General features: G+C 46.2%; 1 protein-coding gene and 1 pseudogene across 1 annotated transcript; one reads left to right on the top strand and one right to left on the bottom strand.

Annotated features, from left to right (window-relative positions):
• Positions 1-63,490: 63,490 nt before the first annotated feature.
• Positions 63,491-63,907, top strand: LOC138581943 (trypsin I-P1 pseudogene; annotated as a pseudogene).
• Positions 63,908-427,158: 363,251 nt separating this feature from the next.
• On the bottom strand, positions 427,159-1,100,896 carry FAAP100 (FA core complex associated protein 100). The gene is made up of 10 exons (XM_069655145.1): positions 1,100,798-1,100,896; positions 1,009,224-1,009,430; positions 919,002-919,120; positions 899,059-899,990; positions 704,372-704,531; positions 626,723-627,522; positions 495,128-495,264; positions 493,244-493,360; positions 454,395-454,481; positions 427,159-429,369 (listed from the first exon to the last, which is right to left on the bottom strand). Exons 2-10 carry the CDS (start codon positions 1,009,386-1,009,388, stop codon positions 429,238-429,240), a joined length of 2,649 nt encoding a protein of 882 aa, XP_069511246.1. The 5' UTR covers positions 1,009,389-1,009,430; positions 1,100,798-1,100,896; the 3' UTR covers positions 427,159-429,237.
• Between the last annotated feature and the right edge of the window lie 52,537 nt (positions 1,100,897-1,153,433).

Below are 1,153,433 nucleotides of genomic sequence, written 5' to 3'. Positions count from 1 at the left end.
CATTTCCGCAAGTGCCCCAGATCTACAGGCACCAGAAACAAACTCCTAGGTCTGCGCTCCCGCCTTGACTCAGAAAACAAAATTCTGAAATCTAGCTTTCATTGCTCGCACCCTCTCGTGACACCTACTCAGGCTCCTCCCAGGGCCACAAAGGTCTCTACGACCACCCAGCCAACTAACACATGCTACAGAAATCCATAACTTGATTACCAACTTGGACCTTGATGCTATAGCCATTACCGAAACATGGCTTCATGAAGCTTCAGGACCTGCCATCTCACTGGCCCTTCCACCAGGATACACCATCTTCCAACAAGATAGACCAGCTGGCAAAGGTGGGGGAGTAGCCCTCATAGTCAAAGAAATTCTAGCAGCTAGACAAACCACGTCACATCTAGGTGAGAATGTGGACTCCCTCTCACTCAAATATATATCTCTCCCAGAACCACCATTGATATTCAGACAGCCTACCGCCCTCCAGGCCCACTAGCTGACTTTCATGATAACTTAATTCATCTCCTTGGTGACAATCTAAAAACCTCCTCTAAAGCCATTCTTCTAGGGGATTTCAATCTGGGTTTCAACGACCCGAAAGATAAACAAGCCAAAGCCCTAGCCAAAGTTTTACTGGAACTTGGCTTCCAGCAATAAATTAACAATCCCACCCATTGCAAAGGGCGCACACGAGGCTGGGTAGTAGACCACAACTGTGGTGTGGAGATCAGCTCTAACACGCTGTCTCCATGGACCGACCACCAACTATCCACTTTCTCATCCCTCTCAACAGTAATGCTCTAAAACAGCTATGCCTGTCCCACCTGCCTTAGCCAGATGCTCACGCAACCTGACCAAAGACAGGATTCTCCCTTACCTAGACATTCCAGCCCTACAGCCCCATCTCTCCTCAGACCCCTCTGTACTGGCTGAGCTCTATAACACCGCGCTCAATACAGCAGTGGACGGCATTGCCCCACTATGGGTCAAGAAAGCAAAAAAAAATAAACATGCCAATTCCTGGTTCTCCTCCGGACTCATGGAGGTACGTGCCCTTAAGTGCTTAGCCCGGAGCAAATGGCAAAGGACACCACAGGATTCCACACTAACCACTCACAAAACTCTGGTGACTTAAAACATGAAAGCTATCGTCCTAGCTAAGTCTTCATCCTATAACGATAGGATCACCAACGCAACTTTTGAATCAAAAGAGCTGTTTTCCACTTTTAAAGAATTGGCCACCCCGGTCACCAACACACAAGAAGTCCTTAAAGACGAATCATGGTGCACCATTGTACAAGCAGCCATGAATAAGAAAATTGAACTCTTACAGAAGAAGATCAGGGCACACCTCAAAGACCTCTCCAATGTACAATTGCCCACACACTGTACAACGAGCACAGTCACTAAAGAGAAAACACTCTTCTCCTTCAGGGAAGTAACCGAGACAGAGGTACTGGACATCACCCGGAAAACCAGACCATCCAATTGTAAAGGGAATGTCTGCACAGCCAGCTTAATCAAAGATTGCGCAGAATCCTTAGCACCGTTCCTGACTTCCTTCATTAATGCTTCCTTCAACACCAACACAGTTCCTGACTGCCTTAAAGAGGTGTGGGTTCGCCCACTACTTAAAAAACCTAGGCTGGACCCTGAATCACCCAACAACTACAGACCTATCACCACGGTCCCTTTTCTGCTGAAAATTCTGGACAAAGTTGCCTACACTCAAATTCAGCAGTTCTTGGAAGCAAATAACATCCTGGACAAGAGGCAATCTGGCTTCCGGCCAGGCCATGGGACTGAGTCTGCACTTTTGTATCTCAAGATCCAAATAAATGACATAATGGGCAGAGGCAAGCCGGCACTTCTCCTCCTACTAGATTTGTCCGCGGCTTTTGATATTGTGGACTATGATAGCCTGTGTAAACATCTGACAAATGCTGCTCATTTCTCCCCAGACGCCACAGCATGGATCTCTTTGTTCATTAATGGGAGACTTATGAGGGTCTTCTCGGACCAGACATGCGCAGCACCCAACACCATACACTGTGGTGTCCCGCAAGGATCCTGCACAGCACCTAATCTATACACTATCTTTACCCTACCTCTCTTCAATGACTTGGATGATAAAGACATAGCATACACTAGCTATGGTGACGACACCCAAGTCCTACTCCCTCTCACTGGCTCTTATGACCAGGATCCAGCAGCATTAGAAAACATCAACACAGACATCCAGACATGGATGGCAGCTAATGAATTATGTCTCAACAGAGATAAAACAGAGATCCTCCTGGTAGGCTCCAAAGACACGCTCAACAAACTCGATCCCCAATACAGGACCATCAATATTGACAGCACATCTATTACTGTGTCACCAGCAGTCAAAACGCTAGGGGTCTATATTGACTCCTCTTTGTCCATGACGCAACAAGTGAGCGCCATTGCATGCTCGGCAGCACTCGCCACAAAAATCATCAACACAGTCAAACCTTACTCATCACCCACAAACCGCCTCGCAATATCCAGAGTTACAGTTGGGGTAAACCTTTACTATTATAATTCCCTACTCCTAGGTACTTCCTCCAAATACCTCCATAGGTTACAGGTTACCCAAAACAATGCCCTCAGAGCTGCACTGAGAATCCCTAAAAGAGAACATCTTTCACAGGCAAGAAGAGATGTACACTACCTTCCAGTTAAAAGATTTTCAAAACCCTGGCCATCACACACTTGAGCATCTCCCGCACTGCCATCCCTTATCGGAAAAGATTATTCCCGTCACATCTGCCAGACCCATTCGATCACACCACATGTTATATATCCCCACCTTCAAAAGAACTAAAGCTGGGGGCTCCAGCTAACAACATCTAGCGCACAAATACTGGAATGCCCTGCCCACAGAACTTAGGAAAGAAGCATACTCAGTCTTCCGTAAAGCTCTGAAAACTACAATGTTTAATTAATCTGTAACTTTCTAAAAGTCTATTTACACTGTAACTTTGTTCCACTGTAACCAAGGAACATATTGCAAACCCACTCCTTTAACTGTTAATTCTACAGTGTGTTTGTAACCATTCATGTTCATTACTGTCTGCAATAAATTTGTACTACTCTCGCAACCAGGTAAGCCTACAGCAACAGCGCCACGATGCCTAAGGGCCGTTTGTGCGCTTTATAAATGTGAATAAATAAATAAATAAAATAAATGATTATTGAAAGGTCCGACTAACCAACTCTTCACTTCACTAGCAGGAGCATGCTACCTCACCCCTGTCAGGTGTCCAATTTTTAAACTCTCTCCACCTCTACCTGTACCATGGGGCGGACCCAAAATCAGTGTTTTTGGAGGATGGGAGGCTGGATAGCAGTTTTGAAAGCTGGCAGTGAGTGGTGCCATCAAACCCTTCGTGCTGTCGACTTTCTGCCTCCCACTGAGCTCAGGAGGCTGAATTGCCACTACACCTGTCTTTGGCCCATTAGATGCATCTTCCATCCCAATTCAGAGGCTCTGTGGTTTCACAAAGATGTGAATCATTGGAGTAGTTTAGCCTTTGGCTTCCTTAGCGGTGGCCTAGTGATATGGCGTGGGCAGGCTTTCGCCTTCTGCCACTACATGTTTGCCGCGGCTGTCATCACGTTAATGGCTCTTGCTGTTGGCGCCATGGCCTGGCTGTCACGTCAGAGTGATACCTTCTGCCTCAAAGTTAGAGGGCTTGAGCCCTCCCTAGCCAGGGGCTGGCGCTGCCATTGCTTGTACCCCTGTTTGTCTTCACCCTTCAGCTAACTGACTCTCCTCTAAAATCCCCTACCACTTTACGCTACACATTGTCCACACCCCCCCCCCACCTCCCACAGACTCAGGCCCAGTCGATACCACCGGAACTATGTGGAGCCAGGACTAAACTCCCCTCTTTAATTCTATTTCAAGCCCCCACATCCAGGGGCACCGACCTCAGGTTTTGCCAATGAACGTTGAACTTTGCGGACACTTGACTCGCACCTCGGGATAGCAGATCACCAGACCCATAGAAGCATAAAAGGCACACAGGACGGCCTACTTCCAACCTGCACAAATCAACACCACAGGCTTTCTGCACCTGTCTCTCCCCCTATTCCACCTACAACCCCTTCCCCAGAGGCACAAGCAGCGAGGTCAACAACAAATGGCCGAAGGGCGCTATACAAGATATTAGAGATTGTTAGGACATAGGATGCCTGCGTGTCAGAGGTCCAGATGTCTCCCCAATCTGCCCGCACGCCTGCTGTTCTTTACCCAATGTGTAATCACAAACCTATCTGATTTACTGTGTCCAAAGGGCACCCACTTGTTTATACGCTATGTACTCCTAAACTATCCAAGGCTAAATGGCCACATGTAATTGGTACCCTGTAACCGCGCGAGATGCCTCCGGGTTTTGTTATAAATGAACAAATAAATAAATAAATACTACGTCAGGACACGCCTCACGTCAGTAAGTCGGCCACCATAACAGAGACTAGGACCACAAGTCTATGCAGCTTGCCCATCACCAGTTCCCACATAAGGACCACCTACCCATCCAGATTGCCCACTGTGTTGCGGAGAAGACGCACAGGACCACCTAACCTACTCATTTTCCTGTTTGCTGTCAAAGACTCTGCTTGGTTCTCAGCCTCTTCCTTATAAGCAACATGCGTGAGCTTTTGACTGTTTCCAAAGGAGCTCCCCTTCTAAGCTTCGCATCTCCCCTCCTGTCTCCTGGCCACTCCCACATGGGCAGTCTGGTGGCATGTCAAGAAGGAAGCCATATTGTTCTATACCCACCCTGAAGCCCACTTCCTCTTCAGGCCAAGGCTCCCTTAAGTGGACACATTTCTCCTGTTTTTCTTCATAATTAGCAGCTCGCAAAGACATGTGAGCAGCCCAGGACCCCGTTGCATTTAACTAGCAGGAGCAGTGCCTGCTGCCTTTTAAACATTAATAGGCCGAGAAGAGACAAGCGGGACTGGTAATTGGAACAGACAGCAGACCGGGAGCCCTGTCTAATTACAGCTGTTACTCTCATTTCCACCCCCACCGTCGCCCATTAACCCTTCCATGCCACGAAGCCTTCAATCGCTAATGACATGGAAAGACATAGCAGTGGTTATGACTGCAGTGGGGCTGGGGTAAAATGAAGGCTGGCCGGTTTAAATGGCATTAAAATACCACAGATAAAATCACTTAGAATCAAAGAAGAGCTCATTCCACGTGCAATATTGTGATATGATATAGCCTGGTTATCGCATTATCGTCTGTTTGGGAGTTCAGCCCAGGTACCGCATTATCGTCTGTTTGGGAGCAGTAGCAGAGTGATACAGTCAGCCCAGGTACCGCATTATCGACTGCTTGGGAGCAGTAGCAGAGGGACACATTCAGCCCAGGTACCGCATTATCGGCTGCTTGGGAGCAGTAGCAGAGTGACACATTCAGCCCAGGTACCGCATTACCGACTGCTTGGGAGCAGTAGCAGAGTGACACAGTCAGCCCAGGTACCGCATTACCGACTGCTTGGGAGCAGTAGCAGAGGGACACATTCAGCCCAGGTACCGCATTATCGGCTGCTTGGGAGCAGTAGCAGAGTGACACATTCAGCCCAGGTACCGCATTACCGACTGCTTGGGAGCAGTAGCAGAGTGATACATTCAGCCCAGGTACCGCATTATCGACTGCTTGGGAGCAGTAGCAGAGTGACACATTCAGCCCAGGTACCGCATTATCGACTGCTTGGGAGCAGTAGCAGAGTGACACATTCATCCCAGGTACCGCATTATCGACTGCTTGGGAGCAGTAGCAGAGTGACACATTCAGCCCAGGTACCGCATTATCGACTGTTTGGAGGAGTAGCAGAGTGACACATTCAGCCCAGGTACCGCATTATCGACTGCTTGGGAGCAGTAGCAGAGTGACACATTCAGCCCAGGTACCGCATTATCGACTGCTTGGGAGCAGTAGCAGAGTGACACATTCAGCCCAGGTACCGCATTATCGACTGCTTGGGAGCAGTAGCAGAGTGATACATTCAGCCCAGGAACCGCATTATCGACTGCTTGGGAGCAGTAGCAGAGTGATACATTCAGCCCAGGAACTGCATTATCGTCAATAGCAGAATGATACATTCAGCCCAGGAACCGCATTAGTGACTGCTTGGGAGCAGAGTGATACATTCAGCCCAGGAACCGCATTATTGACTGTTTGGGAGCAGTAGCATAGTGATACATTCATCCCAGGAACCCCATTATCGACTGCTTGGGAGCAGAGTGATACATTCAGCCAAGGAACCGCATTATCGACTGCTTCGGAGCAGTAGCAGAGTGATACATTCAGCCCAGGTACCGCATTATTGACTGCTTGGGAGCAGTAGCAGAGTGATACATTCAGCTCAGGAACCGCATTATCGACTGCTTGGGACAGAGTGATACGATGAAGTCTATAGGCGTAGTTTTAGGGGGGACAAGGGTGTTTGCGTCCCCCTACTCTTGTGGCACACCATGCTGTCCCACTAACTTGGCAGGGGTCCCTTTCATTTTGATGTCATGTCTCCCCCATCATTTTTAGCAAAGTTACTCCACTGCCAGGTATCGCATTATTGTCTGCTTGGGTGTAGCAGAGTGACACAATTCATCCCAGGTATTGCAATATTGACTACTTGTGAGGAGTAGCAGAGTGATACAATGTAGCCCAGGTATCACATTTTTGATGCTTGGAAGGAGTAGCAGAGTGATATGCTACTGCTCAGGCATCGAATTATTTACTGCTTAGATGGAGTAGCAGAGTGATATGCTACAGCCCAGGCATCGCATTATTTACTGCTTGGAGGAGTAGCAGAGTAGCAGAGGGATACGATGCAGCCCATGCATCTCATTATTGACTGCTTGGAGGAGTAGCAGAGGGACACGATGCAGCCCAGGCATGGCATTAGTGACTGCTTGGCGGAGTAGCAGAGTAGCAGAGGGACACGATGCAGCCCAGGCATGGCATTATTGACTGCTTGGAGGAGTAGCAGAGGGACACGATGCAGCCCATGCATGGCATTATTGACTGCTTGGAGGAGTAGCAGAGGGACACGATGCAGCCCATGCATGGCATTAGTGACTGCTTGGAGGAGTAGCAGAGGGACACGATGCAGCCCATGCATGGCATTATTGACTGCTTGGAGGAGCTTAGAGGAGTAGCAGAGGGACACGATGCAGCCCAGGCATGGCATTAGTGACTGCTTGGAGGAGTAGCAGAGGGACACGATGCAGCCCAGGCATGGCATTATTGACTGCTTGGAGGAGTAGCAGAGGGACACGATGCAGCCCATGCATCGCATTATTGACTGCTTGGAGGAGTAGCAGAGGGACACGATTCAGCCCATGCATGGCATTAGTGACTGCTTGGAGGAGTTGGAGGAGTAGCAGAGTAGCAGAGGGATACGATGCAGCCCATGCATCTCATTATTGACTGCTTGGAGGAGTAGCAGAGGGACACGATGCAGCCCATGCATGGCATTAGTGACTGCTTGGAGGAGTAGCAGAGGGACACGATGCAGCCCATGCATCTCATTATTGACTGCTTGGAGCAGTAGCAGAGGGACACGATGCAGCCCAGGCATGGCATTATTGACTGCTTGGAGGAGTAGCAGAGTAGCAGAGGGACACGATGCAGCACAGGCATGGCATTATTGACTGCTTGGAGGAGTAGCAGAGGGACACGATGCAGCCCATGCATGGCATTATTGACTGCTTGGAGGAGTAGCAGAGGGATACGATGCAGCCCATGCATGGCATTAGTGACTGCTTGGAGGAGTAGCAGGGGGACACGATGCAGCCCATGCATGGAATTAGTGACTGCTTGGAGGAGTAGCAGAGGGACACGATGCAGCCCATGCATCGCATTATTGACTGCTTGGAGGAGTAGCAGAGTAGCAGAGGGATACGATGCAGCCCATGCATCTCATTATTGACTGCTTGGAGCAGTAGCAGAGGGACACGATGCAGCCCATGCATGGCATTATTGACTGCTTGGAGCAGTAGCAGAGGGACACGATGCAGCCCAGGCATGGCATTATTGACTGCTCGGAGGAGTAGCAGAGGGATAGGATGCAGCCCATGCATGGCATTATTGACTGCTTGGAGGAGTAGCAGAGGGACACGATGCAGCCCAGGCATGGCATTATTGACTGCTTGGAGGAGTAGCAGAGGGATACGATGCAGCCCATGCATCGCATTATTGACTGCTTGGAGGAGTAGCAGAGTAGCAGAGGGACATGATGCAGCCCATGCATCTCATTATTGACTGCTTGGAGCAGTAGCAGAGGGACACGATGCAGCCCAGGCATGTCATTATTGACTGCTTGGAGGAGTAGCAGAGTAGCAGAGGGATAGGATGCAGCCCATGCTTGGCATTATTGACTGCTTGGAGGAGTAGCAGAGGGACACGATGCAGCCCAGGCATGGCATTGGTGACTGCTTGGAGGAGTAGCAGAGGGACACGATGCAGCCCATGCATCGCATTATTGACTGCTTGGAGGAGTAGCAGAGTAGCAGAGGGACATGATGCAGCCCATGCATCTCATTATTGACTGCTTGGAGGAGTAGCAGAGGGACACGATGCAGCCCAGGCATGTCATTATTGACTGCTTGGAGGAGTAGCAGAGTAGCAGAGGGATAGGATGCAGCCCATGCTTGGCATTATTGACTGCTTGGAGGAGTAGCAGAGGGACACGATGCAGCCCAGGCATGGCATTGGTGACTGCTTGGAGGAGTAGCAGAGGGACACGATGCAGCCCATGCATCGCATTATTGACTGCTTGGAGGAGTAGCAGAGTAGCAGAGGGACATGATGCAGCCCATGCATCTCATTATTGACTGCTTGGAGGAGTAGCAGAGGGACACGATGCAGCCCAGGCATGGCATTATTGACTGCTTGGAGGAGTAGCAGAGTAGCAGAGGGATAGGATGCAGCCCATGCTTGGCATTATTGACTGCTTGGAGCAGTAGCAGAGGGACACGATGCAGCCCAGGCATGGCATTGGTGACTGCTTGGAGGAGTAGCAGGGGGACACGATGCAGCCCAGGCATGGCATTAGTGACTGCTTGGAGGAGTAGCAGAGGGACACAATGCAGCCCAGGCATGGCATTAGTGACTGCTTGGAGGAGTAGCAGAGTGATTTGCTACAATTCAGATACCGTATGATATCGTATTGTTGTATCGCACGTTTGGCTCAGGAGGTGTTGGTGTGTGATATGATGCATCATCGACCAGTAGAAAGGGGAAGTGGTGTAAAATTATATAGCTAAGGTGTTGTGTCATCGATTGCTCAGAAAGATGTACAGGTGTGTGCGTCTCTGTTTCATGTTATTGATCATTCGACAGGTGTAGGGCCATGATAGGCTATCGCCCAGGTTTCAAGGTTTTCAATTACTCAGGAGCTGCAGAATTATGATACGATGCATCAAATGTGTTTTTTTTGTTTTTTTTTTTACAACAGATGACTTTGGAATGGTGGTGTGATATGCAAGCGAGGTGTAAGAAAGTGATAGGAAGAAGCCGCAATATAATGTTATCGCATTCCAGCTGCGTATTAGAAAGGACGGTTGGTCTGGGCTGTGTAGCGGTCTGGCCACGGTGTCTGTTTAATAAAGTTTGAGCTCTACCTACCCGGAATCTTCCCTTTTATCATCTTGTTTTTAACAGGAATTCAGTGCATGGAACAGGTGCAGAAAACACACATATTCCTTAGAAATCAAGTGGCTGAGGCACACATGTGTATGGCACCAGGATCTCATTTCCAATAGCAATAAGGCCATAAACTCGCAGAAGGCAGCTTAGAAATAACGCTGGCAGGCCCTATACAGCACAAAGGTACTGCATGATAGAGCCAGATAAAAGGAATCTCAGAAGGATGTATTTTGGGCTCGAAGGGATAGTTAGTATGTGGGGATGGCCATGGGGATTAACATATCCATTGGTGGATAAAGAACCAAACAACGCCCATAGACTTTGTATCCATCCAGAAATCCCTTCTGACTCCTACATGTACTGCATTTAATTTGTTTAAGCTTACAGGTGGTGCTAAAGCACCCTTGAATATCGAAAACTACACAAATGCAACAAATTAAATAATACAAACTGAAACATCCATGTAAATTGGTGTGCATCACTTTTTAGCAAAATGACAAACCATAGTATGTTTGGCCCCGTCTGCTGTATTTGATATGCAAATTCCTGCAAGACTCAACATAAATTAAAGATCGCAAGCAAGACACATGTATTAAAATACCAGCACAACAGCAGAGAGGATCACAAAATACACTTGGGGAAATGTTAGGCTGTTCCTAAAATGCATTTGGAAGGTGCATGGAAGATCACAGTGTACATATTTGTATGAAGTATAGGAACAGCAAAGCCTTATAATGTGGAAGGGATTTAATGATATGTCCATATGCTTGCTTCGTGTTTAATTAATAAAGAGTAGATTCTATGTATTGCAAAATATGTCTATTGTGATGGTGCATGAAAAGGGTGTCTTTTTAATGTCTGCCACGTGTATAGGTTTCCGGAGTGTCAAATAAAGCATGCATCAGCAACCGGATCCCTTCTGAGGAAACCAGGTGCCATATCCGAACCTGGCTGTAAATAGTGCTGTTTCAGCCTCTTCACTTGAAAGCAGAGTGCCCTGACATGAGGTCCAGATAACTGGCTCCAAATGGTTTCCAATAGATCCAGTTGCTCACAGATGGGTCTCTGCACATGGTTCGGATTGCTATCAAGAAAGCTCCAGGTGTGATTTTATTTCAACAGGGAATTCCATTATTACAACCTATATGTTTCTAGCGGACCCAGGAGAAGCCATTTCCTGGATGCCAGTTGGAAGTTGACTGGCGTGAGCTGCTTGAAGCCGTCTTTTGGTATTAAACCCCTGAAATAACCAGCCTCTTCGGTATTACACCCCTGCAATAACCAGCCTCACCCCTGCAACAACCAGCCTCTCCGGTATTACACCCCTGCAATAACCAGCCTTGTCGGTATTACACCCCTGCAATAACCAGCCTTTCCGGTATTACACCCCTGCAATAACCAGCCTCTTTGGTATTACACCACTGCAATAACCAGCCTCGTCGGTATTACACCCCTGCAATAACCAGCCTCACCCCTGAAACAACCAGCCTCTCCGGTATTACATCCTTGCAACAACCGACCTCTCCAGCATTACACCCCTGCAACAACCAGCCTCCCCAGTATTACACCACTGCAATAACCAGCCTCACCCCTGCAACAACCAGCCTCTCCTGTATTACACCCCTGCAGTAACCGCCTCTCTGGTATTACACCCCTGCAATAACCAGTCTCTCCTGTATTACATCCCTGCAATAACCAGCCTCACCCCTGCAATAACCAGTCTCTCCTGTATTACATCCCTGCAATAACCAGCCTCACCCCTGCAACAACCAGCCTTGTCGGTATTACACCCCTGCAATAACCAGCCTTTCCGGTATTACACCCCTGCAATAACCAGCCTCTTTGGTATTACACCACTGCAATAACCAGCCTCGTCGCTATTACACCCCTGCAATAACCAGCCTCACCCCTGAAACAACCAGCCTCTCCGGTATTACATCCTTGCAACAACCGATCTCTCCAGCATTACACCCCTGCAACAACCAGCCTCTCCAGTATTACACCACTGCAATAACCAGCCTCACCCCTGCAACAACCAGCCTCTCCTGTATTACACCCCTGCAATAACCAGTCTCTCCTGTATTACATCCCTGCAATAACCAGCCTCACCCCTGCAATAACCAGTCTCTCCTGTATTACATCCCTGCAATAACCAGCCTCACCCCTGCAACAACCAGCCTCTCCGGTATTACACCCCTGCAATAACCAGCCTTGTCGGTATTACACCCCTGCAATAACCAGCCTTTCCGGTCTTACACCCCTGCAATAACCAGCCTCTTTGGTATTACACCACTGCAATAACCAGCCTCGTCGCTATTACACCCCTGCAATAACCAGCCTCACCCCTGAAACAACCAGCCTCTCCGGTATTACATCCTTGCAACAACCGATCTCTCCAGCATTACACCCCTGCAACAACCAGCCTCTCCAGTATTACACCACTGCAATAACCAGCCTCACCCCTGCAACAACCAGCCTCTCTGGTATTACACCCCTGCAATAACCAGTCTCTCCTGTATTACATCCCTGCAATAACCAGCCTCACCGCTGCAATAACCAGTCTCTCCTGTATTACATCCCTGCAATAACCAGCCTCACCCCTGCAACAACCAGCCTCTCCGGTATTACACCCCTGCAATAACCAGCCTTGTCGGTATTACACCCCTGCAATAACCAGCCTTTCCGGTATTACACCCCTGCAATAAGCAGCCCCGTTGGTATTACACCCCTGCAAGAACAAGCCTCTCCGGTATTAAACCACTGCAATAACCAGCCTCACCCCTGCAACAACCAGCCTCTCCGGTATTACACCCCTGCAATAACCAGCTTCTCTGGTATTACACCCCATGCAATAACCAGCTTCCCCGGTATTACACCGCTGCAATAAGCAGCCCCGTTGGTATTACACCCCTGCAATAACCAGCCTCTCCGGTATTACACCCCTGCAATAACCAGCCTCTTCGGTATTACACCCCTGCAACAACCAGCCTCATCCATATTACACCCCTGCAATAAGCAGCGTCTCCGGTAATACACCCCTGCAATAACCATCCTTTTCAGTATTACAAAAATGCAATAAATAGCCTTGTCGGCATTACACCCCTGCAACAGCTAGCCTCTCTGGTATTACACTTGTGCAATAACCAGCCTCTCCGGTATTACACCCCTGCAATTTCCTGCCTCTCTGGTATTACACCCCTGCAATAACCAGCCTCATCAGTATTACACCCCTGCAATAACCAGCCTCTCCAGTAATACACCCCTGCAATAACCAGCCTCTCCGGTATTACACCCCTGCAATAACCAGCCTCTTCGGTATTACACCCCTGCAACAACCAGCCTCATCCGTATTACACCCCTGCAATAAGCAGCCTCTCCGGTAATACACCCCTGCAATAACCATCCTTTTCAGTATTACATCCCTGCAATAACCAGCCTCACCCCTGCAATAACCAGTCTCTCCTGTATTACATCCCTGCAATAACCAGCCTCACCCCTGCAACAACCAGCCTCTCCGGTATTACACCCCTGCAAAAACCAGCCTCGTCGGTATTACACCCCTGCAACAACCAGCCTCTCCGGTATTACACCACTGCAATAACCAGCCTCACCCCTGCAACAACCAGCCTCTCCGGTATTACACCACTGCAACAACCAGCCTCTCCGTTATTACACCCCTGCAATAACCAGCCTCTCCGGTATTACACCCCTGAAATAACCAGCCTCTCCGGTATTACACCCCTGCAATAACCAGCCTCTTCGGTATTACACCACTGCAATAACCAGCCTCTCCAGTATTACACCCCTGCAATAACCAGCCTCTTCGTAATTACACCCCTGCAATAACCAGCCTCTCCGGTATTACACCACTGCAATAACCAGCCTCTCCGGTATTACACCCCTGCAATAATCAGCCTCTCCGGTATTACACCCCTGGAATAACAAGCCTCTCCGGTATTACACCACTGCAATAACCAGCCTCACCCCTGCAACAACCAGCCTCTCCGGTATTACACCCCTGCAACAACCAGCCTCTTCGGTATTACACCGCTGCAATAACCAGCCTCTCCGGTATTACACCCCTGCAATAACCAGCCTCATCGGTATTACACCCCTGCAATAACCAGCCTCTCTGGTATTACACGCCTGAAACGACCAGCCTCACCCCTGCAACAACCAGCCTCTCCGGTATTACACCCCTGAAACAACCAGCCTCACCCCTGCAACAACCGGCCTCTCTGGTATTACACCCCTGCAATAACCAGCCTCACCCTGCAACAACCAGCCTCTCCGGTATTACACCCTGAAACAACCAGCCTCTTCGGTATTACACCCCTGCAACAACCAGCCTCGTCGGTATTACACCCCTGCAATAACCAGCCTCTTCGGTAGTACACCCCTGCAATAACCAGCATCTCCAGTATTACACCCCTGCAATAACAAGCCTCTCCGGTATTACACCCCTGGAATAACAAGCCTCTCCGGTATTACACCCCTGCAATAAGCAGCCTCGCCGGTATTACACCCCTGCAATAACCAGCCTCTCCAGTATTACACCCCTGCAATAACCAGCCTCTCCGGTATTACGCCCCTGCAACAACCAGCCTCTCCGGTATTACGCCCCTGCAACAACCAGCCTCTCCGGTATTACACCCCTGCAACAACCAGCCTCTTCGGTATTACACCCCTGCAACAATCAGCCTCGTCTGTATTACCCCCCTGCAACAACCAGCCTCTCCGGTATTACACCCCTGCAATAACCAGCCTCTCCGGTATTACACCCGTGCAACAACCAGCCTCTCCTGTATTACACCCCTGCAATAACCAGCCTCTCTGGTATTACACCCCTGCAATTACCAGTCTCCCGTGTATTACACCCCTGCAATAACCAGCCTCTCCAGTATTACACCCCTGCAGCAACCAGCCTCTCTGGTATTACACCCCTGCAATAACCAGCCTCTCCAGTATTACACCCCTGCAATAACCAGCTTCCCCGGTATTACACTCCTGCAATAACCAGCCTCGTCAGTATTACACCCCTCCAACAGCCAGCCTCTCCAGTATTACACCCCTGCAACAACCAGCCTCTTCAGTATTACACCCCTGCAATAACCAGCCTCGTCAGTATTACACCCCTGCAACAGCCAGCCTCTCCAGTATTACACCCCTGCAACAACCAGCCTCTCCGGTATTACACCCCTGCAATAACCAGCCTCTTCGGTATTACACCACTGCAACAACCAGCCTCATCCGTATTACACCCCTGCAATAAGCAGCCTCTCTGGTATTACACCCCTGCAATAACCATCCTCTTCAGTATTACACAACTGCAATAATCGGCCTTGTCGGTATTACACCCCTGCAACAGTTAGCCTCTCTGGTATTACACACATGCAATAACCAGCCTCTCCGGTATTACACCCCTCCGTAACCAGCCTCTCCGGTATTACACCCCTGCAATAACCAGCCTCTTCGGTATTACACCACTGCAATAACCAGACTCTCCATTATTACACACCTGCAATAACCAGCCCTCCGGTATTACACCACTGCAATAACCAGCCTCTTCAGTATTACACCACTGCAATAACCAGCCTCGTCGGTATTACACCCCTGCAATAAAAAGCCTCTCCGGTATTATACCACTGCAATAACCAGCCTCACCCCTGCAACAACCAGCCTCTCCGGTATTCCACCCCTGCAACAACCAGCCTCTCCGGCATTACACCCCTGCAATAACCAGCCTCTCCGGTATTACACCCCTGCAACAACCAGCCTCTCTGGTATTGCACCCCTGCAACAACCAGCCTCTCCAGTATTACACCCCTGCAGTAACCAGCCTCGTCGGTATTACACCCCTGCAATAACCAGCCTCTCCGGTATTACACCCCTGGAATAACAAGCCTCTCCGGTATTACACCACTGCAATAACCAACCTCACCCCTGCAACAACCAGCCTCTCCGGTATTACACCCCTGCAACAACCAGCCTCTCCGGTATTACACCCCTGCAATAACCAGCCTCTCCGGTATTACACCCCTGCAACAACCATCCTCTCCGGTATTACACCCCTGCAAGAACCAGCCTCTCCGGTATTACACTCCTGCAATAACCAGCCTCGTCAGTATTACACCCCTGCAACAGCCAGCCTCTCCAGTATTACACCCCTGCAACAACCAGCCTCTCCGGTATTACACCCCTGCAATAACCGGCCTCATCAGTATTACACCCCTGCAATAACCGGCCTCATCAGTATTACACCCCTGCAAAACCAGCCTCTCTGGTATTTCACCCCTGCAATAACCAGCCTCTCCGGTATTACACCCCTGAAACAACCAGCCTCTTCGGTATTACACCCCTGCAACAACCAGCCTCTCTGGTATTACACCCCTGCAAAATCCAGCCTCTCCGGTATTACACCCCTGCAATTTCCAGCCTCTCTGGTATTACACCCCTGCAATAACCAGCCTCGTCGGTATTACACCCCTGCAATAACCAGCCTCTTCGGTATTACACCCCTGCAATAACCAGCCTCTCCGGTATTACACCCCTGCAATAACCAGCCTCTCCGTTATTACACCCCTGGAATAACAAGCCTCTCCGGTATTACACCACTGCAATAACCAGCCTCACCCCTGCAACAACCAGCCTCTCCGGTATTACACCCCTGCAACAACCAGCCTCTTCGGTATTACAGCCCTGCAAAAACCAGCCTCTCTGGTATTACACCCATGCAACAACCAACCTCTCCGGTATTACACCCCTGCAATAACCAGCCTCGTCGGTATTACACCCCTGCAATAACCAGCCTCTCCGGTATTACACCCCTGCAATAACCAGCCTCTCCGGTATTACACCCCTGCAGTAACCAGCCTCTCCGGTATTACACCCCTGCAACAACCAGCCTCTCCGGTATTACACCCCTGCAACAACCAGCCTCTCCAGTATTACACCCCTGCAATAACCAGCCTCTCCGGTATTACACACCTGGAATAACAAGCCTCTCCAGTATTACACCCCTGCAATAACCAGCCTCTTCGGTATTACACCACTGCAATAACCAGACTCTCCATTATTACACACCTGCAATAACCAGCCCTCCGGTATTACACCACTGCAATAACCAGCCTCTTCAGTATTACACCACTGCAATAACCAGCCTCGTCGGTATTACACCCCTGCAACAAAAAGCCTCTCCGGTATTATACCACTGCAATAACCAGCCTCACCCCTGCAACAACCAGCCTCTCCGGTATTCCACCCCTGCAACAACCAGCCTCTCCGGCATTACACCCCTGCAATAACCAGCCTCTCCGGTATTACACCCCTACAACAACCAGCCTCTCTGGTATTGCACCCCTGCAACAACCAGCCTCTCCAGTATTACACCCCTGCAGTAACCAGCCTCGTCGGTATTACACCCCTGCAATAACCAGCCTCTCCGGTATTACACCCCTGGAATAACAAGCCTCTCCGGTATTACACCACTGCAATAACCAACCTCACCCCTGCAACAACCAGCCTCTCCGGTATTACACCCCTGCAACAACCAGCCTCTCTGGTATTACACCCCTGCAATAACCAGCCTCTCCGGTATTACACCCCTGCAACAACCATCCTCTCCGGTATTACACCCCTGCAAGAACCAGCCTCTCCGGTATTACACTCCTGCAATAACCAGCCTCGTCAGTATTACACCCCTGCAAGAGCCAGCCTCTCCAGTATTACACCCCTGCAACAACCAGCCTCTCCGGTATTACACCCCTGCAATAACCGGCCTCATCAGTATTACACCCCTGCAATAACCGGCCTTATCAGTATTACACCCCTGCAAAACCAGCCTCTCTGGTATTTCACCCCTGCAATAACCAGCCTCTCCGGTATTACACCCCTGAAACAACCAGCCTCTTCGGTATTACACCCCTGCAACAACCAGCCTCTCTGGTATTACACCCCTGCAAAATCCAGCCTCTCCGGTATTACACCCCTGCAATTTCCAGCCTCTCTGGTATTACACCCCTGCAATAACCAGCCTCGTCGGTATTACACCCCTGCAATAACCAGCCTCTTCGGTATTACACCCCTGCAATAACCAGCCTCTCCGGTATTACACCCCTGCAATAACCAGCCTCTCCGTTATTACACCCCTGGAATAACAAGCCTCTCCGGTATTACACCACTGCAATAACCAGCCTCACCCCTGCAACAACCAGCCTCTTCGGTATTACAGCCCTGCAAAAACGAGCCTCTCTGGTATTACACCCATGCAACAACCAGCCTCTCCGGTATTACACCCCTGCAATAACCAGCCTCGTCGGTATTACACCCCTGCAATAACCAGCCTCTCCGGTATTACACCCCTGCAATAACCAGCCTCTCCGGTATTACACCCCTGCAGTAACCAGCCTCTCCGGCATTACACCCCTGCAACAACCAGCCTCTCCGGTATTACACCCCTGCAACAACCAGCCTCTCCAGTATTACACCCCTGCAATAACCAGCCTCTCCGGTATTACACCCCTGCAATAACCAGCCTCTCCGGTATTACACACCTGGAATAACAAGCCTCTCCAGTATTACACCCCTGGAATAACCAGCCTTTCCGGTATTACACCCCTGCAACAGCCAGCCTCTCCGGCATTACACCCCTGCAACAACCAGCCCCTCCGGTATTACACCCCTGCAATAACCAGCCTTTCCGGTATTACACGCCTGCAATAACCAGCCTTTCCGGTATTACACCGCTGCAATAACCAGCCTCATCCATATTACACCCCTGCAATAAGCAGCCTCTCCGGTATTACACCCCTGCAATAAACATCCTCTTCAGTATTACACAACTGCAATGACCAGCGTCGTCGGTATTACACCCCTGCAATAACCAGCCTCTCTGGTATTACACCCCTGCAATAACCAGCCTCTCCGGTATTACACCCCTGCAATAACCAGCCTCTTCAGTATTACATCACAGCAATAACCAGCCTGGTCGGTATTACACCCCTGCAATAAAAAGCCTCTCCGGTATTACACCACTGCAACAGCCAGCCTCTCTGGTATTGTACCCCTGCAATAACCAGCCTTGTCAGTATTACACTCCTGCAATAACCAGCCACTCCAGTATTACACCCCTGCAATAACCAGCCTCTCCGGTATTACACCCTGCAACAACCAGCCTCTCCAGTATTACACCCCTGCAATAACCAGCCTCGTCGGTATTACACCCCTGCAATAACCAGCCTCTTCGGTATTACACCACTGCAACAGCCAGCCTCTCTGGTATTGTACCCCTGCAATAACCAGCCTCGTCAGTATTACACTCCTGCAATAACCAGCCTCTCTGGTATTACACCCCTGGAATAACAAGCCTCTCCGGTATTACACCACTGCACTAACCAACCTCACCCCTGCAACAACCAGCCTCTCTGGTATTACACCCCTGCAACAGCCAGCCTCTTCGGTATTACACCCCTGCCACAGCCAGCCTCTCAGTATTACACCCCTGCAATAACCAGCTTCTCCGGTATTACACCCCTGGAATAAGCAGCCTTGTCGGTATTACACCCCTGCAATTACTTGACTCTCCGGTATTACACCCCTGCAATAACCAGACTCGTCGGTATTACACCCCTACAACAACCAGCCTCTCCGGTATTACACCCCTGCAATAACCAGCCTCTTCGGTATTACACCACTGCAACAGCCAGCCTCTCTGGTATTGTACCCCTGCAATAACCAGCCTCGTCAGTATTACACTCCTGCAATAACCAGCCTCTCCGGTATTACACCCCTGGAATAACAAGCCTCTCCGGTATTACACCACTGCAATAACCAACCTCACCCCTGCAACAACCAGCCTCTCTGGTATTACACCCCTGCAACAGCCAGCCTCTTCGGTATTACACCCCTGCAACAGCCAGCCTCTCAGTATTACACCCCTGCAATAACCAGCTTCTCCGGTATTACACCCCTGGAATAAGCAGCCTTGTCGGTATTACACCCCTGCAATTACTAGACTCTCCGGTATTACACCCCTGCAATAACCAGACTCGTCGGTATTACACCCCTACAACAACCAGCCTCTCCGGTATTACACACGTGCAATAACCAGCCTCGTCGGTATTACACCCCTGCAAAACCAGCCTCTCCGGTATTTCACCCCTGCAATAACCAGCCTCTCCAGTATTTCACCCCTGCAATAACCAGCCTCTCCGGTATTACACCCCTGCAACAACCAGCCTCTCCAGTATTACACCCCTGCAATAACCAGCCTCTCTGGTATTACACACCTGGAATAACAAGCCTCTCCGATATTACACCCCTGGAATAACCACCCTTTCCGGTATTACACCCCTGCAACAGCCAGCCTACAGGTATTAGACCCCTGCAATAACCAGCCCCGTTGGCATTACACCCCTGCAATAACCAGCCTCTCTGGTATTACACCCCTGCAACAGCCAGCCTCTCCGATATTACACCCCTGCAATAACCAGCTTCTCCAGTATTACACCCCTGCAACAACCTGCCTCGTCGGTATCACACCCCTGCAACAACCAGCCTCTCCGGTATTACACCCTGGAACAACCAGCCTCTCCGGTATTACACCCCTGCAACAACCATCCTCTCCGGTATTACACCCCTGCAATAACCAGCCTCTTTGGTATTACACCCCTGCAACAGCCAGCCTCTCCGGTATTACACCCCTGCAATAACCAGCCTCTCCGTTATTACACCCCTGCAATAACCAGCCTCTCTGGTATTACACCCCTGCAACAACCAGTCTCTCCGATATTACACCCCTGCAATAACCAGCCTCTCTGGTATTACACCCCTGCAACAACCAGTCTCTCCGATATTACACCCCTGCAATAACCAGTCTTGTCGGTATTACACCCCTGCAACCTCTTTGGTCGAAGGTTTTTTACCTTCTCCCCTTCCCTCTCTCCGCACCGCCCTGAATTGCCTTACTCCTTGGAGACCCTCTTCCAATGTCAATGCCAAGGCCACAGCTAGTGCCTTTTCCAATGCGTCTTAGTTTCTATAGAGAACTTCTTTAAGTGGTCACTGTTTTCTGTAACCCCAGTTTGGAAACCTGAGTGGGCTGAGGCACAGAGAGAAGGTTACTTGCCCAGCAACACACACTTTTGGTAATGGGGGTAATCCATTGCAGCTGTTTCCAAATGGTAGACATGCACCTACAACAGTGTGATCCAAATATGCTTTGTCATATCAAGCAAACTTACCACCCAAATATATATTCTGTATTGGGTCAAAACGATTGGCATAAATATGATTGTTTACCATGAGGAGATAATTCCACATATCTTTCATAGAAGCACCCCCCAGGGAGTCCCCCTAACACAAAATGCTGTAGCTTTGACTTTTCTGCGAAATAACCTGGGCCCTGACAATATATAAGAGATATGATAGGTTATTTATAACGCACTTTATACCCAGAAGTTTCTAAGCGCGGACCCGGGGATCGAACCTGTGTTGCTCCGGCGAGCACGTCGCCCTTGAGCTATCCTCCCGAAACGAAGGAGAGAGACACATGTTATACAAAACAGTAACGATTCATTTTTGGAGGAGAAATTAGCAAAACAAAGAACATATGTTTTCCAAAGGCATTGCAGTAAAACAGGTGGATTTATTTTGTATTCTACAAAGTGGATTATCAAATACAAGGAAGGAAACACACAGAGAATTGAAATGTGATAAGGTGACTTGGTAAAACGAAATGTACTTCCAATAAAGGAGATTAAAAGCCACATTTAAAATGAAAAGTAGACCATGCATGCACAAGCTGGGCCCCATGTCATATGGCTGCCAACAAATGTTGACAAATGCAGTTTCACGCCATTGAATTGTGCCTCCCAGTCTGATGGGCATGTGCTGAGAATGGCCCTAGGAGGGCTCTTTGTAAGGGCTGACAGGTGTTAAAATGGACAAATGAATGCGAGCCAGAATGGAGAAAGTACATGCAGCTCCATGGTCCGTCTTGGCACGTGGGTTGTAGGTAAGGCCGGCCATGCGAACTGGTCCCCAAACAAAAGGAAACAAGTATTGACAATGCCAACATCTTGGCTTTTGTGAAGACATAGGATAGGCATTTACTAAGAACTTCGGTGATGGCACTAACTAGCCATTAATGGTAATAACTGCAAACTAGTGTGAGTACCTGGGCCTATAATAGCAGTGCTTGTTTTTAACAAGACTTCAGTGAAGGACACGCACGCTGCTTATAAATGAAGTGGCTGAAGGCCCACTTGGTAAAGATTATGATTGGTTATTTATAACGCGCTTAATTACCAGAGGTTTCTAAGCGCGGACTTGGGGATCGAACTTGTGTTGCTCCATTTCATCTTGCTTCCAATGCGAGTGCATTACCCCTGAGCTATCCTCCCAATACAAAGACATTTGTATTACACTTGTAGCACATTTACAGCTCCAATTAAGCCATTAACTTTCAGAAAACATCTTCGAAATAACACCAGCAGACACTTGAGTGCAGTGTTTGATGTTACTGCTTGATAAAACTAGCTCAAAGAGATCACAGGAGGATGTGTTTTTGACCGGAAAGGGTGGGAATGGTCATTGGTATTAGCATGGCCATGGGCAAACAATGGGTGGGCACATAACCAAACAACCCCTACAAGCTTTGGGCCCCTCCTCATGTCCCATCTCCCTCCTAACTGTACTTCAATGCAATAGCTTTGACTTATAGTTGGCGCAATAGCCAAAACTAAAAATGCTCCCTTTCCGCCGCGCTGAAGGCAGTGTGTGCCACCACCCATATTTATACTGCGAGGCCTGGTGCAAATTGCCTCCTCGCCTTGCTCGAGATGGACCTGAACCCAGCACAGAATGCAATAATCAATCATGGACCTACGAGCAGCGAGGAGCAGTGCACTCCTTATAGACATCTGAAGCAAAGGGGGGATATCATACAGAAGCTTTAATTAACTTCACATTATTTACTTTCTCACAAAACCGGAGCGCGGAGTACTTTATTTCAACTTCAAATGTGTGCTGCTATAGCCGAGGTCCACAGATCGTCAGTGCTAGTTTGTGAGTCGAAACAAAGCAGTCTTAAAAGGTACACACCTTCGACTGTAGTGGGACAGAACATGGGAGGCAAAGAGAGATAGCGCGGTGCGAGCCGGAAGAGGACCAATCAGCAGAACTCGAACTCAGCTATAGCAGGTAGGACTGTCACCTGTCAGTAAGGAAGGGCCCCATGGCCAGTACTGGGCTTTCCCTTCTCTGCGAGTGCCTGTTGAGAGTTGTAGTGACAAGGGCTGGACTGCCCCACCGGGACATCCCCCCCGGTAGGCTTCGGGTCAAAGGCCCTCTTTTCACAGAACTGTGAAGGATACATAAAAAGAATGAAAAACAACGGTCCGACTGGGTAGTTTGCATGGAACTGGCTGCCGGTGCAGCGCATGTCTTTTCTTCAGCCCCCTCCAGGGCTGACGAGCCGGACTGTGTTTGTGCATGAGGCCAGGAACTGCGTGTTCCCTGCCCTGCAGCCTATCTCTGCACAGTGCACACATGCGCAGCAGCCAGGCAAGTGCCAGGCGCAGGGTGCGTGCAGCGAGTGACCAGGCTGGCCGCTCTGTGCCGACGAGCGAGCTAGGCAGGCCACGCTGGGGAGGATTGCTGAACTGCGAGGGAGGTATGCTGGTGACTGCGAAAATGGCGCGTGCGCAGGGAGGTCAGTGGCTGCTCTGAGCAGGGCTTTGCCAGCAAGGGGCACTGAATTCACCCTTTTCTCTCCTCTCTCCCTGGTGCTAATAACATCGCCCTCTCACCCCCTCCCTGATGAGCACCACCCCGAAAATATTTATGGGGGAGAACTTGCTGTTGTCTTCGGTGTGCAGGAGTTGCTGAGCCAGGATTGGCTGCCACATTGCAGGGATCTGAGTCTATTGTTGGGAGCATCTAGAACACCCGAGTATTCGGGGTGACGTTCCTTCCTTCCTTCCGTCTTTGCTTCCTTCCCTGTTCCCTTCCTTGTTTCCTTCCTTGCTTCCTCCCTTCCTTGCTTCCTTCCTGCCTTCCCTGCTTCGTTCCTTCCTTGCTTCTTTGTTTCCTTCCTTCCTTCCCTGCTTCCGTCCTCCCTTCCTTCCTTCCCTAATTCCTAGCGTCCTCCTTTCCTTGTTTCCTCCTTCCTTGCTTCCTTCCTTCCCTGCTTCCACACATCCTCCTTTCCTTGGTTCCTCCTTCCTTGCTTCCTTCCTTGCTTCCTCCTTCCTTGCTTCCTTGTGTCCTTCTTTCCTTGCTTCCTCCCGTCTTTGCTTCCTTCCCCCTTCCTTGCTTCCTTGCTCCCTTACGTATTTCCTTGCTCCTTTCCTTGCTTGCTTCCTTCCTTCCCTGCTTCCTTGCATCCTCCTTTCCTTGCTTCCTTCTTCCTTCCTTGCTTCCTTCTTCCTTCCTTGCTTCCTTCCTTCCTTGCTTCCATGCGTCTTCCTTTCCTTGCTTCCTTGTATCCTCCTTTCCTTGCTTCCTTCCTTCCCTGCTTCCTTGTGTCCTTCTTTCCTTGCTTCTTCCTTCCTCCCTTCCTTCCTTCTTTTTCCTTCTTTATTTCCTTCTCTCATTCCTGAAGTGTATTTCTCCCCTCCTTTTATTCCTTCTATAGTCCTTAGTTTGCTTGGTTTTTTTCTTTCTTAGTTGACATCTTCTTTTTATTTCTCACACTTACTCTTTCTGCCTTTACTTCTTCTCTCTTCCTTTCTTGTTTATCTCTTTTGTCTCTTTTTTCTTCCTTCCCTTCTTTCTAAATATTGGTAGTGTTAGGCAGAAACCTGTGCAGTTCCTTTAGGGACCACTGCAAAAGATTTAGGACTACAGGTGGTTGGCAGTAAACCCAATTGGTAGCAATCTGCACCACCCATGTTTACCTGGTAGCTGTGGCTGAGCAGTCAGACTTCTCTCAAGATGAGTTAGGCAGTATATAGAGTATACACAATAGGTACAGAGATACAGTAGCACAAGCAAACACTGACCAGAGCTTTGCTGTAAAAGTATATAATAATTTATTTAAAGACACACTTGTAAATTACACTAGCACAAAGAGGTAAGTAAATTCAACTCACAGTCACTATTATATATATACAACCCTAATTACTTACTAGACAAGTCTTAATGAGAAACACCACTTATTTTCTGACAGAGGTGAGCGCTTAACATAAGATGGCATTCTAATAAGTTATTAAAAAGGGAGGGAAAAAGGCAGAGTTATGAAAGCACACAAATTTCAATACTTTTCAAAGAACCACAGTGAGGCAGGTTAGGCAAAGTCTACTGGAGAGCAAGGAAGTTCAAATGCCAGACCCAGAGGAAGAGGAGGTCTCGACGTGGAGGAAAGCTGAAGGTCGTTGCACTGCCAGGGAAGAAACCAGCCGCAGAGTTTCCCGGTTACAAGGTACCACCCTTTTCTTCGCGGTAGTGGTAAACCGTGCTATTCCGGTTGCCGGGGTGCTTGGCACAGGCAAGGCGGCCACGAGATGGTCCAGGAGGCGAAAAGACGGGCAAACTGGTTATCCCCACCAGTCAAAGGAAGAAGACTCTCCGGACTGGAGATCTCCTCTGTCGTCAGGAAAAGTGGTGAGACGGTTCCGCAGGGCTCCACCGGTGGTGTTGTCGTTGCAGGTCGGCTCGGCTTCTCCCTCCTCGGATTCTTTAGGTCCTGTGGCGACTTCTGAAGTTCCAGTCCCCAAAGCCTTGCTTTTATGCAGAAAACCCCCATTCATTCACCCTAGCTGTCACTCAAACATGCTAAGTGGTGAGCCGGGCGGCTCACCACTTGGGCCAAACACAAAAGAGTGCGACTTGAGTTGCCGAAGCAACTCAGTCCAGGGTGCCTAAACCCCCTCCCACACCACCTGTGGTACCCAGACAGAGTGGCAAATCTTTTGGAGGCTTCTGTGAAGAAGCCCGCCAAAAAGTGGAACAAAGGGCTCGACTTGGGTTGGAGTCACAGAAGCGAACACAAACGCCATTTTGGAACCAAGTTTCGGCAAAAAATACCAACCAGTGAATTTATATTAATTTAATAAACCGGCGGTATGTTAGAGGCTATTTTAAAAAGTGGTAGCCTCGAACAATGGGAAAATCCCATAGGAATATATTCGTAGTCGAATATAAAAAGTAGTATCCACTGCCACCAGCCAAAACTCGGTCGGGGGGGACTGGACAGTGCCCCCTCGAACAACAGACCCTGGGGCAATCGAATTGCCCCGACCAGTACGTCCACAATATGATGGTTTGTACTGGTTCTGTTCACAATTTGAGACTAGTAAAGCCAATGGTGACTTTACATGCCCTGGGAGACAGTAGTCAGTCTATGGAGTATGGAGTCTATGTTTGGGGGTCGCTACGACACCCCTGGGTTACTGCACGGAGGGTGCTGTGTAACCCACATACCAAAAACACATGAAACCCTATGGGGTAAAGGACCCTATAGCCCATAAACACATACAAAGTCAAAGGAACACCTCAAATCATGTCTAAGAGTGGGAGAAAAAGAGTCTCACTCTTAGCAGGAGAAAAAAATAAACCCCAAAAATCCATCAAAGCTGCTGGGGGACTCACTAGGTTTGGGAAATTAGCCTTTACAGAGATTCTCCCTAACAATGCTTCCTTGCGTCCTCCTTTCCTTGCTTCTTCCTTCCTCCCTTCCTTTCTTCCTTCTTTTTCCTTCTTTATTTCCTTCTCTCATTCCTGAAGTGTATTTCTCCCCTCCTTTTATTCCTTCTATAATCCATGTATCTGTGGCCCACATGGCCAGAGCAAGGAGTGGCTCTGCGCCGATGGCCACTGGCGTAAGCAGGCGCATCAGTGAAACTGGTGTATGTTTGCACATCCACAGATTGCGCTGCTTGCAGAATACGGAGCAAGTTCAGTGTGCGCAGGTGCCACACACGCGAGCAACCTTAGCACAGACAGGCAGAAAATGCGGGTACGTGGTTGCCCATATAACACATAAGCATTGCAAGTGCAACATGCGTTTAACATATGCACATACTGAGAGCGCATAAAATACACATGACTGTAAGGAACAAGTTACTTACCTGTAACTGTTGTTCTCCAGCATGGGTCTGGCATTGATTCACATGCTCATGAATATTCCCCGTCGTCAGGCTGGGAATCCTCGGTAAAGAGATAATCAGTATCAGTTTTGTTTCTGATCTGTCTTTCTTAGTAGTAACCAATCACTGGTCTCTGGGTCATACTGCCCCCAGCCAATGACTGCCCTCTCCCTAAGCCCCGCCCCTGGCATCCATCCTCAGATTTGGTAGCATGTAAAGTGGCAGTATGACCAAGTGAAGAGCCGCAATGGGTCATCGCATGTGAATCCATGCCAGACCCATGCTGGAGAATAACAGTTATAGGTAAGTCTCTTGTTCCTTCTCCAGCATGGGGTCTGGCATGGATTCACATGCTCATGAATATAAGAATACATATCAGTACACACATGCACAACCACGGGATGTGGCAAGGCTCAACATTAAGCATTACATAAAAGTCAACATTAAGCATCTCTTACCTCCTCACCAGACTCACCTTAAGCGAACAGGTTGCGCAGCACTGCCTGGCCAACTCTGGAGTCCTCCCTGGAATCCCGGTCGACGCAGTAGAATCTCGTGAAGGTGTGCGTCGACCTCCACGTAGCAGCCCTGCAGATGTCCAGCAGGGTCACACCAGACAAGAACGCCGTGGTAGCAGCGTCGCTCTGATCGAATGGGCTCTCGGACGGCCGGGCAACGGTCGGTTTGCCAACCGATGACAGTGCATGATGCAGCCGGAGAGCCATCTGGAAATGGAGGCCTTCGAGAGAGCCTTCCCTTGGTTCACAGGTCCAAAGTTCACAAACAGCTGTGATGTCTTCCGAAAACTCTTTGTTCGGTCCACGTAGAACTTCAGCGCTCTAGCTACATCCAGCGAGTGCGAAGTCCTCTTGGCCGGCGACAAAGGCGACGGGAAAAAGACTGGTAACACCAAGGGCTCATTGAGATGGAAGTCCGACGGCACCTTGGGGATGAAGGAGGGGTGCGTCCTCAGCACCACCCTCGTCTCATGGAAAGTCAAGTACGGAGGCTTGCAGGAAAGGGCCTGAATCTCTCCTATGCGTCGTGCATAGGTGATGGCCACAAGGAACGCTGTCTTCCACGACAGGAACTTCAACAGAGCCGAATGCATAGGCTCGAATGGCGGGCCCATGAGTCTGGTCAGCACCACGTTGAGCTCCCACGCCAGGAACGACCGTCCTTCAGTTCTGGTGTATCGGGAAATCCCTGCCAGATGTATCTTGATGGAAGCGTGAGCTAGTCCAGCTTTGGCCAGTGACAGTAAGTACGGTAGCACTTGAGGGGCTGTAATCTGTAGATGGTTAATCTTCTGTGCACAGCACCAGACAGAGAACCTCTTCCACTTGTGTCCGTAGGACTTGAGAGTTGAGGATGCCCTGGCCTTTGCAAGAACCTCTCTGCAGTCAGCCAGGATATCGTACCCTGCAAACTCTAGTGCTGCAGGAGCCAGGCCTGCAAGTTCAGAGACTCCGGGTCGTGATGAAGAATGGCGCCTCCTTCTCTGGAGAGAAGATCTGCGTCCATCAACAGTTTGACTGGTGGGGACGCTGACAAGTCCAGAAGGTCCGGGAACCAGATCTGTCTAGGCCACCTTGGTGCGAAGAGGATCATCCTGCACTGGGACCTCTTGAGTTGGTTGATGAGCCTGAGCAGCAACAGCAACGGCAGGAACGCATACAGGAACAGGCAGTCCCAGGGGAACGAGAAAACATCCCTCATACTCCTCGGCTGGGGGAACCTGCTGGTGAATCTCTGGCACTTGGAGTTCATCGCCGTCGCGAACAGGTCGACTTGGGGCTTGCCCCATTGCCGGAAGAGTTGATCCACTTGATCCTGGCGTAGTTCCCACTCATGGCATGAGCGCAGCTCCCTGCTGAGTGAGTCAGCGATGGTGTTCTTTATCCCTCCCAGATGAAAGGGTACCAGAAACATCCCCTGGGCAACGGCCCAATGCCACAGGTCCTGTGCTTCCTTGGATAGGGCTGGGGATCTGGTTCCTCCCTGCTTCCGGATGTAGAACATCGTGGTGATGTTGTCGGTGAAGATCCTCACCACCTTGCCCTTGAGGGATAGGAGAAAACACATGGGGGCCCAGAAGACCGCTCAGAGCTCCAGGATGTTGATGTGGAGCGACTTCTCCAACGAGAGCCAAAGGCCACTCGCATGTAGATCTCCCGTGTGCGCTCCCCACCCCACCAGGGAGGCATCCGTGGTCACCGTCACCTGGTGAGCTGGGGTCTGAAAGTCTGTGTCCACCGCAAGATGCTCGCGGGCGCCCCACCACCGGATCGCCTGGCGGAATGTCTCGTTGAGAGAGATCCTGTCTTCGAAGCTGCCCGTCGCTTGCATCCAAGGGGTGTCGAGGAACTCCTGTAGAGGACGCATCCGAAGCCTGCACAGGTGCACTAGATATATGCATGAGGACATCATCCCGAGCAGGGACTTGATGGACCTCACCCTGGCCACGTCCGTGGCCAGCAGACGCTGCACCGTGCCCAGGATGGCCTTTGTCCTTTCCTCCGACGGCGAAGCTAGTCGCGCAACTGTATCGAGCGTCGCTCCCAGAAACAGTGCGACCTGTGACGGGACCAGGTGGGATTTGGGGAAGTTGATGGAGAACCCAGGTCCGTAAGCAGCTGGACGGTCTTTGTTGTGTGTTTGACGGCGAGATCCCTTGTTCTTGCCCGGATGAGCCAATCGTCCAGGTAGGGGTAGACGTGGATCCCCTGTAGGCGCAGCCACGCCGCCACTGGTGCCAGCCACTTGGTGAACACCCTGGGTGCTGACTTCATTCCAAATGGGAGGGCTTTGAACTGGTAGTGCCGTCCTTGGACCACGAACCTGAGGAACTTGCGGTGCCCTTTTAGAATGGGGATGTGAAAGTACGCATCCTCCAAATCAATCCGACGATAGGAAGTCGCCTTCCTCCAGCTGTCCCAGCACGTGCTGGAGGGTGACCATCCGGAACTTCTGTGCCTTGATGTACTTGTTTAATCGACGCAGGTCCAGGATGGGACGCCATCCGCCTGTCTTCTTTCTGACGAGGAAGTATCTTGAGTATACTCTGGAGCCCCGGAGCCTCTTTGGGACGAGCTCGATAGCACCCTTTTTGACCATCGCCTTTACCTCCAACAGCAGTTGAGGGACGTGGGTCTCCTTCCTGGCCACGGGAGGAATGCAGGGGCACTTCTTTAGAAATTCGAGTGTGTGCCCCTGGGCCAGGGCATCTAGCACCCAACGGTCGGTGGAGATGGACTCCCACACGCTAACAAACCTCGTCAGCTGGCCTCCCACCAGGGTGCTTCGGTGGGGGCCCGACGCAACGGCCGGTTCAGTCTTGCTTGGCAGCCGCCTTGCCACTTTGGCCTTCTTGGCGACGACGGCGAGATCCACCTGACTTGCCTCGTCCCCTGTAGGCTTCTTGCGACGAGGAACGGGCCACTTGACGGTACGTCAAGGAGCCACTGCCGAATCCCTTGGAGGCACCTTGCTTGCCTCCGGAGTTCCGAAAGGGCGGCCGTCGTTGCTGCAGAACTCCCAAGGCCCGAGCCGTCTACGTGTCGGTCTTGATGGCCTGAAGGGACTCATCCACCGTCTTCCCAAACAGGTTGTTCCCGTCGAAGGGCATGTCCAAAACTTCGGCTTGTACGTCTTGGCGGAAATCCGTCGCCTTGAGCCACCCCCGCCAATGAAGGCAAACGCTGTTGCCCAATTGGCGGAAACCGGTGTCAGCAATGTCCGTGGCCACCGTTATCGCGTGGTCTGACACCACCTCACCTCCTGCAGGATCGCCAGGGCATCTGTCCTCTTGTCGTCTGGGAGAAAGTCCAACAGGGGGGCGATCTTGACCACAACTCCCTGTCGTAGCGGGCCACAATCGCTAGGGCATTGGCCGCCTTAATCGTCGTCGCCGCAGAAGAGATGACTCGTCGTCCCATGGTATCTAGTTTCTTTCCCTCGCCGTCCGGCGGGGAAGTAGAAGTCGAAGCCGATGCCCCCCCGCTTTCTTCTTGGCCGCTGCCGAGACGACCGAATCCGGGGTCGGTTGCGCTCTAAGGCACAAAGGGGCGGCGTCGGGGACCTGGTACTTCTTCTCGTGCTGGTCCCTCTTGGCAGGCGTCATGGGCGGGTTCTTCAGGAGAGCAAGTCCCTCGTCCCATATGTCATCCAGCAACGGCACCACGAGGACCGCCTTCCTCTTGGCCTCGCGCCGTTGGTAGAGGAAGCCTTCCTCCTCCTCCTCTTCAGGCAGAGCTGGAAAAGCTCGGACGCCCTGGCAATCATGGTGTGAAACAAGCCGATTTCGTCAGGCGGGGATGCCCAAGCAATTGGCGACAGGTGGTCAGTCCCGTCGCCACCGCCGTCGGCATCCGTCCCCGTCATAGCCGTATCTGTTCCTGTGCCGTCCCTCGGGATCGGGGAAGGAGACAAAGGCTGAGAGGGCCGTGAGGGCTGAAAAGGTGGGTTTGGATGAATCCTCCTCCTCTTGCTTGGAGAGCTTCCCGACGGACCCGGCTCAGTCGGGTTGTCCGTTGGGGGTATAAGCAATCTCATCCTTATCTCCGTGCATATGGCTTGGATTGCCGTCAAAATGGCCACGAGTTGTCCTGTGGCTCGGGCTGCAAAGGGCGCGGTGGTTGCTCCTCCTCCATGGGGGCCTCGTCGTCGCCACCCTCGCTCTCGTCGTCCCCCTCATTGGGATCCCTCCCGTGGGAACGGGCCTCTTCCAAATTCTTGTCGAGTCCCTCTTCAACTTCGACCAGCTATTCCTCGGAGGCTATGTCCGTGTCTGTAATGGCCACCGCCCCCCCTCTTTTTCCACCGGGGTCTTCACGGGGGTCTTCTCGATGGGCCTAAAAGAGGATTCCCTCCACGGAGGCAGGGAAACTCTGGGCCCCGAGGTCGCCTCCACAGGCTTCGCCAGGGCCGCAGCGACTCCCTCAATAGAGGCCTTGGCCGGGTGAATCAAGGCCTTCACCACCTTCGGCGCGCTTGAGGCCTTCACCTTAGGGGGAAGGTCACCGCCTTGCTCCCCTTTGGCCGGTTCCTTCGAGATCGACTGGGGCCTCTCCAGAAGCTTAGCCGGGTTCTCGGATTTTCTCTTCCCTGAGCCAGTGCGTTGGTTCGTGATTGATGGCATCGGTGAAAGTGCGCCCTGCCTGGCAGCCGAGGAGCCCGACCGTTCGGCGCTCCCGGTGCCCGCGGACTCACAGAGCTTTGCCTTCTGTTGGGCCCCATCGCCGGGGCGCCTTCACAGGACTTAGAAGACCGCTCGGACTTCTTCTTCTTCTTCTCACCTGCTGGGCTCTTGCCTTCCAGCCAGTTGGCGAAACGGGTCCGACGATCCCTCATGGTCCGTTCCGACATGTTCACGCAAAACGCACAGTCCTTCTCCATGTGCGTTTTGTCCTTGTGAAGGCAGTAGAGGCACCTCGAGTGCTCGTCCTCCTTGAACAAGTTCTGTAGCTTGCATCCAGGGCAGTTCCTGAAGAGCTTGCCGGGTGTCGAGCTTCCTTTCTCCTGGGCCATGTCCACGAGGTAGGCCTCAGAAACGTCTGGAATCCTCGAAGAAGCATAGCTCGACGAAAACTTCACCCTTGAGGGGCGTAGAAAATTCCAAAACGGGTCCCCGTTGATCGGAAGAAGAAACGGTGGAGCTTGAGGCTTGATTTAACCGAAAAATTTGATAAATCTCTTTGAAAAAGTGCGAAAAAGCAAAAAAGCTCGAGAGCTTTAGCACAAGGACTCCCAACACTTGAACGTGCAGTAAAAATCTGAGGATGGCTGACACGGGCGGGGCTTAGGGAGAGGGCCGTCATTGGCTGGGGGCAGTATGACCCAGAGACCAGTGATTGGTTACTACTAAGAAAGACAGATCAGAAACGAAACTGATACTGATTTTTTCTTTACCAAGGATTCCCAGCCTGACGGGGAATATTCATGAGCATGTGAATCAATGCCAGACCCCATGCTGGAGAAATACGCATGCTAGGTAGGAAACAAGACGCACATTCGCAGAGCCAACAGTTTGGGCTTTTTTAGGCTGAACCTGTTCCTTGTGCCCAGGGCTGGACTGGCCTATAAGTAACTCTGGAGATTTTCTGGTAGGCCTCTGCACCCTGTGCCTCTTTTGTGTGGTATTTCCAAATGTTCCCATAGGAAAAGGGTTGGGCTTGCTGAAAATGTGTAATGTGGGGCCACTTTGAAAATAATTTCCAGGGCCTCTTTTGATTATCAGTCCACCCACTTCAAGTGAATAAAAAAGGCCGAGACTAAAACTAAGTCAAAGCCCAGGAGTGGGTTAGGTTGTCCTTCCTGACATGGAGTCAAGTGGCAACCCTGATAGTGGGGTCTGCAACCTTTGGCTCTCCTGATATTTTGCACTCTAACATCCATCAGTCCTAGCCAGCACTGACAATGGCGAGGGATCATGGGAGTCATAGTCCAACACATCTGGCGAACCGAAGACTGCAGTGCTATATGTTGCATGGCGGCTGGAGATCGGGATTTACTTCATGTGTGTAGTTTAAACAGTGTTGAAGCACCTCATTCTTAAAGTGCTTGATCTGAGAAAATGTGTTTGAGATTCATAACTAAAGACATGTTTGTGAAGCACTTAGCTTAGTGGCTTGATGTGCTTGCTGTACATGTCAGAGTGTACAGAGCTTAGGCTCTCTGCCCAGAAAGGGGCTCTTTTTTGCCAAATGTTATCCAGTCACGTAATACAGAATGGAGCTAAAGCTTAGGTTTTGTGCACAGTTGCTGGGAACCAATTGGCACAGGAGAAACCCCAGGGAAGCCACTCCCCAATTTCATCCTGCTGGCCCGAATTACCATCTGAGATCGCTGCTAATGACACTACCTCCTTCAGATGGGCTGGATGAGAGATAGAGTAAGTGCCTATACTGCATGTTAGGGGTCATACTGAGTTTTAACTACTTTTAAAGTATAGCTGTGCATTTTTTAGTTGTGATTTCAATTCTCTGCTTATTACGATTTAATATTGTTTTAACTGACTGCTGCTATTTTGATTTCACGTTGAGCAAGTTGGAGTATGCTAATGCTATATTATTTACACACTAGCTGTGTGATTTGAATCCGAGCTTCCTCTCGGCACACACGAGCTAGGTGAAACACTGAACTACAAATCCCAGCAGGATTGTAATTCCGTGTTCCCCATTTAGTCCATCCTTCGGCGCGAACGCACCTGCGTGAACTGAACTGCGAGGCTGTGCGGGTCCGTGCAGGGACGTGCAGACATCCCCAACCACTCTGCTACATTGGTAACTGTATGCTCATGGCATCCCCAGATAAGGACTTGAGTCCTCTACAAGAACACACCACTGATAATTACCCTACTAATGCTCCCTCCAGGCAGGAGATTGGTCCTCAGCTCATGGTAGCATTACTTAACACTCATTCTGTGGTCAAACACACATTAGACATATATGATTATATTCAGGAACAGAAGCTAGATATCATGTGTCTCACTGAGACGCGGCTCACTGACTCCCATGGACCTATCATTGAGCAGGTGACCCCCCCAGACTATGTCTTCTTTGGGAAACACCAAGAAGGGACTGTGGGGGGAGGAGTGGCCATTATTTGTAAAAAATTCATTAGGATTTTATGAGGCTAAGATTGAATGTATAGGGACTGACATGATTCATGCTAAAATGACATCCAATCCTAATTTTACCCTGAATCTAGTCCTTCTTTATAGACCACCTGAGGATTCTGATAGTTTTAATGAAGACCTTGTTAACCTCATTACACCTGTGATGACCACCAACACTGGTTTGGTCATTCTGGGTGATTTTAACCGCTGGAAAGGCGATAAAACGGATAAGAAAGCTCTGACACTGGAAAGAATGCTAGGGAATCACCAGATCACAATCCATAATGTGGATCCCACAGATAATAAGGGCCACATACTGGATTGGGTCGGTAGGGGTAACATACAAGGTGAAGATATCATGAGCACACCATGTATTTGGTCCGATCACTTCTTTGTTAACTGTGTTTTGAGGCTTCCTGCCCTAGCACGTAGAGTGCATGTTCCTATGCACTCAGAGCTCAAAACCTAAAGAACATTACTACCCCTATTTTAGTTGACTATATGCATACATTGACGACCATAACCAGCGACATCGATGACCCTGAGATACTTATAGATAACTACAATAGAGAGACTGCTGAAATGCTCGACAAATTTGCTCCAATAAAAGACAAATTGGTTAGGGATCTACCTAACTGCCATAGATGGTTCTCTCCCTCCCTGGCAGAACTTTGAGCCAGCAAAAGGCAGGCAGAACACACTTGGCGCAAAGACAGCTCTATGACTAATCTGTCAGATTGGAAATGCAAAGAGAAGCAGTATAAAACCAAAATGATTGAGGCCAAGAAAACCTTCTATAACAACCAAATTAGCTCAGCTGGAGATCAGACTACGGAATTATTTCGCCTTTTTAGATCTTGGGAAAAACCCACTGTTTGCAGTCCCCCCATAAAGCCCACAGCTGAAGACTGTGATCAGGCACAGAAAGCCTTTGCTGACAAATTATCAAAAGCACAAGACAATATTAAACAAGAAGCATCGGTATCCTCACTGCCCATAGTAAAATCCATCCCGGTGTTTCCCAGAGACATCTCATATAGGCACAAAACCGACTAATACTCAGCAGGATCTTACATCTAAAATTGCTACCACATCTGGATTAGCAACAGGTTTTATATTTAAGGAAACCACTGTAGTTGAAATGATAAATATCCCTAAATTGATGCATCCTGCTAGCCGTACTGCTCCCATTCAAACTTATTTTGGAACATAAAGAATTGTTTGCGCCCTTCCTTTGTAGATTTGCAAATGTCTCTTTTCGGTTGGGTGTAATTCCCCAGTCGATAAAACATGTTGCAGTCTCACCCCTACTAAAAAAAGTAGGACTAGACCGTACTGATGCTGCTAATCTAAGACCAATTACCAATACCCTGTTCCTACTCAAACTCATAGATAAGGTAGCAACCATCCAACTACAGGCTCATGAACAGATGGCTGGCATACTACACGCCAAACAGTGGGGTTCAGAAGTCACCATGGAACTGAGAGTGCTCTTCTGGACCTACAGACCATCATGCTCTCCAAGTTGGAAGAAAGTAAGTCAGGGCTGCTGATGTTGTTGGATTTATCAGCAGCCTTCGACTTGCTTGATCACAAAATCCTACTTGATAGAATGCAGACTGTTGGGGGCCTCTTCGTCAATGCCATAGCTTGGCTGAGATCATTCTTGGAGGGTCGACGGTCACAGGTATACTGGGGGATAGTGTCTCCAAATCACAACTTATAACCTGCGGAGTTCCTCAGGGAGCATGTCTTTCACCACTATTGTTTAATATCTACATCCTCCCCCTCTGCAGAGAACTAGAACTCTCTCAGACATTTTTTTGCAACTACGCTGATGATTTTCAACTGGTTCTTGATATCACTGGCGATCACGATGCCGACCAACACATAGTGGATATGGTGTACCAATTGATAAAGCAGTGGATGTCTACAAATTGGCTTTGCCTCAAAGACTGAATTTATGTTATTTGGCCCCCGCCATGCACAAACTAAGCTGGGCCAGGAGTATTCAGGCTTCAGGATAGATGGCAGCTATATCAAAGTTGTGCAGAAAGTTAATACTTTTAGTACATTTATGGAGAATAGCCTAGAATGTGAAGCCCATTTCACAGCTATCTCTAAGAGAACTAATTATCATCTCAAAGTGCTTAGGCAGGTCGCTCCACTTGTTCCAGTCGAAAATCATAACAAACTTGTGAGAGCCGTCATCCTACCATGTGTGGACTACTGTAATGTGCTCCTAGGTGGGGCAAGCAAAGTTGATATTCACGAACTACAAAAAATACAGAATAAAGCCATCCGCATCATCTTTCAGATGAAACGTTCAGAGCCTACTACTGCTGCTAGAAAAAAACTACACTGGCTTCCTGTGGACGCCAGAATTCAGTTTAAACTACTATCTGCCATAAATGCATCTTTGGGAACGCACCAGCTTATCTGAAGGATGTTGTTAGTATCTATCAGCCCAAAAGAAATCTCAGGTCAGCTGAAGATTTCTTACTAGTCCAACACCGAGTGAACCTCTGCATAAGACCAAGGACCGTCTTACGTTCCGAAAACATTTGAAAATGTACCTATTCAATTAGTACGAACTCCTGCAGGTAGCTTCTGTCACCGTATCTGTCTCTCGGCGCCTGGATGCCTACGGGCTTTAGTACGGAATAAGTAAAATAACAATAACAATTATACTCAACCCATGCAGGTCAGTGCTTTAAGAAGACCAGTAGGGCATGCTACTGACTGCCGCATCACTAGGGGCCTTCGGATACTGCCCCAGACCTAGCTGATTCAAATTCAAAATTGTCCATGAAGGCCAGCCGCCTCTCACGATAATGAGGATGCTGGGTCATGGGGCCAACTTCTGTGGCCTGTTAGAACAGTTGTTATCTGTGTGGGTCAGGTTTGTGATCAGGGGGCCCAACTTCCATTGGGTTTGGGTGTAGGAGTACACTAAAAAAGGTGCTGCTACTAAGCCAGATTTCTCAGATCCATGATGCAGCAAATAAATGTCTGCCCGGATCTTGAAAAATCCATTTGCACCATTTAATTGGTTTTCACTGTTAGACTGCTTTAAAAGGTGCATACGCCTGAATTCAAACCCAGGTTGTTAGGACCAAGGGTGCACATTGTGCTGCAAGACCACTTGAATGTCTGATGAAGATGCTTGTTAGGATTGTACCCCGTGGCAGAATTAAGGCAAAGGGATTATTGGGCAAGGCTGACAGATGGCCCTGGGTAGGTGGGACATGGGTGTGGAGCATACAGCGGAGGTAATGGCTGTCTCAAGTGCAACTAATGTTACATGTCTTTAAGTTGTCTTTTTGTACTATAGGAGCTGTGTGTTTAGGAGCTGTTCACCTCAACAGGTTTCGTTGATATAAAGTGATTAGCCCAGGTTCACTCAATTTGTTCAAGTAGGAAATCTGCTCTCGCCCTCCACCTGCTCATCCCTTCCAAAATCACAGGCTCTCCATTACCCCTTCCAACGTCTTCTGCTCTCTTCTTCCATCTGCTCCTTTGTTTCCTTCCATAAGCTCTCTAACTACTTTGGCCTTCCATTCGCTACTCACTTCATCTTCCGTCCGCTCCCCCCGCTCAATAAGGAAAACCATTGCCAAAGCATGACATGTTAAACCTGTATAATGCAGAACCCTTAATAACAGTCTGAGAGAATAATCACAATGAATCATACCCTAAGAACAAAAGATGTGTACCTTTGTAGACATAATGCTATAATTGAGCTATAAAAAAAACATTACATAGCAATAGAGTAGAACAAATAGTGTGGCAATGTCAGTTTACCTATTGTGATGAATCTGATGTGTCATCACTTTTCTCCTGGTGGTGGCCTCTCCCCACATGGCCAGGGGACGACAGCCACCATCTGATCCTGTCCATGGGAGTGGCTATATGAGAGAGGATAACATGGGGGAAGGCGACCCTCGGGGGGTGTTATGGCATCATCAGACAAGACATGGGGCCTCATTACGACCCGGCCGGTAAGTACCGGTCATTACCGGCATGGCGCAATTACCCTGTCCGTGCTGGCAATAGACCGCTAAAAGCGTCCCATTACGAGTTCGCGGGCACGAGCTTTGCGCAATGCCGGTAAGGAACTCACCGCCATGCCGTAAAAGGCCGAAAAATCCCCCATTCCGGCACCGTCTGTAGTGGAAATAGCTCCTCCGGCATCCAAGCCATCGGCATTAGCGGTGACCAATAATAGCGGTCACCTCTAATAGCGGTAAGCGCTATTAGAGGTGACCATAAATAAGCGGAACCAGAAGTAGCGTCATCGCACAGAAACGGGAAAGAGCACGGCGGCCATCTTTAAAAACACAATCCATTGCCATCCACCACAACCACGAGCCATCTGACCCCCAAAACTCCAACACACCTCCACCACTACCTGTTGCATTTTACTATGCCAAAAGCAGTGAGAAAAACGGGAGATTGCCTGCGCAAGGAGCACTTCTCCAGAGAGGAGCTTGCCAGGTTAGCGGAGACACTGCAGGAACATGCAGATGTGGTGTTCTCAAACGACATGTCCCGTCCAGCACTGCAGCGCAAAAAGAAGATTTGGGCAGAGGTCGCCCAGAGAGTCAGTGCGGTTGGCACCACACCGCACACACCCAAACAATGCCGTAAGCGCTGGGATGACCTGGGTCTACGCGTGCAGAGCATACTCTCCGCCAACTGCAACCTTGGGATGGCGACAGGCGGAGGTGCGGAGTCCCCCATCAAACTGCAACCATGGGAGGAGATATACGCCACCACCATAGGCACCGAGGCAATAGAGGGAGTCGGGGACATGGAGCGAGGAGCCCCGTCATCAGCCGATGCAGATAGGTGTCTCAAATGAAACAATGCTAATACCACCACGATGATGTCCACCTGAACTGAAAGTGCAATGATGTAGAGCAGGGTCCACCAGACACATAAGTACAAGACTGCATACAGGCAGTGCAGACCATCACCTTGTCCACATGCATAATGCACCCCATATGTGTTGCAACCCAGACGCCTCCATGCATCACCCACCCAAGAGTGAAGCAACCCGTATGTCACTGCCCCCAATGTTAATCATCTACCATTCCATATCAATACGCCCGATGCCCGTAGACCCATCACCAACCCTCTCCCTCCTTTGTCCCCCACAGGCACACATTCTGACAGCAGTGATGAGGGCACCAGGGAGAAAGATGCCACACCACAGAAGAAGACCAGGGCCGAGGAGGGAGAACATCGCCCCTCAATCTCAAGGGGCAGAGGCCAACCTGCACTACCGAGGAAGGCCATAAAAACCACAGAGGCCACAGCACCAATGTGCACCACGGCCCCCACAACAACACCCACACCAGCCACCATCACCCAGGAGGCATTGGTAGAGGTAACACCATCAGCTGCTAGCAGCACAGTCGGTGAGACAGCTGCCACAGCAGCCATATCGGACGACGAGGGAGACATACAGCTGCATGGCGCAACACCCGCCACAGGCACCCTGCACTCACCACAACTATCCCCATGCAGTGTGCTCGACTGCAGCATGCACGGGCTGTCACCTGGAGATTCATGGCCGGCAAGTTTCAGCCCCACGCCAACTGTGCCTGATGACCACAGCATGGTGGAAATGCCTCACACTTCCACCCCAGTGACAACCAGCCAAGAAGGGATCATGGCTATACAGAGGCGCCAGGAGGAACTCACAGGGCTGTTGACGCAGCATAGTACCAAATGCACCCGTGCAGGGGATGACAACAGGGATTGTGCTGCATCCCTAAAAACAGCCATCGAGTCCACCTCAAAGGACATTTGCGTGGAACTGGCAGCAGTGCGGCATGTCCTCTCGGAAATGGTGGCAGCAATGCGGGACAAGCATCCACCAAAGTTGCCAGGACAATCTGGACCATCATCTAATGCCAGCTCTACTAGGACCAGCCCTGTGCGTAGGTCTGGCAGGAACCTGCGCAGATTGGACAGGGGGGCACCTGGTGCTGGAAGAGGGGGGAGGGCAGTAGGCACAGCCATGCATACTGGTGCCATGTAGACTACTGGTGCGTGCTACTGCACACCATGTGTTGGGAAGTCAAGGGGGAGTGGGAAGAGATTGTTTGGGGGAGTTGAGGGGGGTGGGGGGGAGAGGGTGTGTGGGGGAGTTGAGGGGGGAGATGTGGGGGAGTAGCGGGGCGAGAGGGGAGAGGGTGAGTGGGGGAGTTGAGGGGGAGGGGTGAGAGGGTGTGTGGGGGAGTTGAAGGGGGAGGGGGGAGAGGATGTGTGCGTGGGAGTTGAGGGGGAAGGGGAGAGGGTGTGTAGGGTGGAGGGCTTGTTCACTTTATGATTCTTTAATACACATTTTGGTAACTCATGATTCACATGTGTGGACATTGCTTATTGCGTACGTGTGCTTTATTGGTGAACAGTCTACAGTGTCCATGTCCCTGACACACCCAGTGCCCCGAGTGCTACATCCATGTCACACTCCCCATCCATGTGTGCTAGAAACATTGGTTGATCAGAGTCTGACACATGGCACGTCCCTCCTGTGCATCGCTGCCTCCCTGAGGTGCTGCCCCATCCCCACCCTCCTCATCCTCAGGTGGTGGCAGTTCAGCATCAGGGGGCAGGGGCACATTCCGTCTGATGCACATATTGTGTAGCATGACACATGCCATATGCCATGACGATCTTGGCCACCTTCTCATGGCGGTACAGGAGTGCCCCACCAGACCTGCTGAGGCAGCGAAACCGTGCCTTCAAGAGGCCAAATGTCTGCTCAATCACCACACGGGTACGTGTATGTGCACGATTGTAGTCCTCCTCGTGCCTGTTCTGTGGGTTCCGGACTGGGATAAGGCGCCACCTCTTCAAGGGATAGCCTGCATCACCTGCATGTGGGCAACAATGTATAAGTGTAAGGCATCACATCATATGTGACCTCGATCAATGACACCATAGCATGCATTGATTTCCTGCCATTGACTAGTGGGCGGAGGGGGGTCCAGTTCCTTGTGAGTGCTCATGCACTGTGTTAGTCCACGCCGGTTGTTTCCATGATCTGGCTGATGTCCAGTAATTTGTATGCTTTCATCCTGGCACTGTCGGTGTCAGCCTCATGATGATGTCACTATGCAAAACAAATGGTGAATTGCACTTTTGTTGGACCTTTGTGTCAGTGTAGTGGTGCATTAATGTATTTGGCCCTCATGTGACTCCTTTGTACGCAGTAATGGGGGACTGTCCTTTCAGTTGATGGTATTTGGTGCTGTGTATTGGCCATAGTAATTGCTTGTAGCTGCATTGTGTTGAGGAGGATACGGTCTGATTAGGTACAGTGCACATGTAGATGGCTATGGAATGGTTGTGACACTGCATCATTTACATGTTAGGGCAACTTTCATCTTGCATTATGTGGTCAGGTGTCAGGTCCAGGCTGGGCTGCTTTGGGGTATGAGCATGGTCCATTCTCTCAGGCACTCACAGCCAGGTGAAGTATACATCTCTTCCCCCCATCTCAGCCAGGTGAAGTATGCACCCCCCCCCCATCTCAGCCAGGTGAAGTATGCATCTCTCCCCCCATCTCAGCCAGGTGAAGTATGCATCTCTCCCCCCCATCTCAGCCAGGTGAAGTATGCATCTCTCCCCCCCCATCTCAGCCAGGTGAAGTATGCATCTCTCCCCCCCATCTAAGCCAGGTGAAGTATGCATCCCCCCCCATCTCAGCCAGGTGAAGTATGCATCTCTCCCCCCATCTTAGCCAGGTGAAGTATGCATCTCCCCCCCCATCTCAGCCAGGTGAAGTATGCATCTCTCCCCCCCATCTCATCCAGGTGAAGTATGCATCTCTCCCCCCCATCTCAGCCAGGTGAAGTATGTATCTCTCCCCCCCCATCTCAGCCAGGTGAAGATGCATCTCTCTCCCCTCCCCATCTCAGCCAGGTGAAGTATGCATCTCTCCCCCCCCCATCTCAGCCAGGTGAAGTATGCATCTCCCCCCCCATCTCAGCCAGGTGAAGTATGCATCTCTCCCCCCATCTCAGCCAGGTGAAGTATGCATCTCTCCACCCCCATCTCAGCCAGGTGAAGTATGCATCTCTCCCCCCCCCATCTCAGCCAGGTGAAGTATCCATCTCCCCCCCACCCATCTCAGCCAGGTGAAGTATGTATCTCTACCCTAATCACCTACCCACATCACATTTCCATGGGCCTAACATGCGACTCACCGAGAAGCCAGGATCTCTGCCCCGCATGTCGCTCCATGTAGCGTGGTATCGTGGAAATCCGCAGGACCATTGAATCATGGGTTGATCTGGGGTATCGGGCACAGCAATGTGTGAAGATCTTGTTTGAGTCACATACCATTTGCACGTTGATTGAGTGGTATAGTTTACGGTTGCGGTACGCTACCTCCATGGCATGTGGCACCACCAATTCCACATGGGTGCAGTCGATGGCGCCACTGCAACCAGGGATGCCGGCCAGTGAATGGAAACCAACTTTGGTGTTTGAGATCTCCTGGGCAGACCGTGGTAAGTAAAAGTGGTCACCTGTGTGCTTCAGGAGGGCATCAAGCACTTGGTTCAGCGTACGCGAGAATAATGGTTGTGATATGCCATGCATGTGCCCCACTGTGTGCTGGTAGGTGCCTGTGGCCAGGAAGTGGAGCACATACACTACCTTCAGTAGGGGTGGGATGGCGGTGCGTGATTCAATCAGGCTAACAATGTCGTCATGTATCATATCCACAATGGTGGTGATGGTGTCCCGGTCCAGACGGTACAGGGTGTGGATCTGCATGGGGGTTAGGTCGAATGGACTAGCTCTGATGCGAGGGATTGGGGGCTGCCTGCGTGGTGGCACTGGCTGCACTGGTGGGGCATGCTGGCCCTGCCTCGCCCTCCTTCTCCTCCTGCGTCTCCTCTGTGCTGCCAGTTGTTGTTGTTGTTGTTGTTGTTGCAGCAGTTCCACAGCAATCATGTCCTCCAGCCCCAGCAGTGCTAGTAGTATTGGAATCATTGTGGAGTGTAACTGGGTGTGGGAAGGGGTGGGGTGTGCTCCTTTTGTGCTGGCCCAGTCTGTATTGCCTCCACCTGTGCTGATTGTGTGCACCTGTGGCAGTTGGGAACACTGAACATGGCCGTTTACGGGTGGTCCGCGATGCCGGAATCAGCTCCATGCGGGTAAGGTACTTTTCACGCTTCAGTAGGGCGTTGTTTGCATGTCCGCCCGACTGTTCCCCTGTTTGCGCCATGCCGGTATTGGTGGCATGGATGGTCGCGTGCCCGTGCTCCTGGCGCTATTAACGGCACTGTTAATTACGGTGCCACTAATAGCGGCTAATCGTGTCCTAATCGGCCGGAGCGGTAAGCTATGCCGGTAATCCTTTACCGGCATCATTGTTCACTTACCGCCCAGGTCGTAATGAGGGCCATGGTATCCTCCTTTCTCGTTTGAGGATACTCTTGTCTTTCCCTATGCCCTAATGGCACACTGTTATGCCTCCCCTCACCGACCCAAGAAAGACACTGAAAATATCTGCCTAGGTTTTGCACATAAGACATCAAGGACTGACTTGCCCTTCAAGATCACCGAGAACCAAATCCTCATCCAAATTATCAGTAGCAGACTTTTATTTTCCTAAGTGTGAAAGTACTGTAACGAGGAAGAGGAACTGAGTAATGTGGATCAGTGGAGGCCCGGAGCACAAGCCGCACTCTAGTTGTCACAAACTTACCCGAAGCAGCGAAATTTAAACTGGCAGAACAGCTAAAGAAAGGACGTCGGGCCTCATTATAAGTTTGCCGGTCCAGAAACAACGGTACTGGTAAGCATGCCGGTACCGTTGTTTCCAAACCGGCAAACTGCGAGTTCTGCGAGCGGGTGCCTTATAGCCCGCCAGGTCTGACCTGGCAGGCGGAACATCACCCGCACGCAGACCTCGAAAGGTGCCGGTGCATACGGCCTCCCCATTCCCATTGAGTCCAATGGAACTCAAATGGGAATGGGGGCTAATATTTGCCGGCGCCTGGGAATGGGCAATTATCGGGTCCGCTGGGGTTGTAATGCCCCGGTAATTGCCCATTCCTGGGGGCCGGAAAAAGCAGGACTCTTGCAGCAGCCGTGCTGGTATTTACTGGCACGACTACTGCCAGAGTCATAAGGAGGCCCACTGACTGGAGAACGCTCTGTCCCTCAGTGCTGACTGAGGAACCACAATGCTGTGTGGTGGCCATGGAGCGAAGCAACTTTTTCGAAAAAAGGAAGGAAAAGCAGATAGAAGGCAAAAGTGCACAGTGAGAATACCAGAAGGCTTCAGAGAGCTTCTGGGCGTTTGCCGGTACTACGAGGCTGATTCCACCGGACCGAGGCCCGGATAGGGGAAGAGAAGAAAAACAGGATCCCCAAGAGGCTATGGAGCTAGAAAGCAGACGCAGCGAGAAAAGGCAGAACACCAGAAGGCTGCTACCGGTTTGCAGCAGGAAACCCAGTGTACGCCAGCCAAAGCCAGTGAGTACCCCCAAGGGGAAGCGGGCACACCAGGGCGTATCGGCAAGCCTGCCAAGGCAAATGCAAGTAAAGCACATAAGAAAGAACAAGCGAGGGAAATTCCTTTAAAGAGGCAAAGTGAAATATATAGAAAAGACTATCAAGTTTGCGAGTGTATGCAATACGCATATGAGAGAAACCCTGGCAGGATAGTGTTTCCTGTGGGAGTTCAAGATGGGACAGTGCAGATACAAGAAATTGGGCCTCATTCCGAGTACGGCGCTAACCAATGGCGCTATTAACGCCTTGGTTGACGCCGTACCCGGACCGGCAGCGCCTTGGTGGATGGCGGAATTACCGCCCCATTCCAAGGTTGGCGGGGCGGTAATTCCCCAATCCCCATTTACCCTTCCCCATTCACATTCTTGCCCCATAAGGCATAATGGGAGTGGGGAAGGCGTTAATTACGCCACCGTAAATTACGGTGGCGTAATTAACATCAAGGTCCCTTAGCGCCATGGTTTTTAACACCTGCTAAAAGCAGGTGTTAAAACCTCCATGGCGCAAAGGGAACTCGGAGTATGGCGGTAAGGGATTACCGCCACCGCTCTCGTTAGCGGTGGCCGCTATCCCTTACCGCCATACTCGGAATGAGGCCCATTGTCAAGTCTACGAAAGTGCACAATAATTGTCTAAGGAAAGCCCTGGTAGAAAAATATACCAGGCGGATGTGAGAGGGAACCACAGAGGTCAAATTTGTGAGTGTGTACCAGACAGATATAAGCTACAAGAATATACACCGAAGAAAAGTCCTGACAGAAAAGATACAGGCAACTTAAAAGCTGCAAGAACATAAAGAGAGGAGAAAATCCGTGGTAAGAAAGTATACCAGGCAGGTTTAAACTGGAAGAGGAAAACGCCCTGGCAAGAAAGAATACCCGGCATGCTAAAGGTGCTAAAACATACATATTACGAAAGCCATGGCAGGAAAGGAAAATATACCAGGCAGAGTAAAGGTTCATGAATACACGTATATGTGAAAGCCCTGGCAGGAGAGTGTACCAGGCAATCCATGTCATAAGAATACTTGCAGACTAGAGAAGACCTGGAAAGATAGCATACCAGGTGAATACAAAGTTGAAAGTAACTTTAAGTGGAAAGGCCCTGGCGGGAGACATATACCAGGTATAGTCAAGTTGAACAGTGTGTACTATAAAGTAACTAAGACAGTCATGATCAGGATTTAATAGGACTGCTGAGAAGGCTGTGAAAGCATGTTAAAAGGAAGTGGAAACCTGGCAGGAGAGTACACCAGGGAACCAAGTAAAATACGGATTAGCAGCCAAGTTGTTTTGTGAGGTTGATCAAAGAGCCTTAAAGAATTGACATTCTTGAAACACAAGGAAGAGTGAAGAGAAATCCAGGGGAAGGGAATCACTCTCTGGAAAAAGAAATTCTATCTTTCTGGATAATTTTTGTGTTTGAGTTACGCATTTTCTTTTTGAACATGTGTGCACTACTAAAGGCCAAAGACATTTTTCCTTTTCACCTTAGAGTTATTTTTCATAGATGTGAGGGCCAGAATAATACTGTGGACACAGGGTAATTTGCTTTAGACATCCTGACCTTGGACAGATCCTTAGATTTGGTTTTAGGTAGGGAAACACCTCTTAGAGTAGGGTCAGAGAGGCATTTCCCACCACATTTTATTTTAATAAAAATCTTTAACCAAAATCATGAATCCACTGTGTCCGTGTTTCATTCCTGGCACTTACACACTATCTTCTCTTCCCAGTTGCTATCCCCTATTTATTCTATTTAATCTTCCTTCACTTTTCAACCCCCAGTCACTTATCATCAACTACCCTATCCACCATTCCTGCCTCCCCTTGACCCCCACACCCACACTAGCGCCATGTCTTCTTAGCCTGGCTTGGGAGAATCGAGGATGATGCCACCTGCTCCTCTTCATGGGCTGAGCAATGGGGCCTCCAGTCCTGATTTCTTCTCAAATGGTGCATGTTCAACAATAGCTCCCTGAATACAGTGGCTAATCCCAGCAGGCCACGGAGGAGGGGATTGTGGTCCAGCCATCTTGTTATGAAAGACAGACCCCTTCTCCTCCTCGATAAATAATGAAGCAAGGAATAGGACATTGGGCCTCATTACGAGTGTGACGGTAACCCAACCGGTACTACCAGCGGATTGCTGCCAGACTCGTAAAATGTTACCAGGCGCTTGACTTCCCGGTGCCACCGGGAGATTACAAGTCAGGCGGCCTGGTAAGTCAGGTGCCAGTAAAATGTAAGTCCCCATTCCGATAGAGTCCCACAGGACTCTATGGGAGTGGGAACTCGTAAGCGTCAGCACCATTGTTAACGGTGCCAGCACTTCCGTGATTGGTCTGCCTACCGTAGCCATTGCGCCCGGCAGGGTCAAACCTGTCAGGCATAGCAGGCCCGGGGGGCAGACACCTAATTTGCCAGTCTGGAAACAAGGGTTTGGTGAGCTTATTGGCACCCTTGTTTCCGGACCGGCAAACTTGTAATGAGGCCCATTTTGTTTATTACAAAATTTCATTTATAGCACACCATTGTTTTTTGTTGTTGCAATTTTCCAGTACATTTTAATTGAGTTGAGGGTGTGTGGGAGTACTAGCATGCATGAGAGAGTGGAATCAGGAGGTAGACAGTGCAGGTTGAGGTGTTACCAACCTCCTGGTATTGCTCCCTTTTGGGTGTGGCATTGAGGAGAGACCGCAGCTCCCCTGCCACCCCCTACACATCATTGTCTGGTACATACTGTTTACAATATGCAATAGTCCATGAGGACTTCTTGTTGGACATTTTTTATGTTGATTTGCTATTGATTGTCACAATTTCGTTCAATAAATGTGGGCTTATATTTTCCAAAGTAAGGTGTGGGTGCCCCTTTGTCAAGCCCAGACCCCTATGTTGCCCATCTATTAAACCATGAGTGGGCCTTTTTTGGAATATCTCATACTGTAAACTAAATGCATACGTGACGAGCGAGTAAGTACTCCAGATACCGCAAGCCGGTACCAATGATTCATTTTTTTAAATCAAGGGGCAGAATGCGGTGGCACAATGTAGGCCCTTCAGCCCGCCCCCCAGCCTCTAAACAGATATATGTTGTCCATCGACCGCAGGCATAAACATTGGAATAAAAAGCACTACTCGCCGGCTTGGGACCTCTCACACTCTCCTTTGTTCCCATTACTTTGAGAAAATGGGGGGAAGGAGGTACTTCTGTTAGATTGCCAGACGAGTGACCATCCTTTGTCTCCCTCTATACCCACAGTAAATCATTCGGAATACCATCCCCGATATGGACGAATGAGCAACCCTATGAGTCTCTGCCAACTATTACCTAAACCACGGAACACAACCACTGCAGCCGGAAGGTTAGTATACGGCTTGCAGTATCTAAGTCCATGCGTGTGGTGGTTTGTTCGTTTTTCTGGCTGTGTTCCTTGGCTGTTTGTCTGTTGGGTGGAGATTTGTCACCTATTTGAAAACCAGTGTATAATCATCTGGCAATACATATAGAACTGAAGACATTACTAATAATCAATAGCTCTGCACCATACTGGATGTTTGATGCAGTACTTTTTGCTGCTTGTACTTCAATGTATCTTTAGTGTGAAATATGGATTGGTCTGAGTTCCCTCGACCTGTAAGGGAGACACAGATACTTGGTTTGGTGTCTCTAAGCATTTGAGCGTGTGGCAGTGTCTGGGGAGGGACTATGGATTATTCTTTTGTTTTTCCATAGGTTCTCCTCCTGAACTTCCCTGCATTGGCGCTAAGAAGCAGGATAAAGTATGAGCCCTGTAGCAGAAAAAACGGTGACTGATTATAGAGAATCACCAAGTATTCGTGTTTTAGAAGACTGTCCTGACGAAAGTGGTTACACCAAAACATACACCACTGAAACCGGTAGACAGCGGTTGTTATATGGTGGAGAATATATATCTACTCTACCTTTACCATGAACAAAATAATATATGCCTTTTAATATGGCCTCACGTCCCGCCCTACCATCTAATATCCTCCTAGGATGGGTTATGTGGGCTGTGTGTTTGTCTTCATTGGAAATTTGACTCATCCCTATCAGGGAGTACGTGTTGTAGAATATTAGTTAAAACACTACAACATCGGCATGAGCCCTTTCCCCGTTGTTAACTTTTGAGCTACCCTGGGTTGTTTCGACCTGTCTACGGGATAGTAAAGCATTATGTACCCATAGTAGACAGTTCGGACCTTTTTGTTTTCAGTCCGAGGTGTAAACTCTATCTTAACAGCCTTCTTTTTTTGCCCACCTTCCACTGTAAGGATTTCAGTGACCTGGGACATACAGGAGTCTAACAACCTAAAAGTTGTTATGTTTTTTCAAAAATGGCTTCTCTTTGCGTTCTTTTACTGTCCCCTTTTTTGTAAGCGTTACATCAGCACTCCCTAAGGAAAGTTCCCCCATGGTTGGGATTTAGCAGGGTCAGGAAGTTGTTTTCCATCTATCCTTCTGTCTTCTATACTCACCCTGTATCTCCTTGGTCACTGCACTTTTGGCACTACTCTTTGTGTCTAAGGGATTTCCTCACTGCCATAAGGGTACCACCAGGCCATAAGATGGGAACATGTGGAAAATGGTGGAAGTGCCTAAGCACATGATGTCAGTGGGCCTCATTAGACGTTTGGAGGTAGCCATGCAGTTTTTAGCGGCATGGCTACCCCCAAACTGGGTATCGGGTCCAGGTCCCAAAAAAAGGGAATTACCAGGCCATGCCGACTTTAGCAGGCCCAGTAATTCCCATTCTCGGTACCCAGACCCGGCACATCCTCATTCCCATTTGAGCCCTCAGAGGGCTCAATGGGAATGGGGAGGATGCTTACAACGGGCCCGTTAATGACGTGCCCGTTGTTAGCACCCAAGACTGCTAGTGGGTCCCACTTTGCAAGTCTGGTCTGGCCAGGCGTCCAGAGCGGGACCCGCTGCAGACATTGTAATGTGGCAGCCTGGAATGAACGGTGCCGGTCCCTTACCGGCACTGTTCATTCCGCGGCCGCCCTCGTTGTAATGAGGCCCATTATCTGCCAAATGTCCTTCTAATACCAATACATAAGTCAACACTGTTGGCTTTGCCATTGTTTTAGGCAGGAATCCGGTGCAAGGAGCAGATGTGAGGGCACACATACCGCTTTTAAAACGACTGGCTGAAAACACACATTGTTAAGAGAATTTGTATTGCAACATGAGCTCAGTTAACAGGCAATTAAGCCATTAAGCACTCAAAAGAATGTTTAGATAGAACACAAGCATTCCCAATACAGAACAAAGTTTGATGTTATTTTGTGACAGAGCTAGCTCAAAGAGTACCCCAGAGGGTATTTTTCAGCAGGAACGGGACAGGTAGCTGGTGGAAATACCATACGGATTAACATGGCAATGGATGCGTAAACGACCAACCGCGTCCATGAAATGTGTGCCCCACCTTACATCCTTTCTCCATCCTATCTCTGGCTTACACCTAATAGCTAATGCTAATCGCTAAATCCCCCCTGCCTGCAACACCCCTAGGATCCCTGGGTCCCATTGGTGGTTGGCACCACTGGCAAAGCCCGCTTTTTTTGGGGGGTGCAAGGGGGCAGAGGCGTAGCCAGGATTGTCTAACAAGTGGGGCTTGAAGCTAACGCAGTTGTGCCGACCGCAGTAACATTAACATATGTTAATGCCCCCACAGCGCTGCTGAGTGGGAATTTACAGATTTTGGGTGGGCCTTGCCCCTCAGGCCCTACCCTGTCTATGCCTCTGCAAGGGGGCGGCATTGGGGGAGGCCCTGGTCCCCCCTGCTAGAGCCGTGACTGTTAGAACCTTGTAAAAGCCTGTAGAATGAGGGCTTGGGAGATGCACGTTGTAGGTTTCGTCAGCTTCTGCTGATAAGCCATGAGAGCACAGGCAGGCAGCACCCGACATGTTGCTGGGAGGGGCAGCAGCCGATGAGTAACACTTGGCCTCCATCGGAAATAAACACGTCCCGGCTGAACATGCGAGAGAGGAAGTGAGAGAGCTGTGTGGCCTCGCCTATTGCCTTTTTTGGCAATCGTCTTGGTTAGAGGATGGTTCAACGGGATATGTTCAGATATAGAAGTGAAACCATCGCTACCTTTGCTGTATCAGTCTCATGTACCGGTGACGTACCTGGACCTGTCAGAGGTCAAACAACAGCACACACCCAGGAAAGGCCAACAGTTTAGTAAACACGATTAAAGACCTCACCAGGTACGTGGTGCATTAGTAATATGCAATGCAATACAGTGAATGTGAATCATTTATGTAAAGAACTCCCATGTTGCCATCTAACAAGCTTTCAAACATGGCTGACTTACTCACTAATAATCCTCGTTACTCCTTGTCCTATTCATCCTCGCTGCAGTACTTACCTATAAAGATCCAACATCCGTCACAGTACCTTATTCCAAATGCAGTTATTCCTGTCCCTTCCCCTGGGGATGCATAATAACCCCAAAATGCCACAATCCAAGCGTTAACTCCTTTTTCTCAGCACAATCATGTACCATTACATAAATGATTAGGGTAACGTGGAAAGTTCAAGTCAGTACTATGATGAGGAAGAGTAGTCCCAGGCGTAATGAAGATTGTTGTGTCCTGCTCGGGGGGGAGGAGGGAGCACCTGGGCAGGACACGCAACTGCTCTCAAACGCCCAGCAGGGTCAAACACGTGGCATCCACGGCTCCACGCAGCACGGAATATGCATGCGCTTGCACCAAGGCACTACGATCACACAGGCCGTGGGCATACGGCTGGCACACCACACAATAAGGCACAGACACAGGATTGCCACTCTCTGGGTCTACTGCTGCACTGCCTGCACGTGCGCACAGAGCCCCTTTTAAATCATTAGCCACTGCTGTTAAAGGGGCCATACCACAAAGATTACGAGTAAGTAAAACCGTTATTAACTCCAAATCCCATTTTCCTAGTCCCAGTATTTACCATAAGCTATACCAGTGCTAACAACCGGCAGTGCCCATGACAACGCACACAAGCAATGAAGTATGCCACCATGCTGCCAATCAACATTTTATTGCAAGATTCTCTGCCCTCTCAAAAAGTGCATCCCTGAGCACAGAACGCCTATGCCAAAAGAGCCAGCAGGCATGACAATGAGCCTCATTACACGGAGGCGGTAAACCAACCCGCTAAGGGACCTCGGAGCTAATTACGGCACCGCAAAATTGCGGTGCTGTAATTAGCGCCTTCCCCATTCCCATAGAGCCCTATGGGGCAGAAATGGTAATGGGGAAGGGCAATGGCGGAAGGGGGATTTACCGCCCCACCGACCTTGGAATGGGGCGGTAAATCCCCTTACCGCCAAGGCGGTGCCGGTAATTTACCGGCATGGTCCAGGGTGCTAATAGCACCCTGGATCACCGCCTTCCGTGTAATGAGGCCCAATGGCCTCATTACACGGTATGTGGTAAGGGTTTACCGGTACCGGTAAATCCTTACCGCCTTACTATGAGGTCCCTTTGCCGGACCCGACCTCAACAGCTGGTTTTACCAGCTGTTAAGGAACGGGCCCGCAAAGGGACCTTGGTGCTAATTACGGTACCGCAATTTACGGTACCGTAATTACCTCCTACCTCATTCCCATTGAGCCCTATGGGGGCAAAAATGGGAATGGGGAAGTGCCTTGGTGAATGGGGAATTACCGGCCCCGCTCACCTTGGAGTAGGCCGGTAATTCTGCCATCCACCAAGGCGGACACGTTAAAATACCAGCGGCAACCATGGCGCTAATAGCGCCATGGTTACCACATACTATATAATGAGGCCCAATAGCATGTAATCTACGGTGCCTAGCGAACGTCATCCATCCATGCAGCTGCCCGCATTCTTTCCTGCAGGGAAACTTTCTGAGCGTTTGTCCAGTAGATCGCCATGCCCCAGTAGGTCTCTCCTGCAGCTGCCCAGAAAGTGGGAGGTAAATTAAAGAACTCTTTCAAAGGTGTTCCTTTGCCCAGCCTCATTCGCGCATTTGCAGGTCCCATTTGCTCAACCTGTGTGCCCCGCCTGTGATTCTTGTTCTTGCCTGAAAGAGACACCTGACGAATCAATGGGCGATGAATATCACGGTTAAAAGCAGGCTTCCCACATATTGGGCACACTACACTGTTGTTTTCCAAATGGGCATCTTACACTTTCACAGAAAAAAAACTAAAAGACATTTCCAAATTGAAACATGCTTCTTTCATCCATTCGTTTTCTTCAAACTCCGTTTCGTTTTTTAATTTGACTATAGCACACATACCCTGTGATTTTTGTGCCTCTTCCTTTGTGTTTTATCACAGGATATATTGCTAAAGATATTGTATGCTTATGAAACTGCTTAATTTAAAAAAAATGTATGTTTTATTTGTTAATCACATTTTCAACCTTTAACATGTAGAAAAGGAAAGGGAAATTATGTCCTTATTTCCCTAACTAAAGTCCTTTAGCCTGTTCAGTCCTCCAACTTTTATGTCTTTCAGCAGGGACTCTACAAATTTCAAGGCATCAATTGTACGACCAACTTCATCAACCGTTAGTAGCCTTTCCAAGTATTCTTGTTCCCTGGTGGAGTCACATTGCTGGACATAGTCGCCCATGACCTTTTCTCTTTGTTCCCTTAGAGAGGGATAGTACAACATCAAGTGTCTAATTGTTTCCAGGGATTCCTGGTTTTTGCAGAAGCGACATGTCTTCTTAATAAGAAATACACGCTTTTGTTGCGTTCAGAGCTCCTATTAGGAAAATAAACTGTGGGTTCAAGGGTGCCAACTTTTGATTTTCACTAAGAGTACAGAATTTCCCTGCCCCCACCCTGAAAATAAATTAGCAAGCGGTCAGCCTAACTCATCCCCTGGCCGAACACATTTTATAGCAAAACGTCATAAGATTAACAGATAGTTTTAAATATATAACATCTCAGCACCAGTCACTCAACTTGCTGAGCTACCCCAGTAGCATTCTACTGTAGGGCATGTCTATGGATCCCGTAATGTGCTAACAATCACTGCATTAGCAACAGTGCAGTTCATGTACATTACTTCAAAGTCGACACTATTTAATATCCAGCCACACTGACCATGTACATAGATTCATAGAGAATGTATCGATGGCAGCTCATCCATAATGGGTGATGGAGCACCGACCCTCCGGCACCCTCGCCCATTATCGGGGAGCCGAGGAGCCAGCCCAGTGTAAAGTGAGGGAGTGCTTCTGAGCTGGCGTGAACTGTCAAAGGGAAACATGGTTTCCGTTTGACACTTCTGTTCCTCAGCCGAATATTGTCAAATGGGCAAGGCAACACCTGGGGTATTTTGCTCCAGCCTTGCATGGCCCATTCGGGATGCTGTCTGTGGAACTGCATGTTTGTATGTGCAAGGAGGTGCCCCTGCGCCACCCCACACATACAAACGGAGCGGGTCCCTTCATCATCAGCACTCTGGCTCTTGCACAAATGTACAGGAACCAGGAAGCACTCTTTGCTTCCTGGTTCATATTCATGCTATGCAGGACCTGAAGCACTTGGAGGAAACCTCAGGACTGGAGCAGAAGGTACGTTAATTGAAATGTGTACCGAGAGGATAGCTCAGGGGCAACATGCTCACCTTGGAAGCAAGACAACACGGCGCAACACAGGTTCGATCCCCGGGTTTGCGCTTAGAAACCTCTGATTATTAAGCGCATATAAATAACCAATCATATCAAATGTATGCCCGCATGCTTGTGTTGTGTTTAATGACTGATTGTATGATAATGGGTGCGCGTGTGAATGAGCGAGTGCATGATGCATGTGTTTATGCTGGGCCGGGAGCTGATTTTGGCAGGAGGTGTTTAAGGGGGTTGTACAACAACGAAATTTGGTGACTTGCATTTATTGGATTTATTCATGAGTTACCCCACAAAACCAATTGCAAACAGCTTGGCTTTTTACCCAATTTTTCAAAGAAAGTGTTCTGTAAAATGCACCATTTTAAGTCATTATTTAAAAAATACTTCTCGGGTGTGGGGATCCACTCCAACCCCCAAGGAGCCGACCATGACCAGCAAGGTGTCTGTTGTTCTGAAGCCCTCACTCCTTCTCAGCTATTCTAGTATCACCCTCTTGACGCCAGGCAATGCCAGTCAATTCTTCCTGAGGAGAGGTGGTATTCTGGGGAAAGGCTGGTAAAGTTATATCCAGAGACCTATGAAACATTGATACCAGTTGTGGTGAGAATATATCTGGCACCTCACTACGAACACATCTGACTGAACCATCAGAAAGAGAAGTTTACATGGTAGGGCCCCAATTTCCCCAGCCTGTGGGCCCAAGTTATTGCCTCTATAAATGTAGCCTTAACCATGAGGTGCTCGATGTCTATGGGCTCCGAAGGTTTAAACGGGAGATACTGCAAAGACAATGGAAGATCCCATAGAGAGTTTCCTGCAAGAGCAAAATGTATTGCCTGAGAATAATTCCTCAACAGCCTGCTGACCATGTTCTCTCTTTCAGTATCATCCAACCTCAGCTCTCTAAAGACCCTGATAAAAGATGTTAGGTCCTTCTGAAATCCATCTTGGAGATACTGCAGGGGCCCCATACTCCAAGGTTGGGTTGTCATCCTCCCAAACCTAGCCACAAAATTGTCCCGATGCCTATCATAATTCTTTAGCCTGGCTGGTCATCTGCTCTATGGAGGAAGCTGCCTGCTCCCATAACCCTAGACTCTGCAACCCTCGCCTTCCAAACTTTTCACTGACCTTTCAGTGATCCACCACTAGCAGATCTCTGGTGTGCCCTTCGGGGATGAGGTTGCTTCAGAATGACCCAGAGCTGTGCTGATGTGCTCTAATAGACTCTGCCAGTAAGGGACCACTAAGATTACACCCAACATGCTGGCCGTGATCTTCCCTAGAGCCCTGGGAATCAAGGTTATATGAAAAAGGCTTACATGAACATTCGTGGCCACTCAGATTTCAAAACTGACCACCTTATGAACCACTTCAGATGGGAACCTCAAGCAGAACTGGTTCAGCTGGGCCGTTGTTGGTGGAAGCAGACATATCTATCACTGGTGTCCCAAACTTTGAACATCTTGATTGGAAAGTACTCATGAGATAACAGACTTCCTGGGAGCATTGTAGGACCCGGATCAACTGATGTGTCACCACTTTCTATAAACCCTAGTGTCAACTGCTTGCACTGATAGTAGATGCCCAATCACTAAAATCTCCTGCCAAAATCTCTAATGAATCGATCCTTGTACCGCCACCCCTCCCATCCCCCAGCTGTTTACATATGCCAGTGCAGAGGAGTTGACAGTTCTGATTATTGCAGCCTCATTTTCTACCAGCCCTAAGATACAAATTCTACTCATCCTGCTGGACTTAATAAGATATATATGGCGTCTACACAATGTTGCTTGTGCGAACAACAGATCTTCGTGGATAACTACAAAATGCGAACAGTTTTCAACATAAAATGTTCTAACCAGATATCTAATTTATTAAACTTTCACCTCCAGAATTTCTGCTTTTTCATATTTTCTGGGGAGTTACTACTACATTTTAGGATAACTTTTGTTCCCATGGTCGACTCTTTATAAGAGTTGAATCAATACAAAGATCTGTCCTTTAGCTTTCCCGTGATATCTGGGTTATCTTTCTGTGACTCATCGTTACTGAGGAAATCAACTAAACCTGCTCTTCAATGTGAACTAATGGCAAAATAATTACATATATGTATATTCTGTTTTAATGGCACATTACGTTTTGCTTCTCCCACTCAACCTGAGACATGGGCATCTGCTTTCTTTGTTGACTCAGGCTGGTGTAAATCACTTATCATTCTTGTATAGTCAAAGGCTGGGATAATGGATGCTAAAGTGATGGTATCTCGCTGTCCAGATGGGGTTCTGGCCTCATGCAACAATCTTGATAGCAGGCTATCCCCCCGGTCAGCCCAGGGAGGGACCACATAAGTTCTTGAATTTTGGGGTTTTCACCTCATTAATGGCAGCCTTTCAGTTGACCCAGCCACAACAATACATTCCTCTGTCATGCATAAATACAGCTTAATCTCTGATCCGGACACTTCAAAGCGAGGGTCTTTCAGATGGAGAGCCTGGCGTATGATGTGGGAAGGTCACTGTTTTTAACTTTGAGGGACATTTTTATACTCACACAAGCCATCTGTGCTCTGAATAATATAAACACTTGCTTTCAAATCTGTCGCATTTACTATTCATGTGAGGCATTTTTAATATCATGCCATCGCTGTTCATATTATATCCTCATATGTAAATCCAATGGACTCTGGCCATGGAGATTTGTTTTCCATGTGTATAATGTTCTTAGCTGCAAAAGTGCCAATGTTTCACTTCACTTTATAATATACCTTTAAAAGGTTTAGGCCAGGCAGTTTCACTGGTACTCAATTCCTTTCCTTCTAAGTCGCAAATATCTTTATTTTTCCATGCTGTTCTTTTTTGTGAAAAGTGCCTTTCATTTTCTTCATACCATAGTGAAAAGATAGGATTCTGATTTTAGCTCTTTGTCATTCTCTTTACTTTCAAATGTAAAACAGCATTTTATTATGGTTTTCAATCTACAAAAAGCCCACATTTCCATGACCTCTCTCCTTTATAAAAGGAAACAGGGTTTTCATGTTTTGCAATTTGAAAATGAACTGCTGGGCTTTTTGTTGTCAGTCCCATCTTGTCATGTGTTTTGCTGCACAGTTTGGGCCTAACTTGCCCTTTCAGTTCATTTTATCCTGCTGCTATTAAAACCCCACACTTTGTGCCACTCTTTGTGCCACTCACTCTGTGCCACTCTCTCTTTGTGCCACTGGCTCCCTCTGTGCCAATCTTTCTCTCGGTGCCACCCTCTCTGTGTGCCGCTGGCTCTCTGTGCTACTCAAACCCGCGCTATCACTATCTAACTCGCTTTCATTCTCTCTCCCACTCGCTCTATCTCTGGGTGCACCTAGGCAGTATGCCTGCCATCAATGCCCCGTCTTGTGCCTGCAGCCCAGTTCAGACAATCATCCATGACCAGTGTATCTAACTTGAACTGTTGGCAATTAGCCTACTTCTCTGACTGTAATAAATCTGTCCCTGATTTCTGCAAAGACTTTGGTGCCTACTTTTGCATTCCCACTTTTCTTTGTAGCCTGCCTGTTATTGCCAGAGGGGGGACCCAGTCGTCATACACAATGCATCCTCACCAGGGTCTGTTAACTCCCTGGTCCAAAACTGTGTCTCTGCCTGATGTATCTCTCATGGCCTCCCCCATTCTGTCCGGCCTCCCACTTCCACAAGAGCAATCGCATTCTGGAATATGTCTGTGTGCCTGTCTCTTAGGACCATAGTCTTCTGCCAGAGATTGGGGTACCCATTACCATTGCTGGTCCTTTGACCTCACCAAAGGGCAGCTCAGATATCTTCACCTGCTTTTGAATGTCATTCAGGATAGGCACAAAGTCTGTCCCTTCCTCAATCGCTTTATTTTTTTTTAAAACAAACAAGGTCCATCTCAGCTGCAAATGACCAGTATGCATTGACCTTTGTGTACAGAAAGGCCCTGGCATATGATCTCTTGCATGCCAAGTCCACATCCCTGTTCTCTTCATCCCATAGTGCTGCTTCCTCAGCCTCCAAACATGCCCGCCAGGCTGGACGGGATCACGTCCACGTCATTAGATTTTGGACACCTTTCAGTGGATAGAGCTTAACATACACCTAAGCATCACAGTGTGCGCTGGCATGTTCTACTCCTTCAATATCTTGTCCCTGATATCAGGGATCAGAGCCTGGCCAGACTTAGGAGAGAGTTTGCAAGGGCTGATTTTACGAAAGACTGAAAGGCCCAGATCTACAGTATCTGTAAATTCCATAAAGTCAGAGATCTGTTTCAGGACCATTTCCACCTCATCTCTGTCCAAATACTTTCCTCTTTTGTTCCTTTCGTCCCCATAGCTAGAGTATGATTTAGAGGAGGAAAATAGTGATGAAAACGATGAGGATGGCTAGGTTGACAAAGATGAAGGAAATGTCTCCTTTTTTTCCTACTCTCCTGCTGTTCCTAAAATGTCACACTTCTTTTCTTGCAAATTAGCAAGGGGGGTCCTGAGAGTCCCTCTGCCGGACATTAGTCCTGGTTACGAGATCCTTACCCAGTTTCTTTAGCTCACTACCTTCACAGATGAGAAGTATCCAAAACATATCAATCTTTGTACTGCCCTGGGGCAGTCCAGCACCGAAATGCTAGGCAATTATCCTCTGAACCAACAGCAACCCCAGACACGTGTTCGGTCTGGTTGGACCTCATCAGTAGGGTGGAGCTGTGCATCTCTAAGAATAGTGAGCAAGGGGCCCACGTTTGGATTCCCCTAGGAACTTAGGGTGAGACCCAAAGTTACTTAAATTTATGCAAATTAACTAGGGGGGTTCTGGGAGTCCCTCTGCCAGACATTAGTCCTAGCCCTGGTTATGAGATCCTTACCCAGAGTCTTTAGCTTACTATCTTTCACAAAGGAGAAATATCAAAAGCATATCAGTCTTTTTCCTGCCCTGGGGCAGTCCAACACGGAAATGCTAGGCAATTCTACTCCGAACAAGAGTACCAACAGCAACCCCAGACACGTGTTTCGGTCTGGTTGGACCTCATCAGTAGGGTGGAGCTGTGCCCCTCTAAGAATAGTGATCAAGGGGTCCACATCTGAATTCCCCTAGTAACTTAGGGTGAGACCCAAAGTTATTTAAATTATGCAAATTAACAAGGGGGGTCCTGGGAGTCCCTCTGCCAGACATTAGTCCTGGCTACGAGATCCTTACTCAGTTTCTTTAGCTCACTATCTTTCAGAGAGGAGAAATATTCAAAACATATCAGTCTTTGTCCTGCCCTACAGTAGTCCAGCACCGAAATGTTAGGCAATTCTCGTCTGAACAAGAGTCCCAACAGCAACCCCAGACATGGGTTTCGGTCTGGTTGGACCTCATCAGTAGGGTGGAGCTGTGCCCCTCTAAGAATAGTGAGCAAGGGGTCCACGTCTGGATTCCCCTAGTTACTTAGGGTGGTTGAGACCCAAAGTTACTTAAATTATGCAAATGAACCAGGGGGGTCCTGGTAGCCCCTCTACCAGACAAAGGCCGGGTTATAGTGATTGTTTCGAAAGAAAGGTTTCAAATCACTAAAGTCTCGAAACAAAAGTTTCGACATGCTATTTTTAACATGCAAAAGTGCATTTTTGTCGAAACCAATCCGTCGACAATAGACATGGACTGGTTTCAATAGAAATGCACTTTTACATGTTAAAAGTAGCATTTCAATGCTTTTTTGATAACTTTAAAACATTATATGGAGCTGTCCAGTGCTGAAATTTCAGCACTGGCCAGCCCCTTGTTACGTTTTAATGTTTTTGTGTATATTGGGGCGGGTGGGGTAGCAGTAATGGTACGGTTACGCAAGGACCTCCACGAGGGAAGCAAGATCACTCTCCTAAACATCTCCCAGGGAACAGAGGGAGATACACAATCCAGATGACTCTCAAGTAGCTCCAGAACTGGTACCCATTCAGCACACAGTATGCCCTGCTAGACGCTGCAGTAAACTTTCTAGTTGTGAAGTTCCATAGAGTTTCTGAACCCTAAACCAAGGACAAGGCAGCTGCCTGCAACACACTCCTCAGCTTTGGGCTGTCCGCCTTAAAGGACAACGCGAGTCCAGTGAAGAAGCTAGGAGACATGCTTTGATGAGCACCTATCAACGTCCGCCTTAAAGGACATTTTCGTGCCAGTCGAGTCCCTCGAGCTGAACCTGACTGCAATGCCGACTGTTGATATGCTGCAGTCGCTTAAAGACTTCCGAGACACCTCAACTGGTGCTTCAGAACCACCAACCAACTCTGAGACAACTATTCCTGACCCCGAGCCGCTGTGTAGGCCAGCCTGCAGCCGTCCGGCCAGCTTCCCCTGCTGAACTGCCTGCCGCCCGATACCTGCAGCTGTCTCCCATCTTGAACTCTGTCGCATAAGCTGCAAAGCGCCCTGAAACCAACTCGAGCCTGTTGAGCGCCAGGAACACCTACAAGCACAAGGTACATTGTGGTTTTGGCCCCCTGGTGTTTGTCTGAAGGCCCCTAGAGACATATTAAGACCCATTGCTGCCTTTGTGCTAAAACCAGGTAACCTTGAACTATTGAGATTAATTGATTTACCAACTACCCTCATGTCAGTATCCAGAGCACATCTCTTTTCCCTCTTGAAACTGTCTGTCCTCTGCGTCCCTTGGGTAGGTTGTATTTTGTAGTGTGCTAGAACGAATAATAATAAAGTAGATATTTGTATACAACCTTGACTGGACAGTCACTTTTATCATGGGGTAATAATTGTATTTCTGCTGTGTTACAAATCACGAACGATCCACAACCTTTTGGAGATAAGCTTGCTGTTCCGTCCACGTTAACAAAATTGGAGAAGGAGGTTAATAATTTTCTTGGGTTTCCAATCTGTTCGGATCCCTTCTGGTGTGCTAGGCTAATTGATGGTTTAAAAACCGATATTCATCGCTGGACAACTGATGCCCAGGAAGTTGATTCATCATAACTACTCTTCTGAGTTTTAGGAAAACTGGCATTACATTTATGTTTGTAGGAGGAATTAGGAGTCAGCTTTGTGGAACAGCAAGAAAACTTTGCTAACCCCTCCGCTTGGCCTAATAAATTCACATGCTCTACCACAAACAAAAAAGCAGAAAATATGGTGGCCTAACTTGCAACAATCAGCCAGTCACACAGGGGAGTTTATGAGTTACTTCAAGCTCAGTTTTTTCTGTAGTATTGGTTGAAGCTGGTCCGATTCCAAACCGACAGTACACAGCTCACTCATCTACTTCAACTTTATATTGTTAGATCCTATAAAGTGGCCTCTACCAATTGCATAGCATCTTGCCACTTTGAATGCTGCAAGTGAAGGAGGTGGGGTGGTTTGTGGACAGCAGGGGAAAGCAGGGATACTTTTGCTATGATGGTGTTGTGGTATGAAACTATTTGTGGTGATGAGTGCGTTTCAGGAGAGAGCACTGGGAGGGCAAGTTGTTTCATGTCAGATGGCATCAAAATGTCCTTCTTGGCTGTAAGTTTAGAGAGGCCGTTTGCAAGCAGGTAAGTGTGTGGGGTAAAGATCAAGGAAAGGATGTTGGGTGTGAGTGGTTTCTGGCTAAACGTCAAACATGAGGTGATAGTTGGGTGCTAGTTATGGTTAGCCTGCTTATCAGCAATCTTCATTACTTCTAGTCGTATTCTTCCTCTCCACAGTGCTTACTTTGGAGCTGAACACAACTCCATGACAGGAACCCATTAAATAATCTATTATATATTTTGTTTCTAAACTTGTGCTCTAGGGCTAGGAGGGTAAAATATGTTGGGGTGGTCAGGACAGGTACCCACAATTAAGAGGGTTTTTTGTTGTGCGCGCCATATTTGTGACTAGCAGTGCGGCAAACTGGGGGCAATGTTACAATTTCATATGTATCCAGTATATTTAAATGTGAATAGGATATGTTAACTAGTGTTACTTTTTGATTTAACTGATATATATTAGCATCTACATGCACATAGAAAGACAGGTGCTAAACCCGTGAAATATAAACACGATCCAGACATAATGTGCCTATGGAGTGCCCAGAAGCAGGCAATTAGGAGTTTTTATAATGCGTGTGCGAGAAAGGGGCCTGTCCTGAAGAATTCACTATAATCAGAAGATAGTATTTAATAAACATGCATGCACACTGAGAAACATATAAACCGGATTTATGAAGATACATGTAGTGGGCTTTTTAAAAACAAATTAAAACATGACAGTCAGAGGTTGACTTTTGAGAAACTGGTTCTTCAGAGTTTCAAAGGCCAGAGGATGGGTAAATAAGTAACTTCAACCTTTGCGATGGTCAGCTCAGCTAAAGGAGCTGGCCATGGATTTTATGGTTTGATAAGTATCACAGAAGGCAGATGTAATCTCTTGAATGCATGGGAGCTTCACGGAGGGTTTTGGCTAGTGATTGAAACCCAGAAGTTTCAATTGTATTTTCAGGTGGGTTGTGCGCGATGAAATGGCAGTTATTTAGATTAGAATGTTCCAATGGAGGACAGTGACCCGGTTGATGAGATAATTATTGTTAATTCAAAGAAATCCTGTTTACCTATTCTTCTTCATATCTCTTGAAGTATTTATGCGATCCATGTGCAATTAAGAATTAAGGTTAAAAGGGATTAGGCCAGTTATTACTAGTAATGAATTATATTTGCATACAAATGCTTAACTCGTTGATTATGTCATTTCCTACCACTGACAAATCCCAAAAGTAGATGTGTGTGTGTGCTCTACACATGAGCTGAAGATGGCAGATAAGATAACACCTACCAATGTTCGGGTGGGGCTCGGTGAGCACAGTGTTGACTTGGGTGGGGTCACTGAGTGGTTCGTTGACTCTGTCGGGGTCGTCAGACGCGGCGGCTGCAGCTCCCAGAACTTGGATAATGACATCATGCTCATCAAACTGTCCCGCGCAGCAACGCTCAACAGCTACATGAAGGCTGTCGCCCTGCCAACTGGCTGTGCTGCCACCGGAACACATTGTCTAATAACCGGTTGGGGAAATACCTCCTGCAGTGGCTCAAACTACCGCAGCCAGCTGCAGTGCCTGAACGCCCCCATCTTATCATCGAGCCAGTGCACCAACGCCTACCCGGGGCAGATCACCAGCAACATGTTCCGTGTTGGATTCCTCAACGGTGGAAAGGACTCTTGCCATGGTGACTCCAGTGGCCCTGTGGTCTGCAATGGCCAACTCCAGGGCATCGTCCCCTGGGGATACCGGTGTGCTCAGAGAAAAAACCCTGGAGTCTACACCAAGGTCTGCAATTACGGCACCTGGATCAAGAACACTGTGGCTGCTAATTAGTCATTAGCTTTTCATATAATGACCATACATTCACATTAGTGTTTCCTACTCTGTACTGCTGCAGACAAAAATAAATTACATAATTAAAAAGAAATAAGACAATGTAGGAATTGGTGAAAGGTGGAATTTCTTTGAAGAGGTTTTGTCCAATCACATGTGGGGAGGTAAATTGTAATAAAGTATCTGGAAGTATTTTAACTGTTGCAAAAATGTATACAAGGTGTCATCTAACTGCTCCCTGAACTCTTGTACAATAAACTTGCTTTACATACAAAACGTGCACTCATTCCTCGGGTGGAGGGCCCGCTTGGGTTGAGGTATTTGGGGGTCTGCCCCCACAAAATTGGGGACCATGATGGGACTCCAAGATTTCCGAGATGTTGGGGGGGTCTTCACCACTCCGCTGCAGCAGCTCACTGTGTGGACCACTCTGCCATGCACTGTGAAAGAGAGGTATGCGGATGCAATCTTGGTTAAAGTCTGTCAGCTCCCCGGAGCCGTGGTGCCATAGCCCAGCTGTGCAGGACGACTTGATGGAGCACCACATGTGAATTCTTTAGGGTTCCCGTGAGGGCACCTTTGGGGGTAAAGCAAGAGAGGATATAGGCTAAAAGAGAGTTGTTTCTTTGATTTAAGGGGTTTATTAAGGGTAGACTTGGAGTACATGTCTGAAGTTGGCCGTGGTTACGAGAATTGAAAGAGTGAGTGCTTTGAGGGAGTGAGTGAACTGTCTTGCGTTGTAAGTCCCTTGTATATATTCTTTACCTAGTTTGCTATTTTAGAAGTATAAGGTGGTATCCCACTCAGCACAGCACAGACATTGTGAGGTTTGTCCCAATACCCTTCAGTTGCGTGTCTGGATGGCGGGGGCCCCCACGTAGAGGTGAAGTGGCATCTTATGGTATGTCCACCTGTAGATACCTTCCTGAAGTATACCCTTGGCATCTTTTAAACTGTATTTCCTGTTCGAGTGGAGTCCTTGCCTCGATTTTCTTGGTTAGTCAAAGTAGTGAAGGGGAAACTTCCTGTAGTCCGGAAAAGACGCTTTTGTATTAGAGAAGGCCGACTAGTAATGAACAGAATGCGAGCAGCAGTAATGTAGTGAAAACCATTATGCTCATCCTATTCTCGAGCAGAGGAGATGTCTCAGAGATACTGGACGGCGAGAGTTTTTGATAAGATGCTGCACAGTAATTGCAATATAAACAAGTATGGTGAGCGATTGTGGGGAACTACTAAGAAGCTGGATAGGGGCAAAAAGGGGGGTTCTTTGGGTGGACATTTGTTGTTACACGGGTTTGGCTTAGTATTGTTTTTGTGAAATTATCTTGGATAAACTCGGGTGGATTACTGAGACTCCATTGAATCAATTGTGCCAAGTGCTGCCTGGCTATTAGGTGACCATTCTAAAATACCATAGGGAATTCTTGCAGGAAAGTAAAGGTGAAATTATTAATGATTGGCCTATCGAGCGAACCTATGATACAGGGACCTTCGGAGAATCTGCATTCCTTTTTAAATTCGTGGATGTAGGGTCGAAATAGGAAGCTGAAGGAATTCTTTCTGCAATGCCCCCATATGTTTGCTATTCTCACGTCTCTCACCTGATGATTCTGTTGAAATGTAACTTTCTGCAGCAATTGCGGTCTTGCCTTTTTGCTTGTCGCCAAGTTTCTGAGAGTGGAGAAAAGGACCACCACCCTCCTCTGCCACGGTGTATCCTGAAACTCAGGCAGGAAGTATACAGAGGCAAAACCGAAGGGCAATGCCCCCTAAAACAGGTAAAAAGCCAATTTGGCGTAAAGGAAACCCTGTTATACATCCACAGCAGTTGTTTGTAAGAAGTCAGCAAGTATGCAAGTAATGGATAACCAGTAGAAGGTAAGCAGAAAGCAGCAGAAAGAGGAAGGAGGAGAATCAGTACTGAGCAAGGAGGAGGCAGAGTACAGGTTTCAATAACACTGGATAGTAAAGGAAAGCACTAGCGTCTCACCCGATAAGAGAACTCCGGAAGGTTGAAACGCGGCGAGCGAGTCCCATTGCAGGAAGAAAAGCTGGCACGCGGGTGCCATGTTGGAAATGACTAGACCGCCACTCCAAACTGCAGAAGGGATGTCATGGCAAACGAGACATCCTCCATCAGTGCCACAGCGACCATCACAACACTGACAGCTATCCCTTATCGCCCACAGAGGGGCACACAGACCCCGAGTTTGAACCTCCATTTTCCCCAGCGGCTACTCCAGTGGTTGTGAGACAGACACAGGTGATGCCTCCATCAGCTGCAATGCCCATCAATGCCTATGAAGTGAGATCTTGAGGGCAGTGGAAGGGTAACTCCTTCAATGGTTAGGGCTGCAGAGAGGTTGCAAATGGAGAGTGGAAAAGGAATAACTCCCCCGACTGCTAGATTAGCAGACAGATTAAGGGTGGAGGAATGAGAGAAAATGAGGCCGGCAGCTAGAAGAATGGATGAAGTGTTGAGAACAAGGGATATCTGGCCTTTTCATGTTAGAAAAGAGGATAGGTTACGAAGAGTGGTAGAGACGCAAGAGCAGGAAAACATGACAGAAGCGCTGAGGCTAGTAGAGGAAGACATAGTGTGGCTATGGCGGCAAAGAGATTAAGAGCATGAAGAAGGGAGAAGACAGGTAAGGGGTGTAGAAGAATGAAGGTGGGGCATGGGCAGGTTCTTGGATTAGGTTGGATAAATCTGTTATTAAAGCAGTAGAGGTAGATCTGGTGAACAAGGATGCTGCCACAGGTACAGGGTTTGAGCAGGGAGGATGGGAGTTGGAACCCTATGATAATGCTCATTATGCTTCCGTGCCTGTAGAAGGGTCAGGGGATTTGGTAACCGGAATAGGTGATGAAGAGGGATGGGAATCAGATGTTGAGCAAGGAGAGCAAGGTCTAGTCGCCCTACCTCCCACTCCAGTAGCAGTGCTAGAGAGCACGCTATGGAGCCATAGGACGCACAAGGGTACTCCCATGGCTGTAGGGGACATAAGGGGGAAGCCAAATTAAATAGGGATGTAATAGGGGTTTCAGTGGCCCCAGAAGAGTCTGGGAAAGGCATATTATGTCCTGTGGTCACACATGGACCGGAATAATGTAATGAAGACACTCCCTCCGCTCACTGCAGGGGCGGGGAAGTAGATTAATGCATTAGAGAAACACACTGCCCATGTCATGGTGGCCAGTGGGGACATGAAGAGCTTATTCACGGTCCTAATGGGGAGTGGTCAGATGAGCTTTGGAGGAGATATGGGGTATCCAGGAGTTTAGTTGGCTATAAATGCTCACGATGGAGCAGCTTTCAATAATTGCACGACACAAGTATGGGGGACCATGAGGATTATGTGTCTGGATGGGCCTGATATAAATTAAATTCTAGCCAAAATGATGAAATTTGATGATGATCCTGTCGCACACATCCAGTTAATTCAGAAGATGTGGAGGGCAGAAGCAGGGACTTCCCACGATCTAGATAAAGTGGTAGGGATGGAGGCCAAGAGTTGGCCAGAAATTCAAACACATATTGTGTATTTTTGTAAAATGAAGCATGGCAATGAAAAGGAGAGTGTACAACAGACACAAAAGGCAGAGGCCACGTTTGTTCAGAAGAAATTGGTGAAGATTTGTTTGGAAGGGGCAGTAAATTACTAACTCCATGGAGGGACATCAGGGGCAATTGGGACAACCGGGAGAGGGTAAATTGGGCATGTCACAGGGGTGGATGAACGGGTATAATCCCGGTCCAAGGAAAATGTGAGGGTTTCCATGAGGCTGGGGAGGATTTCCGCGAGGGAGTGGGTCCTTTGGCAGGTTCAGAGGAATGGGTCCTCGGTTTAATGGGCCAATGGGAAATAATTATGGAGGATTCTATGGGATTCAGTGTTGGTCCTGTGGAAGGTTGGGACACGTGTCACAAGATTGTTGTGACAGGCCACAGTATTTTAACATGGGAGCTTAGCTGATGCAATCCCTGACCCTGCCATATGCCCCAGACTCTCTGCACTCTCAGCAGGCATGGGTTGAACAGAACCCAGCGTATGGGGCTGCACAGACCTATGGGATCCCACGGACCATGCCAGCACAAGCATCGGTGCAGACATGGGACAAGAATCCTTTACCCCAAGGAATGGTTACCCACTATACTGGAGCAAGTGTTTTTGGAGAGAGTCCTTTTTTACTCCCTAGGGCTAATATGTACCTGGAGTAGGACAGCCCACATGGGTCTCTGATGTGTCCAGTCCCATCCAGTCCCGTCTGTTAGCACCAATCCAGAAGAGGAACCCCAGATAAGTGTGCTGGTAGGTGACCGAAAGTTCTCACTCATGGACGACACAGGGCCTACGAAATCTTGCATTAAGGAAGGTGCTCAGAGGGCCTCAGAGTGCAGTAGAGGGAAAGAGGGCAAGATGAAAAGTAGGGGAGACGAAAAGTTTGAATATGTAAAGATAATGATATGTTTTGAATTTTAATTAATATGATTACATAGTGCCTAAGATTATGAATGTTAAAGTGAAGTCTGTGAGGATTACTTTTGGTGATGGATGCCTGTGCTATATAGATGTCAACCATAGATTTCACGCCGGCTGGGGATGGGAGGGAAGGGCAGACATATCATTGAGGATTTAATATTTGAATTTACTTAAAGTGTTCAAGTTGGCGAGAGGTCTGTGTTTGGAATGTTTCCTTGTGGGAAAGCGAGACTGCAGCTTCTGACAAGCATGTCCCTGAGAGGGTGGGTTCTGTTGGGGATTTTGTTTTATTTTTTTATTTTTCCATGTCAATGTTATATTAAAAGAGAAGATGGTGACAAAAGCTGGAGTTGAGATGTGTATAGTAACATGGAATGTAAATGGCATCAACAATCAATTAAAAAAGAAAAAAGTTCTTAATTACCTGAATGCTCTGCAGACGGGTATCTGCTTTTTACAAGAAACTCATTTACTGGGAGAGGCACTTACGAACATTAAAAAAGGATGGGTTGGAAATGTGTTTGGTTCGTCATTCAGTTCAAGATCAAGAGGGGTTACAATATTGATACGTAGAAATACAGCTATTCAAATTTTAAAAGAATACTCAGATAAAGAGGGTAGGATGATCTCTCTGCTAGTGAACATTCAAGGAGAAATATTGGCATTATGCAACAGTTATGCTCCAATAGTGGATGATGGCTCATTTTATCGACAAGTTGCACAAACGCTGCAAGACATGAATACTCATATTATCCTACTAGACAAAGATTTCAATGAAGTCGTCAACCCACTACTAGATAAAAGCAATCAATTGGTAAGGAAAATACAGAATAATCATTTCAGGTTGCTCCATGCTTTGATGGAGGAACATAACCTGATTGATGCATGGAGGTTAGAACACCCATCAAAAAGGGATTATAGCTTTTATTCTAATGCTAGGACAGGGATGATCCGGAATATACTTCTATCTGATCATGCACCGGTAGAAATGTGCTTGAACCTAAGCTTTGAAACAAAAAGTAAAAATACATGGAAAATGAACACTTCAATACTAAATGAGGAAGAGTTGGTTGAGAAGATTGTTTTTCGGAAGCTGATCATTTTGTAGAGGAGAACCATACCAGGGAACTGAATGCTAAAATAGTTTGGGAGGCTTTGAAATTTACAGTGAGAGGCCTACTGATAAGTCTTTCAAGCAGTAAGAAAAAGAAACATATAACAGACACAGTGGATCTAGATATACATATAAGAATTTTAACAAAGGAAGTGACAGTGCATCAGAACCTTGAGAAGACTAAGGAGCTAGAGGGCCTAAAAACCTAAAATGAGAAGTTAACAAGAAAATGACGGAACGAGCGGAACAGAGTTTATATAAGTTGAAATGTGCATAGTATGAAAAAGACCAGAAATGTGAAAGATGGCTAGCCCACCGTTCTTAGAAAAAATAGAGGTGGACAGGGCAATACCATCAATAGCAAAACCAGAAGCAACAGTTACTTTTTATCCAACCAAGATCAATGAAGTCTTCAAAAATGATTATGAACGGCATTACAGCAATGAAGATTCGATATCTGGGAGACCTAGAAAGTTCTGTGTCAAATTTAGTGGTGCCTAGACTGTCACTTGTTGAGAGAAAAAATCTGGAGGGTGAATTAACAATTGAAGAATTGAGAGATTCTATTACATGCCTGAATACTGGCAAATCACCGGGGCCCTGATTGGCTGCCGGCGGAATTTTATAAGATCGTGCCTAACTCTGTTCTGAAGCTATTGAAGGACATTTTTATGTCATCGTTAAAAGAGGCTATTTTATCCCAAACACGACATGCCACCATCACACTGATAAAAAAAAAGGAAAGGCTCATACACTACCATCAAACTATCGAACAATCAGCCTGCTAAATACGAACAACTAAATATTGTCCAAAACATTGGCTAGAAGAGGAACTAATGCCAAAGATAATTTTTTTTTTTTTTTTTTTTTTTTTATTGTAAAACTTCAACTTGATATGATATATCAAGTTTTTGTTACATTTCGGTAAGTCGTGGAGAAGGACGAAATGCTCAACTCAATCGCACACTTCATCTTTTCATTAGATGTTACCAAAGTTCTGGTAAATAATTCCACATTGTAGTCATACAGTTATCCGATTGCCTAAGCCATCTGATGTGTGGGCACTGAGATTAGGATTTCATCGAAGAAATTAATTAAGTTGCAGGACAACTTGATGTTGTGTCCTGCCACAGCATAGTCCCACCAATCGTCTTCCTCGTTAGTTAGTGATTTAAAGTCCTTTAGATGTGTTTCGCGTAAGTTGGTTAGCGAAGGACATACTACTGCTAGATGTTTTAAGGACTCGATTGCTGATGTACTACAAAAGCGGCATTTGTTGTCGGTTGCGTCTTTGTTCCTACGCAACCAGAGCATCTCATTGGTGTTTAGAGCGTTTAGGCGTAACTTCAAAAATTGTGCCCTATGATGCCGCGAAGGACAGTGTGTAAGAAATTTTGGTTGGCAATGAAGCTTGACTATGCTTCTCGAAGGAGGTAGCGTGGATTTAAGTGCTGAGCGGTTGTTATAAGTTGTAATCCAATCCCAAAAAGCTAATTTTTTTTTAGCATGTTGGGGACGTTGGATTAGCTCTTCCTCGGATATGCCTGCTTCAATTATGATCCTATTTAGCTTACTCCTCCATACATTGATCAACACATTTGTCGTCGCATCTTTGCTTGATTGAAGAATGTTATAAGCAGAAGTAGAAGAGCCAAGTTGTATCTTATGCCAAAGATAATACATGAAAACCAAACTGGTTTCATAAAGGGAAGACATGCTTCAAATAATATGGGAAGGCTTCTACAAACAGTATCACAGGCAGAGGGTAACTTAAATGACAGCCATAATATCTTTAGACACTGAAAAAGCGTTTGATCGAGTGAATTGGACATATTTATATGCTGTGTTGGAAAGAATGGGCTTAGGTGGAAACTTGATATCATGGGTTAAGTTACTATATTCTGGACCAACTGCAGATATAGGTACAAATGGTTTAAAATCTGGAAGGTTTCAGCTAGGGCGTGGCACTAGACAGTGGTGTCCCTTGTCTCCCCTCCTATTTGTCATTACGATGGAGCCTCTAGTGATTGCTATTAGACAAGAAAGAAAAATAAAAGAATTAGGCTATGGAGGGGTCGTACAGAAATTGTGGCTTTATGCTGACGATTTATTGCTAGTTGTAAAAATGAGAAATGTGGAGGGTTCATTTTTCTGGCTTTGATGAAGATCATTTCAGAATTCAGTAAATGTTCAGGATACAAAACTAACTGGGCGAAATCAGAGGTGCTACCATTGACTATGACCTGTGATCAAAATTGGGATACATCGCAAATGGGATAAGATATTTAGGAGTCTGGAGAACCCTTAACATAGAAGAATGGTTCGGAAAAATATGAAAGAATTAAGCATGGGTTTAAAACAGGACTTAGAAAGATGGAAAATGATAAATCTCTCTGTCATGGCCACTGGAAAAGGGGCCAGTCCTTCCTCATCCACAGGGTCCAATTAAACCCAGTCCTGGCGCCTCGGATGGAAAAGTGTGCCTTGCACACTCTGTGCCAATGACAGGTGCAACTAGGCTGAGCGTGGCCATAGAACAGCATTGGAAGGCACTTGCTAGAGTTCCTGGGATGGGCAAGGTGGAGTCAGTAGGTGGGGCTAAAGGGAGGGGCCTGAGCAAGGCCAACCCATCCACGTGCCTTCGCTTTGCGTTATTCTGCTTTCAGCAGCGTAACGCTCTCCGCTGTGCTTACCTGTGCATCACTGGATTCCTGCAGCTCCATTCCTGAAGACATCTCTGTGGACGCTCCTTACCTGCTGCCAGCCACTACATTGCTTTGTGCACCTCTTACTTGATCTGGCTGCTCCATCGCTGAGGGTGCTCCTTACCTGCTGCCAGCCGCTACATCGCTGTGCGTGCATCTTACCTGCATTCCATCACTGCCAGAGCCAGAGTCTTCATCTTACCTAATCCGGGCGCCCAGTTACCAAGAGCGCCTCTTCTCTCCATTTTCTCTACGATATCTTCATCCTGCAACCACGAATCTTCATCGAGCATCCGGATGCCATTCTTCGCCGTCGGCCTGCACCCGCGAGGAAAGAAAGAACACAACAGGTTAGAACTCATACAAATAACGAATGCTTGGCCGCACCATACAAGAGACTAGAGTTTCCTTATAGAGACCAACTCACCTGTCACTGTTGAAACTTCATCAGTCTAGGGACTTCCCGGACGCTCCTCGGCTCCGATTAACTTCTTCGTACCTATGGGGATGGAATGAGACATTGCAAGAATTATTATACACAAAATACAGAGAGCCTAATCGAACAATAGTCATAACTAAAAGACTTACCTTCTAAGTGGATTGGTCGCAGCTGTTCTTGATCAACACTTCCACGGACCAGTGAAGCAACTCAGTCCATTCTACCAGCCCCTGATAGGATAAGCAGGACGGATAGCTCAACATTACAAAACAACAGGTGAGCTTGTATGGGAAGGCGCTTGCACACTGTATTTTGACACGAATGGGTTGGGTGAAGTCACGACATCCCCACTCCATTTTCATTGCCTCTCATCTTCACTTAGGGGCTACACCAGTATCTCGAGCAGCAGGCCCAGCAGCAACCTGGAGGCGAGACGATTCCGAGGAGTCAAGTGAAGAGAGGGCTCCAACCGTGCCCCAACGCCCCTGCGGAGACCAGGTGAACATAACACTCTCAATAAGGGGGAACATTAATGCACTAAAAATGAACTCTACTCCAAAAATTACATATGTCCTGAGTATGTTACCTCTGAAAGTTGGTAAAAATTACTGGAAGGAATTTGATGGACTTCTGCAAAACTTTATCTGCGAAAATAATCCACCTAGGTTGAAACTGTGGAAGTTGCAGTTGCCACTAGAGAAAGGTGGTTTGGGAGTACCTAATTTTTACTCCTATCACTTGGCATTCATGCCGCAATTTCATATTTCATATTCCTTTTCTGGAGAAGAAACAGAATGATTGGGCAATGCAGAGGCTTCATTTTTAGGACCATTGATGCCTAGGGCAATTTTGATGACTAGATTAAGACCAGGAGAAAAAGAAAACCCAACAACTGTATTTTTAAGGGATTCATGAAAGGAACTATTACATTTGCTGGGAGAAAACACCTTCAAGAATCTAGATCCCTATAAATGGAATAACCCCCAAATTGTATTATTATTGTGATATTTTTAGGTATAGCTTTCGATCTGTAAAAACTTGGTTGATGTTTTGTGTTAAAGTTCTTTTTAAATGTCGTTTATTTCAATATTATTAGAATGAATTGTTGATGTTATTATTAATTTTCTTGCTATCAAATGAAAATAAAGAATAAAAAAAAAGAAGACAAAACTGAGATCAGCAATTAGACAGCAAGGTTAAACAGCAAGGTTAAACAGCAAGGTTTTTACATTTCTCTTAAACATTGTCAGTGATTTGGTCGTTTTTATCGCAAGAGACTGGGCATTCCATTCATGTGGAGCATTGAATTCAAAACTGCAATCACCAAATGTTTTTTAACAGGATTGCGGTTGGTTAAGCTGAAGATTGTCAGAAGAGCGCAATTTCTACCGAAATGTTTCCGTGATAGCCTCTTAGTGAGATAGTGCAGAGCACTCTGATTCTGACGTTTATAAGTGAGCAAGAGGATTTTGTGTCTCATCCTCTGCTTCACTGGAAGCCAGTGCAATTCCTTCCTGAAAGTAATAACATGATCTCGTCTGGATAGACCAAACACAGCCCTAACAGCCCCACTTTGAGTAGTCTGAAGAAGTTGAAGATTACATTGTGATGTACCAATAAGCAGACTATTGCAATAAACTCACGTCTAGACTATTGCAATAGTCTAGACCTGAGTATACAAGAGATGATGCCATAAGAGACCTATTTTTTATAGAAAGATATGGCCTGATTTGGTAGAGCAGTTTAATTACATGTCCGCAAGATTGGCGGGTCTGAGATACCAGTTTCTTCATTGATAAGTCGCATCTAAGATGACTCCTAATGTTTTAACTGATTTGCTCACAGTAATTGTGTTGCCCGCAACCACAAGATGAGCATAATCAGGATTACGTTTCTTCAATCGAGGACCAGAGGCCATAATGAGCAGCTCTGTTTTTGTTTCGAGTGCTAGCGAGTTGTGTGCCATCCAAGCTTGGACTTCGTGATAAAAGCCATTCAAAGCTATAGCATCCTTATTGTAGTCGCCAGACAACTAAAAAAGGATCTGGGTGTCATCCGCATACTTTGCAAACTGGACACCCAGGCTGTCTAAAAGATCATGAAAGGGTCTAATATAAAGGTTAAAAAGTATGACCCCTGTGGTACGCCACATGTAAGAGAGGTGGGGTTAGCTTGAGAACTCTCAACAGCCACTCTAGAGGTTCTGGGACCTTGGAGGCACTTTCTGAGCAGTTGGAAATAGTTAAAAGTTTATCAAGCCACCGAGAGCTCTAACAGCAGAAGTAATGCTGGGTGACTTCTTTCAATAATTCCCACAATATTTGACTTGAGATCTAAAAGGGCAGTTTCTGTTCCATGCTGGGAACGAAAGCCGAACTGATAAGGATTAAGAAGTTGATTTTACTCAATGTATTTCTGAAACTGTAAATATGCCACTCTGTCCAAAATCTTCAACAAGTATGGGACGTTGGTAATTGGCCTATAGTTTTTAGGAACTGATGGATCCAGACTGTCCTTTTTTAGAAGACTAGTAACACAAAAATCCTTCAAAGCGAACGGTACTACACTTGTCGAGAAGGAGGATTTGATCATTTTGGTAATCCATGGTATCAGGACATCCAAGGAGCCCTTTAGAATATCAGGCAGGCATGAATCACCTAAGCAGGATGTAGATTTCATATTGTTGACAATCTCATAAACCTCCTTTTCAGAGCAGCTACGAAATTCAAATTTTGGCAGGGCTACTAGGTTAGTCACATGCGCATTATCAGAATTGATGTAATCATTGTTAGAATGAAGGCCGGCCAATTGGTTGGGTATGGCTGAACGATGTCCCGCAATTTTATTCATGAATTCATCCTGGATTGATTGACCCCATGCAGAATCTTTAGAGATAGAAGGAAAAGTAGATGTATGACCTTCAAAGTCTTTAAGAATTTTAAATAATTCTGTTGAGTCTGATTTTGCTTTATCAATGTGGACCTTAAATGTTTTCTTTTTTGATTCAATTATTATAATAATTAAATATATTTATAATTTAAAACATATTTTTGATATTTTTCCTAGGTAATCGAGCAAGGATCCTTTCTCCATTCTCGTTCATGTGCTCTTTTTATTTTCCTTGCCGTCAAAATCTCATTAAACCAGGTTTTACTAATGGTCTCAGCTTTCACAATCTTCATTTTTTCTCTAATCCAGATATTGATGGAGTCATTAATAGCGGAGGACAAATGCCAAACTAGATCAGGGGTATCCACAAATGCATCAATCTGACCTAGCTTAGAAGATACAAAAGAGGAGAAAGCAGTGGGTGTGACCTGTTTGATGTTTCTACAAGTGATCTTAGACCTGGGGCGGGGGGGTAGGAAGTGGAATGGTAGTATTAACAAAGTAATGATGGGACCAAGGGCAGCATTGAGTGATAATGGCAGAGCTGTGCAGATTATGGTATAATATCCAGCCCAAGGTGTGTCCCGCTTGATGAGTTGGGACTTTAACCAATTGGGTATAGCATATCACTTCCAAAGGGGCTAGAGAGAAGGTGGCAGAGGTGTCTAATGGGTCATCAACCCAAACATTAAAATCACCCATTACAAGAACTGGTGAATGTGCTTTTGTAATTCAATTCAGCAATGCTATGAGCTGTTCTTCAAGAGAAGGAACAGCCTGAGGAGGTTTATAGAGAATCTGTAAGATAGGAGAGGTGTTTGGATTCATGTGTATTTTTATCATAAGATATTCGCAACCATCCAGGTGGTAGACAGTGGAGTAATGGCAGGCAAAAGAATCTTTAACAGCAAGCGCCACACCCCCACCACGTTGATCTTAATGATCTGCCCTAAATATGTTATAACCTGGGGGGAAAGAATTGTCAACAGCAATCTGAGTTGTGTCAGATAGCCAAGATTTAATAACGCTCCTCACCCTGCTCGCGCAGATGGCTTACAAAGTGGACAAAGAAAAATTGCAGTACTGCCAGACAGAGGTAGTGTATTTGGAGCAACTAATATCACCTGCAGGAAGGAAGGTAATGCCAGAGAGAGCCACCACAGGTCAAAATATGCCTCAGCCAGTCACAGTGAAACAGATGCAGTGGTTTTTAGGGCTCCGTAGCTATTGTAGATCATGGATCTTTAATTACTCTAGTTACCTGAAGGACGTACTGCAGGGACTCAAATAAGCAGAGAAGGGGAAAGCTCTAATAGAGTGGTTTGAGGAAATGGGGACTTGCTTTTGGGATCTCAAGGCTGTGATCAGTAATGCTCCGGTCTTGGAATTCCCGAATTACAAGAAGCCATTTTATTTGTTTTCACATTCAAAGGGGCAGGTGATGACAGCGATCCTGGCCCAGCAGACATCTTTATGTCACAAACCTTAAGCGTATTACAGTGGACACCTAGATGCAGTGATGCAGGGGCAGTTCACCTATGAGCAAGCTTTAGCAGCAGCTGCTTTTGCAATTCAAAAGTCTTCAACCATTACTCTGGGTTGCCCTGTGACATTGTACGTGGAAAACGCAGTCTTTGCGATTTTAGTAAAATATAAATCAACAATGAGGACTCAGAAAGTTTCAGGATATGAGGTTATTCTATTGAATCCATCAATACATCCCGTGTTGTGTCACCAAGTCAACCCTGCAACATTTGTAGCTGAGCCAGAGCAGCCTGAGGACATTGATCATGATTGTGCCACTTATAAGTGGGAAGATGAAGAGAGGATGAATGTCAAAGAGGATGCCTTGGAGGAAGGTGAGGTATGTTTTGTTGATGGGTCGTCAACCATCAACCAGGACACAGGTGAGAGGCATATGGGCACAGCCATTGGGCTTTGTGGATGGGGAATACCGGGTTAGATTGAAGAAACTGTTGCTTTTGCATTGCTCCACACAAGCAGTGAAACTAGTGCCATTTATAGAGGCGCTAGAACATATTAAGGGGAAGGCAGTCACTATCAATTCTAACTCTGTATACATCACCTTCACTGTTCATTCAGGGTTATCAAAGTGGCAGAGAAGAGGGTTTAGGAGGTCTGACGGGTCCCCTGTCCAGAATGCTGTGCTGCTATCCCGACTAATTGAAGCATTAACCTTTTCCACAGAGATAGGTTCAGTTAAATGCTCTGCACGCATTAACCATACTAATCCAATAGTTCTCGGGAATGGTGCCGCAGACAAGGCAGCAAAGGAATCGGCGTACTTACCATTTACATAGTCCCAGAAAGTAGAAATCGGGTCCCAGCAGGTACAGTTGCCAACCCCATACACTGCAGTCCCAGTGTTTCAGATCATAGAGATGCAAGGGAGAGCGCCTAGAGAGGAACAGGAGCTCTGGGGGAAGGCAGGATGTGTCCTCTCACCCATAGATTCGCGGTGGAGACAGGAGGTGACAGGGAAGGTAGTAATGCCCGCAGAGCTGCTTCTTTTAGCTCTAGAGCAACTACAGCAGCAGAGCGTCAGGAGGAATGTTTTTTCACAAACCTACAGGAACTGGTAAGTAGATTCATAGGGAACTGTGTAATGTGCAACGAATGTAATCCTGGAAACACCATGAGGTCAATAAGGGTAGTCTTGCCTAGGCCTTCGGGCCATTCAGGGAGCTCCATATAGACTTCATGGTCATGATCAAAAGGTGCAATAACTATTGCTACTTAATTGTATTTGCTTGTCCATTCGGCCGGTGGCTTGAGGTTGGTTCCTGTGTATATCCTGATGCTAAATTAGCAGCAAGATTTCAGATGGAAGAGGTATTTCCATGGTGGTGAATTTGTGAGATCTTAAAATCTGACAATGGAACCCACTTTTTTAATGCCTTGTTTGCAGAAATGACTTCACTTTTGGGAATCAAGCACAGGTTGCACTTGGTTTACCACCCACAGGACAACAGAATCATGGAGAGGCTCAATGAGGTCCTTATGTTTTGTTTAGCAAAATTGTGTAATGAGTTGAGAAAGTCTGGTTACCACTGTCTTCCACTTGCACTATTCTATTTGAGAAATCAGCCCAGAAAAGACCATCATTTGAACCCCCAAGAAATCATGACGGGGCGTTGCCTACACACACCTCTCTCAGCTGCACGCACGGCATCAGATGCAGACAAGACTGAAGAGGCCCTAGGAGAGTAGTTTAGGGAGTACCTTAGAGCTTTAACAAAAAGTGTTAAGATTATATCTTCACAGGTTGTGTCTTCACATCAACAGAGAACAGGGGAAAACGACAAGGAAGTCAATGATCAATGCAAGACACAGCTGCTCCCAGGAGACCACATCTTCATCCAGACATTTTTCCACCGTTGGAATGAGTGGCATTTCCATGGGCCTCATCGCATGGTTTAAGCAACTCCAACTGCTGTAAAGCTGGAGGGCAACAAGAATTGGATTCACCTCAGTGATACCCAAAGGGATACCGGCACCCCTTCACTGGCACAGAAGCAGGAGCAGGCACAAACTTAATACACCCTAGGGATCCGCCGCTCATTCTAGTGGAAAAAGGAGGTACGAATGAAGATCAGGAATTGTAATCTTTTATTATGTTTAGGAAACAAAGTGTCTAAATTTGTAGATTGTGTTAAAATTAGTGTTTTTCTGCTTTTTATTGTCCTCTTATGTCTGGAGATGGCAACAAGTGTAAATACAGAAGGGTGAAATGTATCTAGTTTTGTGGAATTCATTCATAGAAGTATTATCAAGATACAAAATGAATGTCGATATTGATTTTTGAATAATGGGGATGATGAACTAGATCCCACCACAAATGCACAAGGTTTTGTGTTGGATGCTATATAGTATATCCATATAAAGAAGGTTGGGAGAGAGAAAGGTTGGGAGAGAGAGATCAGTAGGATATTGCTACATCTGCTCCCTTGTCCCCCATGCTTCTGGTATCCCTAGGGTGTTTGTTTATCCTGAATGAAGTAGAGATAGCAGATACACTATGCAGAGTGCGCCTAGCATTGTGCAGGGTCCAAGGGCAGTTTAAAAGGCAATCAGTTATGGCATCAATTTACCTATCGATGAAGACTGTTCAGTTACTGATCGGAAAGAGCAGAAAAACATAGTGTGTCCAAAAAGCCCATTTGAGTCTAGAAGGGGCCTTTCTTTTCAAAAATCGATGGGAGCAAGGGGTGTAGAGCTGGTTGAATGAGGGGATTCTCAGAACAAGGGGCGCACGAATAAACCAAGAATGTGGGACTGTGTGGCAACATTACTTGCAGCATCTGATGTGGCTCAAGAAGTCAGAAAAACCTGTTAAGATAGAGACACTGAATGGAATGGTGTCTATTGACACAAATGGGAACTGCAGTCGCACACTTCGAATCACTGATATGGCTGGAGGTAGAGCTGCCCGTCAGACAATTGATGGACCTGTGGAGTGAATGCCTGTAGGCCGTTGCCCCCAGCTTTTCTGGGTATGTGCAATTTCTATATACTCCACATGCCAGTCCTCATCATCCCTAAGGAGCACCTGGTCCTAGCCTATCCAATGGCCAAAGCTGCATATTTGCCCCTTGTGTCTCCTTCATTTTACATGGACAAATCAATGACTGTGCTCAACAATGTGAATCAGGAACTATTGAAACGCACCCGATGCTCGAATTGGTTGTATACTAATTGACCTTTTCACAATTGACCTCGGGAGAATTGACCTAATTTAGAAGGTCAATTAGGACATATATGCAGGGGGAATCCCCCCGCAACCCTCTAACCCAATCTAAAACCCCCTGCAACCCACCCCACTCAATTCCCTTATATTATTGATAATCCAAAACCAACCCAATACATATATAAAATAACTAAAATAATATAAAGGTCAATTGTGTCGAAGGTCAATTAGGACCACTATAATTAAGTCAATTGTGCAAAAGGTCAATTGTAAAAGGTCAATGTGGGTATTACCCTTGAATTACTTGTCAAAGGCCTCATCAAAAGCTTTAATGGACATTCCTGATCTTTTCCCGACTGTTCAGCCATACTGCAACCTTCTTCACTTCTCTTCTGGCGCCTGGCATCCAAACCGGGGCAAATGTCAAGTAGCTCCAGGTGACCAGATATTAACTTTTAATATTTGTCAACACGGCCGAGTCAGCGTTTAGTGCCATCAAGGAAGAGTTACGGGCACTCGGGCTGTGCAGATGGGCCTTCAATCACCTTAACCCAAAAAGGACCACCACTTAAGAAGTGAGAACACGGTTGTACATAATGCAAGTTCATTGTACGAAGCTCCAGATAGCGGTTGGCTGGTGTTGCTGGACCAAACTAACCGAAGTCTCAACAATACCACATCAGTTCATATCTTTAATATAATTTTGCAACAGTTCAAACACTCCCAAAATACTTTATTGCAATCCACCCCCCCCCCCAAACCTGATTGGACACAACCCTCTTCAAAGAAATCCCAGCTTTTCCCAATACCTACGTTTTCATTGCCCAGGGTTATCTCAATAATTATCTTCAGATTATATTAATAACACACCTCTTCTTATGATTCGTCCGTAGTAGGTCATGACGACAACACATGGTTAAACATTCATATTGAAACCATAATTCAGTACTAGTGATAACTGGCCTAGGCTGCTTAAACCCTAACTCTTGATTTGCACGTAGCTATGAAGTGCCGAAAAGCAAGCCATGAGGAGTTTTTATAATGTGCATGCGAGAAAGGGGGCCTGTCCTGAAGAAACCACTGTAAAGGGAAGATAGCATTTATCAAACATGCATGCACACTGAGAAAAAATATAAAGGTGATTTATGAATCTACATGTAGTGGGCTTTTTATAAACAGATTAAAACCCAGTAGTCAGGGGTTGACATTTGAGAAACTGGTTCTGCAGAGTTTCAGAGGCCAGATGATGAGTAACTTCAACCAACGAAAAGGGCACCTCAGTTAAAGGAGCCGGCCATGGGTTTATGGTCCGATACGTATAGCAGAAGGCAGATGTAATCTCTTGAATGCATTGGAGCTTGACAGAGGGTTTTCACTATTTGTTCTGACCAGCAATAAACCATGGGGTGAATCAATGCTGGAGGCTAAAGTGACTGAAACAACCTCGAAACGTACCAAGTAGATTGAACTCATGGACATTCTCCTTTGCATTGAATATCAATATACTTACAACTGAAAAAATCTTTTTGTTTGGTTGAATGTTTCTAATTTCTTAAACTGAGATCATTATTGAATACAATTGAACATATTTTGCATGTTGAATTTTGTTTGAACCATTGAATGTCTTTTGACAGAATAACATAGTGTGCAGGGGACGGGAGGGCTCCCAATTTGGATCCTCTGACTCTTCTCATTTCATGTAATACTGGTCTTCTGCCAAGACCATTTTTTCTCACCTGCACCTTAAAATTCAAGAATGTTGATATCCATATATGAAAAATTTACTTTAAACCATTAGTGTGAACCGATAACCCCAAGTTTCTTTGGCTAAAGTGACTGAAACCCAGGAGTTTCAATTGTATTTTCAGATGGGCTCTGTGTGATGAAATGATAGTTATGTAGATTAGAATGTTACAATGGAGGCCAGTGCACCACTAATTCAAAGAGAACCTGTTTACTCAGTCGTCTTCATATCGCTTGATGTATTTATGCGAACCATGTGCATTTACAAATTAAGGTAAAAATGGCATAGGCCAGTTATTGCTAGTAATGAATTATGTTTGCACAAATGTTTACTTTGTTGATGATGTCATGACCTACCACAGACAAATCCTAAAAGGAGGTGTGTTCTACACATGAGCTGAAGATGGTAGTTAAGATAACAGCTACCAATAAGAAAGTAGGAAGTGGAGACAGGTGGGATTTCTTTGAAGAGGTGTTGGCCAATTACATGTGGGGGGTGGATTATAGTAAAGTATCTGGGAGTGTTTTAACTATTGCAGAAATGTATATAAGGTGTCAACTGATGTGGTGTATTGAGACTTGGGTTAGTTTGGTTCCACTGCACCATCTAACTGCACCCCGGATGATTGTACAATAAGCCTGCTTTACGTACAAAACATGCACTTGTTCCTTTGGTGGTGGGCCTGCTTGGGTTCAGGTAATTAGGGTTCTGCCCCCACTAATACCTCCCCTTTTACCCATATGCCTTCATTTTTATTACCAAAGGATTTCAGGGACAAATCGTTCCCCCAAAGTCAGGGAGGAGGTGGGCATAAGTACTGTGATAAGTGAGCATCTGAACCACTTGCTTGATGGTTCAGATGCCTGGTGCAGAACATGGCAGGGACGTCATTTAGCCAAAATGCTAGGGGTAGCGGAAGTGACATCACACGACCCTTGACATCCTGATGACATCACAGGAAGTGATGTCATTTGACCCCACCCCAAAGTGATATCACGAGAAGCGATGGAACACGACCTTTCACCCGTTGACAAAACAGGAAGTGGCATCACATAGCATTGTACACTACGGAAAATATGGTTACGATATCACTATAATGTGATGTACATTTCATACTTTAATGGATCGCCATATGTATTGTTAAGATCAGTGTGTATAGGCCCATATTACCAAATTACTGTGATTACATAGAAGAAATACACACCCAATATCACCCAACCTGTGTTGGTACCCATTTATCGACCTCAGAATGATGAAAGGCTGAGTTGAGGCGTTTGGGAACAGACTAAATCAGTGACCCCCCCCTGAAGTGTGCCTGAAATAAACCTTTAATGAGTCTAGCAATTATTGTATAGAATTCCAGAAAGACATTTTTTGGCATTCCTTTTCTTTCTTATTTGGGTTCAGTTCTGAAAGTGTTAGACTTGGGGCCCTCATGTTCTTATTTTTCTTCTTTTTTTAAGGGGCCTGAACAAGAAAGCTAGCCACTCCAGAATTAAAGAGCCACATGGTGCTGGCCACAGCCTAGGAGCATGCAATGCAAAAAAAAAAAATATATATATATATACACACACACACACACATACACATATATATATATATATTTTATTTTTATTTTTTTTAGAGGTCGCAACACACAGAGACCCATAGCATAAGACAGTTCTTCTAGTGACTAATCTGACCTCTCCTTGTGCTACTTCCTTGTGGTTGTATTGCCTGTTTGGACCTTGATCAGTTTCCATTGAACCGTTAATAAAAAGATTGACGTGCTAGAAACACAGCCACAAATTCACTCCAGTTCGACGACTTCTTGGGTTATTCTAACAGCCCTTTGTTTTGCAATAATTTCTCCAGATAAGTCATCCCTATTCCAATACTGCTTGCATCTTCTGGTTGAATCCTGGGAGATGGGAAATTGAGGGGAAATTCTCAGAAATCAACCGCCATTAAAGATTGGAGCTTCACTCAAGTTACAATTAAGATAATGTGGCATGAAATCTGAAGAAATCCGGGAGCAGTTGCAAAGTCCTGATGAAGCAGTGCAATCAGATTGCTCCTTAGTCTTGAAGCTCTCTCCTCTGGAAGAAGAATCATACGCCTTCTTGGGATGGAACTTGAATAGGCCAATCACCCACAGAGGGGAAAGCTGCTATTCCCTCACTGGGAAATGCAGCCATGACTCGCATTTGTACATTAGCAAATTTCTCTGGAGCGGTTTTGAGAGAATGGTATAGCAGTGAATGTGTAGAGTCAACCACTCCATGTGAAGATATCAGGTATTGTTGATGTAACAGTTGTATAGGAATATGGGAGGATATATCCATCAGATCTAGTGAAGCCATGGAGTCCCCTTTTGGGATCATCTAAATGATTTACTGCAGGTCTCCATTTACAAGTGAAATGTTGAGACACATCCGTTTACTCTCTTTATCTCCAACACCAGTGGGACATTTACTGAGGGCTTGGTGATAATTGTGTAATATGCCTTCAGACCATTGCATCCCACAGGAACTGCAATAAGGGTTTAACTCCATGACAACCTGCCCCAAAGCCTCACTTCTCACCTGGTCTCAAGGCCAGGTATTTCAATAAGACTTGATTATGTTTGAGTGCTGGAAAACTCAACCCTTAAGATCCATTGAGCCAATGAGGTGCAAATTTGCCGTAATCTGAGATATTCTAAAAACACACTCCAACTGGTTGCACCACAGCTCCTCTTCATAGTGTGCACCTCTTCTCTTTCTTCTGCTGATAATACTACTTCATCAGCAACTGTGGAACCCAATCCATTAGTATTTATCTGGATTTATTTCTCCTCAAAACGTTGACCCAAAGTGACACACAAAAACTAAATGCCCTTGGTCTAAATACAGATATCTTCAATTTCTTTGAGTGATTAGCATGTTTGTCGTCTTTGAACACTGTGGACCTTTTCTTCCAGCTGTTTCCCAAACAATGTATCCCCTTCAAAAGGTAGCTTCAAGGGTGCATTGCTCCGGGCCTCAGCAATTGTGTCCACCATGTCTTAGTGGACAATTGGTTATAGGCAAACCTTGTTTTGATGGCATAGTGGTGTCCACAGTACTTCGAATGTGGACTACGGGTCTCAGATGAATATTATGAATATTGTGATCTAATAATACTGTATGTACCTCTTGTGAATTTGTCCACACCCACTTGAGAGTTTTACTTTTGAACAGAACTATATATGTTCATGCTCGTACTTTTATTATTAATGCAATGTTCATTTTTATGCTGAGCGATGTATGTCTTTTTTTCCTTCATTTTTATAGTTGTATAATTAACAAGGTTACTCACCGTAGTGACCACCTTACTCCTAGTCCATAGTCACCCTTCCTCCATACTTATGGGACGGGACCGGAGCACTTTGTAAAAAGCATCCAAAAATGTTTCCAAAAATGTGTCCTTCCTCTCTTTCTTGTATGGGGCCCGGCACGCGGCCGTAACCCCGCCCACCTTGGCTCTGCCCCGCGCTTCACCCATCGGTCCTTTTCTATCACCAGGTCAGAGACCCATTAGCAATAACAGAGGAACCTTATTAGAGGGGATGGCGGGCGGGCGTGGTCACTACAGTGAGTAACCTGGTTATACTCCTACGTCCCGTCCCCTTTCCTCCATACTTATGGAAGATTCCCAAGCACTCCTAACAGGAACTACAGCTGGATGGAAATACCCCTTACTAAAAAAGGTTCTTCAGCACAGCCTGACCAAACTGAGCATCAGCTCTTGAGCTCATGTCAAGACAAGAATGCTTACAAAAAGCAGATGGGGAGGCCCAAGTAGCTGCCCTAGTGATGGACTCCCAGGCGACATATTTCTGAAAAGCAACCGCGGCTGCCTTGCCCCGCACCAGGTGTGCATGAATACCCTTAGGAGGTTTCAGCCCTTGGACGGTGAAAGACTCTGTGATGCAGGCGGCGATCCACCGAGAAATAGTCGCCTAAAACGCCTGCTTACCCTGAGGGTTACCGAAAGTCACAAAAAGTTGAGAACTCCTAAGCTCGGAAATCCTGTCAAGGTAGAGCTTAAGAGCCCTTCTGACATCAAGACAGTGCAGAACCCCTTCAGCCTCTGAGGCAGGGTTCGGAAAAAAGACCGGTAGGGATAATCGACTGATTCAGATGGAATTCAGTTACCACCTTCAGTAGGAAGGCCGGGTTTGTACGTAGGACTACCTTGTCCTTGTGAAAGACCAAGAATGGATGCTCCACTGACAAGGCCTGGAGCTCACTCACTCTCCTCGCTGATGTACCGGCGACCAGAAAGGACACTTTCCATGATAGGTACTTGAGGTCCACCGTGGCCATTGGTTCAAAAGGTTTATGGCACAGCGCCGTCAGGACTACATTTAGGTCCCACGGCGGGTGCGGACTACGAACCGGAGGGTAGAGGCGTGTCAAGCCTGCATAATGCCTCTTAACCACTGGGTTACTCAGAGAATAAGAGAATTGTTCCATAGAAAGATAAGCGGAAACCGCTGAAAGGTAAGTTCTGCATGACAGAACGTGAACACCCGACTCTGCTAGGGCGGACACGAAGGACAGCACTGTGTCAATCGTAGCCACCCTTGGATCCAACTGCTTCTCTAAACACCAATGACAGAACCTGAGCCATTTACTCCTGTATTGGGATCTGGTCAAGGGTTTCCTGGCTGCCTGGATAATACGCATGTTATCCAAAGAAAAGTTAAGATGCTCTAAAGACTTGAACTCAGGCGCCATCCCGCCAAGCTGAGCGATTATGGGGAAGGGTGCCACATCTGCTATTCCCCTTGGTGGAGAAGATCGGGGGTCACTGGTAACCTGATCGGCAGCTACACCGACAGGTGTTGAAGTTCTGAGAACCAAAACCTTGCCGGCCACCACGGAGCTATGAGTAGAAGGGAACAGTTTACAGAGTTCTTCAGCTTCCAAATTGCCCGATGAACTAAAGGCAGAGGCGGGAAGGCGTAAGCTCTCATGTTGTGCCATGGAATCTCGAGAGCGTCCCCCTCTGGAGGCATACTGAGGAAGCTTCTTGTTTACCGCCGTAGCGAAGAGGTCAACCTCCGGTGTGCCCCAACGCAGGAAAATCCATGAGAGGACCTCTGCCTTAAACTCCCACTCGTAGCTGACCACTGTCCGCCGGCTGAGGGCATCCGCTGTGACATTCAGCTGGCCCGGGATGTGTACTGCAAGCAGCCAGACACCATGAAGCATGGCCCACTCCCATATCTGGATGGACAGGTCCACGAGGGGGGGGGGAAACTTTGTTCCCCCTTGCTTGTTGATGTAATACATTGACACCACATTGTCCGTGGGTATGCGTACCACCTTGTTGGCAATGAGCGGTCTGAATGCTCAGAGCGCTAGGAAGATCGCAAGAAGCTCCAAATGATTTATGTGCAGGAGCTTGTCCTGAGGCGACCAAAGGTCCGAGACCTGAAGAAGATCTAACGTCGCACCCCATCCCAGAAGGGAGGAGTCCGTCGTGATAGTCACCGTGGGGGCTGGGTCCTGAAACTCCACACCCACCAACAGGTTGCTGAGAGATTACCACCAATCCAGGTCCACTCTCATGGAATCCAGAATCATTATAAGCTTGGAATCCAGGTCCACAGCCTGACGCCAGGAACTCCGAAGAGCCATCTGGGTTTGTCTCATCTTGAGACGAGCAAGAGGAAGAGCCAGCACGCTCGAGGCCATGAGGCCCAGAAGCCTCTGGAACCACCAGGCCGACATGCTCTCCAACTGCGCAAACATCTGACACGTGGCTAACAGATCTGCCATTCTGTCCCCGGTCAGGTACACTCTGCAGTTGATCGTGTTCCAGCGAAAACCCAGGAAAATCAGGTCCTGGGAGACCATCATGGAAGATTTCCGCCAGTTCACCGACAGCCCAAGATGGAACAGGAGCTGAAGGAGAGACTAGAGATTGCCCGCTGCTGTCAGCGGACAAGGGCTGCGTAAGAGCCCTTGGATACCCTGGAGACGAAGATAGGCCGCAATCACCAACATCATCTACGTGAAGACACGCGGCGCCGAGCTGAGGCCAAAAGGAAGCACTCGAAACTGGAAGTGCTCCTCACCCAAAGAGAACCGGAGATATCTCCTGTGTGGGTTCCAAATCAGGATATGCATGTACCCATCCTGAAGATCCACGACGCTGAGCCAATCGCCCATCTGCAAGGAGGACCGTATCTGGCCGGGCGTGATCATCTTGAGAGCTCCTTCCCATCGAACGGAAGGTCCAGCACCTTGTCCTGAACTTCTTTTGAAAATGTAGTTGCATGCAGCTCTTGGGGTAGGAAAACATTGAACTGGGAAAGGTCTAGAATGGTGTGCAGGCCAGCCTGGTTGGGTTTGGGCACCGTAAACAGCCGGGAGTAAAAGCCCTCCCCTCGCTCCCGAGGGGGAACAGGTTCCACAGCTCTGAGGTCCAGAAGTTTCTGAACCTCGGCTTTGAGGGAGGGCGAGCCTGACAGCTGAAAAGGAGGGTTGAGGGGTGGGGTAGGGGTTAGAGGTAAGCGGAAGCCCTCTCGAGCGGCTGAGGAGACCCATCTGTCTTCTGTGATGGCCTGCCACGCCTCCCAATGAGACGCAATGCATCCTCCCACCGGGGTCTCGTGCGAGCGCGGAAAACCCTCATTTAGCAGGTTTATCGGTGGCGGTGCCACCTGAGGAGGAGGCTGAGGAACGGAAGAAAAACCGCCTCCGATGTTGCCTACGGCGGTTATTCCCCACAGGGGTATCCACTCTGCGAGATTTGCGGTCGATGAAGCCCCTAAAGCCAGAGGAAGGTCGACTTTGCGACAACGGTCTCTGGGTTTTGAAAGGAGCCTTAACCAGGATAGACAAGGATTTAGCTGTCTGAGTGCTATCCTTCGTCTTGGTGATCTCTACATCTGTTGTAGCATGAAAGAGCTCCTTCCCATCGAACGGAAGGTCCAGCACATTGTCCTGCACTTCTTTTGAAAATTTAGTTGCATGCAGCTACGCCTGCCGTGAGGCATCAACCCCCAGCATAAGGCCCCAAGCCAAGGTGTCTACGTGATGAGCCGCAGCCTCCAGGAGATCCTGGGCCAAGACCCTGGCGTCAGAAAGGCCTCCTTTAAAGTCTTCCAGCTTCTCAACCGGGATAAACTCCTCAAACTCCGACAGACCTTTCCACATCTGCATGTTAGCTCCTGCTAATATCAATTCAGCGTTGGCCTGCCTGAGCTGCAAGGCCGAGTTGGCGAAGATTTTCCTCCCGAGGGAGTCGAGGAGCTTGTCCTCCTTTCCCAGAACCCGAGTAGCCGTCGTGGAAGAGGATGCTGCAGGCCTGGACTGCAAAGTGGCCGCAGCCACCACTGTGGAGGAGGGGGGCGGACAAGATGACGGGGCCACTTCTTCCGAAGAATGCAGCCTGTATCTAGCATCAATTTTCTTATTGACAAAAAGTCCAGAGTGTGGCTTATCCCAGACTCTGCGGACCTCGGCCAGCACGTCCTTCTGCAACAACAGGCCGGTACGCTTCAAGGGAGACAGGGTGAACGCCCCAGAAAGCACGCCCTCCTGCGGAGCGGGTGCCTCGGGCAATGGAACATCTAAGAAGTTCATCATGTCCAGTACCCGGTCATGAAAAGCTCTGATAGAGCGGGGGAGGTCCTCGCTGTCCTGATCGCCTTGTGCGTAATCTGACAGATCAGGGTCCTGCTGAACCGTGTCGGGCGCTCCCTTGTCCACAGGGGACAATGGGGGCAAAGGTGGAAGAGTAGGGGGAGGCACCGTAGGCAAGGGAGGCACCGGAGGAACAGGTGGAGCCGGAGGCGTGGGAGGACATATCTCCCTAAATAGCCCTTTGAAATACTCCCTCATGGGGTTGGTACGCATAAGCGTTTGAAATTTACCGAAAAAGGCTTCCTCCGGGGACTGCTTCGGAACCTGAGGAGGCCTCTCATGAGGTGGACAAATCCAGGGACGTAATGGGGACGGGTGCCACACAGGCCCCTCCACCGACGTATCTACATAAATCAACGGTGCCGATCCTGCAGGCAGCGAAACATTGTGCGGAAGAGGCATCCAAGCGTTCCAGTCATAAACTGGCTGATAAGGATGCGCACAAGGGACTCTATGTTCACCCAAGGGGCCAAGCCCTACACCTGAGGCCGATGGCGTAGTTGTAGGGGTATAACCCAAAATGGCCACCACGGTTGTGGCGGGAACGGGCGCCATTTTGTCATCATCTGAGGGGAACTGCAGCACGTGAGGAAGTGAGGCAGGGGTCCCCGACGATGGATCAGGGGTCTTAACTTTAGCCTTAACATAAGGGACCTGGGCAGAGCTGGTACTGTGAGGCCTGGAATGTTTTTGTGACATACCAACCGCCAAATTAGCCTTCAAAGGAAGGACCTCGGCACTGCTGGTAAAAGAAGAACTTGCTTCTTTGCCCCCACAACAGGTCTGGTGTCACTGCAAGAGCGGGAACAGTGAGAAACAGCTTTCACCGACAAGGCCTTGTCAGGCCTCTCAGAACTGCTGATAGCTTTAGCCTCTGAACGAGGGACCTCAGACCCAGGTCCGGTAACAGCCTTATCTGCACGTGCCTCGAACATCCGTTCAGTAACAGCAAGCCAACCCAAGGCCTCGGGGCGCACCCCGGTCTTATTTTTGAGGGAAGCCGACAGAACGGTCTCAGAGCAAGCTCCGGTACCCCACGACTCAGTACAACTGGGTCTACAAACAGCCCCCTCAGGAGGGGCCTCGGAGTGCACTCCGGTATCTACAGGCCCCTTACGGAGACCCTCAGAGAAAACTCTGGTACAATTATTAGGCCCAACGGGCATCTCAGGGCGAACCTCGGTAGTAGAGCGATCAACGCCCCTCCCGGCCAGAGAGGAACCCGGAAAGGTATCCCCCGGCCGGGGTGCTCTGAAAAATAAAGAACTTACCGGGCGTTTCTTCTTCTCGTCGATGAACGCCTGAAAATGCAAAGGAGGAGTTTGTCGGAACACCTCCTCCCACCACTCCAACCGACGTTGATGTGCCCTGATCGAAAGGGAGTCGCAGTAAAAACAGGAGTCCCAACGGTGATCTGGACCCAAGCACTCTAAACAAAGAGGATGGGGATCCGCCCTCGCGAAATGACGGTGACACGATGAACAATCTGGAAAATCTAATTTGAACGACATAGAAAGACCAGCACAAGATCGCTAGCGAGAGCCAGAGAGGAAAAAAGGGAAGAAACTCTTCCGAGGATGAAAGTGCGTCCAGTCCCGAACGAACAGAGAAAAGGACTGATGGGCGATGCGTGGGGCGGAGCCAAGGTGGGCAGGGTTAAGGCCGCGTGCCGGTCCCCGCGCAAGAAAGAGAGGAAGGACACATTTTTGGAAAAATGTTTGGATGCTTTTTACAAAGTGCTCGAGTCCCGTCCCACAGGACGGAGAGATGTCCCACAAGAATGGAGGAAAGGGGACGGGATGTAGGTGTAAAATCGTTAAGTATTAGGGTTTTGTTACATCACAGGTTGTTGTTCATTTTGGTGGGTCTTTGGGTGTAGCCCCTGCTTTACGTACTTAGGACAATGTTTTGCTGATAGACAGAAAGTGACAGGTGAATTTAGAAGTGTTATATAGTAAACATAATGATGATGCTGAGACAGTTGAGTTGTAGGAGAAAAGTATATTTATTCTTATAAGTAATATCCTTAAGACCCCAGCACATCCCTTCCCATCTCCTTGGCATCCAACTGATTTCTAACCAAGGCCAACATTCCATTGCTGTCCAACATTCTGCATGACATGCTGTGGATTAACATTCCATTCTACAGAGCCTACCAACACAAAATATCTCCTTCCATTGGCAACACTACTCAAATGACTATACGCAAATACTTGACATTAAGATCCCATCCATAACTATGTACAATTTTCATCTGTTTACACATCGGTCAAGCCGGTCAAGTGGCACAGCGAGTAGAGCGCTCGCTTTGACATCAGTGCAGAGCCTGCGAACGCAGGTTCGAATCCCGGCAGCGCCAAACTCAGCGTTTCATCCTTCCGAGGTCGATAAATGAGCACCACACACCGTGGGTAATAATAAGCAGCGCTCAGATACCTGAGGGTTCGTAGCGCTATATAAATGCCAAATTATTATTATTATTATTATTATTATCCCACAAAAATGAGAAACATTGTTCTATGAATCAACATATACACAAATCATTTTAAGCCCTTGACTGATGTGATATTTTGATACACAAGGTTTATGTGACATAAAACATAGGTTAAGTGGTTCACATTTTCACACTGATGATCTAATCTGCGCAGCAATCATTTTGTCTTCACATAGAATTTTTTCTTGCTACAGCCACTCTTCTCAGATTCCATAACTGGCCCCCTTCCACTCTCACAGCTCCTGTGAAAACCTGTCTCACTTGAATAGGGCCACTATACAAAGATTCCCTTTTTTCTTTCCACAACTCCTTTCTTTATCTTAATCCAGTCTCCTATTTTCACATTCACCTCTCTTCTCCCAAACCTTTCATTCACCGTTTTTACATATTCTCTTTTCTGATATGCATTCTGGTTCTCACATCCGTCACAACATAGTCAGTTTCACGAGCCCTCCACAGCCATGCAGGTACTACTTTGGTATTAGGTTTCCTCCCCCTCATGATTTCAAACGGGCTTACCCCAGTACTAGCATGGTGGGCTAAACGCAATGCATATAATCTGTCCCTAACCTCATGTTTTCCGTCTCTTCCACATGCCTTTGGCATCTGTACTGCATCCATTATGTATCTATTTACTCTCTCAAGCATTCAATTCGGCTGTGGTGATACAAAGCAGTCTTCTGTGCTTCACCCAGTTAATCTCAAATATTCCTGAAAATTGGTACTCACAAATTGTTTCCCATTATACGTCAATATTGAATCCGGAAGACCTTCTCTCTCAAATACTCCCTGCAGAAAATGTATCACACTGAGACGAAATATCCATAACAATCTTAAATTCTGTCCATCTAGAAAAAAATACACCAACAAGAAAATTCCACGTCCTCGTCCCAAGTCCACCAGGCCCAATATATCCAATCCCAACTCACTGCACACCCGGTCAGGATCCTTTACTTTTACCATGGGTTGTTCTTTCGCCACCGCATTCTTACCAGACATGTCACATACAATACACCCTCCAATCATCCTCTCGACATCGCTATCGAATCCTGGCCACCAATAGTCATTTTGCAACACTCCCTTGGCCTTCGATATACCAATATGGCCTTTATGAGCTGCCTCCACCAATTTCCTCCTCATGGTTCTTGGCAACACTGCCCTATCACATTTATACAAGAGATCATTTTCAACTTTCAGTTCCATTCTCACCTCCCACAAAGCCCTCTCCTCTCCATTTAATAACCTCTTCTCAGGCCATTCGTTACACACAAATTGTATTGTTCTCATGAAGGTCTCATCTTCCCTCAAAGCTCTCATCCACTGCTCCTTGGTATACCTTCTTGATTGACAAATATGGTATCAGTAATGACATCATCAACTTCCTTACCGTCTTTCTCTTGCTCATTCACGACCAATCTGGAAACATGGTCGGCAAAAACATTTTCTCTCCCAGATACAACTTTCATACAAAATGTGTGTCCCTGCATCCTCGCAACCCAGCACACTACTTTCCTTTACACTTTTTCCAGGCCTTTTCTCTCAAATATATCCCTCAAAGGCTTGTGTTCACTTCTAATCACAAATTCAGATCCCCATACAAAATGTTTGAACTTCTCCACCGCCCAATGGCAGCCGCGAGCCTGCTTCTCCAAAACTGAAAAATTCTTTTCAGACCCTTTCAACATTCTAGACGCATGCGTGACCAATAACTCACTGTCGTCTTCTCTCACTTGTGACAATACCACACCAATACCATAATCACTTGCATCCACAGATATCATACTCTTCTTCTTGGTGTCAAACATCGCAAGGGGCTTGGCCATATCTATCTCTTTCTTTATCATCTGGAATTCTTCCTTGCACTCCGCATCCCACATGAACGCTACTCCTTTCCTCAACTAACGTCTCATCCTCACCACCTTATCAGCAAAACCACCAACACATGTTTGATAAAATTCCACCATATTTTCCTCTTGGAGATTTAACTCTTAAACCCATCCACCATATCTCTCTTGGGTCTTAATCCTTCACCTGAAATTTCATGCCCCAAATACACTATAACTTCCTTCCTGAACACACACATTTCCACCCTCAGTGTCACTCCCCTCTCACCTAATACTTTTACTGCTCTCTTGAGGTTTATATCATGACTCTCTTTGTCGTTACCACATATAAGAAGGTCATCGTGAAAACAATATACTCCTGGTAAATCCTTCAATATCTTGTCCATGAGTTTTTGAAAAACGGATCACACTTATATTAGCCTAAATGGCATTCTACAATATTGAACTACCCCTTCATGAGTCACAAATGCAGTGAGTTTCTTAGAATCCTTATCTAACCGAATTTGATGGTACACAGATGGCATATCTAACTTGGAGAAAATCTTTGCTTTCCCCACAGGAGCCAACATCTCAGACACATTAGGCCAGGGATGCCTTTCTGCAATAACACATTTGTTCAATGCCCTTCGACACATAGTCTTAATTCTCCACTAGCCTTTTTAACTACCACAATTGGCGATACCCATTCAGTGCTTCTTGCCTGTTCAATCACTCCTGCTTCAATTTCCAGAGTTCCTCTTAATACCATGGGCACTGGACGCAACTTTGCAACAACGGGTTTACTTCCTTCCTTCAAAACTATCTTATGAAGCATACCCCTCACACATCCAATTCTTTTGGAAAACACCTTGGGATTTTCTTGAACAATCTGTAAATCTTCGCTCACATGTGGTACATGTAACACCTGTTCCACTGTGTTGGAATCCCGACTTATGTGTAATCCTTTCTGCTCCCTCCATCTGAGTAACATTTCCACACTCTTTGTAACTTACGTAGACCTTGCCCTGGGTCATCCTTTCCTTAAACCTAAGTGTAGCCATAAAATAATCTATAACATCTATTTTCCCAAATTATATCCAGCTGGCCTCTTGTCCGATGGTAATAAATCTTTGACATCTCCACCAACAACCTCCTCATAAATTTCTCGAGAAATTAAAGATAACTTGGCACCCGAAGCTGCCATCATCTTCAAGTTCTTTCCATTTACCCATATGTCCGCATAGGGCCTATCACACGCATTCTCTTTCCACACATCACCATATTTACAGTTACAACTTCAACTCGTTCTTCCTCCTCCGATGACTGTTGTATCTCATCTGACACATATAAAACTTTCCTTTTCCTGGTCATAGGGTAATTCTTGCAACAACTGGTGAAATGCCCCCAGCATTTACATTTGTTATAATTCACCTTCCTCCCCGGGCATACTCGTGAACCAGCAAAATGTGCAGCACTTCCACATCTAAAACACAATCTCTCCTCACTCTTGAATGTTTTTAGTCTTTCATCCTTCCCCACCACGTTATCAAATCCGCTCTGATTGTCTACCTTCCCATTTTTCTTATTCACATTCCTGAAGTCTCCATTTCCATCATTCACCCTCAATATCTCTGTAGGCATCACCTTACTCTCTTTCCTGCCAAGTTTGGCAATGCATGCCATTGTATGTTCCACTCTCTTGTCTATCAATATGACCTCATTAAGCTCATGGTCATCCATTCATCATACCTCCTCCTTAATCTTATCATTGCATCCATAGATCATTAACTGATCTCTTATATGTTCGTCCAATTTCTCCCCGAATCTACAATTTATGGCCAACTGGCATAATGCAATCACATAGTCTTCAACTGATTCCCCTTCCCTTTGCTGCCTTGTTCCAAAATTGTACCGTTCCAATACAGTACTGGTCCTTACTTCAAAATGGCAATCCAGTTTTAAAAACGCCACTTCAAACTCATTAGCTCCACTCTCCAAATCTATTTCAGGCAAAGTCTCATATATCCGCTGCCCCACAAATCCCAAGAAGTGCATGAACAGTGAAACTTTCCTCTCAGCCGAAATAGAATTGCCACAAGCAGCTTGTACATAATGAAGAAATCCTTTCTTCCAAGCTGCCCTCTTGATCTTTGCAGGTCCTGGGCTTGCCAAAAATACAGGAGGCCCTGGTACTCCTGCTACAGTCATCAGTCAATCTCACTTACCAGAACCGTGTTCCTCTAGGTTAGATCAGTTATCAAATATTGTTTATATTCACTGCTGCAGCATGTGTGCCCCTTCCGTGGGCCCTAGGCACCAATGCTGTTTCCCTTTGAATTGGAATGGATCAGAATATTTAGGAATGCTGTGATTGTCTCCCCACACACGTTGTTTATCGCCGCTTCTTCACGGTTTCAGTTCAGGCTGTTAGGTTCCACTTGACAGGTTTTCCTCCCCGTGTAATTTTCACTGCCCTGCGTTATCTATGCAGCTCCTCCTCAGCCTCCAATGAGGCTGCCAATCACTTATCCGGACCCACCTCTGTACCCTTCACATAATGCAACAACGTGTTTTGCTCAGGCTCACACCCCTCGTTGCCGTATGCTGGTTGCCTAGCAGCGTGTCGACGCTTCTCATGGACTGACTTTCCCGCTACGTTGCTATTGCTTCGCCCAGACGCCAGGATCAGCTTTCCCCTTCTTCATCGACTTCGCGCTCCTAGGAAGAGACTTCTTTGGTTTGCTTAACAGTGCGAACCACTAACCGCTACCAAGCACTAGGGGTGTACCGAACTTCGGCTTCGAGTAAGTATTCGGCCGAATTCCGGCTGAAAAAAAGCTATTCGGCTCTTGCCGAATACTTTGACATTCTCATTTGAATACAATGCAACATGAACTCAGAAAGGCAAATATAGACTTCAGTTTCCAAAACTGAATAGAATTAGAGCAGACAAATTGCTATCACACAGCTGAAAAATATCTTATATTGTAATCTGCTCTTTAGGACATGTTTTGTTACAGATATTTAGACATAAAAGGTGCTCATCCTTTATACTTAGCCTGCAACAATACAGGAAAATCTTTTCTTATGGCAAATGTTAATATGTAATGTGCACTTATTTCAGTTGGAAAAGACAAACTGAAAGAAATGTGCATAGATACTTTCAGTTCCTGTCATGTCACTTCCCATAGCATACGTCATAGTCCCCCCTTTTCTTTTTTTATGGACTTGAGTCCTGAGTTTAACATTATCTGATATTTATCAGGAATGATAAGTTGCATATGTTTGTGTATTGCCGAGAAGGAGTGGCTAGGATAAGTGAAAAGTGAGCAGCATTTGTTTGGGTGGGGAGAATAGTTGTGAGATGGAGTTGACGCATTTAAGATTTCCTCTTGACTTGTGCCCTGCATGAGCCGACATGGACCATTTTATACATTTCTATGTGAGCTGCAAAGAAGTTTCGAAACTAGACCACATCGACTATGCAACTGTATAGAGAATGCAATGCATCTGATTCACAAAGGCAGTCCTTTTTGCATTTGTGAAGCCTCCTACTTTAACTGGCACTGAATATGCAACAATCTTCTGTACATGTGGTCCCTTCATTTTGCTTAAATTTGCTTTTTTCTGGCTTTTATACTTTAAATAAAGATGCTACATTAATTACAATGAAGAGAAATAAATGTATAGAATGCATTTAAAATGGTGCTTTATTTGTTTTTTTAATAAGTGTGTTTTTTGAAGTTTAGAACAGGGTTTACTAAATAAAGCAACTATTCGGCTTCATATTCGGCTTCGGCCGAAAAGTTGACAATTCGGTATTCGGCCGAATACTAAATATGCTATTCGGTACAGCCCTACCAAGCACCGAATTCAAAAGCGCAAACGCTCTCGGCCAGAGTACTGCTTCCATTCCAGCAGGCAGCTTCACTCGTCACTAGGCAACGTACGGACAAATGAAAACAAGGTACGCTCTGTATGCCTATGATGTATGGAATTCCCCCGCTGCTGATGTGACAGGATTAGTGTGCACGCACCCCCGTCCTCCGATACCGAGATACACACGTCAGGTTTCCGGACTGGCAGCAGCTCAATCTCACTGCTGGGCCAGCTGCAAACTATCAGATGCACTCCTGCTGCTTTGTCTCTCTCAGCCACCGCTCCCCCAGTAATTCCTCGTGTAAAATGGAGCGGACTGGACTTTCGACCCCTGTAGCTCAGGCAAAGTAGGTCCAGTTGCTGAATGCTCCTCCTCATGGATGGTGGGGGGGTCAATCCTCGACGCCACTGTAAAGATGCTGCTCAAACAGTTGAGTTGTAGGAGCAGCGCTGGTCATTGGGCCGGCTCTCCCCGGATCTGAGATCCGGCACCAGATGTGTAGCCGGATCTCGGGATCCGGCCAGAGTCAGCCCACAAACCCATGCTCTGCGCTGGGTTACTTAAAAAAAAGAAAAATAAAAAATAAAAAAAAGAGGGCACCCGCGACGGCGGGGGGCAGAGCAGCTCCTTGCCGAGCACCCGATCTAATCTGCACTGTACTGTGTGCACAGCGCTCGCACAGGGCAGATTAGATCTGAGCCCCCACTTTGGTGGGCTCGGAGTCTAATCTGCCCCACGGTGCAAGCGGACTGTGCACATTGCACGTAGCATTTTTGTTATTTTGGACTCTCCCCACGGGTGCTTTAATTTTCATTGTGCGCCCGTTTCCATTGTCTCGCTGGTGTTTATTCTTAGTTGGTTATACTTATTGGTACAAGAACAAACACCAGAGAGACACACGGAGCCAGCACGCATTCAAATCGGACCTCTCTAAAATGCAGCACAACAGATACGTTATATATTATGTGATGTGCTGCATTTTTTAATGTGGACAGGTTTTAATGTGTGCTGACTCCGGTGACCCTGTCTGCATACTGGCTGCCAGGGTTAGAGTGGGGCATAAAATTGTCTCGGCTCCAATGCAAAAGTGGCCCACAGTTGCACATGGCCATTCATTCCTTTTGTGCCAGAATGTTTGATATTGCTGTTTAAACTATTATTTTGGACATTTCCTTTGATCGGAGGTCAACTGCCAACTCCGCCCCCTCTAAGCCCCGCCTCCTCAGACATCGACCCCCCCCCTACAGCCCCCCCAAACTCCACCTCGATGCTGGCCCTTGTGGGATCCGCCACCAACTTTTTTCCTTTTCCATCACTGTGTAGGAGAAAAGTATATTTATTCTTATAAGTAATATCTTTAAGACCTCCCCAGCACATCCCTTCCCATCTCCTTGGCATCCAACTGATTTCTAACGAAGGGAAAACATTCCATTGTTGTCTAACTTTCTGCATGACATGCTGTGGATTAACATTCCACTCTACCATTCTACTGAGTCTACCTATAAAACACATATACAGTGGTTTGGTCCAGGAGAATGTTTGTGTTCTATTGATTGCTGTCCCTGCTCTCCTGGTGAAATAGGGTACCCTGGTGTTCTTTGCGATCTTTGCTCCGGGAGGCAGCCGTATTTCAATGTGGATGTGTCTCCATGTTACCACGGACACCCCATGACCGATGCTGAAGCTGCGGCTATTCGATCCATGGTCAGATAAGTGCTCTCCCTGCTACGTGCAGCGGTTCCATTAGGGATGCACTGCTCAACCACTCAACCAGCTTCAATTGCGATGTTCGCTGACATCAGACTTCAAAATCTGCATACACGAGGCACAGGTAGAATCCCTTGCGAGATAGATGAGCCGAAGCATCCTTCTTCTTTAGGTCCTGGCATTGACGCCTCGTAACCTTCATGCCTTCATGGGGTAACATGTGGGCATAGCACATGGCAGGGAAATGTCCACCCCTCTCAATTCCCCCAAATCATCTTTTTATTGAGGAGAGGAGTGCATCCCAAGCGAGTGGGCTTGTTAAGCAGGCTGGTTTGAGGCGCAGATGATGGCACTGTTGCCACTTGGGGTGGAAATCCCATGCTTGGATATATAGGTCTACTAATGCTCTCATCATCTAATCCCTATCCGGGCATTTTCCTTTTGGTTCTTGCACATTCTCTTCATCTTGCAAATAATCAGACTGCTGAGTAAAGGATGGATGACAAGGAGGAGGAAGAGGGTGTTCTGACTTACTACTTTTCCTGATCACCCCCTTTCTTTTAGAGCAGCCTTCATAATGGCTTGTGCTCTACCCCTCTGAGAGAAGTCAAGAGCTTTCTTCTGCCTGCGTGCTCTCTGGTATAACGTTCATTCATCGACGGGTGCAATTGCAATGGGATTTTTTATGAGCACTTTTTTTTTTACATCTCATTGAAATATATAGGGGGTTGAAAAAGTATATATAAGGGGTGGGGGTGTGAGGAATAGGTAAAAAAACACAATAGGTGATGGGGGTGACCCCCCAAAAATAAAAAATCTATCAATTTCGATGAGTTTTTCGGTAAAACATACTTGTAAAAAACAAACATTGAAATTGCACCCGTAGATGAGATGACATAGAACCATGCGCTTTGTGGAGTTGTTGAGGAATAAGAGGAGTAAGGCTCTGAAGGTACAGAAGAAACATCCCTTGCATGTTTCCACGTTGCAGGGAATTGTCTGCAGCTCACTGTGAAATTACCAAGCTTGTTTCAGCCTTGCAACCCTGGCCCAAACGATCCACCGAATTCCACCCAAAGCTAACTATTGGCACCAGGAAATATATGTCTGAACTGGGAAACATGGGCAAGCCCTACAGTCTGAGTTTCCCTACATGCATGTTTCCCAAACGTCAGTCTGGAATAAGCAGACAGGCGGTGCCACTCACCTGCCTCATGGATATGCGCCGAGCTTTGTACCTGTCTGTTACTAGGCCCTAATCTCAAATGCTAATCACGATCATGATGTTGAAAGCCACTGGGTCTTTGAGCATTGTGAATGATGATAGTGCTGCATAACCAGTTACCAGTAATAATGTTTCTTCCTTTCGTGGAGAAAGGATTTGTTTACTGTGCACTATTAGTTAGGACTAAGGGTTACCTACATTTAAGTAGGTCCCTTAGAGTATGTGTTCCAACGTGTTTTGCACTATATTTTTGATACATATCTTCTTAGATACACTTTGCACTTTAGGTATGAACTCACCCACAGTAGGCGATAGTCTGCTGGGATGTGACAATTGAAATTAGATAATTTTACATTGTGTTTTCTTGGTTTATAATGTATGAATTTTTTTATGACTGCTTATATTGATGAAAGAGACTATACATGTTTTTAGAATATGTGATTGTACACTGTTTTTTATGATAATTATGTGTGGTTGAATTATTGTGCATTGATTTAATAAAAATTGCATTTTGTTAAACATCTTTTCATGTTACAGTCGTTTTGAGTACTCAGTACCTATTTGGTACATGGGCTGAGTAGTCCTAGGCAGAGAGGGGAAGGATTACAAGAGACACACTGGTTCCTAGGTTTTCTGATTGTCTCTTGTGTGCTCTGGGCAGAACCTTTGTGTTGTTAAAGTCGCCCCTGGTTTCATTTTTGTTTAGTTTGGTTGAAATCCACTGTGACATGCCACTTACGTACCTGGTGCGCCTTCATTTCCCTTCCTTCGGGACAGAAGCAAACCCGGTACCCTCATTTTGCCCTGAACTCACATGCCTGCCCAATTGTAACTGGCACGGTGCGTGTCGAGTCTCTCCCCTGCTGACTGCTGCTATGCCTCTGTTGCCCACAGCAGCATTGCAGGATCTTTTCTGTTCAACCTCAACCTGAAGAGTAACGTCCTGTGCTGAAAATAACTAAGGTAAGAACAAAGAAAGCAACAAAATAATATTGAATAAAAAAATATCATAAAATAGATACAAACAAAAAGGAAAAGACTCCTGACTGGGACAAGTGCGGAGTTGAGGGTTTGGGGTTGTCCCTCATTTGTAAACTATTCATTCAAAGCTTGAAATAAGAAAGTGAAAATCAGAGTGATGCGCCAAACAGAATGTGCAGTGATGATGCGCCAAACAGTAGAATGTGCATCGAGCATTGCAGTGTTCCTTTTTTTAGGAGCATGGCTTTAGTCTATTCGACATGTCTGCACACTGCTGGCCACGCAAAGGAACGCCTAGCCCTCTCCTGTGAAACAGGAGCCATTAAGTATGCACTCCTAGGGAGGAAAGACGGTAAATCATAAAAGCTCGTACTGCATCTGAGTTCCGGGGCCAGACTGGGGACAGAGCGCCTTCAGTCCTGGCCTGGCCGGAGGGCAGGCGCGCAGTCCAAATAATTTCCTGCAAGTGTCAGTCATCCAATTATCCGGCAGATTTCTGCCTAAGTGCCTCAATTGAGCAGTTCCGGTGTTGGAGGCTGCCAGCTGGCAAGCCCCAGCCTGCATCAGCTCTGTTCCAAAAATTGAATCAACGCCTTATCTGCTTCATTTTATTTCCAATTTCTTCGAAAGCACACGACCTCTCTTCCCATGCACTTTGGGTTTCGGAGCATCGAGGGTCACCATACCAGTATATATGAAGAGAGCACCTTTCCGGTTCCGTTCGAAAGGCGGTTGGGGGAGGGGAACACGTTGGGGAAACTGCGCGGAAAAACGTCTGGTTAGAACGATGCGAGTTCCCTACCTATTCCTTAGCAGACACAGATGCTCCACTGCCCTCTAGGGGTCATGTTACAGATTGCAGACTCCGGAATTAAAATAAATCACACCATTTCGAGTTTTTATATCTTTTGCAGGACTAACTGAAAGTTGAACTTTTGTGATTAAAAAAAACTGGGCTGACACAGTTTCACTTGTTTTGCACCAGCACCAGTATTAAAACTCAAATTATCTCTCTATCTGCTCTCTAAGGACCATTAAAAAAAAATGCAAGAAAAAATTCCTTCTACGAGTAATGTGAGGGTGGATTAGGACATGGCAGCTAAAATGCCACACCTGCTGTCGCTGGGGATTTATCTGTTGTGGCCGAACAAACTGGTCGAATTTTTTTTACCACATTTTCAACCCATTTTATTTACCGAAAATAGGTAGATGGTGGGTTGGGTTTAGGCCTTTCGAAAGCACGGGAATGGGGTAGGTATGAGATGCGTGGAGTCTAACCCCGTTTTTGGCGCAAAAATGATATGTAAACAACGCAGTGAAAAATAATTTGACCAGTTTAAATTTGCCCAAATCTCATAGATCCGTCGCAGAGTCACCATTGTCTGTCCGCCCCAGGCTTCAGCCAATGAAATGCTCGGATTCTGAATGTCACCCTGTGCCTAGCCCTGGAAATAATTTTCACTGTGGCCCCATATTACACTTTTTCAGCAAGCCCAAATATTTTCCTATGGGAACATTTGGAAATACCATACAAAAGAGGCCCATGGTGCAGAGGCCTACCGGGAAATCTCCAGAGTTAACTTTAGGCCAGTCCACCCAAGCCTACTCCCTCCAATATCGCATACAGTGGCATAATCCAGCTGGACATTGGCATCACTTCACAAGTGCCTGCACTCTTCCAGCCCTCACGCACCTCCATACGCTGACTGGTCATTAAGGCCTGATTTATGGACTATTTTGCACGGTGCAAAGTGACTTTTCACTGGTGCAAAGTGACTTTGCACTGCCAACAACACCCTGATTCATGGAATAGTGCAAAGTGTCTTTTTGCCATGCAAAGTCACCATGCCCGGCAAAAAATACACTTTGCACTGTTCCATGAATCAGGGTGGAGCAGTGCAAAGTGTATTTTTGCAGTGCAAAGCTACTTTGTATGGCAAAAAGACACGTTGCACTGCTCCATGAATCAGGGTGTTGTTGGCAGTGCAAAGTCACTTTCCATGAAGCAGGCAGGCCATTAGTCTCAATTTTGCAGCATTGCGCGTGCATTCAATGTCATGCGATGGTTGGCCACTGTTCCACTGTTGCTATGTTTCGTAGCCACCCCGACAGCCATTGCCCTTCTCTGATTGGCCTGCTCCCTCATAATCCATCCACTGCCTAACTGTCTACCTAACTGATTTGATGTGATTTACTGTGTTCAAAGCGCAATCATGAACTTTATGTTTTCTACGCCCATCTGACCCTAGGCCTAATGGGCAAATGTAACTGGTACCGTGTAACCCCGCCGAGATGACGCTGGGTTTTGTGTGCGTTATAAATGCAAATAAATACATTAAAAAAAACTGCTGCTCCTGTCTGCCTGCTCTTTCAGTGAATGCAATGGTGCTCGCTGTTGGTCACTTGTGGTCCCTGTTATAGAAGTGTGTGCTCCCCGCCGAGCCCTGGCCGCATTATCCTCTGACTGTATACTGGGCACTGCTTCACCAGGGCCAGTTCCCTTTAGGGCCGAACCCAGTGCACGTTTCTTCTGATCACTAGTTTCCATGTCTGTCCTTCCAGAAGTTCACCCACTACCATATCTTGACATGAAACCGGATGTCACTTTTTTTAGCAGCATCGGTACCCTCCACCAAGACCCCAATCTATTCTGTATGGTGGCTGGATGCTTCTGCTGCACCAGTGTCTGGCTGCACCCTATAGGAGCTCAGAAAATGCCACTCTTACTGGTCATTGGGAGTCACTGCTACCCCGGTGTCTGGCTGCAGCCTACAGGAGCTCCGAAAATGCCACCCTCTAACTGGTCATTGGGAGTCACTGCTGCACCGGTATCTGGCTGCGCCCTACAGGAGCTCAGAAAATGACACCCTCTAACTGGTCATTGGGAGTCACTGCTGCCCCGGTGTCTGGCTGCGCATACAGGAGCTCAGAAAATGCCACACTCTTACTGGTCATTGGGAGTCACTGCTGCACCGGTGTCTGGCTGCGCTCTACAGGAGCTCAGAAAATGACACCCTCTAACTCAGTGGTCTTCAAACTTTTTTGGCCAGGGCCCCCCTGAGCAAAATTTGGGCAGGTCGGGACCCCCCCAGAAATGCCAAATGGACAGTATATATTGCGCGCCGTCACCTGCTCCCATCAAAGTCGCTGGGCTCCCTCATCCCACTCCTACCCAGTCGCTGGTCTCTCCCCACCCCATCACACACCCAGGGCTCTCCCCACTCTGCTCCCATCACTATCCCATGGTTCCCGCCCATTGTGCTCCCACCATAGTCCCTCGGTTCCCCCATCCCGTTCCCAACACAGTCTGAGGGCCAGTGGCGGCTGGTGAATCTTTTTTAAGTGGAGGGGCATTAAGGGGAGGTTCGGGGGGGTTTCCCCCTGTGAATTTTTTTTTAAATAATAGGTTAAAATGTTGCATTGTAGAGCATACTTTTAACAAAAAATGGGTAAATAGCCAAACAGTTTGCAATTGTTGCTGGGAGTCCAGGGGGCAGGCATTGATATTTTATTTCTATCGCGCTCGTACACAAGTGTTTCAGAGCGTGACAAGGCAAGGGAGGGGAACAGAGGAGAATAAAACAGCGATCTTACTAGGCCCAGTGACATTGAGAACGCGCAAGTGTGAGGGGAAAAGTGCATGGAAGGGGGGAGAAGTGGAAAGTGCGAAGCAGAGGAGAAACAGATAAATAACAATAAATAAATAATAAAGGCAACAAACAGTGGTAGTGCAGCCAGCAATTTGCAAGTGCTACGTTTAAGGCAGCAGACAGGGTAGGTCTGATAAGTGCAGGAAGAAAGATGGTTCTCTCCTCAAGTTTTAGAGTGGCAGGGCGCTGTTCCAGAGGGAGGCCCCAGCCGAAGACGGAGATCTACCCCCAGCTCGTTTCTTTGATAAACGACTGACCCTGAGGGAGTTGGAGGTAGAGGAGTGAAGAGCTCGAGAGGGGAGGTATTTGCGGAGGAATAGCTGAAGGTATTTTGGACCGAGGCCCCAGAAAGCCTTGTGGACAAGGCAGAGGGTTTTGAATGATAGTTGTCCGGTAAAAAGATACCATCCCTGTCCCCTGGGCCCCACTGGTCCTAACACAATGAACATGATTATGTGTATATGCAAGGCGCTGCACATTCATACAGCAATCACTCTATCATTCACATGAGCATCCATCACCATACACTCACTCATAACGCATCCATACACATGTTTAAATAAAAACAATGAACATAAACGTACCTTCTGCATTGGCCTGTGTGTGGGTGCTGCTCCAGCTGCTCTGTCCGTATGTGCGAGGAGGCGCAGGAGCTCCCCCTCGGACATACAGACATGCAGTGCCCCAGCCAGCATTTCCAATGAGCTATGCAATGCTGGCGAAGCAAAACGCCCCAGCACTTGCATGGCTCAGTGAGCATGTGCGGCTGGGGAACTAAACTGAACTGTCAAAGGGAAACAGTGTTTCCCTTTGACAGTTCAGCCAGCCCAGGAGCACTCCATTAGCTGGATAAAGCAGCTGAGGGAGTGCTCACTGTTTCACTGGGCTGGCTCCTTAGCTCCTCCATAATGGGTGAGGGGCCACTATGCAGTTAGTAATGTTGACCATTGTTGCTGAATATATCACAATTTACTTACATTTTAACACAAAGCACCCCTTTGGGTACTATTGAAACAGTGGGCTTCATAACTACTCTGGCGGTAGCTGTGCCGGTAAAACCGGCACGGCTGCCACTGGAGTTGCATCCGGGTCTGGCACCCGCGAATGGGCAATTACTAGGTCATGCCGAGTTAGGCGGACATGATAATTGCCCTTTCGAAGGTGCCGGTAGATCCCCATTCCCATTTGAGCCCCATATGGCTCAAATGGGAAGGGGGAGCTCGGATGCACCGGCACCGTTAATAACGGTGCCGGTGCATCCGACGAGCTGAGGTCCGACCTGGCGCGGGCTGTCAAGCACCCACGGGCACAACTCTTACTATGGCGGAACGGTAGCAACGGTGCCGGTAGCTTACCAGCACCGTTGTTACTGGTCCGCCATAGTAGTAATGAGGCCCAGTCTGTGACTAAAGGAATGAATATCCATTTACAACTGTGGGCCACTTTTTCATTGTTGCCTGAGACAGTTTCATGCTTCAGCCCGCCCATGTGGGCCACCCCTGCCCATTTCTTCCAATCTAAAAAAAAAAAAAAAAAAAAAAAAAAAAATCTTTTTTCATGCTGACCTCTCAGGGCCCCCCTGGGATGCACCCGCGGACCCCTAGGGGGTCGCGACCCACAGTTTGAATACCACTGCTCTAACTGGTCATTGGGAGTCACTGCTGCACCAGTGTCTATCTGCGCCGGGTCTCAACCAATGCTATACTATACGAATAGCCGCCGTGAGTCACTGTTGAATCAGTGACTGCCTGCACTCAGGCGAAGGTACACTGTCAAGGTCGAATTGGGGCATAACATTGGCTCAGGTACCAAAGCAAAAGTGTCCACAGTCGCAAATAGCAATTCATCACTTTTGTGAAAGACTGTTTAAGTAATACCCATGGGGGCAGATTTTTGGGTAACGTAGAAAATTGTGCGTTTTAAAGAATATGTTTTTAGTAACACTGGGCAAGACTACTAGTTGCACAGTGAAGTAACTCATTAAACTAGCCCACTTTAACCAAAAAAACTGGGCTTGTCTAGCATGTTGGGCCTGTATTTCGGGCAATGATTGCCCTTTAGCCTTATAGGCTAATCCGAGGCTGTATACTTTGAATCATTATGGTAGGTTGAGGGTGTTAGTGATGCACCACTGTCTGCTCCCTCCACGACCTCAGCCAAGGTTTCACTCTGATTGACCACCGGGTGTCACTGTTACATCAGGGCCTGCCTAACCTCTTTGACAATGACATGCTGTCACTGGTTATTACCGTGAGTCTACTCTACACCCTCCAGAACCTAAGCCAGTGCCATACAACGACTGGCCAATGGGTGTCACTATAAAATTATTTACGGTCTTCTCCCTGAAGAGCTTCAGAGCCTGCTGTACTCGGGATGGCCGCTTGGTGTCACTGTCACGTTTGCTCCCTCACCAAGGCACCTTTGGCAGTTTCGAACAAAGAACGGAGGACATGAAACACTCGGCGTTTCCATGGACACAGAAAACCACAAGAAATTAGACATTCGGAATCGTCACTCACTCAGCATCGCCAGGACTGGGATGCGATGTGAGATAATAAACCGCACTGTTTGCAAATCCCAGTTTATGGGACGGCTGCTGTGTTGTTCACATCTCCCAGAGCCAGCGAGGGAGGAGCCTTCGCCCTTTATTTGCTCCGAAAGGCATGCCATGAAATTCTGTAAGTGCTTGTTTACAAGCAATAAATGTCAGACAGAGGAGCCAGGCTAGTAAATGCGAAGGCAGGGTTGAGCCAAGAATGAGAAACACAGACAGGGCCCGGGAGGAGCGGGAACAATGTTCTGGAGTAGAGGCTGCCGAAAGGCTAGATTAAAAGGAGGGAGGGTAAAGGTGACTTTTTTTCCCACTAGTCTACGTCAGAGGTTGTAGTGGGTGGTATGGAAGCAGACGCTATCGGAGGGTCTGTAAAGTCATACCACCTCAGGCTAAGTGCCACTTTGGCACCCGCTCCATTTCTGTAAGGGGGTCAGACGGACAGTTTGTATGTTTATCTGGGACAATATGCTCTCTATACCTGTGGCGGCTTGTACATTTTTTAATTGGAGAAGTCTAAATGCTTCCCACAAATATGTGGGGACGACCCAACGGAGCGAGGGAGCCTAAACCAACCTAGGGACTTTCAGGGAGGGAGGGTAATCGCCCCACGAGAACAGTTTTAAAATAATGGGTTAAAATGGTGCATTTGCAGCACACTGTTACAGACACAGCTTTCGTGTGATATTGCAACTGCCGAGCGGGAGACCGCTTGCCACCTTTATTAGTGTGGGCACGAGCCTCGGCGCACGTGCTCACGTTACAACATCCCATGGCGAGGCTAAAGACAAACAAATGATGAACGTTGAAGATGGCATGTGTTACAACGACTGCTAGTGCTCACACTGACCTCGTGTGACAACTTGGAACACAGACATCTACATTCTCAGTTAGGCATGCTACTGTACACACTAGCTGCAAGGGTGCACTACCAGGACCTGAGCGGTTAAAGGCATACTCTAGTAAAAAAATGTATTGTCCCTATGGGTCGGCCATGTTTTTTTAAGGCTAAGTGGCTCGATTTTAGAAAACTTTCCTATGGACCTTACCCGAGTTTTCGTCCATTAAACGCACGCGAAAACAAGCACCTGGGAGCCGCCATTTTCTGAAAATCCTATCTTTTCCCCGATCGCCCTGGCTCACCTGCTTTTGCGGCACTAAATCAATTCCCCCGCCCCTGAGCCTGACATTATCAAAACATTCATATTCCCCGCCTCTCCCCGTGACGTTACTGTGCTGCGTAGGCAAACGCGCCCAGTCGTCTTCTGCGCGACTCCACACAGAACCCGGAAATCAACACAGATCAACTCACAACACAGCGCGTCACAATTCGGAATATGAAAGTGTACTTTACAATGAAACAGCAAAACGGTACATTTGGTAAAGTACATTTATTTGGCATCAAATGTTTAGAGAATATTCATATGAACTCCGGAAGACATTTATTTTCTTTTATCTGTATCCGCAATAACTGTTCCGTTTCATCTTGGGTCACGCGCTGTTCCATTATGGCACACAGGGTGTTCATTTTCGTAAAAAGAATCACTTTGGAAGCACGGTGAACCGCAAGGCTGTTCCATCAACTAGGCACTAGTCCAGCCTAAAGTTTGTTATGTTACTTCTAGCCACTAGTACAGCGTAAGAGCATGTGGGCCCTTGGCGATCGTCCCATAATAAGGTGATCGTGCTCCAGTTGTTGACACGAAGCTGCAGGTGTCTGCTGAAGAATCCGTCCGCCGGTGTCTCAAACAGGTGGCAGTTGCAGAACGGGATCAAATACCTGTTAAGAAAACAAATAAATGATAATTAGTCTCACTAGCCGAACTTCATTAATATTACTCATTTCATTCATTACGGCCGATCAGAAACTATTTGCTTGCAAGGGTAGTTCAATGGAGTATGTTCTTCTCTAACATAAATGCGAAAAGTAACAAGATAAATCTAGGGCAACACACAATGATAAACGACACTCTACATGCATGAGGAATGATATGATATATGATATGGCATTTGTAACGCGCGTATACTCAAGTGTTTCTAGGCGTGACGAGGCAGGTGGGGAACAAGGGCAGACAGACAACGATCCTACTAGGCCAGGTGTTTTTTTCTGATCGCGCATGGGGATGGGCTGTACAAGGATAGTTGAATACAAATAAAATAATAGGGCCAGCTGGTGGCAAGTGCAAGGTTAATGCCGGGACAAGGGGCTGAAGGATACAGAGACAGTCCCGTAGTGCAGGGAATAGTGGCTGGGCCAAGGAGCCAGATCGGTGACACCAGTGAACCTGCATGCCCATGTGCCCACTACGAACAGTTTTAACATCTTTTACAGTCATCATTCATTCATTCATTTATTCATGCATCCATTCACTAAATCTTAATTCCGGTATAAAAGCGTGTAAAGATTTACTTACATTATATTTGAAATTTCCATTGTGTCTCTTCGTAATGCAGTCTGTAAAACGGACCATGCTCTTGACAATGATTTTTCGTATACTGACCTAAAACTGAAACTCTGTCTAGTTTCTTAATTTTCTGCCTTATCGTCTCTTACGTTATTGCGCACTCCCTTCAAATGTAGTTCTTTCTGCATGGTCCCTGTCTCAAGGTCAAAAAACAATAGACCCTTATACTTCCAGTGCGACTTGTGGGCCTCATCTGTGCACTGCCCTTCGCATTCTTTATTTGCAACATCACGTAGTATAGGCATCTGTGAGAACTTGAAGTTTAGAATCCGTCTATGTAGTGCGCCTCAATGTGCAAATGCGAACTGGCTTCTCTCCCAAATGCCACGGCCTGCTTGGCTGGCGCGTTCTAAGTGCCCCAATTTTGTCCCCGTTGTCTGCGAGCTTTGCAGCCTAAATTGAAACATTTAATTTTTTGCGGAAGGTCAGGGAAAGTATAAAGTACCACATGAGTTGAGTTAAAAGTGAGATTTATTGTTTGTTTGTTTTATTTTTTGCAATACGCAAGCCTCCCCTCCGTTAACAGTGCGCAGCATTTACATGAGATGAGACATGAGAAAAATATATACATACACGTATGTGAGGTGAATAGAGAGAATTCAAAGATGACACCCAGCTTCTTCGCCACCCATGATGGTGAAGTTGGGGGTTAGGTTTACTGGTACACTGTACAATAACATTTATTTACAAAAATACAATCCTATTGCAATTATTTAAACCGCGATTTGTACTTTACAATCAGCTGTGCATCGGGTGGGCATGGCACAGTCGCAATGTTTGGTGGCAATGGATCACTGCTCTGTACAGAAACGTCCAAAATTCCATATCTGTGCTTCTCTAACACAGCAACAATAAGGCCTTTCACAAAGTCGAACTGCATTTCATCATAGACTGGTTTGATCACCCATTGCTTCCTTCGTTTTGAAAACACCTTGGTGTAGCGAGGCATCCTTACTTTGCCCCTAGTCCTAGATTGTTCACGTCCGACATTGCTGTTATGGGCCAAGACGGCTAGTAGAGTGCGATGTTTCATGCCCCGAAAGCTAAAATGCAAGCGTTTTGGCCTGTACTTTAGGCACATATTGTGGAACACCTCCAAATCTCCTGTGTGACAGAATTCTGTCAGTCCTCTCAAATCTCTTGATAGAGTTTTGTCGAAAACAATCTTCTCAATGGCTTTGTGTGTCGGTGATGATGGAATCAACCACTTCTTCTTCCGTGCCTCCTCTGGGGACAAAGGGCCATGTTCACATTGGTGGAAATGTTCATTTGCTGTCCAGCGGTGAACGTTGGTACAGTGGTGCATCAGTGACCGCCATTTTTCAAGTAGTATTTCCACTGACCCCTCGCAAGTTTTTGAGCTCCACCAAAGATGGTTGGTGATAGAATGTGACCACTGCAAAATACTTTCAAAACCTTTTTTTTTCCTGCAGCCGAGATTTTCTTATTGATTGATTTAGCAAGATGCCATACGTCAAATTGATGTTTAATATGTGGGAACTGCTCTCTCATTGTCTTGGCAATTGAAACGTGTCTATCCGTGGCTATGAGCTCGATGTCCATCCCCCTTGATTGTAGATGTTCCACTGATTTTATAAATCCTAGTTTCTCCATGGCCACTGAGGATGTACATTGTGTTACCTGCACGACCTCCGAACTCACAATTTTCTTACTATCCATGTCCTGAAAGTGGTAGGTGCAGTACTTGGCAGAAAACCCAGGGCTATCGCACTGTCCATCGCCGGCTAGCCTGAATCGTTTGCCTTCGAATGTACTTGCTAGAGTCAATTGTTCAATTCTCCAAGCATCACTAATGGCCGGAAACAGATAATCACGTTGGTATGTGTAGTACAGCGCACTAGAAATGAAATGGAGTCCCACAAACTGAAAAAAAGCCTCTAACTTTCTAAAACTGGAGCCACTAAAAAGTGATGCAGCTGCACACAGTAGATTGCCTGCTGGCAGTTTCCCCAGCATCGGTTGTGCAGACCATGAGAACCTATGATTTAATCTACAAGCGGCTTTTATTTTGATGTTAGTGCCTTTCATTTTACGAGTCACATTAATCAATGGCTTCCCACATACTTTCCCTCTAACGGAATGCACACATTTCAGCATACTTATAATTTCCATCAAGCAACTGTCGAATACAATGTATTTGCTCTCTTTCATTAGACTGTCATCCTGCGTCAACGTTGTTTCAGCTTTTGACGCTGTGGAGATGTCAACACATTGGAAAGTAATATCGCTGCTATCAAGTATTGTTGCGTCTATGGATGCTGCGGCTGGTTCATTCTCTCTCATTTCAACATCTGCTAATTCAACATTGATGGGAGAACACAACAATGTCGACATATTTTTTGGTGGCAATTTTTTGGCTGGTGTAGATTGTGTAAATTGATCTGCAACTACTTCAGAGCTATCTCCAATACATTCAATAACATCTTCTTGTAGTGGTCCGGTCGCACAGTAGCTATGGTCCAATGCAACTTTGCTGTAGTCTCCAAACAGAGCTAATTCATGTTCTGGCCATTGGACATGAGCATCTCGAGCCTGAACACGCCTCGCCTCAATTAATAGTTCCTCCATAGTGTACATGGTCTGCCAAGCCACATCTCTCATTCGCTTCAATGTCTGTGTGTGTATAGTTCTGATGCCCACGGGTAACTGGAGGAGAGATTGGAAAAGGGATGTTCAGTTTAAACACAAGATGGAGTGTAGTAGAATTGACTAGAAAAAAACATAAAATAGTCCCCACTACAAAAAATTTTTGAAAGTTATTAACTGTTTGTAACTAACCTTTTTTTGTTTTTTTTTCTTTGCAACTTTTTTGACTCGACCTTCAACATCTGCACGCTGTAGCTCCGATTCGTTTCCGCATGTCCTCCCTTCCTCTTGCGCTGCAACGGGTATATTTTCTGTATCCGCATAAACAGCAAGGAATGAGGCTCCATCGTCTCCCTGAAACATAGTACTTTCATTACTATGTATCAAAATATTGTTAGCATAAAACACGTGAGGACGAACACACAGGTACATCTCAATAGCCAAATACGATTTAAACATTGTGTGCAACAATCAAACGACAAGTATTCGACCAGTGATGATCTATTTCGATGGACCTGTCAGTATCCATACATACCTCCGGCTCTGCATGGACAGCCATGAATGGTTGTATTGGAGAGGAGGCATCCGCATCTCTCTGAAACACAATACTTGCATTAGTATGCTTTTCAATATTGGAAACATAACACACACTTGGGGTCGAACGCACAGGTACATATAAAGAGATAACCGCGAAAGATGCATTGTCCAAAAGAATCAAGGAAAATCCAAATATGATCACATTTCATCGACTTATTTCAACGATTCCTTTACATCTGCATCATCTCAATGAGATGTTGTGATTGAGGTGGAAGCTCCGTCGTCTCCCTGAAACACAGTACTTGGATTAGTATGGTTTTCAATATTGGAAACATAACACACACTTGGGGTCGAACGCACAGGTACATATAAAGAGATAACCGCGAAAGATGCATTGTCCAAAAGAATCAAGGAAAATCCAAATATGATATTTCATCGACTTATTTCAACGATTCCTTTACATCTGCATCATCTAAATGAGATGTTGTGATTGGGGTGGAAGCTCCGTCGTCTCCCTGAAACACAGCACTTGCGTTTATAGGGAAGAAAGTATAGCAAATGGAATCACGTTATATGATCACGCATGATGGAGCTGTCAGTATCCATACCTCGTGCTGCTGAAGAATATCTATGGATGTTGCAAATGTAGTGCGCACTTCCGAAAGCTGTTGCGCCGATTCGTATACTTGAATGTCAGGCTCTGCATCAAGTGTAGGGGTTGACGCTCCATCGACTGCCTGAAACATAGTACTTGCATTAGTGAGGATTACAATTGTGAAAACATAACATACACCTGGGGTCGACAGCACAGGTACATATCAACGGCTAACCACGAATGAAACATTGTGTAGAACAATCAAACGACAAGAATTCCAGCTCTGATGATGATGCTCGATGGAGCTGTCAGTATCCATACCTCCTGATGTTGAAAAACATCTAGAAATGTTGTAGATGTGGCGGACGCTTCAGCATCTCCCTGAAAGACAGTACTTGCATTAGTATGGTTAACACTAATTATAACTGAAAACAAACACCAGTGGACGATAACTAAGGTGTATATCAATTGGAAAGCACTAACCAAACATTCAGTAAAATAATTACACGATAGAATAAAACTATTACTTGACATGCATAAAACAAGTATGTAGCGGATTAGCCTAATAAAATTACCTGATACGCGCTAGAAGTGGTTGATAACTGCGACCACGTCAAGGATGTAGAATGTTCTTGCTTCAGATTCAAGGGATAGTCAAGAAGTTGTAAAGGTCAATTAATGATTGATAATGAAATGCCAATATTGAAAATAGCCATGTAAGCCAACAGAATACTTGAAAAATGCTCAATACAGCACAGTTCCCTGTCCCCATATATATATACATTGCGTTTGTGGGTTATGAAATCGAAAAATAATATATTGATAAATGTCATTATTCAAAAAACTATACACTCATATCAATATCGAAATTTTTACAAGGGATAGAACACTTACAATATCAATTAATCCATTCGGCTACACACTACTGCAAGGCCGAAAGCTAAATCCGGACACTTGACTCACCGGTGGCAGAATGTGGACGAATAGAGTGGGAATAGCGTTTGAGCAATTTCCGTGTAGTTCGCCGTTTATTCTTCTTTGTTACCCAAGAAGTTGTGTACATGTCCAAGGAAAAGTGCCGGCTGCAGATGCGGTATCGATCGCCCCTCTTGTCCTCTAAGACTTGTTGGACTCTACTTTCCAGCTCATCCAGTGGATATCCGCAATGTCTGACCCATTCTCTTATTCAATCGACAGTTTTCGGGAATACATGCATTGTAGTTCCTTCAGATTTCGCATGGGTCTTCGAAGGGCAAACGCTAATCGAACAGGCAGGCATTGTTGATAAATCTGAAAAGTAAATATCGACATTATTATACCATCTTCAAGAATAAAGATTTGATACAAAAGTAAATGAATCATACAATGATCAATGCAAGGTTTGTTTTGGTCGCAGGAACTGTACCAGTTCATTATGTGCAGCTTAGTATTTGCATAAATTGCAGAAATGTATAAATGATGTGACTAAAATCTGAACATGTGACTCATCCCTTGGATGTTCTGTATTGCACGAGAAGGAAACATGCTTACATCATAGACTGGATCCCCGAAGGATGCAATTCGATGACAATAGACACAGATGAAAATAAATAGATCTATTGATAGCATAGCAATGGAAACTCTAGTCAATAGCAATGAGACCAATGAACATAGCACTATTGTGTACTCTACTCGCAAATAGATAGAAATTTAAAAATCTGCGAAATATGACTAGGATACATGGCCTTACCTTGACCAACAAACAGTCGGATTCAGCAAGCAGAGCAGTATGTTGCAGGAGAATAGGTGGGTGGCCACAGGTAGCACACTGATGGGTTTGCTCTAAGCGGTCACAGAAGTTCACGGATAGCACGACGACGACCAGATTAGCGTAGATCTCGGTGGTTGCCAGGTAACACGTTCAGGAGTTGACTTGCAAAGCACAAAGATGTTCTCATGAGACATATCAAGTGGTTTATAAAGTATTTGGAACAGGGGTGTGTTTGTGAATGAATGACGTATGTATGTCGTGGTCTTAGGGGGGCGGCCTGCTTCAAGGGGAGGCCTGGCTGGAGACACGGGGTCTGGGGAGGCCATGTGACCGATGGCCCCTTGGCGTGGGACACCTTTTGAAGTGAACATGTTGTTTGGCACCATGGCCTTTCGCGCCCCGGACAGCCCCCCCATGCCAGCGAGCATCCACCAGCGCGAATCCGCCTTTGATACAGGGGGGTGGGATGGATGGGCCTGGAGCGTGCAGATAAGGCACAGGAAGACTGCTGAATGGAGACACACTTATGTGGATTGCAGGGGGGCGGCCTGCTTCAAGGGGAGGCCTGGCTGGAGACACGGGGTCTGGGGAGGCCATGTGACCGATGGCCCCTTGGCGTGGGACACCTTTTGAAGTGAACATGTTGTTTGGCACCTTGGCCTTTCGCGCCCCGGACAGCCCCCCCCCATGCCAGCAAGCATCCACCAGCGCGAACCGCCTTTGATACAGGGGGGTGGGATGGATGGGCCTGGGGCGTGCAGATAAGGCACAGGAAGACTGCTGAATGGAGACACACTTATGTGGATTGCAGGGGGGCGGCCTGCTTCAAGGGGAGGCCTGGCTGGAGACACGGGGTCTGGGGAGGCCATGTGACCGATGGCCCCTTGGCCTTTCGCGCCCCGGACAGCCTCCCCCCATGCCAGCGAGCATCCACCGGCGCGAACCGCCTTTATATCAATATACAGTATATCGCCTTTATATGAATGATAGTATATCGTTGCTTATCAATAACAAATGCCACATACCGCAGATTCTTGTGAGCACAGACCCACACTTCAACCAGTGTATTATAGTGGCCCAAGACCCGAAGGTCTGTATAATCCAATGGTAATTGATAGTATAGATATATGTGATTCATTTAAAAAATCGAGACAAACGTTGTTAAAATAAATGTGGTGTTTTATTTTGTATCTTATTTTCATGACACAAAAATACAAGACTTTAAAGATTATACAGGTCAGGTTGCAGCACAGCGAGAGAAAATCCCCTGTACTGACCGCTGTCACTCGGGAACGTTTCTCTAATGGCACGAACGGCACAGGCGGGTATCACTCTTCGAACGCGGTGTCCAAGCCTCCCGTGAAGCCACCATGTATAGGAACGATAGGCCACCAGCCTGTACCACCTGTGAAAAGGAATGAAACAAACTGTTTTTAAATGACCCAGATAAGTTTAATAAACGTTTGTTGTCAATGACAATTCTTGTAACTAATGGCATTTTACACGGACAAATGCTATTTAGACAATGCACACTATTCAACGCCTTACATGCGTTACAATGATATGTAGATGTAATTTTGGATATAGTAGAAGAACATGAAATAGGAGTGGCATGACGAGCAGAGTATACTTAATCATTACTCGGATTACGAGGACGAACAGTTGCTCGAAGTTCGTGCATAAGCACCATCAAGATTCTCAACACGGCCCGTGTGAGGCAGGCTGCCCTGAAGTCTGGCAGCTCGGTGATGCATTGCGGTCGTGGCTCACCTTCCGAAATGTAGGCCAGGCATCCTGAGTTTTCTCGGCAGCAGCAGTTCTCGTCCTCGGTTGGCATTAGCTCGCACCGATTGCATGTGCACCAGGTGGAGACGCCGTCCATGCGACTAGGCCCAGGCTCTTCATCTGTTGAATCGTCCTCCCAACTGCCGTCCGAATCCCCATCGTTTTCACGTGCTTCCCTTTCCAGTAGTTCCTCCTCGGTATACTCAGGCTCGTACATGCAGGGCATTATTGTAGCCATTGTGTGGTAAACAGAGTAAAATAATTTACCGAGATGGTACAGGTGTTCACACGGGCTACAAGCGGCGAAGGTAGCTGACCAGAGCACTGAAACGAGTCACAGAATACTCAAAGTAACACAGAGAGAGGAATGGAATCGAAAACCTGCTGCTGTGTGTTGTGAAACGGTCTGTTTATACTTATTGAGGAAAGAGGCGTCCTGCCATTTCCATGGCGACACGTCATTAGCTGAAGCGAAGCGAATGTTGACACGAGACGTGCTTTGGTGTTGGGAAATGGGCGGTACGAGTCTGCTGATGACAGGCTCAGGGGCGGGGGAATTGATTTAGTGCCGCAAAAGCAGGTGAGCCAGGGCGATCGGGGAAAAGATAGGATTTTCAGAAAATGGCGGCTCCCAGGTGCTTGTTTTCGCGTGCGTTTAATGGACGAAAACTCGGGTAAGGTCCATAGGAAAGTTTTCTAAAATCGAGCCACTTAGCCTTAAAAAAACATGGCCGACCCATAGGGCCAGTAAAAATTTTTACTAGAGTATGCCTTTAAGTTCATTGTCTCGTGAAGGGTGATGCTAACTCCCTTTTACGCTTGCCGTTCTGGCCAGCATTGATGTCAAGCTGTTCTACAGGGCCTACTTTACACACGTGCCCCTTTTGCGGTGTTACTGCATTACCAACATACCTCTTTGATCTGGTAGACACTTAGACACATATATACATTGGAGTGTAACATATCTAGGTGCTTGGTTACTACAAACTTTATTAGTCCACTGTGGAAGTGGGGATGGCGCCACTAGCCAGCAAAGTCGCACCCAGGGGTGGCGGGGGTCACATAGGCTGTTGTCTTGCCAGCAGGTCTCTGGCCTATCTGCGGTAGGGTGGTCCTCCAGCGGGCCTAAGTGGTGTTTGTCCTTTTGTGGCAGACCGTAGTCTGAAGTCTTTTCGGGCCACCGTTCCCCCATGCCGATAGGGGCCATGGAGGACACTCTCCTTCCATCCCTCACCCACCAGGTGAGGAATCACTGGGTGGCAGCGGGCAGACCTGTGCCCAGATTGCCCCTTCAGGCGGGAGTTCTTACTTGTTACCGCTGAAGTTGCAGTCCCACTCTGTTGAGGCTCCCCGCTGCAGGAGTCGGCACTTGCAGCGATCAGGGCCATGCAGTGGCCGGGTCTTGCCTCTGCTTCACAGATGGTTCTTGCGTTGGAACTGCGGCGGTGATGGCTATGTCATGGCCAGGCTCCCCCAGTCAGGAGCTCTTCCTGGCCTGTCTTCTGCCTGGCTGCATGAACACTCTCTTCCGGGAGAGCCGCGGCCTGGCTGGTTGTTGTTCTTTTGTGGCCTCCCCCAGGCCCTGAATTCCAACTTGCTCTCCTCTGGTGTATGGCCACTGCGGCTGTGGAGCTAGTCGCACTGCTCTTGGGTGTTGGTGGTGGTGGGAACATACCCTGTTGCGTGATATGCTCCTGGCCCATTGGCCGCAAGAATAGACAGTCACTGTGGTGGCTTGCGCGAAGCCGTGGTGGCCAGTTGTTGCCGCCCTCCTCTTCTCTCCCAGGCAGGTGCTGATGGCAGGCTGTTTGGCCCAGGCTCGCTTTCGTGCTCATCTTCTGCCCAACCGCACAAGCACTCTCCTGGGGTCGTGGCAGGGACTTGTGATGCTTGGGTGCAGGATGGGCAGCAGTCCGTGTCATGCCATCTGCGGGCTCCCTTCCAAACGGGAGTAGCTGGAGGTGCAGAACGGGCAGTGGTCCATGTCGTGCTCTCTGCAGGCTCCCTTACAGGTGGGAGTGACTCGAGGTGCTTGGGTGCAAGATAGGCAGCGGTCCATGTTGTGCCATCTGCGGGCTCCCTTCCAGGTGGGAGTGTTCACTTACTGTCCTGGGCTCCGGGGTATAGCCACTGCACGACCGGTTCTTGCCGTGGCGCTCTACTCCCATTGAGTTTTGGGGACGTGCCCCAGTGCATGACCTGCTCCTAGCTCGTTGGCCACAAGGATAGGCAGCGTCACGTTGGTGGTTTCCTGCAAGAGCCACTGCAGCGTCGGGTCTTGCCGAGCCGCCCTTTTCCTCCCCGGCCTCTCCCTGAGGCAGGAGCTGCTTTAGGCAGCACAGCGCTCCCCCCCCGACGGCAGTGCACCTCTCCTTCTGACAGGAGCACCTGCTTCCAGTGTCCAGTGTGCCAGGGTGTTCCTCTGGCTATTGCCTGCGATACTGCAACTGCGTAGCGGGAGACCGCTCAGCACCTTTATTAGTGCAAGCTACCTGTCTGCACATGTGGCCACAGCATGTGACTTGGCACGAGCCTCAGCGCTCATGCTCAAGTTACAACATACACCTTTTCCAATAAATTGGGTAAAATTACACATAGTTTGCAATTAGTTTTGTAGTGTAACTCATGAAAAAAATCCAATAGATACAAGTCATCAACAGTGTAGAGAAGCATTTTCCAAATAATTTTCATGATGCCTTTTCCAAAAAAATAATCCAGTTAAAAAAATTGTTCATACTGTCTGTGCCCATACATTTCCATGCTGCCTGCACCAATATCAGGCAAAATTCCATATCATAACATACTCACGTTTGCTTTGTGCATAATGCAGGTAATGATACTATAAAAAATCATGTACATGCTGGCTCTGCTAATATATGACAGTACCTCGCATGTAAAAACATACTCCTGCTGGCTTTGCTAGTAAAGATGGCATGCCACGATAAGAAAACATGTCAAAACTACCTGCACCAATATAGGCCAGTCGAGCCATGTAAGAACATTCATCATACTGCGCTGGCTTTACCCTTATTGCCAGTTAAAAAAAATGCAATGCCATGTTAGAAATATATTAAGACTGGTTGCACCAAAGTAGTCCAGTCTAACCATGTAATAACACTTAGGCCGACTGGCACAGTAACAACACTTATCCAGACTTGCCGCCCAGCATAGGCCACTTATCATGTTTGCTTTACTCTTGATGCCTAATAAAACATGGCACTCCATAGTAAGAAAAAATATCCATACCGGCTCTCCAATGAAGGTTACCTTGCCACATAAAAACACTTATCATGTTTGCTTTACACTATATGCTCATTAAAACATACCAAGTCCTGGCTGATTCCCCCTGTCCTCATGCACTCCCTTCCTCCACTTCCCACAATCGGGGGCAGGCCCGCTCCCCACCATACCCATACATTGTTAAACATTAATGTATTTATTAATTTCTCTCATTCACACACTCCTTTATACATCCATTTATTGCTCGTGCAAACATATAGATACAAACACTGACGTGCACCCATACATACATTCATACAGGCATTCATGCATACATAACATTAAAATAAAACATTCTACCCTTACCTGTAGCCTGGGTACCAACGCTGCCTGCTACAATGACCCTAAGGTTCACATGATGCAGCACAAACAGGAAGCAGAGAGAGCTTCCTCGAACTGAAGGCATGCTCCGGGCAGGGGCGCTAGAGCACCTCCTGAACACCACCCAGAGAGGCCTAGATGTGTGGGATGCAGTGGGAGCGCCAATAGACGCATACAGGCCTGGAGGTTCCCCATCCCAATGGGCAATGCCAGGTTGGGAAAACAAAAACGCCCACGTTCTTGCATGGCCAGTGGGCCTGACAGCTGACAAAATTAAACTAAAGCCACCCATGTGTGCATGAGAGCACTGTGGCTGGGTAAGCTTTGCCTGGTCCATAAAGGGTGACAGCGGCGGGCCAGCGCCCCCTCACACATTATGGACAAGCCACCCTTGCCCTCTTCCCCCCTTTGTTTGTGGTGCCCTCTTAGAATGCTTCCAAGGATGACCTTGCTGTACCGCTGGGTCAGGGTAGGATGGAGTAGGTGCAGCGCACCAGATTTCTTAGAGGTGGCCTGGACATTGTGTACGTAGTGGTGACTCTACATTGAAAAGGTCCTATGCATCATTGCTCTACCTGACATTGCTCTACCTGACAGACAAGTCAACCTTTTACCCAATTGTAAAGGTGCCATGTTGCAGCTGGCTAAATGTAAATGAGAAACACATTTTTCTTGTACTATTATTAATTTCATCATGCCTATTTTATTGCTTTACTCTACTCTTAGGTCTACCTGCCGCTCATCTTGCTCCTTTAAAGTCTGTCTTTAATGCTTTTGTTTGTTATACCTCCTTTCTCCTTGTGACTCTATTGTTTCATCACTATCATTTCTCGGATGGTTATCTTTTCGTTCATGCCTTAAATTCAATTTTCTTTGTATTGTATTCAAATCTCTTTATGGTCTTGTGCGTATCTTTCATCTCTTGTTTCCTTTTATATTCCATCTCATGTTTTACGTTCTCAGACTCAATTCTTACTATCAGTTCCTCAACACCTGTGTGCCCAGTCACGATTTCATTCTTTCTCATTGCTCACTCTGTTTAATTGGAACTCTCTTCCCCTCTCTTTTCATTCTATTACATCTTATTCTTTATTTCATATCTCTCTTCACTCTTAAGAACATTTTGCATAGTTTGTAATTTTACATTTCGATTGTACTGCAAGTGGATTTTGTTCAGCATTTTGGTATAAAGCACTATATAAATTACAAATAAAATACAAAATGTAGCCGAGATAGGCTCTGGCAGATGCTGCAACATGGGGTCAAGATACAGTCTATCAACCATTGAAATGTACCGGCGGCACCATGGAGACTAAACAGGAAGACTGTGAATTGAAAGAGACTTTTCGGTGTAGAGAAAGTTATTTTTCATTTGGTATCCTCAAGGGGCATCTGCCAGTACCCCTTGCTAAGGTCAAGCTTTTAAATGAACTTTGTCCCCTCCAAGGAGTTCCACCAATTTGTCTATCCTAGGCATGGTATATGCATACCACTTTTATACTTTAATCTTTGAAAGATGATACAAAACCTCTAGGTATTGTCAAGCTTAGGCAACAAGACAATTAGGGAGGACCACTCTCTATAGGTTCTTTCAATTACACCAAGGACCAACCTTTTCTTCAGGTCTTTGACGATTCTTTTCTTGGCCTCCAGTAGCTGGTATGCTTTTAGTCCATTAACTCTTTTGGGTGTTGTTTGGATCTTGTGTACCACTTTCTGGACTCTTCCTGGCTTCAGGAAGAACACATTGGGTAGCTCCTTAGCAGTTATGATGGAGCATTACCAAAAACCAACTCCGACACTTAAAGATGATTCAAGGTTGAACCCTCTCTAAGAGCTCTGAGATAGGAATGCATGAAGGTGTGGGATCGATTGGGCAATTGCAGTCATGCTGTGTACTCTGAAAAGTTGCATGGACAAGGTGATAAACCTGTGAAGCTGCTGGCCTGGTTATTGAAACAAAAGATTCATAGGAAAAATATAGTAGAGATCGTGGAGATTTGTGCAAAAAAAGGAACACTTCCCTTAATCTATGGCAATTGCAACCCTAGATGTGATCAAAGTGTTCGACTAGAGGGATGGGACAGGGTGTTTGAAGTGCGGTGGAAATTCGGGAAAGACCGTTTACTACAAAATAAATTATTTGGGTGAATTATAAGGAGACTGCTCAGCTCTGCATGGTGTTAGATTTGGGCTTGGTGATATGGAAGCGAGTGCTGAAAAAAAGCCTTATTTGCTCAATATTCCATTAACGCATTACATGCAAGGGATGGCTGCTAGTATGGCCCCCTGCCCCCAAACTGAAAAGATGGGAGGCAAACAGAGTAGCGGTGTGGGGGTATGATTTTGAAAATGGGGCTTTGCTACTTTGAGTGACCTGTGGGAGGGATATGATTTGCTGATGGGGCAGATCTTGACATATGCACGGGTGACTAGTTATGCTAGGAAGCAGCGGCCGTCATTGCCTTCTGAACCGGAGAATGATGAACTGCTGGCCATGCTTTATAATGTAACAGACGAATCTGGGGCAATATCGCACTTGTATGGTGTAATGATCACACTATCCAGTAAAGGGGATCTCCTGATCAGAGATAGCTGGGAGGCACTTTAAACGTCTCAGTTGATGAGGAGACATGTAAGAGAGTACATGTATACTCGAAACTGGTCTAGAAGGCTGCAAGGTTGAAAATGGCACAGTATAATTTGCTGCACAGGGTGTATTTGACCACTGCATGAATGGCTACAATATTTGCAAAACAGTCCTTTAATTGCTGCAGGTACGAGCCGGAGAATGCTTGGCTGGCAATTCCCAGGGGCACAGGCGTTCTGGATGGCCATATATAGGAAGTTAAATGAGCTGAACATAAACTATTTGTGTCAACCTCAAGTATGCCTTTTGGGAATGTATCCTAGACAAAAGCCCGAAAGTCTTGAGACAAATTGAAATTCAAAGATTTGGCATTTGTGTTTTGGCGAAAGATAGGATTGCTATGGCATGGAAAGTTAAGGAGGGCCCTAAGCTAGAGAAGTGGCTGGCAGACTCATGAAGTGGTTGCTGGCTGAGATGACAGTTTGGATGAGAGCTAGGTCAAATGGGGACGATGTCAGAGACGATACGATACGATAATGGCTCGGAACTGGACGATTCAGCTGCTGTTTCACCCCTCAGACGACAAACCACTGTGAGTGGAATGGAGGTGCTGTAGTGAATGAGATTGTTCTCTGGAAAGGTCCTTTTTAGAACAGACTGGAGAGGTTATTTATTGCCTGAGCTGCCCCCTGGGATGTTTGGGTATGGAAGGGTGCTACTGGTGTGGCAGCAGACGCTGTGGGTGGTAGTGCAGGAAAGACGAGAGAGAGGCGGGAACGTTGGGGTGGATGGGGAGGGCTAGGACGATTTTTAAAAAAAATATGTAGATCCTATGAAGATATGGAAAAATTGATTATACGTCAATGACCGCTGCTATGTTGTAAATTGGAAAAATAATAAAGACATTTAAAAAAATGTCTCTCTCTCTCTCTTTCTCTCTCTCTCTCTCTCTCCTACTGCCTTATGCTAAAAATTAATGCTGTGAGGCGAACTAATGGCGTTTCCCTGATCCATCAGCTAGCTGATCCCTCAGGGTCTTTCTATCTGTCCCTCTCCTAGCCCTGCTTAGTGTTCTATGGGGATCCTTGCACTCGCACTGTTGGAATTACCCACCAGTCATGCACAGTCTCACCATGCCCTCCTACTATTCCTCCTTCTCTATTTCAACCTTCTGTCCCCCCAATCTTTCACTTCGCCTTCCTATCTGCACCCTTGGATGTGTTCTCCTTCACTCACTATTACCAGTACTCCCTCTGAACAATCCAGGTGAATCCTAACCATGGCCCCACAATAGACTATTACAAAAAGAGGTTCCTTCCCAGCACCCAGGTCTCACTTGGTCATTTTCTTTGCATGCTCCTGTACACCCTGCCTTAATTTTCCATCCTTCCCATCTTTCTCCTGCCTTCTCTTCCTCCCACTCTCCTTTGTCTCTCACTCTCTCGCTCTTCCCCTCTGATGTTCTTTCTCTTACACCCGCTCTCTAAAATGACTCCCCTACTCTACTACTCTTATGTGTTCTCCACTCTACTACTCTGCCGTCTCCACACAACTCTCTGCTTGCCACATTATTACTCTCTCCCTCCACACTACTATTCTCTCCATGCACACTACTCCCCCTCTCCGCAATAATACTCTCCTCATTACCACAGTACTACTATTCCACTCTTCACACTACTACCTCATTACAATCCACCCACACCTTCTCCCAAAGTCACCTTCCCTTTCACTCTTCCAGTCACTTTCTCATTCAGCCTGTAGTCTCCCCCTGATAGTGCTGCTCAGTCTCCGTGCATGCGCTCTTACACCCTAAAACCACTTTCCCCCACCAATCAATACCTCACAATGAACATGCTTTCAGTAATCCTCCTCCATGCTTCTCTGCACCTCCCTTCCTCCATTTGGTCTTGTGGTCCTCCTCCATCTCACATGACTTCACGCAAACATTCAACACTGCCTTGTCTGCCAGGTCTTCCCCATCCACTGGTTCTTTCACTCAGCTGGTTCCCTAGGCCAACCACGGTCTTCCTTCTACCCACGGGTTGGGCTACAGGTAAGCAGACACACAATGGGCTTTAAGCCATGCTCCCTTTTTGTATGTGGGTCCTCCAGCATTTTGTAATGGTGTCCCCCTTAGATTGCAATCAATGTTTGCATTTATTTCAGGACCGAACGGAGCGTCTCAAATGTCAGTTTGATTTGGGGACTGCTCCGTGGCCCTGCTGAGGTAGGAACAATGTCACAGATCATGATGTGCAGAGCTTCTAAAGTCCGGGCTTCTTACGCAGACCACTCAGCAGTCCAGCTGAAGGTAGGTTCAATGTCATAGTCCATGTTGCGTAGAGTGGGTCGCTGAGCTGATGCATGGAATGCTCTGTAGTCCTGCAGTTCCTCGCTGCCTCTCTCCCTTTTTAGTTGCTCACTCTTTTTTTCCACTGCTAGGCCTTCTGGGGGATGTAGTCCCATGGGACGAACAGAAAGAAACTGGGCACAAATGTGCAAAACAGGTATGGAGCAAGGTAAGGTGGTCCTCCATTTGCTCATCCAGGCACAGGTGCACGGGACAGAGACCAGAGCTCTCCCAACTCCCACACCCCTCTTCTGGGACAGGACTGGCTACTGTAAAAACCTGGCAGGCTTCTTGCCACGGGTTAAGAGGGGTCTGCATCCCCTCTTTGCAGGATCAGGTCCCTGGCCCGGTCACTGCGCCATGTGGCCACCGGATGCAAAGTAGCGAGTGATTGATGACTTTAGGCAATTTATTGCATATCTAAATTATGTTTAATAATATGTATTGCTCTCATGTATTATCCTACACACCTCAATCTGCTCAGGCAGATAAGCTATACTGCATAACTAGTTAGACATGTTGTAGACTAATGTACCTGAATTTCTTGACCCAATTGTTGGTGTGCAAATGAGGAACACTCAAAACAAGTTAACAGTTCTTTTTTCAGAGTTCCTTTTTTCAGAGTTTGTAGGTATTGTTGAGTGACTTGAGTCGTACGAAAATCAGAAGTTACCAACGTATCTGGCAAGTTTCTGATCTTTTTGTAGACAAACCTTGACTTCTGTTTTGTCATGGTTGACATTTCCTCATCGTGTTATATATTCCAATATTTGAGAATTATTCTCTTGAAACTTGAACTTATCAGGCCATGGATCTGAACAGGTTTGACAAACGCCAAACTTTGCTCTTTTTCCTTAGTTGGTTCTGGGCTTTTTCTTTGTGTTAAACAGCAGGCATTTGTGTTTTGTTATAAAGCAGGGCATATTATATGACAATAGCATCCTCTATTAAATGCCTGCCAAATCTGCTGCAGGGGCATCTGTGAATGGCAAGCCATAAGGGACACAATACATTCCCATGACTGTGTGTGTAATGTAATGTGAAGTGGACTTGTATAGTGCACGGCTGCCATTCTGGCAGTCTAATGGCACACAGATCAACCAAAAAGAGGGTTCTGTAGAAGGAGAGGCAGGTATTGATGAGTGCTACCCGGAAGTACCCGAGTGTGTTGGTTTGATTCTAACTGGTTTGTAGTGCTGACATCCCGAGTAAGTGTTTTATCTGTAGGTGACATCCCAACCTCTATTAGCTTCCAGATCTGGGCGAGCCACTTGTGAGGGCAGGGCTATGTAATAGGATTAATGAAGTTCCAACCGTGCACTGGGCTCTGAGAGGCTGTGTCCATGTTATTGTGGAGGGGCAGTGCTAGCGGGCATAAAAACCGACATGAGTGTGGGGCGGGTCTGTGTATCTGCTGTAATGGTGATGGTAGATTAAACAGTGAGTTGGGGAAAAGAGTTTGTTTGGGTGGGTCTTGAGGAGTACTGTTGTTGGAATTTAGGGTTAAGCTGAAGCGGTGGAGTTTCAGTCTGCCTTAAGACTGCAGCGGTCGTCCTGTCGTGTTATCTGTCGGGATGAAATGTTTTTGCTTCTCTGGGTAGCGTTAAATGAGAGGTGTTGTCAGTATCCAATGCCGCAGTGGAGAAAAATTGAGGAGAAGAACCTGACTGTGCTGACTGTGTTCAATATCCAGGGTATCCTCGACTCCGACGTGAATAGGGACCCAACCCTAATGTCAAACCTTTCCACTTCCATCCTAACTAACAGGATAGAAACACTGAATCAGCCACATGGGTTGGGGATGGTGAGGGGATCTTTGCACTTTTGCCACTGGACTGGAGCCTACAGGGTTGTCCAACTCCAGGCCTCAAGGGCTGCATCTGTGTCAGGTTTTCAGGATATGCCTCATCAATATTCATGAGATGAATTTGCATACAATAATTCTAAATGTATGTATATTTTCCTCATGAATATTAATGAGGGATATCCTGAAGATCTGTCAGGATTCCGGCCCTCGAAGCCTGGAGTTGGACAACTCTGCCCCTGTGAGGTACACTGCTAGATGACCTGTAAGATGGTGGTTTCCCGGAATGATGCAAGTGTTCAAAGTAAAGTATGACAGCAGCAAACATTTTCAAACAAACACATAATTTCTTAGGCAAATGTTATTATAGACATCTTTATTATGTCTAAATAATTATTGACCATAATATACATCGAGCGTTTATACAATCTAAGAAAAAACCCTTCTAAATAAAATGTGAAAAGCTATTCGTGCTAACAAGCTCACATGCCACAGCACCACCAGGTATCCAGCCCTGGAAGCTCGCCTCAGGCTCAGGGACACTGAGAAATGCATTATGGATATGCAAATCAACTCAAAAGCATACATCTTCGCTGTGTTTTTCTTACAGGACAGCTCTATTTCATGCTTAGCTTTATAATTCCAAGGTTTACAGATCTCAAGGATGCAGGCTACCACATACAAGTTTACCGCACATTGTGAATCATCTACGTGGTGCAGTCTGACATCCTTAACAGGTTAAATAGGGCAACCCCTAAGAGTCACAGCTGTACCAGTATGCTGTGTTTTGGTGCAGCGTGTTTGGCCCCTGCCATTTTGGGGTAGCGTTTTGGGTGGAGGTCCCTTTTAGGTGCACCTTGTTGGCCGCAGCCAGCAGGACACAGGGACCCGTTTGCTCATATATTTATGTTTGTTTAAATATATTGTCAATCGAAGCATGGAAAAATGCACTGCTTTGGTTGACAGTACATTTAAGCAAAACAAAAAAGAGGTGATGGCTGGAAGATTTAGAATTAATCTCAAACTCTGGCATTGCTCTGAGCAACTCTCCAGAACATGTTCTTTGCCTGCCAAGCCATTACAAAAGGGGAAAGAACATGTGCAAATCAGGCTTAGTCCCAACACCAAACGGGGCAGTCCAGCCTGAACTGCTTGGTCACATCCCTTCTGCACAAGATCACAAGCATGCCCAAACATGTTTTGGCCGTGCTGGGCATCATCAGTGAGTAGCTTGGGTCTCTAGGCCCAGCAGGCATGCAACCCACCTCTGGTCATACCAGTCCCACATTTAAACAACCACTAGTCGCCCAGTGCATGGAGCTGCCCTATGAGTGCTCATTCCATGCACAAATAGGTCGCATCCACACCACATATTTTGTTACTGCCTACCACTCTATCCCAGTAACACCCCAAGCCCTACAAAGATGGTAGGGGTACACTATACAAAATCCCTTTACATTGCATTACATTGTATTAGGAGCTGGGGCGTTTCAGACACTGATACCATGTTCACTGACTCACTGGCATAAATCCCAAACAAGGGTTTTAGCTGGCATAAAGTTGGATGTGGAACTGCAATTGGGCAGGCAGAGAAAGGCACACAGAGAGGACGCTTCTGATTAATTTGCCAGTGCATCAAGGTCAGGAATGTGGCAGCCATGCACTATGCAACTATATCACATACCATACCATGTCACTGCTAATTGGACCATGGCCATGTTTACCATCCTCAAAAGTTTATGATCAGTGAACATGTTTTTCTCATGTCAGTCAACTGGTGTAGATGCACACGAAGGATAAAGAACATTTCAGATGATAACCTTTCTTTCTAAAGTGTGGGCAGATAGATGGACACTAACACAACTACATAAAGCCAAGCTAGCCAAAGTCCTTCTTCTCAATTTATACATAATTTCTCACGTCACCTGAATAACTACTGCCTTTACAGGACCATGACTGTCATCTCAATAGCACTATCAAAACTGTACTATGCCAACAGCCTCTACCTTGGACCTCCGGAATATCTACTCAACAGACTTTGAAGAGTCTAAATCATGCCAGGCAAACTACTCCTAGGACTGAAAAGATATAAACATGTCATGCCAGCATTTTGCACACTTCACTGGGTCCTTAGAAAGAGAATTGACTTCAAAACTCTATGCATTGTCGGGGCAGGCCCCCCAATTACCTCAGCCAAACCTGGGTCCACCACTTGAGGAACAAGTGCACGTTTTGTACGGAAAGCAAGGTTTATTGTATAAAACAATCTGCGCAGCGATTGCATAATACTGTAGGACCAAACCAACCCAAGCCTCAATGAACTACATCAATTGATAAATGTGTATATATTTTAGCATCAGTTAAAACACTCCAAGCTCTATCATTACCGCCCACCCCTCAAACATGTTTGGACAAAACATTTACAAGTAAGTTCCATCTTTTCCAAATTCATCCTTTCTCATTGGTCATCGACAATCTTTACGACCATCTTCAGCTTGTGTTCGAAGTCCACCTTTGCTGGGGATTGGTCCGTGGTAGGTCGTGACATCAGGACACAGTAAAACATTTGCATACAACATAATTCATTACTTAGTAACAACTGGCATAGAGCATTTTAATCTTAAGTGTGATTGCACATGGTACGCTCGGATATTTTAGCAATACTAGGAAGGCATGAACAAACAGGTTCTCTTTGAACTACCGATTGCAACCTCATCTGTCCCAGTGTCCCAGACTCCTGGCTCCTCTTAAGACATTATAATTTATGCGACCACTACTCAACACGTACAGCCTTTAGTTTCACCCTGTGAAAACAATTGAACACAGGACACCCTGGCCTCAGGACCCACCCTTATTGCCGGGGCAAACAAAGGGTCAACCTCTCAACGCGACTTCCATGCAATGAGCAAGATGACATCTATTCCTTGCCGAACTGTTAAACCATAAACCTTCGTCCTGTTCGCAAGGTGACCTTCTACTAGATGACTCATTCTTCCTCTGTCAACCCCCAAGCCTGAACAAAACAAATCCCAGGTACCTAAAATGCATCATGAACGGTTAACTGCAAAGTCTGCATAAACTCACAAAATACCACTACATGCAGATTTATATAAACTCCTTATTAACCTCTTTTATATATTTCTCTGCATGTCTTATAAATGTTATTCCTTCTTTACCGCAGGATTTCTGGACAGCCCCTTCCCCCACCCCGCATGTGCATTGAAACTGTCTACGTCTCCCAGTTTCTATGCTCCTGAGAGCACTCTGTGTATAAACAGTGATCATGTTACATTTGCTGTTTTAACATTGTATCTTTCTACGTGTGTGCAAATCTGATATACATCAATTCTAAACAACGGTAACAATAAAAATTAGCATATCCCATCCATAATTAACTACACTCAATACATATGAAATAGCAACCTTGCGCCCAGTTCTAGCCACAACCCCTGTTATCAATAAAGTGCATGCAATATGAAACCCTCGTAAACATGTGCACCCTTTCTGGCCACCCCAAAATTCCTGCCTTTAGTTGATACTTTAACTAACAACTCAATCATTTAATTATTGGTGAAGTACCCTACAACCATCCCTCATGTCAGTCCCAGTGTGGGTATACAGCTCTGTCAAACAACAACTCCTCGTTCCCCCACCATTTCCGCAATCGAACCGCTGCTCCACATAAGCATGCCAATTTGGTTGAGGACACAACACAACCTCAGTTTGAATATCGGTTTGAGATGAAGCAGTGGTGGCCCTAGCCTTGGACAAGGTTACAGTCATCGTCATCATATCAGCAGCTGTTGGCACCTGGGCAGAGCAACATCGCAAGAGCATTTGGCAGGAACAGAAAAGAATAAGAAAAAAACTAAAATAGGCAACAGAATCTTCACAGCGAGGCACAACCAAGAAGGTACCCAAGAGAACAGGGAGTCGATCCACGAATTGTTGGTGACCATAGCCTCAGTCTCCATGATCCCTTGGAGCTTATGCAAGGCAGCAATGGTTCTCGTAGGGGTTCTGTTCTCTGCATCAGTGGGAGACCCTGCCCTCCATTGCTGTCAGGAGGTCAAGTATAAACCGGTTTTGCAAAGTCATGAGCCTGAGTGCACGCAACTCTTCCCTAATGGCATAAGTGTTCACTCAAAAGTGTTCATGAAAACCAAGAAAACATTTTCACACGACTTGCAATCATAGCCATTTTGTTTCCTAAACAAAAGGATTTAAATTCCAGATCGCTGTTCGCACCCACTTTTGCACTGAACGGTGAATCCTTAGGGCATAATTAACGTTTATGCCTGCTCCTGCACGGGGGAGAACTGCCAGTATCTTTGTGGGTATCACTAAGGTGTATCCAATTCTTGTTGCCCTCCAGCTTCAAAGCAGCCGGAGTTGTATAGATTACTCATGAGGCCCATGGAAACGCTGCTTGTTCCAACGATGCACAAAGGTACATATATAGATCTGGTCCCCAGGGAGAAGCTGTGTCTTGCATTGATTATTGGTAGTCTCGCCGTTTTCTTCTGTTGTGTGGTGGTGAGAAGACACAACCTGTGAAGATATACTTTTTACACTTTTCGTTCAAGCCCTAAGGTACTCCCAGAGCTCCTCTCATAGGACTGCTGCGGTCTTGTATGCATCTGATGCCATGCATGCAGCTGAGAGAGGTGTGTGTAGCCTATGCCCCATCACAATACGGTGAGGGCTCAAGTGGTGGTCCTTCCCTGGCTGATTTTGCAAATAAAATAGTGCCAGTGGAAGACAAACATACCAAGATGTATTCAATTCTGCACACAATTTGGCTAAACGGGCCTTAAGGACCCCAATGAGACTCTCTGCGATCCTGTTGGCCTGCTGGTGGGTCACTGAGCACAACCTATGCTTTATTCCTAATAGCGACGTGATTTCTGCGAACAGGGCATTAAAGAAGTGGGTCTGTTATCAGATTTTAGGACCTCACAAATTCCCCACTGAGGAAACACTGTTAGGCAAAGTTTGTATGCAGTACCCTTTGGAACTACTACACACAACTATGACTACAGTTGTAAGCAAAACCAATCTTTGGTATAAGTCTGTACTACACAGTTTTTGGTAGCGGAGCTGAACACCCAGGCTTATCTCAAGAGGGAATGTGAGCTGTAATCAGACCCTCCAGCTTATAGCGATTTTGCAATCATGCAAAATGCTGCGAAAACGGCCCTTTTGTGCAAAAACAGCACCTTTAAAAAATAACAAAAATAACATTTAGAAAAAATTATCAGCAAAAATGACTGTTTAAAAAAAAAATTACTCAGGGTGCCAGGTTCTCAACTTTTTTTTTTCCCGCAAGAAATGAAATGCGCCAACACATCTCATCACTTGCGCCCAAAAAAAGAGCAGCCCAATCCACAAGGGACACATGAATGGGCCATTTTATATGCGCGCCCATTAAGATGACCTTTTTCACTTCCTTGATCAAATAAAGTGGCGTTTCTGCCAATTTAAAATCGCATCACTCACTTCCAATGAGCACTTTTAAATGTGCAGAAATTGTAGGCAACCCTACGCACACGGGATGTGGGGGTGCCACTGCATGACAGGGTCTTTCCTGACCCTATCATGCATTTCTTTTAAGGTATGAACCGCTGCTGTGTCGCTTGCATTTCTGTTCCTCAAACAGGATAAAAATGCATTTTTTAGGTCACATTTTACAGTGGCAGGCCCCTCAAGGGCCTGTCCCTGTGAAAGGTGCTGGGAGCTTGCAGAACACTGTCGGGAGAGCGATTCTATTCAAGGTACTACCCATTTTGATGACATTTTTATAAATACCGAATATGTGTTGCGGGGGTGTCACCTGCTCCACAGGTTCAGTATTATTTGGGTTAGGGGGTTGCAGGAGGTAAGGACAGAAAAAAATTCCACCGCAAATAATTACACTTCGGTCAACCAACCCAGACACCATTCAAGGGTGCTGGCCAGCGCACAATTTGCACTACAGCTCAAGCCTGTGGAAATGCGCCGGTAACCTTGGAGAATAAGGTGACCTGCTCATTTCCAAAAATGGGTTGTCTAAAAATAGCATATCCTCGGCTCAATTTTTAAATGCCCCATTTTTTGAGGATCTGGGTCAAAATCTACATTTAAAATTTTTTTTTTAAAATGGTTACACTATGAGAGGGAGAGTGATGGGTGAAATGTGAAGTGATAGGTAAAAAAGCAGAGGGAGAGCAGTGGGTCAGAGGAGGAAGCGGTGCACAAGAGATCAGAGGAAGCAGTGAGGCGGTGGGCCCGAAATCTTAGAGTGAGCGAGGTACAGAAAGTAGAGGGAGCGTGTGGTCAGTGAGCCAGAAAGCAGAGAGGAAGCGGTTGACCGGAAAGAGGCAGTGAGCTGCAGATTGGGAACAAGGATGAGGATAGAATGGGAGAAAGGATGCAAAATGCAGAAGCAGCAAAAAAGAATGAAGGGCTGTACATTGCGGGAGGAATTGAGTGTAAGGTGTGAGTTGGGAGTATGATTTGGAGCATGGCAGGGGATGGGCAGTGCAAATTGTGACTTGACAGTGTGACATAGCACGTGAGTATTTGTATGACAGAGTGAGAGGTTCAGGAATGCAAGTTGTGATGGGGAGTTGGTGAGATGTGTGTTGGTGAGAGAGGTGTGTGGGTGTTTGGGGGATTGGAGAACATAGAAGGGGAATATTTTCAGAATTACAACTGATAAGGATCAATTTAGTTAATACTATATTAAATAGGCATGCACATTAAACCAAAAATGTAGCCAAAAGATACAAAATAATGATACCCTGGCTCTCTTGTAGCCTTGCACGCTGCCTATTTCCTGCAATGTGGCAATCTTACACCCTCCAGTTAATACAAAATGTCCCGCAAAAATGCGGCAATAAAGGTTTGTGCCGCAAAATTTGCCATTTCATGCCGCAAAATCGTGGAAAGTCTGTGTAATGAAGTTACACAGAGGTCTACAATCACAGATGTTCAAACAAACTCTTACACTCAAGGTTTCTTTGTTAAATACTTATTAATTTATTTAACTGTCAGTTATAAAACATTCATAAGAAGGAGGCAATATAATCACACACAAATATACTTCAGTACTGTACACTCGAAGTTTCTGAGGCATTCAGAATACTTTGAAGGAGAGGCAAAAAGGCATAGGTTATCAGAAGATAGAAAGAATAAAGTTATTTCTTTGGCAGTGCAGATATTTTTAGTTCACGAGTCAATTCAATTCAATAGGCTAGGCCAAAGTCAATGGGATAAAGTCTTGGATAGGACAACGCAGTTCTGGTAGATAAACGGAAAAGTCTCTACAAAAGTTCTTAAGAATAGTTTGTAGCAAGAAGAATCATATGTTGGGTCACAAGCCGATTAGGCCTTTGAGTTGGGAAAGTTTCAAGCACTTTCACCGCGAGAGGCAAGTACTCTCAGTCTAGTTTTACAGTACCTTTACAAATGAAGAAAAAGATGCAGCTGGTGACCCGAGGTCACCCTCTGTTCCTGGCGGTTCCTGCAGATCTCGCTGTTCCTGGGCCTCAGTCGTGGGGACAAGATGGAGGACGTCGGGGGACTCCTGCACTGCACTGGGACTGGACAAAAAGCTGGCAACTGGCAAATCTTCAATTCCGGTAGCTGTAGTCAAGCACACAAGCTGGTGTCCCTCTCCCTGGTTATTTGGTTTCCTGCAGCACTCTGAGGAAAATACAACCAGCTATGAGAATGGTATCCAAGTTGCTTAATGTCGAGTTGATTGGTCCCACCAACTCAAAGGTAGAAGTCGTCCTTGCAGGGCTTCTCTGTCGAGATGAACTTAGCGATTTGGACCCTGCAGCAGGGCTTCACCGGGCAAACCAACGGTCCAGGAGTTGCAGCAGCTGTCCTCTTCAAGCTCGTCTTCGGTTTTTTTGTTTCAGTGGTCAACTCTGCCTTCCAAGCCAAGAGACTCTCCTTTTATTCAGTTCTCGCCCATTCATTCCAGCCTAGCTAGCACTCACCCAGCAGGGTGGCTGTCCTTGCTGGACAGTCAGCCAGCCAATCACCACAGAGTACATTTGGGTCTCCTAGGAGACTAAGCACAGGGAGCTTCGGGCACCTCCCTTACTTCCTGCCCACCCCAGACACTGGGGCGCCAGAGGTGGTCTTCCCTCCTGAAGCCTGCCAAAGGCGAATTAACAAAGGAACCAAACCTGGTTTGGCATGCAGAGCAAAACTCTAGAAGGACCTTTCCACAAGGAAATGGAGAAAAAAGAAGACTGGGACCTGTTTTTACAGAGGGGGCTCAGACGCCATCTTGAAAAACATGGCTCACACGATTCAACCCTACCGGTGTTCGCGGTCGGGAAATATCATGGTAGATTGTTGTAAAACCACTGCCACCAGCCATTTCGAGAGGAAAGGGTAGCATTTGACTGTTACATGAGTATCTAGACACAGGGGATACTAAGTAACCACTCCAGCACTCTATTGTAAGATAGGGTGTGCTGGGTCTAGGAATTTAAAAAGACTAGTAAAGTCAATTTCACTTCACTTACTCTGGGAAACAGTAGTTTATCCCAGATAAGGTATTAAACCTTGAGAAAGCCTGAAAAGGTTTCCCTATGCCACATTACTGAGGGTGCTGTGTGACACAAATGAAAAGATGATTCCTATTGAGTTGTTTAGACTCCATAATTCAAAAAGAAACAAACACAGAAAACACATTAAATGGAAAAGGTAAAAGTCCCAAAGTTTAGCAAAAGAGCTGGAGGGCTCTAAAGTGGGAGGAATTGGCACATTTTGAGAACTCTCCCTAACAAACACGTCTCTCACCAGAAATCTCACTGCCGATTTAACATCAGGATGTACACAGGGACCAGCCTCAAGCCACTAGGAGAACGGACAAGCTACTACGATTAGATATCTGAAATTACTGCACCTTGTGATCATGTCCACGAATTCGATGTGGAGCTCCTTGAATGGAATAGAGGGCCCGGGCAAGACCCCCCTCACCGACCACATGGTAATTCCAGGATTTACTTACCTGTTCTTGTAGGTTGGGAATAAACCAATCCTCCTGGAGCTCTGCTGCAGTTTTGCACCCATATGCCTCTCACCAATATCCTTGCGGATGATTGAAGACCCATCAACAAAAATCACTTCACCCCCCCCTCTTGGTCATCCTCTTTCACATTCACCCTCTCTTCCTCTTCTCCTACATAAATGGCACAATCGTGAACTATGTCCAGAAGCTGCACTGGCTCGGCTACAAATGTCACAGGATTAACTAAGTGAAATTGCGCATGATGAACTGATGCATTTGACAAAATGACCTCATACCCATAAATTCTGAGTCACTAACGTGGACTGTTTCTAAAATCGCAAAAATGACATGCTTCAGGCAAAATGTTACTGGGCAATCCATAGTAATGGTCAATGGTCATAGTAATGGTCAAAGACCTTTGACTTGCAAAATCTGCTGCTGCTAAAGCTTGCTCACAGGGGAGCTGTCCCTGCATCACTGGGTCTGGGTGTCTGCTGTAATAGGCTAAAGGTTTGTGGCCTAGCGATGGGTCAGGACCGCTGTCATCACCTGCCCATTTGAATGTGAAAAAATATAAAATAGCTTCTTGTAATTCGGGGTCGCCAAGACAGGAGCATTGCTGATCACAGCCTTGATTTCCCAAAAGCAAGTCCCCATTTCCTCGGACCACTCTATCGGACCTTTCACCTTCTAAGCTTCCTTGAGTCCTTGCAGTAAGGTCCTCACATTACTAGAGTAATCAACGATCCATGATCTACAATAGTTACAGACCCCAAACACTGCTACGTCGGTTTCACTGTGACTGGCTCAGGCGTATTACAACTTGCAGTGGCTCTCTGTCATCACCTTCCTTCCTGCAGGTGATACTACTTGCCCCAAATATACTACCTCTGTCAGAATTGCAATTTTTCTTTGTCCACTTTGTATCACTTCTCTGTGAGCAGGGTGAGGAGTGTTATTGAGTCTCCTCGACACTGCTCCTCTGAAGTGGTACAAACTAATAGATCGTCCACATACTGAATTACAGTACTGGTCACATGTAAATTACCCAGACCCATGTCAACCACCCTGTTAAAAGACACTCAAATTCACAGTACCCCTGGGGCAACCTTGTGTGCTCGAATCTCTGACCACGTTACGTAAACGCCATGAGGTACAGAGAATTGGGGTGCAACGGAACAGAGAAAAATTCATCTATTAAATCAATCGCCTTGAAATGGGTTGACCCAGTAGGGATGTTACAGAGAATGGCGGCAGGATTTGGTAACACCGGAAATTCCACCTCAACAATATTATTGAGGTGGTGCAAATCCTGGACCATTCTCCAACTTGACCCCTTTGCTTTCTTCGCAGGGTTTATAGCCATATTGCATGGGGACACAGAAGGTTGTATTATGCCTTGCTTTAATAGCGCTATAATGGTCTTGTAAATAATTGTTGGACACATCCCTCAGTGACAAGGTCAGAATGATGCACAGTACTGTGTGCCACTATCCGCCTTCCTCATCTGTGCCAGAGAGAACCACCCTGTTCTTCTTGAGCACTACAGTCTTTAAGAGAATCGTAACCATGGTGACTGGTCGGTACTTCCTGCGGCATATCAGGCTGAAATAAAATCTCAAATGGTATCCGCCAATTATGATTTCTGATCCCCGAGACTCAACTCAATAAAACCATCACCCCATAAGGAAACATGCTCTGTGTACGGGAACCCCCCTAATAATGCTGCTGCTACAAGAGGCCTGAAAATGCGCTGCTTCCCTTACCGGATACAATCCTGGGGACAATCATACAATACCCTCCTCTGTTAAAGCTATCAACATGTGGAGTCCACTAAGGAGATCTCTGGCCAAGAGATTTGCTGGGGTATCCATACAATACAACAAAGGGGCTGATACATTTTGAGTACATATCTTTATATGAAGATCTTCAGTATAAGAAACTGACATAAGAGCCCCAGAGAATCCCTGTGTGCCCATCATTTTGCCTGACAAAGGGAACTCACCTTCCCTAAAGCAAGATTTTGTAGCTCGTGACAACCGTGAATGAGAACGTTCGGTCACCTACCTGCACACCTATCCAGGGTTCCTCTTCCAGATCAGTGGTAATGGACAGGACTGGACACATCAGAAACCCCTGTGGGCTGTCAAACTTTTGGTACATATTAGCACCAGGGAGAGAAAAAGGATTCCCTCCAAAAACCCTTACTCCAGTGTAGTGTGTAACTGTTCCTTGGAGTAAAGGATGATTCTTGTCCCATGTCTGCAACAATGCTTGTGCTGGCATGCTCTGTGGGATCCCGAAGGTCTGTGCAGCCCCAGTCACTGGGTTATGTTCAACCCCTGCCTGCTGTGATTGCACAAAACCCGGGGCATAGGAAAGGGCCGTGGCTTGCATCTGTTGAGCTCCCATGTTAAAGTATGGTGGTCACTCACGACAATCTCATGGCACGTATCCCAACCTTCCACATGACCAACACTGAATCCCATAACTGTTCACCATCGGTCCATTAAACTAAGGACCCGTTCCTCTGAACCTGCCAAATGACCTGCTTCCCGTGGAAATCCTCCCCTGTCCCTCGGAAAAACATTCATTGACCTTGGACCTGGAACATGCCTGTCCGTCCACCGCTGTGTCATACCCGGTTCAATGTATCCCTGTTGTCCCGATTGCCCCTGCTGTCCCGCCATAGAATTTGTGATTACTGCCTCAACTAGACAAATCTTCGTTAATTTCTTTTGCACAAGCTTTGCCTATGCTTTTTGTGCCTGTTCAGCACTGTCCCTCTCTTTGTCTTGTCTTCTCCTACAAAAACGCACAATATTTGCTTGAATCTCCAGCCAACTCTGGCCTCCATTCCTACCACCTTATTTAAATCAATCTGGACTTCATTAGAGAGCCCTTTCATTTGCATGTGATAAAAGATTACCATGCTTTGAATACACCCTTCTCCCGTCTCTGCTATCCACATCTCCTGAATTAACTGGATGTGTGTGGCAGGATCATCCTCCAATTTAATTGTCTTTGTTAATATCGAATTTATATCCGGCGTATCCTGATGCATAATTCGCATGGCCCCCAAAACCTGTGACCTATAATTATTAAATGCTGCTGCGTCATGGTTATTCGTGTCTAGCTGAATTCCCGGATATTCCACTTTTTTCCACAGCTCATCTGACCGCTCCACCACCAGAGCCCTGAACAGGCTGTTCATTTCCCCTATGACCAACGTGATGCTGACAGTGTGTTTCTCCAATGCATAAATCCACTTCCCTGCTCCTGAAGTGAGCGAAGGGAGTGTCCTCATCAGGCTATTCTGGTCCTCCAATTATGACCACAGGACATAATACGCCCTTCCTTGACCATTTTGGAGTATCGGGAACTGAGTTACACCCGATTTAGCTGGGGCTTTTCCCAGCTCTCCCCTACTACTTGCTACGGCCATGCAAATACCCTTGCGCATCCTAGGATTCCATGGTGTATTACCTATTGCTGCTTCTGGAGCATAGGCAGGGTGACTACACACTGCTCTCCCTGCTCGACATCCCAATCCTCTTCATCGTCTACATCAGCTACCACATCACCTGACCCTTCTATTGACAAGGAAGGATACTCAACACCACCATAGGATGCCGTCTCCCATCCTCCCTGTTCAACCCCTTTGCCTGTGACAGTATCCTCATTCTCCATATCCACCTCAACCTTTTTAATAAGTGATTTATCGAGCCTCACAAGAACCTGGCCATGCCTCCACCTTCCTTCTTCTACATCCCTTGTCCGTCTTTCCTCCTTTTCCCGCTCTTCATCTCTTTGCTGTCGTAGCAGCACTGTTTTTTCCTCTGCTTGCCTTAGTGCTTCCTTCATTTTTTTCCTGCTCATGTGCCTCTACCACTCCCCACAGCCTTTCCTCTATCCTAGAAGAAAAAGGCCTGACCACCTTCTTCTTCCTTGTTCTTAATCCTCTATCCGCGCTTCTAGCTTCCAGTCCAACTCTTTCTCATACCTGCACCCTTAATCTATCTGCTAATCTAGCAGTAGGGGAGTTGATCCCTCCCCACTCTCCGTTCGTAACCTCTCAGCAGCCCTAACCATTGAAGGAGTTACATTTACACTCCCTTCGAGATCCCAATTCTTAGAAAGCATAACTGATGAAGACGTTACCTGTACCTGTCTCATAGCCACTGGAGTAACCACTGGGGAAAATGGAGGCATGACATTAGGGTCTGTATGCCCCTCTGCTATAAAGGATAGTGCCCACATGGAGGCGGTGGAAATGAAATTTGAGACGAGGGCTCTGGCCGCACAGCAGATACACTAAAAGGACTGCACAGGGTATACTTCAGCAAGGTATCTACGGTTATCCTTACCATACAATGCCACCCCACCTCTAGGTGAGGGCTCCAGCCACCCAGACAAGTAAACTAATGGGTATCAAAACCTTCCCTAGAGTAGGCATGCCAGGTAGGATACCAACTCATACCTCAAAAATATAGGTAGAAAAAAAATATATAAAAGCGACTTACAACATAGAACAATTCAAACACTCTGTCAAAACATCCACTTTTCCAATACCTGCAACCTCAACAAAAAAAAAGAAAATGTACATAAAAAACCTCTTTGCCTCCTTGCTTTTCCTCCAAAAGTACACTAATGTGACCCGGAGTGCTCCGGAGTGGTGCTACGTGTCAAGTTGCCCTACACAGCTGGACCACGGCACCGCGCCTCCGGAGGGCAGATGGACCTTTAATCAGGAATTCAGCTAGACACGAATAACCATGGCGCCCTCCGACCTTTATTTTTTCACCAGGCACAGAAAACTGGTCCCTATGGTGAGGTGCCGCTTCCGAGTGGTGCGGACAGAAGACCCCCAATGTCTCGGATAGCCTGGGGTCCCTTCGTGGTCACCAATTTTGTTGGGGGCAGACCACTAATTACCTCAGCCCACCCCGGAGGCATCACCTAAGGAACGAGTGCACATGTGGTACGTAATACAAGGTTTATTGTACAAAAAATCTGTGGAGCAGTTGGATAGTACCGTAGGACCAAACCAACCCATGTCTCAATGAACTACATCAATTGATACATTTGTATACATTTTAGCAACAGTTAAACTCCCAGATATTTTACTATCACTCACCCCTCAAACAAGATTGGACAAAACATTTACAAAGAAGTTCCATCTTTTCCAAATGTATCCTTTCTCATTGGTCATCGAGAATCTTTACGACCATCTTCAGCTCGTGTTCGAAGTCCACCTTTGCTGGGCATTGGTCTGTGGTAGGTCACGACATCATGACACAGTAAAACATTCACATCCAACATAATTCATTACTTAGTGACAACTGGCCTAAAGCCTTTTAATCTTACGTGTGATTGCACATGGTCCACTTGGATGTTTTTGCAATATGGGGAAGGTCTGAAAAAAACCACATTCTCTATGAACTACCTATTGCGATCTCATCCGTCCCAGACTCCGGGATCCTCTTAAGACATTCTAATTTATGCGACCACTACTGCAAAACCTACACCCTGTTGTTTCACCCTGTGAAAACAATTAAACACTTGACACGCTCACCTCGGGCCCCATCTTTATTGACGGGCCAAACAAATGGTCAACCCCCTCTACGCGACTTCAATCCAATGAGCAAGATTACATCTGTTCCTTTGTACTGTTCGCAAACTGACCTACTAGAGGACTCATTCTTCCTCCATCAACGCTAAAGCCTGAAAAATCAGAATGTTCCAGCTACCTAAAATGCATTGTGAACTGTTAACTGTAAAGCCCGAATAAACTTACAAAACCTCACTACATACAGATTCATATACATCCCTTATTAAACTCCTTTTAATATATTTCTCAGTGTGTATTTCTTATAAATGTTATTCCTTCTTTACCGCTGGATTTCAGGACAGGCACTCATCCACATGCGCATTGAATCCCTCTTTGCCACCCAGTTTCCATCCATCTCAGAGCAGTCTGTGTGTAAATCGTGTTCATGTTACATTTGTGGTTTTAACATTGTATCTTTCTACATACTGTGAAGGCATAACAAAGCAGACACACACAAGAGAATCAAGCTTGGTCTACAAACTTTTATTAACTCAAAAATCAGGATGGAGTAAGGCCTAACTTGCCCTAGGCTAAGTTGGGATTACCCTACCTAAACAAAACTAAGGCTAATATGTGTCAAGAAGTCCAAAGCAAATGTCTGTCCGTGTCCAAAACATATACTTGCCCTCACGTCTCACTGTATACAGTGTGTAAAGATGTCAGCATCAAAATAAGTAGTGTTCAAAATAAAGTTCAGAGTTTCTTCCAGCTCTTGGCTTGTAATCAGCTTTCCCTTCCCCAAGATCAAAATAGTTGATAAGGATTAGGGGTTCCCTTCAGCAAGAGTTCAAATCTTCTAGCTTTTCAAAAGAACAACTCCTTGGGACACTTCCCAGCTCTGCTGATGTTGTTACTTTGACCAGTTCACATAAGTAGTTCAGTTTCTTGACTTCAAAATCACATATGAGTTTGTTGCAGTTCAAACACAAGCTTCTTTGTGGGTGCTTTCAGTGGCGTTTCCATACATGAGTGCACTCAGTCTAGGCGCAGTTGTTGGACTGGACAATCCACCCATTACAGGTCACACAACTGATACCTCCTCCTTGCTGCTTCTAGATCAACACTTGGCCACTTCTTCATTTTGACAGTGATGCTTGATTTATTCACCTGTGTCACACTCTCCTGGAACTGTATCGTAGCTTGGTTGGCCACCATGCACTTGTTACACTTCCTTGAATTCTCTTGGCCCTTATCAATGCATGTTTTCTCATATAATACAGTTCTTTGTATCTGGCAAACATGTAAACTTTCTTTTACTTCGATCAGCATTCAAAAGTGTTCAAACTTGCTTTCATTCCATTGGGTTTTCAAAAGTGCTTATATTTGCTTTCATTAAATTTGGTACTTGCTTTCATTCTGTTCAGTATTGAAAAGTGCTCATATTTGCTTCATTGCTCGCTTTGCAAATTTGCCTGCCAGCCCAGTGTTCCCCCTTCTTGGTACATTCACTGGTCAGAGCTTACGGCTATTCTGCAAAGTCCTCTGCTACCACAAGTTCTCTTCTTCCCGTACAGTAACTCGCTTGTTCTCCCAGCAGCTATCCGTGGCTTTGCCCACCCAGCGATGCTCTACCTGCAGCTTGGGACTCACACAACCGCATTTGCTTGGTCCCGCTGTTCTCCCTCTCTGTTTGCTACCGGCCTCCAGCGTCCTTCAGCTTCGCTTCCTGCTGCATAAACTCTGCATCTTCCAGGGGGTCTCGAGCGCTCCGCTTGCCTCACCGCGGTTCCATAGAGGACTGCCTGCACTCCACAGCTGCTGTCCCCATTTCCACAATGGTTCCGGCTTTTAAAGTTCCTGCCTCCACGATTGGTACAAAAAGGACTAGACCGCTCACTGTTGAAAAGGTAATCCTGCCTTACTCTTGTTGTCCTCCTACCCGTCCCAGTACACAATGGAGGTCTGTATGTGTATGCATTAGAAAAATGAGGATGTGTTTCTCTAGTTGGGTTCTTCCTCATTCTAGTGCAGACCTGGTGCTTCTTGGGGAAGGTTCTAAGGGAAGAACAGGGAGAGGGCTGACAATAGCCTGCAAAAGGCTTGGGGAAGAGAGGGTTTGTCATGGAAAGCAAATGGGGGATACCCTGTCACCTAAAGACAAACTCTCCCCAGTCCCCATGTCTCTTCCACCGAGGTGAACCTCCCTCGCATATCCACCCCTCAGGGTCAGGAACCAAGAGTGATGGCCTTTCCCTGGCTACCCAAGAAGAGGATACAGGCGGAAAAGAAGTGAGGATTCCCTTGGGTTCCTCACAGCGCATGCAAATCTAATATGTATCAATTCTAAACAACAGTAACACTAAAAAGTAACATATCCCATCCATATTTAACTACACTTGTTACATATGAAATAGCAACCTCTCACTTAGTTTTCTGCCACCCCAGACATCAATACGGCACACGCAACATGAACCCCTCACAATCATGGGGACCCTTCTTGACCACCCCAACAGCATTGTCTAGCGTGTCTACCATGGCAGGAGTTTGGATTACATAAAAATAAAGGAACTCACTACAAAGCATCAGAACACTCGGACCTAGCAATGACACACTTCAACCTGAAGCTCTGCCATGGAGGGTGTTCTTTCTCCCTCTGAGCAACCAAACTATCGAAGTCCCTGTCCAAACAGATGACAACCACCTAACCTTCAGAAAACAGCTCCAAACCTGGCTTTTTAATGACCACATCAAGATGAACCAACCTACCATCAGATCTACTCTGCTCAACCTTGCCCAGAAAAGGAGCATGCCCAACATTTGAACAAATCCACACCACTTATACCCTGGTTCGGTTACCCCCTCATATAGCCAACCACCATTTGAAGTCTCATTCCACCTTCCGCAACACACACACACACACACACACACACATTCACCACAGGCAGCCTACATAAGTCTAACTGATACCACTTGAACTCTATGGACGTCTGACTAAGCTCTGCACTTCAGTCCTGTCTCAAGACCCCACATCAATGGGCAACATTACCCAAATCAAGCTTTAACTCTCAGATCTTTGGCTTTCCCCTCTGGATAAAATATCTCCAAGGGTCTCCACCAAGTCAATAGATAGCATGCAGGCACACAGTACTTCAGTACTTCTGATCTACACACATCAACACCACAGGTTTTGCATCTGCTTCTTCCACAATCCCACTTGCAACCTCTTGCTCCCTCTTTTTTGCCATATTTACGCACAGCAAATTCAACAACAAATGACAGAGTGGCGCTATCCAAGTTTACTTTACTTGCATGCAGCTAATGCATCAAGGAGAGAAGCAGCCCACCAGCCATTTCATTTAGTGAACCCCAGGCCAGGAGTTCCCTTTCAGAGGAAAACTGTCCCTCTGCTGACATCAGCAAATTTGATTAAAAAAAATTGTTCATCAGTCATATTCCTGCCCACTGCAATCAGTGCCACTTTGTCTACGTGTGAACTTCCACACCTGTATGAACCAGGTGAAAACTAAACTACATACAGAAGTGATCAAGGCACAGGGAAGCATGTTACTTCAACAAAAGAGGGTCCTCTCTTAATATGCCAGCCCTAGAGGGACCGCCTTTACTATCTCATTGCTGGAGGGACCACTTCTAGTGCCCTAACCCTGAAAGTAGTTTATCGAGTGGTAACGCAGATGTCATATTTTCTGCCCTTTGTCTCTCTGCTGAAACTTTCTATGGGTCCCAGCTATGATGGAGTTTCACGATGCCTATTCTTTAAGAATCTAATTGAGTTTGTGTGCCTCTCTTGCTGCTTGTGTCTATAATGCTCAGAATGCCATCAGCCGGCCAGGTCTTGTGGTCCATTTCTTAAAAGGAAATGTTCATGCTACTCATCGGTCGTTGATGCATAGTATGTTATGCTATGCTAGGTTACTGGGTTGTATACCACGTCCCAGTGCTATTTGTATGGTGTCCAGGCACCCTGGCGAATCTAAAAGAGCAGCGGAGGGCCCGGTTGGTGGAGAGAAAGTGAAAGAAAGCTACGATTTTTAGTTTGGGCTATTTTATCTTTTATTTATTGTGTTTTAGTTTTCATAAAACCTTTCACAACAATTTGACAAACAATAATTCATCTAAGAACAATAGAAAGACAAAAATGAAGTACAAATAGAACACTGTATATAAAAGAATATATAAAGTTAAAAGTTGGATTAATGTCTATAATGATAAAAGTCTCAGTATTTCAAACATTTAAAGTTTGAGAATTACACTTCGTAATTATTAAATATAAAATCTGTTCACATCAAAAAACATAGCTAATCACTGAGGCATACTCTAAGTGAAACCACAGGTTTTCAGGGAACATAGCAGATTTTGGTGTAAAAAAAAAAAGAGATGATTAAAATAGTATGTTCTTCTGCCCTGTAATATATTACAATATAAAATTAGATGAGGCATGGTTTGATCTTCTCCTGTTTTACAAAGTCTGCCGGTACAATCCCCAAGACTAATACAAGGACCATAGTAACAATTCAGCCCAAAACTAAGCAATCTCTCTCTATATGATCTAGAAGGTGACTTAAGTATATATGTTTGCAGATAAACATGTAATGGCTGGCTCTAGATATGATGAACATACTCTTTAAATAAGGTCACAGTCTTTAAATGGACTAATGCTTCATTTCTATCCTCTGCACATAATCTTTCTTTCACATTTGGGGACTTGATATCCAACGAGGCTTTAATCCGATTAAGACGCCCTTCACATGTCCTTAAGAACACTGATACTGGCTTATGCACTCTCTACGTGGTGGATTCTCTCAACTTTGGCATCAGTAAGTTGTTCCCTTCCTGATGCAGCTTATAGAAAGGAGTTAATCTTGTCCATTTATACAGGCATCACCATGAAGTTAAGCCAGGTTCTAAACAAATGTCTTCTATAGGGATGTGAGGGGGTGAATTCAAATTATTCTGCCAGAGGTTCATTTCCCAGATAACCAACTCATGTTTAATTGAGCTAAGCAGCAATTTGCATCCATACAATACCACCGTTGTCACGTTTGCCTTATAAAATTGGATCACAGGTGACGGAGTAAAAACAGAGCTTCCAGTGAATTACCTTCTTCTGGGCAACTAAGGCTTCCACTTTGGTCCAAGTCCTTCTCCAATAAGGTCAGATGTTTTTTAGGGGCAAATAAATAGCCCAAGTAGATAACTCCATCCATCTGAGAAATATTTGTGGCCTTTATAGTCCATACAAAGTTCTCTTTATTTTTTTAAAGATGCATTATAACAAAGAATAGTCAGGGTTAATCAACAGCCAATTTTCCTCTAAATAGTCGCCCATCAGAAAAAGTGTTCTGTGAATGCCCACTGGAGTGACGTCCATTAAGATGAGGTCGTCTGCAGAAGACAACCATCCCATCTACAGACCCCACCTTCGGTGGAAACAAAGCAGCCCGAGAGAAAGCAAGAGGGAGGTCTGATATGTAAAGATCAAATAAAATCGGGGCAAATACACAGTCCTGTCTAAGTCCTGTGTCCACCGGCACTTTCCTTGACAATAGCCCCGCCGCATTAAGTCTGACTCTTATCCTGTAGCCAGAATACATTCTGATCAGTAGCGTTAACAATCCTTGGGGAATGCCCAAACTATTCGCTTATGTCAAAGCCGGGCTCTGTCAACCTTATTGATTGTAAGAGAGGGTGGGTGGTCATAATTTCGAGAAAAAAAATGTCGACAGACAAAAATGTCGACAAAAAAAAATTTCGAAAAAAAAATGTCGACTTTCGTTTTTTTTAATTATATATTCATTTTAGGGGTTCGGGAGTTAAAAAAAAAAGGGAAAAATTTAAAAAAAAAAAAAAAAAAAAAATCGACATTTTTTTTTCGATATTTTGACTTTCGACATTTTTGTTGTCGAAATTATCACTGTAAACCGTAAAAGGGAGATGATAATTCATTAGTATCAGTGCCTACTCCCTGCCCAAATCCCTTTTGGTATATACTTAGTCTCTGTGTTTCCACTACCCACCAATTCAAATCCTTCAAGACAAAAACTGCCCAATCCTTTTGATGAGGGGCTCTCCTTTTTAAAAATTGGAACGACAATTGCCTCGGCCCAGGACATGGGAAGTATATAATTTTCTTAATACTTTGGTAAAATAGGCACCAGAGGATTACAGCCATAACTTTGGGTCACCTTTCATGATCTAGTTCAAAAGGCCATCTGTGCCACAGGCCTTCGATGGCTTTAGTTTAGATATGGAGATTTCTAAATCCTCCTCGCCAAAGTTCAATTGCCAAGCAGTTGATTGATCCCATGCCTCATTTACCTCACTATTTCTTCAACTGTGTTGGAGTAAAACTAACCAGTCCGCCTCTGAAATGCACTTTTCCTGCACTACTGTCTGATGGCTCTCCATGCCATTGAGTAGCCTCCAGATAACTTTAGAGTTGTGCTTAATCAATGTACATATTACTGACTGATTCTGCTTATGATATTTTTAAGTTTTTGAGGGCTTGTTTCTCCCACCTTCAAGCAATGCTTTTAAACTCCTTCTCGCTACCAGGAGAGGCCATTATGGCCCGAATAGTTTGTCCGGTCTGCCTCTTTTTCATTGAAATCTGTATATCCGGTTAAGCCTTTGCCTCTTCCACAAATGGTTTCTACTTCCAGGTCACCACTGAGGATGCTTCTACCATCCACCCATGCATGGTAGCAGTAAAGTTACTAGGGGCACAATTGACCAGTCAAAGATCACCCACCTCTAAAAGTATAACGGAAGTTTACCTTCAATTTTCAGCACCATTCCTGCTTTGTTTGTAACTAGGTTAACCTTAAAGGATGGGAGACTACACTAATGTAGCTCGGTATTTCAAATGAAAGTACCAACCCTGTATGATCACTGGGGTAATCCAAGCGTGTTTCTAGAGAGAGCGCCTTATGTGAGCGCAGGTTTGAGACCTAAATAAAAATCGATTGTGGAAGATGAAGAGACGCCGGCCTGGGTACATTGGAGGGGAATATCCCCTTTAATGTTTCCATTCATTTGGGACAGACCCAATTTCAGCATAAACTGAGACCAACCGATTCCTCTAGCTTGCTGCGCCCTAGACCTTAACCTGCTGCCTGTCGTCCCCTCTGTCAACAGAGGCTGCCCTCTCCCTGTCTCCCAATGCTTCTTCCTCACAAAAACAATTAAAATCTCCAGCACATATAATTCCTGGATAAGGATTGGAAGTAATCCATGTAAAAAGAATATTATCGAAATCGTCCCAAATGAATTCATCTTCTGCTAACACCGGACTACAGTACAAATTGCTCAATAACAAATTCCTAGGTTCAAAATTCATCTGAACAGGTCTCTTCAAGAGCTACGGCAGCATGAGCTGTAGAAGGGCTCACTTCACATGTTACGCACACATTTTTAATGGCTGTAAGTAAGCCCTCTGCAGTACGACCCTTACCACCCTTTCGAGCCTTCTTAATAAAACCCTTAAAGCCGTCCATGCAAGTGGGACCAGACAGCCAGGTCTCTTGAAAAAAAGAAAATCCCCTTAAAGTTTCTGCCATTTAGGAAGCTGTTAAAGCCACAAGTATTCCAGTTTAGCAAAGTAAAGGGTTTTGAATTTAGAAGCTGGGTCTTAACCTGCTAAAGTTTGAGGGGGTTGAAGGGAGTCACGCCCAGTTAGCTTTTGACCCTGGGGAGGGAGAAGGGAAGAACACCTCCCTCTGTCCCTGATGGGTCAGTGTACACCTAATATTGGTTTGATCCATTCCCTCCACTGATCGCAGAGGCCCTCCTCTTTATGGGTGTTTAAATCTATTAGCGAAATGTCAACTTCCTCTTATAAAATCTTTCTTTGCTCTAATGGGCATACCCATGGCTCGCTCTGAATAGAAATTAACAAAACATGCGTTATACAAATCATCATCAACTAATTCCACCCATCTCATAGCCCATTCGACGAGGAAATACAGCTGAAGGTGGTCAAAATACGTGCCCTATTCACAGGCAGCCTCACTTCACCTCTAAAGATTGTGGAGAATTTGATGGCACTTGCGCCACCTATAAACCAACACTATTGCATTAGTTTACAGATAAGGAGAAATGGCAAATGAGAAGGGACACAAAGCTTGTAGGTGTTTGATTATTTGCCCACCAATTGACTGCCCATGGCCATGCTAATCCCTATGGCCATTCCCATCCAGTTTCTACCCCTCCCTGTCAAAAACACTCCTCATGGAACTCTTTTAGCTTACTTTAATCGAGCCTTACCAACCAACTTTGCACTCGAAGTTCCTGCCAGTGTTTTTTCAAAGTAGTCTTCTGAGAGTTAATTACTTAATTTGAGCTGTTAATGTGATACTGTTGTAATAAAAATGTATTTACCAGGTCTGCCTTCAGCAACTCGATTTATAAGCACTACGCTGGTCCTTCACTATAGTCCTTTTTATAAACGAGCATTGCCAAAGCCAATAGTTTTGGCTTGTGTATAAGTATTAGGCATTTGCAAAGGACTGCTATCAGATGCCCAGGTAATCGCAACGTTTTGCACCTGCTACCATCAATGGGCAGTTAATACCACTACAGCCGTGCCTGGCAAGTGCCTTTCCCAAGGTTACACAAAAGCCCAAACCGTTGGCGTCGTCAATGTTTTTTTTTAAAAAAGATGTGTTTTTGGAGATCCCCAGGCACTGCGTGCTTGTCTGTTTCGGGGTGTTTGGTGTGGAGGGCATTAAAGTGTTTGTGTCCAGATATGCTCCTCGTGTGCCCCTCATGCTAGGAGGCATTTACCAGAGCTGTGATATGTAAGCTGGTTGGAGAGGTGTAGAGTTCTGGATGGGGTATGTGACTATTGTGGGTGAGGGGCTCAGGCAGGTTGCATACAGGCAGCAGCACTCTTGTCTTGGTTGTCACAGTGTTGCTGTTTCTGTCTGTACTGGTTATCACAGTCACACTGATTTCATACATTATGGTGGTACTGGTTCGATCTACAATAATTATCTAAAGGATACTGTGCCTCATTACAAGTCCAGCAGTAATCCTGCAGGTGCTACCCTGCAGGTTGTCGCCGGACTTGTACATTTTACCGGCGCCTGGCTTGCCAGTAACCCCAGGGGATTAGAACCCTGGCGGTCCGGAAAGTCAGGCACCGGTAAATTGTAATTCCTCATGGGGAACACGGAAGCACCGGCACCGTGACGGTCTGCTTACCGTGGCCGCTATGTCCGTCAGGGTCCGACATGTCGGGCGCAGCGGTTCCGGCAGGCAGACTCATAGTTTGCCGTTCCAGAAACAAGCTTACCGGCACCATTGTTTAGGTACCGGCAAACGTATTGAGGCCCCTTATTTCAGTCCTTGCTGGTTAGAGGTGTCAAATTGATACTGATTCTGACTGCAATAGATATCATAGATGCCAAATTGATAATGTTGTTGTCTGAGATGGCTTCGTGTCCCATCCACTAACAAATACATTACCAACATTCTACTATGTTACTTGGTCTTGTTGCTGAAATATCTCCCAACCCTTTCCCCCCCCCCCCCCCCCCCGTCCCCACGTCCCCACCTTCACGTGAGATCACATCGCCTGCCCTCCTGGCGGTGTAACACCGAGGTCTGTTAGGCAGCGCGTGTTAAATAATTGCCAGCGTTTACTTTGACACGGCGGGAATTTGTCAGAATAAAAGGTGCTTTATTTGTCCTCTGGGTCGCATGAGAATACAAGGAAATCCACTTAGTGACAGAGCTCCAGGAGCCGGAGTGAGGCAGCGCAGAGCATTCCTGCTTGGAGCCCCAGTGCAGCGCACGCCGTCAGCTCGGGAGCTCCTGGGGTGGGCGGAGCCGGCGTGAAGCAGACCCCGCCAGGGTTGCAGCCGGGCCAGGGACAGACAGCGCAGCTATCCCGGCGGCCACGCCTCTTCCGGCACCGGAGGGGGGGTGGGGGCGATTAGGCGGGCCTTTCTATGTGCGCGCGGCAGGAGTGAGCGAGGGACAGAAGAGATTGGCAGTTCACTACCCCAATTACGATAGACAATTCGGTGTCCGTTGCCGTTTATTGGTCAAGGAATCCCTTTTCCACCATTATTCAAATGACTCCGAAATTACCTCAAGTGACTCCGCAAATCTCCCCTCAGCCCCATAAAAGTATGAATCGCCCGTTAGAAGACTATCGTGTATTGCTTAAGAGTATATCCTATACTGTGGGAAATCGGGGCCACACACACTGATCCAATCCATGAAGGTAATCCGTGTCACACAGGTCTCACTGTTTGTGATGGTCATCCGTGTCACACTGGTCCCATCTGTGATTTATCAATATGACACTGGCCAAGCCTTTGATCCCCATCATTGTCAGACTGGTCCTGCCTGTGATGTTATCATTGCCACACTGGTCCAGCCTAACATGGCCATCAGTGTCACACTGGTCCTGTCTGTGATGTATCCTTGTCACATGGGTCTCTGTGATGTTCCAGTGTCACGCTGGCTGTGATGGTTATCAGAACCACACTCTGTGATGGCCGTCAGTGTCACCCTGGTCCTGGTTGTGATGGTGTTCAGAGTTACACTGGTCCAGCCTGATATGCTCATCAGTGTCACACTGGATCTGTCTGTGATGTTTGTCAGTCTCCCACTTTTCTTGTCTTTGATATATCACTTCACACTAGTCCTCAGGCGTGCTGAGTACGGGGGGATGCGGGGCCTGCCCCCCCCTCCCCCCAGCAGATTGAAGTCGGGGCTGAGCCCCCCTCACCATCGGGCTGGAGAGAAGAGGCGCAGTATGGATGGCCCTTTCTTCCATCCATACTGTGTCTCGGTCTGGCGGACCGGGTAAAAGCCGGGGAAAAACGATGTTTAGAAATTGTGGGACAGATGCAAAGCAAGAGGCTCTTGCTTTGCATCTGTCCCTCAATTTCTAAAAATCGTTATGGGTTGGGTATACTAGATGTAGGGGTACACTCAACCCAAAACGATTTTTAGAAATGGAGGCACAGGTGCAAAACAAGTCTGTCCCTCAATTTCTAAAAATCGTTTTGGGTTGGGTGTATTTGTACATCTGTGCACCCCTCTTGGCAAGAGGGGTGAACAGATGTAGAGGTACAGCCAACCCAGAAGAATTTTTAGAAATGGAGGCACAGATGCAAAGCAAGTCTGTCCCTCAATTTCTAACAGGTTTGCTCCCTCAGTCTGCGCTTAGAAACCTCTGGGTAGTACACCATAAATAACCAATTAAAATAAAAAGAAATACATCCGTTGAGAAGTGCTGGGGCCTTGTCAATAAGAGTGTAGCAGCTCAACTGATAAGTACTGATGTTGTCCCATCAAAAGTATAGCAGCCCCACTAAGAAGAACTAGCATTGCCTCAACAAAAGCATAGTATTATCGCTGAGAAGATTCAACAATTATTGAAGCCCCGTTACAGCAGTACTATCCCCTCACGAGTATAGCGAGCTAACTGAGGAGTACCAGCATTGCCCCATTTCAAATATGGCAGCTCTACTAGAAAGTGCTGGCTCATACGCCTCCGCTCCCCGCCCATAGCATTCACCCTCACCACGTGCACACTCAGAGACACGCAGTCTCATTTGCCCTCTCCCTGCCCCTGCCCCCTCCCTTGCTTTGCATCTGTACCTCCCTTACTAAAAATCCTTCTGGGTTAGGTGTACATCTACATCTGTTCACCCCTCTTTCAGTTGTGAGATTACCAAGAACGGTTGATACTATGCTCCAAGGAGTGAGGTGCCCACTCAATATATCACACTGTTTATAGGTGTGAGACCCATCCTGAATGCTTGCACAAAGAGCCTTGGCCAGAGTTTCACACTGAAGAAGTGAGCATGTGATCCGGGGTCTGCAGCCCACACACCCGCAGGGGATTCCCTTGCTCCCACTTGCGTGATTTGCACCAAATTAGTGAGATTGTGCTCCAAGGTAGGAGGCACATGCACAGTCTTTGCTCTAACGTTTGACACACTCACAGGATGGGACGGCATTTCGTTCTCCCGCCCTAGTTGTGTTGCTCTGCCTTTTGAGGGCTACTACAACCTGGATGATTATAGAGGGGTGGAGTAGGGGCAGTGATGGCCTACTGGAATGCAACTCGAAGGCTTAAATCTCCTTCTTACTTGACTTTAGTATATGCAGTACATGCTAGCCAATGTTTCCACTGTTCTGCGCTCCGCGCGCCTCCACTCCCCCACGCGCCGTTGCACCAAGTTGGTGACTACATGCAAATATGCGGTCCTATAACTGCCAGTGATGTCACTTCCTGTATTTGGGCTCCCCCACACCCGGGAAATTCATAAGTCGGCTCCCCTGCTAGTCCCCCGTGAGATGGTTCTCAGAATCACACTAGTGCAGCCTGTGATGGCAATCAGTGTCGCACTGGCCCATCTTGTAATGGTTATCAGAGTCATACTGGTCCTGCCTGTCTTGGATCTCAGAGCCAAACTGGTCCTGCCTGTGATGGTGATAATGGTCCCAATAGTCCTGCCCTGATATCTTTATCAATGTTCTTGATATCTTGTGGTAATGTGGGTTGTGGGTAATATCCATCAACAACTCGACAATAGATACAGTATCATTACTGCACCATTTGACCCACTACCCTCGTTTCCAGGCTAGAATAGACGGGGATGTAAGACTCTGCTCTTCATTGTCACATAGCCTTTCTTGCCCAGAAAACTCAATCGGATGCCATCCCTTTCTTTGCATCCAAGCCTCAGTTGTGGGTTTCCAAAGGGGTCTGCACTTTCTCCTCTCTTATTGAATCTGTATGTCCTCCCTCTGATCCATATTAGCTATTCACAGGGCCACAGCTTTTCTTTTTTACTACGCATAAGACATATATACTTTTTAAAGTTAAGGGGAACCAAACACAACAGAACCCAAATCAATGCATCATAGGTATATGTGAATTATTTGAAACTAAACGCTAAGAAAGCTGAAGCTATAATCTTCGGCCTGAAGGAATACGCTCTTAGTTGTTGCCTCTGCCTAGGAGTTGCCATTGCAGCGAGGGAGACGGTTAGGAACAAAGGGATTGCAATGGACAGTGAACATATTCCTTCACACAGATCAAGTGGTGCAAACTTGCTCGTTCTACCAGAAATCCAATTGATAATATCTGGATAAAATGCAACAGGTCATAGCCACCCTGGCTCTCGTTGTTTCCAGCCTGGACTATGCAATTTAAATCAATCTAGGCCTACCAAAGAACTGCTGGATTAAACCCAGTGGAGGCTCCTAGGCAGTCCAAAATTAACCCCCCACACCTCTGGAATATTGGATGCAGATGGGACTCTGGGAGATTGCTAGGTTTGAATTTGCCTGCTCAACGGATCGCGTCTCAGGGCACTCAGGATTGGCAGGTGTCCCGGGCCACCGGACAGTAGGACACAACTTTAATAATTTATGAGGAAGAAGAAGGGCTTTGGGCAGAGCGAGTCTTCTGTGGGAGGGTGAGAGATGCGGGGGGGGCGGGAGAATTGGGACTCAGCAACCCTGTGTTGGTGGTGAGCGGCACACAGTGGGCTAAGTAGAGGCAGCGCCTCTCCGATTCTGCCCTTCACTTTTATGTTTTATCTCTTTGTATTCTGTCTCTCTTTCATCTTCACTTCTTCCTGCTCGTATGTTCTTGCCTTCTTACTCCTCACAGTTCCTCTTTCTCCCGCCTAACCTGTTCCATCTAATCATTCCACTCTCTTACCCTCTCCTCTAAGGTTGCTGCGGTGTCTCGTCTGCAGCCTTTCCACCCAGTCGGTCCTCCCTTTTTTGCCTCACTTTTGCTCGTCCTCTGTGGGCCTCTGATGACTTCACTTACTGCTAATCCTCCTGCTGGTGGCGGTGCTCCTGCCTGCCCGTGCGCACCAGTCAGGGTGTGTATTAGATTCACTGAGTCTGCGTTTGGGCCCTAGCTGGCAAGCACGGGCACGCAAGTAGAAACTGAAAAAACAGAAAATGCTGCAAGTCGGACTCCGCAGTTAGGGCCTAAACACGGACGCGGGCAGAGACATAGACCAATATGGTTTTCAAAAACAAAAAATGCTAACACGGCGCAGGCTTGAAATGAAATACAAAATCCAATTTAAATCCAAATTAAATCCAATTAAGCACTGGCGGGCACGGCACCCTAAAAGGAGTGGGGCCCATAGGCCAGTGCCTACTTTGCCTAATGGGTAATCCGGCACTGTACCAAAGTATGCCACCAATCGACTCCAGAGTGCTCATTCCTCAGCTCCTAAAATGCTACTAAATCTTCCTCGCCAGGCCTTATCTGAGCCCCCGGAGCTGCATTCATTACACAACACTGGCTCCTGCTAGCCGGCAACGTCTGCTCAAGATCTTATGTATTATGCACAGACCGGCTCCTTTCTATTTCTAGTTGGTTGAATATATAAGGAACACGCACCCCGCGGAGTGGTTCCTTGGTGCTGTGGTGGGAAGCATGCAAGCGGACAGTTCTGAGAAGCGCACAGAAAATGAACAAATAAACACACTAAGGCCTGGAAATACAGCCAGGATTTATGTGTATAACTGAAAGCCTTTAGAGAAAAGCAGGTGAGCAGTGCCTTAAGTGGCACTACAAATCGAGCCGGGGCTCATCGAGGGGGCGTGGCCTAACAACGGGGGTCTTCATGGCCCGTTAGGCCACGCCCCCTTGACGAGCCCTGGCTCAGTCGGCTACTGGCACCCCTGCCAGGCAGCCTTTTGTAGAGATTAGCACCCTCTCCCCAATGGGGGAGAGGGTGCTGATCCCTGCATTTATTTTGTATAGGCTTGCCTGGCAGGGGACAGCGCCTCGCCTATTCATCCTTAATGGTGATGCTGCCCCTCGCCAGCTGGGGAGGGGCAGCGTCACCATTAAGGCTGAAAGGGTGAGGCCACTGGAAGCAGAGGCCTTTTTCCTAAAGACTGAAACTCCCGCGAATCTGCGGGAGCTTCAGTATTTAGAAAGCAAGGCCTCTGCTTCCAGCGGCCTCACGTTTTCTCCATAATGGTGGCGCCTGCCCACGTGCATCACTTGATTAAAGGGATGCCTCGCAGGTGCGGCGCCACCATTATAGCTAAAAGGCATTTTTTTCTGAAGCCTGAAGCTCTCGCTCATGAGCGAGAGCTTCAGGCTGTAGAAAAAAAAGCCTGGTCGTGTTGTGGCCGGGGTGCCAGGGGAGATTAGTGGGCCCCGGCAGGGCCCCCGCCTCAAAACGAAATTTCGGAGCCTGCCGGGGCCCAGACCCGGCAGGCCCCGGCCCACTTAAAGCCCTGCAGGTGAGAGACTCAAGCGACAAGGAAGTCCATCATATAGCAGCCCTAGCAGAAAAAGAACAGGCTTCCCTGCGGGTAAACTTATACCTAGAAAATGTCCACAGCCTCAAGGTAGCAGCGTGCATCGCGCTTCCTACCTGGTGATTATGGGAGAATCCCTTACCAATGAACGAAGGAGCAGAGCCAGCAAGGCTGGCAAAGACAGTGCAGAGGATCCTAAACTGCACTCGCTGCTCGAGGTGCAGCCAGTGTAAAAGTTGAAGAGAGCCAGTCATGTTGGAAGAGTGCCTTACACCAAAACCCAGGTGGGCGACGGAGTTCTGCAAGATCTGGAGATGCTGAAGGCCCGGAAGCATTCTTCTTGAACATTCCGTCTTCATATTTTATTCTCAAGCCTGGGCAAACGCACAGGTGGTCTTTCCCTCCCATACTGGAGGCACACCACTGGAATCTTCTGCCTCCTAAAATTAGACCTTTGAGATTTTAGACTGAGAACAAGGCAGAGTTTTTGCTATTTTATCCAGAAGCAGGTATAATTACTAATTACTCAATGTATGATACAGATCTTTAATCTAAATGCCTGAATTAGGTGAACGTAGCCGTGGGTGCCTACCTTTGATTTTTACTACTGGGCACCATTCCCCAAATCCCCCTTGCACCACTCACCCCCTCTAATAAGAGGGGCTCAACCCCTTTCAAGGTGGAAACAGTGTATTTTAGAGCTCATTTTAAGGTGCATAGAACCACACTGAATTGGCCGGAGTCATTTCTCATGAACCACAGCCCACACACCTGAATGACAATTCAACCCTGCCCAATCAAGGTAGCTGTTGAGGCCTCGTACCTTGCCTGTTGCACAAGGTCGCGCCCTTTGGCCAAACCCACCATCCTACACAGCTCAAGACGTGCAGAGATGAAACACAGATTCACTGCAGGCTGGAGGGCTGATCCAGACTCATCTAGATAACACAAAATGCCAGGAGCAAACATACTTCTGGGTTCACTCATTCTTCCCGTGTCTCAATAGTGGAAAAACAGAAGGGTTAATGTGCCCTTAATCACAAGTATTGTCGCAGGTAGACCTGCAAACCTTGGATAACACTTCGCTGCTAAGTGCTCTAACCCTCCAGCAAAGACTACTGCTTCATTTGATTTAGTGCTGAGCCCAATGGAATCCAGTAGCTGGCGCGGTCTGATGAAGACAGCTGCCTGTTCATGGCCAACCATACAGCCATCCTGGCTCAGCGCATGTGTGCCCACTAGGTGGGGAGCACGTCAACTCTCACTGGCTAGCATAAGACTCCAATAGGACAGAGAGCAGGGACCCGGGGGCATCCTCTGATGTTTTGGGCCATGCAAGACTCGCCCAGTGCCCTGAATTGTAGAAAAGGCTGAGCTTAATGCCATGGTGATGTGGCATCAACCCAGTAAAATGTGTGCATCCACTAATAATTTAACCCTCCGGACGCAGACCCACACAAACCCATCTCTTAGAGCGAACACGCGTCCCAAGAACAAGTCACATGTGACGGTGAGATGAGATTGGACAGGGGAGCTGAAGTCTTCTTGAAATGTTCCAGGAGGACCAGAATAAGAAACCATTCAGTGGAACCCTGAGGCCAGACTTGTCACTAACTGAGTGATGAACTGAGATCAAGGCACGCGTCTCTGTGGAGCTATGTCAACAACCCCGTCCATGCAAGTACTGAATGTACTGGGAATACGGTCTGCTTTGGAGCAGGTCCTCTTAGGGACCATGACTGAACTCCAGTGCTGGGTGGTGGTTCCCCTCTGGTATTGGGAGGTGGTTGGTCTTCAGAGTGAGGCGCAAGATCACGATTTGGCAACTAAAGCAGGTGGACATGTTATGTCCGTCCCACGCCACAACTCCTCCTGCCGGATGACAGAAAATCCAGCAGAACACAAAGTGGGAGGAAAGGTCTACAGCCACTTTCACTGCCACTTTTTCCTATCTGCCACACTTGGAAAATGACCCTCTTAGATAGGTTCTTTAGCACCTATTCCTTTGTAAAGGACTTACCTTTATGCCTGGAGACTTTGAAGACATTACTTTATTTTCGGAGTTTCTAAAAGCATCCATGTTTTTACGGTGACAGAGACTATTCCTTTGTACTTGTTATGACCACTTCCACTGTGAAAAGAGTAAGATATGCTGCATAGAACAACACCCTAGGGTTCAGGCATCTTTCAAATTGGTCCATTGCAGTGGGTCTGTTATATAGGCAGAGTGTAGTGGTGGTGGCAGTGGTCTGTAAGACATGTGGGGCCAATGCAGTGGGTCTGTAACATAGGTAGCGTGTGGTGGCAGTGGTCTGTAAGGCGTGTGGGGCCAATGCAGTGGGTCTGTAACATAGGTCGAGTGTAGGGCTGGGATTGGTCTGTAAGGCGTGTGGGGCCAATGCAGTGGGTCTGTTACATAGGTCGAGTGTAGGGGTGGGATTGGTCTGTAAGACATGTGGGGCCAATGCAGTGGGTCTGTTACATAGGTCGAGTGTAGGGGTGGGATTGGTCTGTAAGACATGTGGGGCCAATGCAGTGGGTCTGTTACATAGGTCGAGTGTAGTGGTGGGATTGCCTGCATGACGTGTGGGGTCAATGCAGTGGGTCCATTACATAGGTCGAGTGTAGTGTGGTGGGATTGGTCTGTAAGGCGTGTGGGGCCAATGCCGTGGGTCTGTAACATAGGTCGAGTGTAGTGGTGGGATTGTCTGCATGACGTGTGGGGCCAATGCAGTGGGTCTGTTACATAGGTCGAGTGTAGGGGTGGGATTGGTCTGTAAGGCGTGTGGGGCCAATGCAGTGGGTCTGTAACATAGGTAGCGTGTAGTGGTGGTGGCAGTGGTCTGTAAGACATGTGGGGCCAATGCAGTGGGTCTGTAACATAGGTCGAGTGTAGTGGTGGGATTGCCTGCATGACGTGTGGGGCCAATGCAGTGGGTCTGTTACATAGGTCGAGTGTAGTGGTGGGATTGCCTGCATGACGTGTGGGGTCAATGCAGTGGGTCCATTACATAGGTCGAGTGTAGTGTGGTGGGATTGGTCTGTAAGGCGTGTGGGGCCAATGCCGTGGGTCTGTAACATAGGTCGAGTGTAGTGGTGGGATTGTCTGCATGACGTGTGGGGCCAATGCAGTGGGTCTGTTACATAGGTCGAGTGTAGGGGTGGGATTGGTCTGTAAGGCGTGTGGGGCCAATGCAGTGGGTCTGTAACATAGGTAGCGTGTAGTGGTGGTGGCAGTGGTCTGTAAGACATGTGGGGCCAATGCAGTGGGTCTGTAACATAGGTAGCGTGTGGTGGCAGTGGTCTGTAAGACATGTGGGGCCAATGCAGTGGGTCTGTAACATAGGTAGCGTGTGGTGGCAGTGGTCTGTAAGGCGTGTGGGGCCAATGCAGTGGGTCTGTAACATAGGTCGAGTGTAGGGCTGGGATTGGTCTGTAAGGCGTGTGGGGCCAATGCAGTGGGTCTGTTACATAGGTCGAGTGTAGGGGTGGGATTGGTCTGTAAGACATGTGGGGCCAATGCAGTGGGTCTGTTACATAGGTCGAGTGTAGGGGTGGGATTGGTCTGTAAGACATGTGGGGCCAATGCAGTGGGTCTGTTACATAGGTCGAGTGTAGTGGTGGGATTGCCTGCATGACGTGTGGGGTCAATGCAGTGGGTCCATTACATAGGTCGAGTGTAGTGTGGTGGGATTGGTCTGTAAGGCGTGTGGGGCCAATGCCGTGGGTCTGTAACATAGGTCGAGTGTAGTGGTGGGATTGTCTGCATGACGTGTGGGGCCAATGCAGTGGGTCTGTTACATAGGTTGAGTGTAGGGGTGGGATTGGTCTGTAAGGCGTGTGGGGCCAATGCAGTGGGTCTGTTACATAGGTCGAGTGTTGGGGTGGGTTTGGTCTGTAAGGCGTGTGGGGCCAATGCGGTGGGTCTGTAACATAGGTCGAGTGTAGTGGTGGGATTGTCTGCATGACGTGTGGGGCCAATGCAGTGGGTCTGTTACATAGGTCGAGTGTAGGGGTGGGATTGGTCTGTAAGGCGTCTGGGGCCAATGCAGTGGGTCTGTTACATAGGTCGAGTGTAGGGGTGGGTTTGGTCTGTAAGGCATGTGGGGCCAATGCAGTGGGTCTGCTACATAGGTCGAGTGTAGGGGTGGGATTGGTCTGTAAGACGTGTGGGGCCAATGCAGTGGGTCTGTTACATAGGTCGAGTGTAGGGGTGGGATTGGTCTGTAAGGCGTGTGGGGCCAATGCAGTGGGTCTGTTACATAGGTCGAGTGTAGTGGTGGGATTGGTCTGCGAGACGTGTGCACCAGTAGGGATATCAGTGCAGGTGGCATGTAAGGCGCCCAAACCAGTGGGGTGACCAGCGGACTGGGCCTCCAAGGTGCGTGAGCAAGGAGAGTGGGCATGACATGCGTGAGCCAGAAGACTGAGCCCAGAAGATCCGTGAACCAGAATGTTTGAGCCTCTGGAGCATTCCTGCAAGATGTGTCCTGTGTACCACGCAGATGTGTGTGTGAGTGAGTGGAGTGACAATTCGCGCTGCATACATATGTGGAGTGGGCTGAGCGAGGTGTGAACCTGTGGTTTGGAGAGGGGAGTTCTAGCAACACACGACTCGATTGTTTATCCCTTTAAAGAGAGGAACACGGAACCATGTGTTTCTGGTTAAAATATGCAATAATGCTCTTGTTTATAGCGCAATTGAGACTTGCAGGATCAAGTGTTGCACTAATCATCTATATAATAACAGAAACGAATGCAAAATAAAATAACTTAATTATATAGAGCCTACTACAAACTGAATTGCCTCTGAGCACCCACATAATTGTTTTCAAAACTACGCAATTGACTGGCGCCCAAAAGGAATTCATACCTCCAGACTGCAAACACATCTTTTCAGTGCAGTGCTGGAAATGGGAAGACAGCAGAGCAGATACTCACTATTCAAGAGTACCTGCTTACTGTTGGGAAGTGCCACTGCTCCTCCATGAAAGCAAATGCTTTCTGCTGAGACGTGCCCTTGTGGGTACTCAGGACCGGCAAGCCCATGTCCAGTTAGAGCCCTTTTTCAGTGGGTGACGAACCCACCGAACCATGCGATCCGTTCATATGTATGCAGCTTCTGATCGTGAGCAGTCCGTGGTCATTCAGCTGCCCAAAACACTTGAGATTGGCCTGTGGTCCATCGTGTTCCACCTCTGCTTCCTGGCACGGAAAGCCAGGAATTGCTGTCGGGTGTACTTTTGGTGATGGCCAATGCTTCAGAAAGAGCAACTAGTGGCCCTGACAGCGGCTAGGGCAACAGACATTCCAAAGCGAGCTATTGATCAGTTCATGGCCAGGGCATCAACAAGCCGTGCAAATGCCATTATAAAGACTGGTAAGGAATCCACCCACAGCAAGGTGCATTGTTTCTTTATCCGCCATTTCAATGCATTTACGCCCCATGCAGTTTTTTCATGCGGATCAAATAATCTGCATGAAAAAATATAAGTTGCTTGGAAAATGCACACGGTCATTACCTGTGTCTAATCCACATGTAATGACCGTGTTGCTCAGTTATCTTTTCCTGGCACAGATACATTGGAAATAAAGCCCAGGAGTACGAGGACATTCAGGGAATGGGCCTGGAAGGCCTGGAAGCCTCACGACTGCATTCAAGCCATACACTACCTCTAGACCGCCCAAATCCACCGACAAACACCCACTAGCATCAGACACATCTAGAATTCACCTCGATTTGTTTTCAGCCCCTGCAAGTCCACCAACGTGTGTGTCTACCTGCCCTCGTGCCCACTTTCCTGACAGCTGTGCCCTGCTCTCCGACTCCCGCTCTGACTGCTGCGCACACATCCCTGGGCACTGTGACCCCTGCCTGACTGCTGTGCACTCCTCCCTGCCTATTCACCCTCCCTGAATGCTGCGCCCCCTCCCTGACTGCTGTGCATCCCTCCCTTGGTCCCCGTTGTTACCCTCTCTCCTGCTCCCCACTCCCACCACTTCCTGCAACCTCCCCGGCTTGCCCCCAAGTTACCTCCTCCCCCTGCACAGTCACTACTCAGAAATCCCAGTCCAGTCCAGATCCTGCTCCTGTGGTTAGATTCTGTGGCCCACACCCCGTGTGACCATGATAAAGGAGAGACACCAACCATTCACAGAAGATGAGTTCAGAGTCCTGATGGATGACATCGTGGATGAGGCGCCACACCTTATTGGTCCAGTGTGTAGAAGCCGATTTCCAACCACCACTAGGCAGGGGTGGTCATATCACAAAAGTGGCCCAATTAAACCCATGTAGATGCGGCACTGGGAGGAGCAGGCGATGATGGTCATTGACCTCGGCCTGCCAGAGGGTGTTGGAGGACTGGAGATGTTGGTGGATGGTGAGGTCACTGCATGTATATATGATAAAAAGCAATGAGTCGAGTTGAGTTGGCAAGACCTTTTGTTTGTGCTACAAACGGGCACATGTACTGAAATTATTATCCACGCAAAGACATGCCAATACCAATGGAAATATTTGATCACTAATATCCGCCCCTCTAAGCCTTTCCCCTCATCACTCCACACATGGCAGCAGCTATATGAGACAACTGGCCCTGTGCATGTGGCTCTATGAAGACTCCTATGTAAACAGGTCACTGGGCATTCTACCACACAACACTCCTATGTCTGAGTGTATTGGGCTGGTGTATCATGGTATTTGTAGTGCTGGCCATTCAAATGACAGCAAGGGCAGATGTACAGAAAGGAGTTGCGACCACTGCCCCTGATAACTGTACGGTTTCACCAGTGAAATGGATGCATCACATAACCTTACCTGACTAGGGAACTTGACTGCATTGCTGCTTCCATCAATTTAGTGTAGAGGCTGTGATTACCATGCACCAGGACACCTGGCAGTGGCATGCTAGCATGCAAGGAGCATTTGCTCTCCCCAGGTGTGTCACATAATAGGTCTTCGTGGCGAAAGCCACTCATTATGTGTGCATGCACTATTGGGTTTGAACAGGGCTGCCTCTGTAGTAAAACATAACAGTACTTACATTCCCTATACATACCATCTTTGCATTCTGTTTCTCTGTTGTGTTCAAACCATGAATTGCCTCACTAGTGCCATCCACTCCACAAGAAGATTGACTGCTGCGCACACTAGGGTGACCAGATGTCCCAGTTTTGCCGGGATGGTCCCAGTATTTTCCCATTGGCCCAGGCGTTCAGGGAGTTTTTTACATTTCAAAACCCTGTCCCGGGATTTGAGGGACAGGTGGCTTCCGTCTAGATCAGATAAACAAATCCCAAAATCGTGCCCTGCACCGAACTCGTTCTCACTTTTACGCCCCCATGTCCTCCCTGGCCTCTCCTCCAATGTGAGTGCTGTGCCTGCAACACTCCCCGGTACTTTGCATCAGAACAGGCCACCGACATAGAAGTAAGACTACAGTTTCATCAGAGTCCTAGTTGTGTTTTAGTCCATCTTTTGTGTTTATGTCCGCTGAAACAGTACCCCTACTTCTATATCTATCGTCTGTCCCAGTTTTTTATTTAGGAATTCTGGTCACCCTAACACAGACCCCTCTGAACACTATGGCCTCAACCAACTGTACAGTCCAGCAATGCCTCAGACCTACAGAGAGGATGGCATAACACAGGAAAAAGGTTCCACGTTTCCCAATACATAACATTCCCATTGCTTTTATCACTGTAACCAAGCTTAAGTAACCCTGAATTGTACGCACATGTAACTGGCATCACGGCACCACCCCACTATATTTTACCTATACAAACCTTTGTAACCAAGACTATAGTATTTCTGTAAGTAACCCATTGCTATTTTTATTTTTCTACCGTCATTTACTAACCATGCCTAAGTATTCTTGTAACATTTTCTCTGCAAGGCGCCCAGTTAACCCCCTGCCCCCAGGGTCGTGTGCGCCATACAAATAAATAAACAAACAAACATTAGCCATCTGCCACAATACCTGCTGAGACACTTGGGAGCAGAGAAAAGGGAAAATCAATGTATTATTGTCACACGCATTCATGCTGCGAGCTGCGATCAAAATATCTAATCCATGAGAGGGCAAGCAAGAGACAGCGGCTGCCATGTAACATACCCCATGCCACCCGATACTACCTGTGGTTTGTGATATACAGTTCGTTGATCGTATTCCCGAATCGTAAGCTATTCTAAAAGGCAAAGACCGTAACACAGACTAAAACAAGGGCGTACTAAGGGTCAGTGTGCTGTCATGCCAAGCCAACCACGGAATGACATCACACCACCCAACTAGATAGAAAGGACAATGTTGGCAACAGAACAGTGTGGGGACATGGCAATGGAATCCCAAAGGGGGACAGTGAAATGAAGCAGGACATGAAACAATGATTGCTGTGCAATATTATGCACAGATCTGGTCACAGAAAGGTCACAACACATTTTCTCTGAAGTTGTGACGTTAATTGTCAGACATCTTCTCTACCGTCTGCCACACACTCCTTTCATGTACACTGCCACCAGGGTTGGACTGGGGCATAACATTGTCTCGGGCACCAATAAAAAAGTGCCCCACAGTTGCAAATAGCAATTCATTCTTCTGTGACAGAATGTTTGAGTAGTACCCAAGGGGGAGGTTTTTGATAAAATGTGATGTAAATTGTGCATTTTAAAGGATCTTTATTCAGTAACACTGGTCGAAACTACTAGCTGCACAGTGAAGTAACTTTTCAAACTGGCCCACATGGACCAAGAAAGTGGCCCACTTTGACCCAAAAAAGCTGGTCTACGCTAGCATTTTGTGTTTTTGGTTCGGGCATTGCTCTATAGGCCAGTCCCAGCCTGACTACCACTGTTTTCATTAGAGAAGGCGCGTGACACCACATTACTGTCCATATTCACTACGGCCATTTATTCCAACTAGGCACACCACTAACCCAGCATCCAAGAAGATCACACTAACTCAATAAGGATGAGGAAGAGCCTATGGAACAGGCAAGTTAGCCAGAGGCACACATCAGGGAGGCTAGATCTGCTCCATTCCACACCAGCACAGCCATACCATTTCAGGGCAATAGTAAAGACCACAATCGCCATCTTGGCTCAGGGCATTGCAACTTCAGCCACACCCATCTTGCAGCAGCTGAGGGCAGGGGGCATCCAGCATGCGATAGTGGGACACTATAACTCACACAGAGCCATCTCTTCCTCTGCAAGGAAAGAAGATCTGCTGAACCCTTGGCATCGGTGTCCATTGCCCCTCTCCCACCTCATTTATCCCACACTCCTACAGTCAGCCAGGTTTCACAGTGTCATTACAGGCATTTCAGAGACTGTCAGTCGTGGAATCAGCCCAGTGTCAGAAACTTTGCAGCAAAGAATAATGACCAAAAATCAAAGGGAACCGAGAAAGACCTTTTTCTGAAAAAGCGAGCAATGCACATTCACATTTTGTGTTATTTGTTGAAAAGTTCTGCCTCTTGCTCGCTGTCAAGATGAAAAGATGCCTCTGAAAAAGACGAAATGCAAAAGCGGGCTTAATAACATTTTAACAAAGTAACACATCCTCATAGATTGTGAACATATCTAAATTCCTTTGCAATACAGTTTATTTTTTATGTTAAAGACAAAGCCGTGAACCAAACAAGAACTGTGAACGTACACAAATACACCGTTTTTGGAGTACATTTATCCCCAAGACAATTCTGTAGGTCTAAGGACATATATTCAAAGTTTTAAAACCTCAAGGAAAATCCACGTGTCTGTTACAAACATGGCATATGTAGAGAAAATGTATCTGTAGTTTAAATGTGTCCCTTTTCTTTTAAAGGTGAACTCCTGTGAAGGTGCCAGTCCGGAATCTATTAAAACATTGCGTGATCAATATACCAGGACAGGACATGGAGAAAATGAACGGGAAAGGCCTCAAGAACATTGATTCAAACCTATAAACAAGAGGAAAAGTAGGAGGCATTTGTATGTGATAATCTGATTTGTATTCAAATACTATCTTTGCTATGAATTTTAGGTACACAATGGTATACAATGTAAGGTCTTGTTCAACCATATTTCTGTTGTTTAGGGGTCACTTGAAACGGACCCAATTCCACTTTTTGACAGGACCTGTCGCCAGGCCTTGTGAAGGTGGGGAGGGATCCCGCACCCAGATGTCCTCGCAAGGTGCCTGGGTGAGGGCAGGCCCCCTGCCACCCCTTCCTTACCCGAGTCCCTGGAGGCAGCTCCACAACCCAACATTGAAGATGAAGCATGGGGGGCAGCGACGGAGCCAGGCCAAATCCGGAACCGCGATCCAGATAGGCTTGGCCACACCAGCAGGCCCGGCCCACCATCGTGATGCGCCAGAGGATGCCGGCAGCCATAGGGAGAAGGAAAATGGAGTCGAACCAGGAGGACGCCACAGATCAGAGCAGCAGGTCAGAGAAGTGTGCAGCTCCAGCTGGTAACATAAACTGGAGCGAACACATAGGGAAACAAGCTTGTGGGATGCCAAAAGCACCATAACAGCAGCTCAGCATCCTGAAGTTGACCGCGGCTCCAGCAGGTAGTTTCTGCTGGAGTCTGCAGGGAGAAAACACCCAATAAACCACTATGGAATACATTTTATAAATAAAGGCCTCCTGAAAGGCCTTACTAAGGACTAAACTAACCAACCGGGGATCATGTATATTGAGAAAGGGCCATTTATTTATTTTATTTTATTTTGGATTTGTAGAGCGCACTGCAGCTCACGGGCATTGAGGCGCTATAAGGATATTTACGAGTGCTTGCTTGAGGGTTACAGGAAGCAGCCCAAGGATAGATGCTTAATACAATGTGCTTGGTTACAGTCGATTTGGTTACATGCTCAGAGGTTACATTGCATAGGACAGTGGATAGGCAAAATTGATGGTAACATATATATTGCATAGCTTAGTAGGACAGGCCAATTCAAAATACAGTAGCAGGGCGCATGGATGGTTACATATATAGTACATAGCGTGGTGGGACGGGCCCTTTCAGACAAACAACCTAGTTTTTATGACCTTGCGGAAGGCTGCATGAGAGTCAATCGTTCTGATCTGGGCTGGGAGGGTGTTCCAGAAGGTCGCGGCCATGGTTGGGAAACTGGACCCTCCCGCACGCACTCTGCGTGTGTGAGGAACAGTAATCCGATTAGCATTTGCAGACCTAGAAGGTCTGGATGCAGTCTGTTTGGTGATCCTTTGTGCTAGGTACAAGGGTGCCAAGCCGTGAAGACATTTGTGCATAAGGGCAAGTTTTTTAAAGACAATCCTTTCCTTAACGGCTAGCCAGTGTACCTGTCTCCTGATTACAGAAATGTGGTTGCGGCCTTTAAGGCATTATTCTGAGCTATCTGGAGTTTAGCCAGATTCTTTTGTGAGGTTCCAACGAAGAGGGCATTGCAGTAGTCCAACCTAGAGCCAATGATGGGCCTAGCGATGGTGATGCAGTTCTGTTGGGAGAGAAATGGCCTAACTGCATTGATCATTTTAGAATGATAGGCTGCAGAGGATGGGACGGCATTGACTTGCCTATCCATGGTAAGGCTGGGTTCGAAATACACGCCCAGTGTCTTGATTACTGGTGACACTGTGATGGGAATGTTGTCAATGGTGAATGAACAATACTCCTTGTCCAATTTACCCAATGTGGAGGGGGATCCAACCAGCAGAAGTTCTGTTTTTTCGCCGTTGAGCCATAACTTGTTTTCAGCCATCCAGGATTGAATTGTGGAGTAGATGAAGTTGAGGGTGTTCATATCAATTGAGTAGTCACCCGTGAGTGGGATGAGCACCTGTGTGTCATCTGCATAGTTGGTATATGAGATGCCCAGGGTGTCAAGGATTCTGAACATGGGCCTAGCGAATAGGTTATAGAGAGTAGGGGCTATGCAGGATCCCTGTGGGACCCTGTTGTAATCTATATTATGTCTTGGTGTGGAATTCTACTGCTGTAGAATTCCACACCCTGTTGTTCCACAACTTGTTTACTTACGTGTGGGGATTCGGATGGGAGGCAGTTGGAGGAGAGTGTAGGAAGGTGGAGTCCGCTCAAATAAAGGAACTTGCTTCAAACCTTACTTGTATGCCTCGTTACAAAACTGGCGACGAGGTGATCAACCTGCAAACCCACGCGCCTTAACGAAGCGCCCAGCGGCTCTCTTTCGTGTCCTTCCCAGCATCAGGGTGGGTCCGCCGTCCTGTGGAGACCACCGGTACTCGCCAAACAGCGTCTCCGAGATCCAGGAAGTGCCTCCCGGAGCAGACCTCTGTTGGCCCGACGCGGAGACTGTTTGATCAAACAAAGGAACTTGCTTCAAACCTTACTTGTATGCCTCGTTACAACAGACCCCACATTTGATTGGACTGGGGATAGCACTAGAAGAGTAAGAGAAAACCTTCATCACTCTTTCCAGATGGAAGGAGGTTATCCACTCACAAGCTTTCGGGAAGAAGTTGGCCGCGCAGGAGAGAAGATGACAAAGGGTTTTATGATCAACCAGATCAAAGGCCGCAGAGAGGTCTAGCAGGAGGAGGAGTGCAGGTTTGCCTGCGTCTCTCAGGTCATCAATTTGATTTCTTAGGTTCAGTAGTGCCGTTTCAGTTCCATGTCGTGGCCGGAAGCCAGACTGGCGTAGTCCAAGGAGGTGGTTGTCCTCAAGGAATTTTTTAACTTGCAGGTAGGCTGCTTTGTCCAAAATCATTAGCAGGAAAGAGACAGTGGTGATGGGTCTGTAGTTCCCTGGGACCGTTGGGTCAAGGGAGGTTTATTTTAGGAGCGGTCGAACCCAGGCTTCCTTGAGGGCAGTTGGTACATGGGACGACTAGAAGGACAAGTTGATGAAGGCAATCGGACGATGGCCGGGGCACAATACTTAATGATGTGTGCCGGACATGTGTCACCTTTACAGTTGTAAGGCTTGATCAACTTTATGAGGGCAATGACTTCAGATTCGCTCATGTCTGAAAATTCGAACGTTGGTACCTGCCTGGAGGCAGTAGCAACTGGGGGTACCATAGGACAAGAGGCTAGTAGAGAGAATAGAGCTTTTTGGTGAGCTAAGATTTTGGTGTGCAAGGTGTCCAATTTGTCAAGCATGGCAGCTTGAATTTGGTTGCACCATGCCTCGTCCTTAATGAGGGTGGATGTTGGGGCTGAGGGAGACTCCAGTTCCCTGAAAATTGCGAAAATGTCCTTTGTCCCAGAGTTAGCATTGTTAATCCTTGTGTTGAATGATACTGCTTTGGCCTGGGTGATGGCTGTTTTGTATTCTCTAGACATGGCCTTGAAGGCTTCTTTGGAGGCTTCATTGGGGGTTCTTTTGCAGATGGCAAGCGATGCCCTCTTTTAAGCGCGAAGGTCTGTGAGTTCTTGTGAGAACCAGGCATTGGAGCGCTTAGTTTTCTTCGCCTTTTTAAAGGTGAGAGGAGCGATGTTGTCTACTGCGAGGGTTATGGTCTGATTAAAGGCACTGGCTAGAAGAACAGGCACCAGTCCCTTATGGGCTTCCTTATTATTCCTGTCAGCAACACAGCCAGTAGCATGGTGAGAAAGAGGCAGGGCTTGCAAGCCCGTATGAGCCCCCTACAAGCCCCTCACTCTGTCACTCCCCGCAAGGAAGGTATGTTATTGGATGAGGTAAGTGGCCAATTCTAGGAGGGGGTGGGGTATTAAAGGTCAGCATGGCGAGTTTGCAGTGTGGTTTTGTTGAGTGAGGAAAGGAGGTGGAGAAGGACATCTGAAAACCAGAGGAGGCGAGTGTAAAAGGATTGCAGAGGCTATTGGAGAGAGGGGGTCTGTGGAGTGTTTGTGAGTGAGAGTACGGAGTGAATGGAATCGCGTAAGAGTAAGAGGTAGTGGTAGTAGTTGGTAGTAGAGGTAGGGGCATCAAGCGTAGTACAATAGCAGTTACTGTGAGAGATAGTAAGTAGTAGGAGCGGTAACAGCTGTAAAGAATATTACTGGAAGTAGAAGAGGTTAGTATTAGTAGAGAAGTGGTATTAGCAGTAGAGCGGGAGCAGCAGTAGTAAAATAGCCATAGTGGTAGCAGAGAAGCGATAATATTGAGAGGGGATTGTGGGATAAGAAGTAGTGTTGCCAATGGAGGGGAGATAGTAGTAGCACAGGAATTGTAGAGGCAAGGAGGTGGAGCAGGAGGAAGCAGGGGGGAGAGAAGAACACCTTACAAGAAGGGTCAGGTATGGGCAGGCGTGAGAGAAGTGAGAGTGACACCAGGTGAAAGCAGGCACCATCCCTTACTCCTTATAGTACTAATTGGGATAGGTCAGTGAAAGTATAGAATATCTCCACGGAGTTAGTCAGCCATCGCCTGAGGGAAACCACCACCAGTATAAGTCAGCAAACAGACAGACAGTTGTTACCATTGGCCAGTACCAACTTCTCATTACAGACGCCTGGGCTAGGGAGGGGGGAAAGGCTGGCAAAGTCCAGAGAAACAGGGGCAGCCCTAGCACCAATTCCCCTAGAACTCGCTTAGCCCTGAGAACTACCTGAGAATCCCTGCCCTAAAACAATTGCAAAGAACCAATAAACAACCTAGGAACATTACTAGAGCATCAAGAGTGGTTATCTGTGGTGAATATCCAGTCACACCTTTTTAAAACATCTGCTCAGAAATACAATCATAAGACAAGAGGTCACACAGGTCCAGATCAATTGTGTCCCAGCCAGTCCTGAAGGCCAGCCTGGTAACAGTAGAAGGTGGCCGGGCTTGGTCAGGCCATTCCCTAGTTTCTCCGCTCCTTAACTCTTTTCTTCCCGATATGATTGTAAAGCGCTCAGTTACTTCCAGAAGCTAGGTCTGCACTCAGTAAATACCCTAATTTTAATAATAATAATAATTGGTAATCGGAAAATTCAAAGAAGCCTACTACTTTGATCATTCGAGGCCTCTCATAAAAGAAATCCTTTATCGCAGGTTATAAGGGAGATTATTGACTTCTGCACAAAGCAAAGGAAACCGTGCAGTGACATGTTATTCATATTGAGAAGGAGAAGGTGCTGAGTCTGTTTTAAAAGTGACCTCTATGACCAAAGTCAGCAACTTTACATTTGCCAAATGAACAGAAAGAAACAGTGTGCAATTTTAAATCCCAAATATAATCTGAAAAATCAGATCTCTTTGATGGAAGCTGTTAGAAACATGATACCAATTGCAAATGATAGGTAGAAAATACTTTTGTTCAATAATTTGAAAGCCGCCTGTGGTGTGAAGTAAAAATATTGAGATAAATGGGAACATAGAATAGTTTGCTTATATGCATCATACGGAGATAGGGGGCATATGAAACTGTATGAAATGATCTACAGGCTTCAGTGATATTGATTTGATTAACCTCATATATTTGATTCAGAAGTGAAGGCATACAAGCAAAATTGCCTTTTCACATTAAGAGTCAGCTTCTTTGTTATCATACTGGTGGGGACACACTGAGGGGAGAAGACAAAGATATGAAATAAGCATGTACAGATAATATAGATTAAATGGAGATTAATATGGGCAGATGAACATTACCAATTCTGGGGATACAACTGGAGGTGGCCAGAGAGAGATCGAAAGCTGAATCCACCTGGATGACTGATCCCCATGCAAACGGAAAAGAAAAGCTATTGAGAGAGGGATGACCAACCCTGCTTGGAAATTGTTATCCACAGCCAGCAGAAATGAGAGCTTGCTGATGAAGTGATTCCAGACTGACTGATTCCCTGCTGATTCTCCACAAATTAGAAGCCACTTCCAAAAAGGTAAAATGTTCCCTATCGACTGACCAGGCTAACTCTGGCAGAATAATATGAGGGAGTTCAGGGGAATTCAATTTGACAAAAGGAACACAGATGCAGTGATAAATATAATGCCCTGTGTTCTTCCTTTAATATTGAATATGAAGTAACATGTAATTTCCTTAAAGTCCGATGCATTTTGTATTGAGAGGCAAGATTTAAATACTAATGCAATTTTGGTGCAACTTAATTCAATATTGATTTTGTAAAACTAAACCTCACTTAAAAGAGAATCCGTGGCTTAAGGCATTTGTTGAATCATCTGGATCATATTGTATTCCGTGACACTCTATTATCCATGAGATAACATGCTTTAAAGTTGGTGGAGGAGGACTAGCCATAAAGTAGATGTTTGCACAGCAGAAATGAATATAGGAAATTAGGTTCCATACACTGAACCTGGGAAAAACATTAAAAACTCTACAGTACCTTATTGTTGAATGTACAGGCAGAGTCATATGTAATGTGAAAGGGCAGGCCGGTTTTGAACAAAGTTCCTCTCACTGGAGAATAGTACATCTCCAGTTCAAAAACACACATATGGGGTCATTGCAAGTTTTCCAGTCCGGGAACTACGGTACTGGTAGGTTTTTTTGGTACCGTAGTTGCCGGACCGGCAAACTACGAGTTCTGCTTGTGGGTGCCATTACGCCCGCCAGGTCTGTCCTAGCAGCCGTACCGGCACCCCCGAGTAGAGCATGTCGGATGCAGTGGCAGCATTCTCAATGCTGCTGGTGCATCTGACCTCCCCATTCCCCTTGAGCCCTACGGGCCTCGAATGGGGAGTAATGCATTCCGGTGCCCGTGAATGGGCAATTAACGGGGTCCAGTAATTGCCCATTCACTGCAGGCAGCCGATGCGAGGTGAGGAAGCCCATCCGGGCACGCCGCATATTTTTTGGGAGCCAACTGGGCCCCCAGGCCCTCCGAACGTCCCTCTCCCACCCCGCACCCTCTTCCTGATTCCCGGTCCCCTCCCGCCTCCCAACCCGCCCACCCCCGCTCTGATTGGGCCGTGAGCCCAGGTCGAAAGGGTCTAGCGACCCTCCTCGCACCGGCCCCTGCATTCACTGCAGGCAGCCGACGCGAGGTGATGAAGCCCATCCGGGCACGCCGCATATTTTTTGGGAGCCAACTGGGCCCCCAGGCCCTCCGAGCGTCCCTCTCCCACCCCGCACCCTCTTCCTGATTCCCGCTCCCCTCCCCCCTCCCAACCCACCCACCCCCCGCTCTGATTGGGCCGTGAGCCCAGGTCGAAAGGGTCTAGCGACCCTCCTCGCACCGGCCCCTGCATTCACTGCAGGCAGCCGACGCGAGGTGAGGAAGCCCATCCGGGCACGCCGCATATTTTTTGGGAGCCAACTGGGCCCCCAGGCCCTCCGAGCGTCCCTCTCCCACCCCGCACCCTCTTCCTGATTCCCGCTCCCCTCCCGCCTCCCAACCCGCCCACCCCCGCTCTGATTGGGCCGTGAGCCCAGGTCGAAAGGGTCTAGCGACCCTCCTCGCACCGGCCCCTGCATTCACTGCAGGCAGCCGACGCGAGGTGAGGAAGCCCATCCGGGCACGCCGCATATTTTTTGGGAGCCAACTGGGCCCCCAGGCCCTCCGAGCGTCCCTCTCCCACCCCGCACCCTCTTCCTGATTCCCGCTCCCCTCCCGCCTCCCAACCCGCCCACCCCCGCTCTGATTGGGCCGTGAGCCCAGGTCGAAAGGGTCTAGCGACCCTCCTCGCACCGGCCCCTGCATTCACTGCAGGCAGCCGACGCGAGGTGAGGAAGCCCATCCGGGCACGCCGCATATTTTTTGGGAGCCAAATGGGCCCCCAGGCCCTCCGAGCGTCCCTCTCCCACCCCGCACCCTCTTCCTGATTCCCTCTCCCCTCCCGCCTCCCAACCCGCCCACCCCCGCTCTGATTGGGCCATGAGCCCAGGTCGAAAGGGTCTAGCGACCCTCCTCGCACCGGCCCCTGCATTCACTGCAGGCAGCCGACGCGAGGTGAGGAAGCCCATCCGGGCACGCCACGTATTTTTTGGGAGCCAACTGGGCCCCCAGGTCCTCCGAGCGTCCCTCTCCCACCCCGCACCCTCTTCCTGATTCCCGCTCCCCTCCCGCCTCCCAACCCGCCCACCCCCGCTCTGATTGGGCCGTGAGCCCAGGTCGAAAGGGTCTAGCGACCCTCCTCGCACCGGCCCCTGCATTCACTGCAGGCAGCCGACGCGAGGTGAGGAAGCCCATCCGGGCACGCCGCATATTTTTGGGAGCCAACTGGGCCCCCAGGCCCTCCGAGCGTCCCTCTCCCACCCCGCACCCTCTTCCTGATTCCCGCTCCCCTCCCGCCTCCCAACCCGCCCACCCCCGCTCTGATTGGGCCGTGAGCCCAGGTCGAAAGGGTCTAGCGACCCTCCTCGCACCGGCCCCTGCATTCACTGCAGGCAGCCGACGCGAGGTGAGGAAGCCCATCCGGGCACGCCGCATATTTTTTGGGAGCCAACTGGGTCCCCAGGCCCTCCGAGCGTCCCTCTCCCACCCCGCACCCTCTTCCTGATTCCCGCTCCCCTCCCGCCTCCCAACCCGCCCACCCCCGCTCTGATTGGGCCGTGAGCCCAGGTCGAAAGGGTCTAGCGACCCTCCTCGCACCGGCCCCTGCATTCACTGCATGCAGCCGACGCGAGGTGAGGAAGCCCATCCGGGCACGCCGCATATTTTTGGGGAGCCAACTGGGCCCCCAGGCCCTCCGAGCGTCCCTCTCCCACCCTGCACCCTCTTCCTGATTCCCGCTCCCCTCCCGCCTCCCAACCCGCCCACCCCCGCTCTGATTGGGCCGTGAGCCCAGGTCGAAAGGGTCTAGCGACCCTCCTCGCACCGGCCCCTGCATTCACTGCAGGCAGCCGACGTGAGGTGAGGAAGCCCATCCGGGCACGCCGCATATTTTTTGGGAGCCAACTGGGCCCCCAGGCCCTCCGAGCGTCCCTCTCCCACCCCGCACCCTCTTCCTGATTCCCGCTCCCCTCCCGCCTCCCAACCCGCCCACCCCCGCTCTGATTGGGCCGTGAGCCCTTCATCACTGGTCCTCCCAGGGCAGCCCTCTGCCCGGCAGCCCCAGCGGCTAAGGGCCCCAAGGCCAAGGGCGGCTCCAGGAAGTGTCAGCAGGTGTCCGCAGGGGAAGCCAAGGAAGCCACCAGACACCGACAAAACTGTAAGTGCTGGCTTGGGTGGGGGGTAGAGCAATTACTCTACTCCAGAAAGCTCCTGCCACTCTCACTTACCTTTCAATGGCCTGCAGTCTAATGTTAACCAGCACCATAGCCCGAGAGAACCACACAGATTAGCCTGCGCCACATCTAGGCAGAAATGTGATTGTTAGCATATGCCACACTTAGATGGAATCTCTAATAGCCTCTCTGTGGAAAGTTGAATTTAGAAGTGTGCCAATAGCCTCTCTTGAAAAGTTGAATTCAGAAGTGTACCCAATAGCCCCTCTGTGAAAAGTTGAATTTAGAATATAGCCTCTCTGTGAAAAGTTGAATTTAGAAGTACATCCAGAAAGTTGCATTTAGAAGTGTACCCAATAGCCTCTCTGTGAAAAGTTGAATTTAGAAGTACATCCAGAAAGTTGCATTTAGAAGTGTAGCCAATAGCCTCTCTGTGAAAGGTTGAATTTAGAAGTGTGCCCAATAGCCTCTCTGTGAAAAGTTGAATTTAGAATACAGCCTCTCTGTGAAAAGTTGAATTTAGAAGTGTGCCCAATAGCCTCTCTGTGAAAAGTAGAATTTAGAAGTACATTTAGAAAGTTGAATTCAGAAGTGTACCCAGTAGCCTCTCTGTGAAAAGTTACATTTAGAAGTGTGCTCAATAGCCTCTCTGTGAAAAGTTGAATTTAGAAATGTGCCCAATAGCCTCTCTGTGAAAAGTAGAATTTAGAAGTACATTTAGAAAGTTGAATTCAGAAGTGTACCCAGTAGCCTCTCTGTGAAAAGTTACATTTAGAAGTGTGCTCAATAGCCTCTCTGTGAAAAGTTGAATTTAGAAGTACATTTAGAAAGTTGCATTTAGAAGTGTACCCAATAGCCTCTCTGTGAAAAGTTGAATTTAGAAATGTGCCCAATAGCCTCTCTGTGAAAAGTAGAATTTAGAAGTACATTTAGAAAGTTGAATTCAGAAGTGTACCCAGTAGCCTCTCTGTGAAAAGTTACATTTAGAAGTGTGCTCAATAGCCTCTCTGTGAAAAGTTGAATTTAGAAGTACATTTAGAAAGTTGCATTTAGAAGTGTACCCAATAGCCTCTCTGTGAAAAGTTGAATTTAGAAATGTGCCCAATAGCCTCTCTGTGAAAATTGAATTTAGAAATGTGCCCAATAGCCTCTCTGTGAAAAGTTGAATTTAGAAGTACATTTAAAAAGTTGAATTTAGAAGTGTGCCCAATAGCCTCTCTGTGAAAAGTTGAATTTAGAAGTGCGCCCAATAGCCTCTCTGTGAAAAGTTGAATTTAGAAGTGTGCCCTATAACCTCTCTGTAAAAAGTTGAATTTAGAAATGTGCCCAATAGCCTCTCCGGGAATTAGAAGTCTCTGAAAGGGCATGTAACCCATCATATCTCACCAACACGCTTACCCTCTCCTTACATCACCACTCAACTAGAACACAGAGATACTATGACACCATTCGGTATAACTGTTCTCATATCAACATTCGCCGCTCACTCCACATCATTCTAAATAATCACTGCTGGTTACACACCCCCCAGCGAGGCGTTCTCCTCAGGCCTAACGCAGCCATATCCGATCTGGATAAATCCTGCCAGAACGAACACATACTCCTGACCTCTCAACCACCACACCTACCGCTAGAAAGCAGCTATTACACTGATACCGCATGAGCTGTACACATACCCGGTGCTCACACGCACCTTTTGACTCCCTCTACTCTCTCTACTGATATGAACTTCGGTTCCCAAGGGCGTTCAACCTACCAGCGCCTTCAGACCATACCAATGGTATATAAGGCGCTATATAAATGCAAAATAACAATAACAATAACAATAACATTTGCGGGTGCCGGAAAAATTTACCGACAAGGCTACCGCCAAATTAGTAATGAAGCCCATAGACTGAAAACTACACACAGGTATATGAAAAGCTGTGCATGCATACATAGATTGACAGTTGCACACATATATAGATTAAAAGTAGCACACTCATTTTTAAAGAAATTCACACACACACATGTTCATAGAAAGCTGTACAAACATATTCTGAGAACACAACACACGTGTGTGTTCAGAGCAAATTCAATAAATCACTGGCAATATTATTTTTCTAATTGAAACCTGCAGGAGCCAGATGCAAGCTGACCATTGTCTACATTTAAATGACTTACACATAACAAACACATTCACTACCTCCCAGTCATACAGGGGAGCAGGGTAGATTGTATATATTTTGATAAATGTCATTAATTTAAGTAACTTTTCTCTCGTACCATACTTTTCTTGGTACTGGAAATAAGTACGTTTCTGGAAATTGTTATCGACAAATACATGCACTCACAAAAAAGTGGCAATGTTCTTATTAAAATATAGTGTGCCCTTAGATAGACGAAATTAAATGGTTTAGGATGCCTAGTATCATTTAGAAAATATATGTTTATGCTTGAATGGTTGTCAGGTAAAATTGTAAAATTAATTTGAATGACACATTTTATTTCAATTTATAAGACTGTGGTGATCTCCATGGGATAAAGCTGGAGGCCACCTGGATTAAAATTGGATTTTATTCTTTTAAATATATTTAGTATTTTGAGAAATACTCTCTCTGTTTTTCTTGCTAAAAATTGTGGGGTGGTGACTGTATAGCAGGGGCATATAATTAGTCATGCCACACTAAAAGAAGTATGGAATTTAAATTTGTCAAAATAAATATATCGGCCTCTCAATGCCCCGGGTCCCACACACCAAATCATTGCAATACTTATTCCTGAACACAAGGGTATTTGCTCAGAATCGCTGGTATCCCGAGTGGAAGTCTGTCCACACAAACATCCTGCATTAACTGCTAAGAAGCAAAGGAAGCTTGCCCACAATGTCTGCCCCTGTGAGAATGAAGCCAAAGCCCATGATCTGCTCACTAGGCCCACAGGCTTCAACCTCCCTCCACTGTCACAATTTGACATGGTCCATGATGTTTCCTCCTAATGGCCCTAATAGGAAATGGTTTTAAGCCACCTGTATAAGTATTTCAAGGCCAAAAGAGAGATTGGCTTGGGGCCAAACAGTCCACCCTACTTCGCCCTGTAGGCAACGATGTACACAAGTTATTGAACTCACTCCTGAATGCTGATAGTGATGATAACTGCGCATCTCCAACGGCTGTGCTCTCTCCACATTTTTAAACTCAGGTCAATTCGGACTATGAGGGATTCAATCACTTTCAAGCAAAGAAGAAGCATTGCAAATCACTCAGTGCATTTCACACCAGAGTGCACCACCTTGCAAATCATGCAAAATGGCAGATGCCAACAGCAAGATTAATGCACAGCTAATCCATAGATTAAACCCGGGAGAAACCCCTTAGAAATGGGTGAACGTGTTAAAAGCACTGTGGCTCTGTGGATTAATGGTAAATTCTTAGAAGCACTGATGGAAATGATCACTCTGGAAAAATGCACTAATCCCTTCCACCTTTTTTTCAGAAAGCTGTTCTACAGTTAAATCGACCTACCCTACCCACAGCCATTGAGACTGCACAAAACCACTCAGATGCAGCTAAGCAATTCCATTCAGCCCATCGTTGGGAGGAACGGAAGGATCATGAGCTTATCCACTGACCTCAACCTCAGGGAATAGAGAACCAAGGGGGATCGTATAAAATCAAAGGGGGGATGCCATGAGAAAAAGTAGAAATCAGAAGAACTGATCGTAAGACCAAAGAGGAAAGACCAAATGAGGAAATAAAAGGAAACAGACCACCTCCTCCTGTCTGTTTCTCCTATAGAGAAACAGAACACGTAGCTAGACACTGTCCAAAGAATCTAAGGGATGAATCTATGGAAATAGGATGTTGGAAAGGTGAATAATGGGAAAAACCCGAAGAAGAGCCAGAGACCTTTATTATGTGTTTACATCAATCTTCTATCGACTTTACATACAAAAAGGCTTTGGTGAATGGGAGGCAAGTAAGGGCCTAGATTGACTCAGGTAGTAAATATGCTGCTATTCGGGCTGATTTAGTTACAACAAGGACCCGGAAAATACGACCCTAGTTAGAGTAACCTTTGTGCATGGGGACAATGAAGTGTACCCCAAAATACATGTATGCATCAATATCCGGGGCGAGTCCTGTGAAAGATTGTCATCCATATTTCCTGGGCTCCCCGATGAAGTTATTCTAGGGCGGGATTTCCCTACCTTCTCTACTCTCTTACAGGAAACTGCACCTCCCTTTGGAGATTTTCAATCCCAGAGTTGCTGGCAAGCAGACTATTACTCCCAAAACTCTCCAACAGGGAAGACTGGGAAAACTCTGAACCCAGGAAACAAAAACAGCCTTTAAAACCCACCTCGTAGGTTAGTGTAGCGAGACCGGTAAAACCTCTACAGACACCGACCACCACAAATCAATGGTATATGCGAGAGTTCTTGACATCTCTCATCCCTGTTCTCTCCCAAGTCCTGACAACATGGAACCTGGGAAAAGAACAGGCATATACCCCTCACAGAGGGGAAGGGTATGTGAGAAACCTGAAGTTGTCTCACTTGCTAGTTCCCGGGGATCTGTCATCCAGATGGCCAGGTCATGCCCAGCGCTATTGGATCCAGTTCCTGGGGTTGAACCAATGCAGGAGGATCACCTGGATGGGGGGCTTTGAGGCGTGGAAGTGGGACACTGAAGGGTGAGATGCAGTACCCCCTTCCTTATTACACCTTTTCCCCATTGTACACTGTAGGATATTTAGAAACTCTACTTTCCCCCACTTTCCTACATGAGCACTTTCTTGCGCTGCGAAAAACAATGGACTAAAACCAGAGCCATTTACCTGACATGTCCCAACACAAGGGTCAGGCAGAGTCAGGCAACTGCCGATAACTACACACACCTGACGGCCCTTTCCCTTCCCCACAGGGACAAAAGGCAGAGCACGAGAGCACACTTTGAGAAAGGCAGAACGCACAAGGAAGAAGCTATTCCGGGACGGCAGTTCAAACGGAGGAGAAAGACGGTGTAAACCGAAAGGACGACAAGGAAGGAATTGCCCTTGCCCTTTTCAACTCAGACCCACAAAGTCTTCGATAAAAGAACCGTAAGACTGGGAATCGCAGCTGGCGATTGGTGTGACAGATGTCAACGGTACATTGGGCCCTCCCGCACTGAAAGCCAGGGCCGGGAAAAGAGCTTGCCGCTGTGGTACCGTCCCTGACTCCAGCAGAAGAAAAGCCAATGAGTTCAGCATAGCCGGTGAGTCGGAAGAAACTGATAGTGTACCAGACTGTGTTAAACTCAAGCATGCAGTGGCAACATTTTGCGTAAAGAAAAGAAGAGAATAGACAAAGGTCATTTGTGGACAAACGAGGTATAAAAGTTAGTGGTCTGGCCCCACGTGGGCAATCATTCGAAAGACTCTGACAAATGCCCTGCTCCTGAACAAGGAGGATATGGTGAATTGAAAAAACTACAAAAACCAAGAGGCCCCAGGGGAGGCCGTGTGAGATGTCAAAGTGGTCATACAAGGGTAAAGCCAAAACCCCTTGTACAGTCGAAAGTCTTTGACATGTTTTGAAGTGAACTGTGTTACTGAGGGGAACGCTGTGTAAATTATGATAATGTAAAACCTACACTTGCCATAGAATCACAGAGTGACCCAGTGAGACATAACAGCCCTTTGGAAATTGGCAAGTGTTTTGGGAGGTAGGTGAAGGAGTGTCTGAGCCTGGACAAGGGGTGACATAAGTAAATGGGAGAAAGTAACCCAGAGAATTGGTTAATAAAACATTAGATTTCAGAATATTGCAAGGCGATGATGAATTGAAAAGCTAAGGAAACTACATTGTGATGACAAAAGTGAACACGACTGAGGGATGTTCACAGTGAGTTGTTGGTCTGAGCCCGATTGAGGGAGGATAAAATTGTAAAAACGGATCAGAGCCCAACTGAGGGGAAGTCCTTGGGTGAAGAGTAATCGACCAACGTGAAGATTTATAGAAGGAACTTTTTGTTATTTATGATACATCAGGCCCTCTGAAGCAAGAGAATTTGCAGAAACGAGACTTGCGCACAGCAGGCCCTGATATTGGAAAAGGAACTGTGAGCTTGGGCCGGAGAAGCCCAGAAGTGTGCTTTGCTCGAGAATCCCGCCTTGTCCAGTATTTCAAATGTGGGGAAGGGGGACCCCAACCATACCATCCTGACTTATCATTTTGTGAAACTTCTTTCTTTTCTTGTGAACATTATCCCACACTCTTTTGTAGCGTAGCGGTTAGGATTGGCAATAGTTTTCTTTTAATATAGGCCCTTTTTATTTGACTAAACTCCACTAGGACTGTATTATTATTATTATTAGATGGTTGTAGCTTGCTCCCATCTTAGACTTATGTTTATATTAGGTGTATCTCACCCATTTTTACATTTTAATAAACACCCTTCAACTGTGATCACTTATGTTGGTCTTACTTTGATACCATGCCTTCCTTAGAAACAGGTATGAATGTGGCTGTGGGAATGTGGTGGGTGAGTTTCCATGTTGAGAATGCAGTGTCAGTGAACGTGAGAGAAGGTGTATGGGTGAGTGGCAGGTGGGTGAATGGGTATTATGTGTGTGTGTTTGTGAGAGAGAGACAGAGAATGTTTTTTGTGGATGTCCTTTTGGAGAATGCAGTCTGAGTGAATGTGAATGGGTGAGTGACGGCTGGGGGGGAGGGAATGGGGTTCGGGTGTGTGTGTGTGTGTGTGTGTGTGTGTGTGTGTGTGTGTGTGTGCGCGCGCCCATGTGGAGAATTCAGTGTGAGTGAATTTGGCAGGTGTATGGGGGTGAATGCGATTTTGTGAATGTTCTGGGTGGGTGCACGTGTTGAGAACGCAGGTGGGTGAATGGGTATGAATGTGACGGTGAATGTTCTGGATGAGTGGGTGGGCTCCCATGTGGAGAATATAGTGAGTTAATGTGTGAGAAGGTGTATGGGTGAATGACAGATGGGTGAATGGGTGTGAATGTCATTATGTTTACGAGCAAGCACTTGGGTACCCGGGGAAGACTGGAGCATTGTTCACATTTCCTGAAGTGACACAGCATTTTTCGGGCAAAACCAACTTGGTGTGTGTTATTAAATGGCTAGACTGTCATTTTGGTGCAGCCAGACTAGCCATTGCTTGCTGTGGCAAGACCTTTTTTCTGGGCATCTATGATAAAGCAAGCATGATCAAAAAAATGTATGTGGGTAGACTCACCCATTTCTTTCTGTGGCGTGACATTTTGTACCAGGCCTCTATAATAAAGCAAGCAAGCATGATAGCTATTATTACGTGACTAGACTGGCATTTTGGTGTAGCCAATCTAACTATTGCTTACTGTGGCATGACATTTGTTTCTAGTAGAGTGTCAAATTAGGTTAACAAACTAGTGTAAATCTTTTACACATGGTTTTTGTTCTTCATTTGCCTATCTGTGAGATTGGAAAATGACACCTAAATCTGGCCCATTGATAGATAGGATTTTCTTCTCAGAACTCCCAGTTTTTACAGATAAGGTACAGTGACATTACATGGTTTGCCCAGGATCAAACAATTTGCATAAGTGGTGAACCTTGGCCACATATCTTCCAATCTATAGATAACAAGTATTTCTTAAGGGTTGGGCGATTACATTATTTTTTTTAAATGTTAATTAGTGCAAAAGTTAAAATGAAAACATACCCATGTATAGTACAAAACAGTTAACACACACAATAAAATTCCATATACGTACAATTCATCATATTAACATTTACCAAAGGAAAGATTTACAAGATTTCAACACTTCATTAAGACATCTCAGAGTCACCAGAAAAATTGTTTCATAGCAATGCAGTTAAAAGTACACACATAAGACATTATATAAATTGTTTTAGAAACATGTCAATTGCAAATAGGATTATATCTTTATTTTACCCATCCTGTCTAGAAGATCACAGTAAAAGCCTACAAATGTGAAAGCTTTTAAAACGTTCAGGGTGAAAGAAAATGTAACAATAACATGTCATCTGCTAGAGTCTTTCTTTCTCACAGCTAACGTTATGCACTCCTCCCATTTATTATCATCACACATTCACACCTCTTAATGGACAATAGTCCTTTCCAGGCACCCTGCCCTGTGTCTGGGCTATTCCCATGCATTCATCCTGCACTCCAACGCCTTGGGATCCTAAAGAGATATTCTATTTCACAGGCAAGCTAGCAACCACATAAGCGCTGTCCAGCGTGCTTATGAACCATAGATGACGAGAGAACCATACCTGTGTCAGTGGGGGATGTTGAATTCACACCTTCCTAAATTTGTAGAAGAAAAACCGTGAAAATGACATGCTCTCCAAGACTCCACCCACCCCGCCCACATTTTGTTTGCAAAAAATAACCCAAACCTGCAGTCAATATGAGCGGGATTTGAGATCAATTCTTTGGCTTATCCGCACCACCATGTGATTAGCCACTAGCTCACTGTAGCCAATCACATGGCGGCGTGGGCGGAGCCTCGAGCAGGCCTGGAAATCTGGGAGAGGGGAGGGAGGTGGAGGGGGCAAAATAAAAACCCGGACTCGGGAGTATCTTGGATGAACCCGAGGACGGGCAGGTCAAAGAAGCACTACTGTAGTGATGGACATTATTACCACAAAACAGAGTGGCGTGTTTTCTGTTTTTCTTTTACCAATAAGTTTGAATGTTCGAAGGGTGCTTACTAGATTTTAATATAATTTGTATCTACTTTCCCATAGCGTATTTGGTAGCGTCTTGGCGGTCACTACCGTAAAGGTAACCCCCAGGGTGGCGGATGCTGGGATTTCCCTACAAATGGCACCGTAACCCTGAAGATTGATTTCTTGCGTGAATCACACAGGAGTCGAACGTCCTCTAGCGGTTGCTACTCAGTGCTACAAGTCCACAGAGGCTTTTACGAATTCAGCATAAATAAAGGGGAGACGAGGATCCCGTTCCAGATGCTTTCTAATCCGATGCTTCTTTTTTCTTTTTCTAAAGTTAAAGTAAAGGATGCCTGTTGTGTTTATGTCCCGATTAAAATAGGGCAATGACAATGGAAAAGTGTACGTGCGACATAGAACAATATTTTGAACAGGAATGAATTTTCTATCTTATGTTTTATTCGTTGTCTAAATGAAGGGCGCTCGCCTAGATGAGGCTTCCTCAAAAGCATCTGCTGCTGCTGCTGCAATCTATTTTTCCAACTATAAAGGGAAAGAGGCGGCGGTGAAGAATAAGGCCGTTCCTAGCTATATTAAATAAGGTTAGATTTAAAAGAATGCCTTGAAACAAAAGAATGCCTCACAGCGCTGTAAAGGAAGACCAACGAAGCAGAACGGCTATGACGTGAACAAGTCCTGTCGCCATGTGATTTGCATATCTAGACAAAATATAACAATACTTGGTAATTGTTGTGAGTGCATTAGCATTTAATGGGAAATCCTGGTATATGGAGACAGTCCCAGAGTATAAGGTGGTCATGTCTAGAAAGTGGCATGAGTACTTAGGCATGTGATGGCAATAGGTGCCTAATTACTTAGGCATGTGATGGCAATAGTTGCCTAATGGGGCGGGTTCCTTGGCATATAATGTTAACTTCTGGCAAATAGTCGCATGCCGGACGGATAGCTCGTGTGCAACATGTTGCTTTTGGGACTGGCACAATGCCATACGATAAGTGTGAAACCCTGGCGGCACCGACAAGGCCCTTCTACATTCTGAGAGCAATGAATCGAGTACCATCAGTGGGTAATAGTACCACTGATAAATGCAGGGCTTACAAGTGGCCCATCTACATGAAGCCCTGTACAAATCTGTCAGTTATAATTATATGATGCAAGTACAATGCCAACATGCCTAGTAAATTGTGCTAGTTACTGTTGTCCGCTGGAAAAAGCTGGCCATTTGTGTGAATACCTGGCAGTGAGGTGAGTTTGTCGTATTGTTGCAACATTGTTTTCTACCCTGGCACATACATCTTTTCACAGTAAATAAAGCTCACACATCACCAAAGTAAGTAATCGTCATACGTGCAATCCCCTCAGCCTTCAACCCTTCCATTTGTCCAAATCCTGACCCCTTTGCTAACACGTAAAGGGCAGCAACAATGTTTGTAACTCCCAGGAAAGAGCATAGTTTGGCAAGGTGACTATGTTACCTGAGCACATGTTTCTAGTCCTGGCCTTTTGTTTAACAGATCAATGCATTCTGTGAGTTCTAATATTTAGTTTCAGCTAGATTGACATATCAGAAAACAATGATTTTCGAAAGAAACCCCAGGGGTGTTCAGATGACATGAAATTACTCATTTAATTGCCCTAAAACATCCCACAAACAACAAAATTACACTATAGTCACCTGCTAAAATACCATAAATGAATCCCAATTCCTGACCTGCTCATATTACGGCTTCCATTACTCATTTACTTTTGTCCCCCACTCATTCCCTCACAACAGACTATTCCTGCAGGCCATCTCTGGCCCTTTTGATGATTTATTTAATTAAAATGAGAGCAAAAACAATGGGCCTCATTATGAGTTTGGTGGTTCGGAAACAAGGGTACCGGTAAGCTTACCAGCACCCTTGTTTCCGGACCGCCACACTCCGAGTCTGCCTGCCGAGGCCGCTGTGCCTGACAAGTCTGACCCTACCGGGTGCAGCAGCATCGGTAGGCAGACTCATCATGGAAACATGGGCACCATTAGTAACGGTGCCAGTGCTTCCGTGAACCCATTCCCGTGGAGTCCGCCGGGACTTGTAATGTCCCGGTGGCACCAGGAAGCTAGGTGCCGGTAAAATGTTACAGATGCACCAGCAGGGTTACTGTCGTAATGAAGCCCAATGCATTTTTGGTACAAAAATCTTACAAAACTTTTTAACATTGATTTAAAGAGCGGAGGACCAGTGTCCTTAACAGTAGGTGAGAGGATGACGATATAAGATCAGATGATGCAGGGGAGGTAGAAACATGAACCAGGACCGAGGGCAGTAGTAGATCTACAAATGGGATAGTGGAGGAAGTGCTATGTTTTAAGATGAATGGTTGAGGGATACGTGTCATGCAGTTGTCATAGAGAGGTAGGAGGAGAGGAGAACAGGGAGATGTGGTGGTATAGAATGCTATGCAAGTGGTTCTACAGAAAGGCGTAGAGCCAGGAGTTTGGATTCAAATACAGATAGAGTGGGAGTTGTGAGGAGAGGGAGCGCATTCCAGACTAAGGGAGCAATGAGAGGAAGAGAGCAGAAAAGAGAGGGAGCACAAGGGGGCACAAGAGGTGTCAGGGAGGTGAGCCAAGGATGATCATAGGGAGCGAGTGGGAGAGTAGCAGGTGAGATGGCCGACAGGTAGTGTGGGGCAAGTCCATGTATAGGTTTGAAGGTGATGAGAATGAGTTTATACTTTGCCCCCTGTCTCATAGATCACCATTCTACCTGACAACGGGCTGGGGAGGTTGAGGTGTAGTGGGGAAGGTTGAAGAGTATACGGACAGCAAAGTTGAGGACTTTATCAAGAGGTGAAAAAGCATAGTTGGGGAGGCCATAGAGTAGATTGGCACAGTAGTCAGATTGAGTGAGTACTTAGGAGGGGATTAGGGGCTTAGCAGCGATAAAGGGAAGATGTCTTATTTCTCTGGTGTTGAGGATATTAAGTATGGCCACAGTGGCAGATTTGTAGATGAAGAGCGAGAAGTTGTGAAATGAGTCGACACCAATGTTGCGAACAGAAGCATAGTAGTGAAGGTAGTTAAGAGAGAAGAACAGAAGAGGGCTGTTTGGATGGGAAGTAGAGAACTTCACTCTTAGTGGAGTTGAGCTTCAGTGAGCTTCAGCGAGTAAGAAACCATCCAGTATTTGATGGCGGAGAGACAGTTAGAACATTTTGACCATAGCTCATCAGATAAGGAGGTAAAGAAGAAGATCGGAGTGTCACCATGTAAGAGTTGATAGGAGAAGCCATAGGAGCAGATCAGGGTGCAAAGAGCAGAGGTATAGAGAGTGGAGATAAGTGGACACAGGAATGACCCTTGCGGAGCACTAACAATAAGGGGGGTGAGTGGGGAGGTAAGGCTGTTCCAGGACACCTGAAAGTGTCTGCGGCCGAGATTTGAAGCAAACTAAGCAAGGCCTTGTCCCTGATGCCTAGGAGAGATAGTGTTTAGAGAAGGTCAGAATGGTTGACGGTATCAAAGGCAGCAGAGAGGTTGAGAAGAATAAGAATAGATGAACGGTTAGCATGACGAGCGGAAGAGGTGCATTGGCTGACATTGAGTAGAGTTGCCTCATTAGAGTGCAGGGGTGGGAAGACAGATTGAAGAAGATCCTGGAGGTTATGTGTGCCAAGGAACTCAGGGTGTCAGCTAAAAACCACATGCTTCAGGATTTTGGAATAGTGAGGTAGACGAGAGACAGGATGAAACTTGACAGGACAATTAGGATCCAGGCCAGGTTTCTTAAGGATAGGGATGACAGTAGTGGACTTGTAGTATGATGGAAAAGTGGCATTGCCAAGAGAGGAGTTGAAGAGGGAAGTAAGATATAGAGAAACATTGGGAGCTATCAGTTTCACTATGTGTACGGATAGAGGGTCGCAAGGGATAGCTCTGAGCAGAAGGTCAAGAATGTTATTAGGGTTAGTGGGGCAAAGGCGGACATTGTCGCAGAAGAGGAGGGTAGAGGTGGTGAAGAAAAGTGAGCAGATGGGGCATAGAAGGTAATTTGCAAGTATATTTTGAAGGTTCAGAATTTATTAAGCAAAGTAGAGAGCTAGATTATTAGCAGAAAGAGTAGAGGAGATGGAGGATGGTTTAGGACGTGTGAGAATTGATGGAGAAATTTTGGAGGCACCTAGGTTGAGGATTGGGACAAAATAAGAATGAGATAGAAGTCACATTTGGCAGAGTCAAGAGCAGAGGAGTAGTTTTGAATAGCAGTCAGGTAGAGTTGGAGATCCGAGGAGTGTCTAGATCATTGCCAAGTGTAAATGTTTGTCCTCATTTTTGTTTTCAGGGTGCAGATGGTAGGTATCATCCAAGGCCGTGGCGAAGACGGGTTTAGCAGTGAAGAAATGGGAATGCACTATTAACACACCAAATGTAGCAAGAAGTATAAGCTCTGAGAACTTTACCCATATGAGGAGCTCTGACAAGCTGACCACGGTTAGGCCATTTTACTTAACCAGGCACTTCTCGCATTTTACTAGCATCTAAACACAACTAAGTATAGCATTCTGTCACATTAAGCATGTCTAACATTAAGATGGCAGGGTCTGCTGCCTGCTACTTTAGAGGTAGTTACTAACATTAAGGAGGATATGTTTTCTCATTCACAACACTAGGCCCATTTCTGAATGTTCTGTCATTTACTAAAATCAAACTACAGTCCTGCTTCCCTTCAGAGAATCATGATGCCAGAGCCCGTGGTGGAAGGGCAGGACATACACGCTAGCTATTGTTTTGAGAATTTGGCCATGACTGTCCCTTCTCATGCAGCTGTTCCTAGGACATTTCAGTATTCCACAAAGTAATAGTTTCTGTCCTTGGCGCAGAGCAGACAAACACAAAAGTTGCTAAAAGGGCATGTTTTCATTATGAACGAAGACCTTGAGTAGAGATTATGCCAGAACACTAAATCAGACAAATGGTTCTACTGACCTCTACCAAGTCTTAAGACTGCTGGGTACATGGAAGGGTGGCTTAGAAACACATATACATTTGTGAATTTATGAATTATGAGTTAGGCTGTTTTAGTGTGAAGAAATGTGTGAGTGAATGTTAAGGAAGTTGCCTTGGTTTTAATTTTCTTTGGCGCTTGGCTAAGTGTGATGACCTCTTTTTTTAAACAAAAGTTTGTGCCTTGTGTATAAACTGTAGTTTATTTCAAATAAAAAAATAAAAATAAAAAAAAGTAGGGTGGCTTAGAAACACATATACATTTGAAGAATTAATTCTCCAATAGTGTGGCTTCAGCTACCCTTCCTACAAGGCCACCTGCTTCCCAAGAGATAAAGGGTCTTGGCTAAAAGACTGTGTGTCAGAGACAGCAACATGTTATACTAAGGTAGTTGCAAAAAGTGTGTTAGAACTTGAGCATCAAGGCCTGAGAAAGGGGGGTAGCCAAGATGACAGGTTCCATGGGAGAGAAGAACGCTGTTTCAAGTTTTTTGCCACAGGGGGTTGGTTTCACTTTTTCTGCTTATTATGCAATAAGGGCATCTGCAGCGGGATGCACTCACTACGTCATTAGGATTGCACTAACCAATAAACTGTGCAAATGTATGTTGTGTTTAGGTATTCATATATGTGGGAGCCAATGGAGATGAAGGAAATATAATACACCTGATATTTTGTATTGTATGTTAATCTTGTGATTTCTGTCTTTAAATTCTGTAACCTAATGTGGGCTGGCCGAGTTTTCAGTTTTTCCTTTCCACAGAGCTAACTAACCGTTCTGATTGATTGCATGCATTAAAGCTGTTTTTCTTGCACATGCCTCTCATTGTTTCCTTGGATTGATTTTTTGGAGTCTAAACTACATTTCTGGTTACCCCTGACATGATATCCAGCCCTCCCGAGGGAAGGCAAGGGTCCTGCTGCCGCACTTCATTGATTGGGGTGCCCCACCTCCTGAGAGCGGTTTCCATGCACAGCCAACGGTTAGCAGACACAGTGTGTAAATGTCTTTCAGGAATTAATGAGCATGATGGGAATGCTCCTCTTAGAGAGGAAAGACAACAGAGTCTAACTAATGACAGGGTTAGCCCTCAGTTCTAGAGAGAGAACTTGAGGAGGTGTTGAGTACCCACGGGTCCCGGGGCAAGGGGACAGAGGAAGAATCTATGTTATTGTGTACATACATGTGTCCTTTTTGGTGCAAAAGCACAAGGGTGAACATTGCGTAAAAATACGTGTTTCATTGCAGCATTTGAGACAGTCAATTGAATAAATTCAAGTATTTCTTTACCTTCTCTCTTCAATCTTATTCCCTGTCTGTGAAGAATCTAGAGAGATCATCTCTAAGACCCCGGTATTGGCTTCCTCTCACATGGCCAGGGAAAGGAAGCCGCTACCTGATCCTAATCCTGGGGGTAGTATTATGTGGGAGGATCACGTGGGAGGGGACACATATCAGGGGGAGTTGAGGACCTCTCTAACTTATGATTCTCCTAATTTTCCTAAAGCCTTAATGACTTACTGTAAACAAACTGACATTTGTTCCATAAAAACAACTATGGAATTCAAGTCCCATAATGTTGGTAAAACATCATGAGCAGTCAAGTTGTTGTAATAGATTTCCCCTGGGCAGGACATTTAAAAATGTGAATGAGTTTCAGGTGTGGGAAGAAGGAGAAGCTGATGGTGTAGCAGAGGCGGCAGCAGGACTGTATGCGGGAGACGCTGTGGAGACAGAGGAAGTCCCAGCTGAGACCATTGCGGGAGAAGAAGCGCGGCCCTGCAGAGAATGCACAGCTGCAAGCGGCTCTGAAGACGGCTGCGCCATGTGGGAGACGAGTTCCTGACATGCTTTGAACTGCTAAAGAAGGTGAACCGCAGAACACACAGAGCTGCCAGAGCTCCCCAGAAGGACTGTGCATACTGTAGCAGTCAGACTGGAGCTGGCAGAAGCGTAAAGGGACATGAGGCAATCCGCTGCAGCACCCGTGAGTCAGAAGGAGACGCAAAGAAAGACCAGTGAGTGGGCCTGAAGCAGGTGACCCCGGGGCGCTCCGAAAAAGACTACTAAGCAGAAATTATGATTTTGAATACCAAACCAATGAAATAAGTCAGACTGGGCGAAACTCTTCTGATAAGGGATATCACTTGAGGAATCATTGTAACCCACATTGCCAAATATACAAAAGAGTGATACCAAGGCAGACTGGGCGCAACTTTCCTAATAAGCGATACCAATTGAGGGATAATTGTAACCTGTATTGCCAACATCCAAGAGGTTGCATGAGAATAAAGAAAAAGCTGCAGGAGCACGATCTTCTTTATATGAGATACAAATGGGGAGAAAACTGTAACTTGCAATTCCTACAGCCTTAAGGCAATATAAGAATAACACCAACGTCAAGCGACAATAAAGAGAAGCAGTTGTTCAAACCTCCTCACTTAGGATCCTAGTGTGGAGAGTTTTGGAACAAGCATTATCATTTAATACAATTGTAGTACTAGGAGTATTTATCCGGGCAGGCGTGTAAACTAGGAAAGGGAGCAATAGTCCTGGCAGGTGAGTATACCAGGAAAGAAGGAAAGAAGATGATGATTTAATGTACTTTAGTTGTGGTAAAAGGTGTCTTGAAAAGGAGTTTGTTAATTTCATCACCTTGTCTTGATGAACAGTTGCATTACATAAAGTGAATTCAAAGCTATCCTGACTAAAATGTTTCTTTGAAGAAGTATGATGTGCTAACAATTGCTTGGCCTTTGGGAAGAGAACAATTGTCTTGGTTTATGAATTTATGTTTTGAGGGGAAGACTTTGTTTGTGCAAACTTGATTTGGGTAACAGGCGGACAGGTTGCATTGACGTTCATTCTTTCACATTAGCACAGTTATCGATTTTCTTGCAGGTGTATTTTACATTTATAATTCCAATTATACAATTGCATTCTATCACATTTTATGGCTTGTCTCTCTCAAGTAATCCCGGAATGGTCCAGAGATATCCTTGGGTCTACTCATTGCCAGTACCATCCCAATATATCCCTCCTCTCTTTCATGTGCATAAGTCAACTTTCTGAGCCAATCGCATATTGTTGGCACTGATTTTGATTTCCATTGTAGCAATATGCACTTCTTCGCTATAACACATCCCATGTTAAACAGTCTGCAGATTTTGAGATTGACCTTTCTGATATCTCCCAGCAGGTATTTAAGGGGAAGTAGGGTAGGAGGGATCTCTTTCATTGTATGGAGCACCCCGCTACTTGTTCCCAGAATAGTATCAATCTGGGGCAATTCCAAAACATGTGGATTGTATCTGCTTCCTCTGCCCCACATTTCATGCATTTGTCTGATGCGTCCCAGGAAAATTGTGCTACCTTCGCTGGAGTATAATGCAGCCTATTCAATACTTTGAATTGTATGAGTTGCAGGCGGGCATTGAGGGAGATGTCCTTGGTTAGGCAGCAGAATCTCTGCCACTTAGCTTTGTCTATGCTTGCTGCAATGTCCCTCTCCCATTTTCCTTTTACTGTGTTGCGTTGTACCATATTGTCCTGAATCAGCCCATTTAGCCTTGAAATCAGCCCCCTTCGCCTGACAAACGATGGCCCCCTCTTTCGCACCGCTGCCCGCATTCTGAAATATTGCAACATTTTGACAGGATTATCTCCCAATTTTGCCTTGTATATTCCTCTTCGGTTATGAATTTGCCCACTGGGTATAAATCTCCCAGCTTCATTTTCTTCCCTGGGTCCCATGAAATTTGAACATCTATATAAAATGTTGGGGGAAAGCCTGGACAGCTCCATAAGGGAATTTTGCTACTGTATCGGGAATGTGTATCCAAGCGCTAACATATTCGGTGCCACGCATTTACTGTTGTACTTACTGGATCAAATGTGCATGCATCAATGCAGCGGTAGTCTAGAATGATCGATTTGAGGTTTGTCGGGCCACTCTGTAATGCTCTAGGGCTTGGTGTCATGGTTTGGTGCCAGGCTGGTACCAGCATCCTGCATAATGAGCCTGTGCCACCAGGTAGTACAGTTTCAAAATCCCCGGTCAGCTAGTCCCCCCCGGTCATATGGTTTTGTCAATGTTTCCCAGCTCATACTGCCAGCCCACCCTCCCAGATAAATTGTGTTGACAATGATCAGAGTTTCGTGAAGAATTCATGCCCCAGCCATATTGGGATGGTGTTGATGTAGTATAGAAGTTTGGGCACCACGACAATCTTAAGCAGCGAGACCCTACGATACAGGGACATTGGGCATTTAGACCATATGTCTAATTTCACGCCAAGTGTGTTTAGGTATGCACAATGATTGTTTTCATACAATAGTTTATGTTTACGTGTTATCGTAATCGCCAGATATTTTAGGCTAGTTTGAGCCTATTTAAATCCGCATAGGTCTTCCAGCTTAATGGTGCCGTCTGTTAATGGGAATAACTCTGACTTTGTGATATTGATTTTGCACCCTGAGTGGTGTGTAAATTCGGCTACCTCTTACATAACTCCTTTAATATTTGACCCCGGGTTCCATAAATATAATAATGCATCGTCGGCATACAGGGAAATAATCTGTGTGTACCCTGCAATGTGTATCACTCTGTGCCCATGCCTGTCCCTCACCAGTCATGTGAGCGGTTCAATTGTTAGTGTGAACAGGAGGGGCGAGAAAGGGCAGTCCGGTTGGGTTACCCTGCCCAAAGGAATCGGTCCTGGTGTAAGCCCGTTGGTATGGATTTTCGCCGTCGGGTTAGTGTAAAGTAATCTCACATACCCGCTGAAATGGCTCCCCAATCCAAACCGCTTCAGCACCCCATGTAAAAAGTTCCAGGACACAGAGTCAAAGGCTTTTTCAGCATCAAGCGAGGCCACCACTGCGGATGCGTTGCGCTTCTATCTGTGAAATAATCCCAAATAATCGCCGCAAATTAAAGGCTGTGGAACTGCCAGGGATGAAACCCGATTGGTCGGGGTGCACGGGAAGGAACACGTATGGGAGTAGCCTACTTGCCAAGATTTTTGCCAGTATTTTCGCAGCACAATTGATCAACGACAATGGGCGATATGAGGCCACTTCCCTCAGCGGTATGCCCGGTTTTAACAGTACTATTATGATCGCCTCAGTCATTGTCGGTGGGAGGTTGCCGTTTGTGTAAGATTCTTCCCATACCTTAAGTAGTCGTGGTGCAAGGATGTCTTTATATGTCTTATATAATTCCATTGTAAGCCCATCTGGGCCTGGTGTTTTGACAAGGCTGTGAAGAGATGGGTTCTTCTATTTCTATTAGTGTAACCGGTACATCGAGTGCCTACCAGGGTTCTTCGGCAAAATTAGTGAGCGCTACCTCCCCTAGATGCTGCATGGCCTATTAAGTGCTGTGTGTTAAATTACCTCCTGTAATGTCGCTGTTGTCAAGGCCGCCGCTCTCGCAGTGTGTTGTGAGGCTGGAAGGTGTTCTGGGCTCCCGCAGTTTGGCCGTCTCGGCCTGTGTTTATTAATGACAAGGGGAGGCTGGATCTGGAGACAGGTCAGGAGACCACTGCACCATTGATGGTTGCCGCCGCCGCTGTCCCACCACGCCAGTATCTGTGAGGCTGCTGTTTGGTTGGATCGGTGGGCCCACTACGCCGGTATCTGTGGAGCTGCTATTTGGCTGGATCTCGGGGCAACAGGCTGCACGGGGCCCGGGTCCAGCACTGCAGTGTTACCTGAGGGCACCAGTCCGGCACGTATCTTATTCTTCCTGCTTGATATCTCTTCTCCAATGTCAGGCCGAGAGATTTCTCTGCCCTTCCCCCTTTCAAGCCACCACAGCACCGGTCCCCAGCAGGAGCTCCTCCTTTTACTCAGGGAGTTCCAGGTCGATGTCAGCCTGCGATTCGCCCCTTTGGAGTTTTCGTCTGCCTTTCCTCTGGCCCTGAGTCGTCCGGGACACCAGCTTTCACCTTCAACCACAGCGGGTCATCAGCTTTCATCCACAGTGTAGAAAAGAAAGTTAGCAGGCACTTTCGAGTATATTTTAGTGTTTAGGATGTTGCCTGTTACGGAGCTCCTCGTTTAGGCAGCCATTTTCCTCACTGTGCAACAGCGCCCCTGAGGGGAAGACTTTTGCTTTGTTTAGCAGGAGACTGTGGAAAATAGTGGTTGCTTCCATTTATTTGTTTATTTATTTGTTTATTTACAATGTGCCTATACAGCACACGGTGTTTCAAGGCACCACAAGACAAATGAGGGTGGGAGAACAGGGATTAAGAATAACAAAAAATTGTCCCACTATGACTTGTGCAGGGTTAGGATTTGACTTAGGATTGTGCAGTAATAAGAAGTGCAGGGCAAGGAGGGAGTTGCACTCAGAGCGGCTAGGAGGGAAGAGTGGAGAACATGCAAGTGCTGGGGGGCAGGGAGGAGGGGGAAGAGTGCCCTTGGGCTAGGCGAGTGCTATGGGGAGGCCAGGTGGACAAGTACCAGAGGAAAGCAGGGAGTGCAGGGAATGGTCATCCACGTGCTAAGTGCGAAGATGGGGCTGGATCGGGATCAGTGGGGTTGTAGCCCCCACCAGGCTAGTACATGGGGGGGTTGTAGGGCAAGTGCAGCTTTGGAGGATCATGGGGAGAACGAAATGCTGGTGTAGACTTGGCAAGGACGGCCTGGTCCTCTGCATGACTCAGAAAGAACCAGACAGCCAGTCAAAATGCGGCAGAGGGGGACATTAGCCGGGGAGAGGGAAGGAAGAAGAGAAAAGGAGGGTCTTCAGAAGCTTCTGGGATTTACGGATATCCGGCTCAAGCCTGAGAGGGACAGGGAGACTATTCTAAAGGGAGGCTCCTGTGGAAGAGAGTGCTCTACCCCCCACTCTCTGCTTGGAAAAGCACCTGACCTGCAGAGAATTGGAGCTAGAAGACTGAAGGGCCCTAGCAGGGATGTATTGTGCATGTAGGTGATGCTAGCAGTGGTGTAAGCGCAAGAGTTCGGTCATAAGGCACTGTTGGTGATGAGGTAAAGGCCAGAATGTGGATGATGTTGTGAGTTGTTGATAGGTGTGAATAGAACAATCCCTCGGTGGAGGGGGAGCTTTGAAGGTAACTGTGATTTGACTTTTTTTGGTTTGAGAACGGCCAACAAGTCGGAGCTAATGAGACTTCATTTTGGAAGTTGATTTTAATAAACGTAATGCGATCATTTGGACACGTCATTAGAGCATATGTGTAAAGCATTACACCAGTATAAGGAAAAGATTGTATAATATCATCGGGAGTGGGTTCAACTGTGGGGAAAATGTTTTCACCTTGGCCGGAAGAGGGTACGTGTGAGTATATTGGAACATTTGCATACCTATTTGTTGTCATCTTATAAGGAAAAGCAATTGGAAAATCGTCATAGTATTATAGACTTATGGAAAATCTTTGTAGAAGAAGAGAGTGTACCCAAGAGTGGGAGGGAGATGCCTGTCATCACAAGTACACAAGTAATTGCCTCTCCACCCCTGTGTGGGTGCTTCCCTTTGCAGCCTACTGTAGCATACACAAACCCCAAGTTTTCTTCCACCGTACAACCAGGGAGTCAGCGATCTTAGCCAATGAGTGCAGGGCACCCAGCCAGGTATAGAAATCATTACAGCAAGTAGAACAAGAATTAAGGGAAACATTGCAGAACTAAATCAAAAATCAAGAACACAATACACTCATAGTGACAGATGAGTGGATAGTGGTGCAGATATTCTTTAAGATAGACAGGCAGGCAGTCCAAGTGCCTCTGATAGGGACAGGGGAGAGTGAGGATGAGGAATATACAAACGAGGACAAACGAGGACAGAGGGGACAGACCGGTGACGAAGGAAAGCATTACAATCGAGAAATTGAGGAACACAATTTCTGGTGCCCTTGCCCCAGATGGATCAGGAAAATCTAATGAATACCTTGCTCTTCTTCACAGTAGGAGCAGGCAAGTGGATCTATGCCCTACCAAAACACACTGGATCACATTCAGGGAGGCATTTAGACTTCAAAATTTTTCCCGAAGTGTTATTCAAAACAATGTTTTTAGCACACAAAAACACTTATTGGGGTCCACCTTTTCAGTGTGGAGGCTGATCCTTATGTTGGTACCATTTAATGGGTGACCTCAGAGGATGGATTTCACAGAAGATTCCTCATAATGTATGGGGGCTCCTGTCCTTAGGCATGGGGTGCCTGGGGCTGTTGTCCATTTCAGAGACGATTGTGTGATTTCATAAAAACTTGGGGCCACATTTCAGTGAGGAACTATTTTTACTTTTTATTCGACCTTCATAAGAAGTGTGTGGTCCCTGAGTTATACGTCACTCGGTAGTATTTCAAGAGTGAGGTTTTTGTAGGAGAAATTTAAACTTTAAAAGCAACGAACTTCGTCCATGGTGCAGAGTTATATGGTGTTGTTCACAGGGTATCCCGAGTTGGTTTTTGGAATATCCTTAGTTAAAAAATGGTCGACCGGTTTCGATGAATTTAATTGATCATCTTCTTCAGGACCTTGATTTTGGCTTGTCTCTAGGAGATCAGGGGTATGGAAGGGGCACCGTCATCCCTTTTACCTAAGAGAAATCAAACCGAAATGGGTTTTAAATCTTGAGGTCACAGTGGTTCTTGAAGTTTTATTCTGTGGTATTTTCTATTAACTTAATACAATTAAATTGATATGCTAGCATTTTTTGACAGTCATTTGGCTATTTAGGCTAAAATGGACATAGAAGGCAGCTGGTGATTACCTCATATATAGTAACTGACAGCCGGGTCTTTTTTGTCATGCGTGACTCCAGTCCTGTAAGACATTAACAAGGTGTTTTTTATAAGACAAAAGCCTACGTGAGGCTGTATCATAAATGAGTCTTAATACAATTATAGGAGTGTCTAGTACCGTCTGATTTGGGGTTGACAGACGAAGCGCTGGTGTGCATTCATATCTCTGTGTTTACTTCCAAATGCGGTTCGCGGTATAGTGCGGGGAAACCCTTTGTTCTAAGAAGCGCCACTTTCTTGTAAAGAGGTGCTGTCCCAGTACCAGGCGCTTATGCCGTGTGGGAATACATCTGCCCACATTCATGCATCTGCCCACATAAAGACTCTACATGAAAAACATGTACATGCGCGGTGAATAGGTCTACATCCCAGTCCAAGATACTGGTCGCGGGCGCGGCTGGTATCCCAATAATAGTTTGCGGTCATGCGCGAGTGATCTTAATTCTGAAAGGGCCACGAGTGTTGACGCGTAAATCGCGTTCGACTTGGAATTCACTCACCGTGTGGCACAAATGCTTGCTGGTGTCTGTGAGACGCCGAAGGAGTTGTTCAGTTTTAGCAACCGTTGCCCAGCAACGGCGGCATTTATACGTTGGCCGTTTTTGCTGTTGATGATCCTCATTTTTGGGGGCCATCTTAGAGTGACTAGAGTTACATTTAAGGGGTATGCATTTTTGCACGGGCGGTTTAAGTGCGGGCTGCAAAGTAGCTGATGCAGTAGCCTTACTTTCTTTTGACTCCTGTATTCATTATGACAATCCTTTTTTTTAAAAAAATATATATATACAGTGGTCTCATTCCCTTATTAGTTTTTAGAAGGGGGGAAAAAAGCAAAGACAGTTTGTTATTCTAAGCAATATCCAAATTGTATTTTTGCCACCTACATATGTATTCGCCTTCTGTCTTCATCAAGGATGCTGGGCGGGGGACTAGGCGTAATTGCGATTCCTTATTTTGCGTGGCTTGGTGATTGAGTTATGTATAGGGGCGGGCGCAGGGCGGGGCCTCAGCACTACTTGACTGCGGAGAGGAGGTTCCACATATGTAGGGGGTGTACATTATCGTTTCTCAGGTGTATCCCCAATAAGCGGAATCCCATATTGAGTTTCTTGTCATGCTTCTTCGTCTCTTTTTTGAACAATATCTTCATTTCATTAGGGCCAGGCTGTTCCACTGGATTTCTTCATTGAGTCCATTTTTCTCTGTATTGAGTCTAAAAATCCAGAGTTGTTCTCGTTTCAGGAGCATTTTTCCGAAATCCCCTCCCCTTCTGGGTGGGGTTAGTTTTTCCAAGATGGTCCATGTGAAGTCTTCTTGTTTGTGACCTTTTTTCACGAAATGGTTCACAAGGGGGGCTGTCAGTTTTTTTGTACGAATACATGATTTGTGTTCAATAAGTCTAGTTTTTACTTCTCTCGTTGTCATGCCTACATATCGTAGGGTGCATGGGCACGTGATGAGGTAGATTACCCCTTTGGATTTGCAATTGGTGAAACTCCTCTGTTGCCATGGTGTGTGCCATCCGATCTCGATCGATTTGCTGCGTGTGGTTTGGGCGCACATTGAGCACCCTCCACATGGTGTGTGTCCCATTGGCTTGTTGGCTCCCCAGATAGTATTCTCCGACTCATTGTTGCTTGGTTCTCTCATAGTGTGGACCAGACTGTCCCTTAGATTTCTACGTCTTTTGATGGCAAAGGACGGTAGAGGCAAGGAGCTGGCGCCTGTATTTAGGATGGGCCAAAGTTTTTTTATTTCTCTTTTAATGCGGTTGAACATGGGGGAATAACTCATTACTGCTGTTATTTCTTCTCTTTTTTCATCTTTTTTGTGTTGTTGGAGAGTAATTTCTCTCGGTATATTTCTTGCCCTTTTGTATGTGTCATTAATGATTCTTTTCGGATAGCCTCTTTTTTTCAGTTGTTTCTTGAGAGCTGCAGATTGTTCTTTGAAATCTTCCAATCTTGTACATGTCCTGCGGTACCGGAGGAATTGTCCAAATGGGAGATTATCCCTCAGGGCTTTCGGGTGATAGCTGTTGTATTGTAGTAGTGAATTCCTATCAGTGTCTTTTTTGTAGACCCGTGCCAGCAGTTCATTTCCTTGGTTTTTGATATGAAGGTCCAGGAAGTGTGTCTCTGTCCTGTTGGCCTCAATGGTGAATCTCAAGTGTGCATTACAGTTGTTCAGCCACTGGTGGAAGGCTGTGAGTTCTTGTTCAGACCCTTCAAATATCATGAGGACATCGTCGATGTACCTTTTCCAGACCTTTATTTTGTCCCGATAGGGATTTGTGTCTTCATATACGAATTCCTTTTCAAAATGTTCAACATAGAGATTAGCCAAACTAGGCGCAAAAGTTGCGCCCATTGCTGTCCCGGAAATCTGCTGAAAGAATACGTTTTCCAGAATGAAAAAGTTTCTAGTTAGGGCTATTCTAGCAAGTTCTGTGATGAAGCCCACATGTCCTGGGGTTAGACTCTGGTCATTAGTCAGAACTCACAGCCTTCCACCAGTGGCTGAACAACTGTAATGCACACTTGAGATTCACCATTGAGGCCAACAGGACAGAGACACACTTCCTGGACCTTCATATCAAAAACCAAGGAAATGAACTGCTGGCACGGGTCTACAAAAAAGACACTGATAGGAATTCACTACTACAATACAACAGCTATCACCCGAAAGCCCTGAGGGATAATCTCCCATTTGGACAATTCCTCCGGTACCGCAGGACATGTACAAGATTGGAAGATTTCAAAGAACAATCTGCAGCTCTCAAGAAACAACTGAAAAAAAGAGGCTATCCGAAAAGAATCATTAATGACACATACAAAAGGGCAAGAAATATACCGAGAGAAATTACTCTCCAACAACACAAAAAAGATGAAAAAAGAGAAGAAATAACAGCAGTAATGAGTTATTCCCCCATGTTCAACCGCATTAAAAGAGAAATAAAAAAACTTTGGCCCATCCTAAATACAGGCGCCAGCTCCTTGCCTCTACCGTCCTTTGCCATCAAAAGACGTAGAAATCTAAGGGACAGTCTGGTCCACACTATGAGAGAACCAAGCAACAATGAGTCGGAGAATACTATCTGGGGAGCCAACAAGCCAATGGGACACACACCATGTGGAGGGTGCTCAATGTGCGCCCAAACCACACGCAGCAAATCGATCGAGATCGGATGGCACACACCATGGCAACAGAGGAGTTTCACCAATTGCAAATCCAAAGGGGTAAGCTACCTCATCACGTGCCCATGCACCCTACGATATGTAGGCATGACAACGAGAGAAGTAAAAACTAGACTTATTGAACACAAATCATGTATTCGTACAAAAAAACTGACAGCCCCCCTTGTGAACCATTTCGTGAAAAAAGGTCACAAACAAGAAGACTTCACATGGACCATCTTGGAAAAACTAACCCCACCCAGAAGGGGAGGGGATTTCGGAAAAATGCTCCTGAAACGAGAACAACTCTGGATTTTTAGACTCAATACAGAGAAAAATGGACTCAATGAAGAAATCCAGTGGAACAGCCTGGCCCTAATGAAATGAAGATATTGTTCAAAAAAGAGACGAAGAAGCATGACAAGAAACTCAATATGGGATTCCGCTTATTGGGGATACACCTGAGAAACGATAATGTACACCCCCTACATATGTGGAACCTCCTCTCCGCAGTCAAGTAGTGCTGAGGCCCCGCCCTGCGCCCGCCCCTATACATAACTCCATCACCAAGCCACGCAAAATAAGGAATCGCAATTACGCCTAGTCCCCCGCCCAGCATCCTTGATGAAGACAGAAGGCGAATACATATGTAGGTGGCAAAAATACAATTTGGATATTGCTTAGAATAACAAACTGTCTTTGCTTTTTTCTCCCCTTCTAAAAACTAATAAGGGAATGAGACCACTGTATATATATATTTTTTTTAAAAAAAGGATTGTCATAATGAATACAGGAGTCAAAAGAAAGTAAGGCTACTGCATCAGCTACTTTGCAGCCCGCACTTAAACCGCCCGTGCAAAAATGCATACCCCTTAAATGTAACTCTAGTCACTCTAAGATGGCCCCCAAAAATGAGGATCATCAACAGCAAAAACGGCCAACGTATAAATGCCGCCGTTGCTGGGCAACGGTTGCTAAAACTGAACAACTCCTTCGGCGTCTCACAGACACCAGCAAGCATTTGTGCCACACGGTGAGTGAATTCCAAGTCGAACGCGATTTACGCGTCAACACTCGTGGCCCTTTCAGAATTAAGATCACTCGCGCATGACCGCGAACTATTATTGGGATACCAGCCGCGCCCGCGACCGGTATCTTGGACTGGGATGTAGACCTATTCACCGCGCATGTACATGTTTTTCATGTAGAGTCTTTATGTGGGCAGATGCATGAATGTGGGCAGATGTATTCCCACACGGCATAAGCGCCTGGTACTGGGACAGCACCTCTTTACAAGAAAGTGGCGCTTCTTAGAACAAAGGGTTTCCCCGCACTATACCGCGAACCGCATTTGGAAGTAAACACAGAGATATGAATGCACACCAGCGCTTCGTCTGTCAACCCCAAATCAGACGGTACTAGACACTCCTATAATTGTATTACGACTCATTTATGATACAGCCTCACGTAGGCTTTTGTCTTATAAAAAACACCTTGTTAATGTCTTACAGGACTGGAGTCACGCATGACAAAAAAGACCCGGCTGTCAGTTACTATATATGAGGTAATCACCAGCTGCCTTCTATGTCCATTTTAGCCTAAATAGCCAAATGACTGTCAAAAAATGCTAGCATATCAATTTAATTGTATTAAGTTAATAGAAAATACCACAGAATAAAACTTCAAGAACCACTGTGACCTCAAGATTTAAAACCCATTTCGGTTTGATTTCTCTTAGGTAAAAGGGATGACGGTGCCCCTTCCATACCCCTGATCTCCTAGAGACAAGCCAAAATCAAGGTCCTGAAGAAGATGATCAATTAAATTCATCGAAACCGGTCGACCACTTTTTAACTAAGGATATTCCAAAAACCAACTCGGGATACCCTGTGAACAACACCATATAACTCTGCACCATGGACGAAGTTCGTTGCTTTTAAAGTTTAAATTTCTCCTACAAAAACCTCACTCTTGAAATACTACCGAGTGACGTATAACTCAGGGACCACACACTTCTTATGAAGGTCGAATAAAAAGTAAAAATAGTTCCTCACTGAAATGTGGCCCCAAGTTTTTATGAAATCACACAATCGTCTCTGAAATGGACAACAGCCCCAGGCACCCCATGCCTAAGGACAGGAGCCCCCATACATTATGAGGAATCTTCTGTGAAATCCATCCTCTGAGGTCACCCATTAAATGGTACCAACATAAGGATCAGCCTCCACACTGAAAAGGTGGACCCCAATAAGTGTTTTTGTGTGCTAAAAACATTGTTTTGAATAACACTTCGGGAAAAATTTTGAAGTCTAAATGCCTCCCTGAATGTGATCCAGTATATCTTAGTGCGGCGACTAGACTGCTGGGAAGTATTAAAATAACAACGGATCTGGAGTACTCCTCCGGTCAAAAAATAACCTACAACAAGAAGGAACAGTCTGGAAATTTTGGCTAAAAAAAGACATATTTTTTTAAACCACCAAATAATAAAAAAATGGCAGAAAATAATTACCTGGCATTTTCAGAAGATCTTGTGGAAGGCATTCTAGCGAACCCCTCCCTACTTGGAACAAATGCAACAATACAAGCCCTGACAAACAACGACGAATGGAATGAAATTGAAGCCCTAAGGAAAAAACTAATACGAACAGAGCTGCATGGTGCACTAATGGTAGAATATCTAAGAGCCCATGCAGCACCCAGTGGGCTCATCATACACATAGAACCGAGAATCTTCCTAGACGACCTGCAATTTAGAAAAGACTGGTCCTTTATAGCTAACAAATGCACAAGAGATTGGCTAATTCTCATCATTAATACAGCCAAGACAGTTTCAGAAAAACTAATGAAGGACATCCAAACCAAATTAGATACCAACAAAGCCAATATCGCATTAGAGATTTACAATACTAAATTAGCAGCACTCGAGACATCATTGAAGGAATTCCATGAACTAAATCTTACAAGGAAGATCAACAAACTCAAAAAGGATCTGTCAGCCTTCTCACACGAGAAAATCTACCCATACACAACGGAAAACTACTTCTCTGAAGAGGCGAAACTAGCGAGGAAAAATGCTTTCCTACAAAGCCAACAAGTGGGTGGAAGACAGGTCAGAGGCAACAGATCGGGTTCCTCTAACAACTCTAGTATGAGCTCAGATGACGACCTCAGGGCACAACAACATCAATCAACCACAACAGGCCAACCTCGGAACACCTGGGGACAAGGGCGAGGCACCAACAATGTCCGTTTTTTAGGCCAACAAGGGAACCAACGAGGGAGGCCACGGTGGCAACCCTTTTCCCCAATGACAACCCGCAGTCGCGGCAAAGGATTCCAACAACCGAACCTTCTCTAGTCATGAACCTGTCATCACATATACTCACAGAAGCAGAAAGAAAAATTCTAGAAAAAGGACTCTCTTTTGTACCAACTGCTCGATATGACCCATTCCAAACAAGAATCGAAATAAAACAACTGGTCAGAAAAATAAGATTGAAACAATTCTTTCAAGAAACCACGGAAAAAGAAACTGGGAAATTTACGGACCTCCATCCGGCCTCACAATTCTTTCCTCCCACTGAAAGCAATACCTCAGAGTGCAACACTTTTGAACAAGCACTCATCAAAAAAGTGGAAATAATGGAAAAAGAACACAAATTCGTACACAACAACTACAGTAAAGCAGAAGCAGAGGCCTTAAAAACATTGGCCAATGATGATACAATAATAATCAAGCCAGCAGATAAGGGAGGAGCCACGGTCCTAATGGACACACAAAACTACCAACAGATGGTCAACACTCTGGTACAAGATCAGACCAGTTACAGAGCTCTTCCCTGTGATCCTACTCCATCTCTACGAAGATTGATTGCACCTATCGTGGAGGAGGCACTCAATGAGGAACACATTAACGAAAAAGAAGCCGCTTTCCTCACACCAACACATCCTAGACTGCCAGCGTTTTACGCACTACCAAAGGTACATAAAGGGACAATTCCCATACCTGGAAGACCCATAGTATCAGGAATCAACTCGATCCTGGAACCCCTGTCCCAATATGTAGACAGATTCCTACGTGACAGGATCCCCAAGATGACATCCTATGTAAAGGATTCAACGGCCATACTAAATCTGCTCACTGCTCTCCCTTTTGATGGAACTAACCAATGGCTAGTAACAATGGACATCGAAGCACTCTATACCAGTATTCCTCAGCAGGAGACAGTGGAAATGGTAAGAAGAACCCTGACTAATGACCAGAGTCTAACCCCAGGACATGTGGGCTTCATCACAGAACTTGCTAGAATAGCCCTAACTAGAAACTTTTTCATTCTGGAAAACGTATTCTTTCAGCAGATTTCCGGGACAGCAATGGACGCAACTTTTGCGCCTAGTTTGGCTAATCTCTATGTTGAACATTTTGAAAAGGAATTCGTATATGAAGACACAAATCCCTATCGGGACAAAATAAAGGTCTGGAAAAGGTACATCGACGATGTCCTCATGATATTTGAAGGGTCTGAACAAGAACTCACAGCCTTCCACCAGTGGCTGAACAACTGTAATGCACACTTGAGATTCACCATTGAGGCCAACAGGACAGAGACACACTTCCTGGACCTTCATATCAAAAACCAAGGAAATGAACTGCTGGCACGGGTCTACAAAAAAGACACTGATAGGAATTCACTACTACAATACAACAGCTATCACCCGAAAGCCCTGAGGGATAATCTCCCATTTGGACAATTCCTCCGGTACCGCAGGACATGTACAAGATTGGAAGATTTCAAAGAACAATCTGCAGCTCTCAAGAAACAACTGAAAAAAAGAGGCTATCCGAAAAGAATCATTAATGACACATACAAAAGGGCAAGAAATATACCGAGAGAAATTACTCTCCAACAACACAAAAAAGATGAAAAAAGAGAAGAAATAACAGCAGTAATGAGTTATTCCCCCATGTTCAACCGCATTAAAAGAGAAATACAAAAACTTTGGCCCATCCTAAATACAGGCGCCAGCTCCTTGCCTCTACCGTCCTTTGCCATCAAAAGACGTAGAAATCTAAGGGACAGTCTGGTCCACACTATGAGAGAACCAAGCAACAATGAGTCGGAGAATACTATCTGGGGAGCCAACAAGCCAATGGGACACACACCATGTGGAGGGTGCTCAATGTGCGCCCAAACCACACGCAGCAAATCGATCGAGATCGGATGGCACACACCATGGCAACAGAGGAGTTTCACCAATTGCAAATCCAAAGGGGTAATCTACCTCATCACGTGCCCATGCACCCTACGATATGTAGGCATGACAACGAGAGAAGTAAAAACTAGACTTATTGAACACAAATCATGTATTCGTACAAAAAAACTGACAGCCCCCCTTGTGAACCATTTCGTGAAAAAAGGTCACAAACAAGAAGACTTCACATGGACCATCTTGGAAAAACTAACCCCACCCAGAAGGGGAGGGGATTTCGGAAAAATGCTCCTGAAACGAGAACAACTCTGGATTTTTAGACTCAATACAGAGAAAAATGGACTCAATGAAGAAATCCAGTGGAACAGCCTGGCCCTAATGAAATGAAGATATTGTTCAAAAAAGAGACGAAGAAGCATGACAAGAAACTCAATATGGGATTCCGCTTATTGGGGATACACCTGAGAAACGATAATGTACACCCCCTACATATGTGGAACCTCCTCTCCGCAGTCAAGTAGTGCTGAGGCCCCGCCCTGCGCCCGCCCCTATACATAACTCAATCACCAAGCCACGCAAAATAAGGAATCGCAATTACGCCTAGTCCCCCGCCCAGCATCCTTGATGAAGACAGAAGGCGAATACATATGTAGGTGGCAAAAATACAATTTGGATATTGCTTAGAATAACAAACTGTCTTTGCTTTTTTCCCCCCTTCTAAAAACTAATAAGGGAATGAGACCACTGTATATATATATTTTTTTAAAAAAAAGGATTGTCATAATGAATACAGGCGTCAAAAGAAAGTAAGGCTACTGCATCAGCTACTTTGCAGCCCGCACTTAAACCGCCCGTGCAAAAATGCATACCCCTTAAATGTAACTCTAGTCACTCTAAGATGGCCCCCAAAAATGAGGATCATCAACAGCAAAAACGGCCAACGTATAAATGCCGCCGTTGCTGGGCAACGGTTGCTAAAACTGAACAACTCCTTCGGCGTCTCACAGACACCAGCAAGCATTTGTGCCACACGGTGAGTGAATTCCAAGTCGAATGCGATTTACGCGTCAACACTCGTGGCCCTTTCAGAATTAAGATCACTCGCGCATGACCGCGAACTATTATTGGGATACCAGCCGCGCCCGCGACCGGTATCTTGGACTGGGATGTAGACCTATTCACCGCGCATGTACATGTTTTTCATGTAGAGTCTTTATGTGGGCAGATGCATGAATGTGGGCAGATGTATTCCCACACGGCATAAGCGCCTGGTACTGGGACAGCACCTCTTTACAAGAAAGTGGCGCTTCTTAGAACAAAGGGTTTCCCCGCACTATACCGCGAACCGCATTTGGAAGTAAACACAGAGATATGAATGCACACCAGCGCTTCGTCTGTCAACCCCAAATCAGACGGTACTAGACATTCCTATAATTGTATTACGACTCATTTATGATACAGCCTCACGTAGGCTTTTGTCTTATAAAAAACACCTTGTTAATGTCTTACAGGACTGGAGTCACGCATGACAAAAAAGACCCGGCTGTCAGTTACTATATATGAGGTAATCACCAGCTGCCTTCTATGTCCATTTTAGCCTAAATAGCCAAATGACTGTCAAAAAATGCTAGCATATCAATTTAATTGTATTAAGTTAATAGAAAATACCACAGAATAAAACTTCAAGAACCACTGTGACCTCAAGATTTAAAACCCATTTCGGTTTGATTTCTCTTAGGTAAAAGGGATGACGGTGCCCCTTCCATACCCCTGATCTCCTAGAGACAAGCCAAAATCAAGGTCCTGAAGAAGATGATCAATTAAATTAATCGAAACCGGTCGACCACTTTTTAACTAAGGATATTCCAAAAACCAACTCGGGATACCCTGTGAACAACACCATATAACTCTGCACCATGGACGAAGTTCGTTGCTTTTAAAGTTTAAATTTCTCCTACAAAAACCTCACTCTTGAAATACTACCGAGTGACGTATAACTCAGGGACCACACACTTCTTATGAAGGTCGAATAAAAAGTAAAAATAGTTCCTCACTGAAATGTGGCCCCAAGTTTTTATGAAATCACACAATCGTCTCTGAAATGGACAACAGCCCCAGGCACCCCATGCCTAAGGACAGGAGCCCCCATACATTATGAGGAATCTTCTGTGAAATCCATCCTCTGAGGTCACCCATTAAATGGTACCAACATAAGGATCAGCCTCCACACTGAAAAGGTGGACTACCAAAACACACACCAGGAGTAATTTTAGCAATGGGCATATGAAGAGCTCACCTGCCTCCCTGCTCGGCAAGCAGGCCGATGTGATTTGGGTAATGGCAGTATTCAAGGGAGTAATGCTGCGTAACATCATACATTATGGCACTCACTTTAACAACTGTCGAGCACAGGTGCAGAAGGTTTTGAGGGTTATATACCCTGATAGGCCAGATATGAACTCTATTATTGCCCGCATGATGAAGGCAGGTGAGGACCCCACAGTTTACATATATCAGATACAAGATATGTGGTGATTAGAGACCGGAGAAGCATGGGACAAAAGCATGCCCATTTTCTATCACTTGTTAAATAAGAGCCTCCACACATAGAGGTACAAGCAGATCTCAGTAAGGTGGTTGGGATAGAAGCAAAACCATAGCCCGAGATACAGGTGCAAATACACACAGTACACAATTGCCAACAGAAGCAAGTTAAGGATCGGGCAGAACTAACGCAGAGGGCGGAAGCAAAGTTAGTGCAGAAGAAATGAGAAAAGATGAACATGGAGGGTGCAGTAATAACCAGCACCATGGACGGACAACCCGAGCCCATTCATACAGGCAGGGCACCAGTGCTCGGATTGGACATGGGAGGATTCCAGAGATGACTAGGATGTTTTCAGAGGGATAGAGGGGGATAGTTCGCAGGGACTAGATCAAGAGTGGGGCAGCAATGTTGGTGATGTGGGAAGATGGGTAATTTTGCAAAAGAATGCAGGAGACAGCCAACCACACACTTTCAACCTAACATACTGGCATATTACCCTGCCTACCATCCCCAGCAGCATCAATATGCCCCGCCCCTTATGCTCCAGACCATGCACTGCTACTGCAGGCACACCCCCAACAAGCGCAGCCCCAGCTCATGCAACCCTACTAAATGCGACACCAGGCACAGACTTTCACCCAGGCATTCGCTCGAGTGTTGGACAAGAACACTGTGCCACAGGGCACAGAGACCCATTACACAGGGATGAGTGTGTGGGGGGGGGCAACATTTCCCACTCCCAGGGTCCACCACCACTTCTAAATAGGACAGCCCACAAACAGCTTAAGCCCGCTCAGTGCTATCAGTAACTGCCAACCCCGGGTGGAAGTAAAGATAGTAATTGAATATTTTCTTTTCTGGTCGACACAGGATTGGGGGGGGGGGCACCAAATCCTGCATTAGGGAATTAGGGAGGGGCCATTCCCGCGGTCAGACAAATAATGGACACGCAGGGGTTCTCTGGGGATGTTACGGTGGTTCCTTTCACAGAAGATTTACCGACCACCATAGCACACATGATTTGTCAGCCCCACTGATGTAAATTTGCCGGGTCAGGATATGATGAGCAAGTTAAACATTACCATTTTGTTTGTTGAAGAGGATATAGTGTGCTCCACCCCAGGCACATACTATACCAGGGCAATTGCGGTCATCCAGGCGTTGTCTGCCCACAGCACTTTGAGAAGGATGCCGCTTCAATCAGAGTTATTCCTGAACTGGATAAAAGTACTGTTAGGGCAGGTGCCAGGGATAAGAGGAAGAATTCTGTGCATACCCCCTGAATTCATATTTAGACCAGCAATTCAACTAGAAATAGAGGACAGTTATATTGTTATGCTGCATTTAGCTACAGTTATCACCACGGCTGACCATGTCATTGTGTGTTGGACCCACAGGGATTACCTTGAGTGGCACACCACCATTTGCATCCATCCCACACGAAGGTTGAGGGATGTGTCTGATGAACACCTGTTTGAAGACACCCAAAGGGAAGGGGAGATAATATTCAAGACAAGTATCCCATGCCACATAAGGGTGGAGGACAGAGAAGTTGCCCATACCCAGCTCCTAGCAAAACATCTACCGTTGCATTTGCAGAAAGATTTGGAGAGAGTACCTAGCTATTTGAGGTCCAGTTGGCCACATGATTTGGGACTATTGAAGAGCATAGAAGCAGTGTGCATCAGGTTAAAGCCAGGCTCAGTACTACCCCAAGTAAAACAGTACCCCAAGTCAAAGGAAGCAGAGGAAGGCATTATCCCAACCACTGCAGCATTGTGACCGCAAAGGGGTCATTCAGTTATCAGAATCCCCATGTAACACAGCTGTGTACACAGTCAAAAAAGCAAAAAGGCATCTTGGAGGATGTATCAGATTTGCACCCATTGAACAACATTGTAGAAGCAGAAATCTCAGTGGTCGCTAATCCTGCAACCATCCTTTGCAATATTCCCACAGGAGTAACTCACTTCACTGTGTTAGACCTTAAGAATGCATTTTTCTGTATCCCACTACACGCAGACTCCGAGCCCCTTACTGCAATTACCTACAGAGGCCAAATATTCCAACACATTTGTTTGCCTCAAGTGTACTACTAATCCCCAAACATCTTTAACAGGGTACTACAGATGGACCTAGGAAACATACAAACACAGAGTACAGTAATACAATATGTAGATGACCTTCTAGTGTGCAGTACCACAGAGGAGCAGTGTCATGAGGCATAGATTCCGGTGGTCATTGTGGCACAGGTGGAGACAGGTGGGCTGTACCTTAAGGCACTCTCCCAAGATGGCGCTGATGCGCTGCAGTAGCCTTTCAGTTGTTCAAGACTCTCACTATGGCTTGGCTCTGCCCACGTCTCTGGGAACTGCTCATAGGAATTCTCTGCAAAGAGCCTGCTGCGTTGCTACATTTCATAGCGAACACTTGATTCCCTCCTCTAGCGGATCGCTGTCGTATTCATTACGCTCCATTCCAGCTTCTTGCAAACGTCCGGACACCCGATGTACTTCGCCTATTCTCAGAAGTACCAAAGCTGGCTGATCCTCATTTCCTTACCCACAACACAAGGATCTATCCTTGGAAATCTCTCGGCGAGTCAGCCGCCATTGTCAGCATAGCTTCCCATTGGTTCTATGTAATAATATTGCCACAAAAATCTTGCCATGCAAAAATATCGCCGAAAAATGGCCGTTTTTTTGTGGCGACATTATTGAATGGAACATGCAGGGGACACCCCCGCAACCCCCAAACTTTTTTTTTTTTGCCCCTGTCCCCATATATATGGTCACCCAAATAATATCGCCACAACATTTTCCCGGCGATATTATTTACGACGACCATATATATGGGGATATAATTACCTGATACCTTCCCATTGCCAAGCAACAGACACATGTCGTTTTTCCCTTATTACCGACTACAGCATCAAAGCCCTTTTTGAACAATCACCCATGTCAGAAGGGTTGACCAAATCCAGACTACAAGGAAATTGAGATTCCATCCCATTCAAGACCCATCTGCAACATTAGGCTGCTAACGAGCTCCGAAACCAACCTGAGGAGACGCAGGGTTTTCTACCCCAGAGGGTTTCCCTGGAAGCCCTGTGTTCCTGGAACCTTTCTCTGGAACAGGGAAATAGGGTGACAGGAGAATTCTCAAAGCCTCAGTACTGCTGCTTCAGATTCAGGTCAGTGGGAAGCCTATTTGGATATTGAAAACAAAAGTTTCACGGGCACACTGCGCCAAGGAAGAGCAAGCTTTAAGTGCGGTCTGATGTTTATTCAAGAAGGTCGGGACAGCCTGACACGTGTTTCGAGCTCAAACATAGCTCTTCATCTGAGGCTGATGGGTTACAAATATATATCCAAATAGTATTTAAATAATGCATTTATACAGGATGCAAATACATGAAAGAATAGCATAAATTCCAAACACACCCAATTAGGTGGCAGTAAGGGGCAACAGTTGAAATAAAATAAGGGAACAGATATGAAAGAAAAATATTCAATCCGCACATAACATATAAAGGTTGAATGTTAATTTCACGTGGTAAAACAAATAGCAAATTAGAACCAATATTGAATGGGTAGAGGAGGAGATAGTGAGGGAGAAATTGGGACGGAACAATTGGAAAGGGGAGGGAGAAAAACAAAAAACAGACATCCATCAGTCTTTAAAATAATGATGCAGCAATGTCAGAGACAATTCGTGTCAAATGACAAAAACGTAAAAGTTGAAAAAGTACCTTATAGCTGAATGGGATAATTCAGAGGCCTGTTGAGGCATACATTGCCAAATTTGGTAACAACTGACTTGGAGGAATAAGTTAAAAAATCCAGATTAGAGAGCCCAAGAAGAGGACATCCACTGATGCAAAATTTAAAACGTAAGTAAAGTATTACCTCTAATGTTTTGCGGATGCGGAGAGAATCTAAATGTAAAGAATTGCATAGAGGAAAAAAATTAGGATTTAATGTCACTGATTTGTTAAAAAAACTTAGTTGTCTGAATAGAGAAGGGCATTAAGCGCATAGTACATTGCTTAATAGTGTTGACTTAGTTCATTATAATTGCAAATCTAATGACAAACAATTACGGCTAAACTTCATTAGTGCACCAAAAAAAGGAAATGGAAATTACCCGAATTACAATCATTAGCCTGGAGATACAAAGTACCAGAGTACAGCTGTGAAAGGGAATAATTGAGACCAAGACGACTGCAGAAGCGGCAATTGCCAGGGATCATGTTTAAAGGGGTCTTCCCTAGAGGACGTAATAATATGCTGATGGATATCCATAATATGGATAGATGATATGCTAATTGGTGAGAAGCTGGTACTAAAATGAGCTCACCCGCACCTGGTTGTTCAGTCTGCATGCTGCTAGACGTAGGTGGAAAAGTACTGACAGGGGTTAGGAGCTAACCATTTGTAGGGGACCGCGTAATTGAGGGTCCTATAGTTTGTGTAGCCAATGGAACGTCGTACATTTAGTGACGTTCATAGTGGCCATTTTGAGGGGAGGCCTTAGTTTCCCCACCTGATGTTAAGTATCCTATCATCTTCCTCCACTGCTCTACACAGATATACATCCTATACCTACAAATGCACTTAGATCCAATCACACCCTCTGCTAGGTTTTTGTAGTTTGCCATGTAGGATGATGTTGGTAATGATGCAGGTCAAAACGTCAAACCCAGTTTTTTATGAAGTAAAGTAGAGTCAGAGCATCGAGCGATCGCTGATGTTCATTGTGCTCCATGTTTTAGATGCTTGACATTAAAACAAACAAACTTTGCCAAACTATTTGTGTCGTCTTGATTATTGATGTATGAATAAAGTCTGCATCCCCATCCATCTCCAGGGTATCGCTACTTATCTTAAAGGGCTGTCTGAGAGAACACCCAGGTCACTTTGCTATTGATATCCAACCTCTTTACTGTAACAGCACAACCCATTGTTATATTCCATGTATGCACTTCATGAAACCCATACGTATGTCCATTCTGTGTCACTATCACCAAGCCATGTGCCAATACTATACCAGACAGTTGTGTAAAGTAGTCACCCATTGAGTGCATGTCTGCCAGTGTCACCATATGTGACAGGATACCTCAACAATTCTAATACATTGTTGCCAACAACAGCACAGTAACGTGGATATACAGAAGATGTACCTGCTTGCAATAATAGGATCAAGAAGGTCATAAACCATGTTCCTCTGCATTCAACCTCTGATCAAAAAGCATAATCAGCATAACTCAAACACTTCAACACAGTTATATTAGACAAAATAGTACTTTCTTCAATCGATGGGTCAATGCACCTAGCAAGTTGACTGATCGGTGTATGCAAAAGTTTTTAGCACATGTGTATGGGGTTATAAATATGTCAGTATAAAACGTTTCTTGTGTTTAGATTAGCAGATATAAAACAATAGTGAAAATGAAGGTGATCATCAGATTTTTAAATCAAGAGATTAACGCCAATCAGGAACACACAAATAAATAAAGAAGAGATTCTTAAAGTGTCATGAATAAAATGAGACAGAAGAATGGATAGAAACTGTAAACAAAGGAAGAAAAAGAACACCATTACATAGATTTTTTTAAAAATTGATGACAAAACCTTTTTTTGTAGTGGGCGGCGATTGATGGTGCTTGCTCAAATCAATCAGTGTGGTATATTTGATAAAGTAAATAAAATAATAAAAGATCTGGTAAGTATTGACAGTCAAAACTGACTTGTCACCATGAGGGACATTTCCCTTTTACATCTTTGCAGGACACTTTCAAGATATACACCCAAAATACAGCAGTAACACACGGAATGGGTGAAGGGCATGACTAATAAAACACTTCTGCCATGGCCTCAAGAAGGTTCATTGTCAAAAAAAGTATTGACACATACTTGCATGCTACATATAAGAGGAAGAAGTTGCAGAAAAGGTTGGCCTTTTTAGAGTTGTGGAAGATGTAGCAGAGTGAGAAAGAAGATCCGACTAAGAAGGAGTGGATGCTTATTCAGCATAAAGGGGAAGCTGTAGCGCCTTTGGTTCCGCTTTCCCCTTCTGAGAACAAGAGCGAAGATACCGAGAAGCAGGGATTTTATCCTTTAAAGGAATTGAAAGCGGCGGGGTATGTTAATCCGACATACAACCCCCCAGTTTATAACAGTGAGGACAGTGTCGAAGAGAGCAACAGCAGAGAATGAAAATATATGTCAAAACATGATGAACATAAACAGTCTGAGAAAGGACATGCAGGACGACCAGATAGAGATAGAGGAAGAAGCAAAGAGGCAAAGTGAAGTGAAAGACAAGGCTAATGGAATAACGATAGTACAGAATGAGTAATGGGAGGACAGATATTACTCAAACTAGACAACAAGGGCATTGATGGGTTCGGAGAAAGAGAAGAGCGGGGAAAAAAAGAAGAACAAGGAAGAGAAGACAAAAGAGGAAGGGAAAGGAAGAAGTTACGAGGCAAGGAAAGAAAGACTAGAAGAGAAAAAACGAGAAGAGACAGAAACACAGATTGGAAGTATTTAGGTTGCAAAGAAGGCAAGAGGACAAAGTAGTGTGGGAAATGAGGAGAAGGGAAGAAGCGATGAACAGAAGTAGGGGACCAGGAGATGACGAAACAGATTCTTTATTTAACAAAGACATGATGCCGATTGCGGCATGCAAATGATCGGAAAGAACAGAGAGGGTCACAACAGCCCCGCTGGGAGCTGCAAGGGATACAGAGAATACAAACATGGGCTGACGAGCATGAAACATAGGGAAAATGATTGGGGATTTATATAGGTAAATGAGGGATAAAGACAGGTATAAAACCCAAGAGAATGTCGAAGGATCTCTATAAGTGAAACAGGAGATAAGTCAGAAGAGGTAATAACAGACGAACACAGAACGCGGTCTTTAAGTAGACTAGATCTTGATGATGTGGAAAGGGACGAAAGCCATACAAGTTAGGGCATAATGATTTCAGAAGAAGAAAAGGAAGAAAACGAGAAAGCACAAAGAGAGGGCACATGTGTTTTTTTGAAAGATTCAAGTGTAGAAAAAAAGAGTAAAATGGTCAGACTTAGAGGACCCTAAAGAAAAAACACAACAACCAACACATACACTGAGTGACTACAAGTACGATCGTGCAGTGCATGGGATATATCCCACCTTATCTAAGCAAATTGATGTCACTGCCAGATGAAGACAAACAGGCGAGACTAGCAATACCTGGAAAACAAGAAGTGTAGGTGGGTATGATTATGGACCAAGATTTGCAGAAGTCCCATTATTAGAGAAAGGGGAGGACAACCACAATATATACCGTGGCCACAGAGGAATAAGGATAATTTAAAATGTAAATTACCTAGTTTGACTTCAGGTGCAGGAAAATGGATATATGAGTTAGAAAAAAATGACATCAGGAATGATGTTAGCAAAAGATGACATAAAAGGTCTGCTGGCAGCCATTCTAGTGGAAAGGACTGATGACATTTGGAAATGAGCAGAGTATGCGTGTGTGACTGCAGAGCAGATGTATGGAGGCGCTAAGAGCACTGTGCAGTAGGACCCCAGCTGGTCCATAGGACTGGGGATTTCCCAACAGCACTTCAAGATGAGCAGCAGCACCCTTGAGATGGATAGGGATGCAGATTAATACTCTTGCATCAAATCAATAATGGCAACTCGATAGCTTGGCAAAGGGAGTCCGTTTAATGGCAAGTACAAAATAACGGGGAGTTCATGAATATCAGCAATCGCTCGATATTCCTTCTCACTTCAACTCCAATTAATTTCAGAAAAAACATAGTATTTATAACAAAAACTCGTCATCACTGACGCATAACTCTTAAAACTTTAGCATGCAACTCTATTGGTTCTAGGAAGGTAACTTTAATATAGGCACTATATCTGTATATGGTAACGGTTAGTGGTATTGGATAAACACTATCAGGTGGGGCATCTAAGCCCTTCCTTCAAAATGGATACTGTAGACACCATTAAAAGTACAACATCTCATTGGTTCTACTAACTATAGGATCCTAGATTACTTGGTCCACTATGATTGGGTTGGCATCCACCCCATTCATACTTTTCCACTTGCTTAGCAGCGTGCAGAATAGCCGGCCAGGTGCAGGGAGTTCATCTGCACCCCCAGCTTCCCTCCAATTATTGCTACAATCAATCAACACCTCAGTGGTCATGTGTCAATTATTTCTTTGTGGTTGGCCTCGAGACTGCTTATTGGTCTGGAAAAGGTAAGGCTTCTGTGCATGGCACAGGTCCATGCGTAGGTGTGAAAGTTTCATTCCGTCTTGCTCGTCTGGTCAATAGATTTCGACACTGTGAAATCATCTTATTCTTCATGCAATTTTCGTGTATTTGATTTAATTCTGCCAGCCATCTGCCATCTGTGGCTTATCTTGACCTTTCTGAACAGGATACTCTGTTCTTCTTCTCATTAATTGTATCCACTGTTGGTCTATTTCAGCCGATACGACCTTGGCTTCTTGGCACGATTTACCTTTGTCTGAGTTTCTCTCTGTCTTTAATTCTCGATTTGTTTGCTGCAAAGCCCTCCTCTTGAGAGACCTTTAGTAACCTTTGGTTGATTCTGCTCTTGTGCATAGCGGAAGTATACTTATATAAAGTGCTGCTTTTGAGGTAGATATGTATAGGTGGTGCTTGCCGCAATCTATTTTGCTACTAAGCATAAGCAAGCCTCACGATTTCTTGCTTCTTGCGGTCCCTTTCATACGTACACGTTTAAACTAACTGAATATCTTCATCGCGCATATGGCATAATTTCTGACTTCTTGACATGAATTATTTCACTTTAGGCTCAGGATGTCACTTATCCATAGTGTTTCGTCTCTTTTCATCATTCATAGGTCATCATAGCTTCTTTATGTGAGTCAGTCCGGGTTCTTGTTACGTCACCATTCATCTTCCTTCAGTATCTTTTTAGCTTCTTCAGGGATTGCATTCTGACAATCGTCATTCTGTCTCATATGTCGATATGGTTTCCTCAATGGGTACCTTACTGACCAGGTTTTCTTAGGTGTCGGTACTTGAACAGGTGCTGTTCTTCTGATAGGTACTGGACTGAGCCCAACTGCAGCTCTCTGCTGGTTTATTTGCTCATCATACTTCACATATTTCGGCGTGAACGTTCCTGGTACTTCAAAATGGGCGGTTGGAGTGTGAATCGAGCTTGGCACCTCCTCTACACTCCCCCCTCTGGACGATTCATCGACCACTTTCACTTCTTCCTTGGTTTCCACCTTTACTTCATCCTCTGGATCCACTTTTACTTCATCCTCTGGATCCACACATAGAGGTTTGAAGAAATATATTTTTGGGGTCCATATCTTTAGGACTCCCTCCAAGCTTCCTGCTGTTCTCATGTGCTCATCTTTGTTCCAAGTCATTATTTGACATTGGCCACTTGGACTACCATAGATCCATTTTCCCACATAATTTCTATGTTTCCTTGGATATCGAAACTTTGTTCCTTCTGGTGCATAAATGCTGGCTTTCACAAATTCTCTTACCTATTCATCACTCAGGTCCTTGGGCTTCCAGTCTGACTCGACATCAATCACAATCTTCATCCCTATGGCCTTTTTTGCAGTTTTCTGGCACTAAGAGATTATTATCTTGATAACACAGAATCCAAGCAATATCATCACTAGCACGGCTCCTAGGAATTTGAATGCATCTGCCATCCACTGTGGAACTCATGAAAATAGTGTTCCAAACCAACTGTCGCCGTCCACTTCGTCAGTTTCATCAATCATTTGATTCTGTCATTTCGTCAGCATACCTATGGCCTCTATTAAGGTTCCATTTTCGTCATCATGAGATGGTATAAAGGTGCAACATGATTCTCTGATTTTTGCACAAACAACTCCATCCATAGCTGTGATCATGTCAAGGACATATCTGTTCTGCAGAGTCATTAGTCGAATCACCCTTAACTCTTCCTTGATTGCATGGAATCCTTTTATTGTCATGTTGATGGTCTACAGTAACTCCCATCTGGTTATCTGCAACCATTTAGTATTTGCTTCAACCTGAACTCTTGGCATCAGAATTGTCGTGAACACTGATGAGGTGAGGCTGAACAGCCAGCCTGTGTTCATACGGGATTGCATGAAAAGCTTCTTCTGATTTGGCAGAAAAGTAATTCTCTCTCTTCATTCGGCTCATCAGTTCCACAGATCTCTTTTTCCTCAGGTGAGCATCTGCTTTTGGAAAACTGTCAATATTCTGATCACTTGCTGGAACATGGACATTCACCAGTGTGCATACACCTCCCCAGTTCTTCGGCAGTCTGATGTATGCTTTGGATCCACATGCCCAATAATGATCCATGATCACTACAGAACCATGTACCATTCCCGGAGTGTCAAAAACTCGTCCACAGTCTGATTCTCTCCCATTTTCCTTGTGCCATTATACCTGAAGCAGAATTTTGGACTCTCCAATGGCACTATCTGCAAGGTTCCTCCTCTGTCCTCGACCCATGTCAAAAGTTTGGCAGGTCTTAGCCATTATGGCTTACATCCATTTTGTACTATGTTAATGGTACATTGGTAACGCCCTATGACCATCCATGCTCTGCAAATCCCTACTCCTTTTTCCCATCCGTCTGGTGAAAGCACTGTTTTCCTGATTTGCATTTGGCATCTGTTCTTCCAACTCCAAGCTTCTTCTGGAATTTTTTACTGAAACGTTCAGTTTTTGGTATGTCTCTCTTCTGATCTCTGCTCCTTTAACTCCAGGCTTCTCATATCTGATCACAATGTTCTTTGTTTTTCGATTGTGTTTTGTCTTTATGTCCTGGACATTATCGTCTTCATTTGGATCCGTTGCTTCAGTTGCCCATTTCATTGAAGCATCACTTCCCATGAACTGGCCTCTGGTCTTGCACATTGCTACATGTGATAGACAGTGTGCCGTCTGCACATCTATTTCAACAGCTACAAAGATCTTTGACTTCCCCATGCTGTAAGGTAGGCGTGCACAAACAAAGCATTCTTCCTCGGAATTTCGTCTTCCAACTTCTTACATATGTTGGTACCAGATGTTATTTCCCAAGTGTGCGGTGCTGTCCAGGTAGTCGTTTAGTTGGTTATTGTCTTCTTGTGTGCTTCTTCTGATCCTCAAGGTTTTCATGTAGTTTGCTATCATCACATCCTTAATAGCATCCATATAACTTCTTCTCGCCAGAGGATTCTCAGGTATCTCCATCCGTGGTCCAGGCATCTTCATCTGTATCATTTGAGTAGGAGAATGTCTGGTAATTCTTTCCTTGTCCTCTTGTCTTTTCCTGGCTCTGGCTATAAATGGCCATATTGTCTCTGCACGTGATAGTTTTGCTGGCCTTGTACTTGCCCCTCTCAGTGCTGGATCAGGGGTGCTTATCAATGCGGTCTCTGTTGGTTTATTCTCCAACTCCTTTTGTCTCTTTAAAAGTTCAGCTTTTTCCATTTGTCCTTTGATTTCAATTATAGGAGAACTTCTCATCGCTGGTTGTCCAACCGTCTCCAATTCCTTGGATTGTGGTTCTGGAGTTATTGACACAAGACCTGGTGTATGTGCACTCATTGTTTGCGTGTGTGTGTCTTTCATACATTTATTCTCATGCTTACTCTGCCAACCCTGTCTCTGGCTTTTCAACTTGCTTGTTACCAAATGTGTGTGTGTGTCATTGCTAATCACATCCATTTCAAGTTCACTCACTCCTCTGTCAGACCTTCTAGGGACTGGAATGACTATGTAAGGTCTGGGTGCCTTTGTGGGTTTCATGCGTACATCATTAGGTGGGGGCACTGGAATTGGAACACTTTGTGCACCAATAGAAAATGCAGTTCGAAATGTCAGTGACAGTAAAACAATGATGAATACAATGCATAGATACATGTTTCCTCTATAGGTTAACCTACAACACTTAGTTCCGGGACAATGCGTGTGTCTCTCCTCCTGAGGGATGACAACATTAATACTTTGGTTGCCCATCTCGATCATTTAAGGAAAGAAAACTAACTCTTTAATACATTCTAGGTAATATTATCTCTGGATTCTGCTTTCTCTGCTCGTAGTTTGCAGGTACTGGAACGATTGTCCTTCTTTGCCTGAATAATAGATTGTCTCTTGTCTTTGGAAACAGTTCTCTTTTCTGTATACGAAAATGTCAAAATAAAGTAATGAGTTCAGCAAGTCTTTACTGTGCGTGTTCAAAATAAACAAGCTCCCAGTCAATGCCTCTTATCTGTTTCACTCCAGAAGACATGTTGTGTCCTTGTCAGCATAAACAGGAGTGAAGTTTGGTAACGCTTTCTCGATCTGTCCCTCGGCGGAAAGTCTTACAATCTTCTCTGGAAATTCTGATGATGATTAGAAAATTCAACCTGCATTGCAATACCATGCAGGAGCATACTCATCTGTGTAGAGTTCGCTGGGTCTCTGATGAAAGTGAGGACGTCAACACCGGCAGGCCTCCCCACAAGCTCTGGAAAGTCCTCAATTAGGTGAAAGAAGATGTTGCTTGCCAGTCTGCTATCTTCTGGTGACAGGGGCATTTGTCTTGTCTTCCCTGTATTTCAGAAGCAGAAGGAACTGCTTGGCAATCACAATGAGCAGACGCCTTATTGTCTTTTTCGTTTTCAGGGTCTTGAAGAAATTCAGTGATGTTAGTGAGCCTTCACACTAACGACGGGTACGATCTTAATACTAACTCGAAATATATTAAAACGTCCTTAGTGATGTCACTGCTGTGGGACACCATAAGTGAGTCCAAATAAGGCTCCTGTATGAAAAGAGTCTGGCTACTGTATTTTCTTCCAATTAATGTGTCCTCAATCAAAATTTGGCATATCCTTTTCTCATCAAGGCTTCTGTGTGCCTCAGTCCAAAGTTCAAAGTCAATAAACTATGTTGTGGCTTATACGTGCAATTTTTTCTTCACCCTGCAACTAGGATAAACAGAGTGTCTGTGTTTATATCCTTATCCCCTTATTTTGCTCAGAGGAAATGTCCAAAATGAAGCCACAACTTTGCACAAAAGTTCTTTGCCTTTGCTTTGCTGGTCATGCGTTCTTCTTCCTCGTAATGGATCTCGTCTGCACGTGCTGTGGTTCTTTCCTGTCATCTGTAGTCTCTACACGTTGGGGAGTGGGCAAAGGGCCTTCTCCGTTGTATGGCTTGATGTCACCCAGGAATATCCAAACCCTTCTTCCCTGTAGCTTGACTGCAGAGGGAGTGACATCCTCCACTCTCAATGGTCCGTTGAACCTTGGCTCGTCCCACTTTTTTCTTGTGTGGTTCCTCACCAAGACTGTGTCCCCAGGGACAGATGTGGAACACGTACACCTTGAATTTGGTCTGTTAAAGTATCTCCTTCTGTGTTCTGTGCTGCCCTGCACCCTTTTTGTCATCACTGCAGCTGTCCTGAAATTACATTAAGACAAGATGTCATGCAATTCAAGTAATTTTGCATTTCTGATCCTAAAACTTCCCCTGTTGGCTGAGCATCACATCTAGCTTTATCTTGGGGTGTCAATGGTGTGGGCATCCTTCTGCCTGTCGCGATTTCATGTGGCGTAAGATGGTGGTCAGAACCAGACTAGTTTCTGAGCGCATACAGTGCCAGTGGAAGGCAGTGCAGCCATCCCTTCTTTAGAGTAAGCTTCGACTTGGCTATCCTTTCCTTTAAGAAGCCGATGAGCTTCTCGCATATCCCATTACCTTGGGGATGATACGTCGAAGAGATCTTGTGCTTTATACCAAGCAGCAAGCTAATCTGTTCAAATACTGCATTAACAAAATGAGGGCCATTATCTGACCTCATGACCTTACATACTCCCCATCCTCTGGTGCCTCCCCTTGGAGTTGCATTAACTGGGTTTTCCCCATGTTACTATAACCTTCAGGTTCACTTCGTGCAACAATCATTCTCTCATGCACATCAGTTATTTCCACATTCATTATTATTTTGTCCTTGGTCACCACACGCTTGGCTTCTGTGTCTGCTGCTTGGTTTCCATGTGAGATCAAATCTGTCCCTTTTGTGTGGGTGGCGCATTTCACGACTGATATGCCCACTGTGAGTTGTAGTGCCTTAATGAGCCTATCCAATAAGACTGTGTGCTGCACTGGCGTGTCATCCGCTTGGAGGTAGCCCCTCCTTTTCCAGCGCGCTAGGCCTGCGTGCACTGTTGATGTCACATAGGCGGAGTCACTGTACATCGTCACTTCCTGGTCTGCGTGATTCTCGATAGCGAGGATCAAAGCCAACAATTCTGCAGCTTGCACTGAATAATGAGATGGTAAGCATGCACTAATGAGTACTCGAAATTCTCAATTTGCCGTGTGCTTCATCACAGCGGTGTCTGTATATCTTTGCCCGTCATTTTGATCGATTCTCGAAAAACAATCAACGAAGACAATTTCTCCTTCTGCCAATGCATTTTCTTTCACTCTGGGAATCTCATCATAGAATTCTTCATAGTTCGTGCACTCATGGATTGGCTCTCCGTCAGTGACTGGCTCTGCTATAAACATAGCTGGGTTCACTATCTTACATCGAATTATCTAAATCAATGGATTTGATATGATCACTTCATAAGCAGAAGCTCTCTGAGATGTCAATGTGCCTTTCGGTTTCTCTAGAATGGCAAATAATGCGTGCTCGACGAACAACGTCATTGAGCATCCCATCACAAAGGTTATGGCCTTCTCCATGGCGAATGCAGCGGCAGCTAAACTTTGTTCGCACGGGAAGTGACCCCTCATTACTGGGTCTAGATTCCCACTGTAGAATGCCAGCGGCTTGTACCCCAACATGGTACTTTGTGTGAGTACTGCTGTCATAGCACTGCCATCCGTGTGTGAAAACAGGTAGGATTCCTCTGCATAATTGGGATTCCTAGAACTGGTGCCGTGCAAATGGCCTTTTTGAGTTCAACAAACCCTTCTTCCATGGTATCAGTCCATTCAATTTTTTCTTTCGTCACCTGTGCTTTCTTTAGGGCTTGTAACAAGGGCTTGGTATGAGAGCTGTAGTCAAAGACCCACACCCTGACATAATTGCATAATCCTAGAGAACTCTGCATCTGTTTTATCGTGTGTGGCTTGGCTGTGTTTAATATGGCCTCAGCCCTTTCAGGGGTAACCCTTTTCCCCTCATGTGATATTAGCTGGCCTATGTACAGCACTTCTTGCTGACAATATTGTAACTTCTCTTTGTCAACTTTGTATCCTTTCTCAGCCAATATAGTCAATAGCTGAATAGAATCGTGTCTGCACGTTTCCTCTATCGTGCTGCAAATTAAGATGTTGTCCACATATTACAAGACAACACTTTCTAATGCAATATTGCTTAAGTCCAAATGTAAGACTCTGTTGAAATTCTAAGGAGACTCACAGTACCCCTGAGGTAACCTTGTGCTTTTCAGATGCATTTGCCTGAACCTGAATGACGTCAGATCTTGTGAGTCTTTGTGCAATGGGATTGAGAAAAAAGCATTTTTCAAGCTCAAATCACTGTGAAATATTTTGCCCCAACGGGTATATTACATAGGATTGTGGACGGGTTATGGACTAGGGGGAACTCAGCCTCTGCAATATCATTTATTGGCCTTAGATCTTGGATTAAACGCCAAGACCCTCCCTTTGATTTTTCGATAGGGTACACTGTGGTGTTGCATGACGACTCTGACGTCACTAAAATGCCCTTATCGATCATAGCAGAAATTGTCTTGAAAATCCCTTCATCTGCTTCCCTAGACATGGGATACTGTTGTGCTTTTGGTAAAATTGCTCCTGGCTTTAATTTAATCTTTTCTTCTCCGACTCCTTTCAACAAACCTACGTCACAAGGTCCTGTAGTCCACACGAGACAGGCACCTCTGCAATGTCATCATCAAAATATTCTGGACGTTTTTGTGCCAGCATCATTCTCTGGGGCACCTCTCTTTTGATCATTTTCACCCAATAAATGAGATTAACCTCAACTGTTGTTTCATCTATACCTGTTTTCTCTTCAAACAGATCATCATCAGTGACGTCAGTCAATCTGTATCCTTCCTCAATGGCGATCACTGCGCACCATTGTCTGCCTTCGTCATCACAACCATCGATCAAAGCCACTTTTCCACATACTATAGCTGTGTATATTGCCAAGGGAAACACTCGTCCCTTTTCCTCATGCATAGGTATTATTGGCCTGAATAGAAACTCATTGGGGGTTCTCATGGTTTTGTCTGCAAGGCCTGGTAGCCCAGCCATTAGTATACGCACTCCATACACAAATGTTTCTGGTTCCAATGGAACAGCTCTCGTAGCCATTTGTCCTGCATATGCTCTAATCATTTCGCATACGTTCAAATAATGCATTCCTGGAGTTGAACATACTATGGCCTTCTCTGTGAATGAGATTGTCATGTTTAACTTCGTCATTAGGTCTCGTCACAATATATTTACTGGGGTCTGCCATGAATACAGTAGTGGCACGTTCATGTCACATTCTCCTATACAAACTGGAAGTTAGTTTGTAAAAGGAACATGACTTGTTGCTCCTGTGAAGCCCTGAGTATTTATGGCATCGCCGGAAAAGGAAAACGTGCCTTCACGTATACACAAGCGTGTTGCCCCTGTGTCAACTAAGAAGGGATATTCTTTATCTCCTATAACGACATCTATCCTTGGTTCCTTGTGAGGGTTGGTGTCACTGATAGGATAGAACACATCAGGTTTCCCAGTGAGCTGTCCTAATCCATATATAACTTTGTCCCATGCAGAGTGAATGGACTGCCTCCATCACCAGTGTTATTTCTTATTCCAGAATTCAGTGCCTGTTCTGTACTTGTTATCTGTGACAGTGGCTTCTGCGACTGTTGGGACTGTCCTTGCAGAAAACTTGTCATATTTTGAGGTTGCAAGTTTTGCTGTGCTCCTGGCACTTGCTGCTGCACTGTGTGATTTTGTGCAACTCCATTTCCACCCTGCTGTAAAAATACAGGAGGATTCTCCATTCCTACTCTTGTTCCTTGGTTGTTTTGCACCATGCCTTAACTCTGCATGTGAGTGCTAGATGCCCTGTCATCCCACACGTCCAAAATATTGGCGGTTGTCTGATTATTTGCCCATTGATTGCCGTTTTGCATGTTTTGAAAACCTCCCTGATTACTCTGGAACCCTCCCTGATTACTTTGCCATCATCTTCCTCAAACCTCTCTCCCCCTTGGGTAAAACCTGTTATTGCCTTGATCTTCCTGCTCCATCATGTGCAGTATTAACTGTAGTCACGCCAGGGTAACCTGCACGTGTCCACACAACCTCAGCTCTATCACCAGGTATGGTGATTAAAAGACCCTTAATATCCCCTATAGCTAACATGTTCCCCCCCCATAATTTTTTTAAACTCATGCATCCATTTTCCGGCTCCCGATGTTAACATTGGAAGCTTATTTTTCTGATTTTCTCGATCCATGTGTGGCCAGGGTACATACTGTGGCCTCGTTCATCCTTTTTCGAGCAACGGGAATTGTAACACACGGCACTCCTTTTCTTCTCTCAACATTTTCCTATCCACTGCAGGGGTAATATTCCTGCATCGCCATCCACTAGAATCTGACCATCTTATTCCCTTTCCTCCAGAGAAGCGTTTTTCATGTTTTCTCTCATCTTCTCTTTCCTCACATTCTTCCCTTTCTGCGTCTGATAATGTCTGTGCCCAACTCGTGCAACTCCTCTCACCCTACTCATTCCTATTTAGTGTCAACCTATCTAGGGACAGCTCTCTATTTCTGCTACTTCAGGAGGCGTCCTCAGTGTCGTACAATTGAGTGCTCTCCAGACGCTCGTCATCTCTTTTCCCTTGGGGTACTTATTCTAGCCCCATTTCATCATATATTCTATCGATCGTCTCTCCGATGCTTCTGGTGTGGAAGTCATCTTCCATATTTGCCCTAGATTTGCCTGGTACTGAATCGTACTCAGGAAATAATTCTTCTATGTCTTCCCAGTCTACTACTGGATCGGGTTTTTTAACCTCTCTCTCCAGATATTTAAGATCGTGGCTCTCTGTCTTTGCTTGTGTTCTATGTCATCATCAAACTCTCTACACTTCCTCGCTTCCTCTCTGACCCTATCTTCTTGCTGTTTCTTCGCATCTCTACGTTCATTTGCCCTTCGTATTTACTCATACCTTTGTCTCTTTATTCTCTTTTCCCGTAATTTTTGTTCTTCTTCTTCTATTCTCCTTTGTTCTTGAATGTCCTTATCAGTAGCTGCTCTCTGCTTATGATTGTGTTTCCTTTCTTGCACTTCGCGATACAACTGCTCTCGTCTCTGTCTATCTTTTTTCTCGATTCTTTCGTCTCGCAATCCTTTTTCCTTTTCCTTCTCTTTCCTTTTTGAAACATCTGGCTCTCCCTTTTGCCTCATGTCCTCAATGTCTTTACCATTGAGTTTCAATAGAATCTGACCTCCCATCCATTCGTTCTGTTTGAATGCCATCTCATCAGTTCTGTCCTCATCTCCTTTGCATCTCTTTCCCTATCTGTATCTAGAGATGTGCCTCCTTGTGCCTGGTCTCTTTTTTCTTTCTCGTGTCTCTCCTTGTGCCTAGGGACGTTGGAGGTGATATCTCAGTCTCTATCCTTCTCTGGGTTTTTGTCACTACTTTGCGTAGGTGACTCATATGCTGGATTACTATATCCCGTGGCTGCTTTAAGCTCTCTCAATGGGTATAATCCTCGTTTTTACTAGCTTTGCTTTTTGTTTCAGACGGGGTGGGTGGCTCGGAAGACGTTTCATCCCCCTCTGTGCATATGCTAAGTATCCAATCTAATGGTGGCTCCTCCTCGTTTTCCACTTGGTACATATTCCAAAGCTCTAAACTAGCTAGGCGTTTATCTAACTTTTTGCCAGTGTACGTGGCGTGCAAATATGTCGTCATGTGTTGCAGGACCGTTTTAGATACCGATCCGCCCTGGGGCCATGGCATAAACATTTTGTGGGCGGTTCCTTTAACCCATTGTGCACTGTACTTTTTCAGCTTAGGTGCATATTTTGGCAACTGTTTGCACAAGTGTGCTAACGGTGTAATGTCTTCCATGCTTAAATTTGGTTATCTTCTCCTCAAATAACACTTTGTTATGTTTTACGTTTCTCAAACAAAACCAACAATATGAGCGAGCACCAATCGTCGCAAGCTCCAATCCCGTTTTCTCACCCAAAAAATTATTTTTACCTTTTCAAACCACCATCAATTCATGTGATACAACATCCTGGCTATACAATTGCATAATTTTCATGCTATTGCCCCCAAAAATGTTCTTACCTCGTGCCGTCAGAGAAAAAAGAAAAACACAAGACAGACGCGACAGACTAGACAGACTCAGGCTGGATACATGAATCTCATGCCCCTATCATTATTCCGACATGGAATGTAAGCCCATTTCTTTCAAAAATGTCTTTTTAATTGTTTTCGTCCTATTTCTTTAGGACTTTAAATGCAGGCTACTTCTAGCAATATATTAAAGCGTAGGTATCTGGGCATATCCTCTAGCTCGGGTATCCTCCCAGTATCTTCTCCCTGCCTCGGGTATCTTCCTGGTATCTCTCTCTAGCTCGGGTATCCTCCCAGTATCTTTTTCTATTGCTCGGTCACCATCGAGTCAATATTTCTTTCCCCTTATATATACATTTTACTCTTACTCTGACGTTATTTTTGTCCCACCTCCCTCCCTTACCTTCCCTTACCTGTTCTAAGGCATGTAACTTTTTGCCAAAGTATTTAGTCTTTTTCACTGACCGTTCGCATTTTTTTCCTCTCTGGATGCTCGGGATCAGCGCCTTCGTTACCGCCTCTCCTTGCTGTTCCTCCGATAAGCTGCTCATAGGGTTTGTGGGGAAAAGCACAGGTTCCTTCAGACCTCAACCTGCAGGGTTTTCACTTTAGACTATCCACTATATACAGGGAGCCTCTCGGTCTACTTAGGGGGATGGCAAAGGACTTGTGATATTGCAAAGGACCTAGAGTTACTTATGTCGACAGCCAATGGGTGCCTTATCTAATCGATAATGGATAACCATCAATCTCTGCTACCAAGTGTGCAGCAAGACCCCAGTCGGCCTATCAGACTGGGGGTTTCCCAACAGCACTTTAAGATGAACAGCAGCACCCTTTAGATGGATGGGGATCCAGATTAATACTCTCGCATCAAATCAATAATTACAACCCGATAGTTTGGCAAAGGGAGTCTGTTTAATGACAAGTAAGAAAATGGGGAGTTCATGAATATCAGCAAGCGCTCGATCGTCCTTCTCGCTTCAACTCCAAACACTCGCCATCACTGATGCGTAACTCTTAAAACTTTAGCATGCAACTCTATTGGTTCTAGGAAGCTAACTTTAATATAGGCACTATTTCTGTATATGGTAACGGGGAGTGGGGATTGAATAAACACGGTCAAGTGGGGCCTCTAAGCCCTTCCTTCAAAATGGCTACTGTAGATGTCATTAAAAGTACGACGTCTCATTGGTTCTACTAACTATAGGATCCTAGATTACTTGGTTCACTAAGATTGGGTTGGGATCAACCCCACTCATACTTTTCCACTTGCTTAGCAGCGTGCAGACTCACCGGCCAGGTGCAGGGAGTTCGTCTGCACCCCCAGCTTCCCTCCAATTATTGCTACAATCAATCAACACCTCAGTGGTCATGTGTCAATGATTTCTTTGTGGTTGGCCTCAAGACTGCTTCTTGGTCTGGAAAAGTTAAGGCGTCTGTGCATGGCACAGGTCCATGCGTAGGTGTGAAAGTTTCATCCCTTCTTGCTTGTCTGGTCACGTGATTTCGACACTGTGAAATCATCTTATTCTACATACAATTTCATGTATTTGATTTAATTCTGCCAGCCATCTGCCATCTTTGTTTTATCGTGACCTTTCTAAACAGGATACTCTGTACTTCTTCTCATTAATTGTATCCACTGTTGGTCTATTTCAGCCGATAATACCTTTGCTTCTTGGCACGATTTACCTTCGTCTGAGTTTCTCTCTGTCTTTAATTCTCAATTTGTTTGCTGCAAAGCTCTCCTGTTGAGACCCTTAGTAACCTTTGGTTGATTCTGCTCTTGTGCATAGTGGAAGTATACTTATATAAAGTGCTCCTTTTCAGGTAGATATGTATAGGTGGCGCTTGCCGCAATCTATTTTACTACTAAGCATAAGCAAGCCTCACGATTTCTTGCTTCTTGCGGTTCCTTGCTTATGTACACGTTTAAACTAACTGAATATCTTCATCGTGCATATGGCATAATTTCTACATCTTGACATCAATTATTTCACTTTAGGCTCAGGATGTCACTTATCCATGATGTTTCGTCTCTTTTCATCATTCCAGGTCATCATACCTTCTATATGTGAGTCAGTCCGGGTTTTTGTGACGTCACCATTCGTCTTCCTTTAGTATCTTTTTAGCTTCTTCAGGGATTGCATTCTGACAATCGTCATTCTGTCTCATGTGTTGATATGGTTTACTCAATGGGTACCTTACTGTCCAGGTTTTATTAGATGTCGGTACTTCAACAGGTGCTGTTCTTCTAATAGGTACTGGACAGAGCCCAACTGCAGCTCTGCTGGTTTATTTGCTCATCATACGTCACATATTTCAGCGTGAACGTTCCTGGTATTTCAAAATGGGCGGTTGGAGTGTGAATCGAGCTTGGCACCTCCTCTACAGCACAATATCCTAATATATCAGACATGGGTGTGATTATGACTAGGAAAATGGGTGAGGATGAAGATCCTTATTCAAGATATTCAAGTGCAATGGTGCCTTGAGACGAGAGAACCGTGGGATAAAAAGGTGGCATTATTGTACCATATTTTGTGTTAGGGACTGTCCAAGCCAGTGCAACGGTAGATAAAGAAACAGGTAAGGATGACAGGAAAGCCATGGCAAGAGATACAGTTGACTCTTGTACATCATTGTCAATTGTAACAGAAGAAGAATAGGAAGAAAGCTGATAGTAGAAAGCAGGAGGAAGCAAAGTTAGTTCAGAATAAATTGTCAAAATAAGCCATAGAGGGAGCAGTATTGATGAGTGATGAAGTTGCGACAGAAGAAATGGGAAGCAATATACTGTACCCTATGGATCACAGTGGGTATCATTTTTGGCCACGGAGGAGAGGGAATGGATTTAGGGAAGGATGAGGTGGATTTTGAAACCCTCAAGGAGGAGAATAATTTAACGGCAGACACCCGCAACAATGTTGGAATTGTGGAAGAATAGGACATATAGCCAGAACATGTAGAATTGGAGATTGCCTGCAGCAATACTGGCAAGTTTCTAGAGGAGGGATGGGCTATGTTTCACAATATAATACAGAACCACAGGAGTATTATGCCTAAGATCACACGCAGAATCAGACACGTGTGCCACAAACACAGCAAGCTCATTACAAATGCAACAGACACAAGGGCAACCACAGCAAGTACCTATGCAAACACAGCAGATACAAACTCAGCAAGCGCAGACACAACAGGCCATGGTACCACAATGGAATACGAATGCAGGAGTCCCGCAAACATCTGCACCTGGGATACAGAGTGTGACCGTGGTAGGAGGAAATCCTTTCATTGGAACAGGGATGAATTTATATCCACAATAGGACAGGCCACAGAGCGACCTGATGTGTTCAGTACTATCAGTGGCACCGGACCCGCAAGAGGAACCTAGGGTCAAGGTAACGATAGGAGGCAAGATATTTTTCTTTCTTGTAGACACTGGAGCAACTCGTCACTGTGTCCGTGAGGGAAAATACCCAATGTCAGGCATTGCAATGAATGTGCAGGGATTCTCTGGAGCGATGAGCTTAGTTCCTTTTACAAATGAATTAAAAATCTCTATAGGAGACCATGACATGTCTATGCCATTAATATATTCTCGGCAGATGCCAGTTAACATACTAAGGTGCGATTTGATGGAAAACTTAACATGACATTGGGCCTCATTACAAGTCAGCCGGCCCGGAAACAACGGTGGTGGTAAATCCGCCGCCACCATTGTTGTCTGACCTGGAGGGAGTATCACCACCTGCCTGCAGGTGGACATGGAAACACTGGCACTGTCATAGACGGAACTGGTGTTTCCATGGTCCCCATCCCCATGGAGTCCTATGGGACTCAATGAGGATTTACAGAATTCCGCCTCCAGAATTACCGGGTCACCGGGGGTGTAATGCCCCAGTGATTCCGGCAATCACGGAGGCGGAATGGTATTACGGGACCGGCGGCAGCCTGATGTTTTTTCCAGCACAGCTACCACCGGACTTGTAATGAGGCCCAATATCTTTTACTGACGAAGGAATAGTGTGCTCCACTCCAGGGATACATTATTTGAATGTGAAAGAGTTTATATACGCCTTTACAGTGGCCAGAAGGCATTATGAGTCCCTTTAGAACTAGAAGTATTCTTGTATGGAGTGACTGCTTTGTTAATGTGGTTACCCAGGTTGGTAGGTAAAATATTGAGAATACCTGAAGAATGTTTGTTAAGACCAGATATGGATGATGAAGGAGGACAGGTCATCCCCTTAGAGTTAGAAGCAGCAGTGCTCAGAGAATAAAGGGTGGTTGTCCAGGCACAGATAATGAGGGAATAGGATGGCGAGCAGTGATAGCCCTTAGTGGAGGATACAGGTTTACAGACCTAACAGACAAAGAGCTTTACAGGGATGATTATTCAGATGATGAGTTAGTATTTCTTATAAATCTCACTTATTGGATTAAAGTTGAGAATAGAGAAGTACCACAGGGAATTGAAAAAAAGAAACTGTCATTTTTCCAGGAAGATTTAGAAAAAGTGCCAAATATTTTATGGACGACTAGTCCATATGATGTAGGTCTATTGAAAGGAATAGAAGCAGTTAAAATCAAGCTTAAACCAGGAGCAATCTTGCCATGAGCAAAGCAATATCTCATGTCCAGAGAAGTGGATGAAGGTATATTCGAGAGCATTTCTGCTTTAATGAAACAGGGAATATTGGTGCCATCTGAGTCTCCATATAACTTAGCTGTGTACCCAGTGAAGAAATCAACTGTGGGGATCATGGAGATTTATTCAGGATCTCCGCCCCTAAACAACATTGTTGAAACAGAGTTTCTATTATTTCCAAATACCACTTCAATATTATGTAACATCCCATCTAAGGGTAAATATTTTACAGTCATAGATTTAAATAAACACATTTTTCACAATACCCCTTCATGAGGACTCCCAGGATTTGACCTCATTTTTTTATAGAAATACCCACCTGAAACATACTCGTTTGCCCAGGGGAACTGTGAGTACCCCTCAATTTTTAACAGGGTTCTTCTGATGGATCTGGCCAATGTACAACTTGAGAGTGCAATCATTCAGTACGTAGATGATATTTTAGTATGCAGTGAGACAGAAGAAAGATGCTGAGAAGACTCAGTCCGACTCATGACCATACTTTCAGAGAAAGAGTATAAGGTGGACAATGAAAAATTACAATATTTCCAGGAAGAAGTCCTGTATAGAGGACAGTTGTTCTCTCAAGAAGGGAGAAATGTGACACCTGAAAGAGCAGAAGCAACTATGAAGACTTCAGAACCTAAAACATTGAGGGAAATGAAACAATCTTTAGGCCTATGTATGTACTGCAGAGCCCATGTTTTCGATTACAGTACATATATTAGACCACTTTTAAAAGGCCTTAAAGAAGCACAAGTACATAAAAGTAAGATAACATGGACAGATGAAATGACTGAAGGATTTGAGGAGTTAAAAATGGCGATCAGCACAGCCCCTATGTTAGGGATTCCAGACTAGCATGAAGAATTTTACCTATTTTACCATTCAAATGGAGAAGTTATGACAGCAGTTCTAACACAGAAAATGACATTAGGACATGGACACAAACCATTGGCTTACTATAGTGGGATTTTAAATCCAGTAAGGAAAGGGCATTACCCCTGCAAACAAGTGTTAGCTGCTGCTGCACTGGCTATTGAACAAGCTTCAAGTATTACAATGGAGTGTTCAGTGACATTATTTGTTGAGCATGCATTATTTGCTATTTTAGAGAAACCCAATAGTATATTGATGACACAAAGAGCATCAGGGTATGAGGTAATTATTTCGAACCCTGCGATCAAAATTGTTAGATGCAGAATAGTGATCCCAGCAACATTCATAGCAGAACCAGTAGGAAAGGATGACTATGTACATGACTGCACAGCGTATACTGAGTTTTATGATGACATTCCCCATAGAGAAAATGCTCTCGCATGGGGGCAAATAGTCTTTTATTGATGGTTCACCATAAATTGACCAAATGACTGGGCAAAGACATCCTGGATCAGCAGTAGTAAGACTGAACCGTGAGGGTGAATTTGAAGTAGTAACAAGTGCAAGATTGCCTTCACATTGTTCAGCACAGGCTGCAGAATTAGTGGCGCTTATCGACGCACTTCAGAGATACGAGGATGAGGAAGTGAAGATGTACTCCGTCTATGTGATGCCAACAGTACACACAGGTTTGTCACGCTGGAAAAGGAGGTGTTTTGTCAGTGAAGACGGCACTCCAGTGCAACATGCGTCCCTATTGGATAAGCTAATTGAGGCATTAAGACTCCCATTGGCTATAGCAGTCGTGAAATGCGCAGCCCACACTAAAAGAAAAGACATCATTTCTCACAGAAACAAAGCCACAGATTTAGAAGACAAAAAAAGCATCATATTTCGCAAACATTTCTGATTTTGAAATAAAAAGTGTTAAACAAATGTCAGGATGTTGCATGATGGTAAAGGAGGGTTTTAATGTGTTGTCTATTATTTAGTTAATTGAGTTACAAGGTTGGGCAGCACAAGAGGAGAAAGATATGTGGAGAAAGCGGGGGTGTTCTTAAACCCCCACCAAGGCTTTATGGAGGCAGGATAGCACTGGAGAGCCAGTTATGCCTCTAGCATTAGTGAGGGTTGCGCTGGAGCAGCTTCACTACCCCACGCATACGCCTCGAGAGAGTTTTGCTGCTACAATAGCAGAAGATTGTTTTTCACCAAGTTTATTAGAACATGTGGCACAGTTTAGATAAACTGCATTGTGTGCCAGAAATTCACAGCAGGGCACACTTTGCAAACAGTGAGAGGAGAAATCCCTAGACCCAATGGCCCATTTCAGCATCTACCATATAGATTATGTGGATATGTTGCAGACCTGCAATGGATATAGGTACATGCAGGTAGTAGTATGTCCCTTTTCTAGATGGCAGGTCCATGTATGCACCACGATGCCACATGCACTGCCAAATTCCTCATGTGTGTGCATAACAACTCTTCTGCCTATCACCCACAGTCAAATGGGATTTGTGAACGTTATAAACTAAAAGATCACTTTAAAGAAGGTGTGGTTACATTGCCTCCCCCTTGCATTATATGCACTACAAAATCAGCCTGGCTCAGATCCCCACCTAACTCCTCATGAGTTGGTGACTGGACGCCGTATGAGAATACCTCTTGCTCCTCCTCCTAGGTTAGAAACTGATGCCTACAGTATAGCGAAGAGTTTAGGTGATGAGATGCATGATTATTTAGCAACTATGACCACTGGTGTTTCTCTTATTTCTCAACAGATCAAGAACCGGGGGAGGAGTCAAAGAGAATTGAAGAAGACAGCCAACCAATTGATCCTGACAGTCTATTGAAGCAACCTAGTTTATATCAGACCAGGTGCTGGTACGCAAATATTTCTGCACTTGGAATAAACCCTGTTTCGAGGGACCATTCAAAGTGGAAGACGTTACTTCCACAACTGTCAAGCTACAAGGTAGATGAGCCTGGCTGCATCTGCACAACATCAACCCATATAAAGGAGAGACCTTGACCCTTTCCTAGATCTGCTGACAGTGAAGCAAGAGAAGAGGTTCCACGCATGCATACTAGATCGGTTACCAAGAGCAAAGATAAATAATGCATGGAGTCTAAAAACACTTAACATTCCTTGAATCGAATAAGGAATGAACGGACTTGCAGCTATCCTGGAACTATTTTAGATAGGTACAAGAGACAATGGGCCTCATTACGAGCTTGCCGGTCCGGATACACCGGTACCGGTAAGTTTTCTGGTATCGTTGTATCCAGAACGGCAAACTCTGAGTTGTGCTCCGGGTGCCTTTCATTCCGCCATGTCTGACCTGGCGAATGAAAGGCACCCGCGAGCACAGCATGCCTGTAGCATCGGCACTGTTCTGAATGGTGCCGGTGCTACAGGCATCCCCATTCTCATTGAACCCTATGGGGCTCAAATGAGAATGGGGATCACCCGATTCCGGCACCCGCAAAAGGGCAATTACAAGGTCCGGCAGGGCCACAATATACCGGTAATTGCCCATTCGCGGGTGCAGGAATCGGGTGATCCTCATTCCCCAGACTTTTTTGCAAGTTTGGAGGTAGCCTGCCAGTTTTACCGGTAAGGCTACCTCCAACCTTGTAATGAGGCCCAATAAATTGAAGTGCTAGACCCAAAAGAAAATGAGCACAGTGCATATTCTATGCTGCCAATCACAATACCATTGCACAGATTCTTGTATGTTATGTTATGATATGTTATTTTGCATTTATATAGCTCCTTATGTATCATTGGTATGATCTCAAAGCGCTGGTAGGTTGAACGCCCTCGGGAACCATAGTTCAAGTCAGTAGAGAGAGAGAGAGAGTCATAAGGTGCGTGGGAGCCCCCTATATGTGTGCAGCTGGTGTGGCACTTGCATGATAGCTGCTTCTTAGCGGTAGGTGTGGTGGTTGGGAGGTCAGGAATATGTGTTCATTCTGGTGGGTTGATACCCCGACTGATTTCTGTCTGCTTTAGGCCTGAGGAGACACTTAGGCTAGCGGTGGGTGCTCAGCTAGCTGTGTTTACTTAGGATGATGAGGAACATGAGGTGGGTGTTAGTATGCGAACAGCTATACCGAATGTGTCATAGTATCACTGCGTTCTAGTTGAGTGGTGGTGTATAGGAGAGAGTGAACATGGTGGTGTGGTATGGCGGTTTTCAGTAAGGTGCTCGAGATCGAGCGCACATCTGTACCATCTATTCTATTTGTTTTATTCACTCTGTCTGTTCATTCAGTTCCGTCTGTTCGTACATTTCGTCTGGTTCATCATTTAGTTTACTGGTCTTTCCATTCATTCCATCTATTCGATCCTTCATCTGCATAAACTACTCCATCAATCTGTTGGTCCATTTCATCCTTCCCATCTGTTTAGTGTGTTGCGTTTGTTCCATCCTTTTTATTCATTCCATTTTTTCCATGTGTTTCACTCACTTCATCAGTTCCACCCGCCTCATCTGTTCCATCCACTCCATCCGTTCCAACTGATTCAGTCCACTCCATCCGTTACATCAACTTCATCCGTTTCATGCACTCCATCTGTTCCATGCACTATACCCATTCCTTGCACTATATCCATTCCATGCACTCCATCCATTCCGTGCACTCCATCCATACCGTGCACTCCAGCCATTGACTCCATTTGTTCCAAGTGCTTCATCTGTTCCATCCACTCCAACCGTTCTATCCATTCCATCCGTTCTATCCATTCCATCCATTCCATCTACTCTATCTGATCCATCCACTCAATCTGTTCCATCCACTCTATTTGTTCCATTCATTCTATCCGTTCTAATCACTCTTTCCTTTCCATCTACTCTATCCGTTTCATCCACTCCATGAGTTCCATACGCTCCATCCACTCCATCCACTCCATCCAATCCATCAACTCCATCCATTATATCCGTTCCATCTACTCCATCTGTTCCATCTACTCCATCCTTTCCATCTACTCCATCCGTTCCATTTATTCCATCCGTTCCATCTACTCCATCAGTTTCCACCATACCGTTCCATCCACTCCATCTGTTCCATCCACTCCATCTGTTCCATCCACCACTCCATCTGTTCCATCCACTCCATCAGTTCCATCCACTTCATCCCTTGGTTTGTTCCATCTGCTCTATTAGTTCTATCTGGTCCTTCTGTTCTATCCACTCCATTTGTTCTATAAACTTCACCAGTTCCATCTATTCTATCTACTCCATCTGTTCCATCCACTCCAGTCCGCCTGTTCGTTCCATCTACTCTATCTGTTCTGTCCATTCCAACTTTTCCTTCAACTCCATCAGTTCCATTTATTCCATTTGTTTCATCCACTCCTTCTGTTGCATCCACTCTTTCAATTCCATCCACTCCATCTGTTACATACACTCCATCTGTTCCATCCATTCCATCTGTTCCATCTACTTCATCAGTTCCATCCATTCTACCGGTCTCACCTACTGTACCTGTTCCATTCACTTCATCTATTCTATCTACTCCATCAGACCGATCCACTCCATTTGTTCCTTCCGCACCATTTGTTTCATCTTCTGCGTCTGTATTGTCTACTGTATCCGTTTTCATCATTGCATCTGTTCAGTCCAATTGATCAGTTCCATTTGTTAAAATTACTAATTTTTCCATTTGTTCAGTCTGCTCGGTAGCCTCATCCGTTCAGTCCACTCATCCCTTTTATCTGTTCGATTCCTACCATCCGTTCAGTCTGTTCCATCCATTCATTTGTTCGTTCCATCCGTTCCACACACCCCATCCGTTCCATCCCCTTCATCTGTTCTATCCACTTCATCCGATCCATCTACTTTGTCCGCTGCATCTACTTTGTCAGTTCGTTCTATTCCATCCATTCTATCTATTTCATTCGCTCACTTTACTTCATCGTTCCATCTACTTCATCCGTTCCATCCACTTCATCCATTCTGTCCACTTCATCCATTCCATCCACTTCATCCGTTACGTCCACTTCATCCGTTCCATCCACTTCATCCGTTCCATCCACTTCATCCATTCCATCCACTTCATCCGTTCCATCAGCTTCATCCTTTACAGCTACTACATCTGATTCATCTGCTTCATCTGTTTCATCCGCTGCATCCATTTCATCCGGTTTCATCCACTCCATTCGTTTCACCCGCTGCATCTACTTCATTCCTTTCATCCACTTCATTCCTTCTATCCACTTTATTAATTCTATTCAGTTCATCAATTTTTAGTTTACAATAGTAGTTTTAGTTTTCATTTTTCTCGATTGGGTCTTGATGCTGAATTGTTACTTTTAATGCAGCAACCTTGGGCTGCTGGCTGTTGTTGCTGTTATACTGTTTGCGTTAAGAGTCTACTTTTAGGGGAAGAGCCACATGTTCAGGTATTTGCGGAAAGACATGAGGTCCTCGGTGTGTCGGATGTGGGGTGGAAGTGAGTTCCACAGAGCGGGGCCGGGGCTGAGAATGATGATCAACCTAACCTGACTGAGTTGGTTTTTGGTATCACTAGGAGGTGGGCAGAGCTTGATCTTAGAGTGCGTGGTGGATGGTAGGGTTTTAGTTTGTCTTGAAGATATTGAAGTCCGGTTTTATGCATTGCTCGGTGAGAGATGCATAAGGCTTTGAAGGTCACCCTTCGGGCAACCGGAAGCCAGTGGAGAGTTTTGAGAGCTGGGTGTCAGGTACTGTTAGGATACAGTGACATATTCTGAATTACATTAGGTCTGGGGAAAATTAGTATAGAAAGGTTTTTGGAAGTTATTATGAGTTTAATTTTAAAACAGCCAATTTTGCCCTTAACATTCATTGCAGTCTATGGAGAATGCCCCAAGCCAAGATGGAGGTCCTCAGTCTAAGTTCTGATTGGCTGGTGATTGTTTATAGGGAAGACAGTGAACATTCTAAACTGCCTTTCATCGTCTTTGCCCAGCTGAGAGGTTGTGTATTAAGCTGCTCCTGCTTAACTTGTTCAGGGGTTTCAAGTTTCAAGCGGTCGAGCGGCTTATTTGGAAAAGCAAACAGGAATCTTGCGGAGATTCATTTTTGGCACTGAACAGGAGTAAGAATATTTCGAGTTATCCAAAAAGAAAAAAGTTTCAAAGACTCTTCACAAGATAAGTCCTTTTAAAACTCAAGACTCTTTCTATAATGTCATTGTAGAAGATTTAATCTGATTTTCAAGTTCATATGAAAAATATTTACTAAGAACTATATTGCTGTCGTATGTTTGGCTTTGCTACGCTACGTTTTCTATGAAGCGCGTGGTTTTTCCGTTAACAGAAGCCTGCGCGTGAGAGTCTTCGCTTGAGTATCTAGCGCGAGCTCTTTGGTGTCGCGTGATACTATTTTGCGTGTGTTTTTTCTACCCGCGGTTGGATTTCCGCGCGTGTGCATCTTGTATTAAGCGCGTGTGGATTTTTCCCGCAGTTTCGACTTTAGCGCGTGTGCGTGTGATCGCATCTTGGACTAAGCGCGTGTGGATTTTTTACCCGCGGTTTGTCGTCAGCGCGTGTGATCGCATCTTGGACTAAGCGCGTGTGGATTTTTACCCGCGGTTTGTCGTCAGCGCGTGTGCGTGTGCTCGCATCTTGGACTAAGCGCGTGTGGATATTTCCCGCGGTTGAACTTCAGCGCGTGTGCGTGTTTTCGTTTAATCGCGTGTGGATTTTTTCCCGCGGTTTCGACTTAGCGCGTGAGTGTTTTCGCATTTTGGACAAAGCGCGTGTGGTTTTTTTCTCTCGCGGTTCGATTTCAGCGCGTGTGAGTTTACTCGCTCCTTGGATAAGCGCGTGTGGTTTTTCCTGCGGTTTAATCTACAGCGCTTCAACGATCTTCACTCAGTTTGGATCCCTATGCGAGTTCAAGAGATTTCCACGTGAGATTTTTGACGCAAGTTTCAAGAACTGTTTATTTAAGCAAAAACACTCTAAAAAAAATTAATAAGAAGAAATATAAATACTTTCCAGAAACACTAGAACTTCCATTTACTTTTAATGAACGTAAGACTTTGTTCAAGCTTCTTGAGTTTAAAGAAGATTACCTGCAAAGTTAATTTCACATTCATGGACCTACTAAGAAGGCTGAATTATCGTTGAGATTCAAGTCAACTAGTAAGGAAGACTAGTCATCTTATCACTTCTCTGGGCATTTGTAGAGAAGTTCCAGGTATGGTTTTTACTTTATTTGGTAAAGGATATTGATACTTAAGGTTAGTATAGTGCCCCATGAATAACAAGGTGTATTATATGTTTATGTTTTACTACAGGTGAAGAACCAGCTAGTCTTAGCTTCCAGCCTGGTGTTTGTTAATTTGTCCCTTCCCCCTTTCCCCTGGAAGTGAGGTAAACTGAGCAGTTTATAGTATCAGCTCAGAGTGCCACATTTTGGGTGGATTGTCGGGGGCTCAGCAGCTTCTGCAGACACCAGGATCTCAGCCTGACAGAATAAAAGGCCAATAAAAAAGAAAAGGTCTGCCCAAGCTGTATGAACCCCAACGAGACAGCCATGGAGGCGTTGGGAGAAATGGTTAGGGAAATTAGAGAAGAGTTACGGGTGGCTCATCTAGAATACTCAAATCTTAATAAAAGAATAGATGAGTTAAATTTAAAGGTAACACAAATACAAGAAAAAGAAGTGGAAGTTTCGGAAGGTGCAGGAAACCCACCTGAGTTGGTGAGAGTAGGGGAAGAACAAGAACATAGACTTTCAAGGGAAGTGGTGGGTGGTTTAGGAACTTTAGTTATGCCAGTTCCTTTGGCTGCTCCTGAGCGTTTTTTGGGAGATCCGAGAAAGTTTCAAATTTTTCAGACTCAGTGTGAATTACATTTCTTAAGTCGTCCCGAGTTATTTTCAACGGATGCTTCCAAGGTCACATTTACATTATCTTATTTATCAGGAGAAGCATCTGCGTGGGGAAGTCTCTTGGTGAGTCAAAAGAGTTTGGCTTTGAATAATTATTCCCTGTTCCAGGCCGAATTTAAAAAGATGTTTGATAAGAGACAGGTATCTCTAGAGGTAGATGGAGAACTACTGGAGCTGCGTCAGGGAGGAAAGGAGTTGATTTCTTATATCACTCAATTTAGAACTTTAATTTTAGAGAGTAGATGGCCAGAGGAGAAGAGGGCTTCCTTATTTTATCGGGGCTTAAAAGATGAATTGAAAGATGCTTTGGCTGGTGTTTTGGAACGACCAACTACTTTAGATGCTCTAATTGATTTGGTAGTTCGGTTAGATTTTCGTTTAACCGAAAGACGTTTAGAGCGTAGACGTTCTCAGGGGGAGGTTAGGTTTCCAGGAAGAGTAGAGAGATCTAAGGTTGAGGTGGTGAACAGGGAAGTTAAGTCAAAGGGAAATGAGTTGCAGAGTCGGGTGAGAGGTCCGTTGTCAAAGGAAGAGAAGACAAGAAGAAGGGAGAATAATTTGTGCCTATACTGCGGTAGGAGTGGTCATTTCCTTGAAAACTGTCCTTTTACCTCCAAGAAGATCTTCAATTCTTCAGGCAGAGTACAACAAGTTGCTAACACGATACAGACAGCTGTTCCTCATATAACTGTGAACGTATCCTTAATGTTTGAAAAGAAAATCTTAGGTTCTGGGCCAATTATTATTGATTCAGGGGCTACAGGAAATTTTATGGACAGAGGATTGGCAAAGAGTTTAGGTGTTCCTTTAGTGGCTAAGAAAGAAGTTGAGCAGGTAAGGGCAGTTGATGGTACATCTCTTTCTTCAGGTCCAATCACTCATAATACAGAGGTACTTGAGATGGAGTTAACTGGAGGTCATAAGGAAACTATCTCTTTTGAATTAATTGATGCTCCAATCTTGAAAATAATCTTGGGTATGCCCTGGCTTACTCTGCATAATCCTAGAATTGATTGGAGTGCAAGAATTGTATCCCTAGAATCAACTTTTTGTAAGGAACATTGTTTCTTAGGGAAAAGTCATGGAGAGGAAGAAAGATTTGTGAGTTCTGTTTCGTTTTCACTTGCAGAAAGAGGGGCAATAGGTTTTGATGTTGGAGCAGTAGTGGGTGAACTTCCTACTTGTTATCAAGATTTTTGGGATGTATTTGATGAAAAGGAAGCTGGAGAGTTGCCTCCTCATAGACCGTTTGATTGCAGGATAGATTTGGAGCCTGGAGCTATTTTACCTAGCAGTAGGGTTTATGCCCTGACAGAAAAAGAGAATGACTATTTGAAAGAATACTTAAAGGAAAATTTGGCTAAGGGTTTTATTCGGCACTCTCAATCGCCGGCTGCCTCACCATTGTTCTTTGTGCCAAAATCTGACAGTTCCCTCAGAACTTGTATAGATTATAGGGCGGTAAATAGAATGACAGTAAAAAATAGGTATCCGCTCCCTCTCATCTCTGAGATGTTAAATCAAATTCAAGGTGCCACCATTTTTTCTAAATTGGATTTAAGGGGGGCTTATCATCTTGTACGTGTTCAAGAGGGGGATGAGTGGAAGACGGCATTTAAGACCAGATTTGGTCTGTACGAGTACCAAGTGATGCCATTCGGTCTTTGCAATGCCCCAGCGGCTTTTCAATTTTTTATCGATGAGGTTCTTCGGGAATTTCTTGATATTTTTGTTATTGTTTATATTGACGATATTTTGATTTTTTCCCAAAGTTTGGAGAAACACAAAATTCACGTTCGACAGGTCTTGAGAAAATTGAGAGAGAATAATCTTTACGCTAAATTGGAGAAGAGTCAGTTCCATACGAATTCAGTGGAATTTTTAGGTTTTGTGATCACTCCTAGTGGTCTGGAAATGAATCCGAAAAAGGTGGAAGCGGTTCGTGATTGGCCTACTCCAACGAAGGTGAAGGAGATCCAGAGTTTCTTGGGATTTGCCAACTTTTACCGAAGATTCATTGAAGGCTTCTCCAGTTTGGTGACTCCAATTACTCGACTTTTGAAGAAAGGAGTTCCTTTTGTTTGGGACGTTAAGGCTAATGAGGCTTTTAAAGTATTGAAGGAGAAATTCATAACTACTCCTATCTTGATTCATCCTGATACTTCCAAGCCATTTTTTGTAGAGGCTGATGCTTCCAATGTGGCAATGGGAGCAGTGTTGTCGCAGAGGCATAATGTTACTGGACAATTGCATCCAGTGGCCTACTTTTCTAAGAGGTTCTCACCAGCGGAAGAAAATTATACCATTTCAGATTGCGAGCTTCTTGCTATCAAAGCAGCATTTGAAGAATGGCGACATTTTTTAAAAGGAGCACGTCACACTGTGACAGTATTAACTGATCACCGAAACTTACTTTTTTTGAAGACAGCAAGAACTCTGACACCTCGACAACTAAGGTGGTCTTTATTTTTTTGCAGATTATGATTTTATAGTTACTTTTAAGCCAGGAAATCAAAATAAAAAAGCAGATGCTCTGTCACAGCAATTTCCAGAAAGTGAAGTTAAGTCGGTTTGTGAGTCACTTCCTCTGATCGCTCCAGAACGTTTTGTTCTTGCTGGAATTGAGAAAGAAAACGAAATCTTTAAAGAAGTACGAGAATCCATATCTGAGAGACAACTTGAACATTGGGTTCGTTTGGATCCAGCTCGCAAGATTAAAGATGGTTTACCTTATCTAGACGACAGACTCTATTTACCATCTATTGAACTTAGAGAAAAGATTTTGAAGGAATGTCACGATTCAGTTCTGGCAGGACATCCAGGATATCGAAAAACACTTGAGTTGGTCAGAAGACATTTTTGGTGGGAGAAAATTCGACAAGATACTCTTAATTTTGTTAAGACCTGTGAAGTTTGTGCTAGATCTAAGAACCTCATCGGAAAGCCTTCTGGGTTATTGGAACCGTTGCCAGTTCCACCGCGGCCTTGGTATTCAGTGTCTTTAGATTTCATCACGGATCTACCACTAGATAAGGGGTGTACATCAGTGTTGGTTGTAGTTGATTTACTCACTAAAGAAGCACATTTCATTCCAATGAAGGGAGAGGTTACCGCCGATAGTTTAGCTCACAGTTTCTTGCAAGAAGTAGTTAAACTGCATGGAATTCCCAGTCAGGTCATCTCAGACAGAGGGTCTCAATTTATTTCTAAATTTTGGAGAGCTTTCTGTAAGAGATTGGGAGTTGAGGTATGTCTATCATCCGGTTACCATCCCGAAACCAATGGGCAAGTGGAAAGGATAAATCAGGAGTTGGAGAAATATTTGTGATGTTATCTACAGACAGGGGAAGAGTGGGTAGATATGTTGTGGGTGGCAGAATTTGCATATAACAACTGTAGTAAGGATGCCACCTCAATGTCTCCATTTTATTTGGGACGAGGTTTTCATCCTTGTTTTCTTAGTATAGAGATCGATTATGATGCTGAAAACCCGGAAGTGGAAAAGAGACTACAGATCATGAAAAGAAATTTGGAGAAGGCAAAAGGGGTGTTGGTGGAGAGTAAACAAAAATATAAAAGATTTGCGGACCTTAAAAGAAAGACTAGTCCCCAGTATAGGGAGGGAGATTTGGTATGGTTATCAACCAAATTTTTGAGAATTAAGGGAAGAAATAAGTTTTGCCCTCGTTTTGTAGGGCCGTTTGTTGTTGAAAGGGTGATAAATCCAGTGGCTGTTCGCCTTAGATTACCAAGACATATGAAAACTCATCCAACTTTTCATGTTAGTTTGTTGAAACCTGTGGTTAAAGGAACTAGATTGACACTTACTCCTTCACCAGTTGTATTTGAGGAAGTTGATTCAGAAGAATTTGTAGTTAAGAAAATTCTGGACTCTAGAATAGTGAGAGGAAAGCTACAGTATCTCATTGATTGGGAGGGTTTTGGTCCTGAAGAACGCACTTGGGAGAAAGCAAGTGATGTACATGCTCCTCATTTGGTTGAAAAATTCCATAAGAAATTTCCATTGAAAAAAGGCCCAGGGACTGGGCGTTAGAAGGGGGGTACTGTCAGGTACTGTTAGGATACAGTGACATATTCTGAATTACATTAGGTCTGGGGAAAATTAGTATAGAAAGGTTTTTGGAAGTTATTATGAGTTTAATTTTAAAACAGCCAATTTTGCCCTTAACATTCATTGCAGTCTATGGAGAATGCCCCAAGCCAAGATGGAGGTCCTCAGTCTAAGTTCTGATTGGCTGGTGATTGTTTATAGGGAAGACAGTGAACATTCTAAACTGCCTTTCATCGTCTTTGCCCAGCTGAGAGGTCGTGTATTAAGCTGCTCCTGCTTAACTTGTTCAGGGGTTTCAAGTTTCAAGCGGTCGAGCGGCTTATTTGGAAAAGCAAACAGGAATCTTGCGGAGATTCATTTTTGGCACTGAACAGGAGTAAGAAGATTTCGAGTTATCCAAAAAGAAAAAAGTTTCAAAGACTCTTCACAAGATAAATCCTTTTAAAACTCAAGACTCTTTCTATAATGTCATTGTAGAAGATTTAATCTGATTTTCAAGTTCATATGAAAAATATTTACTAAGAACTATATTGCTGTCGTATGTTTGGCTTTGCTACGCTACGTTTTCTATGAAGCGCGTGGTTTTTCTGTTAACAGAAGCCTGCGCGTGAGAGTCTTCGCTTGAGTATCTAGCGCGAGCTCTTTGGTGTCGCGTGATACTATTTTGCGTGTGTTTTTTCTACCCGCGGTTGGATTTCCGCGCGTGTGCATCTTGTATTAAGCGCGTGTGGATTTTTCCCGCAGTTTCGACTTTAGCGCGTGTGCGTGTGATCGCATCTTGGACTAAGCGCGTGTGGATTTTTTACCCGCGGTTTGTCGTCAGCGCGTGTGCGTGTGATCGCATCTTGGACTAAGCGCGTGTGGATTTTTACCCGCGGTTTGTCGTCAGCGCGTGTGCTCGCATCTTGGACTAAGCGCGTGTGGATATTTCCCGCGGTTGAACTTCAGCGCGTGTGCGTGTTTTCGTTTAATCGCGTGTGGATTTTTTCCCACGGTTTCGACTTAGCGCGTGTGAGTGTTTTCGCATTTTGGACAAAGCGCGTGTGGTTTTTTTCTCTCGCGGTTCGATTTCAGCGCGTGTGAGTTTACTCGCTCCTTGGATAAGCGCGTGTGGTTTTTCCTGCGGTTTAATCTACAGCGCTTCAACGATCTTCACTCAGTTTGGATCCCTATGCGAGTTCAAGAGATTTCCACGTGAGATTTTTGACGCAAGTTTCAAGAACTGTTTATTTAAGCAAAAACACTCTAAAAAAAATTAATAAGAAGAAATATAAATACTTTCCAGAAACACTAGAACTTCCATTTACTTTTAATGAACTTAAGACTTTGTTCAAGCTTCTTGAGTTTAAAGAAGATTACCTGCAAAGTTAATTTCACATTCATGGACCTACTAAGAAGGCTGAATGATCGTTGAGATTCAAGTCAACTAGTAAGGAAGTCTAGTCAGCTTATCACTTCTCTGGGCATTTGTAGAGAAGTTCCAGGTATGGTTTTTACTTTATTTGGTAAAGGATATTGATACTTAAGGTTAGTATAGTGCCCCATGAATAACAAGGTGTATTATATGTTTATGTTTTACTACAGGTGAAGAACCAGCTAGTCTTAGCTTCCAGCCTGGTGTTTGTTAATTTGTCCCTTCCCCCTTTCCCCTGGAAGTGAGGTAAACTGAGCAGTTTATAGTATCAGCTCAGAGTGCCACATTTTGGGTGGATTGTCGGGGGCTCAGCAGCTTCTGCAGACACCAGGATCTCAGCCTGACACTGGGGAGATGTGATCTCTTGGGCCAAGTGCAAGTAGCAGTTTGGCCGCGGTATTTTGTGCTCTTTGTAGTTTAGTCATGTGATACGCATGGACTCCGAGGTAGAAGGGGTTAGCATAGTCCAGTCTTGACATAACAATTGATTGTACCGCGGAGAGTCTGTTGGGAAAGGAGAGGTATGGAAAAATGCGCCTAAGAATTTTGAGGTGGTAGTGGCAGGACTTAGAGATGTTTCTGACTTGGAGTGAGAGGGTTAGGTCAGAGTCGAGAGTGCATCCAAGGTTTTTTACTGAGTTTGAGGTTTTCTGAGAATTGCCAATGGCAGATGGCCAGAGAAGGGGGTGCGGAAGAAGTTTGGTGTTGCCACACACCATGATTTCGGTTTTGGAGGGGTTTAACAGGAGGTGGTTTGTGGTCATCCAGTGATCTATGTCAAGGAGGCAGGCAGCGAGGTTGGGTTGGTAGTTGGGTTGTGAATTTAGGAATTTTAGGATTAGTTGGGTGTCATCGGCGTAGTTGTAGCACAGGATATTGTGCAAGCAGATTATTCCGGAGGTTAGGTGTTCATTAGGTGGGTGGGTAGGGGGAGGAGACTGAAGGAGCGCATCAGCTAGGTCCGGAAGGATTATTAGTTTCTTCCAGGGTTTGTGTAGATTTTGAGGTTCTGGTTGGGGTATAGGGAGGAGGGTGGGCGAGTGAATGGTGAAGGAGACAATGAAGTGATCGGACCAGATGATAGGGGTAGAGGGGGTTTAGATGTATCTGGTCGTGGGAACTGAAGATGGCATCCAGGGTGTGTCCTTTATAGGGAGTTGGCCCGTTTATGTGGGTATGGAGGTTAATCACATCTAGGCAGTCAACCAGAGAGTGGGTCATATGGTTGGTGGGGATGTCAAGCCAGATATTGAAATCTCCTAGAAGGGTGAGGGTGGGATGGTTTAATTGGAGGGTGGCTATCGAGTCACAGAGGTTGTTAGAGAATTGTCTGTCGTAGCCAGGAGGTCGGTAGATGATTAGGAAGCTGTGGGAGAATGAGGGGGGGCAGATAGTTTTACGAGAAGCGATTTGCAGGAAGGATGGTTGGCTGGTTGTCGATGATTGAGGCTGAAAAGTGTGATGTGAAGGCGATCACTATTCCTCCTCCTCTCGAGGGTCGGTTTAGTGGGATGAAGGAGAAGTCTGGGGGGGAGGCTTCATTGGCGATAGGGGTAAAGTCATCAGAGAGCCAGGTTTCCGTGATAAAGACCAGGCCTGGTTTGTTTGTCGGTACAGCAGGATGATGTGGGAGTAGCAGATGGGAGGATGGGAGGGCAGGGGCAGTGGGTCGGAGGGGTGGTGGGCAGGGTTGGCGGGCATGGGGGAGAGAGTGGAAGCTTAAGCGAGAGATAGGGGGGTGGTCAGCAGACGATGGGAAGAGTAGGCGGGCGGTCGAGGTGGTGAGTGGGGGGGGAGGTGTTGGACGGGTGTGTCGGGTTGGTTGGATTTGGGTCAGGGGATTTGAAGGTGTGGTATGGGGAAAGGGGTAGCAGTTATGGTTGGTGAGAATTCTAGTGAGATGGGTTTCAGGCACGGTGAGGCAGGGGGAGGGTGGTGATGATCGAGATTGGGAGATTGAGGTGGTGGGTCGAGACAGGAGTGGCGAGGAATAGTGAGAGATTGAGGGAGATCAGGTACGTTTTCTTTTCAGGGTTTTTGTTGTGGTTGGTGTGTGAGAGAGGGTAGGTGGGTCGGAGGGTGAAAGGGAAGCGGTTACTGTTCTTGCCAGGGCGAGGCGAGCAGTTTTTAGGGAGGGGAAGGAGTGGAGTCGGAGGAGGATGTTGGTGGGAGTTGCTGAGGGGACGGACGGGGGTGGTTGCGGGGCGGGGTGTGTTTGGGATGCTAGGCGGGTCGTCAGTTGGGGGGGCCGGGGGTGCGGGTATGAAGATAGTGGGTGGGTGGGTGTCGGGGATGGGAGGAACAGGGGTTTTAGGGTGGATGACTCGCCATCGGGCTCCTCTGGTTTGGTGTTTGGATAGGGGATGTGGTGGGGGCGGGGTGGAGGGTGCACTGGATTGGGAAGGGGTGGCTCACTTACATATTTCAGTCTTACCCAGCTCTGATAAAACAACATGTGGACATAGTGACTTTTCTTGGCAATCCTAAAAACAATCATATTATTTTCAAAATCATTGTGGCTATTATTCTACTGTTTTTTTATATCAACGTGTGATTTACAAAACATAACAAAATTACATATTGTATTAAAACAGCATAGAATTTTCCAGTATCCAAAACGTACACTAACAAGGAGACCAGCTACTCAACAAGAGATTGTGTGGCATTAAAATACGGTTTAGGTCGATTTTACCGCAAACAAATGGTCGTAATGACCAACAGTTCTAAAAATGCTACCACCAAAGGTTCGAACACCAAATGTTCGTACCTTTGGTGGTAGCAATGCAGGTAAGTATCATTTTAAAAAAAGACTGCGGGGTGTCCCCCGCAACACCCCGCTCACTATACTGTGTGGTATAGTGAACAGGGTGTTGCGAGGGACACCCCCGCAGCACACCCGTAAAAAAAAAAAAAAAGAAAAAAAACAGGGGCTGCAGGGGTGTCTCCCGCAACACCCCGCTCACTATACTTCACAGGATAGTGAGCGGGAGTTGCAGGGGACACACCCTACAGCCCCCATAGTACGTGTGTTCGCATGAGAAAGGTGCAAACTTTTGGTAGTTCGCACCTTTCTCATGCGATTGTTCCGACCCCGGCCAAATCAGCTGCGGTCGGATCACTCAGATTCTTAAAATACTATGACAATACTTCTTGCAAATACATTTTGCTCTATGTGTTTGTATTTTTTTATGCTTTTTACATTTTGTGAGATATTATTTTATAACTCAAGTGAATTATCTTAGAACAAGACATCTCTTTTCATCCCTTTCAAAAATGTGATTGACATTATTTCTGATATTTCTGAACAAATTGCTCGAGCAAAAAGAGATGCTGGTGAAGATAATTTAAATACAGATACATACATTGATAATTTGGCACATTTAAAGGATAACCTGGATACAAAGATCCTGGATAAAAGGATACATTGATTATTTGGCACATTTAAAGGATAACCTGTGGTATCAGCACATGAAGGAGGTGGGAGGGAGGACGTCAGATGAAAGCTGCTACGTATGTTCTCTTATCCCCTATGCCATGAATACAGCAGAATATTCATTGCAAGAGAAATGCCTGCACATGATGTGAAATTCCTCAGCCATCTAGCAGCATGCACAACCAGAGGACAATTTGAAAGAAGATGGGCAACCCTACGATGGCGATCAAGTGGAGCATTTCCATATCAAGATGCTAATGTGAAAACACAACAGATGTAAAAAGAGATAGGCTGGACGAGCAAGATGCTTGTATATTCATCCCTACCTGGAAAAAAGATACAGGTTGTTGAAATGAAGAGATTGGGATGTTCAGACATAAAGGAAAAATCAGGAGTACCAGGATGCCGGGAGAGACCTCGGGTATTGGTGTATGGACGAGTTGTGTCACACTCACCTGGCAGGAGTGATGGACGAGCCTCCTTTGACCCCGAGTCTTCACTTCCCCTGTTTCACCCAGAGGAATACCTGTCAAATACAAGGTGTACACTCAGACCTGAATTCACCCAATTCCCCTGGGCCCTTCCCTTCTCTTTACTGTGTGCTGTGATGTCCCCCTATGAGCTTGCCTTGATCTTTAGTAGGGTGTGCACTCCATCCTGAATTCGCAGGGGCGTGATTCACTCATGTGATTGGTGCCAATGTCTGTAAGGTGAGTTCAGATGCCAAACACTGTTTTATGCCTTCACAGCGAGGCCAAGAGTTCAAGGTGCCAGTTTCTTCAATAGCTAGAAAGTCCTTCCCACAAGTGAGCGTTGCGCGGAGAATGTTGAGTGTCCAAAATTGTCCGTATTGTCTTTGTTTGCTGATATTTTTGGTGGGTGAGTAGCGCTGCATGTAGAAGCTAGCTGCTGGTAGGTTTGCATAGCGCCTTCAATTCAAGCATGTCTGGTAATGTCTCTCCCTTTCCCTTGCAGGAGAAATTATGTGGTATTAGCGCCTCGAGTCTGGGTTCAGCGCTACTGGAGACTTGATGGTTAGGTAAGTTTGCACAGAGGCTTTTGGTGTATGCACCACGTAGAGAGAGAGAGTATGTGAAATAAGTGTCTGCATTATTGCGGCGAACGCTATGAATAATGTCTCTTCTTTCTTTTACAGGGGTTGTGCGCTCGTCCAACTAACCTAGATTCCAGCGTCGCGAGAAGATTCGGTGAGTATGCGCAGCGTTACTGATGTGCGCGTGTTAACGCAGTTATTCTTTGTTCTTACAGGAGCTGGTGCAGAAGTCCCCTCTTGACTGGAGATAGCTGCGGCGTGGAGTAAGAACCAGGTAAGCTGAAGCAGAATGACCCGGAGTGGGTAAGCAGAAGCAGGATGATCCGGAGCAGGTAAGCAGAAGCAGGATGATCCAGAGCAGGTAAGCAGATGCTGGCTGATGCAGAGCACGGCAAGTGTGTTGCTGATACAGCTCACAGTAAGCAACACGAAGCACTGGAAGAATCTTGGGTGTGGCTTATATAGCCAGCCACACCCAAACACTAGAGAGCTCATGAATTATTATGCACTTCCTGTTTGGCAACAGGAAGTGGTAACCAGGAAGTTACTACAAACACTAGGAGGAAATGAAAGGCAGGATTTGTTATGGGTTCTTTGTGAAGCCTATGCCAGGCCTGCCAAGCCTCCACCCAGCTTGCCCCAACTTCCTGCCTGATACCCATGACAAGTTGCCACCAGTAAAGTATGGAAGACGGAATGTTATCTTGCACCGCATATTTATTGAAGAAGGAACCAGTAAGCATAGTACACATAGTTAATGACATATGCTTAAAGTCATGGGCAAAGTATACTAATTTACTGACCTGGGTTGACAATGAAGCAGGACCAGTTTCCATTATACCAATAAATACTGCAACAACATGCTTCTGGAACAAAGGCCTGGTTCTGGTTGGAGAAAATAAAGGATGCAAGGAGATAATCGAAGTACCAGGAATTGATGTAGGAACTTCCGTGCTGATGATTGATATTGGGCTTGCGGATTTAGAGTTTATATGAAACTGCCCGAGAATTGGGAAGGAATGTGTTCAATTGTGATCATACAAGTTCCTGCATTAGTGATTCATAAAAGTGACCTTCATATTGACGAGTTCCCAAAAATAAATGAACATCAGAGAAAGAAGAGGTCGCTCAACCTCCATCGGCTGAAGAGGGAGAACTATTTTGCATCAAAGTGAATGGAAATCTGCAGAACTCTAGCCCAAATGAGCAGGACAAATAATCATCAAGGTATCTGGTCTGTAATTAATGGAACTAAGAATAAAGCCCTTCCTATTATTAGCGTGTGTGAATAGAATTGGATTGCTCATATCAAAAAGACCTTAGGAGTGTATGAAGTAAATGTTCAGATAGCTGAGGAGGAAGAATCTGAGAGGAAAAGCAATCAGTCGGGATCAGATCTTGCAACCATGATTCAAGCGTTACCGTCTTCACAAGCAACAGATCCAGATGAGACTTGTAATGCTCTACTAAAACGATCACAGGTGAAATGAGCAGAATCACTACATAAATTGTTTAAATGGATAGGTAAACAGCAGAAGGTACCAAAAACATGGCAAGAAAGTTCTATATTACCGATATACAAAAAAGGCTGCTGGAAAGACCCAGCTAATTACAGCTTGTTAGCTATGCTGGATATCCCAGTGAAAGTATTTGCGATAGTCCTTCTTAAAGAGCCGAATCGGTGGATATTAGATAATAATATACTACCACCCAATTAATCAGGATTTTGGGCCAAATCCTCGACAATTCACAATGTTACCATCTTAGTTTCGACAACTGAGTATGCGTGGTATGGGCGAGAGTTGTCAGTCTACGGTGCTTTTATTGATTTTCCCACTGCTTTTGACACCATACTAAGAAATAAACTATGGAGAAAATTAAAGCAATGGTGAATACCAGCAGGACTACTCACTATGATCAGATTATTTTACTCAAACACCTCACTGAGAATAACATTAGATGGTGAAGGGAAACATGGATGTAACCTAGCGGCGCCTCTTTTTAATCTCTATTTGGCAGATTTGCCATTGGCAATACACGAGTGTCGAATGATGTGAAAATTGGGTCATTTAAACTGAGCAGGTTAGGCTATGCGGATGACCTCCTATTTTGGATTATACACCAGGAAGGGTCCAGCAGAAGCTAACTGCGTTAGACAAGTTTGCACTTGACAATCGATTAAAAATGCATCTACTAAAGACTATGGTGATTACCTTCTTAGAGAAAACTAGACAAACAAAACAAAAGAAAATGAGATTGAAAATAGCAGAGCAGGACATAGAAGTGGTAGACTCATACAGATATCTGGGGGTCATCAATGATCATAAATTATATTGGAAACAACTATGGACAGAAATTAAAAACAAATGTATGAATGTCACAATGGCCTTGAGTCATTTTTTAGGAAAACAAGGTGGATATTCATTAAAACCAATACTGATACTATATTCAGCGAAATTGATGCCATGTTTGTTATATGGAGTGGCGATCTGGGGGAAAAAGCTTAAAGTCGAATTAACTAGATTTTAAGGAAAAATGCTAAAGATATTACTCAGACTACCGAACTCTCTCCTTACAGAATATATTTACTTAGAAGGTAATTTGATGTGCGTCTCCGATATTCTGGAACATAAAATTGCCATGTTGTATGCAAAGTTGTTTAGATTAAATAATGCAACAGATATTGCGGAGCTAATGAGAATATTTGAGATAATTGGGAAAGGGCTGGTGTTGAATTCCCTTATGTACATGAGAAACATTTTCCTAAAATGGGCAAAAGAGAATGCAAATGTATGGCTAACATACTCTGCCAGTAGAACTAAGTGTCTCCTGAAATATGCAATACACTAGATAGGACAAGAGAGAGATATGATCTGACTAGCAACCAAAGTAAATAGTGGCATGTTCATTTCATATTGGATCACCCGCACTAAAATATCCAAGTACCAATCTGCATTTCCAGATAGTAAAACCATACGAAATTACTTTTATTTAAAAGTAATGCAGCTGACACTGTGGCAATCCTGGGAGCTAAATGTGCTATCGTGCGTAATAACAGATGGTAAAAGATTATGTGGAGTTTTAACGATTGAAACATCTGAACATTTAATATGCCAAGGCAAGAGTATTTTTACCTTAAGATTGAAATTTGTAAAGGCTTACAATAACACATATGACTTGAATATTTGAAAGAAATGTGGGAACATCTTTTAAAGGGTAATGATGATAACTTAATATTTCATATGATGTCTTTTTATGCAGTATGTTTAAATATTATTAAAAATGTGTCTGATGGGATTTTAAACTGAATATTTTAATTGTAAAATGTGAGAAGTTAAGGAATCGATTTTAATTGAGTTTTTATTTAAAAATGTATGTGATGACCGATGTACTATTTTTAATTTGGAAAAACTTTTTGTTGTACTCGAATATATGTAAAGTATTGGTTGACTATATGCATATTAATAAATCAAATGAAATAGAAGCTTATAACGATATTCCAGATGAGAAAAAATTATTCAGCAAAATGGCAATGATAATGACATCTATATTTATGCCAGGACACCAGAATGCAGTGAATGCCAAGTGGTTACAGATCACAAGATGGGAGTTGTTAAAAAGATCAATGCAACCCTAAAATGATTTAATGCAGTCAAAGTAGAACTGAGGGTCATCAAGACTTATGACCCTCCAGAACAGGTATGTCCTGGACTTAATTACAGCAATAGAAGGAGGCATCTACACCAATGTCAGGCTTTCTTGCTGTACCTTCCTACCTTCTCATGAGGGAGAAAATTGAACCCTGACAGATGCAATAACTATGCTGAAAATCCTGCATACGAAGATGTAATAGGACGTCGATGAGACAGAAGGAGATGACTGGTTTTCATCTCTGTTTTTTCGTGGATTCCAACTTGACTGGCAAATGCCTTCCAGCTACTTGGAGCAATACTAGTTTTGGTATTGCTACGATTCTGTCTTGCAACGATCATTATAGACAATGCACGAAGGCAGCAAAGAAGGCTATTGGGATGAAGATAACAATCGATATGGATGCTGGCACTGGTGAACACATGCATAATGACAGCAGCCCTCGTCAGAATATAAAAAGAAGTCGCCTGGCACCTCCAGGAACGAGGTTTAATTACCCTTATGATCACAAGAAATATGTAGGACATTGGATATTTGATCCACCATCTCAGGAGTGCTGCCATATGACTTGGAGTTTATAACGAATGAAGTCACCTGAGGGGGGTGATGCAGATATGCATCCCAAAGAAGCCACAGTGTGAAGGAAAGGTGTAGAATATTGAGGAGGTGCTCAAGGACTCGACCAGAGGGCGGAATGTATAGGAACAGGTGGATACATCATCACTAGCTCCTGCCTCCCCACCTCTATCATATTGGAACAGCAGAAGAAGAGCGCTATGTGGGACACCAGGTATCATCCCAATACTGCATTGAGTGTATGAGAGACGATATGCACTCAGACAACCGTATCAAATGTGCCCGCGCATTGAAAGGATGGAAGGATGTCTTTACACGGTAAAGCGTACGCGGTAGGGAGAAGGCACTCACGGACCGAAGTTGGCCTTCATAGCACGAAATACGACCACACAGTGGATCCATGATGAGACCAAGCGTTCGCTACCAGTGATTACACCTGAGGCAAGGCAAGAGACCATACCTAGGTCACCTGTTTGGTCCAGTCGTGACGTAGCCAGGAGGTGGTAAAGTAGTGATTATCCACTTTCCCTCCCAGAAATTACACATGGAGCATAGCACTTATTTCTATTCTCCGGTGTTGTCAACCACATAAAAAAAGACTGTCCTGAAGAAAGCGACCTTAATGAACATGAGTCGCTGAAACCGGTAGACAGCTATTGCTACATGAGATAGATATCACATTCACTTTCTATTGATGAGCAATTTTATACCATCCTCCCCTCGCTAGATTAACAGGAAGGCGGAGTGGAGAATGTTGTAATGTGTGTCTTTTGTGTTGTTGGTCTAAACACAAGCACAGAGTGCTCATAACCTGACCTTGTGATATATCTTGACATTGTTTTTTTTAAAGATTACAGTGGATGAGTTGTGATTAGCAATCCCTGGGCAAATAAATTGCATATAACCCACAGGATGTTGTCGCGCCCCATCATTTTAAACACTGTCTTTTAGATCTGGTATTTGTCTCTCCCCATACAAACACATAGGGGGAGAGAGTGGTTGTAGGGCATTTTGTCACAAGGCTGAATGGTGTACCTCATCTAGAAGAAGTTAGTTTCTCTTCTTATTCTATCCCCTGTTTGTAGGCGGCCCAGCAGCGCTACACAGGGACAGAATAGTTGTTGAGGTAGGGATACGCAGAATATCACTCTATCCCTTTCTGTCTTCCCACACAGCCTTGCGTCTGTGGGTGTTAAAACCCACAGTAGCCTCCTTCTTTAGTAATAACCAAGTGTGCCCTCAACCACAGTGGTTTTACTCCGACAAACAGGTTGTTCACCACACATCGGAAAACAGACTAGGCTTTGGTTTTTTCACCTAAATTGAAATACATTTGGTAATTGTCCATGCTTTTTGTGTTAAAAATTGTTTCAAGAAGGGCATTCCCTGTTAATCGTATCCTCTGCCCCCATATATTCTGTAATGTCTTTACACACCACCGGACATCGAAGAGCTATAAGTGAAATTGGACGAAGGCAGAGTGACGTCATGAAGGAATGACACAAAGACACACTCGAAACGATATGCAAATATGTAAATAATAAAGGTGTAACTGGGGTAACATGAGAAACATGTAATCAAATCCAAAGAAATCATATGCACCAAAGAAATAAGTGAGCGAGAAGAAGTAAATGTATGTACACAGGAACGCAAGGTAGTTGAGACATATAGAAGCTTGCTGCTGAAAAAAAACATAACTTGGCTAAGGCAGCCATGAAGGAAAGATGGACGTTGGACTCGTGTTTAAACCAATCAAGCTACCTCAAAGACAGACCAGGGCTGCAGAGTCAGGAGATGCTGGAAAAACAGTTTCATGTGAGAAACAAAGAGGAGTCTATTGGTGAGGAATCAGGGATGCTACATCAAGGAATAATTGCAAAGCAAAAAGAGAGTCAAGAGGATAAGACATGTACGTAATAAATATTTCTCTTAGATTAAGCAAAGACGAAAACATCTCCAAGCGCCAAGCATTGGACAATAAAAGATGCGAAAAGCATCTGCAAGGCAGAAAGAGCAAGTCTCCAGAGGCCGAGAGGAGTAATGACACCCAGCTTCATTTAATCAAATAATAGTAAATAAAAGGTCAAAATGAACAAAATCATTGTCTCCTCACATGTGATTCAGAAGGCGAAACCAAGGGCTATTCATTAAGCTTCAGACAAAGATAATGGTGTGTATACACTCCCTTAAAAGTCCCAAAACAAAGAACAGGCTGCAAGGTCAACTATAAAGGAGAAGCCTTGTCTTGGGGCATGACAGATGAGAGAGAATGGACTAATTGGGCAAGTGGATAGTAGTCCGACATTGCTCTCTGCACCGAGTTTAATTTTGATTATGTGCTGCTAACGAGTGGAAAGTCCAAGGTCGGGAGAGAATGCCAACTAATGAGAGGGCCGATGTAGCAACATGCTAAACAGTGTTGCACAGGCCAACAATCTACTGTTATTCTGTTATAATCTGTATTATACGTATTTAAAAGTGGTCCAAGACGTGTCTACCAGATAGGGGCATCCAATAGTATTATTAATACTTATATGATATATAGGTACATATGCTCCCTTAACCGATCCCTTGCTTCAATAGCTTTTACAGTTTGCCATGTACGATGATGTCATACGTGATGTATAACTAGGTATAAAGCCTTTATGTAATCAAATCTGATGTGCGAGTCTGTGGACTGCAGTTTGCTGTTTCCCAGATTGCCCTACTTTATTCTAAACTGATAATAAAGTAGTACTTTGCAATATTCTTTGAGTCTGTCCAGTTATTTGGGTCTGAGATCATTATTGGTAATTCCATCTAGCACATGAGATGCTTCAAGGTGCAGGAGCACAACTTGAGGAATGAGGGACGAGTTTCACCCTGGGCGAGTTTGGGCTTGGCACACAGTCAGTGATCCGTTCCCGTTGGGGAGAAGAGTGCCCCATCCCCCCCCACCCGGTATCTGCTGTTTAAGAAGAGGGCGGTGAAGATTTGAGAACACTCTGCAATTGGACTGTCTCGTGTAGCCCGCACACATCCCTTGGTTTTATGTCTTGGCGTTTTGGCTTATCTCGGGGGATAACAAAGGGCGAAATTAATGGGGGTACCTGGTGGTTTTGTTGTGACAGGTCTATGAATCAGGGATTCTTTATATATTGTAATGGTAAGTGTTGCTGGTGTTTGAGGCTTTTAGGGTAACAGTAGGCAATGGGTACAGTGCATATGGGGTAAGGTACTGGTGATGGAGGTGCAGGAAGTAGCCTGGATTCTCTGCCATGTAACTGACTAGTTGGGTTAAGCTTTGGGACGTTATTGTATTAAGGAGGGTGGTTAGTTCTGTTTGGATGGACAGGATAGCCCAGAGGTTTGGTGGGAGGAGCTATTGGAAGGAGGATGGTTTGGTAGCTCAGGGGATGGTATCAGCAACTTTATAAACTGGCTAGGGAATTAAAAGGGGAAGGGAATGCTGAGGGAGTGAGTACGGGAGCGGGGAGGAAGTGTGAATGACTATCTGTGTCTAAAGTTGTTTAGTATGTAAGGCTGAGGGGTAGGGGCGTTGCTAGGGGGGGGCTAAGGGGGCTATAGCCCCTGATCTTTTGGTTGTAGCCCTGGATAGAATCTCAGGAGCTACAGCTAAAAGACTAGCTAGCCCCCAGTCCCAACAGTTCCTTCCGACATCAGCCTAGCCCCGGGTCTTTTCCAGACCTAGCAACTCCCCTGCTGAGGGGCCTCGTTAGCGAATGTTTGTAAAGAGCGCCTCGACGCCCAGTAAAGGGCTGTAGTGCACTTTACAAACCCAAATAAATAAAAAAATTAAAAACTTGGGCCTGTCACATGAATAAACGTTTCCACTTTACGTGAGACTTTGGCGCTTTTGTGACATATAGACCAAAGGGCGGGGTTGAATGGACTGGGTTGGTTCAATTTTCCAACTTCAACAATGTGTCTGTGTCGTTCTTGTTCAAACATGTGATGTATGACAGATGCCGGGGGGCAGGTGGGGGGACATAGGGGGGGGCGGGGGTCAAGTCAAATGGAGGGGGGAGGACAAGGCACTGGGATACCCACGCTATGGCGCTTTTGTGACATATAGACCAAAGGGCGGGGTTGAATGGACTGGGTTGTTTTAGGAACGGAAACAGTGGAGAGAAGCTGTGAACTAGCAATATTTTCGGATCGAATTCAAGCTTCCGTGGCAAGGGGTGAAAGACAGGAGACAAAACAGTCTTGTGCGTGGCGACTTCGGTTCACAGGACGTGGGGTCGACGCTGCAATATACGGACAGGGCTTCGGTGGTCGGCGACCACCATTCCTTTGCTGCGCCGGGCTGCAAGCAGCTGGTCCTGGCAAGCCCCGTGTGTTGCGTGCAACCCTTGATCCGCGCAAGTCAGTGTCCAGAGCTGCATTAGTCGCCGCTGCGGAGTGTGTACGTCTCTCTCTTTGCACCTCTGCGGTCTTGGGGCTGCCCGGCAGTTGGCTGTAATCCAATGAGGTTAGCCCTGCAGGGTGATGGAGGGGACCCAGAGACCTAGATCTGTCGGCTCGCGCATTCAGAGCTGACTGAGCAGACCAGTGGACTAGCATTACTGTGGGGCAGGGGGAGTCGCAGGCACCGAAGTGGCTAATTCTTACAGACAGGAGCCACCGAGCCTTTCAAATGCGTTATCTTTCCGAGCACAGGAGTGCGGGAGTAGCAGCGCCCGTACCCACCGCCTACCCACTGCTCCTTCGCCCCCTCTATTGGTCCCGTCGTCTTCCTGCTTGTGCAGCGAACCCCAACGCCTTCCACGGCACAACCCCAATGCCGTCTGTCAGATGTCAGCGTTAACTGGGAACACTTGCATTTACCCGAAGCCTATCATGGAAGCAGAGTGCTAATTGGCCTCGTGGTCAGTTCAGAATAGAGGTGAACACGTCACAGGGGTTATAGGCTAAACAGCTGAACATAGAAGCATGAACATGCATACATGATGTGAACATGGAAACTCGAAATGGCAGCCAAGCATAGAACATACATGCCAACCTTTTCCAGCTGGGGCACACGAGACCAGTCCCGGTTTTAACTTTGCATTCTGGAACTTATAGTCCTCTGCTTATAAAAGGGGAAATCCAGAACTAAACGCCCCAAGATATGCAGCGGTAAGGCTATTACCGCCGCATTTAAGGGTCCGCCCAATCATGAATCATGAAGCTTTGAGCTGGGGGTAAATGTGCCAATGAAGCGTACATTTTTGGGGGCAATTAGCATGTCGCTGTTAGCGCGCGCTAATAGGGACGAAAAAACGCCCAATTGGGGCCAATCGACCCTATGGGGGAATGTGGAATACCCATAGATCTGACCGGGTGGCGGTAAAGCTATTAGCCCGGCTGGTATCGATACCACCCAACTTCTTGTGACGAGGCCCAAAGTTAAAACCAGAACTGGACTAGTGTCTCCCGACTGGAATGGATACTGTTGGCATGTATGTGTTGTACATAACAGTGTGCACAAGTTCAAAAACATTGTGTTTAGGAAGGTTTAAAAACGGTTAAGATATGAAATATAAAACCGGGTGACAACCCATTCCACCTGTGGCCCTCACTGCCACATCCTTGACTCTTAGTTGTTCCAGACTCAGAAACCAAGAGCCAAATTCCCCAAACATATTTTGTGCAAATGAGGTGATGAGATAAGCTAGAGGCTCCCCATCCTGGACAGGAGTTGGAGTGTGCGCGGCAGCAGCGAGAGGCTCGGGGTGCTGGCAGCCTGTAATGCAGGCTGGAAAGCACATCTTCTGTGTTGCTGCCCAGCCCCACTGAAGCACGCAGGCTGCATATGAGAAGAAGGTCACCTGAACACTGCTAACAATAAAGCCATTCAAAAAAAGCATATCCTTTCATCTTTTCCCTTTGCGGTAGTTTCAGAAAATCTCCCCCCACGTTGTCTAACATAGAACAGAATATTCTGCCATTAGGACTATTCACTCTAACCCTTTCACAGAACCATTTGCAAAAACTCCAGTGCACAGCACATTTCATTAGGATCACCTGGGCTGCACTATGCACGTGTAGAATGTTCTCTTTTCTGGTGTGTTGGAGTGAATCGTTGTGTTCTTTGCTGCTTGTGATTTCAGAACTCTTTGAGTAGAGAAGATTGTGTGAAATCTACATCTCTGTGTCTTTTATTAACATTTCAAGTTTCATACAGTGCTAGCCAGCAAAATCAGTATTTTGGCATACACAGGACATAAGAAAGAGCTGCATATGGACGGGTGTAACTTTTCGTTTTGTTTTATTTTTTAACAAAAAACAATACAAAAAAAGAAAAACAAGCGCAAATCATGTGGCAAACTTTTTGTTTGGACACTTGCAAATCTACAAAAACGTGTGCAAAGGCGAAACTGACTTTGCATTTCTGTGTCTGCTTTTCCATTAAGCGCCCATGCATGTCCATCTGCCCTTCTGGCTCGTGTTTGTCACATCTGATTAAAGTCTGATATGTAAAAACAATGTCATGCGATTTCATCGAAAGCGGGATACTTGCAAAGAATTACAAAAAAAACGAACATTTCTAAGATATTAAAAGACAAGGCGTATGTACTTTTGGCCTAAAACACATTCCCACTTGTTTTTTTGCTGTGCGTTTCCAAGAGCTGAATGCACCCGTTTCCATTGCACAAAAAGGGGCCACGACGGAGCATCAAACCACCCACTAATGCCTTGAATTCGCCCAGTACCTCTGAAACAAGCCACGGTGTGACTTCATCCATGGTATAGGCCAGGCTAGGTTTGCCGACCACCGGATACTAAAACCCAGCCTGGTCTTCCAGATCTCCAGAATGGCTAGTCCTAGTCACGGCGCGCTTACATATACATAAGTTGAACTGACGTGACTACTTGTTGCATATTCGTCGTTATCCTTAAAACTAGACTGGATTTTCCTTTTCTTTTCTGGTGCGTATTTTAAGTTAGGTGCATATTCTGTGGCGAGGACAGAGCCAATGGCTTTCTCTGTGTGATGGTCTTACTTTTGTGGTCGTGGAGTTAAAAGGAACAGAAATCTGGGTGCTCCCGTATTCACGCACTTATACACCCAAACATAAATACTAGTCGCCACATACCTGCTCACGGATGCCGCCTGTTTTTCACAGGTATAAAAAAAAGCAAGTGAATCTTTCCGACCACAATAAAACAACATGGAGGCAGAGATGCTGGCAGCTTTCCTCTAACAGGCGGACTGAAGATGTGGGGTGGCACGTGATGATCTTTGCAGGCGCCCTTGACTAAAGCTCACGGGTGTCATTTTAGGGGGGGGTCAAGGGTGTTTGTCCCTCCCCCCAACTTTCGTGGCACACCATTTTGTCCACCTCATTTGGCAGGTGCCCCTTTCCTTTAGATGTCATGCCCCCCCTTGTGTGAGTTTTTGAGTGAGATAGTATGCAGAGTTTGAGCTTATATTGGTTAGTGGGTTACCTGACCTTTGGCATGTTGGCATTTGCAGTTCTGTCCCAGTGTGGCACCAGCTGACCCCCACAACTCTTTCCGGATGCGGCGCGGGCCAATGTTCAGAACTCTTTCTGGGCGTGGGCAAGCCAACATTCACAGTCCCATCCAGATGCGGCGCAAGCTAGCGTCTAGAAATCTGTGTGGGCATGCTAACATTCACAACCCTATCTGGATGCTACACAGGCTGGTGTTCACAACTCCAAGTGTGGCACACGCCAACATTCAAGTTTCATCTAGGCGCGGGCTTGCCATCCTTCAATCAATCTAGATGCGACGCAGGCCAATGGCCACAATTCTAGGTGTGGTTTGTGCTAGTCTTCAGGTTTCGCATAGGTGCGGGCATGCCAACGTTCGAAGTCCTATCTAGATGTGGCTCAGGCTAACGTTCTCAATTCTATCTTAAATGTAGACATGCTAATATTCATATGTTTTATTCAACTGTGTGTTGCATAGATTATAATGGCGACCTTCCCTAATGCAACTGCAATGCTTATAATAATATGAGACTCACCTACAACTCCAGCAATCTCCACTCCGAGCATATTCAGTGCCCGGCAGCAAAGAGCTGAAAGCAGGGGACAACAGGGCTGTGATAAGGCAACACATTTTTAAGGGGTTGTCAAATACACATTTAAAGTGACAGAGATTTTAGGTTATGAAGACTACTGCTTCCTTAGGGAATATGTTTATAACATCCCCACCTTGTGAATTAATGCATGGCTACATTCTAGATAAAGCAACTGGTGTAGGGGAAGAATAGCTGTGAATTATCACAAGACATGTTTTAAGCACTGCACGGCAGAACAAAGAAATACAGCCAGTGCAGAGCTGAAACCCAAAATGGCTACTTAAAATGCTATTACCTCCCCTTCCTCCTTCCTCATCCCAGTATTTACTTAACTGAGGCTTCTGCCTTTACTACCAGGACCCCTCTTATTTTTATTGTACTTCTCCTGGTCCCTCCCCTACACCAAGCATAACCTCGGGCCTTGGCCCACACCCTTTAGTTCCATATCAACTGCAGGATTGCAAGTACCGCGACGAGGAAAACAAGACAAGGAGTAATGATGATTACCGGTAAGTAATTCCCACATTACCTACCTGTCTTTCTTCCTTGTCCCAGTACTGAGGAACATCCAAGCATTCGATGGCCGTGACAATGAACACACTACTTGTGGCTACACCAATTATTTAATTTCCTTCTCTATCATGGCTTGCACCCAAAGCACCTGTACCAAAAGCCGTGGAAACGTGTGCATGAATATTAAGGTGGTAATGTCAAATAATGTGTTTAGGTCCTCCCATGTGGCTGCTCGACAAATGTGCACCATGGAAACGCCCTAGTTTCTGCCCATGAAGCTCCATCCCTCTCATGGACCTCCCTTGTACCCTAACAGGCACCCCCAGTCACCTTATATGCTTCCACAATGGCATCTCTAAGCCATCTGCTAAGGGTGGCAACAAGTGGCAACGCACTCGTCTTGGAAGCAAGATGAGCAGAACAACTGGTTCGAATCCCAGGGTCCACGCTTAGACAACAATTATAACACAACCCCCACTAAAAGTCACAAAGAGACACCCTGGCATATACATCTGCCTTATTCTCTCTAAGTATAGCACCTCTGCCCGTTTGACATCTAGCAAAGGACAGATTTAAAAGAATGTCAGCAGCACCACCAGTTCGTGAGATTGAGAAAACCACAAAAGCACTTTTGGACGAATTTCAGGTCATATCTCAACAGCAGGGCTTCAGGAAGGATTGTCAAGAACTGAGGCAAAGCCACAAATTCCCCGAATTCTAGCCGATGTAATAGCCACTAAAAAGACAGCTGTTAATGTCAGAAATTTCAAATCCAGCTGCTCGAATGGCGCACTCTGCAATGCCGGACGTACCAATGGTGAGTCGCAAGGTGGCACTCCTTTCCGTTCCTGAGGCTTCTCCCTTTTGAACCATGACCCCAAGGTGACAAGGGGTCCTGAGGAGGGAGCCTCAGTAAAGTAAGTACTGGGACGAGGATGACACGACAAGGAGTAATGAAGATTACCATTACCAGTAAGTAATCCGCAGATTAAGCTTTTTTAGCAAGGAACGAATGTAGTCCTGGTGTAACTTGCGCGCTGCATAGTTCACATATACATTCTTGAGATAAGGAGGCATTTGTTTTATAATTCGTCCAACTCATTGGGAGAGGCCTGAGGCCCCTTTAAATTGGAAAATTCAAAAGCCCTGGCACCGTCCCTGTCCTCCACAAATTGAGAAACATGACCCCACTTTGTCCAACAAAAAACATACGCAAAATGGCACAAATGTTCAACACACACAGAAAGTGTGTGTCCTCCCTATTTTTACAACCTATGTCATATCCCCCTCTGTGACAAGGCCTGCTTACAGGCCGTGTCATGGGGTTGGGGGGCCCACCCCAAATATTCCCTGGTGCTTGCACGAGTGTGTACAGATGCCCCCCATCCCCACCTTACCTATGATGATGGCGAACACTGCCTGAGGAAAACAACAGTGGGAGGCAACAGAGGGAAGCCACCACACAGCTACAGTTCACACTTTTTCACAGCACACAGCCTGCAGCCTAACACCAGCCATGCGAGAAAGCGGTGTAGCAAAAACTACAGAAAGCTACACACAATTCGGAAAAGAGACGAATTAATGAGGCTCTCACCAGAGATATTAAGATTGAAAAGGCCCATTAGATGGCCTTATGGAACAGGGACACCAGTTCCTCAGAAACTCTTCAATTTTCCTTGCCAGAGATGCTTCCAGAAAAAGGGACGGTGCTTACAAGCCCTTTTTGAAATCTCCCTTCCCCCTGCCACTCCTCGTTGATCCAGGTAAGTGATTGGACAGGGTGAGTGGCCAATTCTGGGAGGACATGGGGGTATTTAATGAGGTGTGTGTGGGTGTGTGTAGGTTTGGGTTAGTTGGGTGAGGACAGGAGACATTGGGTGAGGACAAGAGACAGAGAACGTCCCAGAGACCAGACGAAGCGAGAACGAGTGCAGAGGCTGTTGTGAAGGAGGAGGTCTGTGGAGTGTTTGTGTGAGAGAGAGGAGAGTGTGAGTATTAGAGGTAGAATAGGAGTAGTGGCAGAGTGGGAGCAGAGGTAGCAGTAGTAGTTGTTGGGAGTAAAGGTAGGTGGCGGGAGTAGCGAGAGGAAGAATACAAGTGGTAGTTGGTAATACAGGGGTGAGCAGGGCCCCATATCCCTGGATTCTGTAGCACTGAGATAAGTGTACAGGGCACAATATCCCAGAAAGTCCCTGAGGGTCTAACAGGGGCTAGTAGAGGGGCGCAAGACCCCATATGCCCAGGTTCTGTAACTTTGAGAGCGGTGTACAAGGCTCCATATTCCCGAGTGTCTTGGAGCAGTAGAGGTAGTAGAGCAGTAGTGGTAGTAGGGAAATAGGAACAGCAGTAGAGCGGGAAAAGCGACAGTGAGTGGGAGAGTAGGATGGGATATTGGCATTAAGGGAGATAGAAATTATAGCGAGGGGAATAGCAGGGGGTGGGGAAGTAGGAGTGAGAGGAAGGAGGGAAAAGGAACTAGAGTAGACAGATAGTTGGAAGTACAAGCAACAGTAATGAATAGGAGTTGTGTCACGATCCATGCCCCTGACTCCCTCAGGTATAACAGCCCCCTGGCAGCAATGGGGCTGAAGCGCTTCACAAAGGCCCCAAGGGCCTTAACACCAATAAACAGCGCAGCGCTGAGCGCATCAATAACTCACCGTGGTCTTCGCCATCGGCGCAGCAACTCAGACATTGCAACCATCCCAGTGAAAACAAAAAGGGACATTGTTAGGGAACAGCATAGTGGGGCAAGACGCAGAGAAGACCGAGAAAACAGAGGGAAAGAAAGAGACAAAATACATTATAACTCATCTGGAAGACAGCAAGCAGAGTCACAGCCGGTCTGGACCTGACATAAGGGCACACGGACCAATGAAGCAACTAGGTCCACGGAACGCCTGCACCAACCATGCGCCCCTGTACAGAGACGCAGGACGGAGAGTTCAACGCACAAAAACCTAAGGCGCTACCCAACGTCTGGCACATAACCAAGCAGAGAGGGGACCGGGATATCGCTTAGACCTCCATCCAGTATCGTGTGGTGCCCCCGTGGATACCAGGTGAGTGTAACAGTTGGAAAGGAAGTAAGATCGAAGGGTAAAGGTTGAAAGGAGGAGTGATAGATTGGAGGGACAGTAACGTGGTGAGAGGAGAATTAAGGGATCAGTACAGGAAAGGGTGAAGTGTGAGAGGTTGTTGAAGGAGTGTGCGTGACGCTGGGTGAATGAAAGCGATCTCAATTCTCAACCATTCAGATATTGTAGACATCACACAACAACCAGATGATTGGGATGAGCATGTTCAATTAAAGAAGAGCATTCATACACACAGAACTCCACGGAGCAATAATGTTGGAATATCTAAAAAGTAAATCACTACCACAGGTACTTACTGTATTGAACGAACCACGTCTGTTTTTAGACAATGACAAATTTCGAGTACAGTGGAGCTATATTGCTAATCGATGCGGACGCAATTGGTTGATTCTAATAATAGATACGGCAAAAGAAACCTCTGCAAAAATTGAAATAGATCTGAAAAAAATAGAACATGAAACAGCTCCTCTCATTGGATAACTTTAAGAAAAGAATAGAGGAAATAGAGAAGGAAATCAAAGATTTCAAAATTATCAATACCCAAGAGCCAATTCAGAGGATGAAAAAAGATCTAGCCCGGTTTACACATGAACGGGCCTTTCCGTATGTTGATGCTAAATATCAAAATAGGTCCTTACAGCAACAAGGTCCCACTAAGAACACCAGGCGAGTTCGCTTCCGTAATACATCGTATAGCACGAGCAATGACAGTAGTGACCCAGACGATGGGGAGCAAGGAACATCAGCTGCAGCACCACAAACACCAACAAGTGGTCGAGGGCAATATAACAAACGAAGAGGCAATAGGGGAAGGAGAGCAAATTCTAGGCCTTTTTTATACCAAGGCCAGAATCGGAGCAACTGGAACGACGAAACCAAACACCTCAGGAGCGGGAATCGCTTCTAGTTAATCTTTCGGATTACCAAGTTACTGAACTAGAAGAACAAGTGCTGAATAAAGGTCTTGGTTTTGTAATATCTAAACAACACGACCCTTTTGAATTCCGCATAGAGTTCAATCAATTCCTCAGAAAGATCCATCTGAGGGAGTTTTTTGAGACAGTTGAGTGTGGAGACTCAGACAAAATCCCGAATGCTACGGGCTTCATAACCCATCCACGCTTTACCCTCCTAGCAGTAGCTATTCTCCAGAATCAAAAGTGTTTGAAAGAAAAGTGCTAGCAGAGATTGGCCGGCTGGAGAAACAGCATACTCAATGTTTTTAGAACCTGAGCAAATTGGAATGTGACGCAATTCAGTCATTGGCTTCTAACCCACAAATTGTAGTGCAGAAGGCAGACAAAGGGGTAGCAATTGTGATGCTTAACATGAGCGATTATGTTAATGAATGTGAGAAACAGCTGGCAAATACCAGATATTATGTGCCGTTGGAAGAAGATCCTACTAAACAACTATTACGACTCATTTCAAACAAAGTATCCAAAGCAGAAGAATGGGGATGGTTATCTAAACAAGAGGCTGATTTTTGATCAATACCAAACCTTCCATGCCCCCCTTCTACTGCCTCTCAAAAATCCATAAGACACTGGTAAACCCCCCGGGGCGCCCTATTGTGGCCGGTATCAACTCTATACTTGAACCATTGTCGAAATTTGCTGACCACTACCTTCAGGGTTTCGTGAAGAATATGCAGTCCTACTTAAAAGACTCCAGAGATGCCATTAATCACTTTGAAAACACTGTGTTCAATCCAAATACATCTTTACTACTGGGTCTGGACATTGTCTCTTTATACACTAATATCCCACAGCAGGCCACTTTGGAAACAATTGAGGAGATCTTACTGAACCGGGAGGACACCGATCCAGTTCCGACGTCATTCCTCATGTGGTGTATTGAACTAGCCCTGACTAAAAACTATTTCAAGTTCAATGGAAAGTTTTTCCAGCAAATAGAGGGGACTGCGATGGGGGCAACTATGGTGCCCAGCGTGGGAAACCTATATGTTGAAGCATTTGAAAAATCCTTTATTTACAATGCTACGAATCCATATTTACAACACATTACAAAATGGTCACGTTATATAGATGATATATTGGTTGTCTGGACGGGGGGTCTAGAAACAGCACAAGCTTTTTTCAGTTGGCTGAATAGCCTGAATAGGCATTTACAATTTACCATGACAGTTGACCAATACACTACCAATTTTTTGGATCTCACCATTTTCCATCACCAAGGAGTACTGAAGGTGAGGCCCTTTCATAAAGCAACAGATCGAAACTCCCTCTTACAATACTCCAGTCATCACGTTAAACACTTGAGGGACAATCTCCCCTTTGGGCAGTTTTTACGCCTTAAGAAGAATAGCTCCAGTACGGAAACATACCGAGCAGAGGCAGAAGTTCTAACTAAAAAACTGAGAGACCGAGGGTACCCGAAAAGACTGGTGAGAAAAGCAGCTAAGTGGGTTTATAACAACAACCGCGAAGCACTATTGGAAGAAAAACCTATAAAAGCACACGAGGACAGAATGGTCTGTGTAAATACCTTTTCCAATCTCAGCATGAAAATAAAAACCATCATACAGAAAAATTGGAGAGTCTTTGAAACCAAAGATACACCTATGCCACAACCGTTGTTTGCTTATAAAAAAAAGTACATCTATTGGGAATAGAGTGGGCAACAGTAGATTGAAACCGGTGAGGAATGAGCAGCCCAGTATTACGGCCTTATGGGGGCTGAATCCCATTGTGGGTAACTATCCTTGTGGCTCATGTGGAGTTTGTAAAGTTACCAAGAAGACAACGGAGGTGGACATAGGAACTGGTAAATCCTGGCAACAGAAAACCATGACAAATTGTAATACGGACCATGCAATATATCTGATTAGATGTAAATGTGGGTTGTCTTATGTAGGGAAAACAATAAGAAAGGTCAAAACGAGAATAATGGAGCACAGACGTTTTTTAAAAAATAACACAGAAAATGCACCGATGGTTCAACATTTCCTCCAGATGAAACATGGGCATGAAGATTTTATATGGACAATTTTAAAAACGGTCAAAGGAGGTTCAGTTAGCAGTGACTCCAGATTGTTCAAACTTGAACAAGAGATGATTTTCAGAATGAGGAGTGATCAATATGGACTGAATGAATCGATTGAGTGGAATAAAATAAGAAACTGATTTGTGGATAATGACTATTTACTATCCTTGTAAAGTTAAAATTCATTTTGGTCCCCATCTGAGTTTAGAGATTGAGGGTTTTTTGCTCATTGGTGGTTTATTGTTGGTTTATTTAGGTGCCAACTACACATGCTTTTCTCCTTGTGTCTCTTACCTTTTCCCCTTCCCCCCTTACCCTCCCCAATGGATAGGAGGCATATAGGGCTATGTTAACATGTTAGATGGGAATCAAGCCAAGAGGGATCAATGCAGCCTTTATATGTGGGTGACCACTGCCAACTAAATGTATATTTTCACAATTCTTTTCATTATGATCCTAGTTTCGTGTATCAGCAACTGTTGCACCGTTTTGTGGACCTCCGTATCTTTTGTCTGTACTTCCAGATTTGAGTCAGATTTTGTTTATTCATGAGTTTTTCGTGATGGAGAGGTCCACTAGTTCCTAGTGTGCGCTCCATTGAGTGAGGTCAGCCACATTGCATTGGTATAAGATGGGCTGCTGTTGTTGCCTTAAATAAGTGTGTCCTGAACTTTGGTATATTTACTCTTACCCTAGCGGTGCTCCGATTGATCGGTTCTCCTTCATTGTCGTTTTTAGACTGGATAGCTTTATTTCAGTTTCACTTTGAAGTTACTCTATTGCAGTTCCATTCTTCTGCTTAGAAAGACCCCGTTGTGAGTAGCGGGTAATTAGAGACAGGTGGGTCAAGCCTATGAGCCTGCGAGGTATAGGCCCCAGGCTTTTTTCCAACATGGCGCTCAGGCTTTTGGATCCTACACGATACCAGGTGATTACAGGAGGCGTAGACGCTTGCCTGCCGGTTACGATGGTAACCGTGAAGTTCATTTTCCGGCGTTTATTTTCCGGCATCCTTTTTAAAGGGTAGTCCGTCTTCTTAAACCAGACGCAAGTGATTTTTTGACTCGACTCGGTGCGGATGCGAAGTGGTGGACTCATATAATCGGGACCAGAGAAGCTATTCAGGTAGTGGCTTACTATTTCCCAGTGACTAGTTATTTTAGACCCCCGTGGCACAACGTAGATGGGGCGTGTTGAGGTAACTGGGTAGTCTCTGCTCTGTAGTTTGTTTATATGCCTAGGCGCGAGCGGGAACAGACGTGTAGTGGTTACTTTACCCTGTTGTAATTACGGATTTATGTAACCCGAGAGTCATTAGGCTTGAGCGTTTTTGATGGATGTATTTACTTGCACACACTGAGGGATGTTTTCTCTTTGGTTGTATAGGAGGAGTGACACTCCTGTTGCGATATAGTGATTATCAGCTGCCTACTTACAACGGGCTGTTTGTGGAATTTCTACTTCAGGTAACTGCCATCGATTATCTCTGCTTTTGCTAGTTTCCAAACAAGTCAGTACTCTCACACAGGGGCAGGGCTTGGGTCGATTTGGAGCTAGTGATTAAGTTACATGCCTCTACTTAATACACGTAATTTTGAACTGTTTTCTATACTGTGGACGACGGCAGGATGTGTGGGAAATGCTACACGCCTGTAGATACCAGTGTTAACTAAGACTGCGACTACACGCCGGCGACAGAGCAGGATTTTTTGCTGACTCTTCTATACTGTTCTATCGATTTTCTCCTGACACAGGTGGGTGTCTTGACACTTTTGACCTGGCTTTTCTTTATGTGTCTGGAGCTTACCCCCATTTTTTCATTTTGCGAATGGCTAATATAGACTTTGTGCTTACTTTTGTAGCTGCCACTTAGTGGGGAGAGTATTGTACCCTACTACTATCCATTGTAAGGATTGTTCGCCCCTGCAAGAACCCCCTGAAGTAATTTGGTGATCCTAGGTGGTGGGTTCTAAGTTCATTGATGAATGCTTTTGACACTTACTATAGCAATCATAGCTTACAAGTGCTCTTTTTCTTTTACATCTGGACAGGTTGTGTATTGTTTGTGGTTTTAACTTTACTCAAACTGGACGCACAATAGGAACTGGATGCACACTATTTTCTCCTGATGAAAGTTCTGTATTCAAGACATAATAGAACTGAAACATGTTGAGATTAATTATCTCTGTGGAAGAACAGAGTGAGAATAGAGACATCAATTGTAACTGTGACTAATGATTAAGAAATGTATGTATAATTTTTTGCATTTTCTATGCTCCAATTTGAGGTTTAGCCTAAAAATAGACTTGATATTAGAAATTTGTATTCTGAATATATTCGATTTAATATTGATTTTATATATGTGAATGCATTATTAAAATATTTAAATCGTTTTTTCACTGACCTGCCCTTTTAGTCCTATTTCTTTATATTTAACACTTGTTTCAACCCAGAATCGATATAACAGACACAAAAAGCAGGTGCTAGAAAAGTGTCTACTGGGTTTCCTTCTCTATCTGCATGCTGGGTGAAAGACAACACCATTCCCTATTCACAGAGATTAACCAATGATAGGAAAGGGAAAGATAGAAGTTCCCTAAGGAGTCCGGTACACATCGTTTTAGGGAAAACACCTAAAGTGTAGAGAGGAAGAAAGGCAGATGGGTGTTACCTATCGGTAGTGACAAACAGCTCTGTTGGGACGTCTGGGTTGGGAGGTGGGTCCCAGGCCTGGGTAAATTGAGAGAGGAAAGGGTTGGCCCTAGCCCCAATCATCCACCGTCCCATAGACCTCAAAGAATGAAGAAAAGAGGCAGCCATTCTGACCATTACGTTTTCAAATAAACACCCTTGGACTTTTCATAAGAAACAGCATGGTTACTTGTGATGGGACACCCCGTCACACACTCCAACACCAAGCTATTTAATGCTTTCTGTGAGACACTCAGGTGCTAGAGGAGAGCGACATTGCACCCTTTCAGTCAGAATCTGCATGATAACAATTACTAATTTTTAAGTGGTTATTTTCTTCTGTCTTATATTTTTGTATTTAGTGAAAGTACATCCCTATTTATGCAATAAAGCATTAATCTAGGAAATAAAAAAGAATAAGATGTACGCCACACAACAAGGATCACTCATTCAAACAAAATATACTAGCAAGGGTTACGATCAGAAAGATTGCACACCTTTGGCATAACTTTCTCGCACAAACGGATTCTGTTTTCCGAACCCTGCAGAAGACACGCAGCTATTCAGCGACTGGGCCATCAGTGCAATGAGCCTACAAGCTGGTGATCTGTGATCCAGGATTGGATGTCTAATAACCACCTCGTACTAAACAAAAGAAAATGGGGAAATAGCAGGAGGGTATAGAAGAGAAATCAGGAAGAGACAATCATTAGGAATGCCAACCGTTTGGGCTTTGTGTAGGCATGGGAAAGGTACTTGCCAGGCACTGCCGTAGTGGTATTAACAGGCCATTGATGGTGGCAGGTGCACAATTGTGTGAGTACCGTACCTGGGCATCTAATTGCAGTCGCTGGCAAATGCTTAATGTCTATACACAAGCCAAAACTGTTGGCTTTGTCAGTGCTTGTTTTTAACAGGACTTTAGTGAAGGACACTGAGAGGATGAAGGCAGACCTGGTTAAGACATTTTTCTTACACCAGTTGCATGTTTACAGCTCCAATTAAGAGAGAGTCATTAACTCTCAGATGACTGCTTTGAAAACACACTCGCCAGCGCTTCGAATGCAAAGTTTGATGGTAAGGCTCGGCTAAAAGAAGCTCAAAGAGTTTCCATGAGGAGGTGTTATGGGTGGGGAGGGGCAGGAACTGGGTGGGAATAGCCATATGACTTAGTATGGCCATGGGAAGTCAATGGGTGGTGTAGAGGAGGAGCCAAATGCCTCTACCGGAAGTTCCACCCCTATTTTGCCTATATGTGGAAAGCCGGAAATTTCGACATGCACAACGCTGATAATGATACCGATCCCACGAAGAATCCTCTAAACCAGGTATCCGTTCAGAAAGCCCTACATGATGTACCCGCGGGGAAATGACAGTTTCTTAAAAAAGGTTCCTGAAGAAGTGTGAATTGACAAAGACAGGAGACTGGTGACATCACATGAAGCAGGGATGGCGCACCAAGAAGAGAGGTCAAATGAAGAAAGTATATGGACCTTACAGAATCTGATGACGACGTGAAGAGTCGAGCAGCCTTTCACGTGCATGAATGAAGATTGCATGTGCGAAGAGCACTGAAGAAAATGCTAATTGCTTTACAACTATCCAGATGCTGTAATGCAAGTAGTCTAAGTGATCATGAAGGCTGGCTATACGTAGTGAATAGACTGCAGGCGTGCCGCCAATAGATATATATGTGTTTAGAATCTGGATGATCCATGTCGTATTTTAGCAAACTAAGACCCCATGAGCAGAAAGGGCTGAAAGTGTGGCGCAGCAAAGAAAGACGGCTGACGAAGGAAGAATCGAGAAGGCTTGTCTGGTCCAGTGTCAAGGGTTGAGGCAGCCAAGAAACTGGTTATCTATTCGAGAAGATGCAATGAATCTAATAAACATCTCAACGCAATACAAAAAGGATATCATCCTGGCCAAACAAGAAACGTATAATAACAGGATCACCCAAGCCAATTCCAGCATGAAGGAGCTCTTTTCCATCCTAAAAGAACTGGAAACTCCTATCGCAGTACAGGATGACTCCATTAAAGATAAAACCTGGTGCACAGACATACAGCTGGCACTAACCAACAAAGTGTCCAACCTCCAAACTAAAATTGCTCTAAAGAAAGCTTCACTATCAGCCCAAACCCAAACTCCCCTGATCAAAACTCCAATACCTAAACCTAAAGAATCTACCCAATTCAGTTTCTCCAAGGTCTCAGTGATCGAGGTAGAGAAAATTATTCTGACTCTTATCTAATTGAAAAGGTGACCAATGCCCAGCACAACTGATCAAGGACGCTGCTAGAGACCTAGCTCCCTTTATCACCAAACTTATCAATGCCTCCTTTACTACGGGCACCATTAAGCGCAATTTAAAGGAATCCTGGGTACTCCCCCTTCTGAAAAAACAAACACTGAACCCCAACATTCCCACTAATTACAGGCCCATCACTACGGTACCTTTCTAACTAAAAATTCTAGACAAGGTAGCTTACACCCAAATTCAGAACTTCCTTGAGGTGAACCAGCTCCTCGGCGTCCGCCAATCCGGTTTCCGACCTCAACATGGCACAGAGACTGCCCTTATCGACTTAAAGACCCAAATAGACTCACTCAGAGACGAGGGTAAATTGGCTCTCCTCCTCCTAGACCTCTCAGCCGCGTTTGACCTGATGGACCATAGAGTCCTGTGCAATCACCTGGACTTTGCGGCCCACTTCTCAGGGGAGGGCATAGTCTGGATTCAGTCATTCCTTAGTAACAGAGCCATGAGGGTGTTCTCCCCCTCAGCGGCAGCAGACCCAATACCCATCACCTGCGGAGTGCCCCAGGGATCCTGTGTCTCGCCAACACTCTACAATATCTTCACCAAGCCACTCTTTGACGATCTTGACAGTCTGGGTATCACCTACACTAACTACGCAGACGATACCCAGATTCTCTTACCACTTACCGGGGATTACGGAGAAGATCTGGCTTTGGTGAACAGAGTCTAAAGCATCGTTCAGGCATGGATGGCCAACCACGGCCTATGCTTAAATGATGACAAAACAGAGCTCATCATCATGGGCACCACAGCTCGCATCTCTAAACTCAACCGAAACTACTCAGCATTTATCATCGATGGGAACACTATTATGGTCACCAAAGAAGTAAAAACCCTAGGTTTTTACCTTGACTCGACCTTATCCCTTACCAAACAGGTGAACTCATTGGCCTCATCCTCGGCCTATACATGTAAATTAATACGAGCGGGGAAACCTTTCTTATCAGATGACAGTTGTCTTATCCTAGCCAGAGCCCTGATCTTATCAAAATTAGATTATTGTAACTCCCTCTACATAGGGACAACCAAACAAATAATCAACAGAATACAAGTGCTCCAAAATAATGCACTTAGAGCGGCCCTAAGTTGTCCCAGAAGAGCAAGTATCTCTGATATAAGACGGGAATACAAATGGTTATCTACCCAAGAAAAAATCAATCTTAAAGCTGCATCCCTCATCCACAAATGCTTAAATAATAAAGCCCCCCGCTACCTAACAGAACGATTTAATAAAAAAAACCCTACTAGACTCACAAGAACAGTCAGCCCTAACTGCCTCTTAGTGCTCAGATTTAAACTAACCACCATTGGAGGATCCAGCTTCCCTGTCAAGACAGCTCAATTGTGGAACTCCCTACCTCATGCACTTAGATCTGACCAAACTTTCAACAAATTCAGAAAGAACACAATAAAATGGCTCACTGAGAATGCTATGTAACCTGCACTCTCCCCACGTACCTACCTCTGCTTCTGATATAGACTGACTTGATATTATGTTAACGCTAGCTATATGATGACCGTTTGGCTGTGCATCTTCTGTACTTGTTCTTGCCTCACACTGTGGTGCTAAGAAATGTTTTTTTCCATGTTCTGTATACTTGTAACTTCTGTAACCAAGCTGTAAACCTACTTGCGCACAATAAATAAACAAACAACGTGAGAAGCGAGGCGAGCGCCTGTTGAGGTGCAATAGAAAAACACTAGGAGTGCCAAGTTTTATTCATTTGATAGTATTAAATCCAAAGAAGGAGCTAAAACACGGTCTCCTGTCACATGGTGTAGATAGAAACCGACTTTGGGAAAGCCACGTCGAGACTAAAGGGGACTGTGCTCACGCTCTCTTTTATTCTCAGGCGCAGTGATACTTTGCAAGGCTGAGTTCAAAGACAATTTCGAATGGCAGACAGCAGGAGTGATGATGGATGATGGGCTAATTAGGTGGGAAGACATAGTCAAGTCCATCCACAAACACCTGGGGTACCAGCTTGCGAGCTGCTAGCGAGTGGAATAATCCAGAAGGGTACAAGAGGGCCAACCAATTATAGAGGGCCACGCAACAAACAGCCCTATTGTTTGAAAGCCAATGAAAGATTGTGTATTTGATGACAGCGAAGATGACCTACACTAGGGGTGGGCATAAGTTGTCAACCTGACTATAGAGACCAAATCACAAACCTCTCCCCCATAGAAAGTATACTTAGATGTTCCCCTTAAGCCAACCACAACCCCAAGTAGGTTTTCTTATTCTGCCACGTAGTATGACGTCAATGATGACGGGTTTTTGCTATAAATGTGTATTTTGTTTCAGGTGAAAGGTTGAGAGACTCGAGCGAACGTCCATTGATGTCCGTTGTACTCCCTGTTTTAGATAATAAAACAGCTAAGTTGCCAACTTCCTGAGTCGGTCTTATTATTGGTGTAAGAGTAAATTCTGCATCCCCATCCATCAAATACATTGTTACCTCGCTTAAAGGGCCTACGGGTAGAGTCCGAAAATAGCCAAACAACACCTACAAGCTTTTGATCACATCTCATATGCTATTTCTCCCTATCTGCTCTAATGCAATAGTTTCAGCTTCTAGGTAACGCAATCGCCACGTAACAGCCCAAACTAAAAAGCGGTTGGCAGGATGGGCACAGAGGACAATACAGTCTTAGCATTCTAGTTCTATTCATGACAAACAAACATTACAACCAAACACACACAAATGCAATGGCTTGTTTTGTCAGCAAAGCAAAATGTTCATTAAAAGTATTTTTCGAGGAACAACCACAACATGTAAATTCTGCATAAGATGAAGCGCCTGGTCAATCCTGTGAGAAAATGCCCTGGCTACAGCAGGGGATGTCTAGTGGGTTGGCTAAGAGGATCACTATGATAACCTTTATTTAATTCGGGTTATCGGGCTAGAGACGGTCACATGCGATCCTGAGCCCCCTACATGTTAGACTACCATGGACCTTCTACCTTGGGTGCTGCGAGTTGTTAACTATTTATTTGCCACTTACAGAAGCCGCACCAAATGTGGTGTGATTTGGGAGCTCACCATGGCCCACATTGGGGCCACAGCAGACACAGCTCCACTCCCAGCACCCAGGCCTTGCCCAGGCGTGCACCTCATTCCCTTCCAAGATGACAGACCAGGTCCGCACTTCAGGAATACACCACACACAATCAGTAGGAATACCTGAATCAGGTAAACCCATTACACTTAGCCAAACTCCAACCACCACTAATGAGTTCCTACAACTGCAGGTATTTATACCCAGATCGGCCAAAAGCGAGGATGAGCAGGATATAGAAGGCGAGCCCAGAGAGGAGATTAAGGGCCTAATTCACAGAAGAGTTTTATAATGGCAAAACCCGATAGGAAATCGCTCTGTGTATTAGGATCATATAAAGGAGGAGGCTGAAATTAAAAGGGAAAATAGGTACCACCATAGGTAACACCGGGAGGAGGTTAGAGTTGAGGAGGAGTTCAGGGAAAACGAGGAAGTAAAGAGTGGAGTAAAGGAGGGTGATAAAGATCACAAGGAGGAGGAGGTTGGAAGTGGGGCACCAGAAGTAGGTGGGAGTGAAATAGCAAGAGAAGGGACGAGAAGTGGGGCAGGTCAGTGGTAGTAAGACCAGGAAGGTTCCAAAGAGCATGCCTGGCCCCAGGAAGAGGCTAGTGAAGAAGCCTGAATCAGAAAGGGCGGAACCCATGGAGCAAGGAAGAACAGGCATGTGGCGTGGGGTTGAGGAAGTGCAGGAAGATAGGACGACAGAAAAGGTCAGGACCTTAGAACAGGGATGCGATAAGGTCCACTTCACAATACCTGCAGTGACCGAGGGAGCCAAGCCCAGTTGGCTTCACCTTCACAAGGGTGAGAAGCTTCAGATCTACCGACAACCTGTGTCAGAGACACATCGATGACTGCAGAAGGAAACCAAGGTGGAGGTATTCCACCATCAGGAGCGACCAGCAGGAGGAAAGCATAAGTCATTGCCCAGAGACGGTGAATCGCAGGGTTGTATCACAAAGCCCTGTAACTTCGAAGAGAGCCCCACCAATTGCTGGACAATTGGAAAGATACTGTCCTGACACATCACCTGCTTTGCTTTGTTTTGTCAGTGAGTCAAGTTTGACTTAAAGTTGTGTTCGGCCTCTTTGTTGTACCCACATGGTTATATGACAGTCCTTACCCAGTACCCTGACTCCATGACTCTCACTAAAACATACTACCTAGAGACAAAACGGTTTAACTGACAAACCAAGGGTACGGGGCAACATTTACTCAAATGTAACCAATTTTGTAAATGGCTCTCATTAAAAATACCCCTGTACTCTCAGACCAGTACCCTCAGAGAAAAAATACTATGCAGAAGTACAAAGAGGATATCTTTATCATATGGTCACGTCATACACAGCCATTAATTTCTTTAGAAAACTGGCTTGAGTAATGCAATGCTAATCACAAATTATTCTATCAAATGCATTTCAAATTAATTTTTAATTGATCTGGAAATTAAATGCAAGCACTTGAAAACCTGCGGATTGTAACTTTGTCTTACACTCCTCGGTCTTCCATCCACAGAATCTGCATCTTAATCTTCATATTGTACAATTCTTCGTATGGCATAGCATTGATATTATCAGGGAAGACTATAAAATTCTCACCCCGGAAGTGACATATATACTTAAACAATGGGGTATCTCGAGAACGACATACAAAAATGAGCATAGGCATGGCATGGTGTTAGGCGATCCTCTGCACACCAGTCCACTACACACCAGAACACTGCTCACATTTCCCCAACATCTCCTTCCACGGTTCGAGGCTCACGTGATTCGGTGAACCCAAAGGACCGAAAACTCCGTACCAGCTATGGTGTACGGGCTCGATTGCAACCCTTTCTGCATTGGCAATTGCCTTGGAGAACATATAGCAGAAGGGGCGGTGTTACGTCTCCACGTCGATCACGTGATCCAGAGTGGCGTTCCTCACGTGACCTTGGTGGACGTCACATGACCCAGAGACGCACAGTATAAAGGTCTGACACTCATTGCTTCTCAGCTGTCTTCAGACCCTGTTTGGCGTTACGTCTTGCTCCTCTGTTACCTTTGATCACGGAACTCTACCTCGGACTCCTTCGGATACCCCTTTGTACCTTTGCTTGGAACTGTTTACCTGTTGCCGGATTTTGGACTTTACTCTGACTTCTTTGGATCATCCCTTGGTACCTCGCTGAACTCCTACGCCATTTCCCTTCTTGGGATTCAAGTCACGCCTTCATTTCTACAGGTGGCTGATCCTACTTCCACACTAACCTACGGTTCTACTATTCCAGGGACCGCCGCATCATCTGAGTCTCGAACCTCTCTACTAGGTTTCCTGGGTTTTCCTAACACCAGATAGGTAAGGCCTTTTAGATCCTTTGGTTTACTTGATATGTATTGTGATTGCCTGGTACTTAACCTCGTTCCTTTTTGACAGCAGCATCGGTGTTCCAGAGGTTCCGTGGATCTGGGAAGTCATCTCCCACCTGTGGCCTCAAAGGTCGCACAGCGGGTTTCTTTTTAGTTCCCCTGTGCGTCACTTGGGGACGGAGGTCTCATCGGTCTACACGACACTCAAGTCAGAACAGACTGAGAAGCCGTATAGTCGTGTTAGACAATGCAGGGATCCACGGAAGAACCCATAGCTGCTTTAGTCCAGGCGATTACAGTATTAAGGGCAGATATGGCTGCCGCCAATACGGTGATCCACCAAAGGTTAGATTCCATACAGAGTGTTCAGCATTCCCTTCCTGCAGACCCTGAATTCGGAGATGCTAGCTCTTCAACCACACCTCCTCCCTTGGCAAATACTACAGTCCCGATTCCGGTGGTCCTCCCAACCCCTTCCCCCCTGGCCGCTCCTGAACGTTATGAAGGTGACCCCATGAAATTCAGAACCTTCATTAATCAGTGCAAGTTACATTTCTTGTGTAGACCTTTGGCCTTTTCAACTTCCACTGCTAAAGCCGCCTTTGCCCTTTCCCATTTACCCGGGACAGCTGCCGCTTGGGCTAATCCCCTATTGGAGAATAATAGCCCAGTCCTTTATGACTTTGATTTGATGGTTCTAGAAATGTCTCGAGTATTTGATACCCGACACAAGGCACAGTCTAGGGATTTGGAGTTGTTAGAACTAACTCAGGGTAGAAGGACTTTGATAGAATACATCACCCGGTTCGATCAATTGGTGGCCAAAACATCATGGCCAGAAAGCAAGCGGGCAGTTGTCTTTTATAGGGGGTTGAGTAACATAATGAAAGATGCTTTAGCAGTGATCCCTTCTATGCCCACTCAGTATCAGGAACTAGTTGATCTTGCCTTACAGGTAGATGCACGACGATCGGAGCGTAGAGCTGAGTTGGGGGTTTCTTCCCATCCTACACTTGTCAGTACTCCTGCTTCCAGTACGGAAGAACCTATGCAAGTGGGAGGTTTACGTAGCCCTATTACAACATCTGAGAGGGAACGCAGAAGGGTGGATAATGCATGCTTTTATTGTGGTACCACGGGACATTACGTGAAAGAGTGCCCTCGACGTCCCAAGAAGAGCCAGGTTTTTCGGACAGCTCGACCTTAGATCCGGAGAGCAGGTTGAGTGTTCAGTCTTCATCTCCGGGTACCCCTCTTGCCTTTGCTCATGTTCAACCCGTCTCTGTAAAGGCTACTCTGTGTCCCTCTACAGGCCTTCTTCATGCAGTCACAATCATCATTGATTCAGGTGCTACTGGAAATTACATAGACATTGCTTTAGCCCATTCCCTCAATCTACCTTTAGTGGTAAAAACCCGACCTGAACCTGTTCAAGCCGTAGATGGCTCTGCGTTAGTTTCTGGTCCTGTTAGACACCAAACTGCACCTCTCTTGTTGACCATACAAGACATTCACACAGAGACCTTAAGTTTTGACTTGATTACCACACCACAATTCGGTATCATATTAGGGATACCATGGTTACGTGAACACAATCCGCTGATTAATTGGCAATCAGGCACTATGCTCTTCGATTCCGAGATCTGTCAGAATTATTGTCTCCCGACCCATCAAACAACTGATACCCCTTCTCGGGCCTTGGGAGCCTTAGCTCAACTCACGCTGAGTGTTGATGGATCAGAGGTTGTGAATTCTCATACCGTTGGGGGGTTGGTGTCTGGGATTACATCTGAGTACAAAGCATTCGAATCAGTTTTCAATCGTGGCTCTTCCGAGGTACTTCCTCCACATAAACCATATGACTGCCCAATCGAATTACTCCCTGATTCCACTATTCCTTCGGGCAGGATTTATTCCTGGTCTCCTTCGGAGGAACAAGCATTGAAACAGTATGTACAGAACGCCCTTCGTTTAGGACATATCTGCCCCTCTACTTCACCGGCTGCAAGCCCTTTATTTTTTGTACCTAAGAAAGAGGGGGATTTACGTCCTTGTGTGGATTATCGGCGTCTTAATGCGATCGCAAAAAAGGATAGATATTCAATTCCGTTAATAACACCCCTTCTGGACCACTTATCACATGCTTCTGTTTTCACCAAGCTTGATATGCGCGGCGCATACAATCTAGTGCGCGTTCGCGAGGGTGATGAGTGGAAAACTGCTTTCTGTACTCGTTACGGCTTGTATGAATACCTAGTCATGCCCTTCGGTCTATGTAATGCCCCGGCCACATTCCAACGCTTTATGAATGACATATTCAGGGATATTCTGGATGTATACATGGTTGTGTACTTGGACGACATCTTGATCTTTTCTCGTAATCTTGATGACCATGTAAAGCATGTCCGAGAAGTACTATCCCGTCTGAGAGAACATTCCTTATTTGCCAAACCTGAGTAATGTCAGTTCCATAAAACGTCTGTTGAGTTTCTGGGATTCCACATTACCCCAGGAGCGTTATCCATGAACGAATCCAAGGTCAAAGCAGTCTTATATTGGCCAGTACCTCAAACACTCAAGTCCTTGCAGGCCTTTTTGGGCTTCGCCAACTTTTATAGGCGTTTCATTTCCTCCTTTTCCACAATCGTTGCCCCGCTCACGGTCCTGACCAGTCCTCAGGTACCCTATCGTTGGCAGAGAGAACATCAGGAGGCTTTTGAGGCTTTGAAAACCGCTTTCACTACCGCACCGGTACTCCAGCACCCCAATCCTGATCCTCCGTTCATAGTTGAGGCGGATGCCTCTTCTTTTGCTCTCAGCGCGGTATTGTCTCAAACATGTCCTACTACAGGCAAATTACACCCAGTGGCATACCATTCCCGTAAGTTCTCCAGTACTGAGACTCATTACACCGTTACGGAGAAGGAACTCCTGGCTGTCATGGACGCCTTTTGTGTTTGGCGCCATCATCTTCTGGGGGCTAAACATCCAATCACTGTATACTCAGATCATCGGAATTTACAGGATCTGGCTTCATTGAAGTGCATTAATAGCAGACAGGTCCGGTGGCATCTTTTCTTTTCTTCTTTTGATTTTCATATTATGCATCGTCCTGGAACTTCACATGGTAAAGCAGACGCCTTGTCACGTTCCCCGGGGGGGTCGAGTTGCCAACCTTCCCTGACACTGTTCTCGGAAAGAGTCATGTGATTTGTCTCTGTACACCCTCATTGTCATTATTAGACTCGGTTCGATCCTGGACTAGCAATCATTCCGACCAGTTGCGAGAATGGGACCCCGTGTATTCTGATGGTTTGCCTTTCGTGCATGAACGTCTGTTTCTTCCCACACCTGACACTCGTAATCTGGCCCTTGAGTGGTCTCATGATGCTCCTTTTAATGCCCATCCCGGTCAAGAGCGTACTCTAGATCTTCGCAAGCGCTGGTGTTGGTGGCCCTCTATGAAGCGCGATGTGGAATGTTATGTCAATTCGTGCGCAGTGTGTGCTCAGGCTAAACATCGGAGAGGCCGACTGGTTGGGTTGCTACTTCCGCTTCCGGTACCTCCCAGACCTTGGCATACACTGTCTATGGATTTCGTTACCGATCTCCCCAAGTCACAAGGTTTTGACTCCATCTGGGTATTGGTGGACACGTTCACTAAAATGGCTCGTTTTGTTCCTTGTAAAGGTATTCCTTCGGCCCCGGTCTTGGCGGACTTGTTTTTTGAACATGTGTTCATGTTATTTGGACTCGCTTCGGTCATTATATCCGATCGAGGATCACAGTTCACCTCTCGTTTTTGGAGGTCGTTGACTAAATTGTTGGGCATTGATACCAGGTATTCTTCGGCCTATCATCCTGAGACCGATAGGCAGACCAAAAGGACAAATCAATCCATGGAGCAGTATCTTCGCTGCCTTATATTGCAACACCAGACCTCCTGGTTGGGCGTTTTACGGCTTGCTGAGTTCGCATACAATAACGCGGCTCATTCAGCTACATGTTTTTCTCCTTTCTACGCCCTCTACGGCCAACATCCCATGGTCTTGCCTGTCCCTGATGCTTCTATTTCTTCTAATCCTGCGGCCACGACATGTCTTAGGGATCTGTCTGCTGAACATGCTAGTACTGTGGTCCATCTCACTGAAGCAAAGGCTTCTATGAAGGCCCGTGTGGATGGCAAATGTCTAGCTGCTCCTCCTCTGGTGGTGGGTTCTAGGGTCTGGTTGTCTTCACGTCATCTTCGCCTAGTGGGTTGCCGTAAATTGCTGCCTCGCTTTGTCGGCCCGTATGTGATCTCTCAGGTTGTGAATCCGGTGGCTTTTCGTCTAGTGCTTCCTAGTTCTTGGCGTATCCATCCTGTATTCCATGTCTCCCTCCTCAAGCCTTGTCCCGATTCTGTCCGTCTCCGAGCCCCTGTTGCACCAGTGTCCCTGGCCTCTCCTGATGTCTTTGAAGTGTCGGCCATTTTGGGGTCCCGATGGTTTAGGGGTAGGCTCCAGTATCTGGTGGATTGGAAGGGTTACGGCCCGGAGGAGCGTTCTTGGGTTTCCGCCTTGGATTTAGACGCCCATCGGTTGGTCGCCCGCTTCCATAGGGATCATCCGTCCTGCCCACGGGGTCGTGGGCCGTTGGGGGGGGGGGCTATGTTAGGCTATCCTCTGCACACCAGTCCACTACACACCAGAACACTGCTCACATTTCCCCAACATCTCCTTCCACGGTTCGAGGCTCACGTGATTCGGTGAACCCAAAGGACCGAAAACTCCGTACCAGCTATGGTGTACGGGCTCGATTGCAACCCTTTCTGCATTGGCAATTGCCTTGGAGAACATCTAGCAGAAGGGGCGGTGTTACGTCTCCACGTCGATCACGTGATCCAGAGTGGCGTTCCTCACGTGACCTTGGTGGACGTCACATGACCCAGAGACGCACAGTATAAAGGTCTGAGAGACAGAACACTCATTGCTTCTCAGCTGTCTTCAGACCCTGTTTGGCGTTACGTCTTGCTCCTCTGTTACCTTTGATCACGGAACTCTACCTCGGACTCCTTCGGATACCCCTTTGTACCTTTGCTTGGAACGGTTTACCTGTTGCCGGATTTTGGACTTTACTCTGACTTCTTTGGATCATCCCTTGGTACCTCGCTGAACTCCTACGCCATTTCCCTTCTTGGGATTCAAGTCACGCCTTCATTCCTACAGGTGGCTGATCCTACTTCCACGCTAACCTACGGTTCTACTATTCCAGGGACCGCCGCATCATCTGAGTCTCGAACCTCTCTACTAGGTTTCCTGGGTTTTCCTAACACCAGATAGGTAAGGCCTTTTAGATCCTTTGGTTTACTTGATATGTATTGTGATTGCCTTGTACTTAACCTTGTTCCTTTTTTACAGCAGCATCGGTGTTCCAGAGGTTCCGTGGATCTGGGAAGTCATCTCCCACCTGTGGCCTCAAAGGTCACACAGCAGGTTTCTTTTTAGTTCCCCTGTGCGTCACTTGGGGACGGAGGTCTCATCGGTCTACACGACACTCAAGTCAGAACACATGGCAAGCGTGAGCACCTCCTTGCACACAAAAGAGAGAAGGACAATTATCTTTATATATAAAGTGGAATGTATGTGTGTGTATGTTTGTCCGGCTATACAAATCCACACCATTGAACCCACTTCTACCAAATTTTGCATGGATTATTCTGTTATCTGGCGCCAGATCGTAGTCTTTATTTGAATGTAAAAATCTTATCTGCAAAACATGTTTTGGATGTGTGTGTGTTTATGTTTGTGCGGCTATACAAATCCACACCTTTGAACCCACTGCTACAAAATTTTGCATGGATTCCTCTATTGTCTGGGGCAAGATTGTAGTCTGTTTGGATGCAAAAAATACACTCCGTAGACACCCTTATTTACTTATGCTCACGCCGATTCACTACAGTAAGTACTAGACGGAGACAAAATTTGGAAAAGTGTTTGAAGCGAAATATTCAATGTGTTGGTTATTCCTTTGAAGTGTTTATTAAAGGGAATAAAAAAAATGTCAAATTATTTTTATCATGCCACTCCGAAACATGGGAAATGGCAAAGTTACCATTTACTTAAGTTCATTCACAAGAAGAGAGCACAATCAATCAATCTTTCTTGGACACTTTCTCAAATGTGCTGAAGCCATTGAGTGACTGAAACATGGCGCACAAAAAACAAACATAATTTGGAAAAGCTCCATCTGATGCAAAGCGAAAATCAATATCAAGAGCTTTGGAAACACAACAACAAACAGCAGCAAGACTTGCCGACCGGAGGACAAGAGCAACTTTCTCCAGGGCAAATGAGATGCCAGAGCAAACGGAAGCAAGACTTGCTGACATGTGGATAAGAGAAACATCATCCTGGGCACATGAGACACCAGAGCAAACTGAAGCAAGACTTGCCAACCAGAGGACAAGAGCAACTTTCTCCAGGGCACATGAGACACCAGAGCAAACGGAAGCAAGACTTGCTGACATGAGGACAAGAGCAACATCCTCCAGGGCACAAGAGACACCACTCGATCAGGACACGGGCAGGGCCGGGTACCCCAGCTAATAGGATAATACAAGTTGCCATTCCCAAATGGGTACTTAGGAGGTGGTCAGCTCACACAGGAACATATGTTCACCATCAAAAGAATTAGACCTATTCACCAACTTCCCCAAAACATTCCCCAATATCAATAACCCTAATATCATGTGGGCTTTCATCATTGGTAGGGCCCTACGAACATTTGAACGTTGCTTGTAAAAAGTCTGCAAAACCCACTAACCTAAGAGACAAAAAACCTGGGTCGTGCCACCTCACGCATACTGTAACACTACTCATGTGATTTATAGTATCTTCTCTCCATGTAAACAACTTTATATTCACAAGGCCAGAACATGTCTCAGGGAACAACGGTCCAAAATCTGCCATGAAAAATTAAATCAACCAACATTTTCTTGAGAAGAAAACACTCTTATAATGAGATTTGTTAATTCATCCTAGCCCATGTTACCCTGCAGATGTGCGGCAGCAATGCAGAACATTGGATTTTGTTCCTGATCACAGTAACCTATGGACTGGATGATTAAATAGATTTGCACAGTGCCACTGCCAATTAGATCTTGGTGTTCTTTAGCAGGATCTAAGGCCACCAATGAGTCTTGCATTACGTAACATCTTATATGGTCTTCAGTCAGTCCTCTGACCAGCTCCCTTGGAATCATTTGCTTTCCAACATGGCAGGCAGGGGCTTTTTATGACTTCTTTTATGCCCTGTTGAGTATTAATATCTTTCCCAACCTCTGGCCTGGCTTTCTAGCCAGAAGTGCATTTCCCCCATTGTATATACATCACCCTCTTTTTATAGCTCTTTAAAATGTTTTTTTACATTTTTTTACAAACTAATGGTGCAAAACAATTGCCCATATCATTCTTGACAGACTCAAGACCATCTCAAGATTGGTGTCCATACCATCCTGGACAGGCAGTCACTCAGAACAGTTTCCAAAGGTGCACGACCATTCAAAGAGGAGATCTGAGGCATCCCTGAATGGCAGTCTTTCACTTGCATCTAAAATCTCAATTACAATAAGCATAGTGCACTGCTTGGCAAACTTCCATAGAAAGCAAAACACGGTTTCCCCCTTATGGACAAGCAGGGTGGCAGGCAAGAAATAAAGAGCGGAACACCCCCACCTGGTGTTTATTTGATTTAATTTCTTTTGCATTTATTTACAGCGCACATGACCCTTAGGTATCTAGGCGCTAGTTTCATTGCAGATTATTTATAACACACTTGTTTTTCTTTTCGTTTTTCCCCCCCCAAGCGCAGGTTCGGAATTCGAACCTTCGTTTGCTTTGCGTGGTCTTGCTTCCAAGACCCACGCGTTGCCACAGAGCTATCCTCATGTCCAATCCGTTGCCACAGAGCTATGCTCCCGGTCACCACCTTGGAGGAGGACTTGTTGCCTGCTGATGCCTATGGAGCATACTAATCAAATGGCAACATTGCGTAACATTATTTAAAGTTTTACCGCCTTTCTTTCTCTTTGTAAATAGCATTCACCCGGTTGCAATGACTCACTGAGCCCTGACAAATGGAGAGCCCATCCAATTTGCTGAGGTAAAAGTGACGTTTCCTAATGCATGCATCTCATTATCTGCTCTAGGAATCCACGAGCACCTTACTGTTCCCAATGGCGGCCGAAATAACACTATTTAAATTTAGAACGCCATGGCCGCTCTTATTATGGGGAAACTCTCCTCTGTCGCCAGAGAAAGAATGGCTGCAGTGCACTAGAAGGAACACAGCCTGCCATGCCGGAGGACAATAACCCCGGAAAGATGAAGTCACTGGCATGTGCTACATAACTATGAACTTGGAACTTATGCTCTCGGCCCAAGAACAGGATGCCGGGTCCAACCAGTCCTGGGAAGGATCTTTTCCCACAAGATGACAAACTACTTGGATATTTGCACAAGAATTGGTTCTATGAAATATATATCGACAGATCTGTGCTGGGGACTAGTGGAACATATTTCTGGCCAGACCTAAAAAAGTGGGAGTTGCAACCTCCCCCCACCCCCCTTCCCCCACTCAAGCTGAAACAGGCCCAGTCCAGTGAGGGGTACCCATTTCTGAAAAAATGCACAGTTTTACTGCTCCCATTCCTAATACAAATCAGAAGAAACTCTTGAGAGTGGAGAGGAATTTCTGGCGTGTCTTCAGGTCTCCAAACGGAATGCCCCCTTCTTGAAGTAAGCCATATGCGATGTAAAACACACCCTAAATGTATTGCTGCAGGTAATTCACCTGGGGATGACGTGTTCCCTCTTGAATTGTATGCGTATATGAGAACCAATCAGCCCCTTCATTTAAAGTCTTTTAGGGGGAAGGCACCAATGGCTGAAGTGAAGCAAGAATTGAACCGGCCATTAAGTAAGTCATAATGGTCAGATTGGCGGCCTCCACCGAGTGGTAACAGTCTGCCAGCCAAGTGCATAGGCCTCCGTGCCGCTTGAAGCTAGCGGGGGAGGCGGGTAGGAGGAGCTTGTAGCCAGGAGGCTCCCATTTGTAGCAACTGGTTCCTATCGGGAGCTGATTCATGCGGGCCTTTAGCATGAAGGTTCTTAGGGTTGGGGTGAGCCAATTCCCCAGATAGTGATGCAGCCCCCCTCTCGGGTTTAACTGCATGTGCATTTGAAGACCTCCATAAGCTCTCTTTTCTTCCCTTAACCTCTCCTGGGGATGCGAGAGGTGGCTCTCTTTTTAGACTGCTGAGGAATAGTTTTAATGGTGGGTCTCCTGGGTTAAACAGCAAGTTGTTGAATCCTAAGGAGTTCCGTTTGGTGGGGATGTGCTTCAGCCAGGGGGTGCTTGGGTACATCTGGGTTTGACTGGGTCTCTAATTTCTCGCCCAGCTAGGGAGTTCCTCAGATCCTAAGGTTCTCTTAAACAGTACAAAAGATGCCGTCTTCTCTTACTTATTGTTACTCTTGCCAGTTCCCATTAACCTGCTGGGCACGGGGCAAATCTTGGCAGTCCTGGCAAACTTCCCAAGACCTTTGCCTTTTGGCATCAGGATTCCCAGAAGTCACATATCCTACTGCCATAAAGCATTGCTGTGCTTATCTGTACTTCATAGACCTGTCAAGAGTCAGCTGCCGACTTATCTCCACACTTAGCCATGAAGAGCAATCTGACGCCCAGTAACGCTTCCGTTCTGTGTGTGAGTTTTTGTGCAGACGGCCCAGCTATTGCTTGCCTGAAATGGGACACCCAGGTACTTGTTGGTACGTTTTTGGTCAATCTCTACATCCCATACGGCATGTTCGATTGCGGTCTCTAGACCTTGCTCCCTAAATTCCTAGGTATGGAAGTCCAAGGTCGCCTCCTGTATGTAAGACTTTAGTGGGCACAGCCTGGAGGGAAGCCGGAAGAGTGTGCCAGAGCTCCTGAAGTAAGTGGGTGGGTCCGAGGGGATATAGCGGCGGGGCCGGACAGTGGGAGCGGATTCTGGTGGCAGATTCTCCCGAAACTGACAGTGGAAGGAGGTAGAAGGCAAAAGACCGGCCTTGTGGGGGCGCCTTCACAGCTGCCTTCCATAAACTCGCTTTTTTGATTGCAGGGCCTAGACCCAAAACCGACAGGTTCTTCCCACAGCTATAGGCCTGCCAAATATTAAAATCTTTCTTTTTGCTGTGCATCAGGACAGGTCATTTCCTGGCAAATAATTTACCTTCACTCGTATTCATCACCACAGTCGATCTATACCCTGACAGTGGCATATCCATTTAGCAAGGCAGTAATTTGCTAATCTGCTGACTTTGAGAGTGGGGTGGTTTCTTCTGCATTTCTTTTAAGTTTGCTAAATACAAGAGACAAAGCTTTCGCACTCCAGATCTTCTAATCTAACAGACCTATTGGTGCGCGGCTTAGTTTTGGTGTGTTTTCTACAGCATGTATAATAATCAGATCTTTCCAGGAGTCAAGACAGAGCACCCATTGGCAGATAAAGCCAATTTCACCAGTGCCGACCAAAGTGCTTTATCTTTGATAAGGTTATTAGTCAGAGCACGTGGGCTCGATGCTTTCCTGCATTCAGGGAACCGAGGATGCTCTCCACCCCCACCTCTTACCTAATCTGATCAATCAGACATAAGGTTCATTTCTCCCAAGCAGCTCCTGCAGGGACAATATGCAAGAGTACTTTCACGTTCTATGACAGGATTCGATGTTGCCATGTTAGATGATGGGTGGAAAAGCCTTTGCAAGGGTGAAATTGGACTATCTGTTCTGGATATTGACTAGCGGACTAGTTTGGCTGCTATGTAATAGTCTGTTTGCTGCAACAGACACATATCAGGGCCCTCACTGATCCAAGTTGGAAAGGGTGTTGCAGGGCTAACCACAATTCTGGAGGTGAAGAGGCCGTGCCTCATTTTGTATCGAGATCCGCTCCTATAAACCAGACTTTTGGATCGCTGGAGTTGACGTTCCAATGTTTACTGAATGTCAAACCTCAGAAAGAATGTGTGATGTGTTGTGAAGATGTAGACTGGGTTGTTCGGATGAAACTCCTATGGGTCATTCATCCAGATCGGGGTACACATGTGCCCCCTTTAATTTCTCAAGTAGGCAAATGCATCCACCATCACCTTGGTTTAAATTTGTGGTGCTGAGTTGAGTGCAAAATGTGAGAGTTTGGTACTGGCAATGTATTTCACAAACTATCTTCAAAGGGATTGGATGGATGAGAATGCAAAAAAGGGCGGAATTACCTCTAGTATACATACCCCTACTGACCAGAATTGAAGCATTTGAATATTTGTCTCATGAAATGTATTTTTTCACCAATTAAGTGTATTCAACACTTCTAGACCATGCACAGTCTTTCTTTACTTTCAATTGCAGCTGCATGTGGCCAGGCAAGCTGGCAGCTGGGATCATCAAGCACCAGCACGGATAGTCATGATGAGCGGAGAGAGGATCTTACTCTCTGGCTGCCTCGGGTTCTTCTCGCTCTTTTGCTAGTATCAGACCTCAAACCACCACCAGCCACTTTGCGGAAGCATCAATGCGCAACCCTCTGCAGAAGCACTTTTAGGAGGGAGTGGGACCGGCCACTACAAAAATCATAAGTGAGTGGAGAGATCCAGGCAGGCGAGTCCTACGCCCAGGGCACATTTCAGCCCACGTTGCAGTAGGGTCCAGAGACAACAAGGGGGTGAGCTGAGTAGGTGGGGAAGTGGTAGGCATGGCTGACGCCCTATTTTAAATGGCAGCAAGTTGTGTAAGGATTTTTATGTGTCTACATCGATTTGTAGAAAACGGATTGCACACATTTTTTTTATTTAATTAAGTAAGACTTTCTTTTATTTAGTAAGACTTTCAGTTTGTAGAACTCAAAGATCATTATCATAGTTGATTATCGGTTAAAACAACTCTGCACAAAATAAAATAGGGCTTATGTAAGACTATTGCAGAGACTAAGTTCCTCTTGGAGAAACCTCAAGGTGTTTGTTGATGTGCAAATAGTCTAGGGTAATATTCGTTTCTAATCTCTTTATGTTAACTGCCCCTAAATCGGGTAGTTTGTGAAGTTTTCTGATTAGTACTTTGATTGGGAGCACTGAGGAAGATTCTTGGAACAGTGTATACCTCACTCACTATTGGTGGACCTAAAGGATCTTGAGATATGTGTCTGTTGCATATGGCAGGAGTCACTGGTGTCAAATGCCGCTCAGTGAGCAGAGGAGATTGACTCGACCTCTTTGGTAAGTCACCTATGAGACTCGGAGGTGGTGCCATGATAGCACCCGAATTCATTACAGAAAAGTCACGGTCCGTGATGGCAAACCCGTTGAAATAATCTCAGGGGGATTCTTTCAACAGTTAAATTCAGTTTGTTGAAGAAGTTTCTCAAATGAATGGAAATATTGACAAATCGTTCATCCTCCTTCTTCAGGCTTTAGTTTGATGGACCATAGTGCAAGAATTACATCAGAGCCTGGCACATTATTATTCCCACACTGCCTTTTCTCACAACAGTGGAAATGGGCTGGGGGAACTGAACCTCCCCTGACTCATTTCCACTGTCTTGCCCGTATCTCAAGTCTTTATAATACTTCCTCTGTTTTACCAAACTACTTATACCTGGGTGAAAACTTCACAAATGTATTGGTGTGGAACAGAGAGTGATGTGAACTACACAACATGGTTGGTGTGGACAAAGGAACACTGCACAACTGTTAACCCGGTTGACCATACCGGGTGTGATGTCATGGGATCGTTGACCAAGATGACTTCACAGGAAGTGACATCACTTCTACTTACATGAGCACACACAATAAAGAGTTCAATTAACTAAATACTGGCAGACAGAGACTGGATAGAGCCCCGGATAAGATGCAGGAACATGGTCTGGACATGTGTTACCAGCTCCAAATTAACAGATGGAGTAGTTTAAAATGGAAAGAAATTATGGGATGTAATGGACTTTTAGAAGACTGAAACCCTATCACCTTGGCACTAAAGAATGGCAGGATCAGCTATATGCCCGGGACAAGGTTAAGAAAATACAAACATGTAAAAAACACGCCAGCGCTCTCAAGTTTCTCCAAGTTCTGGGCCTGGTGAGTTGCAGGGGTTGGACCTCCGCAGGGCTGGTGCTCAGTGAATCAGCTTCGGAACAGGGATGGGCTTCGGGGACTTTTTGGGCACTGCCTCAAAGTGGTGATGGGAAATGCGGGCACAGCTTGTCATTAGACTACATGTGCTGGGAGAACCTACGTGTTAATGGATCACGTTCCCTTCTCCCTCACTCACTCACTCACTCACTCACTCACTCACTCACTCACTGTGTACTCTTTTACAGGTCGGTTTCTAGACAATGTAGTGCCTACGCTAGGGATTAAGATTTCAGGGTGCAAGCTACTAGTCAGCCATAAAAAAGGTCAACCGCCACTTCAATTCTATACAAACCCACATCACACCAATCCCTACTCTCCACTTACTTGTTAAAAGCAATGTGTAGATGCAGAGATGTGAACAGCCATATTGTGAAAAAATAACTCACTGTCCTTATATCATGCATATGTTCACCGTCAGAAGCACACCGTCCTAGATTTTACAGCCGCAAAAGTGCTTCTTGCTGCTTCATAATCTAATTTTCAATTATCCTGCTCTCAGTTGAAAATTTAACTAGAGCAAACAGTCTCTCTTCAGCGTATAAGGACTAAACACAGCCTATGAGGACTAAACATATCCAATTATGCATTTAAATTCACTGAACTCTTTTCACCTATGCAGTGAAGTGACTGCACCCAAGATCCTCAATAGGACATCTGCAAACAAATATTGCACGGTGAACATGTTGGAACAAAAAAAAATGTCCCTATCCAGATCATCAGTTTGGAATTTATACCAAGGCCCAGTGAGATTAAAGGATTCGCCCATTATCATATACTTTGCTTAAACGATAAAGTAGGGATTTTAGCACATCATGTAATGTAGGCCCTTGACCAAATATCTCCCCAGTTCTAGGTGTAAATACTTGTTGTTTGGATTCCATGAATACTATATTTTATAGAAATTACTTGAGATAAAACAGATATGTGTTAATGTTTGGATTCCTAGGACTAACATATTATTCAGCTTAATTGCTATAATTACAAAAGTACATAAGTCAAACAATAAACCAACTTGACAAAATGTAGATCATTATAAAATATGTTGAGAAAAAAAGCATGATTGTAGTTATATTATCCTTCATCCTGGATGGAAGTATAGAGGTATCAGCACGCACAGTTGCTTTTATTAAGGGTTTAAGTTTGCCTTGAAATGTGGAGTGAACACTAGACAGCAGGGCAAAGGGGAGGCAGCAAGACAAAAGTCAAGCACAAACAAAGCAATTTGTACTTTGGTCTCATGCATAGAGTCAATTCTTTGCTTTCTGGAACTTGTAGTCCTGAGTTTAAAGTATAGAACGCAAACCCGCAGGCCTATAATACAAAGAATAGGACTTTCTGAACATCGACCCCAAATTCCCACTATGTAATTCAGGTACAGCAGTGGTTAAAACGAAAACGTCGCCTTGATTCGATCATGTCCACCACTTAATCTTTTTGTCGAGGACTGAAGCAACTTGTTCCACGAGACGGGCAGAAATCGTCAGGTCCTCTTATCGAATACAGTCAACATAAAGAAAAGGCTGAGATCCTTGCGATGTTCCAAGGACCAGGATTTAATAAACTGTAGACAGAATTTGCAAAAATAAACTGCCATTGCTCTATTCTCCCCAATTACTTGGTATGTTTTCCAAACAATAGGTTCCAGCATATTTTTATGTGCTTTCATATTTCTTCTTCTTGCTGATATATTTTATCCATCAGCTGTGATTATTGGATACCAAGGCATGAGCCTCATGGCAGGACCCTTTTTGCAATGGCACAGACGGGCTAAAGAACGGTGGTGTGGAAGTTTGCCCAGAGCAGTGCCAGTGGTTCAGATTAATTCAAAACCTTCCACCCATCACGTTTTTGGTTATAGTTTAGCCTCATTACTCCATCTTCTTGAGTTGAGTATGAAGTCATGGGTTAGGATTCTTCATGCTCTGTGTGGACTTGTCACAACAGGGCTGGTTTCACAGGATTGGAGGAAACTTTAACCGTGTGAACGTTTTAAACAGACTTATCTTGTCGCGCCATAGTGACCTCTAGTGGCATTTGCCAGTCTTCATTCAGAATCATGGTAGTCACAGTTTCCTTATACAGTAAAATTCAAAAGCCTGTTTTTTGACAGAGGTTCGCACATTTATGTGGCGGGACATGCAGATGGAGGGTCCATGCTGTTGTGGGGCCCGGCGAGGTCACTGAGGTGTAATGCGTGGCAGGAACTACATTACCCTGTTTGGATACTACTAGGTGGGCCGCCTTGTCGTACACATGCAGGGGTTCTACCATAATCAACCATTTCCCTTAACTCAGTAGCATGTCGCTTCTTTCCTTTCATCTCTGGCACAAAAGCACAGCGCCATCAGCCTCTCTTTTCAGGCAAGAGCGCTGTCAACAGCCTTCATTGGACCCGGCCACACGAGCACCCTCTGCCTGAGCGACGCGGATGGGATGACATTGCGTTGCGAGCAACTGTGCGGAAAAACAAAACTGAAGCAATGGGTGCAGTGCTTCCCATATATAATAGCGTCTATGTCATCCTCGAGGAGGACGGAGGCTCTCGAGGGGCCCAAGGTCGACGACGCACAGTGCCCTTACTGAGAAAGTTTTGCAAGCTGCAAGCAGGATATCGGAGCATATCAAAGATGAGGAACACATGGGAGGACACAATTCCTTTGAAATTGAGGTTCTGTTCTTTCCTGCCTTTACTATTTCACCTACACCATCCCTTCTTCTCTTTTCACCATCTGCGCGCAACCTGGGTGTTATCTTTGATCCTTCTCTCTTCATATTTCTTCCATTGCCCACTCTTGTTGCTATGCTCTTTTTAACAGTCATGCTGACCCCTATCTTTCTTTTAATGGGACGAAACGTCTTCTCTTCTCTCTTGTCTTTCCCACACTGACTATTGTTCATCTTTGTTGCTTGATCTCCCTGCCTCCCACCTTCTTCCACTTTGTTCCATTTATAATTCCTCTCCTTTTCCCTTTACCCCCTCGGTCCTCCATCAAGCCCTCCCTACTATAATTTCATTACTTCCTTTCCACCTTCCTTTCATTCTGTGTACCCTTGCTCCCCTTACGATCACATAATCTGTTTATTTTAACTGTTCCTACACCTCCCTGTGCTTCGTCACTTTTCCGCTCTTTTAATCTTCTGGCTCCCAAACACTGGAATGCTCTCCCCCTCTTACTTCTTTCTGCCTCATCTCTTCGTATCTTTCAAACAAATCACAAAACCTATCTTTTACCTTCTCTTGTCTCTTCAATTCTCTGCCTTCTCTCCCTTCTGATTTAACTTGTACCTATGCAAATTTTTTATCATGGTGAATTGTACTGTTTTTTGGATATTTTTTATTGTTCAGTGCCTTTGGCGAAAAGGCACTCTAACTTCAATGAAATGAAATGTGGGTGAATGTGTTTGCGCATGAATGTTCTAGGTGGGTGCCAGTGTGAGTATGTGAGAGAAGGTATGTGGGTGAGTGACTGGTGGATGAATGGGTATGAATGTGATTGTGTGTGTGAATGTTCCGGGTGGGTGGGTGCATGCTTGTGTGGTGAATGCAGTGTGAATGAATGTGAGAGGAGATGTATGGGTGAGTGACCGGTAGGTGAAAGTGGGTGTATGCTTGTCTGTGTGTGTGTACAGCTGGGCATCACTAGAACATTTTTGACACATCCTTTATTGACTTTGCATGTTTTACTAGTATTTTCGAGCAAAGCCAAATTCATGTGTGTCAATATCTGGCTAGACTGGCATTTAGGTGCAGCCAGTCCAGCCATTGCGTACTGTGGCATGACCTTTACTACTCGGCATCTTTGATAAAAGCAAGCACGATAAGTAGTATTACCTCACTGAACTGACATTTTGTAGTATGACTTTTTATCAACTGAGAATCGATGATGAAGCAAGCATGATAAATATTCTTATGGGTCCAGACTGGCTTACATTGGAACCAGTTTAGACATGTTTTCTTATTGTCACATGTCACATTTAATGGCCAAACCAATGGGAGTATGTTTTTATTTATTTATTGGATATTTCTAAGGCACTTATACAGCAAGACAGTGTTTCAAAGCACCACAAGGCTTGAGAAAGTACTTGAGAAAGTATAAATAGAAACAGAAAAGCTGTCTTATTAGGCCTTGTAATATTCAGAGCGTGAAAATGCAGTGAAAAGAAAAAAAGAGGGTTGGGGTGGGGTAGGTGCTAGTAGGGTCTACCAGGTGCAAGGGGAGGAAGAGTCATGGATGTCTTTTGGGGAGGAAACTGGTAAGTGCATGTGTAGAGATGTTCCAAACGAAGGGGACGAGTTTACCACCCAATGGGTAAGTGCAGGGTGGAGGCAAACCACCCGACAGGCGGGTGTGGGCCCAGAGGGCAGTGCATGGGGGCATGCTGATGGCAATTGGGGAAGGTTGCATCCTGTTTGGACTCTTGAGGGACCAGGTCATCAATCTCAGTGACAGAGGGGATGATTAGCATGGGAGGGGCAGAGGGAAGGTGGAGGAGAAGAGAAAGGTCTTGAGTTGTTTGCAGAACTTGAGGTGGTCTGGTTCAAGAGAGCAAGAGAGGGAAGCTGTTCAATAGGAGGGAGCAAGCTGAGGAGAGTGATCTGCCCCAGCTCTCTGCGTGAAGAAGCGTTTGTCCAGCAGAGAGTTGGAGTGAGAGGATCGAAGGGATCTAGAAGGAGAGTATTTAGTAAGAGAGAGCTGCAGGTAGTGTGGCCCCAGACCCCACACAGCGTTGTAGATGATGCAAAGGGTCTTGAATTGGATCTTTGCAGCAACCAGGAGCCAGTAGAGGGGTTTTAGAGCTGGAGACAAATGGCCCCTGGGCCTAAGGCCAAGGATAAGTCTTGCAGCCCTATTCTGGATTAGTTGAAGAGGACGGAATAAAGAAAGAGACAGGTTGAGGAAGAGGCTGTTCCAGTAATCCAGCCTGGAGAGGACCAGAGCTCTAGAGACATTGAACTTTTGCGGGAAGGTGAGGAAAGGGAGAATGCCTTTAAGGAGGTAAAGTTGAAAGTGGGCCTTCTTGGCAAGGTCCAAGATGTGAGGAGTAAAGGAGAGAGAGAAGTAGAAGATGACCCCAAGGTTCCTGGCTTCAGTGGAAGGAGAGGGAGGTGAGCCCATAGACAATGGCCAGAATGCAGGAGGTAATTGGGGAGCATGTGTCCCTATGGGAAGAATCTCTGTCTTACTGGCATTAAGACAGAGATAATTGGAGGTTCACAACGAGTGAATAGCAGACAGGCAGTTAGGGATGATAGAGAAGAATGAAGAGGAGGAAGAGGGGAGCTTGAGGAAGAGTTGTGTGTCATCTGTGTAAAACTAGAAGTGAGGAGAGAAGGCAGAGATGAGATGTGCAAGAGGTACAAGGTATATGTTGAAAAGCCAGGGCAAGAGGATGGAGCCCTGGGGAACACCACATGTAGAGAGTGGTGGTGGAGGAGAAGGAACCCAGCAGCACCTGGGAAGAGTGATCGGTGAGGAAGGCGGTCAGCCAATCCAAGGCCTGGTCTGAGATACCGAGGGTATCATGGAGCCGCTTTATGAGAATACAATGGTTGACCGTGTCAAATGCGGAAGAGAGGTCAAGGAGAATGAGAACAGCAGGAGAGTTAGAGTCCAGGTTTACGAGCAGTTCTTCACAGGTGTTCAGGGGAGCAGTTTCCATGCCTCTGGATGCTCAGAACCCAGATTGATTTTTATGTAAACAACCAGCAAGCTCAGTGTGTTGGGTCATTTGGGGGAAGACCAACTTCTCCAGGAGTTTCCCAAAGAAGGTTTTAGTAGAGATAGGGCGGTAGTTGTCCAGACAAGAGGGGTCAGCTGAAGGCAAGAGCTGAGCGAGGGAGGAGATGTTATCCTTAATGGTTCAGGTGAAACAGGGCGATACCTGTTTGGATGAGTCCTTCATAGAATGGACAACTCTAGAGCTCTCAGCCGTTGTGATAGGCGAGAAGGAGGAGAAGGTAGGTGCGGTGGAAGAGAGGCCAATGGAGGCAAGGGTATGGGGGTGGAGGAAGGGGAAGAAGAGAGGCGTCAGACTGTCCTGGGTTTTAGAGGTGAAATGGATGATCAGTACAGAGGGCCTGAGAAGATAGAGTCGAAGTGGAGACTGCAGATGGATTGGCTAGTTCCTTGCAGATTTTGAAGAGTTCAGCCGTGTTGTTAGAGGCACCGGACATACGGGTCTGGATGTGGGCCCTCTTTTTGTAGCGGACAGAGAGAGGATATTGCATTTGGAGTAGGTGATAAGCCCATTTCTCAGAAGATGAGCCCGAGGTCTGCCACTTCCGTTCAGCAGCTGTGCACTTGTGTTTCAGAGCGGCTATATTGGAGTCATGCCAGCTGTTACGCTTGGAGGTAGGTTTCAGGTGGAGTATTAGTGATGGCAAGATGAAGATTGGCAATGAGAGAGTCTGTGGGAGAGTCAAGAGAAGGGCAAGGAGGAGGGATGAAGGTGGAGGCAAACGCAGCAGCGGACACTTGTTTCATCGTTCAGATGACTGTGAAGTAGACTGGCAGTGCTCGATCAGGGGCTGAGAGGTCCCGGATGAGAGTAGGGAGTGGTCAGACCAGGGAAGAGAGGTAGTGAGAGGGTTGGATAAGTGGGAATCAGCATGGATGAAGGCATCAAGAGAGTGTCCGGCAGAATGGGTTGGGCCAGAAGGGAAAATAGTGAGGAAGAGAGAGGTACAGAGATCATGGAACAGTGTAGAAGCAGGAACAGTGGAGTCGAGGTGGATGTTGAAGTCCCCAAGAAGGACGAGTTTGGAGGTAGAAGTCAGAAGAGAGGAGGTAAAGTCAGCCAATTCAGAAAGGGAGACAGACACAGGGAAGGGGGTCTGTAGATAGTGGCAAGGGTGAGAGAGAGAGTCAGAGAGACACCAAGCTTGCAGACAAGACTTTCAAAGGAGGAATAGGGCTGGGTGGGTATGAGAGAGGAAGGGACCAACTCAGGGAAGATCAGGGTTACTCCACCACCAGATCGGTTGGGCCGAGGCTTGCAGAGGATCTTGTAGCCATCAGGGAGGTGGGAGTCAAAAGCAGTGACAGAACTGCCATTGAACCACGCCTCGGTGAGAGTGAGGGCATTGAGATCAAAGTCTTTAAGAAGGAGGCAGATGTCAGAAGAATGTTTGACAGTAGATCGAGCATTCAGAGTGGCTATATCACCATCTTTGAAAGATTTCTGAGGAAGGGTACGGGGGGGTGGTGAAGGATGTGCAGAGAGAGAGGGAGAGGAAGGAGGAGTAGCAGGAGAAGGTAGGTAGTTGATGAGGGCCGGCAGGCGTAAGTCGAAAGGAAAAAGATTGTGTTGAGGACCCTGGGTCATGACAGTGCCATTGCACTTTAACTACGATTGATTTTTTTCTGTGCAGTACTTTATTGCACGCATCTGAGAGCCGCAGCCTTACTCCTCGTGAACTTTGGATCACGCGGAGGGAGTTCTGTTCCTCTCTTTTTCAACATCGGCCTAGGCCGCACAGTGTGCTTGCACCGTTACACTTTGGGAATTGTTTTTCTATGATGCCTTGTGCTTTTTACTAATATCTGATGTTCAGCATTTATTATAGTAAGAACTTTCAGCTTTATAGCTTTTTATGTCTATTATGTGAATAGATAATGCACAGCCAGCAGGAACATGTTTTTTTGCACTGGCATATATTGCAGGGACGGGCATGACAATGCATTCAGAAATGGACATGTGCACTTTTGGTGACTTGCATCTATTGTATTTTTTTTTCATGAGTTAACCTACACCTTACAAAAAACAAATGCAACCTTTCTGGCCTTTTACCCAATTTTTCACAGAATGTGTGCTGTGTAATGCATCATTCTAATCCATTATTCAAAACCTTTACTCAGCGGAGGGGGAAGAATCCTAAACCAATTTCCATTAGTTCAGGCTCCCTCACTACGCTCGGTCTCTAAGGCATCCTTGTGGCAAATTTTTACACCCTCCAATAAAACAACTCACCAGTGGCTGGTATATTTGGGGACCATGCTACGCCCCCTTCTTTCTACACTAGGGGAAACATTTCAGCTTTGAGTAATATTTTTTTTTACTTCTTTCACCTGGAGTAGTGCATGCCCCTGCAGTGGCATAATAATCATGCACATTGCACATAGGTGGTGGTTTGGGCCGGCCCAGGGTGTGGTGTACCCTGTGCTTTGTTAAGGGGCTGCGGGGGGGGGGGCTCTTATTGGCTCACATCCCCCTCAAATGTTGTGCTATGTCACTGCTTCCAGTCACTCCCCTGACTTGCAAGCACCAACACCCCATCACGATTTCAATTACCTAAAAATGCATGGCTATGAAGGCAGGTGCTAACAATGAAATGCTTTGCATTAATAATTGCTGGGTCTTTGTTAACTGTGCAGCTGCAGCCACCATTGATTGTGTCCTGTCCTGCCACGGCTCTGTAGGTCAGCTGGATCAAGTCAATATAACCCAACATTTCGGGTAGGTGAGGTCTAATGCCCAATCTGCCCAATGGTGGTTGCGCCACTGTCTGCTGGTAATGCTGTAGTGTTACATCTTTCTGAGCTATCCCACGTGCTGGACTTCTTCTGTTTAATTGAATAGACTGCTTCGGACATAACATGAATTCCTGAGCGGCTACGAAGGCTCGATGAACAGTGATCTGCTTTGTCCTCTGCAATTAAGGAGGAATTGCTGCAGGCACAACTGTCTGTGCCGGTATTGGGAGGGGTGTGTGTGGCTGAAGTCCTGGGCATGTCCCTTAAGAGGAGTGAACGGTGGGTCATTGGAAAGTGGCGGGTGCATAAAGCTGCATGCTGTAGGGGACAATGACTGAAAGGAAAGGTGGACGTTTACATTTTCTTTCACTGTGTTTTCATCAGTTTTGATAGCACGGTTGTAAAACACAGCATTGTGGGGTGGAGTGGAGGAAAGGAGGACCCGGGTATGGGGATTGAATTGGGGGTGGTGGAAGTGAGTATGGAGTTGGTGACAAGCTGGAAGGATGTGGGCAGGACAGGAGGAACTTAGCTGGACTATATTTTTGACACTTCGACCCCTGCATTTGTGCATACCATCAGTCCCACCTTGTGGCTACATTCTGTGCAGAATCCTAGCTAAAGCTAGGCGGAGTGTTTGGGAGTGTTCTATGTGGCTGACCCTCTGCTGGATTGCTGTGCAGTAACTCTACTACCTCTACCTTTTAGAGGAGGAGCTTCGTGATAAAACCATCACCTCCACGCGGAGCGTAGCGGAGTGTTTGGGAGTGTTCTATGTGGCTGACCCTCTGCTGGATTGCTGTGCAGTAACTCTACTACCTCTACCTTTTAGAGGAGGAGCTTCGTGATAAAACCATCACCTCCACGCGGAGCGTAGCGGAGTGTTTGGGAGTGTTCGGGAGAGTTCGGTGAGAGGCCGGTGTACTCCGTACTCCTGAACTTCTGCAGTAATGGACCCGAATTACACACCCGGGTTTAACCTCCGGACCCCCGTTTCCAGAGCACGGTTACGGAGACTTCACTCCGCCCCCGCGCATTCAGACCGCCACATACTCAGTCATGAAACATCATCTGCAGGGACAGATCAGCGCAACGATGCGAGAGATTCCGGAGACTCCATCGATCAAACGGTATGTGAATATGTAGAAGGAGGGGATGGAGCCGCCCCCTTTTTTGAGGTCTTGATTAACACTAACATTCAAAATGTGCACGAATGTGTTAGCGATCCTACTTCACTACGGAAAGTTGGCTCCTCGAAGGGGGATGACGACATTCAGTCTGGATCTTGCAGAGGATGTCTTTTGTCCGTTCTGCATTCCACTGAAGCGACTAACAAGATACCCCTAACTCCCCCCCCCTTCCTCACTGTACCCTCGTCCGTACCCCCTGTAAGGGCTGTTGCCTGCGAGCCGGCTGGCTCTACGCTTGCTCCTCCTACCGCTGCGGATCCAGTGCTATCGCTAGGGTCTGCTAGCTGTCGCACGCAGTCCGGGGGAGGACGAGGTGATCCCGACAAGTGCCATTGTGCGTGTGTATTAGAAGAGCCACGAGCCAGCAAGACGATGTCGTCTGTCGAGAAAGTGGAGGGTGCGGATGCGGATAGCCTAACGCAACATCCTGGTGAGGCTATGAATTCCTCGAACGATAAGCTAGATGATACCCATCATGAGCATTTATGGCACGTAAATACCGCAGTCATTGCGCAAACAACCTCGCACATGCATCTCCCCCCATCTGTCATCCTCGACCGGGCGATCGCCAGTAACGACATTAATGACCTCTACAAGCTGCTGTCTAAGCCACTCACAGCTCCCCCTCCTTCACTCAGAGTGCTAGCCTGGAGAGTCATCCAGAAAGTTAACGAAGAAAAGAAAACAATTAATCTAGAGATAAGCAAAAAGGCTCACCAATCTCTGCGAGATAATAGCCCAAGTCAAGCGATCCCGAGTCAAGCTAGTGTTATCTCTGTGCCTTGCTCCGAAAATGATGGACTAACGAGTTTATCGATGATCCTGCGAACTGAAAACCCCACACACAATAGCTGGAATCCTGAGCGCGATCTTCATATAAGGGAACCTGATCATCTGTCTAAGGAGTCTCTGCTTATAGAGTATAACCCCCAAGGCGAAAACCGGCAAGAAAGGTGAAATTCGCTATTCCTGGCTGACAAGCTAAAGCTATGGCGGTAGGGGGTGAGTGGCTACATATTATTACAGGACAGGTGTATTGGTTTTTGCACACCATAACAAAGAAAGGCAGCCAGTGGGAAGCTCACACTTTAAATGACCATCGCAAAAAGCTATTAAGCTTTCTTTGTCAGTCACATGTCACCAAGGTGTGGTGGCCCATTTCAATTCAAAAGTTTCAAAGGCCCTGACACCGGGACTGGGGGTAAGGGGAGTGTCATTTTGTACATGCATGGAAATGCGCCTCTGCTGGAAGTCCTCGTGTTTCAATTTAACATCAATTTGTGAGATTTGCCTTATCCCCGTTTATCGCGCCTGACACCACAGTCAAAAATCTCGTTTTAGTTTTGACTATTAAGTGCCACTTGTCAGCTGAAACTATTGCATTGGGGTACAGATAGGAGAGATCGAGATGTGAGGAGGGACAGACATCTTGTCAGTGTTGTTGGGTTATTTACCTACTGACTGCCCATGGCTATTTTAATCCTATGGTCTTTTCCACCTACACCATGCCCGAAACTCAGCATCTTGAGATTTCTATGAGCTATCTTTTTCAAGCAGTATCATCAAACTGAACTGTATTTGGCCTGCCAATGTTATTTCTAAGCAATTTTATTAGAGGTATTAGCTTAATTTCAGTTTATTGTAACTATGCTACTGGTGTGATAGAAATGTCACCTAAGTATACCCCCAGCCACTGGATTTATAAACTATATGTGTATCCTTGCATCTGTTCCTTGTACTGAAATCCTGTTAAACACCAGGCACCACTATAACATGCTGAGGTACTCCCACCATTTCCCAGCTGTTGCCATTTTATGGTCAGGTAGTACCATAATGTTAGTGTCTGGCAAATACTTATCCCATGCCTAGACAAAAGCTAAAACAGTTGGCTTTGAGAATACTTATTTCCATTTCCATAGAGATCCCTTTGAAGGCACAGGTGGCATTGAGAGTTTGGTAGTTTGTGTGGTCTGCCAGAAGGCTCGCCTGAATTGTGGCATAAAAAGCATGCCCAAAAAATGAATTATTTGCATCTCTCTTTCCTCTACCCACCCAACAAAACACAGCTGACAGCATCTCTTTTTTTATTTCTATGCGTGGTGCTTTCTGAGGTAGTGATGGAGGGCTGGGATTGACTTGCAAAGCACTTGACCTGCAGGTATGCTAGAACTATGTCCAAAGTGCTAGTACTATGCCCTCAGAGGTAACTCACAGAGGTAATGAAGACTATGCTAGATAGCACATAACAGGCTGCGACCACCCACATAGCCATACACATTGCTATCTTCCCCATAACCACCAGGTCCTTGTGGCAACACACTGAATCTCCTTCATAGCAATGTGAAGCCCCCTGAACTTTCGACTGCTGGATTTGTTTGCCCCGTAACCTCAATAGTCTGCGAAACGTATGGGGTTAAGAAATGCCACAACATGTTTGCCATTGTCCCCCAATGGCCCGTGTGCAAAGGGGGGGTCAGACTGTTAACAAAGAAACATTTTCTGACAGACGTTGCCTACTACGCTATGTTTCTCTGAGGCTCACAGTTGTCTCGTCAAATGACCTTAACATCCAAGGTGAATGAATGGCCACTCTAGCCCTGAGAGGGCCGTGCCCTGCAAAGCCTTACCTCGCTGAGGTGCTGTATTGCTCAAGGAGGAGGCACAGCATTTGCATGGTGGAATTCCACTGAGTGACTACCTCCAGCCTTATTTGTTAGTGGGGCAGATTGTGTATGCTGTATGCAATGACCCAATGTTATGACTCAGACAGCAATGGGTCATGGTGCATATGGGTTTATTCAATTAAAAGGAAAAATGCCTAACTGGCATTATCTCTTTCAGGGACATTCCCTGCCCCCTAAAAATAAAAGTGAGCTTGTCGGAGTCCAAAATAAAGAGTCCACAGTCCAAATTCCTAGTTACTAGCTGGCCCTACCACTTTAGAAAAACTAACTAAAAAGAAAAGGAGACATACACAACAGCCTCATAAAGAGCGTGTGCCTGGCCAGGCTATTACAGGACTTCTTATCAGTCTCAACGTTCCGTTAGAATGTCTCTATGCAGTGTCCAGTGCTCTAGTGTAGTTGGTCGATTAAAATTAGAACTCCTCTCTGGGAAAATACACATTCTTCTTCCTTTATGTTTTTCTGCTGTTTACCGCTGGTTATATCCCACCTTTGTGGCACTGGGACTCCCCAACGTCCTGTGGCTCTTTGGTAGGATTATCGGTTTGCAGTCCAATAACTCTCATACAGTTGTTGGTTCTCCCAACCTTAACATGCACACGTACTCCTTTCACTCCCTGGTTGACAGGGCGTGTTCACAGAGGGTCGCCTCTGTGTATCATGGATTCTCCTCCCTCTGCGGGAGTTGCTCACGCGTCTGAGGTCTCTCTCCATTAACAGTTTTTATTGTGTGTACGTACGCCATGTCATTAAAAAAAGGTGTGTCCTCCTTCTTTTATGGCAGACTTCAGATGAAAGTCAGCATTAGGTGAAGCTACAGGGTGGAAGGAGGGTTGCTGGTATTAGTAGTTAAAATCTGAGAACAACCAGCTCTGTCAAGTCCCATGTAGGCGGACAATGTAGCCCGTTCAGGGAAGTGCTCTTTGGACTGGGAATCCTTGTCCCCAAGAGGAAAATCACTGCTAGTGAGGTCCCACTTGCCCAGATCCCTAGGAATGGCCTTGCAGAGCAGGCTACCCTCACATGGAACGGCTCCCCGTTAGGCAGAAGGGACGAACTGTCCAGATTCATCACAATGCCCTGAAAGTGGGTTAATGCCTTGCACGCAGCGTAGCAATGGCTGTAGCATGCTCATACCTTGCAAGCATAATGTAGCATGTCCGTAATGCTGAGGCCTTTCAAGAAGAGTACCACTGAAAAGCTTAGCAGATGCACGCAACATGGGATGTAGCTGTTATCAGCCTGGTTTAGCGCTGCCAGAGTGTGGCTCCCATTAATCACCATGACAAACCCAAATTCAAGGAACCAAGAATCAAGCTACTCATTGATTACCAGTTCCAGGTTCAAGTGAATATCTGACTTGTAGTGGGTCATCAGGTCCAAATTCTGCAAGCATAACTTTCCTTGTCATTCTGGGCTTCGTCGGTCGGTTGTATGTTAACCAGAGCTTGTAGTTTGTGCAATGCCGGCTGCATCAAAGGAGACACAGTGCAATAACAGTCACAGCGCAGGTGCAGCTAGAGAAGTCAGTGGGGTAGAGCGGGGATGGTGGATAGGGATCAAAGGAAAAAGGTAGCAGTGGTAGTGTAGTAGAATATGAACCACAGAACCGCCATTTTGGGACATAGCCCACAGGTAAGTAAACCACTTGTCTTTTTGTACTTGCGGGCCCTGTGTTTTGGGCAGGCATGAATTTCTCGAGCGCTGAGCCACAGCAGTGTGCTGGAGAAATGTTGCAAGCTGACCGCTCCCAGGAGACCGTCGTTGCTGGGAGATGGATACAGCCGATAGTTTTGAGGTCAGCGAGCTAGGCACCCGGGTGCTCGCTGGGAAATGAAGGGATTCAAATAATAAAATACAGGCAAATAGGAGTAAAATCACAGTGGGTTAAGCAGTTTCAAATTTGCCCCCTGGCAGAGGTGCCTGGGAAGAGGGCTGTGGGGCGAGGGGGTGAGCCGGGAGGGGACTAATCGTTGAGAGAGTGTGTGTCCCTAGGGTGCAACAGTGTTTTGTGTCCTTGCTGATGTTAGCAGGGCACCTAATTGGTTGTATGCTGTGCAAATGTCTCCTTATTGCCAAGTTCAGGTTGTCTTGTGTCTCAAGAGAACTGGCCGCTGGCAGATTAATATGGTGATCAGCCCAATCACCTAATGTATGAATGTCATTTTGGGGGTGGTGTAGGAAGGTTTGTGACATCACACATGGGGTTAATGGTCAGCGTGGGTAATGATGGCCTGCTCCAATCATGAGTAGGTATGATATGTTTAGCTAGAGGGGACTGACGTGGTCCCACCAATAAGCTTTGTAGGATGGTTTTACTAACTGCTACAGTTTTTGCTATGCTAATTATGTGAGAATGGATACAAAGTTTGCCTGTAGTAGGCAGCCTTCATTGAGTCCTGTTCCATTGTACTGTTTGAATTGTGCTCTTCCAGCTGTGTCTGGGCCTGTCATAAATTGTGTTACTTCCATTTGGTGTTCGCTCCTTTTTGGATTACTTAGGTGTTCCAGTTGACTTTTGCCTCTGGAGGACACCTGATACTCTTTGGAGGCGCCAGCGAGATCCTCAGTTCCCTCTGCCAGCTGAGGGTGTTTCCTCGGCCAGCTGAGGGTATTTCAGCCACCCTCCCTGGGGGCGTGGGTCAGGCGATCGCCGCCCAGTCTCATGTGCACAAACGAGGAGGCCAGCAGATGCTGAGTTCACAAAGGTCTGCCTGGTCGCGAGCACCACCCGTGCACAAGTGAAGGGGCGACCCATTGGAAAGGCTCGGTGCCGGTAGGACTCAAGGATTTCTAGGAGACTTGAGTGTACCCTTGCATGAATGCGCAACACTGTGTTTGCATGCCCACAAAGGCAGGAGGGATTTTCTTTTATGGTGTTTAGGATGCATCCTAGAGGCAGGATGATCGGCCATAGTAGTCGTAGAGTTTAGTTCCACCCCTCCAATATAGAGTGGGTGTTTGGCAGGCACATCTGCGTTAGAGCAGAAGGGTGCATAGACGGTGGCAGACCCCATTAGGTGCGAGTTGTGTGTGGTGTAGGTGATTGTATAGTTGCATCATTTTTGGGGACGGATGTTTATGATTTGTTGAGGTGTGGAAGATAGGGTAGTATATGTTGGGTAAGTCCATTGGTCTGACTTTTGGTGCATCGTGCCTTTCGTAGTGGTTGGAATATTTGTTGGTTTATGTGGAGTTGCCCGAGGTGGAAGGGTCGACACCAGAGATAACTTGTATATCTTTGCGCTTGGCTTAGTAGTGCCAGATGCAGTGCCGGAGGAGGGGCGCGGCCAGTCGTTTGCAAATTAACATACAGAAGTTAGGAAACAGGTGGGCCTTTGGAGACGGCCAGTAATGTACCAATCCAGAGCTAGCGTGACAGGCATGCGTGGGCGGGCCTGTGAAGAGGGCTGGTGAATGTGGATAGGGTGTGAGCTGAAAGAATGGTAAGTATGGATGCGTGGAGAGAAGAGGGGTGTGTGAAAGGGGACAGTGAGAAGCAGGGAGATTGGGAAGGAGGTGTGAAGTGTTTTAAAGGTAAGTGGGGCTGTGGGGAAAATTCAAAATAAATAGGGGGAGGGAATTTTAGAGGATCATATAAGTGGAGTAAGTAGGGGGTGGGAATGGATTTCTGGATGGAAATGCCCCTGGATGTGATAGGTTGCCCCAATATCATGATAAAATATTAAAGTTCCACTTTCAGTGGGTTCGGGACACTGCAGGACAGTGCTTCCACGAACGGCCAGGAAAGGGAACGTTCCATAGTTTAAGTACTTAGAGAGTACTTACTCTCTGCCTCTTTTTTAGTATAAACCCCATGTGCTTTCTTTTTTACATTAACATCACTATGTTCTTTAGGTACTAGGATGTTTATTCACAGCACTTAGGCACCTGTGCAGGACATTAGTGTGTAAAAACTGTTTGTGGCTTTAGTCCATTTACTGAATATGTGCACCATAATTCCTTCTACCCCTAGTTTCACATCCCTTTTGATTTTTTGGATTGTAATTTTCTTTACCCTAATTCATTTTTATAACTGCTGAATTTGGTAATTATTGTATTGATATATTTTAAACTACTGCGAAGGGTGCCGCTTGTTGCATGGTCATGCATTTAAGAAATACAAATTAATAAAAATATATAGTTTGGGAGGAGCACAGCGGTGGGTGGTAAAGTGGGGGCTGGTGTAAAAAAAAGCTATTCTAGCCACAAAAAAGGCTGCAATATTTAGTACATTGAAAACGTGGCCTGTTGGCATGCGATTGCCTCACGATACAGTTTGGAAACTGCGGTTTAGGAGAAAATGACGCGACTCATGATCTTTCCCTTGTGTGACGTATGCCAGGTGGCTGAGTCCACCTGGGGTTCACCGTCAGCGGGTGCCACCCTTAGCAGTGATGCCCACCGAGGCCTGACTAAGGAGAGGGGGTAGACGTGGGATTAGAGGGGCTGGGACCAATGGGGGCAAGGGGAAGTGGCTCACAGCGCCAGAAGAGGAACGGCAGTACAGAGGAACTGTATTTAAGGCTTTGCTGGGAACTGTCCGTGGCAAGGCAAGATAACACAGATCAAGAAGCAATCCAAACAGTTACTACACTTTTAACCAGAGTAATTGGAGTAATGAGGCTCAGCCTCAGTATCCAACAAGCCCACTGACAGTTCCAAACTATCAGCAAGATTAAAGAATGAGGTAGGGGTGCCCTCTTTGGACTTGGCTCCGCTTGTCCTGAAGACTCATTCCTTTCCAGCCATCTCAAAGTATACTTACCACAGCACATCAATATTACTCGCCAAGGGTCAATTATAACCAGCCGGATCCAAATTGTATGCCCTGTCCAGGTTCGGTAAACTTTGTTATTGGCATTAAGAGAATAAGGACACTTGTGGCATTTTAGAATGCAAGGGTAGGTATTACACAAATAAAACACAATGGCAATTAGCAAATATAAAATCCCATATTGGTTCAAAAAGCTGTACAGGGTGCCCAACTGTTGTCCTTATCACCACCATAAAAACATCTTGGGCTAACAAGATTTCAATTTTTGCAGATTCCATTGTGGGTATTGTTGTGATGTATTTCTCAGTGCAATGTATTTCATAGTATGAGTGGAGTTCTGCGCTGTGAACCATCTATATGGAATGTATTTAATGTTCTAGGTTCTAAGTTCCTGGCACAGCTGTTGGAGGTGACCTATGAGGGATGAAGCTGTGCTGGGGGTCTGCTACATGACTTCTTAATGAATCGGAGTGATAAACCGTTTGGTGTGTATGACCAGCCTTCTTATCAGGTACTTTAGCTGTGCAATTACGGACTAAAATAGGGAGGCGCAATATGCCGATTAAAAATATCTATTGAAACTAGTCCCTAATGGTACTAGAGAAATTTACTGAGCAAATTGATAAATGGAGCAAGTTTAATTCCTTAGGCGATGTACTCCTTATGGGAGACTTTGATGCCAACTGCCTATGGGAGGCGCCATTGCCCTTGAACTCCTGTTGCATACTGTCAAAATATCAGCATCATCAAAATGTGAGAGGCAGACAGTGGTCTAATGTTTTGACGGATTGGAACCCGTTTTGTTTAAATGAAAATTTATTGGGGGACCTTGAGGGTAAATCAACATGGGGTAGGGGCAATTCGTCCTCTCATTTGATTTGACCTTCGCAACTGAAAAATTGTATACTAATTGTACTTTTCGTGACATAGTGGACACAAATCTTAGTGATCATAAACATCTATATGCTACTTTGTTAGATTAGAACCAGAGCCCTAATAATGTGTGTCTCACAAGTATGTTAATTTCCAAGCATAAGAATAGGTTGTCCTGGTTCCCAAAAAATGTAGACAAATGTAACCATCAGATTAAGTCCCAAATGGATTCAGTGTCGAGTGAAGATAGAGCGGAATAGCTGTCTCCATTGTATTTCCCAGTATTTTTAAGTCAATATATGGCTAATGTGTCCTGTTTTTCTAGTCGATATTCCTCTGGATATAATCATGATATACAGCAATGCAAAAGGGAGACGAGAATATCATGCAGGCATTAAGAGGACGTTTCTAATGTTGCAGGCCTAAAAATGTTAGATGGCAACGTTGGTCACTATGGCGATGCCAGTGTTTGCCCCGTGTCGTTCCATCACGCTGTTTGTTCAGCCGTCCAGTTTATTTTCAAAATGGCTCCTGCAATCGCTCGCCCCTCCTACAATATGGACAGAGGAACGCCAAGATTTTGCGCCTCAACTCTAGTGAGTACTGATGCTAGATTTTCTCCTTCTTGCTCCCTGTTACTTCCTCCCTTCCTTCCTCGGCTAGATTCCCTATGTCCTGGTTGCCTTGCCCTTTCCACTATTTTAGCTATTCTCTCCCGACTTCTGTGTATTTCAAGTTCCGATTACTGGTGCTCTCTCCCGCAAGGTTGCCCCCCCCTTGAGTCGTCCCATCCTTGCCGGAGTTTTCACGCATTGGCTGTGCCTCCTAGATCTGGCTGCTGATAGCCATTTCCAACTATATCTGTTAACTCTCGAATCTGCACACTCCAACTTCTGAGGGTTTTTTCCGGCACAGCCTTTTTCCCTCTGGTTGCAGCGCTGATCCTTCTGAGTTCTGAAGAGCTGCACTCCCGCTGCACTTCAGGCATGAGGCGCTGAATTCCAAATTCCACACATCAACTACCCAGGACCTGAAACAGGCGGTAAGATCTCACAATAAAGAAAATAAAACAATGATATAAAAACAAAGTAAAACTATTCAAATCAATAGTTTGGCAGCTAAATGGTGAAAAAATGGTTCACTGTATAATTAAAGAAAAAAACGGATGTTAATTACTGGAGGTTAATTAACAGCCTGGATGACTTTCAACTAGATGCCCAAGAAAATACCATACAGGAGTCGGATTGGGTAATGCTTTTTGACACGCTATTTGCACTTCCACTTCATGTTCAAAATGTGAATTTGTGTTCCGGTCCCTGGTCTTTGACATTTGATAGAGAGGACATTGTGTATATGATTTTAAAAAAAAATCTAATGATTCTAGAGCTGCCGGTCCGGGAGTTCCAAGTAGCTTTGTTTTAAATGCAGATCCAGAGTTATGTGCACTTTCTGGCATGTTTTATTTAATAAGGTTTTAAAAGACCAGCCTTTGCCGATAACCTGGTATGACTCACATGTAATGCTGATTTATAAAAAGGGGAACAAATTAGACGCGCTGAACTACCGCCCAATTGCGTTACTAGACGCAAATGCAAAAATCTTGGTGCTTCCCTGGCCTTGAGGGAATTGACAGTTTGGGCGGAATCTGAAGGGGTACTGAAGTCACACCAAATAGGATTTAGAAGGGGAGTGGGGACTGCCCCTCCCAAGATCACTATCGATTCACTTCAGGGCATGACGGGGAAGAAGGGTAGCAGCAAGCTTAGATGTATCACTTGCAGGTGATACCCTCTGGCTGAAATTCAAATCATGGCACACACCCACTCCCTCACTAATTATCTTGATCGGTTCATATGCCCACACTACTTTACGTATCAGGGTAAATCTCGATGGCGGGTTGACAAAGGCAGTCCAAACTTTTCAGGGACTAAGGCAAGGCTGCATTTTAGCCCCTAACACTAATTTGTACCACTTATTATCGGCAAGGTGGGTTTTGTAGCCATGGGTCATTACCTTGCCTTACGACTGTCATGTGTTCCCAGTACACAAGTTTAGTTATTTTCATCCTTCATAATGTGCAATTTACATTAGCGCTTAAAGGAAAATGCAGAGGAACAATTGACAGAGGGGGGACGCGGGTGTGATAAGGGGACGGTTTAGTGCAACTTAACATTCATACAGTCAAACAGCGAGAGACAGGAGGTGGTACAGTCTTACTCAACATTTCATAGGTGACGCATGATAGCAAAGTGATATAGTTGCGGTTTCCTCACATGCTCGTGTGAGTTCTCATGATTGCAGGATTTCAAACTTAGCAACGCATCCTGAAGCAGACAGTGAGCACTGCTTGGGTCCTTTACATTTTCCCTCTCTTGGAACACGAAACTAAGGGTAATGATGCATTGTAAGGACACTCAAGCAGGGTAGCAGTGAAGGATAGGAAACGGGTGAGGCCAGGGGAGAATTTGGAGTACTGGTTGGAAGCATTTAAAATCATGGTGCAGATTATTGAGCAGAAACAACCCGACTACTGCCCTGCCCTGCCTTGCATAGTTAGAGGAAATGTGTTACCGAGGAGCAGAGGAGATTGGGGATGTCAGCCTGGCTTCTGAGAGATCAGCGTTTCCACAGGAGATTAGAAAGTGACCCACTCAAGAAATGGGACAAAAAAAAAACAGATGGAGGAATAGCTCCACCCCAGGATGTTCGCCTCTGAAAACCTATTTAACAAAGGGACCTACAACATGGGGATGCAGTTGGAGAACGTTCAGCAGTGGGTCACTGCATCCCTCCTGCTTCTAGATGAACAAGTTACTTTCTTACCTGGTAACGTTATTTCGATGGGATGTTCCTCTGACGTATTCCACATCTCTGACAGTAATGTCCATAGCTGTGCTGCTTCGGAAAAGAATTTTGGCGTTGGTGTCCTACGTCGATGACATCGATACTGTCCCTCCAGGGCCTCCGTCGAGAGCCGACGACACCAGATGTTATATGTAGGACTCACGACGCCCATAGCCTCAGTTTTAGTTTTTTCCCCAGAACGTGTGGCACCAATCTTCTGCCAGTAGGACTACAGAAAGCCTTGCGGAAACGTAAACTGCAATCGCATAAGAAATTCTATAGAGGGGCAGGCTGGGAGGGTTCGATGTGGAATACGTCAGAGGAACATCCCATCAAAAGAACGTTACCAGGTAAGAAAGTAACTTGTTCTTCAAGGGATTGTGTCCTCCGACGTATTCCACATCTCTGACAGACTCCCAAAGCAGTACCAACATATGGAGATGGGAAAAGAATTTAGAATATTTTAGAGTGCACAATCAAATTGCAGAATAGAGGACCGCCTTACCAAAGGCCAAATCTTGCCCATAGATAGAGTCCAGGGAATAGTGTTTTACAAACGTATGGACAGAGGCCCATGTGGCTGCTCTACAAATATTATGAATGGGAACACCCCTCTGCAGAGCAGTAGAGGCAGTCACACCCCTAGTAGAATGGGCCCGTAACCCTACCGGAGGGTCCTTACCCACCAAACGGTAACATTCAGAGATAGTCAAAATGATCCATCTGGACAAGGTCTGCTTGGTAACAGCTTGACCTAAACGCCTTCCAGCTTATCCTACAAATAGCTAACCGTCCACTCTGACCCGGGACATCCGTGAGAGATAGAAGCCCAAATCTCTCCTCAGATCCAACCTATGGAGCCTCTCCTCTTCCTTACCAGGATGCGGGGGAGGATAGAACGCGGGAAGAATCACCTTCTGGCTTAAATGAAATTCCGACACAACCTTCGGAAGAAAAGAAAGACGAACTCTAAGGACAACCCTGTCCTTATGGAACACCGTGAAAGGTGGCTTGGCGGACAGTGCCTGCAATTCACTCACTCTGCGAGCGGAAGTATCCGCAACTAAAAATACAGTCTTAAAGGTCAACAGTCTCAAAGGACAAGAATGCAAGGGCTCAAATGGAGCTCCCATTAGGAATTTTAGAACCAAGTTCAAATCCCATCCCGGCACCTGGAAAGGTGACGGTGGAAACACATTAGTTAGCCCTTTTAGAAACTGAGAAATCAAAGGAATCTTAAAATAAGAAGACTCCTCAGACAAGCGCTTAAATATGGACAGCGCCGCAAGGTAACCCTTAATGGTACCCACTTGCAGGCCCTTGTGGGCCAATGAAAGCAAAAAAGGCAGAACACAGGAATTGAACATTGAAAAGGATCCACATTCTGTACCCTGCACCAGTCACAGAACTTTCTCCAACGGCAATGGTACAGGGATTTTGTTTCGGGCCTTCTAGCCGAAAGCAACACCTTCATCATGTCTTCGGGGAGGTCCCAATCCTTATACCACAACCTTTCACATACCAAGCATGAAGGCTGAGGGACTTGACCTACGGATGGAGAACCCGACCCCCCTCCCGTGAGAGCAGATCGTCTGGGTAGGGAAGACGGTGTGGAGGGAAGATGGACATGTCTAGAAGGTCCGGGTACCACGGTCTCCTGGCCCATCCTGGAGCAATGAGGATCATTCGGGAACCAAACCTCCGTAACCTCTGCAACACATGCAGAATGACGGGGACTGGAGGAAACGCTTACAGTAGCGGGAAGGACCACTCCACTATGAACACATCCCCTAAGGCTCCTCTTGGAGGAAATTCCTGCGAGCAGAATCTTTTGCACTTCCGTTTGACACTGGTGGCGGAGAGATCCACTTGTGGGGTCCCCCAAAGGGCGAAGATCTCCAAAAGAACTTCCTAAGCCAGCTCCCACTCGTGAGAGACCGTGCTCTGCCTGCTCAGAGCATCTGCCACTGCGTTTTCGTCTCCGGACAGATGAACTGCCGAGAATGAAATTTCCTGCTGGATGGCCCAGAACCAGAGCTGCATCGCCTCTCTGCACAGTGGGAGTGACCCTGCCCCCCCCTTTTTTTTGAGGTAGTGCATTGCCACTGTACTGTCCGTCATGATCAGGACACTTTTCCCCCGCACAGCCGGCAGAAAAGCCTTCAGGGGTAGCCTGACAGCCCTCAGCTCTAACAGATTGATGTGGAGTCTGGACTCCGACGGAGACCAACGACCGCTGACTGTCAACTCGCTGGCATGAGCTCCCCATCCCGTGAGGGATGCGTCCGTCACTTCCGGCCAGGGTAGCCTAAATGGCGCTCCCTTCATCAGATTGCCTTTGTCGGCCCACCACAGAAGATCCTGTGCAACCGATGGCGGCACCTGAACGGGATCCGACATCCTGCCGGAGGACTGCGATCACTGCATCTTGAGAGCCCACTGCAGAGATCTCATCTGCAGCCTGACCTCTGGCACCAGTAGAATCCAGGATGCCATGAGGCCAAGCAACCTCAAGAACTCGAACGCCGGGAGACTCTGGGCACGTTGAAACTTGTCCACCATCTGCAGAATGTGATGAGCCCTCAACTGGGGAGACAAACACTGCCCCTGGGATGTGTCGAACACTGCTCTGATGTACTGGAGCCCCTGGGTAGGTGTCAAATGAGACTTCTTTAAGTTGAGGGAGAAGCCCAGCTTGTGAAAGGAGTGGAAGGTGATGGACAGATGATCCAGGGCTTGCTCGGGAGAGCGCACCCTGATCAATCAATCGTCCAGGTAGGGGTCGACGTGAATCCCCCCTTTCCTGAGATACACTGCTACCACCACCATGAGCTTGGTGAAGACCCTCAGGGCGGAGGTCAATCCAAACGGCAGGACCTGAAACTGAAAATGCGAGTCGCCAACCGTGAACCTCAGGTACTTCCTCTGCTTGGGATGAATCGGCACATGAAAGTAAGCATCCTTGAAGTCGAGAGACACCAACCAATCCTGAAGTTGAATGGCCTGGAGGACTTGAGAAAGAGTAACCATCTTGAACTTGTCCTTCCTGAGGAGCTTGTTCAAACTACGCAAGTTCATGATGGGTCTCAATCCCCCGTCTTTTTTCGGGATAAAAAAATATGGGGAATAGCATCCCTTGTTGCTCTCTGCTACAGGCACCAGTTCTATGGTGCCTTTCTCCAGCAGGGATAGGATTTCCTGCGCAAGGAGCGGATCCGGACTCTTCAAAGAGAGCTTCCCCAGTGGATTATCGCGAGGCCTCTGCCGGAAAGGAAGACAGTAGCCGTGGGCTATGATCTCCAGAACCCACACATCTGAAGTAATGGCACGCCATTCTACAAGATGCTGCACCAGCCTTCCCCCAACCGGCGAACCATGGGACATGGCCTCATGACTGAGCTGAAGCGGCTGCGGCATTGCCTGAGGGCAAAGAGGGAACAGTCCGAGCGGCCTTGGCACCTCGAGTACCTTGTGTTCTACCTCTGGCACTCCTACGGTGGCCCCTTTGACTGGCAGCTCCTCTCGCTTTACCAAAGGATGAGTAATAACGAAAGGGACCTCTCCTCCATTCCTGTCCCCTAGGACGAAAAGGCGGAGGTTGACGTACTGCAGCGCTCAACAACTTTGCTGCAGCTTTTGAGGTCTGCAACCTTTCAAGGCTCTCGTCAGCCTTGCTGCCAAAAAGATGTTCCCCGTCAAAGGGCATGTTGAGGAGCCGGGCCTGCACATCAGGAGCAAACCCCGACTTCTGCAACCATGCAAACCTACGTATCACGGTGCTCGCCGCCATTGACCGGCTGACGCAATCTGCCATGTCCAAACCCGACTGAACGGCCTCACACATAGCATCCTTGCCATCCTGAACCATGGCAAGGAAACCATCCCGTTCATCCCCTTCGGGAATATGTTCAGCCGCCAAGGTGCGTGAAATGAGACAAGGCACAAATGGAGTTGGCCGCCTGAAGCGCCATACCCCCTGCAGAAAACACTTTCTTCGCCCAGCCGTCAAAACGCTTGTCGTCCCTATCAGGAGGGATGGTAGGGTACGACGCCCGCTTTGCCGGGGCCGTAGCCGCCTGCACCACCAAACTCTCCGGAGTAGGGTGCTTGGACAAGTAGCAGGGGTCACTACTGGCTGGGCGGTATTTTCACGGCAAAGACTTGCTCACTGCCGGGAGACTCTCCGGAGCAGTCCAAGCCGCCGCCACCCTCCTCTGTAGAGCCATATGAAACGGCAGTACCGGGTCAGTTGGTGGACCAATGTCGAGAATATCCGTAAGGTCATCCTGAACAAACTCCCCTGGGGGAGCAAACCATCCTAAGTACTCTGTGACCCGTGACATAAGGCGTCGGTACGAAGAATCGGCATGAGTGCCAGGCTCAGGCCTACAAAACTCCATCTCCGGAGAGGTGTCCGGCCCACTAGCATCAAGCAGTGACTGCCTCAGGTCCTCAAACTGGCTATGGCCCGAGAGAATCTCATCAGGCACCGTGTCAGGCACCATGCCATCATCAGAGACTTCATCCAGCTCTGAAATGAATTCCAGATGACGGTAAGAAGGCACAGAACTGGAACCAAAGCAATGCTTTACCTTGCCCAGAGCCTTTCTAGGTGGTTCCCCGAGCCACGGGGTACCCCCGTCGACACATCCCCGAAAGGTGTCGAGGGTGTTGAGTGAATCTGCGCCGGCGTCGAGAGATTCGGCGTCGACGACAGATGCGGCGCCGACAGCATCAACGGCGTCGACACAGGCCTCGAGGGTGGACCCCCGAGGGAGTCCCTCGACATCCTGGGTGCCAACGTGTCGACGACTTCCTCAGAGGCGGAGCCTCGAGAGAGTCCGTCGACGACCTCGGCGCCACAGGCGTCGATTTCTTCCTCAAAGACTTCACAGGTTCACGCAGTCTCGAGCGTATCGAGGACTGGCACCTGGACCGGGCATGCCGAGAACGATTCCCCTTGTCCGAGCGGGACCTTTCCCGTGAATCATGACGACCACCGGAGGCCGAAGGCGTGCGAGCGGCGTCTCTCAGCTGAACCCCACTCGGAGGCGCGGACAGACCAGTGCCCTGCGATTCGAGAATCGCCAACATTTTCTTCCCGAAAGAAGCCCATTCCTCTGGTGTCGCATGCTTGGTGGGGTAAGCGACCCGCTGACGGGCGGAGTTCTCAGATGAGGACGGGGAAGGCGACCGATGACGGCACTTCCGGTAGTGCCTTGAAGAGGCAGAGGAGTGGCGAGACCGACTTCGGGACCGAGACACACTGGACTTCCGACGACGACGCGGAGAGTCGCCCCTCAAGTCGTCCGTCGAAAGCCCCGCAGACCTCGACTTTCGGGGCTTTGACACCTTACCTACCAATAACTTCTTCTTGCGCCCCCGCAAGGCTTTCGACGTGAGCGACTGGCAGTCGACAGTCATCCGTGTCATGGGCCTCCCCGAGGCACCAGAGGCAGGCGTTGTGCGAGTCTGTGACCGACATCTTGGACCCACAGTCCCCGCACTTCTTAAAGCCCGGACACAGTGTGGAAGACGAGGTAATCATCTTCACGAAGAAATAATTCACAACAGGTTCGAAGAACCGAGAAAGCAACAGAAACTCCAAAGAGTCAAGGCACGCCGAGATTCCCAAAGTGAACACGTTCGCGAAAAAACGGAACTGAGGCTACGGGTGTCGTGCATCCTACTTATAACATTCAGTGACATCGGCCGTCAGAGGAGGTTCTCGAGGGTGGCGCATCGACGTCATCGACGCAGGACGCAGACGCCGAAGATTTCCCGAAGCAGCACAGCTGTGGTGATTACTGTCATAGATATGGAGTACGTCGGAGGACCCGATCCCTTCAAAATCTCGCTTCACATGAGGACGTCTCACCGCTCACAGAATTTCAGTTCCAAAGGGTAATGGCTGCAACGCTAGAAAGATCTGCATTCATAGCTACTATACTCTGCACTCCTTCTGCATAGGTGCAGCCACCACAGCACACAGGGGAGGCTTAGGTGAGGAGGTGATGAAAGGCATAGGGAGATCAGAGTCCGAAAGTTTCAAGTTGTACATCGGACAGAGGTGGCAGGAGAGTTCAGAGGCCAGCCAATGAAGGGGAGGCGGGACCCATATTCTCAGAGGCATGGCCCTCTCCGTGTTAACACATGTTCATTTGCTTCTCAGATTATGCTTTGGTTTGTGTCATCGGCCCTTCCTTTGTTGCGAGAGCAGCGTAGGGAACCACAAAAGAAAGACAGGACAGCAATTTGGGATTGTCCAGGACACAGATATTATGGATGGCAAGGGGGGGGAGGGGCGATGGGAGCACTTGTCAGGAGTTCTGAACAAGAACATGCAGCACTACGCGTGCATGCATGTGTTGGCAGTACATAAATTATCTGGTATCCTTGGGGAGGAGGGAGCTTTTCATCACAGCTTTTCATCACATGCGGGGGTCTATGTTGCAGGTGGGCAATTCCTTCCAGGGGCATGGAGATATTATGGTCTGAGATAATATCAAGACAATCTTGGCACGGGGCATATTCCCACAGGAGGATAGAAGCATCGCTGTGGAAACAAACTGGGGACATTCTTTAAGAGTATGGGCATGGGTGGATTCTGCACCCCTTGATCACATTAAATACAAGAGGCTACTTCGGGGCGGATAGGGTGCATTTGTATGACATTGGGGTAGCAATAATGATTATGGAATTCAGGGATACTCTGGAGAACGTGGGTTGTAAATAAGGGATTATCAGAATAAAGAAAGGTGCGTGGGATGTCAGTAACTAAGGGCAGTTTTAGCCATGGGCAATTAATCTGACATACAGCAACAAATGGAGATATGAGAGCAAGAAAGAGAATGGAAGGGGCCCGTAATCATAGGTCAAGAGGGAAATGGGGGTAGAAACAAAAGTCAACAGGGATGCACGCCAAATCGGGAGGGGTTCGGGGGGGAGGTGGGGGAAGGTTACGAGTGGGAAGAGGGCAAAGGGAGCGAGTTAGCAGGGGAATACACATGGGGTGGATTGGTAGGTTGGGTAGTGGAGGAGGGGTAGGGTGAGGGGGATAACGGGAAGTAGTTCCGCAGATTTAGGGGTGTTGAGGACGGAGAGAGGGGGAATGGAGAGAACGCTGAGAGGTTGAGTGATTAGAAGAGGGGAAGGGCAATGGGTAAAAGGGTACTTATTGGGGTTAAGTCTGAGTTGATGGCCAATGGCAGAGGAGGGGTGTTAAAAGGGAAACAGAGTGGAGGAATATGGTTGCTGCAGAATCAAAAGGGGGCAGCAAGGGAGCCAAGTGGTTGGACTGGGTGCAATACCCAGGCTAGAGGGGATCACCCGAGGGCAGGAATGCAAGCAGGGGAAGAACTGGGATATCAACCATGGGAACCCTTAGGGGGTGAGGCAATGATCCCTGATAGAAGGCTAGAGTGAATCGGCAAACAACAAAATGGGTAGCATGAAGGGAAAACAACCAAAATAATGTGGGCATGGGTAGGTAGAGGGCTGGATAGGTAGAGGGGGGGGGTTGACTCGATTGGAACCTAAGGATCCAGTCGGGGAGGGAAGGGGAGGGGAGAGGGGACGAAGCCACGCCCAGTGCAGAATCCTGAGGGTCTGGTGGAGAAACGGTACACCTGTGAGATAGGTCTGGCTCTATATAGCATTCTACAGCAATTTTACTTTCCCTCCTTCTCAACTGGTCTTGGCTCTTTATTTGCGGGGAGATTTATGGAATGCAAGGAGAAGGACATTAAACGTGTTGGGGGTGGGTGAATGGGTTGCAGGAGGACGCAAGTGTGGGCTTTCAGTGCCATGCCAGTGATAGTGACAACCTGGGGGATCGCAGTCAGCAGCGGGCGCCAACCTTAGCTGTGACGCCCACTAAGGAGAGGGGGACGAGGCGGGATTAGTGGGGCTGGGACCAATAATGGCTTAATGCAAATGTTACATACTGCCAAGATACTTTATGCACAGTTAAGTGGCTGATTATGTGGGAACAAAGGGCTGGAATTCATATTAGGAACAGAGGATGGCACCAGTGTCATACCGGCTTCCTGCATTAATTTCACAAATATGTCTTGAACAGTCCCAGCAATATTAAAGGCTGCTAGCCGAATGTCGGTCGGTGGTGGTGGTACTGTGCGGCAAGTAGCACACATTTCCACATGCCCCATTCCATTCATGAGGAGCTAGACCAGTCCTGATTTTGCATTCTCTGACTTGATTTCCCCGTTATAATCCCAGGACTACAAGGCCCATAATTCAAAGTTAAAATCAGGACTAGAATCCCCCGAACGGAATGGGACATGTATGAAATGGTACTGTCCTTGTCACCTTATCTGTTTCCTCTGAGCCAAGATAGTCCAGTAAGTCCAATCGCTGAAATCACGGCCTGGCAGTGAAGGGCGAACATTTCTCTGATCCTGCAGTGAGCACCATGTGCGTTTATCGAGCAAGCCCTCTTGGCAGGCATCGCATTCCTGGGGGAGTGCTTTGCGTTTAACACGAACCCCATTCCTCTCGCATGGTTCAGCGCTGACTCTGCGCCATCTGTGTTGCTATTGTCAAGCAAGGCGGCAGGCATATGTGCCCGGCTGGCATATTACTCGCTGACACTCTGTGCAAAAGGAAAACACAACGAATATTATGTGAACGCAAAAATCGCGTCAGATGACAGAAATGGAGTAGGGACTGGGGAAAAGGGGGAGTAGGGACTGGGAAGAAGGGGGAGTAGGGACTGGACAGAACGGGGAGTAGGCTTGGGGCAGGGCTAGAGGTGGAAAGTAATTTCAAAAAGGTTCACACACAAAAGTAGTATAAGGTCGAAGGAAAACATAATTCAAACTCCCACTCACTGCATAATAAACCAGCATTGCCAACGACAACAGTTTGGGCTTTTGTGTAGGCATGGCAAAGACACTTGTTATCCACTTCCGTAGTGGTCATTGCTGGTAGCAACTGCAAAATGGTGCGATTACCTGGGTTATATAATAGCCTGGAAAATGCCTGCTTGTTTTTAACAGATCTTCAGTGAAGGACACTCGTAGTGCCTATAAATGAAGTGGCTGAGTGCAGACCTGCTTGGCATTTTTATGACACCAGTAGCGGGTCTAGAACTCCAATTAAATCATTGCCATCAGAAGTGAAGGGAGAATAGCTCTGTGGCAACACGTGGGTCTTGGAAGCAAGAACTGCACTTGCACAGTCTGAATGTACAAGGCATAGTAGGATAGTTCTACCCCCCACGCCTTGTTGGGCCTTGAGACACACGTGTATAGGCGCGTAATAAATGACCTAACGACAAAATAAATAAAATAAAAAATAAAACAAAAGACTGCTTTGCACAAAGTTTGATGGCAAGACTTTAGAAAGCGTGCACAAAGATCACAGGAGAATGTGTTTTGGGTGGGATGGGCAGGAAGTGGGTGGGAATGGCCATAGGGATTAGCATGACAATGCTCAGTCACTGTGTGGGTAAATAACCAAACAACACCTACAAGCTTTATGCTCTCTCCTTATATGCCATTTCTTCCTAGCTCAGCCCGAATGCAATCGTTTCAGGTTATAGGTGCTGCAAAAGCACCATGTATAATAGCCAGAACAAAAAAGAAAGTTCCATCTGTGCCGCCTCAACTGGGTACTGTTTGGCCGGAAACAATTTGCAGGCCTGGCAGAAGTCTTTCTACTTGTTAACATGGAGTTCTAAACTCTGATGGACGGAAGTTTAGGAGGCCACCCTCGGTTTAGTAAAACGGGGGAACCTTCTGGACAAGCCAGAGCAATCTAGGTAGATTGGCAGGCGGTCAAGACTAAGACTCAGGAGAGGTATGAGTGATCGGAAGCCCACAATGAGCACACACAGCAACAAACCACAGATTACTCTTAGACAAGTTTATATGAAAAATATCTATACATTTATTGTCGGCCGGACCAAATAGACATAAGTAACTTTAACAATGAGTAAAAAAATGATCACACAATTCCTTAACCTATAGGGTATATATACACAACACATTTCCTAATGCAATTCACTTACGAGATATAACCACAACCTGGGAAGAGAGGGTTAAGTTAACACACAAATAGCAATAGGTTATCCTTCAAAGGTCGTTCCCCAACTTTTGAGTCCAAACCTAAGAAGAGTGGAGCCTTGTGCTCAACAGTACAGTTGTGCATAAAAACGCACAATCGCGCAGATGAACAAAAGAGCAGGTCTTCTTTGCAGGGTTGTAGCAAGTCAGGAAGGCGCTTGGGGCAATTGTTGGAGAGGCGCTAGCTCCTTCCAACATCCCCCAAGCGCTTTACAATTAGGCAAGACTTCTCTAAGCACAAGAGCACTGAGAAAGCTTTTTTCATGCAAAAATAATCAGACACAGGCGTGACCAGGCACTAAATGAAGATAGTTAGTATTTAAATATAAAGTGCAAATAACCATTACCTGAATAACCTTGTAAATGTTATTCTATGTAGTTTTAAAATCTCAAAGCACCGTAAAGAGCATAATGCAGCCTGTGCTAAAAATAGACTACAGGCATTGCCTGGTGTTCGCTAAGGCTGGCAGAGAGCATGAGGTAACTCGGAAGCTGTCTCCTGTCCATCAAAAGCCCATGCAGACTAAGAATAGAGGAGTGTACATGCTCATGCACACAATGCAACATTACGTGAAAATAAGGTTTTAAGGGGAATTACTGACCAGATAAAATAGGAGTATATTGAGTGAAGTGTGGAGAGTATGGCGGGAAAATGTGTTTGTATATAAATGTTTATAATATAGCAAAATGATGATAAGCAGGAGCTACAATGTATTCTTGCATAGCTAGCAATATGCTAAGTAGTTTGTCCTAAATGGAATACCGGCCATGCAAGAAGGAAGACTGCAGCATCCCTTGTAAGGGAAGAAGGACAGCTTTGGATGAGCCATGCAAGTATCCAGTAACCAAGTTGAACCGTATATAAGGCTCCTGCTTGGCATCAGTCTGCAAGAGCTGGGAACGGTGAGGGACAGAATGCCTTTCAGGAGCAGAGCTCTTTGCCCCTTCCTCATTTTCTGTAAAGATTACATTTGTTATCCTTGCAAGATAAAGACTCTTGGCCGTAATTCCCTAGAGGAGTGAACTGTAATCTGGTGTGAGCGTGTTTAGGGATACCCGTATACTTATACTTGGGCTACCTTTCACAATGAAGAATAAGTTACCACTATTCAAGTAGGCCCTGCCCTTGACTGCAAAGCAGTAATCAAGTGGTGAGAATAGCTAGGGAGCGCAGGCTAACCCAGCCAAGTTTGAATACCTTTAAGGGATACTCGTGCGTAAAAATGATTGATGACTGTGCCAAGTGGCCACCAGTAAGTTATGCAAGTACTCACTGACCCTCGGCACAGTCCGGACCAAACTTCCCCAGTTTAGTCGAGGTTGCCGTTAGGTTTGAGTCCTGCAGTTTCGCGGCGCTTGGGCTCTCAGTGGCTGCGGTGGAGAATGATCATCCGTGATGGGACTGTTGCCTTTTCTCAGCTTCCAAAGGGCACAGGAGAGCAGAACAGCAGGGGAACTATAGCAACGGTCACCACCAGGTAGTGATGCAAGAATCGTTGATGCGGGCAGCATTAAGCATTCATCTAATTCGGGACCAAGAGGAACTAGGCCTGCGAAGTCTCAAGTCTCATTCGAGACTGCGGCGGAACTGCAGTTTATCCTGAGGTAGAGCTGGACAGTGCACTGGATCGCCCAGGAACACTTCCGAAGGGGCTCGTTCGGTGGGTAAGCAGGGGGCGCTGAGAGTAGTTGTTCCCACTAATCCAAAGGGACTAAGTGCCTGGCCAGGCCTTCTTGATTGAAGAAGAAAGCAATGGTCCGATGGGACTGCAGAGGACAAAGGGAGCCAAAACCTTCCAAACGGTCTCCGGCTATTTCACAGGTCCTGTTTCTTCGTGCAGGAGACTTGGCTCCTTCTGTAGTTCGGTGAGAACACGGTGATCAACCTGGTATGGCTGCAGAACACCTTCTCTCATCCAAGATTAGCTTTGCACCAAAATCGAGGACTTCCAATAGAAGATCTGTTCTCTTGCAGTCATCCCAGACGTGGACCAATAACGGCCCACAGTGGTCTGAGTCATTCAGGCACTCCAGACATGCTGGCACCAGCTGTGTGGATTCAGACTATACAGTCCCAGACCTCTTCCAGTTCATATATACGTGACAGGCAGAAGCCCACGAACGAGATCAGTTTTCGCGGGAGGCTGCATGCCCAAATAAGGACAACCCGGGTTACTCAACTTGTGTGAAGGCAAGGGACAAAATGGCAAAGACTTTGTGGCTCGGCCATATTCGAACCTTGCAACAGTCATGAGCCAATGGCAGGAAACGCGCTTTAACTCGATAAAAAGAAGTAAAACATTATAAAAAGTAAATGCTGCCATCAGCTTGTCCCAGGCACACTCGTACAATCACCAAAAAATCCTTCGAGAGTGTATAGGGCCAGAATACAAAAAGGGACCCGAGTGCACGGTACTTGAAGGTACATTGTGCACTGTTAAAAAGTTACCAAGAAATGTCAACATAGTCAAAGACTAAGGGAAACAGTTTCCCAGTACTGTCAGTCTGAAGGACGTGTCCGTTTCCCCATAACAAGTGAGCAAAGGCCTCGAGGGTTCAGCTAAAGGCTGGGCTGCACTGGAAAAAGACAGGTTAGGATAGCCAAACAAAAGCAAAAAGTTGGGGTGTCCATAAATGGAGGGAAAATTGCACATAAATGGAATCTTTCTTGACACTACTCTAAACGGGGAACTGGGAAAAAGGAACAAACAAATAATATCAGGCGAACTAACTGGACAGTCTGCAGAGGGTGAGAAGGAGTTCAGCTTGCTACAGAGCTCGTGCTCAAAAGTAACTACAAAACACAGCACGCAGCAACACCTCTTTTTTTTACATGTTAAAAACATATAGCACAAGTCCTTGCGTGCTTAACTGTCGCTAGCCAAGTCCTCCACAAGACCTACCAGCTCCCAATATAATTGCGGGTCAGCACAACCGATCCTTGGCCACAGCCTTGGGATGCCCTGTAAAATGAAAGGGGCAGACTGAGTCCACCATGAAGGCACGAAAGAGCAAGTCTATCCCAACACCCTGAACAACAGGAAAACTTCATCTACACCAGTGGTATTCAAACTGTGGGTCGCGACCCCCTAGGGGTCCGCGGGTGCATCCCAGGGGGGCCCTGAGAGCTCAGCATGAAAAAAGATTTTTTTTTTTTTTTTTTTTTTTTAGATTGGAAGAAATGGGCAGGGGTGGCCCACATGGGCGGGCTGAAGCATGAAACTGTCTCAGGCAACAATGAAAAAGTGGCCCACAGTTGTAAATGGATATTCATTCCTTTAGTCACAGACTGGGCCTCATTACTACTATGGCGGACCAGTAACAACGGTGCTGGTAAGCTACCGGCACCGTTGCTACCGTTCCGCCATAGTAAGAGTTGTGCTCGTGGGTGCTTGACAGCCCCCGCCAGGTCTGACCTCAGCTCGTCGGATGCACCGGCACCGTTATTAACGGTGCCGGTGCATCCGAGCTCCCCCTTCCCATTTGAGCCATAGGGGGCTCAAATGGGAATGGGGATCTACCGGCACCTTCAAAAGGGCAATTATCATGTCCGCCTAACTCGGCATGACCTAGTAATTGCCCATTCGCGGGTGCCAGACCCGGATGCAACTCCAGTGGCAGCCGTGCCGGTTTTACCGGCACAGCTACCGCCAGAGTAGTTATGAAGCCCACTGTTTCAATAGTACCCAAAGGGGTGCTTTGTGTTAAAATGTAAGTAAATTGTGATATATTCAGCAACAATGGTCAACATTACTAACTGCATAGTGGCCCCTCACCCATTATGGAGGAGCTAAGGAGCCAGCCCAGTGAAACAGTGAGCACTCCCTCAGCTGCTTTATCCAGCTAATGGAGTGCTCCTGGGCTGGCTGAACTGTCAAAGGGAAACACTGTTTCCCTTTGACAGTTCAGTTTAGTTCCCCAGCCGCACATGCTCACTGAGCCATGCAAGTGCTGGGGCGTTTTGCTTTGCCAGCATTGCATAGCTCATTGGAAATGCTGGCTGGGGCACTGCATGTCTGTATGTCCGAGGGGGAGCTCCTGCGCCTCCTCGCACATACGGACAGAGCAGCTGGAGCAGCACCCACACACAGGCCAATGCAGAAGGTACGTTTATGTTCATTGTTTTTATTTAAACATGTGTATGGATGCGTTATGAGTGAGTGTATGGTGATGGATGCTCATGTGAATGATAGAGTGATTGCTGTATGAATGTGCAGCGCCTTGCATATACACATAATCATGTTCATTGTGTTAGGACCAGTGGGGCCCAGGGGACAGGGATGGTATCTTTTTACCGGACATCTATCATTCAAAACCCTCTGCCTTGTCCACAAGGCTTTCTGGGGCCTCGGTCCAAAATACCTTCAGCTATTCCTCCGCAAATACCTCCCCTCTCGAGCTCTTCACTCCTCTACCTCCAACTCCCTCAGGGTCAGTCGTTTATCAAAGAAACGAGCTGGGGGTAGATCTCCGTCTTCGGCTGGGGCCTCCCTCTGGAACAGCGCCCTGCCACTCTAAAACTTGAGGAGAACCATCTTTCTTCCTGCACTTATCAGACCTACCCTGTCTGCTGCCTTAAACGTAGCACTTGCAAATTGCTGGCTGCACTACCACTGTTTGTTGCCTTTATTATTTATTTATTGTTATTTATCTGTTTCTCCTCTGCTTCGCACTTTCCACTTCTCCCCCCTTCCATGCACTTTTCCCCTCACACTTGCGCGTTCTCAATGTCACTGGGCCTAGTAAGATCGCTGTTTTATTCTCCTCTGTTCCCCTCCCTTGCCTTGTCACGCTCTGAAACACTTGTGTACGAGCGCGATAGAAATAAAATATCAATGCCTGCCCCCTGGACTCCCAGCAACAATTGCAAACTGTTTGGCTATTTACCCATTTTTTGTTAAAAGTATGCTCTACAATGCAACATTTTAACTTATTATTTAAAAAAAAATTCACAGGGGGAAACCTCCCCGAACCTCCCCTTAATGCCCCTCCACTTAAAAAAGATTCACCAGCCGCCACTGGCCCTCAGACTGTGTTGGGAACGGGATGGGGGAACCGAGGGACTATGGTGGGAGCACAATGGGCGGGAACCATGGGATAGTGATGGGAGCAGAGTGGGGAGAGCCCTGGGTGTGTGATGGGGTGGGGAGAGACCAGCGACTGGGTAGGAGTGGGATGAGGGAGCCCAGCGACTTTGATGGGAGCAGGTGACGGCGCGCAATATATACTGTCCATTTGGCATTTCTGGGGGGTCCCGACCTGCCCAAATTTTGCTCAGGGGGGCCCTGGCCAAAAAAGTTTGAAGACCACTGATCTACACCAATCTGGGGGAAACGCAAACACATTACTCAACGTAAACACCCTGCAAATATGGGACTTAACACCACAGGGATGATATCATTTTTACAATCCTACGGGCACACCTCCACAAATACAGCTGGAATCAAAGTGCCCCTTCTCCATACACAATATATAAGCAATGGTGAAACCACATGACGACGACTTTCGCTAGCCAAAGTACTAGAAGACAAATCGAACCACAGTACTAAATAACGAATGTGCAATTCCAAATCTTGAACTACACTTCCTTGAGCGCTGCAGGACATGAACTGCGGCTTCAAGGTCCCAGGTGCAGATGGATACATTATGCAATGGAATGGCCAAACAGAAGGTATTCCAGAGATGCCATGTGAGCACAAACATTGGCCCATTCACAATGCCAGCTGCAGATGACACCCTCGGTTATTGTCAACAGAATACCATGAGTATATACAGAAAGCACAAAATGTCGCCAACCCCCCCCCCCCACCCTTGGGCTACTCCCAGAGACTGGACAGAGCCGAACGTGCCCATCCACACAAGCAGCGCGTGCAGTAATTATAAAACACTGCAAGACCTGCAAGGCAGAATGCCATGGTACCAGCAGCTAAGAGGAACCCGAGCAGTCGAGGCCTAATTTGGAGATGGCACACACATAGCCATCCATTCAGATCCCTCCAGCAGCACTGAAGACACCCAGCCAACTAGATTCTCACCTGTTCAGAGAGGACTTTCAGCAGCCACAGGACTCACTACATCCACGACTGACACAGATGTCACGAAACATACAAAAATGTTGCCTGAATGCTGCGACATATTAATTACTGCGCCTTTGTGTGGTACTAAAATGCCGGCCCCCACTACACTGACTAATGGGAGCAGCGGTTGCAGGGAGGGGTGTCCCGCGCTCTCCTTTGTCGGTGTAGTGGGGGTCAGGAGTTGCAGGGTGGTCCCCTGCTTCCATTAGATGGTACCGGGACAATAAAGAAAAATACATTTATAAAAGAACAGAAAAAAGGACACTGCAGCGTCAGTTCAGACCCACGTTTGTGGGAGTGAACTGATGCTGCAGGGGCAGAGGGGGGAGGTGGGGGAGGGGATGCAGGGCATAGTGCACTTGCACGATCTGAATGGAAACAAAGAACAGGGTCATTCACAATACACATCTCTTCTAGAGGGTTGAATGTGAATCAAATTCAAGTGTTGGACCATGTATGACTGCGCCGCGCCATAATGGGAGTCAGCAATTTGAAAGTGGATATTATGGGCAGCGCAGTGATCACAGATCCGATGTCACTACTGACACCAACCCCAGGAAAAGATTGCTGAGTTGCAAAACGGGTATCGCAACACCTCAGAGAGGGGCTGGAAAATGCGAGACTTCGGCAAAGCTGAAATGCTGGTGCAGCCTCATATCAGATAGCTGTACCACAGAGGAAAATGACCCATGATCTACAGAACTATACCTGAGAGAACATCCACAAGCACTTATGCTCACAGACGCAGGTCTCCAGAACTTCTCACCAACTCAAGATAAAATACAGTAAGCTGGACCTAAACAACAAGCGCCGGGTGTTGAGGAGAAGCAGACACGGGTCTTCGATCTGCGATGCTACACACATTTCGATCAAATACAACAAATGGGAAGAGATCGTAGCCCGTGACCGGACACGAGAACAGGTGTCCTGATGGCACATGGAAATTGAGAACAGGGTCAGTCACAATACACGTCTCTTATAGAGGGTTGAATGTGAATCAAATTCAAGTGTTGGACCTGTATGATATTGCAACAGTACTGAGTCATGTTGGGCAATGTGTACCACCACACTTGGTCATGGGCTAAACCAATCCCATCCATTACCCTTGCACTTGCCACCTGCTGGCCATACCTTTGCCTATTGTTATTTATTCTTATCCCATGTACTGCACTGTCCTCTCCTCCTCCCCCCGCACTTCTCCCCTTCCCCCTTCCCTTGCACGATCTGAAAGACACCTGGCCTACTAGGATTGTTGTCTGTCTTCCCTCTGTTCCCCCTCCCTTGCCTTGTGGCGCCTTGAAACACTTGTGTATAGGCGCGTTATAAATGCCATATCATTCATGTTTATACATTTACATGCCATTTCACAGCGAGCTATGATCAATGGGGAAGATGCACTCACACTTTGGCCTAGCACATCGACATGTCCTGGTACTGCGACACATGTCCTTAGTAGCACCCATAACGCTGCCTGCTATCACCTGTAGAATGTTTTATTCGGGGTACATCTAATTCAGGGAAACTTTCCACCCACCAAACCAGGCACACACAATGTACTTTATTTAATAAAGTTATTTTTATTAACCTGAGATTCTCAATTTAATAACATTGATTCCTTACAGACTCCCTACTCTTTAGGGACAAGACACACACACAGTGGCAAAGACGGTATATTTAATACCCAAATAGACTTAATTAAATCAATTTAAAGATAAGTATGTTATACGTCCATAAAATGCTAAGAATTCAAAATAATAAACACAATATTCTCCTCAGCTTTCAATGCTACAGTCAAAGAAACAGAAACCTTTGTAACACACACATCGCCACTTTTATGTTTTGTTTCACCTGGGCGCCTGCATCATTGATTAAAAATGCATCAGAGGCCAGGATAAGACTCATTTGTTAAAAGAAACAAATTAGTTTGAAACATTTCTGCCTATCTAATTCTCTCTACGTCCCCTTTAATTCAAATTAATAGCACCCCCTTAATCAACAGGCGTCTCAGAATTTCAACAGCATTCTAAAATACTTAAATGTGACAAACTACTGAACCTTCCTGTATGTAATGGCAAGTAGAAAGGAAAATGTATGTTCAACATGTATGTAGGCTAGATTCCCTTCAGTGATATTTCTATTTAATTACAGTATAAAAGTGCACCTTTCTCACTTTCAATGGGCAACTTAAAAACGTGATAATGAGTAGCGATGAATCAACTTTTCCCTCTTGTCTGGAATAATTTAGCATTAACAACAATAATCTGGTTGTTGGTATAACCAGGAAGTGGCTTTAATTATTTTATTTCTCTAGGTATGCATACAGTGAAGATGTCCTTCGTTCGTCTGTGCTTGTACATTGCACTGAACAGGAGTCAAAGGGATCTCCCCATATAGACACCAGAGATCTATTTAATCAAAACTGTAATTCCAGAAGCACATATGCTTATGAAATCATTACTTATTTTTTTCTCAGGATGTACAGTCAATTTGCATACCCTGCCCTTCAGTACTCACCAATAACAGGGCCAGGATTTAATCTAATTCCCTTCAGGGTTATTTCCCCTTTAGATCATACTCGCATATGAATTTATTTTGGCTGTATCACAGAAAAGTGTCCCCTTTTTAAATGACTGGTTCAGCTCTCCCTTTCAGGCTTTTGCTTTTCTTTTGTAGCAGTCTTTCTATCGTGTAAGTAAGGTCTCTCCTCACCCGATGCCAGGATTGTCTCATTTGACACAAACACAGCCTCCACAGAGAAGGAAACCCCCCCCCCCAAAGGAGTAAAAACCTTGTCGTGGCTACCAGAGTGGCAGAAGCAGAAGTGTAGTCCAGGTTGAAGGTACACGTGGGTAAACAGGATGTTTGTTCCCAGGACCGGTGCAGTGAAGCACAATCCAGGAGACCAGGAAGCAAGGAAATTGGATGAAGCCCAATGCAGGTCGTGACCCACGAATTACGGAGTACAGGAGGGACGAGGACGAGGGGGAGGCAGAAGAAAGAGGATGCGCGAGGCGCGAAGGCAGAAGATCAAGGTAAGCAAGAGAACTCAAAAGGCAGATACGAAGAAGCGGTACCGCAAATGAGTACGGTTGCAAGGCAATGCGCTGTTTACAGGTCGACTTTTTAGTAGGTCTGCAGCTGGAAGCTTCTCCTCCTCCTCTGAAAGCTTCAGCCCACACTGGCGTTCCGTCGCCATGTTTTGGTTGGCGGAATCGATCCCTGTTGCTGGTTGGCATCTGATGCAAGGCTCCATGTTGTGGTTGACAAATCCGTTTCCTTTCAATGGATGGCAAAATACATGAAACGCCATGTTTTGTTTGGCGGAACACTCGCCACCTATCGAGTAGAGACCAGGGCCGAAGTTGGGTCCTAACATCATGCCCCCCTGCAAGCCTAGTCCTAACCGGTTTCCAGGGTTGTCGTAGATGAAACTGGTGCAACAGTGTATGGGTATGAGCATGACCTGATGGTTCCCAGGTCCTTTGTGAGGGTGGATTAGGTTTACACTGGATAAGGTATTGCAGTTTTCCTCGATGAAACCGGGAATCACATATCTGTTCGTCTTCGTATTCCTGTTGATCACGGAATACAGGAGGAGGTGGCCAGGTCCGATGGTATGAAGACAGGTCTGGATAGAAGGGTTTGAGGAAGGATGAATGAAATGCTGGATGTATGCGATGCCAGGAGGGAGGTAGTAGCAGTTTGAATGCCACATGATGTATTTAATTTTTTATTTTGAAGGGTCCAAAGAATCTGAGAGCCAATTTACCTTTATGGAGGTGAGATAGTAAATGCCTGCTGGGCAGCCAGACTTGATCACCTGGTTTATAGGAGGGGTCAGGGTTGCAACGCTGATGAGTATGTCTTTTTGCTGGTTCTCGTGCTGTGTTCAAGAATGACAAAGCTTTTAACGGGGTTTTCGGGGGTTCTGTGTTTGGTTTTTTTTTTCTTTTTTTCTTCCTGGTATTGCTCTTTGTTGTATGAATTACAAATGGTTAATAAAAACTTATTGGAAAAAAAAAAGAATGACATAGCTTTTTTCTGGGTGTCATGCAGCATTACAATGGATTCTTCAATGGTTTCTTCAACAGCCAGTACCGGTGAACTACTGGTTGGAAGAGACGGAATCCATGAAGGATGAAACCCATTGTTACAATACAAAGGTGTTATTCCTATGTAACCGTGCAGGGAATTATTGTAAGAAAATTCTGTGGTTGGTACAAAGTCAACCCAATCGTCTTGTATGGCTGAAATGAAAAATCTAAGATATTGCTCCAATGTTTGATTGGTATGTTCTGTGATCCTGTTGGTTTGGGGATGGAAACCTGAAGACATAGAAAGACGGATTCCTAAGTTTTTACACAGTGCTTTCCAGAAGGCTGAAGTATACTGAACTCCTCTGTCTGAAATGATAGATTTGGGCAATCCATGGAGTTTGAAGATCTCTGTTGCGAAAATCCTACTCATTTCCATTACAGTAGGTATCTTCGGACAGGGTGTGAAATGAGCCATCTTGGAATATGTGTTCACCATTACCATAATGGTGGTATAGTCTTTGGAAGGAGGTGCTATGATTTCCCAGTCTTGAAGGTGACGATGGGTGCAAAAGTTTACCATTAGGTCTCTTTCAGTGTGTCTTGACTTGAGCACAGACCAAGCATGATTAACAATATTGTTCTGCCTGAAGACGTAGTTTCGGCCACCAAAAATGTTGTGATATCAAATGTAAGGTTGATTTGAAGACTTTATGACCCGCTAGTCTAGAACTGGAAGTTATCTCAAGTATCTTGCGCTGTAGCACATTCATGAAACCAGAGTTCTTGGTCTGATGTTAATCGGGTGAGAGTAGTGTCAGAAGGAGAATATGCTTGTTTGATTTCTTGTAGAAACATCTGAATGATTTCCACAAATGTGGTGTGTGGAAACATCTTCTCACAGAATTCTGATTTTTTAAGGGACATGGAACTTCTTCTTGATAAAGCATCTGCTATTGTGTTTTCCGAGCCTGGGATGAAAGTGAGATGAAACTGAAACTGCAAGAAAATGTATGCCAACCAAGCTTGACGACTGTTTCTACATTCAAATGATGTAACAGGGCAAGGTTCCTGTGATCTGTCCTTAGTTCTGTTTCTTGATTGGCTCCCAATAAATTATGCCTCCATTCTTTGCAAGCCAGCATTAGAGCCATGAGCTCTTTTTCGAAGACATAATAATTCCTTTCTGATGGTGAAAAAGTCCTGGAGTAATAAGCTAAAGGATGCTCTTCCTGATCAGGAAGTTTTTCTTAAGAACTGCTCCTATGGCACCGTCTGAAGCATCAGCCTCGACAATGAACTTCCTTTCCAGATCGGGGGGACCAGGATGGGTGCTCCGGTGAATTTCTTCTTTAAAGAAACAAAGGCCTCCTCTGCCTTCGGATGCCTGACAAAAGGGGTGTTCTTTTTTTAAGAGTGATGTGATGGGTAGAACCTCCTGGGAAAATGATGGAATGAATTTCCTATAAAAATTTGACAGACCTAGAAATCTTTGGATTTCTTTGACATTCCTCGGGCTGTTCCACTGAAGAATTGCAGAGACCCTGTGTGGATCCATCAATACTCATTCTGAAGACAAAATGTACCCAAAGTATGGCAGAGTAGAGGAGCCAAAATGGCATTTTTTCCAGTTTCACCTGTAGATGGTTCTGTTGCAGTCGTTGAAGGACAGCCTTTATATGAGACATGTTATACAGAAAGTGTTCGGTGTACCCGTGGTGAGGAGTAGCAGACTAGGGTACAAAATACACTGATGCACAGGAAATGGTACTGCTACTTGGAAGGCTTCATCATGATTCTGTGTCATTGAATAAAGCTTGACTTAATTTGTAAAATCAAGGAGCCTTCCTGGTTTTTACTAATGGAATATATCATGAGTGAGATATTTGACCCAGAAAGAAGTTAAGTCCAGAAGGAAAAACACCATATACTCACTAGGGGTTTGTGTGATTAAATAGCTTGTATTCGAAACACATATTTACAGTTTTTTATGAACATAGAACAATGATAGTAAACCAAACTTAACCATAATGTTTTCAAAATAAAGAAAAAGAGTATGTGCACCTTAAACATAGTGTGATAAACTGAAAAAGTTTATCTATATTGTTAAAACAAGGAACAGAGAAAATTGTTAGTGCTTAATCAACAATTAAATGCTTGATCCGCATTGGACCAAATTCATACGTTGATCCAGTGGTCTTTATCCATCTGGGTAAATTGAATCTAATTCATGATAATTGAATGTCTTATACAAGAAAAATTAATATTGGGCGTAATTGTCCCAACTGGTTGAATACCAGCCAATTCCAACTGGATATATGCCAACGTCGCAGGGGGTAGTGTGAGCGGAACTCCCGCTCATAGAGGTGTTACAATCTGAGTGCAGTATTGTCTCACTTAACAAAGTCCCCCTTGCTTGCAAAATGACGTTTCGGCGGCCTTGACGTCCATCGTGTATCAAAAATTGGAAGGACGTGGAAGCTGCCTTCTTCAGGGCGGTTAAATAACCCCTGTGAAAAAGAGATCAAGAGAGAAAAAAACTTTGCTCAATTCCTCTCATGGTACAGTGGTGTTTCCCTGCTGGACTTACAAGGGTGAATTAGTAAAGGAGTTGACTAAATCAGAACTCATAGGGAAATGAATACCCAAAATAGCATTAGTTAAAACTTATGGAGAAATGGGAACCTATGATGGGAGATAGAGTAAACATAGTGTAGACTCTTATCTTTGTGGGTCTGCGGTGGAAAGAATAAATAAAAGTCTCACCACAGACACCTTGTAGACACTCTCTTGGTAAGGCAGACTCTCCGGACTGGGTATAGCCAGATGAAGGGATGTTTGTAGTAGTTATGCGTGGGGAGGCGGGAGGAAAAATGTATTCCTTTGATTGACTCACTGGGTTGCTCTGTGCAGGTCGCACCCTCGAGGTAGTGCTCTGTAAACATGGTTATGAAGGGAGAGGAAAAAAGAGAGGGGGGATTAAAAGCAGTAAATGGGAGCAGGGATCTCTTAAGGTGGAGGTCTGTGTGTCCCTTGTGGGGAAGAAACAGTGTAAATGAAGCCAGTACCTGGATGTAAAAATGCATAGGCGGTGTCCCGGTCTCCTGTGTGTGCAGATGGTCTTCCTTAGTTGGAAGACGGTCGAGGAGAGTGTGATCCTCCGTTTTCTTTGATTCTGTGGGCAAAGAAGAGCAAGGAAAACGACTATTGTTTGGGCATAACCAATTGTGTTGAATTTGGCCGGATTGCATGTGTATGCAGGTTAACTAAAAAGTGTCCCCTAAATTGGCAGGTTTATCATGAGGGAAAGCTCACCTGTGTCTGGATGTGACTGGACGCCAGGTCAGGGCTTGAAGAATGCAGCCTGTTGCCAAAAGACGTGCGTTCGACAGGCGTCGAGCTACTGTAATGAAGGCGAGCAAGGGCTGGGGGTGTGTCTGGGTGTGTGGGTCTCTTGGCCAATCAGGTGACCGAAAAAATCCACAGTCCCGATTGGCCGGAGTGGAAGCAATGCGGAACTGGATAGAACCGGGATGTCTATCGTTTGGGTGTTTTTCTCGGTTAGTAGTGGTGTTGCAGAGTCAGCTACGGAGTTTCAGAGCGTAGCGAGCTCGGTGTCTGCAAATCAAAATGTGCCTGCTGGGGGTGAGTCACTTTAAAAGAAATATTACGCGCGAGCTGGAAACGCATAATAAAAATGAGTTGGGGGCTCGGCTATTGGATGTTCGGGTGTGCCTGCCTAAAGTGAGGAGAAGGGGTGGGTGTCACTCTCTCTGGGGGGATGGTGACATGGAGGTTAAAGGCATAGAAGTCTTATGCAAGTAGATTCGGCACATGCGGGTCGTATTGTGTGTGTTGAGAGTGAGATAACTGAAATAACTGAAGAAAGTTAGGGGCTCGACTCCCGGATATTGGGGTGTGCCTGATTGGAGTTGGCAAAAGGAAGTGGGTGTGACTGTGTCTAATGGGACGGAGACATGGAGGGAGTATAATGCCCTGTAGATCTCCTGGTGGCACAGAAAAGTTTTTTTCCGTCCTAATTGGCCAAAGTAAAAGCTATGTAGAGCTTGACCTAAATTGGATGTTTTCAGCGTGATGCTGAGTGTGGTGGATAACACTGGAAAACGTTGTGTGTAACTTGTGGTGCAAGAAGGCCACCGTAGTCAAGGGCAAACAACTACTTTCCCTGGAGTCGCGAGCTATCTTTGTGGGAAGAGTTGTTGTTCATTCAGGCCATGTGTAACAGAATCCATTCTGTGTATCCAACGACATTCAAGATCTAACAGGCGGCCCTGGATGTTTGGTCCATTGCGGACCCGTTCGATGACCCACCATTTTATATCCTGGGTATTGTGCTTCTTGTCCATGTAGTGCTGTACTAATGGAGATGTCATATTTTTGCAGCGGATTCTCGAGCGGTGTTCAGATATACGTGTGCCGACATTTCTCATGGTCTGTCCAATGTAACGTAGATGGCATGGGCATTCTATGCAGTATACCACCTGATTTGTTTTGCAATTCGAAACGTCATTGAGGGTCCACGTTTTAGTCCCGATCTGAAATTGTTGCATTTTGGTGGTGAATTGACATACCGAGCAACTCCCACACGGGTAGTGCCCTTTTAGCGGTCGGAGATTCCAGATGTGGTTTTGGGGGGGTTTTTTGTTGTGCATGGAATGTACCAAATATTCTTTTAAATTGCGTCCCCTTTTGAGTGCAAATCTAGGTTTGTCTTGGTCTGGAAGGCAGAGTCTGACTATGGGCCAGTACTTATGAATGATTTTTTTAATTTGAAATGCATGTTGTCCATGGGTAATGGCACATGTGATTTTATCATTCTCTGCATCTCGGGTTTTGGGTGTAAGAAGTGAGTCGCGACATGTGAAGCGGGCTCTTTTAAGAGATCTTGACACCAGTTTTTTTGGGTAGCCGCGTTGTTTGAGTCTATCACTTAAAAGGTTGGCATCCTGGTAGAAATTATCTAATGAGGTGCAGTTCCTGCGGAGTCTTAGGAATTGTCCGTACGGAAGATTTTCTTTGATGTGTTGAGGGTGGTCGCTTCGGAAATGTAACAAAGTATTCCGATCGGTGGGTTTGCGGAAAGTGGTACATGTAAGTTTACCTTGGTCATGTTGGATAGTCAAATCGAGGAAATGAATAGACGATTTACTGCATTCAAATGTAAATTGGATGTTTTGGCTGCATGTGTTGAGCCAGGAGCAAAATTCTAATAAGGCCTCTTCTGTGCCTTCCCATAGGCATATAATGTCGTCTATATATCGACGCCATTGTTTGATATTCTCTCTCCATCTGTTGTTATGGCTGAGGACAAATTTCGACTCAAAGTTTGCCATGAACAAGATGGCCAAGCTTGGGGCAAATGCTGCCCCCATGGCAGTACCTTTTGTTTGCAGATAGAATTGTTGATTAAATTCAAAAAAGTTTTTGCAAAGAGCCAATGTCATGATCTCAATTATAAATTCTGGGAGAGTTTTCGTATCAATGTTGGTAACAGTCAAATATTCGTACACACAGTCAATAGCAGCTTGTTGGGGTATGTTGGTGTATAATGCTTTAATATCTAGAGTGACTAGTAGCTGGTTGTGTTGGTTGAAGTCTAAGTTTTCAAATAACTGGATAGTGTGCATGGTGTCTCTAATGTATGTTTCCGTTTTGGTGCTTATAGGTTTTAGGAAGTGGTCAACAAATTTGCATAGGGGCTCAAGTATGGACCCGCAGCCTGACACAATAGGTCTCCCTGGGGGGTTGTTGGGATTTTTGTGTATTTTAGGAAGGGCATATAGACAGGGTGTTCTGCCTTGGGATGTTTGGAGGAATTCCGATTCTTTTTCCGATATCCAGTCTCTTTCTAGTGCAAATGCCACCATAGCTGAAATTTCTGTTTTTAAGTCTTTAGTGGGATCTTTCTTTAATACTTTATAGCTCTCCGAATCATTCAAGAGTTCCATAATCATGTGATGATATTGATCTGATTTCATGATTACGATCCCACCTCCTTTATCTGCAGGTTTAATAGTAAGTTCCGGTTGTTTGGATAGTGTGGAGAGGGCTTCTCTTTCTTGTCTGGTTATATTTTGTTGTTTGGTGGTGCTGTTTCTCTTACTTAGTACTCTAAGGTCCCGTAGGACACATCTTTCGAACGTAAGGAGATCATCTGGGACCTGATTGTCGGAGGGTGTAAATGAAGATTTAGGATATAAGCCTGTATCAGAGACTGTTTCCGTGTCTTCATGTTCATGAAAAAAAGCGCGTAGTCTCACGGTACAGAGAAACCTTCGAATTTCCATTTCACTGTTGTACCAATCAGTGTTGCTGGTAGGTACAAATGATAGGCCTTTAGAGAGTATCGAGATCTGTGAAGCTGTGAGTGGAGCCTTTGCTAGGTTAAAAATGGGTAGTTCTTGATCTGATTCTAAGTTTGTCTTCTCCTGCGTCTCGATCGTCTGCGTTGGCCTTGGAAGGCGGGGTTCCATGGTGGTGGGCCCCAACCTACACCTGTACCTCCCCGGCCTAAAAAAGGAAACGGAGGAGGTGGTGTGAAATTCTTTGGTTGTTGGTAACCAAATTGGTTAGGTTGAAATTGGTTGTAACCCCAATTGGAGTTGTCACTTGATGAACTGCTGCTAGACCCTGAAAAGTTAACCCCTCTCCTCCTTGGTCTTTGCTGTCCAGACTGGGGATTTCCTGTCTGTTTGATATTTTTAGAATATTCCTCAGTTGTGTAGGGGTATACTAATTCGGTGTTAAACTCTTTAATGTCTTTCTGTAGTTTGTTAGTTTTCCGAGTCAAAGTGTTGGTTTTGAAAGTGGCAAATTGTTTATTTATCGCCTCTATTTGACTTTTGGCGTCAGAGATAAGTGTATTGTTTATAAATCTCCTTTCTTCATCTTCCAAGGATTTTTGAAGTTCCGAACTAATTCTTTGTGCAGTTGTTACTGTAAGGACCATAAGGTCCCTACTGCATTTGGTGGCAATGTAACTGAAGTTGGTGGTGTATTCTTTGTCCTCTAAAAAGAGGCAAGGTTCATTTCTGACTATTAGACCTGTGGGAATGATGCTTGCTCTTAGGTATTCTTTCAAAAAGTGACCATGTAATTCTGTTCTAAACACTTTTTTCTTAAGTTTTAGAATATCCTCTCCTGTGTTGGCAGAGGAAACTGGAGTATTGGGACCAAGGGGGTCAAAAAATGAGGGTCCTGAAAGTAAGTCGGATGTCTGTTCTTCCGTGTAACTTAGGGTGGCATTTTCGGCCATAGTTTATGTAGAACCAGGTTTCAATCTCGCGGACCGAGAGGGGGAGTCTGCCTTCTCTAGAGAAAATGTGTCAAATTGTATACTAAGATTAATAAAGGTTCCTTTGTTTGGACACTAGACAGGGTTACTACTACTCTAGTGTATTGGAGGATGGGCTAATTAAGCGAAACATAGAAGAATAGAGCCCTAATCTCTCCACTCACCTAACCGAAGGGACAACCAATGGTTGTCTAAAATACAAAAGTTATACAGAAAGTGTTCGGTGTACCCGTGGTGAGGAGTAGCAGACTAGGGTACAAAATACACTGATGCACAGGAAATGGTACTGCTACTTGGAAGGCTTCATCATGATTCTGTGTCATTGAATAAAGCTTGACTTAATTTGTAAAATCAAGGAGCCTTCCTGGTTTTTACTAATGGAATATATCATGAGTGAGATATTTGACCCAGAAAGAAGTTAAGTCCAGAAGGAAAAACACCATATACTCACTAGGGGTTTGTGTGATTAAATAGCTTGTATTCGAAACACATATTTACAGTTTTTTATGAACATAGAACAATGATAGTAAACCAAACTTAACCATAATGTTTTCAAAATAAAGAAAAAGAGTATGTGCACCTTAAACATAGTGTGATAAACTGAAAAAGTTTATCTATATTGTTAAAACAAGGAACAGAGAAAATTGTTAGTGCTTAATCAACAATTAAATGCTTGATCCGCATTGGACCAAATTCATACGTTGATCCAGTGGTCTTTATCCATCTGGGTGAATTGAATCTAATTCATGATAATTGAATGTCTTATACAAGAAAAATTAATATTGGGCGTAATTGTCCCAACTGGTTGAATACCAGCCAATTCCAACTGGATATATGCCAACGTCGCAGGGGGTAGTGTGAGCGGAACTCCCGCTCATAGAGGTGTTACAATCTGAGTGCAGTATTGTCTCACTTAACAAAGTCCCCCTTGCTTGCAAAATGACGTTTCGGCGGCCTTGACGTCCATCGTGTATCAAAAATTGGAAGGACGTGGAAGCTGCCTTCTTCAGGGCGGTTAAATAACCCCTGTGAAAAAGAGATCAAGAGAGAAAAAAACTTTGCTCAATTCCTCTCATGGTACAGTGGTGTTTCCCTGCTGGACTTACAAGGGTGAATTAGTAAAGGAGTTGACTAAATCAGAACTCATAGGGAAATGAATACCCAAAATAGCATTAGTTAAAACTTATGGAGAAATGGGAACCTATGATGGGAGATAGAGTAAACATAGTGTAGACTCTTATCTTTGTGGGTCTGCGGTGGAAAGAATACATGTTCTGTAAATGAGTTGGAGAAAACAATATGTCATCTAAGTACACTATGACACTGTGAGACAAGAGGTACGAGAAGAGGTGATTCATGTATCTTTGAAAGACTTCAGGGGTACTCGCGAGATCAAATGGCATTACTGCATACTCGTAGTGGCCAAAGGGTGTCCGGAAAGCTGTCTTCCAGTTGTCACCACTTGTCACCAGGTTTAATGCGGATCAAATGGTAGGCCCCCCCCCTTAGAGCTAGCTGGGTAAAAATCTTAGCCTTTTGTACTGTATCTATGATGTCGGGGATACTTGCAAGAGGATATTTGTCTTTTACAGTGACTGAATTCAAGCCTCGATAATCCAGGCAGGGTCTCAATTCAGAGGTATTTCTCTTAGGGATGAAAGGAGAGGCACCTGCTGGAGACACTGTCTCCCCGGATTAAGCCATTTTCCAAATTCTGATGAAGTTAAGTCTTCAGAGCCTCCTTCTCCATTGATGTAAGACAGAACATCCGATTAAATGGCACAGAAGTGTCTGGCATGAGATTTATGACACAATCTTCTGGCCTGTTAGGTGGTAACGACCAATGTTCCTTCTAATTATTTTTCTCTATGTGCAGAACTGGTTTGTTGTTGTGCACACCTTATTTTCCATGTGCGCATCTGACTAATGAGGGAAGCCACTTTGTGAGCATGCATAGTTATTGAACTACCATCGCAGAAGAGAGTTTGGAAAGGTATTTCCTTTTCCCAGCCACTGCAATTCTTGACAAATCTTACAACACGTTTTCCAAACACATAGGCAAAAATAGAATATTTCATATATGATTAAATAGAAAACTCATCAACCAGTCCAAGACTGCAACATCTGCCACAGTACCTTGCAAACTTTTTATGCCACTGGAAAATCACTCATGTTTACTACAAAACACAAATATCAAATATCTCTTGTCATAAACTGATGTGGCTTTCCGATGGATTAATGGCAATTAAAAGCAGTGTAAAAAAAAAACATGCTGATGGGAGTTAAAGTGCCACTTTAATTTTAATAAATCAAGGGCCAGGAGAACATGCTAATTTGTGTAAGGATGATAATTGCATCAGAATAAATGCACCTCAGAATATGATGATCAAATATTACTGTGCCTCTGCTTAATATCCACATCACATTGTCCTTTGGGTAGTGATAACACCAGCCTTACAGCTAAGAGACATATACACCATCCATTTTTACTCCCTAAAAATGAAAATGTGCCCAACAAAAATGAGAAACAATGAACATTTTGTTGCTTCAACCCACAATATTTTCCACTGATAGTTTTCAAATTAGTGACCAGTAGAGCTGTGGCATAAAAATGAACTCTAATAATATTAATGCCCGATCACAAGAAGAATTTTAAGGGGAAGAACATCTTTTAATAAGCAGATAGTATCCCTATTGGCAAAGCTAATTACTTTTTTACTCCCTTAAAAATCGTTATTATGGATCCCTGTGCAAGAAAATCAGATACACGCCTTAAATTAATGGCATCAAATCAAGAGATACATCAGAGGGATCCATAGTTACAGAATAAGGGACTCAATCTGTTGTAATTCTTTGTTATGAGTTAGATAAGATGCAGGGAGATGCTAGAGATGATACAGAGCACATGGTTAAATTGAAAAACCCTCAGCAGCAGAGCATAGAAAGAAAAAGTAGGTACTGTTGTCTAGACAGGTACTAGAATGTCTTATCCTTTAGCAAACAAGCAACACATGTCATTCAGTGTACTGCCGAAATGACTGACTTGGTTTTTGAAATGTGTGGCTTTGTTCATCACCGACAAGGAGTGATGATATGGGCTCTTCCACCCATACCCTTCCCCGGCCCTTGTGCTAGCCTACAATACTAATTGATAGGGCACTGTAAACAGTGAGGGATTTAGCAGTAAACATTCACTGGGATATTTACAGATCCACAATACTTTGCAAGCAAGGCACATTTAATGTCTCAACATATAATGTGCATTTTAAGAATGCCATGACTCTTTATGTAGGCAATTCTTTTTCAGTGCATACAAGATTGTTCACAACATGCCCCACCCTTATATCATTGTGTATGATTACACAGTGCTCAGTGATACTGTTTTTGCATAGCAGCGAGCTACCATATAATGTGTGACGGTCTATGCCCAAAGGAACTCTCAACACTTGGAAATGAGGCAGATTGTGTGAAAAGCATTTTTCTGTCTGAATATCCGGTGCTCTGATACTATAGATGAGTAATCCCATGCCTAGTTCATACACATTATCCCTGCAGGGAAAGTAAATGATATTGCAATGTTGCTCTCCACTTATAGGGTAATGTTAGTAATGCTAAAGTAGGAGATACTGAGCATCACATTTGTGTTCTCAAAATCCTTACAGGACAAATTAATATTTGAGTTTTATAATGCGTTAACTTGCAAGGGGGCCGCTTCAAAGCACTTGCGTGACATGTGTACAAATCAGAGGAAGTAGGCGATAAGCTTACACATCCAGGTAGCCTGCTGGTTACAGTCAGTATCCGATATTTTCTCTGGTAGTTCGACTGCATCGTGTGGGTGATGCTTTTGGTAAGGCACAATGAGTAAAAGAAAATCCTGGCACATGAACGTTATTCATATTATTCACATTAAAACAAAGATAAAACAAGTTGATGTGGGTACATGTCTGCTAACCTTTCGCAGAGCCAAGAGAGGAGGAGTCAAGGTTGTCTGGTACTATCTTAATGTGTTCTGGGGCAGAAGTTAGAGTCATAAGGTCAAAGTGTGGTAGAATCAATATTAGGAGTCATGGGTGGGGAGGGAAAGTTATTTGGTTAATGTGTGCAGGCATATATTTGTTTGATTCTTCTGTTCATGGAGCCCGTTTTTATACCTTGTATGTGTGTATTTTTCTGTTGGGGATTTTAGGTTTTTACGGTCACCCTTGCATAGTAGTGTAATGCAAATTAGTAGAATATCAAGACTAGTTGCTTATTTTAAGAGAAAGCAAATTTCAATTAATTGTTTTGGCTTGTGCTTTATTAAATATTTTTGAATAGGTGAGAATTCTGTGTGCACTGCTAAAAATCTTCTGAGCGGCACCCAGAAGGAAGCTGGGCAAGCACACGGTTTTTTGGAAGACCTGATGAAATTCCTGATAATGAAGCGGCATGGTAGTACACAAAACCGGTAACTTATCACTAGACTTTGCAGTTTTAACTGCCACCACAGATACTGGACATGCATTCTGAACACAATGTTGCATAAAGTGTTCTGACCCCAGAAAGACAGTGTGAGCCTTCCAGTCAATGTAGGGATTGTGGAGCATTTGTCAAGGAATACCCAAAATAAATGGGAAATGAGTGGTCTGTATAATGTCAAAGATTATGATCTCGGAATGGTGATTGATCCACATGTGAAGGGGAGCAGTGTTGTGGATGATAGGACCACTAATCAATTCTCTTCCATCCATTCCTTCCATGGGTACTGGAACAGGTTTGGTGGAGTATGTTGTATTTCGAGGCCCAATTGAGATCCATAAACAGACCTGCCGCACCCTAATCTACTAGTGCACAAACTACTTTATTGGTGAGGTCTGTTGTTAATTGGAGCGACACCATGAGGACTAATTTATTGGTGAGGTCTGTTGTTAATTGGAGTGACACCATGAGGACTAATGACTGTTAGGGAGAATTCTCTCTTTAGGCTGAATTTCCTAACCTAGTGAGTCCCCCAGCAGCTTTGCTGGATTTCTGGAGTTTGTTTATTTCCTCCTGCCAAGAATGAGACTCTTTTTCTCCCACTCTTGGACATGATTTATGGTGTTCCTTTGACTGTTGATGTGTTTTATGGGGTATGGGGTCCTTTACTCCATAGGGTCTCATGTGTTTTTAGTATGTGTGTTACACAGCACCCTCCACCATAGACTCCATACCCTGGGACTGACAACTGTCTCCCAGGGCATGTAAAGTCACCATTGGCTTTACTAGTCCCAAATTAGTAACAGAAACCAGTACAAACCATCATATTGTGGACGTACTGGTCGGGGCAATTCGATTGCCCCTGGGTCTGTTAGTCGAGGGGGCACGTCTCCGTCCCCCCTGATCGAGTTTTGGCTGGTGGCAGTGGAAACTACTTTTTATATTCGACCGCAAATATTTTCCTATGGGATTTTCCCATTGTTCGAGGCTACCGACTTTAATTATTTAATTCTCATAGCCTCGAACATACCGCCGGTTTATTTATTTAATATTAATTCGCCGGTTGGTATTTTTTGCCAGGACTCGATTCTAAAATGGCATTTGTGTTCTCTTCTGTGACTCCAACCCAAGTCGAGCCCTTTCTTCCACTTTTTGGCGGGCTTCTCCACAGAAGCCTCCAAAAGTGATGCCACTCTGTCTGGGTACCACAGTGGGTGTGGGAGGGGGTTTAGGCACCCTGGTCTGAGTTACCTTGGTAACTCAAGTCGCACTCTTGTGTGATTGGCCCAAGTGGTGAGCCGGCCGGCTCACCACTTAGAATGTTTGATTGACAGCTAGGCTGAGTGAATGGGGGTATGCTGCATAAAAGCAGGGCTTTGGGGACTGGAACTTCAGAAGTCGCCACAGGACCTGACAATACGACGAGGGAGAAACTGAGCCGACCTACCGCGACGACACCACCGGTGGAGCCCTGCAGAACCGACTCACCACTTGCCGACGACAGAGACGATCTCCCGGGTGGAGAGGCTTCTTCCCCTGACTGGTGGGCACAACCAGTTTTACCTTCTTTTCTTCGCACCCCTGACCGGTTTGTGGTCAAACTGCCCGTGCCAAGCACCCCGGCAGCGGATAGCCACTCACCACTGAACCGCGAATCAACGGACCGCTCCTTGTACCCGAGAAACTCTGCGGCTGCTTTCTTCCCTGGCAGTGCAACAGACTCCTGTCTTCCTCCACAACGAGATCCTCTCTTCCCCTGGACGACGCACTGACTTGCATCCGCTTCCAGGAACAACTGCCCCTGCTGGAGTGTTCTCACCACTTTAAGGTACCGTGTCTGCCAGGCCTCCCTTTCTAAAGATTGCTACAAGGTAATAATAACTCCTTAACCTCCTGGACTGGGCTGGCCGCATTGACCCTCTAACTGGTCCCTTTCTTTGGTCCAACTCCTTTTTGAACCTTTACAAGACTTTTGTGCACTGCCACCGTGTGACCTTGGACACATTTCGTTTCGATCCTCTTAAAGCGGATCCGGCCTACTGACTCTGAATTCACGGTTTTACTTTGCCTTCCTCTCTTGTTATGTTCTTGTAAAAAGAGTTGGGATCTGTTTCAATTTGTGTTCTGCTTTTCTCTCCCTTTTATAAAACAACTATTAGAGTGCCATCTACGTTAAGCGCTCACCGCTGTCTGAAAATAAGTGGGGCTTTACTTAAGACTTGTCTAATATTCTTTTAAGGGAGTGTATATCTTTTAGTGACCGTGTTTTTGAATTGCTTACTATTAGTGCCTGTGTGTTTTTCTAGATGTGGTTTTTAAATAAATAATTATATCCCTTTTACACCAAGCCCTGGTCAGTGTTTACTTGTTCTATTGTGTTCTCTTGACCTATTGTGAATACTCTGTATACTGCCTAACTCTTCTTGAGGGAAGTCTGACTGCTCAGCTACCAAGTGAATCTGTGTGGTACAGACTTCTACCAAGTGGGTTTACTGCCTAACACCTGTAGTCCTAAATCTTTTGCAGTGGTCCCAGAGGGAACTGCACAGGTTTCTCCCTAACAATGACTGCTTAGGTTCCATTTTGGTAGTATGAACTGTCACAAATGTGTATACCTGGGGACTGTTTGATTGCTCCCGGATCAGGGTCCTTCTAGGTCTGTGAGTTGAAGTTTTCTTTTCTTCGAGGAGGAGCTAAGGGGCAATTGCGAAGAAGATGTTGTGAAAAGGCACAGTACATACAGAGTCCTTGTAGAGGACATCTGTTCCTTTCTTCAGAGGATAACGGACCCTGAGCAGCACCGATTTGCATAGGTTCTGGTGCTTCTTGGGTGGTATCAGAGGAAGTCTGCTGAGGGAGAAAATTTCAAGGTGTCAACCTATTTTTTCACCTCTCCGCTTTACGTTCTTGTAGGCGGAAGTCTACTTGTATGACGAGATTAATCAGAGCTTCGAGATCAGGAGGCCTAGGAACTCGGGGAAACTTCATCCTTCCACTCGTCAGACAATTCTCCACGGTATAAAGTCATACAAGCTTCAATCGACCAAGCAGCCTGAGTAGCCAGTTATTTTAATTTAGTGGTATAGGACATATCATCATATTGCCCTGTTATGATGACATGATGTGGCAGATCTTGAAAGTCAAGGAGATCTTCCTGTACCATATAAATCAGATCCGGGCGATTAAGCATTACTTTGAAAGCTTGTATAAATGCATCCCATACATTTAGAACAGGATCCTCATTCACTATAAATGCAGTAGCCCAAGCTAGTGCACTTCCCGACAGGTGGGTTACAATGAATCCCACTTTAGCCCGATCAGTCTGGAATGAAGCCTGATGGAATGCAAAATAAATGGTGCAGTTATCCAAAAATGTCTTTAGATGTTTTGGGTCACCATAGTATTTATCCACTGATGGTGTGGATGGTGGGTGAGAGTGAACTGCATCCCGGAATTGAAGAGCTTCTTTTAAGACCAGGTTTTCATTGTTCATGTTTGAACTCCCAGAGATAAATTCTGGACTGCAGCCACCAGCTTTTGGAGCTGTGACATTCAGGTGTCTAAAGATGGGCATTGTAAGCTTTTAGGCTTTTGCTTACCCAAGTCTTTTGTAGCAGTCTTTCTATCGTGTAAGTAAGGTCTCTCCTCACCCGATGTCAGGATGGTCTGATATGACAGACGGCACAGAGAAGGAAAAACCCCCCAAAGGAGTTAAAACCTTGTCGTGGCTAGCAGAGTGGCAGAAGCAGAAGTGTAGTCCAGGTTGAAGGTACACATGGTAAACAGGATGTTCCCAAAAACGCTGGAGCGAAGCACAATCCAGAAGACCAGGAAGCAAGGAAATTGGACACAGCCCAACACATGCCGTAACACACGAATTATGGAGAACAGGAGGGAAGAGGAAGAGGGGTTGACAGAAGCAAGAGGTTGTGCGAGGACCGTAGGTGGGAGAGCAAGGTAAGCAAGAGAACTCAAAAGGCAGATACCAAGAAGCGTTACCGCAATGGAGTAAAGTTGCAACATGATACACTGTTTACAGGCAGCTGTTTAATATGTCTGCGGCTGGAAGTTCCTCCTCCTCTGAAAGCTCCGGACCAGACTGGTGTTTCGTCGCAATGTTTTGGTTTGCGGAATCGATCCCTGTTGCCGGTTGCCATCTGCTGCAAGGCACCATGTTGTGGTTGGCAAATCCGTATCAATGGATGGCAAAATATATGAAACACCATGTCTCGGTTGGCAGAAAACTTGCCACCTATCCAGTAGAGACCAGGGCCAAACTGTGGTTCTAAAACTCCCCCTCTAGGAATGGGTGGGCATCAGTCAGACAGATGGGATCAGCTTTCCTCCACAGCCTGTCTGCTGTCTCTTGCACTGAAGAAGGCCTGGGACTTTAACTTCTATTAGGCCTCACTCACAGGGCAATGGAAGTAATCCAAAATGGGTCCAAAAGGAGAACAATCTATTCCTTCTTTTTCTGTAGATGTCAATTCTCCTTCTTCCTCTCCATCAGACAGTGAGTGAGCGAGTCAGTCTGACAATCTCCTAGTGAGTGTGTGTTGAATCTTTTACAGGCCCCAAATCCCACCTTTGTTAGGTGTGTATCATTTCCCCAATCTAATTGGTCAATATATGTGAGTGGACAGTATTCCAAAAGGTGACATCACAGTAGAAATACCCCTACACAGTCACTGGGCATATTAATGAAGGGGGAGGTCTGATGGGAGTAACGTCTACACACAGTTTCCCTCACATTTAATGTGTTATCATCTCAGAGATTTGTTTACATTAAACATTGTAGTAACATTCTGGAATAGCAAATTCCACACATATGCCCACTTTACTAATGATCTCTCTCTCTGGCATGAATCAAACAATGCACTTTTCACCATATCACAAAAGGTTACTGAGTTGCAGACTTTTCCATTTAACTCAGACCTACCTTTATATACAAATTGGGTAATGGGCTCGTCACTGGAGACACAGGGACATATGAATCACTGACGTGCACCATATCTGCACATCAAAATACACATTTGTTTAATTTGCATAATTAATATCACATTAGAAAAATCACTTCCATCCAATAGACACTTTCAAGCTGAAGGTTTAAAAAAAAAAAGAATTAGCCTGCAGCGACATGAGAGAGATCATCAGAAACATGATTCCAATGCCGTTTCCCCAATGTCATTGTGTTTTCTTTTTACCAAATATGACTGTGCATCTGCAGTTGGGTCTGTCAATAACAGAGCATCTGGTGTTTTTACTGTTAGTTCATGGTTAAATGTATTTATGAATTAGGCCTGGCATTAATACAGTCTTTTAAAGTTCTTGGGGATTTCCATGGTCTGGCGTTCTTAGATAAAACTACCTTTTTTTTCTTCAAAGGTCCTTCCTTCCTCCAGCAGAGGCCTGGGAGAATGAAATAGGAGATTAGGCAAAACAGATCCGCTGTTCAAGCTGAACGCCCATTATTTTTTCATTATCTTAAGCCCAACATACACAGATACAGCCCATACAAACACCCCTTTACAATTAATTGCAATCCCGGCCTCCCCATGAGTCCCAGAGACTTTCATTGTCATTTTGGCTCAACCTACAGGAATTCCAAATCCTTGAGAAAGCATGGACTCTGTCGTCACACCTCATTGCTGGGGCAGGTGAATTGAGCAGAATATCATAGGTCAGAGTTCAAACCTATAGCTGATGCTTGATTCAGGTTGATGCCTCCCAATTGGCACTTTTAAAGTTACATTTTTCTGTGCCCTAGATTTTACAATTTCACCAAAAACACAGCAGTTACTCCACTGCACTAACCTATTAAACCCCCATTGAAGATCCACATTTTCAACATCTGTAGGTTTCCTAAACACGACACCCCGATTTCTGCAAGGGAAAATAAACACACACAACAGGAGAAAATACAAGCCCAAATCTGTTTTCACTGTCACTTTACGTTGCTGTGACCTTTTCCTCAGATTAAGCAGTTCTCAATTTTAATACATTTTTATCTCTGACTTTGTCACTGTATTTTGATGTGAGGGGACTTGAAAATATTGCACACTTTGCTTGCACATGTGTTTTTCAAATGCTGTGCGCAGGCCGCAGCTGACAAGTTTAAAAAGAAAATAGTACATTGCTTTAAATCTTTTCTTTGAATTAGATTACACACCTTTCATGCTGCCTGTCATACATCATACACAAACATTAAATACCTGTAATAGTGTTTCTGAAGCTTGCATCTTCTTAGATTCACATATGCCATCGCTTCCTCCCCTCGTTGGTAGAAGGTACTTAACATACACATCTTCACACTTTTATCCTTTTGCTACACACTTCATGCAACCTCAGGTTATAAATAAAATAATCTGAGGACCTTGACGCGTGACAGACAATGGCAACTGCTCTGACTAATCCCCACAGAGTAATTCGGAACATAATAGGTTCAAACAACCCTCTGCCTTTAGTAAAAGCATGGTGCAAGTTAGCCTCCATGCTCGGAGACGAGGTGGGGTTGGCTGATGGACCGCAACCAAGAGCATTGGAATGTAACATTTGACGGCAACCGAAGACACAATTCAGAGGCACTGTCAAAACTAACCAATATACTAACCAATCCCCTCTTTCCTGCTACTGCAACCTAACCAAAGCTACAATACACAACTAGGGGCTATCCACACTACATATAAGCACACATAGCATGAACCCAATTCTCACACACAATTAACTCTCCAACACTCTAGGAAAAAACCTAGACGAAACACACCAATGCACATAATTCATAAATCCATCAACACCACACAAAAGCACACCAACACAATTCAATCAAACACTTAACAGACATCCGCAACACTGTACCCCTTATGGATATAACTAACAAGCAGGGCCTCTCAACCAACTCCAGCACGCAAGACAACACACGCAGAGACCAGTTTCTACTGGTTCATAACCTATACTATCATCCTAACCTCACTAACACACCCACCCTCTTCTCCTGCACAGCCATGCGAGTGCCTGGAGACTGCCCTTAGGTAGTAGCGGTGCGCGGTATCAATCAACATGACATACAGGGAGTATGAATGATATTAGGGAGCTGCTATAATGCCACTGGCTTTTAGACGATGCGCTCCTTGTTTGTGCAATGTGACAGACCTCTACCTGTAATGTTAGGCCTTTGCATCTGCCGCCTTCTCTTCTGCCAACAGAGGCCAAATGTGCCTGGTCCCCTGAATGACCACCTGTGTTGCCCCAGGAAGAAGGTCTGCGAAGCAACACTGGAGATATGAGTTGTACTGAATTATCAGCAATATTTGTGCAGGTCACTAGGGGTTAATTGGGCATGCTGTTCTGATGGGGGACTTTGCGAGTAGGGACAGGCACAGGAGAGTGTCACTGTGTTGGTTCTCCACCTTGGACAAAAGACACAGGCACAGGTCTTGGTAATGATGCCAACATTGCTGAACCCACCTCCATCGATAGGCCACTTAGACATGTGGGGCTCTGAACTTCTGACTTTCAAAATCATAGAGTGAGGGGCACATGCAAACTGGTTGTTCCATGCAATTGATAATGCATCTCCCTCTCCCTTTCCATGAGGAGTAATGAAAGCACTTACTGTTAAGTTCTGCCATTAGTATATACACTGTGGGAAGACACCTGCTGGTAAAGATTTCCCAGAGGACCTGCTGGCTTAACTCCCAATTCGTGGTTGGCAAAGGATTAACTGCTTAACTTGTCAGCTTGAACATTCACTGTTCCGGCTAGATGATTCACCTGTATCACCATGTTGAAACTCAGTGCCCACTCCCACAAGCGCATATTTAGAGCACAGGTTTCATCGGCCGCGAGCCTCCCTGCTTGTTGATGTAGAACATCGCCACTACATTGTCCCTCAGTACAAGGACATTGTCATTCCCTAGAAGCGGCAAATATGCCTGCAAAGATAGAAAAGCTGGCTTCAATTCCAGGAAACAAATGTGCTCCTGAGAGTCCTCCTCATTTCACATATCGTGGACTTGGAATCCTACGAGGTTTCTCCAAACCCATCAGGCAAGAGTCTGTTGGGAGGGTATACTAGTGATAAGGGCCCTGGAAGGGGGTGCCTTTCCAGAGTTTCCTCTGATCTGTCCACCATAGAAGATCCTGCTGGGGCCAGGGTGGAATGGGAACCACCTTGGTTAGGGTATCAGAGATCTGAATCCAACTCGCTGCCAAGTGTAACTGGGTGTAGTGCATCTGCAATCTGGTAATGGGCTCTGGCGGAATAATGAAGATTATTTAAATCAAAAGAAAAACACCTACCTAGCGCTATCACCATGAGGGATATTTCCTACCTAGGAAAACTAAACCTAAGGGGGCATGTCAAGTCCAAAATAAAAGTCTTCTGTCCCAATCCTAAACAAATAACTGGGCCTATCACTTTAGAAAATACCTAATTAAAAATGAAACAGCGGAGGCTTGCACAGTGGCCTCGATATGGGCTTCTACCTGACCCGACTTGAAATGGACATCTTCACAGTCGCAAACATACTTTACAGTACAATGATATAGTCTTTACCATCTTCTCATAGGCTATCTAGGTAAGAAATTAAAAATATCTTTGGTAGGGGTTTTACTCTCCCCTTGGCAAAGAAAACTGTTGCTTATGTTTTCCTCTTACTGCTTTAGCATTCCCTGTTTCAAGCATAACTAACAAAGGAAAAGACTAACTAACATAACTAACAAAGGAAAAGATGTTTTCCTCTTACTGCTTTATTTTAAATATCCAAATCCCTTCAGAATTACTCAACAAGACACTTCTCTGTCTCCCAGCGTCATAACACTGGGATTCCCCAAAGTCTGGTGGTTCTCCCTCTTAGGTGTCTTGTTTCATCACAGTAATAATTAACTTGGGACATCTGCTTGTACAGGTATTTTAGGTTCCTGTGGTCTTGTGCCCTTGCTGCAGAACATTCCCTCTTCTTTCACTCTGGTTCTCACTGGTTGGCTTCTCCAGTATTTGTATACAATGTTCATGTCTCTTTCACACTGTGTTAGTGAAGCTGTGTGGCCCCTAATCCCTCTTAATTTGCCATCCTTTTGGTGGCTATCCCAATTGTAGCATACAGTGCTCATATCTCTTTTGCTCAGTTTCAGTGGGTCAGTGAGCCCATTGCCTTCTTTTAGGCTCTCATCATTTAGGTGGCTATACCAGCCGTCACATATAGTGTTTGTATCTCTTTCCCTCTGTTTCAGGGTGCCCTTGAGCATGTCAGCTTCTCTTAAGCTCTTGTGCTTTAGGTGGATATACCAGCTATAACATACAGGTTTGGTATTCCTTTCCCTCGGCTTTTCATACCAGTGTCAGTTTTGATTCTCGGTGAAACCAACCGTTATGGGCCTTACTGGCATCCACACCTAAATAGCGTTTGTGTTCCCGCCGGTTCATCTATCGTTGGAACAAATAACCACAATTTTCTTCGGTCTCTGGTCTTGGTGTCAGTTGCTGGGCACCCGGCCCACCACTGCTCTTCAGTGGCCATAACACCAGCGAAGATGGGCGTTTTCCCATCTCGATTTTTCTCCTGACCGGAGCATCCAGCTCGGTCCACGTATCTATTGTCCAGCCTCCAGCTAGTGGGTTTCACTCCATTCACGCCAATGCTGGCTCCACGGCTTGACGTGGCTCCGTCCCTACAAGACATCTTTGCTACAGAGGCTCACCTCTGCAAAGTGGTTATTTTCTTCCTCTGTAGGAATCTCTCCTGCCTTCACAGTCTGTTCTTTTCTTATAGCCTTCATTGTAATGAATGGAATTATGTCTGTCTCATGTGATCATGGTACTCAGGCACCATTCAGAATTAGCACCATTCAGAATTACCTGAAGCCAATAGAGTCAAAGAAGGATCTTTGTTAGTTATGCTTGAAACAGGGAATGCCAAAGTCTTTTCCACATCCATGTATGCGCAAATGGTGGTTTGGAATGGGAGTTCCTTATTGGAATGGGAGCAGGCTCAGACGGGTTTATATGGCAATGTTATTTTTGGTCAACGTGGGTCACTTAATTGGCCCTTGTGGGTCAGTTAGGTAAGTTACTTCACCATGCAGGTAGTAGTTTTGACCAGTGTTACTGAATAAATGTATTTTAAAATGCACAATTTGGATCACATTTTATAAAACCCTCTCCCCAACCTCTTGGTTGGGTACTACTCAACCCGTCCATCGCAAAAGGAATTTACAACTTTGGGCCACCTTTCATTGGTGTCCAAGACAATTTTATGTCCCAGTCCAACCCTGAATGAGTGTTCTAGCCCCCAAGAGGGGAGTCATTCCCAGTGAGGTCACACTTGGCCAGACCCCCTGCAAGGGTCTTGCCTAGCAGGCTCCTAGCCTCAAGGGGGTGGCTCCCCTCTGGGACGAAGAGGCAAATTGTCCAGATTCTTCACAGCAGACAGAGTTGATGATCATGTGGTGTCTTTACAGGAATGATTATTGGATGGTTCATCAAGGCATGGGGGTAGCTCTACTACTGCTAGTCAAAAGACAAGAACGGGCTCCCATTATTCCCTGCAGCCACCAGGGGAATAAGCTGCAGATGAATGACGCCACAGAACAGTGTGCATTGGATGTGAAAGTTGTGCTGTCAAACATTCCACAGACTATGGCTGTTCTCAGTTCCGCCGCATACCTGGATGCTGCTGTTGTACGGTTGCCTATTTATGGCTCTGCGTAGTTGACCCAATGGTATTTCCAGCATTGGTTGTCCATGTTGGTTGAGTAATGGGTAGGTGGGCATCGGTGGTCATGTTTTGTAGTATTTGGCACACTTGCATCAACTTGGATACAACATATGCCTTGCTGCAGACACACAAAGCACTGTTTAAGAATGCCAATGGCTTTCTCAATTGTGCATCTAGAATGCATGTCATCCTACTTGTACTACTGTGTGTCTTTAGAAGTGAGACTATTGTATGGTGTCATGAGACATGCCTTTAGTGGGTATCCGCTGTGATGGTAAGAGGAAGGTTTAAGTTACTTACCTGTAACTATTGTTCTCCAGCATGGGTCTGGCATGGATTCACATGCTCATGAATATTTCCTGTCGTCAGGCTGGGAATAAGAAAAACTGTTTCACTTTTAAAACTGTATTTCTCCTCTAAACGAATCACTGTCGTCTGGCTCATACCGCTCCCATCCAATGACAGTCATCTCTCTAAGCCCCGCCTCTGGCAGCCATCTTCAGATTTGGTAAGCACCTAAAGTGGCAGTATGAGCAAGAGGAGTGGGAGAGGGGCCGTAGGGAGGGTTGGCATGTGTATCCATGCCAGACGCATGATGGAGAACAATAGTTAAAGTTACTTAAACCTTCTCCAGTATGGGGTGTGGCATGGTTTCGCATGCTCATGAATAGCGATTACACAGCAGTACACATTACACTACCACGGGAGGTGGCAAGGCTCAACAGAAGCAACGAAGACTTACCCCTGGAAAAGACTCGCCTCTAGTGACCAGGTTGCGTAGCACTGCCTGGCCGACTCTGGACTTCCTGTCGACACCTTGTGAAGGTATGAGTGGACCCCAACATCGTATCCCTGCAGATGTCGAGCAGGGGCACACCAGAAAGAAACGCCGTTGTCGCTATCGCTCTGGTGCAGTGGGCTCTCGGCCAGCCAGAGAGCCATCTTGAGATGGAAGCCTTGGACAAGGCCTTCCCATGATTCACAGGTCCAGAGTTCACAAACTGAGAAGTCTTCTGAAAACTCTTAGTGAGTGCCACATAGAATTTCAAGGCACAAGCAACATCCAGTGAATGCAAGGTCCTCTCTGCCGGCGACGAACGATCCGGGAAGAAAACAGGCAACACCAAAGGCTCGTTGAGCTGGAATTCCGACAGGACCTTCGGCATGAATGTGGAGTGAGTACGCAGCACCACCCTCGATTCGTGGAAAGTCAAATACGGCTGCTTACAAGACAGGGCCTGGATCTCAACCACTCGTCTGGCTGAGGTGATGGCCAAAAGGAATGCCGTCTTCCATGAGAGAAACTTGAGTGGGGCTTGATGCATAGGTTCGAAAGGTGCCCCCATGAGTCTTGTCAGGCTACATTGAGTAGCGGGAAAGATTGAAAAAGCCCCTTGAGAAACTCCTTGACAAGTCTTTTGGACCACAACAAAGTTCTTCCTGGGGATCTGGTGTAGCGTGAGAGAGCCGCCAGGTGTGCCTTGATGGATGCGTGAACCAGACCAGCTTTGGCCAATTTCAGCAAGTATGGAAGAAGCTGTGGGGCTGTGATCCTCAGAGGGTAATCTTCTGCGACTGGCACGACTTAGAAAAACACTTCCGTAGCACTTTAGTGTTGACGATGCCCTGGCTTTAGCCAGGACCTCCTTGCAGTCCACTGGCAGCGCATAACCTCCAAGCCTTTTCAGGTTCAGAGATCCTTGGTTGTGATGAATTGTGCCTTTCTCCCTGGTGAGCAGGCCCGGAAATACCGGCAACTTGACTGGAGGAGTCACTGACAAGCTGAGTAGGTCTGGATAGCAAATCTGCCTCGGCCACGGTGTGGCGATGATTATCATCTTGCACCAACTGTCTTAGTGTGTTGATCACACGTAGCAGATGAGGAAACGGGGGAAAAACATACAAAAACAGACCTTCCCACGGGAAGGAGAACACGTCCCCCATGCTCCTCGGGAGGTGGAATCTGCTGGCAAACCTCTGTCATTTTGAGTTCACCACCATGACAAAAAGGTCGATCAGAGGTGTGCCCCATTTGATGAACAGACGGTCCACCTGATCCTGACAAAGTTCCCACTCGTGGCAGGAGTGCAGTTCACTGTTGAGGTAGTCGGCGATGGTGTTCTTGATGCCTGCCAGGTGGAACGGGATGAGGGACAGCCCTTGTCCGATGGCCCAGTGCCACGAGCTTCCTTGGAGAGTGCTGAGGATCGGGTACCCCCTTGCTTCCAGATGTAAAACATCTTCACGTCCGTGAAGATCCTCACCACCTTGCCTCTCAGACGGTAGGAAAGACTTGAGGGTCCAGAACACTGCCCTGTAAGAGGATTCAATTCAACACTACAGCTAAGTCAATGCCTAGTCTGGGATACTGAATGGAAACCCTTATTGATATATCTTTATGTCCAGTTCATGCGTTCTGGATGACTACCCCTATATAACACCCCTCTCTTGGAATCCCCCTGACCCCACTGAGCCACGAAGTAGTTCTGTTTTGCAAGTTTAAAAGGTTTATTTGATAATTTAAACAATAGATATATATATCACACTTTATAATAAATTAATAATTGAATATCACACTTAATCTGAGCAGTAATCAATAATGGATAGTCTGGCACTAGCACACTGGTGAAGAGGAACAGAAGAATAAGGTGGTAGAGAATACTTTATATAAGTTCAGATGGATGTAATGTTGAATGAAAATGCAATACAGAAAATACTCAATATGATTTCAACAAAACAATGTAATCACTTTTCTCTGGCAATCCCCTCCCCCCTTTATGCAATGCAAGGAAATGGAAGGAAAGCACACAGTTCTCAGAAATGCAATCAACTGTAATTCAGTTCACCCCAGCAAGCTTAGACTACAGAAGTTTGAAACACAGGCCCAAGATGCTTTTATATGTGCTGGCAATGAAGTGAAAAATATGCTAAAATGCTTTTAATTCCCTCTAGAGGTTCAGGGTGAGTGGTATCAAGTTAATATTAGTCCAGCCTCACTCTAGCAATGATTCAGGGATGGTTCTTAAGAGGCAAACGAAATTTAGTAGTTCAGGCAACAGCAGCTGTCTTTTTACAAGTAAAGAAATCGGGCCAAATCGCAAATCGCGGCAAAATTCGCCAGTGCGTTTTTCACGGTTGCGGCAAAAGTGTATGGTATAGGAATGCGGTTCTATGTTCGTTGAAAAGCCAAGATTCCCAGCTTTCAGAGGAAAGTTACTGCAAGTCTCTAAGACAAACGGTCACGGAGATATGAGCCATATGGTGAAGGTCGTTTTTTAGATTTGAAATTTTAAAGTTCAAAGTGACAAGTGACAGCTAGCAACTAGAAATGACAGGTGACAGCTTTGCAAATGACAGGTGACAGTTAGGAGGCAGTTCTACTTAGATTAAAATAGCTTGAATTATATTATTTTAACTAAGAGATTGGTTCTGCCCAGTTCTGCTAGGTACTCACACTATATTTAGAAATAGAATGGGCCTCGCCACGGATCTGGTCAGGTTTTCTTCACTCGCCACGGACGGTCTCTGCGCACAGCGGTCTGGGTCAGCTCTACTCTGCTGGTCTGGTCTGGGTCTCTGGTTCTGATCAGGTCTGTGGGTCCGGATACAGCGGTCTCCGGTTCAGCTGGTCTCTCTCTGGATACAACACTGCTCTCTGGAAAATGGCAAGAGTTCTTGCAAAGAATTCAAACAGCTCGCCTGGCTGTGATAATGGCAATGATTTGAGGCCTGCTAAAGAGGGATTTAGCTTGTAGTTGACCTCTCTGCTACAAATTCTGAAGTAAAGTCTTGGTCTCTGAAGGTGGATAGATTGAAGTCTCTATGTTGGCTCTCTGGAGGTTGATGGAGGTAAAGTATGGATTTTCCCGGCAGAGCGTCAAGCTTTCCTTTCTCTCTTGATTGGGGAAAAGAAGTGGAGTGTCAGAGCGATGTCATTTAATGGCTTGCAGATAGGACACTCCCCTGTCAAATTACACACAATCTATATTTGATCAAAAAGACATATTTCATAGCTACACAGTAGTTTGAAATTACATGCACCCATCATGCATATCACATGAGATATACCCTGTTCAAATCTGCTCTTCCTGAGAGCTTGCATTGAGAAATGGCAACATATTTCACTTTTTGGTCAAGTTACCAATATCAGATTCTTACTCAAATTTACCCAAATGTGTGCAAGGCATGCAGGCATTAATTGATGAAGTATCAGACTTTTCACATGCAGACATTTTAAGTAATACCCTCTTAACTGCTAGCTTGCCCCCAGATCATGCCACCGGTTCTAAAAACCTCTTAAAATGTGGGCAGAAAAATCACAAGAATTATGGTATCATTTAAATAATTATGACAAGTCCGTACTATGAGTTATTCATCTTTTTCTAAAACCATATTCTGGCTACAGGGGTGTGGTTTCCCCCCAGCACAAGGTTGAATTTCTGGTTTTTCCAGTTCTGCCAAGCCAGCTTGCTCTCACAGGCAGTGCTCCTCCCCTTTCCTTCCAGGAGGAAGCCACATTTACGACCCCCACCAATAAAACATTTGCCTGAGTCAGGACAGGGCTTTGTTCAATTTCCTACAGAGCCCAGGTAATTCAATTAGAGAAGTGTCATATCCCTTTTGGTGGGAGCATCAAAAAGCAGCTAGCCTGGGAAAACAGCTGTTGTGCAAGTCTCATCTCCTGTCGGGGGTAGCTGGTGGGCAGAATTCAGTTCCTTAAGCCAGGCCCCAGCTAATGTCACTTTTAGTTACCCAGTTTTCTGCATTCAAATAAAATTAACCATTTTTACATATGCAGCTAGAATGCTGATTCTAAGTTTAAAACTATGACATTTAAACAATTACAACCTATGTGACACTCAAAAGTAGGTCACTCATTTCTTTTAAACATTTAGATTTTTAGTGTCTTTCTGTCCAAATTTACTTTAACTGCTGAAATCCACAGCTCAGCCAGTCTTGTTATAAACCTTCAAGTCACTTCAGAATATAACTTTAGATTGTATCCACCTCTCAGTAAGTCTTTCTTTGGCATGCTTTGGGTTCATTTATTCAGTTTTACACAAAAAAAGAAAAAAAGTCTGGTGTTGTTTTAAAACGCCGGCTTCCTGATAGTGGTGAGTACTGGTAATGCACCCATTTTTGGGATTTAAGAAAATGAATTCCCCACAATTCTAGGTTGCTTTTGGCAATCAGCATTGCCATTCCCAATGGTGTCAGACTACTGTGTGGGTAGTCCAATGGTGGTTTTAGGCAGTGCCCTTCTATGCCCATAACATCGGCAAAATGGGTGGCAGCCTATTCTTCATGCACTTCCCTGGGCATTTTCTGGGAAGCTCTGGCCATCATGATGTTTTCAATGCCAGTACTGCACAGTTTTTTAGGTAGGGCTTGGATGCATGGGTAAAAACATCCCACAAGCCCCCCTCTTGCGATGGCCATTCTGTTTCACTGATGGGACTCGCAAGACCTGGGATTCCTCATCTTCTTCCAATAGATGGCACAGTTCAGCATCTTTTCCTCCATCCGGTACTGATCGATCGGTTCTCCTCGCCGGTCCTGATGGGAATATTGGGCGGTACACCGGGCCCATTGCGTCTCTGCTCCCGGTCTCCGGATCGTCCTCCTTGGCCCGTCTCCAGGTTTTCTTTCTCCTAAGACAACAAAGGAAGAGCGGCAATACCTATTCATAGACATTTTTCCCCCACCATTGATATAGTGGGGTGGCATATAAATTTATAGTCAAAACATATGAACATGCACATTTCTTTTTGCATTCAAAAACGAAAACACCCACATTGAGAAACTCAGAATTTGATAGGCAATATGTAGGATATTTTAAGTTAGAACTGAATTAATCTGAGACAGTACCCTCTAGGATTCCAGAGGATTCCTCCAGTTGTTGCAGAGTGTGCCTGGGATGGCAACACTTCAACTGGTTTATGTGGACCCACTTGTCTTCCCCCTCTGCCAAACCGCCTTTGGGGATGCGGATCTTGTAGGCCACAGGGGAGATTCTGTCTATAATCTCAAAGGGTCCCTTCCATGTAGGCAAACATTTTCGCTGCTTGGCCTGGTTCCTTTGGAAATTGTATAGATAGACCCAGTCCCCCACCTGATATTCCTTCCTGGAAGTTTTCAGGTCATAGTGGGTCTTCATGCTATCAGCTGATCTTTCTAGATTCCGCTGAGCATAAGCAAAAGCATGTTGAAGGTGTTTCCTTAAATTCTCCACATACTCATGAGTTGTGGAGGCATTTATCAGTGTCTGCTCTTGGGTCCTGTAGAGCAAATGCTGAGGAAGCACCATCTTGCGCCCAGTCATCAACTCAAATGGTGACATTTTGGTTGCAGATGAAGGGGTAGATCTGATGGCCATTAGGACCAGAGGTAATCGGATATCCCAACTTGGCCCAGAATCTGCCACAAACTTAATATGCTCACAATGGTTCGGTTATATCTCTCTACTGCCCCTGAAGAAGCTGGCCGGTAAGCAATATGCAACTTCCTTTTGACCCCCAGTATCTCCCACATCTTTGTCATTACTTCACTGGTGAAGTGGCTACCCCTGTCTGACTCAATCCTTTGAGGTAGACCGAAACGGGAAAAGATGTGGTTAATCATCAGGGCAGCTGCAGTTTCTGCCTTGCAGTTTGGGGCTGGGAGACATTCCACCCACTTGGTAAACAAGCATGTCACAGTCAACATGTACTTATTCCCCCTAGCAGAGCGAATCACAGGGCCTACAAAGTCGATTTGTAAATCTGACCATGGCAGTGTCATCCCCCTCTTTTGGAGAGGCGCACGGTGCGTGAGGGATGATGGCTGAAATTGTGCACACACAAGACACCCCTTCAAGTATTGGTCGAGGTCCTGCCCCATGTGTGGCCAGTATGCAACCTCTCTTAAGATTTCCAATGTTGTGTGAAACCCCCTATGACCGGCGGTGGCCGCATCATGGGCGTGACTTAACATCAGGCTTCGGAATGAGGTAGGAACCACCCACTGATCGTGGCCAGCTTTGGATTTCCTTACCAGCAAACCGTCTTGGATTCGGAACATTTTTGGACATTTCATCAACACTCTTAGGTCCTCTTTCCCAATGTAATCGGTATCCGTCAGGGGAAAGTTCTCAGGGTCCTCAAGGTGTTGGTAAAACTTACCAATAATTGGATCCCCCTTCTGAGCTGTAATCAAATCAGCATCAGGGGTCTCCTTACTCCATTGTGCAATTGAAAGGTCGTGGTGAGCATTTGTCTGGGACCTAGTGATAGCAGTGACCTGGATCTCCCCCAACAGGGACTCAATCTCAATTAGATCCCCTTGGATGGCCCCGGTTTTGGCCAACTGATCAGCTAAGTCGTTTCCAGTTTTGTCTGGTCCCTCTACTTTGGAATGACCCTTGATCTTTTTCCAGTGGATGGTCATCTCATTCGAGGTGACCAGATCGTCAATGTTTTGGATCAACTTCCCATGTTTCAAGGGTTTGTTAGCACATAACATGCCTCTGGTTTTCCTATTAACCAGGTGCTCCACGAACCCGTTCCGTACATAATCCGAGTCTGTGATTATGACCAGTTCGCGGAGTTGATGCTGGACAGCAGTGAGGATGGCCTGATGCACAGCCATCAATTCTGCCACCTGACTACTTCGGGGACCAATTTTGTATCCAGCGGAGGGTTCTGGGAACTCATTTACCCATGCATTCCCTACGCCGGCCACCAGTTCTTTCACCCCGTCGTTGTCAACATGGTAAGAGCATTCATCCACATATACAGTGGGCATTCCCTCACACTTGTCTTCTTCAAAGACTTTGTGTGGGGAATTAAGGTATGCCTCCGTGTTGTCCTTGATTTTTAGACTTTCGTCCTCGAGACAGTTTTCTCTGGCACAATCATGCAAGTCAGCCAGACCTTGCGCGAGGGGACTCTTCTTGTTTTGGCCATATCTGACCTTCACAGGAAAGCCTTGCATTGACAGAATCCAGGAAGTAATTCGGGAATTACTCACATTTCCGGGCCGGATTCCGTCACTTTGGAGATATTGCAGAGGCTGGTGTGGAGTCTCCACTATGATGTGTTCCCCCTGGATAAACGGGCGGTAATTCTTCAATGCCCACACCGTTGCCAGGAGTGCCTTCTCACAATCGTTGAATTTTTCCTCCACAGAGGATAAAGTTTTGCTCGCATAAGAGATTACTTTATTGACCTTGTCATGCTTTTGGTATAATGCTGCCGTCAAGCACGTATTAGAGAACCCCGTCTCCAGGAAGAACTCCTTGTTTCTGACAGGGTAAGCTAGGCAGGGCGCTTGTGAGAGGCTTCTTTTGAGTTGTCTTACTGCCTCGGCTTGTTCTGGACCCCATTCCCACTTGACCCCCCCCCTTCAGGAGATGAATCAGGGGTCTGGTGATCTCTGCGTAGCCCTCAATGAACTTTCTGCTGTAATTAGTCAGTCCAAGGAGGCTCCTTAGTTCCCGCAGAGTTGTGGGGTCTTTCAGTTTTTGAAGTGCTTCCACTTTCTTTTCCTGGGGACAGAGACCCTGAGGAGTAATCTCATGCCCCAAGAAATTAACACGGGTTCTACACCACTGTGCTTTCTGAAAGGAAAGTTTTGCCCCGGCGGCCTTCAACTGCGTCACAACATAACAGATCTCCACTATGTGTTCCTCCACAGATGAACTTTTGATGAGGACATCATCTACATAAGCCAGGTTACCCCTCGCACCCAGGTCGGGCATGGCCTTTTGTAGGAAAATGTTGAATTCATTCCCGGAGTTAAGGTATCCGAAGGGAGTCCGGGTCCATGTATACTGCTTGCCCCCAAAGGTAAAAGCCAGCTTGTATTGGCCCTCCCTACTGACCGGCACGGTCCAGTTTCCATTGGTCAGGTCTATTGCAGTGAATACCTGTGACCCCTGGATCTGGGCCAGCCCTTGGTCAATGTAGGGCAGAGGCCATCGGGAAGTATGGACCCGTTTGTTGAGCTCCCTGAGGTCAGCGCAGAGTCTCCACTGGCCGTTTGGCTTTAATATTCCCAGCACCGGATTATTGAAGGTGCTGTGGACGGGACGGATTATTCCCCTGGACTCAAGGTTATTAATTATTTCAGTAAGGGACTCCATGGATGCGAGAGGCAAATGATATTGCTTCACAAACACTGGAGTCATGCCCGGGTCCGTGGGGATTGTTGTTGTGTGGATGTTGGTGCGACCACAGTCATATGAGTCTACCGCAAAGAGATCTTGGAAATCCAAGAAAACTTGTTTCAACTTTTGCTTCTGTTCCAGAGTCACACAGGCATCAGCTAGGTTGACTCTTTCTTCCACCATCTGCCTGAAGCCTGGAAAGACTTCTGGTTTGGCTATCTCCGCGGCCTCCTCCAGCTGGGTGGAGAAGTCCCTGGTCAGAGTGCTGATTTGGACCGGAGGCTTCAGGTGGGAAAGGCAGCCCTCATGGACCTGGAAAATCACCTCATCCCTCCTGAAGTCACAAGTCACATCTTCCTTGCCATAGGGGCAGGAAGTGTACACCAGGAAGTTCCCCCCATGCCGGGTAAAAATCCTGTCTGGTGTTGTATTGTCATCACTGTCACTGTCAAAGCAGTCCTTGGGGATTGGCCCTAACAGTTCATTACCTAAATCAATGGAAAAATGTCGGTCATCAACCGCCATTCCAATAATGGTGCCTGCGGCTAGAGTAATACTCTTTAAGTCGCTGTTATCCACCTCTATTGGAACGGTGTCATGTTCTATGTTGACTAATGGAGTTGGGTTTACCCCCAACCCTTGCTGTTGGAGAGAAGCGTTTAGATGTATGTAAGCATCAGGGTTTTGCAAATATTGTCCTCTTTTAACTTTCACTTCCAGGGAGAATTGTCGGGTCCTTTCTGGGATGGTGACTTCCTCTTTGATCTGAATTTCAACTGCATAAGGTAGCAATTGAGCTGACCTAAATGCTTTTTCCGGATCATCAAAGCCCATGGGATTATCCGCTAATCGGGACCAAGCTTTGAAGTTTATTAGGTCCAAACTAATGGCAAAGCGATTGAGAATGTCACTGCCTAAGTAAAAGGCGGCAGTGACGTCTCGCACGACCCAACAATTATGGACTATGCTCTTGTTGCCAATGGAGATTTTGAGCATACACCTGCTTGGCAGGAGCTGTTTGGAATTAGGTGCTTCCAGGTCCATTTCCCATTTGTCTATCAGTTTGAATGTGGGAATGGCTGGATCTTTTGGGAGTTGGCGGAACATGGCTTCGCTGATGAAGCTCTTACCGTTGTTAACACACACTCGAGCGAGAACAGAGTCCTTCCCATCATTTAATTGGACAGGGATGAACAACTGCTCTCCAATTTGCTGAATATCAGCCAGGCTCTGAGCTGATTTCACATCTTTCTGGACTATAGGAGTGGGAGTTTCTGATTGTGGATTGGTAAAGAATTTCAGGGTGTTTCCTTCCAGTGTGGAATACCACCTTAAACTGGAAGGAAGGTTGATTTTCAGAAATAGAGAGGACCCCCCATCACCAGTCTGTTGTCCTACTGCTATTACTGTCACGTCCGGAATTTGGTTGTTCTGGAAGTGAAATTCTACTTGATCAGATTTTTGTTCAACCATGTGGCAGGTGCCGTTTAAACTAACATGGTTGACACTCTGTTTTAATTTTATTGGTCGTTCCCTAGTAAACAAGGGGTGCCCTCTGGAGTCACTACTATGACTGGGTGTTTCAACTTGTGTCGCCCAATTTTAATGTCCAAATCTGCCGTCCCCTCGACGGGAATTTCCTTCCCGTCAAAGTTCTGGAGTTGTCCAGGAAGTGAGGTGAGAGGAATTTGATAATTCCCTCCCCTTCCTGCATTCAGTTCATCAAAGGCTTTTCTGGGCAGAAGGGTAGCTTGAGATCCAGTGTCCACCAGTGCCAAAATTGTACCCTGCCCCTGTACTTGTACCGGGGCATAGTATCTTCCCTCCTTCTCCTCAAGGGGGCACAGATAAAGCACATTTTTGGACAACTGGTGGGCTAACTTTCTGGTTTTGGACATCGCTAGCGAAGAGATTTGGGCAGAATTCTGTGGAGAGCCTTGGGAATCTGAAAGAAAAAGTTGGCAACTGGAGATCAGAGCCATTGTGGGTTCCCCTGGCTCCGGTTCCGGGCCGCCCCCCCCTTTTTGGAGGCAGTCACCAGGATGGGTTTGAACCAGGGGATTTTCTTGCTGGGATCTGGGATGAGATGGTGGGCGGCGGTAGCTCAGTCTCCACATCTCCCCAGTCTGGATTTGCATCCCTTGGGCCCATTTTTCTTTGGGAGGAGTTCCCCCCTCTCTGAAGGAGAAGATCCTTTTCCCAGGATCTTCTGAGGATCCCTCTCCCTCACATTGGAAGATCTGTACCTCCTCCTCAAACAGAGTCTGTTTGGGTCTTTTGTTTCTCCTACCCCCCTCTGCTCCTTTGGAGGCAGACTTTCAGGGGCAATAGATTTTGTTTCCGGTTCCTGGGTTTCCAGGGGCTGTTTACAAGTGAGGAAGGAAGCTTCCTCCAAGGCTTTACACCCCCCTTCCCTTTGTGCCTCCTCCCTGGGAACCGGTGAGTTATCGGGGTGCTGCCCCCGTCATTGTTCTGGAGCACCAGGTCCAGAGTTGGGTGCGTTCTGCGCCGGCATGCCGATCTGAGGGTTCTGCTGAGCCCTCAGTATGTGACCCAGATCCCGCGCCATGTTTTGAACCTGGCGCTCTAACTGGGAAACCCGCTCAGGCTGATACGGGGCCCTGTTTTCTCCCCTGGGCTGATCCCGGGAAGGGTAGCTATCCCTTCTCTGGTAATACCCCTGGTTGGGAAGATTTTGATACCCCTCCACCCTTGGCCTCCCCTCTCCCGGATTCGGTTGTCTGGGCTCAGGGAATTGGGGAAAGAAGGGTGGAGGATTTTGGGGCTGGAAGTTGGGTGGATACCTGGGGAAAAAGTTCTGCCCAGGATTTGGAGAATTTCTGCCCTCCGGTGGGAAGTTAGGAGGGAAGTTCCCTGGGTTAGGTGCTTGGCTGGATCCCCCCCCCTTGGGCTGGAGGAGTCCACACATAACCCAGGATGGGTCGACTTCCCTTGTAACGGGGACTTACATAGTCAGGAGAGCGAGGGACCCCATTTGTGGGACTACCTCCTTGACTCCCTGTTTGTGACTGGCCCGAGGACCTTCTGGGCCTAGCATTATTAGGTGCAGGTAGGTTTTTAGGCCCCCCCATCTCCAACTCTAAAACGGGGGTGACCTTTACCTCTGCCACCTTGGCATCAGCAGGGGTGTTGTTGGCTTTGGGGTTTTTGGGCGCATTATTTTTATTTTCTATTGGCTTCAGCACCTCATAGATCCGGGTCGCCTGTTCAATGACCCAGTCTAAAGATCTTTTCTCGTGAAAATCCCTCACAAGCTGGGTCATTATGTATTTGGGCAAGGCATGGAAAAACGTATTAATACATTCTCTGCTATCCGTGCGCACCCTTCTTGTGGTCTGTGCAAAAGCACGCTTTAACTCCTGCACAAACTCTTGTGGGGCCTGATCCTCCCCACATTGTAAATTGTAGGCTGCCTTGCGAGCCTCTTGAGGATTTCTATGAGTAGAAAAATGTTTCAAGATGGCCGCCTTATAGGTGGACCATCTTAAATGATTTTGGTCCTCCAGCCCCGCAAAGAAACTGGAGTATTCAAGGGAGAAGGTCCACTTTACATATTGAATACAGCTTTGGCTGTCCTTCAAATGGAAAGTCTCCATCATTTGCTCAAACAACTCTAAGTGCTCCCAAACAGAATACTTGGCGTTCTTATGATAAGGCGTGATGACGCTCCTGATTGCCTTAATCTGCTTTAAGGGGTCCTTAAGCAAGGCCCTTTTTGTCTTATTGGCCCTTTTGGTCCGGGTAACCCTGGTCCATTCATCTTCTGACTCAGAGGCACTGCTCCCAGAGGTTCCCGTCTGTTCTTCCAGGTTTTCCCGGATTCTGCGAGCCTGGGAATGGCTGGCAGAATGTGGGGACCAGGTCTCCTGTGTCCTGTACCGCTCAGAGGAGTCTTCAGATCCCTCCTTGCTGCCAGGATTTGATGGGTACCCCCCCCCCACTGACCTAACTGGGCAGAGGTTTTCAGGATGCCTTTAATGGGCCTACTCTCCTGGGGTTCCCCATCAAATTGCACTGTGCTTGGGTGCCCATACCCGGATGCCCACCCCTCCATACCTGGGTGGTACTGGCCGATGAGCCCCATGCTTCTGGCTGGATAGTAATCTGCCATCCCTGTGGCCCTGTGCTCATGTGCGCCAGGGGACATGGGGGTGGCAGAGTCCAGGGACTGAGAGATATAAAGGCCTCTGGTACTAGGGCTCCTGGGGTTATGCTCACAAGTTTCTCTTTCCCAGCGAACCTCATCTCGATCCGCCCCTGCTCCCTGTTGCAATGCAAGAGCCTGCGCCTTCAGTTCCTCAGTTAAGGCCTTACTAGACTATCAGTCTCTCCTGCATCGCTACCTGTTGTTGGAGTCTATCATTGTGCTGGCAGAGAGCCTCATTCTCTCTCTGTGCCTCCTGATTGGTCCTGGAGCACTGGGCCAGTCTTTGCTGCAGGAGGGTTACCTCCTGAGCTGTGTCCCTATTGGCCTGCTCCTTTCTTGCCAGAGCATCCTCCACCCTCCTGGTGTGTTCTAACAAGTTCTGGTGTTCTTTTTGGAGGTCACCCAGCCCCTGGAGGGCCAAGTGATTTTCTTCTGTTTTTCTTTTTAAATGGCAGACTTCCTGGCCTAAGGCGTCTCTTTCCTGACTAAGAGCCTGCATTTGTGCCGCCAGGTCGTCCCTCTGCCTTTGAAAGGCACCAGCTTTCTGGCGTTCTTCATCAAACTCTGCCTGGGTATCCAGGTCTTTCAAAATCAGCTTGTTGCTCTCTGCCTTCACTCTATCTAGATGACTTTGCAGGGTGGCTACCTGCTCCGTGCATGCCCTGTTAAAGTCTAATTGTTGCTCCAGCTTTTTCTGGCTCTGCAGTAGGGAGTCCAAACCTTCTTGGTACTCCTTCTGCAAGGCCAGAAATCTGGTATCCTGGTCAGCCTTTTCCTGTTGCAGGATGTCCATATCCCTCTTTATTTTAATCATGTGCTGTCTACTCTCATTTTCTGACTCCTGGCTCCCCTGCAGCCTCTGCTCAGAAGAGACCAGGTCAGATTGGACCTTCTCTAACGCCATCTGTCGCTTATTCGCCAGATCTTGGCTTTCAGTACATTTATCCTGCATGTCTCCCATATATAGGTACAGGTATGCGGCTATCCTAACCATCTTGTCTTGTTCATCCTTAGCTTTAGGAGCCATGTATAGTTCACTCAGGGCCACATGTCGGGGACCCTGATCTCCTCATATATCTGACCCTGTTTCAGTGACCTGTTGCGTGATGGCCTGCAACCAGACCATGCGGTCCTGGTGAGTCCACTCACCTCTCACAAATAACTTATGTAAGAAGTGCTCTCTGGCTATTTTCATGTCTACTAAGGTCGTCATTCTAGAGATTGGTCTCTGTCCTGACTTACAGAAGTTTGTATTTTATTTTTGCAAAACAGACCTTTTCCTTAGAGCGTTCCTTTGAGGAGTGCTTTACAGCGTAACACAGCGTGTGATCCGACCGGATATGTGTATCTGGTCAGCTGGCACGCTGTATTAATCTGCACAAGTGATAGATCTAATCCAAACGTCCGGCACGAGCCCCCAATTTGTAAGAGGATTCAATTCAACACTACAGCTAAGTCAATGCCTAGTCTGGGATACTGAATGGAAACCCTTATTGATATATCTTTATGTCCAGTTCATGCATTCTGGATGACTACCCCTATATAACACCCCTCTCTTGGAATCCTCCTGACCCCACTGAGCCAAGAAGTAGTTCTGTTTTGCTAGTTTAAAAGGTTTATTTGATAATTTAAACAATAGATATATATATCACACTTTATAATAGATTAATAATTGAATATCACACTTAATCTGAGCAGTAATCAATAATGGATAGTCTGGCACTAGCACACTGGTGAATAGGAACAGAAGAATAAGGTGGTAGAGAATACTTTATATAAGTTCAGAGGGATGTAATGTTGAATGAAAATGCAATACAGAAAATACTCAATATGATTTCAACAAAACAATGTAATCACTTTTCTCTGGCAATTCCCTCCCCCCTTTATGCAATGCAAGGAAATGGAAGGAAAGCACACAGTTCTCAGAAATGCAATCAACTGTAATTCAGTTCACCCCAGCAAGCTTAGACTACAGAAGTTTGAAACACAGGCCCAAGATGCTTTTATATGTGCTGGCAATGAAGTGAAAAATATGCTAAAATGCTTTTAATTCCCTCTAGAGGTTCAGGGTGAGTGGTATCAAGTTAATATTAGTCCAGGCTCACTCTAGCAATGATTCAGGGATGGTTCTTAAGAGGCAAACGAAATTTAGTAGTTCAGGCAACAGCAGCTGTCTTTTTACAAGTAAAGAAATCGGGCCAAATCGGAAATTGTGGCAAAATTCGCGAGTGCGATTTTCGCGATTGCGGCAAAAGTGTATGGAATAGGAATGCGGTTCTAGGTTTGGTGAAAAGCCAAGAATCCCAGCTTTCAGAGGAAAGTTACTGCAAGTCTCTAGGACAAATGGTCACGGAGATATGAGCGATATGGTGAAGGTCGTTTTTTAGATTTGAAATTTTAAAGTTCAAAGTGACAAGTGACAGCTAGCAACTAGAAATGACAGGTGACAGCTTTGCAAATGACAGGTGACAGTTAGGAGGCAGTTCTACTTAGATTAAAATAGCTTGAATTATATTATTTTAACTAAGAGATTGGTTCTGCCCAGTTCTGCTAGGTACTCACACTATATTTAGAAATAGAATGGGCCTCGCCACGGATCTGGTCAGGTTTTCTTCACTCGCCACGGACGGTCTCTGCGCACATCGGTCTGGGTCAGCTCTACTCTGCTGGTCTGGTCTGGGTCTCTGGTTCTGATCAGGTCTGTGGGTCCGGATACAGCGGTCTCCGGTTCAGCTGGTCTCTCTCTGGATACAACACTGCTCTCTGGCAAATGGCAAGAGTTCTTGCAAAGAATTCAAACAGCTCGCCTGGCTGTGATAATGGCAATGATTTGAGGCCTGCTAAAGAGGGATTTAGCTTGTAGTTGACCTCTCTGCTACAAATTCTGAAGTAAAGTCTTGGTCTCTGAAGGTGGATAGATTGAAGTCTCTATGTTGGCTCTCTGGAGGTTGATGGAGGTAAAGTATGGATTTTCCCGGCAGAGCGTCCCGCAGCAGATGGAATTGAATGTCCCTATCTGTCCTGACTGTCTGCTTTTATGTGTTTTGAAAGTGGGTGTGTGTGCAGCATCACTAGCCAGCCCCTCTCTCAACTGCAGATTGGTCAAGCTTTCCTTTCTCTCTTGATTGGGGAAAAGAAGTGGAGTGTCAGAGCGATGTCATTTAATGGCTTGCAGATAGGACACTCCCCTGTCAAATTACACACAATCTATATTTGATCAAAAAGACATATTTCATAGCTACACAGTGGTTTGAAATTACATGCACCCATCATGCATATCACATGAGATATACCCTGTTCAAATCTGCTCTTCCTGAGAGCTTGCATTGAGAAATGGCAACATATTTCACTTTTTGGTCAAGTTACCAATATCAGATTCTTACTCAAATTTACCCAAATGTGTGCAAGGCATGTAGGCATTAATTGATGAAGTATCAGACTTTTCACATGCAGACATTTTAAGTAATACCCTCTTAACTGCTAGCTTGCCCCCAGATCATGCCACCGGTTCTAAAAACCTCTTAAAATGTGGGCAGAAAAATCACAAGAATTATGGTATCATTTAAATAATTATGACAAGTCCGTACTATGAGTTATTCATCTTTTTCTAAAACCATATTCTGGCTACAGGGGTGTGGTTTCCCCCCAGCACAAGGTTGAATTTCTGGTTTTTCCAGTTCTGCCAAGCCAGCTTGCTCTCACAGGCAGTGCTCCTCCCCTTTCCTTCCAGGAGGAAGCCACATTTACGACCCCCACCAATAAAACATTTGCCTGAGTCAGGACAGGGCTTTGTTCAATTTCCTGCAGAGCCCAGGTAATTCAATCAGAGAAGTGTCATATCCCTTTTGGTGGGAGCATCAAAAAGCAGCTAGGCCTGGGAACACAGCTGTTGTGCAAGTCTCATCTCCTGTCGGGGGTAGCTGGTGGGCAGAATTCAGTTCCTTAAGCCAGGCCCCAGCTAATGTCACTTTTAGTTACCCAGTTTTCTGCATTCAAATACAATTAACCATTTTTACATATGCAGCTAGAATGCTGATTCTAAGTTTAAAACTATGACATTTAAACAATTGCAACCTATGTGACACTCAAAAGTAGGTCACTCATTTCTTTTAAACATTTAGATTTTTAGTGTCTTTCAGTCCAAATTTACTTAAACTGCTGAAATCCACAGCTCAGCCAGTCTTGTTATAAACCTTCAAGTCACTTCAGAATATAACTTTAGATTGTATCCACCTCTCAGTAAGTCTTTCTTTGGCATGCTTTGGGTTCATTTATTCAGTTTTACACAAAAAAAGAAAAAAAGTCTGGTGTTGTTTTAAAACGCCGGCTTTCTGATAGTGGTGAGTACTGGTAATGCACCCATTTTTGGGATTTAAGAAAATGAATTCCCCACAATTCTAGGTTGCTTTTGGCAATTAGCATTGCCATTCCCAATGGTTTCAGACTACTGTGTGGGTAGTCCAATGGTGGTTTTAGGCAGTGCCCTTCTATGCCCATAACATCGGCAAAATGGGTGGCAGCCGATTCTTCATGCACTTCCCTGGGCATTTTCTGGGAAGCTCTGGCCATCATGATGTTTTCAATGCCAGTACTGCATAGTTTTTTAGGTAGGGCTTGGATGCATGGGTAAAAACATCCCACAGCCCGTAGCTCCAGAATGTTGATGTGCAGATCCTTCTCCTCTGGAAGCCACAGACCACAGGCATGTAGTCTGGTGGTAGCTCCCCAACTTTCCACAGAGGCGTTGTGGTGACCGTCTCTTGGTTTGAAGGGGTTTGAAACCCCACCCCTGGGCGAGGTGGGCACGTACGCCCCACCACTCTATCGCCCGCCAAACCTACTTGTTAAGGGGGTGATCTTGTCCGCAAAACTCCCAGACACTTGTATCCAACGTGCATCCAAGAATTACTGTAGGGGTCACATTTGCAACCTGAAGAGACGGACGTGGTTGTTGCAGGATGACATGCCCTACAATGACTTGATGGCCCGAACTGTGGCCATCTTTGCAGACAACAGTCACTGTATTTTTCCTTGAATGGCTGGTAGCCTTTCCTCCAAGGGGGATGCCAGGCAAGCCACCGTGCTGAGTATGGCACTGAAGAACAGCACGTTCTGCGATGGCGTTAAGCAGGACTTTGGATATTTTACGGAAAACTCCAGCTCCACCAGCAGTCGGACTGTCTCCTGTGTGTGCTCGTCGGCCAGCACCTGGTAGCAGGCGTGTACCAGCCAATCGTCCAGGTACGGGTACACGTGTATGCCCTGAAGATGCAGGTGGGCCGCCACCAGGGTCAGGCATTTTGTCAACACCCTTGGGGCCGAATTTAAGCCGAACAGTAGGGCCTAGAACTGGCAGTGTTGGCCTTGTACCAGGAACCGTAGGAACTTCCGATGCCTCCTGTGGATGGGGACATAGAAGTATGCATCCTCTAGGTCCAATGACGTCAAGAAATCCCCTTCCTCTAGCTGGCCAAGCGCATGTTGCAATGTGACCACCTAAATTGTTTAGAACTTTAGGTATTTTTCAGACGGCGTAGGTCCAGGATGGATCTCCAACCCCCTGTCTTCTTTCCAACCAGAACATATTTGGAATAGACTACAGAGCCCCAGAACCATTGGGCAACAAGCTCTTTCACCCCTTTCCGAAACATGACTCGTACTTCTCTCAAGAAGTAGAGGGATGTTCTGCTTCTGAAGAGGAACCAGTGTAATACGAGGGCACCTGCATTGGAACTCCAAGTTGTGTTCCTGAGTGCGAGCATCCAGCACCCATCTCTCGGTGGTGATCCTCTTCCAAACGATGACAAACCTCATCAGCCAGCCTCCCACTGGGATGCATGAGTGGGGGCCCGACGTCTTGGCCGGTTCAGGCTTGCTTGGGCACCAGAGCCCTGCCACATGGGCAATGGCAACACTGACCTCTGCTACCGTAGGCCTGGGAGCAACCCCTGTAGGCTTCCTGCATGGAGGATTGGGGAGGTTGCCTGTATGATATGGAGTATCCCTTAGATGGTCTGCTCGACATTGCGCTAGAGGAGCAAAAAGACGAGGAGCGATGCTGCTGCAGAGTGCCAAGGGAACGTGCCGTCTCCATGTCCGCCTTTATGGCTTGAAGGGATTTGTTGACTGCCTTTCTGAACATGCTTTTGCCGTCGAAAAGCATGACCAGCACCTTTGCATGAACAACCCGTGAAAGTTAGTTGCCTTCAACCATCCCTGCTGACGAAGGCAAACACTGTTTCCCATCTGTTGGAAGCCTGTGTCGGTGATGTCCACTGCCACCGTAATGGCATGGTCCGACGCCACCTCCCCTTCGTGGAAGAGTGCAGGAGCCTCGGTTTTATTGTCGTCGGGAAGGAATTCCAGGTTTTGGCCCAGATTGTACCAGAGTTCCGGGTTTTAGCGGGACAAGATGGCCAGAGCATTAGCCGTTTTGATAGTGCATGCTGCCGTGTAGAAGATTCTTTTCCCCATGGCGTCCAACTTCTTCCCCTCGTTGTCCGTGGAGGGACCAATGGTGTGGAGACCGGGTTGGCTGAACGTTTTCTTGCGGCGGCCAATACCACTGAGTCCAGTAATGATTGTAACCTTAAGCACTTGGGTGCGGATTCAGGCGCCCTGTATTTCTTCTCCAACATGCCTCGTTTGGGCAGAGCTGTGCATGGGATTTTCATGAGGGCCAGGCCTCCTTCCCAAATGTCGTCCAAAAAGGGTACTGACATGATAGTCTTCCTTTTGGACTCTCATCGCTGAGATAGGAAGCCCCCCTTTTTGGTTTCCTCAGGCACCAGTTGGAACAGTTCGGAGGCCCTGGAGATCATTGAGTGGAATGATCATACCTCGTCTGGTGGAGAGCCTCTATGAGGAGTATCAAGATTCATTGTCCGCTGGGACGAAATCCTCATCTTTGTCAGTTCTGATGGCCGTTGTGGCCGTGTCCATACCAGCGTCCGTGTGTGTATACGGATCCACTGGTGGAGTCTGGTCCCGACGTGGTGGAGGAGGCTGATGTGGATATACGTCGGGTGACGCTTCCTCTTCTTACATGGAGGCTGGTCAGAGGCCTGTGGTACAACAGGTGCCAGTGTTGGAGACAACCTTTGCTGGATCTTTGTCACTAGGGTGTGGAGAGTTGACAGGATGTCCATGGACATGTTCCTCAGATAGGGAGTGAATGATAGAGCGCTAGGCCCTGCACTGCCTTCTTCCTCTTCGACTGTATGGACAAACACTTGGTTATCGTGGTCCGTGGAGTAGATGGATGACTGCTTTGGGGCATCCTCTACCCTCCTCTTGTTTTCCTCCTGAGGGCTGTGTGTATCGGGATATTAACCTGTACTTTCCCCCCAGGGGTGCCCTCAGCCTTCGCTCCTGCTTCGGAGGCCATGTCGTGGGTGGGAGGCAGGGACACTCTCTGCGCTGTAGGGACCACCCTCGCTAGGTCAGTACCTCCCACCATAGTGGTTGTTGCAGAGGATGTCAACGAAGTGGCCGACAGGGTCTTTGGCTGCGCCGGGTGAGCCTGCTGTGAGGCCTTCCTCTCTTCCTCTGGCCTTTGTTTCTCTGACTTGTCCCATAACTTGCCCGGGGTGGAGGACTTAGTCTTTGAGGAGGAACCCGTTGGGAGGCTGGCTGAGGTGGTGGACTGCGATAGCAGTCTATCCAACCTGGGACTCGCAACAGTGGCGAACCCGGCCTTGCGGTTCTTGGCCTTGTCTTTGACCCCTACAGCATCCTCAAAGGACTTCAACATCCTCTTGGAGAGAGACCGCTCCTCGGAGCGGCTGGTCCTGGGTGGGGCATGACCTTGCCAGGAGGAGGGGTCAGGGGCCTTGCTCAACTTGAGCCACGCGGCCAGCCTGCTTTACCTGTCATTCTTTGTTTTCTTTGATAAACTCAGGCATATCTCGCACCCATCCTCGTTGTGGTCCGGGTGCAGGCAGTACAGACACCTTTGATGCTTGTCCTCCACCAAGACGTTCCTTAGCCCGCATTGGATGCAGGTTCTGAAGAGGGTGCTTCCATCTTTTTTACCCTCCATCATGGTTGGAGGGTGCGAAGTAGGCCTTCCGGAAACTTTGACGAACAATGGCCTTGGAGGGGCGCACAATTTCATCGACAAAGGATCCCCGTTGCCAGTTGATGTAGATAGGACTTAAAGGGATCAGATGGAACAAAAATAGAACTTTTCCGTGAAAAACATGGACAAAAAGTACAAAATAGCTCAGAGAGCAACTCAAGAACTCCCAACCTTGAAGCGTGCAGTAAAATTCTGAAGATGGCTGCCAGAGGCAGGGCTAAGGGAGGGGACTGTCATTCGATGGGGGTAGTATGACACAGAGGACAGTGATTGGTTTAGAGGAGAAATACAGTTTTAAAAGTGAAAGTGAAAATGTATTTCTTTTTACCCAGGATACCCAGCCTGACGACGGGGAATCTTCATGAACATGTGAATCCATGCCACACCACATGCTGGAGAAGGCAGGGTTAATTGACAGCATATTGTATGTATGCAAGAAGGCTGTTGGGCGATAAGATGGTTGCAGTGGCATACACACATTTTTTAAAAATCGAAAGTCCCTGTATCAATCAATCTTCAACATGCCTTAACACCCGACGAGCCACCAAGAATCCTGTGCCATGGCATGATCCTAGGAATCCTTTACAGAAGGCAGTGAAACATGGGCATGCATAACACACCAGCTGTATGTTGAGGCTGGTGTGGCCTTTCTGGTTGCAGTAGGCCTAGGGGAACTACTGAGAGGCCACTAGACAACAACAGGAGCATACCTTAACACAGTAGTGCAAATGTATATGTGGAATACGAAAAGAAATAGTGCAAGTTGTTGAAGTACCTAATCTAAATAGAACCTAATACCCACAGTACTAGTTTCCATGATACAGAAAAGTCCAAATGCTGGGCTGTTTGAACCTGGAGGTTTCCAACACAGTGAGTCACACAATTGTTTTTAAGTACCCCTAGATCACCACTTCAAGACTGTTGGTGCTGTTTAGCCATCCTGAGCTTATTCGCAGAATTTAGGTGCCTTGGCTTGAGTACAATGACACGGTTTTCTTTCCCACTTTCCTGAGTCAATTTTCAGGATGAAACCCATTTTCTCTGCTATTTTCCAAAGGAGATGAAGCATCACAGGAGCCTGCTACAGGCTAACAACCTCTCCATCAGGGTCTAGGATCTGTTGGGACAGTTTTTCTGAAGTCCAACTAAGGGCTTAGTAATACCATTCAACTGAGGCAGTACAAGACTCTACTGTACAACCTGAGTTCATGGTAGCGTAGACAGGGCAGCCAGGCCTATTTTAGGAGGGAGAGAGGGCTGTAGACACATAGAATCTATAACACACAAATGAATCAATAGAAACCCTGACAACGAGAAGTATTATAAAAAATAAAGTTTAATTTTAAATACAAGTAGGCCAAGTTAAGCCTTGGGGAAAGTACTGTTGAAGGGTCCTAAACACATGTATGTAACACAACACAATGCTTCAAGGTACACAGATCAAATCATATAACCTTATTTGGAACACCTAACAGATGTTCTAGGGAAGTCAAGCCAATAGTTATACCAGTAATATAAGGGTAGTAGACCCTAGCAGTTGTACCATGACGCTCAGCAAGCAATCACTTTGTAAACCAACAAGACTATATACTTTTTGTGAATAGTGGAATACTTATTCTAGTTACAGTAAAAAACTATAACTACTTTTGTGATAACCCACAGTTATACTAGGTGAGTAAAACCTAAAGATATCATATTCTATTGCAGGTGCTTTTGAAATCCATGAAACACAGATTGAGATAAGCAATAATTCTTGCAACTTATTTTAGAATGGCACACAGCTAACACAAGGTAAGTAAAACCTATACACTTTTTAAAAGGAGCCATCAGCCACTTAAAGGCAGGTGTAAACCTAAGACTCTTTTGGTGTCTGTTTAAAACAGACCAGGGAAAGCAAAACCCAATGTTACTCTTTATGAATGACTCAAGATTATTCTAGGTAGGTAAAACCTAAGGTATACTTATTCTGGACAGGCTAACAGCAAGCCATGGGATGCAAGACACAGTTGGGGATACTCATACATTTATCCTAAAAGGAGTAGTGAAGTGGAACCAACAGCATTACTTTTGGGAAGAGGCACAACCAAATCACAGGTGAGTAATAACAGTTTCTAAGGCAAGAAAGATGTTACATATACTGGTCAAAACGGCAACACATTTCTAAGGTAAGTAAAACAACCTTATATATACTTTTCCGAAAGGTAAGTAGTAACCTTTGTAACTGTTCACTCTCAGAGTTACAGTTACCAACCAACTTTTTTTTACAAGTAAGTACCTTTTGAACACTTGTTATTCTTTTCGAGGCTGAACCATTTTCTTATCCAGTCATTCCCATATTCTATAGCATGACTTTAATCAGAGGCAGTAGAGGGACCCTAGTGGTCTAGGTGCCAGCTGTAGGCAGAATGAGATAGGGTTCAGTTGCAGGCAAAGTCAGAGGTCCGGAGGAAGACTGTTCAAACAAGTACGTTTTTCACTTTAAAGTTAGTTGAGGGTCCAAGAACTTTGAGAAGACACCCTAGGATGATTCCGCAGTAGACCTGGGTGAACTGGATGAGTGGCCTCCCAATCACAGAAAACACCCCAAAGCTATACAGAAATCACAAAGACTTAAGGTAGGTAAAATACCCCAGCCAACACAGTACCTCAGCACAGAAGAGTTGCAGCAGGAAGACTTCAGGATCTGCAGCCGGAAACCCGGTCGATGGATTCCGTTGTCAAGAAGGCAGAAGACAGGACTTTGGAAGGACTTTTGCATCAGGGTTCACAGAAGAAGGTTCTAGGCAAGCGTTTCTCGTGGCTGGATGCGGCTCTGGGGATTTGGCAACTTTTCAGGAGCACAGAAGAAGACGGTTGCCGGTCGGATTCTCGTCATTTGCAAGGTCCAGCACTCTGATAAAGAGACTTCTTGAACTCGAGTCATGTCTCTAGAGGTTCAGCAGGATGCCCACAAAGTTTCTGCAAGATTCGGTATACGGAAGACCGTGCACCGCCAGATGGCTCGAGGTCCCAGAAATCTGGGGTACTGCAGCCCTGCAAGGTCGCAGCATGAAGTGGGATGGCTCAAAATGCAAGTCTTCTTGAGCCTAGTGGGTCTCACCAGGCTCTGGATTTGGTGTTGTCATTTTCAGAGTCCCCAGGGTGATTAAAAGGAAGGGCTATACAGCAGGGTCCGGTTACACAGCATGCTCTGCGGTCGCTGGAAATTGTCCGAGCTGCGGTTTTTTCCTCTTCGGTTTGTGTTCCAGTGATCGACTACCTCTTTGCTTCCAGGATCGGACATTTATGCAGCAAGCCAGCCAATCAAACAGCTGTGCAACATTCAAACTTGGGAAGTTGGCAGTCCTATCAGGACAGCCAGCCTTCCAGTTTGAACTGGATTCTCGCAGTCAGGCTGGAAGACAAAGAGCTGCAGAGTTTTGGCCTCTGCCCTCGTTTCCTGCCTTCAAAGACACTCTGGAGCCTGGGCGGGGAGACCACAGGACTCCCGCCGAAGATAGAAAAAAAAAATCACACAATGGAATGTTCCGCAATGGAGGTCAGGGGAAGAAACAAAGGACAAGGAATGCTGAAATGGCAAAGTAATAAGACAGGGACCTTTTGGTAAAATGAGCACCCATGGGTGCCTTTACCCAGACTATCGAAACAGCCCGTGGTAAAAGTGCACCGAATTTATAAAAAGGTTCACTGTCACCAGCCATTAAAGGTTAGTTTAGGTTAGTTTATCCTCGTAACATAAATGTTACATTTAAAATGGTAAACGGGATACTCAGTATCTCCCCAGCACTCCACATAAGGTGGATGGTGCTGGTCTCACTTAAAATGTAAAAGGGATTCAAAGATCCTTTCTACCCTTGGGAACTGTAATTCTCACAAGGTTAGCTAGAGAAAGTTCAAAAGGGGAGCCTGTGAGGTATAGGGAAAAATAATCTACCAGCCCAGTAAATAGTTCTGGGGTTGACACAGGTCAGGAAGATTTATCATTTATATTAAAATCTTACCCAACAGGATCCAGTAGGCTTGCTTCTTTCACCTTCACCTTGGCTCTGGCTTATACCAAGATTTGTGCTATGTCCCACGCAAAGTCCTTAGATTGGAGGACCTAAGAGTGTAAGCGGATTCAATTCAACACTACAGCTAAGTCAATGCCTGGTCTGGGATGCTGAGGGAAACCCTTATTGATATATTTTTATGTCCAGTTCGTTTACTCTGGATGACAACCCTTATATAACACCCCTCTCTTAGAATCCCCCTGACCCCACTGAGCCAAGAAGTAGGTTTGTTTTGCAAATTAAAAGGTTTGTTTGAAAATTAAACAATATATATATATCACACTTTTATAATAAATTAATATTTGATATCACACTTGAGAATATGATGTTGATCAACAATGGATAATGTTATAGTGGTACACCATTTTTAATGGCTTAGAAGTTGATATAGAGAGGTTAAAGTAGCTGAGAATGCTCATATGGCTTCAAAGACAATGCAATGATGAATGAAATGCAGTACAGAAAATAAACTTGATATGATTTAAAAAAAAACAATGTAATCACTTTTCCCCCTGGTAGCAATTCACCCCCCCCTTTATGCAATGTAAAGAGATTGAAGGAAAGCACACAGTTCTCAGGAATGCAATCAAATATAATTCAGTTCCCCCCCTAGCATGCTTAGAGGAAAACAGGTAGAAGTTTTAAACACAGGCCCAAAATGCTTTGAATATGATGACAATGAAGTGAGAAATGTGCTAAAATTGCTTTTAATTCCCTATAGGAGGTTCAGGGTAGGTGATAGATACTTGGAATGAGTTCAGGTCCGCGCTACAATGATTAATGAGGGATTATTAGGTTGGAAACGGATTTCAGGGATGCAAGAAAAGACCAATATTTTTACACGTGGCTAAAATGAAACAAAATGTCAAATCGCGGCAAATTTTCAGAGTGTGTCGGGCGCGATTACGGAGGCATTATAAGGAGGCTTGTTGGAAAGCTTAGAACCTTAGCTTTAAGATGACAGTTACAACTTGCTCCTAGCACAAACGGGTCCGGAGATACGGACGATTTTGTGAAGGTAGTTTTTCAGAAATGAAATCACAGTTTCAGAATGAACGCTGACAGTTTTCATCTTTAAAGATGACAGAATGACAATTCTAGGAGGCAGTTCTCATAGGTTAAAATATTTTGGATTAGATTATTTTAAACTAACAGATTGGTTTTGGCACAGTGCTAACTGGGTACTCACACTAGATTTTGGACAGGAATGCGACTTCGTCACGGATCGGGTCAACCGGTTGGACTGGACTCCTGGTGGTTCTGCTCACAGCGTCTGGTCTATGATTCTGGTAAAAGTTCTTGGCAAAGAATTCAAACAGCTCGCCCGGCTGTTGAATAGTTTGGTTTGGGTTGCTAGGTTCTGAAGGCCTGCTGATAGGATTTAGCTGGTGGGTTGGCCCCTCTGCTACAAGTTCTGGAGTTAAGTTCTATGTTCTGGATGTGAAGTCGTCTGTCAGCGTGCTCCGCAAGGAAATGGAAAATGGATCTCTCTACATGGGTTTCAATGTTCCTTTTATGTGTTTTGCAAATGGGTGTCTGCCTGGGCATAGCTAAGCCTGCCCTTCACGACTTATCATTGGCCAAGTTCCCCTCTCCTCCTTGATTGGGGGAAGGAAATGGAGTGTCAGAGTGATGTCAGCCATTTATGATCTATTGAATAACGCCCCTTTACTTTTGCTTAGAAAATCATTTTTCATAACTACACATACTTCCCAGATACACAGTTGTTTGACATTACATGTACATATTACGGCTGACTTAAGGTACATTCTGGCCCAACTCTGATCTTCCTGAGGGCTTGCATTCACAAATGGCAACTTATTTTCGTTTTTAGTTGGTTTTCCAATATTGGATTTCTATCAAAAAATACACACATGTACACCGCCTGTCTACACATATTCCAGTAATTTACTGTGTCTCTAGCATAAACACAGTGTCTGTAATATCAATAAATAGCGGGGTTTTGCCTCAGAACATGGTACAAAGTTGAATCAAGTCTTGAATTGTGGGTACATTTCTTAGATTAAGGATCTCCAAATTGCACATTTTTGTAAGCTTAATACAATATTTTAGAAGCATTTAACTTAAACATATATGTGCTGCAATATGATTCCACAAAAGTGTCTGAGCCCACCCCCAGAAACTGGGTAAGTCAGGAAACACATGTCTCTCCTTTCAGGCAGGGCTCTGTTTACAGTCCACACTGAAAATCAACATACCCCATTCAATGGCAAGGGTCTTTTGTGTTGGGTCCAGCAGGCTGAGGTCAACAGACCAGGGGGGCCACTCTGCATTTGATTAACAGAGACCTGCGATTTCCTGGGCTGTTGCTGCTCAGGGCTGGTGTGAATGCCTCCCATGAACAGAGACTCTTTGAACTTTTAATAAACTAAGACTCCTTCCGATCAATGCACAGTTCTGCAAGACAGTTCTCCTGTAAGAGTTTAGACCGCTAGCGCCGGTTTGTGTCCAAAGCGGGTACTGCACCCATTTTTGGGATCTCTCTTGAGTTAATGCATTTCAAAAGGGGATTTTGCTTGATGGTATATGATCCTTGCTTAACATTGTTTTGATGGCATCCTTACAGTAGAGTGGTGATGTGGAACCCCCCACAAGAAGGTTGTATCTTTAGAGTGGTCTTGTGCTCATGATTTTGCAACTTTTTGACATCAATAAAAACGGATTTTGAACAGAACTATCTTTCTTTGCACTGGTGGGTGGCAGATTAGGCGACCATTTTGGTGTGCGCAAACTGCACGGTTCTCCTAGATTCTGATGTGAATGAATGTGGGTGGCGACAGCTCATCCCCACATCTACCCAGTCTATTGATTTAGTTTGTTCTGGGATAGAACAATGGGCGGTGACAGCTCATCCCCACATCTAACCAGTCTATTGATTCAACATGGGTCAAAACCCTTGACAAGCCCCCCCGCCCGACTGCGCTTTGATTTTGAGTCGAGGGGGAGTGCAAAGGATGTTTTTGATCCACGTGCTGGTATGTCCGCATCATCTTCTTCCAATTCCGTAGATGGCACAGTTCAGCATCTTTTCCTCCATCCAGTTGGATCGATCGTTTCTCCTCGCTGGTCCTGATGGGAATATTGGGCGGTACCCCGGGCCGCTCGGATCTTTGCTCCCAGTCCCCGGTCGTCCTCCTTAGTCAGTCTCCATGGTTTCATCTCTCCTAGGATGATAAAGCAAAAGCGGCAATACCTATTCGTAGACATTTTTCCACCACTATTAATGGTGTGGCGAACATATACATTTAAAAAAAAAAGTTTTTATTAAGTGTATTTGGTTTATTACAAACCTTTCACAATCAGTAAAGCATTTCATTTCGCAAAGAGATCTGTCATAACAAAATCAACATCGAACAAGTACAAAGCAGCGGTCAAAAGTAGAAAAAAACTAGAAAGTCCAGAATAGGCTAAACTAAATCTAAAAAACCATTCACATTCAAGCGGGATACTTAAAATACGTTTTGTTTTTCAAAAAAGTAATAAAGATAAAATTGGATTAATGATTCACAGTAAAAAAATGAACATTAAACACTAACACAACGCGTCCTTTTGACCATTCAATTCACTATTTACGATGCGTTTCCTTCATCGGTATGGTCTAGCCTTTTAAGGGTGTTTTCTAGAAATGTGACCGTTACAAAATGTATTTTTGGAGATTGGCAAGCATATATTATACTCCACCATTTCTCCGCATCTAGGCCACATAAGTCAGTGATATTACTAGTTAGGTACAAATTTCGCAGGTCTCTCAGTTTAGAGCAGAATAACACTAAGTGATTTAATGATTCTTCACTTCTTTTGCACAATCTGCACTTTGTGCATATTTTTTCTTTAGTGTATCTTGCCTTTGTTGTTTTGTTTTGCAAGGTATTCAATCTGAAGAGTAATAACAGATCTCTTTGTTTGGAATTTGGGAACTTTCTCAAATAGTCTGGTATGATAGCCATCACCCCACAATTGGATTTCAGGAGTGTATGGGTTTTTGACAGAGCTCTTTCCATTTCAGTGTTCGACCAGTCCTCAGCCCAAAGCGCTCTTTTTACAGCTGTTGGATTTTCTGCTAATGTTTGGGTTTTGAGGGCAAATTCTGTCAGAGTTTGTTCATTTTCTCTTTTCCAGTCTTCTACTACTTTTTCTTCGTAGTTATTGAATTTACCAAATATTTCAAATTGGGGAGGCATCAGATTACTCATTGTTTTTCTATACAACATCAGTTTATTGTAGCGGATGTGTATATATAGCGATATTAAGCCCAGTTCGTGTCGAATTACCGTCATTGGAGTTGCTTTCGGTATCGGTAAGATGTTTTTCCAAAAGAGACCTTCTAAAGTGGTCCAAAACTTCTCTAGGATATTCATACAAATTTCTGCTCCGTATATCAACGTTGGAATTACTTTAAGCCTCTAGAATGTTATCACTGGTTGAAGGGAACATTTACCATATCTTTTATTGATGATGTTAGCTTGGGCTGTTAGCTGTTTTGTTTTTACCTTTAGCATCATTTTCAAGGGCTCTTCATTTTTTATTCCACCTACTTGTATTCCCAGATATCTCATTTCATCACATGATTTTATCCAGGTTTCGTTAACTTTCCAATCTTCATTTTTAGTCTTTTTCCATCTTTTATCACCGAATATTAATATTTCGGTTTTGTCTGCATTTATTTCTAGATCATTGTTTTCTATATATTTTTCAACCTGATTTAGAGCTCTTTGTAGACCAATTTGTGTGTGATCTAAAATTATCAGGTCGTCAGCATAAAGCAGATGGTTGACCGGTCTGCAGTTTAGTCTAGGTGGAAAAGTCCTGCTGTTTTCGAGGCAGTATTGCAAGTCTTCAATGTAAAAGCAGAACAAAGTAGCTGCTAACGGGCATCCTTGTTTAAGGCTTTTTGTTGTTTTTATATCCTTGGATAGATTGCCGCCTTGATCTAATTTAACTCTTATTGAGGTTTTGGCGTACAGTTCTTTGATGGCTTTCAAGAGATCTGTAGGGCAACCTTTAGAGGCCAGTTTTTCCCAAAGACGGCTTCTTTTCACGCTATCAAATGCTTGCCGTAAATCAATGCTGGCTATATACAGTTTTTGTTTGTTTGTATAGGCTCTTCTTTTCATCAATCCAAGAATCAGGAGATTTAAATTACACCCCACATTTTCAACAAAGCCTGATTGTCTTTTGTCATATGTATTTGAATCCTTGATCCATGTTTTCAATTGTTTTAGCAAGAGAGTGGCAAAGATTTTCCCAACACAATCTAGTAGGGCAATTGGCCGATAGGTTTTGGGGTCCATCCTGTTACCTTTTTTGAAAATTGGGACGATGATGGCCGACTTCCATGATTTTGGTATTTGACCCTGCTTCACAATTCTCTTAAAGTCTTTCGCAGAAAATTGCCAATTTTTCTGGGTCTTCTTTTAACACTGCGTTCGATAAGCCATCTGGCCTTGGGGCTCTTGAAGAGCTTGCTCTCAGAATTAGGGACTTTATCTCCTACTTATCGAACTGAATTTCCCAGGGACATGTTTTTTCTTCTTTAGTGTTATTTTCCATATCCGATGTTTCTATCTCATTGAACAATTTTGCAAAGTGCTCTATCCAAACATTTTCGGATATTGGGTTTGTGAGCGCTGCTGATGATTGTTTGTCATTTAGCAGGTCCCATAATGTCCTACTATTTGCGTTGGACATTGCTTTCTGCATGACTTATGCATCTTGTTGTAACAATTGTGATTTATGGGCTTTCTGCCAGTTTTTGTATTTTTGTTTTCTTTTTTGAAACATTTCTTTCATACCTTTGTTCTTTCCATTTTTTAATGCACGTAGATCCTTTCTTAGTAGTCTCTTTTGTATCACTACTACTGGATCATATACATGTAATTTTTTGACTCTTGATTTTGTGTATTTTCCAGAGCTTTGTCTAAATATCTGTAATGATGTGTCGTATTCTACAGACATTTTTTCTTTAGATTGCCACTTTTCTAGCTTTTCTAGTACAGTATCAAAGTCACTTTTTTTCAACCTTAAGCGGTTTAGGCCATGTTCTAGCTCTATTTTTACATCCCATATTTGCTTTATTCGAGTTTCCCAATGTGAAAATTCAGCGATAATTGGTTCATGATCGGTGCAATTTGAAGGTGATATCCTGAAGCTTTGAGTTTTCGCTAATAATCGTTCGCACACAAACATGTAGTCAAGTGTATTGCTCACATTGCCATTTGACCAGGTCTTTGCTGGCGGTATATCTCCCTTCATATTACCATTTAATCTGTGCAATCTCCTTGCTTTCATTTCTTCATTTCATACTTTCCCACGTTTACGTTTTTGATCGTTTTTTGGATTTGTGTCACTTTGAGTTACTTTATTTTCTTCGAAGCAATTTGCGTTGAGGTCGCCACAGATGATGATATTTAGTTCTTTGTATGCTTCTATTTTTTCATCCAAACATTCCATTATTTGGTCTATGAAGCATTCACCTTCGATGTTTAAGGGATTCCAGTAGACATTCAGTATTAACATTGTTCGATTGACTTTTGGAGCTTCCAGCTGAAATTGTATAACTGTTGCCTGTATGTACGGGTTAATGTTCATAGATTCAATCACCTTTATTCCTGACCCGTTTTTGATTAGTGTTAAAAGACCTGCAGATGGTCTTCCAAGCGAGCTTCCTTTAGCAGGATTGCATAGCACGGTGAATCCTTCCTTAAATGGGGCTATTTTTAGCCAGGATTCTTGTATGCATATTATGTCTAGCTCGTTTAAGGATGGATTGAAATCATTAAAAAGGTGGCAGAAACCTCTGGTGTTCCAGCTTCCTATTTTCCATTGGTCAGTGTGGACTCTTTTGGGTGGCTACAGTTTTGGTTTAGTAGCAAGAGAGCCAGCTAGCCAATTCCAATATTTCGGGTCCTCTTTTGTTATTTGTTGTGGGTTCATTGGTTCACCCATTTTTGGTTTCTTCTTATGGTTTTTTTTATTTTGTCTAAATGCTCTTTTTCGTGCCTTTGAGTTTGTTCTTCATTTCCATTTCCCTTCGATATTCTGTTTGGTGGTTCTGTAGTCAATCTTGTTGTGTTTTTACTTCCACCCAAATCACTCTGATCATACTGATAGTTCTCTCTCTGATTTGGCTTTCTATTTTCAATTTTCGATTTAATAAGGTGCATTCCTTCGTCTTCGGAGAATTTTCTCTCGAAAAGCACAGTTTTGTTTTTTTCACTGGTTCCTGGTTTTTCATTGGTGTTTTGGCAATCTACTGGTTCTGAGATCTTAAAGCCCAGTGCTCTAAAGTTCTCATAGGCCTCTAGCATAATGGAGGCAAGTATCACTGAGTTCATCACAATTTCCACCAGATCGACACGCGCTTCATCGGGGAAGCTTACTGTCAATATTTCTTCTGATTTTATTGTTTTCAGTTGTGGAATGTATTGTAGAAGTTTCATGACTGCTGATCTATTTAGTATCAGTCCATCCGAATTTCTTGCCATTTTTTCGAGTATTACAACCGTGTTTTTTGGTGGTTTTGGTTTTTGCTTCATCCATTTATGATTTGGGCCAGTAGTTCTGGAGTTTTCTTGTTTTTCACTCAGAGGCCATATCTCCTTTCTTGTTTCGTTTTGTTGTGGGAAATTGCGCTTCTTTCTGTGAAGAGCATTCCTTCAGTTCTTTTAATTCGGAATATTTGGCTGTGCATATTTTTAGTTTATCACTTAGGGTTAAAAAATCTTCTTTATCTGACACCCTAGGATCAATGTATACTTCTTTAGCTTCTTATATATTGAAATCCATGATCACTCTTTCCTGTGTTTCATTTGTTTGTACATTTCCATCGTCGTATACCGAGCAATCCAGAAGTTCTTGTATACTTCCATCCTGTGAACTGTCGTCTTCTGAAGACACAGAGACCGTTTGGATCTTTTCTGAGATCAGCTGGGAATGGGTCTCTACAAGTTTGCTGCAGGATACGGTGCTGAGCGACTCTTCTTCGACTGTGTCTTTTACGTTTCGCAAGAAACTCCTTGACCCGCATATCTTCTTCTTTTCTTTGCTGATCACATTTTTTGTTTTACATGTACTTTTTTGGCCTTTCTTTTGTGTGTTGTTTGTCTTTACTACTTCTGACTTCTTATTTGCATTAGGATCAAATATTGGAAAAGCACTTGTTGCTACTTTATCTGCATTTTCCTACAATTTTTCGGCAGTCTCAGATGTAGTATTTTGGCCCATTTCATTTTCGGTTTGTGTTGGTTTAGGGGTTAATCTTGCGCTCAGGGGCACAGTGTCGGGTACTCCTTGGTCTCCGTGTGCATCGGGCTGTGTTGGTTCAGGTCCAATCGCAGATGGGACACGATGGACCTCTCTTTGCTCTTCGCATGTACATGGTCGCATGGAGCCCAGTCTTAAGTCAGTCCTTTTTGGTTGGGGGGCTAAAGTTGTAATAATTTCTCGAATTCCTTCTAAAAAATAATGTTTGTCAGTTTTAGCATCTTGCAATAAATCAATCAATGTTTTTAGGACCACTCCATCCATTTCTTTCTCTCGGCTTAGCTTTTCTTTAATATGGTCCATGACTGATTCCACATAGATCAGTTTACTGTTCATTAGGGCAATCATTGTCGATTGATCTCGTTGATTTTCGTTTAGAGGTTCATACAGTTTTAAAAAAGGAGCCATAGTTATCGGAACAGATGCTATGACTGCTTCCTGTGCCTCTTTTAGCCACCTAATCTCATTTGTTGTTCCATAAGTGGTACCATTTTTGAGTCTCTGTAGGTTTATTCCTTTCTTTCTGTTACTCTCATTTGGGCTGTACTCTGATGAGGATGAAGAGTTTTCCTCTGATGACAGTTTCTTTTGGGCCTTTTTTTGTGTGTGGTAAAAAGTTTTTAATTTGATCTTGTAGTGCTTTTATTTCTGAAGCACGTTGTTTATTTATCTCTCTCTCTTCAAAATACTTTTGTCTATGATTTTCTGGTTCAGACGTGACTTTGGTTGCAATATCGCTAGTCAAAGGTGCTTTACTAGCTGTATTTGAGTGATCGCCCAGTATATTTTTGGGAGAATTTTTCTCTGGTGAGTGAATTCGGGGGCGTTTGGGAGCCCAAGACTCATTTTGTACTTTCTCTCCACTTTGTTTTGATGTACTTTCTTTCCGACTGTTTCATATAGATTTTCCTCTGCGTTAGCGATCATAGCATTAGATTTCCCTGGGGTTGAATTTGCTTTCTGTATGTCTATGATCTCCACTGTGTTGGTTAATAAGTCATCATCTGTTATTTCAGAAGTCACATTTCCTTTTCCACATTATGAGTGGAGTGTTTCTTTCCTTTAGCACAGTTTTTGAGATGGAGCCTTCATGCGTATTTTTAATCATTTGGGTTTTGCCGCTATTTGAGGCTTTGCTCGTTTCCAGGAGGGCGGGTTTCCCATTAAAATGCCATCTTAGAGTACCGATCTCAGATGTAGAGTAACACCTTTTTTTTGTCTGTTTCTTCAGGTTTTGTAAACCATAGGATTCCAAACCTTTCTCTTGACCATCATCTACGCCAGTATTCATCTTTTTTATACTGCTGTTTTTTTTTTAAACTTCGATGTGTGCATTTTCATTTAGTGTTATGAGCACTTTGTTTTTGATCGTTTCGTTTGAGAGTGGTGGGGAGAGGATAGCGACCTGATTTATCTCAAAGTTCAATTGTTGAGCCATGTCATGCTTTCCACAGAGGCCCGACTGCCTCGGCCTTTCCGTGGATGCATGCTCTTCGACTTGGCTTATCGCGTCTCCAGGCAACAGGGGGTTAACTCTGCTCTCTGTGCCTGTGCCTGCTGCACGCGGAGCCAGCCCAGACTCCCGGCAGTCTCCGCCCACATCAGGAAGCGAATCTCGCAGCCCCTCACCTCCATCGAGCCCGGCGCTCGCCTCCTCCGGGCCGCTCACCGCCGCCCGCCAAGAGGTCGCGGTGGAACACAGAGGCTCGACACCTGCACCCGTTCCATAATTCGCTTCCTCTCGCCCGCGGCACGGTGCATGGAGGCTGCTTTCGCCAGCGCTGGCCATTAACTCAGCGTCCGCAGGCGGCTCCTGCACCCCCCTCATCCCGCCTCTCTCACACCACCCCTCTCGCTGGTCGCGCCGATCACCAGCCACAGCCACGACGACTGCACGCACCTCGTCGTGGAGGGCGCTGGAGTCACGGCGGCAACCACACACCTCCCCAAGACCCACCGGCGACCCGCCAGACGCCACACAAACACCCGACAACGGTGAGGAGCAGTCACTTGGCGAGATGGGTGAGAACATTTCGTTTGTAATCGTCTTACAGATTTTGTTAGAACATAAGTTTGTTGGCAGTTTTTTGCATTGTTTTCCAATGCTTTTTATAGCAGTCTTTGTAGTAGCTGGAATAGATGTAGTGACTAATGATGAAATAAGAGGCTGCTTTTCAGCCAGGTCATCTAATGCACGTACCTTACTCCGTGTTCTTGGATGCAATTCTCCTGATGCTTCGAGGTCCATTTGTTCACACATCGGCGAACACTCGACAAACACCCCGCTACGCTCCGCGTCTGTGGGTGGTTCTTATGGGTTCCAATTATATAAACAGAGAACAGACTCCAACAGAGAGTATGGGTAACAGAGCTTCTCCTTCTCCTTCTTCACTGCCAAACACTCGGCAAACACTCCGCCTACTAATTACTCTGGAGCAGCCCCCTCTGGGATTCTAGAGGATTCCTCCAGTTGTTGCAGTGTGTGCCTGGGATGGCAACACTTTAGCTGATTAATATGGACCCACTTGTCTTCCTCTTCCGCCGAACTACCTTTGGGGATGCGGATCTTGTAGGCTACAGGGGAGATTTTGTCTATAATTTCAAATTGTCCCTTCCATGTGTCGAAATTTTTCGCTGTTTGGACTGGTTCCTTTGGAAATTGTATAGATAGACCCGGTCTCCCACAGTATATTCCTTCCTGGTGGTCTTCATGTCGTAGTGGGTTTTCATGCTATCAGCTGATCTTTCTAGATTCCGCTGAGCATAGGCAAAAGCATGCTGAAGGTGTTTCCTTAAATTCTCCACATACTCATGAGTTGTGGAGGCATTTATCAGTGTCTGCTCTTGGGTCCTGTAGAGCACATGCTGGGGAAGCACCATCTTGCGTCCGGTCATCAACTCAAATGGTGACATTTTAGTTGCAGATGAAGGGGTAGATCTGATGGCCATTAGGACCAGAGGTAATCGGATATCCCAACTTGGCCCAGAATCTGCCACAAACTTTTTTAAGATGCTCACAATGGTTTGGTTCTATCTCTCCACTGCTCTAGAAGAAGCTGGCCTGTAAGCAATGTGTAGCTTCCTTTTAACCCCCAGTATCTCCCACATCTTTGACATTACTTCACTGGTGAAGTGGCTACCTCTGTCTGACTCAATCCTTTGAGGTAGACCAAAACGGGAAAAGATGTGGTTAATCATCAGGGCAGCTGCTGTTTCTGCCTTGCAATTAGGGGCTGGGAGACATTCCACCCACTTGGTAAACAAGCATGTCACCGTCAACATGTACTTATTCCCCCTTGCGGAGCGAATCACGGGGCCTACAAAGTCGATTTGTAAATCTGACCATGGCAGTGTCATTCCCCTCTTTTGGAGAGGCGCCTGGTGTGTGAGGGATGTTGGCTGAAATTGTGCACACACAAGACACCCCTTCAAGTATTGGTTGAGGTCCTGACCCATATGTGGCCAGTATAAAATCTCTCTTAAGATTTCAAGTGTTGTATGAAACCCCCTATGACCGGCGGTGGCCGCATCATGGGCGTGACTTAACATCAGGCTTCGGAATGAGGTAGGAACCACCCACTGATCATGGCCAGCTTGGGAGTTCCTTACCAACAAACCATCCTGGATTCTGAACCTTTTTGGACATTTCATCAACACTCTTAGGTCCTCTTTCCCAATGTAATCGGTATCCGTCAGGGGAAAGTTCTCAGGGTCCTCAATGTGTTGGTAAAATTTACCAATTATTGGATCCCCCTTCTGAGCTGTAATCAAATCAGCATCAGGGGTCTCCTTACTCCATTGTGCAGTTGAAAGATCATTGTGAGCGTTTGTCTGGGAGCTAGTGATAGCAGTGACCTGGATTTCCCCCAACAGGGACTCAATCTCTATTAGATCCCCTTGGATGGCCCCGGTTTTGGCCAGCTGATCAGCTAAGTAATTTCCAGTTTAGTCTGGTCCCTCTACTTTGGAATGACCCTTGATCTTCTTCCAGTAGATGGTCATCCCATTTGAGGTGACCAGATCATCAATGTTTTGAATTAACTTCCCATGTTTCAAAGGTTTGTTATTAGCACTTAGCATGCCTCTGGTTTTCCAGTTAACCAGGTGCTCCACGAACCCGTTCCGTACAAAATCCAAATCTGTGATTATGACCAGTTCGTGGAGTTGATGTTGGACAGCACTGAGGATGGCTTGATGCACAGCCATCAATTCTGCCACCTGAACACTTCGGGGACCAATTTTGTATCCAGCGGAGGGTTCTGGGGACTCATTCACCCATGCGTTCCCTACGCCGGCCACAAGTTCTTTTTCCCCGTTGTTGTCAACATGGTAAGAGCATCCATCCACATAGACAGTGGGCATTCCCTCACACTTGTCTTCTTCAAAGACTTTGTGTGGGGAATTAAGGTATGCCTCCATGTTGTCCTTGATTTTTAGACTTTCGTCCTCGAGACAGTTTTCTCTGGCACAATCATGCAAGTCAGCCAGACCTTGCGCGAGGGGACTCTTCTTGTTTTGGCCATATCTGACCTCCACAGGAAAGCCTTGCATTGACAGAGTCCATAAATGAAATTCGGGAATTACTCACATTTCCTGCCCGGATTCTGTCACTTTGGAGATATTGTAGAGGCTGGTGTGGAGTCTCCACTATGATGTGTTCCCCCTGGATAAACGGGCGGTAATTCTTCAATGCCCACACCGTTGCCAGGAGTGCCTTCTCACAATCATTGAATTTTTCCTCCACAGAGGATAAAGTTTTGCTCGCATAGGAGATTACTTTATTGACCTTGTCATGCTTTTGGTATAAAACTGCCGTCAAGCACGTATTAGGGAACCCTGTCTCCAGGAAGAACTCCTTGTTTCTGACAGGGTAAGCTAGGCAAGGTGCTTGTGAGAGGCTTCTCTTGAGTTGTCTTACTGCCTCGGATTGTTCTGGACCCCATTCCCACTTGACCCCCCCCCCTTCAAGAGATGAATCAGGGGTCTAGTGATCTCTGCGTAGCCTTCAATGAACTTTCTGCTGTCATTAGTCAGTCCAAGGAGGCTCCTTAGCTCCCGCAGAGTTGTGGGGTCTTTCAGTTTCTGAAGTGCTTCCACTTTCTTTTCCTGGGGACAGAGACCCTGAGGAGTAATCTCATGCCCCAAGAAATTAACACGGGTTCTACACCATTGTGCTTTCTGAAAGGAAAATTTTGCTCCGGCGGCCCTCAACTGCGTCAGAACATAACGGATCTCCGCTATGTGTTCCAGCTCCCTAAGGTCAGCGCAGAGTCTCCACTGGCTGTTTGGCTTCAATATTCCCAGCACCGGATTATTGAAAGTGCTGTCGACTGGATGGATTATTCCCCGGGACTCAAGGTTTTAATTATTTCAGTAAGGGACTCCATGGATGCGAGAGGCAAGCGATATTGCTTCACAAACACTGGAGTCATGCCAGGGTCCGTGGGAATTGTTGTTGTGTGGATATCGATGCGACCACAGTCATATGAGTCTACCGCAAAGAGATCTTGGAAATCCAAGAAAACTTGTTTCAACTTTTGCTTCTGTTCCAGAGTCACACAGGCATCAGCTAGGTTAACTCTCTCTTCCACCATCTGCCTGAAGCCTGGAAAGACGTCTGGTTTGGCTATCTCAGCGGCCTCCTCCAGCTGGGTGGAGAAGTCCCTGGTCAGAGTGCTGATTTGGACTGGAGGCTTCAGGTGGGAAAGGCAGCCCTCATGGACCTGGAAAATCACCTCATCCCTCCTGAAGTCACAAGTCACATCTTCCTTACCATAAGGGCAAGAAGTGTACACCAGGAAGTTCCCCCCATGCCGGATGAAAATCCTGTCTGGTGTTGTATTGTCCTCACTGTCAAAACAGTCCTTGGGGATTGGTCCTAACAGTTCATTTCCTAAATCAATGGAGAAATGTCGGTCATCAACCGCCATTCCAATAATGGTGCCTGCGGCTAGAGTAATACTCTTTAAGTCGCTGTTATCCACCTCTATTGGAATGGTGTCATGTTCTATGTTGACTAATGGTGTTGGGTTTACACCCAACCCTTGCTGTTGGAGAGAAGCATTTAGATGAATATAAGCATCAGGGTTTTTCAATTTTTGTCCTCTTAACTTTCACTTCCAGGGAGAATTGTCGGGTCCTTTCTGGGATGGTGACTTCCTCTTTAAGCTGAATTTCAACTGCATAAGGTAGCAATTGAGCTGACCTAAATGCTTTTTCTGGATCATCAAAGCCCATGGGATTATCCGCTAATCGGGACCAAGCTTTCAAGTTTATTAGGTCAAAACGAATGGCAAAGCGATTGAGAATGTCACTGCCTAAGTAAAAGGCGGCAGTGACGTCTCGCACGACCCAACAATTATGGACTATGCTCTTGTTGCCAATGGAGATTTTGAGCATACACCTGCTTGGCAGGAGATGTTTGGAATTAGACAAATGGGAAATGGACCTGGAAGCACCTATCAGTTTGAATGTGGGAATGGCTGGATCTTTTGGGAGTTGTCGGAACATGGCTTCGCTAATGAAGCTCTTACCATTGTTCACACACACTCGGGCGAGAACAGAGTCCTTCCCATCATTTAACTGAACAGGGATGAACAACTGATCTCCAATTTGCTGAATATCAGCCAGGCTCTGAGCTGATTTCACATCTTTCTGGACTATCGGAGTGGGAGTTTCTGATTGTGGATTAGTAAAGAATTTCAGAGTGTTTCCTTCCAATGTGGAATACCACCTTAAACTGGAAGGAAGGTTGATTTTCAGAAATAGAGAGGACCCCCCCATCACCAGTCTGTTGTCCTACTGCTATTACTGTCACGTCTGGAATTTGATTGTTCTGGAAGTGAAATTCTACTTGGTCAGATTTTTGTTCAACCATGTGGCAGGTGCCGTTTAAACTAACATGGTTGACACTCTGTTTTAATTTTATTGGTCGGCTAGTCTGGGTCCAGAGGACCTTGTTTATGCAATCTATTAGGGGTGACAACCTTCTCAGGAGGTCATTCTCTAGTAAACAAGGGGTGCCCTCTGGAGTCACTACTATGACCGGGTGTTTCACCTTGTGTCGCCCAATTTTGATGTCCAAATCTGCAGTCCCCTCGACGGGAATTTCCTTCCTGTCAAAGTTCTGGAGTTGTCCAGGAAGAGAGGTGAGGGGAATTTGGTACTTCTCCCCCCTACCTGAATTCAGTTCATCAAAGCCCTTTGGACAGAAGGGTAGCTTGGGATCCAGTGTCCACCAGTGCCAAAATTGTACCCTGCCCCTGTACTTGTACCGGGGCATAGTATCTTCCCTCCTTCTCCTCAAGGGGGCACAGATAATGTACATTTTTGGACAACTGGTGGGCCAATTTTTTTGTTTTGGACATTGAGAGAGAAGAGATTTGGGCAGAATTCTGTGGAGAGTCTCGGGAATCTGAAAGAAAAAGTTGGCAATTTGATATGGTTTTGGGTTCCCCTGGTTCCAGTTCTGGGCCGTCCCCCCTTTTTGGAGGCAGTCATCAGGATGGGTTTGACCCATGGGATTTTGGTATTGTCGGTTCTGGGATAGAATGATGGGCAGCGACAGCTTAATCCCCACATCTACCCAGTCTATTGATGCGGTTTTGGGTTCCCCTGGTTCCAGTTCTGGGCCGCCCCCCCCTTTTTGGAGGGAGTCACCAGGATGGGTTTGAACCAGGGGTTTTCGGTCTTGTTGGTTCTGGGCTCAGGGAATTGGGGAAAGAAGGATGGATGAGTTTGGGGCTGGAAACCTTGTAGATAACTGGGGAAAAAGTTCGGCCCAGGGTTTGATGAATTTCTGCCCTCCTGTGGGAAGTTTGGAGGGAAGTTCTCTGGGTTAGGTGCTTGACTGGATCCCCCTGCTTGGGCTGGAGGAGTCCACACATAACCCATGATGGATTGGTTTCCCTTGTAGCGGGGACTTACATAACTAGGGGAGCGAGGGACCCCATTTGTGGGACTACCTCCTTGACTCCCTGTCTGTGACTGGCCCGAGGGCCTTCTGGTGTTAGAGTTATTCTGCACAGGCAGGTTTTTAGGCCCCCCATCTCCAAATCTAAAACGGGGGCAATCTTTACCTCCGCCACCTTGGCAGCAGCAGGGGTGCTGTTGGTTTTGGGGTTTTTCTGCGCATTACTTTTATTTTCTATGGGCTTCTGCACCTCATAGATCTGGGTGGCTTGCTCAATGACCCAGTCTAAAGATCTTTTCTCGTGAAAATCTCTCACGAGCTGGGTCATTATGTACTTGGGAAGAGCATGGAAAAATGTGTTGATGAATTCTCTGCTGTCCGTGCGCACCCTTCTGGTGGTCTGCGCAAAGACACGCTTCAATTCTTGCACAAATTCTTGTGGGGCCTGATCCTCCCCACATTGTAAATTGTAGGCTGCCTTGCAAGCCTCTTGGGGATTTCTATGTACAGAAAAATGTTTCAAGATGGCCGCCCTATATGTGGACCATCTTGAATGGTTTTGGTCCTCCAGCCCCGCAAAGAAACTGGAGTATTCAGGGAAGAATGTCCATTTGACGTACTGGATGCAGCTACTGCTGTCCTTCAAATGGAAAGTCTCCATCATTTTCTCATAGAGCTCCAAGTGTTCCCAAACAGAATACTTGGCGTTCTTATGATAAGGCGTGATGACACTCCTGATTGCCTTAATCTGTTTTAAGGGGTCCTTAAGCAAGGCCCTTTTCACCTTATTCGCCTTTTTGGTTTGGGTAACCCTGGTCCATTCATCCTCTGATTCAGAAGCACTGCCTCCAGGGGTGCCCGTCTGATCTTCCAGGTTTTCCCGGATTCTGTGAGCCTGGGAATAGCTGGCAGAATGTGGGGACCTGGTCTCCTGTGACGCTCAGAGGAGTCTTCAGATCCCTCCTTGCTACCAGGATCTGATGGGTACACCCCCCCCCACTGACCTAACTGGGCAGAGGTTTTCAGGATGCCCTTAGTGGGCCTACTCTCCTGGGGTTCCCCACTAAATTGCACTGTACTTAGGTGCCCATACCCGGATGCCCGCCCATCCATTCCTGGGTGGTACTGGCCTATGAGCCCCATACGTTTGGCTGGATAGTAATCTGCCATCCCTGTGGCCCTGTGCTCATGTGCGCCTGGGGACATGGGGGTGGCAGAGTCCAGGGACTGGGAGAGATGAAGGCCTCTGGTACTAGGGCTTCTGAGGTTATGCTTAGGTGTTTCCCTTTCCCAGCGAACTTCATCTCTGTCAGCCCCTGCTCCCTGTTGCAATGCAAGAGCCTGCGCTTTCAGTTCCTCAGTTAAGGCCTTACTAGACTCTATCAGTATCTCCTGCATGGTTACCTGTTGCTGGAGCCTATCATTGTGCTGGCAGAGAGCCTCATTCTCTCTCTGTGCCTCCTGATTGGTCCTGGAGTACTGGGCCAGTCTTTGCTGCAGGAGGGTTACCTCCTGAGTCCCATCCCTACTGGCCTGCTCCTTTCTTGCCAGAGCCTCTTCCTCCTTCCTGGTGTGCTCTAACAAGTTCTGATGCTCTTTTTGGAGGTCACCCAGCCCCTGGAGGGCCAAGTGATTTTCTTCAGTTTTTCTTTTTAAATGGCAGACTTCCTGGCCTAAGGTGTCCCTTTCCTGACTAAGAGTCTGCATCTGTGCCGCCAGGTCGTCCCTTTGCCTTTGAAAGGCACCAGCTTTCTGGCGCTCCTGATCAAACTCTGCCTGGGTATCCAGGTCTTTCAGGATCAGTTTATTGCTCTCTGCCTTTTCCCTATCTAGGTGGCTTTGCAGGGTAACTACTTGCTCAGCACATGCCCTAATGAAATCTAATTGTTGCTCCAGCTTTTTCTGGCTCTGCAGTAGGGAGTCCAAACCTTCTTGGTACTCCTTCTGCAACGCCAGAAATCTGGTATCCTGGTCAGACTTTTCCTGTTGCAGGATACAAACGGATTTTGAACAGAACCATCTTTCTTTGCACTGGTGGGTGGCAGATTAGGTGACCATTTTGGTGTGCGCAAACTGCGCGGTTCTCCTGGATTCTGGCGTGAATGTGGGCGGCGACAGCTCATCCCCACATCTACCCAGTCTATTGATTTAGTTTGTTCTGGGATAGAATAATGGGAGGCGACAGCTCATCCCCACATCTACCCAGTCTATTGATTCAACATGGGTCAAAACCCTTGACAGAGTGAACAACCTGCATTAGCTTGTTGAGTTTCCTCTCCCTCCTTCACTCCACTGTCTTCTCCCCACCTCATCCTGTTTTCCTCCTCATTCTCTACATTCTCCTCCACCAATCTGTCACTGTCATTTACCCTGCTCTCCTCCTTCCCCCTGCCCTGCCTCTCACTTCCTCTTAATTTATCGTACCTACATCTTCCTCTGACCCTTCTCCAATCTTTTCATTGCACTTGTCCCTCACTTTTTGGCCTCTATAGGCAATGAGCTTAAAGGTCACCACCAACTTAGAATCAAGCAGTTTCAAGATGGTGGCTGTTTGACCCCAGTAATGATTCCCAAACGGCTCCCTTCATCTGTGTCCTTTACTCTTTCAGCTCCTTCTGTGGTTCGTGGCTCACAGGCAACCTAACCTGTGAGCCACGGAGGGGAATATGACTCTGGGATTTCCCTCATATACAATTTCCAGGGTCTGCATCACACAGCAGTCAGAATCCACCGGCCACCAGCCTCATGGGACAGAAATCTTTAATCATTCTGGAGGTACCCAGTGCACGATTTTGGTATGTCTTTTGCAGAGGACTGAATTCTGCTTCAATCTCCATCCCTTTTTCGGTGGCCATTATTAGTCGACCAGATTTGTCTCCACTTGAGACTGCTTGGAAACTGAATGGCTTGGTTAGCAATGGTTAGGTGCTGTTAAACAGTCTAGGTTAGCATTGACCCTAAAGCCATATGATCACCACTGATTTATCTTATGTGCTTGCTATACTGATAATAATCTCTGTCCATTTGAGTTAAGTGCCTTACAGGACCTAGATTTGGTTTGGAGGATTGCAGGGAACCGGTGTCTGATATTGGGGCTAATTAAACCTGCCATTTCCACTTGCTGAAAGGTTTTGAAATTGTAAACTCTGGGATCCAGCAGTTCCTTTCTGTGACCATCCGTTAGTGCTAAAGGCATTAGAGGGGATCCATTTGAGCTTTAAGAAACTGTTTGCAAATTTTTTGTTTTGGTTGAAGTTAAATCATCTCCAAGTTTGGGAGAGTTGGGCTCCCTGTAATGGATGGATTCTGATTTGCAGTTTCTCGCAGAAGGCTGCGTCTGCATCCAGCCCCTTATTTTCAATCAAAGGCGCTGTACGATTTTCCTGTTTCTTATGGCCTGTGACTAAGCCTTCTGCATATCTCTATGGACATCTAGTGGGGGTGACCGAAGAGGTCAAGTGCCTCCCCGAGCTAGTGGATGTTGGGCACTGGGGTCTTATTTGGAGGATCCCGTTGTCACCTGCAATCAGTCCCCGCCCTAAGGCAAAGGACTGTCATATGAGGTCATCAGAGGCCACTATCCCTTTAGGAGAGGCAGATCCGGCACTTGGGAACTTGAATGAGAATAGACTAGAGGAAACATTGTCTCCCTAGTCCCAGAATATGCTACACAATCACAGAGTAGATCGTTTTTGAGGATTGAGTATTTCAGAGATCAGAGCTCGAAGGAAAACATGTAGCGAAGGATATAAACTCCCTCAACATCCATAGCTGATATCCAATCAGAGATCCCCCCTATTTTTCTGTGGCACTCGTACAACGAACACGTGGCGACATCAGAGGCACGCAAGATTTGCTTACAGCGCTTGCTCAGATATTGGAGGTGCACAATTTCTCGTCTAACCCATTTTCACTGACTGCATTTTCACAGATTTATTTTGCACTTTTTTCTGCAGCAAAATGGAGATGGTACGTGGGGTTAGGTGATATATGGGGGTGGGGTTGGTGTTAGTAATGGGGAGGAGGGTATGGAGGCCCCCCCCCACATTTTGCAACAAAAAGAAAAAGCAAAATTCGGCGAAAAATGCATTCAGCTAAAAAATGCGTCAAAGGTTCATAGAACTTGTTCTTCCTATTGAACTAATGCAGAGGGCACAATTAATACATTGACAAGGCATTTGTTTCCGGGCATCACAAAGCCACAAGTGCAAGTGGAGAAACAGTAAAATCTTCCAAAATAATTGACCACAAGTACCCACTCTCAAGTCTTTTTGCACAGAAGGTTTGGTCCACACCCCAAAAACTCAAATCAAGCAATTAAAAGTAGTCAATCATAGCTCCTCACTCATTCACGTCTGCTAATGCATAGAGTGAAAGGAAGCCCATACTCAGGCTAGGGGGTCCTAGGGCTACATAAACACAGAGTCCCAGTCAGGCAGTGTGGATGTTTAGAGTACGAATTGGCGGTGGGAGTTTGGAATGAGTTGGGAAGCAAGGTAGTTTGAAAGAAGAGAAAAGAAAAGGCGGAGATTGGAGACGAGAGGCAGACATAAAATACCAGACAGAACTTGGTATACGTCATCAGGGGATGTGGGTTTGAAAAATAAGGAGGAGGCTGGGTTGCATCCTCAGGAGGATGTGGATTGGAGACAACAGAAGGAAGGTGGTTTATGACATCAGGAGAAGGTTGGTCTAAGTCCTCAAGAGGAGGAGGTTGATTTGAGACATAAGTAAGAGGTTGGTTTGAGATAGGAGAAAGTTGGTTGTAGACACCAGGAAGAGATGGCGTCACGTAATAATATCCCCTCAATAAAAATCATTTGACATAATATCACCACGAAAAATGCGTCGCACACAATCTTATTTGTCATACGAACGTTTATTTATTTATTTTACTCATGCTTGCGTTCATTCATTTAATGAAGTTTGTTCATTTCCGGGCATTTTTCAAAGATAATCAACGTGTGGCAACATGGCGAGAAACTTCACTGAACTGCTTACTTATTAAGAGGAGATTAGTCGACTACATCAGGAGGAGCCTTCCTGGCAACATCAGGAGGTCATTGCTCTGCCTCTGTGAAAACAAAGGGAAGCAACGCCATTTCTCTCAGTACGGAAATTGAGGGGCAAAAGAGAGGGAGAGAGAGGTCAAGAAGACCAGAGAAGAAGGGTGTGGAAGGCTTAAACCCTAGAATGAGAACCAAGGGGTAGCGACCTCAAGAAAACCATAGAAGAAAGATGTGGTATTGTTATATGGTCTTCATGTTAGCATTTGTTTATGTAAGTAGTGTTAGGAAAGATTTCGTAATTGTAGGTAATTTTCCTTCCATGTGGCAACCCCTAAACTTTTTGCTGTTGTTTTTCACCTTGTTCTTGACTTTGCCAGAGAAGTGCAGCCTTCTGCCGCACTCCTCTGGGCTTTTGCTCCTTTCTTACGGGGAAACTGACATGCCCTTAAGACAGTCAGTACCGGGGAACGCTGTTTCCCGTAGTTTCTTTTACCATGTTGCGGCTTTCGTGCAACATGACACAAGAGGGCACTGTAAGCTAAGTTACAGCTCTCTTGGGTCTCTAGCCTTCTACAGGCCCTAGATACTCGTTTAGGATGGTATTTGATCGGTGCAAGTCATTCAGGGATTGGAATGGTGGCAGCAATCGTTTTGTGTATTTTGAGCTCCTTTTGGCGTTCTGAGCGCATTTTTCGCGCTGAACCCAAAATGGTGGCCTGGCTCCCAAAATGGCCAGACCACGAGGTTCCTTTGTCCTGTTCACTGACCGTCTTGCTCCCTTCACCTTCCCCAGGTCGAGCGACCCGGGGCCTTCCTTATTTGGGCATGGACTTTCCCGCGAAAGACGGATGCTTTCGTGGGCTTCTACATGTCTTTTGTGTGCCTCCAGGGTGTGGGCTGGGATGTCTGGTCCCAATACACATCCTGGGTGCCAGAGAGTCTAGGGTAGTGTGAATGCCTGGGACCACCGTGGTCCGTGATTGGTCCACGAATGGTGTGTGTGTTGATGAGCGGATCTCCCATTGGCTCCCCTCCGTTTTGGCGCGAAGGGAACCGTGGATAAGAGGGGGCTGGAAACACCACTACCATGTCGATCTCCTGAGTTCTCACGAACGAAGGAATACAGGAGCCAAGTATCCTGCAACCAAGAGGCTGGACCGAGGAATCGCTGGTGACCCGCTGAAGGACTCCTCTTTTGCACTGCTGTCGTCCTGTGAAACCCTTTCCTCCTTTGATCGAACCAGAAGGCCTGTACTGGTGCTTCGACCTTTGGAATAGCAGGAACAGCTATTCTCGGCGGCTTCATCATCTCCTGCCAGTAAGCCTTCGGAAGCGTCTCTGGGCCATCCAGTTGACAGACCAGCTTACACGGGAGTCCTGCTCTGTAACCGCCGCCAGGTTGTGTTGTATTTCGAGTCCTTGTCACTCTCACACGCTTAGTACACTTGGCGTTCCCAAGTCTGAAGTGAGTAATGTACATTTGGCTCAGATACACACGGCCGCTCCGTTGCCCTGCTGTGGTGACAAAACTGTGCAGGTTTCTTCGATTGGGACGTCTTTTTTCTCTACACGACGACGAGGCATTCCCGGCTCTTCTGAACCTGCCAGCTGCTGAAACTAACGTGGAGAAGCCTGGGTCTGCTTGCATCGGGGACCGGTGAGTAGTATAGCTAGGATCTGGTCGCCCTCCTGCAGTAGCCCATTGCTTTTCCCCGCTGTGTAAAAACAGCACCCTTTTGTCCGTACTCGCGCTCTGCTTCTGCTCACTGTGGAGGATGCGCTTGAGTCACGGAACCTGGTCTTCTTCTGTTGTGCACTAACCCGAACTGCCTGACTTCCTCCGAAGAGCTTCTCCTTTTGCCCGTTGGCACCAGCGTGTGCAGGTACTTTGAGCACAAGGCTCCACTCTTCGCAGGGCTCGGACTTCCATCTAGTTAGGTGCCTCTGAAGGCGAACTGAGTCTAAAGCATTATCGCACTGCCTGTTTTCCTTCCCTTGCAGGTGGACTACACATTTCGTGCATATAACGCTTGCGACTGTCGTATTTGTATATATATTGTGTTGATATGGTATGTGTTGGCTTAATATTGTGATATTGTGATTTTCTCGCTACGGTCATTATTTTAAAGGCCTTAAAATAAATGTGTATATATTTTTGATATAACAACTGTTTGGAGTAGTTTGTAAGCGCTCTTGCTTTGTGTGCTCATTGCGGGCTTTCAGTCACCCTCACCCCTCTTGAGACCTAGTCTTGACCGCCGCGATCGCTCCCTTGATTGGTCTGGCTCGTCCAGAGGTTACCCTGTTCCAAGTAATTAGGTTGGCCTTCTGAACTTCTGCGCCACCAGGACAGAGTTAAGAAATCCGTCTTAACAAATTTGTGTACAGCGGTGGGATACGACTGAAGGTATCCAGTGTTGCGCACAAACTAAGGCATTTCAGGTTATTCCAACCAGGACACGTAGTGAATTGTTGTAGTATAACTTTAAAAAGGCCATAGTCCTATCCAACAGTATGGAAACAAATACCTTGTTAACTTTAAATGCTTCCAAATCAGAAACATTGAAGAAGATGTGTGCGGAGAGAGGTGTTTCCTCTCAAGGCACGAAATTGGAAATGATCCAAAGAATCGTGGCGTGGCAAGAAGCGCAGCTTGACGCTATAACTTCTGAGGACAGTGCAGAAGGTGGTGGGGCTGCTCTCACTGGTAGAACCGACGGTTCTGCCGCTGCACTGATCCATCACGACCACGAGGACAGGGAGGATGTGATGTCTAATGTTTCCTCTGCCAGTGCTGATGGGGAGGCTATGCTTGAATTCAAGAAGCAAGAGCTGCGGTTTAGGCAGCAGGAGCTTGAATTCAGCATAGCCAAACTAAAAATCGAACAGGCAGAAAAACAAAAAGACAGGGATCACCAGTTGGAACTGGCCAAGCTTCAGTTTGCAAATCGGTCCAAGGGTCCTGGACATGGGTCTGGGGCTTCCTCTCATCCACGGTTTCCGAAAGATCTGCTCAGTGTGTATGAGGAAAGGAATGACATTATGGACTGGCTGAATGCGTTTGAGTATGCATGCGAAGTTCAACAAGTTGACAATGCTGATAAGATTGCCTGGTTACTCAGCAGACTGCCCCATTCTGGCTGTAGTGCCATTATGGAAATGTCGAAGGCTGAGCGAGCTGATTTCGCAATGTTAAAGCAAACTCTCATTTTAAAGTTTGGGAAGACTCCGGCCCAATATTTGAAACGTTTCAGAGAGTATAAGAAAAAGGAAGGTGGTACTTGGGTATCTTATGTCACTGAATCCTTGAAAAACTTAACTGGCTGGGTCGAAGGTTATAAGGTTTCTACCTTCGAAGGCATGATAAATCTTGTCATGCTGGAACACATTTTTGCTTCTTCTTCCCCAGAGCTTAAGCAGCATTTGGCCGATTCGAAGGAGATAGATCCTAAGAAGCTGGCCATTGCAGCCGACTTATGGGTGTCACATCGAGTGTCCCATAAGGACAAAACTCATCCTGGTAAGCAGGAGGAAGGGAAAAAGTCCAAAGATATGGAGGGTGGAGAATCTGCTAAATCTTCTTCCCATAAGGGCCACAAAAAGAAAAATAAGGGTAAGACACAAGAGAACTCGCAGGGTAGTGGAGGTCCGCCTCCGAAACAGAACTCTGGTTACAATAAGCCTCCCTATGTAAACAGACCCAATGGATCGTGTTTTGCTTGTGGAGCAACTGACCATGTGAAGGGGGATCCCCGTTGTAAGGTTAGACCTTTGGGGGTCCACTCTGCTAATCTGGCCTTCTCCTCCTGCGAGGAAGAAGAGATTACAGGAGCATCCTTCTCCTCAGACTCATTTCCCAGCGGGATAGAGGCTGAGGTAGTTTTAGTGTCCCTGGGTTCCTGGGAGCCTAAAGTCGCAGAGGCTTATGCTAGGATTCCGGATAGTACCAAGCACTACTTTAAAGACAGTGTGCTGATCAATGGAGTAGATACTCCAGCTCTTAGGGATAGTGGGTGCAGCCGCACTGTAGTGGATTCTACCTTGGTAGACTCAGAGGAAGTTGCCAGAGCTACTCTGATGCCCACTAAGTTGGCTGACGGCCCACTCCGTATGTTCCCAGTAATACCTGTAAATCTTACTTTAAATGGTACAGCAGTCAGGATTCCAGTGAGCATTCAGAGAAACGTCCCGGTAAAGGTCTTGTTAGGTAATGATCTCCGAGCTTTAGGGCTCGTAGGAGACACTGCCGAAAGACCCTACACACGGTCTCAAGCACGGGCAGCATTGGCCAAGTCCAATACGCTGCCCCAGCCAAAGGGGAAACCCAAGGCGAAAGGAGTCGACAAGTCACGACGAGGGAAAGAGAATATTCCCCCGAGCTCGCCTACCACTGCGGTGGAGGAAGTTGGTCAATCGCCCGGGCCTGACGAGGAGGTGGCGATGCCTGAAGTATTCGACCCCAACGATCATCCTGAACTAAAAGACTTGTTAGTTGAAGGAGGTCCTGATAGGGACGAATTCAGTAAAGGCCAACGTGAGTGCCCATCTCTGGAAGGCCTAAGGAGACAGGCCTGCTCCCAGCTTGAGGGTGAACCTCCTGGGACGCATAGGATTTATTGGGAAGGTGGACTCCTGTATAGTGAGCCCACAGAGTCTACAGAAGGAGACCATAGGAGGTTGGTGGTTCCCCTTGCTGTTAGGCCCTTCCTCCTGCAGTTGGCGCATGAAGTTCCCCTTGCTGGTCACCTTGGTATGAAGAGGACCAAGCAAAGGCTATCCATGCACTTCTACTGGCCCAAGATGGGGGTGCAAGTAGAAAGTCACTGCAGGAGTTGTATCTCCTGCCAGTTGTCTGGTAAGGTTGGCGCGACAATCCAAGCTCCGTTGGTACCGCTCCCAGTTGTGGGGGTACCATTTGAAAGGGTAGGGATCGACATCGTTGGTCCCCTTGACCCGCAAACATCCTCAGGCAATAGGTTTATCCTGGTGCTGGTCGACCATGCAACCAGGTATCCTGAGGCCATCCCATTGAAAACTGTAACTGCCAAGTCAGTTGCAAAAGCTTTACTCGGCATATTTACTAGGGTTGGCTTCCCTAAAGAAGTTGTGTCAGATCGTGGCAGCAACTTTATGTCGAAGTATATGCAGGCTATGTGGAAAGAATGTGGGGTCACCTACAAGTTCTCTTCTGCATACCACCCCCAGACCAATGGTCTGGTGGAATGTTTCAACAGAACGTTAAAGAGCATGATTGGGGCTCTGGAGGAACTCAGAGAAGAAAGTGGGATCTTCTTTTACCATGCTTACTGTTTGCCTACCGAGAGGTACCACAGGAGGGTGTTGGCTTCAGCCCCTTCGAACTTCTGTTCGGTCATCCCGTACGGGGACCCTTAGCCATCGTCAAAGAGGGATGGGAGATGCCCACTCCCCCTGTTACTACCAACGTAGTTGATTATGTGCTAGGGCTCAGAAAACGGATGGTACTTCTGATGGGCTTGGCTAGTGATAAATTGAAGGCAGGACAAGCGCTGGTGAAACATTGGTATGACCAGAAAGCTTCCCTCATCAACTTTACACCTGGTCAGCAAGTCCTGATCATGAATCCCATAAGGCCTCGAGCTTTACAGGACAAATTGTCGGGCCCTTACACAGTGGTGGAGCCCCTGGGTGAGGTTAACTATTTAGTGGACCTTGGAAGGCCTGGACAGGCTCCAAAAGTGTTTCACGTGAATAGGCTGAAGGCTTTCGTCCCAAGAGTCGAAATCGCAGCACTGCTACTGGCTTCAGATGTTGAGGAAGAGGAGTCGGAACCTCTCCCCGACCTGTTCCAAAGCGGTCCTTCAGATAGCTCCTTTGAGGGTGTCCGAGTGGCCCCTCACCTGACTTCTGATCAGCAGGCTGAGGTGAAAAGTTTGCTTAGGCAGTTTTCCCCCCTGTTTTCACAGTCGCCTGGTTTGACACCTTGGTGCAAACATAACATTGACACAGGAGACAGTGTACCTACCAAAAGTAGGGGATACAGGATGTCAGACAAAGTACGGTCTTATATTAAGACCGAGGTCAACAAGATGTTAGACCTTGGGGTGATTGAACCCTCTAGTAGTCCTTGGTCCAGCCCTGTGGTTTTGGTTCCAAAGGCAGGCACTTCTGAATTGAGGTTCTGCGTGGATTACAGGGCTCTGAATGCTGTCACCAAGACAGATGCACACCCCTTGCCTCGAACAGATGAGCTGGTGGATACTTTGGGTGCCTCCAAGTACCTCAGCACGTTTGACCTCACTGCTGGCTATTGGCAAATAGCTTTAGCAGAGCATGCCAAGGAGAAGACAGCCTTTTCTACTCCAGACGGCCTTTACCAATTCCGGGTAATGCCGTTCGGGTTGAAGAATGCACCTGCCACTTTCCAGAGGCTTGTGAATCATGTGTTGAATGGGTTGGACGAATTCTGTCTTGCATATCTGGACGATATAGCAGTTTTCAGTGCCACCTGGGAAGACCATGTGAAACACCTCGGGATTGTGCTCCAGGCTCTTCAGAAAGCACACTTGACCATAAAGGCTAGTAAATGCCAGATTGGACAAGGCTCAGTGGTTTACCTTGGACATGAAGTAGGTGGAGGGAGGATACAGCCTCTACCCAGTAAAGTACAAGCAGTACAAGGCTGGCCTACCCCCACTACGCAAACCCAAGTGAGAGCCTTCTTAGGACTCACGGGCTATTACCGCAATTTTGTGGCAGACTATGGCACCATAGCTGCTCCTCTGACCGCCCTCACAACTCCGAAGAAACCCAAGAAGGTAACTTGGACCGACGAGTGTGAGAAGGCCTTCAATGGCTTAAAAGACTCCTTGTGCCAGGCCCCTGTCCTCAGGGCCCCTGATTATGAAAGACCTTTTATCGTGCAGACGGACGCCTCTGACACTGGGATAGGAGCTGTACTATCACAAGTAGATGAGAAGGGTAAGGAACACCCTATCGGTTTTATTAGTCGCCAGTTTAAGGACAGAGAGCTCAGATGGTCCACGGTAGAGAAAGAATGTTTCTCTGTTGTGTGGGCCCTAAGGAAGCTGAGGCCCTACCTCTATGGGACCCACTTCACTGTGCAAACTGACCATAAGCCGTTAAAGTGGCTAATGAACATGAAGGGGGAGAATCCAAAGTTGCTTAGGTGGTCCATAAGTCTACAAGGCTTCGACTTCACTATTGAGCATAGGCCAGGTGTCCAACATAGCAATGCTAATGGGTTGTCCAGAATGTTTAACCGACCTGAACAAGAGACTCATCCAGGGGTGGATTAGTTCCCCCTGTCCATAGTCTGGGAGGGGCGAGTGTTAGGAAAGATTTCGTAATTGTAGGTAATTTTCCTTCCATGTGGCAACCCCTAAACTTTTTGCTGTTGTTTTTCACCTTGTTCTTGACTTTGCCAGAGAAGTGCAGCCTTCTGCCGCACTCCTCTGGGCTTTTGCTCCTTTCTTACGGGGAAACTGACATGCCCTTAAGACAGTCAGTACCGGGGAACGCTGTTTCCCGTAGTTTCTTTTACCATGTTGCGGCTTTCGTGCAACATGACACAAGAGGGCACTGTAAGCTAAGTTACAGCACTCTTGGGTCTCTAGCCTTCTACAGGCCCTAGATACTCGTTTAGGATGGTATTTGATCGGTGCAAGTCATTCAGGGATTGGAATGGTGGCAGCGATCGTTTTGTGTATTTTGAGCTCCTTTTGGCGTTCTGAGCGCATTTTTCGCGCTGAACCCAAAATGGTGGCCTGGCTCCCAAAATGGCCAGACCACGAGGCTCCTTTGTCCTGTCCACTGACCGTCTTGCTCCCTTCACCTTCCCCAGGTCGAGCGACCCAGGGCCTTCCTAATTGGGGCATGTACTTTTCCGCGAAACACGGATGCTTTCGCGGGCTTCTACATGTCTTTTGTGTGCCTCCAGGGTGTGGGCTGGGATGTCTGGTCCCAATACACATCCTGGGTGCCAGAGAGTCTAGGGTAGTGTGAATGCCTGGGACCACCGTGGTCCGTGATTGGTCCACGAATGGTGTGTGTGTTGATGAGCGGATCTCCCATTGGCTCCCCTCCGTTTTGGCGCGAAGGGAACCGTGGATAAGAGGGGGCTGGAAACACCACTACCATGTCGATCTCCTGAGTTCTCACGAACGAAGGAATACAGGAGCCAAGTATCCTGCAACCAAGAGGCTGGACCGAGGAATCGCTGGTGACCCGCTGAAGGACTCCTCCTTTGCACTGCTGTCGTCCTGTGAAACCCTTTCCTCCTTTGATCGAACCAGAAGGCCTGTACTGGTTCTTCGACCTTTGGAATAGCAGGAACAGCTATTCTCGGCGACTTCATCATCTCCTGCCAGTAAGCCTTCGGAAGCGTCTCTGGGCCATCCAGTTGACTGACCAGCTTACACGGGAGTCCTGCTCTGTAACCGCCGCCAGGTTGTGTTGTATTTCGAGTCCTTGTCACTCTCACACGCTTAGTACACTTGGCGTTCCCAAGTCTGAAGTGAGTAGTGTACATTTGGCTCAGATACACACGGCCGCTCCGTTGCCCTGCTGTGGTGACAAAACTGTGCAGGTTTCTTCGATTGGGACGTCTTTTTTCTCTACACGACGACGAGGCATTCCCGGCTCTTCTGAACCTGCCAGCTGCTGAAACTAATGTGGAGAAGCCTGGGTCTGCTTGCATCGGAGACCGGTGAGTAGTATAGCTAGGATCTGGTCGCCCTCCTGCAGTAGCCCATTGCTTTTCCCCGCTGTGTAAAAACAGCACCCTTTTGTCCGTACTCGCGCTCTGCTTCTGCTCACTGTGGAGGCTGCGCTTGAGTCGCGGAACCTGTTCTTCTTCTGTTGTGCACTAACCCGAACTACCTGACTTCCTCCGAAGAGCTTCTCCTTTTGCCCGTTGGCACCAGCGTGTGCAAGTACTTTGAGCACAAGGCTCCACTCTTCGCAGGGCTCGGACTTCCATCTAGTTAGGTGCCTCTGAAGGCGAACTGAGTCTAAAGCATTATCGCATTGCCTGTTTTCCTTCCCTTGCAGGTGGACTACACATTTCGTGCATATAACGCTTGCGACTGTCGTATTTGTATATATATTGTGTTGATATGGTATGTGTTGGCTTAATATTGTGATATTGTGATTTTCTCGCTACGGTCATTATTTTAAAGGCCTTAAAATAAATGTGTATATATTTTTGATATAACAACTGTTTGGAGTAGTTTGTAAGCGCTCTTGCTTTGTGTGCTCGTTGCGGGCTTTCAGTCACCCTCAACCCTCCTGAGACCTAGTCTTGACCGCCGCGATCGCTACCTTGATTGGTCTGGCTCGTCCAGAGGTTACCCTGTTCCAAGTAATTAGGTTGGCCTTCTGAACTTCTGCGCCACCAGGACAGAGTTCAGAAATCCGTCTTAACAAGTAGCAACCCCATCTCCAAGGTGATTGACCAAACATGTATATAGATGAAAGATCGAGTAACCGATTGTGGGTCCACCACCTCCACTACCACAGTTATAGAAACAAACATGTATATTGTTGAAAGAATTTCAGTTTCCAGAGAAAGCAGTGATCAACCATGGATGAGAACGTTGGGGACAGTTGCTGGTGAGATTCATGTGGGAGTGGCTGGCAAAGATGGGGGCTTGTTGATACCCACTGTCTGTTGCAGCTTTACCAGATAAATCCTTCTGACATATCATAAGCAAGGTGCCAACCTTATAATAGGTACCCTTTAAACCCAAGACCTAGAACCAAAGGAAAGAGTTCCCAGGAAGACTAGAGAAGAAGGGTGCAGGAATGCCTAACAATGGAGATTGAGAATCAAGGGGAAAAAACCGTGGGAAGCCCAGGGGACAAATGGGTCCGGGTGTCACTCAAGATGGTGCTAAAACATGTGTAAAATGGGTACATTATATAGGTTCTGCGTCGAGTTACTGAGAATGACGCCTTTTTTCAAGTGCCGGCAGCGTACCTCTCTACCAGACCACACAGGTGCTCTACAAAACAAATCATTGGGATTGGGCTGATTCTCCACACACAGTACAAAGCTAACAACATTTATTGATATGTGGTTAGGGATAATCCAATAAGGAATTATGGTGTCATGCCAACAATGTTGTTTTATTAGAGCTAACAACATTTTGACCTCCTGAGTGCCCAGGGTTGTCAGAATTGTGTAAATTAAATGATTTCACCAATAAAGGTAAAAACCAAATCATGTTCTTTAATAATCACATGGAGATTAACAGTAATAAAATGTTGGCACATAAAAAAAATCTAAAACATGAACTAGTGAAGACTTTTCAATAGTTGGGTGTAACCTATGATGAAAACCATATTATCAGATGATGAAAGCGGCTCGAAGGCAGTAATGGGACAATTACAGAAATGGGTTTTGTCATTAGTTTCCTAAAATATGAAAGCAGTTTTGACAGTCGTCCACCAAAAAAATACAAATAAACAAAAGCATTGCATTTCAATGATCCCCAGATATTATACAGATATGAACTTTCATCTAACAAAGTGGCTATCGAAAACATTATTGGCTTTCAATATTAAGTCCGATGCAGACCATCCACATTGAAGCCACCACTTTCTCCATTGTCTCCTATATTGAGCGTTAGGATGCCCATAGGTTGACGCCTGCTGCGTCTCCAGATGTAGGAGGTGTCAGGCCACTGGCATCCCAGAGACTGAGCCGTCGACGGTGAGGCCAAAGCTGTACCTGCCTAGGCTCTTGAAACAATGCCTAACACCTGTTAGTTAATTTCTTCTCATTTCTCTCTAGTTGCCTGCTTAGAGGGACACGAGATGTGCGTTTGTCTGAATCTGCCTGCACCTATGCTTTCTCCTGTTCTGATGGAGGATGCCACGAATGATGCAACTCGCAGAGAGAGAGAGAGTGTAGTCACTTCTTTGCCTTCTTGCGTCTCCTCCTCTCCCATTCTTCCTGCCTCTTTTCAGGACCTTCAGGCCATTTTGGGAGAGACGGGGGTGAAGACTTTGAAGGGGTAAGACCTAACACCAGCCGTTACCTGAGGACCCTGGGGTTCATTGACTGGCAAGAACCACAATGCCCCACCTTGTGGGTCCACCCTGAGACACCACACACAAATGTTGATTGGTTTGGTGATGTACATCTTGCTGTCGCAGTACCACAACTGTTTAAACCCAGAATACTTGGGACCAGGAATAACGGTGTGGCAACAATTTAAAGCTGTTCTGGATATCACAGCATGCTGAGTGTGCAGAAAAAGAAACTGAGGTAATGGGACATAGTGGGTGCTGTTTATAGAAGTTGCTTCTATGATTTCTCCTCAATCAGATTACTCATCACCCTCCCTGCCCTTATACTAGAAAGCAAAAGTGGACATCTTGGATAAAAGAAAGTATTACATTTTGTTGTTAGCAATTTGCTGTTTCAAATCCCCTTGGATGGTGCTTTCCTCAGCTGTAAAGCACAGTGGTGGTAGGGGTGAACGGAAGTGTTGGAACATAGTGGGGGCTATTTATATGAAGACAAGTTCATGTCCAGAGTCGAAAAGTCCAGCGGTTGGCAATAAAGGTCTTCAAGTTACACTATGCTCGCTGGACACAATTTACAAGGACAACTGGTGTGCTAGAGGATATCTATATGGATGAGGAATCTGCAAAAAGATGCAATTCATTAGAATTACCTTTTGTTGTATCTGAGGGATCCTTAGCTTTTCTCTTAAATGGTTGTGCAGGAGCTGTAGGAGCCTTTGAAGAGTTACTGTTCTTCTCCTGTCTCTATAGCCGTCTCTTCACAGAATCTGGCTCTTTTGCCCAGAGTGATCTTACTCATTGACAGTCCAGGGGGAGCTTAAGCCCAATGTTCAGAACCAAAACCAGAAGTAAAAAACCTAGGGATCCCAGTAGACAGTAAAATAACCCTACAAAAAAAGTTGCATCTGTATCAAAATCATGTTTCCTCATGATTAGGAAGCTAAAGCACATTATCCTCTTTGTCTTCTTCCCTCACCAGGTTACTGTAATGAACCTTCTAGCCTCATCCAGAATAGATTACAATAACAGTATATACATAAGAGTCCTGGATAATCTGATTGTACATCGACAGAGTTCAAAACCTTGCAGCCAGAATTTTAACCAAAAACATAAAATATTAACCCATCACCTCAGACTTGTGTTCTTTGCACCGACTTCCCATCCAAAAACAGATTATATTTAAATACATGTACTTAAGTGTTTAAAAGCCTTCAATATCCCACATTTTACCGTCTTGCTTCTTAAATCAGCCTACACAATCCTATCCGCTGTCTGAGATCCAATATGGACAGGAAATTGACCATTCCCAGATATCAAAAGAAAGACAGTGCGGCCGAACCTTTGCGGTCTAAGCCTCTAGGCTCTGGAACAGTCTTCCACTCTGAGACGAACCAAACGTGTTTCCGGAAACACCATCAAACCTATCTTTATAACAAACCTTAATATCTGACCCGTCGCTCTGCGGTTCCCATTCCCTTCAATTCTTTCTGCAGGAACAGTGACACTCATCCCGTTTTTACAACGCCTTGAAACCCTTGGGTATTTGCTGTGCTATATAAACCCATAATAACATAACATTGTCCACATTGCCTCTGGTAAAACGACGCCCTGACAGAGTATGCCATTGAGGTAGCCAAACCCACTGATGTTGAAAACGAAGATCTGGTTTGTCTCTTCGTACCTGTCACGTGGTTAACAATGATCAACAAACAAATTGCCGGACACAAGGATGATTAACAAAAGCTTTAGTAGGGGCTGTGGCCAAATCAAGTCCAAAATATTAAACAGGAAGACTACACCAAACTAAAGTTATCAGGATGGTAATTCTCCAAGATGTGGAGAGTGCTTCAGAGTAACTTGAAAAGAAAATGTCACTCAGATAAATTAAAGACAGCCCAAATAAAATGTTCTTCCAGTTCTCCATAATTCCTGGGCCAGGTCTCTACCAGCAGGTAAAACTAATAACCTGCATGCCTATTATCTTGAGTATCTTAAGGGGTTACTACAGTGTCACTCAGCTGGGATCGCAGTGTCAGGTTCGAGGGGTTCCAGCATCCTTCTTCTATGGTCTTCTTGGAGTCACTATGATATGATAGTTTATTTATATAGCGCTTAGACACAATGTGTTTCAAAACTCTTCAAGGCAAGGGAGGGAACAAGGGAAAATACAATGACACTCTTACAGGCCATGAACAGTAAGGATGTGAAATTAACTATCGTACTCGGCCTGACGACATTTCATATAGTGCAAGAACTAAAACATAGATAAGGAAGAGAGGGGGAGAGTGGGAAGGAAATGGAACAGACAGGCGACTACCGTACTAGGCCTGACAACATTTATGGTAGAGCCGGAGAAAACAAAAGGTGAGGGAGAGGGGTGCAGAAAGGGATGGGAGGAACAAATCAAGTGACTATCGTACTATGCCGAACGACATTTCAGATAATGCTGGAGGGAGGGGAATGAGGGGGGGTAAGGGGAGGGGGGAAATAGACAGATGAGGTTGCTTTCATACTAGGTCCGGAGACAATTCTGATAGAGTAAGTGCATAGAGGAAAGTAAGGGGAGGCGGTGAGGAGATGGGAAAAGGGAGAAAGGGAGAGGAGGAGAGAACAGAGAGTAAGCAGTGAAAAGAGTGAAGAAGCAAGAGGGGAGAGCGAATACCATTGCAGAAGTCAGTAGTAACACATAATGTTGCAGGTCTGTATGCAAGATGAAGATGGGAACAGCATGAGTCAGGGTCACCATGAGAAAGGGTGACGCACCGTGAATCAATGAAGTCCATAAAAGTCAAATCCAGCATTGGCCATAAGAGGGTGATGGTGAAACCAGAATGCATCAGGACAGACTCCTGCAAAAGTAGGCTCGGGGGGGGTATAGGATAGAAGAATTAAACAATCCACTTGGTTGTCAGGCTCTGGACCAGGCCTGTTGGTGGGCTCAGTAGGTGGTGTCACGGTAGAGCTAGCATTCAACCAATGTTTGTGCTGCAGAGGGACTTGAGGCTGCCTTAAGGTCTTGCTAAGTGACTCTCCCTAGGCCTCTTACCACCTCCTTCCCCTGAGGATCCTAGTTCTCTAGCCACCGACTCCAGTCTCTCTCTCATCCTTGGCTTTGCATGGCATGACTTGTTAACATCCACTTTCTTGGTCTTCGCTCTGATCTCATCTTGTCCCTCTGGGACACCTCACCACAAACATGTTTCTCCAACCCTTCTAGGTATAAGCCTTGGTATCTTAGAGTCCATCACCTTCTCTTCCTCCCTACTGTTCTATACCACCTCCTACTTCTAGATTTCTCTACACTCCTTTCAATGATATATGATATATTGTATTTATTGCGTGCCTATAGACAAGTGTTTCAAGGCGCGACGAGGCAAGGGGGGGGACAAGGGAGGGCAATACAATGATCTTACATTGAGATCGCGCAAGTGCTGGGAGAGGGAAGGGGAAAAGTGCAATGGGAAGGGGAGGATGAGAAATGCGAGACATAGGTTCAAGGCATAGGAAAATAGTACGGCCAATAGGTGGTAGTGCAGGGGTTAATTGCAGACAAGTGTTGGAGAAGTGCAATAACTCTTCTAAAAACATATTAGCCCTCTTTTCTATCCTCTTATCATCTCATGCCACATCTCTTGGTCTGATAACTCTACCCAGCTCTCTGTGTCTTCCTCCTCGTAGCCACCTGGGCCATCTTCTTTCTAGCTCACTGGAGCTTTCTCCTCCCATCCCTCTGGGTATTTCTCCACTCAGCCCTTTCGGTTATAAGTCCCCATCTGCAGGGGACATCTGTTCTGAGACTCCTGGGTCTCCTCTTGAGCCCACTGTCTCAGTCTTACCCCAGCCTTCTGGACCTCTTCCCGAGCCTCCTGCTTGCCTCAGGCTACAGGAGCTCTCCTCCAGTCCTCTGCTATTGCTCCAGCCTCTTCTCACATCTCCAGCTGGCTCTGAATAACCTTTTTCTCTTAACTCCCACCATTTTCTGACACAGGGCCTGCCTTTCATCGGGCGTTCACCCCACCTTCCAGCCTTTCTCTGGTGTAAGAGAATTCAGATGTTGTTTCGTTAAAATAGCTGGGATGGAGATTAGCTGGCTAGCTCCACACCTGGTGATGCTTTATAGACCTGATGGGTGACTTTGGGTGGGCTCATCCACCCCCTTGTGTGGTTCTTTCTCTGCATGCTACACCCTTCACCTGTCTTCCAGGCTGATTCCCTTAGCATCACCTAAGGTCTTAGTGTTATGAGTGTAGAGCAATAGGTGAATGATGGATTGCCCACATTGTATCTCTAGGTGTGGAAACCTCAACATGTGAGCAAGCCTATGAATCAACAGAGTTGACTCAATACCTTAAAGCATTTGAGGCAACAGCGTGTCTCTTTGCAGGCCAAAGAGGAGAATGTAAAACATATTTCATGTAGGAACAGCATCACAGTGAAGGGTATTTATTTATTTATTTGTGAATTTATATCGCGCCTAACAGCCCGCAGGCATCTGGGGGTGTACATTTAGACATAGACATACAAAATTAGACAGGACAGCAGGTTACTAGTAATTATGAATCCTACCTAGCTTTATTTAAAAATAATGGTTTTTAGTTTTTTCTGAAAATCATGTAATTTTCTTCAAGTCTGAGTTTAATCAGTAGACCCTTCCAGGTCTGGGCTGCTCTCACCGGGAAGGATCTACCTAGTCCGTTCGCACTTTTGGCTGCAGTACATGTGATTTGACCTTGTGTCTCATATCTTAATGATTGACTTCGAGAATAGGGAATAATCCGTTCTTTCCGATAGGCGGGTGCCTGTCCAAATAGGCAGCGATGTACTAGGGTCAAAGCTTTAAAGGTGATCCTAATGTTAGCTAATGCAAGGCTTTCCTATCGGCTGTAACATGATCCCTTCTGGCCTTCTGTCTAACGATTCTTACTGCATTGTTTTGGATATATTGACATTTCCTTATGCAACAGTTGTTTGCTCCTACCAAGAGGGCATTCCCGTAATCCAGTCTGGAGAGAATAGTGGCCCTTGTGATAGTAGCGCTGTTCTTTTCACTCGACTATGGTCAGATGCATCTCAATAGCCTCAGATAGTACTGGCAATTTAGATTGTTAACATGGGCATCTGCGCCTAGTGATACCTCCATGTAAATCCCCAATGTTTTGACCTTTTCTGATACCTGGATGAGGGTGTTTTTGATTTTGAAAGCTATGTATTCCTGGTTTAGCTTAGCCCGTGCCCGATTTGATCCAAAGATCATCAGTTCGTTTTACAACCGTTTAGACACATCCAGTTGTCTTTCATCCAGGCATCGATGACGTTATACAGGTTCGTCACCCTGTTACTATCAGTGTCATAGCACCCACTCACCTCCACGACCAGCTGAGTGTCATCTGCAAAGTTGGTAAAGTAGGCTCCAAATTCCTTAAGCAATGAGCAGAGGCACCTCCAGTACAGGTTGAACAACTGGTGGGATAAACTGGCTCCCTGCGGAACACCACAACTAATGGGGATAGAATCAGAAAATTGTTCTCCCAGTCGATTTTAGATCTACAATCCGATAAGGATATCACCCAGCTGATGGCTTCTTTAGAACAGTTACTTGAGTGTTCTAGGGCCCGTTTGAGCTGTTGCTGATCCAGCAGATTGAACGTGGCCGATAGGTCCAACATCAGCATGCCTACCATAACCCTGTCGGTAATGCTTAGCATGTGTGATTGAAGGTCTAGCAAAGCCGTTTCGGTACTATGTGTCCTTCTAAACCCCCGATTGTTGTTTATGGAGGAGGTTGTTGGATTCAACAAAGGATTGCACCTGATGGGTTGCTATCTTATCCATAACTTTCAATAGAACGTTGCAATTTGTAAACGGCGGAGATTGCCTGGGTCTTTCTGGTCCAAATCTTTTTTTTTTACCAGTGGTGTGACCGTTACCGTTTTGATATTCTATGGGATTCTATTATCTCTAAAGGATACATTCACCATCCTCGTAAGGAACAGGCTAAAAGTGTCCTTATTTTCGAGAATCAGTTTAGATGGCAGAATGTTTTCATCAGGTACATTTTTTATCTCTTTCAGCGTTTGATGGATTTCTGTTGAGTTTTGTTGGTCAGGCCGACTTACTTGGGTCGCACTGATCGTCTCTCTGGCTTTTAGAATTTTATTGCCGAAAGCCTGCTGCATCGCTTCACAGTCTTTTTGAGACGGTTGAAACAGGGGGGGGCAGGGCTTTTGGCTTTTCTATAGATTTCAGGATCTGGAACAGTTTGTTCATTGAGTTAGAGCATGATGATATCTTATCACTGAAATAGTTTTTCTTTGATTGCTTAATGCTTTCTTTGTATTGCTTTTCTAATTCCTTCCATTTGATCTTATTTGCTTGTGCAGGTTGTTTTATCCACCTGTTTTCCAGTCTTCTCTTCTCTCTTTTTAGTCTAGATATCTCTGGGGTAAACCATTTCTGATGGTTTATATTGGCTTTTACGATTTTTTCTCTCAAAGGTGCATTCTGGTCCACCAGCTCTTGTATAAGTGTGTTATAGATTTGTATTGCTCGCTCAGTGCCAGAAGTTGACTTGAAAGAGTCTGTTGGGGACCTATTTTGATCTAGGATAGGCCTCCCTAAGGACTCAAGTGTTGAGCTAGAGTGCTCTTACAGGCTACAGAACAGCATTGTATCCAGTCAGGCTTTACCCCCATATTTGCTAATTTGGATCCACACCTGTGCAATTAAGGATGAGATAATGGGCCTCATTACGAGTCAGCCGGTCCGGAAATAACGGTGGCAGTAAACCTGCTGCCACTGTTTCCGGACCGGCTGATCTCGAGTTCTGCAGGCGGGAGGTGTCACTCCCGCCAGGTCTGACCTGCATGGTCAGACCTGGCGGGACAAAGACCATTACAGCATGGTGCCGGTGTTTCCACTTCCCCATTCCCATGGAGTCCAATAGGACTCCATGGGAATGGGGATTTACCGAATTCCGCCTCCGGAATTACCGGGTCACTGGGGTTGTAATGCCCCAGTGATTCCGGGAATCACGGAGGCAGAATGGTAATATGAGTCCGGTGGTAACCTGCCGGTTTTTCCGGTTCGGTTACCGCCGGACTCGTAATGAGGCCCAATGACTACTGGGCGCAAGAAGTACACAATATCCTTTTGATGGACCTCCATGAAAATATTTCAAGATATTGCACCTACTACACTGATAAAGAGTGGGGCCCTGAGGCCAGTGACATGTCTAAGAAATTAGAACGTGATATACAGATTCCAAATACCCTACACAAGGGTAAGAAATGGGAAATAAGTCAGAGGAAGAGAGCAAGGAGATTATGGCAGCAGCTGGGTTGGAAGGGGTGGCAGGGGTGCGCAGAAGATTTAACCGCCTTCACCTCTACAACTGAAGGTCTGGACAATCCTAAACCTCAATGGAGGATAGGGTCAAAAGTTGGGAAATTGCATAAAACCGGAGGAACAGTTAGCATTAAATGAACTCTTGTAACTATGCATGTAGAGTTAAGTGAACATTAGTGATGTAGCTACCTGGTCAGCCATCCTTTAATCACACTCATGCAGCCATGTATTTCTTCCAACTAAGCAGGAATGAATGAATTTGGAACTGTACTATTTGTGATATGGGGAAACCCGGATATTAAAGCAATTGAATTGGAAGGTGCGGTATACAAATATCCCTTTATGCAGATGACCTCCTGCAACATTAACGCATGTATACACATCCCCTAAAAGTCTAGTAGCAGGGCTAAAGGAGTGTGAATCGGTATTGGGGTTTTCAATATATTACCATAAATCTAGTGAACTAAGTATTTCTATCCAGTGCTTTCATATCACAAGCAGGTATCTAGAAATGCAAAATTGCAACTTCTATAACTATATGTCACTCACAGGGCGTATTTGACACCCCAAAAGTTTCAAAGTTTAGCAACCCGAATATACAATGCTGTCTCAAACGGAGGCTAGAAAACGCAGACATGTTACACATTTCCTGCCCGAAGATACAGCAGTATTGGGTAGCAATAGCACAAACTATCTATCTCAGCTGTGACTTTAAACGTTCAATCCCCCTCTGCTTGTCTACTGGGTGCGTTTACACGGTCGAAAAAGGTAAGACACATCTGCAATTGAAAGACCAAGTTTACGTGCTAGCAAAGCACAGAATAGCGATGGAAATCTCAAAAAGGTCCTGTTGTGGAGATCTGCAAAAATGGACAATGGCAGAAACCTCAGTCTGGCAAGAAGCAGTTTATCAGGGTCAGGGGGAAGAAGGAGTAGATATTGAATCAGAGATTATTGATACAGGAGGTGTTCGCAACTGCAGTGAGCACAGAAAGTGTTTTAATCCCCACAGTAGAAAAGGCTATGTCATCCATAGTGTAATGTAGACATGACCTACATACTAGCAGAAATGTCTATGTAATTGACCGGCTGCAATAGAGATCAGTGCACATGTTGGTTGTTGCTTGTTGTGATAGGGAGGGGGGAGTTTGCGAAGATTTGACATGTAGACTTACATTGTGTACAATGAACAATGATGCATATTGTTTTATCGTGCAAACTGTACACTTGTAAATCAACAAATAATAAAAATTGTTTTAAAAAAAACGAAGTATTTCCATCCATCAGGATTCCTTATCGAGCTTAATCGCTATCAGCCTCCATGCTGAGAAAGGGGGCTGATAGAGTATTTGGGGGTTTGTATCCCATCATCTCCCCGAGAGAAATATGTAGCTAACACCCTTAAATTATTTAAGGACTTCACAGAAGACCTAGACAGAATGGACAAGCAGGAGATATCATGAATGGGGCATATTACAGCTGTCAAGATGAACTTGATCTCTATACTTCTGCCTGGCCCTCCCAGTCAAAATACCAACTTCTGCCTTCCATACGTTACAGCAAAAGATCCTCATTTACATATGGGCAGACAAAAGGGCACGGATTCCCAAAGCAGGAACTATTAGTAATATTAGAAAGGGAATTAGGCACACTGAACATATTCACTTGCGGCCTTGGTGCGCAGATCTCCCATGTCTGTTGCGCAGTTTGGGGGGGGGGGTATCCGGGTCGTAAATGGACTCAGATGAAACCAGCATTGACCCCAGTAGCCTTTTACTGCTGCTGTAAAAAGACACTTCCAAGCTCCCTCAAGTCACTTCGCTATTAGCCCCCATGAGTATATCACTTTATTACGGATATAAAGTGATGCATAGATGGGGGGTGTATACTGGTCTGCGTCCCATGTCAGCCCATTCTTCGCAATGCTGATTTTTCCCCAGGCATGATGAAGTATACATTTATTCAGTAGGAAGCATGAGGACTCAAGAAGTTATCTCAACTGTGCAATGCAGGCTCCCCATTGTCCGTCAAATAATGAATAACAACATTTCTGGTAGATGGGTGTGTTGGTGGTACAAATATGCCCAACTGCATCAATGGGCATCTCGGGCCACAGTAAAAGCATGTGGAACAAGATGCCTGAACTTACCCTTGACCCGGGCCCAACACTGGCAAAGGTTTTTAGTGTTTACCAATAGCTGGAGATGGGAATTAGTGGGGTGAGATTAACATACATGACCAGTTCGGAAACCCATCAGTGACAACACCTAGAGTGATATATATTCACAGAATAACTCCTATTCCAAATGTGCTACACATAATTAGTGTATGCTCAAACTCTGTTATCAGTCGTATTTACCACCCACTAAACTTAATAAAAACGAATCCCATGTATTCCCTTGACTGCTAGTAGGAGTGCGGGGAGTGGGGTTACTATTTTCACAAATCGTCTTGAACTAGGATTCATCGGATATTTGTCCATACGGTCAAACATTGTAGAATTGTGTCAAGAGAATCCTTTGACCACATTTAGAAAATGTCTGATACATAACTTCCCATTGGTAGGGACTTCAATATGCTATGTTCAGTGATATCTGAATGCTACTATGTATGGTTCCAATATGGGGGACCTGGACAGGAGACATATGTTATCGAGAGGAGGATGTCCAAGGTTCTGAAGAACGCTTTGTACATGATGCTCGTCACATAATTTGATATTGCTTTGTTGCATGTCACAACCATAAATGTCATACGTTATTTTAAAAACGATAGCTTTCAGTGAAAAAAAGGATGCTATATTTTTAGTTATCTATCTCTAATAAAAGTTAAGTGCCTTGCAAGCATGAATTAAAAGAATAGGAGTATTTTTTAGGCTGATGTAGAAAACAACAAAAGACTGCGATAGTTTAAATCCCAGATGGTGTAATGTTACCAATAACCCACACAGTACACCACCACTTGTTTTTAAAGGATGAACTTAGTCATTCATGTTCATAAAGTGATCGCAACACATGGACGTTTTTTATTTCAACAAATAAAAATTATAACAAAACATTTAGTGAAACCTACCATGAATGCAAATATTCGATAACAAATTTAACAAAAACATATGTCAACATATAAAATGGCAGCTGGAATTGGAGATAATAAATGGTTCCAGCAAAAAACAAATAACAGTTAAACAATGACCTCCAGAAATCCAGTCGCTTACTTTCTGTGACCTACTAAGGCAATGGTAAAGAATATCAGATTTGGGTGGAGGAAAGCTAACCAAGGACTAGGAACACAAGTGATCCTACATTGGTGAATAATGTATGTCCCACCCCTTCTTTCAAACTAATGGAAACAGAGTGGACAGCATACACAAAAGCATGTGATTTGGACAACTGGAGAGTTCTTTTGTTAGGTTTGTCAAGGTCCAGGCCTCCCTAAGAGCTCCGTTTGCTACAATGCTGTTTGAGTATTCATGTTTCTTCTTAGCACTCCCTTCACCATCTAACAAAAACGCGCACAAAAGGCTTGTGCTGAATGCAGTAAGTAAGTTCAGCTGAAGCTGTTAACCAAGTGGATCCTCCATGTATCTGCTCTATAATTACCTGCTCTGTGTTAGAACCAGAAGCCTACTTCAGCTTGGCCAGTGAAGTCTACAGTGATTATGCTTGCCCACAAACTTACATTCTGAGAAAACTCTAAGCCCATAAGAATGTGAAGAATGCTGACAGGGCTGTTGAACAGAAAATGGCCAAGTCTGATCTAAAAGACAACCCAGGCACAGGTGTCTGTGCTCTGCAAACGTCAGAGGCCAGCAAGTGGTAGGTCATATCACATACCTGTGAGGTTTTCTGATATTAGGTGACCATTTAGAAATGTTAACCAAGGAACCGTTCAAAGCAATGTGGATAGAGCATAAAAGTGGAACACAACAACAAACAGAGGCACCTTTACAAAAGATAGCCACAGATGTGTATAGCCTGGCAAAAAAGCAAATAATGGCAACCACATTTCCTAGAATATAAATGAAACCCACATTGGGAGACATCTAGAAACCTCAATGTACAAGCTTCCTAGAAAATGCTGACTTTTTTCACAATGACGGAGTTTTGTCCGAGATAAAATGCAATATATAATAACAGTGGTGAGAACAATCGTGTAATGCTAACATTGTTTGAAAGTACACAAAATGATGTTAAACACATGCCAAGTTATACAGAAAGTAAAGGTCAAAGTTAAAATCAGACTAGCTGTTCACTTATCTTTAACTGCTTTATTAATCAGGCACCCGTTTTGTAGTCCTATTGTGCTTGATTGAGCAGTCAACGAATCAGACACACATTTTTCAACACATTCCACTTTTTCAATTTGTGAGAAAGTAGGGCCTTGTCCTGTCCAGCAGTAGCTTGCTTATTCTTATATATTACTTACAAAACTATGCTCATGAAACGGGCCATTCTTCCACAAAATGTCTGCTCTGCAAACCAAGTTAGAAATAAAATATGCTTGCGTGAGTTAATATATTTCCCTATGAACGCTCAACATTGTCTAAGCAGGAACGAGAGTGCTGGAAACAGAACATATATTGATTAACAGAACAGGCTTAATCTTTGCAACTCTACCTCTGATCTGAGGCCCAAGGTGGTGGCCCGCTTGACTTGTTTCAGATTCTCACTGATAAGCAATAGAGGACATTGCTCATATACATTTGATGGGAAGGACTCATCCAGTGGAATTGCATGATGATACGCGATATTGTTGTAGCTGTTGCTTCATCTAGAAAGCCACAATGGGGAACTGCAGCTAGAGGATCCTCTTTTCATTTATCAGAGACACTGGCTTTAAAAGCAGACTACTTCCTTGTTTAACCAAAATGTTATACTCTGCTTTCTACAGGATTCCAAAAATTCATTTTTGGAATCCTGTAGAAAGCCCTGGCTAAGAATGATCCTTAATTCCTAGCCAGGGCTCCTGTAATCTCCTGAAATGCTATTAAATGATAGCCGGGGCTCAATTTGGCTTATGTAGTATTCAGATGTTAATATGCAATTTTTAAACTACACTTGAAAATGGTTTGCTCAGAGGATGACCAGGCTTGGGTTTCGCAATTCTCTGTAAATGCTCAGTAGTCTTTCTGCTGCTGGGCTTGAGCTTGAATCTTTGCCAAGGCATAAATGGTCACGCAACGACTGTGCTTCTTTTAACAGCATCTGCATGGGAGAAGACATAAGCAATGTGAAGTGGAGGGAGAGAAAAAGAACCAATAGCAGAAATGAAAATGCGGCAATAAATGACACAAATTCATTTATCAAAACTGATTATTGAATGCCTGATTCGCTATATTAGAAACAAAATGGTAAATTAGCAAAAAACAAAAACTTTAAATCCGTACATGACTCTCAACAGAGTGATTCTTGTACTACTGGTTCCATCTATACCAAAAGACAAAGGCATAAAAACACAGACAGGCAATGGCACGCTGGTCGTATTAAAGAAGGGTGCTTATGGATTAGAAGCATGATTCTTGAATGCAATCCCATTCTGTAGACTCCTGAGATATCTGTATTCTTAGTTCCAACGCGCAGGCTCTGTACCCTTACACATGCACAAAATTCCACAGCTCAGTGTCACTCTCTAGAAATGCTTCAACCCAGAGAATGGGGGGATGGAGTGGTCATCTGTAGAAATGGGAACTCGGAAGTCTTATTATACAGGCTGTCCGTATGATATTCTATTGCACAGAAAAAATCTTGGGCAACACCTGGCCAAAAGCACTAGTATTATTGGAGCTTTTGTCCAGGGATCATAATGCTCACAGAAAGCATGAGGTGTCACTCAAGAAGCAGCTTGAAAGAGGCCATCTAGGAGCACGTATTCCTGGAAAACCACTGTGCGGTCTTTGGATTAACAGACCATGAATGAATCCCTGTTCATCTTTACATGCTTCCAGAATACAAGAGAGTATCCATCTGGCCACAGAAGCCTTGAACATCTGCTTCACATGAAAAGAGCCATTATATGGCACAAATAGAAATCAGAGGTTCGGGTGACCTTAAATGCAGGACCTCAGTTTCCTTCTCACATCTAGCAGATGCAGAATCCTTTCCACCTGGAAGACTGGCACATGAAAAGGACTCCATTCGAAAAACAGACTGAACTGCAGCTCACTCATTCATCTTACCAATGTGAGGTGTTCGACAGCAAAAGCTCCCACAAGCCTTTGCCGTATCATCCTAGCATAAAAATATTCAAATCCAACGATGGATGATATGTAGAGGTAAAAACACATAAGTTGAGCAACACAAACCAGTTCAATAGAAAGTCATCGCCAATGAAGAGAGAAGAGATGCTCCTAGCTAGAACTCTCAACATTTTGGCCCCAGTAAAAGACCCAATTGTAAAAGAAGGAATCGTACTCTTACTTGTAATCAATTTCCCTCTAAGCCGCGCACATACCGAGCGTCACTCTGGGTGCCGCAGCGAAGAGATTTAGAAGCGCTCACCGACAATTCCAACCTTCTCAAGAATGAATAACACAGAAGCCACAGCAGTTACCTGACATTTGCTTTCTCTCTTAATAAAACTAAACAATACAAACCAGTCTCAATATTCTGGTCTAGCCTATTTAAATTACCCCACTCTGCAATAGTAACCTACAGACCCTAAAAACAGAATATAACTTCAAGATGTTAACAACAAATACAATAATCTGGCTCCATGAACAGGAAATCTAACATGCCTGCACACATTAACCAAATAACCATCCCTTGCCACCCATGACTCATTTGCTTGAGTCTACCACATTTATACCTTATGACTAGCTTCCACCCCAGGGTCACATTTAGATATTACCTGACAACCTTGAATCTGCCTACCATGACTCTGCGAAAGGTTGCCAGACTTGCCCCTACATCCACTTGTTTTTGTTTGTAGCAATTTGAATAAAGTTCAATCACCAGGATTTCTGTTACTCGTGGTGCCTTAGCAAAAGCTTCACCCACACTGTAACCCAACAGTCAGCTCACATATCGAATACTGAGATAGTAAACAGGCTACTTGGATGTATAACCTTATCAAATTCTTCCTATGTTTTGTACATATGTCACACGTGCGCTTTGAAGTGGTTCCCTTGTAAGTTAATGCTTTATAAAACTAAAATATTAACTTTCCCTCTAAGAATTTTGAGTAGGCAAATGACATGCTTAGCCTCTCCTACTTTAGCCTTGCTAACATTACACTATACAGGAAGAACAACATTGCAATAAGGAACAAGTTACTTACCTGTAACTGTTGTTCTCCAGCATGGGTCTGGCATGGATTCACATGCTCATGAATATTCCCCGTCGTCAGGCTGGGAATCCTCGGTAAAGAAAAAACCAGTATCAGTTTCGTTTCTGATCTGTCTTTCGTAGTAATAACCAATCACTGGTCTCTGCGTCATACTGACCACAGCCAATGACTGCCCTCTACCTAAGTACCGCCTCTGGCAGCCATCTTCAGATTTGGAAGCACGTGAAGTGGCAGTATGACCAAGTGAAGAGCCGCAGAGGGGTAGGCGGGAGGGTTCGCATGTGAATCCATGCCAGACCCATGCTGGAGAACAACAGTTACAGGTAAGTAACTTGTTCCTTCTCCAGCATGGGGTCTGGCATGGATTCACATGCTCATGAATAAAGAATACATAGCAGTACACACATGCACAACCACGGGAGGTGGCAAAGGCTCAACATTAAGCATCACATCAACTCAACATTAAGCATCTTACCTCCTCACCAGGCTCACCTCAGGCGAACAGGTTGCGCAGCACTGCTTGGCCGACCCTGGACTCCGCCCTGGAATCCCGGTCGACGCAGTAGAATTTCGTGAAGGTGTGCGTCGACCTCCACGTAGCAGCCCTGCATATGTCCAGCAGGGGCACACCAGATAGGAACGCCGTGGTAGCTGCGATCGCTCTGGTGGAATGGGCTCTCGGACGGCCAGCCAGCGGTCGGTTTGCCAACCGGTGACAGCACATGATACAGCCGGAGAGCCATCTGGAGATGGAAGCCTTCGAGAGAGCCTTCCCCTGATTGACAGGTCCAAAGTACACAAAGAGTTGTGACGTCTTCCGAAAACCCTTCGTGCGGTCCACGTAGAACTTCAGCGCTCTAGCTACATCCAGCGAGTGCAAAGTCCTCTCAGCCGGCGACGAAGGCGACGGGAAGAACACAGGTAACACCAAGGGTTCGTTGAGATGGAAGTCCGACGGTACCTTGGGCATGAAGGAGGGGTGCGTCCTGAGCACTACCCTCGTGTCGTGGAAAGTCAAGTACGGGGCCTTGCAGGAAAGGGCCTGGATCTCTCCCACTCGTCGTGCGGAGGTGATGGCCACAAGAAAAGCTGTTTTCCACGATAGAAACTTCAACGGGGCCGAGTGCAGAGGCTCGAACGGAGGTCCCATGAGCTTGGTCAGCACCACGTTGAGCTCCCACGCCGGGGCCGGAGCCTTCACCGGCAGGAACGATCTGAACAGTCCCTTCATGAACTCTTTCACCAGACGATGAGACCACAAGGACGTCCGCCCCGTGGTTCTGGTGTATCGGGAGATCGCAGCAAGATGAATCTTGATGGACGCGTGTGCCAGACCAGCTTTGGCCAGCGTCAGCAGGTACGGCAGTACTTGGGGAGCCGTAATCCGTAGAGGGTTAATCTTCTGTGCGCGGCACCAGACAGAGAACCTCTTCCATTTGTGTCCGTAGCATTTAAGAGTCGAGGACGCCCTGGCCTTTGCAAGAACCTCTCTGCAATCGGCCGGTATGTCGTATCCTCCAAACTCTAGCGCTGCAGGAGCCAGGCCTGCAAGTTCAGCGACTTCGGGTCGTGGTGGAGGATGGCGCCTCCTTCCCTGGAGAGTAGATCCGCGTCCGCCGGCAGCTTGATCGGCGGGGACGCTGACAAGTCCAGCAAGTCCGGGAACCATATCTGCCTCGGCCACGCAGGTGCGACGAGGATCATCCTGCACCGTGACCTCTTGAGCTGGTTGATGAGCCGGATTAGCAGAGGCAAAGGCGGGAACGCGTAGAGGAACAGGCCCTCCCAGGGGAACGAGAAAGCATCGCCCATGCTCCTCGTCTGGGGAAACCTGCTGGCGAACCTCCGGCACTTGGTGTTCGTCGCCGTCGCGAACAGGTCGATCTGGGGTGTGCCCCACCGTCGGAAGAGGCGATCCACCAGATCCTGCCGTAGTTCCCACTCGTGGCACGAGCGCAGCTCCCTGCTGAGTGAGTCGGCGATGGTGTTTTTTATCCCTGCCAGATGAAACGGCACCAGAAAAATCCCTTGGGCGACGGCCCAATGCCACAGGTCCTGCGCCTCCTTGGACAGCGCTGGGGACCTGGTTCCGCCCTGTTTCCTGATGTAAAACATGGTGGTGGTGTTGTCGGTGAAGATCCTCACCACCTTGCCCTTGAGGGACGGAAGGAAGGACCTGAGGGCCCAAAACACTGCACGGAGCTCCAGGACGTTGATATGCAGGGACTTCTCCGTCGGGAGCCAGAGTCCCCTTGCGTGCAGATTTTCGGTGTGCGCTCCCCACCCTTCCAGGGAGGCATCCGTGGTCACAGTCTCCTGGTGGGCTGGGGCCTGGAAGTCCATGCCCGCCGTCAGATGCGCGCGGGTGCCCCACCACCGTATCGCTCGTCGGAAGCTCTCGTCGAGCTTGATCCTTTCCTCGAAGCTGCCCGTCGTCTGGATCCAGCGCGCATCCAGGAATTCTTGCAACGGGCGCATCCGGAGCCTGCACATGGGAATGAGGTAGATGCAGGAAGACATCATCCCGAGGAGGGACTTGATGGACCTCACTTTGGCCGCGTCGGCCACCAACATCCGTTGCACCTTGCCCAAGATGGTCCTGGTCCTCTCCTCCGACGGGGAGGCCAGAAGGGACACTGTGTCGAGCCTCGCTCCCAGAAACAGTGCGACTTGCGCGGGCACCAGGTGGGATTTAGCGTAGTTCACGGAGAATCCCAGGTCCGTGAGGAGTTGGACGGTCCTTGCCGTGTGGACCGCGGCGAGCTCCCTCGTCTTGGCGCGGATGAGCCAGTCGTCCAGGTAGGGGTAGACGTGAATCCCCTCGCGGCGCAGCTGCGCCGCCACCGGTGCGAGGCACTTGGTGAATACCCTGGGTGCCGACCGTAGTCCGAAGGGAAGGGCTTTGAACTGGTAATGACGCCCTTGGACCACGAACCTGAGGAATTTCCGGTGCCCCTTTAGGATGGGAATGTGGAAGTAGGCATCCTCCAAATCCAACGACGATAGGAAGTCTCCTTCCTCCAGCTGACCCAGGACGTGCTGGAGGGTGACCATCCGGAACTTCTGCGCCTTGATGAACTTGTTCAGACGTCGCAGGTCTAGGATGGGGCGCCATCCTCCCGTCTTCTTCTTCACGAGGAAGTATCTCGAGTAGACTCCGGAGCCCCGAAGCCTCTTTGGGACGAGTTCGATGGCGCCCTTCCTGAGCATCGCCTTTACCTCCAGGAGAAGTTGAGGGGCGTGAAGTTCTTTCCTGGCCACGGGGGGGACGCGCGGGCACCTTCTTTGAAACTCGAGCGCGTGGCCCCGGGCCAGGGCGTCCAGCACCCAACGGTCGGTGGAGATGGACTCCCACACGCTGACGAAGCCCGCCAGCCGGCCTCCCACCGGGGTGCTTCGGTGGGGGCCCGACCCCACGGCCGGTTCAATCCTGCTTGGACGCGGCCTTGCCGCCTTGACCTCCTTGGCGACGACGGCGGGGTCCGCTAGACTTGCCTCGTCCTCTGTAGGCCTCTTGCGACGACGAGCGGGCCGCCTGACGGTAGGAAGCGAAACCGCCGCCGGAACCTTTGGAGGCGCCCTTGCCTCCGCTGCTCCGAAAGGGCGTCCGTCGTTGCTGCAGAACTCCAAGGGCCCGGGCCGTCTCAGTATCCGCCTTGATGGCCTGAAGGGAATCGTCCACTGTCTTCCCAAACAGATTGTTCCCGTCGAAGGGCATGTCCAGGACTCTGGTCTGGACGTCCTGCCGGAAGTCCGTAGCTTTGAGCCATCCACGACGTCGAAGGCAAACGCCGTTGCCCAGCTGGCGGAACCCAGTGTCGGCGATGTCCGTCGCCACGGTGATGGCGTGGTCCGAGGCCACCTCACCTTCCTGCAGGATCTCCAGGGCCTCCGCCCTCTTGTCGTCCGGCAGAAAATCCAGCAGGGGAGCTATCTTGTACCAGAGCTCCCTGTCGTAGCGAGCCACGATAGCCAAGGCGTTGGCCGCTTTACGTCCCATAGCATCCAATTTCCTTCCCTCGCCGTCCGGCGGGGAAGTCGATGTGGAGGCCGCACCCCCCCCCCCGCTTTCTTCCTGGCTGCCGCGGAGACGACGGAATCCGGGGTAGGCTGCGCCCGGAGGCACAGGGGGGCCGTGTCCGGGACCCGGTACTTTTTCTCGTACCGGTCTCTTCTAGCTGGCGTCGTGGAAGGGTTCTTGAGGAGGGAAAGGCCCTCATCCCAAATGTCGTCCAACAGAGGCACTGCGAGGACCGTCTTCCTCTTGGCCTCGCGCCGCTGATAAAGGAAGCCTTCCTTTTTCTTCTCCTCAGGGCAGAGTTGGAAAAGCTCGGAAGCCCTGGAGATCATGGAGTGGAAAGATCCGATCTCGTCGGGCGGAGAAGCCCTGGCGGGAGGTGACGACGGAAAATCCTCGTCGTATGCCTCGTCGTCCGTACCCGTCGCTGCCGTGTCAGTCCCCGTATCCTCCCCTCGGGTGGACGGGGAGGAGGGCTGGACGGGGCGCGACGGTTGAAAAGGAGGTGGTGGATGGATCCTTCTTTTCTTGGTAGGGGGAACACCAGAAGGTCCCGGTTCTGGATCCCCCGACGGGAGAGGTTCCTCCGTCGGTAACGGTAGCCTCGTCCTTATCTCGGAGCATAAGGACTGTATGGCCAACAAAATGGCCGCCGAGTTGTCTTGCGGCGCTGGCAGAGGGGAATCCGACGGGCGAGCAGGGGCCCCGTCGGTATCCTCGACGATGTCGTCGTCGTCACCTGCGTCGGGGTCCATTCCGACGGGCTGGCCTTCTTCCACGCCTAGGCCGTGGCTTAAGACCTCGATCAGCTCCTCTTCTGAGGTTGAGGCCGAATCTACGACGACGCCCTGCCCCCCCTTCTTCTTCCCCACGGAGGGTTTCACGGGGGTCCTATCGATGGACACAAAAGAAGACTCCCTCCGAGGAGGCAGGGAGATTCTGGGCCCCGAGGTCGCCACCACTGGTGCAGCCTCCACAGGCTGAGCCAGGGCCGCCGCGACCGTTTCGATAGAGGGCTTGGTCGGATGGATCAAGGCCTTCACCACCTTAGGTGCGCTCACCGCCTTATCCTTGAGGGAGGGGGCACTGCCACGCTCCTCCTCTGCCTTAGAGCTCGACCGGGGCCTCTCCAGGAGCTTCGCCGGGTGCTCGGCCTTCCTCTTACCCGACCCAGAGCGTTGGCTCGTGGTTGATGGTGCAGGGGAGGGTGCGCCCTGCCTGGCGCCCGTAGAGCCCGACCGTTCGGCGCTCCCGGTGCCAGCGGACTCGCGGTACTTAGCCTTATGTTGGGCCCCCGTCGCCGGGGCGCCCTCAAAGGTCTTAGAAGACCGCTCGGATTTCTTCTTCTTCTCGCCAGACGGGCTCTTACCCTCCAGCCAGTTGGCGAGACGTTGATGGCGGTCCTTCATGGTCCGTTCCGACATGTTGCCGCAAAACGCACAGTCCTTCTCCACGTGCGTCTTGTCCTCATGAAGGCAGTAAAGGCAGAAAGAGTGTTCGTCCTCCTTAAAGACGTTCTGCAGCTGGCATCCAGGGCAGACCCTGAACAGCTTTCCGGGCGTCGAGCTTCCCTTCTCCTGGGCCATCTCCGAGACCGGGCCTGAGAAGCTTCTGGAGTCCTCCGAAGTGTAGCTCGACGAAATCTTCACCCTTGAGGGGCACAGACGAATCCGACACGGGTCCCCGTTGATCGGATGTAGGATCGGTGGAGCTTGAGGCTCTTTTGACCGAAAGAATCGAAGTTTTTTGTGAAAAAGCGCGAAAAAATAGCACTAACGCTCGAGAGCAATAGCACGAGGATCCCAACACATGAACGTGCGGTAAAAATCTGAAGATGGCTGCCAGAGGCGGTACTTAGGTAGAGGGCAGTCATTGGCTGTGGTCAGTATGACGCAGAGACCAGTGATTGGTTATTACTACGAAAGACAGATCAGAAACGAAACTGATACTGGTTTTTTCTTTACCGAGGATTCCCAGCCTGACGACGGGGAATATTCATGAGCATGTGAATCCATGCCAGACCCCATGCTGGAGAACATTTACTTGGCCTTCAAAGGGATAATGGGTATGGTATATGCCTGGCACTACTCGTATATAGTATATGGGAAACACATATTTAGACAGCTACAATGCTACCATGCGTTTTACTCAATCTGCATCCTTTCCATTGCGCGTATAGTTAAGAAATGCTATGGCAACTCTTTGCTATACAAAATTGATTTCACTTAAGACATCTATAGCCCTACCAAACAATATTAGGGCACGGGGTGTTCCAAACACTCTTGGTTTTACTACTTAATCATTGTGTGCAGGGCCAACAATAAGATGCGATAAGCAGGAGCTTCAAGCTGCTCCTGGGTATCCATCAGTCACCAGGAGCTAACTGGGAAAGGAAGAGCTAGTACATGGTGTAAATCAAATCTAACTTCCACATAAAATTCAAACATATTGTATCCATTATGTATGGCTCCTTATGCTTTAAATGTCATAATGTGTCCTAATGTTTATTTATAGATTGTCTCACATGCATAGAGTTAACTTTACATAGTTGTGTTTTTTTGGCATCAGTTGGACTGGGGAGCCAAAAGTAGCACTTGGGATCTGTTGGTTTAAGCTAACCAGGCTCTTCTAGGCTATAAGCAGGGGCTAAAGAGCCCCCAGCTCACCTCAATTAAGAACCCTGGTGCATATGCAGATTAATGACATTTCCTGAAATTGCCAATAAAATCACGATGAGGCTTTACATATTATTTGCTGCAAAGTATTGTGTGCGTGCACCTAGTCCAGTGGGAATTGTACTGATACAATACCTCACTTTTTACAGAACCCTGTCAACTAGTATTGGAAGTTTGCACAGAAACCAAGGGAGGGAGTTAAGGGGAAGGACACAAGAGAAGACTCCTTGGAATGAAGAGCAAATCAGCAGCTTTCAAAATCCAAGTCAGACGTTTCGGCCGTTCAGTACAATGAAGGAAAAGTGCTGTTCGCTTCTATCAAAGTATAGAAAACTCTGGTAGAGCATAGGAAACTGCACCTTCTGTGTCTTTGTGAGCTGTCAGTAGAATAGTGTGGCCTGTGTTTAGCGCCTCTAACATCCCCAAGCATCTTGTTTAACTGATAACAGTGTTGCAGAAGAGGGGCCTCTAGTTACCGAAGGGGAGACACACAGACAGACACAGACACAGACACAGACACACACACACACACACACCACCCTCCCCCCCCCCCCACAATGGGACCTCATAAGTTTGCCGGTCTGGTAACAACGGTACCGGTAAGCTTGCATGTACCGTTGTTACTGGACTGGCAAACAACGAGTTCTAATTGAGGGTGCCTTCCCGCCCGCCAGGTCTGACCTGGCAGGCGTACTGGCACCCGCGAGCCGAGCATGTTGGATGCACCGGCACCTTTCACGAATGGTGCTGGTGAATCCGACCTCCCCATTCCCATTGAGCACTGTGGGGATCAAAAGGGAAGCATTTTATTCCGGCACCCGCGAATGGGCAATTACATGGTCCGGCGGAGCCGTAATGACCCGGTAATTGCCCATTCATGGCGCCGGAAAAAAAATGATACGGACAGCAGCAACGGCTACCGCCGCTCTCATAATTAGGCGCAATGTCTGAAACCAACCCTGTATTACAATCTGCATTAAAGTCTCCTGCACAAATAATTTTACCACCTGGGTATGTTACCAACCATTCTTCCACCTTCTCAGGATAAGATCTATATTATTAGCTGGATTCCAGTAAATATTAATTAATAATAATGGTACATTATGTATAAAGCACTCAACATCCAGAGAGATTGCTAGAATACATGTAGACATCTTCCATTCATCCAATTCCTCATACCCTGACCGATTTTGGTGGCAATGGTAAGTCTCCCCCTGGAAACTTGTATCACAGCCAGATTGGTAGTATCATAACCGTCACAAGCTAGGTGACAAGTAAACTAAGTTTCCTGCAAGAATATTATATGAAAAGGACATGCATAATTGCATCGGTTTTTTGTCGGTACAGAGACAGACACAACCCTGAATATTCCAAGACATAAAAGCGAGGCTGTTTTCCTGACTAAAGATGTTTTAATTCTTTCTATTGGAGTATGGAGTCCGTCAATGATATCGCTAACCAACGCAATTAGTATCTTGAGTAGAGATTTTATCCACGCCATTGTTTAAATCATGGACATTCAATGTGGACTTTTCTTGATTAAATTTGCATAACTCCTTTTGTTTCAAGTCGCAGAAAGGGAAGAGGTCGTACCCATATGTGTACAATTTCTCCCTTTCATTGATCAATAAATCAAATACAAGTCTGGAAGGGATGACCCATCATGCAAAGTCATAGCGCAGAGAGTGAAAAAAGTTACCTAACTTAATATCTCTTGATGTTAATAGTCTCAGGAAGAAAACTCAGAACCCCCGCAAAAATAACAGCAGGGTGGGAACTTGAAGTCTCTAAATGATGTTGAGGCAGAGATTGCTGAGTTGGACCATAACAACATCAATATTAATGCTAATAAAAAACAAAAATAAAAAAATAAACAAGCAACAAAAATATCTCAAAGAACTGAACATTTCTAAAAATACTTCTAGAAATTTGAGGAAGAAAATGACTGTACCCTCTGTGGGTTCTGAGTTCTCTTGCACATTAATAATTCCATCTATAGCATTAACATAACTATTAGATTTCCCAAGTCCCAATGTTTTGTGTAGAACATTTAGTGAAGCTGAGATGCCCGTGAGTTGGGCCGTATGTATTTTTAATTCACTACATAGTTGTTCCCGCAGTATAGTGATTGCATCAGTCAAATATTGCATTTTGTCCTCACTCATTCCCGGTAGTGCAACAGGATTTTGTATAGAGGGGGTGTCTTATAAGGATCATCCCTTTCGACTGGATACTGAGATAGCACCAAAAGGGTAATCTCACCATCTACAAAAATTGGGGGCGTGTCTAGCCAAGATTGACTTGTTTCCTCAGTCGGCTGAATGAGTTCCACCGCCAAGATCCTAGACGGACCTTGTATACTATAATCTCCCCATCCTCCTCAAAGAGTGACTAAGAGGAGTCCTCCAAGTCAGGCTTACCCTCCTTAGACATCTGTCATTGATGGTCTCAGTTCATTCAAAATTTAACATGATGGGAGAAGTAATGCTCGAGAAAGACTATCCCGTCTTTTTGTAAAGACCAACGGACCAATACGTTATGGAATAAAGTAATTCCTTAATGACATTGACCTTTTCTTTTTTTTCATTATACCGTCCTTTACTTCACGTGCATTCACCATTCTATGCCCAAGGTTATACAAATGGTTCACAATCTACTGCTCCTGAATGCTTATCAGATGCTTACCTCCACCCGCCACCCTCCAACAAACAGCCAACAGCACTCCAGTGTGCACGTGGGCCGGGATTTAAATACTGTGCCTGTTGCCAGGGGGGCTGGACTTCACTTCACGAGAGTTCTCAATCTGTTTAGAGAAAGTAAATCACGTTTTTATAGTGGGCTTAATATAAGGTGTTTAAATTCGTCAAGCAAGGGCCGTAGCCCCAAAATCGTTGCAGCCGCCGGAACGTCTCCTGCAGAGGTACGCGACCATAAAGAAGCAACATTCCCATCAATGCCAGTGTGAAGTCTGATACCTGACTCAACCCGCATCAGGATCATATTTGCAGTAGAATTCCCAGATTATACCCGCAGGCAAACCTTCGTTGCCACCTGTTCCCCCTTTGTGCACAGAGCCGTGTGGAGCACTTACTCCGCGGCTCCAGTGCACACTAAATTCTCTTTCACATATCCACCGGCTGTGAAAAACGGCACCTCACTGAATATGTGCCCAAATCCCTTCCGAATCAGCTGTTGACCTGGTTTCCAGGCAAACGACACTCACAATGCAGATTTAAATTAACAACATCCGCCGGCAGGCGGAAGCCGACCAGCGTCGAAGGACAGGTTAAAGGCCCTGTCCCGAGCCTGTCAGAGCCGGGAGGACCGGAGAAGCGCCCCATACACTTGGTGAACATCCAAATAATTAAAAAAGAACCCTGCCGCCCCCAAGCCAGAAGCTAATCCCTACATTGAACTCTCCTCAGAACGTACAAACACTGCCACCGACCTCAAGATTGTATTCATGAGTAGCCCTTAGCAATCGCCGTTACTGCAGAACCTTAACCCACCCCATTACTCAAGCGCGTGCCCACATGCCCAGCTGCATTGGTACCTTACTTCGGGCGCTCCAGTTCATGGCCTACTCTAAACCAATGCCTGCCATTGCTGTCCTGTCCTATACTCTGACCACAAAGTTCGACTGCTTGTGCTTCTCCCTGATCATTGCCATAATGTCACGCCTTCTCAGCTATGCATCAAAGTATGTTATCTGCTGTACATTTAGCGACTAGCCTAACCTCACCAGGCCCACCTGTTAAGCATACCTCAATAATGATTCACATCGATAGGGTTCCTACAATCACGTATTTGGCCTCGCTCTTACCAAAGCACTAATTCCAATAACGGCATCCTGCCTGTGCCCAAGATACACCCAGCAATCCACTCCCAGCTATACGTAACCCTCATCCCCTTTCACCTGTACAATGGATCAAGCATTTTGCCACTAAACATAGACCCAATCAACCTTGCCCAACTGAGACCAGGAATCTAAGACTAGGATCAGGCTACAGCCAAAACATATAGCATCCCACCATAAACACAACCCCAGTAACAGTGCTAAACATTCTCCCACCAGAACTAAAACACTAAATGCCTGTACCAGCTTGAACAAAACGTACTTACTCCCAACGACCTCACAACACACATTGAAACCAAGTCACAAAACCCCATCTCCATGATTAAGGGTGCACTCAAACGCCAAATCTATCCCAGCCCATGCCCTAGATATAGCGGATATCATAACTTCCAATGACCTGGACTTCCTGGCCATAACGGAAACCTGGCTCCACACTGCCTCAGGGCCAACCTTGCCCTGGCCATCCCCGACGGATACTCCATAAATCGATTTGACAGAGATGGAGCGCAAGGTAGTGGTGTAGCAGTCATTGCTGAAACCTGTCTGAAACCTATCAAACTGCCTATCTCAGCCTCCCGTACGCTCAACATTCACCTCATATACAGACCACCTGGGCCGACCTCCACCTTTGAAGAAGACATCACGCTTCTTCTCTCTAGTAACACCACACCAAGCTCTCAGATCTTACTATTAGGTGACTTTAACCTAGGCTTTAAGGACCCCAAAGATGACAAAGCACTCGCCCATGCCAATGCCATCTCTGACATCTTTTTCTCTACCTGTGGTGTCCCCTAGGGATCTAACCTCTCTCGCTGGCTGTTCAACCAGTATCTGGCACTCCTTGCCCAACGCATCGCCGCTCTCTGCCCCAACTTTCAGTGCTATGCGGAAGATACCCAGCTCATTTTCAGGCCTTAATGCCAGTAAGACTGAGATTCTACTCATTGGTACACCCACTCCCACCTTCCCTGCAGCTCTCTGGCCGGCCTCTCTTGGCCCTCTTCCTGCTCCTACCTGCAAGGCAAAAAACCTTGGGGTCATCTTCGACTCCACACTCTCCTTCTCTCCGCACATATCTTACATCTCTAAGAAGTCACATTACCAGTTGTACCTCCTCAGAGGTATTCTTCCTTTCCTCTCCTTCGCCCAGAAGCTCACTGTCTCCAGGCCCTGGCTCTCTCTAAACTGGACTACTGTAACAGCCTCTATCTAAATCTGCCTGCCTCTACTCTCCACCCTCTGCAACTCAACCAGAACAGGACTGCGAGACTTGTCCTTGGCCTCAAGCCCAGGGACCGTTTCTCTCCAGGACTGAAATCTCTACACTGGCTCCCAGTGGCTGTGAGGATTAAGTTCAAAACCCTCTGCATTGTCCACAAGGCCTTCTGGGGCCAAACTACCTTCAACTCTCTCTTCCTAAATATCTTCCCTCTCGAGCTCTTCGCTCATCCGCTTCCATCTCCCTCAGGGTCAGCCGCTTCTCCAAGCAACAAGTTGGGGGTAGATCTCTCTCCGCGGCAGGGGCCTCCCTCTGGAACAGCCTTCTTGCCTTCCTGAAACTTGAGGAGGACCATCTCTGGTTCCGGAAGCACCTCAAAACCTTCCTCTTTGCTTCTTCTTTCTCTCCCCCTCTCCCATGCTAAATTCCTGACTGAAATTGCACTGATTCTGCAACTGGGCCACTCTCACCAATCTCGGTCCTTGGCCCTGCCACTCTCCCCTTGCACTGCCTCCCTGGCAACCCCTGCACTGCGGGACTGTCTCTGTATCCCTACAGCCCCCCCTTCCCAGCAATTGACTGCACTTACCTTGCACTTGCCACCAGCTGGCTCTTATTATTTATCTTGTTATTCTACTATCCCTGTACTGCACTTTCCCCTCTCCCTTTCCCCTTGCACTTTTCCCTTCCCCTCTACCCATGCACTTGCGCAATCTGAATGACACCTGTTGGATCGTTGTCTGTCTTCCCTTTGTCCCCCCTTCCTGCCTCGTCACGCCTTGAAACACTTGTGTATAGTCGCGTTACAAATGCCATATCATATCTCTGAATTAGCCTTCACACATCGAATCAACCTTCCCACACACAATAAAGGTAGAACCTTAGATTAGCTAACAGACCTAAACTGCGGCATCAATATCCTCTCCAACACACCCTGAGCATGGACAGACCACCACTTGATCACATTTACGATTAAAAAAAAAGACAACCTGTGACCTGTCAATGCCCATTTCCCCACAAACTCGCACAAGAAATAAGCGAAACATAACAGTGGAGAAATGACTCCCACTATTACAACCAATCATTTACTTCACGCTTTCCAACCCTGACCCTGTAGACCTTTATGACCATACTCTGCTCAATGCTATCGATACCACAGCACCACTTAAAATGTGTAAGGCCAAACCCTGTGCACATCTAAATTCATGGTTTACCCCTGAACTAAAAACCCTACACAAAATTAAAGCAAATGCAGAATCTTCCTGGAAAAACTTCCCCTCAGACACTAACAAAAACACATTTACATTAGCTTCTAATAACTATAAAGAAGCCATACTAGAAACAAAAAAAATCCTATAATGAACGAATTAGCATAGCTAAATCCAATACTAAAGAGTTCTTCAACATCTTAAGAGAGTTAGAATCGCCCTCCCCTGTACCATACACCTGTACCAAAGACACTGTATGGTGTACTAGCGTACAGAAGGACCTACTCGGCAAAATAGAGAGGCTTCAAACAAAAATAAACAATAAAAAAACTCAGCCTCCCCCCGGACTCAGATCAGACACTGCCACCTAGTAAGCCTCCCAACACCCATGAACTATTCAACTTCACACCTCTATCCGTTAAAGAGGTTGAGGACAAAACATCTAAGTTGAAACCGTCAAAATGCCAGGGAGATATTTGTCCAGCACCTACCATCAAGGACGCTGTAAAACACCTGGCACCCTTTATCACAACGTTTATTAACGCTTCTTTTGAATCAAGTATAGTTCCAACCAATCTGAAAGACGATTGGGTTTTGCCCCTCCTAAGAAAACCTACATTAGACCATAACATTCCCACTAGCTTTAGACTGATCACAACAGTGCAATTTCTGTTAAAAATCCTGGACCGAGCAGCCTACCTGCAGATTCAGAACCATTTAGAAAATCACAAACTACTGGACTCGGGCAATCAGGCTTCTGACCAAAACATGGTACAGAAACAGCCCTGACTGACCTGAAGACTCAAACTGACAACTCAAAAAACAATGGTAAACTGGCCCTCCTATTACTACTTGACCTCTCGGCTGCATTTGACTTGATTAACCACGAAGTGCTATTTAACCATCTCGCATCAGCAGCCCACTTCTCTGAAAAAACAAACATGTGGATTCAATCCTTTTTAAACAATAGATCCACGAGGGTCTTTTCACCATCAGCCTCTGCCGATCCAGCCCCAATGACATGCGGAGTCCCTCAGGCTTCCTGTGTCTCACCAACACTTTACAACGTGTTTACCAAACCTCTGTTTGACTAACTCGACCATTTGGGTGTCATCTACACTAACTATGCAGATGACACCCAAATACTCATCCCTGTCACTGGGGACTACATCAAAGACACTAAATCCCTAAATGACATACCTCATAAGTCAAGGCTGGATGGCTAAAAATGGACTGCGCCTCAACGATGACAAGACAGAGCTACTCCTAACGGTAATATAATAGTATCCAAGCATGTCAAAATGCTAGAGATTTATCTAGACTCAGCACTTACCATATACAGACAAATCAACGCAACAGCCTCATCCACCGCCTATACCTGAAAGCTAATTAACGCATGCAGACCAGTACTTTGCCGACCTCCCAAGAAGCCACTCGATCCAAAGTCTTCCAGAGATGATCAGATCCCTGCGTATTTCTGACAAAATCAGCTTGTTCTGGGAGGACAAACTGCAGGAGCACAACCTCCAATTTGGATGCAAAGACCAGTGTGAAGATTTTTGCTTTGAAATGGGTCTATATGGCATGGTATTGTTTATTTATATAGCGCCTATACATAGGCAAGTGTTTCAAAGCACTCGAGGAGGGTGGGAACATGGGGAAAAAAACAACAGTCGCTCAGAGCCCTTGAAATTCTGAGACGATAATAGTCTACACAGGCAGAGCAAGTGCGTAAAAAATACATTTAACAGTATGGGATACAGCAAATAGCCATGGCGATTCTGCAGTTTTAAGATTCAATTAGGTGGTGAAGACAAGGAAAAACAGACAATCTTCAGGCACGCAAGTGCACAGAGGGTCACAGGGCGCAGATGGCCAAGCGTCCTTTGCGGGTCCCGCTAAGGGACCAGGGCGCTAATGACGGGCCTGCTATTCGTGAGCCCGTTATTAGCGCCCTCCCCATTCCCATTGAGGCCTATGGGGGCTCAAATGGGAATGGGGAATGGTTAGTCCAATGGGGACTTACCGGTCCCTCCAGAGTCGGAGTGCACCGGTGGGTCCCCATCGAACCAGACCGGTGCCGGACCCGGTATAGGAGGTGACCATGGCACAAATAGCACCATGGCGGCCTCCAATCTCGGAATGAGGCCCTATGTCTCTCTTTTTTGTGCGCCCTGAGCCCTACGGGCATGCGGCGCGTTATAAGAATTAAAATAAATAAAAAAATGGATCAAGTGCACCCGGTCGATTAAGACTGGGGTAAATGCCGACGGAGCTACTCTCTTGGCTTGATTTCTCAGTGCATTGAGTGTGGTTGGGGTGTAGATCCCAGAGGCAACTGCGAGAGAGGACTGGCGTGGGTGCCAGGGAACAGCGAGACTCTGAGGTACACTAGGCGGCCAGTCAGCATGCTGTAGGAAGAGGAGAGAGAGAGAGGGAAAGAAAAGAGAACTAGGTTAGCAGGGTAGAGGGAGAGAGAAGGAAGAGGAGAAGAGGAAGGTCTTAAGGAGTTTCCAGAATTTAAGGAGATCTGGCTCAAGACAGACGGCGGTAGGGAGGCACCTGCTGAGGATAAGGATCTCCCTCCAAATCTCTGTTTGGTGAACCGGGTCACTCGCAGAAGGTTGGAGGTAGATGAACGGAGGGCTTGTGAGGGACAGTATTTAGGTAGGCAGCGTTGCAGATAGGTGGGTGCCAGGCCCCAGAAACCCTTGTGAACAATACAAAGGGTCTTGAATTTGATTATTGCAGCCACAGGGAGCCATTGAAGGGATTTCAGCGCCGGAGAGATGCAGTCCCAGGGCTTGAGGGCAAGGATAAGTCTCAAGGGTTCTGTTCTGGGTGAGTTGCAGAGGCCAAAGGGCAGAAGATGGGAGGTTGAGGAAGAGGATGTTGCAATAGTCCAGCCTGGAGAGAACCAGGGCTCTGGAGACAGTGAGCCTCTGGGGGAAAGTGAGAAAAGGTAGCCTATGTGTCAAACAATGTGCAAAATATTTCCCTTCTTTGGGAATAACTGCGATGAGAACTTCCAAGAACGTGGGAGGAACATTGCTTCCATTCCTGATATCATGAAAAACCATGGCCAAGAGCGGGGCAAGAATATCAACATATAACTTATAAAAAGCAAAGGTGAAGACGTCTACATCGGGCACTTTACTCAGATCCATATGGAGGATAACTTTCTTAACCTCCACAGTCGAAATGTCAACCTCAAGGCCTTCCCGGTCAACAGTGCTCAGAGTAGCGAGTTTCAAGCCCGCTAAATAACCCTCAATCTCGCTCTCTGGCACCCTGTCGCCCTGATCATTTAGGGTTGAATAAAAGTCTGCAAAACTATTGGAAATCCCATCAGAAGAAATACATACCCAACCTTCCCCATCAACAATCCTTTTCACTGACCTGTCATTCCCCACCGTTCGTACTCTGTTAGCCAACATGGCACCCACTGTATCCCCCATCTTGTAGTATCTCTGCTTGGTGAATTTCCTCCTCCTATGCATCTCCCCCAGTGCCAGAGAGTGTAGTTCCTCCGTCTTATTTCTCATGGAAATAATATCCTCCTTTAGCTTCCTTTCCACCACGTACCTTTCTCTCTTCTTTCTTGTACCTTCTGCAATAATTAGTTCCCTAAATGTGGCCTGAAGAGTGGACATCAATCCAGTATGTTCCCTAGTGATCAGAAGCATATCAATCTTGGTATACAAATCGGTGGGGGCAAATAGAACATATATCCTCCTGACTAACATGCTTGCTCCTTCACATGTCCATGCAACAGTGGCCCTCAGTAAGGTCTGCAAGGGCCTCACTATCCTTAGTGCGGACCTTCTGGACCCCCATCCTCCCAGTCCTCCATGCCAGGGCAGGATCTTGAATCATTTTAAAATCCCCCCCGATTATCGTAAGGCTTTCCGACCACTGCTCTACCATCACCATTCCCATTTGAGAAAGGGCAGCAGACCCTGGTTTGGGTCATAGAGAGTGGCCATGGTGATGCAACGTCTCATTATCACACCCTTAACCAACAACAGCCTACCTTCTTCTGGACTTGTACCTCGTGAAGCTCAAAGGATATGGCAAGGAGGTTAGCTACGCCTCCCTTCTTCCTGACCACCTCGCGGGCAAGAAGGCTTGTCCTATAGGTTTCTCAATAAATCGAGATTCCCCCCCTCATCTTAAGTGCATCTCATGGGAAACTTCCAAAAAGACTGTATAAAATCCTGAATGGGAGATTTGGCCGAAAAGTTTGACTAAATCCCCCATGCGGTGCCAAGGGCTGCGGGGGTAACCCCGCACCCTTGTTCACTATACTGTGAGTGGGGGTTGTGGGGCGGCACACCGCGAAGTGTGCCGCTGCAAGGTAAGTAGAGGTTGGGGCAAGGGCAAAGGCTGAAATGTTCAGGGGAGAGAAGACAAAGTTATTTTCGTAAAAAAACACGTTTGGTTGTTTCTCCCACACACATATCAGCCACGGGCTTCCAATCCCATTCCAATCTCATGTATAAACAGCCCATAAAGCTGCTGCCTCTTAAATTCTCTATATAAAAGGGAGCACTTATTTGGTGAAAAAAGATACCCTTGGCATGACAGACCTGGCTCTGGACTGGCTGACCTTCCTCTCTGAATGACCTTCCCAGGTTCAACTGGGCCCTTTTCTCTGCTCCATCTCACTCTCCACCTGTGGTGTCCGCCAGGGCTCTATTCTCTCAACTTGGATATTTAACATCTACCCTGCCCCCTTAGCCCATTTGGTCTCTGCCTTCTCTCCTAACTTCCAGTGTTATGCAGATGACACGCAGATCTCATTCACGCTTCCCTCCTCTGCCTCCTCCTCTTCCTCTCTCATACCTGACTGTCTGTCTGCTATTCAGGCATGATGCACCGCTAACAATCGCTGCCTTAAAGCCAGAAGTTTGAGATCCTTTTCATTGGGACTACAGCTCCATCCTTTCCCCCTATACTCTGGCCACCCTCTATGGGCCCCATCCCGGACCTTCCTGTGAGGCAAAAAAATCTTGGTGTCATCTTCAACTCCTCCCTATCCTTCTCTCCGTACCTTGCCAAGAAGGCTCACTTTCAGATTCCCCTCCTCAGAGGCATTCTTCCTTTCCTCACCTTCCCCCAAAACACAAAGTCTCCAGAGCTCTGGTTCTTTCCAGGCTGGACTACTGCAACAGCCTCTTCCGTTAACTCCGCCCATTGCCCCCTTCAACTAATCCAGAAAAGGACTGCAAGACTTATCCTTGACCTCAAGCCCAGGTACTGCATCTCTCCAGCCCTAAAATCTCTCCACTGGCTCCCAGTTGCTGCGGGGTCAAGTTCAAAACCCTCTGCATCAACCATAGGGCTTTCTGGGACCTGAGACCCCGCTACCTCCATCTCGCTCTCCCTAAATACCTATCTGCTAGAGCTCTTCGGTCTTCAAGCTCCAACTATCTGCAGATCAGGTGCTTCTCCAAGCAGAGAGTGGGAGTAGATATCTCTCCTCCGCAGTTGCCTCCCTCTGCAGTGGCCGCCCTGCCCCTCATAGACATGTGCCAGATCTCCTTAAGTTCCGGAAGCTTCTCAAGACACTCTTTTTCTCTTCTTCCTTCCCTCTCCCCTGCTAATTCCCCCCTCCCGCCTCTTGATTGGCTGCCTGGTTCCCTCTGATTTTTACAGGGTACCTGGCGCTGCCCTACCAGTCAATCCGTGCACATGGTCTCCCCTGACCCCCACCCAACCTGCACTTGCCATTCTGGGCTCCCTCCCCTTTACTAGCCTGGCTGGGCCTGAACCCCCTTTAGCCCTGCCAGCCTGTTCCTTACACTTAGCATGTGGACCTTCTGCCCTTGCACTCTCTTCTCCCTGGGCTATGTCTACCTGGCCTCCCATGGCACTCGTGAAGCCCTCCAGCACTTCCCCCACCTCCCCTCTTCCCTGCAGTTCTATTCCTGCACTTGCACAATCCGAATCTCACGAGGACTAGTGCGACCGCTTGTTTTGTCATCTCTGTTCCCCCCACACCCTTGTCTTGTTAGGCCTTGAAACATTATGCATAGGCGCATTATAAACACCCAATAAATAAAAAAAATTCAGTCTCTTTAAATTCAAAGTAGCAATACATATCTCAGCCACAATCCATAATAATCAAACCATATCTAATGAGCCTTGCGCGTAACTGTGCTTGCAAACCACCAACCAGCTGAACTCTCAAACTTACAAAAGGAAAAAGGCCCTTTCACCCAACATCTCCAGTCCCCTATCCCCATCTGGGTACCCATCTCACATATCCCAAAAACATAAAACTGGAAGGCAGTTTGCCACAATAACCACCAACCAATGAGACGGTTGCAAGACACCCCCCAATGTAGCTTCTCGCTATACAAAACTCTCCAAAGATCTGACACAACCCCCTAAATGCTCCAAAAGCCCCCACACAACATACCACACACAGAAGAGTGTCAAAGTAGGTCCAGAGGGAACCTCTTGCATCTCCTTCCTGGCAGTCGCTCCACTTTGGTGAGGGGAGGTTCAATGTCTAGAACTTCCTGGCTCCAGTCACTTTTTTCCATACAACCAGCTGTGCAAAGGCCTTTTTGAACTTTCCCCTCATCTGCAACTGTCCTTTGGCGTTGGGCACCTGCTGGGAGTCTTTAACAGCTGGTCCACCAGGTCTCCATCTCTTATATCATATTATTCCTCTCCACATTCAAAGGATAGAGCAAAAGGATACCTCCATCAATATCTAATCTCCTCAGACTGCAACCAAAATGTCAATTGTCTGCATTTACGTCTTTGATTAAAGGTATATGTATGTTATGTTATGCTGATTTATACCGTGCACCGCTACCACCTAAGTGCAGTCTCCATGCGCTCACGTGGCTCTGCAAGAGAAGAGGGTGGAGTGTGTTAGTGAGGCTAGGATGACAGTATAGGTTCAGAACCAGGAGGAACTGGGGTCTCTGTGCCTTGTCTTGCATGTGGAGTTGGTTCTAGAGGCCCTGCTTGTTGTTACCATATGGGTAGGACTCAGTGCCTCGGATGTGTGCTAATGTTTGTGTTGGGTGTGTGGGTCATATGAGGTTAGAGTGGGGTTGCCTTCATGCATGCTGGTCAGTTCTATCCATAATATGGAACCAAGAATAGGATAGGAAAACAAGAAGCAGATTTTTTGATGAGAGGTGATGGAAGGATTCCGGTATTTTATATACTTCCTAATATATATAATAATCCCCTTAAACCGCCGGGTCGTCTGATTTTGGAGCCTTTATCCAAATAAACTGACCACTATTTAAGACCTTTTGTGCGGCACATGAAGAATTACCTGAGGGATACCAAAGATGCGATTAATAAAAATGAGGGAATGTTGTTCAAGTCCAATACTCACCTGTCAATATGCCTAGAAATTCAATCTTTGTACACAGTGATAAAACAAAGGGCCACCTTTGAGGTGATAGAGGAAACATTGTTAGGCAGAACGGATGATCTCCCAGTCAGTAATGCGTTTATTCTTTGGTGCACAGAGTATGTATGGCCTGACCAAAAACTTTTTTAAATTTCAGGGACACTTTTACTTACATGTTGAAAGAACTGCCATGGGGGCAGCCATGTCTCCTAACCTAGACAATTTATATTTTGAAGCGTTTGAGAAACAGGTGGTATATGCAGACACTAATCCTTTCAAGATTCATCTTAAGCAGTGGCTTTGATATATTGATGAAATCTGTATTGTGCGAGAGGGCTCCCATGTTGAGGCTGTCGATTTTGTCACCAGGCTTAATATGCAGAATTGGTTCTTACATTTCACCAAAGAAATCAGCAGTGGTGAGATGAATTTTTTGGACATCACCATTTTTCACGAGAAGGGGAAACTATCTGTCAAACCGTACAGTAAAGCCACAGACAGAAATGCGCTTTTACATTTTTCGAGCCATAATGCTAAGCACATAAACATAAACTTACTATTTGTCCAATTTTTAAGATCGAAACGTAAAAGCAGTATGAAAAAACACTATGGGGATAGTGCTAATGTGCTCAACAAAAACCAAGTTGCTACAGGTTCTCCTAGCAAATTAGTCAAAGATTCTGCTAAAAGAGAATACAACAATAAGCGGGAGGCACTCTTTGAAAAAGAACCTGATGTAGTGAAAAAAGAAACAGGACCTGTTTTTGTCAACACCTTTTCCGATCTTTCTTATAAAATAAAATCTGTGATCATGACGAATTGGAAAAAGGTGTTCACAAAGAAAACAGCTTATCCTTTAATGGCCTACAAGAGAAACCAGAACATAAGAAATAGGATCATAAGGCTTGACCTAACAGACACGCCTCCAGGTATGTTCAAACAATCTACTTTGTGAGGTATGACCCCAGCTGTGGGTAATTTCCCCTGTGGTTACTGTGGGATGTGCAAGTACACTATGAAAACCAAGGAAGTGGATGTTAGTATGCAGAATAAATGGATTATCAAAGACCCAACACATTGCAACAGTGAACACCTTGTATATATGAAAGAAAACATCATTATACCCTCTATTACCCTGAGCCACAGAGCGTTTTCAGCATTCGAAAATGCTTCTGTGAATCGGGCCCTAAGACACTGTTTACGATGCACAGAGGGAAATTGCGTGCAATCTGTCTGGCAATCTATCAAATACAGATTAAAAAGCAGTGGGCAAGTACACAACACTGCCTTAATCCTTGGCAGGTAGGAATGTTAGGTATGCATGCCCCACTGAACGGAAACGCTTGTAACCGCATGCATCTGTACAATCATGTTTAATAAAGCCAGGGGTTCACCCCAATTAACCAATGTCTGCCACAAGCAGCGAATAAAAAAGGTAGACTAATTTGAGTGGGGTTGTCAAACGGAAAAGACAACAATTCTATGCTGTTACCTAGTACTTGAGTGATCTTGTAGACAACAAGTGGCAGCAACCCTAAGTGTAGGACTGAGAGGGTTACTATGTGAAAATAAGACAATGTTTTATCTTAACACTTTGCCAAATGAAAGTTGGCTTCTACGGAGTCAGTAGTGCCAGTGGCCAAGAGGCATTTGTTTTGGTGAGCCACATACATTTCCATCTGCAAATCATAGCATGTGCAATTCACATGTCTACTGCAAGGCAATGAATGTCAATCAGCAGGAATTAGCAAATTGCACATATGTTTATGGGTAAATTATGTAAACTAAATTAACAAGCATTGCTAACGCCAACAGTTTTGGCTTTTGTTTAGGCATGGAATAGGCATTTGCCATAATGGTAGTACCTGGCAATAAAATGTCAAATAACAGGGCATAACATAGCAGTATCTGGCAAATGCCTAATCGAAATTCTATGCACAACCCAAAACGGTTGGCTTTGTCAATGATTGGTGTTCACAGGCCTTCAGTGCAAGGAACATATATAAATGAAGTTAATACATTCTTATTACACCAGTAGCGCATTTCAAGCTGCAGTTATGCTATTAACTGTCAGCAGACGGCTTAGAAATAACACAGGTAGGTCAAAGATTGATTTTGCTGCTTGAAAGGGCTAGCCCAAATAGACTTCTGGAACATGTGTTTTGAGAAGGCAGAGCAGGTAATTGGTGGGATGTCCACAGAGATTACATGGCCGTAGGCAGTAAATGGATGGATAAATAACCAAACACCTAGAATCTGTGTGCCCCTCTTCACATGTTAATGTAATATTTCAGAATTATAGGTGGCGCCACCTTTTAGCCAAAACTAAAAATGGGGGAAATCACTTAAATTTGCTGTAACTTCGTGAATATGCTACAGAGTTTGTCTCGGTGTGCAACAACGTAAAGGAGGCACACATGTTGGAACACACTTAAAACATTTTCTTTTTTCATAACTTTCAGCACAGGGTTACAGAGAGAGCATAATGGGGAAGGGTTTCAGAAGATGCAAGAATCCTTAAAAAGATGGATACACTCTTCACTGGATCATTATAGTTGAAGGACTCCATATACTTGCTATCTTACCTCGTTGTTAGTTATCATCCGCTGGAGATGTTTTATTCGGACGTTAGGAGGATTGCAACTGCTTGGAACATCATGGATTAGCAAATTCTGTTAAAATATAAACATTGAGCATTCACATTACAAAAAAACCAGGCAGGCACAGTTTTGGTCCAACTGCTACTCCTTTACACAGATTCTTATGATGTTTGGGATTAAATGTCATGCAAAGGATACATTACCTACTCTCAAGTGCGGTTCGACTGTGCTGCTATTTTTATACATTCAAAATCTTAGATTATTGCCAATTCCACAGGCCAGGGTTCCTCAGTGACTTTTACATGCATGTTAAGCCCCACATTCTTTGGCTTTCTTTGGAGAGATTAATGAATGGGAGCATAAACAGTGCACCCGTCTCACTTGAGGGCATTCCTGATTTGTTAGAGAACAAGTGATACTCATGCAGGCTTCCAAACATCAAGGCTGGGCATGTCACGTACCAATCTTTGGAAGATAGAGACTTGACAAAAAAAAAGCTACTTCCCTGTAATGCCAGTTCTCTGTCATGGGTATCGTCAATTAAATTACAAACATAAAATATCTCAGCACACGAGCAGAATCTCGAAACACATTTGAACTAAAACTGACCCAATTATTCCTAATAAAATGCTTTTTTTCCAATACCGAAACATTTGCAGGATGTAACTGCTTTTAGAACCCTGCTGCAAAAGGGATTACAAAAAAAAAGAGAACAAGTTCACAGGTGGAGGAGTGACCACAGTGCTGGTCACTGTACCTTTAAAAAATAAAGTTCAGCTCCACAGAGCACCATGATGCGCGGTAGTATCAAGTTAGCCTTAAGTTCATTCCGTAACTATAGAGAAGGATAAAATGCGAACAGTAGAGACCTATTATCGGCCATGACAGGGAGGATGCAGGGGCGTTTATAAATAGAAGGAAGATGTGCATAATGGAAAAACTAACATTACAAGTAAGTAACTTCCCTTTTCCATGAAAGGATCTTCATTATCATACACACACCATAGAATATCATCCAGAAGCCCCAGTAGGGCAGGGGAGCTTAAAAGATCAGCCATGCTATCACGATCTGGCAAAGCATAACACCATTTGGAGTGTCTAAGTATATCCCTTAGGTTTCTAAAGATAAGTGAATAAGATATGGATGGGTCTTGCTGGTCTATACTATGTTCTCGAGAGTCAGAATATATGCATAAGTGCCTTGTAAAGGTGCAAACAGACTTTTTTGTAAAGGTGCAAATAGACTTCTATGTCACTGCTCTCTGCAGATACATGGTATTAAAATATTAATTTCTTAAGATCGCCGTACAGGCAGTGCTTCTGCTTGTGGAATGTGTTAGTGGTTTTACAGCCAGGTGTTTGCCTGCATTTTAATAGCAACACATTATATTAAAAAAAAAAAAAAACATTTGTCTTGCAATGGACTAGTTGGATGTTGCAAACTCAGTTTTGATGGGATCATAATGAATACAGCGGAGTTTAGAATTTCTCATATTTTTTTTGTTCTAATCAGATATTCTAATGTTACATTTAAAGTGTGTAAATCTTGTTCGGCTGGAGAAAAAGGGGTTGTAAAGAAAGTAGGAACACAACAGTATGATTTACATGGAAATCTGAGTCCACCTTAAGTATGAAAAAACATGTGCCCTAAGTGCTTCATTGTCCCAGTGAATTTGGCTCGTGAGACATTATGTGTCTATTTCAGTACCCCACCTGGCTGGAGTTACCAAAATGAGGGATTGTGCTTTACAAGACTAATGTTGTAGTACTATTCTGTGCACAGGTTCCTGCGCAAAGGTATGGCAAAGGACCTCACTAGTTTATTAAGGGCTAAATTCACCATTATTGGGGAGATACTCTTCTAAATAGAGGGCACCCTTTTTTTAAGCCCCTCTAAAATAAGCTTTTCGTGCACTTATTACAAAGAAAGATGACTGGGACAGATCTTCATCGTATGATGAGGTAGCCAAAAGGTTAAGTCTTATAAATGTGTAAACCCATATTTAGCCGAATGAAGTAAATTACGCAATGCTAGATCTGCCAGACAGGCCAGCAGCTTCAGCACTCACTTAATGCCAGTGGAACCCTTATTTGAGTATTCTGAATATTTGGTGCGATATGTAGTCACAGATGAGTAATAGGGAGAGCAGCAACCAGTGGAGAGAAAGGAAACGGGCTTCACACCTGGAATACAGACGTATTAGATAACAAGCAAGATTTCAAAAGGATGCAGTCCATTTCTACTATACATATACATCTTTTAACAAAGTAGGTGCAAAACAGTACACAAAGATACACATTTAATTACAGTCGATATACCTATCTTCAGTGTGACAAATTCAGTGTGATAAATGTCTCTTTAATTTCTTTAACCGCCCCCCTCTACCCCCCGCCCCCCGGAGCTTAAGTCCTATCCTAGTTCACTTGGTTTGCTGTTCTGTGTAAATCAGTTCCTGCATAATGACACTTAAGGCACGAGCCTTCTCTTGTTTAGTTTAAAACATTCTTTGAAATGTAACCGCTCCAACCCTAATCTTAAAAGTAAATTCTAGATATTAGGTTGCTGCTAACTACTGAAGTAAAAAAACAAAAGAAAAACACCAAAAAGAAAACTTGATAAAAACCAAAAAGAAAATGTAGGAATCATAAGCAGGCTTAAGTGTTTACACCTTAATAACTGCTCCTGGCGATACAGCTGTACTGGCCTCTTGGATACTGGAGTTGCAGACTGAGGACCGGTTGGGCTGAGAGAGCTTCCAGTTGTTGGTCCTTCTTTCTACTTTAATACTGAAGCATGCTCGTATAATGCCAACTATTATACCTGGATATGAGTATTTTTGCACAATATGATATGCTCCATGAACATAAAGCAATCAAGTTGATTCTAAATATGAAGCTCTAGGTCGGGGCATCCAGTCCGTCTGGTCTATGTAGACAAGCTCTGCTCCCCAGTTGTGCATTTTTGAATATAGCACATTCTAGAAGGCCAAAAACACATGAAATAATGAAGGCTTATGGCAATGTCATATTGCAGCTCACATTAGTAGCAATCTTACTAGAGTATACAAGGTACGCTCATGGTTCATGATCCTAGATATTGGTGAAAGATGACATATCATTTTTGCAGCGTGTTCAGTCTCCAGATTTACCTTACAAATCATTTTGATGGTGAGTACAATGGACCAACAGCAAGTTTTCAGCTTAGCCCAGATGCCTCCAGAGGACCTCATCAAAATATCTATGCCTTCCATACCCTAGTGCATTTTTTAAATGCCATGCCATCGTAAGAAAACATGTACTTGCTGACTGATTGCACTGCATGCAGCCACAAAGAAAATGTTTCCTTACCTTGGTATTGCCATGTACCAATGCCCATTCCAAGCTGCAGCCTTCCCACACACACATGGAGGTACACATTCACACAGTCATGCACGCATACAGTGTCTCTTAACCATTCACACAGCAGCCACCAGTACGCAGATGCGCTTTGCCACTCACATGCATGCACACTTTAACAATAAAATCTCTCCCTCTCACACACAACATTCCCATTTTTCATTTTAAAAATATTCCTGGGCCGCACTAGTGATCTTCTCTCTATCTCCAGACATCATCATGTTGGAGGAAGAGGGTCACGGGTCATGTGACACCCTTCACCACTGCTCCTGCCTATTCTTGGATAAGGCAGAGGGCAGAGTCAGCATTCTGACCGTGCCCTGGCCTGACGACTGGCAGAGGGATTTCCTTTATAGTATCATTCCCCTCAGAATTGTTTCCCCTTTAGATCAAATTTAAATATGAATTCCTTTTTGGCTGGATCACAGACAGGTGGGCACCTCCTTACAGACTGGTTCAAGGAACAAGAGGGCATCAGTCAGCAAGATGGGATCAGCTTTCCTCCAAAGTCTCCCTTTTATTTCGTCCACTGAAGAAGGCATGGGGTTTAACTCCTGCTAGGCGTCACTTTCAGGCCGCTGCTAATAATCCAAAATGGGTCCAAAAGGAGAGCAATATATTCCTTCTCCTCGTTGTTATCAACTCTTCTTTCTCTGCATCAGTCAGTGAGTGAGCGGGTGATTCTATCAGTGCCTGTCCCTGAGTGAGCTTGTGTTGAATTTTATATAAAACAGTAACCACACCGTTTTGAGGTGTGTGTATTTTGTCCAATCTAAATGGTCTATGTATGTGATTGGACAGTGTTCCAAAAGTGACATACCCCTCTGCAGTCATTGAGCATATTAATGAAGAGGGCAGTGTAATGGGAATAACTTCTAAACCCAGTTTACCTCCCGTTTAATGTAATGTCATCTCAGGGATTTCTTGCATTACATATTGCCACATTCCAAGATAATGACACATATGACCAATTTACTAATTTGCTCACCATATTCCTCTCTCTGGCATGAATCAATTGATGCAATTTGTATCATGATAGGACCGAAGGTTAATTACCTACAGATTTTGGCTTTTAACTTATTGATACTTTTCCGTACAAACTATCATTAAGCATCTCAAAGTGGCAGGCTCGTCCCTGCAGATTCTATGACATATGACACTATAGCGTGCGTTATTTCTTTAAGAGAAACTGCAATTCACTTAATTTGCATACTGAAAATGACCTCACACAAATTCTGATTTTCTACCACATAATCGAGCATTTATAGCTGAATACTGCAAAAGAAACATTTACTTTCTATGCGTTTCAGTTCAAGAATTATGGGTGAAATAGTGAATTCCACTATACAAATTACAAAATATTAAATAGCATTAGCAGTTGGATATGCCAACAACAGAGCATCTGGAGTCTTCAGTTCTTTAGCTGTTAGTTCAGGGCGAATATTTGCACAGCCCAGGGTCTGGAGGTGATAATGTCTTTGAAGTTTGGCTCTTCAGCACGTTATGACTTTTGACGCTGCCCCCCCTGGGTCAGTTACTGGGTCTCTAGATTTTTCAGATTAACCTTTGTTTTCCCAGGTATTTTCTTATTCTGCTTTCAAGAGTGCCCAGGGAATTGAACGATTAGGTACCACAGATCTGCTGAACCACCATTAATTGTTCCTTATCTGAAGCCCACTGCATTGTCATGATGCCTACCCCCGGGCATCCGGATCGAGTCCATCAGCCCCGGGAGCAGGCATCCAGATACTTGTTAAAACCCCAGCAGCCCCGCTGGGGGCTGTTTGGGTTCAGTCCTGTAACCTTAGGCACCAGGCTCATCTTAGAAACCAGTCCTGGCGCCATAGGCGCCATGCTCATAGACATTACTTACCTCATGCAGACCATGCTGCAAATTAATCCAAGCCAACGTGAGGCCTGGATGGGACTATTTTATTACAGGGACTATTTTATACTCAGGTGTGGTTCAGGGGAACTTCTTACCTGGAACTACTTTGGAGGCTATTTAAACCACATCCGAACAGCAGCACACGCTTCGCGTTATTCTGCATCCTGCAGCGTAATGCTCACCGTGCCTGTAAGTCAGCATCCAGTCTTCTGCCACGCCCGCCTCGAATCCGGAGCTCCTAGAAAAAGGGGAAAGAAGGAGAAAAGGTTAGATCACGGACATTATTTTAATTCCTTACCCTATTCCGGATCCAGAACGTCTCCGAGCCTGGAAAGGACATTATTCCAGCACGCGTTGCATCGCCAGCAGCAGCGCCGCGCCATATTCACCAGTCCACAGCATCTTTCGACTCGGTGCTGCCTCCATCATTTTCTTCGTCGAACTCCAGCACCTGGTGAGCCAAGAGAGCCGACAAATACAATCTCTTACCACCATAGGCTTACCTGATTTACCACCGGAGGCATTATCCTTTAATACGCATCATCTTCATATGCTGCACCTATAAAGGGAGAGAAAACAACAAGTTAAACTCATGCAACTTTTACCGGACAGTGTTGGGTAATACAGACTCTTACCTGAACGTCATCGGCTGCCTCCAAGCAATATTCTTTTGGACCAGCTGCAATTCAACAAGGGAATGGAACAAGAGTGAACATTGGACATGTTGAACTCTTTGAACTTTATAAACCCCGGAGTCAGTATTCCTCCGCAACTCCTCCAGTACCTTCAAACCAGTGAAGTAACTGGTATCTACATGCCCCTGCATGCGACGCAGGATGGAGAGCTCATCGTTTAAAAACATAAGGTGAGGTTACTAAAAGGGGATATCGGAGGTGACAAGTGGGGAGAACGAGAACAGTGGGAGGGGGCCATCACTAAAATCCACGGGTGGCTAAATCCCTTTCTCCACTTGCAGAAGAATACTTCTACGGGTCAAGCAGACGAGATTAGGAGGGCCAGTCCAGACAGTCATCTCGGCACTACGCATCACGTTGGTGGAGACCACAGCTGTCCGGGTCCGATCGACGCCCCTGTGGGAACCAGGTGAGCGTAACATGCATACAGAATCAACCCATAAACGTCAGCTTAGGATTTAAAGTCAGGTCAAGTTGATATCTTTATGGCTCCATCTTCCACCAGTTTATCTCTGCGAGAAAGCATGGAATGCTGGTTTTCACCTCTCATTTTGGGGGAGTTGGCTTGAGCAGAATACAAATGTCATGGGATTAGTTTTAGCATCCTTTAAAGTGGCCCCATTCACCCTTTCAGCTTTTAAAAAGTACATTTTCAGGTGCACCTTGATTTGATATTTTGCCCAAAAACACAGCAGCATAAAATGCAGATTCGTTATTCTTTCTTGAAACGGCTTTTTCCTCAGGTTAAGCAGTTACATATTTTAACAAATGTTGCAGGTTATTTTCTGGTACTTGAACTGTTCATTTCAGGCCCGGTCAGTTATAGTTTTATTTGAATGTTTGCAAAACATGTCACGTGTTTTTGCGTTGAGTTCTAAAAGTACTATATGGGCAAAACCTTCTGAAACCACACAAAGATGGCGCTCTTATGTGCGGGCAAAAATGCGCACTCTTGAGCGCGCACATACACAGTGAACCGCTGCACTTATATAAGATATCAACGCTCTGCCTCCTGGTTCCTAACGGACTGGAGACGCCAAACCTCTGCTGAGGAAACATGGAAAAAACACGTGAACGGTAAGCGATACCGGTCTCGCTGTAGAGATTGAGATAGAGACTGACATAGACCCACCTGCATATTAAGGGTGAGTATGGAGTTTGTTTAGCCTGTAAGCATCACTGTAAGCATCACTCCTGCTACATTGACTTTATATACAATGGTGCTGTTTCTTGCATTCATCCGACGGGGCTCGCAAACGTCACAACTGGGACACAGTTACTATGTCGGAGATTTGTATTCTTGAAGTCTTGTTTGTGGGATTTCACAATGAAAAGCAAGCGTAGAGGCTGCACCATTTAAGAAACATGACCCATTACTACGTGGGCACTTCAGCATTATTGCTGTAGTCTTCCATGTGTGTTGGATGGGGCCCAATAAGCTATCAGTCGCGCCAAACTTGTGAGACAATCCACAAAACAGAGATAAAATGAGGGATTGAACATCGTCCCCTATCAAATCTATGTGTTTTCCCCTCCATAAAGAGGTGAAGCATTACAGAACAAACCATTTATAGCCTCCAGAAACAGAAAAGGGCGAGTGAAATGGTTAAACTAATAGTATAAAAGTCTGATCTAGGTATGCTATTTAGGTCACATAGTAAGTATTATAAATGCGAGCAAGTTAGAAGTCTCCGTTTTATCTTCTCTCCAGATCCCATGTAGCCGTTAGAGCACATGGAAACCTGGCATCCTGGAAAAAGGGGTTAGCTTCTAGGATTGCTCAGGGGCAATGTGCTCGCCTTGAAGCCAGATGACACGGAGCAACACAGGTTCGATCCCCCGGTCCGCGCGTAGAAACCTATGGGTATTCAGCGCGTTATAAATAAAATATCATATCATTAAATTGCTCTGTTTCTAGTCCGGAAGAAGGCAGCAAAGCAAACCAGTGCTGCTGAAACCGGTTGACTGTTTTATATATGGGAGTTGAACAGTAAAGAATGTGTTTACCCCGAGTGAAGAAATCTTCTGGGTGCAGAGCAGCTCTTTTTTTAATAAAGTGTATGCGTCACTTTCTATTCACTTTTTCTACTTATTTGTGTCTTTTAGAAATTCCTTTTATAAACTCTTTTGTTAATTTAGAAAATTGGGGTCAGGACTTTACTACACCAAGGGCGAAGGACACCTTTTGTTAAACAGATCCTTCTGGCTTTTTAAACACGCACACAGATGAACTTGTAAATAAAGTTGATTCAGTCATCTTGGATGTGCTAGTGCCACTCCATTACAAATATCAATCTAAAAGGAAAGTGCACCATGTCATACTCAAATTCATTGTTAGATTCAGGGCGAGTATCTCTTGTTGTCCTCTTTCTTTAGATAGGCAGCGCACTAGCAAAAACCAGGGCTTTGCACCTTACACTAGGGCCAGTAGTTGTGTTTGCTGGAGGGCAAGATAGTGACTCAATGGGGCACTTTGGAAGCAAATTGGATTCTTTGATTTTTTGTGTTACAACGTATGTAGGGGACTGTAAAGAACCAAGACACCCCTTTGGGACCTTCTTGGTTTTTGTGTGCATGTGATGTCATCACAGTCGTATATGGAATGTTGTGTCTCTTCTGGATTGTTACCTGCACAAGAGACTGTCTAGTAAAGCAGTTACCTGTCTCACATCCGAGTCCCATTGTCATCTGTACAGCGACACCTACATTACAATACTGACAACAAGATCGAAAAGAACCTGCCTTCACTGGAATCAGGACTGCGCTAGGGGGACCTCTAAAGACAGGATTAGTGCAGAAGAGGACATCCACTGGCGCCTCCCACAGCAGAAGACCCTCTCTCTCCAGTTGAGCACCCATGTGCCGTAATCAGGCAAGGTGTCTGCAAGAGGCAGGGTTAGAGCAAAAAGTGAGCTTTCAGAGTCTGAGAAGGGCAAGCGGGCAGCTGGATGAGGAGGAGTGCAGCCTCTGTGAAGCTCTGTGCAAGAGGGAGCGGCCGAGTCTGTGACGCACAAAGCATTGCTGCATGAGTAGCCATACATAATCTGAGGAGCGCAATTTCATAGCTGTGCTGTTGGTGGCAGTGTTTATGTGGTCGGGTCTAAGCCATCATTGTGTGAATCAGCTGATCTAGGTTGCCGCTAGTCGGAGCCTAGTGCAGCATTAGTCGGAGCGAATGGGCTCCGGAGGCGTTTCGGCTACAGCCCTGTGCCTGATGGTGGCAGAGAGGCTATGATGAAGTCACTTGGCCAGGGCTCAATGACTGGGCTGGGCACGTCAACATCACATGATGTGAGAGAGCGTTCAGCCCAGAAACACAGTGATGAGGTTGGCTAAATCACGTTCTCCAGGAAGAGACCCGTGGCTGCGGTCGAGCGGTCATTGGCAGAATGAACAGGGGATGGAGAGAGAGCTGTATCTGTTGTTGTCTTGCTGGATGTCGTTTGGTCTGGAAGTGCCGGCGCGAGGCCGAGCCCAGGTGTTTAGGCTTGTCTGAAATGAGTATGCAGCGTGACAGATGGTCACAAACCAAGAGGTACTGTGCCACTAGTGAGAGAAATTGTGGAAATTGGTGACCATCGGTTGTGCGGCTAATGGTTCTACGAGAATTGGACCCGGATTTGATGTTTTTCTTCAAGCGTATGTTGTGAAGAATCCTATGGATCCCCCACTGAAACCCTGCCTAAAGTCTCCTCCCAGGTGGCATGGGGAAGGCAGACGCTTCCAGATCCCAGCCCTGGGGGTGGTGTATTGCGGGAGGATCACCTGGGAGGAGAAGGAACCCAGGGTAATGAGGAGATTCCGCAGGACATGAGGCAGTATTTTTCCTCTGACAAGAAGATTCTTACCAATGTACCAAAAGAGGTAATGACCTATTGACATTTTAATGTCTCTCAACCTCATATTAGATCTAAAAACCCTAGGGCGGTAACATCTGAGCAAACTATACCAAAAGAAAGAACCTTTTTGGTATCTAGAACTAAATACCCTCCTCATTCCTAAGGGTAAAATGTAAAGGATTGTGGAAATGTTGTCCTTTCTAAATCATCATCCTCTGAAAAAGCAAAATCTCACAGCCACTCTACTCAAAGAATTAAAATAATTAAAGCTACCTTTCAAAATAATTTAGAAGTAGAAAAACCTAATTTTGTTAGAACAAATTACTAATGCCAGAGGGACAGGGCTGGACTGGGAACAAAAAGAGGCCCTGGAAATAATGTTCAAAGTGGCCCCATATTACACATTTTTACCAAGCCCAATCCTTTTCCTATGGGGAAAATTTGGAACTACAAAAAAGGCACAGCGTGCAGAGGCCTACTGGGTAATCTCCAGAGTTCCCTATAGGCCAGTCCACCTCTGCTGACAGTCCTCAGTCCAATGCCCCGTTCTCCTTGATACTTTCCCCCTTAGCCCATACCATAAAGCATGAAACTGGGGCTCTTTCACCACAAACTGAAGCCTGAGCTCTTCATCACCTGCACTGGAATTGCTGCCAGTCTTAACCTCCTAAACATCTGTAAAAATCGGTAAACCTCTAACCTTTTACTCCACCAGAACACTCACCGCCACTCCGGTCCTGAGCAGGCAGGATTGCTTCACTAGTCTCCACCATGGACGCTCCTCACTCGCTTTGCTCCATCAAGTCACTGAAACTTACAAAACAAACTCTAAAACTCCCCCCATCACCGCTCACCTCTGAGCAGCATCATGATGTGGGGTGGCTATCCAAGCTAAATCGCTTCCTAGTCAAACGTATGCAATACACCAATAAATGAAATATCATTCTTGTGTTTAAATCCATCCATGGGCTGACACTTGCCCAACCTGGCTGACACTATACTCCCCCCTCGCCCTGGACTGTACTTTCTCAAGCTCTCCTCAATCTAACCGTAACGCCTGCACCCTGTTCTGTCACCTGCTTATTCTATTCGCCTCCCAGCTACACCTCACTGGAACTCTATATCCCTGAACTCTAGGACATTCCGGCAATGACTATCTTCACGATTGCCCTTAGGAGCCTCCTTGCCTCCCACGAGAGAGGCTAAGGGTCGAATGCGATCATCTACAGCCTCTACCCCAAGAGTATTGCTATTACTGAAAATGTATTTGAAGTCTGTCCTCTACTCTCCCCTTTACTGTTTCATTTCCAGCTCCTTTCCCACCACCAGTCGGTTTTATGTATTTATATTCACTACTACATCATGGCTTTGTAAATGTTAACAAAGCACCCACCAATGGGTCCGAGTCAAACATCAATACATCCTTTATAAAATGCTTCACAGTGAAGCAATGGTCACTTGCCCATTAAGCTTTGAACTGGAGGGGAACTTCCAGCAATGGCTACTGGGTGGCGCTGTACTGTGTGTGGCTTTGCTCAAATGGCTTACTCCGTCTATATATAAAGAAGAAAATCTGGTTGTTTGTTCCTTATACAATTCCACACCAGTCCACTAAACTGCACAAAATTTTGCATAGTTACCTGTTAGGACCCTCCAGACATTACTGGCTAAATGACATTTGGACACCCCACTCCTTTCCCTGGCTTTCAGCCCCTTCACATGAGAGATGGTTGCCAGAAATCGGCGAAACACATCAATGTGGACGTAGAAGAACCAGGCAAAGCTCATTTTAAGCATCTCGGCTCGCAAAACAAATATGAGAAGCCTCGAAAACCACGTTTCAAGGCCCTATGAAGCACAATTCCTGAGATATTTGCACTGCACTGCAACACGCCAGAGTGATGCGACAGGTGGGGAGAGCAGACAGAAGGTCCAAATATGTTGCAGCACACCAACTCTCGCCTCCCTTCCATGTCAGCCAGCCACACGCTCCCATTCTCGGTGCAGTTTACCTCAGAGTGCAAAGCACATTAAGCGATAATCAACTCGGAACAGCGACATACAGGATCATTGATTTTCAACAATTGATGAGTGTGATCATGTCGGTCTACAGAACCCGTGCAGAATACTGCTACTTTTTGCTAGTTTACAATAAATAAATACAAAATATATCCAGTGTTTAAAATGCAATCCCTTGCTTGATTAACAGCCCATAAAATATGATTTGCTACTCAAGTTTTTAGCAATAAACTACTTATTGCAATATTGATATCACAACGTTGTTCAACTTGGGTTACTGAAGTAAATTTGTGTCAGATGAAAGACCCATTTTTTAAACCAGTGTCTCTAGGGACTCTGTATTCGTGATTCTAATTATGAACAGCATATTTTCATTTTCTTAGACCAATCATACTGTGTTTTTAAATGTTTTCAACTATATTGAGGTATGAAGAACTATTTCTTCAGAATTTCAAACAGTTTATTCACTACAAACATGTATGGAAAACATGTATGACTTTTTGTGTTGCCTTTTATGTGAAGCTGAATAATTGTAAATAGTTATATCCAAGAGTAAGAGAAATATTAATGCGTGTTTATATAGTTCTTCATCTTCCCTCTTCTAAGCGCTGTAATAACAGATGGTAACCCACTTTAATGTACTAGCCTTTTCCACCTTGGAAGTGCAATCGACTAAATTGTTCTTGAAGCAGGATTCTGTTTGCTAAATGCAAACTGGTCTCATGGTTAAGGCGGACATGTATCTCGTGAGCTACCCACCAACGAAGGATAGGATTTTAGATGTAGGGCTTAAAATGTGTTTTTAATCATAGAACAACGCCTGACTACTGTAGATGACAGGCAAGCTTCATCTTAGAGTAATGAGTAACTTCAAAGTTGAAAGCCAAACGACATCCCAGTATCACACTTCAGAGAGAGAAAATATCAGTGATTCGAATCACAGTGTTGTATGGTGTGTGCTACACAGTATAGGAGCACGGCTGTTGTTACTGTACTGGAAGTGCTGTGCGTGTGCTTTACTGTATATTCGTGTGTTGTGCTCAGTGAGTGTTGTGTGTGTGTGTTGTGCTCTGTGTGCTGGACTTTCTTTACTGCACTATGAGCGGTGTGTGTGCGCTTTGTTTATTGTGCTATGTGAATGCACGTTACTCAGTGTGCGCGTGTAGTGCGGATATTACTGTATGTGTGTACTGGTCCTGGAATATTAGTGCACGTGGCTCAGTGTTTACGTGTAGTGTGTACATTCCCGCATTACACGCTCTAGTGTTCGTCTAGGGAGGGCCACTGCTCTCTCTGCTTTGTGGCGCTTTCCACTTGTTTCTGCTTCAAAGGGGGTGAAATGCCGGCCTCTGAAAGCTGTTCAATTTGTGTATACAGCTGAAGGGCAAGGGGTACACGTTGTGAAGGGGACACCAAATAGATCACATAACACACGGGGTAGGCCGTGCCAATGCTCGAGGAGGAGGAGGAGTAGGAGGGATCCAGCCTCCATGCCCGGACCCCTGGCTTAGGGGCCTGTGGCTGTTTCTGGGGACCCTCGGTTCCCTTCAAGCTCCCGTCCTCTGTCTTAAGAGAGGCACGCTCGAGACCTAAGCAGAACGAGACAACTTTAGACTGCAGCAGATTAGGTTAACTCTGTCCTGTGCTTTCAACCACTCACTGAGCAGAATTGCATGTGCAATGTTGTTTGCAAGCTCCTAAGGTGCCAGAATGATCAGAAAATAACTTGCTGTAAAAATACAGGAAATAGTTCCACTTCATGAAACAAATGTGCGGTCGCACACGCTGCCTTTTATCCAGCTGTCGCCTCATATAAAAATGGTAAGGACGCTCTCAAGTTCGTACGGTACCTGTCTGACTTCACATCTCAGTTCTGTTCTGGTGGTTTGCGGGACATTTTCTGCAGCTTTCCGTAGGACGCCCTCCAGTCTGGTACTTCCGTCCTGGCTCCAGGTGCTGTGCAGGCAGGGCACGTGCGGTTCCCCGGTGCACTGTCCAGGCCAGCCGCTCCCCTCCATTTCATTTCATTTACCATACGGCTTCCAGATTGGGGGCAGCATGGGACCTAGAAAAGTTCACTACTCTGCAGCCATCGTGCACCAACGTAATTTGCAGCTGTATCCACAAAATCAGATCAATATTTCACATGACTCATTGAACAGATGAACATGTTGCAGTATTTGGGCTTTATTCTGCCCACCGAATGCAAAGCGGCTGTGAGGTTAAAACCACCATGCTTACACAGTGAGCCCCACGAGCCATCACAGCGTCTGCTCTGCCTCACTTGAACACCATTAATTGTAGCAATCCTCACAAAGCTGAACTCGAAGATGCCTATTTAAAAAAAACCACTCGAACCGTACCACTCCGCACCCATGCTGAAAAGCCAGCGTCGTCAGTCAAGTCAGTTCAGATGCCCAGCCCTGCTGGGAAGAAACCAAGCGTGCAGCCATCGCGCCTCGGTCAGTGAGGGGTTTGGGCAGTCAATTCAATGCAATACATCCATGAAGATTCATGTGACGCACGCGATCACTCATTTTGTATCCTTCCGCCAAAGAGGCTATATGACCAGAGGCCTACCGGGGGATGTCCCGGTGGGGCAGTTCAGCCCTGCAGAAGGACTGAGACAAGGAAGAGGACTGAAGGGGCATGCAGATGTAGCAGTCAGGCAATTCAGCCTAGTAGCCATTGAAGTGGTTAGACAATTGAGGTTACTAGTCCACACCTGAAGCTCACATAACCTGCGAGGCATAAAAGGCCCCCGCAGGAAAGCAGGAGCAGAAGGAGCTGGAACAGGAGATGGAAGACTGGCAGTAGTAGTAGCAGAGGAGAAGCACGAGGCTGGCAAATCATGAGGAAGTGGGAGCACAGAAGGGACGCCGGAACCTGGAGACAGCAGATTTCACCTGGAAGTTCTGAGACCGTCCTTTTCTCCCAAAACCTTAATGACTGAGGATGCGCACTTCCTTACCATGAATGCTGGGAAAACTGAGGTTCTATTATTCCCTGCCAACACATTTCGTTCACCGTGTCTATCTCTTTCCCCCCCTGTACTCTTTCCATTTCTCCTACTGCTCGCAATCTTGGTCTTTATCTGGACTCTAACCTTTCTTTTACCCATCATATTTCACTCACATCCCGCTCTTGTCACTTTCACCTGTATAATATTCGCAAAGTTCGCTTTTCTCTCACTTTCCATGCAACTAAACTACTTATTTCTTCTCTTATTTTCTCTCGACTCTTCTATTGTTAAGTCACGCTCTTTGGTCTCCCTTCCTCTCGTCTTGTTCCTTTGAAATCTATATATCATTCCTCTGTTTGCGTACTTTGTCTTCTCTCCGACCGTAATTCCATTTCAGTTTTGCTTGCATCTCTCGGAGGGTTACCTTTTCATTCCCAGCTTAAATTTAATTTTCTCTATAAAGTCTTTAAATCTCTTTATGGGCTAGCTCCAGACTATCTTGCTGCTCTTCTGACTTTTTATACTCCTTCTCGCTCTCTTTGTTCTTCCTGTCTTCTTAAAATGACGGGCCTCCGTCCACCCTGTGCTCAGTTTCGCTTTTGTTCTTTCCAGCTTCTTGTTCCTGTCCATTGGAACAATCTTCCTCTATCTCTTCGATCCATCACAGTCTATTCCCTCTTTGAAAAATCACCTTCTTAACTGTCAATAAATGTTTGCTCTCAGAACTGATATGTGTATTACTTTATACTTCATTATTTTTGTACCGTTGCTTTTTACTTTGTGCAGCGCATTGGACAAAAGCGCTATATAAGACTCAATAAAATAAAATACAAATGGGCAGAGGAAGATGTGCTGGAGGCTGAGTTTTCCCCGTGTGAGCCAAATTGTTGTGATTGCAGAGCTGCGAGCATGCAGGAGACGAAGGACAGAAGCAGAAAGCAAGCCAAGTGTCTTAGAGGAAAAAGAAACTCCCAATTGAAGTGGCCAGACTGGAGACAGCCGTGCTGGAGAAGAGTGTGGGTCGCCAGTGAGCCAGAAGTAGTAGCAGAGGTCAAGGAAGTCGGGGAAGCAGTGCAACCCACAAGAGCAGTGTTCCTGAAGCCGGTGAGTGAAGCACTGTGTTCAAACACGCTGTGCAAACCTTGCCGGTAACTGGAGCCAGCTCCTAAGTGACTCACATGTGGTCTAATGCGAGTGAAAGCTGTTTATTTATCTGAAGTTTTATTTCACGATGGAAATGTAGTAGTCGCGTATATTATAAAAGGCCTGATACTCGCAGGAGAGCTAAAGTCATTGAAACTCCATTGCTGAACTCTTTAAACTGTTGCGGAATAACAGAATGGCCGTGTGACTTCGATTAAGAAGGATGATCGCTTGGTAAACCATTCCCGATCAAGTAATACTAATAATACACAAGTTACAAGTAACAAAGTGAGGACTACATCAAGAGAAGGTCGCGGGCACCCAATTGTGTTTCTCAAAGGAAGTCAGAATGTATCTGTTCCCGTTACATGGAAATACAATCCTTTCTTCAACTTTAACCTTGAAAATCTGTTATAAAGAAGGGATGCGTCTGACCAATTGTATTTTCAGTTGAAAGACTGAATCTTGTACCATAACCAGAAGAGACAATTTTACAATTTCTAAAGTAAAGAGTTTAAACCAATCAAGAGAAGAACAATCATTGCCCAAGTCAAGAGGCACCCCTTTTCTTTTGTATAGTGAAAGCTGCATTGCCAAGAGTTAAAGAGCCCTATAACTCCTCTGTAAAGTTGCCAATCATCAAGTGGCCTAAGACACAAGTTTGGCATTATTACCTGAAGCTGGAAGAGTCGCACTACACTTCTGGGTAATTGTTTGAACTGATGACTGGCAAAAAGGTGCGCACAAAGCTGGGAAAGGGGAAATAATTGCTTGTGAAGAATATTCTGAAGCGGCAGAAATTCTTAAGAATGGGTACTAACATTTTTTTGATATTGAGGGGTCAACACTATCTAAAGGAAGACTAATCTAGCAGCAAAAAAATGATAGGTCAACTACCTCCTCCTTGAGTCCATGTGACACTTACAGGCTAGATCCAAGCTAATCCTGATGAGTTAAGGATTAGTCATACCACAATTTGATCATTTAGAAAATTTACATTAGGAAATCTGTATTCTTGTTTCCTATCTCTCATTTTCACAATTAGTTTTCAACAAAGGGAAGTGGGTAGAATACACCCCCCGATACCTTTGATTTGCCCCTAGTATGAATGTTGAGTGGTTGCAAAAAGGCACATTAAAGAAATAACCCATAAACGCTCCAAGAATACTTTGAGACATGTATGTATACGAGAGGGAATTGGATCCCAATTGGTTATTAACAAACTGGTGTTACTAGGTTTTCACTTTTTTCCCGTGTGTATGAATTCTTTTCTGTTCACTTTGTTCTTGTTTTTATCCATTATAATAGGTTTGGTGTCACTACTCCATTCAGATTATAAGTGGGTAGCACGGTTTTGGTAGTTTTAGCTATTGATGTATAGGACTTTGTGTTAGTCCTTTTTATGGCTTTGCATAAAATGCATATAAATAATTGAACAAGTTTTTTCTAAATGACCAAATTATGGTATGACTAATCCTTGACTCATCAGGATTAGCTTGGATCTAGCCTGTAAGTGTCATATGGACTCAAGGAGGAGGTAGTTGACCTATCATTTTCTTGCTGCTGGTAAAGTGGCAGAAGACAGGAGAGGCAAAGAGGGTGCCCATTTTGAGAAAGTTATCAAAAGGAAGAGTGCCTTGCCTACCTGAAGAGGTTGAAGTGGATACTGTTAAAGTATGTCCAGTAATTCAAGGACTGCGCTGTAGTAGTAACACCTAAGCTTTGGTGGTATATAAACTTGTCAGTAGATGCCACATTGAAGTTGTATTAAGTAGTACCATACTATGGGACAAAAGGGATTGTTCCCCTGGTACCAACAGTACAAGTGTGGTTGTTGAAAGGGAAGCAGCAACCTAGAGAAAGCATCTTGAAACATATACCAAAGCACAGTTGTAACTAAAGCTTAACTGACAAAGAAGTCTTAAAGACTTGTGTTCTATGGACTTTGGGGAAACAGTGCACCTTCTTTTGCACTTTTGTAAGTTGGTTGGAAGGAGAGACAATTTCTCATAACCAAGATTACCATTGGTGCTATTTCTTTGCTGGAAGTTGGAAAAGGGCTTTTCACCCAAGGACAAGGAGTTGCTACCATTGGAAGTGTGGTTGATGTACTATTAAGAACTGATTCAAGACTTTTCTTTTACTTTGAAGAACACTGAGTCAACTTGGAACCCTGGGGAAGGGATCTTACCCAGGATAAGAAAAGATCATTGGAATTCCAAGATGGCCGCGATGCTGTAAACAATTTCCCTGGTCCTACGTGGGTCGGAAGGAGCGGACCTGGGAACCCGCAAGGTGTGCCTGCCATGCCCGCGCGGCTCCAGAGCGCATCCAGCACATTTCCAGTGAACGAGGAGGCGGGGGCGGCGCCTCGGAAAGAAGCCTTGCACTAAGCCCTGGTGAACCTGTGGTGCTGCCCGGGGCAGGTCCCCCACGGCTCCCTCCTCCATCAGAACGACTCACTGACAGCGCTGCCCATGCCACACGCAAGAAGCGGAATAGCCGGAATTGGAGGGGGTGCCCAGTCGGGGCCTCGCCCCCTCGAGGAGAGCGGCTCGCATCAGCTACAGCATTGTGCGTGGTCGGGAGAGGCAACGAGACCGGGGACCAGCCACGCAGTACAGGCCCCACCTGAGCAGCAGAGGATGCCGCACCCCAGGGAGCATCTCCTACCTACAAGTTGAGAGAGGTGAGAGCATTGCCCCCCCCTCCCTGGGCCGTCTTTCTTCGTCCATGGGGATTACCCTCCAGATCTGCTCCAAATTGGGCTTCACACGCCCCCCACTGGCCCACCCTCGCCTGGGGTTGGAACCTAAAGGCTGCTGGCGAACTGGAGGTCTACAGAGGGGGAAGGGAGAGGAGCGTGGGGGATAGGGTGCCCCCCCTCTGTGTGACCCCACCCTCTCTCGCGAGCGCCCTTCCCCTGGTCTGAAGCTCCCTTGTAATTACACTAAACTGAGTAGCACAAGCCCCTTTGTACCCCCCCACGGCGACATACACTGACCCAGCCCTGTGGCACCCGGAGCGGGTCACCAACACGCCAGGGGCCAGACATACTCATTCTCGGGCAAGCGGGGAGTCCCCACCTAGAACGCGCAGTCCAGATTGACCAGGGGAAGCGCAGCTGAGATTAGAGAAATACCAAGAGCAGCAGCACCCACAAGGAGATCCCTCCATCGGATGCCCATCCATACTCGCCCAGTTCTGCTGATTGCGTGGATAAGGCCCCCCCGAGGCGGAGGCCCGGTTGACCTTGCAGGCTCTCCCTCCTACTGGAGAAACCCAGAAGCCCAAACACTCAGCACAGCACCCAGAGGCGCTGTCACTATGTCTCCTCTTAGCCGATATAGTGGATAAGATCACCACAGCAGGTCAAAGGCAAATGGACGCCCTTAGGGAGGATCTGGCAGAGGGCCTCCAGGAGATCAAGAGAGATATTAGCAAGATAGAAGAAAGAGTGGACACGAATGAGAGGGCGATTCAAGACTTAGCCGAGGACGCACGAAAGACGGACTCCCTCCTGGACACATTGGCGACAGCCACGCATAACCTGGAACTCCAGGTGGAAGACCTAGAAAACAGGTCTAGGCGCTCGAACATTCGTATTAAGGCCCTTCCGGAGGACACCAGGACCATGACCTGCCCCAAGCTGTAAAGGGCATTTTTGTGGATCTCCTGGAAGCGCCAGAGAAGGAAGACTTGTTATTCGATAGGGTACATAGAGTGGGCCCCAAATGAGCAGAAAGGTCCGGCACCAAGGAAGGACCAGGAATCCCAGAAGTGAATAGACCTTCACTGGTAGCAAGCTTCAGTATAGGATCCGGACGACGGAGCAGTAAAAGGATGCCTGGGGAGGGCATAGAAGCAGATAAAGGGTTTGGCAAGCTCAAGAATTTCAGCAACACCTATAAGGGTCTTGGGAGAGGGGATGGGGACTCAGTTCTTGGAATGGGACAGGCTGGTTCCGCGTTGGAACAGTTGAATGGCATTCGATGGGATGACTCTCGAGGTTCTGATTCGAGGGGGGCTGAGGCCAGTCATCTCACACTGCCAGAGGGAATGGGGGCAGGAATGGGGGGCAGAGGGATTGGGGGATCCAGTGTCCCAAAAGCAAAGGAAGGGTTGGTGCAGCGAAACCCAAGGGAAGAGGTCCGGACGCTAAGGGGAGTGCCGCGCGATCTATATTATGGCCATTGAACCACCATGTCTAGCCAACGAGTAGTGAGGATCTTCTCCCTCAATATAAACGTTCTCAACTCACCGATTAAACGAAAGAAAGTAGATCGCTTTATTAAGCGCGACCGGCCGGACATTATCACGCTCCAAGAAACTCATATTAGATCAGCTGATCGAGGAAGGGTCAAGTTTTGGGGCTACAGGTCATTACAAGCGACTCAAGCTGAAAAGAAAGCTGGCGTCCTACTGGCCCTTAGAGATGGGCAGAAACTACATATCACCGAGAAGGTCACAGACGACCAAGGAAGGTTTCTGGCAATTTCTCTGGAGGGCAACGAACACCCTCTCACAGTGGTGACAATATACGCCCCCAACACGGCACAAGATCTCTTTTTCCAAAGCGTATTGGGGAAGCTCGAGAAATTTGCCAATCACCCTATCATTCTTACTGGCGATTTCAATATCACGTGGGAGCCTGCAAAGGATAGAAAGGCGGGAGGGGCCGGCCCACAAGGGAGACCAACACATGACCTGAAGGAGAAAATCAGTAACCTGGGCCTGGTGGATGCCTGGCGAGAGATGCAGGGGGATCCAGGAGGGTATACCTTTTACTCACATCCTCACCGGTCCCATTCGAGAATAGACTAGATCTGGCTGTCAGCCATCATCTTGGGGAGGGTGCTAGACATCTCCATGGGCTCCACAACATTGTCTAACCATGCCCCCCTGACTATAACCCTGAAAGCAAAGTGCAGACCCCCGGGGCTGTGGAAATGGTGCTACCCGAGTGCTCCCTTCAAAGATCAAGTTGTGGTCCGAGAGATTGCGGAGGAAATAGAAAGATTTTTCGCTGAGAACTTAGCAGGGGACACGACACTCCAGGTTAGGAGGGACGCCTTTAAGGGGACCCTGAGAGGAGGAGTAATAGCGATTAAAGCGAGAAGGGACAGGGAATTGAGAGTAGAGGAAGCGCGGCTAGAGGAAGCACTAAGTGTGATAACTGCAAAAATGGGAAGTAATCAAACACAGGCCACCAAAAGGGAGTACAGGGCAGTCCAGGGCCAGTTGGACCTGATCCAGACTCGAGCTGCTGAACGGAGCTTATTATATCTCAGGCAGAAATTTTATATTAAAGCTAATAAGGCAGACCGGTTGCTCGCGAGAATGCTCAGAAAGGAGCAGAAGGAGAAGACAATATTAAAAATTAAGGTGGGGGTGAGACCACCAGCACCAAAAATGAGGACATCAAGGGAATTCACCCGATTCTATTCAGCTCTGTACACATCCGACACACCAGCGCACTCTTCCCAACTAAGGTACCTGGATAGGGTACAATTGCCACGCATAACGCAAGAAGAGATGGAAACGCTGGAAAGGGATATCACAGAGGATGAGGTTAGGGACGCAATTAGAGCTCTGCCTAATCTTAAATCGCTGGGCCCGGACGGCTATGTAGCGCAGTTCTACAAATGGCATAAGGAAATACTTACCCCTATCTTAACTGCGCTCTTTAACCAAATAGGCCGGGATAGCGCAATCACGAGATCTATGGAGGAGGGGAAAGTTGTCCTCATTCACAAAAAGGGCAAGGACCCAACCGCCCAATAGCTTTGATCAATGTCGACTCCAAAATACATGCTAAGATCCTAGCAAAAAGACTAGATCACCTTGTCCCTAAGCTAGTCCATCCAGACCAATCAGGATTTGTCAGAGGCACGCAGACCTCTGATAACGTCAGGAGGCTGGCCCACTTAATAGAGAAGGCTCACAAGAGAGGAATCCACGCTCTCCTGATGGCAATTGATGCTGAGAAGGCGTTTGATCAGGTGGAGTGGGGATTCCTCTTTGCAACCATGCTCAGGATGTGTTTCGGCCCCAAATACATGGACAGGATTAGAGCCAATTATAGACATCCAACCCTCAGACTAGCAGTGAACGGGCGATTGTCGGACAAGGTGCATGTCGAGAGGGGCACTAAGCAGGGGTGCCCACTGTCCCCGATACTGTACGCCCTTCATTTGAAACCATTCCTCAAAGCGGTGTGAGCCAACCAACTCATAACCGGCCTCCCGTTCGCAGAGGAACTGCATAAAATAGCTGCATCCGCGGACGATATGATACTCTCTCTGACCCTCCTGAGTACAGCTATACCAGCAGTAGAAGCCGAACTAGCGCACTTTGGCAGCGTGGCGGGCTTGAAAATAAACGCCTCTAAAACAGAAATTCTCAACCTTACAGTCCCGACGTCAGCAGCCTACTCCTGGAAGCTCACTTCCCCCTATAGATGGGTGGAGCACTCTCTCACCTACTTAGGAGTAAAATTGACAAAGGTGGATTAGTTGTTCCATACGAACTATCCGCCACTAATGGAGAAATTAAAGAGTAAGATGATTGACTGGGGCCCCTTAGCGATTTCTTGGCTAGGACGTATCAACACCCTAAAAATGACTTTACTCCCAAAGCTCTTGTACCACTTTGCTGCCTTACCAGTGCACGTTCCCCCAGCTTTTTTCAGGTCCCTGAATAAAATTACTAGGAGGCTCGTGTGGGCCAATAAGTCCCCAAGGATAGCGGCTAGGGTGATGAGAACCCCCTCTGAGCAGGGAAGCATGGGGCTACCCGACTTTAGGGGATACTATAGAGCGGCTCAGCTGAAGGTGCTCCGGGACTGGCAAAGAGACGACCTGGGAAAAAGTATGGAGGCCCATGGATAGGGCGGTGCTAGGGGAGATCTCGAGGGGGTCCTGTGGAAGCCGAAACAGGACAGGCTGATTCGTATGTATTGTAGTGCAATCCTAGCCCTGGTAGCCCGTACCTGGGATGAGGCGGAGCAGCTGGCCCACCTAACAACGTATCCATCGCCCTACACCCCCCTCTTCACTAACCCGCAGTTCACCCCTGGGCACAACACTGCTACCTTTCAAGACTGACAACAAGGGGATGCAGGATGTTACGGGACATGTTTGAGGGGAGCCAGGTAAAGCAGTTCGAACAGTGTAAGACAGAATTTGCACTGAGTGAAAGGGAAAGGTTTCGCTACTGCCAAATTAGACATTGGCTCAGCCATCCCATCCTAAAGCAAGCCGCAACTCGACAACTACCCCCCTTTGAAAGGTATCTCAGCAGGGAATCGGGGGACAAGCACTTGATCACAGTCATATATAGGCACATAAAGGCAGGAGAGGATCCTCCACTGCGGCCCTACATGAAGAATTGGGAACTAGCTATCGGGTCCGCAATAGAGGATAATGACTGGAAATAGTTATGGAAGCAGATACCAAAGCTAACAAGATCCCTTCAAATAAGGGAGATGTGGCTGAAGTTGCTCACTCAGTGGCACCTGACCCCCTCCAGACTTCATAGAATGTACCCAGGGATCTCCCACCTATGCTGGCGGGAAGGCGGCGCTGTGGGTACGTGGGAGCACATATGGTGGGAGTGTCCAAAAATCGAGAATTATTGGGCAGGGATCTGGGACACTCTTAGCCAAGTCCTGGGACTTAACCATGGGGGTAAGAAAGGTCTGGCGTTACTGGGCTTGGGGGGGAACCTGGCATCAATTAAGACCAAGAAGGACCGCAAACTCTACGCAATAATGATGATGGCCGCAGCATTGGTTCTAGCCCGTAGATGCAAAGGACCCTCCACAGGATCACAAATGGGTGGCAAAGATGTGGTCCCTGGTGGCACTTGAGTGGCTCACATACTCAATACAAGGAGAACATCTAAGGTTCAGTTCAGATTGGGACTCCCTTCTTTCATATCTGGTGGATGGAACAAGGCAGCGGTGGTGCCTTCGGAGCATGAGGCTCTTGGGCATAATAGACACCCCCGATGTAGCGGACTCATGAAGGGGCATGACAATTTAGCACAGCCCATCCTATAGGGGCTTGGTAGGGGGGAGGTGGGCGGGAATGGCTCGTCTGGGGAATCAATGCAACACTGGACTTCTCTCGAACCCTGTGTCGGGGAGGGGGCATGTTGTATGTTGGGGTATGTTGTTCAATGTGTTGTTCTGTTTATGGAAATACCAATAAAAATCAAATTTAAAAAGAAAAGATCATTTAGATATTGAGTTAATGTTGTTTATTTATGGTGTTGCTATAAAGTTGCTTTGCATGTTTGATGCTTAGTGTGAGGGCCAGTTTACTGGAGTCATCTGGAGTCATCAGTGCCACTTGTGGGCATTTGTGAGTGTGATTCGTTTGTCGGTGTACTAGGGAACTTATTCCTGTATGGTGTTGAGATTGACTGTTTGGTAATGGTGGTGTTGTTGGGGCGTCGTGCATGTTGGGGTGAAAGGAAGTTTTGGAGTGTTTTTCTGTCCCACTGCGATGCAGACAGCTGTGATTGGTGTGGATTCGTGTTCTGTGGTTGGTTGAGACAGAGTGGTTTGGTGTGAGGGAACTTTTTCTGATGGTGTGTGTTCCTCTGGTTGTTTCTTTTTCTGTTCGGTAAAGGAGGGAGATACGTTAGGATTGGCCTCTCCTTTCATGTCTGCTTGCTGTGTAAATGTGATACCATCACAGTCTTACTGGAATGTTTAGTGTGTGCCCCTCTGTGTGTTCTGTGTGTTCTGAGAGTAGTAGTTAGCGATGGCGTGATTGAGAGAGAGGGTGCCGGTGGATGATCCCCCTGATCATCTACTTGTGAACGTATTCCCTGTGTTCCTGTGTCTACTGGATTGTTACCTGTACACAAGACTGTCCAGTAAAGAAGTTACTTGTCTCACATCTGAGTCCCAGTGTCATCTGTACAGTATAAGTGCTCACTCAGATATGTATTGTAATGTAGATTATACATTATAACCGGTGTCCAGTCATAATGTCGAATGCAATAATATCGAAAGTCAAAATGTCGAAAAAAAAATGTCGAAAATAAAAATGTCGAATTACAAAAATGTCGAATTTTTTTCGATTTTTTTTCGAATTAATGTTTAAATAAATAATTAATTAATTATATTTTATAAAACATATATTTTTTAAATGGTTAAAGGTATATCCATGGTGAGTGGGGGGGATGGGGAGGAGGGGGGGTTGGGGTAGGGGTTTGGGATGTTTTTTTTTAATAATTAATTATTTAATTAATGATTTATTAAATACTTTTTAAAAAAAATTAAAGGTATATCCATGGGGGGTGTTGGGGGGATGGGGAGGAGTGGAGGGTTGGGGTAGGGGTTTGGGATGGGGGGGTTGGGGGGGACCCCCCCCAATAAAAAACGTTAGTATGTGTGACATTTTACATAGTTATTTTAACATTGGTTTTTCGATTTTTTTTCGACATTTTATTTTCGAATTAATGACTTTTTCTATTATATGTATGTGTTTTCGACATTTTTGAATTCGACATTTTTTTTTCGACATTTTTGTAATTCGACATTATTTTTTCGATATTATGTCTATGAACCATTATAACCTACATCACAATACATATCTGAGTGAGCACTTTGCAATTTGAGTGAGGCTGTGTTGGTCCCCATAGTTTCTAGTCTTCTGAGATCCAGGAGTGGTCTCATATGAAGCCTTGGCTTTGGTCGCCTGCAGCTTCCTTTGCCTGCTGTCCCTAGGAGCGAGAACATTTGTCTGGCTGTAGGGCCGGCTTCCTTCTTCAGATGACGACACTTCATCTTGACAGATCGTAATCTCTTTTCTGAATTGTAAACTTTCCCTTATATTGTAGCTTGTGTTGATCCGACTGAGTAAATGTATTATCTGAGAGGGGGTAGTGACAGATTTCTTCATGTTGATTTGGAAACCAAAATTCTAGCTTGCTTGCTTGGGAGAACTGGCTATGATTACCCACTTCTCTAGGTGTGGGTATATTGCTGTCTTGTGGATCCTTTGCAGGTGAGCTGCCACCCCTAACATGCACTTTGGGAATACCCTAGTGAAAGCCTTGAGACCGAATGTAAGCGCCTTATGCTGAAAATACTGGTTCCCTACAACTAATCGCAGGAAATTGCAATAATTTTGGCAGCTGAAATGTGAACGTAGATGCCCTGGATGTCCTCAGTCATATTAATGTTTGCTTCCTGATTAACTTGTTCCGCAATGTCTCGAATGGGTCTCATCTGTTCTGCATCTTTTTTACTTTACTGGGAATTATTAGGAATGGATGCCATTCTCTCTTTGGTTTATTTGCATTTTCTTGACTGCGCTCTTTTGTAAAAAATCTTTGATTAGAGCACCAGCCAGTGCAGACGTGGTGTTGAGCCTTATCTTGGCGGAACGGAGGGAAGGGGTTTGAAAATGTTACAATGTAACCATACTGAACAATTTCGAGCACCCAATTGTGTTTTATCAATTTTCACATGCTAACAAGTGACTTTAAATCCTTTCTCCCAACTAGGTCCATTGTGATGGCAAAAGTCCCAAGGATTCAATGATGAGGGAGGTGCAAGTGTGGCAGGCATTGCAGGTGTTTGCTGGCACCCCCCTCTTTTTCTAGATCTGCTGATGGTACTGATGTCTCAGATGGGATTTCAGAAGCTCGGAGAAAGACTGGTAACTTCATTTTGACATCTAAGCTGAACCATTTGCCTGTCTCTGTTTCAGTCTTCAATCTAGGATTTGCTGGAAATCCAAACAGATACTCCTGAGAAGGGGCGACTCAGTAATGTTTGTTGCAAGTGCACTAGGCCAGTAAGTCATGAACAAGAAGTGGCAACAGACGTTAGTACACATCTCAGCAAGGTCTTCTTCCGCCCTTATGACCTGCATAGATATAATCAAGCGATATTGCACAATCTCCATGAGATTCTGGTGCTTGTCTGCTGGCAAGAATTCAGACATCCATGCCACTGAATAACACAGTCACTGACTGTACTTCTTAACTAAAGTGAGCGAGCTGGCTGTTTCAATGGCCCGAAGTCCAGTGCCCCTTTTCCAACTTGCATCAACATATGTCCGCTTTCCTTGTCTGGAGGAGAAGAGGAAGGAGAAAATTAGAAGGAGAAGGATGCTTCTCTTCTAGCTGCAGTGAATATGAGAGAATCTGAAGGTGGATCCTTTCTTAGAAAGAATGGATCCGTTTCACGGCCCCTGTATTTTGTATCCAAACTGTATTTATGAGGAGGGTTTGCAGGGTGCTAAGAAGTCTTCATAATCTCCATCAACAAGTCTGTAACCCATGGACCAAGTGGTCTAGCTGGTTTCCTTGACTGAAAATCTTCAAAAACTACAGAAGTCTCTTGTCTTGAGGCTGATACTGGGATATTCAACATCATCAACAAAACTTTAGTCAGATAATAAAAACGTATCCATAAAAGCATACCAATATTAACACATATTTTAAACAACAACTATAAAACAATTAAAAGCAAAATATATATAAAATATAGTTTTCAACTTTAATGTAGGCCCGTATGGTTGACTGTAAACAAAGTAATTTGTATGAGAATACCCTCTTAGGAGGAGAGTATTCAGTTCATTCTGAAGTGTCAGTGACTGTACCTTGTAGAGACTTCTGAGGTGCGGTAGGCCTAGGTGTCGATAGTGGCCTCTGTGTAAAGGGAGCCCTGATCTTTCTCTACCTTCTCCTCATGCATTGTGGACACTCTGGAGACTCCAGAATGTTTAGAGGGGTCACTGGGTACTGCAGCACTGGAAAGGAGTGTTATTACGCCATGAACGTTGTGCATTAACATCAGGGACATAAAGCTGTGCCATACGATGTTGAGTCAATGGACGGTGAGTGCGTTGATGTCATCTTTTTTGCCTCGAAGATGGTGCTGCCGGTGTTGATGTCATGGTCATCAGCGTAATAGGTGCTGGTGGTGAGCATGATGCCAGCATACCTTTCGACATCTCATCTCTTGACATAAAAAAAGGCTTACAATGATTTTGAGAAACATCTGAAGAACTCATGCAGTGTCAGAGGATGACTTTTCTGTGCCCTCGTGTGCAGAGCTGCTATGGTTAGGATTTTTGGTAGGGAATAACTTCTCTTTCCACTCACCCTTATTTATGGCTCGCCCATGCAGAGCTCTAAGCTCTCTGTCGTTAAGCCTGCAATAAGATACCTTTTGCAAATGTTGTAACACTCATGAACAGTGCGACTTTCACTGACACAAGCAATGCATACTACATGCCCATCCTAGAGAAAAATTATTAGATCTCATACGATGGGGGCTGCTCACACTCTCTTGGTTTGGCCAAATTATCTTGGTGAAAATGAATATCCTTCCCAGTCTCTCGTATTTGTTTACGGCGCTCCCCATCCCTCTTTCAGTCGTTCTTTGTGAAATTACAGAGTATGGTGCGCCAGTTTATATGGAATGGGAAAAGATCTAGAATCAAGTATGCAACCCTGACTCTTCCTAGAGATTTAGGAGGTTTCGCCTCCTTGATTTCAAACTATATCATAAAGCAGCACTGCTACGTGCATTGCTGGAACATTTGAGAGATGATATGGGTACTTATTGGCCATTCATTGAGGATACATACACACCCAAAAAAAAAGTACTAGACTTCCTATGGACACCAGCTAAAGAAATCCCGCCCCATGTCAGATCCGAACCCACATTGGCAGCTCTCTGGGGTTTGTGGAAATGTAAGAAAGCAAACTCCCTTCTCTCTTCCTGGGCTTCAACCCTGACCTCATTGTGGGGAGCCCCGCTAGATCTGGGTGCCAAGGGCTTTCGTAATACACAGCAATGGTAAGACATGGGTTTGGAGAGAGTCGCCCAATTATTTAGAGGGAATAGTGTTATCGAATACGAGGCTCGAATAGAGGCAATGGGCACAGAGCCGTTGTCTGTCTTTCAGTATCTTCACTTGAAGGGTATTAGGACAGACCGCAAGTGGCATGCGTCTGTTTCTCGAGCCCTCACCCATTCGAGAAAACTGTCTGCGAAGCCACCACAAGAAAAGGAGTGTTGTCGATAATTTATAGTGTGTTGACTACAGCCGACATAGAGGGGAGGCAGAATTTTAAACAATCCTGGGAGGCGAGGGTTGGAACAGATATTTCAGATGAAACCTGGGGTATAGTGTGTACATTGATGCTTGCGGGTTCCCTGTACACATCAGCGATGGAGCATAATTTTAAAATTCTTCACTTTTGGCACCTACCCCCGGTAAGGCTCACCAAAATGTTCACAGGAGCTTCTCCCCTAAGCCCAAGGGAGTGTGGTCAGCAAGGGATGTGGTACCATATGTGGTGGGAGTGCCCGTGTATGCAAGTTTACTGGGCTGAGGTCCTGAGCTGGATCAATTGTTTGGTTGGAGTTGCCCCTGAATTACTCCCCTTTGAGATTTTGTTAGAAGTACCATCCCCCCCGATTCAGAAACCTCTAGGTTCCCGAAAGTTGTGGAAGCCATGTTACGGGCTGCGAGGGTAGCACTGGCCCAGAATTGGAAGAGCAAAGCCGCCCCAACTAACAAGGAATGGCAAATTAAACTGTGGGACATTTTTACATACGAGAAATTGTCACCGATTGCTAATGATAATATGGAAAGTTTTGTGTCTGAGTGTGGTCCTGTGTTGCTAAACGAAGGATCTGCAGGCCTTAAGCTCTAAATGGAAGGATGGTCCCTGGTGTTGGTGGGGCAAGGAGTCTCCTGGGCGGAGGGGGACTCTGGTGGGGCTCAGGTGCGACGTAGTGAACCTGCAACGCCAGATAAAACGGAGGGTTGTGGTCGCAACTGTTACTCTGAAGGTCCGACCGGACGGTTGGTCATGGTAGCTCCTGTGCGGGGGTGGGTGCAGGCAGAGAGAGGTAAATAAAGAGGGCATGTTTCATCTGTTGTTTTGGTGTTGAATACAATGTATTGCCTATTGAAAAACGTTTAATAAAAATTAAAGTGAAAAAAATAAAAATGTGTTTGATCAGCTGTCTTCTCAGATCCTCACAAGTGGTACACAGTTCTTTGGCTTCTCCACTCCGACCCCAACAAGATGGCACTTCCCCCAGTGTGTATAAGGAAAAAACAGAGTTTTAGGAAGTTCTGCCTTCCTTTACGATCCAGGAACGTACTCAAATATTTTGGTAGAAAACCAATTTTATTATCAAGTCGCGAGAGTGAGACTGCTAGGGCTAGCTTTTACCTTCATAGGATTGCTTATGAGGGTATCCATATCACTGCCACACTCTGTCAAAGCTCCAAATGTCAATTTCAGTAAGTTGGTCAGGAGTGTCGACAAAGAGTGTTTCAAGTGAACTTCTAAATACATAATCTGTCTATATAGGGATACTAGCTTCCACTCTGACTGTGACTTAAGTGATCTTAAGCCTAGCTCATATTTTAAGCTGGCCATGGGCAGACTCTGCGGAAGGCCGATAACCTTCTTTCATATGTAACCCTCTATTCGCTGCCAGTTAATTTCCCAGGCCAGGTGGTTCACTTCTAGCCCATATATGATGATCAGGATCACCTTTGCTGTATAATATTTGATCACAGGGATTATCGAAAATGTTGAATAGATTCCCAGTATTATTTTCATTTGCGATGCCAACTGGGAGGCCTTCCCAATGAAGTCTTCGTTGCATTGAGCCATCTTTGGGGATGTATACAGAGTGAACCCCAAATATACAACTTCCTCTTTCACCGGGATAGTTTGGGCTCGCAGTCTACACTTAAAATTAGGTCCCTGTCTACCTTGTCTTCTGAAAGCAACTATTTTGGACTTCCCCAGGTTAATTATTACTTTACATATGCTTCCAGTGAATTCAGAAGACGCTGGAAAGCCCACTGGTGGGTTGTCTAGGAGCGCGATATTGTCAGCATATGCCAACCATCTAAACGGACACCTACCGATTTTTGGGCTCGCCAATGCTGCTAATTCCACCGTCCTTCCCATGTCCGCTAGGTAGAGATTGAACAGAAAGGGTGCCAGCATGCAACCCTGCCTAACTCCACTCTCTACTTTCACATGTTCAGACAGTTAGGCCCAAGCTATACAGTCACCGTGTTATCCTTATGGAGAATGGCCAGCATAACCAGCAAAGGTTTAGAAATTCCCCAGTTCGAGTTTTGCCCAGATGCGGTACCTATTGACCAGGTGAAAAGGTTTAGATAAATCTATCCATGCCCTGTAAAGTACCTATTCCCCTTTGAGCTCAGATTTATCACTCAGAGTTGCTGGTATGGTTACGTTTAATGATGCGAGTGGCCTTTAGGGAACCTGGTTTGGAATTTGGGAAGAATGTTACTTTGTTTGGCCCACTTCTTTAGCTCCCTCAACAAAAGTCCCGCAAATAGCTTGCTTTCTACGTTGAGGAAATCGATCAGTTCATAATCGGATCCGTTTGGTCCCCCCTCTTGAAGATTGCGATAATAATAGAAGACTTCCAGGACGGGGGAAAGAGCCTTTTTACCAAGATTTCTCTAAACAGCCGCGTTATCAGCCTGGACCACAGGCTAATGTTACCCTTCAATACCTAATAGGTCAGGCCATTCGGACCAGCCGCTTGAGAGGAAGATGTCTTTTCTATTAACTGAGTAATGTCCCTCTCTGCGAAATCTAACTTCCAGGATATTATAGGGATCTTAAAGCTGGACGATCCCAGTGGCTTTTGTTATTGGGAGATCAGAAGGTTTATCCATTCTATTTCTGGTACCAAATTCGTTGGAACATTCGATTGAGGAGCCTCATCGAAATTCATTTTTGTCCAGAAGTTGAGAGAGGTTTTATTGCACAATGCGTCAAGCATCCACCCTCCATCTTTTTGCAGGCGTCAAGCTTGACTATGCCGAGACCAGTTTTTATGTGCGTTCTTAATTTTATTAGCTTTTTCTTATACTGGTTCGGGTCTCGGATTTTAGTCCTCATGTCCCTTACGACATTGCGCATTTCGCTCTTTTTTGCCCAGGTCTCCTCATCAAATGTGTGCTGATGTGTTATCGCCTTGTGTTTATTTGGTCTTGTCGAACAATCTAAGGACCATAAGAAATCCTGTAAAAACAGTGGGCTACATTTTTGCTTCAGGATGTCAGGCATTCCTTGACAAGCCCTTTGTAGCCCATCATTCAGTCACCTTCCCTCTTGTCTGTATTTTACCAGTTTATTTTTACAGTTATGCACAGTTAGGGATTGGTAATGGTATTGCACTTTTCTAGAGGAGTACCAAGATATTACCGCCTCTAGGCTGTTGTGGTCACTTGTTCCCCCGTCTTTAATCTCGAAGTTTGTACATATTTCAAATAGTTGGGGGGAAAGGAACATGTCTTCTATAATAGAGGTGGAGTTGCCCCTTCTCCAGGTCACTGCGGGAGGGACAACCCCTCTATAGAGCCATTTGTCATGTTCATGTTCCATTCTGCGAAGAAGGCTAACCATCTTCTGCCCACTGCAGTAACTCTTTTTGCTCTCAATCTGTCATCTTTGGCAGGGATTGCAAAACATTGTGTATTGAAATCTCCTGCTATGAGGATATGAGTCACCGGATGTTCTAGATGCACGTTAGTCAGAAGATCTGCCAATGATTCCAGAAAATTTGTGAGATTGGTACAGTAGCGTTCCAATATATAATTATAGCAATATTTTTTTTCAGACCATTGTAGGATTGTAGACCCAATTTTGCCACTAGAATTCCCTTCTGTGAGCTAAAAACGGTTTCTGATTCTACTATTATGGACGACTTGCAAGCAATAGTAAGACCTCCTGACGGCCTGGCCCTCCATTGGATTGATGCCTGCTGATGCAAAATTTTAAAACCCTCTAGGTGAAATTAGTTTATTAGCCAAGTTTCTTGAAAAAATATCAGGTCGTTTTCCCCAAAGAATTTCTCCTTCATAATTGTTGCTTTGAAGGAATTAGAGCCCCGAGTATTCCAACTCACAATTCCCCATTCCCTCTGACTAAAGGGATTCCATTCCCACTCCTAGCTTCTGGAAGACCTGGGTTAAAATTTCCAGGAGCATAGACCAAGCTTTTTTTTGGGAATCGCCTTAAACTGAGCAACCATCAGTAGTTTCTCTATCTGACGTTGTTATGGTGTTGTTTCTTTCCTTTACTGTTAGGTCATTCATTAAGGCTTGGTCCCTCTTATGTATCAACTGGTCTCTTTCAGGCAAGGTCATGTGAACCTCTAGGCCATGTATTTGCAGTGCCTTACAGGCAGTCAAAATTGCTTTTGCACACACCTTTGATTTGAAGCCCACCTCAGCCACAAAAACAGTATGAACCAATGGGGACTTGACAAACTCTGCATAAACCGGTACAGATCTTCTCCTTTTGAATTAATGACTTGTGATTTTGAGGGCTGTCTGTGATGGCATGCTTTTTATGGTCCAATGATTCCTCTGTCTGTATGTCAATACTTGCCCTAATCACTTGTATGTCTGCATTATTTGGGCTTTATCGTTCTTCGATCATTGCTTGTATTTATTTTGGGCCATTACTCCTGTGGTATGTTTCTCCTGATTTCTTGGTTCAGTCTCATCACCTACCCTCTGTGGATTCTTTGGTCCAGTTAGGTCAGCCAAACTTGGATCTGTTAAGGCCTTGATGAAACTTGTCGTGCCCGTGTTCTTTGATTTTTTTGATTTCTTGTTCTTTGATTTTTTTCCCCCACCCTTTCTTCTGGTGGTATGGTTTCCAATCTTTCCTTTTTTTGCCCCTTTCTTTTAGCCTTTCTTCTTCCCCGATAGCTCTGGTGCACGCTCTCAGACCAAACGTTCTCAGTAATCTTGTGTCTGAGTGAGTTTCTGTAGATTCTGCTGCTTCACTCTCTGCTACCTGTGCCATTCTACAACATTCTTCCAAGGTTGAATTCGAGAGGGGGGTGTCGTCAAACGTTAGGCCAAGCCTGTCATCCGTAGGTGCTGGCTCCTCTTCTTTTGCGAGTTCTTTCTTTCCAATAATATGATTCAGAAGTTCGATAATTGGGCCCTTTGTCTCCTTTTTTCAGGTTTTTAACTCTTTCAGGGCCCCATTGATCATGGTTGACTCAGGAGTATGCTTTGCAACCTCTTCTGATGTGTTTTTTAGTAATGGCTCTATTGCTGAATTTAGTACATTTTTTAAGCCCACCTTTGAGTATTTCGCATTGTTCCACTTCTTTAGTTAGTTATAGCAGTATCCCAAAATGCGTCTGAACTTCACCCTTTAACATTTCGAACACATTTACCAGTGAGTTTAACACAAAGTTGAGAGCTGATAGAGTAATTTTGTTTGATCTTGTATCCTTCATGACCCCTCCTAGGTTCGACTGTTTTGCTGGGTCTCCAACTTCATGTCTTGGACCTGTTGTGTCCAATTGAGGTTGTTCCGTGCTTTGGGAATTTGACTGGGATTTCAGTGTTTCGTCTATTGTTATAGGTGACAAATTAAAATCTTGAGGGAAGTCTACTCCCGTAGTGGAAGAGCCAGTGGCCCGGTCCATCACCATTGTGTTAGCAGGAGATTTTCGTTCTTCTGGTGTTGCCATATTTAGGTCTCGTAGACTCCTATACCTTCTTTTCAGGAAGTACTCCTTGATTTTCTTTTTTATGTTTGTTGCTGTGAGGGTGTATCCCATTTCTGATGCCAGTAGTTTGTCAAAGGTTGTGATTCCTTGTGGTTTCATGCTACAGTCTTGATAGTCTGTAGCATGCACTTGAGCATACACTTGAGCACTGACTATTACTTCTTGGCCCAATGGTATATGTTGCCCCGTTTGTGTGTCCGACAGAACAGTCCTGGGATTCTCTTTAGCCACAAATGAGCCCTCCCATTCCAGTGCTCACGGGTCTTCCACCAGGGCTCTGCTGCTGAGATAATATTTGGTCTGCATAGTTCCCCACTGGTTTTGATTGTTCAGTTTCGCCCAACTGGTTCACACTGTTTTCTAATTATGTTTACTTTGAGGTTTACTTTAGTGAGCAGTGGGGCCTTGTGCCGCTATGTGTTAGCGTTTAATCTCCAGGGTGGGTTCAATTTGGGGATGGCTACGGCCTCCATACTGAACTGTGGTTGTTTCTCTGGAAATGTGCTTTTAAAACAATGTTAGCTAAAAAATGTTAGCTGCAGCCATTGATTTTAAGTTTGTCACTGGGCGCCGCACACTAACCTTAAAAGATGGTTCGCCACGTTTTCCGGAGTGCCAGCAATGTCACGAGTATCCACTTGAGGCTGGCAGACCGACCAGCCGTGGTACTGCCCTGCTGCCCAGTGAACACGAACACACTGCACGCTCCGCGCAGACCGCAGGTTTTTGTGTGCTTCTGCTGCCTCTCGGTGCTTGCTGCTCCTCCTCCTCTGTTAGTCGCCAGTGAGAGCAGACTTCAGGATTATCCCCAAAGGTCTGTGCTGGGTAACTGGGACACACACAAACACACTGCACACACACCAATGGGATTCATTTCCTCAGCCAACAGGAGGAGTATTTGACAAAAGATAACATTGTGTCTTAGGTCAGAAAAGGAGAAAGGTTAGGGTGAAAGGTTCCCTTCACAAAAAAGGGCTCTTACTGGGTAACCCACAGTAGTAAACCTCAAGTCAAAGTAACATTTCGCCCAAACATTTTTTAATGTCAAAACACTTCAAAGAAGCTGGGTGTGTTCCCACGTCTTTCCTCACCAGGTTGGAAAACATAAATGGCTGTAACTGACACTCAGGTGTATGATGGAAGTCAGAAGCTCTTTATCCATAAAAGGGGAAGTGCTAGTTCCCGACATGCATGCTTCAACCACCTTTATAGTAATTGCTCCTCTGTGGTTGCAGTTTCTTTGAGATAGCTATGCATGGAGTGACTCTACATATGTTTTTAACAGGGAAAAACTGGAAGCCACAACTGGCCAGATAGGCTTCATTTCAAAATGCTACTCATTTTTATGAAATGTATTATTATACAATAGACACTTTTCTCTGAATAGTAAAAATGTCTTCAGAGGGCAGAGATATTCAGTGTTTAGGAATTCAATGAAGATCGCATGATGGTGAAATTATATAATAACACCAAAAAGATGCTGCATGAGAAAAACCTGAAATATGCTATAGTGGACAGAGAAAGACTACAAGTTAACTTTTTGTTTGAAATAAGGCCTGTGGATTCTTATGCACAATTTTACGTGAAATCAATTCAATCCATGAACTGTTCAAATTAGAAAAAAGAAAAAAATGATTTCAATGAACAAAGAAATTATCTTTGTATGACAATTATTAGAATCAATTTGAGGTACTCTGTTCATGCCTTGATTTGTTGTTATATGATATGATAGGTTATTTATTATGCGTTTAATACCCAGAGGTTTCTAAGCGCGGACCCGGGGATCAAACCTGTGTTGGTCCATGTCGCCTTGCTTCCAAGACGAGCACGTTGCCCCTGAGCTATCCTCTCGTGACATCATTTTATGTTGATTATTTTCTTGATTTTGTATCAGTTCTTTGTTATCACTCTATTTAACCACTTTTATATCATCAATTAATTGCTATTTTGCAATCATCTGTAGTTTAAAATGCTTTCCACGTAACCACTTTAGTTTTAGCAATTTGTAATGCTTAATTTTCAATGATCTGTAGTTTCAATCCTCTTTTTATCATCAATTTTGTGAATCTCAAATCTAACAATCCTGAGAACTCATTGATCTTTTAATGTACAATCAAACACCTATAGCCTTAATCTACTTATGTTCATCCACTTTTAATTCTTAATTTTAGATCTTCTATACATTAAATATTCTAAATCCTTGACACGTTTTTCACTATATTTATTGATCACCAGGAGCATTTCTTAGCTTGGCTTAGATTAAGACATTTTGGAAATTACAGCAAGGATTTCTAGTGGCATGTAATGCAGCACTTAAGCCTATCACCATGTAGACATTAGAAGTCGCTACTTAAAATATCTCTAATGTGCTCATTTTAAACCTGCACCTTAAAAGCATGCGTGACTTCCCGTTTGTCCATCAATTATTTCATAGACAAGATGCAGCCATGACGTATTGCAAAAAATAAAAATGATTCAGGGCGAAGGGTTGGGTTTAGTTGCTCTCGCAAGATTATAGCAATGTCAGAAAGGATTGGTTTTGCATGTTATGCTTATGACGCATAGTATTCTGGCAAGCTCAATATCCTTATAACCATGGAGGTTTTAGGGTGGGAGCTACAAGCAAGTATAGCATACCAAAAACTGTGATCTGATCCATTTATGTATCAGTTAATGGTTCTTCGACACCTTATTCTGAGTAATGACTACTGAAAATGTGGTTGGTTGCAAGTCATCCCCTTAGAGTTTGACGGTGCATGGGATACATTAAATAGAGAGTTGACATTATTCCTGGTGACATGAGTCCTTAAACCGCCACACAGTGCTAGAGCTTGAAATGTTCTCAGGAAAGGCCATTCCTCGAGCACTACAGCCACATTAAATGCAAAACAAAAAGAGAAAAATCAGAGCACATAGGTCTATAAACACCAGGAACAGCTGATCACTGCAGGTGTACCATTGTGTGGAAGGTCATGTGCTTTTAGATTCCCTGTATCTCGGATCCGGGGAGACAATTTCTGCCAGATTCTGGATCAGAGGAAGTAGTCCAGCCCAATTCCTGCACTAGATGTATTCGACCAAGAGATGGTTGAATGAACAGTATTGTGCAGGGTCAGCTCCCTCACCGATTACAAGAGCACTACCACAGTTTTTATGTTTCAGTGATCAAAAATGATTGCTAAGTTTGCTTGCCCATACAAAGTTCTAGTTCTCTATTTAAATGAATGTCTTCTCTTCCAACAATTTGAACACCACAAAATATAATTCTGAATCACACACAGAAAAGTTTAAACTATCGCTCTGGTTCCCACATGCACTTTTTTGACACACATAAAAAAAGGTTTGCTATTTTGTGAAAAATCCCCTTTTTCTTCAATTCATGTGTAAGAACAAGGTGCACACCTGTATCAAATGATGACTACAGCAGGTGCCCTTATCACACTGTATCATATTGTGTGTGTTTACATCTTGAAAGTATGTTTCTAAAAGCCAGAGGAAAATCTCCATTCTTGTACTTCTTTGGCTCGATTGATGATGGGGAATGTAAAACTGCAATGATCATCATTCTTGCTAAAAATGTGTATATGGATTTATATATTTGCCAGGTTGGGTCATTATTTGATTTGTTAACCTTGAATGCTCAAACACTAACACACGTCATGTGCCCAAGTTGCAGACTAGACTCACACCCTGGGTACACGACTTAACTGAAACATCTAATCCTGGACATATCCTTTTATCTAACTGTGCCCGCTCATCCAGAATTAGAAGAGATTCAGTTCACACTGTAAGCTATTCAAAAAAGCTTCAATCATGGCACTGCTCCATTCAGAACAATGACCATTTATAAAGTGCAAATCACAATTTTATTTGTTTCTTGGTTTACTTGTGGCAGGTTCTTGCAAGGCAACTTCCTATCGTGCCCTCGAGTATTATACCCTACACAGGGCCTTGAAAATCCTGCAATTTACCGTGGCAACATCCACCAATTCCCAACAACTTTGATTCTGAATTCAAAATCCGCCTTATTTTCAAATTATTAATTCTATAAAACTACATTAGCAATCCACCCTATTGTAGCCTTGCTTGCATTGGGCTACATTTAACTTCTTATCTTCTATATTGTATTACGGTTAAAATTCTCAACCCATCGGTCTGCCAATTCTGCCACCGTATCCAGGCTCCCTCAGGGCATGTGTCCTACTTTTTGATGTGTATATTGCAACATTTCTGGCAGTTATATTTACAATTTTGTGTGCATCTATAGAGCTTTGCAAATATGCAATAATCATTAGAGTTAATGTACCTGAGCACGCCGGAGTACAGCTTGATGCATGCTGGAAACGACAGCCAATGATGAGCTTTCCATCTTAATTTCTACAACTGGGATTGGCCCTTCTGGGCAGAGGTCATTCATGGTCACCTAGGCAAAAGTGAAAACGTTATGGTACAATCTGGAAAAGCAAACCCGGCTAACAGAAGATTAACTCATCAAAGCTAGCGTTCCAAATCCAGAAAAAATAGCATTTCTAGTCCTACAGACGTAATCCACTGTTTAAAGCGTTAGACTAGGCTGCACCACCATATTCACTTGGGGGAGATTAACATTCACACTTAAGCGTCATCAGCTGGTCGTCAATTAACTGGAAAGTCTTCATGATTACATGCATTGAGGGTGGAGCTCGCTTAGTAATTGAACACCCCTTGCAGTTCAGAACTGTGCTATCATCTGTCTTGATTTTCTTCGTGTTTATTTGATTTGGCGGGTTCGTGACATTTAAGCGGTGTCCTTTGTACAGGGCTGGATATTTGTACCACAGAATCATGCGCATTAGATAATGTGGCAGCAACCGATATATGCTACCACAAACGTGATGCCCTCATCCAAATACTTCCAGATGTCCCCCACTAAATGACCCCCACTTGTGTTTAAAGTAGGACTTTCTCTTACGGATCATCAGAAGTTTCATTGGACTTGCTATAGGCAACTTCTCCGATTACACGGCCCTCCTTGACGTTTTGTTTCACAATCGAAAAACAGAGGTCAGAAGGATCCCTTCTCCCAGGTCCCTTGTTATCCTGTTACTGCGCCTGAACCTCACTTGCAATGAAAGCGGCGGAGGGCGCTATGCTTCAGTATGTCGTATATGGGAACAGTCCTTCCAAAGAGGGGGTGTGATGTGGTGCCGGCACACGCAGGTAAACAGTCAAAGGCTTTCTTGAAGCCGTTTATTCTGATACTGCCAAAACATTAGGTACAGAAGTGTTTTGACTGCTAAAAAAAATTAAACTACTCCCACGTTCATGGGTCTGTATGACTTCCTCTCGAAAAAGGTTAAGTGAAGCTATAGTTTGGGTGTTGGGTACACGTGGAACATGGGTAAAGCATTGGTAGGGTGTAAGTGCAGCAGGCCTGTATTTTGTTTGGTTTCAAAAGGGTATGTCTTGGAATGGAAGGCAATGGGAGTTGCAGGGACATAGGACACCTCTATTTCTATAGAGGGAGGGCCCCTGGTATGATTTAAGATAAGGAGGATCAGGGCACAAGGCAATTGCAGGAGAGGTTCAGGGATGTTTTGCTTACGGGCCAAAAAATGCACATACTCGGGATATGGTAAGTGCCTGCATTGTTCCAGGAGACTTACGAGGGAATCAGTGTTATTGACATGGAATGCTGACGCAAGTATGTCCAGTACTACAGTAAGGGAGCCACCTAAAGTCCTTCAACCATGTAAGGGGTTAGGGCAAAATGGCCACAAAGCAATTAAAGATCCCATTCTCAACAAAGCAGAGGTTTTGGTGAATTCGCCTAGGGCAGGGAGGTGTGTGCAACTTTAGGCTGCCTTGATGTTTTGGCGCAAATTCCCATCAGCCCTGGCCAGCATATCCAAAGGCGAGGGAACATGCGAGTCTAGGATGTCAATAAGCTGTGACACACCTGTCACTTACAACATCATGGAATATATAAGCGGGGTCCCTTACCCTATATCTGTCCCCCACAATGGCTACAGAACATTCTTTCATGCAGGGAACCACTACCAAGAGAAAACGCTAAAACCAAACCCCTTAATCGGCAATGTCTAGACACCAGATCTGGTGGGTATTTTTAGGTCCCTTCTGGAGGCTTCAGCAGCAACAGTAGGAGCTGCGGGGAGGGCGCAAGGTCCCAGCGAAGCTGATCAATCCTTGCCTCGCTGACAAGCAGCCGGACGTCCCTTCCATCTGGAGCGACGCCGTGCATCGCCGACAGCTTCTGGGCCTTCACAGTATCGATCCAGGCGTTGTCAGACAGGAGCCACTGGAGGACGGCGCAGCACAGGGGGCTTCCTATGGGAGAGCAGAAAGCAAACAGAAGCGGCATTAGCGAAGCTGCGAACACCTCTAGCGCCATTCATCAACCCAAGCCTCTAAAGAGCATGGCTGCCAAGCAGAATCCAAACTCCGCACCGTCACATTGAACTGCATCCACTTAGAGGAGGCCTTCGTGAGAGCCAGCCTCCGGTGGGGGTGAGGGAAGCAGACGGCGTTTGCGCCTGTGGACCTAGAGGTTCATAACGCCATATAGCAGAAAGTTTAAAAACAGAACTGGTTCCTTCAGGCACGTAAAATGTGTGCGTTCGGCTGTCAAAGGGAGTGAAATGTAAAAGGCTAAATGGGAAAACTGCAGCAGTGTGCATGCATGCAGATCTCCAACTTCAAGGGTACCAAGGGGGCACACGTTTAATTCTGGCTTCCGCCTATAAGCCTAAACTATTGCATTGGAGTGCAGCTGGAAGGGAGATAATTACACGTGAGGAGTGCACACAGCATATGGGTGTTGTTTCGTTATTTACCCCCCCCCCACTGACTGCCCATGCCTATGCTAATTCCATACCAGCCACCAACATATGAAGATGGACTGAATTCAGGACAGTTACTTCAGCAGACCTGACCAACACTCTTGGAGTCCGGAAACCCACCAATTTTGATACCTACTTTTCTCTTTCCTACGAATCCACCACTGTTCCATTTTAGAGGTCCTTGTTACTGAAGGTCCTTTATTATGTAACACTGGACTAGAGATGACACCCCTTTTTTATCATTACACTAACCTAGTGGCTTTAAGAATTAATGTATCTAGCCATCCTTTTAAAACAGTACTTCCCAAGATAGCATCACAGCATGTTATCCAATGCTTACAGAGATGGCAATACCCCTTGAGGATTCTCAATATAGAGGTCATATATCGGCCGGCATATGTCATCAAACCCCCCACTTTTCTACAAACGTGAGCATTCTAAAGGGAATAAAATACATATACCATGTGGAAGTTCTTTCCTTGAAACATATGTTATGTAAATTGTACAAATTATGAATGAAATTCATTTTGAACAGTAATGAATGTTTGCATCTACTTTGTTTAAGTACATTAACTATACATTTTTGGAATTTTTCCATAGATGTGAATATAATAGAGAATTTTGCCCCTGAAGAAGAGATGTTATCTCGAAACGCGTTGGGCCTTTTTGAAACTACTTATGAAGAAATCAAAGACTTCCAGTGATCATTGAAATGAAAAACATCTCGTTTATTATTGAAGATTGTGTAGAACTTTACTTACAAAACACAGCCGGTGTTAACAAAGCTCAACCTAAACTGTTTGGCTCTATTTTTGGAGCCTGTGAAAGTATGCAGGGGACGGGAATTCCTTCATATGGAACTTTATCTGTCTTCATATATTTTCCAACCCATATGCCAGGGTTGATTGCTATCACCCCTGCACCTTAAGTTTATTCAATAATTGTTTTGTTTATAAAAATAACACGAAAGACCAATTGAAGGAGTTGTCATGAAGAGGAGTGCACAGTGAACACAACTGTAGAGTCTTAGCTGATTTATGTGCCTGAAGAGAGACCATCATAGATCGCAAACATGCGACCAGAAGACAGGATATAATTTGTAGGCTCTAGATAAAGCTTAAGCGCCTTGCATTACTGTGTATTTTGTATAATTTTGTGGCAGGTGGTTCACTCAGACGTGACACTCTGATAAAATGTCCACATTTATACAATCTCACCCCACAATTGATGCAAAGAACAGACAGCGAGGTATGCAAAAATCAAACTTTATTTAAAAGAATAGTTATTTTAAGATAACTAGGTCTCTAGCTTGACCTTGGAGCCCACCACAATATAGTGTGTGTAAATATATATAAACGATTATTCGATTATTTAACCCAAAATTAAATTTTATTTGCCTTTATAAATCTAATTATTATAACTCCACAAAATCATCCACTTTAAATCACAACAATCTCCATATAAATATGCTACATTTTAATAAACACTAAACATACTAACATTCTATTTAGAATGGGTTTCTCTACAAACATGACTAGCATTGTAATTGCACATTTCATAGTGTTAAAGCATTTGAAGGTATGGTGCTGGAGGAATGGAGAGGAATTGGAGGAACTTACATTTGAATATATCTATGCACCAACTACCTTGTACTGGTGGGAGGTAGTGAATGTATTATCTATGTAGAGTCCACTTGACATATAGGCAAAGACCGATTAACATTGGACTATGTGTTAAGCCATTTTCATACAAAACGTAACTTATTTGCATTAGCCCATGTAAGTTTGCATCAATAAATACTGTACTATGTTTCCTGCATGTGTCGGTGCAGTTTTCTATAAACATGTATATGCGACTTTCATTAAACCAGGATTTGTTCTTTCATTTATTTGCACGTGTGGGTGTATGTATAGTTTTCCTTGCACATACATTTTCTCTCCATAAATATGGACACTTTTGATACGGCCTGCATGTAAGTCTTTCAGTCTCTTTATATTCTTAGGCTGGATATATACTATTCTCCAGTAACAGATAGTTGAAAATTATCTTCCCCTTCTCTCCCACATTACAACTAACTTTGCCTATGCATTTACGGGCAAGGGAATGCAAACAATTTGCACTTTCCACAATCATTAATTAACAATGAATTCTTTCAGCATACATTTTGTTGCTTAAATATCTAGTCTGTACTCTGGTCTCCACTGGCAGTATTAACTGCATATCATCCCAGGTGACAGTTCTTGCATGGCACTATGACCTACTGTGATTCTGCGCCAGTTCAAACAACTACCTATATTTGGAAACAATATTTAACTTTACAAAGACAATCCCAATATAAAGTGTCAGCCAAAATGCTTTCAAATTTGCAGTTAATTTTTTTAATGGCAAAGTGGAATGGGCCTAAAAAGCACACATTTCACTTTGCATTTGATATATAAATGGAAACCAGACCATTCGGATATTAGCAACTGTGGGCCTTATTTTTTAGTCCAGCGGTAACCCTGCCGGTGCTACTGGCGGGTTGCCGCCGGACTCAGAATGAATTACCAACACCTGACTTCCTAGTGCCACTGGGCTATTCCAAGTCCAGCGGCTGGGAAGTCAGGCGCCAGCAATTTTGTTAATCTTCATACCCATAGAGTCCTATCTGACTCTATGGGAATGGGGGCACGGGAGCACCGGCACCGTTAATAGTGCTGGTGCTCGCGTGGCAATTCTGCCTACCATGGCCGCAGCGCCCGGCAGGGTCAGTCCTGTTGAGCACAGCGGCTCCCGCAGGCAGTCTTGTAGTTTGCCTGTCTGGAAACAACAGTGGTGGTAGGCTTACCGGCACCACTGTTTCCGGACAGGCAACTATATAATGAGGCCCTGTGTCCATAATTTCGAATTGCACCAACTTTGCATTCCCAGTACGTTTCCCTTTCCAGACTTTACCCTAATCAAATTTGACTATTTTGGGGAATTGGTAGGGATTTCCTTTTGATTGACCTTTTAAGATGCAACTTCTTTTGGGAGAACCAGGAAAGGGCCAGTCAGGCAGGCATCATTATGTCAGAAAACCCTGAATTCAGGTGTAGTTGGTAAATCAAGTCTCCTGCGCAGACTGGACATCCTTCTGGCTTCCCTCTCTCAATGGACCAATCTTTCCCTTCTGGGTAGAATCGGTCCTTTTTCTCTCCAATCTCTAGTTCGTCCTTCTAATCTTCATCACCCAAACCCATCTTCCATAATCCACTGTTCTGTCCTATGATCATTCCATTATATTTCCTGCTAATCCAAACCCTGGTTTATCCAAGGGGAGTGGTTTCTTTTTTGCATGACAAATAAAGTGGAAGGGAGCTTACCATTTTCTGTAGAGAAGCTAATTTGGTTTTTATGCTCTAATTTCGGACTCATCTATGCTACTTTGATAACACCTATATGTTTACTTTATTTCTGCACTTCAAGCCAAACATTTTGGTATGTTATATGATGAAATAGTTATAATGTATGCTGATTCTACATTTTTTTGTCATTTAAGCACTTTCCAAAATGTCTACATATAATTCCATTTCAAGATTCTGATAGATCCTACTTCTATCTACAACATATCAAATGTCACATCAATCAGGGCTCGCATGGAGATACAATGTGCAAAAACGAAATTAAGCCTTGTAAGTGAGATATTTGTTTATGTCATGTATTGTGCAAACCAAAATGTCAAAATTCGACCGCCCCATTTCGCTGCATATATGTGGGGGGAGGGTCAAGTTACGAAGTGCGGTAAAAAGAAATTTTACATTTTCGTATGAGCAGTAAATAATGCACAGTGATCACACATATCCCAGTTGCAGGAAGAGGGCAGGGACGACACGTCATCTACATATTCCTTCTTCATGTTACCGGTGTTCCAAGTGAAATGTTCTATTTGTGCATATTTCCAATGACGTTTAACCTTAACTAAACCAAGAGAGATGTTGGGTTGTGGTGCACCTAAAGTCTTCACCTCATCTGCTGGTCTCTCCGAGCTAATGGATTCAGCCCATGAGTTTATGTGAAGTAAAGCATGTGACAGCTCTTTGAAAGAAAGACCTGATGCCACAAGTGCATACCTGAAGACAATTGACATAGCTTACCTCTTTGAAAGCTTGTCTTGCAGGCATTAGAGGAGCATTTCAGGGTGGCCTTAAAAAGCCATCTGGCTTTACCATGACACATAATAATGTTGTAACATGTTCCAATTGGACCAGAGGTATTGAGTTAACCAGCAGGCCATTCAGTGATCATTAGAACTTACAATTTCGATCCTGATCTTTGATTTCAGCAACTCTATGTTAAAATCAAATCTATACAACTTGGATCCGTTTAATCGTCCAATAACAGGCCTTCCATATTCTCATAAACTGTGTATTACTCAAATAAAGACAGTCACTTAAAACAATTACATTTTTCTCTGCTTAAAGCTATACTTCAGATATATAAATATCTTGTGCTTGATGTTTTGGGCTTAGGAATTCACACACGCGGAGATGTGTTTTGACAAGAAGGTCGGTCTACCCCACAATACATATTTAAGGTGGGCATTGATGGAAATACATTTCTGATACACTTTCTGTGGATTATTGTATTCTTCAGATAATTAAGGCACTCTAAATGTTACACTGTTTGAACTCACAGCTTCTTCCTTTGGGTTTCCTACAAATTGTGAAGTGAAATAGTTTGTAGATTTGTATTATGAAGTTTGGCTTCCTTTCAAATGTGACATATAGCAGGAGGCAGAAATCCCCCATGAGCACCAACGTTAGTGATCACATCTCTCTTGGTTTTGTCAGGAAGGCCTTTATCCTTTTCATTATTCTAGGCCTCATCTTTAGTATGAATTAGGAAAGACGACTGGAAGATTGATGTTATGATTTACAAGCAACTCCAAGATCACTTTAGGCAAGAATTTAGAATGCGTGCAGAGAACTATTTTCTCTATGCGGAGAGAAGTAGCATCAGAACAAATACCTGCAGTTCACTGGCTCTGCATGCTGAGGTCAGCACAGCTAGGAAGGCCAATTTCATAGGGTGTACTTGATAAAAATAAATCATGGGTTCAAAGGATTTGTGCACTTAAAACTGTTAAGCAGAATTATATGCAGTACCCTTTGGGAACACCACACACAATTAAGACTACAAGTGACAGTACAAATTCACCTTTGGTACAAGCCTGTACTACACAGTTAAAGTGGTAGCGATGGCTGAGCAGCCAGACTTATCTCAAGTGTAAGTGAGCAGTATCAAATAGTTACACAAAGGACAGCAATTACTATGATTCAGGCAAACACTGACTCAAGGTTTTCAAGTAAAAGAATATACATTTATTTCACTCTTCAGTTGTATAACATTAACCCATTATAAGCAGTTTAAAAATCACACTCTTAATACACCACACCACTTCCCTTAAATTCCAGACAAGTTAAGCACACAAAATGAAGTGGGAACAAAATGGCAAAAAATCGAAAAATGTCAAAAAAGTCACATTTCTTTTTTATTATGTTTTTTATTCGAAATGGGGCGTTCCCCCAACCCACCCTTTTTTTTGTTTTTACCTTTTTTTTCTACACGCGAGAGCCAAAAATAAATATAAATAAAAAAATAAATAATTCAACTTTTTTTTCTTCGGCATTATGTTTTCGATTTTTTTGACTTTTGAAATTTGTTTTTCGATTTTATGACTGCACACCCTAAATATGCTGGAAGTTCGTGAAGGGCCCTTGTTTCTATTGCGCATTTCAGGAAACTTTGTATTTCATTTGTTCAGCAATTGTTTTAATCCAATTGTCTCTCTGAATTTTGCGTTTCGCATATTGTGGTCTATTTAACAGCATATCTTCCGTAATTTCTTCTTCTTTCAGTCTTCTCTTTATCTCGTTGGTCCAATATTGAAGAGCTATCACATGTAAAGCATTCTTTCTTTCTTTAAGTATTTCCAATGATGGAATTGGGTCTTGACCAATTATTTTTCTAAAAAGATCAATTTGTTTCCAAGCAATTATGGATTGTAGAGATTGGAGGGCCAATTCAAAACGGATTCTCGGCATTGGAAAAGTTTTAGGTAGAGCCAAAGTTGTCCTCCAAAAAATGGCCTCATAAAGGTGCCACTGTTGGCTAATCAGTGTTTCGATAGGCATAGGCAAAAATAGGAACCAGCTTTTATTTGTAAAGTGCAATTGTTGATTTTATTGAGTATGTCCCGAATTTACAATGAAAAAAGCGACCTTGACTGGCTAGAGATCTTGCTTTTCTCTCGATGTGATCTTTCCATTCTTGTTCAACTGGAGAGGGATTTACCATAGCACCTAGATATTTTATTGCATTTATCGCTTCGATCTCTTTACCTTCGAGGTGTAATTTCGGGTTTTGTCGGTTCTTACTTTTTTTAATTGATAGTTTCATTAACTTGGTTTTGTTGGTGTTGATTTGCAACTCATTCTCTTTCATAACGTTTTCCACTTTGTCAAGGGTCTTTTGTAAGCCTGGCACAGTTTTGTCCATGACAATGATATCGTCAGCATATGTTAGAGTTTGTATTGATTTGTTGTTTATCTTTGGAGGATTTGAAAATGAGACTTGAATCGTTTCTACAAAATCAAATGTATACAAGTTATATAGACAGGCAGCCAGGGGGCTGGCTCCCTTGCTTCAGGCCATTCCAAGTAGTAATTGGTTTAGTTAATACACCGTCTTTGGTTAATGTAACTTGAATAGAGGTATTAGAATATAGTTGTTTGATTGGGTTAAGAATGGATAGAGGGCAGCCCCATGATGTTAATTTCTTCCATAGTTTTTGTCTATTAACAGAGTCGAATGCCATTTTTAAGTCTATAAAAACATCATATACCCGTTTCTTTATAGTTGCGACATGTTTGATCATACTCAAGAGCAGTAGATTAACGTTTGTTCCTATTTTATTAACAAATCCAGTTTGTCTTTTTTCTTGATTGCCATTTGTCTTTGCCCATGTGTTGAGTTTTTTTAATAAAAATCCCACAAACAGCTTTCCCAGCGGGTCTAATAGGGCTATGGGTCTATAGTTCTCTGGATTTTTCCTGTCACCAGTTTTGTAGATTGGGATCAAGATTGCTACGCGGGATTTGTTGTGTTTTCCCAATGAGAATAAGGAGGTGATCAAAGAAGGTGGCCCATTCTTCATGTGCTGATTTTAGATTGGCATTAGAAAGACCATCTGGACCCGGCGCTCGTGATGGATTCAAAGAGATGATGGTTTTTATAAGATCTTCTCTTTTCCAGTTTAAGTCCCAGGGGAGTTTTTTATTTGCTTCTTGTATTGGGAGAGTATCTGATTTTGTTTTATACAAATTAGTGAAGTGTTTGGTCCATGCTTCCGCTTCTACTTCTTGAATCATGATCGATGCTTTGGAGTTTTTGTTTAAGAGCGACCACAATTGTCTTGTATTTTTCTGTTTTAAGGCCGCTAAAATTGCGTCTGCATCAGCTTGCTGGATTATAGATTTGATTGATTTGATTGATTTTATTGAATTTGAATATTTCTGTTTTTCTTTTTTTATTTCCACTGCAGAGATTGTGGTTTTCTGCTTTTTAAGTAGTCGTATTCTTTTGTAGAGTTTTTTTTTCATCAGCTTGATCTCACTGTTAAAGTGATGCTTGTGTTTTTTGTGGGGATTACCGTGGTTTGTCACTGGTAGGTCTGCAGGATCCTCTCATAGTTAAGTTTTGGGTAGTCTGGCAGAGGTGAGGCCTCGAATTTTGAGAGAAGATCAGCCATTTGGTGTTGATTTATGCAGAGTTTGTTCAGACCGTTATGTAATTAAAAATCTGGGAGGATTAATTGTGGAACCTGTATTCGCGATGTATCCCATGTTATTAGTATTTGGTGATGATCACTATTTGATTGTGGACAGTTTGCAGTTGCTGTTAATAGTTTTCGTAGCCCTTCTGAGATGTAAATATAATCAATGATTGAACTAGAATTTTCTCGTGTCCAAGTTGGAGGCAGTAGACCTTGTTCGTTTGGTGGTTGTTCCGTCAAAGTTAGGTTTCGAATGGCATCTCTTTAGTCTGTTTTTTCTGCTCTTGGAGACAAGTCTAATCTTATACCTTCTGTACTGTATAAATAGATATTAAGGTCTCCAGCAATAATGAACTCTGCCTGATTATAAGTACTAGCAATTGAATCAAATTCATCACATATTGAATCGAGGAACTTATTATCGTTCATTGCTGTTGGGTTCCAATAAATATTGAAAACTGTTAAATAGCTTGCATCAGGATTCCAACTAGACTCCTTTGTTAAGGTCCGCATACAAATAATAATATATTGAGCCCAGGGGTGAATGTTTTTCTTTGCTATAACTGACCAATTTGGATCTAATTTGATCAGGATCATCATTCCAGATGACTGTCTACCTTGTTGAGAAGTGATCGCGGGATTCATGTGTGTAGAAAATCCCTCGCAGATTACTTCCTTAGAAAGCCAAGTTTCCTGGAGACATATTATGGCCATTTCATTTTGATTTATAGAACCTTCATTGAAAAGATGTTTAAAGCCTCTAGTATTCCAAGAGCATAGTAAAGAAGAAAAAGGATCAGCCTAAGAAACAGTGATGGCGCTCTAGGTGGATAATATTCCGATTGACAGTTGAAAATGAATTCAAGATGCTGCAACTGAGGGATGCCTCCTGTCGTGCTTCTCAAAATAGAATAATGACACTAATGATGATTTACAACAAACATTTTTTAATTACAAGTCATTGGATTTAAGTATAGATGGAATAGACAAACCTGGATTAGAAAAAACAAAATCAAAAAAATATTTTTTTGTACTGGTGCTTGGGCAAAATCCAGTTAGTTTTCAAATTATGATGTCCTTAGTTGAATGCACTAAGTATGAAATATTGAGGTAAAGATCCTGGTACCAAAAAGTTTCTGGCGTAAAGACTTCGAAAAGAACTGTGCTCATTGGCTGAAACTTGAAGTGTGCTCAGTTATCGTCACTGAGTTCACTGATGCGATGTTGTAGTCCAGTTAAATTCCAAATTGTAATATCCTTAGTTGTATTCACTAGGTATTGGAATAAAAGTTCTGGTTTCAGCAGGATGATTTGTAAGAGTGATTGAAGCTCGGAAGGTTGTGGTTTTGGCAGAGCGAAGCTATATGGTTCCTCAATCCAATTAAATTTCCAAATTTTAATATCCTTAGTTATACCCACTAAGTGATGTAGTATGAGTCCTGGTTGAAGCAGTGTAGTTCCACTTGAAAGGTTGTGGTTTAACAGAATGGAAACAATATGGTTCCTCTTGGAGGATTGTGGTTTGAAAGAGCGAAAACAATATGATGCCTCGACACGCGTTTCCCCGCAGCTGATGTGCGGCGGTTCTTCAGGAGGATTGTGGTATAGAACAATTGTGTTCGAATCTGAGAGAAAGGAGGAAGAAAAGAGGAAAAAGAAAGGAAACAAATAACGATCGGTGGGAAAGCAGTATGGTATCTTGTTTAAAATATCATACTGTATCTCAATACGATGTCACAAGTAAGGCAGGATGAGTACTTACTTATGTATAAGATCAATGGTGTTGGTATAAAGATTCTCACTCTGTGGTAGAATACATTGTTTGGTCTGTAGCACAGGGTCTTATCTGTTGATGAATGGATATATAAGAATACTTGTGTCATAAGATTAATGTGAAAATATGTGAGGTTATATGGTACAAGTACAGGTTAGACCCAAAAGGTTGAGAAAAGATTTAGGTGCACTTATATAGAAAAATAGTGTGGGTATGCATGGATCAGATGGAGAAGAGGGGAGGTAAAGAGAGTTGTGTGGAGGAAGTAATTTAAATAGTGTAACATGGTTAGAGGTAAATCCAGTCTAGCTTAATTCTTAAGAGAGGTGAAGAAATAGATAAGCTGCTTACCACTGAGTGAACAATGTCCTGCCCGTTCGGATTCTGCTGCCTTACTGACAGCATACAGTCTTGGCGAATATATGTGTATTCGCGGGCCGACGCGAGCGCAGAGACGTCACACGCACGCACATTTTTGCGTGATGACGTCATCGCGCCCGCGCAACACCGCGCTATTACGGTGTGATTGAAATAACGGCGTGGCTTGCTCTCCAGGCACCCGTGTATTTGTATAACATTGTGTTAATGAAAAGGTATGTTTCTCTTAAAAATTTTTTTTATATATGTGGAAATGCAAGAATAAAGACTAGAGGATATGCTAAATGTAAAAATGTGAGTGATATGCATGGTAATTACTAAAACATATACGTGCCGTTAGGCAGACACATGTTCTGAGTATCAATCATTAAACTTGCCATGTCAGACCTGGTGTCGGCTGGACTAGCTTGGTGGTATGTGATGCCTCTGATAATATTCTATGTACTATATGGTCAGAAGAAGACAATAGTGGAAGTAATGAAAAAAGTTGCAGTGGACAGGGTCATGATACAGTCATAGTGATGGGAAAGACACACCTGCAAGTAAGGCCTAATTGTTTCTGAGCTAGCTAATTGGTGATATATGTGTTCACGGTAGATGGGTCAATCTTAGTGATAGAAGCATGGGAAGGCCATTTGTAAAAGAATGTAGCATGTAGTTTGTAGAAATCCAAATGGTAAGAGAGGGTGATAAGCAAAACAATCTCTCCAAGGCCAGGTAATTGTAAGAAAGATTGTAAGAATATCAAAACATGAGAGAGGTGAGATAACATGCAGAGTATGCTGAACCTTAGATTTACATAAAATGGCATAGTTCCTGATCGCTATTTAGACCTCTGTTGCAAGTGTCCATTAGACAGATCCAGCGAGCTTCTTGTTGTCTAAGTTTCAGTTCCATATTGCCCGAGTCGGTAGATGCGTTTGTTGAAAATGGGTGGCTAGCGGAGATCTTAAGTCCTGGTTGACAATTGCCCGAATATGTTCACGGACTCTGATTTTCAGTTTTCTGATGGTGCTCCCAATGTAAAGCTTGTTACATGGGCACTGGATGATGTATATTGTAAATTTGCTATTGCAGTTGATGAATTGTTGAATGGTGTAGATGGTGCCATTTGGTTTGATGATGGTGGTTCGATGATGGTGGTTCTAGCATTATCCGAGTACTTGCGCATTGTGCATTGTCCACATTTGTAGTTGCCTTTGGTAGGTTTGTGTAGCCACATAGTTGGTGGATTTAGGTTGTTGGTGGCGAAGTTGGCTTCAAAATGAGATGGACTTAGCTCATCCTTGAGAGTTTTCGCTTTCTTGAATGTGATTGTTGGATTGGTATCCAAGAATGTCGTAAGATCAGGATCTGATCTAAGAATGTTCCAATATTTGGTAATTGCTTTTCGAATACGGATATTATTGACACTGTAGTTTGTGATGAAGCTCATTTTCCTATCGATGTTGGTGATAGTTGTGTTAGTTTTGGTTTTGACGTGTAGCAGTGATTGCCTGGTCCTAGATAAAGATTTCTGATAGCTGTTCTTGACGTGTTTGGTAGGGTAGCCTCTCGTGATACATTTTTCTACTGTGATTTTGGCCTTTTCAGTAAAATCATCATCTTTTGTACAGTTCCATTTTACCCTTAGGATTTCGCCAATGGGAATGTTTCGAATGATGTGCTGAGGGTGGCTGCTTGTTGCGTGAAGAATGCTGTTGACGGCTGTTGGTTTGGTGTAGAGCGTTGTACATATAGTATCATTTTCGATGTAGAAGGTGATGTCCAGAAAATTAATGGCTGTTTGACTGTATTCCGTGGTTAGTTTTAGGTTGTAGGTATTGTTATTGAGATAGTTGAAATAGTCCTGAAAGGCTGGTATTGTTCCGTTCCAAATTATGAAGATATCATCTATGTATATGGACCAAAAAATGATATTGTTAAGGTGAGTGAATGATGGATGTTCCCATGCGAATTCTAGTTCAAAATGTCCCATGTACAGATTTGCATATGAATGGGCATATTTCGCACCCATGGCAGTTCCTTGTATCTGGGGGTAAAAGGTTTGATTGAAGATAAAGATGTTGTTGTGTAATGTGTATGGTAGCATTTCTAGAATCATGTTATTGTGATCATTGAAGGAAATGGAGCGGGTTTTCAGTGGTTATGACTCCTTTATCATGCAGAATACTGGTATAAAGTGATGTGACATCCATGGTTATCAGCCAATAGTCTTTGTTCCAGGGTATGTTGTCTGTGAGTTGGATGATATGGGTTGTGTCTCTGATATAAGATGCCAGTGAGTTGGCCAATGGTTGGAGTTGGTGATCTATATACTCTGAGATATGTTCAGTGATGTATCCGATACCATTGATAATTGGCCTGCTGGAAGGTAGTCTTGAGAATTTTTTATGGATTTTAGGTAGAAAGTAAATCGTTGGTGTTATTGGATGTGTTATCATCATGTACTTATATTCTTCTTCTGTCAGAAGTTCAAGGTCTTTCCAATGACTGCTCATGGTTTTCCAAGTTTCACCCATTTTGGCGAACAGACTCTCTTGGATTATTTCATAACAGTTGCGGTCTTTGAGATGTGTGAGAGCCATTTTTATATAGTCATCTGTATTCAATAGCACTATATTTCCCCCTTTGTCTGATGATTTTACAGTAATATGATTATTTTTGAGGTCTTTGAGTGCTTTGGTTTGTGAGGCTGAAAGATTGTAACGTTGTGTTGGTTTTCCATGGCAGTTGTCCTTGTTTTTGATATAGATATCTCTGAGCTCATTTTGGACTACTTTACAGAAGGTATCAATGACATTTTCCGAAGGTAAGATCGGTACAAATTTAGATTTTTCTTTGAGTTTTGTCTGTACTGCTAAACCTGGAGCAATGTTTTGTTCGTCTATGAATTTGTCAACTGTTTATTGACCGTCTTCTTCCGTGATGTTGATTAGATCTACTGTTTGTAAAACATTTTTGTTGTAAATCATCATTAGTATCATTATTCTATTTTGAGAAGCGCGACAGGAGGGCTTTTCCCCTTTTCAGTCTTCCGAGCCCAGGTCAGCCTCTGTGGCATCCCTCAGTTGCAGCATCTTGAATTCATTTTCAACTGTCAATCGATTCAATATTATCCACCTAGAGAGCCATCACTGTTTCTTAGGCTGATCCTTTTTCTTCTTTACTACCAGTATCGTCAGCAGTGGGCAGCTCTAACAGGATCAATACAAAAAATCTTTGTTTATCTATTTTTTTAAAATATCCTACACTCTTCAGAATACCAAGTGATTATGCTTAAAAACTTTGAACAAAGAGAGGAAGAAGCCGAACGCATCTTTTCGGGATTATCAGAAAATCCCACGGTTACTCCAAGCAGCAATAATCTGCCATGGAATGCAGCAATGCCATGGAAAACCAACACAACGTAACAATCTTTCAGCCTCACAAACCAAAGCACTCAAAGACCTCAAAAATAATCATATTACTGTAAAATCATCAGACAAAGGGGGAAATATAGTGCTATTGAATACAGATGACTATATAAAAATGGCTCTCACACATCTCAAAGACCGCAACTGTTATGAAATAATCCAAGAGAGTCCGTTCGCCAAAATGGGTGAAACTTGGAAAACCATGAGCAGTCATTGGAAAGACCTTGAACTTTTGACGGAAGAAGAATATAAGTACATGATGACAACACATCCAATAACACCAACGATTTACTTTCTACCTAAAAGCCATAAAAAATTCTTAAGACTACCTTCCAGCAGGCCAATTATCAATGGTATCGGATCCATCACTGAACATATCTCAGAGTATATAGAACACAAACTCCAACCATTGGCCAACTCACTGGCATCTTATATCAGAGACACAACCCATATCATCCAACTCACAGACAACATACCCTGGAACAAAGACTATTGGCTGATAACCATGGATGTCACATCACTTTATACCAGTATTCTGCATGATAAAGGACTCATAACCACTGAATACTTCCTGAACACCCGCTCCATTTCCTTCAATGATCACAATAATATGATTCTAGAAATGCTACAATACATATTACAAAACAACATCTTTATCTTCAATCAAACCTTTTACCGCCAGATACAAGGAACTGCCATGAGTGCGAAATATGCCCATTCATATGCAAATTGTACATGGGACACTTTGAACTAGAATTCGCATGGCAACATCCATCATTCACTCACCTCAACAATATCATTTTTTGGGCCAGATACATAGATGATATCTTCATAATTTGGAACGGAACAATACCAGCCTTTCAGGACTATTTCAACTATCTCAATAACAATACCTACAACCTAAAACTAACCACGGAATACAGTCAAACAGCCATTAATTTTCTGGACATCACCTTCTACATCGAAAATGATACTATATGTACAACGCTCTACACCAAACCAACAGCCGTCAACAGCATTCTTCACGCAACCAGCAGCCACCCTCAGCACATCATTCGAAACATTCCCTTTGGCGAAATCCTAAGGGTAAAAAGGAAATATACAAAAGATGATTATTTTACTGAAAAGGCCAAAATCACAGTAGAAAAATGTATCACGAGAGGCTACCCTACCAAACTCGTCAAGAACAGCTATCAGAAATCTTTATTTAGGACCAGGCAATCACTGCTACAAGTCAAAACCAAAACTAACACAACTATCACCAACATCGATAGGAAAATCAGCTTCATCACAAAGTACAGTGTCAATAATATCCGTATTCGAAAAGCAATTACCAAATATTGGAACATTCTTAGATCAGATCCTGATCTTACGACATTCTTGGATACCAAACCAACAATCACATTCAAGAAAGCGAAAACTCTCAAGGATGAGCTAAGTTCATCTCATTTTGAAGCCAACGTCGCCACCAACAACCTAAATCCACCAACTATGTGGCTACACAAACCTACCAAAGGCAACTACAAATATGGACAATGCACAATGTGCAAGTACTCGGATAATGCTAGAACCACCGTCATCAAACCAAATGGCACCATCTACACCATTCAACAATTCATCAACTGCAATAGCAAATTTACAATATACATCATCCAGTGCCCATGTAACAAGCTTTACATTGGGAGCACCATCAGAAAACTGAAAATCAGAGTCAGTGAACATATTCGGGCATTGTCAACCAGGACTTAAGATCTCCTCTAGCCACCCATTTTCAACAAACGCATCTACCGACTCAGATCAACCAATTGAAATTTTTTGGAATTGTCAAACTAAAACCTGCCCCCCGTGGCGGCAATATGGAACTGAAACTTAGACAACAAGAAGCTCGCTGGATCTGTCTAATGGACACTTGCAACACAGGTCTAAATAGCGACCAGGAACTATGCCATTTTCTGTAAATCTAAGGTTCAGCATACTCTGCATGTTATCTCACCTCTCCCATGTTTTGATATTCTTACAATCTTTCTTACAATTACCTGGCCTTGGAGAGATTGTTTTGCTTATCACCCTCTCTCTTACCATTTGGATTTCTACAAACTACATGCTACATTCTTTTACAAATGGCCTTCCCATGCTTCTATCACTAAGATTGACCCATCTACCGTGAACACATATATCACCAATTAGCTAGCTCAGGCACCATTAGGCCTTACTTGCATGTGTGTCTTTGCCATCACTGTGACTGTATCATGACCCTGTCCACTGCAACTTTTTTCTTTACTTCCGCTATTGTCTTCTTCTGACCATATAGTACATAGAATATTATCAGAGCCATCACATACCACCTAGCTAGTCCAGCCGACACCAGGTTTGACATAGCAAGTTTGATGGTTGATACTCAGAACATGTGTCTGCCTAACGGCACGTATATGTTTTAGTAATTACCGTGCATATCACTCACATTTTTACATTTAGCATATCCTCTAGTCTTTATTCTTGCATTTCCGCATATATAAAACTTTTTTTTAAGAGAAACATACCTTTTCATTAACACAATGTTACACAAATACACGGGTGCCTGGAGAGCAAGCCACTCTGTTATTTCAATCACACCATAATAGCGCGGTGTCGCGCGGGCACGATGACGTCATCACGCAAAAACGTGCGTGCGCGTGACGTCACCGCGCTCGCTTCTTTCCCCGAATACACATATTCGCCAAGACTGTATGCTGTCAGTACGGCAGCAGAATCCGAACGGGCAGGGCATTGTTCACTCAGTGATAAGCAGCTTATCTATTTCTTCACCTCTCTTAAGAATTAAGCTAGACTGGATTTACCTCTACCCATGTTACACTACTTAAATTACTTCCTCCACACAACTCTCTTTACCTCCCCTCTTCTCCATCTGATCCATGCATACCCACACTATTTTTCTATATAAGTGCACCTAAATCTTTTCTCAACTCAGTACCTTTTGGGTCTAACCTGTTCTTGTACCATATAACCTCACATATTTTCACATTAATCTTATGACACAAGTATTCTTATATATCCATTTATCAACAGATAAGACCATGTGCTACAGACCAAACAACGTATTCTACCACAGAGTGAGAATCTTTATACCAACACCATTGATCTTATACATAAGTAAGTACTCATCCTGCCTTACTTGTGACATTGTATTGAGATACAATGTGATATTTTAAACAAGATACCATACTGCTTTCCCACCGATCGTTATTTGTTTCCTTTCTTTTTCCTCTCTTTTCTTCCTCCTCTCAGATTTGAACACAATTGTTCTATACCACAATCCTCCTGAAGAACCGCCGCACATCAGCGGCGGGGAAACACGTGTCGAGGAATCATTTTGTTTTCGCTCTTTCAAACCACAATCCTCCAAGAGGAACCATATTGTTTCCATTCTGTTAAACCACAACCTTTCAAGTGGAACTACACTGCTTCAACCAGGACTCATACTACATCACTTAGTGGATATAACTAAGGATATTAAAATTTGGAAATTTAATTGGATTGAGGAACCATATAGCTTCGCTCTGCCAAAACCACAACCTTCCGAGCCTCAATCACTCTTACAAATCATCCTGCTGAAACCAGAACTTTTATTCCAATACCTAGTGAATACAACTAAGGATATTACAATTTGGAATTTAACTGGACTACAACATCGCATCAGTGAACTCAGTGACGATCACACTTCAAGTTTCAGCCAATGAGCACATTTCTTTTCGAAGTCTTTATGCCAGAAACTTTTTGGTACCAGGATCTTTACCTCAATATTTAATACTTAGTGCATTCAACTAAGGACATCATAATTTGAAAACTAACTGGATTTTGCCCAAGCACCAGTACAAAAAATGATTTTTTTGATTTTGTTTTTACATCCAGGTTTGTCTATTCCATCTATACTTAAATCCAATGACTTGTAATTAAAACAATTTTGTTGTAAATCATCATTAGTGTCATTATTCTATTTTGAGAAGCGCGACAGGAGGGCTTTTCCCCTTTTCAGTATTCCAAGAGCATAGCCTAATCTCACTCGGTGGGGACGCCTCAGATGTTGTTATAAGTAGGTCCTGATTCGGGGGCTTTGGAGATCCCCTTTGGTTGCCAGGTTTCTTTTATACTGGGAGTTGTAGTTCATATCACGCTGTAGATCTTCCATCCTGTATGCCAAGTGTAAGTTTCATTGAATATTTTTGTTTGTGCTATCTCTGGTCTGCAAATCGTTGTTCTTTGATAATCTCCTGATATTCTGCTTTGAGTCAAATTTCTTCTGTTTATTTTGTTCGTCAAAATCATGTACAGCGAGGATATATTTATTTTAAGAGCCATAGATCTTGTTACAAAGATTTTTTCTGTCGTCTGTCCTAAAGCCCAAGCTTGCTAACTGGTTGTTTGTAGACATAACTTGTTACATCGTTTCTTGGCTGTAGAAGTCAATGTGAACTGTTTCCATCCGGTTCTTATTAGGGAAATGTATCACATCATTATCTCTCAAGCTGATTTGAGCCAGTTGCGGAATTGCATTGAATAGACGTAGAATGTTTAGTCTATTCATAATTAGTGATTCAGCAGGATTTAGACTAGTAGCAGACAGTGATATTCTGAATATATTGATACTTTCCGTGAATCAACAAATTTTGGTCTAAGAAGTGATGTTTCGCCTTGGACCACAGCCGTTTCAACAGTTTTGGAACAATTACCAGCTTCTAGTGAGGTCCAGATTTCTTCGTTTGATACAGTTGAGGAGACGAAAGAAATGTTAGTAGATGTATTAATTGAAATTGAGTGGGAGGATTCAGACAGGGTCTCATAACATTCGTCTAGCACTATCAATAGTTCGTCTTGAGGTTATGTTACCATGTCGCTTTGTGCAGTTAGGTGAGCGATAGGTCCTGCAGGTTTATCAAGGCGATCCTTTGTCAGTTGAGTTGATGTATCTTGGTCAATCACAGCCAGTAATGCATCAAGTGGTTCGTCCTCTAGGTGGAAGGAAATTTCATGGCCTTGTTCTGATTTAGTCGGTGCTTTTTTAATTTGCGACCTTAATTCAACAGATTCTTTATTCGGTCGATTTGAAAGATAATCTTTTTTATTATTGTCATTCCTTTTGTTGTTGACAGTATAGGTTGTGACTGTTGCTTTTGGTCAACCTGGAGTTTTCTCAAGAAGGCTTGAGAGCCTGTCTGATGTTTTTTAAGATCTTTTTACTTCGGCATCGAGTGATTTCCCAGATGTCCTCGTTTGGTAAAATCAAAGATATCAAAGGGAGTGCATAATGGAGGTTCAGCGTTAGCAAGGCTTGATGATGATGATACGTCCAATGGCTTTAAGGGGTATACTTGAGTTTCATATTGAGTGGTTTTGTCAGTTTTAGTTATGTCTGCTTGTACTGATTTCTCCGTTTGAGGTTGCATTGTAAGCTGATCTGGTTTGGTAATTGGTTGAAGATGCTTTTTTGGCTTTGTCGTCCATGAGTTTCTTTGTGAGTGTTGTCAATGTATCTGTCAAATTTTGTTTGTCGACATGATCAATTCTTGCAATTTCTGCGAGGTGGCTTTGCCATGTCCTAGTGGCTTCTGCCTCCTAGTTTAAGCGTTCTTGTATAGTACCTATGAAGCCATCTAAGTTAGTTTGTTTTGTCAGAATCATAGCTAATAGAGTTGCTTGATCTTTTGTGGTATCTACTATTGCTTCTTGGATCTTGAGAAATGGTACCATTGCTAGCGATAGGACTGCTACTAATGTGTTCTGGAGATCGAGCGTCGTAGTTGGAATTCTTTCAGGGATCTCTGGACTATTAATCGTTGTTTCATCTTTTTTAAGTTGAAGAGAAGATTCTAACTCAGGCTGTTTGTTGCCAACCAGTGTGGACTTTAATTGTTGTTCATGTTTAGGGGAAGTTTTTAGAACCAAGTAGCTTTCTTTATTTACAATTGACGTAGATGTGTTAGTTGTTACGTCGGGTTTCTTGGTGTGAATATCTCCAAAGATTTATTTTCTTCGTTCCTGTGAATCGATGATTCCATCTATTTCTGTTATGTCAAGAGAAAGGCGAGCTATGCGGCTTACCAATTGTTTATTTATGATTCCTTGTGGGGAGTCTGCGAAATAATACATTGATTGCCATTGTTGTTTGGCTGTTCGTGCTCTTTGTTGCAAAGATGGGGTATAGGGAAAGTCCACGTGCACATTTGAATAAGTACTTTCAGATTGTAAATGAGATTTTACTGGGAAAGTGAGCTCTCGTTTTGGGGGGACAAGGGGTGGTGCTTTAAAGGCAGATTGAATGATAGGTCTGGGCAACGAAGTCCATTTTCTCTCTTGTTCCAACATGTCAAAGGGATCATGTGGCTTAGGAGGGGTCGACACGGCACTATCACAACTAGATGAAAGTTGTGTACCTTCCGGATGTAAAGGGGGTATAACGGACTGTGGAACTTGGATCAGTGGCCTGATTATTGGAGATTTCTTCTTTTCAGGATTCGGTGTTGACTTCAATGAGGATTGCCCTTGATTTCCTATGAACAGAGTGAAGGCGTTCTGTCCATAGGAAGTGCTGTAAACGGCTTATCATTTTTCCCCTTCGCAGTAGCATGCGATGAAGCAGTCAAAGTTGCTACTTTCACGACTGTATTGGATTGATCTTGCAGAAGATTTATATGCAGATCTGTAAGATTAGTGGTTTTGGGGCCATTTGCTAATGTCTCCAAGTTTCTCTTGCAAGCGAGTGCGAGGCTTGTTAGGGTCCATAGTAACTTAAAGTGGCCAATTTAATGTGGTAGGACTATGGCCTAAGGTGAAATAAACAGCAGAAAACAGTAGTTTAACGGCGCCCTTGACTCCTCCGCGGGCTTAACTTAATAGAAATTGAACCACACCAACAGGTAAGTACTCAGGGCAATAGAGCAAGAGGAACTACAGTGATAGAATCAGGTAGAAAAGGCTTAGGCCCAAAGTCAATAGGACAAAAGTCTTTTGCTCAAAATCACACGCTTCAGGGTAGTTCGCGGTAAAGTTCATGCCACGGATTTCGGACGAGGTTGGGTGGTTGAAAAGTTAGTTCAAAGAGAAGAGAAGGACGAGCCCTTGGATTGAAGAAAGATTTCACACACTTTCCCCGTGGCTGAACGAAATGAGCAACCCGAAACCGGGTTTGCACAGTACCTTAAAACAGAGAGGAAGCTGTAGCTGAGGCAGACGTTCTTGGTAGTTCCTGCAGGCTCACGGTTCCTGAAGCGACTGTCGGACTGACACGAAGTAGGAAGACTGGAGGGTCCTGCACTACCCAGGGAAGAAACCAGCAGCAGAGCAAAGCAACAAATAAAAGGTGCGCTCCTTAAAACCCAAGCAGGGTCCGACCTTCCTGGCTATCTGGCCCACTATAGCTCTGTACAGCGAATTCGACCAGAGGAGGGGTCCTGGCTTGCAGTTTGGGTGAACTGGTTGGTCCCACCAGCTCAAGGGAAGAAGTTTCCTGGAGGATTGTCTCTGTCGGCAGATTCTGACGATTCGGACCTGCAGCAGGGCTTCACCGGGCGGTTCAGTCATTGTAGGGGTCCTCTTCCATCAGTTCTTCATTGGTTCTTTCGTTCCAGTGGTGGCTTCGCCTTTCCAGTCCCAAAGACCTGCTTTTTATGCAGTTTTCCCCCATTCACACAGCCTGGCTGTCAATCACACAGCAGGGTGGCTGTCCTGGCAAGGACTGTCCCCTTAGACAATCAAACAGCAGTGCGACTTGGGTTACCAAGGGAACCCATAGCAGGGGTCCGAAGACCCCTCCCTCACATTCTGCCTACCCAGATTTTCAGGCGCCTTAAGGAGGGCTTCTGTGCAGAAGACCGTGAAAAGATGGCAAACAAAGGAATCAACCCTGGTTTGGCGCGCAGAGAAGAACACGAGAAAGACTGACAAAAAGAAATGGTGACTAAACCCAGCCGGAGCCAAAATAAAATGTATTTGGTCAAGCGGGTTTATGTTTGAGGATAATATGATAGCCTAAAACAATAACATGGTTATAGAAGTTAACCGCGGTAGAAAAGTTAGGGTAGTTACCACTGCCACCAGCCAAGTCTTGATGTAAAGGGAGCGAAACAGTGCTCCAAGAGACACAGACAAAAAGAGGTAGGAATTAACCCTTTCCAATACTCCATGTAAGATGGGGTGTACTGGGTCTGTAGTTTAAAGAGACTACATAAAGTTAATGGCAACTTTACATGTTTCTGGGAGACAGTAGTCAGTCCCAGAAAAATGGAGTCAGAGGTAAGTCTAAAAGACAACCCTGTGTCACTGCACTGAAGGTGCTGTGTAACACACACAAAAATGGTGTTCATGGAGTAGGTGAGGCTCCAGAGCCCAAGATCACACAAATGGTAAAAACACACACAGCAAAATACATGTAAGAGTGGGAACAAAGGCTCACACTCTTACCAGGTGAAAGAAATAAATCCTAGAAATCCAGCAAAGCTGCTGAGGGACTCATTAGTTAAGGGAAATTGGCCATTTATGAGAATTCTCCCTAACATAAACCAACACAATGCCACTCAGATGACATGTTGCATGTGTTATTTTCGTGGGGAGTCTCTTAAGGCCACTGAAGTGCCTCTTAAAAACCACATTAGCCAAGGAGAAAACTTTGAAGCCAGATACATTTATACGCTCCAAGTGACAAGCATGTTCTGCATGAGTCTAGCATAAAGCCACATGCCGTCAAGTAAGGTATGAAGAAAAGGGCACTATAAAGGGACCTCTTGTGTGGACCGATGTCCATATCGGCTCACTAGTAGCAGTATTGAGACCGGATTCTATTGTATTGGAGAATTGTAGAATCCTTTCTAGCTGCCTTGAGCACTTTTAAACAAACTAAAGATGAGCCTAAACGACTGAATGTTATATCCTCAAGAACCCTGCCACTGAGGCAAGGGATTGGGTGAACAATCTGTGCATTCGGTGGAGTCGGCCGATCTCCGTAAGGAGGAAGTGAGTTGCATTTCCGCCTGAAAGCTCCAGAAGTTCTGTGTACCATATCCCATATCCATTGGGGCCACTATAATCGTTTTACAGTTCTATGAACTTTCTGGTTGACATTGAGAATCATGTTATGTAGCAAATGGCTCTCCAAAGCGAGTGCGAAAAGGTCTCCAAGAGAGATCACTTTCTTCACCATTAATCCATCCATCCATCCATCCATCCATCCATCCATCCATCCATCCATCCATCCATGAGGCATGTAGATGACATTGCCTGTTATCACAGATGGCATCAAAAAACACCAACTCTGGAAGATGGATCAAGGGGTTTTATTACAACATGTGTAAGGGAGCTCACTAAGGTTTGTGCATCCCCTTCTTTCTTGTTTAGCGCAGGCAGTTTTCTCCCTAGCCCATGTGTCCCTCAACCCCTATTGTTCGATCACTGCCATAGTGATGGCCTAACTGCGAACATCCTCGTCTCCCTGTCCCTCTTGGAGCAATCTAGATGAAATCCTAACCTAGGTCCCAAAATAGAATAGAAGTGATACAAGAATAGGTGTCTTCCAGACACTCAGATTACACTTAGTCATTTTTGTCCACGTCCTTTTACTTCTCGCCCTGACGTTCTATCCTTCCTCTCCCTTCCTTCAACTCTCCCCCATTCATTTCTTCCACTCTCCTTTGCCTAGCCCTCTCTCATTTTTCTTCTCTGTTCCTCTGATGTTCCCTTTCTTACTCCTCCTCCCTCTATTGTCATGCTATTATTCTCCCATCCACCAACACCTACTTCCTCAGTCACCCTCCATTCACTCTCTCATTCTCCTTTGCAGGCACTCTCATTTACCCCCTACTGTCCCTCTATTAACCTCACTCACACACCTTACATGCACACACTTATATCGAAGTACCACTTTTTCCTACCAACCTTGCACACTTCTTTAGCAATCCTTCTCCACACTCCTCTGAACCATCCGTCCTCCGCTTGGTCATTTGTCCTTCCTTCTCCTTTGACCTCATCCGAACAACCCATACCTTCTTGTTTCCTGTGCACCATTTTACCCTCCCCTACCCTCTTCATTCGTTCTCTCCTTCAGCCGATTCCCCAGGCCAGCCACGGACTTTCTTTTCCCCAGGGGAGATGTTACAAGCAAGCAAACACTTAAATGGGGGACAAACCCTGCCCCCTTCTCATACGCAGGTCTGCCTGCAATTGGAAATGGCAGTATGCTGGAATCACAATCAGTGTCCCAGATCGTAATAGAGATGGCCAGACAGTCTGGACTGCCGGTTTGAAATGGGGACTGCTCCTTAAGCAAACTGTCTTCGTGCATATCATGTAGTGCACTGGAACTGCCAGTTTGTTGTGTGGACCATTCTGGGGCCTCCCGCACATATCTGTCTCACGCCCAGTGGTGGAACGGCTGGTTTGTTGAGCGGGTTGCTTTGCTGAAAACAGTTTCTCGCTGACTCTCCCTCTCCATCACCAGGCCTTCTGGGAACCAAAGTTCTAAGGAGCAGGTATGGGGTACGAAAAGATGGTACTCATTTCATGCAAACAGGCCCAAATAGATGTGACAGAGGCCAGGCACCTCATAAATCCCACATCCCATGTCTGGGGCAGGACAGACTCTGATGAAAGCCCTGATGAAAACCCTAGTAGGCCTCCCACCCTAGGTTGAGAGGGGTCTCTATCCCCTCTAGACAGAGTCAACACCCTCACCCTTCCACACACCATTTCTTCTGAGTTGCCTCCCTCTTCCGGGCTTCTGGCTATCATGGAATACCAGGAGAGTAAATCTACATTGGCCTGTTTAGAGCAGGCCCAATGTTCACCTGAGAAATAATACCGTTCAAGGGCCACAAGCCATCCACACCAAAGGTGCATGGTCCATTATTAGTTTAAGTCTGCAGCCTGTTAGTATTGCAGGCTATGTATGGCCCATTTTATTTCCAGACGTTCTAGCTCTACCACTGGATAGTTCTTCTCCCTGGGAAAACGTTCCTGCTGGTGAATGGGATGGATTTGTGATTAAAAAGGCTCCCAATACCACAGAGGAGGCATAAGTCGGTAGCAATAATTCTCTGGACAAGTATGGCATGGTCAAGACTGGACTTTAACAGAAAGTGTTCTTTAATCTCTCGAAAGCCAGTTAAGCTCTGTGATCTGCTGTACAGGGTTGGGAGTGGGCTTAGTTAGTTTGTTAAGGAGTCATTAGTTCTGAAAAGTTGGGGATATATGTTTGGTAATATCTGACCAGCCCCAGGAAGGCTCAAATATTATCTATGTCATGGGTCACTTGATGCTTTGGACTGCCTACAGCTTGCTGCGGTGAGGCAACACCAATCTGCTCCCTACTTGTAAACCAAGGTATTTAAGTGTGTTCTTGGCCAGGTTGCACTATGCTGGATTGGCCATGAAGCCTGCTTCTCTGAGTTGATCACAGACTGCTGTGAGATGTTTCAGGTGATCTTCCCAGGTACGGATATATATGACAATATTATCGTGTTTTCGAGATGGGCCACAGCTAAACTTCCATAGGAAGTCAAGGTGCGGTCTATCAATAATTGAAATGTAGCAGCGGCCCCATGGAGACCAAACAGGAGGACCATGAATTGAAAGAGACCTACAGATGTATAAAAGGCTGTCTTCTGCTTAGCATCTTCAGCAAGTGGCACCTGCCAATCCCCCATTGCAAGATCCAAACTTGAAATGAACTTTGCCCCTCTGAAGGTTTCCACCAGTTTGTCTATTCGGCCATGGGGTATACGTTGTTAGAGATTTCATCAAATCTTGAAATAAATCTATACAGAACCTCCAACTATTGCCAGGCATGGGTACCAGAACAATCAGAGAAAGCCACTCACTGCATGGTCTTTCTATTATGCAAAGGTTCAGCATTTTCTTTAACTCCACCTTCACGATTTTCATCCCGGCACCCAGTAGTTAGTATGGTTTAAGTTCCATGGCACTTGCAGATGGCGTTTAGATCTTTTACACCACCCCTCAAACTCGTCCCAGCATCATGGAAAATACATCCGGATATCATCCTAGCAATTCGCGATTCCTTGTAGCTTGGCCTGGAGAGACCTGGTGGTGGTGACCTGTGAACTTGAGTTGGTAAGGGATTCTCCTGGGTTATATTGCGTATAGTACTAGGAGCTCTGGGTTACTATTCTCTCACCAGGCTTCCAGCTTGTGAATATCCTAGAGTTGCGATGGTCCCCTTCTATCAGCCTGCTGGACTTTATAGGTGAGGTGTGACACAGCCTCTGTGATAAAATATGGCACGTGCTATCTGGCCAATAGCTTGCTCTGTATGGTGGGCAGCAGGACCATGACTTTCTACCCTACTTGAAAGATGTGTAAATTGCTGTTTTTATTTTAGGCTTTCTCTTGCTAGGCCTGCAGTGCCTGAAGGTCATCTTTGGCCAGACTTTGCATCTTTTCCATTTATTCAATGGTGGTGTTCTGTACCATGGGGTGTTTGACAGAATGTTGACTCTGAGGCCATTCCCGCTCTTCTCGCAATGTACAGCACACTTCTTGGATTTTGGCCACACACACTAACTCAAAGCGGGAGAACCCAGTAGATGATTGGGGGAACATTCTCACAGCAAAAGGGCCCATGGCATTAGGTCATCTTTTATGAGCAACCTCCTTAGGATGCGCTTGAGAGTCTGGTTAAACCTCTCAGCTAGCCTGTTGGTCAGACGGTACTACACAAATGGCCACAGTGTGTTATTCTTCATAAGGGTCTTTCATCTCACCCATCAACTTTGACATGAAACTGCTGGCTTCATCTGTGAGTATTTCTGTTGAAAGCCAACTTGGGTGAAAAATGGTATAAACACCTTGAGGGTGACCTTGGTGGTGGTATCCCTTGAAGGAAAAACCTCATACAGGGTGGCATAGTCCTATATTTGAGGGCTCTAGTGGCCCTACAATGTCCATGCTTTTACCGTACAACGGGACCTCAATGATCGGCAATGGCTAGAGGTGTGTCCTAGGTAAATCATCCAGTGAGTTTTTCCGGCTAATGGAGCATGTTGTACAAAACAGTTTGACCTCGACGTACACCAACTATCAGTAGAATCACAGAGGATGGTTTTCTGTGTCTTTCTAGGCCCGGGTGCCCAATGTCAGGTTGGAATAGGCTAACTCCATCACTGTCTTTTGCAATTGCTTTGAGACCAGGAGTTGGCAATGGTTGGTACTGTGCCCTCTTGGGTGTAACCTATTCTATAAAAAGCTGTGATCATTGGTACGTCTGATGTGTTAATATAATCCTGGAAGATCAAGGCTCACCAGGTACCCTATTAAATAAAAAGCTTTGATCTTTGGTACTGTTGATGTGTACGTCCACTTGGTGCGGGAGCCCCTTCCTGTCCATGAAATGAGGGGGTTGGGCCTTCAGAGGTCAGCTCTCAGCTTCAAAGAATAAATCTGACCCAGGTTGCTCCAGAAGAGGATCCATTCTCTGTGCTTTTTTTACTTTACTTGTCCACATCTCACCCTTCTTTGAACTCTGACACAAATGTCTTCTTGCAACACCAGTTGACCAGTGGGTTGGTCAGGTTTTATGACTTAGGCAAGATTCCCCAGGTTAAAGAGGACCACCTTCTCTTTGCCTTCGTAGTCCCCATCGATACCTCCAGGCCAAAAATCCAAGAAATGTTTATTGGCCAGTACGGTTTTCAGTGTAATCGACCCAAAGGTCCCTTTGGGTACTTCCACTGTTACACAAGTTGTTACTAAGGCCTCGCTCCGGGGTGGGACTCTTACCAACACATAACCATACAGGTCACACCATAAGGTCCTGGGTGTTGCTCTGGTAAAAGGGAAGGGGCCGTCTTGGCCAATCACACGAATCTCAACATCTATCTTGGCTGTGGATGACCACTGTATCAGGGTCTGTAGGATCCCACAATGACACCACATGTCACAGATGGCCTCAAAAACACACCAAATCTTGAGGACAGTTCAAGAGTTTTATTAAAGAATTTGTAAGTCAGCTTTCTTAGCAGCGTCCACTCTCTCTGTGATCAGGGGCGGCGGTTCCCCCCTTAGCCCAGGCATCCCTCACCCCCAGGATCCTCTATTGTCTAATCACTAAATGACTGATTGTGATGACCTAGTGTAAACACCCTTTCTCTCTGCCTCTCTCTAGGAACTGTCCACATGAAAACCTAAACAAGGTCCCAAAATACAATACAATTATTACAGGGATAGGCGCGTCCCAGACACTCGGATCCCACTTGGCCCTTTCCTTTCATGCCCATGTACTCATCTCCCTCCTGTCTTCCTTACACTCTCCTTTGTTGCTCCCGCTGACTCATTCTACTTCCAACTCCTACTCTCCTTTCTCTCCCTTTCTACTTCCACTCTCCCCTCTCCACACTACAACTCTTCCCTCCACCCACACCAACTCCCTCAGTCACATTTCATTCACGCTCATTCACCTTCCCAATAACTTTCATTCACCCTCCTACTCAGGCTCTATCAGTCTCACACTCCTTGCCCACACACTTAAAAACATGTATCACTTTCTCCCAACAACCAATATCTCACCTTGCACACTCCTTTAGCAAATTTTCTCCAAGCTATTCTGCATCTTCCTTCCTCTGCTTGTTCTTTTTGTCCTCCTCCTCCTGTGACCCTCACCTGAACAACCCACATCTTCCTGAATCCTGTGCCCCTTTTTATCCTTTCCCTTCCTTCTCCATTGGTTCTCTCCCTCAGCTGGTTTCCCGGATCAACAGCTGGCTTTCTTTTCCCCCAAGGAAATGTTATAGGTAAGCAAATACAAAGGGCAGGAGGGGCTAAGCCCTATCCCGTTCCCATACGTGGGTAAGCAGTTGGCCCACTTGAATCACAATAAATGTCCCAATTTGTATTCGCGCCGGACAGAGGATCTGGACTTCCAGCTTGGCATGGGGATTGCTCCGTGGCCTGCAGATAAGCAAACTATTTTTGTGCTCATCACATAGATGGCTGGGATTGCCAGTTTGTTGAGCAGACCGCTCTGCTGCCTCACTGTAGGTTATATTAATCCCCCTGCCCATATCTATGACAGAGAGTTTAGATCGCCAGTTTGTTGTGCGGGTTGCACCGCTGTCTGATAGTTACTCGCTGTCTGTCCCTTGCCAAACAGAAATAGACTGGCCAGCATTGTGCAAAACACATACAGGGTGTGAAAAAGGTTATACTCAAGTTATGCAAACAGGCACACATAGAACAGAAACGCTGGGGCCCTACTAAACTTCCCCATTCTACCTCTGGTGCAGGAATAACTCTGGTCAGAGGGGTCCTCATCGACCCTTTATTGTCAGGGGCAGATCCCTGACCGTGTAGCACAGTTTTTTTCCCAGATGGCAAAATCGTCTGGAAGCTGAATACGCTAACTTCTTGAACATCTGGTTATGTCTTGCCTATGAGATCTCTCATTCGTGTTTAGCCTGAGAAAGTATGCCTGCGATGTCTGCCGTGATATTGAGTGTTCATACTAGATGAGTGGGCACTGGGAAGATCCCATTCTGAATTGCCTATGTTCAAAGTATTTGTGCTAAAAGTATGGAACCTCACCGATCTGGTTCCTCATTGTTTGGTCAAATAGATTGTTGGTGTTGTGTTATCCATGACAACCAAGACTCTGTATAGTTTCTGCTCTTGTTGTGAACACAAGACATCCCATGGTAAAACCTGATGGTGGCCACTGTGATGAAGTCCCATGTTGTACGTTAGGAGAGGGCCCTCTGATGTCCGTGGGGGAAGATTGGGTGAGAGAAGACCCTACAAGAAAGTTTTAATTTAAAATGTATGCCCTCACTACCAAGTACAGCCCAGTGAATGATTAGAGGGGGTTCTCCATCCCATTTCTGGTGTTTCTCAGGATCTTCCCTTGAATATTATGGCCCACTGGATAATTTGATTGGTTGAGAATATCAGAAGGGTCATTCACTGTGGAATTGACTACTGTAAGGAAGGCATGGTATCACAAGTATGACACTGACACAAAAGGTACAATTTGTAAAACCTTTATTGAAGTTTCAATGGGTTTGGAGAAGCTCCTACTTTGCCCTATAGCTAGGATGATAGTGGTCTCGACCATCAAATCATAAACAAAACAGTCCTAGTTGAGCCTGTCAAATCAAAATGGCCTATTCTAACAAAAACATAATGCCTATCCTATATCTAGTACAAAAAGTGTGAAAGGAAATATATGTATGTAAAGGAAAGTTAGTGCTCAAAAGAATAAACGTGGCTGGGTCAGCATGACAGCACGGAGTAAGGCGGTCCCTGTAGACAAGATGACACACTCTGGCTCAGGCGCTTAACACAAAGGCAGTTCAAAACATGGATCGAGGCCCATGTGGCCTTCCACGTTAAAGTCTAACTTTTTAATTTCCAAAACACAGTTCACCAAAACGTTCACAGCGGTCCCCCTCTCTGTCGGGCTCAGACCCTCTTAAAGCAAAGGTTCACGTTGGTCCCCCCTCAATAGGGCTTAGACCTTTCACAGCAAAAGTTCACAACACTCGCAAGGGTTCCCTTCCCCAAGCTTAACTCATATCCTTTAGGGGTTCGGGCTCGGACAGTTTCCTGATGTCGAAGACTTTCGAATGTGCGTGGCCTTTTTCTACAAACCTCTGCAGGACCACTTTGACTTTTCAGCTTTCAACTCACACTTCCATGTTATTTGCCCCGGTGCTTCCTGGTCTGGGTAGTTCACTATATTATGCACCAAAGTTCAATGTTCAGCTTTTTACTTTCACCTTAATTTCAATCACCTCGCTTTTACAGTTCATTCACTTTATCGACACAACCTTTTCACCTTTCACTGAGACTTTTGCTACTTCCTTTCGCCGGACCACTCCGTTTCTCAGTATCACTGACATTACAGCTGTCATTACAAGAAGGTTCATTCATAGGTCCGCCTTTCTTCGCGTGTCATCCACACGCGTGCAGCCTTCAATTATGCAATACAATGTTGCCACTTCAATCTTTTATTAGCACACACTGGTCTCTCATCGCTTGCCAACTCACCGGCTGTGTGCGTTTCTTTCATGTCTTTGCAATCTTCAAATGTATGAGTCAAGATAGTACCATAGGCTTGGCCTCGCCTCCCCAGCTCTGCCATTCACCCGGGAGGGTTGCTGGCGCCCTTGAAACACAATGCAGCCTTGCTTGCTTGGGATTTGGCCTTCTCCACGTATATTTTGCAGCCTTTTGGATGCAACAACCTCCTGCAGGGAACTCCTGGGGTTCTCCACCCGTGGCTCTCGTCCCTCGGTCCGTTGCTCTGCTCAAGTAGGTTCGCCTTTGCCCCGGAAGTTCTGCTCTTACCCGTGTTCCACCTTGCTCAGAGTGTGTCTCAGAGGACTAGCGGGTGAGACGCCCTCTACTTTCTCACACTGCTCACCACAGTACCAGAGGAAAGGACCAAGTGGACATGCTATAAGAAGCCATTCAGCATTGTGCAATTGTTCCATATCAGGAAAATAGCAGGCAACTTCCCTTAAATGCTGGAGCTGGACGAATGATGACACATGGACAGTTCCGTGGGTGGCAATGTGAAAGGCAAGATGCTGAGTGCCCCGTTTAATGGTTTGCTCTGTGTAGCCATGCTGCCATTAGCAGATCAATAAGCTTCAACTGCAAACTGAAGTATGAATTGGATCAGCTAATACAGGTGTGGAAAAGGCCACGCACAAAAGATGACAGGGTTTACGGATTCACTGGACATGGGGATTAGGCGTTACATAAAGGTTATTACGGGACCAATGTGGTGGGTCAGTGGTGGCAACGGCTGATGAGGAGGTGGGAGTGGATAGGAGGCAAAGATAGTAAGGGAGCAGACAAGATAGAATGGAAGAGGAGAGAGAGAGAGAGAGAGAAAGTAACAGGAGTCAGAGCAAACAACGAATCCGGGAAAATTAAAAGAACTGAGCAGGCCAGCGATAATGTCAGAAAGAGGGAATGTGCTAGAATATACTGAAGGAAGGGCAAAGATACAGATGTCTCTCGAACTGGCCCATGAGTTACAAGTGGGTGAGGAAGATCTGGAGAGGAGCAAGAGGCAGAGAGGAATAAGACAAACAGACATAAAATCAGAGCGGAGAGAAAAAGAACATAAAGGAAGTGAGGTCCAAGAGAGTGGCACAAGAAAAGATAAGGAGATTAACATGCATGAGTATCGGTAGCCTCTCAGCATAGAGAAAGACGTTACAGGTGGGTGAGAAACCAAAATCCTAGAGATTAAAGTAAAATTTAGGAGAAGTGGTGATGCAGACAAGACCACTGTGTGGTGTTGAGCTGGAACAATAGACATTGGGAAGAAAAGCAGTACATGAAGTTGAGAAGGGATGAAAGAAGGATCTACCAAGAGAGCACCTATTCCACTTTTGCGTGTCAGGCCTGTGGCAGAGCAGCGTGCCAAGGAGCAATACCAAAGCTCACTAGGCTCGGCAATATTTGGAAATGTATAACCTACGTGCAGCAACAGTTAACAAAATTCCAGACACTACGAGTCGAGCAGGTGGGGAGGAATATAATGGGAAAGGTTCTCGTACAGTGCACTGTTGCCACCGGCGTAGTCTCTTAGCGCTTTGGTGGATCTGCAATGAAAGAAGGGTGGTAGGGTTTGTTAGTCGGATTGAGAAGTGCAAGAGAGCTGTGATGTGCTTTTGGCAGCTTCTGTTTGGAGAAACTGGTCACTGAGCGTAGGTGCATTTTCCGTTGATAGGTGTTGAGGGAAGATGGTTTGTTTCCTTGTCAGGGGGTTGTGAAGTGTGTGCGGTTTGTGGTGCTGTATAGGTATGTATGTGTTTAGTTCATAGTTTGAGAAGGCGCATGCGGAGGGGTGAGTTTTCAGTACAGTTAGTTAGTGACAATATATTTCCTACCCCCGACATTCAGTCTAGATGCAACCCATATCCCTCCCCCTGTCGTTCATTCTAGAGCGAAGCAATTATCACCCACACAAATTCACACTTCGGTGAAATGCAAACTTTGGCTATCTTACACACTTAGGCTAGATGCAAAGTTTGGCCACCTTTGCCCACTTAGGCAAAATGCAAACTTTGGCAACCTTGTGCACTTAGGTTAAATGCAAACCTTTGCTACCTTAGACAATTGGCCATGTGCAAACTGTGGTTACTTTACACACTTAGGATAAATGCAAATGCTGGCTACCATGGACAATTAGGCTAAGTTCAAACTATGGCTATCTCGCACACCTGGGTTGAATGCAAAATTTGGCTACCTGACACACTGGGCTAAATGCAGACTTTGGTTACAAGATATGGCTACCCCACACAATTAGGCTAAATGTTGAATACAATTACCTCAAAAAATTAGGCTAAATGAAAGATATGACAACCTCACACAATTAGGCTAAATGCAAAATATGATTACCTTGTACAATTACTTTAGGTGTCTGTAGGTATGTGACAATATGTAGTAAGATGGTGGGTTTTACTGGAGTACAGTAATAGTTGTACTCCTCATCCAGACCACACTTATCTCATCAGTCGCAGTAGGTTGACTGCATCAGGCGTCCCAGCCGTTCACCCTACCAGGGTTTACACAGGAGTGTGTGTGTGTGTGGGGTGCTGCTGCTTCTCTTCCTTGGGGTTGTTCACGTTCTTGCTTCATCATGTTTACAAAATTAAAAGAGAAAACTCTGTCAGCATTTTGGGACACAGGTATGGTGTGATGCGATTCCGTACTGCACCCAAATATATTTTGGAACTCAGTAAACTGCCACTGTCCACTGCTGGGGTATGACTGGCTATGGATTCTCCTTGGTATTCCTCCTACCGCCAGTGAGAAGGGTTCCCATCCCCTCTTGACAAGGTCAGGGTATTGGGCTTTTGACACGCACCTCAAACCTTTCCACTAACTCGTCCTCCGTGACAGTAAATCTACATTCACTTGATTGACCACAGCAAGATTTCTACTTTGATGCCAATATATTGGTTAAGTACTCAACTTTAACTACTAGGTAACTTCTCTCCCTCAGAAAGAGCTTCTGGCTGATCTACATAATCAGCAATTTCCTCCCTCTCTGGGATGCGGGAACACACTGCCCCAAGGCCCATAGTGGAAGTGTCGATTTGCAGACTTATCTCCTTAGAGAAGTGTGACATTCTTTACACAGAGCCTTTTCACAACACTTAAAGTGTCAATAGCATTCAACTAGGCCCAAGAAAGTTTGGGTCCCTTTTTTGGTTATTTGCCTGGGGACTTTCTGGACAGGTTCTATTTTGGCTCTTTGCAGTAGGACTTGTCCATTCCCAACTTAGAACCCCACATAATTGACACAGGCCTGAGTGGATTGACACTTTGCCGAATTGACAGATGGATTTTCTGCAATTCATTACAGATAGCAGTGAGGTGCCCGATATCTTCCTTCCACCTGTGGATGAAGATATCCTCAAAATAGGCGCCTGCAAAGGAGCGGCAAGAAGCCAGGACCCAGTGCATCAGTCTTTGGAAGATAGCTGGAGCTCCAGGGGGACCACAGGGAAAGACCAACTGAAACGACCTTTTGAACATGGAAAAGGTGGTCCTGGACTTAGCCTTTTCATTAAAAGATACCTTCCAAAGGCTTTTTGCCATGTCAAGTGTGGAAATTAATCTTGTCTGGCTTAGCCTCTCCGCAAGCTCATGTATCCAGGGAATAAGATAGGCATTTAACCATGAGATCTCATTCAAACATTGGAAGTCGATACAAAACCGCCAGGTGCTGTCATGCTTTGGAATGTGGACGACGGGTGAAGACCAATCACACTGTGTGACCATTTGATGACTCCAAAGTCCAACATCTTTTTCAGTTCCTCAGAGATTAAAGGCTTCATGGCATCAGGTAGCCTGTAAGGTTTGAGACAAATTACCCCTCGTTGGGGTGCTTATATCTTATGGACCACTCCCTGCACGCTTCCAGGCTTTGAGGAGTATACATTAGCATAGCTGTCAATCTATTGTGCTAACTCTTCATTTTCATCAATGGACGGCCCCACTTGCATTTGTCTCCCCACATACTTAATTGGCAAAGGTGTGTCCCTTCTGTTGTTAGTATACAGCAGGAGCAACTGAGGATTGCGGTTTTCTTTCCAGCTCTTAAGCATATTTCAATAATATGGCTGCAAAGGTTTCCTCTTGTTAGCTTGCGTGACCTTGTAGGTCAAAAGGGACACCATTTCTGTGGTGACACAGGGCCCTTGCACCTCACCAGTAATTTGTTCTGCATGGTAGGTAGTAACAACATTACTTTGTCTCCCACTTGAAAAGTGGGAAACATTGAGTTTTTTGTATGCCTTTTTTGGTCAGTTCTGGGCCTCTAGTAGATGGGTTCTTGCCAGTTGCTGCACCTTATAGATATATTTTCAGATGTTTCTTAACATGGAATGGTCACTGGTCTCTCTAACATGCTTTCCTTATAATGTCCAGTACATATCTTATGTTTCTGCTGTATACCAGCTCGAATGGTGAGAACCCAGTAGATGATTTCTGCGTTTTCTGTACTGCAAAAAGAGTCCATGGGATATTGTCATGCCAATACTGTCCATCTTCGGAGACCATCTTTCGAAGTATGCCTATGAGCATTTGATTGAATAGATCCACTAGGCTGTCAGTCTGGGGGTGGCAAATGGATGTCCAGCGGGTTTGGATGTTCATCTAGAAACTTAATTTCACTCATTCATTCCCCATGAGGCTACTTCCCTGGACCATCAGGATTTCAGCTGAGAAAACCACTCTTGTGAAGAAAGGATGGCTTTGGTGGTGATGCTTCATAATGGAAATGCTTCAGGATATCGGTTCAATTACCAGGGTTATTTATTTCTCCATTGTGATGATGCTAGTGGGCAAACTATGTCCATGCTGATCCTGAAGAAGGGGACCTCTATGATTGGTAGAGGCTGAAGGGCCGCTCGAGGTACATCCCCTCAGGAGAAGACTTTGGCAAATGGGACAACAGGCACAAAACGGTTTGGTTTCATCTTATACACCATGCCAGTAAAAGCGGATATGCACAGTCTTTTGGGTTTCTCCAGCCCCTGATGTCCCACCGTCAAATTAGAGTGTGCTACTTCCAACATATGTTTTCTGAACATTTTGTCACCAACAGCTATGGGTTGTTGATGCTGTCTCCTTGAAAGTTAACACTGACTTAGTATAGGAGCCCCCCTTTTCCTTAAAACGTGGTATTTTCAGAGTTCAGCTCTGAGCTTCTGAAGCAAAGTTCTTTTGAGCCTAGAGGTTGGACTGTTTTCTGGGCCTCTGAGCCCTCGGGACTTTCCCCCTTCTTCTGGCGCTTCTTGCATTTTTAAATTTAACCCCGCCTTGGCTCTTTTATTGGACTCCAGTGTCTCCGCTTCTTCAATCTGAGTCCAGGATATTCCCACATATGAGTTTTGCTGTAGGTGGCCAGGTTTCATGTGTATGAGGTGGTTTACCCAAGGTTTAATAAGATTACTTTCACCTACCCTATGTAATCTCTGTCAATAACTCCTGCCCCTACCTCTTTCATAGGTATTCCCTGTTATCTCCATTCTTAAACCAGTCCAAACCATGACTTCACCTATGAGAGGGATGGTTACTTCTACGTCCCCATATAAATAACATCTTGATGTTCAAAGTGTTAATCTTGTGCAGCGTCGGGAAGAGTTTGTCAGTCTTACTACTATCAAAATACTGCATGGCAGTGGGTGAGTCCTGTTTTGGGGTCTATAAGATAACACAATGACTCCAGGTCACAGATGTCTCAAATAACACTCCAACACCCAAAGACAGTTCAAGGGTTTTTAATTCAAATTCAGGCTAGCCTTTAGGGACTTCCCTCCCTCTCTCGTTTATCTGCACCAATAACACCTTAATCCAGGCTACCTAATGCCACGGTTAGTACATATCAAATGTTTCTCCCTGGTTTCTGAACTGTTACACTTTAAGGGACAACCTAAAAGCCAGTGCCTTATCTATCTCCCCTTCGCTGTGACCTCCTAACTGTACCTACACTATCCACTGGCGAGTGGTCTGAAGTGGACAGCTGTTTGCGCCTTCCAGACACACTGCCCCACTTACTGTTACGCTCACATACTCCTCTCTCATCTTCCTCTGGTGTATTCCTCTCACTATTCTCCTACTTCCAACTCCTCGTGACATCACTTCACATACTCGCTTTGTCTTCCTCCTCTGTCCCTCTGACGTCTCTCAAAAGTTTGTTTTAAAAAAGAAAACGGGGGTTAGGCGGAAACCCCCATTAAAAAAAATGCATTTGAAACTTGTTTTCAATGCTTTTGTGTCGAAACATTTGTATGTAGACACTGTCTAAACAGTCACTATAAACCCTCTCCACACCATTCTCTCCACCACACTACTACTCCCTCCACGGCACTACTACTCCCACACTACCAAACTACTACTCCCTCTTCAACACTTCTCCCCCCACCTTCTACTCAAGTACCCTCCCTTTCACTCACACAATCACAGTCACTCTCTACACTTCCTATATACACGCTAATCTCTCCCGCCTATTCACAACGCAGTACCTTATGCACTCATTAATCAATGCCTCACCTGCTCTACAAATGGCCTCCACAATCCTCTGATCTGCCCTTCCTCCTGCTGGTCTCTTGGTCCTCCAACTCCACCATCTCTGATCACACCCGATCAACCCACAACTTTTTATCCTTGAGAATGTATTATGCCGCTCCCTGTCCTTTGAATGCTAGTCTATCACTGTCCATTCAGATCTTGTCTTCTCCGCCTAAGAGGTGTGACATGCAAAGAAGTTGTCTAATAGTGAGTTAAGCTCCACCCCTTTTCTCCCCACTAGACCCTTGTGAGGCAACAATGGCAGCCCGTGTTGTATACTGTCCATGTTCATTTTAGGGGAGATGTGGATGGTCCCTCTGTAGCCCAACTTAGGGTTTGTAGATCTTGGCTATGTCTCTCGTTGTCTAAGGGATCCATTCTGGATTCCCTCTCGGGCGTCCAAGGGCTGGTGTGCCATGGAAGGCTTAAGACGCTGCAACGTACGAGCTTCAGCTCCATTCTCTGTTCCTCCAGTACCACTGACTTGCATATGGTTGTATTGCAGATTCTGCGTTTCTCTCCTGGTGGGTTTATTTCACACTGGGTGTTCACCTTTCTCTGTGCGGGGCACCGTTGCTTCTCTTCCTTGAGGCTATTCATTTTCTTGCTTCATCATGTTCCTGAAATTAGAAGAGAAAATTCCTGCAGCATTTTGGATCACAGGCATCAGGTGATATAATTTGGTACTGCACAAAACCAGACGGGCGCTTGGTGGGGAGGGCAGAAATTGAGCCCCTCTCAACTGTGATCGTCCACCACTTGGGTATGACTAACACTGGATTTCTCCCTGGTAGGCCTCGGATCCGAGGGTCGCAGGGGACGCCATCCCCTCTTGAAAGTGAATGGTACTGGCCTTGTCACAATTTAATAAAATTAATAATAAATTAATCTGAAAATAAAACATTTAGGTGCAGGTTTATTGTCGATCTCAGCCCAACTATTCCTCAGGGTGAACCCACTTTCTATTTAAATACCACATGGCCCAACCAGGAAACTTTTGCCTACTCTCAATGTTTAACCACTGAATGCTTGTCCAAGTTACACTGAAGCGGCTGTTAAGCCTTGAGATCATTTTACAAAAAACAAACAAATAAATAAGCGCAACTGCTTCGATCATAGTTCGGCTACTTCCAAAGTAAATCAAACCTGTTCTCAAATACATGAGGGCGCTTTCAATTCGATGCTTAATATGGCCCAAGTAGTGTTCCCACACACAATGCTTTCTGCGGACATGCAAGAGTTGAGCTCAATGTGCAAGCTAGTCACTTAACACATTGACAGTCCAGTTTTCAACGTACCAAGGCGGTTTCAAAGTACTCCAGATAATCATACTTTGCCATTCAAATTTCAGTTTTGTTTTAGTCGAGTTCATTGATATTCCATACTGCACAATGCCCACTGAAAATGGCTTTCAGTTTTACACTGCCTCCAAAAAGTAACATATCACGATCCACAAATAGCAATGCACCATGCCACGTTCACATTTCGTCAGAATTCCCCTATGCTGCCTCTCTGCCCCCCCAGCGCTCTATCTGCCCATTACTCCATTTATTGGCTTAGAAAATAGGTTGATATTAGCCAAGACCTGAGTGATTACTTTCACCCAAACCTGCAGGCTTCTGTTCTGCACAGTATACGCGCGGAAGGCAAGCAAATGCCCCATCTACGGAAACCCAGCATAGTGGGTACCTGTGCGAGCAGTTAAGCGCATCCGCGCACTCCACATGCGATAGCAGGCGCACAACAGCGATTGGCCAATCAGCTGGCCCAAGACAGGAGTAAGCAAGTGATGTAACTAACGCCAGAGCGAATGCCCCTGAAATTAATCTGCAGCCGCAGATTGATAGTACACTCATTTGCTTGCCATTGCTTTGTTTTTAATTCGGAAAGAGGACCTGTGAGAACATGTGCCATCAATCTGCAGCTGCAGATTCATTGAAGGGGGATAACCTGTCACAGTCCAGGCAGGCAGCAGTGTGGAATACGTGCCAGTGGTGGTGGTGCTGGAAATCGCCAAGAGTGCTTTAGATGGGGCTGCAGCATGCAGGGACGTCATTTCACCAAAGTGCCTGGGGTAGCGTAAGTGACATCACACGAACCGTGACCTCTGATGACAGCACAGGAAATTATGTCCTTTAACCCCCCACCCCTAGGTGATTTCACTGGAAGCTTTGGAACACGACCTTTCACCCCTTGACAAAACAGGAAGCGCATCACATAGCATTGTTCCTAAGTACCCTACGAAAAATATGGTTACGATATCACTATAATGTGATATACATTTCATTAGAAAAATTGATTCCCATATGTATCGTTAAGATCAGTATGTATAAGCCCATATTACCACATTACTTCAAGCAGACGTCCATGGCCAAATGATAATGTCTTATTATAAAGCACTTATGCTTAAGCTCTTTATATAGAACAAATATACATACAATATCACCCAACCAGTGTTGGTACTCATTTATCAACCTCGGCAGGAAGAAAGGCTGAGTTGAGGTGTTTAAGTACAGCAGAAGCAAAGAGCCACTTGGCACTGGCCACAGGAGCTTGCATTTAAACAAAAAATGGGGTAGCAAGGGAGACCACAGGGGTCGCAGATGCGACCTATGGCGTCTCCTAAATGGCGTCCCTGCCAGCATATAAGGCACGGCTGCAACCAACTCAAATGTCACCATATGGCATGTGAGTCAGTGGTTTGGGGGCTCTATGCGAATTTCCTTAACTCAAAACCACAGATCATTATCCTGCAGGGCTGATACATTGCCCAGAGCCAGCGTGCACTGTCCACTATTTTTGTTTCCTGGTGATCCACGGCTCGATCCACACTCCACAGGCAAACTGTGGAGTGAGGGACTGCATTTTCAATTAAAACTCCCTTGCAGGATCCCCTCTAGCTAGACATTTCATTTAGTGGTTCACACTGCTGCAGACTGATGAGATGTCCTGGCTACAGGCAATATGTCCCAACTACCTTTTGCACATCAATGTATGAACTATTTTGTGGGAGCTTCGTGAAGGTGCATGTACTGACCCTGATCTCATACGGGCCTGCCAGCTCCCACTACTACAGTTCCTTACTCTCAGTCTATATCCAGTGGGACAGGCACAGTGGTATGGTGGACGGTAACTCTGGTGCATGCAAGACTACCACTTCTAGAGTCACAACGGTGACAACTAAATTACTCACCTGTAAATATGGTTCTCAAGCATTGGTATCTTTTATCGTTTCACATGAACACATCAACATTCACTGAAGTCGGACTGAGAAGCCGAAGTACAATCAAGACAATATACACACGTTAAATACAATTTTAGAAAGCCCATAAAGACTTGTTTTGTAATGTGAGGAGCGTTCACTTTCATTCACCTGCCCTTGCCCAGCCGATCCAGTGTTAAAGTATGCTCCTAGGCCAGGCTCTCAGTCCCACCACCAAAGACCTTCCGCTTGTGCGTATAGTAAAGGCTGGTCTCGGCTTTGTCTCACCTCTGTGTACTTGCCAAGCAGCGTCGGCTCACTGGTTGGAGCTGTATTGAGTATGAAGGTATCTGGGTGCTGTGACGTAGGCCCATGCTTGAGGCTAGAAATTGGGACTTGAATTACCCTGGCAGTGTGGGACAGCTACCTGCTCTGTGAAGAAGGTCACAGAGGCGTAAATGGCTGTAGTAAATCCCAAAATATATTCAGTCCATCCCTAGCCTCGTATTTCTAACAAACCCTATTGCGGCTAGAATCCCTTGGTGGCAAAAGAAGAAATTGTATAGGAAGCATTGTGGGAGAAGGGAGAAAGACCACACAGTTCACTGAGCTGGCACAGTGGGTATCCATGAACCTCACAAGCTAGACAGGGAAGCATGGTGTTCGGGAAGGCAAAGGTTTGTGTGAGCTAGAGCTAAACGCTCCAGACACTGCTAGATCTGCTCATGTGGTGCATGAAATATGAGAACCTTAATCTCCAGATGGAGGACACATGTAATAGGACATTACATGTGGAGTGAATTGCCGAGTGTATTGCAGTTTGCATCAGTCACTCAATTGCTGGATTAGAGTGTCTACAGTGGTTGTCGTGAGTGGGTGGACTCACAAGCACCTACAAAGACTCTTCCCGCGGAGCGGACCGCAGAGTGAATTGCCGAGTGTATTGCAGTCTGCAGCAGTCTGAGGTCTCTCTCCCGGGTCAAAAAAAAAGGAAACATCCCAAATACCCTATCAAGAAAAAAGGAGAGAGACAAGGTCAAAACGCAGGTCACTCGCTCATTTAAATTAATGAGAATTGTAAACAAAAATGACAACTTGATTTTGAACCGACGCACTGTAATGGAACTGTGTGCACAAATTCCGAGCCTAAGTTGCCTCCGCTCAAAAGATTTAACGATCGTGGAACCGATGCACGAAGGAAGGAAAGCCTGTTCATACCTGCACATAATATCAACAAGAGTAAAATATTTAATTGGAAACTCTAGTAGATACTTCTCAAAACTAGGATTTGACTTAATAGATCTGTCAATAGAGACCTCGAGGGGAAAGGATGAAGAGACCGGTGGCTGAAAACAGACCATGGAACCTCCTTGGAATCTCCCGACACCTGAATCAACAAAGCATAGCTCAAAATTCCCAAGAACAGAAGCAGGTCCATGGGAACACGCTAAAAAAGAAAGAAATTACGTAAAGGAAATTGCGGAGAGACGACAGAGAAGAAGGGAGATCGAGAAGTTGGAATGGGAGCAACACAGAAGATGCCCAAAAAAGTACGAAGAAAGAGAAGGAAGTAACATCGAATTCAACAGATACCCGAAAGGACCATACTCAAGTAGAGTGACGGGCCAGGACCGAGATAACAAGGAAGAACAAAAGGCACTCAATAAGCAGCAAGGGATGCGAAACCGGGGCAAAAAAAGTAACGCTTGACCTGAGAAATTGGACTTGGGTCTCTAAGGCCTACCAAAAGAAGAACTCGACTTAGCCATTAAAACAGGAATGTGAGGGCCATGCTCAGAGTGGTAAGAACAACAGGACCCACTGAGATGAGAAGATCAAATAGTGATGGGCTCCTGGAACACTCAGGGCTTCGGACACCTCACAGGGACCTCGGATGTGAACCTGGGAGACCATGACATCTTGTGTCTCCAAGAGACCTGGTTGAGGACAAAACCAAGCATTGATGGTTATGAAATAGCGTCCTCTCCTGCTGTAAAAGTATCTAAAGGCAGACCCTCAGCAGGCCTATTCATTGCAATTCGAATTGGGAGTGGACGATCCCCATTAACAGTACTAGTGACAACTGCTTTGATCCAAGCAGTCTTGATTCAATGACTGAAATGGAACTCGACAGGGGAGAAGGGAACATCATCAACGATCCTACTAATCAACACCTATTGGAACCCCGCAGCAATCAAGGACGATGCCTTCATACAATTAATGGAAAACATTCTAGAAGCAGTGGTCGAAGTTTACGAAAAGTAGTAGTGGAACTATGTTCCCTACTGGCCTGCACCGCTCCCCACAGACCCCATCGCCGTGCCCCCTCCCATGCACAATAAAACCCCCAAAACACATGTGCCTGCTTTTTAAGGAAATGTCCTGTGCAGTGCACTGAAAGTGCAAGTTCCAACCTCTTCCTACACTTTTATTTTAAAACGAAACCGTTCCAGAACGGTTTCTTTTTAAAATAAAAGTATAGGAACAGTAAAACTTAATTAAAATAAGTAGAGGAGCAACTCTCCCGCCCACTTCGACCACTGCCTGGAAGAAACAAACGTAACTCAAAAGATTGACTACACCATAATTACCAGTGACTTGAACGTACTTTGGCTCTATAGTCCCGACTTGGGAAAGCAATGGTAGAGGCATGACGATAGGCCACACGTTTGTATCAAGAGAACTATTGGTACTCATCGACAAGTTTGAAGTTCTAATAGCGATCATAACTTGCTGTCAACAACGTGGAAAACTACTCGGACACTCCAAGAAAAAATGACATCGGATTTGGAGCCATACAAAGGCAATATTCGGCTGACTCTAAATGAAAAAGCCATTCAAATGTTAACAGAAAAATATCAGCCCCTGCTGCAGAGGGGCACAACGCTATGGAAAAAAGAGCTGGACTATCAGCCTTTGCTGGAAGTTTCCCAATAAGAAAAAAGGAATTGGGATCCAAAAATCAAAAGCACACGTTTATTATGCACAATTAGTGGCTAAAAGACAAAAACCGAGAAAGCCTAGGAGGCAAGCAAAAAAAAGGGAGTGTCCCAGCGGTTATAGAGGAAATGAAGCAGGAGGAGCGAAGTTACAGAGCATGGGTACGAAATCATAGGCATACACTGTACCAAAAGGACTCTGAAGATATGCTTTGCGCCTTGAGTGGGAAAAAAGCTAGAGACTTCGGGACAATGAAATGAGCAATTGGAGGGGAGTCCAGAGTGCTGCCTCAAAACGGTGTCAGAGAGGAAAGGTGGGTAACCCACTTTAAGGAATTGTACAAATCTGAGACCGCCTCAGCTAAAAGCAATGTAAAAAAAGAGGGGAAATGGAAGCTCACGTGATATAGAGGAAATTGAAACAAAAATTAAAAGAATGAACAACTCACGGGCAGCAGGTCCAGATGGAATCACAAATCTTGAATTGAAGCATCATTCTGAAACCTGGGCACCATTCATTAGTACAATATTTAAGGAAGTAGTCAAGGTTAAAGACATTCCATCGTCATGGAGAATGGCTCACATCGTGCCAATTTTTAAAACAGAAGACAAGGATGATCCACGCCAGTATCGACCTATTGCCTTGCTCGATACGATAGGAAAAATCTTCGGCTCAATAGCTTTGGAAAACCTACAAGGGTGGATAAATCAAACGGAAAACTTGAATCCACTACAAACAGGTTTTGCACTCAAAGCAAAAGTAAAAGAGGGAAAACTCCGGCTGCACTTAATATTCATTGATTTGGTCCAGGCCTTCGACTGGGTGGACTGGGATATCCTGTGGGAAAAGCTGGAAACTCGCAATTGCCCTAATACAATCTTGGCGCCAATAAGAGCAAACATCGGTAAGGGTGAGACGCAATAGATTGGGCGAGCTATCAAGAGAAATTCCTACGGCCCAGGGGGTAAAACAAGGCTGCTCTTGCCCCTGCACTTTACATTTTATATACATCGGATTTCATGGACACCGAGACTTCAATTAGAGCCTTTCCTCCATCTCTAGGAAATGCAGATGACATTATTTTAATAGATCAGACGCAAGTAGGCCTGCAGAGGCAGGTGGACAATCTATTGGCTTATCTGGCAAAGAACAAGTTAGAACTAAAATCAAAAACAAAACTATTGTCATTTGAAAAAGGTGGAAAGGTTAAAAACAACATCAAGCTGTTCGCAGAAGGAATACAACTGGAGAAAGTAAATTACTTTAAATACTTAGGAATTATACTGAACAGTAGCAGAGTGGAAATTCCTATGTAGGAACATCTGCACGACAAACTCAAATCTTTCATCAGCCAATCGAAAGTAGTTAACCGAAAGTTTGGATGCTTTTCATTACTCCCCACTCTGGATTTCTATAAGGCCAAAGTCCTCCTGACAGTGATCTATGATGTAGAAGCAACACCAGCACTGCCGCTAAACCTATGGTTAAAACTCGAAGGACGCTTTTGGCGAGAAGTTTTAAACTTGACAAAATCTACTCTACTCCTATGAAACACCATGATGCTTTACAGAAAGGTTATAGATCCATCTGCAAAACCAATTCTGCAAATCATTAAAAAAGAAATGGAGAATGAACAAAACTGGATGTTACTCACGTAGAGGTCTAGCAATCGACAGTTGCTTGAAAAAATTGGAAGCACTGAGGAGGAACTGATAACCAATTCAACAAAGATAAATACAAAACTAATATAAATGGACTGGATTGGGACAGGGGAATTAGCAAACCAGTGCAAACTGTTCGAAGATCTTCCACGGAACCCCAAAAAACTAAATGAGGTCATACTGTATCTAATGAAATGCCGTGATCAACGAACTCAGCAATCCTTCCTACAAATTAGATTGAATTTGGTAAATACAAATGAAATCTTAGCTATACGAAGGCCGCTTCAAATAAATGTAGATTCTGCATTGGCTCAAACCAAGTGGAGACAAGAAGGCATCTACTTCTCGAATGTATGGGTCTGGAGAAGATGAGCACACTTGGCTAGGCCACTTTTTCAAGGACCTCCGTGTTTACAGCGAGGACGACTGGTTGGCACGTCTACTGAGTGGGGAAAAGACCTGTTGAGTCATAGCCGTGGTGGGCTTCTTCGGACAGCTTGGTTTGGATGAGCTAATTAGGGTGACCTCGGACAACACACGAGAAGCATAAATGAATGAATTGGTCACTCAGTAAACTCAAACTTTTGCAGGAGGATGGACTTCTAGACTTTTCTTTTTTTTCTCGTTCCTTCGTTACTTCATCTTCGTTTGTAAAAATTGTTTTGTACAATTAAAACAAATTAAAAAAAACAGCACATCTGCTAGGAAATCCAAGCACCTGAGAAGTCTGCAAGAATAACAGGCAATTCATTGACACGTTCCCACAACACATACACTAGAACACATTCAAACAATTAAACAGTCCGAACTAAATCCCATGCAGAGATGAAAGGATAGCCGTAATGATGGGGCGTCTGAGTGTTAGGAGTATGGGTAGTTAGGTGCTGGATAGAGTGGGGATGGTTCGTCAACGAGCAAAGGATGCGACAGTGGACCGTAGGAGGATGAGGACAGAGAGAGACACAGGGAAGGGTGGAGAAGTAGGAGAGAGAGAGAACACCTCAGGTGGAGTAGAAAGGGGTAAAGGAGGTGGTGGAGAAGAGCCTAAGGATTGGAGGAGGTAAAGAAAGTGAGAAGTAGAGGAGGAGATCAAAGAAGAGAAAGGAATAGGGAAGCATGAACGGATAAAGAGAAGAATGGAGGGGGTGGTAGAAAGAAAAATAGAAGAGAAGAGGAAGAGAACAAGGACATGGCAGAGAGCCAAGATAGAAAGGGAGCTGAGCCGGAGAGGTGGAAAGGATCGAGAAAAAAGTTGGAGAGACGGAATGTATGAATAAAAAGAGAGGTAAGCAGGAGATAAGCGGTTAGGGAAGAGCGGTGATGAGTCCTCAAACCCCAGGTCCTGTATAGAGTGAAACAGTGGTCTAAGTGCTCACAACAACCCTGAGGGTTTGGAAAAGCCATCAGCGAAAAAGGTGCTAAAGGTGGGGAGAAACTTGATAAACCCAAGTTTGAACAATTGTGAAATAGTGGCACCAAATACCCATCCCGGTCACCCAGGGTGCCATGATTGGGGGAGCCAGCTATCCAACCAGTCCACAAACAATGCAACATACTGATGAGTCAAAGCCAATGCCAAAAACGATTCTTCATAAAGTCTAGGGCACTATAAATCCCAGATAATGTGAGTGACTGTTTCTTGCTTAGAAGGCATACCTGTTTGGGGAGAAAGGGAAGGGCTGTCGACCACAGCCCTAAGGAAAACCTACCAAGTTGACTAGCTGCAGTATACCATCCCATGCCTCAGTTAAACCCAATACTCTACTTTCTGTTGTTGCTAATCCAAGATACTGATCATATATGTTGGCTTCGAATTATCTGTCAATCCCTCAGCCTTAACAACGTGCACTGTGTGACAGGGTCAGAGATCTAACTCTGTTAAAGGGGTATGGGAAACCATCTCAACCTGTGGCAGGCGGCCTACCGGGGTGTTTGCCAGAGCAAGCCCTGCACCAGAGGCGCTTGAGGAGTCTCTGTCAAATCCACATGTGCCTGGATATAACTGAGGAATAGCACTTGCAATCATCCCATACCAACTGTATCCTATGCTGACCAGTGTTTTCTTCCATTCCGTTCTTGAACTTCCAAGCCCAGAAGCCTTTGTGGCGAGGAGTGAAGTCTACAAGCCACCTGCAAGAGATTCAGCGACACAAACAGAGCTGGCAAAGCACTGGCAGTTTCAGACTGAAGATCAGGATGTTCCTGATCCGCGAAAAACAAACACTGAATCTGACAATGACCTACCAAGCCAACACTGCAAAACACCATCTGAACCATGTCTCATAAGGGGATGGGGTTAAAGGGCGCTTTATGGTTTCCCACCGGTGTAAACCCACCATTGGCGTGGGGGGAGGAGGGGTAGTAGCAAGGCAGCTATTAGCCTGGGTGAGCACGGGAGCCGATGGAAATGGCAAGAAGGAGGACACAACAGGGTGGACAGAAAAGAAGTGTGTGGGTCTTTGGGGTGGGGTTAAAGGAAAAGGTGTGAACGCCGTAGCTTTTTTGATTTTATTAAGTAAAAAAATGGATGCTGGTAATTCAATCTCTGAAAGGGAAGTCGGCTAATCACATTTCCCAGCCATAAGCGCCAAGGCACAAGCAGTGTGTACTTGTGCCCTGCTGCATCAGTATCCTGATGTGCAGCACCTGCTCTACCAGTGACACAGAGCAGGTTCAAAGGTCACAAGTGCCCTCTTGAAAGCTGCATTGACATGCAAGTCTCTGCAGCGCATGGGCTGGATTTAAAATATGCACCCCTGTTCCAAAAACTGCATATTTCTGGAGATCCTTTCATGGTGGCACAATACACTGTAATAAGGCATACCTTAGTTATGGCATGCTGGCCATCATCTCTGATAATTATCCCAGCCACATTTAATTGATTTCGCAAATGTGCCAGCCCTCTGGGCCCAATTCATCTGTGGAAGGAGTATGTGTATTCTTCACAGGAAAGGCCCAGCTCTGCTGCATACTCAACTTGAGCCGACACTGCGATCAGTGCCGAGAAGCCTGATTCTGCGCCATTGAACCACCAACCCATTTTCAAAGGTACTCTTGACTGATATTTGCCTCCCTGGTCCATCTTTTAGGCCCTAGAGACTGGTAAGGGCACTTGGGGACTCATTATAAGTTGGGCGGAGCAGCAAAAATGTGGCAGTAATGCTATTAACGCTGCATTACCGCTCCGCCCAACTATAAATTGGGTGTAAAGTTGCCCAGCTTTACCTCCAGCTCTTAGCTGGAGGTAAATCTGGCGAGTTTCCATCCCTTTGCAGTGCTATTACCGCGGTGCAAATTGCACCACAGTAATAGCACCCAGCGGGGCCGCATAGTCTCTATGGACTCTTTAAAAAATTGGGGCTTACAGCCTTACCGCAACTCGGGATCCGGCGCTAATAGCATCGGGCCGAGTTACGGTAATGCTATTAGCATAGGCGGTATGCTGGTGGATTTACCGCTGAGATACCGCCAAGCTTCTGATGAGGCCCTTTGAACCCATTTTGCTCACAAGCACATATCCTTTTTCAAGAACATTGCCGCTTTTGCTTGCCTTTCATCCCCGATTCATTTTACCCACAGTGCTGCATCTACCACCTTTGCTTATTCTGTGTTCCTTCCTCAGGGGTGGGCTTTGAGTAGTATTTTTCTAGTTAGTTATTATTGTACATGGTGTATTTAAAGTGTATATAGTTTTACAGAACCTTGATTGGACATTCCTTTATTTTGGACTGTTCTAATTTGAGGTTTGGGTTGCTTCTGAACCACATTCACACCACTCTTAAGAGCATAGCCTTCCCTCAAATCACATTACCACAAAAGGCAAAGGAGATACATTGTTTGACTGAGCCGGTTTTAACTTTATGATTGTGTTGGCTCTTGGTTTGTAGGAGTGCTGAGTAGGCGTTTTAGCCTCTACACATTCTTGTATTCCTGCAGGGCAGAAGTCAATTGGACCAGTAAGATATTAATTGGTAAGAGAAAGTGATATTTGGGTGCGTGCAAGGAAAGAAAGGTGACTGAGACGGAGTGTAGGGGAGTAAGTGAAGCAGAGTGGGAAGGGTGAATTGGGAGAGTGGAAGTAGCGTGGCTGTTAGAGTAGGTGGGGTGGAGTGGAGAGTAGTGGGAGTGGAGAGGAGGAGTGAAGAATGCTGGAGAATAGGAACAGTGGAGAATATTGGGATTGGAGAGTAGTGGCAGTGGAGAGTAGAGGAGAGTAGAAAGTAGTAAGTAGAGGGAGAGAAGGAAGGAATACATGTAAGGCAGGAACAAATCAATGTGTTCGATTGGGAGAGATAATAGAGAGTGGGAAAAAGAGAGGTAATGAGAGGAAGGACTGATCATCAGGGTAAGGAGTATAAGAGTATGAGAGGGACAAGGACAAGTGAGAACTGGTAGATATGAAGGCACCAGTTCCCGTTATCATTGTAGGACACCAGGTCAGGTTACACCTACAATCCCCAGAGGGAGTAAGATATATAAGGAAGTTGCATTTAGGACATCACACCTAGCCAGCCAGATTGTACACAGTAAGGGGAATAATTAAGTCTGGACTAGGGTTTAGGGAGGCCTAAGGAAGACAAATTGAGAGAAGGATATTCCTTACTTGGACCCACCCTTGAATTCTTAATAAAAACACTTGAATCCTCTTGAAGAGTTGGCGTTTTCTTGGGCCATCTGTGACAACTGGCTGTCAGCATTCTGTAGCATGCCTGGTGACTGGGATCTTGTGTTCCTTTATCTCTCTTTGCCCTGATTTCTCTTGGGCAAAATCTTGGCGGGTGTCTCCACATAGGAGCACAAGGCCAGGCGCTTCCAAAGATTAGAGACCCTTGCTCCTGGAACCATGAAAATGATCACACATTGTTAAATGCCAGGCAGGAGTCAGTAATTCAGGTTAAATCAAAGAAGGGATTTATTCAGGTTTTACGACCGAATTTGCAGCTTTTCTAACTCATATGACAAATAATGCAAAGTAAATAGGCTTCTCACTGGCACTGTGCATTCAGAACGAAATTGCAGCTTTTGGAACTTAAATCACCAATAATCCAAAGTAAATAGGCTTCTCGCTGGCACTGTGCATTTAGAATCAAAGTAAAGAAAGGTCCCGCCTCCGATTTGCCTTCTTTAAATCAGAGTTCAAGTGTCCGGGGGAAGAAAGGTATAAATCTTGGCGAGGAACAAAACAAACTTCAAGTGTTCATTGTCGGCTGTTCAGTCCTGCACCTCACTTGCACTGGCCATATCACGGAACATTCCCCTTTTTGCTGCCGTCTTTTCCTCGTGAGCCGTGTTTGAACAAAGAAGGAAAATAAAGAAAACAAAACCACGAACGTTCCTCCCAGACGGCGTTGTGCTCTCGCAATTAGAGCTCTGCTCGTAAAATGTCACAGGAGTTCCAAGAGCACTCTTTCCTTGCCGTCTTTGTCTTCACTGTGGTTGTCCGGATCCCTGGTTTGAATGTGCGGATGTAGGGGCTTCCTCGGTCCCAGGGATAGATTGACCTAGTATGCCCATTCGAATCCACTGACGTCCGGGCTCCACTCCTCTACGCCTGCACTTGGCTCCTAGATGAAAGAATCGGGAGAGCTAATGAGTTCCAGGTGGCTGTTTTTAACCGCACCTCCCCTCCACCCTCTTCACCTTCAGGTGTGCGCAATTCCTTCCACCTTTCCCCAGTCAGCCCCTACCTTTCCCTCTCCACCTCCCGAGGCGTTGGTTTTTCTGCTTCATTGTTTTGATCATGGCTCAGTGCAACTTCCATATCCTGTACTTTGCCCACCTAGTATCTCTTCCTGCCACGGCTATAGGGAAAAGGGAACCTTTCCCTCCTGGTATGCAACCCCCTTTTATTCATTTTTGGTTTAAAAGGAATATATTTGTGCTGACCCAGAGGCATTATGGGAGATGAAGTCCGTGGTCCGACATCCCCTGTTGGAAAACTTCTTGTAATTCCTACTAGTGACATATTGACCTTTCTTGTGTTTTTATTAGTGGGAGTCACTGCTCTTGGTGACTCAGGATTACTCGACTTAACTCCCTGGTTGGAGTTTCCTTGTGGTTTTTCTGTTTCTCCTGGCCATTGCCAGCCAACCCCACGGGCACCGGGGTTTCCAGCCTCACACACATGCACAGTACCTCACAGCCCCAGACCATATCCTCACCATTTCCTATGCATGTCCATTTGCTCCTGGCCACCCCCTGGTCCTGGCTCTATTTGATCCCATCAATGCCTTTAGGTAAGTGCTCAAAGTGCTGCCCCCTAGTAGCCTGACGATTGTTCTTTGGGTTTTCTGCATACTCCTGTTATCCTGAGTACTTGAAACCTACTGGTCACACCTTTTATTTGCTTGCCTTCTCCTGTTATCCCAAATCAAGGTAATCTGGTATCTAGATTCCTGCCTCCTCGAAAGTTGCCTGCCTGTCCCCTCCAGCAGTACCTGCCCAGCAGGGTCCTTGTCTTGGCTGCACCTCTGCCAAGTACAAGCAATCCTGACTGTGGAGTGCGTCTTTAATTGTAGGCATGGACTGTGCCAAATCTGGCATACTGAAGATAACCTCCATCTTGAGAAGCTTATGCCGGTCATCCTCCCAGCATAGGCATTACTTGAACTCCTTTGCACAACAATGGTAATATCCAGTAGCCCCTTGCACAGCTAACCCAGTATCCATCCCCACCACCACCAGTATAGTCAGGGTCTGAGCTATGGCACACTGTTGTGCCAGCAACCTTCAGAGGCAGTCTGGGCAAAGTAATCTGAATCGATAAAACATACTGAAGCTGGAGAACTATTCTTATGGTTAAGAAATTAATTTTTCTTCAATATAGAGTCTTTTATAATTTGGCATGCTCACTTGTAAAAACCTCAGAAATAGTTTCAGATGTAGTCTGGGGTCCGCTTGAATATCCACCTTAGCATCAACATTGTGGCAGTATTGACAGCAGAACTCCTTTGGTGAACTTCAAGAACCTCCTTTGCAGATTGCTGAAGGAGGACTGCTTGTGTGGTTTTTCCATGTCTGCAGTTTGCCATAACCCCTCCAGATTGATGCCAATTTGCATTAGCATACACGAATTTGAAGTAGTCCAACAGCCACCTTTCCATCACATGTTTTGGTACTGTGGGAACTTTCTTTGCTGATTCTTAAGTTGAAAACAGTTTTGTCCTCTATATAGTAGCTGAGAGCTACATACAACAAATTGAGAGATCGATCACGGGCCTGATGAGTTACTGAAGAACACTATTAAAGGCACTGCTTGGTTGAGGTGAAATTCCCAGACTATTTTTGGTATCAGTTTAAGATACATTATTAGATTAACAGGGCAATATGTAATTAGATATTTTGTTTATGGGCTCGCCGCCTGGAATACCATTTTCAAAGTTAGATATCAGAAGTCTGAGCAGTGCATGAACTCAAATGGCAATGTTGATTATGGATGAAAGACATTACTTTAATTTCTAAACAGGAACTCTGGGAATTAATTGAAGGGAATTTTCAGAGCAACCCTCTCAGAAAATCTTTCACTATGTGGTCAGTAGGCAGCATTTTTTCGTGCACCTTCTTTCTGTAAAGGAAGACTGCTGATAGACTGTCTCAAACTGTGGAACGTTGCAGTTGTTGAGAAGCTAAGCACAGGAGGTACATAAGTACTGCTTGTGGCATTCAAGCAGTCAGATTGAGTGTATTTTTCTGACACAGAACAAAACATCTCTTCCATTTATACAAGTATGTAGTATTTGAAGATCTCACTTCTAACTTACCTAGAATGTCTAAGTCCTGAGGCAACTGGAGATAACCCACTAGTAAGATGCGAATCGCAAGCCCCCCAATTCAACAAACTGGTTTATGATGGAGAGATGTTGGCCAATGACATCTATAGTACATCCAGATACCCAATATGTCTTACCCACAACAGAGCAGTCAAGATTCAGCCAAACTGAAATGTTTTCATCCTGGCTTCAAGGAAGAGACAAAGAGAAAGTGCAGGAACAGCACATAGACATTCTTGGTTCCATTTGATTGAAAATACATTTATCATTTCTTCCCCTAAAGTAAAAGAGTGAGCATCATGCCTTATTTCCTAATGTGCAAAACAATTGTCGTTGTGGTGCATTTTTAAAACAGTAGACCGGTTTAAAAATGATTTGAAAATGTAACCCAGTTTCCATTTGTCTATTTTCTTTGTTGCTATGCTTATAGAATCTTCCCCTCCATTGCGCTTGACCAGCAAAGGTTCTACTGATAGAGCGACAATCTAGTATTTGACAGCCCATAGTTACAGATCCTCTGCTTCATTAAACAGAGTGATGTGTGTATGTATATAATGTAAGTAGGTATGCATGCAAGCATGTTGTTTGTGTGGGTGAGCATGCATGTGAAGTGCTTCTGTGTCTGAGTGTGCACATGTGAATGTGTCAGTACGTGCATATTTGCATGTCTGAATGTGTGTGCATATGAATGAACACAGCGGATGCAGCCCGCCTTACCCGACCAGGTTGTTCCTGACGAAACCAATACTTTGTTCAGGGCTTTTTTTTAAAAAGGTTGTTTTTAAGTAAATGGAAGATGAAAGAATGGATTTTCAGATGGAAGATCCCCTATGCTCCTGTGAAATCCAGAGTCTCCCTTTGCAAATACCTACGGTGTCCGTTCCTCAACTGGGTCAAGGTCAAAAAGGTGGTCTGACCCCACAACTGACTTTGAAGACACTTTGAAGACACTAATGAAGACAAGACTTGATATCCATTAGCAATAGAGCTTTTCTCGTCAAGTGATCTATCATACATGGAGGGTTGTTCATTGACTGACTGCAGACCCATAGATGAACAGGGTCGGGGGAAGGCAGTCAGAGACCAGCAAGGATAAATATGTAGGGGTACAATTGCCCCCCCCCCCACCTTGCCCTGCCAGAAATGATAATGAACACGATTTAGCATTACTAAAATGGAAAATAAATGGATTACTGATCCATGTTTGGGAAGGTAATGCAGTATGGAATATGTATCTTCTCCCCAGATCTTCTCTCATAAGGCAGTTTCTCAAGTGTTGCAAGAAAACATTCCTGAAACTGAAGTTCATAGGTTTAGCTGTCACTTCGGTATTTACTGCTTACTGGGTGAGTGTGTGCAAGCATGAGAGGGGCCGATGAGTCTGGGAGTGTGCAAACGTGCATGTGACTGGGTGTGAATGAGTGCAGTGGTGTGTGTGTGTGTGAATGAGTGCAGTGTGTGTGTGTGTGTGAGAGAGAGAGAGAGAGAGAGAGAGAGAGAGAGAGAGAGAGAGAGAGAGAGAGAGAGAGAGAGAGAGAGAGAGAGAGAGAGAGAGGATTGCTGCAGGCAAACAGGGTCAAGGTGCGAGGATGATGAAGCCACTACCAAGGACTGCACTTCCGCATGGTATTTGCATTATGGTCAAAGAAACATGCGCCTATCCATCTCAAGCACAGAAAGTACCTGAGGTTTGCCGTTGGCGCTTCTTATTATCAGTTTTCAGTTCTGCCATTCAGGCTGATCCCCGCCCAAGGGTATTCACCAAACTGATGACAGTGGTGGCAGCGAGTCTAATGAGAGGGGGGATTCACGTCCACCCCTACCTCGATGACTGGCTGGTTAGGGCATGTTCTCCCGAGCAATTCCAGGATCATCTCAGCGTAACCTGCCACTCTCTCCACAAACTGGGCTTCTCCCTCAGTTACAAGAAGTCCCACATGATACTATCTCAAAAGCTCCAATTCATCGGGTCTGTACTGGATACATCTTTGGGAAACACCTTGCCACCCGAGATGAGGGCTCAACACATTCTGCAGACAGTCACCAAATGTCAGAGTGCCTAATGTCTCCCGGCCTTCGACTTCTAGAGATTGCTCTGCCTCATGGCATCCTGCATTTTCTTGGTGCCAGAGACTCGCCTGAGAATGAAGTCCGTGAATTGGGCTTCAGAACACAATGGTCTCAATTCTCTGACAACATGTCAGACCTACTTCAGGTTCCAAACAGGGTCACGCAGGATCTCCTGTGGTGGGCCTGCGAGGACAACATTCTGAAGGGAGAACATTTTTGCCAACCATTGCCGGAGAAAAGGGTAGTTACACTAACGGTGAAGGGAGCCGACGCCAACGACCTGACAATCAGCGATCATTGGTCTCCATCAGAGTCCAAACTACAGATCAACCTTTTGGATCTGAGAGCAATCAGACTTGCACTGAAGGCTTTTCTGCCCGCCCTCTGTATGGGGAAAGAATGTCCCGATAAACGACGGACAACAAAGTGGCCATGTACTACCTCAACAAGAGAGGAGGCGTAGGATCTCTTCATGATTTTCTTCTTTAACTGGCAGAGTACTGGCATACAATGTGGGCAATGGCATCATGAAAATGCATTACAAAATGCCACTGTGCACTGTTGGTGACCTAGCCTCCGACAGATTTAATTTCATGTTACCCTTCAAAACCGATCGTAAACTGTATGGCATTTTTAACAGAAAGGTGTGCGGTAAAATGCACCTTTTCAACTCTGGTTTAAAAAATGTCTCTTGTGGTGAGAACTGAACCCCCCACCCCCATCAGTGCACCCATTGACTGATCCGGGCCATCAGGCTGTTTCATATGATGAACTTAAGTAATATTTAAACACCACATGTAGTTGTACATTTGGTGCAAGCGGTTCTGGCTGACATACATCAACACATGTTCTTTTCATGTACTTTGCTCATTTATTATACTGGCAACACACTAGATAATTGGACTTTGCCTTAGGATCCCCAATTTTGGGAGATAAAGGAAATAAAGTGCAAGGCAGTGAAGTGCTTTGCCGCGCATAGCCCACCGAGTGAAAATAGGACCCAAAATCATCACAGATCACAGTCTCCAGTTAAGTTACTCATGCACCTCTCATAAGAAGAGGCACATAAGGCAGCTCTGGGTCCACCTTGAAGCTGCAGCTTCCATAAATTATCCTATGTTTATTTAATGTAAATTAGTTATTTTGAAAAACAGATTATCAAAATGGTGTTGCTACTTTTGATTTCATTTGGTTAACATTTATTCAATGTTTAAGCCACCATGCCTATAAAAATTAAAACCCAAGAGGGAATGTATTAAACCTGTGGCTAATGCACCTTCAGCCTCCTGTGTACCCACCACCCCCAGCTTCTAAGTTTATCTGACTCAAGCAGGCATACGACAGACAATGACAAACTCGAAGCTTCCGGCCCGAGAAATTGTCTAAGCTATAGGACACACTACCACTGGCTACGTGCAGACAATCTGGCCCCTGACAAAGCTGTCTCCAGAGCCCTGGTTCTTGCTAGGCTGGACTATTGTAACAGCCTCAATCTAAATCTGCCTGCCTCTAATCTCCGCACTCTGCAACTTATCCAGACAGGACTGCGAGACTTGTCCATGGCCTCAAGCCCAGGGATTGCATGACTCCAGGACTGAAATATCTGCACTGACTCCCAGAGGCAGCGAGGATTACGTTCAAAATCCTGTGCATTGTCCACAAGGACTTCTGGTGCCTGGGGACGCAATGCCTTCAACACTCTCTTCCTAAATATCTTCCGCGTCCAACTACCTCAGGGTCAGTCGCTTCACCAAACAACGAGTTGGTGGTAGATCTCTCTCTTCGGCAGGGGCCTCACTCTGGAACAGCCTTCCTGCCTCCCTGAAACTTGAGGAGAACCATCTCCGGTTCCGGAAGCACCTCAAAACCTTCCTCTTTGCTTCTGCTTTCTCTCTCCCTGCTTAATTCCTGGCTGAAACTGCACTGGTTACCTGGCCAACCTTTCTGATCTGGTGCCCAGGCCCCGCCAGCTGCACACCTGCACTGCCTTTCTGGTACCCCCGGCACCTGGGGACTGTTTTCTGCATCCCTACAGTCCCCCTACCAGCACTTATGTTTGCACTTACCTTGCACTTGCCACCAGCTGGCCGTTTTTATTTATCTTACTTATTCACCTTTTCCATGTACTGGACTTACCCTCTCCCTTCCCCCACACACTTTTCTTCTCCCCCCTTTCCATGCACTTGCACGATCTGAATGACACCTGGCCTAGTAGGATCGCTGTCTGTCTTCCCTTTGTTCCCCCTTCCTTGCCTCATCGCGCCTTGAAACACTTGTGTATAGGCGCATTATAAATGCCATATCATATCAGCAAACCATTATCACATTGGCTATCCTTTGCCTATGCGACCACAATATGTAGAACCAGAAAGAAGGTCTATGTCTTGACCAAATCCCCCATACAGCTTGCCAACAAGCAACTCACAACAAGCCTATTCAGTGAGCCAAGCTGCTACCACTAGACTGCCACTCGGAAAAGATACAAACTTTCCCCTCCAAGTAAATGCACACTTATCAGGAAAACTCACTATTGCAAAGCCAGCAATAAAGAATGCAATATTCATAACAATGTCCGAGAAAATGTTCTTACTTTCGGACCTGGATCTATATACCTAGGTGGTGATATTTTTTAATTTATAAAGTAAAAAGCCCAAAAAAACACAAAGTCCAGTTGGGATGGCTTTAATATACTCCTATATTTCCACGTACAAAGAAATGCCCAGGCTATACCGCAAGAAAACTGTGGTCCAGTGCAAAACGTGCTCGTCAGAAAACATCTGGATGGAAGTCACCATTCCATTAAGCACCTGGACCACATCTGATGTCATTATCCAGTCACTCCTGCCTGTCAGGAGTCCTCAATATATGAACAGCCGATCATACAAATTCAGATGCAGAAGAACTCTGCCTATGCTCTTCAAAACTTGAGTTCAAACCCAAACATAAGCACAGTCAAAAACAGTGTTGGCATTTCTTAAACCCAGTCTTCGGGGATGTCATAGCCGAAGACGAAGACATTACGAAGTAATATAAAGCGCCCCGTAGATCACGAAGCAACAGCTTACTCAGAAAAACGGAACTGAAGCAAACAGGTGCTGCACGTGCCAGCACTTTGGTTTAAGGCACTTAATACAATTCAAATAAAATACAAATATACCTTTGATGACGTCATCCTTGAGGGACATTGAGTCGACCGCAACGAGGCACAGCGCCCTCTGCCGAATATTTTTTCCAAAGCAGCTAAAGCTGGATATAGGAGATATCGTAGATGAGGAATATGTGGGAGGACACAATCCATTCGAAAGATCATCCACACAAACAAGCCAGCATCTCCTACCCATTCCGCTCTGCAATCTAACATGCACACAAAAACAAGCATTTGCCCAGTCGGCACCCAGACCCTGGACCATACTCCAGCTTCACATTCGCACAGCATCCAACATCACCACTTTCAAAAAGTGCCTCAAAACATACCTGTTTCCCCCATGCATAATTCTGCCCCATCCACCTCCCCTCCTATCAATTCTCTATCCTAATCTTCCTATCTTGAAAATAACTTGTAACTTAAGTTTCACTTCCCACCATTTCAACCTTGTAAGGTGCTCCGAAGCCCACTGGGTAGGCAGCACTGAACAAAAATGTAAATGAAATCAAAATAAATCATTTGAAAGCTTACATAACCATATCAAGACTCTACGTCCCAAAAGCTCAAACCTTATCCTAAATGATTGGTGAACATCAGATCTATCTGTGGCTTTTAAATGATAACAAAAGCCTGGAAATCATGGTCTCTGCTCAACTCTTTCCGGTTCACACTGAACAGCCTCCTTAACGACTACCAATCCAGCACCTGCTCTTGCTGAAATATGGAATCTCCACCTATGAATATCATGGAAGAATTTCTTTGATGAATGGTTGTCCTGGTTATGCAACCCCTCTCCATAAGCTTTAGTACAGCAGGCCTGAAACAGTAACCATTGCGACCATAGTTTGCAAATGGGCCTGGCCTTTTTCTCTGGGTGCCCCTAGCACCAAGGTACTGGCTGCTAATGTTTCAGCGAGGCTTGGTGTGGTTCTTGTACACACAATGGGTGAACATAGCAACACAATCAGGAACTGACAGCGCCAGCCACTATGTAACAGATTAGCGTTGCGGGTTACCTGACCATTCCACTCCTGGCTCCAAGACCAAGAAATCAATCCAAACCCATAGACACACACCACCATTCTACTTGCACGAGCTGGTGGTCTCTACAGGTAAACTAATCCCATATATGACACCACCAGACCAGACAGGAACTCACATGAATGCATACAAGCATCAAACCCAGAATGGAATGTAACGAGGGGCGCTGCTAGATCTCCAGCCTCCTGCTTGTACAGTGCCACTGAAAATCGAGAATGAGATGTGATGGTGAGAGCCTCTAGGTTTTGATCCCCCCTTCCAGGGCATTGTCTTCACCTACCCTCAGATATACACCATCACTGACCACCACAGCTCACCAATTCAGCGATCCTAAAAGAAGATTGCCAGCTGAACAAAGTTGTTTAAATAGTAGGGCTGTAATAGACCAATCCATACAACAAAACACAATGTACTATGATTTTTGTTCTAAAGCTGACGCACTGGTTGCGAGAAAAACAGACTGAATTGTGTGAACAGAATATTTAAAAAGAGGGAGCGTTCAGTAATAAAATAAAACACTTGAATGGCAAGGACTGAGTAAATGCAAAGTTCATCTCAACCCAACCTAAACACCAACAGCCAAATCACTGATTTATGCAGAATTTGTGCATGAAGAAAAAACATTTTACTTAACTAGGTTTAAGACCGTGTACATAACTGATGTAAAAAATGTGCCATTTACCAACTTTAACAAATTGTTCTCATGAGGAAGGAGGTTTGGTTGTATCCAAATTTCACCAAAAGAAGGAACAAGTTACTTACCTGTAATTCTTGTTCTCCGGCATGGGTTTTGCATGGATTGACATGCTCATGCACCCAGTTGTCAGGCTGGGGATCCTCTGTAAAATTAAAGCAGTTTCACTTTAAGCTAAAAACTGCTCCTCACTTCTAAAGCCCATCAGTGTCCCTTTGGGGCATACTGTCCCAGCCAATAACACTCTTCCTAATAAGCACCACTCCTGGTGGCCATTTTCAAATTTGGTCATGCCAGTAAAGTGGCAGTATGAACCAAGATGAGCCAGAGAGGGGAAGAAGGGTGGGTTTGCATGTGAATCCATGGAAGACCCATGCTGGAGAACACGAGTTACAGGTAAGTAACTTGTTCCTTCTCCAGCATGGGGTCTTGCATGTATTCACATGATCATGAATACAATTATACAGCAGTACATACACACAGCACAGAGGGTGGCAAGACTCACAGAAACAATATACTTACCCCTGGAACAGACTCACCTCAAACAAACAAGTTGTGCAGCACTGCTTGGCTGACCCGGGACTCTTCCCTATAATCCCTGTCAACGCAGTAGAATCTTGTTAAGGTGTGGGTAGACCTCCACGTAGCAACCCTGCACATGTCGAGCAGGGGACCACCAGAGAGAAAAGCTATAGTCGCTGCAATGGCTCTGGTGGGAAGGGCTCTCTGCCGGCCTGGAAGCAGTCTGTTGACCAGATGATGACAATGCATGATAGAGCGAGAGAGCCACCTGGAGATGGAAGCCTCAGACAGGGCCTTCCCATATCCCACTGGTCCAAAGTTGAGAAGTCTTTCGTAAGTCTTTTATGCATGCAACACAGAACTTCCAGCAAATGCAATGACCTCTTAGCTGGCGAAGAAGAACTCACAAAGAAAACTGGCAGAACCAGTGGCTCATTTAGAGGAAAATACGATGGTACCTTTGGCATAAAAGAAGGAGTTTGCAGAACCCCCATAGCCAAGTATAACAACAAATATGGAGGTTTAGAGGAGAGAGCCTACAGTTCCCTGACCCACCTGGCTGAGGTGATCACCACCAGAAAGGGTTCCATGTCATTTCATAGTGGGATGTTTTTTCGTGTGATTTTTTACTGCAGATTTTGTAATGAAAAAAACTAACTTTTTATTTTGGGGGGGGGGGCCCAAAACCCTCATCCCCTTTCATTTTTTAAAATATATTTCTGAACACCCACACCCCATATATATATTTTACTAACCCCCCCACAAAAAACTGCGAAAAAACATCCCGCAATGAAAGGACGTCATACCCCAGAAGGGCGGTCTTCCACAACAGAAACTTCAAATAGGCTCGTTGCATAGGTTCAAAAGGAGGACCCATCCGTTTAGACAGTAGACATTCAGCCCCCAAGCCGGGCAAGGACCTTCAAAGGAAGTAATGTTCTGAAGAGGCCTTTGAAGAACTCCTTAATGAGCCTCTGTACCGGGATATGGTAGCCAGGTGGTCCTCGATCGATGCATGTGCAAGGCTAGCCTTGGCCAGCGAGAGCAGGCACGGGAGAAGCTGTGAGGCACAGCAGAGAAATCTTCTGTGCCTGGGACCACACTGTAAATCCCTTCATCTTTTGTTTGTAGCAAGCAAGCGCAGAGGGGGGCCTGGCCTTGGCTAGAATTTTCTTGCATTCCAAAGGTAGCAAGTAGTGTCCAAATTCTAGGGCTGCAGGAGCCAGACCATGAGGCTCAGAGACGTTGTGGCATTGGGCCAGATTGACCCTCCCTCTCTGAAGAGGAGGTCTGGAAGTGGAGGCAGTTTGATGGCTGAAACCATGGATAGATGAAGAATGAAGAAGGTCTGAGTACCAGATCTACCTTGGCCACACCGGTGGAATGAGGATCATCTTGCTGTGGCAACATTCGAGTGTGTTGATCACTCGTAGAAACTGCAGAATCGGCAGGAAAGCGTACAGGAAGAGGCCCACCCAACGGAATAAGAAGGCGCCCCCCAGACTACTTGGACGAAGATACCTGCTAGCAAACATTTGTCACTTGGCGTTGGTAGCTGTCACAATGAGGTCCATTTGAGGGAGACCCCACTCAATGAAGAGACAAGACACTTGTGCTTGCAGAAGCTCTCATTCATGGCAGGACCACAGCTCTGCAATAGTTTTCTTGATGCCTGGCCCGATGAAATGGGACGGAAAACATGCTCTGAACAATGGCCCAACACCACAGATTCTGTGCCTCCACGGAGAGAGCGTGAGAGTGCGTCCACCCTGCTTACTCATGTAAAACATGGTGGTGGTGCTGTCCGTGAATGCCCGCACCACCTTCCGCTGGAGCCGAGGTTGAAAAGACTTGAGAGCCTAGAAGACTGCCCGCAGTTCCAATACGTTGATGTGCAAATCCTCCTCTTCTGGGAGCCAAAGTCCTCTGTTGTGAGAATGTCCTGTGTGTGCCACCAACCCTCTGGGAAGGAGTCGGTCATGAATGTCGCCTGATATACGGAGACCTGAAAGGGTGTGGCATGCTCGAGATGCGGCATACTGACCACCATTGGAAGGCCTGACGGAATGCCTGATTGAGGGCGATTTTGTTGGTTCATGTGCCGGTGACCTTATGCCATATGGCATCCAGAACCTCTTGAAGAGATCTCAGTTACAGCCTGCAACAGTGGACTGGATGGATGCAGAGTGTAAGGAAGGCATGGTATCAACAGTAAGACAGTTCAACGGTGTTTATTGAACTTCAATAAGGGTTTGAAAAACGGCCATTTAATCCTAAATCTACCGATGGGAGAAAGCTACAACCATCAAATAATAATAACGCAGTCCTAGTGGTGTCTTAAAAGGGCCCATACTAATAAACCTATTGCCAATCCTTACCTCTAAATCAAAATAGTGTAGGTAACAGTGTCACGAAAAAGAAAGAAGTGTTCATAAAATGTTTTTGTTAGGATGTTCAGGCCGATGGCCTCCCTTCCTCATGTTTTCAGCATGGGACAAGGCGGTACACTCGAGTTTAGCACAGTCTCCGACTTCTCTAGCAAGAGAATATAGTTCAATCATTAGCTTCAGGGTCTTCTGTGCCCAAGTCTTTTTGCCTTTTAAAGTCTCTTCTTTCAGAGGGCCTGATGCGACAAACCAACATTTAGATTTCACCGGTGCTCAAATTCTCAGGCAATTCACTATTCACCTCAGACCCCCCTCAGCCGGGCTTAGATCCTCTTAACCCAATGTTTGTAGATTATTCATGCATCCAATTTCTCGGGTGATTCATGGCTCACCCAGGAACCCCCTCAGCCGGGCTCAGATTCTCTTTAACACATTGTTCAATTAGTCTGCCTCTGCTGGGCTCAGACCAATTTCAAGTGAAATTTATTATCACAAATTTCTTTAATCAAAAGCTCTCAGCTGATCTCCGTCTGTTGGGCTTGGACCAACTTCAAGTTAACCTTTTAAAACAAACTTTCTTTAACCAAAAAGTTCTTACCTGATCTCCCTCTGTCGGGCTCAGACCAACTTCATTGTCCTCAACTTCTTTACGTTATTAACATCGAAGACTTTCGATTGTGCACAGGATTTTACTTGACCCATTGCAGGACCACTTCGATTCAGAATTCTTTGTCACTCTTTCATTTTTGCACCTTTCAGTTGGATACCTTACAGAGACTTTCGAATGAGCACCCACGCAGTGCCGAACCACTCTGTCTAAGGTATCGTATCTTGGCTTCAAAGTTCAATCACTCATTTGTTCTTCAATTTTACGCACGTTTATTATCACAAACGCTTCGGACACTGTTCTCTTCAGCGTTCACTATGCAATGTTGCAGCTTGCAATGTTGGCTTCAACACAGACCGGTCTGGTATCAGTCTAACCAACTCACTGGCTGTGCTCACTTCTTTGGCGCTGATTTGTTGTAGGAGCCATGTAAAGTACCACAGCAGCAATCAATTCTCCCCGCCTTGACTATCAGCGCAGGAGAGCCCAGTGTACCTCAGACACACATTGCAGAATTCTTCAGCCTTTTTTCCTGGTCTTGTGATTTCTATTCTTGAAGGTAACGGTTCCTCGTCGAAGAGGTCAAGGGCACTTCCCTCCTTGAGATCCCCTTCAGTTTTACCGTCTTTTGCCGTGCATTAAACTGCCATCTTGGAACTGCTGCTTCCTCATGTGCTTTGCCTTCCTCAGAGTGTGGTCTTGTACTCTGTTTTTTATACGTGTGGGGAAGTGTTTTGGAAGTCGGGTGTGTGTAATGGTCAGTAATTGCCTGACCCTTCCTGACCATTGTATTGGGACATGTCAGGTATACGATTTGGGTGGTAGTCCGTTTTCTCTTATAGCGGGCTGTCTGTGAGAAAGTGGTTCTTGTTGGAAAAGGAATTGGCCGAAATGACAATCCAATTTACCTACCCCAACAAAAGACCTAAAATACATACCACCAAAAGTTCGAACCTTTTGTGGTATGTATAAGAAAAGAAAAGCAAAGGCTGCAGGGTTTGCGGGGGTGTCCCCTTGTACTATATAGTATAGTGAGCAGGGGTTGAAGGTGACAGCCCAGCAGCTGAACCGACAAAAAAACAAAAAAAAAAAGGCTGTGGGGTATCCCTGAAACCCCCACTGTACAGTATAGTGAGCGGGGTGTTGGGGTGGACAACCCTGCAGCTGACCCGGGAAAAAAAAGGCTGCGGGGGTGTCTCCCATAACACCCCATTCACCATAATATACAGTATAGTGAGCGGGGGACATCCCCACAGCTGCTGACAAAGAAAAGAAAAGGACCCTGGGGAGCCGGTTCCCGATCACAGAAGTGAAAGGGAACCAGTGTCACAGGTACACCGTGCTTCGAGGTGAAAGGAAAGTAGGGGGGAGGGGATGGGAGCGGAGTGTGGGGAGGGGCAGGTGTTGGGTTTTGCTGTTGTTTTACAACGGATGTCAGCACGAGAAATGTACAAACAGTTTTGTATATCGTACATTTCTCATGCAGTCATTTCCGTCACAGACCTTTCCGTCATGGTAAAACAACCCCAATCCTTGGGAAAGTGGGGTAGGGGTTGAGTTCCTAAGTATCCTACTTGGTAGGATGGGGTAAGGGTGTTACAGGGAAGGGAATACTGCGTCTCACCATCAGGTGTCCCACTTCCACTCCCCGAAGACCCCTTGCCCAGGTGATCCTCCCGCACTGGTCCACCCCGAGGAACTGGATCCAAAAGCGATGGCCGTGTCCTGTCCTGAAGCCTCTACCTCCGATTCTGCTCTCAGCAACCTCCATCTCGCCAACAGTCTTGACATATTGCCCCAGTCATAAGGTTCATGCCTGAAATGCGCCACCAAGCCCAACACTTGTTACAACTCCGATCTAGCGGACCAAATGCGCAAATGTAGAGCCTAGGCTCATCCTCTGCCAAACTGGCCTGTAACCTTCTCTAAAGGCAATATTGTCTCGCCATTCGTTCTAACAAGAGGGCCCGCATCCAGACCTGCGTCTCTGAAGCATCCAACAACATGGCTGAACTCTTTCAAATCTGCAAAGAATTAGCCAACCCTCTGAAGGTTCCACCGCACCTCTTCCCTCTCAGGCCCTCTGCAATGCACTAGCCACTCACTTCACTGCAAGAACTCAGGACATCCTGAGTACTCTTTCTTCCTGCCCTTCTCCCCCTCTCCTCTCAAGCCCCGCCACCCCTGGTATTTCAACCTCCCTCAGCCTTTCTCTCCTCCTTCTCTCCTATCACATTGGACGAGGTCACTAGGGTTGTCCACTCTATGAAGGCCTCCCCCTGTTGTCCCAGAACTATTAAGGACAACATTGGTTTCCTTAAACCTGCACTTGCTGATTTCTGCAATCACTCTCTTGCTACTGGGTCTTTCCCCTCTTCCCTCAAGTCCTCTCTTGTGCACCCTCTCCTGAAAAAGATTTCAGCCGACCCCTTGTGTCTGGCAAACTACTGCCCCATCTCTATCACTCCCTTCCTAGGGAAACTCCTGGTGAAGCTGGTCTTCCCCCAACTGACCCAGCATAATGAGCTTATTGGTTGCCTACACAATCATCAATATGGATTCCAAGCATCCAGGGGAACGGAAACTGCTCTTCTGAACACCCATGAACAACTGCTCTCATCTCTTGACACTAACTTTCCTGCTGTTCTCATTCTACCTGATCTTTATTCTGCATTTGATATGGTAAACCACTGTTGGGGTAGTTCTCCCAGGTATACCAGAGGTCATCTGGGGGTCCGCCCGACTCTCAAGGGCCCAAAACCTTGCCCAAGAATAACAGAGGACTCAGCCAATGGCAAGTTAGAATGGTGGTTTATTACAAAAGACCAACAGGGATCATACAAGCCAATCACAATTCTCCAGTACTTCTCAGTATTCCATGGTGTGCGGTACATCATCCATGGGCCCTTCCCCGAAAAACCTATCACCACACATGATTAGGTATCGAGAGTGGTAATACCTATGGAAGCACCCTATACAGGTTATTCTACTGGTCCTTGCATGTCAGGTGGCTGGCCTGTTCCGTCCCCACAAAACTATCTATTACATTGTTGCAGAGTAGTGGGCTTACCATTGGTTCTTGCCCCTTGCCATCCACCCCCGATTTTCTATGCTGTGATTGGTTAGAGCTGCTCTCCCCGAGTCTGGCACTCGATTCGGTTCTCAGCCCTCTTTGCACCTCTTCAAGGTTATGTGTCTGTATTGTAACTGGTAGTGTAGCACTTTTGCCTATGAGAGTGCACTCCTAAATTGCAACACTTGTTGCCTTCCTCCTCTGGTTGGCTGGGATTGGCTCTGCTTTCCCACCACAGGTGAATGACCATTGTCAGGCTTGGCTGCATAACGTGCTGAGAGACCACAAAATCAAGCTCTTGAGCTTGCATTTATGAGGATTTATTCCCTTTTTCTGCAGCTGGTCCCTTATATAATTTCTACATGCTTCCGTTATGCTAAGTAACCTATAAGTTAGACGCACCTGGTTCTACCAGGCTCCATATATACATCTTTAGTTCCATAGGCTTATTTGCTTTAAGCATCTGCAAGCTTTCTCTGGATCTCTTACTGCCTTGCATTTCTGTGTTACTGCATTTGGCCAATGAGAAAAATAAAATAATCTTTGACAGTGTGTATATGTATCGGTCATCTAGCTATAGAACTGTGTAAGCATGTTCTTCGTGTATGCTGATGTGCGTTCATGTAATGCAGTGCAGGACTGTGAGTGTCCTTCATGGCTAATGCTGCTATTTCATGGTGTCACTAGTGACAACACCATTGTGGCTTCTTGGTGCTTAATTGATACTGTCCATTAGGGTATTGCCATCCACGATCTCCCTTTCTTCCCCTATACCTGTAAGAATATGCACTAGATTCAGTCTGTATGGCTGTTGAGGGGATCCCTTTCTGTGTACGTGTCAGCAAACGGATTAATCCGAAATAAGATGGGTGGCTTCGAGCATTCCTGGCTCTACGTCCTGTCATGTTCATGAGGGTGAGGAGGGGCATTCTTGGGACCCTCTCTTCACCACTTCATCCACATAAAACGGCTCCACGATACCCTTGGTATCTCAGAGCAGGCACTGGAATGGCTGACCACCTTCCTCACTGATCGTCCTTCCCAGGTCATCCTGGGCTCTTTCTCCTCTCCTTACTCTATCTCCACTTGTGACGTTCCCCAGAGCTCTAACCTCGCACCCTGGCTCTTTAACGTCTATCTTGCTCCGCTTGCCCACCTTATCTGCACATATTCCCCTCACTTCCAGTGCTAGGCAGATGACACCGAACTCTTCTTCAAACTGCCCTCTGCTGCTCTCCCTACATCTTCTAGCATTCCCGACTGCCTATCTGCTATCCAGTCCTGGTGTGCATCCAATGATCTCTGCCTCAATGTTAGCAAGACTAAGATCCCTCCTATTGGGATTCCCACTCCATCTTTCCTACCTTCACTCTGATCCTCTATGTGCTCCTTGGCGTCATCTTTGACTCCTCTCTCTCTTTCCTCCCTCACATCTTGGACCTTGCCAAGAAGGCCCATTTTCAACTCACTTTTCTCCAGAAGCCCAATGTCTCTAGAGCCCTGGTACTCTCTAGGCTGGACTACTGCAACAGCCTCTTCCTTAATATAGCCTCTATCTCTCTCCGACTCCTCCAACTTGTCAAGAAAAGGGCTGCAAGACTGTCCTCGATCCCAGGGACCGTATCTCTCCAGCCTTAAAATCCCTCCACTGGCTCCTGGTTGCTGCAAAGATCAAATTCAAATACCTCTACATCATTCACCAGGCTGTCTGGGGCAGAGGACCAATCTATCTACAACTCACTGTCAACAAATACCTTCCTTCCAGATCCTTGCGATGCTCCAAATCTGTGTGTCAGAAACTATTCTAAGCAGCAGCCTGGTGGCAGATCCCTCTCCTCGCCTCCCCCTTAATCTCCGTCTTGAGCTGGATCTCTTCAAATTCCAGAAGCTCCTCAAGACTTTCCTTTTCACCTCCTCTCACCCCCACAGTCGCCGAGATTGGTGGCCTGGGACCTTATGTGTCCTTCTGGGTCCCGGCCTTTCGCCCAATCGCCCTCAGCCTTCAACCCCATCCCAGCACTTACCTTCAGGCACCCACTGGCTTGTGCTCTCACAGGCCTGCACTTACTATTGGTAGGTGATCACCCTGTACCAAGCGATCTCTGCCAGGCACTTACTGCTGCACATAACTGACTCCTTGGCACTTCCCTCTATGCAATTTATAGCACTTACCCCCTTCCCTATCCCTTCTCTCTTTCCCTGCACTTGCACATTCTAAATGCTCACAAGTCCTAGTAGGACCACCTGTTACGCTCACCTGATATCCCCGAGGGCGCCTGGAAGGCTCTGAGATCTGGAACCCTGGATGCGTAGTTGCCCAGTGCGGAATAATAAATCTGCAATTACAGAAGGGAAGATTTGTGATAAGTGTCTCTAATGGGTGAATCTCCCCCCTCTGACCGATTCCCTTCCCACTGGGTTCTTTTCTCACCTTAGTTATTTGTAGGGTGAGCTATCCATCCTACATTTCTTGTGCTGGTGTGCTTGACGTTTGTTGGCGAGCTGCCATGTTGCTTCCCTGGTGCAGTACGCCTTCCTTGGGCCCAGGCCTGCTGTGACCCCGAATCTGCTGGTAGGCAGGTAGGTTTGTCAATTGCAAGTCTTTGTTCTGTTTATGGTGGGAATTTGTTAATGTCTTTATCTCCTTCTTTTCGGGTGCGAAGGTCTTGATGCTGGCGTGCCGGATGGAGAGGCACGTTTCTAGCTAAGAGAAAGTGCGAAACGCAGCTCCTTTATTGTCTTTTGAAGCTAACCTGTGTTTTCTTCTTCTTCTCCTCCTCACGGCTGCTGTGGTGCTATGAGTGGATGAGTGCGCGAAGAAAAACAGGCCCCCAGAATCCGTTAAGGTAGTACAGCGCTGTGCGGTTGTTTAATATTGAAAGCGAACCTGAATATGTCTCTTTTTCTTTGCAGATGTTGCTGTGGTGCTCCGGGTGGAAGCTTGGCGTAGCGCGATGGAATTCAGGTAAGACTGATGGAATTCGATGTTTAGGAAGCACGCATTCTAATATTGTTTTTCCCTTTCTCGTTTTTGCAGGTCGCAATGTTCGAACAACAGCTGTGGTAGCGGTCCACCGGAAGACCTTAAGCTAGTACTTACAGGTGAGTGATGTTTCTTCTTCTCTTGGTTTCCACAGATTGCAGCCCAGTTGAGATACTGAGTGCTGGATGGTGTTTTCTCAGGTAAAACAGAATAACCTTATTCTTGTAGGATCACAGGAAGATGCTGAAGATCAGGAGCTGGACATAGTGAGCGTCAGGCTGCTGGTTGCAGAATAACACGAACCATGTTCTGCAGTCAGGATGTGGTTTATATAGCCCAGGTAAAGTAGTACCAGGGAAAGTAGTTCCAGGCTGGCCACACCCACAACACTAGACCGCATGGCTTGGTTGTTCGAAATAGACTGTGTGGGTGCTTCCATTTTGGATTTAAAGGCCCATGTACATAAATGGGACCTATTTTGAACAGCCCTTCCTTCCTACATATGAGCCCGGTGCCAAAGGCGCCAGGACTGGCTCAAGGAGCTCTTCTGCAGTGGTTTAAGGCCCTCAGGGTTTTGGTGGGAGCCTGCTTGTGGCACAACTTGTGCCCCTCCACAGTGGTCATGACAGCGCCCCTCTCCTGTTCTTCATTTTTTTCTATTTGTCTTTGTTCCCATGTTCCCTCCCTTTCGCCTTGTGAAACACAATTTCTTGATGTATAAGCGCCTTACAAATGTGCAATAAATAAATACATACATGTGCTATCAATGAGATATACAGCATAATTCAGGATTGGATGCTCGAAGTCAGGCTAGCTTTAAATAATGCTAAAACCGAGCAGATGGTTATGGGCACTAGGCACAGGATACAAGTATTGGGTCAGGAGTACTGTGAGTTTCAAATAGCAGAATGGTAAATTGCAACCACACAAGATCAAAACCCTTGGGATTCTTTGACCAAAATCTCATAAGTAAATAGCCTGGTATCCACTTCCGCCTATCATATCAGATTACTCACACATATTCGCCCTTTTCATCCAAAAAGAGCCGAGAGATGGTGGCCAGAGCCATCAGAGGGTCAGAAATAGATTACTGCAGTTGTATTTTGATAGGAAATGGTAAAGTGGAAATTGACAGATTACAGGTGATTCAAAATAGTGCCATAACAACCATAGTGGTCTTAAAAAAGTATGAGCCCATTTCGGAAGTGCTAAAGGGGCTGAATTGGCTACCTGTGGAAGCGAGAATATAATTCTGGGTGCTCGCAAAATCCTACAAATGCCTAAAAGGCTCTAACCCGCACTACCTTGAAGAGAGGTTAATAAAGAAACCTTCAGTGAAAACCCTAAAATCTGACAACATAGATTTGCTTGTGGTTCCAAGAGCCAAACTACCACAAGTGAATACATGTGCATTCTCTGTGGCAAAACCGAGACTGGAACTCAATTCTGCCAGATCTTAGAGCAATTAAATCATTCAGTGTATTTAGGAAAAAACAGAAAACATTTCTCTTTAGATAGTACTGAGACTTTGGCACAAAAAATCCTGCATTGGAAAGGATCTTCTTTTTGTTATGACTATATGTCCGTTTGTGATTTTTTTACAACCTGAAGGTTTTTCAACTTTTTTCTGCGCCCGTATACCTCCGGGCCTGTGGTTGCATGGTACAAATGTCAAGTAAAGTAAAGTTGGTGGCTCTAAACCAACCCTGGCGGTGGAGTGGCACGACATTGCCCATTTGGTGAAAGCAGGAACCCAATGTCAAAGGGGGCGGTGGTCGGAGGCCACCTCCCCTTCCTGGAACAGACCTACGGCCTCTGGATTCTTATCATCTAGGAGGAAGTCGAGGATGGGCCCCGACTTATACCACAACTCCCTGTCGTACCTCAAGAGAATGGCGAGGGCGTTGGCGGCCTTGATTGTTGATGCTCCTGTCATGATGATGCATTTCCCTGATGCATCCAGCTTTTTTCCCCTCTTGGATCCGAGGAACCACAGACAAGGAAGACGGATTGCAGGACCATTTCCTAGCAGCGGCCAAGACCACAGAGTCTGGCAAATGTTGGGATCTAAGGCACTTGGGGGCCAAATCCACAAACCGGTATTATTTTTAAACGGTCCATTTTTTTCGCAGGAGTGGTATTAGGGGCCTTCATGACAGGCCATCCTCCCAAATGTCATCCAACAGGGGAACAGAAACAATGGTCTTCCTGGAGGATTCCCATCATTCTTTTTTTTTTTTTACTTTTATTTTTGTTGGCATAGGCATATAGCATACACATACATCAGAGCAGCCAGAAAATTCGATACATATATAGATGAGTACAGTGGTATACAAAAACAACGATACAACAGCAGGTGGGGAATGAGGTATCACACAGCATCTAATGCTCCAGCACTTAACGGAGAAGTCTGGGAGGAATTGTCCACAGAAGAGGGCTCGTCCAAGCTGTTCAGGTTGCTGTTAAAGGCAGACCATATATTTTTGGGGCAGGAACGAGCTGGGATCATACTAAGGAACTCTTCTTCACAATTTCGGGACCATGTGAGTAAGTTTAACCGTTTCTGGAATGAGGGGTGGAGGAGCACTTCCAGTTCTGCAAAATACATTTATTAGCAACTATACAGCTCACATTCAGGAATTTGGCCATGCTTTTAGCCCCCTCAGTCTGCCACACCCCAAACAGAACTCCCATCGGGTCGGGGTCAACAACAGCATCACTGATTTCGGCAAGTGTTTCCAGGATCTTGTCCCAGAATACGGCCAGCCTCGGACAGTCCCAGAACATGTGTAAATGGCCAGCACCCTCCGCGCCACAGCGAAGACAGAGCCGTGGGTCGGATCGCACAAACATGGAGATCCTGCGGGGGTGTAATACAGCCTGTTCAACAATTTGTACTGTATGATGTGATAGCGGAAGTTTAGGGAGACTCTGTTAGTGTGAGAGCACATCTTCTCCCATAGGTGGTCAGTGAGCTCCAGCTCCAACTCGGACGCCCAGTTGTCCCGGGCCTTGGAGGGTTGGGGTGGGGCAGCAACCAGTAAAAGTTTGTAGAGTGAAGAGACCACCCTGCGAGCACCGCCCGAATTGGCGATGTAGGCAATCCCAGGGGAGTCTGTGGGTTCATTGGGGAAGTCAGGCCAGGCATTTCGGAAGGCGGCATGGAGTCTATAAAATTGCAGTAGTTCCAGTGCTGAACCTGAGTGACCCGGTCTCCACGTCTGTGGTGTTATGAACTGCCCATCTGGGTAGAAATCAGTTAGGGCAAGGTACCCCAAGGTCTCCCAGTGTTGTGCCAGGGCTGTGTCATATGTGGGTTCCAGCCCAGGAAATCGCCAGGCGGGGAGCATCTTGTAATATGGGTGTTGTTCGGCACATGTTTCGAATATCCGACCCCAGGCTTGCACAGTGGTTCGGACCGGGTCAATGGGCGAGTCCGGCTCATACTGCCGGTGTAATATTAATGACATTACATTGGTGCCTGTTGCCGCCAGAGTTTCCAGCTTGACATGGGGGCGTGGAGGGAGCCCAGGGTACCAGTAAGAAGCGAACTATGCCTGTGCGGTGATCCAGTACTGCATCATATCAGGGGCAGTGAACCCACCTCGATCGTAGGGGAGTGTCATATCAGACCATTTTATACGCACAGCGCCATAAGAACTGAGCGCACAGCTTGTGTAAATTTGTAAAGTATCTCTTTCCGGGCCAAATAAGTATGTTACTGAATATGTACAGCAGCTTGGGGAGCAATATCATCTTTACAAGTGAGAGTCTCCCAGCTAGTGATAGTGGAAGGGAACGCCAACGTGCCATTTTGGCTTCGGCTTGCTCTGCCGTGGCCAGGTAGTTGTCTGTTAGCAATGTATCTTTGGTCAGGGACACCTGAACTCCTAGGTACTTAATCCCGTTAGGGGACCAGAGGAGCGGGTACTCAGTGGCGGGTTGTAGAGTGGAGCTGGTGAGAGGGAAAAGCTTGGATTTAGTGTAATTTATAGTGAATCAGGAGTATGTGCCTATGCGGGTGATGTCGCGTTGATTGGGTCAAGGTGAACAGTGGGGTCTCTAATGAACAGTAACACGTCATCTGCATAGAGTGAAATAATTTCAGGAGTATCCTGCAGCCGTATCCCTTTACGCGAGTGGCGCTGCCTGACATGGTCCGCCATTGGCTCTATTGCCAGGGCGAACAGGATCGGGGAGAACGGGCAGCCCTGTCGGGTGCCTCTAAAGGGAGGGATCAGGCCAGACGTCTGGCAGTTGACTCGGACCCTGGGCATCCAGTGTGACCGCAACCGCACTCGCACCCTGGTCAATTCGCGACATGACATTAAGCAGCCTTTTAATGTTATGGGACGTGGATCTCCCGGGCACAAAGCCTGACTGGTCATCATGGACCATATATGCCATGACTGGGAGGAAGCGATTGGCAATTACTTTGGCAAAGGTTTTAGTGTCCAAATTCATTGGCTAGAGGGGCCTGTAAAATCCACACTCTTCGCTGGGCTTACTGGGCTTGAGCAGGACTGTAATGACGGCCTCACGTAGTATTGGGGGAAGGGACCCTAGCCGAAGTGACTCGTTCCATACTTCAAGTAATTTGAGAGCCAATATAGCTACATGTGCATGGTAAAATTCTGCCGTTAGCCCGTTGGGGCCCGATGCCATTCACTTAGGAAAACTGGATATGGCCTCAACTATTTCGTCTAATAGGATTGAGGAGTCTAGTTGGTATTTGGTTGCGGGGGAGATACAGGTAGTGGGTATCTGCTCGAGAAGGTCCCGCATATGGGAATCACTGTGCTCGGGGGGGTTGAGAATATAGTTCCAAGTAGAAGTCCGTAAAGACCTCCAGGATCTGCTGGTCGGACAACTGTACTGCCCCCTGACAATCCTTGATGCAAGTAATCTGAGTTTGGCCCTACCCGCTCCTCGCTAAAGCAGCCAGTGTTCTCTGGGTCTATCACCCTCTCCGTATTTCCGCACAGTTTGTGGACGGAAGTACTGGACTTCCCTAGTGGCCTGTTCATTGAAAAATTGGAGCTCTTTGCGAATTTGGGAGAGAGTAGCAGGGTCAACTGACGTCGGGTGAGCTCGCTCTAGTTCACGTAATTTGGCTTCAGATCGGGTAAGGGCTGCTCTTATAGTTTTGAGGACTCCCGCCTCCCTAGAAATGGACATTCCCCTGATAAAGTCTTTGAAAGCATCCCAACAGACTCCCAAGGTGGTGGACTGGGGTGTATTATGCTCAAAATAGGACTGGAAGTCGGCAAGGATGTCTGCCTTGAATACAATGTCCTGCAGGGCGGAGGACTTAAAGCCATGTGTTGATGGTACGGGCAGGTGTTCCCAGTTCTAGGGATATCAAGATCGGTGAAAGATCTGATAGAGTGCGCACAAGTATTTGTGTCTCCACTACTCTACCCAGCATTGCGCTTGACAGTAGGAACATATCAATTCTGGAGGAGCTATCATGTACTGAAGAGTAGTGAGCGTAATCACGTGTTTGTGGATGTAATGTCCTCCATGCATCTCAATATCAAGTGTTGTGCTGTGTGCTAATTTCACTCTTTGCCTCGTTAGAAATGTAGTTGTTAACCACACAAATGTCAGTCCACTGATTGAAAAGGGGGTATGATTTGGTGCAGATGAAATGAAAAACATACAATTTCAGAAACAAAAGTAAACGCGAGTGGAAAGCTGCAATTGGCACTGAATGAAGCTGTTCAATTACGAACATTCAATGGTAAGATTAGCCTGGTATTTAAATGTATGAACAATCTAGCACCAGATTATCTGAAGGATAATCAGAAACAGTATTTACTGTCCAGATGTCTATGCTCAAGGGACCAAGTGTTGTTAGTTATCCCCTCATCTACATTTGTGTCTAGAGGGGATAGAAGATTCTCTGTGTTTGGACCCCGACTCTGCAATAGTTTACCGAGGGAAATCAGGATTCTGGACTCACTGTATCAGTTTCGTAAAGCCTTGAAAATGTTCTTGTTTAAATAAAGTTGAGCTGTTCCTGGACCGTTGCAATGTTTTTTTGCTCTCCTGGTTCGAATGGTGGTCTACTATAATTCTGGATATCCGCCTTTAGCTAAAGTCATCTGCGCCATTATACGGTTTGGTCCGGTTCGAGTGCGCTACAAATTCCTCAAATCAAGTAAAGATCAGTGCTGCCTGACTCGCTTTTTTCCAGGCGATATAACCCTTGGGGGCGGGCTGACCCTGCCTAGAACTACCAGCAGCCAAAGAGAAGGGCCCATTAACGCAGGTGCTGGTGCAGTTACCTGAGCTGGTCTGCCCGCTACATTAGCACTTATGTACTTAATACATGGGTTCTAATGGGGAGTTTAAATTAAAAAAAAAGCAAATCTTAACTTGCGTCTGCGGCGCTTCACTGTACTTCTCTAGTGTGTTTTCCCTGTTAATGAAAAGCAGATGGATGCCCAGCAGAAGATCTTCGCAGTACGGGCACGTTGGTACCTTTTTCAAGGCTTAGTTGAAGGACTGTTGTCATGCAGTGGAGTTTTCTCGGTCATCATTTCAGCTGAGGGGGCTTTTAGGCATGGGAGCCAGTCACTGGAGGTCCAGAAGGATGCCTACAAGTTTCAGACAAAACTGTGCTTCAGAAGACTTGAACCGCAAGTGGCAAAGGACCACAGGCAATGAGGAATTGTTGGCAGTGGAAGTCGCAGCTCGTCCAGGAATAGCGCAAAATGCAGTTCGTCTTGGGACTTGTTAGGCACATCAGTCCAAGGGAGGAAGTCCTCCTATTTGGGGTTTCCCAGTCGCACACAGGGTGAGGTCGGGGCTGCAGACGTCTTTCTTATCTTCAGTTCCAGTGGTCAACTCTGTTTCTGCTCCAGGACCCTCGCCTTTTATGCATGAAAACTGGCTAATCCCACCAATCTTTTAAGCACAAAGACTGGCTGAGCCCACCAATCACCAGCTATGCATCCTTTCAAACTAGGGGAGTGGCTATCCAGTGTGGGCAGCCAGCTTCCCAGCACAAACTTGTTTCAGGCAGGCATACTGCAGGACCAGGTGAGTTTCGGTCCCGTCCCTTCCCCCACTTCCTGTCCTTTCACGCACTCAGAGAGCTTTGGCAGGCTTACCAAGGGAAGCTCGCCAAAGACAAAAGACCCATCAAGACCTCCCCATCCCATCCAGGTAGGTAGAAGGCGACACTAGAAAGAAAAAGTCCTCAAGGGCTTTAAAAACAACAGCCACCGTTTTAGGCAAATAGATACCCATTGTGTCCCCTACCGAGGCTGCGAAGACAGTCTGCGGTAAAATTCCACAAAATGTCATGCAAAAAGGTACACTGCCATCAGTCTGTCAGATGAACTTGGAGCAGTAACTAAAAGTTACTGGAAAAGGGAGACTATGTTTCCCCTCAGCACTCCACTTAAGGTGGGGTGTTCTGATTTTGCAAAATAAAATAAAGGTGTGACAAAAAGTGTCCCCCTGACCTGGTAAGGGAGTAGTTTCTTACCTGTAACTCCATTTCTCCAGCGTTGGTATCTTTCATGCGCCGACAGTCAGCAGAAAGCTTTAGCAGGCCAAACTCGGAGAAGTCAGGAGCCAAGCCGTGGGCTGAGAGAGCCTGGATAATGGTGCCAGACAGCGCCCTTGTCCTGAGACAGCAGGTCCGGCGACACAGCCAACTGAATCGGCTCTGCTACGGACAGATGAAGATCCGAGAACCACGGCTGCCTGGCCCAGAATGGAGCCCCCAGAATCACACAGCATGGGTATCTCCGAATCCACTGGAGGGTCCGTTGAACCACAAAGTACCGGGAATAAACCCCCTGGCCTCTCTCTGCTACCGGAACTAATTCTATAGCTCCTTTCGGCAGCAAAAGTAACACCTTTTGTGGGAGAATGTGCAGGTGGGGTTGTATGGTATACACCGGAGGAATGGGGATAGGGGAACACTTGAACTCCAGGGAGTGGCCCATGCGCACCGTGTCCAACACCCAACGGTCTGTCGTGATCTTGCACCACTCGTCCACGTGTAGTGCCACCCTGCCCCCAGCAGACTTTCCCCATGATAGTTAGTCATTGCTGCGGCTTAGCCTGTCTCCCACTGGAGGAAGAAGCCTGACCCGTTCTTTTCCTGGACACCTGAAAATCTCAACTTTTTTGTGTCGACTGTGCCAACCTCCTATACCCCTGAGAGGAGTAGCCTGATCGCCCGTAGCCTCGATCTCAGGGGGAAGCAAATCGGGTATTTCCCGAGGTCCCACGAAAGGGAAGGAAGGGACGAAACGAGCGCCCACTCTGCAAGGCTCCTAACGACTTGGCAGTCTCAGAGTCCTCTTTCATACCCTTAAGGGTCTCATAACTGCTCCCCCTCGCATGGCATGTCCAGCACTTTATAGTGTACCTCTGGGCGAAAGTCTATGCACTTAAGCCAAGCTTGTCAACGCAGTACTACGCTGTTGTTGATCTGTTTAAAACCAGATTCTGCCAAGTCCACTGCAATGTTAATACTATGATTGGACGCCTCCTCCTCCTCTTCGCGTACCAACATCATAGCTGATTTTCGGTGTTCCCCCGGTAGATGTTCCAGCAGAGGGGCCAACGGATGCCACATCTCATGATCATAGCGAGCCATGATTGCTAGAGAATTGGCTGCCTTCACCGTTGTCGCTCACACGGTCAAAACCTTCTCATCTCCTGGCCTCGTTATCGGTAGGGGTGGTACATTTGTGCTGACTCCTGGCTTTCCGGCTAGCTGCCGCTGAAACCACTGACTCAGGTGTTGGTTGTGAAACCAAGCACTTCGGTGCCGATTCCGGGGCCTTAAACTACTTCTCCAGTCTCCCTTTGATAGCTGGCTCCGAGAAGGGGTGTTGCATCGTACGCATGCCCTCCTGCCACACGTGGTCCAGGATTGTCACGGAGAACACCGCTTTTCGTCTCTTGCCCATGTGGTCAAACAGGAAGCACTCCTTCCGCTCTTCCTCAGGAGCCAATCCAAACTCTGCACATGCTTTATCCATCATTGCATGAAACGCCCCCACATCATCGTGGGGGGAAGGCTGCACCGGACTACGAGGTGGTTCCATTTCAACGTCCGAATCCAAGGCCGGGTCTCTCGGCAGTGACGACGAGCCAGCAGACATGGTCTCCCTAGGCCCACTGTCCGATTCGGAATCCGGTTGCTCACTCTCCTCAGGGTGGGAACATGGCCGATCTTCTGGCACCGGTAGGGGTGATGGCAATTCAGCCGAAGCCGTCGAACGCAGAGGAACACCTGCAGCGTCGACGGTAGGCCCCACTGGAGCTACGTGCAGAGGAGCTAATCTGGAATCCCGTTGGCCCAACAGAGACTGTAATGTGGACAGCACCTGGAGCGATAACATCGCCTGCGTGTTCACCACATGGTAACTGGGTGGACCAGCCCCCACATCCATCGATGTCGCCAGACCAACAGACTGCAGGCCCAGGGCCGACTGATCTGCCACTGGATCCCCATCGTCCTCCACTTCCGATGCAGTCTCCTGCTGTAGAATAGTGTCTGGTAGACGAGAGTCAAAAGCAGAAGCTTGCCACACCTCCCTCATCGGTAACAAGTTGCTGGACGACTGCAGTATCAGGTCTCTTTCTCCTAACGGAGCCGTAGACATCACGGTCGATGACGGTATCGAAGTTGATAACAGAATTGTCGACGACGACGTAGTAGGAACTGCAGCTTGCGGCGCAGATATTTCAGGCGATCCCGCCTGCTTGGTCCCATTGGACCGATGCTTTGACAACTCTCTACTGGAGGAGGTCTTGTGATGGTCCCCTGAAGAGGAGCGTCTCGACGAAGAGTCTTTCTTGGCCTTCACCTGAGAATCCTTCTCAGTCTTACTTCCAGATCCTCATGACTGGTCCAACCGATCATGCTTGGACAAAGACTTCTCTTTAGACAGATGTTTATTTGAAGAGGGGCAACCACTTTCACCGACTACTGGGGTAGGCTGGGACTTTTTAACCGGAGGCTCAGCTGATGCTGACCGGCGATGATTTGCTGCTTGGGCTGGCCTCTCCGATGCCAAGCTACGCACCGAGCCCACCTCCGAGGAAGGGTAGGTATCGTCATTCAGTCAACACACCAACCGTCGATTGCGGTTCTTAAGCGTTTTTTCGGAGAACCCCTTATAGATCTCACAGGATTCAGCCGAATGATGGGGGTAGAGGCAATAAAGGCAGTCCATATGCCCCCCCCTTCCACAGCCCGCAGGTCGCACAGGGCCGGAACAACGATTTTCCTGAAGACATCTTCACTGATCGCACCAACACGTGTAGAAATTACAACAAACACGAGGTAATCCCAACACTTTGGAGACGGTTGAAATCTGAAGGCAAGCCGTGGGGGCTGGGCTATTTATACCCTACGTCCAATTAGTGGTGGCTAAAGCACCCAAAAAGGACGTTGATAGGACACTGAAGTGTCGAAGTTTTCCATAGGAAAACACTAAGTTAAAATGACTGAGGTTCCCAGCCTGACGACAGGGAATATTCACAGCATGTAAATCCATGCTGGGGAACATGCGTTAACAAAGGTACAAATAAAAAGAGACGCTCCAGGGGCTCCTAGCAACACTGCACAGAAAGTGTGCTGAAATAGGTAATTGTAGATAGCAGGATAGCATAACTCAATAAAAAAAGTACTAAAAAGAGTTCCCATGGTTCGAGTAAAATAATGAGTGTGTGTGGAAAAAGGCTCCCACTCACTCAAGAGAATCGGTCCAAAAAATCAATAGTCCAGCAAAAATGCTGTGGGGCTCACAAAAAGGGGAGTATTTCACTCAAAAAGGAAAATCTACCTAACAGTTTTAAAATGGTAAAACATATGATGATCACACAGACTTTGGTGATGACCAGGTGTCATGGTTGGCTTCAAAAACACACAGGACACAATGTTATTTTATTATGAATTTTTAGGAAAAGATGATTCATGACGATGGTTGGAGGCCAGACTGAGAGGGTCCCTACGTTTTCCCCAATGTCCACGTGGGCTCCCTCCATCCTAGGGCAGGCATTACCAACTCCACAAGGCTACAACGATCTCAATCCACTGACCGGTTACTTTTAATGTCGATAGCAGGACTATTCTAAGGGAGGGCCTAAAGGCTGAAGCCTTTGCTATATGACGCCTTGCACGTTTTACTAAGGGGTTCTTAACTTGAGAGATATTTCAAACAAATTGATAAATAGTTTGGTGTCCTCTGCACTCTTCCTCTCCCTACACCCTCTCCCCTTCTCCTCATTCCCTAGATACCTCTATCTCTACTGTACTATCCCTTTGACCTTGCCAGGCCCTCTCTTTTCCTATCATCATTACCTCTATACATCCATGTCCATTTGTTCTCCCCCTCCTCTATTTCGTCTCTCCTCTTCCCCTTACCTCTACAGCTTCTACCACTCTGTTGTCTCCCCTCCCTTCTCCTACTACCTTACTCTCTCCTGATCTCCAACCTCCCCACTACTACCTCACCCCTTCCACCACCCTTCTCTCTCATACCCACGTAGTCCTCACTCACCCCTCCACACTAATGTCTCCCTTCTACTATCAACTCTCCTCTCTCTCAGTGTTATGCAGATGACACCTATCGCTCCTTCAGGCTCCCCTCAGACTCCACTGCTCCTTCTCTCATGCCCGACAATTCAGGAATGGTGTGCATCCAACGTTCTCTGCCTTAATGCCAGTAAGACTGAGATCTTCCTCATTGGGACACCTGCTCCCACCTTCCCTCTCTCACTCTGGCAGCCCAGCCTCGGCCCACTACCTGCACCTCCCTGTGAGGCTAAAAACCTTTGTGTCATCTTTGACTCCACCCTCTCCTTCTCTCCTCATATCTCCAACGTCTCTAAGAAGTCAAACTATCAGCTGCAGCTCCTCAGAGGTATTCTTCCTTTTCTCACGTCCCCCAGAAGATCACTGTCTCCAGAGCCCTGGTCCTCTCTAGGCTGGACTACTTTCTAAATCTGCCTGCCTCTACTATTCGTCCTCTACAGCTAATCCAGAACAAAACTGTGAGATGTATCTCTCCAGCCTTGTGGCTGCAAGGATCAAGTTCAAGACCCTCTGCATCGTCCACAAGGCTTTCTGGGTCCGGGGTCCACACTACATCCAACATTCTCTTCCTAAGCATCTTCCTTCTCAATCCCTCTGCTCATCTACCTCCAGTCTTGCCCTGCTCTTTCCCCACGAGGTTGGGATTTAATCACAGAGGATTTAATAAGTCCCATAGGCCACGGCCCCTTTATCTTTTCAATTGTTCACTCAGTCGTTTTAGCAGGAACCAGTTTAGTTTACTCGGTCCTGCTTTTCACTCCAGGTAATGTTATTCTCTCATCCTCACGTGTGTTCCATTTGGCGCAGATGGCTTGGAACTCGATGATGTTATGTCGGGAAGCTTTTCCAACGAGCATTCCATAGCTGATAGCTGTCACAGCTGGGAGATTCTGTGTCATATTATCCTGCAAAATAAGTAAAGTCTGGACAGAAAAAAGATTTCTATGCACGTTGGAAGAGATTTTGGTAACAATGTCTTCATGCCACATTAAACACTTAGGAGAGTAAGGGACTGGGGTCCCTCCCAGCTCCCCCCCACCTGCAGGGTGGGGGGTGGCAGGTCTTGGTTGTCTCCCTCCCCCAGGTTTACAGGGGTCCCCACTCCCTTCTAACACAGCCATGACGCTAACCCTGTCACACCAGCTAGAGCTTTTAGTGCACTGGTATGGAATCATTTTAGAAAAAAAGTCATGCAATTTTGATGCAATGAAACAGGAATGGAGAATGCTTAAGCAGATAATCAGGGACCAGGTCACGGATGATGTATTCCCTGGTTTATGGGAACCATCCAAAAAAAATCCAAATAATGCTTGTTCAGTCCATACCAGCTGCACAGTCTGAGCGACGATTTGTGTCAGAAAAGAGAATATATCAACCATACAAGATGGTGTACGAATCAGTGCCGTTAGTTCCTCCCTGGAATGGTTAAAAGATCCTTCTGCAAGTGATGGCTTTTTATCAGTGAAAAAGAAGGAAAAGGCCAACTGTATGTCCTGTTTCAGCGATGCTGACATTTTGACAGTGGGCAATGACAGAGGTTCAGACTCTGAATAGTTAGAACACAGACCGGTTTGTGACAAAATAAGCTTAGCTATATTTATATGGTGTTGCCATCAAGAGAACTAAGTTTGTTTAGTCGAGCTGACCAAGTGAATGCGTTAATGTGTGAAAGAGTATTTGTTTCCTGCTGCTGGGACCTGTGCACAAGGATAGGATACCTGAAAAACGAACACGGAAGAAGTCCTTAGATATACAGTCTCCAAAGTGCAGCGAGGCAGAATACATTGAAGTCAATACGTGATTAAATAACTTGACTAATAGATTGAATAAAGTTATCAGGAAGAGCTTCAGGTCTTCAGAATCAACCGAAAATACAGATAGAACATCACCGAACTGAAATGTGTTATTTGTGACGTAAATAATTCTCTGCTGATGCACTGCTCAGAACTCCTTAAACGTGTAGATCTCCCCTTATTTAATTTCTGCTACTCTTCTCCTCTCCTCATTAATCAGGATTCTGCCTGTTCAATTCTAAAGAAACAGCTCTCCTTGCTGTTTCTAACTCTCTTCTCACAGCTTGCTATGCCAAACTCTCTTCTTTTCTTGACCTCCTTGATCTCTGTGACTTTTTATACAGTGGATCACTATATCCTTCTTTCCTCTCTGTTTAATCTTGGCTTCTGTGGCTCTGTCTTAGAATGGTTTGCTTCCTATCTTTCAGCACATACATTTTCTGTATCCTGGCTCAATCAATCGCACCTACTTTTCCCACTCACTTATGGGGTTTCTCAGTTCTCTGTGCTAGGGCTTTTACTCTTCTCTCTCTACAAAAGTCCCCTTGCTTCTATTAGTTCTTCCTTCCGAGCATTCACCCATCTCTATGTGGATGACTCACATTTGTCCCTCCTTCTCTTCTTTCACCTCAGAATTACAGTCTAACATTTCTGCTTGCCTTCTTGCCATCCAATCTTGGATGGCGTCCCATTATCTTCACATAAATCCTTCTAAAACAGAGGTCATTTTACCTCCTGCATCAGCTATACACCCTCCACTTCCTCCTCCTTTGATTCTCTTTCTCCGTTCTATTATTGCTCCCTCCTCTTTATCCTTTTTCGTCACACATTTCTGGCATATCTCATTCCAGTCGTTATCAGTTGTACTGTTCTTATATTCTTTTTGGCCTGCTACATCTCGACTTGCTCCACTTGGTCCCATCTAAAGCTTTTCCATCAGACTTCTCTTCTTACTCTCTCCCAGGGATTCCATTTGCCCTGCTTTACTTTCTCTCGGCTGGCTTTCCTTCGACTCTTGTGTACTCTACAATTTCCTTTGCTTAGTCTTTAAATGTCTCAATGATCTTGCTCCTCCATAGCTGTCCTCATTCATTTCTATACTCCTGCTCATTCTCTTGGATCTCAGTCTCAGTTTCTTTTCTTAATTCCGCGCCCACAATTTGTGACCTCCATATTCCAGTCCTTTTCCCTTCTGGACCGCAGGTTTTGGAATGCCCTTCCCCTCTATCTGGACTCTAGTTCCACTGTTCCTCACTTTATAGCTCATCACAAGGAGCACCTTTTTTCTTCTCAATTGCATGCCCATAGCGATTCAAGCATTATTGTTTGTTTGTTTTATTCATTTATAATGCGCACCAGACCCAAGGGTAAGAGGGCGCAGCAGTACAGGATATGCAAAGCTTACAAAGGTTGCAAGGTTACAAAGTTACATTTACAGAGTGTTAATGATATAAACAGACCGAAGCAGTAATACAGTAGAATTATATACAGCATGTTTTACAGTAAATTATATACAGGATTTATTCATTAATTGCCGGTAGTGTAACAGAATCGTAGTACGGGCAATAAGAAAACAGAGCAATTTACAGTATACAGGCTGTATCTGTAGTGAAGGCGAGTGGGTGGCAGGGGGGCACTGGCTAGCTAATCGATTGCTTCAAATGGTTGATGTAATTGGATCTGAAATTAAGGTAGGATTTCTCAGCACGTATAGTGTGGGGTAGTGAATTCCATACTTGGACCGCCCGGACGTGGAAGCTGGCGCTTCTGGCCTTGGTCAATTTAAATCTAGGAATGATGAGTGTATTGGTATTGGAAATTCTTGGGGGTCTGGAGGATCTTCTTTCTACAAATCTATCCGAGAGATAGGGAGGAGCCACATTGTTCAGGGCTTTGTGTGTGAGGGAGGCAACTTTCAGTAAGATTTTGTCTTGGGTTGACAGCCAGTTGTTTTTCCGCCTTATCTTAGAAATATATGATCGTTTAGAGATACCGAGAGCTGCTCTCAAGGCATTATTTTGTAGGATTTGTATTCTATGTGTGATGTATTTGTTAGCCCCAATATATAGGGCATTGCAATAATCGAGTCTCAATATAATGAGAGCTCTAGCTAGAATCATACAGTTGTCGGCAGAGTTAAACTGTTTACCAGCTCTGATAAGCTTACATGTGTAGGCTGTGGTTGAGGCCAGAGAGTTCACCTGTTTGTTGAAGGAGAGGGTGGCATCTCGATAGAAGCCTAGAGTCTTCATTTCCTTTGCTACCTTAATAGTATTTCCATCGATCTCGAAGGCAAGGTATTCCTGGCCTAGTTTTTTGAGATTGGAATGTGTGCCCAGAATGATTAATTCTGTTTTGTCATCATTCAGGCATAGACCGTGAGTTGCCATCCATGCCTGGATGATGAGATACACCCTATTTACCAAGGCCAAATCCTCTTCGTAATCCCCAGAAAGTGGGAGGAGGATCTGGGTATCATCTTCATAGTTAGTGTAGGTGATACCGAGAAGGTCCAGATCATCAAAAAGGGGCTTAGTAAATATGTTGTATAATGTTGGGGACACACATGAGCCTTGGGGAACGCCATACAAGATGGGGATCGGGTATGCTGCATCTGAAGGGGAGAACACCCTCATGGTCCTTTCACTAAGGAAAGATTCGACCCAAATTATGGCTTCTTGGGAGAAGTGTGCAGCGGAGTTTAGGTGGTTGCAAAGGACTTTGTGATCTACAAGGTCGAATGCAGACGAGAGATCCAACAGTAGGAGGAGTGCTGTTTGACCTTTGTCTCTTAGCTCATCAATTTGAGCCTTCAAATCGATGAGAGTAGTCTCGGTCCCATGTTGAGGACACAAGTCCGACTGCCTTGTTCCTATGAGTTTATGGTGTTCTAGAAATTTTTGGATTTGTGAGTATGCTATCTTGTCCAGGATTTTTAACAGGAAGGGGACTGTCGTAATGGGGCGGTTAGTAGGGATAAGGGGGTCTAGGGATTGTTTTTGTTTTTTTAGTAGAGGCAGTACCCATGATTGTTTCAGGTTGGATGGCACAATGCCTGAGGTGAATGAGGCATTTACGAGCTTAGATATGAAGGGGGAAAGTTCTCTAGCGGCATCTTTTATAAGTTGTGCAAGGCACAAGTCGCCTTGGCAATTGCTAGGCTTTTCCACCTCGAGGGTAGATGTTTTGGTGAATCTGAATTGGATAGTTGTATTTTGTTTCAACGAGGGTGGGTTGGTGTTGGGTATTGGCGGTTGATTAAGGGTTGCTTTCTTAGCCGCAATTTCCTTTTGAATCATGGTAACTTTGTTGGTCAGTGCTTATTATATCTCTGTGCACCAGGCTTTGTCTTTTGTGCATATAGCTGTGATGGGAGTAGGTGACTCTAGTTCCTTTAAGATTGAAAACAGCTCTCTCATACTGGAGTTGGCTGTGGATATAATCTTATTATACGAGTTGCGTTGGGCCAGGATAATTTCCTTCTTGTATTGAGAGGAGATTTCTAGGAGTTTGTTTTTATGGTCTTCTGAGCGGGTAATACTCCAAGAGGATTTGCAACTTCTTTCAAGTTGGCTGAGATCTTTCAGTTCAGGTGTGAACCATTTATTAAGGTGGGCTTTAGGTTTACTTGGTCTAAGTTTTAGAGGGGCTATGTTATCAAGTGTGGTTCGTATGATTTTGTTGTACTCTTCAATGAGTATCTCTGGGTCTAGATGTTCATCTAGTTGGTTTAGGGTTAGTACCAGTTCAGTGAAGGTATTAGCCACATTGGAGGCATGTTTGTCTGAAGGGTCATTATAGCCTAGATTAAAGTCTCCCAGAATAAGTAGTTGCGTGGAGGTTTTGAGATTGGTCGATAATAGACAGTTAATATCCTCTTCAAATGTACCCACTGGGCCGGGGGTCTATAAATGAGGTATATGGTCAAGGTCTGTGAGTTATGAAGTGGGAGTTTGATGGCACACACTTCACAAGAGTTAGATTCTGGAGTGACAGTAGTTCTCCTATTTAGGCTGATTTTGGCAATGATGGCAATGCCACCACCTTGCATGTTATTTCTATCTTGTCTCAGAATGGTATAGCCATCTGGGATTGCTAGAGATAAAAGGGGTCCTGCCGCCTCATGCAGCCAGGTCTCTGTGACGGCAAGGAAGTCCAGCTTATTAGACAGTAACATTTCGCAAATGTCAGTGCATGTGCCGTTAGGGATCTGGTATTTATTAGTCTGCCTTTGAGCGGATGGGCTGCAGTAGTGATTATGATTTGATATGGGAGGTTGGAGATGCCTTGGTTTTGCTATTAGCAGTGCTAGCTTGATGAGTAGTGGTTCTTTTGTTGGTGACAGGGAGGGATCTAGTAAAAGGCGTGTGTAGTCTCGTGAGTCTTGCTCTAAGTCTGGAGTTTCTGGTAGGTGGGCTGCAAGGTCTACTTAGGAATTCGCTAGTAGAACCAGTCCTAGGTCCACTGGTGTGGTTAGCTTGCTCCATGGTGGTATCTATGGTGGTGGCTATGCAGGAATGGTTGAGTTGGCGATTCTTAGTAATGTGGTGGAGGCTAATATTGGTTGTTAGGCAGGTTAAGAGTATTGGGTAGGTGATAGACCAAAGGCAGAGTATGCTCATGGTGTATCAGTATAGGGAAAAATATTCTAGTCCTAGGGCAGCACTAATGCGTGGGTGCAGAGGGGAAGAACCCTAGGTGGTTAGTCAAATACAGCTGACTGGGTCACTTTGGGTTGGGAGAGACGTAACAAGTCACATAAGCGTTGGTGGTTGAGCGTATAGGCATACAACTCATCTACACATATGGGCTAAATGTGGCAATCAAAGGCAAGGCACAAATGGCCTAAATGTGGCAATCAAAGGCAAGGCACATATGGGCTAAATGTGGCAATGAAAGACAAGGCACATATGGGCTAAGTTCAACAATCAGTGGCAAGGCACATATGGGCTAAGTTTAACAATCAATGGCAAAGCACATATGGGCTAAGTTCAACGATCAATGGCAAGGTACATATGGGCTAAGTTCAATAATCAGTGGCAGGGCACATATGGGATAGGTACGACAATCAATGGTAGGGCACACGTGGCTAGGTCAAAAAGGCAGTATGTCAGCATAGTTACAGTTGGCTATGGTCCACATGGGACATAAGCGTACTTAGGATTTAATAGTTAGTATATAGACTGTGGCAAGGCAGAGTATAACGTGCCTATAGGGTAGTCCAGAGTATCGGTAAGTATAGTAAGCAGAGATGCATGTATTATTTAATTCGACATAAGTATCGGTGCATGTGCAAGTGAGTTCAGGAAAGGCATAGGTATGTCAATCAGTAGAGCTCATAATGTAACAAATGCCCATATGCCTAGGGCCAGGTAGGCACTGGCTCTGGAGAGCTTTGACGTTGAGTAAAGGTCGATATCTATGCAGAACTGTTGTTGGTGGCAGAGGCTAGGGCATAAACATGGGGGCTACTACAGGAGCTATAATGCAAGTCTAAATAATAACATTGCAATACATTAAAACGTAGCAGTAGTAACTCGGATTTGCACAGCTGTCCGGCAGCAGTATTTATTAGTGTGAGATCAGGAAGCGTACATAGTGCAGTGCGAATTGCAAGAGCATTAGATCCAGTAGCACAGCCAGCGCTATTTGAGGTTTGCAGGGGGTACATACTGCGCATAGTCTATGTGGCCGCTGGAATAGAGGGGTGTGAGGAAGTCCTCATCAGGTGGAGGCAAGCGTATGGCGGCCCAGAGCCCATCCAGCGCCAGACAGGCTCCCGACAGGCAGTAGCCTTGGTGTTCGTGCCTTAGTGGGAGTGCCGTCTCGAGCCTGCCGGCTCGCGATTGGTCTAAAAGAAGGGGCTGGTGACCAATGCGGATCGGCACTGCTGCTGGTGGTGAATTTCACAGGGATGGCCAAGATCACTTATTGTATCATTTTGTGTATTATTGTAAAGTGCTATGGTGGCTATAAAATCAGATCCAATACAGAACAAAACAAAAATCATAAAACGTATTCGCAGGCCCTTAGCTTGAGAAACAAGAGTTGGGGAGAGAGAGCATGAGAGAGAGGTGCCTTGTATACTGTGTGCCATTTCTTAGCATTTCAGCAAGAACACAGATAATGGGCCTTTACTTTTAAGTTTGAGCTGTTAGGTGGCGCTTCAGCACCACCTGTAAGCTGAAAATATTGCAATTGAGTACAGCTAGGTTGGAGCTGGCATGTGAGGAGGGACACACAGCCTGTATGTGTGATTGTTCATCACCCTCTGACTGCCCATGGCCCTGTTAATGCCTAAGGCCATTTACATCCACCACCTGCCTCTGCCACCCAAAACACAACCTCCTGGGACCTTGGTGAGCTCAATATATCAATGTGAAACATCAAACCTTGGCCTGTCAGAGTTATTTCAAAACAGTCTGCTTAGAGTTAATGGCTTAATTGCAGCAGCAAATGGCTAATGGTGTGATAAACATGTCTTAACTAAGTGTGCCACTTGATTATTAGTTGTTCCTTGCACTGAAGTGCTGTTAAAAACAGGCATCGACAAAACCAGCAATTGGGGCTTATGGATAGGTATTAAATAAGTATTTGCCAAGCACTGCTGTCATATGCACAGGTGATAACAGCATTTTCCAGCTGTTGCGATCTTATGGCCAAGTAGTGCCATAATATTCATACGTAGAAAATGTCTATCACATACCTAAACCAAAGCCCAAACGGTTGGCTTTGCCAAACCTTGTTAACAGAACGCTGCCACACAGCAGTGGGGGGCTGACGAGCATTCCAGCTGGGACTGTTAACATTTCCATGTCCATCGTCTTAAAAACAAAAAACATCTGAAAGACTGATATCAGTTAACTTTAATGTGTGTCTTTATATTATTAAGTGCAGAAGTGGATATTCTACAACAACCTCGCATTTCCCTTTGCCAGGTATGTGATAATAATTCAGCCCTGGCGTTTTGGCTCCAAGTACTGTCCAACAATGCAAAATAATAGTAGTTCAACACTGAGCTTCCAGAATATCATTCAAGGAATTTACTTCAGCAGATGTAGCACTCCTCAAAATGTACTATGGAGTTACTTTGCGTTCAGATTTACATCTCCTCGTGCTGACACACCCTTTCAGTAATAGGAGTATAATTGAGTTTGATAATGAAGAGTCATTAATAGCGACTTTGGGGGTTCGTTGCAGAACTTCGACAGTACTCTACATGCCATGGGTTCTGGGGTTACAGTGTTCCCTCACATGACTTTAACCTTACCCAGCTCCATGCTACTTCACCTACTGGCTTTACAGTGTGCACTGCCCCGAGTGGGAAGACGGGAGTGGCCTGGAGGGTAGGGTATCGCTCTCAATAAGACATGGAGCCTCATTACAACCTTGCCGGTCCGGAAACAACGGTGCCAGTAAGCTTACCGGCACCGTTGTTTCCGGACCGGCAAAGTACAACTCTGCTTTGGCACTCCCGCCCGGCAGGCAGGTCTGACCTGCCAGGCGGACCGGCACCCACCCACAGAGTTTCACGGAAGCACCGGCACCGTTAATACCGGTGCCCATGTTTCTGTGGTCCCCATTCCCATAGAGTCCGAAAGGACTCTATGGGAATGGGGAACAACATTTTACCGGCACCTAACTTTCCGGCCGCCGGTGTCATAACACCCTGGTGTTACCTACAAGTCAGACACTGGTAACTGTTTTCACGGTCCGGCGGCTACATGCCAGTTTTACCGGCACGGTTACTGCCAGACCCGTAATGAGGCCCAAGGGGTTTTTTCTTACTGCACAAGGTGACCCGACAATTCTATTGTCTTTCCAAGTGTGTTTTTTTCTTTTGATAAAAAAACTTCTCAGAGTGTTGTTCTTGGTTCACTTCATTTCAACTATTGAGACCAACACCTGAGAATAGGGATTTGCAAAGGGAAAATGCAAGACTTTTAGCTTTTATTAATCTTGATTTCCTTTGTTCTTTATATTTTATTAGTGTGCATGTTTACTGTACAACGTTCTGATGTATTAATAGTTAGTTTGAGCTTAAACCTGTAATACATTGATAAGAGTGGGATAATTGAGCCTCAGAGATTCCAAGCCAACAGATGACCCTATTCTTGCAGAACATGCCTTCCTGTACCTCTCTCAGCCTCACCATGTACCATCTGCCGTTCGCTTGGCGTCCTCCCTCTTTCTGTTTCTCTCTCAGAGATTGTCTATCTTTCTTTTTCTTGCCGTCTTTCCTTCATCTCTCAACATCCAGCTTTCTCCCATACCTCCACATTTTACTCACTCACTTAATGTTCAGATGCCCGGCTCACACCCGGACACCGCATTAATCATAACTGCAGCAACTCCAAGTCTATTCCCCACTATAATGCTGCATGACTCCAAGGTCCCGACTCGCTCTCATGAACCCCCGCCCGACCAGTCCCCCCCCCAACGAGACCATCGGCGAGGCCTGCCTGCTCCCCCAAACCTACTGAATGCATTTACGCACAGCCGGCAGCAGCAACAGTTGATTGGCTCTACACGGAGGTTCGCTCCATCCGCTATGCTGGATTAAACAGAGAGACCATGCCAGTAGCCCAGTATATGCCCGGCCCCAGCACATCAACTCACTCCTGCCGCACTGAAGCGCCGACCTTCTTGCTCACATGCCCCCCCTTCATTGCCTCAAGAAATGAGACTGCAGTATAGATTAGCCCGCACGCACACCACATATGCACGGCTCATCCTTGCCGGAAACCTCAGACTGGCAAACCACACCTTCAATCATAGTACAGCAAAGCATGTAAGATGCCTACCTCTCCATACCACTAGCCTCCATCAGCCTGCACCACCATGTCCCTTCCTAAGGCACTACCAATGATACCTATAATGCACCAGACTATCACTAAGCACGTTGACACCCAGTATGCCCATTTCAAAAGAGCTTTGATCAATGCAAGATCAGTACCTGCCCATGCCTTAAACATCCATGAATGTATTGTATCAAGTAACCTTGACCGCCTAGTAGTCACTGAGTCCTGGTTAAGTCCAGCCCCTGGCCCAGTGCTATTGCTAGCCGTTCCCCCTGGGTTCACCATCCTGAGAGCAGACAGGCAGGATGCCAGGGGTGGCACTAATATACAGAGGCACCCTGAATATCAGGGAGTGCCCTTCTGAACTAGAGTGAAACTGATCTGCCTTCCCTAAAGCTCACCACTTCCTATACTAGCTCCATACTACTCAACCTAGCATACAGGCCACCAGGACCTCTAGGCACTTTCGAGGATGACCTAATTCATCTCCTTAATGTCAACCTCAAACCAAAATCCAAAGTAATCCTCGTAGGAGACCTGAACTTGGGCCTTAATGACCCAACAGACCGCAATGCCACCTCACTAGCTAGTGCACTAAATGTACTAGGCTTAACACATCATGTACACACACCTACCCAATCCAAGGGCCGCACCCTGGACTGGCTGGGAGACCTCAACTGTAAAGTCAACCTCACAGATGTCTCTCCATGCCCCTGGTCTGACCACATTTTACTTTTTGTCATGACCATTTGAAATCCACTACCTCGGGACAACCCACCTGGGCCAGGAGCACCCACAAAATCACAAAAGATAGTATCACGTTACTTCTCTCCAACCTCCACCCAGACCACCTCACACATTGGATGATAACCCAGTGGCGCTGGGTGACCTCAACTTAAAAACACTGAAAACAGCAGTGGACACGGTTTCCCCAGTGGCACCACGTAATGCCAAAGCGCTCTCCCACACCAACACTTGGTTCACAGAGGACCTCCAAGAAGCATCCTGGAAGAAATACCGAACAGATACCCACAAGGTTTTGTTCAAGTCTCCGGCCAGGACTTACAAACTAGCTATCACCCAGGCCAAGGCTTCCTCCTATAATGACAGAATTGCAAGAGCCAACTCAAACACAAAGGGGCTGTTCACCATTATTAGGGAACTGGAAGCCCCAGCACTGCCCCTCTACCCCCCAGGCCTCATCAAAGTGTGACTATCGAAGAGGCCTTGTTAAAGAAAGAAAGAAAGTTTCCACCTTTCAGGAAAACATTCTAGCCAAGCAAACCTCTATTAAAGCCCTTCCTCCCACATTGCCACAACCAACTCACCATGACCAAGCCACCTTCCATTTCCACCAGGTCTCAGAAACTGAAGTGGGCACCATCCTCAAAAGTTTCAAACCCTCCAGATGTAAATGGGACACCTTTCCTGCCCCCGTCATCAAAGAGTGCGCTGAAGCTCTAATGCCTTTCATCACTAGCTTCATCAATGCCTCCTTCGCATCAAGTACAGCTCCCACCTCACTGAAGGAAGCATTGGCCCCCCACCCCCTCCTAAAAAATCACGCTAGACCCGGCTATGCCTAGCAACTATCGGCCTATCACAACAGTCCCATTCCTGCTCAGAATCGTAGACAGGGCGGTGTGCATACAAATCCAGCACTATCTAGAATCCAATCAAATCTTAGATCTGCATCAATCTGGCCTTAGACCAGGCAATAGGACGGAAACACCCTTGTTGGACTTAAAACAACTTGACTCTTTCAGAGATGAAGGCAAGCCTGCGCTCCTTCTCCAGTTAGACTTCTCTGCTGCCTTTGACCTTGTTGACCACAAAAGTCTCTGCCACTACCTTACATCAGCAGCGCATTTTTCAGAGGAAGCAACGTCCTGGGCAGCTTCATTCCTGGCTGACAGGAAAATAAGAGTCTTTCCTTAAGTTGCCTGCACCCCCCTCCCCTAACTCATGTGGAGTGCCCCAAGGTTCCCGTGTTTCCCCACAATTTACAACATATTTACTAAAACCCTATTCGACCTCCTGGACTCCATCGGCATCTCTTACACAAACTATGCTGATAATATGCAAATTCTGCTACCCACTCACTGGCAACTACACGGACAATTACTACGCCCAGAACACAATCTACTCAGTCATACAGGTCGGGATGGCAGTCAATGGCCTATGTCTAAACGATAAAAAAACAGAAATCCTGATAGTCACACCTCCATCAGTCATAAAAAAAAAACCTCTGCCCCCAATATGCAAATGTCAACATAGACAATCTTCTGATACCTGTCTCTACATCGGTAAAGACTCTAGGTGTCTACTTTGACTCCTTACTCTCCCTGACACGTCAGGTCAATGCCATTGCGACTTCAGCTGCCTATACGATGAAGCTTATTAAGGCTGTCAGACCATCCCTAGCCCATCCCAACTGCCTCACCATCGCTAGAGCCATTATCGGAGCCAGACTGGACTATTGCAACACCCTTTTTGGCGGCACTTCTTCACACAAGATTCATAAATTAAAAGGGATCAAGTACAATGCCATCTGTGCGGCCCTCAACATCCCCAAAAGAGAGCACATATCTGAGGCAAGAAAAAAAGCTCACTGGCTGTCGGTCAAGCAAAGGATCATCTTTAAAACACTCTCGATCACACACCGGTGCCTATCCAACTAGGCATCACCTTAAGTGACTCAAAGCTTTGTTAAGTCCAGTATTCCAGGCCTGTCAGGAGGGCATACGTCCACAGATTTGTACAACCTAAATCTATGCGAGCCAAAAGTGGAGGTCCAAGCTTCCATTCTTTAGCCGCTCTTGAATGGCACTCAGCCCCCCCGCATCTGAGGGTGCAACAATCGTACTGGGCCTTCAGAAAAGATTTGAAAACTTGGCTCTTTACCTATGCCCCGGACACATTATCATTTGTTTATTCTCTTCTTGCCATCTTCTCCACAATGCAAACGTACCTGGTAGTAACAGCGCCCCGGTGCCCTTTGGTCATGTGCGCTTAATAGATGTAAAAATAAATATTTAATTTACACATAGAAATGTATATACAATAAATGTTTCTCCTTTTAGTGAACTATGCATGTGATAGATGCAGCAATGAAATACACTTTTTGGTACTCATTGCAAAGGTGCTGCTGTCAGCATTTCTTTGTGAGGGGAAATACATGTAGAAAAACACGAAATTTATTTTTCAACACACTATTGGATTTCACGAAATAACGAATAGAGGATTGTATGTTTGCAGGTTGCTTCAGAATCAAATAAATCATTAAAACAAGTTGTCTTCTAAAAAATTAGATTTTGCTCCTTTGGTGAAGACCCCTGCCTATTTCTCAGTGTTTCCCCACACCAGTAGAAGTTCAGCCAGGCAGCATGGGGAGGATGCTCTGGTCATTGCCCCTGGATCTGGAATAAGGTCGGGGATACTCACAGTAACTCAGAGCAGGATGGCCCAGATAGTCATACACTCCAGCAGGCCAGCACAGGACCGTTTGGGTAGTCTAGACACTTGTACAGGCCATTGTAGTGTTCAGCCCAGTACAGCCACAATAACTAACTCTCCCAAGAGAGAGAGGCTGAAGCACTCTCTAGGAAGATTCAATGTTCCAGTGTTGGAAAACAAATGTTTCCCTTACACAGAGTCAATCTGATTCACAAGATACTAGTAGCTTGGTACTAATACTGCTACACTCAAATGTGAAGTGTCAGAGCATTCCAAGCCGATCCCAAATGGCACACCCTCGGAGCTCCTGATACCCACGTTTGATATAATGTTGCAGGTTCTCAGATTTTCCGAATGCAGGTTTCTCCATGTGTGAGTTCCAGAGATCTTAACTTCATACAAGGTTGTCAGCTTGTGATTTCCTGACTGTGGATTTAACTGCATGCAAAAGTAACAATTCATTATCTCCTGGCTCAGCATTCTCCACCCAAGATGTAATGTTATAGGTTCACTGTAGGATAACATTTTAGACATTTCTAATGAGTTTAAAGTTATTATAGATAGTTTTCACAGCATGCAAAGCCCATGCTAAGTGGACCACAGACCTGGGTCCTGCACAGGCAGCCCTTGAGCGGGTGAAAGTTCAATTTAAGATGGTGAACAGGTCAATTGAAGGCATGATCCGGCCCCGTCAGACCAAAGTCAGGCCATAAGTACACAGGGGCTGCAGTCAATTCTCACTTGGCTCAAATTTCAAGATATAGGTACAGACACGCACCAGAAACCAAACTCAGGAGAAGGCGGAGTGTACTAAAAAAGCAGAGAGCGCAGTCAACCAGTGTTGGATAAAGGAGTAGGATGCTGGAGATTGGCAGTAGCTGGAGATTGGAGAGAGTTGGAGAAAGCAGAGGCTGGAGGGACTGAAGAAGTTGCTGAGGCAGCAGCAGGTGAGAGCAAGAAGCGATAACTGAATGGTTGCAGGGGTGAGTTTAACACCCAGAATTAGAGGTAGGTGGCAATACAAATCAGAGAGGGTGGTGATCAAGAGGAAGTGTAAAGAACCGGGAGAGAGGCAGAGTGGTAATACCAGGAGTGAAAGTGGTACATAGGCTTTGGGGATGGTAACAACTTGTAGCAACAGTGATACAATGGAGCTGGAAAACTCAAGAATTAAATATGGTATAGACTGGGGGGAGGTGATATCAGGAAAATGAGGGGGCAGATGAGATAACACCAAAAGGAGAAGATGGCAGTTTAGCAGGGGTAACATCAGTAAGTAAAGCCAGTAGCAATCACAGAGGAGACACCAGGGCTAACATCAGGAATTGAAAACAGTACAGAAGAGTAGGCTGTGGTGTGGAGAATAAGAGGCACTTCCTATCCTCTTATATGAGGGTGTCGAGCCACAGGGGACTTGGATGGTCAACCACCACTCAATAAGCCTCCACAACAGTAGATTGAGTGGGATTCTCTCATCATCACAGAGTCCATGCTGCCTCTTCAAAGACCCATGACAATTACCTGACCATTACAATAGAACTCTAATTGAAAAAACCATGGTCCATGACGAAAATAAACCAAAAACTGTAGTATGTCCCAAACATTTCCTTAACAATGAATGTTCGGAGGAACAGGGATATCTTTCAGTCTGTAAACAGGAGATGCCTCCTCGGCTCTCCCTGTCAATTGCTCTTGCTGAACTATTTCCTGGCAAGACTACATAACAGTGTGAGTCTTGGAGTATGAGACCCTGGAAAACCTACAACTAGACGATTATCAGAAGAGTACTTTAGAAAACCCTGAAGACCAGAGCACAGAGAAATGGGAGGAAGAACCCCTTTCTGAACTGTAAAGGACTAGCAAAAGCAATCAAGCCGCCAGGAAAAACTGAGCCTGAGGTGACCAGAAAGTATCTTGAGGGACTCTCTTCAGTGGTGGGGTGGCCGTGTTAAGCCAAGGAGAAGGATAACCCGACATTGTGAATTTGAGGACATCCCATTTCTAATTTAAGTTGTTGCCATTGTAATTCTTTTCCTAATAACAGGTTTTGAAATCGATAATTTTTTACAAATTTTTATTTGTATTTTATTTCAGTTTGTTTACAAACTTTTTAAAACAAGAAATCACTGTGCAAAACATCTCAGCTAAGATTAGAGTCCAATATTATTTTCTTTAACTTTCTTGGCTCTCATTATCGTCCAACAAAACTTTCAGTTTTTCCAAGAAGGAAGTCACTGCAAAGGTTAACTTTCGATCTTTTCCTTCCAACATTTATTTACAGCAGTTTTCCACACTCAGTGTAGCAAACTTTCTTATCTCTTCACCCATGCATTTTGTTCTCAGATCTCTTAGCATCTGACAAGAGATAACCAGGTGTTTTATGGTTTCTATCTCTTTTTGACAAAATTACCTCTCTCGTAATGAACAGATTTAGTCTGAGTTTTAAGAATGATTTTCTCCGACTCTTGCATGGGAATTTCATCAAGTACTTAGGTAATTCATTTAGTGCTTTGCACTCGGTTGCGTACTCTCGCATGCATGCATGTTTTCTCTGATCGGTAGTTGCTATTCAATCTGTCTCCCACAGTTTTTTCTTCACCACATTTGGATTTTTTTCAAATGTACTTTGTTGGTCATTAGTTGTAATAGGATGTTTTCACATGTCTTTTTCCAGATTTGCAAAAGCTCATTAGGATTATTCGCGGCACCTCGTCTCAAGATTTCGAACTGCGGTTTATTGTCGACTTCTATTACTTTTCTATAAAGCGACAGTGTGTTCCAGGTTATTCAGGCGTTTATTGAAAGTACTGCCAATTCATACCTTACGTACGCTATGGGAGTACTTAGTGGCAGCTGTAAAATCCTCTTCCAACAGGTGCTTTCACATTGTTCCCATAAAGAGTGTGGACAACCAAACATTGCTTCAGCCCCGTAGATTATTGCTGGAATTACTTTGGCTTTGTAGAAATCCATAGCGGGCTTGAGGGAGAATTTTCCATATTTTTTGTGCAGGGCTGCTCCTTGAACAGCCAATGCTCTACATTTGGTCTTGATCTTTTGCACCATTGGCTCGTCCGTGATGGAAGCACTGATTTCTACTCCTAGGTATCGTACCTGTTTGGCACGATTTAATGTCTCTTTCCATTGGACTTTACCTTTCTCTGTTCCCCTTTGTCCTTTCAGGTTCGATAGCTGGAGAATCTCAGTTTCCTTTAAATTTATTTCAAGACTATTTGTTTTAACATACGCTTCCAAGGCCGTCAGTTTCTGCTGCAGTCCTATTGGAGTCCTGTCCAGAAGGACAATGTCATCAGTGTATATTAGCCAGCTTATTTGGTTACCGATTATTTTTGGTGGAAAAGATAGTACTTCCTTCATTGCTTCTCCTATATCCGAGATTAGCAAGTTGAAAAGTGTGGATCCCAGGGGACACACTTGTTTTACACCGCTTGAGGTTTTTATATGGCGTGTCAGTGTTCCTCCTCGATCCAAGCAGATTTTCACATTTGTTTTAGAATGCAATGCTTTTATTGCCATCAGTAAGCTAGGTGGACAGTTCATCTTTACCATCTTCTCCCATAACAATTCCCTGTCAACACCATTCCATCTTTAACAAATTTAGAATTAATAAATTCAGGCCACAGCCCACTCCTCTTATAAAGCCTGTTTGTCTATAGTCAACGGCTCCTGTTCTAATAATTCAAGAAGTTAGATAATCTAGAATTTTAGTGGCAAATAGTTTCCCTACAACATCGAGCAAGGGTATTAGCCAGTAATTCCTGGGATCAGATCTTTCCCCCTTTTTAAAGACGGGAACAATGATTGCAGAATTCCATGACCTGGGAATCTTTTTTTCTTTCATTATACGCTTGAATAGTAATCCGCAAAAATCAGCCCATTCATTTGGATGTTCCTTTAGCATTATATTGGTTATACAATCAGGGCCGGGGGCCCGCGATGTACTGATTCTTGATGTTTAGCAGAATGTCCTCTTTTGATATTTCGATATTCCAACTAGTTAAAAGGGGGAATGTCAAGTCCTTGCTTTCCCCAAGTTTTTGTAATAAATAAACATAATGGTTAACCCAATGCTCTTCCGGCACCATATTTGTCATGACTGCTCCTTGAGGAGCAATAGAGTTGTTTATGATGGATCAAAAATCTCTGAAGTTCTTTTTTCCTAGAGTTGCCATCATATGCTCAGCGTCATGTTGTTCGAGTATGTGTCTATAAATTCGAATCCAGTTGTTACAGGCTGTCTAGTTTCTTTTTGTCGTGTCTCATTTCTCCGAGTTTCGACTTACCCAGTGCTCTCAATCTCTGTCTTAATTCCTGTTTTTTGCCATGATTTTAGGATCAAACACATGCTTCCTGAACCCTTGCTTCCCAGTTGCCATGTCTTTTTTAGTATATTTTTGCAGGATGGAATCGTAATCCAGGTGAAAGTTTTCTTGATTTTTCTCTTTTAGTTCATTTATTAGATCTCTGATTTTTACTTAGTTCATTCTTAATCTGTTTCGTCGTGGTATTACTTGTATTACGTGATTCCAGCTTGTGATCTTTACTGGCGTATTGATCTTTAAGGCCATTTTTACTAAATTGTGATCGCTTTCGGTTGTTCTTATTAATTCCAGCGTTGAGATGTCACCTGCAAAGGATTCTGAGACAAAGAAGTAATCCAAAATCGAGCTTTGGGCCCCCCTTTCCCATGTTGATTTTGGTGGAATATCCTTGGATGTCTCTATTCATCCGACTCAAGTTCCAGACATCCATCTCTTCCATCCACAACACTTTCATGTCATTTTTAAAGTTCCTTCAAATTTTTATTTCTAAATGTGTTTCTTTTGAAAGTAGTTCCAGATTAAAGTCCCTACAGATGATTATTTTGAGTTGGATGTTGTTCAGCATTATCTCGTCCAATATAGTGCATATATAATCAATGAACGACGATTCTCCCGCTAATCGAAGGTACCAATATATATTGATTATATGCAGGCGACAGGTCACACTAGAACCAATTACTTGTAAGTTTATGGAGGTCACTTGCGTTTATAGATTGGGATTGCTTGAGTCAACGATTCTTAGCCCACTTTTTTGTTTAATTATTGTCATTAATCTTGACATTGGACAGCCCTTTTTGTTGGTAATGGCCGGATTGAATGCAATTTCAAATCCCTCTACACAAGGTGGATTCACCAACCATGTTTCCTGTAAACACAAGAGATCCATTTTTTAAGAGCTTCTGACGAGTTATTAAAGAGATGAACGTGACCCCTGGTGTTCCAGGATCCACATTCTAAAATGACTCCATAGGACCTTTGGCATTAGCTTGATGATGATTTTGTTAGGGCTCTTGTTTTCTTCTTCCATTTCCAATTCCATTTTGTATTTCTCACACATTGGACTTTCCTTATTTGTGCTCTCACATGCCAATGTTATCCTTATTCACTCAATCTTCTTGGTTGGCTCCTCAACTCTGTTGACATATCTTGATGGGGTAGACAGGAGTAAGTATCCTTAAGTAAGCTGCTTATCAAAACAAGGGTTCTCCTGTTATTTTCATATCTTGAAACTACTGACAGCATAAGTTAGTAGGAGTTTTTGTAAGTTGGTAATTTATCATAAGTCAAGAAAGAAATTCTGAAAGTGAACGCCATAGAGAGACCATAAGAAAAAAAAAACTTTACAAAAACAAAATGCACATTTAAGCAATATGACCCGAGAGGCAGTATATGCCCCGGGCCCATAGTTAACGAAGGCCCCATGGCATTACCTGAGTCGGTAATGCCCCCGCCGCGAGGGTCATATTGCTATTAGTACCCCATCCCGCAAGATCTGCGTGACCGGGGCACCAAAAGTATTTTTTTTCTGTCCCGAAGCGTTTCAGAACAGAAAAAAAACAAAAACGACCAAGAAAATGCCCGCTGGGAAAGGGAAAACGGGGTCCGTTTTCCCTTTCCATGGCGGCCACCGGGAGCGGACGCGCTGGAAAGACTTCTGTTCCCAGCGCGTCCACTCCCGAAAAAAAAGTAGTAGAAGGTAAGTGGGGTTGGGAGGGCGGAAGGGAAAAAAAACAAATAAATAAATAAATAAACCTACCTCCGTCCCCGGCGGGGGACGATGGAAGCCTCCAGCCGCGTGGAGGCGCGGAGCGGGGATGGCCCCGCTGCGAGTCTCCACATGGCTTGAGGCTGCCATCGTCCCCCACCGGGGACAAAGGAGCAAGAAGGCAAGTGGAGTGGGAAGGGGAGGAAAAAAAAAAACCTTACCTGCATCCCCAGAGGAGGTGAAGGCAGTCTCTCAGCCGTGGGGAGGCTTTGAGCTTCATTGGATGAGGGGCTGCCATGCCTCCCGCCGTGGACAAGGAGGCTGGAATCCTGGCCGAGAATCGAGGGATTTTCGGCCGGGTAACGACCCGGCGAGAGCTAATCAGAATGCTTGTTGCATTCTGCTCGACTCTCGCCGGGTACTAATTGTTGTTACAGCACCCTAGTGGATTTAGCCCTATGTAAACGTAATTTTTGCACCCATAGCTAAAAGGTTTATTACCCAGGTATGGGTGATGTGTGCCACAGAGGAGACAGAAAAGGGAGATGGTGAAGGGCAATGCTGGTATGTACTGTTCATGTGGGATGAGTGGGTTGGATGATTCTGCACTCTGGCTGCGTTTATGATTACCTTTTAAAAAGATAGTAAAGGCATTCTGAGACCCCTATTAACAATAATAATAAGGTGCCACACAAGACCTCAGGCTTTATTATTTGTTTTGGAGGCCACCAGGGGGGCGCAGGCAAGATGGCTGCCTAAGTGCTCAGCTCCGTCCCCTGCCTTGGAGAGAAAAAAGATATTGCGCGCCCCAACGTCCGGCACTGTTCCCGACTGGCTCCACAGGTGTGGGAAGCTTCGGTGCCCTGAGACGCCAAAATATTTGAAGAATGACTGCCCCCACTTCTCCAGTCCGAGGGAGACGGACGCAGCACCAGGCCCAGGCGGGAAGAAACCGCGCTGTGAAGGCAGCCGGCGAAGGGCTACACCAAGGACGACGAGCGAGCAGAGCCTTAACCCCCACCACGGCTGGCTTCCATCCCACGGCCCGGAGGCACAGAGAGCGCAGTGCCGACCTGCACACGTTGCAGCAACGGGTCGATGAGGGAGTAGCCATGATTTATTACTTCCTCACTGGCAGAGAACCAACGTGTGCGCCCAAGGGAAGGTCGGGCTTGCAGCCCGCACAAGCAGGAAGGCTACCCCCTAGGAGGCGTCATACAGGCAGATAAGGGACATGTAGCCTGTAATCTGGTGCGGACTCCCCTGCGACAGAGGCCCCCACCGGCACTGCGAGGACCCGACCTAAGCGTCCTTGGGAAAGGCATGCCTGTACCCAACAACAGGTGGATAAGTACACCCTGGGAGGCGACGCCAGGACAAAGAGGAGACACGCAGCCCACGACCAGATTTGGGCCCCCACGAAGAAAAGATCCTCCTCAACGGCGCTCTGGAGCCCTGAGCCTGCTGTGAGGCCCCCCACTCACCCCAGTGGAGAAGACCTGGAGAGCTTAGGAGTTGGAGGGGTGCCCTAGCTCAATTCCACTACCAAGGGGGAGAGGATATGGCAGAGCCAAAGGGAGAAGGGAGAACTACCTCCACCCCACCGGAGCTTGGACATAGTGACATACAGACCATTCTGGAGATCTGAGGGATGAGCACAGATATGGGGGCGAGACTTGCAGACCTCTCGGTCAGGGCGGACACCCTCTAGGACAGAATTGATGGAGTGGAGGCCAATCAAACCTTGACGGGACTCTTAGAGACGCAAATGGAGGCACGCTTCATGGATATGGAGAGGCGCGAGGAGGAACTGCGCCTCAAAGTGGATGATATTGAGAACCGCGAGAAGCGGAATAACATCAGTTTTTTTGAGATGCAAGAGATGGCTGGTGAAACACCAGCGTGCCTGGAACAAAAGATACAAGAAATAATAGGGATGGTCTTAGGTTCCAGGAGACACCGTCATCATAGCCAGAGTGGATCGCGCTGGAGAGGGAATACGTGGCCCACACTCAGTCCAGGAATGCTTACACTACTATGGGGACATGATGGAAATCCATGAAAAAGCAAAACGCATGAAGGAAGTGGAATAGGGTGACTCAAAGTAGACTATTTTTAAAGACCTCTCGGCCCACACACTGCTGAGATGCAAAAAAAAAGGTAGGGCTCTCACCAGATGGCTCCAAGAGAAAGGGGTGAGGTACAGTTGAGGCTACCCCTTTGCACTGGTGTTCGAATGGGGAGGGGAGCGGCACCACTTGGTGGCGGAGGAAGAGATAGAGCGTGTCACGGATGATCTGGTGGGTCGCTGGGAGGAATCCACCTCAGAGCGTAGTGGACTAGGGCCAGACACCAACCAGGGCCCAGAAGCGGTGCAGGGAAAGCAGAGAGCGAAGGGCATCCGGTAGTTTCAAAAGCTGAATACCTGTTATGCTCACCTTGTCTCTGCGGGGACGTCGGGCACTGATGCGGGGAGTGTGCTTCCCTGGTTAGAGGCGATGCGTGTCTTTTATTCCCTGGACTGGCCTTGGGTCAGCTCCTTGTTTATTTGGTTGGTGGGCTCTCCTTCCTGCTTAGGCTCAGCAGGGGCGCAATATCCTGTAGGATCTAGTTACTTCACTGACCCTTGAAGTCGAGTGGCACCCCAGTACTGCTGTGGTCGCAACTCATGTTGCTTGTGTTGCTCTGCTTGTTATTGTTGTTGTAATCCGTTGTACTGTATGTTGTCCATGTCCAGTTATCTGTGTTGTCCTTTGTTGCGTGCCGCAGTCCGTGCTCGTTTCACTGTTGTGACTCATGTCGCCGTTGTGGCAATAAGCCCTCCTCGGTGTGCGTTGGTTTGGAGCAACGCGTGTGAGCGGCTGAGCCAGTGGGTCTGGGAGGCCTGACTTGTGTCTAGGGGGCCAGTGCGAGCTCAGGTGCGGTTTGCCTGATCCAACCTGTTCTTTCTTTATCTTTTCCAGGTACCTGTGAGCCGGCGTGATGAATAAATCTGGTTGATGGTGACAGAAGTGGTGAGTAATGCGTGGCTGTGACAAGGCGTGATGAATGAGCTCAGCGTTAACCTTGTTTTCCTGCTCTTGCTTCTGCAGGTGCTGGCGACCGATGAAAGCTGGAGTCCTCGACGAACAACTGGGTCCTTGCTGGAGGCACAGTTAACTCAGAGCAGGTCAGTATGCAAGGCCCGATGGTCTCTGGATTTTCTTTGCAGGTTTGTAGAAGACTGCTGGCAGGAGTTCCTCGGAGAAAGTTACGCTGCTAACTGCAGAATAACACGAAGCAAGCCTTAGGGCTTGGGTGGAGCTTATACAGCCAACCACGCCCTGCCACTCCCATTATGCAATTAATTCTAGAAGCTCTCTGCCACACCCATGATTGCAGACTAATGCACAAGCTAATGGCTTAGAGCCACGTCCTTAACTGCAATTAGCACAGAAATCAATCATTCAGTGGCAGACCGACTATACCTGTGTTTTCCTTGAGGTTCGCTCCATGAGCCTGGTGCCAGAGGCGCCAGGACTGGGTCCAGGTGGAGGTGGCCCACCTTTGAGGCTTAATCCAGTCAGGGCCCTTAATGTGCCCCAATGTTCCCACTGCTGCTGGGCTGGGGCGATCTGGTTGCTCACCATGACAATACGCCCCCACATCGCAACAATGACACTTGAGAGGGGACCGGGAACCGCATCTTTGTATCTCAAACTCCTTATCGCCAGGACTGTACCCTGGATCACCCACAGGGACCTCATTGGAGCTGATGGGGTTGGTTGAGAGATTGGGCAGGGCTACTGTTTGATTGGGAGGGTAGAGGTGCACAAAGGAGGCACATAGTTGTTTTAGGTGGGGTGGGGCACACAGGTGTTGGGAGAATTGGTTTTAACGGTTGAATAAAAGATGGGTAGGGACCCCCTCTGGGATGCTGGGAGGTAGAAGGGTTAGAGGGGCTGCCCGGCATTGTGCTCAAAGCCTGATGGTTCGATAAACTCGCCCAACATGGCTAGGGCGCGTGGTTGAATGCCTCAAAACTGGGAAAGAGAGGGGATGAGGAGGGGAGGTTAGAGCAGGGAAGTGACAGGAGGGGTGGAGAAACAAGATAGGGAACCTCAATCAGCAAGGCTTAAGTGCAACAAGGGATGGATACTCCATAGAAAACACAAGGGGCAACCAACGAAAGGTGAAAAAGGGATATGGCTGAGGTAACAGTTGGCACACTGAACGTGAAGGGATTGAACTCTCAGAACAAGAGATCCCTAACCAGCAACACGTTCCATAGGCAGAAACTGGCAATTCTTTTCCTACAGAAGACCCAGTACAAGCAAGAGGTGGAATCAGCAATAAAGGGCAAGGAGATTGGTAGGAACCTCTGGGCCTCCCATAGGGACTCCAAGAAAGAAGAGGTAGGGATCCTGCTGGGTAAATCCTTTTGACTAATGGGGATACAGGTTATGAGGGGTTTTGGGGGACGATTCCTGTGTATAAAAGGAACTCGGAGGGGACACAGATTACACTTGCCACCTTGTTGTCATGAGCACTGCTCCCGAGAAGCCAAGTCAAGCCCAGCATCCCCGGAAGCAGGCTCACGACCCTCGTCCCCGGCACCAGCAAACCCCTATTGGGGCCCTTTGGACCATGTCCTGGTGCCTCTGGCGCCAGGCTCATAAGGAACCTCAGTCCCGGCGCCAGGGGCGCCGGGCTCATAATTCTTGCAAAGGTGCTTGGGTGGACCTACCTGTAGCAGACCATGCTGCATACTCACCTTTGCAAATGCTGGCAGGATGAAGTCCCCATCCTTCTGCTGGGAGGAACTATTCCCTGAACTGGGACTACTTTCTTACCTGGGTGGGGCTGGTGCCACTCCTTAGCTCTGGAACACAGGAACTCTTTTACCTGGGCGAGGCTGAGGAAGAAGACACCCAATCACTCCAACACTATTTAAACCACACCCGATTGGGAAAACGTGCTTCGCGTTATTCTGCATCTGCAGCAGGACGCTCACCGAGTCAGCTCCAGCATTCCAGTGACATCTCCAGCTTCAGCTCAGCAACCTGTGGAAGAAAGACACGAGAACTATACTTACCATCCAGGAATCCAGACACCGGCAGAACCTGCAAGCAAAAGAAACATAAGGTTAGCAAGTTGCAACACGTTTGCAGCCGCACTCGCTTACCTGATCCATCTGTGCTTTCACGGATTCTTCGCGGCCTTTTCTTCAGCAGCCTAACGGCACCTGTAAAGACAAACAACATTGTTAAGTAGGAATCGGGTGAAGGCGGCCGCATTTACTTTTCTTACCTGCTTTTGTGCCCGTATTACGATCTCTTCAACCGCAGCAGCCCGGCACCTGAAAACAAGAAAAGACATTATTTAAGTGCCATTAAAGACTGCAAGAAAGCCTAACACTTACGTGTTTCCAAACGCCCGCAAGGTCCCGACACCTGAAAATAAGAAAAGAACATTATTAGAGGTCACAGATCATTATACTCACGTACTTCGCACGTGCAACGGCAACGGACGAACAACGCCCACAACATCTCAAGACCTGAAAACAGAAAACAAGGGACATTATTGAGGTGTCATTGAAATTCCCATTCCTATGTACAACCGCACGTGTCGCGTTCTCAGTAACCACGCCCTCAGCATCCAGGCACCTGAAAAAGACAATGCAAAGACTTCATTAAAGGTGCCCATCTCTTCAAGACTATAAACTCTTTATACCTACTGGCATCCTCTCGTGCAGTAACGGCGGCATCACCTTTTGGCATCTCAGCACCTGTGCCACTTCTAAGGCCACAAAAGACTTTGAGGACCTCCAGTGACGTAACTGGAACCCACGCACCCCTGCATAAGTCGCAGGATGGAGAGCCCAGCATTTATACGCCTAAGGTGAGAGCTCACCAGGACACTGGACTTTCGGAGAGTTGGCGATTAGTGAGGAGGAAGTCCAGCCAAACGGTCATTAACCCTTTTTTCTTCCGCCTGCAGAAACCTTACCCTGCAAGCCAGACGGTCAATAAGAGGAAGCCCAGTCCAGAGAGTCAGCCGAGCTCTACGCTTCTCAATTGAAGAGACTATAACAGTTCAGCCGGGACCAGCGCCTCTGTGGGAATCAGGTGAGCGTTACACTTGTACGCACCTAATGTGGGCCAGTTGGGGTTTCTGAGCCAGATATTTAAGATGATGGATGGCTGGGTGGAAGGGGACCAGGTTCCAAAGTTGCAACCAAAGAACCTAGCATTTCGGGACCTCCTACGAGATCACTATTGGATGGATGTCTGGCAGAATTTACAACCGGGGGGGCTACACGTTTTTCTCACCACCACATCAGACATACACAAGGATAGACCTCCTCCTGGTCCCGAGATAACAGGAGGATGGAGTAAGGACGACCAAGGTGGAGGTTAATTACGTGGTTGGTCCACAAACTGGTGATGGCGACCTGCCAGCTCCCTGAACCCCGCTGAGGTTTAAGATGAAGGTGTAATGACACTGTGCTGAGAGACCAGGGTTTCAAAGACTTCCTGGGAAAAGTAAAGGGCGCACTTCGAAACCAACAACAATGTGGAGACGGCCATGGCTACGGTCTGGGTAGCAGCCAAAGCCACTTTCAGAGGCCTACTTATCGCTGAGGGGTCTCGCAAAAAGAGAGAAAGGGGCCTAATCGAAAACAGGCTTTGCGAAGAACTGAAAACGCTGCAGTACCAGCTGACCCAATGGGGCACAGAAAGGGAAGGGGTACTTGGTGAGATGAGGGATAGGAGGCAGGAACTCCACACAGTGCTACTAGGGGAGGTGGTCAAAAAGATGAGGTTCACCCGGCAGAGATACTATGAAAGGTGGGGACACTGTGGGGACTCTCCTGGCAAACAGGGATAGGGCCCACAGGGTGTAAAGGAGAATAGAAGGAATACGGGACACTGGGGGACATGTAATGATGGGCGGAAGATATTGCGACTTGCTTCGCGGGTTACTACAGGGAATTATATGCCAAACCAAAGGAGCAGGACCTGGGGGAAGGCCGGGATTACTTGGCTGAATGCAGCCTCCCCTGTTTACAAGGGCAGACGGTGAGGCACTAGAGGCCGAGATAACCCAGGAAGGTGCTGGGAGCCATTCAGAGACTGAAAATGGGGAAAGCTCCTGGGGACGATGGACTGACGACCAACTTTTACAAACAATATCAAGCCCCACTGGAGACTCCCTTGGCTAAACTGTTTCATTCCATAGTGGGGGAAGACCAGAATTCCTGTGTCACGCTTGAAATCTTGCCTCCCCCAACTGATCCACCCCAACCAGGCAGGCTTCATTCTCCATAGGCAGGGAGCGGATAACATGTCAAAAACGCTTCACGTCCTCAACGCTCTGGTGGTGAAGGAAGAGGGGGCATTGTTGCTGGCCCTCGATGCCGAGAAGGCCTTCGACCAGGTGAGCTGGACTTTCATGAGGGAGGTCTTTTCAGTTCTAAGGATGGGCCTGAAGTGGACTGGCTGGATGACAGCCCTATACTCAAAGTCAACAGTCAGGGTGGTGGTCAATGGGATCGAGTCAAAGACCTTCCCCCTACAGCGGGGCACACGCCAGAGGTGCCCTTTCTCCCCATTGATTTATGCACTTGTTATGGAGACATGGGCAGCAGCGGTCAGGGACAGTGAAGGGATTAGTGGGGGTCAAAGTGGGGGGCGGGGGATAGACTGCAAGATCAGTCTGTTTGCTGATGATGCCAGCTCTACATCACTAGACCATCACAATGGGTGGCAATGGACAATGAAATACTGGCCCTGGTCACGCTAGACGAATGGCTATGGATCCCTAGAGCTTGTATCACAAAGAGAGTGCTCCATCACCCGATCTTGCAGGTCCTGTGGTCCATATGGAGGGAGGGTGGGGACAATCGATGGCTTACAACATGGCCTTCACCCTTGAACTGTATTTGCACCCCCCTCCCCCTTGAGGGATGGGATTGAAGAGCCACTGGCATTCTAGTCCTGGTACGAGGCCCATCTAAGCAGGGCAGATGTGGGAGGGGGACATTTTCATCTCCCTGAACAGGCTGGAGGAGGCTTTGGGATTCACAAACTATCACCTTTCCGCTTCCCACAACTGAAAGGGGTCCTGACAGAAGGCCGATGCGGGGTGATCCTGAACATTGAGGACATTATATGGGTATGAATGTGCAGGAGGGCCACTCTACGACTTCACTTCAGTATAGACACCAGGCCCTACAGCTGTTACACAGATGGCATTACCGACCAGCTTTGATTGCACGAATGAGGGAGGAATCCGACCCACACTGTTGGAAGTGCCACCGGGAACAGGGGGATTATATCCACATGTGGTGGGGCTGCTCTAGGGTCCAGGCGTATTGGAGGGTGGTCCTGTCCTAGATAAAGGGGGTTGACAGGATTCAGAGGGAGTTCTCGCCATGGCTTCTCCTGTTTGGGGTAGTAGTGGAGGAAGAGTCGGACCCGGAACATGTTCCAGATCATGATGGTCGCTGCTAGATGCTGCCTGGCCCAATTGTGGCAAAATCCACGAATGCCGACCGAAAAAGAGTGGGTCTTAAAGATCTGATCCATTCATGACAAGGTACATCTCACTCATCTCCTGGATGAGGCCGGCTCTGACATTGAAGGCCTATGGCTCTCTTTTTTGAAAAATACGAGCGGTGAGATAGACAAGGGAATGAAAGACAGTGGAGGGATGAGGAGCCCCAGCCGCCGCAGGGGAGGCTAACGTGTCCTACACTTTAACAGGGGTTCTGTAGAATGAAACAAACTTAAGGGGGAGCTCTTCGATTCAGGGACAAGCATGCTCTGGCGACACCTGGTTTGAAATGTGATACCATCCTTTGTGTGAACTTGAAGGAGGCAATTACACTTCACTGTAGGAGAGGGTAGGGAGTGGGGGAGAGGGCTTAATGGTAGAGGTCATATGTGAATGCACTATTGCAGACTGTAACGCTCGCCTGGTTCCCACGGGGGCGCTGGTCTAGTCTGGATTGCTGTGGCCTCTTCTAGCGTGATGCGCAGGACCCGGAACACCGATTGGACAGGACCCCCAAATTGTGCTTGCCTGGCCCATAGGAATACCCTTCTGCAGTTGAGAATGGGGATTAACAGTCTGCAGAATAGTGTGCTAGCTCCCCCCTTTCCCCCTTCGTTCCTCTCTAACTTCCTCCAAACCCCGGTTTAAGCTCCCCTTATGGTTTGGAAGGATGAACTCTCCATCCTGCTTCTGGTGCAGGGGCGCGCGTTCGTCCAGTTACTTCACTGGTTTTCAGAATGGCGCTGGCAAAATCCACTTGACTTTCCTGAGCGATGCGCCGTAAGTATGAAAGTTCAAAGTTCAAGTGAGGCCCCCTTTATGTTGTCTTTCTAACCTGTGATCTGTCCTTTATTTCAGGTGCAGAATGAAGGCGATGCGTCGAGGGGTTAAACTGCCAAGGGGTTAAACTGCCGAGGTGAGTAGTGATGAGGGCGATCCCTCTAAATGTCCTTATCATTCCCCAGAAATGTCTCTTGTCCTTTCCCCATAGGGGCCGGGGTACGGTACCTGCCAACGGGGCGGCGCCGACCCGAAATGTGGAAGAAAAGCCGGTAAGTATTATGGCTGTTAATCAGGCTTTCCTTCTGTGTTCCTTCTGCTCAACTTTTGTTTCTTCCTCTCTCCCCTAGGTGCAGAGATGTGGCGTCCGATGCTGACAGCCGCGATGGAGCCGGGAGATGTCTCGAGGACAGGTGAGTGAAGCGTGGCGCTGCAGCGAGCAACGCAATGCTTTTAAAAGGAAGTCTTTCTTCAGGGATGCTGGCGAGAAGATTCCGGATGCAGGTAAGAAGTTTGAAATAGTCCTTGGTTTTCACCTTTCTCTTCTCTTCCTTCCTTGCAGGTCTTCCAGGTTCGAGGCGGGCGTGGCTGGAGTCCAGGAGCAGGAGCAGACATGGTGAGCGTTAAGCTGCAGGAAGCAGAACAACGCGAAGCATGAGCTGCTGTCTGGTCGTGGCTTAAATAGCCCCCAAAGTAGTCCCAGGTATGTATCCTTCCCCAACTAGGTATGTATCCTTCCCTGGCCACGCCCGAGTGAAAAAATAGTCCCTATGAAAAAAATAGTCCCTTTCAGGTCTCAGGGAGGCCTGAAGCGTGCAGCATGGTCTGCATCAGGTAAGTGCACAAAACACCTCCCTTTATGAGCCTGGCGCCTATGGCGCCAGGACTGATGTCCAACATGAGCCTGGCGCAAAAGGCGCCAGGACTGAGTCCAAAGAGCCCCTATAAGGGGCCGCTGGGCTTTTACCCGAGGGAATGATGCTTCCAGGGGTGCTGGGCCTGGCCTGGTGCTCCGGGGGTAGGCATCATGACACAGACATGTGTTGTTATTAACAAAATGCCAATAAAATGTAATTTAAAAAAAAGAAATGTTTAGGCTGCAAGAGTCACAGCTACACCGTTTTTGTGAAAAGGTCATGGAAATAACGCTGTAAGAGTAGCAGAGGGACCCCTTCAAGCTGGGGTAGGCAGTCTATCAGAGCAGTGCCATAGCCCGATGTACCCCAGCGATGGTGTGAGGGAGTTCAAGCCTACAACAAGTAGAGACAGGAGTACTTTGGTGTAGAGAAAGCAGTGAATTACCCAGGGTGACTGCTGACACGCGTGTATGTGTTTGTGTGAGAGGTGGTATAAGACTAGGAGGGAGGGGGAGAGAAGAGACAGAAGGAGTTAATGGAGGAGTCAAATTAGGGGGGGTGAAGAGTAGAGAGAAGGTTCTTGAGAGGAGGAGTCACACCAGGAGGGAGAAGATTACAGAGAGTAGAGACTGAAGGAGGGACAACGGAGGCAGAGTGGCAAGCAGGGGAGGAGGGAAGAGCGAGAATAAGAACTGAAAAGCCAGTGACAGAGAAGATGGGTATGACAAGAGGATCAGGTTTACCCCTGTTTAGGTTACCTAGAAAGTGACCAATGGAGAAAGAGAGAAACAAGGCTACAGCCTTTAGAGCAAATGTACAGAGACCACCCATATAATCACCTCCTTAATTTGTGTCTTATTTTAATAAACTTTGAAAACATACTCATACCGTCACATTGAGTTGACAACCTTGTCACAGTACACTCCTGCAAAGATACTACAGAGAGAGAGAGCCAGTGAGAGAAAGTGTTGACACATAAATATCTCCATGCACGTTTGGAACTATTTCTCATGGTTACTCTTTCTCTATGTTCACCAGAGTATGGTTCTGTACAAAAGTGCAGCTTTTTTAGAAAAATGGTCAACATAACTATTATGATAACACTAGCGGTACCACCCGGTATTGCCCGGGTCTGTAGCTGACATGCACGTTGGGGTTTTCTATAGCCTTGTGCATGTTTTATGGTGTCATAACCTCCTATTTTTTAAAAAAATCGCAAAATCAGCAATCCCCTGACATCGCCTTTATTGATAGCACAGGGCCAGATCGAGCTCCACCCCTGTGAAGGGCGTATGGGTGGGGTTGGTGCAAATTTCATTATCGCCAGTACACCCCAGACTGGTATGCCGACCTTGGCCCAAAATTTCTTATGGGGCTGTAGCCAACCCCAAACATATTATCACACTTTCCCAAATATATATATATACTGGCTGTACCACCCAGCGTTACCCGGGTCTATAGCTAACATGCACATGGGGGTCTGCTATGGTCTTGTGTATGTTATATTGTGTCCAAACTTCCTGTTTTAAAAATCGCAAAATCCAGCAATCTCCCGACATCACCTATATTGATGGCACAGGGCCGGCCCGCGCTCCACCCCTGTGCAGGACGTATCGGTGGGGTTGGTAACATTTCACCATCGTCAGTACACCCCAGACTGTTTTGCAGACCTTGTGTCCTCACTTCCTATTTTTGGAAAACTTGCATAAAATCGGCAATCTCCCGAAATCGCCCATACTGATAGCACCTTGCCATCTGCCATCTGCCGCGCAAATGTGTGGGGTTGGCCACATTTCACTATCGGCAGTACACCCCAGACTGGTATATCGACCAAAATTTCAGCCCACCAACTGGTATGGCTGGGGTCAACCCCGAACATACAAACAGACTTCACAAATCTATATATCTATATCTATATATATATATAGAGAATAAAATGAATTTGCTGTTTTTTTTTATCCCCACCTGTTCTGATTCAGGATGACAGCCATGGAAGAACCTTTATCTTTGCACATATTTAGATACAAGTGCCTGAAGAAAGGTAGGCCCGGGCAGTGGTGCTTGTCTTGTTCTAGGAATCATTCACATTCATTGACAAAGTCATATGGGGTATTCTTCAGTGAACTGATATTATAACCCCAGGGGCGTTACAACACCTTTCCCTTCTGAAAGCAACTTTATATTTTTAAACACAGAGCTGAAAAACATGATAAAAATCTCACCTAAAGACAAACGTCTACCCTCCTCATATCTGGAGCACAGTACTAAATAATACTCAACGATATGAACTATTGCAAACAATTTTCAGTTTTTGCTGCAATTCCGGTACAATTTGGATTAACAGTTTGACCACTAGAATACTAGGAACAAAGGAACTGTGGATCTAACCCTATCAAGAGGGGCTTGGAGAGCTACCATGGGAGCCACAGAGCAGTCCTGCCCCAAAGGTGGGGTGTGGAAGTATATGTTCCGTCAACCTGTGGCGCTGACTATAGTGCAATATCTGTTAGGCACAATGCTAATCAGTCTTTTTCTGTTCGTCTCCTAGGGCCGAGTTGCCCAGAAGACCTTGCAGGAGGAAGAAAGAATGTGCAACCCAATGGGGAGCCAGCCAGCTACGAACTAAACGAGAGCAGAGTGACCCACCTCTCTACCCAACAATCTAGATGCACTGTACTACAAGGACAAGAACTTTAAAAGGGGATATTACCTGCAGTCAGACGGACTTCAGAGGGGACAGCCTTTCAAACTGGTCACCCAACCGCTCTGAGCCAACTTGCTGAGATTACCTGCACCTTTCACGAACAGGCATTGGCAATTAGAGGAACCGAGCCAAGTACCGGCGAAGTACCGCTTGACCGCAAGTTCTGTTCCCTGCTATGTGGATTTACCTTCTACTTTCTCCAACTCTACGAACAACTGCATTATATACATCATTGCATTTAGAGGCTTGGCAGTAATTCCACTTTAAACTGTATAGCCACGCCCATTTGGGCAGAACTCTTGAAATTTGCTGTGCACGCGCACTAGCGCGCGCGCACCGAGCCAAGTACCAGCGAAGTACCGCTTGACTCCAGTGAGACTGTTCAAAAGGTAAAAGATGCTATGATGGCAAAAATACAACCTTTGCTTATTTCTGAATTTATACCAGCAAATTCTGGCAATGTGAATAACGGCAATGTTGTTGAATCAAATGTTTCTGTTATTACAGTGGAATCCGCAATACCTGTCGTGGTACTAAACACCACGGATAGGTCCCTTACGGATAGTGTTATATTTGGCAACGTATTCACAGCCCCTGCACAAAATAACACGCCACAAACAAATGGTACGCCTATTAACCAGGTCGAACTAGATCAAGAGAACATTACCTCTTGTCAATTATCTCACTCATCTATACACAATTAATCTGCTTCACCCGACTTATTTACAAACAATAGTCATCTGCACTCGGAGCTTGAAATGTCTTATTTAGCTCCAACTCCGCATAATCCGAGATCTAATACATCAGGAGTGGCTAAAACTGGTGATGTTGGTTCAGTGCATAATCTATTGGAAATCACGCTAAACTCAATGAACCTGGGCATTCAGTCAATGGCCAAGCTCGAGACTCTCGACCTAAAATTAACAACTCAAAACATACAACTTGAAAAGGTGTTGGAATGGCAGCTTATGATTATGCAAACATCACATTTAAAAAAAATCTCTGTTTCTAATGATGAGAAACTGACCCCGACTGCTCTTTCGATAGCCACCCAGACCGACTGCTATTGTCATGATCTCTGCTTCCAAAAGGTCAGGGTTTTCCCAACTCCCTTGGAAGCAGATCCATAACCCAGGTTCCGAGTGCCAACCAGTCCCAATTGGGACCTTTTGGACCCAGTCCTGGCGCCAGTGGCACCAGGCTCATAAATATGCCCAGTCCCAGCGCTGGAAGCGCCGGGCTCATAATGCTTGGGTGGACTTACCTGCAGCAGACCATGCTGCTTACTTGCCTGCCAGTTGAGTCTCTGATCCTCTTCTGTTTGGAACTACTTTTCCTGTTGGGTGGGGCAGGAGCCACTCCCTAGATTCAGAACACTGGAACTCTTCTGGAAAGCAGGAACTCTTTTCTTACCTAGGCGTGGCTGTGGAAGGAGACACCTAAGCACTACAGGAGGCTATTTAAACCACACCCGATGGATGAATCTTGCTTTGCGTTATTCTGCATCCTCAGCAGCAGAACGCTCATCGTGTCTTCTGCATCTGATCCTGGGCCTAAGGAAAAAGGCTTACCATTCTGAATCCAGTCTTCAGCAACACCTATAAAGACAAGAAAGAACAGGTTAGCATTACGGTCTTCAGTGACAGCTCTTCACTTACCTGGTCCATCGGCTGTCACCAACGCCTCGCGCTGCATTCCGGCATCTGAAAGACAAAGGCTTACCTACTCTTCGTGCGCTCCGGAGGTCTTCACACTGCATTCCGGCATCTGAAAGACAAAAGCTTACCAACTCTTCGCACGCTCCGGAGGCCTTCGGCGCTGCATCCCGCATCTGAAAGACAAAACAAGGTGCGTTTAAAGACATTGGGGAACTTTAATACTCACGTGCCATTACTCCTTTCCACATCTAACCCAGTGGGTATTCCGGCACCCTGCAGCCGCCCCGAACTTGTACCTGCAAAATAAAAAGACAGTTAGAGCGCATCGTGAAGCAGGCAACAAGCGCTTACTTACGTGCTTCCAGGCGCTTCTATTCATCACACGGGCTCCATCTTCAACTCACTTCAGCCCGCCATCCGCCATCGCCGGAACCCTGCAAAACAAGAGACATCATTACTAAAGACTTTAAAGACATTAGAATTACTCGAAATTTACCGTTCGTGCAGTAAACGACGGACAGCAGTCCTCTGAAGTCAAGAGGCCTGCTCCCCTTATCCAGTGAAGAAACTGGTTACAGCACCCTGCCTCGAGGCAGATGGAGAGCACGGCGTTCACTTACCTAAGGTGAGAGCGTTAACCTTTGGGGTTCTACAGGAGAAGAGAAAGGGAAGAAGAGAGAGACATTCAATAACCCAGTTCATTAATCCCACATTTTCTATCTGCAGACATCTTACCCTTCGAGCCAGACATACAGTGCACAGAGGTCCAGCCCAAAGAGCCAGCCGTGTGCTACACATCACCTTTGAAGATACGGTATATGCCCAGTCAAGACCGGCGCCTCTACGGGAATCAGGTGAGCGTTACAGAACGCAAAGCCTACCACAAAACTCCCATCCAGGCGCTATGGAAACCTCGGATACCGACCAGCTAGCCCAGTTACTTGGGGAACTAAGGGCAGAAGTGCATGCAGCCCGTCAGGAAACGAACGCTCTAAGAAGGGAACTGATTATTTCCAAGGAGCGAACAGATGACCTCGCTAGACAATTGCTACAGTCACAAGCCGGACAGACCCCGTTACCCGCATCTGGGGGAAATCTTCCTTCTACATCCTCTATGAATCCAGTGCAGATCAACCTACCTGGGAATGTACCTCTGGCTCCGCCCGAACGATTTTCTGGTGACCCAAAGAGGTTTGCAGTATTTATCAATCAGTGCCGGTTGCATTTCTTATGCCAGCCAGCAGCCTTTCCAACTGATCAAGCTAAAGTAGCTTTCGTGCTTTCGTACCTTAGTGGCAATGCGGCAGACTGGTCGATCCCTCTAGTAAATCAAGATGATCCGGTCCTCCATGATTTTCAAGCTTTTCAGCTCAGTATGGAAAAACTGTTCGCACGACATTCACAGGGGCAGGCCTTGGACAATGAGCTTCTTTCGTTGCGACAAGGTAATCAAGACCTTTTGGCTTATATTGCGTCTTTCAACAGACTGGTAGTGGAAACTCACTGGCCTGAGGACAAAAGGATTACGCTGTTTTATAGAGGTCTACGTGGAGAGCTCAAAGATGTGTTAGCCCAAGTAGTGAATCCCCCACAAGATTGTTCGGACTATATAGACTTAGTCGTTCAAATAGATCACAGACTGCAGAACAGGAAGGCCGATCGTTCCAAGTTTGATGCTCGAGGATTTTCCAAACCGCCAACTCCTTCCAAAGGAGTAGACTCCGGGGAACCCATGCAAATAGGGGGTCTGAAAGGTCCTCTAACACAAAAGGAGCGGGAAAGGAGAAAACAGTTGCAATTATGCCTCTATTGCGGAAACTCAGGGCACTTTCTTCGAGACTGTCCGGTGAAACCTGCCAAGAAGGCAGTAGGAGCTGCAGTTACCAAAGTTACAAACTCTGAGCAGGGAAACGACCTCGCCCGACAAGAATAGAGGTCCTCTTGCCGAGCGTGAAAACCAGTTCCGTGACCTCGCATTTCGTGATACCTATGGTCCTCATTAGCCCTGATAATCCGGATCGATTACATGCAATTGAAGCTTACGTCGACAGCGGTGCCATAGGCAGTTATGTGGATCATGAAATGGTTTTGAGGATGAATCTAACTCTTTGTCCCAAGGCTGTAAAGGACGTCATTACTACGGTGGATGGTACGGAGATAGCCTCCGGGCCAGTAACGCATACCACTCACGAAGTGACGCTAGTAAGTCAAGATGGACACCATGAGAAGATCGTGTTCGATGTGATCAAGGCCCCTCAGTTTCAGATTATTCTAGGAATACCTTGGTTAGAGAAACACAATCCTCTGATCGATTGGCGAGCAAGAACGGTCCAGTTTCCAGAATGTGTCTCTACTTGTCACCCTCCACCTGTTGTTGCACTGGCAGCAATTTCTTCAGAGACTCCCCAGTTACCTCCCGAATACCTAGAATACCAAGATGTTTTCCGGAAGGATCAGGCTAACTCTCTACCTCCTCATAGGTCTTATGACTGCCAGATCGACCTGATACCTGGATCTACTCCTCCTTGTAGTAGAATTTATGCCCTCACCGAGCCTGAGAACCTTCACCTTCGACAATACCTGGATCAATACCTGGCAAATGGGTTTATTCGTCCCTCCAAGTCCCCTGCTTCTTCAGCTTTGTTCTTCGTTCCAAAAAAGGAAGGAGACCTTAGAACTTGTATAGATTATCGCTCCCTGAACCAGATCACCGTTAAGAATAGATATCCGTTACCTTTGATCCCTGAACTCCTGGACCAAGTCAGAAAAGCATGCATATATACAAAGCTGGATCTTAGAGGAGCTTACCACTTGGTACGAGTAAAAGAGGGAGATGAATGGAAGACGGCCTTCCGCACCAAGTATGGGCTATTTGAATATCAGGTCATGCCCTTCGGACTTTGTAATGCCCCGGCCGCCTTTCAATATTTTATGAACGATGTCCTCAGAGAGCTCATAGATGGGTGTTTTGTTGTTTACATTGACGACATCCTCGTTTATTCTTCATCGGAATCTGAACATCGGAAACACGTGAAAATGGTCCTCGAAAGATTGCGTCAACACAAACTTTTCGCTAAGTTGGAAAAATGTGTTTTCAACGTGACTGAAGTTGAATTCTTGGGATTCATATTATCACCTGGCGGAGTGCGTATGGATTCAAAGAAGGTCGATGCAGTTCTCAAATGGCCATCACCATCCTCCGTAAAAGGTGTGCAAAGCATGTTAGGCTTCGCTAACTTTTACCGCAGGTTTATCCCCGAATTCTCTCGAATAGTCCAGCCCATCACTGCCTTGTTAAAGAAAAACAAACGTTTTGAATGGTCTACCGAAGCGGAACAAGCTTTCCAGGATTTGAAGACTAAATTTATCTCTGCACCAATCTTAAAACACCCTCGCCCCGAACTCCCCTACATCGTGGAAACTGATGCTTCAAGCCTTGCCATGGGGGCAGTTCTACCACAAAAGGACCCGGTAACCAATCAGTTGCATCCCGTGGCATTTTGGTCCCGCAAATTCTCGGCTCCTGAAATCAATTACACGATTACTGACAAGGAACTTCTGGCTATCAAGTCTGCCTTTAAGGCTTGGCGGCATTATCTGCTTGGGGCCCGACACACCGTTACTGTGATTACGGATCACCGAAACCTGCAATATTTGAAAACCGCAAAAGCCCAATCCTCTAGACAACTCCGTTGGGCATTATTCTTTGCCGAGTTTGACTTCATAATTACCTATCGACCTGGTACAAAAAACGGTAAAGCTGATGCCCTTTCTCGGATGGGAGTGGAAGAACACTTGATCAACCCTAAACCTGTACCAATCATTCCCGAACAAAGAATTCTGGGTGTAATCGCCACAGAATCCATAGAGGAAGTTAAGGATAAAGCCAGGCAACTTGTAACTCCAGCAGACATACAGAATTGGCATCTGCAGGGAAAGGACTTTGCAGTAAAGGACAACTTATTGTATTTCCAAGAACGATTATACCTACCCAGCACAGATTTACAGAAAAAAGTAATCTCTTGTTATCACGATTCTTTAATGGAAGGACATCCCGGTATGGCCAAGACCTCAGAAAAGATCAAGCGCTACTTCTGGTGGCCGTCTTGGAAAAAAGATATCAGAGACTTTATAATGTCCTGTGGAGTATGCGCCCAAAACAAGAGTCAAAAGGAAAGACCAGCAGGCCTCTTACGCCCTATTGACATCCCACCTCGCCCTTGGCATACGCTTTCTATGGACTTCATCACCGATCTACCTCCATGCTCCGGATACAATACGATTCTAGTAATCGTGGACTTATTCTCCAAGATGGCGCATTTCATTCCGCTCAAAGGCTTGCCAACAGCAGCAACTCTGGCCCGAGAATTTCTCGAAAACATCGTCCGACTGCACGGTTTTCCTTCGGTTCTAATTTCGGATCGAGGTAGTCAATTTATTTCTCATTTTTGGCGAAGTTGCTGTCGGTCGGCTCAAATTGATGTGAGACTATCGACCAGTCACCACCCTCAGACCGACGGACAAACCGAGAGGACCAATCAAACTCTGGAACAGTATTTACGCTGCATGCTGCAACAAACTGAAAAAACTTGGAAAGACATCCTTTGGATAGCCGAATATGCCTACAATAACTCTGTCCATTCGGGAACTGGGAAAACCCCGTTTTTTCTTTTGTACGGCAGTCACCCTCGAACCTCGGAGTTGGATCCCCTCCAAGATCTTGAAACACCAGCAGTAGACTACCTGCATTCTACAATCACCCAAGCCTTTAAGGAAGCTGTTTCTCACCTTCAAAGGGCTAAAGAACAATACAAGAAAGGAGCAGATCAACATCGGAAGGAAGCCCCTCAATATCAAGTAGGGGATCAAGTCTGGTTATCCACCAAATATCTACCTCTAAAAGGGCCACGCACATTCAACCCAAGATACCTTGGTCCCTATTCCATCACTACCATAGTAAACCCAGTAGCGGTCAAGTTGGACTTGCCCCCGCACATGAAGATACATCCGGTCTTCCACGTCTCTCTATTAAAACCCGTGCAACCTCAAACCCGACTAACCAAATCTCCAAAACCTATCCTAGTTGATGGAGAACTCGAGTTTGAAGTCAAAAGCATTCTGGACTCCAAGATCTCCAAATCTAAACTATTCTACCTAATTGACTGGAAAGGCTACGGCCCCCAAGAGAGATCCTGGGAACCTGCTGAATATGTCCACGCTCCTCGCCTAATCAAAAGATTTCACCGAACATTTCCTGACAAGCCAAAAACCCCGGAGAAGCCCGGTTTGGGAGGGGCCTTGAGGGGGGGTACTGTCATGATCTCTGCTTCCAAAAGGTCAGGGTTTTCCCAACTCCCTTGGAAGCAGATCCATAACCCAGGTTCCGAGTGCCAACCAGTCCCAATTGGGACCTTTTGGACCCAGTCCTGGCGCCAGTGGCACCAGGCTCATAAATATGCCCAGTCCCAGCGCTGGAAGCGCCGGGCTCATAATGCTTGGGTGGACTTACCTGCAGCAGACCATGCTGCTTACTTGCCTGCCAGTTGAGTCTCTGATCCTCTTCTGTTTGGAACTACTTTTCCTGTTGGGTGGGGCAGGAGCCACTCTCTAGATTCAGAACACTGGAACTCTTCTGGAAAGCAGGTACTCTTTTCTTACCTAGGCGTGGCTGTGGAAGGAGACACCTAAGCACTACAGGAGGCTATTTAAACCACACCCGATGGATGAATCTTGCTTTGCGTTATTCTGCATCCTCAGCAGCAGAACGCTCATCGTGTCTTCTGCATCTGATCCTGGGCCTAAGGAAAAAGGCTTACCATTCTGAATCCAGTCTTCAGCAACACCTATAAAGACAAGAAAGAACAGGTTAGCATTACGGTCTTCAGTGACAGCTCTTCACTTACCTGGTCCATCGGCTGTCACCAACGCCTCGCGCTGCATTCCAGCATCTGAAAGACAAAGGCTTACCTACTCTTCATGCGCTCCGGAGGTCTTCACACTGCATTCCGGCATCTGAAAGACAAAAGCTTACCAACTCTTCGCACGCTCCGGAGGCCTTCGGCGCTGCATCCCGCATCTGAAAGACAAAACAAGGTGCGTTTAAAGACATTGGGGAACTTTAATACTCACGTGCCATTACTCCTTTCCACATCTAACCCAGTGGGTATTCCGGCACCCTGCAGCCGCCCCGAACTTGTACCTGCAAAATAAAAAGACAGTTAGAGCGCATCGTGAAGCAGGCAACAAGCGCTTACTTACGTGCTTCCAGGCGCTTCTATTCATCACACGGGCTCCATCTTCAACTCACTTCAGCCCGCCATCCGCCATCGCCGGAACCCTGCAAAACAAGAGACATCATTACTAAAGACTTTAAGGACATTAGAATTACTCGAAACTTACCGTTCGTGCAGTAAACGACGGACAGCAGTCCTCTGAAGTCAAGAGGCCTGCTCCCCTTATCCAGTGAAGAAACTGGTTACAGCACCCTGCCTCGAGGCAGATGGAGAGCACGGCGTTCACTTACCTAAGGTGAGAGCGTTAACCTTTGGGGTTCTACAGGAGAAGAGAAAGGGAAGAAGAGAGAGACATTCAATAACCCAGTTCATTAATCCCACATTTTCTATCTGCAGACATCTTACCCTTCGAGCCAGACATACAGTGCACAGAGGTCCAGCCCAAAGAGCCAGCCGTGTGTTACACATCACCTTTGAAGATACGGTATATGCCCAGTCAAGACCGGCGCCTCTACGGGAATCAGGTGAGCGTTACAGCTATGCAGACTCTTTAACAGGCTCCAACAGTATTCCAACTGTGGTTTTACAGCATAATTCCTCATCACTTCCATACTTTCCTGATGTAATTCAGGAGAAACAACAGATAGGTGCACATACTAGCATTGAGGAACATTCTGTTGACATCCGAAATGGTTCAAAGGCCCCTATCAAATTACCTGTATACACGCTATTTGAACCAAAACAGACCGAAAAACTAAAGAATATAAAAGTTCCTCCAATAAAGAAAACGAAAAATATGCCCACAGTGAAGAACAATGGCACTTCAAAAACTAAACAGTTTATCAAGACAATTGCAAGTTCGCAAAAAGGTAAACTGTTAGCCTCCAGTGCCATTGCAAAAAAGTATCAACTGCAGGCACAAGCCCGGAAAGATGCTGTAAAGAATGGCATCCTACCAAAAGTTACATCTTATGCTCCACTTAACGATCTATTGGAGATAGCAGCTGGTATGAAAGGGGAAAAATCTATGCATTTTACATCTGCTCCAGTAATAAACAAAGTAAGAAGTGAGTCCCTGTTGTCAGGAATTACACAACAGGCTTTGGAATTACATAGGAAGGAAATTAGACATGCTGTGGATGCGTACATGAACACTCAGCCACCACAAAAACTTCTGAATCGTTGTGAGTATAGAAATGAAAGGCATTCTCAGCCCTCTTCCTCTATGAATGGATTGATAGAAACCTCGGCTCAACCTTATGTAATGCCCATAGTATCTTCCTCTTGTCGGAGCACATTACCAATTCAATTAAAAACTGCACATAATTCCTCTTTCATGCATCATCCGGTTGACGCTCCTCAATTGAATCTCTTACCATCACAAGGAGCTGGTGCCTCTGAAGAAGTCTGTCTTTGTACAATAAAATCACAAGCTCAACAAAATGTTATACACCCATCATCGTTACCCCAATCTCAGGTCAGTGATTCACGACCTGCCTCCCTACCACTACAAGAAGTTGGGGAATTAAATGTGAAAGTTGGAAATGTGGATAATATAGCAACATTAGTTCCTGAAATGTATTGTTTAATTCAAACAGCACTTCATAAAGCAACCGAAATTCAAACTCCATTAGCACCCTGTGTTAATGACACAAAGCCTCAATCCTTAAACACGAAAAAACAATTGAAAATAAATGTCAAAAGGCCAGCACTACACTCTCTAACCATAGCTTGTAGACCCACACCAAGTGTACAATACGATCTGAATCGCAAATCCATATTAACCATCTTCTCAGAAATTCCTGCATTAGAGGACATCAACACTGTTGATATTCAATTAGTTGAATTTGCCAATGAACATACATTATCCTCTGTGAAATTATGGATTAACTCCAGGGTAGTGTTGAATACGATTTGGCTTGCCAAAAGACAACTTTATGACTTAGGATTCATCATTGATGTCAATTCATCGTGTCTACCAGCTCCAGTGATCACACCATTGTCAACAACAATTGCGAATAAGAACTGTCTGTCAAACAACTTGGAATCAAATACAAGAGAATTGGTTAAAACAACATGTAAGTGCACTAGAGATCAGGATATGCATTATCTAAGCCACGCTATGAAGCGAATTTCAGTGTCCCTTGCCAGCTAGAACACGAGAGGCCATGGTCATCTCATTAAGAATTCCAATATGGGCACTGAGAATGCTAACATAATACTGATGCAAGAAACGTGGCTTGTTGAAATACCTATTTGGGACAATTATGATCTTTACCTTAATCCTGTTCTAAAAGAAAAATTAGGAAGGCCGACCTCAGGTTTACTCATTGCCACTAAACAACTTTCATCATTTACATCTGAACACTGGCTTTCTCCTAATCCCTTTTTACAGGCTGTAAAACTGAAGGCTGGTGGTTGTATGTATGTGTTAAATAACATGTATTGGAATCCAGTAGGTATATCCGATCATTCCTTCATGAAGGATTTAAACTACCTAATGTACTTGATATGTGTTGACAAAACAATGCTGTATGTGATATTAGCAGGTGACCTTAATTTGCACTGCTTAGACCCAACAAAAGACAAGTCTAGACTAGCTCTATGGACGCATTTTGTTGAGTCCCGAAATCTGCAAATGTTGAATGATACATTCATTGATGACATTCCTCCTCACCCCACGTGGCATAGAGGTACATCCATAGCAATAATTGATTATATATATGTTAATCAAGCTCTAATTTCTGAAATCACCAAATTCCAAATTAATGCTACAACTTTAAGTGATCATGACATCTTAATGACTACTTGGGATATAACAGACACCGTAGAAAATTTACCATCTAGATGCCCAGCCAGCGTGGTCACCATTAGCACAGGGTGTAACAGATTGCGGTGGTCTGAATCATCTTTAAAACGTTTCAATCAATTCTATGCAACGGAGCTACACAAAACCAGTGGGGTGAGAGGTAAAGAAATAGTGTATCATAACTTGATGCAGATGTTTCAAACTAAATCAACTCATCAGACTTTGCCTAGAATGCCACACTTGCATGTGTTTAGCAAAGAAATACAAACTGCAAAAAAACTATATCGATCCACTAGGAGGCAAATTCTAAAATTACCAATGAGACTAAGAGTTGAACAACTAACAAAATTGAAAACTAAACATAAAAACTGGATGCGAATTAAGAAGGCAGTCTTATATCAAAATGATGGCGTGACAATGTTGAAAAACATTGCTGGGAAAAATACTGCTCAAACACGGGCAATTATAAATCAAATAATAACAGGGCATCAAATCGCATTATTATCTAATAACGTCTCAGAACAAGCATGGGTCACGCATTTTCCGAATCTGTATAAAGCACCACAGAACTCACCTCTTGAGATGGCAACCGTGGGGCATGAGAACCTTTTTTCGACAAAAATGATATAACATATTATATAAATAAAGCAAGCAGTTCGAGGGCTCCGGGACCTGATGGTCTGTCGAATGTCACACTAAAACAACATCCAGAACTTTGGTCCAACATCTTATGGAATATGTTTAATAATATCAACCAAACGCAAATCATTCCTCAATCTTGGACACATTCCATCATTCTACCAATCTATAAAAAAGGTAACAGAACGCAGCCAGCTACTTACAGGCTTATTGCTTTGTTAGATGCACCAGGCAAAATCTTCAATCGCATCGTGCTCAGAGATCTTAATATCTGGGCCACTAATCAACAGAAAAGAGATCCATTTCAGGCAGGTTTCGTTTCTGGTCTAGGCACTTCTCCAAATATCATTAGCCTGAACATGATAAGAGCTAACTGCGTTACCCGGAGTCAACCGTTATATCTGGCGTTTATTGACTTTCGGGTTGCGTTCTACTCTGTCGATCGTGATCTATTGTAAAGAAAATTATTGCAATATGGATGTCCACCTTCACTACTTGCAATAGTCGAGCTTCTTCATACTAATACCACTTTGCAAGTCAGATTGACAACAGAAGGAACACTGTCTGCACCAATCTGCACAGGACGAGGGCTCAAACAGGGCTGCATATTGGCCTCATTTCTTTTTAATCAGTTTATTTTAGATCTGGGCAAATCATTTGCTACCATAATAACTGATGCACCGAAAATGGGCTCACAATCGATAGCCTGGATGTTATATGCAGACGATTTAGTCCTCCTGTCAACAACACCTAGCGGGTTGTAAAATCTATTAGATAGATTATCTACTTATTCCACAGCTAATAACCTTGTTATTAATCTGGACAAAACACAAGTCGTCACCCGCCGGACACATCCTAAATTGGCTGGTAAAAAATATAAATGGTTTTTGCAGAATGTTGAATTAATGAATGTTCCTGAATATAAATATTTAGGCATAACAATTTACAATAAACTCTCAGAAACTGCATATATAGCATCTTTGACACATACGTTGCAATCATTGAAAACACAAGCTATCATACTAATGTCTAAGTACGGCAAATTTTCATACCAGCAGGTCATGTCTTTTTATCAAGCAAAAGTGGTTCCAATTCTGCTGTATGGTGATAAAACTAAACTGGTACATAATTCACAAATGTGGGATTTGCATGAATCCAGATTTTGGAAAACAGTTCTAAAACTTCTGAATTGTACTCCATTACCTATAATAAGATATGAACTTGGTCTGTTATCACTCTATGTACAATTAATATGGAAAATGTGTTTTTTTTTTGTAAATGTCTTTTAGGTCTTGAAAACAACAATATATTAATAATAATAAAAATAATAATATTGAGTGCTGTTGCATACTATCTTGTAACCTCTACCCACTCTTTTCCCTGCACTTGGAGAAACTGTGTCCTATCTGATGCCTCTATAAACCTAGATGTTTTGTTAATAAATTTAAATCGTGCTAAGTTAAAATTATATCAAAATGTTTGGATCTGCACTAGGGGAAAATGTTTCTCCTACACAGATTTTGACAGCCAAATGTTTGGTCACAAAAGATTTCGAGTGATGTCAGACTATTTAGTAAAATTTCCATCACCTTACATAAGGCAGCAATATTTGCGATTTAGGTTTAACTAGTTACATACAACTGAAATTATGGCTAGGAGAGGTTTAATTACTAACGATTTGAATCATTGTCGTTTTTGTCACAACAAATTATGTCGAGAGACATTCAAACATGTAAGTAGTAGTTTGCCCAGCTTTGGACTTGATGAGGCAAAGACATTACTGTTACAGACATATACGTCAATGACTGATGAGGAAATCTGGTTTAAGATCTTTTCGAGTAGCAAACTGGGAATAAGAATTGCAATTGTACAATTTTTGGATATTGCTTTGTCAGAGGATATTGAAAACTTTGGAATATAATCTTGAATGGTGGTTGAACTTAAAACATTGTGGAACTGATATGAATTAATTGAAACCCTGATGTTGCAATATATTGAACGCATATGAATTTGAATCTAAGCAAATAATTCTAAATTGACTTAAAAATGTTTTAATTCCTAAATTGCAAATTACAAATTGTAAAACTTGTTGGTTTAACTATTTCATTTTTACTTTTGTATCTGAAAGGTTGATTAATCAACCAACCAAATAAAAAAAAATAAAAAAATTAAAAAATTAGAGGAAATGTGCTGTTTCAATTGGGCTACCATTACCAAATACTGGAGGGCACACAGACAAAACAGGCCAGAGGCTTAAAGCCTGTGATATACAGTTGTGTATCTGTAACATAGCTCTTGGGGTAAAGCAAGCCAGCAATTGGCCCAGGGAACTATTCTCGTTTCCTGCCACTGGTGGGACTAAAGGTAGGTAAAGTGGGAGGATAAAAAGAGCCAGAAACCAGATCAGTTTGGGTTTTTCAGATGCAGTCAAGGGAGGAACAGAAGGACCAAGAGACCAGGCGGAGGCAGCACGGTATAGCGGGGTATGAAGAAGAATTATCAATAGCATGTGCAAGGTGAGGTATTGGCTGCTAAGAGAAAGTGGCACTTAGGTGTGAGAGTGTGTGCAAGGTGAGTGAGTGAAATTAAGGGTGATAGAAGAGGTTGTTACTGGGGTAATTGAGAAATGTGGCTGGGTGAGTGAACGGTATGAGACTGGAGAAGATAGCTGGAGTGTAAAGTAGTGGGAGAGGAGCATAGTAGTGTGGACTGCAGTGGGTTGAGAGTGTAGCGGCACATAGTATGACTAGAACAGGAGTAGTAGTGAGAAACATGCATCATAGTAGAGAGTAAAGGGAGGACAGTGGAGTGAAAGAAGACATTAGTAGTGGGCAATGGAAGGGGAGAGCAGAGGGAGAAGGAGTAGTAGAGAGTAAGATCAAAGGGTTGAGGTAGGCAGTAGAGAGTGGGAGAGAGGTACCGCAGAGGAACATAAGAGATAGTGTGAGGGTGAGAGAAGAAACACAGTAAGTGGAGTAGCGGGGAGGAGAGTAGGAGAAAGGGAGAGAGCGAGTGATGTAGGAACGGTGTGCGAGAAAAGGTAAAGTGGATCCTGGATATTTGAAATGTACTTAACCCAGTTGGAGGACTATTGGGATTTCGTTTCCTGTGGGACCTTATTTAGGATTCACCAAGATTGTTCCGAGAGAGGGAGAGTAAGAGAGGATGTATGCCCTTAGGCCATCACGACCAGGCAGTTTAGGGTTTAAGGGTTATTCATCTGTAGTGACAATCCTGGGTTTAAGGACGCATGGACTAGGGAGGGAACAGCCCAAGAAAGATATAAGAGATATGAGAGAGAGAGACACATTAGCGAGCCCCTACCAAATCTTTAATAAAAAAACACTTGTACCTTCTCTGTGAGACGGTGTGTTCTTGAGGCCATCTGTGACACGATGCTACTCCTCTGAATTGTGAATCCAATACTTGAGATGAAGCTCATAGCCAGACCAACTTCTTTGTCTTGTAGTGTCTTGATGAAGGATGATGTTAGGGGTGTTGATTGTCAGAAATAAAAGTATGAAAACTCATGTGCCCTAACAATTACCACCTACCTTTGTAGATGGCATCTGTTTCTAGGCACACTGGAATTACATAAAGGTATCCAAAAAGCCCATTTTGTTCTTTCCTAGCCTTTTTCACCTATCTGTCCACTGGACATACCTGACACCTGGGAGTGTGACATGCTGCTCCTCCCCCAACCTATGTAACCACTCTTACTCTCTTTGGTAACCCCATGAAAGCCACCAAGCATTTGCACAGACCTATAGCTAACCCCAAAATAAAATCAGGATGCATTGCCCATCCCAGAGAGACTTCGAAGGCCATGTACTGTGACAATTCATGGGATCACGTCAAATCTCTCCAAAGCGGAGCCCCTTTCCCTGTGAGGCTAGGTAGGTGAGGCCACTACCCGATAATCCTACTACCGGTGGTAGGGACAGACTCCCCCTATGGGGACAAGTACTCCTGTTCCATAATCAAACTCCCTTACCCTATTTCCTTAAAAACTATGAAACCCTTAATATCTGTCGGGGTTCAGGGTGACAGTACTACTTTGTGCTATTGTGATACTCCTCCTCTTCTTCCTGTAAGATTAGATACATCAATATGAATCTTCAGTCTGAACAGGATTTGTATTATGAAGTTACAGAGGAGAAGAAGAACATTCATGGAGTCATACAGAACACTTATGTTAAATATACTGGGACGAGACAGCCCCTTTGAGGCAAGCGGAGAACACAACTAAGCCAGATGATGGACTATGACACTCACTGGGGGGGGCCCCAGCTCAACAAGATAAAAAGCAAAGAAGGACTTGGTAAACCGAGCAACAGGTGCAAAGCCTGGTCAGGCTGGGAGGTTCAAACTGGGAGAGAAGACTGGACGTTAAAGGAGAAATCTAGATGCTGGGAAGACGGCGGCCGCAGACCAGCAAATCCCTTCTATGGCCGAGCGAGAACAAACAAAACTTGAAGCTGGAATCTGAGAGACTGTAGCAGGACCTCAAGGAGGTGGACCGACAGGTCCCACAACTATGCCGAAACCGCCTGCCCAAAATGCCTGAAGGGACAAAGAGGGACCGCAGAGAGCGAAGCCAAACAAGCGTTCACTGGGAACATAGAAGCCCGACATCCGATGAGGAACTAAAGACATACTCCGGCCAAAGTAAAGGTAACAGGAGTTACGGGGTATCCGGTAGGGGAGAGGGGGCGTGGGAAGTAAGCCTCAGGAGTGAACTTGCTCATCCCAATAATTGCATTGAGTATAAGAATTGTGGAGCAAGACTTGGGAGTGATCTCCTTCAACTCAGTAAACATATTGAGAATAAGAGTTGTGACGAAAGCCTCTGTGGTGATCTCCCTCGTCCCAGTATTTGCACTTATGATAAGAACAGTTGGTAAGAACGCCTGTGAAAGAATCATCTCAATAACTGCTCCAAAAGTAACCAAAGTAAACAGTTTCGAAAGCTATAGCCCTCATCTTAAAGAGGGGGACAAGAGCGTTAATATCAGAAATAAAGAGTGGGATACATTCAAGAGAGCCCTCGGAGAAGCCTGGAGGGAACTACAAGGGCTCATAAGAACTATTGTGAAAAACCAGATAGAAGAGCACTTTGAGTAATGGACCCAGGAAAAGGGAGACATTCTGCTGGGTTGTAATTGTTGAATCAGAAGCTACATTTAAAGTTAATAAAATACTGTTAAGAGAAGGTTGGACTTGTGGAGCCAGGAGAAGGGATTCATTCTCCTGGCATTTTGTCTGCAGGAAGAAGAACTGAAATAAAGACTCTTGGGCATTGCCCTAAGCCTGATCCTTACTGAACCAGGAGAAGGGGGTCATTTCCCCTAGTATTATCTAGGATTCTTTCTGTTGATTAGTGGCAGGGCTAGAGTAGAGGACAAATAACTGATATTTATTTGGACTTCCGCCCTGACTAGGAAAACCATAGTTAATTCTTGGTTAGGTAGGGACCACCCTCTAGAATTAGGGAAAGGCATGTATTTTCTTTTTTTAAATGAACAAGCATACTGAAATGCCATTGCCATCTCTGTCTCCTACTCCTCACACCAGCCCGCCACAGTACATATTATCTCACCAGTGTATTCCTTCCAGACACCAAAGGTTAGGCTCCTAAATCTGCCACCCTCCACTTGGGCAAAAAACCCTATGCTACGAAAAAGCCACCCTCTGAAACCTTATTTTGCTCTATACTACCACAAACCAGATTAATTTAAGAAGGTCAGTGAAATTAATTTGCTGCACATTTCATACAACTGTTGCAAACCCTCCCTCCATCCTCTCCCACACAACACCTTTAAACTGCTCTCTGAAGCAACCCTCCAGTGTTTCGAGAGTGCTACAAAAAATCCCTAACATAATATACAAAAACAAAACAGAGTGATAACTTCCCAAGTGCACAGGCTACAAACTGGGCACGTCAGTTGGATTTGTTCTTTACACTAAAATAGACAAATAAGTAAATCATTGCTGTGACTGACAAACCTGAGCAGTTTCCCTTCAATGTGCTTTTCAGCAGATATGATGACAATTTGATGGACGCCAGGAAAGGTGAATTGTAGGTGCTTTCGCCGATGCCAGGCACATCTTGGTGATGATTTCTAGCGTTGAGCTCAGAATTATTCACTGATGTATTGAAGGACAAACTGAGAAACGTTTCCACAGCATCCAACATCAAGTTCCATCCCTGGGGTGTTGAAGACCCAACTTGCTGCTCTGTTTCATCGTAAGGTTGAAGGCACTGCAGCATATCAACCACATGTTCCTTCAGTGGCAAACAGATGCCTCCTCTTTCTAGCAGATCAACAGATGGGCGTTTCTGAGAATTCTGAGAATAAGGGGAGATCAAATCATTGCCAAGTATTCCCGTAAGGCTGTAAAAGAGCATGCAGGACACTATGACTGGCAACTCCAAACAACCATTTTGTCCACTGGTCAATGGGAATGTCATTTCTGTCTTACTTCCTGGAAGAAGTTTATTGATTGGAAAATTGTAAGTAGTAGCTGAACCTCTAAAATCTGTGTTGGAAATGAAGTCAGAAGCGGACACGCGAATGCAAAGTGTCCACCCATTTTCCAGTGTATGCTCTGTCAAATTCTCCAAGCAGCAAGAGACCAGCAGAGAGTTCTGAAGTAACACACGGCTCCAAGTTGCAGTAACAGTGCAGCTAATTGGCTGGCTTCTACTCTGGTTTGAGAGAAAAGCACAGCTCAGGTGAATTACCTGGTTGAGGTGTGACAGAGATTGGTTTTTCTTCTCAATGGCATGTTTCAACCAAGAGACTCTGTGGAGAGAATGACAATGGTACATTAATGTTGTTCCTCAGTGCAAGCGGCCTCAGTCAATACAAACCTTCTCATGAAGCAAACAGCTCTTAGTTATGGATTCCATTCAAGTAGACTGCTACATTTAGAACAGAAAAGCAATCATTTCATCGTACACATTTCAAATTGGCTGACCTCAACTCATTCATAGTTCAAAAGTCCCATCATTTCTTTTTCTTTTTATTAAGTGGGTTTGGGTAACAAATTCAATCTTTTGCACCAGATGCAACAACATTGATATACATACACATAAAAAGAAGTGTTTACATAAAATCCATAGATGAATAATGTCCAATACATAAGAACTGCTACATAATAATACCTATTCACGGAAAACTAAATACATAGGTGTGGCCCAACCAGGACCAAGAAAATAAAATTGATAGGTGCCAACTATAAACATTTAACATTGCTTCAGAACCTTGCCTATAACAAGATGTTGCGCACTGTAATTAAAAGATTGCCTTCTGTCATTGGCCCGTGCTGTTCTTTGGTGTACAGCTCCATTTTAAGGAACAGGCGTTTGCTTATTTTGGTTCTCAGTTAACTACCATTCCCCAGTCATGACTATTGAGTCTCGTACTATTTACTTTAATAACAAAATGAGTTTCCTCTATTTAAATAAGGTATTACAGACAAAAACGTATCTAATTTGCAAAATGTTAAAGAGAAATGGGGTACAAACTTTTTTTAAATGTCCACCTACTGATTGGATGCGTTTAGATACTTTTATGGTGCAACAAACTTCACCACAAATAAAAATATATTTATATAACATTGCAGTGCTCTGCACTTCAGGATGGTGTAAGAAACCAGAAGGTGTCTCACCCGCTAGTCCCAGCAGACCTCTCTCTCAGGTGGCCAGGGCACAGCTATCGCCTTTGGATCCAGACCCTGGTGGTGGACCAGTGCGGGAGGATCACCTGGGAGATGAGTCTTCGGGGAGTGGGACACCGGATGGTGAGACGCGGTATCCCTCCCCCTGCAACACCTTTACACCATCCTAAGAGGTGGGCTACGTGGGAACCTTTACCCTTTCTATTTCCCAGCACTTTCACATGGGCAGCCCACTCTGGAAGAAACAGGCTCACACCCGAGCTGTATATCTCACATGTCCCGCTACTGTGGTCAGGCGAGGTCAGACAATTACTGGCAATCACTCACACCTGACTTCCATTAGACTTCCCAACACGGATAAAAGGTGGAACACGAAAGCACACTCTGAGCGAGGAAAAGCACACAAACGTACAGCAGTTTCAAGTCGGCAGCTGAATGAAGGGAGAAAGACAACACACCAATAAGGGTTTGTGAGAAGGGAATCACCCTTGACCTTTTTGGCAAGACACTGTTATTTCAAGAAACCTTCGAGGCAGAAAGCATAAGGCCAGGAAACCAGACTGGAGAGTCCTGCATTGTGTGTCGGAGATACCGAAGGCCCTCCCGCATAAATGACCAAAGCAGGGAGGAGCAGCAGCAGCTGCCATGTTATCATCCTTGGCTCCAAGAACAAAGTGCCAGAAAGATCAACATACCCAGTGAGTTGGGGAGACCGATGCAAGACCGGTCTGTGTTGAAGTCAAAGTTGCAAACAGCAACATTGTATATGCTTAGTGTTGAGTTTAGGTAGGGAAACTCCACTAGTGCAGTCACAGCAAGTCTGTCCCCAATAGACCATGTGATCCACTTCCTGAGGTGCTGTCACTTTGCATTGAACCACAGCATATTGCGACAAAGACTGCAAGGACCATAATGGTTTGTTCAGTAGGTGGAGAAGGGTGAGCTTGTGGTGCACTGCTTCATCCACAGGAAAAGGGAGGCTATAAAAGTACTATGCCACAAATGCATGCGTTTACGAATGCATAACATTATGGTCAGATGTTCTTAAGCAGTGAGACAAACGGAGCATTCCTCATCCCGCTTTTCTTTTTAATTTGGGGGTTGAGGATGCCCTAACCATTGTGCCTTAAATGGCAGAGGGCCAGAGTTCATTCAAAAGAAAGTCAGGCACTACAGTTCAACAAGAATGCGAAGATCCAGCAAAAGCAGGCTACTGACAATGCCTTGTTACAACAGAAAATGGTGAGGAGGCTCATTGTTCGAATTCATGGCATGATCACAAGACTCAAACATTATTCTTAAAGGAATATGCATGGTGCACGGCCATCACACATTTCAGAAAGCACTGAAAAACCAGAGGGTGTTTCACTGCCTGAACCCCGGGGGATCCTTTACTCAGGTCACTAGGACATGGCCATCGCCTTTGGATGCAGAACATGGGGGTGGGCAAGTGCGAGAGGATCACCTGGGTCAAGGGCCCTTGGAGAGTGGGGGTTGAGCGCCCGATGGCGAGACATGGTATCCCCCCTTTCCAAATACCCCTGCCCCGTCCTATTTTATAGGACATTCCAATTTCCCAGATTCCCCCCTCGTTTCTACCCAAACACTGAGCGAGGAAGAGGAGATCTGAGGCTGATAGGAGTACCAACCATGCAATACATAGGACATGTCCCACTAATAAGATCAGGCAGGGTCAGGCACTTCATCTTAATTGCAAACACCTGGTACCTATTAGCACTCCCCACATGGTTAAAAGGTGGAACACTGAGACACTCTGAGCAAGGCAATGCACGAGAAGAACCAGTTCTTTCAGGGCGGTGGCGAACCAGGCAGAGCAGAGCGACAGACCGAGGGACAGAACCGAGTTATGGAGAAACCTTGGACACCCCGGCGACAAATCATTACCTCCAAAGGGCCTTCAAGGTTGCGCAAGCAGGCCCAGCTGGAGAGAAGAGACAAACTTACTTTGTGTTTCAAGGATACCAGCCACCCTCCTGGGTGAACGGTAGAGTTGGGGAGGTGCAGCGGAAGTAAGTTGTGGTATCAGCCTTGACTTCAGGATCAAAGCTGAGAAAGACGAAAATGAAGTAACACAGCCGGTGAGTTGATGAACGCAATGAAAGTCTGTCTGTGTTAAATGAAACTTGATGGCAACAGTATCCGACGAATGAAGGATGCGCGTGTGTCGATAGGACGTGAGAGAACGCAAAGCATTGTAAAGAACAGTAAATTAAAGATACAAAGTATCTGAATGGTCGGAGAAAGAAGATTGCCCAATCGAAAGTCTCTGTGAAATGTCTGATGCCTAAGAAGCGGCGGGAAGAGAAAGAAACTAAGACGCAATATTTAAACTGTTCTTAGGTTTGATCCTGGCAGAGGGATATCTGGATGTGAGAAATGTCTTGGAACTGTTAGGTTAGATCCCCACAGAGGGAAACCTGGATGTAAGAGATATCTTTGAACTTTGAAATAAGTACTGTGCTCCAAACTACATTTACCAAGAGGCCTTTGTGTGGGAGAGAAAAAGTAACGTTTGAGGAAAGAAGGTCAAAGTGGTCATGCCGAGATCAGAGCAAAAGCCTTGCAGTTTCAAAAGTCTTCGACAGCGGAAATAAAGTGAAAGGAGGCTCGAGCCCAACGGAGGGAAGCCTATGAAGGTGTGATTGAAGCTTGTGGAAGGGAACCCCACACATTGTTATTGAAAGGTTTGAGCCTGGCGGAGGGAAACCTGTATACTGAATTGTGCTAACCAGGAGGAAACAAACTTTTTTGAACTGTATGATATGCTGAAAGGTGACCTAGACTGGAGTGAGAGAAAGGCGAGAGATCCAGTGGATAATCTAGAGCCTTTTGTGGAAGGCCAAGTGAGCCAGGGTTCACAAAACAAACTGCATCCTTGTGTCCGAAGCCAGAGTATGTTGCAAGGTCCAAGTGTGACACCTTACCCTGTGCTACAAAATGTGTGGAAGGTAGTTTACTCAGCCATACTGACATTTATTTTGAACACTGATTTTTCTTTTTGATATAATATGACATATGATAGGTTATTCATAACGCGCTTAATACCCAGAGGTTTCTAAGTGAAGTTACTGATTTATTGTATTAGGAAGAGGGCAGGCACAGGAACAAACACCATACTTGAAGGACTTCTTTCAGGAGGGAACCCCTTTACATTTTGAAGAGTGCAAACAGAAATTTGGGGTAAGGGAAACAGGCAGATATACCTACATTCAAATCCGGCACTGGATAACACACAAGGAAATCAAGAAAGCAGCTACTAGAGTACCGGTGGGCCTGGAACTAACGCTACACGAAGGGGACAAAGTAGGAGCTGTCTCCAAAATATACTAGCTGTTGGAAAGTGCACAAGAGAGCGACTCCTTCCCATACATGGACAACTGGGCAAAAGACATAGGTGACTCCATCACCGAGGAAGAGGGGACCCAAATCTGGAGGAGAGCACAGAAATCCTCCAGATGCACAGGCATTAGAGAGACTGCACACAAGATATGCTTCAGGTGGTATCTGAACCCCCTAAGGTTGCACAAGATGAACCCCAATTACCCACCCGCGTGCTGGAGGAAATGCGGAGGCAAGGGTGACTTGTACTATATGTGGTGGTCCTGCCCCAAGGCAGCCATGTACTGGAAGGAAGTTCTGGGCCACATAAAAGAAATCACAGGAAAACAACTGCCAGCAGCACCAAAAGTCATACTCCTGGGCATTACGGTCGAAGATGTATATGCAGCAACTGGCAACAACGCAACACTTATCACCCACCTGCTCAGAGCTTTAAGTGGGCCGGGGCCGTGCCCCGCCAGTCTCCAAAAAGTGGGTCTGAGCCGGGGCCCTGCAGGGGCCCCCCGGTCCCACCACGCCATGGCAGGACGCATTATCCCGCCACGGCCGCAGCCGCGACGGGAGATGCGCCCGCCAGTGTAACGTTAGGCAAGTGGACAGAAGTGCCAGCCAGCCACAGCGTCGCTGAGGCTGGCTGGCACTTCTGTCAGTCACTGTAACTTCCCTGATGACCCCCCATCTGAGGGGTCATCAGGGAAGTTACAGTTCCTTTGTTTGCCCTCGCCAGGTCACTGACCCTCCGTGAACCTGCAGACTCCATGATCTAATATGTAGATTAGATCACGGAGCCCGCGGGTTCCCAGAGGGTGAAAGACGCCTTGGGCTCTGTGATCTCTGCTCAGAGCAGCGATCACTGAGCCTGAGGTGCCTGTCTCCTTTGGCAAATCTTTATAAAAGATGCCTTGAAATGTGTACGTTTCAAGCCATCTTTTATAAACGTAGAAATATTTCTACGTTTATAAAAGACCGCTTGAAACGTGCACAGTTCAAGGCATCTTTTATAAAGCTTTGTCGACAGACAAAACCACCTTGGGTTTTATCCGTCCTCAACGCTTTATAAAAGATGGCTTGTACGTTTCAAGCCATCTTTTATGAACATAGAAATATGTTACAAATGTCTATGTTTATAAAGGTGGCTTAAAAAGTACACAAACCATAGTATGGTAAGCACACAAGTGTGCGTAACTTACTATGGTTTGTACACTTTCAAGCCACCTTTTATAAACATAGAAATATGTAACATTGCTATGTTTATAAAAGAAGGTTTGAAAAATACACAAACCATACTAGTACGCATACAAATATATAAATGCTCTACTACATTTATATATTTGTTTGCGCACCCTACTATGATTTGTGCACTTTTAGGCCACGCCCACAGCGGATGCCACGCCCCTTAACAAGGGCCCCCCTTCAATTTCTTACCCCACTTAAAGCACTGCACCTGCTAATGGCAGCTAAGATGACCTTGGTAAAAGCATGGAAAAACCCAGACGGCCCAATAACAGCCTGCTGGTGGGTGAAAACATGGAATGTAATGGCCATGGAAAAGGTAGGGGCCCTGAAAGACGGCAAGTATCTCAAATTTCGGGCAATCTGGGACCCCTTCTTCGACTATGTCAGAGACAGAGAAGCATATTTTTTTAGGCCAAACCATTTAAAAGCGATCCAAAACTGAGCACTGACAAGCCAAGTCCAGAAACTCTCCTTCCATGCCGGAACTAACTAGCCAGAACACAACAATCCCTTCGAAAACCGACGGACCGATCCATGCCATCGGGGAACCGGGAGGGGGGAGGAGGAGAGGAGAAAGGTTGTTGAATGATTGCAGTTAAAGTTAAGCTAATGTTCAAATTTACACCTAAAAACTGCACACCAATGGTTAAGATGTGGCCTTAGCAAATGCTATGTGTTAAATTAATCAAATTTTTGGCCAACACAATATTTGAAAATTAAGGTGTTTGAATAAAGTTGGTTAAAAAAAAAGAAAGAGGGCAGGCATTAGGTTTATTAGTATAGGCCATTTTATTTTGACTAAGGACTGACTACGACTGTATTTTCATTTTGTTTGATGGTCAACAATACTCCCATCTTAGTTATAGGGCAAGATAGAAGTTTTGCAACCCCTTTTTAAACCATAAAAGGTTTTGTAACTTGCAGCTCTTGTGTCAGTATTTACTGGTGATACCATGCCTCCCTCACAGCACCGAGGACCTAGATTTTTACCAGACCCTCGAATGGCACGCAAACCTTGGAAACAATAAGGAGGAATCTGGTCATAGTCTGTGAAATGCCAAAACCAGGCCCCCTTGCAGGCCAAATTGGAAATAAAAGAACTCTTGAGCAGGCGAATGAGCACTCAGGCAGACAATGAACAAGCAACAAACAAGAAGGAGTGTGATCAACCAACATGATAGCCACTAGTTTAGTGCAAAATAACAAATGCAAACAGGGCAACATGTAAGAGACACTGGTCTACAGAAAGAAGCCTCAGAGCACCAGCAGTCCTATTAATGTATCAAATAGATGCAAATAAATGGAAGGCACCCATATTATGGCTTTCTTTATATCTGACAATAACTAATAAACTTCCAACCTCACACCACGTCTCTCCACACTAACAAAACACTAAAAGCTCCATGCCAAACATCCTTGACCACCAACTCACAACACTCACTGTTAAGACGGATTTCTGAACTCTGTCCTGGTGGCGCAGAAGTTCAGAAGGCCAACCTAATTACTTGGAACAGGGTAACCTCTGGACAAGCCAGACCAATCAAGGTAGCGATCGCGGCGGTCAAGACTAGGTCTCAAGAGGGGTGAGGGTGATTGAAAGCCCGCAATGAGCACACAAAGCAAGAGCGCTTACAAACTACTCCAAACAGTTATTATATCAAAAATAGATACACATTTATTTTAAGGCCTTTAAAATAATGCCCGTAGCGAGAAAATCACAATATCACAATATTAAACCAAAACATACCATATCAACACAATATATATACAAATACACAGTCGCAAGCGTTTAAAGCACGAAATATGTAGTCCACCTGAAAGGAAAGGAAAACAGGCAGTGCGATAACGCTTTAGACTCAGTTCGCCTTCAGAGGCACCTAACTAGATGGAAGTCCGAGCCCTGCGAAGAGTGGAGCCTTGTGCTCAAAGTACCTGCCACGCCGGTGCCAACGGGCAAAAGGGGAAGCTCTTCGTAGGAAGTCAGGCAGTTCGGGTTAGTGCACAGCAGAAGGAGAACAGGTTCCGCAACTCAAGCGCAGCCTCCACAGCGGGCAGAAGCAGAGCGCGAGTACGGCCAAAAGGGTGCTGTTTTTACACAGCAGGGAAAAGCAATGGGATACTGCAGGGGGGCGACCAGATCCTAGCTAAACTACTCACCGGTCCCCGAAGCAAGCAGACCCAGGCTTCTCCACGTTAGTTTCAGCAGCTGGCAGGTTCAGAAGAGCAGGAAACGCCTCGTAGTCGTGTAGAGCAAAAAGACGTCCCAATCGACGAAACCAGCACAGTTTTGTTGCCGCAGCAGGACAACGGAGCGGCCGTGTGTATTCAAGCCAAATGTACACTCCTCCCTTCAGACTTGGGAACGCCAAGTGTACGAAGCGTGGGAGAGTGACAAGGACTCGAAATACAACACAACCTGGCGGCAGTTACAGAGCAGGACTCCCTTGTAAGCTGGTCAGTCAACTGGATGGCCCAGAGACACTTCCGAAGGCTTACTTGGCAGGAGATGATGAAGTCGCCGGGAATAGCTGTTCCTGCTATTCCAAAGGTCGAAGCACCAGTACAGGCCTTCTGGTTCAATCCAAGGAGGAAAGGGTTTCACAGGACGACAGCAGTGCAAAGGAGGATTCCTTCAGCGGGTCACCAGCGATTCCTCGGTCCAGCCTCGTGGTTGCAGGATACTTGGCTCCTGTATTCCTTTGTTCGTGAGAACTCAGGAGATCGACCTGGTAGTGGTGTTTCCAGCTCCCTCTTATCCACGGTTCCCTTCGCGCCAAAACGGAGGGGAGCCAATGGGAGATCCGCTCATCAACACACATACCATACGTGGACCAATCACGGACCACGGTGGTCCCAGGCATTCACACCACCCTAGACTCTCTGGCACCCAGGATGTGTATTGGGACCAGACATCCCAGACCACACCCTGGAGGCACACAAAAGACATGTAGAAGCCCGCGAAAGCAACCACGTTTCGCGGGAAAGTACATGCCCAAATAAGGAAGGCCCCGGGTCGCTCGACCTGGGGAAGGTGAAGGGAGCAAGACGGTCAGTGGACAGGACAAAGGAGCCTCGTGGTCTGGCCATTTTGGGAGCCAGGCCACCATTTTGGGTTCCGTGCGAAAAACGTGCTCAGAACGCCAAAAGGAGCTCAAAATAAACAAAACGATCGCTGCCACCATTCCAGTCCCTGAATGACTTGCACCGATCAAAATACCATCCTAAAAGAGTATCTAGGGCCTGTAGAAGGCTAGAGACCCAAGAGAGCTGTAACTTAGCTTACAGTGCCCTCTTGTGTCATGTTGCACAAAAGCCGCAACATGATAAAAGAAACTACGGGAAACAGCGTTCCCCGGTACTGACTGTCTTAAGGGCATGGGTTTGCGTAGTGGGGGTAGGCCAGTCTTGTACTGCTTGTACTTTACTGGGTAGAGGCTGTATCCTCCCTCCACCTACTTCATGTCCAAGGTAAACCACTGAGCCTTGTCCAATCTGGCATTTACTAGCCTTTATGGTCAAGTGGGCTTTCTGAAGAGCCTGGAGCACAATCCTGAGGTGTTTCACATGGTCTTCCCAGGTGGCACTGAAAACTGCTATATCGTCCAGATATGCAAGGCAGAATTCGTCCAACCCATTCAACACATGATTCACAAGCCTCTGGAAAGTGGCAGGTGCATTCTTCAACCCGAACGGCATTACCCGGAATTGGTAAAGGCCGTCTGGAGTAGAAAATGCTGTCTTCTCCTTGGCATGTTCTGCTAAAGCTATTTGCCAATAGCCAGCAGTGAGGTCAAACGTGCTGAGGTACTTGGAGGCACCCAAAGTATCCACCAGCTCATCCGTTCGAGGCAAGGGGTGTGCATCTGTCTTGGTGACAGCATTCAGAGCCCTGTAATCCACGTAGAACCTCAATTCAGAAGTGCCTGCCTTTGGAACCAACACCACAGGACTGGACCAAGGACTACTAGAGGGTTCAATCACCCCAAGGTCTAACATCTTGTTGACCTCGGTCTTAATATAAGACCGTACTTTATCTGACATCCTGTATCCCCTACTTTTGGTAGGTACACTGTCTCCTGTGTCAATGTTATGTTTGCACCAAGGTGTCAAACCAGGGGACTGTGAAAACAGGGGGGAAAACTGCCTAAGCAAACTTTTCACCTCAGCCTGCTGATCAGAAGTCAGGTGAGGGGCCACTCGGACACCCTCAACGGAGCTATCTGAAGGACCGCTTTGGAACAGGTCGGGGAGAGGTTCTGACTCCTCTTCCTCAACATCTGAAGCCAGTAGCAGTGCTGCGATTTCGACTCTTGGGACGAAAGCCTTCAGCCTATTCACGTGGAACACTTTTGGAGCCTGTCCAGGCCTTCCAAGGTCCACTAAATAGTTCACCTCACCCAGGGGCTCCACCACTGTGTAAGGGCCTGACCATTTGTCCTGTAAAGCTCGAGGCCTTATTGGATTCATGATCAGGACTTGCTGACCAGGTGTAAAGTTGATGAGGGAAGCTTTCTGGTCGTACCAATGTTTCACCAGCGCTTGCCCTGCCTTCAATTTATCACTAGCCAAGCCCATCAGAAGTACCATCCGTTTTCTGAGCCCTAGCACATAGTCAACTACATTGGTAGTAACAGGGGGAGTGGGCATCTCCCATCCCTCTTTGACGATGGCTAAGGGTCCCCGTACGGGATGACCGAACAGAAGTTCGAAGGGGCTGAAGCCAACACCCTCCAGTGGTACCTCTCGGTAGGCAAACAGCAAGCATGGTAAAAGAAGATCCCATTTTCTTCTCTGAGGCTCCTCCAGAGCCCCAATCATGCTCTTTAACGTTCTGTTGAAACGTTCCACCAGACCATTGGTCTGGGGGTGGTATGCAGAAGAGAACTTGTAGGTGACCCCACATTCTTTCCACATAGCCTGCATATACTTCGACATAAAGTTGCTGCCACGATCTGACACAACTTCTTTAGGGAAGCCAACCCTAGTAAATATGCTGAGTAAAGCTTTTGCAACTGACTTGGCAGTTACAATTTTCAATGGGATGGCCTCAGGATACCTGGTTGCATGGTCGACCAGCACCAGGATAAACCTATTGCCCGAGGATGTTTGCGGGTCAAGGGGACCAACGATGTCGATCCCTACCCTTTCAAATGGTACCCCCACAACTGGGAGCGGTACCAACGGAGCTTGGATTGTCGCGCCAACCTTACCAGACAACTGGCAGGAGGCACAACTCCTGCAGTGACTTTCTACTTGCACCCCCATCTTGGGCCAGTAGAAGTGCATGGATAACCTTTGCTTGGTCCTCTTCATACCAAGGTGACCAGCAAGGGGAACTTCATGCGCCAACTGCAGGAGGAAGGGCCTAACAGCAAGGGGAACCACCAACCTCCTATGGTCTCCTTCTGTAGACTCTGTGGGCTCAATATACAGGAGTCCACCTTCCCAATAAATCCTATGCTTCCCAGGAGGTTCACCCTCAAGCTGGGAGCAGGCCTGTCTCCTTAGGCCTTCCAGAGATGGGCACTCACGTTGGCCTTTACTGAATTCGTCCCTATCAGGACCTCCTTCAACTAACAAGTCTTTTAGTTCAGGATGATCGTTGGGGTCGAATACTTCAGGCATCGCCACCTCCTCGTCAGGCCCGGGCGATTGACCAACTTCCTCCACCGCAGTGGTAGGCGAGCTCGGGGGAATATTCTCTTTCCCTCGTTTTGACTTGTAGACTCCTTTCGCCTTGGGTTTCCCCTTCGGCTGGGGCGGCGTATTGGACTTGGCCAATGCTGCCCGTGCTTGAGACCGTGTGTAGGGTCTTTCGGCAGTGTCTCCTACGAGCCCTAAAGCTCTGAGATCATTGCCCAACAAGACCTTTCCCGGGACGTTTCTCTGAATGCTCACTGGAATCCTGACTGCTGTACCATTTAAAGTAAGATTTACAGGGATCACGGGAAAAATACGGAGGGGCCGTCAGCCAACTTAGTGGGCATCAGAGTAGCTCTGGCAACTTCCTCTGAGTCTACCAAGGTAGAATCCACTACAGTTCGACTGCACCCACTATCCCTAAGAGCTGGAGTATCCACTCCATTGATCAGCACACTGTCTTTAAAGTAGTGCTTGGTATTATCCGGAATCCTAGCATAAGCCTCTGCGACTCTAGGCTCCCAGGAACCCAGGGGCACTAAAACTACCTCAGCCTCTATCCCGCTGGGAAATGAGTCTGAGGAGAAGGATGCTCCGGTAATCTCTTCTTCCTCGTAGGAGGAGAAGGCCAGATTAGCGGAGTGGACCCCCAAAGGTCTAACCTTACACCGGGGATCCCCCTTCACATGGTCAGTTGCTCCACAAGAAAAACAAGCCCCAGTGGGTCTGTTTACGTAGGGAGGCTTATTGTAACCAGAGTTCTGTTTCGGAGGCGAACCTCCACTACCCTGTGAGTTCTCTTGTGTCTTACCCTTGTTTTTCTTTTTGTGGCCCTTATGGGAAGAAGATTTAGCAGATTCCCCACCCTCCATATCTTTGGACTTTTTCCCTTCCTCCTGCTTACCAGGATGAGTTTTGTCCTTATGGGACACTCGATGTGACACCCATAAGTCTGCTCAATGGCCAGCTTCTTAGGATCTATCTCCTTCGAATCGGCCAAATGCTGCTTAAGCTCCGGGGAAGAAGAAGCAAAAATATGTTCCAGCATGACAAGATTTATCATGCCTTCGAAGGTAGAAACCTTATAACCTTCAACCCAGCCAGTTAAGTTTTTCAAAGATTCAGCGACATAAGATACCCAAGTACCACCTTCCTTTTTCTTATACTCTCGAAAACGCTTTAAATATTGGGCCGGAGTCTTCCCAAACTTTAAAATGAGAGTTTGCTTTAACATTGCGAAATCAGCCCGCTCAGCCTTCGACATTTCCATAATGCCACTGCAGCCAGAATGGGGCAGTCTACTGAGCAACCACGCAATCTTATCAGCATTGTCAACTTCTTGAACCTCGCATGCATACTCACACGCATTCAGCCAGTCCATAATGTCATTCCTTTCTTCATACACACTGAGCAGATCTTTTGGAAACCGTGGATGAGAGGAAGCCCCAGACCCATGTCTAGGACCCTTGGATCCATTTGCAACCTGAAGCTTGGCCAGTTCCAACTGGTGATCCTTGTCTTTCTGTTTTTCTGCCTGTTCGATTTTTAGTTTGGCTATGCTGAATTCAAGCTCCTGCTGCCTAAACCGCAGCTCTTGCTTCTTGAATTCAAGCATAGCCTCCCCATCAACACTGGCAGAGGAAACATTAGACATTACATCCTCCCTGTCCTCGTGGTCGCGATGGATCAGTGCAGCGGCAGAACCGTCGGTTCTGCCAGTGAGAGCAGCCCCACCACCTTCTGCACTGTCCTCGGAAGTTATAGCGTCAAGCTGCGCTTCTTGCCACGCCACGATTCTCTGGATCATTTCCAATTTTGTGCCTTGAGAGGAAACACCTCTCTCCGCACACATCTTTTTCAGCGTTTCTGATTTGGAAGCATTTAAAGTTAACAAGGTATTTGTTTCCATACTGTTTGATAGGACTATGGCCTTTTTAAAGTTATACTACAACAATTCACTACGTGTACTGTTTGGAATAACCTGAAATGCCTTAGTTCGAGCGCAACACTGGATACCTTCAGTCGTATCCCACCGCTGTACACCAATTTGTTAAGACGGATTTCTGAACTCTGTCCTGGTGGCGCAGAAGTTCAGAAGGCCAACCTAATTACTTGGAACAGGGTAACCTCTGGACAAGCCAGACCAATCAAGGTAGCGATCGCGGCGGTCAAGACTAGGTCTCAAGAGGGGTGAGGGTGATTGAAAGCCCGCAATGAGCACACAAAGCAAGAGCGCTTACAAACTACTCCAAACAGTTATTATATCAAAAATAGATACACATTTATTTTAAGGCCTTTAAAATAATGCCCGTAGCGAGAAAATCACAATATCACAATATTAAACCAACACATACCATATCAACACAATATATATACAAATACACAGTCGCAAGCGTTTAAAGCACGAAATATGTAGTCCACCTGAAAGGAAAGGAAAACAGGCAGTGCGATAACGCTTTAGACTCAGTTCGCCTTCAGAGGCACCTAACTAGATGGAAGTCCGAGCCCTGCGAAGAGTGGAGCCTTGTGCTCAAAGTACCTGCCACGCCGGTGCCAACGGGCAAAAGGGGAAGCTCTTCGTAGGAAGTCAGGCAGTTCGGGTTAGTGCACAGCAGAAGGAGAACAGGTTCCGCAACTCAAGCGCAGCCTCCACAGCGGGCAGAAGCAGAGCGCGAGTACGGCCAAAAGGGTGCTGTTTTTACACAGCAGGGAAAAGCAATGGGATACTGCAGGGGGGCGACCAGATCCTAGCTAAACTACTCACCGGTCCCCGAAGCAAGCAGACCCAGGCTTCTCCACGTTAGTTTCAGCAGCTGGCAGGTTCAGAAGAGCAGGAAACGCCTCGTAGTCGTGTAGAGCAAAAAGACGTCCCAATCGACGAAACCAGCACAGTTTTGTTGCCGCAGCAGGACAACGGAGCGGCCGTGTGTATTCAAGCCAAATGTACACTCCTCCCTTCAGACTTGGGAACGCCAAGTGTACGAAGCGTGGGAGAGTGACAAGGACTCGAAATACAACACAACCTGGCGGCAGTTACAGAGCAGGACTCCCTTGTAAGCTGGTCAGTCAACTGGATGGCCCGAGACACTTCCGAAGGCTTACTTGGCAGGAAATGATGAAGTCGCCGGGAATAGCTGTTCCTGCTATTCCAAAGGTCGAAGCACCAGTACAGGCCTTCTGGTTCGATCCAAGGAGGAAAGGGTTTCACAGGACGACAGCAGTGCAAAGGAGGATTCCTTCAGCGGGTCACCAGCGATTCCTCGGTCCAGCCTCGTGGTTGCAGGATACTTGGCTCCTGTATTCCTTCGTTCGTGAGAACTCAGGAGATCGACCTGGTAGTGGTGTTTCCAGCTCCCTCTTATCCACGGTTCCCTTCGCGCCAAAAACGGAGGGGAGCCAATGGGAGATCCGCTCATCAACACACATACCATACGTGGACCAATCACGGACCACGGTGGTCCCAGGCATTCACACCACCCTAGACTCTCTGGCACCCAGGATGTGTATTGGGACCAGACATCCCAGACCACACCCTGGAGGCACACAAAAGACATGTAGAAGCCCGCGAAAGCAACCACGTTTCGCGGGAAAGTACATGCCCAAATAAGGAAGGCCCCGGGTCGCTCGACCTGGGGAAGGTGAAGGGAGCAAGACGGTCAGTGGACAGGACAAAGGAGCCTCGTGATCTGGCCATTTTGGGAGCCAGGCCACCATTTTGGGTTCCGTGCGAAAAACGTGCTCAGAACGCCAAAAGGAGCTCAAAATAAACAAAACGATCGCTGCCACCATTCCAATCCCTGAATGACTTGCACCGATCAAAATACCATCCTAAAAGAGTATCTAGGGCCTGTAGAAGGCTAGAGACCCAAGAGAGCTGTAACTTAGCTTACAGTTCCCTCTTGTGTCATGTTGCACAAAAGCCGCAACATGATAAAAGAAACTACGGGAAACAGCGTTCCCCGGTACTGACTGTCTTAAGGGCATGTCAGTTTCCCCGTAAGAAAGGAGCGAAAGCCCAGAGAAGTGCGGCAGAAGGCTGTACTTCTCTGGCAAAGTCAAGAACAAGGTTAAAAACAATAGCAAAAAGTTTAGGGGTTGCCACATGGAAGGAAAATTCCCTACAATTACGAAATCTTTCCTAACAAACACCAAACACCAAACACATCCACCTATGATATTCCAAAACTTTACCTCATCTTAAGCTCCAAAACACCTATAATAAACACCCAGACAAGAGTTTGATTTCTTCTGATCGTTACCCATCAACTCATCAGCGACCACAACCTTGACCTCCTCCCTCTTCACGTAGCAACTGCCCACTCCAATTGCAACCCATCCATATGTGATTACCAAAGTGTCATGGGGGGCATGGAAATTGCAGAAGTTGTGCTTTATATAAGTCAATAACAACACTACCAGTAACAATTTTAACAAATGTGCATATTTGGGGACTACAGATTGGAGATCATGACTTGTTTCGGATATTGTGTTATTCTCGGCATTCAATTCCAGAAATGCAGTAATTGTCATCGACATCTGTAATATTGGCAGACATGCAACCGACCGTTTGTCCTGGCAAGCAGCCTCCCGGGATTTATTCATTTTTTTGCTATTGCTGATACGACTAAAGAGAAAGTAATGATACCTCTCTATTCCCTCTACAGTGTGCGGCTACATTCGAGACGCACTGCCCATGCACAAGATTTTGGAATGGCGAGGGCAGACGAGGACATGCCATGCTTTGTTAAAGTGCATGTACACATCTGTGGACATCAGAGTTACCCCATAAATGGAGAAGTTGTTTTACTGCTCAACTTTGAAAAGGGAGTAGACAAAGGAGCTGGCTGTGAAACACACCTCCTCTAATACCCTTTTTTGAACTATTTAAATAAAATATATGTTATTGTGTTGCTGTCGTTTTCATGTCCACAAAGAATGCAAATACACAGACAGACAATATGGGGTTGAAGTATGTGTATATTTTGGACAGCAATTCTCCCCCTGGCTTCGTAGTATAGGGGATCTGACAACGCTTTTTCAATGATGTTGGATAACTTGTCCATCCATGGATCAAAGGGTTTGGTTCAGAACCCTTTGCCAACCAATGTTTTGTTTTCTTTACAAACAAAATACTAATAATTAAGAACAATGTATGTTTCGTTTATTTCCGGAAGCAAGCAATAGTTTTTCGTTCACTTTAATTTTTGTGTGCAGTTTATAACAAGCTGCTGTTAACCATGCAGCCTGTGCTAAACCCTTTCCGCAACCCCTCTGCTACACATCATGCCTTGTGTAATGGGTTGATGTGCGTGTTGTCTCAGCGTATGATGTCTTTCTCACATACAAATGTATTCCAATACAAAATGGCGACAGGCTGAAATGGAGTAGTGTTAACCTACAAAGCACCCAGTACTTCAGGTACTGTGCCCTCAGGCCCTTGGATTTGCACAATTTCTTTTTCCACAATACGCATGGACAGTTGAGCGTGATTATTACAGTGGCAGTCTAATGGCTGTTTTCGCATAGCAACTTGTTTGGGCACACATCCATTTTGTAGGCGTAGCTCTTTGACATCCTGCCCAATAACTGTGTCCCTGATGTTCTTCTCAACTCCAGGTCTCTTTACAGCCGCGTTATTGTACTCCAAGCCAGACTAGAGGCAAAAAAGGGGCTTGTTAATTAGTATTACTATAGAACATTTACCTCACTAATATCACTGAAGTTAACCCACTGCTGTGCTATGCTGGGTTACGTACGTGCTCTTAACACCCTATTAATCTGGATGATGTACAGGAAGGTGAACTGTAAAGTGAACTGGCAGAAAAATTGAATCTTCTCAGAGTTCTTTAAAGGCGGCATGCCTGCTACGGACATTATTCTGACCTATTCAGTATAAGACTTTCTGAACACCCTTGTCCAGAATACTAATAAATGTGTTTCCCCTTTTCCCATTATACTGTAGACTCGGCTTGCTGTTCTGTCTACCTTGTGTAATTATACATCATACTGATAGTGCGACTGTATTACTTGTGCAGCTGCATTACGGGCACATGGTACTCCTGCTGACCGGAGCAATGGAAACTCCTGTCTAACAGTGAGTCAGAGTCATTCTGATAAGCAAAGCCCTTATTCCACAACTGAGAGCAGACAGTGCACATTGTAAAGAGAACAGTGTGTGGCCTTTCCCTTTACTGTATAACAGTTTCAGGGGTGAGTTGGGCATGGTGCGGTGGGGGAAAGGGCGCGGGGAGGGTTCTGACTTCACAATACTCTACATTCAGTTGTGGGTGTAGTGTGTGCAACCTTTAGCTTGCCACATGTTTTTGATTACAACTCTCAACAGCCCTAGTTAGCATAGCCGATGAGGAGGTATTGTGGCAGTTGTAGACCCGAATATCTGGAGAGCCGTAGGTTGATAGTTCTGATCCCCCTAATATTTAGACTTGATTTCCCACAGATGTGACCCCCCCATATACATTCTTGCATACAGGCAAGGAGAGTAAAAACAGACATTACTATTTGCTTTGTTTTTTGCTCATATCGATTCAACTGGAAACATTAAGTTGTACGACTATAGAGGGCTTGGGGCGGGGGCAGAGGTGCTGCTGACACTGGTGCGTAGGGGCACAAAGATGGCCAATAATGTTGTCAGAGCATCCACAAGAATTCACTTATCTTGTCCTTAAATTTGCTGGGTGCTATCCCTCATGGATCCTGCTTGGAAAACGACAGAATTACAACCCCTAGATCAAGAAACTGGGATTTGACTAGTTTTACCACTCTTCAACTGTTTATAGGTGATCCAATGTTTGAACAGAATACAGACCATCTCACCAAATGTTTTGGCAGCTGCTAACAATGACCTGCTCAACCTCTGAAATAATGGCTCACAACTGGAAGTGGGGCAACGGGGCACCTCTGCTCTTTTTCCTTGGAACCATGGGGTTGGAGAAAGGATACACACAACCATGGGGAGGAACTAGGCAAGGGGTTGCAAGAAGGGATAGGGGTTATTGGGGTGCTGGTGTCCAGAGCATAGTGGTGGTGTTGTGGTGTGGAGGAAGCAGTCACTAATGATGTGATCAAAGGGATAGGTGTCATGAAGGGAGCAACAGTCAGGTTGGTTGGACACAGTGTTGAGGAAAGGATGGAGGCCCTGGGATGATTGTTAATAGTGTGGATAAGGTGGCAGCGGAAAGCGCAAGCAGGAACATTTGTGAGTGCTAGAATGGAAGTCATGGAATGCTGGGGTACAAGTAATGGCTCTTTATGCTTAGACTATTCCATTATGATATGGTGTAAGTTAATAGTAGACAGTGCCCCGTGTTGTAAATGGGCTGTGTACTCAGCTCCCCATGCTTCTTTTGCACAGTATTTCATAACAGGCGCATGCTCCTCCTCGGGAGGTGAAAATGCCACTTCTGACTACACAATTCAGTGAAATACCTCTGCATTCAAGTGCAGAGGATGAGTGCCAGGCTTTTTTGCAGGTACCAGAAAGTCCTTCTTGCACTCCCTAGACATGAGTCCCATCACCAACATCGTAGGGAAGTTCTGACCATTGCTCCTTACACCACTCCATAGTGATGTCCACTCCATTGTGCACTCCTTGCTTCTTTACTCCAACCTCGAAATCAGGCAGGGTAGTCTGACCCCCAATGTTTCTCTCACTCTATGGTGTCATTGAGTGGCAATGTGCCATCCTACCCTACCCCCAAGACTATGTTCAGCACTGTTAGCGCAACAGAGATGTTGGCACTAAACAAAATAATCATAAAGAAATTAATAAAAATGAAAACTTCATGGCATAGCCCCTGTCACTGCGAATTGATCGACTGATTGATTGTTTATTTATTATGCGCTTATACACAAGTTTTTCAAAGTGCAACCATGCATGGGAGTTGAAGACATAAAGAAGACAAGACAAACGATCTTACTAGGCATGGTACATTCAGATCACAGAACTGGACGTTCGTGCAGGTGGTGTAGGGGATGGGAGGGTGGGGCAATAGGGACCAAGTGCACCCAATCCCGTCAGAACATGGGTTAAGAGCAGAGAGATACCATTCTCAGGGGTTGGAATCTAAGTGCAGTAGTGCTCCGGCAAGGGCAAGGCCCAGGCGCAAGTGCAGGACTGGTGGGGAAGCTTGGGACCTATGTGGCTCTAAGTTACAGCAGGCAGCCAGTCAGAGCAGAAATAGTGGGGAGAGAGCGACAGAGTAGAAAGAGGTGGTTAGCAGGGGAGAGGGAGAGAGAAGGAGGAGGCAAAGAGGAAAGTCTTGAGGAGTTTACTGAACTTAAGGAGATCCAGCTCAAGACGGAGAGAGGCAGGGAGGCTGTTCGAGAGGGAGGCACCTGCAGTGGATAAAGATCTCCCCTCAAGTCTCTGCTTGCAGAAGTGGTTCACCCGCAGAGAGTTGGAGGAAGATGAGCGGAGGGCTTGGGAAGGAGAGTATTTAGGACGAGAGTGTTGCAGATAGAGTGGGCCCAAGCCCCAGAAGGCCTTGTGGACAACGCAAATGGTCTTGAACTTAATCCTTGCAGCCATGGGGAGCCAGCGAAGGGATTTCAGCGCCAGAGAGATGCGGTCCCTGGGCTTGAGGCCAAGGATAAGTCTTGCGGTTCTGTTCTGGATGAGTTGAAGAGGACATACTGATGACTCAAAGTCAGTTTGTAAGGTTCAAGGTTTTCTCCTCCCATGTAATGTTTGGCAGCTTGTCTTCTGTCACCACCTAGCTGCTGTTCCACTGCATGTTCTGTCCTCTGCTGCTCCTCTATTACTGTTTTCTTCCACCTTCTCCTCCTCCCACTCTATGTCCCACTGCCTCTGGGCTGCTCCTCTTCCCCTCTTACTTTCTCTCTACCTCCTTAAATCTCATCTACCACCTGATTGATTCTTTTCATCTCCATCAGCCCCTCTCTATACTGGTCATCTCTCCTTCACTTCCTGACTGCACCTCTAACTTTACCAGCTCCTCCCTTTCTCTATGGAATGGTGTCCCCATCTCCTACATTGTGCTCCGTTCCTTCTCCTTCACTTTGCAATTGGTACAACATTCCTCCTCACCAAGCTACCATACACGGCGTGTCCTCTCACCTCCAAATTCATACATTTCTCCCTTCTCTCTGCTCCCTTTTATCCACCCACCTAACTACTTGTGAATTGCTCAGTTGTTTAATGGTTGTAAGCTTGTTGCAGATTGTGAGCGCCAATGTGATTGGTGCTTGCACTAAGGGCCAAATCTGTCATATGTTATCAATTTGGGAGCATAGCCCCGGTGCAGGCTCGCTTGCAGATATTACTTTAAATGTAGGCATCATCTTGAATTGATTGATTATTTGTATAGCGCCTATACACAATGTGTTTCAAAGCGCTTCAATGAGGGAGGGAAGATGGGAGAAAAACAAATTACATTCTTTCAAGTCCTTGATACAATTCAGAATGTGAAATAACTATCATAATAAGCCTGACGACATTTCTGATAGTGCAAGTGCTGAAACAATCAAGGAGCGGAGGGGGAGAGAAAAGAAAATGGGAGCAAGCAGGCAGTACCATTACTATGTCTGACGACAATTGCTGCAGTGCATGCGTATAACAAGAGGAAGGGGGGGAAAGGGGAGGGACAAACAAAGGACTATCCTGTATGGACCGGTGACAAGCATAGATCCGGAGGGGAAAAGGGGGAGAAGACAAGGAGGGCAGGGGGGACAGACAAGCTGCTATCAAAAGGTCAAGAGACAAGTGATAGGAGTAAGTGCCAAATGACTAAAACGACAGAGGGAGGGGGGAAAGACGGAAAGGGAGAGGAAGGATGGCTGCCAAAGCAGGCAACTACGATTACTATGCCTGACGGCAATTGGGGTAGTGCCGGAAAAAGGCGGGAGGGCTGGTGAGGGGTGGAAGGAAAGGGGAAGGTAAGATGCAGAGGGGAAGGAGAAAAGCAAGAAGAGGGGGTGGGACAAGGACATGAAGCCATCAAACATGTCTATGCAAAGGAACATAAGAGGTAGCAGGGTACAGAGAGGGAGTGGGAGGAGGGAGAGAACAATAAAAAGGAAAAGCAGAGGGCGGGGGGAGCAAAGGACAAATAACGTGAGGGCATGGGGTAGGGAGGAGTGAGGAGGTACAAGGGGAGCAACAGGGGCAACGGAGGGGGGATAAGGGGAGAAAACAACGGGGCATCTGAGGAGGGATGGGGGAACCGAGGGAGCAACAACAAGGGGAAAAAGGGAGCAGCACGGGGCAACTGAGGGGGTGTAGGGGACAAAGGAAGCAACAATTCAGGCAAGTGTCAGCTGTGTTCTCTGTCACCCATTGTTTTCTCCTGGTTCTCCTTCTGAGAATGGTAAGCGGGACAAGCTCTGATATACAGAGCTACATAACCTCCACTTGGTAGAATTTGCGAGATCTACCAATACTCTCTGGTTAAATCTAAGGTAGAGATTACATTGCCTGATGGGGTTTTAGATTCTCTGGGATCATGTTTTGTAAACTAGTGAAAAGACCTGACAGAACAGCCACCTATGTCTTCACAATAATTGTGAAATATTCACAAATATTTCCATGTTTTGAGCTAGTTAACGTGGTATACCTGCCATGTCTTTTGCAAAACCTCCTGCTGTACTTGATTGTTCAGATCACTTAGGATTCTGGTGATTCAATATGTTTGTTGGTGCTTGTTTGTTCAGATCACTTAGGATTCTGGTGATTCAATAGGTTTGTTTGTGGATGTGATAAAGAGCTAGTTACGAGCACGAAACTTATTAAAGGGAGCTTGGTGATCATACAGAAGTTTGTTTATCTTGGATTGCTTGTAAATGTTTATGAACGAACAAAGTGAGCAGTGTGCTGCCCAGTCTCTTCTTGCTTCTCTCACCCGTCCTTAAGCATGTTGAGGGCATCTCATGGCACCCATGCATAGACCAATTTAAACGTTTATCTGGTAGAGTTTTGCAATTATTTCCCGAGGGGAAATAATGCCCATGGAACTAGGTCATCCCATTTTTTGGCATGCTCATCAACAAGCTCCGCAGGGGGTTCTTCTCAACTAAGACATCCACTTGGGTTCTGTAAACGGAGGTACAGAGAGTTTCTGTTAGCAGCCAATGTGGGAGTATTTTCTTTAACAGCCAGGAGTGTCATCTGGTGAACAAGAGCGCAGTCCCACGTTCCTATTGACAGAACACAGCGGATGTTGGTGACATCAACTAGCCCCAATCCCAAAGCTCAGGAAGGAGGTTAGTACATGGTATATCACTGTTCGGACTTGCCTAACCTTGCCTAACCCTGTGAACCACTCAGCGCTCCAATATAGTGGATGCTGGATACAGGAGATCCTCAGACCACTCCAGCTGGGTACCAACCATAAGGCAGAGGGCAGTTACAGCAATGTTTATACCCATGCTGTCCCCATCGACATGCAGCGTCACAAAAGGAAGGTTAACAGGGACTCTCACAAACTCTCTTTGCCTCATTCTGTTAGTGCCACACTCAAAGGGAAGGGAGATAGTGAGTGAGTTTCAGGACTAACGTAAGGATACCCAGAGAACTATTGCACCTGTGAAGTAAAATAAATGGCAGCCGCCAGTCATATAGAGACAAGCCGGCTCCCTGTCAAAACTCAACCCACAACCTATGGCTTAATCACCTAACAGCACAATCCCTCAGAACCGAAATGTTCCCAATAGTATTAGGCAACACTCAAGGGGAGGGGAAAGACCACTATAAAAGACAGCTAGATCATTCTAACAGGGTGACTTCTGTGAGTAGGATGTGGAGGACGGAGTATGGTGAAGAGAACCAGAAAGAAAGAGTATTGACAGGAGAGGAGGATAAGGGACCTGGAAGTTGGTGCGCGAGTTTGGAGAAGGGTGGAGTAAGAGAGAGATGTCATCAGTGGGAGTAGAGGTGCAGGGAATAGGGATTAGATGTCAGGAGATTTAACTAATGAGATGTTTTATTTGTATGTGTCTTCTTTGTTATCTCCGTTTCTACCCAATTTAATTAAAATGCACAGGAAATATTTGCCATTGCAATTCTGTTTGTGAATATCAAATGCACTTTGCCAAATACCAGTCTTGAGAAAGACAAAGAAGGTCGAAACACGTGTCAGCTGACTAAGGTTATATACAGGCTGACTAGGGTTTTCTATATAAATTGTTTTCAATTATATTTAGGACAAGTATTGCTATTACGTGTGTGTAGATTATGTTATTGAACTTTTCATATGTGAGTAAAAGTCTTTACTAACTCAATTGAAAGGGTGAGCACAATTCTGGTTGACCAATGTGTACTTGCTGGGTGCCTGCACTCAGATAGTTTTCATAGGTCCCCCACTTTTTATCCCCAACAGCAGTGTGGACGTCACACACCTCAGCATTGCCTTTGAGACACCAGAGTGATGCATGTCAAAGTGGTGGCTCTTCCTTTCCTTACACTGCACTGAGCAGGCCTGGATGGCAGTGCTTTATTATCCCTGCAAGGAATGGTGGAGTTGCCACCTCAGCAGAGTTGTTCCACCTCTTCTTACGCCTCTTCTTACTCCTCCTGAACAGGGGTGCCATTGATGATTTAAGCTGCAACCTGGTAGAGGCCTGGGTAAATCCCTTATAACAGTGCAGCCCACATGCTCTTTGCATGCCAACAGAGACAGTCTGGTGTTTTCCTGGATTCCTCCGGTTTCCTCCTGCTAGTTCCTCGCAGACAAGACCCTTGCATGTCAGCAGCACACAGAGTAGATTCCTGAGAACCGTCATCATCCCCCCTCCAATCTCCTCACACAGAACCCACTGATATAATTGGCTGTCCTGGTTGGAATGTTCCTGGAAATACTATGATCGGTCTATGAGGAACACCTGCACCATTTCATTCTCTGCAGTGAAATTCAATGTCCGTTTTGATGTCTCATGCAGTACTTATTTATTCAGGGTCTGCCAATATCGGCCTATCATTTCCTCCACAAGACACCATAGTGTAGTGCATTTTGACCCACCATGCAACAGGGACACTTCTGCATGTATGGCATTTATAAAGCGCAAACCTAGCTGTGAAGCAAGAATCGCTGTACGTAGGGGGCAAATCAATGGGGGTGCAAGTAAGGGTATATGGTAGCAGAGGGGCTATGATGGATAGTGCAAGAATGGAGGTGAAAGGTACATAGGAGGAGAAATACGGTTGAGTTGAGTGATCACTGATTGCAGCGATATAGATTTTCGGTGAGTGTCTGGTGATCTACTGTGTTGAATGCTGCCGAGAGGTCAAGGAGCACCAGGAGGCCATCATCAAGGATTTTAAAAGCATTATCAATCACCTTGATGGTAGCCATTTCTGTGCTGTATCTGCAGCCAGATTGGTATGACTGAAAGAGGTTGTTGGCTTCGATGCATTGAATTGAGCTATGTAGCTACTGATTTCTCAAGTATTTTACCTAGGAAGGGAAGATAGGTGAGGGGTGGTAGTTGCTGAGGTCATCAGGGTTCTGTGTGGGTTTCTTGAAAAGCAGGATGATTTGTCTGATCTTGAAGGTCGAGGGTTAGGATGTCTCACAACAAATCTTAGTCCTCTGACGACAGCCTGATCTAACCCAACATCTGGCCCTACCACTAACACAAAAGGTTAACATCAACTCAACCAGAAAGGTCTGCAAAGGGATTCACTCTCAACCCTGGTAGTGGTGGATGGCTTCCGATCCCCACCCAAATGTCCTGTGGAGGGTTCGGAAATTGGAGGAGCCCCCAAATGGCCCATTTTAAGAGTCCCATTGTTAAAAGTACTTTACCTAAGTTTGTCTAGGTAGCTAGTGTCTCGCAGCAGAGCGGCATAGCTGTAAGTATTCCAGGAATCCTTCTGATCAGTTAAAAAAACTTTAGTTGCAGCACTTTGAGAGTATTAAAGTAATCATTATCTAATCATTGCACCCAACAGTAACCCACTTTCATCCTTAAATGTTTCTTTTGGAAAGCTTTCTTGTAGAAGGAATCTTTATGCTTTAAAATTATTATTATTATTATGGTATTTATTGAGCGAGGAACTAGATTTCTGTCCACTTATAACGGAGCGCTTTAAAATCTGTGTGAGAAGAAACTTGATGGAACCCTTATAAGAAATATGGGAGAGGGAACAGGACTTAGCTTTGAATCAGGAACTCTGGAAGGAGGGACTGCTGTAACAGCAGAGGAGCTCTACGGATGCCAATATGCAGCTATTTTGAACAGAACAACCCATGAATTTAACATTATTGGCGGGTCACTTTCCAGGCGATGCAGGAGGGGTTAGAGATGATATAGGATGGCATTTCTTTGCACATATTTTGAGGATGCCTGCTTTCATCTCACATTTCTCAGTTTATCAGTAGTGTCCTCTCACGGGGCACCATCCCTCCCACGAGGTTACTCTACTAGGAATACATACATCTGTTAACACTCTATTGCGTTTTGAAGCAAGATGGAGAAGCTTAGCCATGGCATCTGGTAGACGGATAGTTTTAATGCATGGAGAAAAAACAGCTTAGGCAAACAGAAGGAATCGTATGATATAGATTATGCCCTATAAAGATCTACTTGCAAACGAATAAAGATCTACTTACAAATGATAAAAGCCGGGAAAATAATGTACGAGCATTTGGTCTAAGTACTTGGTAGAAAAACTATTGGATTATCGTTCGTTTCCTTTCAATGATTCGCACCAATAGACTTGATTACCATTTCCTTTTACTTACATTAATTACTCCTGAACTGTTTTCACTGTTGTGGGAGGTGTAAGGAACTCATGGTGGCAACAGTAAAGACAGACACAAGTGATCACAGTTCAAGGGAGCTTATTGAACTATAAATGTAGGGTGGAAAAATGCCTAACCTAAAACTAAATCTAAGATGGGAGCAAGCTTCGACCATCAAATGAAAATAAGGTAGTCCTAGTGGCGTTGTGTCAAATAAAAAGGCCTATACAAAGAAAATCCTATTGCCAGTCCTTACGCTAATTACAAAAAGAGTGAGGGATAGGATTCATAAGAAAAAAAGAAGTGTTTACAAATAATATGTCAGATGAAGTAGTCGGGGTCTCCCTTCCACACCTTTTGAGGAGGAACCTCTGAGCACAGCACACTTCTAGGGAGGATGGCTCAAAGGCAACACGCTCATCTTGGAAGCAAGCCGACGCAGAGCAACACAGGTTCGATCCCTGGGTTTGCGCTTCCAGACCTCTGGGTATTAAGTGCGTTATAAATAACCAATTATAATTCTCGAGCTTCCCCAGCATGAGATGACAGTTCTGCTCTCAACCTTCAAGAAACTTGATGGCCAAGTCTCTTTTCCTACAAAAAGTCTCTTGCTTTCGAGGATCGGAAAATAACAAACCAAAAAAGTTCCTTTTATATGTTAGTTAGTGTGATAATGGCTCACCCCTGGGTCTCCCTTTTCCGGGCATAGACCCTTCACAATTTTCAGCCTCCCTCTACCGAGTTCACTATGGCCTTTCCTTGGTTCACGAATCTTAATGTGTTTTTAAACAATTCTTCAGGCTTCGCCCCTTTCTGTCGGCGTCCCTCTGCCGGGTTCACTCTTGCAAACCTTTGCGAAACAGTTCACTGTGGATATCCCTCGGTCGCGTTCACTTCTGTCAAAACACTGTTCCTAGAGATTTCGGCTTTGCCCCTTTTTGTGAGCATCCCTCTGCTGGGTTCACTGTAGCCAACTTTATCAATCACCTGTTGGTCAAAGTCTTTCGAATGTAGAGAGGATTTTGCAAGACCCCTGTATGACCACTCTGACTGTTCCTTTGCAGCCTTACCAAGGCATTCTGGTTTTCGCAGTTTCAACAAACACGGGATTGACCAGATTCTCTCGAATAAGCACCCACGTGGTGTCAGATCCTTCTGCAGCTGGTCTCCCCTTTATTCTATCAGTTCTTTGCACTTCCCTTAAATTGCTACTTTGCGACTTTCGTTCAAAAAAACGTCTTTAATAACAGAAAAATGCCCAATCTGATACCAAGGAGCTTTTTAGTATTTTAAAGGAGCAAGAGTCCACAAATCACTCTATACCAAAGATTTATGGTGTAATGTGATGCAACAGGCCATGAAAGATACGTTGCACACTATTAAGGAAAACATCACTGAGAAAACTAATAATCTAGCAATGAATCTAGGAGCTCAGAATGGGTTTTTGAGAGATCCCCGCTCATACCAGTCTTTAACTTCAGGTTAATATCGGTCGAAGAATTGGAAATTATAATTAAAAAACTCAAGGCTACTAAGTGTAAAAATGATGTTCACACTACAATGATCATCAAAACTTGCCCCCCTATGCTATTAATAGCTATTTGTAATTGTATTAATGCCTCCTTGAAGACAGGAAAGGTACCTCCAGATATTAAGAAGGCCTGGGTCATGCCTATCTTGAAGAAGCCAGGTTTGTCAGTTGATCTCCCTAACAACTATAGGCCGATTACAAACACTGCCTTCTTATTAAAGATCTTAGACTGTGTGGTATACCAACAAATGTCGGAACACTTAAAAACGTACCCTATATTAAACGATTATCAGTCTGGATTCTGTGTTGGCTTCGGAACGGGGACGGCCCTCCTGGAGCTTAAATCTAAGCTATTGGCTCGCATGGATCAGAACAAAGCTTCCCTACTTATGTTGCTTGATCTTTCTGCAGCATTTGACCTGGTGGACCATTCTATCATGTCCACCAGGCTGAATGAGGTTGCTAATTTTTCCCCACTGGCTATCCAATGGGTCTCCTCTTTCCTTCGCAGTCGCGACAGTAGGGTGTTTTGTGGAGTGGCTGAATCCGCGCCCATTACGATCATGTGTGGCATGCCTCAAGGGGCTTGCACTACTCTGTGCTTTTATAATATCTTCACAGCTCCTCTATTTGCCATGCTGGATCACAAGGGCGTGATATTTACCAACTACACAGATGACACACAATGTGTCATCCCGTTATCTGGCTCGCATGACAAGGATGCTAGCAGCCATTAACAAAGTCTTTGCTATTAGTGAAACCCGGATGGCTTATAATAATCTAGCACTCAATAAATCCAAAACTGAGTTTCTATTTATTAGATCAGCCCATATGCTGCAAAACTTGGCCCAAACTATGAAAGCTTTCAACTTGGAGTTGAAAAAATTACTCCTTTGAAGAAAGTGAAAACGCTAGGTGTTACATTTGATCAGCGACTCTCCATGAAGCATCATGTAAGCAGCTTGGTTTCATCTTGTGCTTATTATATAAAGTTGTTAGCACATTTAAGACCTTTTATTTCACAAGACAACGCTGGAACTATTGGCAGAGCAATCATTGGGGTAAAAACCGATTATTGCTCAAGCCTGCTAATTGGTGTGGATAAAACTGATCGAAACAAACTCCAAGTTTGTCAAAATGGAGCCATCAGAGTGGTTATGAGGCGTAAGCGTAGGGATCATGTTACGGTAGCTAGACACTCTCTTCATTGGTTACCTGTGGATTCCAGAATCTTATTCCGAACCCTGACCATAGTACAGAAATGTAGACAGGGAAATATGCCCATCTACCTACAGCATCTACTGCCTGCAAGATTGTGCAATAGAGCCTTGAGATCGAACAATCACCATCTCCTATTCATTCCAAAATGTAGAACTGTGAATGTTTCCAATACAGCTTTTTTTGCCATTGGACCCAAAGCCTGGAATTCTCTCCCTTCAGAGTTAGGAGGGATTGAATCTCTTGAGATTTTTAAAAAGAAACTGAATACGCATCTTTTTAATTAGGTTACTGATCTTCTTTTCTCCTGTTGTGATGTTCTTAACTGGATTCTGATTTTGTCTTTTATTTGTTGATTGTTGTTTATGTCTTGTGGCGCCCTCAAGCCCTACGGTCCATGGCCACTCTTTACAAATAATATAAAGTAAAGTAAAGGTTCGGTTTTCATCGGTTCTCCCCTTGACTCACCGGCTGTGATGAACCGCTTGGCTGTTCAGAAAATCTGGAGACAAGGCTGGTACCACAGTAGCAGGCGTAGCCCTCGAATCTGCTCATCAGCGTAGGCACACTCCGTGTACCATTGACATCTGCTGCAACACACGCTGGCTATTGTTCCCAGTCATACGATTCCTTCTGTAGAGAGTTCACGGGCCTTGGTCGGAAGGGGCAAGATCGCTTCTCTCCTTGTCCCCCCTTTGGTATGTGCTGTCTTTCTCCTCCCCTTGAACTGCCGTGCTGAGTTAGCTCTCACGTTGTGTGGTCTGCCTTGCTTGTCCTGTGCTCTTGCGCTACACATTTTATCCCTGTGGGGAAAGGAAAGAGCTGTCAGGTGTGTGTGTGTGATTCTGGTCAATTGCCTGACTCTGCCTGGCTCTTGAATTGGGACCGGTCAGGTCAATGGCTTTAGTGTTAGACCGTTGTTCTCTACAGAGTGATAAAGTGTTTAGGTCTGAAAGGGGGAGTTGGAATGTCAGAGTATCCTACGGGATAGGGGGTAGGATGGGGAAGAGGTGTTATAGGGAATTGCACCCACCCTCATGTCAGGAGGGTTGGTGACCTTAGAAGGGGGAGATTGGTATGGTTTGTGAAGTACATGGGAATGCCCAGAATTTTTACCATGAAATAAACAAGGAGGATTGTGGGAACAGTAGTGTTTTATCTGAGCAGGTTAGGAGTGCAGGAAATAATAATCAGATGGATGGGAAGGAACATGACTGGGAGTATTCGGGTAGGACATAGGAAAACAGGGATTCTGGGAGAGGTTGTTTTCAAGTGTAACAGGGTTTGGATTCATAGTTGGTTTACCAGTGGTGTAGGGGTGATTGGAATTTATTAAGGGAGCTTCTTTGGGTGGAAGAGAGGTAGAAGTGGTACCAAGGAAACCCTCAGGGACTTTGCCCCCCTCACATTCCTCCTCGGTATAATACCTCGTCTCCCTTTGGGCATTCTCCTGAGCATAACCCCGGGCTCCCCTACCCAGGTGATCCTCCTTTGCTCGTCCAGCCCCAGGGTTGGGATCTGAGAGCGCAAGCCCATCACTGGCCAGTGGCCACCTGAATAAGGGATTCTCGACCTGGGAGAATACCCTCAGGTTTCTCATAGAGGGTAGGGGATTGTGAGTGAAGGTTGCGATTTTGAGTGAAGGTTGTAGGACGGCAAGAACATCTCGTTATATTATAGTTGGATTGCTTTATGGTGTGACAAATATTATAAGTTAACATTTAAAATAAAGATCCTCAAAAAACAACAGTCATTTCATGACCCCTTTAACAATGGTTTGCTGGATGCCTTTTTCACAGAGTCATAAAGGTAACTTATCTACAAATTTCAATGGGTGACTAGCTTGAAGAGAATTTTAATTAAGGATTGCCCAGTGGACTGTAATCGAGAAATCCTCTCTCAAAGTGGCATGTCTATAGGGGGTCATTACAAGTTGGGCAGAGCAGGAAAATGTGATGGTAATGCTATTAACGCTTCCTTAACCGCTCCGCCCAATCCCGTGTTCCGGGGCATTCACCTGCACCCATGAACTGGAGGTTAATGTGCCAGCTTTAAGGCTATTTTTGGTACTATTACCGCCGCAACTCGGGATATGGTGCAAATTGAGCCAGCCCGAGATGCGGTAACGCTAATTGCGTTAGGCGGTATCCCGGCGCAATTGCGCCGGGATATCGCCCAACTCATGATAGAGCCCTATGTCTGGAAGAAGGGAGTGAGAACACGGAAGAAATCAAGCTTGTTGTACAGTGGATGCTCTCAAATATCCTCTGGCCCTTGGTGATCTTTGCTTACGAGTGCTTTCCCCACCGAAAGTAAGAGAAAGAGGCTGGTGTTGAAGGATATACTTGTATTTAGGCAAAATTCTGTGGGTGTCCAAATATCTCCTACAGGGTACTCAAAAGGACCCACATGACTTTCTGTAGATTAGAACTCCCACAGCTATTGTTCTATCCATCTCTATTATTTGCTGTGCCCCGTCTACTGTTTTCCCAAATAGGTATGTGTCCTGAAAGGCCTGTCTAGGATGCTGATTTGGACATCTGAGCGCATCTTCCTGAGTCTTAGACATCATTACCTCTGCATGAGTATGCTTTTTGGCAGGGCAACATTTTTTCAGCTGCTAGAGCCAAAGGCATCTCTAGTAGTATGCCCAGAGGGAAGCTGAGATAATTGATGTTTCTTGAACCTGAACCCAGGTTTAATGAATGACTTCCAGCACATATGGCAACAGGCTGTATTGTTGTCGGCGCACATAATGGTCAGAATAAAAAGAAAGTCACATTGAGCCAAGTGTACCAATTGGATGGAGCTATAGACGCGGTTTCACTGTACTAGTTATTATTGTATCAGAATAGGCAATACCCTACTTAGAAAATGGATTACCTCGGCGCTATGCATTTTTCTGTGCGCCCAGGATATTATGAAAACCAATTCTGCCATTCTTTGTGCCTCCCTTCTGCACCATTTTGTGAGTGGCGCAAAACTGGTGCACATGAAATGGCACAACATCCAGGAGTTTTCGCATTTCAAAAGCAACACTTACTGTTTAAAAAAAAAGGGAAAGCGAGAGGACATAGAAAAAATGCCCAGAGCACAAAAACAAGCAAACATTTATCTCATGTTCCAAAATGTTTCAGTAAAGAATGTATTTGTTTCGTCCATTAAACGCACGCGAAAACAGGCACCAGTGCGCTGCCATTTTGTGATAATCCTATCACTTGCCCCATCGCCCTGGCTGACCTGCTTTTGCGGCACTAAATCATGTCCCCCGCCCTTGAGCCTGTCAACAGCAGACGCGTACCGCCCATTTCACAACGCCAAAGCATGTCTCGAGTCAACAATCGCTGCGCTTCAGCTAATGACGTGTCGCCATGGAAATGGCAGGAAGCCTCTTTACTCAATAAGTATAAAAAGACCATTTTACAACACACAGCAGCAGATTTTCGATTCCATTCCTCTCTCTGTGTTACTTTGAGTATTCTGTGACTCGTTTCTGTGCTCTGGTCAGCTACCTTCGTTGCTTGTAGCCCGTGTGAACAGATACCAGTACCACCGCTATAAATTATTTTCGTTTGTTTACCACACAATGGCTACAATAATGCCCTACATGTACGAGCCCGAGTATACCGAGGAGGAACTACTGGAAAGGGAAACATGCAAAATCGATGGGGCTTCGGACGGCAGTTGGCAGGACGAATCAACGGATGAAGACACTGGACCTAGTCGCATGGACGTTGTTTCCACCTGGTGCACATGCAATCGGTGCGAGCTAATGCCAACCGAGGACGAGAACTGCTGCTGCTGTGAAAACTCAGGATGTGTGGCCTACATTTCGGAAGTCGAGTCACGGCCGCAATGCATCACCGAGCTGCCAGACTTCAGGGCACCCTGCCTCACACGGTCCGTGTTGAGGATAATGATGGTGCTTATGCACGAAATTCACGCAACTGTTTGTCCTCGTAATCCGAGTAACAAGTAAGTATAATCTGCTTGTGATGCCACTCCAATTTCATGGTCTTCTACTATATCCAAAATTACATATACATATCATGTTAACGCATGAAAGTCGTTCAATAGTGTGCAGTCTCTAGATAGCATTTGTCCAAGCAGAATGCCATTAGTTACAAGAATTATCATTGACAACAAACGTTTCATAAAGTTATCTTGTTCATTTAAAAACAGTTTGTATCATTCTTTTTCACAGGTGGTACCGGCTGGTGGCCTATCGTTCCTTTACATGGTGGCTTCACGGGAGGCTTGGACACCGCGTTCGAAGAGTAATACCCGCCTGTGCCATTCGTGCCATAAGAGAAACTTTCCTGAGTGACAGCGGTCAGTACAGGGGATTTTCCCTCGCTGTGCTGCAACCTGACATGTACAATGTGTAAAGTCTTGTATTTTTGTGCCATCAAAATAAGATACAAAATAAAACACCACATATATTTCAACAACGGTTGTTTCGATCTTTTAAATGAATAAAGTGTGTCTCCATTCAAGGATGGACGTCAGAGATCTGTGCTCCGAATGGGTGAAGGTCAGGTCGCTGTGAAGCGGGGTGGTCACTATCTAAGCTAACATAATATATTCTCAATAATGCGTGCACTAAATAACACTTGTTCAAAGTCTTTCAGTAGGTTATGTCTCTATAAAAGTCACATATACATCTATACTATCAATTAACATTGGATTATACAGGCCTTAGGTTAAGGGTCTTGACCACTATAATACACTGGTTGAAGTGTGAGTCTGTGCTCACAAGATCTCCGGTATGTGTCATTTGTTATTGATAGGCAACGATATACTGTGGTCGGGGTCTAATGTTAGTTGGGGGATCTGCTAGGTGGGCATCATGGCGTGGTCAGTGGTCTGGCACATGAAGAGAATACCTTGCAGGGACACAGGGTCAGAATGGCAGTAAGTTTCCACTGGCGAGGGTGCGTGGGTAAGTACACGTTTGTGGAGATGAACGAGCTATGTGCTTAGTTCAGGCTGGTTCACATGCAGGACAGTGATCACAGAGGAAGAGTGATGTGTTACATTTATTAGCTGTTGTAAATACCTCCAGAGTTTTCCAGTCAGAGTGGGAACGAGGGTGGGGGCCATGTGCTCTGCGCGCGGTACTATCGCAGTGAGGCCTGGTCACCAAGATGGAGTCGAAAGGGGGTACAAAAATGGATGCCCGGTGTCCTGCTCAGTGGTCCCATCTACGCGAATGTCAACCAAAGTTAACATCACATAAGGGCAAGGGGCGACCCCACTACTGCGAGGCACTTGGTCCGAGTTTCTACTGAGAAGTAGAAGCCCACCGGCCCATCCCCCCTATCAAAGGCATTTCGCACCCGTGGATGAGCGCTGCCATGGTGTGCTGTCGGGGCGAAAACGGCCAAGGTGCCAAACACCATGTACACTTCAAAAGGTATCCCACGCCCAGGGGCAATCGCTCACATGGCCTCCTCAGACCCCGTGTCTCCAGGCAGGCATCCCCTGAGGCAGGCCACCCCCCTGCTATCCACATAAGTGTGTCTCCATTCAGCAGTATTCCTGTGCCTTGTCTGCACGCCCACCGGCCCATCCATCCATCCCCCCCCAACAAAGGCATTTTGCACCCGTGGATGAGCACTGCCATGGTGTGCTGTCAGGGCCGATAACGGCCAAGGTGCCAAACACCATGTACACTTCAAAAGGTATCCCACGCCCAGGGACAATCGCTCACATGGCCTCCTCAGACCCTGTGTCTCCAGGCAGGCCAAGCCTGACGCTGGCCGCCCCGCTGCAAACCACATAATACCAAGGCATACACACGTCATTCATTCACAAACACACCCCTGTTTCTAATACTTTATAAACCAAGTGATATGTCTCATGAGAACATCTTTGTGCTTTGCAAGTCAACTCCTGAACGTTCTACCTGAGAAGCACTGAGATCTATGCTAATCTGCTCGTCGTCGTGCCATCTGTGACCGCTTCGAGCAAACTCATCAGTGTGCTACCTGTGGCCATCTTCCTGTTCTCCTGCAACATACTGCTCGGCCTGCTGAATCCAACTGTTTTTTGGTCAAGGTAAGGCCATGTATCCTAGTCATATTTCGATCATTTTTAAATTTCTATCTATTTGCGATTAGAGTACCCAACAGTGCTATGTTCATTTGGCTCATTGCTATTGACTTGAGTTTCAATTGTTATGCTATCGATAGATCTATTTATTTTCATCTGTGTCAATTGTCATCGAATTGCATCCTTCGGGGGTCCAGTCTTTAATGTATGTTTCCTTCTCGTGCAAGACAGAACATCCAAGGGACGAGTCACATGTTCAGAGTTTAGTCACATCATTTACAAATTTCTGCAACTTATGCAAACACTAAGCCGCACATGATGAACTGGTATAGTTCCGGCGAGTAAAACAAACTTTGCATTGAACATTGTATGGTTCATTTACTTTTGTATCACATTTTTATTCATCAAGATTGTTTAATAATGTCGATATTTACTTTTCAGAATTTTCAACAATGCCTGCCTGTTCGATTAGCAGTTGCTCTTCGAAGTCCCATGCTAAATCAGAAGGCACTACAATGCATGTATTCCCGAAAACTGTTGATCGAATAAGAGAATGGGTCAGACATTGCGGATATCCACTGGATGAGCTAGAAAGTAGAGTCCAAGAAGCCTTACAGGACAAGAGGGGTGATCGATACCGCATCTTCAGCCGGCACTTTTCCTCGAACATGTACGCCACATCTTGGGTAACAAAGAATAAACGGCGAACGACACGAAAATTGTTCACAAACGCTATTCCCACTCTATTCATCCACATTCCGCCACTGGTGAGTCAAGTGTCCGTTTTTAGCTTTAGGCCTTGCGGTAGTGTGTAGGTAGCCGAATGGATTCATTGATATTTTAGGTGTTGTTTCCAATTTGTAATACCTTCGACATTGATATGAGTGTATAGCTTTTTGAATAATTACATTTATCAATATATTATTTTTAGATTTCATAACCCACAAACGAAATCTATATATGGGCACAGGGAACTGTGCTATATTGTGCATTTTCAATAGCATTACTGAAGTATCTGTCTCCTTACATGGCAATTTTAAATATTGGCATTTCATTATCAAACAATAATTTACCTTTACAACTGCTTGACTATCCCTTGAATCTGAAGCAAGAACATTCTACTTCCGTGACGTGCTCGCAGTTATCAACCACTTCTAGCGCGTATTAGGTTATCTTACTTGGGTATTCTGCTACAGACTTGTTTTATGCATGTCAAGCAATAGTTTTTATGTATCGTGTGATTATTTTACCAATTGTTTGGTTGGTGCTTTCCAATTGATATACACCTTAGTTGTCGTCCCCTGGTGTTTGTTTTCAGTTATAATTAGTGTTATCCATACTAATGCAAGTACAGTCTTTCAGGGAGATGCTGAAGCGTCCACCACATTGACAACAGCCCTAGATGTTCTTCAGCAGCACGAGGTATGGATACTGACAGCTCCATCGACCGTGATCATCAGGACTGGAACACTTGTCGTTTGTTCTACACCAGGTTTCATTCGTGGTTAGCCATTGATATGTACCTGTGGGGTTGTCCCCAAGTGTATGTTATGTTTTCAATATTGTAATCCTTACTAATGCAAATACTATCTTTCAGGCAGTTGTTGAAGCGTCAACCCCCGCACTTGATGCAGATCCTGACATTCAAGTAATTCCAGGGGAAGTGGAAGCGGGACCATGCGGATACGAATCGGCGCAACAGCTTTCGGAAGTGCGCACTACATTTACAACATCCCTAGATATTCTTCAGCAGCACGAGGTATGGATACTGACAGCTCCATCGAGCGTGATCATATAACGTGATTCCATTTGCTATACTTTCTTCCCTATTAACGCAAGTACTGTATTTCAGGGAGACGATGGAGCTTCCACTACAATCACAACATCCCATTTAGTTGATGCAGATGTAAAGAAATCGGAGAAATAAGTCGATTAAATCTGATCATATTTAAATATTCCTCGATTCTTTTAGACAAAGCATCATTTGTGATTATCTCTTTATATGTACCTGTGCCGTCGACCCCAAGTGTGTGTATGTTATATTGAAAACCATACTAACGCAAGTACTGTGTTTCAGGGAGTTGCTGATGCATCCTCTCCAATACAATCATTCATGGCAGTCCATACAGAGCCAGAGGTATGGATACTGACAGTTCCATCGAACTAGGTCATCAGAGCTTCAATACTTGTCGTTTGATTGTTCTACACAATGTTTAAATCGTGTTTAGCTATTGAGATGTACCTGTGTGTTCGTCCTCACGTGTGTCTTTTATGCTAACAATATTGTGATACATAGTAATGAAAGTACTGTGTTTCAGGGAGTCGATGGAGCCTCATTCCGTGCTGTGTATGCGGATACAGAAAATATAGTCGTTGCAGCGCAACAGGAAGGGAAGAGATGCGGAAACGAATCGGAGCTACAGCGTGCAGATGTTGAAGGTCGAGTCAAAAAAGTTGCAAAGAAAAGAAACAAAAATAAGGTCAGTTACAAACAGTTCATAACTTTAGAAATGTTTTTGTGCTGGGGACTATTTTATGTTTTTTTCCAGTCAATTGTACTATACTTTATCTTGTGTTTAAACTGAACATCCCTTTTCCAATCTGTCCTCTAGTTACCCGTGGGTGTACGAACTATATATACACAGACAGTGAAGCGAATGAGAAATGTTGCTTGCCAGACCATTTACACTATGGAGGAACTATTAATTCAGATGCCACGTGTTGAGACTAGAGATGCTCATGTCCAATGGCCAGAACATGAAATGAATGTGTCCAGAGAATTCAGTAAAGTTGTAAAGGACCATTGCTACAGTGCGACTGCAACACCACAAGAAGATGATACTGAATAAATTGAAGATAGCTCTGAAGTAGTTGCAGATCAATTCACACAATCTACACCCGCCAAAAAATTGCCACCAGAAAAGCTGTCGACATTGTTGTGTTCTCCCATCAATGTTGAAGTAACAGATGTTGAAATGACAGAGAATGAACCAGCAGCAGCATTCACCGACGCATCAGAACCTGATATCGGCGATATTTCTTTCACTTTTGCTGATATGTCCGCAACGATGCAGTCCGAAACAAGTGTGATGTCGGATGACAGTCTAATGAAAGAGGGCATTTGCCCTCTTTGTATTCGACAGCTGTTTGATGGATATTATAAGTATGCTGAAATGTGGGAATTCCGTCAGAGGGAAAGTATCTGGGAAGCCATTGATTCATGTGACTCGTCAAAAACAAGGCAGTAACGTCACAATACATGCCGCCTGTAGATTAAATCATACGTTCTCATGGTCTGCACAACCGATGCTGGGGAAACTGCCAGCAGGCAATCTACTGTGTTCAGCTGCATCACTTTTTAGTGGCTCCAGTTTTAGAAAGTTAGAGTCTTTCCTTCAGTTTGTGGGACTCCATTTCATTTCTAAAACGCAGTACTACAAATTCCAACATGATTATCTATTTCCGGCCATTAGTGATGCTTGGAAAACTGAAAAATTGTCTCTAGCAAGTACATTCGAAGGCAAACGATTCAGGCTAGTCGGCGATGGACAGTGCGACAGCCCTGGATTTTCTGCCAAATACTGCACCTACCACTTTCAGGACATGGATAGTAAGAAAATTGTGAGTTTGGTGGTCGTGCAGGTGTCCCAATGTAAGTCCTCAGTGGCCATGGAGAAACTAGGATTTATAAAATCAGTGGAATATCTACAATCGAGGGGAATGCACATCGACCTCATAGCCACGGACAGACATGTTTCAATTGCCAAGACAATGAGAGAGCATTTCCCACATGTTAAACATCAATTTGACGTATGGCATCTTGATAAATCAATCCATAAGAAAATCTCGGCTGCAGGGAAAAAAAAAGGTTTGGAAAGTATTTCACAGTAGTCCCCGTCTATCAGCAACCATCTTTGGTGGAGCTCCAAAACTTGTGAAGGGTCAGTGGAAATCCCACTTCAAAAAAGGCGGTCACTGATGCACCACTGTACCAACGTTCACCGCTGGACAGAAAACCTACATTTCCACCAATGTGAACATGGCCCTTTGTCCCCAGAGGAGGCACGGAAGAAGAAGTGGTTGGTTCCATCTTCACCCACACACAAAGCCATTGAGAAGATTGTTTTCGATAAAACTCTATCAAGAGATTTGAGGGGGCTGACAGAATTCTGTCACACAGGAGGTTTGGAAGTGTTCCACAATATGTGCCTAAAGTACAGGCCAAAGCGCTTGCATTTCAGCATGCAGGGCATGAAACATAGGACTCTACTTGCGGTCTTGGCGCATAACGTGACTGTGTGCTGTGAACAATCTAGCTTCGCTACACTACGGCCTTTGCAAAAAGAAGTAAGCAATGGGTGATCAAACCAGTCTATGAGGAAATGGAATTCGACTTTGTTAAGGGCCTTATTGTTGCTGTACTCGAGAACACAGATATGGAATTTTGAGCATTTCTGTGCAGAGCACTGATGTATTGCCACCAAACATTGCCACTGTGCCATGTCCACCCAAAGAAGAACTTGTTGAGAAGTACAAATCCCGGTTTAAATCATTGTAATCTGATTGTCTTTTTGTAAAAAAATGTTATTGTACAGTGTACATACAAAGTATGCAAACCCTAACCCCTACCTTCACCATCCTGGGTGGCAAACAACCTGGGTGTCATCTTTGACTTCTCTCTCTATTCACCTCATATCGCTGACCCTGTCAATATGTGTATGTATATATTTTTGTTGATGTAACTAAGTTTCGCAATCTCATGTAAATGCTGCGCACTGTTAACTGAGGGGAGGCTTGTGTATTGCAAATAATAAAACAAACAAACAATAAATCTCACTTTCAACTCAACTCCTCGGGTACTTTATACTTTCCCTGACCTTCCCCCAAAAAGTCAATAACCCCATAGTTATGGTTCTCTAGGGCTGCAAAGCTCGCGGACAAAATTGGGGGCCTTTGAACTCGCCAAGTGAGCCGTTGCAGATGGGAGAGAAGCCAGTTCGCATTTGCACATTGAGGCCCAGTACATCTCTGCCTGCCATCTGCATTCCCTCCATTGAAGCCCACGAGGAGGAACACAGTCAAAGATGGCCGCCCTTCTTTTTGTCTAACTGCCCTCACCCAACCAGGTACCTGCCTGCAAGCGGATTGGTTGGCCTAGAGCCTTAACCAATCCATGATCACCGACAGGCGAAGCCGGCCCACGTTCACCAAGGCCCATTGCTACAAGGCCAGCACCTGTTTGATTCCTGTTTGTGCCTGTATCTGCCGTCTGTCAGACCCCCTGTCTGTCACATACCAGGTAACTTCTAAACCTTCACAAAATTATCATTGCGGTATAACGCTGTGGAGCATGGTCACCTCCTAACTAACATTCACTTCACTAACTCTATCCCAAGCCATCATGACTTTGCCTAGCAGCATCACAACTGCATCTAGATTACTGAGTTTGCCTTTTGGCCATACTAACTATTGCTTTTATAACTAGATAAATTGACTTAGACTGCCTCTCAGCAACTGCATCTAAACTGCCTGTTTGACCACTGCCTCTTGGCTGCATATCTATCACCTGTAGCCCTGTTTGCTATAGTCGAATTTAAGTGACCCATTGCCTGTGCGTCCTGCTAGCGACCTATGTTTGATGTTGTGACTGCATTAGTGCATTACCTGCCTGCGCTGGATTATTGAATTTAGCCTATGTGTCCATTGTGATTGCATCAGTGCATTACCTGCCTGCGCCGTATTATTGAATTTAGCCTATGTGGCCATTGTGATTGCATCAGTGCATTACCTGCCTGCGCCGGATTATTGAATTTAGCCTATGTGTCCATTGTGATTGCATCAGTGCACTACCTGCCTGCGCTGGATTATCTAATTTAGCCTATGTGTCCATTGTGATTGCATCAGTGCATTGCCTACCCGTGCTAGATTATTTAATTTAACCCATGTGCCTAAATGGTATATTGAACTCTATCTCTGCCCACTCAATCCCTACCAATATAATGCTGACTCTCCCTACCACTATCATGTTCCCTTTTTGCATAGTTCCTAATTCTACACCATGCACAAGAGGACAATTCATCAAGGTTGGCGAAGGATTAGCCAGACTAGGTTGTCAACGTCACTTCCCAATCCCCTGTCCCACCCCCTTCCTCCCCACACACCCCCCTTTCCCCATACCATCTTCTCACTCCCACATTACACCTGCCACCATCAAGAACGCAGCAACCTCAGACATCCCATGCCTCAGTCCCAACCTGCCCACATACAAACACACCAAACCTATTAGCATTAACGATAGGACCACACCCATCCTGGGTATTTAAAGACTCAATAGACTCATGTCTAGAACTAAAATGTCCCTATTAGCTACCTCACTCATCACCACACCCAACACACTGACCAAACAAAACACCACACCCATTAATTTCCAACACAAAAGCCTCCACAACTCACCTCCCAAACACCAAATTAAGGCCAAAACCACTGTTTTCCCCCATCCTAGGTAACACACCACCCCCTACCCCACCTCTATCCTCAAAAGTGCACTCATCAATGTCTGTTCACTAGGTGCCAATGCAATAGATATCCATGACCTTATCGAGGACCAACATCTTGATATGCTGGTAGTCACTGAAACGTGGCTTCACCCAGCGGCAGGTGCACTTCTAGCCCTTGCCATTCCCCCGGGATTCAGCATCTTCAGAACAGATAGGACAAACACCCAAGGAGGTGGAGTTGCCATAATAGCCAAAACCACCCTGGAAATCAGAGACTTCCCAATAGAACAGATACAAGGTTATGAACTCCTACTAGTAAAGTATACTTCCAACCCCAAAACCACTACCAACTTCCTAGTGGTGTACAGATCACCCAATAAAAATACACACCCCGATTTGGACATCCCGCTACTCCTAACTCCCCCCATCAAGCCTAAAACTAAATGCATAGACCTCAGTGACTTTAACCTAGGATACAATGACCCCCCGGACTCTGAAGCACTTACCTTCTATACTGCTATGTCAGAAATGAACTTCGTACAACTGATAGACAAACCCACCATTCAAAAGGAAGAACCCTGGACTGGCTTCACACTCTTAACTCTCAAGTCACCATTGACTCCATCCTCCCAGTCAAATGGTCAGATCACCATGTAATCAACTTCACAATAGACAATGCTAGTACAGATCACATCACTCCCAAAAAACCAGACACCTTTGAAACTAGAAATATCAAAAAGCTCTCATCCGACAAACTCACTCCAGCCTTGAGTGCTGCTCTTGCCCATACGGTGCAAGGCATCAACAAACCTTCCTATCTAGCAGAACAATACCAACAATGCCTCACCCAAACTATTGACGTACTTGCTCCCATCATCACTAAAACCTGCAGACCTGACAAACGATCCTGTTTTTGGTTTAATGAGGAACTTGTAGCCTTAAGACGCACAAAAAGATCACTTGAACACCTCCATAAGAAAAACAATACCCCAGAATCGGCATTAGCCTTTGCTGAAGACAAAAAAACATATAAATCAGCAATAATGACCCAAAAAGCCAATGCCTTTAACCTCCGTATTACTAATGCGTCCTCAGACAGCAAAGAATTGTTTACCATCCTTAGAGAGCTTGAAAACCCCAGTCAAACCTCAGCACCTACCAACTCTAGTTAAGACTGGTGCTCCTCTATACAATACGCCCTCTCAACTAAAATCCTCCTACTGCAAAATAAAATCGATAGTAAAAAAACACTCCTAGCTGACAAAACTCCACCCACCATATCAATGACCACATCAAATACCACTACTGGCTCCCCTTTTCAATTCACACCAGTTTCTAACAAAGAAGTATTTGACATCATAACGAAACTCAAAGTCTCCAACTGTAAAGAAGACCAATTCCCTTCCCACCTAGTGAAACTCTGCGCCCCCACCCTTACACCCATCATCACCGAATTCATCAATGCCTCTTTCCTCACAAACACAGTCCCCACCAGTATCAAAAAAGCTTGGGTGACACCACTTCTAAAAAAAACATCCCATCCAAGCTAGAATTCTATTTAAAACCCTGAGCATCACTCACAAATGCATGGCCAACAAAGCACCCAAATACCTCAACATAGTTATGAAGAAGCCCCAGACCAGACTCCTCAGGTCCAATAAAAATGCATACCTTGAAACCCCCAGATATAAAAGAGAGAAAGCAGGGGGTAGTAGCTTCAAAACCCTGGCCCCCAGACACTGGAACGCTCTACCCACTCACATTATGAACGAAACATCCTTCCCAAAATTCAAAAGCTTTTTGAAGACTTTGCTTTTCAACAAGTACTAACTGAACCAGAGCACTAATCCGCTCCAATTAACTGTACATAGCTGACTATTTTGTATATTGTTGTATAATATCTGACTATTTTGTATATTGATGTATATTATTGACTGTTATTCCTGTGTACCTCTGTGTTCGCTTTTAAGATTGCATTCTCCCATTGTCTGTAACTACACTGTGATACCCCCGAGTCTGGGCGTATAACAAATGTAATAAAATAAAGTACATAGATGGATTCGAAAATTCAAGTTCTCACAGATGGCTTTACTACGGGATGTTGCAAAGTAAGAATGTATGCTCATTTCGAGTGAAAGTCAGCGGCTTTGATTTTCAGCTTGCGGCCTGAAGAGGCCCGCAACTCGCACTGGCAGTATAAGGTTCTATTGTTTTTTGGCCTTGAGAGACAGGGACCATGCCAAAAGGACTTAATTTGAAAGAGGGGTGCAATAACGTAAGAGACGATAAGACAGAAAATTCGGAAACTAGAACTAGACCAAGTTTCATGTTAGTTCAGTATACAAAAAATCGTTGTCACGAGCACAGTGGGATTTACGGACTGCATTACGCAGAGACACAATGGAAATTGCAAATATAATGTAAGTAACTCTTTAGACGCTATTATAGCGGAATGAACAATTAATGAATGGATGAATGAATGAATAAAGAGCAAGTAAAACGTTTGTGTGCTCGTCTTTGTACCGGGCACATGGGCATGCAGGTCCACATTCCACACGCATGTAGACAAACAGTCGTTTCTCATTGTGTGTTAACCTCGATTTATTTTGTTAGTTTTCGCCTTGATTTTAGAGCCGAACATTCTCCATTGCACTATCCTTGCAAGCAAATAGTTTGTGATCGGCCGTAATAAATAAAATGAATAATAGTAATAAAGATCGGCTGGCGAGACTATTTATAATTTGTATGTTTTCAAAACAGGTATATCCTACCCTACTGCTACTGCCACCAGTTTCAGACCCCGGCAGATGGTTTTTTCAACCACCAGCTGCAGCTTCTCGTAAACAACTGCACCACTTTGACGATTTTATGGGCCGATCGCCAAGGGCCCATATGCCCTTACGCGGTACTAGCGGCTAGAAGCAACATATCAACCTTTACGCTGGCCTAGTGCCTAGTTGATGGAACAGCCTTGCGGTTCACCGTGCGACCAAAGTGCTTCGTTTAACGAAAACAAACACCCTGTGTACCATAAAGGAACAGCGCGTGACTCACGATAAAACGGAACAGCATTTGTGGATAGAGAGAAAAGAAAAAAAATCACATTCCGATTTAATATGCCAATTCCTGAATATTCTATAAACATTTAATGTCAAATAAATGTACTTTACCAAATGTACTGTGTTGCTGTTTGAATTTAAAGTACAGTTTCATATTTCGAATTGTGGCGCACTGTGTTGTGAGTTGATCTGTGTTGGTTTCCGTGTTCTGTGTGAAGTAGCGTAGAAGACGACTGGGCGCGTTTGCCTACGCAGCACAGTAACGTCATGGAGAGAGGCAGGGAATATGAATGTTTTGATAATGTCAGGCTCAGGGGCTGGGGATATGATTTAGTGCCGCAAAAGCAGGTCAGCCAGGGCGAAGCGGCAAGTGATAGAATTATCACAAAATGGCAGCGCCCTGGTGCCTGTTTTTGCGTGCGTTTAATGGACGAAAAAACTCGGGTAAGGTCCATAGGAAATTTTTCTAAAATCGTGCGACTTAGGCTTAAAAACACATGGCCGACCCGTAGGGACAATAAAAAATGTTGACCGAACCATTCCTTTAACTAGCAACAATCCTTCAACCAACCTCACACTGCGCTTCATTGACATGTTAAGGTATTTATGCTCAGAAGTCTGCGTTGAGCCATGCATCAGTTGCCCTTTACTAAATAAAGGGCATGCCAAGGTGTCCTTGCAGGGCAAAGCGCAGAATGTCAGTGTGAAAAGTAGTGCCACTCCTTATGACATCTGGCCCATATGAAGGTCCTCGATGAAACTGATCATGCTCTCCCACAACTCAAGGAATTTATACAAGATAATTTGATGTTGTAATGTAATGAACACATTGGCATTTCATGTCTTACCAAAAGTGTAGACTTTTTTTGTCCATCGGTTGGGATGGAGGTATTAGCCACAGGACTTGCAGACCTCATCCTGGCTGCAAATCCCACTACAAACTTCATGCTCCGGGGCTTGCCTTATCTCCCTCCTACTTACAAGTAATGCTCTTACAAAGAGAATTGAACAGGAGCAGTTGTGCAGCTACAGCTACTACGGTGCATTTTCCTACCAAGCCTACGCGTAACACATTTCATCCCAACAGTCCTTTTCAGTGCCTTGCGAGTACTGCAGGCTGTGTTCCTCTTGTATACCTAAATATTTCTTGACCAATGAGATTATTCTCTCCCATTTCTGTCCTCTCATCTTGAATACCACACTGGTTTAGTTCCAGTCAATATCTACTTGCAGGTGATCCTCATCTTCTTCAAGCATGCACAGTGTCTTGGGTTATGATCACCCATCGATGGAGGAATATTTCTAAGAAACCCCCTGTGCTCTGCAGTCCCGTTGGGAGATTCCTCATTAAGACATTACAGGTGAGTTTGTCCCCCTTTTTAACAGGAACTTTGTACCTGGGACTCCCCTGTAGCGCTCACGAGGGTCAGGAGACTTTCCCAGCACTGAGAATGGAAGCAACTGCTTATCAAAGATGAGGCAGAATCCACACTGAGAAGAATATCTCTCTGCTATACTCTTTCATGAAAGCATGAGGGTTCATTGCCCCAACCATAAACTACCTCAATTACTCATTCCTGAAAGCATCCTTACCACCTCAATTAGGAGGTATAGAGGAAATAATCACAGCGTTTTCAAAAGATCCGCTGGCCGCACTTGCCACGATTAAACAAAGGTTTTAATTGGGTCCAGGGGCAAAGAAACCCGAGGCAGGGGTCTTGCATCTTAAATCAGGTCTAGCTATAATTCCTAGCACTGAGAAAGGTGGCTTTGTTAATAAAACACCTACCACCCACACATGATGCAGAATAGGAATTATTTTGGATGTATTAGATGCTTCTTCCATCATCGAAAAAGAAAATTGTGTGTTCGACTCCCTCTAAAATGAGGATCCAAAATTATCTGCCACTCTGGTCAGGATTATTTAGAAAGACACACAGGGATGTCTTTGGGGACTGCCCACTATATGGTTGGGGTAGAGGCACAGAACCACCCTAGCCCAGGCTCTCAAAGGGTAGCAATGTGTTGAGAGGCAAATTAATGTGTCATTCATTGCGTCGACCCTACTCCATCTCAAAGTCACAGAAATGAAAGGTGCACATCATTTATGGCATCCACCTCCTCCATACCGCAGATGCGAGAGGTGCTACTCATTAAGACAACCCTACCGACCCTACCCCGTAGGGATCGCAGAGGAGCTGAATTTGCAGGCTATGGAGGATATGAATATCCTGCACCGAAGAGGAGGTAAGCAAATTGCGTCACTGCTGGAACTGACCCATGCATACATATTCGACACAACGCAGATACACATCCATCATTAAATAACACCCACAATAGGTCAAACTGCATTTAGACATGAAGAATATGCTCGCAGCCAATAGACACTCGAAAACATGCTTCCTATATACGCTGAAACACAAGATGCATAAGAATACACGTAGAGCTTGCTTAGCGCAGAAACGCGACAAGAATGAGTGGCCATATTAAATAAGATGGACGGTGCAACTACGTTCGAGTGAATGGAAGACATCAAGAAACCTCAGAGTTGCAGGGGGACCCAATTCACTGAATTAGCAGAAAAGTCAGACATGAACAGCCCAGATAATAATTGCACAGCCCTTGCCAAGATTGCCGTGGAAGGGAAGGGTTGGATGGGCACACAAGAGAACAGACAATAACAGTTCCCATACGTGAGACACATTTCTCTTTGATTAAGCAAGAGACAAATAAAGCTGGAAGGGCAGATTCCCATTGACCATGGCTTAATATTCGGTAGAAAGTGGCTTGAGCAAGTCTATAGCGGTCAGAGGGCTAAAGACACCTGTATTAATAAGGACTAAAATCTTTGTAAATGCTAAGCAGAATAATCCAAAATGTGGTCTCCACGCGACCTGCAGGTGAAGAATAACGGCTATTCACTAGCTTCAGGGACAACCTGCCTTTGTTTCCATCTAGTTCTCTAGACAATGATACAAGATATGCCACGTCCTGGCTTGGGGCCTAGAGAATCAGAGGTGGTAACGTAATGGTGAGAAGCAGTACCTTGGTGCCGCTCCACCTGGCTTCCATTTCTGCTCATGTGCTGATAGCCTTCCAAATTTCCAAGGCTGGAGAAAATCACTGCTTACTAATCCCTGTGCCACAATAACATTTGCCTATAAATGTTGCACCATCCTATAACAGAGAATAGATGACATGTATTCACCTGTATAAAATTAAGGGTGGTTCGAGGTGGGACCATAAGAAAGGTTATAGCCAATGAAAAGACTAACACCCATTATACTATATTTAGACAACTCCCCTAACCAATCCCTCCACGCCGTAGGTTTTGTAATGATGAGAGAAATGTAATGTCAGTTGTAATGTATTTCATGTTTATAACCCATTGTCACACCTAAGACTGGCACTTGCTTGTAGATTGTCGATGTTCATGGCTGCCCCTGTTTTATACGGATTGTAAATAAAACAGGTTATTGTCAAATATTTGGACTCTTCCATTATTGGGTGTGGGAATTGAACGGCCTGTGCTTTCTGCTTACCCGAGGGTTTCCACCGCACATTAACATCTGGTAGCAGAGGATGGTTGGCCAACGCCCTCAGAATTATCAGCTTTTCCCGCTGCGAGCCTGAGGACTACAGAGTGACCGATGGAGACCAAAAGACCATGCGTCAACTGAGACGGTCGTCAGAATCCCCTTGGAGAAACTCCTACCTGCTCCTCGTGGGATGCCCGCAGGCCAGATGGCGGAGTGGCCGATAAAGAGAGGAGCGATACCGAAGGCTTCAGCCAATCCACAGAAGTAAGTATGGGAGCATCAATTTGACAAAGGTGGGAGGGATTTGTTGTTTTGTTGCATAACTTTGGGGGGAAGAGATAAAGAGTTTATTTATAAGAGTTTACCTACAGCCAGGGTTACAGTAATTGCGCCTTAAAACTCTGAGAAGGGGTATTAAGTATTGAAAAAGAAAATAATAAAACAACAAAACAAAGAGTGTAGACTTACCCTGTGACAAGGGCATGGAAGAAGGCGCCACGCCCTGAGAGGTAGTTTTAAGAAACAGAAGGATACCTTGTCAGAGTAAAACAGGAAGGCAGTGTAGGGATTTTTGTTTATTGTGCGGTTTTGAAGTCGCACCCCACTTGTATGTGTAGAAATTACTCGCGCCAGCGGAAGGATAGGGGAATTGTGGAAAATTGGTGGAAGAAGTTTTTGGTTATCAGCAGTGCGGGATAACAGCAGTAAAATTGAGAAGTAGTTTAACATTGTGAAAGCAAGGTTCTGTTGGTATTGGTTTATGTCATAGGAGCACTTGAATTTTTGTTTTGGGCTCAAGGGGTGGAGTCCAGAGCATGGGCAGCGTTTGTGGTGCACTCCCAAACTGGTCATGTTGAAGCCATAGAGGATTGGGAAGAGGGGTGAAAAGTGTTGCAAATTGAAGAAAATATTGTTGATGAGATAATTGTGAAGGTAGAGTGGGAACATTTTGAGTTAAGTGTGTTTTTAAAGGTCCTGTAAGTATCGGCAGTCAAGAGTGTGATGTGCCAACAGGGGAGCCATTCCCCTTATGCACCTGTGCAAGTCCCTTCCGCAGTCTAAAACTAAAATGTGCAAATATAACACATATTTACATGCTGCATATAGGGGAAGGAAGCTACAAAACAGATCAGCAACTTTGGAGCTATGGAAGATGTTTGGGGACGAGGTGGAGGACCCACCTGGAGAGAATCCTGTGGATCCTGGACTAAAACTATGCCTATATTCTGCTCCCAGGTGGCCAGGAGATAGCAGACATCTCCTGATTCCAATCCTGGGGGGCAGTATATCGTGGAAGGATCACCTGGGTGTCACGACCATCAGCCCTGATCCCCACTGGCAAGCCCCTTGGCCAGGTGGAATCAGGGCTCGGATCACTAATGAGGCCTGGCATCCACTTCTCAGGGCCTCTTGGGGCCAGTCCTGGCGCCTTTGGCGCCAGGCTCATCAGTAAGGAAAGACAACTGCTTGAGGAACTACTTTATTTAGGCTTTCAGCCAATATGGAGGCATCCACATAGCTTGATTCCTAGAACCAAGCTATGCGGTCTAGTGTTTTGGGTGTGTTGGCCTAGGGACTACTTACCTGGACTACTTTAGAGTGGCTATTTAAACCACACCCAAACAAGACAACACGCTTCGCATTACTTTGCTTCTAGCAACGTGATGCTCACTGTATCCAGCTTTCTCACGAGCCTGGTGAATTCCCGACCTGCAGAAAAACCAAGAACATCGTTAGCAGCAGAATCTTACCTGCATTCATCATCCTTCACTGCTCGCAGCTCCTGAGCAGCTCTGTTGGTGGAGTTCACCGCCCGGACCGAAGGACCTGAGAAAAGGAGAAGACATCATTAAAGGAGGTAGTTGAGACATTACAACCACAAAGCGCTTAAAGACTTACCTGGTTGGTTGCCTTTTGGCCAGCATAGCTCCGGAACTCCATCTGTGCTGGGAACTCACCGCGACCTACGAAAAGAGAAAAGCACAGGTCAGTGAGGACAAGACATCGCTGTGCTACGCAAAGCGCCTCCTTACCGCATCATAGCGCTATAGCGCGCCATCATCTCCCGGCGAGAACCAGCATATCCATTTCTCTTTAGTCCAGTGGCACTCTCCCATATCCGCTGCAAACACCCAAAGCGATGTAGTCTATTAGATCATTGGCTTTTTCCCTATGGATAACATACTCTCAAATTTATCAGCCAAACCCAAACAAAGCAGATTGTTATTCAGCAACCAGTTCCTTCCGACTTGTATCCAGCAACACCACAGGTTTTGCATCTGCCTGTCCCAGCATCCCACTAAACAAGACCACCCCTTTTTTTCTTACAGAGCCAAGCACAGTGAGGCCACCAATTGAGGCAGGCGTGCACCATTCAAGGTTACTTGCACATTACCTATACAAAAGCCAACACGTTTGCCTTTGTTTGTACTTGTTTTTAACAGGACTTCAGTGCAAGGAACAGGTGTAAGGGCCCACATCGATCTTATTTTAATTGAAACAGGAACTAATTTACATTCACAGTTGAGGCATTAAATCTCAGAAGACTACTTAAAAAATAACACTGGCAGGCCCTATGGAACACAGACTTTGATGTTACTATGTGATAGAAGCAGCTAGAAAATCAAGGAATAGACACCTCCCCAAGCATCGCCACTTAGAGCTAGCCATAACATGGCAAACAGCTGGAAAAGGGGTGTGGTTACAGTGGTCGCACACAGCAGCTGCTCAGTAGGGAATGTGAGGAATTTCTGCTGCCTTTTCTGTCATTTCCTCAAGACATCTTACCAACTGGTGTTAGAGTTGTAAACGTAAGAGCACAATTCAGTACTTCAAAAGGACAGCCCAACAGCCCCTCTCCTCCTTTCCTCTCTTCTGCAGTGTTAATGGGTGAGGCAGAAACATCCCTAGCTACACGAGACCTCCCTGTGGACAACAGCTCAAGGCTTGTGCATATGTTAATCCCAGACACACCCTCCTTGCCCTTGGAAGGACATCCCTTAGAATATGGACAAATAAAGCACGACTGTTTGCTCTGCTACTGGCCTTTCAACTGTGGCACAAATAAGGAAACCCCTCTGAGACCCTTAGCTAGAAAGGGTCCAGAAGGATTGCCAACTTGAGATTGCAGACTTATTGGGAAACCCGTCTTATGCCACAGCCCTATAATACTTATCTGTAACTGCCAACACACTGCTCCTCACCATCCTGCGGCTGCCGCACCCCATTAATCCCTTACACCAGGGTGTAGCAATTTCATTTCGAGGAATCCACACCCCCACCCTTCATCTTTTCTGCTCTATGTTTCATCATGAAGAATCCACAGCAGGGTTGCAGCAGCACAGATAGTGAAGGCAGGGCGCCACGTCAAGACCTGGCAAGTTTATGTCTATTGGTGGCGGTGGAGGAGGAGGAGGAGGCAGGGGGAGATTTTCACTGTGTACTGTGTGAGAAGAGTTTGGGGAACTAAGGGAGACAGCAAGGTAAACCTCTGAGCAAAAGAAGCAGGGATTCTAGCCCCTTCCCAGACCAATAACCAAACGCATGACACACTGCTTTCTTGCCCTGCCCAAAATGTAAACCTATTGAAAGAAGCAGAAGAAAGGGAAAGAAAGTACTGGGCAAACAAAGAGAAGAAGAAGAAGAAGAGAGGGCAGAAAGAGATGAGAAGGGAGTTAGAGGAAAGAGAAAAGGAGGAGAGAAAGGACAGGGGAAGAGTGAGAAATCAAAAAGAAAGGGAAAGAAAAAGGAAGCGGCTGTGCAATGAGCAAGGGAAGTAGAAGAGGAGAAAGAAAGCTGAGTCGAGAAAGATGCAAAAGGAAGTTCAACGACTCGTTAAAGAGCATGTGCGGCAAAGGAGGGAGTAAAGTGAGGAACGGGAGCAGACAAGAGTGAAGCTGGGAGAGGTACTATAGAGAAATGGAGGAGATCATGAAAAATCATACTTTTCCAGACAAAGATGCACTCATCTTCGTCTGGAAGAGTATGATTTTTCATTATCTCCTCACTAGCAGCGATACGGAGGAGGATTGGTAGCCTGTATAGAAGCAGGAGGGACAGTGGTACCATTTGTAAAGTGAAAAGGAGCGTAGGTGGATCTCCACACAGGGGGTAGCCTAGTCTACTGGAGAAAGCACTGAGGGGATGTACGGGAAAAACCCCCTAAAAGGCCTAGATTTTGAGGATAGGAGAGATGAAGAAAGTGAGGATGACTGTGGGACAATGTGTTCGGATAAAAAAAAGGAGGAGAGTGAAAATGAGGGGGGGGGGGCGAGAGCCGTACAAGGCCCCTCCCTAGGTGAGAGCCCAGTAAGGGAACTGGAGTGGTCCAATGTGGGAGAACCAGAAGGGGAAAAGCCAGAAACCTGTGACACATACCAAGCACTCAAAGCGGCGACTGCACAGTTTAAAAGTTACCCCATATACTCAGAAGTTGACAGCGCCACCAGTACGAAAGAAAGAGCATGACGGGTGCCTTCACAAGAACGAAGGACATAGATGATCCTGAAAATACTGCAAAACTCACAATTCCCATTGCTAGAAAGATGGGGAGGGCGACCGCAATACATACTATGGCCACAAATGGACAAAGATAATTTGAGATGTGAGTTGCCCTCATTAACATCACGGGAGGGAAAATAGATTTATGAGCTAGAAAGAATAACAGGGGGAATGACGTTAGCAGTCGGTGACATAAAAAGCTTGCTTGCTGCCATCATTTGGGAGAGAGCTGACGACATTTGGAAGCGAGCAGGATACCTTGAGGTGACTGCACAGAATACGGCTTATGATGGAGCAACATTTAATAACTGCAGAGCAGCTGTATGGAGGGCGCTTGGAGTACAACATCCCAATATGTCAGACATGAGCATGATCATGAGGCGCAAAATGCGTGAGGACAAAGACCCTGTTGCCTTGGTGCCCTGAGACGCATGAACTGTGGGACAAAGCCATAGCGCTTTTTTATCCCATAACGTGTCTGGGACTACCCTAGCCAGTGCAGAGGTAGTTGAAGAAATTAGTGGTAATGGAAGCAAATCCATGGCCAGAGATTCAGTTGACTATAGTTCACCATTGCCGGCTGTTACAAGAGAACATTAGGAAGAAAGCTGAGGAAAGGAAGATAGAAGAGGTTAGTCCAGAAAAACACTGTTTACGTTTTAAATGGAAAGGGCCATGTTGAAAAGTGGAGAGGTAGTGGTTATGCAAGACACACAGCAGGGTCAGCCAATGGCTGGGGAAAGCTTTGCCGGAAGGGAGAGAATACAATCACTGGCCATGGGGAAGGGTGGTGTGCCTAGAGGAAGAGGGGTTGGATTTCCAGCTCTGCAGGGAGGAGGGTTTAATGGGGGCCAGCCCAAGTTTGGAAAACCACTTCAGCAATGTTGGACGTGTGAGAAAATGGAACACATCTCCTGGGTATGTAGAAGCAGGGGAGGGATGCAACAGAATTGGCAGGACCCAAGAGCCTACCCTCAGTCACGCAGTGCAGAGCCACCCGACTTTTATACCCAAGATCACACACAGTATCAGCCATATGCGCTGCAAATGCAACCAGCACAACAAACACCAATGCAAACACAACAGCCACCAGTACAACCACAGCAAGCACCCATGCAGGCACAGCAACCTGAAGCACCAATACAAAAGAACACAGTGGAACACGGGTACAGAAGCACAGGCGCCTACATACAGAATTGGGAATGTGACCGTAGTGGGAGAGAATCCTTTCACTGGGACAGGAATAAACCTATACCTGCAATAGGAGAGCCCACAGACTGAATTGATGTGTTCAATCCGATCTGTCACACCCAACCAACAAGAGGAACCACGAGTCGGCCTGACCATAGGTGAAAAAACATTTTTCTTTCTTGTAGATACGGGATGACCAGATTCTGTGTTAGGGAGGGGAGATGTTAGGCATCGGCATGAATGCACACGTTTTTTCTGGGGCTACAAATTTGGTTCTGTTCACGGACGATCTGCCTCTCACTTCAGAAGAACATGATCTGTCCATGCTACTATTATACTCCCGCCAGACACCCGTCAACAAAATGGTGAGTAAGCTCAACATGACCATCTCATTTACCGATCAGGGGATAGGGTGCTCAACTCCATGGAATCATTAGATGAATGCACAAGAGTTTGTATTAGCATTTTGTGGTGAGAAAGGGATCCTAAAGTGTTTCAATATCTCCAGCTAGAAGGGCTTCCAAGGATACAGGACAAAATACTGTGGCTACCTGCAGAGTTTCTATTCCGGCCAGAAGTTCCCACGGATGAAGAGGAAGGGCATGTGTTCCCCCTAGAATTGGAACCATTCATAGTGAGGGAGGAGAAAGTGAATATTCACGGGACAGCTGATGAAGGGAAAGCATTTTGGGCAGTGATCACTCTAGATCAAGGACACAGACTGACTTGACAGAAGAGGAGTTGCTCCGAGATGATAATTAGGATAATGAAGTGGTGTTTTCATAAGCCTCACCTATTTGGTGAAAATTGAGAACAGGGAAGTACCATAGAGAAGTGCATTAATAAACAAGACACTATCATTCCTCCAAGATGATTTGGAACAGGTGCTGAGTGCACTGTGGGCGAGCAGTCCTATGATGTTGGCCTATTCAAGGGGTTAGGTGTAGTTAAGATAACATTAAAAACAGGAGCAATATTGCCAAGAGTGAAACAATATCCCATGTAGAAAGAAGCAGATGAGGTTATTTTTGAGACAACTTACACGCTAGTGAAACAGGGTATATTAGTGCCATCAGAATCCCCATGTAACACAGCTGTGTACTCAGTGAAAAAAGTGACGAGGGTCATGGAGATTTATTCAGGATTTACACACCCTAAACAATATTGTTGCAGCAGAATTTCCATTAGTTCCAAACTCTGCTATAATACTCTGCAACATACAACTCAAAGGTAAACTTTTCACAGTGATCGTTTTGAAGAATGCATTCTTCTCAATCCTCCTTCATGAAGAGTCACAAGACCTGACCTCATTTACATATAGAAATAAAAACATACAACGTTACCTCAGGGGTACTATGAGTGAGTCCCCATCAATATTCAAAACGGGTCCTCCAGACGGATTTAGGAAATGTGCACCTTGAGAGCACAGTAATTCAGTATGTGCATGACATTCTGGTGTACAGTGAAACAGAAGAACAGTGCCGAACAGACTCAATACAACAAATTACAGTCTTGGCAGACAAGAGATAAAAGGTAGGCAGGGCAAAATTACAATATTGTCAGGAGGAGATTGTGTACATTGGACAGTTGATATCCCAAGAGTGCAGAAAAGGTACCCCTGGAAGAGCAGAAGCAATTATGCAAACACTGCAGCCGAAGACAGTGTGGGAATTGCAACAGTTTCTAGGGCTTTGTAACTACTGTAGGGTGTTGTTCTTTGATTACAGCACATACATCAAACCCTTATTACAAGGACTCAAAGAAGCTCAGAGAGATGACAGTAAAGTGGCCTGGACAGGTGAAATGATAGAAGTGTTCATTGAATTAATAGAAGCCAAATGCTCAATATCCGTTTGAGGGGATACCTGATTAAAGAGGAGTGTACCTCTTTTCACACTGAAATGGAGTGGTAATGACAGCAGTGCTCACTTAGAAGGCAACTTTAGAGCACAAACTATTAGCATACTACAGTGTGATCCTAGAGTCAGTGATAAGAGGCCATTATCCATGTGAACAATTATTGGCTGCAGCAGCCTTTGCAATTGAAAAATCTGCTAATATCACGATGGGCTGTGTAGTAACACTATATGTGGAGCATGCAGTTTGCCATTCGTGAGAAACCCAAAAGCATTTCTACCACACAGAGAGCATTGGGGTGCAAGGTGATCATCTCCAACCGATCAATAAAGATAGTGAGATGCAGATTTTTGAACCCAGTGACATTCATAGCAGAACCAGTGGAGGAAGGAGATCATGTGCATGGCTGAACCAAATACACAGAATATCATGACGACATAACCCATGTCAGAGAAAAGGTCCTCGGAGGGTGGGCGGGAGGAGTGTTCTTCATTGACTGTTCTTCATCAATTGACCAGAATTCGGGGGAAAGACATAATGGGACTACAGTGGTAAAATTAAAACAGAATGCCAACTATGAACTAGTGGCGAGTGCAAATTTGCCCTTTAATTTTTCAACACAGTCAGCAGAATTAGTTTCGCTTATTGGAGTTTTAGAAATGCATGAAGAGGAGGAGCTCACAGTGTATTACAACTCCGCCAACGTGACATCAACAGTGCATTCAGGACTGTCATGTTAAAAGACAGGGATTCCTACGTGCTGACAGTACACCAGTGCAGCACGCGCCCCCTTTAGACAGGCTCATAGATGCACTATAAGTCCCATTGCCGTGAAGTGAGCAGTCCACACTAGAAGGGGAGACTTAATTTCCTGCTGCAATGAAGCCGCCGACACAGAGGCCAAAAAAGCAGCATATTTTCCCACCTAATAAGTACACACAAGTGAACAGCATGGTAATGAAAGAAGGCTTTAATTCCTGAATTGCGACAACAGAATACAGAACCTTTTTTATTGACAAGCACATCTTTGCATTTCCATGGAGCAACAATTTAAAAGATCTCTTGGTTAAGACAAAACCGCAAACAGAAAATGTGAATAAGCCCAAAATAAAGTGGATGTACCCGTGCATGATTTAACAACTGCAACGGTTTGATTAAAGGAGACGCAGCGACACGTCCCCGAACAGGAGAAAAGATTAAATTACAAAATTACGCTACATGTAACACTCAAAACTTAATCTACTCGATCAAATGCCCATGTGGCCTTCTCTACATTTGCCAAACTAGCCGTAAGGCTAGGATACAGTGGAATGAACATAAATCCAACATCAGAACTGGTAACCAACAGTCACCTGTCACAAGACACTTTCAATGGGTTAGACACCAGCTGTCACAAATTAGATTCCAAATTCTGGAAGTTATCATAACCACCAACCTAAGAATCAGCAGCAGTTCTAAACTTGAACAAAGGGAAGCATATTGGATCAATCGTCTAGACACTGTCTCCCCAAATGGCCTTAAGGAAGAACTAGACCTATTCTGTTATCTGTAAGACCCTATCCATTCGACAATATGATAAGATATACAGACACAGAGAATTGACTATTCAATTGACCGCTAAGACACAGCAGCATCAGGCATACCGGAGCCCAGGAGGACCCTCTTGATACAAAACACACAAGCCATTGAGACTTCAACACAGTAATGCATGTAGAACTACATTCAGTAATTGAGAATACATAAGAGGTCATCAACCTCAGTCACAAATACTCCAATATAGGAATGTATGTAGAATTACAGGATGAGATGGTGACCGATCAACTGATCCCTTTATTTTTACCAAAGAACTCTAAGACTGCGCTAGCATAAATATCCAGCACTGTTGACTGGATTACATTTTGTATCTTCTTCTTTGCTACCTTTCACTGTCTCGAAACTACAACAATTGCCTGTTAGCGTCAAGTGAACAAAGATTATATGACTGACTAATCACCTGAAACAGGTATGGAATTATATATATTGCATCACACTGTATAATGAATACCTAGGTGCACAAGCATATTCGTTTCTACTTATGAACAGTATGTATTTTGTTTGATACGAAGTCCTCAATAATTTGGTTCTTTATGCACACCTATGTTGATATCAATATAGAACAGTATGATGCATTCATATATACGACGACTAATTGTATTGTGTAGTAGTATTCTCTAGTATGTTTTACTATTGATAGATAGGTGTGAACACAAGCGATAGACACAAGTCATTTTTATGACTCAAAAAGATCATATTTATTTCCTAAGCTAAACACTAGCTTCTTCTAGGAGTACACAGTTCAGGATGCTTACTCTTCACAGGACTACATTACCTACTCACCCTAGCTCTACGCTCCCAGACGGATCCACTTAGCACGTCTCTACGATATCAGTTTCCAAAGCACTCAACTTATTTTCCTGAATACACTTCTTGCGTGGTGATGACTACACTAGCATCCTCTAGGAGAACACACTTCAGGAGGCTTACTCTTTGCAGGACTAAATTACCCACTTACCCTAGCACTGCGCTCCCAGACGGGCCCACTTAGCATGATCCTACGGTATCAGCTTCTAAAACATTTATTTTCTTGAGTACGCTTCTTGTGTGATGACACTATATTCACGTAGTGCCGACCAATCAGCCACCAGTTTTGCATACGCAGAATGTTGCCCTAGGCAACATGACTCCATATTTACAGGCCACCATAGCAACATCAGTGTTCGCCGATAGCGTCCACACACTATGTTCTTGAAGGAAAGCAGACCGTGATCTGCTTCCCCCAGCGAATCCCTCGGCTCAACTATCATGTCGTCGAAGGACATCAGGTACATGTAACACCACCTTCTATACACTGCTCAAAGCAACCTGACCTATATAAAATACTTATGCACAGTTTTTGATGAGCCTCTACCCCAATAGGCAACGTCTCTGATTCTCTATGTGAATCAACCTTCACCAGGTCCCCACAAGTCCCAGCACAGGACCCACCATAATCACTAATTCCATCACCGGTAGTGCTGGCATCTTTTACAGACATGTGGTAAGCAACCAAACCAGATGCCTCTTTATCTCCAGACTGTATATTTATATGCATACTGCAGAGCTTCCATCTCACTATGTGCCCTGTACAATATGTTTTTTTCTTACCAACATAGTTTATTGGTCCACAGGATTGGAGCAGACATGATTTTATGTGCTCCCAGCATATAGCCAATCTGAACTGCCCACATCTTTTCTCCAGATGCACAGGGACCGCTGTATCTGCTACCTACTTCTAACCTCAGGTACATATCTACACTTGTGATCGTATATCATAAATATCACCTTGTCTGAAGATTAAAGAGTTGTTGGACAATGAACATGTAAAACTGAAACACTGTTGTCATGATTATGTATTCATCGAGCCCGCCCTGACGAAAGACACACTGTCCGAAATGCACTGGCAAAAGGTCTCTGCACACCATTAATGAAAAATGAAAAATTAAAGAGAAGTTCTACAGTAATATGAGTTTACTCAATCAAATTTGAATGACAGTATGAAATGTCTATAATATGCAGTAGTCTTTAATACACCCATTGGCGTCTTCAGGTCTGGTAATCACTTCACTGGATGCTTTTTTCTGGACTTTAATTTCTTGCCCATTACACAGATAATTGAGCTGCAGCGACACATGCCACCAGAGAAGCAGGAGTTTTGGAAAAAAAAGGTGTGTGCAGTATTCCACACCAATGCAATGTGGCGACATGACAGTACCGGCAAACCGGTTATGCCCCTTGCATTACTTAAGGAAGCATCCCTCCATCTGTCTTGTTGTGCCTTGAAACACCATTTGGTGTATAGGTGCACTATAAATAACCAATCAAAATAAACAAATAAGCATTAGAACAGCTTCACTATCCTGTTCGCACAACACGAGAGAGACTTGCAGCTCAGATTGCAGAAGACCTCGCAGAGCATGTTGCTGCTTTTTTGTGAATTGCACTGTATGTCAAAAGTATCCGGAAGGGCACATGCTGAAAGTAGTCAGAGGAGCAATACCCTGTCCAACTGGACCCTTCTAACATTTGCATATAGACTATGTATATATGCTCCATAGTTGTAACGACTAAAGGTGCATGCCTGTAGTTGTATGTCCTTTCTCTTGTTCGATCGAACCTGGACCATGCACTTACCCGATGCCACAGGTGCTGCAAAATTCCTCAAGAAAGAGGTTTTCCAACAATGGAGTGTATGCGAAGTGCTTCGGTCTGACAAGGAGACAATTTTATGAATTCATTGTTTGAACACATCGCTAGCTTCTGGGGAATAGACATATGTTCTCCACTTACCACCAAACGGCAAACAGAATCTGTGAGCACCTCAACGGCCTCCTTAAAGAGAGAATAGCCAAATTAAGGGTGACCTTGAGAAAAGGATGGCTCAACTGCCTACCATTAGCTCTCTTTGCATTACTTAATCAGCCTGGCTCATCCAGCACCTGACTCCTCATGAGCTGGTGACGGGACGCCGTATGCGTATACCTCTTGGTCCGTCCAGTAGAGCGCTAACTGATGCCCACTGCTGCTGTTTTAGGATCTGCGATGCATGAATATTTGGGGCTGTATGCCTCAACAGCTTTGAGCCCAGCAGGGAATGTCAAAGAAAAATGATGAATATGACCAGCATCTCGACACACAGACTCTGCTCCAACCACTCACCCTCTAACCAGAGGACTCGGGCATAAGCACAGGTTCAAGGGTCTCTTCGTGGTGGAAGACATTACTCCCACTGTTGTCAAAGTCTTAAGTAGGCGAGGGTGGCTCCACATAGGCAACGTCAAACCCTGCAAAGGCGAGACCTCCTGCCTCCAGTCCCAGAAATTGAAGTTGACAAAGAGGAAGAAAGTACAGAGCAGACATGTTCCATCACAAGGAGCAGACAACAACCCACAGAGATTTAATGAAAACACATTTCTTTTACACAAACAAATAAGTCTGCTTCAAATAACTTTTTACCACATAGGCAACGCAATGAGCATGTACCTTTGCAGCATACAAACTCATCAGCGAGAATGATTCTAGAAATATGTTTTGCATTCTGTTGTCTCTATCTCTTTAGCCTCTTATCATTACAGAAAGCAGCCATTTATCCTGTACACGAACCAGCATATGCTAATGTGACCCCTATTCCTTTGTTAAAGTAATGACCAAGCCTTACACTAGTGCCACTAAAACCATGAAAAGACTCAATGGTTTTGAACATATATATCAGACAGCGCTAATAGAGGACTAGCTACAATAGTACATCAAAAGCAATCGCAATGCCAAAATAATGCAAAGAAAGAGTTAGGGGGAATTCCCAGGAGCTGGGAAAGACCCCAGCTACTGATCTAGAAGGATGGGTTGAAGGAATGCGCAAGAACTCCTGACAGTCCAAGTAGAAGTGATGCAGACAGAGAATGAGTGCCTCAAACATTCCACGTTGGTCACATGGGTGGAAAACAAAGCAGGCCCCGTGCACATAATAACCCTCAAGAATGATTCACTATGCTTCCAGAATGATGGCCCGGTAAAAGTTAGAAAAATGAAGGCTGCAAAAGCATCGGGTATGAAAATTGGTACAGCGGTACTTATGGACCACTACTGGGCTTGTGGCTCAAAGGTTTACATGCAATTGCCTAAAAATTGGGGAGGATTATATTCCTTAGTACTACTAAATACACCAGCCCTGGTAGTACCTCAGAAGGTGATAATTGGTGTGTTTCCCAAAATGTGTGCACAACAGAGAAAAAAAAGATCCCTGAAACCCGAATAGTTAAAAACAAGCTGCAATCATACCTCCAAAAAGATGGAAGAAACACTCGATCAGATACCAGATGGCGGAGAAACAGACTTCAGTACAACAGAAATGTTCTTTGCTTCAGTCATCCCCGGGATACAAGCAAACAGAAATGCTTAGTGGTTGCAAATAACCCACCTGCAGAGAAGAGCCTGCCGGGGGTTTTCCCGCCACTACAAACAATATACTCGACAGTGAAAAGCTTTAATACCATAAAAGACGAGTTCAGAGCCACGAGGCTCATGACTCTTCAAAACAGTTATGTCCTTGACCTAATCACAGCCATGGAGGGTGGCATGTGCACAAAAATCAGTCTGTCCTGGACCTGCCCATGATTAAGACCCTCACAGAAGCTATAACGCTGCAAACAGATCTCCACACGAAAATAATAGAGGAAGTGAATGAAGTGGAACAGGATGAATACTGGTTCTCTTACCTATTCTCCTGGATTCCCTCCTGGCTGGCCAATGGAGTCAAAGTATTAATAGCTGTATAAGTGCTAGTATTATTTATTTGGTTTTTGCGTCCTACGAACAGCCACAAGGCAATGCCAGAAAACTGCATAAAAGATGGTAGGGATGAAAATAGTGATAGATGTGGACCGAAAGAGAGATGAGCAAACAAAAACTGATATTATACATCTGTTGAACCTAAAACAAAGTCCTAATGTTCCCCCAGGCGCAACATTCTTCTATCCCCGAGACGTTTGCAATTACGTGGGACATTGGGTGTTCTGCAAACCAGATGGAGAGTAATGCTATATGGCCTGGAGCATCGACGAAGATATACAAAACTCAGGTGACCTGATGGTAGTGGCGAAGGGATCCCCAAAGTTCACTACAGTGGGGAGGGTGCTCTGAGAATTGTGGTTGAAGACTCAACCAGAAAGGGGAATGCTGAGAGACAAATGTATTCATCATTAATTGCATCGGCCCTCCCCATCTCAATGTCACAGAAATGAAAGGCACACATCAATTATGGCATCTTACTCTTCCCCATCACCATACTGCAGGTGCGAGAGGTGCTACTCATTAAGACAACCCTACCCCTGAGGGATCACAGAGGAGTTGAATTTGCAGGCCATGGAGGATATGAACAAGCTGTAACCAAGATGATGTAGGCAAATGATGTCACTGCTGGAACTGACACACGTAGACACATTTAGACACGAAGCAGATACACATCTACCACGAAAATACACAAACAATAGGTTAAACTACATTTAGACATGAAGAATTTACTCGCAGCCAATCGACACTGTAAAACATATGCTTCTTGAATAGATGGAATGCAAGACGCATAAAGCTTGTTTAACGCAGAAATGTAACAAGGATGAGTGGCCACTTTAAATAAGATGGACGGTGCAACTACGTTCGAGTGAATGGGATACATCAAGAAACCTCGGAGCTACAGGTGGACCCGATTCGCTGAATTAGCAGAAAAGTCAGAAATGAACAGCCCAGACAATAATTGCACAGCCCTTGCCAAGACAGCCGTGGAAGGGAAGGGCACCAATGAAAACAGACAATAACTGTTCCCAGACGTAAGACACATTTCTCTTAGATTAAGCAAAGAAACAAATAATGCTGGAAGGTCAGATTCCCATTGACCACGGCTTAATATTGGGAAGTGTCTCAAACAAGTCTCTACCGGTCAGAAGTGGTAAAGACACCTGCATTAATAAGGACTAAAATCCTAGTAAATGCTGAGCAGAATAATCGACAATGTGGTCTCTACATGACCATGACCTGCAGGTGAAGAATAATGGCTATTAACTAGCTTCAGGGAAGGACTGGCTGAAGCCTTGATTCACATTGAGTTCTCCAGTGAATGATACAAGATATGCCACATACAGGCTTGAGGACTAGAAAATCGGAGATGGTAACCTAATGGTGAGAAGCAGCACCTTGGGGCCGCCCGCCGGCTCCTTCTGCTGCTCATGTGCTGATAGCCTTCCAAATTGTCAAGGCAAAGAAATTCACTGCTAACCAACCTCTATTCCCCAATAATGTTATCCTATAAATGTTGCAGCCAATAACAGAGTAGAGATTACATGTATACACCTGTATCAATTTAGGGGAGGTTCAAGGTGGGGCCATCATTTAAGTTATAGCCAATGAAAAGACTAACACCTATGTATACTATATGTAGACAATTCTCCTAACCAATCCCTCCACCTCCTAGGTTTTGTAACAATGAGAGCAATGTAACGTCAGTTGTCACGTATTTTATGTTTATAACCCATTGTCAAAACTAAGACTGGCGCTTGCTTGGAGATTTTCGATGTTCATGGCTACCCCTATTATATATGGGATTTATTGACTCTTCCGTTATTAGGCATGGGATTTACCCAGCCTGTCCTTTCTGCTTACCCAGAGGTTTCCACCCCACCTTAAGAAATGGACAAGCAACCAAATCTGAGATTCAAGGGAGTTGACGCAGGTTGGTTCTTAGATACAGTGAATCCTCGAGTCACTCACAATGGAATGTCTGCACACTATGTTATGTGCTAACACAGTTTTTTTTATTAGATAAAACTAGACTCACTTTGTAATCAGGAAACTCTACTTCAACAGTAAACACCATATGCACAGTACTATGTGGTATCACAGTATTTCTTAGCTTCAGTAATAATGCACCAATTGGCACACGTCAAAAAGGCACTACAATTACTAAGCACTGTTTTAACTTCAAACCACAAATGTAGACATTCATGCATATTACTTTTAAACACTGCAGAATACTTTTCAGGGCAAAAAGCATTTCTGTGTGGAGATCCACCCGCCACCCCCCAACCACGAATACCTGGGAAGCAACAGTGGAGCCGGGCCCAAGACGAATCCGAGAACCCTAGATTGACCCTGAGGGAGGAAGCCCTTAGTCCTTATCACAGTCACCCTGGGTGCCTTGGAAGGCAAAGTGGTGGAGTCTCTCACTTTACTCAACAATGCCTTATGAAGAAGGACCCCCTATGGAAGAAGAAATCACTGGGTTGTTGCTGTCGAGCAGGTGAAGAGAACCAAGCAATGTCGGAAAGGCAGCATTAATGGTCTATCACGGTGGTCTCCTTGGTTGGGTCTCTACGCCGGCTGTGGATGCCCCATGAATATGAAAATCACTGTGGACCTCAACAAGGCTTGGGAGGTGAGGATGAGTCCTTTGGTTTTCGTCGATGACCTTCAGTGGCGAAGGGTGCAGTAACAGAAGTAGGTGTTGGGTTTCATCGGTTGACGGCTTATCGACGTTTGATTATTTGGTGCTGCAACCGCAGCACGGATGACAGGATGGCTTCTGGCGAATTGGATCCAAGCACTGGACTTCTCGGTGGGCCACCACCAAGTCTGAATCTTCAGGATTCGCTCCTCGATGTGGGGTGGCGGGAAACCCACCGGCGGGCACTTCTCTGCATGCAGCGACACTGGACTTCCGCAGCTGGGAAAAATTGACAGATGTCGAGGTGCCACCTGAAGATTTCTTTAGTTGGTTAGAACTTTGCAAGCTCCAGGCGTTGAGCAGCATTATGCCAGGGTACACCTTTTCTGGCCGATACACTGCAATCTGGCTGACCAACTGTCACTAACAGCCTCCGGACCCTGGAACACGCTGGTCAACTTCTTGGACACAAGTGTCAGGTCACTCTTCTTCTAGACCCATGAAGATACGTCTGCAGGACGGCTGTAACTCAGTACTGAAGAACAGCAGTTGCACAGTGTAACCTCGTCAGGTTCTCTCTTGATCAGTCCTTGAATCAGCATGATTCGATGAAGAGATGTAGTAGCAGACTTCTTTCTCCAGCTAAATTCAGGATACGTCTCCAGGAAAACTCCAGGCTTCTAACACAGAGGTAAATGAGGGGTCTTCTGTTATACACAAAATCCCCCCATTCCGTAAGGCTCAGTCAGCCAATCACAAACTAATGAATTCATCATTCAGCATGCAGCACCCAATCATGTGTATTGGGAGCAACTCCCAGCCTTTTAGAGCAAGCACTACATTTACTGCAGTTTCAGACAGGGCTAGCTTAGGGAGACCACAGGCATTGTGAGACACAGCCGCAACCAGACACCCACAACACAGAATGTGAGTGGGCTCCTCTTTCTATTCATTCAGGTCCCACTCCTAGGGTGTACCCACAACAAGCAGCCTCTGGGAAAGGAAGCCCCAGGGCCAAATATGGTCCTTCCACCCAACATCCGATCAGGGGAAGGGAAAAGAGTCAGTTCTTCTCAGGACTTGGAGAAACAGGAAGGAAAAGGCAGTGGCAGTAGCCATCTTACCTTTGTTCATGAACCCATGGATTCCAAAATAGGGGAGACCCAGAGCGCCAGCGAAATCAGCATGTAGCTGCCACCATCCCATACCATGGTCTGGAGGCAACGCACAGGTACCCAAAAAAACACACTAACGGTACCAAGGTGTACCCCTTCCCATGGGTGCAATACAGGCATCCCAGGGGTTTTGTTCAACAATAAAAGAATGAAAGGCTGCACTGCCACAGGTCCAAAGTGCACTCCTGTGCATAAAACACGCAAAAAACACAGACTAGGCGAGTAGTGGGACAGGGACGGGACAGCCATGTCCCTCTAAAGAATTTCCAGCACCACATTCGCCCCTCTGCCCCCCCAAACCTGAAGTTAGGGTGTACTAATCTCCCAAGAGATTGTCATCCTCAGCTAGGTGGTCAATATACCTTCTGGAAAGCTGATCTGCATTATCATGACCCTTCCCTGGCCTATGCTCAATGGTGAAGCATATCCAGTGCAGGCTGATGGACCACATCAACAGTTTAGGGTTTTCACCTTTCATCTACATAAGCCATTTTAATGTAAATTTGAATCTTGAAGGCTGACCCAGTAAGGTTAGTTCTAAAACGCCTAAGACTCCAAACTATGCTAAAGCATTCCTTTTCAACAATGGCCAACCTAAGTTCTCTACCTTTCAGTTGCCTACTGATGAAGATTATGGGACGATCTTTCCCTTTGTCGTCCAACAGGAACAGGACAGCTCCAAATCCTGTGTCACTGGCATCACTCTGTACAATAAAAGCTCCACTGTAGTTAGGGGTTGACAACACAGGTGCCCTATATAGACTATCCTTTGGGCCATCAAAGGCCCTCTGACAGTCCAATGAACCTTCTTAGGTTGCTTGGGTGATGTCAGAGCTGTCAGAGGGGCAGTGTGGTATGCAGGACCACGGGATGGACAGCCAGGATGCAGGAACCAGGCAGGGACAAGGTGAGTACAAAACAGGAATGTACTTTATTGTTTCAGTTCAAAGACAGCCGTTTAGTAAGAGAGCAGACTCTAACATACATACTTCCATGTCCAGCTCCCATCGTGAAAGTCCCCCAACCGTCAAACTCAGAACTTCCAGAAGTCCCTGCGATTTGGTATTACCTCATACATTCCACAAGTAGCACTTGCAATCCAATCATGCATTATAACACGACCTCCCCTCCTTAAAATCCAAAGAAACCACTCTACTAATCCAGCATGGCAACCACAGAGAACCAACACTATAGATACAAATAATACGTAACAGGAAAATGTACAATCACAATAACACCCTAACAACTCCTGGCCTGCTAGCCAGGGCCTCGGGTCTGCCACACCCAAAAATGACCTGCCCACACAAGGGCAAGCAACAACTGCTCACAAGAAGCAGATCTACACTCACAGCTATCACAGATACCAGACCTCCTTATGCCAGGGTCTGCCACACCCCATTCCCAGGGCTGCCACTACTGGGCACAACCACACTCAACACACCAGAGCAACACACAAAACAGAACCGAAATCCTGTCATGCCACCAACTTCCAAAACACAACCACAGACCAACAGGCCAAACATCAATACACCCACCTCTCCCTAGGAAACACACAAAAGCACGAAAGGAAAGAAAAATGACAAACCAAACGAAGAACACACTAAAACAAATTCCACTGCAAGACAGCAGCATGTTAGAACACATGAACAAGAGACAATGAGCACTGTAAAAGTGTAACTCCTCCCATCACCCAAACACAGGTTTGCTTCTCCCATGTTCGGGCGACGCTCAAAATACTAGTAAGTAATATACTAAGTATTCAGCTGCTAGGACTAGCCGGCTCTACTCTAGTGCACTAACTCCAGAACACCAATTCAAAACTGGTGTCTGAACCTCCTACAACAACTACACAACACCTACACATAACTGGTTTAAGAACACCCTATGAATAAAACTCCAAACACCCACTAAATTACTGGTGTCGGCGCGTCCTACCATACCCCCACAATGCCTACAAACAACTGGTGTCAGAATTATGCTTCTAATAACTGGCTTAACAACGCCCTCCGAAAATCACTCCAATACACCTTCAAATCACTGGTGCACACATGTTATCCTTTACTACTGGTGCCACAGAACTGCACAAATAGGACAACACTTTACCATTGGTGCTACACAACTGCACCAAACCACAACACTCCTAAACAACTACACACTGGTGCATCTGTTCACGAGAGATGACCACACCATGCATCCAACGGAAACATCCACAGCATACGACCAACACCAAATGATACTCCACTCCGCCAAATACAACTAGCTCACACCTCTTAAACGCAACTAACTCACACCACCTTAACACTCTCGCACAATAAATGGAAACACTCGTGAATCATGCAAATGTAGTTGTGACAAAGCACTACATTACAATGACTCAGAGATCATTTTGCAAAATTCTTTAAACCAATGTTAAAATTGAAACATTTTATCAACATGGTATATAGTATACACCCCAGGCCCAACTGTACATGTTAGTGGTATGAAAGAACATTTAATTTACATGGTCTACCAAAAAACACCTGAAGGTGAGAATATAAAGCCCTAAAATGTATTGTGAAATGATACTCCCAGTGTACTTTTTACACCCTAAATTCTCCACGGCATACAGCGAAAACTTCCTAAAATACTAACCTAACCTTTAGTGTACAATCTAAATGAGATTGCATACTGTGAAGAATCCTACGGATCCCACAATGAAACCTTGCCTAAAGTCTTCTTCCAGGTGGCCAGTGGAAGGCAGACACTTCCTGATCCGAACCCTGGGGGTGGTGTACTGCTGGAGGATCACCTGGGAGGAGACAGGGCCCAGGGTGGTGAGGAGATGCCATGGGATGAGACACAGTATTTTATCTCTGGAAGGAATAATCTTCCCAAGGTACCTAAAGAGGTAATGGCTTATTGTCATTGTAATGTCCCTAACTCTCATGTTGGATCTAGAGTTGTGGACCTTAATATTCTAAATTCTGAGCCAACATTACCAAAAGAAAGATCCTTTTTGGTATCCAAAACTAAACACCTTCCTCAAACCCAAGGGTACACTATAGAGGAATGTCAAATTGTTGTCTTCAATAAACTATCTTCCTCTGTAAATGCTAATATTATAACCCCCTCTCAATAAATTTAAGGGCATTAAATCTACCCTTAAAAATTATTTAAATATGCTAAAACCTAACTTTGTAGAAAGAAAGTACAAGTTCCAGAATCCCAGAGGGACTGAGACGAGGAAGAGGGTTGAGGAGGCATGCAGTTGTCAGTCTGGGAATTAAGCCTAGTAGCCATTGCAGTAGTCAGGCAATTGAGGCCAATAGCCCACACACATGAACCACAACCAAGAACCTGGGTACATACCACCAGGCGGCAACCAAAGAGTCACGCCAGAAGCTTTAACAAACCGACAGACTTAATTACCCACTTGCCTTTCCTGCTTCTCTGACATAACCAATGCCACTACTACAGACCTTGGGCTAGCCACATTACACATTAACAAATCTATGTTTACACCCACTATCTCTGAGTTGCTGGAAGCACACCTAGAGTGAACTACCCCACATAGTCCATAAAATCATCAACAATGCAGGTACACACCAAGACACCAGAAAGTCTTACAGCTACAGCCACCCGTGACTCTGGACCCCTTATGGACACTATCTACCAGTGTGCACACCCACAAGCCACCCCAACACCACACTACACACTAACACCAAAACAAACGCTAGCACTGAGTCTTACTCATACGGTTACAACGCGCAGGGACTTTGGCACAAACCCCCATATGCAAAACTCACAGACGCCAGTTCCTCCTGGTTCTGAACCTATCCTCTCATCCTATCCTCACTAACCTCCCCACGCCCCTTTCTTCCGGAGCCACGCAAGTGCCTGGAGATTGCCCCTGGGTGGTAGCGTTGCATGGTAAAAGTCAACATAACATAACATAACACCTGAAAATGATAACTGAACCTGGGAGGCATAAAAGACCGCCCAGGGAGAGAAAGGAGGAAGTAGTAGAGGGAGCTGGAGGGTTGGCTGGAGTGCAGGCTGTGGCTGTGAAAGCAGAAGGAAGGCACAAGACTGGCAAATCAAGTAGATGTGGGAGAACAAGAGGGACACCAGAATGAAGAGACAGCATATTGACCTGCGTGTTCCTGTCCTCCCAAGCTCTGAAGTACAGCGCCTGCTCAGCAGAATACGTGCTGGAGAAACAGTTTTCCCCATGGGAGTCTGATTGCTGTGATTGCCGAGCTGCTGGCGTGTCGAACACTGAAACAAGAAGTCATTGCCAAGTCAAGAGCCCTGCCGCGCTCTGCCCCAACTTCCAGTGCTATGCGGATGACACTCAGCTCATTTTCAGGCTACCTTCAGCCACCTCTTCTCCCTCTCTCATCTCTGACTGTTTGTCCGCCATCCAGGAGTAGTGTGCCGCCAATGATCTCTGCCTTAATGCCAGTAAGACTGAGATTCTCCTCCTCTGCACACCTGCTCTCTCCTTTCCTGTCACTCTCTGGCTGACCTTTCTTGGCCCTCTTCCTGCTCCCACCTTTGAGGCTAAAAACCTTGCGGTCATCTTCGACTCCACACTCTCCTTATCCCCTCACATCTCTGACGTCTCGAAGAAGTCACACTACCAGCAGCACCTCCTCAGAGGTATTCTTCCTTTCCTCGCCCTAGATGATCTCTAGGTTAGCTTCTCAGGAACTACGCTGCAAGGGCTAGTTTGTGAGGAGCGGGGTGGAGTACCCTGCCCCCCTGCTTGGCCAGGAGAAGAGCCGGGCCAAGCGGGGGGTGAACAGGTGGCCTGTCCAATAGGCTGAGTAGCTCGGAGAACCACGGTCTCGCCGGACACCATGGAGCTAACAAAATGATGCTGAGGTGACAAAATTCCTTTATCTTGCAGATCACTGTGTGGACCAGGTGTGTGGGCAGGAAAGCGTATGCCGTCATGTTGTTCCACCGTATCTGGATGTGTCGCCCAGGGAGTCGGAGCCCTGCCCCTGCCAGGAGGCGAACTGCTGGCATTTCCTGTTGTCCTGGGAGGCAAACAGATCCACTAGAGGATGCTCCCACCTGAGGAAGATCTCCTTCAGTACTAGGTCATTCAATTGCCACACCTAATTGTCCACCCCCAGTCTGCTGAGCCTGTCCCCCTCCAGGTTGGACTCCCCCGGGAGGTGGACTGCGGTGAGGTAGATGTTGTTCTCCAGTGCCGACTCCCACATGCTGACAGCTAGGTTGCACAGTGGAGGGAATCTGGTATCCCCCTGCTTGTTGACATAGTAGATGCTGGTGGAGTTGGCCGTCTGGATAAGAACTGCCTTGCCCTCTATAAGAGGGAGAAAGGCCTTGAGAGCCAGCCATACGGCCTTCAATTCCAGCCAATTGATGTCGGACTCCTGCTCCTGTCGAGTCCGGACTCCACGGACGCTGTGGCTGTCCAGAGTGGCTCCCCAGCCCTCCACGGAAGAGACTGTAGTAACTGTGACCTGAGGGTCCGGCTGCCGGAAGGGCTTGCCCTGCCACAGGTTGAAGTCTGCGGACCACCACATGAGGTCTGAATGGAGAAAGAGAGGAGTGTCGACTGGTTCCGCTTGGGAGCCCTTCTCCTGATTCCATGAGACTGCGAAGTGCAGCTCTAATCTCCTCATCTTGAGGTTTGTGTGGGGTACGGCCAACAGGACCGCTGCCATTATACCCAACAGATGTTGGTACCACCAGGCTGATGTCACTGCCCTGGAGAGGAAGTGACATGTGGCTTTCTTCATGACCGCGATCTTGTCCTCCGAGGGAAAGACTCTCTGGGAGTTTGTGTCCCAGATGAGGCCCAGGAATCTCAGGGTCTGCGTGGGTTGCAGCTGAGACTTCTTGAGATTGATAGTGAACCCCAGGTCGTGGAGTGTATTAATCAGTGCAGAGGCTGTATGGTGAAACGCTTCCGGAAATGTTGTCCAGGTATGGGCAGACGTAGTGCCCTGTGTCCTGAGGAGGGCTGCCACTGCATTCATCAACCTGGTAAACACCCTGGGGCCCGAGTTGAGGCCAAAGGGTAATACCTTGTATTTGAAATGGCAGCCCATGATCCTGAACCGCAGTAAGGCCAAATCAGGACGTGTAGATACGTGTCCTTCAGATACAGAGAGCACATCCAGTCTCGCCTGTCCAGTGTTTCCGCAATAAGTGCTGGTGTAACCACCTTGAATTTTTTCAGAGGAAGGGAGAGGTTGAGGGTGGAAAGTTCCAACACAACTCTCAGGCCAGCCTGGTTCTTCTGTATGCGAAAATCCTGGAATAAAAGCCTAATCCTCGCTGGGAAGTTGTGACCTCTTCCACAGCCTGGCTCTCGACGAGCGACCAGATCTCTGCCAACAGAGTTGCTGTCCCAATCTGTGGGATGGGAGGGGAAGAGGGGGGGGGGAGAAAGGTACCAGTAAGCGGTCCCCCATGGAGACTACGGAGAGTATCCAGGGGTCCGAAACATTCTGCCGGCAAAATTGCACATGAAAGGCAAGCCTGCCCCCCACCGGAGACACATAGACCCTAAGGGGCGCGTCATGCCTTCTTTCCCTCTGAGGCTGTTCCGGAGGAGCGGGATTGGAAAAAGCCCTTGCATCCCCCACTTTTTGTTGTTTCCTCCAGTGCTGACTCTGAGAACGGTCGGGTTACCTGGACCTCCGCTCTTGAAAGCCTCGGAACCCGCCAAAAGCCTGCCCCTTGTCGGAGCGTTGCTGTGACTGGGAGCAGGCCTTGGGCATGGCCTTCGTAAGAAGACTTCGCAGTTTGCGAGCTGTTCTTTTTATATAATTCTTCATCCGTGGTGGAGTTAAAGAGGTCACTGCCCTCGAATGGAAGGTCCAATATATGTTCCTGACGTCAGGGTTAAACTTAGTAGCCCAGAGCCAGGCAGTCCTTCTCATGTCCGTAGCGATGCAGATGGCCCGGCCGGAGGTAGCGATTTGGGCCACAGGCGACTCCATGATGTCCTGCGCTACCAGCCTGGCTTCTCCTAGGCCGGCATTGAAGCACGCTTTGCTCTGCTCCGGATGTTCCGGGCGGAAGTCCGCGATTTCCCACCAGAGCCTTTGGTTAATGGCTGCCAGCATGGCATCTGTGTTGGCTTGACGCAGGTGCAAGGAGTCTGAGTACAGCTTTTTCCCATACATCTCCAAGATTGTCTCCTCCTTGCGTAGCAACGCCAAGGACGAGGTGGCCGAGGACGACTGAGGCTTAGAGTAGAGTGACACTGCCTCGATCACGGAAGAGCGCAGTTGAGGTATCCCCCTCCATCTGCCTATAATTGCCGTTAAGGCGCTGATTGACCGGTTGGGCCGAATGTGGCTTGAACCAACCCCTTCTTGGCCAGGGCCATTACATCTTTCTGCATTGGGATCCCTATTCTGGTAGGGGGTCTTAGGGTGAGGACTTCTGCCAAGACCCCCTACTCGGGCTGCTCTACCTCAGGCCCAAATATTCTGCCAAACCAGCAAGGCGTTCGTGAAGGCTCTCGCTGAAGATGGCGGGTCGGGGTCCTCCTCGTAGTCAGTGTCCACCAGAGTGCTCGGAGGGTCCGGAACTGGTGGAGGGGTGCAGAGCGCCGTGGGCTGCGGTGTGGATACCGGAGCTGGTGGCTGCTGTGGAGGCTGGTGTGGAGCTGCCTGTACTGTGGGGGACAGGGAAGCCGGAATCGGAGGAGCCGGCTGGGGCAGCAGTGGCTGTGCTGGGGCCTGTGGCACCGGAGCCATAGGAGGAATGACTATGGGTGCCGGTGGGGTGACCTGGGGGAGCATGTCCCTGATGGCATCCCGTAGGAGGGCCCCATCTGGGAAGTTCGCATCCGCCCTAGAAACCTTTCTAAGAACCTGTCTTCGGAGGCTGTAGAGACGGCAGGTGATATTGACTGAGTGGCTAACGGCAACTAGGGCCGGGGCACACTCTGCCTGGGGTGCAGGGGAAACCTGCCCTGCGCTGCTGATGGATAAACTGTAGGCCACGCACCTGGTTGACACCAGTCCCACATTGTGACCCTTTACTCCACCCACTCTGCAAGAGGGGGTATCGGAAGAGCAGCCATCTTGTCTGGCACGGCGGCCATTTTGTCGAACTGCGTGCCACATGCCGAAGTCGTGGTGCCTGGCTCGCTGGAACCAGCTCCGTCCCAGGGGCTTGGTGTTGGAACAAAAGCGGCCGATCCTGCACCTCAGGCCGTGACCTAGAAGCATATTGCCCTCGGCAGAGTTGCCGGTAGTGTTGCGTGAAGGCGCCCCCTCGGACATGATGACGGTACTAGGGCATTGCCCCTCGGGAGTAACTCCAGTAAAAGAACCTTGCGGCCCCTCAGCACTGACCCCAGAAGGATCCTGAGATGCCTCAGCCGTGAGGCCGGTAGCTGGACTAGCCTCTGTACGTGTGCTGGTGCTAGAACCCAAATGGTTAATCCCGGTCGTGCGCTTCTTTGGGAAGGAGTAGCCTTTACAGGGTGAGATGGTAAATAGAGGCTTTTCCTTCGGCCCGAGCGATTTTTGACGAAGTTCTTTAGGTCATCCGGAGGTGACTTCTGGAAGAGCTCCCTCCACCGAGCTAGCCTGTTCTTCAGTGTCCATGGAGTCAGTGCGTCGCACACGCAACAACCTTCCCAGCCATGGTCGTGGCCAAGGCAGCGGAAGCAAAGGGCATGGGGGTCGGATGTAGGGAAGAGCCCCTCGCAGGATGGACACCTGCTGAAGCTCGCTGAAGTCGACATGCGCCGGGGAGGAGTATGGCGTTGGGGGACCAAGTACCTTATTGAAAAGAAAAAGACAAAGATAAAAGAATATCCGGGGAAGAGCGTGTGGTATTACATGGCTGAAGCCAAACCCATGAGTTCTGGTGATTTCGGCCCGTTCCCGTCGACACAGAAAGGGGACTGAGAAGTGGTGCCGGTGGGCAGAGTCAGGCGAGCACATGCTCCTAGGGCCACGCGCTGCGCACCTCTATATTTAAAGGAGAAGATTTTTCTGGTGAAAAAGGTTCCGTCTCCCGTCCTTCGCGAGGGACGCCCATACAGTATGGAGGAAACGGGACAGGATATAAGAGTATATGGGTGAGAAAGAGTATATGATCAGCCTGAGGCAAATTCTTCTGCGAGTTAATTGTCCTCATTCAAGAAGAATAGATGTCACCTGGCTCGGTTTAAAGGAAACATTTAGAAATTCAGAAAAGTATAGGCAATAACAATCATCGGGATCATCCATATAAAGGATTATCTCTCAGCACAGTTGAAAAGATTCTGACAGGAGCACATACTTCATTAAGAAGAGAACATAGTTTATCACAATCTTAATTTCAGAAACATGAGAGACAAACAGAAAAAAGAAAAACGTTTCAGTAACTCCTTCGCAGTATTAAAAATGTTTTACAAAAAAAGTTTCTTAAATGGAATCCTTGTTAAAATCACCTAAAATGAGAAAGTGCGCAATATTAGGACTCAATCATGTGTTAAGCAAGAGTATGTGTTCAGGATAGGATCTAGTCAAAAATATCTTCTGGCATAGCCTGACCAAACATGAAGAAAAAGAACACATCTTCCAGAAGAAATCCGGAGCCGACACTGCAAATGGCTTATTCACAGATTCATAGCAACACTTAGCTCTTGGAAGAGACCCATGATCCAGATGCTTGAGTGATGGCACTGTAGAGGATCCATTGCACAGAGGGATGCGTCGGCATTTCGTAGCATTATAGAGGGCAGCAAAGGGAGAGAGTTACTGGCGTGATACTAGGCGAGGCAGGACGATGGAATTGCCTGGCTTTACCAGACAGGCAAAATTAACAAGGGGGTCCTGGGAGTCCCTCTGCCAGACATTAGTCCTGGTTATGAGAGACTTACCCAGAGTCTTTAGCTCACTATCTTTCACAGAGAAGAAATATCCCAAACATATCAGTCTTTGTCCTGCCCTAGTGCAGTCCAGCACCAAAATGCTAGGCAATTCTCCTCTGAACAAGAGAACCAACGGCATCCAGGACTCTGGGTAAGTCTCTCTTAACCAGGACTAATGTCTGGCAGAGGGAATCCCAGGACCCCCTTGTTAACTTGCATATTTAAGTAACTTTGGGTCTCACCCTAAGTTACTAGGGGAATCCAGACGTGGACCCCTTGCTCACTATTCTTAGAGAGGCACAGATCCACCCTACTGATGAGGTCCAACCAGACCGAAACACGTGTCTGGGGTTTCTGTTGGTACTCTTGTACAGAGGAGAATTGCCTAGCATTTCGATGCTGGACTGCCCCAGGGCAGGACAAAGACTGATATGATTGGGATATTTCTCCTCTGTGAAAGATAGTGGGCTAAAGACTCTGGGTAAGTCTCTCGTAACCAGGACTAATGTCTGGCAGAGGGACTCTCAGGACCACCCTTGTTAATTTACCAGAAGGGCCTACAAGAAACAAGTATACATACAAACATATACATTTCCCCTTCGCACCCTCGTGCTCCCCTTCAACAGTGATGTGTGTGAAAAGTTACAAGCAAGGAGCACCAGGCAAGGTAGGACAAAGAGAAAATGGACACAGAAAGCATACATTGAAGAAAGCGTTTGTCGGTTTTCAACACACCCCCATACATTCGCCCCCCCCCCCAATTTTTCAGGCGACATCTATCAATGTGGAGATGGACTGCCAGGTGGGGTGAACGTGGGACAGCTTCTTGGCATTGCCAGAACGCTCAGCGTGCTATACCGAGGTTATTTGTCAGCTGGTCATGCTAAATGCGGTAAGATAATATATCATTATTGATCGAAGTCGAGGGATATACACTCACTCCTCCATGTAAAGGTCAAAGTCAAAGGAGAGAGGGCCTTTAACGCCCATTACGAGCCTCGGTGGAAGAAGGGTGGACTTCAATGTTGTTCGAATTTTCCACCACTTGTGGGAGGGGGAGAGGGTGCGAGGAATGTTCTATTCACAAGCAGACCAGGCACATTGGGCTGCTTGAACACAGGGCACATGCTTGCCATTGTTGTACCTCTCAAACGATTCGTCTTTAATGGGGCAGGTCGATTTTCTAAAGAAATAACTGGACATGTATTTTAAATGAGCAAACGAGTAGACAGTGTGTGAGTCTTGATGTCTTGCTTTATTTTGAAATGCTCGGCTCTAGCATCCACTACACGGAAAAGAACACTCCTTTACTCAATATGTTTGCTTTACAATGTACAGTATTGTAGCCAGCTGCCTACATTACATGAACACCACAGGCCGCCTAGACAAACACGCCAAATAAATGCTGAGTAAGCACTTGGCATTCCGCAGGATACCTCTTAATAGAGCAGGATAAATCCCCGTGGGACTTGAGACCGCGCTGTGTTAGTTTTACGACTTAAATATTCATTGCAGCGGAAGAGCGGCTCTGCGGTTTCGCTACTCACCTCTCGGAGACAGTGCCAATCCTAGACAGCAGCTCTTTAATCTTCGGTCCCTCTTTGGCCGTCGACGTCGTCGGCGAGTGTTGGGGTCTGTCGGCGCTCCGGCTCAGACGGCAGCTCATCAATCTGCCGCGCACAGACAGGGCCAACAGCTCCACGCCCCCTGAACAGCAGAACAAGCCACAGAAGGGAAAGTGCTGTTAACAGTAATGATACACGGGAGCAGCCTCGAAATTAATGGCAGTCTGCCCCAGTGTTGTGCACGAGGAACACTTCATATGCTAATGTCTTCTGTGACTACAACGTTTGCCAGGTAAACACCAATGCATGCAGCCTAAAACATGAGCCGAATATACATGAATGAAATATACTTTAGGATGCAACATACAGTATTGGGGGACATGTCAACCTGTGGGCTCAAAATTAGCCTTTGGATATGAAGTCCATAAAATGGGCAGGTGTACTTGGAGGGGGAGCTGTATATAGTTTAGACTTTGATGTGTCTTCATACAGCTCCCACACATACCTGCACACTTCGCATAGAAGATGTCTGTTCACTCTGCACAGGTCTTACATATGAAATCTCACATTAAAGCGAGCTCTAACTTTGATGTGAGCTTTTATAAGTGTATGGGAGTTTTGGATTTCATACACGTGCTATATTTCGGTCTTATATGTGTCCCATATACATATGAAAACTCACATCAAAGTCACTCCTGACTTATTTAGCATGTGCATACTAGTGTAGATGTCCGAAATGTATATCCTGTATATGTACGTGTACAGTTCAAATAAAAGATACCTTCATGTTGCGCGTGCATGATATATCGATGAATCTTAAAACTTGATATCTCAAAATGTACTCTCGATTTTGGAAGATTCAGTGCACCAAAAATGTCCAAAAAAAGCTAAACGCCAAGATATTTGGGCAGATTTGTGGGAGGTTTGGTGATCTCGAGTCTTGACATAGTAGTCTTTTTGCATATAGGCACCCCCTCAGGCATAGGCCTGGTACAATAGCAGTGCAGACACTCAGATAGTTGCCTGGTCACGTGGCTAAGAGTCTGAGGACCCGTTGGCATGAACAGCGGTCCCTCTGACTCTCAAGACGGGCGCAGGTACGAGGCTCCACTAGACTCCTCCAGCGAAGCACCTCATCCAGACTGAGTCCCCCTCCTGGGGTGCCTTGAATAAAAGGTGACTTACATTGCCTTGCTTGTCCGGTCTCGACTTGTGTTGCACAAAGAATTGAAAATGATCCCGGGGAGCAGTGCTTAATTTGTGGGGGTGGTTGCCAGTGCCCAACACCGGCACTCTTTTTTGGGCACCGGAACTCATGCGGAGCCAGCGCACGTGCCATTGCTTTGTTTGTTCTTCCACTTCGCTTTGCTTCGATTATAAATCATGGGGCCTCATTACTCCATTACTGGGTTCCTGCAATGGGGACTTACCGGGTCATTCCGACATAGGAGGACCCGGTAATTCCTCCTTGCAGGAACCATTCCCCATTCCCTTACCGGGTCATTCCGACATAGGAGGACCCGGTAATTCCTCCTTGCAGGAACCATTCCCATTTGAGCCCCCATAGGGCTCAATTGGAATGGGGAGAGAGGTAATAATGGGCACATTACAAGTGGCCCATTATTACCTCCCTCTTCCCCTCGCAGGACCCGGAAAAGATGTCTGGTTTTACCAGACGTCTGGTCCGGGTCCCGCAAAGGGAACCTCGTAATCAGCGCTCACGGAATGAAGGGTGCCGGTCCCGTACCAGCACCCTTCATTCCGTGAGCGCCAGGGTCGTAATGAGGCCCATTGGGATTTGTCATTCTGATCTCGATCTCTCTTGCTTGCAGGTTGCAGGCCATGGCTGGCTGGGCCTGGGAGGGACCAGCAATAGCAATGAACAACAAACTGTTACAACAGCCAATGAAAACTACCATTCTGTTGTTACTATCAGTATTTGATACATTCTGTATGGTAACACAGAATGTGCAGTTTTCATTGGCTGTTCATCTGAGCCAGTGAAATTACATGGTGACGTGTTGTTGTTGCCACAAGAGGCAGCGCAGCGCCACCTTCATTTCACGAGTTACTGTGAAGTGAAGGTGTCGAGGCGTGGCGTTGTCGGTCCTGACTTGTGAGAGAGAGCCTGCCCTGCTGCACTGCGTGGTGCAGCCTAGTTGCTTCCTGGGGCCCCCTCTGCCTGCTTTTTCATTTGTGCGGGTGCCAGTGTGCACACCCGCGCCCCCCAGCCTGAGACCCGAACAGGAGACCAAGTCCCAGCTGGCAAAGCAGGTAAGTCACTCGTTGCTGCGTGCGGTGCAGCCAGAGGCTGTCACAGTCAAGTGATCAGGCAAGGAAGGCCCAGGTCGGGGCCGGGCAGCGGCATGGTCCCCTGGTGGTGTCCTGACTGCCCAGGAGTCAGGACCCCACCAGGGGCCCATCCGCGCCCGGGCTTCTGCCTGTGTGACCTGTGTGCAGTGTGCTGCTGACTGCAGTCAGTGCCAGGCCCAGGCCAATTTCGGTGACCAGGGGCTGCCGGCTACCGCAGACTGAGTCGGATGACTCTGCCGTGGTTGGCTGGGCCCGTGGATTGTGCCCAAAAGTATGTTTTTTACTTTTTTCTTTGAAAACCTGACCTTCCGTGGGGCCGGTGGCCGGGGCCCCGCCCCACAGAAGGTATGTTTTAAAAGAAATTACTTATTTTGAGTGGCGGCTGTGGCCCATCACTTCGAAAGAGATGGGCCCCATCTGCCCAAATATACGTTTTTTCTTTTAAAATCTTACCTTCCATGGGGCCGCTGTGCCACGCACCTATTTTTGTCATCATCAGGCTTAGCATGGCCGTAGCGGTGGAGGCCCCACGGAAGGCAGCCTAAGTGATTGAGGCGAGGCAGGACAAAGCCCAGGAACGGGCAGGGCGGCAGCGTGGTCCCACTAGTGCCTGTCACAAAAAGAATGAATTGTCGTTTGCAACTTTGGCCACTTTTTCATTGGTGCTGAGCCCGACTCGAGACAATTGTATGCTCCAGTCCGACCCTGGATAGCGTTCATCTAAGCGAAACATGAACCGGGAATTTTTGCCTGGGTGTTTCCGTTCTTCCTTTTAATGTTATCGGCCTAATTAGTTCACAAACGAGCTTCAGCGAGGGGATCCGGAACGGTGCACGTATTTGGCCGAAACCGAACTGACTGCACTTCGCTAGAAAAGCCAATGCAAAAACGAACTTCTGAAATGCCATTTCAGGCTTAAAGATACACACATGGAAACTAGACGGGGATAAACATGGTGCACGTGCCCGCTTATCTGTCGTCATAAATAAAAGCACTAGTTGAGTATTTGTGTATAATTCTGAACCGTCTTTTGCTGTCATTTCTTTGCATAATTCCAGCGCGTGTTTTATATCCTGTGTGGTTTATACACCAGATGTGGCCCCTTAACCTGGGTACAATACGCTCCGAGCATGTGCTCCAAATGAGAGCACATGCAATCCTCAGATAGGAAGCGGACGGCGCCACGCCTGACATTATGGGGCCAATATTTTTTGGGCACTGGCACTTATTTATTTACAAATTAAGCACTGCCGGGGAGACCTTGAAAAATTCTCATGCCGCAAAGCTGCTTTTTTTAGTGACCTCGTAGCGATCTTGGAGTCAGGGCGTTGTACAGTTCACTTGAATCCCACCGGTGATCAGTCCCCCAGCACTCTAGACAGAGTGTGTGGGGATCTGAAGCCGGGAAGTAGCCCTCACAGGCAAACATCTGCTGAAGCCGCTCATGCATGGAACGCAATGGGGAAGCAAGGCACCGAAGGCCGGATGAAAAAGGAAAATTTAATGCGGGGGGAAAAAGCAATTGTGCAATTAAACATCCACATTCACATGGGGCAGGACCGAGCACATCCGTGTGGAAATGAGGGCTGAGGACTGGCGGTGCTAGAGTAGTATTGTCACACCCGCATGCTTCCAATTTAAAAGGGACATGCACTTTTGTTCTGGGGTAAAAATCTTGCGGTCCAGTCCCAATGCAGGAATGCCCATACAGTAGGAAGGAAGTGGACGGAACTTGGGAGCAAACACCGGCAAAATCGCCTTTACTCTTCACTTTTACTCTGTGTTTTATAAAAAATGTAAATTCCATCTGCAAATTATGCTTTTGCAGATGGTATTTACAATGGATTCCTATAGCATCTGCATGCTTTTATCAGGTTCTAAAAATAAGCGACTGTTATAGGAATCCATCAGTTTAACTCCCGCATGACCCTAATGCTGGGGTTAAAACATGTGCTCACTGAAGAGAAGGAAAGCAATGGTTATGCCATTTTGGGCTCCGTCACTGTATCCAAATCTCGCTACAATGCCCTGAAGTGTGAAGAGTAAGGCATAAAGGCTACTGTATTAGTTTTATGCCATACGTTTGCACTATAACGCTTGTAAAATGACCCCCCTAACCCCAAATATTGCACCCATTATCTTCCTGATTCCCTGATTCCTCATTATCGCAAAGTGGCCACTGATACTGGCCAGTGCACTACGGACCCATTATGAGGAAGAATCACATGGTGAAAAGCTTAGAAACAGGGCTGCTATCGAGTCCAGCGCCTAATCTTTTCTGTGGTCAGATTACGTTGGATTCAAAACTTTAGTGGGTTGGAGGGTGCTAGCATGGATCAAAGCAAATGGCCTAAGCCCAAAACGATACAAAACAAAATATAAATGGTTAGATATGTTCCATGCGCTCCCATCTCTCAATAACACCAATCAGAAACAATTTACCAAACGTGAAGTTACTTGTTTAGACTAATGGAACTCCAATTCACAGAAAATAGATAATTATACAAAGCACAAAATCAACTGTTCAAGGATTTAAGGATCATTAGACACACAAAGCCGACAGTGTTTCGACCTCATCAAGGTCCTCATCAGGGCTTAATACATGGTCTATCAAGGTTTAGATATAATGCTCAGTTATTTCCACAGCATATGCGTTCACCACATTAAAGAAAATCCCAATGAATAACCATTTCTGTTGCAATTAGGAATGAAACAAAACAAAACAATAAAATCACATCATAGGCAGGAACATAATTATTAAGCATGGGAGAGGAGAGAGACAAAACAGGGGAAAGGGATATGGGAGGGAAAATAAAGAGAAACCATTAGAAACAATTAGTGTCACTCGAAGAGTGACACTACCAACACACAACAAATGAAGAACACTTGATTGGGTGGGAGAATATAACTGTAATGCATCCATCACTGCCATAATTCCACAATTATGGACGGACCACCATCTTGTTGTAGCATTTACCCTAGTAGCTAAAACCCTCTCAACCAAAAATAAATTGTGCGCCCCTCCCACCTTAACAAGGAATAAAAAGAATATCACTGCTGATAAACTCCTACTTCTAATATTACCTACCCTTAATTCACTATCAGATACAAATGATCCCTTTACCTTAGTTAAGGAATATAATAAAACCATGAATGAAGCCCTTGACACCATTGACCCCCATAATAATGAGAAAAAGTAAACATAGAGCACACCCAAACTCCTGGTTTACCACACACCTCAAAACCCTAACAATGGATAAAAGAAAATGTGAAGTCATTTGGAGACAACTACTTTCAGAGGAAAATAGAACCAACCTTATTAATATCTCATCCCACTACAAAAAATAAATACTTCTTACCAAGCAGGAAACATAGAACAATAGGATCTTGCAAGCCAACTCAAGTACAGAGGAACTGTTTGTAATCCTAAAAGAGCTAGAAGCCCCGATACCTGTACCAGATAACTGTGTGAAGGACAAAACTTGATGTTCTAATATACAGATGGCTTTATCTAACAAAATAACTACTCTCCAGAATAAGATTGCCAAAAAAGAGCAAACCTACCTAATCTGATCTCAACAACCAGTTCACCTACGCACCCCTATAAACCTACACAACGCTTTATCTTTGCTAAAGTCTCAATTCTAGAGGTAGAAAAAATCATCCTCTCCCTCAAACCTTCGAACTGTCAGGGAGATAAATGCCCACCCCAAATCATTAAAAATGCGGCTAGAGACTTGGCACCCTTTATATCTAAGCTAATTAATGCATTATGCTCTTCTGGCACCATCCCAAGCAACCTAAAGGAGTTCTGGGTACTCCCTCTGCTTAAAAAACAGTCATTAGATCCAACTATTCCAACCAACTATAGGCCCATCACAACAGTACCATTTGTATTAAAAATTCTAGACAGGGTGGCCGATCTCCAGATTCAGGATTACCTGGAGCACAACCAGCTCCTAGGAGTCCGTCAATCGGGTTTCAGGCCTCAGCATGGCACCGGAATGGCGCTGATCGATATCAAGACCCAAGTTGACGAGATGAGGGATATGGGGAAATCAGCCTTACTGCTGCTTCTTGATCTCTCAGCCGCGTTTGACTTGGTGGTCCACAAGTTCTTATGCAATCACCTTGACTCGGCAGCCCATTTCTCTCATGGAGCCATAGTCTGGATCCAATCCTTTCTAAGCAACCAGACCATGAGAGTCTTCTCCCCATCAGCAGCGGCAGACCCTATTCCCATTACCCGTGGAGTGCCACAAGGCTCATGTGTCTCACCCACAATGTATAACATATTCACTAAGCCCCTTTTCGATGATCTAGACCTTCTTGGTATCACCTACACCAACTATGCAGATGATACCCAGATTCTCATTCCACTTACTGGGGATTATGAAAAGGATTTGGCCTTGATAAATAAAATATACCTCATCATCCAGGCATGGATGGCTGTCCGCGGTCTATGCCAGAATGATGACAAAACCAAGCTCGTTATTCTGGGAACTACGCCTAACCTCAATAAACTTGGTCCCAAATACACTTCCTTCAATATTGATGGCAACACCATCAAAGTTGCCAAAGAGGTAAAAACCTTAGGTTTTTATCTAGACTCTACCCTCTCCCTCGCCAAACAGGTTAATTCCATGGCATCCGCCTCTGCTTACACACGTAAACTGATTAGAGCCGGTAAACCATTCCTGTCTAAGAATAGCTGCATCACCCTGGCCAGAGCTTTAATATTGTGCAAATTGGACTATTGTAACTCCCTATACCTTGGCGCCAACAAGCATATCGTAAGCAATATTCAGATTCTCCAGAATAATGCCCTCAGAGCAGCTTTGGGCATAGCAAAAAAGAGCACATTTAAAATGTTAGAAGACAGAACAACTTGCTCTCTACAGTAGACAAAATAGTACTTAAAACGGCCTCGCTAACACTTAAGTGCCTAAACAACGCTGCACCCCGTTATCTCTCAGATTGATTCAATAGAAAATCCTCCAACCGACCTACTAGAACTGCAAACACCAACTGTCTGACGGTACCAAGGTTCCGACTGATTAAAGCTGGTGCGAGCAGCTTCCCAGTCAAAGCTGCACAGCTTTGGAACTCCCCCAACCCACCCCAAGAGCGGACCTAACTTATTTGAACTTTAGACACAACGTCATTAATTGGCTCAAAGAAAATGACCACTAATGTTCCATAGCTATTGTGCTACTGTCTCCACCCTTTAGCTTCTGCACTGTGTATAGATACCATTTTGTTTAATTGATGTTAAATTCTCTATTCTATGTAAATACCTTGATTTGTTTATAGTATGTACATACCTTGTAATTAACCTATTGACTGTATGATAATTGTGCACGTGTAACCATAAACTGAAAGCATTCTTGTATCTTTTCTCCGCCCTGATACCTTCAGGTTCGGCGCGCATTACAAATAAATAAAACAAAAAAACAAACAAACAAAAGTCATTAGTATATTATCAGATGATCATCTGTTTCATATTGTTACTATATTTCTAATTATTATTCGGTCAGTAGTGCCAACTGAGCCTACCACCTTCCATGTCATCATTCAAATTAGCATATGCGTGAGTTCGGAAATATGGTATCACAAATACAGAACCTTATATCCTCATGTTAACCTGATAGGTATTTATGTGTGCGCATGGTTTTGGTACCCATGAGGAAAGGTATTCGGTATCCCTTGTAGAAATACCCCTAAACCACTTCCATAGTATTAGTGAATGGTGCCCGAATGGGGTTGGATTTAGGAATACAAAAAAAACACCAGTCTTTCATAAAACCTGCAAAGAGTGCAAGTGTGCCCTTATACAAATTAGGGCTGTGTGTTCTTATTAAAACATTTTAATATTCACCCAGGGATGACCTCCCATCAACACACTTATCGGCCGAGCTTGCCATCAGTAGTAAATTGTCATCATGAGCTCTGCAATTTTTCCAAAAAATGGGAAAGAATCGCTCATTACTACTCCTTGGTGATTATTTGCTATGAGTGTTCCATTGCCTCTGGTGAAAATAGCATACCTGCTAGACAATGGTCTTGTCCCAAACTCATATATGATTCCCAATAACAAACCTCTTCTTGTGCACTGGCTTGCTACCTTTAACTCGAAAATTGCATCTGTTGAATGATTAGTTGACCCATGAATTGGAAATATCCCAAAAAATGTTGTGTTCAACATCTGAGCTCAAAAACCCCAAAAGCGTTTTTGGCCTAGCACATTAATATTACCTGTTGCTCTAAGTCATATCATGGATGCTAATTCCTAGAATTTCCAATTCAAATACAGCAAAAAATCCTGCGAAAAAAGTTGCTGATGGCTTGTTTCAATCTAAAACTTAAAGAGACAAGCTCCCTGCTAAATATCATAAATTGGTTTAGTCCGAAACATGTTCTGAATCTAAAGTGAGTCAAGCTGTCATTTTGTACTTACATTGAGCAATGCGGTTGATTCAACCACTGTTTCTGTGGTCGGATATAGCGGTATACTCCTGGAGCGCTCTAGGGACGGCCGCCATTTTGATTATGGTCCATTTATAGCTACGTGACGTTGCATGCTTAACATGAGATTTCATGGTTGTTTAAAATAAATCAACAAACCAACGGTGCTGTGTCTGCTGCATCTAGGCATTTCGGTGCTCAATGTTTAAACAAAAGGAATAGATTGAAAGTGTACTAGTATGGTGCCCTCACGCTAAAGGAACAAATGGGTATTGTGTAATTGTTATGTGACCTTGTGATACTTGTACAGCCTGTGACATCAATTTAAAACTATTGACCAACTCTCATAACCATCATTGTCTGATGTTAAAGATCGCCTCACTTCTATTCTATTGGAACAACTCTCATTTCCATCAGTCTCTAAAATAGAAATATCGAGGCTGACAACTCTATTAAGTCGAAGTCATCTTGAATGGCAATCTCCTTGCAAGGTACAAGTCAAATAAAAGTTGGTACAAGCTAAATAATCCCAAGACTAAAAGTGTGAAAGCACCAATGTGAGGACAACCTAGATCCCATCTCTCTCCCATCACCCGCTGATGGTACGGAAATCTAGAAGGTCTACTCTTCAAAAAAAAAAAACATAATATGTCCTTACTGGTTAGACTCACTGGGAACTGCCCAATGCAGTCTTATGCTACTATGTTGACATGGCTGTTTGCTTAATCATTAAATGTTTAAATCACTGGTATAAACCAAAGCGCTTGTCCATCCTGATATAGATGTTATCAAAACGATTGTTCCTCGTGGTACAGTGTAAAACAATTGGTGAAGAACTCATACTCCATTGTGTCATTTCACAATATTAAGCCTAAAGGTAAAGATTCCCCTGGTGATCCAGGAAGGATCTGATGGGACCCACACTCATTAAAGGGACTCATCGTTAACCTCCAAACTCAATATTCCCCCAAAACTGTAGTAACTAATAAACTTTGTCAAGTGGATGTGAAGCTTGGTTGGCACTACATACATTTACTGTTCATTTCACATATACTAACCCGTCTTTCAAGGGTTCAATTGTTAGCCTTCAAACTTGCAGTTAAACCCACATATGCAAATTCATACTTGATGCACCACAATTTTTGTCAAAAGTAATCACAGAAAAACACATTTCATGGTCTGAGTTGAGACCCTTTTGGATAGTACGATACTGGCAGATCATTACTGCCTCAGCTTTTCAGAGGCTCTTCTCTCTGGCGCCCCCCTCTCACTCCAGATTGAACATGCTTCAACCCAACATAGATCTTTAAGTTTCCCATCTGATGATGCTTTAATCCATGAATCGAGAATGGGAACCTCACATCATCATGTCCCAAGTTACTCAAATGTTCTCGAATCCTCACCCGGAGTTCCAGGATGGTGCCTCCAATATATGTTAGTCCATAAATGAAAATTAATTCATACACTATAACCTTAGATCTACAGTTAATGAATTCCCTAATAGTGCATGGTTTTTCAATGTTAATGTGGATTATTTTGGTCTCTTTAGCAAATGTGTACATGGTGCATGTCCCACATTTGTAGAAACCTTTAAGATCTTTGTTTAGCCAAGTTCTCTGTACAGTAGCTGGTTTCGGAAATGAGGGACTTAATGCTGTTCTCAATGTCAGAGCTCTCATATAAACAAATTGAGGACCCTCTTGGATATATTCATGCAAACCTTCATCAAGGGTTAAAATCTTCCAATTTCCTTTAACAATTTTGTACAACAGGTGACTTTTTGTGGTATACTGTGTAATCAGTCTTATATTCTGGTTGGTTGTTTGTTCTTTCGGTTTGGGTTTCAAGAGGTCTCTTCTCTGTGCCAACAGTCCTCTCTTCCTGGCATTAACCTTAATTTCTTTCTTGTAGCCTCTCTGCAAAAGTCTTCTTGAAATCTCTTCACTTTCTTTGTGATAATCCCTGATGGTGGTGCAATTCCTGCGGGCTCTGATATATTCCCCTGTGGGTATATTTTTGATTACACTAACCTTGTGCCAACTTGTGGTTCATAGTATTGAATTTGCTTCTATGTGTGTTCTGGAAATGATTCTAAATCCCTCACATACAAATGTACATTAAAAAAACGATTTCAATGCAGTCATTAGTACATGTGAACATGATTCCAAAACTGTTATTCAAATATTTGACAAATTGGTTTAATACATCAACATTCCCCAGCCAAACCAGAAATACATTTTCGATTTATCTTACCAATAGCTTGATCCGTCCTGTATAATCATTGTCATTTAGAAGAGGTTAGGTAGGGAAGGGGCATAGATTAACCGATGGCCACCCCCCGTGGCCTGTCTGCAACAGTTATAATCAAAGATAAATACATTATTGGTCATGGTGAAATTCAACATCTTCTTTACCATTGTGAACTGCAACAAATAAGACACAGATCTGTTTCCAAAGACATGGTTTATGGTTTCCGGAGCTACGTTATTTGCCGATCGACGGATATAAGGCCTTTACGTCTAACATAACCAGTCTATATTCATCACTCCACTCAGATGTTTCTAGAATTGATAACAAAGGCATGGTATCATGCAGATAAGAGTAATTTAACAACTTCTGGCTGCAAAAGGGTATCTATATACCATGCAGCTAACTATGGGTCTCCCTTCAGGTACCTTATCAAACTGCTTGTGGACCTTTGGCAACAGATTAATTGTGGGTAGCCTGTGAAATGTGGTGTCACTCAGAAGCGCTATGCGTCCCCATTTGTCAACCAGTTCCACTGTTTAGGCATTGATTTCCTTACTCACATTGGTCGTAAGCCTTTCATAGCATCCTGGTTCATGTAAATGGGTCTCAGCCAATTTGATGTCATTTTGTCTGTCCATCCATACAATATTTCCACCCTTGTCTGCTTGTTTGACAACAATGGTTTCCTTTTTATTTAAAGTTTCTAGTGCTTTCCTCTCTCTATGCATTCGATTGTCTTCTCTCCTCCCTCTCTTATTGACCACCTCTTGAAAAAGATCAATGACATTCTCTGGTCCTAAAACAGGGGACTCGTCTATAAGCTTCCTGTCTGAGACATTTGGGATCGATACTCAGTAGGCTAAGGATGTCCAATTAATCTCACGCCTTGAAACACTTGTGTATAGGCGCGTTACAAATGCCTTATCATATCAAGCCTGGACATCTAATGATATTAGTAATCTAGTTTCAACAATGTCTTGCACTGTCATCAAACTGTACATGTTTGATGCCTCGCTCAGTGGTTCTCTAAACGGTTTTGAATAAAAAGAAATTAAATTTCAATTTTCTCACGAACATGAATAGATCGATCTGTATATCGATCAAATTGTTAGTAGCCTTAGGGGCAAATGACATGCCTTTACTTAATATCAACATTTCAGACTCAGATAATTCTTTTCTGGATAGGATAAGTTCACAGTCTCAGTCTCGGTCTCTGTTCTTTCTGGGACCAAGATCTGGTGATCTTCAGCTGTGGTCTGTTTCATCTACCTCCTTCTCCTTCTCCCTTCCTTTGGTCCCTCCCCTTGTTCTTAGCTGCTTGTGGTATTTGTGTCTGGAGGATCCTGGAACCTGAAATGCTTGGTTTGAAGTTTGAAATTCCCTTTTTTTCTCTTTATTTTGTCTAAAAAAAGTATTTTTCTGGTTAGACTTGTTGGTCCAATCTGTGGCTGCCACTCCCTGGGGATGATTGTTGTGTACTTTTCCTCGATCTTGTTTTGAAGTCCTCATCATATTTTTCTTGAAATTGATACACTCTATTGGCACAATAGTCCCCATAGTCCCTAAAGGATTTCCTCGATTTTCTCATCTTGACCTCATCCTGATGTACTTTCAACAGCTCATGCCTTTTTTTTTAAATAGTTTTTTCTTTCGTTTCTGGTTTCAATTGCTGTTACTACTCTCTTGTGCTCCTTGTTGGCATGCTCAATCAAAAGCTCCATCATGGCTCTGTAGCTGTGATTGAGATTTGTTTCCCACTTCTCTGCTAAATCGGAATCCTCTGAATTATCAAAGCCCGGAAAAATCAGGATTCCCAACCCCATAGGGATTTTCTCCTGTTCAATGTATTGTTTTAAGGTTAACTCCCAAAATATATTAATTTCTTTTTGGGATAATCTGTCAAGACTAACACATAACATTTTTTAAAAAGTCTAAATGTACCCCTGTTTTAGGACCAGAGAATGTCGTTGATTTTTCTCAAACGGCCGTCACGAGAGACATACATTACATGACAGACAACCATAAGTGAGGAAGTAGAGGAGACAATCTAATGCATAGCGTTAGTGTCTCTAAGGCCAATCTACCGTGTCTCTGCCGGTCTCCCCTATGAGCAGCCCGTGCTGGGGCTCCCCAGTCACAAAGAAGCCTCTAATATCCTGATTACATTCAGCATTATAGGCCATAGCGGTAAGATGGCCACTGCCACGACTAACATACTACATGGCCCCTCTACTCCAAGCATGGAGCCATCCGATTGGGCACCGGCCCATCCAATTGTGAAGACCACAGCGAGCCGGATGGTGAAGCCGGCCAGCTCGTAAGGCCAGTGTGAAAGGCAAAGCGACCGTGTCTCTGCCTGTCTCCAAAGGATCGGCCGGCACTCCACAATGCTCAGCTCACCTCCTCCCCGACACGTCTACCGCCTTACACACAGAAGGTAAGCCAAGGTTCGCCCTAGCTCTGTCTGCTTTTACCAAGCCATGTCTGCCTCATGTTCATTCCCAGCGTAATGCTTAATGCTTTCCCCGTCCACATCCCTGCCACAATGAGCGACTCACCGCGCATTGTGCCTTCTGCCTCCCGCACCTGTCTGGGGGTATCTGGGTGCTACCAGGACGTGCCCCAGCCCACCTCTGCCCCTGGTCAATAGAGTCATACGTCCCATAGACCTACATCTACAGTATGTGCTCCTCTGCACTTGAAGATGGCTGCCGTGAAATCACTGCACACCTCTGCTCCTATGGGCCTGTCCTTTGGGCAACAAACAAAAGGTGCTGATTGGTCTTCACTGCATTATGATGAGCCACGCCTTGGGAGCCGGCCAAACTGCCCACTCAAACTCCTTGCTCTATGGTCTTCTACAGGCCACTAAATCCTACAACCACTTGGAATGCAACTAACGCTTCTCTGCGTGTTCTGGAACCCCATAATCTGGGCTCTATTAAACCAACGCCAACTCTCTTGAGAAATGCACAGGTACGATCACAGGCCACTGCCTTCTGCACAAGGCAAACCCTTACTCTCCGGCGGCAACCCGGCCCTTTCCCTCACCATGCTCTCCACCACCTCACCATCCACCTGGCCCGCGATCTTTCAATGCAAGCATCCAAGCCCATCTGCGCAGCATCTGGTCTATCACCAACATTGCCACAACATATACACGCGCCGAGGAGAATGCCTCTTGCCCTTATCCCAAAGGAGATGTTACTATGAACAAGCTGGGGCCTATCTTCACGGCAGCAGATGCCCAGGACCAAAAAAACTACAGCTCTGAACTTGAGGCTGTCATCAGTAACATTTCTGCATTCTTATGTATTACACCTCTTGGCAAAAATGTATCCAATATGCTAAATAGCAGCACTTTAACTGACAATCAGACGTGCTACAACCCATCCGCCACTCTTGGAAACGTTGACCCTGTCCATACCCTAGCTCTGAACAGAAATATTGTAGGCGATGACCCATGTCATACAAATGTTATGGATGCCTGTAGTGCCAATATTAGATCAGCCACTCTTGCAAATGCTATTGTTGACAGTGTCTGTGCCTTAGCCCTGCCCAGGAATACAGTAATTGATGCCTTGTGCCATGAACATCTTGCATCTGTACTGCCAATATATATCAGCCACTCTTGCAAATGCTATTGTCAGTGCCTGTGCCTTAGAACCTGCCCAAAAATAGGGTAATTGATGCCTTGTGCCATGAAAATATTGCTGATGTTTGTGCTGCCAATATTTTATCAGCAACTAAGGCTAATGTAAATGTCACCACTACCCTCGCAATAGCCAACACGACACGCAGGCTCCCTAAGGGAATTGAGCGTGCTACCTCTGTTAGGAAGCTTGCAACCGTCATACCCCAAGGTGAAATTGACCTCACCGCTGCTCAGAACATTGCAACCAGATTTCCAATTAGTACTAATGCCTCCGCTGCACCCACTCCTTCACCTATCCTAAATACCCCTGCACCGATACGGTGACCTGCGGTCCAGCAACAGAAAACCCTCCTACAATTCTCAATACGTAGACTACCTTAGAGATCTGCCTATAGTGACACTGCGACCAATGCTTTGGTCAAGGAAAATGGGATATCAATCCCCCACCTAGACGCACCTGCGCCTCTGAAAGGAGCTTTAATCAACGCTAGGTCACTAATAGCACATGCCCTTTGGCATTTCTGACATTATCACTGCCAATAATCTCAACCTTTTGCCCATCACTGAAACTTGGTTGCATCCTGCAGCTGGCCCCTCTCTGTACCTGGCGATTCCAGACAAATATACCATCCTCAGGAAGGACAGACTAGCAGCCAAAAAGAGGGGTTGGCGGGCGGCTGTCATCGCCATCAATTCTCTATTAGATATGAAATTATGTGGCATTTATAACACGCCAGTACACAAATGTTTCTAGGCGCGACAAGACAAGTAGGGGGAAACAAGGGAGGACAAAATCACGATCTTACTAGACCATGTGTCATTCAGATCGTGCAAGTGTGGCAAGTGTGGGGAAGAGGGAAAGGGAGAAGTGCCAGAGGGGAAGGGGGAAGTGACGTTAACTCACAGGTGCAGCCAGCGGGAGGCTCGTAAGTGCAGCGAGAAGGGACTATAGAGTTGCAGGTACAGACCCTTAAGTGCTGGGGAACCCGGAGGCAGTGCAAAGGCAACTGGACATATAGGAGGCTGGGCCCGAGTTCAGAGGGTGACCAGGTGACCAGTGTGCAGAGCAATCAGGTGCATCAGCAGGGGAGAGGAAGAAAGAAAGCGGAAGCGAAGAGGAAGGTCTTGAGTTGCTTCCGGAACCGGAGGATGGTCTGCTCAAGTTTGAGAGAGGAAGGGAGGCTGTTCCAGAGGGAGTCCCCAGCCGAGGAGATAGATCTGTTCCCAACTCTCTGCTTAGAGAAGTGACTGACCCTCAGAGTTGGCGGTGAATGAGCAGAGAGTTCGAGAAGGAAGATGTTTTGGAAGAGGAAGTTGGAGGTAGCGTGGTCCCAAGCCCCAGAAAGCCTTGTAGGCTAGTGCATATGGTCCTGAACTTGGTCTTTGCAGCCACGGCGATTCAGTGAAGAGATTTCAGAGCTGGAGAGATATGATCCCTGGGCTTGAGGCCAAGGACAAGCCTTGCAGTCTTGTTCTGGATAAGTTGTAAAGGTGGAAGAGTAGAGGTAGGAAGATTTAGAAAGAGGCTGTTGTACTAGTCCAGCCTAGAGAGGACCAGAGCTTCTGGGAGATTAACAACCAGGCCTTCAAAAGTGGAGAACTTATATCGAACTGACCCTCTCTCACACAGCCACCCTAACCCTTCATCTCATTTACAGGCCGCCTGGTCCAGGACTATCATTTGAAGAAAATACCACTAATCTCCTCATTAGCGGCCAAGCATTTGTTCAGAGTTGCACTTGTGGGTGACTTAAACCTAGTATTCAATGACCCCACAGATGCCTACGAACAGTCTCTTGCAAAGTCCATGGGAGCACTGGGCTTCACCCAAAGCATCCCAGGCCCCACCCATGAAAAAGGTTGCATTTTAGACTGGCTAGTTGACTGTAACTGCATCATCAAGGTACTCGAGAATATGCCCTGCCCTTGGTCAAACCACAATGTGATCTCCTTTATCATCCCGGTGAGTCATCCTCCCACACCGGCGGCACGACCTCTTCTAGCCACATACACGAGAAATGCAGAAACATCACACCAGCCAACATCCTCCCATTATTGTACACCCCTCACTACCTATCAAACAGGCGCGTAGGACCCAGCAGTATTGGTTGACCTACACAACCACTCACTCCTCATGGCCATTGACAAAGTGGCCCTCCTAACCAAATGAAGACATAAGCCTCCAGCACACCTGAACACCTTTTTCCCCCATAATCTCAAAACTATTCTCTCACATTCTAACAAAAACCACTTTACTGCTGTATCTAAATCCTATTAACGCAACTGGCAACTGGACATATAGGAGGCTAAAGGTGCAAAAGTGGAGGTGCATACTCCAGGCTAAAAGTGCAATGAAAGAACTGACAAACAGCCGGCCCACCGATCAAGGCCCACATCAAGACTTCCTGTCTGGAGGCATCAGGACTTACTTCTCACTCTACTGCAGCCTCCTGCGCTTGCAGGCGCATTCGTTTTCCTTCCACACTGTGTCCATGAGGCATATGTTACGCTCACCTGGCTCCCATAGAGGCATCGATCTGGACTGGACTGCTGCGGTCTCCACCAATGAGACGCATAGGGCCGAGATGATGGACTGGACTGGCCCACCTAGCTTTGTTCGCTTGGCCCGTAGGAATATTCTTCTGCAAGTGGAGAAAGGGAATTAACTACCCGTGGAGTTGAGCGTAAATCCCCCCACCCCGCTGTTCTCCCCACTGATCACCTTGGATGTTCCCTCTAATAGTCTCACCTGATGATTTGAAATGATGAGCTCTCCATCCTGCATTGAGCGCAGGGGAGTGAAGATAACCAGTTGCTTCACTGGCTCGAAGGAATTGGGGAGTTCCAGGACAATATTGACTCCGATATTCCCGGCAAGACGCCGTAAGTATGTAGTTTGTAAGAGTTCAAATGCCTGACTTTCACTATTGTCCGATTTCTTGCAGGTTGCACCTTGACCCTACTGAAGAGTTCCTTGTGGCAACCGGTAACGTTCTGGTAAGGATTTGTATTATCCAACACAGTTCAATAAAATAATGTCCATATGCAACCTGTTGCTTTCTCCCTTATTCAGGCGCTGAGAGAAAGTATGAAGTCTCAGGGAATAATGCCTACGGCGGTAAAATTAGGTAAGTCTTTTGTGGTGAGGAGGGTTCCCCTTGTTAGTCCCTAGTTTCACCTTGCTGTCCTTTTGGCCGGGGTTCGGCTAGGATGCAGTGGAAGCTGTGCCGACCCGTGAAGAAGAATAGTACCCCCTGTGTAAAATCAGGTAAGTCTATGGGGGTATTCCTCTGTGTATTCCCTTGGCTCACCTTGCTGTTCTTGTCTTCTCCTTAGGTGCCGGAGTGCGGCGGTAACATGCAGGAGGATGCGGTGAAATGTGAAGATGCTGCGAAGGCCGGCGAGGTCAGCGCGGCGCTGCAGTAGGCGAGGCGACGCGCATAAAATAACTTCTTTCTTCCAGCTCGAAGGCGCGATGGATCGGGAATTCAGGTAAGGATCAAAGGTATTACTCTTGTTCTAAACTTTTCTCCTTCTTTCTCCCTTTTGCTAGGAGCTCCAAACTCGAGGCGGGCGTGTCAGAAGACTGGATGCAGACTTGCAGGCACGGTGAGCGTTACGCTGCTGGATGCAGAATAACGCGAAGCGTGTGCTGCACTTCGGGCGTGGTTTAAATAGCCTCCAAAGTAGTCCCAGGTAAGTATTCCACCCCAGCCCCACCCGAGTAAAAAATAGTCCCTAGGTAAAATAGTCCCTTCCAAGCCTCGTTTGGCTTGGAGCTCTTGCAGCATGGTCTGCATCAGGTAAGTTTGCAGCATGGTCTGCATCAGTTAAGTTTTAATCTATGAGCCTGGCGCCTATGACGCCAGGACTGACTCTCCATATGAGCCTGGCACCAAATAGCCCCTAGCGGCGGTTGTTGGGTTTGCTTGGGGTAACTTGATGCCTGCTTCCGGGGTTGCTGGACTTGGTCTGGGTCCCCGGGGGTAGGCATCATGACAGCAGAGGCCAGCAATTGCCCAGTAAGCTGGCATGTTTTCTAGCCTCTCGCTTTTTCCCAGTTGAATGCTAATTTGTCTATTGGGGCATTTTTAGCAAAGTGTTTTTTTCACAATCATCGAAACGGTGTAAACTTTCGCCAGAAAACCCATTTCTTCACTTTGGCTACTTTGTCCAAATGGCTTGGTTTTCTCTCTAAGATGGCCGCCGCCACCTTTTTTTCACCTAATCACTGGAGGGCCTCTGCTGCAGCACCATTCTTGGCAGTGATTGGCTGTCTACATCGGCATACAGCCAACCGGTGAGCCGGCAGACGAGAGCCGGCCACCGATCATGGCCCACACCAAGGCTTCCTATCTGTACCTGTCCGGAGCCGGAGGGAGCCTCCCCTCCGTGCTGCTGCCCCTACAATACCAACTTGTGTTGCACACTGACTTGACGCACTACGGTCTATTTCCCATTTCCTTCCTATCTGTATCTTAGCGCTTGCACTATCTAAAATGAGTACGGTAGTTCATTTGACATTCTTGTTGTTCATGGACTGTAAGAATGTCGTATTTTCCCTTGTTCCCTACCTTGCCTTGAAGCGCTTTGAAACACATTGTGTAAAGGGCGCTATATCAATAAACAATCCTATCATATCCCTTGCATTTCGGGCCGGTGAACAACATACCACCACTTTGCGCAAGTAAGAACACCGGATCTCCTTGGCCCATTGTCAACAACCCTCTATCAGTATGCCTGCTGCCTTGTCTCACAACCTGACTGCAAACATTATCCTCCCGCTACTTGGCATGTTTCCTCTTTGTACTATTATCGTTAGCCTTCCTTCTGCTGCCTTCTAGTGCCAAACCCATATCTACATCTTAAGAGTGCCTACACATCTGTTCCTTCCTTTGTGTACTGTTTAGTGCTCCTTGGCAAAATCAAATCTAGGTGTGCTTTTCGAATAGTTGCATCCCCCTTTTTGTGCAGTTTCAGTGCTCCTTGGCAAAATCAAATCTAGGTGTGCTTTTTAAATTGTTGCATCCTTTTTGTGCTGTTTCAGTGCTCCTTGGCAAAATCAAATCTAGGTGTGCTTTTTAAATTGCTGCATCCTCCATTTTGTACTGTATTTGTGCCTTTGGCAAAAGTCAAACCTAGAAGCACCGACGTGTCTTCCCTTGCACACCTCCTCCACTGTGCCTTCCTAGCTGCCAGGTCACTTGTTGAGTTCTCTTGGACTGTGCAATTCCCGTGCCTATCTCTCTTCCCCCGCTATTCCCATGGCACTCTCCATCTCTCCTATCTTTTCCAACTGCTATTCTATCTCATATCCTTCCTCTCTCACGAAGTCTGGAAGAAAAAAGCTGAAAAAAGCTCTCCTGCACTCTAACCCAGGCCTCCCCATCGCGGACACCTATGTCAAAGCCACTACCAAATAGACTTTCACAGACATCTTCTTTACTGTCCCCTCTCCTGACATATGGACCCCCATCTGGTCTCCACTCTTTCTCCTTCTCACCCACTAATGGTGGTACTACATAGGAAGCTCTCCTTGCATTCATCCCATCCTCTAGGTGCATCATTAATGTACATCACAAGGGCACTATTATGGTCCAAGGTTCCAACCTGCTCTCCTCCTCCACGACCAGCACCTGCCTTCTCTCATAAACGTCCTCCCTTCTCCTGCCACCTCTATTTCCCCTCTCCTCCCCTCACTTCTCCACCACCCCCGATGGGAGTACCATGCCCCTGGACAACCCCTTTGAAAACATTCAAAGGTGGTAACCAGCTTCACTTAGTTACTTTGAATGCCAGGTGTGCTGTCAAATACTCCTCCGACATCTGTCTCCTTCTCAAAGACCTGGACGTCCTTCCTCTTACCGCGACGAAGTTCAATGCCAGCTCTGTCACTTCTGTCACTCTCCTTCCGGAGGGCTACAAAATCCTATCCACACCCAGACCCAACAGGACTGGAGGTGGAGCAGCCCTAATCTTCCCTCCGTGGGTCCCGGCCTCCATCATTCCCACCCAATCCTACTCCTCTTTTGAATGCCTAGACTGTAGACTGGGGATCTCCCCTACCTTCTCTCTCACGCTTGGTACTATCTAGAGACCCCTGGCCCTATCTCCCTCTTCCTCTCGGAATGGGCCGACCTTGCCTCATCTCTTTCGACCTCTTCTTCTAAACTCCTCCTCCTTGGCGACTTCAACATCCACATCGACTCTCCTGAATCAACCACCTCTCAGTTCCGGGTCCTCTCTGACTCTGTCTCTCACTATTCTCCCTTCCGGCCCGACTCAAGCTGCTGGCCACACTCTTGATGGTCTCATCTCTGGTGACATCCCTGTCTCTAATAACGTCACCACCCCCCCTCTCCTGGTCTGCCCACTCCCTCCTTCCCTCCTATCTGCGGCTCCTTGGCCCTCTATCCCAGCCACTCCCTGCACTGCCAGCCTCCTTCACCGTCATTCGACGAATTAAGTGACTGTCAGTTGCTGATTTTGTCTCCACCTTCATCCCTCCTTCCTCCCCTGCTCCAGAGTCTTCCTAATCTGCATCTTGCCATCTCAAACACTCTTGACATCCTTGCACCTGCCGTGAGGATACGTCTAAAACCTGCCACCAAGAACAACAGCTAGTACGTCTCCGATCTTGCATCTCTGAAATGCAAGAGTTTCAGCAGAGTGGCTGAACTGAAGTGGCAGACCATGGGCTCATCCTCTGACAAACTGGCCTGCCGCCTGCTTCAAAGGCAATATCGCCTCTCTATCCGCTCCTAAACCCGCATCACTGGAGCCTCTAACAACACAGCTTTTAAAAATCTGCATGGAACTCGCCAATCTACTTGCAGTCTTCACCTCTCTCCTTCCTTCCCAGGCCCTCTGCACTTTCCTAGTCTCCCACTTCACATCCAAAACTCATGACATCCTGTCCTCACTCTAATCCACCCCCATCTCCTCTCTCTCCCATTCCTCTGCCTCCCTTATACCCCCTCCCTCCCGTCCATAACACTGGATGAGGTCTCTAAAGTGGTCTGCTCGATGAAGGCCTCCTCCAAACAGGTGCTCCCGTGCTCCTCCAGTACTATTAGGGATAATATCTCCTCCCTCTCGCCCCAGCCCTTGTAGCCCTCTGTAACCGCTCCTTCACCACTGGCTCTTTTCCTCTATCCCTCAAGCACTCCTGTGTGCACCCTCTCTTAGCCATCTGCTAACCGCTCCTGCCCAGCTAACTATAGCCCTAGCTCCATCACCCCCTTCCTGGGTAAACTCTTGGAAAAGTTGGTGCTCCCGCAGATGACCCTCCACACTGATCTTGTTGGCTGCCTTCATGACCACCAATCTGGATTCCTGGGCATCCAGAGGCACGGAAACTGCTCTCCTGAACACCCGTGAAAACGTGCTTGCAAATCTCGGCTCCAACTCTCCTGCTGTTCTCATTCTCCTCGATCTCTCCTCCGCCTTTGACACAGTCAAACATCCCATCCTCATAAAACGGCTCTGTGATACCCCCACTGAACGGGGACTGGAATGGCTGACCTCCTTCCTCACCTACCGCGCTTCCCAGCTGCAATTGGGCCAGTACTCCTGCTCCACCACCACCTACCTGTGGTGTCCCCAGGGATCTATCCTATCGCCCTGGCTCTTCAATATCTGTCTGCCCCTCTTGCTCATCTGATCTGCTCCTTCATCCTCATTTCCAGTGTTATGCAGATGACACCCAGCTTTCCTTCAAACTTCCCTCTACTTCCTCCTCTTCTCCCTCTCTCATCCCCGACTGTCTGTCCGCCATTCAGGCATGGTATTCAGCAAACGAGCTTGATCTCAATGCCAGTAAGACAGAGATCCTCCTCATTGGGACACCTGTGCCCTCTTTTCCTCCTACCCTTTGGCCACCCTTTCTGGGCTCTATATCCTCACCATCTTGTGAGGCCAAAAACCTTGGGGTCATCTTCGACTCTGCCCTCTCCTTCACCCCCAACATTATGGACCTTACCAAAAAGTCTCACGTCCAGCTCCACCTCCTCATAGGCATTCCTTCTTTTCTCACCTCACTCTCTCCTCTCTTCGACCCATCCAGCTAATCCAGACGAAGGCTGCAAGACGTATCCTTGGCCTCAAGCACAGGGATCTTATCTCTCCAGCCTTAAAATCTCTGCACTAGCTCTCAGTAGCTGCAAGGATCAAATTCAAGACCCTCTGCATCAGCCACAAGCCCTTCTGGGGTCTGGGACCACGCTATGTCCAACTGTCCCTTACTAAATACTCCCCTGCTCGAGCCCCAACCTCCTCTAATTCTAACTCACTGGCTGTCAAACACTTCTCTAGGCAGAGAGTGAGGGGCAGAGCCCTCTCTGCGGCTGGTGCCTCCCTTTGGAATAGCCTCCCTGCCCCTCTCAGATTTGAGCCGGACCTCCTTAAGTTCAGGAAACTGCTTAACACTGCTCTTCTCGACCTCTTTCCCTTCCTTGCTAATCACCCCACTGTCACTGTGACCGCTGGCCTGATCCTGAAGAACCTCACAGGCCCTTCCTCCCCACTGCATTGCCCTGCGGGCCCCTGCCTGGTTGCTCCACATACCAGATGCCCGTACTAGCCCTTAGCCTGAGGTGCTCCTTCTGGCTCCCCTTAGCCCTTCCCTCTTGGGCCTCCCTCCAGCACTTGTCTACTCCTCTGCTCCCATTTAAACCCCCCTCCCCTGCACTTCTCATCAATGCACTTGCATGGCCGAATGCTACAAGGCCTAGTAGGACCATGACAGTAAACATATCACTTTCTGTGTCTTGCCACTGTTATAACCTGTTCTTTTCCCATTTAAGCCTTGTGATGCTTTGAAACACAATTATGTTGTATAAAGCACCTTACAAACCATCAATAAATAAATAAAAAGAAAGTACATTCCGTGGCCCGAGAGCTCTTTGCAATATTGCGTGCACTAGGGTCACCAGTTGCGCCCCCAGCCAGCTGCCTGAGACTTCATCTGGTGTGACAGTATCCAAAATATTTTACTGTACAAAATCGCTTCACTCCGAATAAAAATCCTAACAAAAGAACATCTCATGGCCTCGGGAACACCCACCAGTCCAAACCATAGCTGCACCTAATCTTGACACCCACCCTTTCGAGTTCTCCTCAGTCCCCAACCTAGTAACCAAAATCATCATATGCCTAAAACTGTCTAGATGTCAAGAAGATGTCTGCCCCGCTACTGTTATCAAAGACTGTGCAGCAGAGTTGGCACCATTCATTGCTTCACTTATCAACACCTCCTTTTCCACTGAAAATGTGCCCACCAACCTAAAAGACGTCTTGGTCCTCCCACTCCTGAAGAAGGTGACACTTGACCCCAACATTCCCACCAACTATCGCCTTATCCCGACAGTCCCATTCTTACTCAAAATACTGGACAAGAGGTGCATACCTATAGATCTAAAAGTGCCTTGAAACCAACAATCTTCTTGGACTACGCAAATCCGGATTCCCACCTGGTCATGGAATGGAATCTGCACTCCTAGACTTAAAAATACAAATGGACGAACTCAGGGACAATGGTAAGCTAGTCCTCCTGTTAGATCTCTCAGCTGCCTTCAACTTGGTGGACCACAAAATCTTTTGTCAATACCTTGCCTCAGCTGTACACTTTCATAAGGCAATAACTTGAATTTAATCCTTCCGCTCTAAAAGAGCAATGATTGATTGATTGTTTATTTATATAGCGGCTATACACAATGTGTTTCAAAGCGCTTCAAGGAGGGAGGGAACATAGGGAAATACAGTTATTCAGTTAAAGTCCTTGAAACAATACAGAATGTGAAAAATAACTAACTATCGTAATAGGCCTGTCGACATTTCTGATAGTGCAAGTGCATAGAACAAGTAAGGCAAGAGATAATGGAAAAGTAGGAGAACAAAGCAAGCAGTAATATTACTATGCCTGATGACAATTGGTGTAGTGCAGGAGGTAAACAAGAGGAGGGGTGGGAGGGGCGACGGGGGGATATGAGTGGGGAGAGGAAGATGAACAAGACACGCTACTGAGCAAGTTTGTCAGTGACAAATTTAAAAAGCTGGGGTGGGGGGAGGAGGGAGAAGAACAAGGGGAGGAGGAGGGGAGACAGACAAGCTGCTATCAAAAGTCAAGGAACAGATGATAGGAGTAAGTGCTAGGAGGGGGAAGGCTGAGAGGAGGGAGAAATAAGTAGGAATGGGGAGTAGGAGATAGTAGAAGAGGAGGGAATTGTGGAGGGGGGAAAGGGGTAGAAGGAAGGTAAGGGGGGTACAGGGGGTACACAAAGCCAAAAAAGGGAAGGAGCAAGGCAGGGTAGGGGCACAAAGACACTCACAGGGGGGCATGGGGCACACAGACACTCACGGGGGGGCCGCGATCCGGCGTACCGCGGTGGACAGCAGTAGAGAGGGCCTTAGAAGTGGGCCTTCGAATGGTGTGGCCGGCTCCCGCCTCCCGGTTGCAGCCATTGGCTATTAGGGGCCAAGGCAGCCAATGGGAGGGGAGGCAGGGGCTGGCCCACACCAGAACAGTGTGGCAACAACAAAGAGGACACAGCCATCTTGGAATGGCCTAAACAGGCATGTAGGCACGGCAAAATTGTGAATAAAAGTCATTTTTGTCCCAATGCAGGTGAAATAAACATACCATGCTGCTCACACCAGCCAAAGCAAATGCTGCAGGATTTGTAGAGCAAATTCCAAAATGAGAGTTTACTCTCTGTCCGCATCCGCTTCACCAGCCTCAGTATCCTACGGAGTCCCTCAAGGATCATGTGTCTCACGCACACTCTACAATATATTCACAAAACTGCTATTTTACCTCCTCGAAACCTTCGGGATCGTCTACACTAACTAGGCGGATGATACTCAAATCCTCATTCCTATCTCGGGTAACTACGACTCTGACTTTAACTCCCTGAATAAAACCGATCAAAGCATCCAAGACTGGATGGCCCTGCACTCGCTATGCCTTAACGATAAGACTGAGTTGCTCCTCCTCAGACCTCAAAATCTCCTAAACAAACTTGATGGAGCCTACACAACTTTAACCATCGACGGTAACTCTATCCCAGTCTCCAAAGAAGTTAAAATCCTTGGAGTCTACATGGACTTCACCCACTAACTAGACAGGTTAATGCTATAGCCTCGTCCTTGGCCTACACAACTATATTTTTCAATGCTGGCAGACCCTTCCTGACTACGGACAGCTGCATTACACTAGCAAGATCCCTCATTGTCCCTAGATTAAACTATTGTAACGCTCTTTTTGCAGCAACTACCAAGGGTAACATCAAAAAAATACAGGTGATACAAAACAATGCCCTAAGAGCAGCCCCAAACGTCCCTAAAAAAGACAGCATCCCATCAGCAAGAAGAAGAGTACATTGGCTCCCAATTCGAGACCGTATCCAATTCAAAACCGTGACCCTAACCCACAAATGCTAGTCAAACTCTGCCACTAGATTTATTTTTTTAATGCTATTTTTGTTGAATGTTTTTAGTAACTTTAATAAACAATACACTTATGCAAGATTATACAATCTGTTACGTTTCAAAAACCCTTCAAGTCCTGTTAAACCCCCAACACCCCCTACCTGAAGACTGCTGTAGTCTGTTCTGAATTTTGCTGTAGATCTAACACACTTGCTCCATTCTTGACCTATACTGACTAGTCCGTGCTTTCGACCTCTTTTCCGCTGAACAATGTAACTGTTAAGACTATCCATACAATGCCCTAGAAACGTATCGAATAAATCCAAGAAAACACAAACTAACTGACCCACCAGGGCTTCCCACTCCCCCCTCATAGCCATGCCGAAATTCAAACTGCAGAAAGCAGGGGGCCACAGCTTCCTGCTGGTGGCCGCAAAGCACTGGAATGCCCTTCTTCATCTAAGAGCGGAATCATCCTTTTGGACCCGCCGGAAAGCCTTGAAAATCTGGCTCTTTTCACAAGATCTATAACATAATACCTTTTGACTGCTCCATGCACTACTAAGGATACTAAGCCTTGACTGTTTGTGTGCTCTGCGACCACACTAGTGTTAAATGTCTAAATGCCTCCATACAACTAAGTTTTATGTAACCAGAGCCTTGAAGACTCCAGATTTGCTGTGCTCTACAAATGACAAAATAAATAATTAGCAGGAGGTAAGCACTAGAAACTTTAAGTAAAGATGAAACCAATGTTGTCAAGCAAGCAGACATGGGTGGAAATATTGTAGTGATGGACAGACAAAATTACATTGAAATGGTCGAGACTCATTTACATGAACCAGGATGCTATGAAAAGAAATCAATGCTCAAGCAGTGAAACTGGTTGACAAATGGGGACAAACAGGACTCGAGTGACGATGAAAAAGCATTCTTGACAACCAAATGTCCCAGGTTACCCATCATTTATTTTTTGCCGAAGGTTCACAAGCAGTTTGATAAGGTACCTGAAGGGAGACACAGTTAGCAACATAGGTGGGTTACTGAAAATGTTTCCAGGTATATATATATATACCATTTTGCAGCCAGGCGTTTTTAAAATACCATCCTATATGCGTGAGACCATGCATTTGACATCAATTCTAGAAACATTTGAGTGGAGTGATGAATATAGACTATGACGTTAGACGAAAAGGCCTTATATATGTCGATCGGGCACAACTTAGCTCTGGAAGCACAGACCATATCTTTGGAAACAGATCTGCATCTTATTTGTTGCACCTCACGATGCTTAAAGAGATGTTGGATTTCACCATGACCAATAATGTATTTATCTTTGATAACTTTTACAGAAAGACCAGGGAGGTGGACATGGGGGCAAACTATGCCCCTTCCCTAGCCAACCTCTTCATGGGGTATTATGAGGATAAATGTGTTTTAAATGACAATGATTACACAGGATCGATCAAGCTATGGGTAAGATACATTGATGATGTATTTCTGGTTTGGCTGGGGAATGTTGATGTAATAAACCAACTTGGCAAATATTTGAATGATAACAGTTTTGGAATCATGTTCACAAGCACTAATGACTGCACTGAAATAAATTTCTTGGATTTACATTTGTATGTAAGTGAGTTTAGAATCATGAGCCGGACATTCAAAAAACTCACAGAGCCAAATTTAATACTACCAGCCACAAGTTGCCACACGGCTAGTGTAATCAACAACATACCCACAGGGGGATTCATCAGAACCCTCAGGAATTGCACCATCACCAGGGAGTGAAGAGATTTCAAGACGATTTTTCCAGAAGATACAAGGCAGAGGTTGTGGATAATGCCTGGAAGTGGGGACTGTCTACACAGAGAAAAGACCTTTTGAAACCCAAACCCACAGAGGCAACAACCAACCAGAATATAAGTGATTACACAGTATTTCACAGAAAGTCCCCTGTTGTACAAAATCATTAAAAAACACATTGGCTAATTTTAACCCTTAATGAAGATTTGCAGAAATATATCCAAGAGGGTCCTCAATTTGTTTATACTAGAGCTCCGACTCTGAGAACAGCATTAAGTCCCTCATTTCTGAAACCAGCTACTTTACAGAGAACTTGGCTAAACAAAGATCATAAAGGTTTCTACAAATGTGAGACATGCACCATGCGCAAATTTGCTAAAGAGACCAAAATTATCTACATTAACGTTGAAAAACCATGCACTATTAGTGAATTCATTAACTGTAGATCTAAGTTTATAGTGTATGAATTCATTTGCATTTATGGACTAAGATATATTGAAAGCACCATCAGGGAACTCCGGGTGAGGATTTGAGAATATTTGAGTAACTTGGAACATGATGATGTGAGGTTCCCATTCTCTGTGCATTGGTTAAAACATCATGAGATGAGAAACAAGCTAGAAATACGGTTTGTTGGGTTGGAACATGTTCAATGTGGAGTAAGAGGGGGCGAAAGAGAGAAGAGCCTTCAAAAACCGGAGGCATGAATGATCTGCCATTATTGTACTATCCAAAAGGGTCTCAACTCAGACCATGAAATGGGCGTTTTTCTGTGATTACTTTTGACAAAAATGGTGGTGCATTCCCAACTACACATTGGTACATCAAGTATGAATTTTCATAAGTGGGTTTAACCTCAGGTTTGTAGCCCAACAACTGAACCCTTGGACAACGGGTTAGAATATGTGAAATGAACAGTAAATGTATGTAGTGCCAACCAAGCTTCACATCCTCCTGACAAAGTTTATAAGTTACTAAATATTTTGGCGAATATGGAGTTTGGAGGTTAATGATGTGCCCCTTTAATGAGCGTGGGCCCTCTCAGATCCTTCCTAGGTCACCAGGGGGATCATTGTAAAATCACACATTGGAGTATGAGCTCTTCACCTATTGTTTTACACTGTACCACGAGGAACAATCGTTTTGAAAACATTTATATCAAGATTGGCAAGCACTTTGTTTCATACTGGCGATTTAAACCTTCAGTGATGAAGCAAACAGCCATGTCAATATAGCAAAAGACAGCATTGGGCAGTTCCCAGTGAGTCCATATGTTTTTATATATAAAAAAAAAAGGATAGACCTTCTAGAGGTCTGTACCATCAGAGCCTGACAGGAGAGAGATGGAATATAGTTTATCACATTGGTGCTGGCACACTGTTAGATAGTGATTCCACAACACAAAAGCGTGGGTGATCAAATGTATTTATTAGATCACATTCATGGAAACGACTCATCTCTTCACTCAAACACTTCAAATCCTAACATTCCTTCTGGAACTTAATGGTACTAATGCAGCTCCATGTTGCCATGGAACCAGTGTGATACTCATAACTATGTACAATATTATGCTGAGAACTATTTACATTAAACTATAATTATCTTGGTAATGTTGTTACTCAATGAATAATGACAACCTCATCCTAACATGATTTGGAATTATTTAGCTTGTACCAACTTTTGGTTGACTTGTACCTTACAGGGAGATTGTCATTCATGATAACTGGCTTAATAAGAGTTGACAGCCTCGAGATTTCTATTTTAGAGACTGATGGAAACGAGAGTTGTTCCAATATAATAGAATGTCTAGATATCTTTAACATCAGAGAATGAGAGTTAGTCAATAGTTTTAAATTGATGTCAAAGGCTGTACAAGTATCACAAGGTCATGTAACAATTACACAATATCCATCTGTTCCTTTACCGTGAGGGCACCATATTAGTCCACTTTGAATCTATTCCTTTTGTTTAAACATTGGTCACGGAAATGCTCAGATGCAGGAGGTACATAACAGTTAGGTTTGTTGTTGATTTATGTTCAACAACCATGACGTCTCACGTTAAGCGTGCAACATCATGTTGCTATAAATGTATCGTGATCAAAATGGCGGCCGTCTTAAGACGGCTCGCAGGAGTATACCGGTATATCCGAACACGACAACAGTGGGGGAATCAACCACACTGTTCAATGCAAGTACAAAATTGCAGCTTGGCTCACTTTAGCTTCAGAACATATATATTTCGGACTAAACCAATTTATGATATTTAGTAGGGACCTTGACTCTTGATAGATTGAAGCAAACCATCAGCACGTTTTTCCGCAGGTGTTTCTGCTGCATTTCAATTGGAAATGTTGGAAATTGGCATCTTTGAGATACGAGTTAGAGAAACAGGTAATATTAATGTGCTAGGCAAAAAAAAGCTTTTGGGGGTTTTGAGCTCAGATGATGAACACAACAATATTTGGGATATTTCCAATTCATGGGTCCACTGATCTATTCAACAGAAGCAATTTTCGAGTTTAAGATAGCAACCCAGCGTAGAAGAAGAGGTTCGTTATTGGGAATCATATATGAGTTTAGGACAAGACCATTGTCTAGCAGGCATGCCATTTTCACCATAGGCAATGGAACACTCATTATAAATAATCACCAAGGAGTACTAATGAGAGATTCTTTCTATTTTTTGGAATAATTACAGAGCTCATTAGGATATATTTGCAAGGTCGACCGATGAGTGTATTGATGTGATGCCATCTCTTTGTGAATACACGTTTCCTGCGATGCAGTGGGATGTGGGGGGAGATCCTCACATTGGAGAAATGCCAGGGTTGGGGGGGACCTAATAAATCTTCCACTGGAGGTATGGGAGAAAAACAGACGGAACAGCATATGTTGGGCTTCCTAGCTAACGAGGCTAGTCTGCTTGCCGGCTTCCCCAGGATGTTGCGTAAGTTGAAGGGACATTGTTTAAGTGAATGGATCTGCCTCCCGGCTCAGTGAGGTCTCTGGAGGCCTCAGCATGAAATCTGCAGTGGGGGCATTGCGGTAGTGGCCCACTGTAGCCCCTCATAGCCCTTACAAATGAGGCAGGCTATTCACCAAGTATGTGCCCTACTGTGAGACATGCATCAAGGAGAATTATCAGAAGGAACTGGCGATGCAATTACCACAACAGGTGCCCCCGCTGATGCGTTTGGGCGCATTCTGGCTGTCTGTGGGCTCCCGCGCGGGGTGTAGATGATCCCCCTTGGCTGTGCGCAGGACAAATACTGCAAAGAAGGGTCTGTCTCTCAACTGTAGGCCTCTCCCGAACTGCTGAAGCTATAAGCGCCTCCCTTCAAGTGTAATCTGTGGGGACAGGTTGGTGCTCCTGGTACCCCGGGTCCACCTTGGAGGGCGAGAGTGTCAGGCTAAGTCTACCCACACAGACGGAGCTAAGGTGGCCCTCCGAACTGCTGGTCGAAACAGCGCTTGCTGATCCCTGGAGACTCCTTCCCAATTTTCAACACATCTGGGGGATGATATGGCTAAGACACTCAAAGTGGGTAAGCAGGGGGACATCTCCGCAATGTTACAACCGCCAGATAAGAATAAACACTGCAAAACGGTGACGGCTCAGGTTCATGTGGCGGATCCACTCTGAGCTCTACTTACACAAAGGCCCACCAAAACAGATCTTCATGTTCTCCTTGCCGAAATTAGAAAGGAAATCCACAAGAGTAATGAAGAGCTCTCCCATAAGAATCTGGCGCTGCACAAAAGAGTGGGGGAGACAGAGCAGCGGGACTCTGAAGTGGAAGACACTTTATGCAAGCAATCGTATGAAGTCGGGGAATGCTCCAACAGGATGGAGGCCCTAGAAGCTTGATGTGAGGCCTTGGAGGAAAAACAGGAGGATGGGGAGAATCGATCACGAAGAAATAAAATTTGTTCAGCTATGTGAGAAGATGAGCTGACAGACTTTGTAGGGGACCTCTTCAGCCACATTCTAAAGCTCTCGGAGGACTCATCCATGGAATTGGACAGGACACACCGATCTAGGGCAGAGTCTTCCTTAGCGCAGGAGAGACCGTCAGATGTACTATCACTTTTTCAGAGTGAAGGAACACATCATGACAGCATCTAGAACCTCAACGACCAGTACAATTCGCAACATGTCTCTGTCCCTATATATCAGGACAAGCCTGCTACCTTGGCAAAGCGTAAAGATCTCCGTCCACTGACTGATTGGCTGAGAAAGAAGGAGGTGAACTATAGGTGGGGGTTCCCCACTGCTCTTCTTTTCACATATCAGAGAAAGAGCTGGTCTGTTTGTATGTTGAAAGAGGTGGTAAGTCTGATAGATTGAGAGGTTGGGGAAGAAGGGGAGGGGAAGGAGGTCCCGAATTCAGGGAATAAGCAGGACAGCGCACATAATTGGTTGAGGGGACAGGGGGAGGAAAGTGAAGGGTTCTTTCATGAAGACCAGAGCATACTGGGGTCGAAGGGACTATTGCTGTATGATTATATCGGTTTAAAATAGGAATACTTGAAAACAAAAAAGGTGCCTAAGGATGCATCAGTTGACAGATCAACTGGAAAGGATCAAAATATGCGAAGATCGGAGGTGCCAAGAGGGGGAGTCTCCACTGTGGGGGGATTTAAGAGAAGCTGACGGAGGCTGATGGAGGGAGTATGATGGATGAGGGAGTAGGTGGGGGCATTGGGTTTGCGAAGTATATTGCCTTCCAAGTCGGTTTCCCCATTGGGTTACTAGTTGTCTGACATTTGCTCTAATACGAACATGGTTAAAATTGGGGTTGGGGAAGGTGCGATATGGTTATGCTTGCTAATGTTTTTGAAGACCGTGTAAATGGGTCACTGGTGCAAGCGATTTGGGGAGAGTTTATGCTTAGAGCGGGTTGTTTGTAGTTGGGGGGGGCTTAAGTTACAAATGTTCACAGTGGGATGACTTGAATTCACACCGAGTATGCACAGTCTTGCAATGATAAGGCGTGGGGGCACCTTATGCTGGGTCAGAACATGAATCATGCCTAGTATAGGAGAGGGTCGGGAAGGGTCGGATTGCTTCCATATATACATGGAATGTTCAAGGGTTCAATTCTCGGATGAAGAGGAAATCGGTAATGATGAAATTAGGCGAGATGTCCCTCATAATAGCCTTCCTCCAGGAGACCCACTTACTCGCTAGGGATGAAAAGAGACTACATAATCAGGCATTCCCTAGACAGTTTTTTGCCTCAGCGGATATGAAGAGTAGGGGGTGGCTATACTCCTGGACGCATAGGTTCCCTTGTTGAAGATCAAGGTTTTGCGGGACCGCTGGGAATTGGATAGGTATGTATGTTTCAAGGGTCTACTGTAGGAGCAAATGTTTACGTTGATATCTCTATATGCCCCCAACAGATGCTTTTCTTGAGGGCTTAAGCACGTGCTACCCTTTGTGAAGGGTCACATCTTGTTGGGTGGGGATATCAACTTGGTGCCCAACCTTCAAGTGGACAAGACTTTCACTCCCATCAGGCTTGACTTCAAACACGCCATATCCTTTGCATCTCTTCCTCGGGAACTTGGGGTAGTGGACGCTTGGAGACTATTCCATGGGGAAGAGAGGGATTTTTCATTCTATTCACACGTTTGTGGGGGATTCTCTAGACTGGATACCCAACAAAATATATCCATGTGTTCGGGGGGGTGGAAATACATACACATACACTTTCAGGTCACGCCCCAATCTCTCTCACTATCTCTATAGTGGGTAGGCCAGAGAGTCAACGACCATGGAAACTATATGACCCGGTGCTGAGAGAGCCAGTTATATGCAGAGAGATAAATGAGGTAATTAACTACTCCCAAGAAAATAAGGCCTTAGGAATTCCACCAGGAATTGTGTGGGATGCCATGAAGGCGGTGGTTAGGGATGAATTGATAAGCAAGAATGCAGCGTACACCAGGGAGAGGCACCTAATTAGTGCAGGACCTGAAAGCAGCTGAACAGGAGCACAGAAATGTGGGGTCACGTGCAGCCCTGCGCACGATGCAGCTATCGTGCAAGAAATGAGAAGAGCAATATTGTTACACCCATAGCAACCGGGAGAATTGTCTCTTGATGGCGAAATTGAACGATGCACAAGGGGTATTGCTGAGGAGCGATAGGGATACAATTGGTATATTTGAGGTTTATTTGAAGGCGGTCTTCTGGCCAGAGGATGACCCGTCCGACTTACAAACTAAATATTTAGAGAGCGCAGGACTTCCAAGACTATCGGCTGATGAGCGAGAATCTTAGGAGGGTCCGATTTCCATAGGGGAAGTAGAGTGGGCTGCCAAATCCCTGAAAAACAAGGCCCCTGGGCTGTTCGGATTTACCAACCCCTTCTATAAAAAGTTTAGCTCAGTCCTGGTCTCCCCTCTAGTGGATCGCTTTAACGCAATTAGAGAATTGGGTAAAGTGGCTTCCTCTATGGGGGTTTCGAACACACTTCTGATCCCTGAACTGGGTGAAGACCCAACACTATGTAACTCTTATCGGCCCATCACACTCACTAACACTACTCAAAAATATTTTCTAATATTTTCGTACATAGATTGATGGAGGCCCTCCCAAAGATCATCAAATGCAACTAGACCAGTTCCATCTCGGGTCGCAGCACACATGATAATGTGCGGCGGGCCCTGAACCTTTTGGAAGTGGGACGGTGCATAAAGATTTTGAAAGGATGGGATGGCGTTGCCTCCGGGGGATAATGGAGCAGGTAGGGGGTTGGTCCGAGCTTCATCAAGTGGGTTAGGGCAGTTTACAGGGAACAATCGACCTCCATTCAGGTTACCGGGATGCTCCCTGCTGCCCTACCAATAACTAGAGGTCCATGACAAGGGTGACAAGGGTGTCCATTTTCCCCACTAATATTCGCACCGAGCATGGAGCCACTTGTCTGTCGCATTAGGAATAATGCAAACATACCGGCAAACATACCGGGAATAGAAGTGGCGGGGTGAACTAGAAGCCTCTCTCTGTGCGTTTACAAGACCTACCCCTAATTACGTGTTTTTACCCAGATACAGGGGTCCCGGGACTCCATTCCCTATTTGGGAGTCCAACTTCCTGATAAGATCTCTGAACTCTACAAGAGCAATTTCCCGCCACTTTTTCAGGCGCTTACAGAGTATCTCACTAGATGGGGAGACAAGAAATCTTGTGGTGTGGTAGAATTGCAGCTGTAAAGATGAATCTCATCTCTCAGCTACTTCACCACTGTTTGGCTCTACTAGTAAGGATCAACGACTCTGAGCTTCGTACACTGCAAGGGAAAATCTTTAAGTTTATATGGGGTAATAAACAGGTGAGAATCTCAAGACGAGTACTTTTGAAACCGGTGCGCTTGGGGGCTTTGGGGGCCCTGGATGTGCTCCGCTACAATTTAGCTGCACAGTTATCCCATGTGTTTACCTGGGCAGATGAGGGGAAGCAACCGAAATGGAAATCAATAGAGTAAGCACATTCTGCGATTGCAATCTCACAGGTCCCATTCATGGAGGGTAAGGCTCTCTTACAAGCTCCAGGTTTCCAACTGTTCTGCACAACCAAAAACACACTTTAATACATGGTAGGGCTCTACGCAGATGGGGCGCTACATTAGGCATGGTCCTGCTTACCCTGATCTGTCACAATCCGGACATGGGACCACCGGAAGGGGGTTCGAGACCTGGCCGGCCGGGGTGCTCACACACTTGCACCAATTGTTTAGAAATGGGGAACCACTGACCTTTAACGACTGTAAGATAACTTTCAACATATCTGAAAGGGAAAGGTTTCATTATAACCAACTGAGGCACTGGGCTACTCATCCTCACACGAAAATATGTGCCACTAGATCACTGAACGCTCTTGAATTGAATATTCAGGGGGGCCTCCAAAGGCAGATGAGGGGAAGCAAACGAAATGGAAATCAATAGAGCAAGCTCAGCTATATCAATTATTGGATACCGGGGACCCTATAGTGCGCCTTCCATATATGGCCAAAAGGGCAGAGGATGTTGGGAAGAAATGGAGGATGATGCCTGGTTGCGAATATGGACACAAATACATAAGGCCTCCAAGTGTGTCACATACAACGAATGTATGCATAAGTTTCGTTATTGCTGGCACTTGACCCCGGAGAGGCTACACCACAAGTCCACAGATTATTCGATGTTCTGCTGGTGCGGCTGCTCAGAAGTGGGCTCTCATCACATAGTATGGACATGCAAGAAGGTGGTTTACATTTTGGAAGGAGGTGCTGTCAAAAATAAAGGACATCACCAATATGCTTCTGCCTATGGACCCCCGGGTGGTGATACTGGGTGACACGGGCAACAGGGTATTCCCCCAAATGGGGCCATTGGCTACACAAATAGGGCACCTACTATTAGCAGCTAAACAGACTATAGCCCGAAATTGGAAAACCATGGAGGGCCTAGTGACCCAGATGCGGTGGGTAAACACGTGGGATATTTTGGTGGCTGATAAGATTACTGTCTTGTATGAGGGGAGGTACCCCAGGTATGTTGCCACCTGGACACCTTTCATGGATTCGTGGACAAATATCCAGCTATTGTAAGTAAGCCATCACTAGTGTGTCCATTTCCAATGCGTTGAGTAGGGCAGTGGCAGGCTGGGTCCTTGCATGAGGCTATGAACTGTCTTGTGTGTTGATACAGAGGGAATTTTATGCAGCTCGCTGTACATGACCCTTTGTGAGCCTTGTCGTTTTGCTTTTCGTGTATATGATCAGTGTGTTCTTGTTATGCTTCACATTGTGTTAAATAAAAGTTTTTTTTTTTAAGTGAAAAAACGTTAGTACTGCAGGTGGTTTGTGATGAAGCATAACAAAAATCTTCAAATGCAGTGAAAAAGCATTTGATGAAGTGACATTAAGGTAATGGTTTAACGCAATAAACTGCTTGAAATTCAGCAAGCACTGGAAGCTACCCCAACTTTACTCTGAGCCCCCCAGTTATACAGCACACCAATGACATCACTGATGTCTCAAAGCACACTGATGTTATCACCTTTGCCGTCACTAGTCTTATGACATCACCTACGGCATCACTCGTGACCTGACTGGAAACTAGAGTACACAGATATTACAGCATGTACCATGGGAAACTACACACCAGATCCAAAAAATTCTCTTGGTCTATTTCAACACGTAAGATGAACATATTTTATCGACATCTGACTGCATGCCAACATAAACATAGTATAGAAGTGGATTCATTACCGGGTAATGTGGCCGCTAGGACATGCTGCAGGCCTGGCACCGGGTTACTTTAGGTAGCCTGGCGGTGCCGGGTCCTGGCACTAGGCCATGGCCTGGGCAGTGAGTGCATTGGTCATGGCCACTGGCTATGCCATTGACCCTTTATGGGGGTAAAGTGGCACTGAGCCTAGCTCAGTGGCTACTTTGGATGGCTGTGCAGGCACAAAGGCATTTGGCCCGTGTGGTCATAACTACATGCCATGGGCTGTGGCCATAGACCCACAACAGCGCTTGCGTTTGTCCGGACCTATTTTCAGGGATCCGTCTACACCCTTGATAGGCCACACATTTAACACCCCGGAACCTTGGCCAATCCTGGTCACAAATTCTTTGAAGGCTTCACCAGGTAAGTCCACCAAGCGCTGTACATCCCAGGCCGGTTCTAGCCTCACAGCCTTCATGTCCTTTTCCCTGTCTGCCTCCAAGATAAGATTGACCCTTTAATGGCCACTTAAGACAGCTTGGATATTCTTTCTTTACTTCAGATTCACATAGTATCCCTTTTACAATATAAGTTATTAACATTCGAAGTCTTAAGGACATTCATAAACTACACCTCAAAAGCGCACTTACAAAAAAATCATGTGGGACTTACTGCTTTATGACAATGGGCCTCATTACAAGTTCGGCAGTTACCTTGCTGGTGAAACCGGCAGGCTGCTGCCGAGCTTGCGAAATTTTCCGGCCCCTGGCAACGGGAAAATACAAGGCCATTACAACCCTGGCGAACTGTATTTCCCCATTGCCAGGGCCCGGAAACATTTACTCCCCATTCAGATTGAGCAGCAAAGGGCTCAATGGGAATGGGGAGGCTGGTAGCACCGGCACCATTCAGAATGGTGCCGGTGCTACCGGCAGTGTCTGTTTGCGGGTTCCGGTATGCCGGTCCGGTAACTACGGTACCGGCAAGCTTACCAGTACTGTAGTTACCGGACCGACAAACTTGTAATGAGTTCTTTATGTTTTGTTGTTTAAACTCAATAAACAGTGTTATAAAAAAATTTAAAAAAACTTGTAATGAGGCCCAATATGTGTTAGTTGCACCTCATTTCTTGGAAAATGCAACCTGTAAGGCAATCTTCCAACAAATGTTGGTAGTTGGACAGAGTAACATGATGTGGTGTAATTAACTCCATGCCAGAAAGGGAAAACACTAATGTTTTTCTTTCTTAAGCTCTAAATCTCACGCATTTACATACACTTTCATTTCTTTTCATACATCACATCCAACCCTTGCACACAGAACATTCATGTGTAATTTGAGTACATGTTCATAAAAGTACACAACGGTGAAGCTTTGCAAATACACGTAAAGTTGCAATTTTGTGGGCATGTACCTCTGTCCCATTCAGACACTCCATTGACACACCCGCAACCCCTTAACACACCCAAGGGAACATTCACTTTAACTAGTTGCAGATTAATTAAATAGAAATGTTAATAATCATTTTGGGAGTCGTTTGTATGTTATTTTTGCTTATATGGAGTAACTTGCTTAAAGTAATTTAATACTTTTTCCATTTTTTAATTGGCTCTCGGTTGTCTAAGTGCAAACACTTGAGAGCACCTTTTTACTTTGAACTGCACATTCATCACCTCAACTCTACCCACTAATAGAGTGAGAAGTGTGTATTCTATAGTAAGTCAGAAGAAGGAGGCGGACAAAGAGGTGGCATTTCTCCCTTACATTTTATTCAAATAATAAACAAAAGGCCTATCTATCCCTACAAACAGGGTGTTTCCTTATCTAACAGAATCTAACTAGGGTGCTCGTCGTCAGTGAGGTCATCCAAATGAAAAGACTGTCCAAAAACGACCATACTCTGACCCTACCACTAATTATCAAATATCAAAACAAAAAGGGGGTTGCAGGAGAATTACTCTGTTCCCCTGAATAGGCTGCCTCAATCTTATAATCTATCTTGTAATGTAGTTAATCAGTTCATTTAATTACTCAAGTGGACTCTTCCACCTTCTCTCAGGTATCCCTTGTCTTGACTTATTTACAGTTCCTGACTTCCCTATACGAGGCTCTTGACTTTTGTTCCTCTGGAATTCCTGTATCTCATTCTCTCTCTTGCACTTGTTTCATAGTCTCTCACTCTCCAGAGACCAGTGTCCCCGGTTTCTTGTACCACTTTTCATTGTCTTGTAAGTACTTCCCCTTTTGGGAACCACCATGTAGGTTCTTCTGTTCCTCTTTGCTATTGTCTTGGTCTTCCCCATCCATTAAGACAATGATTGCCAGTCTTTTGATGTTCTTCCCCATCTTGACTGCTTTTGTAATCACTGGGGAGAATGTGATAAGTCCCTCTGGATTCGATATGTACTATGCTGCTTTCACACTTACTGGGACGAGTATGATGAGTCCTTTGGTATTCGTTATACTCTTTGCTGCTTTTACCTTTACTGAAACGAGTATGATGAGTCTCTCGGTATTCGTTATGCTCTTTACTACTGTTATGGGTACCGAGACGAGTATAATGAGTCTTTCGGTATTCCTGATTCTCTCTGCTGTTTAGTGTCTATCCGTGGACCCCCCTGGATCTCCTGCCGTTCCCGTGACTTCTAGCTTGTCGGGTTGGTGTCACCAGGTACTTCCTGTGGGGTTGAGATCAGTCTATCTCAAAGAAAGCTTCCAGCGTCTTCCATTCCTTCTCTGCGGCTCCATGGAGTATCTTCCTGGATGGTCTCAACGTCGTTATCGGACCACACCGTCCACGTTTCTGAGGTCATGCCACCACCTTGCAATGCACCACACACGTCGGCTCCCTACACTGCTTATCTTCTTTCTTCTCAACGTCCTCTCGACAGAGGACCTCCCAGAATGACCTGGCCTCTGTCTCCCAGGCTCGAAGTTCCCGGGCTTCGCCTTTTCGGTGAACATGACTCCCTAATGCATTCGTCCTTTGGTTTTCATGCAACCTAGCTGGGTCCTCCCCAGCGGAGGATCCTTGTCCTTCTTCTGTTTCTCTGGAATATTCTTTCCCTAGGTTCCACTCTTCACAGTATTACCTATTTTCCATTGAAGAGTAATCAACATTACACCTCCATTCTTCTTCTTCTCAGTAGATTTGTGTTGAACGCTAATATTGAAAGAGGTATCACAATAGCACACAGTGGTCTTTTCAGGTTGTGTCTTCTGAGGCACCCTTTGTCTCCACAGTGTCAGATTCTATATCAAGACCTAGAGGGGAGCATTATTCTGGTTTTCTATTTTTCTGTAGGCGTCTATACTAGAGTACTCCTCTTTTTTTTAAGCACTTCACCAGATAAGTACCCTGTTCTACTGTATCTGCCATTCAAGGGTGACAAGATACCTTTCCAGTACACAGGGTTTAAAGTAGCATTGTAAACTGTATGCACATGCCAGGATAGGCTTCAGTGTAATAATGAATGTTTCTAGAGTGACTACAAAGGTTTGCCTTCACATGTTAAATTTGCATAAGATTTACCAGGTTACTCACCATGGTGACCACCTTACTCCTAGTCCATAGTCCCCTTTCCTCCATACTTATGGGACATCTCTCCGTCCTGTGGGACGGGACCAGAGCACTTTGTAAAAAGCATCCACATTTTTTTCAAAAATGTATCCCTCCTCTCTTTCCTGCGCGGGGCCCGGCACGCGGCTGTATCCCCGCCCACCTTGGCTCCGCCCCACGCATCGCCCATCATTCCTTTTCTATCGCAGGGTGAAAGACCCATTAGCAATAACAGAGGAACCTTATTAGAGAGGACGGCGGGCGGGCGTATGGAGGAAAGGGGACTATGGACTAGGAGTAAGGTGGTCACTACGGTGAGTAACCTGGTAATAGTCCTACTTCCCGTCCCCTTTCCTCCATACTTATGGGAGATTCCCAAGCACTCCTTACAGGAACTATGGGTGGATGAAAATACCCCTTACTGAAACAGGTTCTTCAGCACAGCCTGGCCGAACTGAGCGTCAGCTCTAGAGCTCATATCGAGGCAGTAATGCTTACAGAAAGCAGATGGGGAGGCCCAAGTAGCCGCTTTAGCGATGGACTCCCAGGGAACATACTTCTGAAAAGCAACCGCGGCTGCCTTGCCTCGCACCTGGTGTGCATGGATACCTCTATGAGGTTTCAGCTTTTGGACGGTGAAAGATTCCGTGATACAGGCGGTAATCCATATGGAAATAGATGCTTTAGACGCCGGCCTGCCCTGAGGCTTACAGAAGGTCACAAACAGTTGGGAAGAGCTCCGAAGCTCGGAAGTCCTGTCCAGGTAGAACCTAAGAGCTCTTCGGACATCCAGGCAGTGTAGAACCCTTTCCGCCTCCGAGGCAGGGTTCGGAAAAAAGACCGGAAGGGAAATCAACTGATTCAGATGGAATTCGGTCACTACCTTTGGTAGGAAAGCTGGGTTCGTCCGAAGGACTACCTTGTCCTTGTGAAAGACCAAGAAAGGGTGCTCCACCGACAATGCCTGGAGCTCACTCACTCTCCTCGCTGACGTAACGGCTACCAGAAAGGACACTTTCCAGGACAAGTACTTGAGGTCAACTGTAGCCATTGGCTCAAAGGGTTTATGGCACAGCGCCATCAGGACTACATTTAGGTCCCAAGGCGGGTGAGGACTACGAACCGGAGGGTAGAGGCGTGTCAAGCCTGCAAAATGCCTCTTAACCACTGGGTTACTCAGAGAATAGGAGCATTGGTCTAAAGCAAGATAAGCAGAAACCGCTGAAAGGTAAGTTCTGTATGACAGAACGTAAACACCCGACTCTGCTAGGGAGGACATGAAGGACAGCACTGTGTCAATCGTAGCCACCCTTGGATCCAACTGCTTTTCCAAACACCAACGACAGAACCTGAGCCATTTACTACTGTATTGGGATCTGGTCGAGGGTTCCATGGCTGCCTGGATAATACGCATGTTATCCGTAGACAAGTTAAAAAGCTCTAAGACTTGAATTAAGGCACCATGCCGCCAAGCTGAGCGATTGTGGGGAGGGGTGCCACATCTGCTGTTCCCCTTGATGAAGAAGATCTGGGGTTACTGGTAACCTGATCAGCGGAAACACCGAGAGGTGTTGAAGTATTGAGAACCAAAAATTGGCCGTCCACCACAGGGCCATGAGCAGAAGGGAACAGTTCACAGAGTTCTTCAGCTTCCCAATTGCTCGATGAACTAGAGGCAGAGGCGGGAAGGCGTAAGCTCTCATGTTGTGCCATGGAATCTCGAGAGCATCCCCCAGAGAGGAGGCTCTCAGCCCCCCTCTGGAGGCATACCGAGGAAGCTTCTTGTTTACCACCCTAGCGAAGAGGTCCACCTCTGGTGTGCCCCAACGCAAGAAAATCCATGAGAGGACCTCTGCCTTCAACTCCCACTCGTAGCTGACCACTGTCCGCCGCTGAGGGCATCCGCTGTGACATTCAGCTAGCCCAGGATGTGCACCGCAAGCAGCCAGACGCCATGAAGCATGGCCCACTCCTATATCTCGATGGACAGATCAACCAAAGGTGCCCACCCCGCAGGCAACAAAACATTGTGCGGAAGGGGTATCCGAGCATTCCGGTCATAAACTGACCGATAAGAATGCGCACAAGGCAGAGAAACCAGCCCTACACCTGAGGCCGATGACGCAGCTGTAGGGGTAGCATTCAAAATGGCCGCCGCGGTCGTGGCGGGAACGGGCGCCATTTTGTCATCACCTGAGGGGAACTGCGGCACGTGAGGAAGTGAGGCAGGGGTCCCCGTCGATGGATCAGGGGTCTTAACTTTAGCCTTAACATAAGGAACCACGGCAGAGCTGGTACTATGAGGCCTGGAATGTTTCTGCGAGATACCAACCGCCAAATTAGCCTTCTCAGGAAGGACCTCGACGCTGCCGGTAAAAGAAGAATTTCCCTTCTTTGCCCCCTCAACAGATCTGGTGTCGCCGCAAGAGCAGGAACGGTGAGAAACAACCTTCACCGATAAGGCCTTGCCAGACCCTCAGAAATGTTGGTAGCTTTAGCCTCTGTACGAGGGACCTCTGACCCAGGTCCGGTAACAGCCCTACTTGCGCGGGCCTCGAACATCCGTTTGGTAGCACCAAGCCCCACCAAGGCTTCGGGGCACACCCCGGCATAAGAGCCAGTCGTCCAAATACGGAAACTCATGGATACCATGGAGACGAAGTTAGGCCGCAATCACCGACATCATCTTCGTGAAGACACATGCGGCGCCGAGCTGAGGCCAAAAGGAAGCACTCAAAACTGGAAGTGCTCCTCTCCCAAAGAGAAGCAGAGAAATATCCATTGTGGGTTCCAAATCAGGATATGCATGTACGCGTCCTCAAGATCCACAACGCTGAGCCAATCGCCGATCTGCAAGGAGGAGCGTATCTGGCTAGGCGTGATCATCTTGAATTTCTCTTGGGGTAGGGAAAGATTGAACTGGGACAGGTCTAGGATGGTGCGCAGGCCAGCCTGGTTGGGTTTGGGCACCGTAAACAGCCGGGAGTAGAAGCCCTCCCCTCGCTCCCCAAGGGGAACGGGTTCCACAGCTCTGAGGTGCAGAGGTTTCTGAACCTTGGCCTTGAGGGAGGGTGAGCCCGACAGCTGGAAAGGAGGGTTGAGGGGTGGGGTAGGGGGTAAAGGTAAGCGGAAGCCCGCTCGAGCGACTGACGAGACCCATCTGTCTTCTGTGATGGCCTGCCACGCCTCCCAATGAGACGCAATGCGTCCTCCCACAGGGGTCTCGTGCGAGCGCGGATAACCCTAATTTGGCAGGCTTATCGGTGGCGGTGCCACCTGAACCTGATGAGGAGGCTGAGGAGCGGGAGAAAAACCACGTACGCTGTTGTCTACGGCGGTTATTCCCCGCAGGAGTATCCACCCTGCGAGATTTGCGGTCGAGGAACCCCCTAAAACCAGAGGAAGATTGACCATGCGACAACGGCCTTTGAGACTTGAAGGGTGCTTTAACCAGAACAGACAATGATTTAGCCGTCTGAGTGCTATCTTTGGTTTTGGTGAGCTCTACATCAGTAGAAGAGTGAAAAAGCTCCTTACCATCAAATGGAAGTTCCAGAACCTTGTCTTGCACCTCCTTCGAGAACTTAGTGGCATGCAGCCACGCTTGCCGCGAGGTATCAACCCCAAGCATCAGACCCCGAGCCGAGGTGTCTACGTGATGAGCCGCAGCCTCCAGGAGATCCTGGGCCAAGACCCTGGCATCGGAAAGGCCTCCTCTGAAATCCTCCAACTTCTCGACCGGAATGTGCTCCTCAAACTCCGACAGACCTCTCCACATCCGCATGTTAGCTCCCGCCAAAATCAATTCTGCATTGGCCTGCCCGAGCTGTAAGGCCGAATTGGCAAAGATTTTCCTCCCTAGGAAGTCCAGGAGCTTGTCCTCCTTTCCCAAGACCTGAGCAGCCATCATGGAGGAAGATGCTGCATGCCTGGATTGCAACGTAGCCGCAGCCACCACTGTGGAGGAGGGAGGCGGACAAGACAACAAGGCCACTTCTTCCGAAGAATGCAGCCTGTACCTCGCGTCAATCTTTTTATTGACAAAAAGTCCCGAGTGTGGCTTTTGCCCAAACTCTTCGGACCTCGGCCAGAACGTCCTTCTGCAAGAACAGGCCGGTACCCTCCAAAGGAGACAAGGTGAACGCCCCAGAAAGCATGCCCTCCTGCAGAGCAGGTGCTTCGGGCCCCGGAACATCTAAGAAACTCATCATGTCCAGCACCCGGTCATGTAAAGCTCTGATAGAGCGGGGAAGGTCCTCGTCGTCCTGATCGCCTTGAGGTTCATCTGACAGGTCAGGATCCTGCTGAGCCGTGTCAGGCACTGCCTTGTCCACTGGGGACAATGGTGGCACAGGCGGAAGCGCAGGGGGAGGCACCACGGGCAAGGGAGGCACCGGCGGAACGGGTGGAGCCGGAGGCGCGGGTGGACATATCTCCTTGAAAAGCCCTTTGAAATATTCCCTCATGGGGTCGGTGCGCATAAGCGCATGAAATTTACCGAAAAAAGCGTCCTCAGGAGATTGTTTCGGAACCTGAGGAGGCCTCATGAGGTGGACAAATCCAGGGACGTAACGGAGAAGGGTGCCACACCGACCCCTCCAGCGATGAATCCACATAAATCAAAGGAGCCGCCCCTGCGGGCAACGAAACATTGTGCGGAATAGGCATCTGGGCATTCCAATCATAAACCGGCCAGTAAGGATGCGCACAAGGGACCTTAGGTTCACCCGAAAGACCGAACCCTACACCAGGGGCCAATGGCGTAGTTGTAGGGGTAGTAGCTAAAAGGGCCGCCGTGGTCGTGGCGGGAACGGCCGCCATTTTGTCCTCATCTGAGGGGAACTGCAGCACGTGAGGCAGTGAGGCAGGGGTCCCCGTCGATGGGTCAGGGGTCTTAATTTTAGCCTTAATGTAAGGAACCTCGGCAGAGCCGGTACTATGAGGCCTGAAATGTTTCTGCGACATACCAACCGCCAACTGAGCCTTCGAAGGAAGGGCCTCGGCACTGCCGATAAAAAAAGAAACTTTCTTCTTTGCCCCCTCAACAGATCTGGTGTCACCACAAGAGCGGGAACGGTGCGCTTTCACCGACAGGACCTTGCCCGGCCCCTCAGAACTGTTGGTATCCTTAGCCTCTGTACGAGGGACCTCGGACCTAGGCCCGGTAGAAGCCTTATCGGCACAGGCCTTGAACATCCGTTCGGTAACCTCAAGCCCAGCCAAGACCTCAGGGCGCACCCTGGTTTTGTCTTTGAGGGAAGTCGAAAGAGCGGCCTCAGAGCAAGCTCCGGTACCCCACGACTCAGTAGAACTGGGTCTACAAACAGGCCCCACAGGAGGGGCCTCGGAGCGTACTCTGGTGGACATAGGCCCCTTACGGAGACCCTCAGAGAAAACTCCGGTAGAATTATTAGGCCTGACAGGCACCTCAGGGCGAACCCCGGTAACAGAGCGATCAACGCCCTTCCCGGCTCGAGAGGAACCCGGAAAGGTATCCCCCGGCCGGGGTGCTCTGAAAAGTAAAGAACTTACTGGGTGTTTTTTCTTCTCGTCGAACGCCTGAAAATGCGAAGGAGGAGTCCATCCGAACACCTCCTCCCACCGCTACAACCGACGTTGAAGTGCCTGGACCGAAAGGGAGTCACAGTAAAATCAGGAGTCCCAACGGTGTTCCGGACCCAAACACTCTAAACAAAGAGGATGGGGATCCGCCCTCGCGAAGCGACGGTGACACGATGAACAGTCTGGAAAATCTAGTTTAAAAGACATAGACAGACTAGTAAACGAACGCTAGCGAGAGCCAGAGAGGGGAAAAAGGGAAGAAAGTCTTCCGAGGATGCAAATGCATCCGGCCCCGATCGTGCGGAGAAAAGTACTGATGGGCGATGCGGGGGGTGGAGCCAAGTTGGGCGGGGTTACGGCCGTGTGCCGGGCCCCACGCAGGAAAGAGAGGAGGGACACATTTTTGAAAAAAATGTGGGTGCTTTTTACAAAGTGCTCCGGTCCCGTCCCACAGGAAGGAGAGATGTCCCATAAATATGGAGGAAAGGGGACGGGGCGTAGGAGTATGTATGTTTGCCCAGCGCAGTTAACTGATCAGGCTTGGGCTGCGTGCGATTTGGGGAAAGGCTGGAATATGGCTTGGGGATTCATTATACTTCTCTAGTACTCGTTTTGCCCACCCAGTGAACCTTCGACTTCATCACCGTACTTAACCCACGTCCCGACTGAATTTCTGCAGCTTTTTTCGTGAAAACATTCTAGGTGGAATTTCGATTTAGACTCTATTGTACATTTTGAGGGTTCAGCTGTCTGCATGGAGGCAGCTGTTGCACGAGGGAGGAGTTTTTGGAAGGAGTAGTATGGGTGGATGATACCCAAAAGAAGATTGCACTGGTTTAAAGCAGACCACCACTGGATACCCTAAAGAGAACTAACATTATGCTAGGTACGAAGGGAGCAATGTGACAGGGTACAGCATTCAGTTGTCAATTTACAAATCATATGTTCACCTTTACTGGAGGGAGTAGTCAGAGCCACCCAGCGAACATAGCTGTAACACAGAGCGTGTTCTAGTCTCATACCTTCTCTTCTTCTCAGTGGCCTAATTGCCCCCACAGCTCCAGCATAGACGGCGCAGAGGACACCTGTAATGTGTCTTTTTCTGGCATTGCCGAATGCTGGCATTCATCTGCATGCAGCTAGAAGGCAGCATGGTAGTGCTTTATAAAACTCCAAACCACACATGGGGGCACCAGTGCATTACTAAGTTTCATTCCTCTAACACTATAATGCATTGCCGGTTCCCCCACTTCAGATATCTGCATTTAGCAAGGATGCATTGAAGTAAGGCAGCGGATTGCAGCTACGTTGTGTCCTACAGGGAACTCTGATAATTTTGCGGTGGGAATCTGCATCATGGTCCTCTCTTGTGTAGTTACCTATATTATTTCCACATTTTCTTATTTGCATTATTTCTATGGCCTTCTTTGGTTCCCAGTCCACCCCTTGGTGGCAGGAACATTCTAGAGTTATAAAGGGAAGCAATCTTGGTCATGTAATCCCGTGCATGTTTCCAATGGAGCACATAAGGGAGTCGCAACGTTTTGGATTTTACACACTGCAGCACAGGGAGCTAATCAAGGGTGTGTTGTGCAGCAGCTAAGTGGTCCCATTGCATTGCCAAATAAATGTAGCACCCGGTTTTTCAGTAGTTGCAGCTTCCTTAATCATATCATGAACATGCCCAGATAGGCCATGTTAGAAGCTTAACATACATATTATACACATTAAGTGCATTACTGTCCTACTTTATTACCAAAGGTGAGATAGGGGCACAGCTAACAAACCAAATAAAGCTGGTATCGTACGTTCCGGACCGTCTCATTGGCCCAGGGATACACAGTGAATCCTGACTGAAAAGAATCCCCATGTTCTTTACTTTCATCAGCCAAGTTGCCTGTTTGCTGGGTCATTCCATAATCAAGAGGAGATGTCCCGCTGTTCTGTGTGCTGTTAACGTGACTTCTCATCTTTCGTAAGTTTTGCCACTCAGACAGAGGTAGGAAAATGCAACTGTGGGTAATTTTCGTACTGTATAATTACTGCACACATTCTGGGGAACAGTGATTGCATAAAACAAACATAGGCAAAGGATATGGATACAATAGGATTACTTTATCACTGAAAACAGAACAAAAGCAATTAGTGAGAATGAACAGAGTGGAACTAGTCGCCCTGCTACTCCTGGTTCTCTGTCTCATTTGTTGCCACCACTCTTCTGTGATTTCACTAGGCAGGTGCTGTCCACTGCCGTTTCTAAGATCTAAGGAGAACAGATAAAGAGGTGCCTTATGCAGTCTCCTACTGGCCCCTGGTGAAGTTCTATTCAAACCCTCCATGATCGGTACAACAGGTGTACATACACATGTCAAGTTGCAAGCTACTAGCCAGGCATATATAGTTACTCTCCCCCTAAGTTCTGCACATGCACACCATTAATTACTTGCCAAGAGTTAATTACCACTTTCCAATGGGTAGTGGTAAGTGCACAATTTTAGGTCGAACCACAAGCCCTGTGCATGGACAGAAGCTGTTCGCACACCACAACCCCTTCCCAACAGCGTATGTCATTTAATTTGCAGTTCATCCACCAAGTCAAATTCAATTAAACAAAAAACAAAAGAACTCACTTAGTTAAGATACAAGGCAGATGTCTATGAACTGTTCTAGAGCCCAGTCCGAGAGCATTGCCCAACCTTCCAGTTTCCATGAAGAATCCAAAAACCTCCCTTTTAAGAGCGGAGTTTACCAATTATATAACGTGCATCCAACTCGCAGCCACTGGAAAGCAAAGGCTATCCAATCAGTCAACTCAAAAACATCCCACCCTACAACTGCAGAGAGGAACATAAAACACAGGGAAAAAAAACTTCACATTTTTGTGGCCTTTAGGTCGCCAGCCTTTTCTGACTGTACCAGCCCTCTATCATCCACAAAACGGACTCTCCCCCAATTTTCCAGTACATGGACCCAGAACTGTGAGGTGGCCATGGGGTGACATAATTGTATTTCTTATATGTCTCCATTGTATAATCCAAGTGGGACGGGTATGCCCAGATGTGGGTCCCGTGTCGGCTGGGCCTAAAGACCCAAGCTACACCTCACTGATGACACTCAACACGGCCAAAACATGTCTGGGAATGCTTGTGATCTCATGCAGAAGGGATGTGACCTAATAGTTTGGGCTGGTCTACCTCTTTTGGGATGGAAGCAAGCCTGATTTTCATATGGTCTTTCTTTAATGGTTTGACAGGCGAAGAACAATGGTCTAAAGGGTTCACAATATTAAAACCCCTTAGTAGCCAATATGCTGCTGTATGCTTAGTCCTTAGGGTTCTTAAGAGACGGCATACTTCCAGCTTTAGACAATCTCTCCACATCACCTAACCCCACCTCGATCGGCTTGGCATTCAAGTGGGTTCAGTCTTGCACCTCACTATCTGGAAACAAAAATATTCCTTACATTCTTTCACACAGCCTCCACTCAGAAAATGGTGTTAACCATTCCCAAAACTCACTTTAAGACTAGAGAAGACAGAAGATATTCAGTAGCTGTTTTTATACGACCCCCTTCCAACATAGCTGTACATGATAAATGCCATTCCGGTTGGCTTTAAAGACCGATTTGTGATGTTAACCTCATATTTTCCATGATTTTTGTTAAGAAAATGTGGCATTGGCATGAACATGCAATTTAGACTATAATGCACGCAGTACATTCAAAAATATACACAGCAAGCAAATAAGCATCACTAAAAGCTATTGCCAACGAGTAAAAAAGTGGGAAGACTTCATTGAGAATGAGACTGGATCCAAACCCAGGGAAAACAGAAAGGGAAATCAGGGATTCTTTGCAAACATTCTAGGTCACATTCTCCTAGTCCAGATGAACACCTAAAGGGCTAAATCACACCCAGAACTCAAAGACAATCACAAGATTCTAAACATGCTAAAACGACATAAGCATTGTCTTATTTTATTTTCGGATTAATGCAAATGCATTATTCAATTCTATGCAGGGCTCATAGGGATTTAGGTTAGAAGCAACTACAATGTTTTAAAACCATTTCAATCATATGCCTAAATGTAAGCAGCTTGAAGCCTTCTGCACCTCTCGGAGCTTGCAGCAAAAGCTATAAACTCATCTGTCACAGAGGAACGGCATTCAAAGAACGCAGTGGCCATTATACTGGTTCTGTAGAAAAGCTTAATGCATATGTATGGCATGTCTTACAGAGCATGTATAATCAATGATTTTGTTATTGAGCTTTGGTTTCGTCAACCTTTCACAATTAAATAAACATTTTAAACAGAAAATAGATTCACAAATAGGTAGAAAATATACAATACTCTATGGCGTTTTTAAATTCATCAACAGATCTGAAATCATCGATTCATTATTAGAATAAAATCACCTTTAGTGTCAACCTTTTACAGGTGCATGTACACATATTATAAAGAAAACGTTTCACAACTAAAAACAAGGTATGCCATAATCTATAACATTTTAAATTCATTGGCTTTAAGCATTGCATCCATTCGTTGTTGTGATAAAATCGCCTTAATAAATCTCACACCAGCTTTCAAAAAGGACAACAGATTGCCTGTCCATATCCTGTGCCGCAAAGACTCAAAGTTATAGGGGCCTACATCAACTAGAAAATGGGTAAAGTATTTGCCCTGAAGATAAGTTCCGATACAATCTTGGGTAAGATGTTTCCAAGTTTCTTTAAACCCCATTTTACAGGAAATAAAGGTTTGCTGCTTGTGGTTCCCGACATTCAGTATATTTTTGATCTCCACAACCGTCATGAAATTTAGTTGAAATCCCATTTATTTTATTTATTTATGCATTTGTAACGCGCCTTAGGTGAATGGGGGCTAGTAACAATTACCCAAACAACAAGGTAAACGAACAAGGGAGAAGCAGAGCAGCATAAACCAGGTTAAAAACACAGACATTAAAACCATAAAAAGCCAAAAGATCAGCAAATGACGACAAGGCATCTAAAAACTACATGAAGGTTTTCAGTTTTTTCTTACAACCATCATCACCTTGCCCATGATCAAGTTCCCTAATGGACGGTTCAGGAATGTAATCGGGGCAAGGTAGAAAGATAGTACGTCTTTTCTCAGTGGCAGCCAGATCACGATAAAGCGAATAAGCGCCAAGTGTAGACTTGTCATAGCCTAATCTGAATCCCACAAATGATCATTGATTATTGTTAAGCATGCATATTTTTCTCCGATTTTTCAAAAAGCGTGTCCAGCAGAAATGTAACTTTTACTTTCCATCAATTTGTGCTATTCTCGATCAATTCATGCACCCTTTAATTTGCCAACCACTGCTGCCACCTTTTATCCAATAATTGTCAATTATATAAGTATCATACCATTGCATTCTGATCTTTTCCCTCGCAAAAGAGACCAAAGTACTGTGTACCGAAAGTAGTGAGGAATCATTAGGAGGTGCCACACACTTTGGGCAAACATTTGAGAAAATATAGCATCACAATCAGAAATTGAGTAGTTATTTGTTAATTTCTGAACATTACAAACCGTGCCTATCCGGATTGTTGACTTTGAACCAGGATGGGAGGGGATTATTTATTTCTGATGCAAGGCTGGCATTTTCCAATACACAACTGTAGTCTGCCAATAGACTGCAATAAGAGCAATGATGATTTCATCCAGAAAAACCGACAAAGTCGAAGCAAGGTGTGTCTCAAAGCAAGGAATGTCTCCCCTGGATGACAGGGATGTGTGAAGTTTACACATCTGCACTATGTGGCAAAGTCCCATGTCTGATTATTGGGACTTCTAGTGGAGTGACTAAGAGGCCAGAAGCCGGCTCAAACAAGATGTGGGTGGGCTCAGGGTTGATATGGGGAGGATCCCTTGGCAACCCTCACTTAACCCACTACATAGGGCAGGGGACTGTCACAGGGAAATCCGTGAAAACATTGGCCACACTAAGCCACCTCCAAGTGACCCCGTGGCTCTTGCAGTGTCAAAAATCCACACCTTCCCAGCAGATCCATGACCCCCAGGTCCAAGCACAGCACCAAGGAGGACCAGCTCAGCAATAGTATCACCTTTAAGAATTATATCTCAAACGGGCACGAGCCAACAAAGCACATGCTGCGGAGAATCCCCGTCCTGCAGTGGAGCCTGCAAAGACAATAAGCTCACATTTGCGGTCTGATTTCAAGTGTTCTTTGGAAACTCCCCCTCAGAACACAAAGCGAGTTTGCAGGAGAGTACAGACACCCTGGTTAGTGCTGGCAACTCTTGCTCTGAAAGCAGTGTCATTTATAGGGAAGCAGGAGAACTTAAAAACATAGTCCACACGTACTGGCATTTTAACATAGTAATCGGTAGCACACGCATACACCAACTCCTGCAGTTCCCTGCACACCAACACAATGAACCATGAGAAATTCAAGATAGTAGACAGTCCTTTAAAGAGACATGTTTCACTGTCCCTTTGTGCACGAACCGCTGCCAATCCCAGCCCATCACTAATTTGATATCACAGGTGCAGATCCACATACAGATGCCCGCCCAGCGGGAGTTATTACAGGACTACATAAACCCAGGCCCTCAGTCAGGAGGTGTGGGTGTTTTGGGAAGGAGCTACTGGAGAGATTTTGATCAAAGTTGAAGAGAAGATGGAGCATGGAAGGAGAGAAGAGCTCTGAGACTAGGCAAATGAGCCGGGGCACAGTATAGGTTGCGAGAGGAGGTTGGCGCTAGATAGGGAGAAAGATGTTGAATAGCAGAAGGAGGCCATAAGGAGACAGCTGGAGAACACCATGAGGAGGATGGTGAAGACCATGAGGCAATGATAGAGAAAGACAAGGTGGATGCTTAGGGGATATCAGAAGGAAGTGGCAAGAAGGAGAAGACCTGTGGAGATCAGGTGGAGGTGGGAGACATTTAAGGAAAACGTACAAAAAGCCACTGGGAAGATTTGATGGAGCCTGCTGGACCTAAGGCCGATGTTAGGCAAAGACTCTGATCCAATCCATTTTGGTTGAGTAGTATTCCTTATTACAACAAAACATGTCCACAAAAGTGCTAAATAGATGGCTGCTTGATGTTAATCTATTTATAGTGCAGTGTGAGAGCTCACATTTTACAAAACACTTATGGGAATACATTAAAGGATAGCCTTGTGTTCTGAATGGTTTGTGTGCTTTGAAAGAGAGAATAAAGAATACGTTACTAACTTTAAAGGACTAATGCACACCTTCCAACTAAGGCCCTTTGCCTTCTTGCCTTCAAACTATCAAATGTTGTCCTTCAACCGTGATGCTTCCGGAGCTTTACTTTACAGAAATACTTAAATTAACAAAAATCGACGCAGAGGTTCATGCATGGAGTCAGATCCTCAGCTCAGCGCCCACCAACTCCATTCTCTGGCTTTCCACCTAATCTTTTTCCCATCCATCTGGCGGTACCTAACAGACAGCTATGTTGTAGCAGGGATGGTGAGAGTTTCAAATGGAGAAAATACCTTTTTTAATTAGGAGTACTGTAGTCACTTCCAGCGCTTAAAAGTACTATGAGCTATTTAGCTCATGTTTGTATTCTAGAACGACCTATTTATTATGGAAGCAACAGCTAGCCGATACTAATTTTGACTCCACAGCCCACTAGTGCCCTACCAATCCACGTACGTGACTTGTGTTTGTGAACATGTATGAAGTACTTTTAAAGTCTAATGAGGCATATATAAATGAGAAAAACTTTACATTTGACACACAAGTTCAAATTGTGGCCCGCTTTGTACTAGCTCATATCTTACATAGGATTGTGACTACTCACTGAGAGATAGGAGCTGCATTAGCACCGGTTCATCAAATCTTTGCTTTGATTCCTAGTCACTACAGTACGTAAAAGGTTTAGGTCTATTAAATGTTATAATCCACATTCATAATACAACCAAGGGTCGAATCAAAATTGTCAAAAAATGGCGTAGTAACCGACCCAATACCCACCCACAGAGGTTTGAGACGAGGGCGTTTTAGCCCACTGCCCCGTCACTCTCTGACATGGACTTGGCTTTCTAGGATCTTAATGTGAACCCCCCCCCCCGCGCGCGTACAGGGGCATCATACATTAACTATCTTGCACATGCTCATGACATTTTATTGTTCACTCTTACATCTATTGGATTACAGAAGGAACTTTTAGCCTTGTCTTTTTATTTAGGCAAAAGTGAATTAGAACTTATCCTCAAAAAAATTAAGATAATTTGTTTTTATAAGATTTCAAGAAGGATGCAGAGGTTTAATTGCAGTATAGATGGTGTAAAGAGAGAAGAAACATCCTGGTTGGCTCATCTGGGATTTAACATTTTCAATAAACCCAAGAACAGTGTTCTTGCCTATTTTATAAGAGAGAAAATGCTGGCTTACGGCTGCTATGATGAAAAAAATAAAGGAAACATGCTGCCACTTCTCTCTCATTCCATTACTACACTTTTACAAAGCTAAAGTGTTGCCAGTCTTAGTATATGGGCTGGAATGTTGTCATTTTAATGATTGGGCTGTGTTGAATTGGTTGTAGGGAACCTTAAGGAATAAGGTACTGTTGCCTCCTAAATGCATCCCAATGCCACTCATCAGATTTGAACTTGGTTTGACATCCTTAGGGGCCCGTTTTAAAAATCTTGTGGTAAATACCGGGCATTTTCCATTTAAAGGTCCTGCATATTCTATGTTCAAAGTGCTAAATACATGCCTAGACTGTAGGATACATCCTATATGACGATTCATGGGATTCAGGGGTGAGCCCTTCCCTGTGAGGTTATGCAACATTCCGGCTAGGGTTGGCGGAAAACAGGACCTCACAGGGAGAGACTCCTCTCATGGACAAGAAGGACTTGTTCCGTGATGGAACTCCCCAACCCTCATGCCCTTGAGTCCCTGAAATCTATAAAATCTGCGGAGAAACCATCTGAAAGCACGACTGTATATTATGGCAATACTTCTGCTTTTCATTCTGTAAATCTTGATACCACCAATATTAGGAAGACAAAAATGGACCTAAAATGGACATAGTCTGTTTTCAAGTCATCTTTAAGGAGAACTGTGAAGAAGAAAAAGAATGGAGTTATACAAACTACTCCTTTGGCAAGTACACACAGTACCGGGAAGAATACCCAATAGACAAACAAGGACTGTGACACTCCGATGGGGAGGAACCAATTGAATGGAATAAAAACCGTGAAAGGACCCCAATAAAACGTGAAGCAGGAGTGCAGCCTGGCAGACCCAGGAGCAAGAAGCAACGTCGGGGAATTGAACCTCCAGTCAGGAGGATGTTGACAACAGATTGCAGGAGTCTTTTTCAGGCCCACCACAAAAAGGCCTGACTGGACTGGAAGTTGGAAACTGACTGACGGTGACAGGACCTTGAGGAGGTAGACCGGGCGGTCCATTAACTGCACCAATACCGTCTTCCTGGGAACCTCACGGATCCCAAGCATGGCAGTGGGAAGCAGAGAGAATGTAACTGGGGAACACATCGACCCAATACCCCAGGAAGAACCAGCGACATGGATCCAACAATGAAGAAGTAACAGGAGTCACAGGATACCCAAGACATCGGGAGTAATCTCCTTCGTCTCAGTAATTGAATCAAAGTATTAAAAAGAAAGACAACATCAGAGTAATCTCCCTCGTCTCACTAATTGTATCAAAGGTATTGAAAAAGAGAAAAGCCTTGGGAGTAATTTCCCTTGTCTCCATACTTGCATCAGAAGTACTGAATGGGAAGAAGACATCAGGAGTAACCTCCCTTATCTCAGTAATTGTATCAAGAGTAAGTCTCGGGCAAAATCTCCTACGTCCGAGCAATTGGAATACAAGTATTGAAGGGAATGAAAGCCTCAGGAGTAATCTCCCTCATCACCAGAGTAGGGACAGTAATATCAAGTGTGAAGATTACAACCCTAGTGACCGTTCTCACCTCAGTTGTTTTAAACAGATGGAAAGAGAAGAACATATTGGGAGTACACTCCCTCAAAACTATCATCAAAAGAGACATTCAGGCTAGAGAGTACAACAAGGATAATCTCCTTTGTCAAGTGTCAGGAGTCAATGACACTACGGAAACAGTTCCCTTTGTTTTCACCGACAAGAGGAGGGGAAACAATGAAGAGAAATAACTGTGTTTTGGAAACAGCAGGAGTGTTGGATATTTAAACAAGCTCTAGGACAAGCCTGCAAAGCACTGCAAAAACTGTTTCAGGAAACTGCCCAAAGTTAGCCAACGGTTGAACCAGGAGAAGGGAGTCATTCTCCTGGTTCTTTCACCTGTTATTTTATGTTCTGTTATGTTAGCTGTATTTGTTGAGCGCACGTTCACTCGAGGGCATCATGGTGCTGGGGAGGTGAGAAATAGTTCCAAGTTGCCATTACTAGAAAAGCAAGGTCTTCAATTTCCACCGGAAGGCAAAGTGGTCGGTAGTCTCCTGCAGGGACAAAGGCAGGTCGTTCCATACTTTTGCGGCAGCAACCAAAAAGGCGCGTCGTCCTTTGCTGCTAGCCTAAAGCGAGGCACCACCACCCGTAAGACTCCTGGCGATCGAAGAGCATGAGTAGGCAGGTAGCGGGAAAACTTAGCCGGCAAAAATTCAGCTCCTGCACAATAGAAGGCTCTGTGCACTATGTACATAGACTTAAACATAATCCGATGAGCAACGGGAAACCAGTGCAATTGCCTCAGCAAAGGGGTCATATGGTCACCAAACGGAGGGCGGATGATAGATCTGGCTGCAGCATTTTGGAGCAATTGCAGCGCCCGAGTAGATAGCTAGGTTGAGCCAGATAGAGTGAATTACAATAGTCCAGAACACTCAGGACCAAAGCAGCAACCACCGGGGCCTAGTTTGCTGTGGAAATAAAGGGGAGAACATTCTGAAGAACCCAAAGTTTAAGGTGGCAGGATTTATACACAGCATTGACCTGTTCATCCATGGTCAATGTGGCTGAAATCTGCGCTCCAAGATTCCAAACTGACAAAACTGGCGTGGGAAGAGGGCCGAGGGAAGTGGGACCTAACTTGTTGAATCAGAACCTAAGGCAAAAGTTACTAAACAGCAGCTTAGAGGGTGATCAAATCGACCAGAAGGAGCTAGCAGTTGTTGAACTGCAGTCTCAGTACGAGGGAATAATTCTCCTGGTATTCACTAAAAGTGCACAACTTAACTATATTCAGAATAATCAAATATTATAATCAACTAATAGAAATACGCCCTTAGGGCTGATCCCATTGCACCAGGAGAAGTGAGTCATTCTCCTGGATCCATTTATGTTAATGTTTTGTTAGTGGTAGGGCTAGTGTAGGTTAGTTTGGGCAGGGGACGGACACTTGAGTTTGACCACCACCCTGACAACGAGCACCCAAGTTCTTCTACAGTTAGGTAGGGGAAACCCTTTAGAGATGGGGGAAGATAGGCCTTTTTCTTTATTATTTAAATAAAGATTGTTGTAAACATCTTTCCTCCAGCACGCCACAACTCATTTAACCTTTAAATGTACAAACATTATTAATGACATCAGATTTTCTATTAATGCATAGACTAGCTTTGCTGCCAGCTGTGGGCGACTGACTGGATAAGCATGGTTGACTCCCTATCAAGTTATACATTATATAAGTAAACATTGTGGAACATCAGGAAGGTGGGAACTCTTCCACCTTATCGTGAAAGCTTTCCTTATCCAATTATGAGAGACAGATTCCTCAGATTTCATTTAAAAACTCTTCAGATTGGGAAAATCTTAGACATCTGTGCAGGAATGGCTCGTGATTCAAAGACCTGTAGATTTTGTAAAAAATCTGGACGAAGCTTGGCACCTTTTGTGTACAGAATGCCCTGACTCCATTACATTTGTTCTATTTAAACAAAAGTGTTCATGATAGCGACCTCATTTTTTGTAAGGAATTTTGTCGAAGGTTCATCAGCACGAACAATAACTAAGAGATTAATCAAATTCTAACAATAACCTTATAAATTAACTTGTGATAAAGATATGTTATTTTATGAGCTTAACATCTCATGTCAATAACATAAGGAATGGAATATGTCAAATTTGGGACGGGATTTTATTGCTGATAGCAGTATCTTTCTTAAGATGGGATCTTCTTAGAAGTATCTTTTTTAAGTTTCTTTTTTTTGTTCTCTTTTCTTTTTGTGAAAGGGTTTTTTCAAACCAACAGCAAATAATAAAAATAAAAAAGCTTAGGAAAGACAGAAGTTCCTCGAACCAAAGGTACGCGAAATAGCAACAAACATCACTGACGTGAAACAGATGGAAAAATAGGTAAAAAGAAGAGCCCCCCTCAAAGGGGGGCATAAATTATGGGGAGGCAAAAACAACAAAACACCATCTCAAAGCCCCCAAATAACCATTATAGAGCATCCCCGAACAAACCAGGTTATTAACAGCCGATGGTCACAGCCAAACAGGAAACACACCACACAGTATTCTCAAATAGCGCACAAGGCCCATCAGGACACACAATTTGAGACAGCATTTATTATAGGTCCTCTTCCAGTAAAAACATTCACCACCACAACTGTACCCCTTCAACAACAAATAAAATATATCAAATATCATATCATGCCCCTCAGTCAAAAGTTTGGCGGATACACTTGCTGCAATGTAGTCTATGTACCACGACAGGCTGCTCTGGCCTTGAACACCCCATTTTAACAAACATTTCACAAGTCTATCCACAATTCATCCGCCACGGTCCTTCTCACTGCCTTCACCATCTCTGTGTCAAGACGTATCCATGAATACCCAGCGTAGACCTTTAATTGTGACAACTTGGGAGTAGACACTTAACAGTCAGTACACCTTCAAAAAGAGGCCAATATGCACATTTATTTGAGTCCAATACAGGCGCTCCATAACGAATGAATTGCCTCTTAACAACTTTTCACCAGGTTCAATTGAAGAGTCTCTCAACATACGTCCACGGACACGGACCGGGAACCGTATCTCAACAAACAACACATTTTTGATATGGCAGACGACACCACTTTCACCTCACAAACACTATATCGGCTCAGCAGAAACTTGGCCAGGTCAGGAAGAACACAACTTCCTTCCAACATCCATTGGGTAACCTGATGTGCAATGGGTATCACATGGAGTGGTATAGAACTGCCAGCAAACCACAAGTGCCATCCCTGAAGGGTCATCAAGCTCATTCAGTGCTTGTTATTCACTCTCGCTGCCAGAGCAAAGTCTCCAATCAGGAGAAAAGAAAACTCCCAGGCCAACAGCATTTCAATCACACCGGCAATTCCCGTAAGTTCCATGTACTGTGATAAGCAACAATGTGCGGCAGCAGCCATTTTGCAATCATCCAAAAGATCCAAGGGGCATGCCAGTCTCGCTTGGATTTAGAGACCTCTACACTATGAAGAATAGGCATTTTCTATCACAGTCAGTGCCTCTCCACATCATGCTCAAGCCAGAGGCATACTAGTGCATGCAAAATGATTCCCGGTCCAACCTCAGGCCAGCATTGGTTACTTTCATAGAGTCACATGCTCATTCCAATTTTCGGGCACCAAAACCGAATTCCCCCCACTAATATTCTACATATATTCCTCTTTTAACACACACACGCACGCACGCGCACGCGCACATATATATATACATGCATACACTTATATCATGATGTATGAAGCCCCTACTGGTAAGTGACTTCATTTAATTTTCTCCAGCACTGGGTCCTTTCATAGATTCATCATTTTTATATGAATAAGAAACAGTCGCAAGCAATAGGATAATTGGGAGTTGGATCCAAAGGTTGATCTCACTTGAAGAGTATTCCAGCAATATTGCACGAGCAGAGGGGAGGGGAGGGGGCATTACCGGGCCAGGTAATACCCCAGGCTAGGTAGAAGCCTGAGTGAAGCCTTTCGTTAGCCTGGGGCATTACCGTGACCGGTAATGCCTTCTCCGCCTGTGAGGTAATATTGCTATTAGTACCTGGCATGATGTATCGGATAGTAAGATTTTATTTTTAAGTTGACAATGATTCCGGAGAAAGGAATACGTAGTCCCTTCTCCCTTCCCATGGCGGTGTGTCGCGCATCGGGATGCGCCAGGATCACTTCTGTTCCCAGCGCAGGACAAGAAAGGAGAAGGTACGCGGAGCAAGAGTTGGAGGCAGTAAACTCTGTGGGAAAAGGGTGTGGGGGAAGTAGGGTTGCACTTACCTCATTCTCCGAGAGCAGAGATACAGCCACCGGCACTGAGGAGGCTCGGAGAAGCGGGATTATCGTATGGAAATGCCCCTGCTCTGAGCCTCATTGGCTCGGAGGGCTAGGCCACACCCCTGCCGGGTCCTAATTTTAAATACGGTTTGGCCCACCATTGTATCAGCTCCTACATCTAGACCGCTGACAACTCCATGTGAATGGCTGGCAACCTTTTCTTTGCAGGCGAGTAGAAGTACCTCTAGCAGTGCAGCTTCCATCTGATAATAGCTTCCTTTGCCACTAAATGACTTGTTTCCTTTCGGTTCCATATGTTCCCAAAAGTTGAGATGTTTGTCAACATTTTTTATTATGAAGAGTGCTTTCCACCTACTTGGATGGGATTGTGAAGAAAACAGGCAAATTAATTTCCGGTTCAGATACAACTCCCAAACCACCGTTGTAGGAAATTTTGGAAGCATAAGGACTGTAATATTGTCGAAATGAAACTCTAGCCGAGACGCTGTCAATTTCACTGACCGTACGTGCGGTCATAGTCACTAGAAAAGCTATTTTCTAGGAGACTTATTTTAAGTCTGCAGCATATGTTGTTCTTAGCTACATTTGAGTCAATCTTGTCAAAACCATATTAAGGTTCCACACAGATGTTGGCTGAGTAATTGGAGAAAGTATTAGTGAACGAAAGATTCTGGTCATGCATCCTCGTCTGTATCCTGAGGTAGCCTTGAGTTTATCTCTTATGGAACAGTGATTAAGGACGGGCTTTGCCAGGTGGAAGACTCATGTGCGGGAACTCACGTGAAAGGCATGCAGTTGTTCTGATATTCACTTGTTGTGACCATTTTCAGAAACTTTCCAGTTTCAAAAAATACATGGATTTCGTCAAACCGGCCAACGATTAAGCCAAAACCTCCTTGCATTCCTGAGACAAGTGAAGATGACCACGTTCTAGCACCTCAGGACCATTCAGGTAAGATGGGAGAAACCTGGATGAGGTGCAGAATCACATACTCGTTCAAGGAGAAACGAGCTTGGTGAGCTTTAAGTGGAACTTGGTCTGCTATTGATGGGTCCAGATGATCCAAGGGGGAGTTTTTAAACGCCATCTCTAAAACCCAACACAACAAGTCTAAAACCGGTGCACTTAAGCCAAGGGTGTGTCATAACATTTGCTCAATGTTCATGTTGTGGAATCCCATGTCTTCTGAGCATCATGTTGTTTATTGACTGGAAGATATGGGAAGCCTGGCCATTTTATGCCACTGATCTCTCTTATACTGTATTTTCTTCATCAATGGATGCCTATTTTGTAAATAAAGACATTGTTGTGATCGTTTTGTTCCATTCTAGTACTGTCACCTGCTGATCTAGGGTTGCCGAATGTAAGTGAAACCATATTACTAGATCTCTTTGCTGCCCCTGTGACTACTAAATATGGTTTGTTTCAGCCTTGCACACATGGGGGCATCCTCAAATGCATTATATTTCTTCTGTGGTCACAATGGGGATGGGTAGTGCTGGACTTTTGGGGCTTCACACACCTCACCACTGGAACGCCCTCCCTTCAGCAAATGCTTTAGAGGCTTCAAAAATTGCCCTTAAACTCCATCTTTTCTACTTTGAAGGGACTGCCCTTAACCAGCACATCATTCCATCCCTTTCCCAATAAGAACACTATCAAACACCTGAACCACTGCTTCCTTAATTATCACATTGAACCTTTGCAGTGCTCCACAATGAGAGTTTGCTCTATTCACTGTTGTCATGCACAGTGTTTCAGATCTAATCACTCCTTCTGCTCACAAAATACAAATACAACAAAAGCTGACATTTAAAACAAATATTCAGACACTTTCCCAAACATATTGAACAATTGGCATGGCAAAGACCGATGTCATGTTTATACTCTATGATAGAGAGATATCCCCATTCTCCATATTCTTAATTCATTTGCAGTCCAAATTCTTGAGTCACAAAGAATCCAAGAAAGGTGAAGAGGCGTCTTTTTCAACACAACAAAGTCATTTTATGGAACATCATTATTGGGCGGCTCCGGATCATCCAACTGTCTTTCTGTCTCATCCTGAGTACCGAAAGTGGCAAAGAGGTCTCAACCAACACCATGATCAAGGATAGATAGATATGTTTCACATAACCATCTTCCCCCATAAAGGGGAAACCTCGCCTTCTTCCATGATAGCCCTAGAGAGCACCTTACGGCACGCGTGGGGCCTTTTCTTTGGCATCATGTTCTGCCACTATTGACCACATTGTGTCTTCAGAGATGCAGGGGTTTCTGCTTCACAATGTCTGTCCTCTTCAGTTTTTAGTTTGAGATATTAGGTGTCGTTTGCATCATCATCATCATTCCTTTATTCAACATTACGTCTTCAGGTACATGAATAATGACAAACAATACAATCGTGCAAAATACAATATACAAAAGGGATTTCACATATCCTAAAAACCGTTAAAAAGAAAATCAGCTACTAGGTACAAAATAAAACTGCATTAAAAACACAGCAACAATAGTACACCCAACATTCTAAAAATGTCAACAAGGCTGACAAAAATTATAGCATACAAATGCATAGTTAATTCAATGGCTTTTTCCTCTGCAACCAAGCACTATGAATGTAACGAGCGGTGGCAAATACTGGGGGTAAATGAGAAGACTGCATCAGTAAAAAACATAGCAGATCTTAAAGTGCAAGCGCAAGAATCCTGCAACATAGGACTCAAATACATACACCTCAGCCAAGTGGCTGGGGACAGGTTAGCAAGAAGGGGGACACCGTTTCGTTTGCAGCACCACACATTGGGCATAAGTCAAGATTCGTATCCTCTCCACGAATGTGCAAAAGCTGCAACCGGAGAATACCCAGTCTGAACCGGGCATACATCGATTTTTCATAGGCAAGGGAGATAATGTCTAGGTAGATGTTGAATCCCATCACTGACTCATGTTCTAAATACTAGGGGCTCAGCTTCAGCTTGAAGGCATCTATCATGAGCCGTTCTAATGCCCATGTCCTGGATGACACTTTTAGAACACCAAGATTTCAGAGGGACTCTGGATTTGCCCAAAGCTCAGCTGCATTCAATTTGTGGAGCATATTTTTGACATCGCCCCGCCATTTCACGCTACTCCCCCCATCCAGAGATAGAAGATGTAAAATCGCATCCCTGCAATGGCCAAAAACCTGGGTGGGTCCATAATTTGGCCCAGAAGAAAACCGTTTTGCACATGGCTTCCACACTAACTGAGGTAGTGCCCTATTCTTGATGGACCAATGCTGTAGGGGCACTAAGAGGGGAAGTAACAATAATGTCTTCAGGAATGTATTCTCTCCTATAAGCAGTTTCCCAGCATTAGCCTATCCCCAAAGCTCTGCTCCACACAATACTGCTAGCAATGCTCGCCTATTATATAGGTCCAGAGCCGGGGATATGTCACTACTCCCATGTCGCTTAAAAAAAAAAAAAAAAAGACAAAATAGCTCCACTATACTTTTCCAAAGTTAAAGAAGCTTTGTATACCTTGTTCACCCATCGCGGACCCGCCTGCATTCTCACTCCCAGATAGTGTAAACGCTCGACCTGTTCTATTGCGACACCCTCCACCAGCATCCCGATTGAAACAGGCTTCGAGGATTGGGTCTAAACACCATCAATTTAGTCTTACTAATGTTCAATTCCAGTTGTAAATCCTTGCACTTACCAAGATAAATGGCCAAAGATTTCTGCAGACCATGTGGTGTGGTGGCAATCAAAACCACATTTTCTGCGTAGAATTGGGATGGAAGTCTAACTGAAGCCATTTTAGGGCAATCCTGAGGCCCACTCACCAATGTGTCTATGATTTCCTGCGACAGTGAAACGATTGAATTACAGTATAGATAAGGAGGAATGCCATTTTAGGAGAGACAGCCTGTAGGTGTGGTTTGGTTATGTGCCCACCCATTGACTGCCCTTGGCCATGCTAATCCCTCTGGCCATTCCCACCCAGTTCATGCCCCTCCCCGCCCAAAACACCTCCTCCTGGGAACTCTTAAGCTCGCTTTAATCAAACCTTACTATGATACATTGCACTCAAAGTGCTTGAAAATGTTTGTTCAAAGCAGTCGGATGTAATAATGTCTTGGCAGGGCTGTCTGCACCCACTCGATTTATAAGCACTCTGCGTGTCCTTAGCTGAAGTCCTGTTAAAAACAATCATTGGCAAAGCCAACAGTTTTGGCTTATGTATAAGTACTAGGCAATTGCCTGGCACTGTTATTAGATGCCCAGGTACTCGCACCATTTTGCAACTGCTACCGTAATTGTCTAGTTAATACCAATACGGCTGTGCCTGGCAAGTGCCTTTACCATGCCTACACAAAAGCCCAAACGTTTGGCATTTCTAATGCCTGTTTTCCTAGTCCTTAAATCGTTCCCTTTACTTGCTCTCCTTTTTGTATATCCTTCTACCCGTCTTCCTTTCTCCTCAAGCTATTTTCCCCTTATTTCTCTTTCAATGTAGCCTTTCCTTCAAGTCTTGCTTCACTTGCCTTCAACTGGTCTTGAGTGAGTTCATGACCTGTTTTCTTAGGTGTTGACTGCGGTGCCTGCACCATTGCTGATGTTGATCTCATAGATTCACCTTGGTTCCTTTGAAGTTGGATTTCCACTCGGTAGAGTTATGAACATTGAACATACTGGCAATGATACAGGTGTGGACAATGGTCTTGACTTTGAAGTGGTTGACGGCGTTCAGGATAGCAATGTCACTGTTTCTGATGTCAATAGTGCCGAATGCAGAGATCTTAGCATTGGTGATACTGATGTAGACTGCAGAAAATGAACCCAATATAACACGGAGGGACTCAACACACAACGCCAGGGACAACTGATGTCAGTTCACCAACCCTTCCCCGTTCCTGCAGGGAACCTGCTCTATGGCTGCCTTCAAGAGAAGAATACATATTTCCTCCAGTAGAGAAGGATCTGGAGGAGGTATTCTCTGATGCAGGGGAATTTCGGAAGGTGGAGGGGGGACGTTCTGAAGAATGGAAGGCAATAACCCAGGCAACTGCTTGCACTGCCCACAAATCTGAAGTAGTGACGTGGCATTCGCTCAAGAATGCAGAGATTTTTCCTCCCTCTTCCACCGGCACCAATTGTGTCGAGGGTGCCACAAAGCACTTTGAAGTTACCGCCGTAGAGAGATCAGAGGAACCACGGTGTTGGTTTTTTGAGCTCTCTGGCCGCTGCTCAGTTGGGCAAAATGCGTTTGGGTACCTATCCTGGCTGTAAAATGGATCTTTCCTCCATGGGTGAAAAATAGTATTTTAACCTGCTACCCTGGTGAAGGTCGAAGAGGGTACAGCAAAGGCAGTGTGTTTGACCGCCAGCCCAAGGGATTTCACCATTGATTAAGAGGCCATGAATTTTGCAATGGACTCATCTGCCTTTGCCCAGGAAAGCTGTATGCCATCAAAGGGCTTCTCTAAAGGCTTGCCCTGCACATCGGCAGCAAAGCCAGACTCCTCAGCCATGAGTATCTCCTAACGAAAGATGCTGTCCCCATAGCCTGGGCTACACAGTCCACTGTATTCAATGTAGTCTGCATGGCCTGACATTCCGCTTCCTTGCAATCTCCTACAAAGAAGTTGATGCCAACTATCACCTCCTTCTCCAGCAAGTGTTCTTCTGCCTCTGATAAAACTTTCCAGATTATATCACTGCACTTAGCTTAAGCCACAATATGTTTTAACGGCTCTAAGTGCTGCAATCCCTGTGCCAAATATCTTTTAACCAAAAGTGTTATGCTAGATTTTCATGATCAGCTCTGTGGAAGGGTTCTGATAGGCCAATATAGTCGGTAAATACAGTTATTAGCACTTAATCTAGCCAAACTCAATCAAGGCAACGTGAGCTGAGTAGTAAGGCAGAGTTCGGAGCTATGGGGTGGTGTACAAGTACATTTGACCACAAACAGAGAAAGCTAAGTGATACAGCTCCACATACAAGTGTACAAATATACTATTTATGTGGCCTTACCATACTATGCAATTACAATTTAAGAGAAGCATATATCATACAATATACTTATATATATATATATATACACATTATAGGCCACCGCTAGTTGCCCTAGAGTTAATAAAGGGAAACCTATAATTTGTTGGAAATATGAACATGTTATGTCTAATAATTTTTGACCTGGAGGACAGAAAAAACTATTTTGCACAAGGCCCACAAAAATGACATAATTTAGTGCAAATCCATGTTACAGTTAAAATAAAAGGAGTCAGAAAAGTTGTGTTTTTCATCTTCGGCGTTGGTTTTTCCACAGGGGAAAAGGTGTAATTTCTGCTCAAACATGCAGCCCAAACCGCTACACGGGTTTGAGTGAGCCAAATTAGTTTTAAAAGAAGCGTAAAAGAAACCCTATGTTGATTTGGGGTAAATTTACCCAGTAGTTTTTTAAAAGTTAGGCCGAGAGTGGGGTACCCCTGGCACCACCAAATGTATAAACAGCCTCAAAATGCCATATGGGATGGGGATGGCGGGAGGAGGGAAAGGTTTGATACTGAGAAGCATATCGACAGTGTAAGCGAAGGGGATGTGTGAAGGTCTGGGGATTCAGGATAGTGGAGATTTCTTTTAGCGTTTCCCCGAGGTTGAGAGGTAGGATCTCAAGTCTGATAGAGAGGCAACAGAAAAGAGTACATTATCGCTTCTAAATTCATTTCAAATATTTGTGAGGGGGACATTAGTGGCATTTAGTACTTTTGGTGTGAAGGATTTAGGAGTAAGTGCTTAATATGTTGGTTATTTGTGAAAGTAAAGTTCTAGACAGAGAGGCAAGTTGTGCTAATGCGTGTTTTCATTATCTTCTGTTTAGATAGGACAAGCGTTTCAAATGATTTTTTTTAATTCATCTTTTGATTAGCTTTGTATCAATAAATATATCGTGAACACATCTTTTTTGGAATCCATACAATTGTCTCTCAACCAATACCCATACCACTCCTTCCTGCCTTCTCCCTTCACAAACAGAACGTCCTTAAATTGGAATTTGACGATTAATTAAATTTGACGGGCAATTTTCCCCAAGTCTGGCGTTCACTGATTCGGATTCCTTGTTTTCATTATTGTAACGTAGCAGAACGATATAGAACATAGATTTGCAAGGTGTGAGTGTCCCCAACTGGATTTATTCATGAACTGAGGGAAGGGATCCTATTGGAATCTCTGGTCTGTCCTTTGTCTCACCACTTTTCTTGAGGAATCTTCTTTCTTTCATCCCTCACAGTCTGGTTTCCGTCCAGGGCACGGGACTGAGGGTGTCCTAGTCTCAGTCATGGACAACCATACCATCGATAACGATGTCTTGCTGGGTCGCTTGGTGGGGTTGGCCTCTCAGGTGCCATTTTGGCATGGTTGTCCTCTTTTCTTGCTGATCATCACCAAATCCTCTCACTTCCTCCTTTCCATTCTGCGGCTATGGCTCTCACTTGTGGTGTTCCTCAATAGTCCGCCATTTCCCCAGTCATTTTTAATATCTATGTTCAGCCTCTGACCAGGTTGATAGTCTCCGACGGCTTCCTCTACTATTGATATGCTGACGACATGCAAATCGTGGTTCGTCTGAATCTTTCCAGCCCGGAGTCAGTTGTCAGATTTCGTGCCTGTCTGGAGGCCGTGGGGGAGTGGTTGCTTGATAATTGGCTTAAACTGAACGGTGACAAACCGAGGTCTTAGTGGTGGGCCCTCCTGCAGCTGCTTCTCTCTGGACATCTGCTTCCTGGCTGGCCTCTTTCGGCCCCTTTCCTCAACCAGTCTCCACAGTCAAGGTCCTGGGGGTTAAACGCATGTCTACCTTGTCCACGGAGCCCCGCAGGGGAGCTCTGTCAACGGGGCCATTCGCAGCTTAGGCTACTGCGACGAATCACTGCGTTCATTCCGGCTCACATCCTTGCCACCGTAATTTCGGCATTGGTCACATCACTGTTGGACTATTGCAATGTCCTGTATCTTGGCCAGCCTGCATATGTTCTCCATCAATTACAAGTTATTCAGGACTCTGCAGCTCAGCTGGCGACTTCCACTCCATGCGGCTGCCATATTTCCCCTGCCCTCTGCAAACTTCATTGGCTACAGGTGACTAAACATATCCAGTTCAAGGCACTTTGCTTGGTCCACCGGGCCTTCGATGGCCAGGGGGTAGAATACTTTAGGGATAAATTCCTGCCTTACATCCGGAGCCTAGCTTTGCGGTCAGCTAATGCCTGTTTGCTGATCGTCCCTCCTGTGAGGTTACAGCTGTATTGGCAGTCTCTCTTTTTCAGTGGCTACCGCAATTGTTTGGAACTCTCTCCCTCTCTCGCTTAGAGATATCCCTGCTCACTGCACGTTTCGCAATGCTATTAAAACGCTCCTCTTTTATGTTTTCTCTTTCCCAGTCCCACAGGCGAACGCTGCGCTTTATAAATAAAATCCCATCCAATCCAATATCCTTTTACATTTCTGAGTGATTTCTCTTAATACAGCTGAAAGCTTTTCCAGAGCTATGGTTTCCAATAATAATGTCAGCCAGAAGCACACCGATGGACGTGCTAGTTATCCGCAAAACATCAGAATAGCCAATTTGGCTGCTAAGATCAATTTTGGAATCAAAGTCAGTTGCTTTCTCATCATCTTGAACAATTTGCAGGATAGTATAGAGTGGGTTAAGCATACAGCATATTCCAGGCATGCCCTTAATTAAGCATATCATTTCCAACAAAACAATCGGTTTAAAACATTCTGCCAAAATATGGCTCAGAGTTCAACTCTCGCTGCAGCACCTTCAGCATCAGTCTTCTTTCTCATGGAACAACCTATCCAGTGTGCAGTACCATCCATGTAAACCATTACCTGGCACTTCTGTGTGGAGTATGCATACTGCAGGGCTCAGAATTAAAGTTCTAGGAGCATGAGCTAAAGCCAGCTCCTAGTTGCCAAGCATCACCCAGTAAGCAGGAGCTATTGCTGGGTAACCTGGAGCGAGTACTAGGGCTGGGAGATATATAGAGTTTCGGCAATAGATTGATATATTTTCAAAATGGATATAGGATGAGATAATATCGTTAACATTGATATATATATATATATATACACACACACACATTACATATACTACAATTTTGTATTTACATTTTGATATTTACACAACTATGTGTATTCTCAAACAGGAAGAGGAACAGTGTATTTGCACTTTATTTTGGTCAATGTCTAATAAATAAAAGTGTGGCATCTCACATGTAGCTGGTGGCTAGCAACTGAGCATTTAACCCACATAAACACTATTGAAATATATTTTGTATATCACCATTCAGCCCCAAAATTTCAAGATATGACTTTTGGTCCATATCGTCCAGCCATGGCTAGTACACAGCGAAATACAAATCTAACTTCCACACAAGATGCACACTTTAACCTCTTGGCTATTATGTAGGATCCATTATGATTAAATGTGTCCTAGATGTGTCCTAATTCTTCCTTATTAACAGTCTCGGACACTCCAAGTTAATGTCACATATGCATGTTTTGTAAGGCACTAGTTGGCATAGGGAGCAAAAGCGAACTCCTGGTAGCTGTTGGTTTCAAGCTAAGCAGGCTCTCCTAGCATGGGCATAGGAGCTAAATAGCTCTCAGCTCCCAGCAATGTCAAACCCCAACTGAGTTTTTCCATACGCTCAGATATCCCACATTTTGTCTGTAATCTTACATTTGAGCTCTTCTAGCCATTTTATCTGACAGGTCCACACATCTTTCAGTGTTTGCCTCAGTCAGTACCCCATACATGTTCCCAATGAATCCTTCTGGCCCCTTTTCCCAATTAGCCAATGATTGCGAAGCCTTCCTCTTGTTAATCAGATGCATTGACTAATATCTCAGTTGTTGGCACCAGACCTTTTCTTATTTGTCCATGCAAAAATCCTGCCTACACTGACTACATGATATTATATTGCCTTTTAAAAACAAATCTCCCAGCGTTCTGCAAACCCATTGGTCAATTTGTTGTATCCCATATCTAAAAGTGCAGCTTTGAAATAGCTATTCCCTTGGATTGGTGTCAAAGGTGATGGATACGATACTAAATTTGTCATGCCTCCCATCGCTCTACTGACCCCTTGGTAATTTGGTTTATACAGAGACCTTTTGATCCTTGATTTGTTTTAACCATGGCTGCCTCCATAAATATTGCCACACTACAGCTTGCACAGTGACAACCCAGTGTTTTCAGAACCCCCCTGGGACCATTCTACCACTACTCGGATCTGGCAGGCTAAATATTTGAGAGTAACCACTTCACCAAATGTTGGTGGTTTGTGTGCGGAACACAAAACTTGGTGAGACAACAAGCAATTTAAAAGAACTGATCCCAAGTCAACATGGGATATCCTTAAAAGGCTCACTCTGCGTGAGGAAAAATGTGCTGAACACAAAGAGTGTCCCCTCTAACTCATGAGGATATCTCATAGGGTTATGTAGAACACCATAACCCCAACAAGAGGTCAACCAGTTTCAATGGTGCCAACAGTTTTAGACTTTATATATATATATATAAAAGGGATACACTCTACCCCTCCCTTACACACCTATAGGTATGAACACTGTGCACTCCACTTCTGCAGACACCTTAAGTTAGTCTGTATTTCATATAAAACAGATCACCAATTTGAACACTAAAATACAATTTTATTTGTCATCATATTGCTAAAAAAGCCTGGCCTCCGGCTCAACACTATAACATGAACAGCATTAGTTATACGTAATCAGTTGTTTTATCTTGGCTGTTTTACAAACACCATATTGATAATCATATGGTGCTCAACGGTAGACATTTGAACCATGCAGTGATTTTGTGAGAGGTTAGTGAACAGTGACTCCACCTCTGCAGACACCTTAAGTTAGCCATACCTCTGCGGAGTGATGTGCACTCACAGGTATTCGAGGGACTTACTCGAACATTTCAAGTTGAGTTCCTCTTCTAGCCGGAGGATCGTCTCTGCCGTCGATGAGACGTTCAGCCTATGGGATTTGTTGTAGTTGACTGTATAGCTGGAGCATACCCCAAACTCCTCGAGCTCTTGGATCATGTGAGAGAGGGATTTCTCTGTTCATCATCGGCATAGAGAGCTATTTCCTGGTCAGTTGGGCCCAGAGCAATCCTATAAATATAGGCCTGCGCCCTAATGTTGCACGCCAGAGGTTCCATTGCGAGTGCGAACAGGAGAGGGGATAGAGGGCAACCCTGGTGGCGTGTGCCCCCTCTGCTTGAGGTATATTGGGTGTGTGGTATGGTTGTTTATCTTGAGCCGCGTCGAGTGTGATGCCTGTGTGGCTAGAACCCAAGATCTAAAGTTGTGGCCAAACCCGAAAGCCACTAAGATCGCTTGCAAGAAACCCCAGTCCAGCCGATTGAATGCTTCAGAATGTTGCGTATGCCTGTGTCAATTAGGTCAAGCTTTCTGGGTGGATCTATGTGTGATGAAGCCTGATTGGTCGGAGTGGACAAGGGATGAGAGTTGATTGACATGAGTTGGAAGAAATATTGGAACACAATCTTGTGTTTATCCTGAATAGATTTAAAGACCTCTGGTTAATTTGCTTTCTGAATATAGGTCAGTTTTGGGTTAATAGTAATGTCGAGATTTTTAACAGACTTTAGTGCCAATGTAAAGGTAGTCATTTCTTCCTGTGCTCGCTTTTGTGTCTCAGAGACTGATGGGCTTAGAATCGCATTTTTATCTATATTCATTTTACATCCAGATACTCTTAGAAATTCCCCAATCTCTTGCATCATTCCCTTTAGCGATATAGTTGGGTCTATAAGGAGAGGATCGCATCATCTGTAAAAAGGTAGATTCAATGGTCTGTATTCTCTATGAGATGTACAGGGCCAGTTAGAGTCCCATATATACCTATTCTTGCTACGGGGTCAAATTTATTCAGAATGTTTCTTAAGAAAGTCCATTCCACCATGTCAAATGCTTTTTCATCATCGAGAGTAAAAGGATTGGCTCGGACCCCCTGTTAGTTTTGTCTCCCAATACCAGTCACTTGTGGCTCCATTATTTATAAAATTCAATTGATCAGGGTTTATCAAGCCTTGCATCAAGATTTCAAATCTGGTCTTTATAATCTTAGCATAGATTTTAATATCCAAGTTTAGAAGTGGGATAGGCCCTAAGAGAGGCAATTGCATGTGTCCTTTCTGACATTTGGTGTCACCGTAAAATGTGCTTCTTTCATAGATTGGGCTAGGTTTCCCTCTTCCGAAAATAGTTTAATATGGCCATCAATGGTTGTATTGTCACTGGTGTCATACATTTACAAAACGTTGCCGTCAGCACTACCGGGCTGGTGATTTTTCCCACCTTTACCCTGTAATAGCTTCCACCAGCTCTTGTTTCTTCTGGGGAGTCTAGCCAACTAATTTAACTGAATTAAGATGGCCATCCTGCGCTTCCTTACCTATTTCCCTCCCGCCCATCGCGCTCCCATTAGTTAACGGGCCCAGCTACTGCAAGGGTCTCCACACCCTGCCGGCTCGACTCTTCATTCTCTGGTGTCCTGAGGCTGGGTGAGAACCCTTGTGTCTCCGTGGCACTTGGAGCCCCATACTGATTTTTTAAAAGTTTATTGTTGGCGCTGCAGCGCCTGGCACCCACTCCCCCTCCTTGTGTCCCTGCTACCCGGTTCCTTTTCGCCTTCTCCCTGCTGCCCGCCACGCTCCCATTGGTTAGCAGGCCCTTCTTGGGCATCCATGCTAGGCATCCCCTGCTATGGCAGCCCACAGCAGCAAAGGCCCCAAGGCAAAGTGCAGCTCCTTCAGTGCTTCTACTGCTAAAGTAAGTGTCGAGGTTCAGGGGGGAAGCAATCACTGCACCCCCACTAAACTGACCCACCCCTCTAATTACTCTATTTTTTCATCCCACCACGTTTTGTATTGCTGTCTGTGTTGAAAGTAGGCCTTTTTCCCTCTTTTTAAGAAAGTCGAATCTAGGCATATTTACAGTTGCACCGTCCCCACTGTCTTCCGTCCCCACTGCTCCTTCGTTCCCCTGTGGTGTGTTGCCCGTCTGTTGCCTCCTGTGTTCCTCCATCTGTGTGAACCCTTCTCCCCTGGTGCTTCCTGTGGTGCTCGGCTGTGGGCTGTACATCTTCCTCCCTCACTGTCCTTTATTTCTTCCTCGCACCCTCTATGGGGCTCTCAATCTCGCTCATCTTCTCAAACTGCTACTCCATCTCCTATCCTATCCCTCTGATTAAGTATCGAAGGAAAAGGTTCAAGTAGGATATTCTTGTCTCCAACCCAGGCCTCTCTATCCCCGATACCCACATCAGCGCTTCCTCCAGACAAACTAACGACGTCCTCTCTGTCGTTCCATCTTCAGACCTATGGACCCCTCATATGGTCTCTGTTCTCCTCTTTTCTCCTCCGCCCCCTTTAATAGTAGCCCCCTTCCAATCCTCCAAAACCATAATCAAGGTCTATCAAAATGGTACCGTAATGGTCTATGGCCCTCAGCCCCTGCTTCTGTCATTCCTTCACATGACTTTTCCTCCTTTGAATGCCTAGTCTGCAGGCTCTCTGTCTCTCCTGGACTCTCTCTAACTGTGGCCACCAGCTACAGGCTACCTGGCCAGGTCATCCTATTCCTCTCAGAATGGGCTGACCTCTCTTGTTCCCTCCTCGCCTCGACCTCTCAACTTCTCCTACTCGGAATCCTACTCGGAAACCTCAATATCCACCTGGATGCCTCTAATCCCTCTTCTGGGCTTTTCCGCAACCTATACGACCTCTCTCTCCCTTTCCATTCTACCCTCTGGTTTGACAAACTCCGCTGGACACACATTGGATGTTCTGATCCCCTCAGACATCCACCTCTCTAACACTCTCACCACTCTTCTCTCTTGGACTGACCACTTTCTGCTCTCCTCTCACCTGAAACTTCTTGCCCCTCAAGCAAAGCCTACCACAGCACTGCCACTTTCCTTCTCGTCATTCGGCCCATGAAGCAAGTGTCTAGTTTCTCTGCACCTACTATTCCTGTGGGTGACTTGCATTCTGACACAGCTCTCTCTAACCTGCATATTTCTATCTCCAACACTCTGGACATCCTTGCCCCTGTCATGAGAATCCATCTAAGCCTTCCCCAAGTGCGACTCTTGGTAAGACTCTGACCTCGCCGCCCTGAAACACAAGTGCAGGGTCGCTGAGAGAAAGGGGAGGGTTTTGGGCGCATTCTTTGACAAACTGGCCTGCCACCTGCTACAAAGGCAATAGAGACTCTCTGTCCTCTCCAAGAAGAGGGTCCATATAAATTCCTGCATCTCTTCGGCCTCTAACAACACGGCCAAACTCTTTGAAATCTGTAAGGAGCTGGCCAATCCCACTGCAGTCTTCACCTCTCCTGTGCGTTCCCAGGACTTTTGTACGGCTCTGGCCTCTCATTTCACCACTAAAACCCAGGGCATCCTGTCCTCGCTCTTTCCTCTTTCTCTCCCTCTACCTTTCTCAGGTCCACTTTGGTTACCTTTCCCTCTCCTCTTCCCTTTTCTTCCTTCGCTCTTACAGCACCTGGCAATGTCTCTAGACAAGTTTGACATATGAAAGTGTCATCCAAACAGGTGGTCCCCTACTCCTCCAGAAACCATCAAGGACCACATTGCCACCCTCGCTCCAGCCTTGGCTGTATTCTGTAATCACTTGAAGAGGGGGGTCTGGATTCTGTGACACCGCCCCCCTACTAAATTTATGACAAGAAAGAAGGCCAGGAAACACAGCAATCATCCATTCTATTTAGGCCGAATCCCTAACGGACCAATGATTGACAAATACTTTGAGAGGTATCCCCTCAGCCAGCCATAAAGGCGCGGCACAGATCTATCCCCGTGTGGATGAGGAGCCGCAGGCCATGGTCAGAGAGACCTATATGAACAGCCTGGACTAGAGCACCACAAAGCCATGTTGCTGACATTGTTAGAGACATAGCAGAGTTAGACATGAAGCACACGTGCCAGCCACACTTCAGGACACAAACACACACTTGAATACATGAAGAACACGAGTGTACAGTTCTATAGTTAGGGGACAGGTAAATATACATACTGTCAATGCTTTCAATATTTTTGCCATAAGCCAAATGCAGCAACGCAGAAACCGCTAGGTGCAATAGATTATGAGCAAAGCTTGCAGATGCTTAAAGACAAATAACCCTATGGAACTGCAGGAACACCTATGGGGCCTGACAGAGCCAAGTGTGACTAACCTATGGAAATGTAGTACAGCATGGAAACTGTAGAAATCCCATCATAAGGTTTAGGAGAATTACTGCAGGCCTCAGGCCTCTGAGCAAGAGACATGCTGAGCGGATTCTGGCTGGACAGAGAGCAAGACGTGCGAGACAGGACCCGCAGCCAAGGTCAAGAGATATGGATGACATTCCAATCCCCAGATGACAAAGGGACCAGCTGCATAAAATACTAATAAATCCTTATAATTCAGAGCAGCGGAGCTCAAATTTGTGGTCTCTGAACACGTGACGCGGCTGAAGCAGACAATGGACAGTGATCGGCGGTGGGAAAGGAGACCAGGTCTCAGGCAGCCAGACACAGACTGCAACAGGTATGTAACAGTATGCAACAAGTGTTGTGCTAGACAGGAGAATATTCTCATACGGCAAAGGTTGTACACACAAGTTACAATACAGACAGATAACCGTTCTCATCACCTTGAAAAGATACACAGTGAGCAGAGAACCTTTTCGGGTCCCAGGCCTGGGGACGTCAGCTCTAGCCAATCACAGTTTAGTGCCGTAGGGGTGGGTAGCAACGGCCAGTAACCAATGGTAAGTCCACAACACTGCAACAATGTTATAGTTAATGAACTGGGGATGGAACAGGCCAGCCACCTGACATGCGAGGTCCAGTAGAATAACATCTATAGGGTATGGAATGTTCAGTACCCAATCACCTGGCCAAATGGGTTTTCTGGAGAAGGGTCAAGGCTGTGATGAAGTGCTGAAGCCATTTGAGGGTAAAACCGGCCTGCGAGCCGAGGAAGAGCGAGATGTGCATGAATATTCTCTGTTCCTGTGCTGATTCCGGTTGGTTTTGTCTGTAATAAACCACAGTTTGAACTTGCTGTTGACTGAGTCCTTTGTGTAACCTGCGGCAGGGTGTTGGGCTCTCCAACTCTGCTAACTTCCAGTATTCCTCTGGAATACCTGGGAGTTTCCCCCAAAACACTCTTTCCCCTCTCTCCACTCCTCCGACGATCCTACATGTCCGGCAAACTATCACCCAATTTCTATCACTCCTTTCCTGGGCAAACTCCTAGAAAAGCTGGCCATCTCCCAGCTTACCCTCCACACTGAATCTGTTGGCTGCCTCCAGATCCGCCAGAGGCATGGAAACTGCTATCCTGAACACCTGTGAAGAGCTGCTCTCTAACCTCGACTGCAGCTCTCCCATCTGTCCTCATCATCCTTGACCTTTCCTCTGCTTTCAACGCAGTCAATCACGCCACCCTGATCAACAGACTCTGTGTAAACCTGGGCATCATGGATCAGGCTCTGGAGTGGCTGACCTCCTTCCGCCTGGACTGTGCCTCCCAAATCCAACTTGGATCCTATCTCGGCACCAGCTCTCTCCCCACATGTGTTGGCCCCCAGGGCTCTAGTCTCTCACCCTGGCTATTGAATGTCTATCTGGCCCATTTGGCCCACCTAATCTCCACCTTCTCTTCTAACTTTCAGTGTTATGCAGATGACACTCAGCTCTCTTTCAGGCTTCACTCAGCCTCCTCTCCTCCCTTACTAATTTCTGACAGTCTATCTGCGATTCAGGGTTAGTGCGCCTCCAATGATTTTTGCCTTAATGCCAGTAAGACTGAGACCATTCTCATTGGGACCCCTGCTCCCACTTTCCCTCTCGCACTCTGGCCGCTCGCCTTGGGCCATCTACACTCTTCCTTTCTGTGAGGCAAAAAACCTTGGCGTTATCTTCAACTCCACCCTTTCCTTCTCTCCTCAAATCAGGGACCTTGCCAAAAAAGGCCCTCTTCCAGCTGCATCTTCTCACCGGTATTCTACCTTTCATCATTTTCCCTGAGAAGCTCACCATCTCCAGAGCCCTGATTTTCTCTAGGCTGGACTACTGCAACAGCCTCTTTCTCAATCTGCCTACCTCTACTTTTCACTCCCTGCAACGAATCCAGAACAGGACTGCAAGACTGGCTGCCAGTGGCTGCAAGTATCAAGTTCAAGACACGCTGCATTATCCACAAGTCTTTTTCTCACTACATCCAACACTATCTTCTGAAATACCTTCCTTCTAAAGCCCTGCGCTCAGCTACCTCCAACTCTCTGAGGGTCAGACGCTGCTTCTTCATGCAGAGAGTGGGGTTAGATCTCTCTCCTCTGCAGGTGTCTCCCTCTGAAAAAGCCTCCCTCACCCTCTCAGGCTTGAGCCAGACCACCTGAAGTTCCGGAAGCAGCTCAAGGCCCTCCTTTTCTCCTCTGCCTTCTCTGTCTCTCTCCCTTGCTAACTTACCTGTCTTCTGAGCCAACTGTTTGCTTGGCTCCCTCAGAGTCTCACTTGGTACCTGGTTCCTCCACTACCAGTCTGCCTTGCACTGCCTCCTGGCCTACCACGCACTTAGGGGCTGTGACTGTAACCCCTACATCCCCCTGACTCCTGCACTTACATAGAGCCGCGCTGCCCTGGCTCCACTTACTCAGATCCATGCTGCCCTGATCGCACTTCCCCCTTTCCTCTCCCTTGCACTTCCCCTTGCACTTCTATGTATTTATTTTAAAATGTTTTTATTAGCAATTTGTTGTACATTATCAATTCAGTACTCACTTAGCAGCATTGGTCAATTTGTGCCTAAGAATTTGAGATTAACATTAAAAAAAAAGAAAGAAGAAAGTAAACAAAACAACCAGTCTTCATCAATTGTGGGATAATCATATAGGGGCTCCCGGCCCGAGTTCCGAACAGTCCAGGCACCCAGGATCCCTTTGGGCGTTATGTGACCAGGGGACCTGCCAGAACTGGTCACTACCTACTGTAGGTAGTGACCAGTTCTGGCAGGTCCGATTACCCGGTTGCAGGGGTTCAGACACTGGCGGTAGTCAGCCACTTTTTCAGTGAACTGAGATCTCTCACGGGGGTTTATCATCCGATGGATGGAACATGTCCCAAATCAAAGCCTTGCAGTCCTCATAAGCAGAGCTTGCCTCTCCTCCCGCCTTAGCCACTTCACCACCCCAAGCTCTGGTTTCTGCCCTTGTCCGAACTGTGGGCCCCTTGGAGTTTTCCATGCCATAGCAATAACTCTTTTGGCGAGCACACACACCATGTCCATAAGTTTCACGATGTGTCTTACTTTGTTTATTCGGGGGTAGGCCCCCAGGAGACACTCTTTTGGGGACCAATCATACCTCACCACCCCCGCCTTTCTACAGGTTTGTTCTATCTTGGATCAAAAATTCTGTATCTTCGGATGCCCTCAGAACATGTGCAACATTCCGGCCCTCTCTGAGCTGCACCAAGGGCACAGTGGGTTTGTATTCTTACTGAATTTGGTTATTCTATCCGGTGTCATGTATGTCCTGTACAAGACATGCAGTTGGATCAGTTTTTAGTCAGGCGTTTCTTGACACTTCCTGGGGGTATAGCAGGATTCTCTCCCATTCCTTTTCTATTATGCTGCTCCCCAGGTCTGCCTCCCACCTCTGCTTCAGTGTGTCGCTTTTAGGGTTGGGTCTGTCTGCTAGTTGAGCATAGAGTCTGGACACTGGTTTCCATCCGTGCCCCAGGTTGTATAGTAGTGTTAGCAGTGGGTCTGGTTCGGGCTCTTCTGGACATTCTTTCCATTGCGCATTAGCCACTCTCCTGACCCTCCCATACCCCCAGGAACTGGCCCCTAGGTAGGCCTTCTCTCTCCACCATGGACTCAAAATCTCTGAAGACCCAGTCTTCATACGTGTCGCCCCAGGTATAGATGCTGTGTCCCTCTCATTTCCTTATCAGAGCCAGATCTGCTTTCCCGGTGCATACCCCGGCTGAAATTGGGATTTCTGGGGAGTAGAGGGGCACCTCCAGCCAGTTTCAGGGCCCTGTCCCAAACTTTCTTGCCCAGTTTTATGATCATCTGGGTTTCCCTTAGGACCCCATTGGGACCCATAATGTTTCCTTCAAATTTTCTGGTGCCACTAGCCGTCTCAGCAGCCTAGTTTCCGAGGTAGCCTCATCTGCAAGCCATTTGGCCACGTGACTTAACTGTGCCACCAGAAAGTATATTTCAAAATCTGGCAGTTGGACTCCGCCCGCTTTGTAAGGCAGCGTTAGTGTGCTCAAGGATAAACTGTGTCTAGTGGTGCCCCATATTAACTCCCACAATAGTTTTTCAAGTAGTCGGAAGAAGGAGGCCGGGATGAAATAGTGTACATTGTGGAAAATGTATAAGAACCTCGGCAGCACTATCATTTTAACCACTGCAACCCTACCCATTACGGATAGTGGCAATTTGATCCAAATCTTTGCTGATTTCCTGAGCCCCTGTACTGCCACCAGTGTTACCCCCATGCATCTGCTCAGATGTGCGCCAGATGTTAATCCCTAGGTATCTAAACGTGTGTGGCTTCCATTTGATTCCCACATTCGGAAGGTCTGCTACCTTGTGCCCAGCCAGCCCCGCCAATGGAAATATGCACAATTTCTCCTTGCTAAAGGCGATCCCTGACACTCGAGTAAACTTCTCTAGGACCTCCAGAGAATTGTTGGTACATTAAGGTGTGGGTCTCAGGTACAGCAATACATCATCTGCGTATAAGGAGATAATGTGGTACTCTCCCACTACTCTGATGCCTGGTTTTTCGCCTTCTGCATGTGCTCTGGTGGTTTTAACGACATAGTCAAACTTAGCTAATCTGGACCACGCGTTTTGGCAGTCGTTTCTGCCTACAGAGAGTTCTTTCTAAGTTTCCCTCGTTCTTAGAGCACTGGTTTACAGTTTACAGTTTACAGTTGTTTAATTCGCCCCTCTCCCACCTCCAATTCGTTCCTCAGCGTTTTCCTGATGCCACGAGCGCTAACAATGATTTCCCCCCTCACCACAACTTTCAGTGCCTCCCAGATCGTGTCCCATCCCTTCACACTTCCCACGTTGATGGCCAAGTATTCCTTTATTTTGTCTCTGAGACCCTCTCTGAAGGCGCAGTCTGTTAGAGCCCCCTTTGGCATTTGCCACATTGGTATGGGCGGTTTAGGCCCACATATTTTCCACTCCATGAGGAGTGGGGAATGATCCGATATTGATCTGCCCAGGTAGGACACCGACACTCAACTTGGGGCAGGTGTTGCTTGTCTATTAGAAAGTGATCTATTCTGGTGTAGAGTTCATGGGGAGATGAGAAGTAGGAATATTCCCGGCCTTCCTGGTGTAGGTCCCTCCACACCTCTGCTAGATCTAAGTCCTCTATCACCTTATTTACTGAGTGGGTCAGGTTAGATGATGGTGTCAGGGGGTTTGATCTGTCCAAGATGTGGTCGAGTATGCAGTTAAAATCTCACCCCCATATGAAAAAACAATCTCTGTAGGGAGTTAGCTTAGCGCCCAGCTTGGTCAGTTATGCAGAGGTCCCGTTATTGGGGAGATAGGAGTTGACTATGCAGATTTCTAGTTCTTCAATATTGTCCCTCAGTATCAAATACCCCCCCCCTCTGCGTCCACTTCCTTTGAGAGTTACTTGAATGGTACAGTGCCGTTTATTCATGTGTATACCCTGCGCGCGTATTTGGAGTATGCAGCGCCAAAGGCCTGTCCGCCCCTCCACTCCGTCACTTTTGCAGAGATCTCAGCATTGAGATGAGTTTCCTGTAGGAGTGCAATGGAGACGTGCTTCCTCTTTAGGAAGGATTTAATCCTATTTCTACGCATGTAGGAGCCCATCCCCCTAACATTCCATGTCAACACCTTAATATCAGCTGCCTTCCCTGTGTCGTAATGTCCATTTCTGCAATGCTGGTGCCCACTGTTCCCATGTACCCATCATTGTGAAGACTGCAAAACATTTAAAACAACAACAAATTAAATCCAACTAACTGCACCCAGCAGTTGCACCGTGTGGGCAACGCTCAGGTGCCCCCGCCGCCTCTGGACCTTTCCAGGATGTCTCGGGCGGGTTGCGGTGCATCAGCAATGGGCTGGCACCAGTCATTTCACGGTGTCATTCCATCTTGCCAAGGCCAGACAGTGTAGCAGGTCCCCCGTAGTTAATGAAAAAAAATTATTTTTCCCTTCAAGTGTCCGTCTGCTTCCAGCTGGACATTACTTAATTTGACTTTTGCCTGTGGATCATGCAGCCGCTTCTTCTCAAACTGCCATGTTGTTGTGCTCGAGCCACATGTTGGCTTCTTCTGGCGTCTCCAAGAAGATTGCTCTCCCTTTATGCATTACTTTGGGCCTGTTCGGGTACATCAACATGTACTTAAGGTTCAGTTGCTGCAGCCTGGCTTTGACTGCAACAAAAGAGTTTCTCGCCCTTTGGACTGCTGGGGTGTAGTCCGGGTATATGGTGATCTTAGCATTGTCTCTGTTTATTTCACCTCCCTTGCTTGAGTTTCGTAGTATTATCTCCCTGTCTTGGAAATTAAGGATCTTTGCTATTATCGGGCGGGGATGTGAACCGGGGGTGTTTTTTTCTGGAGGGCCATGTGTGCTCTTTCGACCGCCAACCCCTGCGATAGACGGCCAGCACCAATTTCTTGTTGTAGCAGGGTTTCTACAAAGTTCATAGAGTTGGGTCCTTCCATTCCCTCAGGTATTCCGAGTAGGCAAACGTTGTTTCGTCTAGATCGACCTTCCCCATCTTCTGCCCTCTCTTCCAGTACTTTGTTGCGTCTTTCCAGTTCCAATACACTGTTTTGTACGTCTTTCAGTGTTGCGGTTATTTCACATTGCTCCGACTCTGTGGTTGTTACCCGTTCTGTGAGGTTGCGTATGTTTTGGCGCATTAGCTGCATGTCTGATTTCACCTCCTCTATTTTAGTGTCGATGAAGGAGCGTAGGCCAGATATGGATTCCAGTATTTGTCTTTGGTGTGTTCGCCGGCAGCTTGTTGGGCTGGTTCGGTCCCTTTGGACTCTTGTCTCTGTTCCTTTGGTTTGGCTGCGGCGAAGGACTTCATAAGGTTGGCCTTGTTTCTTCCCTTGGAGAGGGACACGTCCATGTGTCGTGGACTGGAGCAACTGTAGTCTGCCAACCGGAGTTGCACACCCTGTAGTCTGGGACTCTGCACGTGTGGGTGCTTCCGATGGCTTCCCTTTGTGGTCTATTAATCTTTAGCCTTAGCTGCCCTTGCACTTCTATTGTTGCACTTGCACGATACGAATGAGAAGGCCTAGTAGGATCGTTTGTCTGGTCTTCCCTCCCTTGTCATGTGGCGCCTAGAAACACTTGTGTGCAGGCACGTTATTAATGCCATATCATATATCGCCCTTGTTCCTCGTCCCCACTTCAGCTACCTGGTCATAGCGAAACCTGTGAATATGTTTTCTTGTAATCTGTTCTCCAACATTCTGCCAGCTTTATTCTCATGTTCATAGAAAGTGTGTCTGGCTCGCAACTGTAGTTTTTAGACTGGTTTACCCGTAGTTTAGTTGCACTTATATCATTATGGATTTAGACTGTGCAGACCTATGTAGGTTAGCGTTCATAACCAGATTTAAGTCTCCCACCACAATACTGTTTTTTCCTTCTACAAATTTGCTCATTTCACATGATTGGACTATAAAAATCACAAACTTAACGTCTTGTCAGCGCTGAAAATTGCCCTCTTCCTATAAGAAACGTGAATTGAAGTACATACATTACACAACAATAAGTCATGCTGGAAACTGATACAGTAGGCAGGAAGAAAAACATGCACTCGATTCTGGGAGCAGGCCATGCAAAGATCGAGAAGTTTGCAAAAGGAATCTCGATCTTCATATACAATCCTTGTGTAATTTTTTTTTTAAGAAAACAACAATTTAAAGTTTGTTAAGGTAAAGGGAACATGTAAGAGGGACGAAAGAGTTGTGAGCAAGTTGCTTGCAAATAATGCTACCATAGTTGGGGAGAATGAAATGCACTATTTTAAATACACTCTCGATGTGCATTTCAGTGGCATAAGTGGCACCTGAAGATCGATATATGTGTAAAATCCATATTTAAATGTAGATATATCGAAAACTGCAATTTGAAGTTTGTTTAGGTGAGGGTAACATGTAAGGAGGATGAAAGCGGTATTGGCAAAATGTTCCTTTTGGACTGGTATCTTTATGTCTTGTTGAGGAAATTATCAGAGAGAGAGCGAGAGAGAGAGAGAGAAGAGAGAGTGTGTGTGTGTGTGTCTATATATAAATATATATGCACAACGCAAGGAAAGCGCTGAGGACTTGCACTCGTGTGGCTCTTTGTGAAGGTTGCAAACAGAAAACGCACTCCAAGGCCGCTTCATTCAAGTATTTAAAACAATCCCAGATTTATTAGGACGTCACAATGGACAAAAGAAAGTGATGGCGAACTACCTGTTTCGCAAACCAACAGTTGCTTGTTCACATATGGCTCCCTGAATGATGCAATAGTCACCTTATATCTGGTACCTGGAATAGAAATGTGAAAACTCGATTGTTTGCAGAGACATGGTCCATTCTTACTGTCGAGGAATCCACAGCCAGATTCTATGGCCAAAGCCGACCAGAAAAGCAGGCGGCCATTTATCCATGTTATTTGAGTAACTCACTAAGGGTTTAAATATTCCGCCCCTTAGTCACTGAAAGGCAAACAATATTGACTGCATGCCAAATTGCATCAGTAATTTAAAAAATAAATAATTTCGAATTATTGTTTTGTGCCTTTTCAAAACTGGGTAGTTAAATTGCTGAGCATAGTGCTCGAAATGTACCCATTGTTATTGTTTATACATTTACAAGAAGGGGTCGTTTGTGTACTGAGCACAGTGCTCCTAGTGTACCCGTTGTCCTGGCTGTGGATATGGCTCCTTGACAATACAGACCACGTTCTATACCTTAGTTGTAAATTTAAAAAACGAGAGAGCTTGAACTCTTCCTGCAACAAGTGAACAAGTAGACATCAGTTTATCCAAACTATAAATATGTGCACAAAATAACAATATAAATAACTTAAAAAAACAAGCCTCTTTTCCAAAACAGCGCACTACCACCACTGTGTATCGTTCAAATTCCAAGAACATAATTACACGAACCAATGTTAGAAAACGAGCAATATCAATCAAAAACTATAAACACATTGGTCGACAACTGGGGCCAAATCATTGTGATCCCATCAAATAAAGGTGGCATGAATTATAGGCCAAAAGCTTTTGCCTGTACATGTAGCATTCTTCAGTCACACACAGATATATAATTAATGTAGATAATATCATGAGCCCAGTCTTGTTTCCTCGTCTAAGTCCAACTTCATCAATGCAGTAACTCTTCCTCACCCAATTCTCTCGCCCTCTTCATCGTACAAATATCGTACAAATCTTTCTTAACCTTCATTTTGGGTGGCAAAAAAGCCAGCAAGGGGCATGTCCTTTGGCCTTTTGCCATGCCCCACAAGAAAATAGCCAATGGTCCTGGCCACAACCCGTAGCCAGGGACCCAAGAGACCACCAATGTTGGAAAGAAACCCACGTTATGTAGCTTAAGAACAGACAGCGATAAAAGTGCATAGAACATCAGATATATCACAAGAACAAACTAGAATTAAAAGTGGAGGAAGATATATCATAACAAAACTCATGAAATTCGGAGAACATTTTTTTGGGAGACTGCTAAGGTGAACATGTTCAGTGCAACAAAACCCTTGGACTTGTTGGGTGTCCTGACCCACGTTTAAGCTATCCTGCTACAACATTTGGTGCTGTGGGCTTAGGAAATTCAAGATGGCGGAAAACCCACATGTGCGCCGAAATCCAGGAAAGCTACGCAGTTTGTGCGCCCACCAAAATGGTTGCCTCACTTGCCACCCACCAGTGCGAGAATGAAAGGCCGGGTTGCCATGAGGGAAATGGGTTGCCAAAGGAAAAACAGTAGCGCCGGTTAGCTTCAAAGCGCTTTAAAACCACCATTGGACTACCCGCACAGTAGTCTGAAACCATTGGGAATGGCAATGCTGATTGCCAAATGCAACCTAGAAGTGTGGGGAATTCATTTCTTAAATCCCAAAAATGAGTGCAGTACCAGTACTCACCACTATCCAAAAGCCGGCGTTTTAAAACCACTCTGTGTGTTTTTCTGAAGGCAAGCAAAATGCCTATTTCAAACCTTGCAACATGTGCAAAATATTCACTGAACACCAGCAGACATTTGGCAGAATGGAGTTTTGTGTGCCTACAAAATCTGGGAAATGAAGAGCCCAAAAACAATGCTTATAACAAAAATGCTATGGAGTCAGCAGCTTAAGCCCAACTGAAACTGGATTTAAAACCACCAAAATCGAAAATGTTAAATTAAATGAGTGACCTATGTTTGGTGTCACATGCCTTTGTAACTGTTGAAATGTCATAGTTTTGCGCTTAGAATCAGCATTCTAGCTGCATGTGTAAAATTACAAGTTATTTTAAAAGCAACAAAAAGTTAGCTGAAGGTCTGGCTTAAGGAACTTGATTTTGCCTAGCAACTACCCATCAGCAGTGAAACTTGAGTCACCACTGTGTTCCCAGGCCAACCTTCCTTTTGCTGCCCAGGCTAAGGATATGCCATCTATCTGATAATTGAATTTCCTGTGCTCTGCCAGAGAGTGAACAAAGCCCTCTCCACTCAGGCAAAGGTTTTTTATTACAGACGTCGTAAAAAGTGGCTTCCTCCTGGAGAAGCTGGGAGGAGCACTGCCTGTGAGAAGCAAGCTGGCTTGGCAGAAACTGGAAAGACTGGTTTCTGTACCATGTGACCTGAAAAGACACACCCCTGCAGCAAGGATATGGTTTTATAAAAAGGGGGATAATTCATAGAGCGGACATGTGAAAATTTTATAAATGATACCATAATTCTTGTGATTTTTCTGCCCACAGTTTAAGACGTGGTAGGAACCGGTGGTATGTTCAGGGGGGTTTTAGCGGAAAAGTGGATATTACTCTAAATGTGTGCATGTTAAAAATCTGAAACTTCATCAGTTAATGTCCCTACCCCCTGCACACATGTATGTAAAGTTGGGTCCATGTCGGAAATTGGAAAAGCAGTTAAAAAGTCAATTATGTACACTCTTTGAATGCAAGCTCCGAGAATGAGCAGATTTGGACATAGACATGGCTAAATTCAGCCACACCATGTATATGTAATTTTAAACAAATGTGTACCTGTGCAAATATGTTTTTAGGTCAGATATAGATTGTGTGTAAAGTTGACAGGGGTGGGTTCTCTGTATCATAAACAGACCTCATCATGATGACACTTCATTTCATTCCCCCAATCAAGGGGACGAATGAAAGCTGACCAATGACGATTGAGAGGTAGGGTCAGTGATGCTAGAACACACCCACATTCTAAACACATAAAAGCAGACAGACAGGACAGATAGGAGATTCATTTTTCATCTGCCGCTGAAAGCTCTGCCGGAAAAATCCATGCTTACCTCCATCAAACTCCAGAAAGCCAAACTAGAGACTTCAATCTATCCAGAGCAGAGAGACCCAAAGAACCGGTGCCTAGCAGAGACCAGACCCCTGTGAGCAGTTCCAGAGGCCAGGCGCTGTGAGCAGAACCCGGAAAGACCTGACCAGACTGAAGTCCGTGACCAAGTCGCTTTCCTGTTCAAAATCTCTTGTGAGTACTTAGCAAAACTCAGAACACATCTCTTAGTTTAAATTCATCTAATTCAATCTATTTAACCTAAGTAGAACTGCCTCCTAGCTGTCACCTGTCATTCTAGCTGCAAAAATTTGTCACTTGTCATTTTGAAAAAGTGTGCGTTTAAAATTTACAAAACCAAAAACGACCTTTACTAAATTACTCATATCTCCGCAACCGTTTGGGCTAGAGACTTGCAATAACTTTCATTTGGAAGCTGAGATCCCAGGCTTTTCTAGGACCCCAAAACGGTAGAGATAGTCCTTGCGGTTCCTTTGTAATAGCGCTCGGCGCATCCGCGAATTTTACCGCGATTTGCAATTTCTTCACATGTAAAAACTGCTGCTGTTTGCTTTCCATTGGCCAGAAATTCGTTTAACCTGCTAACTATCCCTGCATCATTGCTAGTGTGAGCCTGGACTAATATTAACTAGATACCACTCATCCTGAACCTCTAAAAGGGAATTAAAAAGCATTTCCAGCATATTTCTCATCCATTGCTAGCACATATCAAAGCATTTGGGCCTGTGTTTTCAAAACTCCTATCTGTTTTCTGTAAGCTTGCTGGGATTGAACTGAATCACATTTGATTGCATTTCTGAGAACTGTGTGTTTCCTTCCATTTCCTTGCCTTGCATTAAGGGGGGGGAGGGAATAGCCCGAGAAAAGTGATTACATTGTCTGGTTGAATCATATTGCGTATTTTCTGTACTGCATTCATTGAATATTGCATCCACCTGAGCTACATAAAGCATCCTCTACCACATTATACTTTTGTTCCTATTTACCAGTGTGCTACCTTATCCATTTCAGGTCAACTCATTAGTCATTATAAAGAAGTGTGCTAGTGCCAGATTCTCCGTTGTTAATATTTACCATATCAGATTAAGTGTGATATTCAATTATTAATTTATTATAAAGTGTGATATATATATTTTAATTTATCAAATAAACCTTTTAACTTGCAAAACAGAACTACTTCTTGGCTCAGTGGGGTCAGGGGGATTCCAAGAGAGGGGTGTTATATAGGGGTAGTCATCCAGGACGCATGAACTGGACCTAAAGATATATCAATAAGGGTTTTCATTCAGTATTCTAGACTAGGCGTTAACTTGGCTGTAGTGCTGAATTGAATCCTCTTACAAAGTGGGGGCTCGAGCCGAGACGTTGGGTTAGATTTACCATTTGTGCAGATTAATACAGTGTGCTAACTGACGGGATACATACATCCAGTCGGATCACCACGCTGCATTACGCTGTGAAGCATTCCTCAAAAGGGACACTCCAAGAAAAGTTCTGTTCTGCAAAAATAAAATACAAACTTCTGTAAGTCAGGACAGAGACCAATCTCTAGAATGACGACCTTAGTAGACATGAAAATAGCCAGAGAGCACCTCTTGCATAAGCTATTTGTGAGAGGTGAATGGACCGAACAGGGCCAGGATGTGTGGTTGCAGGCCATCACACAACAGGTCACTGAAACAGGGTCAGATATATATAGAGATCAGGGTCCCTTACATGTGGCCCTGAGTGAACTATATATGGCTCCTAAAGCCAAAGAGGAACACAATAAGATTGCCAGGATAGCAGCATACCTGTACCTATACGTTGGAGACATGCAGGATAGATGTGCGGAAAGCCAAAATCTGGCAAATAGGCAACAGATGGCATTACAGAAGGCCCAATCTGATCTGGACTCTTCTGAGCAGAGGCTGCAGAGGAGCCAGGAGTCAGAAAATGACAGCAGACGGTACATCACTAAAATAAAGGAGGATATGGATGTGCTGCAAAAGGAAAAGTCAGAACAGGATACCAGATTTCTGGCCCTACAGAAGGAGCACCAAGACAGTTTGGACTCCTTACTGCAGAGCCAGAAAAAGCTGGAGCAACAATTAGACTTTAACAGGGCATGCACGGAGCAGGTAGCCACCCTGCAAAGTCATCTAGATAGAGTGAAGGTAGAGAGCAACAAGCTGATCTTGAAAGACCTGGATACCCAGGCAGAGTTTGGTGAGGAGCGCCAAAAAGCTGGTGCCCTTCAACGGCAAAGGGACGACCTGGCGGCACAAATGCAGGCTCTTAGTCAGGAAAGAGACGCCTTAGGCCAGGAAGTCTGCCATTTAAAAAGGAAAATGGAAGAAAATCACCTGGCCCACCAGGGGCTGGGTGACCTCCAAAAAGAAAACCAGAACTTGGTAGAGCACACCAGAAGGGTGGAGGATGCTCTAGCAAGAAAGGAGCAGGCCAATAGGGACACAGCTCAGGAGGTAACCCTCCTGCAGCAAAGACTGGCCCAGTTCTCCAGGACCAACCAGGAAGCACAGAGGGAAAATGAGGCCCTCTGTCAACACAATGATAGGCTCCAGCAACAGGTAGCGATGCAGGAGAAACTGATAGAGTCGAGTAAGGCCTTAACAGAGGAACTGAAAGCACAAATGCAGGCTCTTGCATTGCAACAGGGAGCAGGGGCGGATAGAGATGAGGTCCGCTGGGAAAGAGAGACTCCTGACCATAACCGCAGGAGCCCTAACACCAGGGGCCTTCATCTTCCCCAGTCCCTGGACTCTACCACCCCCGTGTCCCCTGGCGCACATGAGCACAGGGCCACAGGGATGGCAGATTACTATCCAGCTAAGAGTATGGGGCTCATAGGCCAGTACCATCCAGGAATGGAGGGGTGGGCATCCGGGTATGGGCACCCAAGTACAATACAGTTCAGTGGGGAACCCCAGGAGAGTAGGCCCATTAAGGGCATCCTGAAAACCTCTGCCCAGTTAGGTCAGTGGAGGGGGTACCCATCAAATCCTGACAGCAAGGAGGAATCTGAAGACTCCTCTGAACTGCGCAGGACACAGGAGACCAGGTCCCCACATTCTGCCAGCCATTCCCAGGCTCGCAGAATCCGGGAAAACCTGGAAGAACAGACGGGAACCTCTGGGAGCAGTGCCTCTGAGTCCGACGAAGAATGGACAAGGGTTACCCGAACCAAAAAGGCCAATAAGGCAAAAAGGGCCTTGCTCAAGGACCCCTTAAAGCAGATTAAGGCGATCAGGAGCGTCATCACGCCTTACCATAAGAACGCTAAGTATTCTGTTTGGGAGCACTTAGAGTTGTTTGAACAAATGATGGAGACTTTCCATTTGAAGGACAGCCAAAGCTGCATTCAATATGTAAAGTGGACCTTCTCCCCGGAATACTCCAGTTTCTTTGCGGGGCTGGAGGACCAAAATCATTTAAGATGGTCCACCTATAAGGCGGCCATCCTGAAACATTTTTCTGTTCACAGAAATCCTCAAGAGGCTCGCAAGGCAGCCTACAATTTGCAATGTGGGGAGGATCAGGCCCCACAAGAATTTGTGCAGGAGTTAAAGCGGGCTTTTGCACAGACCACAAGAAGGGTGCGCACGGATAGCCGTGAATTTATAAACACGTTTTTCCATGCCTTGCCCAAATATATCATGACCCAGCTCGTGAGGGATTTTCACGAGAAAAGATCTTTAGACTGGGTCATTGAACAGGCTACCCGCATCTATGAGGTGCAGAAGCCCATAGAAAATAAAAGCAATGCCCAGAAAAACCCCAAAGCCAACAGCACCCCTGCTGCTGCCAAGGTGGCAGAGGTAAAGGTCACCCCGTTTTGGATTTGGAGATGGGGGGGCCTAAAAACCTACCTGCACCTAATAATGCTAGGCCCAGAAGGTCCTCGGGCCAGTCGCAGACAGGGAGCCAGGGAGGCAGCCCCACAAATGGGGTCCCTCGCTCTCCTGACTATGTAAGTCCTCGCTACAAAGGTAATCGACCCATCCTGGGTTATGTGTGGACTCCTCCAGCCCAAGGGGGGGGATCCAGACAAGCACCTAACCCAGGGAACTTCCCTCCAAACTTCCCACAGGAGGGCAGAAATTTACCAAACCCTGGGCAGAACTTTTTCCCCAGATATCCACCCGACTTCCAACCCCAAAATCATCCATCCTTCTTTCCTCAATTCCCTGAGCCCAGACCACTGAATCCGGGAGAGGGGAGGCCAAGGGTGGAGGGGTACCAAAATCTTCCCAACCAGGGGTACTACCAGAGGAGGGACAGCTACCCTTCCCGGGATCAGCCCAGGGGAGAAAACAGGGCCCCGTATCAGCCTGAGCGGGTTTCCCAGTTAGAGCGCCAGGTTCAAAACATGGCGCGGGATATGGGTCACATACTGAGGGCTCAGCAGAACCCTCAGATCAGCATGCCGGCGCAGAACGCACCCAACTCTGGACCTGGTGCTCCAGAACAATGACGGGGGCAGCACCCCGATAACTCACCGGTTCCCAGGGAGGAGGCACAAAGGGAAGGGGGGTGTAAAGCCTTGGAGGAAGCTTCCTTCCTCACTTGTAAACAGCCCCTGGAAACCCAGGAACCGGAAACAAAATCTCTTGCCCCTGAAAGTCTGCCTCCTAAGGAGCAGAGGGGGGGTAGGAGAAACAAAAGACCCAAACAGACTCAGTTTGAGGAGGAGGTACAGATCTTCCAATTTGAGGGAGAGGGATCCTCAGAGGATCCTGGGAAAAGGATCTTCTCCTTCAGAGAGGGGGGAACTCCTCCCAAAGAAAAATGGGTCCCTAGGGATGCAAATCCAGACTGGGGAGATGTGGAGACTGAGCTACCGCCGCCCACCATCTCATCCCAGAACCAACAGCAAGAAAATCCCCTGGTTCAAACCCATCCTGGCGACTGCCTCCAAAAAGGGGGGGGCGGCCCAGAAACGGAGCCAGGGGAACCCACAATGGCTCTGATCTCCAGTTGCAAATTTTTTCTTTCAGATTCCCAAGACTCTCCACAGAATTCTGCCCAAATCTCCTCGCTAGCGATGTCCAAAACCAGAAAATTAGCCCACCAGTTGTCCAAAAATGTACATTATCTGTGCCCCCTTGAGGAGAAGGAGGGAAGATATTATGCCCCGGTACAAGTACAGGGGCAGGGTACAATCTCGGCACTGGTGGACACTGGATCTCAAGCTACCCTTCTGTCCAGAAGGGCCTTTGATGAACTGAATGCAGGAAGGGGAGAGAATTACCAAATTCCTCTCACCTCTCTTCCTGGACAACTGCAGAACTTTGACGGGAAGGAAATTCCCGTCGAGGGGACGGCAGACTTGGACATTAAGATCGGGCGACATAAGTTGAAACACCCGGTCATAGTTGTGACCCCAGAGGGCACCCCTTGTTTACTAGGGAATGACCTCCTGAGAAGGTTGTCACCCCTAATAGATTGCGTAAACAAGGTCCTCTGGACTCAGACTAGCCGACCCATAAAATTAAAACAGAGTGCCAACCATGTTAGTTTAAACGGCACATGCCACATGGTTGAACAAAAATCTGACCAAGTAGAATTTCACTTCCAGAATAGCCAAATTCCAGACGTGACAGTAATAGCAGTAGGACAACAGACTGGTGATGGGGGGTCCTCTCTATTTCTGAAAATCAACCTTCCTTCCAGTTTAAGGTGGTATTCCACGCTGGAAGGAAACACTCTGAAATTCTATACCAATTCACAATCTGAAACTCCCACTCCTATAGTCCAGAAAGATGTGAAATCAGCTCAGAGTCTGGCTGATATTCAGCAAATAGGAGAGCAGTTGTTCATCCCTCTTCAGTTAAATGATGGGAAGGACTCTGTTCTCGCTCGAGTGTGTGTGAACAACGGTAAGAGCTTCATCAGCGAAGCCATGTTCCGCCAACTCCCAAAAGATCCAGCCATTCCCACCTTCAAACTGATAGACAAATGGGAAATGGACCTGGAAGCACCCAATTCAAAACATCTCCTGCCAAGCAGGTGTATGCTCAAAATCTCCATTGGCAACAAGAGCATAGTCCATAATTGTTGGGTCGTGCGAGACGTCACTGCCGCCTTTTACTTAGGCAGTGACATTCTCAATCGCTTTGCCATTAGTTTGGACCTAATAAACTTCGAAGCTTGGTCCCGATTAGCGGATAATCCCATGGGCTTTGATGATCCAGAAAAAGCATTTAGGTCAGCTCAATTGCTACCTTATGCAGTTGAAATTCAGGTTAAAGAGGAAGTCACCATCCCAGAAAGGACCCGACAATTCTCCCTGGAAGTGAAAGTTAAAAGGGGACAAGAGTTGAAAAACCCTGATGCTTACATACATCTAAATGCTTCTCTCCAACAGCAAGGGTTGGGGGTAAACCCAACTCCATTAGTCAACATAGAACATGACACCATTCCAATAGAGGTGGATAACAGCGACTTAAAGGGTATTACTCTAGCCGCAGGCACCATTATTGGAATGGCGGTTGATGACCGACATTTCTCCATTGATCTTGTAAATGAACTGTTAGGACCAATCCCCAAGGACTGTTTTGACAGTGACAGTGAGGACCATACAACACCAGACAGGATTTTTACCCGGCATGGGGGGAACTTCCTGGTGTACACTTCCTGCCCCTATGGTAAGGAAGATGTGACTTGTGATTTCAGGAGGGATGAGGTGATTTTCCAGGTCCACGAGGGCTGCCTTTCCCACCTGAAGCCTCCAGTCCAAATCAGCACTCTGACCAGGGACTTCTCCACCCAGCTGGAGGAGGCCGCTGAAATAGCCAAACCAGAAGTCTTTCCAGGCTTCAGGCAGATGGTGGAAGAGAGAGTCAATCTAGCTGATGCCTGTGTGACTCTGGAACAAAGGCAAAAGTTGAAACAAGTTTTCTTGGATTTCCAAGATCTCTTTGCGGTAGACTCATATGACTGTGGTCGCACTGACATCCACACAACAACAATCCCCACGGACCCTGGCATGACTCCAGTGTTTGTGAAGCAATATCGCTTGCCTCTCGCATCAATGGAGTCCCTTACTGAAATAATTAAGAACCTTGAGTCCCGGGGAATAATCCGTCCCGTCCACAGCACTTTCAATAATCCGGTGCTGGGAATATTGAAGCCAAACGGCCAGTGGAGACTCTGTGCCGACCTCAGGGAGCTCAACAAACGGGTCCATACTTCCCGATGGCCTCTGCCCTACATTGACCAAGGGCTGGCCCAGATCCAGGGGTCACAGGTATTCACTGCAATAGACCTGACCAATGGATACTGGACTGTGCCTGTCAGTAAGGAGGACCAATACAAGCTGGCTTTTACCTTTGGGGGCCAGCAGTACACCTGGACCCGGACTCCCTTCGGATACCTCAACTCCGGCAATGAATTCAACATTTTTCTACACAAGGCCATGCCTGACTTGGGTGCAAGGGGTAACTTGGCTTATGTAGATGATGTCCTCATCAAAAGTTCATCTGTGGAGGAACACATAGCAGAGATCCGTTATGTTCTGACACAGTTGAGGGCCGCCGGAGCAAAACTTTCCTTTCAGAAAGCACAGTGGTGTAGAACCCGTGTTAATTTCTTGGGGCATGAGATTACTCCTCAGGGTCTCTGTCCCCAGGAAAAGAAAGTGGAAGCACTTCAGAAACTGAAAGACCCCACAACTCTGCGGGAACTAAGGAGCCTCCTTGGACTGACTAATTACAGCAGAAAGTTCATTGAGGGCTACGCAGAGATCACCAGACCCCTGATTCATCTCCTGAAGGGGGGGGTCAAGTGGGAATGGGGTCCAGAACAAGCCGAGGCAGTAAAACAACTCAAAAGAAGCCTCTCACAAGCGCCTTGCCTAGCTTACCCTGTCAGAAACAAGGAGTTCTTCCTGGAGACGGGGTTCTCTGATACGTGCTTGACGGCAGTATTATACCAAAAGCATGACAAGGTCAATAAAGTAATCTCCTATGCGAGCAAAACTTTATCCTCTGTGGAGGAGAAATTCAACGATTGTGAGAAGGCACTCCTGGCAACGGTGTGGGCATTGAAGAATTACCGCCCGTTTATCCAGGGGGAACACATCATAGTGGAGACTCCACACCAGCCTCTGCAATATCTCCAAAGTGATAGAATCCGGGCCGGAAATGTGAGTAATTCCCGAATTACTTCCTGGATTCTGTCAATGCAAGGCTTTCCTGTGGAGGTCAGATATGGCCAAAACAAGAAGAGTCCCCTCGCGCAAGGTCTGGCTGACTTGCATGATTGTGCCAGAGAAAACTGTCTCGAGGACGAAAGTCTAAAAATAAAGGACAACATGGAGGCATACCTTAATTCCCCACACAAAGTCTTTGAAGAAGACAAGTGTGAGGGAATGCCCACTGTCTATGTGGATGGATGCTCTTACCATGTTGACTACAACGGGGAGAAAGAACTAGTGGCCGGCGTAGGGAATGCATGGGTGAATGAGTCCCCAGAACCCTCCGCCGGATTCAAAATTGGTCCCCGAAGTAGTCAGGTGGCAGAATTGATGGCTGTGCATCAGGCCATCCTCACTGCTGTCCAGCATCAACTCCACGAACTGGTCATAATCACAGATTCGGATTATGTACGGAACGGGTTTGTGGAGCACCTGGTTAATTGGAAAACCAGAGGCATGTTATGTGCTAACAACAAACCCTTGAAACATGGGAAGTTGATCCAAAACATTGATGATCTGGTCACATCGAATGGGATGACCATCTATTGGAAGAAGATTAAGGGTCATTCCAAAGTAGAGGGACCAGACAAAACTGGAAATGACTTAGCTGATCAGCTGGCCAAAACCGGAGCCATCCAAGGGGATCTAATTGAGATTGAGTCCCTGTTGGGGGAAATCCAGGTCACTGCCATCACTAGGTCCCAGACAAATGCTCACAACGACCTTTCAATTGCACAATGGAGTAAGGAGACCCCTGATGCTGATTTGATTACCGCTCAGAAGGGGGATCCAATTATTGGTAAATTTTACCAGCACGTTGAGGACCCTGAGAACTTTCCCCTGACGGATACCGATTACATTGGGAAAGAGGACCTAAGAGTGTTAATGAAATGTCCAAAAATGTTCCGAATCCAAGACGGTTTGTTGGTAAGGAAATCCAAAGCTGGCCACGATCAGTGGGTGGTTCCTACCTCATTCCGAAGCCTGATGTTAAGTCACGCCCATGATGCGGCCACCGCCGGTCATAGGGGGTTTCACACAACATTGGAAATCTTAAGAGAGGTTGCATACTGGCCACACATGGGGCAGGACCTCGACCAATACTTGAAGGGGTGTCTTGTGTGTGCACAATTTCAGCCGACATCCCTCACACACCGGGCGCCTTTACAAAAGAGGGGAATGACACTGCCATGGTCAGATTTACAAATCGACTTTGTAGGCCCTGTGATTCGCTCGGCTAGGGGGAATAAGTACATGTTGACTGTGACATGTTTGTTTACCAAGTGGGTGGAATGTCTCCCAGCCCCAAACTGCAAGGCAGAAACTGCAGCTGCCTTGATGATTAACCACATCTTTTCCCGTTTTGGTCTACCTCAAAGGATTGAGTCAGACAGAGGTAGCCACTTCACCAGTGAGGTAATGACAAAGATGTGGGAGATACTGGGGGTCAAGAGAAAGCTGCATATTGCTTACCGGCCAGCTTCTTCTGGGGCAGTAGAGAGATATAACCGGACAATTGTGAGCATATTAAAGAAGTTTGTGGCAGATTCTGGGCCAAGTTGGGATATCCGATTACCTCTGGTCCTAATGGCCATCAGATCTACCCCTTCATCTGCAACCAAAATGTCACCATTTGAATTGATGACTGGGCGCAAGATGGTGCTTCCTCAGCATTTGCTCTATAGGACCCAAGAGCAGACACTGATAAATGCCTCCACTACTCATGAGTATGTAGAGAATTTAAGGAAACACCTTCAACATGCTTTTGCTTATGCTCAGCGGAATCTAGAAAGATCGGCTGATAGCATGAAGACCCATTATGACCTGAAAACTTCCAGGAAGGAATATCAGGTGGGAGACCGGGTCTATCTATACAACTTCCAAAGGAACCAGGCCAAGCAGCGCAAATTTTTGCCTACATGGAAGGGACCCTTTGAGATCGTCGATAAGATCTCCCCTGTGGCCTACAAGATCCGCATCCCCAAAGGCGGTTCGGCAGAGGGGGAAGACAAGTGGGTCCACATAAACCAGTTGAAATGTTGCCATCCCAGGCACACTCTGCAACAACTGGAGGAATCCTCTGGAATCCTAGCGGGTACTGTATCAGACTAATTCAGTTCCAATCATAAAACATACCACATCTAGTCTCTAACATACTGTGATTGTATGAAACTGTCTCTTAGTCATACTGTTTTTATTAAAATAAGAATGTAATGTTTCGTTATGATAAAATGCATATGCTGCCCCACTATCTCAACAGTGGTGGAAAAAATCGCCTATGAGTAGATATTGCCGCTTTTGCTTTATCATCCTAGGAGAGATGAAACCATGAAGGATGACCAAGAAGGACGATCCGGAGACCGGGAACGGAGATCCAATGGGCCCAGTGGACCGCCCAATACTCCCATCAGGACCGGCGAGGAGAACCGATCGATCAGTACCGGATGGAGAAGAAGATGCTGAACTGTGCCATCTACAGAAGAGGAAGAAGATTATGCGGACAGACCGGTGCATGGGTCAAAACCCTTGTGCACGCGACTCCCCATCGACTCAAATTCAAAGTGCAGTCGCGTGGGGGGGACTTGTTGGGTGTCCTGACCCACGTTTAAGCTATCCTGCTACAACATTTGGTGCTGTGGGCTTAGGAAATTCAAGATGGCGGAAAACCCACATGTGCGCCGAAATCCAGGAAAGCTACGCAGTTTGTGCGCCCACCAAAATGGTTGCCTCACTTGCCACCCACCAGTGCGAGAATGAAAGGCCGGGTTGCCATGAGGGAAATGGGTTGCCAAAGGAAAAACAGTAGCGCCGGTTAGCTTCAAAGCGCTTTAAAACCACCATTGGACTACCCGCACAGTAGTCTGAAACCATTGGGAATGGCAATGCTGATTGCCAAATGCAACCTAGAAGTGTGGGGAATTCATTTCTTAAATCCCAAAAATGAGTGCAGTACCAGTACTCACCACTATCCAAAAGCCGGCGTTTTAAAACCACTCTGTGTGTTTTTCTGAAGGCAAGCAAAATGCCTATTTCAAACCTTGCAACATGTGCAAAATATTCACTGAACACCAGCAGACATTTGGCAGAATGGAGTTTTGTGTGCCTACAAAATCTGGGAAATGAAGAGCCCAAAAACAATGCTTATAACAAAAATGCTATGGAGTCAGCAGCTTAAGCCCAACTGAAACTGGATTTAAAACCACCAAAATCGAAAATGTTAAATTAAATGAGTGACCTATGTTTGGTGTCACATGCCTTTGTAACTGTTGAAATGTCATAGTTTTGCGCTTAGAATCAGCATTCTAGCTGCATGTGTAAAATTACAAGTTATTTTAAAAGCAACAAAAAGTTAGCTGAAGGTCTGGCTTAAGGAACTTGATTTTGCCTAGCAACTACCCATCAGCAGTGAAACTTGAGTCACCACTGTGTTCCCAGGCCAACCTTCCTTTTGCTGCCCAGGCTAAGGATATGCCATCTATCTGATAATTGAATTTCCTGTGCTCTGCCAGAGAGTGAACAAAGCCCTCTCCACTCAGGCAAAGGTTTTTTATTACAGACGTCGTAAAAAGTGGCTTCCTCCTGGAGAAGCTGGGAGGAGCACTGCCTGTGAGAAGCAAGCTGGCTTGGCAGAAACTGGAAAGACTGGTTTCTGTACCATGTGACCTGAAAAGACACACCCCTGCAGCAAGGATATGGTTTTATAAAAAGGGGGATAATTCATAGAGCGGACATGTGAAAATTTTATAAATGATACCATAATTCTTGTGATTTTTCTGCCCACAGTTTAAGACGTGGTAGGAACCGGTGGTATGTTCAGGGGGGTTTTAGCGGAAAAGTGGATATTACTCTAAATGTGTGCATGTTAAAAATCTGAAACTTCATCAGTTAATGTCCCTACCCCCTGCACACATGTATGTAAAGTTGGGTCCATGTCGGAAATTGGAAAAGCAGTTAAAAAGTCAATTATGTACACTCTTTGAATGCAAGCTCCGAGAATGAGCAGATTTGGACATAGACATGGCTAAATTCAGCCACACCATGTATATGTAATTTTAAACAAATGTGTACCTGTGCAAATATGTTTTTAGGTCAGATATAGATTGTGTGTAAAGTTGACAGGGGTGGGTTCTCTGTATCATAAACAGACCTCATCATGATGACACTTCATTTCATTCCCCCAATCAAGGGGACGAATGAAAGCTGACCAATGACGATTGAGAGGTAGGGTCAGTGATGCTAGAACACACCCACATTCTAAACACATAAAAGCAGACAGACAGGACAGATAGGAGATTCATTTTTCATCTGCCGCTGAAAGCTCTGCCGGAAAAATCCATGCTTACCTCCATCAAACTCCAGAAAGCCAAACTAGAGACTTCAATCTATCCAGAGCAGAGAGACCCAAAGAACCGGTGCCTAGCAGAGACCAGACCCCTGTGAGCAGTTCCAGAGGCCAGGCGCTGTGAGCAGAACCCGGAAAGACCTGACCAGACTGAAGTCCGTGACCAAGTCGCTTTCCTGTTCAAAATCTCTTGTGAGTACTTAGCAAAACTCAGAACACATCTCTTAGTTTAAATTCATCTAATTCAATCTATTTAACCTAAGTAGAACTGCCTCCTAGCTGTCACCTGTCATTCTAGCTGCAAAAATTTGTCACTTGTCATTTTGAAAAAGTGTGCGTTTAAAATTTACAAAACCAAAAACGACCTTTACTAAATTACTCATATCTCCGCAACCGTTTGGGCTAGAGACTTGCAATAACTTTCATTTGGAAGCTGAGATCCCAGGCTTTTCTAGGACCCCAAAACGGTAGAGATAGTCCTTGCGGTTCCTTTGTAATAGCGCTCGGCGCATCCGCGAATTTTACCGCGATTTGCAATTTCTTCACATGTAAAAACTGCTGCTGTTTGCTTTCCATTGGCCAGAAATTCGTTTAACCTGCTAACTATCCCTGCATCATTGCTAGTGTGAGCCTGGACTAATATTAACTAGATACCACTCATCCTGAACCTCTAAAAGGGAATTAAAAAGCATTTCCAGCATATTTCTCATCCATTGCTAGCACATATCAAAGCATTTGGGCCTGTGTTTTCAAAACTCCTATCTGTTTTCTGTAAGCTTGCTGGGATTGAACTGAATCACATTTGATTGCATTTCTGAGAACTGTGTGTTTCCTTCCATTTCCTTGCCTTGCATTAAGGGGGGGGGAGGGAATAGCCCGAGAAAAGTGATTACATTGTCTGGTTGAATCATATTGCGTATTTTCTGTACTGCATTCATTGAATATTGCATCCACCTGAGCTACATAAAGCATCCTCTACCACATTATACTTTTGTTCCTATTTACCAGTGTGCTACCTTATCCATTTCAGGTCAACTCATTAGTCATTATAAAGAAGTGTGCTAGTGCCAGATTCTCCGTTGTTAATATTTACCATATCAGATTAAGTGTGATATTCAATTATTAATTTATTATAAAGTGTGATATATATATTTTAATTTATCAAATAAACCTTTTAACTTGCAAAACAGAACTACTTCTTGGCTCAGTGGGGTCAGGGGGATTCCAAGAGAGGGGTGTTATATAGGGGTAGTCATCCAGGACGCATGAACTGGACCTAAAGATATATCAATAAGGGTTTTCATTCAGTATTCTAGACTAGGCGTTAACTTGGCTGTAGTGCTGAATTGAATCCTCTTACAAATTTAAGTGAAAAAAACATAGTTGAAGTGACGTTAAGGTGCTGGTTTAATAAAACAAAATCCCTGACATTCAGCAGGTGTTGAAATCTACGCCAGCATAACTATGAACCCCAGCCTACTGCACAGAGTGTAGAAAGATGAGTCTCCTCTGTGCTGCACTCAAGCTGCAGGGGCTTCTTCGGTATCCATTGATGTTACCGAAATATCTTTACCAAAATCGTTTTACCGAAAAAATATTACTGACATTTATTTTTGGTATTTTTAAAAAATAGATGGGGTGGGGTAAAGGAGGTACAGGGGTAGTTGGGGTGGGGTTACAACTAGAAAGAAACAGGGGGCTTGGTGGGAGTCCTCAAAAACAAAATTCCGATTTATTTTTCTTGGTAAAACAGTTTTCGGTAAAACACATTTCAGTAACATCACATGGAACCTGCTTTTTCTTCAGAACGTGATCCGAGAACCTTCGGGTTTATGGATGATACTCCTTGATGGGTCGCTGACGCCCTACTGCAGGGTGGTGGAACTTTCCTTTTTGGATGGGGTCACAGTCATTGAGTCAAAGCTAGGGAAAATATATTCAGCATTTTCTATCTGCACTCCACCCTCCCCTCCCCGCTCCGCTCCCTTGCTGAGAAGCAGAAGTAGGGCATTTTAAATTTTTTCCTGAAGAGTAAAATGAAATTTCATCAGCCTCTTCCTGGCGGAATTAGTGTTTCCTCATTTGCTTGTGTTCCAAAGAGGATGATGAATGGCGAGAACCACTCCAAGAATAGGCCCCCCTGTTGCAGTGCTTTTTGCGGTTTCGCTTATAGGCCTATTTTGTGGGGACACATTTTGCAGTGTGTTGCTTTGCTCCTGGACATTCCTTAATTCCTACTGACAGTACCAGAGCCAAGATGATGACCACAAGCATGTTGCCTTTATTCTTACTCATCACAAGGTAGAGACTGTCATAAATCACTGTCTTTTTACCCTAATCCAATATGGTGCTTTCTGGATGTCATGCACAACAGATTTAAAATGGCCTGTGTCCGAAAGCTCGCTGCAACCCGTTTAGGTCTGCTCTCTCGTGAACGGTCCCAACATTCCAAACTCTGTCAGGGACACCGTCTGCCTTTCTTTTAGCCCTGCTAGTTCTTTTTTTTCCTGTTCTGGTGTTTGCTCTTTTTCAGTTGTCCCTCATATTTGCTCAGTTGGTTTCTGAGTTATGTTTTTCGTGCTACATGTTCCATCCATTTTTTTGAGAATTTAAGTGATTAAATGCTTTTCCTCATCTTGGGGTTTTTCCCACGATTGTGCTAGTTGCCTTATGTTTAATAACCACAATGTCAAAATGATATGCTGATCATGGGCTAGTATATAAAAGTTCTTTTTAGTTGACATTTACACAAAATCAACTTTAGCCAATAAATTACAAGCCTAGAAAATTTTATTTTTTCCAGTATCAAAAATAAGTATTGGTACCAGAGAAACATTTTATAGAAAATGTACATATATGTGCACTTATTTACATTAGTTGTCTCCCTGTATGAATGTGGAATTTTGGGTTGGGCAATTTAAGTGCATGCTAATAGGAGTTACATTTAATTCTGCAGGTTTGGGGGAGGACAGTAGTGTTAGCAATTTAGAACACACCGGATATTGGCTGATCCATCCAAAAGTGGAGAATAGTTGTATGGTTTTCGAATACAAGGATGACTACCCCTCCTACTTCACTTTGTGAATTGGATTTCACAGGTGCAGACTTTTCGCTACTGTACCATGCTGAGAGGGAGGAGGATGTAGTTCTATTGGTATCATTTGATCTATGGCTTTTCAAAGGTTGCAAGCAATTCTGCATTCAGACTACGAAGCGTGGCCACCGATTCACAGTCCCAAGTGTTAGATTATACCTGTGAATAAGCCAGGATTCAATAAAACTATCACTTACAAAATGCCACACTGTTGGCGCTTGGAACTGTCCCCTGTTTTACACAACACACAGCACAGGGAAAATGTTTATGGACTTATTTAAATGTAATCTCCCTCATCTTTAGTACTATTTAAGTAGGCCAACACTGAAAATAGCATAATAAATGCAGAGTTTGAAATTGCTGAAAACCTAGTTAGCTACTGGATAAGGGCTGGAATAGCCTGGTTAGCTTGACACCAATTCCTACCAGAAGCTACTTTTGCATCCTCAAACCAAATGGTGCAACACAAATATACATATCTGACATTAACTCGATGTCTCTTGGAATGTGTAAACATCTGGAAGACATGTACAGAATGAATGGCTGTATGTACTGGACAAAGCTATAGTTGTTTCTCATTTGGAAGTTAAATTTGTTGCAAGCTATGTAATAGTGTAAAATTCTGCAGTAGTAGCTAAAGAGACTGAGCAAAGGCAGATCATAGAAAAAGAGGACTCTGCAAAGATAGAAATGTGGCAGTAAAGAGCCTATAACATTGATGAATGCAGTAGCAGATGGAGTGGCAGTTAAAATGTAGCAACACAGATATTTAAAGACTAAAGATGGCAGCAAGATTGAGGAGCTGAATAAAAAGAAATGTAAAAGAAACAAAAAGGAAAGCAATTTAAAGAGAATATCAAAGGTGAATAAATGTAGAGCAACATGGCCAGAGACTTAGGATTCAAAAGGAAATAGTAATAGCGTACAAGACAGAGCAACGCAGCAATGTAAAGAGGGGATCCTGATGTAAATATTTGGGTGCAAGCTTTAGTCTGGAAAAAGTCCATTCATCTTTCAGGCACTCCATTCATAGCTTCTGGGTCACGATTGGTAGCTCATATTGGAGGAAAATCATGACACCAAGGAGCTACTTCCAGCTCCTGCTCTGTGAATTCCAATTTTGACCCCTGCATTAGCCTATTATCACTATGATTTGTCAATGTATCAGCTCCTGCGCATCGTACGCAGAAACATTGTATGTTTTTTATAAGAAATCAAATCTCACTCGGCTTTAAATACAGTGTGGAAGCACTGCTCCATTTCAAACAAAAATTCCAAGATATTCTATTTGGAATGGAGGCCCCATAGTGGAAATCACCTCTTCAATCCATCCCTCCCCAGGGGCCTACCAGACAATGATTCCAGGGGACAAATCTAATTGTCTTTGGAAAATGTTTATACTCACTTTGAAATATTCTTTAAGGTGCTGAGTCAGAATAGGCCCTTAAGAGTTTTCCTCTTGGAAAGCAATTCTACTCCAGGGAATATTTTCCTCATGCACAGGGTCCAAATCTCCAGTTAATGTCCAGGCTCAGCATTCTTCTGGTCAGCTTTTACTTCCAGCATCAGATCTCCCTATTCCTTGTGTGGTTCCCTTTTTACCATGAGTGATATTGCCACGCTTTGTCATGATTATGTCACACTTTTTTATTGGTCAAGTCCTTCTATTAGGGTGCTCAATAGTCAAAAAACAGGGCAGACAAAACTAATATTTGGCTGGCTGTGACTTGCATAGCATGCTGGATTGGTTGTAATCAATACAAACACTGGAAGAGACAGACTTACTGTATACTGTGAGAGAGAAGGAGGCAAGGTATGCAATTACCACCCCTGTGATACTAGCTATTAAAGTTAAATGTTGCCAACGATATACTAAGAGGGGTAGGGATTATGGACCCACTATTATTATTTTAATTGTAAAAAATACTATGACAGGAGAGAAAGAGTAGATAAGTAGTGAGGAGGCCTAAGATCTTGAAAAACAAAAAACATCACTTTGGTTCCTGTATACTATCTACTACTATACAGGCGGGCCAGCAGCACATCCTAGGACTAGTACCATGGTTAGGTAGGGCAAGTTAAAATACTTTCTCGTCCCCTTCTTTTCCTGTCGTCTGCTTTACAAATTACTCTAGTTGCCTAACAACAGCATCAATTTGTCCAGCTACTATGTAAATTTGGCCTATGAAAATACAGCCACAGGGTGACAGAGATTAAGGGTCCATGCAAGGCCATACTATAAGAATGAAACTGGCTACTGGTGCTACCCATTGAAAGATGAAGGCTAATTAAAAACATTGATTGATTCTCGACATAAGGCCTAGTGAAATACAAAAAGAGCCAATTTCAACTAAAATCTACAGGCGCTCAAGTGACGAGAAAGGCCTATTTGGTTTTGTAGAAGTGAACACTTTCCTATGTTTACTTTGGCCTATGGGTGAATAATACCAAAAGTTACATTATATCTGTTTAAATATTGTATTGTAGTTATAAACAGCAGGACCAGATGTGATACAAAAAGGTCATGATGAACACATCTTTTCCATTTAAATGCTATTATGTTAGAATTATGCATGTAGCTTGTTTTCCCTTCTGAACCGAAAGTTCTGTGCCTCTGAAACTTTGACCTCAAGACCTTTGGGCTGGGCCCAACAGGAAAAGCTGGCCTGGTTTTCAGTTTAAAATACAAATGATTACAGAGAATTAGATCAGAATTGTAATTGTGGAAGCTGTAGATAACATGGCAAGCAGAAATTACCTTAAGGTCAAACCTCCCCATTAGCTGTGCATTAGCCCCGAACAGGGTGTTTTGAAACCAAGGAGGGAAGGGGAGAATAATATGAGCCAGGCAAATGTCCTGGTCATGTGACAGAAGAGAAATGAAACTTAAGAAAGGTGGGGGCTATTGTGAAACTGAGGGGCACATGTGAAGCGTTGGCTGATTAACATAGGAATACATTTTCATTAATAGAAAGAGCATTGTGTGTTCCACTGAGCTCATCCTGGACTCATATTAAAGGGTATAACAAGCCTGTCGGTACCATGTAAATATGAATTGTGTGCGACGTGTAAAATTTGAGTTATGAAAATAATTATGATTGTGGCATTTTCATAATTCAGAGGAACTGGACTGGAAAATTGGTAGGGTGTTAGGTTGTGAAATCAAGATGTGAATTGGGGAGTGTCATATTTATAACTAGTGCGGCGCAGTAGCCAATCGTATAAAACTGTAGCTCCTCCCACGAAGAGCGTGCCAAAATAAGATTAGTATTTTCCGACTCGCCATAAAATATGGAACTCAAAAATATATATGTGCCTGCAATTATCTGAAAAATTAAGATAGCTTACATGTTGTGAGATTTTAAGAACACTGAAAAAGGTAAATCCACCTGTCATTTTGGGATGATGAATCTTTCTCCTCCCTCATCTCCCATCATCCACACCTCCCAACTACTTGTCCTATAAGCAGGCAGTGGGCATATATGGTGGGAGGGGGAGGGAGAGAGCTAGTAAATCCATATAGTGGGAATTATTATATGTGAGCGTCATCAGCCCTATAGGAGATCGGTTTCAATCTGAGAGGGACTTTAGCACGCAATGTCTGGATGTAGTTTACTGCTGGACCCTTGCAAGGAACTAGAAGAGAAGCAAGGAGAGCTACCAAGTCCATCGGGGAAAACCTTGACAGGAGAAAAGCTATTTACCTGGAAAGGCCATCAACTTTGCATAGGAGACAGAGACGGGGAAATCTAGAAGCTTGCTGGATCTGCCATTTGAGGAGCCAGAGGAGGACTGGGTGCTGGGAAGTATCCTTTACCAGAGACTTTGACCAGATCTGTGCTGTCCTCAGAGGAGCCCTGCTGTTTCCCTGGATGCCCCATAACCAATGCCACCCATGAAGTAGATTAATCCAAATGCCAACAAAAGTGTGGGGGGAATCTGCCAGCCTTAATATCCATCTCGCATAGCGGGTAGGTGGGTGGAACTGGGTAGGCCCTTCGCACATTTTATTAAATATAACTCAAATTAATCCCCCCATAGAAAACCACCCTATCCATTTAATTTTAATTTTGTTGGGAACTGCCTGCCTCAATCCTTTCCATTAAATTATGGGGGAGGGGGTGAAACTGTGTAGACCCTTCGCACATTTAATTAAAATTAAATCAATTAATTCCCAAATAAAAAAATCACGGGGTGAGTGTTAGAGTTCGAAACTGACAAAGTTCATGCCCAGTGTGTTAGAGCCAGTGTAGACCATAAGTTACTGGGTGACTATTTTTCTGAAACCCCCGACTTCTGTACAGAAGGGAGTGTCCTTCATTCCAAAAAGAAGTAACTCTAAAACTCTGCCTTTCAAGTGAATGTGGAGTGTGTAAAACAAATGTTCCCATACATTTCAAACACGAATCCCCAAAGCATTGCATCTCCCTGTTTGAGTGGTGCAAAACAAAATGTCTCATTTATTCCATTTATTTTCAAACCGGAATTCCAAAAGCCTTGCATTGCACGTTATTGTGTGTTGAATAATTGTTTCCAGAGAGTTATTTCCCAAACCCTGTCTTTCTAATGAAAAGCTAAAACGATTTCCTCCTGTATTCCCACTCCCTGTATCTTGCCTTTATCCCAAAGGGGTCATATGTCCGCTTGATGCCTGGAGGGTGGGGGTTGCTGGGAGAAAAGAGCCATTGCAAGAAATCTGCTGTAAAGTGCTGACTGACCAACTCTTGTTGGTTGTAGTATCTGAAAGTCCATTAGAAATATAAATAAGTCAATCGGTGCAAGCAATTTGAAATTGTGATATTGTGTAGTGCCACAGCGTTTGTGGCTAATGTGTTTGTGACTGTTCTATTATTCTTTGTAAAATCTTAAATATACATTCTTACTACACACAGGCCTGAATCCTAGCTCATTGGTTGTAAAGAGGGTATTTGCTGAATGGTACTATATGGGCTGGAGGCCTCACTAAAGTTGAAGCTACAAAGCACCTTGTTGTGCGCCATCTGGCTTGGGTGGGGAAAGTAACTCCCCGAGTTAAGAGTGACCACCCAATAAATCATGACAGCCTATCCCTTCCAGTGTTTGTATTGTAACAACCAATCCAGCAGGCTGTTCAAGTCACAGTGAGCCCAATATTAGGTTTGTCTGCCCTGTGTTTTGTGTTAAACTGTATAGCTCAGGCATAACCAACATTAGGTTTTCTATGAGCAACTGCTCCCCTCTTTGGTGTGCAAGTGCTCAATAGTCAGACACTCCCGCAAAATACATCCCCCACCTCTTGTATGTTAATCATAATTCTAACATAAAAATGTGGTGGGCTAATCTACTTTCACACTTTGGGATTCAAAAATATTTTTTTCATATGTCATTGTAGCAACATGCCACATCGATGAAATATGGATTTCTAGGATTCCCCCATACTAGACCGACATCTGGCATTGCTGAATGAAGATGTACAATAATATTTTTAAGTAATTTATTTATTTATTTTTTTAGAAATTCTATCAATATCGTGTCAGGATTCAATGAATAGGGGAGGTTCTCAGAGTCATAATGCACTTTTCCATTTGTTTCTAAGTTATGTAATTATAAATGTAATTCAAAATTACATTTTTAAATGCACATAGTATTGGCTCACATAGCCCTTTATATTTCTGGACCTCTTTAAGCTTCAGCTTTGAGTTTTGTTTCTTGTGATTGTGAAACCATGATGCTAGCAGGCCTCTCGTTAGGAATTAACCTGGATCTGCTGACACAGGGACTCCAGCATTTGATTTCCATTAGGCTGACCATCTGGTTGCGTTTTATGAGGAGCCATGGTCAACAACTAGCTCTTTAAATGCAGTAAAATATATTTGAAGCCTAGCTTTAGAAGTACAGGCTAGATTCCCATCAGCCAGCACACCATATTTTTGCATCCACTTGTATTTTAAGCTGTAGTTATAAGAATATCTTCTCCTTAGATGATTTCACAAAGGTGGGTGCCCCTCAATAATTTAGAGGGCCTGCGCCACTTGCCCTTTTGTTCTTCGGTGATCCCAACAGGTTTTCATGGTAACAGACAATAAATATTTCCAGTCCAGATGGCTCAGTAAAGAATATCCTGGGATTAAACCTCCCCCACATTGGACCATTTACACAAGGCTGAAGAGAAAACACGAGTTTGTCAGGGGTTTCACTGGAAAGCCAAACCAGCATTACCTAAGCCAACTCAAAACATTATATTATTTTGTATGCATGATAAAGTGGAAGAAATTCTTCTCAATTAACACATCAATGACTTGAATTCTTTGTGTTCATCATGTTCTAAATAAGAATCATTTTGCAATTTAAACACAGCCATTAAAATAGAAAGATGGTACACTGTGGGCTTCATGTTGAACACATGCTAACGTTTAAGTTTATAAAATGACATTTGAATAGATAGGCTGGTGTTGGCTTCAAAATGAATGTTTTCCTGGTTTGCAACTGGCGCGGATTTTCTTTAGCTTTCAGTGCATTGATCCAATGTGACAAGGCACCACTTTGCATGACTGCGGAGAGTTTTAATGTATTATTGTTTTCAGCACTTCTGGCTGTTTGGTTTAATATAAAGTTTCAACTCTTCCAGGTGTGTGGGAAACTATGACATTTTTCAGGTGCATGGGAGTAAGTAACTACCTGCATCTCGCAGGTACACCCCCTTTTCGTGTGAAATGAAACAACACGTCTCTATTTGCCTTTGTGTTATGTGCTAGGAAGCCGAACAAGCTTCTAGTTGCACCGGTCACAAAAAAACGCCCAAATAAAACAAAATCCATGAAATAAGGATAGCTGACCAAGCAAAGGAAGGTGGATATGGGGTTCATTGGAATGCAATGGACAAACCCATTCCACATGAGCACGACTACAAACCTTGTATGTTTTCCCTCCTTAGGCGCTGGGCTAGATGGGAAATATTCTCACCAGAAACAATTGGAGAATTGTGCACAGCTATCCCTTGTTTTAAGTGCAGGGCCATTTTTGGAGTATATCTGTGGCAGAGCATTAGGCAAAGATCGATAGAAGATGTTTGTGCACATCAGTAAAACACATACATTCTTAAAAATCAAAATAAGGACCCAATGCCTGTTACTCAGAGTAGGACTGGGACATTGAATCTGCCCAGGCATCAGACAACAGTGGCCATATTTCTGTGCTGCAATGTGTGACTTTTAATGACATAATGCTTGTGTGCCTGAGGATGCAGTGTTGTAAACCAAAAAACAAATGCTTTTTAATGGTCATGGTCCAGTAACATTAGTCAATAAAAGCAAGTGCACTAAGCCATCAAACTGGTCCACATTGGCCCACAAAGCTGACTCATGCTGGTCTGTGGGGGTCGCCCCTTCAGGCATTACCTTAAGCCTGCTATTAAGATTATTTCATGGGATCTTATTGTCATAAGAAGGGGTCTGATTTGAGGACTGCAAGAGAGATGTATTTTTTGGAATTATTATATTATCGTATGGTATTGATTTGAGGATTACAAAAAGGCTTTGTATTTTTTGGAATTATTATAGGGTATTGAAAGGATGAGTTAAAAGTTGTTAAAAGAACCACCCCCTTTATTCTTTCTTTTTTTTCTTTTCCTCAATTTCTTTAAATTTTATAATGTTTTCAATTGTCATGTAGTATTTTTTGATATGTGGCCGGTGGGTTTGGAGATATTGGGTTTTGTTTGTGTTGTGAAATGATTCATTGATGTGAACATTGGTTTGGTTGTATTGTATTATGGTTTTGGGAAAATAATAAATTTGTTCATTAAAAAAATGATCATTTCATAGGATCTTATTGGCTCATGAGGGGAGCCAGTGGAATATAGCTGAATATTTGCTGTGACCATACAAACCACCTGACCGTATCGTCTACATATACCACTTAGCCATTTCTCTTAGTGATAGGATATCACAGCCTTCTAACACGCGTAGCAGTTTATGAAGCAGATATGATGCTAGAGTGCAGTAGAGGCCTTCGAGAATGCAGGCCTGTTGACAGGACACCCTTAACTTTGAGGGAGTGCATTTATATAAAGAAGATCTGCGAGGGTCAGCGTCTGGATTTCTCTTTCAAGGTCTCTCTCGTGGGGATGATGTAAATGTATCAGAATTCTTTCTTTCATGTCAGCTTATGTGTTCTGCCTTAGGCAATGTTAGAAAGAGCAAATCGAGATTTCACGGCAGGGGCGGTGGCTATTTTTTGCGAGAGGTAAATAGGAAGCTCTCTTGGCTGCCTGACTGAGATCAGAAGTCAGACCTTCTACACGTTACTGCCGTACTTCACAAGCAAGGACACCCAAGAGTGCCAACCCACGATCAAGGATTTAATCATCTTAAATTCCTCATCAAGCCCCACTCTCAATATTCTATAAGGGACACTGCATGCAAGACAATGGTAGGAGCATATGAATTATGAGGAATATCGCAAATTCAGAAGCAGGGGGGGTCAGCAAAATAGACTCCTTATAATTCTCACGTAAGAATGTTAAGAGAGCCTTAGAAAGCGCAGTAAGATATATAACCCGATATTTCCTTTTCGCCGATTGTAGAAGAGACAGGATAGAAACAGTAATAGCTCCAGTTTGTACAATTACGGTAATAGTTACTTTGCGTGTGTGAAGGCCGCCACCTAGTGGCTATAACCAAAAACTGTGCGACATCTTAAAAAGAAAAATGTTGTGGACGCACCCGTCTACTAGTAGAAGACATCTGCTTTCAGCCTGCTACCTTGTTTGTGGACATAAAATAAGAATACCTTATTGTGCATCTGAATAAGAAGTCTCCTTTTTCAAAAAAGGAAATGTAGCATTTCAATACCCAAAATATTACCTTCACTTTCCGCATTTATTATTAGGGAGTTGCCAACACTTGGACATTGCGGCGCGGCCCTTAAGGTTAATGTATCCCGTATACAGGACATGTCAGGCAGACACAGCAACTGATGTGTGTATGGAGTGAATATTCAGTTCAGTACAGCTCCATGTACGGGGCGTGTATTGTTTGCCTTAAATATACTGTTCTACGAAGCACTGCATTTATTAGTGCTTAGAATGACAATATGTTTAAGCAAACCGAAATATCCAACGGGAACCCCACAAAAGGTAGGCACCCAAAGTCGCTTGTGGTCATACTTTAAGAAACCGGTGGTGGTGCTTTATGTGGGCCGGGCAGAGCCCCAGCAGTCTCCAGAAAAGGCTTCTGAGCCTGGGCCCACCCCGACTATCCCCAGCCTTGCTGACACCTGAGGCAGCCAGTGTTTTGGCTGCACGGCTATACGAGCTGCCTGCAGGTGTCAGCACTTCGTATTAGAAGAAAAGGCATGGCCTTTTCTTTTTTCTAAACCGAAGTGCTGACACCTGCAAGCAGCAGGCGTAACCGTGCAGTGCAGGCAGCCTGATGCCTCTGTAATCTGAAACAGGAGGAGGGCTGTGTCTGAGTAAATGGCCATCAGCCCACATGAAGCCCCTCCGCACTCTGGCCGATGGCTATTTACTGGACACAAAAGGAGAGCTGGGCAGTCAAGCCCTCCTCCTGTTGGAGAACAGAGTCGTCAGCAGCAGGCAGCACCTTTTCATTCAAGGAGCCCCTAGCATTGCAACACGTGGCTCCTTGAATGAAAAGGCTGCCTGCAGGGTGTGAGCTGGGGCAAAGCGTTGTCACACCTTTGATGCGCCCAGTCCCTTTTTTTGTTTAAAAGGAGGGGCTGGGAGCATCAAAGTTAACAATGCCAGTGCGCCCCAGCTCTACCACTTTTAGCAGCCCCCACCCCTTAGGTGAGGGGGGGAGGGCTCTCGATAGGGAGGTGGCCTAAACACACCCGTAATTAGGCCACACACCCCAACGAGAGCCCCCCTCGAATTCTAATCTCACTTAAAGCACAGATTGGTGTTAACTGCAATTTGACGGGGTAGGATCGATAAAAAGGCACTGGAAATCAGACTCTGTTCACCTGATGCTGTTAAAGAAGACGGTGACTTACGAAGCTAAGTGCCAGTTCACACAGATTTGCACTCAGCAAATCAAAAGATACCCCTGACCATCTCAGATCTGCTACTCCCAGCTTGCACCTTTATTCACAAAGACGACAAGATGAGCAGATCTGGAGCTGTCTGGATTATCTGCGAGATGAGCACGTACAAATGCGATTCACAAACGACGTTTACAGAAATGCTTCGGGCAGCTCCGTATTTGCTCTTCTTCAGCAGGAACAGATATGAGACGGTCAAGGCATCTCCTGATTCACTGCAATGCAAATCTTTGTGAGTCAGGCCCCGAAGGTTTGCCCATTTTATTTCTATTCTACTATTTGTACTGCACTCCTCCCTCCCCCTTCCCCTTGCACTTTTCCCTTCCCCCTACCCCTGCACTTGCGCGGTCTGAATGACACCTGGCCTAGTAGGATCGTTGTCCATCTCCCCTTTGTTCCCCCCTCCCTGCCTCGTCGCGCCTTGAAACACTTGTGTATAGGCGGGTTACAAATGCCATATCATATCATATCATGGGCTCCCAAAAAGGAGCCTGGAGGATTACTCACTTATGGCAAGGAGGACTTCTTTGCAAATGCATTACAGTTCCTACACATCAGAGTGGACAGCACAAGGTTACAATGATACAGAATTGGCAGCAAATCCGTGAAAAAGTGTTATCGGTTTTCACAAGGACAACTATGGGCAGGATTGGCAAAGGCCGCTGCAGGGTCTGATCAATATCGAGGCCCCAAATGGGATTTTGGTGTCTGCCATAGCCGAGAACAGAGATGTTGAAGTAGCAGTCCAGCTAGGAATGGGAGCAACATCAGAGGAGTTAAAAAGTTCTATCCTAGAACCAGATTTTCATATCTTAAATCCGTACAACCTCGATGTGGCGTTGACCCAATTACATAAAATGCATTCATTCAAATTTTAATTGCCCATTAATTCTGCATAAGAGAAAAGGTGAGGGTGTGTTCTGAAGTACTGATCGACTATCACAGACAGACCAGGTGAGAATTGAAACCTGGACCACACAGGGACTGAGACTAAGAATGAGGCCACTAGATCTGGTGTGTGCGGCCATATAACTAATCCACACCCAAATCACAAACGCTGTCAATAGAAGAGATGCTTTTTGATGACTTCTGCAGTTGATTGGGTAATTTCAAGTCAGAATGAAAAAAAAGGTTATTTTGGCAGGTACTTGCTCCAGGGTACAATATTTTCGAGCACACAAGTGCTCTTTTTTGAAAACGGCGGGCTTGTGGATGAGGACAAGGAATTAGAGCAACAGGCAAGTTCCACAAGAAGCTACCCCACTTTTACACACCGTGGTCATGCGTGCTCGAAGGTATAATTGTGAAGAACTGCTTTGCATTGCTATAGCAGAATCACAAGGTCAGTGCAGGTTATTACCACATTTTATTCAGATACATCGATAAAACACTCAAAACATAGCAAACACAAATGTCAAATGATTTCCAAACACAATCTGATGTTGTCAGTCTTCTATTTGAAAGCAGTTTTGTTGGTTCATGTGAGGTTAGTAGCACACGTGAGAGGCCAATTATCAATAATAGATATACAGTTGCTACACAATTTTATGTTTCTAGATACAAAAGAGACATCTTTTTTTAAAAAAAATTGTTTTGATCAAGTAGATCTTTACAAAGAGACACATCTATGGACCAATCTATTTTCTGTGCTCCTTTGAATCCGTCTTCAGGACACGAGACGTTAGTGGGAAATGTGGACGTTACACGTTTCTTCCAGTGCATGTTGTCATTCACTTTAGACACTAAATAAAAGTAACATAAAAACAATGTTTAAAAACGGACCTTTGCTGTTAATGTTATACTAACATGAGCTTTTCCCAGTATTAACTGACCTTCAATTCCTTAGCTGTGCGTAAAGCTGATTAGACAAAGGTGTCAATAGATGAGGCCATCCGGTTTGTCTAATTACCGAACTTAAGGGTAAAAAAAAAAAGAGTTCATTTTATTCTTTCTGCTTGGCATTGAAACCCATAATGAGCCATAAAGCCAAAGATCACTGTTACCCGAGAGATCATCTATTTGTTGATGTTAGTGCTTTTATGGTTCGTTGAAACACTTCAGACCGTGGCCACCTTTCATTCGGCCGACTGCAGTGCTAAAGATGTTAACGTTTGATGATCATTCGACCCTGTAGAAAAGTTGTTTTGGCTATCTTTCAATAGGACAGGCTCAGTCTATGTCTCACTATTTTATAGGGCCGCTCCAAGTATCAGGTGCCCAATTCAATACTGTGCAATGTCGTTTTCCCGCAGGCAAACGTTCTGAAACCAAGCACACAACAGGAATATTGATATCAGTTCCGCCCTTACACATAGTGTTGGTGAGGGCGAACACTTATACCTGATCTCCCAGCCCCAGAGGTATCTATCCACACTGGGATATCTCTGTAGAGGATCTCCCCCGCCTGACTTGTCTGAAATCAGCTTCATCAACCACAGTGCCCGATCCCCACTGCGTCCTGTGCAGTGGCTGAGCCCTTTTGCCCTATACTGTGTATCCCGCCACTGGAATAGTCCATTGCAGTAATACTGGTCTGGTCTCAGTGGGGCCCATCTGGATTTATACCACTGTGCGGCCACTGGGTTAGCTGCGACTCAGGATTCACGCCCTATCCCTGTATGTGACTGAGTGCCCACTGGATCCTACAGGTATGCGGGCGTGCCCTGGGCCTCTGGCGGCGGCTCGTACTTGCTGAGTTTCCCCATATCTCACCAGCCCCACACAGTTCATGCCGTCCTAGCTGTGGACTGGATGCCTCTGGACGCCGCACACCCGGTTCAGAAGTATTCACCGCCCGCACACGCCATGTCGAACCAATCTAGGGGTGCCGACAAGATGGGCGCCATGGATAAGATTGCCAAAGCGGTGCCCAGATCGGAGCAGGGGCAATCATCAAGCAGCCAGGAGGACGTAAGCACACCAGCAGATATCCCTGTCCCTGACCGAACTACCATGATGGAGTAAACGGCAAAAAACTTTGCATCCTTCCATGAAAAATTGGACGACATTAATGCCAATGTGGCATCACTCAAAACGCAATTAGACCATGCTAGTGCCAGGATCACCGAGGCCGAATCCAGGATCGGAGCGAATGAAGATGGTATACATATCTTGCAGGATACGGTGGCCTCCCTTACCCGTGACATGAAATTTGTGAAAGCAAAGTGCGATGACTTAGAGTCCAGGTCACGCAGAAATAACATCAGGATCATAGGGGCCCCCGAGAACGCTCTTAAAGGGCGAATGGAGCTGGCAGTCGAAAACCAGCTCAAAGAACTACAAGACAATCCAGATCTATCTCCATTCTTCACCGTTGAGCGTGCCCACCACACTTTGGCTCCACGTCCCAGACCTGGAGATTTTCCCAGATCCATCATTACCAAAATACTGAGCTTCAGGGATAGATATCAGGTCCTCCGTCTCTCACGAGAAAAGGGAGAGCTCCGGCTCGAATCTCAAATCATCAGAATCTTCCCTGACTTCTCCGTTGGGGTCCAGCAGGAGAGACGGCAATTCACTGGAGTAAAGAAAATGCTTAGGGAACGAAATATCTCCTAAGCAATACGTTTTCCTGCACGGCTCAAATTCACCTTCAAGGAGAAACTCTACTTCTTGACGGTACCGGATGAGGCAGTGAAATTCACTGAGGCGCAGATCCCGCTGAACAACCACGCGGACGATCTTATGGCAAATGATTGACATGAAATCTGCTAACATCCTTGCCTACTCTGCCCATGAAAACTGTCAACCTGCTGCTCTAGGGCTGATAGCGGCATACAGATTTAACATTGATCTATCATAGGAGATAATATATGGCTGCCCGATTGACATTGCTGCCAGCCCTTTGCGCTGATAGGTGGCTCCGGGACCCATCGGAACTGGTGGTCTGGGACACACGTATACATTGGTTGATTACTATGCTTGGTGGTGGGTGGGAGTGATCAGCTTTGCAGGGTGTACTATTTGAAGATTCTACTATGGTTCCTTGTTATTCTTATCCGTTTGTATTGTTAACACAATGTGGTACTTTACGCCGCCAGATAATTACTTTGCAGATTGGCTCTATGCCACTGCTACTACTGAGTTGGTTACACGGCAGCGGTGCACCCCACTCCGGCTACAATGATTGTGTTGGTTATTGTGGTGCTTGCTTCCCCTGTTGCGGTACGGCTGGGCCAAGTTGGGGACGTCCCGCGATTAATTGTACGCAGAGGGAGGGATGGTACACTGCCGATGGGAATGGGGCGGTGAGGGAGGGGGGAGGTTTTGTTGGGGGCAGTTATACCAAAAATGGCAGAGGTGGAAGGGCAGTACACGATGGATGAGCGACACAGTGGTAACACTGGTTCATGCATGCTTATACAAGGTCATACTTCCTGGGATGTCCCCTGAGGTAAAGGGATGGCCATAAAAATAATGTCATGGAATGCTCGGGGTTTGAGTAATTTTACTAAAGCCCGCAAGGTTACAGCCTATGCCCAGAGGCATGGGGCCAAGGTACTCATGTTACAAGAGACTCATGCTCGGGTCGACTGGCAATGGGCATTCACCATCTTGGGGATCATACATTTTTTACACAACCTACTAACACTGATACATAAATCAATTAAATTTATACTAAAAAGGAGCTACATTGATATAGAGGGCAGATATGTCATTTTATATTGTATACTGGCGGGAGCGGAGTCCCTTGTAGTGAACACATATGGGCCCAACATAGATACCCCGGAATTCTTTGACACGGTTGCCTCCATTCTCATGGGATATGCTGGAGTTCAGATCATCTGGGGGTTGGGGGGGATATGAACCTTATACTGAATACTGGATTAGATAGAACGGGGGCTGCACCTAGAACCCTGTCACGGGCAGTGCATAGATTGCAAATGCACTGTACAGCACTTGGTATCTGAGATGTCTGAAGAGTCCTGAACCCCAAACAACGAGAATATATATACTACTCGTCGGTACACGATAGCTCTTCCAGGAATGACCTCTTCTTGGTTTCTGGTGGACTTATTGGTAAGGCCAATGAAGCCCAGATACTTACACACACATTGTCTGATCACGCTCCAGTCACAGTTTCCGTGAGGTTAGGACTATCTCCGCCCACCGCTGGAACATGGTGCTTTAAGTCGGCTGCCCTTCTGGACATAGTGTTCAAAGCTGATGTTCTAGCAGACAGACATTTTTTGAATGTAATAAACAACGTGATACGATGGCCGGGTTACAATGGGAAGCCTTTAAGGTATATATCAGGGGAATGTCCATCTCAAGGGAAGCGGGGGTGTTGAAAGTGATACGGAATGACCTGCAGCGATCTGCGTCCAAACTGCAGGGGCTGGAACTAGAATGAGTGTCAGCAGCGGACCCTGCCAGGCTTGCGCTGTTAAGGGAGGAACTTTAGTTCTTTGAGTCACATGCCTTGTGGGAGATTGGCTACAATATGGGGAAGGTGAGACCGGGGAGGATAGGCCCAGATTGACTGTGTCAAGGATGCGCAGGGCGTCCCTCACTGGGCAGGCCAACAAATCCTAGAGGTCTTCACTGAATTCTACGCCAACCTGTACACCTCACCCCAAGAACATAGCGAACACCACATTCAAGACCTTCTGGATCAGATTCCTATGACATGTATTTCTCAAGCGACCAAAAAGCAGCTTGACTCCCCAATCACAGTGGACAAAATAGTTAAGGCCATCACTGACCTCCCGAAGGGTAAGGCCCCCGGGCCCGACGGAGTTACCCCCGAATTCTACCAGGAGCATGTAGCGATACTTGCCCCCAAACGTCTGGAAGTCTGGACTGAGACACTTCAGAAGTCCATCCTCCCTCCTAGCGTGAGGCAGTCATAACGGTGTTACTCAAGCCTGATAAGCCTGGTGACGAATGCGGATCGTACAGGCCCCTCTCACTCATGAACATCGACACCAAAATATACGCAAAGATAATAGCTAACCGATTTCTTCCAATTATGACAAATGTGGCGCATCATGATCACGGTGGTACCGTACCCGGGAGGTCGACTTCCCATAATATGAGACGGCCTTTCAATGTGATGGCTAGAATTGATCAGGACTCGGATGCTGTGGCGGTAACGTTAGGTGCCTAAAAGGCCTTCGATATGGTTTCCTGGAAATATATGTGGTTGGTTCTGGAAACTATGGGGGGGTAGGTCCCAATATGATTGGATATATCAAATTATTGTATACAGCTCCCGTTGCTAGGGTCCAGATCAATTCCCTAATGTCTGCATTATTCACACTTTTTAGGGGTACCCGGGAGTGTTGCCCGTTCTCCCTGATTCTCTTTGCGCTGGTCATTGAACCAATGGCAGATTATATCAGAGCACACCATGTTCATAGGGGAATACGCCTGAAGGACGATCCTGAAATAATATCCTTATACGCCGATGATGTACTATTGTACATTAGAAACCCTGCTGCTAACCTGGACCCGGTTATTACGGGATGTAACTCGCATCGGCACCCTATCGGGTTTCAAGATTAATTATTCTAAGTCAGAGATATTTCCACTTACCAATACAACCCTACAACCTGTGTCGGGGTAGCCCCACCGTTGGTCCCCTGGTGGCATTCGATATCTGGGAGTCCAGGTGCCACTTTCCAAACCGGCCCTGCTGGCCGAAAACTACACTGCTGTCGCACAACAGGCTGAACAAGAATGAGGTGGCACTCTCTCCCACTATCGCTAGCTGGGAAGCTTTCCCTAATTAAGATGACACTGGTCCCTAAATTTCTCTACATCTTCGGGAACGTACCAGCCTGGCCGGGAAAACAATACTTTGAGAATCTACATAAGTTGTGTGCACAGTTCCTATGGAATGCCGGCGCAGTACGGAAGAAATGGTCAGATCAGATATGACTATCATATGAGAGGGGGGGATTTACTGCCTCCAACTTAATGTTGTATTAGACAGCAGCCCAAGCCCAACATGCCACACACTGGTGCCCAAGCCCGACAACCCCACCGCATGTCAAGTTGGAAGTGCTTGCGGCAGCCGATATAAACATCATGACACTGATATTCTCTGGAGATTATGTGGCCGACTCCCCGTCCGATCCCTTGGCGACCACTTTGCAAGCATGGCCCCTATTATTATATTACATGTCGGACTCTCCCCCTTATTACAAATGGCTCCCCATTTGGGGATTTCCCAGCCTTGAACTCACACACGATAAGCTTCTAGCCCAACACTGGCAAGCCCTGGGGTACCAGGCATTGACTGACCTATTTTCTAATGGCAGATTCATCACCCCGCAGACATGGCGACTGGGCCACTCTGGGTCTGCACTGGAGATGCTGCAGTACTATAGGCTCTGCGCCGCCTTCCGTGCTATGTTGCCCTCCTGCCCGATTGAACCCCCTGACGTTCAAGAGGTCGCCTACATAGCCAACTCGAGTGGTGCTTGTGGAGTGGTCTCTTCCCTATACAAAATGTTATCGGCGAAAGCCCCGGACCAGCACCCTAAGGCTCGGAACGAATGGGCGGATGAACTGGGCTATGAGATCTCAGATGGGTTATGGAAGATGTGTTCACACACAAACAGGGTATCCCTCAACTTTCGATATCGATGTATGCAATATAAATGATTGAATAGATTATATTACACTCCATATAAAATAGCTAAGTTTACTCGAAATAGCGTGCATACTTGTGTTCGATGTCGTGAGGAGCGGGCCGACCACCTGCACATGTTCTGGACATGTAGAGCGTTGGGAAAACTACTGGAACGAGATCCTGCGTGCTCTCACAGACATCATTGGGACTGTGGTGGATCCTGCCCCGCTGGGGGTGCAATTTGTAGTGTGGAGTAGAGATGACACTAACAAAATGGCTACATTTGTTAATATAGATTGCATGGTGGCTAAGCAATGTGTACTCCAGACCTGGAAAAACCCATCTCCCCCAAACTTTCAAAAGTGGCTCAATGCACTCACCTGGTCCCAGACCTGCAAGGAGGAATATATTAATATGCTTCCAGTACGCTCCCGTCCCAAGAATGTGTGGTCTGCTTTCAACAGTTACCTCGCAAGGCAAGCTGATGATGGGTCTGGGTCCTCCTCACCCATAAGGCCATGCCTGTAACCTGTGGCACCATGTTGTATTAAGGTCACTATGTTGTTTCCTCAACTCCTCTTGAATATGTATTGCCTTGCTTGCTATGTACCTCAAAATGTATATGTATAAGCTGCGTCTCTATTCTGATGTGTGTGCTTGCTGTAAACCTCTGCCTATAAAAAAAAAATTAAAAAAAAAGAACATTTGATAATTCACCAAGGGAATGGTGGCAAAACAAGTGTTGAAAGGGACTGCAAGAATAGAAGTCCAATACCATTGTTGAGCTGAAGCAGTGGTGGTGTAGCTGTGGAAAGGAAGCCCATCAGGTGTGTCAGTGCGTGACCTGTAATGGGTGGACCGTGTGGTCGGACAACTGCACCTAGACTGAACACACCCCACTAAAGCAAAGCCACTTGACTCATATATACATTTATGGTTGAATATCGAGAGAAGCTTGTACATCGTGAGCAAAGAGTTGAACTTTAAGATATTGATGAAAGAGCCAAAAAGCTTGAAAGCTGGGAAGAATCCAGAGGAATTAAGTTGTTGTGAAAACAGTGAGATACTTGAAAGTTTGGGGAAGGTAACCCCTTGTGAGTGAAAGTGAACTATTTGGAATCCTGGGGAAGGGAGAACCCCTTTCCGACCAAGAGCTGGAACAAGCTCTGAACTTTTGTTTGAACAATTATTAATTTGTTGCTGACATCCATACACATTGTGAACAAATAGATGCGAGGGCAAGTATCGTTTTTGAAGACAGATGGACATTTTTACTTTGGACTTCCTGACACAGACTATCCTTAGTTTTAGTTAGGCAGGGAAATCCCACCTTAGCATAGGGCAAGAAAGGCCTTATACGCTATTTCCTGATGCCTTCACACCATGCACATTTTGGGGCCAAAAAGACTGCTTAATACAAAGCCCAGAAAAAGGGTGGAAATGGAAGGCACAGAGTAGCAGGACTGAAACTGTGGAACCATTCAAGGTGTGATTGGGGTGGTTAAAACAGAAATTGATGGCTATCGAATAGCTTGCAAGAACCTTGGACGTTTGGTTGGTCTTGCCTGATCAGCCAGGATCAAGAGTCTGTTATCACTACTAGTTGGGTGTTATCAGTGTATATAATAAACTTCAAGGGTGAAACGTCTTATGACAATGGCTAGGGGTCACATGCTGGAAATAAAGAGCAAGGTGGAAAGCGAAGAGCCTTAATGCATTCTGCTGTCAACGGTGTGGTGAGAAGAGAGGAAAGGATCAGGTTTAATTAGTTCGGAACTATTGGTGATGGCTGATTTGAGCCTGGCAAGCACAGTCTGAAATTCCAAATGTGCATCCAAGCCTTTTGCAGAAGGGTCCATGGTCGATAGTTTCAAACATGTCAGGTAGATTGAGAAGAATCTAGATGTTGTTCCTTTAGAAAGAGGTATCAAACCTACTCTAGACTACAAAATGAAGGGCACAAAAACTAATTTTATAGCAGCAAGCATTCCTCAAATGAAATATTACTTTGATTAAAATGTGAAATAAACTGACATCAATCAATGATATGTATGTAAGGATGGATGTAGTGAAACATGAACTTTATCGTGACAAAACCGCTCTTGTACTCAGCAGAAGTAGAAATTGCCAAATTAGGTTTTGCCTTTTCTGTGGTTCAAAAGGCCAGTCAAAGCATTTTAGTCCAGCCCTTACATCCACAGAGTTTCTCAAATGGAAAAAGGTGAGGTTATGATTTAGATTTACTTTTGTAATCAGAAATTTCAGAGATTTTAAGCAAAATCTCACATTGCAAGACTTCAACACACACATTTCTTTGATATATTTCAAAGGAAGTATGTGTTTATACAATGGGGCAGACACGTAAAACAAGTGAATCCAGGATTGACAATTTCCACTAAAAAAAGGGTGTGTCAGCAAAGGCTCATGGACGTCAGAAAACACTTATGGGAATGGTGCCATTCCAGAAAAGACCTATGGTGGTGGATTTATTCAGCGAGTTAGTGTAAGGAACCCATGGTGTCGGGGGGTGTGGCTAGATGGCTACGTGAAGGGTTGCACTTCTCTGGAGCTCCCGTTGTTCAGCACTGATCCTGACAATATTGGGGGAAAGCGGGCGACAAAACAGACTGGCCGCACGCCCTGCGATGCATGAAGTTCCAGTGCGTATGCTGACCGAAGTGCAACGCTGATCGGAGGAAAATGAGGGGAGCCGCAGCCGTGAAGGGAAAGCCGGGCACCCGAAACGTGAAGATGACCAAGATAGCAGACTGCCAAAAAAGGGTCATAAACTGACAACCATATCGCGGCGGCGGACGGCTGTGGATGGTGTTATGAAAGGCCCCGTTATGGCTTTGCGGTCTGTGCAGGGCCCTACAGTGCATGTCCTGTGCTGGGGATTTGCTTAAAGTGGCAGGTCGGGCCGAACGAGGAGCGCCGACGTCAGCAGAGGCGGCGGGTGGCCACGACCTGCACCGCCAAAAAGACGTGGCGGGAGGTAGAGGCGAGTAGTGTTGGCAGCATCGCCTCCGACACACACGGCGCCGGGAGGCGGCTCGCGCCGGGCTTGCCTGGAGGCGCTGGAGCTCCGGCCGAGTTGGTGCCGAATGGGCCATAGGTGGAGCGGAGGACGGGCCCCGGCCAGTGCCCGGCACGCCAGAACCTGATGGAGGGCTGCCAGGGCTGGCGCTGGGCAGCACAGCGGGAGCCGGGCGCTCCGTGTAAAGGCGGCGGGCATCGGGCCGCCGTGCGCATACATCAGCCCATACGGGCTGTGAGCCGGGAAGACTGAGCATACCTCGAGGTGCCAGCCCCTGGGGAGCCAGATCCGGGAGAAGTAATTCCCCGGCGGGGGACTAGAGGGGCCGCATTGGCCTGGAGTGCACCGGGGGGGCCTCCCCGGATGCAGAGGAGACGCACAACAGGGGCTGAGAGGGGCTGAGGAAGCCCCGGAAAGCACTGCGGAACGTGGCTCCCCACGCAGCGCTTCAGGCATTGTGAGAGTGCGAGGACTGCAAAGGATATAAGTAACATAGTGAACAATGAATGTTCCAAGCGCCTTGTGAAACTGTATCCCGGGAGCCATGCACACAGGCTCGTCAGAATAAACTGCACAGACAAGAACTGAGCTCTGGGAGCTCCTACCATTGAGGAGCAGGGCAAAACAGAGCTAGGGTTAGCAGTGGGCGGGTCAGTACAGCCGGGGGCACGTCTGTGGGCCTGAAGGTGGTGTAACCCGGACAAGCCCCGGCGTGGAAAGGAGTGGAAACTGAGGACTTGCCTGAGCACTGGGGGGTCAGCGGAGTAACACCAAGCGGACGCAAATTTGTGGGAGGACACAGCTCATCCTTATAGTGCAATGGATAGCTGAGGAGTATCCCTAACACGATCAGATCTGCCCCCCGAACATTGTGTCACCGACGGCATCCTATTACTGGCTGCAGGGGAAGAACAGAGAAAGAGGCTCACCCCAGAGCACTTGATGGGCCCCAGGAAAAGTATAAAGTGACCTCTTTAGCCGGGGAGAGCACTTGGGGCGAGCCAGTGGGCTGGGTGGCCTCAGGGCCTGTGGAGAGCCTGATTGGAGGAGCACGGGGTCAGCGAGGGCGCCTAACCGCCAGCTACTGCAGGAAATACGGCAGGGTCCGGTGGAGCGACACTACGTGAGCACAGGCACGGGGGAGGACACAGCCCATTCCCAGACACGGCCGAAGCGACTACCAAACGCTAAGAGTGGCCCGGCGCCACATTGGCTTTTGCGCGTAGGGTGGCGCGGCTGGCCCACGCCCGGACCGCACTGCATAATGTCTAATAAAATTGTCAGACCCTGGACCAAACAGCCCACGCTGGATGCCTACGCCAAGACACCCCCGGGGGCAGAAGTGGGCAAGAGCAAGGACAACACTGCCACGGCGGCAGAGGAGACACCAGGCACGATCCAGGAGGTGCTAGCGGCGATCGCGGACCTGAAAGTTGCCTCGGAGACCAAACTGGGCCTGGCAATGAATGAACTAAAGGTGGGACTGGACCTTAAGATCGGAGCGGTCCAGGAAGAAGTCAATTTGCTGAGACAGGACGTGAGGATGCTCGCAGAGCGCACTGGAAACTTGGAAAAGGAGATGGCCCCAAACACGGCGACATGCGCCACCCACGGATCGGAGCTCCATGTCCTTGTGCAGCGTGTGGGTAATCTTGAAAACAGGGCTGAGGAGGCATAAGGGTGCGCCAGACACAATAACATTTGTATGGTTGGACTGCCAGAAGGAATGGAGGGGCCTAATCCTACGGAATATGTGGAATCCATGCTTCAGCAGGAAATAACCAGCGGAGCACTGACCCAAGGGTTTGTAGTTGAAAGAGCGCATAGGGCCTTGGCGAGGAGAACGCCCCCGGGAGCCCCCCCGCGGCCGCTGATTGCAAAGATTCCAAACTACCGGTATCGAGAGAAGATACTCGAATTCTTCCGGAAGGGAGGAACGATCGAAAGGGGGCCGGCGAAAATCACAGCATACCCACTTTATACGTACAACGCAGTAGGATGAACTTCGGGGCGGTGAAAAGGAGGTTGAGAGAGGCTGGCCACAAATATATGTTGCTTTATCTGGCCAAACTGAAAGTGTTCTACAAGAACAAAACCCTGTTTTTCGAGACGCCGGAGGATGCTATGGAATGGCTGGACATGCTGGGCCGCCCCCAAGAACTGGGTATCCAGATAGGAGCCGCAGAAGGTAAGTAACACGCACCTGGATCATCTCTGGTGACATAGCACATGACACTGGGACTTGAAGAGAGTATTAACTAAAGCCTGTGGGGAATGTGTTGCAGAAAGTACATGCTTGCAAGATCCGTTAGAAGCTATAATCCCAATTAGTTGAGTGGGAGCTCCGGGGAGACACCCCTTGAACCGCATAGCATTACGCTTAGTTAGGTCACTGTTAGTCCGGTGACACCCCGCGGGGTCCTAGTCCTCGTTCACGAGAAAGGACCAGACGCGGGTGGGCCTGAGATCCAGGGATGGAGCTGGGCATTTGTTGGGGTTGGGAAGGGAGGGGGGGGGGAAGGGTTGTGTGCAGTGGGGGAGAGTTGGGAAAAGGGGGTGGGGGATGTTGTTGAGGTTGGGAGGGATAAGAGTCGTGAAACGAGCCATCGAGGTAGACATCAGAGGGAGTGGAGAGGGGAAGAATTCCAAGTCAATGGTATCGGGTAATCTCAGAGTCGTGACCTGGAATGTGCGGGGCCTCAATCATTATCTGTAATAAGGTGATGATGTACCTAAAGAGGATGCGTATTGACATAGCTCTGCTACAGGAGACCCACCTCACCAAGGAGAAGTTGGAGGTCGTCAGGAGAAAATGGAGGGGTAATGTCATAGAGGCCACATACTCGGCATATGCAACAGGGGTGATTACATGGCTGGCACCGCATGTGCCATTTCGGCTGTTCAGTTCCACGACAGACCCAGAAGGTAGAATGGTGGTGGTGGCGGGACTCCTGGAAAACAGGAGCCCCTAACCATGATACAGCAACATACTTTAGGTCCCTATATAGTAAAATTAGCCTCCTGGTGGGTGGCACAATGGTGTGGGGAGGGGACTTCAATTGCACCCTGAACCCCAGGATAGACAGGTCAGATGATAAATCAGAAAAGCCGGCGCCAGCAGCCAAAGCGCTGAGGACACTGTTGACAGACCTCGCCCTAGAGGATGTGTGGAGACGATTACACCCAGTGGATAGGCAATACTCGCATTATGCAGCGCCACATGAACTGCATACGAGGCTGGACTATGTGTTTGCTGCTGCAGAGATAGTGGGAGAAATGGTGGGTGCAGAATACAAGGCCCGGGTGCTGTCCGACCATTCGCCTTTGGTCGTAGAGTGGCGATATCAACACCCCAGAGCGTGAATCTCGACATGGGGGCTCAGAACTGAGGCTCTACAGGATGCAGGATTTCGAGAGGATTTGAGGGAGGCCATTGAGGAATACTTTGAAATTAACACGGCCAGTGTACGCTCTGTGGGGACAGTATGGGAGGCATTTAAGGTGGTGGTGCATGGGGTAGCTATATCAAAATCCAAGGGGGTATTGAACGGGAACTGCAGGAAACAGAAAGAGGGCTAGAGGGCTTGTGTAACGCTCACCTGATTCCCACGGAGGCGCAGGTCTGGCTTCGAGTGCTGATGCTTCTTCAATGGTGAAGCGCAGGACTCTGAAGATGGACAGGAAGGGCCCTCTACTCTGGCTTCTCCGACTCGCAGGAATATTCCCCTGTGCGTGAAAAGGGAGTATTACCTACTGACTGAATTATGCTCAAGCCTCCCACTCTCTTCCAACCCTCCACGATACCCTTCCACGATTCCCCGTGAAGTCTCACCTTAGGGTCAGGAAGGATGCGCTCTCCATCCTGCTTCTGATGCAGGGGCGCGTTGAAACCCAGTTACTTCACTGGATTGAGGATTGATGGGAGTTCAGGTAAGCTTGACTATTCAGGTAAGCCTCTGTAAAAGTTCTGTTGCAAGTTCAAAAGTCCAAGCTTAATAATAATGTTCATTGTCTTTTTGCAGCAAGCGCTAATGCTTATGTCTTTTTTCCCCTTAGGGGCCGGGGTTCGGAATGCCGGAGATATGGCGCCGACCCGAAGTGAAACGTGCAGTTCCAGTTCCAGTAAATGGCAGGTTACTTCTGGATGAGCGCTCGGGAACTGTCTTTGCATACGCTCATTCAATTTGTCTTTTTTCCCCATAGGGGCCGGGGTCCGGAAAATGCCTGGAAGCGGCAAGACCCGAAATGAAATGGGAATGACCCAACAGTTAAGTCTTATTCCCTTCCTTCTCTCACCTCTTATTCTTGTCTTTTTCTCTAGGCTCTGGGAAGTGGCTGTGTATCCGGATGATCGCTGCTGAAGATGGAGGCACCCAGGAAAGGTGAGTGAAATGCAGTGCTGCAGCGATCGTAACGAAATGCTTTTAAAAATTATGTCTTCCTTTTCAGGATCGTCGGTGTGATGTCTCCGTGGTGCAGATTAGCTGGCAAGGTCTCTTGTCTCCCTTTGCAGGTGACCCAGGATGCTGACAGGCGTGGCTGAAGTCCAGATGCAGGAGCTGACACGGTGAGCGTCCAGCTGCGAGGAGCAGAACAACGCGAAGCGTGAGTTGCTGATCGGGTGTGGTTTAACTAGCTTTGGAAGAAGTTCCAAGTGTGTATCCTTCCTCCGATCAGGTATGTATCCTTCCCCGACCACACCCGGGTCGAAAGTAGTCCCACAGGTAAAGTAGTTCCATTCAGGCCTCAAGAGGGCCTGGATGTGGCAGCATGGTCTGCATCAGGTAAGTGCACAGTAAAACACTTGAACACATGTCTAGCTTTATGAGCCTGGCGCCTAAGGCGCCAGGACACAGGTCCAACATGAGCCTGGCGCCTAAGGCGCCAGGACTGCGTCCAAAGGGCCCCAGCTTGGGCCCGCTGGCACTCCCCTGGGGGAAATGATGCCTGCCTCTGGGGTTGCTGGGTCGGACCTGGCTCCTTGGAGGTAGGCATCATGACAGCTTGATACAAAGTGAGGGGACCACCCAAGATCACAGTGCCAAGATAAAGGACTTACAGATGGCTTGTGGTGAACTCTGGGACAGATTATGCAGACTAAATTATAAGAAATACACAGAGAGGCTACATGCAGGGGGGGATAAACCGGGTAGATTACTGGCCTGGTTATGCAAAAATTAGACCCCCCGCCCGGTGAGGGAGGTCAGGGACGCGGAAGGTCAAATCTATAACACCCAGTAGGGGGTAAACGGGGAGCTCCTCAAGTATTACAGACGACTATACGAGGACGCAGGAGACTAAATGAGTCATGAAATACAGGAAACAATAGAGGGCATAGGGCTGCCCACCTTAGATGACCTAGAACGCGCAGATCTAGACGCCCCCTTCACCGCGGACGAACTGGAGGTGGTGATCCAACACCTACCCACATGTAAAGCGCCGGGGTCGGATGGGTTACCCAGTGAGGTTTATAAAACGTATAAGCAGAAGCTACTCCAGCCGCTGCTTACCATGTATAATGAAGCCTATGAGCAGGGGGAAATTGCCGGCGTCTCTCCGTGAGGCAGTGATCATCCCGCTCCTGAAACCAGGCAAGCCAGACGTGGAGTGTGGGTTTTATAGGCCTTTGTCTATGCTTAATCAGGACAGCAAAATACTCACGGCAGTGCTTGCCAACAGACTAAAGAGGGTAATTGGCAAGTTGATACAACCGGACCAAACAGGCTATGTCCCCGGTAGAAATATTACAGACAACCATAGGAGGCTGCACCAAATCATTGAGCAAGTCGAGGGAGACTCGGGCGAGCTGGCTATCGTGTCGTTGTACGCGGTTAAAGCCTTTGATTCATTGCGGTGGCCATGGTTGAAGGCGACCCTGAAGGGATATGGGATGGGGCCAGGATATATCAGATGGGTCCAGATGTTATATAGTGCCGCGATTGCGAGAGTTAAAACGGGAACCATAATCTCAGATAAATGGCAGCTCAGCAGGGGGTCCAGACAGGGATGCCCCTCGTCGCCCATGTTATATATCTTAGCATTAGAGTCGCTGGGAATTTGCCTGTGGCAACAATACGGGGAGGTGGGGATCCTTACGACAGGAGGCACACACCTGATATCACTGTATGCAGATGATATGCTCCTCTACTTGCGCTACCCGGTGGAGAACCTGCAATATGTGCTGGAGGTGATGGATCGTTATGCCACCCTCTCGGGCATATCGGTGAACCCCGAGAAGTCCAGTTTGTTCCCCTTGAGAAGGTATAAGAGCACCCCATTGGAGAAACTACCCATCTTGCAAATACCTTGGCAGCCCGTGACATTCAGGTACCTGGGCGTAAACATTTACCATAGGATAGAGACAGAGCACAAAAACAATACAGAGAAAGCAATTGAGGGAATTAAGAATAGCATGGTGTTCTGGTCTCGATTACCTCTAGCCATGATGGGAAGAGCAGCTCTGCTCAAAATGGTGGTTCTGCCCCGTTACCTGATCCCCAGATGCTTTTTTGTGAGACGTCATGGCATGTTCAGGGGCTTCTTATGGGGCAACTCCAGGAATAGGGTGGCCCTGTGGAAACTACAGAACACATGTGATAAGGGGGTCATACACCTGCCGAATTTTGAATTATATTACTTGGCGGGACAGCTGTTGTATGTGGCTAGGTGGTTGTCCGCAGAGGACTCGGCAGAAGCTAGGCTTTTGCAAGGTGATACAGCTCTATACTTTTTAAGAGAGACAGTGTGGCTGCATAAAACTAAAACTGCAGGGATAGTGAGACTATTGGAGGTGGGCTGGGAAGTTTGGCACAGAGCATGGAGAACCGTGGGCGACCCAGATCCGCTCTCTCAGCAGGTCCCGCTGGTGGTGTCATGCGGGGACGACTCTCAACTGTTCAAAGGGGTCCGCAGATACTGGGAACCGGTGGGCCTAGCTACCCTCAGAGATATATGGCAGGAAGGGGAGGCATTGGAATTTCAGAGGCTGCAGGAGGAGACTGGGCTCAAGAAACGGATGAGGGAGAGGTGGCCTTAGACATTGCTAGCGGAAGAACCTGATGCCGCCCTGGAAATGATGTATGATGTCTCGGAGGGTGGGCACGAAATATCCAGGATATGTGAGCTCCTGAGGGCGAAGGCAGGGAAGGAGCTGCTCCAACTGAGGAATGACTGGGAGGAGGAGGTAGGAGAACCCATGACAGAGGGACAGTCGGATAGAGCTCAAAGGTACCACAAAATGGTGTCCCGGAATGCGAGACTCCAGCAGATCCAACTGTATGTCACCCACAGGGCCTATTTGACCCCCGGAAGAATAGCCAGGTTTGAAGGCTCGACTATTCAGAAATGCCCCAGGTGCGGGGAGGAAGAGGCAGGATTACTGCTGCATATGTTCTGGGTATGCCCTGAGGTGCAGAGATTCTGGGAAGAAATAAGGACGAGGATGGCCAGCGGGGGAGTGGTGCTTGACGTGAGGTCTGCTTGGGCATGCATGCTTGGGAGTTTTCCCAGGCCACGTAATTCAAAGCACATCAGCAAGATGAATGACCTGGCCTATATCTTAGCCAAGCGTAGAATAGCAATGTGTTGGAAGGTGGCCCATAGGCCTAGAGTGGAGACATGGTGGGCGGACCTCTTGAGATGGGCAGAAGCAGAAACTGTGGTATGGTTTGAAGCTGTCACTAGGGGGGCGGAGAGGAGGAAGTGGGCCCCCTGATAGCCTGGAGGCAACTGGTGACCTCAATGGCAAATCCCCACCAGGTCAATCATGGAACAGAAGAATCAGATGAGTCGACAAGCACGGAGATTCCAGAAATTGCTCATGCAGATGGCACGGATGAGACGGCTCGAGTCTGTGGTGAGCGAGGGGGGAGGACAGAGAATAACACTGTATAATATGATGTTTCGATACTGATTATGAACGTCCTAAAAAAAGGTTGTAATGTTTGATGTGTTGCTTGTTTAAATAATAAAAATTGTTTTAAAAAAAGGAACTCGTGGTGGCAACGGTAAAGACAGACACATGTGATCACAGTTCAACTGTGTTTTTTAAACTGTATATGCAGGTTAGAAAAACGCCTAATCTAAATCTAAGATGGTAGCAGGCTACAACAATCAAATAAAATAGGGCAGTCCTAGTGGCATCTTGTCAAATAAAAGGGCCTGGACTTTAAAAAAAAAAGAAAAAAAAAAAAAACTATTGTCAGTCCTTACAACGAAATACTAAAAGAGTGTGGCATAGGATTCACAAGAAAGAAAAAGGTGTTCACAAATGATAAGTCAGGATGTGGTAGCTGGGCTCTCCCTTCCCCACGTTTTGGGCACGGGACAAGGCAGGACTCCTGAGCAGAGCAAACGCTTAAACTTTCCCAGCACAAGACTACAGTTCCGTTCAAGTATCAGGATCTTCAGTGGTGAAGTCTCTTTTCTACAAAACAAGAGTCTCTGGCCTCAGAGGACCTGATGTGTTCAAAATAACAAACACGTTCCTTTCTGCATGTATGTTGGGTGATGACTTGTCACCCCTGGAGCCCCCTCTGCAGTGTTCAGACCCTTCTTGAATATTTGCCTCCCTCCATCGGGTTCACTACAGCTTTTATTCCAAAACAATTTCACCTTTCGCATTCGCAATTCTTAATGCCTTTAACAATTCACTGTGTACATCCCTCCGTCGGGTTCACTCTTGTCACCACAATGTTCATTGGGGCTTCATGATTCGCCCCTTTCTGTCGGCATCCATCCATCGGGTTCACTCTTGCCAAAACAGTGTTCTTTCTACTTTCTCACTATGCAGGATTCATCTCCCTTAGCTTTCCACGTTTTATACTGGTCAAAGACAAACAACTGTACAGAGGGTTTTGCTAGACCCCTGTATGACCACTTTCACCTTTCCCTTGCAGCTTTCCCAAAGCCTACCAGTATTGGTAGTTTCAACAATGGGGAAATTAACCAGAGCCTCTCAAGTGAGCACCCAGGTGGTGCTGGACCCCTCTGCAGTTGGTAATCCCCTTAGGAGTTAACAGTTCTATGATTTTTCCTTAATTTGCCATTTGCAATTTTCAACATAGTTCGGTTTCTTATCGGATCTCCCCTCGACTCACCGGCTGTGATGAACAGCTTGGCTTTTCTTGTCTCTTGAGTGAAGGCCGGTACCACGGCCCCAAGCAGCTCTCTCTGTCCTGATGATCAGTGTAGGAGAGCTCTGTGTACCATTGACATCTGCTGCAACACACGCTGCCATTGTTTGTCGTCTTACGATTCCTTTCACTGAGGCTTTGCGGGTCTGGGTTGGCAAGGTTGCTTCCCCTCCTTGTCACCCTATCTGTTCTTGCCGCCTTTCTCCTCCTCTTGAACTGCCGTACTTGGATAGCTGTCTCATTGTGTGCTCTCGTGCTCTATTATCCCTGTGGAGAAGGAAAAGGCCCAGGTGTGTGTGATTCTGGTCAATTGCCTGACTTTGCCTGACCCTTGTTTGGGAATGTCACCTGCTTGACAGAAACCCCCGGGGGACCAGTCAGGGAGACCTTCAAGTTTCTCACATTAGACATTAAAGGCCAAAACCTTTGGACCATGAATCATCACTAAGGAGGTTGTGGGTTATGCTATTGCATGTGCATGGGTGGTTACATTAATTGGACTAGAAGCTCAGGATTGTTAAATTACTTGCCCAATACATGATAGGCAAATCATACGGCTTCTGACATAGCAAGGACAATATATAGAAGCACAAGGAAAATAAGCACAATAGGCACAGCAAGAAACGCCAAGGCGAGGAAACACAAGGACTACCCCAATAAAGTGAAGCATTCTGGACAACACTCCACCAAAGCAAATGAGAAACAACATAGGTACAAAGCACTGACATGCAATCGGGGACAGGTTTAGAGTAAACCCGGCCAGGTGTTTTAAAAATATTCGACAAGGAAGGGGGTTGCCCTGCTCCCAACAATATAGCTGCATCTCCCATGATGCTTTGCAGCAGAGATGTTGAGAAGCTGTTCAGAAATGAAAAAGCAGCCATTTTCCCCAAACATTAACTTTTGACTTGCTGGATGGATTTGGATTAACTTTACAAAACAAAATGTTTGTCAAGGTGCCTGTCGGCCCCTTTGCCTATTAACAAACATAAAAAAACAGTTTTCAGCCTACGGCGATACCTTTTCCCATAGGGAGAAAGTGCAGTAAAGCCGTATTGCGGAAACCACTGAGCAGATTTTGACGAAATAAGAAACAATTTGGGCACAAAGCACCAACTTAAGTTTGGCTGGTTTGCGGGTAAATCCATTCAGTAGTCAGGGCTTTTGTTGCGTTGAATCTGATCACCTTAATGCAATAACGGGAAAAATTACTCAGAATTAAAAAGTCTTCCATGTCCTCAGAGGCACCCAACATGTGTGGCCCTTCTTTTATCCAGATCTCCTCACTCCACTCCATTGCTTTTCCCTCCCTTTCCCTCTCCCATTACTGACTGTCATTCATCGCTTCGTGTGACGCACATTTATGTCTGAGCGCATCTTTCAGCTTTGCCGCTGTAATCTCTCTTGTAATTCACAGTCTTCCCCTGATAAGGAACAAGTTACTTACCTGTAACTGTTGTTCTCCAGCATGGGTCTGGCATGGATTCACATGCTCATGAATATTCCCCGTCGTCAGGCTGGGACTCCTCGGTAAAGAAAAAATCAGTATCAGTTTCGTTTCTGATCTGTCTTTCTTAGTAGTAACCAATCACTGATCTCTGGGTCATACTGCCCCCAGCCAATGACTGCCCTCTCCCTAAGCCCCGCCTCCGGCAGCCATCCTCAGATTTGGTAGCACGCCAAGTGGCAGTATGACCAAGTGAAGAGCCGCATAGGGGTAGGTGGGAGGGTTCGCATGTGAATCCATGCCAGACCCATGCTGGAGAACAACAGTTACAGGTAAGTAACTTGTTCCTTCTCCAGCATGGGGTCTGGCATGGATTCACATGCTCATGAATAAAAGAATACATAGCAGTATACACATGCACAACCACGGGAGGTGGCAACAGGCTCAACATTAAGCAATACAACTCAACATTAAGCATCTCTTACTTCCTCACCAGGCTCACCTTAAGCAAACAGGCAAACAGGTTGCGCAGCACTGCTTGGCCGACCCTGGACTCCTCCCTGGAGTCCCCATCGACGCAGTAGAATCTTGTGAAGGTGTGCGTCGACCTCCACCTAGCAGCCCTGCAGATGTCCAGCAGGGGTACACCAGACAGGAACGCCGTGGTAGCAGTGATCGCTCTGGTCGAATGGGCTCTCGGACGGCCGGGCAGCGGTCGGTTTGCCAACCGGTGACAATGCATGATGCAGCCGGAGAGCCATCTGGAAATGGAAGTCTTCGAGAGAGCCTTCCCTTGATTCACAAACCCAAAGTTCACGAATAGCTGTGACGTCTTCTGAAAACTCTTTGTGCGGTCCACATAGAACTTCAGCGCTCTAGCTACATCCAGCGAGTGCAAAGTCCTCTCGGCCGGCGTCGAAGGCGACGGGAAGAAAACTGGTAAAACCAAGGGCTCGTTGAGGTGGAAGTTCGACGGCACCTTGGGCATGAAGGAGTGGTGCGTCCTAAGCACTACCCTTGTGTCATGAAAAGTCAAGTACGGAGGCTTGCAAGATAGGGCCTGAATCTCTCCCACTCGTCGTGCAGAGGTGATGGCCACGAGGAACGCTGTCTTCCATGACAGGAACTTCAAGGGCGCCGAATGCATAGGCTCGAAAGGGGCTCCCATGAGCCTGGTCAGCACCAAGTTCCCACGCCGGGCAGGAGCCTTCACCGGCGGGAATGAACGGAATAGTCCCTTCATAAATTCCTTTACCAGGCGATGAGACCACAAGGACGCCTGTCCCGTAGTCCTGGTATATCGGGAGATGGCAGCCAGGTGTATTTTTATGGAGGCGTGAGCCAGTCCAGCTTTGGCCAGCGACAGTAAGTACGGCAGCACTTGAGGGGCCGTAATCCGCAGAGGGTTAATCTTCTGTGCACGGCACCAGACAGAGAACCTCTTCCATTTATGACTGTAACACTTGAGAGTTGAGGATGCCTTGGCCTTTGCAAGAACCTCTCTGCAATCAGCCGGGATATCGTACCATCCAAACTCTAGCACTGCAGGAGCCAGGCCTGCAAGTTCAGCGACTGTGGGTCGTGGTGTAGAATGGCACCTCGTTCTCTGGAGAGAAGATCCGCGTCCACCGGCAGCCTGACTGGCGGGGACGTTGACAAGTCCAGAAGGTCCGGGAACCAGATCTGCCTCGGCCACGCCGGTGTGACGAGGATCATCCTGCACCTGGACTTCTTGAGCTGGCTGATGAGGCGGAGCAGCAACGGCAACGGACGGAACGCGTATAGAAACAGGCTGTCCCAAGGGAACGAGAAAACATCGCCCATGCTCCTCGGCTGTGGGAACCTGCTGGCGAACCTCTGGCACTTGGAGTTCATCGCCGTCGCGAAAAGGTCGATCTGGGGTTTGCCCCATCGTTGGAAGAGTCGATCCACTTGATCCTGGCGCAGTTCCCACTCGTGGCACGAGCGCAGCTCCCTGCTGAGTGAGTTAGCGATGGTGTTTTTTATTCCTGCCAGGTGGAAGGGAACCAGAAACATCCCCTGGGCGACGGCCCAGTGCCACAGATCCTGGGCCTCCTTGGATAGGGCTAGGGATCTGGTGCCTCCCTGCTTCCGTATGTAGAACATCGTGGTGGTGTTGTCGGTGAAGATCCTCACCACCTTGTCCTTGAGGGACGGGAGGAACGACTTGAGCACCCAGAACACTGCACGGAGCTCCAAGATGTTGATGTGAAGAGACCGCTCCTCTGGGAGCCAAAGGCCTCTTGCGTGGAGATCTCTGGTGTGGGCCCCCCAACCCTCCAGAGAGGCGTCCGTAGTCACCGTCTACTGAAACGCCGGGGTTTGAAACTCCTCGTCGAGGGGGATCCTGTCCCCGAAGCAGCCCCCCGCCTGAAACCAGCGGCCGTCGAGGAACTCCTGTAGCGGACGCAGTCGAAGTCTGCAAAGGGGTACAAGGTAGATGCATGAGGACATCATCGCCAGAAGGGACTTGATGGACCTCACCCTGGCCACGTCCGTGACTAACAGTCGCCGTACCTTGCCCAGGATGGTTTTGGTCCTCTCCTCTGAAGGGGAGGCCAATTGCTCCACTGTATCGAGCTTTGCCCCCAAAAACAGTGCTACTTGCGACGGAACCAGGTGGGATTTGGGGTAGTTGATGGAGAACCCCAGCTCCGTGAGCAACCGGATGGTCCTCGCCGTATGATCGACGGCGAGTTCCCTTGACCTTGCCCGGATTAGCCAGTCATCCAGGTAGGGGTAGACGTGGATCCCCTGCAGGAGCAGCCGCGCCGCCAATGGTGCCAGGCACTTGGTGAAAACCCTGGGTGCCGACTTTAATCCGAACGGTAGGGCTCTGAATTGGTAGTGGCGTCCTTGAACCACGAACCTGAGGAACTTCCTGTGCCTTTCTAGAATGGGGATGTGGAAGTAGGCATCCTCCAGGTCCAGCGACGATAGGAAGTCGCCTTCCTCCAGCTGTCCCAGTACGTGCTGGAGGGTGACCATCCTGAATTTCTGCGCCTTGATGTATTTGTTTAACCGACGCAGGTCTAGGATGGGGTGCCAACCGCCTGTCTTCTTCCTGACGAGGAAGTCCCTTGAGTACACTCCGGAGCCCCGGAGCCTCCTGGGGACGAGCTCGATGGCACCTTTCATGAGCATCGCCTTCACCTCCAACAGCAGTTGAGGCATGTGATCCTCCTTCCTGGCCACGGGAGGAATGCAAAGGCACTTCTTTAGGAATTCCAGCGAGTGCCCGTTGGCCAGGGTGTCCAACACCCAATGATCAGTGAAGATGGACTCCCACACCCTGACGAACTTCGTCAGTCGGCCTCCCACTGGGGTGCTTCGGTGGGGGCCCGACCACTTGCCGCCTTGGCCTCCTTGGCGATAACAGCGGGAACCCCCTTGCTTGCGCGACCTCTGTAGGCCTCCTGGGAAGAGGAGCGGGGCGCCTGGCGGTAGGTGGAGGAGCCACCGCTGGATCCTTTGGAGGCACCCTGTCTGCTCCGGAGCTCCGAAAGAGCCGTCGCTGCTGAAGCACTCCAAGGGCCCGGGCCGTCCCCGGGTCGGTCTTGATGGCCTGTAGAGACTCATCCACCGCCTTACCAAAGAGGTTGTTGCCCTCGAACGGCATGTCCAACACTCTGGTCTGGACGTCCTTGAGAAAGTCTGTTGCCTTAAGCCATCCTCGTCGTCGGAGGCAAACTCTGTTGCCCAGTTGGCGAAATCCGGTATCTACAATGTCCGTTGCCACCGTAATGGCGTGATCCGACGCCACCTCGCCCTCCTGCAGAATTTCTAGGGCCTCCGCCCTATTGTCATCAGGCAGGAAATCTAGCAGGGGAGCTATCTTGAACCAGAGCGCCCTGTCGTAATGGGCCACGATCACTAAGGCATTGGCCGCCTTAATCGTCGTCGCCGCCGACGAGATGACTCGTCCCATAGAGTCCAACTTCTTACCCTCGCTGTCCGGCGGGGAAGTGGAAGTTGAAGCAGCCGCGCCCGCTGCGTTCTTCTTAGCCGCTGCCGAGACGACCGAATCCGGTGTGGGCTGGGCCCTGAGGCATAAGGGGGCGGCATCGGGGACTCAGTACTTCTTCTCGTACCTGTCCCTCTTGGCGGGTGTCGTGGCAGGGTTCTTGAGGACAGCAAGCCCCTCGTCCCAGATGTCGTTGAGTAAAGGCACCGAGAGGACCGACTTCCTCTTAGCCTCTCGTCGTTGGTACAGAAACCCCTCCTTTTTCTGTTCTTCAGGGCAGAGCTGGAAGAGCTTGGATGCCCTGGTTATCATGGCGTGGAAAGAGCCAACCTCGTCGGCTGGGGACGCCCGCGGGGGGGGGGTGACGACGGGATGTCTGCTGTGTCATCGCCGCCGCCGTCATCCGTCCCCGTATCCTCTCCTGGCCAGGGGGATGAGGGGTCCACCGGCCTCGCGGGCATGAAGGGCGGAGAGGGGTGGACTCTCCTCCGCTTGTTCGGAGGGTTTCCCGACGGGCCTGGTTCTGGATCCTCTGTTGGGGTCTGTGGTAATCTCGTCCTTATCTCGGTACATAAGGATTGGATTGCCAACAAAATGGCCGCCGAGCTATCCTGGGGCTCGGGCAATGGCTGCGACGGACGGGATGGCCGTTCCACTGGGCCCTGTTCATCCTCCTCGTCGCTATCTTCGATCACGTCAGCAGGGACCGTCCCCTGGGATCGAGCCTTCTCGAACCTCTCGTTGAGGTTTATGAACCTCTCGGTGAGGCCTATGGACCTTTCGTTGAGGCCCCTCTCGGTCTCCACCAGCTCCTCCTCAGAGGCTGATTCAGAGTCTGTAATGGCCACCGCCCCCCCCCTCTTTTTCAGCCGGGGGCTTCACGGGGGTCTTAGCGGTGGGCTGGAAAGAGCACTCGCTCCTTGGCGGCAGGGATACTCTGGGCGCAGAGGCCGCCTCCATTGGCGTAGTCTCAGCCGGCTCTGCCAGGGTCGCAGAGACCACTTCGGTAGAGGCCTTAGCCGGGTGGATCAAGGCCCTCACCACCTTAGGTGCGTCCTGGGCCTTCGCCTTGGGGGGAGGGTCAACGCCTCGCTCCCCCTTTGAGATCGACCGGGTCCGCTCCAGCGGCCTACCCGGGTTCTCGCACTTCCTCTTCCCCGAACCAGAGCGCTGGCTCGTGGTCGACCGTGCCGGGGAAGTAGCGCCCTGCTTGTGTCATGATGCCTACCTCCAAGGAGCCAGGTCCGACCCAGCAACCCCAGAGGCAGGCATCATTTCCCCCAGGGGAGTGCCAGCGGGCCCAAGCTGGGGCCCTTTGGACGCAGTCCTGGCGCCTTAGGTGCCAGGCTCATGTTGGACCCCTGTCCTGGCGCCTTAGGCGCCAGGCTCATAAAGCTAGACATGTGTTCAAGTGTTTTACTGTGCACTTACCTGATGCAGACCATGCTGCTACATCCAGGCCCTCTTGAGACCTGAATGGAACTACTTTACCTATGGGACTACTTTCCACCCGGGTGTGGTCGGGGAAGGATACATACCTGATCGGTGGAAGTATACATACCTGGAACTTCTTTAAAAACTATTTAAACCACGCCCGATCAGCAACTCACGCTTCGCGTTGTTCTGCTCCTCGCAGCTAGACGCTCACCGTGTCAGCTCCTGCATCTGGACTTCAGCCACGCCTGTCAGCATCCTGGGTCACCTGAAAAGGGAGACAAGTGACCTTACCTGCTAAATCTGCACCACAGAGACATCACTCCGACGATCCTGAAAAGGAAGACATCATTTTTAAAAGGCATTTCGCTACACCTTTCCTGGGCGCCTCTATCTTCAGCAGCGATCATCCGGATCCACAGCCACTTCCCAGAGCCTAGAGAGAAAAAGACAAGAACAAAAGGTGAGAGAAGGAAGGGAATAGGAAAAGCTCAGTTTCCTTCTAGGACTTACCTGTTGGGTCATTCCCATTTCATTTCGGGTCTTGCCTCTTCCAGGCATTTTCCGGACCGCAGCCCCTATGGGGAAAAAAGACAAAGACATTGAATGAGCAAATGCAAAGACATTACCCGAGCGCTCATCCAGAACTTACCTGTCATTTACTGGAACTGCACGTTTCACTTCGGGTCGGCGCCATATCTCCGGCATTCCGAACCCCGGCCCCTAAGGGGAAAAAGACAAAAGACAAAAGCATTAGCGCTTGCTACAATAAGACAATGAACATTATTATTAAGCTTGAACTTTTGAAGTTGCAACAGAACTTTTACAGCGCCTTACCTCAAGCTTATTTGAACTTCCATCAAACCTCAATCCAGTGAAGTAACTGGGTTTCAACGCGCCCCTGCATCAGAAGCAGGATGGAGAACTCATCCTTCCAGACCCTAAGGTGAGACTTCACGGGGAATCGTGGAAGGGTATCGTGGAGGGTTGGAAGAGAGTGGGAGGCTTGAGCATTATTCTGTCAGTAGGTAATACTCCCTTTTCACGCACAGGGGAATATTCCTGCAAGCCAGAGTAGAGGGGCCCTTCCTGTTCATCTTCAGAGTCCTGCGCTTCGCCATTGAAGAAGCATCAGCACTCGAAGCCAGACCTGCGCCTCCGTGGGAATCAGGTGAGCGTTACAGCTTGGCAACCGAAGAGCCCGACCTTTCGGCGCTCCCGGAGGCCACAGACTTGCGGTGCTTGGCCTTCTGTTGGGCCCCCGTCGCCGGGACTCCCTCAAAGGACTTAGAAGCCCGCTCAGCCTTCTTCTTCTCCTTCTGACTTGCTGTGCCCTTCTCCAGCCAGGAGGCGAGGCGGGAACGACGATCTTTTTTGATCCGTTCCGAAAGGTTCTTGCAGAACGCACAGTCCTTCTCCACGTGCGTCTTGTCCCCATGGAGGCAGTGGAGACATCGCGAATGTTCGTCCTCCTTGAAAACGTTATATAATCCGCATCCAGGGCAGTTCCTGAACAGCTTGGATCCGGGCGTCGATCTTCCTTTGTCTTGGTCCATGTCCGTTGAGGTATGCCGCAGATCTTCCGGAATCCTCCAAGAAGTGTAAACTCGACGAAAACTTCACCCTTGAGGGGCATAGAAGAATTCTGAAATGGGTCCCCATTATCGGAAGTAGAAACGGTGGAGCTTGAGGCTCGATTAAACTGAAAAAATGAGAAAATCTCCTGAAAAAGCGTGAAAACGCAGTAAAAAAACTTGAGAGCTAAACACGAGGACTCCCAACACTTGAGCGTGCGGTAAAAATCTGAGGATGGCTGCCGGAGGCGGGGCTTAGGGAGAGGGCAGTCATTGGCTGGGGGCAGTATGACCCAGAGATCAGTGATTGGTTACTACTAAGAAAGACAGATCAGAAACGAAACTGATACTGATTTTTTCTTTACCGAGGATTCCTAGCCTGACGACGGGGAATATTCATGAGCATGTGAATCCATGCCAGACCCCATGCTGGAGAAACCAAACATTTTCTACCCGTAACTGGCTCCCCAACCCATCCTCAAATCCTGAACTTCATTTGGTGTCTTCTTTCCCACTCCTGACCTATATCCTGATGTGACTGCTATTGTTATTGCTATTGGTATTTATGTAGCGCATACGGCCAGGCTATCAAAGCGGTGTTGTTCAAAACTATCAGTGTTCCCCTAGGAGTGACTACATAAACAGTAAAGTTTAAAGTCAGTTTCTGATGTTGAGAACGTTATTAGACTCTGTAAGGTCATGGAGGGAGTCCATTCCAAAGTTTGATGGCATCCTTTTTCCTCCTCCAAATAGCGTTTTGAGTGCTTTCTTTGGAAGCTTATTCAGGTAATATCACTAGTCACTCGCATCAAGCAACAAAATAAGCCCCAAGGCCGATATAAAGGTTTTAAGGAGCATGGGGCATCTGATTCTCTGTGTGGAATGAACCCCCAAATGAGTCTGTTCTCAAGTTGTTTCTTATTCGGTCCAAATCTGTCCAGCGGTTTTCGTGCTACGGCTATTCAAAAACGTAACTTTTTCTCTATGGGAAAATGAATGGGCTGAAAACTGGAGTTTTGTTTTCTTATAACTTTTATATTTTACAACTTTCATGTCCGAATGCCCAAAGGCCTAGTAGGACCATGACTTTATTTTTCTGTTTTGCCATTGTTATTATTTCCCCTGTTCCATTCCCATTTAGCCTTGTGGCGCTTTGAAATACAATCCTGTTGTATAAGGCACCTAAACAAATTAGCAATAAAATAAATTTAAAAAAAACACTTTGTGCCCAAGTTGTTTCTTATTTGGTCCAAATCTGCAAAACTGCACTTTTTCTCTATGGGAAAATGAATGGGCTGAAAACTGCAGTGTTTTGTTTTCTTAATAACCATTTGATTTTATAACTATATACGGGAGCCCTTGAAAAACGTTGTTTTGAACATTTCATCCAAATCCATCCAGCAAGTCAAAAGTTATTAGTAATAGAATTTTGGGTGAAAAATGGCTGCTTTTTTATTTCTGAAAATCCTGTCAGCCTCTCTGATGCGAAGCATCATAGGCGAGATCAATAAATGAGGGAGAAGGCCTCCCCTTCTGCCTTCTGCTTCGAACTTTAAAAAAACTACTGGATGCAACAACCCCAGACACCCCTCTGACCCCTACCCCCCACCACCTTTCTATCTGCTGGAAATCGAGTCAACGCTTTGTGCCCAAGTTGTTTCGTACTTAGTTTAATTCCGCCCACCGCTAAAAATTGGAATTTTTTTCTCGATGGGAACATGAATGGGGACTACGCCGAAACTTTTTTTGTTGTTATCTTCTTTATTTTTGAATGGTTCTTTCCCAAAATGTCCAGTCTAGGGGACGATTGGGGCTGCGCAAGTAACATTTTGTTTGCATAATTTCAGCCAGATCAGTCAAATGTTATTAGCAATTCATTTTTTGTGTTTCTTATGGTACTTGATACGCAACATAAGTATAGTGCGGTGACTGCCGCATTATTATGTACACAAATATATATATTTATATGAAAACACATTGTTAACTTCTTTTTATAGTTCATACCAAAGTCTTTTCCGGTAGTCTATCTGCTTATGATTTTTTTTCTGAAAGGTACAGGGTGTTCTGAAATGGTTGTTTTGAATTTGAAGGCTAGTAAATGACCTGCCGGTGAGTCTGGAGGACTTGCTCTCTATATTATATTTGTGATAAAATGTAGTTGTGTGCACAGTGTTTGCCTGCCCGTTAACTGATTAAGCGGCCACCCAAATTGTTATTTTCCTTTTGTACTAGATTGGGTTATCAATTTTGTTCCTATTTGGCAGATCTTGCTTAAGGCTTTCAAAGGCCCATCACATTTGTTTTGTCATTTTCAGTGTTTAAACTGAGGAACGGGAATCATCTGATCATGGTCAGCATTGAGTGTGCAGTTTTAGGGCATTAGAGCTGGAGTAGTGGTCCTTGGCATCAGAAGCAGGGTAGCACAATGCTATACTATGCTGGCATCTTTGTTGGTGGCTGGGAACGGGCATGGCAGCGGAATGGTAGCTGTACCAATTGCCTTTTATGAGAGATTTGCAGAAATTAAGTACATTCCTTGTCTTGCAGATTTGATGTGCTATCATTTCAGTCATGCGTTCTTTGGTCTCATGCGATTCCCCAGCAGTAGAAAAGGAGTACCGGATGGAAGGAAGGCATATTGTAAACCTCGTCTCTCCCTTGCCTCCATGTGTGCTGGCCATCTCCTCATCAATTGGTCAATGCCTGGGTGGTTTGAGAAGTCTGACCCAGCTTGAATATCCCAGATGAGATGTATCCCTAACTCAGGCTATTTCTCTCAAGTGACTGAGTTCCTTAAAGAGGAAGCTCAGTGGCTTTATGGAAGGGTTCCGCTTATCTCCCCGTTACGAAAGGAGCACTTTAACGCCCTATAAACGACAAAGTATTTGGGACAAAATTCCTGGTCATTGTAGATTCCATCAATGTCGAATGTATTGACGGAGAGTTGTGAAGAAGACTGCCTCGACATGGATGGAGATCTAGCACAGAGGGATGCAACAATGAAGTACATATCATAGGAGATACCTTCAAGGGTTATGAACAGTCGCAGTCAGCATTTGGAACCTCCCTGTTGAAGTGGGTTAGGCATATAAGGAATCCAACCAGGGAATCCTTTTTGAGGAGCCAGATTACTTTGAAAAAGAGCTGCCTGGAAGTTGGAGGAGAAGGAGGCACTAAGGAGTGCAAGGAGAGAAAGGTAAATGTTAAAGAGGCAGGGGTACAATATTGAGCCCTGGGGGACACCACAGGTGGAGAGGGCAGGAGGAGAGGGGAAGGTGCCCAGGATGACTTGGGAAGAGCAGTTAGTGAGGAAAAAGGTCAGCCAGTCCAGTGCCCGTTCCGAGATACCAAGGGTATCGTGCAGCCTTTGCATGAGGATGGAACGGTAGACTGTGTCAAAGGGAGCGGACGGATCGAGAAGGATAAGGACAGCTGGGGAGTTGGAGTCCAGAGATGGGAGTAGTTCTTCACGGGTGTTCAAAAAAGTGGTTTCCGTGCCTCAAGATGCTCGGAATCCAGCTTCCCCAGAAAAGGGGTGAAGGAAATAGGGCGGTAGGCAGGGCAAGTAGGGAATGAGGATGTTCTTTTCAGGAGTGGGAGCACAAGGGGGAGGGGAAAGATCCAGTGGCAAAAGTGTGATTGCAGAAATCAGTGAGAGCAGAGACAAGAGAGCTGATGTTTTCCTTTATGGTCCTGGATGAGCAAGGGGAGACCCGTTTAGAAGAGACCTTCATGGAGCGGACAACTCTGGTAACTTCTTAAGGAGTGACAGGGGAGAAGAAGGAAGGAGGGGGGAAATGGAGGTGAGGAGGTGTGGGATGGGCTGTGAGGGAGTGTAGAAAGGGTGCTCAGGATGCCCTGAGTTTTGGTGGCAAAGTGTGAGGCCAGTCCATTGCAGAGGGCCCGGGAATGAGAAGGGGAGGCAGAGACTGCAGAAGGGCTGGCTAGTTCTGTGCAGTTCAGCCTTGTTCTTCGATGCGCCGGAGACCCGTGCCTGTATGTGGGCTCTTTTCTTTGCACGGATTGAGAGTCTGTATTGCCTTTGGAGCAGGCGGCAGGACAGTTTGTCAGGTGGATGAGCCTGAGGTTAGCCACTTCCGTTCAGCTACCCTGCACTTTCATTTCAGGGCCACAAGTTCGGTGTCGTCCCTCAAACTTTGTAAGCGTAAACCCAAAGACCACCTCAATACCTGGTATACACCACAACTGAAAGCCCTTAGGACTGAAAAAAAGAAATGTTTCATCGGGCGAATGCTAGCGAACAAGGTTGGTGCAAGTTTAGTGCGTGCCAAAGGGAGCCAGGTGGGCGGAGAGGAGAGAGTGGTCTGTCAAGGAGAGAGGGGTGACTAGTGGGGGGGTGAGAGGGGTCAGAGTGTATGAGAGCATCCAGAGTGTGTCGGCTGAGTGGGATGGCCCAGAAGGGAGAATGGAGAGGGAAAACGAGGTGCAGAGGCCAGTGAAAAGAATGGAGGCAGAACCAGGGGAGTCCAATTGAATGTTGAATTCACCCAGGAGGAGGAGGTTAGAGGTGGATGAAAGTAAGGAAGAGCAGAAATCATCCCATTCAGAGAGGAACACAGTGGTGGCACTTGGAGATCATTAAATGGTAGCAATGATCAGAGTGGAGATGGGAGAGATAAACTTGCAAACCAGGCTTTCAAAGGAAGAATAGGACTGGGTAGGTAAGATGGAAGCAGGAACCCACTCTAGGAAGATTAAGGCAACCCGCTACCAGTGCGGTGAGGTCGAGGCTTGGAGTTCTGCATATGAAGCACATTTTTGCCCATTTTGTTCTGCTTGTGAAGCACAGCATTGACCCGAAGGCATTGTGGTGCTGAAGATTGATGGAACTAATAGTTTACCCTTTTTTTCTCTTGCTTTCCTCCGAGCGTTGTCTATTCTTAAGCGCCATGATATCTTTGGTGAAAGTGCACTATATAAGAAACCGATTGATTGATCGATTGAAGAGAGCATCAGGAACAGTCAAGTCTTCCTGGCTTCAGATTTTAATAGAAAATCAATTCCGTAATTAGTGGCCTGGCAAGAGAAGCAACGCTCACCTGTCCACACACATTAGAACTTCGAGATGCAAAACAAACAGCAGTAGCAGAATGAAGAATACGAGAAAAATCAGGACTGTCACAAGTATTTCTACAAAAGGCACAATGACAGAGCTGGCTAAACATTAAAATATTAAGGGATATTTACACAGCGGGCAACAAAAACGTTAGGGCTCCCAAATTACAAAAAGGATGGCTTGTCATTAGGAAACACTTTCTCAAAATTCTACAAAAAAGATTTCTCTAAGATCTTCCCAGGTCACTCAGAGCACTAGGGTTAAAGTGCCCCATGCCCTTGAGCTGCCTGCTTTCTGCACTCCTTACAGCGCTTGCTTCAGTAGTGATAAAGCCCCGTCAGTGTTTGGCCTGGTCTGGATTGGATTGGCAGTCGCCACCTGATGTAGTCACAGATAGCTCATATTTTCACGATGGCCCAGAGACATTAAGGTCACCAGTCTGGTTTCAGTGGGTTGTTTCTAGGAGTTTCCCCACCTACCTGTCACACTTTAACACAACTTGAAAAAGGATACAGACTTATAAAGGATACAGAATCAGCATCCACCTTGGGAGCCCCTCTGCTCTGGGATGTCTTGAATGCGATGTTAACAACTTTCCCCCCAAGAGCGCAGCCTGTAGAAATAAACTATTTCTAACAGGCCAGGGGCTTGAGTGAAAAGGCAGGAGCAGCGACAACAGAGCTAAGGGAACAAAGCAAAACGATGGTTCAAGAGAGCAGCCAGAATTACCAAAGTGCAGGAATCACCCACCCGCAATTACCCTCTCTTACCTGCTTGGTCAAAAGGACGTCCGGTAAACCTATGTGAGTTCAGCAAAGTGGTGACAAGGTGAAGAAGGAAGAATGTCTCAGTTGAAGGAAGTCTGTGCAATAATCCACCTAACCTGAACGGCACAAGGGCGCAACTTGATAGTCCAAGGAATTCAGCAAAGCGTCCCCAAAGTGAAAATAGCCAATCCAAGTAGTGACCACCAAATCAGGAGAGCGTACAATCGGTCACATCGATGTGTAGAGCAATGTTTCTTGTGATGAGAGCAGCGTTGTTGATAGATCCAGAAAAGGTGTGTTTTTGTGGGCTTGTGAAATACGTGAGGGTGAAGGGTTCAGAAAGCCAGTGGAGTTAGCAGCCAGTAGAGAAAAGAAACTTGAATAGAAGACCACTTCAGATTTTCCTAATGTTCTGAATTTCGTTGAACTTGAGTTTAGCAAATTCCAATGCGTCACAACAAACAAGGGCAAGAGGGAAACAGTCCGTTTGGAAAAGCCATGAGTTTGTTTACCAAGGGAAAACAGCCGAGGGAAATGGCGCTAGGAGTCGTAGGGAAAAACGTTCAAGAGTAATCCTTACAGCATGAGCCGGGTCCAGAAAACACAGGAATCAGGATATCAACAAATCGAGCACTCAAACTAATTACTTAGTTTAGGAGCACCCGTTGCAGGGATACGCCGTACTAAATACTAGTATCATTTCCAGGACGCAAGACACGTTGCGTGCGCTTCACGTGACCGCGGGAAGAAGGAATGCTGGATAATGTAGTGCGGCGTATCCCACAAACTGAAAGCAGTCGCCAGGGCAGCTTCCACATGGAAATAGACACCCCCGGACGTCTGTAAGCAGGAATCCGAGCCATGACAGTACCCCCCGCAAAGGGCGACCACCCCTGCGGGCACGCAATCTTTCCAACCAAAAGGTGCGCAGGAGTCGGGGTGCATGCAAATTGGAGGCTGGTTCCCAGGTCCTATCCTCGGGACCATAACCTTTCCAATCAATCAGGTAGGAACGCACTCCGTGACGTAGACGGGTGTCTAGTATAGCATGCACTTCATATTCGTCTTCTCCCTGTACAGTGATTGGAGCAGGGGCAACAGAAAGCCGGGTGCCAGGCACAAAAGGACGGAGCAAGGAAACGTGAAAAGCAGGGTGAATCCGCCAATGGGACGGGATGTCCAAACGGACAGCAACAGGATTGAGACAATGAAGAACCTTATAGGGGCCTACATAGCGATACAAAAGCTTCCATTTACCCCGAATAGTGAGGTGCTTGGTCGCAAGCCAGGCACGATCACCCGGTGCATAGGAGGGGGCTGGTGAACGATGTTTATCTGCTTGCGTCTTTGCCCGGGACTGTGCTGCCTGTAGATGAGAAACGACTGAATCGCGTATAGCAACCAGAGTGTCCCTCGTGGTTTTCGCAGCAGGAATTTGGTCCAATGAAGGTAGGACGGGTGGAAGGATTCTTGGGTGTAACCCATACAAGGCGTAAAACGCGGAACAACCTATTGAAGTGTGTTGGGAGTTATTATATGCAAACTCTGCGGTTCCAAAAACGGATAACCAGTTGGTTTGATGTTGCAAGCACAGACAACGAAGGTACTGTTCCATGGTGCCATTGGTACGTTCGGTTTGTCCGTCCGTTTGGGGGTGGTAGGACGACCAAAGTCGTGCTTCTATGCCAAAGGAATGGGTAAGGGATCTCCAAAACCGTGAGGTAAATTGGGTGCCCCGATCGGAAATCATGATTGTAGGTAGACCGAAGAAACGCACCACGTGATCAAAGAACAAACTGGCCAGTAATGGAGCAGTAGGTATACCCGAACATGGTATGAATCGTGCCATTTTTGTGAAAACGTCCTCCACCACGAGCACAGTTGACATGCCCCTGACCAAGGGGAGTTCTACCACAAAATCGAGAGTAACCGTATGCCACGGATGTGGTGGCAGGTGCATGTTCATCAAAAGACCGAAGGGTTTCCCCGGTTGTTTCTTACATTGTATACATATCGCACACTTAGATACGTATGATTCGGTATCCTTCTTCATACCAGGCCACCAGCACCATCGATGTAGCAGGTCATAGGTTTTAAGTTGACCCGGGTGGGCAGCTAACGGGGTATCATGTGCCCATTCCAAGGCCTTCTGTCTGGTTTGGTTATCAGGTAAGTACAAAAGTCCATGAACATAAGGAAGACCTGTAACAATCTGGGCACCCAATGTGTCGAGAAAAGAGACATGATGTTTGGCCCACTGTCGCACTCGGTCAAGGAGTGAGGTGGAAACCGAACAGACACAAACAACAGCACCCGAGGGCAGTATAGGTGATACCAATTTTTGGGTGTCAAAATCGGCACCAAAACGGGACAAGGCGTCCTCTTTCCCATGTAGAGGGCCAGGGCGGTATGTGACTGTGAAGTCAAATAGCGTGAAGAATAAATGCCAATGTATTTGTCGAGCATTGGTACATTTTGCATGTGAGAGAGCCTGGAGGTTCCGGTGGTCGGTGTACACTGTTACTGGATGTCGAGCACCCAGAAGATGGTGTCTCCACTCCTTAAAAGCCGCTCTAATTGCTAAGAGTTCCCTCTCCATGATGGTGTAATTGCGTTCAGCCGAGGATGGTTTTCGGGAGAAATAAGCCACCGGATGTAACTGCTGTGTAGCAGGGCAGATCTGTGACAGGATGGCCCCCACCGCTATAGCGGAGGCATCTGCTTCCACTATAAAAGGGAATGAAGGGTTTGGGTGTTGCAGAACGGGAGCAGAAGTAAAGGCCTCTTTTAATGCCTCAAAGGCCGACTGGGCTTTGTAGTCCCACAGGAATGGAACCCTGGGACTGGTGAGACGGGTAAGGGGTGCCACTATTTCAAGAAATTAGGCAATAAAGCGCCTATAGAAATTCAAAAAACCCAGAAAAGATTGAAGCGCCTTTACAGAGTCCGTAACCGGCCAGTCCATTACTGCTTTAACCTTAGAAGTGCACATGAGCACCCCTTTTGCGGATATCTGAAACCCCAAGAACTCAACTGAGGATGCATGGAACACACATTTTTCTAACTTAGCATAGAGAGAGTGTTCACGCAAACACTGTAGTACGGAGCGAACATGTTGGATGTGTTGAGTGAGTGAATCCGAGAATATCAGAATATCATCTAGGTAGATCACTACATAACAGTCCAGCATGTCTCCAAAGATGTCATTAACGAAGTGCTGAAATGTGGCTGCAGCGTTACAGAGCCCAAAGGGCATAACACAGTATTCGTGAAGCCTGAACTTCGTTTCGCATCCTCATCAAATTGTATGCCCCTCTGAGATCTAATTTAGTGAAAATGGTAGAGGATGTCATTTTATCGAGTAGTTCCGTTATGAGGGGCAACGGGTATTGGTTCTTAACCGTTATTTTGTTCAAGGCTCTATAATCTGCACAAGGACGTTGATCCCCCTCCTTTTTTGGTACGAAAAATATGGGAGAGGCTGCAGGGGACCGGGAAGTTCGAATGTGTCCCAAACGCAATGCCTTATCCACATACTCTTTTAGATGTTTCTCTTCATTAACGGTCAGGGAGTAAACACGACCATGAGGTATCACTGCCCCAGGCACCAAATCAATAGGGCAGTCATAGCAACGATGTGGAGGGAGTTTTTCTGGTAGCCCTTTGTCGAATACGTCAGAGAAGTCCTTGTATACTGCTGGTAGTTCGGATGTTGGATCACTCAGCGTGGCATTAATGGAGGAGACATTAGCCACCAAGGCCAAACAAGGAGACAAAGACGTCACATCCGGGTTTAGAAAACAATGTTGGGTACAAAACACAGAAGAAAAATGTACAGTTTGTTTGATCCAATCAATTACAGAGTTATGAGTCCGGAGCCAGGATAGACCAAGAATGATCCCAAACTGGGGAGCCGAAATAAGGTCAAGCACTATTTGTTCAGTGTGACCTTCTGTGGTAGACATGCAAAGCGGGACCGTCTGTTCTATTACCCATCCGGATACCAGACGAGAACCGTCTACAGCATGTACCTCCTCAGGTCTAACATTAGGAACTACCATTAAACCATGGCGTTTAGCCAATTGTATATCCATATAATTTCCGCTAGCCCCTGAATCAATCATAACTGGATTGGTGAAGGGCTCAACACCAGGGATCGCAAAATACATTGCAAGGTAGATGTGTGAGAAGGGAGGACATTGGTCCGAGCCGTCCATTTGATGACTCATCCTTAGGGCTCGGCTTAAGGATGAGTCTTGGCGTTTCCCGCTGTCTTAACAGGTCTCGTAGGGCATACACGAATGTAATGGCCAGACTGGCCACAATAGAAGCATAGGTTGTTAACCATACGCCGTTCTCGTTCGGCTTTGGTTAGTGGACCTCTGATTGCCCCTATTTGCATTGGTTCGGCTTCTCCTGCAAGGGCAGGAGAGGCCGTTTCTGACTTGGCTGAGAAGCGAAGGTCAGGGATACGCCGTTCGCCACGTCTTTGCCGCAGCCGAGCGTCAACCTGCAGGACCAAGTCCAACAGTTCCGGAAAACCGGACGGTAGGGCAGGCACCACTGACAGAGCGTCCTTTAGCTCATCTGAAAGTCCCTTATAGAAGACGGCTGCCTTCTTCTGTTCGGGCCAGGTGCTTTCCGCTACTAACTGATTAAAGCGGGCAAGATAGGACAGAAGGTCTGTTTTGCCCTGGCTGATAGCAAGAAATTCAAGATCTGAAGTTTGTGCCTTGTAACGCATGTCAAACACGCTATTCATAGACTGAATAAGGGCATCAAAGTCATACAGGGCTGGGTCGTTGGCTTCGAGTAATGGGTTAGCCCAAGCCACTGCTGTTCCTCCCAAATGGGAAAGAAGAAACGCTGCTTTAGTAGTAGCGTCCGGAAATTCCAATTGTCGACAAAGGAAATGCAGACGGCATTGATTTACGAAGGTCCGATAGGTTTTCGGATCTCCAAAAAAGCGTTCCGGAGGGGCCAATGGAAAGGGTCCAAGAAGCACAATGGGTGCCGAAGCAGGTGGTTGCGCCTGGGGTACAGGAGGGGCTGCTGCAGCAGCAACATCGCCAAACTCCTCATCGGGAGGTAACGGCTGCACAAAACTCTGTAGCACATCCATGCGTTGATGGAGTCGCATGTGCGGATGCCATGTCGGTGCGCAAGGCCGCAAAGGCTTGCATCACGGCAGCCATTGGATCAGCTCCGGTTTCCATGACCAACAGGAAAAAATAGGCTCCTAAATCTGTCACACTTTAACACAACTTGAAAAAGGATACAGACTTATAAAGGATACAGAATCAGCATCCACCTTGGGAGCCCCTCTGCTCTGGGATATCTTGAACACGATGCTAACAAGACTTTCCCCCCAAGAGCGCAGCCTGTAGAAATAAACTATAACTAACAGGCCAGGGGCTTGAGTGAAAAGGCACGAGCAGCGACAACAGAGCTAAGGGAACAAAGCAAAACGATGGTTGAAGAGAGCAGCCAGAATTACCAAAGTGCAGCAATCACCCACCCGGAATTACACTCTCTTACCTGCTTGGTCAAAAGGAAGTCCCGTAAACCTATGTGAGTTCAGCAAAGTGGTGACAAGGTGAAGAAGGAAGAAAGTCTCAGTTGAAGGAAGTCTGTGCAATAATCCACCTAACCCGAACGGCACGAGGGCGCAACTAGATAGTCCAAATATAATCCCCAAGGAATTCAGCAAAGCGTCCCCAAAGTCAAAATAGCCAATCCAAGTAGTGACCACCAAATCCGGAGAGCGTTCAATCGGTTACTTCGATGTGTAGAGCAATGTTTCTTGTGATGAGAGCAGCGTTGTTGATAGATCCAGAAAAGGAGTGTTTTTGTCGGCTTGTGAACTACGTGAGGGTGAAGGGTTCAGAAAGCCAATGGAGTTAGCAGCCAGTAGAGAAAAGAAACTTGAATAGAAGTCCAGTTCAGATTTTCCTAATGTTCTGAATTGCGTTGAACTTGAGGTTAGCAAATTCCAAGGCGTCACAACAAACAAGGGCAAGAGGGAAACAGTCCGTTTGGAAAAGCCATGAGTTTGTTTACCAAGGGAAAACAACCGAGGGAAATGGCGCCAGGAGTCGTAGGGAAAAACATTCAAGAGTAATCCTTAAAGCATGAGCCGGATCCAGAAAACACAGGAATCAGGATATCAATAAATCGGGCACTCGAACTAATTACTTAGTTTAGGAGCACCCGTTGCAGGGATACACCGTACTAAATACTGGTATCATTTCCAGGACGCAAGACACGTTGCGTGCGCTTCACGTCACCGCGGGAAGAAGGAATGCTGGATAATGTAGTGCGGCATATCCCACAAACTGAAAGCAGTCGCCAGGGCAGCTTCCACATGGAAATAGACGCCCCCGGATGTCTGTAAGCAGGAATGCGGGGCATGACACTACCCCTCTCTGGTTTCTGGCTCTAGTAATCACAACCCACTTTTACTCACCTTCTGGAGTACTCCCCACTTGCTCATACTGAAGGGAAACTTTGCTGGTCTCTTTTCTCCATACTACTTTCCTGCTTCTCCCAGGCATTCTCGACATTCCATGCCACGCGAGACCGACTTGGTATCAAGAGAGACACAGACACAAAGTTTCAAAACCTTTATTTAGTAAGGTTCCTGGGTTGGTGTAATGCCTAACTGGCCATAACTCTAAATGGATGGTTTCCTTAACTGAGGTTTCTAAGGGCCGTCGATGTGCGACAGTCCAGAATAATAATCCGTCCGTGTCTAAACCTATGCTTGCCCTCACTCTTTACAGAAATGTATTAAGAAGTCTTAAAAAAGGAAATAATTGTGGTTCAAAGAAAAGGAAATGTAAACCACAGCTAGTTTCACTCAGATAGTCTTACCAATGAGTGCAGTTCTGCCAGTGCAAGATGGTTCAATTCAAAAGGGGAGAGCCATAATAACCTTACACGCCGGGCTCTTTCAGCAAATCAGCAACCTTCACAATATCGTTAGGTCCCTTGGGGTTTCCTTCTCCAAGCTTGGGCTCTTCCAGTTCCAAACCCAAAAGTAAAGAATACACAGTACTGGTCAAGCCTCTCAGGGTTCCCTTCCCCACACGTAGGCCTCTCCTTACCAGTGGCGTCGCTAGGGGTGGGCGTGGGGCGGCCAGGGCCCACCCTGTGAAACCCTGTGCTCCCCCTTGTGCCCCCCCTACCTAAGATGAGCAGTGACCATGTTCTCCCCCTACTTTTTTTTTTCCCCCCCGAGTTTTGTCTTTGGTCCCCTCTGTGCCCCCCCTAAATTGATTCCTGGCGACGCCACTGCTCCTTACGCAGTTCAACAATGTCTCTTGCACAACTCTTGTTAGGTCTCTCAGGGTTCCCTTCCCCAAGCTTAGGCCCCTTTCATCTTTAAACAAACAAAAGTTCTCTTAGTCAGGATGTACCTTTCTCTGTTCAGTTCTTGTAGGAGCATCAGAGACATTCGAGAACGCTGGGCTCTTTGCTCCTCCCAAGCGCGTCCACTCTAACCCTTAACCCCTCTCCTTGTTCCTTGCTCTACTTTCTTAAACTTTCACCTTCAGGTGCTTCCTGCACCCCTTCTTGTTCTCCTTTATTTCCTTAGCTTTGTCATGCACACTTACAACCATTTGTTTCTTTCTTTCCAACCTTTCACATTCCGGTGCTTCCTGCACGCCTCTCGCACTCTTTCCTTTCTTTATCGTGCACACTTGCACCTGTCCGTTTGTTTCTCATGACTCTTACACATTTCACATACCTTTACTCTGCTTTACTTTCCTCCAGCGCCGTTAGTGCCTTTTCCTTCTTTGTTTTTTCCCTTTCTGTTTGTTCTTACACTTTCTGTTCTTCTTATGCTGTCTCTCTCTTTTCGTTCCGTGCCGCTATACAAATTGTGCCTTTCTCCCGCTCTGCTTCAGTCAAACACACGCTCCCGAATTTCTCTCTTACTTTCACAAAACTCACCAGGCAGCTTCGCGTTGACAGGCGGTCTCTCTCTGGATACATGGGGTTGAAGTCAGGGTCTCGCGACCTGCCCCCCAGACATCCTTTTGGCCGGCACAGGTCCCAACGGAACAAGCACGTCGCCAAACGTGGCTAGCAGGATGCAGGTTGCTTCACTCCGGCTCCTTGGAGGCATGGCTCCCTAGCCACACAGCAGCCCCTCACCAACACAGGGCCAGTGTCTTGGCACGCCGCTCTCCTCCAAGCTCCAGCTCCTGCTGCTCTCTGTTCCTTGCCTTCTCTGGTCCAGACAGCATCCCCATCTCGCTCACTGCTTCTGACAGAACTCCACCTTTCATAGTGTATGGAAGAGTCAAGTGGAGTCAGGTGTGCACAGTTGGGATAAAGGTCCTGACCTTGCCTGGCTCTGTTAGTGGGACAGCCTAGTTGTAGGTTGTTGTAGTGGGCTCCGTCTGGCTTCCCAATGCTTTTCCTATGGGTTATCCTTGTTGATCTTAATTGCATCTTCCTCGTTTTTTCAGCGTTTGTTGGAAATGGGGAGTGGCAGATGGGGTGTGATTGAAAAGCATTTCTAGACATTAAAATATTAGGGGATTGGCAGGCAAAAGAAGGGGATCCCCAAGCCCTGTTTTTATACAATGGGGTTACTCCCATCTTGGGCAGATCACCACCTACCCCTGACATCCTGTCATAAAGGCACTGATCTTGATGCCCCCCCGCTTGGCTCTGAAATGTGAGGAGATAAATGGGTGTTGGGTTTAAAGTCATATTGTTGTTTCCTCTGACCCATCTCCCGGTCTACCTTTGTTCGGATACAGTATTCCTGCCTCTCTCTTGGATCAGGGACAATGGGGCATGCATATCCCACAAGGCTTCAGGGACTTCTTCCTCATCGCCTATTGTCCCGCTGGGACACCGCGTCTCACCGGGGTATCCCCATGATCACAACCCTGGATTCCCCTACCCAGGTGATCCTTGCTCGTCAACCCTCAGGGTTGGGATCCAAGAGCAATGGCCCTCCCCATGCCACCTAAACAGATTATAGGGGGTTACATGCGAGAATGCCCCTAGGTTTCTCATACTACTTAATTCACACCTACCAGGGTCACCATTCAAATAATCGACTCCAGGTGTTCCCTGCAGAACTTTGCTGAGCCTGGCACGCCCTCTCCTACACCCTCCCCCTCATGTTGCAACTCCCCTCCTTCCTGAATACCCCCTCCAACCACTGTGCTCTGTCTCTCCCACTTCCTCCAAGAGTGTTTCCTTCCTTCCGCCTCTCCAACTGATGGTCCACCTCTCACCCACGTTCCTCCACAACTCTTTCACCCTTCTCCTTCCAAATAGGAAAGGAGGAAGGTGAGGAACAGATGTACACATATGCTTACCTTCCTTCTTTCGTCAGCCTCTTGCTGTCTCTCTATGTGCTCTTTTCCAGCCTCCTCCAAATGTACTACTTCTACAAACATCCACACCCGTTTGCTCACCTCCTGTCCTTAAATAGAGCACTAAACCTACCTGTCGAGACTGCCTTGGTCTAACAGGGTTTACATGTGTTACATTGTTTCTGTAATATGACTGTTTTACTAACTGCATTCTGTGTCCCTTCTCCACCAGGGTATTCAGCCCTGCCCACTCTCTGCATGTCTTTGTTGGGGGAGCTGATGAAGGATCTCGCTGGCAGCTAGGATTTGATGTGCATGTATTTGTGAGGAGAGCCTACCTTGTTGGATCTCTGTCTCTCTCTTTCCTGGACCCGAGTCCGTAATCCAATGTTTTCCCCCACACATTCAAATCCACATTCAGACAGAGGTGAATATGGTTCTTATGAGGAATTTCTGACTCCCACATTGATTGTATTTTTCTGCTGACTTGGGATTTAAGGTTCTCTGAGCACGAACCAGAGCACACTTAGGATACTATTATCAAGGAGCATTAAGGGGGTAGTATGTAGTGGCAATCCCCTACCATCCACGCCTGCAAGGGTGGGATTGGCCAGGGAATCCTACCCATCTTTTATTATTATTATTAGGGTATTTATTGAACACAGACTTCACTTCGGGAATCAACAATCATGTTGCCCTGATGCTTACCATTGCACTGCGAGTAGTGGCAACTGCCCCCTTTGGCCATGCTAAACATCACTCCAAGATATGGGCAGGGGACTCAGTCGTATGCTGTTTAAACCTACTGGTGTTGGACTTTGGGCCAGTGTCATGGACATGGTGAACATTTACATAATTGGCTGCTTTCAGCCAGTGCAAACCTCTAATAACATGGGAGTTATGGTCTTGAAGAGAACAACAAACTGGCAGCTATGTTCTTAATGCATGGAAGTTTGGCTATGGAAGACAAACAGATGCCATTCTAGTAGTCGATTAAGGAATAAACTCATGCATTTCACGAGCCAGCACAAAGAACAAAGGAAAGTGAAGAATAAAGAATAATGCCTACCTTGTGCACCTGGCCAACTGGTGTTAGAATGGTGCCAAATGTTTAAAGACAAAGGGAGAGACTATTTTCTGTTGGATGAAATACACACCGTGGTCTCTGATGAGTTGATTTGAAACCAATTCTTGGGCAGCCCAGAAAGTATTCTTGCATATTGAGCTTATAAACATCGATGTTCACTGAATTTGATTTTTAGGACATCCTCAAGATGGCATATATATATGAAAGATGATATATAGATATATATATATATATATATTAGCCTGACAAATTGGATCACATCGAAAGAATTAAGATTAAACGTGGGGACAGGATGTAGCCCTGGGGTACACCACTGGTCTAGAGAAACAAGGAGAACTTAAAGGGGCAAGACCACAGATCGAGAACGATTGTTTAGAAAAGAAAACCAGACAAGCGCTTGGTTTCCGGTGCCTAGTCTATAGACTCATCCCGTTGTTCTATGTGGAAGGCTACTAAGAGAGATAATTGCAGTACAGCCCCAACACTGCAGCAGCCACCATTTGTCTGATGACATTGGCAAGAGCAATCAAGACCAAATGCGTGATATAGGCTGACCAAAAACCAGCTTGGTTTGTGTCCAGAAAATTGTTCAATTCTGCAAACACTTTTCGGTTTATTGACAGTCTGCTCGTTATGCTTACAAAGAAACATCCTAAATACATAGTTTCCCAAGCAGAACAATGCATCGTAACCTTCTCTCTTGCACTTGCACAATCGGAATGACACCTGGCCTAGAAGGATAGTTGTCTGTCTTCCCTTTGCTTCCCCCTCCCTTGCCTCGTCGCACCTTGAAACACTTGTGTATAGGCGCGTTATAAATCCCATATCATATCATATAACCCCACCTCCCAAATGCGTGGCCATAAAGCCTCAAGCTCACTGATCCATCAGAATGGTCCCAGAGAGAGTGTTGCATCAGCAGAGAGGAATTGCTTCAGATGAGCGGATGAATGCCCACAGCCTGTATTTGTGAGTATTTGTGAGCCGGTAGGGACAATGTTTATTCTTGCATCTCCACCAGCAGCAATTTAACTCAACAGCAGACTCTCTAGATGGCTCACGCCCCACATTTTTTTTCCTGCAATCCCAGGACTTTGGCACCCATAGTGGTGCGCCACAATCATTCGGGGACTTTCACTTGACTTCAACAGGGCAGGATGGGTTTTTAAATCTTTGGCTGCTGGTCAGCACATACGAATTGAAACCAATCACAATGCAGAGGAAGTAAACACTAAGAGCTGTGGCTGAAGCGGGGAACCTCAGAAAAGAAGGAAACAAAACCAGGACAAGGGTATTACCAATCTCAGAGCACGATAAAAGGGGCACAACCAATCTGAAGGAATGTTAGACAGGCATTGCAATTAACCTCCATATAAAAGAATCAAGGATTAGCAAGCAGTCTCACGGAAGTGGAGAATATCAACAGTTGCCATATCAGTCAGTCAAAGTATACCAACAGGTAGAAAAGATATCACATCACATGTATTATGTGAGGGGTCAGCATTGTGAGGCGGACAACTTTTGTAGGTTTGTTCAAAATGTGCCATTTTATTAAATTATAAATAATCAAATGCCTCACTATCCCTACTCTATCCAGGATTTCCCTACCTAACAAATCTAAGGGGAATACTCCAACACAGGATGTCTGTCCCTCACACTTAAACATCAAACACAAAGAAAATATATGGCAGCAGTATACATCAACAGTTGTTTATACAATTCCTGAATGACCTCTTAGCAACCTGGGAGAACTTCCCTCCCCAGGATTCAAGGAAACATCAGCTCCAATGTTCAACAAAAATAAAACAGGAAATCCCTGTAGAAAGAACAATGTTAATTCAGTTCTTGATGTTTCAATGTCAAAGTAAGGTTTTGTTAACCAAAGCTCCAACAACAACAACGCTTCTCCTCTTGGTGATTAAACTTTCCACTTCAACACAACAGAATCAGTTTATCCTTGCCACAAGAGGTATTATCACAATTGAAAGGAAATACGGCTTCTGCAAATGTTAGTGGAACACAGTTCTTGTTCAACAATTATAATGTCTCTCTTTACTAGATCAGGATTCACTATAGATTGCTCTAGTGCTGTGTGCCATACTATTGTATTTCATCAAAGTAGAAACTTTTTCATGAGTATTTTAAGATCTATATATTTGACACTTTTTTTATCTGTCCGAATATGGTCTTTTTCTTGATTATGTTAATATGTGTACCAATGTCGAATACTGAGAAGCATAGCATTAGCATATTGCACTTTATTGATGCCCAACTAACTAATTCTGGATTTTTCCAGCTGCTTTTAGTGTTCTGTTTTGCATTTTTGCTATATTGCGCTTGCATGATAATCTGCACATATTTTAAAACTCATATACATCGAATCAGACTGTTATGTATGGCAGATCTATGATTTTTCATGAATTATTTTCTTTAATATTCAGCACTATGTAACTACGTTACAAGATGTCTGCCACCGGTTTACTCATGTACACACACACTAGCCGAGTGGTAGACACTATGAAGGGACTTACAAAGTGATACATACCATATGTGACCATTCTCTCCCATTGGTGAGCAAGTGCTTTGTAGAGCTCGAAACGCATCCATACAGGACTGTTCTATTAGTGTCCTGCCTCTGTTTGTCAATAGTGGTTTTAATATACATTTTTTGTAGTAATAAACTTGCAAGTATTTTTTCACTTCAAGTTTCTGGCTGATTTGTTTCATGAATGGACCCCGTGGCATTTTCTCATGACTTGGGGTGCATGTTAAACCGTTCCATTTTCATAGCGGTTTGTTTTCTTCTTCTCTTTGTGATATATGGAGTGCACCCCTCTTTCTTTTTTGCCATATTTCCAGGTTTTCTGAAGGGTAGAATCTTCAGAATCTGTTAGGGTGTTGCACCGGGGTGACACATGCCCTGCTTTGGAGTGCTTCACTGTAGGCTACTCCCCCCCCCTTTCCCCACTGTGGGATTGGGTGTGAGCTTGTTCCTTGGAAACCTGATGACTTCAGCTACCAGAAGTCCTTGCAGCAGAATCATCATTGATTGTCAACACCTGCACTTGCTGTGAGCTGCAAGTTAAGACTGCCTCCCTGAGATGTGAAGAGCACAGAAACCGGTAGGAGGAGAAGGTTTACTGTGCAGGGAACTGGAGTGCGCCCCTCTCCTCTTTCTTTTTTGCCATATATATATATATATATATATATATATATATATATATATATATATATATATATATATAGTTCAGGTTAAGTTGCTAAACTCATAGGAAGACACGGCTTATTACTTCCCTCCCCCTGGAGGAATCCTCCAGGAAACTTTGCATAATAAGTATATGGCCCGCTCTGAATTTCTTCTGCAGGTTTGGAGAGGCTTCGTGCAGGGGGGGGGGGGAGAGTAATAGGCGGGGTCCCAAAAAACTTTGAGCACGGCTACAGGCCGAACGGGTGGACGGATTTGCACCAAATTTGCGGCAGGAGCGGGGGCTTGGGTCAGAAAGAATGCTTTTGTGTGCTTAGTGGAAAGCCAACCAGTACTTTTGTTGCAAAGAACTGAAATGTACGTTGCTAAAAATTAGTTATATCTGGCTCTGCTGACCCATTTCACTGTTCGCTCAGCGGACAGAAGGCTCATTGGCTTGCAGTACGCTGTGCTGTCGGCGAACTTTGGACGCGCCCGGTGGTTGGCTGGAGAGAAGCGTGCTGTGCGTCAAAGTTTTTGGGAAACGCTGCCATGGTGTACAGTGGACAGTGCGCCACAGAAAGGGACTGACAAACAAAATGTACGGCATGTGGTGGTAGGAAGTGGGGATGGAAAGGGTGGGAGAGAGTGGTTCATCAGATATATGTGATTATTAGGTGGACGAAGATGGTGGTGTGCCTGCAGTATCTGTGCATACTGCACCAATTTGCTGGTCCGTGCCCAGGCCCAACCATGTGTGGTGAATGCAGGCAGCCTTCGTTACGGCACAAAAGCTTGTGCCGCAAACTCTTACTGTGCTTCCTGGTGGTACCTGAATATCAGATGAAGAGTGCATTGCAAAACATATATTACGCCATGTGCTGGTGGGAAGAAGGGATGGAAAGGGTGAGGGAGTGAGAAGTGAATCATCTGAGATATGTAAATAGGTGGACGAAGACAATGTGCCTGCAGTGTCCTTGCGTACAGCGCCAATACGGGGGTCTCTACACAGCCACCTCCCATGTATGCTGCATGCAGGCAGGCTACGTTAAGGCACGATAGCTGGTGCAGAGACCTATTTCCGTGGTGACTGGTGGGAGCCCAATTGCAGAAGGGCAGTGCATTGAACATGACATGAACATTAAAAGATAGTGTGTACTCCGGTGTGTTGCATGGATGGAGGCCTTGCAGCGACAACTATGTGCCGTGGTTGGAATTAGGTTTCACATTGTTCCCTTCTGTGTGTGGTACATCAGCATTGCATAGATGCTTGATTACATGGGTACGGTGCTCCTAACCACATCCTACACTGTTTAATCCATGGCTGCAGCTACTGGAGTGAACAGTTGTGCAGTGAGTCCACTGAGTGAAGTGTTGCATTACTGACAGTATTGTAGAGGGTAGGGATGAAGTGCACCTTCTATGTGCATGGATAGTGCAGTGTGTGAAGTGGGCGCATTTCTTCATTAGTGTGTGCATAGGAGTGGAGACGGACTAAACTGCATATTGCATCGGATTGCGTAGTGTCCATTGCGCGGAGTGGGGACTTCTGTACTGCAGTATGACGTATTGCTATTCTGTACTGAATAGAGAGCTGGGAGACGTACTAGGTGAATGAAAGTGGGTATGGGTGCCGGAGGCTGTGTTATGTTTCCAGGAATAGCTGTATTCAGGTGTGGAGGTTTGGTAGTAGTGGCAGTGGCTGTGGTACGTGTGTGCAGAGTGGTATGTGAGCACATGATGGTATGCAGGCCTCCATTATGTTGCGGTGAGTGTGGGCAAAGCCTAGACTATTGGGTGCATGCCCAAAGGCCGTAGGCCATGCACCCAATAGTCTAGGCCTTTCCCATACCCACTGCAGCAATGCAGATTACACTGCATCTGTCACAAACTCCTCACCTTTACAGAATGTTTGTGGAGCACATTGTACATTTTATAGAGCACCAGAAGTCAGCTGACATGCAAATACTGTTGGTTGGTTGGTTGGGTTGGCAGTAAAACCATCGTATGTGAATGAAAGTGGGTAGGGGCGCCGGAGGCTGTGTTAAGTTTGTAGATTCTGGTAGAAGGTGAATCTTTCTATGCATAGCTGTATGACGGTGCTAAGTTTGGTTAGGAGTGCCAGTGGCTGTGGTATGTGTGTGGATTATGGTACTTGACGACATGTTGCCATGCCTGGCTGCATTACGTTGCGGTGGGTGTGGCCAAGGCCTAGACTATTGGGTGCATGGCCAAAGGCCATAGGTCATGCACCTGAAAGCCAAGGCCTTCACCACACCCACTGCAGCAATGCAGTTTTGACTGCATCTCTCAGAGGGCCGTCACCTTCACAGAATGGTTGTGGAACACATTTTACTCTTCATAGAGCACCAGAAGTGCGCTGACATGCATACATTGTTGGTTCCATGGGTGCGGTCAGTGTTGGAACAACCTACGGTTTTCGATATATGGCTGGAGATTGTGCAGTGAAAAGTCTTGCTGTGTGCCCACTGGATGCAGTGTTGTAACACTGTTAGTATACAAGAGGGTAGCATTGAAGTGAATGTTCGATGTGCTTGGACATTCTGGTTTGTGAAGCTTCCTGGGAGTAGGACCAATGTTGTGAGGATTGTGCTGTTTGGTTGCCAGTGACATAATATTTTGTGCATGGAAATGGGTAGGCATGGCTGAGGCAGTGGTATGTTTGTTGAATCTGATAACTGTCACATGTTTCCATGCATCACTGCTTTATGGTGCTGGGGTTCGGTAGACGTGCTGCTGGCTATGTTACATTTGTGGATTGTGATGCATGGCTCCATTATGTTGTGATGGGTGTCAGCAAGCAGTAGACTCTTCTGTGCATGGTCAAAGGCGTGATGGGTGCCGCTCTGGAAGATTTTGGATGCTGACATTAAGTTTTTTTCCCACACCTTTGTACGGAAGGTGCTTTGGAAGTACGCGCGATATGTACTCTGAGTATTGAACGGTAAATATGGAGTGCTGTACAGAAATGATAAGTGTTGAATGCCGACTTCTTGGCTGTGATTGGTGCATGCATGCGTGAATATTTCACAATCCTCAATGAGGGAGTGCTGGAGGAAGAACAGTGGAGAGGGGAGAAGGACTGCCCCCGCTTTAACGGGATGCAGCCCTCGCTGTAGCTGGAAAAGCGCACGTGCCACATCCTGCCATTCTCAGCATGGTGGGCATGCCAATGGAACTGTGGGAATTATGGAATCATGTGTCAAAGGTGTGATTCACAGGAAGGGGCTGTACTACTTTCTCCCAATACTCTGTGTAATGAGGTTGGTGGACACGGAGAGACGCACAGTGCTGATCGTGGGTGATACATGTGTACAAGATCTGTACAGGTATGCTGTGGAAAGAGGCGATGCTGCCCATTTCGGGTTGGAAAGAGTGAACGCATTGTGAGCCAGTCTCGATGCGTGCAGTTTTTGTGGGATGGTTCACCTTTGCAGATATGTGGCCTCCAATGTTACTGGTGAAGTTGTCGTGGTGCATTATGGAGGTCTTCATTTGGGTTGCACGTCGTGGGAGTTTTCCCTGTCACCTGAAGAAGTCGATGACTGCAGTGATTTGGCTGTTTCCCACTGCCAAGGTCGTTTTCTCACCCATTCCCCCAAAAGGAGTATAGGATCATGCCAGTATAATTTGTCCCCAGCCACAGCTCGGAAGGTGTCTTATGAACAGACACATGTCTGCATTTATGTGCACTGATGGCATGTTGTCCACCCACTATGACAGCATGAATTTCCAAAACAAAACATACACTGCTTTCATGCAAATGGCATTTCTTTTACCGCCATTGGCACTACCATTTTCTTGTACACTATACTCTGTGCACGAAGCGTTGCCCTTAGTTTGGTAAAAAAGTAAAGGAGAAGAAGCAAACAGAAAGTCATACAAAGAGAAAAAAGCGAAAGACACTCCTCAATGAGGTTTGTGTTTGTGGTGTGTACGCAAAAAGTGTAGTCGAAGGTCTCTTTGTACAAAGAAGTGCAGAAGGCTATGGTGGAAGTGGGCAAGCTAATGGACAGGCATCCTGGGTGTATGCATGAACTGTATGCAATTGTTTGAAGTTCGAAACATGAATGCAGTGCTGTTTGGAAGCTATAATTTTGGAAAAGTGTGCAGTCGCCGGTCAAGTGGCACAGCGAGTAGAACGCTCGCTTTGACATCCGTGCAGAGCCTGCTAACGCAGGTTCGAATCCTGGCGTGGCCAAACTCACCCTTTCATCCTTCCGAGGTCGATAAATGAGCACCACACACCGTGGGTAATAATAAGAAGCGCTCAGATACCTGAGGGTTTGTAGTGCTATATAAGTGCAAAATTATTATTATTATTATTATTATTAAGTGGGGTATTGCGGACACAAAAAAAAACCTGTGCAGTGTAAAAGGTAAGTGGTCGGCATCCTACTATCACGAATGCATTCTGTGTATGATATCATATGATGTGCAATTGTATGCCATGGCATGCGTAATGAACCTATACACACGTTTAGCAAACCGCAACGAGACAAGGGATGGGGAACAGAGGGGAGGCAGAGACAACAAACCTACTAGGCCAGGTGTGACTTACATCGCCCAAGTGCATAGGTGGTCGAGGGGAAGGTGCAGTACATGGATAGAAGAAGAAATGACAATAAGTAAAAAATACGGGCCGATTGTGCCAAGTGCAAGGATAAGTGCACACATCAGGTGGTGCAGGAACTGTTAGGGACACAGAAAACAGTCCCCAAGTGAGGGTTTTGCTAGAAAGGATGTGCAGGGGTTCGCTTGGTGGGGGGAGGTGGCATGGACCCGACACCACAGAGTCGCCAGTTAACCAGTGCAGAATCAGATTACGCCAGGCAGTCATCCGGGGAGATGAGGAGAAGAAGCAGACGCAAGGAGAAAGGCTTTGAGGTGCTGCCGGAACCGGCGACGGTTCTCCTCAAGTTTCAGGGAGGCAGGGAGGCTGTTGCAGAGGGAGGACCCAGCCGGAAAAAAACATCTACCATAACTGGTTGCTTGCAGAAGCGATTGACCATGAGGTAGTTGGAGGCAGATGAGAGAAGAGCTTGAGCACAGAGATATATAGTAAGTGAGAGTTGCAGGTATTGAGGTCCCAGGGCCCAGAAGGCCTTGTGCATAATGCAGAGGGTTCTTACCTTATTCCTCGCAGCCACTGTGAGCTATTGAAGACATTTCAGTGCAGAGGAGATACCATTCCAAGTTGCGCAGTCCTCTTCTGGATGCGTTGCAGAGGGCGGAGAGTAGAAGCGGGCAGATTTAAAAAGAGCCTGTTGCAATAGTGCAGCCTAGCCAGAAGCACAGCTGTGCAGACAGTGACCTTTTGGAAACTTGCTTCAGGTTGGTAAGAAACATGCAGTGCTGCTTTCGGGTGGCATATCTTCACGATTTATGTAGGAAATGAGTTAGTGGGGAAAACATTTGGTAGCATTGCCCGAAGGAAAGTAGAGAGCTCCTGTTTCGCTATTACAATGTATGATATGGGTAAATGAAAATATTGCAAGCACATACCACTGAAGTGCCACTTGATGGTAGGGGACGGAAAAAAAAAGACAGTATGCTTTTAAAGAACGTAATGGACGCTGAGTGGCAGATACCGTGCGCAGAGGCACTTATAACATAGTGGTAAACATACTGCAGATAAACTTCTCAAACCTCCATTTTATGGTGATGGGCGCGCATGTGGAGGCATGTGGATGCACAAATCTTGCAATCTTTTACTGAACTTTACATGCTTTCGAGTGACGGGACACTTGCAGGCAGATTTTGTAACGGTACCTATGAAGTGTTGTGCAGAACTGACAGTGTTAGGTGCTAACGTCTTGGATGGCATTGGTGGAATCGTGTGTGCCTATTTACCCGTACCCAATGAGGTAGGGGTGCACAAAAGATAGTGAAAAGGGAAGAAGGACTGCTCCTGCTTTACAGGGGTGTGGCCCTTGCGTCACTTTGGGAAGCGCACAGGCCACAATCTGCGCTTCTCACCATGCTGGCCAATGGACATGGGACTTTGGGGATTATCCAATTAGTTACTGTGGGTGTGCTTCACAGGAATAGGTGGTCATACTATCGTACATTACTCTGCGTAGTGAGGCTGGCTGACATGGCGAAATGCATTGTCTTGACTTTGGGTGTTGCCTTTGTTAGATCTAGACAAGTATGCCCTGGAAAGAAACTTTGATGGCAATTTCGGTTTGGAAGGAGTGGGCGCATTGTGGAACGCGGTCTACAAGAGAAGTTTCGCTGAGATGCATGCACTTTGCAAAGACCTGGCCACTTTTGCTACTGCCGATGTATCTATGTATGTCCACTTATATAGCGCCGGCAGCCCACAGGCATCAAGGCGCTTTGACAAACAGCAACATAAACTATCCTAAAAGAGCAAATAGGCTAAAACTCTCCCGATTCTATATTCTTTGTGAAGCCCATCATGGTGGAAAGGGCGAGGACTGTGGCTGTTTTTGGCTATGTGCTGCTGCTGTATTGTGGTACCTCTTATCAGCCTCTTGCTTAATTTTCAAGCATTTAATCAGCTGCATCTACGTAAAATCGAGAGTACTGTGAAGTGAAGCTGTGAAGATCTGAAGCTTCAATAAGTGAAATTGACATTGTCGACTTTGCCATGGGTGAAACTGATCACGGCCCCTTTAATACTAACCCAGGACCCGAGACACGCCCACAAGGAAGTGCGAACCCAAAAGCAGGAACATCCTGCCCTTGCGGCATGAAGCCCGTTGCGGTGGAAAGAGCAAAGTCTGTGGCTGTTTTTGGCCGTTTGTGCTGGGCGTGCGGCATACAACACACCCGGAGGTGTTCAGTGATACAGCTCAAGTAAACAGTGAGAGGAGTTGGTCACGGGACATCTGCTTGTAAAAGACAGACTGAAGTTATCCCGCCATTAGGACAGAGGAGAGGGAGCTTCGAGAGTCGTAAAAGGAAGGTAAGGAGAGTGGCTTTGGCGGATCAGCGAACTCTGGAACGACAGAGTGCCTGTTCAACGAAGACGCGTGCCCCCCATTTTCCTCCGTATACCTTCAATTCAATTTTCATTGCCCCCAATTATACGGCAGGGAGACGCAAGTTCACTCCACTTGGCTGTGGTTCTTGGTTTTTGGAACAGCCCAGTGGAAGAAGTGGGGGAAGCTAAAGGTCATAAATCCTCCCATTTGTTTATCTGCTGACCAGTTTATTTAAAATAAGATTCAGAAAGAAACTGAGGATAAAAGCTTGTATAAGGGGAAACCCTTCCTAAGGCAAACATCTCTAGCCCGAAGGGAGGTGTTTAAACAGAGACAAACATAAAAGTTACCCTCAACTGGGAAGCAAAATGGAAGGGAAAGGTGAAACTCATGTTTTGCGGAAAAAATAAAAGGAAAACTGAACTGGTAATTCATCCAAAGTGAAAAATAATAAATTAAAAGAAAGAGGGGGAAAAAAAAAACGAAAATGAAACTTCGAAGCACATTGACAAAGGACGATCTATGGTGCCCAGAGTGGGATGGGTCCTACTCGGAGCCTCAGGAAATTTGCGAGGATAAAGAACCGCAAGATACCCAGACAAATCAGAAAGATGGGGTAGTGGAGCCTTTGGAATGAGCGGAACAGGGACAGCCAATTCAAATCCAGGCACAAATCCACACCAACATGAGTCCCCCACAGACCCCATCATTTGCCAGGGCAGGAGATACGGAGAACCATCTGATAATTCAATACTGGAAGCAAGGATTAGAGTATACAGTCACCACTAAAAAAATACAAAAGAACATTGATGATCACTTCCACAAAACAAAATCTAAAAGGTATGGATGACCAGGATCTCATGCACACAGCGTTTATTCCAACTGATCAGGATGAGGCCAGCTCGGAGAACCAGTCGATGATCAAGGAATCATCAATTCATCAGAGAGGCCATCAACGTTCAACGCCAAAAGTTACCTTCATAGGGCAGGGAAGGAAAAGAGTGAACAGTGAAACTGAGGAAAACGACACTCAAAAAGAACATGGAGACCTGGCCGCCTTCCCAGATCAACTGAAAGTACAGACCAGTCCCCTCATACAAGGATTGTCTTGCTCAAATGAAGCCACAATCCCGGCATTAAACTTTGTCCTAAACTCTCTGGTCTCTGTTTTTGAACTGCTCAAAACTGAAGTGCAGGCTCAAGCGGGATTCCTCTTAGAATTAACTAAGGAAACAGCAAGTTTCGACTCAGCATTGGTGGGCTGTAATAGCATCATCAACGATAGTTTAGTCCCGTGGATGAAGGATATACGTTTGGAATTGGCCAAACAAGGATTGGACATTTCAGCCATCCAAACAGACATGACTGCAAGAAGAAAGGAAGAGGAAGATAACAAAATACTTCTAAATGAGGTATTAGTCGAAATCAAAAATGGATGGCAAGTACAAAAGGTAAAAGAGGGGGAAGACAAATTCGAGGAGTCAAACCATCTCTTCGATGATACGCCCCTATCAGAGTCGACCCTTGAGGAATTCAGACGTATGGCTAATGCAGTGGACGGAGCATTGGAAGAGGAATCCGTCCTGGAGGAATAACATCAGCAGCCAAAATACATGGATCAAGAACAAAAAACCATGTTGGGTATGGATCTCAACCCTGTAAAGGGAAGAAGGAAAGAAAGGAAGAGAGAAACAAGGAGAAAAAGAAGAAGCAGGGTCGCACTTCTTCAAGGTATGGAAGAAAAGAAAACTAAGAAACAAAAAAATGGAAAATACAAAAAATCGGAAACGAACAGTTTTCTGAAATCTGTCCTAATATCACCAACAAAAAAGGTTACAAGAGGAAGAAGATCCCGTTAAAGATCACCCTCAACAGAGGAAGATTATAAAGAAAAGAGTACAAAGGTGAAGGGGAAAGCAAAAAATAAAAGCATCCTGAAAAATAACAAAGGTCACGAAGAAGTTTATACAAATGACATTGAGATCAAAAGTATAAGTGTTGGCCTCCAAACAGAGTGCAAAGAGTGGGAAAGGGCATTTAAGAACAAGGAAAACAATGCGAAAGAAACTAAACAGGCCATTGCAAATACTCAGGAGAACAAAAGTAGGCATTGCCGCCCAGTAGTACCACCGCAACCCAACCACCCAACTGCTCCAATCTTTCTAATGAAAAAACGCGTTGCCATGGAGACCAAGTTATCTGAAAGCTCTAAGGAGCTCGAGACTCAGAATAAGTCCCTGAAAATAGCACCAGTCTTCCTGAAACCACTGACCTCATTAGAGGGGAAAACGTCATGGTTTGATGAAATCAAATTGGGACAAGGTAAATGTACCGTTCTCAAACTAAAGTCCAATGGCAGAGGTAAACTATCGAATGTGGTGGCAAATGGAATAAATGAGAGGGGAAATGAGAGCAAAGAAGAGTCCACAGCGGCATTTGCGATGCCAAAATTATGGCTCAGCATTTCGGACAAAAATAGGAAGCATAAATCACTTTGTAGAAGTGTCATTCTCTCATATTTTAAGGAAATACCAGGCTTCTATCTTTTGAGCACCCAGAACATCGGATCTGTACGATTCCCTAGCAATCCATTTACAGCGTAAGTAGGGCTGACCTCAAGAGAGGCTTCGGAAGCAATAGTGGGTGCCTCACCAGAATTGGAGACAATGGGCTTTATAGTATCATGCATAAAGCCCCTTCCATTAACCTCTATAGCGCCACAGGCACCAACATGGCTCAATAAAACAAAGAGCCAGCCTGGGAAGAGCAACAAATCGGAGGGCTACCAAGGGGAAGAAAGAAACAATCTGAGTAATTCTCAGGATAAAGCTTTTGCAATGCTTCCAGAGATCCTGACACAGGTGCTGCTGAAACCGGGAGTTGGGAGTCCGTCTCTTTAGGCAAAAGGGGCTATCTATGGTAACCTGGAATACACAAGCGCTCAACACATTTTCTGCTAAAGAAATGAAAATCCATCTTTTCTGGAACATAGACATTCCTCTCTTCCAAGAGACGTGGCTGGTAAACTCAATCACAATCAAGGGATGTACATTTTACTGCTTAACCGCCCATCAAAAAGCGAAAGGCAGACCATCAGGGGGACTTTTAATGGCTCTCAGAAATAATACAATAAAAGACTCGATAATGATTTTCGAACAAGATCGGGATGCTAGCGAGCAAGGTAACTCTGAATAATGCAAAACCTTACTCAGAGGTGTACCTGATAAACATCTACCTGAACACAGCTTGCTGTAGTCTCCAGATCTTTCAGGACACTCTATCATCAATGCTAGAAAAAATCAAAACCAGCAATGGAAGTGCCTGAGTAATACTACCAGGCGACTTCAATTCCCAATGTGTGGCACTGGAAAAAAAACCCAGGTAAATATGGGTCTCGAAAAATCTCAGATACTGGAAAAACATGGGTAGAATTTCTAGCTGGTTGGGGCCTGAAAATGGCAAATTGAAGCCTGCCAGGAGACAATCCAGCAGCTCCTACCTGGTATCGAGGGATCTCTGCCTCAATAATTGACTATATATTCATGTCAGCGGATCTCTTCACATTAGATATCACACTGAAGATAGAGCAAGGGGGCGGAAGTGATCACGCTAGACTAGAACTACATTTCACAGATATCACCTTGGATAAACGTGCCAAACAGGGTGATTCTGTCTCATTAAGGAATGGCAAGTTGCGCCTTTGTAAATATAAAAAAGAAGGGGATGCCCTAAATAAAAGATTGCTAGAGATCCCAGATAATATCAAACAGGACTCATGCAAACTTGACCAATTTATGACATATATTTGGCAGATAAGCCCTCCGAGTAATGGGGGTAGTAATGGAAGTAAACAAGTGCATCGGCATACGTATGATGAGGCAAACAGGCAGGAAAAAAAACAACTCAATCAGAAATTGAGGCAGTTGAAAAAAGCAGGACTCAGAGAAGTCTATGAAAAGGAGTTTAAAAAAGAATCACAAATGTATAAGCAGTGGTCTACAGCTAGGAGGATGTGACGACTCCAGCAAGATGGAGAGTACATGTTGAAATTAGCTGGAAACAATGACACTGGGGAATTCTGGTCAGTGATGCGCCGCCTGGAAGGTAACCAAGATACTGCACTATGTAATTTGGTTCCAGAAAAGAGCTGGATAGAGTATTTGTCAGCGAGTTTTAAGAGACCAGGGAATACAGAAAACACCTTAGATTTGGCTGCCCGTTGGTGTCTCCCGCTAGGGGTGCAGTCTATAGCAGATTTAATCATCAAATCTTCTAATTACAAAGCGGCAGGGCCAAATGGACTAATTTACCAAGTATTAAAAAAACAGCCTTTACTTTGGGCCAAAATACTATCTTGGCCGTTTAGTGAAATCTTGGTAAGCCAACAATTCCCTGCATCATGGAAATCAGCGATCATTATTCCACTCTTCAAGGGGGGCGACCGACAACAACCCACAAACTATCGGCCCATCGCTTTACTAGACATTGAGAGCAAATTATTTATGAAGATCTTACTAGAGGAGTAAAGAGGTGGGCAAAAGAGAAAAAAATCCTCTCAAAATACCAAACAGACTTCCAAAGTGGACACTCAACAGCAGTAAATGGCCTAACATTAAATATCCTAAGCGAAAAAACATTGGTCAAAGGAGAACAACAGCAATATTGAGCCTGGGTAGATTTCTCGAAGGCATTTGACCATGTCAATAGAACATGCCTATGGATTAAACTGAAGAAATGGAGTATCCCGGAAGGACATCTATCTATGCTGGTAGAATTGCACAAGGATACGACTATCAGAGTGCGGCTAGATGATGGACACCTGTCAGACTCAAAGGTTGAGAGAGGAGTACGTCAGGGTTGTTTGGGAGCCCCCTTATTTTTTAACTTCTATTTGGCTGACATGGGAGAGGAACTGGAATCATCGGCACTTGCCAGTCCCATAATTAATGGATGTAAAATTCAATGGCTTGCATACGCTGATGATGTGGTTCTTCTAGATAAAACTCTGATTGTGCTGCAACGACTTCTAGATAGACTGGATGTTTATGCAAAAGAAAATGACCTAACTATAAATCCAAAGAAATCAAGGATTTTAGCCTTCAAACAGCCCCTTAAGAAAATAAACTACCTACATTGGAAGCTCTGGGGACAGAGTATCCCAAGAGTAGAGGATCTAATCTACTTGGGTTACAAGGGCTACGCAGCTCCAACACAGGGTAAGGTAGAACTGGATGTGCAATTGAAAATCGCCCATCTTGTTCCCCAGATGAAAAAGATTTCATAAAAATGTTGCACATTTTCAGTCATGCCACTAGTCAAATTCTACAGGGCCAAAGTGGTTCCAGTGATTTTGTATGGGCTGGAAGCGAAAACATGTCTCTGGAATACAGACTGGCAAAGACGAGAAGGGCTGGTCTGGAAGAGAGCATTATGCCTACCATCTAGCCTCTCAATGTCTGCCCTTAGATTCGAACTGGGCTTACGGTCACTTAAAGTGCAAGCTGAATGGAAATTGATCTCCTTTTTCAGACTCATAATCACAGCCCAGAAGGATAGCCTGTTTTTTGATCTTAAAGCCCATTTGGAAGCAAAAAAGTCTAAAATACTCTTAAATCTGGAAGATCGATCTATGGAAAATCTGCAAAAAGCAGGTACTGATCTAGAGACACTCATATCCAATGCTGTAAAAGCAAAAAAAATCAGGAAGAAACAAACTGGATAAAGACAATTGATGAGATGCAATCTCAGATCCCAGAAAACTGCTTCCTAAAATCAGAAAAAAAACAGGGAGTCCTGGCTCAATACCTTCTGAAATTTCCAGACTGGAGGATCAGAATGAACTTCCTCAGAATAAGGCTAAATATAGCTCATACAGGAGAGATTATCTCAGTCAGAGGAAAAGGAGACGAGGCAACTGCCTTGTGTGACATCTGTAAAACACCCTCTGATCAGTCGCTGAAACATCTGTTGATGGTATGTGAGGAGACATGGCAGGTGAGACTTGCATTTTTCTCAATATTTGGAGTCCGCGGGGAGTCCTATATCCCGGACATGTTCTGGGACAGACTAATTTCTGGTCACTCGAGATCCCTAACAATAGCAGTGGTGAAAGTCCTTGAGAAATTTGAAGGCGCTTAATGATCGTTTAAGAAAATCAGCACGTGAAGACAAACTATGAACAGTCGAATAGCAGTCACAGGGACTATTATATTGTATTGGGTTTGTTAATAGATCTCTCATAATCTTGCTCCTTTTTAAAAAAAAAAAATATTAAGCGTTTTTTGTATAAAACATAAGCCATAAAGTGCTTATTACTTTATTTGGGTTCCTAGTCATAGCACTGGAGAGCTTTGTCTGGTGAAGAGAGAAGGAAGTTGGGAAGTCGAAATAGTTCATTTTCAATTTTCTTCTTCTCTTTTAAAGCTGTAGTATTCCAAGGCAAATTGTAATGGAAGTTCTGTTTTGTAAAAGGTTCTGAGTAACCAAATACAAATAAAAATAAAAATATATATTCTTTGTCTCAGATAGTCTCTACATGTACTGTCAGGCATCACCTAAACAAGTAAGTCTTCAAGATTTTTCTAAAGTTTAGATGATTTTCTTCCAATCTGAGTTCCAGCGGGAGTCTATTCCACTGCAGCTCTGCCTGTACTACAAATGATCTGCCCATACCAGTCTTGAGCTTGTGTTTAGGTACTATAAGTAAACCTTTACCTTCAGACTGTAACTGTCTGTGTGGGATATATATTTCTAGGCTATTTTTAAGATAGCCAGGAGCTTTTTCCAAAAAGGCACTTGTGAACCAGTGTCATGGCCTTAAACTTAATCCTCTCTTCTACCCTAAGCCAGTGTAATGATCTTCTGGCCAAGGTAGTATGCTCACCTCTTAAATTCTTCACTATCCTCACTGCGTCATTTTCCATGACTTGGCATCTGGCTAAGTCCTTTACAGTAGCACCAATGAGCAGGGCATTGCCATAGTCCAACCTAGATAACACAATAGCTCTTGCAATAGTGGCCATGTTGCATTCATTTAAATACAGACTAATAGCCTTCATAAGGCGCAAGTAATAGGCTGTATTTTTGTGCAGATAGTTCACCTGTGCTTCCGAATTGACAGCGGAGTTGACCATCATTCCCAAAGTTTTGACCTGGTTGGTTACTTGGATTTTGGCTTCATTTATTTATTTAAAGGTCTCGTACTCATTCCCCAATTTAGCTATTGTGCGACTAGACCTGAACAGCATAAGTTCAGTTTTAGAGTCATTTAGACACATCCAATTAAGCTGCATCCATTCATTGATTTTACTGTACACTTTTGCAATCTTCTCACTATCCTTGGTGTGAGATCCCTCTAGTTCGATGATAAGCTGCGTATCGTCCGCATAGTTGGTAAAGAACACTCTAGCTTCCACCAGAATGTCACACAGACTTCGCATTTAAATGTTAAAAAGCATTGGCAAGATGCTAGCTCCCTGAGGGACTCCAAATAGGATTGAAATTGGGTCTGAGAAATTATTCCCGCAATGCACTTTGGCTTGGCGGTCTGTGAGGAAAGATATTAACCACTCCAAAGCTACCTCTGAACAACCAACATTGTCTCTCAGTGACTCTACTAATGATGATCTACGAGATCAAAGGCCGCACTGAAATCCAACATCAATATCCCTATTTTTCCTTTATCAATCAATCCCAGCATATGATTTTGAAGGTCCAGCATAGCTGTTTTGGTACTATGAGAAGCCCTGAAGCCAGATTGTTGTTGATGTAAAGAGGTCTGTTTTTCTACATGTTCTTGTAGTTGCAATGTGTCAATTCTATCCAAAATTTTGAGTATAAAGTTTGAGTTAGTGATGGGGCGAAGATTGCCGATGTCATCGTAATCCATTACTGCGGCATGCATATGGGTTACGTGTCTTGTTTAGGTTTGTTCCGTCGACTGAAGAGGTTGCTAAATCTAGTGAAGATTTTCCCACTGCCAGGGTGCTTTTCTCATCTATTACACCATAAAGATTATGGGACAATGCTCCTGGGTGTTGTTCCGAGCCAGAGGCAGGGAGGTGTTGCATCAACAGAAGCATGAATACTTTTTTGTCTGCTGGTGGGATGTTCTTCTGCAACAATGACCTCATTAGTTGTGGAAATGCAGAGTTTTTCCAAGCAAATGGCATTTTGTTGTCGCCCATTGGTAATGCTGTTTTGTTTGCCCGTCTACAAGATGCAGTGAAGAGTTTACTGTAACAATGTGAGCAGAAGAAAACACAAAATCAAATAAAAAAACGAAAATAGGTGTTTCTCTACAAGCATCAAAAAAAAAAGCCTTTATTCAGAGCCACCCCTTACAACAAACTCCCCCTATCCTATTCCCCCCACGCCCGCACGCAGCATGAAAGCCACATCCAGGGATTTTGAGGATGGCGGCCATGCAAAGGAGACTGTGGGGATTGTCCTATCAGGTGCTCAGGGTGTGCGTCACAGAAAAGGGCGGCAATAGGAAGAAGGACGCCTCCTGCTTTACTGGTATTCGGCCCTCGCGGTACTTGGGGAAGCGCACGTGCCACATTCTGCGCTTCTCACCAGGCTGGCCAATGGAAATCAGACTGTGGGGATTGTCTAATCAGATGCTCAGGGTGTGCGTCACATGAAAAGCGTCAATATTTGTTTTCATTACTCTGTAGTGAGAGTGGCAGGCAGAGATGGCGAAACGCACTGTTTTGATAGTCGGTGATGCCTTTGTGGAAGAACTGTTCCAGTAGGCCATCGAAAAAGGCTTTCATGACAATTTGAATTTGGAGGGAGTGGAGGCTTTGTGGTTCTGTGGCGATGTGTGCAGTTTCGGCACTGTGCTTGCAGTATGTCGACGAGTGGCCACTTTAGCTAGTGTACATGGTGTGGTCGTGCACTATGGAGCGTTCCATTTGGGTTCCATGGCTTGTTCCCGTGTGTACTGTCAACTGAAGAAGGTGATGAAAGCAGTGAAGCACATTTCTCCCACTGCCAAGGTGCTTTTCTCATGTATGCCACCGAGAATTTGTATTTGTATTTTATTTATTTATAAAGCGCAGAAACCAGGCCCCGGGGCAACTGGGCGCATACTCTTAAACATGTTGCAATAAACAGTAGTTACACAGTACATTACAAAATATGCAGCATATATACATATACCGAGGGGTACCATTAACAGAGTATAATACAGTACATAGCAGAGAGAGAAGTATATACATGTCCTGTATCACACAGGGGGGGCTGGACTGAGTAAGGGTTTCATAGATCTTGGGAGAACAGCCAGGTTTTGGCATTGTTCTTGAAGGAGTGGAACGATGGTTCAGTTCTAATGGGCGTGGGCAGGGTGTTCCAAAGTTTGGAGGCTAGGACAGGGAAGCTCACCCCACCTGCTTTTTAATAGTATGGAACTATTACAATGATTCCTGTCGGCAGCCAGAGGTCGGAAGGGGTCTCATCAACAGAAGCATGTGACACTTCTTGAGTGCTGGGATGTTCTCCTGTGAGAATGAGAATATTGGTTCTCGATATACACACCTTTTCAAAGCAAATGGCATGTCATTGTCGACCAGTGGCAATGATATTTTGTTTCACAATTTACAGGCTGCAATGAAGACCCCATTGAAAGAATGTGAGCCGACGTACAAAACACAAAAATACGTATAAAAACTGCAAAAAAAGATGTTTCTATGGAAGCACCATTTAAAAAAAAGGCGCCACAACTAACGACATCCCCTACCCTGGTTGAAATTTATTCCCCCAAGCGCGCACAGCACGAAAAGACAGCGGACATCGCGATAGTTGCAGGGTTGCACATGTTACATACGCCCCTTTTGCAGATGACAGCCATAGAAATGGGCCTGTAGAGGCTACGGGATTGGTCAAAGTTTCTGGGTGTGGTTTGTAAGATCAGACTGTGGTACACAGTGCATTTGTCGACAGAAATGCAGAGGGTGCGGTTATGGCTGTGTTTCATGAGTCACAGCGTACGGGTTTTGGGGAAGTTCTAAATACATTGATTGAAAGTAAATGGAAAACACTGTGCAGTGGCTGCTCATTTTGGATTTTATCATGTGGATACTGCTATGGAGTACCTACAATGGAGTACCTACAATGAAGTGACTGATTTTGGTTTGTCTGTGTGACACTTTGTTGACGCACAATCATGCCGACATTATTGTTCAATGTGGAGGGAAGATTGCACAGCACGTTACATGAGTTTCAGTGCTGTTTGCGATGAAGGAAGCGCTTGCCCAGTTCATGCATCTGTTTCCGATCTCCTGCATGCTTCCATTTCAGTTGTCGTTGCATGCAGTACAAGCACTTCATGCTACGCCATTAGCCGTAGGAGTAGAATTCAAGGTGATGCATACATTCTGAAGTACAAGAATGCTTACAACAATGCGAAACACAGCTTCATTATGTGGAGCTGGAAGATAATTATTCAGCGCAACCCATGCGGCTACAGTACTTTTCTAACCCCCACTGACATTGTTTGCGCTCTGAACATTGTGCTGTTTGCTTTCTTGCCTTTACATGCACTAGTATGTGCGTGACCAAGCAGCACCAACTTTGCCATTTTGCAGACTCACTACAAACTGTTTCACCTGCAGTTACATGTTTTCTTCAACTGTACGACCCGCAGACGACCCCTTGACACTTTCCGTCACAGTGCTCAGTGCAGAGACAGTGTGTCTGTTTCACGGGTCATGGAAAGGCAAGCAGCACATTAATCAAATTACTGTGACATTTACCACCCCCACATTACACTGGAGGTTGCTGATATTGTTTACCAGTGGCCCTCATACAGCTAGGCGTGCTGCAGCCATACATTGATAGGTTTGCACAGCCACCAACGAAGTCGGATTGAGCACTTCAAATGCGGCAGCCTACCGTATGAATCTGTAGGGCTGGCGACAGGGGCGGTGTTACCAGAACACAGATGATGCCCTACGCATGGGTATAGCTGTACAACAGATACACGTGCACTCCCACAACTAATTAAAAGTACATTAGAAGATGCGGCCATGTGGCCACTAATGGAGTCCTACTGATACCTACAGTGTGATTGCACATACACCAGCGAGGTGCAGTCGCCCTAGGAAACGTCCATATTGCTCACTTGCAGTCATCTCGGACAGTACTGTGCGGCACAGATTCACCATGCAATGTTAACCCAAAAAGATAAACCACTCAAACACACACAAACACTTACCATGTACATCTGTAATTGCTAAGATACACCAACCCTATTAGGAAAAGGAAGGGGTAGCACAAATGGATACATACACCGGATAATTTGGCCTTGCCACAAGTTAATCATGAGGGCAGCCAAGGAATCAGTGACAAACCGTTGTTTGTGATGTCATCTTTGATGTCATGAGTGTTAGTCTTAGCAGTGCACAGTGGTGGTGCGAGTTATGTTTGCTTAGCTTACCATAACTGGCGAGTTTCTGGGGGTTTTCGGTTTTACTTTTAAACATAGTATGGATAGGTTGTTGTTAGTGCCAAGTAGCTGTAACGTTCCTGTAACAAACGTTTTTGCATTGAAGTTGCTAGGCTGTTCTTAGGGTAACTGAAGCATAACGTCCCCTCACCAACGTTTTTTTCATTGAATTTGATGTTTTTGGTAGGCCACTATAACCAGACCCTTCCTTTAGCATAGTTTTTCCAGTAAAGGAGATAGGTTTGTAGTAGTGCAACTTAACCATAACGTCCCTTTTTTAAACAATATATATATACATATATATATATAAATACATATATATATACATATATATATATACTTGTCAGGATGGCTTCACAGTACTGCTACTTCTGCTTCAAGAACTTCACTGCTACCACAGTTTACCAGGTGAATATTCTCCTTTGTCTCATAGTGCTACTAAAGTCTTGCATCTACTGACTGCCAGATACATTACTACAGCTTTCGCACTTTGTGATACAACTACAGCTTCAGTACTTTGTGATTCAGAATAGGTTTTGGTTTTGACAAGATTTACTTACAGTATTGTTTAGATGGTTTTCCGGTTTTAAGAAAGGCTGCTTTCAGTTTTAATAGGGGAATACTCTTGGCTTGGGCAATGGTTGCGCTCTCTCCAACCACAGATACAACTTTTCAACACTTGACTTATTTTATGAGCAATTGTTGTTAGTGTGTAGAAAGATGCAAAGTGTACTCTTCCTTTGAAAAGGGAAATTAGGCACATGCAATCACTTCTTTGTAAAGTTTACAATGTTTAAAGGGTTTAACAATGGCTTTCAGCAGTGTTTGTTCTTCACTCGAGTAAAAGAGAAATCTCCCGATCACACGCGAGTGCAACTTTTCCATTGTCAATAACTCAACAAACAGCTTCAGCTCGCTTCTACTTCTATGAGAGTGAATCGTAAGCTGGATACTGTTGCCGGCAGTGCTTGCACAAGTAATCAGAACGCCAGATTAGACTCACCGGGTTCTGTGATCCTGTTCCACGTACTGCACAACTTCTACTGCTTCTGGTGAATTTTTTCTGCTTCTGGCTGTACTCGGGACCCACACCCTTCCTCGCTGAAGGTGTCTCCGTTCCGGCCACTCGATTAAGGAGCCCCTCTCACTTCTGAGACCCACAGCGTTACAACAGCTTTGCACCTCGATCTCCGACACACTTCTGACACTGCAACCTAAATTAGGCTCCCATGGGGGAAGGCAGCCTTCCTGCACGCCTTCTGCTGCGCAGCCTCTGCACTTCAGAGTTTGGGGGACCAGGACCCTCACAGAACAAGCAGGTGAAATCTGCTGCATCACAGTTCCGGCACCCCTTTGCTCTCCCACTTCGCTCCGGGTTGCCAGCACAGTGCCTTCTTCTTTCTGCTTCTGCACAAACTCCAGCCACAGTTCCAGCTCCTTCTCTCTCCCCTTGCCTGCACCTGAGGGGGCCTGCTATGCCTCACAGGTTCCTTCAGGTGTGGTCTGTTAAGCTTAATTGCCTGAATAGTACCATAGCATACCTCTTCAGCCCTCTTCCACGTCCCAGTCTTTATGGGATTATGGGACTTGTAGTCTCCAACAACAAAGTCAGTTCTTTTAACTTCTTCCATTATAGCCATTTATAGTGTGAGATTAAGGGGAAAGTTAAACAGGGGGATTTCCCAGTCTTTTTGGACGGTCTTCCCCTCTACCCCCCACGTGATCCTCCCGCAGTAGACCACCCCCAGGGTCGGGATCGGGAAAGGTCTGCCTTTTCCTGGCCACATGAGGAGAGCCCCAGGCCAGGTTTCTGGGAGGAATCATTAGTGATTCATCGCAATAGATACATTCATAAAACCAAAAATACAAGCTCATACAAATATGAACAGTACAAAATACAATATCACCAAATTTCATGCATTTTAATAAATTCAAATTGCAGGTAGGAAATACTACCAAGAACATGACAACTAAAACTCTGTCTCAGTATGCATCTCTTATCACCAACGGGAATCAGGCCCACCCTAGATATTGGCTTATTGTTTATGTAGTTGCCACATGGTTTGCAAGTCTACAGAATTCAGGTTTCTGATTGCATGTACCTTAATTAATTTAAAGTGTTTTTTTGCCAATGCGGCCGGATGTTCTTGTATTAGTCCAGAAACTTAAAGTAATACAAAATGGATTGTGCCGTTCACAAGTTCTAGTCAATCTTTCCTAACAAAATATAAATCTCCTTATAATGCACACACTGAAACATTTCCGTAAGCTTGAGATCTGCAAAGCATCACATTCCGGCACAGAGCTTTGGCCGTCGCCTGTTTGGCCCAGTGCTTTTGAAGCAGGTCCCCATTTAGGCGTGCCCTGCTGGCCGTGGCCATCACTTCGAGTGCATCACAGATCTGCATGGAGCGTGTGCTCACAGTACAGCGTCATATGCTGAGCAGGTACTGTTTGCTTAAATATATTGTCAAACCAAGCACTGCAATTTCACGTGCTTTTGGTGACAATATATTTAAGTAAAACATAAAATATCTCTGCACGCAGGTACCTGCACTTTGGTGGCTGCAGCAAACATGGCGTGCCTAAAAAAAGACCTGCGCCAAAAGCACTGCGCCAAACCGGCCGACGCCTAAAGCGCTCCGCCAGAATATTGCTTACGGACATTTTTCAGCATACCTACACTGTGTTCCATTACTAACCATTTCAATCAAATCGGTAGTGTGGTCCTGGAAAAACCTTTAAAATCTTTACCACCATTCTTGGTAGGCATGGATGTGCCAGAAACATCACTGTGGAGAACACACTTTCAAGAATCACAACACAACTCTTACTACCCACACAATCTGGAACAAACTTGATTGATATATCTCTCAAAAGAAACAGAGTTAGTACCACATCACAAGTTTGGCGGTGCGGTTAAAAAGTGCAGTAATTTTGTTACTGCTACATTTCTATGGTAGTGGAATTACTGCCGTTTTTTGCCCCACTGCCGAATTCTGATTTTGACTTGAAGTTGAGGTTTTACCTCCAGCATCAGGCTGGAGGCAAATCCTCTAATTCAAGGTAAAATAGCAGCAGAATTACCACTTGCAGTAATTCTGCCAAATACCCATAGAGTCCCATGGGCTCCAATAATGGGGCCTAACACCGCCCTTCCACCACTGGTAATCCTGTGTTAAACTCACAAGACTTAGTGGAGGTAAAGGTGAACAGGTGTGGCGGATTTATGGCTGAATTATCACCAAACTCATAAGGAGGCCCTTAGTAACCTACAAACACATCCACAAACTACTGGGTGTATGGTAGAAACCATTCAGGAACAAATAAGTGTATACCATACGCACATCCCCCTCTGCCGCATACACCATCTCTCGACAACAATGAAAACCTGACTTTGTTCCACATTATTTTCATATATTATATTAGACATAGCTCGGTCCATTTCATTAAAGTATGATGGATTTGAATTATTAAAAAGATTTGAATATCAACTTTTTAAAATGTTTTAGACTGATTTTGTTCTGAAGTTCCTCCGTACAAGAAAATGATACTCTTGTCAGGAAAACATATGGTTTTACAGGTGTAACCCAGGTGTAAACATGTGTAAATGGGACATTCAAGGGGGCTGAAGTACAAGACCGGAGGCATGTTTTTAATCGCTTCACATATCCTGGAGTTATTAGTATTAGAATGAAACTGCAGAAAATACAGAATATAGTTCGGTATTATCAGCCCTAATGATAAGGTGTATATCGACCACTTTTTTGCCTCGAGTGTTTCTCCTGGTGAGTGGTTTCTTTACTGCTCCCTGCCATCTTGCCCAACTTGCCTCCATCCACCTTCCCTTAGCCCCACAGCCGCCTGATTTCCCTCCCGCAACCCCTACAGCTCCCCGCTTCCTAGTCTCCCACCTCCTGCCCCGCCCACTGTGCCCTGATTGGCCAGTAGGCAATGTGTTTGGGAACTAGTGGCCCTTACCACCGCGAAGGCCCCATTTGCCTCAAGCGTTTCTCCTGGTGAGTGTTTTCTGTACTGTTCCCTGTCATCTTGTCCAACTTACCTCCATCCACCTTCCCTTAGCCCCACAGCTGCCTGATTTCCCTCCCGCAACCCCTCCAGCTCCCCGCTTCCTGGTCTCCCGCCTCCCGTCCAGCCCACCGTGCCCTGATTGGCCAGTAGACTGGCTCACCCTGGCCTTCACCGACCTTCACAGGGCAGCCCTCTGCCCATGCAGCCCCCCTCGGCTAAGGACCCCAAGGCAAAGGACGACTTCAACAAGGCAGCCCCAGGCCGTATCTGCAGGTATCTGCAGGAGAAGTAAGAAGCCAGCAACAACCGAAAAGTGTGGCAAGGGGGGGACTGAAGCAATTACTTCATGCCGGACAACCCTACCAGTTAAGCCTAGAACCCCTACTACTGTAATTTGACTGTACCTAAATTGCTAGAAAATCAGAAAGTGTGCCTAATAGCATAATTGATATAGTTAAACTTAGAAACTGTGAATAATAGATAGCAGCCTGTGGTATAGTTGGACTTAGAAAGTGTGCCTAATCGCATAACTGTGTTATAGCTGAATTTAGAAAATGTGTCTAATAGAATATCTCTGGTATAGTTGAACTTAGAAAGTGTGCCTAAGACCGTAATTGCAAGATAGCTAATCCTTGAAAGTGTGAATAATATCAGCCTGTGGAAAGTGTGCCCAACATCCTAACTGTGGTATAGCTAAACTTAGAAAGTGTGCCTAATTAGAATAACTGTGATATAGTTGAATTTAGAAAGTGTGCCCAATAGCATAACAGTGGTATAGTTGACTTTAGAAAGTGTGCCCAATAGCATAACAGTGGTATAGTTGAACTTAGAAAGTGTGAATAATAGCAGCCTGTGCTGTAGCCGATTCTAGAAAGTGTGCCTAATAGCATAACTGTGATATAGTTGAACTTAGAAAGTACGCCTAATAGCATAACTGTGGTATAGTTCAACTTAGAATGTGTGAATAATAGCAACCTGTGGTATAGTTGAACTTAGAAAGTGTGCCCAATAGCGTGGTATAGTTGAACTTAGAAAATATAAATACTATCGCCCTGTGATACAGTTGAATTTAGAAAGTATACCTAATAGCATAACCGTGGTATAGTCGAACTTAGAAAGTGTGCCTAAGACCGTAATTCCAAGACAGTTAATCTTTGAAAGTGTGAATAACATCATCCTGTGATATAGTTGAATTTAGAAAGTGTGCTCAATAGCATAACTGTGGCATAGTTGAACTTAGAAAATATAAATACTATCACCCTGTGATACAGTTGAATTTAGAAAGTATACCTAATAGCATAACCGTGGTATAGTCGAACTTAGAAAGTGTGCCTAAAACCGTAATTCCAAGACAGTTAATCTTTGAAAGTGTGAATAACATCATCCTGTGGTATAGCTGAATTTAGAAAGTGTGCCCAATAGCATAACTGAGGTATAGCAGAACTTAAAAAGTATGCCTATTAGCATAACTGATATAGTTGACCGTAGAAAGTGTGCTAACTGTGGTATAGTTGAATTTGAAAGTGTGCCCAAGACTGTGATTGGAAGATAGAAAATCTTTGAAAGTGTGAATAATACCCTGTGATATAGTCGATTTTAGAAAGGGTCCCCAATAGCATAACTGTAGTATAGTTGAACTTAGAAAGCATGAATATTATCACCTGTGATATAGTTGAACTTAGAAAGTGTGCCCAATAGCATAATTGTGGTACTCTTCAACTTAGAAAGTGTCCCTAAAACCGTAATTGCAAGATAGTTAATCTTTGAAAGTGTGAATATCATCATCATGTGGTATAGCTAAATTTAGAAAGTGTGCCTAATAGCATAACTGTGATATAGCTGAACTAATAGCCTACCTGTGGTCTAGTTCATCCTTCTTTTCATTGCCTAATAGCGTAACTGTGGTCTAGTACATTTTAGGAAGTGTGCCTAATAGCATAACTGTGGTCTAGCTCATATTAGAAAGTGTACCTCATTGTGCCAAAGTTTAACTTAGAAAGGGTGACTAATAGCCTAACTGTGGTCCAGTTCAATTTAGAAAGACTACTTCATTGGGCCAAAGCTGAACCTAGAAAGTGTGCCTAATAGTGTAACTATGATCTAGTTCAATCTAGAAAGTGTGGTCCAGTTCATTTTAGAAGCGTACCTCATTGTGCCAAAGCTAAAATTAGAAAGTGTGCCTAATAGGGTAACTATTGTCTAGCTCAGTCTAGAAAGTGTGCCTAATTGCGTAACTGTGGTATAGTGCATTTAGATAGTGTGCCTGATAGCGTAACAGTGGTTGAGTGCATTAAAGTGTGCCTAATAGCCACGCCATGAGTCCAAACCACCCACCCCCTTCCCAAACCTTCCCCTCACCCACCCACCCACTATCATCATGTCCGCACCCTCAACACCCCCTACTAACAGCCCACCTAGCTTCAAAAGCACACCCAACCCCGCAACCACCCCCTCTCTGTTCCTCTCATCAACTCCCTCAAACATCCTCGTACGACCCCACTCCTTCCCTTCCCTTCCCTAAAAACTGCATGTCTCGCCCTGGCAAGAACAGAAGCTGCATCCCTTTCCCCCTCTGACCCCCCCCTACCCTCTCTCGCACACCAACCACAACAACATCCGTGAAAAGGAACTGCTCCTGGTCTCCCTCAATCTCTCATTACTCCTCGTCAATCCTGTCCCGACCCACCTCCTCACTCTCTTATTCTCGATCATCACCACCCTCCCCTCTTCCCTCACCCTGCCTGAAACCCCTCTCGCTTGAATTCTCACCAACCACATCAGGTACCCTCAACCCACCACACACTACCTTCGAGTCCCTTGACCCAAATCCAACCAACAACACCCACCCGCCCACCCCTACCTCCCCAACACGCACCACCTCCACCGCCCGCCTACTCTTCCCGTCAACCACCGACATCCCCTCTCTCACACCGCAATTTCCATTCTCTCCCCCCACTCCCCTCCACCCACCACCCCTCCGCCCAATCCCCCTCCCCCCTCCTCTGCAACCTCCACATCATCATCCAGTACCGAAGTAAGATGCATCCTTTTTAATGCCTGATCTATAGCCAGAAACAGACACAGCATCTTTGACCTCCTCGCCTCAGACAAACCAGACCTAGTCTTTATCACGGAAACCTGGTTCTCTGACGACTTCCCCCCTATCGCCAATGAAGCCTTCACCCCCCCCCCCGACTACTCCCTCATCCAACTCAACCGACCCTCTAGAGGAGAAGGAGTTGCAATCGCCTTCAAGTCACATTTCTCAGCCTCAATCGGCGCCAGCCAGCCATCCATCCGTTCATCCCTTGCGAATCACTTCTCGTCAAACCTTCCCTCCCCCCAACGTTCTCCCACAGCTTCCTACTCATCTACAGACCCCCTGGCTACAACAGACTATTCTCAAGCAACCTCTGTGATTCGATAGCTACCATCCAACTAAACCACCCCACCCTCACTGTTCTAGGAGATTGCAATATCTGGCTTGACATCCCCACCAACCTTATGACCCACTCTCTGGCCGACTGCCTAAACGCGATTAACCTGCATATCCACATAAACGGCCCACCTCACTATAAAGGACACACCCTTGATGCCATCTTCAGCTCCCACGACCAGATAATCCTAATACCCCCCACCCCAGTCATCCGGTCCGATCACTTCATTGTTCCTTTCAGTATCCACTCAACCGCCCCCCCTCCCTTCACCCAAACCAGAACCCCTGAATCTATGCAAATGCTGGAAGAAACTAAAAATCTTTCCCGATCTAGCCGAGACACTCATTCGATCTCCTCCACCTATCTCCCCTTGCAATGAACGCCTATCCTCCGACGCCTTTGACTCATGGCTCAATACCTCATTTATCCCGTTCATCCTCACTTGCCAATCATCGGCTCGCCATGGCCCTTTCCCAAAATGGTTTACACCTGAACTGAAGACCGCAAAACAATAATATAAATCCCTCGAACGCAAATGGCGGAAAGACAAATCCACCCTGAACAGATCCACCTTGGGCCGGCACCATTGCCACTACAAAGCCGAAAAATCGAAAAGCAAAAAAACCCAGCAAGGAACTCCACAAAATGATCTCTGAATTCACCAAACCATCATGTACCTCCACCCAATCAACCCCTTCTCAATCTCTCTGCGACTCACGCTCTCTCCACTTCTACACCACTGCTCTCGAGAGAACAATTTCTCTAACCAACAAAATGTCCCTCTTACACCCACCACACAATCCACCCACCCCCACCTGCCAACCTACTGCCTGCACCTCCAACCCACCCGACTTTCGACTCTTTCACTCCAATATCAAAAGACCAATTTCTCAAACTTCTCTCTGCCCGGAATCCTTCCGGCTCACCACTAGACCCCTGCCCAGCCTCAGCCCTCACAGAGATATTTACATCTACCTGGCAGGAGAATATGCGAGAACCATCATAAACGACTCCTTCACCTCGGGACTATTTCCCAAAGCTTTCAAAATTGCTCATGTCAAGCCCCTTCTAAAAAAAAGACTTTGCCTCGACCCTCTCGACCCCAAAAACTACCGCCCCATCTCAAACACCAGGTTCCTTGCAAAACCATCGACCAAACCGCCTACTCCCAACTAAATGCTTTTGTCAAAGCCAACTATCTCCTAGACCCCGCTCAATTAGGTTTCAGACCCAGACACGGAACCGAAACCACCCTGACATCAATCTGGGACGACCTTAAAAACACTGCAGACTCTGTGGGATGCACTGCCCTAATCCTTCTTGACCTATCCGCCGCCTTCGATACAATCAACCACTCAATCCTCCTCGATCGCCTCCACTCCGTAGGAATCCGTGGAAATGCTCTCAAGTGGATAGTATCCTTCCTCAACAATAGGAACCAAATAACCCTACTCTCAACCTTCGCTTCCGCCCCCCGACCAGTCAATACCGGAGTTCCACAAGGGGCATGCCTATCAGCCCTCCTGTTCAACCACCCACAAATAATCCGCTTGCACAATATCCTGTGCTACAACTACGCCGACTACACCCAACTAATCCTAAAACTCCATAACTCAATGCCCAGCTGCCAGCCCGACCTTGCCACCTGCCTCCTTGACATTCACTGGATGACCACAAACCACCTCCTTTTAAACCCCACCAAAACTGAAATCATGGTGTGTGGCAACACCAAACCTGTCCCGCACCCTCTACCCTGGCCGTCAATCCATGGGCAACTCCCCGACAACCTCATCCTCAGTAAAAAACCTTGGATGCACTCTCGGCTCTGACCTTACCCTCTCGCACCAAGTCAACAACGTCTCTAAATCCTGCCACTACCACCTCAATATTCTTATGTGCATCTTTCCATACCTCTCCTTTCCCAACAGACTCGCCACGGTCCAATCAATTGTGATGTCAAGACTGGACTATGCGAACCCCCTCTACCTCGGAATCCAAGCATACCACCTGACTAAACTACAAAGAGCACAGAATGCTGCAGCCAAACTGCTACTAGCACTTAGCCCAAAGGATCACACCTCCCCAGCTCTCAAAACGCTCCACTGGCTCCCGGTAGCTCGGAGGGTGACCTTCAAAACCCTATGCATCTCTCACTGAGCAATGCATAAAACCGGACCTCAATACCTTCAGGACAAACTAAAACCTTACCATCCACCAAGCACTCTAAGATCAAGCTCTGCCCGCCTCCTAGTGATACCAAAAACCAACACAGTCAGGTTGAGTGGATCATCATTCTCAGCCTTGGCCCCCACTCTGTAGAACTCACTTCCACCGACTCACCGAAGACCTCATGTCCTTCCGCAAATTATTGAAAATGTGGCTCTTCCCTTAAAAACCAACCCTCAGAACAGACAGTATAAACAACCACAATAGGCAGAAACCCTAGGCTGCCGATTCCCAAAAAAAATAAAATAAAAACCAGCATAGACACCCGATCGAGAAAATGAAAAACTAAAACTGCCATGTGCAATTAGAACATATAAACTGAGTAGAACAAACAAAGTGCATGCGAGGAATTAAAGGGGCGCAGTGGATGAAATGGATGCAGTGAACGAAACAAATGATGTGGACGGGGCAGATGAAGTGGACGGGGCGGATGAAGTGGACGGGGCGGATGAAGTGGACGGGGCGGATGAAGTGGATAGAGCAATTGAAGTATCTGGAATGGAAGCGGATGGAGCAGATGAAGTGGATGGAGCGGATGGAGTGGACGGAGGGGATGGAGCAATTGAAGTATATATAACGGAAGTGGATGGAGCGGGTGAAGTGGATGGAGCGGGTGAATTGCATGGAACGGATGGAGTGCATGGACTGGATGGAGTGCATGGAACGGATGGAGTGCATGTGGATGGAGCCGATGATGTGAATGGGGCAGATGAAGAGGATGAAGTAGATGGAGTGGATGAAATGGATGGAACGGGAAATGTGGATGGAACCGAAGAAGTGGATGGAGCCGAAGAAGTGGATGGAGCCGAAGAAGTGGATGAAATCGAAGAAGTGGACTTAGAAAGTGCACCCTAATAGCATCACTGTTTAAAGTTGAACTTAGAAAATGTGCCTAATAGCATCACAGTGTCAAAACTGAACTTAGAAAGCATGTCCTAATTGCATTACTGTTCTATATTCCCAACATCATTGAGTATCCCCAATAACGTCACTGTGTCTAAGTTGAACTTAGAAATATGCCCCAATAGCGTCACTGTATTAGAGTCGAATTAAGATGGTACTCCCCACATCATTAAATGTGGCCTAATTAGCGTCACTGTCTTAAAAATTGAATTTAGAAGCTATTCCCAACATCACTTAGTGTGTCTGGTTGCATACACTTTACTGATTACCACAGTATCACACTACTACGCTTACTCTCTCCTATACACCGCCATTCAACTAGAACACAGCAGTACTATGACACATTTGGTAAAGTTATTCTCATACTAACATGGCTCATCAAACCACACATCATCCTAATAAAACACAGCTAGCTAGCACATACCGCCTAGCTTAGGCGTCTCCTCAGGCCTAACGCAGCTAGAACTCAGTCTGGATGTCCACCCTCCAGACTGAACACATCCAACTGATCTCCTCAGCACCACACCTACCGCTAAGAAGCAGCTATCATGCAACAACCACACCAGCTGCACACATATTTGGTGCGCCCACGAACTTTACGACTCTCTCTCTCAACTGACTTAAACTGAGGTTCCTGAGGGCGTTCAACCTACCAGCGCTTTGAGATCACACCAATGATACATAAGGCGCTATACAAATGCAAAATAACATGACAAAATAAAATAGAATGAAACTGCAAGAAATACAGAATATACTTCAGTATTATCAGCCCTAATGATAAGGGGTATATCGACCACTTTTTCTTCCACAAAATAGACAAATACTCCCAACAAAATAGGGAGTAATAAATCTGAAACAGGCACGTAGGACTTTGTGCTCCTCCTTTCATCAACAGCGTTCCATGATATGTTTGGACAAGTAGTGCACAATGTACCACAGGAAGAAACTACTATTATTAGAGCCTGATTGGAAGAAGTAAATGTGTCTCATTTTTAATGTGTATGAATAACTCGGTGCAAAGGAGTAATAATTACAAAAACATTTCCATTTTCCAGTTGAAACATTTTTCGTGCTTATAAAATGTTCTCACTGAGAATTGGACTTACATTTTTACTCCATAAAACATGAATTTAACTCCCAACTTTCACTTCAAAATCGTATCTGGAGCACTGGGTATCAGTATCTCAGTAATAAGGCAACACGCTCAGCTAATGAAGAAACCGGTTTCAGTTCACACAAACGAATGCACTATGAGAGCAAAACCTCTTAGCTATTTTCTAGGGCACTCAAATCTAAGGCCATTCTATCATATAGTTTGCTGTTTTCAATTGACACCTGGAAGTATTATGTGAAATATGTATTGGAATGGTCCTTCCATAATTATTTTGAATACATTTTATTAATAGGTGCTTTGTAGCGCACCACATGCAGACCAGACCAGTTTAAGAGATACCAATGCTTTGCTAGAATTTTGTGCATGGTTGTATAGTCACTGCTGAATTTGGTGTTGAGAACATCTAGCCAAAATCGGGAGTCAAGATCCAAGACTACCACTTGCATGTCATTGGCAAGATAAACATCAAATGGACAACAAGGCAGACATAAGATTCATTGGCCTCCAAAGAGTCACATTAGGCAGACGAGGGGGGAACAAAGAAATGAAGACAAGCCAAGGCGAGAATAATCTGCAAATTTAACTCAACAGTCCTTGGTTTAAACACGGACAATGAAATGGTGTCTTTTCTGTAAGAGTACCTATGTGTACCTGTCTGCAGTGTGTCTCTTTCTTAAACACCTAAGTGTATGTCAACATGTACACAAGCAGGCAACTGAGGTATTAAATATATTGGGTTTATCCATAGCAAACCTCTGATTTAGACTCTGGATAGGCGCATCATGGACAAGATACACTATTGCTCAGCCAACCAACTGAACCATTCCAACCAATTGGGTGCTCACAATCCTATTACTTCTTTACACGTAGCGTTGTATTGCGACACAAATAGCTATTCTCATATAATTTTGTATCTCCTTTGCATTATGCAACTATAACTGGTATGTAACATACACATTGTACTGGCTCAAGACAGCATGTCTCCTATAATGAGCCGATTACTCCTTTCCACTATGGCCGATTCTAGCAAATGTACTGTAGTATCCCTTACGGATTTTATTAGTCCTTGGCAAACGCCTTTCTCAACATTCATGTAATAGGACGCCGACTGGCGCCCACTATATTTAAATTAACAATGACATTTAACGCAGAGCATGACTGTGATTATTTAAAGAGAACAATTTTTCTTTTTGATTACACAGTAATTCGCACTTAGCAGGCCAACCGTACTTGCAATCACGAACACCCACTATTTCTGTATGTAAACTGGGCTGTATTGATATTTTTAGATCATCAAACTGAGTAAATGTGTAGTTTTACCTTTCAAACATGGCCGCCATGCTATACAGACAATACTGTATTTGACAGGGAAAACGGACTGTCTACGGGTCCGTAGTCATGGCAACTGACGCATACAATAACAGAGGAAAGGACGCCTAATGACGCCCCCTCGAGACACAAGAATCACGAGATTGAATGCAGGACATCTGGTACTAGGTAAGAGACCGTCTAGCAAGTGCGGATACTTAAGACACAGATACTTGTTTCAATGCCGCACGAGCCTGTGCGCGCAGCATTTATGAGACAAACTCAGTGACATTCGAGATTTGGTACGAGACAGCATGTGCGCGTGCACGCAATCACTTCTTATTGTAACACGGATGCATTAGCAGTCATTTAAAGATTTAGTTTAACGATCGGAACAAAGCTGCGCATTAAGGTGGCGCAGCGATTTCTCTTCTGAAGTAGGGATTGTGCACCGCTACTTAATCTGGGAATAGTTTTTCAGAGACCGTACTGTATGTGAATTAACCAATGGAAATATTATTTATTGAGAGATTTCCAGATTTTACTTAATGCTCTAAGAGTTGAGATTGATATACATACATGGACTTCAGACTCTGGAGATCCTGTATTAATACCAAGCTGTAAACGGAGAAATATAAGACGTTCATATTCTATTCTTCAAACGTTGTTCCTTAATAATACAAAAGGTGATATTTCAACCTATCTATTTTTTCAAGGGATCAAACCCGAATATTGAAGAGCGGACAAGTTCTGTTAACATAATAGGGGCACTAGAGGAAAAATAAGGTAACATGGAACCACTTACTTTCTCCAGAATCTGTTTATGCCACTCCTCAATGAGCACCAACCTAATAAGCTACTTTTGTCTATTTCTTGTCCCTTATCATCCATCCCCTTCCCCAACCCTATTTTTGTCTGGTATTTTATTTTGCTTTTCCTTTCTATTTTCTTGAACCTCTCATTTTGTTTTGGATTTGCAACTATGTACATAAATGTGTATTTATTTTCCCATATAATTGGAAAAAATTATTGCTTTAAAATCAAATATGGCCTTGTTGATTTTTTATGCTGATAACTTTGGTGTCACAGGAGTAGTGCCACATGTCCGGGCGGGTGGGAGGTGTGTGGGGAGGCACTGGACTTCAAATACAAAATTATTTCTTCATGAAGGCAGAGTGACTTCAAAAATAAACTTTTTGAAGATCGATGGCTCCCCCCACTCCATGACATAGCCGCCAGGCTGGAGGCCTCCATGCCATGGAGTGGGGGGGGGTGTCTGGAGGCCTATTTGCATATGGTGTCCCCTTTTGTAATGGCTTGGCAGTTGAACGATGGTCTGGAGGGTTGCCCAGAACAATGCCAGAGGTAAAGATTAATTCAAAACATTCCAGCCATCACCCCTTGTTTTGCCGGGAGCTCTATGACTTCAAAAAGAGACTATTTATTTTTGCAATCATAGGCCCACCCCCCCCACCTCATGGCATGGAGGCCTCCAGCTCCTCTGCAATGACAGGAACAAGTTTCCTGCTGCAGGGAGCTGAAGGCCTTGGTCCCTGGACCAACGATTTCAAAAAGGTAAGAAAATGTATTTTTATTTAAAAGTGTGTGCATGTAAGTGTGTGTGTGTATGTATATAATGTAATGTGTGTGAATATAAACGTACAGGTGGCTGGGTGTGTGTGAGTGTATAGTGAATGGTGTCTGTGCTTTTGTTTGCCTGGATTCATTTTAGGTAATCTTCATTAATCCTAGTCCCACTCTTTCCTCGTCCCAGTACTTGTGCATGAGGCACTTTGTCTCTTAAACAAGTACTGGGACCAGGTAGAGGGACACGGAGGTAATGCCTGGCTTAGTTACCTGTTAACTTATTACTCCTAGTCCCACTCTCCATCATCCCAGTACTTACCTATGAGGCAAGGTACCGCATTCGTAAACTCTGGGACAAGGAAGAGGGACGTGTAGGTAATTCTGGGTATGGTAGTCTAGGTCGGCCCAGAGTGTGGCACGTCCCGTGAAACGTTGTCGAGCTGGGGTGAGGGGGACCTCAGCATGGCTCTCAGAGGGCCCCCTTCAGCATAGCTCATGGGGGAAGGGGGCAGCAGATTTTGTGTTACGCCATTGGCAGTGCATAAGAACACCCTGCTGCCAAATTTCCCAAAAACAATCATTTTTAAAAAGGGCCAACAAATACTTATTTAACAGATTCCATAATTATTTCCGATTTTTGGAAGTCTTTCTAAAGTGGCTAGAAAACTCAGTGACTTAAATGCTCTACTGCTGAGGACAGGGAACATTACGTCCTTAGAATTCTCAGAATCCGAAGGACATAGATGTCCACGTCTTTCTTGTGGTAGGAATTACTGCCACAGTTCAGTGATTAAGCGCGCGCTACTATAATCTGTTGCCATCCTGCCGGCCACAGGTTTAAATCCAAACACTAGTGCCTTAGTCCTTAACCCTTGCAAGGTTGATATATTATTGACAATAGTAACACCGTGTTTTAAATCGCAATGAAACAACTACAGTAAAAAGCATTATATAAGTTAAAATAAAGTTATCTTTGGACATTTAAAAACAAAACACAAACAAATGTAAACTGAAATAAGACCAATCAACTTCTAGGTAAATCAGCCTTTGCGATGAGCCAACAACAGCAAAGAAGAAAAGCACCCTATTACACTTTACCTCCTGCTGTCGTCGAGGATAGGGCCATTGCAGCAGCACCGCAGATATTCAAGTTCGCAGGCAACATAGTGCGCACACTCCTGCAGTCCTCCAGCTCAGGAGATTGCTGAAGGGTGAAGAGGTTACAGTGAGTACTGTAATAAAGGCTATCCTCACAACAGAAGCCACCGACAATAGATCCTCCTATGTGGTACTCCTTAAATACAAGGACCGGCGCCTCCTCTTTCACACCCGTTGATATCGTCAAACACTTTCCTCGATATCCTAAGACTACTACACAATTACAGCTTGAGCATCGAGAGGGCTCTTGAAGCCCATTGGCAGTGGCTCTAGCGTGGCGACTTAAAGCCCCAATGTAAACAACCGGCTGTTCCAAATGGTAGAGGATCTTCTGGAGCAATGGACAAGAACCTTTACCTTCACGGGTCCCACTTTTCATACTATGAACTGTCACAGTCTTCAGCGGAACACAACACAAGCGCCCATCTGGTAAACCACCAAGTATCATGGGAGAATGGAGCATGGCGGCATCGACTCCAAACAGGAGGCTGAAGAGGGAGGACTCCACAGTGAAGCCTATACTGTGATGGAGTTCTTCATTAGGTGATTTTGCTCCATGAGGTGCAATGCAACATAAGAAAGGTATAAAGTGCACACCCTCTGGTGTTACATCAGCTTCTGGTTTGGAGAAAGTAGAAATGTCCATTTCACCAATTGCTCGATATTTTGCATCTTCTTGATGCAGCGGAGCCCTCTGAAACTTTTGAATCCGCCATCTGCTTGCTTCCTTGGACACAGTAACCAGGATGCCATTTACCACTGTGAAAGTGACAATGGTGGAGTCCAGCAAAACACACTCTTCTGAACCCACTGTGAAGATTGCCGGAGAACAGCTTGCGTCGTTTCTGTTGGGATCAGTTTCCTTCAGTGACCTTTCAATAAATAAGAACATGCATTCAGCCACATAGCAAAAACAGAATTCCTCAGGCAAAGCAGTAATGCGGCCAAAACTATCCAATTAATAAAACATCTATGTTCCTAGGCTCTGATCATCATTTGATGTTAATTCAAACACAATTCATGTAGTCTTTTAAGACTGGGTATCATTTTAAAAAAACAGCACAGATAATTGCAACCAAAATCGTTTTAAGGCAAAAATGTACAAAAATTGCATGTTACTTACCATAATAATACCTTTTTTTAATTTTTTTTATTATTTGAATTTAATCAATTTAGATTTTTACAAAAACTTTTTGGGTCTAGAAGAGAGAAAAGTGACATTTCTGTGTATTTGTAAGTTTCTCGTAGATGTACTTTTTCAAAGGTTCTCTTTTATGTCGTTTGCAAAGTCTTCTCCAGAGCGATGATTATAAGTTTGGTAGTTGCTATTAACCATCTTGTTGGGCTCCTGTAATGAGGCGGTTCCACCAGATGTTTTCGTCAACGACGTAAGATATTTTGTACACAGGACCGAGGAAGGCCTTTCTTTCTTGGTCAATAGCAGGACAAACCATCAAAAGATGTTTAATAGATTCTGTGGCTTGAGGGTCTCTGCAGAGTCTACAGAATTTTTCCTTAGATGCGGACTGAATTGCCAAGACTTCCTGAGTTGGTAAAAGATTTAGGCAGGCTTTTAGCAGAGTTCTCATGAGGAATTTGCTCGGGTATTTGATACAGTATTCCATCGGTTGCTTCAGTTTATTGACGACTGGCGGCAAGTGAGTTAATATTTTGTTCGAGACAGGATTGTCATTAGTTTTTATCCAATCAAGCCACTCCATTTTTGCTTTTATTCTCATGGGATTCTGGATTAGTTCTTCTTCTGAGCAAGGGAGGCACAGCTCACTGCTCGTGTACTTTGTAGATTCCACCGGACACAGAAACAAGTCCCCTTCTCTTGGGGTTCAGCAGGAACAGAACTCAGGCTTCATGACTTGGGGTTTCACAGAATATACTCAGAATAGCTCTAGCACAGATCACCAGTGGAGGCGAACAGCAGCTTCAAACCAACATCCACAACCTCAGCCTCCCGCACTCATGCTGGGATTACAGGCGCGCGCCACCACGCCCAGCAATAATACCTTTACTCCGTGTCCACACTGCCTTCTCCTTCATACTTGTTGCATATCATTCATGCATTGCATGGCCAGTCAGCCTTGCAAGGGATGTACTGGAGCATGGCTCCACAGCATTATTCCAGTTTCATTTACAGCTAATGGTGAAGGTGTATTTATGAGGGGATGGTGAGAGGGCAGTATGGGCAGGAGGGGACTATGGACAAGAAATACAGGAGTAACTAGATGTACTTACTCCTACGACCCATTGCTGTTCCTCCATGCTAATGGGAGATTATGAAGCAGGTTACAAGGAGAGAGGATCTACTGTTCATCATTGTGGATTGAATACCCAAACCAAGCATCAGCCTTGGCAATAGAGTCCAGTAACCAAGGTGTTTAGATGGTGTGCAGGTAGATCAGGTAGACTGGTTGCAAATGGAATCAGACGCTACCCAAGGCATGACTAAGCATGCATGATTATCATTTGGAGGAGGGTAAACACACTACTAATAAAACTGAAGGAATATAGAAAATTATCAAACGAAAATTGGAGGGCTTTCCTATGAGGATCAATGCAATCATATGTGACAAAAAACCTACTGGGTGACCCAACATCTTAGGGAGGATGCAGGTGGAACTTGAGAACCCTGCAAACATCTAAATTGTGCAAAATCCTTTCCCCAACCGAGTAGAGGTTCAGAAAAATCTACAGGAAAAGACAGATTTTTGCAAAGTCCTGATGGAACACTATGAAGGGCTCTACCAAACGTAATACCCGGAACTCCTCACAGGATGAGCAGAAGCACCTGCCACCAAAGATGTGGTTTTCTGAAAAAGCAACTTTCAAATTCACTGAACTCATGGCAATCCTCCGCTTCCAAACCAGCACAGCCTACCCATTCCCAAGTGGGATTTGAAACTTAAACAAGGGGAAAGAAATGGGCACAGATGTTGAAGCCCATATTTAAAAGTGGGTTCGGCAAAGAAATACACCTCCTGCTTCAAACTGTTGTAAGAAACAACAACAGCAACACAAAACAAACCTAATGTTGCATGGTAGAACGTCCCATAATCTAATTGGAAGGTGCTGGAAAAATGAAAACTAGAGCACTGGGCAGACGAAGGTATAGAATACGAACTTCAGATGTAGACGCAACATTTCCAAGGGTTAATAGAGCTTAAAAAGATCAGACAAACAGGATGGAGACACAGAACGGACACATACAATTTAGTATATATAACATGAAAATTAAAGCAAGCAACAAGCAATACGTAGCCAATGTAGATAGAAAGGTTAGGTGGTGTAGCAGGTGCATGTTGGTCAGGTGGTCTGAGTCATGGAAGTCTGCTTGGCCAAAGGCCTCAGGTTGTTCAATCTCTTGCTCAATCTGTTTGCATGTCCACTCCCAACAGGTTTTCTGCAGTTACTTAGTCACGTCTAAAAACTTGGAATCCAATTCCCAATGAGCATATTCTCAGTTTCTTTCTCAAAGGGTTCTTTATAATTGCTCCACTCGGCCACGTCCGCAGAGGGATTTGTAAATGGAAACTTCAACTCCAACAATGCTCCAATATATAATCCTTAAGCACAGAGGCTATAACATCTATCAGAATAGCACCTTGAGACCTAGCACCATGATCTAGCCATGTTAGTGCAAAACCGAAAATGGCATTTTATGGGAGATGCACGCATTACAGGTGGGGTACTCATAGATACCCTAACTCGTGTAGGCAGCCCGCGCATCAATTAGAAGTCCTTGGTGCAGAGAACATTTGTCAGCCAACACCCAGCAGAGAGGGAGCCAACAACAAGCTAGTGGGGAACATCCGCTTGCTGCACAAATTACTGTACACACAGGGAGCTCTCCCCACTTCCCAATCACATTTAAGCAGCCACAACACAGATTTCACAAGTCCATACCTACTAGCAGGGGAGGGACACTAGCACACAGAGGAGCCAGCGGCGGATCTCTCTGCTCCCACCAACTCCAAAATAGGTGCATGATATTTTGAGCCCTCAATCATGGTTACAGAATTCATCACCGAATTTAACAAACGTTCCAAAAACATTCACATATCCAGAGGGTTGAGGCGGGGCTGTGTGTTGGCCCTCTAGCCTTAATTTCCCCGTGAGTAGGCTCCCTTAAACTAGCTTGGCTGGCCTATGCAGATGATTTCATTCTCTTGAGCTCTCGACAAATTTGCCTTCAACAGCTCATCAACTCCTTTTGCACATTTATCAAAGATAGTGACTTCAAAATAAGCCCCTCTAAGAGTAATATTTTGAGATTTGCTAAATCAAGAAGACAGCCTGACTTTTCATGATTTGTTGACAACATTAAATTGTATTTATTTGGGTTTCCCTCTTACTACTCGGCCAAATAAATCTCATATAGTCACCTTTTGCAGAAGAAAGCTATTATTTCAACTGTGCAAATAGCAGATTTTCTCCAATACCGCTCATAAAATTTGATATAACTAACGTGGTTCCTAAACGCATCTATGGTTCAGAGATCATGCAGCAATGGGTGATCGATCAGCCGAATTCTCTGGAAGTCCTCATATGGAGGAGAACATTCCAAATTGTGTTACGGAATTGGAAGTCACCAGTGACACACTCTTGCACAACCCCATTGTGTAAGCAGCATTAGTATGTAAAGACTGGATCAATACATGTTCTTTGATTTTAAAGCGTCGATTACATTCACATGTAGCAGTGGAGCACAAAACTGGCGGTACATTGTCTGCATATTTGATCAAATTTACAAATGCATATGGGCAAGCTCATTTTATGAGGTTTAGATTTAACTTGTAACCCTCAAAAGAAATCTTGTTCCAGCCCGGGAGCCCACGTTTTTGTTTTTGCTGCCCAGGACATGAGAGAAGACTGTAGATTTCCGTATGGAAATCTGAGTTTAAAAAATGTTCCAATGCTTGTTTTGAAAGTTATGCAATCTGTGTGTGCGCCTGCCTAAGCTTTTGTATGTGTGCATGTGTGTGTGCACATGCACAACATCTTAAGTTTTGCATGTGTTCAGCAACTGATGGGGAGCACATGAAATGCATCATAAGTGTTTAACAGTGGGAAAAGTGCCATATATTGTGAGCACATCATCATAAAACAATGTTACTGTGGCACGATTGGTAATTATTGGGGGTGCAGCATCATGAGAGAGTTTTATATGGTAATGCTGGCATTTTTGGGGCAAAGCATAATTAAAGGGTTTTTCAGTGAACGCTAGCATATACTTATGTGGCAGAATCATGAGTGTGTTATCGAGGTCCCACCCACTTACTCCCGGCCGTTTCACTACATTTGGGCAAACTGATGTTTTGCCACATTTTTCACAGCTTTTTTTCTGTTAGGTGTGGGTCGGTTATGGTACTTTTTGTTTTGATATTCAGGCTAATGGTGAGGTGTGGAAGGAGTGGTCGGAGTCAAGGGAGGAGTTCTGACGGGGCATGCCCCGAAAAAAAGCACAGCAAAAAATGTGGCAAAAGGAACAAGATGATCAGATGTCTCTGATCTGTTTTACAGTGGCAATGGCGGCTCGCAAATACAGTGGGTGTAAAATTGAAAGCATTTTAAAGTGTCAATCCTGCCATTTATTGCCAGCACAGTATAATAAAAGCAGTTTACAGTGGCAATGCTGGCATATATTGTGGATTTTAAAGCATGGATTACATTCACATGTAGCAGTGGAGCACATACTGGGAGTACAGTGTCTGCATATTTGATCAAATTTACAAATGCAGATGGGCAAGCTCATCTTATCAGGTTTAGATTTAAACTTGGTGCCCACAAAATAAATCTTATGTATATGTAATACAGTATCGAAGGAGCCGTCTGTGTCTGCATTGCAATTCCCCACTGGAAGTTGAGAGAACTAAAACGATTTGTACACTATGTGGAGCATATTGAGACGGATGCATTTTGGTATAGACTACAACTTGAAAACATATTTATGTTGTATTTGCAGTAATTAGATTCATAGGACAATCGCAATTGATCAATCTTTATGACATTTTTCTCTTTCTTTACATTGTTTCTCTTGATTAACATGTTTTAGTTTTAATGGATTTAAATCTGATTTTATCTTGGCGATTGTGAAGGTTTTAATTGCAAGATGATTGTCTTATTTAATTTAATTACCCTTTTATCATCTTTTTTCGTTCTCTCTTTCTATTTCAGTGTGAAAGGTTTATTCTAAACCAAATATACAACAAAAAAAGTTTTAAAAAACAAGTCCCTTCCCATTTTTCTCCCTCACCTACACTTTTTTAAAAAAAACGTTCTAGGCTTTCATTCAATTCCTCTGATCTGTGGGTTTTCTCTTTCACTCCACATTTTGCTGGGCTCCTGTTTTTTTCTTTTGCTTCATCTCCTTTCACTTTCTAAGTTTTCTCTTCCATTCCACCTTTCTCCATTTTCTCAGGTCTTACAGGTTTCCTTCCTCCTCACTCCTCTGGTTGTCACCTCCGTAACTACACAGTCCATACCCCCTTCTCCATCACTTCTAGTTCTCCAACATTTCACCCAGTGGACAAGCAAGGAAGGCAGGGTTGCACACCCCTTGGCCTCTCCTCCACATCCATCTACACCTCCCCTGCTCTCCGCTTAGCTAAGACACTTCCAATGAAAAAACTAAATATTTATAGGAGTTGTAGGTAAGAGGAGCACCGCAGGAACACACTAGCTGCAACGTACAAGTTGCTAGGCAATCCAGTTCAGGTCAGGCCCAGGAACCCACGTTTGTGTGCTTGCTGCCCAGGACATGAGAGAAGACTGTAGATTTCCGTATGGAAAGATGAGTTTTAAAAAAGTTTGAATGCTTGTTTTGAAAGTTATGCAATCTGTGTGTGCGCCTGCCTAAGCTTATGTATGTGGTTGTGCACATGCGCAACATCTTAGGTTTTGCATGTGTTCAGCAACTGATGGGGAGCACATGAATTGTATCTTAAGTGTTTAATGGTGGGAAAAGTGACATATATTGTGAGCACATCATAAAACAATGTTACTGGGGCACGATTGGTAACTATTGGGGGTGCAGCATCATGAGAGGGTTTTATATGGTAATGCTGGCATATATTGTTGGCAAAGCATCATTAAAGGGTTTTTCAGTGAATGCTAGCATATACGCATGTGGCAGAATCACGAGTGTGTTATCGAGGTCCCACCAACTTACTCTCGGCCGTTTCACTACATTTGGGCAAACTGATGTTTTGCCACATTTTTCACAGCTTTTTTTCTGTTAGGTGTGGGTGGGTTATGGTACTTTTTGTTTTGATATTCAGGATAATGGGGTGGAAGGGAAGGAGTGGTCGGGGTCATGGGAGGAGTCCTAAGGAGGCATGCCCCCCACAAAAGCACAGAAAAAAATGTGGCAAAAGGAACCAGATTATCAGATGTCTCTGATCTGTTTTACAGTGGCAATGTTGGCTCGCAAATACAGTGGGTGAAAAATTGAAAGCATTTTAAAGTGTCAGTCCTGCCATTTATTGTCGGCACAGCATAATAAACGCATTTTACAGTGGCAATGCTGGCATATATTGTGGATGCAATATAAAAAACACACTTTATTGTGTAATGGTTGCATCTACTGGGGACACAGTCATCATGAAAGTGTAGTAAAATTATCCAATGTGCTGTTGGTGACCGGACATCCATTTCAACTCTTTTACAAAATAAAATCTCAAGGAGAACCCCACTAATCTTACCCCATTAATTACTTGGGGCGAAGTTTGGTTTTGCCTGCTAATTCATGGAAAATATTAAAGATCCTCCACTAAAAATGTTCACCAGCCATCAATGGCCTTGAATCATGTTGATCACACCCCTGAGGAGAAACTACCAAACCCAGCACCCCAAGCTGTTGTGGCCACTGTTTATCATGTACCAACACCCCTTTGCAGCATCCTTGGAGCTTGTCTTCATACAGGGTGTAACAATGATGGACCGCCAGTACCTCAAGGTAAGTTCTCGGGTTCTTTATTGTCCATGTCCTGAACACCTCCACAAGACACAGGGATGGTAGGGGACACAAGATGACACGGGAAACACCGGGCTCACCCCCACACCCATATTCTCAGCTCACAGCTTCACTCTCCTCTCCAACCGTCACCAGCAGAACACCTCCACACAAACATTCCACTACAGATGACCTCACATTCAAAGCTAATCTGTAGGCCAGATTACTACACAGGGTTTGGAATTAACAGTTTCTCCGTGAGGGCTAGAATGTTAAGGTGTTCTGTCTGAGATCACTCAGTAGCGGGGATTCCATATTGTTCCGAATACAGATAATGCTGCCATTTTGAATTTGTTTCCTGTGTAGTTCTGCTGTCTTGACGCTTCCCTTCCGGAGGCAAGACTTCCCATGAAGTCCGCACTGGCTGCATCAGGTACTCAGCAGAGCAGCTGGTGTGTTAAACCTTTATATGTAGGTCTGGGAGTTTAAACTGCGTCCCCTGTGTTGTGCTGTATTGTATTGTATTGTGTTTTGTGTGCGTGTACTCGCATAGATTTTGATTGAAGTGTTGGCTGCAAAGAATTCATTACAGCATGCTCTTTTACAATGGCTTAGGAGGGTTTGCATTTTCCATACGACCCTCATTGCAAATGCATGATTGTGCGAGCCCTTACTCGCAAAGTGCTTTCGTACATACCATCTCTTTCCCCCTGTTCTCGGGCCCTGTATGTTCTCACTTTCGTTTTGATGCTATCATCTCCCCCTGCTGCTCGGCATTGCATTGTTGGCTGCCCCTTCTTAGCAACATTGTTTCACCCCTTCTGTGTTCAGGGCCCAGAACTTCCCCACGCCCACGTTTCTGGATCCACGCAATTCGTTCCAGCTTGTATGACTTTACATGCATTTTACCTATCTTCCAATTCCTTTTCTGTTGCACTCTCACATGTTCTTCTTCCAGTGTTCCAGTGTGGTCAATGAGTTGCAAGAACCGTATCAGTGTTTTTGGATTTGTATTGTTTTACTGAGGTAAAAACAATCGCAGCGGAATTTACCGTTCTCTATTTCATTGCAAAACTGTTTTTACTGCAGTACAGTAAAAAAATCTGGTCCCCCCCAAATCACCTGTAGACCCACAGCCCCCCCTCCCCCTAGTTACTTTTATCCATCCGCCACCGCCTCATCTGTACCCTGCAGAGTCAGTTACATCCCTCTAACGCAGTTTGCAGCTGACACTGCAGGGTCCCTGTTTAATTTTTCTTCATTTTTTTTGGGTCTCCCGCTTCCAATGTCGAGGAAGCGGGGGACACCACTGAAGCCGAAAATACAGAAAAGAAGAGCGAGGGACACACCCACACCTCTGCTCCTCATGTTTGGTATTTTCGGCTTAGAACAAATGGTACTTGCCGAATTCAGCTATCATTCCAGAATTGTTTTCTAACACTTTGGGTGAAACAGTGTTTTTTTACCAGCGCCACCCTTCTGTTGAATTGTTTTCATTTTGCAATCATTGTTTAGGGTAGTCTTCTGAGCGTTTTCCTTACTTATTGACTTCTGCAAATCTTATTTCAAAAAGATCATGGTGGTACATTCCATCCATTGTATTTCTGTTAAGAGTGTCTCACAATAGTATCAGAGACTAATCAGTGTGGCCTATTTGGCGATGTTGACTTCATTGCATTGTTGGTAGAGGAAGGACTCTCAAATCGACCTGGTTGAGATCTTGTAAACTAATGAAAAGTTGTCTGAGATTTGCAAATTTAAAGCATCTGTTAGGATCAAAGGAAGGGAGCAGCAAGATTTAACAGGAAGGAGGGCACAGAAACAGTGAATGTTTGGTCTAGATGGAACTGAGAAAGGACTTTGCAGCTGAAAGCATCACCACTTAATCAAGGTGTTTATTAAACCTAGCACCATTCTAAGATACGGCTAAAAATGACCTGATGGAGCAACATAGGACTACTATCAATTCCGGGTTACAACTGCCTTTAAAAAGACAACACAAGCAAGAAAGCTTGCTTGGCAATGCATTATGGTAGCTTGTGTTAGTTTGCAGCGTTCCAGCCCCATGGGTTAGCCACTTCCTTGATGTAGTTGTGTGTCCTTGCCAGTGGACTGTTTGCCCTTTTTGGCTCCTCTCCCACCCGAATCCAGGTTCTTTGCACATCTTTCTCGTGTTGTATGCACATGCCCTTCACACTCGCTCTTACCTTGCTGCTCACATCCCAGCCTCTAATGGCTCGGCTCCTGCTACGTGTCTTCCTGTTCCTGGCAGTACTTGTGCTTACACACTCTGAAGTCGTTGCGCGTCCTAACAGTCGATGACCGCCCTTGAAGCTTGTCCCTTCCAACCTTTGGTCCTATCATTAGGAATTCTTCTCATGTAAAACAGGTTTTCCCTGGTGGTCCAGATTTGTTTCTGTCACTGAAGACCCTGACTACTATGAGGGATGGGAAAGAGCTGGTGGGTGTGAACAGGGCAACGGGGCCTCAAGCCCTCTCCCAGATAAGGGAAGCTGCTACATGGTTGAATACACACAGGAACAAGGTTGGAGAGACCACTGATAGTAATCTCTATTTCTGAGTCCTGTGATGAGCCAGTTCCTACCTACCCTTGTTTTGTTTCACTTTCTTTCCTGGGCAGTGGCCCCAGGGTGTAGCATTCCACTTCAGGCTCCAGGGGGAGGGAAGGGTTTGGCATCTAGAACTTTATAAATATGGCTGGGAACACAACAGCATCAACATAGGTTCACCGTTTAGCATGTACTATATCCAGCGCATAAATGCAAAGCATTTAAACCGATTAATCCACGTTTTTTCCAAGATGTGTTTCCCCAAAAGCAGTACATATATTCTTACAACTGTAGAAAGATCTGTCCTATTTGGCAAGGGATATTTTCTTAGATTTGCAACATCTCACAATGTTCTATTATTTATGTGACAAGGAATACATTCTCTGAAGAACCAATGAAAAATGCAAAAACCTTTCCAATCTGTTGAAACGCAGATTTGTATTACGCTTAGCCTAACTATGGTGCAGATAGGTAAAGAATGGCTTTCCTCAAAGGCCCCTTCTACTAGTAGTTTGATTGACAAGTTGAGAAAGATATGTCAAAGTGAGTTGTTGACATTGCAAGCTCAACAGCTCCTGTGAGAATGGGCATATGGACATACTTAATGATCTTAATATACTGAATAATTAATTTTCTTTACTTTTGTGTGTATTCCGTCAAGACAGCCACTTGCTGCTGCCATTTGAATTTGATACTTAGATGATCCTACTATATTGACTTTTCCTATATTATTGATTTCTGTTATTTACCCTTTTTACCTTTCTTTCCATTTTTCTTTCTTCCATTCATGGTCTGTTGGTGACGGTCAAAGTGTCCCAGATTTGTCTTCCTGGTCCTATAATTAGTTCTAAACACTACGCATTTCTCTCTTGGAAGAAAACCCTATAAATTACGTGGCACAAAAATGGTAACTAAGAAAATAAAAAATGCGATAGATGAAGAAATTCTTACGAGACTTGGCAAAAGGTCTAAGGACTGAAAAGATGCAAGGTTGGTTGAATTTGTGTTTTTATAACAAAAACGTTCAGCCTTACAAATGAACGCGTGTTGGAAAATTTAAGAACGAGCAAGACACAGTTGAGGTAGTTTCCAGTTGGATTTAAATGCTTTAATTTGGTACTGTAAACCCAGTGAAGAAAGTGTTGTGGCCTGCAATGTGACAACTAAATCCATATAAAGCAGAACTAAAAGGCAGTAGTGAAGATGTGGTGGAAGCAATAGTAGCAGAAGTGATCTGACATACATCACACTAAGCCATACTATGAGAAATGCATACAGAAGACGCAAGGGGATTGCAAACGATGAGAAATAACTAAAATAAAAAAGGTGATCGGCAAAGGAATTCACAAAGTAGATGATGATAACAGCAATGTGAGTGTTGAGGATCATATATCAAATCAAGCACCAGCTCCCCATCATGTGTTGGGGAGGGTTCAGTCTGATATCGGGACCGTAAAAGCAGAAAAAAGAAAATGAGGGCCCATGAATCCGTAGATAGAGATTCAAATCAATAAGAAAATCAACAAAAAAGGAGTAGCAAACAAGAGACAAAGTATAGTATGAGATTCAATTATTCACATGAAACAGTAATGGGATAGGAGAGGAATAGTTAACCAGAATAGTAAGAGGCAAAAGGCATTGAAATGATAATAGTGAAACTCGAAGATGATACTAATGTAGGAGATTTTGGTGGGGCAGCCAACTATTGTGGTTGACATGTCATACCAACCCCTTCATCTTTACCCCGTAATTTTGAGATAAGCAAGATGACCACAGGAAAAAGATAAAAAATGATCCTAGGGCATGGCGACGCATAAAAGTCCTTCTGAAGAGATTAAAAACCAAACCAAACCAAAACCAGAGCAAGCAGTATGCTTTATAGCCACCAGAAACTTGCAATGCCTCTCACTGGAGGGCCAAATGTCAAGTCCTCCAAAACCATGTGGTTTAAAACACTAATTGATGGGAGGAGAGCCAACTCTACCGTCTAAGAGAGGTAGACAGACAGACTCGGAAGGCGGCTGGTAAGATGATGAAACAGGTGGACAAGGTCCGACAACCAACAGCCTTTGGGCCATTCTGAGCCACCAGAATACAAATTCACTTACTTACCCGGTCCATTGGTCTCCAGCATTGTACAGTAAGTTTATGTACTTCCGTTATACAGTGCAAACCTAGCTATTAAGCAACAGAGCACTGTAAAAGGAATTGTGGAAATACAGGGAAAAGATGAGGAGAACCAGGAGGGGGAGGGCCACTGGAGTAATAGGTGATATTTGGGGCAGTCAATGTGTAACAAGGCCTTTCTTGAAGAGTAGGGCCCTCAGTGGAGCAGTGGTGGTGCCAATCTGATGCGTGTTGCAGAGTTAAATGTATAGCCGGAGAAGATCCATTGTCTGGTTCCTATCGTCTTGCATCTCTAAGATTATAGTCTGTTGATGCTGTGGCTTCAGGTGCTGTAGAAGCCTGCTGCGGTAATGCGGTTTATAACAAGGCAGATTGGAACCTTTGTCAATGACTTTCATTTGATGCAGGAGATTGTGAAGGTGATACAGCTTGGAGGATCTCTGAGTTTTGTGGTGATATGGTAGTATTCCTTCAGTTCTGTGATCAGATGGGCTCCGGCTTATTGGACAGCATTCAGAATGGCCAGCAAGGTGGCCGGGAGGTGAGGGGAATGTTGCCCTTGTGCAAGTAGAAAAGGACCTAGCCAGCATTTCTGTAGCATTTATTTGTTATGTGCGTTTTGCAGTGAAGGCCGCTGTGAATGTAATTTAATTTGTCATTTGTATAGCGCCTTTATCCCATTGGTATGGCCTTAAAGCGATGTAGGTGAACGGCTTTAGGCAAATGAAGTCGAGGGTATGGGAAATTTGTCAGAAGTTTAGAGTGCGTGTGTGCATGATGAAGCTGAGGGACCCATTGCTGTATATGAGCTTCGGTATAGACATGCCTTGAATACTGCCCTGTCATTAGAATGATGGGAATCAGGCTATATAATAGCAATAAAGAGAAAGTCAAATTAAGTAGCCTATCCACCACATTCTGGGTCATTTCCACTCCAGGCAATGAGGCAGCTTTCCCTCCTTTGGTAATTTTAGATCTTTAACAAAACGTCTACTGTAGACACTGTCCATCCAACCCTGCCTCTACAGGAAGGAAGGTGAATCGCATATAAATAAACCATGAAAGATACCAACACTGTTAATGTTAAAGGATATTTGTACCGCGCACTATCACCACCGGAGTGGTCCCCTAGCCCTCTGGCGGCTCTGAAAGAGGGAGGGGGTGAGTTAGTGGGAATAAGCTGGAAAAGTGCAAGAGAGCAGTGATGTGCTGTTGGCAGCTTCAGCCCGGTGGGTGCATCGGCTGGGCCTGTGGTCTTTTACGGTCGTTAGTCATTGTGTGCTGTTGTGCAAGTCAATGTGCGGTTTGTTTTGTTGTTGCAGTGTAGTGAAGTTTGTGCGGATTGCTGCATTTTATGCTTCTGGTTATGTTTGGTTAGAGTTTGAAAGGTGGAGGCAGAAGGATGAAATTGTTAGTGGATTGAAGAATAACTGAAGAATAACAGTTACAGTTAAGTAACTACTTTCATTGGATCTGTCATAGATTTACGCAACTTTAATAGATTTCAAAGCAGTACACCATAGTGAGGGCAGGTGCAAGAGAAGGACAGAAAGGACACAGTATGTCTTCAAAAGAACTAGTTGTTTCAACTCCATTTGCTGGTATCCAGTGATTTTATCGCAGCAAAAAATACTGCGGCAAAAAATACAGAAAATGTAGATTTGGTACTATATATGTGGTGGGTGGTTGATATATGATATGATATATGGCATTTGTATCGCGCCTATACACAAGTGTTTCAAGGCGCGACGAGGCAAGGAAAAGGGCAACTCGAAGGAGGACAGAGACAACGATCTTACTAGCCCCAGTGACATTGAGATCACGCAAGTGTAAGTGAGAGGGGAGGGGAAAAGTGCCAGGGGAAAAGGGCGGTGCTGTACATGGGATCAAACCAAAGTGCAGGTGGCAGGTGCAAGGGTAAGTGCAGACAGCAGGTGTCCAAAAGTGCAGGTAGGGGGACTGTAGGGTTACAGATACAGACCCAAGTTCAAGGGTAGGGACCTGGGCTCGAAATGAGAGGGTAGCCTGGTGACCAATGCAGTATCAGACAGGAAATCAGCAGGGGAGAGGAAGAGAGAAGGCAGAAGCAAAGAGGAAGGTCCTGAGGTGCTTCTAGTACCGGAGTAGGTTCTCCTCGAGTTTCATAGAGGCATGGAGGCTGTTCCAGAGGATGGCCCCAGCCAAAGAAAGAGATCTACCATCAATTCATTGCTTGGAGAAGCGACTAACCCTGAGGGAGTTGGAGGAGCGAAGAATTCAAGTAGGAAGGTATTTACGAAGAGGTATTGAGGACCCAGGCCCCAGATGGCCTTGTGAACAATGCAGAGTGTCTTAGACGTAATCCTTACAGCCACTGGGAGCCAATGCAGATATTTCAGTGCTGGAGAGATACGATCCCTGGGCTTGAGTCCAAGGACAAGTCTTGCAGTCCTGTTCTGGATGAACTAGAGAGGGCAGAGAGTAGAAGCAGGCAGATTTAGAAAGAGGCTGTTGCAGTAGTCCAGCCTAGAGAACCAGAGCTCTAAAGATGGTGAGCTTCTGGGGAAGGAGAGGAAAGGAAAAATACCTCTGAGGAGGTGCAGTTGGTAGTTTGACTTCTTATAGATGTCAGAGATGTGAGGATAAAGGGACAGTGTGAAGTCGAAGATGACCCTGAGGTTCTTAGCCTCACAGGTGGAAGCAGGAAGAGGGCCAAGGGAGGCCGACCAGAGAGCGACAGGAAAGGAGAGTATAGGTGTGCCGATGAGGAGAATCTCCATTTTACCGGCATTAAGGCAGAGATCGTTGGCGGCACACCACTCCTGGATAGCAGTCAGCCAGACCAAGATGAGAGAAAGAGAAGAGGTGGCAGAGGGGAGCCTGAAAATGAGCTGAGTGTCATCAGAATAGCACTGAAAGTTGGAACAGAGCGCGGCAACGCAGTGGGGGAGAGGTGCCAGGTATTGGTTGAACAGCCAGTGAGAGAGGTTAGACCCCCTGGGGAACACCACAGGTAGAGAGTGAGATGGATGAAAGGAAGGTGCCAAGTCAGACCGGGGAGGCTTGATCATAGAGGAACGAGGTCAGCCAGGCTAGGGCCTGATCGGCGATACCCAGGTCACCACGGAGCCGATTGAGCAGGATGGCATGGTTGACCGTGTCAAAGGCAGAGGAGAGATCGAGTAAGATGACGACAGAAGGGATATTAGAATCACGGTTAGAGAGCAGGTCTTCACAGAAGTTCAGGAGAGCAGTTTCTGTGCTTCTGGCTGCTCTGAAGCCAGACCGATGGTCATGGAGACAACCAACAGATTCAGTGTGAAGATTAAGCTGGGAGATGGCCAGCTTTTCCAGGTGTTTCCCCAGGAAAGGAGTGATGGAGATCGGGTGGTAGTTAGACAGGCAGGAGGGGTCGGCTGAGGGTTTCTTGAGAAGAGGGTAGTCATTTATTTAATGGGGGTTTCGGCGGGTCTAGCCCGCATACATAATGCGTGCATGTAAAAAAAGAAATCAGTATTTTTTCGGTATATTTTGCCACAGTATTTTGGCCACGGTAAAAATCACATAGAACCCATTTGCCCCACCACGGACACTGCCCGTGCATCTGTGTGTCAAGGCAGTAATCGTTGGCGAAGATATGGTCCTCCTCCAGGATGCTGGATATCGGCATTGTGAGACAGGTATGGTATCAAGAGAGATGACGCAGACAACAAAAATATAGTTCAACCAAACTTTATTAATGATCAGGATGGTGTAACGCATAACTAACCCTAACTTATGCTATGGTGGGATTTCCTTGCCTAAAGAAATCTAAATGATGTCTATGTCAGTAAGTCCAAAAGCAAAAGTCTGTGTGTCAAAACCTATGCTTGTCTTCATAACTACAACAAAACTAAAAAAATACTCTCAACCAAAAAGTGTTCCAAAACAAATGTTCAAAAAGTGGAAATATAAGTTCCTCTAAAGTTCTCTGATTCAAGTTCAACACAGTTCTAATATAACTTCCTTTCAGCAGGGACTGAACAACCTCTGAAGTTACCTCTTTAGATCCACAAATGCCACAGGTCACATCAGAGGGTTCCACCTTCCCCTGATTCAAATGCAACAAACGTTCATACACAACACTGTAGTCTTGGGACTCCCACAGTTCAAAGGTTCTCCAATTTAACTCTCATGGTTCCCTTCCCCAAAAGTCATTTCCAGCAGTTAATGTGTTACCAAGTGTTCATAGGTTTATACGCTCACAAGAGAGATCATAGGGTCCACTTGACCCCTCCTTTGATTAGCTTCACCAGTGGTACACAACTTAGTTGCTTGTCCAATCTATGTGTAGCTTCTAATCTAGGTGTAGTCGTCAGACCACACGGTCCACCCATCACAGATCACACAACCATAAGTTTCCCATTGCTGATATTCAATGGATCACAATTTCAAGTCTTTCACTTCACTCTGTTGATGTCTTTTTGACAATGAAGAAGTTCTACAATTTCTGTTGTGCGAGTTCATGCAGCCACTCTTGCCAATGTCAGCAATATATATAAGTGTTCACTGTATGGGCTCAACAGTCCCTCTCATCTCCTGGAGAGCGTGGAGAGAGGAATGGTCAACAGTATCAAAGTGACAAAAGGGTACAAAAGGATGAGTATAGAACAGAGTTTGCAATGGTGAGCATTAGAGAGAAAGTTAGAGAGAACATTCTTATTGCATCCAAAGTCCGTGCACCAGTAGATTATCGAGTTGATCCGGACAGAAAGGAGTCAGTAAGGATGAGTAATGCAGTTGCGGATCCTAGCAGGTTAGACATGTGTTGAGGTTTTTGGGTATCAAACACCAGCGAAGGCCAGACTGAAAGGCTGGTCTTACAATACCTTCACCCTCCCACTGATCTGCTTAAGGCATTCTTTTACCATTTAGGTGGTCTTGCAGGGATCTAATGTGCAGTCATCAGTGGGCACTAGTGCTATGTAAAAGGATGCCCTCCAGAGTAGGAACTTGTAAAGTTCTGCTAAACAGCTGGACATACAGGAAAATATCAGCACCATGGATGAGAGAGGACTGTGTGTGTCCGTTAGATGGCATGAGCAGAAGAATCCAGAGTTTCTTCCAGGAAATGGGCTTGTTGAGATCGTTATAGCACTAGCTTGTTTCGGTTTACTGAGAGACCAGTAATTAGCAGGTATCTGGGGATTTGAAAGTGTCACTATGTCCACCCTTCACTGGGTGCTCTGAGCAACCAGTCCTATAGATAGAGTCAGATGCTGACACCTTTCCTAAGAAGATGTTCTGCTACTTGGGCCAGAACCTTTGTGAAAATTAATGATTTTACATTGAATGGATGCAGCTTGAACAGATACTGTTGGTCATTCACGCTGTCTATGGTTTGGGCAGATGGGTATTATGTAAGTAAGTGTCTTCCAAATCATTTATGGTGCAACACCTTCCACTTGAAAGCATGGGACTACACTTTGCAACACTGACCTCCAGGACAAATGCTTTTTGATGTATTTGTTCAGTTGACAGAGGTAAAAGATGCACCTATATTGTACATTCTTTTCTGCAGTAAGAAGCAAGCGTGAGTTAACTGCCGAGTCCATTAGGTGCTAAGGAACTTTCTCTATTGCTCTGTGTGCAGGAGGGCTTTAGTTCCGAAGGAACGAGTGCTTTCCACTTCTTGGAACAGGTTGTCCATGTGGTGGCATTCATGAATTCTAACTTTTGCCCCCTGACAACAAACTGAGGCACGCACTTGCTTAATGTAATTCCTTGTCATTCATTAAGACAGTAACTCTCCCGCCGACCGTGGTTTTGCAGACGAGGATTTGTAAGGATCTAGATGTGTCTGGCGGACTGGGTCTGCTCTGCCAAAATGTCCTTTTGCTTCCACCAACAGAGTCATTTGAAGACTGGTCCTGCTGCCAACTCGGTTACAAATTGCATGGAAGAGGAGTACTGGTTTGATTACGGAAAGGAGCCCTGGGAGGCACTACTGCCTCTTTATCATGAACCCCTGGAGTAAAAAGAAAAAGAAAGGGGTTCCAAGCCACGTCCTTTGCTGTGTCCATGCCGAGCTTCAACTCTTTCAATGTGTTGTCTACTTGTTTTCCAAACAAGCTGTTGCCATCAAAAGGCATATCAAGGACTTTGGATTGAACATCAGGGTGAATATCCCTCACCCATTTGAGACCAACATAAGATGTTCTCCTCATCAGTCAATCTTTGAAGTCTACCCAAGCAAATACTTTACTGGTTATGTTTAATACAGCAATAAAACTATAAGAGCTTGGCTCCGTCCTCTGACTCCTTTTATACAAAGGAATAATGGTTGCTACTTGCCATGCTTTGGGGATGTTGCTTTTATTTTTTCATGGTAGGGGGGAACGAGTTACACTGTTTTGCTGCAAAGGTTGGGATGTTACCAGAAATGATCATTGCAACTATGGACCCTTTCTTCCGGGCGTGGTCAAAATGGCATTATTATCTGATGTAAGATGTGAAAGAGCTACATTGATTTTTCCTTTGATGCATGTATTCTGTGGAGGGAGAGGTAGGTTACACTGTAGGGAAAAGAGCCCTATTTGTATCAGATGACCCAGGGCTCCAGGCAACATTCTGAAGTACAACTCTTTTACACCATATATTTTTTAAATTTGGGTAGAATGCTTTTTAGGGAATAAATCCCATTCCGGATGGGAATATTTTGCTGAGGCATTATTTAACTCTAAAACATATTGATTTGTATTCGATACTACTTTGCAAATTAAAAGATGCATTTCTTGTTGCACTTCTCTGCTGGTACTCGGATAGGAACATAAAAGGGGAGCTGCGTGGATGGAAATAGTTGGCAGACTCTTATGTGTACATTACCTATTTTGTGTTGTGGGTGTTTCTACTCCCAATTATATTTTGTTGGGGGAGTATTTTCCTTTTGAAAGACAAAAGAAGTGCGTCTTTAAAAAGTATTTCTGTAATCAGCCTGTGGGTAGGAAATTATTCTAAGCTTCTGATTCTTGGAATGATCACCTAATGGAGAATAAGACTCAAATTCATCACAGGCTGAAGTTATTGAAACTACTTCAAAAGTGCTTGTTTATTTGTTGTATAAAAATGATAGGTTGGGTCGGCCATGCTGGAGCTCATACCTCTAACCTACAAGGTTACACATAGATGGCGGCAGCAGGCCGACACTTTACCAGGCATTAGACGCATGTATGGTAACCTTGTAACAAAGTGTTTTCACTCACCTCTCATGTAACGCGTCAGAGACACAGTAGATTCCATTCTCTGCACACAAAGCATAAAGCTTCCCTTCAAGGGAGACCAGCTCTATGTGCCAAATCCTACCAGGAAATTCGTAGATACCCTAGGGAAAACAAAACGTGTTCACCATCAGTAATGACAATGTGGCATCACAATATATTGAAATTAAAATGATAATCAAAAATGGTCACCTCACCAAGTAATTGACTCAGGCATCACACCATTATGAAGAAATAATGCTCCTCAAAGCACACAACTAAAATATTTGAAACAATTATTTTTTATATCTTTTCCAAAAGAATTCCATAACATCACAATACAAAAATATTGTAGAAATCTTCAAGTCGCATTAAAAAAATAGACAAGAAAAGTCAGTAATATATAAAGTTAAAATGCTAAATGATTAAAGAATATTTCAAAGATAACTATCTGCATGGTTTTCTTTGTTTGCTCACACCAAATCTATATTATAGCTGTTGTTTCTCTTTATACAGGTCAATGGTTTCCATGGCCCAAACTTCATTTCATCAGAACCCACATTATACAGAAATGATGTATTGCTAATTTGTATAGTGCCAACTGAGAGACACAATTTATCATCCAAGATTTAAATAAAATTAAATTGCCTCTATGACTAACTAGACTAAGCATGTTCACATTAAGAACAGGAAAAAAGAACCAGAATCTTAAATATCTACTGTACTCAATGGAACCAAAGCTAGACTGACATTTTTTCAAATGTATTAGTGAAGTAGGTGCAATGCATTGACTCTCAAACAAAACTGCAAATAAAATGTATTCAACACAGATGTGCATACACATACAATATATGTGACCCAGTTGTCAATACAAAAATATGAATCTGTTAAAGAAAGTAAAGAAAGTGGGTTAGTGCAGCAATACATTAACTATAATTCTACAGGATCATCGCATATGATTAAGTGTCAAAGGAGGTCCTCTCCTTTCCTTGCTTCTTCAGCTGCAAAGCAGAGTTGAGCTGTGAGGTGGGAGCCCTGTGGGGGCTACCATGACCAGTCGTACTTTGCAGTTGAGACTTTTTTGGTCATGTTCTCAGTACTAGCGCCAATTTGGAGTTTTGACACGAGGACCGCGTGTGACATGGGAAAATGGGCTTTAAATCCGTCCACCTTATACGATTTAGGGCTGTACCTAAATCGGAAACCCCTTCAAACATTACACATTTTACATGCTTTTTCTCGCACTATTTTATTTTCCCTTGCACGCTCAGTAACCATGGTGTTTACCTACCTATAGGACCCTTTTCAGCTGAACTCCCTCAAGTCTGCTTGCTGGCCGTAATACAAAGCACTACACAGGACATGATGTGTTACGATAACGGACCATTCCAACATGGTTTCAAATCTTTCTGCTGGATGCGCTTTGTTTGTACTAAGGTTGCAGTCAATACGACTAAGAAATCAAAACAAAAGGTCTATAACCTTCGTAATAGAAAGCCTTAGCCAGAAAAATGATCTCAAGGCCGTGTACGGGTGCGTACTACCACAAACCAGGCTGAGGAAACAGCAGGAGGACCAGTGAACCCTGGCCTGAATGAAAAAGGGAAGATGACTGAATATTTTGAGCAGGCAAACAAGGAGGTTAGCAACCCACAGTAACTGGTGTCTGACAATAAGAAGTCTTTGAGCAATGTATTCACTCACACCACTGATGATGATAATTAATGCTGCTCGATACAAAATGACGCAGCAGGATTAAGCCCACAATCTATGGTGCCTAGTGGGGTTCCTGGTAGTGAACCATAAATGATCAATCCAGGGCTTTAAACCAGATGCCTAATCTCTTTTGTAGTGAACCAGAGGGCGAAACACCGTCCACTGCACAAACAAGGGGAGATGATGTACATCATGAAGCAGTTCATTTTGCTTTAAAACTCATATTAATGCAGACCTCCAAAATACAAGATGTAGTCATGCGTCACTCGAACATGCTTCAGAACATGCTTCAGAACCTGGAAAAAACAATTCACACTCTAGTGAATGATAAAGAATATGTGATGGAAGACGGACGGCAGGAAAGAGCTAGAGCTTGTGAGCTAGATGAGCCTGATTTAATACATCCAGCACCACGGGATGGTGGTTCGAATGAACATGGCCTGGAATCCACAAAATTGCATAGAAATGTTCCGGAGGAGGATGGGGGTGTATCAGGAAATTCAGCAAATAGTCTTTTCGTGACAAGGAAGGAAAGACGTAAGCTCAAGAGAGCTTGGAAACGAAATAAGGAGATACAAGATAATTCACTTATCATGCTGGAGGCTACTCTTCCAGAGCGCTTCCAACTATCTCTGCCTCAATGCCAGTAAGCCCACTGTCCTCATCCTCCGTGACGTTTCCTCTGCTTTTGACATGGTCAATCATGCCACCCTGATAAATAGACCCCGTGAGAACCTGGGCATCACGGATCAGGCTCTAGTGTGGCTGAGCTCCTTCCTCCTGGACCGCCCCACCCAAGTCCAACTTGGGTCCTTCCTCTACATCACCGCTCTCTCTCCACATGTGGTGTCCCCCAGGGCTTTATCCTCACACCCTCGCTCTTCAATGGCTACCTGGCCCCTTTGGCCCACCTGACCTCCACCTTCTCCTCCAAATTTCATGTTACGCAGATGACACCCAACTCTCTTTCAGGCATTCCCTCAGCCTCCTCTCTTTCCTCACTCATTCCCAACTGTCCATACACGAATCAGGAATGGTGCACTTCCAACGATCTCTGCCTCAATGCCATTAAGACTGAGATCCTTCTCATTGGGACCCCTGCACCAGCTTACCCTCTCTCACTCTGGCCACCCTCCTTGGGCCCTCTACCCTCGCCTTCCTGTGATGCAAAAACCTTGGTGTCAACTTCAAATCCACTCTCTCCTTCTCCCCTTACATCACGCACCTTGCCAAGAAGGCCCACTTCCAACTGCACCTCCTCAGAGGTAGTATACCTTTTATCACCTTCCCCTAGAAGCTCACTGTCTCCAGAGCTTTGGTTCTCTCCAGGCTGCACTACTGCAACAGCCTTTTTCTCAATCTGCCTAAGTCTACTCTTCGCCCCTTGCAAAAAATCCAGAACAGGACTGCAAGACTTATCCTTGGCCTCAGCCCAGTGACTGCATCTCTCCAGTCCTGAAATCTCTCCACTGGCTCCCATGGCTGTAAGGATCAAGTTCAAGACCCGATGCATCGTCCGCAAGGCTTTGTGAGGCCTGCGTGCTCACTATAACCAACTCTCTCAGCCTAAATACCTTCCTTCTAGAGACCTTCACTCAGCAGCCTCTAACTCTCCGACTACCTGACGATTCTCCAAGCAGAGAGTGGGGGTTGGACCTCTCTCCTCTACAGATGACTCCCTCTGGAATAGCCTCCCTACCCCTTTCACACTTGAACTGGTCCACCTGACGCTCAATAAGCTGATCAAGACCTTCCTTTTTTCCTCTCCCTTTACTCTCTCGCTTTCTTGATAACCTACCTGTCTGCTGCCCTGACTGGTTACTTGATATCCTCAGAAACTCACATGGTACCAGGATCCTTCATGGCCAGTCATCCTTGCACTGCCTCTTGGCCTACCGCGCACATAGGGGCTGTAACTGTAACTCCCACAGCCCCCTGTATCCATGCACTTACCCAGAGACGCGCTGCATTGCTGCACTTACTCAAAAGCCATGCTGCCCTGACCGCACTTCCCCCTTCGCTGCACTTCACCCCCTCTCTTCCACTTGCACTTCTCGTTGTCGCACTTGCACGATCCGAATGACACAAGGTCTAGTAGGATCGTTTGTCTTGTCTTCCCTCTGTCCAAGCAGAGGGCGAAAGGAGATACAAATTGATCATGGATGTTACTGAGTTGGTTATTCAAAAGGGAGGAGATCAGGAATGGGAAAGATGTAGAGAAATTGTCAACGTTAATGCTAGATGCTACATGATACAATGGTAGCAGAGGAAATGGAGGAGAACACAGCTCTGACTGTTGGTGCTTTAAAGTGGGGGGTGCAGCCTTTAACTAAACAAAACGTGCCAAGGTCTAATGTGCTTGTTACAAACTAGTGTGCATAAGTACTATTACCACACCATACAAAGAACCAGTTGATTGTGTATTAATTGTCTATTTTAATAAACACATTACACCCAAATATGAGATAACGTACAACAATGGTTATTACACTTTGCCCAGGTATTGCACTTTGCCAACACGTGTTTCAAACAACATGGTCTTTTTCAAGGCAGCTATTAGAGTAACATAATTTCATGAATCAGATCCTTGTACAACAATAGACATTGTAAATATAAATATAACAAACATATATTAATGGCAAATGTGTACCATACAAAGAAGAGGAAGCAGAAAACGGGGGAGGGGGAGAGAATTCAGTCAGTGTATAAATCACATTCCAAGGTTATTTCACATTGAGTTACCAAATCATAACGTATTTGCAAGACAGAAGCCCTCAATCGGCAATGGATCTATTGATTTCTTGCCCAAGTGTATTTTTGAGAAAGCGCACCCTGCGATCCCTATAAACCACCCCACCTTGCCCCTTATATGACCTCACTCTACATGTAATATTTTACGATGTTTTTTAGGCAAAAATGTTTTGGCAAAAAGTGCCACAAAATGAAATGGGGGATGAATGAACGTTGTGTCGTGCCCCAAGCACTCTTTAGCTTCTTCACATTTTCCACAAACAGGGTAGTTCCCCAGGCACTCTTTCGCTTATTTGGGGGTTTCAGCTCGCTCTTCCGATCTCGTGCAGCTCCCCTCTCATGCTTTCTATTTTGCTCCTACTTCGAGCTTCGCACAGCTCTACTGCACTTTCGGAGAGTAATTCAATTTTAACAGTCTTTCGATAAAGGAGTGGTCGCGTGTACGTTTGACTTTAATACTGGATTCCTTTCATTCAGTTTGGTTGAGTTAATTATTGAATTATATTTATTCAATAGTTGGTCACTTTCAGATTTGTTATTTCGTTGGCTTTACAAATCGCTATAGAAGCCCGTCAACACGTGTTTCCCCGTCTTTGTATATGGCGGTTCTTAAGGAGGCGCTATTGTGCCCTTATTTTGAACATCACATTCCGTAAAAAAAACACACAAGCAAGATATTTGCTTAGTTTTAAATAGTGATAGTACACACGTTGTTTGCTGATAAAACCAGCTAAATGTGTCGGTTGACACGCCTTATTGTATACTTACCTTTTGCCTTTTTATAGGATAATGCTCCTACAGACAAAAAATGGTTGAACCTTATGTTAGTTTGTATATTTAGTTTACGTTCTGACTAAAAAGTAAAGTTCCGAAAGTAAGAAGAAAGTAGTTTGACATACTTCACAGGTTTGTATGAAAGTTTTTATATCGGTGTGGATAACTAGCAAGTAAAACTTTCCACTAATATGTGCCTAGGTTTTAACGTGTCCCAAATGCCCTCCTGTGAGATGGGAATGGGCGATCTATTACTAGTTGGGTCTTTATAAAATCTTCTGGGAAGGTTTCTCTACAGTAAAGTAACCAAAGTTTTAAGAAGAAGAAAAGGGTTCTCTTCTCTGTGCCTTCCTCTGCTGGGATTGCTTGTACAAAAGCTTCAGCGAAGGCTTGACCATTATGCTGAGCAAAGGCTAGGTCGGGATAGAGGGTGGGTGTTAGGCAGAAACCTGTGCAGTTCCCTTGGGGACCACTGCAAAAGATTTAAGACTACAGGTATAGCAGTAAACCCACTTGGTAGCAGTCTGCACCACCCAGATTTACCTGGTAGCTGTGGCTGAGCAGTCAGACTTCCCTCAAGAAGAGTTAGGCAGTATGTAAAGTATACACAATATGTACTCAGGCACAATAGCACAAGCAAACACTGACCAGAGCTTGGTTTCAAAAGTATATAGTTATTTATCAAACACACATAAGTTGAAATCACTGTAGCAAAAGATAGTAAAAACACTTCAAACACAGTTATAATGAAAGCAGTTTCAACCCTTACTCCTATCTAGACAACTCCAGGTTAACACCACATAATTAAAACAGAGGTGAGCGCTTAACGTTGGATGACACTCTAGTAGGTTAAAGAAGGGAGGGAAAAAGAGCAGAATTAGGATAAACACACCACTCTAAGGTCAAGAACACTTTTGGTAAGCTCAAAGAAGCACAGAGTCACAGGTGAGCAAAAGTCACTAAGCAGGGCCCCCTCTTAGAGCAGACAGAGCGAAAACCTGCCCAAGATCACACAGTTGGTAGGGATTCAGAGTCTTGCAAAAGAGTTCGGAAAAGAGTTAGAGAGGCTCAGAAAGTTTAGCCAAAGTGTCCCAGGCAATCCCAGGATCGAAAGCCGAGGGCTAAAACTACCTCGTACAGTCGGTGGCAAGGGAAGCCAGGCGGAACACGGTACCTTAAGCGGAAAGGATCCTCCAGCGGGGGCAGTTGTTCCAGGCAGTGGCAGCAAGGCTCGACGTCGGTCAGGGGAGAAGAAGATCTCGCTGAAGAGCAGAAGAAGAAGGTCGTTGCACTGCCCGGGAAGAAACCAGCCGCGGAGTCCTCCGGTTAAAGGGTTGTACCGACTTTCGCGGTTGGGGTAAAAGTGGTGGGGTTCCGGTTGCCGGGGTGCTTGGCACTGGCAAGGCGGCCACGGGATACCTCGAAGAACGGAAAGAAGGTGAAAACTGGTTGTCCCCACCAGTCAAGGGAAGGAGCCACTCCGTTAAGAGTTCTCCTCGGTCGTTGGGAAAAAGTGGTGAGACGGTTCAGCAGGGCTCCACCGGGTGGTGTCGTCGAAGCAGGTCGGCTCAGCTCTTCCCTCGTCGGATTCTTGGTCCTGTGGCGACTTCTGAAGTTCCAGTCCCCAAAGCCCTGCTTTTATGCAGCAAACCCCCATTCACCCAGCCTAGCTGTCACTCAAACATGCTAAGTGGTGAGCCGGCTGGCTCACCACTTGGGCCAATCAGGACGGAGTGCGACTTGAGTTACCAAGGTAACTCAGTCCAGGGTGCCTAAATCCCCCTCCACCCCTCCTAAGTACCCCAGACAGAGTGGCACCACTTTGGAGGGCTTCTGTGGAGAAGCCCGCCAAAAGTGGAACAAAGGGCTCCACTTTGGGTCAGAGTTACAGAGGCGAACGCCAACGCCATTTTAGAATCAAGTTTTGGCAAAAAGTCCCAACCGGAGTTATAATAATAAATATATAAACCGGCGGTATGTTTAAGGCTACCGTAAATAAATAATTAAATGTGTTAGCCTAAAACAATGGGAAATCCCATAGGGAAATATTCGCGGTCGAATATGAAAAGTAGTTTCCACTGCCACCAGCCAAAACTCGATCAGGGGGGACGGAGACGTGCCCCCTCGACTAACAGACCCTGGGGCAATTCGATTGCCCCAGCCAGTACGTCCACAATATGATGGTTTGTACTGGTTCTGTTCAGGATTCAAGACTAGCAAAGTCTTTGGTGACTTTACATGCCCTGGGAGACAGTAGTCAGTCCCAGGGTATGGAGTCTATGTTGGGGAGTCCCTAGGACACCCCTGGGTCACGGCACAGAGGGTGCTGTGTAACCCACATCACAAAAATACATGAGGCCCTATGGAGTAAAAGACCCCATAGCCCATTCAACACAAGGTTTAACCAAGAAAACACACTTCAACATGCCCAAGAGTGAGGGTAAAAAGAGTCTCACTCTTGGCAGGAGAAAAAAAGAAACCCCAGAAATCCAGCAAAGCTGCTGGGGGACTCACTAGGTAGGGAAATTCAGCCTAAACAGAGAATTCTCCCTAACACTCGCCCCCCCCAGACTAAGGGACAGGAGGATTTAATCCACTCCTGGATGAACCTCATACCTCTAGTCGATGATATACATCCTAGAGAGTCCATCAGCATTTTGATGGTGACACCCTGACCTGTGCTCAATGGTGAAATCAAACCCTTGCAGGCAGATTGACCATCTCAATAGTTTTGGATTTTCCCCTTTCATTTGCATTAACCATCTCAAGGGTTGGTGGTCAGTCTGAATAACAAAAGTAGAACCATACAAGTATGGCCTAAACTTCTTCAGCGCCCACACAATAGCAAAGCATTCTCTTTCGATTGTTGCCCACCTTGTCTCAGGATCCTTCAGTTTTCTACTGATGAAGCAAATGGGGTGCTCCCTACCCTTCTCATCCAGTTGGCTTAGAACTGCACCTATACCCACATTGGAAGCATCAGTTTGTACAATGAAAGTTTGGTGGTAGTCAGGAGCTCTCAATACTGGAGCTTGGCAAAGAGCTCTCTTCAGTTTTTCAAAGGCCTGATTGCACTCCTCATTCCATTTTACCTTTTTAGGGAATTTAGGAGAGGAGATTACATTCAGTGGAGAAGCTATGGTCCCATAGTTCTCAATGAAATTCCTGTAATACCCAGTGAGGCCTAGGAAGGCTCTCACTTGGGTTTGAGTAGTTGGTGTTGTCCAACTTTGCACAGCTTCAATCTTGCTGAGCAAAGGCCTTATTTCTCCACCTCCTACCTCATGCCCAAGGTAGACCACTTTACTTTGACCAATCTGGCACTTACTGGCTTTGATTGTCAAATGGGCCTGTTCCAGAGCCTGCAACACCTGTCCTAGGTGGTTCACATGTTCTTCCCAGGAGTGGCTGAAGACTGCAATGTCATCCAAGTATGCCATGCAGAAATCTTCCATCCCAGCCAGAACTTGGTTCACCATCCTTTGGAATGTGGCAGGTGCATTTTTTAATCCAAAAGGCATGACCTTAAACTGGTACAAGCCAACTGGGGTTGAAAATGCAGTCTTCTCCTTGGCATGGTCTGTCAGGGCTATTTGCCAATAGCCTGACGTAAGGTCAAATGTGCTGAGGTACTTGGCTGCACCAAGTTTATCCACCAACTCATCTGTCCTGGGCAAAGGGTGGGCATCAGTCTTGGTGACTGCATTTAGAGCTCTATAGTCCACACAGAATCTCAAGTCTTTGGATCCTGCCTTTGGTACTAACACAACTGGGCTAGACCATGGACTAGTAGAGGGTTCTATTACCCCGAGATCAAGCATCTTCTTGACCTCTCCTTTGATGTGGGTTCTGATATGTTCTGACATTCTGTACCCTCTGCTTTCGACTGGCAGACAGTCACCAGTGAGTATCTCATGCTGGCCCCACGGGGTCAAGCCTGGTGACAGTGAGAACAGGGAGGCAAATTGATTTAACATAGATTTGCACTCCTCTTGTTGCTCAGGTGTCAGGTCTGAAGAGAGATTAACTCCTTCGACTTTTTCATCTAAAGGCACCCCTCTGAGGAGATCAGGGAGAGATTCACTCTCTTCCTCCTCTGCAGCTGAAGCTAGAAGCAAGGCTCCTACGTCAGGTCTGGAGATGTATGCTTTTAGTCTGTTGGTGTGGAAGACTCTAGGAGCTTCCCTGGGTCTGCCCAGATCCACCAGATAGTTGACCTCTCCAAGCTTTCCCACAATCTTGAAGGGTCCCATCCACTTGTCTTGCAAGGCCCTCTGCCTTGTTGGGAGCATAACTAGAACTAGCTGGTCTTGAGTAAACTCAACCATGTTAGCCTTCTGGTCATGCCAATGTTTGACCAGAGCTTGACCAGCTTTCAAGTTGTCACTTGCTTCTGCCATCATAAGTGACATTCTCCTCCGGAGACCTATCACATAGTCAGTCACTCTGACTGGCTTGAGGGGGGGAGCACCTTCCAACCCCTCCTTAATCAGGGCCAATGGACCTCTGACCGGATGGCCATAGAGAAGCTCAAAGGGAGAATAACCTACTCCCTCCTGAGGGACTTCTCTATAAGCAAAGAGCAGGCATGGCAGTAGAAGGTCCCATTTTTTCTTAAGGGGTTCCTCTAAAGCACCTATCATGCTCTTCATGGTTCTGTTAAACCTTTCAACCAACCCGTTTGTCTGAGGGTGGTATGCTGTTGAGAACTTGTAAGTAACTCCACAGGTTTTCCACATGGCTTTCATGTAGTGGGACATAAAGTTTGACCCCCTGTCAGAGATTATTTCCTTAGGAAACCCAACCCTGGTGAAAATACCAAGGAGGGCCTTAGCCACAGCCGGAGCTGTAACAGTCCTCATAGGAATTGCCTCAGGGTACCTAGTAGCATGGTCTACTACAACAAGTATAAACCTGTTGCCTGAGGAGGTTGGGGGATCAAGGGGACCAACAATGTCAATCCCTACCCTCTCAAATGGGACTCCCACAACTGGGAGAGGCACTAAAGGTGCCACATTCTTGGAACCAACCTTACCAGAAATCTGGCAGGTATGGCAGCTCTTACAATATCTATCTACTTCAGCCCCCATCTTTGGCCAATAAAAGTAGAGTGAGAGCCTTTCCTTGGTCTTCTTGAAACTCAAGTGACCAGCCAAAGGTATCTCATGGGCTAGTTGTAAGAACTGTTGTCTGTTCTCTTGTGGGACTACAAGGCGTTTGTAGTCTCCAGGTTCAGACTCAGTGGGTTCACTGTAGAAGAGGCCACCTTCCCAGTGCAACCTATACTTCCCAGGCTCTTGCCCATCAGCTTGAGAAGCTGCCTGGTGGCGGAGACCTTCCAGAGTTGGACATTCTCTTTGCCCCTTACGGAAAGCAGCCCTGCTAGGCCCACCTTCTGCCAGTAAAGACTGCAGCTCAGGATGGTCCTCAGGGTCCAAATCTCCAATAAGGTTTGGGCCTCCCTCTAGCTCTTCCTCAGAGTCTAGCTCAACCACACAGGGTTGTACCTCCCTCTCAGCCTCAGCTGGAGGTGGAGTTACAGGTGTAACTTTGGACAACCTAGGGGAAGTCCTTGTTGGAAGCACTGGAGTGCTTGCTGCTGGCTTTTTCCTAGGAGTCTTGGGTTGCCCCTTTGCTCCTGGCCTGGTTGTTACTGCAGTAAGTTGTTCCAGTGGGAGAGGAGTGATTTCTGTCATCATCTCCTGAGATAACCCTCTCAGGGTTTTCTCTCTTGCAGGTTTTGTGAGCTCCTGTAACCTTTTGCTAGGGGGTCTGGGGGTATGAGATACAACTCCAAGAGCTTTGAGGTCATTACCCAACAGAACCCTACCTGGCACTTCACATTGTACACTGACAGGTATTTTTACAGCCATATCATTACATTGGATGAGAACTGGTAACTGGGGACACATCTGCACAGGCCCACCAGCTAACTTGGTGAGGCATTTGGGTGCCTTAGCAACATCCTCTGCCTTGAAAAATGATTCATCCACCACAGTTATGCTGGCCCCAGTGTCCCTAATGGCAGGAGTCTCTTGGCCATTCACCTGGACACTGTCCTTATAATACTCTTTAGTATTATCTGGGATAGAGTTATATACATCTAAATTCTGTTGTTCCCACAACCCCAGAGAGACTAAAGAAACACTAGCTGAGACTCCAGTGGGTTCATCAGCCAGTAATAGAAAGTTTCCACTTGCCATATGTACTTCCTCTTCTGGAGCGAAGGCTAAGGAGGCAAGTTGGACCCCTGAAGGTTTACCCTTACATCTGGGATCTCCTTTCACATGGTCAGTAGCCTTACAAACAAAGCATGAGCCAAAGGCTCGCTGGAATGGAGGCTTGTTCTGACCTCCTTCTGGTCTGGGACCAGAAGGTACACTAGCCTGATTCGGTTTCCCCTGTGGCTTACCCTTATAGTTTTGTTTGGGGCCCTCTTTGGAATTTGTAGTATTTGAATTCTCTTTGGAGTCCTTTTTAGGCTGTCTCTCCCCATCCTTTTTCTGAGTTATCCCAGAATCCTTGTGAGTGGCCCTGTTGGCAACCCACAAGTCAGCAGCCTTAGCTAGTTTCCGGGAATCTAATTCCTTGGAATCAGCCAAGTGTTGTCTGAGCTCAGGAGAGCAGGCATCATAAATAGTCTCCAACATAAACAAATTCTTCATACCTTCATAAGTGTTCACCTTGTAACCCTTAATCCATCCCTCTAAGTTTTTCAACCCTTCACTCACCCAGGTAGCCCAAGGGGTACCATCATGCTTTTTGAGGCTCCTAAACCTCTTAAGATACTGGGAAGGGGTCTTCCCAAACCTAGCTATCAAAGCTAGTTTCACACATTCATAGTCCTTCTTATCCTCCTCCCCCATCTCCATTACCACATCAGTTGCAACAGGGGGAAGCCTAGAGAACAACCAGGTGAGTAAGTCATTTCCTGTGATGTTCTGGAGCCCATGATTATATTCAAACAGAGACAACCAATCCAACACATCCAACTTAGGCTCATACATACCAACCAATTCTTTAGGCATCCGGGGTCTTTTAGGACTGGAACTTCTAGAGGAGCCAGAGAGAGAAGCATTCTCAACAGATAATTTCTTCATTTCTAGCTCATACTTGAGCTCCATTTCCCTTAGCCTTAGTTCTTTGTCAGTTTGAGCATTCAGTTTCTTATACTCCAATTCTAGTTTCATTTTCTCCAGTTCAAAGTACTGAGGACTAAATGTGGGACCTGGCAAAGGCCCAGTAGGTACAGCAGGTAGAGCAGGCATAGGCCTAGGGGGGACAGTCACAACAGCCTCACCCTCCTCTTCTGACTCTTCCTCAGAATCATCAACATTTTGCTCCATGTTAATTTCAATACTGTCATCTACAGTTGCTGGAGTGGTAGGTTCCTCTGAACCCTCACCCAGACTTTGGTTAGCTAACAATCTTTCAATCAGCTCCATTTTCTTGCCCTTAGTCAGGAGGTCCTTATGTTTACAGAGCACTCTTAAACAATCAGCAGTTTTGGCTGCAAGGGACTCTTGACTATAGCTTTCTATAACTGACATGTTAGAGGTTTACTTTTATAGTGCTAAGCTTTGTGGTTAGTTGCACTAAGGCATCTAAAGCACACTAAAATGTATACTTAATACAAATCCCACCGCTGTACACCAGTGTTAGGCAGAAACCTGTGCAGTTCCCTTGGAGACCACTGCACAAGATTTAAGACTACAGGTATAGCAGTAAACCCACTTGGTAGCAGTCTGCACCACCCAGATTTACCTGGTAGCTGTGGCTGAGCAGTCAGACTTCCCTCAAGAAGAGTTAGGCAGTATGTAAAGTATACACAATATGTACTCAGGCACAATAGCACAAGCAAACACTGACCAGAGCTTGGTTTCAAAAGTATATAGTTATTTATTTATCAAACACACATAAGTTGAAATCACTGTAGCAAAAGATAGTAAAAACACTTCAAACACAGTTATAATGAAAGCAGTTTCAACCCTTACTCCTATCTAGACAACTCCAGGTTAACACCACATAATTAAAACAGAGGTGAGCGCTTAACGTTGGATGACACTCTAGTAGGTTAAAGAAGGGAGGGAAAAAGAGCAGAATTAGGATAAACACACCACTCTAAGGTCAAGAACACTTTTGGTAAGCTCAAAGAAGCACAGAGTCACAGGTGAGCAAAAGTCACTAAGCAGGGCCCCCTCTTAGAGCAGACAGAGCGAAAACGTGCCCAAGATCACACAGTTGGTAGGGATTCAGAGTCTTGCAAAAGAGTTCGGAAAAGAGTTAGAGAGGCTCAGAAAGTTTAGCCAAAGTGTCCCAGGCAATCCCAGGATCGAAAGCCGAGGGCTAAAACTACCTCGTACAGTCGGTGGCAAGGGAAGCCAGGCGGAACACGGTACCTTAAGCGGAAAGGATCCTCCAGCGGGGGCAGTTGTTCCAGGCAGTGGCAGCAAGGCTCGACGTCGGTCATCGGAGAAGAAGATCTCGCTGAAGAGCAGAAGAAGAAGGTCGTTGCACTGCCCGGGAAGAAACCAGCCGCGGAGTCCTCCGGTTAAAGGGTTGTACCGACTTTCGCGGTTGGGGTAAAAGTGGTGGGGTTCCGGTTGCCGGGGTGCTTGGCACTGGCAAGGCGGCCACGGGATACCTCGAAGAACAGAAAGAAGGTGAAAACTGGTTGTCCCCACCAGTCAAGGGAAGGAGCCACTCCGTTAAGAGTTCTCCTCGGTCGTTGGGAAAAAGTGGTGAGACGGTTCAGCAGGGCTCCACCGGGTGGTGTCGTCGAAGCAGGTCGGCTCAGCTCTTCCCTCGTCGGATTCTTGGTCCTGTGGCGACTTCTGAAGTTCCAGTCCCCAAAGCCCTGCTTTTATGCAGCAAACCCCCATTCACCCAGCCTAGCTGTCACTCAAACATGCTAAGTGGTGAGCCGGCCGGCTCACCACTTGGGCCAATCAGGACGGAGTGCGACTTGAGTTACCAAGGTAACTCAGTCCAGGGTGCCTAAATCCCCCTCCACCCCTCCTAAGTACCCCAGACAGAGTGGCACCACTTTGGAGGGCTTCTGTGGAGAAGCCCGCCAAAAGTGGAACAAAGGGCTCCACTTTGGGTCAGAGTTACAGAGGCGGACGCCAACGCCATTTTAGAATCAAGTTTTGGCAAAAAGTCCCAACCGGAGTTATAATAATAAATATATAAACCGGCGGTATGTTTAAGGCTACCGTAAATAAATAATTAAATGTGTTAGCCTAAAACAATGGGAAATCCCATAGGGAAATATTCGCGGTCGAATATAAAAAGTAGTTTCCACTGCCACCAGCCAAAACTCGATCAGGGGGGACGGAGACGTGCCCCCTCGACTAACAGACCCTGGGGCAATCGAATTGCCCCAGCCAGTACGTCCACAATATGATGGTTTGTACTGGTTCTGTTCAGGATTCAAGACTAGCAAAGTCTTTGGTGACTTTACATGCCCTGGGAGACAGTAGTCAGTCCCAGGGTATGGAGTCTATGTTGGGGAGTCCCTAGGACACCCCTGGGTCACGGCACAGAGGGTGCTGTGTAACCCACATCACAAAAATACATGAGGCCCTATGGAGTAAAAGACCCCATAGCCCATTCAACACAAGGTTTAACCAAGAAAACACACTTCAACATGCCCAAGAGTGAGGGTAAAAAGAGTCTCACTCTTGGGAGGAGAAAAAAAGAAACCCCAGAAATCCAGCAAAGCTGCTGGGGGACTCACTAGGTAGGGAAATTCAGCCTAAACAGAGAATTCTCCCTAACAGTGGGTTCTTCTCCTTTCCTATCTTCGATGTTAAGAGATTTAAAAGCTTCGCCAAAGCCCGTTCCCTCTTTCTGTTTTTTCTGGTTTGCTTTCTTTAAACTGAGGGAACAAACCTCTTTCCAAAATTCGCTGTGCAATTTGATCTTTCCGACGTACCTCAAAAGGGATTTTGCCAGGATTTTGTAATAGAACCTTTACGTCGCCCCTGAAGTCGGGGTCAATAATGCCGGCTAAAACGTCTATCCCGAAATTCCAGGCAAAGCCAGATTTTGGGGCTAATCGTATGTAACACCATGGAGGGGGTATCAAAAAACCAGGTCCAGGTCATTCCTCTTTTCTCAGGGGGTATAATAGTTTCCATACAGATACAGATATCAAACCCTATTGATTCCTTGGTTGCAATGGAAGGTTTAGAGGCCCTCAGACTATGTTTTTGAAATTGTAGGGATCCCCAATGTGTTTCAATTGAGTCACAAACTCATGGTGGCAACAGTAAAGACAGATACAAGTGATCACAGTTCAAGGATGTTTATTGAACAATGGTTGCAGAGTGAAAAACACCTAAACTAAACCTAAATCTAAGATGGGAGCAAGTGTCACCCATCAAATGAAAATAAGGCAGTCCTACTGGCCTTGGGTCAAAATAAAAAGGCCTATACTAGAAATCCTATTGCCAAACCTTTAAGGAGCAAAGGAATAGTTCCTGTAGACATACGCTTCATGCTATGTGCAAATTTATATTTTTTTGTTCTAATAACAGCCAATTATAGCCGATGATGTTCATACATTTCTGTCAAGCAAAATGTAAAATTATGTTTGTTTTCTCTTTTCTCACTCACGAATAATTTTGTCTATAAACATTTTTTCTTGACTTCTTTTGTTCTGTTCAACACATATATTTGCATTTATATACTTAGATGCTTTTACACACTATATGTTTTTGTTGTATTGTATTGTGTTGAATATAAGATATGACAAAAAATAATTCTTTGGTTGACACTGTGGCGTTCTTCATATGAAGATTTAAATTCAATTTAATTGGGTGGCACTAGGACATTTGATTTGAAGGAACTAATCTAGCGACCTACCTTTCCATGTAACAGTCCCCCTTCCTCTTTGTGTTACAGCAAACCTTACAACAAATACAAAAAGGATGTGGGATAGTTCTCAACAAAAGAAAGCAGTGTTCTAAAATAATATGTCAGGATGCAGTAGCCTGGACCTCGCTTCCCCACGTTTTGAGCACGGGGTAAGGTGGGATCTTGGAGCACAGTACAGTCTCTGGCTTTTCCAGCACAAGACAACAATTCTAATGGCAGCTCTTAGGACCGGCGATGGCCAAGTCTCATTTGCTTGAAAGTCTCCTGCCTTCGAGGACCGGACGTATTCAAATAACAAAACAAATAACCAGTCTCTTTTCCATGGGCTTTGGGTGACGACTTTCACCCCGGGATTCCCCTCTTCTTGGCACAAATCCCCAGAAAGCTCTGTAAGGCTATCAAAGCCACGGATTGCTATGTTCTCTCACTTTTGAGGGCCTCTCAAGTTCCAAAATAAAGTTCAAAAACAGTTTCTTCAACAATCTTAATTTCCTTTTTAATAACAGTTCAACGTGGATATCCCTCCGCCGGGTTCACTCTTGTCAACACACTGTTTCTTGGGACTTCAGACTTGCCCCCTTCTTATCAGCATCCCTTGGCTGGGTTTACTCTTACCAACTTCACAGTCACAAATGGTTACGGGATTCACTTCCCTTGCTTTCACTCAATTTGTAGATTAAAGTCTTTGGATTGTACATGGATTTTACTAGACCTCCTGTATGACCACTTTGACCTCTTCCTGTGAATCTCCTACAGCCTTCTGTTGCCCGTAGTTTCGCTCACACAGGGATCGACCAGTCTCTCGAGTTAGCACCCACGTGGTGCCGATTTCCATATGCAGCTGGTCTTCCTTTTAACACTTGTTACCATTCTTCCACAGTTCATTTAACTTGGCCATTCTCAATCAACACAGCCCGGTTCTTATCGGTTCTTCCTCGACGCACCGGCTGTGATGAACCACTCGGCTTTCCTCTGCATTGAAGTCATGGCCGGTACAACGGTCGCGGGAGCTTCCCTCGCTCCTGCTTATCTGCATAGGCTTGCCCCGTGTACCATTGACATCAGCTGCAAGACCCTGTGCTATTGGTTGCAGTCTTAGGCTTTCTTCCTCGAAGGTTCCGCGGGTCTGGGATGGGTCACTTCTCTCCTCACCACCCTCCCTATTCCTGCCGCCTTTCTCCTTCGTTTGAACTGCCACACCTGCTTAGCCATCTCATCGTGCTGTCTGCCGTGCTCATACTGTTCTCTCTGGCTACACCTTTTATCCCTGTGTGGAAGGGAAGGGGCCGTCAGGTGTGTGTGATTCTGATCAATTGCCTGACTTTGCCGGAACCTTGTATTGGGACATATGAGGTAAACAGCTCTGGTGTGTCTGGTCTCTACTGTGTAGTGTGAAAGTGTTTGCGTCAGAAACGGGGGGTCGGATGGCAGTGGTTTTGAATGTCCTACCTGGTAGGATGGGGAAAAGGTATTGAAAGTACTGGGATACCGCGTCTCACCCGTCAGTGGCCCACTCCCACTCCCAGGAACTGGATCCAATAGTGATGGCCGTGTCCTGGCCACCTGGATGACAGATCCCCAGGGACTAGCTAGGGGGACACCTCCAGGTTTCTCACACATCCTCCGCTTGTCCTTCACTTGCAACAAATTATCTCTCGCGCTCAGCATCTTTCACCAACCTTGCTCCCATCTCACTTTGTACTCACCGGTTGTGATTACGTCAACGTGTCTTTTGCGGTTATATCGTGTGGAGGTCAGGAGCTCCTCGCCTGCCCCTCAGACACTCCTGAGCTGCATTACTGGCCCAGGCGAACGAGCACATCTTCAAGGACTTCCCTTCAGAGACCAGCAGACCATGCAATCCCCTTCTGGCTCCTTGGAGACACGGCTCCCTCGCCATGCTTTCTCTAGCCTCCTCAAACCACTGTCTTTCACTGTCTCAGCGCTCTGTTCTCCCACAGCAGATCCCCGGGGGGGTCAGGCTTTCCCAGTTGCCCGTCAGCTCGTTCTCTGACTCGAGTTCCTTCTCGGTCTCCAACTCGTTAGTTCTATTTCTTGCATCTACTCCTTTTATACACCGGTGGAGTATTAACAGGCTCCAGGTGGATACAATCTTCGCCCAGTGCCCGACTTCGCCTGGCCTTGTTAGTGGGACATTCTTGAAGATAGAGTGCCTCCGAATGTAGTTTCTTCATTTTATTGGCCCAGTGGTGTGTTAGAAAGGAAGACTATACTTGTAAAATGCACCTCTTCCTCTTCTCAGTCCTTTCATCAAAAGGAATGGGGGAAAGTGGGTGCATGGGCCATTTAGGCTGAGGGAATGTCGGGAAGGGAGGATACCATGTCTCACCTTTGGGTAATCCCTCCTCAATCCCAGAGAACCCTCTACCCAGGTGATCCTCCCTCGCTAGTCCGCCCACAGGGTAGGGATCCAAAAGCAATGGCCCTCCCCTGGCCACCTGTTTAGAGGCTCCCCCGGGAGAGTGAAGGGGAAAAACCCTCCAGTTTTGCACACTATGTAGAACAGCTGGGCACGTCATCATAGCCAACAACGAGGGTGCACTGCTACTCTAATGAGGTGGTAGCAGCGATAAAGCGATAAGCGCCCGCGTTGTTGAAATTGGGACAGGATATTGACCAATGTTGGGAGAAACATACACAAATAGAAGGAATAGAAAAAGATGCCAGAGATAGAAAAATGAAGATTCAACTGAAAGATTAGTGACTGTGACAGACCTTGTAAATAAGATACAGAAAAAAACCCAATTGATTCATAAAGGAAACTCGTGGACATGGTTATTGTCAGATTTCAGATTGCCCACGTAGTGTAGCCGAAGAATTCTTCTTCCCAATGTACCCCTCTGGTTTGTTGAAAACAAGGAACCAGAGCGGTCAATCAGAGAAAAGAAGGGATGCCAATGGGATCCCAAGTGCCGCGATGCCAAGATACAGCGATGCCAGATCCCAGAGGAGAAGGTATGGGCGGGATACCGGATAGACACACCAAAGATGTAGGCGCTGGACCTGCAAGTGAAGCGGTTTTGATTTATGCACCACAAGAGCAATGTACAACCAGCTTCTAGATGCGAACAGAGCCAAATGCCCAAGAGAAAACAAGGGGTAGTCACAAGAATTTGTAACCTTACTGCTTGGTTATTCTGGAGTGATCACGGACTCCTTCTCCTCCTCTTAAAGGCAAATTCTCCAAGAAGCTAGTAATGGCTTACCGTAGTTTCTTGTTCTTTGACATTGAATCCCTGTAGCAGGAAATGGGAAGGTCCAATGCAAATCCACAGAAGGAGATAAGTCCAACAACCTGTCCCGATGGTACGAGGATGCCTAATCCAGCAACCTAACCCGACGGCACGTGGACACCTTAGTACACACTGGAAGTCTCTAGTCCGTGTACTGAACCAGTGAGGAAGTCCCAAGTTCACTGAGTCCTAATAGCCAACAGAGAGGCACACGATTCCAAAGGAGAAATCCAGAAGCAGTTCCACGGAGCGAAATGCTGAGTGGTGCAGCAGGCAGACAGAGTCTGGAAGTTGCCAAGGTAACGTAGTTCAAAGGGAGAAGGCAAAAGGAATCCGATAGCGGTCCGAGATCAAAACAGGAGTCAAGGCAAAACGAGGCATAAACGTTCCACAAGCAGTTCCAAGCAGCGGTCCGGGTCGAGGAGCCAGGAGGTCTATGAGTAAGCGGGGAAGGGGGAAAGGAAGGAAACAGAACAACAGGAAACAAAGTACAATAATATACCAATACAAAGTTTGTAACGCCACTAATGTATAATCAGAAGCACCGGGCAGAAAAAGGGAGATGCTTAAGAAGGGGCAAGTGGCACAGCGAGTAGAGCGCCCGCTTTGACACCCGTGCAGAGCCTGTTAACGCAGGTTCGAATCCCGGCGGGGCCAAAACTCAGCCTTTCATCCTTCCGAGGTCGATAAATGAGCACCACACACCATGGGTAATAATAAGCAGCGCTCAGATACCTGAGGGTTTGTAGCGCTATATAAAAGCCTAATTATTATTATTATAATTATTAAGTCACGTGACAACACGGCGCGTTGCTCGGCGTGGGTTGTAGGAGGGATAGAGAGGACGCCAGCATTGCCATGCAAACTTCCATACACCTGGCTGTAGAGTTCTTAAAGGGCTACGGTACCGTGTTTTGGAGGTGAACGTAAGCCCGTACATGACAGTTATCCTCCTTTCTTCCCAATAACAGACCATGAAGCTTGGAATACACGTGGCCACACCCATCTCCTTAGAGCTAATAAAGTGTCTGGTAGCCTGCTAATCGGTGCAGACAAAATTATGCTGCAAGAAACGTGTCTGATGTCACCTCTTGAGATGGATAGCTATGTGATTTTCTCAGTCAGAGTAACTAAATGTGAGAGGGGGCAGCCTTCGGCGGGTTTGATCACGGCCTCCCGTAATACATACATAGCAAAGGATGTCAAAGAATTTGTCAAGTATGTAAGTAGCCTGGTATGGTTGAAACAATAAGGCATTTACTAACTGATATCCCTTCATTCTTCATATGTGGTTAATTATGGGACACTAGGGGCGCTGTTGAGCGCCGAGCAAGATGGCCGCCTGAAGCGTGTGCTCCGTGGCAGGCAGATCCTTCGATCCTGATCTTGGGCATACACGATCTTCGTCTTGTACCCGACGACTACGATTCGTGAGCTGCTGGTCCAGGGGCCAACTGGTCCAAATCCCGAAGAAAATCAGTGCTGGGAACCCTGAAATCGGGAACGGGCGTGGCCATCCCCCGGAGCCTGCGCGCCAAAACCGCGGCGCGGATGGTCCCAGCCCCCGAACCGAAGCGACCCGCCGCCTTACATGATCCGGAGGGGCCACCGAACGGAGACTGGGAACGGGCCACTGGAATATTGGGGTCGCTCGACCACTGGAGCTGTAGTCTCCCGCTTTCCGGATCCGCACGAGGCATAGGCCCTCATCCCACGCTGGCCTTCAATCTGCAGCCTACAAATCAAACAGCAGCCACCCACAACACGTAGGGGGCGTCCTGCTCCTGCCGGGAGACGCGGCGGGAACCCCCCCTGCAACTTACCGACATCCGGAGGAACCCGGACCCCTGGCGGCCTGGCCGCCACCTGCCTGGATCCTCTTCGAGCACGAGCTCCATCGGCCGGCCTCTGCCTTCGAGGCCCGGAGCCCCGGGGGGCCGCACCTCGGGGATCCTGCCCGTGGAGGCAAGCGACACTACCGGCACCCCCCCCTCTTTCCGGGGCCACATCACAGCCACAATGACTAAAGGGACTGGCAAAAAACAGAGCTCCATAAATATGTTTGCGAAGGCACCGGGGTCCCTGCCGAGGAGGCCCCCGAGCAGACCCCTGCAACTACCTCATCCACCGCTGCCTTAGACTCTCAGAACATGATGGACTTTATCCGGGAAGGGTTCACCACGCTTCACTCGAAGCTCGATGATATGAATGGCACAATCTCTTCTATCAGAGCCCACATGGAAAGAACTGACGGCTGAGTTCGGGAGGTGGAGGCCAGGATGGGATCCGCCGAGGATGGCCTAGGGGCATTACGGTCGGAGGTCGCGGCTCTACCTAACCGCATCCTCGAGGTGGAAAAGAAAATCGAAGAGTTGGAATCGCGCGCGAGGCGCAACAACTTTCTTATCATTGGGGTCCCGGAGAGCGGCATCAGAGAACCGATGGAAGAATTTGTTGAACGTACCTTATTGTCATTATTGGACTCGCCGAAGCTGTCCCCGCAGTTTGCCGTAGAGCGGGCACACCGGGCCCTGGCGCCTAAACCCAAACCGGGTGCACCCCCGCGACCCATCATAGCCCGCGTCCTTAACTTCCGTGACCGAGATACCCTCCTCAGAGCCGCAAGACTTAAAGGCGAACTTTTGCTAGACGGAGCAAGGATACATCTATACCCGGACTTCTCTGTGGCAGTCCAGCGGGAACGCAAGACTTTCATTGTAATGAAAAAGAGGCTCAGGGACCACGGAGTCAAATACTCCATTTTATACCCCGATAAGCTACGGGTGGAACATAAGAACCAAGTATCGTTCTTCACGATTCCAGAGGAGGCCTCCAGATTTATTGACGACAATTTTCCAGGCTGACCCCCCCCCGGCCATCCTGCCACGACCATGCGGAACGCCCGTTGGAGGGGTGCCGACATAGGCTCTCCCCCGACACCAACAAAGTACTACATCTACACTTAACAACATCTGTCAATTTGATTAACCTGCATAGCTGTACCAAGGTAAATTGTGCCAATTATAGCTGTTCAAGTAACGTCCATAGCATCACTGTAGGCAACATGTTTTGACTTGATCTGCCACAGGCCCGGAGCGGCGTCATCGGTCCGGCCCACAGCCCCCGAGGCGTTGATGCCACTGTTTTGGATTTGGTTTAGGGGTTTTGGGAGTGCCATTCCTCATGTTCGGGGAGGGATATGTGTGGGGGAGGGGTGGTGTTGGGGGTTTTGTTCTAAAAAAGTTTAGCTTTGGCAGAGTGTGCGATGGGCAGGGCAAAGCAATGCTGATGGGGCTGCAGGTCTGCAGCATCGGCCCGCTGGGCATTATCCCGGTGATATGAGTGCCATGCCTCCCCTGGCGGAGGTCAATCTAACATTTACAAGCTGGAATGTGAGGGGTCTGGGCAACTTTAAAAAAATGAGAAAGATACAACTACACGTGGAGCGTCATGGGTCCAAGATCCTGTTTCTACAAGAGACACATGCACGATCCGAACATTGTATGAGATTTGCTGGGACCTGGGGCCCCCAGAGATACTACACCAATTTCTCTACTCAAAGTCAGGGGGTCATGACCATCATCCATAAGAGCCTCAAATTTACACTCATCTCCTCACAAATAGACCCACAAGGCAGATATGTGCTTCTCCACGCAATACTCCAAAATAGGGAGGTGATCCTACTTAACATCTATGGTCCTAACACGGATGACCCGGAGTTCTTCGCACACCTCATAACTCTCCTTGAAGGCTTCCCTTTGGTCCCTATCCTATGGGGGGGGGGACTTCAACACCATCTTTGATATAGACCTGGACAGATCTGGGTCCAGGCCTCGCCAACTCACTAGGGCAGCCTATACGGCACTATCATCCCTCCCCCGCATCGCGGCCGTGGATGCTTGGCGACTGATTTACCCTGATTCCCGTGTCTACTCCTTCTACTCTTCAGTCCACGACTCCTATTCCCGTATCGACAGGTGGGTGATCTCCGATGCACTGATTAAAAATGTGGTACAACTAACGATCCTCCCTAGGACTCTATCTGACCACTCCCCGGTGACCATCACCATGGACTGGGGATCGGGTGGGGACCGTGCTAGACGATGGAGGATGAAACCTCATTCTCTTCTTGAGCCTTTGTTTAGATCGGAACTCGAGGTAGCCGTCGAGGAATACTTCAAAATGAACAGGGACTCGGTATCTTCCCAGGCCACCCTACGGGAGGCCTTTAAAGCGTACATTAGGGGCATAGCAATATCTAAAGAGAGTGGCATACTTAAAACAATCCGTAGGGATATCACGATCAGCGAAACTAAACTATCAACCCTGGAAGCCCAGTGCTCGAGGTCCTCGACCCCTGCGGCCCTCGCGGCCTTAGGAGTGGAGCTGGATGTGTTTCGATCCCTAGCGGAACGAGAACAAAAATTCCTTGATAGTCCCGGCCTGGCGAGGAGATATGGAGAGGGCGGGCGCCCGGGCCGCTTCCTCGCTAGACTCGTCCGACATGAACTGGGTCAGATCAGATGGCTCCCTGGCTACCACGTCACAGGACATCAACTCGGAGTTCTTTGCTTTTTATGAAGCTCTGTACTCCAACTCGGACGAGGCTACTGAGACAGAGGTGGACTCCTATTTTACGGCTCTCCCCCTGACGGTCCTCTCTCCCGGGACCGCTGATTCCCTTGATTGTCCACTCACCACTGAAGAGTTTGCGGAAGCCATTGACGCTCTCTCCTCCGGGAAGGCACCGGGGGCTGATGGAATCCCGGTCGAATTCTATAAATGCTATAAGGCCCTCTTACTCCCTCACTTACAGGCTCTTTGGGAGGAATCAGTGGAGGCAGGCACACTCCCCCCATCACTCTGGGAAGCCACAATTACGGTACTACTTAAACCTGGTAAACCCGCCACTCAGTGCAGCTCATATCATCCACTCTCCCTTATAAACTGTGACACCAAAATTTTTGCCAAGAAGTTAGCGACCAGACTTGCTCCCTGTATGCCATCCATTATACACCCGGATCAGGCGGGGTTCATTCCAGGCCGATCCACCGCTATGAACATCAGACGGCTCTTTAATATAATCAGCAGAATCAGCCCCAGCGTCCAGGCTGTCGCCGCGACCCTCGATATGCAGAAGGCATTCGACTCTCTCTTGGAGGTACCTCTGGCGGGTGCTCGAACAATGCAAATTCGGGCCGGTGTTTCGTTCCTGGGTCAAGTTACTCTACTCGGGACCAGTGGCCAGTGTCCGCACCGAGGACAGTTCTCCCCACTCTTCGACATTGCCAGAGGAACGAGGCAGGGCTGCCCGTTCTCCCCCCTGATCTTCGCCCTAGCGATAGAACCCTTCGCTGACATGCTCCAACAACTTCACTCACACAGAGGGCTTCGCCGATATCATATCACTCTATGCTGATGATGCACTCCTTTTTGTGCGGTCCCCCTCCACTAACTTACCCCCGATACTGAAAGATGTGATCTACTTCGGGTACATTTCAGGCCTCAAGGTGATCTGCTCAAAATCTATGCTTGTTCCGCTCACGGAACACACCCTCCCCCCTCCCGATACGATGGGGTTCCTATGGGCGCCGGTGAAGCTCACATACTTGGGGATTGTAATAACCCGTCAACCCGAGACTACCCTGGAGAAGAACTACCAAAACTACCTAGCGCAGCTGGCAACTAAGTTCCAGACATGGAGTAAATTACCAATCTCTCTGGCGGGTAGAATAGGACTACTAAAAATGATAGTACTACCCCAACTACTATACAGATTCATTAATGTCCCCCTGTGGCCAGGCGAGGGTTTCTTTCAAACATTGACACGTAGCACCAACTCCTTTCTGTGGCACTCGGGTGCGGTCAGGCTTAAGCTCGGCACCCTATCCACCCCGATGCCTGATGGCGGCTTTGGGGCTCCCGATTTCCTTAAGTACTGGTTGGTCTCCCAAATCCAACACACATCTTACTGATTCAACACAACTGACCCTCCTCCACATCAGCGACTGAGATATCCGTTCCCTGGTGATACAACCCATTCCCCTCACACGGGATTTGTCGGACCCTGTGGCCTGCACCTCCCTGGCGCTGTTGAAAATGTGGAAACTATTAGAAACTCCTCACCCATTTCATGGTAATCTCCCACTGTAGAATTATCTCCCCGGGATCCCGCGAGTCCCGCCGCCGACTGCACGCAGATGGGCTGAGGCGGGATACGAGCTGCTGCGCAACATATTTGTGCAGGGTAACTTTGTGGAATGGCCCGAACTACCGCTATCCTTGAGAGGTGGCCCGAGTGCATGGCTTCAGTACTCAGCCCTACGTAAAACCCTTAAGAGAAACTACTCCATGTTCCCCGCAATGCCACCAGAGGACCCTGCTATTGAGGAGTTAACTTCTCCCACACCCACTAGAGGGAAAATATCTAGGTTATACACAATGATGCAATCCAGAACCACCCCGAAATTTACTGGGCTAAGGCGCGCATGGGAGGGGGACCTCGGGGTGGAGGTGACGGATGAGCGCTGGTCTCACATGTGCGCCCAAATACACCAGGTATCTTTCAATTCCCGGTTCAAATTGAGTCAATTAAAGGTGCTACACAGATTTCATTACACTCCGAGCAGATTGCACCGAATGTTTAAAGATCACTCTCCAAGATGCCCCAGGTGTGGACAAGATGATGCTGATTACATACATATGATTTGGGATTGCCCCCGCCTCTCTCACTATTGGGAGAGGGTATTCTCAACTGTTTCGGCTATGCTCGACTTTCCCATCGAACCCTCCCCAGTAAGGGGCCTGTTTCATCACTTTCCAGAGCTACCCCAAAATTCTAGGAAACTAGCCGGACTTTGCATGCTCCTTGCGGTGCGGGCCATTCTGCTTCGCTGGCTTCGCCCCGCTCCCCCCACTCATGCACAATGGCTCAACGCTCTCACATGGGCCTCGGACACTGAGGAGGCATGGTCCGGTCTACAACCAGCTCGTTCGAGGCCTAGAAATGTCTGGACCCAGTTTCGTTCCTATATGTAAGACTTAAATGCGACGCCTGATACGACTCACCCAACTACTTCTCCCGCACATGCAGGTGCTTCACCCTGAGTCAAAGGTTATTTTATGTTGTTCTCGCACTATATGCATCCTTGATGGAAACTGTTAATGTTAGATGCTCTGCTTGTATGCCTGCATTGACTCTACTGTACCCACTTTGTGCTTACCCCCTGTACTGCTCGACTGTACTCTGCTGCCAAGCTGTTCAATAAAAAAAGGTTTTAAAAAAAAAAAATTATGGGACACTGGTGAGCAAAATGAACAGAATATCCAGGGATGAGTTCTGGTGGACATGTCTTGCGGGAGATAGAGTGCCACACACACTAGCTATTATAAGAGTGTGGCTATATGTGGACAAAATATTGGAAATATGAAGTAGAAGTTTCAAGTGTTTAAAGAACTGTAAGTTATTGGGAAGGATAAGATTTGAAGATGTGATGTTTTTAAGATGTTTTGTTAAAATGTGTTATAATGTTGATTGAGGGGATTTTGAATTGGATGGGGGAATTTTTTTGCCTTTCTCACTTTCTCCTTGTCTTGTATTATGACGGGAGGGAATGAGCGAAAAAGAATAGACTAAGAAATTTGATTTATAATATGGTTGTTATATTGATGTTTCATTTGTTTGTGTTAAGAGGTGTGTGAAAAGGTAATTTGTTGAACTATAACACACTAATAAAAAGATAATCTTTAAAAAAAAATCATTTCTTAGACAATGGGGTTCAATAATTCATGTCTAGATTACTTGTAAAGCCGCGCATTTCGCTTGTATAAATGTCACTCAAATCAGTATGTAAGAAAGTTGCTTCAATAGTGGCACCTAAAAGAGTTGGGGTTCTATAGACTGGTTATGTATGGTGGGACACTTAGTTACCCAAGCATGATACGTTTCTCTCAGTCTAGACCCTTAAAGTATGCTAGGACTACACCTTCTTTTGCATGTCAAGGTATGTAAAACTCAACAAGGACCGTTCAAACCACGGAGGATCTACCATGGTAGAATTAGTTAACCAAACATGTTAAGATATATGTAAAACTCCACTTCCATATAAAATAAAACAGAACACATTAATTTACCGTGCTTGGGATTACTATAAACTGGTTGCTTCATCTACACATATTGACACCATTTCGGTCACAAAATATCCACAATGCACAGCCGATACAGCTAAGCCAGATGCTGTCAAAAGTCCATTATTCAATTCTTACAAAATATGCTGCCATTGGAAAATAGTCAAAGGAAAATATAGGCAATGTCTGCAGGAATTAGTAAACAGTTAACAAATTCTAAAAATTAGAGCAGGGTTTATAACAATGATAAGTGATGAAGGCATGGAAAAAGTTAAATGGCAATCAGTGCATTCCTTCTGAAATAGTTTTTCATGAAGAATATATGAAGAATCTAAACAATATATGAAAAAGACCACAATAGTACAAAATTAAGTTAATTCTAAAACATGAAAATCTATTTTGTTTTATTTTATGGTTTGACTTTTTACACCGATTTTACGATAAGAAAAGACAAACGGGAAAACAACATTAAAAATATTATAAAATACATTCTCTTAATACATATTACATTTTCAATAAGCAGGGCGGAGCTACAAATTTACACATCTCTTTATTAGGGTTACAAAGTGATTGCTACAAGCTTTAATTCATTAAGTAGTTTCAAAAACTCTATTGACAAGAAGATTTATCTTCCAGCTGAAAGTCTATGCCAGAAGTCTTGGGTACTAATCCAGTCTACGTGATGCAGAAACCTTGCAAGATATTTCGCTCTTATATTGGGGCGTGCCACTAATGAGCTCTGCCTTAATGCCAGTAAGACCGGGATTCTCCTCATCGGCACACCTGCACCCTCCTTGCGTGTCTCTCTTTGGCCAACCTTCCTTGGCACTCTTCCTGCTCCCACCTGTGAGGCTAAGAACCTCAGGATCATCTTCGACTCCACACTCTCTTTTCTCTCCACATCTCCGGCGTCTCTAAGAAGTCAAACTACCAACTGCACCTTCTCAGAGGAATTCTTCCTTTCCTCTCCTTCCCCCAGAAGCTCACTGTCTCTAGAGCTCTGGCTCTCTCTAGACTGGTCTACTGCAACCTGCTCTTTTTAAATCTACCTGCTTCTACTCTCCGCCCTCTGCAACTCATCCAGAACAGGACTGCGAGACTTGTCCTTTGCCTCAAGCCCTGGGATCGTATTTCTCCAGCCCTGAAATCTCTTCATTGGCTCCAAGTGGCTGCAATGATTAAATTCAAAACCCTTTGCATTGTTCACAAGGCTTTCTGGGGCATGGGTCCAAAATACCTTCAACTCTCCCTCCATAAATACCTTTCTACTCTAGCTCTTCACTCCTCCACCTCTAACTCCCTCGGGGTCAGCAACGAGTTGGGGGTAGATCTCTTTCCTTGGCTGAGGCCTCCCTCTGGAACAGCCTCCCTGCTTCTCTGAAACATGGGGAGAACCATCTTCGGTTCAGGAAGCACCTCAAGACCTTCCTCTTTGCTTTTGCCTTCGCTCTTCCTCTCCCCTGCTGATCTGTCTGCTTCGGCACCGGGCACCTGGTTGCCTGCTGATGTTCGGGCCCAGGTCCCTGCCCACCCAGCCAAACACCCACACTGCCTCCTGGCAACCCTTGCACTTGGGTCTGTATCTGTAACCCTACAGTCCCCTTACCTGCACTTATTAGACATCCATTGTCTGTGCTTTAACCTTGCACTTGCCACCTTGCTGGCTACACTACCAGTTGTTGTTTTATCCCTTGCACAGCACTTTCCACTCCTCCCCTCTACCTTGCACCTTTCCCCTTCTCTATCCCTTGTACGTTCTCAATGTCACTGGGCTTAGTAAGATCGTTGTTTTGTCCTCCCTTGTTCTCCTCCCTTGTTCCCCTCCCTTGTCTCGTCGTGCTCTGAAACACTTGTGTACGAGCGTGATACAAATAAAATATATCATAGAGAGTGTGGCTATGCACGTTATTAAGAGATGTCTGATGTCTTGGACATGACCTTCCCCTCAGAGATCACATTTGCCTTCTTTGGGAACTAGATTCTGCCAAATTCTCATGGTTTAGTTTGTTTTCACTAGGTTTAACCAGAACCTTAGTAATTCAGCACGCCATTCAGGGTTAGGAAATCTTCTTAAGTAGGTTAACACATATTTGCTAATTTCTTTTTAAATACATGTTTTAGTACTTTTTAGGTCACTAAACAAAGCTCTAGTTGTTATCCATGTGATCCAATCAGATCTTAGTAAAACATGTTTTTCTTTGTCACTAGTTACTTTGCAATTCTGTAAGATTTGTACAGCGTCTCTTTCTAAATTGGACAGGAACTCACTCTTGGATGAAGTAAAACGTTCACTTATATTCTCATATAGGGAATGTTTACAAGGATCTAACCTAGACCGATATATTAATTAGAATTGTTCAGTTAAATTGTGATTGGCGCAAGTGTAAACCCAATTCATATCCGAGGCGTGCAATGGGAAGGGATGTAGGCAGGCATACTTTTTTTTTCCAGACAACCTTCTAGTACGGCCACCTTCAATTTGCGTGCACTCGGGTTCAGTTCCATCTCATACAGAATTGCAGGAATTACCTTCACCTTATAAAACTTCAATAAAAGGTAACAGTGAGAATCTACAGAGACCTTTAATTGATTTTTTGTTGCTGGCTTATATATTGGATAATGTTAGATTCAAGGTCATCAGTCAGGTCTTTCAATGATTGTGTAATTCTAAGGTTTTTTTTTAAAACTGGCAGAATCTGATTTAGACACCAATTTTGTGCTTTCCTGCTTTTTAATTTGTGACCAAGATCATAATGTTTGAGTTGGAAGGATTAATCATAAACTCGTTCCCTTTCGCATAATATTCCATAGCTGTAAGAAGATGTTGTAAACCAGTGGGTATATGGTCCATCAGCGCTATGTCATCGGCATATGAAATAAAATGCACTGGATGTTTACCTATTCCTGGGCATATAAATGAGTGGGCTAGTAAGAAATCTGCCAAGTCTGATAAGTAAAGATTAAATAGGTGTGCAGCTAAGATGCATCCTTGTCTTACTCCATTTTTAGTCAGAATTTCGGAGGAGAGGTCTCCACCGAGATTAAGTCTTACTCGAAACGTGGAGGGCAACTATGATTGCAAGCATCTCCTCTGAAATGCCCCAGTATCTTAACTGATTCCACACTTTTGCTCTGTTTACCAATAGAAGGCCTTGGTGAGGTCAATCATCACAATATATGTCGATTGGGGTTTGGATCGAGTGCTTAGGTCTTTTAATGTGTAGAGAATTAGGCCATTAAGTGTGGTGGAGAGACCTTGCCGGAAGCCAGTCTGTGCTTGGCCAGAATCTTTCTAATCTCGGCACATTTCATTAGATCTTTGAGCACTAGACCTGAGAAGAATTTTGCTATCGCAATCTAGGAGGGCAATAGGGCGGTAGTTGCTCAGGTCTAATCTGTCCCCTTTTTTGTAAATCGGTATAACGATTGCTTGTTTCCAGGACTCAGACAGTGTTTGATTTTTGATGATATTTTCAAAGAGGCCATAGACAATACTGGACCAAGTTGGCATATCTGATTTTAAAATCATGTTGATAAAGCCAATGGGTCTGGCAGCTCTAGATCTTGATGATATTAATATAAGCAACTCTATATCATTTTTAGATGAAGTGAGGGGCAAGGGCGATTTGTCCCTATTAGTAATGAAATTGAGGCTAGTTATTTCAGAGGATTCGTGAAGGTACTCTACCCATGACTCATTAGAAATGGGGAATGATTGTTGCATCCCTTGAGAATGATTCTGGCAATTATAATAATCAACCTAAGGTTTCTAGACTGGGTTGGCAGAAGAGCTTGAAGCATAGTTTGTCCATCTCTGCATGCGGGACCAGTGACGATAATAATTGCTAATAACTTTTACTTTCATCTTCAAGGTTTTTTTTATCAAGACCCTCTTTTTTCAATGCACTTATATTTCTTCTGAGCTGTTTTTTTATGTACTTTTCATCATCGAAATGGTTAGGATTAGGCTTAAATGTGGGTTCTTTTTTAGCTTGAGGGCAGTCTAAGTCCCAGAGGAATTCGACAGAACTACCTGGAGTGCTGAGTTCAGCATATGACTTAATTTGGCATTCAAAGTTTTCCCTTGGTTCGAGAAGTCACTACCCGGCACCCTTGATTGGACACTTGGAGACTGTTTGGATACATGGTTTCACAAAGGAAGCTACTAGTTTTAAAGCTAGCTTGCAGCGATTTTTGGTCACTATGTTTCATGTGTACGACATTAAACTGTGAGCAGTGGTGGTATGGTTCTCAGGACACTATAATATAGTCAATTGTCGACGAGGCCTTTCCATTTGACCATGTGGACATTGGAATCACATCATTACTCATGTTACCATTCAGAATCATCATGTTCCAATCAGAAAACCAGGAATCCCACAGTTCACCGTTAGCCTTACTCATATTTGACTTTTCTGACTGTCTAACAGTAGGGCAGCAATAAGCAATTAAATCGCCTCCCGTCATGATTAGATCATTACTATGAGAGATATATATTTCTGTCATAACCAGTGAAAGGTCATCGAGAACTGACTGAATACTCTTATTCAACAGATTCCTAATATATATTGATTAGGATCAGACCTCTTAAAGTTTTGTCCCATTTAATTACACATCTGACAACCAACATTCCTGGGATGTCTTAGCTCATGCAGGTCATTTTTTGCGCTGTACTATTGCGAATAGCAATTAGTAGACTTCCAGATGGTCTACCTCCGTTAGGACAAAGAGCAAGTTGGGATATCGTCGAGAAAACCATCCAGTTGAACATTCTGCATCAGCCAGGTTTCCCAAAGAAATATAAAGTATTTTTCTTTAAAAATCATCTCACTTGTGACAATGTCTCTGAAGGAAGAGAGACCTCTAGTGTTCCAGCTAAGAATTAGGAGGTTGGTGTTTGTTATGTGTCTTCTCTACAGCAGATCTTCATTTACATTGAGCATTTGTAAAATTTCTGATAGAATGTCCGGGAGAGGGACCCACAGCTTTGATTTATCAGTAGATGACATATCTTTGTTTTTTTTTTAACTGTTTTCTGCCAGGGTCGTGGCTTTCTCATGTGTCTGGTTGTTATTCACGTGATTGTTGCCGTTTCTGTGACAAGGACTATTCGAAGGTGTAATAAGAGTAGCAGGAAGTATGTCAAACACTTCAATGTTCACCTTTCTCAGATCATCAGCGCACATTAATAAAGCGTTCTTTCCATCACTTGACTTCTGAATCAATTCTGCTTTGTAGGTACAGTTTTCATGATGAAAGGATATCCGATCAATATCTTTGCTCGCAAACAGTTATAGGTCTGGCACTTTTTGATGTTAGAGCGATTTAATGCTTTGTGACCCGATATCCGAGGTGATTGTCTTAGTCACAGCTTTGGCACGGCAAAAAGTTTGTTTTAGACAGGCAATTGAAACAAAATTAGTTTGGAGGGAATAGTGAGGTCTTGTTGATCAAGGTTTGTCAGTGGTGCTGGTGCCGGTGTCGTTAAGATTTGGGAAGATTGGGGTTTACTGTTTTTCTTCATGTCATTACAAGATGATTTTTTATCTTTGTTAAGAAAGATTGGCGCTATTCGTAGCGGCTTTTGTGGAACAGTTAACCATTCCCCTGTCTGACTGGCAGTACTGATGTTTGACTTCGATTCAATGCATTGGGGTGTTCTTTCTTTGATTTCTATATCCTCCACAAAGGCATCACTTTTGCTTTTTTCATATGTTTTGCATGGTCCTTACAGCTGGCAGATGTATGCGATTCACTGCTTTTGGCTAGAAGGTGTTCAGATTCGGAAAGTTTGTTAAGGGCTTTAAAGAAGTTTTTTTTACTTGATTTTCTTTTTTTCTTTAGCATAGGATTTTTCAGGGTGTTTGACTTCACTGTGTCTTCGTCTAAGGTTTTTAGATTTTTCTTGGAACATTTTTTCTTTTTTTTCCTCTGTTGGTGATTTTTCATAATAGGCAGATCTTCTATTTCATCATCATTCAATGGAACCGGATTCAGGTTGTCTGACAATTTCTCCACCTCCTCGTGTAGGAATCATAGGCTTAGTAACTTTTTTGCTTTCAAGTTGGCCTGTTTATCTTTGGCACATTCATTCAAGTATTTCTGTACATTGAATTTCTTTTTCAGCTCATTAAGTAGGTATGAGTGCTATTTGTTCATGAGACATAGTGATTCCAGAGGATCTTGTATTTGGGTGGTGAGGACTAAGGTTAGGTCTACCAAGGAGCATTCACAACTCTCGACTTCTTTGGAAAGTTCCATAAGGATACCCTAGTACATGTGGAGCTCGTTTTTCAATGATTCGAGCGCATTAACCAATACAAAGCTTGATGCTTTTAAAGTGGTTTCCTTACGGAGATCAATTGTTAGTTTACAATCTGAACAGGAATTTTTACACTGAGATAGAAAAACCATCTCTTATATTTGTGCTTTCTCCTACTGGAGAAAATTGGATAGTTCTCAGGGTCGTCAGATTGTCCATTATCCAATTGTTCATGTTGATTGGTATTCGGACTGTAGGGCATTTCCTTGGATTTCACACCAGATGTAATGTCTGTCATGAGGGGGTCAATTGCGTTACCCACACTATCTGGACGTTGTGGTGTTGGTCCCACATTCTCAGGAAGGTTATTCGATGCATGGAGACTCTGGGATAACTGTCTCCATCTTTCCAGCTCACATATAGCGCATTTTCTTGTTGTAGTTGGGAGTGTGTACTCTAGGTGCTGATTACGAGAATCTTTGACGAGGTGCATAGGTACAGGAGAGAGTTCTAACAAAATTGGACTATTGTTAGTTGGAGGATAGACCTCGTCCAGATAGTTTGGGTGACTGGTATGTTGAGCAGATTAATTGTTCTACCCGAGTTACTCTGAATCTCTCCAGACAGATCAGACTCAGTTGCTCTTAAATCATCCTTCATAGATGCACTTCTCAGATTGTGCATGATTTTAAGATACAGTCAGCATATGTTAGGGCCAGCAAAAGACCTGTTGTCGGTGCAGCTTTCCGAGACTGCAGTACAATGAAGAAAGACACGCTATCTTTTGTCTCTAGGTATAGTTATAACAGTGTCCGTGTTTGTGAAAAAAGCATTTCCCAGTTACCCGAAAAGTGGGGTCTTCAAAAGGTGCTTCAAAGCGTAAGTGGCTTCGTTTTCATACGAATAAGGCTCGGGTGAAACTCGCGAGCTGCTGTGAGGTCTGGAAAGTTGAGGCTGTGTGTGCGTGTCTAGCCGCATTCACAGGGAGCCCTGCAGCTCTCCAGCGAACACAGAAAAACACACTTGAAGGAAACACACTCACAGCACTCCCACCTTATACAGCAGGTACGGCGGGCACTCAGCTGGGGCAGCCCCTACTTCCACCACCACCGCCGTTGCTTAGGTGGTAACTGTTGAAAGCCAAGGCGTCCAAACAGCGCCCACCATACCCCGCACTCCAGCAGGGTTCCGACTTCAGGGACGCCGAAGTAAAGTTCAAACAAAATCTATAATTAACAACTGACCAAATCCGAAAAAACTTAGTAATTTTAACTAATAAATCAGGAACAATCATTTACTTTGAGAAATCAATGAATCAGAACAATTTAAAATCATGAATAAAGAACTAACAAATCCATATAATACAGTCAGGTAATTATTAATCTATGGTATTTTAGTGGTCCATTATTAAACAGGACCTGCACAAACATGCACCGTAAACAATGTGTGCAGGCGTCTTGTGCTGAAAGAAGGCTTGCATGCGCTCAGGTAAATTTCACTGCCAGAGAGCTGGAAAATTTGCTCAGAAGCGAGCATCATCGGGAGCTGTAGGTCCAATCCTCACCACCAACAGCCTCATATCATTCATTTTCCTCCCCCCTTTATTTATCATAATAAACCTTAGTGCAATATGAACAGCTATTTGCGTTTTCAGAATGCCGTAATTATTTTCTGGGCAATGAATGTCAAGAAACCGCAACACACTATTAGAATTAAGTAATGATCTGCATAATATTTTTATTCTAGTTCAGTCATTCAACAAGATATAAAATAAGGTCTTCATTATAGTGAAGCAGTACCCAGTATATTTTTATTATAAACGCAGCAAATAGTTAATAAATTACATGCAGAGAAGTGTAACCTCATTTACCCACTAGCTAGTTTGACCCCTCCTAGGTGACCAATGCTGCTTCGATAGCTGGTGATCCCAGGTACTATATTCCCTCGATCTGTCAAATTGGGTACCCACATGCATCAATATGGATGCCACAGTTAAATGTGATCCCTCTGACAGCCAATGCTCATTATATTCAAAATAGAAATAAAAGGCTTCCCTGAAAAGTGCTACTTCATGCATTCAAGATGAAACCGCCCATAGTATGCCAGTAGTGGAAGGACACCTTGCATAATCACTACCTACTTTTCCGGGTCCTGGCAGCTCAAGTGGCTGAAAGTAGTTTGCTAAGCCCCACGGGCTTCTTCAGACTGTCGAGAAAGTCATGATTCCCCAGGGCTTTAGCAGACTGCACAGATGCTGCAAGGGTGTTTTGGAGAGGCGTTGTGCCTGATTTTGGTGTGGGTGGAGAATTGGCCTATTGTTTTTGTTTATTTATATAGCGTCTATACACCAGCAGGTGTTTCAAAGCGCTCATGGAAGGTGGGAAAAATGGGGTAAAACAAACCGTCGCTCAGAGTCGTTGAAATTTTGAGACGATAATAGTCTGCATAGGCAGAGTAAGCGCATATAATACATTTAACCGTTGAGACACAGCAAATAGGCCTTACAGAGATTCTGCAGTTTTACCAAATGCAATTAAGGGGCGGGGACAGGGGAGAAACAAACAGACGATCTTCAGGCATGGTGCATTCGGATCGCGCAAGTGCACAGTCACAGGGAGGGGGGGTCCAAGAGCACCCAGTCGGTGGAGACTGGGTTAAGTGCAGAGAGAGCCACTCTCATGGGTTGTTTCACAAGTGCAGTGAGGGACGGTGAAGGTCCCTGATGCAAGTGCAAGATAGGACTGGCGGAGGTGCCCTGGACCTGTGCGACTCTGAGGTACACCAGGAGGCGGCTAGTCAGCAAGCTGTAAGGAAGAGGAGGGAGAGCGGGAAAGAGGAGAGAGCTAGGTTAGCAAGGTAGAGGGAGACAGAAGGAAGAGGAGAAGAGGAAGGTTTACCAGGTTACTCACCGTAGTGACCACCTTACTCCTAGTCCATAGTCCCCTTTTCTCCATACTTATGGGACATCTCTCCGTCCTGTGGGACGGGACCGGAGCACTTTTGTAAAAAGCATCCAATTTTTTTTCAAAAATGTGCCCCTCCTCTCCTGCACGGGGCCCGGCACGCGGCCGTAAACCCGCCCACCTTGGCTCGGCTCGGCGCATCGCCCATCAGTCCTTTTCTATCGCAGGATCAAGACCCATTCGCAATAACAGAGGAACCTTATTAGAGGGGACCGCGGGCGTATGGAGGAAAGGGGACTATGGACTAGGAGTAAGGTGGTCACTACGGTGAGTAGTAACCTGGTAATACTCCTACGTCCCGCCCCCTTTCCTCCATACTTATGGGAGATTCCCAAGCACTCCGTACAGGAACTATGGGTGGATGGAAATACCCCTTACCGAAAAAGGTTCTTCAGCACAGCCTGGCCGAACTGAGCGTCAGCTCTAGAGCTCATATCGAGGCAGGAATGCTTACAGAAAGCAGATGGGGAGGCCCAAGTAGCTGCTCTAGCAATAGACTCCCAGGGAACATACTTCTGAAAAGCAACCGCGGCTGCCTTGCCTCGCACCTGATGTGCATGGATACCATTAGGAGGTTTCAGCTTTTGGACGGTGAAAGATTCCGTGATACAGGCAGCAATCCATCTGGAAATGGATGCCTTAGATGCCGGCCTGCCCTGGGGTTTATCGAAGGTCACAAACAGTTGGGAAGAGCTCCGAAGCTCGCCAGTCCTGTCCAGGTAAAACTTAAGAGCTCTTCGGACATCCAGGCAATGTAGAACCCTTTCCGCCTCCGAGGCAGGGTTCGGAAAAAAGACTGGAAGGGAAATCGACTGATTCAGATGGAATTCGGTCACTACCTTTGGTAGGAAAGCTGGGTTCGTCCGAAATACTACCTTGTCCTTGTGAAAGACCAAGAAAGGATGCTCCACCGACAATGCCTGGTGCTCACTCACTCTCCTCGCTGACGTAACGGCTACCAGAAAGGAAACTTTCCAGGACACGTAATTGAGGTCAACCGTAGCTATTGGCTCAAAAGGTTTATGGCACAGTGCCGTCAGGACTACATTTAGGTCCCAAGGTGCGTGCAGACTACGAGCCGGAGGGTAGAGGCGTATCAAACCAGCAAAATGTCTCTTCACCACCGGGTTAGTTAATGAATAAGAACACCGGTCTGTAGAGAGGTAGGCGGAAATCGCCGAGAGATAAGTCCTGCAGGACAAGACATGAACCCCTGACTCTGCTAGGGAGGAGACAAAGGACAGCACCGTGTCAATCGTCGCCACCCTCGGATCCAATTCTTTCTCCAAGCACCAATGACAGAACCTGAGCCATTTACTCTTTTATTGGGATCTGGTCAAGGGTTTCCTGTCTGCCTGGATAATGCGCATGTTATCCGCAGACAAACCCAAAGGCTCTAGAGCCGTGAACTCAGGCACCATGCCGACAAGTTGAGCGATTGTGGGGAGGGGTGCCACATCTGCTGTTCCCCTTGGTGAAGAAGATCGTGAGTTACTGGTAACCTGATCGGCGGACACACCGACAGGTGTTGAAGTTCTGAGAACCAAAACCTGGCCGGCCACCACGGAGCTATCAGTAGAAGAGAACAGTTGACAGAACTCTTCAACTTCCAAATTGCTCGATGAACCCGGTGTGCCCCAACGCGAGAAAATCCATGAGAGGATCTCCGCCTTCAACTACCACTCGTAGCTGACCACTGTCCGCCGGCCGAGGGCATCCGTGGTGACATTCAGCCGGCCCGGGATGTGCACTGCAAGCAGCCAGACCCCATGAAGCACGGCCCACTCCCAAATCTGGATGGACAGATCCACGAGAGGGGGAGACTTCGCTCCCCCTTGATTGTTTATGTAGCACATTGACACTGCATTGTCTGTTCTTATGCGGACCACCTTGTTGACAATGAGAGGTCTGAACGCCTTGAGCACCAGAAAAATCGCCAGAAGCTCCAATTGATTTATGTGCAGGAGCTTGTCCTGAGGTGACCAAAGGTCCGAGACCTAAAGAAGATCTATCGTCGAACCCCACCCGAAAAGGGAGGAGTCTGTCGTGATCGTCACCATGGGGGCTGGGTCCTGGAACCCCACGCCCACTTACAGGTTACTGAGAGAAGACCACCAGTCCAGGTCCACTCTCATGGAATCCGGAATCATTATCCGTTTGGAATCCGGGTCCACAGCCTGACGCCAGGAACTCCGAAGAGCCATCTGGGTCTGTCTCATTTTGAGATGAGCAAGAGGAAGAGCCAGTACACACGAGGCCATGAGGCCCAGAAGCCTCTGGAACCACCAGGCCGACAGGCTCTCCGACTGAGTAAACATCTGACACGTGGCCAACAGATCCGCAATTCTGTCCCCGGTCAGATACACTCGGCAGTCTATCGTGTTCCAACGAAAACCCAGGAAAGTCAGGTCCTGTGAGACCATCATGGAGGATTTCCGCCAGTTCACCGACAGCCCAAGATGGATCAGGAGCTGAAGGAGAGACTGGAGGTTGCCCGCTGCTGCCAACGGGCAAGGGCTGCGTAGGAGCCAGTCGTCAAAATAGGGATACACATGGATACCCTGGAGACGAAGATGGGCCGCGATCACCGACATCATCTTCGTGAAGACACGCGGCGCTGCTCTGAGGCCAAAAGGAAGCACCGAAACTGGAAGTGCTCCTCTCCCAAAGAGAAACGGAGGTATCTCCTGTGTGGGTTCCAAATCAGGATATGCATGTACGCATCCTGAAGATCCACCACGCTGAGCCAATCGCCCGCCTGCAACAAGGAGCGGATCTGGCCGGGCGTGATCATCTTGAATTTCTCTTGGGGTAGGAAAAGATTGAACTGGGAAAGGTCTAGGATGGTGTGCAGGCCAGCCTGGTTGGGTTTGGGCACCGTAAACAGCCGGGAGTAGAAGCCCTCCCCTTGCTCCCCAAGGGGAACGTGTTCCACAGCTCTGAGCAGCCGAAGTTTCTGAACCTCGGCCTTGAGGGAGGGTGAGCTTGACAGCTGAAAAGGAGGGTTGACGGGTGGGGTAGGGGGTAAAGGTAAGCGGAAGCCCGCTCGAGCGACTGACAAGACCCATCTGTCTTCTGTGATGGTCTGCCACGCCTCTCAATGAGATGCAATGCGTCCTCCCACCAGGGTCTCGTGCGAGCGCGGAAAACTCTCATTTGGCAGGTTTATCGGTGGTGGTGCCACCTGAACCTGATGAGGAGGCTGACGAGCGGGAGAAATACCGCGTATGCTGTTGTCTACGGCGGTTATTCCCCGCAGGAGTATCCACTCTGCGATTTTTGCGGTCGAGGAAGCCCCTAAAACCAGAGGAATGTCGACCTTGCGACAACGGACCTTGAGCCTTGAAGCGAGCTTTAACCAGAACAGACAATGATTTGGCCGTCTGAGTGCTGTCTTTGGTTTTGGTGAGCTCTACATCAGTAGAAGAGTGAAAAAGCTCCTTACCATCAAATGGAAGGTCCAGAACCTTGTCTTGCACCTCCTTCGAGAACTTAGTGGCATGTAGCCATGCTTGCCATGAGGTATCAACCCCTAGCATCAGACCCCGAGCCGAGGTGTCTACGTGATGAGCCGCAGCCTCCACGAGATCCTGGGCCAAGACCCTGGCATCGGTAAGGCCTCCTCTGAAATCCTCCAGCTTCACGACCGGAATGTGCTCCTCAAACTCCGACAGACCTCTCCACATCCGCATGTTAGCTCCCGCCAAAATCAATTCTGCATTGGCCTGCCTGAGCTGCAAGGCCGAATTGGCAAAGATTTTCCTCCCTAGGGAGTCCAGGAGCTTGTCCTCCTTTCCCAAGACCTGAGTCGCCGTCGCGGGGGAGGAAGCTGCAGGTCTGGATTGCAACGTGGCCGCAGCCACCACTGTGGAGGAGGGAGGCAGACAAGACGACAAGGCCACTTCTTCCAAGGAATGTAGCCTGTACCTCGCGTCAATCTTTTTATTTACAAAAAGTCCCGAGTGTGGCTTTTCCCAAACTCTTCAGACCTCGGCCAGAACGTCCTTCTGCAAGAACAGGCCGGTACGCTCCAAAGGAGACAAGGTGAACGCCCCAGAAAGCACGCCCTACTGCGGAGCATCTAAGAAGCTCATCATGTCCAGTACCCGGTCATGGAAAGCTCTGGTTGAGCGGGGCAGGTCCTCGTTGTCCTGATCGCCTTGAGGGTCATCTGACAGGTCCAGGTCCAGCTGAGCCGTGTCAGGCACTGCCTTGTCTACTGGGGACAATGGTGGCACAGGCGGAAGCGCAGGGGGAGGCACCATGGGCAAGGGAGGCGCCGGCGGAACCACCGTCGGAACGGGTGGAGCCAGAGGCGCGGGTGGACATATCTCCTTGAAAAGCCCCTTGAAATATTCCCTCATGGGGTCGGTGCGCATAAGTGCTTGAAATTTACCGAAAAAGGTGTCCTCAGGAGATTGTTTCGGAACCTGAGGAGGCCTACCATGAGGTGGACAAATCCAGGGACGTAACGGGGAAGGGTGCCACACCGGCCCCTCCGCCGACGTATCCACATAAATCAAGGGAGCCGCCCCCGTGGGCAACGAAACATTGTGCGGAAGAGGCATCCGGGCGTTCCAATCATAAACCGGCCGGTATGGATGCGCACAGGGGACCTTAGGTTCACCCGAAGGACCGAACCCTACACCAGGGGCCGATGGCGTAGTTGTAGGGGTAGTACCTAAAATGGCCACCGTGGTCGTGGCGGGAACGGCCGCCATTTTGTCCTCATCTGAGGGGAACTGCGGCACGTGAGGAAGTGAGGCAGGGGTCCCCGTCGATGGATCAGGGGTCTTAATTTTAGCCTTAACGTAAGGAACCTCGGCCGAGTTGGTACTATGAGGCCTGGAATGTTTCTACGGCATACCAACCGCCAACTGAGCCTTCGAAGGAAGAGCCTCGGCACTGCCGGTAAAAGAAGTAACTTTCTTCTTTGCCCCCTCAACAGATCTGGTGTCACCACAACAGCGGGAACGATGCGCTGTCACAGACAGGGCCTTGCCCGGCCCCTCAGAACTGTTGGTATCCTTAGCGTTCGGTAACCTCAAGCCCAGCCAAGCCCTCGGGGCGTACCCCGGTTTTGTTTTTGAGGGAAGCCGAAAGAGCGGCCTCAGAGCAAGCTCTGGTACCCCACGACTCAGTAGAACTGGGTCTACACACAGCCCCCACAGGTGGGGCCTCGGACTGTACTCTGGTGATCACAGGCCCCTTACGGAGACCCTCGGAGAAAACTCTGGTTGAATTATTAGGCCCGACAGGCACCTCAGGGCGAACCCCGGTAACAGAGCGATCAACGCCCCTCCCGACTCGAGAGGAACCCGGGAAGGTATCCCCCAGCCGGGGTGCTCTGCAAATTAAAGAATTTACCGGGCGTTTTTTCTTCTCGTCGATGAACGCCTGAAAATGAGAAGGAGGAGTCCGTCCGAACACCTCCTCCCACTGCTCCAACCGACGTTGAAGTGCCCGGACCGAAAGAGAGTCACAGTAAAAACAGGAGTCCCAACGGTGTTCCGGACCCAAACACTCTAAACAAAGAGGATGGGCATCCGCCCTCGCGAAGCCACGGCGACACGATGAACAGTCTGGAAAATCTAGTGTAAAAGACATAGACAGACTAGTAAACGAACGCTAGCGAGAGCCAGAGAGGGAAAAAAGGGAAGAAAATCTTCCGAGGATGCAAGTGCGTCCGGCCCCGATCGTGCGGAGAAAAGGAGTGATGGGCGATGCGCGGGGTGGAGCCAAGGTGGGCGGGGTTGCGGCCGCGTGCTGGGCCCCGCGCAAGAAAGAGAGGAGGGACACATTTTTGAAAAAAATGTGAATGCTTTTTACAAAAGTGCTCCGTTCCCGTCCCACAGGACGGAGAGATGTCCCATAAGTATGGAGGAAAGGGGACGGGACGTAGGAGTACTTGAGGAGTTTCCTGAACTTAAGAAGATCAGGCTCAAGATGGAGGGCATCAGGAAGGCTATTTCAGAGGGGAGCACCTGCTGAGGAGAAGGATCTCCCTCCAAATCTCTGCTTGGAGAACCGGCTCACTCGCAGAAGGTTGGAGGTAGATGAGCAGAGGGCTCATGAGGGACAGTAGTTATTTAGGCAACGTTGCAGGTTGGTAGGTCCCAGGCCCCAGAAAGCCTTGTGGACAATGCAGAGGGTCTTGAACTTTATCCTTGCAGCCACAGGGATCCAGTGGAGGGATTTCAGTGCCTGAGATGCGGTCCCTGGGCTTGAGGAAAACGATAAGTGTCGCGGTTCTGTTCTGGATGAGTTTCAGAGTGCACAGAGCAGATGCAGAGAGGTTGAGGAAAAGGCTGTTGCAGTAGTCCCGACTAGAGAGAACCAGAGAGAACCAGGACTCTGGAGACAGTGAGCCGCTGGGGGAAAGTGAGGAAAGGTAGAGTACCTCTGAGGAGGTGTAGTTGACAGTTAGACTTTATAGGGATGTCTGAAATGTGAGAGGAGAAGGAGAGAGTGGAGTCGAAGATGACCCCAAGGTTTTTAGCCTTGCAGGTGGGTGCGGGCGCAAACAATTTAATATATTGACAATATTGACAATGCGGACCACATGGCAGATGCTTACTCACGCAGAAGCGACGTGCAGTGAGTCAGCATGGCTCTTCTGTGGAAGACAGAGCTGTCCGAGGCCTTGACTGGAAAGAGAGATTAACAGGAATATGATAAGGTGGATCTTCTATTGCCTTGGTGAGATACAACATGTGTATGTAGGCACAGAAACTCCCTAGGTACAATTCTATTGTAGCAGAGGGAAAGAGGAGGGGGAAAGGAGTCACTTCTTCGAGGAGCAAAGAAAGGATAGAGGTAAACATCTGTGGCCCGAGTGACTTTCTGTGTGGCAGTGAGAGGCCTGATTAGCTGATTTAGCAGGTAAACGCAGACCAGACTGTTCGTGAGGTAAGTGTGCATATTTTTGCCAAGGCTATCAAGGGAGGGAGAGTTTCACATCAGCCCTGAAAGCACAAACAAAGAAAGACATAAGAAACAGTCTTCCTACATTAGGAGAGAAACAAATGCTGCTGGAAGGACAGAGACACACCACACAGATGATACCAAAATATATTAGGTTGAAAGCTAAACGTCCTGTCTCAATGCCAGGAGGATCAGACATGGTGACCCTATTGGTACAAACAAGGAAATCAGACATATTTGTTATTCATTCATCACAGGTGACTACTGGTTTCTACAAACCCATCATGCCACTACTTTATTCTGTATCAAAAATAGAATTTTATTTTATTCAAATTATACTCAAACATTTAATACAAATAATTATTTTCTTTCATATAAAAAACCTTTTCATAAAAAAGGGTTGCTCTGGGGGGCGTTGCCAGCCAAGGACGCCGTTGGATGCCTCCTCGTTGAGCACCGTGTCCCAATCCCTTCTCGAACCCCCTAATGCTCCCTAAAAATAAACATGCGGGCCAACACATGCCACTGACAGACGTCGGAACCTGAGGGGAACAAATGAACCGCAGCGGAGAACATTTGAGCCACAGATAACAAAGTTATTCGAATTTTTCGGCGCGGATCCCTCCCGCATCCAAGATGGCGGACACAGCGGAGCCCCAGCACCAAGGGACCCGTATTCAATTGGCAATCGAGACATAACACACCGAAGGATATGGTGGCTGGGATGCCGACGGCAGTAATTCGTCCAGTAAATGCACAAGTTGAGGGGAATTCGAAGCCGGCGATGCCGCGTTCGAAGGGCTCGTCCCCTCCCCCCCACCCATCGCCTCGAGACCCGCATGAAGGTGGTGGTGGTGCGACGGAGGGGGCCCACAGAGGCGCGCGGGGAGACCCGACATCCCGGAACGGACGCCCTGCAACAAAGGTGAGGCGGAGTGGGGTGAAGAGTCGGACCAGCGTATCACCCTGCGTATGCTGTGCACGATTAATGGAGGCGGCAGGACAGTAATACGCGGCCAGAACGCTGAGGGTTTCCCGACCATGCTTTAGGGCAGATCCATAAAGAGGGAGGAAGGGAGGAAGAGCTGAGGCGGAAGACTCTGCGACGACCCCTGAGGTGGCGGAGACCCATAGAAGGCAAGCCCAGGCCCCGGCGAATCGGAAGGCCCATTAAGCTTCTGACATACTACAGAGCCACGGCTGACACCGCGGAGCCCTCCCTGTGGGCTAAACACTAATATCCATGGAAAAGGATTAGCGAGGGGAAGGACACCGGATAGACTGGGTCTCCCGTGCCACATACACCTGCCGCAGCATTGGAAGGAGCATAGCGGGCCTGGGGAACCACGCTGGACTGGAGGAGAGGTGGTCTGATTGGAGGGAGCCCCGAAGACTTCGGAGCACAGGGCCAGGCCAAAGGCAATGATCAAGGTCACAAATAGTTAAGATCCCACTAAAGGCTTGCCGGTAAACAAAAGAGCCAGGAAGGGGTGGGGGAAGGGGTGGCTAACCCCTGGAAAGGCGCATGCAGAGAACCCCAAGAATGAATAGCCATGTACTAATGTAAGCGACCGCCAAGCAAGTGTCTAGGATCTCGACCGCTCCCCCCAGACAGCGCCTCACGACTCCCTGATCAAGAAGCGACGGAGGTAGAGAGGCGGTGGTCCCTCTGGTAACCCAGGCGAAGCAGTCGCACTAAGAAAATCCACTTGGGGCGTCGGGGAAGAGACTATAACCGACTCGGACCCATTGGCGTCGCACTGAGGCGCCCCCGGGGAAGGGACCACGATGTCCAAACAAACCACGAAAGTCAAAAGTCAGGGGGCCGGAGATATCAAGACTATGCTATAAACAGCAGACATACAAAAACACAATCAGATACAAGCTTTAGCCCAGGTACATCACCCTCCAGCGGAGGGAGCCGAGGCGTCGGAAGACCCCCCCCCTCCCATCAGGAAGTCGGATATCTCAGAAATGTTACAGGAACTCAAGAAAGATATCAGAGAGTGCGAGTGCCCTGGCGAAATCCATTTCGGACCTTAACAAGGGAATCATGGCAGCAGAAAAGAGGATTGACGAGGCCGAAATGGTAATAACGAAGCAGAGCCACAAACACGACATCTTGGCGCACAGGGTCCAAGAACTGGAACAGCAAATGGAGCAAGTACAAAACAGACAGGAGAATGCTGAAAATAAGTCCAGGCGTAATAATATTCGTATTCGTGCAATCCCAAAGACAGTGGCGGATTCGGACTTAAATCAATATGTGGTCGAATTGTTTCGTGACATCCTGAATGTGGAGGAGAGCAGAGAAATCATGTTGGATCGAACGCACAGAACCTATTCCACATACCAAATCAATAAGAATCTGACCCCGGACGTCCTGACCAGAGTCCATCTATACCAATTGAAAGTTGACATAATGCAAGCCGCTCGCAAAAAACGTACCTATCATCTTCCGCTCCACGCCACTTCAATTGTTCCAAGATCTAGCCCAAGCTACACTAGCCCGGAGGAAAATAATGAGGGTGGTCACTGACTGGCTAAGAACTAGAAAGGTGCGTTACCGATGGGGCCACCCAACATGCCTCCGTTTCGAGTGGAAGGGCCAAAAGTTCTCGATTGCTAAGGAAGAGGAAATGACGGACCTCATGCAAGAAGGAGAAGGAGACAACCTAACAGATGGTGAAGGCTCTCCATCCAGAGATGACGAGACGAAAGAGAGACACCTGAGGAGTCAATGGAGACCAGGGCTACCTCGCCCGCGGAGGCGCAACAAAGATGTGCAACCTACGGATCACACCTGAGAGGTCACGCAGCTGTTAACCAGAGGAGACATTTCAATGGCGCCGCTGGAAGTGAGGGAAATCGAGAACACGGACACATATGTCTGTAATGAGCTTCCAGGCCAGCATGGAAAATGATCTGTTGACAAAGGAGCCATTATGTGGCGGAAAGGGGTAAGAGAAGGGTAGGGGGGAGAGAAGGGGAAATGGGTCAATCGGACCCTATACTTCCCGGGGGAATAGACCACCCAGTGATTTACCACATTGGTAGTATGTTAGTTATGCTAGTTGGAAGTTATAACCCAATCGTTAAGGGGGGAAGGGGTAAGTTATGTTTTGATGGTTTTGGGTAGAGGGGCACAATACACAGATGAAAGTTTTTACAACAAACATGAGTTGGATCACAGTGAAGGGGATAAATGGTTGAAATCGAAGTAATGGCAAACTTAACTTTCATCTCGTTGAATGCGCAAGGGCTGAACTCCCCAGTTAAGCGGATATCTACACTAAACAGATTGAGGGACATGCAGGCCTCAGTGGTATGGTTACAAGAGACACATTTGCTCCCCGAAGATGAATGGAGGTTGAAGCACAGAGATTCCCAATATAATACCTGGCCTCCAGTGGGACTAAAAAGAGGGGAGTGGGGATCCTAGTGGCAAAAGGTATCAACTTTGAAAAAAGCTTTGTTAAAAAAGACCCGGAAGGCCGATATCTGATATTGGGGGGAAAACTGTTGGAATAATTGGTCACACTGATTTCAGTCTACGCTCCTGCTAAACAAGATGGTTTCTTGCTGAGTTTACTTCCTAGAATAGCACAATGGGGCATAGGGAAGATCCTCATTGGCGGCGATTTCAATGGAGTGATGGACGCAGCCATGGATAAAACCCTTCCAGCCGCCCCCAGGATCACTTATTTAGGCAAGCATTGGCCAAATTCTTGAGGGATTTACACCTGTTGGAAACATGGCGCTTTTTTAAGACACAAGATAGAACCTATACTCACTACTCTGCTGTACACAAAGGCTATTCGCGTATTGACATGATACTCAACTCAGAAACATTGGCCCCACAAGTCACAGACCTAGAAATCGGAACACGTTGCCTTTCAGATCACGCCCCAGTCATTCTAAAAATAGAATTAAATCACCCACAACAACAAGCCCGCAAACCTTGGTGTTTGAATGAAATAATACTAAAAGACCTCACAGTCCGGGTAGGCATGGAAACAACTCTAAAAAACTATTTTCAGGAAAACATGACTCCTGGGATTAATTGGGCACCCATCTGGGATGCAAGTAAAGCGGTGATACAGGGTGAGTTTATAGCGCAGGCATCGAAGTATGCCAAGACCCGGGAGAGGGTGCAACATAACATGGAGGCCAACATACACGTTGCAGAGTTAGAATACCAAAAGAGGGGCTCACAGAAGGCATGGTGGGAACTCAAAAAGGCCAGAGCAATTTTGGAAACCCACCTAACAGATGATGCGGCACGTTTGCTCGTGCAACCAAAACAGTTTTATTATATTCATGGGGGTAAGGCCAATAGATTCCTTGCTGCCAAACTGAGGCACCAGACACTCCGGAACCGTATTACCCAACTTCGCAAGGGGAACAGAGACATAATCAGGGGAGAGAAAGAAATAGAAGAGGAACTGTATCTATTCCACTCCACTAAAATGGGGAAAGATAACCTTGAAGAGGCAGCACAAGTAGCCTTTTTAAACCAGCTAGACCTACCGCAAATCAATGAAGCAGACAGACAACAACTGGAAGCTCCCAGAACAGAGGAAGAGGTAGGAGAAGCAATAAGGGCATTAAAGGGTCAAAAATCCCCGGGTCCGAACGGGTTAAGCAACGTGTATTACAAAACATTCAGGCACATTTTGGTAGGCCCCTTAACGCAATTATTTAACTCTATTAGGGATAAGGGGCAAATCTCCCGCGACATGAGCCCAGCAACTACGATATTACTGCTGAAACCGGGCAAGGACCCAGCCGAATGTGCAAGCTACCGCCCGATCTCCTTGTTAAACGGAGATGCAAAAATGTACTCCATGATATTTAGCAAGAAGATTGGCACCAATACTCACAGAAATAATTAATTCAGACCAGGCCCGATTTGTGAAGGGGCGCCATACCTACAACAACGTCCGGAGGGCTATAGACACGATCGACTGGGGGCGTAGGACGGGTCAAAAATTCTCAATAGCGGCTCTGGTTGCATCTAGGGCCTTTGATAGTTTACATTGGGGTTTTCTCCAATTAACACTAAGAAAGTTTGGATGTGGGCCAATCTTCACACGTATGGTAATGGCGAACTTTGCATACCCCTCCACTGAGCTTATGGTCAACGGCAATTTCACAAAAGATATCCTCATCCAGAAAGGCACTAGACAGGGGTGCCCATTGTCACCCCTGATCTTTGCCATGGCCATGGAGCCTTTTGCGTGTAGGGTTCGGGATCACCCGGGAATTCGAGGGGTGGAGATGGGTGATGTGGGGCCGCAGAAGGTCTCACTCTACGCAGATGATAGTCTTCGGTTCCTAAAGGACACAGGGAGCTCCCTGCCGGCAGCCATACAACTGCTGGCGGAGTTTGCACGCGCATCAGGCTTTCACATTAATTACCCGAAATCTAAAGCTCTTAATATTACTGAGGAGGGGACCCAAATCCGTGCTGGGAAAACTCATACCCGCTAAAATGGGAACGTACGTCAATGAAATACTTGGGGATACAACTAACCTCCTGTTACGATAGACTATACCGAGCTAACATCCCGGACCTCCTCAAGACCCTAACTAGTAACCTAAAGCGATGGGAACTGCAAGAATTGTCTTGGCTGGCACGTATTACGGCGGTCAAGATGACCCTGCTTCCAAAATTTGTATATGTGGTAGGAGCCCTTCCCATAAAAATCCCGGGCCCAGCTATCCAGACGCTGCAGAGTAAGGTGATGTCCTTTATTTGGGGGGGGGGGGGAAGAAGCCGAGAATACCAAGACAGGCTCTCTTCAGACCACAGGTGTCCAGGGGGTTGGGGGTTCCGAAGTTTCGCAGGTACCTATGGGCGGCACAAATAGCCCCGATGCTACAATGGGCAGCGGGAGAAGACCGCAACCAATGGGTTACAATTGAAAGAACGGCAACCAAGACACCCCTAGGGAACCTTGGCTTTATCGCCACACGACACAGGGAGTTAAAGGGTCCGCTACTGGAATCAACGAAGGACACTTTATGGCATTGGGATAAAGTGATGAGAAATAAGGAAATCAAAATAGGGCAGGGCCCGCTGGCCCCCATCGCTTATAATCCAGACTTCACCCCCGGGATGCAAGCCAGCTTCTGGACACAATGGGGAGGCAGAGAGGGCAACATAACTCTAAAAGACCTTTACACAGAGGGGTCCCTCCTAACGTTTGAAGACTACAAGACTAAATTCCACATAACGGAGCAGGAGCTATATCACTATTTTCAGCTTAGGCACTGGGTCTCCAACGCCGAAGTAAAAGAAAGGGCAACCAGAAACCCGACAGGCATAGAACTAACAATACAAGAAGGCCAACCAGAAAGGGGCATAACCAGGTTATATCATCTAACGGGAGAGGCTAGCCCGGGGAAAAAGCTCACATACATGCAAAATGGGAGACAGACCTGGAGAAACCAATTCCAGAGGAAACCTGGAGCCGCATTTGGCACAGAACAGCTAAAGGTTCCAAATGCACCTCCATAAAAGAGGCAGCATATAAACTCTGCCTTCGGTGGTACATGACACTTGCACGCATGCACGCAATCAACCCAGAATATCCCGCAACCTGCTGGAGGAGTTGCGGAAAACCAGGGGACCTCATCCACATGTGGTGGGCCTGCCCTCTGGCAGCAACCTACTGGAAGGAGATTCTAAGCCACATTAAAGATGTTACCGGGGATGGGCCTACCTCATGATCCATTAGTGGTACTGTTGGGGGAGGAGGTGGAGGGGAGCTACACTAACTCAGGGCCTACAGCCTCTCTTATAACACACATGTTGAGTGTGGCCAGAATCACACTGGCACAAGCATGGAAGACAAAGGAAGGCCCAATAAAAGCTATGTGGTGGGTCAGACTATGGGGGGTGATGGCCATGGAGAAAGTGACGGCACAAGCCCAAGGATCTTATGCCAAGTACTTGAATACCTGGATGCCGCTTCACAAATTCATGGACGACAAGGAACAGATGTTCTTTAAACCAAGGCTGCTTAGAGCGATATCTATCATATAAAAACCCTGATCTGTAATTTGTTGACTTTTACAGATCAGGGTCAAGAATTGGAATGTGCAACCCTCTAACCCTCAAGTTGGGATATGTTGGGGGAGGGGGATAAATTGGTTCTTTCCTTTTTTATTTGTTGTTTTTTTTGTTTTACATGAGCAACACAGTCATATACATTTATGTTTAATCCCCGGATAGGGGGCTGCTGTGATTTATACACTGAAGGATTCATGTCTGTGTTGCCTTGAAAATGAAATAAAGTTGATTAAAAAAATGGTTGCTCTTTTTTTTAGAAGTGTTCTTATTTTGTGTGTTTGACCCCTATCACCAGGTTAGGAAATGAACACACAATACATAACTGTACAAATAGACACCACCTTTTGACAATAGTTTTGACCACACATCGATACACCCATTTAACATTCACATAAAAAGTCTGTTGTGTTATCCAATTAAACCCAACATATTTCTGTCAGAGGGACCTATTTGCATCAGACATTCATCTGGGAAATCATGTTCTTTAGTTCAGTGTCCAAACACCTGATTCCATGGGGATAGGTTCACTTTCAACCACTGTTAAAAAAACAGATAAAACAACCTGAGTCACCTCAAAAAACACTTATATTAGGACAACAATCCATTATATCAATTTACACAGATCGATAAAGTCAATCAAGCATCTATTTTATTCACCAATTGGTATAAAGTCTTGCCCTAGACATTGGAAATAGTAGGGTTTCACAATTGACGTGTTTTTAGGGAAAACACTTCTTTTACCTGTATTATATTGAGACCTTATTGGTACAGACCGCACCTTTAGGGCTGTTCTCATCACCTGTTGCTCATGGGCTGGTAAACTTCCAAGGTACCAATGCTGAGCAGACCCGCACTGACCAATCTCTGCTTGCCTCATGCGCTAGTTCACAGTTTGTTGCACTGTCCAACTATAATGCACTAACCTGACCTGCCTTCATTTGCAACATTTAGGAGGTGGTTGCAGGCGGAGCCACCAGATGATGTGTAGCCAATGAAAACACTAGCCCCACATAGATACTACCAACCCCAGTTCACCTTAGGTGTTTGTGACATAACGTATCATCTCTGATGTCATCAACCTTTAATATCCGTGGACAAGCCTATAATCGATTGAGAGTGCATTGGAAATCCTGAGATGTCCATGACTGTTCCGGTTTGTGAGATCTCTTGATAACATTTTTTTTTCTTCATATTTTTAGACTATTCTGTTTCTTGCGCCTGGGGATTTCCCCTGAACCAGACTTCTTGCTTGTATATTAGACTAGACCGCTTGCCTGCCCTCCCCTCCACTTCATGTGGTAGCAGAGGAAGGTTCCCCAAGACCCCTGCCAAATACTGTTTTTTTTCTGCCAAAAGCTGAAGGGATGCGTCGCAACCCGCAAGGTTAAGATTGTTAATCCCACGTGAAAAGTGAGACGGTCGCCAGGAACCCCCTTGGTGAAATTCCTGCCTGCTCCCTGTGGAAAGCCCAGCAGACCAGAAGGCAGAGTGGCAGATTGTGGGAGTGACGATGTCCGAGGGCTTCAGCAGATCTATGGAGTGTAAGAGGAAGAAAAGAGACGGGTACAATTGAGAAGGGAAGAGGAAACCTGAGATTGAGAGAACTGTTAAAGTACGATGGTGTAGAGAATAGGAGGAAGGGACAAAAAGCAGGAGGAGGAAGTTAGGGAGAGACACCTTAAGGAAGCTGAGGACATAATGAGGGTTCCCAGACTTTTGGACGAAGACAGGGAGGCGGGAATACGTAGGCGGATTGCCTAGCCTGGCAGTATGGCCTAGACGTGTTGGAAGGGGTGATTGACCCAGGCTATGTGACATAAAAGTCTTAATGCAAAACAACAGGAAAACAGCTTATCAAGTTATGGCTGGGGAAAGAATAGCACAAGATATCTTGGAGTGTACCCTATCCCCAAAGCTTAAAGAAATTAAGACTTCAGGAATAACATTTAGAGGAACTCAAGGGTTTGTAGAAGCATATCAAAACCTACAACCTCCCTTGAATATAAAGAAGAAGAAACAATGCCTGATTTAGCTTTTGCCCAGCATAATATGCCTCTGCTCGCTGAGACCTTTAAACAAATTACCAATGAACAAGAAGGCAGAGAAAAAGGTGGGGCATTTTTTCAGCAGAATGGGTTACTATATAGAGGTGATGTGGATCCAAATGGTAAACTCCGGACCCAGAATGTAGTACCAAGATGTCATAAAGACATTGGGCCTGATCACGACCTCAGCGGTAACCCTTAAATCCGGCAGTAGCGCTATTACCGCCGGATTTAAGGGTCCGCCGAATCAGGGCTTTGGCGGATTTCGCCCCAGCTCTTGGCTGGGGGGAAATCCGCCGAAAATTCACGCTATTACCGCCAACGGGAAATCCGCCAGCGGTAAGAACGCGAATTTTCCCCATTGAGCCCAATGGGGAATGGGGTATTCCCGAATGGGCTCAATGGGGAATGGGGACTTCCAAGTCCGCCCAACTCGTGATCCCGCGCTATTAGCGCCGGGGCTATGGCGGTCGCGCTAATAGCTCCCGCGCTAATAGCGTTAGCGTTACCGCCGAGGTCGTGATCAGGCCCACTGTATTGGAAATGGCACATGCTCATTTAACAGCGGGACATTTAGGGGTACACAAGACACAAGCCAAATTGTGAACAGATTTTACTGGCCTAGTATTTACGCTGACACTAAAAGGTATATAAACACCTGTGAACTTTGCCAAAAGACCAGTACAAAAATCCCTCCTCTTGTCCCCTTACAACCTTTACCCATTACTGATGTTTAATTTTCTCGAATTGGAATGGATATAGTAGGACCTTTGGAAACCTCAAAATAAGGTAATTAATATATCCTAGTGATGTTAGATTATTCCTACTAGATATCCTGAGGCTTTTCCTTTAAGGAATAATTCCTCTTAGCAAATTCTGAAGCATTTATTACCATTCTTTTCTAGAATTGGTTCCCCCCCCCCCAAGAGATTCTAACCGACCAAGGGTTCCACCTTTATGAGAAAACGCATGTCTGAAGTAAAAGACATCCTTCACATTAAAACACACAGGACATCCATTTATCATCACCAAAGAGATGGATTAGTTGAAAGGTTCAACCAGACTTTAAAACACGTTTTGAGGAAGTTGGTTGAAATAGATGGGAGAAACTGCGATGTTATAATACCATGGGCCTGGTTTGCCACCAGAAAAAGTCATCCACAGGAGTTTCTCTCTTTGAATGGTTGTATGGAAGGGAACACAGGGATGTATCAGACATGCTAAAAGAAACTTGGGAAGAAAGGGAGAGAGACACCATTCCTTTATCCCAAAAAGCTCAAAAATTGAAAGAACAAATGGCAGCTGTTAGGAAAATAGTTCATTCCAATATGGTAAAGGCCCAAGAACAGCAGAAGAACAAGTTACTTTCTTACTTGTAACATTCTTTCGGTGGGATGGTCCGATGACGTATTCCAGATCTATGACAGGTAATGTCCACAGCTGTGCTGCTTTGGAAAATCTTCGGCATCTGCGTCCTGCGTCGATGACGTCGATGCGCCGTCCCCGAGGACCTCCTCCGACAGCCGACGTCACCCGATGTGATAAGTAGGACGCACGACGCCCGTAGGCTCAGTTGGCATTTTTTCCCCCAGAACGTGTGCCACCAGTTTTCTGCCAGTCAGACACACAAGGCCTTGCGGAACGCAAGCTGCAATCGCAAAAGCAATTCTGCAGCGGGGAAGGTAGGGAGGGAGCGATATGGAATAGTTTCCCCCTTCCCCTGCACTTGCGCGATCTGAATGACACCTGGCCTAGTAGGATCGTTGTCCGTCTTCCCCCGTTTCCCCCTCCCTGCCTCGTCGCACCTTGAAACACTTGAAACGCTTGTGTATAGGCGCGTTACAAATGCCAGATCATATCATATCATATCGGACCATCCCATCGAAAGAACGTTACCAGGTAAGAAAGTAACTTGTTCTTCGAGGGGATTGGGTCCTCTGACGTATTCCATATCTATGACAGACTCCCAAAGCAGTGCCAAGCAAGGAGGTGGGAAAAGAATTTAGAACACAAATTTAGCATGCCAAATCAAATTGCGGAATAAAGGACTGCCTTGCCAAAGGCCAGATCCTGCCCTCGGATGGATTCGAGGGAGTAGCGACGTACAAAAGTATGTACTGAAGCCCAGGTGGCTGCATCACAGATGTGACGAATAGGAACACCCCTCTGCAGGGCAGTAGACGCAGCCACTCCCCTGGTAGAATGGGCACGCAAGCCAGCCGGAGGGTCCTTACCCGCCAAGCGGTAACACTCGGAGATAGCTAAAATAATCCAACAAGGCAAAGTCTGTTTCGTCACAGCTTGTCCCAAACGCTTTCCAGCGTAACCAATGAAAAGTTGATCGTCCACTCTGATCCGGGACATGCGCGAAATATAAAAGCTCAATGGTCTCCTAGGATCAAGCCTATGGAGCCTCTCCTCTTCCTTACCAGGATGTGAGGGGGATAGATCGCCAGAACAACCACCGTCTGGCTCAAATTAAATTCCGAAACCACCTTCGGAAGAAAGGAAGGACGAACTCTAAGGACAACCCTGTCCTTAGGAAACACAGTGAAGGGTGGCTTAACAAAGTGCCTGTAACTCACTCTGCGAGCGGAAGTAACCGCAACCAAAAACACAGTTTTCAGAGTTAACAGTCTCAAAGGGCAAGAATGCAAAGGCTCAAACGGAGCACCCATAAGAAACTTAAGAACAAGGTTCAAATCCCAACCGGGCACCAGAAAAGGTGACGGAGGAAACACATTAGTGAGCCCTTTCAAAAACGGAGAAATTAAAGGAATCTTAAAATAGGAACATTCTTCAGACAAGCGCTTAAAGATGGACAGCGCCGCCAGGTAACTTTTAATGGTCCCCACTTGCAAGCCCCTGTGGGCCAAGGAAAGCAAAAAAGACAGAACCATGGGAATGTCAGAATCAAAAGGATCCACATTCTTAACTCTGCACCAGTCGCAGAACTTTCTCCAACGGCAACGGTACAGAGACTTTGTTGCCGGCCGCCTGGCCGAGAGCAACACCTCCATCACGTCTTCAGGGAGGTCCCAATCCTTATACCTCAACCTTTCAGAAGCCAAGCGTGAAGGTTGAGGGATCTGACCTCTGGATGGAGAACCTGACCCCCCTCCTGTGAGAGCAGATCGTCTCGGTAGGGAAGACGACGTGGAGGGCAGATGGACAAGTTGAGAAGGTCCGGGTACAACGTCCTCCGGGCCCACGCCGTAGCAACGAGGATCATCCGGGAACCGAACCTACGTAACCTTTGCAGTACTTGCGGGATGACGGGGACTGGAGGAAACGCGTACAGCAGTGGGAATGACCACTCCCCCACAAACGCGTCTCCTAAGGCTCCTTTTGCAGGAAATTCCCACGAGCAGAGCCTTTCGCACTTCCAGTTGACACTGGAGGCGAAGAAATCCACTTGAAGGGTCCCCCAAAGGGCGAAGATCTCCAGGAGAATCTCCTGAGCCAGCTCCCACTCGTGAGACATCGTGCTCTGCCTGCTCAGAGCGTCCGCCGTCTCGTTGTCGTCTCCGGCCAGATGAACACCGAGATCGAAACTTCCTGCTGGATGGCCCAGAACTCGAGCTGCATCGCTTCCCTGCACAGAGGAAGTGACCCTGCCCCCCCTTTTTGTTGAGGTAGTGCATGGCCACCGTGTTGTCCGTTAGAATCAGGACACTCTTTCCTCGCACAGTCGGCAGAAAAGCCTTCAGGGCAAGCCTGACGGCCCTCAGCTCCAACAGATTGATATGGAGTCTGGACTCCAACAGAGACCAACGACCGATGACTCTCAACTAGTTGGCATGAGCTCCCCATCCCGTGAGGGTATCAGGTTATAATATCGCCACATATATGGTCACCGTAAATAATATCGCCGGGAAAATGTCGTGGCGATATTATTTGGGTGACCATATATATGGTGACGGGGGCAAAAAAATAATAAAAAACATTTTTTTTTTTGAAAAATTACATTTGGAGGTTGCGGGGGTGTCCCCCGCATGTTCCATGCAATTATGTCGCCACAAAAAATGACCATTTTTCGGCGATATTTTTGTATGGCAATATTTTTGTGGCGACATTATTACATGGAACCCCCGTGAAGGATGCTTCTGGCAAGATCATCACATCCGGCCCGGGCAGCCAAAATGGGGCCCACCCCATCAGATTGCCTTCAACGGCCCACCACAGAAGGTCCTGGGCGACTGAGGACGGCACCTGAACAGGGTCCAACAGCAAGCCGGAGGACTGAGACCACTGGAGCTTGAGTGCCCACTGCAAAGATCTCATCAGCAGACGAGCCTCTGGCACCAGAAGAATGCAGGATGCCATGAGGCCGTGCAGTCTCAAGAACTCAGACGCTGGGAGATTCTGGGCAAGTTGAAACTTGTGCACCATCTGCTGAATGTGAAGAGTCCTCACGTAGGGAGGAAAACACTGCCCCAGGGATGTGTCGAGCACTGCTCCGATGTACTGGAGCCGCTGTGTTGGTGTCAAATGGGACTTCTTTAAATTGAGGGAGAAGCCCAGCTTGTGAAGGGAGTGGCAGGTGACAGACAGATGATCCAGGACTTGCTCGGGAGAGCTCCCCCTGATCAACCAATCGTCCAGGTAGGGGTAGACGTGAACCCCCCTTTCCTGAGATGCGCTGCCACCACCACCATGAGCTTGGTGAAAACCCTCGGGCGAAGGTCAATCCGAACGGCAGGACCCGAAACTGAAAGTGCGAGTCGCCAACCGCGAACTTCAGGTACTTCTTGTGCTTGGGATGGATCGGCACATGGAAGTAAGCGTCCTTGAGGTCGAGAGACACCAACCAATCCTGAAGTTGAAGGGCCTGGAGGACTTGAGAGAGAGTAACCATCTTGAACTTGTCCTTCCTGAGGAGTTTGTTCAAACCGCGCAAGTCCATGATGGGTCTCAATCCCCCGTCTTTCTTCGAAATCAAAAAATAAGGGGAATACCATCCCTTGTTCCTCTCCGCTACAGGCACCAGTTCTATGGCACCTTTCTCCAGCAGGGCTTGAATTTCCTGCGCAAGGAGCGGATCCGGACTCTTCAAAGAGAGGATCCCAGGTGGATTGTCGTGAGGCCTCTGCCAAAAGGGAAGACAGTAGCCATGGGTTATGATCTCCAGAACCCACACATCTGAAGTAATGGCACGCCACTCTACAAGATGCTGCGCCATCCTTCCCCCAACTGGCGAACCATGGGACCTGGCCTCATGACTGAGTGGTAGCGGCTGCGGCGTTGCCTGAGGGCAAAGTGGCAACTGCCCGAGCGGCCTTGGCACCTCGAGTACCCTGTTTTCCACCTCTGGCACTCTTACGGTGGCCTCTTTGACTGCTAGCTCCTCTCGCTTTACTGAAGGATGAGTAATAGCGAAAGGAACCTCCCCTCCATTGTTGTCCCCTAGGACGAAAAGGCAGAGGTTGTCGAACTGCAGCGCCCAACGACTTCGCTGCAGCTTTGGAGGTCTGCAACCTCTCAAGGCTCTCGTCAGCCATGCTGCCAAAAAGATGTTAACCGTCAAAGGGCATGTTGAGGAGCCGGGACTGCACATCAGGAGCGAACCCAGACTTCCGCAACCACGCAAACCTGCGCATTACGGTGCTCGCCGCCATGGACCGGCTGATACAATCTGCCATGTCCAAACCCGACTGAACGGCCTCACACATGGCATCCTTGCCATCCTGAAACATAACAAGGAAACTATCCCGTTCGTCCCCTTCGGGAACATGTTCAGCCGCTAATGCAACACAGTTCCACAGAGTGTGTGTGAAATGAGACAAGGCAGATATGGAGTTGGCCGCCTGAAGCGCCATACCCCCTGAAGAAAACACTTTCTTCGCCCAGCCGTCAAAACGTTTGTCGTCCCTATCCAGAGGGATGGTAGGATACGACGCCTGCTTTGCTGGGGCCGTAGCCACCTGCACCACCAAACTCTCCGGAGTGGGGTGCCTGGACAAGTAGCAGGGGTTGCTACTAGCTGGACGGTATTTTCGCGACAAAGACTTGCCCACTGCCGGGTGACTCTCCGGAGCAGTCCAAGCTTCTGCCACCCTTCTCTGCAGAGCCAAATGAAACGGCAGTACTGGGTCAGTGGGGGGACCAAGATCAAGGATGTCCGTGAGATCATCCTGAACGAACTCCCCTGGGGGAGCCGACCATCCCATGTACTCGGTGACCCGAGACATAAGGTGCCGGTATGAAGAATCAGCATGAGTGCCAGGCTTCGGCCTACAAAACTCCACCTCCGGAGAGGTGTCCAGTCCACTGGCATCATGCAGTGACTGCCTCAGGTCATCAAACTGGCTATGGCCCGAGAGAAGCTCATCTGGTACCGTAACCGGAACCAAGCCTTCATCAGAGCCTTCATCACCCTCTGAAATGTACTCCAGGCAGTGAGAGGAAGACACCTGGGGACCAAAGCTATGCCTGACCTTAGCCAGAGCCTTTCTAGGGGCTAACCCCGTGCCACGGGCCCCCTTTGACACCACCGCCTCGAAAGCCGGTGTGGTCGACAGAAGCGGCGTCGAGCGAATCGGCATCGACATCAGCTGCAGCGCCGCCAGCATTGACAGGGTCGACACAGGCCTCGAAGCCGGAGCTCCGAGCGGTCTCTCGACGACCTAGGCACCGACAGCGTCGACGACCCCCTCGGAGACAGAGCCTTCAGAGACATCGTCGACAACCTCGGCACCACAGGCGTCGACGTCTTCTTCGAAGACGGCACAGGATCACGCAGTCTCGAGCGCATCGAGGACCGGGACCTGGAACGGGCATGTCTACAACGGTTACCCTTGTCCGAGCGGGAAGTTTCCCGCGAGCCGTGCCGACCACCCGAGCCCGAAGGCGTACGAGCGGTGTCTCTCGACCGGTGCCGACCGACCTCCAATCGGATGCGCGGACGAACCGGTGCCCTGCGATTCAAGAATCGCTAACATCTCCTTCCCGAAGGAAGCCCATTCCTCCGGTGTCGCTTGCATGGTGGGATAAGCGACCCGCCAACGGGCGGAGTCCTCGGAAGAGGACGGGGAAGGCAACTGGTGCCAGCGCTTCCTGGAATGCCTCGAAGAGGCGGAGGAGTGGCGAGACCGACTCCTGGAAGGAGACCCACTGGACTTCTGACGATGACGCAGAGAGTCGCCTCTCGAGTCATCCGTCGAAAGCTCCGTAGACCTTGACTTCCGTGGCTTAGACACCCGACCTACCGACAGCTTCTTCTTGCGTTCTCGCAAGACCTTGGCCATGAGCGACTGGCAGTCGACACAGTCGTCCGTATCGTGGGCCTCCCCGAGGCACCAGAGGCAGGCGTTGTGCAAGTCCGTGACCGACATCTTGGACCCACAGTCCTCGCATTTCTTGAAGCCCGGACGCTGGGTTGAAGACGAAGTAGACATCACCACGAACAGGTCTTCACAAAAACCGAACAGGTTCAACGAACCGAGAAGAATACAGCAAACTCCAAAGAGTCAAGGCGTACCGAGATGCACGAAGCGAACACGTTCGCGGAAAAAACAGAACTGAGGCTACGGGCGTCATGCGTCCTACTTATCACATCGGGTGACGTTGGCCATCGGAGGAGGTCCTCGGGGACGGCGCATCAACGTCATCGACGCAGGAGCCGAAGATTTTCCGAAGCAGCACAGCTGTGGACATTACCTGTCATAGATATGGAATACGTCGGAGGACCCAATCCCCACGAAGGAGTGTTATAACCAGAAGGCAGTAATGAGTAATGAGATCCTTTTCCATTGGGCAAAAAGTATTGATTCTTCTACACTCACCTGATAATGAAATTTTATCCAGGTGGCATATACTTTATGAAGTCATTGAACAGATGAAACCTTAGAATTACAAAATCTCAAAGCCTGATTGGAACATCAAAACCCATATACACCATATCCACCTACTCAAAGAATAGAAAAGGGCCTATATATAAAGACACTTCTATCAGGTTTACTACTCTATTATCAGAGGAAAATCAGGAGAATCAATTAATATCCCCAGAGCTGTCGCAAAACCCAAATCAAGACCTATTAGATTTGTTGGTGCAGTTTCCTGATGTATTCAGACCAGAACCCAGTAGAGTGTAAGGTGTGTAGTATCATAACATCCACACTCCTCCAGGACAGGTGGTACACCAAAAACCTTATCGAATCCCAGAAAGCAGAAAACAAATGATTCAAGAAGAGGTAGATGCTATGTTAAAAGCTGATATAATTGCACCCTCACAAAGCCCCTGGTCCTCCTCAATCGTTTTAGTAGCAAAACCAGATTCCTCTAGGTTCTGTATAGATTTTCGGAAAGTAAACGAAGAATCTCCATTTGATAGCTATCCAATGCCCATGATAGACAGTCTAATTGACAAACTCGGTGATGCCAAATTTCTTTCTACTTTTTGGGTCTCATCACGAGTTGGGCGCTATTCCGGCGCTTAATCCACTGGGATACTGCCCAGCGCATTTAGCGTTACTGCAACTTGGTCTGGCGCTATTAGTGCCGGATCACAATTTGCAGTGGTGCAGTAAATCCCCACTTTTTTTAGTCAATGGGCATTTTCGGCTCAAATTCTGCAGCGGTAATTGCACCAAAAATGGGGGGAAGTCAGCACATTCATCTCTAGCTGGAGGTGAATGATCCGAGGTTCCCCCAAACACCGAGGATTGCGGAGCGGTGATGAAGTGCTAATAGTGTTACCGCCACATTTTTACCGATCCACCCAACTCCTGATGAGGCCTCATCTTACAAAAGGCAAGTTCCAGTTAATCCTGCAGATAAACCCAAAACTGCCCTTTCAACACCTTTTGGATTATTTCAGTTTAAAGTTTTGCCTTTTGGCATACATGGGGCTCCTGCTACTTTTCAAAGGTTAATGGATCATGCCTTAAGACCATTATCTTTCCGAGGGGCCTATATTGATGACATCATTATATACAAAAAGACCTGGCCTGAACCTATGTTCCATTTGTATCAAGCTACCAGGGCATAGCGAAAAGCAGGGTTAACAGCCAATTCACAAAAATGTCACCTGCTTGATCCGCTGTTAAGTATCTGGTATTTTGTTGTTGGAAATTAATTAGTACAACCCCAACCAGATAAAGTGGAGGCTGCCATGAAAACGTGATCTCCAAGAACTAAAAAAAGAGTTGCATGCTTTTCTGGGACCATTCGGCAAGTATTGTATGCTTATTCCAAATGTTTCTTTCATCGCTGGAACTCATACAGATGAACTTAAAAATATATCCCCACAAACATTACAATTGTTACCAGAAGATCAAAAATGTTTTGATAAGCCGAAACAAACATGTAGTGAGACTGTTCTGAAAGTGGCTGACTTTAACCGACCATTTGTTTTACGAACAGACGCTACCTGTATTGGCTTAGGATCAGTGTTATCTCAATTACACAATGGAATAGAACATCCAGTCTTATATATATGTTGGACACTTTTTGATCGAGAGAAAAATTATGCCACTATAGAGTTATATGATATGATATGATATGGCATTTATAACGCGCCCATACACAAGTGTTTCAAAGCGCGACGCAGTAACGGAGGGGAACAGAGGGAAGACAGAGATCCTACCAGGCCAAGTGTCATTCAGATCGCGCAAGTGCAGGGGAAGGTGGAAGAGGAGTGGGGACAATGCAGTACATGGAGTAATAGGATAAATATCAACAATAAGAGAAATAGGGCAAACTTGTGGCAAGTGCAAGGGTAAGGTACAAGTTACTTACCTGTAACTGTTGTTCTCCAGCATGGGTCTGGCATGGATTCACATGCTCATGAATATTCCCCGTCGTCAGGCTGGGAATCATTGGTAAAGAAAAGTTTCAGTTTCGTTTCTGAACTGTCTTTCTACTAATAACCAATCACTGGTCTCTGGGTCATAATGCCCCCAGCCAATGACTACCCTCTATCTAATCCCCTCCTCTGGCAGCCATCTTCAGATTTGGTAGCACGTAAAGTGGCAGTAGGACCAAGAGAAGAGCCGCAGAGGTGTTGGAGGGAGGATTTGCATGTGAATCCATGCCAGACCCATGCTGGAGAACAACAGTAACAGGTAAGTAACATGTTCCTTCTCCAGCATGGGGTCTGGCATGGATTCACATGCTCATGAATACAAGAATACATAGCAGTACACACGTGCACAACCATGCGAGGTGGCAAGGCTCAACATTAAGCATTTCAACAATTCAACATTAAGCATCTCTTACCTCTTCACCAGGCTCCCCTTCAAGCGTACAGGTTGCGCAGCACTGCCTGGCCGACTCTGGACTCCTCCCTGGAATCCCTGTCGACGCAGTAGAATCTCGTGAAGGTGTGTGCCAACCTCCACGTAGCAGCCCTGCAGATGTCCAGCAGGGGCACACCAGACAGAAACGCTGTGGTAGCAGCGATCGCTCTGGTTGAATGGGCTCTCAGACGGCCGAGCAACGGTCAACCGGTGACAGTGCATGATGCAGCCAGAGAGCCATCTGGAAATGGAAGCCTTTCGAGGGGGCCTTCCCTTGGTTCACAGGTCCAAAGTTCACAAACAGCTGTGATGTCCTCCGAAAACTCTTCGTGCGGTCCACATAGAACTTCAGCGCTCTAGCCACATCCAGCGAGTGCAAAGTCCTCTCAGCCGGCGACGGGAAGAAAACCGGTAACTCTAAGGGCTCGTTGAGATGGAAGCCCGACGGCACCTTGGGCATGAAGGAGGGGTGCCTTCTCAGCACTACCCTCGTCTAGTTGAATGTTAGGGTTGGAGGTTTACAGGAGAGGGCCTGGATCTCTCCCACTTGTAGTGCGGAGGTGATGGCCACAAGAAACGCCGTCTTCCATGATAGGAACTTCAGCGGTGCTGAATACAAGGGCTCAAATGGGGGACCCATGAGCCTGGTCAGCACCATGTTGAGTTCCCACGCCGGGGCCAGAACCTTCACTGGCGGGAACGAGCGAAACAGTCCTTTCATGAACTCCTTCACCAGGCGATGAGACCACAGAGACGACCGCCCCAGAGTTATGGTGTAGCGAGAGATAGCCGCTAGATGGATTTTGATGAAGGCGTGAGCCAGCCCCGCCTTGGCCAGCGACAGCAAGTACGGCAGCACTTGAGGAGCCATAATCCACAGAGGGTTGATCTTCTGTGCACGGCACCATACAGAGAACCTCTTCCATTTGTGTCCATAGCACTTAAGAGTCGAGGACGCCCTGGTCTTTGCAAGCACCTCCTTGGAGTCCGCCAGGATATAGTACAATCCGGAATCTAGTGCTGCAGGAGCCAGGCCTGCAGGTTCAGCGATCCCGGGTCGTGATGTAGGATGGCGCCTCCTTCCTTGGCGAGAAGATCCGCGTCCGTCGACAGTTTGACTGGGGGGGATGCTGACATCTCCAGAAGGTCCGGGAACCAGATCTGCCTCGGCCACGCCCGTGTAACGAGGATCATTATGCACCGGGACTATCTGAATTGACTGATGAGTCACAGCAGCAACAGCAACGGTGGGAACGCATACAGGAACAGGCCGTTCCAGGGGAATGAGAATGCGTTGCCCATGCTCCCCAGCACTTGGTGTTCGTCGCTGTCGCGAATAGATCAATTTGGGGATTGTCCCATCGTCGGAATAGGAGATCCACTTGATCCTGCCGAAGCTACCACTCGTGGCAACCGCGCAGCTCCCTGCTGAGCGAGTCAGCGATGGTGTTCTTTATTTCTGCCAGATGGAAGGGTACCAGGAACATCCCCGGGGCCACACCCCAGTGCCACAGATCCTGCGCTTACTTGGATAGGCCTGGGGATCTGGTGCCCCCTGCTTCCGGATGTAGAACATCGTGGTGGTGTTGTCGGTGAAGACCCTCACCACCTTGGCCTTGAGGGACGGGAGGAAAGACCTGAGGGCCCAGAACACGGCTCGGAGCTCGAGGACGTTCATGTGTAGTGACCTCTGCTCCGGGAACCAAAGGCCTCTTGCATGGAGGTCTCCGGTGTGCGCCCCCCCATTCACACTCCAGGGAGGTGTCCGACGTCACCGTTTCCTGATGTTCCGGGGTCTGGAAGTCCATGCCCATAGCTAAATGCGCGTGGTTGCCCCACCACTGGATCGCTTGGCGGAAAGTCTCGTTGAGGGAGATCTTGTCGTCTTCGAAGCTGCCCGCCGCTTGCATCCAATGGGCATTGAGGAACTCCTGTAGTGGCCGCATCCGCAACCTGCACAGACGCACGAGATAAATGCACAATGATATCATGCCGAGCAGGGACTTTATGGACCCCACCCTGGCCACTTCCATGGTCAACAACCGTTGTACCTTCCCCAGGATGGCCTTCGTCCTCTCCTCCGACGGTGAAGCCAACCGTGCCACTGTGTCGAGTCTGGCTCCCAGGACCAGGGCGTCCTACGATGGCACCAAATGGGACTTTGCAAACTTGATAGAGAATCCCAGTTCCATGAACAGGCGGACGGTCTTTGCTGTGTGATCGACAGCGAGTTCTCTTGACTTTGCTCGGATGGGATATACGTGGATCCCTTGCAGGCGAAGCCGCGCCACCACCGGTGCCAGGCACTTGGTGAAGACCCTTGGCGCCGACTTCAACCCAAAGGGCAGGACCTTGAACTGGTAGTGCCACCCTTGGACCACAAACCGTAGAACTTTCGATGTCCTTTGCGTATGGGGATGTGGAAGTAAGCATCCTCCAAGTCCAGCAACGACAGGAAGTCGCCTTCCTCCAATTGTCCCAGCACGTGCTGAAGGGTGACCATCCTGATCTTCTGAGATTCGATGTATCTGTTGAGGCGGTGAAGGTCTAGGATGGGCCGCCAGCCGCCGGTCTTCTTTCAGACGAGGAAGTACCGTGAGTATACTCCGGAGCCCCGGAGCCTCTTTGGGATTAGTTCTATCACACCCTTTTTCAGCATTTCTCGTACTGCCAGAAGCAACTGTGGCATGTGGTTTTCCTTCCTGGCCACGGGTGGTAGACTGGGACACTTTCTTTGGAATTCCAGAGTGTGCCCGTGGGCCAGGGCATCTAGCACCCAACGGTCGGTGGAGATGGACTCCCACACGCTGACGAAATTCACCAGCCGGCCTCCCACCGGGGTGCTCGGGTGGGGGCCCGACGTCATGACCGGTTCAGTCTTGCTTCGCCGAGGCCTTGGCACCTTGGCCTCCTTGGCGACGACGACGATGACCTCTGGCCTTGCTGCGGCCTCTGTAAAGCTTCCTGCGACGAGGAGCAGGCGGCCTGGCGGTACGATGCGGAACCGCCACCGAATCCTTTGGAGGCACCAGAGACTTGCCTCTGGAGGTCAGAAAGGACGCCCGTCTTTGATGGAGAGAACCCAAGGCCCGGGCCGTCTCGGTGTCTGCCTTGATGGCCTGCAGTGACTCGTCCACTGCCTTGCCAAACAGGTTGTTCCCATCGAAGGTCATGTCCAGTACCCTGGTCTGCACGTCCTGACGGAAGTCGGTGGCCTTGAGTCAACCGTGCCGGCGAAGGCAAACACTGTTGTCCATCTGGCAAAAACCGGTGTCGACGATGTTCGTGGCCACCGTGATGGCCTGGTCCGAAGCCACCTCGCCTTCCTGTAGGATTTCAAGGGCTTCCGCCCTCTTGTCGTCTGGTAGGAAATCCACGAGGGGAGCGATCTTGAACCAAAGCTCCCTGTCGTAGCGTGCCACGATCGCGAGGGCGTTGGCCGCTTTGATGGTCAACGCTGCCAACGAGATGACTCGTCATCCCATGGCATCCAGCTTCTTCCCCTCGCCGTCCGGTGGGGAATTGAAAGTTGATGCCATCGCCCCTGCCTATTTCTTCTTGGCTGCCACAGAGACCACTGAATCCGGGGACGGCTGAGCTCTGAGGCACATAGGGGCAGAGTCTGGGACCCGGAACATCTTCTCGTACCGATCCCTCTTCGCAGGAGCCGTGGATGGGTTCTTCAGCAGGGACAGTCCTTCGTCCCAGATGTCGTCCAGTAACGGGACTGAGAGGACGGTCTTCCTTCGGGAGAGGAAACCCTCCTTCTGCTCTTCGGGACAAAGCTGGAAAAGCTAGGATGCCCTGGCGATCATGGCGTGAAAGGAGCCAATTTCGTCGGGAGGGTGGGAGGCCTGGGCAGGGGGTGATGGGAGATCCATCCTGTCGTCACCACCGTCGTCATCTCTGTTCCCATCTCATCCCTCGGTGGAGGGGACGGAGATGAAGGCTGGAAAGGAGGGGGAGGATGGATTTGCCTACGCTTGTTCGGTGGGCTCCCAGACGGTCCAGGCGCAGCTGGATTGTCCGTTGGGGGTAAGGGCAACCTTGTCCTTATCTCCGTACAGAGGGTCTGGATTGCCATCAAGATTGCTCCCGAGTTGTCCTGTGGTATAGGCATCAGTTGCGACGGGAGCGACGGCTGGGGTGTGGGGACATCAGTTTCCTCTGCGGCCCGCTGCTCCTCGTCAGCCCCACCGTTGCTCTCTTCGTCCGCCTCGTAGGGATCCCTCCCGTAGGACGGGACTTCCTCAAACTTCTTGTCCATGATCTTTATGACAACAGCCAGCTCATCTTCGGAGGTGGTGTCTGTGTCAGTTTTGGCTACCGTGCCCCCCCCCTCTTTCTTGTACCAGGGTTTCACAGGGGTCTTCTCGATAGGTTGAAAAGATGATTCCCTCCAGGGTGGCAGGGAAGCTCTAGGCCCGGAAGTCGTCTTGACTCCTTCAATCGAGGCCTTCGCCAGGTGAATCAGGGCCTTCACGACCTTGGGCGCGTCTGGGGCCTTCACCCTAGGGGGAGGGTCACCGCCTCGCCCCCCCTTTGGCTTTCTCCGTCGTGATCGACTAGGGCTTCTCCCGAAGCTTACCCGGGTTCTCTGACTTCCTTTTCCCCGAGCCAGAGCGTTGGCTCGTGGTTGATGGCGTCGGGGACATTGTGCCCTGCATGGCAGCCGAGAAGCCCGAACAAACGGCGCGCCTGGTGCCCCTGGACTCGCAGTGCTTTGCCTTTTGTTGGGCCCCTGTCACCAGAGCGCCCTCAAAGGTGTTAGAAGACCGCTTAGACTACTACTTCTTCTCACCCGCTGCTGTGCTCTTCCCCTCCAGCCAGTTAGTGAGTCGAGTCTGCCGGTCCTTCAATGTCCGGACGGATATGTTCTTTCAGAACGTGCAGTCCTCTTCCACGTGCGACTTGTCGTCGTGAAGACAGTAGAGGCACCGGGAGTGCTCATCCTCCTTAAAGACATTCTGTAATCCACATCCAGGGCAGATCCTAAACAGCTTGGATCCAACAGGCGTCATGTCTCCTTTGTCCTGGGCCATATCCGCATGGGGTAGGCCTCAAAGATCTTCCGTAATCCTCCAAGAAGAGAAACTCAATGAAAATTCGCCCTTGAGGGGCGTAGAAAATTCCGGAACGGGTCCCCGTTGATCGGAAGTATAATCGGTGGAGTTTGAGGCTCTAATTGACCAAAACATAAGAGTAAGCTCTTAGGAAAAAAGCAAAACGCAGTAAAGCTCGAGAGGTATAGCACGAGGAATCCCAACACTTGAACGTGCAGTAAAAATCTGAAGATGGCTGCCAGAGGAGGGGCTTAGGTAGAGGGCAGTCATTGGCTGGGGGAAGTATGACCCAGAGACCAGTGATTGGTTATTAGTAGAAAGACAGTTCAGAAACGAAACTGAAACTGATTTTTTCTTCAACGAGGATGCCCAGCCTGACGACGGGGAATATTCATGAGCATGTGAATCCATGCCAGACCCCATGCTGGAGAAGTGCAGACACCAGGTGTCAAGTGCTGGTGGGAGACTGTAGGGACACAGAAAACAGTCCCCAAGTGCAGGGTTTGCCAGGGAGGCAGTGCAGGTGTGTAACTGGCGGGCGAAGGGACCAGGCCTGAGATCAGAGGGTGGCCAGGTAATCAGTACAGTTTCAGCCAGGAATTCAGCAGGGGAGAGGAGGAGGAAAGAAAGCAGAAGCAAAGAGGAAGGTTTTGAGGTGCTTCCGGAACCAGAGATGGTCTCCTCAAGGTTCCAGGGAGGCTGTTCCAGAGGAAGGCACCAGCCGAAGAAATATCTACCACCAACTCTTGTTTGGAGACGCGACTGACACTGAGGTAGTTGGAGGCGGATGAACGAAAGGCTCGATAAAGGAAGATATTTAGGAAGAGAGAGTTTAAGGTATCGAGGCCCCAGCCCCAGAAGACCTTGTGGACAATGCAGACGGTTTTGAACTTTATCTTCGCAGCCACTGGGAGCCAGTGCAGAGAGTTCAGTCCTGGGGAGATACGATCCCTGTGCTTGAGGCTAAGGACAAGTCTCGCAATCCTGTTCTGAATGAGTTGCACAGGGCGGAGAGTAGAAGCAGGAAGATTTAGAAAGAGGCTGTTACAATTGTCCAGCCTAGATAGAACCAGAGCTCTGTAGACTGTGACTTCTGGGGGAAGGAGAGAAAAGGAAGAATACCTCTGAGGAGGTGTAGCTGGTAGTGTGACTGCTTAGGGACGTCAAAGATGTGAGAAGAGAAGGAGAGTGTGGAGTCGAAGATGACCCTGAGGTTTTTAGCCTCGAGGGCCAAGAGAGGCCAGCCAGAGAGTGACAGGAAAGGAGGGAGCGGGTGTGCCGATGAGGAGAAGTTCAGTCTTACTGGCATTAAGGCAGAGATCATTGGCGGCACACCACTCCTGAATAGCAGACAGACAGTCAGAGATAAGAGACGGAGAAGCGGTGGCCAAAGGTAGCATGAAAATGAGCCGAGTGTCATCCGCATAGCACTGAAAGTTGGACCAAAGAGCGGCAATGCAGTGGGCGAGAAGTGCCAGGTATTGGTTGAACAACCAGGGAGAGAGGTTAGACCCCTGGGGAAACCACAGGTAGAGCTAGAGATAGAGGAGAGGAAGGACCCAAGTTGTACCTGGGAGGGTCGATCGGAGAGGAAAGAAGTCAGCCACGCCAGGGCCTGACCGGTGATACCCATATTATCAAAGAGACAGTTGAGCAGGATGGCATGGTTGACCGTGTCAAAGGCAGAAGAGAGATCAAGTAAAATGAGGACACAGGGGGTGTTGGAATCAAGGTTTGAGAGCAGGTCTTCACAGATGTTTAAGAGAGCAGTTTCCGTGCTTCTGGCAGCTCAGAAGCCAGACTGAGGTTCATGAAGACAACCAACAGATTCAGTGTGAAGATTAAGATGGGAGACGGGCAGCTTCCCAGGAGTCTGCCCAGGAAGGGAATGATGGAGATTGGGCGACAGTTAGCCTGGCAGGACATGTCGGCAGAAGGTTTCTTAAGAAGAGTGTGCACAAGGTTCTTCAGGGGGATGGGAAGACTCCAGTGGCAGAGGAGTGGTTTCAGAAGTCGGCCAGAGCAGGAGTCAGGGAGTCAATATGGTCCTTGATGGTTTTGGAGGAACAGGGATGAACCTGTTTTGATGAGACTTTCATAGATCGGATTTGTCTAGAAACCTTGTCTGGTGAGAACAGGTGAAAGGCAGAGAAGGAGGGAAGAGAGACAGCCAAAGAAGCGCCAGAGGTAGAGCAGGGAGTTAGAGGCCCTTGCCATCAAATGGGCTATTAACCATTTAAAGTACTATCTAACAGGAATAAAGTTTAAATTGGTCACTGACCATGCCCCGTTAAAATGGTTACGTTTGCGAAAAACTAATGATAGAGTTATGCACTGGTTTCTAGATTTGCAGTCCTATTGCTTTTGTGTGGAACATTGAAAAGGCAAGGAACAAGGGGATGTTGATTTCCTTTCCTGGTTCCATTTAGAGGCTGAAGAAACCAGCGACATTAGGGCAAAGGTATGTGGAGAATCCGATGGGATTCCCCCAGGAACCTGGTCTTGGACCCTTCTCATGTGGCCAGGGGAAGGCAGGCGCTCTCTGATCCCAACCATTGGGGTGGTGTACTGTGGGAGATCACACGCGGCACTGGGTGGGAGAAATCAGAGCAGGAAGACTCAGAAGAACCCATTTTTAACTTTCCCTGTAACCCTGCCTTTCTGATGGCCTTTTGCCAAAATAGGAAAGTAGGAAAACCAAATTGCTCAAATGGGCTACATGTCCCAGTATCCCTCAGGCACTGTGATGAAGAAAAGGGGTAAAGAGGCATGTAGAGGCAAAGGACAGGCAGGCTAGCCTAATAGCCTTTGGCAAGGTCAAGCAATAAATACTAAGGGCCTGCACCTAAAGCCAATTAATCCACATGAGGGGCATAACAGGCTGCAGAAGGAACAGTAGAACAAAGCTGGAGCAGGAGCTGGAAGATCGGCAGCAGTAGTATAAGAAGCAGCAGAGCATGAGGCTGGTAGTTCACTAGGAAGTGTGACCACGAAAGGGACGCCAGAGCAAAGGAAGAGCAGATCTCACCTGCAGACTCCAAGTTAGTCCGGTGCTCACAAACCCCATTTGGCTGTGGCTGCATTGGAAGAGACTGGGAGAAGCTTGCAGTCTTTCCAGGTGCACCCAATTGCTATGAATGCAGAGCTGAAGTCCTGCATTTTACCCAAGGCCTGTGAGCAGATACAAGCCGAGGGAAGCTGGAGAAAAGAAAACTCTCCATTATCGAGACTGGATCTGAGGCACCCATACTGGTGAGGGCCCCGAGAGTGCCTGTAGCAGTAGTAGCAGAGGAAGAAAAGTCAGGAAGTGGAAGTAGCCCGTAACCGCTGAGACTTTGGAGCTGGTGGACAAATCTCTGTATGCCAAATCACCAGAAATTCCTTACCGGTAAGTGTAACCAGCTGAATTAACACTTGGGTATAAACTAAAGCGAGTGAAACTTTTTGCAGTCGTGGGAAGTCTCTTATAAAAAAGGGAATTGTATCATCCGCTTATTCGACATCAGCTGAAGTGCTTGCGTGAGAAAAAAGTCTTTCTTCTCCCATTGTTACATTCAAATTATTAACCGGAGAGGTCACGTGTCTCCTATTAAAAGGGAGAACCTTGACGGTAACGGTTTAAGAAGTAGTAGCTGACTTTCCCAAAGTGTTACAAGAATATTTCACATCAAAGAATGGTCGCGTATAAGACTCTGTGCTGCCTTATCCACGTTCAAATAGAACGCTGCCTAAATAAAAGGGAATGCAAGTTTTAAGTGGAAATCCATTATCAAAGAGAAGTCGTGCATACCTAAATTGGTTTTGAAGTGAAAGCCGACTCTTGTAACATTGGGAACACACACGTACATCGTTGTAGAAGTTGCTGAAGTCACAAGCAGGACAAGCATTACCCAAGCCAGCAGACAGAACCTTGCAAAGGGGAAGCCAGCCCCTGACCACCGTTATCCTGAAGTTGTTGAAGCTGTTATACACCCAGAGTCCTCTGATACAAGGGGGAAAAGGTTATCCAAGGCTGGGAATTGGAATTTTAGCTTTGGGGGTAACCACAGGAAATAAAAAGGTGTACATAAAGCTGGCAAAGGGAGCTGGGTGCTTGTTAAAAGAACGAATCAAGAATCTGTGAAGCTGAGAATGTGAAGCTGAAAGAAAGGAGCAGTCTAGAGCCAAGACATATTTTGGGTTAGCTGCAATACAGAGACGAGAGGCAAAGAGGCTGCCTTCTTATAATATTGGAAAGAAGAGTGCCTTGCCAACCTCTAGAAGTCAAAATGTCTCGTATAAGTTACCTAACATATTTTCACAATATCAAGTTGCAGCAGAAGCAGTAGAACGGTGGTTGTTCTCAGAACACTCATTTTGATGTAGTTGAAGCAGTAGTACACTGTGAGGCAAAGGTGCCTGCTTTGGAAGAAGGGATTTGCCAAGGATTTGCCAAGGTGAGAGCATCCCGACAAATAGTTTCCAAGATGCTGCAGAGGTTATAATCGAAAAGTTGTTGTCAAAGCAGAAGCGGTACTTCTTGTTTTAACTCTATCCATTCTATCCTAGAAGGAGGTTATCCAGGATTACCATTGGTGCTGTTTTCTTTGTGGATTTGGAAAGGGAAGCTTTTCAATAAACGAAGAAGGACTGTTACCAGTGGATTTTTGTTTTTGTTTCTTTGGAACTTTTCAAGAACTGATTTAAAACTTTATTTTTCCTTGGGAGGTTTACCTGGGGGAATGAGATCTGCTCAGGACAAGTAGAAGTCATCCAAGACATTGGTCATTTGGTAACCTCTTAGTCATTTGGTAACCTTTTTATGTTGTTTATGCTTTATTTTGATCGTTCTGTTGTTTAGAGTCAGAGCCAGTTTTACACCTGCTAGGAGAATGTCTCTTAGATCCTAGACTAGGTAGGGAATCTCCTGGTAGAGTAGGCTTGGTTAGGTTTTATTTGCACTTTTTCTTTGAAATCAAATGTCAAATACTGAGAAAACTACAAGCAGCTGTCCGCCTCGCATTACTGACCCCTCACAGAGGGCTTGCAGTATTCAGAAAAGGACAGAAAAACACACTCTGGGACTATTGGTGGGTTCTGGTCCTGGCGGTATACCCTAGCTTTTTTCACATACGACGACAGGTCTGTAATTCTATTAATAATAAAAAAGACAGTGATTCGCCTGTATGACTGTTAGGCAGAAACCTGTGCAGTTCCCTTAGGGACCACTGCAAAAGATTTAAGACTACAGGTGTTTGGCAGTAAACCCACTTGGTAGCAGTCTGTACCACACATATTAACTCGGTAGCTGTGGCTGAGCAGTCAGACTTCCCTCAAGAAGAGTTAGGCAGTATACAGAGCATACAGAATAGGTACAGAAATACAGTAGCACAAGAAAACACTGACCAGAGCTTGGGTGTAAAAGTATATCATTATTTATTTAACACACACTTAAAAACACACTAGCACAAAATTGGTAAGATAAGTTCAAAACACAATCACTATTATCATATGTACATCCCTGATTACTTGTTGGACAAGTCTTAGTTAACACCACTTATTTCCAGACAGAGGTGAGCGCTTAACGTTCGATGGCACTCCAACAAGTTAAATAAAAAGGGAGGGAAAAGCAGAATTATGACAGTACACACACGAAACACTTTTTAAAGAACCACAGCAAGTTCGGAAGGCACAGTCTACTGGTGAGCAAGGAAGTTTAGGTGCCAGGCCCACTTTCAAGGGAGCCAGACGGAAGATGCCCAAGATCAGACAGTTACACAGAGTCTTTGAAGTTTGTGGAGGTAGTTCGAAAAAGGTTTAGTTCAATTCAGAAAAGTTAGCTAAGGTGTCCCAGGCTAACCCAGGTTCGAGAGACGAGGATTTAATACACCCCGTTAAATCGGTTGCAAGGGAAGCCAGGCGGAACACAGTACCTTAAATGGAGAGGATCCTCCAGCGGGGGCAGTTTTTCCTGGCAGCGGGTGCAAGTCGCAGCGTCGTCCAGAGGAAGAGAAGATCTCGTTGTGGAGGAAAGATGAAGGTCGTTGCACTGCCAGGGAAGAAACCAGCCGTGGAGTTCTCTGGTACAAAGGTACTACCCTTTCGGTTCCTGGCAGTGGTGAAAACGTGGTATCCTGGTTGCCGGGGTGCTTGGCACAGGCAAGGCGGCCACGAGATGCTCCAGGAGGGCGAAAAGAAGGTAGACTGGTTATCCCCACTAGTCGAAGGAAGAAGACTCTCCGGGCTGGAGATCTCCTCTGTCGGTGGGAAAAGTGGTGAGACTGTTCAGCAGGGCTCCACCGGTGGTGTCGTCGTTGCAGGTCGGCTCAGCTTCTCCCTCCTCGGATTCTTTAGGTCCAGTGGCGACGTCTGAAGTTCCAGTCCCCAAAGCCCTGCTTTTATGCAGCACACCCCCATTCACTCAGCCTAGTTGTCAATCAAACATGCTAAGTGGTGAGCTGGCTGGCTCACCACTTGGGCCAATCACACAAGAGTGTGACTTGAGTTACCAAGGTAACTCAATCCAGGGTGCCTAAACCCCCTCTTACACCCCCTGTGGTGCCCAGACAGAGTGGCACCACTTTTGGAGGCTTCTGTGGAGAAGCCCGCCAAAAAGTGGAACAAAGAGTTGGAGTCACAGAAGAGAACACAAACGCCATTTTAGAATTGAGTTCTGGCAAAAAATACCATCCGGCGAATTAATATTAAATAAATAAACCGGCGGTATGTTCGAGGCTATAAGAATTAAATAATTAAAGTTGGTAGCCTCGAACAATGGGAAAATCCCATAGAGATATATCCGCGGTCGAATATAAAAAGTAGTATCCACTGCCACCAGCCAAAACTCGATCAGGGGGGACGGAGACGTGCCCCCTCGAACAACAGACCCCGGGGCAATCGAATTGCCCCGACCAGTACGTCCACAATATGATGGTTTGCACTGGTTTCTGTTCATAATTTGGGACTAGCAAACCCAATGGTGACTTTACATGCCCTGGGAGACAGTAGTCAGTACCAGGGTATGGAGTCTATGTTGGGAGGTTGCTACGACACCCCTGGGTTACGGCACGGAGGGTGCTGTGTAACCCACATCAAATAAACACATGAGACCCTATGGAGTAAAACACCCCATAGCCCATAAAACAAATGGAAAGTTAAAGGAACACCTCAAATCATGTGGGAGCAAAAGAATCTCACTCTTAGCAGGAGAGAAAAAAATCAACCCCAAAAATCCAGCAAAGCTGCTGGGGGACTCACTAGGTTTGGGAAATTAGCCTTACAGAGAATTCTCCCTAACAATGACCTCCAGCACACCCTATGGTTCATTCTTTAAGGCCCATAGATAGATGTGCGTTTTACAATATTGGGATTTTTATCAAACATTTTATTGCCTGATGAGTTAGGGCAAGCCTCTTTAATCTGTCCCCTAACCATAGATAAGCAGCACACCAACACAATGTCGGGTCAGACACCACACGGGGGATCAGATTAAACGGTTGGAGGGCAGTTTTTCCAAGTTACGCACAAGGTAACTCTAAAAAGGAAAATGAAAAGAATTACAGACCTGTCGATTCGGAAAAGGACACCACAAAGATTGGATCAGAAAGAGGCAGTGACAGGATCTAGAGATACCCGAACCCAGCCACGACTAAAAGAGAAGCCTAAGCCGTTAGCGGATGCCACTACTAACATCACCCTTGGATGGGGAATGACTGCAGTCTGACATTTAGAAAATTGGGGGTGGGGCGAAGACTGCTTTGGATGTGGTCTTTCGCCTTTCTGCAAAGGCATGGCAGGCTAAAAAATTATGGTTCCAAGGGAGACGCAGAGCACTTGACAGCGGGTAAGATTAATTCATACCTTTTCAGCCATCAACTCCCAGTGTAGCATTTGACAGTTAATCCAGGACAGGCAGGGAAGAAAATGGAGACAAACCAACCACCACCTAGGACGACTGACAAAACATCAATACAAAGTGACCACTGACTAGGACGGCCAGCGCTTGTCAGCAACTATGACCAAAAGGTTCAGAAGCCACAAACGCCAAATAACTGCGAGTGGCATTCAGATTGTGTTCCATCCTAGCCACTAATTGTCCTAGAGAGAAACCTTTTCTCCTAGTGCCATGGCCCTATCAGAGACTACATTAGCCCTCTCAAGTGTTTTCTCTCATCAGTTGTGTTCTCTTTGAACCCTCAAACTCTCGAGGAGAGTCATCTGTGTTGGGTTTTAACCTTCCGCTAATCCCTGTGTCTTAAGAGTGAAGAGAATATTTTGTTAAAAACGCATACAAGTCTCAAGTCATCTATTGGTCTCTCAGAACAGCAGGCACAGCGAGTTGATGTGGTAGGACCTCTCTGTTGGTATTCATCAGCAACATGTATGGCTTATTTTAGAGTCAAATGATGATGTTGCCTGGCCCACCCTGAATAAGTACACACACAGCCTGCAGAAACTGTTCCAACAGAAAGGCATCAAACTTTTTTGGAGCATTGCAGCTGGACATCCATACTGCTGCAAGGTCTTGCAAATGGTAATGTATCTGCCTGGCAGATACATCCTCACAGGATAGAAGTTTGATGCTCTGGAATCTTTACTGTATGATTCTTCATCTCTACATTTACCGGATCTATAGTTGAACTACTTTCTTAGTTCAGTTGTAATCTCCAATTGGTAAAGGAGCAATATATTTACTCTTTCTTTGGCTAATAGGTACTCCAGGCTACCTTCTCAAAGTTAATAAAGATATCTAAGCCTTTTGAATATTTTTGCAAGACTCAATCACACACATCTGTATTAGTACTTCCGTGGACGAGTTACAGTGTGAGTAGGTTCTGTTAGTTGGCTCAAGAATATTATAGCGCTTAAGTTGCCAAAGGTCTAGCACAGAATTTCTTTTTTCCACAGACCTTGTTGTAGAACAGGATAGGGGTTGGCAGGGGTGAGTGCGTGTGGGCAAGAATATTAGCTCTAGCAGGACACACTGGATTTGTTCTTCCTCCTCGTGGTCACTCTTCTTCACTTTCCTCCTAAAGACTGTGGCTTACAAATATACATTCATTCATAGAAATTAGATCTTCACGGTGTCACGACCCTCGCCCAAAACCCCCTCTGGTAAACCCATTGGCCAGGTGGAGTCAGGACTCGAGCCTCTAGAGTCTGGCATCCTCTTCAAAAGCCCTCATGGCGCCAGTCGCATACACCATGAACAACAATGTGCTTGGGAACTACTTTATTGTATTGTCAGTCAACATGGAGGCATCCACATAGCTTGGTTCCTAAGAACCAAGCTATGCGGTCTAGTGTTTTGGGTGTGGCAGGCCTGGAACTACTTTCCTTGGTACTACTTTACCTGGGCTATATAAACCACACCCTGACTGCAGAACATGCTTCGTGTTACTTTGCAGCTTGCAATGTGACGCTCACTGTGTCCAGGTATTCCCTCGAACCTCGGAGAAGCAGAACCTGCAGGGAGACAAAAGGAACATCATTAGCAGCAGCATTTTACATGCAGTCTTCATCTTTAAACACTCGCAGCTACTGAGAACAGCTTCCTCGAATCTGCACGCCTCCCGGACAGAACGACCTGAAAGAGGAAGATAGAGACAACATTAAAGGAATGGTTCGGTCAAAAATGTTTATTGCCCCTACGGGTCGGCCATGTGTTTTTAAGCCTAAATCGCTCGATTTTAGAAAAATTTTCTATGGACCTTACCCGAGTTTTCGTCCATTAAACACACGCGAAAACAGGCATCAGGGAGCTGCCATTTTGTGATAATCCTATCATTTCCCCCATCGCCCTGGCTGACCTGCTTTTGCGGCACTAAATCATATCCATCGTCCCTGAGCCTGACATTATCAAAACATTCATATTCCCCGCCTCTCTCCGTGACGTTACTGTGCTGCGTAGGCAAACGCGCCCAGTCGTCTTCTACTCGACTTCACACAGAACCCAGAAACCAACACAGATCAACTCACAACACAGCGCGCCACAATTTGGAATATGAAACTGTACTTTAAAATCAAACAGCAACACGGTACATTTGGTAAAGTACATTTATTTGACATTAAATGTTTATAGAATATTCAGCAATTGCCATATGAACTCCGAAAGCCATTTATTTTCTTTTATCTCTATCCGCAAATCCGTAAAAGTTTATCATGAGTCACAAGCTGTTCCTTTATGGTACACAGGGTGTTGGTTTTCGTTAAAAGAAGCACTTTTGTCGCACGTTGAACTGCAAGGCTGTTCCATCAAGTAGGCACTAGGCCAGCGTAAAGGTTGATATGTTGCTTCTAGCCGCTACTACGGCGTAAGGGCATATGGGCCCTTGGCGATCGTCCCATAAAATCATCAAAATTGTGCAGTTTACATTAAACTGCAGCTGCCGGTTGAAAAAACCATCTGCCGGTGTCTGAAACTGGTGGCAGTAGCAAAAGGGAAGGATACACCTGTTTTGAAAACATAAAATGTATAATTAGTCTCGCCAGCCGATCTTTATTAATATTATTAATTTTATTTATTACGGCCGAGATGAAACTATTTGCTTTCAAGGATAGTGCAATGGAGTATGTTCGGCTCTAAAATCAATGGGAAAAGTAACGCAATAAATCGAGGTTAGTACACAATGAGAAATTACTTTTTGTCTACATGCGTGTGGAATGTGGACCTGCATGCCCATGTGCCCGCTACAAGGACGATCCCACAAACGTTTTCCAAGCTCTTCATCCATTCATTTATTCATGCATCCATTCATTAATTCTTCATTCCGGTATAAAAGCGTCTAAAGAGTTATTTACATTATATTTGCAATTTCCATTGCGTCTCTGCGTAATGCAGTCCATAAATCCCACTGTGCTCTTGACAATGATTTTACGTATACTGAACTAACATGAAACTCGGTCTAGTTCCAGAATTTTCTGCCTTATCATCTCTTACATTATTGCACCCCCCCCCTCAAATGCACCCCCCCTCAAATGAAGTTCTTTCGGCATGGTCCCTGTCTCTCAAGGCCAAAAAACAATAGAACCTTATACTGCCAGTGCGAATTGTGGGCCTCTTCGGGGCGCGAGCTGAAAATCAAAGCCGCTGACCTTCACTAGAAATGAGCATACATTCTTTCTTTGCAGCATCCCGTAGTAAAGCCATCTGTGAGAACTTGAAGTTTCGAATCCATCTATATACTGCACCTCAATGTACAAATGCGAACTGGCTTCTCTCCCATCTGCAACGGTTCAATTGGCGCATTCTAAGGCCCCCAATTTTGTCCTCGTTGTCTGCGTGCTTTGAAGCCCCAAAGAACCATAACCATTGAGACTTTTAATTTTTTGGGGAAGGTCAGGGAAAGTATAAAGTACCCGAGGAGTTGAGTTGAAAGTGAGATTTATTGTTTGTTTGTTTTATTATTTGCAATACGCAAGCCTCCCCTCAGTTAACAGTGCGGAGCATTTATAAGAGATTGCGAAAATTAGTTACAGCAACAAAAATATATACATACACATATAGACAATGTCAGCAATATGAGGTGAATAGAGAGAGAATTCAAAGATGACACCCAGGTTGTTCGGTACCCAGGATGGTGAAGGTAGGGGTTAGGGTTAGCGTACTTTGTATGCACACTGTACAATAACATTTATTTACAAAAAGACAATCGTATTACAATTATTTAAACTGGGATTTGCACTTCACAACCAGCTCTCCTTTAGGTGGACATGGCACAGTGGCAATGCTGGGTGGCAATGGAGCAGTGCTCTGCACAGAAATGTTCAAAATTCCATATCTGTGCTTCTCTAATACAGCAACAATAAGGCTTTTGACAAAGTCGAACTCCATTTCCTCATAGACTGGTTTGATCACCCATTGCTTACTTCTTTTTGAAAAGGCCTTAGTCTAGCGAGGAATCCTTACATTACCCGTAGTCCTAGATTGTTCACGGCCGAGATTCTCGTTATGGGCCAAGACGGCAAGTAGAGTCCTATGTCTCATGCCCTGTATGCTGAAATGCAAGCACGTTGGCCTGTACTTTAGGCACTTATTGTGGAATACCTCCAAACCTCCTGTGTTTCAGAATTCTGTCAGTCCCCTCAAATCTCTTGATAGAGTTTTATCGAAAACAATCTTCTCAATGGCTTTGTGTGTCGGTGAAGATGGATTCAACCACTTCTTCTTCTGTGCCTCCACTGGGGACAAAGGGCCATGTTCACATTGGTGGAAATGTAGGTTTTCTGACCAGCGGTGCACGTTGGCACAGTGGAGCATCAGTGACCGCCATTTTTCAAGTAGTATTTCCACTGACCCTTCACAAGTTTTGGAGCTCCACCGAAGATGGTTGCTGATAGACTGGGACCACTCTGAAATACTTTCCAAACCTTTTTTTTTCCCTGCAGCCGAGATTTTCTTATGATTGATTTAGCAAGATGCCATACGTCAAACTGATGTTTAATATGTGGGAACTTCTCTCTCATTGTCTTGGCAATTGAAACGTGTCTGTCCATGGCTATGAGGTCGATGTGCATTCCCCTCGTTTGCAGATATTCCACTGATTTTATAAATCCTAGTTTCTCCATGGCCACTGAGGATGTACATTGTGTTACCTGCACGACCACCGAACTCACAATTTTCTTACTATCCATGTCTTGAAAGTGGTAGGTGCAGTACCTGGCAGAAAATCCAGGGCTGTCGCACTGTCCATCGCCGGCTAGCCTGAATCGTTTGCCTTCGAATGTACTTGCTAGAGACAATTGTTCAATTTTCCAAGCATCACTAATGGCCGGAAACAGATAATCATGTTGGTATTTGTAGTACTGTGTTTTTTAAATGAAATGGAGTCCCACAAACTGAAAGAAAGACTAACTTTCTAAAACTGTAGCCACTAAAAAGTAATGCAGCTGCACATAGTAGATTGCCTGCTGGCAGTTTCCCCAGCATCGGTTGTGCAGACCACGAGAACGTATGATTTAATCTACAGGCGGCATGTATTGTGACGTTACTGCCTTGTTTTTGACGAGTCACAGGAATCAATGGCTTCCCACATACTTTCCCTCTGACGGAATGCCCACATTTCAGCATAATTATAATATCCATCAAACAACTGTCGAATACTATGTATTTGCCCTCTTTCATTAGACTGTCATCCTGCGTCAAAGTTGTTTCGGTCTGTGACGTTGAGGACATATCACCACATTTGAAAGAAATATTGCTGCTATCAAGTTCTGATGCGTCGGTGAATGCTGCTGCTGGTTCATTCTCTGTCATTTCAACATCTGCTACTTCAACATTGATGGGAGAACACAACAATGTCAACAGCTTTTTTGGTGGCAATTTTTTGGCGGGTGTAGATTGTGTGAATTGATCTGCGACTACTTCAGAGCTATCTTCAATACATCCAGTATCATGTTGTTGCGGTGGTGCGGTCGTACTGTAGCAATGTTCCAATACAACTTTGCTGGATTCCCCGGACACATTCATTTCATTTTCTGGCCATTGGACATGAGCATCCCGAGTCTCAACACGCCGCGTCTGAATTAATAGTTCCTCCATAGCCTCCATAGTGTAAATGGTCTAGCAAGCAACATCTCTCATTCGCTTCACTGTCTGTGTATGTATAGTTCGTAGACCCACGGGTAACTAGAGGACAGATTGGAAAAGGGATGTTCAGTTTAAACACAAGATAAAGTATAGTACAATTGACTGGAAAAAAACAAAATAGTCCCCAGCACAAAAACATTTCTAAAGTTATGAACTGTTTGTAAGTAACCTTATTTTGTTTTCTTTTCTTTGCAACTTTTTTGACTCGACCTTCAACATCTGCACGCTGTTGCTCCGATTCGTATCCGCATGTCTCCCCTTCCTCTTGCGCTGCAACGACTATATTTTCTGTATCCGCATAGACAGCACGGAATGAGGCTCCATCGACTTCCTGAAACATAGTATTTTCATCAAAATATTGTTAGCATAAAACACACGTGAGGACGAACACACATGTACATCGCAATAGCTAAACACGATTTAAACATTGTGTGGAACAATCAAATGACAAGTATTCGAGCTCTGATGGCCTAGTTCGATGGAGCGGTCAGTATCTATACCTCTGGCTCTGCATGGACTGCTACGAATGATTGTATTGAAGAGGAGGCACCAGCAACTCCCTGAAACACAGTACTTGCGTTAGTATGGTTTTCAATATTGTAAACATAACACACACTTGGGTTCGACGGCACAGGTACATATAAACAGATAACCACAAATGTTGCATTGTCTAAAAGAATCAAGGAATATTTAAATATGATCAGATTTAATCGACGTATTTCTCTGATTTCTTTACATCTACATCATCTAAATGGGAACTTGTGATTGTAGTGGAAGCTCCATCGTCTCCCTGAAACACAGTACTTGCGTTAATAGGGAAGAAATTATAGCAAATGGAATCACGTTATATGATCACGCTCGATGGAGCTGTCAGTATCCATACCTCGTGCTGCTGAAGAATATCTAGGGCTGTTGTCAATGTGGTGCGCACTTCCGTAAGCTGTTGTGCTGATTTGTATCAGCATGGTCCCGCTTCCCCTGGAATTACTTGAATGTCAGGCTCTGCATCAAGTGCGTGGGTTGACGCTTCAACAACTGGCTGAAACATAGTATTTGCATTAGTAAGGATTACAATATTGAAAACACACCACACACTTGGGGTCGACCGCACAGGTACATATCAATGGCTAACCACGAATGAAACATGGTGTAGAACAATCAAACGACAAGTGTTCCAGTCCTGATGATCACGGTTGATGGAGCTGTCAGTATCCATACCTCGTGCTGCTGAAGAACATCTAGGGCTGTTGTCAATGTGGTGGACGCTTCAGCATCTCCCTGAAAGACAGTACTTGCATTAGTATGGATAACACTAATTATAACTGAAAACAAACACCAGGGGACGACAACTAAGGTGTATATCAATTGGAAATCACTAACCAAACAATTGGTAAAATAATCGCACGATACATAAAAACTATTACTTGACATGCATAAAACAAGTCTGTAGCGGAATAGCAAAGTATGATTACCTGATACGCGCTAGAAGTGGTTGATAACTGCGAGCACGTCACAGAAGTAGCATGTTCTTGCTTCAGATTCAAGGGATAGTCAAGAAGTTGTAAAGGTAAATTATGGTTTGATAATGAAATGCCAATATTTAAAATTGCCATGTAAGGAGACGGAATACTTGAGTAATGTGCAATATAGCACAGTTCCCTGTGCCCATATATAGATTTCGTTTGTGGGTTATGAAATCTAAACATAATATATTGATAAATGTCATTATTCAAAAAGCTATACACTCATATCAATGTCGAAAGTATTACAAATTGGAAACAACATCTAAAATATCAATGAATCCATTCGGCTACCTACACACTACCGCAAGGCCTAAAGCTAAAAACGGACACTTGACTCACCAGTGGCGGAATGCGGACGAACAGAGTGGGAATAGCATTTGCGAGCAATTTTCGTGTCGATCGCCGTTTATTCTTCTTTGTTACCCAAGATGTGTTGTACATGTTCGAGGAAAGGTGCCGGCTGCAGATGCGGTATCGATCACCCCTCTTGTCCTCGAAGACTTGTTGGACTCTACTTTCCAGCTCATCCAGTGGATATCCGCAATGTCTGACCCATTCTCATATTCGATCAACAGTTTTCGGGAATACATGCATTGTAGTGCCGTCAGATTTAGCATCGGTCTTCGAAGGGCAACCGCTAATCCAACAGGCAGGCATTGTTGAAAATTCTGAAAAGTAAATATCAAGATTATTATAAAACCTTGATGAATAAAAGTGTCATAAAAATGTAAATGAACCATACCATGCTCAATGCAAGGTTTGTTTTGGTCGCCGGAACTATACCAGTTCATCATGTGCGGCTTAGTATTTGCATAAGTTACTGAAATATTTTAAATTATGTGACTAAACTCTGAACATGTGACTCGTCCCTTGGATGTTCTGTCTTGCACGAAAAGTAAACATGCTTACATTATAGATTGGACCCCCGAAGGATGCAATTCGATGACAATTGACACAGGTGAAAATAAATAGATCTATTCATAGCATAACAATTGAAACTCAAGTCAATAGCAATGAGACCAATGACCATAGCTCTATTGGGTACTGCAATCGCAAATAGATAGAAATGTAAAAATGACCCAAATATGACTAGGATACATGGCCTTACCTTGACCAACAAACAGTTGGATTCAGCAGTATGTTGTAGGAGAACAGGTAGATGGCCACAGGTAGCACACTGACGAGGAGCAGATTAGCATAGACCTCAGTGCTTCTCAGGTAGAAGGTTCAGGAGTTGACTTGCAAAGCACAAAGATGTTCTCATGAGACATATCAAGTGGTTTATAAAGTATTAGAAACAGGGGTGTGTTTGTGAATGAATGACGTGTGTATGTCGTGGTATTATGTGGTTTGCAGGGGGGCGGCCTGCCTCAGGGGAGGCCTGCCTGGAGACACGGGGTCTGAGGAGGCCATGTGAGCGATGGCCCCTGGACGTGGGATACCTTTTGAAGTGTACATGCTGTTTGGCACCTTGGCCGTTTGCGCCCGTGACAGCTCCCCATGCCAGCACTCATCCCCGGGTGCGAACCGCCTTTGATAGAGGGGGTGGGATTGATGGGCCTGGGGCGTGCAGATAAGGCACAGGAAGACTGCTGAATGGAGACACACTTATGTTGATTGCAGGGGGGCGGCCTGCCTCAAGGGAGGCCTGCCTGGAGACACGGGTCTGAGGAGGCCATGTAAGTGATGGCCCCTGGGCGTGGGATACCTTATAAAGTGTACATGCTGTTTGGCACATTGGCTGTTTGCGCCCTTGACAGCTCCGCATGCCAGCGCTCATCCACGGGTGCGAACCGCCTTTGATAGAGGGGGTGGGATGGATGGGCCTGGAGCGTGCACTCAAGTGTGTGGGAGCGAGGGGCCATCAGGCCCCTCTCATCCTTTACTTCTCAGTAGAAACTCATACCAAGTGCCTCCAGTAGTGGGTTCGCCCCTTGCCCTTATGTGATGTTAACTTTGGATGACATTCGCGTAGATGGGACCACTGAGCAGGACACGGGGCATCCATTTTTGTACCCCCTTTCCACTCCATCTTGGTGACCAGGCCTCACTGCACAGAACACATGGCCCCCACCGTCGTTCCCACTCTGACTGGAAAACTCCAGAGGTATTTGCAACAGCTAATAAATGTAACACATCACTCTTCCTCTGAGATCACGGTCCTGCATGTGAACCAGCCTGAACTAAGCACATAGCTCATCCATCTCGACAAACATGTCCTTGGCCACGCGCCCTCGCCAGTGGAAACTTACTGCCATTCTGACCCTGTGTCCCTGCAAGGTATTATCTTCATGTGCCAGACCACTGACCACGCCATAATGCCCACCTAGCAGATCCCCAACTTACATTAGACCCCTACTGCAGTATATCGCTGCCTATCAATAACAAATGCCACATACCAGAGTTTCTTGTGAGCAAAGACCCACACTTCAAACAGTGTATTATAGTGGTGAAGACCCTTAACCTAAGGCCTATATAATCCAATGTTAATTGATAGTATAGATATATGTGTGACTTTTATAGAGACATAACCGACTGAAAGACTTTGAACAAGTGTTATTTAGTGCATGCATTACTGAGAATATATTATGTTAGCTTAGATAGTGACCACCCTGCTTCACAGCGACCTGACCATCACCCATTCGGAGCACAGATGTCTGACGTCCATCCTTGAATGGAGACACACTTGATTCATTTAAAAAATCGAAACAACCGTTGTTAAAATATATGTGGTGTTTTATTTTGTATCTTATTTTAATGACACAAAAATACAAGACTTTAAACATTGTACAGGTCAGGTTGCAGCACAGCGAGAGAAAATCCCCTGTACTGACCGCTGTCACTCGGGAACGTTTCTCTTATGGCACGAACGGCACAGGCTGGTATCACTCTTCGAACGCGGTGTCCAAGCCTCCCGTGAAACCACCATGTAAAGGAACGATAGGCCACCAGCCTGTACCACCTGTGAAAAGGAATGAAACAAACTTTTTTAAATGACCAATAGAAGTTTAATAAACGTTTGTTGTCAATGACAATTCTTGTAACTAATGGCATTCTGCTCGGACAAATGCTATCTAGACACTGCACACTATTGAGCGACTTTCATGCGTTACAATGATATGTATATGTAATTTTGGATATAGTAGAAGACCATGAAATAGGAGTGGCATGACAAGCAGGGTATACTTACTTGTTGTCGGATTACGAGGACGAACAGTTGCACGAAGTTCGTGCATAAGCACCATCATTATCCTCAACACGGACTGTGTGAGACAGGCTGCCCTGAAGTCTGGCAGCTCGGTGATGCATTGCGGTCGTGGCTCTTCCAAAATGTAGGCCACGCATCCCGAGTTTTCACAGCAGCAGCAGTTCTCGTCCTCGGTTGGCATTAGCTCGCACCGATTGCATGTGCACCAGGTGGAAACATCGTCCATGCGACTAGGTCCAGGCTCTTCAGCTGTTGAATCGTCCTCCCAACTGCCGTCCGAAGGCCCATCGTTTTCGTGCGTTTTCCTTTCCAGTAGTTCCTCCTCTGTATACTCGGGCTCGTACATGTAGGGCATTATTGTAGCCATTGTGTGTTATACAAACTAAAATAATTTATAGCGGTGGTACTGGTATCTGTTCACACGGGCTACAAGCAAAGAAGGTAGCTGACCAGAGTACAGAAACAAGTCACAGAATACTCAAAGTAACACGGAGAGAGGAAAGGAATCGAAAATCTGCTGCTGTGTGTTGTGAAACGGTCTGTTTATACTTATTGAGGAAAGAGGCGTCCTGCCATTTCCATGGCGACACGTCATTAGCTTAAGCACAGCGAATGTTGACACGAGACGTGCTTTGGCGTTGTGAAACGAGCGGTACGCGTCTGCTGATGACAGGTTCAGGGGCGGGGGATATGATTTAGTGCCACAAAAGCAAGTCAGCCAGTGCGATGGGGGAAATGATAGGATTATCACAAAATGGCAGCTCCCTGATGCCTGTTTTCGCGTGCGTTTAATGGACGAAATCTCGGGTAAGGTCCATAGGAAATTTTTCTAAAATCGAGCGACTTAGGCTTAAAAATACATGACCGACCCGTAGGGGCAATAAAAAATTTTGACCGAACCATTCCTTTAAAGAAAGCTGTAGAGACATTTACAAATTACGAACTGCTCAAAAGGCTTACCTGGCTGGTCGCCTCTCGGCTGGCACCACTCCGGACATTCCACTCGCGCCGAAGAACACTGTGACCTACAAGGAAGGAAAACACAGGTTAGCAAAGGAAAGACTTTGCAGCGCTGTGTATAACGCTTACTTACCGCATCATAGCTCTCTTAATGCGCCATCATTTACCAGCGGAGCTCAACCAAGCCAGTTCGCCGCGCTGAAGCTCCGCATACCTAACGGAGAAAAAAAGAGACATTTTAAACAAAGAAAGGCATACAGGATAGCAACAAAACTAAAGAACAGCAATAAGACCTACCTGAACAATATCAAACGGGCCGGCGTCAGTGAAGTAACTGGACCGTACTCGTCCATGAAAGACAACGCGCCCTTGCAAAGAAGGCAGGACGGAGAGCACGCCTAATTCTACCACAAGGTGAGGAGAGGGCGCCAGAGGGACTGAAAGCATACAGGGGTGGAGGGAGGATACTTACCCCAGTCGGTCAGTCTTGAACACAGTCCTCCTGTATTTTCAGGCAGAACATTCCACGCAGACCACATCAGGGCAAAGCTGAGAAGCATACCAGCAAGTAACCTAGCTGGGTGGCGTCCCTGTGGATACCAGGCGAGCGTAACACACAGGTCCTCTCTATTCCCTGGAAATGGGATTAGAAAATGGAAACTGTACACAGTTCATGGCAGAACCAATCCTTTCACTTAGAGGAAAAACAATGTTTGGGTGGCTTTTGACTTTTATCTTGAGGCCCATATGGAAGCAAGTTCTAGCACCATATGTGGTAAACTCTACAAAATTGTACTGTCAGTCAGTGATTAACTTTTTTTTATTATACTGGTTGTCAGAAAGTTCAAAACTTTAATGCATCTTCTTAAGAGTTAGCCACAACACATGTGATATTCCTCTTCGTCTTTGATCTAGGAACTTTGACTTTAATACCCAAGATTCAGAACTAGGTCATTCACCGTCACTGTCAAATGGCCCAAAGCACTGTTTGCCAGTTCCAGATTTCAATGTCTTTGATCTTAGTCTCTTTCCCTTCAAAAGATTAGTTTCAGACTTGGGTTCCCAATTCTGTATCTTATTAACAGCTCAAGGAACTGTTTCTCCTAGTTTCAGAATGCAGCGATTTTCTAATTTAATCTCTTTAATCAATGGCTTTAGGAATATTTCCCTCCATTTTCCTGCATAATGTTTTTCTCAAGTCATTCTCTTTATTTAATGGCTCTAGGAAATGTTCATCAAGGTACAAGCATCCAGAGTTTTGCATTTCATTTCCTTATTTAAAACTATAGGAACCTTTATTTCGAAGATCCTGCATACAGGGTTTCTTAATGTAATCTCTTCATTTAGTGGTTCTACGATCCTTTGGTACAAGTAACAGCTTGTAGCGTTTCTCTATTCAATCTCTATTATCAAGGGCTCTAGGAATTTGTCCTCAAAATTCCAGCATGCAGCTTTTATCAAGTAAGTCTCTGTTTAAATGGATCTACGAGATTTTCCACAAAGTGCAAGCATGGAGACTTTCTCAATTCGTTTTCCTTATTTAATGGCTCAGTTAGTTTTCAACAGGTTTTCGCAACTCATTCTCATTACATAATGGCTCTAGAACATTTTCTACAAATTCCAGTGTGCAGCAGGTCTCTGTTCCCTTTCATTACAAGGCTAATCACTGCACTATCTCCTCTGGAGTTTTTTCCTCCTTATCTGTGTACTTTTCCTCATTTCCCCCTTTTAGGTCCGTTTGCTGCCTTCCTTTCCTCCCAATGAATCTTGCCCTGGGAACATCTCTCTACAAGTAAATGCTTCTTCAGTTCCTTGGCTTCCAAACATATGGCATTTCACCTCTACAGTTTGCTTTTGGAACCTCCCATCTGTGCCTTGTTGGGCTGCACAATAGGTTCTTTACTCGTCTTGCACTCGATTCTGGCCATCAGTTCAGTGTCTGATATCCTGTACTTCTCCAACTTTTTGTCAGACCTCTCACCTTCTCCATGGCTCCCTGCCCTTCTCCAACTGTGCAGCCCAATAAGACACCTCCCCTCTTACTTCATCCCTTTTCTGTTGTGCAATGAGAAGATGTAGTTAGCTGACTGAAGATTGGGTGAAAAGACCCACTACTTTTCAATCGCACTGCGGTTCCATCACCACAGGAGTCAATGAGTCGTGCTTCTCTTTGCTCTGATGGCAAATAGAGGTCATTAACAATCAGATAACTTGCGAGCTAGGCACTTGAAACTGAGGTCTTTGTTCAGTTCCATGTGATTTCATCCTGGTAAGAACATTGCCGATTCATAAACATACAGCTACTTTCAAAACCCATGTACTCTTTCTTTTATTCTACGATTTCACTGGAGCTAAGAAAAAAAGATGTGGGGAGGTTAAACATACTGTTGTAACATGCAATCTCTTTTCACTCTCTTATCACTTTATTTTACTCCAGCCTCTGTAATCCTTCTGCACATTAACTGACCACCCTTCTTGCAAATATGGCCAGGCCACATGTACTCCTTTATGTAACCACTTAATAGCTAGAAGTAAGTCTTGATGGTAAGGTGGATATGTTTTTTTCCTTTAACTCCTCTGGGTTCCCTTTAACTCAAGAATCATTATTACAATAGTTTCATATAAGAATGTTCTATGTGTGAAAAAATGGGAGCAAAAATGTGAACAGGATGAAGTAAACAGGTGAAGTTGTCGCAATGAAATGTTGTAAGGTAAAAATGTAAAAGATGATTTTAAATTGGGGGAACAATAACACCTGTTACTAAACTGGAACAACTGTGGTAGCAAGCGCTAAATAAAGAACGCATTTCTATGGCGCATACTGAAGCTTAGATGTTTTTTCCATCTGTGCATCACATCATAGTAACATGATTTCAATAAGTGTGTTGGCTTACCTTTACAAGTTTCTCTTCTTTGTTGAACACATATAAAAACTTGCTTTCATTAGACAGGTAGACAACCGACTGCTGGCACAGCACCTGAGCTTTTCCTGCAGCTAGACCCTTACTTGGGCACTGAAATTCAGCCAAGTACGTGACCTTCCGGTGTGACGCCGACATGTTCTCAATTGAACCATATCACTTCAACCAAATGAGCACAACCTGATGGAGCAAACCACAGCAAGTTTAATGTCTTAGTCTAAAAAGTACACAATCAATGAAAACATGGCTGCAATCAACAAATCTATACTAAATTCACATTACAAGAGAACGCAAACATAAAGGATGTCGAAACATTCTTCCAATCGTTAACTCACAAATACAATATAGAATTGGATCTGAAAATGCCACTTTTCTCAATTACAAAAAGTTGCATTATTCCAAGACCTATCCAATAGAGATTCAAGCACTCTCCAGAAGGAATCCCCCACCAAAATACTCTTCATATAGTCCTTACTTAATGACACATGAATTTTATATCACAGGGCAGGAAGACATGGAGGCATACTTGACTTTGAGCACAATGGTTTCACTTTGCGTCAATAGTGGAGCGGATATAAGATTGGAATATATGAATGGCAGAAATTAGTTGTTGCTGTTGCATTGTGTGGTGAGTCGTCATTAAAAACTGCAAGAGAAAGCAACGTTCAGGGATCTTTCATTTGATGAAGCAACATTTGACACTCTGGTAGATTACAGAAGCCCAGGATGGAAAAGCAAGCTAGGTCTTCAAGCTCTTTTATACTCAGTGACAGCTTGTGGCACAGTGTCGGGGGCCAGAGGGTGAATCCCTGAAACCCTGTCCAATTATGCAGGGTTCAAAATTGAGGAGAGTTGTAAGCCTGGTTAGCTTGAAACCAACAGCATCCAAGAGCTACCTTTGGCTCCTCAGGCTATCTGATGCAGAAAAAAACTCACCTATGTGAATTTAACTGTGCGTTTGTGGTAATCATTAAATAAACATTGGGACACATCTATGCAACCTTTAAAGAATAAGGGGTCATACATATTGGACAAAATTATATGTTGCAGCTTCTGTAGCAGTTAGATTTGCCTTGTCATGCAGTGGTAGCTCCTGGCCACTGATTAATGCTGGATACTGTAAGAGTGTCAGAATCCTCCTGATCGTCAATCAATTCAGAAACTTCCCCCTCCTCCTCACCCGATTCTTCTGAACTGCTCTGAAGATTCTTGCCTCCTTTCTTTCTGAGAGTGTTCTGCTTTTTCCTCAAGAGATATGGCCTCCCTCAAAAAGAAGCCACTATGCCGCCTTTTACCAAAGAGGCCAGCTAGGGACCCCTTCCCGAGGAAGCCAATAAGAGGAAAAAGCCTGTTGGCCGAAAAAAGATGAAGAATGCCCACCGACAGTCCAGTGTCACAGACGAGGACCTCCTCAGCAAGTGTAGAACACTCCACAGAATTAGTAGAGTGGATTCTTAGGATCCACCGACAAGAACGTTAGCTTCCAGTAATATGAGGACCACAGGGAAGAATTGGTCCAGCAAGCCCGAGTAGGAGTGCTGCTGATGGCAGGAAGGGCGGCCAGTAAGGGCTACGGTGCTGACTTGCCACTCCGGAAGCCCTATCGTGGTCCAAAATGATCCGGGAGAAGAGATAGGCCAGTCGGAGGTAGAGTGACCGGAAAGCAAAGAGAAAGAGGAACGAACGGCTCGCAGAAGACGGGAGCCGAGAGGAGTAGCGCACCAAGGAGATGCCGAAAAGAAAGAGCTGAGCGGACAGGAGCCGAGAGGGGCAGAGCTCGGAGGAGCCGCCAAGGAGAGAAACAGAGCAGGTGTAGAGATGAGACCCAGGTAAGCAGGAGCAAGCGTGAAAAGATGCGAAAAGAAGAGAAAAGGAGACTCATGGAAGAACGCAGAAGACGGCGAGCTGCAGGCACAGCCAAGGAGAAAACAGCGTCTGACCCCAAAGGAACGGAGCGGTCTGAAGGGTTGCAACACACAGTGCTCAGGAACCGTAGTGGCAAAGAGAAGCCCGGCGGCGGCCATGACAGCTGACAACTAGACCGCAGATGCACGTAGCAGCGGAACCTGGTGTGCTACATCAATGGCGTTGTGTTACGCTCACCTGGCTCCCACAGAGGCATCGATCGGAACTGGACAGCTGCGGTCTCCACCAATGTGACGCCTAGGGCCAAGATGACGAACTGGGCTGGCCCACCTAGCTTCGTTTGCTGGCCCGTAGGAATATTCTTCTGCAAATGGAGAAGGGGAATTAACCACCCGTGGAGTTGAGCGTAAATCCCCCCACCCCCACTGTTCTCCCCACAGATCGCCTTTGATGTCCCCTCTTATAGTCTCACCTGATGATTTGAAAAGATGAGCTCTCCATCCTGCATTGAGCGCAGGTGCGCGTTGATAACCAGTTGCTTCACTGGCCCGAAGGAATTGGTGAGTTCCAGAACAATATTGACTCTGAGAGTCCCGGCAAGACGCCGTAAGTATAAAGTTCGTAAGAGTTCAAATGCCTGACTTTCACTCTTGTCCGATTCCTTGCAGTTGCAGCTTGACCCTAACAAAGAGTTCCTCGTGGCAACCGGTAGTATTCTGGTAAGGATTTGTATTTTCCAACACAGTTCGATAAAATAAAGTCAATATGTAACCTGTTGCTTTCTCCCTTATTCGGGCGCTGAGAGACAGTATGAAGTCTTGGGGAATAATACATCCAGCGATAAAATCAGGTACGTTTATTGTGGTGAGGAGGGTTCCCCTTGTTAGTCCCTTTGTTTCACCTTGCTGTCCTTTTGTTTCCCCTTAGGGGCTGGGGTTCGGCTAGGATGCAGTGGAAGCTGCGCCGAACCGTGAAGAGGAATAGTACCCCCGGTGGTAAAATCAGGTAAGTCTATGGTGGGGTAACTAATATTCCTCTGTGTATTCCCTTAGCTCACCTTGCTGTTCTTGTCTTCTCCTTAGGTGCCGGAGTGCGGCGGGAACATGCAGGAGGATGCAGTGAAATGTGAAGATGCTGCGAAGGCCGGTGAGTTCAGCGCGGAGCTGCAGCAGGCGAGGCGACGCGCATAAAACAACTTTTTTCTTCCAGCTCGAAGGTGCGATGGATCGGGAATTCAGGTAAGGATTAAAGGTATTGCTCTTGTTCTAACCGTTTCTTCTTCGTTCTCCCTTTTTCTAGGAGCTCCAAACTCGAGGCGGGCCTGGCAGAAGGCTGGATGCAGACTTGCAGGCACGGTGAGCATTACGCTGCTGGATGCAGAATATCGCGAAGCGTGTGCTGCTCTTCGGGTGTGGTTTAAATAGCCTCCAAAGTAGTCCCAGGTAAGTATTCCTCCCCAGCCCCGCCTGAGTAAAAAATAGTCGCCAAGTAAAGTAGTCCCTTCCAAGCCTCTTTTGGCTTCGAGCTCTTGCACCATGGCCTGCATCAGGTATGTTTGCAGCATGGTCTGCATCAGGTAAGATTTAATCTATGAGCCTGGTGCCTATGGCGCCAGGACTGACTCTCCATATGAGCCTGGCGCCATAGGCGCCAGCACTGGACCCAAATAGCCCCTAGCAGGGGTTGTTGGGCTTGCTTAGGATAACTTGATGCCTGCTTCCGGGGTTGCTGGACGTGGTCTGGGTCCCCAGGGGTAGGCATTGTGACATGTTGGTTCATCCAGGGCTTCCGCAAGCGGCAGGCGTGTGACAGTCAGGCATGGTATCAAGAGATGACAGGCAACAGATTGAGAATTCAACAGTACAATCTTTATTAAGTATCGGTTGGGTGTAATGCCTAACTTGCTCTATCGCTATGTGGGGATTTCCCTACCTAAAGAAACTAAGGAAAGTCTATTTCCATAAGTCCAAATCAGAGTGTGTCGAAACCTATGCTTGCCCTCATCCATTTGTTCACCTGTGCGAGGCAGTTTATGAGGAAGGTGTATTACAACCCACTTGTAGAAGTATGAAAACTGACCTGTGGTTTTGTGTAGACAGGTCATTGCGTTGAATGATGTTGTGGCAGAACTGTCCCTCACTACTTCCTACGAGCCCTGCAGCAACAAGGGCGACAAAGGAAACAGGAAAGGCCAAGCCCCAGCATAGGGAAAAACCCCAATGAAGGAAAACGGTCCCAATTTCTTTGTAGGTAGTTCTTACTTCGGATGTTGTTTTTTCCACAAGGGCGAAATGAGAATTGAATAATCCAAAGGTAGTTCAGCCTGTGTGATGGCCACCGATGGTAGAGGGCCGCTGTGGTAAGTATGCATTGCAATGAACCTGCGGAGGACGCGGGTGGCAGAAGACAGCCGCGGTACAGAATGAAGTCCACATGAAATTTGGCGGCCGCGGGTGGCAGTGACAGCCGCAGAGAGATCAGCGTCCAAAAGATGCGGCAGCCACGTGGAACAGTAAGTAGCCGTAGTGAAGGGGAGAGTTTAGAATGAGAAGGAGACGGGGCGAAAAGGGGGAAGCAGACTGGAGAGGACAACAGGGCACAATACAAAAGATTTGAAAGAAAGGAGGAGAGTGCAGAGAGGCACGGGAAGCAAGTGCTGGGAGGCACGGCAGAACGAGGACTTACAATAATGAATCAGCAGCTCGAAGGAAGCAAACAGCCGAGCGTCAGTACTCTAAAAAGGTAGAAGCAACGCGCTTGCCTGACTGTTAGCCTTTGGTAAATAAGAGTCACGATAGTGAGCCTTCCTAGTTCCAGGTGCCATCTTGGGATAAAATAGAGTACCAACTTGCGGCCAGCTTGGATCCCCTAATATGCCGTATGGATGTCTTCTCTGCCACTTATGCCAGAAAGACAATGTACTGGCTTTGGTCCTGACACGGTGTTGGTCTCACTGTTACTGATCATTTTGAAGAGTACTTGTGTGTCGTATACTTAGTTGTAGCAGGTCTACCCATCGTTTTTTTTTTTATGAGCAACATAAATGGGAGGGCATATAGTTGTTAGAAAGGAGGGTTGATTGATTTCATCCTTGTCAGAACTCCAAAGGTTATTTTACGGGAGTTGGAACTGTAAGGGGGAAGTCTGGTGATTTCTGCTCAATCCACTAGCAAAGACTATCTATTGTAGCATTGTGTTCTGTAATCCAATTTCTTTCAGTCTTCATATAAAGGATCTGTCATTGATTTGTTTTAGTGCAAAACAAGCTTGAGAGCTGCAAAGTGTTTCACAACGGGAGTGGGCCAGCATTGGGTTTGTGATTTTATGTAGTAGTGCATTACTGCTGGTGGAGGGAGAGTGGGATTGTTAGTATATTGATATTTCGGGAAGAGACACTTTAGTGTTTTGTGGAACTGAAGGATAGTGGGGGGAGTTTCGAGCCTCTAAGGGGATTGAGTTCCTGTTTGTTTGGGTGTGGTAGGTGAAGGAATGCTTGAAAAAGTCTTCACTTTACATGCTAGCTTCGACGCCAACCTTTTGATGTGTTTACTACATCAGGTGCAAGAGCCTTCAGAGGTGTGTAGTTTAGCCGCCAAGTATGTTGGAGTTCCATTAGAGACTGCTTTGTAGGCGATACATGCAGTTTAAACATATTGCTGGGAGGTGTCAAAAGCCTCTGAGATAAAAGGAGTATGAGGGCTAAGGTAGTCTTACTGTCTGCATGGATTTTGAGGGTGACCCACATATATACGAATGCGGGCACTGTTACTCTCATCGGCTTGAATCCTTCACGTGTGTGTGATCTAAAACATTATTGGCCTCCATTCTTTCCAGGATTTGGCTGTATACGCAGTTTTCTAGGATTTTTGCTAACATTTCAGTGAAGGGAATACTTACTGGCTTAAACATTGTTGATGTATTTATAATAAGAATACGTTACACATGGAGATATTCTGAAACTGGGCAGTCAGGTTTTTTAAAGGTATTTTAAAGACAGAAAGGGAAGACACCAGAAGCAAAATGCATCACAGGAGATTGCAGAAATATATTTATTTTTTTAAATATATGAGCAGTGCATGAAACTGTGTTAGATGACAATTTGGAGGCCTCAAATGTAGTTGCTCATTACTGTTGTATCTTGATGATAATATATGACACGTTAAAAGTGTGAGTTGACGTAGTTTGAAATGTGCATATGATATGATGTGGCATTTATAACGCGCCTATACACAAGTGTTTCAAGGTGCGACGAGGCAAGGGAGGGGGAACAAAGGGAGGACAGGCAACTATCCTACTAGGCCAGGTGTCATTCAGATCGCGCAAGTGCATGGGATGGGGGAAGGAGGAAAGTGCGGGGGAAGGGTCAGTGCAGTACATGGGCATAGAATAATAACAATAAGTAACAGTAACGGCTGACAGGTGGCAAGTGCAAAGGTAAGTGCAGACATCAGGTGTCAAGTACTGGTAGTGGGACTGTAGGGAAACAGAAACAGTCCCCAACTGCGGGGGTTGCCAGGCAGGCAGTGCTGGTGTGTGTGTGACTGGCGGGGGAGGGACCTGGCCCAGAGAACAGAGGGTGGCCAGGTAGCCAGTGTAGATTCAGTTTCAGCCAGGAGGTCAGCAGGGGAGAGGATGAGAAAAGGCAGAAGCAAAGAGAAGGGTTTTGAGGTGCTTCCGGAACCGGAGATGATGGTCCTCAAGTTTCAGGGAGGCAGGAGGGCTGTTCCAGAGGGAGGCCCCAGCCGAATAATTAATGAGGGTGAAACTAGCTCTAAACATTCAAAACAAAGAATATTGTTATATGGAATTTGACACAGAGACTGCATCCATATTCACCTGAGAAGTCAGGGGATGAGGGGGAGCACAGAGAGAAGAAAAAAAAACAAATCACATAATGTATAGACATGATGACTGTTTCTACGATGTACCTAAACAAAGTTAGGATTTCAGGCAATTTTTGGGGGTTCATTAAAAACAAAATTGACCTTCATGCCAAAACATATTAATTCTCTAGTTTTTGGCACTGACTTCAAGATAATGTTGATACCTAACTCAGAAATCATAAAAAAAAATGGTGTAGAGGTTTAATGCTTGTGCAAGTATCTCTGCAAGACCACCTCGACTTCAGATCAGATCTTTGCCTTCCAACATGTATAGCTCAACATGCCATCTAGGAGAAGAGGCTAAATTTCATCCAGAACAAACTCCAGTGCTATGAACCAACGAGGGCATTTAGATCTGCCACTGCAGCCTTACTCAAAATGCAGTTACTTAGTCAATCTTTTACCCTCCAAATTTTAAATGGATGTGGTTTCTGATTCTAGTGGTTTTCCCGCAGGACATGACCTTGGTTTTATTAGAAGTATTTACCAAACAATTTTTTTCACAATATTCAATAAAGAGGTCATTTATTTTTTTCACACTCATAGGAGTATGTTAAAAGTAGCACGATGTCATAAGCAGACAATATTAACCCCAACTTCTTGCCACCTATCGTTGGGGCATCTGCAGTCAAGACCGGGAGCTCCTTTGTTGCTCCATGAAAGAAGAGATTAAAAAGGGTTGAGACTAGTATGCACACTTGTCTAACTTCAATTTCGACCCTGAAAGGCTTAGTAAATTCACCCCTCATTCGAAACACTCCTCAAAGTATTTGGTAGGCGGGGAGAGCATTTTCCTTTTGCTTCAGGTTACTCCACAGTACTTGCCTTGGTATCCCATTCAAAGCTACTTTCACATCGATAAAAAAATAGATATAACGCACATACCTGCAAGTTGCATACTTATTCATTAATAGTAAAATTGTTAATGCCTGGTGTTATATCATGCATTACATTTCATTCTTCTGGTTGGTGGAGGCATGGTGTGCGTGTGTGACCCAATGTCACCTCATGAGAGAATGTTGGATGAATGTTAGAATGTTTGTGCATGAAGAGACGTCCTTGTCCAGGTAGTTGAAGGGACAGAGCTTCGGTGATGGGAGCTAGTGAGTCTGCTAGGAGTCTCTATGGAGCTTACATGAGATCTTAGGAACTATAACACCTGGTTTTTGGTACAAATTTCTTGGAGAATCGTGCTTGCAAGTGACTGATAGGGTTGGTTTGCGTGATCCATAACTCTAGTTTTAATGCAAGGGCTTTCCCATAAATGTTACCTCTTGTGGGGACTAATGAAAGCCACAGGAAAATGAACAGAAACGCCAGACTTGCCAGAATGCGAAAAATGGTGGTCTGATGGAAAAGGCACATTGAAAGAGAAATTGACATACTAGGCCTAAAACCTTCACGTAGCCAAGGGCCTAGTAAATGCTCAGTGTGCCGTTTTACAATTAAAACCAGGAGCATGGGAGGCCACCAGGGAGCGCAGGGAAGATGGCTGCCTGAGTGCTGAGCTCCGTCCCCTGCCTTGCAGAGAAAGAGAAGAAGTTGCACGTCTCTACACCCGACACCCTGCCTGTTAGGCTCCACAGGTGTAGGAAGCGTCAGTGCTTCTGAGGGATCAAAAAGTTGAAGGGTGGCTGCCCCTACTTCCCCAGCCTGAGGAGGATAATCACGGCACCAGGCCCAGGCGGAAAGGAACCGCGCTGTGAAGGCTGCCCGAGAAGGGCGACGTTGAGGACGAAGAGCGAGGGGTGCTCACGGCAGGCTTCCATCTGGAGGCCACAGGGACACAGAGAACGTGCCGACCAGCATAGAAGCTGTAGCGGGTCGGTAATGGAGCAGCCATGCTCTGAACACTCCCCACTGGCGGGGAGCCAACGTGTGCATCCACGGGAAGTTTGCGCTTGCAGCCAGCACCACCAGGAGAGCTACGTCCTGGGAGGTGACACACGGGCCGAGAAGAGACACATAGACAGCATTCTGGTCCGGTCTCCCCTGGGACAGAGGCCCCCACCAACACTGCGGGAGCCGACATGGAAGGGCACACCTATAGCCAGTATCAAGTGGCGAATTACACCCTGGGAGGCGACGCCAGGACAAAGGAGACAAGCAGCCCACAATCTGATCTAGACTTCCACGGAGCAGAGGTCCTCACCAACGTTGCTCTGGAGCCCTGAGCCTGCTGTGGGGCAGTGCAGACTGCGATGAGGCCAGTGGAGTATAGCAGTGGGGAGGAAACAGAACGCTGCAAACACAGTAAGTGGCTGGGCCTCCCTCTACCCCTCCATGTGCCACTGTATGCAGAAGGATTAAGGCAGAGAGAAAGCGGGGGCTCCAATACAGGGAAGTCACCTGGCAGGTGAGGAGGAGCTGGCTGGGTCCCAAGAGGCCCCCCAGTATCAGACTGGATGGTGGTTTGATATCCACCAGGATCAACAGTGAGGCCTAGCCCCGAGGTGAACACCAGGCAAGGAGGGGAGCCCCACCCATCTAGGGACATCAATATCTACTTGTAACCAGGGAGGACCGATCCCAACAAACCCCGGAAGTGTGCGATATGCAGCCTGGAGGCGCCAGAGAGGACGGGGTGGCCGATCCATCCCAGGAAATCTGGTAGGAGAAGGGACACTCACGAGATACAGCAACCAAACCCCGAACGGGGACTCTGGACCCCCGCTTACATTTATATGGGGACAAAATGAGAATCCTTGAAAAAGTGAAACACATGAAGGAGGTGGAATACAGTGATTCAAAAGGCGACTATTTTTCAAGCCCTCTCGGCCCATACATTGCTGAGGCGTAAACGATGTGGGGCTCTCACCAGATGGCTCCAAGAGAAGGGGTTGAGGTACTGCTGGGTCTACCCCTTTGCACTGGTGTTCAAATGGGGGGAGCGGCACCACCTGGTGGTGGAGGAAGAGATACAGCACATCACGGATGATCTGGTGGGCCGCCGGGAGGAATCCACCTCAGAGCTTAGCGGACTGGGACCGGATCCTAACCAGGGCCCCCGGGGCCCAGAAGCGGTGCAAGGAAAGCGAAGGGGACCCGGAAGTTCCAGAAGCTGAACACCCCCCCCCCCCACAATATAACGATGACACTTGAGACAGGCCAGGGAAACGTTTCTTCTCATCTCTGAAACCCCTTCTCTCCAGGACTGTACCCTGGTTTCCCCACCGTGGCTTCATTGGAGCTGACATGGATGGTTGAGAGATCTGGCATGGCTATTGTTCGAGCGGTTAGATGTTTTGGTTACTGAAAGCGAGTTGTGGGTTGGAAGGGTAGAGGTATTTGGGAGAATTAGTTTTAATGGTTGAAGAAAGGACGGGTAGGGACTCCCTCTGGGCCACTGGGAGACAGAAGGGTCAGAGGGGCTGGCAGACACGGTTCTCAAGGCAGGGGACGCACCCCTGATGGCTTGACAGACTCACCCAACATGGCTAGGGCACGTGGTCGAATTCCTCAAAACTGGGATAGAGAAGGGTGGGAAGGGGGAGGCTAGGAGAGCAAGGGGAAGAGGGGGGGAGAACAAGGAAGTGCCCCTCAATCAGCGAGGTTCAAGAGCAACAAAGGACAGGTACTCCAAATAAAACACAAGGGGCAACCAACGAAGGGTGAAGAAGGGATATGGCTGTGGTAATAGTAGGCACGCTGAATGTGAAGGGATTGAACCCCCAGAACAAGCAATCCCTAACCATCAATATGTTCCGTAAGCAGAAATTGGCGATTCTTTTTCTACAGGAGGCCCACTATAGGCAAGGGGCAGAATCAGCAATAAAGAGCAAGGAGATTGGTAGGAAGTAAGTTCTTTCGACTAACGGGGATACAGGTTAAGATGGGATTTGGGGAACGATTCCTGTGTATAAAAGGAACGCATGAGGGGACACAGATTACGCTTGCCACCCTGTACGCACCTAATGTGGGCCAGTTGGTGTTTCTGAACCAGGTATTTAAGATGATGGATGGCTGGGCAGAAGGTGCAACGATTCTGGGTCAGGACTTTAACCTGGTATCAGGTCCTGCTCTGGACTGGTGGTCAGCAAAGGGAGCGGGTACTAAAGTTGCGACCAAGGACAACCTAGCATTTCAGGACCTACTACGAGATCACTATTGGGTACAACTGGGCCCGGGGGGGGAGGGGCTAAATATTTTTCTCACCACCACATCAGACATACACGAGGATAGACTGCCTCCTGATCCCAAGAGAACGGGAGGGGAAGTAAGGGCGCCAGGGTGAAGGTGATTACATGGTCGGACCACGAGCTGGTGAGGGCGACCTGGTAGCTCCCTGAAACCTACTAAGGTTTTAGATGGAGGTGCAATGTCACCTTGCTGAGGGACCAGGTTTTCAAGGACTTCCAGGGGAAGGAGATACGGGCATATTTTGAAACCAACGATAATGGGGAGACAGCCATGGCAGCAGTCTGGGAGGCAGCCAAAGCCATTTTCAGTGGGCTACGTACTGCTGAGGGCTCTCGCAAAAAGAGAGAAAGGGGGCTAATCGAAAACAGGCTCTGAGAAGAACTGAGAATGCTGCGGTCCCAGCTGACCCAGCGAGATGCAGATAGGGAGGGGCCCCTGGGCGAGATGAGGGATAAGAGGCAGGAACTCCACACTGTGCTGATAGGGGAAGTGGTCAAGAAGATGAGGTTCACTTGACAGAGATGCTATGAAAGGGGGGACATGGTGGGGACCCCCCTGGCAAACAGGGTTAGGGGCGGGCCACAGGGTGGAAAGGAGAATAAAAGGCGTGCGGGACACTGGGGGACATGTCATGAAGGGGGTCGAAGATATTGCAACCTGCTTCGCGGGTATAGGATATGCCAAACCGCTGGAGCAGGACCTGAGAGAAGTCTGGCAATACCTGGCTGAACAATGCCTCCCTAAGATTACAAGGGCAGAAGGTGAGGCCCTAGAGGGCGAGATAAACCGGTAAGAGGTGCTGGGAGCCATTCAAAGACTGAAAACGGGGAAAGCCCCGGGGGACGATGGATTCACGACTGATTTTTATAAACAATATCAAGTCCCACTGGCGACACCTCTTGCTTAACTTTTTAACCCCATAGTGGGGGAAGGCACAATACCCTCAACGTTTCTAGAGGCCCTAATAGCGATCATCACGAAACCAAGGAAGGATCTAACTAACTGTGCATCATACAGGCCTATTTCCCTCCTTAAAGTTGACACCAAGATCTTCGCCAGAATTCTTGCATCACGCTTGGAATCCTGCCTTCCCCGACTGATCCACCCCGACCAGGCAGGCTTCGTTCTCCATATGCAGGGAGAGGATAACATGCGAAAAATGCTTCACGTCCTCAACGCCCCGGTGGTGATGGAAGAGGGGCACTGTTGCTGGCCCTCGATGCCGAAAAGGCGTTTGATCAGGTGAGCTGGGCTTTTATGAGGGAGGTCTTTGCAGCCCTAGGGATGGGCCCAAGATGGACCGGCTGGATGACAGGCCTATACTCAAAGCCGACGCCCAAGGTGGTGGTCAATGGGATAGAGTCACAGATCTTCCTCCTACAGCAGGGCACACTCCAGGGGTGCCCAAACTCCCCATTGATCCATGCACTTGTTATGGAGCCAAGGGAAGCGACGGTCAGCGATAGCCAAGGGATTAGTGGGGTCAAGGTGGGGGGCTGGTTGACTGCAAGATTAGGTTGTTTGCTGATGACGCCCTGCTCTTTATAGCTAGACCGTCTCACTCGGTTCCACCCTTTCTGAAAACTTTATAGCAATAGGGGAGGCTACTGAGGCTTAATGTCAATCTGGGTAAGTCAGTGGTGTACCCGGTGGGGGGAAATGACAGAGGGGGGAAAAGGAGTACATTGCGGGGTTACCGTTTAAGGTAGAGGAAGACACCTTTCGCTACCTTGGGATTCAGGTGACACACCGTTTTCAGGATCTTTTTCCTGGGAATTTCCTCCCCCTGTGGTCAACCACCATAAAGCAGGATTTGGAGAGAAGGTCGAAATCGGGGCTGTCATGGATTGCACGCTTAAATTGCATAAAAATGGTGGTGCTCTCCAAATTCCTGTTCTTATTTCAAATATTGCCCATAGGGATACCCACGTCATTCTTTGCTGAGGTGAAGGTGGCTATGCTGAGATTTCTTTGGGACAGACACTGGGTTGCCTACAAGACACTGATCTTACCGAAGGAGGAGGGGTGAGTAGGGGTCCCAAACCTGGCAACGTATAACAAGGTGACCCAACTCCGGGTCCTATTGGATCACTTCGACCCACTCTCAAATAAGCAATGGGTGGCGATGGACAACGAAATACTGGTCCCGGTCACACTAGAGGAATGGCTACGAGTCCCTAGAGCTCGTATCCCTGCTGCATTACCCGATCTTGGAGGTCCTGTGGTCCATATGGAGGGAGGGCGGGGACAATAGGTGGCTCACAACGTGGCCATAACCCTTGAGCTGTATCTGGGCCCCCCTTTGAGGGACGGGATTGAAGAGCCATTGGCATTCCAGTCCTGGTACGAGGCTGGTCTAAGCAGGGCAGGGCAGATGTGGGAGGGGGATACATTCATCTGTTTGAACTGGCTGGAGGAGGTTCTGGGACTTCACAAACTATCACCTTTCCGGTTCCTGCAACTGAAAGGGGTCCTGACGGAGGGCCAATGGGGGGCAAACCTGAGGAGGGAGTTGATGAGCTTTGAAAGATTCTTGATCACACAGAGGAGATCTAGGGGGCTCATAGCCGGATTGTACAATAGGATCCTCATGGCGAACCTTGGGGACCCTCCAACCCCAATCGAGAATCAAATGGGGACAGGATCTGGGCAGGGATATTGAGTACACTCTACAAGTACAAATATGCAGGAAGGCTAACCGCTCTACGACTTCACTCCAGTATAGACACCCGCCCTAAAGTTGCAGCACAGATGGCATTATCCCCACAGCGATGATTGCCCGAATGAGGGATGGATACAGGCCACGCTGTTTGAAGTGCCACCGGGAAAAGGGGGATTATACCCACATGTGGTGGGGCTGCTCGAGGGTCCAGGCATACCGGAGGGAGGTCTTGTCTTGGATAAAGGGGGTTGACGGGATTCAGAGGGAGTTCTCGCCATTGCTTCTCCTGTTTGGGGTAGTAATGGAGTAAGAGCCGGATCCGGAACAGGGGCACATGTTCCAGATCATGATGGTCGCTGCTGGATGCTGCCTGGCCCAACTGTGGAAAACCCATGAATGTGTAAATAAACCCAGATTGTGTCCACTGATATTTTAAAATGCACACATTAGATGGCAAATGAACCACACTGCTTCACTTTGTTCCCCTTTGAAGATAAAAAATCAAATGCAACTGCGAGGTACAGAACTGTGCATTGTGTAACATTGAATAAACACATGGAGGAAAGTGTTTAGCTGCCAATCTAAACAGACTTCGTTGGTAAAACATGAGAAGCACAATGATTCAGATCTGCATTAAACAATTTTAGCAGACTGACAGTGATTAAAATAAATAGGAGGGTTCACATAAATGAAAAATACATCTCACATTGTAAATTCTGTTTTTCCTTTCAGATGCAATTGGTGAATCTCTTAGATCTCTCAGGAAAACATGCATTTCATTTTGTTGCTAGGCAAAAGTCAAATGGCTTCACCCATCACAAGTGCCTGCCTGGTTCTGTATCTGGAAGGAAAATCTCAGTTAAACTGGGGCACACCAAGATTGATATCATTTGTGTCTACATTCGAAGTCAAGTGATCCTAGCATCCCTGAAAATGTCAGGGGTGTAAAAATGGGGGAAGGGAATGGATGATTAAAGTAGATATCAAAATATAAAGTTTCACATTTCTAACCATTATACTTTTTGCATAAAGGGCAAAAATGTATAGCTCATCCGTGCAACATGGTGCCGGAAGGGTACTTAATCCCACAAGTGTGGCACGAAGAGCTGAATCAGAATATGTATATATTAATGTTTTTTGTTGCAAATTACAGAAAGTGGTCATGTTGTAACTTTCTCAGGTACCAAAATTGAAACTTCACGTGTCTTTTGGAACAGATGCAATTCGGACCTCCGCTCAGTATCCATAATCTAATCTCAGAAATCCCTTGCTCTATCGGCTGCCAGAGGCTAGACTTCTGGGGGAAGAGGAGCATTAATGTCCAATCCAATGCAATCCATGGGAAAATGGCTTGGCACATCCCCATATTCATAATTTGGAGTGTGTCACAGGTACTATATAAACTCAAATTCTCTATGGGAAAGGGAGGAGAGCTGCCATAAACCGCCGGGGAACCTCCTTGCCAGGAGAAAAGGGCTCAAAACCATCTTGGAGGGAGACCGCTAGCTACATTGAGATGCCTGCATGGGAGGCAGAGACTGGGAAACCTAAAAGCTAACTGGGCCTGACATTTGAGGAGTCAGGTGAGGACTGGGTGCTGGTGACTATCCTTGACAGAAGTCTTTGACCAGATCTGTGCTTTCCAAAGATGAGCCCTGCTGTTTCTCCCGAGTTCCCAATAACCAAGTTCTCGCATCTAATTAGATTGATCCAAATGACAACAAAGGTGTGGGGGGAATCTGCCAGCCTTAATCTCCTTCCTGCATAGTGGGTGGGGGGCAAAACTGTGTAGACCCTGGCCATATTTGAGAAAACATGTAACTAAATGTATTCCCCTATAGAAAAACACCACATCCATTTTAAATTGAAGTGTGAGGTGAATCTGTTTGTTTTAACCCATTCCTTTTCATTAGTGGGTTCTCTTCCATTAGTGGGAGGGGGGTAAAAGTGGGTATATCCTTTGCTTATTTAACTAAAAATGTAATTTAATTAATTCCCACAGGGTCTTTTTATCACAGGGTATGCTTTGTCAAAATTTGAAATTGACAAAGATCCTCCCAGTGCACAGTTAGTTTTTAATGTAATTGGGTAACCCGGCTGTTCATTTGGATGTGCTAGTGTTCCCAAAACGAGAATCCCAAAACCTGGTTGTTCATTTGAATGTGCTGTGTCCCAAAACAAATTGTCTAGTTTATTCCATTTCCCAAAACTCTGCCTTTCATTTGAATGTGCCTTTGTCCAAAAAATGAAAATCCCTATCCATTCCATGGTCCCAAACCCTGCATGTCAAAATAAGACAGGTCTGAGTCTCCAGTGGTAGAAATACACTCTCCTGAGAGTGAGCAAGGGACACTGAGAAACCTGAAGTTGTCTCTTTAGCTAGTCCCCGGGGATCTGTCATCCAGGTGGTTAGGACACAGCCATCGGTATTGGATCTAGTTCCTGGGGGTGGACCAGTGAGAGAGGATCACCTGGATGGGGGATCCTCGGGGATTGGGACACCGACGAGTTAGACGCAATATCCCCCTTCCTTGGACAGCTTTTCCCCATCCTCTCACGTAGGACATTCAGAATCACTGCCACCCCCCACCCCTTTTCCAACACGAACACTTTTGCACAACACAAAGGACAACGGACTAAAACCAGAGCCTTTTAGCCGACATGTCCCAATACAAGGGTCAGGCAAAGTCAGACAATGAATCAGAATCACACCCACCTGACGACTCTTTCCCTTCCCCACAGGGATAAAAGGTGGAGCCTGAGAGCACAGTACTAGCATGGTAGACAGCACGACGAGGCGGCTAATCAGGCGTGGCAGTTCAAGAGAAAGAGAAAGGCGGCAGGAATTGGGAGGGTGGCGAGGAGAGAAGTGACCTTGCCCTTTTCATCCCAGACCGCAGAACCTTCGTCGAAGAAAGCCTAAGGACTGCGAACAATAGCACAAGTGTCTTGCAGCAGATGTCAACAGTATAAAGGGCAAGCCTACGTTGATAAGCAGGAGCGAGGAAAACTCTTGCGACTATGGTATCGGCCTTGACTCCAATGAAGAAGAAAAGCCAAGTGGTTCATCACAGCCGGTGAGTCGATCAGAGCCGGGCTGTGTTGAGTGAGAATCGCAAAGTGGCAAGTTTGAACCAAGTTCAATGAACTGTGAAAAAACTGTAAAAAGTGTTATAGGGGTGGCCAGCTGCAGAGGGAAACTGGCACTACATGGGTGATAACTTCAAAGACTCTGGTCGATCCCCATCTAAGCGACACTACAGATACCAGAAGGCCGTAGGAGAGCCACCAAAATAGGTCAGAGTGGTCATACTGAGGGTTAAGCAAAATCCCTGTACAATCAAAAGACTTATCTACAAACTGTGTGAAAAGAAAGGGAAGTGAATACCGCAATGAGAAGAAACAAGGGAAACAAAGCCCAAGAGGGTCAAAGTCTAAAGTCCCCAGAAACTGTGTGTTGACAAAAGTGAACCCGGCCGAGGGATGTCCGCTGGAACGGTTTAAAAAAACATTAAGATATGTGAAGAAGGAAAACCCATAGTGGATCCAACCAAGGGAGGCTAAGATTCGCGAGGGATCAGTGCCCAGAAGAGGGGGACCCAAGGGTGGAGAATCTCACCCTAAGTGAAACCAAGAAACAAACTTTAATTTGTTGAAGGAACTTTTGTTTTATTATTTTGAAGACATCAGGTCCTCGAAGGTAAGAGACTTTGAAGTGAAACGGGACTTGCCCATCGACGGCCCTGAGGGCTGAAAGCTGAACTGTCATCTTGTGCTGGGAAAGCTCGAGAGTGTGCTGTGCTCTACGATCCCACCTTCCCCCATTCTCAAAACGTGGGTAAAGGAGACCCAGGCTACCGCATCCTGACGTATTATTTGAGAACACTTCTTTCTTTTCTTGGGTACTATCTCACAGCCCTTTTTGTATTAGTTGGAAGGTTTGGCAATAGGTTTCTTATTATAGTCCATTTTTTTGGACGCAACGCCACTAAGACTGCCTTATTTTTAATTTGATGGTTGACGCTTGCTCCCATCTTAGATTTAGGTTTAGATTAGGCGTTTTTCTAACCTGCATGCAGAATTCATTGTTCAATAAATACCCTTGAACTGTGATCATTTGTGTCGTTCTTACTTGTTGCCACCATGAGTTCCTTACAACACTCGTATCAGAAAGGTTTGAGACTGCTTTAGTTTAAAGAATGAAAAAAGGTGCCGATTCGAAATAAAGTGTGGGTTGTCAAATGAATGTATTTTGGGTGCAGCGAGATTAAGCCCACGTTCAAATTGAATGTATAAATGACTGTGAACTTTCTAAACTGATAACCAAATAACAATTTGCCCGATTGTACCGTCATATCGCAACACATTGTGTGATTTAATAATTTGGTGTTTGCGGGACAGGAGATAAAAGTGAACCTGATTTGTGTCAAATGCAAAAACAAAAGTGCCCGATATTTTGTTTAGATTTGGATGCCACAGAGAAGGTGGCGTGTGTAAATTAATTGTTTTCTAGAGATCTATTAAAACCATTTGTTAATAAAAAATATCTATTATCTCAATACCCCGGGCTGCTTCTTGGCTTAGTGTGGCACAGAGAGAAAGCCTTTGTGATATTATATGTTGTTCTGACAGGGCTAAGCAAACTAAATATTACAGGAATAACAGTATTTGGTGTTAGCGCTTTAACTGGTGGGGGGAGAAGGTCCTTTCCGTGTTGATGATTGTCCTGAATAGATATAGTTACAAAGTGGGGGCTTGGTAGCCGGGATTTTGCCTGTTGTTCTGACTCATGACGAGGGCATGTTATAGCAGGCCCGTCCTTTTTGTGTAAAATCACTAGGTCTTTGGTGGGTTATTCATATTTTGTTGAAGTACCACTTTGGTTTGACCTCTGAGAATCAGAGGAGTATGGAGGACAAAAGTACCTAAAGTAATCCAAAAGTAATCTGATTTGATCAGATATTTAATTTAAAAATTGTAGACATTTGCTGACTGCAAAAGAAAGGATTGTGTTGCGGTAGAAAGCGAACAGTAAGGTTCTCAGGAAGTGACTGGCATTAGGCGAAAAAAATGCAGAGTTGAAGGAGGGTGTGAGGCAAGCGGAAGCTGATCTATTACAGGCAGCGCAATGGAGAAATGCGCAAGAGATTAGTCTCTTGAAGGCAAATCGTTCAGAATATACATGCAATGCAGGCCTCACAAAACGAAAATAAGTCAAATTCTGAATAAATCAAGAGTTAAAAGATCGACTAATGGTTCAAAGAAAAATGCTCAAAGCCAATGAAGCCATTGTGTCAGAATTAAAAACTCAGGCCTCGGCATCTCAGCAAGAGATAGAGACCGAGAAAAATAGGTGTGCGAGATTGGCAAACGAAATGTAGAGATATAAACACCCTGATCAGTCAAGGAATGGAAAAGTGTCTTCTGATCAAGTAGCGGTGCCCTCCCTACCAGGGACCTCGTGTCAGTTAACTACCACTTGATGTGTCCAGAATGCAACTGACCTTACACATACCACTTATCAAGAACAGGAAACCATGAGGCAGCTGGAATCACCCAGGCATAGCCAAACTGAGCCGGAAGGCCAGTCCTTTCAGATATTGATGAATATTCATTTCTACCAAGCAGAAGGGAAGGTGGCAGGGCCAGTGCGGCCATGGTAATCAAAAATACTGCAGTGATTACTTCTGACCATGAAGACTTCTATGATAAAAGATCAGGGAGTTGGACAGGTAGAAAATGAATCTATGAAAGGGACCACTTTGTCCGCTTTGCAGAAAGAGAAATCCAAAGCCTGGGCATAGGGAGAGCATTTTGAAAACCTCTGCAAATTCAGGGGGAGGGGGAGACTTCCCTGGCCTACCTAGAAGGAGGGATGAAAGTAATGAGTGCACTCCTGTGCAGAAAGGGGACTACAGGTGAAATGGCCCTGAGGGTTTGCGGCACCACCGGAGAGAGAAGTCCAGACCAGGTGACTCAGGGAGGCAGTCCCAATCTCAAAGAGCTAGGGAGCACCTAGTGGATACGGAATAGACTACAAACAGTGGCAGCTCTTAGTCAGAAGGCAAAGCAGCAAAGGAAGGCTGTCAAACAAAAGAAATGTTTGGTGAAAGACCCAATCCGACAGATCAAGGCCATAAAGAGCTTCATTATTCCCTACCACAAGAATGCAAAATATTCAGTATGGGAGCGTTTAGAGTCTTATGATAAAATGATGACATCATTTGGAATTAAAAATTATGGGAATTACATGGCATTTGTCAAGTGCACATTCTCCCCCGTATACTCCAGCTTCTTTGCCGGGCTGGAGATCAAGATCACTATAAATGGTCCACATATAAGACGGCCAGCTTGAAACATTTTTCTACCCACAGGAGGCCCACAAGGCGGCATACAACCTGCAGTGTGTGGAAGACCAAGCACCTAGAGTTACTTTGCACTTGTCTCTCCTGGACTCAGATTTATTTATCATAAAGGCTACCTTTGCCTTCAGTGCCTCATTCTTACCCCCCATTCTTCTGCTTTTGACACAAGATTTGAGTCCCTCTCTCCCCAAGGTAGAGATATACATGCTTTATTATTCACTCTTTCGGGTATCTCTATTATTCCCCTTCTCTCATTGCAAGTATTCAGATTTGTTAATGTTGGTTCTTAGCTCTTCTCGCTTTCTTTGAGATAATTCTTGATTGATATTTCACTCTCATTCACCTCCCTTCTAGGGAACATTATTATTCTCTTGCTCATGTTATCACAGTTCAGATTTATCAAGTTTACTTTCACGTTTTTCTCATTCATACCGAGACCAGTTTTCTGATTCATATAATGATAATCGGTTGGCTTCCCATGCCTCCCATGTCCCACGGTACCTTCTTTATTATCAGGGAAAGTCTCTGGGGTTCTCACAGGCCTTGCCTCGGTTCCGTTCCTCCACTGTACGGTCGAGCCGTTCTCCTTGGGGTCCTTGATAGGCAGTCTTTGCTCTTCCTCTCAGCTTCTCTGTATTTCAAAGGGGAGCCGCATGCTTGCGGCTTCTTCCCGGTTCACTCTTCCTCTCGGTTCTCCGTATTTCAAAGAGGAGCTGTGCCACTTGTTCCCTACAGCCGTATCAGGAGTTTTGCAAGGACATGCTGCCCACCACGACTCTCTCGGGGTGGCGCCACCACCAACTCTCAACCCCCACTTGGCTCAGCTTCTCTCAAGCGCTCAGTTACGCTGGTCTCTCAGCGCTCCGTGTGCTAGTTCCCAGCAACTTCGGGCCTCCATGTCGTGCTGCGGCTCCGCCTTCTCCCGGCTTCACGTTCTCAGCGGACCTCCCCAGCTTCAACAGACGTTCTCCTCTTTCCTCTCATCCCTCTTCTTGCTCTCTACCTGACAAATGCTCATCTTTTAATCCACTCATCAAAGTGAATTGGTTAATTTTATTTAAAGATACAGTTTCTCTTTCTTCTGGATGATAGCATCTGTTAGCTTTTCCTTCAGCCCAGTCTTTGTACTTAACATTATTTGATCGGTTTGACAGTCCCATATATGCTATCATGTTTCTTATTCATTTCATTTTTACATTCATAGCACCGCACCAAACCCAGAAGCATCTAGACGCTAGTTACAATACAAGAGCAGTGGTACAGTCCACAGTGAGTAAGACTGAGCATGAAGTTACAAATGAGGGTAGATCACGAATGCACAATCTGGAGAAGCCTCGCCTCATGGTATGGGGGCTATATCAGGTGTACAGTTACAGGTAAGAAAAATAGCAGCATTCAAATGACTGCACAATCTGACAAAGTCTCTCCTCGTGGTACGGGGGGGGGCTACATCTTTTTCTAGGGAGTTCCTCACAGGAACAGACGTCCTTATCCCCTAAGGGGTAGGGGGATCTCTCCAGGTGTGGTCTCACTTGCCTCGACCCCTATTGACAGTGTTGCGGAGTGGGCTCGCCCACCGCCCCCCCCAGCCTCACCGGAGGGGGACTCCCCTTTGAGCAGAGGAGACAAATTCCCTCGATTCGTCACCGGTTGCATTTCACAGAGGCCTTTATCCCAGTCAGCAATTCTACAGGCATCAGAGCACTGCCACAACACTGGCGCAAGTCATCAGGCGGTCTCTCCAGATGCCCCTTAAGGGAGCCAGCCTCACACAAAGTCCTTCCCTGCAGGCGGAAGACTACTGTTTAAAGTGCAAGAGTGTAAACGGTGCCTGGCTGAACAAAGCCTGACCTACGTCCATTAGAGAACAGGGGCTCTATCAGCAGCGTTCACACATCATGAAATCAAAGCAGACATAATGAAAGACTTATAACCCAGGCAAGGAGGAGGTGCAGTCCAAGCAACATGCCTGTTCGTCAAACAGAGATATACAATCCCAGGACATAAAATAATGTACCCTAACTGCTACTATATCACCTATCCTACCTCCCCCTCGAAGCCTGGAAGGAAAAAGTTTGAAAAGGATCTCCTGTTCTATCCAGGACTGCCCATGGCCGACACCTTCGTCTATGCATCTTCCAGGAACTGTCACCGACATCCTCTTTGACGCTCCCTCCCCGGACCTATTGACTCCACATACGGTCTCCGCCTTCTCTTCTTTCTCCTTGTCACCCATAAATGGAGGCACCAGATGGGAAGTACTCTTGCCGGGCTTAAATGTCTATCACAATGGCACTGTCGTGGCCCAGGGCTTTCAGCCCAACCTTCTCCTTCTTGATAGATGTCTTCCATCTCTCACCAATTTCCTCCCTTCTCCCACCACTCCTTTGACAGCCACCCCCTCTGCCCCTTCTCCACCTCCGATGGGTGTACCACGTCCCTGCACCACCCCTCGGAAGACATCTAACGGTTGTAACCAGGTCCACTCAACAAAATTCTCGCTCTGCTGTCAAACACGTTTCTGAAATCTGCCTCCTTCTCGAAGACTTTGACTTTGACATTCTCGCCCTCACTTCGATGTGGTTCGCTGCCAGCTCTGTCACTGCTTTTGACACACTCCAGCCTGAGGGTTAGAAGATCCTCTCCAAGCCCAGGCCTAACTGGTCTGGAGGCGAGGGGCCTTGGTCTTCCTTGACTGGATCCCTGCCACTATCATTCCGACCCAGCCCCAATTCCTCCTTTGAATGCCTTGTCTGCCGACTTGCACATTTTTGCATTTAATCAGGTCGTGGGGGTTCTAAGTGATACCAACCCAAAAGTTCCTTCAAAATCTGTCCCCCAGAGAGGAGGCTCCCAGCCCCCCTCTGGAGGCGTACTGAGGAAGCTTCTTGTTTACCGCCGTGGCAAAGAGGTCCACCTCCGGTGTCCCCCAACGTGAGAAAATCCATGAGAGGATCTCCGCCTTCAACTCCCACTCGTAGCTGACCACTGTCCGCCGGCAGAGGGCATCCGCAGTGACATTCAGCTGGCCCGGGATGTGCACTGCAAGCAGCCAGACCCCATGAAGCATGGCCCACTCCCAAATCTGGATGGACAGGTCCACGAGAGGGGGAGACTTCGTTCCCCCTTGCTTGTTTATGTAGTACATTGATACCACACTGTCCGATCTTATGCGGACCACCTTGTTGACAATGAGAGGTCTGAACGCCTGAAAAAGATCTAACGTCGCACCCCACCCCAAAAGGGAGGAGTCTGTCGTGATCGTCAGCATGGGGGCTGGGTCCTGGAACCCCGCCCCCACTGACAGGTTGCTGAGAGATGACCACCAGTCCAGGACCACTCTCATGGAATCCGGAATCATTATCCGCTTGGAATCCGGGTCCATAGCCTGACGCCAGGAACTCCGAAGAGCCATCTGGGTCCGTCTCATTTTGAGACGAGCAAGAGGAAGAGCCAGTCCACACGAGGCCATGAGGCCCACAAGCCTCTGGAACCACCAGACCGACATGCTCTCCGACTGCGCAAACATCTGACACGTGGCCAACAGATCCGCCATTCTGTCCCTGGTCAGATACACTCGGCAGTCGATCGTGTTCCAACGAAAACCCAGGAAATTCAGGTCCTGTGAGACTGTCATGGAGGATTTCCGCCAGTTCACCGACAGCCCAAGATGGAAAAGGAGCTGAAGGAGAGACTGGAGGTTGCCCGCTGCTGCCAACGGACAAGGGCTGCGTAGGAGCCAGTCGTCCAAATAGGGATACACATGGATACCCTGGAGACGAAGATAGGCCGCAATCACCGACATCATCTTCGTGAAGACACGCGGCGCCGAACTGAGGCCAAAAGGAAGCACCCGAAACTGGAAGTGCTCCTCTCCCAAAGAGAAGCAGAGGTATCTCCTGTGAGGATTCCAAATCGGGATATGCATGTACGCATCCTGAAGATCCACCACACTGAGCCAATCGTCCATCTGCAAAGAGGAGCGAATCTGGCCGGGCGTGATCATCTTGAATTTCTCTTGGGGTAGGAAAAGATTGAACTGGGAAAGGTCTAGGATGGTGCGCAGGCCAGGCTGGTTGGGTTTGGGCACCGTAAACAGCCGGGAGTAGATGCCCTCCCCTCGCTCCCTAAGGGGAACGGGTTCCACAGCTCTGAGGTGCCGAAGTTTCTGAACCTCGGCCTTGAGGGAGGGTGAGCCCGACAGCTGAAAAGGAGGGTTGAGGGGTGGGGTAGCAGGTAAAGGTAAGCGGAAGCCCACTCGAGCGACTGACAAGACCCATCTGTCTTCTGTGATGGCCTGCCACGCCTCCCAATGAGACGCAATGCGTCCTCGCACCGGGGTCTCGTGCGAGCGCGGAAAACCCTCATTTGGCAGGCTTATCGGTGGAGGTGCCACCTGAACCTGATGAGGAGGCTGAGGAGCGGGAGAGGTACCGCGTACGCTGTTGTCTACGGCGGTTACTCCCCGCAGGAGTATCCACTCTGCGAGATTTGCGGTCGAGGAAGCCCCTAAAACCAGAGGAAGGTCGACCTTGCGATAACGGCCTTTGAGACTTGAAGGGAGCTTTAACCAGAACAGACAATGATTTAGCCGTCTGAGTTCTATCTTTGGTTTTGGTGAGCTCTACATCAGTAGAAGAGTGAAAAAGCTCCTTACCATCAAATGGAAGGTCCAGAACCTTGTCTTGCACCTCCTTCGAGAACTTAGTGGCATGCAGCCACGCTTGCCGCGAGGTATCAACCCCAAGCATCAGACCCCGAGCCGAGGTGTCTACGTGATGAGCCGCAGCCTCCAGGAGATCCTGGGCCAAGACCCTGGCATCGGAAAGGCCTCCTCTGAAATCCTCCAACTTCTCGACCGGAATGTGCTCCTCAAACTCCGACAGACCTCTCCACATCCGCATGTTAGCTCCCACCAAAATCAATTCTGCATTGACCTGCCTGAGCTGTAAGGCTGAATTGGCAAAGATTTTCCTCCCTAGGGATTCCAGGAGCTTGTGCTCCTTTCCCAAGACCTGAGTAGCCGTCGCGGAGGAGGATGCTGCAGGTCTGGATTGCAACGTAGCCGCAGCCACCACTGTGGAGGAGGGAGGCGGAGTAGACGACAAAGCCACTTCTTCCGAAGAATGCAGCCTATACCTCACGTCAATCTTTTTATTGACAAAAAGTCCCAAGTGTGGCTTTTCCCAAACTCTTCGGACCTCGGCCAGAACGTCTTTCTGCAAGAACAGGCCGGTGTGCTCCAGAGGAGACAAGATGAATGCCCCAGAAAGCACGCCCTCCTGCGGAGCAGGTGCCTCGGGCACCGGAACATCTAAGAAACTCATCATGTCCAGTACCCGGTCATGGAAAGCTCTGATAGAGCGGGGAAGGTCCTCGTTGTCCTGATCGCCTTGAGGGTCACCTGACAGGTCAGGATCCTGCTGAGCCGTGTCAGGCACTGCCTTGTCCACTGGGGACAATGGTGGCACAGGCGGAAGCGCAGGGGGAGGCACCACAGGCAAGGGAGGCGCCAGCGGGACCACCGTCAGAACGGGTGGAGCCGGAGGCGCGGGTGGACATATCTCCTTGAAAAGCCCTTTGAAATATTCCCTCATGGGGTCGGTGCGCATAAGCGCTTGAAATTTACCGAAAAAAGCGTCCTCAGGAGATTGTTTCGGAACCTGAGGAGGCCTCTCATGAGGTGGACAAATCCAGGGACGTAACGGAGAAGGGTGCCACACCGGCCCCTCCACCGACGGACCAAACCCTACACCAGGGGCCGATGGCGTAGTTGTAGGGGTAGTACCTAAAATGGCTGCCGTGGTCGTGGCGGGAACGGACGCCATTTTATCCTCATCTGAGGGGAACTGCGGCACGTGAGGAAGTGAGTCAGGAGTCCCCGTCGATGGGTCAGGGGTCTTAATTTTAGCCTTAACGTAAGGAACCTCGGCAGAGCCGGTACTATGAGGCCTGGAATGTGTCTGCGACATACCAACCGCCAACTGAGCCTTCGAAGGAAGGGCCTCGGCACGGCTGGTAAAAGAAGAAACTTTCTTCTTTGCCCCCTCAACAGATCTGGTGTCACCACAAGAGCGGGAACGGTGTGCTACCAGCAGAGTATGTGGAATCGTGGGGTGGTAACTCTTAAGGGTGGGAACAGTGAAACCTCCAATTGAATCCTTTAACGTATAGGGTTCTTTAGGGGATTGATGACAAGCAGCCAATCAACATTTCGGAATCATACTAATTGTTGCAATTGTAGAAATTGTTAATTCCTCTTTAAAAAAGGTACAGCCCGGTAGTGGTAAGAAACAGTTTTTCAGTTCAGTTCCACAGAGTGGTCCGTTTTTTCTCCCGGCTGTTAATAAAACTTTGTTCTGTTCATCACTTCTTGTACACTCCTTTCGGACTACTTTTGTATTTTTCTTTAGATTACCATGAGGGATTGCATCTTTACAGCCTGTTCTGCTTTTCCAAGGCATGGCTGCCACTTATGTATCGCTCCTGCAATGCATGTGCAAGCCCAACATAACCATCATGTCAGTGGGCTTCTGACTCTGCAGCCATACAATAAACCAGCCAGCTGATTGTGCCATCATACCTGCATCCATGCACATACCACTGGTAAGGCGATCACCTTCAAGACTTACTGGCTTTCTGGCACAGAGTGATACCATGTCCCAGGATGGCCTGCCACTGAGTCATCCATGGCCTTCCCTGCAATGAACCCGGGCTCCCTCACCTCAGGAGGCTCCCCCCTCCATCCGCCAATGTTGCTCTGCAGATGTTAATGCTGCACAAGAGCCCAACATTAGGAAGTTACTCCACAGAAGAAGCCCACCAGTCATCCGCTCCAAGAACCATGCACAAAGGACAGAACCATTTCTTAAATGAGGGATTTTATTGCAAGATATTAAGGTATGATATTCCCATGTGAGGAGCAGGACTAAAAGAAAAGTGGGTTGTGGGCTCCTGTCATGAAGGTCGGTGCCTCAAATGCAAGAACATGAGGAAGAGGGATTTGGAGGTTATACCCTTTCTTTCATTGTGTATTATTTTAAAACCCAAAGGACATTTGCCTAGGCTCACATTACTTTGCATGCTGTTACTGTAAATGTCTATTAAAAATGGGGATGGGTGTAAGCTATCACCATAGTCGTTTTGCTCAACATGTTTCCATAACCTATACTTTTGTATGGGCTACAACACCCACAACCCTTCCTACAAGTTTGGAGTACACCAATTGGCTCCCAGAGGGTCTTGTGACATACTGCCGCCTTTGTTATCGAGTCTCCACCGTCTAGTCTGGGAGCTTGCAGCGAACGGATAAAAGCAGCAAATGGCAACTCCCTATTTGGGCCTGTTGGAGGTGGAAATTGAAGTACTGGCATGAGCCGGGGCAATGGGGTGGACTTCGCTGTGCTTGTCCTTTGCCAAAACACACATTTCGATCCTTCAACCCAGTGACTCTCCATTTACTACAGGGCTGAGGTTACCTTCAAACTCCAAGGAACATACCTGGTTTCAGCCTGTTAACAGTGTTTGGGTAACGTACAGTGCCATTCTTGCCAAACTCAGAACTTCCCATCCAACCTTTCCCCCTCCCTTTCCGCTCATCCATCTACCCTCTTCCTCTTTGGCTGAACCCTTCCTTCACTTGCCTAATTCTTCTACCCTACATCATGCACTTGACTTTGCTCCATTTCTCCTTGAACTCACTTTTCTGCTGCCCGTTCTGTCGCAGTGGTCAGCCAAATTTTCAGTATAACTTGTACCTCACTCTCCCTCTTTCCAATCTCACTGTGCGCGTACACCCCTCAACCCCAATGCTCCTATTCTCCTAGGATCTCCAACTCCCCCCAACCCCCACTGAACAATACCTGCAACAACACACCTGCTCCTCTTATCACTCTGCCTTTACTCATCCTCTCCCCCTCTTCATTGACTTGGTGGAACTTCCAGTAGGACCCTTGCCCCTTACCTCAATGGTGGGAGGAGCCCTCTCCCCTAGTCATGCCTCATACATATACCACACTTTTTCTGATAATCACTACATTTGACCACACCTTCTGCATCCCAGTCCTTAGCCCTGGATACCTTCTGCGATCCGAACTCACAAATAAACTCATAGCACCTAAAAATACTCTTGCTACCCACACCTCTGCACCGGATTGTGCCACATCCTCCCATTTCACAAACCTCATCTCCCTTGAATCCATCCCTGCAAATGTGTATCTACGCTTAAAGGTTTGCCCATATCTCCCAAGCCAATATACACTGCCTCCTCCCTGTCTGGTAATGCTCGCAATGTTTCTCCGAAGTCTCTTAGCATCATGCCACTCTCACAGCCCCCTCTCTCCCTCCCCATTTTCCTTGTGTCCACAACCTCTCCCCTACCCCTTCTACTCTCGACTACTTCTCCCCTAAATTCCCTAAAAATATAGCATCCATTGTTCGCAGTGCCAAACGATCTTGCAGTCCTACCAACCCGGTTGCTCCTCAAACAGTCAAAGGCTTAGGGTCTCATTACAAATTTACCGGTGCTGAAAGAACGTGATGGTTTTAACGCATACCAGCATTTTACTTCACCTGCAAAGTACAAGTTTGCAGATGGGGTGGCAGGAATTACCTCCAGCTAACAGCTGACCACACAACTGGCAAACATAGCCTGTATTACCCTGTATAAAGGCCCAAGAGCTGGTGGCCTTCAGCCAGCTTTCCAAGTACCTTGAGAATAATGCCCTTGGTGAGCAACTTCAATCCGGCTTATGCAGTAATCACTCCACCGAGACGGCACTCATGCATGTGGCCAACTTTCTCTCTGATGCTGACCACTCCAAACTTTCTTCTATATTCATCCTTTTGGACCTTTGTTACTTTCAACACAGTCGACCACGCCGCTCTCATCACTCTCAACATCCTTGGGTTTTGCAAAATCTGCTCTCATCTAGGTTGCCTCCTACCTGGTAGTTCACAATTTAAAATATTCTGCAAAGAAAAGAAGCCCACGTACAGGCACGGATTTCCGGTGCATCAACAACACGGCTGAACTTTTCAAGATCCGCAGGGAACCAGCCAATCCTTCCTCAGTCTTCTCCTCCCCTTCTTCTTCCTAGGCCATCAGCAACACATTGGCCACACACTTTGCCACCAAAAATTCAGGACATCCTGAACTGCCTTGTTAGCCAACCTCCAAACCCATCCCTCACCCCTTGCCTCCTATGGCCCCTCACCCTCCTCCTTCCGCCTTCTCCTCCTTCTCCCCTTTAACACCTGAAGAAGTTACCAGAGTTGCCCAGTCCATGAAGGCCTCTTCTAAACAGGTTTACCGTTGCTCATCAGTTCCATCAAGGATAATATTGGCTCCCTTGCCTCTGCACTCGCTGATTTCTGCAATATATCTTTTGACACCGGATCTTTCCCCTTCTCCCTTAACCACTCCCTTGTGCGCCCACTCCGGAAAAACCCTTCAGCAGACCCTACATGTCCTGCCAACTACTGCCCTATGTCCATCATCCCCTTCCTGGGTAAGCTGTTGGAGAAGCTGGCATTACCCCTGTAAAGACTGGAGGGAGGGGTTTTCTGTACTCCTGCCCTCTATATGGCAGAGCAGAAGCACAGATCACCCTAGCCAAGATTCTCTATAGGATAGCAATGGACGAGCAATCAAGGCTTAGATCTCAGGAGGTGATGCGGGCTGTGTCTTAAGTACAGTGTAGGCCCCAAGCCCCCACAAAGGAATGTCCACACACTATGTTAGTGATAACACATTTATATAAATAAGATTCAGAATATATATACACACACACACACACACACACACAATAACACTTTGAGCTCAGGCAATATTAAAGTGATAAATATGTACAATATCTATGAGGTACCACAATTCACTCTAGACTCCTTTAAAATGCACCAATTGCTGACAGTTGCAATGACATATAAGTCTAATAGCAATGTTAACCAATACCAGACATAGGAGGGAAACAAGTGATTAAACAATTAGCAGAATACTTGTCTCTACCAAAGAAACAGTTCTGTGTGAGGATCCCCCACCTGGGCAAACTGTAAATAAGATATACTGACAAGGCCAGTCGATATACTGTTTAGCAGAAAAAAAGTGGGTTTTCTCCTCTGCCGCGTTCAACACTCTACTGGTAGAAGTCGTGCAATAAAGAGTACTACAATATTGTTTGCCTGTGAACAGTGCTAGGTTTTATTGGTAACATGTGATCAATGCTACATAGCTCCGTCTCTCAGAGTAACCACTTGTGATAACTAAATTAGTTTTAAGAATACAAACATAAATGTACCCAATAGTGTGCATGAATTTAGCAGAGATTGCCTATTTGGGCCTTGTACCAGACACAGTTTAACATAAAGAGCTCTTAGCACATTGAATTTACAAACAGATGAATCAATTTGGGGATTGTATTGGAACATTTTCTATCAAACACGTCAGAATTGAATTTTATCAACAAATGAACACTACTGAGCAACGATTTTGCCCGTTTTGCCTGTACCATCCATAGTTTGGCATAAGAAGCTCTTAGCCCGTGAATTGTACAAAAACATGTAATCCATTAGAGAATTGTTGTGCAATATTTTACATCAATGACTTGTGCCGGATGATTTAATCGACACTGTTTTGCCTGTTAGGCAGAATCCTGTGCAGTTCCCCTGGGGAGCACTGCAAGAAGATTAAGACTACAGGAGTAAGCAGTTAACCCAATTGGTAGCAGTCTGCACCACCCAGATTTACCTGGTAGCTGTGGCTGAGCAGTCAGACCTCTTTCAAGATGAGTAGGTCAGTATACAGAGGATACACAATAGGGCTAAAAACACAGTAGAGCAAGTAAACACTGACCAGAGCTTGGTATCAAACGTATATAATTATGTATTTAAAACACACTTTAGGAAATACACTAAGCACTCTAATTCAAAGCAAGTTCAAACACAGTCAGATAAAGTATACACACCTCCCTTAATAATTATTAGGCAAGTCTAGGTCAAAACACCACTATTTGTAAAAACAGATATGAGTGCGTAACTTAGATGGCACTCCAATAATTAAGTTAAAGGGAGAGAAAAAGGCAGCTCATGAAAATAAAACAGTTCCCAACACTTTTCTAAGACCACAGCAAGTTAGTGAAGGCAGAGTCTACTGTAGAGCCATCACAGAGTTAAAAAGCACTCAAGTCTTTGCAGAAATGTTCAAAGGAGGTTGGTTTGATGTGAAAGGTAAAGTTAGAAGGTCTGGGGCCAACCCAGTTGGAAAGCCAAGGATTTAAGGGTCACCTTTAGCAATCTGCAGAAAGGGAGGCCAGGCGGAACACAGTACCTTAAAGAGTGAGGAAGCTCCAGCGGTGGCAGTTGTTCCTGGCAGCGGGTGCAGTTCGTGGTTTCGACCAGGGGAAGAGAAGATCCCGTCGAGGAGGAAACTTGGAGTCGTTGCACTGCCCAGGGAAGAGACCAGCCGCACAGTTTGTTCGGTAAAAAGGTGTGTTCCTGTTATTCGCGGTCACAGAGGTGAAGCTTGGCTATCCGTCCGCCGGGGTGCTTGGCACGGGCGATTCGACCAAGGGACGTCCTGGAAGGCAAATGGCGAACTGGTTGTCCCCACCAGCTCAAAGGGAGAAGACTCTTACAGCAGAAGATCTTCTCTTGTCGTCGGGAAAGTGGTGAGGTTGTTGCAGCAGGGCTCCACCGGTGGTGTCGTCGTTGCAGAAGGCTCAGCTTCTCCCCTCTTCGGATTTCTTAGGTCCTGTGGCGACTTCTGAAGTTACAGTCCCAAAAGCCCTGCTTTTATGCAGAAAAAAACCCATTCAACAGCCTAGCTGTCACTCATACATGCTAAGTGGTGAGCCAGGCGGCTCACCACTGGGCCAATCAGAACAGAGTGCGACTTGGGTTGCTAAGGCAACGCAGTCCAGGGTGCCAATTCCCCCACCCACACATCCTGTGGAACCCAGACAGAGTGGCACCAGTTGGAGGGCATCTATGGAGAAGCCTGCCAAAAAGTGGAACAAAGGGTTGGAGTTACAGAGACGGACACAAACGCCATTTTCGAAAAGAGTTCTGGCGAAAAGACCCAACCGGTGATTTTATATTAAATAAATAAACCGGGGGCATCTTTAACATTGCACCAAAAAGTGGTGCGTTTAAAACCAATGGGAAAATCCCATAGGAAATATTCCGGTGGAATATTTCGCGTAGTAACCACTGCCACCAGCCAGAAACTCGACAAGGGGGGACTGGACTTTGCCCTCTTGGAAACAGACCCAGGGGCAATCTAATTAACCCCTTCTAGTACTTCCACAATCTAATGGTTTGTACTGGTTCTGTTCACAATTTTGGACTAGTAAAGTCAATGGGGACTTTACATGCCCTGGGAGACAGTAGTCAGTCCCAGGGTATGGAGTCTATGTTTGGGGGTCACTATGACACCCCTGTGTTACTGCACTGAGGGTGCTGTGTAACACATACACTAAAACAGATGATACCCTATGGAGTAAAAGACCCCATAGTCCAAAAGCACACAATAAGTCAAAGACATACCTCAAATCCTGCCTAAGAGTGGGAGGAAAAGAGTCTCACTCTTAGCAGGAGTAAAAAACAAACCCCAAAAATCCAGCAAAGCTGCTGGGGGACTCACTAGGTTTGGGAAATTAGCCTTATAAGAGAATTCTCCATAACACCTGTTTTGCCGACATTTGCGGCCAAATAAAGGGGAGACTTCCCCTGGATAATTACGTGATGAAGGCTTTTGTTACTTAGGAAGGGATGCACAAGGTTGCTTATGTAAAATTTAACTCCTCAGTAATTTGAGTCAGGCGACATAAGGCAGCTATATTGTGGACACCAGTCCCTTATAGATGTGTTTCAATCACTAATTAAATTGGAAACAACACAATAATCTAAACAGCTGTTTTTGTTCGTCATACTTCTCTCCTCACAGGGATATCCAAACATACATGAAGGGTCTTGATTGATATTTGGTCTCAAATAGTATCACATGTAGGTCAAGTACTGATTCAAGCTAGCCCTGAGGACGACCCGATAGGTCCAAACAAGTGTCGGCAAAAGAGGCAAAACAGTAGTTCAAAAGCGTGCATGTGTTGATTCAATCAACTGGCACAAATGATTGATGTTAAATTTTGCACAACTATGGATGGTACAGGCAAAACAGGCAAAATAGTTTCTAAATAGTGTTCATTTGTTGACTAAATTATCTGACGTGTTTGATAAAAAATGTTGCAATACAATCCCCAAATTGATTTCATCTGTTTGTAAATTCAATGTGCTAAGAGCTCTTTATGTTAAACTGTGGCAGGTACAAGGCCCAAATAGGCAATTTCTGCTAAATTCGTGCACACTATTGGGTACATTTATGTTTGTATTCTTAAGACTAATTTAGTGATCGCAATTGGTTACTCTGAGAGACAGAGATATGTAGAATTGATCACGTTACCAATAAAACTTAGCACTGTTCACAGGCAAACAACATTGTAGTACTCTTTATTGCACCACTTCTACCAGTAGAGTGTTGAGTGTGGCAGAGGAGAAAAAACACGTTTTCATACGTTTAGGAGGTGTGTAGGGGTAAGCCACCTTTCTTCCTCCACCGCAGCCCATCAGACATTGCTTGATTATCACAAAACACCTATCAAAAAGATCAGTACTCACGAAACATAGCGCACCCCGCACTAGGCACCCCACCAGCATCACAATTGTTTAGCAGAGTCTTTTGTCCCTTCTAAAAATGTTCTACTACCCCAATACACTTGGTTTAACCGAGTTCTTCGATGGGTCGTCGACAGATCCTTCTTCAGTGAACTCCCTTTAAGGCAGGATCCACAGATTGTCGAGATTCCTCGAGGAAACGGTGAACAGTGCCATCGAGGCAGCAGCTTCGGTCCTTGCAGTGGTCGTCGACGATCGGTCATGGAAGTCCTGCGAAGATGAGGCATGCGGTGCACCTAAGTGACAAGAGTTAGTTGCCGCAAAGAATCAATGAAGAACGTAGGCCCAGCAAGGGCGTGGGTCATCAGCGGTTGGCGTCGGCGATCGGTACTCGCCCATGGCTGGCTTTCGGATCTTCGTCAGCGTCTTTGTGGACTTTGGGTGGCGGGAAACCCACCAGCAGATTCTCATCGGTTCGTCGGCGAGCTTGACTTTCTCCGGTGGGACATAGCTGTCAACGGTGATAAGCAAGGGAGCCCTTGATTTCAAAGTGTCTTAGGCAATGGAGCTTTGCGGCTCCAGTCGACGAGGTTACAGCGGTCCTCCGAACCTTGGTTGACGGCGATGGTCGACGACGGCCTTGACATCCTGACGCTTCACTTCAGATTTCTCAGTGGTCCCCGTCTCCGGTCGGCAGCCTTTCGATGACTAACTTCCAGGGAGCCTTGGTGAAGGTTAGCTGGTGCACAATGTTCCCTCGTAGCTCGGGAAGAGGTCTCCTACACAGGTCCTCTCTTGGATCAGTTCTTGAAGACACAACAGCTTTCGGATTGCGAAGTAAAGGAGCAGCAAAGCCTTCTTCTACCAGCTGGGCTAAAGGTTAGCATCAAATTTCGACTTCAGCTTCTGAACAATTCTAGCAAGTGAGAGGTCCCCAGATATACTGTTCTGTCTCTCATTTACACTACTTAGCCAGGCTCAGGCAGCCAATCATTCAGAAGGGCATTCAGCAGGCAGGCTCACATTGCATTCAGGCCATTCTTCTCCATCCAGACACTCACACAACCAGGAATGTGGATTGGGACAAGCACACAGACATTCAGCACTCCACACTGCTTTCATACCAGTTTCGGGCAGGGCTGTCACATTCATTGAGTCACACACTAGAAACAAGACACCCATTAAATGAAATGCATATTGGTCACACACTCCATTCACCCAGGTCCCACCCCAAGGGGGTACCCACAACATAAAGTCACTGGGAAGTCTCCAGCCAGTCTGGCCTGGACTTCCCCACAATACCATATATGTAACTTCCACCCAACAGCCTGTCAGGGGAAGGGACAGGGTCAGGGCTTCCCATGGCTTAGGGAAAGCGAGGTAACAGGCAATGGAAAGCAAGAGGCCGCAGGGGCCATCTTGTATCCCATCAGCAATCAACTGATTCCAATGGCAGGGCCTGGGTATCCCAAAATGAAGGATACTCAGAGGACCTGTCAAATTCAGCATGGAGCTGCCACCAGCCCATACCCTGCTATGTGGGCCACACATAGGTGCCCAAAAACATACACTAGGTGTACAGGGTTGTCCCAAGGGTCTGTTCACCACAACCACTGCCATGAGTCCCACATGGACTCCTGTGCAGAAAGTAACACAGAACACACATGATAAAAGGACTACAGTACAAGGACATGGAGGCCCAGTCCCTCCAATGCATTTCCAGCATCACAAACCCAACTCGACTCGCACACCGAACTTGCTGACAGTCTTTGCGACCATCAATCTGGATTCAGAGCATCCAGAGGCACGGAAACTGCTCTTCTGAACACCCGTGAAGAACTGCTCGCATCTCTTGACTTCAGCTCCTCTTCTGTCCTCATCCTTCATAATCTCTCCTCTGCCTTTGACACAGTCAACCATTCCATACAGAGATTTCACGATACCCTTGGTATCTCCGATCGGGCACTGGACTGGCCGACATGCTTCCTTGCTGACCGGTCTTCGCAAGTCAACTTGAGCACCCTCTGCTCTCATATTTCCTTCTCCACCTGTGGTGTCTGCCGTTGTTCTATCCTCTCCCCTTGGCTCTTAAACATCTACCTTGCCCTGCTTGCACACCTCATCTCCTCCTTCTCCTCCAACTTCCAGTGTTACGCAGATGACACACAGCTCTTTTTCAAACTTTCTACTGTCCCTCTTGCACCCTTCATCATCCCCGACTGCCTATCTGCAATCCAGTCCTGGTGTATCTCCAACAATCTCTGCCTCAACTGTAAAACTGAGATCCTTCCTATTGGGGACCCCTGCTCCCTCCTTCTTCCCTTCACTCTGGCTTTCCTCCTTGGGCTCTCTACCTGCTCCTTCTTCTGAAGCCAGAAAACTTCGATTCCTCTTCGACTCCTCTCTCTCCTTCCTATCTCACACTCAGGACATTTCCAAGAAGTCCCACTTTAAGCTCTTCATTCTCAAAGCAATTCTCCCTTTTCTCACTTTTCCCCAGAGGCGCAATGTTACCCGAGCCCTGGTTCTCTCTAGGCTTGACTATTGCAATAGCCTCCTCCTGAATCTACCTTCTTCCATTCTGTGACCCCTCCGGCTAATCCAGAATAGGGCAGCGACACGTATCCTTGGTCTTAAACCCAGGGTCCTCATCTCTCTTGCCCTAAAAAGTCTTCATCGGCTGTTGTTTCACAGATTAAATTCAAATCACTCTGTATCATCAACAAGGCTGTCTGGGCCCAGGGACCACACTATCTCCAATTTTATCTTACTAAATATGCACCATCTACACCACTTCATTCCTCTGGCACCAACACCTGGTGTGTAAATCGCTTTCTAAACAGAGGGCAAGTGGTCGATTGCTTTCCTTAGCTGGCTCCCTCCTATGGAACAGCCTCCCCCTGCCTCTGCGCCTTGAGCAGGACTTTCTTAAATTCTGGCAGCGCCTCAAGACCTACCTCTTCACCTCCTCCTTCACTTCTGCTCTGCTAATCCCTCAGTTGCTGTGATTGGTGTCCGGGGCACTTATGCATCCTCGGGGTCCATGACAGGGGTTACCAGTCAAATGGTCGAAAACATTTGGTCGACAGGACAATTGGTCGACACCATTTGGTCGAATGCCGAATGGTCGAATTTTTTTTTTTTTTTTTTTTTACCCATTTTTTGGTTTTTTTTGGGGGGGGTCCCCCCCCCCCAACCCCCTTTTTTTTCTTTTTTTTTTTTTCCCCACACGAAAACCCACAAAACACATATATATATATATAAAAAAAAAAATTCGACCATTTGGCATTCGACCAAATGGTGTCGACCAAATTGCAGTCGACCAGTTTGTTGTCGACCAGTTGACTGGACACCACCTTCCACACCCAATCTGCTCAGCTCCTGTCTACCCTCAGCACTTGCCTTGACACACCCTCCACCTCCGAAGTTCGCACTTACTCCCAACATGGCTCCTGGCGTTGTAGCACTCATCAACCCAAACACTTCATCTATAACTCACCCATGAGCCCGGACTCCCCAGCACTTAAGCCCTCTGCCCTTTTCCTTGCTGCACCTCCACGTTCTGAATACTCACAAGGCATAGTAGGTGTGTCCTTCCTCCCTTTCTGTCCACTGCTTTTATTAATTATTGTGTTTTGTAATGTGTTTCATTCCCTTCTCCCTCTCCACGCCCTGCGAGTGCTTTCAAACAGCATTTAACTTGCTGTATAAGAGCCTAACAATAAATAAATAAACCTCTGACCCCACTCTGGTATCATGGGTATCAATAGAGACAGGCAGCAAGCAGAACAATGCAGGACCCAGGAACATACAAATGGAAGAAGTCTTTAATTGTTAAAGGTTACAAAGGAAGTGGTTATGCAGGAGAGTGGGGTATTAGCACCACCATCTAACAGCTCCCAGCCTGAATCCCTCTCAACCATCACTCTCAGAACACAGAGAGCCCTAGATTCCATGTTCCATCAGTAATTCCACTAATACATAGCAACACATGCATTGAAGACATAATAGCCCAGGCACACAAGTTACCACACCCACCCCTTTCCCTATTTGGACCCCCAAGGATCTGTTCATGGATCTCAGCTCTTCACCCTCTACACCTCTGCCCTAAGAAGACTCATCTTGTCCTTTGGCTTTCACTATCACCTCTTTGCGGACACAACTCTTTTTCCTTCTTCACTCAGCATAGGGTGGCCAACTTTATTAATTGGTTTTGGTGGAACATCATAAGCAGCGTGTGAGCCATGCTGCTCCACAGAGCATAGAGCATAGTTTGCTTCCATTCCCATAACCACTTGTATGGCAACATTAGAGGCAAAAGGCATTTGACACATACAGAGCACACAAAAGGAACACTAAGATCGTCATGCATACAGGGCAATGATCTGTTAGATTCTTTAAAGAGCCTGTCCTGGGATTTCCAAGGCCCTGTGCGTCAAATCACATGCAGACCCCTAATTTGCTTATGTACTAACATTATCCAAAGTAACATCACAGAAAATAACATTACAAGGAGTGTCATCAGTCTTTGATACCCTAGGGCAGGAGTCAGAAACCTTTGGCTCTCCAGATGTTTTGGACTGCAAATTCCATGATACCTCCCCATTGACTATGCAAGCTTGGACTGATGGGAGTGGTAGCCCAACACACCTGGAGAGCCAAAGGTTGCAGACCCCAGATCGTTCGTAGTGGTATTAAACTAAGTTTCCATGCGTAAAACATAGACAACTTTGTGGTGTGCAATATTTGAATGGTCACTATTATTAATATGTATCAACGCTTTTTGGTAAACCATAAGATATTAGTAATTTCTTTTATTAAGTTTATAGTGCAATTGATTATATTAAAAACCTTATACACTGTGAAAAATCTTAATCCAAAAATTCAAAATACAATCACAATTCTTAAAATACTATAACCTAAAAATGGGGATTCTAATTCCCCAAATTCATTACATAGCTAAAACATACACATTATTTCATTACAAATACTATTAACAATTCATAAAATATTTCCTAAAACAATCTTATCACAATTACTCACAATTTCCCATACATTAGCAAAGAACAATACATCTTAAAAGAAAAAAGAAAAGGCATCCCTAAATTAATAAGCTTTCTACTATATCTATGTAGTTATACTCTCAGCTTAAGGTTCTCAATGGATATCCCATGATTCTTTCCAATAACGGTTAAGTTAATGACACCCCTCCACCGTCAATTCTAGTAGTGATTCGCTTCCAGATATATAGGGTAATTCATAGAATTCCGCACAAAAGTGTGCCCGTGCGAATGTCTGCGCCAGCCGCGTGCGCTAAAATCGATATCCGCGCACAGCGTATTCATGGATTTTACCCTCCAAAACCAGCCGTGGCGCAGAGTGGCGCAACGACCCTGCAGCAGCGCCAGTTACGCCCTCAAGAACGCCCTCGCGCAAGGAAAAGCCATAAAAATTCCCAATTCAGCGCAAAGGGCTGCGCTAACCCTGGACCAGTATACCGGGCTGGCAAACAGCAAACGCCGAGCGGGGGACGTGTATTACTGGGGTGCGCGGGAAGTTTTACATGCGATTTCAGCAGGGTACGTGTATTACAGGGGTGCGCGAGAAGTGCCACACGCGATTCCAGCAGGGTACGTGTATTACAGGGGTGCGCGGGAAGTTCCACACGCGATTTCAGCAGGGTATGTGTATTTCAGGGGTGCGGGGAAGTTTAACACGCAATTTCAGCAGGGTATGTGCATTACAGGGGTGCGCGGGAAGTTCTACATGCAATTTCAGCAGGGTACGTGTATTACAGGGGTGCGCGGGAAGTTCCACACACAATTTCAGCAGGGTACGTGTATTTCTGGGGTGCAGGGAAGTTTTACATGCAATTCCAGCAGGGTACGTGTATTACAGGGGTGCGCGGGAAGTTCCACACGCGATTTCAGCGGGGTACGTGTATTACTGGGATGCGCGGGAAGTTCCACACGCGATTCCAGCAGGATATGTGTATTACTGGGGTGCGGGCAAGTTTCACACGCGATAGGCCCTGTGCAAGTGGGGTATGTGTATTTCGGGGGTGCAGGGGAGTCCTACACGTGAATTGGCAGTGTGGGTCCTCCCAGGTGTTCCCTCTACACCCTCCACGGCCCCTGCAGGCAGACCACACCACAGGGGACTACACTGCACCCCATGTCATGTCCCGCAGGCAGCCCAACCACCATGGGCATGCCCCCCCAGCCAAGCCACATGTCACCTTGCACTAGTGATCACCAACGCATTACCCCCTTGGGCCCCCACCCCACAGCAGTGTAGGGAACCTGCCAGCAGGCCCCCACTCATGTCCCCTTGCACACCCACCCCCCAGCAGTGCGGGGCACCTGCCAGCAGGCCCCCACTCATGTCCCCTTGCACCTCCACCCCCCAGCACTGAGGGGCACCTGCCAGCAGGCCCCCAATCTTGTCCCCTTGCACCCCCACCCCCCACCAGTGCGGTGCACCTGCCAGCAGGCCCCGACACATGTCCCCCAGCCAACACGTCATCACAATCTACATCCCTGGCCCTTATGGCCAGCCTCCACATGCCAAAGACACACCCAAGTATTGCATCCACCCACATAGAAATGCAAATTACATGATACAGCCCCAATGGCAAGTATGTAAATTAACACATGTCCGTCACACACACACAATGGGTGCAAGTGAATGTCAAAACCCATATCATGACATGCATGAAACCAATGAGATTATACCACAAATGGAAGTATAAAAAAATATATATTAAAGACAACATGACATAAATCAAATTAAACACACAACAATGGGAACAACAAAAGAAATGGTCCATGTCCGATAAATAAGGAAAATCAAGAAAACATAAGCAAAAGAAATCCAAAAATAAATGTTGTCCAAAGTCACAGTTCAAAAAATCAAATCCAAGGGAAAATAAAAAGTAAAAACCATTGCTCCATGGTGAACACAAAAAAATATCAAAAAAGAGGAATCCAATGTAAAACTATGTACAATTGAAGAATCCAGGGTCCATGAGCCCAACTCAAGAAATGAAACCTACCAAAAACTACTACCTAATAAAAAAACTATATACAAAAATGTTGTCCATTGTCCAAGCGGTCCAAAATAAAGAAAAAACCAAAGGAAACCTAAAACTATCTAACTATTTACAAGGGCAGCGGGCAAGTCCAACGGCTCACATGTTGATGTCGAACTCCTGCTCGATGTCCCGGAGGCGGTCCTCTTCCATGGCCCCGAGGGTTCGCAGGGACGATGACATCTGGAACTCCAGGTCCCTGCGAATGGCCTCGAGGCACTGGGCCCGCCTCAGGGCCCTACGCATGGAGTTCTCTGCCCTGACCATCGTGAGCCATGCCTCTTCCGCCCGCTGCCGCTCCGCATCTATCGCATGACCCAACCGCTGCCACACGGAAGACACTTCCCGTCCAGGGTCCTCCTGCCCTCCGGCCGATGCCTGCCCCTCCGATGATGAAGGCCCCAAGCCATCATGGCTCCCACCTTGTTGCTCCTGCTGCTGTGCCGCTGCCTGTGCCCTGCCTCCTGCTGCCTGCACGTCCTCCTCCAGCTGGGGTGCAGTTGTTGAGGTGGCCACCCCTGCTGGACGTCCGACTCCCGACTGTGGCAGGGATGTGTCCTCCACCAGCCTGGCCGCAGGGTCAGAGGCAGCTCCACAGGGCACCCAGGTGACACATGGGTGGGAAGATGGCACGGAGGACGACTGGCGCATAGGGGGTTCAGTTGAGGAGGGGGTCGGAACAAGGTCCAGAAAATGGAGGAATCCGGCCTGGTGAGCTGTCCCAGTGGGTCAACGCGGTCAACGAGCCATGCGAGAAGACGTGCACTCTCCTCATGAAAAGACTGCAGGTCAGCTCGCATGGCATGTTGACGCAACGCCACCCCACCCAGGACAGGCTCAACCCGGTGCAGGATAGCCACATGCGCAGGGAGAGGAAGGCCAGTTGGTGTAAGCCAATCCCCTCCCTGAGAACGGGTCTGGACATAGGTATACCTGCTAGTGCAAGATGATGCAGTCACAGGATCAGGGACAGGATTACACACAGGCACCTCCGCGGCGGCCTGTGCTGCCTCCTGTCCCTGCCCCTGCACTGCACCACTAGCACCAGTGGAATCCCCACCTCCAGACCCCAGTCTCTGTCCCTTGCATGGCCTCCTCCTCCACCAAACCCCCCACCAACCTGGATGACTCCGTGCCATCTTCCTCAGTCGGGCCCTGTGGGGTCTCAGCTGCCCCATCGGCTGCCGAGGAGTCCAACTCCAACCTCCGCCGCTTGGACCTCCCCTCGGCAGCTGCAACCTGGGACGCGGAACCGGACTCCTCACTCCCCGAAGAGATGACAACCTGGAAGGGGAGCCGGGCCTTGCATCTCCGTCTGGCGGTGCGATCCCTGCCGCTGTGCTCCACAGCACCTTCTCCACCCTCTTCATCAGTTGACGCTGCAGACAGGGAGAGATAGGAGACAGGCATCAGGGCACTGTACAATGGACTCATACACACGACAGTTGTACATAAGTGGCATTGTCAAACTTCAGACATGGCATCACAAACCCCAACACACATGTCATTGCAACTCACACACATGAGCTACTCCACAGCCATATTGCAACAGCCAGCACCATCCATACACATACAACAGCATGAGCAGCCAAAGGTGAGCCAGACATCACATGAAACACAGGTAGTGCACTAGACATGCACACACGCCATCACAATTACATGCATGTGTACACCTCCGCCAACTGTCGCAGTGATGAGATTGGCATCCATGTCACATCTGGCAATCAGTCTTCTACATATCAGTCTCACATGCATCCATGTTGCATCACTGTTGCACCCATGTCAAATACACACACATGCACATGTACACGTTGCAGATACATGCAGCTGGAACCAACATCCATGTGTGACACCACAACCATGCCAGCTTACATACACAGTAATTCAAACATGTGTGCTCACACATCTGCATTTGGCCTGCATGCTTACCCACACATACACCATCCATGTGTCTCACACATGAAAGGACTTGCATGTGTCAGCCTCGCAGCCCTGTACATACACATCCATACATGGCCCTACAAAACCACATGTACAACCTGCACACTACTGGCACAACACCACACGCACAGCTTCCAATCAGTATGCATGTAGACGTACTGCTCGACTCCAGGCGGGTCTGCCTCTCAAGGACCTGGACGTGGAGCGCTGGGCATATGCGTTCCAGGACTCTCATCTGATGTTCCAACAGGTGGCCCCAGCGCCTCTTAGCATCCGCTGCCTTCAAGAGGCGCAGGGCCTTGTTGAGGGTCCTGGACCTGAAGTCCTCCCAGCGCTTCTTGACATGTTGGAAGTCGCAGACTGCCACCCCCTCCGCGTTGATGGCAGTCACGATGTCCGTCCAGATCAGAGTCCGTCCTTCCTTGTTGGCGGTCGACCTTCCGAAGAGGGCATCATACTGCCCCAGGACTTGCTCCACCAGGACACCAACTTCGGTGGCAGTGAAGCTGGTGGCCCTCTGCCTCTCTGGCTGGGGGTTGCCAGTGGGGCCAGATGGTGTAGTGCCCGACACGACAACCCCAGAGGCAGGTGTGGGTGGGCAACTGGGTCCTGGGGCTGGGCTGTGGAGCGATGGAATAGCAGTCGGGAATCTTCGGTTCCAGCAGGGGTGGTCACAGCAACAGCAACCCGGGCTGACGTGCAGGCAGCAAATGGCAGGACACGTGGGCAGCAGGCAATCAGGCAGCAGCATATGGCAGGTGGGAGTGTGCTCGGGGCTCTTGTGGGCAGTAATTCGGCCTTCTGGGCAGGAGCGTGGTCTTCCGTGTGCGAACGCGTGGCCAGCTTGATACGGAGTGATTTGGCACGTGAAAATCTTGCACGTCAGCGTGTAATTCGAGGAAAGGCCCTTAGCGCGTAAGCGCGTCAGCACGCGTACCCGATTTCATTGGACCAAAGGCCCTTAGCGCGTAAGTGCGTCTGTGACGTGCGCGCGCGGGCATTTCCCTGAACCCGGGTGCATGTTACACATCCAAGAACTGCACGTCCGAGTGCCAGCTCGTGTAATTGGAGGATAGGGCCTTAGCACCTATACGCACCTATACGCGGAAGTGACATTGGAGGTGTGGGCCGATTCAAAAGGTATGTGTAGGACGTCATTTCCTTGTACGTGCTTTTCGTGGAGAGCGAGTGGGTGAATTCTGTACTTCTTGTCGGTTCACACGTGATTTACTTCACAGCATTTCTAGTTCGTACTCCCCGTTACCTCGGACGGCTTTTTTCTGATTTTCTGTTGTGCCTGTTTCCTCAAACAGCGTTCACTTCTTCTTTTGTCCTGTCTCCTCAGACAGCGTACAATTCTTCATTTGGCGGGGGTGTTGCCAACGCGCACACGCGTGTATTTTTCACGCTCTTTTTACAGGCAGTCGCGCACGTATTTACCAACTGTGCTTGCCCCGTGTGTCGCATACCCCTTCAGAGGTCATTATAGGCTGCGTGTAACACGTGTACGTTCATTTTTGTGTTTCTGGGTGCCACAGCGTAGTACGGGTTCATTTTGCCACGCACGTGGTCTACGAGCGGTTGCGTGCACGTTATTTTCTGTTTTTGGGGTGCCTGTGTGTTGCGTGACCCGTCATCTTTCCCCAGGGGTCACATACAGCCTTGCTAGAGCACTAGGGTACGAATTCCATCTAGTACCCTGCCCCTTTGACCACCAATTGCCCAGGACAATAGTTTACTGCAACTCCCATACGCACAACAACATCAGTGCCATGGTTGGGAGGCGACCAAGCGGTAAGGGTGGCAAAGGTGGCCGAGCCTCAAGAGGTGGGCGTGGTGGGCGCGGTAGGGGACGTGGCCGGCATTTGCAGGGTATCCCTAGCCCCCCATGTGTGGAGGACCAGTCAGGGACACCCATGCCCCCCCCATGGTTGAGGGAAACGTGGCTGACACCATCTCTGCTCAGCCCTTGTTGGACCGGCCCATTGTGGCACCTGGCCTGGCACACGGTGACTCCCAGGCTGACTTCCAGGTCGCCAAGTCTAGGCCACGTGTGGCGGTGCAAGTTGGTGTCACCAGGCAACGTGGATCAGGGGCAGCTATGTCATCTGCTGCCCCGAGTAGGCAGGGTGGGGAGGCTGCAGGGGCAGCTGCAGCTCCATCCACCCCAGCTCTGACTCTCCCAGCCAGGGCAGTGTTGGTCCCAGTCCATCTTGCTAACGTTCCCCCTGACTATGTCACACTTCAGCCAATGCCTGCACCAAGTCCCATGCTCAGTGTGCATTCCCACACTCCAACTACCCAGTCCACCGGTGCTCCTGCCCCTAGTGGCCAGAGCAGCGTAGGCCACTCAGGATCCCCACCACCTTCCAAAAGAAAGAGGAGGAGTGCTCGTCCAGTACAGGCTGATACCCCAGACATGGCTACGCAGTCCGGCACGCCAAGGAAGCCTAGCTTCAATGAAGCTGAACGTGATGCACTTGTGCAGTATGTGTCCGCACATGACAGCGAAATGTTGATCACTTCAGGGTGCAAGACCACACCTGCTCAACGTCAGGCACACTGGCAGACCGTCGCAGACATCATAAGTTCCCTTGGATTTGTGAGGCGCACAGCTGGTGAGTGCTACAAGCGCTGGAATGACCTTAAGCGCAGGGCAAAGAAAAAGCTGGCCTCAAGTCATGCCGCTACTCTGGTGACTGGAGGTGGGTCTCCACAAGAGGACATTGAACTCACTGTACATGAGTCTGTTGCTGGGACCTACGTCACAGAGGAACAGATCCAAGGTGTGGGAGAACTGCCAGATTACAAGGCATTATCCGGTGAGTGCACATGGATGTGTGTGTGATCCATGTGTATGTTGTGTGTGTGAGGGGTTCTGAATGAGTGCCAGGTGAGGGTGTGTGTGCCTGAGTGGTTTGGGTCACCCATGTGCTTCATCCAAAACATTCTGCGCCCCTGTATTTGGGTATTACAGTATCCCTTCAGCCCACAGTAGACATTCTGTGCAACATCACGCCAGTTGCCCTTGAAGTGGCATCTTGCAACAACATTGTTCCGTATTTTTCAGTATTCATTCAGCCTGATTGTTTCAATTCCCACACTTTCACTATGCATTTCTCAGCCCTGTTGTCAAACAATATGTGACATGCCTATGGTACATGCCATCTGTGTGATGGCAAGTGTCATGTATGTGTATTGGACATGCCACTCACAGGCCAATGTGTGATGGCACTGCTAGCCAGCATGCAGCTAATGTGTTGCTCTTCCATCTTGGTGTCATCAGTGTCTGACATTTTCCTCCCCTTCAAACTCAGTGGCAGTGCATGCATGGGAGGGTTATAGTCATGGGACATGTGTCAATCAAGTACTGGTTCTGTAGCTTGTCAGGCCTAATTGTGTGCCATGGTGCTAATGCCCGTTTCCATTTTTTGTCTTTCATGTTTTTGCAGGGGATGACGCACTTGATGCTGTTGAGGGTGAGGAGATGGTGCAGACCCAGGAGGGATATCAGGCACGACCGGGCACCAGTGGGGGACGGGGTGTGGTGGTGGGTGAGAACCCACTCTTGCTGCAGACCGTTCTCTCCAGGGGTGTCTCTGGGTGCACCTCCCCAGACCTCTATTCAGGTGTTGATTCGGATGATGAGACCTATGTGGCTTCGCAGGTAGGTGTTTCTGGAAGGGATTCTGTTCTGTACGACCCACCTGCACCAGGGGTACAGCCCACTATGGGGATGTCAGTATTGGTAGGTCCGCCTTTGGTGGTTACGGATGCAGGGCCACACTCCGCAACATCTGATCCTGTTCCTGGGCCAGCATATCAGAGGGGGAATGCAGTCCTGCAGCCTCAGGCAGTGCCGACACAGTAAGGCACAGTTCGCCTTGCCCCAGACAGGTGTGGTGACCGCCGACGCAGTGGCCGTACGCCACCAGGCAATACCGCATGGGAGCAATCCATATACGGTATGGCAAACCAACAGGCAGCATCATCTGAGATGATGGCTCAAGCAATGGAGAGGGTGGCCACTTCCATTGTCCCCCCAGAAAGGCAGATGGAGCAACTACAGCAGGCAACAGACTCCATTTGCCAATCACTCAGGGAGGACATGTTGGCATCCAACAGGGACAGACGGGTGGCCCTGGACACTCTGCGGGAAGCCATTTCATTAGAGTCCCAGGGTCAGAGGGAAGTCCTGAGGTTAGAAGTCCATCACCTCAGGCAGACTCTTGTGGACCTTGAGGCTTCCACTGTCACGAGGACAGAACAGCTGCTGGAGCGGATCACACGTACGCTCTCAGCAGAGATGCAGGCAACTCGGGAGGAGGTCCGGGCATCACGTTAGGTAGTGCATGGGGATCTCCGCACCATATTCCTCCAGAACGAGACCTTCCACATCCGCATGCTTGCTGCCATGGAGGACCAGACTAGGGCTTTGCGTGGGCTGCCTCCCATAGCACCACCACCTCCTGTGGCAGCAGCAGCACAGAGTGATGAGAGCGACCACAGCGATTCAGAATCTCTCACGATAGCGTAGCCGTGCAGGCCATGAGTCCATGAAGGTGTTTTTTTTCTCGCAACATCCACACAGGTGGCTGTTGGTGTGCACCCTGTCCTCAGACCTCCTGGGTGGCCTCCCCCAACGCCCTGACCCCCACATGGCCATTTTTAATTTTTGATTTTTTGTTACAGTGTGTTGCCTTGTGTGGCTCCCGTGGGTATCCACTGTATTTCGGCTGGGCACATGCAGGCTTGTCCTGAGTTTGGGTTAGATGCTTGGGTTCGTGAGACACACACCCCTCCTGCTTCCCGTTTCCATGGGCTTGCAAAGGGTGTGCCCAAGTGACAGTGACTTACACAGTGACGTTGGACTCCCATGACATGTGTGGGCAGTCTGTAGTCAATACTGTGTATACATTCCTAGTGCATATTGTTGTTGTATTGTACACTGCATGGTGTATTGATGTGTGCTTGTGCATCCATGTCTCCCTCCTAATTTGCAGGTTCATTCCTCATGTCTTCACAAGACCGTCTACTTTGGAGGAGGAATGCTATGTTTGGGGTTGGGTAGCTGCATTGTAGTGTGGTGAGTATTTGGTCATGTGTGTTGTCAGTTCTACATTAATGGGAGCATATTGTGTGTGGGCAGTTTCCATTGAGGACACTGTACTTTGACACTTGTGTGATGTTTTGGGGATTGCTTTGTTTGCTCTCACATAGCATGACATGCCATGGTGTGTTGGGTGGCGGTGCTGGGGAGGGGTTGGGTGACATGGCACTGTTGTCATGTTGTATCTTGCAAGGGGGTAATGAGTTTAGCAGCATAGAAGTGTGTCTTTTGATGACACAGCATTGGTGGCGTTTGTATAAGTAGGGATGCACACAATGGAACACTTCCAGGTGATCAATCTCAGGCTGGTATGGTTGTGACAGTTGACTGTCACTTGACTCATCATCATTGATAGTCAGCTGGTATGTGCCAGGGATGTGTGCACTCCACAGGGGTGTGATTTTAGGTGAAGTAGTTATCCACCAGCTGCGTACGGGCTGCCTCACCCCGTGCCCTTTCCCCTCCCATGCGCAGCGGGCGTGCATGTGGTTGGGGATGTGGGGGCACCACCATGTCCACGGCCAGGCCCCGGCGTGTTGCAACGTTGTGCAGGGCACATGCTGCCACAATGATCCTGCACACTACTGGGGGAGCGTATAACAGCTGCCCGCCAGAACGGTCAAGGGAGCGAAAGCGTGACTTGAGCACTCCGAATGTGCGCTCCACTATGCCCCGGGTTGCAATGTGGGCTGTGTTGTATCTTACCTGGGGTGGCGTGGTGGGGTTCTGAATTGGCGTCATCATGTGGGTGCTCAGAGGGTAGGCACTGTCCCCTGGGGAGGTGGTGATGGGTATCATTAGTGGGGTTGTGACATTACTCAGTATCTGACATGCATGCATGTGCAGTGGCATTTATACTCACCAAGCAGCCATGTACCGCCATGCCGCCCAGCTTCTAGGTCTCGGTTTAGGGTTGACATTCTGTAAATGAAACTGTCGTGGGTGGACATATACTGAGGTGATGATTCCCTTGGCATCACATACTACCTGGACGTTGATGGAATGCCAGTGCTTGCGGTTTCTATAGATGTGCTCAGATGCCCTGGGAGGACGTAGAGCCACATGGGTGCAATCAATGGCACCTAGCACTTTGGGGAATTGTGCCACCCCGTAGAAATTCTGGGCGGCAGCCTGCCTTTCTGCAGGTGTTCTGGGCAGGTATATGTGCCTGCGGACTGATGGGCGTGTGGTGATGATGGCCAAGACCTGGTGTAGGCAGCGTAACTGCGTGGCCTGTGACACCCCCCCCACTATGGCACTTGTCCGCTGAAATGATCCAGTGGCCAAGAAGTGCGTACATTAAGTACCTTCTCCAGGGGGCTGAGTGCTTGGGAGCACAGGGTGGGTGATGTGAGGTCATCCTCCCACTCACTGACCAGGTCGAGTATTATGTGAGGTGGAAACCTGTACCTCCCATACACGTGGTCATCAGGGATTCCAAAAAGGCTGGTTCTGGGTGTAAAAATTCTGGCCCTCACTATCCTCCTCCTCCTGCGGTATCCCACAGCCACTGCTGCTAGGAACGGTATATTCATCCTGGCGTCTGAGCTTGTTTGTGGTTTGCGCGCACTTTTATGATGCGCGGGTCGACGTACGCCTGCTTCCTGCTGGCGTACGTGTTTCCGGATTGGCCCGTCTTTTTGGGCGCATGCCTTAGCCACGTTCGATTCCATGAATACATGTTGTAGGCGAGCGTGTGTTGAACTTCGTGTGCACCCCAGTAATATACGTACCCCGCTCGGCCAGGCCCAATCGCGTGTGAAACTTCCCGCGCACCCCTGGAATACACGTACCCCGCTCACCCAGGCCAGATAGCATGTGAAACTTCACGCGAACCCCTGAAATGCACGTACCCAGGCCAATCGCATGTGACCCTTCCCGCACACCCCAGTAATACACGTACCCCGCTCACCCAGGCCCGATCGTGTGTGAAACTTCCCGCGCATCCCTGGAATACACATACCCCGCTCACCCGGGCCCGATCGCGTGTGAAACATCACGCGAACCCCTGAAATACACGTACCCAGGCCAATCGAGTGTGACACTTCCCACGCACCCCAGTAATACACGCACCCAGCTCACCCAGGCCCGATCGCGTGTGAAATTTCCCGTGCACCCCTGGAATACACGTACCCCGCTCCCCCAGGCCCGATAGCGCGTAAAACTTTCCGAGCACACCCGGATTACATGCACACGCTATTTTTCACACAGCGGGTGTTGCTGTTTGTCGCGTACCCCTTTGCACGTCATTTGTCCTAGGGGGCCACAGTATGGGACATTCATCAGAGCTGTATATTTGTGCTTTTTGTTAGTGCACATTTTGGCGCACATTTTTTTCCAGCGCAGGGACGCTAACCCTGCCTTCGTGTGGCGGACGGGTTTGGGTCTGTGCGCATCTTTGCCCGTGCATGGTTTGCCCTATTCGATTCCATGAATACGTGTTATAGGCGAGAGTGTGGGCGTTCCGCACACTTGCCTCCTGTACTTCCCCTGTGACGCCCACATTTTCACGAGTTGTTCCCCATTCCGAGTGTTACGCCCCGTGTTCCGCCTACTTTTGTTATGTGCGCCGCGCTATGTGCGCTTTCGCCTTAGTGCATGCCGTTAGGTGACCTCTGCGCCGGCGTGCGCTGCACACTTTTTCAGCACACATCCCCGATTTTACTCGCGCACGGACTTCCATGAATAGATGTGCGCTGGTTTCCCTGCGATATTCGCACTTGTACTGTGATTTTCGCTCTTTCACTGCGAATCGCACGTTTTCGCATGATTGCGCCGAAATTTTCAGCGTACATTGATTCCATGAATCAGCCTGATAATATGCTGCTCCTATATATGATAGGATAGTTTACTTATATAGCGCCTATACACAATGTGTTTCAAAGCGCTTCAAGGCAAGGGAGAGAACAAGGAAAAATAAGACAACATTCTTACACGCCATGAACAGTAAGGATGTGAAATTAACTATCGTACTGGGCCCGACGACATTTCAGATAGTGCAAGTGCTAAGACATAGATAAGGAAGGGAGGGGGAGAGTGGGAAGGAAATGGAAACAGACAGGCGACTACTGTACTAGGCCTGACGACATTTCTGGCAGAGCCGGAGGAAAACAAAAAGGTGAGGGAGATGGGTGAGGGGAGGAACAAAACAAGCGACTATCGTACTAGGCCTGACAACATTTCAGATAGTGCTGGAGGGAGGGGGGGGAACAGTAAGGGAATGGGGGAGCGACAGAGGAGGTTGCTATCATACTAGGTCCAGGGACAATTCTGATAGAGTAGGTGCATAGAAGAAAGTAAGGGGAGGAGGGGAGGAGATAGGAAAAGGGAGAGGGGAGGAGAGAACCGAGAGTAAGCAGTCAAAAAGAGTGGAGAAGCAAGAGGGGAGAGCGAATGCAATTGCAGAAGTCAGTAGTAACACAATGTTGCAAGCCAGGATACAAGATGAAGATGGGAACAGCATGATTCAGGGCCACCATGAGTACAAGAGGCAAAGGAAGTCCAGCATGAGAGTTGAGAAAGGGTGACGCACCATGAATCAATGAAGTCCTTAAAAGTAAAATCCAGCATTGGCCACAAGACAGTGATGGTGAAACCAGAATGTATCAGGACAGATTCCTGTGTGCAGGAAGGGGGGGGGCACAAGGGAACAACACCGGGGACCAGAGAGGGTGGGGATGGCCTGAGGGGACAGAGGGTGTAAACACATGTTGGTGCATGCTTACCTGCTATCTTAGCAGGGGGTCGGAACCTGGATCCTCCTGGTCCGAACAGGTCCAAACAGGAATTGCCCTTTTCTTTGACTGCCCTTTTTTGGGCGAGAGACGCCCTTGATCTAAGAGTTAAGAGCAGGAAGGAAGAGGCATGGCTAAGAAGGTGGGTGGTGCTTAGGCCAGATGACCTAGATCCACTTACACCTGCTCCCCAGCTGCAAAGGAAAAGAGGCTGGAGGGCTCCTTAAGTAGGGAAAAGAGCGGCAAGCAGGAAGGCACCAGGTGGGCCTAAGTGTCAGCCATATATATCACTGACAAAAATTGATCACTTATCATTCTGGGATCACTAACAAATTCTTTGTACCCCTTATGATAACAGTCCTGCAACATATCGCAAGCAGTAAGTAGGTGTCTTGCAGTTTCCACCTGAATACTACAAAACCTACAAATTTTCATTCAGCGGAATTCCAGCTTACCTCTGGTGCCCTGCAGGAGTGCCTGGTCCGTTTCGCCAGATGGATTGGTCCTGGATCGTAGCTGTGGGGGTCCAACCCACTCCTTCCCCAATCGGTCTGCTGATGGCAATTGCTATGTGTATGGTTAAGTTGGGAGTGATTTGGGGTCCTTAATGTGGAGATTTCTGGAGTGGGACCCTCTGGATGGATGGATCTACAGGTACGTAACAAACAAAAGGTAAGCCACTGAGTCTAAACTGTTCCCCCCACCTCTCTAACCTTGCCAGAGTGTACGTGACTGGCAGGCAGTACGGGCGGGCAGATGCTCACCTTGAAACTCTTAGGGCAGAAACGGGAGTAGTGATTTTCTTGTTGGCATCTAGCTCCCAGTTGCTTCACTGCGAGCGGTGGCCCAGTCCAGCTGCGGCGCACTGGATGCCGGTGAGTGGATTCCTGCTCAGGTGAGTTTAAATTTCCAGCACTTTGTAAAGGTAACCAGCGTTCAGTGATGTCCTGGGCTGTGTTCCAGTAATGTCTTGCGCTTTGTGATAATGTCCAGTGCTTATAGCAATGTCCAGCACTATCTCTGTGTCTGCAATTATTGTCTGAGTATGCTGCAAATATTAACAGTGTCCTTGCCTTGTATTTCACAGATGCGGTGAATGAAGAAACAGCTGATAGCTGCAGCGCGTTGATTCCGGCAAGCTGCTCACGGTGAAAATGAAGAAACAGCTGAACGCTGTTGTCGGGTTGCTGCCAGAGGTGGAAGACTGCTTGGACAGCTGATGGCTGCCGTTGGACCCTGCCGAAGGTGAGCGGAGAGCTGAGGGATGGAGGGTGAGCACCTCTAGCTCCGTTGGTGACTTACACGTGTTGTTTTTTTGCAGGTGATGCAGCTGGGTAGAGCAGGAGCCGCAGCAGAGAAAAGCTCCACGTCGGGGAATACTGGAAAGGAGCTATGAGCATGTGGAGTTGCAGAAGGCAGAGCAAGCGTTACGCTGTCTATCCTTGCAACCAGAGAGTACGCTAAGCACTGGTTGTGCGCTTCTTCTTACTGATAGATTTTTATACATCAGCAGTGATTTTTGGATACCGAGGCTTGAGCCTCATTACTCCATCTTCTCGTGTTGAGTATGTAGTCCTGAGTTTGTATTCTTCTTGGTCTGTGTGGTCTTGTCACAGTAGGGCTGGTTTCACAGGGTCTTCGCAGAGATGGGCCGCGGGTAGCGGTCGAAGGGGTTTGCAGTGGTGGCAGTTAGTCTTTAAATCAGAGGGTTCGGGTTCTGATCCAGTCCTTGGCAGAAGTTCTTACTCAGCTTTGCTAGATGTTCGTCCAACATCTCGATGTCCAAGTCTCTGTGAAGGTCTGCTATCCTTGTGAAGATTGGAGCTCCAGACGATATCAGCAGGGCCTTGTTCTGGACTATCTGAAGACTCTTCCGGTGTCGATCATGGCAGGTCATCCATGCTGGGGAGGCATACATCAGGGTTGGTCTGATGATTGCCTTGTAGATGTTGATCTTTGTCCGGAGGGGCATGGACTTTGCCTTCAGGAGTGGGTACAGCACTGGCATCTTTCCTGTTGCCTTCTGCTGAGTATTCTCAATGTGGTTTTCCCAGCTTATATAGCTCTGGGCTGCACCCAGAACCACTAGACCACCAGGAATACTTCTGAGGAGAATTTTCCAGGGGCCATGTTGGGTCCTACTTGGCAACCCATTCTGGGGGCCATTTGGGGGGGGAGGGGCAGGTCTACTGCCATGCTAAAGCTTGCGCCAGCCTGCCATTCCCAATTTCCAGGCCCCGCCTGCACTATGGATCCCCCTAGGGATCGTGACAAACACCCCACATTTTCATTACATGGGAAAATATTAAAACGCAAAAGGGCAATGAACCTGGAAAAATCCTTATTTATGATTTTCCTAAAGTAACTGCGGGGGTAGGCAGAATTGATCCCTTGCAGGGCATACAATGCATATCATTCCTTTCCAGACAATGTCAGGTTCTCGCATGTATCCCATTCTATAGCTTTCCGTTTCAGTTGTTTATACATATTTTTAAACTCACACACTTCATTCGGGAGGCTCACATTAACAATATTTAAAAAAGGGATAACTATATTTGTCAAATTCTTCATGAAATTATTTAGATTATCCCTCTCGAGTAGGCTTTTTCCAATAATGCTCATCAGACCACCTCCTGAGCTAGCCCCCAACTTAATTTTCACGTATAACTTACAGCATCTAATCTTTCACAAAGTGGCAAGTGCTGTAAGCCCCAATTCGCACCTCATAGCTTCAATCGGTGTAGAGTTAGCCACCATCAACACCGGTCTCCACAGTTTGCTCTCAATTTTTCCCAAATTCGCCATGTACTTTTCTCCAACTGATTCCATGGCATATAGTGCTCCCGGTACAATACATTTCTTGTACATTTCCAGAAAGCCTTCCAACGAATAGCCCCCCCTTTGTAATTGCAAAAACAGCCTAATGAATCACTTCTAGTGACTCCAACTGTTGACAGATAAAGCAAGGTGAGAGTAAATGATGTGCCCAGGATCACACACTGCTTAAAAGATGAAAGCTAGAATGTGGGCCCTGGTCTGCACTTTAAGCACTTGACCACACATCTTCACAGCTATAGTTAATATAAGTAATTGTTAAGGTTTGGGTTTCAAAAGGTTAAATACTGATTAGTTTTATAACATTGCCTTCAAAAAGGTACAAAAAACACAAAAGAAACTAACTTAACATTATATAAATTGCTATACAAACATGTTGAGCAAAGAGAATATGAGTATAGCTATGTTCTTCCCATCGTGAATGGAAGATTACAGTAGGGTCCTTCAAAGGTATGCAAGCTCAAAAAAGTCTCATTGTTTTGCATTCACAGAGAAAGAAAATGCCATGCGGTATAAGGTCATCGAGATTCATTATTTCACACAGCATACTGTGTTATGCTCTGCTCAATTTATTAGCACCTAGCATTCACAACTCTTAAGGGTCAAATGTCCTTTATCAGGCACCTTTGTGCCCGAGACATCAACCTCCAGTCTCTCTTATTAGAATGCTTTGCTGACACAACGAAACAATGACAGTCTCAAAATACTGAACAGTTGGCCAACCTACCGCAGCCATCTCAAAGGGATTACCAAATGTCTCACTGCTACCTGCCACTGGATTGCTCTCTGCCGCCTCATCCTGAACTATTCAAAACGGAAGTCAGCTTTGCTCCTTGCTTCCACCATTCCTACACTCACCCACTCCCATCTCCTTCCCGTTTGAACTTCTTGCTCCCTCACCCAAGGCTTGCAACCTTAGGGTCCTCTTTGATAATGTTGGCGAGGAGGGAAGGTTGTCCCAGACCCTCAAGCACTTTCGAATAAGGGAGAGGCCTTGTAGTGTGCAATAGGGGGGGGGAGGTAAGTTACAGGGGGCAGAGGGGTGTTGACTGGGGCTATAGTGCAGGAAGGTTAGTGCATGCTTCAGCTCTAGAGTACATGGGGAATCAAACGCCATTTTAGATAGTAGCAGCCATATTGAAATCGAGGCCTAGCTTTGTGCTGCAGCCAGGGCCGCAGGCCTGAGTCACACACATGAAATGTACCAATGAGGGAATAGATTTTAGCTTGGGAACCGGTGAGAAAGGCCAGAGCTACACAGATTCATAGGCCCTTCATTGTCTCATGTTGCCAGCATTCGCATCCGAGAAGGAATGCGCCCTGCAAGGCCACGAGGATGTGGGGAGTCCTGTGCGAGAAGCGATCCCACGAGAAGAAGGGCATGAGCCTCCGACCTTCCCGATCTAAGTAATAGCACCCAAATGCTCCTGCCCCAAGGCCCCCAGCATTCAAAAGGTACCAGTCGGCCCGTCCACTGAGCATAAAACTGTTAGACCCCCAATCAATCAGAAAAGATCAGACCAGCAGGGACCAGTTGCCTTTAGCATAGATCACGTGATTTGTGCTGTGAGGTGCCAGGAGAGGTGAAAGAACAAATCTAAAACGAGGGTGGGGAGCTTTGGACGGGCGCTGATGTGTCTGGAATCGAGCTGTAGTCCGTTAGACACAATGACCTTGAAGTATCCTCTCTGCAGTACCAGGTGAACACTAGGTTAGAGACAAAGCATGTATTGTTTTTCTTCGCATAATGACTAATTAATTCCAGCCTCATGCCTGATTATGTGCACGGAGGAACCCACGTGGAAGAAGATGTACAGAAGGGGCTGGGTCCAATGGCCTGGCATCCCCTATGGAGCAGGTAGCCAATGTATAGGGTCTCACCAACCATCCATTTGGATTTGTACATTTATGTGAACACCTCGTTTCGCGACCAAATAGTACCCACTAATATAAAAAGGTCACTATAACACCGTTGGTTAAAAAGCCTTATCTAGACCAACGCGACCCAAACAATTTGAGACCGATTACCAATTGTTACTTTACCCTTAAAGTTATGGACAAGATTGCAACTGCCCAGCTCCAGCCTTATGTTGAAAGTAATGAAATACTGCATCCACAGCAATCAGGATTCCGACCTTTCCATAGCACTGAGACAGCAATGCTGGATTTGCAGACTAAAATGCTGGGGATTTTGGACGAGGGCAAAGCCGGCTTATTGATCCTGCTAGACCTAAGTGCAACATTTGACCTGCTTGACCATCACCTGTTACAACAAGCACTAGATAAAGCAGCAAGCCGCTCTACGGAAGCTATTTGGTGGCTATACTCGCGACTCCATTGGGTAGACGAGTTCTCCTCAGAATTCTACATATTCTGCGGAGTACCGCAGGGTGCGAGCCTCTCGCCTCCGCTATTCAATCTGTACATCCGCCTTCTGTGCGAACTGCACGATCAGGTCCAAGTATTCTTTCCGAATTACACTGACGATACCACCTTGTCATGGAACTGAGCGGAGATCATGCGAAGGATAATACACTGCTAAATGACCTCTATAACAGCATAGAGGACTGGATGATCATCAATTGGATGTGCCTGAATAGCAATAAGAAGGTGCTTATGGTCATTGGCTCTACACAAGCACGAGTCAAACTTCCTACAGTCTACCAATCATTTACAGTGTCAAAGACTCCAGCATTGTGGTATCGAGCAAAGTCAAAGCTCTAGGGATAACCCTAGAAGCCTCTCTAAATGCTGATGCCCAAACTATGTATATGAGCAAAAACTGCGCTTACTAAATCAGACTTCTCAAGGCTATTAACCACTGCTTAGCAAGAAAAACTCACCACATTAGCTAGAGAGACTATTCTTTCTCGCCTAGACTACGGAAATGCACTCCTAGCAGGAGCCAGCAAACAAAGCATTCATAAATTCCAACAAGTCCAAAACAACACAATCAGAACCATCAAACAAAAAACTAGATCAGATCACTTCAGTGAAGCTAGACGCGAAATCCATTGGCTAAAAATGGAAGAACGTATACAATTTAAATCACTTACTCTGATACACAAGTGCTTGTTTGGAAAAGCCCCTGCTTACTTGAAAGATAAAATCACGGCCTACAAACTCTTAGATCAGAAACCCTTGGGCTCTTTCTGTATGCGCACTGATGCCTGCGGGCTTCGGCGCAATACAAATAAACAAATAAAATAAAATAAATATGTAATTTAAGTCACTGATGATGCTGTGTGCCTTCATAAAGTGTTGCTCATACTGTTTTTGGCAGAACGTTCCACGGCAGCAGAGCACTTTGCTGGCACATCTTTATTTTTGGGGAAATACAACCTTGTTCTCCTTGCAAGAGATAAGCTGTGACTTTTACCCTGAGTAGGTTGCATTTTCTCTGGTGTGAGCATTGAGGGGTTTCTCTAAGAATCAACCTTGAAATGCAGCAATTCATCACTACCGTTGATGCTGCTCATATTAACCTTCTCAGCATTTGAAAAAACTATCAATATCATTGTCACCACTCTAACTCTAATCCCGAACTTCGTGCTCTGCAAATTCCACTACTACCAACACGTACACCTTTGCCTTTCTCTCTGCTCCTTCTTCCATTCTGTCAAAATCCTTAACTTTGCTATCTGCTCTCTCTACAAACTATGCAGATCCACCCTCACTTGTACCTACCAACGTCATGCTGATTGACTGTCTATGCACAACTGCTCCTTTTTTAAGTTCCTTCTCCTAGTTTACAAAGCTATTAATGCTCTTGTCCCTCAGAGCCTGACTGACTGTATCTCTGTATACTCACCATCTCGTTGCCTCTGCTCTCACTCTCACTGCCCTATGCCCCCTGTGCCACTGCTGACTGCTCTTTCGCCCTACTTGCGCCACTCCTTTAGAATAAGCTGCCCATCAGAAATAAACCCTACCCGAATTTGGATCTCTTCAATGCTCTGATTAAACCTCGCTTACTTGCTAAAGCAAGAGCTCTGCCCGCACTGTAACCATCCTCCCTACCTGATCTCACCACTGCCTCTAGTGCAGCATACACATTTAATATATTTGTACCATACTCTTTAGTTTGAAGCATAAACTAAACCACCAAGTGTTCTCATCTTTGTGCTAATGTACTGGCATCAGTGCCTTAACTGGCACCCAAAATAGAGGGGGGCTCGCTGGGGGAGAGTGGGTTTAAAGGGAGCATAGATTAACTAGCAGCCAGCAGCTTAGGCAAGTGCTGCCGACTCCCGCCCGGCAACTCTTTGCAGCGATCAACACCTGCGCACCCCGGGTGATGATCCCGGCTGCATCTCTTATTAAAAGGGTCAGCACCACCATTCAGAAGAAAAGGTGTTCTCCGAACCCTGCCAGGCATCCGTTTCACTAAGAGATGGAAAGCCCTGGTTCCAGTTTAACTAACTGGAAAGCCCTCACAGGACTAGGCTGCGGTGTTGTGCGATGCAGGTGCGCAGGAGACGCTGTCCGTCAGTACGTAATACGTTGCACCTACGACCATGTATCAAAACCTTTAAAAACTGAGGACCTGACCCTCTGCGGCAAAGCACTCACAGGACAAGCCTGCAGTGTTGTGCGACGCAGGTCCACAGGAGATGCTTCCTGTCGGTACATAAACCGCTGCGCCTACGTGCCCTCTGCGTTTTTAGCGACAAAGGAGTCAGAATGCTGATTGCGAGTATGCAGATGCAGTGCAGCCAGTGACCGCAAGATAAGACAAGTGGGGGCGCAGCCATTACTGCAACCTACTAAACTGACCTACCTCATGCTTACCTCACTTCTATGCGCATCTCACCCTGCATTGTTTATACGCATTCATTAGGCTATCCCACCCCCGGGTTGTTGAACTTTTGTTTTTCTGCTGCTCTTGCAAGCTGTTCCTCTGTTTTTCTGTCGCATATGCCGCATGTTCTCCCTTTCTAGGTGTTGTGTAGGCTTCAATCACTGTTTTTCTGCATTCCTCTACTGTCATGCTTTTTTCTCTCTAGGTGAATTTATTCGCCTCTATCACTCTGCCTTGCATCTCTTACGCTGTGATCTCTACTGCTGCCCTCCAGGCTATTCCTCTCTTGGTTGAGCTGAGTCTGATTTGTCTTCCATCGCATTCTCCATGCACTGTCCGTTGCTTCCTTTGCCGCTTGTCTCTGCCTGCGTTCACGAGTTTTGACACACTCCTCCCTGGGGGATACAAGATCCTCTTCGAGCCCAAGCCCAACAGGTCCGGAGGTGGAGTGGCCCTGATCTTTCCCTAGTGGATCCCTGCTTCCATCATCCACACTCAGACCTACTCCTCATTTGAAAGCCTGGTCTGCAGGCTCTCTATCTCTCCTGGCCTCTCTTACCTTGGCCACCATCTACAAGCCACCTGGCCCTGTCACTCTCTTCCTCTCTGAATGGGCTTATCTCTCATCCTCTCTTTTATCCTCCACCTCCCAGGTTCTCCTCCTTGGGGATCTCAACATCGGCCTGGACTCCCCAGACTCCTCTGGGCTCTTTTGCAACCTATGCAAATATCTTCCCCTCTCCATTCGACCCTCTGGCTCGACTAACTTTGCTGGCCACAACTTGGATGCTCGCATCTCTTCAGGCATCCACCTCTCTAATCCTCTCACTATTCCTCTCTCCTGGACTGACCACTTTCTTCTCACTTGAAACTTCCTGACCCTTTTTCAAAGGCCCACCCAGCACTGCCACCTTCCTTTGCGGTCATTCGACCTATGAAGAAAGTGTCAGTGGCTGCCTTTGACTCCACCTTCTCCCCTCCACCTACTCAAGCAGCTGTCTCCCATCCTGACACAGCCCTTTCCAACCCTCACCTCTCTATCTCTAACACTCTGGATATCCTTGCCCCTATTATGAGGATCCGCCAGAAGGCGGCCACAAGGTACGACTCCTATTCGGCTGCTCTGAAATGCAAGTGTAGAGTAGATGGTTCCATGTGTTAATATCCGTGCAAAAATATTGCCATACAAAAATATCGCCATATTTTTGCACCGATATTAAGCCATGGAACCTGCGGGGGACATCAAGAATCAAACAATTGGAATATTTAATAAGGAAAGAGATTAATCGCAAATTGCATGCTATCACACTTGGCAGATATTTTAAGAACCAAAGAATACCAAGAGGATTAAGAATACAGTTGCGCCCAACACTGTGTAAAGAAAACAAAGATTTTGTCAGAAAATGGGAAGCAATTTTAAATAAATGTTTGCTTGATTTGATTCTCCTAACTATCCAAGAGCTATCCAAGAACTTAATCACACTAGACACTGAGATTGCAGAAATTGAAAAAGAACTAGTGGAGAGATTGGGAAAAGAAGATTATGATCTGATACTAACAGAGATAAATGACAAACTTGAAGGCTACAAAAGAGAACTGGAACAGAAAAAGATTTGTAAATTCAAGAGGGATACATATGACTATTTGAATGAAGAGGTTTATAAATGGATGGAGAAATATGGACCAAAACATACCACTAGACCACAAACAGGTCCCCATAACCAGTCTGATAATACCTCCGGTTCTGACATGGATTCCTCGAGAGAAATGAATAACCAAGGAAGCACATCTAACATCTCTGAAGACACAAGAACCGCTACCAGTACTGGGTTAAACCCTCCAAGTAGGGTAGAGCCAACAAGCGTCCGCCCAGAAGAAGCATGCCAAAAAGAATGCGACAAGGCAAAAGGAAGCCAAAGAGAAGGTCCTCAAAAGAGGTTACAACAGAAGAAAACTTAGTGGTAAATATCTCAAGCCGCCAACTCACACAGTCAGAAATCAAAACTTTACAAAGAGGTTTAAGTGCTGTTCCTATGTATGGAACTACCTTATTTAACAGCAAGATAGAATTGTTTAAATTCATAACTTAAGCTTAAAGTGTTTTTTGAGGAATTGGAAACAGATGGCCAAGCAACATCTATCCAAGATGAATCTGATTATAAGGAATTCAATATGAAAAGCCATTTTATACCACCAATTTTTGTTCCATCAGTGGAGATTTTTCAAAGAAAGATGACTAAAGATTTTGAGAAATTGAATTTCAAACACCCAACTCATAAGAATCTAAAACCACAAAAACTGATCAGAAACTTATATAGCACAAAGGAGATCACGATATACGCCCAGCGGACAAAAGAGGAGAACTGGTGATAATGGATACCAATGAATATGAAGAAGAGTGTTGGAGACAGCTTAGAGACACTAATGTATATGCAACACTTGATATGTACCCCACCGTAAGTATTCAAAGCAACCTAGAAGAACTTGTACAAAAGGCATTAGAATTGAAATGGATTAATCTTAACACTTTAAAATTTTTGTTGAAACATCCCCGTATCCCAAACTTCTATACAATTCCAAAAATTCATAAAAACGCCTTGCACCCACTAGGAAGACCAATAGTGGCAGGCATTGAAAGCATCTTGCAACCGTTAGGAAAATAGATCGATTTTTTTCTGCAGCCAATAATTCAACAAACTCATACTTACCTTAAAGATACCACTCACTTTCTCAAGAAATTGATGGAAAATACCTAGATAAAAGACTGCATTTTCTTTACTATTGATCTCACAAGTTTATACACTTCAATTCCACATGATTTGGGACAAGAAGCAATTGAATGGATCCTGTTAACATCACCAGACATTCAGGCCCAAAAAGAATTCATTCTAATATTACTTCAATTCATAGCAGAAAACTTATTTTCAATTAAAAAAAACAATTTTTTCTTCAAGTTTCTGGTACAGCTATAGGAGCAACAATGGCGCCTACATACGCTAATTGTTTTATGTTTAAGTTTGAAACAGACCACATACACACACGAGACAGAACAAATTGATACACCTATGGACTAGATTCATAGATGACATTTTTGGAATCTGGATAGGAATAAGAGATGAACTCATGGAATTCTTTGAGTACTTAAACACAATAGATCCACGGATACAGTTTACTCACAAATGTTCAACAACACAGATTCACTTCCTTGATGTACTTATCAATGTGAATGAAACTAGATTCATAATGTCGCTGTATCGAAAAGAAACAGATATAAATAACCTACTCCACCGCTTACGTTTTCATCAACCGAGTTTACTCCAAAATGTACCATTTAGTCAGATGCTACGCATCAAAAGAATTGTCAGTGAACCTTCTGAATATGACAAAGAACACGCTGATATGTGTAAGAAATTTCAAGCATGTGGATACACAGAAAGTGATATCTGTGAAGCAACGGTGAGAGTAAACCCACTCAGACGAGAAACTCTTCTGAACAACACAGAGAAGATCAAAGATATACCAAGTTTGGTGTATGTGTCTACGTTTTCAATTCAGAGCAAACAGATTACAAAATTATCAAAAAGAACTGGCCCATATTAACATTTGACACTAGGGTGCAACATTTATTTACAGAACTACCAACGTTTGCCTACTAGAGGAGTAGGAATTTGCAGGATGAACTTGTGTCTACAAGAACGCCAATCAAAGGCCCAATCATTGAGAGAACAGTAACATTCCGTGTGCACTAACTGTAACCTTGTCATCAAAGGATATATTGTCAGTCACTCACGAACTGGACAGAAGATCAAACTTAAAGATTACGCCACATGTGACAGCATTTACATAATTTACCTGATTAAATGCCCATGTGGCATGCATTATGTGGGCAAAACTAAGAGAACACTGCTCGTGCATAAGGAATGCTAACATGAACTCAGCGGTAGTGAGGCATTGGTTAGAGCGAAAACACGATTTGTCACAGATAAGATTTAAAATCTTGGAAGTAGTAAAAACCAGAAATCCACATGAGGACCTTAACATTAAGTTGGACCAAAGGGAAATATTTTGGATTGACAAATTAGGATGCTTCTATCCATCTGGCATTAATGAAGAGATCAATTATCAATGATATCTTTAAATGCATTGACATGTTGTACTTTAATGTTCTCTCCTTTTGACACTAATGCAATGTGAATATATAGTATATGACACCTTGTATTGAAGTACTGTAACAGTGAGCAAGTTTCCAGTTCCTTAAAATATTTCCTCCCAAACCCCCACCAAAAAAAGGGGGGGTACAATGCAATATAGAGTTATTCAATTCATGTATAGGAACCATCAATGTACTTATTAAGATGAATGTACTCATGTTTCACTTAATATTCTTGAAGTAGCCCATGATATACACACCCTTTGGTCTTTTTGCATAAGTAAAATCGGAATCTACACTACTCGGGTAATAATGCTTCTAGAGCCTAATACTATAAGTGTTCGAAAATTATACAAACAAGCGCTGTACACTATAACTAAGGGACATATATTTAAGCACAGCAGGGAAACCTCTTTTAATATCTTACGAATGCTAATGATTATTTCGTCATGATGCATAATCACCACCACCATTTGATAGCATGGCACAGTGCTACGTTAGCGTTTATTTTTGTATTTATATTTGTAGATAGACACTCTGTATTGGGACAATAGGAGTATAGGAGTTCACTTATAACAGGATGGAAACACATCTAAGAACTACACCATGTTGCTCGGCACGTCCCGGCCTCCGCTTCCAGAGCGGAGCTGGGACGCGAGACGGCTGAGTCATGTCACACTCACGAGCGGGTCTGACTCAGGCGTCTCCAGCTGCAACCATGGTAACGCATAAAATCAGCTGTCAGAGCGACGCGGACGCGCTCTTCACAACACGGAGGAACTCGAGAGAGAAGGAAGGTAAGCTGTTAGCTCTGCTACGAGAGAGGTTCAGTCTAGATACACTCAAAGAGTACTGTTATTGACAAATCTGTAATGCCATACTTGTAGATTCTTAAAAGGTGGAAAACTTGATTACCTTCATTGTACAGCGTGCGCAGCTGAATCTGGAATTTATATTGAAGGGAGTTTGGTGCAAGGTTTTCTAATTAGAGGCATATCACACTTCCGTTTTGAACATAGTTCAATGGACTCCACATGAGTGGCATACAGAATTAAGGTATTTGAATTTATATATACTTTGAATACCAACGATTGTAAGCCTAATAATTAATGCTGGTACTATAAGCACCAACATTTACAAGTGTAATAAGAAATGTTGGTAGCGTTGATTTATTTATTGTTTCTTTTTCTTTTACTTACTCTTTGAATAATTTGTGCATCGACAATTTGGACTACGGTATGTAAAATGAAAATGACATCCATACAATGGATATTCATATGTGAGATTTATGTTTTGTTGTTCAAATATACCTGTTATGGAAATGTATATGTTGACTGTAAATAGAGAGTACAGCCCTGACGAAGGAGATAATGTTCTCCGAAATGCATTGGCAATGATTAAAGCTCTCATTACTATATCAACCTAGTTGGTTTGTTGGCTACCTTCCAGGCAATAGTAAAACTTAAGAAGTGGTTGGACCATATATCAGCTTTTGATATAAGATAAAACTATGTTCATACTAAGAGAACACAGAACATGGACTCACTTTTATTTTCTATGATGCTTGAGTATATCAAAACACTTACTAGCTAGAGGTAACCCCTGTAGAGGAACATGAGAGAGAGCGACCATCTAGTAGGGTGTGTTACACTCTGCTTTTTGCACATAGACACCCCCGCTCCCCCATATTTTTTTTAAGGGAGCGGGGAACACCTCTACCACCCACCATCCCATTTACCCCATAAATTATCCCCACCAATAATATCGCCTTTGGCTTTACCCCACGACCATATATTTGGCGATATTATTGGTAGGGATAATATTACCCGATACAGAGTAGTTGAGCAGAAGTGGGGAGCTTCAGGTGCATCCCCTAACAAACTGGCCTGTCGCCTGCTCCAAAGACAGTACAGACTCTCCATCTTCTCCAAGCAGAGGGTCCACATTCAGGCCTGCATCTATGCGGCCTCTAACAAGATGGCAAATTTTTCAAAATCTGCAAGGAGCTGGCCAATCCTACTACAGTATCCTCATCCTCTACACCCACCCAGGCCCTCTGCATGGCTCTGGATTCTCATTTCTCCACTGAAACCTAGGGCACCCTGTCTTCACTTTCCACCACTACTCCTCTCCCCCTCTCTCATGCCTGCCTTGGCTGCCCCCCTCCTCTCCTTCTCACCTCCTTCTCTCCTGTAACACCAGAATTTATTTCCATACAAGTCCAGTTGATGAAAGTCTCATCTAAACAGGTGACCCATGCTCCTCCAGAACCATCAAGGATAACATTGGTTCTCTCGCTCCAGCCTTGGCCGATTTCTGTAATCACTCCTTCGCCACTATCACTTTCCCCTCTCTTCTCAAGCACTCCCTTGTGAACCCCCTACTAAAAACAAATAAAGCCTTCTGCCAACCCCTCCATTCTGGCAAACTATTACCCGATCTCGATCACTCCTTTCCTGGGCAAAAACCTGGAGATGTTGGCTATCCACTAGCTAACCCTCCACACTGAATCTATTGGTTGACCATCAGTCTGTCTTCAGAGCGACCAGAAGCACAGAAACTGCACTCCTGAGCACCCGTGAAGATCTGCTCTCTAATCTCGATTCAAGCTCTCCTTCTGTCCTCATTCTCCTTGAACGTTCCTCTGCTTTTGACACGATGAACCACAGCATCCTGATTACTCGTCTCTGCGAGACCCATGGTATCACGAATCAGGCTTTGGCTTGGCTGCCCTTCTTCCTCCTGGACCGACCATCCGTTTTCCAGCTTGGTTCCTTCCTCTCCACCACATCTCTCTCTACATGTTGTGTTCCTTAGGGCTCCATCCTCTCCCCCTGGTTCTTCAACGTCCATCTGGCCCCTTTGGCCTTCCTGATCTCTACCTTCATCTCTAACTTTCAGTATTATGCGGATGACAGTCAACTCTCTTGCAGGCTACGCTCTGCCTCCTCCTACTCCTCGCTCATCCCCGACTGTCCATCTTTTATTCAGTCTCGTGCGCCTCTAATGATGTCTGCCTCAACGACAGCAGGACAGAGATCCTTCTCATTGAGACCCATGCTTTGGCTTTCCCACTCTCACTCTGGCTGCCCTCCGTGGGCCCTCTGCCCTCACACTCTAAAGAGACAAAAAACCTTGGAGTGATCCTCGACTCCACACTCTCCTTCTCTCCACACATCACAGACCTTGCCAAGAAGGCCCACGTCCAGCTGTACCTCCTCAAATGTATTCTCCCTTTTCTCTCCTTCCTCCAGAAACTCACTGTCTCCAGAGCTCTGGTTCTCTCTAGGCTGGACTACTGCACCAGCCTCTTCCTCAATCTGCCTGCCTCCTCTCTTCGCCCTCTTCAACTCATACAGAACAGGACCGCAAGACTTATCCTTGGCCTCAAGTCCAGGGACCACAGCTCGCTGGCCCTGGAATCCTTCCACTGGCTCTCGGTGGCTGCAAGGATCAAGTTTAAGACCCTCTGCAGCGTCCACAAGACTTTTTAGGTCAGTAGCCCTTACTACCTTCAACTCTCTTCCTAAGTACCTTCCTCCTAGTGCCCTTCGCTCGTCTACCTCTAACTCTCTACGGGTGAATCGCATCTCCAAGCAGAGATTGGGGGGTAGAACTCTCTCCTCTGCAAGTACCTCCCTCTGGAATGGGCTCTGTCTGCATCTAGCCAGACCTCCTTAAGGTCCGGAAAGTCCTCAAGAGCAACCTTTTCTCCTCTTCTTTCTCTCTCCCTCTGCCCTGCTAACCTTCCCTTGCTCCTGCTCCATCTGCTGACTGGTTGCCAGGCTGTCCTCCGAGTCTTACAGGACACCAGCCCCCTCCTGCACACCTTCCCCCGACCAGTCTCCTTGCACTTGCCTTCTGGGCCTACTTGCACTGCCTCCTGGCTAACCTTGTACTACCGGGCTGGGATTGCCCACTGGAGTTCCAGCCTCTCAGCACTTAACTCAGGGCCCTGCTGCTCTGGGTGCACTCTCCCTGTACCCTCTCCCCCATCACTTATTGTTTGCACACTTGCACGATCTCAGTGACACAAGGCCTATTAAGATTGTTGTTTTTGAGTGCGCATGCGCACGCAACGCATGAGCAACTAAGCACACCGGCACCCGGCAGCCGCTACATTTATCCTTAAATTTCGCCCTTTCCTGCTTTCTGAAATCACCCCATCTGCCTATTAGCAGAAGCTGTCACATCAGAGCAACCGTTGCTGCACTTGGGGGACGAACCGGACCCGGGGTCTCCGGCACCAGCTTAAAGACTGCTGACGGGCGATCAGCGGCCATTGTGGCGTGAGACGCGGTGACTGCCCGCCCCTCCCCCCTCCGAGGCACTCAATGCGGCAGACCCCGGATGAGGAGCTACACCAAGGATATGCCGACGGGCTGAACAACAAGATCCCATGGCGCTCCACCGGCAATGGCGAGGTGTCACCGCTGCCCCTCCTGCCCGCCCGATCGGGAGACATCACGGGGCGTTGGACCCGGAGTGGCTGCTGCCGCTTGCACACTGTATCCCGCTCGATCCCAGCAGTGTTGTGGACACAAGCGGGGCCCTCCCCCTCCTTCCTGAAGAGGCGGTGGACCAGCATTGTGACCGCCGGCCCAAGGTCTGGGCCCACACTCCCCACCTCCCCTGGTGATCTCCCCCCCCCAGTCGGCGGGACTGCACCCCCTGGGGTCGAGCCGCAGCATGATAAGAAGGGCTGAGGGCTGCGCTCCCCCGCGGGCAGACAACACGTCGACGGCGGACCTGACAACTACAAGGTAGGAGTGCGTGTGGGGTTGGGGCTTGCGCTGCTCTCCTCCCTACCCCCCATGGCTCCTCACACACTTGGACCGGCAACAGGGCCCACGAGCCTGGGAACAGAACTCCATGTGGTGGGAACAAATACTGGCTATTGATACGCTGGAGAACAGTGCAGAGGCAAGACCCTGCATCTATTTAGAGGCCCATATTCCTCCCCTCCCTCCTCCACAGGACCTGCGCATAATCGGGCTGCGGTGGGGGAGCAACGGCAGGAGACAACCCTCACAACAGCTCCTACGAGGGGCGCCTGTGCAACAAAAGCGGACTCCCCCCTCTCACACACAGCACCATCCCCACGAGCCTGGCAGCCTGGAAAGAGGGGAACCGCATCTAAGGAGTATACGCTCTACTGGCTTCGGCACTGCCCTTTGCCCCCCCCCGGTCAGTGAGACTGCATCGCACAGGGTTGAGCCGCGGCATGACCAGAAAGACTGAGTGCTGCGCTCCCCTGTTGGTGTACATCATATCGGCAGCGGACTCTGCCACAGTGAGGCAGGAGTGTGTGGTGGGCGGGGAACTGGCCCTGTTTTCTCCCCTTCCCCTTCACGGCCCCTCATATACTTGGACCAGCGACAGGGCCTGTGAAGCCCACATACAGAACTGCATGGGGTCAGGATGAACACTTGCCAGCGCCATGCTAGAACGACGGAACAATTCCACATTTACCGGACGGACTGTTTCTCCCCCCCCCCTTCCCACGCAATGCCTCTGCACACTCGCGCTGCGGTGGGGGCGGAGTGGTGAAAGACAACACGCGGAACAACTCATGTGGAGCACCACTACCGCAGTAACGAGACTTCCCCTGTACACACGACAGCATCCTTAAGCACCTGGCGGCCCCGGAAGAGACTCCCACACGCGAGGGAAGCACGGTCCATTGTTTTTGGCACCGCCTCTGCGAGGGCACACCACGGATACCCCGTACTGCTACGACATAACAGTCTGACCCAGGCCTCATTATCCACCCTCCTTGCCCGACACCGCAGAACTCCCGGATCTCCTGCCATACCGTGCATGCCAACTGAGACATGGGGAAGGAGAAGTCAAAAAGACAAACCCTTCAAAGCAAAATGGACTTCTACACAACGGGCTCCGCACCCCACCAGGGGACTCAGACCCCAGAAGAGGACAGTGCCAGCGGAGAGCCCCATGACCCTCCAATCTCTGACAGACCTCTTGAAAGCGATTGGGGACTCGAGGACATCACTGGAACTCAAAATGGGAGGCCTATCTACGGATGTGTCCCTCATTCGACAGGATCTACGCAACCTCTCGGCCAGGGTCGGCGAAGCGGAACAAAGGGTGTCCGCTACAGAAGACACTGTCCACCGACTGAAACACCAACTGGCCGCAATCACCCAGAAAGTCACCCAGCTGGAATACCACGTCGAGGACAGCGAGGGGAGAGCACGGCGTAATAATCTAAGGATCCTCGGAATACCGGAAAAGGAGGAAGGCCCCAGCGCTGAACTGTTCCTGGAAGACTGGCTGGGGCATGTCTTCGCTCCCAAAAAATTATCAAAAATTCTTTTCCATAGAAAGAGCACACAGGGTACCCACCGGCCGACCTACCCCTGGAGCCCCGCCTAGGACAATAATTGCACGCCTGCTAAATTACCGAGACCGCGATGCGATCCTACAAATGGCAAGGGCCTCTGGCCCGATCACATACAACGGCTACAGGGTCGGGTTCTACCCTGATTACACCAAGGAAGTTCAAAAGGCCCGCCAGTCATTCGACTCTGTCAAGAAAAAACTCCAGTCACTGTCTGTCAAATATGCCCTGTTCTTCCCGGCACTGCTGAAAGTCCACTATGAGGGCACCACTCTTCTGTTTTACAACCCCAAAGACGCATGGGACTGGCTCGAAACACGAGTCCTCACTGGCTCTAGAACAAAAAGCACACCGTCTGACCCGTCTACGCAGAAACCCAGGCCTGGGCGGCCCTCGCCCCCTCTATCCCCGACAAGTGCAGGTGGAGATACCACGCAGCATCTGGCTGACAGCCCCACAGAAAATGGCTGAGGCTCCAGCAATACGGGGGCCGACCGTCAATGCAACAACACGGGAACTCTGTCTTAGCGGCCGCCGTGCCTCATGTGGTGTAGGCACTACCCCAGTCCGGGTCATCCCGAAGAAGTTCTTTAGTTATAAGTTTAATGAGAAAGCTTACTAAATTATAAGTTTAATGTTTGGGCAACAGGTGCTCCCAATTGGGAGGGGGGGGGGTGAGTACAGGGTTGGGGGAGTTTTTGGAATGAAAGAACTCAAACATGGGACAAGAAGGCACGATACCGACAAACGCTGGCAAGAGAATCAAGCACTGTCTACGGGCAAGACCGTTGACACTAAAATCATCCAGTCATCGTGCACACCACTACGGGGTGACCCCCGGACGCCTCCCCCAAAGGAATACCTCCACACACCTCCGAAAAATACGCAACCGCCATTGATCCTTCCAGATGCCCTGATAAGAGACCCACGCAGATAGAATGAACTCCAACAAGGTATCCTTACTGCCCTGGAACGTTAACGGCCTCGGCTCCAGCATAAAGCGAAGACTGGTGCTCCAGTACCTCAACCGGTACTCGCCAGACATAGCTCTCTTGAATTAAACACATTTTATCGGTACGAGCACCAACTATTTCAAAAGATCCAACTACTCGCATACTTACCATGCCAGATTCACGAAAGGCGCCAGGGGCACGATGATACTTGTCCACAGCGAGTCCCCCTACAGGTCAGGAAGGTCAAAGCTGACCCCCGGGGCCGCTACGTAATGATACTTGCCGACATCTGGGGCGAGAATTGGGGCCTTGCAGCAATCTATGCCCCCCCCTACGCTCACGAAGGAACTGCTCTCCAAACTACAGAGCTTGCTTCTGGAAGAAGAGGCCGATTTGTGGGTGATAGGTGGGGACTTCAACAAAGTGATGGACACCACAATCGACAGATCTCATAGGAGATCTGGAAACCGCCCCGCCACTACAACACTCACCATGTTCGCCGAAGCCCTGGGGTTGACGGACACAAGGCGCTCACTTCATAGTGGCGAGGCTGGCTTTTCCTTTTTTTCTGGCGTGCATAAGTCGTTCTCCAGGATTGACTACGCCTCCATCCCCCGGAGCACAAATCATAGACTCCTATGACTCCTATCCCCCGGAGGCCGCGGTGCGGGTGAACGGCAGGTCCTCTAAATCATTTCCCTTGGGTCGAGGTACGAGGCAGGGGTGCCCGCTTTCTCCGCTTCTCTTCCTCCTGGCCATCGAACCACTCGCAATCGAGCTCAGAGCCAACTGGGCCGGATTCGTCTGGCCAGGGGGGGAGACCGCCTCTTGCTCTATGCGGATGACCTCCTCATATACCTTGGTAACCCGAGCACTTCATGCCAGACTGTCTCCTTCATCCTTAGGGAGTATCAAAACTTTGCGGGCCTTAAGGTGAATGAAGCCAAAACCATTTTCTTCCCGATCCAGGGTGGCGAGACTGCGATACCTGAGACCTGCCCATACCACATCTCTATCAGGGAATTTAAATATCTGGCCATACGGCTCGACTCGACACTTGAAGGGTTCCTCCAACTTAACCTACAACCAGTAATAGAGCGGTTTAACAGAGATACCGCCCACTGGCAATCACTCCCCCTATCACTAATGGGTAGAGCCGCATTATTCAAGATGATGACCCTCCCCAGACTCTTGTACGTTCTCCAAAACGCCCCATTTACCATCCCCGGAGAAACCTTCGCATTTATTGACAGAAACCTTTGCACGCTGTTACGGGGAGGAAAACAATCCAGAATCGCCCTCAATACGCTTCAGAGATCGGTATGGGAGGGAGGCTTTGGTTTACCCTGCATACACACGTATTACCTTGCGACACAGATTGGGGTGGTAAACGACTGGATACACGCAGACCCCACACTACCACACATCCGTCTTGAACTGGAGACCATGGCCCCGTTAACCCTGCTGCAGATTCTATATGCCACCCACAACCAGCTCCCGACGCTGCCAAAAGTGACGCACCATATCCGCCGTGCATGGCGGGATGCACATAAACTGATAGGCTGGAAAGGAAAGCCAACGCTGTCCCAACCCATATGGCACAACGCGCTCCTCCCGGAAATAGTGAAAATGGGCTCTTTTGGCCACTGGTGCTCAAAGGGGATACACACACTAGCACATGTGATACAAGGGGGGCACCTTCTGGACTTTGAGACCATACAAGAGCAATTTGACCTGGCACCCATGGACCGGTTTCGACATGCGCAGCTAGCCCACGCCATCCGCACCCAATTCTCTGACACGACAAACATACCCACCCTGCTCTCCCATTGAGACCAATATCCTCCCGCAATGCATTTCCTCTAAGGTCACTTCCACCCTCTATCTGGCCCTCAACTCCTTCGGGGCTACACACCTTGATGGGCTCAAAGCTAAGTGGGAAAGGGATGTAGGTCAACTGGAACCAGAAGACTGGGTTGATGCTTTCATGTCTCCCAGGGAAATTGGGATAGAAACTAAACTCAGACTAATACAATTGAGAATCCTCCACTGCTCATATCACTCACGTACTACAATGGCCAGTTGGGGGGGAATAGAAGACGAGACATGCCTTAGATGCAAAACTGAGCCAGCCACCTTCTACCATATGATATGGGACTGCCAGGTGCTACAGGTCTTCTGGGAGAATTGTATTAACACGATCTCCGCTGCCCTGGCGACGCCAATTCCTAGGGATCCCAAAATGGTACTCTTAGGCATCTGGGGAGAAGTAGACCTGTCAAAATACGAAAAAATGTTTCTGGCGATAGCGTTAGGGGCAGGCAAAGACTCATCGCGGCTAAATGGGGCTCTGCAGACCCACTGTGCCTGAACCGCTGGAGTAATGAACTGGACAGATGCGCAGCTTAAGAGAGCCGGATTTATAAAACGCACGGGTTTGCCCCCGCAAATTCGAAAGGATATGGGGCAAATGGCTGGATGCTCACTGAAATCCGCCGGTGGGTGTAGATTAGTACCTCTGATAACATGATTTACCTGCCTTGTCTCAAAACCGCCTTACGGCCCTTGACCCTGCGGGGCCCTTCTCGCTTTTGATACTGCCATGTTTCCTTCATCTGCTGTATGCCTATGATTCATGTTTATTATTACGTTGTGTTGTTTAAACCCAATAAACAGAGTTAAAAAAAATAATAATAATAATAATAAATAAACATTGTTGTTTTGTCCTCCCTCTGTTCCCCATCCCTTGCCTTGTTGCGCCTTGAAACAATTGTGCATAGGCGCATAGTAAATAACTAATCAATCAGGAGATACAGGGATCCTCGCTGCATTTCTTAGTAAAAGGGATGCCTAGCGAGGGCCGGCGCTATCATTAAAAAGATAAGGCCTTTTTTTATAAAGCCTGTGTCTCTTGCAGATGGGTCATTATATTTAAAATAACTTGCATTCTAGCAGTCGCAGGGGCTTGCAAGGGACTTTAGGGAGCCCCGTCTGCTGCCACATCACAAAGATTTTTCAGAGACTGCCGGGGCTCCGCCACGACTACCCCCACATAAAACCCTTACAGGCATTCTTCTGGGGCATCTCTAGATGTGTTTCTGGGAACCATTTCTGACAAAAATGTGCATCCCTGTTCTTCAAATAATAGACTTATCAATTTATATATAGCCAGGTCGGTTTATTATTTCATGTGTATTTTTCAATGCAAACGAAGAAGAATAAAAATGGAAAACGAAGTAGTAATTTAGGTCTTGAAATGCAAACAACAAATATTTGTGCAAATTAGAGAAAGGAAAATGTGATAAAGTGCCTAAAACGGACACTGGTCACAAATTCCGGTTTAATCACTAATTTATAAATACAATTTTAAAATAAATACATTTTTTTTTAAAAATGTTAAAAAGAAAATAATCGCTGGGTGTCCCACCTGTCATAAATCCTGGGAACCCTCAATCATGATTTACTATTGTGATGCTACATATAAGTGGATGGGGACAGTCAACCTCTGTGTTAAATATCGTCCCGGATTACCGGAAAGGTGTACGTGTGTATGTACGTAAATGCGTGAGAATCGAGAAAGTTTCCAATCTCTCACAGGGTTGTTTTACGAACTAAGACATCATCAATTCAATGCTTCCACCGTCTGCGCAGATACTGGTGTTACTAAGGTTATGAGCAACAACGTCTCTACTGGGCAGTTTCTAGCCACCTTGGTGCCCAGGGCGAAACACCAGAATGCTCCCTCCACCCCCCGACTGGCACACGTCACTCCCAAACTACACCTATGTGTCATGTGACAAAACCCCTCCTCAATATGAATGAATATTGCTATATAAATGAAACTGGTTTCATTACATTGTAATGCAAGTACTTTACAGAAGAATTCTAATGTGAAAACAGCTGTTGCTGGCCAAGTAAATGGTTTTTCTTTCACCTGCTCTTAGGGAAGGCTTTGCCTGAATGCAGTTTCAAACTGTCCATACTAGCACACTGCAGTGTGACGGTGTGACCAGCCTATCTAGGTCCAAGGGCCCACTGACCAGTGGTCCTGTGTTGCAGGTGTTCTGTTCGTACTACCTCACTTGTATTCCGCAAGGGGCAATACTAGACTAACCATATTAATTATTTTCTGATGGAAGATTATCATGCCAAGATGTACAGTCTGGTACACTCTTATTCTACTCTTTCAAAATACCTCCATGAGTGGGAAAGGGGACGAATAGCACCAGTGAGGGTTCCTGTATGCTTTGCATTAAATCACAGAGCCTTTCAGGACTAGAACAGTGATGAGAGATCTGTATATTGGATAAGCAAGTCTGTGATAAAAGGATTCAATGGCATGACAAGGAGGTTCATTTTATGCAAATCAATCTTTACTACTGACAAAAAGCAGCAAAGAACATTTTTGTAAAATCAATAACTTTTCTTTTAACCAGAAAAAACACAGAAACTCATAAGCACACCTATTGCAGGAACCCAGTGCAAGATGGGGCTCAGAACTAGTCCATGTAACCAATCAGGATGGACCCACCCCCATAAATGTTCCTTCCTCTAAGCAGAACTCCTCTTTCTTTGTTGCTGACGCAATGAGATTAGTCCTATTGTTACACGCTAGTCCTTACTTTCTGTGAGGTGTTATTTGATACAAATTAACACGGATACAACATATCTGTATTCTTTTGAAACAGCGTTCACTTCTTGGAACGTTGTGTGGAACTTTTATTTGTTATTCCGACCGCTCGGCGTTAGCTTCGCCTCAGATATGCCCAGGATTGGCCCTCTCTTCTCTCCTCCCCACCCCTTGCTTCCCCTTGGGGGTTTTACTGTTTGCCTGCTCAGCGACTTTAATTACAGCTGCAACACTACATGCGCAAGCCCTTTCACCACCTTTCCCATTTCGCCTGCTTGGCACCGTGATATTACACACGGAGAGCGCTCGCCTGCTTCGGAGCAGCTCGAGCGAGTTGCAGCTCGGTCACGCCTCTCAGGTGGAGGTGTTTAGTGACAAAGTGTTCGCCTGCTCGGCGTTCAGTACAAGTGACTGCCTCAGTCTGAAATAAGTGTTCACTTTATTTTCGCGTTGCTCACGCGTGTTAAGTTTAATTGGTCCTATTTTAGAACATTGCCTGCTTGGCATCTGGGTTCACCCTGGGCTGTTTTTATATATTTATATGTATATATTATTTTCCACAGACCTCAGGTGGAACATTTGGGGGTCTGCTTGGCCTCCTGGGTTGTCAGTGACAGTTGGGTGTTGTTGTTCATATTACCATATTAAATTGTTCATTATTTACAACTATGCAGTCAACTAAAAGGGGCAGAGGGGGTCCCTTCAGTGGATGCCAGCACCCAGGTTAGGGCTGATGGGCCTAGTGATGACTCTGGAGTTAGGGGGATGGGGGAGGGTTCCCTGGTTCCACCCCCGTCTGTCTCCAGCGCTATAAGGGATTCCATGGACTCTGCCCTATTGAATTTAAATTCAACTTTGGCCTCGGCATTTGTTAGGTTAATCAATAAGATTGCTGACTTCCATCCCAATCCTGATCAGGGTCCTTCCACGGCGCCCAGAAAGTGCACAGCCAAATCTAAACATTTGCAAGGGCAACTAAGCCCTGTTCAGAGTTCTCCCTCTTCTCCCGATTCCCCGGTTAGGTCTTTGAAGCGTAAGTTCGGGGAGGGTATTGTTCAGTCCTCAGCCCCAATTAGGGTTACCTCTACTCCTTTATCTTCCCCTGATTCTTCAGAGGATTCAGATTCCCCGCCTAAGAGGCGTAAAAGGAAGGTCTCCGCTGTTGGGTTATCCCAGGCAACTGAGGGGCAATTGTTGGATGACAGGGGGGGTCCCATTTTTCGACCCCTCTCTCATCCAACACCGTATATCGGCGGAATGGCGCCGTTCGGAGGCGGTTTTCTCATTCCTCCATCATTGGTTCAGGAAGCCTCTTCCAAGCGAGAAGAGAAATAAGTTAAGGTCTGAATGTCCCTGCCCTGTTATTCCTGATAAGGTGGCTATGACCCCAGTGATTGATCAATCTATGGTGGCTTTCTTGTCCCAGAAGGAAGAGGACCCAAAAAAGGGGTTAACGGGGCACTCCAGGGCTGTCAAGACAAGCTGTTGGACATGTTAGGACCATTGACCCAGATCTTCAAGTTGGCGGAGGAGGCCGCACTAATGATTCGCAGATTGATGTCCAGGCGCTCAGGGGATGGGTGCAGCGTTCCTTTTGCCTGCTCGGCAATGCCAATTCCAGCATATCCAGAGAAAGGCGCAAAGCTCTCCTTAGGCGCTTAGACCCTAAACTGCAAGATATGGCTGAAGGGGAGGCTGGCCCTAAAGCACAGGGAAATTTATTTGGTGATAAGTTCATTAAGGACCTCTCGCATATGTCCACACCTTTACAGCACTAGACAAGGCCCAGGCAAACATTAGGAAGGTGTTTGCACCTAGAATTGTTGACAAGGCCAGACGTGGAAGAGCTCGCTCTTCTGGCCGTTCCTCTTTCAGGGGCTCTACCCACCCACAACAGTACGCCTTCCGGGGGGCTCATCACTCTTCCTCTGCTTGAGGCTCCCAGGCGCCCTTCTACCCCCAGAGAGGAACTCAGTGGTGAGGTTGAAATTGCAGTGGTGCAAACAGAGCGAGATCGACTCCAGGTATTGTCTGGTCTCATAAATGTTTCTTCCCACAGAGGTTTTGGGGGCAGGTTGGCACGATTTCTTCATCAGTGGAAGGGACTCACCTCGGATCCATGGGTGTTACAGATAGTTCAGGGGTTTCAGATTTCTACTCCCCCGGTGTCAGCTCTCTCCGCCTCCTCTTGTGTTCGATCAAGAGAAGCAGAAGTGGTGGACGCGGAGATTCAAGATCTCATTTCAAGGGTGCAGTGGTTCTGGCCACCTTCAGGGCTTCCCAGTTTCTCAGCACGATGTTTCTGGTTCCAAAGCCCGAAGAGGGTTTTCACCTCTATAATCTCGGAGCCCTCAACTCATTTGTAGTTTACCATCATTTCAAAATGGAGGGAATTCATCTTCTAAGGGATACACTTCTCCCAGGGGATTGGATGGTCAAGTCGGACCTCAAGGATGCATATCTGTGGTTCCTGTCTTTCCCCCTCATTAGGAGTTTCTCCAATTCTCTTGTGGGGGGGTCGCCTTTGGCAGTTTGCCTCTCTCCCGTTCGGCCTACCGTCAGCCCTGTGGTGTTTCACCAAGCTAATGAAGCCGGTGATGGCTTTCCTCAGGTCGAAGGTGGTCAGGAGTATCATTTATCTAGACGACATGCTTCTCCTGGCACAGGATCTCGAGGTTCTGCAAAGTCACTTGGATCTGACGACCTCTCTTCTACAGGACCTAGGGTTTGTACTAAATGCCAAGAAGTCCATATTCTGTCCTACTCAATGTATCCAATTTCTGGGCTTCAGTATAGATTCAAAGCAGTGCATCCTTCTTCTTCCAGACTCCAGGCTCTCAAGAATTCGGAAGGAAATTTGCTTTAGCCTAAGGAAAGGGATTGTGTCTCTCCGCCAGTTAGCGAGGGTCGTGGGAATGTTGTCCGCCTCCATTCAGGCTATATTTCCGGCGACTCTACTTTACAGAGCGCTTCAACGCCTCAAGGGGAGGCATCTGCGCAAATGTCTGTCATATTGTCAAAGGGTAGTGTTGGGTCCAGAAGCCAGGTTGGAGCTTCTATGGTGGCTCAAGCATATGGACGCCTGGAATGGCAGAGCGATCTTTGGGCCATCCCCAGATGTGGTTCTCGAGTCCGATGCCAGCAGGGCCGGTTGGGGAGCCAGGATCGGAAAGACTTCCACTGGAGGGAAATGGTCAGATCAAGATAAATTACTTCATATAAATTGTCTGGAGTTGCTGGCGGGTTCCTTTGCGGTCATGAGCCTTCTCAAAGACCAAGGGAACTGCTGTGTCCTCCTTCGGATGGACAATGTTTCAGCTGTGCAATATATCAATCACATGGGTGGGACCCACTCGAAGGCCCTAGCAGACTTAGTAAGGGAGTTTTGGCATTATTGCCTGGACAGGAACATTCTGTTACAAGCAGAGTATCTGCCGGGTGCCAGCAATATGGTGGCAGACTGGAATTCCCGTTACCTTCAGGACAGGAGCGACTGGATGCTGAACAAGGAGATTTTTGCCTTGATTCAGTCTCTTTGGGGTCCCATTCAGATTGACCTCTTTGCTTCCCGTCTCAACTGCCAGGTTCCTCGGTTTTACAGTCGGAGACCGGACCCCTTAGCACTGCCGACCGATGCGTTTCTCCAGGACTGGTCGGGCCCTCTGCCCTATGCGTTTCCTCCATTCACCATGATAGCCAGGACCCTGATGCAGCTGCGCGGGCAGTTAGTTACCCTGGTAATAGTGACCCCGTTTTGGCCCTCTCGGGTGTGGTTTCCCCCTCTACTGGAGTTGGCGGGAGATTTTCCTCATCTCCCTCTCCACCCCCGGCTCCTCTCGGACCCGGCGAGTCTCCCACATGACCTGGTCCTTCAAGGGCATCTCTCCCTTATGGCCTGGAAGATTTCAGCTCTTCCTGGTGCTTCAGAGGCCTTTCGCAGGACTCTATTAACGTCATCAAAGACTCCTGGGCATCCTCCCCAAGGCGGGGTACTCCTCAGCATGGGGCCGCTGGCTTAGCTGATGTGTGGCTAGGAACCTCAATCCCATTTTTGCTCCTCCAATAGACAGTACATTTGTTTGTTGAATTGTTCAAAGAGGGCAAAGCCTATAGAACAATTAATGGGTTCAGGTCGGCGATATCGGCCGGCCATCTTTTGGTTGAGGGGGAACCGGTTGGGAAGCATTTCCTGGTAAGGAAAGCCCTTAAGTCCATCAGATTTAAAGTTCCTCCTAAAGCCAGGTATTCGGTTCAGTGGAATGTTAATAAAGTGCTGAATTTATTTCTCGCTTGGCCTCATAATCAGGAATTATCCCTGCAACAACTTTTTTCAAAGATAGCCATGCTTCTATGTCTTGTCTCCATTAAGAGAGTGTCTGACATCAGATATGGACAAAAAGGTTTTCTCTCCTCGGGGGGTGACTTTCTTTGTGACCAAGAGAACTAAATGTATCATTTCTTCTGTTTGTTATCCTGCGCTTCCCTAGAATAATAAATTATGTTTGGTTCAGTGTTTGAAGTGTTTTGAATTAAAAACAGAAGGGCTTTGCCCCCCAAGTACCTCTCAGCTGCTTCTTTCCTACCGTAAACCCTATAAGGCAGTGTCCTCAGCTACTTTGGCTAGATGGGTTAAATGGGTTATGGAAGAGGCTGGGATTGACATCTCTTCCTTTGGAGCACATTCGGTAAGAGGTGCTATGGCCTCAAAAGCGGTTTTCCTTGGGGGAGGTTTGGAGCAGATCTTAAAAGCAGCTGACTGGTCCAGGGAATCTACCTTTAAAACTTTCTACCCTAAGCGTATTGATCATGTGGTCTTCAATGTGATGCAAGGGCTTTGAACTTGCATAATATGAGCCTCCTTGTCATGCCATAGAATGCCTAATCTCCCGCACTATCGTGAGTGTGGGTTTAGATTCTATTAAAGACAAGGAGGTGAGTATTATCCCACCCATTGCTAATATTGGTCTCATTTTCAGCTTCAGGTTGATAAGCTTGAGGAAGGTGAACTGGTGAAAGATCTCTGGAGTCTGCACCTTGAGGAGTCGGCTGAGCTGTTCTTCGGTTGGACTGTGGACCTTTTTGTTTCGCTTACTATGGCGTCAGGTTGCAGCTTCAGAAGAGGTGTTGTGCTTAGAGGAAGGGACATTTATGAGGGTGGGTCCATCCTGATTGGTTACATGGGCTAGTTCTGAGCCCCATCTTGGACTGGGTTCCTGCACTAGGTGTGCTTATGAGTTTCTGTGTTTTTTTAGTTAAAAGAAAAGTTATTGATTTAAAAAAAGTTTTCTTTGCTGCTATTTATCAGTAGTAAAGATTGATTTACATAATACTCACCTCCTTGTCTTTAATAGATTCTAAACCCCCACTCACGATAGTGCGGGGGATTAGGTATTGTATGTGTAAATCTCTAAATTCATAAAAGGTGCATGGCTTGGTGCTCACATCACTGCTCACAACACTCGCCCCAACATTAAAATGTTTGTAACCATAAACCATACATACTCATTTGGACAACTTTGGATGAGAGTATAAAATGGCTGCAAAATCAGACACTCAAATGGGGTACAAGGACTATTTTGCTTCTTGTTTCTGAAGAATTTTAGATGGGTAAGGGCTGGGTCTCAGTGTGAGCATGCCCAACCCCCAATACAGAAACATCTTTTGGAAATTATATCTATAGACAGGACAGAATACTGTAGAAGGAAGACCCAATAAACAATGCACATATAGGTTACACAGAAAGGTTACACAGAAAGGATTGTACCTCTTACAAACTGTAGCCTTACCAGTAATAAGCTGATGAAGCGTTTTAAACAAAATCGGCTTCTAAGGCATGGTTAAGGGGCCAACATTCCTCAGTCACTACCTCCTCACTATTATGCAGGCGGCATCAGGGGTTATTTTTGCAAAAACTAGCATGCCCATGCTTTATCTAACAGAGCTGGCATTAGCATCTCTTATTAGTGCTGGCCTGCAGCTAGTGGAAGTTGTTAGGGAGAATTCTCTGTTTAGGCTGAATTTCCCTACCTAGTGAGTCCCCCAGCAGCTTTGCTGGATTTCTGGGGTTTAATTTTTTTCTCCTGCCAAGAGTGAGACTCTTTTACCCTCACTCTTGGACATGTTGAAGTGTGTTTTCTTGGTTAAACCTTGTGTTGAATGGGCTATGGGGTCTTTTACTCCATAGGGCCTCATGTATTTTTGTGATGTGGGTCACACAGCACCCTCTGTGCCGTGACCCAGGGGTGTCCTAGGGACTCCCCAACATAGACTCCATACCCTGGGACTGACTACTGTCTCCCAGGGCATGTAAAGTCACCAAAGACTTTGCTAGTCTTGAATCCTGAACAGAACCAGTACAAACCATCATATTGTGGACGTACTGGCTGGGGCAATTCGATTGCCCCAGGGTCTGTTAGTCGAGGGGGCACGTCTCCGTCCCCCCTGATCGAGTTTTGGCTGGTGGCAGTGGAAACTACTTTTTATATTCGACCGCGAATATTTCCCTATGGGATTTCCCATTGTTTTAGGCTAACACATTTAATTATTTATTTACGGTAGCCTTAAACATACCACCGGTTTATATATTTATTTTTATAACTCCGGTTGGGACTTTTTGCCAAAACTTGATTCTAAAATGGCGTTGGTGTTCGCCTCTGTAACTCTGACCCAAAGTGGAGCCCTTTGTTCCACTTTTGGCGGGCTTCTCCACAGAAGCCCTCCAAAGTGGTGCCACTCTGTCTGGGGTACTTAGGAGGGGTGGAGGGGGATTTAGGCACCCTGGACTGAGTTACCTTGGTAACTCAAGTCGCACTCCGTCCTGATTGGCCCAAGTGGTGAGCCGCCCGGCTCACCACTTAGCATGGTTGAGTGACAGCTAGGCTGGGTGAATGGGGGTTTGCTGCATAAAAGCAGGGCTTTGGGGACTGGGACTTCAGAAGTCGCCACAGGACCAAGAATCCGACGAGGGAAGAGCTGAGCCGACCTGCTTCGACGACACCACCCGGTGGAGCCCTGCTGAACCGTCTCACCACTTTTTCCCGACGACCGAGGAGAACTCTTAACGGAGTGGCTCCTTCCCTTGACTGGTGGGGACAACCAGTTTTCGCCTTCTTTCCGTTCTTTGAGGTATCTCGTGGCCGCCTTGCCTGTGCCAAGCACCCCGGCAACCGGAATACCACACTTTACCCCCATACCGCGAAAGTCGGCACCAACCCTTTAACCGGAGGACTCCGCGGCTGGTTTCTTCCCGGGCAGTGCAACGACCCTCTTCTTCTGCTCTTCAGCGAGAACTTCTTCTCCCCTGACCGACGTCGAGCCCTGCTGCCACTGCCTGGAACAACTGCCACCGCTGGAGGATCCTTTCCGCTTAAGGTACTGTGTTCTGCCTGGCTTCCCTTGCTACCGACTGTACGGGGTAGATTTAGTCCCCGGCTTTCGAACCTGGGAGTGCCTGGGACACTTTGGCTAAACTTTCTGAGCCACTCTAACCTCTTTTTGACTCTTTGCAAGACTTTGAATCTCTAACTAACAGTGTGATCTTGGGCACATTTTCGCTCCGGCTACTCTAAGAGTGGGCCCTGCCTAGTGACTTTTGCTCACCTGTGACTTTATTCTTCTGTAAGCCTATTGCAAGTGCTCTGGACCTTAGAGTGGTGTGTCTAACCCATTTCTGCTTGTTCTCTCCCTTTCTTGGAAACTACTAGAGTGTCATCTAACGTTAAGCACTCACCTCTGTTTTAATTAAGTGGTGTTTTACCTAGAGTTGTCTAGATAGGAGAAAGGATTGAATCTACTTTCATTATAACTGTGTTGAAGTACTTTTACTATATTTTTGCTAGAGTGTTTTTAACTTATGTGTATTTTAAATAAATAACTATATACTTTTGAAACCAAGCTCTGGTCAGTGTTTGCTTGTGCTATTGTGTTTTGGTACATATTGTGTATACTTTACATACTGCCTAACTCTTCTTGAGAGAAGTCTGACTGCTCAGCCACAGCTACCAGGTAAATCTGGGTGGTACGGACTGCTACCAAAGGGGTTTACTGCTCTACCTGTAGTCTTAAATCTTTTGCAGTGTTCCCCAAGGGAACTGCACAGGTTTCTGCCTAACACTGGTGTACAGCGGTGGGATTTGTATTGAGTATACATTTTATTGTGCTTTAGATACCTTAGTGCAACTAACCACAAAGCTTAGCACTGAAAAAGTAAAACCTCTAACATGTCAGTTATAGAAAGCTATAGTCAAGAGTCCCTTGCAGCCAAAACTGCTGATTGTTTAAGAGTGCTCTGTAAACATAAGGATCTCCTGACTAAGGGCAAGAAAATGGAGCTGATTGAAAGATTGTTAGCTAACCAAAGTCTGGGTGATGGTTCAGAGGAACCTACCACTCCAGCGACTGTAGATGACAGTGTTGAAGTTAACATGGAGCAAAATGTTGATGTTTCTGAGGAAGAGTCAGAAGAGGAGGGTGAGGCTGTTGTAACTGTCCCCCCTAGGCCTCTGCCTGCTCTACCTGCTGTACCTACTGGACCTTTACCAGGTCCCACATTTAGTCCTCAGTACTTTGAACTGGAGAAAATGAAGCTAGAATTGGAGTATAAGAAACTTAATGCTCAAACTGACAAAGAACTAAGGCTAAGGGAAATGGAGCTCAAGTATGACTTAGAAATGAAGAAATTATCTGTTGAGAATGTTTCTCTCTCTGGCTCCTCTAGAAGTTCCAGTCCTAAAAGACCCCGGATGCCTAAAGAATTGGTTGGTATGTATGAGCCTAAGTTGGATGTGTTGGATTGGTTGTCTCTGTTTGAATATAATCCTGGGCTCCAGAACATCACAGGAAATGACTTACTCACCTGGTTGTTCTCTAGGCTTCCCCCTGTTGCAACTGATGTGGTAATGGAGATGGGGGAGGAGGATAGGAAGGACTATGAATGTGTGAAACTAGCTTTGATAGCTAGGTTTGGGAAGACCCCTTCCCAGTATCTTAAGAGGTTTAGGAGCCTCAAAAAGCATGATGGTACCCCTTGGGCTACCTGGGTGAATGAATGTTTGAAAAACTTAGAGGGATGGATTAAGGGTTACAAGGTGAACACTTATGAAGGTATGAAGAATTTGTTTATGTTGGAGACTATTTATGATGCCTGCTCTCCTGAGCTCAGACAACACTTGGCTGATTCCAGGGAATTAGATTCCCGGAAGCTAGCTAAGGCTGCTGACTTGTGGGTTGCCAACAGGGCCACTCACAAGGATTCTGGGGTAACTCAGAAGAAGGATGGGGAAAAACAGTCTAAGAAGGACTCCAAAGAGAATTCTAATACTACAAATTCCAAAGAGGGCCCCAAACAAAACTATAAGGGTAAGCCACAAGGGAAACCAAATCAGGCTAGTGTACCTTCTGGTCCCAGACCAGAAGGGGGTCAGAACAAGCCTCCATTCCAGCGAGCCTTTGGCTCATGCTTTGTTTGTAAGGCTACTGACCATGTGAAAGGAGATCCCAGATGTAAGGGTAAACCTTCAGGGGTCCAGCTTGCCTCCTTAGCCTTCGCTCCCGAAGAGGAAGTACCCATGGCAAGTGGAAACTTTCTATTACTAGCTGATGAACCCACTGGAGTCTCAGCTAGTGTTTCTTTAGTCTCTCTGGGGTTGTGGGAGCAACAGAATTTAGATGTCTATAACTCTATCCCAGATAATACTAAAGAGTATTATAAGGACAGTGTCCAGGTGAATGGTCAGGAGACTCCTGCCATTAGGGACACTGGAGCCAGCATAACTGTGGTGGATGAATCATTTTTCAAGGCAGAGGATGTTGCTAAGGCACCCAAATGCCTCACCAAGTTAGCTGGTGGGCCTGTGCAGATGTGTCCCCAGTTACCAGTTCTCATCCAATGTAATGATATGGCTGTAAAAATACCTGTCAGTGTACAATGTGAAGTGCCAGGTAGGGTTCTGTTGGGTAATGACCTCAAAGCTCTTGGAGTTGTATCTCATACCCCCAGACCTCCTAGCAAAAGGTTTCAGGAACTCACAAAACCTGCAAGGGAGAAAACCCTGAGAGGGTTATCTCAGGAGATGATGACAGAAATCACTCCTCTACCACTGGAGCAACTTACTGCAGTAACTACCAGATCAGGAGCAAAGGGGCAACCCAAGACTCCTAGGAAAAAGCCAGCAGCAAGCACTCCAGTGCTTCCAACAAGGACTTCCCCTAGGTTGTCCAAAGTTACACCTGTAACTCCACCTCCAGCTGAGGCTGAGAGGGAGGTACAACCCTGTGTGGTTGAGCTAGACTCTGAGGAAGAGCTAGAAGGAGGCCCCAACCTTATTGGAGATTTGGACCCTGAGGACCATCCTGAGCTGCAGTCTTTACTGGCAGAAGGTGGGCCTAGCAGGGCAGCTTTTCGTAAGGGGCAAAGAGAATGTCCAACTCTGGAGGGTCTCCGCCACCAAGCAGCTTCTCAAGCTGATGGGCAAGAGCCTGGGAAGTATAGGTTGCACTGGGAAGATGGCCTCTTCTACAGTGAACCCACTGAGTCTGAACCTGGAGACTACAAACGCCTTGTAGTCCCACAGGAAAACAGACAACAGTTCTTACAACTAGCCCATGAGATACCTTTGGCTGGCCACTTGAGTTTCAAGAAGACCAAGGAAAGGCTCTCACTCTACTTTTATTGGCCAAAGATGGGGGCCGAAGTAGATAGATATTGTAAGAGCTGCCATACCTGCCAGACTTCTGGTAAGGTCGGTTCCAAGAATGTGGCACCTTTAGTGCCTCTCCCAGTTGTGGGAGTCCCATTTGAGAGGGTAGGGATTGACATTGTTGGTCCCCTTGATCCTCCAACCTCCTCAGGCAACAGGTTTATCCTTGTTGTAGTAGACCATGCTACTAGGTACCCGGAGGCCATTCCTATGAGGACTGTTACAGCTCCGGCTGTGGCTAAGGCCCTCCTTGGTATTTTTACCAGGGTTGGGTTTCCTAAGGAGGTAATCTCTGACAGGGGGTCAAACTTTATGTCCCACTACATGAAGGCCATGTGGAAAACCTGTGGAGTTACCTACAAGTTCTCAACCGCCTACCACCCTCAGACAAACGGGTTGGTTGAAAGGTTTAACAGAACCATGAAGAGCATGATAGGTGCTTTGGAAGAACCCCTTAAGAAAAAGTGGGACCTTCTACTGCCATGCCTTCTCTTTGCTTATAGAGAAGTCCCTCAGGAGGGAGTAGGTTATTCTCCCTTTGAGCTTCTCTATGGCCATCCAGTCAGAGGTCCATTGGCCCTGATTAAGGAGGGGTTGGAAGGTGCTCCTCCCCTCAAGCCAGTCAGAGTGACTGACTATGTGATAGGTCTCCGGAGGAGAATGTCACACATGATGGCAGAAGCAAGTGACAACTTGAAAGCTGGTCAAGCCCTGGTCAAACATTGGCACGACCAGAAGGCTAACATGGTTGAGTTTACTCAAGACCAGCTTGTTCTAGTTATGCTCCCAACAAGGCAGAGGGCCTTGCAAGACAAATGGATGGGACCCTTCAAGGTTGTGGGAAAACTTGGAGAGGTCAACTATCTGGTGGATCTGGGCAGACCCAGGGAAGCTCCTAGAGTCTTCCACACCAACCGACTAAAAGCCTACATCTCCAGACCTGATGTAGGAGCCTTGCTCCTAGCTTCAGCTGCAGAGGAGGAAGAGAGTGAATCTCTCCCTGATCTCCTCAGAGGTGTACCTTTAGATGAAAAAGTTGAAGGAGTCAATCTCTCTTCAGACCTGACACCTGAGCAACAAGAGGAGTGCAAATCTATGTTAAATCAGTTTGCCTCCCTGTTCTCACTGTCACCAGGCTTGACCCCTTGGGGCCAGCATGAGATACTCACTGGTGACTGTCTGCCAGTCAAAAGCAGAGGATACAGAATGTCAGAACATATCAGAGCCCACATCAAAGGAGAGGTCAAGAAGATGCTTGATCTCGGGGTAATAGAACCCTCTACTAGTCCATGGTCTAGCCCAGTTGTGTTAGTACCAAAGGCAGGATCCAAAGACTTGAGATTCTGTGTGGACTATAGAGCTCTAAATGCAGTCACCAAGACTGATGCCCACCCTTTGCCCAGGACAGATGAGTTGGTGGATAAACTTGGTGCAGCCAAGTACCTCAGCACATTTGACCTGACGTCAGGCTATTGGCAAATAGCCCTGACAGACCATGCCAAGGAGAAAACTGCATTTTCAACCCCAGTTGGCTTGTACCAGTTTAAGGTCATGCCTTTTGGACTGAAAAACGCACCTGCCACATTCCAAAGGATGGTGAACCAAGTTCTGGCTGGGATGGAAGATTTCTGCATGGCATACTTGGATGACATTGCAGTCTTCAGCCACTCCTGGGAAGAACATGTGAACCACCTAGGCCATGTGTTGCAGGCTCTGAAACAGGCCCATTTGACAATCAAAGCCAGTAAGTGCCAGATTGGTCAAAGTAAAGTGGTCTACCTTGGACATGAGGTAGGAGGTGGAGAAATAAGGCCTTTGCCCAGCAAGATTGAAGCTGTGCAAAATTGGACAACACCAACTACTCAAACCCAAGTGAGAGCTTTTCTAGGCCTCACTGGGTATTACAGGAATTTCATTGAGAACTATGGGACCATAGCTTCTCCACTGAATGTAATCTCCTCTCCCAAATTCCCTAAAAAGGTGAAATGGAATGAGGAGTGCAATCAGGCCTTTGAAAAACTGAAGAGAGCTCTTTGCCAGGCTCCAGTATTGAGAGCTCCTGACTACCACCAACCTTTCATTGTACAAACTGATGCTTCCAATGTAGGTATAGGTGCAGTTCTAAGCCAACTGGATGAGAAGGGTAGGGAGCACCCCATTTGCTTCATCAGTAGGAAACTGAAGGATCCTGAGACAAGGTGGGCAACTATCGAAAGAGAATGCTTTGCTATTGTGTGGGCACTGAAGAAGTTTAGGCCATACTTGTATGGTTCTACTTTTGTTATTCAGACTGACCACCAACCCTTGAGATGGTTAATGCAAATGAAAGGGGAAAATCCAAAACTATTGAGATGGTCAATCTGCCTGCAAGGGTTTGATTTCACCATTGAGCACAGGTCAGGGTGTCACCATCAAAATGCTGATGGACTCTCTAGGATGTATATCATCGACTAGAGGTATGAGGTTCATCCAGGAGTGGATTAAATCCTCCTGTCCCTTAGTCTGGGGGGGGCGAGTGTTAGGGAGAATTCTCTGTTTAGGCTGAATTTCCCTACCTAGTGAGTCCCCCAGCAGCTTTGCTGGATTTCTGGGGTTTAATTTTTTTCTCCTGCCAAGAGTGAGACTCTTTTACCCTCACTCTTGGACATGTTGAAGTGTGTTTTCTTGGTTAAACCTTGTGTTGAATGGGCTATGGGGTCTTTTACTCCATAGGGCCTCATGTATTTTTGTGATGTGGGTCACACAGCACCCTCTGTGCCGTGACCCAGGGGTGTCCTAGGGACTCCCCAACATAGACTCCATACCCTGGGACTGACTACTGTCTCCCAGGGCATGTAAAGTCACCAAAGACTTTGCTAGTCTTGAATCCTGAACAGAACCAGTACAAACCATCATATTGTGGACGTACTGGCTGGGGCAATTCGATTGCCCCAGGGTCTGTTAGTCGAGGGGGCACGTCTCCGTCCCCCCTGATCGAGTTTTGGCTGGTGGCAGTGGAAACTACTTTTTATATTCGACCGCGAATATTTCCCTATGGGATTTCCCATTGTTTTAGGCTAACACATTTAATTATTTATTTACGGTAGCCTTAAACATACCACCGGTTTATATATTTATTTTTATAACTCCGGTTGGGACTTTTTGCCAAAACTTGATTCTAAAATGGCGTTGGTGTTCGCCTCTGTAACTCTGACCCAAAGTGGAGCCCTTTGTTCCACTTTTGGCGGGCTTCTCCACAGAAGCCCTCCAAAGTGGTGCCACTCTGTCTGGGGTACTTAGGAGGGGTGGAGGGGGATTTAGGCACCCTGGACTGAGTTACCTTGGTAACTCAAGTCGCACTCCGTCCTGATTGGCCCAAGTGGTGAGCCGCCCGGCTCACCACTTAGCATGGTTGAGTGACAGCTAGGCTGGGTGAATGGGGGTTTGCTGCATAAAAGCAGGGCTTTGGGGACTGGGACTTCAGAAGTCGCCACAGGACCAAGAATCCGACGAGGGAAGAGCTGAGCCGACCTGCTTCGACGACACCACCCGGTGGAGCCCTGCTGAACCGTCTCACCACTTTTTCCCGACGACCGAGGAGAACTCTTAACGGAGTGGCTCCTTCCCTTGACTGGTGGGGACAACCAGTTTTCGCCTTCTTTCCGTTCTTTGAGGTATCTCGTGGCCGCCTTGCCTGTGCCAAGCACCCCGGCAACCGGAATACCACACTTTACCCCCATACCGCGAAAGTCGGCACCAACCCTTTAACCGGAGGACTCCGCGGCTGGTTTCTTCCCGGGCAGTGCAACGACCCTCTTCTTCTGCTCTTCAGCGAGAACTTCTTCTCCCCTGACCGACGTCGAGCCCTGCTGCCACTGCCTGGAACAACTGCCACCGCTGGAGGATCCTTTCCGCTTAAGGTACTGTGTTCTGCCTGGCTTCCCTTGCTACCGACTGTACGGGGTAGATTTAGTCCCCGGCTTTCGAACCTGGGAGTGCCTGGGACACTTTGGCTAAACTTTCTGAGCCACTCTAACCTCTTTTTGACTCTTTGCAAGACTTTGAATCTCTAACTAACAGTGTGATCTTGGGCACATTTTCGCTCCGGCTACTCTAAGAGTGGGCCCTGCCTAGTGACTTTTGCTCACCTGTGACTTTATTCTTCTGTAAGCCTATTGCAAGTGCTCTGGACCTTAGAGTGGTGTGTCTAACCCATTTCTGCTTGTTCTCTCCCTTTCTTGGAAACTACTAGAGTGTCATCTAACGTTAAGCACTCACCTCTGTTTTAATTAAGTGGTGTTTTACCTAGAGTTGTCTAGATAGGAGAAAGGATTGAATCTACTTTCATTATAACTGTGTTGAAGTACTTTTACTATATTTTTGCTAGAGTGTTTTTAACTTATGTGTATTTTAAATAAATAACTATATACTTTTGAAACCAAGCTCTGGTCAGTGTTTGCTTGTGCTATTGTGTTTTGGTACATATTGTGTATACTTTACATACTGCCTAACTCTTCTTGAGAGAAGTCTGACTGCTCAGCCACAGCTACCAGGTAAATCTGGGTGGTACGGACTGCTACCAAAGGGGTTTACTGCTCTACCTGTAGTCTTAAATCTTTTGCAGTGTTCCCCAAGGGAACTGCACAGGTTTCTGCCTAACAGAAGTCATGGTGTGGCAGTGTAGAAAAGGCGTTTGGCCTAGTGGATGTACATTTTGAGGCAACTTCTTTGATTGCTTCATGCGTTTTAAGTGCGGGCACAGTGTGGCATGCTCGTCAGAGCCATACAAAAGTTCCAGTATGCTATTGTATGGACTTGGACATATCAGACAAAAACAGGCATATGTGCAGCGCCACATAGACACCAACCAACTGGGTGGTGGCTTGTGCAGCGCACAAAACATTGCTTCACACATACACTGCTTTGATTTGCCATGCACTACTGTCAACATGGTGACACACAATTAACTCTACTTTCCTAATCAAGGTGCCAAAGTGTGCTTTCTAGCCTACTAGGAAGTGGCTGGCTTTAGAAAATTAAAAGACCTTTGATGCTGAACACATGCATTTACTCCATGTCCCAAAGCAGCCACTAGAACACTTAAGCAAAAAAACAACAGTTAACCTTCCCAGAAATGTGCCATATGTAACTAAAAAGTAGTGTACAAAAAAAAGTTTGGGTTTTCAAATAAAGAGACATGAAAATAAAATAGTTGAAAACGTTTTCTGTGGGGCATTTTAATTCTCTTTGAAGAATGCATAGGTTTTGTCAGCCAACAGCTGACTTGGTGAATAAAAACGCCCCGTATTCAGTTCTTAATGAAATGTTAAGCACATAATATGTTAAAACAATGGCTTGTGAAATGACCCATCACTTATAAATTGGCTACTTAAAAGGCTGTTAAAGAATGAGGGGAACAGGGTGTGCGACTCCAGAGCATCTCACACGCTGCATTTGGAATATGCATTCCAAAATGTGTATATTCCAAGGCATTGCAGTAACCCAAAGGTCTGCATAGAGCAGCCAGCTGCACATTAGGAGCGCTAACCGGCACAGCATGCTGCTTAATGTTTTGTGCGGCAAGAAACGGGGCTGCCCCTCTACTCCGGCTGCAGCGCCCTCGATTTTTCCACGCTCTCTTTTTTGTCCCAGTGGTGAAGGGATACTAGTATTGAGGGAATTTACCTCAGTGAGTGATGCTTCCCGCCACGGCGCGAACATGGGAAAAGAGGCAGAGTAATCATCCTCACGCCCCCTTCGAAGACAGACTGACAGGGAAGTGGAAAAGAGATAGACGCATGGTAGGCAGTTACAACGTGTTATGTAGATGAGTTTAAAAGAAAAGTCAGTTTTTCCTTCAAATTTCATTACCGATTACACTATTTAAAAGAAAATAATTTCGTATAGTCGAAACGTCCCATAGTTTACCAAGAAATAGCTGCCTTCTTCACCCCACATCGAAAAGAAAAACGGAAAAGAAAAGTAACCCATATGGGTAAATTTCGCCGCCATTTTTGAGTTAAACCAGTAACCAGACTGTAAGTGCCACGAAGGAATCCAACAAAATCATTTTGTACGACATTTTCGATTTAGAATAAAGCTTGGAATATAACGTACGTTTTGAAATGGGACAGTTACGGGTTATATTTTTTTAAAAACTTTAACCATTTCTTCCCAGTTAACGCTTAATGTTATTATATACGTTTAACAGATGACTATGTGACCAACAGGGAACTGAGATGAAACATGAAAGTGGGGTGGGGGAGCGGTGGCGCTCTAACAAGGGGACGTGACCTAAATTATGGGCGTGGTCTAAAAGCGATGCTGTCACAAACATGATACTATGGAAGCACTTTTGGGTCTCAGCATGGCGCAGGTAAACAGCCGGTAATCTTCACTGCTCCTTGTCCTACTCTTCCTCGTCATAGTACTTGTTAGCGCCCCGCCCCCCTTTGTTGAGTCTACTTAGTTGTGCTTACATGAGTAAGCATACATTGGGCAATGAATTATATGTGACATAGTTATATATGTGGATGTAGATCAATCACAATGTTCCATTCCTTTGCTATATGACTTTGGTTCTACTGTGATGTATGTGTGTTCTACTGGATGTATGTGTGTTCTCAGAATGTTATCATTTGTGGATGTTCTTTAAACTTCAGTTGGGTTCTGCCTTCATGGGTGGTGCCTGCTGCCGCTGTGAGCTTAGCTCAAAATAAAGAGATTGAACTCTCAAAGTTGCCTAGAGCCTTCACTTCACATTGGCGATGAGGATTTGCTTCACGGACCAGTCGGGAACTGCTGGAGCTACTGAGCCTTCATCTGAGCTCTGGTCTCCGTGCCCATTGTCGGCGGCGCTGCCTTGCCCCTGCATCAGCGACAGCAGGCAGACTGACGCGAGGCGGAGTGAAGGAATATCCGGAGAAGAGGCGGATCACCCAGGCAGGTCAGCCTTAATTTGGGAAGAGCCGTGGGGGAGCCGCGTGAGCACCACTGTCAGCGCGCAGGCCCCGTGAGCCGTGGGGGAGTCGAGCACAGTTGTTAGAGCCCAGGCCCCGCCTTCACCGCGCGCGTGCTGTTGCACGCGGCTTTCAGCTGGCTCTTCAGCTGGCTCTGGCCGCGCGCTTATACACGCGCTGCTGCACACGCTGAAGGGGGCGTGTCGGCTCGAGCCCCGGTCTCCATTGTGACACTAGTTGCCTGGCAACATGCTTCTCTCACCAGCCCTGGTCTCCATTGTGACGTCAGTCGACTAGCAACCAGACTCCCACCCTGGGAGACATAAAGGAACTTTATTAAAGAACTCTAGAACTGGCAACAATAAAGACACTTTGTCCAAGGAAGGCACAGGTGATAATAAAGTTTTTTCGCTGGGACTGAGGGGCTTGTACACCAAAGACAATCGTTTCTTGCAGGGAACATTGCACAAATACTTATCAATATTTGACATTGCTAGTCCCGCCATCACAGTCATCTGTGCTTACACAATTGGTACAAATTTTTGTTCACCATGGCGGCATCAATTCCGCCACCCATTTTGTTTCTCAATGAACCAGGCTGTCCCCCTCTCAGGTGGGACAAGTGGAAGGACACATTTGAAAATTACCTGGTGGCGATGGGCGGAGATAGATTTTCCTCAGCCCGCAAAAAGGCCCTTTTGGTTCACAATCTGGGCGTGGAAGGACGCAGGATCTTCGATGGGCTAGCTGGGGACCAGGTGTTGGAGGCTGGTGAAGCGGATGAGTATGCGTTGGCTCTTAAAAAACTACAGGACCATTTTGAACCCAGAAAAAATGTCAGCTTCGAAAGGCACAAATTCTTCCAGCGAGTGCAAGAACAGTCGGAGTCTGTGGAATCCTATGTTGCATGCTTAAGGTCGCTGAGTTACTCCTGTGAATTTGAGCACTTGACTGATTCTCTAATCAGGGATCAGTTGCTCAGGTGCACCAATAACGCCAGGATCCAAGAGAAGTTACTGGCCAAAGATATGAAGCTGGATGAGGCACTTGAATTAGCCAGGAGCATCGAACAGACGTCCCTATATGTCAAGGAGCTCAAGAGTGACAAACAAAGTCCGCCGAACATGTCTGTCTGTGCCATAGATCAAAAGAAGAAGACAAACATCCCCATAGGAAAGAAAGGGAATTGGACTGCGAGGAATGCATGTACCAGATGTGGTAACCCCAGACATGGTGCCAACTTTCTGTCGTGCCCTGCCAGATTTGCCGAAAGCTTTAAGTGCAAGAGTAGAGGGCACTTTGCAAATGTGTGTAAAGCTGCTTCCATCAACCTTCTCGAGCCCAGAGTAGAGAGCAGACCCAGCATTGAAGAATCGGTCAGGAGAAATTACAACATTCAGGAAGTATCGAGTACCCAGGAACCAGTCCCCAAGTTTGTTTTTGAAATTTCGGATATCTCAAGTGAGGTGAAGGGACCGGCAGACACCTTCCTGATTGATGGGCGCAGTTTGGTCATGAAAGTTGACACTTGCTCTCCTTGGACCATAGTGTCACGGGATACTTTGGTGAATATATTGAAGAAGAGTGAAGCCGTAATTAGCACCACTGATATCAGAGTCTGTGGATATGGAGAATCCACTGTAGAAGTATTGGGGGAATTTTCTGCATGTGTGCAGTACAAAGGAAAAGAATGCCAGGCTAACATTCTGGTAGCAAAAAAGGGAGCTTCTTTATTAGGTTGGGAGGAACAAAAGAACTTGGGTGTAAGAATACAAGCAAATGCCTCTCAACCAGTACCTATTGCTGAAGTGGAAGATGTCTGGACCAAAGAATTTCCTGAGGTGTTTCCTGAGAAACTAGGGAAACTCAGAAATTTCGAACACCACATCAAGCTTAAAAATAGTGCACAACCGGTGGTGCACAAGGTAAGGCAAGTGCCATTGAAGATGAGAAGTAAGCTTCGTGAAGAATTAAATGATTTGGTGAACAAAGGAGTAATTGAGCCGGTAACAGCAACTGAATGGTTATCTCCTGTCGTGCTAGTAGTCAAAGCAAATGGAAATCTGAGGCTTTGTGTTGACTTGCGCAGCCTCAATCGGAACATTGTTGTGGAGAGACATCCCCTTCCCAACATATCTGAGACCCTTTCCACCCTAGGGGAACCGAAGATATTTTCCATCATTGATTTGTCAGCAGCATATCATCAAGTTCCTTTGTCCAAGGCTTGTCAGCATCTTACTGCTTTCATCACTCCTGAGGGAGTGTTTAAATACAGTCGCATGCCATTCGGATTAGCTTCCGCTTCATCTGTTTTTCAAAGTGTGATGGAGGAGGTTCTTAGAGGGTTAAGGAAAGTGACGGTATTCCAAGATGACATACTAGTGTTTGCTGAAAATGAAGCAGAACACAGTGAGATTTTGAGGGCTGTCTTAGTCAGGCTCAAAGAGGCTGGTTTGACTGTACAAAGAAAATAATGCAAAATTGCTGTTAGAGAAGTAGTCTATTTAGGTCATGAATTTCCGGTGATGGTATTGCTCCAAAAAATGCTCTTATTGATAGCATTAGCAGTGCTCCCCAGCCACAAGACAAAGATCAGTTACGTTCTTTTATGGGGCTGGCGGAGTACTACCATACATTTGTAAATGGTTTTGCCACTATTTCCACTCTGTTGAGAGAGTTGTTGAAGAAGAATGTGAAGTTTATGTGGTCGAGTGAGTGTCAAGAAGCCTTTAAGAAAATAAAAGAGTGCATAGTACGAGCACCCTCCTTGGGAGGGTTTGTGTCAGGAAGGAGAACTATTTTATCGGTTGATGCAAGCAATATGGGCCTAGGTGCGGCTTTGTCTCAGGTAGACTCTGGTAAAACTGAACATATAATTGATTTTGCCTCTAGACCATTGAAGGGAGCAGAAGAAAACTACTCTGTTATTGAGAGGGAGGCGCTGGTGGTTGCTTGGGCTGTGGCACATTTTAAGTCAAACCTTTACGGTAAAAACTGATCACAAGCCTTTGGTTCAATTACTAGGTAGTGTGGAATGGGCCAAAGGATCACCTAAAATATCTAGATGGATGATTGAACTCCTAGCCTACGATTTCAAGGTAGTATACATAGCAGGTAGAGACAATGTAGTAGCAGACTGTTTGTCTAGGTTACCGGTGAAGAGTAGGGATATGGAGGAAGTACCTTTAGAGCAAGGCTTGAGCATCTCTGAGGTTGAATACAATGCCATAAGTAAGGATGAGTGGGAGATTGCCGATGGTGAGGATCTTGTATTAAAACAGGTCAAAGTTTGGACCAGGACAGGGTGGCCTCACAAAAATGTTGTGGAAAAAAAATTTGACTGCTTCTATGGTATAAAAGATGAGCTGAGTCTATCAGAAGACGGTCTAAAACTCAGGAAGGGTACCAAAGTGGTCCCACCCAGTAATGTTAGATCCAAACTGGTGAGTATAGCTCATCCAGGCCATCTAGGGATGGGAGGAACCAAGAGATACACGTATGTCAAGAACTGCAGAGAGTGCGAGAGGAGTGATAAAAGTAAAGTGATTAGAGAAGCACCCATGAGACCTGTGAGTGTTCCGGGTGAACCCTGGAAAAAGGTGGCTGTGGATCTGATGGGCCCACTACAGAATTTGCGGGAGAACCTCAAGTACTTAATTGTGCTAGTAGATTACCACTCGAAGTGGATAGAGTGGAAGGCAATTGGTGAGGCCACCATGGCCCAAATGATATCATTTTTTGAAGAAACATTTTACAGGGAAGGTTTCCCCACTGAATTAGTCTCAGATAATGGTGTCCAATTTTGTTCCGACAAGATGGTGGAGTTTTTCAGGAAATTTGGCATAAGACACTACAGAACAGCACTTTATCAACCCAGGGCTAATGGGCTGGTAGAGAGGGCAAATAGATTTGTGAAGGGAGGTTTCCAGTTAGCAATGGCAGCCGGTTTGGAGTGGCAGAAAGTGTTGAGAGAGATGGTTTGGAACTATTGCACGACGCCCCACACCGTTACCAAAGTGTCACCTTTTATGTCTCTCAAGGGCAGACAGCCGGGCACAAAACTCTGTCCAGGGTGGCTTGATATGGCCAAAAGTGTGAATGTTGACAGGAATAAGATTATGACACTCATCAAAGAAGCTCAAGATGTATACAAGGAAAGGTTTGACATGGAAAAGAAGTCCAAGAGTTTGGTATGGAAAGAAGGTGAACTTGTATATGTAAAAAACCCCAGGTTGTCCCCTAAATGCATCGAAAGCAAATTCATTGGGCCCAAGAAAATAGCTGTAGCAAGAGGAAATGTGATCATAATGGAAGGTGGAGAATGCTGGTCCATGTCCAGATTAGTAAAATGTAATAACAATGGTCAAGAAGTAGAGGATGGGGAAAATGTTAATGGTAACGACAACGGCAATGACAATGTGTTGGTGTATGACTCCGGAGAAGTTGATAAGAGTGTTCAGCAAGACAGAGATGTCAATACCAGTGCAGAAAGGAGGAGAGGAAAACCTCTTTGGTTGCGAGACTATGTATTAGAGTAACTCTGTTTCATTGGAAGGGGGGAGATGTGTTGAGTCTACTTAGTTGTGCTTACATGAGTAAGCATACATTGGGCAATGAATTATATGTAACATAGTTATATATGTGGATGTAGATCAATCACAATGTTCCATTCCTTTGCTATATGACTTTGGTTCTACTGTGATGTATGTGTGTTCTACTGGATGTATGTGTGTTCTCAGAATGTTATCATTTGTGGATGTTCTTTAAACTTCAGTTGGGTTCTGCCTTCATGGGTGGTGCCTGCTGTCGCTGTGAGCTTAGCTCAAAATAAAGAGATTGAACTCTCAAAGTTGCCTAGAGCCTTCACTTCACACCCCCCCACCCACCATCTCCATTTTCCGGAATACATTCTATTTATATCATCCATCCATCCGTTTCCCCTTACAGTATAACACTCCCAGCCTCCCACACTGTCATTTCAATAGCTTCTAAACATCATACCTTCCTTACTGCCTCCTACACTGTTCCACTGTAACCACGGAAAACCCATCTCTGTTGTAATAATACACATGTTTTTGCCTGTAACCACAAATAATATCATGCACCAAGTCAATATTCTGCAACAGCGCCATGCGACCCCCGGGCCCTTAATAAATCCAAATAAATAAATAAATGCCCATTTTTTACCCCGCACCTGGGCTGGAAAGGAGGGTCTCAAGGACTGTGAATAGGAAGTGTAAGACTAGAGTAATAAAGATTACTGTTAAGTAATCGGCTCATTACCTCCACATCCCTCTTCCTCGTCCATACATGCCAACCCTCCAATTTTGCTATTTTTCACATTCTCCCACTAAAAATAATTCCAGCGCCAATGTATTCCTATGGGGAAAATTACATTTCGTCCATTCTCAGACACATTCTCCCTCTTTGATGCGGTGGAATGTTGGCATGTATGCTCTTTCCAGTACTTAGTTGCCAAAGACTGGTGAAAAAAAGATCCATGAAGAAAAACACAGACCAACGGAGTGCAGTTCCAACACCTCCACTAATATATTACTAGGCACCACAATAAATGACCCATGAACATGTGTACCAATGCTCAACACACAGCTCTCCTCTAGAAGGAACTTGATCCCTGCTTATGCAAGTTGAACCGATAATGTCAGGCGAAAGTATTCAGGTCGGCCCGATCGTAGCCCTGCAAATGTCCTGAATAGGTAGTCCCTGTGCCTCAGTCTATGACGTCACCATGCCTCTAGTCGAGCAACCCTGAACAGAAGCCGGCAATAAAACATGCACCACTAAATAGTCCAAAGCAATTGTCTGGCAAATCCATCGGCTAATAGAGCCAGTCGTCCTCATAGCTGGCTTTGGACCTTCAAAAGTGACAAAGAAATGTCTGATGGTCTAATGGAAGCAGTTCTGTCCAGGTACGTCAAGATAGACCTCTTGACATCCAACTTGTGCCCCTCCTCCTCGGGCAGAGAAGCAGTATTGGAAACAAAATAAGCCAGAACACAATGCCCTGTGCCTGGTGTAACTTCGAGAGAACCTTTGGAAGAAATCCTGGATCACACGTGAGAATAAGTGAATCCCACTGGAGAGGAAGACAACACCACCCCAATTTCACCCAACCTGCAGGCCGAGGTGATGGCCACCAGAAAAGCAGCTTTCCAAATGAGAAACTTGATTTCAACAGACTCCACCGACAATTCAAATGCCTGCATCACCAAAGGACGATCCCATGGAAGCCCCTTGCATTCATTATGGCCTGGTCAGCAGGAAACCCTTCAGTAGCCGAGAGACCAGCAGCTCACATCCAGTATCCACAACCCCAGGCACCCGAAAAGGCTGAATAGCCACCCACTGATCCCATATACACAACACAGCCAGGCCCATAACCCAGCCTTGTTGCAAGAATTGAAAAATCATCAGCACAGAGCAGTGCACTTCCTGCACAGACTTCTGGCAGCGCCACAGTGCAATGTTCTTCCAATGCTTATTTTACACCTTTTAGAGTTGAAATCCTCAGGAACTTTTTTATCGCCAGAGCAAGTTGCAGAGTCCAACCCAGTCTACGTAACCCCTTCTGCTCCATCTGCAATCCCCCCCAACACAGAATCCTGGAGGCTGTAGACCTCGGAACTGTCTGAAGAGGACACAGGAAGAGGGCAGGAACAATCTCAGAGTGACTGCCAAGCCGAACAGAAGAAGATATCAGGAGCGCCTCGGCCACACAGGCTCCTGTGATGCTGGAAATGCATCAGAGGGAAAGAGCCTCCGTATCCTTATCCTTTACTGCTTTTTATCGTGTGTTCTGTTGGGTTTTCCAAGCAGGAGTTCATGTGGGACTCCTGGCGGTGCAGCGCTCTCTTTTGGTTTGCTGTACAGACCCATGGGATACCCTTATGGCACCCATGGGTGGGGGTACAACCCTGTGCCCCTAGTGTATGTTTGTGGGCACCTGTGTGTGGTCCACAGAGCAGGGTATGGGCTGGTGGCAGCTCCATGCGGAATTTGGCAGGTGCCATGAGTATCCTACATTTTGGGATACCCAGGCCCTGCCATTGGAATCAGTTGATTCCTTATAGGAAACAAGATGGCCCCTGTGGCCTCTTGCTTTCTATTGCCTATTACCTTGTTTTCCCAAAGTCCTGGGGAGCCCCGACTCTGTCCCTTCCCCCTGACCGGCAGTTGGGTGGAAGTTCCATATATGGTGTTGTTGTGAAGTCCAGGCCAGACTGGCTGGAGCCTTCCCAGTGACTGTATGTTGTGGGTACACCCTGTGGGTGGGCCCTGGGTGAATGGAGTGTGTGACGAATACGCATTCTGTGTTGTGGGTGTCTAGTATCTGGTGTTTAACACAATGACTGAGACAGCCCTGCTCGACTGGTATGAATGCAGTGTGGAGTGTTGATTGGCTGGGTACTTGTCCCAATACACATAACTTGTTGTGAGTGTCTGGAGAGGAGTCAATGGCCTGAATGCACTATGCACCTGATTGGATGCCTGCCTGCATGAATGCCCTTCTGACCGATTGGTTGCCTGAGTGTGACCCAGCAGAATGAATGGGAGATCAACTAGTATATCTGGGGGCCTCTCACTGCTAGAATTCGTGTTCAGAAGCTGAAGAGTAACTGGAGTGAAACTGAAGCTTAACATTGAAGCCCTGCTGGAAGAGAAGAATTGCTGTTGCTCTCCTTCACAATCTGAAAGCTGCTGTGTCTCCAAGAACTGACCCAGAGAGGACCTGGCAAGGTGCCCTCTCCCCGAGCTACGAGGGACCATTGTGCACCAGCTGATCTTTGCCAAAGCTCCCTGGTAGACAGACCTACGACAGGCTGCCGGCCGGAGACGGGGACTGCCGCGGAATCCCAAAGAGAAACGCCCGGACTGTTGTCCGCCACTGTCGACGACCGCCATCGCCGTCTGGAGCCGCCGTGCTCCCGTTTGCCTAAGAACTTAATTTGAGCCAAGGACGCTCTCGTCTGCATCGCCGCCCGATTTATCCCACTCGAAAAGGCCCAACCGTCGACGCGTCGAGGCGCATCGGCCGGTGGGTTTCCCGCCACCTAAAGGCCACAGAGACGCCGACGACTCGACGCACTTGCTGGGCCACAGTTCTTCAACATCTCTTTGCGGTCCAGAACTACCGTCACCGAGGTGCCCCACACGCCTCTTCCTTGCAGGACGCCAACGCTCCGTCGTCGACGAGCACCGCTAGGAACGAAGCTGCCACTTCACCGCCGTAGTTCACCCTGTTCTCCGTCGGACGTTTGGCGACCCGTAACTCCTGCCTTAAAGGGAGGGCACTCAAGACGAACGCTACAATTCCTGGTACATTGGGGCTGTAGAACTATTGTAGAAGGAAGTAAGACTCATAGAACAATATATAGACTGGGCTTGTGCTATAGCTTTATCTTACAGGTTGCCCAGGTGGGGGGATCTCCACACAGAACTGTGCCTAGTGGTACGGGGCCAGCATTCTGCCAGTTGTTCAACCATCTTGCTTTCCTTCCTCTCTCTACTGCTGGTTTCCTCTTTATTGATCTGTGTGACATTTTGACAGTATAGTTGATGCACTTTAATGAGATCTGATAATATTTGTGGTACCACTGTAGAACTGTATGTATTAACCATTGTTGATTTTCTGAGCACAAAGTGAGTTATTGTGATAGTGTACATATTTTCTGCTGATTGGAAGGAGCGTTTCATTTCTCCTACGAACGCTCGTGCTTGCAAGGTCCATCCCTCACAGCTGCACTGCGAGCAGAGCTCTTGCAGCCCATTCTGCTTCCTGGAGGGGGCGGACCCCTTCCTGAACACGTGACACAGCACGTGACTGCCAGCCTGCACAAGTTGCCGGCACAGCCGCCCTTGCGGCGTATTTTCTGCTGATTGGAAGGAGCGTTTCATTTCTCCTACGAACGCTCGTGCTTGCAAGGTCCATCCCTCACAGCTGCACTGCGAGCAGAGCTCTTGCAGCCCATTCTGCTTCCTGGAGGGGGCGGACCCCTTCCTGAACACGTGACACAGCACGTGACTGCCAGCCTGCACAAGTTGCCGGCACAGCCGCCCTTGCGGCGTATTTTCTGCTGATTGGAAGGAGCGTTTCATTTCTCCTACGAACGCTTGTGCTTGCAAGGTCCATCCCTCACAGCTGCACTGCGAGCAGAGCTCTTGCAGCCCATTCTGCTTCCTGGAGGGGGCGGACCCCTTCCTGAACACGTGACACAGCACGTGACTGCCAGCCTGCACAAGTTGCCGGCACAGCCGCCCTTGCGGCGTATTTTCTGCTGATTGGAAGGAGCGTTTCATTTCTCCTACGAACGCTTGTGCTTGCAAGGTCCATCCCTCACAGCTGCACTGCGAGCAGAGCTCTTGCAGCCCATTCTGCTTCCTGGAGGGGGCGGACCCCTTCCTGAACACGTGACACAGCACGTGACTGCCAGCCTGCACAAGTTGCCGGCACAGCCGCCCTTGCGGCGTATTTTCTGCTGATTGGAAGGAGCGTTTCATTTCTCCTACGAACGCTTGTGCTTGCAAGGTCCATCCCTCACAGCTGCACTGCGAGCAGAGCTCTTGCAGCCCATTCTGCTTCCTGGAGGGGGCAGACCCCTTCCTGAACACGTGACACAGCACGTGACTGCCAGCCTGCACAAGTTGCCGGCACAGCCGCCCTTGCGGCGTATTTTCTGCTGATTGGAAGGAGCGTTTCATTTCTCCTACGAACGCTTGTGCTTGCAAGGTCCATCCCTCACAGCTGCACTGCGAGCAGAGCTCTTGCAGCCCATTCTGCTTCCTGGAGGGGGCGGACCCCTTCCTGAACACGTGACACAGCACGTGACTGCCAGCCTGCACAAGTTGCCGGCACAGCCGCCCTTGCGGCGTTAAGCCCTGGAGACTGTAAGGGCTGGAGATACTGTTTTGCTGTTTGGCTGTGATCTGTGAGTACACTGTTCTGGGCCTTCCCAAGCCAACCCAATTGAAGTTGTATTCTTACTACGAGGGTTTGGGGTGGAGAGTCGGACTCTGGCAGCTCCACAAGCCGTCGGGCGTTCCCTTCCCAGAAAATGACTATTACGCTGACACAACTCATTTACTAAAACTTTTATTTAATTGAGTGTGTAACATTGCTTTTTATTTTAATTCGCTCTTAATGCTAGGTTACATATATACTTCATAGGGTTTTTAGACAATGTACTGGTCTTTCAGAGTTTGATTTTCGCTATTTGTGCCATACTCTAACACTTGCATTTTTAAAATTTAAAAATTGCCTAGTATTTTTTTGCTGTGTGTCTCTATGTCTAACTTCCCCTGACATCTAGGCTTATTTCCAGTGTATTTCTGGGTACCTTCTCTGATATAACTCTTATTTTCTTTCTCATTCTGCCTACTGTCAGGCTGAGGTTTTATCTGAATGACACGTAAGGGACTTAGAAGTCAGACTGCTATGGAGGTCTCACCTCCTTTGTCCCCTTCGCCCATTGTCAGTATGCCCTCCATGCCATCTACAGTTATTGTGCCAGAAACCCCCATTCCTATTGCTATGGGGAGTTCTGATGATGCTCCACTTCAGGCCCATTATAACCCTCTCCTTTTAAGGGACATAGCCCAGGCCCAAATTCATGTGAGAGAGAGGTCTGAGGTTTGCAATGCTATGGGTATCACTTTACGTAACACAGCTCATAATAACTGTATTTTCAATGGAATACATGACATTTCTATAGATACTCAGGAAGAACGTCTAGCTGCTACTCTTGCCTCCAATCTTTTGGTCGGGGTCAGTTTCTCAAAGACAAAAAGCAACATGGCATATGACAACAACTCTTTGCCTAATATCCCTCTTCCAATGATTGCCTCACTGAATCCTAGTATGCCCATACCCCCAGTCATGGTGGATGAATCAGAAGTTACTGTATCACAACTATTAGAGAAGAAGGACAGTGGGAGCGTTGTTATCTCTCACACTCAACCCTCTTTAGGATCCAAAGCATTACTCAGTGATATTAAGCACACATCTTCTTCTCACGTCAACCTTTCTACTAGTCTGGTGGGAACTCCCTTCTCCCCTAATGGGATCTCTTTGCCGTTCAAAACCCCTCTCAACAAGCCCCGTAACTCAATATCAAAAATAAAAATTAATCTAGGTACCCAGGGTAATCCAATCCAGGGGAAAAACATCACACATTTTTTTGGTAAGAAATCTGTTTCTAGCACTCTGGCTAAATCTCCTTACCCTCTTCCTCCAGTACATACCCCGGCCCACACTAACTTAATTAACGTAGCTAAGAAACTGGATATTGAAGATCTCTCAGTCCAGGATATTGACGATATCAGTATCATAGAATGTGCAGATAAGGCAATTGCTGATAGCCACTTGGACTCCCATCTTAACAAAACAAATAATGTAACACAACAAATTTGTGATGAATCATGGGCAGGTTCCCCTTCAGATCTCACTAACTTTATTGACGAGTATACTGAAAAACAAAACTGGTTAAAAGAAAGAGGTCTTCTTCCGGACTTCAAAACTGATCCGCCCAGTGAGTCTATTCTACATCATACCCTTAAAGATGTTGATGATAGAATTAAACTCTCCCATCCAACTATCTCTGCGTTGAATATGGTTCTGAGTTCCTTTGTGAGTCTCTATGATAACATCTGGTCAGAGGTTACATCCCATTCACGTATACTTTCTGAAATATATTCTAGGCTGGAGGGCCTAGATAGATTTGAAGATTTAGTAAAAATTATAAAAGAAGAAAATCAATTTTTGAACACTCAAGGTCTTGACCCTACCTCCTTCAATCCACCTTTGGCCCCTATACACGATTTTCATCAGGGGCCTACGGGGACCACAGCAACTACTTTAGGGGTGGTCCCCAATGTGGCCCCGGGTCTTCTGGTTCTCCAACCACTAGATCTTGATTCCCGGGGCTCTTCCTCTATGACTCCCCGAGCTGCCTTTGATGGTTTGCGAGAGGCTGACGACCCTACAGATATACTTCCCAGTGTCCCGACTGTATTCTCTACGGAAAGAGGAGAGGACAAAGTACAGGAGGATCTGCCAAGGGTATCCCTCAAACCCTCTATACAAGATCGTTCATGTGCAGGTGGGACTGCAGAGTCGGCCGTCCGTTCTAAAGGTGACCATATCGCATCCTTAGGAGAAAACATGATTATCCTAACTCCAGAAATCGCAGCAATTTCCTCTGAGCCCCCAGAGGAAAATTCCTGTCCAAAAGTCCTCCCCTGTCTAGGAAAGAAAAGGAAAATGAGCCAACAAATGAAGAAAACAAAAAATCAGAAGAATGTCAAAAAGATGACTTCGTATACTAATCAATTTTTCAAAAACCTCTTTATGGCAAACTCTTTAGTCCCTTCAACCACTGTTGCAGTTCCACAGGGGACTGATAACTCTGTTGAACCAATCCCCTCTTCCATTCATGTGACCACTCCAGATACCACCAATGCTCCACCTATTTTACCACCTGCATCTGTTTTAACGGATGCGGTGGGTATGTTGATTAATACCTCTGCTTCTATAGATGCGGGGCCAAGGACTGTTGGTACTGGTGAAATTGCAGTTTCTAGCATTCGGATAACACCTCTTACCGTACCAGCATCCACTAGTACCAACCCTGTAGCACTGCCTACTGATATTGTTGCAGCGGAGGCTATGGACTCTGCCCCAGAAGCAATTCTCCCTTCTACTTCTCTGGAGTCTATTTCTGGAAAAAGCCTGAATCATCCGGACACTTCTCTAACTACGCCGACTGTTAATATGGTTAACATTGATATGGTTAAACATTTATTTCAGTCACTACTTGTTCCCAAGATCAGCAAGGTGACAGTGTCTAATTCCAACGTAAGCTTGTCACAGGACGAGGTTCCTACTACTCGGCTCTCTCCTTCTGACCCGGCATTCTTGTCTGCTCCTGAGGAGCCCCCTGTTAATATGGACTGCATTAAGAGGGATGGAGATATGACAGATCGATCAGACAATGTCTTATCGACTCTCCCCCCTTTTAACCTTGCTTCTCTTAGCATCTCAAATATGCGCATGTCTGCGGCTCGAGAAGCGGTCCCCTCTGGGTTTGACTTTGCCCATAATAAGAACGTTTCCAAATCTTGGGAAAGATTTCCACTGGGGCCAAATGTCAACCATAATAGGACTATACTAAGAGGGGCAAGGGGTTGTGATCTGGCGGCTGACCCCCTTGGTCACTTTACCAAAAAAATTACTGAGTCCTTACCTGTCTCTGCTACAACAAAAGTTTCTGGTGATGTTATACAGCTTTCCAGTCTTTGGGGCGAAGATATGCCAATCTGTTTAAATCGTGGTAACATACTTAAAATCTTTCACCAACTTCCTTCGCTTTCGCTTATCTCTAGCTATGACATAGATTGCATTTTATTCCCTTTCCATGATCGGGTAGATGTTAGTAATATTATTCTTAGATCGAAGGTAGTTTTAAACTTGATCATGGGGCATATGGAAGGGTTGAAGCAACTAGGATTTGAAGCAAAAATAGTGGACTCTTCTCAATTTGCCAAAAATAAAGGAGAGGGGGCTGAATATAGAGGTAATCTTACAATGGTCTACCATCCAGAAAGAACTCCCCCACCCCAACGGAGGCATTTTTTGCCCAAATCTAATGGAGACTCCGCGAGCTGGGCACATGTCACCGCAGGCTTATGGAAATGATTTAATTCCCGCTAAATCAGAATCCTCTTCGAAGGCCCGCCCTCTAAATAGCTTCAGTTTCTTTTCTTGGAACTCTAGAGGTAATTCCCATTTGTTCACGAACCTAGAAACGGTTGCCGTGATTAAGGCTTCGCATTGTTTTTTTCTCCAAGAAACTTGGCTACTTTCAACTCCAGTTCTTGATGGATTCGATATTTTCTCTCAATGTGCCAAACCTAGCCTGGGAGGCCGCGCATCGGGGGGACTCATTATAGGGGTAAGAACCTCCTTCGGCTCTGTTGCTAAGGAGCTTTCGGATACACCTTTTGGCTTTATGGCCTTAGAGGTGTTTTTTCCGGATTCTAATTGTTACTTTCTCTTGGTCAATGTTTACTGGCATATGGGAATCTCTCCTCTCGAATTGTTTCTGGAGAAGTTAATTGATACAATCCTTGCCTGGAGATATCTGCACCCCATGGGCAAACTCATTTTGGCGGGCGATCTAAATTCAGACTGCACTCTTTGTCTGGAATCCAATTATGATGACCTGGGCTTGGTTATGGAAGACGATCCACGTATAGGACTAAAACTTACATGGGGCCGATCTTGGAATCTGGCTTTGGATTCAATTGGCCTAACTTGTCTTAACAGCCATTATGATGCTACTAATCCTTCCTGCCCAACCTGGCGTAGATCGTCCTCATCTTCCACCTTACACTACGTCTTTGTCGACCATTCCCTGATTCCATTTTCTTCTAATGTCGAGGTGTCCTTCAACTCATGGAGCGACCATGGTATTCTCCGGGTTCAATTTCTATGCCCCTTTTTCACCAAGCTTCTGCCGGAGGGTGGACCCACTCAGCTTTATACTGTTAGTCAAGGGACAGGGATAAGGTGGTCTCCTTTTAACATCAGTGTTCTTAATAACAAACTGATCTCTTCCCTTAACCACACCTCGCTCTGCTGGAAAATAGCAGTCTTTAACACCTCTTCTTTTGATAGTTTTCTCAATGTCTTACAGAGTAGTATTTATGGCCAGCTAAGGAAAGGAGTCTTCAACAAATTTCACAACCATAGTTTCGACCAACAATTGGCCAATGTTAAGGCCCTTACTAAGAAACTTATTAGGGATGTTCAAGCCCTAGATATGGATTGGGCAGATAAAACAACAAAAATTAAAACCATTCGTCAAAAATACAAAAACTACTGTAAGCATAGAAAAATTACTATGATTCAAAATGACGCACAGTATATGCTTGCAGTACTAATAAAACGAGATGTGAGGGCTTTTTGGGCTTCGGTTTCCAGCCTTGATAACACATTGATGGCTGATCAGCTTAATGCAATCCCAGAGGCCAAATGGTTTGACTATTACTCTAAACTTTTTGATATTGGGGAGGAAGACTTGGCTTCGGATGCATTGATGATTTACCCATCGAATGACGCATGGAAACCAGTTTTTGATCTGGAGACAGTGTTCTGTCTTATTTCTAAGGCTAAGAAATCTAGGGCGCCAGGCCCAAATGGCCTTACGAACAATACATTCAAAGCCGAGCCCGAGATTTGGGCCAATCTACTCTTCCTGCTTTTTCAGGACGTAGTAAATTCCGGGAAGGTCCCTATGAGTTGGCATACGGCCCATATTGTCCCAATCTTTAAGAGAGGCTTACGCTCTGAGGTAAAGAATTATAGACCGATCTCTCTTATAGACGCGGACTGTAAGCTTTTTGCTTCTCTGCTCCTCTCCCATCTTAACATATGGATTAGGGACAATCATATTCTCCCCAAATACCAAACTGGCTTCAGGGCCGGCCACTCTACCAATCTCAATGGTCTTATTATAACTGCCCTTCAGACCTCTTCTTGGGGAAAATCTGATGGTCCTTTGTATGTCGCCTCAATTGATTTATCCAATGCATTTGATCTGGTCATTAGATCCAGATTATGGGAAAAATTAACTAAATGGGGCATCCCGGCGGGCCTCCTTTCTCTCATTATGGCCCTCTATGAAAACTCGGGGGTACACATCAGGCTCGATTTGGCTGGTACTCTCTCTAGGAGGATTAGGACGCGTATCGGGGTGAGACAGGGTTGCTCGTTAGCTCCCTGTCTATTTATCCTCTATTTGGCTGATGTGGATAACTTCCTGAAAAATGCAGGCATGGTGAGTGCTAAACTTGGGGACCTGAGATTCTCATGGTTGGCATATGCCGATGACTTTCTCTTGTTCGACCAGACCAAAGTGGGCCTGCAGAGGCTCCTGTGTAAATTTGAACAGTACGCACTGCTAAATGGGCTGAAGATCAATCCTGGTAAAACACGTATCATGGAATTCTCAAAGGGGAGAACCCGAAACAACAAAGTATGGAAAATGGGGGGAACAAACATTTCTCGAGTTAACAAAATCGTCTATTTGGGCTTTTTGATCTTGGCCCAACCATCGGTGATAGAACTGAGACGATTTCTTAGACAGAAACTGCTCCCTCTCATCTCCCAATCACGTACTTTGGAGAATAAATATTGTATGTTTTCCCTCAAACCCGTGGTAGACTTTTTCAAGGGTAAGGTGACTCCAAAGTTATTGTATGGTATGGAACTCCATTACTTTACACTTCTGCCCTTCTGGGACTCTCTTGAAGGTATTTACTGGAGGAAAGTTTTAAAACTGCCCAATTCAATTCCTACTGTTGCCATTAGATATGAGTTGGGTCTGGTTTCTCTACGAGCTAGGATTCTTTGGAGGGTTCTCTCATTGTTCTCAGCCTTGCTTTCCCCTAGACCTGATACTTTATATGTTGATGTGGGCCACATGATTTTTTCCCAGACACACTCGGGCCACAACATATATCTCCATCTTTTCTCCACTCTCTGCGATAAGACCCTGATGGACATATCCTCCGACAGGGATACATTACTTACAAACCCTAACAAGGTAAAGGAGTCTCTGTTCAGCCATGATTGGAGCAACACTATCGAAAAACTTCATGGTTATTCCTCACTGAGTGATCTTCAATTTGATCATAAGAAGAGAGGTGTGATGTCCTTTATTTTGATCCAATTTCCTAATAGACACTACCGCTCTCTTCTTATAAAACTCAGATGGAACCTTCTTCCCACTCGGGAAGTCCTACGTAAAAGGAAGAAGTTTTCTGATTTGGATCCCACCTGTCGTTTCTGCAAACTTTTGGGGGTCACTGAAACTTCTCGGCATCTCATTCTTGACTGCAAGGCTTTGACCTCTTTAAGGGACAAATATCTAGGCATTTTTAATGTTATGGGGCGACTGGGGGTAGACAATTGGATTTGGTCACAATGTCTCTCAATCTCGAACATCAAGGTTGGTCTGGCTGTGGCGGGCTTTATCAGAGCCCTTGACCTATATGCCCCTTTGGTCTGATTTCTGCTCCTATTCTTGGAACTATGAATTTTTTACTATATGAGCACAGTGTTTTTAATATGAGCAATGTATTTCATATTTTATACCTTGTATTTATTCTATCTGTTATTCTCTGTAACTAGTACTTTATATTGACTTGACTAATCTTAGACAATCAAATTTCAAATCTGAAACCGGTTGATTATCTATTGTCTGTCCCTTTTTTGTAAAATTTGCAAACTTTTGCAACTTATGTAAATCTGTAATTTCGTATTTCTTTAGCGGGCATTTTCTTTTTCTTCTTTTTTCAAATGCAAATGCAAAGCAATGAATGTTTATCTTTTTTTTTTTTTACTATTTTGTTTTTAATTATAAAGTTTGTTCTATTTGTAAAGGTTTTTTGTAAACCATATACAATAAAAAAAAAAAAAAAAAAAAAAGATAGTGTACATTACCTTGAATATTAAGTATATAAAGACTGTGTTTTAACCAATATAGTATGTGGAAATTCCTTTGTGGGGGCTTGGGGACTACACTGTACTTAAGAACCAGCCTGCCTCACCTCCTGAGAAGCTAGGCCTTGATTGCTCGACCACAATACCAATAATAGAGAATCTTGGCTGGGGTCCTATGTGCCTCTCCTCTACAATATAGAGAGCAGAAGTACAGACATCCCCCTCCAATCTTTACAGTGCCCCCAGAATCACATCCGACCCAGAGTCCTGGATCTTGATCAGCACCTTGGGAAGCAGCAGTATCAGAATAAAAGCGGAGAAGAGAGCCTCTGGCCAGGACAACATCAATGGCATCCACTACCCAAGCCCCTGGAGAAGGGAACCTGGGCAACAAGGCCTCCCGAGGAGAAGCAAACAGATCCAGGCCTGGCGCACTGAACTTCCTGCATATGAGGCAAAATACTGACCGGCGCAACATCCAACCGTAGTAAGGCAACACCCTGATGGCACTGTTGGAATGAGCGATGTCCACCCCTGAAGTAAATTGCTTGCAGTCAGAGCAGATTGTGCTCCACCCAGCCGCCCAATAGGAACGCCAGCCACGTGGTGCCACCTCTTCCCCCAGGACATGAAACAAGGTAGCGTCACCTTCTTCAGCTCCCACTAGTCTTTCAGCCCCTATGCCTTAATCTCCGTAAGCGAAGGCAGCCCCACCTTGTTCGTATGCTTAAACTACAGAGGAGGAGGCCGGGTACCAAACACCACAGCAGCAAATACCAGCGCCTGCTGAAACCCCCTATAGTTCACCACCTGAACGAGGACTGCAGCCAGTGCCTCCTTGTCCAGATACTTCTCATTGGGCATCACATGGGTTTGCATCAGTGGAAGAAGGCGACTCCCCTACAAGAAAGAGGAAGAGGACAACACCAGCATTCTGTACCGCCTGGATTTCTACCGCCCACAAGCCTCCTTCCCTTAAGGCCTTCCGGCAAATGAGGACTGACTCCTCATCAGACACTGCAGGAACCTTCCTACGCTTGGAAGAGGTCTGCTAGAAGAGGTCCGGTGAAGGAGACAGGAAACTCACTGTGTTGTCCCCTGAATAGACATGCTTCTGTTTAGAGCCATGGCAGCCCATGCAGAGCCCTGGCAAGAGAGCGGTCAGGGACGTCATTTGGGGGTCGCCAGAGGTCGCAACTGCGACCTCTGAGGTCTCCCTTGCGACCTCCGTGGTCTCCCTTCCGACCTCTGTAAAAAAAAAAAAAATGTCCCTTCTTCCGTTTTTTGTAATGCAAGGTCCTGGAGTGGCTGGCTCTCATGTTCAGGCCCTTTAAAAAAAAAATAATAAGAAAAATAAGAACAGGTGTGCCACAAGTCAGCACTGACCCGAAATAAGAAAGAATAGGAAACCAAATAATGTGTCTTTCTGGAATTCTGTACAATAATTGCTAGACTCATTAAAGGTTTATTTCAGGCACACTTCAGGGGGTGAGTCACTGATTTAGTCTGTTCTTAAACGCCTCAACTCAGCCTTTCCTCCTTCTGAGGTCGATAAATGAGTACCATGACAGGTTGGGTGATATTGGGTGTATATTATTTTCTATATAAAGCGCGTAAGTGCTATATGATAACATATCATGGTCGTGGACGTCTGCTTGCATTCACATTAATTTGGTAATATGGGCCTATACACACTGATCTTAACGCTACATATGGTGATCCATTCTTGCATGAAATGTACATCACATTATAGTGATATCGTAACCATATTTTTCGTAGTGTGCAATGCTGTGATGTCACTTCCTGTTTTGGCATCGGGTGAAAGTTCGTGTTCCATCGCTTCCCACAATATCACTTCGGGGTGGGGTCAAATGACATCACTGCCTGTGATGTCATCAGGGGGTCAAGGGTTGTGTGATGTCACTTCCGCTACCCCTGGCATTTTGGTGAAATGACTCCCTGAGAGCGGTCGCAGCTGGACAGCAGCCGAGCACCAGTAGAACCACAAGAGCTCAGGAGCAGTGGACTAACAGGTCAGCAGCAGGACTGCAGCCTAACCACAGTAGCAGATGAGCAAGAAAACAACAGGATAGCAACAGGACAGTAGCAAAGCACAAGACAAACACCAACAGCACATATACTTAGCCCAGCAGCTAGCAGTCCAGGGGGAAGGGTACAACACAGATGCCCCTCCAACTTCGGTAAGGAGAAGGAAGGCCGAGCAGCAAGTGGCTCTGCCACCCACCCTAGATACTGACATGGGGAAAATTTAAACTGACACATTGTGGGAGGCTGGGATTGATATACTCTCAGGGGACAGGGGTGTGGCATATATGGGTTATTAAACACATTGAATGGATTCCTGAAGTGAAGGTTGGGACCCCACACGTAAATACTGGGAAGAGGAAGAGAGATGTGGAGGTAATGCAGAGATCTCAAGTTTTTCCAGGGCCATGTGTAAGAAGTTCATTGAGAGCCTTATTCAGAGGTGCATGTTAAAATGGAAAAGTGGCGTGTCTCCATTAAAATACACTTTTCCATGGATTTAATGGATTCTGGTGTAATCCGAGAGTGGCAGCAATAAATCAAGTCCGCCACTCCTGCAAAGCCATGATTTATGACATAGCAACTGCCTTGTCAACCGCCTCACGTGTAAGGGGCTGGCAAGGATTGTATTCCAAGGCTTAGAGCCCCTTTTCTGCACCAGGCTAAGAATGCATTCATTAACGGCACCCAGGGGGGTGTCGTTAGTGATGAAAAGAGGTTGCATTCCTTAGAAAGTTTGTATGCAAAGACTATGTTAAAAAGATATTACACTAAAAGACCACAAGATGGCAGACTGCGCACGTAGTAAGCAGACAGTCTAAATTCACGGACTGTCGGAAATGTTTTCTTTTCAAACTAACAGCGCCACACTTTCTGCACTGTAGAAATGTGTCTTTGCATTTTTTATTTTGGCCAGAGGTGCTCTGTGTTGTATCACGTAAACATCGTTATGACGTCACCCGTCCTCACCAAGCGCAACAGAGAATAAAGAGGCCGGCTTCACGCTCTTTTAGACAGAGCGGAGCCGGGTTTTGTGAGGTGAAGATAACAGTGTTTGTCATCCTGAATGCGCAGCGTCGCGCTCGCAAGGCCCACGCTCGGAGCTCCATAACATTGGCGATGAGGAATCCAGGGCGCACACCCATCAGTGAGGCAGGTCAGCAGCGCCTGGATTATCGATGCACACAGCGTGCTATCGCTCATCCCACCACGGGGTTGCCACGTGCTCCGTGCATGCCGGTAAGAAACCCTGTGCTCCCTGGTCATAACAAACGCTCTTCATACCATTGTCATAGCTCTCAACCATTTGTCCCGCAAAGGTGGGTGAGGAGGCTTGGCGGGTGAGTCAGGCCTTTGCAAGGCGGGTGACACACGCCAAAAGTGGGTGAGTTGAGAGCTATGCATTGTAAATTGGCTATTGCCAACATTTTTGGAAAACCCAGGCGTCGCCTGGCACCACATCCCACGCAGAGGCACCACTGTCAAGGGGTAAGCGCAGCTCTCACCCGAGAGTGCTTGTGCACAACTATACCCCCACTACATGCGGCAGCTCCCCTCAGAGCGAGTGCCTGTGCACCCGCTGTTGCCTTGTGGGCATTCCATCATCCAGAATAGGGGTAGTGACTCCTCTTGGAGTGCCTGTGGGGCCCTGACCTGCGTCCGTGACAGACTCCTCATCCACGCACAGAAATGTCAGCTGAAGACGCTGCTGCACCTGCACAACCACAGCCGCAAGGGGGAACATTGCAGCATTGCAGCAGTTTGCACCTCTGTGTGAGTTTGATGTCGGCGGGGCCCCGCCCAACTTGGGATCACAATGGGAACTATGGCGAGAACACCTGGACATGTACTTTAATGCCACGGGGAGAAAGATGACCTAACAAAGAAATGTATGCTGATATATTCTGCAGGGCCAGCGGTTCACAAGCTCTTCAAGTCCCTGCGCCCCACCGATAATTCATACAGTGCAACTGCCAAAAACACTGTTGGATTACTTCGCTCCGATGGTGAATACCGACTACGAAAACTTTGTCATTCGCACAGCCATGCAGACAAGTGAGAAGAGCCTGGGCAAATATCACAGTCGCCTGAGACAGGTGGCTGCAACCTGCGCCTGGGAGAACGAGGAGGAAGAGGTGAGACTCCAAATTATTAGTAGGTGTCACTCTGTCAAGCTATGGAGGCCACACCTATGTGAACCAGGAATTACGCTTCCCAGAATCCTCGAGTTGGGACGCACCCATGACCTGGTGAATGTCAGGGTGTCTAAGAGGGAATCTACGCTGAAGTTAGTTAAACTTGAGGTGTGCTCAGTGGCGAAACAGCATCAAAAGGCCCACGGAACAAGGAACACCTGGCAACAGAAAAAACACTGAAACCTCTCAACCCAAGCCCACCGCCCACAGTGTGGGTATGATCCCCACCACGAGAAAGACTGCCCGGCAAAAGTAGAACATCTGCATAAGCTGTGGAATCCAAAATAAATCATTGCCAGGTTATGCAGAGCACCATCCACTGCCAGTGTACCAAGGGGCAAAGAACGTCCCAAGATCGGATGGTGCAGACCTCCAATACCACGTCCGCAGAGTCTCAGATGGAACAACCAGGTGAAAGCATAGGGAATGAAGACAAAGATGTTTTCTTCAGATCGGCCATGCTCACAGTCGGTGGCCGGGGAAAGTGCCAACCCTGTTGCTTAGTGACTGTTCTGAACACCCCAGTCCCTGTACTTCTTGACACTGGTGCCTCAGCCAATATCATGGCCGATGAGCAATACCGGGCGCTACCCGGACCTCGGTCACTCCAAGCGACCAAAGAGTGCATATTCACCTTTGGGAGCAAGACCCCCCTGCCACTTAAAAGTGCCTAAATTGCCGCCGTCAAACACCATGATGTCTCCATACGGGCCCTATTCTACATGACCAATGTAGCCACCCAAACCCTACTTGACTGCTCCGCAGCCGATGCCCTGGGACTCAATCAATTCGTCCATGGAATGTTAATCAAAGGCATGCTGACGCTACAGAAGTTCCAAAGCATGTTCACAGGAATCGGGCAGATATCAGGCAAAGCAATCCGACTCCACATTGACGACACAATCACCTTGGTGATAAAGTAGAGAAGGAAATACAGAATCTAGTGGACCTCGATATCATCGAGTATGTTGAAGGGCCCACCTCCTGGGTGTCCCCAACTGTCATTTCCCACAAACCGAAAAAGCTGGACAGTGTCTGCATTTGCGATTGCCTAACAAGGCAATAAGGAGAGAAAGGCATTTAACTCCCATACTGGATGACATCATCGCCGAACTGGAAGGTGCAACAGTCTTTTCCAAACTGGACCTCCGCTCAGGTTACCACCAACTTCTGCTTCACGAGGACAGTCTGTACATCACAACATTCACAACACATGTCGGCCTCTACAGATATAAGATGCTGAACTTTGGCAGCTGCCGAGGTGTTTCAGAACGCCATATGTGGAGCCTTGGCAGGACTGCCTGGAACTCTGAATGTAACTGATGATATCTTGATACAAGCCAAGTCGGAGGGCGAACACCTGGAGCTTCTAGAGAGGGTACTGTCGAGGATCCAGACACTACGGCTAACTCTTCATCATAAAAAATGTGAATTCCTCAAGAAAAAGATCGAGTTTTTTGGCTTCATCTTTCAGGATTGAGGGTTGTCAACTGGTCCAGCTAAGGTCAGAGACATCCAGGAGGCAAAGCCCCAGAATACAAGTCAGGAGTTTTTCAGGGATGGTCACTTACTGTGCCTGATTTATCAAAAGCCACTCTATCCAAGGCCCTGAGAAAGCTCACAAAGCAATCCACAGCATGGAGGTGGACAGCCCTGGAACAAAACGTGTTTGAAAACATCAAAAAGGCACTGTCGGACGAATGTATCCTAGCCTTCTTTGACCCACAGATACCAAGATTATCATTGACGCAAGCCTATTCGGCCTGGGTGCCATCCTCACACAGACAAACAAAGACGGCACCCCGTTCACCATTGCATATGCCAACAAAGCCCTCTCTCCAACCGGGCAGAGGTATTCCCAAAGTTATTCCCTGATGAGCGCAAAGCACTCGCCGTGCTGTGGGGATGTCGTCATTTACATGTGTATATTTACTGCAAGCCCATGAAAGTAGTCACCAACCAGAAACCCCTTTTGCCAATAATGACGGGTGGTTCAGACAACCCCCCACCACGTTTTGAAAAGTGGTTACTGGCACTCCAGGAAGATGTCAGCCTCAAGTATAGGCCCGGACAAAATAACGCTGCGTTTTACCTGTCCTGCCATCTGAAAGAGACAAACACAGCCCCCCCCCGGGAAAGTTGCGAAGGCAGACAAGTACTTAAGACTAATTGTGGAGTACTCAGTTCCTAAGTCAATGGACGTTGCAGAGCTCAAAGCCGAATCAAGACATGATGGGTGCTTCCAAATCCTGCGAGACGCAATGGAGTCAGGGCAATGGAAATCAGCTCTCGAGGCCCTAGGAACCAGAACCCAAGACTCGAAAATAACCCTGGAACAACTGTAGAAAGTACGAGGTGAGCTAGCATTCACGAATGACGGCCTTCTCCTGAGAGGATCCCACATGATGATCCACACCGAGTTGATGGACAGAGTGATTGCCCTTGCACATCACGGCCACCAAGGTGCCTAAAAATCAAAGAGTCGTCTCACGCTCAAAGTCTGGTTCCCGGCACTCAAATCAAAGGTGGATGAATTAATTTGTGCCTGCACATGGTGCCAAGCTGCTGCTCCAAAAGGCAAGGAACTGTCCATCCATTGTATGCTCCGCAGCGAGGAGCCGTGGGAAACCATTCACATGGATTTTGGCACCACCCGAAGAAACTCACATTTCCTGGTTATGATAGACCAGTGATCTGGGTACCCTGAAGTTCTCTAGAAGAGGTAATACCTGTGATGGAGAAAATATTGGCAACCCACGGATTCCCCAAGACTCTATGTTCAGACAATGGTTCCCTGTCCCAAAGCGCTTGACTCAAAGAGGAAATGAACATTGGGAAATCACACCCGTATAGCCACACGCAAATGGTGATGCAGAGCACATCATGCGCACGCTCAACAAGTGTTTTCGTATAGCGCATGGTCAGGGAGCATGTGAAAAAAGAGTCCTATTTCAGTTCCTACTTGAATATAAAACCACCCCACACTGCTCTACAGGAGTGATCCTGCAGAGGCCCTGTTCCAGAGGTGCCCACGCACATTTCTCCCTGAACGGGACGGGAGGACTCCAGGAACAATAGACAATGAGAGAGTGCGTGCCCGGAGGGATACAGCTATCCAAAAGGTGAACACTCGGTGAGGCCTACAAGAGCATGACATAGCGGTAGGCGACAGTTTTAGTGAGAGCGCACCACCCAGCAGGAAAATGTTCTCTCCCCATGAGCCATCACCCCTCAAAATAGTTTGAGTAGGGGGTGTGGCTTGGAGCGCCAGCGATGTGGTCGCTCCGCTGAAGCTGCCCGTGGATCGCCCGCTGCCGCAGCAGAATTCATGCGGTTCCCTTGGCTGAAATGACTCGCCGACATTAGCAATAAGGAGCGGAACCGCCAGAGCACAAGCGGTCCGAAGATGAAGAGCCTGCAAGGAAGCTCTGTGCCCGAAATCGTTGTCTGAAACATAGCGCCCTGCACCCCTTGGAAGAACCAAGATGGTGGCCGCACCCGCGAGCTCAGACGCAGCCAAGAAATGGAGGCGGATCCTACGCTGACCCAGGACTTGAAACAGAGGTGAGCCCGGGTGCAGCCTGCAACCCGAAGCCAGATGCACAACGCGACCCAGACCTAACATAACGGTGAGGGGGCCAGCGGAGCTTTAGCCGGAAGGAGCACCCCCGTCGCCCAAGCGTGACGCACGGCAGCGGAGCCCGCTGCGAGCCCGCACTCCATAAGCATCTTGGAGCTGCCGGGGCGAGTGCCGCCTGCCCCAGCCTTGCAGGGCACCGAAAAACAAAGACTCTGGACACAGACAACCCAGGCCTCCCCCCACCAGCCTACTCCGCCGGAAGACACCAGGACCCCGCTCCAGCAGGCGGTAACCCTCAGCTGCAGACCCACACCTGTGGACTGGGAGCACCCTAAAACCACGCGCCCCACATAAGGTCCCCCTGGCTGTACAATGAAACCGCCGGTGTAAGCCAACGACCTCGCCACGAGCTGCCTCCATTGAGTTTCCTGGGGCGCCCCGGCCCACATCCCTGCCCAACTTCATTGCCTCCAGAGCCTCCGCCACAGCCGCCATGACGAAACAAACGAAGGCCGGCAAAAACTCAGACATAGCTACTATGTTCTCGACGACAGAAAAGTGTAAGAAACAGGACCCTCCCAGTCTTACCCCGCAAACACCCCGTGGAGGAGAAGAAGCCCTGGCCACCAAGGGAGACCTGGTGGCTTTTATGGTGGACATCAAGTCCGAATTCCGCTCATGCCTAGCAGAACTCTCCACCAAAGTGGAACAGACCGATCAGAGGGTGACTGAGGCAGAGCAGAGGCTGGGCAAGGTCGAAGATCACTCACTGGAACATACGACCGCACTAGGGGAGGTGCAACGCTCAATCAGAGCCCTACAAGATAAATACTAGATCCTAGAGTATAAACAAGAGGACCTCGAAAACAGGGTCCGTCGGAACAACCTCCGGATCCGAGGAATTCCGTCCTCTGTACGCGACAAAAACCTGGCGGAATACGTTGGAGACTTCTTTCGGTCCTTGTTCCCAGATCTCGATGAAACCCAACTCGTATTAGACCGCACCCATAGACTGCACCCACGCCAGGGAATAGACTCGGATCTCCCCCCAGACGTCATCACCAGGGTCCATTTCTTCTCTACTAAGGAGGCCATCTCGGCGATCAGCCGTACCGGGGACAAACTCTCTTTCCAGGGCTCTCCGCTCCAAATTTATCAAGATCTCTCAATGCTCACCCCCCAGAAAAGAAGGGCCCTCTGACCCCTGGCACTCTTTCTCCAAGACCAAAAGGTGCGTTACCGATGGCTATTTCCAACAGCCTTGCAGTTCTCATTCAAAGGCGTGGTGCGACGTATCAGTCACCTGGAAGATGCGAATAAAATCATGCACCCAACCTCACCTAGAGAATCCGCCTCACCAAACTCAGAGCCAACGGGAGGCCCAGACCCGGCCCCCCCCCCGAAGCTAAGGCGGCCATCATGGTCAAAGGTGCAGCGGAACAACCGGAAGAGATAACTGAAGATATAGGCGCTCACCACACATTTCTCACCAACCGCTTGACCCTGCCCCGCAAGGAACCATCATCTTTGGGGTAAGGAACATGCGCCATTAACTGCGGCAGCGGGCAACATCCACTGCTCATGCCCGTTCCAAGAGACATTCCAACTCTGAGTCCTTGGAAATTCACAGTACTGTATTGCTTGTTAGCCCCGTTGGCCAAAGGTGGGACCACTCACACAATGTCGGCCCACCTGCTAATTAAAGTTGGGGGTTCGGGTTAAAATCCCAAGTGCAGGTTGACCCCTTCTTATCTCTCACAAGCGATGGTGGTTGACCCAGGCGCTATCGACCCTTCTCCCCCAATCCAGTCAACAGGGGAGAATCTGGCCCCGGATCACCAAAACCTAAGACTCCTCTCCCTCAATGTCAATGGGCTGAACTCTCCCGCCAAACAGAAGAATATCTTGCAAAAACTCCAAGATGAGGAGGCCGCGGTGGCCATGCTGCAGGAGACCCACCTGCTACGAGCAGACTTTGGGCATCTCCGCTCCCGGCTGTATCCACTCCAATTCTTCGCCTCGGGAGAGTCTAAAAAAGGAGGCACTGCAATCCTCTTCAGGAGAGACCTACACCCTCAAATCCTGGACACTAAAACATGCTCCGTATGCCAGTTCATAGCGGTCAAATGCCTCCTCCTTGGTGAATTATATATCTTTGTCTCCGTATATGCGCCTAACTCTGGCCAATAGAACTTTTACAACTCTTTGAGCACGTCTCTTTCACGCTTCATAAAAGGCCAGGTGATAATAGGAGGGGTCTTTAACGGAGTACCAGACCCGATAAGAGATAAGTCACACCCTCCGACTCCGAATGACTTCACCCAGGCTCTGAGCCTCCTACGCCTATTCAGATCCCTGGAGGTAGTGGACTCATGGCGGGTTCTACACCCCACTGAAATAGACTACTCTTTTCACTCCTACGTCCACCAAACCTTTTCGCGGATCGACCTCCTCCTGGCGTCCCCACAAACTCTCCCCTTTGTCAAAGAAGTGTCCATTGGTTCAAGAATTCTATCTGACCATGCTCCAGTGATCATGGAGATCCGGGCCCAGAACCCCATCCCTAACTCTCCCCGTAAATGGTCATTATACGACCCGATCCTCAATGACATGTCGGTGAGAGACAGAATCACGAAGGTGATCAAGAATGTTCTTAAAGAAAATCCAGCTTCTGATACCTCCCCAGCGAATAACTGGGACGCCATGAAGGCAGTGATCAGAGTCGTCCTGATTGCACAGGGAGTAGCCTATCATCGGAACAGGCGGCAGACCAGGACAACCTTGGAGGAAGAACTGAAAGCGGCAGAGGAGATCCACAAAGAAAAAGGCTGGTCCCCCAAAACGCAGCGAGCCCTACGCATGGCCAGAAACAAGCTGGAAGCCCACTACGCGGAACAGACCGCACAATTAATGGCCAAGGCCAAACAATCCTACTACGCAAAGAATAATAAGGCAAACAAATTCTTGGTAGCCAAGCTGGCCAAAATAAAAAGAACTAACACCATCTCCGGCCTGCGCGACCCCCAGGGAGTTGTCCAATATTCAGAATCTAATAAACAGCAACTGGCGGTAGCCCACTTAACTCAGGTCATGACGGCTACTCCGCGAGACCGGCTCAAACAGAAGGAATACCTGCAGAGCGCAGCACTCCCCCAACTCTCCACCTCAGCAAGGGAATCTCTGGAGGCACTGATCACAGAAGAAGAGGTCGAGGAAGCCATCAAATCGCTCAAGACACGGGCCCCAGGCCCAGATGGATTCTCGACAAGGTACTACAAATTATTCAAGCACCAGCTAACCCCCCCTTAGTAACTCTCTTCAACTCCTTCAGAGATTCTGGCTCGGTGACCCCCTCGATGCAGGAATCAACCACTGTTCTTCTACCCAAGCCAGGGAAAGACCCGAGAGACCTAGCCTCCTACAGACCCATAGCACTACTGAACATAGACGCACACCTGTATTCCAAAGTCCTCGCGAATCGTCTGGGTTGCATCCTACCGGAGATAATCCAGCCAGACCAAGCAGGCTTCATCCTAAATCGGTCGGGGACAATATCCGGAGAACTCTAAACTTGGTGGACATCGCCGCCCGGAAACTCCCAAAAACTAGTATTGATGGCACTGGATGCCACCAAGGCATTTGACAAGGTGGAGTGGCCATTCATGAAACGCACCCTGGGGGGGGTTTGGCTTTGGAACAGCTTTTCAGACAATGGTCCTGGCCAACTACAAAGGACCCAAAACATTCCTGAGGACCAACGGATCCATCTCGGCCCCGATCTCGCTGTCCTGTAGTACGAGGCAGGGCTGCCCATTATCACCTCTGCTTCTTGCACTTACCATGGAGCTCTTTGCCCAGAAAATAAGACAAAACATCCAGATCACAGGCCTGCAGTTCGGCCCCTCCCAACACAAAATCGCCTTATATGCTGACAATGTCCTGCTAACGATCTCAGAAACCCGCTCCTCCCTGAAGCATGCCCTGGCAGAAATAAGCAGCTACGGTGAGGTATCCGGCTTTTCAGTTAACTTCGCTAAATCAACAGCCTTGAGCATTGGCCTCGCCCCGGAGGAGCGGGAAACACTGATCAAGATGAGCCCGATCAAGTTGGAAAACAGAGCCATCCCCTACTTGGGGGGTCTTCATCCCGACGGACCCAAAAGAAACATACCAGACCAACTTTCCCCGGCTATTTAAAGAACTGGAGGGAGACCTGAGACGTTGGACGACCCAGGAGATCTCCTTAATGGGGCGAATAACAGCCTGCAAAATGAACCTTCTCTCGAGGTTTCTCTATGCCTGCTCCTCCCTCCCAGTGTCAATCTCCGCACCAGCCCTTCGAGACCTACAGAAGAAAATGGTGAAGTTCATATGGAGGGGTAAAAAACCTAGAATCCCTTACAAAACTTTACTGGGTGCCTCCAAAATGGGAGGGCTCGGAGTCCCGGACTTGCAGGCCTACAGAGTGGCGGCCCAATTGGCACACGTTCACGCATGGCAAACACTCACAAACCGCCCCAGATGGGTAGAACTGGAACAGTCGCGGCTGCCCCTAACCCTGCGATTCCTGCCACACATCCCGGCCCCCCTCAGGACACATTGGGGAGACCTCCTGCGGGCAACCAAACACACCCTGAGTGCCTGGGACTGGGCACTAAAACGGAATGGCGTCCCGAGAGGCCTGAACCCACAATCGGCGATTTTCCACAACCCAGCTTTTTCACCCGGATCAAATCCGCGCAATTGTCAACGCTGGATAAAGGGAGGCCTTAAGATCCTGGAGCAGATGTACGAGGGGAACGTGCCATGCACGTTCAAACGATGCAAGGAGAAGTTCCAACTTCAGGATAAGGACAGATTTACCTACATACAGCTGCGCCACTGGTGCTCACAGCCCCAAATCTTACAAGCAGCAACGTGCGCCCCGACTTCAGTGGAACTATCGCTCAAGGACACCCCATCTCGAGGTAGGATATCTACCTTTTACAGATGCTTTTTGGGCGATTTCCTGGTCGAGAGAACCCGCTGCATGGCCCAGTGGGAGGCCGACCTGGGGCACCCGATAGAAGACCAAACATGGGTAGACATTTGGACCCGAGCACACTCCTCGTCCTCCTGTGTCACCAATAGGGAATGTGCATATAAAATCATGCTGAGGTGGTACTACCCCCCTCTTAGGCTCCATCACATGAATCCCAGGGTGGACCCTTCCTGCTGGAGAGGATGTGGCCACTCAGGCTCCTTTTTCCACATGTGGTGGACGTGCCCGAAAATCCAGCGATTTTGGAGACAATGCCTGGGGACAATTACACAAATCACAGGGGCAATGATTCCACTGGAGCCGGGCCCCGTTCTGCTGGGGGTCCCAGCCCCGGCGATCTACCCACGCTTCGGGAATAAGGCGAAACTGTTGACCCAATGCCTTTTAGCCGGGAAATCAGTGCTGGCCCACTACTGAAAGTCTCCGGACGGCCCCTGTTTAGCTCATTGGTGGACAAAACTATGGGACATACTGATAGCGGAAAAGGTGACGCAGCAAAGGCCGGGGTCCTTCACCGGTTCCAGAACATTTGGGGCCCGGTAATGGAATATGACCAGCGATTTCCCGCCCTGACCTATAAGCCTATCAATGCCCGATGGACCCTGGGAACCCGGGAGGAACCTGAAGGTGACACATAAACTATGGGGCCGCAGAGAGGAGGGCACGGAGAGTGAAGGCCTTGCAGGGGAATGGAGGGAGGGGGGGACGGGCCCGAGGGGAAGGGTCTGGGGGTTAACACGTCTTTGCTACTATTTACGATGTATGCTTGTCAACCTACCTTAACTTAAAATAAAATAAAAAAATAAAAAATAGTCTGAGTACAGGGGTCGCAAGTAACAGCTGCAGATGATCACGGACTGGTGACAAGGACCTCCAGTTTCATACAGAGACTTTGAGGTCCACCCCGGTTGCAAGCTGACTGGTACGGGCGGAGTGAGGCAATGCAACCCATCCCCTCAACGTGAGTGACACTGAGGATGACAAGCCGAAGGAGCCACACCCTGAAAGAACCACGAATCTAGCAACCAGGGGAAACAGGCATCACAAAGAAGCATCCCCAACAACCGAGCCGAAAGGTGAAACCCCACCCATGAACTAACAGGGCCCCTAGTGCGCCTGAGGGACTATGATATGGGCACCTGAACTTGGACACTCAGGGAATCTAAAGCCCTGGCGAATTCCCCCAGTCCGGGGTAACCGTGAGTTTCCAGCACGTTGCATTTGTGTCCCTTTAATGTGTTTCATTCTGTTTGTTGTGACATGTTTAACAAGTCAAAGTTTGTTGTTATAAAAATGGGGAGGAGAGCTGTATCACATGCACAGTGTGATGACGTCACACGTCACCATGCGCAACAGAGAATAAAGAGGCCGGCTTTGCGCTCATTTAGAAAGAGTGGAGCTGGGCCTTGTGAAGTGAAGATAACAGTGTCTGTCATCCTTTATGCACAGCGCCGCGCCTGCGAGGCCATCGTACAGAGCTCCATAACACTCTAACACTTGTGTATAGGCGCGTTATAACTGCCATATCATATCATGTCATACGCACGGTAACCCTGCAGCACTTCATCTGCACATATTTTACATGTTTTTTCTTGCCTGCTGCACGACATTTCTCCTTCGCTCTTCCCATCACCCTCTGAATATAGGTGGGAGGAGGGATTGTCATATTACTACGTGGCATTTAGCACAAGTTCAGAATCAGGCCCTCAGTCCATTTTATTTTTTTTGAATTCTGAGAGTTGTAGTTTTCCTAAATTTCAAATGGGAATGAAAAAACGACAAGTCCCAGAATCCAAAGGGGAAAACACAGGACTGGATGGCCTTCTGACGCTTGACCGTAGGAAACTAGAGAGCTTTGCAGCGGACAGCTTTTCATGCTTGCCTTCATTTGATAATCAAAAACCCTGCAGAAGTCAGTATCTAGACAATAATATGCCCAAGTCAAAACAGCAGACTGACGACCTGCCCCCAACAACCTTGATCCCATTCCGCAAAAACTATGCAGTACAGTCACCCCAACATCACTGAATCATTGTAATATAAAGTTTTTCTACTAAATATTAGTATTTATTGTATACATGAATTAATTTTGATAATCTCATGTTTGTTAATTGCCTAAGTAAGGGTGCACTCATAGCTTTTGCTGTTGCCGATGCATAATCTCTTTTTCATCAACACATTTTTTTTTATTCAACTGTCAATGCAGTCCGTAAACAATTATTCAACAAAGGCATTGGGTCTCATTACAACCCGGGCGGTAAGTACCGGTCATTACCGGCATGGAGCAACTACTGTGTCCGTGCTGGCAATAGACCGCTAAAAACGACCTATTACGAGTACGCGGGCACAAGCTTTGCGCCATGCCGGTAATGACCCCACCGCCATGCCATAAAAGTGCGAAAAATCTCCCTTTCCGGCATCGTACGTAGTGCAAATAGCTCCATCGGCATCCAAGCCATCGGTATTAGCGGTGACCGCTAATAGCGGTCACCTCTATTAGCGGAAACCGCTATTAGCGGTCACCGCTAATAAGCGGACCCAGAAGTAGCGTCATTGCACAGGAGCGGGAAAGAGCACGGCGGCCATCTTTAAAAGCACAATCCATTGCCATCCACCACAACCAGGAGCCATCCGACCCCCAGAACTCTACCACACCTCCAACACTACCTGCTGCATCTCACCATGCCGAAAGCTGTGAAAGAAACCACAGACCGCCTGCGCAAGGAGCGCTTCTCCCGAGAGGAGTTGACCATGCTGGCGGAGACGCTGCAGGAACATGCAGATGTTGTGTTCTCCTCCGACATGTCCCGCCCTGCAGTCCAGCGCAAGAAACAGATATGGGCGGAGGTTGCCCAGAAAGTAAGTGCCGTTGGCACCACACCCCGGACTCCCAAAGATGTACGTAAGCGCTGGGATGATCTGCGTTTACGCGTGCGGAGCATCCTCTCCGCCAACCGCAACTTGGGGATGGCGACAGGCGGAGGTGCGGACTCCCCCATCAAGTTGCAACCTTGGGAGGAGATCTGCAGCAGCACCATAGGGACGGAGGCAATTGAGGGAGTGGGGGACATGGAGCGAGGAGCCTCGTCATTGGCCAATGCAGGTAGGTGTCCCAAATGAAACAATGCTAATACCAACACGATGATGTCCACCTGAACTGACAGTGCAATGATGTAGAGCAGGGTCCACCAGACACATATGTACAAGACTGCCAACAGGCAGTGCACAGCATCATCTTGTCCACATGCATAATGCACCCCATATGTGTTTCAACCCAGACGCTTCCATGCATCACCCACCCAAAAGCCAAGCAACCCGTATGTCACTCATCCAATGTCAATCAACTGCCATTCCATATGAATGCAGCCACCCCAATGCATGCCTGATACCTGTAGACCCATCACTAACCCTCTCCCTCTATTGGTCCCCCACAGGCACGCATTCAGACAGTGGTGACGAGGACACTAGGGAGGATGATGCCACGCCACAAAAGAAGGCCAGGGGCAAGGAGGGAGAACACCGCCGCTCGACTTCAAGGGGTACAGGCCAACCGGCACCACTGCGGAAGGGCAAGAAAACCCCAGAGACCACAGCACCAATGTGCACTACGGCCCCCACAACAGCACCAACACCAGCCACCAGCACCCAGGAGCCAGTGGCAGAAGGCACAGCATCGGCTGCCAGCAGCACAATGGGGGAGACAGCTGCCACAGCAGCCGTTTCGGACGAAGAGGCAGATGTTCAGCCGCATGGCGCAACTACCGGCACAGCCCCCCTGTATTCACCAGAACTCTCCCCATGCAGCATGCAAGGGCTGTCTCCAGCGGATTCATGGCCCGGCAGTTTTAGCCCCACACCAACTGTTTGAAACCCCTCACACATCCACCACTGTTCCAACCAGCCAAGAGGGGATCAGGGCTATTCAGAAGCGCCAGGAGGAGCTGACAGGGCTGTTGACACAGCATATCAAGGAATGTGGCAGGGCAAGGGATGACATTAGGGAATGTGCTGCATCCCTGAAAACAGCAATCGAGACCACCTCGAAGGACATTTGCGCCGAATTGGCAGCAGTGCGGCAGGTCCTCTCCGAAATGGTGGCAGCAATGCAGGCCATGCGTCCCCCACAGTTGCCAAGTTGCCAGGACAATCTGGGACATCTTCTAATGCCAGCTCAACTAGGACCAGCCCTGTGCGTAGGTCTGGCAGGAACCTGCGCAGATCGGACAGGGGTGCACCTAGTGCTGGAAGAGGGGGAGGGCTGTAGGTACAGCCCGGCATACTGGTCCCATGTGGACTAATGGTGCACGCCAGTGCACACCATGTGTGGGGAAGTCAAGGGGGGAGGGGGGATAGGGCATGTGGGGGAGTTGATGGGGGAGGGGGAGAGGGTGTGTGGGGGAGTTAAGGGGAGAGGGGGGAGAGGGCGTGTGGGGGAGTTGAGGGGGGTGGGGGGAGAGGGCGTGTGGGGGAGTTGAGGGGGCGGGGGGAGAGGGTGTGTGGGGGAGTTGAGGGGGGAGGGGAGAGAGGGTGTGTGGGGGAGTTGAGGGGGAGGAGGGAGAGGGTGTGTGGGGTGGAGGGCTTGTGCACTTTGTTATATTTCTTTAATACACCTGTTGGGAAATCATAATTCACATGTGCGGACATTGCTTATTGTGTATGCATGCTTTATTGGTGAACAGTCTACAGTGTCCATGTCCCTGATACACCCAGTGCCCTGAGTGCCACCTCCATGTCGCACTCCCCGTCCATGTGTGCTAGAAACATTGGTTGATCAGAGTCTGACGCATGGCACGTCCCTCCTGTGCATCGCTGCCTCCCTTAAGTGCAGCCCCATCTCCACCCTCCTCATCCTCATCGTCAGGTGGTTGCAGTTCAGCGTCAGGGGGCAGAGGCACATTCCGTCTGATGCACATGTTGTGTAGCATGACACATGCCATGACGATCTTGGCCACCTTCTCATGGCCGTACAGGAGTGCCCCACCAGACCTGCTGAGGCATCGAAATCATGCCTTCAAGACGCCAAATGTCTGCTCAATCACCACACAGGTACGTGTATGCGCACGTGCCTGTTTTGCGGGTTCCGGACTGGGGTAAGGAGCCACCTCTTCAAGGGATAGCTTGCATCACCTGCATGTGGGCAACAATATGTATGTGTATGTGCAAGTGATCACATCATATGGGACCTGTATCAATGACACCATAGCATGCATTGATTTACTGTTCGGTACCACATATCCATGCATGAATACAGACACACGATGTGACTGCTATGTGTGTATTCCTCCTATGGACAGGTGTGCGTGCCATCGTATAGTGGGCGCAGGGGGGGTCCTATTCCTCGTGAGTGATTATGCACTGTGTTAGTCCACGCTGGTGCTGGTTGTTTCCATGATCTGGCTGGTGTGCAGTCATTTCTATGCTTTCATCCTGTCACTGTTGATGGCAGCCTCATGATGCTCTCACTATGCACGACAGATGGTGACATGCAGTTTTGGTGGACCTCTGTGTAAGTGTAGTGGTGTTTTAATGTATTTGGCCCTCATGTGACTCCTTTGTATGCAGTAATGGAGGACTGTCCTTTCTGTTGATGGTATTTGGTGCTGTGCATTGGCCATACTAATTGCTTGTAGCTGCATTGTGTTGCAGGGTATATGGTCTAATTATGTACAGTGCACATGTTGATGGCTATGGGATGGTTGCAACACTGCATCATTTTCATGGTAGGGCAGCTTACGTCTTGCATTTTGGGGTCCGGTGTCAGGTCCAGTCTGGTCTGCTTTGGGTTATGAGCATGGTCCATTCTCCCAGGCACTCTCAGCCAGGTGAAGTATGCATCTCCCCCCCCACATGTCAGCCAGGTGAAGTATGCATCTCTCCTCCCCCCACATCTCACCCAGGTGAAGTATGCATCTCTCCCCCAATCACCTACCCACATCGCAGTTCCATTAGCCTAACATGCAACTCACCGAGAAGCCAGGATCTCTGCCCCGCATGTCGCTCCATGTAGCGTGGTATCGTGGAGTTCTGCAGGACCATTGAATCATGGGTTGATCCGGGGAATCGGGCACAATAATGTGTGATTATCTTGTTTGAGTCACATACGATTTGCACATTGATGGAGTGGTATAGCTTACGGTTGCGATACACTACCTCCATGGCATGTGGGACCACCAATTCCACATGGGTGCAGTCCATGGCGCCAATGCAACCAGAGATGCCGGCCAGTGAATGGAAGCCAACTTTGGTGTTGGAAATCTCCTGGGCTGTCCGTGGTAGGTAAATGTGGTCGCCTGCGTGCTGGTAGGTAAATGTGGTCACCTGTGTGCTTCAGGAGGGCATCAAGCACTTGGTTCAGCATACGTGAGAATAATGGTTGTGATATGCCAGGCATGTGCCCCACTATGTGCTGGTAGGTGCCCGTGTCCAGGAAGTGCAACACAGATGCTACCTTCAGTAGGGGTGAGATGGTGGTGCGTATTTCAATCAGGCTGACAATGTCGTCATGTATCATGTCCACAATGGTGGTGAAGGTGTCCCGGTCCAGATGGTACAGGGTGTGGATCTGCTCAGGGGTTAGGTTGAATGGACTGCCTCTGATGCGAGGGATTGGGGGCTGCCTGCGTGGTGCCACTGGCTGCACTGGTGGGGCATGATGTGCCTGCCTCACCCTCCTTCTCCTCTTGCGTCTCCTCTGTGCTGCTTATTGTTGTTGTTGTTGCTGCTGCTGGAGTTCCACTGCAATCATGTCCTCCAGCCCCAGCATTGCTAGTAGTATTGGAATCATTTTGGTGTGTGACTGGGTATGGGAAGGGGTGGGGTGTGCTCCTTTTGTGCTGGCCCAGTCTATACTGCCTCCATCTGTGCTGATTGTGTGCACCTGTGGCAGTTGGGAACACTGCACATGGCCATTTACGGGTGGTCCGCGATGCCGGTATTTGCTCCATGCCGGTAAGGTACTTTTCGGGCTTCAGTAGGTGTTATTTGCATGTCCGCCTGACTTGTGATGTTCCCCTGTTTGCGCCATGACGGTATTTGCGGCATTAAGGGTTGCGTGCCCGCGCTCCTGCCGCTATTAGCGGCACCGTTAATTACAGTGCCGCTAATAGCGGGTTGGCGTGTCATAATCATGCGGAGCGGTAAGCGATGCCGGTAGTCCATTACCGGCATCGTTATTCACTTACCTCCCGGGTCGTAATGAGGCCCATTGTCCAAACAGATAAACATAATTACAAAAATAAAAGTGGCATATACATGTAATGGAAAAAAAGGACAGAAGACAATTATTTTAGCAGAGTTAACTTCATAAAAGACCTTATTTTAAGGGCGATTTGCAAATCATTTAGTAACGCCCATCCCATATGTGGCGACTCCATCATCAGCAAATAGCATAAAGGTGGATGGCATTGACGAATACAAGATTCCTGATTTTCAGAGTGTTTCGCCTGAGGGTCGAGTAAGAAGGACAAAACAAAAAAAAATGCAACAGGTCTTTAGTTGTGGCATTGCAGATAGTACAGTGTTATGTCCTGTGTCTATTTGCTCTGGCCCTGTGTGGATGCTTGCCTGCTGGAATGCCTGATGTAATTCCTGGTGAAATGTTAGCTGTGGAATGTTGTGGTGTGAGTGCCCTATGTGTTTCTTGAGATTCAGTTAGAGTGAGCTGCCTGTGAGAGTGGAGGGCGGTGGATGTCTTCTTATGTATCCTTCTTATTCCTTCTACTTACCTACCCATAAACTTACCTCTTATGTCATCTCGTAACCCGGAATGTAGCTTGTTCCCTACCTGTGGCTCTGGAGTATTTCTTTCAGCAAAAGAGTACATTTTACCATACAACTAGTTTCTCCATCGCAGCCCGACAAGCAGGCTGTAACTGCTCTCACCGGTAGACAGTTGGAATCTCGCTTGGGTGATGGGAGACATATGCTTGCAGAAGTTACTCCATGTTAATTATCCTCCAGCCAAGTTAGTATATAGCGTAATAAAAGAATGATTTAAGGGTTTTGTTAGCTTCTTAATTCCCCTCTGTGCCTGGAGAAAGGACTTACAGATGTTTTTCAGATTGTCAAAATTGCTGTCTCAGATAGCAGTAGGGTTAGTAAAATAGTCGTGCACACCTGTATTTTGTAAAAAATCATGTGCGCATGGAATCTATGGGACCTAAAGATAATGGTGTTTAGAGGCAAGTGAATTAATGAGCAGATGTGTTATGTCACATTGCATCTTCAGAAAATTATTTTCAATTTTCTGAAGAGTAGAAAGATTTGAAATACGCTATAGGTTTGAATCGTATCTCGTTAGAGCCTGAGATTTTGCCCTGTAAACCTCGAATGCCATCTCAATTGGCTGTGCTCTACATGTTTTCAGAAATGACAAAAACCCACTGATAGTTTGGGACATTTTAGTAGGTTGTTTACCCACATGGGGATTACCCGTCAACCTTGTAGTAAAACGCACACCTAATTAATCAAAAGCAGAGACCCAAGGAATTGTACTAGAATCTGTAAGAATTACAGGATGGTTGATTAATCTTTGAACATCTTGGCAGACCATTAGGGCAGATTTTTCAACATTCATTGTAAGGGTGAAGGCATTCATAAAATTGGTATAAGCTGCCACATGTATTTGGAGAGCTTGTGGAATTCTTGCAGAATCATCGACCTATACTAATGCAGGTATGCAATGATTTCCAATTCCAGGGACATCTGCTCCTGAATTCAGCAAGGTACTAAGAACATCCTTAATATACAAAGAAAATAAAAGGGGTGAAAGAACAAAGCCCTGTCGAACACTTAGATCTACTGGAAAGTCATCAGTGCAGTGGCCCTTGTAGCCATTTCTAACACAGGCACAAGAGTCCTGGTGTATATAAATCGGGGTGTCCCGCAAGATCAGTGGGCAGTTCATCAATCTCAGATAACGCCACAATGTCATCTTTTTGACTTCATCGAATGCGGTGCTGCGATCCATAAAGGCCAAATTGATTGGTTCTTGGTTAATATTGTAAGGGTGCAGAACAAGGACTCTGACACAAAGTGGCATGTTTGGGGTTAAAAACGTTTATTCAATTTTAAAGCAAAAGAAACCCTAACTTTCCATTTTTCTAAGAGGGGTTTTCCTCCCTCAACTAAAGATCTAAGGTGACTATCAGGATGTCTGGTAAAGTAAAAGTGTCCACTGTCCTGTGTCAAGAAAACCTTACTTCTGTCCCTTATACTATAAATAAATAAAGCACTGCTTTTCTGGCCCCAGGAGAATGCCTGCCTCTCTTCTCCTGGGTTATGGTCAAAGTTCCACACAATGTTTCCTTGGTGGGCCAGGTGAATGCCTCCCTTTTCCTGGCGTTCAGTTTCAGATAACCTGGGAGAATGACTCTCTTCCCCAGGTCACCAAGTTCCAAACAATATCTTACTTTGTAGGCCAGGAGAGTGCCTTCCTTCTCCTGGCATTCAGCCTTGCATAGCCTAGAAGAATGAATCCCTTCTCAGGTCACAAAGTTTCATACAATATTTTAGGTTGTGGGCCAGGAGAATGCCTCCCGTCTCTTAGCGTTCTGTCTCAGTCTCAAATTAATTAGCTCAGGGGCGCCTGGGGGAATTACTCCCTTCTCAGGTCACAGCAATTCCAAACAATATTTAGTTTGTGGGCCAGAAGAATGCCTCCCTTCTCCTGGCATTCAGTATCAGTCTCAAATTAGCCAGGGTGAATGATTCCCTTCCCCAGGCTTGTTGGACCTTCCTCCCGGTCCGAGTTACCAGGAGAATGCCTCCCTTCTCCTGGTAATCATAAAACAATCTCTTACAACCAGGGTATGACACCATGGTTGTTCAGTAACAAGGGGCTGTGGAATACAGAACATGCAGTAGAATATGGAATGTGGAGGGAAAGATGCTCTAGAGGAATGTTCATAGGGATTACAGTTGTGTTGCTGAAGAAGAACGGTGGGCTAACCTGTATGCTCAATAAACATCATTCACTCCCTTATGGTGTTGCGAAAGTACTTTCATTTCAGTGGCGATGAGGATGGGATTTAAGGATGTCCGCCCACCGAGTAGCCATCCAGTTGTGAAGATTTTGGATTCAAAGTAGCCTCTCCGTGTTCCTGGTCTACCTGGAAACCTTTTCCAAACAGGACATATTGCAAGAGATAGAGGGACCATTTTATGAACTAAGAAAATCGGATCAGAGCTGGGAAGGTCCTGAATTAATGCAGGAGGGACTACAAATCCAGTGACTGAAAGGAAATCTGCACGACACAAGATTCATAAGTAAGTCACCTGCGCTGTTTAGCGTTTACAAAAACGTCTTATTTTAAAAGGAACCAGCTTTACACTGTAAAGGGCTCAAGGCCACTCTACTGAGTGGATCGTGCAGCGGAGAATATTTAACTATTGAAAACAGAGGGAGCGTATACATGATCAAGCTGTGAGCGTGCATATATAAACAAGCTGAAAATCTTGCATGTGAATTACAAAGATAAGGCTTTATATGTACGTTCCACCTCCAGAGAACCTTGTACGCTGAGCGTTTAGCCCATATAATTGTGCGCATTTGAAAGTAAACATAAGCGAACCACAGTACCACTTAATGTTAAAAAGTGACTCGGGGCCATATAGGTGATTAAGACTTGTTTAAGGGTTCACCCGGAACACTCACAGGTCTCACGGGTGCTTCCCTAACCACCTTACTTTTATCACTCCTCTCGCACTCTCTGCAGTTCTTCACACACCTCTCTACTTCACTGTCAACTGCCGGCCACCAATAGAACTCCCTGATGTATCTCTTGGTTCCTCCCATTCCTAGGTGGCCTTGATGAGCTATACTCACCAGTTTGGATCTAACATTACTGGGTGGGATCACCTTGGTACCCTTCCTGAGTTTTAGACCGTCATCTGATAAGCTCAGCTCATCCTTTATGCAATAGAAGCAGTCAAATTGTTTTTCTACAATATCTTTATGAGGCCACCCTGTCCTGGTCCACACCTTGACTTGTTTCAATATAAGATCCTCACCATCAGCAATCTCCCACTCATCTCTACTTATGGCATTGTATTCAACCTCAGAAATACTCAAACCTTGCTCTAAGGATGCTTCCTCTGTATCTTTACCCTCCACCGGTAGCCTAGACAGACAGTCTGCTACTAGGTTGTCCCTACCAGCTATGTACACTATCGTGAAATCATAGGCTAGGAGTTCAATCATCCATCTAGATATTCTGGGTGATCCTTTGGCCCACTCTACACTACCTAGTAGTTGGACTAAAGGTTTGTGGTCAGTTTTTACCGTAAAAGTTTGACCCCATAGATAGAACTTGAAATGTGCTACAGCCCAAGAAACTGCCAGTGCCTCCCTCTCAATCACAGAGTAGTTTTCTTCCGCTCCCTTCAATGGCCTAGAGGCAAAAGCAATTATATGTTCGGCCTTACCAGCGTCCACCTGAGACAAAGCTGCACCTAGACCCATATTGCTTGCATCAACCGATAAAACAGTTTTCCTTCCTGACACAAACCCTCCCAAAGAGGGTGCTTGCACTATGCACTCTTTTATTTTCTTAAAAGCTTCATGGCAGTCACCCGACCACACAAACTTCACATTCTTTTTCAACAACTCTCTTAACGGAGTGGAGATGGTGACAAAACCATTTACAAATATATGGTAGTACTCCGCCAGCCCCATGAAAGAACGCAACTGATCTTTGTCTTGTGGCTGGGGAGCACTGCTGATGCTATCAATAAGAGACTTTTTCGGAGCAATACCATCACCAGAAATTCTATGACCTAAATAGTCTACTTCTCTAACAGCAATCTTGCATTTTTTTCTTTGTACAGTCAAACCAGCTTCTTTAAGTCTGACTAAAACAGCCCTCAAAATCTCATTATGTTCTGCTTCATTTTCAGCGAACACTAGTATGTCATCCTGGAACACTGTTACTTTCCTTAACCCTCTAAGCACTTCCTCCATCACGCTTTGGAAAACAGAAGCAGCGGAAGCTAATCTAAATGGCATGTGATTGTATTTGAACACTCCCTCAGGAGTGATGAAAGCCGTAAGATGCTGACAACCCTTGGACAACGGAACTTGATGATATGCTGCTGATAAGTCAATGATGGAAAATATCTTCGGTTCCCCCAGGGTGGAAAGGGTCTCCGATATGTTGGGAAGGGGATGTCTCTCTACAACAATGTTCCGATTGAGGCTGCGCAAGTCTACACATAGTCTCAGATTTCCATTTGCTTTGGCTACTAGTACAACAGGCGATAACCATTCAGTTGCTGTTACTGGCTCAATTACTCCTTTGTCCACCAAGTCATTTAATTCCACACGAAGCTTACTTCTCATCTTCAATGGCACTTGCCTTACCTTGTGTATCACCGGTTGCGCACCATTTTTTAGTTTAATATGGTGTTCGAAATTTCTGAGTTTCCCTAATTTCTCGGAAAACACTTCAGGAAACTCTTTAGTCCAGACGTCATCTTCCACTTCAGCAATAGATACTGGTTGAGGGGCATTTGCCTGTATTCTTACACCCAAGTTCTTTTGTTCTTCCCAACCTAATAAAGAGGCTCCCTTGTTTGCTACCAGAATGTTGGCCTGGCATTCCTTTCCTTTGTAACAGACAGATGCAGAGAATTCCCCCAAAACTTCTATCATGGATTCTCCATGTCCACAGGCTCTAACATCAGTGGGTTTGATTACGGCTTCACTCTTCTTCAATATGTTCACTAAGGTATCCCGTGAGATTATGGTCCAAGGAGAGCAAGTGTCAACTTTCATGACTAAACTGCGCCCATCAATCAGAAAGGTGTCTGCCGGACCCTTGGCCTCACTTGAAGTAGCTGAAATTTCAAAAACAAACTTGGCACTTGGTTCCTGGGTGGCCGATACTTCTTGAATGTTGCAATTTCTCCTGACCGATTCTTCAATGCTGGGCCTGTTCTCTACTCTGGGTTCGAGAAAATTGATGGAAGAAGCTTTACATACATTTGCAAAATGCCCTCTATTCTTGCACTTAAAGCATTCGGCAAATCTGGCAGGGCACGACGGAAAGTTGGCACCATGTCTGGGGTTACCACATCTGGTACATGCATTCTTCGCAGTCCAATTTCCTTTCTTTCCACTGGGAGTGTTTGTCCTCTTCTTCTGGTCTATTGCACAGACCGACATGGTGGTCGGACTTTGTTTGTCACCCTTGAGCTCCTTGACATATAAAGACGTCTGTTCGATGCTCCTGGCTAATTCGAGTGCCTCATCCAGCTTCATACCTTTGGCCAGTAGCTTCTCTTGGATCCTGGCATTATTGGTGCACCTGAGTAACAGATCCCTGATTAGAGAATCAGTCAGATGCTCAAATTCACAGGAGTAACTTAGTGACCTCAAGCATGCGACATATGATTCAACTGACTCTGATTGTTCTTGTACTCGTTGGAAAAATGTATGCCTTTCAAAGCTGACATTTTTTCTGGGCTCAAAATGGTCCTTTAATTTTTTGAGGGCCAATGCATACTCATCAGCATCACCAGCCTCCAAAATCTGGTCTCCAGCCAGCCCATCGAAGATCCTGCGTCCAAATTGTCTATCAAAAGAGCCTTTTTGCGAGCTGAGGAAAATCTGTCTCCACCCATTGCCACCAAGTAATTTTCAAATGTGTCCTTCCACATGTCCCACCTGAAGGGGGGTGGCCGGGTTCATTGAGGAATGAAATGGGTGGAGGAATTGATGCTGCCATGATGAAGAAAGAATAGCACAAACTATGTGTGTGCAGATGGCTGTGGTGGTTGTGAAGCGGCAGGACTTCAAATACTAATGCCGTGATGCGTAAAGACAATTGTCAGATTTGTTCACTGTGGGAACAATTGCCTTTGATGTACAGGCCCCTAAGTTCCAAAGGATGGAGCTCTATTTGTTTTCCTTTTATGTAAATATATATATATTTTTTTATGTGCCTTGCTGGCACAAAGTGTCTTCTTTGTTGCCAATTACGGCGTTCTTTTGGTTCTCCCAGCCGTGGGAGTCCTGCTGGCAGTCAGCTGACGTCACAATGGAGACCGGGGCTCATAAAGATAAAGCCGACTCGTTGCTAGGCAACTGGTGTCACAATGGTGACCGGGGCTCGAGCTGACACGCCCTCCACAGCGTGTGCCGCAGCGCGTGTGTCTGCGCGCGCCAGAGCCAGCTGAGAGCCGCGTGCGCTAGCACGCAGGCGGTGAGGAGGGGGGCCTGCGCTCTGACAGCTATGCGCGGCTCCCCTCTGGCTCGCGGGGGCCTGCTCTGCTACAGCAGTGCTCGCGCAGCTCCTCCGCGGCTCGCGCAGCTCCTCCGCGGCTCGCGCAGCTCCCCCGCGGCTCTCCTTCCTCCCAAACAACGCCGACTTGCCTGGGTGGACCGCCTCCTCCTTCGCTATTTCTTCTCCGCCTTCCGTCAATCTGCCTCACCTGCTGTCGCTGGTGCGGGCGGAAAGGTTACAACGCCGGCAACTCTGCACAATCAAAAGAAATCCAGCAGCTCGGGGCCGGCGTCAGGGGTCCGTGAAGCGAATCCTCGTCGCCAATGTTAAAAAGTGACTCGGGGCCATATAGGTGATTAAGACTTGTTTAATTAAGTCCAGTTCAAGTGACAGCAGGCACCACCCATGAAGGCAGAACCCAACTGAAGATTACAGAACTCCATAAAGAACTCCACAAATAATAACACTCTAAGAATACATATACTTCCAGTGGAACACTGTAATAAACACATGAACAGAACATTGTGATTGGTCTGGATCCACATTCAGAACTATGTTACATTATTAATCATTGCTCAATGTATGCCTACCTAAGTAACACATAAATAAGTAGACTCAACACGTCTTATTTTAAAAGGAACCAGCTTTACACTGTAAAGGGCTCAAGGCCACTCTACTGAGTGGATCGTGCAGCGGAGAATATTTAACTATTGAAAACAGAGGGAGCGTATACATGATCAAGCTGTGAGCGTGCATATATAAACAAGCTGAAAATCTTGCATGTGAATTACAAAGATAAGGCTTCCAGAGAACCTTGTACGCTGAGCGTTTAGCCCATATAATTGTGCGCATTTGAAAGTAAACATAAGCGAACCACAGTACCACTTACCAGAGCGAGACAGCATGTATTTCTTTGAAAACCTCTGCGATCAAAACTCGCAGCCGTATTAGAGGAAAGAACCTTACGGTGTGCAGGAAACGTGCCACCATTTTAAGTTTCCATGGAAGCCTGCTAATGTTTACTATGTTTAAACGACACACACAGCAACAAAAGGAAGTTGTACATTAAAGCAAATATACTACCGTTACACGTGATATTACATAAAAAGGAAATATTTACTGTGTTTAAACAACGCGGCACGGCAACAAAAAGTCAAATATACTACCGTTGCACGTGATATTACATAAAAAGGAAATATTTACTGTGTTTAAATGGCACGCACGGCAACAAAGGGAAAGTTGTACATTAGAAGCAGAATAATACGGCTGCACGTGATATCATTTATAAAAGTCAATACTACTTACCAAACACAGTGATACTATACTCTAAACACAAGGAAGCAAGCACCTAAATTGTAACAAACAGTCTGCATCAAAGGCATTGCAGTGAAATTCACAGCAAGAGCAAAGCACAACCCAACTCCACAAATTAGACAATATATTAAATTAGTACTGCAAGTGCAGTGCAAGGGTCACTGCAATATCAACAGAAAGAGAAATAAGTACAGCAACACCAGCATAAATAAAGAGAAAGAAGTAATAAGCAAAGGTACTACAGCAAAGCAAAGACACCATAAAATATATTAAGTTTGCATCATCTACAACAGACATTTAAACGGTGTTTATTTAGTTCACACGATCTGTCCAGGCATTGAACTGTCTTTGCCAGTATGCAAGGAATACCACCTCCACACTATTTCTTAGACACTAAAGGAGGGCCTGTATTACCCTGGAAAAGGTGGAAGAAACGTTTCAAACGTTATGTACTTGCTGCTCATGGTATACATTTTGCCAATGAATGAAAGAAAGGTCTTCTCATACTTTGTTTAGGTAACTATGGGCAAGAACAATTTGAGAATCTTCCACCATTATCTGATGAACTGGCAACAGGTCTCAATGAATATGAGAAATGTGTGAGAATGTTGGATTTACATTATGAAAAGTCAGTAAGTATTGTGCTTGAAAGGTATCACCTTGGTAAACGGGAACAAGAACCTAGAGAAACGGTGGAGCAATTTATTACCGCTTTGCACAGTTTAGCAACTTTAGTGAATTTGGAGTGAATTTAGATGAAAGACTAAGAGATCAATTTATGCTGGAATATGATGACGGAAAGGTAAGGGAAGCATTATGGTCCAAAGGTAACCCGTCATTAGAGGAAGTGCTGAGAATTGCTAAGGAGGTGGAACAAACACGTAAATGTGTAAGAGAGCTTGAAAGAAGAGCTAGTGATGACAATAAGACACAAGAAGTGTTACAAACACCAGAAGTGTTAATGGTTCAAAAGAAGAATAATACGACAAGGAAAAACCAATCTGGTAAAGTCCAACATATGTAATAAAGAAAGTAACAAAATTCAAGGAAAAAAGAGAAATTCAGGAACGTAGAAAATGTTTGCGATGTGATAGCATTCATCATTTAGCGAGTAGGGAAGATTGTCCATAAATCAAAGAAGTTTGCAAGAGATGCAACAGAAAGGGACATCTTACCAAGTGTTGCAAAACAAAACAAGAAAACTAGAATATATTGATGAAATGTGCAAGGAAATAGAAGAATGTACATTTGTCATTCAAGACTCGAACATAAATGAAATTGAAGATGATGATGCAGATTTGGAAAAGCCAATGGCAACAATAGAAATAAATGGTATAAACCTATGTATGGCCATTGATTCTGGAGCAAAATATACTTTAATACCAAAAGTTTTCTTTGAGAAGGATTTCAAGACTAATATCACGCTGAAAGAAGTGGATATAAAACCTGTCACATATGGTGGCAGAAGTGTTGAGTTAGAAGGATGGTTTGGGCCAACACTCAAATTCAAACACCGAGTAGCAAAAGGGAAAGTTTATGTCTCTAAGAAAGGAAGACTACCACTACTGAGTTGGTCGCATCAGAGAAGACTCAAAATAAAATTAGACCCTAGTGCCTTGGAGACTGTATATGCTGTAGATGAGGAGACAGCAGCCTGTTTGTTTGATCAACATTCAGTATTTCGTGAGGAACTTGGTACCTTAAAGAACTTCAATCATAACATTTTCATGAAGGTTGGTGCTGTTCCAGTAGTGCAAATAGTGAGACCGGTTCCTTTGGCCATAAAAGGCGCAGTGAAGGTGGAACTACAGAAAATGGAAGGACAAGGTGTCATAGAAAGGGTAGAATCGTCAGAATGGGGTTATCCTTTGGTTATTGTGCACAAGCCTTATGGGGAATTGAGATTGTGTATTGATCTTAGAGGTGTAAATAAGTGTGTAATTTCAGACAGGCATCCATTGCCCAATATAACAGAAATGTTGGGCACTATTAAGGGTGCCACAATAATGAGTACTCTTGATTTAAGATCTGCTTATCACCAGATCAAATTACATACCAGTTCTAAAAAATATCACAGCCTTTATTGCTTTTTGGTCTAATTTCTGCCGCAGCTGTTTTTCAGAGGATAATATATAAGCTATTTCATCAGATGGAAGGTGTTTTATGTTTCCAGGATGATGTACTTGTTTATGGGGAAAACCAAAGAGAACATGACAATACAGTTTACAAGGTTTTAGACATATTTAAGGAAGCTGGGCTCACACGCAGCAAAGACAAGTGCATTGGGTCATGACATTTCAGACAAAGGCATAAAACCTAAAGTGGAATTAGTTAACACCATTTTAAACTTTCCAAGTCCCACTAGTAAAGATAAAGTGATATCATTTTTGAGCATAGCAGAATATTATGCAAAATTCATTTTGGATTTAGCGAGCAAGACATTTAATATGAGGAAGTTGGTTAAGAAGAATGTGAAATTTGAGTGGAGTGAGCAATTTGAGGGTGAATTCAATAAGGTGAAGATAGATGTTACGCTCACCTGGCTCCCACAGAGGCGTCGATCTGGACTGGACAGCTGCGGTCTCCACCAATGTGACGCGTAGGGCCGAGATGACGGACTGGATTGGCCCACCTAGCTTCGTTTGCTTGGCCCGTAGGAATATTCTTCTGCAAATGGAGAAAGGGAATTAACCACCCGTGGAGTTGAGCGTAAATCCCCCACCCCGCTGTTCTCCCCACTGATCACCTTTGATGTCCCCTCTTATAGTCTCACCTGATGGTTTGAAAAGATGAGCTCTCCATCCTGAATTGAGCGCAGGGGCGCGTAGATAACCATTTGCTTCACTGGCTCGAAGGAATGGGTGAGTTCCAGAACAATATTGACTCCGATATTCCTGGCAAGACGCCGTAAGTATGTAGTTCGTAAGAGTTCAAATGCCTGACTTTCACTCTTGTCCGATTCCTTGCAGGTTGCAGCTTGGCCCTACTGAAGAGTTCCTCGTGGCAACCGGTAATATTCTGGTAAGGATTTGTATTATCCAACACAGTTCGATAAATAATGTCCATATGTAATCTGTTGCTTTCTCCCTTATTCAGGCGCTGAGAGAAAGTATGAAGTCTCGGAGAATAATGCCTCCGGCGGTAAAATCAGGTAAGTCTTTTGTGGTGAGGAGGGTTCCCCTTGTTAGTCCTTTTGTTTCACCTTGCTGTCCTTTTGTTTCCCCTTAGGGGCCGGGGTTCGGCTAGGATGCAGTGGAAGCTGTGCCAACCCGTGAAGAGGAATAGTCCCCCCGGTGGTAAAATCAGGTAAGTCTATGGGGGGTATTCCTCTGTGTATTCCCTTGGCTCACCTTGCTGTTCTTGTCATCTCCTTAGGTGCCGGAGTGCGGTGGGTACATGCAGGAGGATGCGCCGTGAGTGAGGACCCTGTGCGAAAGGGAGTGCCCGGGTGCAGCTGAACAACTCGGTGGCCCCTGGGAGTCACTGAGGCGTTCGCCCGAGGCACTGAGGATTGCCCTGTCCCACAGCGCAGCCTGCAGGGGGGGGGGCAGGGAACACGACTCGAGCCCAGACCCCTCCAACTACAGAGCAGCCCCCGTGAAATACTGATCCATCAGCTAAAGGCAGGGGGGGCTGGGCTGATCACCTGTACCTGGACCCCAACAGAGGCTAATCCATGCCTCCGCTCTACAGCACCAGAGACAAATGAGCCCATACACTCTAGTGTTTTGGAAACCCCTGCCAACAGGAGATGACACAACCACTGTGTACTAGAGGTACAACAACAAAACGCCATTAAGCCTTCCCCCCACTCAACATGAGTGCCTCACCTCGTCCTGGTCTTCCCCGTGTATTGCCCGACTACTCCTTACCAGACTATGCAATACGAATGGCATCCTTCGGTATTAATAAGCAGTGGAGCATGAGAAGATACTAAAAATTATGTACAGAATCTACTGCACATGAGCAAATACTGGTCTGGTGACTACAGTAGTGCTAGCTGAACGACGCTGAAATGCCTGTCGCACCCTGTGTCCGCCTGTGTTAGAACTGTTCTGAATAAACGGGCTATGAACAAAGGTCCCTATCCTGCTCACTCTGTGGCCCCTGCCGCTACCCTGGTGGACCGGCCCAAATCACAAAGTCCTGCAACGACGTGAATGACATTGAGCACATACAGGAAACAACGCAGAGTGCCATTGTGCAGGACCCACGCTGAACGGACTGCTGCGGGGCTAGTAGAGAGAGGGCTTTCACCACATTGCTAAAGTGTGCCCATCTACCGACCTACTAGGTGAGGATACTACCGCCAACAACCTGGTCATACAGAGCCCGTCTGGGAGTGAGACGCACCTGGTGTCTGGGTCGCTCCTGCTCCCCAGGAGTGACAGTGGAACGCCGAACCCACCAACATCACAGACAGCCTGCCTGGTAGTATCCACCACAACAGACATGGGAAAGGACAAAACTAAAAGAGGAACCACACAAAGCACCATGGACCAATATGCAACCAGCACGCCCACCACTATGATAACGCCTGAACTACAGTCAACGTCTCCGCTGACAACCAAACCACTATCGTTAAGCGACGTGATGGCCACCATTGTCAGTTCCCGCACCTCGGTGGAGAAGAAGGTGGGCAGTCTGAATGCGGAAGTGTCATTTCTCCGTCGTGATCTTCAGAAACTGTCCTCCCAGACCACGGAAGCAGAACGATGCATATCTGGAGTGGAGGATGACCTTGGTGGGATGCACCAACAACTGACACAAACAATATCACGCCTGAAAGCGTTGGAGGCACGGGTGGAGGAGGGTGAAGACAGATCACGACGCAACAACATTTGCATTTTAGACCTCCCAGAAAACGCTGAGGGTCCCAGCGTGGAGCTTTTCCTGGAGCAGTGGTTAGCAGACCTCTTTGCACCAAAAACCCTATCGAAATTCTTTTCAATTGAAAGAGCCCACAGAATGCCCACTGGGACGCCCATACCAGGCACCTCCCCACGGACAGTTATTGCAAAACCTTTGAACTATCGGGACAGCGATGCGATCCTGCAAATGGCCCGCACGAAAGGAACTATCACGTACAATGGCTCCAAGATTTACTTTTTTCCCGACTATACTCGAGAGGTCCAAAAGGCCAGGCAATCCTTTGAACACCTGAAGAGAAAATTGCAATCCATGAACGTGAAATATGGCTTACTCTTCCCGGCCCAACTAAAAATCTATCACAAGGGCACCTCAGTACACTTTACAGACCCGCAGGAAGCGTGGAAATGGGCAGAGAATCATATTGAAGAGGACTGGGAGGTGGAGGCCCCGTACCCCAGAGACAGTCCAGGCACACGTCAAAATCGCAATATGCCTGTACAACCACAGCTGCCGTTGGTGCAAAATGCCCTGGTATAAGAAGCTATTTCCTGAAAAAGTCAACTTGGATATG

The sequence above is a fragment of the Ambystoma mexicanum genome, chromosome 3q, assembly GCF_040938575.1.
Source record: "Ambystoma mexicanum isolate Mex_15411 chromosome 3q, UKY_AmexF1_1, whole genome shotgun sequence".
In the NCBI taxonomy this organism is placed as follows: domain Eukaryota; kingdom Metazoa; phylum Chordata; class Amphibia; order Caudata; family Ambystomatidae; genus Ambystoma; species Ambystoma mexicanum.
The sequence above is the reverse complement of the archived record's forward strand: the minus strand, read 5'-3'. Positions and strand labels throughout refer to the sequence as shown.

Coding starts and splice junctions, on each gene's coding strand:
- FAAP100 (XM_069655145.1), bottom strand. CDS start 1,009,388: ATGTCGGCGTCACACCGGAAGGTCACGTACTTGGCTGAATTTCAGTGC. Junction 493,361..495,127: donor TCCGGCTGCTTGTCAGCGAG/GCAAGGATTGAT, acceptor ACTTTTGCCTAG/GTGACCATGAATGACCTCTG. Junction 454,482..493,243: donor CTGTACTCCGGCGTGCTCAG/GTACATTAACTC, acceptor ATATTTTAACAG/AATTTGCTAATCCATGATGT.